Source organism: Lepisosteus platostomus, chromosome 25 (genome assembly GCF_059453375.1).
Source record: "Lepisosteus platostomus isolate fLepPlt1 chromosome 25, fLepPlt1.hap1, whole genome shotgun sequence".
Classification (NCBI taxonomy): domain Eukaryota; kingdom Metazoa; phylum Chordata; class Actinopteri; order Semionotiformes; family Lepisosteidae; genus Lepisosteus; species Lepisosteus platostomus.
The window spans coordinates 7,758,446-8,865,928 of NC_142635.1; the positions used below are offsets into that span (position 1 = coordinate 7,758,446).

General features: G+C 38.1%; 9 protein-coding genes and 4 long non-coding RNA genes across 39 annotated transcripts; 7 read left to right on the forward strand and 6 right to left on the reverse strand.

Moving 5' to 3' along the window:
* Positions 1 to 21,261: 21,261 nt before the first annotated feature.
* opcml (opioid binding protein/cell adhesion molecule-like) lies at positions 21,262 to 604,743 on the reverse strand. Of its 3 annotated transcripts, XM_088619435.1 has the most exons (9): positions 604,477 to 604,743; positions 258,277 to 258,361; positions 129,420 to 129,652; positions 100,389 to 100,514; positions 31,588 to 31,722; positions 29,769 to 29,889; positions 28,532 to 28,570; positions 27,911 to 28,062; positions 21,262 to 25,838 (listed from the first exon to the last, which is right to left on the reverse strand). In XM_088619435.1, the coding sequence occupies exons 1-9, from the start codon at positions 604,535 to 604,537 to the stop codon at positions 25,738 to 25,740; spliced, it is 1,053 nt and encodes a 350-aa protein (XP_088475561.1). In that variant the 5' UTR covers positions 604,538 to 604,743; the 3' UTR covers positions 21,262 to 25,737. The 3 variants fall into 3 exon arrangements, with proteins under 3 accessions (XP_088475561.1, XP_088475560.1, XP_088475562.1); XM_088619434.1 differs by lacking the exon at positions 604,477 to 604,743 and having other exon boundaries at positions 258,277 to 259,117; XM_088619436.1 differs by lacking the exons at positions 28,532 to 28,570; positions 604,477 to 604,743 and having other exon boundaries at positions 258,277 to 259,114.
* LOC148641027 (uncharacterized) lies at positions 44,310 to 639,820 on the forward strand. Of its 3 annotated transcripts, XR_015930171.1 has the most exons (7): positions 44,310 to 44,451; positions 49,313 to 49,408; positions 53,967 to 54,093; positions 175,127 to 175,244; positions 290,847 to 291,820; positions 534,638 to 534,776; positions 639,708 to 639,820. It is a non-coding gene; the product is annotated as an uncharacterized LOC148641027 (long non-coding RNA). The 3 variants fall into 3 exon arrangements; XR_015930170.1 differs by lacking the exon at positions 49,313 to 49,408 and having other exon boundaries at positions 44,338 to 44,451; XR_015930172.1 differs by lacking the exons at positions 44,310 to 44,451; positions 49,313 to 49,408; positions 53,967 to 54,093; positions 175,127 to 175,244 and adding an exon at positions 282,790 to 282,883.
* A 55,274-nt stretch (positions 639,821 to 695,094) lies between these two features.
* On the forward strand, positions 695,095 to 727,849 carry LOC148641028 (uncharacterized). 10 transcript variants are annotated; one of them, XR_015930163.1, is made up of 8 exons: positions 695,095 to 695,342; positions 696,491 to 696,606; positions 697,103 to 697,295; positions 723,992 to 724,052; positions 724,340 to 724,581; positions 724,980 to 725,089; positions 726,582 to 726,689; positions 727,729 to 727,849. It is a non-coding gene; the product is annotated as an uncharacterized LOC148641028 (long non-coding RNA). The 10 variants fall into 10 exon arrangements; XR_015930159.1 differs by lacking the exons at positions 695,095 to 695,342; positions 696,491 to 696,606; positions 697,103 to 697,295 and adding exons at positions 721,308 to 722,592; positions 722,873 to 722,915; positions 723,169 to 723,721 and having other exon boundaries at positions 724,980 to 725,098; positions 726,590 to 726,689; XR_015930157.1 differs by lacking the exons at positions 695,095 to 695,342; positions 696,491 to 696,606; positions 697,103 to 697,295 and adding exons at positions 721,308 to 722,592; positions 722,873 to 722,915; positions 723,169 to 723,721.
* On the reverse strand, positions 701,440 to 718,581 carry LOC148641029 (uncharacterized). Of its 3 annotated transcripts, none has more exons than XR_015930166.1 (12): positions 718,402 to 718,581; positions 715,721 to 715,809; positions 709,033 to 709,076; positions 708,009 to 708,164; positions 706,690 to 706,838; positions 706,370 to 706,412; positions 705,997 to 706,189; positions 705,305 to 705,365; positions 704,757 to 705,017; positions 704,249 to 704,358; positions 702,651 to 702,759; positions 701,440 to 701,560 (listed from the first exon to the last, which is right to left on the reverse strand). It is a non-coding gene; the product is annotated as an uncharacterized LOC148641029 (long non-coding RNA). The 3 variants fall into 3 exon arrangements; XR_015930165.1 differs by having other exon boundaries at positions 707,094 to 708,164; XR_015930167.1 differs by lacking the exon at positions 708,009 to 708,164.
* A 1,031-nt stretch (positions 727,850 to 728,880) lies between the features above and the next one.
* On the reverse strand, positions 728,881 to 733,379 carry LOC148641030 (uncharacterized). 2 transcript variants are annotated; one of them, XR_015930169.1, is made up of 8 exons: positions 732,902 to 733,379; positions 732,517 to 732,646; positions 732,192 to 732,384; positions 731,717 to 731,777; positions 731,257 to 731,332; positions 730,744 to 730,859; positions 730,211 to 730,295; positions 728,881 to 728,973 (listed from the first exon to the last, which is right to left on the reverse strand). It is a non-coding gene; the product is annotated as an uncharacterized LOC148641030 (long non-coding RNA). The 2 variants fall into 2 exon arrangements; XR_015930168.1 differs by lacking the exon at positions 731,257 to 731,332 and having other exon boundaries at positions 732,902 to 733,375.
* Positions 733,380 to 735,090: 1,711 nt separating this feature from the next.
* On the forward strand, positions 735,091 to 754,565 carry LOC148641031 (sacsin-like). Of its 2 annotated transcripts, XM_088619432.1 has the most exons (8): positions 735,246 to 735,780; positions 735,991 to 736,089; positions 737,879 to 737,969; positions 739,028 to 739,139; positions 739,438 to 739,584; positions 740,056 to 741,493; positions 741,876 to 741,964; positions 743,196 to 754,565. In XM_088619432.1, the coding sequence occupies exons 2-8, from the start codon at positions 736,082 to 736,084 to the stop codon at positions 754,052 to 754,054; spliced, it is 12,744 nt and encodes a 4,247-aa protein (XP_088475558.1). In that variant the 5' UTR covers positions 735,246 to 735,780; positions 735,991 to 736,081; the 3' UTR covers positions 754,055 to 754,565. The 2 variants fall into 2 exon arrangements, with proteins under 2 accessions (XP_088475559.1, XP_088475558.1); XM_088619433.1 differs by lacking the exons at positions 735,246 to 735,780; positions 735,991 to 736,089; positions 737,879 to 737,969; ... (1 more) ...; positions 739,438 to 739,584; positions 740,056 to 741,493 and adding an exon at positions 735,091 to 735,223.
* Positions 754,566 to 758,872: 4,307 nt separating this feature from the next.
* On the forward strand, positions 758,873 to 762,096 carry LOC148641032 (uncharacterized). Its single transcript, XM_088619947.1, has 4 exons — positions 758,873 to 759,085; positions 759,993 to 760,231; positions 760,806 to 761,156; positions 761,423 to 762,096. The coding sequence occupies exons 2-4, from the start codon at positions 760,000 to 760,002 to the stop codon at positions 761,875 to 761,877; spliced, it is 1,038 nt and encodes a 345-aa protein (XP_088476073.1). The 5' UTR covers positions 758,873 to 759,085; positions 759,993 to 759,999; the 3' UTR covers positions 761,878 to 762,096.
* A 99-nt stretch (positions 762,097 to 762,195) lies between these two features.
* On the reverse strand, positions 762,196 to 770,610 carry panx3 (pannexin 3). Of its 2 annotated transcripts, XM_088619946.1 has the most exons (6): positions 770,507 to 770,610; positions 768,392 to 768,596; positions 766,293 to 766,435; positions 764,443 to 764,657; positions 763,118 to 763,866; positions 762,196 to 762,644 (listed from the first exon to the last, which is right to left on the reverse strand). In XM_088619946.1, exons 2-6 carry the CDS (start codon positions 768,573 to 768,575, stop codon positions 762,583 to 762,585), a joined length of 1,353 nt encoding a protein of 450 aa, XP_088476072.1. In that variant the 5' UTR covers positions 768,576 to 768,596; positions 770,507 to 770,610; the 3' UTR covers positions 762,196 to 762,582. The 2 variants fall into 2 exon arrangements, with proteins under 2 accessions (XP_088476072.1, XP_088476071.1); XM_088619945.1 differs by having other exon boundaries at positions 762,196 to 763,866.
* A 5,100-nt stretch (positions 770,611 to 775,710) lies between these two features.
* pknox2 (pbx/knotted 1 homeobox 2) lies at positions 775,711 to 860,169 on the reverse strand. 5 transcript variants are annotated; one of them, XM_088619941.1, is made up of 14 exons: positions 860,046 to 860,169; positions 834,541 to 834,629; positions 829,079 to 829,166; positions 804,937 to 805,045; positions 802,140 to 802,276; positions 793,379 to 793,550; positions 791,905 to 792,090; positions 789,077 to 789,127; positions 786,193 to 786,328; positions 785,207 to 785,304; positions 781,373 to 781,492; positions 779,951 to 780,027; positions 778,119 to 778,297; positions 775,711 to 777,618 (listed from the first exon to the last, which is right to left on the reverse strand). In XM_088619941.1, exons 4-14 carry the CDS (start codon positions 805,021 to 805,023, stop codon positions 777,335 to 777,337), a joined length of 1,527 nt encoding a protein of 508 aa, XP_088476067.1. In that variant the 5' UTR covers positions 805,024 to 805,045; positions 829,079 to 829,166; positions 834,541 to 834,629; positions 860,046 to 860,169; the 3' UTR covers positions 775,711 to 777,334. The 5 variants fall into 5 exon arrangements, with proteins under 5 accessions (XP_088476067.1, XP_088476068.1, XP_088476066.1 ...); XM_088619942.1 differs by lacking the exon at positions 829,079 to 829,166 and having other exon boundaries at positions 775,711 to 777,582; XM_088619940.1 differs by lacking the exon at positions 829,079 to 829,166.
* Positions 860,170 to 861,159: 990 nt separating this feature from the next.
* Positions 861,160 to 868,624, forward strand: tmem218 (transmembrane protein 218). The gene is made up of 4 exons (XM_088619377.1): positions 861,160 to 861,288; positions 863,194 to 863,350; positions 864,062 to 864,164; positions 866,911 to 868,624. Exons 2-4 carry the CDS (start codon positions 863,241 to 863,243, stop codon positions 867,043 to 867,045), a joined length of 348 nt encoding a protein of 115 aa, XP_088475503.1. The 5' UTR covers positions 861,160 to 861,288; positions 863,194 to 863,240; the 3' UTR covers positions 867,046 to 868,624.
* A 7,591-nt stretch (positions 868,625 to 876,215) lies between these two features.
* Positions 876,216 to 905,048, forward strand: robo4 (roundabout, axon guidance receptor, homolog 4 (Drosophila)). Of its 2 annotated transcripts, none has more exons than XM_088619289.1 (19): positions 876,216 to 876,574; positions 886,140 to 886,466; positions 888,219 to 888,376; positions 888,828 to 888,948; positions 889,344 to 889,482; positions 890,313 to 890,440; positions 890,955 to 891,070; positions 891,430 to 891,658; positions 892,106 to 892,227; positions 892,817 to 892,988; positions 893,605 to 893,799; positions 894,208 to 894,250; positions 895,553 to 895,668; positions 896,414 to 896,728; positions 896,946 to 897,053; positions 897,666 to 897,810; positions 898,508 to 898,741; positions 899,287 to 899,657; positions 903,462 to 905,048. In XM_088619289.1, the coding sequence occupies exons 1-19, from the start codon at positions 876,376 to 876,378 to the stop codon at positions 903,689 to 903,691; spliced, it is 3,468 nt and encodes a 1,155-aa protein (XP_088475415.1). In that variant the 5' UTR covers positions 876,216 to 876,375; the 3' UTR covers positions 903,692 to 905,048. The 2 variants fall into 2 exon arrangements, with proteins under 2 accessions (XP_088475415.1, XP_088475416.1); XM_088619290.1 differs by lacking the exon at positions 876,216 to 876,574 and adding an exon at positions 881,169 to 881,634.
* Positions 905,049 to 913,484: 8,436 nt separating this feature from the next.
* On the reverse strand, positions 913,485 to 1,092,976 carry robo3 (roundabout, axon guidance receptor, homolog 3 (Drosophila)). Of its 4 annotated transcripts, XM_088620026.1 has the most exons (32): positions 1,092,651 to 1,092,976; positions 1,091,690 to 1,091,746; positions 1,091,184 to 1,091,366; positions 1,085,316 to 1,085,351; positions 1,063,142 to 1,063,255; positions 979,804 to 980,130; positions 957,308 to 957,465; positions 956,755 to 956,875; positions 956,495 to 956,633; positions 953,792 to 953,919; positions 944,103 to 944,227; positions 941,936 to 942,107; positions 938,525 to 938,730; positions 934,725 to 934,806; positions 934,076 to 934,244; positions 932,053 to 932,219; positions 930,919 to 931,040; positions 930,275 to 930,491; positions 929,490 to 929,614; positions 928,180 to 928,351; positions 927,023 to 927,217; positions 926,707 to 926,730; positions 926,530 to 926,572; positions 926,131 to 926,270; positions 925,476 to 925,751; positions 924,853 to 925,003; positions 922,186 to 922,410; positions 921,316 to 921,506; positions 919,787 to 919,900; positions 918,181 to 918,357; positions 917,770 to 917,924; positions 913,485 to 914,262 (listed from the first exon to the last, which is right to left on the reverse strand). In XM_088620026.1, exons 4-32 carry the CDS (start codon positions 1,085,338 to 1,085,340, stop codon positions 914,251 to 914,253), a joined length of 4,272 nt encoding a protein of 1,423 aa, XP_088476152.1. In that variant the 5' UTR covers positions 1,085,341 to 1,085,351; positions 1,091,184 to 1,091,366; positions 1,091,690 to 1,091,746; positions 1,092,651 to 1,092,976; the 3' UTR covers positions 913,485 to 914,250. The 4 variants fall into 4 exon arrangements, with proteins under 4 accessions (XP_088476152.1, XP_088476151.1, XP_088476150.1 ...); XM_088620025.1 differs by lacking the exon at positions 1,091,690 to 1,091,746; XM_088620024.1 differs by lacking the exons at positions 1,085,316 to 1,085,351; positions 1,091,184 to 1,091,366; positions 1,091,690 to 1,091,746; positions 1,092,651 to 1,092,976 and having other exon boundaries at positions 1,063,142 to 1,063,646.
* An 82-nt stretch (positions 1,092,977 to 1,093,058) lies between these two features.
* Positions 1,093,059 to 1,106,517, forward strand: msantd2 (Myb/SANT DNA binding domain containing 2). Its single transcript, XM_088620028.1, has 4 exons — positions 1,093,059 to 1,093,532; positions 1,096,313 to 1,096,565; positions 1,100,339 to 1,100,402; positions 1,102,343 to 1,106,517. Exons 1-4 carry the CDS (start codon positions 1,093,092 to 1,093,094, stop codon positions 1,103,235 to 1,103,237), a joined length of 1,653 nt encoding a protein of 550 aa, XP_088476154.1. The 5' UTR covers positions 1,093,059 to 1,093,091; the 3' UTR covers positions 1,103,238 to 1,106,517.
* Positions 1,106,518 to 1,107,483: the final 966 nt, after the last annotated feature.

The following is a 1,107,483-nucleotide window of genomic DNA, read 5'->3' on the forward strand; positions in this document are numbered from 1 at the left end:
ATTAACATTTTTCCTACTTTAATATATGTTTTTAAAATGAATTCATCATTTTTACTTAGAGCAAATACTCTATGTAGTCCATACACGATTTCCATAAACGACTTAAAGAGGTCATGGAAAAATTAGAATTTCTCATTTTTTAGCCCTTAGATTACTTGCATACAGTAAGTGGTTATGGCCTATGAAGTGGAATATATTGTTAAGCGCTCACCCATTAAATGAAATTTTCAGACGCTCTCAAGTTTCCAGGGCAAATAAAAAACATAAACCTCATGATAAATATCAGATTTTAACAGTTGCAGACAGGTAGATTGATCTACATACGATCAAAACTGGCTCGGTTAATTAGAATACATTTCACTGTCAAAAGAATTGAACTGCTGGCTGGATCAAATACCTTTGATGATGTTTTTATTAATAATTATAATTACATATACAGTATATACTAATCACCCTGCTGAGAGGGAAATGTTTTAATTACCTGGTGCAAAAGTCCATTGATTGAGAACATCCAAATCCATGATGTGTAAAATCCAGAAAGCAAGAGAAAAAACATGATTGTCATTGTGAAGCCCTTACAGAGATACGTCAGTTTTCAAGTCAGGCAACAGTTGCTGTACTATAGTACATGATGGGTTGTACAGTCTTGAAATTATAAATATGAAAAAACGGACCATATACTGTATATTGTCTGCATGTGTAATGAGCATAATGCTTATCTTTAATACTGTACTGTATATTGGGTACCTCCTGAACATGACGTGTCTTTGGAAATGTTGGTTTACAGGATGAGTGTATTACATTTTGGAATGCTGATCCATAATAAGCCTTATGTTCTGTATGGTATGTATCTGGGTACCCAAGAGTTATCTCTTTATGGGATGGTGACATGGAGGAATTCAAAAGGATTTCATGTTTGGGGGAACTGTTGGTGTCAGTTCAACCAGTACTGGCCAACAGTTCTGAATACTTTATTGTATATTATAATGAAACGTAGTACCAAGAAATGAAACCAGGTCTGTTGATGGACCAAACGTCTTGCTTGTGTCCATGGTCCTCCTGATGTTCTGAAGTTGTTGTGTGTTGCGTTTATTTGCTCGACTGGTAGGTGGCCCTTTTCATTATGCACCTTAATTTCCAAACATTTGCATATACAGCTAACACTGCTATAGGAGGTACTGTACCTCATATGACGTATTAAGCCATATTCCTGACTGCTCCCCCATCCCATGGCATTGAAACATGTGTGGATGTTAATCCTGATGTCTTGGCAGGGTTCCAGTGTGGTCTTATACAATTTGTCCTCCTTAAAATGAGTGAGGATACACCTCCACCTGACCTCCTGTGTCATGTGGCTGCCAGTACTGTACGTGATGTCTTCTGCTCTTCACCCAGGTGAATGCCGCACTTCAGCGGCAGATAATGTGAGTATGTACAGCATGCTGAGCAACAGTTTGAGATGAATAGTGCCATGTAATGCATTGGATTCTTATTTTTACATTTTTTAAATGTTTACCACTGTTGTTCAAAAAGTAATAAGAATATGAAATATTGAAATTGGATAAAGTTTTTGCTTCTTCATAAGATGGCAACATTGGAAAAAGAAGTCCCTCTTGCTTCACACCTGAGTGGAATTGAATAAGTGTTTTTATTATTCAAATCCATCTAAGATTCATTTTTCAGCTTTTCCTTTATTTTTGTTACATTTTTTCACAGTTCTTATTTATTTCTGTGTTATTCTAAATTTCCATTTTATTTTATCTAGTTCCTCAGTAGAAGGCATTAGTGTTGCTCTTGCTGTTTGCTGGTGGAGAATGCCTTTTATCTGCCTGTTAGGGAGATTTAAATGAAGTCTTTCACATTCTTACTTATTTGAAACAAAAAGAAACCTATTTTAATATGTCATGTTATTACAATGTTTATTTTATATTTATCTAAGGCAGAAACCAATGAATAAGAGCACAGGTTATTGTCCTGAAGGCATACAGTACCTTCCTTGGCACTTAAATGGATTTCCACAACGCAATTTCAAAAACAGTGGCATTTTACAATAAATGTGCCTTAGACAAAGAAAATCCAGTTTAATGGCTGTATTTTTCCTTATATAATATAATATATACCTCCCTAAATGAACAGTTCAGTAAAAATAAAAAACTAAATGATTTGTTACCTACCAGCCTGGTTGTCTCAAGGCATGCTGACTGAATGAATGGTAAATCTGTGCATTTCATGTTAGTAACAAATTACCCACTATGAATATTAAAGCACTGTATGTCTTCCCAAATGGAATGTTTCCTAAATGGAGCCCGCGGTTTATTTTAATGGTTCACTGCAGCCTTGCAAATCTAGAGATGTCAGTCATTGCTATTGCTGATAAGCAAGCATGGATGTTCATTAAATTGTCTTTAGATTCATATAGCAGAATGTTAAAGGTCAATATGCAATACATTCTCTTTGTATTATTATCATTCCTGTTATAATTGAAGGTGTATTCATAGCTGCCTCCAGTAGGTATTCAAACACAAACACATTCAAACAGAGTTCCTCTCAAGGACTGGAGTCCAATATACTGTACTGTGTATGTTTTGATGTACATACATATATGTACAGTATTTTGAATAAAATACAAGTGTACCACAGAAAGTTTCTTTAAACATAATTCAGAATCACATCTCTTTCTTCCCTCTGTTTGGGAGCACAGATGCTTTACATTTGGTTTCATTAGCTTTCATTATGCTTGTCTGTGATTTTTCTTCTTATTTCTCCAAGGTTTCTGTGAGATACAGGTTAGGCTACCAAAACCATTTCCCAGGGTCTATAGCCTTGTGTTGACATCAGACAGCATATTGCAGCTAATTGTGTCATATTTAAGCTTTTTTTATATATAATTCTATGTCTAAATAGCTGTACGTTGTAATCATTTGATTTGTAAGCCTCTTCAGTCTTTAGTCTCAGATCTTTGTCCCTCTAGAAAATGGTGTACGGAGAGGTCATGTTTTCCTGAGATGAGTGTGTTTATAACTTCTGCCTAAGACATTGGGTGAAGTATTGACTTGAGATATTGAATTTCTTCAAGTGGTCGTGTAATCACAAGTGCGCCAAGTCTGTGATCTCTCAGCTTGCATGTGAAACAAAACAAATCTATTCATCATGTGATTTGCTTCCGACAAACCACACTTACAGCAGTCCATCGGATGCCACTCTGTCATGCTGGCCATTAAACAGAATTGATTTTTCAGGCCTTTGATGTGCGTGATCCAGCTGCTTCGGCAGCGCTCGTCTTTGCCTTTGACATTCCTCAAGCATAATGGTGGAGTGAGCTGTGCTGACGACGTTGTGAGAATGTGGCAATCCTTACTCTTTCTGATATACAGTACTTGATATGCATTGCCATCACGTTTGAACTTTTTAAGAGATCGTCCTGGTCACATATTTAATGCACTACAGTGCAGTAAAGCTTCATATTTTACTAGGATGAGCAAAACTGCTTCGAAAGTGTTGCTCTTTTGTCAGAATTATTAAAAGAAAAGATTAAAACAGAATTTGTATTAGGGCATTTCAGGTCAAAAGCCCCCCTCAGGGTTTTAGAAAAGAAAAATGTCATGCTGTCCTGTACAGTATACCACTGAATCTAGGGCAGGCTTTTGACCTGCTACTTTACTTTATTTTTTGCTATTTGTACTTTTTTACAAATATTAGTTACATTTTAGTTTTTTAAAATAATATTTTACTTATACGGAATTACATTTTTTGTAAATGTATTTTTTTGTAAAGTCACAGTGATTTTAATTAAACTAGTTGAAAGTACTGTAGGATTGCATCTTTTGACATTTGGAAATGTTTATAAGCTATTGTATATTCTCCTGTACAACAGTACTACATCTAAGTAATTGAATCCATGCAATAAGTGACTACAAAAAACAAAACACAAAGATGAGTCGAATTATTCAAAGAAATGTCTTCTGAGTAATCATAATCATTAGCAAAGGAAAGTGTAAAGACAATATTAACAATATGCTGCATTCATCTTCTGCTTTCCGCTACTGAAATGTACTCTAGATGCCAGGATTGAGTTTGACTGGCTATTAAGAGTACAGTATAATTAGGCTTGCTTATGTCTGACGTTTGTATGTTTGCTGTGCATAAAATGGTACAGTAAAGCATTGGGTATTTAATATAAAGCAGTTGTGTTCAAATTGCTTATTTTGACCTGTTTGACTATCCAAAACATAGCAATTTAAAAACATTTTCTTCAACTTTCAAAACCATTAACCCAGGCCAGTGTATTAAGACTTGTGAATGAAATGCTGTTTCATAGTTTAATTTCCATTTTCCTGACAAAATCAGGAATGTCCTGCTCATCAGACGTGAGGGCAGGTGTGGGACAAGTTGGGATGCTTAGTACCATCTGGGGGTCTGAGACCATAAACAGGGACATGCGTGACTAGGCTTCACAACGGGAATGAGGATCTGCAGACTGGTGCAAAGCTTACAGTACGTGGCAGATGTACAGTGTGTATTTCTTCGAAAGGTGGTCACACACTCTACTAGTCTGTAACTTTTGCAATAGACCCTTGTTGATAAGTCAGAGATGATATCAAGCAGAACGAATGTACTGTACTTGTCATGCCTGCTCAATAAAATGTCAGCGCACTTGCTACAAAGAGATATTAAATATTTGACAACACCTCCCCCGTAATTCAGAGGTTTAGTATGTGTTTAATCACATATTTGCACTCTGTTACTTTCCACTACTATCTTCAGAACACAGAAAAAAAAACTGATTTACTGGATTTTGAGCCATCCTCAAAGTTATTCAGTCAAAAGCCAAGGGAAGGGGAGGACACTTGGCAGATACGAATATATGACGTTGTAAAAGTCGGTCAATTGTCTTATGATCCTGTCGAATACGTCATGGTCACCTCCCTAGGAATCCAGAGCTGCCTTTCCTGTGAGTCTTCGCAAGGTCGCTGTGTTTTTTCCACTTCGGTAGACAAAGTCATGGAGCTCGCTAAATATGTTAAACCAAAACACAGCCGACAAAGCTGACTGAAGAAGGCCACAAGCTGGTTATCAAAGAGGGGCCTCTGGGGGTCCCGTGCTTTAATCAGCTTCTCTTTTCTAATTGCGGATTCCAGAAGGAGGGTCAGTGTGGCTGTTTATGCTTGTCCTCACTCGCTCGGTAGATATTTTTGTCAGGCAAGTCATCTGTAACTAGTATTCTCTCCTCGGGCGTTGGAGAAGCTGTGCAGTGTTTCTGCTGATGTCCCTGAAAAGCCTAGACGAATTAGGCCAGTTATGATGCAAATACACAAGTCTTCAAGTATGCATACAAATACGCCACAGAAAGGATTTCTTTTTTCCAATTTTAATAGGAATGTTAAGAGGTCTTTTTGCGTTTTTCACATTTTTGGTGCATGGCAATAGTGTTTATTTGAATATGGGTGTCATTGTGCTTGCATGCTTGGAGATTACTATATTGAAGAACCCAGAAAGCCCAGCTTAGAAATTGACAGATTGTGACTACTGTATGAAGTAGGCTGTTAATTTCTTTGCCAAGGATTTCCAGTGTGTTTGTGATAGCGTACACTGTAGCTTTTTAATATTCCGGAAGGGATCAGCCTCTGCCTTCATGCTGTTCTTTGTCATCTACTAACAAATATATTATTCATGCAAACATCTGCTTCATGCAATGCAAGAAAGTACAGTAGTAAATAGAGAACATTTGATGTAATGGCTCATATGTTTAAAATTGTACTGGGAATCATTTATCTTGCAAACAACAGATTCTGAAACTCCTGGGAATTGTGGGTCCTGAATTGAAAATCCTAATTTATAACAGTAAAGCAAAAACACAGAAGGATGATGGGTAAACCTGACAATACATTAAGCATGCTTATCACTTAGAATCTGAATCTGGAAGGTTAAGAAGGGGCTTTCACAAGAAGGACTTGACCATAATAACATTGTAATTTAAAATGTTTCCCATGAGTGGGATGAAAATAATACGATTTTCTTCTGTAATTACATCCATGTTCAATCGTTTAATTGGTTAGTTTTAACAGATATACTTTTTGTGATATGCTCAGATTAAAAAAAAACACTTGTTGCTTCACATCTGATAACACCGATATTCATGAGGGAAGACAAATAGTAATTAAAATGAACATTTTGAAACTGGTAGAAATATTGAATGAGATCCTGTATTAGAATAACCTGCAGGAGCCAGTAGGGTCCAGCAGGATCCCTTCAAAGCTTCTGCAAGATGTAAGAAGTTTTAGGATCATGTAAAACCCTGACAAGATGTGTGTTCAGTAGATACCTAAAGTCATAATATTACAGAGAGTCCTTTCTTCTGGATTCTGCTCAGGAGCTTGGATATTGTACAAGTTTTCACATTTCTGTTCAGTATCAGTGTGATGTTTCAAAATTTGTGATGTGCACAAGATTCTTTTCATGAACTACCGCAATACACGCTGAATGGCCTAACTGCTCTTATGAAAGAGTTAAATTGATCTGGAATATGATTAAATAATGCCTGGTAATACCACACAGAAAAAAACACAATGTTTGCAAGTTTTGTGTTAAGTGAAATGAAATTTATCTGACAACAATTTGTCAAAAAATGAAATTGGATATTTTGCACTACTATAATGCATCGGATTAAACGGATGTTGATTATATTATATACAGTTGACCATTGTTTTACACATTAAATACATGTTTTCTAAAGTTAATATTTGTTTATTAACTTACTGTATTTTATTCAAAGCCTGGATGCTCAACCTGAAGACATCTAAGGGTAGAAAGGCTACAGTAAAAGTCAGCAAAAAAAAAAAAACTTGAAATATGCTGATGGCAGAAGTATTCAGATCCAGGCACTTGCTATGTAATGGAAGCAGCTTTGTCAGCCAGAATAATTTTTGTGTGCATTTCTATCATTCTTCATGGCACATTTTTTTAATCTCTCTAAAATTACATCTAACATAATTCTGCTGCCACCATCCTTAACAGCAGGGCTGATGCTGGCTGACGCACTACAGTGTGTTGGGTTTGCTTCAGATGTACTGTACAGTAACAGTCTACATTTAAACCCAAAAGTCTGACCACAGACAAGATAGAACGTCTTGATAGCTACTTGTTTTCAGCATATCTTTGATTTCTTAAAAACCCTGTGTGAGATTTGAAATCTTGTTTTCAGTTCCGTACAGACTCCCTTTCTGGACTGATGGAGATATTGCTGGCCTATAGATATTTTCCTGATCTCCGTCACTGAACTATGTAACTCTTTCAAAGAACTTGTTGGCACTGTGGTGGGAACGATCAACTTTACCAGACTCAAAGACATATAAAGAGTCTGTGAAATGTTTTTATACCCTTCTCCCGGTCTGTGCCTGTCTATCCTTGAGTTGTTTTGAAGGCTCTTTGTTCAGTCTGAGACAGTCAGGTGTATTTATTCTAAAATCTTGTGAGCCACCATGATCACACATGACAGTGTCCACTCATCTAATTGTGTAGGTCGTTAAGGTAATTATATACACCTAAATTAATCTAGGTTTGCCCCACCAAAGGGTTTGAATTTTCCATTTTTATTCCATATAATTTATTTACTTTTTTTCTGCTGTGAATGTGTGGGGTAGGTTGTGCATTTAGCAAATATTTATTGCTACTTCATGTTGTGTCAGCGAGGTTTAAAGCAACAAAATATGAAACTAAGCAATGGTCTAAATATTTCCACCCTATATATTAAAATTCTGCTGTACACAGGTATTTAAAATAATAGTTTTGTGGGGCCTGGTGTTGTCACAGGTGCCTTTATCCAAACAGATTTATATCTGTGTGTTTGCTCAGCAAAATCCATCAGGTGAGGGGCTGCATGTGTTGCTTATGAAAACACTGAGGCATCAGGCAGACAAAAACAAAACACTAGCTTTCAATTGCAGGTCTTTTTCTTCACAGAGGAAAAGCCAACTTTCACAAGTACAGTTCAGTGCTGGAATTACGATGAATTTAGTCAAAATGTCAATGCTACCGGTGCCAGCAATGTGCAGAAGTGACAAAAGCAATTACTGGACATAAAACCATATGGTTGCTTTTTTTACTGTATATTACTTCTATGCCAATGGACAAATGACTCTGCTAAGCAAATGCAAAATGCAATGTTTAAACTGACAGTGAATTTTAGTTTTCCAAAATATAGTTACAGTATTTCTCTAATTCTTAGCTTTAAGTATCTTATTTTTTACTTTTTAGTTCACAATCCTGACAAATCCAGTTATAAACAGCAGCCTGAAATTCCCTAAAAAAGATTTATGGGCTGCATAGAGGGTTGTAACAAGATTCTAAATTGGATCAGATTCCTTGTAGTCTGTGGAATCCAACTCTTTAGCATATAGACTATTTGTGTGCACGATGTTCACAAGATTCGTGTGTAGGATATTGGTCAGGTCCTGGGCACGTTCCTATGCAAAATTTCTACTGAGGTTGCTGGCAAGAATTGTACTTCATAAGCTCCTTTTTTCTTTTTCTGTAGCCATATATTGTTCAATTTAAGAATATTTCTGTTTCAAGCAAGTCCCTTCTGAAGGCTGTTGAAACAGTTCGACAGTTTCTTGACAACCAGGAAGATGAGAAGTGTATCGTAACCTGCAACTGAAACTGACATTTCTGAAACTGGCAAAGCTTTTTTTTCCCCAAATACCACTGTCAGTAATAGCAAAGAATATTTGCTGATTCCACTTGGATATTTATTTAATAAAAATAAATTGCTTTGCTTTCAATGTATTTTAATGTTAAATGCTATTTATTTGCACAAGCATTCAAAATCCCTTTTAATCGCTTGCTACTGATCTGATAGTTTGCTTTACAGTTTTTTTGGAAATCTCTGGGTACATAATTGTGAAGGCTACTCCTCCATGTAGTAATATTAATAACATGAAGGGTATTCATGAAGATTAAACACAAACTTATATGGTCTTTACACCTTGTCAATTACTGTTGCTTGCACCTGAAATGAGTGGATTATCTGCAAGAGTATGGAGCCACATAAGCTCCTGGTTGCTTAGCTACTGTACCTTTGTGCTCATTAGAATGTCGTTGGGATACATTAACAAAGTCAACACAGGGGTCATTGTTAGTGAAGCACACAGAACTATTGTGACAGTCTTTTGTATTGTTTAGTTTAGAAAATATCTCAAATACATTGACCTTAGCAAAGACGTTATGTAACCAGGAAAAATGGAATGCAGCCTTGTGTTGTAAGAAAATGTGCCACGTTGATCAGCAAAACACTTTTAGGAAACTGCAGGTTTTTATTATAATTCAATTTGGTAAAATTGCATGATAATGTAAACCCTTTATTGACGAGACATGATATTCAACATAAATATCTGTTTATAATGAAAATACAAAATGCCTACAGTATTCAGTAGGCACTAACAATAAGTACAGTACAGTCCCTTATTTACTGTATATGTTTCAAAGGAGCAGCACCAGCCTAACTGTTTTCAGTTAACCTAACCAAACAGCTTTCAGCATGTGTCAGGCACTTATCACTGCATTCAACTGGACTCTCCATCTACAGGCACCGGCTGTAGCCCCGACACAGCCATGAGCTGTATTTCCGATCTTGTTTACACTCTAAATGTGATCCTCCACCTCAGTAGCTGTGTCATTTCATGGAAGAGGGCTGTGGGAGCTGGCGTGTCTTTCAGCAAACCTGCAGTGACACAGGACACATCTGCTTTCTGTCCCACCAACAATTTTATTATAGAAAAATAAATTTAAAAAGCCAAGGAGAGAGAGAGCAAGAGAGTCTATTATAGTGTTACAAAAGTAATTAGCAAATATGTACCTTTATCCCACTACATGTATATTGAAAAATATGCTCCTGGGATTGGTGTGAACATGCACTTAAATTTAAGTTTTTAGAAACTGAAGATAATCATTTTTATTCCAGATTTAAAAACCATGTGTACATTTTTACAGAGGAATTCTCTTTTTGCCAAAGTTCAGAAAGCTGTTTAGTGCCATCGAAAGACCGTTTGCGGTTGAATCGATGATTTCAAGGCTTAGCAGGTTGTTCAATATCAGGATCCTTAATTAGATTTTGCTGTATCTCTGTCCTTCATGGAAAGCAGAAATTGATTTTTTTCACTTTCTCATAGCTAGGAAGTGTTGAATCATGTTGGAAATACCTGTACATTTAATTAAATCTTCCTTTCCTTTCAAAATAGGCAAAAAACAACATGCAAGAATAAGGGCACGTACCGTACAGTAGGTCTAATCTCTTTGCTCTACACCAGACATACTGTAGTAGGACACTGCTTCTTGGCATTTTTTTCTTCAGAATAATTTTGACAGCGGTAGCTCTTAGAGGTTTGATTATTAATTAAAAAATGTATTCAACAGCCCTGGTCCTACCAGCAAACTGTGTTGGGAACTAGAGCATTGTCAGCTCTATGTGTGTCTCCTAAACACAGTGCCTTATTTTTGGTGTTTTGTTCTTTTACTATAAATTCCAAAAGATTTAACCTATCTAATGATAGCCAGTTTATAGCAGTGATCGTATACCGCAGAACTGGTTTCGCATTTCCCTGTGAAGAAATAACTGCTGTGATTATTGTGTTGGCTCTAATTGTATTACTTAAACGGGTATGTTGAAGATATCAGACAGAACTAATCTAAACTACTCTGATGTTCTTTTGAAAAAAGAAAAACTTCTCAGTGTTTTTCAGAGTGAGGATGAAATGGGGACATATACTGTATTAGTTTTACACAGCATGGTGTACAGCTAAATACTCCTGGCAGTAGGCTTTGACAGTGCTTTTCAGAAGCCGTGTCCAAATTACTGATGAGCAATCACAAGTGGAGCAATTCATTCGGCAATGAAACATGGAATTACTCAAAACACATCACAGTACATTGCAGCAAATTAAAAGAAAAGTAATAGGGTATTGTGGATGGCTAAATGACTCTTTTAAAGGCTTGTGCTCTTATTTTAATTTAATTCCACAATAAGCTGCAGTGAGCAGGAGCAAGAGAATCTGAGAGTTAAACGAGCCGCAGAAGGGTATTTGCAATTAGTAAGGGAAACTTGTTTACCATTTCCATTTAGCATTCCTTTGATAAAAGTCAGCTTTGTCTTCTCATTAGCATTAAATACAATAGAAAAAGTCATGTTCCTGCTTACAAATTAGGTCAGTGTGCAATATTTAAATTATTTGTTTTCAGGGCACATATGATAACTATCCAGTACTTTTTTTTGCATTTTATTACTTCATTCCCAATTCTGTTTATTTCTCTGTTTTTTTTTCTTTTGTTCTACTATGTTTATATTTGAATCTTGCCTATCCGACACCACCTGGCACATTTTGATGCCTTCATTAGGCAATTATGAATTCAAACTTATTGATCAGATTTTAACAAACTGCAATAGACGTAAACAAAGTCTCTGAATAATGCTTTTATGATTCAAAGTGGAATCTTCACCTCTGTAGTCTGTTGGTATCAACCCATAGTAAGAGACAAGTCCACCTAGCCCCCCCACTTGGAAATTCAGGAATGGGAATGTGTATCAGACATCCAATTAGTACATCCATCCATTTAACCACTTCTTCTGACCAATTCAGGGTCACAGGGAAGCTGGAGCCCATCCTGGCAAGCAATTGGCAAAGGGCAATATACAGTACACCCTAGACAGGGAACAGACCATCACAGGGCACAGATCCACACTCACACCACAGCCAATTTTTCCAGTAGACAATTAACCTACCAGCATGTGTTGGGACTCCGGAGGAAAGCAGAGCAGCTGGAAGAAACCCATGTGCACATGGGGAGAACGTGCAAACTCCACACAGACAGCACTCCAGGTCTGGAATTGAACCCAGGGCCCCTTGGCTACAAGACAGCAGTGCTGACCACTGTATCACCATGCCACCTACTTCATTTAGGCATTTAATTATGTGCAGTCGGTGAACCATTTTAGAGAAGCAAAGTATTTACTGGCGGGCTCTAGTGGCTGCCTGGTTGTCACTGCACCCCCACAGATCCAGTCCCAGGAAGCAACAATCACAACAGCTAGAAGCCTGGCACAGTACGACAGGTGAATTTTACTGTGTGACTGCGGAATTGGAAATGACATCACAATGGAAAACCGTTCGTTCTAACACCTGCTTGACAGTATCCTTTAGATTATTCCTGATGGTGACATTACAAAGTAAGTATAAAACAGGTTTTGGTCTCTATTCTGTGTGTGATGCTGATGAAGCCACAATGCTCAATTAAAACACATTATTCAATACATATGACTGAAGTTTTTATCACGTATAGTAGATGAAATTAAAATTACTCTTGTGCAGAACACTCAACACCTACAGATAGTTTGAGTGGAAAAGAACAATACAGTTTAGGACTCAATTTTCTGCATCTCAGTTTAAATAATTTTTGTCCATTTTGACTGTTGACAAAACTGTATACTTATGCTTTTATGTTTAATATATTACTGTATGACAACCATATTGTATACACTTCGAAGAGGCAATAAAATTCTGTAAAATACTGAAGTTTTGTTTGTCTTAATTGTAAGTTGCATGGATGAATTCCTCATCAGTAAGTTAATAATCAGGTATGTTATAAAATTTTGAGAAAAAATAAAATAATGAATTGGCCTTGTATTTATTTTATGTTCTTTACTGTACATCTTGAATAAATTATGATCATCAATTTGTAGAGACTTGTAAAGAACACTTCATAGACATTATCCATTTGGAGCCATAATAATACAGATCACACATCATTTTATCTACAGAAAAGCAATATCCATTTTCTTGTGTCATACAGTGCCATATTTACAGTTGCAGACAGCGGCATAAAATATTTTGACACATCTTGAAACCGTAAAACCTGCAATTGTCACATTTACACTGTTTTTTTAACTGATTTTTTTTTCTCCATATTTCAGATTTTCCTTGTTGTGGCTTAACACGTGTATCACAACTTGAAAAAAGTGAGGGGTGCTCTTTTCTGTGGGTTTTTTTGTGCGGCTTACTCTTTTAATATATCAGTTTAAACACAAAAATAATTGGAAATGATAAACCACTGCCTCTTTACAAGCCTGCAACAAAGGGATGTTTTCTTTATTTTTTTTGCCTGTGCTGGCCTCATCCGCTGAAGAAGGGATGAGGAAATGTTTCAGCTTTCTGCAAGACGGACTCCCTGATGCTAGTAGTAAAACGCATTAAATTATTAAAACACAATTGTGCAGCGACGGATCATTAAGGCAAGAGGGGGACTGTAGAGTATATGTAAATAGAAAATGATTTTCTGGAAACCCCATCGCATGTAAGCGGGCAATTGATCGGTGCACTTCAAGCACACATGACCCGATGATTTGTTCTGGTGCCCTGAAGAATCTGTTGGCAGAATGTGGTCAGTCATTATCTGAGTGCTGGCGGGGGCTGGACGGGCTCTTTGCAATTACTTACTTATAACAGCTAAATCCCAGGTCAGTCTGGCAGCCTGAAGGAAGTGCTGTTAAGATCTCACATGATGGCTTTTGCGCCAGGCCAGCAGCTGAAATCTGGACATCACTCACACCCCCTCACAGCTGATATAAATTCTAACGTTAAAGAGGAAAATCTATTCATACAGCACTTCGTGGTGAAACATAATAAATCCTTTATGGTCCTGTGGGGACTATGGTTCTCTTGTCTCTGGGGACATTTAGAAATGAATTTGCAACTTCATCTGTACTCCAACCGCTTTATCCCATTCAGGGGCACAGTGGGAGCCTTTGCAGGGCAGACACAGACACTCACCGCAGTAAATTAGTCAGCTTTTTTTTGCTTTGTGAAACTGCAAACCAAGGAAATAAATACGAGGATACCAAAAGATTTTTTTTTTTTTAATTTCAACACTTTTGTGGAAGAAATGCTCCATTTATTTGAAAAATTGTGCATGGGTGCCAATACAGTACGTGTGACCCCGGCTGTACCAGGAATTGGACCCAGAGCACTCACACAGCCAGACTCTCACACTAACCACTGCACCACTATGTTGCTCAGTTTGTAGCTTTTCAAAGTATTTTTTTTTTCTTTTAGTGATGAAACCATTTAACTTGACCCATGCTGCTCCCTACACTCATAAGATTCAGAAGATTGACACTGCTGGACCCCAGACCAAATTTGTGATGCACACAATGTACAGATCCCTGTACACACAATTACACGAATGACCTCCTGCCGTGCATATTAAAACGGACTCCGAATCCAAATACAGGTAGCCGCTGTCCATTTCAAACTAAATTTAAAACGGCCGATGCTACTGTATGTGTTTCATTCCAAGCAATGTGGCATGTACTGGCCCTTCAAATGAACCCATTGTGATCAGAGTTTCTCATTTACAGTTGGGAAAATACAAACCCTCCAAAGTAACTCTAGCAGACTGGAAATAGCCACAGCACCTGTCACTTTGTCTACGATCAGTGGAGGTGCACGTGAAATGCCCTGAAAAGAATAGAAATGCTGATGTGCAATACTGGATTTTCTTATAAATAGCATAACAGTATTTATAATTGTTGGATTTCCTTGAATGCCAACAGGGCAGTTAGCATTGCTAACTCACAGATCTAGGCTGGTTCCTGTTCCAGCCTGGTGCACTTTCTGTGTGGAGTGTGCGTGTTCTCACAATGTACATAAGGGTTTTGTCCAGGTCATCTGGTCTCACGGTATCATCCAGGCTGGGTTACTATTCCTCTCTAAATTGTTCCACAAATTGTTCTGAACTTGTGTGCATGAACAGTACTTACTCTGTGATGGACTGTGTCCTGTCCAGAGTGTAGCACTACCTTGTCCCCTCTGCTTCTCAGATAGGCACCAGCTTGCTATAAACCTTACAGAAATACACAGTTTTCCAGTAATGCTTATTTTAATAATTGGTGCTACTTTTTTCTCCTTTGTTCTTTCATTGTAACCAGCTCTTGAGATAGATACGTCAGCTACATCAGCAGAAAATCAAACTTTAATGAAAATATTTCGGGGCATATAGGCAAATGTTCTCTCATAGCCTCGTAGTGTGCACTACGGAGAACAAAGGATGATAGTCAAGCTGTGGGGATAATTTAAAACCAAATTGAATGCCATCTGTGCAGAACTAAGAGATGAAGGTGCAACATTTTCCACAAGATTAAAGACCAGCAGCATTCTTAGATGTGATTTTTTTATTTTTAAATTGATGTATTTAAATGGCCGGCTGAAAGCTTTGCATTACAGGCGGCAGAAATTTAATTTGGAGTCTAATGAATTTCAATTTTTTTACTGCTTATATCGTACACTGTTCCTTATTGAGGTTATTGATAGATGTAGACCCGCATCAAAATCGATGATCATTGGAATTGTGAATGAACCCTTTCATTGTAATGGATGTATGGTGGTTTCCTTTTTATTTCAAAAGCAGCAAATAGACCATTATTGGATCACCACCTACAGTAGCTACAAAAAAAACAAAACAACGGTGAGAAGACAAAGTATTAGTTCATAGTCAATGGTCTTTCAAATGTAGGATTTTTTATTTTAGTTGTCTGTATTAGTACACTGAAAATCAAAATGATATATTCTTTATTTTTTATTTTAATGGGAGAAGTACTGTAGGTTATGGCAATGTAGAGAACGGTAAATATAACTTGAGTAAAAAAAATATATATCTTTGCTGAGCAGAATGATTTGTCCATACCCCTAAACTGCAATTTAAGCTGGTCTGTATTAAGCAGTAATAGAGCACAGGTCATAAAAGTAATGGACAAAAGAATCATTTAACTGAAAAGCATGCTAAAATGCATGCTCTAGGTAGTGCACTATTGACATTTTAAGCAAAGCATTAGTTGATTTTTGTAATTTTCAATTTGCTGCCGGATTTGTATAAAACTGAACAATGATGGAGAAATAAAATACCTTGAAACCGTGGCAGGGCTCAACCATTAAGAAAGGAGATTTCAAATAGGAAGAAAAAAAAATCAATCATCGATTAATGAGACAATGGTCATCTTTCACCACACGCCTGCTGTGCTCTTTTGTTAAAGGGCTAACTATGTGATGTTTGGCTCGGGAAAACAATTGCTGGGAGATATCCTTTATGTTATGAATGCTGCATCTATTTTAGTATGAAAATTATGCAATGAACATTCCAGGCAAAACAAATGCCCATTATGTCCATTTCATTCATTCTAATCCTCATAGACCTCTTTATCTACCTCAACAGGATCATCGTTTTGGAACATAAAATGCGCAGGGAGCTGGTTTCTTTAATAGGACTGAACAAGTAAACAAACAAAAGAAGGAATATGTTTACAGTTAATGAAAGGGCTCTTTTGTGGAGGGAATCCCAGTCAAAGCCTGCAAACATGTCAAAGCAAAGTTCAAAATCTGGTGTTTACAGGGCGTGAAAATGTTTATAAATGGAATATTTAATATAAATAGTTCCGATTTAGACCTTCAATCATTTAAGGAATTAGAGATTAAAATCCACATTAAAATCCTCAGTGAAATGAAGTCTTTTATTATCATTGAACTCTTGAAAATTAAATATATATATTCTTTAAAAATATAATGTATTTTTATTCTTTGTATTTTAAAAGCCAAATATTCAAGTGGTCTTAAACACAATTTCACCTGTTACACCCCTACCAAAAACTGCTACCAAAAATTACTAGCATAGATGAAAGCTTCAATTTAAAAAAAAATATGTTTTTCATTATTTTTATGTTAAAAAGCTTTATGTTTAAAGCTGATCTATTTTTTATTGGAATGTACCCACCTTGGATTTAAAACAACTAGCTAGATTGAGCTCAATTCTCCGCCTAGGGGACACAATAAAATATTTATTTGTTCAAAGTTAATTTGTGCTCAGTAAGGGTAATTATACAATCAATATGTAAGGTGCCATGAATAAATACTTTCAATTGCCATTCAGGGAGTAAATAGGAAATTATATGTACGGATCTTAATTGGGATTATTATAAAGAAATAGACTAGGCTTTTTATTCACTGGATGTCTATTACAATTATGTTATAGAAATTAAAAAAAATTACCACTGCCTCAAAAGTGCAGTACAGAAAGCAAGAGAGATGTACTGTAAGTGTTTTGGGTTGTATTGTAGGACCCAAAGTGTTGTGAATCATTCAGCTGAACACCTGTTGCTTTGAATCTGTTAATTACTCTCCTCTCCCTGATTGAGCACCTGTGCAGGCTGAGCTTTTAGAGTTCAGAAGTTCATGCTGCTCAGCTCAGTTTGTCTTGGGTATCAGCACATCAACTCTTACCTCACTGGCAGTGATTAACCACGTGTGGCCTTCAGAGAAACTCTTGTTTACAGAGGGAAGCTGCTATTTGGATGGAAAGACAGGAAAAAGGAAGTTTGACTTTTTGAAGATGACAGAAAGGGTAAGTAACTACTGTATATGTTGCCATGTTTTTTTTTTCAGTTAATTTAAAATTAATAATAATAATAATAATAATAATAGTTATTATTACAGGGTAATACACATTTAATGATGCAGCAGAAATAAGAGATTTCATGATGGCTTTAAGCTGCAAATGTCTTCACTGCCACATACAGTGACCTTAAGCAGAGGTCAGAGTGTCCTAGCCGTGGTCTTTGTGAAGTACAGTAATAAGACTACCAATTAGGCTTTTTGCATTGTTTTCTTCTACACATTTTCAGTCAAAATAATATATTAATATTTGTAGGTAAATGCAACTGGAAAGCCCTGTTTTAAATTATAATGGGCAAATAACTGCGTAATGCCACCATCACAAAAAGTATTGTTTTCAATGCCTTAAAGGGATAAGCTGTCTTCGTTTTAAAGGGATTTTTTTTCTCAGTGCAAGAACCTGGGAAAGGTTTTTATGCTGCTGTTTTTGAAGATACTCTAGCATCTTAAAAAAAAAAAAGAAAGGTTTTGGGCATGTCATGATTCTGAGCCGAACATTTCATGTGCAAAACTGGCTATAAGAGAAAGTTACATTTTGATTGCTGCTGTATTTAAATTACATATATACACATACAGTACCTACAGTACAGTACCTACAGTATACTGTATGTGTGGAATATTACACAGAGATAAACTGCACCAATAGAATATTTGCTTTTGGTCTGGTAAACTGCCAAAAGCACGTCCATCATATCCATTGACATGACTAAACATTGGAAGTGAAGCAAAACTGTCTGGGTATATCCAGTAGCTTTGCCTTCTGAGGATATGTCTCTCTTCAAGCTGAGTGACTGCCTGTTAACCTTACAGTACAGTAGCTAACCAATAGGACTGAAAGAGTCCCTGGGGAGCTGGTTCCCATGTCTCCTGGAGGATACGTTTGGTCTTCTTTCCCAGTCAGTAAATGTCTTTCCTGAAATGTTTTCTTCTTAACTGCATTTTAAGTGTGGCTTCCAATGGAATTTTAAACTCCTGCCCTCATCCCTGCAGCTTTTCTCACTTGATGAATTCAAATGGGAGCTTGCTAAAACTGAAACCTGAAGGACGAAGGTACCCAACAGCTGGGATATTATGAGAGATTTGCATAATATGTGCGTCTCCAGTCATTTTCCACCTGATCATCAACTTGTACTGATTAGCTACAAGCCCTAGATGCTGGAAAAGGTGAAACGCTGCCTCTGTGCCAGCCAAGTCTGTTACAAACTGCTGAGCACTAGTGGGCCATATCATTGCCGAATATCTAGATTACACATCTCCCTTCTTTGACAGCTCCGCCTGTATGCAGCCCCAGATTCCAACTGGAATCTAAGGATCTAAAGGGAACAATTGCAATAGAAGCGCTTCTACTGTGTGCTGCCGAAGAACATTACCTTAAGCGTAATCGCTGAAATGCATGAACCTGTTGCATTTCTCCGTGAGAGTCGGGGGTCGTATTGATTTTACTGTAGGGCTGTGTTCCGAAGTCGCGGTGTGTGCAGGCAAGTGGAAGAGAATTGAGGTGTGTGCAGGCAAGTGGAAGAGAAAACCTGACTAACGCAACGGTACAATGCCGCGAGTTTCCTACAGACGGAGGAACAATTCTCAACAGAGAAGCGCATGAGAACGTCAGTGGTCGAGCTGACGGTCATTCGAAATGGATTACGGGTATAAAGAGTGTCTAGATGAATAAGGGGTCTTCTAAACTCCACTGTGCATGGAGAGTTGATTCCATTTACTTTGTGAACTTAGGCGCTCTTTAACCTTCCAGACTACTGTACTGTACCTTAAAAATCCAGCTGCGGAGTCAGTCAAGTCACTCAAATGAGGCTGTATAGACGCAGAGTAAGGGTGCAGTTCTAAGGACTGGGCATCATTGGTTTGGGCCTGGTTAATGTCTCCGATTCCCAGGTGTGTACTAGCTGGCTAGGGTCACTCTGACGTTAAGTGAAAATGGCACCTTCTGTCACTTGTCTGGCATCTGTGGGCTGACAGTGATTCAACGAGGGACGTACTGCTCCTCTAATCAGTGCTAATGTCCCTCTAAGACAAAGAGGCACTTGAATTGTGTAAGAAATGAGTCGCTTGAACAGATGGGTATTTCAGCGGGGCTTGTCTGCGGGTCTGCATTCCCAAAGTTGGATTCATTTGTTAAAAAAAAAGAATGTCCTACCTTAGCAGTTTGAATTTCAATTTGTACAGCTCTTATACGCCTTGACCTATTTAATTAGTTTTAATTATTTGACAAGAAAATTTTTTGTTCTTCTTCCATCCAGGCCTGACAATGCTGTGTAGCTAATGTACCTCAAATCAAGTGCGTAGCTTATATCTTCAGTAAATGACTTGCCAAAAAAAATGTTCATTTGATTCCAGTTAAGCCCTCAATTAACTTGTCTAATTACAGGCTCAATTTGGGAAGAAACACACAACTTCTCCTGCAGCTGGGCTGATACCCTTGCTTACTGTACGTGTCTTAACAGCAATGAGCTTCTTTCTGGCTCAATTATAAATTTTCCCTTCTTAATCGTTCTGAGATAAAAACAATTCAAATCCCAGATTTTGAGTAAAAGTGAACAGTATAATAGTCCATCCTTTAAACATTTTACTCATTGCAAGCACTTATTTAAAAGTAACATTTTCATAACATTTTGCACCAAGAAAGAAATGCATACAATTGAAACTTTTTTTCAAGGATGAACCCATCTGTGCCATGAACATTTCATTTTATACACGTCTCTGCCTTTGATGAAAGCCAGAGAACAGTCACACAATATATATTTTAGAGTTCTGTACTTCTTTTCTTTGTTCTTTGTTTTCTCTTGTCACCAGCGGGCCTATTTCTGCAGTGGTGAGAGTCCTTTACGTGGAAAAAGGTAAGACAGAGCAGTTTTGGTCTGTGATTCAGAAAGCTTAGGGTGTAAAATCTAGGACCTACAGTATATTATGAAAGAACATATCCTTTAAGCAACATATATTTATTGTTAAAAGCTATAGGAGTTTAAAAATTGTAATATTAGAATCCAATTGAGAGAAATTAGAGTAATTTCCCTTAACTTTAAGTATATAGCATGAAGTAATCTAGTGAAATGGCCTGTCCATGATATAATTTCTATAAATGTCTGAATAATGCATGAATGCACTTTTCACAAAGTGTACAGTATGTGCAACCAGTTAGCAAAGGCTTTTGTTAAAATTTTAATTCACGCTGGAACTTGGAAAGTCAGAGGTCCAATAATAAGAGCATGTGGTGAACAACCAGATTGTCCAGACATTTGTTGCAAGATGCAAGTGAATATTTATACCTGGGTCCTAAATTACAAGAGCTTTAACATGACCAGGTGTAGCTTCTATCCAATGGTTCAAAATTGGACCTCTGTCCTACAGAGTGAAGAAATTGAATGGGAGCTCTTCAGCACAGTGGTCTATATTTGTCATTGGAATTTGAGCAAATACAGTATGCTGATGGCATTAACATTTAACTAAATTTCAATACTTTTTCTTTCTCATCAAGCTTGCATTTCTTATATACTGTACTGGTTCATGTCAGATTTAGGATGTGTACCTTTCTGCAGATTTTGATTTATTCATTGTATAAGTTATTGAAAATATTTTGTTGTTCTGTATGTGATGCGTTTGAATATTTAAATGTGTTTTTACATTTTCATTTGGTATTCTTCAGATTTTTTTGATGTTTGTGCAAATAAAAATAATCTGAAAATAACTTCTGTATAGATTGTCATTTGAATCCAATGACCAGAATGCCTCGCATGAAATAATGTCTGTGTAATAAGAAAGTCAGTAGCATTTAAAAAAGTTCATTAAACTTTATTACACTGCACAGTTACAACCATCTCTTACTCATTCTCAAATAGAAAAGATACAACTATGCCATAACATGCACAAAATTAAGTTAGTATGTTCATTTTTGGCATTTGCCAAGAAGAGTCATGAAACATTTACAATTTATTTAAATACTCTACACAGCCTTACCAGAACAAAATACTGTATGAAATATTGTATATATATTTTTTTATATAATCCATTTGTAATGCATGTATCATTGAGAATGAATGTAGTCTGTTCTGAAACAAGGCATTTCTTAAGGAGAATTATATGTTCTCTTTTATAGAGTCTTCTGGACAAACACCCTTTCATCAAAGTACTTTAACAGGGCACAAATGGACACCCACACAGTTGTCATTTAGATAAGAGCAGCTTTTGTTGAGTTGTGACCAACATCATGTCAGAGCTATAGGCAAAAGGACTAGACAGAATTCCACGAGAGTGATGGAGAGTAATACTGTATGTGTGATTTACGTGCTGTAGATGATGGGGGTTTTACTTCATTCTCTGTTATAACCCAAAAGAATTAACCAATGTCAGTTCAAGAGACTTGTTTTTTACAGAAACCATACATAACGGTGGTCATTTTTTCTTTACAGCTTTGATAACATTTTGACTTTTTGGAACCATTTCTCATACCTGAATGGTCTGAGACAAAAGCAAAGTTTATGGAGACATTATTCACATTGGTGTGTGAACAAAACAGGATGATGGAACTCCACAATATATTTCTTGGTTTGAGGACCAAACCATACATATACTGGAACTTTTCCAAAACAAGTCGAGCCTTCATAATAGCGTTAGAATTCACAACATGACAAAGATACATAATTTTCATACAAAACTTAGTATTCTATCTTAATGCTTGAAAGTTTTACCATTGTTGCTGACTTACTCTAGTATACATTGGTTCATTACATTGTCTTTCTGTACTACTTCATTTTAAATAAACACATGAAATTAAGGCACACTTAGCTTTGCTAGCATGATAAAGAATGTTGTATAATTTTTATAACATGTCTCCGTTGTTCATTACTGAAACTGTTGATCTAGTTCTCAATACTAAATACATAATAGAACTGATGGAATAACTATAAAAATGTTTCTGAAAAGCAAATGTACAAACTGTATTACATGCAGATTACACATCACAGATGTGTTGTCTAAGTCAGTTAGATGAGCCTGTCAGTTGCAATGCAACCTAAAGGATTTATTTCAACTTTGCACATACAGTTTTTATTCTTTATGCCCAATAATAGTTAATCATGCTCCACAACAAAAGAAACAGTCATAACTCACAACGCTGGTCTGGTTGTAGGTGAACTGGGGCCAGCAAGGAGCGAACTTCGTACTGTATCTTTGCAGTCTGGTCATTAGGACTTGTTGTATATTAAAATAAATCTGTTTTTCTCTCATGCTAGATGTCTTTTCAGAACAGCAAGGTATTAGTGCTGCTTGGGTTTGGGGGGAATGGGTATGTAAGGCTAGTGCCTGTATTAAAAACTCATATACTTTACAATACCATATTAGGTAGCAATTTTTATGTTTCTGAAAACAAATCTACATACCATGTTTTTGAGAACCATTCTGCAATATAATAACATTACACACCAAGAGTGGTGAGTCTAACTGCATAAGTTGATCTAGCAAATTCAGTAAGTCAAAAGGTCCTGCTTTGTATTGTAAACACTCTCCCTCACTATTCCATGGGTACTCATGCACCACAATGCACAGAAATCTAACCAACCCCCTTGCTTCCAGGTTGGAATGAGTGGTAAGCAAAATGTTTGAGAGGTATTGTTCTCTGTAGCATGCTAGTAAAGTCAAGCATTCCTTTAAGGGACCTTCAGCCACAAGAGTCTAAGCAAAAAAATGTGGCTTCAGTAGCCAAATTCACAAATGTAGAATTTTATGACTTGATTCAACTTGGCTGTGCAAGTACAGTATGAGAAGGTCTTGTCTGCTAGCATCGATAGGGATCGATGTTATAGCTGCTGTGGTCAGTGACATCTTACAGCAAGTGCAATCAAATATTGGATCTTCCGTGTCCTATACAGAATTTACTGTATGTAACCATGTCTTTAATTCTTTAACATCCAAATTAATTCAATCTTTAAAACGTGTTGTTTCAAAGATTTACACTAGAGTGGATAGGAAGATCTATTGTTTGACTAATGCTTACATACTTTACAGCATATGCTGTTGGGTATATTATTACAATTACATGTAATGAAATGTTTTGTATATTGTATTTCAGAAAAGCAAGTTTTTTTAAATGGTGTTTTTATCACCCAAGGCCTTACCAAAACAGAGTCGACAACTGCTAACTTTGGGCCAATAGCTCTTGACACTTTTGAAGCATTAGCTTTTCCTGCTCAATGGAGTAGGATCTTTTCAGACGCATCCTTGGCCCAGTTGCCCTGTGCATTAGTCTTTGCTACAGTTGCCAGTGCTTACGTAGGGCAATGCACTCCCAAGATATGAAGCCTAATTCCAGTCTTCACGCTCCATAAAACGGCCTTGTCTCTTCTTTTCTGTTTGTTTGAGTGCTGCTCATGGCTATTATCAGTGCTTTCTGGAAGGAACCCAAATTCATCAGAAAGGTGTTGATTTTTATTCTAGTAAGGCTTTGTAAGGGTGATCATCTGTACCAGTGAATGATTTTGATTAATTTTATATAAATAAGGATATTAAAGGTGCAGTCTCTCATTATATGTACAGAATGGCAGCAGATACCATAGAATTATTCCAAAGAGAGCTTACTGTCGAGCAACAGACGTCCCCTTTACAATAGCGTTTGGCTGTGTGGCACTGGCGTCAGTTGTGAAACTGGGAGGTGGTGAAGTTTTGTGTGTCATGAGATAACCCCCCCGGACACAGTTCAAGCTGAGCTCAGTGACTGCCCGTAAAAAGAGACTTGTGGACTAAAATGCTAATGGCAGAAACTGCTGAAATTAAATACAAAGACACTGCACCTTCATCTTAATTTTCCATTTACTGTATATACAAAATATTAACACACAATAAGCTACCATTAGACTTTACATTACATTCCAGACATTTTTTTTGTAATTTATTTCCATTTTTCGTTCTTACAATATTATTCAGACTATTAAGAGTGAGCACCCTAACAGAATACAATAAGTACCCACTTAATTTGCAGTTACTGTAGGAATGGAATTGTGGGTCTGAAGGGCAAACACTGACCAATACTTATTTTTTGCCTTTATATGAATAAAAACACTTAAAACCACATATTATATCCATGTAGTACTGCCCATGTCAAAGCACTTTCTTAATGTGATCTGCTGTACATTACAGTTAAAGTTTGTGCTCACACTAAAACAAGTTACCAGCACAAGCACAACCATTTCTGCCACATTCTGCGTTCATTCCCTATTCGGCTTTCTAATTTTTTTTCCCGATTTTCTTTTCACCAGCTTCCAAATTATGATAATATATTACCTCGATTAAAAGAAAATAAGCAAACCACAGCCTTGCAAGCTAGGTAACACCTTGCTGTGACCTCTGTAACTCTCACATACTGTATCTTCTGCTTCAACCTGTATTCGATAAGAGAAGAGCAGCCTTTGTCTGGAACACCTCTGTCAGCAAGTAAACTTAGCAGAGCTGACAAATGACTTTAGACAAAAGCAGTTTAAAATAACTTCTCCCATGATAACACTTTTAAATTATGGATGGATACATTATATAGTGCATTATTATTTTTTGTATATTGTTGCATTTAATTCTGAATGGTATTTGACACTGCTATTCATTTTAGAACAGTTTTTTAATGAATTGTCACAAGTTATGCATGGAATTGTTAGGCATTGATATCAGGATCATGTTAATGTTTTGCTACATACAACTGTCAAAGAAAACATTTCAAATGATGAAAATGAAGCAGATTTCATTATATGTAAGGTGTTTTTTGTTGATTAATTTATTAGGCTTTTGTGTGTTTTGATACAGTTGGTGTACAAGTTTCAGATGGGTAAAACAGATGTTTCTGCTCTAGTACTCACCCTTTTTATTATTTAAATTTGGATTATATTTACTTTATTTTACAGAGAGAAAACAGGACAGGACACATTGCTGATCTGAATAAAACTGCAATATTAAGCAAAACCATTTGACAAAATAATGAACATGAGGCTCAAGATTTGTTTCGTTTTGCTTTTCTGTTTTCCTTAAAAAATTAGATTGGAGAGCCACACATTCTATAGTTATGCCTAAAGTCAGTAACCCCTCCCACCACCCCTAAAAAAAATAAAAGAAACACTGAACCAAAACACTGCCAATTTTACTGTGGGGCTGAATACTAAAAAAATTGCAAAACATCTCTTTTTGGTGGGTTTCCACTGCTCGTTTGGAACTAAAAGTCTGTCGTACTGTAATGCTGAAGAGGCTGGATGCTGTCACTGCTGCATCAAAACTTGAGAAAGTACTGCAAAATGATAGTCAAGAGTAGGCTGAGCAAGTTGTGTGGAGAAAGTGCTGCGCTGTTCACATCATGAACTGCTCCTGGTCCTGCAGGTGTTGAAGAAAAAGAAAAGCAATTAACCTCTGAGCTATGAAATGAGAGGAGAACACAGAACACATAAATCTGCTGTATGCTGCACAATCTGTACAGCGCTCCATTTCAGCTCCCATTTCTTATTCCTTCACCTCATTCTTACTTCATTGGTGGTTGTGTAACCTCCTTCCCTTTCCCCACACCCAAATTAATTGTTCTTCCTATTTCAGCCAAGAAATGCAGTGGTTTTTACCAGGAAACCTGGCAGTCAGCTCCCATCCACATCAAAGAATTAGTCAAGTGTTCGGATCTGATCACCATGCGTTTTGATCCTGTCTGATGGGTCAACATTTTGAGCGTTTCTATCGCGGCCCTGAAAACTCTCTGGAACTGGCAATCTTCATGATCTCCCACCCTCTGCACACCCACATTGTGCTGTCCAAACCTGTTGGTATGTTTGTTCATTTATCTGCTGTACTTTGCCAGTTGCTCCCATCTTGTTCAGACCCATTCTCTGGTATATTTAAAACCCGCCAGTGCTTTTCCTCCTCAACATTATGATGTCTCTTGAAAAGCTAGGTGAGAAATCCTTTGTTCACTCTCTTCTTGTTGTGCTTCTCATTGATCAGTCTGCTGTTACAATCCCTCTCTCTCAACACTGAGCTTTCCAGTGTAAAAGTTTACTTCTCAAAACCAACTTTTTCTCCCCCCACCCCCCCAAAACAAGAGGCACGGTCAGTGACAGTTTGAAGAATGGTCTTTAAGTGGGCAGAGCAAGGCCGTCTTCTTTCAGCTGGTCACTCCAGGGTATTGTAATTGTAACCGTCAGGTGACTCCTTCGCAAATGCCTTTCTGAGGTGCAAGGTTTTATAACCTCATTTTAGGAAAAAAAAAGTACTGTCTGGGCAATTATCCACAAAAAAGGAGCCTGTGTCACGATATTGTTTGCAGGAATGAATGCACAGGGTTTTTGATTGACTATTTTAATCACAAGCAGTTAAGTCTGTCAGGCTTTTTCAAGGGTTCATTTTTATACTGAACGGCACCTTGACATGGCTGTGCCACAGTAAACGCTTCAGAATTCTCTGCTATTGTTTCCTTTTGAAGGCAAATTTGGGTCCAAATTGCATTCATTAGTTGCTAAGTTACTGCGTGTCACAAAATCAGTTATTTTATCCCCTTTAGTTGTTTTTTTCATGAGACACGACATGCGATGAATCATTTTACCCCTCGTGTTTAAAATTATTTGTTTAGTTTGCGTTGGTTTTGTCTTTCTGCTGTGGGCAGGACCGAGGTGTGGAGCTTAAGTTGGTGCTGCTCAGTTGTCCTCCTTTTAAAAGGGACTGCCGCTGTGGGCTTGATAACCTAAAACCTGTATTTCAGCCACGCAGGAGACCCTTTCAGAACTCTTACATTAAAAGGGGACTTTGCATTCCAGTCAAAAATTGTTTCAGGGCGCTACCCTGCTGCCTCAGTGCACAGATCCTGTACAGCGGTGATAATGACATTCTGGACCTCCTGCCGGTTTCCTTCTTTGAAGGGAACTGCATCTATTCCAACACACTGCTCAAGGAAGACATTTCTGCCAGCCAATTAGAATGGAGTTCAGCGCCGAGTCACTGTCGAATATGCGCCTTTCGTTAGCCAAATACCGCTCCCTGGGTGAAGGCCAGGCCCACGCGCTTGTCAACTGGGGGGGAGTTTCAACTCACACTTTTCATTTTTCTCCAGTTCTTAAATCCATGTTCAGAGTTGAAGATAATTCGGGTTTCTTTCCTGTTTGAGTTTTTTTTTAACGTTTTGTTCAGATGTAAAAAGTGATTGATAGCGTTCTGTATGTGGGAAGAGCAGCTCCTTTCAGAGACCACAACTGATATCGGAGCTGCAACTGTAAGGGTTCCCCCCGGCACCAGTGAGCTCGACTATGACGCAAGCCTGGGTCTTCAACCGTGGGAGCATTCGGTTCTACTCTGGCTCCAAGAGGGTGACATTACTATCTCTAACAGGCCTAAGTACCAACAAGCCCTGTAACATCTGTCCTGTTCTAAAATACATGTATAAGTTCTGTACAGTACAATACCCTTACCATACAAAATGATGCTTGCATTTGTGATTCCCATCATGTTCATTGCCACGCAGGTGTAGTTTCCGTAGTCTTCTTCAGACACGTTGAAGAAAATTAGCATGGATTGCCTGCCCTTGTTCTCAATTTTAACCCCGTTCAGTCCGTTGGAGAGCCTGGAATAACGACACACCGTTGAAATGCCAAGGCAGTTCAGAACCAGCGCCTTTTCAACACAGTAGGTTTCGGCAGGCGTGTGGTCCATTCCGGTCATCACGGCAAAACCCAGACAGAGATGGTTTATAGAATGAGGGGGGAGTGGCGTCAGTGTGCAAGAGCAGAGGTTAATTCCACACTGAAAAGCAGGTAGACAGTGTATGATGCTTTGGCAACTTTCTCTGGCACGTGGAGGTGAACAGGGCAGACTAAACAGGTGGGAAAACACGGGGAGAGATGAGAATGGGAGGGGAGGGGGACAGGTGAAAATAAGAGGATAGAGATGGGATTCCCAGAGGCAAATTCAAGATTTCCATTTCTTTATTCCCCTCATCACCTACACCCTCAGGCCTTCTTATTGCTTTTTCTGCCTTCGACTGGAATTTGAAATTGAAGAACGTTCCACTGGTAAAACATTGTTTTGCTTACTTTTCGTTGCTGCTGTATATTAACCTCTGCCTGTCCGAACTGAAACAGCATTCATGTCAGACGCCGGGGGCATGTTGGAAAAGACAATGTATGAAAATACTAAACATGTATACTTGGAATTTCTTCACTGAGGATAAAAACAACTAGGGAATGAATAATTAAAAACAGTATGTGGAAGTGATGGTTGGTCTCAGTGCTTTACATTTTTTGGATTATTTGAATTAAATCTAATTATGTGTGATGACTGGAATTGATTAAATGTTGAGTATGCCCTGAAGTAAACCTTTTTTAATGTGTGAACATCTGTGGTGTATTTTATACTCTTTGCATTTCAAGAACTTAACAGGTTAAGTGTGATATCTGATGCATGGTTTGTGTTCAGTGTTAATTTCCTTATTTTTGTTGGTCTTCATACTTCATCACAGCTTATTTTTGCTGTGTTATGTGTGAATTTTTGTTTTGCACCTGAAGGTGTTTTGACACACTTGTGGAAAATTAATTGGGTAATCTATTGTCTAATTGAGCTACTTTGGACATATGAAGATGCTCATGGGGAAAGAGCGGAAATATTTTTTATGGAAATATACACCTGTATTCTTTTTCTAATTGCAGTGCAGTACAAGAAGAAAATTCTTGTGCTTCTAACGTGTGAAAATGTAATTGGAATGGCTGTTTGCTCATGCTTTTTATATGGAAAGGGCAATTTTTCAAATTGGATTTTGGATGTTTCCTACAATTTAATGTTATCGATTGTCAAGCCTAGAATGAAATCTATCAAACCAGCTATTTGCAACTTTTATTATTTTCCTTGATAATTGCAGTGCTATCCATAATGTACTGTACTTTTAAAGTTTATGTGATGGTTTCATTTCAGAATATTTAAAATACCATTACTTAGTTTTTATGCGTAACACTTTTTTTAGCTGATGTATACAATTCAAATGCTAATACCTGTACCTGTAAATGGCCGCTTTCTGCCTTCCAAGACTTATAAACTGTCCTCACAATAAGATCCACTCTACTCTTTCTTTAAGAGGCAATGCTTGATTTTTCTTTTCACTGTTTGTGCAGCTTTACTGTAAATACGATGGCGATTGATTTGCTGAACAAAATACATAAGGACATTTAGGGATATTTTTTACAGTCACAATATGGTGCAGAAGACTACTGTATGCTGATTTGACAAATGTGCAAATGAGGATAACCAGGCTATACTTCTCTATGACTCTGTACTTGCCTTCGGTCTTCTTTATACCATTCAAAATCAGCCACAGGGACAGCTGAAGCTTCACACTCAAGAACCCCTTTCTGACCCAGAGGGGCTCCTCTGCTTCTGGCATGAAAAATGTAAGGTGGATCTGTAAGACATGTCCAATTCACATAACACACGGTGATGATGATGCTGGTGATAACTACTGCTACTACTGCAGGCAGTGTTACTGCTAGTGCTACTAGTGACCAATAATTACAGTACCCATGCTAAAGATAAATGAGAATAAGATTGGAGCCTTTAGCAACTACTGTACCAGTTAGTTTTGCTTATATATTGTACACCTCCAACTTGGAACTGCTGGCTGTGTGCCCTTTACTCTTCTAAGTTCACGGCTTCAAGCCCTGTAACCACGCACAGGCGAGAATGGGAACGGGGGGCAAGTCCCTCAACAAGAGCAAAGCAACCCTGCAACATGCCTGGGAAGCCTTGGGGTTCACTGCATCGCTGGGTACTGAGATACCCCTAGCTGACCAATCCCCCCCCCCCCAGGCAGTGAATAGCCAATTGTATGTTGCGGCTTGCTGATTCCTGGTTATAGCCTCTAGTAACGTCATGCAGGTTCGATCCTAACGTTCAACCTAGCGTTGATCCAGCGCCTTGGATCCTAGTGTTCAACCTTTACCGGTTCAGCCACTCAGAAGCTGAAAGTTGGATTTAACTCCGTAATCATGGGTCATGCTTCATTTATAAGGAGCCTCATGTCAGTCAGCCTAAGACCTTCATGTACAGTAAGCTACACACTATGCTAGACTAAGATTTTATTATTGGTACTACAGTTATTTCCAAAAGAGACCACAGGAAAGTTAGAATGTTCTTAAGCCCAGTTCCAATACTGTCCTTAACACCACCTGCCTCTACCTTCAGACGTGCAGTAAAAGACAAACCTCATGGTACTTACAATGTGTAACTGTTACTGTATATTGGCACTGTAATTGTAAATGAGTATGACAGTTGTAGCATCACATCACCTACTGTATATGCAGGTTTTATTCAGGTGGCATAAGGCCACATTCCAATCAATTTTTAACCGAAACGTGATCTGGATAACTGGGTTGATTATTGGAGTCTGCAAACTTATTTATTCATTGTGTACAGAAATCAGTTCACACAGGCATGCCAGGAATAATATTTGTTTTATGCTGGATGCAGGGGGATGACATAGGCAAAGGGATTATATAAACAAAGGTACTTTTTTTTAAATGAAAATATGCTACTATACTACTATGCAATTCACTAGTAAGGACTTGGTTATCATTTTGGATATCAAATTACAAAAAGAGATCGCTGCTCTAGAATCAGTCAAAAGACAATTGACTAGATGCATCCCCAGGCTCAAAGGAATGCCCTACACTGACAGACTAAATGAAGTGAGTCTTCTTTAGGTCTTAAACAGGGAAAACCTTTGAGGTGACCTGATTCACATACAGGATTTGTAATCCACAAAGGCGCTGACCAAGTCAACCTGATGGATTCTTTAGACACAACAGTGAAACATGAACCAGTAGCTGCAAATGGAAACAAATTTAGTTTAATTTAAATCTAAGAGCAAGAAGCACTTCTTTACAGCCGTTTAAAGGCTGTGGAAGTATGGAATACACTACTTTGTCAAAGCCAGTACCCTCAAAGCTGGATAATATCCTCAGATCACTTACAGTATACTGTATTTGCATGTTATCTAATGTACCTTAATTGTGGTGTGTACAGGATAAAGTATGAATCAAGGCTTACTAAATATCTATCAAAGTGCAAAAAACACTTGCTGGAGAGATTTTATTTAACTTACAGTTTACTGTCACGCGTACTGTCCTGATGTCTGGAGCTGAAACATCATTGGACGAGCTGCATTCGTATACACCAGATTGGTCTTTGGAAATTTCCGTGATCTCCAGGTATTCTCCCTCATTGACAAATCTCTGGCCTGGAACAAAAAAAGAGGAAAAGATCATTCATGCAGAATCATAAACCTCCTCTCATCTTCCTTCAATGAAGAAACGAAGGATTTTACAGATGAATGGCTGGATAAGGTGCTCTGAACTCTGGTGTAAAACTATATTGGAATAAAATTTGAAAAGTCATAGATAATAGATTAAAATAGGCACTCTCAAAATCCCAGTCTTTTTATGAAAAAGTTAACCGCAGCTCTGTTAAGGATTCCTTTCTCCTTACATATCCTTACATGGTTTGAAGACCATGGTAACTTTTGCAATAATGAGTCTAATAATGGAAAGCAGAAAGGAACGTTTGAGAGATTTTTAGGTTAAATCAATATTGTGAAAAACACTCTGACATAAGTTGTAGAAACTAGTTGAAGTTCCTAGTAAATGAAAAGGCATTGTACTCCATTTGCCAACAAAAGCTGATTGAACATTTGTGTATCGCCAAATGAAGCATTGCCATAGCAACTCCTTCTTTCCATTGGCTTTTAATGAGGTGGAGGAATACGAACTGAGACAGGCTATAAAAATGAAACAGTGCCCAAGAAATACTAATCCCCTACCTTCAGGCAAAGGGAATATTAAAATTCAACACAACATGTCATAAAGCTCCTTAAACCTCCTAAACCGACAATAAAGCTGCTTTTTCTTGCTAACCAATATCATATCTGACCCAGACGGAGTGACGCCTCACTGATGGGACCTTCTAAGCTTGATGAGCAACAGGGAGTTGCTTGAAGGTGCGTTTTTTCGTCCCGAGATGACCGACCAGTGTGTGGTGCCAGTTAATGCAAACTCTCCATTATTTTAATCGAGGATCGTCGAACAGCCTGAGTCATCACGCTCTAACACGCTATCATTATAGTTCTTAAACCGAGTGCTCCTCTCATTGCAGAGCTTGAATTTAAAGAGACGCACAAGATATGAAACCTGAACTTGAAGAACAAAAAAAAAAAATATTGGAATTTGAAATCTCAACGGGCTGAATCTTAGTGAATTTATCAAGATTTTTACCAAAAACTTTGCACCAGTTGAAAAAAAGGACTCATATGCTGTTGAGTATATTGCTATTCTGGAAAACAATATTTTTAATGAGTAAGAATCTATAGATTCTGGAAGCTTTGGGAATTTGATACAAAATCGAAACACTGACTTTTTTTGCTGTTTTATTTTTTTCATCTTTCACATTGGGAAATGTTACACGGTAGGTATTCAAATGCCAAAAACCATGGAGAAGGACATGATCTTCTATGCCCAAGATGAACTTATTTGTGAAGCATGAAAAAACAAATGCAAGTGAAAAAGTAATCTGCTAACTAAAGAGCAAACACTACTGAAGTGAAAGGTTCCCCATGATATAAAATAAACTAAAATCTATGCATTCTCATGCACTGTACCTGTGTATTTAATCTTAATTATATCTATATAGTATAAAATGCAATAGTTGTTACTTTGTTCTTTTTAAAATTTCCTTGAGGGATGCACAGGTTGGATCCTGGATTTATTTAGATTGGGGAGTGTTTTTTTATGGGTGCTATGGTTCCCTGCCACCTTTCAAAGACATGCTAGTTAGTTCTCTTAATTAATTGGTGACTATAAATTGTCTTTGTCCTGCAGTAGACTGCCTTACAGTGTACTTTTGCAATAGGTCATGGGTCACAACAACTCTTACCACAAATATATGGCTTTATAATATTGTATGGAGCTCCTTGAATATTGTGATTATCGGCATGACAATTTCATCAGTTCACATTTTTAGTGGTCAATCATCTTTTGAAGATGCTTAGAGCAGAAAAAATTGGTCAGCCTGCCTTTACTTATTTTATGGTTAGTCCACACATTTCAAAAGAGGGCACCTTTATACTGTAGATTTTTCTCGGCTATCTAAGGTGAGAACTGCAAACTTTTGCAGCCCCTGTATTCATACCTTTTAAATGGAAATGGCTGACATGTGTTTCTAATGGCAAACTGATCGAATATTGAACTGCTGTATATTTGCAAATCTTAATTCAAGAACATTGACAATTAGAGACTCCAGAAAACAAAGTGCTGTGACAGCGCAGCAGCCAAGATGTTGTTGGCCTGCGCCTGTTAAAATATATTCTTTAACAAATGCATCATGTACAAACATTGCTGAAAAGCATGATCAAAATGCATTGCAATCTATACATACTGTACAGTATGGTGCACTTGAGTGCACTAGTATGGTTTTGATATACCGTATGATCTCTACTTCTAGGAAAGGCATTAATCAGCAGGCACTCAAACTTACACTAAAGTGTAACTTTAGAAAAAGACAGGGAAATGGCAGCCGTAGCCATCCCTTAGACACAAAATTAACCTGTTGTATGTCTGTCCCTGTAAATGTAACTCATTGCAGCTAAAGAACAATTTACTGTAGTTCAGTGCAAGATTATTGTCAATTGCATGAATAAATGAGCTGCATCTGGGAACCTGTTATGGATTGATCTATCACACATTACTATTTCCTTTGCTAAAAGCACCCAATATTTATCATTCAAAGTAATGAATTCATTACTAGGCAGCTTTGCATTTACTGTAATAGCTCATAGAAATTCAGTATATAGGTTTCTCTAACTTTTATCTGTTCTTTTTAGGACCTACCCTACTTATTTGACAGCTCTTTTTTTTTCTGTGGTGCATGTTACACGTGCATTACCATTGGATGTGAATTCCTTATCTGTAATTTTAAATGCCTGGCCCCATTTCTCAATGCTTTTTAATGATAAATCAAAGACTCTGAATACTGTACTTTCCTTTTTATTCCCTCCTGAACTAATCCTAGCTTGGGGTCTTTTAAATTGGGTTGCAGAATATAGTATTCGTCAAAAAATCAAAATCCTGCCAAGTTTGTGCATTTTGGAGCAAGACTTTCACGAACATAGAGGTTGACAACTCTGCTGCAGAACGTGGCAATGTTCAGGAGATAGTCTGTGATTGCGACTTGGCAATAGCTGAAGAGCTGCAGCACAAATGTTAATTTGCTCTAGTTAAGTAATTAGTTATATTAGACATAAGCCTTTGCCTGACAGCTGTACTATGGGTTTTAAACATGACCACATAAGGGTACCGTTATGTTGGGGGGAAAAAAAGAATAACTTTTGTTCATTGTTAATGCTGTAAATTGTCAGCTAAAAGCATCTGTAGTTATGTTATGTTTTTTTATATTATTAAAGTCGTGTTATGGATATTAGAACTTTAACTGACACTCATGGGAGTAAACTTCTAAAGCAGGAGTGCAGTCTTCAGGGTTTCCAGTTCTCTAACCTGAGTCCTAACCAAACTAAAATCATTGTTTGATTAGCTGGACATGTCTAAGCTTGGTCTTCAGAAGCTTGAGATTTAACAAGACCCTTAAAACCTGCTGACCAGTGGCCCTTGAGGACTTAATTCTACCACAGGGATATCCAATTTATGACTACCATAGGTCACTCTGGCCAAAGGCTGGCCAGTTCTGATCTAGCTCCACGTGGGCCTCCAGCCCTGTCCTGAAAAGTCATAGGACCTTGTGTTTTTCATTTCTGTTCCAGGACTCAATTATTTTACCTAATCAACATCATGCTTTTGATAATAGATATATCTTTGATATTGATTTCTAGCCATTGACAAAATGTACTAATAACACTTGAAAGAGCAAGGCTCTGCAGGATCAGGGCTGGAGACTCGGTGTCGCCTTGATGTTATTTAACAGATGTTCAGGAGCAGTTAAATTCTGATTTCACTCTTTCTCTTCCATATACCGTATAAATACTCATTGGCTGCCCACAGTTCTGCAGCCATCTTTTCTAGACCTTCTCCTTCCAACCCAAATGCACACTTGCAGCTGCCTCCCTGGTTCATTCCTTGTAGGTGAAGGGGGGGGGGTTGACAACAGTAATCTTTGGTCAGCAATGTCATGTTTTTCAGCCAGACAAGTTAACAAGATGGTGGTCCAGCAGCTTAGAACCTATACCTACAGTATATACCTACAGTATATGTACAAAAAAGCATTCCCCAAGGCAACCCCTTTCACAGCTCCTTTTAAACACCGGGGGAAGCCTGGGGGCCAAGAGCAACATTTCCAGTGAAACAAAGTCATACTGTAGATGCTTCTATGGGGTGACTGAAAGACTGAAAAATGTGGCTGGCATTGGATTTGTGTGTGGCAAGGATAAAGCCGAGAGAGCCTGTTAAGGAGACTAAAAAAAACATATACTGTAAAGTGTGCAGACTGTTGATTACCAGCAAGCAGATGGACCCACTGTATACGAGAAGACCTTGGCAAAAGCAAGTGCAGTGCACACACGCCTTGGATGTTATGAAATGAATGAGGCCATTTTGGCCTACTTCATAGGCACATTATGCCAAGACATTTCTCTGGCTGCACGTCGACTTTCTTTCCCTTAACCTTAATGGCCAAATTAAAACAAAAAAAATGCAAAGAGCAGATCAAAATATCTCATAGTTTTAACTAACCAATCAAAGTTTTAGATAACATGATTTGTTTAAATCTAGCGGAACTTGGAGAAAGATGTGCATCTTTCATTTGACTTCCTACAACCTCAGATATTGACTTCCTATGGTCCGTGTTTCAGAATTTATATCGGATGAGTGGATTCTGTTCAAATTGCTTATGCTTTAAGCCTCTAACAAAATGATGAGGCATTATTAACACCCTCTCTTTGAGCTCCGTCTTTTGCTTCCCTGACTTGAATTTCAACCGAGTAGCTGGAATGAAATCTGACAACAATAGTTGGGAAAAGGGAATCTGCAATTTTACATGTAAAAAAATAGGGATTGGACTATGGATCCACTGGGGGGATTAATGTAATGGTGAGTGACAAATGAAGATCAACTGATAAGATGCTAGGACCTCTGTGATCCAGGTGTCTTGGGTTTGAGTTGGGGTTATGTCACTAGGTACACCTGTCCAGAATATCCAAAGTAGCAACTGGCTGAGCACTGACATAATAAGGTGGAAATTAGTCAGCAGGGGGTCTATGGGATCCTAGCGACACCACAAACCTTGTGACTTCCTTAGTGCCTTCAGATACGGAACCCTGTCAGCGAGAACCCAGCGGATTGGAAAGGTCTGTCGACACTTCTTTATTCTTATCTTTAAAGTGGCAACACTTGAAAATGCACAACTGCCAATTCTAAGTCTTAATAATAAAATAACTAACAAAAGTCACTTTTATAGGTTTATCTGGTCTTTGTAAAGGCAGGGGGGAAGTTCAATTGAAAGGGGTTTAGATGTATGAACAGAAGTGGGGTTAATGAAACATTATAAATGGGAGAGAATATAAGACTAAGCCCACGAGTTAGAGTCTTATTTCTTCATCTGTGAATGATCACTCTGTTTCTGCAACATAACAGAGCTTTATCACAAGACGTATACCTGAATTACATGTGTAAATCTTACATTAAAATGGTATAAGGTATACAGAAAACCAATACAATGCTCCTTTATATTTGATGTGTTTTAATCAACATTAGGCTGCTGTTATAAAGCACTGAAATTGCTTAGCCTAACACTCATTTTAGTGTCGCACACCATGCCTAATCTCAGTGGTCGTGCAGAGTATGAATTATTAAACAGAATGACCTTGGATTCTCATCTGCTCTGTTTTTTGTATTTGAAAAATGAAAATGTTTTCATTCTTAAAGATGGATTACTACTGGTAAACAGTGAAAAAAAAAAATCCAGTTTTCTCCTCAAGTATTTTGTTTTATGGAGTTTGCATATTTTATAAAGGTTTAAAAATGTAATTCATTATTGTAATTCATGTCATACTGTAAAGAATTTTTTCCTTGGAAAAGTGCATTTTAAGCACTCACTTGGAGGAGGCTGATAAAAACGAATTTCATTTTGTTCATTTTTTATTTGGTTTGCTATAGAAGAAATCTCTGGATATATTTAATAATAGCATACATATTTGTAGTAGTACATATTCTTTCATTTATAGGTTTTGGTTGAAATCTGAGGCTCTTTTGTAAGTGCTTGTGAGCTTTGTGTGTAATGCTGAACAAATATACAGAAACCTTTATTTGGATAGTACATATTTCCTGAACAAAAATGTCTTTACTCAGTGGTATTTATCAATCCACTGTATATTTCAGTATTGCACAAAATGCTTCATTATAGTACACTTGCTATTTAATGGTATATGGTATGTTTTACCTTGCAAAACATTTGTTTTTACTTGTTAAAGTTTGTTTTTACATAATGTTTTACGGTATGGTTCATCGTTGAGTTGAACAAACTGTGTGAATAATATTCACACCATGAAAAAGCCTGACAGGCTATTGGGAGAAATGCAGAAGTACAGGTAAATTTTCATGACATGCATAAACTTGTAAGTTGTGACAACTAAAAGACTAAAATGCGCTTTGAGAAGCCACCTTTAAAGGCGCTATATAAAATAAAGTTTATTATTATTATAAAATGCTTGATGTTGCATTTCTATTTTTTTCTTGTTTACACTCGTAGCATTTTCACTGTGTGAATTTTCAAATCTCAATGTAATGACTGATTTTTTTTTTTTACTTTATTTTCCCCAAAAGACTTGATTACCTTTTTCATATAGTCTTCCTGGAAGCACTCCAATCACAAATCTGAAGCTTACAGTTCAATATTACCACACATGTATTAATCACATGGCTGTTGAGATCACATTTTAGGTATTCCAGTATATGAGTGTCAGCAGTTTTGAATTGTTTAATACATTTGTAACAGAAAAGTCCTTCTACACACACCACACTTATGTGGTGAAGCATTTTACAATGTACAGTAACACTAGCATTTATATAAAGTGTTCTCACACAAACTGCTCTTACTCACAAACACACACACAAACACATGTGCATCAATTCCAGTAATTTCTCTGAAGACCTGGGATGGAATAACACATTCGGTGAGAGATTTCCAATTTCTAATCAGTGGAAATGTCAAATGCAGGAACAACACTGTTTCATTAGCATTATCTCATTAGACTTACAAACGGTAGGTTCCTAGCTTTTGTCTGTTGCTGTCAAATGATTAATTTTAAAGGTTATGTGATGGAAATGCAGCAGCCTCTATCTTTTTGTTAATGCGAAGTTTAACTAGTAAAAAGTGTCATCCATTAAGAAATGCAAGCTTTCATTAAGCATATTTAATGGTGTAATTGGAGGTGAAATCATTGTTTGTTAAACTGGCTAGAGCATTGAAATCACACATCATTATTTCACTGTGCATTAGCTAGACAATCATGTACAATTGCTGGTTACTAATATTGTAAGTTGCACAGACCTCTAAAGTGTTTTTTGTTGTTTTTCGATACAAAGCAAAAATTATACAGATAAATATTATTATTTTTCTTTAAATGACTAATTAGTACAATACTTGTTAATTAACCATATGCACATGAAAGCTACTTGAAAGAAGCATGTTAATGCTGTATCTCTGTATACATACAATTTTAAGCTACAAATTTGATTCCTTTAAAGTTGCATCAGTGTATGACTAGAAAAATGTTAAACTCAACTGTCATCAAACCTACGTAGTATAAAAAACACCACTAAATATTTTTACTCAGTGTTGCACTTTTCATATTGTTTCAGAAAAGGACAGTTTTGCAGTGTGAATGTCTGAAGTATATACAGTACGTTCGCATAATGGTACTGTATAGCACCATTCAGATCAAATGAACAGATGCCTATCTATAAAATAGGTACAAAGCTCATTAATATTGAGAGTATTTGGCAAGTATGTGTGGCAAAAATACTTTGTTGTAAAGGCAGGAATGTTTTCACCTGTTGTTTCACAACATTAGCAAACCTTGTGTGGTGCCTGTTCCTGGCCCTCAGTTTTCCCAAGAAAGTGTCAGTACACTTGTATACCGTGATTTCACAGGGGTTGGTTAAGAACAAACCACACTCTTGCCACATTCTCAGCAGGGTTCAAGCATGGTGACTAGCCAGGTCAAAGCAGAATCATTCTGCTCTGAAACGTTTTCTAATCCTTCATTTTTCTTCAGCCAGTACTACAGGGCATAGGTGTAAAAGGTACCCAGATTTGTCTTTTCAGCCTTTCAGATCACCACTATTTCACGCCATAAAAGACAACACAGCACGTGTTGTCACTTGACAAGTCTGAAAATGCATAAGCTGGCTGCAGGCACATTCACATACCACTGTAATCTCAGAGATGTCAAAAACTCATTGGGTGAGGGGGGATATGACAGATCCAAGGGTGGTAGATTGATCTCTGCTACATTGCAGGTGATGACTGTGTGGAGTGAACAATAGCTTAATTCTTGCAGATTTTTCATTGTACACACTGTAGATAATGCACAATAGTGCTCATGACTGCACATTTCTAGCCTTCTTAAGCCTAGTATTTACATGTTTATTGTATGACTGCCCTGTCCTCTTTAAATCCCCACAGATCTGTCTTTGTGTCAAATACGTCTCTCTTTCTACATGTCTATATCTATATACATTCTATTTTCATGCATTTAATCTAATCTGTAACACAATGAAAAGTTGTAAAGACATTTCCTAGGTAATTGCTTTTGCTGCGGTTAAGTTCTTAAAGGGAAAAACAATCCTTTTCCAAAGAGATAAGGGCAGGGAAGTGTTGAGATAGCAGAGGAATGATTGTGTGCTGTGTTTGGCAGTATGGGAAGCAGGTGGACTGGTAGGGCTGTCTTCCGAGAGATATTCCCCAAAGTAGGATTGCTCACTCAGCAGCTCCAGTAAGGGATTGTACTTCTGCACATAGGGTGATAACTCACTATGTCACCAAAATAAATGGACTGGAACAAATTCAGCCTAACAATTACACAGAACATTCGGCATCAGCATACAGCTGAAGCATTAAAAAAGACAAGAGACTTACATGAAAAAATCCAGAATTTTCAGTGTTCTGCGTTATGTATGCATGCGTTTTCTCAATGTTAAGAAAACCTCAAGATGTACAGTAAGTGTCCTTTGTTTTGTAGTGGTTATAATTGCAGCAGCTGACTGAACTTCTGGAGCTAAACAAAAATAAGTTCAAAGTAAAAGGCCTCATTGAGTCTCGTTGGCAACAGTTTATATTTCTTAGGATTCTTACAAAGAAAACTATTGAATTGGGCTTCCCTACATTGTATTTTGTGACCATCTGCTTATGCGCTGGAGTTAATTTGAGACCCCTGTGCTGCTTCTGCATATTATGTGACATGAATCATGCTTGAACCCTGGTCTTCACACTAGCTACCCAACTCCTGGACTAAAACTGAAAACGAGACTGTGTCAAGTGTAAATGTACTGTAAAAAAATCAAAACCTGCCCAGGCAATATACTGTATATTTCAGTTACACTGCGTTTCTCTGCCATGTGCGATGTGCACAAGATTGCTCTAACAGCGATGCAAAACTGAACCTGGTTAATACTGGGATGGAAAACCTCAGAGGAAATCAGGTTGCCATCGATTGTGCTCGTACGCGCTCTTCCCTCTGGGCCACAATTTCCAAGCAGATGCTCCTATATGGAGATCGGGAAAACTATGCTTCGGCTGAGAGGTTAATGAGAAGTCCCGAGCATTTGCTATATAATGGTTCCATTAAATCCCACAGCACTGCTTATGAGAGGAGGGGTTTTAAATCCCAGTATCCCAGCAAAGTTCAGGTTTAGGCTTCTGCGATCCAGCCTAACTAAATTTCTCCCTGATCTCAACTGGTTGAGTAAATTCTCACATCATCACATGACCTGCTGGTGCACAATAAGTGCAGCACTTCAGTACGTACTGTAAAGAGGTTTTGAATCTAGTATGAGAAAGGCAATGCAAATGTAAGAAAACGATGTAATTATTAATGTCACAATGTCATAATGGGATGTACTAAACATTTCCATGGTTGCTAAGATATTTGCTTGCTAAATGAGATTAAAAATGAAAATCTGCTCAAGAGGAACATTTTCCACATGCATTTTTGTCTCTTGTCAATTTTACACCTCTAAACACAACCTCTTACATTTAGAAAAGCGGGAGCACTTTTTGCAGAGCACAATTTTCAAAGCCACCCTCCGTCTGTATTAAAAAGCTGCGTGTCACTTGTTAGTCCCACAAATCCCTGTGCTGCACACTTCAGGCGGCAGCTTTTCAGATTTGTCTTTTTAAGTGTAGAGAAGAGAAGTGACTGGTGAACTGGGAAACACACAGCCGGCACAGGGGTTTTACTTATTATGTCATCATTTGTCAAATATTAGTGTCAGAAGAAACAAATGGACTCTGAGGCTTAGAAACATAAATAGGGAGCAGTATTAATGTGAAATTATTTGGCAACTTCTACTGTACATTTCCCAGTTATGAGCACTGAAGGGCTTTTTTTTCCTTACGTATTCAAATAGTTAGTGAAGACCTAGAGCTGAAGTATACTGCACATCAAAGGAAACTTTGATCGCCCTATTTATGCATGTATGTTTTTAAAAAAAGTAAAGTATTCAAGTTTTGGATATTTAACTGTGTTTGGCATCGATTTGATTTAATGCAGCTCTGTGCAAAATGAGCATCACACACTGACAGCTTGCTTTCCTTCCAGCAGTTAGCACAAAAATGAGAAGCCTGTGGCTTTAACAGCAGAACCCGTTGATCAGCTATGTTGATAAATGTTATTCCACATAAAGGCATGGATTTACCCACTGTAGGTCTGTTCAACAAAATGTCAATAGTAAAAATGATCACGATTTTCAGGAAGATTAAATTTGTGAATTACTGTTTCTTTAGCTACAGATGTTTCTTTAGCCTGCATCTCTTGTACAGGACCAAGACCTTGGTAATGGATGGTAAACATTCAGTCGGACTCTGAGACTGAGAAACTGTGTGCAAGACAAAATAGAAATCAGAACTGCTTAATGGAAGTTGAACTGATCTATGCCTTTATTTTGTTTAAAAAAGTTCCGTTTGCTTCATGAAATAGGACTTTCACAGTTCCTCTGAGGTATCTCCCAGATATTTAACCTGGGAACTCGAACTTGAACTTTATTGCCATATGTGACCGGTACACGTGCTGGTACAATGGAATTCTTACTTACAGAAAGTCGATTGTTAAAACAAGTGTAAAAACACAAAGTGCAGACAGTGCATCAAGACAGTATACAAGTAAACAGTTTGAATGCAAACAATGCAGACGTGTAAACAATGACTGGAGATGTGCAATAAATAAATAAGAAATCATAATGAGTTAGAGGGTATAGGTGTGGTCCGAGGGGCATGGCTAAATGTGTTCGCCAATCGCACTGCTTGTGGGTAGAAGCTATTGAAGACTCTGGTGGTAAGTGTCCGTATGCTCTTGTACTGTATCTCTTGCCTGAGGGCAGTGGGGTGGAGAGCTCATGCCCGGGGTGGTGACTGTCCTCTGTGATGGCCAGAAGTCTACCACGGCAGCGGTCCTCATAGAGCTGTTTAATCTCGGTGAGACCACAGCCGATGATCTTCTGGGCCATATTGACCATTCTCTGCAGTGCCTCTCTCTCTCGAGGTGTTGCCGTACCTCACGGTGATCCCGTTGGTGAGGACGCTCCCGATGGTGCAGCGGTAGAAGTTCACCAACACAGGTGCTGGCATCCCCCATCGCATGAGACACCTCTAGAAGTAAAGGCGCTGCTGAGACTTCTTCATGATAGAGTCAGTGTTCACAGTCCAGGTTAGATCTTTAGAGATGTGAACTCCCAAAGATCTAAAGCTGGTGACTGTTTCCACTTCTTTTCCATCAATACTGAGTGGGCTGGGAGTGTGCGGCCTGTGTCTCCGAACGTCCACTATAGCATCCTTGATAGCATACTGTGAAAGCATACTTTCCCTACTCCCAACATCAGATTCTGATTTGGAATTGATCTTTAAGAATTTAGATTTTTAGGTTTGTATTTACTGTACATTAATATTTATTCACTTCTATATGTATGAAGGCCATCCTATATCCAGTTACTGTATATGACAAACCACATGTTGCTTTTGCTTGCTGAAAAAAAAATAGTAGTTTCATTTAACTTCTCTAATAAACTGGATTTTAGCTCAAGTTCATCACTCTTTTCAGGAACTCAGTTTAAAGCACCTACAGTATGAGTTATCTGTACATGCATGAGATGAATGCATGTTTTTTTTTGTTAAGAGAAGACCACGCAGATTTTCATGGTAAACAAGTGGATCATTTTTCAATAATTTCTGCAAAACCTAGGAACAAAACAAAATAGGATAATGTTCAAATTCATTTATGCATGAATGTATTTTTTATAAAGGTAAAAACAAGCAAGGTAAAACAACCCAGTTTCATTAAAAAAACAACCCTAGGATTCTCGTTTTAGTGCAAGCGAACCGAAAGCTGGTGCATTAACTTGGTGTATATTACATTTTCGCTTTCCTCTAGGGAAACAACTCATATTTAAAAAACAAAACAAAACAAAACAATTAAGCAGGAGCTATTTATTTTTTCAGCGAGGTGTTTTTGTCCCTAAAAGTTGAATAAAATGAAAATGAAAGGCTTAAATGAGAAAATAAGGCTTCTTTTTCCTACTTATTGAACTTTGCGGTTGAAGGCACGTGGGATCCCTACACGTGCGCATTTGAAAATTTCTACCAACGTCGAGTTTTCTGCGACTGGAAAGTCAAACGTTTTATGCAGCGTTAACTTTGCTTTATCTCAGCGAGCCACCATTTCTAGTGAAGTACTGTACAGTATAGCGGAGCAGCAGACGTGAGTTTTTTTTTTAAAGGAACATTTTAGTAATTAAAAAAAATGACCCTGCTGAGAACAGGATACTGTAACACGCTACTTAAAATTGTTTTCAAACATCTTTATGCAAACGTTGTTATTTAAAAAAATAATAAGGATGTCGATAGTCACAGTACGCTATTCTGAAACATTGTAGAACATGTTTTTCCGCTAAATTGTAAAATACGGTGTTCAAAATTCAACAATGTTTGCAGACAACGGTCTGTCGAACAACAGGCACTGCAAGGTTTTGCACTGAAATAATGTTGCAGATATTTCTTGACTTTTTTATGTACAAGGAGATTCTATTTAACTATTAACCAAACCTGACTGATTTGTACAATATTTACAGCTCTCCGTTTGTATTTTGTAAACCAAGCTCCCGTATTCTGGTATGGGGCTGTACTGAACACAAAAGTGGCCCTTTTTTATTTTAAAGATAAAATATTCAAAAACTTAGAAAAATAGCGTTAAATAAGAGACAATGGATGTTTGTTAGTCTAGGGCTGGAGAAAATAAGTTTCTTCGGTGTGCAGATATTAAGTTGGCCACCCTACTAGTGAGTTGTGGACACCCAATTGTATCTTCTCTTCTGTGTGCTCATGCACACTTTACATAAAATCCCTTGAGAAGTTTTCAGAGGCTGACAAAATGTGTTTTTTTTTATGAAGCTCATTTACCAATTTAGGAAATAAGTAGGCTGGTATTTCTTCATGCTTGAACTACTGTATATTTTTTCCCCCAGTTTTAAATCAACCCCCTCTACAGACATGAAAGTCAGTCTTTCCATCAACTCACTGCCCTAACACACTGAAGACAACCTAGTGCATGTTACTCAGTCTGTACACTTGTTTATAGCAGTGGTTTTGTTTCCACTTGAGGTAATCTGTTTACAACAGTGAGGGAATGATCAATTCATTAGAAGGGTGAATGTGTAAATAACTATTTTCTGAGATTTGAGGAAAGGAAGTACTGTAAGCTTTAGGAGAACATATCCAGTATCTGACTGGTTATACTACAAATAATACTATTAAAACATGCATTGCCAATTGGAAGTTGAAACTCAGAAGGATGAGACATCTATTTAAAATGTTTTACTTGTCCTCTGACAGAACAGAAAGGAAGCAGTCTTCTTCGTATGTGCTACTTCTAACAAGTGATAAATAATTAGTGGACCTTTTGAAAAGTGAAAAGAAATCCATAGGTTTTGCATACACATTTGCTGATCTGTTATTTTCAATATCTGGGTATTGTGTAAATAATCACTTGAACAAGGACGATTTATCACCTCCAGATTAAAGGCTACAGTAACAGACATTTAAATGTAATGCACTTTATCTATAAAGTCTTTACTTACGCTTTTCCAACATAATGAGGCCAGGAGATGGAGAAACATTGAATCGTTAAATGTGGATTTTAATAAATTATGAGAAAAGATCCATGGTTTAATGCATAATAAAGTAGATATAGTGTTGCTATACAGGCCATGGATTTAATCTTAGATTATACACTTGCTTAACATTTACTGTAAATATTTTTTTCTGTATCTTTAAAAATGTACCTAGATTTAGCAATAGACTGTTGAGATCTTAAGTCACGGTATGTGATGTTAAAAGTTGTACTTTTATTGAACAAGAATGTTCATCTGTGAGACAAACTACTGTACGTATCAGCATTGCTCAGTAGACTACTTGTACAATATGACTCTATGGTCACATTGTACCCTCTGTTGTCATTTTACTCATCAAGATTAAGCAACTGAAGGGCATTTTGGGGACTTCAGTGCTTGAAAATATCACTGCATGAGTATTCATTTTCTTTGAAACTTTAAAAAGATATTTTGATAATGGGAGACAAAACATTTTGATTATATCAATGACAACAGACGATCCACACATTTTTTTGTGTTTTAATTAAACTTCTGAATTCTGAACAGCACATTGTTAATTAGTCAGTAGATTTAATTATGCAGAGAACGAAACATGGTGTCTGCCAATCTATGGGAGAATGGCCATGACCAGCAACGTACAGCAGTTTAATTGAATGCATATAGAAAAAAAGAACAATATAAAAGTTCTACATTACTTTATATTGAGCTCATCACAAGGTCTATGAAACACCTAGCAAACAAATCAAAAAGGATTTACAGTATTGGCACTGTAACTAAGATGACTTGATCCTGTTGTTTCTGGGGAATGTTTGTGCAGATATTTTTAAATGCAATTTCCCTGTAGAATCTTGTCATCTTCCTTGTTTAATTAGGCTGTTGTTGAGTCTTGACTTAATTATAAAATTCTATTAATAGCAATAGGGTGTATATTACCTAAATACTAAGAATTTTCACTTGAATATTCAAAATGTGAATATTCTAAAGGAGTGATAAATCCTGAAAATGTTTGGAAGTGCCCTTCTCTAGAATTATTTGCAGACTGAAATCAATTGAGAGACCAGTACAAACGACACTATACCAGCATGCCCTCCTCTTCCTTTTTTCTGCTTCTTACAGGACCAAGCAGCAGGTCTGTTAGAACCATAGGATGGTATATTTTAGTCGAAATACATGCTCGAATGCCTAATTCTTACAGTTCAAGAAATACTTTTTTTAATGAAAATCTAAGCATGCTGTTGTCATGCTTGCCCCCGCTGCAGAACTATAGAGCAAGTTGGCATTGCTATAGCAGCCAGCCACACCTCCTCTCACCTGTCAGCTAGTGCCAGTTACCATAGATATGTAATCAGACAGGAGACTTGTACCACCTGGGATCAATTTCAACCAACACCTGGCTCAGGTAGTTCAGGTTATTTAAGGTCCAGTGTGACTGTGCTCTGCGCTCTGGTTTAGTGTTGGCTTGGAGCCTCTCAGGTGTTTTTGTCTCTAGTTCCTGTGTTCCCGACCTTGTGCTTCTGTTGGATTGCTGTCTGCGCTTCGTTCTTGACTATGGTTTTCGGACTCCCTCAGGCCTTGCTACTGTATTTACTGCTGGCTACGATTTTGCTTTGTTTCCTTATGTTTGCCTGCTTGTTTACCTTGCTGGCCTCCTTGGTGCTCTGCCTCTTTCCTTGCCTGCTACTACATTTATCTCTTAAACAGCAGACCGCTGTTCCACCACAGGCAGGGGTTACAACAACTATATTACAGTATGCTTTGCTTGTATCTGTTTCTTCTCTTGCATGTTCAAAGAACTCTGTTGTTAAGCTAGTTAAGTAACATTTCTTCAGATTTAACTAGAAGAACAGAGAAGACTGTACAATAGTATTTCAAGAGATAAGAGTTACTTTACATTGTTTGAAAGAGATATTGCAGTGGGGAAGAAAGATTTCCTGAGTCTTACCTTTTCCCTGGGTACACAGAGGTGTCTTCCAGATGGGAGGAGTGGAAATTCTCAATGGAGGGAGTATACTCCATAATGCTCTTGACTTGACAACCCTTTTATTGTAGAAGATTTGTAAGTTGATTTGATTTGCCACAATTGTTTCGCCAAGTATTTTCTGAGCCTATTACAATTAATGGTACTGATGTTGCTGAGCCAGCCAGTACTGTATGTTGACACAGTATGTTAAAGACTTATTAAGTATGTTAATAAATGACTTACAAATCATTAAAGGAACAGAAATGAGACTTAAAGAGATTTAAGTGCTTCTAGGAAAGTCATTTTTGCTCCATTTATGCTTAAATTATTTGATATAGGAAAAATCCAGCACAATACATAAATATGTAGTTGTACTGCATAAAACACTAAATGTTATTGCATTGAATTTGCCTTGTGCTTTAGTACAAAAGGTGTTTTTTTAAGCTGATTTATTGCTTTAAAGATAAGTCAGGAATTTAAAACTTAAAGACATATTTTCTGAGGTGACTTTTATAGTGTCCTTGATATGAGCCCTTGTAAAATTTAAAAGGAAATGAAGATGATCATTTCTTTATAATTGGTAAAATCAAGATTTCCTTCTTTTACAATGAATCACAATGACATACTGTAGAAATGGGGGGATAAAACAGGCATCAATTAACGCTTGTTTTTTAAAGCATGCAGTAATTAAATCATAAGGGGGGCAATTATTTAATGGAACAGCATGGGTCTGTGCTGTATGTCTCTTTAACGGCAAAGCTGATCCATCCAGCTACAATCTATTGATCTTTCAATATTCAATTACTGATACTCTTCTTTTAACATTGTTGTGAACTGGTTTTTAAATGTTCTGTCTTGAAAGGAAAGCATAACTATAAAGGAAATATTCAAATACCCCCTGTAACAAGAGCTCCATTTAAATGCAAATTAGTGATGAAAGAAAGTGTTTTAGCAAATTTTCTATATCAGTACAGCAAACGTCTACATTAATCCTCTAGCTGGGTGATTTGTGTTACTCTGATAAACTAGTGAAGTATATGAAACCCTCACGTCCTTTGATGTCTAAGACTAATTTGTACCTCGACTTAATAGCTTTCAGCACACTAAAATTGCACATCCATCAACGCAGCAAAATAAAAGAATCCTACAGCACAGGACTGTAATATTTACAACATAAACAGGAAAAATAAAGAAATGGAAAACTAGGTTCAGACAGGTGTCTTCATTCTTTTAGGTTATTACTACTGGAGAGACACTGATGGAACTGTGGAGACGTTTGTATGAAGATGTGGAATAGGATAAATAAACAGAAATATAAGACTCAGGCAATCACACTCCACAGTCCCTATAACAACCTAATAATCCTGGTGTCATTATACGGCTGTCTATCCATGGTTAGATCTCTTGGAAGGGTGATTGGAATGGAAGGAAAAATGACTGGAAGAATGTGAGGAGAGAAATACGTTAATAATAGTGCTATTTCCTTGCTGCAGGCCATCTGAGATAAGGTGCAGCTGGTACATTAGGCAGATTAGGATCTACACGACCAGAAACAGCAGTTTTCATTGTATCACAGAGGTGAGGGGCAGGTGTGTATCAATCATAGTTTTTCAGACATGGCAGAAAACAGGAAAAAAGCTTTTTTTTTAGTTTTCTTGTCTGTTGGTTTCTTTGGATTATTTGCCCATTTGGAAGGGCCAGGTACTTTACGTCTGAGAGAAGATCATTCTTTTACACTTCATTGAACTTCATAGCAGTCTTTCTCTTCTTTTAATATATTTCTTCAGCTTCTGTTTGGGTATCGTTACCTTGCTCATTAACACTTCCATATAGACTGTAAAAATACACTCTTAGCGAAGAGAATGGCGGACCAGCATGATAAGTACCTTAAAACTCTTCCTGAAATTAAGCAGGAATCTGCTAATAATGATTTTAATGAGGTTCCTGATAATGCGACTATTTCATTTACAATATTACATTGACCTTTACCATTAGCATTAAGACGCTTTAAATTTAAAAAATAAAAAAAGGAATAAAACACTTATGATCCTTATGATAATGACTTTTTAATTAGTATCATATAACTGAAAGATCATACAAGTCAATTAGATTTTGGAATCCTGTTCGAAAGATATTGTAGGTGTGTTGTAGCTTTTTCCAGTAGTTTAAAATGAGAATAATTTTTTTCCGAAGATTTTTCTTAATCTTGTAAAATAACTTGGAGGAAACTTCCCTGGTTTCAAAATTGAATGAAACATGATGTTTTGATTTTATTCAGTGTTTGTGCAGTTTGCTCAAAATGGCAGGATTTTATTAAACGTTTGTTACAGTATTTGATCTTACAAAATGCATTTTGACAAGCAAGTCCTTTCAATACAATAAAAAAAAATAAATTATAATTTTCTATTTCATGTGTTTTGTGTTGGATGACTTGCACAGCATTGTTTTTCTAAAGCTTTTTTTTCCTTAAGCTGTTTTTTTTTTTGGTTCAGGTGATCATATGTCCTAAAACAAAACTTGTAGTTATAATACAAAGAGATAAATTAGTATAATGTGGAAAAAGCAGGTGTTCAGGTGTGTTTTAGAGATGTAGTTGTTTTATCATAATTGGTACTGTACATGTATTTAGAACCTTTAAAAATATTTGCTTAACATTGAATAAGGATGGGTGAAAAGACAAGATAAAATGAAATAATTTCCCCACATAAAACAAAATCATTTGAGTGGTTATCAGTTATGCATCCTGTCTGGGCACATTAACAACATATCAGTAATTACCTAGGCAACTTTAGAGTATGAGATCAATCTACAGTCGTCGTGTGATTTCCGTGTATTATATCCGGGTGAGTGGAAGTTCACAGCTCTTGGTTTCCTTGGAAACTGAGCGCATTCCCATGAGGATTCACATTCCACCCGGGGCTACTCGGACTCCCTTAGGCCGGGTTTCCCAGCCCTCTTTGACGAACAAACAGGTGCTCAGCCCAGCGATAGAAACCCTGTTTTGCCACTGATCCAATCCGGTGGTTTGTCATGGAGTACTTCAAAGACCACAGTAGCGCGCTTAACACTACTGACCTGCGTCACCAAAATATACTCTGTCTGAATCCGGCCCAAAAGACTCCAAGTCTATCCTGAACCTGATTCTCCTGTCAGTAACTGGTGTCCTGCCCAGCAATGGACTAGTAGCTATAAATCTCTCTGCCTCACTCCTCCCCCCTTTAACTCCTGCTGTTCATGATCAGCCTGAAGGCTGTGCTCGCTTTCCATCCAGTCCTGATTACAAACTCCATCTCCCTTCCTCAGTCTCCATCACTCTCCGTCCTGCCTCGGCCATCTTCGCCCACCTCCGCACAACACCGAGCCTCACCGAGCTCTTGCACTTGGGTTCCCAGCCTGAACCTGGGATGCAGCTGTCTCTCTCAGCAAGCCACCTCATAACACCATGAGTGTGTTTCTTATAGCAATGCAGTGGAGTATTTATTTTCAGTTTCTTCGTTAACAATGCACATACAGTATTATCCACATTGTTCCTGGAGGGCCTTCTGTGTGGCATTTGTATGTTCTCCCTATGTCTGTTTGGAGTTTCACAGGGGGCTCCGAGTTCCTCTCACAGCCTAAAGACAAGTCTATAAGGACTTGTGTCTCTTCTAAAAATATCTAATTTTATAAAACATCAGAGCAAGTGAAGCCTTCACAAGGGAAGATATTTTATGACATTTATGAGACTTCTTGGGAGAAAAAAAAAAAGCAAACCTCCTCCTGCTTTCTTTGGGTTAAAATGCATTTTTGCAAAGTTAGTTTGTGAAAATTGGATGCATCCGGAGGACAATTTGTCTCATTGTTAGTCAATTTAAGCTTTTAAAATTTGGCCTTTTTGCAGCAGCCAAGGTCATTTCCATTCACTGCTCTTTCCTCAGCACTGACCTGTAGAAGCTATAGCACTTGGTTGCTATGGAAATGCCACTAAATGTAGGTAAAGGAGATAGAGGGGGCGAAGGGAACCACTAGAACGAGGTACTTGCAGGTTTCTACAGAGGAGATATGGGTACTGTTTTGATTGTCAGAACTTGTAGAACTCCATCCCTGTCCTTGTGATGTGGATAAAAAAGTCTGTCTATCTGACAAGTCAAATTATTTTCACTATGCTGTTTGCCATGTGCTGTAAAATCGTGAGTGGCAGGTTCTATTCTCCCTGAGCTTGCTAGCCATCTATCCTTCAGACACCTGAATATGAGAAATAATTTTGCTTCCTTTTGTGCTTTTGCGCTGCCTGGAGCAGTCTTGATTCCAGGGTGCTCCACCACTCTAACCACAGAATAGTGACTAATAAGATGAACTGTGACAGCCGATTCACATTATCAGTTGAGAATGCCTTGCAATACGTAGATGTCTAATAGGAATGTCACCTGTCATTTTCTGCAGGCACACATGTTGTTGGTAGTTGTTGTTAGAATTACAACTATAAAACATTCACCCATTTTCTAACTGCTTTATCTAATACAGGGATTGCATACAGGATTATACAGGAGATTAACCCAGCAAGCAACATGCACTAGGCAAGATAAACCCTGGGTGGGCCACTAGTCCACTGCAGGGCACACACAGACAAATACACTCACACCAGGGTCAGTTTTCCCAAAAGCCAGTTAACCAGAATGTCATTGGACTGTGGGAGGAAACCCACCCTTAACACAGAGAACATACAAACTCCACACAAATATCACCCCAGGAATAGAATCCAGAGCCCTACTTTGTAGGAAAATATTTTTAAATGAATGCAGGTCCATGTAAACAATGAAGTGCTTTCCTTGTAAAATAGATTGTACTTCTGGCTGGTGTGAAAGTACCATCTGTCTTAAACTGGGAAGAATTAGGGTCCATTTGGTAGCTGTAAGTAATAAGCACCTGATCTTCAATACTGTATGTTCTACCGGTAAATTGTTGGCTCATCCAATGTGGGTTACTTTAGATGTACTGTACCATGTTAGACAAATACTGTATATCCACATTGTACTGTACGTTGCCAATGGCAAATAGTACATACAGTACCTATTGCTTAGATAGGTTTTCTTTTTTTCCTTTGACATGTACCATGAAAAATAAATTGCATTCCATTGCTAATGAGTTATAGCAAGTAATAATGTGATTTTGAAATAGACCATTGATCATAATTAATGATCATCAACACCTTTCATTTCAATATCCCATCACAAGCACGCTGAAATGTCCTTTTCAGTTGCTTTTCTGAGTTTGATGACACCATTCTTATGTGTTAATTAAAGCCCTTTAGAGCCACTATCCAAACACTGCAGATAAAAGTATCCTTACTTATGGGAAAAAAATCAAGAGCAGAGCAAACTGCGCTGAAATGTTTTGTATTTGTTGAATATGAATTGCTTTTTAGAAAAGTTTTTTTTTCCCTCAGCTCAGAAGTTACAGGTTCATATCTACCTGTCTATAGCAAACATAAGAGCATAAAACAATTCCATAGAAGAGGGGCCCATTTGTTATTGGCTACAATGTGGTGAACAATTAGTTTATCTCCAGTTCTATATGGCACACTGGGCCAGAATTCCTCCCAGGCAATGTGAGAGACATAACCACTGTTACAGGAAACATTTAGTTGAAGTTACTGCTGCTAAAGGTGGTGCCTCAGGCACTAAATCACTTACTTTATCACATAGTGATATTACATGCTGTTTTTTTAACAAATAATGGCAAAGTCGAATTTTGTTAAATTAGCTTTTTATATATATATACTGTCAAGGTTAGGGTAGGTGACTTACTGAGGACTAGGTCAAGGTCAGATATGTCTAAACATGTTAAAGCATAAAATCTTAAGGGGTGCACTTTTTTCACCACACTGTTAATTGTCCAAGGATCTCATCCAGATACTGTATTTCCTAAAAGAAGTTTCAGTACTGACTTCAATATCATACGATCTCTTTTTAAAGGAGATAAGCTTTAAAGCACAATTCATTTCATATTTAGATGACACACATAATGTAATAACAAGGTCAGCCCTGACCTTAGTTTATCCTGGGATTTACATCTAAAAAGACAGCTAAACCCGAATTAGGTGGTATTGAGATCTGAGTAATGAGCTCTTGTGGTAGAACCCTGAACTGAAAAAACTCATTTCCTTAGGGAGCTAACATGGAGTGAACAACCAGGCCTAATGATGGGAGAGAAGGCCTTATAATTACAGCATTGAGGTGCTCGGCGTCTGTTCTGCAGGCTCACCTTATGAGGACCGCTGATATTCATGTGCCAGGTAAGGACGTGGAAACTGCACGATAACATGATAAATGAATTCCCATTAAGTGATGTAAAGTGGGGAAATAAGTTTACATAATATAATCCATGTCTTTATTTCACCTTGGGTATTCAAGGGACTGATTAACTACTATCAGAGGCAACAAGGAAGGCTAAAGGTGTATTGTTTTACACTGGTGTGTTGACTTCTTCTTATGTCAGTGTAGTCTGATTGTTAAAGATGTGATCTCCCAAAGGTCTAACGGACTATAGAAACTGTCTTATTGGAGTTAACCTTTGAGATTTAAGGTCTGTGTTCCATATTGTGTAAATGGCTTTCATTATACAAGTATAGGGCTTCAGGGTAAAGCACTCTTTTTTTGGAAAGAAGAGACTGTGTTCTGTAACCTCTATAAGAGACAAAGGAACTGGATGTGAAGGTTATGAGAAAAAATGTGATACCCTCTAATATTTCGTTCAGCATATGGAGAAGGACAGTATTATATAACTTTCAAGCCAGTGCTCATGAGCCATAAAGCTGTATCTCCCCAGAGATATTGTGCATCTTCTGAAGAGCCTTAGGACAACAAAAAAATAACTGTAATTTGCAAGGGTTGTGAAGGAAAAAAGTACAGTGACATAAATAGCCAGTAAATGCACTTTTTATCTACTTAGCCATACATAAAAAAGCAATCTCATGTGATGGGAATATGTGACTTAAATATACATGAAGAAATGCACGGAAAAAAATACAGGATATAAAGAAAGAGGCATCTGCTGAGAAAATTGTAATGTGCTAAAAGAGATTAAACTCCTGATTGTCCAGTGCCACTCCTGGAGGGCCTGGTGGGTCTGCAGGTTTTCTGAATCTCTTTAAAGAGATTGGCAAATGGAAAAAAAAGGAAATTGTTAAATCGGTTCAATTAATCAAATAATTAGCTCATTTACACTGTTAAAACCTAAACTGGACTAGAAACCTGCAGGCATACTCTCCCTCCAGGACCAGGACTGGACATCCTGATGTACGGTAGGTTTTCTATGTTTATCTGAGCATTCTAGAGTTATTTTACAGTTTGGTTTCATTTACAAGGTTTTACACTTTTCAAAATGTCATTAGAATACCAAAACTTAGTTTACTTGGCAGCTTTTATTGATCTATTCATCAGTAACAGTAGATCCACATCTTTGGGGCAGTTTTAGTATACTGTAACTAGCCAGTGTTTTCTTAATAAATTAAGGTTTCATAGGCCCAATTTAATTACCTTTTACACATTTGTTAATTGTTTGTAGCATTTAATTAGTTGTGCTTTTCCTGGATATACTGTAATTGACTCACTTTTTATTCCTCTCAGTAGAGTATTGATACAGTACAGTACATTACAACCCCAATATAGTATACTGAATTATACAATAGAGGCTTCACTCAACTGGCCTAAAAAAACAATTGTAAGTGCCCTAGAAAAAATAAAACCATACATACATACACAAGCATTTTATGGCATGTTACCTATGTGATCAGATCCTGCATTTTTAATGTTGTGCATGTGTTTGTACTTACAATTTATTGTGCCTTGATCTTATTCTTCATGTTCTGTCTCTTTTTGTTTTGTAAGCCATCGTTGAAGGGACCATACACAATGCTTGCTTCAGCATTTGTTCAAACTTAATTGTAGTTTTTATGATTAATTCACTTATGGTTCACAAGGGGCTAGCTTTCAGGCAATTAAATTATTCAGTGTAGAATAAGCGGAATCTCACAACAGACACTTCAAGAGAAACTGTGAACCCAAGAGTACTGCCCAGACCAGACTGTTTTGCATGAAAAATTCTTAAGTATGGAAGGTTTATTTCACTGATCAATTAATGTCTTTTTTTGTGTGATTTGTGTTACTCTTAATGAAAAGTTGCCATAACAGGTGGTGTCTAAGTAAATACCACTTCAATAGAGGAGGACAACAGCCTTTAAAGGTTTAATAAAACTACCCTCTAATGAGAGAGCTGGTTGTCACTGAACTTCCTTAGGCTAACGTTACTTAAAAAGTACAGCTGTGCTTTTTACCCTCTATTGCTTTTAACCCCTCAACACTTGTTACGTTAGGTGACCTTCAGACGAAAGTGCTGACCTGTGCACCTGTGGGCACATTGAGGAAATAGATTGTGAAATGTAAAGTAGAACATTCAGAATATTAAAGACTTTACATTCCACTTGGCAGGGACATTTTTTATTTTTTAGATTTTTATCTGCTGAAGCGTATCAGTCCTGACAGGGACATAAAAATATATAATGGCTGTCTTCACCTGTGACCCTTGTGGCCTACCGGGATTAGATTGTGCAAAAGTCGTCGGGTCTCCAGAGAATTACCTGTGCCACATGTAGAAAAACGAAAGAATATTGACGTGGACTTTAGAAGATTAATCCAAAATGGCAATGGTGAGCATGGCTGAGTGTGAAATCCTATTGTTTGATGGCGGAAAGTTTCACAGCTATGTTTTAAATAGGGTTTTGAATGCCAATATAAAGTTCAAACAAAAAAAGGAAGTTATGCGCTTTTGTGCGGTAAAGGACAGAACATATCAGAGGTGCAGCTGGAATTCACAGCAAGGATCAAAATCAGAGTAATCTGAGTAAGTGTTTGTAAATTGTAGGTTTACTAACAGTTGCACAAGGCTTACGGTTAGCTTCAAAATTCTAATGTAGTTTTCCTGATCACTGAGTTCCCTGTGAATACTTCCTGAAGTAAACAGTATGACCAGGGCTTCTGATATTTGGGCTTTACTGATAAACTCACTGTATTAATAAATATTGTACTTCTGACTATACTGTGTAGGCCTATTTGAATGAAGGACAATTAAAATTCAAATATTGTATCTTTAATTGTATTTATGTTTTATGTCTTATACCATCTGCTAATGAAGCTGAGAGAAATACACTTCAAAACTAAAAAAAACGTGTATTACCTGTAATAAAAATATTCTTGACTCACTTATTATTACTGGTTAATATGAAAGAGAAAACATGGAAGATCTGAGACTTGAAAGGATCCAAAATAAACACACAAAGCAATGTTTTCAAATATAAAAGTACAAAAACAGAAGATCTACAATCAGCAAAAAACATAATGCTGATTATATTTTGTCACTTTTTTTTACCTATAAACATATACAAGAATGTTGTGTTTGCAAAACAATATCACCATTTCAGAAACTGAGCACGTTTTAACAAGAAACAGAACTTCTGCATTTATATACTAGAAATATTATTTTACTGGTGTTATTGTATTATATACAATAACTTGAAACAAAAAATATGCTGATTTTATACAGAAAACTGAGGAGCATCTTTTCGTTAACATATGACTGAATGTCATTAGGAATTTGTAAATTGTTAAGTTACAGGTGCCAAAGTTATTATCAGTAAAAAGACATTTTTTGCAAGCATCCTGACATTACATTGAACATGACATGACTCTTTAAGCTGATTAATATTTGTCATCGGCACATCAACAGGGATCTGCTGCTTAAGTCTCAGGTTAGTGCAGCATATTGCCACCATTAGGAGCAATGGCTGTTGTACATCTGTGACACACGGCTTTGCATGGGGTTGTAGATGCTGTCTCGTGGGATTCTATCCTGTTTTTTTTATCGTACCTGGATGTGCGCGTGAGTCATAGATGGCAAAACACAATCATTCCAGAAGTTTTCAGAGGGCTCAAGTCTGGTAAACGGAGCATCCAAGGCATAAAAGTCATGTCTCACATGAAAGCTGATGATGTTGGCGTTATTAGGTTGTTTGTTGCCCTGCTGGAATCCTGCCATACACTTAGGGGGGTATGATGTCACAAAATGGGAAAGCAAAGTACCCGTGATCTCTGTAATGATTTTGATCTTCACAAAACTTGGTTTCACTCATTGGCATAGAAGACTCGGGTCCGAATGTACTGTATCTGAGCTGACTTACTGTAGTCTAGCCTCTGGCATTCTGACGGCATAAAGGCATCTTTCTTTTGATAAGCAGATGTCGAACAAGCAGACTAGATTTCCTCTCTTCACATTCAGTAGTTTCAGTCACGTCAACACCTGTACTCTATCAATTCTCTCGCTAATGAGGTGATTTACTCAGTCACTCAAGTGTGTCGCAGTTATTAATGATCAGTTAATCACAATGATGCCAAAATATTTAATCAATATCAATATATACTTTGAGTGTTCCAATGCATGCATGCATAAGGTGATAGGATTTAAAGAAGAGCTTGTTCACAGCCTGGACTCCCATTATGGTCTTGTGGTAATGAAATTCATTTGATCCCAGACTGCAGTCCCCTCTTCTGTCTTTAGGGGCTCATTACAATTCAGTAATTTTTGGTTGAACAGCTTTATTTCCCTCTGATCACCTTGTAGCACTTTCATTTATCAAGCCATTATTTATAGCATTTTAAAACATTTTGGGAAAAACTCTCTTTAAATGTTTTGAATGCTTTTTCGCTGCACCCGAAAACTTCATTTATTTGCTGGACTGATTAACAAAATCATTTTTGTATTAAACATAACTTCAGTGTACTGTAGATCATACTGTACTGTATGTACCCCTTCTTCATTTATGCATTAGGCTATAAAATATACTAACCATCAGAATGTTTTGTATAAAATACAGTAACTTATTTCCATGAATATTTCCACTCTTTGATCTGTAATGTACAGAGTTAGACCATAATGTCTTCTTGTGCTGATATATTTTCCCTGAGCTCTTTTCTCTATTATTCTGCTCTTTTTTTAGAAGTGCAACACTCATGAAAATATACAGTACCATATAACAGCAACTCTATAGACCAAAACAATTACAGACGTCACGGGTACTTTGCTTTCCTGTTCTGTGACATCATACCATCTCACTACACACTACACAAAAGACAATAGATTTCACACTCTTTCGTTCATTTCTTTTGTGTTATGCATCTCTTTTGGTGGGGTTGGGTGGTGCAAAACCAGTCATTATAATGGACACTGTTGTGTAAATGACATGAACATGGAACAATGTGCTAATTGTTTACTATTGTACTCCACGTTTGGCTTGACGCCCTAAGGACACAAGTGAATTTCTTCTAAACTATATTGAGTATTTTATTTTTTGCCATAGAAGACGTGCTATGGAAGACTTTTGACACTCATTAAGTTATATATTCTGTGGATTTTTGCATTGTGGAGTTATTTTAATTGATTCTGGCAACACTGGTTTACTTTTAATTATGAATTATCATATAATTAAAGCTGTCTCCATATGTTTTTCCAACAAATTCAAGGTGTACAAAACATTTTAGTGTTTTTTACAGTTTTATACTATAAACATAAGTTAAGAGTTCTTTGTTTGCACAGATGGTCTCCTGTAATTTGAAATAAGCTAAAGAAAAGCAGTGTTTAATATTAGACTATACAACTGGGTTTAGAATTATATCAGTTTTGAGTTGTACTGTACTTTAAGTACAGGCCCAAAGGGCAAAATGCATATCTACTGTATTCTGAGTTGTTGAATTAAAAAAGATCTCAAACTAAAGATTAGTTTGCCTGATTATTTATCAATACTTGCAATTTTTGAGCTGTGCTGCTCATACCAAATTGTAAAGAATCCACTTAGTATTGAGAAAGAACAAGAGCTGATCACAGCTAACATCAGATTGTGAAAAGATTAAGCTAGGCTTGAGTGGGAAGTTGGATCATTATGTTAGCTGGTAAGGAAAAGTACAAATTCCAACTTGAAATGTAAAAAGAAAAAACGCAAAGTTTCAGCTGAAGATGTTTGGAATTTACGTCTACGTGTTCCTTTAGCAAAATGACAGTATTTCATATGTATGCTTACTCTGCAAAGATTATTGTTAGTAGAATAAGTGGAAGTCACAAGTCTTGTATACTGTATAGTGCCATCTAGATGTACAAAACAGTGTGTCAAAATGCATGCTGTCAGGTGATTGACTGCAGTTCTGATAAGTCAGAAGGAATCTTAGTATAATGTGCTTGCTGTACCTAGAAATCGATTTAAAGCCAAGAAAGAGTCAAATGCTACAAGCAACCTTAAAGTTGAGTGCTAAGAATAATGCAGTGCAAAAGAAAAAAAAAGACTAGATAAAAGATAGTGACATGCATGGAAGAGTGAGGAAACAAACAGACAACAAGGTGCTGGACACATTAAACACAAGTTGAATAGATCACTACCATGGACATTAAAATGTTGACAAGTCGGGGGACCAAAGGGGGGATCTGTGGAACGGCTGTGGAGCATCACCAAAGGAGTACTGTCGTGGTGTTGGCGGCCTCCACTCCTAAAGGCGAAACTGAAGAGTGAAAAGGACTAGGGGTGACAGAAACAAGCTGACAAAATCACAGCGCATATAGACTGTATATGTACGTGCATACTGTGTATACTGTATATATATAAAAACTACATATATAATTCAAAAGGGAATATTTATCTCTGAATAGCTGGCATGCCAGAGGTGGAATATCCCTTTGTTTCCAGAATTCTAGAATTCTGAGCAGTGTACAGTAGTAAGTACAGTAATTGCAAAAGGCACTTACAGAACTGGGAGCCAGAGATTAGAAAGCATGGCAACTACTTCCATAAGGCACAAATACCCTTTGTCTAATGAGCTGTAGATCAAGCTCAAGCTACAAAACTAGAAACTCAAAAGTAGTTAGTCTCCACACAAAATAAAATTGAGAACACGCAAGTAATTCACAAACTCAAAGTCTGGTCTGCACAGGGAAGCAAGCTGTAGCAGCTTAGTTGCTTAATTCTCTTCGTCATATAAACCAGGGCTTCCCAATCCAAGTCCTCATGAAAGCAGGATCTGCTAGTTTTTATTCCTACTGAGACATTGATTAGTTAATTGATCCCTGATTAATTTAACTTGCTAAATATACATGTACAGTATTTTTTTTAGCTCTGGCAGTTTAAAAATATTCAGATCCCATAAGTTATCAATCAAGAAAACACTTTTAGTGCAGAAGGTGGAACGAAAACCAGTACACTGGCTTTACAAGGACAGGAGTTGACTGTAAAAACAGAATAATAGAATCCTGACACACTTGGAATATTGATTCTGTCTTTCTTATATTCTGAATACAGTATGTAAATATGGGTACTCCTGTCTTACAGTATAAGCATAGTGTATATACTGGGGTAATGTACAGTATGCATCTATTTAAAATTAAAGGAAAATATAGAGTACAGTATACATCAAAGAATATTATCCTTCCACTACTGCATACTTGGCTCACTTTCACTGATTTAAAACTACTTTGATCTGCTTGTGTATGGATATTGGTGTTATTCAATGTAATCATTCCTGAGATTCATTATAGCACATAATAGCACAAACAATGAATACGTATGCTAAAGACAAGTGAGGGCCGTTTGGCTAATCTTGCGTGTTTGGTTTGTCTTGATAAGTAAAATCCATTGCGCCAGAGAATGGGCGAGTAAAAACATTTAAAAATAGCTGGCTGGTCACAGGTTCTACAGTATCTAAAATACCATTAAAATGTTTTCCCATTGTTATGATTGGGCAGATAGGGAAGAGATGCTAGAGGAGTTTGCTGCCGGCTGATATGCAAACATTTGACACTCCTTAGGTTGAAAATGCCCAAAGGTCCCCATCTGACATTTACAGAAAAAGAATTGGCACTCATGAATAGTAATTGTAGGAAAAAAAACATCCAAGTAAAATATTGAATAGATTTTTGTACAGGTATGCTGGATGCAAAGAGCAGAAATCACTCCTGCAAACTGTATGTCTGAGGTACTGCAGCATATTCTAAAATGATAAATATCATGATCTCACATTGGCCTTTTATAACCAGAAAATGATTGATTATTATTTGTAGCATTACGTGCAAAATTACAGGGCGGGGAGGCTGTTTTTGTTCAAGATTCTATTTTAAGTTGGAAAAATGAATATGAGTAATTGTAGTTGGAAAGCTGATACCTGAAATCCTGAAATAATCTTATCAGCAATGCAAGGCCTATGGCCCTGATAATACACTGACCGTGATGACGAATAATGGAAAAATCTTTTAATGTTTTCTGCTAGACAATCCAGCCCGGAGACATTAGTTTCCTTATCACTCAGTTTGTAAGAGTTTAGTTCTAGCTAATTTAGTTTAGAAAGAAATCTGCAGTAATACATAATGGCAGACCTTTTGAGCCACTTGTACTGTATGTGTGGTTTTAGATCGTACAGTAGGTGACAGGTGGGCTGTACTTAAAAAATGGGTAGGATTTCTTGTTTTGTTGCTCATTACTTTGAGTGTGATTTAGCAATACAGAAATGAATGAGTTTGGCATTTTGAGAGAACAAAGAGAATAAATGGGGTTTTGACATTAGAACACAATTACTAAACTGTACTTACCATTAACTGCATTTGTCTACAAAGAGTGTCATACACCCTTCAGAATTATAGATTGCACCGCTAACAGGCATATTTTCTTTAGAGAAAAGAATATTCTTGAACCCAAGCGGACATCGTCAACATCAAGAGATTAATGGTTTTATTGGCTGTTGAGTGGCTATCTGAGCAGCTTGTTGAAATGAGGTCGGAGCAAAGCTGTGTTGTTTTGCACTACAGTGTCTAAATGCCCCAGACTCATCTGAACTCTGATAAGTAACAAGTCACCATGGTTACCTCATTCAGCAAACTTATCATCACCAAGAGTCCTCAGCCCTTTTCTCTCTTTCCTGAACTGTAAAAGCACTGCTGAAAATAAATCAGTTAATATACTGTATATCTTCATTAGAGCAGCCTAAGTGAAGGTATCTAGAGTATAATTACAGAGTGTCTTTGATTACTGTCTGCCAATCAATTATTCTAATTTTGTCCTACTCCCCGAAGGGGCCAAAGAGTGATTATAATTTTACAAGGATGTCTATCTGGAGACATTGTCTAGGGGTTATGTCTGCAAGACAGAAAAACACACAAGGTGATGCTGCTGAATTGCAGTGACCTGTGAGAGGGGCATATCCAGGGTGTTCTCTTTTCTCTTTGCAGTGATGTATGAAAAGTGGCTGAATCAAAACTGTTGCATTGCCACAATTTATCTATCTACAGTATCAATGCATTTATCAGCATCGTTGCTTCGGCAGCGTTCAGCCAGCCCCCTAGGGTACAAAGGCGGCTTGTCTAGGTGTCTGCTCACTGGGGTGGTGCCTCACTCACAGACCCACCGATAGCCCATGACTGTGGGCTGGGAACTGCCTCACCTGCACCCAGTGCATGGCTGTGATTGACAGGCGGGTTTCCACGGGTTGGGTTTGGTTGACGAATTGGCAGCTGGCTCCCAGAGGTGTGGAATTAATGGATTTGTGTCGTAGGGATCCCTGCGGTCAGCCTGTGCCAAGCTCAAGTAAGCTGAGCAGAGTATTACTGTGTTTCTACAGCATATTGACAGGGCGCAGAAAGTTTACACTTGTATAGCGCATTTCTGGACACTCCATTCAAACCATTATGCATTCCCAATATACAGTACAGTACATGGAATGCATAATGTTTTGTTTTGTTTTTTACTTCAGCTTTTAGTTAGCATTCTGCATGTCAAACCACCCATCAGATACATTGATGTACTGTAATTCCAGTCAAAACAATAAGGTCACAGAATGTACTGTAGGAATACACACCTCTTGTCCTTTCATGTTTTTAGTACTGTGTAGAATGAGTTTCCACCCAGTATTGTTTGGGGTATTTACTTAGTGTAGACAGCCCCTTTGGGATGAGACAAGTGTGCTTTTGATCAAGCGCCTTTTTTAAGTGCTGTTGTTATGAATAATGGAAGCCAATAATTGCCACTGCTGACTGACTTTTAAAGTACAAAATCACTATCTGGCAAATACTTATCCAATTGAATTTTAAACTAAAAGATCTATTTAAAACTAAAGGGTATATGTATTTATAATAGGCCTGGTTGCTTGTTCGCATAAACATTTTTTGTAGAATACGGAATGCCTTCAGTGCAGTTAAAAGAAAAGAAAATGTGAAGAATAAATTGGACAGTAATCTGTCTTCATTTCTGTCATATATAAGTGATATCAGAGAAATGTTCTAGGGCTGCAACCTTGTGCTAGAGCTTCATTTTAGAAAATTATTAGTTGTGGGATCAGATAAGTCTCAGTCCTGGCAGTCGCACTGTAGTTTGTATGAATTCACGTCGATATCCAAGGGGATATTTTTAACTCTGAGGGCACTGGAGTTTCTCATCAATTGCCAATAAAGACCAACTACCTAAACAGGGCTCACTGAATAAATGTGTTTTCCATCAAATGCAGTTTGAGCACTCTGGGTTAGAAAGATCATTCTTCATTCAGCGATATTGCATAAATCCTGTCAATGGATTATCAACTTAGGAATAAACCATATTTTTTATAGAGCACATCTGCTTCTTTACCATTTTTTTTTCAGTGCTGAGAAAATAATTTACTGTAGATTACATACCCACTTGCACATATACTGTAAGGTGAACCAGTAAACTTCAGACATGTTTATATGTATTTTGAACCTTCATAGTTACTATCCAACAGGTTTCATGGAGCCTTACTGTAAATGCCAGAGAGCTTAGCACTTTCCCATTCAGAAAACATTTAGAAAATTGATAATAAGATAAGGTCAATTGCTCTAGTTACACGTGTGCCCTGAAAAAGGTATTTTTCCTTTTCCCATATGATATGTGGGCAGTTGTTCATTTTTATTGATGTCTAGTATTCTGTTTCTCCAATTTGAACACAGGAATTGTGGATCTGTAGAATAATGTAATTAATATCAGAAAGCCACACATAGACACTGGGAAGATTTTCTGCAAATTTCTCCATTTAGTTCCTAGACTGAGCAGCGTTTTTTTTCTTCTTTAAAACTAATGGTGTTATGCCTCAGCTTCCCCACCTGGCATATCTGTCTCTGCCTTTGTAGCCCAGCAATGTACTAAACATGGAAGCAGCAAGTTGCTTGGGATGCACATCAGCAGGACTGTACTGTACTCTTTAACTTTTTTATTGCATCTGCTGCTTGTTCTGCATTTCCAGTGATATTGACAGGGGATATTTTGGAACAAGGAACCTCATTTCTTAATTCCACTATATATAATGTGCAAAAATAACCCAGGTTTGCGGAGTTCAAAACTGGTGTAGTGTCCTTTGCTGTACACTCCACTTCTAAATAATAGGAACAGACCTGCTGTACCTGTCAGCCACAGCCACTGGCAATGTAAATGCAGTAGGAGTCACATGGAAATGCAAGGAGAATGCTTCCAATAGTGCATCTGAAGAACACAGTAAACCAGGACTGATTTATATCTTAATATGAAAACCTTGTGATCTGAATGACTTTGAAAGAGCTGTCATAGTAGTGGCATGACTTCCAGGATCACAAAAATAAAGACTCTGGACGTTTCATGGGAGAGAGAAGGCACTGTCTCTTAGGTGTAGGCAGCATGGCTACAAACACAAGCAGTGTTAGCCAACAGGGAAGCATGTGGTTGGAAGGTGCTGCTGCACGAGAGGGAGTATACTGTCTTAGCAAGTGTGAAGGAATAATCTGCCGTTTGAAAATTGGTTTAGAATTAGAGGTGGTTCTGGTCGAACTACTGTATATCCCAACTATATAACCAAGTACAGGAAACTCTGATAATTAGGGGCTGTACATAATTCTGCCAGTTAAAATTCTGCACACTGTCATATTTATATTTTGCCATGTGAAAAAAATATAGAAATCAAATACTATACAGTACGTTAGAATGGGGTTATTCCTTAGCAGTTCAACCAGAGCCATTGCCCGTCTTGAACTGAGCTAGAATACAAACATGTGGAGTTCTCAGGCTAGTTGCGTACTGAAATGTCAGTCATTTTTAAAAAATGCTCCCTTTTGAGCAGGGACTTGGGAAAGACCCACCTTAAGGGAACAAATGACCTTGAATTGAAAAATTACCCCAGGCTGAACTTTAGGTGCTTGAGGTGTTAAAGGCTCTAGAGATCGTGACAATATTTCTAAACATCATTCATCTGTTTGCCAAGATGACATTTTTGTGTCAGTTTGTTGTATTTTAAAACTGCTCCAGTGACCAGAGGGAGTACTTGGAAGTCAAAACTGCTTCTCTTATGATTTCTACAGCAAAGTCAAAGTTCAAACATTTTTTATACACAAATCTCCTGAATGTATTTCGGAGATTTCTTAAATTGGATAAATACCTAGAAATCCCTGGTTTCATGTTTTTACTGTAACATATCTATATTTCAAAACTCATGCAATGATCAGTGGGAGGTCATTGAATAATTTAATAACGGTAAAGGTCTTAAAACTGTTGTTGGTTCTTTCCAATCTGTCACATTTGTTGCATTTCTTTGGCCCAAGATAGTGAGGAAATATTCATAGCATAGCTGTATACAGTAAATATTTTAGGTATTATTAATTCCATCCTGAGTGATGAAAATAGATGATGATAATGATTTACCTTACTGCAACTGAGCCACTTTTTAAATCATAGAGATAGCTGGATCCTTTTAGTAGAATTCTGCTTGGGGAGATGTCAGTAAGTGTGAAAAAGCCCAAATGGAAACACATGTCACACTCTTAAGAGCAGGTAACTGAGAGATAAGGAGAGAATTATCAGCGTTGGGAATATGTGTTCTATTCAGTCTTCATCAGGGCTGCAGCTGGTTCAATAAAATGGAGAAAAGAGCGATTGTGTGTGAAACAAATAAGCAGGGATTAATAATGAAGGATTTAGGGAGAGGGAATACAGATCAGCCAAGACAGAACTGCTCTGGTGGAAAAAGTCTTATTGACATCAGTAGATTTTATTAACTGGATTTCAGCAGCGAACTGCGGTGAAGAGGGTGCAGGTTGTTCATATAATAAATCCTGTCCTTCCGGTTTTAAACTGGGTTTAAATGCAATATTTCTAAGGGATTTAGGAGATGAAAATTCCAAGGCCAGCCAATATTGAATAAAGTAAGATGAATATTTGCCATACAAAAACTTTTTCCGTATTGTTTCAGGGAAATGGAATGAGCTAAACAGTCCTTGGAGTTTTTCTTTCTTTTTCTCATATGCCTAATTTACTGTATGTAAACTGCACTTAAAGTGCCTGAAAAAAGAATAGTGAACAAACAATGACCATGCAGCTGCAGTTTATGCACTAGGCCAAAAGACACAGGCCAGAGTTATGATTCAAGACAGAAGACTGCTCAATGGGAGGTGTGCTGCTTCCCCTCAGGCAATTTGACACCTAAACAAATGGTTTTTGTTTCACGGCTAGCATTTTAATTTTTTTGTTCAGTAATGAGTAAATTGACCTAAACTGGCAATTGGAGTTGTGGGACTACAATAACCTTTATCCAGCAGTAGTTATACTGTTGCATTAGAGCTGATTGATTCTCCTCCTTAGCAGTCATCAGTTTTACAACAGTGCAATTACATGGTTCAGTTTCACTCTACAGTGCTGGCAAAATGAACCTCTGTAATAACTAACGTACGAGCCAGGCCGTCCTTGACTAAGCGAAAACCAGAGTGAGAATCCAAGTAGTTATTTTCCTTGCTAATTCTAAAGGGCAGTGTGAGATTAGACCGGCTCTATCTACACATTTTAAGCTTTCAGACAATTTGTCAGTTCGTTTATATTTTACTCTTACCAGATTGCAGTCCTTAATCCACTTTTAAACCCTAATCTCATAAAATATAATATCCTGTGTTTCTTTCAGTTGTTTGGTAATTTTAACTCGGAATGAACATACTCTTGATTTGGAAAGTGGTCACAGTATCTTTTCACAAAATTTTAGAATGGATTAGATTCTTCTTCACACCAAGATTGTATAAGAATGCCATTCTATGATTTCATGCCCATGCTGATGAAGGATCTTTAATTTTTTTTTTGCCATTTAAGATCTGCACTCTGGTGAGAGTAGCTGAAAGCTACCTTTGATGAGGATTTTGGATTTATTGTACTTGCCTTGTGTTTCAGGGCGACTATACCAAGCGTTACGTTATAAAAGTAAATTCTCCAACATACACATCTATAACATACCCCTCTAAAACCGAGGAAAAGAAACTAAGATATAAAAGCACTTGAAAGACACGGAAGCATGTGCCAGTCTGTTTGGGAGCACCGAGAAGGTCAGGATAAAATAGTCGAAGTGCTAAGTCTAAAGTAATTAATCTGACAGCAAGTGTTAACACAGTCCCCACAGTCAGTACGGTGTCAATTAAAATGACTTGCTCTCTCTACAGTGTTCTTGTAAATGCAAAGAATAATTGGCCTGAATTTAAGCAGCAATGCACACTAGAATGCTGATGCTTTAAAATCAGGATATTAATTGCAGTTAATAAAAGTGTTTATTAGAAAGGAAAAATTGCTTTTAAACGTAGTCAGGACAAGAATTCTGAGAAATATTAAATGAAAATAAGTATCTTTAGCAGATAAGGCCTTCACACTTTGTCAAAATGTAAGAGTATAACAGTCTTGGTGTGAATGTAGGTTCAGTGATTTTTTTATTTTTAAATCAAGATTTTGTTCCGGGTTTTGATGAGGGGGTTATTAATGATAACATTAATTAGGGAATGAATGAAGTCCGTATCAATATGAAGGAAGGAAGAAAAAGAAAATCTTCACATGCAGAAGTTTGCATTTTTGTCACTAAAAAGTTGATGAAATCATTACAAAAGCTTGACAAAGCCCTTTACCTAGAACTTGTCTGTGGGCTGTGCGATTAAACTGTGCGCATGCTATTGAGTTTGATCTTACCAGTTTAAAAATACAGCAAGTGTCCTTGGTTTTCTATTTGGAATTGTCAGGTTTTTTTTCTTTATTTTATCTCCCTTCAATATGAAATGTGCATCAGCTTGGAGGGCTTGTAGCAGTAACTTCATCTGCATATGCACAGGACTGTGTGCTATATGTTCTTTTCTGATGTGTGCTTGTCGAGTGAGCTACAGTACAAACTGTTGGAATCATTAGCAGCAATCACAGCACCTCTCTCTCAAGTCTCCTGATTTTAATGTGTTCTAAGTCATTTTTGCTCTCTCATACAGTACATGCATGTAATGATGTTTGTAAATGGAACTGGGATTACATGGGGTTTTGTATTTTGTTTAAGTGTTGATAAAAATAGCTTTTCATCATTTCTTAATCTCTAAATGATGTCACCTGTCACACTAAATGCAATCTTTTCTGAATAAAGGATGAAAAGGGTCCTCCCTTACATACATATCCTGAAAAAGACAGTCCCAAAATAGGACATTTTATCTGATTTCTTGAATTCAGTACCTTCTCTGAACGATTCTCAGACATTTTTGGTACCAGTTCAGACTCTTATTTCAGAGCTTTTTTTTACAAAAAAGGTTTTTTTTGTTGCTGCAAAAACTGTAACAGTCCCAAGTAGGTACTGTAAGTGTGGATATTGCTAGCAAAGTGACAGAACTGTTTGCTGAACAGCACTTGAAACCAAGCCATTCCAACCTTTTCACATTTATGAGCTGTGGCAAATGGAAATGTTCCTTGACGGGTAAATTGTTATTCTAATGTTATTGCTGTATTTGAGAATGGATTTTACTGGTATTTTATATGCGCTTAATTAAACACATCGTATTTTTAGAGTTTAACGAAAAACAACACCAGAACCAGAAGTTCAATTGGGTAGCTCCGTCAGCATGCGTAGGCTGCAATAGAACAAGTAAAGGTTGAAAAGAAATGCAACATTTTGGCTGTGGAGCCTTCTTCAGGTGAGACACAGAAATAACACCTGAAGAAGGCATCACAGTCGAAATGCGGTCTCTGTTCTTTTCAGCATGGAATAAACCTTTACTTGTTCCTTTGCACCAGAAAATAAATCTGTGAATCCGAAATATCTGCGCTATCATTGAAATGTTTTCACATGGAAAAATACTTTACTTTTATTTTACTTTTTCACGTGTAAAAATACTTTAATATACACAGATCTACTAATGTGAAGTACTGTACATTGCTATTATTAATTGAAAAGAAGTGCCATTTCTTAGACACTTATTCCACTTCTTATAGTTTCCAATTTGCGATATAAAATGTATGATATTAGGTGCTGTCCTTTTTTGATTAACTTGCAGTTATTCATCCATTATCAGAAAATGGCTTTTTTGGAAATATTGCAGAATCCTATTGCAGACTCATAGAACAAATGGCAAGACTACTGTATGCCCTGGTGGGCATCAAAAAGCAAAGATGTATAAGAAAATGGGGGCGATTGAGAGGCACCAGTGAACCCAGCCAGCATGTCTTTGGAAACACAAGGTCCACAGGCAATAGGCCATGCAAATGCAGAGAGAACATGCACATAGAAGACATTTGTTGTTATTGTTAGAATATGTATGAAGTGAGCCCAATCCCAAAAGCTGCAAGTTAAAAAATATACTGTACAGAAATCCTTTGCACTCGTGACAACTTATTCCAGAGTTCACTTGGATGTGTCACAAAGACCCAAAGGCCAGAGCTGATCGATAGCAGCAGGGGCAAATGCAGCAATTCTCCTCCTATCATGCGTATATCTATTCAATTCATATCTGCAGTCAGAAATTCATTTAGTTCTGCATTGGTTGAGGCTTTTTGCTGTACTGATGTGCAAAATTCTGGAGATAGAAATGTACACCCTCTCTGAGACAGAGGGAAACTGTACACCAAAATGGCATTACATTTGTATTATACAACTCTTTGGACATTTCTACCACATCCCATTCATATTCTATTTGATACTATTTTGCTTTGCTCTCAGATGTAGTTATTTACACAAGACCAGATGGAGCAACTTATTTAGATTTAATCTTCTGAGACTGTGCTCTCACAGAGCCACAGGTGCAGTGCTTAAATTGTCCAACTACGATTCACAGAAATCTTGGATGAAATAGTTTGATACATTGATTTTGTTCAAGTTGTGCCACTCCTGTTTCTTGTAATAATGATTCTGTAAATGACAGACAATCTCTGTTGTATAAAACCCGAATAATACACTATGAAAATGAGTTTTTTAAAGGCTTGTTTTTGTAATGTCTTGAAAATAGACATGACATTCCCTTATAAAGATTCATAGGGATTTTATGTTGTAACATCTTTGCAAGGGAATAGCAGTCAAATGGGATCAAGAAAAAATTAACTTTCTATGTGAATGAATTGATTGTAATTTTCTGAAAATAAAAAAAACTTCAATACTACTATTCAAACTGCAGGAAATTGCGTTTATGTTCCGAAAGCTTTTGGATTGTACAGTCCATTAAACAAGTAAGTAAACATACAGACAACTGTCTTTGTTATCATAGATAGATATCCACTGGGGGACTTCACTTTGTTTTTAAGTCCTCTAAGAATTATGGCTAAGTGATCACATAAGGAACCTGGAAGATCTCCTTTTGTCAGACCATTCTATGAGTTAGTTGCATTATAGATTTATTGTGCATTAAACCTCTTTATTAGCTAATCATATACACCAAGAATACTTGTCAACTGAATATGGTTGGTGTCACAAGGATAAGGTATAGTGTATTTTGTTTTAATTCTTCCAGTTAATACAGTATATGAGGTGATACATAATGATTTGTCTTCAACGGTTAAGATTTCTTTGAGTTCTCATTGCTTATTTAAACCTAAACTTTTGACTTAATCAGTTTATTGTACATACAAAAGGCAACTAATTCTGATGGAGCTGTGAGGGGATAAACTGTATGACAGTATCATTGTAGTACTGTAAATTGTACGTTTTACTTGGTTGTTGATAAAATGCGTGTACTGTACGTGTACTATAATAAATAGTTATAAGATACAGGGATACATATGTGCAGTTCTCTGTGTGCATAAACATACACAGGTATATCTCAATGCTTAGCTGGAACATGAAAGTCAAAAAGACATCATGTTGTGTAGGGATGGAGCACCATGCTCCATTGCTATTCAGCTTTCCAAGCTGGGCTGACTTATCTAGTCATTTGTGACAGCACAAACAATCTTTTCATTGATGACTCCTTTTGTGTACCAGACAGTTGTATGGCCCTTCAAACTTGATGGAATAACCCTGACATTGAAGACAGAAGTTAGGTGGCACTTCTGACAGCAAAATAACAAAGAAGGAATATATTTTCCTGAAAGTTTATAGACATTTTCTCTCTGCTTGGAAAGTGCATTGTGACAATTCAGGCAGAAAAATGAAAGAAATATAGAATATTTATATAACTATATGTTAATTATATTTGTGATCCTTCCATGTTGTACAGGAAATTCCTAGTTTAGATTTCTGAGAATAACATGAATGAATGCAGGTATTGAAGTTTTATTTTGTAGAGGGGATTCACGTAAAGCAAAACAAAGAAAGCAGGTTTGCAACCTATGTGTTTTTTTGTAAATGAGTCCTAGCTATTAAATAGCATAAGAATGGCTTGATGATATTCTTTGCAGACATTTATGATTCTTTACTGAGCAATGTAAATAAAGCCTTTGTACTTTTTTTAAAAGAAAAAGATGATTTAGGCATATAGTATCTTTTTTTCTCTTAGTTGTGAAAAAATCATATTTTGAGATTTTCTTTTAGGATGTGGTAAGATTCCTACTAGATATTCAGTAACATTTTATAATAACTGTTGAAACCCCACCACAGGTGCAGAGGTGAAGCTCGAAATGAAAAGTACTGTCAAACAAGTCAGCAGGAAAGTGATTAGAACCAATTAATAAATCCCTTGCATTTTGTATAGTGGTTTTTATCCCAAAGGATCTCTACGTGCTTTCCAGAGAGAAGGTTGATGTATCATTCACCACTGATACGCTGCACCTACCTGGGTGACATGTGACAGCTATTCTGCAGAAGCAATCCCACTACTCAAGAGGTCAGGTGGAGAAGTGAGAAATTCACCAGATGCATTAAGGGGGAGGTGTAGGGAGCCCAACTTGTACAAGTGCAGTTTAGCCAGGACACTGCGGTAAACACCAAAACTCCTACTAATACCACTAGATCCTTGATGATCAAGCAGTCGAAATGTCTTTCCTGAACAAACCTGCAGGCTGTTTCAAGAAAACCCAGACAGAACAAATAATTAATTGGTCTGGACTTCGATAAGGATGTAAAAACAGTAGACCAAATTGTATCATTTTCTAAAGTCTAAATATCTATTTTCTTCTGTGTAAAGAAAATGTTCTCGCCGGCACTTATGTACTGTGTATAATTTCCTTGAAAGTCAAATGTCCTACCACTACCCAGGTTCATTCTTATCTGGCATCTAAAGCATGACAGGATTAAAAGCTGTGCCAGCACAGGGATTGGTGATCATTTTGGTCTTTAATTAGTGTGAAATGCCAATCATCCCAACTGTAGACCTTAATTAAGATTTTAATCTTGGAATTATTTTAATGCGTTTTTTAACCCCAGAACGAATGAGCCCCTGCTCAGCAAGGTTTTCGAACCCGGCAACAAACTGTATGTGGTTTATGTACAAGCGCAACGTGCCTTCCCATTCAATCCGTGTTAAATCGCTTCTTTCGATGTACAAAATTTAACCTTATTCGGTGTTACCTTTTCATACTGTATGTCATCAGCTGCCTCGTTGGCAGTTCTGTCACCTTTGGAAGGGCAGACACTGACACCTGCCAGAGTAGCCACATAAACTGGCCTTGATTTAGTAGGGATGCAGGGAATTGAATTCCATGGCAAGATGCTGACAACAAGTACTACAGTACTTCACATCTCAGAAAGCTCTGACAGCTGTAACAGCCAACCCTGGAGAACACATCTGAAATGAAAGGAAATGCTATCACGTAGTTTATTAATTATATATTTTACTGCTTATCTTAATTGCCGTGGTAAACAAGGTTTGTCAAGGTAGTGCATGATACAGTATGCACCAAGTTAAGACCTCCAGGATTTCAAGGGCTGTCGTTCAGTTCAGTGATGACAAATTCCTAATATCCTGTTCCATTTGGTGTCTACATTTTCATCGACTGCCTGCTTAAACGTTGATTATTTCATTGATATTCGAGAAAATGAATCCACCAATTGCAATTCTAGTATTACATTTTGATGATATATTTTATCATGGCGTGTTAGCTATTAGTTATTGTGATGTGTCACTGCTGGAGAGAGTGAAGCAGCGGCATGTTTTTATAAAATGAACCCAAGAGCAGGTAGGGAAAACAGACAGGCAAAACTCTGCACTGGTCAACTTTAAACATTATGTATCCCAGCATTTTCTCCGTCGTGGTTTCTACCGAAATTATTGAATTTCCTTTAGTTTGCTTGCAGATCCTTCTATTTTGATATAATCTGGTAACTTCACTAGATTACAGACCTTGATGTGTACTAACACATCACTCATGAATTTAAGGGAAAATAAAAACCAGATGGAACTGTAAAATGTTTAAAAACCTAGAGCATCCACCCGTCTGTTTCTGAACTGCTTTATACAGTTTAGGGCCGTGGGGGAGCCAGAGTCTGTCCCAGCAAGCTAGAGGTACAAGGCAGGGTTCACCCGTAATGGGACACCAGGCCATTGCGAAGCACACAGACACAGACACACTCACACCAGGGCCAATTTATCCAGGGGTCTTTTACCGTACCGACATGTCTTTGGATTGTAGGAAACTGGAGCACCCAGAGGAAACCAACACGTGCAATGGGAGAACATGCGAACTGCACCCCTGGTCTGGAATTGAACCTGGGGAGAACATGCGAACTGCACCCCTGGTCCGGAATTGAACCTGGGGAGAACATGCAAACTGCACCTCTGGTCTGGAATTGAACCCGGGGAGAACATGCGAACTGCACCCCTGGTCTGGAATTGAACCAGGGGAGAACATGCAAACTGCACCCCTGGTCTGGAATTGAACCCGGGGCTCCAGCACTGTGAGACAGGCAATGCTAACCACTGTGCTGCCACATTATAAGATAACATAATTCAATTCATATCAAGTAACAGAAAAGCAAATTAATGGAACATATAGTGAGACACTACCACTCGTTGTCTTTTATTATTCTCTCAAACATATCACTTGCATCTTCCCCAGGCTAAATGTGTTGTCTTGTTAAGACAGACACTATTCTCCTTGTTAGCATCATTATATTCTGACTCTGTACAACAGTTAGTTGTGAATTGTATGCTCTATTGTGAAAGGCAGTATTGATCCAAACAAAAGATTTGTCAGGTTTCTGCAGAACACATTGTACTTTGTAACATCTGGGTCACCCTTTTACATTAGTGGGGTTAGTATTCACTCCTCGTGGGAGGTGAAGGTTGAAATCTGCTGTCGGAATGTATACTCAGTGTTTCATTATTAAGGTGAACACTGCTTTGTCACCTCCTGTGAAAAGGCTGACTTGTAAATCTGAAGTCTGAATGCCGATTTCACATCTTTCAATGCAACTCTATATTAACGTTTATAAAAATGCTCTTAGATATACACAGCACTAAATCTATTGAAAAGACAAATCAAAAGCTATTTTTCCAAAAAATATTATTTTGTGGAGTGGAGAAAATATTGAAACGGAGTATGGAAATGGAGATGGAAAATACTTTTGCAGGTGTCATTCCATAATAACCTAAAAATTCTCGATTGGGCTCAGACCTACTAAGTGAGACTTATCCATGACAAATGGATACATTCAATGTCATGCTTATCAAACCACTGGGCAACCACACATGTTCTGTGGATGGGGGCACTGTCATCCTGGCAGACACCCGTCCTGACAGGAAAGAAATGCTGCAAATGGGGTGAAGATGATCACACAGTCCTGTTAAGTAGTGATTAGAAATGACTCCTTCCCTTGTAAGGTGATGAGTGCACTCAAACCATGCCAGGATAACGTGTCCCACAACATTTTGGAATCACCAGAACCCTTTGCTGTTGGAGCCAAGAACTCTGGGCTGGAGCTTCTTTAGATTTGTGTGCACTTGACCATGTTCTTGACAAGCAGACAAGAATGATTTCATCTGATCACTTCACAGTCCTATGCCTGTGCTTTTTGGTCTTCGCACATGGGCATTGACAGGTGTTTGTAAGCTGCAACCCAACTACAGTATACCACGGTACATTTGATTAAACTTGAACCCCAGATTGAAATTTGCAGTCAGTCAGTTTGCTGTTGCTGTTTGTCTTGCTCTTTGAATTAATGCACCATCCTGGAGTGTGCACTGCTGCCCTTGCAACTTTTTTTCTTTCCCTCAGAGGTCTGTGCTGACATCACCTTGGACACCCAAGCTCATGAAGCATCACATCAACAAGTTGAGCTACTGTATTGTGATCACTGAAGCTCCTGCTATACAGCATATGACCCAAAAATCTCCTCACTGAGTCAGGGAAGTCTCCTCTTGAAGCCATGATTGCCAGAATTACAGGAAGCGAGGCCAACACATATTTTTATGCATGACCCGGAGAAAGCTGTGATGTTATTTGCTTAATTAACACATGAGTCGCACCTGTGCAGAAGCCTTTGCTTTCAAGGGCTCATTTGATGTCTCTCATTTTTCAGTTGTTTTGTCTGGGGTTAAAACCTTTTTTGCCTACTACTGTACCTGTACGAGTTAGTGTAATTCAGATCTCTTGAAAGTAGCATTGATTAAACCATCTGAAAACGTCCTCAATTTCATTTATGTATACCTTATATTTTAGTGTATCTTTTTGACTGATTTTAGACAATTATAAGATGTCAGTAAGAGAATGAGGAGGGATCACACTGTAAAGGAAGGAATGCAAACATTCTGACTAGACTGACCTTAATTTAGGTTAATTAATTTGGGTCACACCCTAAGAAGGCACCTCAGCCGAAACATTGTGTTTTCTTTCTTCTCTTTTCAGCATGGCTTCAAACATTTACTTGTTCCTTTGTAACCTTAATTTTTACACTTAAGATTTTGGCAAATACTTAACTATTAATATTTCTCGGAAGACAATTACCTTTTTGGTTTAATATGCTTATTTTGTTTAGATCTGCATGTACAGTATACTGTATGAGATGATTTGTTCCTCTGTACTAATAAGTACAGCAAGACATAGTGCTAAATCAGCTATAGGCCATGGGAAAGATGGTTGATTAACTTTGCAAATCTCAGCTCATTTTATTCTCCATTTAACTCTTTTAATACAAGCAGTGTATTAAATGCTGAATGTAAAAATATGTGGCAGAAGTAAGTGAAAACAACTGCCTTGCATTTAATCAAATGTAATGCCAGATTTATTTGTCCAGGGGGTTTGTTTAATCTAACTAAATACATAGCTGTAATCAAATTGTGGGTATGGATTTGCAAAAAACAGGTGGATCACATTTTTTTAATTAATCTGTGCCTTATACTGCTTGACATTTGCTTTCATTTGGGCTAAATGCATAAGGTCGAATTAGCACAGAACAAGATTGCTTAACTAGTGACTAAATTTCATAAATTATTTTGTAAAAATGTATTTTTTCTTAATTACAGGGTACATGAATATGAATGAGTACACTAAAAATAAATCACAGGTGTTATATTGTGGCATACAGATTCTACCATTTGGCATTTTCTGTTTCAAAACAACTCAATCTTCCATCCACTCTTTATGAGACTTATTCCTCATAAGGGTCATAGCAGAAACTTCTGTTATTTCTGGAAGGATTCTTTCATAGTTCTCGTAGCCAGTGGTGCCATTTTGTGGAAAATTCATGCCCTTAGCTTTTGGTAAGAAGGAACTTGCAGTTCAGAATGTAAAAATAACGTTTCTGTGCTTTACATCTTGAGAAGATCAAACAACACTTTCTATTTTTTTTAAATGAAAAGTTTTTTTAAAATGTCTCAAAGGAGAAAAAAATGGCTGTCAGACAAAGACAGATTTGCGTAATGCAGGGTGATTTAAAAAAACGGTACTGGCAAAACACAAACGCTGTCATCAAACTTCAGAAGGAAGAAATTGGTTTAACAAAGACCCAAAGCATGTATCGTCACGTACTATTGCATTGGAGATTAAAATAATAGCTCAGCCTTCCTTAAATGTAAAACAGTCAACTATTTGCTGTAGGGTGATTCTGCAAATAGCACAGAAATATTTGGGTGTGGAGTGGTTATCTAATATCTCTAGAATATACTGTATTCTGATGTTTACCTGTTTAGATACTGTAAGAGTAGACTTTGAAGATACTATACTGTGGGGCACATTCTGACCCTGAAATTATTTAAATTAAACATCTGAATACAATATGATTTCACTTCCCTAAATTATTGTGACTGAGGTTTAATTTATGTATATTTTATTATTTTAATTATAATTTCCAGTCTGAATTATGAAAAACAAATCAAATTTTATTCTGATATATTTATGGGCTGATCTTCCGGATTTGGTATCAAAGGCCAAATTAAACAGATGAAATGTTAATAAAATAGAATTTCTCAAGACATTTTGCTCTCAGGTCATGTGGTCAATTTGGAGGTCTGTCTCTATTACAGAGATCAGTTTTCAGTGAATCTTCCGAACAGTACATACATGAAATCAAATACTGTGTGCAATACAATATTTCTTAGATTTGACTCCTTCAAAAAAGGATTAACTTGGAAATATATTTGTATGTATTGAGGCAAACAAATGATATTTTTACTAACCTTTTAACTAATGAAACTGCTTGTAACAAGAATCTTTTAAACCATCAGAGGCAGATACAACTGAATTTCCAAGAAATTTGAACTCCATGTGTAACTTGAGAAACCTAGCATGATTCCTGGAGATTCCTAGCGGTATGTTCCAAGACAGTTAAACAATTAGTGTGGCTTCTTTTTTAATATATAGCAAATGTCCACAAGATGCGAAATAGGAGGGCAAACTCTGCAAAGAAATGATTAATGTACAAGTATTGACCTTTGGGGTTAATCTCCTCTGTGTATAAGTCTATGACTATGGGGGTTATTCATAAAATTTACTGTTTTCAGTTTAGATTTTTCTGGTTGTACAGTAAGTAAGGTTTACTGGCACAGTCATTGCATTTTCATCATGAAAGGCAATACAATCAAAACACACAATTTCCACTCAACTGCATGAACTAAAAGTGATTCATAAAAAATCAATGATGGTAAACAGCTTTTATAGACATGGAAAATACCTCATACAGCTTATTTATGGAAAATGTTTAATGCTTTATTCCATTTTCATATGATTAATGTGTCAGTGTCTGACATGATGATTTTATCGATGTTGTTGCAATGTTAATTTAAGTTATAGACTTACTGTATGTGCTACTGTGTCAGTAAAGTATGGTAGAGAAAACAGAGCAGTTTTCACATCTGATTGTAATGTTGGCACAAATCACTTTGAATGAGGTAGTTAAGGTTGTTTTCAGGAGAAGGGGAATTTACTACATCTTTCATCTATTTTTCCTCTCCTGTACCTTTAAATACAGATTTAGTCTCCATGAATTGAGATGCAGTCTTCCCCGCAACAGGCAAAATAACTGTAAATCTTCTACAGGAGCTGCAGGACGAGAGAATTAAAAAAAAATAACTGGGCAGTTCTTGTACTTGTAGATCCATCATGCACTTCCTTGCTAATGGATCATTACAGAGAGAGAGGAATTGCATTGTGGGATAAGGCATTTGCCTATATTTTATAAAATAATTAACAATTTGGTTACTTTTAATGACTGTGTTTGTCATTGCATCTATTCATCTATCAATGATTTAGATATTACTGCCTTTTCCATTTTATTCATTTTGTAATATTGACAACTGATTGTATGAGAGTGCTGTGTTTGTTTACCTCTCAATAGGTATAAAGCAATTTTGTTTTCTAAAGAGGATTACCTATCTTTCTGGTATTTTACCTGCCTTGTTGCCTTTAGCCTCCTTTTCGGTGGCAGTGGTTTTCTTTTTTTACCTTCATGGGACTGAAAGGCATCCAGATCCTGAATAGCCATGTTTTGGTGTACTTCTTAACAGATGTTAAGACCATTAAAACCTAATGGTATAGATTTTGGTTTCTGCTCTGACTGGTTGGTTCTTCTTTACCCAAAGGGTATCTGGAACAAGTTACCGACCCAGGTCACCAAAGCTAATACCTTTGCTTCTTTCAAGAAATGGCAGAAAGAGATCCTGGGAACAATTAGCATTCAGAAACCAAGATGTTTCTAGTGGCCGCATATAGTTTTTAACCTTCCTCATGTTCTAATTTGAAATGCAGGATTTTTAGAGAATATTCTCATGTCTTTTTTCACAACATAAAACAACACATTTAAGTCTATGGTTCAAAACTAAAGTCATAATTCAAGAGATCAAAACAATATTGTAATTGGAAAGCACCCCTGTCTCTGTATTATGAAACAATAATGATCAGGGTGCAGCACTGCATTATATAATGTGCTTATTTGTGATTTTATCACACTTTTGTACCTGTGTATCCTGTAAACAGAATGTAAAAATTATTGTAATTTTGTATATGTCCTTACAGTGAAGGAGGATAATTATAGATCCTTGGTATCAAAACCGTTTCACTCACATTTTTCAAATCATGTGAATACCTAGTTATCATCTGAACATTGATTGTGACAGTTAGTGTAGGTTTTTCTCTTTTATAGATGTTTCAGCTAATTTGTCTTTCCCACAAGCTCCTTTCTTACAATAAAGTAGAGATTTTTTTTCTCCTTTCTGTCACATTAATTTAAATTCCCCATGCCATTACCACATTATGCGTTACCTTCAGCTCCATTGTCAGATTTGGACATTTTCATTTTGCACACTAACTTTTATTGGTGGCTTGACACTTGCCAGGTATATTCTGTCATTTTTAACATGCCAGTATGACATGACCATTATTTATCCTGACGATAGTTTTATGAGCGAAGTTAAAAAGCCCACGTCGTATTTTAAAAGCTCAATTTGAGCCCTTATATGGCATTGTATGAGAGTTATAGAAACATTAAAGATTTTTTTTAAATTAGTTCAGCACTGGCATGTATTCATTCCAACTGAAGTAACACCTTTGTTTGTACACGAATGAAACAGTTCGCAGTTCGAAAAGCTATTCGCTTTTTCTATGTGCACCTTGCATTAAGCAGCACATGAATTTCAGGACCATGGACAGCAATCAAAAGAAAATCAAATTCTCCAACAGTAGTCTTTATAGCAAAACAGGGCTCTATTTCAACACGTCAGCACAGAACTGCAGTGAAGCCGACATCTGCTGCTTTTATAGGCCAATGCCGCTTGATTAGGTAACTGCCTGCACCAAATTTGCACATGGCAAAGCCTGTTGACCCATTACAATTCTGCAGCATGCTTAATAGACTGCCTTGCTCACTCACATGACAAACCCATGAGCCCCCACTGAAAGATAAAGACATGTAGAACTTAACAATGAGGAATCAATCTCTGGTATTCACCATGTGATCCTCATCTGAGCCTGTTACATCCTTTTTCATGTGCATTTGTATTATTTCTCTTTTGCTTTGGTGCTATACTGGTGATTGGCTGACTTGTAATTAAAGTGTGTGAAATTATTCAGAGATTTAAGGGTCCTTTGTTTTTATACTGTGCGTTTCAGTTGAATGATAAATCTGTCATTTTACATGCGACTGTTTTCCTTAGTTGCATTAAGCAGGGTGACCCACATCGCTTGGGAAAAAAAAACATTAGGGCTTCTTTTTAGTGGTTTCTCTTTCTTGACTTAGTTGTCTAGATATTGACAGAATGAGGGCATTTTCCTTCGATATGATAAAATTATGCAATTGCAGCAGAGGGTAAAGAAAAAAGCTTATAAATAATTTTACAGTATACTGTAATAAATTTGGAATATAAGCATTTTATACAGTATATGAAGGTGTTTCAGTAATAAACAATTCAGTACTGTGCTACCATTGCTTCATGATTTCAAAAGACACACCATGAATTTGGTACAAGGATGCAAGCTTTGGGTCTTTAAATGGGCATTTCACCAACTGTTAGACTTTGGGATCACTGGTAAATCCGTGACTTCGGAGACTGTGTGAAATTGATGGATTTGGAAAACACTTGAGGTAGGTGGTAGGTGGTAGTGGTTCAAAGGGCGGTTTGTTCACAATGTCAGTTTTGTAGCATCAGTTGTTAATCAATCTTGACATTACAGCTACTAGCTTGGCAGAGATGAGAACCGTGCACCCCTTTCCTCTGAAATATGCATTGTCTGAGCCATCTGACATTTTTTCAGATAGAGCGGAGTTAGTACTGAGGAGTGATGCAGCTCTCCCTAACTGCCTTGAAAGCTCAGAGCCATTCAACATGTCTTGGGGATTGTTGTTGTGATCTGAGTAAGAATCTTTACTGATTGAGCCATTAACTGTACTTTATAAATGTATCTCCTACTGTATATGTTTTTTTTTATTTGAGTGTTCTATTTTATAAATTTGAGTTTATTATTTCGCATAGAATACACAGTTTAGTTGAACAAAGTCAATATTGTGACTGTTTCTGATGAAAAGATAATACTTAAATAATTCATTAAGATTAATAGGTCTCACTGTCCTGTGATTTAGATTTGTGGTCTGTACCAAATAAAACAGGTATGCAATACCTATGCAGGGTACAAGAACACAAATTGAAAGATTCTACAGTACTGTACTTCCTCCAGCTCCTTCTGTTTATAACCTTGATGGTAAGCCTATATCAAAAGGCATCTTGTGTTGTTACATAAAATAATTCACAGAAATGAATCAATATGTTTAATTTACTAAGGCCAATATACACAGATGGAACAAAACAAAACAAAAATCCTTGATTTTTGTCTCTACACTCTCCATGATGCCTGTTATTAAGATGGGCTGGGAGGTTGCACAGATACAGTACAATATACTGTATAGACACATACACATACAGTCCTTGACAGTACACAGACAAATGTAATCTCAGAAGTCGTAAAATTTCAGTCTTGGGGAAAGTGGAAATCTCTTTCTCTTCACCTGAACAATTTAAATCGATTTCAATATGGTCACAGTCCATGAGCTGTCTTGGGGTTTCAAAGCATTGATTTGCCAACATGCAGACTCAGGTTTATTTTCTGTGACTGGAATCAAAGGCATTCAATTAGAATTGGATCTACCAAGCCTGAAGGTCAAAGGGAAGTAGATGCTATGCACTAACTCTGACACTAACGCCTATCCTTTTTTTTATTAAAGTTGTTTCTTTCTGGTGTAAATTTCTTGGGCTAGTGCTTCTTTGTGTAGTTGTTTTTCAGCTCAATAAAATACAAATTTTAAGCAATTGAGAGTTCAGAGAACCTAATTGCAGGTCCTTCCGTCAGACTTTATTATTACACTGCTGAGGATGTGGATCAGCTTTATAATAAATTCTGGTTACTTTGTTTTATGTCATTTGAGCAGAGGTTGCCCTAGCAATGACATTTCCCAGGTTTAGACTTCCAGGAATCCAGTAATCCTGCCATAAAGGTTGTTTAAATTGTAAGCCTTTCTCAAACTTATTTCCTGCTTCAGTGTGTTTAACCTTGGAACTCTTTTGTTGTTTGGTATCGTATTCTGTAAAACTGAAAATATTTGCTGGCAAAAAAAAAAGGAAATTTAGAAGCTTTGGGAAATTGGCTTGTCTTGCAAAAAATCATCTTCCCCACGTTTTTCCATGATTCTATCAAAAAGGTCAGCTGTTTACAGATGCGATAGAATGTTGTCACCAAAAATCTCTTCTGAAACATCTGTCTAGATTGACAGTTTATGAATAATGATGATAATTATAATTACCATAAGTAATATTTATTCAATTCCTAATAATTACAACCTACCATGTCTTGTTTTGATTTCATCATTTTCCCATTGGCAGCGGGCTGTCAAATCTTATTTTCTTTATTTTTTCTCGTTATTTATAGGGTACTCCCTTTGGAAATCAGCATTGTTTTACTTGTGAGGTTTAATAATGTGCTGCCACATGCAGTGTCCCCAGAAGTAGCAATTAGGTAGCATATGGTGAAGAGACTTCTAACTTTCAAACAAGCTGAGCTAGAAAGTTCCATTTTCCTCCTGTTAATTCGACTTTTTTGCCTGCTGGTTTCCAGAGATATTTGCATACCAAAATCTCATTATTACTCATCGACCTCACAGTATTTGACATTCTTGACACTTCCAATATCAGCTGGGTTTGACGTTTTAGATGCCTTTATTGCCCGTCACTCTTGCCAACCAGATGCGTTTGTACAGACAGGCATTGGCAGGGCTTCTCGATTGCATGTGGTGTCTGCTGTCGACATGATAAATGCCAGGAAAAGTGATGCATATTTAGTCAGGGAAAGTACTACAGTTGCAGTGCATGACTGAAATGCCTAAGCTTACTTTTTTAAGCACCAGGTAATAGGTTAAGGCACAGCCCACACACAAGTAAATTGCATGTGGTGTCAATCATTGATATTGTTTTAAAATTGATTGGGACAATGAAGGTGTAAGTTACTAATGAATGTTTTAAATTTTCCAGGGTTAACATTTAAGTATGATATTTCAGATTAAAGTACTGTGATCATTAATGTGACATGCTTGTCTTCCCTGCTTTATCAGCAGAGGTTTCAACTGGTTGAGCAAAAAGGTATCTACAAATATTAAGTGTTTTTTTTTCTCTGTGGCCAGCTTTAAGTAAAACTCTAAGATGTTCACCACTGTAGACTTTCCATCTGACTGTCATTTCAGTGGGACATGACATTGCTCTTCAGTTTCTATGCTGCATGTAATTTCTGTGACACTCTGCATTGTCAGTAAATATCTGGAAGTACATCTATATTAATATTTATTTCTGCAAACTTGAGGCTGGCATTGTTCATCAAAGCATACACTACAGTGTATTCATATTCCTTTTGATTACTTTCACTAAACTCTGTGTAATTTGTTAATGAGCAAGTTCTCAGAAACTTTACGAGTTACTGCATATAAGTTTTGCAAACTATTTCTATGGGGTTAAAAGAGTGATAAAAAGAGTGATAAAAACAAATATGCATTTAATGCATTTTTACAGTATATCACAAGTATACACAGCAGTCTGATCTTTTATAATATAAGCTTTCAGTTCCTTCCTTTCCACTTCTTATAAATAGCATTCCTATAGTTCATTCTCTAATACATTGAACTCTTACACAATAAACAGTAAAGAGAGCATGCTGTGTAAATCTATACACTATATTTCTTTGTGCATTTCTTTATTTCTATTGTATGGTAAATATATCTTTATATTTTACTTCATTTTTACTGAGGCCAAATATTGCAGAACCTTGCCATACTCTTTGGTTGTTGATCTAGAAATCTCCAAATTATACTCAAGTACTGAAAATATGACTGGAAATATATTTTTGTGTCTAATTTTGGAAAGTATTAAAGAAATTAGGTCCATTATTATGTCAACATCTACTTTTAGAGCTGGAAGAGTAAATCCAGGGACAGTTAATTAGAACCCCAAGTTAAAGATACGTGTTTGACTCAAGGGAATACATGATGCAGAAGAAATTTGACAATGCATATTAATGTTCAGTGCTTCAGATCTCATACAGTCTGGTTCACACTAAACAAATTGATTGTACTGTCACTCTAGTGCAAGGATCTGAAGTTACTTCAAGCCTTAATGTCATCATTTAATCTGAAAACTTTCTGGATGGCCTTGCAGCCTCATTAATTTAGACGGATGACCTTTCCAAAATCAATGGGTAATCAATGGATGGTTTGCCCAATCAAATGGTGCACTCTGATTAGTACCTGTCCTGCATGGAGTATAAAATGCATTTTTATTATTGTCAGTGTGTAAGCTGCCTAATTATCTGTTAACTATAGATCTGGGAGCCTAGCCTAATTTCTGTTTTTCTTGATACTTTAATGGGGTGTACTGTACATAACATTTAGCTAGCCAATATTTTTCTTAATCCAATACATGGTGCATAAACATTAATTATTTTAGCAGCATTTTACAAAGAGGGTGTAGCGTATATTTACATATGGAGTATCCCCTGAATTCTGTAATGCACTGCTGTGCCTAAAACACACAAAAGAAATGTGTTTTTTTTCCACGAAGGCCAATAAAACTGTTCAATAAACTGCTCTGTTCAGAAATAATAGTGCTTATACAGTAGTTCATTCAAAGCTGCAGTTTAGACTTAAAAACATATGAAAATGAGAGATTTTTACATGCAAGGACATCAGAAATTTTAATGAAGGTACTAACAACATTGTTGATTCTACAACTGGATACAGTTTCAAAGGGGGTAGGGATGGGGTTTTGCTACAGGTCCACCATTTCTATGTACAGGGCTGTACAGTAGTTGCTCAGCTTAATCTTTTCTGTGCCTTCTATGTACTTGATACAGTAACAAGGTATTGCAATTTATATCCCGGCAAACCTAAGAACGTCTCTTTAAAAAACAATTATTGCTATAAACTAAAAAAAAAGAACAAGTTACTTACAAAATTTTCTGTGCATATTTTGCCAGAGGCCATAATGTCCTGAATGGCAAATGGGTAAAAAGAAGCGACTGACACTAAAAAGGGATTGATATGGGGCAGCAGTGGTTACAATTCTAACTCCTGTACAAGGACGTGGATTCCAGTCATCAGTGTCCTACGATCCAGAATCATAACCAATACTTATCACTACTGTTTCATTGAACTGGAGTTTTAAAATTAATTTACAATGTAGATGAAGATATGTAATAGTTTTGTTTGACATATCGCTTCTGTTGGTCATTGTCCTTCTGTCCATTCGTTGGACCAATTGGACATTGGTGTTTACAGCACTGGTTAGAATGATAGTTATGAAGAAAATGTATTGAGCATTTCTAGACCTGATGTACTCATGTAATCGAGTATTGAAGTTTTTCTAGTTACAGTACTGTATGTCAAGCACACAATATTCATATACTGCATGAGCAATGTACTGTATAATACCACTCCAAATACCTCCTGAGTTCTTTTGGATACCTGTTGTTAATCTGCCAAGTAAGACTGTAGTCTTCATGATATAGAAATTTCATCAAGAAATAATTAATTTACTGTCTCGGAGCAGGTCGTCTTTGAGCTTCTGTTCTAAAAACTTTCCACTTTTAAGATGAACAGCGATGGGCCAAGCCTAACATTTTACTGAGCCTGTGGAAGAATTTGCAGGCACTATCAGCAAAACATCAGTGAGTACAGTAAGTGGATAACCTCTTTGGTTTCACCAATAAGCCCATTTATCCAGCTAATGCATCAACATCTGCTGTGCTCACTAAGTTGGTAGAATACCTCTCACATCTTTGTATCAAAAACCACAGGAACCTACTGTGTAACTTCAAGGTGCAACATCATTGCCGCTGGTGCTTCTCAGCTCTTGGCTCTAAATAGCAGTGCACTAGCCTCCTCAGCTTTGCCGAAAAGGCTCTTCAGAGTTCTTAGAAAATAGTTCTGCCCTGAATTCTATGAAGGACACTGCTTGGGAGACACTGGCGTTTATCAGACACAAGGGGATATAGGTTTTGTGATATGAGAGTATTGTGTACTGCATACTGCATATTTAGTCAAGAAAGTTTAGCGCACTAAATTTCCAGTGCAGAATAATGTTGAAATAATGGGTGTCAGTGTCTGCATATATGTACAGTATCATGTCAATTTATACAAAGGCAAACAAAGGCAAAATGTCTTTAAGTTATTTGTAATTTGTAATAAAGATAAGAAAAGTGTTCACAAAGTATAACTTGTTCATTTTATATGGCTTATATGGTTGTTCAGGGATCATCTCCGGTTTGCCACTGAAAGAAAGAAAAGTTCTTAATCTGTACTTGAGTGCTGTTGAATGTACTTGTAGTTCTGCTTGAGTACATTGATTATAACAGTACTCATAACTGTGCTTGTACTCACCTTTCATTGGCATTCTTGTACTTGCAATTGAGTACATTTACTTGCACATGGTTCCAGGTCTGGTAACTAATAATATATTCTCAGTTCTGATTCCATATTCTCAGGCATTGCACCAAAATGCAAGGCTGAGTGAAGTACTACTGCTGCAGCATAGAGCTTTAAAATGTTCTGAAATCATTATTTAATAGTAATAGTTTCTTATTAAATGGTAAATTTTAAATTTCTACCTTCCCAGTAGATATACATCCACAGGAAGTACAGTAGTTTTCCTTTAATTGGTGACGTTTTCAACTTGCTCTCATGGTGATACAGTGAAACAGAATCTCCAGTCTGATACAGTAGTTCCTAAAGCTTCAGTTGTACTTCCAAAGGATGTTTATTTATTAATAGAACGCTATGAATACACCTGGAGATTAAAATCTTTTGTTTTTAGTTTCTGCTGCTTCGACATAATTGATATGCCATCTAAAGTAGCAAGGACCAATTAAGAAATGGAATGCAGGTACAGTAGGACAAAGTAAGGCTCATATAATCAAATTAAATCATACTGTATTCTTGGTATTCCTGCAAGCAGCTATAGGCTTCTGTTTTAGGCTGTCATTGGAAACATGAACAAAGAAATACTGTATTTTTGGACCACAGACCAGATGGAGCGCCACAGTGTATAATCGTATTCTCACAGCACTTGGAAGGTACCCAATGGTGAATTACAATATGTACACATTACTGGATTAAGGAAACTCCTAGTAAACCTACCCCCAGTGGATAAAACAGGATCTGTCATTATGTACACCCTAGGGATTTTTGTTCAGTAGGTGGAGGTATCATGTTTAGTGACATTAATATTCTTACTCATCCTCTTCTGTTCTGCAAACAGGAGGTGTCACTAGATTATAGGACACATCTTTAACTTGGCAAAGATGCAAAGAGCACACACAAGACAGTAGATTTTTCTCAAGGACTTCAGTACAGATTTAATGCTGCATGTAGCATCTGCATAAATTGGAAATAAGGCTCTCGGTCTGTTTTGTGTGACCTTAGAATTTCAAGCTTGGAAGTGACACTACTGCATAGAAAACAGGGTATTCTCTTTTTACCCAAGGCTGAAAAAATTGGTCTTTACAGGGCAAATATTTTTTATGCTTCAAGCTTCCGATTGCAAATCTTTGCCATTCAATCACCATGGAGAATATTTTTTTAAAGAAATGTTAAATGTACTGTGCAATTTGTTGACTCTTTGACTACCAGATGTAATGTTTTTTAGTTGTATAATATCAATTATTGATCTGTAACATAGTAATGTAATAATATTTTCATTAAGAATTGAAAATTCCAGCTAGCATAATGTGTTCATACTTCTTAATGTGATGTGTGAATTGCATTAAGAAAGGATAACTTGATAAAACCATCAAGATTGATTCTTCTTTAAAGAGAGTAATTTAATTTTTAAAGACAAGAAAATTGTGCAGAAGTTGCTGCACATTTGATTGTTTTTCTCCTACATGGCAGAAACTATTATTTTTAAATGATCACAGTTGCACTTGCTTACAGATTGCCACTAATGAAGAAAAGGTATTTAATTTGGCATGGATCTTTTTATCATTAATCCACTGTTTCATTTTAAGTCAGATAATGCAAACGATTAAATTTAATATATACAGTACATACTACATTATGTTGCTTGAGTTAATAGAATTCAGCTGCCAACATGAATACATAAAAAACTATTCATTATATTTTTCTGACATTTACATTTAACCATCATTGTGACATACTTGATTGCCCAAGACTGTATGTGTTACCAGCATAATCCAATTGTTTTCTCATTACATAACGGGGATATAAAACCAAAGGCTGCAGCATCATTGCAGTTATGGATTAGAAGAGACATGCATTGATAAATTGGCTACTATTAAAGATTCTTTTTGAGCTTCACTCAAAGCAATAACATCAGATGGCAGTAGCAAGTTGCAGGGAAGAACCACTTTAAGTACTGACATGTTGGGCCTTCGCTTAGACTCCTATTTAAAGCATCTTTAATGTTTGCCAAGCAGAAACCTCAAGTGAACTAATCATGTCAAAAGAAATAATGCTTCTGTCCAGCACCCCCCACCAAAGCAAACCGATGCAGACAGCAGATCTCCCTATATTTTTATTATTAATGATCAAAGTTCAAGTTTAATTAGCTGAGTTCTCCATGATTTATGATCACCACCTTAGAGCTCACTTGGCAATACATTCACACCTGTCCCCAGTTAAAGAATTACATGGAAATATGGGTTTGACTTTGCTGGACATCTTTCATAAGTCAAAACGTGTTTGAACCCATTTCTTTCTGGCACCTACATTTTATTGTGAACTGATCATCCCAACCAAGAAACAAGCAGTAAGTGGACAGTTGAGAGTAAGGAGTAACTGTAACTATACTATTCTAAGAATTATGTACTTAACAATGAAGGCATATTTTTAACCTAAAATCTAAAATAGTGCTTGTATGAATGTTACTCAAGTGAGAGTAAGAAAAAGACACTTGATGTACAATATAAAGAAATAACTTTTAATGTATAGACAGTACATGTACTGTACGTCAGACTGTTGGGAAACAGTATATTTGGGTCATTTTTTGTTTGTGTAGTTACTTGATAAAACCCTTTTTCTCTTACCTGAATAATCATAACCTGTTCGTTACGTAGCTTTCATGCAATTGCATTTCAAAATGCTTCATGGGTTTAAAAGAGTCAATTATAAAAATATACACATAAAGACAAGCTAAATAATAAAAAAAGAACTTTAAATGTTTTTTTGAGTTATAAATGTCCTAACAGTGTCACCATCCCTTATGTCCTTGGGAAGATCATTCCACAATCTAGGCTGAAAGCGCTAGAACGCTTTTAAGTCACATGAAGTAGCAAGTCTGCATGAATATTACAAATATAGTTTTGTGCTAGACCTAGCCAGAGCTACTGCAGGATGCTGATACTCATGTAACACTGGGACAGGCCAGCCTAACAAGGGACTGCAATTACAGCAGACTGACAATCAGAGGCTGTTTTAAGTGCTTCTAATTTCTGTAAATAGCCTCACCAGGTGTCAGTTATTTAATTATTAGATTTCTGGTGATTGGTAGAAATATTAGGGTTTATTAGGTATAGTTTAAAAAGGTGCTAGCTTTTATTAACAGTCAAGAAGAGGCTGCTGTAAGCCTTGAAATGAACCCTCCAAGGTCTGCAATGAGGCCACCAGTAGTCTATTTCAACTCTCATCATGAGCTTTTCCTGTCTAAGAAGGGTAGGGTCTGTCAAACATGTTCATGAGATTTTGTTCTGAAGTTCAGGCTTTCGAAATCTGAATGACTTCATCTTATTAAAAGAATGTTCAAAACACCAGTGGTACAAAACAGTTAGCTTGGCCAGATAGGTTTTCAGCATGCAATCAGTGGGAGAACTAGGGAAAAAGATATACAATCTGTGTTGAAAGTTAAGTGCAGCAGGAAGTAACCAGAAACTCAATTAAGGTGAATGGCTGTCTTATTGTGAAGTGGGGAAAAAAAGAGAAGGGAAATCATTACAGAAGCCACCTGCAGGTATTCCTTCTGGAGAAATGTTCAGAGACGTTCAGAACGATGCCACAGATGTGACACTGAATTAGACATTGCATATATTTCTTTAATTCCTCAGTGAACTCTATTCTCTCTTTGATCTAGACACTTTGAATTAGAAGACTCATTGTTACACAAAGCATTTGTGTCGAATGGAATGGTATAGAGATGAAAAGGTGGTGGTAGAGTACACTATAAAAGGAATTTTTTTAGATGTAGTTCTTTAGATGTGCCAAAGTTATTGCCTTTTTGGATGGAAAGATGCAATAAATGTAAGCTTTCGGCACACATTAAATAAATGGTACGAATTGTGGCTGTTTTCAGAAGAGCATATGTGAGTCTTTAATTGAGGTATCAGTGTTATTTTGTCTGCTCAGAGTTTAAAACATCACTCTCCAGCTGATTTACTTCAGGTGGCTGTGTAAAAGAGGAAAACTAAAGCCTTACCTGAAACCTGTCTACCTAGAAGGTTGAGTGATAGAAATGAAATAGGTATTTGTAGCGGCTAGGTCTGTTTTCCAGCATTTACAGTTTTGGTGCAGAAGCATGAGGGTCTATGGTACATGCCTTTCCTCCTTCGTATTAAAAGAAGATGTACTTGGCATTCCCAAGTCATTCTCAGCTCATTGCAGCTTATTATTTCTTTCAAGACAAGAGTTTCGCAAGTACTGGGAAAAGAGCTTCAGTTGTTGTGCAAATGAAATGTACAGTACCTCTTCTTTGCAACTACCAGTATGTTGTAGCGATTGCTTTTAAACTTGAGTAAAAAAATAAGCTTTTATAATGTTCATTTTTAATTACTGCTGCGTTTCTATTCACTGGCTGACCTTTTTTTGCAACAATTTCAGATACTTGCTCATGACTTGGCATGGGATCTAAAGTCTTAGAGGTCCACTATGTATTTAAAGATTTCCTGGGCAAGAAAAAGAGGCACTTTCATGTAACTAGTTCAAAACAAGGGGACAAAATTGTTAATCCTGTGTGATTTTCTAATTATAAGACTTTACATAGCATTCACGCTGTTATCAATCCTAACAAAGACGTCTGTAAGAGATTGAAAGAGCTAAAGATAATGTACTTGTCTCCATTACCTGTGCAAATATAGCCATATACAATCAGGTTGTTCACCCTCTTGAAATGGATAAAAGAAAATCTTAACTTCAGAGTGCCTGATATTAGGAAATCAGATCATGTTTATGTATCTGAAATCTGGAGATTTCTGTATTAATTTTTCCATTGCCCATCCATACAACAGCACATGCATAAATTGAGCTGTAGCCACATGGGTACAGTGCATTCTCTTCAGCATTGTTCTCACAGCAAGATGGGTAAAAGCAGAGGTCACTGCTGAAATATCAGGGACATCTATCCTGTTATAAAGAACTATTTGATTGGCTTGCGGTCTTAGATATAATTTTCTGTGGGACTTGCTTTGTTATCCTGCTGCCCTGATCATCTGCATTCCATTTTTAATACAGCCAATTAGCATGAAGGTGAAACATTGGGTTCCATTGGGTTTAATTAATATCATTTGACCTCAACTGTGAAACTGTAACTCTGTGCCTTTTCCTGTTCTTGACTATATATTACTGATATCAAAAGTACAGTATGTAATAAATAGTGTAAAAGAAAAAAAAACATCTGAAAAATGTATAGTTCTTAAAACTTTTAAGGTAGAAAGCTTTTTTTACACAACTAGATTTATTTATTCCTCAAGCGATATGTTAATATAAACCTTCTTATACAGTAGGCATGAATAAACTCTAGATTCCTTCTAACACACCTTCCAGTAATTCTCATATCATTTCTAGTCAAGGCTGATGGGTATTTTTCTTATTGTTAATCGATCATCTTAATCCTTTTAAAACTTTCCATGAACGATATCAACACCGCCCGAGCGTTACAATCTTGTTTTCTATTTTCTAAAGATAGGTGCAGTTATTTCAGTCTTGTTAAAGCAATATAGCAGCTGCATTTCAGACAAAAAGACCTAGAAAACCAGACCAAAAATCATGAATATCCCAATGACATTGCTCAGAAAGAAAGCTACACAGTAGAGCATTTAAACAAGGTTAATTATTATACAAGCACCTCTCTTTTAAGATTCTCATATACAGCTTATTATATTTATATACCATACTGTATATATACTGTATATATTCATAAAAGTATATCTACATGAAAATAAATGAGTATGCATTACACTTGGAAGAATTCACAAATAGAGTTCTTGTTGCGTAGCAAATATCCACCTTAAAATACTAGTGGTACTTTTTAATACATTGTGATACTAAATTACCATTTTTTAAATGCAGCATGAGCTACATTTTTGCAAATAATGATTGAAAGTGTAGAACATTTGATCCATTTACAAAAATACTGTAATACACATCTAAAAAACAGACATTTTTTTCAACAACTTACTGTATACAAGATGGGATGTTATTTTGCACATCTGATTATATCTAATTCCTTTCCAAATTATTGCAAAAGAAAACTACAACAGGTTTTGCTCGAAGACTTGCTTTGCACGATCATTTATCATATAATTTGTCTTATAGCAAAGTGGGCTGGATACTGATGCAAGTAAGACATCTTTTATTTTTTTCTTCATAGTTTTTGCTGACATTTAAATTAATTAAGAATGGTGGGGGCTTTCAAGTTCTGATTCTAAAAAATTAACTTTAGAAAATGTGAATGCATCATTTGCATTCAATAAAATGAGACATTAGGAGAGGGGGGCAAAGATTTCACAAGGCATTGTACACACAGCATCAACTATATGTATAGTATACATATAAGGATATGTGATAGCTGTAGGTTATATATTACGGAAAGGTGTTGTGGTACAAAGTGTGAAAAAAATGTATGATATGGCAACCCTTGAAGATTTTATGAGGTACTGTAGAAGACGCATCATTTCTGAAGGAGTACAAATAGCTTTCAAGGAAAATCTCAAAGGTGTGAAAGATCAATGATCTTTCTCAAGAAGACATTAACATTTTCACAACAAATGCAAATCTGGGAACAGCTGAAAACAATATTGTAACCTGTATAGGTCCATATTGAGGAACACAGAAAACTACAGCTTGATGTGCTCAGGGGAGAGCTATAATTTAGCATATTTAAAAGGTCATTGGCAAAGATTCTGAAGTAAAAGTAATTATAAAAATATTGTAAATATACATGTTATATAAAACTTTTACTCGCATGGCAAAGATATTAAAGTCATATGACAGGTTTTCACCATAAGAATTCTAAGAGGTATTTCTTCTTATAGTTTTTCCAATTAGTTGTATGGCAATTTGGATTTTAGCAATCATGTTTACTTTATTGTTTTACTTGATAATTTTACTGTATTTCACTTTATTACAATATTCTGGGGTGAAAAGCCTTAAAACAACTGATTAAAAAATATTAAGAAACATTTTTTTTCCTTTTTTGTAACAATATCCTGGAGGGGAAACACTGAAGTGGGGATCTTTCCATTTTTACAACTTGTGTTTAATTAGTCAATTAGTTCCGATTCTCATTATTTTTTCCTGCACTTAAATAAATAGGGAAAAAGAGCAAATTGGAGTAGAAGCCGACTTCTAGACTTAATTTACATAATATAATTAAAACATTGCTGGAACCCCAGCTCCCCACTGTGTTGAACTTTGCAGAAGCTGTTGAAAACTTGGGCCAGATACAGAGAAAACAGGGCCAATAGTTATAATTTATAAAGAAAGCAAGGATAAAACTAGACAATGTCATAATCTTTTATCCTGTGATCTGAGGATCCTATTCCCTATATCACTTGACAGATTCCCTAGGATTTTACAGGGTTTAATTATTTAAGTACATTAGTCATGCAGTTATTTCTGTGATGCTGATGTTTTGAAAATTAAAACAGACCAGCATCATAATGTGCAGTCAGACATTTTCTCAACAACAGAGTTGGTGTGGGGGGGATTCCTTCCTTTTTGCTGCTTATCCCACCCATGTCTTGAAAATTCATGCATGATCATGTGAAGTTGCAGTAGTATACAGTATATAGTATATATACAGTATAAAACCCCCTAGAAATCTCCAAATTCATTTAACATTACAACATTATCATTTTCATCTGTCTTAATTAGAAATCTAATTTGTGTCCATTTGTCCTAAAAAAACTGCTCTACAGTACCTCAAGAGCCTTTGTGAAATAAGAATGCTTCTGCATTCCAGTGAAAGGTTCATACTTTTCCTCTTAAAGGAATATTTGAATCTTATTAATCTTTTATTTTTATTTTTTTTTGGGGGGGTAGTGCTGTTTTGTAGTATTATTTTGGACAGTGTGCTTTTGTCTCATTTAGTATTGATTAAATTCATTGATTTAGTATTGATTTAATTGATTGACCACAAATGCTATGAAGCAGCTTTGTTCTTGCTGACACAAATATCTCAGCAAACACCTCATGCCATACAGTACATGTCTCTAAATAGTCTGATTGCAGCTCATCACTTGAACTGCCACCCTAAGCTTTCCCATTGTCTGCCCCGAACAAAGTGCTGCAAGATTGTCCGGCACATTATTATGATGGTTGAATTCGCTGAAATTGGCCTCAGACTTATTGAAGGGAATTTGCTGCCTTTTTTAGAGGGGGGAAGCAAATAGCAGCAGTTTATAACTGGCATGAAACCATAGACACAAACCACAGAGTGATTACCTGTGTTGAAAACTCTTGTGTTCTCTTCCAAAGCCTAAGAAGTGAAGGATCCTTTTAACTAGGTGCCTGCAGTGCAGAAGTGTGCCACTCACAGTACAATGGGTAATTGTCCTTTTGTATTCAAAGCATTGTAATGTTATCTAAACTAGTGTAAATCTACAGTACGATTTAAACTACTTTAATATCGTATTTATAAACACAAATGATCTCAAATGACTACTATGCATGTATACCATTGTCATCAAATATTAACATGAAATTTAATATTTAATTTTTGAACTGACAAATACCTTAAGAATTTAAGAATTTACTCGTCAGTTTCTCATGGTACCTCGGCTAATTATTAATTTCATTTTCCAGGTCAGGTAATTTTTTAGTGTTTTTCCCGCATCCTGCATAATAAATCATTTATTGTTTTTGTTAAGTACAATTACTGTACTTTCGCTAAATATCAGCCAGCGTGAATTTGCAAATTAAAATATATTTTCTTTGATAAGAGGAAGAGTGGTGGAGTTCCCTGTGCAGTGCCCTCCAAATGTATTCATACTTCTGATGAAACAGGCAGAATAAACATCAAGCAAAAGTTGAAATCTTACAGTATAAAATATAGTAATCTTAGTGCTGCCCAGAGCAAAGTGATACAGTATTTGTCATGTTTAAGTCCAGAAAACATGTGAGACTCATTTATTTACACCCCTGTAGTTAGGGTTTTATAAATCCTCCTCTGGCAGGGAATACAGTAACTAGATGCCTCCTAATGAAGTGTGCTGTGAAGCTTGCTCACTGTCATTCAGACCCTTGGCTTTCCATTAGTGATCCACCACCTTGAGTGAAACACACCCAGTGCAAGTGGATTGAGGACTGGCGGTTGAAATGGCCCATCAAAAACATCTATTTTGTGTGTAGCTAACCACTCCTTTTCCGATATGGATGTGTGCATTAGATCACTACTCTGCTGGAACACCCATTTTTAGCCAGGCTTACTTTTCTTGGCAGAAAGAACCCAGCATCTGGCTGAAATGTCCAGCTACACGTTGGAGTTCATGTCTACCAATTCCCATAAATGCAAATCAACCCCAAAATGGTGTTTTCTCCACGTGAGCTCCATGTACTTTACACCCCCAACCCCCCCAAAAAACCACACAGATGATTTTCATTTCATGTGATCAAAAGGCATAATTTCAGTTGCCGTTCAGATGTCAGGTGGGTTAGAGATTCCCGTTTCTGCGATTCCCCCTCAGAAGAAGATTCTTCCTCAGAATCCGGTTACAAATACCACATTCATGCAGGCGACTTTGCATAGCAGTTTTTGACACTCCATATCGTGAAATGTGTTGGAGATCTCCAGCTGCTGCCTTTTGATTTATGCCCACACCACTTATTTCACAGCCTGAGGTGACATGATGCACTTCTTCTTCCTAGCAGGGTGACGGCTATTCCAGCAGCCTTAAACGTCTTAATAATGGACGGTGGATGGTGGAACATTCAGGGTTCTGTGGGGGTTTTTTTATACCCATCTGCCACCACATGGAAGTCAATGTCCGTTTGCACGCAGTCGTCAGAGAGCTCTCTGACCTCAGCCATGTTGATCCATGCTGCTGCTGCTGAACGTCTTTTCTTTGTATTCCCCGTGGGAGACAGGAAACCTCTGGGGGCACCTACTGTTTTTATTGCACTCCCATAGAGCAGAATGTGACTCTACATTTGTTTTCCATATTATAGTTTTTTTTATTGAAAGGAATCCTTGGGATTGGACAAAATGTGACCCTTTTGTTTTCTGGAATTCAGTTATTTGACACATATGGCTTTGCCCCATATGATGCTACTGTATTGTGATTACTTTATAACATTCAATTTTGTAAGTGAGATGAGTTATTCAATCATGGTACTGTATATGTTGTTTGATTTTGTTTAGCTGTTTCATCAGAGATTTGGATAAATCTGGAGCACTGTATGTAGGCAATCATTTCCTTATTCCTATGAATGCATACATTCTGTCAGGCTTTAGTTTAACATGTATCTTTAAATAAACTTTGATAAGATGGGTATTGAGACCAAATGGTCATTGAGGACTTAAAGATTCACCTCAAACCGAAGGATAATGGAAAAAGAGATTCATGATTGTACAAAAAGATATGAGATTGTATTTAATCAAGCTCAAACTAAAATTGATTGCATGCACAAATTAAATAAGTGTAGATTCCCAGCATAAACGATTCTTACAAATTGAAAATGTTTCATCTCTTACTGTACACCTGAAATGGAAAATGTCAAGATTAATGTCTTGAACTGTAATTTATTTCATACCATGCACAGTTTTGGCTGTGTCCTGTCACATTACATCATCACACGGCCAGGCCTCTTCTATGAGAAGGCTTGCATTAATAACTGCTCTTTTCTGGCGGCCTGATATTACGGACTCATTACCCACTGACACTACATGGTGATTAATTGTCAAGATGTCACAGTCTATTTGAAGTCACAGTGTTATTTTACTTTAACCAAGGAAAACCTGAAAGTTTTTGGTAATGAAGAATAAAGGATATAATTAAATGTCATGTCATAATCAGCCGTGCACATATAAAGAAAAACTCCTGTAATTAACTGAACAAATGATGTAATATGTGATCCAGCTCTACCTTAAAATAATTCATCTTAAACACCTGCCTTTGACAACGATATGTTTGCTTTGACATGGATATTGTTTGCCTTTGTTTAAAACATTGTTAGTCCAGGTGGAAAGTGAAGAGATATTTAGAAAATGTCACAGTAGAAAGAGTCATAATGCATAACAGTAGCTGAGAGAGGTTTTTGTGAGACTCAAAGCTGCCTCCTCTGTGTTAGTGCTTTTCATTAAAGCTCACGCATAAATGTCAAGCGAGATAACACACTCACTCTAAGGCCAGCAGTATTTAACAGACAATGAAAACCCAGCTAGAGCCCACCTATTGTTTGTTTTCTCAGAAGTGCTTCTACCACTAAATATTTGTGATTTCCATCCTTTGCTTCAAGTGAAAGGTTTGTGGTGCTGGGGCAATGTCCACATACCGTATCATGCTTGTAATTGTGACCACCGAATTATATCTGTCCCATTCCAAGTGCCTTTGATGAGCATAGCAACTCATTATTTGCACCTGCTTCACAATAGGTACAGTATGTTACAGAAACAGACTGCAGCTTCATAAGCAAACACATAAGATCTTTATACTGAAACTTATTATTACTCCTTTATAATTTGCCCTGCTTTGTTTTGTTTTTATATTTAGTCTTGAAAGTACATTAAAACGTTCCTTTACATATTCATGGATTTCTGTTTTTAATTATATTATGCTTGTTCTACATTAAAAAAACAACACTGGTTTTCTATACTGAAACAATGATACAGTAAAGACAACAAAAATTGCTGGTTTATTATGGGTTGTTAAAACATTTATTTCTATAACAAATGAAAAGGGCAAATGTAGAATTAGTTGAATGACTCCCTAGCATTCCTACCTATGTGAGCATGTAAACTCACATTTAAAGACCATGCTAATAATAAAGGACCTCTTTTCCAGCAGGGAATGACTCATACTGAAGCTGAATATCAGTTCAAATTGGCTTGCAGAGAGTTTATTAGTAAGCTCTGAGTATAAACCATAGCTGTGCTGGACATTGGATATAACTGATGCTCAGGTATTTACAAATCAAAATCTGGTGCTTGAACCTCAATTTAGATACTGTTCATAAGCTCCAGTATCTGAAATATACTGTACCATATCTCCAGTTTTTCTTTAAGGTCTTTGAGGCCAGTCATCAAGCTACAACCTTTGTCACTTAAAGTCTTAATTTCAACAATCTGACGTTAAAAAACACCTCCTTAATTGCAAAGATATTATGTTGAACTTTTTTTCCCTCCGTTGAATCACAGTATACTGTAGGTTTCCATAAAAAAACATGACAAATTATTTTAACAAACCAACACATGTTACGACCATGTATAAACCATAATTATGACAATGATATTTAAGAATTAGCATTATTACTATACAGTATATAGTAACCCAAAAAGACTTCCAAAGCTCCCCAACACTTCTTTCTAGGAAGCCCTGTCTAAACAATCACCTGAGCAGTGTATCCTGAACACCTGTAACATTTTTAGCCATCTCTTAAATGATCTGTATTTTTTTCACCTCTGTTAAAGACCAGAGAAAAGACACACATGTCCTACCTCTCATTGAAAGATGTTTCCACATGACTGTTGGCTCCGGCCTTCCAATTGCAAGACACATGAGAGTGATGGTGCTACCTTCATTCACTGTGATGTCACTGGAAATGTTTACAATCTTCGGGGGCACTACAGGACAACAGAAAGAAACACGTGTGTTATTCCCATGAACAGAACGGAGTGATTTATTGACTATTCATGATCCATTCTTTAAGAGGGAAACATTTTGTCAAGCTTCCAGTGTTTGAACTCTGCAGATGAAAGGGTAATTTATCTATCATAAAGTCTTTGGGGAAAACATGCAAAATGTATTACACTATTTGCATTCCATCCTGTGGAACCTGCAACATTTCTCTAAAGCCTTCCAGCTCCTTGGCTATAGCATTAAATTTGGCAACTTTGCTAATAATAAATAAATTGTTGCCATGGTCATTTGGGATCAAATGCAGATCGTGCTTCTCAGGGAATTACTGCCAAGTTGGAAAAGCAGCTCCCACCTTTCAAAGACCAGTTTTATTATTTCTAATTTCTGAACAGCAATATTGTACTGTACTGTAGATCACATTTTTCTAAACCGTAAAAAGGGAAGTCAGTCATGTTGTTTTCCAGACAAAGGAATTGAGAACTTAGAGATGTTCTTTGAAAGGATAAAGCCAAAGTGGAGGACATTAAATTAAGAAGCATTACTGGACAAAGATGCAAAATATACATATTTGAATTTAAGGTATAGCAGTGAAATTAGAACTATCCAGATTTGATCCGTTGTGCTTATTGTTTGATTCTGGGGTAACAAACTTGCATTATTAAATATAAATACTACTGAGTGTGACAGTCTGAAGGATTTTGAGTGACCTGAAAACCATGTATTTCTGTACTTCTGAACTGACTTTGATAAAGTTTAATATGTCCTGCAGCTGCTCCTTGCTGTCGGATGTCCTTGAGCTCCATATGACAATGTTGAACTTTTAAGTTACATAAAAATGACATTAGTTACATATACAGCAGTGTACTGTATATGACAAATTTTAATTTAAAGGGCTATCTGTGTAAATTGAAATTCCATTTTTCCCGTCTTTTTTCTCAGCTATGTTACAGAAATTGTGGCTTGAAGTGGTTATTTAGAAAGATGTCTGAAAAAGAGGTAGATTTAAACTGCCTACTCATCACGCAACTTTAAGTTTTGGTTATTTATACATACCAATTAAATATCAGATGTCATACTGTATGTGGTGTGAACAAGCAATAGTTGCAATTCAAATTATAAATACAATAGTTACAGCTCTGCAAAGTACAGTTAAGATTAAACAGAGTAAGTGCTCTTATTTACATTATGTTTTCTTTTTTTAGTATCCTGTGGGGTATTGCAGATTTTAGTGCTTTCTTTTATATTTCTTTTGGTGAATTAGATGAATAATGGCACATTATGAAATGCCTTTCTTTGCCATATTTTAAAAAGTAATGAGAATTTTTGCAAACCCCGAGTAACATTTAACTCTTAACGCATATGATTTATCTTTGCAAAAGCCAAATTAAATGAGCGGGGCTGAAAGGGATCTATTGACTTTATTCTTCACAGGAAAGTTAAGTGGTTCTGTGACATTGACCATTTCTTTTATGCTGGCAGCTCCTGTTGAAAAGACCATTGTGTTGATTCGGAAAAATTGAAAAAAGTCAGAGCCTGCGGAATGAGTTTTACCAGACAGCAGTTGCCTGCCTTCTTGAAATCAGAAATCAATACAGGATAGATGAACAGGGAGACTGGCAGGCCTGTGTTATTAAACACCACATCCCTGTCTTGGGCAGCTCATATAAAGACACATTTTTGTTTGCAGTGTGTTTTGCAAGTGTTTGTATAAGACGTGACAAATCAACATTTCCAACACCCCAAGTGTAACAACTTATAGTTGTTTCTGTGTCTCTAGGTCTGAGACATTTTAAGCTTTCCAAATCCATAAAATAAATGGGCTTTTTTGCAATTCATTCTGCTGAGGCTGTTACTATCTGAAGGTATGTTGTAATGAGGAAGTCATTCCAAGAGCTGTTTTTCTGGTTGCCAAGTAATTTTGAGTCTCTTCCTTAAGGAGAGAGGTGACAGTGAGGGAGCTACACTACCCGAGGTGCCTTTCATTAAAACATAGACTGGAATTGTGAGGTGGGGGGGTAGCTGTTAAAGGGAAAGAGAAGGAAAGCTTACTTCTGTGATATAGAAAGGCCCTATCTATGTCTGCATGTAAATCTGAAAGCTAAGAACATCCTGCTGTGATTTGTATATTCAAGTGATATTTCTTTATTGGGTCGTCTGCCATTAGTTGCCACCTGTTGACACCAGTAGATCACAGCTGGTGACATCTGATACTCTAAATGCTAAATTATTGAGAAAAATGAATATTAAAACATTCTTCAAAAAGAGAAAAATAAGCAGGTTCTCTGGCTAGTTAAATAGGCTCTCTGAAATAAAATCTTTGATTTTCATTTTACCAACAGTACACAAGCAATAAAATATTTAACACCTTGAAGCATTGAGTTAGCTGCCACTGAATTTGGTCATCCATCTGTTTGACAGTTTTTCATTTTAATAATGTAGCATTACAGATTATTGTGCAGAAAATAAACAAGGACAAGGTGACCTTTTATTAATAGGGGCTAGCTCAAGTGTGCCTTGTTTAAAGTCATTTTAAAAAGCCTATTTCACTATATGAGTGGCAGTCGAATGAACAGCACGCAATATGGGAAGCATCCATTGACAAGTTAGGCTGTTCTGTAATTCTCTATACCAACCTACAGTATCTGAATGTAAACCCTGTCTGCCAAATGCTGCCCAGTAGTTTGTTAAATTGATACAAATAAAAGTAAATGTTTCTATGCCAGTGGGAGATGTGCTGCAAATAAGAAGCACAAGGAACATGGGATGAAGGAAGTGATCTGGATTAAAGCATGCGTTGATTTGCATTTTTACTGCGTAACAAATCCTGATATCTAGCAAAAAAAAAACAGTAGATGACAATTGTTTAATAAAGATGTTGATAGATTGGAGGTGATGCATGCCATATTGTTTATTTCCTGGAACACAGAAGAAATCCCAGGATCGAGTGGCTGTGCAAAGGGAATAGAGTTGTTTCCCCAATCCTGGTCCTCGAGGAGTTCTGTGTCTTCTGTGTTTTGTTCCAGCTGAGCTCTTAATTAAAATTACTGAACCCTAAATTTAAAATCCTGCTTGAATTTAAACGTTTTCAGCACTGAGGCCTCATTTACAGAAATAATCTCTTACAGTATGTGTATTATTTCTGAGGACTGTAGTAAACAGACCTCTATTCCTACTTGTTTTTAAAATACAATAGCTTTCATGTACAGTAGCTTTATAATCCATTATCGTCATTTAATTGCAATCCATTGTGTTGCATATACTGTACACAGGAGGGAATGTCACTTTAACGTTTAATCATCTTATACTATAGGAAATCTTAGTGCACAGGACACTAATACAGGATCAGTGATCATTCCAAACCCTCTCCTATAATGTACGATTGACTAGTTCAATTGAAAAAGTTTAAAAATCAAAGGATTTAGAGGGAAATAACACGAGACGAACAGGGTGGAAATCTTGGACAAGGACTGTGAAACTCGAACATTTTTTGTCTTGAACATGCTGAGCTAAGGGACATAACAACGTGGCTATTTGAAGCAGTCAAATCCTCTCGTGTGAAATGAAGCCACGGATGCATCTGCAGTGCTCAGTTCAAATAACCTTTACAGGCACATTGAAGGTGTTTGTTAAGCAGTAGTGTGCAATGAACTCAAATTCTTCAGTTTTGGACCAACATATAAAAGAGTTCAGTAGCCTGAAGGCCTGTGATGGAGAGCTGGATGAACTCCTCTTCAGTCAGTCTAATGGGGCCAGTGAAGCAACATAGGTTGAAATTCAATCTATGAAGTGGACAAAAATAGAGATTTTAATGGGAGGTTATGTCTGCCCCAGAGGGAAAATATAATTTAATACACATTCCGTTGTCCTTATTCTATGGTTTTGTACTTTCTTTTAACCAAAAAAAAATCAGCTTTCACTGGAGGACAACAAAATGTTTCTTGCTTGTGTGTTCCTATTATTTTGACGGCCTTTTCCCATTATTTTAATGGTCATTTGTGCATCCTTTACTGCAACTACACTTCAGAGGAAAGAGACATTGTACATTAACGATTCTCCTTACAATATGCTTATTTTAGTAGTTGTAAAAGACGTGCTTCCAGCTATCTGCTTTGTACAATACTGTAAATCTCTTGGAGCAGTAGGCTATTAACAATCTGGGGAAATGACTAATGGAGGATATGTGAAAAAATGCACAGAAAAAAAATGTTCTTTTTTCAGAGTATTCATGAATTCTATTTCGACTGTGGATTGCTAGAGTGCAAGACTTTTGCATGATTTTTTGATGTTGTTTTCCCAATTAAAAACAAAAAAGTATCAAAACATTACATACCAGAAAATATAATTAAAATTAAATAGCTTCTCAAATTCTCAAATTGTTAAATGTCTACATGAACACAAGACAGACAAGTTTTTTTGGTATTTGTTTGTTCATTTTGCATTTACTGTAGAGATAATTTAAACCTGCCCATGAAGCTTCTTTTTTTTGATATTTTAAAATAACTGAAATTAAATTATAGTACTGGTAAATAGTAAACAATACCATAAATAAAAATAAAAAAATTAAATGCTAAGATGATCTTTTTAACATTTTGTATGCACTGTGGTAACTTTTTTAAAATGTCAAATCTAATAAAAATGATATGATTCCAGGAAAGCCCAAAGCTGGTTGCTAAAATGATAACATGATAGACGTTGTCTGCTACAAGGAGGATAAGCTGTAGCGATTTAAAAAATTCAAACAGTAAAGAGATCAAATGAAATAAAAGCTGTCCTTGCCACCACTCTTACATAAAAAGATTGCCATTAAAGCAATTTGGATTGGATGTCACTATCAATGATGGAGACATTATGTCTCCCAAATCCAAATCTGTCTTTGTTGTTAAATGGCACTGTGAAGGATGAAGTAGTTGCTGAAAAAAAATGAATTCACACCATTCACATGAGTTATTCAACATTATTTTCATGCAAATGTGTTTAACATACAGTTGATGGTCAGCAGCACATCATGGACACTATTGGTAAAAGATGTCAACACCCAGGATATGGTTGATAGTTTAGCCAAGTAGAGTAGCTTTGTGTATTGCTCTCAAATAATGATTCAGCAGGATTAGGGGGTTAGATTTAGGTTAATTAAATTGTTTGATTGTAAAGTTAAAAAAAATACTTCTGTGGCTAAGAACATATGCTGATGCAGGGAGCTCTTCACAACTGAACAGGCAAGTCTAAGTGAACATGAACCTCAGCGTTAAACATGATTTTACATGTCACCTTGCCCTTGTTTTTCTACGTTTTCTTCGAATTGAGCTCTAATTACATTAGCTAGTAATTTAGGTAGCTAAACCAGTTATCAGTACTTGTACTGTACGTACAGGTTGATTGGTCTTTTCAATTAAAATAAAACAATCGCACAATGTTCAGTCTTGGCTTTTATTGTTACAGTGCTGTTCAAAATATCAAATTGTACAGTAGTTGTATAACAAAGATGAATGTAAATAAACAATACTATATTAAATGGCATTAATGATAGCTTATTATCGTAGCATCCAGGTTGTTGTCCATCTCCCATTCAATCTTCTGATCGTTTCAAAGCCATATCATTGACATTATTTCCAAGTCCAAAGCTTTTCATGGGAGTAATATTTTTTCATCAGTTTCTGAAATAGTTAAAAAATGTGTTAAATACAGTGTCTGATAACGTCCACTAAAACTCGTAACAGCTTTCTTCCAGATGTACAGTACCTATACTAACAGTAAATGGGAGTTTGCTGTTCCTCCTTCATAATAATCTTAATGCCTATTTAACATTCTGCAGACTTGCTGCTAATCTTTCTTCAAGAAGAAAATTAGATAGAAGGTTGTGAACATAAATGCTTCACACCATTAGAGTGTGGAGATTTGATACAAGTAAATGAAAATCGAAGCCCAAAAGGCATGTTTTCTCTTTCAGACTTGATTCTGTATTGAGTTAAATCATGTCTTTCTCCACAGCCGATTCAATGTCCCTACAAATCCTGGTAAATCATCACATGGGCTCTGAGACCATGTTCAGTTTGCAGTACTCATTTTAAATACATTTCAAATATTTTCAAGCACAGTATAATAAAAATGTAAACAAAGCTGCAAGAGGGAAATCTCAAGATCCTCAAAAACCTTGTGTGAAATTAGCATTTGTTTCCTCTCCCAAACAAATTGACTAGACACTCTCAACACTAACTTCCTTGTAAATCACATTTCTGTTTCTTAGTGTTGTCAATTGATGATGAGTGCAAAAATTTTACTTTTGTACATGCATACAGCTCTGAAAATATCCATTCTCAAATTACTTTTTATTCCAGCATTCTTTAGAGTAACTGGGTTAACTGCTAGCCTGACCTCTACAACGATCCGTCGCTAAAGGTGGAGGGGAAAAAAAGATGCCAAACACCAGAATATCATTGCTAAAAATACTTAAATTATTTATTGCTTTCAGACCATTGATTTTCACTTACCTTGATCATAAATCTTCAGAGGCGTGGTAGACCACCATGGCTTCGAGATTCTCAGGGACAGTAGTGGGTCAAGGAAAGCTCACAGAGGATGATATGATTATGAAACAAGAGCCTCGGAATAAAGAGCTGTTGAATACCAGACTTTACTTTTAGGTAAATAAGTAAAGTGCTGTGGCAGGTATTTAGTTCTAAATTCCATAAGATGCCGTGAAGAAAAAAAAAGGAATTCAAAGATGAAAGGAACACCAACTGGCTCTTTCCATTTATGGAGGGGGAGAAAGACTCTTCCACACTTCCTCTCCCCATCAACCTCAGCGCAGTTTCAGAAAAGAGCGTTTGCATAGACAGCATTGAAAATCATATAAATCAATCATAAAGTTGTGTGTCCGTTCCACTCCCTTCTAACGTATTAGTGCTTATATTTCGGCATTTAAACTCAATGAGCCTTTTTAACACGCGTGAGGTGCCATGCCAACCTGTCTTGATTAATTTGTAGCTGACAGAATTGGATTTATGATGTCCAGTACATGTGTGCGGTTTTGACAATTCTGAGTGACCGGTTTCATCTGCCCACATCAAAAGGGGCTGTGTAGACTGTGTTATTTAATTCATAAGAGCCATACTGGGTTACTTAAGTCATACAGTATCACACGAGTCCCGATGTGCAGAAGCCAGCTTTGGCTTTGTATTTCTCCCAGCTTCTTCATGAAACTGTCAGAAAAAATCTAAGTACATCAAAAGGTTTCCAGACATGGTATACTCCAGCTCAGCCCGCTGTGCAACTTCAGTAGTGAAGCAGCAACAGCTTTTAACAGTTGCATTTCTTACAGTACCTTCCATTTTTTTTTTCATTTCAGTGGAATGTGGAGTACAGTACCTAATTTTGTCCAGTGGCGAGAATTCTAATTTTACTCTTGTCGGCAAAGTGATGCATAATAATAGAATTCATAGCTTTTAAAGACTAATTCACAAATTGCATACTTGTAAGATTCTGCCCTGTACCAGCCGCTTGCCTTCTGACTCTTACCAATGGATCAGATCTGCCTGGATGAGATCAGAAAGCTAAGCCAGTTTAAAAGACAGCAGTGAAACCATCAATCATTAATGTCCCCTGAAACCCAACATGTGCAGACATCACTAATGTATTCCTGGTTCCTACATCAGACATGAATGATGAAGGAAATTTTGAGAGCAAAGGCAAAAACAGGCTGCAGGGAGCAATCCGGGAGGGCAGTTAAATCACTCAACCACTTTATGCTACTGCTGTGGAGAACCAAAAAAAAACAGCTTTTATTACATTCTAAAAAGAGAACGTCCTTTCTCTTTATATAGGTATTGTATACACTCCACACAGACACTTTGTGTAGATAATGTAACATATGAAGTAGGGTACAAGGTATCTTTTCAAAGTGTTTATTTATTCTTGCTTTAGTAACAGGGAAGAGTTTACACTAATCAGGTCTTTAGCACTTCAGCATAGAAAAATCTAATAATAATCATTCTGTAATCAGTTATGTTTCTGTTGTTTTCAAGAGATAAGCAACCACGTTTATGTAATGTAATGTTTCCATCGTGCAACTTCCAGTGCATTTTTATATAGATTCTTACGTTTTAGATCTACAGGTACATCTCCTACCTTACAATCAGTAAGGGTTATTATAGGAAATGGATATATGGATACATTTATGCAGATACAACATTTAAATCAAATCGAGGTGCATGATTAATGAGACAAAATGCTCAGACATGATAACATTCACTTAAGCCCCTTTGCTTATTATTCATATGCAGGAATTTAAATCAGGTTTGCTTATCTGGTAATAGTTTGATCACCTTAGCTTTTCCAAAATTACAGTACTGTAATGTATGGCTTTGAAAGTTTGAAATTTCAAGATGTTTTATAATAGACTATAGAAGAGTAGAGACGCATCTTTCCTGGAAGAAGAACATTGGCTTCTGAGACACACCTTGGGTCAGGAAACTTACAGAAACCTTTCAAAAACTGGAATGTTCCTATTACTGGCATATTATTATACACTGTGTTACTGTTACAAAGTAAAGCAATGAAAGGGATGTAAAGCCATTGTTTTTACTAGCAGGCATCTGCTTTTCTGAGGATTGAAAGTTCAATTTTGAAAACTTCGGTAGATCCCGCATAGGTTATGGAAGGAATATGAGAAGACCAGAAGGAAAGAAAAGTCAATCACATTATTCCTGCTTACTTTCTGCAAAGAGGTGCATACTTCAAAATATTGAATATTTATAATTAATAATAAAGTACACACTTTAATTATTCACAGACTTTAGGAGACTACTGCTTACTCACAACTAGAGCAGTATTGTGTGGAAAGAAATCAGTTTGTGTTTAGTGAACAACAAAGGAAGAATAACATCTTTATCATAAACCAGCAGTCTAAATTAATTATACTTAGATTCAAGTATCTGGGAACACCTGATTATGATCTTATGAACCTTACCAATCTGATTTGTTCTGTAATGAGCTCTTATTACACCAACTATTTTCAGCCATTGCAAGTTTCCATGAGCTCGGTTACTGCCCTTCCTAACCTCAAGAGCAAGTGCAAACTTTTCACTGGAAAAAAAGTGCTGTATTACCCACCATTTTCATATATGTGAGAAAATACTCAGTAGATGAATATGGAATCAAGCGTTGTAAACTAATACTGACATAGCTCATTCAGTACTTTTAGATTTCTGATATCAAAGTTTCGCTGACAGAATTTGTTTTGCATTGTAATTACGTCTGAGGTCAAGTTATAAGGTTCCTCCCATCTGTCACATAAAATCAGTGCTATAACCTTGTCAGTTGATGGGACTGTGCTTTTCATTACAGGGGCGATTTCTGATCCAGAATTGACTTCTGAATCTCTTCTGCTGAATATTATAAATATACTTTTTTCCTGATTTAGATATTTACCCAGGCTGCATTCAATGCTGTCAGCATTTATGGTGGAAAAACTGATCATACATACATTTTCAAGGATTAAGGATTAAATTATTTTAATACCTTACTTGTGGGGGTCTCAAAAACTGTGTTTAAGAGGTTACGCTCTTTTCAGAATTTGACAGCTCAGATCCTGATTGTCACATGTACAGTAAGTGATCACATCACTCATGTTTTTTAAATCACCTTTTGAATTTTAAAATCTTTACAAAGTATAGATGGCATCTGTCCAATTTGTTCACGTGTTTACTCTCTTCTGTGTGGCCTTAGCTCAGCTGAGTCTGGTTTACTACACTGCTGTGTGTGTACGCTCTATTCATACTGTATATACTCTGTGGATGACCAGGGCTTTTGTGGCTGTAGCCCAGAGCTCTGGAACCCCTTTCCAAAAGACATCAAGAACGCAGCCTCGTTTAGTATTTTTAGATCAAATCTGAAAATCTGTTCCATTGGGATTTTATGATTGTTTTATTTCATGTGCTTGCTTTGTTGCATTGCATTTCTGTAATTTTTTATTACATTTTCATCGATACAGTGTGCGCTTTTGTATGTGCTGTACAAAGCTTTGGCAAAGCTTTTTACTTTTAAGAGGAAGTGTTGAAAATTATTATTACTGCTGCTGTGAAAAATGGGATTGTGATGCAGAGCCCCGGCTAGGTGGACTTGTGGGAGGCAATGACAATTGGATTGCCGCTAGCACCAACAATGCTGCAGCAAAAAAAAAATGTAAACAGTATTCACTGATGGTCTACTTTCGCTTGAATGATTGGAATATTGGGTTTTCACATGGGTGTTAATTAGTGAAAAAGTACAGACAGCTAGAGTAGCCAGGTGACTACTCCTGAGTGTAAGGTGTGTCTTTGTGTCACAGTGATGGTGAGCTGGGGACTGATTAGTAGACAATGGTCAAATGGACATGATGGGTAGTAGCAGCCACATCACTAGTAAAAATGGTTAATTCCCTTCCATAGTGAATGGGTATATATCAGAGTAACATCTTAGTTGCCATGACCTGCAGTGAGGATTTTCTCTGTGTTTTTAGAGCTTCAAGGGAGGGGGGTTCCTGTGTTTTCTGTAACTTAAATGTGTTTGATCCTGCACAAGCCAGGGATCTGCTTTTCACATTTTATTACATTTTGTGTCTGAATATTTCATAGGGACAGGTCCCCAGTGGCGTCCTGAAATGGGAACTCACAGTTATACAATGTCGAATGCTAAACTTAACTATTTTGAACGTGAGACATAATAATGGGGAAAAAGGTTTTGGAAACAAATACATTTGGAAATAACAAGAAGACATTTCTCTGATCCTTGGAGATTCTGTTTAAAACAAATCTAAACCAGAAGTTCCCCTGGTTGTCAACATGTTTGTTTGAACTTGTATGGTATAAACTCTTCCTCCCTGTCTGGTATAAAACTTGCCATCTTAAAATTCTTCTCAAGGTCAGGAGGCTTACATCACCCACCACCACAGAATCATTATACCGGCTTCTATGGCTTTCTTAGACGTATGGTATCATATTTCATTGTCTTGTACCAGTACTGAATGCTGTTCATCTTCAGTCTCATATGGTCACTGCCAGACTCCCAGCTAGGCATCGTGAGTTACTTTTCAAGAGTAACTCAAGCCTTGGAACTTGAGTGTGTTCATTATGCTGGTTTAGTGGACATTGCATTGATACCATTTGACCTTGGCTTTAATTAAAAGTCCCAAACCATTTGGCTTGAGACTCAGCTGTCACAACTGGTCAATTATATTGGTGATAATGCCCAATGTTTAATTATGCGCTTATTGCCTTTATGATCTTAATAAACACCTTGGGAAGACTTAAGTTTTGCAAGATACACTGTATATCTAAGTGAGGCATTTTGTTTGTCAGTTTGTAGTCTATTCACAGCTGCCACACAATTAAAAACCTAGTGCAGCTGCAGCTGTCTGTGAATTAGAAATGCTTAACCTTGACCTTAATCAAAGTATCATTGTTTTGGCCAGACTCCCCAGATTACAGATAAGGTCACTGATCCAAGTTTTCTGCAAAGAAATATTCCAGTCATTGTGTTGGTGTGAACTTTGAAATTTTGAATGATTATGATAGAAGTATCCTTTTTTATTATATACTGCAACACACAAGAACTGTGTGTAAATGCAGCCTCTGTACATCCGTTCTTCCATTCTGTTTCTATTCTTGGATAAAAGTGATGTAGTAACTGGGGGTCTTGATGGCATCTTAGTCAAACCGTTTGCACTGTATATATTGAAGGGAATACCTGTTTTAATGCAGTGCCGAAACTTGGAAAAGTATCTGAACACTAAAGAGAAAAGGCCTAGACTGGTAAAGTGATTTGGGCAGTGGAAAAATGCTAGTTATCAAGATTTACATGTGTAAGCTGAATCTATGAACCAGACATTGTGTGACTTCTAGCCTTGATCCTGTTACTAGTCGAATGAGAATACAATTCCCCAAGCGGTGGCGCTCAGATGGTAGAGCACTGATGAGAGTAGAGCTCTATTAATTGGTCAGAGCTCACTAGGTGAAACATTAACTCCTGTAGTAACCACTGCAGGCTTGCGTTTATGTCAGTGAAGGTGGCAGTACTTCACCAAACAGCACTAGCCCCACTGTAAGCTACTTTGGGGCTTGTGGTACAGTACGTTTGAAGATTAATGAGTGAATGGGTAGATGTGTCACAGGAGCTTGTCTGAAGTTTTGTTCTCCCTGTGCAGTAAAGGCGTGCTTGCTCCATGCTGAGATGTAAAGAAACAATGGGTGATTACATAATTACATAATTGGGTTGATACATAAAAAATAATTTGCAATTCTAATTTTAAAAAAAAATCCATACACCTTGGGAAGCAGAGGCAAAATCAGAAGAACGTTGCAGCAGGAGATCAAATTCTACTCAATAGAAAGCATAGATACAGTAAAGAGCGACATAACCTTGTTGTTGAGTCTGAAAAAGTCAGAAGAGTTTGGAAAACTTTTGCTTTTAAGGAAGCTCCAATGCTCTGGAGTGCTGGTGAATGTCAGGGAATGTCGAACTGTTCCGCAGAGACTGTGGCTACACCCCTAGGGCTTAGATTTAACCAGCCTTCCACACTGATGTATCATTATATCTTCACATATACTGTATATGGATTTATTGGTTGCATTTATTATAATTGCTTGACTGTTGCCTCCAGGGGGAAGAAGGTAAATAAGCTGTTTGTATGAAACATGCTGATAGTACAGAATATTCATTTGAATGGTATTTTTTCCTTCCCACTCCTCTAACACTATTTCACATTAAGAAGACAGTTGCATCACCTTCAAGGCCCTAGTGCATACTGAGCCAGTTTCAGCTTTTCACTGGCAGAAAAAAAACACTACAAACAGAAGACTTGTATGTATTCTTTTAGCTAATTTTCTTCTTTTTATCATTCTCTGAGATCCACCCATCTTCTAATTGCTTTATCCAATACACTGTTGTGGGAGATTTAGAGCCTGTCCCAGCGAGCACTAGGCGCAAGACTAGGTTCACACCGGACAGGAAGCCAGTCTAACATGGAGCGCACACTGAGACACAAACACAAAACACGCACACGCTCACATCAGGGCCATTTCTTTCCCAGAAGCCAATAAAATGACCAGTCTGTCTTTGGAGTGGGGGAGGAAGCACTGAGGGAGCACCAGGAGATAACGCATGCAAACCCAGGCAGAACCGACAAGCTCCACACAGACAGCACCCCAGGTCCAGAATTGAACCCAGGGACCCAGCGCTGCTTGGCAGCAATGTTAACTTCTGCCCCATTCGAGATCTATGTGGTGACAGACTTAGATGCTTCATATTCATGGTCGTATCTTCATATTACCCCCTCAGGTCACACATCTTAGCTTCCGTTAGAAACCTTGTTTTTTCCTTTGAGAAATGCAGAGAGTTTGGATACAAGCAGGCATCTTCTTTCTGGAAACTTGGGAAGGTTTCAAACTGTATCGATGATGCATTTGAACAAGATACATTATCTTTGACTTCCTCCTGACATGTTCTCCTTCAAAGCTTTATTATTATCCTCAGCAGGATTCATCTTTCCAAGGAGAGCAGAAGGTAAAGCAAGTGTAAACTGAACTCTGTTATTGCCAGAGAAGGTTTGATATTTTTATTAGCTTCCTTTTGAGCTTAGAGTGGTGCTTTTCCTTTTGTTGTTTGAAAATGTCACTAATAGAAAAAAAATCCTAAAGAAAAGGAATGTATGTTGTGAAAAGGGAGTGCTTACAAGGCTGTTGCAGTTTAATAGAGAGAGGAGTATGATTTACCAGAGCAAGGACAATTTGGTGAAAACAAGCTGTGAGCACATATGTTTCTTTGATGGTTGGGGAGTGTTCTTTTTTATTTCACTGTCTCTTTCTTTACTTAAAGGGACACCATTTGTATCTGAAGTTGTAATTTGTCATCTGTTAAACTTACTGTACCCTGTACTCTCATCTGTTTTGATCTTTTTATCACAAATATAGACAATGGGTTTCTCTCCTTGAGAAGAAAAAAGTCTGCCGTGTTGCTGTTTACATAATATTACTATTATTAATACTACTACTAAGAATCATTTAAAAATATCAGAAAAATTAAAATGCTGTTGACAGAAGTAAAATAAAGGATATTTAGAATCCCTAGCCACTGTCTTTATATTTATGAAAGTCCTCTGTGTCTTTTAACATTTTTTTATATTTTTCCCTGCTTCTGAATAAGACACCACTTGGTTTCTTTAGAGAATCTCACATAATCTCTTCCAAAATATTAGACTAACCTACTGTAAATGTACCATGCAAATGAATAACTTTATTCACTTATTGAATTTCATACTTGCATGCTTTCTTTTTTGACATTTTTTTTTTCCTGTAGAGTCTTGATTTTCCAGTTTTGTTTCAGACAGTCTAAAGACGGAGCTTAGCGAGGATGACTTGTGTACGCCTCTTCTGAGATTTCATAACAAATTTAACACGGATAAAAAAATCCATTGGTGATTGAATTTTGCATAACTTAAGAAGGCGTTTTTATATTAAAATATTTGATAATGCAATCAGGGAGAAAGGTAAAGATTATGACTCACTTTCTTCAAAGTGCTTTTCAATTAAATCTGCTGTGATTATCGTTTGTGTGATGTGACTTGGGGCTATTGTGTGTGTTAGATGGTTTACCTCGGATCTTTTCACCATGCATTAATTACAGTTTAGATTATCTGAATTGTATAGAACTCGTTCCAAGGGGATTACAGATCTTTGATCAAGCCATACAGCAACTGCTCTAGGAATGAAGGAAGCCAGGCACATTTGCTCACATGTGCTGGCACATGTTTTGGTGGGCATTCTTTTTCCTGCTGGTAAGTTCTTTAGGGTGTCCTGTGTTTGTGCTACTGATACTAACTGTGTCAGTAGCTTGCAACGTTGAATCTCATAGAAATAAAACAACTCCCTGCTCTATTCTTTAACAAATGCCCTACCCTTTTATAACTCGGAAGAAGTTCCAGATGTCCAGTACATTAAGAACTGTTGTCATTGGAAACAAAAACTTGGCCTAAACTATGCATGAACACGTTGCCAATATTAATTAAATGTTAGATACCAAATCAAAATACTATCTCAGTGTATCACCAAGGAGAACTTCTGATCTCCTCCCTGACAGACAGTACAGAACACTTACAGTATCTGGATGTACTCCTCCAGAAACAACTTCATAGTACCTCTACGCACAGCTAATAATTATAACTCAATTTCGTCCAAGATCTACTTCAACTATTAAAGGTATTTCAAATAAGCTGCACCCTATATCAATATACTGTACGCTGAAGGTGAGTCACATCCTGAGGAAATTAGTTTAACAGGGACAAAGTTGATTAAATCACAATACCTCAGGAATACGTAACAGTACAATAAAATAAGTCCCTACTCGGCCAGAAGTCCACATCAGGAAGGACTATAGTACCTACTAAATTTTCATGTAATCTATACCTTTCACCTTTTAGGTTGTGTGAGTGCAATTGTAATGTGATGTTCAGTTCTGCCTACAAAAGAAGAAAAAAATACACTAATGAAGTGGCTTCTAACACATTCTATTTTTTTTCTGCACTCCTGCTCCTATTTCTGTACCGTTAATGCTGAATATTTCAAATGCCTCATTACTCGTACTGGGAAACAGGGGAGGAACTGTTTCATAATCTTGTAATAAGTCCCGCTGCTTGTTACTTAGGCAATTGAAAAGGGATGAATTTTTTGGACAAGTCTTGTCTGAAAAACACAGACACACATCATTACACATGAAGAATCAAAACAAGACTAATCCAGAATTCCATTTACAATAGTTTATTATGAAATTGAATTACCCCAGTTTCCCTTCACCGTGCAGTTTTCTGTATTATTTAGGTCTAATGAAGAACATCAGAGTGGCAGCGTCAGGCAGCCTGAATCACAGGATCCTTCGACAGAAAATGGTGCCAAGATCAGCTTCAAGAACCACAGAGAATCCGGCTTACTGCCACAATCCTCGAGAGTGGTTGCTAGCATTAATTGCAGCTCTCAACAATGTAGTCTAAATGGATTATCCCCTGCTTTGTGTACTGAACATGTTTACAGGTGCCCGGGACTATGTTAACTATAATTTGTTCAAGAAAACGAATGCTGACTTATGTGCACAATGACAAAGCATATGCAAGAAACCACTTAGTTCAATGTTCACAATCTGATTCTATTGTGATTTTAGTTTACTAAATTCCTGCAGTGTATTTTAGCCATAAGTGGTAACATAAAATCAATGTACTGTACAGTACTTCCATTTTCTTGTAGATGTGCATTTCTGCGTCACACACAGAAAAGGGATATTTGGTTTTACCACATTGGAGGTGGCTGAAGTCTTGAGTCATAATTGTTACAGTACATGTACTGTATTGCCTCATGATTAATGCTGCTTAGTGCTTGCGTGTGATTTGCAGTCTTAACTTGACTGAGCTTTCTGACCTCATTTTGAAATGTGTGTTGGTAGTATGCAATTTTAGAAGTCTTGCTTGTCCATCTGAAGACATCTACAGTACATACCTTTACACTGCACAGAATTCATGAAGTGCATCTCCAATTTGAGTAACACTTGTATATCTCTGGGCAACATTTCTGCTAATGTCCTCATTCTAATCCATTAACACTGCTCATTAATACTGTTCGAATTCAGACCATTAAGGACATTGTGCTTCTCCACAATAATAACCTCTCAGAAAAGGGAATGATCATGGAAAAAAATACCACTATCTTTTAAGAAAACGCTGATTGGTATTATGTGATGGGATAATAAAGAACATAAAGAACAATATATTTCACATACAGATACAAAGTAGTTTATGCAGATGTGAAATTGTTTGAATACCTACAAATGTACAGTATTCACACTACTTTACAAACTATGTAAGAAAGGGAACGTGTAGTATAATTTGGCAATATAATTCTCTGTGTATTCATGTATATGGTTTGATTGCTAGATGTGCACTGTGTAGTCATACACTGTATAGTGTAAACATAGCACCTTTTTGTTATTACATATTAGTGGAGTTGGCATAGCATTTTTGGTAGTTGAAACTTCCTGCTGCAGACCCTGCAGCTGTAGCCCAAAAAAGGTACTGTGCTTTAACCTGATAACCTGATATGGTACAAATGGAGATCAGTGTTGCTTGGGTGTAATCCTTGCAATGGATTAACGTCCAGTCTGGGGTGGAGAGACGGAGTCTATGCTCTCGTCTCTTCCTCGTCTATTTCACGCTACAGAAACCAAGATAAGCCGGGGCCTGATGAGCACATGTGGCTCAGATATTGAAATGACCTATGTATTTGTGCTTTAAAAAAATCACTACGTTTTCTCTGCAGGAATTTTTCTTTGATTAAACCTAAGTGTGTAAGTGTTGCTGTTCAAGTAAGAGCTGCTATCAAATCATTTTAGAATTGTGTTTGGTAAACTTAATTAAAGAGGTGGAGTGCTCCTTGTAGTTAGCTGTACACAGGGGTTTCACAATAAACAAAACTGCTTCCAACATTGAAACAGTAGTGGGTTATCTTATTATCTGCTTGCTGAACAGTTTAGTTGCATTGACTAAATTGTAATACTGTATCTATGGAAAGTTGTATGATTTGAGAAACTGACGGAATGACAGTCAGCCATCTCCATCAATTTTTCATAATCAGTTTGAGGGGACTGCAACATAATATTTGTGCCAAACTTGAAGTAATTGAGTGCATTGAAAAAGCAGAGTCCACATCTGGTAATTTGTTTAGGGATTAAGTGTCTGAAACTAAACAACACATGGTGGAATGCACAGGAAAGGCATCGAATGTGTTGTCCATTTTGATTTATGCAAACACATTTTAGAATTGTCCTGATGGTCAGCAGTCTCTAAATCTCCAGACATTTATGTCTTTCCTTCTAATATAAATTCATGTGATCCCAGGATTCACATTTACTTTTTCAGCTACCCTTTTAAAATGTCACTGACTCTTGGGAATGAATCATCAGAGAATTATGTTATTAACACGTTAATTGCTCATGATAGTATGCATAACATACAAATTTCTTTTTGAGAGATAGCCACAGTTTGTTACATGTAAAATACCATTTTCTTACAACAAAATAAAGACGGAGATATGACATCCTTACTGTAATTGTATTGCTATCGACTTCACCTTCATATTGTACAGCTGTACACAGTGCAGTATCTTGCAAAAAGCAAAATTCCTTTGCAATTTCAAAAGGTTTTGAAAGCCAAGGAATCAAAAACACAAAATAAACACCACCTTTTCACAAATAAATATATTAAGCCTTTGAAAAATGATGTGACCAATATTCCAACATTCCCTTTAAAAATCACACAGCTTCCCCTAAATACTCAAGAATGTGTGGTCCTTGCACACAACTGAGATGTATTGTGAAATATATGTTCAAGGTGCAATTTAGAAAAATATCTATACTGTATCTGTGTATCTCAGTTCAGGTTTTGTACATCTGTGATTTGAATTCATGTAAATGCTGGGAAAAGTTGTAGATAAGATGAACAAGTACTATTAGAGTTGTATTTCAATTTACAGTTTGGACTGCAAGAGACACGGCAGCAGATCTTTGGAAACCTTTTTCCTACTGGATGCACTGTAACTAAAGACCCATATGTTGAGTATTGATGCTGTTTTCTGTTGCATGTACTGTATAAAGCTTTCTGTAAATTCCAGGGCAGTGTGACCATTTTGAAGCTTTTTTCTCTGTGGTCATATTATACAGGAATTTGTAGAGTCCTAGCCATTAATCCATCAATAATGTCCAACTCGTAGAAACCAAAATCTCGCAAAAAGCATCAGCGGTCCAAGTAAAGAAAAAAAACACCAGCTCTACATCCATTTGTAAGGTGGTATTGTCTCCTATGTCATATAGAATTTTGAACTGTGGGCATTTTGTTTTGGTCAAAATAAATGGGCTGCAGGGGTATCGATATATAAACTCCACTCCCATTTTATATTTTTTGTGACATACAGTGTAGCAGTTACAGTATATTCTTGACCGGACTACTGAGTTTTCTTGACTGCTCTTGCAGTAAAAAAGTTCAAGATGTTCCCACATTAGCTCTTTCAATAGATGCTCTGCACTGCATTGTCTTCCTAGACAATCCCTGAATTAGAATTCATAAAAAAAACTTTTTGACTGTTTTTAACTCCATTGTACTTGTTGAACAAACATAGAAAAAATGTGTATCTGGTAAGAGATTGTTTAAATGTATTCCTAAAACAACTAAATTTCTAAATAATTCAAAATGGGAAAAAATATAAACCTGACTGCTTAGATTTACAGAGACAGATGCAGTAGAATCTGAAATATTTATCCACATGCGAGATTAAAATCTTTTTTTCCCCATGCACTCATGCATATTGGTTCAAACCTGAATTATCCAGCAATACATGCAGAATCTATTCTCTACGATTTTTGCAATTTTATGGTATTCATTTATTTTTGGGTTTTTTATAAGTGAAAGTGTTTCAATCTTTACAAAAAGGGCATTGCCTCCTTTAGATAGATAATGCAAATGGAGTGCTTTAAACTACAAACAATAAACTTTTTTTCACTTGGGAACTAGAACACTATATTAAAAAAAAGCTGTGCAAACTCGAGGAAATTCACTTTACAATACTCTAGGGAGACTAATGTAATACTGTTTGTACAACATTTTCTGATAATGCAACAAATGCTGTAATAACACTTCAAGAGAAATTGTGCATGTTGAGATTTGTACAGTTGAATACTGAGAGCCCATTAATGAGAAATAGTTTTTTTTTACTTTGGGAGAAAAAAAAACTAGTTTTTTCTCAACTTGTATTTGGAAGGCTACAAACCAAAGTTATAATTACTGTATTATCACATTTCCATGTACTAAATACAGTTCCAAGAGCCCTTGAAAAGAGCTACTGTAACTGTTTAGCTTGATACTATGAAATTTAGATCTTATTCTGCTAGTCATCCTGCTATACAGCTTTACATTATCTACAATATTTATAAAGTCACCACAGCGACTGGAATGGTAAAGATCCAGTCACTAAATAGTTGAGTAAGTATCAATTGAGTGGGACAGATTTTTTTTCTCATTTCATATTTTTACAAAAATATATTAAAATGTAATAACTGAAATGGTATTAGAAAGGAAAAAAATAAAAACAGTGCACATTTATTTCATAGCTGGTGTAATGAATGAAAGGTTAAAAAAAAATCTTCCTCCTAATCATTGTTTCTCGATGATCAATAAAGAGAATATCATGGACAGCTGTGATAGCCCACCATTGGCACCTAATGAAACCTTTTGAGTAGTTGAGGTTGCAGACAATTTGGTTGTTCCACCCAAACATTGCTGTTGGACGAGATGAGAGCACATTTTTCATCCCCTTTCCTAGGGATGAACAAGTTCCCCTAAAGGAGCTGTTTTACGCATTGATGCTGCTTCATGTGATGATGTTAACTTTCAATTGAAAGTTTTCATTTCTCATTTCAGTGAGGTTTATGAAAAATGGCTATCTGTTTGGTTGGGGGAAAAAAGTAACCTTCACAGTACATCGCTTTCCATGGTGCATCTGACTCCCAGAAGATCTGGAGTCTGCACCGTCTTGCAAGAGTATCCAGTGATGTGCATTCTGTGCTATTAAACCTGTTACCATGGAGCTAATGACCCTTCTCCTAACTGCAGCCCAATGTTATTAAACAGGCAGTGATGAAATGGGTTTGTTATATCCTATTGAACACAACACTGGCAGTGGCTACTTAATGGATAATGAGTTTGGTTTTGTATATTTTCCAATACATGATTAAATGGGCTTTTCCTCCAGAATGTTAAGTGTCTCCAAAGAGGACTATGAATTTATACATTTGTAAATGAGTTTGAAATGTGGCACAATATTTATGAACCAAAAACTCACTGCTTATTGCCTTAAAATACCCAAAATGTCTTTGGGGTGTCACATTATTCACACAATTAATGTATTATTGAAGAGCTATTAAGTTGAATCTTTATCTTTCCGATACTTCCTATCCTAACCTGGATTGCAAACAGAACATAAAGCTCACTTACTGTATTCCATGATGAACACTTTCTGTATCATACACAATCTAATATTTCTTTTAAAAAAAGCAATTCAGCAAAAAATGTTCATAGAGCAAAAAATCATATCGCAGGGTTTTTCAGCTTTCTCTGGAAGTTTCTTGTGGTGTGCTTCTGTTTCATGACTTTCAGCTGAGCATTCACTTATATGGTGGACCCAAAGCTGAAGTTTATATACTGTATCACACTAGTTCTTTTATAGAACTTTCACTTCTTATACAGTTGGGGTTTGGAGGGGGGGGGGGTGGAAAAAGCCTAGAAGGCCTGTTTTTTCATTCACAGATTAGACAAAATATTTATTCAGTCATAATCAGGAAAGCTGGCTGTGATGTTAAGTCACTGTTCTTTTCTGTATTTGAAGTAATTAAAATTTCAAACAGCACACCATAGGAGCCTAACTGAAAGCCATGTAGCATCTAATTGTCTTTAGATATCATACCCCACTGTTTTGCAAGAAGCGACTTTCTTCACCTTTGTCTGTGTGACAAAGCCATTGGCGAAAACCTGCAGTCTTTGTGACTGACTATGAGGCACTCCAGCATCGTATCCAAAATGTGGAAGGTTCCATCCCATTTAACTTTAAGGGTGATATTGTTTTCCAGGAAGGTGTGTAGCGGCGAGGCTTATTAATAAGGCAGAATTAAGTGTTTCTGAGCTTTCCCAAATGAGGCCCCATTTCTCTGTTCATCTCTGTGGTGCAGCCACAGAGAAACTATTCATGCAGGCTGATTTAAGGTTCCTTTGATAAGGACAGCTCCCAAAGGGGGATGCACTTATCTAAGCCTGGCTATCATGATCAATGGTCATCCATTGGCGCCTATCTGTCTAGGGAGTGCCAGATGGACATCTGGACTGCATTCCTAAGTGTCAGGAGTAAGTGACTCATATCTCACCTTGATCAACCAATCAGGGACTGGTAGGGCCGAGTAACCCACGTGGGACTCTGATGCCCATGGAACTTTCAGCCAATCAACGAGCTGAAGTTCCTCCAGGTAAAAACAGGCAACACAGAGATTCTCGAGAGATTCAGAAGGGAGATTCAGTAAGATTCAGTAAGATTCTGGAGAGACTTCTGAGACTTTTCTAAAGGGAATTCAAAGGAGAATTCCAGGGCAGGACGGCCCAGGAGCAGAAGGCTCCCAAGGGCAGGACATTCTCGCAGCGCGCCTCCTGACCATCCTGAGACTCAGCCCGGACAACCACGGAACGGCAAGTGTGTCCGAGTGCCAGAACTTTCCTTTGTTCTAAGAGTCTAGAGCGGAGGTTGCCAGAGAGTAACCAGAGGATCCACCTGAGGTTAGCACCAGCAGCAGGCCTCATGAACAGGTCAGAACTATGGACAGCTGAATCACTATTCAGAACTAGCTCTTCATCAGGAACGAACCGGTCCTCTTCCTGACTTGCTCGGACCCACAGTCATCTTTTCTCCTGTGCACAAACTTTGCTAGTTAAAGCCAACACTAATTAGCCGGTCAGTAAGCATCAGCAGCGCACCGTCGCAAGCCGCCCAGCACAGCCTGGCACGCAGCCAGAGAGCGCGGATTGGACAGCAACAAGCCTGCAACTGTTTCTTTGTGCCCGCAGGAGATCTGAATCCCCAGATTCAACTTCAATGCATTACAGCTCGAGAATTCAATTGTTATCCCAACCAGTTGATATCAATTTAATTCCTAAGAGTTATGTACTTGTTTTGAGTATCTAATGTAGACGTTATAACCAAGTGCATTTACGAAACGGTCTAAATGAATGATATACTGAACGTATGTCCTCTTGATATATGTAACTCTTTGTAACTGACTGAATATATACCTTTTGTATTCTGATAACCCTCTCGATAAGATCTGTTAGGTTTATATGCATATTCTATGTATCAATAAATGTATGCTCGTGTATTAGTACCCGTCTGTGTGTGCGTTGTTTGAGTTATGTCGCATGGTTGGATTCTAAAGCCATCAAAAGAATCAACTTTGTGATTTACTGCTACAATTAATAATTGTCTCAGTAAATGCCCTACAGAACTGGTGCCTTCAGAGAGCCACTACATTACATTTTGGCTATGGCAACGTTATAGGTGTTTGAAATCCAAAGATGTTCAACACACAACAACGCAGAGTACTGTGCAGTTAGAAAAGCGCACTACATATACTATGAAATAAATTTAAAGACAAAAAAAGAGAAGATAATTTTTTTCTATGGTAATATTGTTCCTGAGCCGTGGTAGCTCAGACGGCAAGGACGTCTAGCTCCTGACTGGAAGGTCCCGGGTTCAATCCCAGGTAGAGGCAAACAATATAGCGTGCTCTAATTCCTTCCAGGTGGCTCCCAGGTCCACTCAGCCTGCTTTTCAAGTGAGTGCCAGGGGTTAATCCTTCCGGGGGTAAGAGGCCAGCTGGAGTGCGATGCTGACCACATCACCTCCACCTCCAGTGTGGGATGATTGAGAAAAATGGTGGCCCTCCCCCCCCATTCCCCATGGGCCTTGATGGCCTGAAAAGGGGACCTAACCTACTGCACCTACCTAAAGTTGATTGTGTGTACAGTAGTGTGTAGATTCTGTTTGTTTTTTTTTTCTGTATTCACTAGTTTAATTTTTTTTATCTTTCCTTATAAAAGATAGCAATAAGGGAACATCTGGCAATATATGAAACCACCCACTATCTGACATTATCTGTAAATTATCTGTTATATTCTGCTATTTTGTCACTTTTTCATCTTGCTGAACTTGAAAGGTTTGCAGCAGTTATGATAACTTTTTAAAATACTTTTTAAGATCATGTAGTTCTTTAACCCACCCCTGTTCTTTAAGAACTTTTGGGAAAATTATTGCAAAATGTATGTGTATTTTGTGGTTACGTGAGGTAATGAAGAGATAATACTATATAAAGTACTGTATAGGCCGTTACAATGTATACTAAATAGTACAGAGGTTAAGCAGTAATTTATTAATATTTCAGGTTCATGTAAAAAAGAACCTGCTGATAGTGATTATTATGGTTGTTGTCTTTTGTACAGGCGACAAATTGACTTTTCCATCTTTCAGGGATCCTTCCATACGCTGTGCTGTGAAGAATTTCTTGCCTTTTGTGAACCACATGTTGAATTTTGCAGCAACAAAACCAATCAGGTGTAAGAGCCAGTTTATTAGCACATCATTTACACCATAAAGCCACACAGACCATGGCCTCTGCCGTTTCCCTGTTCCAGACGTAAAATTGATAATCTCCTCAAAGATTCATTCATTCTTCGGAAACACCGTGGCTAGCATGTGGCTGGAGTTATTATTTAGACAGGGGTGACAGGGAAATAATTGCTTTTGCCTTGATTTAATTACACGTTTTGTGGCAAGGACTATGGAAAGGTTTCTGTTGGATGAAATTATGTAGGTTGTCAGAAACGGTTTCTGCACTCATACTTTTTGTCACTCTTGACTGTGCGCCACCTGTTTCTTAGTGGTTCAATTAATTATTGGGCTGCCCTCTTGTGGTTATTTGGATTGTGTGTGTCATCCACAGTTTAAATGCAGTTGCTACCGCATACAATAACTTGACATCCCCCTTTAATTAAAACATATTTCGGAGTTCATAGCGTACAGAAAAATGCTTGCATGCTTTTTTTGTTATACATGCACAGAAAAATATGGTACTCTACTAGATCACTCAGGCACAGTATTATTCTTTAAAATATTGTTGCTTTAACAAAAGTGTATATTTTTTCCCTACAACTGCAAAATGAAATATATTGCTAAAAACAGATTTTGCAATCTCTAAACCAGTACAGGGTACTATACTATACAGTACATGATGCTGGTTGACGGGATTCTCTTGTTAAAGACCTCAGCTAATATAATTATATAAATACTGTACAGTAGTTCCTTAAACCTTGGGCATTTTTTCTCTTCTTTTTGCCTAATAAAACCATTTGCCTTCATTTTTTTATTTTTCAGCCTATTGCATTCCTAAAAGAAGCATCTTTTTACCACCATTATCTGTTTATCTTTTGTATTAACTTTGTTAAAATCATTTATTCATTCCAATCTGCAATGCTTGGACAACAATTAATGACAACAAAAATATTTGTGCAATTAAATATCAATAATTGTAGCCTGTTAAACCTTTTTTTTTAAAAAAAATCTTTCACTATCGCATTGCAAAAATATATTAAATCTACTTTAAGTCTAAGCTTGGAAGTACAGCAGGCGTGGAGCAGAATAAAGAAAACAACTGTGAAATTTGTAAACCAATACAGTGTATACTATATACAGTATACAATATACTATACATCCTGGTTGACCTGCTTTTCGTGTTATATTAGCTCAGATCTTTAGTTTTAGAAATACAGCAGTTACTTAAACCTTGGCCATATTTTCACTTCTTTTTGCCTAATATAACCGTTTGCCTTCATTTTTTTATTTTTCAAGCCTGTAACATTCCTGAAAGAAACATCTTTTTGCCACTCACAAAAATAACCGTTATCTGTTCATCTTTTGCATTAACTTTGTTAAAATCATTTTATTTATTCCAGTCTGCAATGCTTGGAAGTATAGCAGGCATGGAGCAGAATGCTGGTTTCAGGTTTCTGTCTGGGCTCCAGGTTGTATAATGCCTCTCAAATTACTAAAGATCGATCTCAGAGATTGATATTCAAGAGGATAAAGTTTGAATGGGGAGCTTATGGGAAGATATTGCCTCTCAGTTGACATCATTCTCTCCCAAAATAGATGCAAGCGTTGTGTCTCCTTATTGCATAGATCAACCTCTGTAGAGAGGGTGGCAAGAATAGAAATATACAGTATAGAGATCTATTTATTTTTATTCTGCACAGCGAATATTTTGCTCTGAATTATATACAGGAGACTTCTGATTTAAGAATGAATACATTTTATCAGTCAATAACAAATGTGACTTTTTACATATCACTAAAAATATATTCTCGATTATTTTGTCCTGTGACACACAAATTTCATATTTAGTTCTACGAAGGGTTAAGTGTATTAGTATTAGTGTATATGTGGGAGAGGCTGGCAATGAAAACAGAGAACCAAAACATTAAGCCATTGTGGTGCACAAAAGGCATTGCTGTAAATTCAACAACACCTGCTTTGAATGCACAACAAGTTTTTTTTTTAATTCACTTCAGGACTAAAGTAACAAAATATCTTCAAGCTCACCACTCCATTTGTATAAATAGCTTGAGTTAAATGACCTGATCCTGCACGGTTGTACTGTACAGTATGTGTGGGCAAGAGCAATGTGTTAAAGCCTTTTGTTAAAGGTGTTTTCATTTTCCTACACAAGATGAAATATTCAGGCCTGGGAGATGGAGGGCGTGCAGGGAATGGCTGGTGATTGTACTGTAGTTTTGTAGATTTGCCCCCTCCTTTAGCTCTGGGTCAGATCGACTTTCACTGACAGAAAAGCAGCCTGCGTTTCCTTCAATTGCACTCTGCGACTCTACCTCTGGGAATGCAGTTCCATGTACTAGAAGCTACAGTCTCTATATCTGACAATAATGAGGCACAGATGAGCGGAGTAATGTTTCACGGGACCATGTAAATTGCTTCATATAATAAAGCCAGAAACAAGATGTAACATTTTTTTTCCCCCTTTTTCGGCCTCAACAGCTTATTGGTTACATAGAACTCACAGTATCACAGTCTTATGTCACTGGCAGAAACATTGCCAAAAAATTGCAAAGTCCAAAAACAAAGCCTACCTAGTTACTAATAATCCCATAAATGATGCAATTAATTATGAGTTTACAGCAAAGCGTAAGGTCCTCGTTTAATAAGTGTTATCATCAGTATTTTCTTGAAATTCCACAAGCTAATTAACAGAAATCTAATCCAATTATTTCATATTTCTGTAATTGATGTCATGAAACAACAACAGAAAGAAATAAAAAACCTTACAAAAGGATAATGAGCAACAAAGTGTTGATATTATTTAACTGTGGACTTATTAATCAGGCTTTACAACAAGGGTGAGAAATTCAATGCTTTGATCATGATGACATGGAGAAGTCATGAAAAAATCTTAATATTTGCTGTCTAATATGCAGCAGTTTTTATCTTTATTTTTTATTTCAGGTTTTCAAGCTGCATCATGTCTTGCTTTTAAAAACAAAATTTGCCCTTAAATTTGAAATTCAATTTGAAGATTGAAGTACTGTATACAGTATATTTATAGAATTGATAGTGAGCTGAATGTATTCTGACCCCATAGTAAATGTCTCATCCCTTATTTGTGACAGCCTCCTTAGGCATTTCATGGAACAAACTGAGAATACCACTAACTTATTCATTCAACGTGTAGCATTACCCAAGGCACCGATAGAGAAACATCTGTAATATACCGTACAGTAACTTACGGAAGGTAGCTTATTCCATTTGTTGTGTTAGATAGCATAAACATACCGTAACTGACAACTTAAAGAGTAGATTTAATATATTTTTGCAATGCAATGGTGAATGATTTTGAAAAAAAGGTTTAACAGGCTACAATTATTGGTATTTAATTGCACAACTATTTTTGTTGTCATTAATGGTTTGCCTGTTTACTCATGGCTGCAAAAGGAAAATAAAGGCAAAAGTGTAATTGCTATTGGAAAATAAATGCAAAAGGAATTGATTTCATTGTAAATGATAACCAAAGTCTCCCTATTGACAGCTGATTTAGCGAGGCCTTATCCTGAATGAATGCCAAGGCTTTTTTCAGCTCAGCATGTTTCCAGATCAATAACTATCAACGATTTGAAATTAAACCGAGATTAAATCCCAATTTTAGCACTCAGTGTCACGTTTGGAGAGTTTCTCACTTAATTAGATTACTCTAACCAAAGAGCATTAGGATTGTTCCATTATCTTTATCTACCTCAGAGTAACACTGAAAGTCACCCAGAAAAGTAATGCCCAGCTTGGTTGTGTTGCTCCATCTGAAAGTAACTGGAAAAATATTTTGAAACTTTAAGTACAAACTCCATAGCTAGAAAAGTTTAGGTATTCAGGTCCATACCATTAAAAAAGCAAGATTTTGTTGCATTAATAATCATTTGTTGTGGAGTGTCCTGAGCCAAACAATATCTGATTTACTGTATATTGTCACCACAAGAATTCACTATAGTATCTCTTTCATTGACCTTATGCTGTACATAATGCCAGTTGAAAAAACATCACCTGACTAGTTTACACCGATCGAACATTTTTGTTCTTCCTGTTTTTCCCCCCTTATTTATTTTCCACTGATCTTTAGTCTCTGTGATTTAATAAATTAGATAAGCAAGTTCAATTAATGTACTGCATATACTGTATGCAAGCACCCAACCCTAGGTCTAACACAACTGAGATTTTCAGTGCTAGTGGTAGAAGTACTAGTGAATTACAAATAATAATGGAACAGAAACTGATTTTCTAAGACCTCAAGTGTTTAACTCGCTATGTGTTGTACGGTGAGTTAAAATGTGGGGCCATACTTGGATAAGTATGAAACATACTGGAGGGGCCCTGTAAGAAGAAGAACGGCCCGGGTGCGACTGCATGAGCTCAACCACTTGCAGCTCCGCTATTAGTCTAGAAATATTTTCCTGCCCTTCTTCTACGTGTCTTTCCTTCTGATGATGGATCCGCAACGTGTACATTAAGATTGCATGTTGTGTAGCTTAGCTCTTTGGTTCACTAGCAAAATATGTGGCCTGTACTGAATACTGAAGCGAGAGTCACGCCATGACGAGATCAAATCATCCCTTAGGACCCCTAAGCCTGCTAACACTAAGTCAATGCACAAACGCATTAGTGAATATGCAGTAGTACCTTGTACGATTAGGTGGACTCTTGATGCCTTGGGTTTGTTGTTGGTCAGAATGGTGCACACGTAAGGCCCCTCGTCGTACACGTCCACGTCTTTGATTTTGATGCTGTACTCGGTCAAGGTGTTGTTCAGCAGAACCACGCGGGGGTCTGTGGACCACTTGTCCACTCCTGCAAACAGTATCGTGGAGCGGTTCAGCCAAGCCACCCTTGTCACTCTGTTGTCCAGGGTACACCTGCAAGGAAAAAGGAAGGGACATGCTTGACGATGGGACAGGGGATTGTTGCTTAGTAAGCGCTGCACAGCAGTGGTTGTTGCCTTATTTAAACGACACACTTAGGGAAAACCATTGGAGAGCTCTTGACTCGGCACCACATGACAAACGAAAAGTGGTATTGTGGTACCTGGCGCAAGGTTCAGCACCGCCTGTCACAGTCAGCTCGTGGCACCTGGGTCATAGATCTCAGATCATAGATCTCATAGGTCTCAGCCTGTGCTCGTCTACCAGTCATTAGGCCCATTCGGGAGCTCTTTCTTGTTGCCTCACTGTTTTGCCCTTCTGTGGGAATAAGGTCCTGCTCTGTAAGGCACATGTTCAGGGGAGTGACAGGGCACATGCTGGTAAGAGTCTCTTTATTATTTGTGTTTATTTGAATGGCAGAAAAAAAAGATTTGCTGGATTAAACGAATTACAGTTACTGTTGATTATTGTCCCATTTCTTGTATTTAACTGCCATTTACCATACAAGCTGTGGATTGTAACTAGATGCTTGAACTTTTTCACATTTGGCCTCGGGCTCCTTTCTCCAAGTACTGTATTTGTTTTAAGAAAGCCAGCCTCAGTTGTGTCAAACCAGCACCGCCACCGTTGCTCAGAGTGAAATATTCCTCCTAGTGACAACCCGGGTCTTGCTGACTCTTTTCAGATAAGAGCAATGCATACAATTCTTAAATTAAACAGTGGATGAATGCACTATGGTTGCCCCTAAAAACAATTTCTTCATGAAAAGCAAAATAAAAAAAGCCAGGACAACATCATTGCAATCAATCAAACCTGAAAATTCCACACAGACATCAGAACTTTAAAAAGCATGTATACCGTGATGGGAACAGTGGAGATCTCTTCCAAGTTTCTCGGGAGAGAATTTTCTAATAAACTAGTAGTGATTGATATTCTAGGCAGAACATGGATACTGACCCTGCGTCTTGCCTTCATTCGATCATGCTTCAATAAAAAAAATTATAATACAGTCAAATGTTATTACTGCAGCCTCTGTACAAATATCTGGGGCACAGAAGGCTATATATTGTATAATGCAAAATGAGATAAAATATCTAAGAATAGTTGGAAATTTGAAAATGGTGCATTACAGTTTCATTCAATTCTCCTCTGTTTTTGTATGCGATGGAAAGAGGGTATTAACAATGCTCAAATGACTTTCAAATGTAATTCTTTACAATTGTGCCTCAAAAGCCTCAAGGAGTATTATTTTTTTGGTCCCAAAATTATTAACTGTAAGTACAGGTCATTAAGTGTAGGCGTATATATATATAAAAATAATATGACGTGTCTTGCCACTTTTATCACATAAAACTGCCACAGGAGATGGAGATCACATAAAACTGCCACAGGAGATGGAGCAACATTTGCATTCCCATTCGTTTTCTAGGCAGGAGTAGTTGTTGCTTGAGGATGACACATGTAGTGCTGGGGGAATGACCTCTGCTCTACCAAAACAAACACCACCACTCCCTTTCCTTTTGGCTTTCAGCCTTCCTGCTTACTGTTGTGGCCCACAGGACAGAGTATGATGTATAATACTAATGCTTTGCCTCCGCAGACCTCTCCCTTCAGAGCCTACCTGTTGAAATAATGCAAACAAGGCACTGCATGATAAGTTCATTGGTTGCAAGACAGGGCTCAGTGCTGGGGAATAATGGCAAGTCAATCAGACTCCTGTTTTAGTGTATATTCCTTCAGCTGAAGGGGAGAGGAAGCAATTAACATTCCTTCACAGTCTCCTGTCACAAGAAGAGATATTTTACTAAAGCATGGTCTGTCGGTGGAGACGGATATATAATTTTTATTCTCTGTGCGTGTGTAATACCTTTTGGGTGCCTTGTTAATGTGCGCTAAGTAATTTGCCTGGGTACTTAACTGCTCTCGCAATTAGGCTTACTTCACTTCTTACTGTTTTATTCTGATGCAAGTTACAAAGTCTAACTCTAATATCTGTTGCCCATGCTTTGAAGTTGTGTTCCCAAATTGAAATGGCAGGTATCTACCACACTAAGAATTTAATAAAATAAAAAATCAGTGCTCTTCATTCCCTGTTTGAGCCTTGTTTATTATCCCTGCAGTGTACTGTATATAACTGTCTTTTTGCCCTTCCTCCGCTTATAAATTAAAATTCTTCCTTGATGGCTTCTGCTGAAGGTCCTCAGTGTTAATAGAAAACTTAGTTTTGTTCCCACAATTCTCTACAAATAAAAAAAAAATCCTGTAGTTCCCTTCATTTAAATGTAGAAATGAAAATCAGTTGTATGTAGAGGTTTTCAGGAGCAAGGCTGGTTCTGAATGGAATGATTTCCAAAGAAACATTTAGAATGATTTTTGAAGTACCATTCAAAGTATGCAGTATATTTCTGTTGTTTTTTAATGGCCTGCAAAATTGGCTTCTGAAGCACATTCTTGCAGTAGTTTTCTCCAGGAAATTTTCAAACCACAAGTTCCAAAGCTGAACTCTTTGACTTGTCTGCACTATTGAAAGGTTAGCAATGCTGGAATTTAGCATGTTTTCATACACACAAACACTTAAGGTTTAACCGAAAATATCCCAAATTACAGCACATTTTGCACAGTATGCTATTATCGTGTGCAGTAAACATAATTCTCTTGCGCACAACATGCTATTATTGTTTTTTGTTAATAGACATCTGCTTGTGAAATTAGTTTTTAATTCTAAAGTACATACAGATATAAATCTACACATACAAATTCAGATTTACCAAGTCAGACAAAAAAAAATCCTCTTTTCCAGCTCTGTGCTGCAAGGCAGAAGACAAAACACAGATACTGTTTTAATCACTGGAGGGCACTTGACAAGCACATTGCATGGTGAAAAGTAAAAGGCCAAAGCACCAAATAAAACACCAGAGAGGACTGAAAAGACATATAGCACAATGATCAAAACCATGACCCTCTCTGAAACTAGAAATAAATGGTTATGATTTCTGCTGCCTGTTCTAGAGTGTCCACATAGCTGACAAAGGAGCTGCTCTGCCCATCTTCCTCTGAGGTTATGGTTTGGCAGAAAAGGGAAAGTGGAGGGTGTTTTTCCCTGGTAGGTGCCACTTAAAGACAGCAGGGTTCCCAGTGTAAACAGCTGAAGTCTGCTGAAGCCTCCTCACCATTATCACTAAAGGTACCAGAAAAGATCAAATGGATCTGTTCCCCAACTGCTGACTTATCTAAAAAAAATTTGCATTGCTGAGATATACTTTAATTAACGGCATCAGAACTGAAAGGGAGAAAGGAAATAATCTTTTCAGCTGATTAGCAAATCTTGCGTTTCAAGTATGTTGCTTTTTTGTACAGTGATATTAAATATTTAGAGTCTGAGTTCCTTATAAAAGTTTAAAAATGAACCCTTAAAAAAAGAAAGGCAAAAGCAACCTTGAAACTAGATTTATTGATGTGTAGTCATTGTTACATAACTGTAGGTGTTTAGTTGTTGAAAACAATTTTACTGCAAGATGCCATTATTTGCTGTCACAGCTTGAAGTCTGATTCTTGGCGTCTGTATGTTTAATAAATTGAATTCCCACTGCTCTAGATCTTCTGACTAAGACAGCAGCTCATTATTTGGTTTGGTCACAATAATCGCCTTGATTGTAATTTAGGAGAAAGAGAAGAATGCTTAAGGTACAGTTCACTTGTGCTATTAAAGGTGATTAAGTGTTTTCAGATGACTTGCAAAAATCTTCTCCGAAAACGTAAGCCTTAGGAACACATACTGTACAAATATTTTCTTACATTTATATAACACTTTTCATCAAATTTATTCTCCAGAATACCTGTTTCAGATAAACTGTAATATTCAATGAGGCATAAACACAAGTTCTATAAAATGGAAATGCTGAAATGCTTCAAAACTGACTCACAGACCTAGATGGTTTATGTTGATACAGATAGGGGATTCTTTGGTTGGAAATCTTACTGCATTTGTAGTTTTACTGAGCGCTTGCCACTGGAGTGCTCCTCTTTCCTCTTTTCCAGATCCTTTAGTATCATGAGAACATCAGAAAGTTTAAAAGAGGAGGAGGGGACCTTTCAGTTCATCTGCCTTGTCCGCTTGTTTCATTGTTCCACGGCAGCAGTGAGTTGTACTTGACATTTCAGGGAAATTAGTGGAGGAGCTGAGTCTGCTGCATAGCACCAGCATTGGCAGAATAATCCTCCAAGCTCCTCACACCTTGAAACGCTGACAATTTATTTATTAGATAAGCTACATGTTTATCTCCTGTAGATCCACACCTGCTTGTGATTTTCTCCAGATATACATGCAGGATAACTCATGGTGCTGAGTGGTTGGATTCCATGCCTGCAGCCATCTTGCACACAAGGTGTGTAAGGAAAGCGAACTGCATTATTTTATAAGCCCTCCGAAATGCCAACACATGCTGTACATGTAAACATAGGGCAAGACAGGATGCAGTCACTGCAACTCAAATGCTAGGTGGAAAGGGACGTTTGTATCATAGGCATAGGACATCTCTTATTAACCATTATTTCCTCTTTCACCCTGAATATTTTAGTTTATATGAACCCATCCGGCCCCTTCTGGTGTTATTGCTTTTGTCTGTGGCACCTTCAATCAAGAGGAGTTTGACATCCAGGTACAAGTGTTAAGGTGTCCTGGGAACAGAATAGGAATTGTTACAGATAGTGCGGCCCCAGCTGTTCTGTTTTGCCAAACGCATTTCTATACACTGAACAGAAAGGGTTTCAAAGATTTAATAGAGATTTTAAATGGAAAAATTATGTAGCAGAAAAAAAAATCTATTTAGGCATGGGGGAACAGTGTATAAATCCAATCTGGCTGTCTGTGAAATTCAAATAATTACTATATTTATTCCTCAAATGACTGAATTCTGACCTTTCAGAAAAAAAAAATGTTGTTTCATTCAGCAACAAAATCTGTTTCTGGTGCTCTGGGGTCCTATTAATGTAGCTTCCATCTACATTTATTCTATGGGTTCTTCACTGGCTCTAGCTATTAATGGTACTGTCAGACTGCTACTGTGCATACCAGTTTAATGGCAACAACATCAGCCACCTTTGTCGGGGAGCATTAATTTGAAAAATAAGTGTCTTGCCCATGCATTCCTTATCACCTTGACACAGACAGCAATCCAATTTATTTCAAATCAGTATCCACTCTATATTTTAAATAGTAATGAAATTATTAATATTGCTAATAGCAGGAACAGTTGGCCATTTCAACAGGAGAAGGAAAAAAATCTGCATAAACATTATTCTATCTTTTCAGGTCTGATATCAAAAAGCCTTCTCATTTTTAATTAAAATCTCATTTATATCATAACATTTATAATTCCTCCTCCTATTAATTAAATAAAGGGTGCTATTTCTGAAGCTGTTATCTGTAGCCTCACCACAACTTAAGTATACTTTATCAAGTACTGTATATGGCTGTTTGTCAATTCTCAGGCTAACAGCCATTTTATTTAGCTATCAAATGTTCTTCATTTTGGTTTTTAATACTTTAATTGTACTAAATACATTAAATACATGAGCTTTGTTTTAATACTTAAAGCCAATTTGAAGTGAAGAATGTGACATTAAGTCAAGAACATATTAATTACAAACTACTGATATACTGATATATTTCCTTTTTTACAAATATGAATCTTAAGTGTGCATATTTCAGTGCACGTGCTAATTGAAGAACTAAATGAGAAATTTCCCAATCATAAATATTTAAGACAACCTTAGTGACTTACAGGATGCACAATAGGATGTAGAGTGATTACGTGCTGTATCACAAGAAAATAAAAAAGCTTTTAATTGAACAGAAATGATCTAAGGTTATTACATTTCACATTCTTTTGTATGTTCCTTTGTAGACCTGTTGAGTTTGCCAGTTGTTTCTTCAGATCTCAGCTCACAGCAATGACTCTTGTATTTAAAGGGGAAAATTAAGATGGGCAGACATAGAGTATTCCTTTCGATCCCCTTACGTTTTGAGCCATGCACACCCTGCAAGCACCACTGTCTCTTACAGGAGAGTTAATGCTGACTGGAACAGACATCACTGCCCTCCTACATGTCCCCAGGAACTTGCAGGAGTCTCTGTTCTGCTGAGAGCTTTGAGGTCATCTAATCCTACTGTAGCAGTGTTGCTAGCGAACCTGCTTTACCGTGTCCTTGAAAAATCCTGGTGAGAGCCAGCTACTGACAAGATCCAGCCTCAGACTCACAAATTCAGGAAGCTAGAGCTTCACCTGCTTTTCAGGTGAATTGCCTTCACTAGTCAGTGAAACTGTACCTACATACAGTATAATAATAATAATGTTTCTTTATTAGCCCTATACATTATACATATGTATAGGGCTATATACATATGTATACCCTATACAATTTCTTGCATTAGGAATGCGTCTTTTCGCATACCCCAGCTTTTCTCCAGGGAGACACAGACACAGAGACAGGGAGAGAAGCTTGGGGTCAGAGCGCAGGGTCTGCCATTGTACGGCGCCCCTGGAGCAGTTGGGGTTAAGGGCCTTGCTCAGGGGCCCAACGGAGTAGGATTCCTCTGCCAGCCGCGGGATTTGAACCGGCAACCTTCCGGTCACAGGCGCAGATCCTTAGCCACAGAGCCACCGCTCCGCCCAGAGAAGTAGAGAAGTATGAAGGCAGTAAGCATATGACTCAACACCCAATACAAAAAAAATGACACTATCTTGCAGCCTGAACTTGTGAACCAGGGCCTGACACAGGGTTCAGAGTTGTTTTGCAAAAGTTGTATGATTTTACCATGTCTAAGGGTGTACATTTTAATCTCACAGGACTCTTCATTTATAATTCATTGGCCTCCAGCTTCTGAACATCTGAATATACCTGATAAACCGTTTCTGTTACAGAATTGGAAGGAATTAGTACTGTACTGTATACAGCAAAAGCCCATCTGCTTTTAATAATCTCCCCTTCTATGCAACAGTAGACAAGCCAAAAATAATCTGGGGCCAGCAATGTGGTGTAGTAGTTACAGTAGCATTCCTGCCTCGTAGCTCTGGGGCCCTGGGTTCAATTCATGGGGTGCCATCTGTGTGGAGTTTGTATGCTTACCCTCAGTTTGCATGGGTTCTCTGGATTCCTCCCTCAGTCCAAGCCATACTGGTAGTTTAGTTGGTTTCTGGACCAATTATCCCTGGTGCCAGTGTGAGGTGAGTGTGTGTGTCTCTCTGTGCCCAGTGATGGATTTTTATCCTGTCCACCTTGTATCCTGCCTCGCGCCTGTGGCTTGCCAGGATAGGCTCTGGCTCTTCTAAAAACCCTGTATTGGATAAGGCAGCTAGAGAATGGATGGAAAATAGCATTTGGTGGTAAGCAGCTACTAAATGTTTCTAAAATCAACTGAAGCTTTTCCTCAACCTTTCTTTGCTTTGAGCTACCCTTGGGTCTGGAGATGCAGTGAGCTTTAAGAGAGTTATTGTCTTGATAGCCTAGAAGGTGAGATAGCTGTTGAACATACTGTCAGCATGTAAGAAGCAGAACCTAATTCCCCAAATCTCCAATTGCCTCAATATGCTAAACCTAAGCTTCAGTCTGAGCCTCCTGAAACATATAACACATTTCATTGCCAATTAAGAAGCTCAGTGACTGTACAGTCCCTGCACTTGACTAACATTCATTCAGTAATTTTTGTATCCAGGTAATAAAAAATCTCAAGATTGATAAAGACTGCACAATAACTGTAAATGATACATCTTACTTTCAGGCTGAAAACTGTCAAAATCTATAATGTACTAGTCATTCAAAATATGAACACAATTTATTTTTGGTTATAAAAAGCATACGCATACACAAATAAATGAACTATTTATTTTTCATAAGTTTTGTTTAAAATTTATTGGTTCAGTTTAGTCTTCTAGTTAAAGATGTCATCCCGAAGACAGGGTGTGTTAACAGCACATCCAGATTGTGTCAATATCATCACTTAATAAAGTTGTGGATTTCTTTCTGACATATGCAATATGCATTCATAATTCATTCAGGATTAAGCTGAAACCTTCACCTGAAAGTTATCCCTCTCATCATTTTCTTTGTGTCAGATGCCTAACTTAAGTTCTTAGCCTGTTCTTATTATAGATATTGCAGTTATATTTTGAATGAATTGCGACATAAAGAGAAACTGGGGGATTTATGAAAAATCAGCCTACCACATAATTTAAATATATTTACCTTGTTAAACTCACATCTAGAAAATCTTGGCCTGTCTTGTAGAAAAACAGATGAACAGTAAATAAGTAGACATGATTACTTCTATTTCCAGAATATTTTGCTGAAACATTTATTTTGTGTTTATAATTTAATGTTTAGTTTTTATTCTCAATAAACAGTACACTGCTTGTCACATTTTTAGTTTTAAAATAAGTTGATGATTTGTTAATAGAATACAAAAGTCATCTCAGCTACATCTACTGTATTTAGGTTATAGTATAAATATATGAGTACGTTATTTTTATTCTGACATAGGCAGATGTACAGGTACTGTATGTTGTCTATATTTTTGAGTTACATATTTTGCACAGGGGCATGCTTAACTTTATTTTCCTCTATCATCTTATTATCAGTCTTCCTTCAAAGCCACACTGCTCAAAGTTATTTCTCCACATTTAGTTTTGGATTCTAACAGCTTTTGGTCTTGCAAGTATCATGAAGTTAGCTTTTTTTTACACAGAAAACCTGTTAGGATGATTACATTTCTAATTTCCTGTTACTAGTCACTACCAGTGTTTTTTGTAATTGATCATGTTCATTTGATTAGAGATTTAATTTGCTGAAGTCACATATAAGTACAAGAAATTGCATAATCTGATCATCGTAAGCGTGTGATTATTAGTATTATTATTATTTAATTTTAGGGCAGATATAATAAAAGTAATTAACCTCTCAAAGAGTGACAGAACAAATAATTGCCCTTGTTTTGTAAATGTGGCTGAAAATGGTGGCTGTTCAATTAACCTTTATGGAAACAGTGGAAACTTCCAGCCCATTATACTCTCCAATTTCATGCCTTTCTGCATGGATTTTAATTGAATTTACCCATCATTTCCAATTGCAACTGGCATACTGTTTCTTTTGTGCCCCTGTGTTAGAAATGCTAAGAAGCTCTGCTACCATGCAGCCTCCTTTCATTCTCTGCCAAGACAGGCAGCAACAAATTAAAAGTCAAAATCAAAATTAAGCAAATTTAACACCTTGCTACCTATCCTTTTATACAGGTCTCCATATTTACATTTTATGACAGTTACCGTGTTAATGGAGAAAGCTATTAATTCTGTACATTAAACTCAGAATGAGTTTCTGATTAAAACTAGTGTCATTTGGATGACAAAGATATTCTGCAGTGTCTCCTAAAATAACAGCACATACAGTGGTTATCTTAGCTACTGTATTTTACTGCTGTATGCCAAGCAGTAAGTACTCAAAGAATTATTTTTTCTACTGTGCTTTCTTTCTTTTTGCTTTTATCAGTAACTAAGCATTCCAGATTGCATCTTTGCCTTTTACCTCAACTACTGAAACTGTCTTGCACTAGTCACTCTGTTGCTTTAACATCTAATCTGGTCCACAGAAAGCAGTGCACCTTTATCAGATAGGAAGGAACAGTTCTGTAAGATGTAGATCTTATTTTGTAAGTGGAGCTTCCAAGCTTTTCTGACTTATTATCTGAGTTTCAGTGCCTTTTTTATTTTTAAACTGCTAAATTCCAGTTGTACATTATAGACAACAGATCTATATAAAGAAAACAACATATTTGTTTGATAGTAGAGACGGATTAATGATCTTTCCCACACTGCACAGGAATGTATATTTTCCAAAGTACAGGTTAGGCAATCAGGAGAATTTGAGTTTTTCGGCACACAGAGAAATGTAGCATGTACAATGATGATTTAATGAAAGTATTAAACAAAAAATAATTAAGTTCAATTAAAGTGCAGTTAGGGTAATTATTTAATTCAGAATCAAAGGTTTGCCTTTAGCAGTGTTTGAGCAGTTTGTTGTGGGTCTCATGTTTCATAATGCATTCCTGATGGGAGTAAGTAAGTATAGTGTACCATACCAGTATTCTACTATTTATCAAATTACAGATATTTGTTTTTCTTCAAGATGACTTGAGACTTGTGGTTTCTACAACTCAATATCTGCCCTTTTGCTGGTTTTTGAGACGGGGGTAATGCCATGTTTAGGCTGGCAAACATTCATGGTAACTCTGAAGCAAGAGCTTTTGCTATACAATGAACAATATGCTGGTTTTGGAAAAGATTGGGCAGTAACACTAAGATTATGTAGGGCACTTACATTGGCACTACTTTCTTTATTCTTTACATCCTGTCCCCTGTCCTGGACAAATGCTCTACCTCAGAATTAGCATTGATTAATTCAAAGCCAATTTTCAAATAACAGCTCTGTAGCATTTATTTTAAAAACCTAGCACAAGTAAACCAATGCATAAATGGATTATTTTTCAATGGGATCATTGGTCAAAGAATAAACACACCTGGAGCCTGTAAGCAATGCAGTGTTGTATGTATTTTTCTGCTTTATATACAGTATGTATCAGCAACCTTCCCTTCAAAGACCAAAAGAGCTGCCAAAGGTATATGTGTGGTGTATGACAAGATATTTAAACATTAAAAGACTAAAGATTAAAAATGAACAGTTACCGATTTACTTTTTTTTTTTGACTGTCAATTAAATTGTGACAAAAGGCTTCTTCTATCTCTGCCCATTTGGCAGTTAAGAGTCTTGATGCAATGCCAGTGTTTATTGAGGATGGCATCTGAAGCAGGGGTGTAAAATGTTCCTCAGGGCAGCTCCAAATTTTCAGAATTGCCTTTTGAATAGAAAAAGTGGTTACCAGTCGGAAGAAGCTGCCTAAAGCTGCCGATTTAAAAATGCCTCCACCTCCACACATCCACCCCTGGATTTCCTAAAAATAGACCTGACAAAAAGCAAAGTACAGTAAAAATGCAAAACACAAGAAAGAAATGTTTTTTTACTTTCTTTTGTGCCCCAGATATTTTATACTGTACCATCAATAAAGATTGTAACACTAAATTAATTTCAGAGGATGGTTACTACTAATCACAGGGGGAATTAATTAGTTTGGTATTCAGCAACATTTGCAACATTTAATGTTTTGCATTTACAAACACACTTGGGGAAAGTGACCTATATTTTAAGAGTAATTATTTTCCTGCCCAGCATTCAACAGCACTACAAACATAAAACAAATCAGTCAAGAGTGTCAGCCCTGTCAACAGCTAGCCACAGACCTACAGCCCTACGTTTTTAAGGACATAACTAAGATGATTGCAGTTGTTTTTAAAAGCAGAGCATGATCACAAAATGTTTATTCGTTTCAGAGGATGGGAATGTAACCTGCTTGCACTGCCCCTTCAATGTCTCTTTTTCTGAGAAGTAATCTTCAGTTCAAAAGCAAAGGAAGTCCATAAAAAAGCTGTCATTTGTAAACTAATTTTATTTAAGTAGATTCTAAAACAGGACATATTGGACTTCAGCATAAAGAAATAGGCCCTGTAAGAAATTACTGTAAGTTGAACTCCTTACATTACTTACTTTAGAAAACTGGAGCAATCAGAGTGCTTCTCAAGGATCTTAAGAATGGAACTAAAGTTAAAACTTGAAAGAGTTGTGAACAGAGTTGTGAATATTATCTATCAGTATGAAAAACAGACTTGAATTAAAAAAGACTTCTTTAAAAAAAGAAATGTATCTTGAATTTTGACAGATATTACTTTAATACGTACTGTACCATACAAAACACGGAGACCATCACAAAACAATGCATTTTCTTTTTGGGTGCAAGAAGAGTGGATAAAAGCTAGTGTAATGCAGTAACAGTGTATTCATTAAGAATAAAATAAACAAGATCAACCCAGGTCCACTACCTACCCTTCAAGGCATTTTCCTGTACTTTAATTTGAAAAAAAAAATTAATGAATCAGGTAAATGTAATAAATGCAAAGATAATGTTTCAGGTTCAGGAATCACTTGATAGCTTTCACAACCTGCCATAACAGTTGCACAAAGTACAATTGTATATATTTATACTGTTATATATGGGTCTCTCAAAAAAGACTGAAACAAAATATTTTAAGCATCTAGGCAGCAAGGAGAGCATTTCAAAGCATATGCAGCTCTGAATATGACAGAGGTAGATACAGTACAGATATCAAGTGGTGGTCTTTAGCTTGAAGTAGCTAAAACATAAAGATGGGTATTTTGAAGCAGATCCTTATGACAGCTATAGTGTTAAAGTATTAAAGTGCTCTGGACATGGAACAAAACAAACCAACGCATCAATTTTCACCACGTCAGGAAAACAGAAAACCATTATGGTTCTTTCTGAAAATCCTTGGAGCACTTTGTACAATATAAAAAAAAAGATCTTTTGTATTAATGTTGCGGCTGTGTAACTATGGAAGCCTAAGAATTTACCTTTGCTACAACAGAAAGAGAAATCTCCCGAGATAATAGGACTATTGACTTTTCCTCTACAGATGTTTCAGTCGGCATTTAAACTTGAAATACTATTCACCCAGAGCATGAGATCTATAATCCTTTCATGAACATCATCAAATAATTGATTGTCATGGTCATGCCAGACTGAACTACTAATTTTGTTTGCTAAAATAGATTCCAGCAGTGTGAAAATTAAGAGAACTCTAATGCTAATTGTGGAGTGGTGATTAGTCCCGCTGACTAGCAGCTCCAGGGTCTCGGGTTCAGTTCTGGGCTGAGGAGCCTTCTGTCAGGAATTTGCACCCTCTTTCCATGTTCCCATGGGTTTTCTTCAGGTATCCGAGTCTCTCCTGCTTCCCACCGCCACACGGGTGAGATTTGATTGGCTACTTGCCATTGTTCTCCCAGTCAGCTACTGGAGGCCATTCCAGGCCTCCAGTAGCTGACAGTAGCTGACCAGACATGGCCTGAGCCTACTTGTTTTCATTAGTGTCTGTGTATTGACCGTACTTAGAACTGGCAAAGCCATTTTCTCTGTCACATTATATATACCTGTAGATATTAAATCTATTCAGTTCTCCACCTTTTCGAGGGATAAGTAAAGACTTTGAATGTTTTTTCCGTGCTTTACTGTAGATCACAAAGGAGCTAATGATTGAACACAGATTATAAAGGGGTTAGTTAGATTTCTGGATTCTTCTTTCACCGATGCGATCCTGTTCTTTTCTCTTCTGAGCTATTTTGAAAAGAAGGCAAATTTTCTGACTGGAATAAGTTTTACTATTTCTAAATTTCTAAAGGCAAGGGTCTCCTGAGAAACAATCTTTGACCAAACATAAACAAACCAAGCTGTCTTTTGCACTGTTTGCTAACATACTGTACAACAAAAAAAAGATGAACAAATTTACATTTTAGCCCAGGATGTGTCTGAATTACAATAAATTATCTTTTAAATAAGCGGGCTTCCATCAGATTTATCGACCCACCTGTGAGTGTATGATTAATCTTTTGTGTTGTGTAAGCTTTCAGGGGGAATTGCCTAGACTTCTAAAAGCAGGAAAAAAATGCAATCCTGGGACAGGTGTGCTGTATTCTCTCTCTACACAGCACTCGTTTTGCGAAAGCTCCCAAACCTGCCTTTGTTTTAAAGCGACACTTCACAACACAATTACTTCTTTCATTGTGTCATACTTAGAAATGAAATGGCAGTCACCTGTGGAAAATGTTGACAGGATCTCCGTTACCAAATAATAGCACCTGTTCCATTCAGAGAACATCCATCCATTTTCAATAACCACTTAATCTGGCCACACAGCAGGATAATCTCCATCACAGGGCATACCGCACATTCAGGGTTAAATTTAAAAATGGTGGTTGTCCTAGACAGTGGGAGGATACGGGAGTATCCATGTGGAGATATCAAATGCAACCCAGGCGAACATGGGAACTTCCCGCAGAAGGAGTCCTGTACGGGAACTGAAGCCGATAAAACAAAAGCTATGAAGCAGCAGCAGAAACAGCCACATTAACCTACTGCTTGTTAGGAGAACATGAGTTTTTTTCCTTTTTTTTGTGCATTGTAGCTCAGACTAGATTTTTGCATACTGTACATACAATAAGAGCAGCAAGACCTTACCCCTTACCGAGACCTAAACTCCCCCGTTCTACAGTATAAGAAAAGGTCTGGGTGTAAGTAATTGAAAAAAAACATTATCAGCTGTTATTCCTTTGAATTTCCACACATGGGTGCTCTTGCAGAAAAATAAATATAAGCACACAACATTATTGTTATTATTTTGTAAGAAGAAAAGCTGTATACAGATTTGGGGTAAGTTTGGCCCCTAATGGTATTTTTTCCATTTCTGCAAGATTTGTGCAGTATTTTGAAAAAAAAAAGGGAATAGTTTGTTTCAGGTCTGGTATACTATTTGAGTTTTTTAATTCTGACGACTATCTTTACCCACAGTACTAAAATTTGAACCAATTCATCTTTATATTTTTTGCAGAAAGCATGAATTTATATGTCAGTTTCGGGATGTCGGCAGTTGTAAAACACAAAGCTTTCAATGAGGTTTAATTTAAACACTTGCTTAATGACTGTCTGATGATTATTAGTGCAACTGTGGAAATGTATTGATGGGGATTTATTTAACCAGAAATATTATTGACTGCAGTTACTGTCTCTCAGCAGCAGTCCAGAGTCACTCAGTATTGTCATCTTAGAATTTCTATAAAGGACATGACAGGAAGATAAAAAAAAATCCTTCTGTTAATCAAATGCAGAAAGCTCAACAGCCTCCCGTGTTTGTGAGTGTCTGTGTTTGTGTCTGTCAGCCCTGTGATGGACTTGTGTCCCGCCCAGGATATTTGGCAGAAGAGGCTTTGGCTTGCCTGTGACCCTGAATTGGAAGAAGCAGTTAGAAAATGGATGGAAGGAAAAATAAATGTGGTGATCCAGGGCCGGATTTTGGTGTTTGTAGGCCCTAGGCACTTTCACTCCAAAATGTGCAAAAAGAGGGGTAAACTCCAATTGAATGTCGATTGACATGATGTACTTTAAACTGTTCTGATGCTAAACCATGTGATTGATGGAGCGAGTCGAGCTTCTTGTTTCTAGAACAGCGGCTAGATAGCGGATGATTATTGATTTGGAGCACCTAGAGTCGATCACAAGCATGTTGTTTCAGCTCGTTTTTCATTCGTCACTAGTGTTTCCCTGCTTTGTTGGCCCTAAAAATTTTGTAAGCCCTAGGCACTGTGCCTACAGTGTCTAATGGGAAATCCGGCACTGGGAGAATCTATTAAATAGAATATAGAAATGATAGCTTCTGCTAAACAATGTTATATACAATAAATATTCTGTATGGAACAATTAACTTTCAGATTTAGTCATGTTTTTTTTAAAGAGTACATTCATACAGCGCTGCAGTGAGAATATGAGAATATGTAAAAACTAATATCATGTAATTTGGCTCATTTCACAGATCTGTTTTCTGAAACACTCTGAGAGAGTCCACATCCATAGCAAGATATGGTTCTTTGTTCCATTCAATCCTCAGCCCTTTGTACATAGAACTGGCATCTATTTTAAGCTCTGAACCTGCTTTATTTTTGTTTCCATATTCATTTCTGTGCTAGAAGTAATCATTTGCGATAACTTCATCAACCCCCTTTCAAGTTTTGGAATGCAGTCTTGTGTTTCTCCTTAACAAGACTTGAAATGAAAATATTTTGGAATATGCACTTTGCCTCATGAAACCAAGATTTAATTATTCTCTGTATATAGCATACGGCATGCGGTGCTGGCTCAGGTGGCACGAGATTAGTACAAATGCCACACATTTCATGGGTCCTGGGTTCAAATGCAGGGAGTTCAGGTTGCAGCTAACCTTACCAGCAAGAAGCAGCTTTCTGGCTAGCTTGATTTATTGTGTTTCCTTTTGTAGAAAGAAGCAGAAGGAAAACATGCAAAAATCGAAAAAGCATAAAGTAAAGTGGCTTTATAATTCAAATCATTGGAATGTCTTTGGAAATGCGATTTTAAAAAGTCTCAGGTTGAACACCGCCTAAAATAGAAAAAGAAATCATTGCGTCTCTGTTGCAGCTTTCACACAATGAAAAAATTAAGAAATCGAGTACTGTTTTAAAATCTGGCATTAAGTTTAAATAAGTCTACTGAAGAAGCTTTACAACTTCAAGTGAAGTAAAGAGACATCTGTGAACTTTTAATGCAGTATGAAACAAATGCGTTGTCTAGTTGCCTTCTGGGTCATGAAACACACAAAACAGCATAAAATACATCACCTTCTACTGTTTCCTTTTTAAAAAAACAACATTTCCTGTCATCCATAGCCAATATAGATTAGCAAAGACTGCCAGAAGGTGAGATAATGCATGTTGCCAAAATGCCTGTAATGATAAACAACATGCCTCAGTTCTCCAGCATGAAACGGCAATCTCAGTGCTTTGCCAAATTTGAAGCTGATGCAAATGGACGCTTGGCTGGTTGTCTTGTACTGTGCCACTCTGTTAAGCCTCTTGTGCTGATACAAATATAATGCTCCCTGTCAGTTTAATTGTTTGCAGGGAGAGATCCATCACTATGTGTGATCAGTGATTATTCATTTTACATCAGCGCAAGGCTGAATTATTTCTGACCTAAGTACTGTTTATTTTTTTAGGTTATGAAGGAAAGCTGTGTTTAATCGTGGGCTAAGTAGCACAATTCAATTCTTAGCCAAACACTACAACTAGTACAGTAGGTTATCCATTTTTATACTGTAACATTTTTAAATACGTACTGTATTTTGACATCATTTACTTACTGTGGTTTAATGTTAGGGGCAAATTTATGTTTTAATTCAATCTGTTCAGCTGAGTACAGTAAAGATCGCCTCTTGAAGCAATTGTAGACAACAGGTCCTCCTAGTTTGATTCTTACTGTATATCTGTTTTGAGAAACGACTGTGATTTCTAACATGAACGGTATCGGCCTCTGCATAGTCTCCCCCATATTCTTGATCTAGATATTGAAAAAATATCATCTATATTTATACCAGATATTTTTTGCTCTTAAGGATAGTTTTAAACTTTGCTTATTGCTCAATGACCTTGAAATACCAGTAGTACAAAAACTTAACATTAAGTGCATCACAATTTTTTTAATAGACTCTTTAGTTTAGATTTTATATTTTAACAACAGCAAGGTTCTTATTAGAAGGGTTAATAACAATCATACTTTCTCTCATGAAAGGATGGTGATCATTGCAGTATCATTGATATTTTCTTTGTTTTTTAGGGAAAAACAGTCTGTCTCTTAAAAACTTTCCCTTTTAAAAATTTCAATACATGTTTAATAGCTCATAAATCATTCCATTCATAATTTGTTAGCTCTCTGCTTCCTCAGCAAGTGTGACAGGACTGAACTGCAATATGTGATCATCATAAGCTACAAGAAATGACAAAAATCTTATTCTCGACACAAAACAGTCTTTTCAACAAAGGAAGTGGCAGGGCTCTAATTACCAGTTCCACATTCATGCTTCTAAACGAAGCAGGAAAGTAAATGAACTGTTGTAGGATCTGTAAAGTATGTACAGCAGAACTTTCAGCTGGATAATTTTCTCTTATGATGTAATGTTATCCTAAACCGGCTGGTCATGTATGTCAGATAATTACAGTACGTGCTTCTGACTCATCTATGTGTAATTTCTCAAACTGAAACAGATATACAGGTAGCAAAGATGCTTAGTACTGTAGCTCATTTGTTGCCATATTTAAACTTCTATTTTTAGATAGAAGTCTTTTCTATCAAATCATGCAGAATATAATAAGATATTAAAAAGGTGGGCTAGATTTTATTTAAATGAACTTCAAGAAGGCCATACATATCATAAATTATTGAAACACTGTAAACATAGCACTATTGATTTTGTAGCATTTTGCATTTTTGGTGTTTATTTTTAATAAAATAATACTTCTCAGTCATTGCCATTTAAAAAAAAGCATTGCCCTCCAAGTATGGGATGGTTTTAGCATTATTAATAATTTTGTCCGATAGAAGTTTGAGAGGAGGACAAATTCTAATTACTTCAGTTGCTCTCCTATGTATAGTAAATACTCTTTAGCAGCCCACAGCTCTTTGCACTTCTAGCACCACAACCTGCACCCCAGCTTCATTGTTGCTGCTGCCTCCCTGGCTCATTCTTCATAGGTGAGAGGGGGGCTGTGACATTTCTTATCTTTGGCTAGGGCTGTCATTTCCTCAGCCAGGATAGTTAACGCCAAAGTATTGAGTATTATAGTCATCGTTTTGTGTCATTATTATTAGATTTGGAGTGAGCTACCAAAACCATTTTTAGACTATCCTAGTTGAGATATTTGTACACTACCTAAATCACCCGAAATCTCTGTTTTGTTGAAAACAGTATTGTTTCATTTTGGACACTTTGTTCAACAACTGGTGGAAACAAAACAGTAACTATGCATACCCACTCCTCATTACACAAACGCTTGATATACTGTATATATTGATTTGTTCTACCATAAAGGATGTATTTTAATACCTCTGTTTTTTGGCTGTACAAAGCCATTTTTACTACGATGAAGTTGCCTTCTTCATAGCTGCTTCCCATGTGATCTTTTTCTAACAGCACATCGGCAAGACATGTTACCAGAACTTCAGGTGACTATGACTCTAAATTTTTAACTGATGTAAAGCATTGAATTGAACTGGCTTGAATCCAGACCAGTGGCTCTGACCACAGTTGCCAAACAAACGGACTTGGAAGGCGAGGTCAGGCTCACATATCTGAAATGTCTACCCAACAAGGTGTATATGAGGATGTTATTCTGTGATATCTTCAGCAAAACCCAGGTTGAAGAGGTGGTGAACATGGACCTGCCTACTGTCCCTTAAAAGCATGTGGTGTGATATACAGTACCTGCTCTTGCCCAAGGGGAATCGCAAACCTTTCACATTTCCCAGAGATCAAAGATGCCCTCCCTTAAAAAATTAAGGCAACTCCCAGTTCCTTCTCTTTGGAGAAAAAACATTTCCATGCCATCAAAGACTCCCCAGGGTCTTTGAGCCACACATCTTTCTTACAACTCCTCCTCCTACTACTGCTAAACCTACTGCTACTCATACTGCTACTGCTAATAATTTGTAGATCACAGAGTTACCATTGATCTCCTTCCTCATTACTGTTTCAAGCAATCAATGAAAACTTTTAATCAACCAGGGAATAGGTCCTTGGTTTCGGAAAAAAAAATTGAAAACGGACATTAGTTTGCTAGAACGGTCAAGAGAGTGAAATAATGGAGTAACAGCTGACTTTTTTTGAGCTGGGTTTGCAGTAAACTACGGTGTCCCATTATACTGACAAGCGAAAACGAAATCCTTTTGAAAAACTACTAAGAAGAAAGCAGCTGTGAAACCTGAATGTTTAAGTGTGATGACTGCGAAATGTGAGGGTGGCTTCTTCTTGTGACCAAACGACTTCAAGTTGAAAGCCTTGTTTTCTAAAGAATTCCAGAAGGACAGCTAAATTACAGTTTTGCCAATGAAACTACATTTGGGGTGAGAACTGGTGAGACATAAGTGATTCCCCATGTGGATATGTGCTTTAATTTGTAAACTGAAAACATCATATATCAGGGATGGCTATTAAGGCAGCTTTCCATACTGTCAGGTACTCAATAAAGCAGTTAAGACAAATGCCTTGCTCATTGCTCTGTAGCCTATAGCATTCTTTTGCAGTCATGGAATGTGTTTGAAGGCTTGGGAACACTCTTAGCCTTTTATTGAGATGTATGTATGTTTACAGTACAAATAATGTGGATTATAATGCAGTCTTTTAAACAGGTGTTATGAATTTAAAATTTGTTTCAGTAAGAAGCAAAGTCTGACAGTTTTTTTCAAGCCTATGGAAATGTTCATTAATTTTCACAAGATAGCAAATATCACAGAGAGAAAGAAAACAGTAGCAAAACTTTATATGACACTTCATTGCCTGATAAATGTAGTGGCAGCAGATCTCTGACTATTTCTATTATTAGCCTAAAGATATCCAATTTAATTGAATGCAGAGAAGATATGCAGGATTCCTATTCTTTTAGAAATCTGAAAGAAAAAGCTTCACTATCTGGAGAAACATATATTGATTTACTAATTTAAATGGTTTGAGAACCCCATGTATCTTACAAGCTTTGATATAATCCATCATGGCTTCTAGTGTTAATGGAAGGATGTGACAAATGCCTTCAGCAAACAGAAGAAAATTCATAACCTATTTGAAGCAGATAACATAAGGCAATACACTCTTCCCTAGGTTTAGTCTACAGACTTTGAAGGCAGTGTCTGGTAGAATGTGCAGTTATTTTGGGAAATTCCCAGAAGCAAATTGTTTGGGATTGCGCTTTGAATGGATGTTTGAAAATGAGGGGTGAAACACAGTCTGTATGATGGAATAACAAGATCATTACTCCCCTGTGTACAAATTAGCAAGTGTTCTCTTTGCTTTGGCTAGTAGAGCAAGGCCATTTGGCTGAATTTATTTATCATATATTTCTTTAGAAGGGGTTTCTTCTGGATGGAAAATAAATGGGCCACATCTAGGAGCAATACGTTATTCAGTGCTTATTCAAGGATATTTTAAATCCCATGTTAATCAAATACAAATGCATACATACTGGATTGCATTTAAACTTCCACTTGTGTAATCTTAGAACTCTATTCATTTATGCACTATCAGAAATCTTCTTATTCCTGGTAAATGTCATCATAAAATATTGGAGTTTATGCTAGATTTGAAAGGCACAAGGAGCAACTGCAGCTTGGACATGTTGCCAGTCACTCACTGGCACCTAGCTAGCATGTTTTTGATAGCAGCAGTGCTAGTTCTGTGTTGCCTGATGTCGTCAGAACTCACAAACTAAGGGAGGCTAGGCTTGGTCAGAGATGGGAGACCTCCATGAAAAACTCGATACTAGAAACAGACTGGTGCAAGTGGTGTTGGTGAGTCAATAGATGGCATTCTTTCCTCTGGAACAGTAACTCCAAAAAAAGCTATTGTCAGCGAAAATCACAGATAACTTCCGTAACACAGAGGTGCAGGTATTCACAGTTTGTAGAATAATGAGAATAATGAGATGGAAGAATCACAAAGGTTATACCTCTCATAAGTATAAAGAACCAAAAAGACTGATTAGAATTTGCTATGAACTAGCTGGAAGAGCATGGAGAGTTGTGGTACAATGTTTTATGGACTGATGAGACCAAGGTAAAACTTTACTGAAGTGAAAGGTTAAATTGTGAATAAAAAGGAACTGCAGGTGATTCTTGGGCTTCACTCATCAGTGAAACACGGTAAAGGTAATGCTATTGCCTTGGCAAGCATGGCCACCTCTGGAGCTAGGTCATTTTTCGTTACTGATGATATAACTGATGACGAATTTCATAGAACCAGTTTGTATGTGTATTTATGAGGCAGCGCTTCACCATGCAACGTGACAGTGACCCAAACCATACAGCCAGTACAACAAAGGCATTGATCAAGAGAAAAAGAGTGGAAAATCATACACTAGCAAAGTCAGTCTCCTGATTCAAACCCACTGAGCCTTTTACTTTCTGAAGAAAAAATTGAAGTCAGAACACCTCAAGCACAGGCAAGAACACAAAGTGGCAGCAGCAAAGGCCTGGCAAAGTGTTTCAGATTATTCCATAAATCTCTGGTGAGTTCAATCGGGCACAGACTTCAAGCGGTTATTGCCCTTAAAGGGATATGCAGCCAAATACTTTCACACTCTGAAATTTGTTTATAGTGTCTCTGCACTTTTGGTGACTTAAAATCAGGTTGAATAGTATGTTTTTGTAATATGATCAAGTGTGCTTATTAATATTAAATGACATGTCCAGTAATGTACAGTGCTTGATTGCATAGCTATACTAAGTTTTGACTGTGCTGTTCCAAACTTGTTGGGGAGTACTGACACTGGGGTAACTAAATACCCCAGGTATATAGTTCTAGTTATATACTGTAGTTGGTGTACATTGATTTTTTTTTTAAACTGAATTTATTTTTAATAAAATAAGACACCAAATCGTCAAATCTTCTCAATTTTTAATTTTATTTTAAGAAATGGCCCAAAGCTGATACAATAAATTCACCAAGTAAAGGTTTTAAGACTCTGTTGGACATTAACAGGATGGTGATCACAGCAAAAACTATGCTTAATAGTACCACACACATATTTGAGCTTTTTTATTTAAGAAATGTATACTTGTGAGACTAGTCTTTTTAGAGTCCGATATGAAGGAGTACTGTACAGTAGCTTTGCTAGTGAGACTCTGCTGTTGTTCTTATTCAGTATGTCAATACACAGATCGTTTGCAATCCACTTATGATAATTAGCCCTAACAAGCTACCCTGCACCCTTGTTGGCATTACTGTAACTCAAAGAAGCCGATTAGTGAGATGCCTGGCTACTGGCAACTGGTAAGCAAACAAGCTAGACGCACTGAAAGGCTAAAGGTTACAGCTATGAGAAGGCCATTCTTATGTATTCTTATGTTCTTATGCATTGTATGAATTAATCATTGGATTAACCAGTGTACACAGTTTCAGCTCTATAGATGATATGGAAACTCTTGGAAAATATTCTGCAGTCTGAGAAAGCAGGACTTCTTAAGGATTCCGGTCATAGCTATGAAAAAGGGCCTTACTCCAAATCTGAAAATACTGTATCACTCCTTTCAGTCATTTTTTTAGCTTTTTTATCCTTTCAGCATTGACTGTACATTTGCCAGTCATGCCAAAATAATTAACCTGCTATGCCAGATTTTTAAATGGCCTTAAACTTAAAATGGATTTTTCTTACTCTTAAGGAAAGCTGCCAATAAAGTTATAATAATCAATTCAGAAAAACACATCCTTTCACGTTTTATGAACTGCCTAACAATACAATATGGTCTGAGACACTTTGTAATAATTGAATAGGAACCAAGATAATAAATGTGCTGTTTTGTAGCACAACAGTAGAATTGTTTGAGCTAACTAGAGTTGGGAAATTAGTTTTGCAGCATCACCACAATTCTTTTTAAATCTATTTCTTTGTTTAAAAATGCTTGTGCAATACAGTTCACAGTGGTATGGGATCCCCTTCATTCTGGCAACCTTGACACTTTTAAAATTAACAGTTAAAACCCAGAAATAAAACAAAGAACATGCCATGAGTGCTTGGGAGAGGTAAAACTTGGAATGAAAATAATTAAATGTAATTTGTCTTAGTCCAAAAGACTTTGCTTGCTAAATAAAAGAATCTGTGCATAACTTTTGTGATTTTAGAAATGTTGCTCCGAAGTATTTGTCCCCAAAATCCCCTTCTCGTACTTGTGCCACATATCACGTAGTAACTGGGAAATTTCACATCTCTGCATTCTGAATTCTTTGAGCCTTAAGCTTGAATAAATACTGTATCTTAAAAAATGAACATTTAAACATATCCTTTCGCTGTCTCTGAACAATATCTGTAAGATTCCATATGACTCGCTTCTTGGTTTATTCCTTCAATTACACTCTTTTCATCTATTAATTTTCTAAAATTCAAAGAAATCAACTAAGGAATTCTGATCGACTGCACTGGATACGAACAAAACTCACCATGGTAATGATTCAGAATCCCATATTACATGCGCTGTGTGCTTTTCAATTTGTTACATCAGCTGCACTGTGATACAGTATTTTCAGATCCTTGTGACGTAGTTTAAGAAAGACCAAAGAAAACTGAGCACAGTTTCCAACATACTTAGACTTAAAGAAAAGAAAAAGGATAAGGCAGTCAGTTACAAAAAAGCAAAGTAAAAATCTTTTCTCGGTTCAAGGTACAGGAACTTTGTGTTAATTGGGTAATTGGGTACGCATGCCTTGGCTGCCCACGTAATAAAATAATGCAGATTCTAACTTGTGGGAACAGTTATAAATCATATGCATTTTCCAATCCATGTAAAATATTTTTCTGTTTCTGTAGGCAGTGCTGTTTTAGGGAACAGCGCACTTCCCCATTGCCTGACTGTTCTGAGGGGCACACCAATCAGTACAAATGCTTTCCTGTGGAAAACACAGTTAAGCACAATATAATGTACTGTAGCTCCTCACCTGCTGCTCATTGCTGAGTATTTTTTCACCTTCCACCAGATACAGTACTGTAGCTCTGCACTTAGGGCTGCCTGCTAACTGTACATTACAGTAAATTATGATGGTGATGATTTTTCTTATAATGAAAAGACTAAATTGGGTTGAATATTTATACTGACATGAGGATATTATAGCCTTTATAGTTTGTAAGCAATTGTAATGAAAGCCACAATTAATAACAATGTCTGCTTCACAGTAAAATCAACCCTCAATGTGATCTGCTTGGATCATTTACCCGGTAATTATTATTCCTCCTTGCAGTGGGTTTAGTACGGCATGGAGTTGAAAACAGTCTTTGGAATTTCTTGAAAAGGGGCTGAAGAAAGGGAAAAAATTGAGTGGCAGAAATAATTTGATAAGAGCATATATTCATTGAACCAAAAGAGAGAGGAAATGAAGCTGAAAATTTTGAATCACTGTTAGAAGTGGAGATTGACAGAGGACTCCAGAAATTGGCACTGGTTTGAGTGGAGTAGTTTGTACTCCCAGCAGGAGATATTCTGTAAAGTTAAGGCCACATTAATGTCAGACAGAGCATTAGATTGTTCTTCACTCATCTGATGCACTTTTCTTCCCCCTGGTATTTAAAAAAGGCCTATAGAAAGACCTTCAGTAAGGTATAGTATGCAATATTTGGGGAAAAAAAAGTATAAAAACGACCCAAGAGAAACATGTTGAAAATACAGTGGTCTGAGAAATGATAAGAGTATCCAATTGTAACGTGGATTTTCTTTCCTAACATAATAATGGAAGTGTTACCACCTTCTAGCCTGATCTTGTCATACTGTATGTCTGAAGCTAAGCAGTGTTTTGCCAGAACAGTACTATTCGGTACTATAATACTGAATATCACACTGTAATTCCTCCAGGGAGACCAGGCTACTGCTGCTGTGGCTGCAAGTGGTGGCTAAACCAGTAGGCGTCGCTCATCCCTCTGGACCAGAATTTTCCCACATTGCCCTAGTATAGCAATTAGGAACATTATGCTACAGTATGTCAAGTATGAGATGTTTGTCCGAGGTTTTTACTGTTTCGTTAATGAAGAAATTAAACGTCCAAAGACTATTGTGTAAAAGTAGGGTTGTTGATCTCTTGCTTTAAATGGATGACCAGTGTGGGGAATGCCTACCCTGAAGCAGTGAATTCCACTATGGTGGTTTTATTTTTATTTTGTCCTTAAAGATCCCCCTTAATTTAATTGGTGGAGTAATTTCTAATTTATCTACCTGGACTGCTTTGTATATAAAGTGCTTTGGAATGCTTTGGTGTGAGTATGGCTGATAATTATTGTTATTGCTAATAATAATATAGACTTAATACTCACTAGACCCAGACTAGACATTCTCACAAGACTGAGACCTTCACTTCACTTCACTGCAAGCATAGTGAGAACGAACATACTTGAGTGTGGTGGTGAAGGATGTGCTTATTACTGTGGCAAAGATTAAATTACATTATGAGTAGGTCCTCTCCTTTTTCATTTTCACTCTTAAACCAAAGACCTGCAGTATGACCTGACACTTCCATGATATCTATCAGCTGAGTAAACTACATGACCTAGCTCCTGATCAAGTCTTCAGAACTATTCAGTAGAACTGTAAAATATTTCAGAATAATATCTCATTATGCTGCCGATCTATTTGACCTTCACAGCATTAAACAGGTCCCACTGTTGCCATTTTGTTTTTTGCTGATTGTTCAAAAACGTGAAATTTTTAATAGTTAAAAGCTTTTGTTTACAGTTTTGCACCGGCAGCCGTTTACTGGTAGGAAATATTAATTAGATGTCAAATGTAAAAAGAAATAGCAGTAAAAGCTTTAAGATTAAATAACACAGCACACAAAATTAAAAAAAAATGCATTAGACAAATTAAAAACAGCCATGTAGGCTGAACTAAATTAGTTCAGTGGAAGAGTATTTAAATTTGGTACATATGGTCAATGTTTTCGTGAGTCTATAGATGAAAAAGTAAAAAGATGCTGCTTTGCATCTTTGCTATGGCAGCACTATGCTTTGTTTGTGAGTATCTCTAGGGCAGAAGAGCTGTGCTTTTCAGGAATAAGAGCTGGAAGATAAGTATAAGTGGCATAATGTAGTCAAGGAGACTTTGTCTAAGAGAGGAATGTTTAACCTTCATGTCATTAAGTTATTTATTGCTAATCTGCCTGTTATACAGCTTTTTACAAGTGCATGACATGCAGTATGTTTCCCAACTGTCATAGATGTATTTCGTTAATTCATTGTTAATATACTGTAATTGCTCCCAAATTGTATTTTTAATTATTTATACTTACATAATTGAGAGTCATAAGTCATATACAGTACTGTACGGCAGTAAGCTTATTACAGTTTTGTTCATTTTTTTAAGATTGGAAGCTAAAGGAAAGGCTTTCATTGCCTCATTGGTCCTTTTTTTATAGAAGCCATAGCTCAAAAGCTATGAGTAGAGAGGATTCAAGGAAACTGTGTAGTTTCAGCAGCATTGGTGGGTGTGACACATACTGAATCTGTAATGCTTTGCAGGCTTTACTTCAGGTGTCAGCCTGGAAGGGGATAAGATGAAACAGTCTTAAAGGTTGGCAAAATCTGTAAAATTTCAGGAGAATCACAGTTCTCTTGGCAGAGTTACAGCAATCACGCCTACAGAGTGATCGGGCATGTAAGGCATTAAATAAAAGTACTAAAACCAGTCTATAACCCTGTAAGATTTCTTCCTGTGAAGCTCCTTAAGTGCCAAAGCTTTTAGAAATTCAGCTCTCTGTTTTTTTTTACATTCATGTAGCCTTTAATATTCAATTCACCATGACTGATTGACAGTTTGACTGCATCACTGAGAAAACAAGCTCATGCCAGAAAGAACTGACATTTTTTTTTTAAATCACCTTTTCACCAAGGTAGTTGAAGACATTTAAAGGGGAGCGGTGGCGAGTTTTCTAATATGGTAAAATAAAACAGATTTTGGAGGACTGTCATTTATCTAACCTTTTGAGCTCCAACTCTACTATTACCATGACAGAGTGGAACGTACAAGAAACTGCTGTTTTCTTTCTCTTGAACTCCACACCGAGATGTTTGGGGAAATTCTTACTGCTGGCTGTTTTCTTTTCTACTTTGTACCACCTGTACGAGCTACCCCTCATCTCCACACATTCAATCCATCACTCAGATTTCTAATGCAAGGTACAGAGGTGCAGCCCTAGAAGATATTATCTCATGGTGATCATAGTTAACAGTGAAAATGTGACTAACTGATATTTGTACCAGTTAGTGGAGAGTGTTTGTGTATGTAGGTACAGTATGTGCATAGTCATATTTAAAAAAAAAAAACATTTAAAAAAACACAAAAAACAACAAGCTGCAGAATGTAAGCTTTGTGCAGTGGTCAACGTTGGCTTTTATTTCACCTCACAGCCTCAGTCGTTTTGTCCCCTTGCACATCCAAATCCCTACTTTTTATAATTTTTATTAAAAAAGTTCTGATGTAAGAAAAAAATTCAGCGTACCTGCCTTGTACCCACAGTCTAGAGACCGACTGTGGCAACCCTAGGCATTGGCCTGCGCTATCAGTGTGCAGCAGACATTGACAGTGTTCTTGTGTTCTCTTCCAGGACATTAATATTCTACATGGCAGTAACAAGGACATACAGTAGGAATTGCAGAGCAGGCGTCTCGCTATAAAGGTTATGTTGTGCAATAATTGTAGTCCACCATGCATTTTTTTTCCCCTTAAATTAACTGAAGTCTGTGGCGCTGTAACCTGCTGGCTACATTTTCTAGTCACAGTCTCACACAGTGTTTGACTCCCAATCAATTTTCTAGATGAAAGAAAGCTACTATGGCCAAACACAAAAAATGAAGTTTTACAAAATTAATATTTCTGACAGTTTTTTTGATAACCATACTAATTATTGCATGTCGCATGCTTGACAATTCCAAATTAACCTATTTTTGTAAGAGACTGTCCATCTAAAAACACTTCCTATGTTTGATGTTAACATTTCATCTGGAGATGCAGTAATATTCTTTTTAATAAATCATCTGGAAATAAAATTTATTGCGCTTCCCAACTTACAAACTTATAAGACGTACAGTAAAGATCAGAATAATTGCCCAGCATTTCTTTAACTAGGTTTCTAATGGACCACTGTTGTTATTGTAGAAAAAATAAATGAAATGGTTAGTCTATTTCAAATAACTGACCTTTAATTAGCCTAATTATAGCAATTACCTGTTTGAATATGTCTCATGATCATTCTGCACTAGAAGATAAGTATTATTTCAGTACCAGTTTAAACAGCCAGCTGGCATTACTCAGCACTAATGCATATTTATTAAATCACAGTTGCTCTCACATATTGTAGACCATTTTTTGTGAGCATCCTGCCTAAGATTGTACTTTTTTGTTTCAACAGTAAAACTTTTGCAACAAACTATGAATAAAAAATTTAAAAATCCCAACAATGAATAATTAATGAAATGAAAAGCGTAATTAACAGCAAATATGTGCACAGATGGATCTCCTGCTGTTTGAATCAGTGTGAGTAACTCTATAAACATGCAGATCTCCATCTTCCACAATTAGTCATTCCCATTGTTCAGGCTAGACTTTGCCGGTGAGCTCCAACATCACTGATCATGGTTGTCAGTGATACTGTAGCTCATTATTCATTGTGTCCCTTTTGGATGGAGATAATCTTAAAACTGTAAAGATCTGAGAAAGGTAATTATTTTTCTACTTAGAGGTTGTTGCTGTTTTTCGAATCAGATTTTATAGAACTAGAATCTAGATTAATAGCCCACTGTTTGCTGCACATTTTCTGAACTTGCTAGAGTTCGGCAAGGTTGTAAAAACCTGATTGAAGTCCCTATGGGATGAACCTTTCTTAGTCAACACTATCACCATAGAAATATCCCCACCATCTACAGAAGAGACAAGTGTGACAGTTGCATTTCCAATGGTATAGTACAGTATGCATTAATAACTAAGTTGGCAAGTCAAGGTAACAAGAACAGAGAGCCTTTCAAGTTGTAGAATTCAGCTGAAGGCACTGCTATCACAGCTCCCCTCAGTAAGATGCCCCTTTAATGTATATCTCCTAGTGAATGTATGTATTGTGTACACATTTGCAACAGGGTGCCTGAATTATACATGTAGTTGCTGCCTCGAGCCTAAATGCATCAAAAACACAAGGGGCTTGAATGCAAGTAGCATCTTGGTGATTTTAAATCCAAGTCCCTGTGGGTCTTATTTTAGATAAATTTGATTTTTTACCCCACTTTTTTTTACACAGCAGGGAACTTAAACCATACAGATGGCAGCTTGGAACATAAGATATGATTCTTCTAGGTGAGTTTTGCTATTAGCAGGTGATTTTTGACAGTTGTTTTCCTATGAACTTTAATACCCTCCATGCCTCTTTATTGAGGCAGTCTGCTTTAGAAAATACTATGTGTGTAATGTTTGTTTAAATGTTTGCATTCTCACCCCACCATGTACAGAACTCTTGGAGTATTGCAGTGCTTCAGTAACTGTCTTGTTGTTTGCAGAGTACCCCATTTTTCTTTTTCATAAATTGCACATAGCTTTTATGTGTGTTGCATAAATAATGAAAACTTATTTAAATGCCCAAATCATTCAAAATACATTAAACATCCAAGATTCCCCCTTTCTCATTTGTATTTAGGTTCCACAGCTGCAGTTGTGCACCACCTGCAGTACCAGGGTACAGTACAAGTAATTATTATCAGGAGTGTATTCTACTGTCTTTTTAGAAGGCATTCTTGTTTTTTTATGAGTTACTATGAGAAAAATCCCAAAGGAACACAAGCAAATGACCATAATTGAGACTTACTCAATTTATGCATTAAACAATTTCAAAGATAACTTCTTGCAAACATTCTATAAAGCCTTCTGAATTCTGATAAGGGTAAACTGTCACTTTACCTTTGCCACTTTCCCATGATGTGCTGTTATATCGTACTGCAGTATGTACAGTACAATAGTTGATGCATTTTTACAATGAGTTGCTATGGCTTGTATTATGGTTTACGATATACTGTCACCCAATGTATTGAACCCCTTACAAAGTCCCTAATCGAAACTGGTATCATTTACTGTAGGTTGAAATGGAGAAAGTCAACTCAGTGAAGGTTTCAAAGTCTCGATCCAGTACAAGTGCTTTGCCTCCTCACACTGATCACTTGTCTCATTTCAATGTAATCATTAGAATGAAACTAATTTTGCTAGATTGTACACAGTATCCCTGTTTACTAACGCAATCAGCAGGGCTTTGTTTAAACTGAGTGATTCGTCTGTTTGTGATTCTCTGCATGGTGAAGATGACATTTAGCCTGCCTTATAATTTAAGAGCAGTATGTACATCACTAAGCTCATCTGTGTGCCAGATCGATAGGTCACTGCACTTTGATTGACCAAAACCCCATGAAAAAATGTCAACTCCTTAGTGTTGAGGTGAGGGTTAAAGAGCAGAAAAGGATACATACTGTATGCAATTTTTAACTAATAAATATGGAATGCATAATGTTAAAGTTAATTGAACGAATTATACAGTATACTGTAGCTAAAAACACATGATTATAATTATTTGGTAAGATGTCAGTATCAGTCAGTTGTCTGTTTAGTACTAGCACTGATTCTCTGTAATCTGCATGAACAAAATGTAGTCAAACATAAAATTCCAATATTGAAAATGTTCACATTCATGTTCTGTATTCACCAGTTTTTACTTCTGTATATTTATGCAAAAAAGAAAGTGATATTACTTACGTCTGCACATACTTGTGTTTAAAACTGTCCATATTTTTGTTGTTCTACATGTTGAAGAGAAAGATGACATGAGCAGATCAAAGTCTAAGGTGATATAGTAGATGAACCTACTTTATAAAGTAGAAGGTGATTTCACCAGTCTGACCACCCAAAGATGAAAACTATTAAACTGCTTGACACGGTCCATTAAATTGGGAACCAAACATATGATCTTATTTAACATACATTATGTTTAAAACAACACTTACATTTAAATTTAGGTGAGAAAATAAAACAATATAAAAATCGAAACAATTAAAACTATGTTTAGCATACTTGTGAAGAAGTAAGAATATTGTAACGCAACGGGGGCTCAGGCGGGCGCCCTTGCCGCATTAGGCCGGCCCCCCACTTTCGGGGGCTCGAACCCGGGACCCCGCGTCACTCAACAGGGACCCAGCCAGGTGAGCCAAAGAGAGATCTCTCTACAGCCCAGTAGCTGTGGTCCTGCTATCACAGGGAAGGGCGGTGACGTCACCTGCTCTGTTGTTTATTTAGTTTTAGACTATGAATATATATATTAATTTAAGGCCCTTTAAGGCACCAAATGGTTTTTACTTAGTTGCATTGGACTAAAATATATGAGTCAGTGATGTTTTACTAAAGCACTGTTCTTTTCTTTATTGGAATTTTGGTTTAGCAGTAGGTAGTCTTATTGCGTACGTTATGTGTCGGGCTTTTGTATGATGATCTCTTCAAGAATGTTTTGTGAGAGAGAAGTGGATCTCATAGGTCTGGGCTTTAAAAAGAAATGAAAGGGGATGTATAGTCTGACCAAATCGGGTCCATACAGTATTTTATTTCTTAGCACTTAGTACCTTTCTATACTGCACAGTGTATGATGTGGTTTTTCTGCCTAGTTAACTATTGAAAGCTTTTGTGACAGGGGAAACTTACTGCATTTCCTGGCAGCACTCTAATTACTAGAGTGCTGTTTGCCTAATTGGCAGTCTGACCTGCTCAAAATGTCCTTCCTTTAATATAATTTTCTGACCCGACTACTCTTTTGTTTTGTAATAACTAACTTCAAGACTGTTCGAGAATGATGGTGGCTAGGCAGGTCAGCTCTACTTTTGTCTACTTTTTGTGTGTAACCCTTACTTACACACAGAAAAGTTAAAAAAAAAGTGAATACTGTATACTTTTACTTAAATGAAAGCTCCTTTACTTGTCTATGGCTCCAGACTTCCATGGATTTACAGTCTATTCAAAGCAGACCATAATTTTTATACACCCACTAATGTTAATCTTGGTGTCTTTGACATCAGCTTTCATGCATATCAATGGTCTAGTTCTCAAAACAAACAGAACTACAGGCCAGAGTTTCAACAGCACAGAGAATATATGTAAACGCAAACAAGTAAGGTACAGTACATACAGTATTTTAACAAGAACAGAATAATGCAACATTTACGTTTGTTACATTGTCACACTCTCATTTAAATAAATAAGGGGCAACAGAGACGCTGAAACTGTAAGTAACCTCTCACTGTTATTTTACAGTCGCTAATAACAGTCATGATAATGTTTGAGTTTTTAATTTAGTTTATGAAAATATTGAAAACCTCTTCTTGTCCCTATGTAGTATAGCAGGTAAGTATTTGAATCACTGTATATACCTGCAAATACATAATTTGCACAACTTTGTTGAAACACTGAGGCAATTAAAGCACTCCAATTTACAGTCTCCTTTTAGTATTCTTTTATTTGCAGTTAAGTGATACCATACCTTATACTGTATATATATAGTTCACAATGGTATAAACAAATTGCATACAAATTCTACAGTATGTCTAAATTACAGTACAACAATGTATTTCTTTATTACAATGTACCCTGACAAAACGTATGTAGAATATGTTTTGCATGTTTGATAAATACTGTCTTGCAAGGTTATAAAACATTAAACATGATTAAGATCATAAGATAATATCACTTTATTGGCCATATAATGTATCATGTGCAACAACTATTCTTTATGCACTTTGACATCAATCGGAACTAGACTTGACAGTTATGATTTGGAAAAATTCCAATATGGTGATCAACAAAATAATGGTATCCTCTGATCCACTGAAGTTAGTGGAGAGCCCACAGGGAGGCCTTTGTCCAGAAGTGTACATACACACTGTGTATACTGTACTTACTGTATACTTCTGATCTTTTTAGATTTGTACTTATATTAGTGTTGTTTAAGTGCCCTTGAAAGAATTTGAGACCATGGTTTTACTTTTTTCCATGGAAAAAATAATCTGTTTGCCAAAAGATTTGAGTAATACCAGGTATAGTTAATCTTCTTGTTGTACCACTGCAGCGATTGCCTTATATTTTGAACATAAACAGGCGGTCTGTTTCTTTCTGAGGTATATACTGTATACAAATGACTCTCTTTTTTCATTTATTTTAGTACACTGAAGGATTCACAATAGGGCTTTCCATCTAAACATTTATAACAGTAAGCATTTGATATTTTGTACTATTACAGCTTTGACACAGGTCAATACTTCACTGCTCCAATATAAAGGATCTCATTTTTTTACTGCAATACCCATAAAATTGGAGGCCACTTCATATATCTTAAAAGTAATAACATCCTCAAGTGTTTATTTATTTATTCTCCTGTTACCACAGTAACTAGCTTTGCACTTCATACACGGACCAGATAACATTCTTCACAGTGATGCTGAATTGGCATATCAGGCTTTGATGGTGGGAACAGGTACTGTGAGTTACATCTGTAGACTGATTTCTTTTGAGAGTGTCAATGAACATTTTCTGTTTTTCCACTAGTACAGCACCTATGCTGAACTAAAGCAGGGGCTTTTTTAAATACAAGAAAACATTTCAGTTTCTGCATTCAGTTTTTATTGATTTTCATAAAATGATGAAGTATGAGTGAACTGAAAGGTAATTTTACTTCAACTCTATTTGGCACATCTTTCTGCACTTTATACTCTGAGATTCTGAGTTCATAGTGTGAAGTAACAGACAGCGAATGTCATACCTTTTTATTTTTGAATACAAATGTAAGAGATTATACCCATTTATAGACTGGTGTTGAATGTCACCTGTCCTCCACTAACAGCTTGTTTTGTTCAGCTACTACAGTATAATATTTCAGTAATCTCGTTTCAACAAAGGCAATAATAGGCACAAAACTGCAAAATTTTGGGGATATGGCTCCCCTTGTTGTAGATTGTCAAACAGTATAAGGGGGTTACAAGGCAACAGTAAAGAGTGCTAGTACAGTATGTCAGATGTATTCAGTGAATACTGAAGGCTTTGTACTTTTTTAGAAATGCAGTTGTCTTTTACTGTGTTCAAGGATTGTAACATGATAATTTTGTAAACAAGCAAAATTTGACCTCAAATTTAACGTAAAGAGGGCACAATTGTAAATAGAAATTTCTTAAAGCATAATCATCTGTATGCATGTACAGTATGCAGCTTTATAAAGTAGGGAAAAGCAAGGTCAGGTTTAATGGTGTTAACTCTTCTAAGTTCATAATTACACACACTCTGATAAAACCCAGCCACACATAGGAGCCCAGATGGAATTTGAGTTAAATTCATTCTAGGAATTATTATGAGAGTGAGTCACTTCAGTAGCTTCAAGAGGCTGAAAATCTCAAATTTAGAGAAATAAAAACAATAAAAAAGTGAAATATTTTATTAAGCATTTTCTTTATTGAAGTACCCACCTTGCAAAAAGGATCTAACAGCTGTACCCTTAAAAATGTTAATAACTAGAAAGTCTGGTTTCTTTTTCCTGAGCTCACTGCATGGGGAGATTTTGTTTACTCAGTTTTGGTCACTGTGGTTGGCAGCTGTTTTTGTTGCCTGTTTTCCTGTTGGCACCTTGGTGTTTAAGATAAAAAAAAATTAAATGTTTTTCTTCAAAAAGTTTCAATAACTTAGCCTTTATTGGAGACGATAATTATAAAGGTATAATAATAAAAGTAAAAGTAACAAAAACATAAGCCAGAAAGATGTTATTTACCCTCACTAATAATAGTGACTTTTTTGACAGCAGTCATGTCGATGTTTTCTAGAATATTGTGGGAAATACGATTTTCAATGACGTAAAGAAGCACGTTCAGATATTTTATTTTTTTGATAATGGTTGCTTATTAATTGCAATTTTCAACAAGGTTGAATATGATACAAAGAATCAATTGATGATTTTTAATGAATAACTGAATAATTATTTATATTCAATATACAGTACTGTATATCCAATTTATATGAATTTTAATCTTAATCTTTATACTTTTGATCTTAATCTTTTCACCTTATTTTTTCACAATAAAAAGAACAATCAGAATTCTGTAGTCCTGACAATAGAATTAAATCAAAACACAGTAAACGCAGACATGCAGATGTTGTTTGCAACTGAGAAGTAGGTGCTCTTTTAATTTTGTGACTCTAATTTCTTAAATTTGGCCATCAGTCACAGATAAATGCAGTGTATGAGATAATAATTTGGCTGTAATAGGGCTCTTAATGCTGAAAAATTTAATTCATTTGAATATTTAATTTCACCCTTGGGCTATTTTGAAGACCATCAGAATACTTCAGAAGTTGTTAACTTTGCCTGCTTCAAGAAGTAGAAAGCAAGAAAACTCCTGGGTTTCACAATTATACTACATCTCCTTCCCAAATTAAGTACCCCCTGCTGTTAACTGCATTATTGGTCTATGTTTTACCAGATATATATCCATTGTCTCATTAAAATCATGAAAGCAGAGGTGTGCACTTCTGCATGCTCATTACAGAGCTCTTGAAACACTACAGCTGCAGATATCTTTCTTATAACTGCATTTCTTTAAGGGATTTTTAAATTTCCTTTATCCCCAGGAGGCTACTCCATTTTTTGGCGCGCTTGATAGAAAACATTTAGTGTTGTCTACATGGTGTAGCTTGAATAATTAAAAAAAAACATGTGTTTCGGGACAGTTTGGACAAACATTCTTTGTCAACTGCTGCAAAAGAAATAAATTAAGTAATAGAATGGTTGTTCAAATTTCAGCACTTAATGTGATCGTGTCAGATTTCTTTAGGTCCTTACACGTACATATTGAAAGGAGCAGTTTTGGTACCTGAAAAAAATGCAACCAGCCATACATTGTAGAAGGCAAAAGACAATTAAGTCACCTCTCTGTAAAATGGCTATGAAAATTTTAAATTAATACAACAGCATTTCCAGTTGCCTGACACTTCAGTAGAGAAAATCACACTGCTGAAGACAGCACCATCTGGGGAATGAATAAGTGTTATGGAGCACATGCCTCTAGCAAATAATACAAGAAATTATTTTCGTACTGGGAACTTTGGAACTGCTTTAAATGATCCTTTTATTCTGATACCATAACAACATCATACAAAGAAGTTTTGAAGTTTACTGTTCTGTGGTTACATTTCTTTTTTTTTCATGTCTGAGGGAGATGTCTGTCCACAAAGGTCCTGAAACAAATAGTTTAACTTTTTTGTACAACAACTTTTCTGTTGTGATTTTTCTGTGATCTGCAGTTCAACCTGAACTGAAAATATTGAGATAAATGTACTGGCAGTTACAGCAGAATCTGTTAAAATCATATTCAAATGGGCAATGAGGCCTTTTTTAACACATCATATACAGTATGTGATTGAACTGTATATTTTACCTCAGTGGACATATACAGTACAATACAGATACTTTTTGCTTTGTCAAGGTGATGAGAAGGTATTTGGGCGAAAAACAAACTTGTGCTGTTCTAAACAGTGATTGGCATCACAATCTACAGTAGGTGAATAACACCTTTTTTTTCCTGCAATCTCATATATAGAGCTATAGCACAGCCTGAATTCATCTTTAAAACTGTTAAAAACATGTATAAGCATACGGTATTTGTAATGCAAAAGACATGGGGTTTCACTACAAATACAGAACCAAACCAATTTAGACTTTTCTCCTGACTTTTCTTTCTTATGAACAGGACCCCAAGCAGGGGTGACATGTTACCTTTTTTTGAAAATTGTACTAAAAGTACTTCGGTTTGGACAATTATTTTGTAGTCAGTATGTTGTTTTTTTTAATTACAGCCTTACAGTACATCTGTAAATCTACACAACCTACACAATAATTACATCTGCAGCTATTTTAGGATGTCATTTTTATTCTGTTTTCTACAACCATCAGAACAGATAACCTTCATTGTATATACAGTAGTTATGTCCATGATTCACAAATATTTAAATGAGAATCATTGTTTTCATCTTTCAATATCGACTATCAGCACACAATAGCCATACTTGTATATATATAGTCCTGTTTGTAGCAGAATATACAGTAGCTTAATAATGTTACATGTATGTAGATACATTAGTCCATATCAATTTAATCTGAGAAAAGAACAAAAGTGAAAGTAATGATAATAAGCAACAGGGTTCCAGGTAGCACTAAAATCTGTTCTCTGGATGTCAACAGAAAAAACAATTGTCTATAAACTCAAAAATAATAAAATGATGTGACAGTATTGAACAGACATGTTATCAGGAAAAGAACATAGCATTAAGTATGTTTCAAAGCTGTGGTTAACATTTCAGTTTGACTACAAGGTTTTATCTCTTATTATTAAAACAATGTTTTGAGTGCGGTGAAATTATGGCCTGTTAAATATCATTCATGTTAGGATTCTTCACTTTGACAGTTAATAACAAATGGCCTTTCATTTCAAATGCTGCTTTAAAAAATGTTAGCTTTTTTTCGCAGACAAGTCATAAGAATATAAAAGAAATTTGAGACTAGCTTGCATTTTGAATATTAAGTAAGATGCACAAACCCTTCAATTTTATTACTTACAAATCATCTGTATCATTTTGTGCACATCATAAGTACTCATACCATTTTAGATGATTTTTTTCAACAAGTGTGGTTGTACAGATTCCACCCACTATGTAACACTCTGTGCTGAGTGGCTCCTCCAGTAAACATGCTTATTTTCAATGCTTGAACCCTGCAATCCGGACAATTCAAAAGTGGGTTGGGCTATTTTTTCTCAAGGGTTACACACAAGACATTGACTGCCCCTGGGGCTGGGTGGACTTGAGTAAGCTAATGTGCCCTCAGTGTTCGGTGTGACATCAATCTCCGTGTTTGGCGGGACACTTACCAGCATGAGCAAGATCTCTTTTGCTTCCAGTGCTTTAATAGGGTGTGAAAAATGAGTAACAGGTTTTCTGAGAAAATAAGATTAGCTGCCATTTTTGTGGGAAGGGCAATTGCATTATTTTTTTGTTTTCTAATGAGGGTGAAAATGCCAGCAAACTCTTAAAATCCGAATATATCTTCAGGTCGTCTTGGAAGGCATTTTCAGAAGATAATACTGTATTCTGTAATGTCTGTTCATACCAGACTAGTTTAAAAAATGAATATTATTTATCTAATTTGACCTTAATATGACATTATACCTCCTTGAGTAATTCTTGTTTTTTTTTGTCATATTCTCAAAGATCCATTATCTTTTTAGAAGTACTTGATGGATTTGTTTTCTTGTTATTATTAAATTAGTACGCTTTGTGCATTACTGTGAGCTAATCAACTGTAAAAGCTCAAAGCTTTTGATGCTGCCCACTGTAAATGGACAAATTTGTTGTTGCATTTACTTACAAAGACTGTCACTGTCAAGAGTACTGTGTGACTCTCTGTAGGAAGAGAAATGTCGTGTTGTGGTGTTCACACTGTACAGATTTGGTACTTGGAAAGCATGCTTTAGTCAAACAGCTCAGATCTCTAGTCCAACTGCTTCTGCAATGTGTTTTCTGTGGGTTAGACGTTGGTGCAGTCTTTAACAACACCTCTCAAGACGTGAGACATTCATTATTTAAGAAACCTATTGAACTTGTTGGTCTGGTAGGGAAGTTTCTGATACAAATGCCTCATTTGCTCTGTACAATTAACTAATATACTTTTAAGGTCTGTGCAATGAATGTACCTGTATGTGGCATCTACAAATTCACTGGTGACCTCTGAGTCCATGTTCATGGACTGGTAATTTTTTTATTATTACTAGATTTTTTTTTTAATTTAGAGAATGTTATCGTAAGCAGAGATTACTGTATATGCTGTATTCATATGTCATAGAAGTTATATGAAATATGTGTATATATATTCTCTGTAGGACTGTCTTTGGACCTTAGCTGGATAAGGTTTGAAAGGCTCACTTCCAAACAGTATTTTCTCTCCACCTTTTTTGTTTCCCTTTTAATTACTACTGTTCTTTAAGAGCTCAAATTGCATATTATTTGCATTATGCATTTTAATTACCTCCCTGAATTCACATTTTACAATGTGTGGCTGCTGTTACCTTCCCCATCTCAAGTGCCTTATATTTTTTCTTTTCCTTGAGAACTGTGTGCACAATTAACATGCAAAATAGATGGATTCTTGCCAATGGATATTACTGTTGACTGTTTTGGAATTAAATCCATTACATTTCTTCTTAAAATGGCAAAGTGGTGCTTGCTTTTTGAGCTGCATTCTACATGATATGATTTCAATCGAAAAGTTTCAGCTTTCATTGTCTGGAACAAATGTGAACACATTGTAGACTCGAGTAGTGTAAGAATTCTGAATGCTTATATTAAGGCAAATACATTGAAGCAGAATAGTTTGATTTGTGAATACTGTAGCAGTGGAAGAGATTCTTGATATTTGCTTTGCGTGGTATATTTTAGAAATAAAACAACAGGAGATTTCAGAATACTAGCCATGTACTGTAACAACATGGTTCAGACAACTGAGATGATGGTCAGAATGGAAGGTTTTGGGTGTTTTTCTGTAACTGCAGTGATAAAAACTCAAAAGTGGTGGAGGCACACCTGAAAATTACAGTACCTGTACTTTAAAACCTCTGTTCAGTGAGGACTTTACACATGTTACACCCATTCCTCTTGCTGAAGGAGAAGTACAGCTTTTAGACAGCAGGACATAAAGGGGGAATCAATTGCTTTGTCACTGTAAAAAGTACTTTAAATACCATGTCAACCGCAGGCAGAGTTGCACTTAACTGTTACAGATTTCAGTGCTAAAGATCCTGTTTGCCTAAGCTAAGCTCACGGTACTCCCCAGCCTAACAGCTGTATCAGTGAACAAATACAAGTATCAAAATAAGATATCTAACCTCTTACGAGCACAAATCTATTTTACATAGATCTATGTGTGTTAACTAACAAAACTAACTAACAAATCAGATATGCATCGTTATTATTTGACATTATTAACTCTGTAATTAGATTTTGATTGTTTACACTCTGAAATACATTTACTGTACTCTACATACCAAACATACAGTATGACCAACATTGTAAATGCATTAAGCAATTATTACTCTAGCAAATTATAATACTTTTAAGTTTAGATGTGTACACACGCAGTTGTACATAATCCTATTCCTGAACCAATAATTGCAATATAAATAAACTTTTTCACAACGTGACTTTATATTTGAATCTTGTGTACTGTATGTTAAATAATAATTATGTAATACAGTTACAGAATCCACCCATCTGACCGCCTCATCCTATTCAGGGTTGAGGGCAAACCCAAGCCTCTCCTAGCAGGCAAAGGGCACAAGGCAGGATACACTCTGGATGGGACGCCAGTCCATCACAAGGCACACACAGACACCGTCACACATACACTCACTCCAGAAGCCAATTAACCTACCAGTATGTTTTTGCACTGTGGGAGGAAACCCAAGCGAACACTGCGAGAGCAATCCAAATTCCACGCAGACAACACCCCAGGTCCGGAACTGAACCCAGGGGCCCAGCACTGCTAACCACCGTGCCACCCTCAGGTACAACACATTTGATTTAACGGTAAAGTAAATACACGTATGTTGAAGTGTCTACAGAATCTCATTGCAGAGCAGCTGGTGCTCCAATGGTAGCAATGATCAATAGTGTGAAGTGGGGTTCTATATCACTGGGGTATTATATTGTAAAGCTGGCAATGGGTGCTTGGTCATTCTGTCCCATAATAATAAGGTGGAGGCTGGGGATTGTTAACATGTTGTAGTAATATCCCTTCAAATGTGTCCAGAATGAACTCGCATCTTAACACTAGGAGGTCCCTGAGAGAGGTTCACTCTGCAGAAATGGGATTCCTCTCTGTCTGCATTTCATTCCCTGCTTTATGACAATTTAATGGGTTTGAATGAATTTGAGTTACTGCGATTTGTAACTGAGACTTCCAAAGCAAGCTGTCAAAATAGCTCAATACAAACCTTTCAGTGCTGACCCCTGTCACTGAAATTTGCAGAGCATTTGCATTGCACATTAGAGTTTATAAGACACCCCACTTTTCCTAACTGCTTTGTTTCATTTACCACCTCAGTGATGGGAGATGGTCCTCAAACAATTTACAAATAACATACTATACAGTAAGTTTTGTTTCAAAAGAATGACCTCAGGTCAAAGATGCTTGCTTCATAAATCATTATCAAGTGCTTTTAATGGTAAAGTGACCAGACAAGTAAGACAGGACACCTTGAGCTCTTTTTTGGACTTTAGAGTTTTGCTTATTGAGATACAGTATCTTGGACTTTGTATGACCTTTTTTTAGGAATGAATGCTTTAATAACAATACATTAAAAAATCTGTTTGATTAAATGAAGATCTTTTTCTTGTTTTTCTGCTCTACTTTAAGATGTGGCTTTGGTTTTTATTTGCATTGCTACAGCAAGTAGACATATGACTTTTGCTTTAAAATCTAATACTTTCACTATCCAGGCTTAGTGGACTGAACAAGGGATCATATGGAGGTCTCTGTCACAGTGCGGCCTATAAATTAATAGTGAAGTCTCTAAATCCCTTAGAACCAGATTTGCATACAGTACTATGACTTGGATTCAAGTTTGAACCTTTGGGGCATGTAGCAATAACCTTAACCTAAGAGTATCGTGCTTTGGGGTGCAGAAGTGTAATTAAATCTTTTAAAAGGAGATTGTTCATCAGTATTGTACCTAAATCTACTGTATGTCCCGAGGCCTCTTAACAATGAGGTTTTATCTGGAAATAATCCAACTCTTGCAAATTGCAGGTTAAAAAGGGGTTATATTTAATGAGGAATGGCTTTTTTAAAAAGATGTAAAATATCTCTCTTTTTTTGTAAGATCAGACATTTACTGTAGATGAGAGTGATTTTGAGTTTTTTTTTTAAGTTTTTAAATTTTCAGATAATTAAACTCTAATAAATCTGTTCAAAATGATATTGCTGTGTTAGATGGCAGGGGAATATGACTTCTACCTGGGACCACATTACTCCATTAAAACTATAGAAGTAATAGCACCGCACAATAAAATAGAGGTTAACATTGAATGACATTGATGAGATTGTATTGATTGGCTCAGAAGATTAGAATAGGAAGTCACCCGTTGACAAGCAGAGTTTGCAGTTCTGTGGCTCACAGTACTGCACTAGAGATTATTCCCACAGGCAAGGGATAAAATAAGTCAATTCAGCCTGTAGACAATTCCTGTCATGTTCTGTAATGGGGTTAGGAATCCATTTGAGTATCGGTGGGATCAGGCCATGATACAAATGCAAAATCAGAGAGAACTGCAATTAGACAGCTGGGGGAATAAAAAGCAGCCAGTGTTCTAAAAGAGTAATGTGAAAAACATGTCCCGTTACAGTCCAGATTTAATTTCAGCTGCAATTGTAGTAACACTCTGATATTCATATACTGTACAGCAATGGAGATATTTATAAATATATAAAGAAGTTTAATGCATGTTCAGCAATCATGCAACCAGAAGTTCAATATTATAAAACTGTGCATGCTTCTCTACTACTGTGCAAAGGGTTATTTGTGTCTTTTTAATGTTTACTTATACGGCGATTGGCTTCATAATCCATGCTTTACAATTACAGACTGCATTCTTTTAGATTAATGCAAAATGTACCCAGTATGTACTGTAACTGCCAACAATACAGAACCTTGTGCAAGAGAAAAGTTGACATGTTGAAAGATCCACAGAGCTTCATGGGGGAGACCTCTAATTCTTACTACTGTCATCCGGCAGACTCCCAGCAAGTCGCAAAGAGCTGCTGTTTTCTGGTTCATGGAGAGTACCATGGGGCAGGAATGGTAGGGATGGGATTAGACATCTAGGGATTTTGCAGCTTTCTAGCAAAGAGTGACCCATGGAGTGGAGTCTGATCCTCCTCCTCTTTCCTCAGGGAGTTCCAGATACATTCGGCAAGTATGGATAATTCTCCACACGGAGAATACAAAAGGGCTGTTTTTTCTAATGACAGTGCACAACGTCTGTACTGGGACATCAAAGTCCAAACTATTTGTTTTGCTTAACATTCAGAAATTTACTTAAAGTGAATGTGTCCCAATACTTGTGGCCAGGGTAGGAGGGACTGATAGTATTTTGATAGCCTTTTTAAGAGCCTACCTCAGAACAAACACCTGTCCAACAAGAGAAGCCTGCCATCTGTCCCAATTATTTTGATCCTATAAAACAATGAGGTTCAATACCAATCAGTTTGCTTCATTTAACCCAACATATTTTACTTGATTAAAAATGAGATACTTAGTATCATGGTCACCCCTGCTGCTCTTTGGGGTGAGCAAGCATTCACTTGGCTGCCAGCCAGTGCTCCACCCATTTGTCACTCAGTGCTGGTTGCAATGGAAACCAATCTGACAGGAGACCTGAATCACCTGGAGAAAATGTACTACCTTGCCAGCTTCAGGTGATTCAGGGATATTTAAGGCTACAGTGACTCTGCTCAGGGCTCTTTTGTAGCATATCATCTCCAAGCCCCTCAGGTTCCCAGCTAGTTCCGTAGTTGTGCTTTGTTTTGATTCCTGACCCCCTGCTTCCATTCTCAATCAAGTTCCCAGATCCTCCTTGGCTTGTAACCCCTCCATGTTTAAATGCTTTGTTGTAGTGTACTCTGTGACCCTTTGGCCCTTGGCTTGGACCCTGCTAGTTTCTATGACACTGACTTGGAAATCCCTAGTGCCCCTTGCTACCGTGATCCCCTGGACCTGACCTTTACTGCACTCGCCTCCTGGACTCCCCTTTATGCCTTGGATGAGTTTCATTTGGTTTTCTTTGGCTTTCATCTCCTGCCTTCCCGACCACGGACACTAAAACGGTGTTCCCTGCCGACTACTCCACCTGTCCACCTGAGGGCTGGGAGCACCCCTGCCTGCACACAGCCCCACTGTCCTATCAGCGCACCACCTGCAGCCCCCCTGGGACTCATCTGCCCTTCGTCCAGTCCGTGGGTTCATCATAGATCTACTGCTAGTCCCACCAGGCAACGAGGCGTTAGACTTTTCATCCTGTAGTGGACGCTTGACCTCTTTTGCTCTCCATGCCCTTCTCTGCCCTCTTTTTTTGCTTTTTACTGGAATCTTTTTTTTAAATCGTAAACAACACACAAAATAAATAAAAAAACAAACAAATAAGAAAAGGCTAGAGCAGATGACGCTCTGTATGAGTCCAGAGCTGAGCAAAATTAGAGTCAATTTGAAAAGGGTTTATGACAAACAGTACCCTTCCAACTATTGTGTCCCTGCATCCATCATGCTGTTCTCTTCAGCGCTGTCACTGCTCTTACCTGTCAAGTTTCAGGGTGGAAGCTTTCTCCTTAATATAAATGACGGCAGCTAAAATCAAGAAACACACAGAGTGCACTGCAACAAAGCATTTAATATTTATTCACATGTGTATCCTTTGAGAAACGTTTACAGTCTTTCCCCGCTTCATCTGAGAATTACAGTATATGTAGCTTTTGAAAATGCGTTTAATACATAATGTGCTGGAAGAGATAACACTCCCATTACTTTAATAAACTTGAGAAAAGCTCTGATTCTGAAAAGGCATGGGTTAGAGGAAGAACTCCTCTTGCCATAGATTTTGTTTTGTATGTGGCTATTGTCTTTTCTGTTTTTTTTTTAGAAATAGGTATTTAGTTATTTTTTCTTGAGCAAAAACAAATTACACTTTCAGGCAAAGCAAGGAACTTACAAACCATACAATTTTAATCCCCACTGAAAACATATTGCATTAAGTGATAAGTACTGTAGTGACAGAAGCTTTTAAATTACTTTGTTTTCTGAATTTGCAATGATGCAAAAGTGCTTCTTTTGTGTTGGCTATACTAAAACTGGAAATCTAAATGGTAAGGTGTTTTCAGTTCTCTTGACAATATGAAAAAAAACTTCCTTCAAATCTGAAAACAAATATTTTTTTATAAGTTATGTATACATGTCTTTATTTTGAATAAGGTTTTCAAGAATTGACTCTCTTCATCCCTGGCTTGTCAGTTCCTCTGTCTGTGGAGTCTGGCGTTCTCATTATTTCATCTGCGTTTGGCACAGGCGCAGCAAGAGTTTGCTGTTTTCAACCCGCCGCCGATAATGTATTCTTGATGAGCATGACGGAGGCGGTGAAAGTGCCAGAACTGGCAGAGGAAAGGAATGAAAAAACATTTTCATGGTGAGTGGATGGCATGCAGATCAGCTGATAGAATTCTGATAGCACTTCAGATCACTCATATGCCAGTGTTTTTTCTGAGTGATATTATCATCCTATTTTTTATTCCATGGTAGTTTATTTTCACACCCAAAGCTTTTGCAGAATTCTATTTTATTTGTATTCTTTATCTTCCTATGATATTTTGTACATTGGAACACTGTATTCATCTGAGCATTTCGAACCTAGAAGGGATTTTGGGTTCCCCAGTAGTTCCTTATGAACGAAAATTAATGTTGCCTAATAAAGCAGATGTTTTATTTGGACCATTTTTGTTTTCACTGCTCTATTTGTGAACTTTTTTTTGAAGAGACAAGCAGGAACTGCAGGTAGTATGTTATATAATCAAAGTGTAATTTTGTTGGAATGAGTGTGACTAAAATAAATTTAGTGATTACCCAGCCATTCTGCCTTGTAAAAATATTCAAACTCTTCCTATGGTGTCCTATTTTGTGGAATTACAAAATGATGAATACACTTTTTTATAAATATTTTACTTTAGACCAAATATGAATGCTCAAACCAAAAAATTCTAAGGATGAGTTACAGTGAATGTCAGTCAAAAGTCAAGAGAAAAAAATTAAATATATCGATAGCATACTGTATGTATTCTGACCCATGTACTATTCGGTAGATGCTAACCAACTTACTCCTGCTTTGTGTCCATTCTTCATCACAGATTTGCTCAAGCTTTCTCAATTTTCTTGGGGATCACTTAAGACCACAGCTTTCAAGTCTTTCTAAAGATTCTCAATAGGATTCAAGTCAATATTTTGACTGGGCCACTCAAGGACATTTATTTTCTTATTTTTAAGACAATTCAGTGCAGGTTTGGCCTTGTGCTTTGGGCCATTCTCCTGCCAAGGTGAATTTCCGTCCCAGTTTTAGGTCTTTAACAGACAGAAGTAGGTTTTCCTCTAAGATTTATATGTACTTTGCTCCATCCATTTTCACCTCAGTCTTGACAAGCTTCTCGTTCCCTGTTGATGTTTAGCTGCCCCATAATATAATGTTACCATGGCCATACTTTACAGCATGGATGGTGTTGACTGAGTGGTGTGCTATTTTCAGTAGGCATTTTGCATTCAGACTAAAGTGTTTCTACTGTATTTTGTTTCGTGTGACTTGTGAACAGATTTTGCCAACATGTTTGCTTAAATGCTTCGTAGCAAACACCATGCAAGATTTAAGGTGTTTTTTTTCACCAGTAATTGCTTCCTTTTTGCCATTCTGCCATGCAGACTGGCTTTGATTCCTGGACATTTTCTCCTGTCTCAGCCATTGAACTCTAGCTTTTTCAGAGTCACTGTTGACATCACAGTGGTAATTGTGTGCACCTAAATTCATTTATGTTTGCCATAGCAAGGGGTTTAAATACTTCTACAATAATGACTTTTCCATTTTTCTCTCGTATTTTTTTTCTGTTACTTTAGTTTGAATGTAATAGGTTGTTTTATATAACAAATAATGTCAAGTTTTACAGCAGCAACATCTGAAAAACGTGATTCTTCAAATACTTTTGTAAAGTGTTGCACATTACAGTATGTAACAATGCAAATTGAATTTTACTGTGGACCACTTTATCCTCAAACGAGGAGAACCTCAGGTAACTTGTCCTAAAATGTTGAGAACACTAAAGATCTAAAAAGGCCTCATTTATCCATAATCTGCAGCTCAAGTGTAATTGAAAAGTAATCTGCATCAGCACGACACATGCATCTGGAAATTTTATTGTCTATCAGTAAGATTTACAGTGGACTTTTGAATGATTTTACTCACGTACTGTATAAGACACCGAATGATCTAGTTCTAGATTAGTTAAGGATTTATTTTATAAGAATAGTCCAGCATTTAATCTGAGATCTGATGATTCAGGCCTTCTTATTCTGCTCAGGATCAGGCTCCATTCATTGGGTGATGGAGCCTTTTTTGTGTGCAGAATCACGTCTGTGGAACTTATTGCCCAAACCCATTAGAGACTTTGCGACTGTCGACTTCAAGACCTATCTTTTCACTAAAGCTTTTAATGTATAATTTATTTTTGCTCTTGGTTTCACTAAGTCAATTTACGGTGCTTTTTTTCTCTTGCCATTTTCTTTTTCTTTCTGTTGCGTTTTATATGTGTGCTGTCATACAGTCTTTAAGTTTCTTGAAATGCTCCCATAAATAAAATTGTATTATTATTACAGCTTCTACTATTGAATACTTTACATACAGTATGTATTAATGGTGCATTTAAAGACTCTTCTGCATTAGAAACACTGACGATTTTATATGAAATCAAAAGTGATAATATTTCAAGAGTGATGCACAGCAATTCAATATTATTGGAGAATTAAATTGCATTATTTCATTAGTGAACTCACACAGTTTAAATTAAAATGTAATTACTGGCTTCCAAAAAGCAGGTTGGTTACAAATTGAATAGGGTGTTGGTTTACAAAATTATTTAATGAGCGTGACTCTACACTGAAGTGTGACATCCCATCCTTATTAGAGAGCATAATTAAAAAAAACAAACATTTTGTTTCATACTATGCTAGCATTTGCACTTACACATCTTTTGTCTGATGTAAAAGCAAAGGGAATCAGATATATATTCGTCCTGTTTCTCAAAGATATTCTGAGAGAGAAAATGTTGTATTTAATTGAAAAATGAACTCCTTTAAATTTTACTTCACTAATATTTTTTCAGTTAAATGAAAATAGATTATCTGCTCATCAAAGGCATTCTGAAGACATCTCTACCATTGCTGGGGTACATCTTGTTTTTCCTCCTGCAGATTAAAAGTGGAAATTATCTTCTCTTTTGCCACTTTGACTGTCTGCTGCCATGCTTTCATGAAACAGATATTAAGTGTCTGACTCTAAGAATAGTGGGGTTTACACAGTGTCTTGATCAGACAAAAACATTTCAGGGGCATTTCTATTGAGTTAGACCTTACGAATGCAGCTGTGCAGTAATACTTATTGTTGGGCCTAAGAAAAGAATAACTCTTAATAATAATAATTTTATTTTATATAGTGTCTTTAAAAGTAGCATCTCAGTTAGCTTTACATAAAGTAATGCCAAAACCAAAAAAAAAATACACAAGATATGCATAATGAAAATACACAGTGAGAGGAGACAGTAGATGGGGTATTGCCACTTCAAGGCAGTTAATTGAACTAGTGTAGGTGCTATTGGTTTGACATGGGTATTAACATGATGCATTTGCTACCTTATGGGTGTCCTAAGACAATGTGCCAGAATGAGAACATTAACATGAAGTTAGGGTGTTAATAAATAATAATCTGAAAACCAGATTGCTGTATGTTTGGACTATGTTGCTGGCTGCCACAGATGTCTTTTCCCCCGTGGAGAAGTACTCCTGGGAGAAAGACAAATCCTCCCAAAATGAAGCCCTGTTCCTTTGCAAGTCCACACAGCAGAAAGAAAGGAAAGCCCTTGCAGCCTCCTCCAAGCTAGTTTCCTGCTGTCAAAGACGCTGCTTCATTTCCATTCCTTTGCCTGACTGCTCTGACTTTCAACCAAAGCAGACTGTTTCAACAAAGATTTCCTACTCTGACAAATGTTTTCTTAGCTCTGTGCTGTCTGGACACTGTTTCCTCAGAGAACATTAAACAAATATGCAATTTACATTGCTCAGCATAATAAAATACAATGCTAACATCAGTTTGCAGCCTTTTTACTTACAAGAATAATAGCCTAGTTTAACACTATCAGTTTACAGCTCAAAATTCTCTTATCGGATCGATTCACATTTAATCAGACATTTGTTTGCAAGTAAGTGAAACAAATAGGATTGATCATTAGGTACTGTATACAGTACATTACAGGCTTTACCAGAAAACATTTGTGGGGGATTGAAAGACTGATTTTTTTATATTAGAATATTCTTTTTTTTAGTGGGAAAACACCTGTGATTTACAGTTCACATTTGATGGTTTATCAGAATTAAAACTCTTTTTACTACTGTGGTCTTTGAATCTTTGTACAGACCATGTTATAAGTCCATTACATTTCCTAAAACATTAATATTTATATAAAAAATACAGTGCTCAGTGTCAGGATTTTCTGTTGTGATTAAGGACCTTTTGAATGGCCATGAAGGCTTCACCTGCAGCTTCTCCCTCGAAGTCCTTCAGGCAGTGTGTGCACTTTGACACAAATATGCCTCTCATCCCTTCCTCTTATTTCCCTTCATCCTTAATTGCTTCTTCTACCAACTGTAATCATTGAGCCCCTCCAATAAGCAGAATTAAATCAGTTGTTGTTGTTTTTTCATTTTACATGACTAGGTGGATTACATGGTTAACCTAATGTGGTTTCACATGAAATAACACAGAAAGCCGTCATTCATCCAAATCACAATATACTCAGTAAATACAGTACAGTACTACAGATCCTTATTTGTGCCCCTCTCTTCCAACATCAGGCTCTTTGAGGTTCATTCTCAAGATGACATTTTTTTTTGTTCTGCTAAATTTATTTTTGCAAGTGTTTTGTTTTTTCGAAAGCTAAATATGCAAATGAAATAATGATAATAAACCAAATTATGGCTCCTTGTAATGCCCTTTTTTCAACAGATTTTCACTAAGGTGAGACCAATGAGCAAAATTATTATACTGTCACCTTTCTGACACTGAAAAGCTATGCTTTCCCTGAATAGCCCTGTCAGTTTCTTCCCTCATCATGCTGTTTGTGCTGGGATTAGATACGAAAGGCCAAATGCTACATGACAAGTAATATGTCATATTTCCTTCCCTCACCAGGGAATGGGAAAAAAATAAAAGACAGTTGTCAAAGAAGGGAGTTTATTAAAAGGCATACAAAAGACAGATGGGAAAGCTATTTTCCTGATGAGGTAAGAGAAACATAAAAAAGTGTTGAAACAACAATACCTCACCATTGTGTCCTCAGTCCTATCCCCTGTTTAATACCCAGATGGCATGTGCCATTTTGATTTAGCATGTCTTGTCATAATGATATCATGTAACTGGTTGAGAATCATACTGTATCTCAATAATATAACTTAAGAGCAACATAAGCACACATACAGTGTGAGGTCCAGAGTGCCCTCTGAAAAGAGGAAACAGGAAGAAAAAACACCTTCACAGTGAGGGTATGCCTTAAATCAGCAAGAAACACATTTTCTCCCATGTGTCCTCAAATTAAGCTAAGTTCCTTTGCACGTGTTGTAGTTTTAACAGAATGAAGCAGTTATCCGATAAAGCAAATATTTAATAGTGAAAAATTGAATTATATGTCATTTTAAGTACACCATCTATTGCTTACTTTTCTTTCTTAACAAATTAAGAAAATTAACATGCCCTTTGTTTACTGGATCATTTTACACATAATTAATTTACAGATTTCTTACGAGATCTGCGTTTCATAGGGTGGCTGTGTTTTTGCCTTCATTGTGCACTTTTGCATGTATCTTTTAACTCCTGTTCAGTGTAAAATTGTGACTATAAAGCTGAATATGGTGGTGCTTTGGTGAATTTGGCCTTCCATGCGTTTGTATGCTTTGGTCATGAATTACTGGGTTGACTTGTCCCAAGTGTCATGGCTCATGCCTCTTCAAGGGAGCAGGTCAGACAAGGACTCTTTTTCTTAATATGCAGTGTATACCGTACAGCATAGCGAACGTAGCGATGATGGTGATATGGTAGCATGGTGGTTAGCAATTATTTCTCAAAGGTTCTGAGTTCCATTGCGAGCTGGGAGAGCTGTCTGTGTGGACTATGCACGTTCTTCCAGAGTATGACGTTTTGCCCGGTCCTCTGGATTCCTCGAACACTAGTTGGATCTACGTTGCCGTTCTGCCGGCGTAGTGTTTGTACTGTGAGGCTGTTCAGAAATATGAGCAACAAGCTTGAATGGTTAAATGGCATCTCATCTGCAGCTGTAAAAGACTGTAATGGTCGTGTGTTTCTGAATAAGCTTTTCATATTTTATTATACTTCTACATGGCTTGGTGGGTATTTCATTTCGACTGTGTATTTTTTCCAAGTAACTTAATATCACTTAATTGAATATAGATTCCCTAGACAGCAAATGCCATTTCCTAGACTCCAGTTCTTCCACTGAACCCATAGGTTTTTATGATGGATGAAGTACTGTCTTGGTACTCAATGATTTATTGTAAGAACTCCAGTATAATTACAAATAAGTTTAAACTAGACTTTACAAAGCAAAAAATGAAAGCAGTTTACCACATATACAAATATACAGTATGTCTAGTACAGTATCTTGTAACTTGCAATTTCAGTCAACAGAGACTGTAAGATTACTGTACTTACTGTACCTTTTTATTTTATGCATTAACAGTAATTTAGACAGTAACTTTAAACCAGACTATTCGTATAATTTTATGAGGGACTTTAGTAATAAATTAATACCATGAGATGTTAAAAAAACATTTTCTGTGAGGAGATTTAGTTGAAAAGCAATTCTCAGTCAAGAGAAAGATAACCTTGACAGGTTATTTCCTACAGGTGGAAATGCCCCCTGTCTACTCTTTACTGTTTAGTAGCAAAAACCCTTTTATCCACGCTCCACTTTTATGATGTTTCACTGGGTGCTCTTGACTGTGCTTTTGCTTTTAATGTGATTCCCAAAGTAACTTGGATTAACCCTTCTTGGAGGTTTTGTCTTAAACTGACTGCAAGTCTGATGAATGCATTTTTCTTTTCAAATACAGCATTAAATAGTTGGAAAACATTAACTACTGGCACTGCAGTAAATAAATACCCAGACCTGCACAAGATAAAAATTAAGGTAGTAAGCCTGAAGAAAGAAAAGGCTTAAATTCACTATAATAAACTGGGCTGCCTCAAGTGCAGACTTCTCATTTCCTTGCGGTCATGTTTTAATCATTGCTAATTACGAATCGCTGTTATGTCCTGAAAGTGCTCTGTTTTCAAAAGGGATTGATTGCCAAAAACTAAAAAGCCCAACTTGATCATGAATATACAGTATCTATCTACTTTCAGCTTTATTTACAGTATATCTGGAATATAAATGGATCACATACATATGGCATATAGATTCAGAGACAAAAGAATCTCTGTAAATTCCATCTCTTTGATAACCAGCTTCGATACAACATTCTTAGAAGTATTTAAATCAGCAACCTCAAGATAAGATTATTGAAATGCAGTTGTCCTAGAATGAGGCTGGAAGCACAGAATGTATGACTTGTGTTTCTTCTGTGATTGTTATTGTTAATATTAACATCAATATTTATTATTTATCCACCCCCCCAGTGCAATAAGGACCTTGCAGCAGCTAAAGAGACAAGTGCACAATAATTGCTACCTCCACATACTGTACCTTAAATCACCTTTCACCCCAGCACTCAAGGACATCGGATCTGGCCACATTTACTGTAGTACCATATGGTACAAAATCGATAACAAATAGTCCCTCTCCAAATGGTCAAAAGCCTTAACTAAAAGAAGAGCACAAGGTAACAATATGTACAATAGAAGATGGCATGTTACCACCTGCCAGACAGCTCTTGGCAAGCCTTGTTTGATCAGGATAAATTAACCGACTAGCACTTGTTTTACATTAGACATTGTTAATGAGATGGGGTGACACCTGGAGGAAACCATGCGATATTTGTGCCTTTTTTATAATAAGGCCAAGGTGGCAATGTTGCCATCTCTAAGAAATGAATGTTGCTCAGCAGCCATCTGCAACCATGTAAATGTAGATTCCTTTCTCTAGTTTCTCATATCCTGTAACACCACCTTCAGCTCGGAGACTTTTTAATTATCTTCTGTACATGAGTACTAGTTTATGCTAGCTGTCGGGAATATACAGTAACTTGTAGCCTTTCTTATATTGAGTACAACAATAGCATGGGAAATAAATTCAAAAGCGCCTCCTGCCCTGAAAAATTCCCAATTTTATCACCGTTCCATGACAAAAAAGTTACTATTTTTACCCAGCCTGATTCACTTTCTGTATGTGGGTTTTATTTTTTAACCGTTTTTAAATTGGGAACATTTGCTCTTGTATGCTCTTAGTCAAACTCCCCAGGAAGCCATAACTCTGTCTGAGCTGCAGTCTTCTAACTGGAAGAAGGAAGGAAAAAAAAATCTAAATCTCAGATCCTTAATCTGCTGCATGTGGGCATACGCTTCTGTATCTCTCAATCCTCGAATGTGTACATGCGCAAGCAAGCCCATCCGAAAATATTCCTTTGAGATTCCATTTGATTTTTAAAGGACATCCAGCAAGGAAGCAGAGTGGATGGCAAATGATACTTAAAACATAATCAACAATGCACTACTTGCAATCCCAAAGCTTTCAGGTGTAAAGTAGCTTTTGAAAGCTCACACTGCGAGGCTGATTTCAATAAAGCTGTCTTCCCAGGGAGTATATATCCTCGATTAACATTCCTTCCCCTGAATATTGCTATGTGAAATTGTGTGGTATATGGTATTCTAAGTTGTTATCGTCTGAACAGAACTTTGTAACAACAGGATGCTCATACACCCACCAATCTTCGGATGTGTTAAATTTGTCTCCTTCAGCTGCAAAGCTTTTAACATCCTTGTTAAACCACAACACATTAAGAGTGACACCTCACAAGGAGTTAGATAACAGTGAAGCGGATATGAAGTGTTCTGCATTCTTAAGTCGAGAAATTGTCTTGCATTCACTTGACACTTTAGTTACTTCCTGAAACCCCATGCACAAAGCCAAGCGAGTCTGTACAATGATATGTTCAAGTAGTAGATCAGAATAACAAACGCAAGCTGCTCGTATGTTTTGTAAAACATATAAAAATGAACACATTGGATTTCTGTTTGAATTTTTTTAAATTAGCTTTCTGATTGTACTTTTGTATCAGCAAAAAAGTAATCAACCTTCTACGTCTTGTTTTGCCTTCCCCTGCTTTCTAACTATCTTGCTGCATCTGGGCACTTTGGAAATTGAAGTAGTCGGAGTCACGAAGCAGAACTCATTTTACCTTAATTATAGGCCATGCCATTTTCACAGCGACAAAACAACAGCTATTTTCTGTGCCCCATGGGCTGTCCAGCCAACATATTGAAGACAGTGTTGTACTCCGAACTTGAAATTCTCCAGACACTGAACTCCAACTATCTGGTAATAGCTTATCATTGCGCAATAATAATTTTTGAACATCTACCCCCAGTTCACTATCAATCCAGTCAGGAGACCCAGCTGAAGTAGCTGTTGAAAGATTGGATTAGAATTTGAGTCCATTGTTTACCCAGTCAGTCCCTCTTGTCCAAGACAATGACATTTTTTTCTGTAAAAGTCAGATGTAAAAAGACAGTTTGACAGCATGTATTGTCAGTGCCATAATTGTGACAGCACGTTCCATCCATCTCTCACTAGTATTATCATTATTATGCATCTTGATTTTTTTACTGAGCCTTTAAAAAAAACTCCCACATACTGTGCCACGTATACATTTATATACAGTACAGTGTATTTATACCAACATATACAGTCATATCATTTTTACTTTAAATGCAAGACAGCTAACCCAAGTGAGATGTTCAGTAAAATACTACCATTGGTTCATGTAGAAAGTTGGAAACATTTCCTGTGAGACTCAGAGCTAGAGCTCAGAGCTCATATCTTGGACACGATATTTTTACAATAGAAATCATTCCCTTTTCATCATTGTTGTTGAACCCTGTTTTATGCAGATAAAAGGAACTCCTGTTTTAAAACAGAATTTGGCCGCATTTTAAGCCTATAGTGCCAAATGGACTGCAGTTTTTACCTTACTCTGCCTGTGAAATACAGTAGATATTTCCCTAAAATAGTGTTAATCCAGTGGTAAAATTTCCAGTTGTACTGCCTTCTAAGTGTCTTTGGGGAAGACTTCTTGGATGGACTCCTGGCTAATCTCACTTTTCTGAGCTGATTGGATTAACTTCCTTCTCTGTCTTTTCAAAAAATTACGAATTAATTTAAAGTGTTCCATTTAGCTAAAAAGAAATCCCTGTTATGTCCCTCTTTTCCAGAGAGCTTTGTGATTAATGATAGTGGGAAGGAAATAAAGCAATTTATTTAGTTTCTCTACAAAGTTTATTAGCGCACATTGGAAGTTAAAAATAATTGCCATATTTAAAAACCTTATTTATGTAATAGAATCAATGTAATACAGTATGCACCAGCATCCAAATGTAAAAACTGAAGGTCCTTTGGGCTAAGAAAGGACATATACAGTATATTGACTAAACTGACAAAATAATATAAGAAATCCCATTTAAATATATATACTGTATATACAGTATTACTTTGCATGTTGTAGTTGCACACATACAGTACGTGAAAAGTAACTTCTGTTCAACAGGTTGACAATATTGAGTCCAAATATTTTAAATAAGCCTACTGAAGGGAATTGTTTTTCTGTTACATTTTTTTTAATTCCCGATATCATTTTAAACACATAATTATTCATTACTCACAACTGCCTTACCACTGAAACTGAAAAATGTCTTGTTAACTTTGTCATCCAATGTCTGAACTACAGTATTAAGTATGATCCTATAGGACTTACTGAATTCCCCATCTGCTGCAATAACTTAATTAACACAAGAGTGGGCAAGAATATGTTTCCTTGGCAGTAAAATATGATGTTCATTTAAATTAAAGTGTTTTCTACATTTTTTGGGGGGGTGATAAAGCCATTACGTAGCAGTTAGGGGCTAATGTTGACACTAGTAGAATTATAAATGGAAATGAATGAGATTTACTTGCTTATTTTTTGTTTTAATAAATTGTCAAATATGACTTAAGAAATAAAAAAGATTCATCAGTGAATGGATTACAATTAGACATTTGGATCAATGGAAATGTTATCTGGGGTATTTTAATTGCAATATTTCAATAATCAGGATTCTACAGTCTGCTGTAATTACTGATGGGACTTTTTGCCGTATTAAGACCAAAAAATGTTTTAATGGATATTTGAACCGCACGTTCTTTATAATAGTTCTCATTGCTGGTATACCATTTAACAGGTATAGGAATGTCTCTCGGCCATGTAAAAACACCAAAAGGAAGGAACATATTAAAATGAGCAAAGAAAATGGTACTGTAAGAGCTTCTGTCTTCATTAGAGTTGACAACATATTTTGCACTAGAGAGATGCTGTCCAGACTGCCCCCAAAACTGTTTTAGGAAACTCAACGTCATACAGGCAGATGTTACAATGCTTGAAAAAGATGGTTTCCTGTGTTCCAAATATGTATCTGAATAAAGGCCTTTAAAACCATTCCCCGTATCAGGGGACTTAAAACATCTGCAGAACTCTCAGGTGAGATAAGTCTGCCTCATTAGATTAAGCAGTTAAAAAATGGATTTAAGGTTTAAGGGACTGTTTTATTATAGGCGTGCCTGTCACCAGCAGGGGCTGGCAAACATGATCTCTCTCCCACACAAGCATGATGGTACCTTTAATAAAGCCTTGCACTTGTTTCTGCTACTCTTGAATACGAAATGTTTAAGACCTACTGTATTATCATTTCTTCCTCTAACATGTAGAAGGCAACCATAATTAAAAGGGGAGAAGTCATGAAAACTCCTAATACACTTTGACATCTCAGACACAGGCATTTTAATAATAAAATAACACGTTTACAGATAGAGCATTGCTGAGGTTGTTAGATCACTTGTTTGTATTCTTCCGATGTCATTTGATTATTACATTGTGTTTAATTGTTGTCCTTCTTGTTTGTGTATGTTGTAACATATAACACAGGTAACTGGATTGCATCTCATGCTTTTTGATTATTAAAAATATTAAAATATTGTATTGGGACTTTTTTCCCACAAAAACATGAATGTGTATAGTACAGTAAATGTAGAAAACAGATTCAATTTTTTTTTTAAATCTCTAAATTTAACCGATTCTCTCATTTCCATTTCCAAATTCCTGCAACCACTTTTTTATGGACTCCTTTTAGACAAATAAATTAAAAAAGTATATCCTCTACAACAGGCACAATACACACATACTGTACATCACCAAAACATTGTTTAAGTAGGACGGACAATTTTTTTCAGAACCTGCAAGTTTGAGTTCTTAGGAAGTTCATAGGTAAGAATGGAAGGAATCAGGATATCGGAACCCAAACGATCAACAGGCAAGAAGATATGACTTTTCATTAAGAGCAATCCATTTAGGACACAAGCTGGAAAGTGTATTGATTTTTCTGGTTGTCTACAGGCAAAGAAGATGCTGGCATGGGGAAGGTGACACTCAAAACAGTTCTGAAGATGTAAGCAGTTTCCTGCTAAAGTGCTTTATAAAAAAAACATTAGATTTCTATACAAAATTCTATATCCATGACACTTTGACATTTTATAATAGAGTCCATTGAACATTCATTGGCTAAATGAATAGGATGTATTTTTACTGTTCTGCAACCTTTGGATCAGAGATCTATCAGACCCTAAAGGATAAAGCAGAGTTGAATTTCAGCTCTCAAACTATTAATCTGCCTTAAATCGAAAAAGGAGGAGTTCCTAGCCCCTAGTACCCAACATTTTAATTATGTTACACCACAGCATTTCAATTAAATCATTAGAAAACAATGTACTGTACAAGGGTGGCATGGTGGCACAGTGGTTATCATTGCTGGCTCTCAGTATTGGGGCCCTGGGTTCAATTCAAGTCATGGGGTACTATTTGCGTGTTGTTTGTACGTTCCCCCCGTGTTTGCATGGGTTTTCTTTTGGTGCTCCGATTTCCTCCTTAGGTCCAAAAGCATACTGGTACTGTAGGTTAATTGTCTTCTGGGGAAATTGACACTGGTGCAAGTGTGTGCCTGTCTGTTTGTGTCTGTGTGTGCCCTGCAATGGACTGGAGTCCTGCTCAGGGTGTACCCTGCCTTGTGCCTGTTGCTTGCCAGGATGGACTCCGGCTTCCCCACAATCCTCAATTGGAAGGAGTGGTTAGAATGGGTGGATAAGTACAGCGGAATAGGAACTGAGGTACTGTAATCCATTTTGAAAAATTGTTTTCAACAGTTTCTATACCTGCTCTACCTGTTACCCATTTTTCGGTTAATTGAAGAAATCTAAAAGCCTTCCCTCTTTAAGTATGAGACTGGAGTCACAAAAAGTTTAATATTTCTAGAGCAATAAAAGTGATTTGTTTGTCTTCTGAAAGAGGATTTTTAAGAGCCCTGTGTAATCAGAAAGGCTTTTATTATGCATCTTTCATCTGCACGATCCCAAGACTTAGTCGATTGCAATTAAACATAATTTTACAATTTAATTGCAGTACCGTGCATCCTTTCAAATAACTTCAGCTGCTGCAAGGTGCAAGATATTAATTAAATCTTCAAAACACATTTGAAATGTTCTACTTCCCTAAACTTTGAATAAGTTCTCCGTGTCTTTCCTGACAATAAGGCTTTCTGTATGTTTCTATTCGTTTACTCCTGTGACCCTATTTCCCTGAAAGAGTCTCAGAGGCAGAGAGCTGGACATACAGTATACTGTATACCGATGCAAATGATAGGTCTATTAGGGGTGTCCATGCCCGTTCTTTAGACAATATAGGGCTAACTCTACTTTCACTTACTCTTTTGTTTCTAAATCCCACAATTGGCACAGCCAAGTAACCCACAGACCTTTGTGGCGATCTGTCTGTTTCAGAAGCGGCTACTCCTCTTTCTGAAAATGAGTGTGTGACCAGCAGCAGTGCTGTACGCTGGGTGCCACACAAAGGCAAAGGCAAAACGCCTGCATCTGCAGTGGCCAGTCATGGAGCAGGATTGTGGGATGAGGCAGCAGCTGCCATGTATCTCCACAACCGGAGGAGACTAAGCAGCGTGGAGGTGCTGGAGTAAAAGAGAGCACAGGGGCAGCCGAGGGCATGTGGGATGGGGGTAACTCTGCCACTGCTGGGATTTGATCCGGGTCGCTCTGGGGTTCAAAGCACACATAGTGCCATTCCATAGACAGTGGCAAACTCTGCTACCAGAAAAGACCACGTCCTCTTCTGTGGAAGAAGACTTCTACGCTATGCTTGTACAGGAGTATGTCACAATAACAGGCTCACACACAAAAAAAAACTGTTGAGCATACAGTAGATATTTTTATCCATTGTATCCATTACTACTGGTGCTTATTCATAGAACTATAACAAGATAGTTAAGCACTTTTACTGTCCGTTTTGACTGTCCCTTAGTATCATATTGCTATACAAATGATCCTCTAATTAATGTGTCCATTATTGTGCATGTAATAGAAGTACTTGGTTTGTCATTGTGTATTACCCTTGTCTCAAGAGACTGTTGGAAGAGGTGTGTTAATGGCCTACAAATAACTTCTCTTGTTTCCTTAAGTACAATTGGTAGTTATTTCATGTTATACGTATTCTAATTCATCCAGTGAAGTGTTCTAGAGATTATATTGTAAAATAGGGGAAACTGCTAGCCAAATTATTTTATTAAAAGCATATTTCCAGTGAACCCTCATCTCTAGAAGTTATGATAAAGTCACAATAATTATGTTGATCAGTGATTTTCTATGAGGTTTTGCACCAGCCTCTTCTGAAATAATGTGTAGCCATTGTCAAATCATAGTTTAATGACTTGTAATCATACAAAAAATAAGATGTTTGGTACTTATTGTACCCTTACTTAGGCACAATGTAAAGAAACACAAAACAAAACAGCAATGCTTTGCATCCGAGACAGAACATCAATGGTCTTGTTCCTGAGCGTTCACTCACAGCATGACCTTGGGGCCTTGCTGTTTCCATCAGTGAGTTGTCACCGTCAAAGTTATCAAGAGGTTCAGATGGATAAGACAACATCTGCATGCTTAGATTGATTGTGGTAACCTCTGCCAAAGAGTAAGGTGTGCGTGGGGGGGTGTTTGTGTCAAAACTTCTTTCATTACAACTTAAGCCCTTATTAGATCAAATGCCAGAAGTCATTAAATGCCAGCTGAATGCAATTGCAAGGCAGCAGTTTTATGTGTGGGGAGATATGTTAAACTACTGGAGCCGGTCAATAATAATTATGCATACCAATTTTGGTATGCTGTTGTCTTACCGAAAGAGTACAAACATAATTTGATATTCCCACACTTTAAAAGAAGTGCCTTGGGCACTCATACTGGAATAAATAACTTGTAATTAGCATTTAATATTGCAGATTACTGATTAATAAGGCACGCAGATATATAACCAATATTTTTTAATTCTGTGAAAGCAGCAACTAATTCCTTAATAGATGCAATGAATTTATTATACTGTATCAGCATTCTGCTTACATTTTTTCCATTTTGCTATAGCTAATGATCTATGTAGTGTTTAGAGCTGACAGCTGCATAATTACCTTCTATGCTGAAATTATGAGATCTCAGAAGTTAAAGAGGGTCTGGCTTGTTCAGTGCTGGGATAGGAGGCCAAGTTACTGCTTTTAGTGGACCAGTAGGTGGCAATATAACCTCTAGACCAGAATTACTAAAACCAGTTGATAAAATGAGACATTAAACCAGGGTCCTGATTTCTGAGTCATTAAAGATCCAATGGTACTGCCTGTAAAGTGTAAGCTGAATGTAAGGTTAGGTGTATTAAACTTGGTGTCCTAGTTAAATTTCACTCTGAACTTTCAGTACCCAAAGTTACCCTTTGTCAAATAATTCAATTTGACAAAACAGCTGGGTACTGCGCTTGTGTGATGCTAAGTGCTGTGGGATCCATTGAGGCTGGAAACCAACACATAAATACATTATTGATGAGTATATTTGTTGCTATTAGGTGTGGCGCTTTAGTATGTACACATTTTTAGAATTTAGAATTAAAATTAAATGAATTTAGGAATTAAATCTTTGCTTAGTCGGTATGATTTTACATTCATAAAGAAATGATAGCTAGTTCTAAAATGTGTTAATTTAACTCTGTGCTTGCAAGTGCAGCTTGAATAAGCTCAGCATAATAGCTCCTGTAACTCTTAGACATAAAACAGGAACAGTACAGTAAATTAAAGATGTTAAGAGTTATCCTTCAGTAGCATGTAAGTAGGCAGGGGAACTAAGTGACTGCACCCCTTTCTCTTTGAATTACTTTGAACCAAGTACCATTTATTGATAGAATAAAATACTGTATTTATCTCAAAGAAAAGAAAATCTATTACAGATTGCAAGCTCCCTTTTTTCTTCTTTTCTGAGACCTTTGGGTTGACAAGTAACATCTTTCATCAAGATTAAGAGGCACGTTTGGGAGAATTTGGCTCAGGTCCAGATTAAACATAGCACCTACAGGTACAGTAGATGCAAATTAACAACCCTTTACTGGTTGTCAAATTGCCACTGGGTAGACACAAGTGCCCCATAGTAAACGGAAAACAATATGAAGAAGTGTTTTTTTTTGTAATTTCTGTGTTACCATTTCTATGTGTGATATGGTTCATTTTAAATTTGGTTAAGATCTGTACCGTACATGTCGAGGAAGAGAGACAGACACCTATTGTGTGGAACATTTTCAGAGGATGTGACATTTCTGAGTGACTGGATGAGAAAGAATAAGCTGTGTCAAAAATATGATGGTATTACTGAATTTACTTTTTATGGTCATTTTTACAGCATGTTGGGCCTAAATAAACTGTACGATCAAGAGCTTCTCTCTCCTAAACTCAATATTTATGATAACTTAGAAGGATGTTGTGAGGTATAAAACCTGTTTGAAAATCCTTGTGTTCAGAACACAGCAGAAGATAATTTTTTTTATTCCTTTTTGATCCCTGGAAAAACCTTTAAAATTCTGATGCTCTGTGTCTTCTAGCATATCTACACTTCATATGTGCTCCTTTTACATACAGTAAATGCTCAATTCTAAACTCATAGCATTTGTGTTGATAGTAAGCTCCTTTAGGTCGTTTGCCAAGACTGATTGTTCAACTGTAATATAATGGGTCGCCATACGTTTCAGGATATTTTTTTAAAAGGGGGTTTTAATTGAACTTTACCAATGAACACCAAATCCCAGGAAAACTAGATAGATTGTTCTGAGATGCATGGAAATCATCACATTGAATTTGTACTGTCGGAACATAAACAGTTAAAATAACATTTAGTAAAGGCTGACTAATTACACAAAATGCTTTTTAGATTTGATTTGAAAGTAATTCTTCTCTTGCTTCAACAATTATATTTTAATGAAGGACAAAACACATATTCTAAACATGAAGATTTTACAATCAGAAAAGGACTAATGTGGCTGGAATGCATCACAATATTTGCCAACTTTAAATGTTTCAAAATCTACCTAAATGCTCTGTCAGAGCAACTTGTCTTTTTTGTTAATTTTCTTCTCTTAGAGTTGAAGAACATTTCCACTTCTGAACACCTGTGACTATTTGACTGATTTGAAAGTGATGATGCTTAGAATTCCTCTTTTTGTGCCATTGAGGCAGTGTAGTGTAATTGTTTTTAAAGTGGGAAAAAAAAAATTTCAGCTTTTATTTTTTCCTAATATGGTGTCATATGATAACAAGACTGCTCAGAAGCATTTATAGGGCAGATAATACTGCAGTAAACATTGTGTTATTGATCTGTTTATGTATGATATTATTTATTAATGTGTTTATTCTTGTAGTTTGCAACAGACATACTGTTTTTGGGCCTGTTCAAACTGGATTTTTTTAGACTCAGTATGGTTACTTTGGAGATTAGAATGAACATCATAGATTTTCAAACAAATTGACCAAACTCAGAGAACTGAGGGTACTTTATAAACTTGAATATAAACAAAATCAATGTAAACAGCAAATTATGATTCATTATGCAACAATATCCAAAGGAACTAAGTAGAGAAAGGAGAAGGAAACATTTTTAGAAATATAGTCAGACAATAAAATGCAGATGATGCTTGAAAAAAACTAAAACAGCTCAGAAGATAAAAAGACAGATTACAATAAGATGTTAACAATACATTGCCAAAGTAAATACAAAAAAAAACATGCTAAGAAAAACAAAATTAAAACTGTATCTGAAGATGCTTCCAATACATGAACACATAATGTGATTTGTGCAAAAATTGTGTATAATCTTCAGGACTCAAATGAACTTCATTATCAACTTGATTGTTGCAGTGTGAACACAATCAAAATACCAGAGTCCCTTAATAACAGGGAAGAATACTGAGAAGATGGCATTCAGTCCATTTCCAAAATAACTCATTACAGAAAGCTAAATCGAGCCCATGAATTTAACTTGGTTGAGCTTATGTGAAATGAACCCAGTGTGAATATTTCCTTTGATCCCAATGCCTTTGTGTCTTGGGTGATTTTGTAGTAGAATAAATTATTTTAAAAACGGAAAGAAACTTGCTGTACTGTATTGGGGATTATCACATTTCCCATAAAGGTATTAACTGATGTACCCAGGTAATGACAACATGCTACAAAATTTAAAAAATTAACCTTATTTATGCAAAGAAGAAAATTGATTTGATTTACAATTTCTTCAACTAGACGTTTCATAGGTATAAAAATGATGAGGTATTCATGCCTTATTGAAATTCAGTTTCTAAAGTTATGGTAGACAAGCACTGAGGCCCTGAAAGGGCCTCTGTCTTTGAAGAAGTATCACTCTTTTGAAACAGAATACAGAACATCAGGAAAGGCTCATTCGAATTAAGATATGGAATGGTTGAAAGAAATTCTATATTGAATAACAAGAGAAATCCATTTAAATTCCACAACATCATCAATATTTTCATTAGTGTTACATTTCAAAACATAAATGATACAGATTAGTAAACTTGTACTGTTACTGTTTGCTTTCCTGTTTAATTAAGTGTAATGAAGAATATCACAAAAATATGCATAAAATAAATATAAAACTTCACATTTAAAATTCAAATTAGGTTACATATTGTACCAAATATTAACTCTACGGAGGTTTGTTGTAATTACATACATTTACATCTCTTTCGAATCAGTTACATTATGAATGTCTCCTTCTCTGTACTACATCGCTTGCTTTTATGTGGCTGTTTAAATGCCTTTTTCCTGTTTTTTTTTCCTTATTCAAAGGGAGCATGCAGATCTGTGAAAGTAGGACACAGCTGCAATGCTACAAAGCAAAAACAATCTTTATTACAGATTGTAAAAAGAAATGTGCCGGCACCCGGACAAAAATGTTGCTTCCCTCAACCGTATTTCTATTAACACGCTGTTCTTGAAAATCAGTTTCATTAGTGAGAACATGACATTGAAAATTCCACAAATTGCTTGAAAAGGCAGGAATGCAGAAACTTTCTAAACCATGTTTCATTTTTATAAAATGGATATGAATTGAGTCAAATTGACAGAATTAGTGATGTATGTGAATCAAGGAAGAGTAAGGATTTGTTCCCCATCTGTAGTACAGCTAATGTGTAAATCTTCTATGGATTGTCTCTGACTATACTCTGAAGCTTAAATATTTAAATACTGGCAACAGCTTTATTGCATTCTTGCTTCAATTCCATTGCAATTCTCTGTGCTTGTCATGACTAGCTGATCTGCCCTGTGATCCACAGAGGCAAACCTGAAGGTCATTTGCAAAGCTCTAAGCTGTATATTATATTTATTTATTGCATTGCATGATACATCATCTCAATGCATTTTACAATAAAAAAACAATATAACAAAAAGAGGCACACATTAATATAATAAATTAAACAGAAACTGGAGTATAAAGTGAATTTTAGAAAGGATATAAAAGTGGAGACTGACTCACAAGATCTAATATAGGCAGATATAAATATTACAGTACATATTGATATAAATATGACTATTTTCCTGCCCTGGAGCAACAGAACTGAAAACATTGTTGCCCCAACGTTTTGGGCCTCATTTTGGGAACTGAATCAAGGCCAGAGTCCAAACAATGCAAATAACAGTTAGGTGCATAGGGAGCTAACTGTTCACTGATGTAGCCAGAACAGGAGAAAAAAAGGAAAAGAAAAAAAACAACGAGAAGAGTCTATTTTGTTGCTAGTAGCTAATTGATCCAAGGACCTCATCCAGTTGTTTACTGAAAGAAGCCAGGGCATGAACTGAAAAAATAGCTGAGTAGCTTGACCACACTCCCACAACCCTTTGTGTCAAAATCCCTTCTCCCCCATACATAGTTCTCAGTTTTACTTGCACATCCATTTACAGTACTTTCCACTTGTGGTCTTTTTGTTCTTGGTTCACAGCTCTTTCTAAAGAATTCTGTTGAGTTATCTTTCTCAGTGCCTCCAGTGGATTTTAAATATTCAAGTTCCCTCATAGTATTCTCTGCTCGAGATTAAAAAGGTTTAGTTATTTTATCCTCTCCATCCAGAACATTCCTTTAAGCCCAGAAATGTGTTTATTTATTCTTCTCTGGACTGACTCCAGGGCAGCTACTGAATATATATATTTGTAATGTGGTGATTGAACACATTATTGCATAACAAAACATCCCTTGATTTAGATTATATGTTTTTAACTGTATATCCTAACATTGTTTTATTGTTTTTATTGATTCACCACACTGTGGGAAGCAAATATCTTCTCTAAGTTCATTGTTTCCCACTGTGCATCTACAGTTTTGTTTTGTACCTGCATATGTGATACTTTGCATTTGTCTGTATTAAATGTCACCTGCCAGGTGTTTTAAATTCTAAATCTAAATGTCTGTGTATTTTCTTCTCTGCTTGTGCACTTTGCTAAGCCTTCTATTTTGGTCTTATCTGCAGGTTTCACTAGTTTATTAACTAGTCCAGATTCATTGACATACAGTAAATGACAAGTGGTTCAGTACAGATCCCTGTGCTACGCCACTAATGACATCACTCCAGTAGGAATATTGCCAGCTTAACCCCTTAAAGGTGAGCAGCAGTATTCTGAATTTTTTAATGATCTTCAGGAAGACAATGAATATTTAAAATGTTTTAAAAGCAATCTGACATTTCTGTGTTCCTGAGTAGTTTAGAAGAAGGCTGAGGTACAATTGTAAATGTTCAGATTGATTAGTGGTACACAAGTAATTAAATCATATCAGTTTCTCTAGTTTATGTAAAGGATTAATATGTTCAAAAACAAAATGAATGAGGGAATGTTTCTATTTTTTGTCTTTGCAGGAGAAGACACATATAAGCTAATAACATAGGGAGAAAGGTGACAGAAAATCATACAGTATTGTATATCAGAGAATAATTTTCTTAACATTAAGAAAATGTCTTTGTTAGCAGACCTGTAGATAGTTTAACTTATTGATGATTAAGATAGTGGTCATGCATTTAGATTAAGTAATGTTGCAACTTGTAAAACAATGTTGTTTTTTAAATTGCAGAAGAACAATTTTGAACAATTTAACAAATCTGTGTTTAGTGCAAAAAGGAGTACAGGTCTACTCTGAATGTTTGATGACCAATTTATACAAGTATTGATTTTTAAAGCTTAATGTAGTGTTCAATAAACTCAACAATATTCTGCTCACTTTATTAACATTTTGCACCCTTTTTCATCTTACTGATGTGCATATCAAACCTTTTGGGATCGACCAGAATAAATTGCGCTCTTTGAAGTATTGACCACTTCTGTGTTAGATATGAATGCCTGAGGCAGCACACATTGGCATCTACTGTACCAGAAAGAACAAAAGCTGTATGTAGGCAGGGTTCTTTAATAACACAAGCTCATCAGTGCAGTAACATTTTTGCATGTTTGGTCTTATGTTTAAACTACCCACAGTAGCTTCAAACAACTGTCTGTATCTCAGTGGTTTCCACTGAGTATTGCTACATTAGCAGTGCTAGTCAAACAGCTCGCAGTGACAGTATAGGATATTGTCTTTTTCATTAAGAGTAGAGGCAAATGATTAGAATTGATTTAATACGTCCAACAATACCTTGTCAAATATCATTGAATCTAACTCAGAAGAACACAATAGCTCAGTCTTCAAGCTTTATGAATCCCTGACACTACCCCAGGGAGCCCTTTTGTGATGATGACTTGCGGTGTAAACGACGCCCATAGCACACATTTATCCTGTGATCCCCTTCATTTTCTGGTTCACGGGGAATGTTAAGATGCTAAATTGCTCTTTATTTGCACTGTTTCTAATTTCTTTTGAGTGATAAAATCTTCAAAGTCTTTATGAGTTGGGATTTGGTCGCAGGTGATTTACTGCTGGTTTAAAACACCCAGGTCTCATGTCCACAGGAGAAAAATAATCATGAATATTATTAATTGGTAACAATAATTGTGAACATTTATCACTTTGCATCAAGATATGATTGATAGTTGCAATTCAAAATAGAGTCAAATGCTTAACTGAGTCATCTTTTTTTTCTTTAAACACTAACATTCTGATTATTGGCCACATATTAAAGAGAAAACAAATTAATTTCTATAGTTCTTAATAGAATGAATAGCTCATTGAGGTGCATGTTTTCTGAAGGGATATTAGTTTTAATTGTTGTTCTATTCAGCCATGTATGGAGGGCCAAATGGTGTCTTCCCCTGTTTGAAGTATTTAAATGATGGGAAAAAATTCCAAACTTTATTATTCCAGTCCATCTGCACTTCATTATTTCAACAGGATATTATCAATTACCTTTCCTCAAGAAAGCTAGAGCACCGTGCTGAATAATTCACTATTCGTTGAAATAATTCATTCCTGTGAATATAACTCCATTTCAAAGACTGGTCGTTTTTCGTAAATCATTGGTATAACTCTTTGTTGGACAAAAGATCTGGAACCCACCTACAGTATCTTATTTCCTTCTTTAAAGTACATTTGATAGGTTCTGTGTAGCATCTTAGTCGTCTAACATTCTTGTGGTTTGTATGTGTATATCAATACACATTTACTTCAGTTTTGTGTTAGTGATAATACCACTTAAAAATACTCTTGGCCTGCTATACTGTAGAATGGAAATGAGACTATACTGGAACACACATTTTCCACTGAGGAGGCAGTGGGAGGTGAGAAGTTAAGACTGAAGAGATCACCCAGGCGATAAGGAGCAGTGTTTGAGAAAGATTAGAGACTGGCTCTCCTGGAAGTGAACCATCTCTATCGATTGGCTAGCTTAGTACTGGCAGATGCCATACTCAACAGAATAAGAGTTCTTCCTTTACTCTGAAAGAGGAAGACTATTTTTCTAGTGGACTAAGACTGATGACAGTAAAAGGCGCCTGACTTACACAACTCATGCCAATTTTGCCTCTGTAATGTTTTCTTCCATATATTAACTGTGATGGCTACAATCATTGGGAAAACACTACTCCATTACCTGTTGCAAAGTTGGCAGAATTTGTATTGCCCTTTCGTTAGGCAATTACTTATGTTATGAATAAGGCATGCCTTTGAAATAGAAGTCCTTAATGGCACCCAACTACTATGATTATCTGTACAGCAGACATCTTGAGCTGAAGTAATTGCTATTAGTCCAATGATTTGCTCTGTTTTCTTTCACCTATTATTTTGAGTGTCGTGTTTTTCATTCTAATTTACACGCTTCACTTATAATGATTCCTGCAAGCACCCTTGTACTTCTTGGGTCTAAACACAAAAATCCAGGTGTGTGATCATAATTTCATCCCGGCTATTCAGTAGCAGCACAGTGAGAGTATGTGTATGGCTTATATGTCCATTTATTTAAAACCTAATAAGTATCTTCTCCCCCAAAGAAAATGAATGGCTTGCTTTCCTGCCTTATTACTACATTAATTTATTGTACTGAGAGCTTGTTTAATATGTTCCTTTTAATTTGCTTCTGTTGTAATGATAATAATGGTATCCCTAGTCTAATGTCTGGCATTTGCAACACATACTGTATGTGAGAGATAGGTTTCTATATCAGAGATGAAGTGAGGGAACTAAAACTGTACTTCTGAAAACCACACAGTCCCACCGAGGGAACAATATGTGCTAAAAAATAGAATGTCTCAGAGGATTAAACATGTACTTGGGAAACAGCTAAGCTAAGGCAAATTCACCGGTCTGAGAATAGCAAAGCTGAACAAAATTGCTTTGAGAAACAGGGATTGAGAGAACTTGCATTATGCTGCTACCTTATTCAATCTAAAATGTTCAGTGATCAAAGGCACTCATGTTGGGGGGTTTTTCTGAGCATGGAAAAAATGTAATGCATGGTGAAATTTTAACTGCATATTTCAATTTTAAATGAGATTATTTTGGGTTGTGTATTGCATTGCAAATTACCAGTAACTCTTCTTCTTCTTCTTCTTCTTCTTCTTGAAAGATATTGTGCTAGTAATGTTACTGATAATTAGGCACAGAATCACAGTAGTAGTGATTGTGTACACTGTGTACTTTATGATCAGAGCATAACCCTGTAGTAAAAACTTGTAATTGCCTTTTGTTAATTAAAAGTTTGAAAGAAGCACTATACAGTATGTCCAGCATCATGTATTTCTTTAAAATGTATGTAGGCCAGTATATATACTGTTTATATAGTATAGGCATTAATCCTGCAATGCATATTGGGATGATGGATGTCCGTCGTGTCCGACGATGACGGTTGTACTTTGTGCAGTTCATCAGTTTAGAAGATGAGCTGCACGAAGACACCTGTGCAGGAGAGCTTTTGGAAGTGGGAAAGCCGTTGCAGTGGGACAGTCCCACTCTCTCAACCTCAGGAGCCTGGGTCCAGCGGTACGAGAAGTCATCACGACTGTACTTCCTTGGTTGCAGTGGATGGCCGTGTTCCACATTGACACCTTTCTGTGCCTTGTCATGCCCTTGGCGTTGCAACAGTATAGTGTCCCATCACTATACTGGGGCATTAGGACCCACACAGACCACAGGGTGACCTGCTGGCCCCACTAACACCTCTACCAGCAGCAACCTTAGCTTTTCCAGAGAGTCTCTCATCCAGGTACTGACCAGGCTCACACCTGCTTAGCTGCAGTGGGTTACCAGTTGTGAGCTGCAGGGTGATATGGCTGCTGGCCATATTGGGATACTAAGTAAATAAACAATTATATGTTGTTACCTACACTTTTTTGTAAGTTTTGTGAAATATAAGCATCATTTCTAACATTAAGTTGAGTTCATAACTGAAATCCAAGAGCAACACCTAATTCTTGTCCAAATATAAATGCTAGTTAGGAACATTTCTTTCTCCTTTTTGATTGCTTTGCAACACTTCCATCTGGCTATTTTTAAACTCTTACAGTAGCTCCTTGGCTGATTCCAACAAGCTTTAGGGTTTCATCAGCCACACACACACATAGACAGGTACTCATAAGTAATCAAGCTAAAGATACTGTTTATCTGAAATTTCTCACCATCTAAACCAATTAGACTCTCTGTAGACTTAAATCAAAATAAGAATAGAAATCAAACCCCCTCAGGAACCTTTTTTAATAGTAGGGGTTCTGTATATAAATATATAAAAATAATAACATTGTATGTGGTCATTTCTGAATATTCATACTGTATATTACTTGAGTCATTTATGCTTAGCTTCAATATTCCAGGCAGTTACCAGCCACAGTAATTTGACGTTGCAGAACAGAAGAATGTAATCTCTAGTAACACCTTCACTAATATCTTTGTTTGAAATGAGAGGGAAATATGAATACCTAAAGATGGTGTACGTAAGTTATCATCCAGGCTGACATGGGATCTTTCTGATGTGTCACCTTAGACATGTGCTGACTTCCTTTATATTCAAAGGGATAATGACAATAAAGGGGCTAGTTGCTCTTGCTCAATCCTTAGATCTCCTAAGTGCAGCCTAATGAACATGTTTCATGAAGATCAAACACTTCAACTAAATGTTTGATACAGAATCACAGATGAATAGTACAGCAATAACTCTATGTAACAAAAATGGGACTTACTCTAGTATAACACCTGATACTTTTTTAAGGTGAATTGTAATAAGCACTTCTTAAAACTGTGACTCTCAGTATTTCGTAGTGACAAATGTATGAGTACTCATTGACACAAATAACAACATTTTAACGTATAAAGGAATCCTTTTAGAATGTATTACTTCCCTTTTGATTTCCAAATAATACAGTTTTACACAATTGTTTATGTTTTAGTTCTGATTCTTAAATACTTTGTGATAAAGCTTCCATCCTTACTATGCTAATTAAATTCAAAGTAAGTGTCTGAAGGAAGTATGTTTTTCATTAAAATAGGTACAGATTATTATTGGTATTTTTTATTGTTGCTTCTATTATTTTTATTTTGCTCCTGACAGCCAGATGAGCAGAGTACATTTGGAAATGTAGAGAATTAGTAAAAAATATCCTTGCAATGATGATGACTAATTTAAATGAATGTGTGCCAGAGAATAAATCATGCATAAATACAACCCTGTATAATAGATGTTGGCGATTCATATGTAATTAGCAACAAGGCAGCTCATTATCTATCACATTTATAATAAATAAAGTAAGCAGACACTGAATAGATATTTCTAAACTTTTACCAACAGTTCATCACAATTGGTAGCACTTGATTTACATCCTTAAGTCTTTCTGTCTTGAAAGCACCCTTTCGTTTGCAAATGAAATGCACACTAAGAAATGAACATGCTGTACTGTATATCTGCAACATTTGCATTAGGTCAGCTTCTCAAACATGCTGCACAAATCTGTACAGTTAATGTAACATTCTCCGTATCAGCCCTCAGAAGAATTGTATTAGAACACAGTGCTGTTAAATAAGCATGCCAAGTTGCAGTTTTTATCCTGAAAACATTTAATATTTGAGAATAGGAATGCCCAGCTCACATTGTGTTTTTTGTATTTAAAACATGAAGAAGTAATGCAACAATAAATATTGTCTGTGAAGCTTTCCTTAAGTGTGTGATACATAAGCAAATACTGCATGTAGGGAAACAAGCATGATATGACACAGCTCCCCACAAAATAAATATTTCTGTCTTCAAAAACACCACCATTAATTGTAAATAAACACACCGCGATAAAAATAAGATGATCTCCTTTTGATCATAAACCTGTCACTGAATAATAAATTACTGGAGGTGGCAGGTGAGAACATTTCTCGATTAGGAACTGTAAAAATGAGAACCAGGACATTCTCTTCAGCAAGAATCCTTGCTGCTTCCTTTCTGTATGTCTGTAGAAATGCCCTTCAGCGCTTATCCGGGGACAGTAACAACCTTCTCCCGTCAAGGCCAGGATGAGGAGAAACATAACTTTTCTTTACAGCTTCATGCTCTTTTTTTATTAGATAATGCTACTCAGGTGTGGGCTTGCATAATAAAGTTTATTTTCTGTAGATAACAATGCAACAGTCTGCTAACGTGAACCTCTGATAGTAACCCTCTTCTACTGTGACTGAAGTGTAATTAAACTGTAACTTGAAAAATGCTTTCACTCTTGTCCCCAAGACCTGCTAATGCGCATGAGTGTTCAAACTCAAAAACATCCCACATGGATTGCCTTTTTCGGGCACCACTGCAAAATGATGAAGCTAGGCGATTATAGCTTAATCAAAGCATCACGAGAGAAACAAATACATAATGGAATTAAAATCAAGTGCATAACATTTTTTAATGAATTTTTGAAGCCGGTACTGCATGTCAATCTAAGTGTTCAGTCAATGCCTAATTAATTTGTTTACATATTTAATCTGACATGGCAGTTAACATACTGTATGAAGGATAGACAAAATAAATATTCTATAATGTTCAATATTGTTCTTTAACCATATTCTATCTCACAGTATTACGCTTAATTGTTGTAGAGACATGACTGATACTGCTTCTCATAGATTTTAATGGTATTTATATCATGTTTGCATTTTTTGATAAATTAAAAGGAAATATTAATTAATATAGAGCTGTACTGTATTTTACAAAAACACTTAATTTATAATGAAATACTGTACCTTAAGGATCTATAGATCTTTGCAGAATTGGTCCAGACTTCAAATACATAGGATAGCATTTGTCCAGCTTTCATTACCCACTATAAATATAATTACATGTATTTTTTTTCTGTAAGCAATGTTTCTATCACCATTCAATGATGCTTTAAGGAAAGGGGAAGCCTAATTCCAGTAAAATGGCCTGTCCTAAAATGCCTATTTTTAAGTCAAAGCCTGACACATTTGAGAGGGAGAGAAACTGCTCTTTAATGAAGGAAGTACATAGCTGCTACCGTGACCTTTGTTTGCTGGGGTCCATGATTACTAATTCACAGACCCCACTGCATTCAAGCGTGGTGAGCGGCAGCAGAGGACAGGGATATTTCCCTTCCTAATTGTGGCTGATATTTGCTCCGGCACCAGGAGCTCTAACAGTTGAGAAGACATATGTTTCAAAAGAAGCCCCCTCGCGATTATCTCTCTTTGCAGGCTCTATGCCTGCCTTACCCAACCGGATAGCTGTCATCCCCCAGCTCTGTGGCACAGCGGAATAAATAGGTCACACAGAGACTTCAAAAGGCAGTAAAGTTATTTTTTGTGTGTATACTGTACAGTATAAAATATAAAGACACACAAGCATATAAGATAGATCTTTGCATCATATACAGTCCTGTACCAACAGTAGTAAAATGGAAATAGCTTATTTTATATTTATATTACTGTACAATGTATGATGGCTGGATAAAAACTTGTAAAATATAAATATATTTTAATAAGAGACCAGACAGGCAAAACCCTTAGTTCATAAAAATACTAGTTGCAATTCAGTCCGATAAAGAGAATTTTACTGCTGATCAATACAGTCCTTTAAACTCTGTTTGTGACCATAACATTATATTTTCCTATACTACATATTTACTTTGATAAAAGTCCCGTTAGGGTATGATTCCAAGTGAAGAAAAAAATTGTTTATTCTGGAACATGGGCTCAATGCGAGGACTAAACAGCACTGTAATATGCATTCGTTTTATAGGTACGTCTGACTTATCCTCTGCCTAATTTGATATATGAACGTTTCACCACAGATCTATTCAACAAGGCTCAGTATCTGTCCTTCACCTGCTGTACTTTAGGTGTTGGGAAGTTCAGTAACTACTTTCTGTTTTGTAATATTTTAAGAGATCTGATTTAAATCACATTAAAGCATTGTAATGCACTGCACCAAAATTCCACTTTCATAAACCAACTCCCTGTTCTTTATGGATTTTGTAGTTGTTTCCTAAAGTTCTGTGTACACTGAGAGCAACAAATTAAGTCATGTACCTAAAAATCCAATATCACCCTAACTCATAGGATATGCATGTATAAGAGGGGGTGTAGGAAACTGTAGTTCACGCAGTTTGGGAGAGGGGTAGGGAAAAGGGCAAGGAGTTAGACTAGACTAGAGATGCTGCAGCCAGCCCAAGAGCTCCCGGAGAGCTAGAGGAGTGAGAGATGTGCAGGAGGGATGTGATCACTTAGATAACTGTCGTACCTGTGCTGAAAGAACAGGACGTTTTCATAATAGACAAACAAAACACAAGGGACTAACTGTACTGGATAAATTGAAGAGAGTTGCTTTAGAGCTGATCCAGATGAGTCTATTTTGAACCCATGAAAGTATATGTTAGTATATGTAGAGTATATACAGTACATGATGGCACAGTTATTAAAAGCAAAAGAGTACTGTACCTAGAAGAATGTCTTGGGAGGTTGGTAGAAACAGCATCCAATTGTATCAGAGTTTAGCTGTAGGAATATTTTAGATTTTTCAGTCATTGTGGAAGTGGGACTAAATGGGGGCAAATGAAATTAAAGTCTGTACAATGAATAGAAAATCAGATATATTATTTAGACATTGAAGTTTTATCTGCATTGTTTGATTTCATATACAAATAAAATAGTTCTAGCAGTTTTTACTTCATCTCACTATCCCGAGACACAGTCTGATCATCCTCAGGTTATAATTTTGCTACTGTTGTCTTAAGACGAGAGCTCGTTGGTTTCTAATTTACTTATACATTCTTGACAGGATCGCACTAGAGGAAGCACTGTCAAGGTTTCCCAATAGGTCTCTCCATATGGCTGTATTTTTTTTCTCTCCTTCACACTCGGAAATAAAATTAATTTTATTTAATCACAATTTGCACCCACCAGTAGATGACTGGAATTGTGTGGTTTGAAAGCAAATTGATTATAAAAGGTTCTCCGCATGACATGAAAATTATACATTTTTATTATTGTAACTCTTATTATTGTTGTAGTAGAAGCAATCATACTGTAGATGTACAGGAGGTGCAGCAATATAATCAGCAGCACCACCTGTAATAGCAGAATTAGTAATGGTAGGTTACGTTTTATCCAGTTGTCTGCTACAACCAGCCTTGGGTAATATGTAGTGTAAGTGATATTTTCACATACTGTAGCCATACTGTTTCTGTGAATAAGTCTTTCAAACTTGACAGAAACAATCTACCAAATATGTCCTGAAACAACATCCAAAGTACCGTACAGTATGTATTTTCAGTTAGACGTCCTCTTGTCTTTAAATTAAATAGATACTAGAATTAAAACCCCAAAGCAATTCTGGATGACAGTGTCATAAACATGATTATGTAACTACAGTATATAAGAATGTTTCTGTTAAACATGCACTGTCGTGTATAAAGGAAGGAAGAGAGAAAAACTTTGCAGTGTTCTTTCTGAATATCAGATAACACTACAGACAGATGAGACACTTTGTCGAACATTCTGGCTTCCTTTTTTCTTGTTTTCATTACCTGTCACCTATATAGCTCTCCATTTAGATGGATGAGACTTATCTACTGTTCATCAAAGTTGTGTCTGGAGCAGACTTTAAAATTTATATATACAGGGCTGCAAATCAATATGGGGAACAGGAAGACAGACACAGTCAAACCTGATGGGAACATGATGTGACTGTTAAGTTTTTTTTTGTTGTTGTTGTTATTTATTTGAAATAGGAGCATCTGGTATACTGCACATACATCCCTTGTGGAAACAGAGTGAAAACAAAGACAATAAACAAGAAAACAAACTAGACTAATTAATTAACCAACTGCATTTATATTATGCTTTTCATCCCAAATGATTCCAAAGTGATTTACATATAGGAGGGGGTTCACTTTATCCACCCACCAGGGTGATGAATGCAGCCCCACAGCAACGCTGACCAGGTACAGTAGAAAAGTAAGACATCACTTCACATTTGAGTTAAGGGGGGTCTTTAGTTATGCCAGATTATTCAGAGTGAAATGTAGCTATCTCTATTATGAGACCTGGGATTCATAATGACCAAATAGTCAGGATGGTGGTTTAACTCTTCCAAAGGACATCACCTCCTGAAGCATGTGTCCCCCTGTCACTCTTGCTGTCCTACGGCATTAGTTTGTAAATGGTGGCCTAATTTTCTGACCAGAGGAAAATGAAAATCTCAAGTCCATGTCAAGAGAAAATCAGGCAGTGAGCTTCATTCACATCTGTTGCATAACCAGTCCGATGAATGGCTGTTTGTTGTTCTACCTGTGTGATAAATTGTTCTGACATGCAGAAAGACCAGCCTGTTATATTTCAATGGGAGAATGATAGCACACCAGACAACTGCAGGGACAGAACCTTAAAATACCTGTCTGATGCTATACACATCCAAGTGGACTCCATCTCCACTTCCTTCCATCGACTTTTAGATGTGTCACATTCGCTTTGTCAAGAAACATGAATGGAAAAGTTTAAAAAAGAAATTTTTACTTTTGTTCTGTAATGAAACAGTGAAGGTTTGTTTTAACAAGACAATGTTGAGGTTAATACTATTCCAAAGAAACTGTGATTAAATACACATCTGGTTTAGAAGACTTGTTAATACAATATGATGGGATTATTGGAGAATTTTGTAAAGCTCCCATGTATATTAAAGAACTTTATCAGTGCTATGCCGATGGAAATAATGATTTTTATTATTTTCTGCCTGACACTTCTCACAGCTGAAACAAAATATTGAAATTAATAAGATTTTGTCTTCTTACCAGGCTTGTTCTATTCAGGTTTATTAAAAAATACAGCGGGAGCAAATTATTTCTACATTTTGAAAAGAAAAGGGAAAGTTTTTTTAATTAAAACAAAATCAATGAAACCCTTATTCTGAAATCTGAATTTATGAAAAATCAAGAACAAAATACTAGGTGAGCAATGCAGTTAAATTTTAAAAAAACAATTGTGAGCTACAGAGGTTTCCAAGATATAACGGTAATGTTTGTCTTATACAGGCCACACTGAATCAAGACTTCTGTCTGCCCACCAACCAGAAACTGCCAAACTAATATTAGTCTCTGGAGTTTACCGTTGTAAGCATGATGAATCAGACACACAAAAAGTCACTTTCAAGTGACAGATTGAGAATGTGCCTTTTCTAGTAGGTGGACTGAAGCTTTGGTTTGTTCTTCATACTGAAATCAAATTCGGTAATGGATATTACAGTGAGATACTTTTTTAAAGATTGCTTTTTAAATAACATAATACAAAAATAGCAGCAGAAAAAGTCAAAACAGACCCATGCTATGAAACCCAAGTTGTACATAACAGGAGTGAAGCTTTTAAAGGCCATATTTTTTACACACTTAGTGGTACAGAACAAAATTCACTATTGACTTTGGGATTATCTCCCCACAATTGCTGATGATATCTTTAAGGTTCAGATGTGTATCTTTCTAAGAAACCTTTGAGGCCTCCCTTCCAGAAAGGAAAATGACCTTTCTTTGTTTGACAGAAGTACACGGTGAAGCCCTTAATTAGGATGCTCATGTTATCTTGCAATAATCTTCATTTTTGAGCAGGATTATGGTTTCAGGTTGTGTGTATTGAATCTGAAAACACACAAGTGAGCCCCATCCTCCTTATCCCTGGTGTAGTTTGGCAGGCAGAAAAAAAGAGCAATTTCACATTTTTACAAGCAGCGTTCTTTTAATAGCCAACTGAAAGTGATGTGGACTCAAGAGAATTTGATTGTTCGGGAACACCAATTTCCTCATTTAATATACTGCTGCCCCCCGGGATTGCATATTTCCTTCTCGATTGTTACAAGTTAAATCTCTGAGCTCCACAAGCAAGAATGGAAAGATAAAGCCAGTGTGAAACATGACGTTTATTTAAAAATGTACTTTATTTTTTTTTGTTTCTGTAGTCATGCAACAGTTTTAGAAATGTCAAAACCCTCTGCACTTTCCCTTGTACAATATATACATGTATGTCCATTTAAATGCTACCCTTGAAGTGTGTTTTCATGCAAAATAAATATGAATGGTAGTAAAGTTTTGTCTTAAAATCACTAACACTACTAGAATAAGATGTATGAGCTTGGCAAAATCAATTTTCTTTCCATGTTTTCTATTCCTGATCTATATATGTTTCACAAGCTTTTCTTGTATTATATCATCTGTTCCTCCTGAGAACTGGATGGGTTTGGCTACCTCTGAAGCCAGTTTTGGATGAATCTAGGGATATTATCTTGACACTTTCTGTACTGTATGTGGTTTATTTTCAGCAGGAGTAAACTAAGCACGTTTTGTTATACTGTAGTTTTAAAACCAAAACCATTACTTGGACATCTAGATTGCCAACCTCTCAGATTTCTCTCTGAGGAGTTATTGAAGGTAAGTGAGGGTCATCTTAAGCTCTGAGCTCACTTGCTTAACAATAAACCCATTGTGAAACTCAGGGAGGTATTTGTGAAGAATATGATTGAGTAAGTAGGCTTAATCACACTTTCATTCAGAGAGGCACAGGAATTACATACCCTTCTCAAAACCGTGTTGACCCTCAACCTAGAGAAGAATAGATTCACATCCAGGTTAGGTTCTGTGCTGCAGGATGACTGCACTTGTAACACAGCTGACTTGATTATTCATTTAACTGCTATCAATGACAATTCAGTCTTTGATTTATTTACAACATGTTTCAGACGTACTTCTGTCATTGGCTTAATTAAGAATTCATGTTGTTTAGGTTCTTAATGTACCAATATCTCTTTTAAGGTTTACCATTTTCTACTGGGAATAAAATGTCACTATAGATCCCTTGTGTTGGACAAAGTTGTGCATTTCAAAAGAATACTTAACTTGCTGTACATTGAAATTCTCCAGAACTTTTCTGCAGTTGAATGTCTGCAGCATATACTGTATATGCCTATAGCTTAGATGTAAAAAATGCTTTGTTTCTGAGTTTCTGTACGTACAGTAGCAGTTGTTGATGGTAGAAGATCACACTTATGGAAAAGCTTTGATCATTTTTCAAAATGACATGGAGGGCTTAGGGTAGCCACTTAAGTGTATATTATCCTGGTTCTACACAGAAAAGACCTTGAGTTGTACTATGTGTAGTCTATTTTTCTGTGTCGTTTGCTATTCAGAACACAGACCCCAAATATAAACCATATTTTATTGCTGGTCTGTGTGTAGCTTGCCTTTTTTTCTTTTTTTCTTTGAATTAGAGCTGGTCCAGAAGTATTCATTTTTACATGGGAATAATGTATTCTGACTGACATACAGTGCTTTAGAGATTCTGAATTTTCTGAAGCTGAAAATGGTTTGAATTGTCCAGAAAAAAATAGGGCTGTTGTTTTTTAAATCTAAATGTCAAGTGAAGTGAGATACTAAAGGATTTTTCTGCATCATGTCTAATCATGTTAGATTCCTTGGCAAGTTTAATACACTGCAGCAGGTGTGTTCTGCAGTTTGTTTTCTGATAAAAACTAACCTTTTTGTCAGAAAATGTTTTTAGGAATTACAAAAACAAGCAAGGAGCATGAAGTGTCTTTCAGTTTAATAATATTATCTGGATGAGTCTGCTTTTAAGCTTATTAAAATTACCAGACAGAACATATTTGCCCATTAAAGTAGAAGAGGGAGAAAAATGTAGTACTAATACTGTTTTATGTTTCTGTGGCATTTAAGAATGAACAAAAAAGGTTGATTACATTTAGGATCACACCTGAAGTGCTTTCTAAACATTTTCATAAGCAATGTGCTTTTTGTGGCTTCTTTATTATTTTTACTGGAATTTTACTGCAAAACACTCAAGATAGGGATATCCATCCATTCACTGACGATTTAAACAACTGCGTTGAGCGTTTTTCTTTTGCATCGCACATTTAAATTGAAAAGGGCACAAAGGGCGTATCGCTTAAAAACACATTTCAGCATTTTTGTGCAGCTAAGGAAAAAAAGGGCTGAACTATTACTGTGGTGTCCCTCTCACTGATGGCTTGAGATCAACAGACACAGCAGTGGGCTTTGTGTGGTATTGATTGCCATGGTTACCTGCTTCAATGTGGTTTCACACCACTGATGCCCCTGTGTCGAAACACCCCCCCCACACCAAAAAGACTTTTGTTTCTGTGGTGCTCCAAGAAAAACAGCTCACTTCTGTTGCCCTATCTGCGTAGTTGCAGTTAATGTACTGGGGGAATGTCAAACAAGAGAAGTGCAAGAAACGCTGAAAGGCCAGTCATGCACAACTGTCTTTGTTGTTGTTATTTTTTTTTTCAATCTCTCAGAATTTTTTTTTTTAATTATTCCAAGAATAAAGTTCATAAAATATTTCCATGTATGGGGAGCAAGATAAGAATTACCATGCATTTAATTAATATTAAATATATTTCATTCCCTTTTCAGCCCATATTTAACCCATATAACTCATATTTAACCAATTTTTAATTGATTTCATTTCCTTTTTAACCCATATTTATTAGAAACAAAAGCTCAGTCTTTCTCCTTAATGTTTTTTTTTCTTTGCTTTCAAATTTTACGAGCTTCATACTCTCATGTCTTAGAGAGTTCCCACCAGCTTGGCCTGGCCATGAGTGTGAGGCGTTGGGAACTCCTGCCCTCAGTATGACTACTGGTGAGCTGTGACTGGGAAGGCAGGGATGTAAATGAAGCAGGCTAGAAAATATCAGCCTTGGGGGTGGTTCATGTTACCTCTGTTGATTTTTAGGCGGGTGTGTGGTTGAAGAGATTGTCCACTCTCTCAAATGCGGGTTGAGATCATACCTGAAGCATGCCAAATGTTCATTCACTGCCGCTCATATTGAAAACACCCATGCTGTAACAGGAGTGAGTTATTAGTTTATGAAATGAGATGTACTGTACCCTCTCTCAGTAGCACAAATGACAAAATTAGACTGGTCTGGTTTATCAGAATTTTGTCTTTTCACTTATCAGCATGTATTAGCTGTTTGTACAGTACCTACTGTAGCTGCGATCAGTTCATTTTAAGTTGTACTGAGCTGTTTAAAAAATTGTCAGTCAGTGGCGTAATTTTCAAAATGCATTTAGCCAGTATGATTTACCAATTATTTGGATCATATTACCTCACATGTCTCAAGCCTCATTTCAGACAAAAACAAATAAAAAAACAATAAGGCACCTCTATTTCATTAATGGTTAGATTGAAATAGCCAGATTCAAATTTACCCTGTAGTGGTAGTCTGAGGTTAATTTCATGTTTTAATGTGAAGGGGATCAGAAAATGATGATGCTGGGTTTCTCTGGCTTTGGGAATTTATTCTGAGAAGACAAATGCACAGATCAATATGGATGAAAGTTTAATGAATGAATTAATAATGCAAAGAGATTAATCAACTTGATAAATGCAGAAAGGAATTATTTACTTAACAAATGCTGTTTTCAAAACAATTGATTTTTCTATGGAAAATCCATCATGGAATGACTAAATGCTCCTAAATACAGTTAAAATCATTCATTATGAACACAACATTTGGACTCATTAATGTCAGATATAAAAGTAAATGAATGTAGCATAATGTAACATATTTGTGCAACAATTTTAATTTTTCATAAATACTCTGGATTCCAGCATCCTGAAGCCATAAGGACTACTGTAATGTATATATATATATGAAAAATGTGTATGATTACAAAATAGATATTTTAAAATACTGCCCCAATTATGGGAAGATTGTCATCTGAAACCACTCTGAATGCAATGTACTGCAATTTTGTATTGTATTTTTGAAGTAGAAGAAGAGGACTGATTGCTCTCTATGAAGCACTAAAATCTCGCCTTTACATTGGTGCCAGTACTTGCTGTGTGCAGGGCAGAAAATGAAGAGATCCTCAACAGCATCTGTTTCTCTGTATGCAAGCTTTGTCTTCATATAAATGACCATTTGTTAATGGTCCAGCGACGTTCGCTAATTTGAGTATGCATCCCATCCAATTACTCCAAGCCCCAAATATGTTAATAATACAACTGTTACCACAAGCTCAATTAGTACTTAACTCATCTGATGGCTGTTATCCAAGTGGGTTTTTTTTTCTCTTCACATTCTTAGCATGTCCTGCTCTGTCTCCTTTGCCATTACTGTCACTTCTAACGTGCAGAGCAGCACTTATCAGTTAGATCTGTCCTGCACCCCAGCACAGTGGGCAGGACTCTTACTCTTCCCAGACTGCTTCTTTAGTTCAGTTCTGCTGTGCAATGGATGGCTGTAGCACGTCTGGAATCAGTCATAGTTTGTAGTTTGACCTCTGGGAAGGGGTGTATCACCTTTCTAGAAGATAGCTATAAATTTTAATATAGAGTCAGAGGGTCATTGTCAAGATTGTATGTTTATTGCTGTCTAATAATTCTCAATGCCACAGAAGGGACACCGGCTTCTTTATGAACTAGCAAAGTATGAATTTTAACGACATGCTTTCATATTTTATCCTCACTCCTGTTCGTCACAAGACTGAGCGCTGCAAAATATTCTGGATTTGTGTTTATGACTTATCTTTCAATTCATAAAATTGGAAAGAAGTATGAATAAGTTCCATTTTACTAATGCCAGAACTGTAGCGGCATGGTTAGGCACCATTGCTCATGTTCAGACTCTGTTTAGTGTCTTTTTGTGTGTGTGTGTTGTTGTTTTGTTTCTCATTTACTGAAGCATGCGAAACGCTTAAGAATGGATGGGTATTTTTATAATAAACTGTACGTCTGTCACAAATACTGTACGTCCCCTGCTACAGTATGTAAAATAGGAGGATCACCAACAAAATTAAGACACACTGTCAATAAAGACACCGTGTACCTGTGTAGTGTTGTTTACACGAGCTTTCAAGAAGGTACTCTGCAGTAACATATCTGAACATACTGTATGTAGCAGATAAACACAATAAGATGTAAAAGTATCCATAAAGAGAGCTATCTATTTATTGACCTCTACCATAGTAGTGATTGTTAAGGATTGGTTAAATCCTTCAGAAACACAGTACAAATATTCCTAAAGAATTCTACAGATGTTTCTAACGCTGACTATTTAGTCATCAGCATTCTCACTTTACTCTGTCTAGATCTAAACCTATCGATGGCGGCACCGAGGGGTTTTGGCTAGGACTCCGGACTTACAGCTTGAGGTCAAGTCCTTAGTGGGCGCCTGCCGGCGTCCCCTTGAGCAAGGTCCTTCCCTCAGACTGCCTCTGTCGAATACTCTGCCGCGCGTAGCCCGCTTTGGATAAAAACATCAGTGCGACAAATCAATAACAACACGGAGGCGGCATTCTCTGTGATGTATGTTTCTCAATCTGTGTGTGAAATGTCTCCTTCAGTGTGGCGCTAATTAATAAGTGAGCACAAAGGACAAGGCTTGACTGAATTTAAAGATGACATCCATCTCATTTTCTGTCACCGCGATGGAATCATTAGTGCTTTACCTCGGCGTAGCAGGTGTTGAATACACAAGATTTAACTCTGTGGCCCCGGCTGATGCTCAAGCCCGTGACGAGGCGGCTGCTCCTACTGCACCAGGCAGCTAACTAATGCAGGCTATCATCTCACCTGCATTGGGTGGGTACTGAGGTGAAGTCCACCTTGCGTGACTAATATTAATATTAATAATAATAATAATAATAATAATAATAATAATAATAATTGCTTACACTTATATAGCGGTTTTCTGGACACTCCACTCAAAGCGCTTTACAGGTAATGGGGACTCCCCTCCACCACCACCAATGTGCAGCATCAACCATATTAATGCTTTATATTTAGAAACCGAGGTGCATGTGTTATTAATAATGATTTTTTTTTTATTGCAGCTTTAGGGACACCATCCCACATTGCCTATAAGGTTTGGATTAGAAATTGTTCATATTGGATGGGGCTTCTGTTCCCTGTATTGGACAGGGAGGTTAGAAGATGGATGGATGGAGGGATGTTAATAGACCAGTAACCAAGCTGCGGTTTCAGAAGTTCTTGAAGTGCCTGACAATAAAAAAGGCTTGCTTGCGGTGCTGTGCAGTAATGTTTATGCAGTGTTCACAGGAGGCTGACATTTTCTAGGAATCGTGAGAAGAAATAATATAAAAATAGGTTCAGTCCAAAGTCCAAGGTGCACAGTTTTTGAGAATGAGATGGTATTGATTAGACTGGGAAGCAGGGTGACATTAGAATTGAATTGGAGACCCTCTGTGTGGAATTATTAACTCCCCATGGAATTGGGGGTTATAAAACATATTAAGGATGCATTTCTTTTTTATAAACAAAACTTTTACGTAAGATTTGTGTACATTTCTTGAAAAGGGTCAAATGCAAGGCATTTTAGCGTTACCCCCCCGCCTTCTCCTGCTCCGGGTCTTCCCCGTCCCTGGCCCAGCGGGCATTCCTAAGCTTCTAGAACACTCGCAGAATTTATAGAACGTTCTCGGAAGCCCGGAGAATCCGAAACGCTGTTCAAAACCCACAAGCAGTGAATTTGGTTTACCTTATGGTAAAAATCTGGTATAGGAGAGCTTTCTGCCATGTTTTTCTTTATCTGTGGACAGTTAAGTTTTGTATCCCCTCTGAAGGAGCATAGGGTTTTAATATAAAAATATCACCGCTAAAAATAAATAAGAGGAAATGCGATAAGATGTTAATCCATCCATTTTCTAATGGCTTTATCCAATGCAGGGGAACCGGACCCTACAGTATATCGGCAAGCAAAGGGCGCAAGGCAGGATACACCCTGGATGGGATGCCAGTCCATCGCAGTGCGCACACACAGATAAAAACACACACACTCACACCGGGGCCAAGCTTCCCAGAAACCCATTAGCCTGAATGCAGAGAACATACAAGCTCCACACACATAATACACCCCCGTCCGGAACTGAACCACAGGTCCCCAGCGCTGCAAGGCAGTAAATAATGTGCCACCAGGCCCCCCATGATGGTGATATTAATAATAATTAATATTGGAAAGACTGGCACAAACAGCAGGGAAAGGAATGACAGATGGGAATAATAATTACATTAAGTGGCTTATTTTTAGACTTGTGTCTTCATTTTCAGAAAGCCTCCAAACCCAAAAGCAGAAGCCAAGGGCTTCCTATCAAAACCACTGAGCACCATTCGTTCCAACGTACTGTCAGTATAGAAACATGATCATCAAGGAAAACGGTCTTTCTCCACTGAAATAATTTGCCATACTGCAATTTATCATCCTTACGCAAGGATCACTCTTTGACTAAATATGATGCTGCCCTCACACAGGCATATGCTTTGCAGGGGAAGAAGTGAAGCATGCAGATTGCAGTGACTTAACAAGCCGAAAACCGTTACTGTTAATACCACAATACTGTCTTTGCACTAGCTAACTTTGAGCCACTCGAGCACAAAACAGCGGTCAATTTTTATATTCTGAACAAATAATAAAAATGAATGCTATTATATGTCGGATACAATTTCAAGCCTTATCAGCAGCATTGCCGTTTTAGAGGTCTCAAGTTCTTTTAATGTTTCACTCCCATTTCATGACATAACATTATTGTACTGTACATGCCATATTTACATTGCTTTTTATAGCACATTACATTACGCAGTTTACTTCTTTAATTGAGCCAAAACATCATGGGGACATCATATACAAAATGTGCAAATATTGTGCTGTGCATCTCACAGCTCTATATTTAGAATCATGTATTTAAAAAGAAAATTCATACATATTAGCTCACAAGAGACCTACATATTACCAGGTCTTGATTGGTTCCTTTTTTAACAAAAAAAAACAGCTGTTATCATTTTAAAACGTGGACAATAAACATGTCTCATCCAAGCACCTTTCAACATTGATTTGAGACCTAGAAAAAACCGTAAAAGCTGATAGACATACTCCAAATTGGCTGCTTCTTCAAAGGTCAGAATCACAGATGCTCATTTGTCAAACATCAGCAGTTTGTGGTCCCAACATTAGTTCACCTAATGGCCGTTTCAGTCCTTGAGTGCCAGAGTTCCTCCTCATTGCATTCTATTCATTTCCTTTCTTGATTAAATACATTGTATAAGGCATAAAAGCATGAACTTGACAAAGTCTTACATAGACGTGTTTTGGATCTGAGAGAATGGTTGCGTTGTGGAATAATTTTCAAAGGGAAAGGCTCATTCCAAATAGATAAAGAACAGAAGTGGAGTTGAAATAAATGCGGTCCAATTCTTACGTAGGGAAATGGGGCGAAAATATTTTCACTTTAACCTTCTTGCTTTCCCAAGCAGAACAAGTGGCTTTTGGCTTAACTAAAATCTGCAGCAGTTCATTACACCTGACAGCCTTTTCATCTGGGAACACATGGCAGAAATGGCATATACAGTATATAGGTGTATTCTCTTCTGTTGCAATGCAGCTCTGTACAGCCTCTTTACAGTGCTAAATTAGTCTTCTGTGCCTCCTCTTCATCAGCCATGTACTGTACTAGTCATGTACAATCAGCAGCATCACGGATTGCACAAGCCCTTCAGGGGCATTTGCTTGGAGGAACCAGTAGTGTTCCATTTGTATGAAGTGGAATTTGTGAAGGCACTTTCCCTCTGTTTCGCAAGCCAGCTTCATACACTTGAAGCAACACTGCCGATCTGACACTCTCAAGAGACAGCCAATTGTAAACGCTTGCTTGGCAGATGCTTCGATATCCAAACCCACAAATTAGTGACGTTTCAAAAGAAGAAGAGCCCCAAATGTGACAGTTCTGGCTCACCACATCAGCACTCAGAAAATAGCTCTGTGTCACAATGATTGCCAAGTACAACAAAGTACTGTCATACAAAATAAGAGACCTAACATCAACTGTGTGAGCAAAATGTCAAAGTGGGAGCTCAGAACACGGATTTTACAAGTTCTTTTGGAGTGGCAACTACAAGCAAAGAACAAAAGACCAAGCAGTCAGGCAGTTACAAAGAAAATGTGGTATTTGGCCAGAATCTTTAAACAGGAAAGAAAATAAAAGTGAACTACATGCCAATAAAACTTTGGATGACAGATGAATCTACGATTTTTCGTATTTTCTTTTAATAGCAGGTCTTGTAAAGTAGACAGGTAATCGATGTACCAAAAAATGCCATTGAAGGTTGGGAAAAAAGGGAAGACTAAAATCAAGTTACCTATTTTTTTTGTAAGAATCACTTATTTTGAAACAAACTGAAAATGTGTTTTTTTTGTCATATTAAGGCTATAGACCAATACAATCTGTCACATTTCAAAACGTTCACTTTAATAAGCCTTAGCACTAAAACCCTGTTAGTCTGTTAGTCACAGCACTTCTGACAAAGCTATATTTTTAACGGTAGTTTAAATCTTGCCTCAGCTATTACATTGCGTAGAAAGAGAAACTACTGTAAATAGAAACATGAAACATGGAGTTTGTTTTCAGTACGGTGTGAATTCAGAGCCATTCTTTAAATCTACCTGATTTTCCGTGAAGTTATTCAAAATTAAGAAATACAAAAAGATTTCGTAGAAATGTATACATTGTATATTGCATAACTTCCAGTACTGTCCAGTGAAATGCATATTCTTCGCAATACCAGTTTTCTATACATCACAAGACCTTTTTGTGCTTTTACTGGCAAACACATGCTACACGAGGAGCCTCCCGAATGAGAATAAATTGCCACACACAGCAGCTGGTGTTGATCGATTTCATTTTCAGTTTTGCAAAGCCACTCACACCCCAGGTTTGAGCCGCTGTTTAAATATGCTGCAGGTTTTTACTTTCTGGTTTAACGTGAACAAAGCAGCCACTTTCCTGTCATACTGTATCTGTTAAGGAGAAAAACAAACACAAAAAGTCTATTGAAAGTGCTTTTCTATGGCAGGGAAATGAGCGCATTCTGCTTTTGGTATATTTTGATTTAAACTATGAGAGTAAATGAGGACAATCATTAAAGAATTATTTAATTCCTGCATCTTCATTATTTCCTCCACCACTGCAGTTTGGGCAACACACAGTTGAAACTAGGCTTCAGAATCAAAATACCATTTTTAGTCAACAAATATTTTTTTATTAATGATGTCATACAGTACTGCCCCTCTATTGATGTTAAGTTTATTAGGTTATTCATGGAAAGTCAGGAAAAGAGATTGTTGTGTAACATGAACAAAAGATAAATCTTAACAAATGAGTGAAATCTTGAATAGTCTGATTAAGACGTTGTATGAAATTGCAAATGCAATTTTAGTAAAAAAAAGTAAAAATAAAGTAGTACTTTGGTCATTAAAATGATACCTGTAGATCTTTAATTTCACAAGGAACAGCATTGTGACCAGTGAAATTTTAATTTAAGTTCATGGTGACCAACACCCCCAGAGCACATCATGAAGAAATAATGTCTGTGGCTGCCCCCCCTTTCCTTATCCGGATATTTCCTATTTACCACTGCAGAACAAGCTGATGCCACAATATTTAGTTCACCTTAATTAACTACAAGATAATGTGCTTGAAGTAGGAATCTAATAATAGGTATTACTCTGCTTGGATAGTCAGGTTGTCAAGCATGGTACTAAATTAATCAATCACAACGAGAGAATCTGCACTCGAAAAACGCAAAGTTTTGTACAGGTTTAGAACATGAGTGCAACTATGGAAATTAAAATAAGGCAAATCAATTATGTTTATGGAGCCACAATGGTCAGTTATTTGTCTAATGTGGTTGGAAAACCTTCCCAGATAATTGAGTTCCGTTGTCATTTTCATCCATATTAATGAGGTACAAGTGTTAATCTCCTGCTGTGAGAGAATTGGACTGATTCCCTCACATTTCTTGGTTTTCTATCAAGAAATCTGGCAGAAATAATTTACTGAGACAACACATCAATATTCATGTAGTGGTGCCAGTCTTCAGTGCGCTGTGCACTCTTCAATTACATTTATTACAGAATGCAAATCAGCAGAGAAAGTGCTTGTAGTGCCTTTGACTGTCATGCCATGATGTCCTCCTTAGTAAACTCTCACCTCCCACTTATGCTCCTCTTATGCATTTTCAATTGTAGCAGGCATTCCACTCTTTTGTTAAAATGACACATGCTTCTTCATTTATGTTTCAGTCAAAAATGTTACTTCATGTGCCATTCTTCCTGATTTCCTTAATTGAAAGTAAAAGAATGACTTATCTTTGAAAACAGGGATGAACTTTAGCTGTGCCATCAAATACATAAAGAGCCTATTTATTGTTAAAATGTATTTTTTTTAATTCTTTCAATTACAGTCATGTTTATGACACAGGTGTGCTTTTAAAATGGCTGTTTGTTAACTACAATGAGCTAAAAACACATACAATACTTGAATTGACAATTAAATTGCCCTACTTTAGCTGCAATTAATTAGGGGGATGGTCCTTGGAGGATTTCACCAATAAAAAATATGTCACTAGATAGATGTAAAAATGATAACAGCTGTCCTTTTGCTCGAACATAAAACTGGAGACATGGAGATACAGTATTGTAGCTAAACTTCAAGTAAAGAAAGTGGTGTGTCTGGCATGCTGGCACAGACACACTCATTTCACTCCTTTTGCTTCTATCTGCACTTTTGTAATGCATAAAATCAATTACAAATTCTGAAGATTCAGAAGAACACACAAAAGAGCATAGCATAATTAATGATGTATATTTCATCAACAGTTCTGAACGAAGGAACAGCCACATGCTGTTTTTATAGTACAGAGCCTTTAATTTTATTCTGTCTAGATTAGCAAATAGCGCTGCCATGCAAGTCTACACCATCCGAAACTACCTTTTAGTTTTGAAATGTTAAAACTTAAAAGTTAAGAACCCAGCAAAGGAGGTGGAAAAGCCATTCACACTAATTAATAAGTTCACTTTAATGTGAACTTATTCACATGTGTTTCCTTTGAAACTGAAACTTAGCAAAACAAAACTGTTTCTGCCTTGGTTTGTCCATTTACAGGTCTACTACTTGGCATTCAAGAAATAGAACATACAGTAGATGATCATTGTCAGTATTTAAATGTGTTTCTTTCTGTTGTAGCTTAAAACCTTTCTGTGTAATACTGACATGTCATTATGAAAAAACAGAAAACATTGACGAATGCAGGTGTAGGTCTGTGTAGATGCTTGAAACAGCTTTTGAAATCTGGACCCAGCAAAAGCAACGCCTTTTGCGTGCAAGGTATTATTATACATGTGGTGCCTTTGGTACTCAGGAAGGATGTACTGCTGTAACAGTCCACCTGGGAGTCCATCAGGGATTGGAAACATGTGCATGGACAGCTGTTCTCAAATGCTTTTCTATTCCAGCGTCAATAAAACCTATAGATCTGTCAGTAAATAACATCTGCCATGTTTTGAGAGGAAAATAAAAATGAGAAAACACAGACAGCACATGGTTAGTTTAGTAAAATTGCATTTTTCTTACTATTTTATGCAGAAAATACTTTAACCAGTAGTTAATACTGTACATACTGTACATATTTGAATAACAGTTAATAGTTAATAAAAGCTCTTATTATCTCCAGATATGCTGCTTTAGCTACAGTATAAACTGTGTATCAGTCTGCCCTATACAGGAGAGTTAGCACATTTTTGGCAAAAGGTATTAACAGCATGTTGAGATGGCCTCTGGGACTTTTTGTTTAATATTATGTATTTGTAGAGGAAGCCTCTTGTTCTTGTACTGTACAGTATGTGGTCTGGGTCCGGTGTGATTTTGAATTCCTGTTCAAGACTGCAGATAAGCAATAAAGGGAATTGGCAAGCTGAAACAGACAAAGCTCATACTGTACAGAAAACAGGCTTGTCTACCTGCGGCCTGGGACAGTGCTCCCATTTAGATCATCAGGCTCTGGATGGGCCCATCTGCTGAGCCCTAAGCAGACATGAGAACAGTGACGGGCAGGCTCTAAATATTTTGTAAATGGAATAACTGGTTGGCAAGCCTCATTTAAACAGCATTAACATTTTGAGGAAATATATGCTACTCTAAGTTAATGTTCACAAAGGGAGAGGAGTTGATCGTCCTGCTTTATAAAATACAAATTAACAGATGCCTGGCAGTATGCTGGAAGGAGATATCAAGGGCACTCAGGTTAAGAGCTTCCTCTGAAATAACGGTGAACTTCACGGGACTCTGGGGACCTCAATAGGCAATAGATCTTATTTGACGGGTCTAACAATGTAACATATTGTTGTAGGACATTGGGTTGTAGTGTTATTTGCATGTTTATGATATGCTTTATCCTAACGGGCTGAAAAACACAATCTTACAGGAAATGTTCCTTGGTGGAAAATCGTGAGAAACTCAGAGTGTTGTTCTCAACTCCAACCACTTTTTTTGCAAGGATTTTTCATGCCATATTATTGTAGCCTTTCTGATCACTACACTTTGTACTTTTTTTAATCTGTATTGAGCGTTAGTCTGGAGTAAGGGAACTTTATGTCTGAAACAGCGTGTTAATGCTTAATCCTCTCTTATCAGGGTATAATCAGCACAGAGCATCAATGGACTTTCTGTTATCTTTTCTGATTCTTTTTGACATTGCAATTAGTGTAACGTTTTAACACACCCCTGAAACACATTTCTTGCCCACTGTGTATTGATATTTTGAATCTGGTGACATATTTGGGTTTCATAAGTGCATTGCAGTCAATGTGCTGACTTGAGATACTGATCGATCCAACCATTACCAGAAAATAATTAATTCCTGGCCTATTATGAGCCTATTATATAAGCTCATGGCTCAAAGCAGGATTACACAGTAGAATTGATGTCAATTTATCACAGGACATATATATATAAGTGCGATTTTAGAAAAAAAAACCCTACCAGCATATCTTTTAGAGATGAGAGGAAACTGAAAAAAAACCCTCACTGAAACAGGGAGAACTTGCAAACTCCAGAAAGAACACATCTGCAACTCAACCCAGCTCACAAGCGATGAGGCAGAAGTACAGTATTAGTCACTATGCTACTGTGCTGCTCTACTTGTGAAATGTCACAGCAGTAAAGGGAAGGTCAGCTTTCAAGTTAAACACAAATAACAGGCACAGATTTTGAAAGTCAGTAGCTCTACAACTCTGGATTGTTGTTTTTTGTCAATTTAGCCAGCAAGTTACGACATAAGAAACACATATATGGTTATAGCTGCTAGTCACAATACCCATCCATTATCATTACGTGAATATCTATTTTCTAAAACACAAAGAGTCACAATAAATAGGAGTCACATAACTCACAATAAATAAACTGCTCATAGCTGAAACCTGGAATGAAAAGGCACAGATTATTGTGTTATTTGTTAACCTTGTATGACAGGCCAGCATTTGATATTGTTAGAGAAATGACCTTGATTGCTCTCTTAAGAGGGCAGAAGCTAATGTATTTGCAGTGTATCATCAGTAAACATATAAACAGTAAAGAGCATGCTGTGCATTTCAACATTTTGGGTACCATCCTAAACTGAGCACAAGCAAAAAAGGATAAGAGGAATGATACTCTCAAATGTATAAAATAAGATATATAAACTGCTGCATGCGGCGAAAAATGAATGAAACACAAAAACATACATATCACATGCATTTGGAAAACAGATAAAAATAAAATTAGGAAATAACTTTAGTAACAAACATCCCTCTATAAGTTAGCCTCAATTTCATTTAACATGTTTTTTTTCACAAAGCATCACTTATCAGAAATGGCTGTGAAAATAAAAACTTTTGTGTTCCTGAAACATTAGGAGGAAAAGTCAGTCAAACCCTTTTTTTAAGAGGTCCATGATGGTCAGAATCTAAAATCACAGATTGAAGAAAAAGTTGTTGTAACACTTCACTGATCTGAAGCTTTAAATAGCAATTCAAAAGTACAGTAACTACAATTTGGCCATTTTTCTTTTTACATTTTAAATATATTACTCTTTTTATGATCAACTGATGTACTTTAATTATTCTGTTAAATTATTTCTAAAAAAGAGAAATAATAATAATGAACAAATCACAGTATAGCCCTTTTGCTTGTGTCTCTCTAACAGGATGTTGTGTGCACATCCATACTGTATACAGTACTGTATATACTGAATGCTTGTACCGCCCTTCAAGAGAATAAAATACAGTTTAAATGTTTATTTTCAAGACAGTCAGAGTGCAACTTCAATGGTAAATGGTAGCAAAATGAGGATGAGAAATCGGCTGCTACTGTACTGTAATATACAGTAAAAGGCCAAGCTATGTAAGATGTTACTTAACCTATATATTATTTATAGAGGAACAAAACTCCTATAGGATTTAAAGTCTAAAGAGTCTGGGATCCCTATATCTGCCAATTTATACGTAGAAAGTCCCTGCAGACTGCCTTCATCTGTGACACAGTTTCAGAGACTACAATGGCAGCTGCTTTAAAAGCTGTTTAGAACTTCAAAAGACTCTTTTTTTAAATTGGGATATGTGGGCTACAAGCAACATTCTGGAAACACAATACAATAAAAGGGGGCCCTTTGTATTAACAATATGAGTCAGGGAATAAAAGTGTTTTGTAGCCTAAATTATTAGCTAATTCTGATAAGGAATTTTATATCACTTCTTAAAAACAAAAAAGGAACTTAATGATTAATGGCTGTTTATTATTAGAAACACAAAAACAAACATGACCCAGAAAATTTAGGATCCTGGACTAGATAATACTTATAACACACATGAATCCTGCACTTAAGAAGTATAAAAATGAATCTGTATTATTAAATTGATGATTTATTTTCACTCTCCCCCATAGTTCTTAGGGAGAAGAATATATAAAGAAGAATATATAAAAGTAATTTATAGCATCTCAATGTTTGTACGACTTACATGAATTCTGTTGCACAGGCTGGGTGGAGGAGTCTATTATTGCTTTTTCTTTGCTTCTGTTTCATAAGAATATTATGTGCGAGCTAACTGTGCTAGAGCAAAATAGGGGGTTCCATCAGTTCTAAAGTATAGAAGTATATTAAATTATAATGCTGAAACATCTATCAGAGTTGAGCGATGTTTTGACCTGTGCTGGTGTAACTCTAATGTAGGTCTCCAGTTCAGATCCTCTCTTTTAGAGCTTAGAAGCCAGATTTTATTTCCATTTTTGTGTCAAACCTGGCAATCAGCTTGGAAAAGGAATTTCAATTACAAAAAGACCAAGGAGTATTGAGAAAATGTACAGCACGATGCGCAACACGTCAACAGCTATAACGCGAAACCACAGATACAGTACATGCAGTATGTGGCACTGTTCACTTCCTACTGTATACAACTGGGATACTGTATGTTGGTGAGAAAAAAAAATGGAATTTTCTGTTCCTGTTCTTCTTATACCATATTCAAAAGCCAGGATAATACTGTACATATACTTTACAGCTCCTGCTTTCCCAATGCCAGAACTGAAATCCCAGAAATGGCACACAGACCTCTGGTCATTGTGAAAACCCAATTTGACATTATAATCCTTTAAACCTCCCAAGTGAATCAAGCACTACAGAGACATCCCTGCAGAGCATATACACAATAGTTGTAATATTCTTGAGAATGAGTGAACCCAGGAATTCAGCCACTCCAAAGCCTTCCGCACTGCAGTCATAAGCTCTTCACAGAGCTAGAGTAATATGTCTATGTTAAGGGACTTGAACACGGGGATCCAGAATATGAGGAGAAAGCTTGAGGATTAGGAAAGATTTATGTGGTAACAGGAGCAATTCCCTTTATTGACAGAAGAATTGAGCTGTCTAATTTTTGAAATGATGAAGATCTGGGGCAGAACCAAAAATAAAGCATAAAAGACTTACAAAATCATTATACCCCCCCCCCCTCTTTCATTAACTTATGATTCCTTTTTGTGCACCACTGCTTCTCCTCTTCCTTGTCCAACAAACAAGAATGACACTCACAAGAAATGGAATTCAACGGATGGATTTGCACACCTTAAGTAATGCAATTTCCTTTCTGTGGGTAAGCTTGCATTTTATCTCCAGCTTCTAATGAAGAGCTTATCAGGCTTCAAAGTGCATTTAGGGGCCTTGTCAGAATGTTTAGTTTCCTGCCTCCCTTACACTCCAAAGAAAGCTAATATTTTCACCACAGTTCATGCCCCGAGTGGCATGTAAGAAGAACATGAGTCTAGGATCCCATCATTTTCTTCCATTGTGGTTTAGTAAAGGGGATTTATATATGTATACATTCCTTTAAATCTCATTCACAGAATTGTGTGGCTCAATAAAACAGCTACAGGTATGTACAGTATGTGTACACCTTATTCCCTTAAAAAAATAATTATACTCTATCACAAAACAGGCAATAATGCAGTTCTAGTTAGAGTTAAGATAATTAAAATAAAATCACTGATGGTGGTCTTTAGAAAAAAAAAACGATTAACCTGGATGCTGAGCAGCAGTAGTTAAGCCTCCATGCCACTGCACTACTTCAATCTAATAGGCTTTTAAGCAGTTCCTGCTCTCAACCAGTGTATTCAGCGTGTTCCTCACTGCTGGCAGACCTGGAAACCAAAAGATTCCTCAGCTGGTCCAAAATTTTAGCATGCCTCCACAAGTCATTTCCTGCTTAGCAGCAGACGTCGAAATCAGATTCTTGTGTATAGACATACTGTACCGTACCTGTGCAGTATAGCGAAGAGCCACATTGCATCCAGAATTGTATCATGGGACATGGTTAGCCCGCTGCACGAAACACATTTGAGTTCACACGTCCCTGGGCCCTGCAGCTGTACAAAACTGGGGTGAGGTAACTCGTTTCCTGGCACACAGTTAGTTAACGGCCTGGCTGCGCAGTCAGCTGAAGAAATAGACTTCATTTGCTCTCCGAGGGGGAAGTCATGAAGATCACATTCAGGTTCTCGCTTCTCAATGACCTTCTTCTTATGCTTAACAGGCTCTTTCACTCACCACTGAGGCTCATTTTTGCTCCGTGATGATGGGGAACAGCGAAGGAGGCTACACAGCACTGTTCTACATGCTGAACACTTTCCCTCTTCTCTGTTCTGGAATGACAAAATAGCCTTTTATGCTATCTCCCTCTTTCTGCATCTGAGGGGAAAAAAGCATGTCTTTTATTCATGGCACAAGCATTTTGAGGCTCAGAAGAGAAGGAACAAGAGACACCGTGCTGACAGAACAGAGAAAGGAAAGTTGAAGCACTAACTTCACAATACGTGAATGCCGAGTGCTACTGGAGAAAATGAAAGGTTCTTATAGTCCCTGGAAGGCCTCCCACATTTATTCATGTTGTCTAAAGAAAGAACCTTTCATTTACATTACTGCAAACTCACTTTTTTCGTTGTGAGCTGAATCTCAGAAGAGAGAATAAATACGAATACAGCACACTCAAAGGAAAAGCAAAAAAAAAATGATCTGAGCCAGATCTGGAAAAATAGTGCTTATAAAATCTTGAGAAATATTTTTTAAAACATACACAGCATGCCAATTAGTACATATTTAGGACAAGAGTACTTGGTACTGCACATATCTGAGAAGTAATGCCTGGTGTAGCCAGGGAACTGTTTAAGCAGCAGATCATTAAAAATATCCTGTCTTGAGGGTTTTTCCTTATTTAACTGCCTTGACTGTTTGTGTTTAAATCAAAGAATCATGCTAATTCAATTGTTTTAAACTCATCCATTCCAGCAGTGAACCGCAGGCAGAAAAACACAGGAGCTTGAGTTAAAACCCTCGGCTGGAACTGGATTAATCAAAACACTTTCAATGTTTAATCGTTGAGTGAGCCTTAGGGGAGGGAGAAACTGTGTCTTGCAGGAAATGGTACGTTAGAAGTTCTCCCACCAGCCAAAAGGAAATCTCTCTCTTGTGCTTCAGGATCTCCTACTTTAGGCCAGCTTCTCGAATGTCAACAAGTAGAGATGATGGCCCTTTAGCAGGTCACAAATTTCCAGTCGCTTTCAGCTAATAGAGGCATAGTCGACTGCCAGGGAATAGCCTCCACTCTAAATCCTCTCTTTCTTTCTTTGCAACTTCTTTTTGCCCTTTGCTTTCACGTGTTCAGATCCAAACTAGAGTTATGGAAAAGACTCCGCTATAGGCCTTAGTCCCACAGATGTGATGTAATTTCAATATCCTTCATCTTCAAGTCAACAGTGACACATACTAAATGATTTTCGGGACAATATACCATATCTTGATAAGTAAATAGAGAGCTGATGTGAGCTGGCATGTCTTGGATGATATGTTTTGGGGTTGGAAATATTTGAAGATAAAACTGAGAACAAGAGGAATGATTGACTACTGCTGTAGATAGTGATGGGATTTTTTTTCCTGTGTTCAATGGATGTGTAATTTGAACAGCAGCACAAAATGCCATCTCCTGTGTTTACAAAAGGAATGAAGTTAGCATTGAATCTTATTTTTGGTAAGGTCAGGGTCCAGTGTGAAGCTTTTCATTTGTCATCCCAAGGCAACGTTCCAACGTAGAATTCCATGCCTCCTGTTCCCTTTTCTGTTGCCTGATTTCCTATTCAAGAACTAAAAAACAAACTCAGCAATTCAGTGTTGTTTTGAGGTACTGTATACTCTATTAGTGAACACAAAAAGTCCATACTGTGTCATATTTAATAAAAAAGAGCAAACACTATGCATTAGATTGGAAGTTTTATAATGGCCAGTGGGGACTGTTTAAATATAACAGGCATCCTAATTTCAAATTGCAAATTAACTTTCAAAAGACAAATTATACTGGTTAGTACAGTGCCATTTTCAAAACAGCTACTCAGTTTTTTTTTGCTGATTTCATCCACTGCATAAGCTGTTTGTATCAAATGAGCTGACTAGCAGGGCCATGCAAAACCTGAATTTTTGGCTCCGACTACATAAGCTTAATTCTCCTGTCAGTGATTAAGACTGATACACCTCATTAAAGAAAAGCCTCTCTATTTTACAACAGCAAGCCCTTAGTTCATTTACTTTGTTGCCCACTGGTAGATCAGCATGTTTTTCTTACATTTATGGTGTTGTACATCATGGTTTTTGTCGTGGAAAAGGAGTCACCATCGATCTTTCTCAGTTAAGAGAAATCAGTCAGTTTTTGCATTGAATCTGCATTCTGGACTAAACCACTGGAATACTGCACATTTCCTAGAGTGGTTTTGGGTTTATTTATTTTACTACACAACAAGACAGAAAAATAACTGCCACATCTAGAAATTCCTATCTATATGTTGCACCACCTGCCAGATTGGATAATGTGATATGATTGTTCTAGAAAAATACATTAAAAAATTCTGAAGTTGCTGAAACATTGTTTAGAGTCAAAACATGTATAACAGATACAAAAAATTCAATATTCATGTGTCATGGACAGTCTAGAAGGCTGGTGTTACTGTAGATGTCATGGTGCTATAAATTGTAAATATGATATATTTTATAGAACATATTGTATATAGTAAGTAGGGGAGCACAGTGGTTGAAATTGCTTTGCAATTGAGCTCAATTCTTCTCATGTTCATGTGGTTTTCCTTCTGGTGCTCTGGTTTCTTCCCACAGTCCAAAAACATACTGGCTTCTGGGAAAACTGGCCCTGGTGTGAGTGAGTGTCTGCGTCTGGCGTCCCTTCCATGGTGTACCCTGCCTTGAACCGGATAAAGAGGTTGGAAAATGTATGGATGGATTTGTACATGTACCCATTTCATTGCAGTATATATATAAACTGTACTATATAGTACTGTATGACACTTGATAAAATGTCAAAGAGTCAGCTCTACAGGAATTGAGGCGAGATATTCTTGTGTACAGTATATCTTCTCTATGTATATTGGCTTCAGAAATCATTTGTACATACTGTATGCTTCACACAATAGTTGCAAATTATTATTTTTGTCTATATATAATATTTCTATTTCTGGGTACCACAAATTACAAAAGCTGATACGAGAGACTGATTAACAATTTCAGGAAATTTTTAGTTGAAGACATTGCTATTGAAGGAGGTACCACCATTTACTGAATAGTTATTCACATGAGGATATTTACTGTTAGATCATTTTGTTAATTAAATTTATCTTGCATCTTTGTGTTGTGCTTTTAAATGGGCATAATCTTTAATTATTGTATTTGCATTTAAGCATTTAATCTTCCTCTTTATAAACTCTTTATAAAACCTTCCTTTTATAAACACTTTCATGTAAATCTAATTATATTTTAGGCCCAACATATACAAGAATCTGGACCATCCCAGGGAGATCAACTGCATTATAATATGAACTGAAGGCATAGTTTTTCAAATTATATTAAAATTTTAATTACATCAAAATAATCTATGAAGGCACTGTAGAAGTTCGCTATGATCAATTTATGTATCAAAATAAATGGTGAAATGTTTGTATCCTTTTTTTAATTAGCAAGTTAATCTTTGGCTTTTCATTAAGTAATTAAACCAGATGAGTTGCTAATTATCATCTCAACATATCTAGAGATATTACCTTCTCCAAAAGGTCAGATACGAGGTGAATTTTAAATCAGAGCAAGGCTGTAGCATGCATGTGTAATTGCTGAAAAATTATTCATGTATTTACTTATGGCAAATAGATTGCCACAATATGAAACTGGAAGAAGTCAAAGTAAAGAAATATCTATTAGCAGAGTAGCCTTCCAATGTATTTGTACCCTGCTGAAATATGAACAAAACATTATATAGCTGAATGAGTTACAGATTGGATATTGTGTCTCATTTAAAAAAGTCTAATAATATTAAACTGTAATCATAATAGCACATTAATAGTCATAATAGTCACATTTGTTATATACATATTTTTTAATTCCATATTTTTTCACGTCTAGGCATTCCTTGATGAAAATCAACAAAACCCAAATAAAAATGTACAGTAACATTCTGTTTTACAGTATATAAATGTCTCTGAAGGTTTCTGTTTAGCTGTGGTATGAAAGCAGGTGACACACAGAAGACATTCAGAAGTAGCACGCATCATCTTGATTGAGGTCAAAGAGCTCTTTACAGACTGTAGAGAAATGGTCAGTGACCTCCACAAATCGGGGAATGTCTATGAAAGAAAGAAAAAAAATTGAATCTGCCACTTTCCCCTGTAGTGTCCATTATTAAGACATAAGGCTAGTAGTATAGTGGCTTTTCTGCTAGGGAAAGGACTCAAGAGTATCATGCGACCTCAGGCTGTGAAACTAGTAGTTTCGGAGGCGATTGTAAAAAAGGCGAAATTTGGAGATATGCAATTCGCACTGACTTCAGGATACAGTGTTGAAAACTAGCTTTCAAAGTTACCACTGTGAATGTGGCATTTATAGCCTGGTTGCAAAGTAGAAGCCTCTATCCAAATCACTTTTCAACTGAACATTTCTGATTCTAACTCAAGATGGCTGCTCACTAAAGGGTCTGCAATGGTCTTAGAACATTTCTACATGGTAGAAATTATGATTTTTGATTATTTGAATTATTTATGATAAATATAGCTTTGCTCTGTGCAACAGAAGATGACTATAATATTTTTGTAATTTTTTTAATTTATCCAATATTAGGTCTGTTAAATTATTCATTATCCAAACTGTAAATATCTCTCTTATTTCATGTCTATTGTTACTTTTTCACCAAGGGTTAAAAACATTTGGAAGGCATTTCATATGGAGTAAAAAGGTGTTACCCGTATCCACAAAATAAATATAGGATTGTGGGGAAGGTATTTTAGTTGTGTATTTCTATCATCATGGTTGGAATAGCCAGCCAGGTACTACAGTATGATTATTTATGAGTTCCTCATTAAGCAAGGTTCCTAACTGAGTTGACACTAAATGCTTTTTTTGGAACAAGTGACTTAGACCAATTAAGTGGCAGTGTTGCTTATTTTGTAGAAAGTTCAGCACTGTTGTCTGGGCAAGCTGTGTTGAGGGAGAGCTGTCCGCCCTAGAGCCTGTATATTGGGAGTTCGTTTGCTCCAAACCACAGGAATAAAGAGGGCTTGCACTGATTCCCCATCTACATGGTCCCTGACCGGTCCTAAAGCAATTCAGAGCGGATCACTCTTTTCAAAGCCGGAGGTCTGTGGGGTTGGGGGTTGTGATGAGGTGCTTGTTTGTCAAGCCCAGTATTTCCCTTGTGATTCTTGAGCCAAGCCCATGACCTCGTGCAGTGGCAAGTAAGGAGCGTTTTATGGGTGATCATGAGTCGTGCGGACGTGCGGAGGAGTGATGTTTGCTAGGAAAGGGAGCCAGGGGTGTGGCTTGGAGCCTACGATTCCAGTGATCATCCAGTGGCATCCAGCTTCATTTTGTCAGTATGCGAAGATCTCAACCAGACAGGAACACTGTATATTGGTGAAAAAATTCTGTATGAAATTTCTAAAAATGTATTTTGAGAAAGAGGGTGCCAGGGCTGAGGTCTGGAGGGCGGCCGAGTCCCACGTTGTACCACCTGGTTTGGACATCAGATGGTTTCCTTGATTTGATTGGGAAAAATCAGTGTCCTGGAAAGTCAGCATCCTGTCGAGGCTCACTCACTAGCTAGATTCATCTCACGATCCTACTCTGTTGCACCGCTAATTTGAAAGACGACGCTAACCACCTTCAGCTCGGTTCCCTCCCAGTCTGCTTTCCTGCCATCCACGCCCCTGACACCCAGACCGAATAGCAGGTAAGCAAATCCGTGCATGTTTAACTCACAGATGTCGAGATCCTACCGTGCCGTAACAAACTGACAACAAAAACTGAAATTTAAAAGTAACCATTGCTAAAAAAGGGTACAACTGTCTTTGGGTAAGCAACAGAACATGGCAAGCCATGACATGCCCTAAGCCATTATTCGGGAGTGTTCAATTTAAGAGATTCACAGTTATGAAGTGTCATTTTTGTTTTCAATTTAGTGTAGAGTGAGGCCGTGCACCCTCACACTTTCTGCTGCCTCTCCAGATCTCATATTTAACCACATGATGAAAATGGCCACTGTTATCTTCACTGGAGAGACATTTACTCTCTGTGTGGTAGATTTGCTGTGACACAAACTGTTCCCCCTAATAGCATAATTATACAGCTTTTATTTATTTATACTTTTATCAGGCATCTCTAACAGTGTGAGCAAGAGCAGCATCTGGATTATCAGTAGCACTCTGTTTTGTATATTCTGCCTGGTGGTGCATTATTGGAAATTAAAGTAGCTTTATCTGGTCTCTCAGTAATTATGTTAGGTTGTTTTGATGGAAGAACAGCCTCTTCTGAAATTCAGACAAACTGAGATTTGACTTTTAGGAAATGTCCTGAGCAATGTCTAAATGAGACTCACTTCTTAGAAAATTAAATTACTCTTTAAACAAAAAAGGTCTTGAGGATTATATCATAAACCAAAAGTGGGTAATGTAATTTCTGAGATACAATACAGTATAAATAATATATTTTCAGTAGGCTCATAAATAAGTAGATGACTCTAAATACTTTTTCTGGATATAATATACTTGTAATATTCAATACTCTAATTTTTTAAAGTATCCTCATTTTCCACTATGTCAGAATGAAATTAACATCTTTGTTATTAACCTTTTCTGCCCTTTTCTATTTTTTGTGTTAGAGACTAAAGTCCCCAGAGTTCTTTTATCTGGAATGGAGGGTCACATTGTCACTAAACAAGGGCCAACTCCTACTCAGTGATGTAGTCTTGAGCTCCTTGTCTTGTATTGTAATCCAACAGTTTCAGTAGGCACTGAGAAGCGCATTCAGACAGGATAGAATTCAGAATTAAAAAGGAAAGGTGGAAAAAATTATTACCTCTTACCAGAGCAAAATACAGGAGCACTATGAAAAGCAATAAAACATCTCTCAAAGAGACTCTGCCACTATGATGTGTTCTCCTACAAAAAGCAATATTTGGGTTTTTCTTTCTTGCTTTAAATTTCCTGTTGTCATAGAGAGTAAATTTGTACTTGGTTATTTATAGCTCAAGGACACTGCTTAGGTTAAATAAAAATTGTTGATTGAGGGACAGTGTTACTCAGGTGTGTGAGTCATAAAGGCTGCCTTGGAGAGATGAGGTTGGATACTGCATATTTCTAATAGAAAGAAAGGTGAGATTGGGAAGCACGTTTTTTTTTTAAATCAATACCTGTCTGGCTGGTAGCCAGGTGTAGTGTAGCAATGTCAATTACAACATACTACAGCTATATTTCTAAGTTTAATATTGATAGTGTCTCATAGATATAATCATAATTTCTAACAGCAGTATACATTTATCTGATGTGTGCTGATTCATATTATAAGAAGACACTGTATTTTAATTTTCTGGGGTTTACTAGAATTAAGACTGTGTGAAGAAATATTGTTGCAGGTACTAACTGTCTTGTCTCAGTCACTAGCAGTGGGTGTCTGTTAGAAAGATACCCACTGCCTGGAAGATAATAACAATAAATGAAATACTCCCAGATAGTCTGCTAGTGGACTTGAATTTTACTGTGAGGTGCATATGATAAACATGAAATTATTATTAAAACATTATAAGATTATTTCAATAAACAAGTATGTTCTGAAATTTTCTACTATAAACAAATTCAACTCTCACTCAAACTAGATTATATTAGATTATAAAAGACTGTATTGAGATGTATTAAATAGAAATCCATAGCAATGATTTTGCTTGTTTTTTTTTCCTTTCAAATACTTGTGTAAATGCTATCACTCAAAGACCAAGTGAAATATAAATTATGTGATCAGAAATTTAATCAGAAATGAAAGCAAGCTTTGGTCCCATTTCTTCTTCAGTGGAGACTAGTAAAGGCAAAGAAGGTTCCAGATGGTCAGTTACTGAAGTAGTATTCTGCATCGCAAAATACGTGTCAGTGATTCAGTATAGTGATAGAACTCGCCACGCTATCAGGGCTTATGGCTTTTGGATGAGATGATAAAATGAAACATCCGCAAGGTATAATGTTAAGAGCCCACGACACGGCTGAAGTCACGAGAAAATTGAAAACAAATGATAAAATATTGCCTTTCAAAGTACATCCCATTTTACTCTCCCTAGGGATCTGGCTGTGTTTGCTCTGTGTCCTAATGCTCCCTGAGTTTTGTTGTCTGAGCTGAGGACGTGTCCCGCAGGACTCTTGGGTACCGGTTGCACAGCCCTTTCCTTTTTTCACTGGAGGCTAACAAAAGTCCCAAGAAATGCGAAAGAGATAGAAACGGGTTTTGATGTCACGACCGTGTTGTGTAGCAAACGAAAGACATGCCTCTTAAAGATTGAATGCAGAATAGACAGTTCAAAGGCAGAAAGAGAGAGAGGGGGAAAAATGTGAGGGTATGAGCAGCGAGCGGAATAAAAGAATGAGAATGCTGTCTGCACTGGATGTGAATGCCAAGTTGTATAGTGTGAGAACCGTTAGTACTGAGACACAGTGAAATCATCAGTAGGGAGCAGCAGAGGAGGAGGCACTTTGCTGATACTGTAAATAGTGGCAGAGCCTGTTGATGAGCCAGAGAATGGTAGGGAAAAGTGCAGCATGACACCCAGACAGCCCCACTGGAGTAGTGAATGCTGAATGCACTTAGCTGGGGCGAAGGAGCAGGGAGAGCATTTGATGGCGAATATTAAAAATTAATGACGCTATCCAAGTGATTTACGACAACATGCAAAAGCCGAAGCCTAATGTATCTAAGATGGATGCCAGTGTGAAGCAGTTCTGTGTGACAGATGTGCACCGAGGCTCTGATAGCGGGGCTGTCTGAGAGAAGTAAAAGAAAAGAAATGAATGATCAGTTTTTTTTAGTGCAATTCCAGCAAATCTGAAACAAGAAATACCTGACACGGGGGGTGTTTGACTCAGATGAAATTGCTTTCATGAGTGAAGTTTACATCTCCCAGATGGAGAACATAAATTTTACAGCTGTTGTCTATGTAAGCAATTCAAATTTGCCTTCCTATATGCAAGAATGGAATGGGACACGAAAATTATTTACCTTTCCAGTCCTGAAGAGAGAGAGAGAGCCTTCTGATTTGTTTTTTTTCTCCCTTTAGGGAAACAGCCTGTGCCAATCTCAAAACTAGTATAACTAGTTTTAAAACTAAAATAACTCTATGGTACACCCTGTATTTTAAAAACAGAGTCTACAACTCAATATTCCTGAGTTAAACTGGACTGGACATTGTTGACGAGATATCTAGTGAGGTCCTTTGTATGCTAATAACCCACAGAATGTCTGTACAAACAGTATACAAGTTATTTGCTTGTTGAACATGAGCTCCTGCACTATAACAATGACATTTCAGCTAAGGGTTGAGTATTTGTCTGTGCCTGCTCCTGCCAATGCAGCAGAACAAAGATTATTCAATTTAACAATGATTATTTTCATTTATCTAACTGAATAATGGTGGCCATAATCAGTGAGCCATCTGCCATTACCTTGGTGGTAACAGGAGAACAGGCCAAACTGGATATACCCAGGCATTTAATACCCCCCAATTTATAATTCTCATCAATCTGTTCTGTTAAAGGGATCATTTTAACAAACATCAGCTGCCGCGGTGCATCAAGGTTTATAGGATTCCGAGGTCATTTTCCAACATTGAACACATACAAAGTAATTGACCAACCACTCCATTAGATTGTATCGGTGCAGTTCATCTGAGGTTTATTGCCTCTTCAGCTCTAACATAGTGCTCGGCTCTATACAGTGTTACAGAATGAAATAACTCCATAAGGAAAATGGCTGTTGGTTTCAAAGAGGCTTAAAACATTAATGTATTTCCCCACCAGTGCCTTATATAGAAATATAATAAAATGTGTTAGCCCTTTAAAGTGTGTACTGCCTGATGTGCCGTTTCAGCAACCAAAATCCCTGACAGATAAAGCAACAAAGATGTGCTGACTAAAATATGTAGCCAGTATAGGCTTCCAAATATTGCTTTGAATTAAATCAGAATATTAAAAAAAGAGCAACATTCTCGTATTCTGGAGCACAAAGAAAAGAAAAAAAAAGCTTTTTCCGTGCTGTGTCACTGAGAAATTAATTAATCACAGTGTGGTGCCGATGTCCTCTGCACTCCAAATAGTGTCTTACAATAACCATTGCAGTTACTACTTTTTTCCCATTGCTTGATTCCTAAATTTGACACCCTCCACCCCCAACCCCCCCCCCCCCCCCCCCCCCTCAGGGCTAAAGATATCTATGCAAATTGTGGTGGATGGAAGTTATTTTGACAGAAAAACGCAACGCTCTAGCACAGCAGTTAATCTAGAGGAGTTTGGGGTGGCTAGAGAGCTTTCAAAAGAGCCTTCCATGAGATTACATAGATTTACCATTTTACACTGGAGTACACTGCCTTGGGAAAACGGTGGCCTGAAGCAGCAGCTGAGTTCCTAAAAAAGGCTTTTACAGTGTGAAGCCTAGACCTTATTATCAAAGCCCATCACTTCAGTTAGTACAGTTTGCATAGCCATTATGGTCTTAACTAAACAACAATACCACAAAACTCTTTTAACTGTTCAATCAGGTAGTTTTACAGTTTTTTTTTCTCAGCTGCAAATGTGGAAGAAAGCAGTTTTTAGAGTTCAACAGAAACACCCTGCACAGAAACACGTATTAGGTAGCGTCAATATGAGCGAAGAGAAATTCAATTTTTGTGAATGGCGGGTTCTCGATGGCACACTCTGCTGACAAGTTCGTTGCAGCTGTTTTACATGCAAACGAAATGTATACTGTTGATACACAAAGGAAGATGGTCACAAAAAGGAATATTCTTCATATATTTTTTCTACTGCTGCACTGTACTTTATTAATCCACTAAATCTACACTTACATAGAAAGAAACAGACCCTTACATTTGATTAATTACATAGTAATGAATTTATCCATTATATGAATTCATTAATATATACATCATATCAAGAGTTTTCTGGGAGTCTTAGAACTCATTTAAACACATACAGTAAATAAGTGCTAGAACAAAAGATTTATTGAAATGTTTTTAAATACTCATTGCCTTGCACAGCTGCTCTTGCTGTAAAAACATAACTGCATTCCTTGGTGCCATAAACTGCTTTTTATTTTTTTGAATTATTTATTCATGACTGACATTCTGTCCACCTGACACTCTCCATAAAGGTGAAATGTATTTCTGTATGTTGGGGTGGTGGGATTGCTGTTAACAAAATGTTTACTGCGACACAGTCCACTGGCATGACTTTGATGATTTTGAATTCTAGTATGAATTCCCTTCCCAATCTTTTCTGTTAATGATTCAGTTCCTGTCAGTGTAAGATAATGTACACTTTTAACATACCATTGCTCAATTTAAATTAAACTGTACATGTTTAACTACGCTGTCTGTCCTAATGTTTTGTTTATCTTTTTAATGGCAGTCCCGTGTTGTCAGGAGGTATTTCGTAAGTAGTCAGCCTTAGTGTTTCCCATTTGCATTGCTTATGTTTTTACTACCTTCATGCAAAACCCCGCTTTTCTCAACGTTAAACATCATCTGCCTGGTGTTTTTTATAAATGTGATCTATTGCTTCTACAATGTTCCTGTTTTAGTATTCTCTGCAAATTTGGTATCATATGCTAATTTGACTTTTAGAGTTTATTAACTTTACCACAGTTTAGATCATTAATATAAATTAAGAAGAGCAGTGGTCCTAATACAGAACCTTGTGGTTGTCCACTAATTACATCATGCTCATATGAGGGTTCACACCATTCACTACATTGTCTGTTTTTTTTTCATTAGTCATTTCTTGGTCCAAACACACATTTCCCTGAATTCTTGCTGCTCGTGTTCTGAGAATTAATCTACTGGGGAAACCTTTATCAAAAACATTCTGAAAATATGCCAGTTCATAAGCTCCTTAAAAGTTAACTTTTTCTCTCTGAAGGAGCCTTCTTATTACATTTCAAAATGACTCTGAACTGTGCTGTGACATTTGCATTTATTCATCTTTCTAACTGCTTAATCCAGTACAGGGTTGCTGAAGCCTATCCTGGCAAGCAGTGGGCACAAGGGGGATACATCCTGGACAGGACCCCAGTCCATCACAGGGCAGACACACAGACACCAGCACACACACACTCACGCCAGAGACAGTTATGCCAGAAGCCAAATAATCTACCAGTACGTCTAACGGATAACGCGTCTGACTTCGGATCAGAAGATTCTAAGTTCGAATCCTGGCTAGCTTGTGTGGAAAAAACGTCTCCATTCTTGTACCCTTAAGATACACTGCTCAAGAAAAGAATGAGGTCTTGGCATCTCAATCAGAATTTGAATCTCAATTTATTTTCAAATAAAAAATGAATCCATGTCTTTGAACTATGCGAGGAAAGCAGAGCACCCAGAGGAAACCCACACAAACACCTGAGAACATACAAACTCCACACAGAGAGCACCCCAGGAATTGAACCCTGGATCCCAACTCTGCGAGAAAGCAATGCTCACCACTGCACCACCATGCCACCTACTGAATCCCTCAAAGGACAAAGGACCTCTATAAACAATCATGGTTACCATATCAGTTCATGATAAAAATCAAAAGACCCCTAAACAAACAAGACATCCTGTTTCATAACTGTAGCTCTATTTTTGCATTTTTTATGATTAAAAAAGGACAAGGCAAATGTCTGAACTACCCATTTGCCCCATCCTCCAATTCAGCAATTAGCTTGACAACATAACACAAGTAAGCAAAACATGGTGTTGTGGGTGAAGATTCAAAGCCATTATACAAAAACTGACCATGCATCCCTTTTGAACTTCTCGTCTCATGCTAGCAGGCTCTCTAAAGACCTGAGAAGAAGTGAGGAGGCTGTACTAGGGATGATTAATAAGGTACCGTCTGTGACAAAGCTTGACACACTGAAAATCTCTCGAGCTCATTCGCATAAACACTTTTACAGTATGTACAAGATACAGATGTGCCCTTCACCTGCAAATGCGCTTCTTCAAGGTCACTAAGTGTCGTTTCTCTTGGTTTTGCTTTACAAGCCTGTTCTTGTTTAAAATGCACAGTAAATGTCTTTGAAGCTCAGACTGACTGCATGTATCACAAGAGCCTTGATTGTGATTGTAATCTTCTTAATAAGCACAGATAAACACCATCAGGGTTTTTCTGTTTTCCCCTTACTGCTTGTGTAACTGTACATTCAGCAAACAGTAAATTCAGCTTTTCCTCCTTTGGGATGGAAAGCTGAATATACCTTTACATTTCCTCAGTATTTTCAGCAGCCTACATACTTAAGAGGGAATAATATTACCCCCTTCATCAGCATAGTTTCTTTGGCTAACCAGGCGTTGAGTTTCGTTCTTGAGGATGCTGTAAAGGAAGAGAATACTCCCTGTACTCCGAGAATGTCAGCATAATGTATTGAATTACTCCTTGGTGACTTCACTCAAGCAGGCAGCGTTTCTTTATTCCATTAGCAGTGTACTGAAATAACACATCCTCAGTCTTGAGTGATACCCTCACGATCAACTAGAGACTAGGTTAAGCAGAATGGTTTAGGCAAAGTTAAAAGTGCAACCTACTGTACAGTTATTTATTTACTCATTACCTTCTGTTTTCCGTGCTGGATATTGAGAAAATTAAACCTGTGACATGGAGAGGAATACATTTTTGTTGGTTCTTATTATTCCCAGCATGGACCTTTATCTTCTTTGTGAATTTTAAAAAGTACATACATGCAGCTGTGGCAGAACACATTTAAAAAAATGCAGTGCAGGTTAGATTTTTTCAAAAAGTACATTTTAAAAATATGTTAATGTTATCGATATGCATCTTATTAAGAACTAAGTTGAAGTTGCTGTATATTGGAGCTCATAAATAATATTTTAAAAGGTTTTGAATTAGTACATAGGCCTAGGAAACTATAATAAACTCACACACATACAAGTTAATGTGTACGTAAAAACAGAGCTCTAATACAGCATTAACATAAAACAAAGCAGAGCAGACACATCAGTATATGTTAGTCTGTCTGCACATATGCCTCTGCAGAAGACAGACATTTAAAGAAATGCATACTGTAAGTAGTGTGGGAAAGTTGAAAATATCACAGTCTATGAGGTTCGTTTTCATTCCAGCTGAACATCTTCTGCAGCTGCTGTGATAACTGGCTTGATTGTGCTACGGTCCATTTTTTTTTTCAAGCAATCAGAAGGTTCAAATCCAGCATTCTGCATGCTCATCCTTTTATTAACATTCCAGTGCCCTTACCTATCCTCAGAGCATCCACTTAATGACTTGCTAAAATTATCAGACAAGATTCAACCTTTTCTACGGTCTATTTTCCAGCCCTGCTTTCCATTCAGTAAAAACTCTGACAGGGATGCTGAACTTAACTTTCGTCATAGAACTGAAATGAACTAAGAGTGTTGTTTCGGATTATATGCCCTCATTTTGCATGAACTATTGCTATATGTAATGATCCCTAGTTATTAATTATGCTGTGCTATTTATTGACCTCCTGCCGAATCTTATTTGGAAAAGTTGTGACATGTCTGCAGAAACATTTTGAACTGGTTTCTCAGACTCTGATTAGCCCTCGTCCTGGATATAAGTCCAAGATTAATGCCAGGCTGTAAGAGTACCGCATTCCTCTTAAGCTCCTGATTATATTAGGAAATGGCCAACTTTGTGTGCTGGTTTGAATCACACTGTGAGGATGCCTTGGTTAGGTGAATGAGATAAGGGAATGTGTTCTGGAAATGTCATGGGCAAGATCACTACACCGCTAGTCATTACTTCTGGGTCCATCTATCAGTTCACAATAGACTCCATGAGTGCTAGCGGTTTTATCAAGCTTTGACGTGACCCAGACTTGATGAAGAACCTATAAGGAGCAGGTGGGAAACACGTGATGGACTGGTTATATACTGTACAACACCTACAAGTGCTGCCACAGGCTGACCCATAAACCTGATCACAGTCATCAGATGACTCGGAGCTGCATCGTGACGTCTGATTAAGCAGAGCTTCACCTGGTCTCACAACTGTAGACTGAACATCTTCTCTGATGACTCGCACTTGCCTGTGGCAATCTTTACTGCAAGGTATTACTCTGACAATTTCTGTGACTCCTGATCTTTCTGCTGTTAAAACAACACCAACATCAGTATAACCTCTGAGTCACTGAGCACGATACTAATCCCTCAAGGAAAAGTTATTTTGATTTCAGTCTGTGATTAGCATCATGCAACTACAGTGTATTGCACCACGTAATTTTTAACGAATCGCAGGTGACATGCACAGTACCTTGCTGTTGGCATTTGCTTTGCTATTTGAATGAGTGAACATCTCCATGATCAACATGCATCATCTCAGTCAGTCTGTCCTGGAGTTTGTATGTTCTCCCTGTGTTCACGTGGGTTTTCACTGGGTACTCTGGTTTCCAAAGACACACCGCTAGGCTAACTGACTTCTGGGAAAACTGGCCCTCGTGTGAGTCTGTGTGTGTGTCTGTGTCTGTCCTTGCGCTGCACTGCTGTCTAATCCAGGGTGTATCCCGCCTTGTGCCCATTGTTTGCCGGGACAGACTCCAGCTTCCCCAAAACCCTTTATTGGATAAAGTAGTAGAATATGGATGTCAACACTGTATAGGAGAAAGTATGAAGTTCAAAGCATGTAATACCAAAAATGCAATTTTAATAAGGAGGGATGACAACAGCCAAGTTCAGTCAGCCTCAGCTGTCAGTAATTCGTAATTACTCCTGCCATCATTTCCTCACTTAAAACATCATCAATACCAAACCTAATCCCCTTCTCTCCATCGCATACATCTTCTGCAGCCCTCCTCCCCCTCTGCAGCTGCCCCTGGGTCTCTCCTCACTCTGCAGGGTCCCAGCCGGGAGATCAGCCCCCAGCCAGCCCCCAAGGCCAATTTTACTGGGACTAAAACACTCCACAAACCTTTCTTGGATATTGTTATTCTTAATGAATCATATACCGTATAGTCTTTCTTAAAGAAAAAAAACATTTTATTTTTTTTTGCTCAAAGTATAGCTTTTTAACTGTTGCGTAAACCTGCATGACTTAAAATGGAATTGGTTTGCCATTGTGTGGCTCAGATATGTTGCATTGTCTGTCATATTCTCATAATGCATTAAGAGTGCCATTTATCAAAGTTGATCAGCTTTTCCCTAAAGGCTACACATACAGTAATTATCAGGGATGTTGTGCATACATAGGCAGCTCAGACATGATCAGTTTGGTAAACCTTCATTGTCGTGTGGCACCTGATGAGATAACTATGGAAAATCAAAGTCATTGAGACGTTACTGGTGTAGTCCACTGTGAAATGTGCCTTTTATCTCTTCAGTTGGAATTGCATCTGTATTTTCAGGCTGTCAGCTCATGTCTGACTGTTCAGAGTTTGCTCAAGCAAAAACTGCCGTCAGCACAAAACGGCCTGGTCATTCACACACATGCTGTAAAAAAACCTGTCTGGTTTTATGAAAATTCATTTGAACATACAGTACCTGCAGCATCACTTTAGCACAAATACCTGAGTATTAAATATTCATGTATTGCATGTAAATTATCTGATCATGCATTTATCGATCTGTGGTGTTTTGAATATTATATTCCAAAGTTTCATTTTAACATTTAATGCTAAAGACAAGGTTAAGACTCAGAGTCTTACCTCAGTGAATGATGGCTCCTGTACGTATGTTATTTGAAGCAAAAAACTGCATTTCTGTTATGGAAAAAGAAATATTGATTAACTACAGTTTAGTAGGTAAAATAGGGCTCATTGTAATAGCAGTTAGAAGAGAATCTGTTCTGCGTTATCAAAGTATTCCTTGCAGAAGCAACTTAGAACTAAACCTGATTGTCTGCAAAAACAAACTAAATTTTGTAGCATTAGAAGAGTATTCTGTGGTGTATAAAGAACTAAATTATATACTGTATCATAGACATAAAATCACTTTGTCTGGTAGGTGGCAGGCAACCTTGTCTTGTTATTTGTTAGCTGGGTATCAGAAACTTCATGATCCATTGATTAAGCCAGCAGGTCTATTTCTCGGTTCTAAGGGAAATGCAATTAGCCACTAGATTTAAGCTTTGTAAATAATGATCTTTTGATCTATCATTTTGTACTTTTTAAGGCCTGTACAGGAAATTGCCTCGGTGGCATTTGTTGAATGTTACAAAGCTCTTTTTAACCATTTAACTGAATCATTTAACGATACATATTTGCTTTTTGAACTGTTGTACATATATTGTTTTAAATAGCAAGTGTAATATGCAGCCCTCAAAGTCAGTGAATATCATGTATCCAAAGAGATATCTCCAAGCCCTTGTGTATGGAACCTATGAGTAACTATACTGTATTTATACTGTACATTTTTGTGTTCTTTAGCACAATATAAAATAACCTTTTAAAGATCTATATTTACATATACCAGCTTTGTCTTAAAATGTATTAACATTCACAAATTATCGACCCCCCCTCCCTCGTATATTAATAGTAAGAAATGCCTTTTGTATTTTAATAAAGACTTGAATCATAATTAATTAATAGGCAGATTAATCCAGGACAAGACATAATCCTTATATAGTATTGTGTGTGTGTGCAATCTTAAACTCCCAAAACAAAAGTCATTAATCCCTGCTGTAACAATAGTACGATTAAAATATTGCTTGGCTACATATACAGCAGCACCCACTGGTGTCTATGGTAAGCATGCAAGCCTGGTCCTCAACAAAACGAGCAGCCTATGGGCATCTGTTGGTTTACTGGTAGTACTGGTATAAAGGCTCATTCTTTCTACCTAATAGAATATCCATAGGAAACTGGCTTCCATTCTCTTTCAGGGAAAAAGGTTTGCATGAAGAGCCTTTTGATGACACAGATTGCTGAAAGACTACACCTCCCCCAAAGAGAAAACAACAAATTCCCTAATTCATCCATGTCACTCACAATCCAACCTTTCCCCTGAATGTATGTCATATTATAATTTACAATTGTGCTTCAACCTTTATCCATAATAAGACAGAAATCTGAATGTGGTTTTATGATAAAAGACATGGTACTATATATCATCACAAAGGTTGATAAACACAGTTAGCAAGCCTAGTGATCCCACCTGATGTTTTAGAGCAGATGAAAAACATAGTGAAAAAAATATATTATTGCTTTTTACTTCATTACTTTCAGAGAAAAAGCATTAGCATTAATGCGCTCTCCTCTGAAAAACTGCAAGTGATCTCAGACAGATAAACCTTCATAACCCTGACATTACACAATTGTGGTAGGTTCCGCGCTTGTTTCTCATAAAATAAATATTTCAGCAGTGGAATGTGATAGCTAAAATTATCCACTCTTTTTTCTCCTGATTGTGGCTTTAGGGCTCTCTCATTTGTAGCACAACCCGTTCTTATCAAGTGATTAGGATGAGTGGTACAAGGACAAAGAAGAACATCTAGGGGACACAAGTTGAAAGGAGAATTGTAAATTGTAAAAGAAACAAATGGTAGTAATAGGAATCGATTCTCTCTTGTGGTTTGTTTTAACACTTTTATTTGGAACAACTACAAAAGGCCACTGAAACAACATATGCATTGCAATAGACTTCAAATGAGTTTTTAGTTAGGTTGTAGAAAAAAAGAAGAGAAAAATAGTAGCAGATGCATAATTTTTGTGTCTGTCCACGGTCTGAAGAGTCCTCTTTGGTGGTGCTCAGAAGATGCCAAATGTAGCACCATGCTGATACAAAGCTCAGCCTGCTGTTCACAGCTTTCTTAGAAGTAGGGACTGAGCTTTTCCAATTCAAAACAAGTAAAAGAGTATTCATTTTAAAGCAAAAACATTACTTTAATGGATGATACCCCTTTCCACCATCATTTGAGTGGAATATGATTAATCTGTTAGTATTTTTTTAAATATTAAAATGCAGCATATTTCCTGTTCTTTTTTAAATGTTGCATTATGAAAATAGGAGTTGCAAAGGAATATTTTACACCAAATGAATTCCGACATTACAAATATGAATGGTAAACAGCTGATAATATACAGTATGTTAAATTAATAGTATACAATTAAATTACCTATACTGTATATAGTACAATAATACTTCAATGTCTGAAGTCTCAGAAATTTCATCTTGCGTCAAAGCAACTGTTTTACACACAGAGACATTTACAAAACAATCAAACAGTACAAATAAATATTTCATTAAAAATAAATCTAACTTTATATTACAGACATCAACCCATACATACTGTACTGTATTCATTTCATACCAATCCTCCGGGTTGAAGGCATGAGTTGATGTTCTTCATGCAGAACATGCGAGGGATCAGAGCAGATACTAACAGCCAGTCTCAACATAGTCTTAATGTAATCAGCTGTGTACCTTTCATATTTTAATGTCAGAATTCATTTTGTGTTTTGAAATATACATTTGCTTTGCAACTGCTATTTTCATAATGCAACATTTCAAAAAGCTCAGGAAATACTGTAAAAAAGCTGCGAAAGAAATGTGATATAAAAATGAACAATTTAGTCATCATAAAATACACATACAAAACTGCTAAACAGCTCATGACCTCTTTCAAACAGAATTCTTTTTGGGTGTCCTTTACTGTAAGCCTGACTTGATTTTCTCTGGCGTTTTCTAATAGTAGTTTGAGGAAAACAGAATCCCAAGTTAGCATGGCAAAGGCCACAGGCTTACTGAACTGAACTGTCCTAGGCTGAAGCTGGACCTTGTCTGAAAGATGAAAGAGTCTAGTTGTGTTTTTTATGGCTAGATGATTTGCAAGAGCTGAAACACATTTGTTATTGTGTGGTAGCAACACTAGTTTGTGCATAAAATGGAATTCCATCCCATTTCAGTGCCTTTTTGGCTTGTTTATCCTACAGCCAAACTGTTATTTTTTTCATTTTTCTTTTTGCATTTTATTTTCATTTTACACACAAGACAACATAGAAACGCCAACTGTTTCTCTTCCATCTCGGTTCACATCAACAAATCCTGTCGAGGAGCAGAATAAGGAGGGCCGGACAGGCTCCACTGACCTGCCTGACCAGTCTCCTGACATGCTGCGAGCTCCTCAGAGTATGATAGAAGACTTGGCATTGACTGTAGCAGCAGAGCATCTCTACTGATGCCACTCTTAGCCTTCGGGGACCTGACAAGTGGCAGGACCTGCCACTGGCCAAAAAGCCAAGAGAGGTGACTTATCCTAGACCCTCCACTGTCATTTGATAGTTTTGTACTGCCATCTGGGGAATCCTGGTTGCAGACAGGTACAGTAGTGTCATGAACAAGGCTGAAACTTGCCGCATGTCTTTCTGAGCTTTGAACCAGGCAAGAACCCTTACCCTTATGTCTTACCAGGCTTAAAGAGTAAATAAACACATGCATACAGAAATAATACAAATTCAGCTTAACTTCCATATTGAAAGCTACATTAAAGCCAGTCAGTCTTTGCATTTGTGTGCAGTAGCAGTAACCCTTTGCATCCCAAAGGATCTGCACATATACTGTAGGAGAGGGCTCACTTAATCAACCAATGAAGTACAGCTCCCAAATGGATGATGTGAGGCAGCCATTCTGCAACAGCACCTCTGTTACATGCAGACCAGGTTAAAATTAGCTGGGTATTTAGGTAAGCCAGACGGAGGAAGCCCAAAGACACTACAGTTAACACTTCTACTAGTAGGATCTTGGTAGATTTTGATCAAGTAGTCAGGACCTTGATTTAACATCTCATGAGAAATTACAGTAGGTGACTCCTTTAGCACCCTGTCCCCTGTCACTGTACTGGGGCATCGGTTTGGAAATTCTGGACTAGAGACTAGTCCACCCACACTTCCTTTTGCAGGAACATGAAATGAAAGATGTCACCATGTCAATAACAAACTGTTTTGAAATGGATCTTTTACCTTGTGTTACCTTGAGGATTAATCTGCATAACCGTAAGCTTAATAGTTCATTTATATTAGAGGAGACATCAAGGATATCAAGGATTTTATTCACAGTTTATTTGCTTTTCAGTAGTACTCTCATAACTGACAGAGTCACTAATAGATCACAGAATTGTCAGTTACATCAGCTCAAAGGTTAGGTTGTGCTTCTTTTTGTCTGCATGACTTGAAAGCCAACAGGAACAGCATTAACCGTGCAATACAAATGTCTTTAAGTACCCATTTTACCAACCTCCTGTGTAAAGAATGCATGTGAAAAAATGAATAATTCAAATCATGATGGCCCATGGTTCTTCATTACCAACTGTTCCATCTGGCCAAAATACATATCACCACATGTGCCTTCATGTCAACAATGCAGTGGGAAGAGACAACAACCTCTAAAGTCATTAACACTGTGGAAGAAAAAGCGCACAGAAAAATGGCCATCATCACACCTTTGCAATGCATCTGAGACGTTCCCAGACTTACTGAGTTTTTAACAAATTAATTAAAATAATAATCTCTGTACTGTACATTCTCCTATGAGCTTTGTGTGTAATTTATCAAATAGTAAAATCAAATGTTACATATTTGTTATTTAATTCTTTCCTTGCATTTATTACAACAGGGATTATGAATAGCTAGAGGGGAAAAAAAGTTCATTCACAATTTGCTCCTTATGCTGAGTTTTTTTTGTACTGTATATGATCATCGATTGGGCAGCATGACGGTATAGTCATTACTGCTACTGTTTCACAGTTCTGGAGTCCTGGGTTTGATTCCAGACTGGAATGCCTTGCTGTGTAGCATTAGCATGCTTTTCATGTCCTCATATCCAGGTGCTCTGGTTTCTTCCCAGTTTTTTAAAAAATCAAGTCTAGGTTAATTAGTGTCTCAAATTTGTGTGTGTGTGCTCCCTTCAATGAACTACTGCACCATTCAGAGTGCAGTCCTGCCTCTGTGCTTATGGGATAGGCTCTGGGCGGTCACTCCCCTTACAAGGAACAACCAGATGTGTGATAATGAATGGTTCATCCAAGATAATAAATTAAACAATTTCTGTTGCTCCAGCTGAAATCCTAAATATTATTTCAAGCTTATGCGCAGAAATCTTGAGCCGATCAACTCAATTAGATTAGTTTTGTGCTGTCACTAAGTGAATGAAGATAGTCATTTTTGACAGGCAGTGATTTTTAAAACTACAGATATTTTACAACCGGCATAAAAAAGGGGGACTAATTCTATTGGATTCAGTTTAGTTGGACATGCTGGGCTGGTAGCCTGATCTAATCTGATTTGTGCATTTAATAATGCATGTGGAGAATCTTTTTATATTAAGCAGTGTTTATGTTTTATTAAGTATATACTCCCTGTGTAAATCACCATCAAATCTCTCATAAGATTTATGAAAACATTCAGCCTTTATTTTAATAGACATTTGTGGATCCAGTACAGTGTATGTGATATGAACACACACTAATTAACAAAATTAATAAATCACTTTAAAATGATCCAAGATGGGCCATGGGGTTTTGCCAGTCAGGAATTAAAGGCTGTGATATTTCTGATGTGATATGTGACTGGACTCATGTTAAATAATAAACTGTATATAATAAAGTTAAAAAAACTACATTTGACTTAGTCTTCTTATAGAACTTAGTCACTTCTAACTTTCATAATTATAATAATAATAATGATAATGCAAAATTCGGGTCTAATGGATTTAATTAAATATTTTTGTAAGAATGCAAGAAGTCACAGCATACTGTTAGTCTGTGTAGTTTTTAAATACGTTTATTATGAAGGCCCTCTGGAGAGCAAAACGGAAAAAATCTGTTTTCTCAAAGCTTAGCAGAAAAAAAAACATACAGATAGCTTTGCTTTTTATATGCCTACTATGTGTAGTCCTATTCACTTTAAATAAAGACTTCTTTGCTACTAAACCACAGAACAGGAGGTATGCTTTTAAACATGCAGGAAAATGAGTCTCTTCATAGATATAAAAAACATAGGAAATGTGAAAAAACACAGAACAAAGAATCATGTTAGGTTTTCAAAATGAAACATGGTACACTGTCCACATGAGAATATTTAGTATGAGATTTGGCCTGCATTAACACTTCCCAACTGTCAATGGTAATACATACTGTAGACCTAGTTACTGTATGGATAGACTGCTGTGGGATGGTCCTTCACTCTTCCTCTCTTGCTGCAGCTACAGCCAGTGGGAAAGGGTTGCCCGGTTATGGTTGTTCCTTATTTATTGCATTGGAAAGCATCAAAAGCCAACCATGTGGCCTTGCACAAAACCTAATATTCTATCTTCTATCAAGAATTTTTTAAAGAGATCCTTGGAGTCTTATGGGCCTTCTTCTAGTTTGTAATCTTTCTTATGTTCATATGAAAGTCAATGCTCCTGGATTTCAAGACCAGGAATTGTTGGATCAAGAGCTATTTCATTATATTTCTGAGCAGTAAGGCCGTTTTCAATATGCACCAAAGGCATTCGTGTGTTAAAAGAGTTTCCTCCCCATTTCATTCACATCCATTGCCCCACGAGCAGGGCTAGAATAACACAACAGCCTTTATGTTGCTTACCACAACATTTGTACACATTGTCCTCTCTCAGGAGTGTCAAGAACAAAAGGCCGTTCACTGGTGTATAAGACTCTCCAGCTCCACCTCACTTCTTCCCTGGGTCATGGCAGACAGCAATTTCACCTCTTCATTGACATTAGGTTACCCCAGCACAGCCTCCAAGCGTATGGATTTTCATGCAGATGGGAAGCATCATTCTTCTGCTTTGTGGTTATTTTTTTAGCAATTTCTTGTGCTGAAGCCACTGCATTCTGGACAGTTTTATGCAGATGGATCACACAAATGTGATAGTAATGTGCTGGTGTGATAACCCTTTGACTTCCAGGATGTTGCCTGTCCATCACAGGTGTTTTCCTGTTTTCACTGGACTAGTTTACTAAATCCCTGGACAACGTTTCTCACAGACACAGTAGACTACCTTATGCCATGCCAATTGCACACAGAAAATCTGTGTTATTTAAGAAGTGCATTATCATATCTTTCACTGTTTTTGGATTAATTGTATTAATTAAAATACAATATTTTGGATAGCTATTTAAATAGATTAATATATACTGAATGTACTCTTAATCAACTAATTTTAGACATATTAACTCAAGTCAAATGCCAAACACTGAGAACCTCCCATTTTTATGAAATCACATAACTTAAGTGCAGTATTGTCTGCCAACTGTTTAAAATGGAAATTACATTATTTGTGCAATCAGCCATTTTTGTAAAAGGTAAGACGGCTGTGTTTTCTTTTTGTATCACCATACATTAACTTCTCTCCATTTAAATTAAAGCGCAGTGCACCGGCCATTTGCCATGCAATGGGAAAGGCAGTTGAGTAAGGGGTAATATAAAATTGGCAGTATGGCATGCTTTGTAATTACAGTGCAAAACTAAGATTAGCCAGTGAAGAATGACAGCTCTTATGGTTCATTAGAGCTTAGTGGAAATATACACTTGTAATACAACATTAGCATTAGCAAGTTGGGCATTTGTTTGTATTTCATCTGCTGTCAAGTGAATGCTATCTGTGATGTAATCAAACACTGTGGCAGCCCTTTAGCCACTGAGTACATATTTATTCATGTCATCATTACCATATGTTACAGTGATGTTAAAGCATGTGGAACGTGAGGTTAAACCTGCTATATAACAGTTACAGAGTGAACACAGCATCATTAAAAATGCATTAATTCTAAGTGATATACATAACACTGGAAGAATTACATCAAGGGAGATTTACATTTCAAAGTTGGGCTGTTTTGTTTTGTAGTCAACAGGAGAGCCATGTGGACCTCTTCCTGTGCCAGGGCATCATTGAGGTTCTCCTAAGGGATTACATGCTTCATCCGCTCAAGCTAGATACTGTATCTACCATGTAAGAATCAACTTACCCCCTTGAGTTCTGAAGAGAAAGCTCTGGTCATATAAGCCACATACAGTAAATACCACACAGATATTCTTTCTACTATTATGAAACAAAATGTTTATGCTTTTCCTTTTACAACAAGCAGGCAGGTGTGGTAAATGGCAGGTCAAAAGATCAAAACATTCATACCTGTTTAATTTCTGATGGATATTGGAAATGAATGCGAATGTATATGAGTTGGTGGCTGTACAAGAACACTTTGAAGGTCGATATTTTAGGTTGACAAGCGCTTCAGTTTACAAGTAGGAAATGATAATTTGTATAAGCTGTGCTTTATTGGTAATAATGTATGTATGAAGGGCTAGTTGAAACAAATTTATTATTTTGGTTATTACCACAGAGCCAATTAATGCTAATTCAGTTTTCACTAATGTGCAACTTAACACAGGTGGAATGTTTCTTTATGCATTAATAAACTGGTCTTTTAGAACTATTAATGTGCTATACAGAAATGTCCCGTGACGGTCATTTCTTGTGAAAACTGCATGATTTGTCATTGAAAGAGTAACTTCTAGTATTAATAGAAAATTGCCTCAGTAAGTCTTTATTAAAAAAAAGTTTGTAGCATATATAGAACGCTGAACTGCCACTGATTCTGTGTGGATTATCTCCATTGTGAATTGGTTTTAATGTGACCTTCATACACTGCTTATTTTGAGTAGTACAGTTATGTTCATTTTATGAACATTATGATGAAATATGTGATTTTGAGTGTAATTATTCAAATGAAAGAAGAGCTGATAAAAATAAAACTAAACCAATAAAACATTTAAGGGTGCGCTCTAACACATGTCGTGAATATTATGTTATGCCTGTTGTAATGATTGCAGATAAACTATTACACAGAAGGTTTGAACTGCCAGTGATCATTCATACACTAAGCCTTGGTTACTGATATATGTCTTCTGTATGGGTATGTGTGTGTGTATACCTCATCATAACTTTGTATCATCCTTGTAAAGGTTGCAGCCAGCTAGATGTTATCCCAAAACCACATGGTATAAGGCAGTACAACGCCCTGATAAAGATGCCAGTCCACCACACGAATGATTGAAGCACCCTTTAACCTGACCAGTGTGTCTTTGGAAGGTGAGAGGAAACCAAAGCTCCCTTTTAACCCCCCCCCCCAAAAAAAAAAACCATGAAGGAATAATGCAATCTCACACTAGTCCAGGAGCCAGCAGTCATATCACCCTGGAAGCCCACTGAAGCTCAGTAGGTGTGAACCTGGTCACTACCTGGATGAGACACCTCCTGGGAAAGACTACGTTGCTGCTTGAAGAGATGTTAGTGGGGTCAGTAGGGGGTGCTCACCCTGCGGTCTAGTTCCCCAGTATAGTGACGGGGACACCATACTATAAAACAAGCACCTTCCTTTGGATGAGATGTAAAACCAAAGTCCTGACTCTCTGTGGTCATGAAATATCCCAGGGCATATCTTGAGAAGAGTAGGAATGTTACCCAGGCATCCTGGCCAAATTTCCCACTGGCCTTTACCAATCATGGCCTCCTAATAATCCCCATCTATGAACTGGCTTCATCTCTCTGCTCTCCTCCCCACTGAAAGCTGGTGTGTGGGGAGAGTCCAGGTGCACTATGGCTGCTGTCGCATCATCCAGGTGGGGCTACACACTGGTGGTGGTGGAGGGGATCCCCATTACCTGTAAAGTGCTTTAAGTGGAGTATCAAGAAAAGCCCTATATAAGTGTAAGCAATTATTATTATAATCTAAACTAAGAGCTATGAGGCAGCAGCACTATCTCTAGAGTAATAAAACACAGTGTTACATATTTTACTGTACCACCACAGTGTTATGTACACAGTGACCACAGATGAAACACAGGCAGAAGTCAGATTAAGAAGCAGGCTTCATCTGGCTAAATATTGATACATCTGTAAAATAATCCCAAAAAAACAATCTGGAGTAGAAGCCATTGTGTAAGATATTCTGATCTGGCATACTGTGGCGTTCAATATCCTTGAAAGCAGAGGATCATGTAAATTATGCTGCTACTCGTGGCTTCATAGTATGTAGTATACTAGGCCCCAGGAGCAGGTCATTTCATCAAATGATTGCTTTCCTTATGCTTACCAAAGTCCTTGAGGAAACACTTTAAAGTTCATAAGAAAACCTATTTCAGATATTGTACGTACACAACTGGTACTAAAATATTAATGGAAATATGTGAGGAAAAGTATAAAAATAAGTTTGAGCTTCAAAGTTCATTCCATTTATACACTATAAGTTGCAATGATTTTTTTTTACCCTGTCAGTGGAGAAACAGTGATGGCTGTCTCCAGTTAACAACCACTGTACCTCTGCTGTGATGTTGTGGAACAGGCTGGATTTCAAGTCTATTTCTGACTAGGATTCTCTGTTAATAGCTTCAATAATTGGAACTCGTTATATCTGATTTCTGTATGAAGCTGCCAATCATAACATATTTAAACCCATCTTTAGAATTAAAAACTATCTTAAGGAGAAAGCAATGTAAGTGGATATTTTCAGTGACTCAGTGCTACCCTTGTTTGGTTAAAAAAAACATATGGTTAATGTATAATAACTAACAATACATTTGTAATGTACTGTACTGTATACTGCACTGCTTTCAGTTGCATGAGTTTAGGACCAGATGGGACTGAAGCTTTTCACCTTTAAAAGCTGAAATCAGTGTTTTTTTTTCTTTCCTGAAGATTAATTGCTCATCATTCTTTTCAACTCTACCTGTCCAAAAATGGAAATTACCCTCTGCTACTGGTGCTTCAATTTCCCATTCCAATAGAGTTCACTGTTGAACAGGGGATTAACATAATAATTCAATTCATCTCTGGGAATTTAGTCAGACAAAATGTGTATAGTATATTGATACAGCTTCTTAGCAAGGGAGCCCCATTGTGTCAAACACAATCCAGAAACAATGTAAACAAAATCAGCTGAGAAATGGAAAAGCTAAAAAAACATGAGTTCTTCAAAATGAAACACTAATGTAATGGACTAATGTGTGCTTACCTAATGGCTAGTACTCAACCCATAATATCCTTGTAAATCTGTCATACTGTGGCACTTTATAGCCACACACAAAAAGCATCCACAAATTATTCACCAGTGGACATAACAGGATTTTAAGCACTTCACACATGCTAGCTTGCCATCTTTTATTACCATCACAAATTAATGTGCATGTGGCTGCAATGTGGGTATGATTATTTTAATTGTTTTTGCTGTGTCGCTTTTTGAATCCTTCTGTAGGTGTATCTTTCTGTACACTCAGGCTGCTGTTGCATTGATGTTGTGAAAACCTGTCACTTTCACAGTCCAGTATAACCTTTTTTTTTCATGTAGTCGTTTCCTTGTAAGTCCTGAAGTGAATTAAGTTCTTTTCAAAAGGTTTGGAACAACTGTGATTTAAAAAAGCTATGTAAAGGAATCACCTCTAAGTAGACCTGATATTTTAGATATGGTTACTTCAGGTCTGATATACTATGTTTGGCTAAACTAAAATAAAGCATACGGTAGAGTTATATCACAAAAACTGATTCATTACTGATAATTCCTCTAAAATCTTACACACCTGCCCTTCTTAGACACTCGCCAATCCAGCAGCCCTGAAACAAGCTCAAGGTTGGGTTATAATATATGAGAAATATTGAATAATAATACAAATACCAAATACATGTAACATTTTTGAGAATTCAGGCATTGATATGCCCTCTATTGGTTAAATCTCATTATTGCAAAGGCTATTTATTGATTATATTTCCACAGGTCTAAGCGCAGGATGCATGCTCTCTTGGGTGTTTGTGATCCTCCAGGCACTGAGTCTGGTTACAAAACATATGACAATAAATATATATATATATTCTAGTGCTCAGTAATTAAGATACTACCATCTAAAAACGTTACTTAAATGAAATGAGGGATCCAAAAATACAAAAGAACAAAAACAACTCACCGTTTTCATTTGACCAAAGATAATTCCCCTCCCCCCTTCCCCCCCACCTGGATACAACATGATTCCCCTCTCTCACAGAATCACTGATTTGTCTTCTATTATGTAGATTTGTAGATGGCTGACACTGATGGAGAGAGGAGTAGAGATTTAAGCTCGACCTCACAGCAAGTGCAGGACAGGGTGCCTGTTAACCATGTGGGTCTATCTACGAGGCTAAAGATCATAACCAAAAGATTCTGAAAAACAAATGAAGTCCTCGGCCACAGCACCCTAGCTTCTTCTGCTCTTAAACCTGAATAATAATCAACACCTGGATTCTTACGTGACATTCTTTATAATTCCTATGTGGAAGCCAGCTTTACAGCTCTTAACATAAAATGACAAATTAATTCCTAAGCTTTAAATTTATTATGACAGGGTATTTTCTAATTGAACCAGACAGCAGAATCATGAAGGAGTTTTACCCTGAATGGTTCTGTATTGCTTGACAAACCTTTGGAAAGAACTGTGGTGTTCACTTCAGCCGCCTCAACACACATCTTACTGCTATCACAGCACACATCTGCTGCTACAGTATTTATAATTCTAGGTTTCATTTAAATACGTCTAACTTTGAAAATCAAGTAATTAAATTCAGACTACTTCTCTCATAAAACAAACATTTTATTTTTGAAAACAAGTCCCATTGGATCGGATTAGACTGGATTGCAAGTGCTTTGTCGATCAATTGGTCCCAGGCTGTAAAATGGCAATTGTTTAGAACTGAATGGCAAGTTTTGGGAACGTCTTAGGACTCTTTCACTGGTTATGAAAAATACTTTATGTCAAGAAATAAACAAGTAAAAAAAAGGGAGAAAAAGTAAAAAGCCACTAGGGGCACTCTGAATTCTGTTTCTTGTTGTGTCACTCCAATGCTTGGTATACAGGAGGTGCAGCTAAACAGCTGTCTTGGCAGACATTTTTAGTTTCTGTAATGCTATGTCACATACATGCTTCCCCAGACAGAAAAACTAAGGTGTGAGCAATGACCCATCATCCCACAGCCACTGCCCATAAAGCAGCCCAATCAATTAGTGATCGTTTTTGTATATCAAAAGTGTAATACAAAATAATCACCTAGCATCCAATTCTGGTACTGTATTTATTAACTGTTTTTAAAATAACTTATGACCATAGAAGATATACACCTTCCTCTATATATAACAGTGGAGTGGCTGCATTACTGATTGCCTTGACTTAGTGTTAAGAGTGGTGGAGCCCTAGATTATTGTAGCTTATAACCTTCTCTAAAAGCAATCGAATAGCAGTTCTATTGAAAGTGACTCTAATGCACCACTATACATAGTTCAGAACAAAACTGTCAAGAGAACATTACAGCAGTCCATCCCCTACACATTAGCATATCTGACTAATGAAAAGGCTGTGTACTGCCTTCTAAGCAAATGTACAGTATTGGTATGATATTTGCTACATACAGAAATGACAATTTGAGTCATGCAAAAGACACTATGCTGTCTGCCATATACTGTACAGTAAAACAGAGTGTCATGTTTAGGTCTTAATATGGAGCGGGATTCGAGGTGCATCAAGGAACACTGCTTTATTGGGTAATTTAACTGATTCTGTTTTAACAAACACATCATTAATAAAGAAGATAGTCATTATCATCACGAATACTGCACACATTACAATTGCTGGGGCAGGATCTCCAAGACTGCTGCTTATTGGTGCCTCTATGGTATAAATGCAGTATTTCCCCTCAGCAGCGAGTGCGACCAGCATGTACAGTACCAGGAGGTGCAGCCACAGGCTCCTCTTTATTTCTCTAAAAAAGGACCCTGCTGTGGCTGGTGCCAGGCTCTTGGCAAAACCAGGCTGGGATGTGACATAAGATCCACTTTCCCACTGTTGCACAAAGGCTGAATAAAGACTCTGTCAAACCCTCTATTATTTAGGTCTGGCAATACCATGTAGATTCAAACAGCAAAAGGATTTGCATTCATACTTGTAGGGTATGTTTCCTGATAATACAGCATGTGAAGGCAGTGTAGTAGAAAAATATACAGTACATCTTCCAAACGGGAATTTAAAAAAATCACCAACTCAGAAGACACTAGTTGCGTGATACCCATCGTAGAAAATCCTACAGTATCCAAAACGAAAACTGTTATCATCATATTACTCGTAGAACATTGACCAGGCATGCTTGAACTTCTCAAAACTTTGCTTACTTCCATCTCGACAGTGCCCAATTTAAAAGCTGAATTACTTGAAACACTATGGAGAGTAACATACTTTCTCCATCCTTCTTACCGACGCGCCCAACACCTACCGACTCCATCCTACTCCGGCCAAGCGCACTCCACCCAACCTGCATGCAACATCACCATTTTGCCCATTCTCGTCACGGGCTACCATGATTCGAATCCAGAAACAAACGCTATGAATGCTCACACAATAAAGCGTGCATACGCGTGCAGTATGCTAGACGTAGAATCTGGATTTTTTTAAATAAAAAAACAGCTTGACTTCAGTACAACAGCCACATCAAAGTATTGCATGGGTCTTTTATTTCCATAAAAAAAACAGTTATTGATATTTATAGCACCTCCCACACGTGTTTCATACACGGGAAAGAATCCTTTGCTTAAGCAAATGGCACGTCTTCTTAATTCTTTAGTACAGGAACTCACTAAACCGTTTGTGCATTTAACAAGAGCGGAAAGCCAGCAGCTCATGTAGCGGCACAACCAATATTTCTGTGCTGTCGCGACACCAGACCAAAACGCACACCTGGAACCTGTTAAGTGCCTCACAACATTGTCACGCGCAAAACTGCGCAGCCACACAATGACAGTAACATCTAGTGGTCAAATGTGAGATCTCCAAGAAGGAAGCGATATGCAATTAAAACAAATAATAATTCAATCATATTATCAAGAACCCTACCTTAGGATCGCATTATCCCCTTGTCTAACGGTGACATTGTCCATCGGTTTGGAAAAAGACGATTCTCCGCTCCGGGCAGGCACTCCTGCAGGTACAAGAAATAGCAGTCTTAGCGCTATCACGACCAGGCATTTCCAGGATACCACAAAATAGCCACAAATACCCATCTTCAGCCACAGTTCAGCTCCCAGTTCACGCAAGGCAGACTCTTAATTGAACCTGGAATACTCCTTTTGCAGGTGAGTTTAAAGTTAATTCGAAACTTTCGGTATTTTAACTCCTGCAATAGCTGTAGCTGTGGTTCTCCTTTCTGTTGAGAGTTTTAAGACACCGCAGAAGTGCGAGTAGAAACGGAACTCCAGTTGCAGGCTTCTGGAATTCACAAGAGCGCTGTTCAGCGGCGATCAAACGGGATGCCGAGTTTTTAAAAAAAAGGAAACAGAAATCTGTGTTAGGGGTATTTGCACAATGATAGGGTGAGATCGTCTCTTCTGCCCGGCAAATCTTTTTTGTAAAAGCCCCAGGAGAAATCGCCCAACACGCAGGGTAAGTCTTCTTGCACAGACTCGAAAAAGCGCATCAAATCGGTGGATCAAACAAACAAACACAAAATCAAAGCAATCAGTAACCCAGAAGAGTCATGGAAATAAGTTGAAACGTAAATCCAGGTTGATTTTTATTCATTTATTGTTTCTAGTTATGTTTATAAATCCAAAGGAGGACCTGCAGCTCTATCAGATTGGAAGAGTGCGTAAGAGGAGGCAAAGATGCTGTAAAATGGGTATCCTTCTCTCGTGTGCAGAGTGGCAGACTGCAGTGCTCTCTCTCTCTCAGGTTGTAAGACTGACCGACTCGTCTCAGCATCCCAGCTGTTCCCCTTGCTCTAAACATCTCTGAAATGCAGGCTAAGATGGTCGTCATGGCAGCAATTGACTAATATACTGTATGAGCGCACCGCATCGATACGCGGTGTTCCCAAACTTCTTTTTTTTTCTTTTACACAAACGATTCCCATAGCATTTTTATTATCCCGATGTATTGAGGTCATGAGTTTTCTCCTACGTTTATAGTATTTGTACATTTATTTTTAACATATTTCTTGTTTGAACTTGTTTTGGATGTGTTGATCCCCCCCCCCGGACACACTGTAAGTTTGCATAACCGAAGATGTGAACTAAGGGTTTGTCTACAAGTGATAAATAGAGCTGTAAAAGGGATTTAAGGTAACTCGAAACAGCAGTTTATGGAGTGATTAGTGAGTTATTTTATAGCCAGGGAAGGCACTTATTTATTATGTTGTAATAGTTTTCCTTCTGGCTCATAGAAAAGAAAGATTGAGGCTGCTGTGCTTAATCCATGAAGGATGCAGTTGCATTACATGCACACAAGTAAATATGCAGCCAGTAATAAGATGTTGTTTAGCACAGGTATAATGGTGAGCATTTAATTTGATCTTGTGCTTGGCAACATTTTAAAGGACTTTTTTATATCTATTTGCAGCAAATCTGGTGGAATAGATTGAAAGTCACCTTCTAGTATTTAAAGGGAAAGTATAAGAAACTTTGTTAAAGAAAACGTTAAATGTGCTGCTGGAAAAGAACATTTACAAAAAAAATTGTATCCCTATAAACTTTCCTTACACAAACTTCACATTTTTTCTAACATTCATTTGTCTCAGCTTGAAAGAAAGATAAAGCATTGGGTAGGTCCATTTCACCTGATGGCTGTGCAGATTAAACAGCATTACCGGTACTGGTCTTGCCTTAGCCAGATTGTGTTTCAAATGAAGGGTTTGTGTAATGAAAGCTAATCAGGCCTGAAACAAGTTACAATTTTTGTAAATAAAAGAACAAAATAGCAGAATACTACAGTATGCTGGTAATAGAATACTAATACGATACTACACACAATACTTTACTATACTGTACACGACTTGTTTAGACTTTGAAGTCATGGAACAGCTACTGCACGTTATAAATATTTCATGTATAATATAAATTTCATGTGGAAACTGGACGGTTGGTTGTGAACTAAGATGTTCAGATACCAGCATTCTTTGTTGTGCTGGTACTGTAGTAGAGTTCTAACAGTTAGGATCTTCTCTTTGGTAAAGTTTTTTTTGCTTTTGTAATTATGAAAAAGCTCATTGCTCACGCAAATATCGTATGTACTGTTCTATACTATTTGCTAACTGCAGGCAAAATCCTTGGGGTCTCTTATTTGACTTGTTCTCAAACTTGTGTGGCTGTCTGTTACTGACTGAAGTGTAGAGAACATACAAATTAGTGCTGCCACTTTGTAAGTTATGTAAGCCTTTTCGTGTTTCGGTGTGCTTATTAGTGTCATATAAGATAATCCAATTTGAAAAATGAAATGCCACTTCCTGCAAAGTGCGTAGCACGTGGAAAAGTTTTTTTTTTGTTCAGTCTTCACGTGATTTCTATTACTTTGAGATGTTGGTTAGTCTTAATTGGTCATCTTTTTGCTGTAGGAAGAGCAAAGATTCAGATCTAATTTTTTTCAATTTTCATATTAAAGCTTCAAGATTTTTTTTCATTCCCTGTGCCTTTCTGTTAATCAAAGTAAATATTTGAAATGAGAGTCTGCGGTGTGCAAAAATTTCCATAAGTTCAGTGAATCACTTATTCACTCTTACAGTACCTGGTGGTGAGATGTATGTACAGTATGTTTTGTCAGCAATGTAACGAACATGCAGATACAATCATATCAGATATCTGTGTAAATTAATAAAATAACATGAACTGTGCTTTTAGAAGAGATGTAGAATGATTCCACTGAGTTGCTGATACAGGGCGTTTGGAGGAAAGTTACAGTAGGTAGAGATTTTGACATAAAAGTTCATTATCTGGTCTTCATTTCAATTATTCATTCCTGGTGACAGTACAGTATGTGATGCTGCAATTAGTCTCAATCTTATTACTTAACATTCTTGCAATGAATCAAATGTTTTACAGATTTATTACATTTTGATGTTTATACAAATAATTCACCTTTTTTACTGTTCATTCTGCTCTTTATCTGAACTGGTGAATTGTTTTATCATTATTTGTTGTTTTATTTGGATAATAAACATGTGTGCAAAGCCTATGATATTCCAGAAAAGAGATATCTGGATATGTACAGTACAGTATTTCTCCTAATTAACAATTTGTCATAATTATTGAATTGATTATTATTTGTCATAGATGACAACCTGAAACCAGTTTTTGCAATATAATATAGACATTTTACTGAAATAGTGGTAAAAGCTGTATCCAACTGAACAACTTAGAATAACATAAAATTTAGAATTTGAAAGTTTTTATCCATCTGTTGTTATTTAATGACTAAGTAATGTATAAATGTCTTTCAGTGCCTGGATAAATCTCTAAAGCTGTTCTTGGAGTAGCAGAAAAACTGTTTGTATTGTGGCACAGCTGAATTCATCATTAGGCAGTGCACATAAACTATGTTTTCCTAATGCTGTGACTGAAAAATGTGTATGCGCTACTTTTTGGAAAGGAAGCCAATGTGAGAAACTAGCCTTGAGTTGGTGGCCAAGTATTTGTGGTGGATCGTGCTGCTACCTCACTTATACTGTATACTGTATGTGTAGGAACCCAGCTCCCATGTCCTGGGATAGATTCCAGCCTGGGTGAGATTTGCATGTTTTCCCAATGTCTCTCTGTAGGCCTTCTCTGGAAGTTCCTGCTTTATACCACCTCCCAGAGATATACTGGCTGGGTAACATGGAGTCTCTGAATTGTCCCTGTTCGCTTGTATGTATGGAAGCACCTTGACGAACTGAGGTCTCAACCAGTGTGTAGTTCTGTCCTGCACCCTGTGCTGGCGTGTTTACATAACCATTAAAAAGGATAAACCACTTTCCAATTCTGGATAGATTGTGTCAGCCCAAACCTCTCTATACTAATAATGGGTCCACTGTTGCAAAATGCCCTTGAGATGTGTAGAAGGTAGTTATTATTTGTGAAAAGTAGTGCATATTTTTACATTTTTAATTGATATTGATATACTGTACAATAAAGTAAATAAGGGAAATAGTGTAAATTGGAAAAAAGGCTATGTAGTTCATTGCTAGTTTTAATGAGTAAAGAACTCTTTGTATAATATTATGCATGCAATGTAATAGCTTGCTTGGTACAGTAATTGAGCCGTTTACACATATGCCTTTCATAATTTGGTAATCACACCACATTGACAACACCTGGGATTTTCAGTTTATTGGTGGAGTATGACTTGAATGTTTAAATGACGAGCGAAAAAAGGCATGGTCTCTCTTTGGGGTTGTGCGGAAAGATAGCTGGCTACACATGGTTCTCTTTCATGTTCAAGATCTGCCACCAGCCAAGGGAACATCAGCCGAATCTTTGTGCCGACACCAGTAAAGAACGCGATGCTCCATCCCCATCGCCCACTCCGCGGAGACATAGTACTACATGGCTCCAAGTTCTCCTCTTGCATCGATGTGCTTATCGTTCTGGGAACCAGAGTTACAGGTTTAGCATAATAACCTCTTTGATGTCTGCAATTAGATGTCAAGTTATGAGACAGCGTGCCATCACCATCACATGGTTGGCCCAACCGGATATGTAAGCATTAGACAACTATTATTCAGGCTTTCCAGACTTTCACTAGGAAGGCTAGACATGGAGCTATAGTGGGAAGGCATGTAGCCGACCATGTGGCACACAAGCTCACCGACCCTTAATCGAGAACCAAAGAGGACAAGAATGGACTCCGAGACTCTCAATTCAGGCCCGATGAAGTCCTCCATGAGAGGCTGAAGGAGCTGTTCCCAAGCTGGCAGACCTCTTGATTGAATGATACCCTGGCAGGCACACTGTACGCATAGAAGGAACTGCAGTGCTGTCAAGTGTAGAGCCTGAGACCTACATCAGTCATTAAGGGGCCGAGTCTCCTCAATAACTGCTGCAGGACAAATATGCAGGTATGTTTGCAGAAATGAACCCGAGGGGGAAAAAAAAAAGTTTTTTTGAAAAGACATTGTGATGTATTTATTCGGGTAAGAAAGTGTGCTTGTACAGCCCCCCCCACAGAAGAAGGAATCCCCACAAATTCTGTAGGGTGAAACAAACACAGTGAGACTTGCTACATCTCTGCCTTATACTGCATAGAAATAAGAGCCTTAAGCTATTAAAGACGTTTGCTTTTGAAAGAGAGACAGAGATTGTGGATCAATATCGGAGAAGTGACAGAAAGGAGGAAGAGAGAGCCTTGTGGATATTGTACCTCTCCTCAGGCAGGGGTGAAGAAGCTTCTTGTTTTTTTTATTGGTTTATCAGTAACATGATATAAAGAAAGGCGTCCCCACCTGAGTGACAGAGTTCCATTGCTCTTTTCTTTCAGGCATAGGTTTTGATGTGTAACCTGACATTATTGTAGTAGTGTTGTGCTCAAACATACCATTTGTTAGGACAAAACTCCTGAGCAACAGTGAGGGATGTAATCTACGAATGATATCAAAAGGATTTAAGAAGCCAAATTGTGCAAGAGTGATGACCAGCTGCTCAGAACAGGTGACTAACCAAAGACAGTTCTGAATCATAAAGAGAAACTGTAGTGTGTCCCTGGAGTCCTAAGTACTGTAAATCTCTGAAAGCTCACTTCTACTGTACTGTATGTAATGGTAATTATTAATGCAGTATTAAAGTAATTCTAAATGTTCCTCTTAGTTTCATCTTCCAATCTTCTCCAAAGTTATTCATATCTTATTATCATATCTTATCTTATCATATTCACATGAAAAATGTGTTCTTTGCTACAAGTCGTTCTCAATGCATGATGATCCAATTCATTCATACCCCGGAAATGAGTGTTTTGTGAATTGGAACATGTCTCTGTCCATGACTACCTCTCCATGAAAAGACTTTCCATCTGCTCCAGGCTGCGTAGTCTGCTCTTATCTGCTTTTGGCAGCTTATGAGCCTAAATGTTGTACTACAGTCTACTGCTGTCACCAGTTTTGTATCTAAAATATCCTGCAGCCCCAATTGGAAGATGCGCCTGGAAAAATCTATGTCTTCCCAGTCTGCTTGATTGCTGATGGGAAACCTTGCTGCCCACCCCAGTGATTGCAGACTAAAACTCTACCAGAGAGCAGCATCTCCATAGTCACCTGAGGTCAAGAGCTGAGCTCCTAACCTTTGGAGCTGAAACAATGGAGAGGGCTAAGCTTTTCACCTTCCCCGCCGGTCTTCCCTGTGCTAATCGCAACAGAGCCATCCAGCTCCTCAGAGGATGCCTTCCAGGAAGTGTTTAAACCTTAACCCTTCTATTGCAACCAGGAGACAGAACTTAACCTTCTTCCAGGAGGACTGTCTCTCCAGAGACTGGTGCTCTGTCTGTGTGATCTTCACGTGTCTTTCTCTCTTACATGTGAAGGCGAGAGGATTTTTACAAGAAAGTGTGTTGTGCTCACACTGAAATGTATGTTGGCTGCTACTGCAGAATTTGTACCATAAGAAGAAAGTCCTCTGTGTCATGGCAGGCCACATGAGTTAGGAATAAATTTATCATTTTTACTGAGTGTTAAAATGGTACTTCAATCTCTCTTTGAGGTGAAGCCATGCGCTTATTTGTGCACACGTTTTTCCAGCTCATTACACTGAAAATGTCAATGTCCTCATCTTTACTGAAAACAGCGGTCACAAAAGCCTGACAATTAACATCTAGATGTAGCACTGTTTGTTATAGACTAGATCATATTTATGTTCTGCTCTCAAAGCAGAGTGTGTAGTGTAAAGTACTGTATGTAACCTACTACTAAACAGTCACAGATAAAAATATCTTAATGAAAACTGACTCAGTAAAGTTTTTGTTGCATCTTCTGGACCATCGAGTACTTACAGTATGCCCAACTAGCCAGAAATCAGGTTTGGTTTCTTTGTAATATATTGCTGTACCTTAAAGCTGAGTCATTACATGTGAAGAACTAAATCCTAAGAACTGTGAATTTACAGACATTTTGTTCATGTCTTAAGATACTTAAGTAGCTTGGACCAAAGGACCAAAGAATTATTGCATTTGCATACAGTAACAGGTCTTCCAAAAGGAACTGTGAACCCCTTTACATACAGAAAGGAACCCATTTCATCCACCCATTAAGTGCAGAACCCACTGTCTGACAAGAGGCGGCCACTATGTGCCTGCAGCCCCATTACGTGGCAGGAGAGATAGAAAATATAGAAATGTCTTCACCAATTGAATTAAGGGGGAAAGCAAGGCTAGTAGGACTATGCGGATCCAGAGTGGTTTGTAGCTAGGACATGGGGGTTAACACTCCTGGTCTTACAAACAGTGTCAAGGGGTCTTTCATGACCAAGTATTCAAGTCCTTCACATGTCAGATAGTGTCGCCTGTCACAATACTGGGGCGTTGGGTAACAGATTCTGGTCCAGAGGAAAGAGTGCCACCTCCTGGCCTACCAACATGTACAGTACAGTACTCTGGCTTACATCATTTATCTTTCACTGCTGCAGTACTGAATGAAAGTAGAATTAGACAGGCATGAATTGATCATTATTCTGCATTTTTACATATAGTTTACAAACTATAGTACATTAACAGCCTTTTCTGGAATTATGAAGATGGTAAAGAAAAAGTAAAAAAAAGGAGCTATGTGTGATGGTGTTTTTCAGGGTGAAATGCTCAGTAGATATTATAAGATAACATTCAAGTGTTTTATTTATTTTTACATGTTAAAAATAAGATACATTATTGGCAAAACTATAGTTTATATTGAAAATAGATAAAGAATTTGATGGTATGACTAAATATATTTGTCCAAGTTAAGCTCTTTTGCTTATGATGATGTCTTTAGGGTGTTAGGGAATAGCTATTAGCTTATTCATACTGTCAAGTATTAAGTAATGAAAGTACAATAGCTTGACAAATAGTTTTCAGGGTTATTTAATGAGATTTTTGTTTGACAGAGTAGCTCCTGACTTACTGATTCATTAAGTTTCTGTATGTTGTGATTTTCTCTAGATTGGCAGCCCATGAGAGCTTCTGAACTGTGTACTTAAACCTTTTTTAAAAACAAAGAGTGCATAGGCATGGAAGAATCACCTCTCCCATAATGGTTAGGTGCATTTTAAAACCGCAGTTCTGCTTGACATTGAAGTTAACTGAATTTTCCCAATTTAAATGACAAACCTCTCAGAATTCACTGATTCATTCAATTCGTAGATTTATTCACAAGGTGTGCTCTTTAGGACAGTGAAAAAATTCAACTTGGGTACACTGTGTGGCTACTGAAAACTGCAGCATCCAAATGCAGGGCGTTACATATTTAAAATGAGTCACTGTCATGTGAGCTTTCTCAGGTGTTTTCCCTACTGTTGGTTCAGCAAAATCTTTACCGCTTGTTCATGAATACTGACCACCAAAAGAAAAGTATCAGATATAACATGATTTATAGGTAATACTTTGCGCTGATTAAAGTTTTTCATCAGAATGGCTGATCAATGAGGTTCTGCTGTGAAAGTGTCTAGCAGCATGTGTCACCACCACTGTAATCAATAAAAGGTGTATATCTATGACAAACGCATCTCTCCAGGTTACAGATGCAGCCTTGTGGGATTCTGTTGCATTTTTCTCCCTTGCCCAGATAAGCATGTGCCTGAGCATTGGTCTCTGAGCCCCAGCTCATCCAACAAATGTTCACTGGGGCTTGAGTCTGGCAAGTGAGATATCCATGCCGTGACTGTTACTCTCCCATCTGGCAAGAGAGCCTTTGGTGCACAGGCAGCAGGAGGATGCGAGTTGCCCTGCTGGAATGTTGTCATGTTGGGATGAGCCCGCAGGAAGAGCGGCTAGTGAGGTGCCAGGCATGGGGCTGTGCAGCCCAGTTGCCCTTAATCAGTACAAATGGAGGTACAGTACAGTACTGTGTGGCGTGACTAGATCAGGGTGCAGCCCTGCTCCTGCAGGGCAGCTCTGTCTGCAGGTGTCCAGGTCGATGAGCTTTATTGAGCACTAGGCAGGCCCCCGTGTGCCCATCTGGCCTGCAGATGCTACTGCCTTCTCACTGCTGTACTGCCAGTTTGCGGGTTGTGGCGACCTGCTGCAAAGAAAAGGACGCGTCTCGTGGACTCCCAGATCGTGATCAATCACAGGCAAACAGACTGTGATTGGTTGTAACGTTGTGCCAGCTTGGAAACTGCTGGCTGCAAACAGCCCAGATCAGAGGCAGCTGTGCACAGACAGACTCCTATATACCAGTGGCAAAAAGGCATTGTTGTCTTGCTAAATGGAATAGATCAGTTCCTTTTTTGTGATTTCCTCTCTTGATTTCCACAAGGCTGGGCATTCAACAGATTAAAACATCTCATCACCTGTGCCTAATGAGGTGATTCATTGCTTATACAGCAGTCACTCAAGATTGTATTGCGGTCAGTCCTGAATAGCTGCTTAATTAATAGGATGTCAAAAATATACAAATTAAAATCTTTAAATTTATTTGATACTTAAATACAATTAATGTTCCAAGTCCATACACTTATTTTTAATGCATAAAGTATATACCCAAATAGAACAATCTAATCTAATAAATCTGTTGAGGATTAATGTATAGTACATGTACAGTATAGATATACTGTAGTACATTACTGGAAATAATCATGAAACCAAAAGAAGAAGTGGTTTATAAATTCCATTATGCATTATAGATACCTTGTTAAATGTTATCTAATACTGTATTATATTGATGTGCTTCACTGCCATTATAATGCCATCCTTCAGAATGTGCTTCACCAGCTCAAGGCTTGCACAGCTACAGGCGATAACAGCACATATGGCGAACGCAACGGCTTTGAAACATTCCAGCGGTATCACTTCGTATACTCGCGGCACTGTGGCACTTTCTAATGGGCTGCCTGACACGACGATAGAATATCAGCTTGGGCAACATCTAATTTTCATCCGAAAGCTATTAATGTAGAAAGTGTAATTTGCATGATGCACCCGCCTTTTCAGTGTCTGTAAATTCTTTCCAATTCTGTGCATATGTATTTAACAAGTTACTAAGGCCGTCAATTTTGTTTTTTTGATAAGAAAGTGACGGAGGTTTTGGCTGCACTGCTAGTTGTACATGGTTTACGCATTGGGCTACTTTTATCGTATGTCAACCGGAGAACTTGTCCTTTGATATTCTACTTATATTTGCTGGCAGCCATACAGTTTCACCCTGCAACTCACAGCTGGCAACCCACTGAAGCTAAGCAGGTGTGAGCCTGGTCAGTACCTGGATGAGAGACCTTCTGGAAAAAACTAAGGTTGCTGCTGGAAGAGGTGTTAGTGGGGCCTGTAGGTCACCCTGTGGTCTGTGTGGCTTCTAATACTCCAGTATAGTGATGGGGACACCATACTGTAAAAAGGCTCCATCCTTCGGATGAGAAGTCCTTACTCGCTTTCGTCATTAAAAATCCCAGGACATTTCTCGAAAAGAGTAGGGGTGTTATCCCGGCATCCTAGCCAAATTTCCACTGGCCTTTACCAATCTTGGCCTCCTAATAATCCCCAAATCTGAACTGACTTCATCACTCTGCTCTCCTCCCCACTGATAGCTGGTGTGTGGTGAGCGTTCTGGCTCACTATGGCTGCCGTCGCATCATCCAGGTGGGGCTGTAGGGGATCCCCATTACCTGTAAAGCGCTTTGAGTGGAATGTCCAGAAAAGCGCTATATAAGTGTAAGCAATTATTATTATTATTATTATTATTATTATTATTATTATTATTATTATTATTATTATTATTATTCATCAGGGCTTATTAGTTCTAAGATCACTGTGTAGAGTGTCCGACAGTCTGTGTTTATTTGGACACAGTGTTTAATGAAATTATCTTAGACTTAGCATCATTAGTGAGAATTATGATGATGAACAAGAGCAGAAAAATTGGTCTAAGATAAGACTTAATTAAAAAAATAGCTATCTGCGTGTGATACAACCTGAGCTTTCTATACGCCATGCTAATTCACTTTTTTAATTAAAATCTTCTTGAAGCTGACCGAAGCTTACATAAAGATGTCTGCTTAATTAAAGAAGTGAAGGGAAGGTCTTACAGCTTTGAGCTATCATCCAAAAAAATCTAATGTTTTTGTATTTCTTTTTTAGCTTAAAAAATAATATATATATATAATAGTACTGAATGCTTGGGTCATGTAAACCTCTGGAGAAAACATGGTAATGCCACCTGAATTAATGATGCTTCAAGGTAATTTATTTTTTAATTACAGCAGGGGCAGATTTTTAGAATCAGCTGGGAAAATGGAGAAATTTACAGGTATAACCTCAGGTTCAGGTCCTTGAAATTCTCAGGTAAACATGATAAGAATGTAATCCGCAGAGCCTGTAATCTTTATCACCCCCCCCCAACCTTCATTCCTTTGAATTGTTTGCTATTCAGAGGGGACATGTTTAAAGCCATAACATTGTTTACCACCACTGTGAGAAGTGGCATTTTCTTTCACGGATGGTAATGTGCTCTATGAAATGATAAATTAGCAATGCACCGTTCTGCAGACCTGTCAATGTACATGCTTGACTGCCCAACATTGTACGACAAACAAACACCCTCCCCAGCGCCGTCCACCCACCGTCTGAAACACATTCATCCTTCAGTATTTTCTAAACACTGCCTTGGAAGCAAGCGGCTTTCTTTGTTATGAAGAAATACATATCTTTTATGGTAATTTATGATTGGGAGAAAATGTTAATTTCAAGAGTGGCATGCCAAGGTTTTGTGCTAAATATACTTGTAGCCTGTTGGCATTTAAATTCTTTCAAGCGTAAGTGTTCAATGCTGAATAGCTTTCACGTGTTACCGCTTAGAGCTCAGTACATTGAGACGGTAATTTGTTCATGGGGAAAAGAAGACATGAAAAGCTTGTTTTTAAACAAAGCCAAATGAAGACGTACAGCACCTCGCATCAGATACAAAGTTATCTTAAAAGTAATCTTCAGTCAACAGGTTGTTACAGTGATGTAGTGATTGATTTTTCAGTTACATGTAGTCAAAGTACGGGACATTATAAAACTGTAACAGCTACTGTATTACAGCACACAGCAGTTAGAAAATGGATGGATAGACATATCATCCAACAGTGGTAAATGTAACTTTGGAATATTGCATTTACTGTGCTCTACAGTTCCGATGTGCTTCTCTTTCTCTTGGCAGCAGCACCCAGCAACAAAATCTGCCATCATAGTGCAAAAACATCCTCGTAGCTGCGATGAGCAAGCTCTGTGATTATTCACTTCGTGCTCTGACATGCCCTATGATCATGTCATTTTCTAACTAGACCTAAGGGACAACAAGAATTTTATTAAGGATAAGGCACTGATATATATATATAAAATGTTAAATATTTCATATTGAAGTGCACTATTGGAATGAAGAGAAAAGGCAATGATTCTAAGTGAATAATTTTGCTGCTTCTGGATTACATATCAAGTGACACATAGATCTAATTTATTACTTCAGATTTCCACAGGAAAAAAACAACAATAACTGCAACAAAAGCCTGATGCATTACTTATTTTAAGAAAGGGACTGCATCACTCCATTACTCCATTTTTGCAACAACCATGCTACATGCACAGAGCTGCATATCATCTGACGAACGCAAAAGCACTTTAAGAAATAGTGGATACATAGCGTAGTCACTTTAAAGTGAAAGTCTACAGAGCAAGGTCATTAAAACCTGACACTTATCAGGAGACAACAACAGAACCATCTGGTAATCCATTCATAAAGAGGAAAGATGACATGTGAGACTCGCCGAAAAGAGGCATTTATGAGATAGAAACAAGTATAGGGAAAGAGCAGGACCTTTACATGAAAGAAATACAAATAAAGTCAATTATTTATATTACCAGAGGGTGAAAATCTTGTGATAGTGCAGCACAGCTGAATGGTAAAGTCAAAGAGATGGCTGCGCTGCAGGGGGACAGTTCAGATAATACTATAAAAATAGGGTAACGGTAGTAAATACAGGGTATCCTTTTCTTATTGCAGCCAAAATAAATGTGATACTACAGCATGATCTGTATGCATGTAAGGACATTGTAAAATGCACAACAAAGAGCCCTGCAGCATTTTATGATGTATAGGTGGACAAAGATGATATACTATACGTATTGTTTTTGCTACAGTGATCAGTCTTATAGCAGCAGGTAATCTCAGGAAAGTGTGAAAGTGTACTGCAAGCTCAGTTGGAGATCATTTTCAGTGTCTGCTTTGAGATATTTTTTCAGTCACAGGCTGCTGGGTTTGTTATATAACACACGGAGGCAAAAGCTACAACCCACAAATTTATAGCTTTCACTGTTATGTTATTTCGGGTCCTCACATTTGTTACTTTTTGATTCCATCAAAACCGAGATAGAGAAATGATTTCCTGCTGCAAAGTCACAGGCTCTCCAATTGTCTTCCTCTGGCACAGTCCCCACCAGTTAAAAAACAGTAAATCATCCTCGTCCTGGCCTTCCTGCAACAAAGCAGGCAGCAGTCTGAGGAAAATGAAATGGGAGTCGCATCACTCGTGATGATCACCGTGTAGCCAAGCGCTGTTGCATGTGTGACACGGGGTTTGCTCAATTTTATCCGCCAGCACTTCAGTCGACTTTGCACAGAATAAGGTTAAATGCATGCTACCCATCATTATCACTGTGCTAGGACAATGAGCTCGCCTGAAAACAAGTGGAATCATAAACCTTGAAGTACTTAATAGAAGGATGGGTTCTTTGATTCGCTTTGGAATGGATGATCTTTCTTGAATTCAGGCAGACTTAATCTCATTGCCCGGCCTAGGCAAAGAGTGATGGCTCAGTGTTTACAAGCCCGACGAGCACTTTACTAAACCCTAAGGCCGATATCCCTCCCGAATAGCTTATCTGAAGACACTCCATAGTGGCGAATATGAGATGTTTCATTTTCTTAACTTCAGTTAAGTGTGTCCTGTTTTCATTTCATTGAACTAGAAAGAGTAAAAATTGCTTAAGATAAAGGAAGACCTATAAATTGGAACATTCAAATGAAATAGTCGTTGATTGTTTATTGTTTTGTAGAACTGCTAAGTTCATTCAAGTTTTAAAATCGGTGGAACCTTAAGCAACATTTTGTGCATGGCTTAAAAGAACAGTGTTAGGGTATACAATTTTATTTTTCTCATCATCTGCTGTGACTTTTTGCTTCTGGCATTAACTTCTTTCTTTATTTTGATCTGAAACAGCTTTTTTACGCATCATACGAACAGACCTGAACATTTGAAAAAACTGAAACGGGTATATGCAGTTAATCTGCAGAGCACTACTTCTCATTTTACATCAAAACCACCCTTGTCGAAATTGTCAAAAAGCAAAAGGAAAGAAACATGCATTATACACGTCATGAAATGAAAGCTGAAAAGCCCATAAATAAATAAAACCTACCGGGATCATGGCACCATTACTGTCTTTCATTTATACTTGAGAATTATCTAGAGTGCTGCTGCATTTGTAAAAACTACAAAGGCAAGTCTTTCCTTTATTTAAAATGACACTTAAAGGCTGCATCTGATCTGTCTATCCATGCAAACTACCACAATACTGAGAGCATGCAGAAAAAGAAAGAGGATAACACATCTAACTGGCACCATCTTTAACTTAGTCTGTCAGCCAGTGAATTCAATTCTTCTAATGAAGCTGCAGTTCTGGCAATAGAAAAGAATGTATTTCACAACAGAAGGTTCTGAGAGATGGATTAGAGCATATAGAATATGCATCTTATATCATTAGATATTCGACAGGAAAGATAATTGGGATGCTGATCATAAATAGGAGACGGTTAAGCCCATGGTATATATTAGGGCGGTTATAGTTTTTGCTGCTGAGCAGTTCTGAGTGATTATACTCTGCGCATGTAGAAATGACTCTTAGGCAACCTGTTGATAGAATTGCCAATGACTCCAAAGGAAGAAGAGTAGAAAAAAAAAACTGCAGCAGGATCTTGGTATGCAGATCTGGTACTTTAAAAGAACTTCATGTGACAATGCAATTAAAATAGCATTTAGGTAATTATCTGTGAAATAGCACTCTAATAAATTAAAAAATGGACTCTAATGAAACTCTTAAGTGCCAGGTTGTACAAGAGTATCTGATTGTGTTCAAGTGCAGTGAGTAATATACCCTTATTTACAACAGTAAGTTGGATTTAGTCTGTGCGATTTTGAGAAGCATCTGCAATCTAGTCATTAAGAATAATACTCTCTTGCAAGAGTACTCTGGCAGTGACCTTTAAATTACCCCAGTCAAGCAGCTCTGGAGAGATTATCTTGATACGTACAGTATTAACACATGAACAGGTTCATGTCATATTTAACATACGTTTTCTAACTATGTAGAACAAGATGCACATTTAGGGCAGCAAGGTGGCACAGTGGTCAGCATCGCTGCTTTGCAGCATTGATGCCCTGAGTTCATTTCCACAGCAGGGGTGCCGTCTGTGTGGGTTTTGTATGTTTTTGCCATGTTCATCTGGGTGAACTCCATTTCCTCTGCTTTCCTTCCACAGTCCAAAGACCTACTGCTAGCTTAATTGGCTTCGGAAAAACTGGCCCTGGTGTGAGTGTGTTTATGTCCTGCTTGTACTGTATGTCTGTGTGTGCCCTGCAGTGGACTGGCCTTGTGTCCCTTGCTTGCCGGGGTAGACTGTGGCTTCCCTGGGACCCTGAATTGGAAGAAGCAGTTAGAAAACAGATGGGTGGATGGATGTTTTTACTTCAAGCATCTTATTTAACGAGTGTTTCCAATCTGAACTAAATTTCAGGGTTTGAACAGCCACGTGTATTACACAAGACAGGAACATTAAGGAAACACTCACAGAAAAATCATGCCCAAGCTTCACTCAGCCAATTAATACATCGTGCCGAGGTAATTTCTCAAGTGCAGTCTGTGTTGAGAGAAAAATTCTATGATTAATCAATGATTTCTGAGGGCAAGCCTTGGATGATTGAGCCCTACTTTCAAATGTTTGAGGGGAATCACAAGATAAATATGTATTTGTCATTCTCCTGAGAGTTGCAGTATCTCCTGACAACTACTTGTTTGGAAGTGTGATCAAAAAATATTCAAATGGGACAGATACCTTGAGACATGAAAAAACAGCTTTGTACGTCTTATTCAAACCCCCCTTGTTGAGAGGACTTGTGTAGCTTATAAAGATGTACTGTAACATTTTATTGACATCTTAGTTTTAAAACATTTTTTTAAAGGCAACTCTCATGCATAATACACTTACAATCATGAAATTTTTAGTAAATCTAACATTAGTGTTGCAATAGCAGCTGGTTGCCGGGCTTGTTTCATAATTAATGACTCTCTTTGAATGACATTCAGCGCCCTCCAGATTTACTCATACCCCTGATGAAATAAGAACACAAAACATTGTGTAACAGAATGAGTTACAGATTGCAGAATGTATCCTGACTTGAACAATTCTAAAAATCCTATACTGCAATCGTGGCAGCATTGGACGGCGCACAGTCATTTCTCATAAATAATTATTTGAACTCCAACACGCATGAGGAACACACATTCACAGTCCTCCCTGGGCAGGGAGTACATTAACAGAGGAGCCTTGTGTTCTGTGCTGTGGGGCTTTGACAGGGTGTTGCTGCCATATTCCTGTCCTACAGTACCTCAGTCAGCTTCTTGCTCATGTCTTCTCCCATACCTCAGCCTGCACTCCCTATTCATCACCTCGTTTCTGTGCCTCCTGTCTCAAGTCATGCATTTAGATACACCTTTGGCTAATGATGTTCTGCACAGGATAGGACCCTATTATAAAACAGCCGTGTTAACTTAGCCTCGTGACCCGTCTGTATTAGACTCCTCTAAAATCCCATCTCGAGAGCTGGTACAGCATATTAAACTCAAATTATTTTCGACACGGTTTTGGAAAAATGTGGACTTTTTTGGAGGGGAGGGGTGGGGTGGCAGCTCAGATTAGATTGAATCCTGTGGCCAGAACTGTGGAAGCCTATCTAAACATTAGGTATTAGGAGATGGAATGGGGTGTGCTTGTTCAACTTTCCTTTATCATTTAAACTGTTGGTGACTTTGACTTAATTTAAAGTTATATTGCTCTTCGGTTAGAGCAGTGATGAGTAATCATCTCTTACTCCTCAAACTTAATTTTTATTAATATTGTCTCTAGTTTTGTCACTTTTGATTAATTCATCATAATATCACCAGGCTTATGAGCTATATTATTATATTATTATGATTGCCCTTCTCTCCAATGAACGTTCTTGATAGTCACAGCTGGGTTAAGCCAACTTTTTCCACTGTGACAATTCTTTAAATAACATTTAAACCTTTGTACAACACCCATGATTAATCTTATGCTTGGCTGAGCAGTCAATGAGCTGTCTGTGAACTTTCAACCAAAAATAAAAAATATACATTTAGAATGCAGGGCAGAATAATCTTGACATAGTTTAAGGTCTGAAGGAATCAAACTATAACTTCGTTTTAAAAGATCATAGTACTGTAAATTGCATTGACCATTCTTAACTAACTTGTATTTGTTATCATCATTAATGATGTAAGAATTGCACAACTTACAGAACATTGTTTATGACTATAGTGTACTTCCATGGTTGTAACTGATTATAACCTTTTTCTTACCAAACCGTAAATCCCTCTATTTGACTTGTGGCTGAATCAGTTTAGCAACAGAGGTCTTGCTATACTTGAACTATTCCATCTTTAATAAAAAAAGATTTAAAAATTAAGTGCCTTCAAGAAAGTAACCGATGCTTAGGACACAAAAGGGGGCATGCTGTACTTGATTCCAATATGAAGAAATAGTGATGTCTATCATCCAGGTGGGTGCAGCACATTGGTGATGGTGGAGGGGAGCATCTATTACCTGTAAAACACTTTGATTGGAGAGTCCAGAAAAGTGCTATAGAAGTGTAAGGAATTATTATATGATGGAAACGCAGCAGCATACACTTAGATATAAAAGCAACACATACAATGTAAAAGAACTTCACTTCGGAACAGACTAGTGTTTTACAAAGCATGGTTTCATATTACCAAAGAAAGTGGCTTTTCTTTGAGACTCTTATTTTTTCTTTTTGTTTTTATACCCATATAGTATAAGCCCACTTTTTTTCTCTCTTGAATTGTCTTCCTCATTTACACCTGAGTAATACTGTAACTGTATATATGTACAATAAGATGAGATTTCTTAAAATGAAAATGGTTTTGTGCTAATTGTTTTCCATTCATGAGTTTTTACTTTTTCATCCTTTTTGCTTAACAATTATTCATAAATGGATGTCTGCCTGTGCTTTTTGAAGTGTTTAAAAACGTCCTGGCTATTGTTTTCCCAAAGAAACAGACAGATGTGATTAAAGCAAAGATGAAAGAAGTTTTAAAATAAATGTATCCACACAATCCAAACACTAATTTTACCCTTCGCATTCTACTTAACATTCTATTAATGCAATGATGAAAATGCACCAAGCTGTAAAGGTATCGCAAGTTCAGACCTGGGTGATGTTGCCACTGACATCGATCAGGATTCCCCAAGGAGCAGCACAGCTGGGGGTAGGGTTGCAATTAGTTGTCCAGGGCTCAACTTGGCTGCCAGAAAAACTACAACCCCTACAGTACAAATTCCCTGACAAAAGCAGACTTGCAGTACCCTAAAGTGAGGGATGTTCCTCTCCTTAGATAGGAGCTGAACTCCCTTTACATCTTTTCGGGCAGAGCTTGTAGCTTTTCAAAAGATGAATAACTCGGTTGGTGTGCAGGTTGCAGGAGCCTGTCAGTGCTTCCTCATGCTCCTCGTGGGGGTGTGGGGTTGTTGGTGTGGGATGAAGTCTAAAGACATAAGAGGCAGTTCCCAATTGGGAGGGTATATAATAGAAAATATATTGTTGATGCTATAGATCTCTGACATATTTAGTGCAACGCTGCATTTATTCTGTCCTTTCATGGTTTCACCTCCTGATAGAAGCGTTTTAAGAGAGCAGGAAGTCTTTCTGGAGGGCACCATTGCATATCAGCATTAAAAGAAAAATATCGCAAAGGAAAAGGCCAGTAGTGCAACTTCGGAAGAAAAATGGTAGGAGCCTGCTTCATTTGTCTTATCAGTTGAATTGTTTCGAAGGCCTATTACCTACACATCACCTTCAGAAATGACTGCAGCTTCTGTTACCCTTTCTGATAAGCAATCATACTTCAAGCTAATCGACTTTCTCTGGCTTCATTATCTTTGCTTAAACAAAGTAATCAGTTCAGGTATCATTTTGATTAATTGTTACTTATCATAACATTTTTTAAGAATCCAGCTTAGACGTTTTGCTACATACTGTACTATATACAGTAGTATTATTAGACTTAAGAGATTTCATTTCTTTTTAAACCTAGCCGTTCATTTTATATTTTAGTAGATGCCTGAAGGTTTGAGGTGCAGCGAATGAGAAGCATTGGTGTGTTTCATCGTATATGAAGGGCTGATTAAAGAGCACAGGCTCTTGGGGGCTTCGGAGTGCAGCAGGAGATTTATAGGAAGGCAAGTGGAAGCCTGGATGCAGGGTGTGACCTGGTGGGGTGGGGATAATCAGAAAGCTAAGACGGGTCGCTGCGTCTCAGCTGCATGGATCCTTCACTGTGCAGGGCCCCTGCTGCACTGTGTTGTCTTCTGCAGCTGGGTTGGTCTTTCCAGTGTTGGCTGGTCGGTTCTGTATGTGAAGTGCTAAAAGCAGGGGGTCTGTGTGCCAACATCTCCCCTGACACATTAGGGGTCTCCCTTGTGCTGTCATGTGGGATCGGTGAAGTGTAGGATTATACATCGTTGAAAATGTTCCAAACTGGGGCAAAAAGAGGGGATAAAAACATGTTGTCTTATTAATTTATTAGATGGGACAGAGTTTTAAATGTTCTTAAGGTTTTGCCATTAATGTTAATGCTTTCCTTTTTGCTAATATTTCTTTATATTATTTTCAAAGAAGTGTTTCAAATGCCGTCCACTATTCAAATGCCTTCAAATGCTGAATGGATATTCAAGTCATAGTACCTTTCAAAAATGTTTACACCCTTCTCATTTTGTGAAATTAAAGAAATGATGCACGTTTTTCTTAATAATCTACTTACTTTAAACTTTAACTTTGTTTTATTCAGCAATTTGTGGCTCTAGTCTTTACTGATTCTGTACACAGTCTTTCCACAGAATCTCGATAGGATTCATGTCAGGATTTTGACTGAGCTCAACAAGGACACTCGCTTTCTTGTTCTTAAACCACTCCAGTATACCTTCTATATTCTGCATCATGGTCATGCTGAAATGTGAGTTCGTGTGCCAGTTTTAGATCTGAATCAGGTTTTCATCTAAGACTTGCCAGTGCTATGCTCCATCTATGTTTACATTGATCTACAAAAGCTTTCCCGTCCCTGCTGATGAGAAGCAGAACTGAAACCTTGCGTGACAGTAGGAATAGTGTTGACTTGTGCTTCATTTTTTCATTTAGGTAAAAAAAAGTTACCATAGAAACATTTGATACATTTGCAGTTTTGCTTATCCGATGTGGGACCTGAGATGTTTTCTTTTTCCATTTCATACACGCCTCCTTAGTAGTAACCAGGATACAATTGACCCTTCCCAGTGACTCCCATCTCCCTCGCTCACCTCTGTAACTCTTTCATCAAAATCACCAGTGGCCTATCAATGCCATCATTAACCAGCTTCCACCTGGCTGCTCAGTTTGGAGAGACAGCCAGAACTAGGCAGTGTCTGAGTGTCCTTCACTTCTTTCTCATGAATTTTGTCATAGTCACAAAGAAAATGAGAAATGTTTTTATGCTTGATCTTTCTCCTAATCAGAACCTTTATACAACTTCTCTCAGTTGTTTTGAAAGCACTTTTTCTTTATGGTTGAGTTTGTGCTTGTAATTCACTACCTGACTAAGGGACCTTCAGTGATAGGTGTATTTATTCTGAAATCATGTGAACCGTGTGACTCATTGAGGTAATTTTGTGCACCTAAATTATCTTAGCTTTGCAACAGGAAAATGTATGAATACATGTGCAATCATGACTTTTCCTTTTTTCATTCATATTAATTATCTGTTTACTTCTTTTTGTTTTTTTGCTTTGAATGTTTTGAGGAGGTTGTGAATAATACATTAATTGCTACTTCAGAGTGTCATGAATACAAGTTTTAAAGCAACAAAATGTGAAAACCATGCAGGGATGTGATGCTTTTTTTTACAGTAACATTTATATTCACCCAAATTATAACCAATTACTAGAAAAGAAACCTTATACAAATCTGCTGTTAGGAGGGAAAAATTGCATTTTAACTTTTAAATGTTAAATTATATGTATGAAGATATTGCTGCTTGCATCTTTGTTTAAAGTGATTTGTTAAACTGCGCCAAGAGATAACATAAGATTTATTGAAATGGTGATAAGACTCAGACCCTCTCTTGAGCAGCACCATCTGGCATAAACTTCTAATCAAGATGATAAAATGAATTGCTCCAGAAGTTAGCACGTTTCTGCTTTCTGGAAATAGCAGTTAGTATTTTGTTTTTTAAGGTGCAAAATAATTATGTTAATCAAACTGTTAAAGCATTCTTCAAGTGCTGGTATTTCCTTAATGACAGTCATTTTTTTTACTATAGTATTTATTCTTATTAGAATTACAGTCATAAATTGAATATTATTTAATATTGTATGCCCCTTTCTGTATTTAAACTCCTGTTTAATTTTACTCTTGGAAAAAAAAATTAAATTGTTGCACTAGAGACCTCAAACAGACTGAATTGAAAGCGAATCTGGTGACAGTACCTTCTTGAGTCAAGTGCTGTGCCTTTTAGGAAAACAGTGGCTTTGTGCCTATGATATGAGCAACACCCCAGGTAGACTTGCCAGTGGTGCAGGCTCTTCAGTCGCAAGTGAAGGGGCTTTGTGTTCACAGCCCTGATGGCTGTCTGTGGAGTGTGGAGCCGACAAGCAGAATGGTATGCTACAAGAGATCAATTGATCGGGAGATGACGCTCTGGGCACGGGTGCACGATCACTGTCAAACCCAGCGGGGATTCCCCAGACTTCTAGTGATGCTTGTTGAATTGACGGCGTGGTGCTGCACCAAGCAGAACCTGGGACCTCGCTTGATGCCTTCCCCCCTGGGTCCCTCTGCATGTGAAAACGTTGCGGCAGAACAACGGGTGTCGTCGTTCAACTCGCAGTAACAACGGCTTTCCTGCCCGGTGAGAGTGTAACCAGATGGGTTATGTAGCTGATGCCCAGCTCACCAGCCACGATACCCGTTGAGCATCTGTGGGATGAGCTGGGATGATTTGTGGCGTATAGGGCCCAGATACCAGTGAAAAGGCACGTGCTCACTGCGAGAGGAATAGGCCAGAATCCCACAAAACTCCATAACAGTGGGCAAAAACACTGCTGCCCTTTATCTTTTACAGTACCATGTCTGTTGAGAGCCGGTGTTAATCAGGATAATGAGTTTACTTGCCTAGCTCATGTCTTTTCAGTAAAATGTCAGTGCTCCTTGTATTAAAAAGATTGTCATTTGCCTGATGATAATCTTGCGTGTTTTTTTGTAGCTGTAAGGGATCAGTCACTGTGAACAGGGGTGTCTCCTAAGATAATAACACAGAAATATCAGATGTGGTACAGTGAGTATTATAAGGTATATAAAATGTGTCTCGTGTGTAGATGCAATGGTCTTTATTTTTGTGCAGATTATCACTGGGTTTTGTACCAGCCAATATCTTACTTAAACCATTAAATGTATAAGTTGCGCTGTGCATCCCTGGTTGGTGTAGATGATTATCAGGTTTGATGTCAGGGTGAAGCATCAAGGGTATACAGTAGCACAAGTTGTGACGGGGGTCCGCACGATCCTTTAGGTATGGGCTCATGAACCTTTCCCCTAGAAATACATTTGATAATGGCACAAATCCTGTTAAGTGCATATTGTCACACATTATACATGCATAACAGTTACCAATAATTATAGTAGTCATTTTTAAGAAAACTGAAAAGAGCAAAACTAACATACAAAAATGGCAATCTTAATAACTTTGATAGTCAAATGATGCACCAAAGATCAAAACTCATCAGGGATTTTGATGATGATGATGACGACACACTGACACTTTTTGCTGTGAGTAGGTGATGTTCTGTACCGTATGTTTCCTTTCTTCCATCTCTCCACAGTAAGGGCTCATTCTCATCTGGGCTCAGCTGCTCTTTTCTCTGGATTTAAAAAGTGACAGTGTTTCCCTAACATTGCTGTAGATCGCAAATGACACCACGTTGTCAGCAGTTTTTCCTCTCTCTTTCATAACTGTTGAATGCTCGAAATCGGTGGTAAATGGTTTTGTAAAAGGGCATTTTTAATAGCACACGGTCTTGTTCAGACTCACGCTTTTGGGACAGGCCTCTTCCTCCTGTGCTAAGCGAGCAACATCGTGTGTTGCCCTTGCACATGCAACCAGGTTGCCAAAACCAGTCAAAACTGGGCCCTGTATATCAAGCGCCAGTTAGAGCTGAGGTTGGGTTTTTTCCTTTTTTTAACATCTCATTCTTGGACCGACTGAATGATTTGAAAATCCTCGCTTGAGTTTTACAATGTAGGCCTGGGGGACTAGTTTAAATTTAAAATGTTTTCTGCGTGGTGACATCGGAAGGAATTCCCTCGTTTGCATCATTCTTAAACGAGCCACCTCGTTCGCCATACTTGCCATACTTTAAAGCGAACGGCGGTGTCCCGATTGAGAAGCAGCTGGTCTTCTCGATTGAGAAGGAGACGGTCTGCGTCCCCTCTGTGGCCGAACTGTCACAGTGACAGTGTCCACCGGGTATGGTGATCTACAGTATGAAACCTTGGGCCAACTCTCTGCCGTAAGCCGAGACCCTTAAAGGTGAAAGGTGTTCCGAGGGTAAAACAACCCCGTGTCTATCGTCCGAGCTTCTGGAAGTCTTGGGACCTTGGCTACGCGGAGAACATTCAAAATGTTTGTAAGTGCCGCCACCTTTACACTGTTTACAGTGCTGAGCGCCACCGTGAGTATGTTAGTACGTACTGCATGTGCGAAGAGAACGTGTTATTAATGTCAGCTCAGAGAAAATGCGGACAAAGAGTGGAAAATGACTGTGTCAGAGCAGGCTGGAAAGCGTAGTCAAGGTGACAGGGTCTAAAAACATCCCTAATAGAAAAATTCTGGACTGATAAATGTCAGGCGACGCGTTAAATTGAGGGGAAGAGTGAAATGCACACGGCCAAAGTCCATTTTTTTTAATTGTCGTGTTTAGTTTGCATGAATTTGTTTATTTTAAATTGTGGTTGTTACTGTACTGTACTGTATGTGCGCGTCGACTGCTGTTTTGCTGCTGTTGTGCCGAGCGGCCAGCAGGTGGCGCGAGCGAGGCTGCTCTTTGCCCGAGCACGCGGGCGTCAATTTAAAAAGCAGATATAACGGCTGAAAGGTCGCAGTGCGATGAAATGCAGCAGCTGAAATGATCAAATTAGTAAATTTACAGGTAAGCTATCCGTCTAAATGTCAAATATATTGTGGAAATATATTAATTTACTTTGGTAAGGTTTCTTTTTTTGTTGTTTATTTATTTACTTAATTTAAGCCTCTCTTTTAATTATAAACCAAAATAGGATATTTAGAAAAAACAAAGGTGAACAGAAAAATAACAAACAAACGGGAGGATATAAAACAAACAAAGTTGAGGATATACAAAAGAAACAAAGAGGCGGTAATGGATAAACTTGTTTGAATTTGGAGTTTTTTTACATGAGCAAGTAATGAGAATAGTTTTCATCAGTTTAAAAAGTAAATATAATGGCAAATGTCGCATTGCAGTGAAATACAACGCCTTTAATTACTATTATCTTTTTAAATTTCCAGAAACCTAAATAAATGTGTTGTGCCTGACTGGACGGGTCTGTTCATTCCTGGTGCAATTATTAATATTAAAACTCTGAAACTCCTTCACCGCGTCGTGGTGTCGGACACTGTGCTGTTATTATGTTCCACTGGACACCAGTAAAAAAAAAAAAGACTCCTGTAGCTTTGTCATGCTTTTCTATTAGAGCAGCACGGCACAGGGGTGGGAGCTGCGTCAGCTGGCGTGGGCTGCAGAGGAGCAAGTACAGGTTTATTCCAGCTGGAAAGAGAAGAAAAGAAACGTGTGGAAGAAGGTGTGAAACCCGAAGGAGGCTCCACAGCTGAAACGCTGTGTTTCTCTTCTTCTCTTTTCAGCAGGGAATTAACCTGTACTTGCTCCTTCGCCGTGATAAGCTTTGCTGCCTCACAGCGCTGGGGCTCTTGGAGCAATTCCTGGGGGGGCTGTCTGTATGGAGTTTGCATGTTCTCACCAGGTTCATGTGGGTTTTCTGCAAAGGCATACCAGTAGGTTAACGTCCTGGTTGGAGTGCGTGTCTGTTTTTGTGTCTGTGCGTGCCTGCCCTGCGATAGATGGACGTCCTGTCCAGAGCGTGCCCTGCCTTGCACCCATTGCTTGCCAGAATAGGCTCCGGCACCACCTCAATTGGAAGAAGCTTCTAGAAAACAGGTGGATGGATTTCTGTCAGAAAAAGGTTTTTAAATCTGATTAAATCTTAAATTTCAAATCTATATCAATGGTTAGGTTTCATGGTTTAACCCCAAAGTTATCACAAGCTTGACGCTTTCCAATAAATGTTTACTGCAGGTATTTTCCTGTTTATTAACTTTAAATTGCTTTGCTCCTTACAATTAATCTAAGTAAATATGGGGGATTAAGGTCTTTTGTTTCTTGGCAAGGTCAAGTCATTGTTAAGGAACAAAGCCCTTATACTGTAGTCACATTTTTGAAAGTTCAAATTCACATTAGTAAACATGCTGTAACAGCTAGCTGATTTGATATTTTTCATTCTGAGATAATATTTTAAAGTAATTGAGTAATGCTTGAAGAGTTGTAATTATTTTTCATTACTTCTATAGACATAAAAATCATACCCCATGATGAAGTTTTTTAATAACCAAATGAATCTGAGAAAAAATACATGCAGCGTATACATACACATTTCTGTATATAGTATATGTTTATATACCTTTATAAATATTCATGAATAAAACAAAAGGAATGTCAGACATTTTTATTGCTGCATTTTTTAATTTGTATGAAGATGGCAATTTTAACATTTTGGGATGTGTTGTGTTAAAAAAAAAAATCCAAGCTGTAACATTTGTTTGTTTAAGCAACTATAAATTTTCAGTGATTGTTTCCTTTTGAATGGATTATCAGCTTGGTCATATTGTGTTTTAGAAAAACAGGGAGGAGATAATCTGTATAAAACCAGAAATCAGAAAAAAAATCAGAAAACTGTGACTAGATAAAGATTAAGTGGTTTCCCTAGGTCTTAAGTGATTGTTAATTGCACATTGACTGACACAAAGTAACCTTCAAGCAAACACCTAGAAAAATCTCCATGTGCTTTCATATGAGCCTTAGCAAATGCTTATTCAGAACATCCTGATTTCTCCCATACAGTATGCTATTGCTCAAAGAGTTTAATAGTTTCAACATACAGTATCACACTGAACTCACTAAAAAGCCAGTGGTTTGAAGGCATGCTTGATGCTAAACACTTACGATCGCTCCGATATAACACTGTCAGCCTAAACTGTCAGGCTTTCAATGTTTTGAAAAGGAAACGGGGTGTTCAGCCCCTGACCTCAATTCCATTCACAAACAGTGAATTACCAAGATACTTAACCCTGCCAGCTGCCAAATATTTACATGCTTGTTACCATAATAGTCTCTGAAGTAAGGAGTGCTTTGGATCTGCTTCTAGGAGAACTCATATCTTCTGAGATATCAGCCATGTTTAAACCCAAGGATCAAAGTTTTAGAGCAGTATACTGATTTAAACTGAGATTAATTCTTCAAAGAATTTAGCTTTTCCTCAAAAATTAGCAAACTGTAGGTGATAGACAAGCACAGACTCCAAAGAGAAAGATTTATGATCCAAATGTCCCCCATGAGAAAATAAAAACACATAATTCCTTTCCTTTTTCCATATTAGTCAAACAACTATATAGATAGATTAATGTAAATGTACAACATGTCATTGTTTTAGATCCAAAACTGACTCCTTTACACATCATTGCTGTACCCCTATAAGGGTTTTTGTGTTTTTGTGTTTTCAGTTTTTTTTTGCTTATTGGTCTAAACAAGGTTTTCAAAAGAGAACAAGCATATTTCACTACTGTAACATTAGAATCGTAATGACTTTCATTACATAAGTCTTTAACTTTTGAAGTTTTCTTTTCAACATCATCATTGTTTCACAGACAGATAGGGCTTCATGCAAAGCATGGCTTTTAAATAACTTGTGAAGAGAACAGCTTTTGAATAACCAAAGAATGTACCTAATAGTATGAAAAACTCAAACCTTTTGGGTGCTATTGCTTTTCTGTTAATTACTCTAGAGTGAAATAATCTGAGAAGTGTTTAACTGCAACACTAGGCTGCACTGTGTGTACACTATAGAAAAACACTAAAGCTAAAGCCAAAAAGGACAAAAAACGTAATCAGGTATTCTGGCAAGTCTAATTAAATAGCAGAAGGTGAGGAAGTGAGATGAAAAGGTGAAAAACTGCCCAGTAACAGTTTACCTGAGATTGCTCATGATTACATTTGCCTAATCAAGCTTTTGAACCTGTAGTTCAGTTGGGTTCAATATAATCACCTATCACACGTAAAAAAATGTTTCAGAAAGCACCTTAACATTAGTATAATTAAGAGAATCTCAAGCTTGTTGTGGAATCATTGAGATCTCTTAAGTTGTAATTACCACATGGTGAGCCTATGGGGTAAAAGTCATGAGCAATTTTGGTTGTCTTGTCTTTTCTCCGTTTTAATTTGTGTTATGTTGGAAAAAATTATATATACAGTATACAGCTATGTAATGAGTATTATGTTCTGAGCATCTAAAAAAGTTTCCACTCTATTCATGCATGTATGTTTTAGAATGAAAATGTTTTAATCAAAATTATTTGATTAATTGTTCGTGACTGAATGTGATATCCTACACTCATAAAAAACAGAACGTTTTCAGTCTTGAACGGAATACACAAAATCCTCACAGGAACTGTGAAAGTCAATCCAGTGGACCTGTTCAGAATCAACAGTAAAATACAAACCAGAGGACGAAAGGGGAAACTACATGGATTAACAATTAAAACTGAGAACAGGGAGCACTTCTTTGCGAAAGGGTTGTGGGAGTATTGAACAAGGTGCACCGTGTTGTTAAAGCCCACACCCTGGCTTGTTTCAGAAAAGCATCTGCATGAGATCTTTGGGTCTAAGAGATTATTCAGTGCACCTTGCTCAATTGATTGCTCATTGATCTAAAGATTTTGTCCTGCCATTTCTTGGTTGAATCCCAGGAAATTGGTTCCAACTGCATGGCACAGCAGCTTGCTCCAGACCCCATCAAATCTTTCCATTAATAAATGCTTCTGGCTTTCAGTCTTAAATGCACTCTACCTTAGTTTCTAGTTACCTTAGGTTCTAGTTTCACTTTCAGTGGATTGACTTCGTCCACACCATTCAGAATTTTAAATACCTCCATAAAGTTGCATTATAATCACCTCTTCTCAAGATTACAGAGTTTCCCTTTATCCTGTTCACAGATTGTCAGGGGCAACAATTACTGTCATTATGCCCACTGTGAAAGAGGCACATTATTTGATATGCTGGAAGCTCCATGGTGTCCTTCAGAAGAATCTGTATTATTACTCCACCAGACTTAGCTGCTCTTGCAAAGACCAGGCTTGGGGAATTATGAATCTTATCTAGCCAATTACATAGCCCACATTCGGACATGGATAACAGGACACATTTACACTCGAGCAAGATCATATTCTAGGAGCCCCTGATGATTGTTCCCTGTCTACGTCTACGTTTATACGTCTACGTTACTGATTGATAATGAGTTCTTTTACTGGCAACATCTTTGTGACCTTGATTCTTTGCCTTGGTTTTAGTATGAATTCTAGATATTGTAGTGAGCATAGCCTCAGGATCTTCGTGCAGAGGAAGTGATTATTAGATTAAAATACTGTCAGGGCTTTCTGAAATTTATAGTAGTGTCTCTCTGTCCTTGCAGTTTTTGACAGTACTAAAGACCTTTCGTGACCATGAGATATACTCATGAAACACATCCAACAGTTTCTCTCAAATGCATGACCTCATCTGTGAGATTCAAATAATTTGAGGATTTCAGTGCTACAGATATGTCTTTCAAGCTGTATAGGAGGCTACCTTTGCCCCGGCAGACAGAGAAAATAACAGATTTTTTAATTCAGTCAATTAGTTCTGTGTTGCACGGTTTTTCCTCTTTTCAGGGATTAGCCTGCTTTAAACAACACTAATGAGATAATGTTAACAATGATACCTCTCAGCATGAATATATTAATGAAGACCATCAGACTTGTGGATAAGTACCTATTTTGTTCTGTTTTTTTCTCACTTTTCTATGTTTTAATTTATTTAGATAAGGTGTATGCTTACAAAGAATCCTATGACTAATTGCTTGGTTTATATCATTAAAAATATGATCAGTCAAAACTAACCTACAAACTCTATCGTGTCCACATAGGGCTGTGCTTTATAATCATATCCAATCACTGCATGTTTATTAGTAAGGTAGCTCTTTTTACATTTTCTTTTATCACACTAAGATGCCAAGACACTCTTAATAGATGAAAATGTTTGTGGTTATAGGCATCATTTGCCTGTGCAAGGTGAAATAAACTGATTTGACACTCTTGTACCAGGTGGCTGTCACTGATTTTAGAAATATAAAAAGCCAATGACATATTTGGCAAATGCAAGCAGTTTAGGTTAGATAAGTGAAAGAAAATTATGTTTTAGCCTAGCAATGGGTTAATAGTTATGAAAAGTTACCAAATGTCATTACAGTAGGAAGGTCTCCTGAAATATTACAGTCTAGACTATTCTGAAATCTCGTTTTCACTGAACATACAGTATATACTGTATAGGGAATATACACAGAAATAGGATATTGGTTTATTTTTCTGGCATCTACTCATTTTCAAAAATTAGTGTTATAGTTACTGTATATGTCTCCTTAATCGGAATTTCACCGATTCCAAGATTTTGAAGGCCTCATTAGACTAGTTTAATCTTTTGTCTTGTAGTAGCTCTTTTGAGATTGCCACTTGGTTACGAATCTGTCCCTTCTTGTGAGTAAGATGCTACTGATGAGCTGTGGATTTCTTGCAAAGATGTGTTTCTTTTTTGTGGCCAGTCCAATCTCTGGGTTTTCTGCATGAAAGAGCACTGTATTCCAGACAGGTAGGATTTACTCTCACCACTCTCATTCTCGGGCCGTGTGAGCTGGACCCAGGAGCTCCTCAGGCAAATGAGATTTCGGCAAGGTTTGAATTTACTCATGCTGCTGACAGATTTACAGAATTGTGCCGGAAATAATACTGCAGGAAGGCACACAGACCTATCATTTCAAAGATAATAAACCTAGCTAGTAAAGGCCATTTATATGTTATTGTCAATAAGCTTAAAGAACGTTAGCAGAGATTCATTACTGGCATACTGTATGTCTTTAGTTTTTTTGCCTGGATTTTGAACATTGCTTCTTGTGTAAAGATTTCATTTTTAATTTTGATTACACTTATTGAGAATAATAATGTTCCTAATAGACTTGTGATGTGGTACAAAAGAGACTGGTATCCTTGTTTCTACAGTATATCTAATTATTTTCAGTTAAGAATATAAATAGTAATATAAATTTAATATGAACATGTTAAAAATAATATTTACAGTATTTCTGAGCATATCTCATCATATTAAACTTTGAACAAAAAGCATCTTGTAGTAATAGACTATTTATTTAACCTAATTACAATATTTGACTTCTACAACAGATTTTGCATTGCACAGATGAATCATTGTAATATTTGTTAGATCAAGGCTCCCTTTTGAAGATAATGTGACATTGAGGTGCTTTTGTGAATGAATGAAATGAAAGACTGAATAAACTTAGATGTCTGCCAAAAGAAGACATAAAAGCTCTGCACAAAAAGTAATATGCTTCATTTATAAAAGCTTAATTCTAATTGAGTTTATTAGCACATTATGTAACTGGATTACTTTGAATATTCAACAGTCTTAGATAGCAGTGCAAAAGTTAAGTATTGAAAGAACTAGAATAAAGGAGTTTGCTGTCTTCTTGAATAAATTAGTGTCTTTAGTAGGATTTTTTAAAAGACTAGTATATTTGTTTTACATTTTTTATTTTTAAATGAATCCACCAAAACACAGTCCAATGGAATTGTAACAGTATCTTCTAAAAGCCACAACACTCTATAAATTCACCATGATGGGTTGAAAAAATTGTCAAATTTAATTTCCATTTTGTTATTCACTTTTTGTTATGCAGTATTTTTTGTACTGTATGTTTTCATAGGAAACCAAAGGGTATTCATCAAATAAAAACAGGCAATACATACTGATAGCTGGGTGACAGATAGGGAGAGAAATTAGTAAAACACCCAGCATGAGTCTACACCTTTATCAAATTATTAAAAAGCAAAGGCCTTACAGTGATAACCACTCTACTTTAACATAAAATATCATTCTATTTAAACATAAAGGTGAATGTTTTGTTTTCTTTGAAATCAGATTTACGGAGTTTATATTTTTAATTACTTTACAAATGTTAAGAAGAGAGTGTCTGCAACTGGATAATAAAGTTTAGTTTCTTTATTTCATAACATCACACTAATATTACCATAATTTGAGCTTTAAGGGAGAAAAAATAATCTACGTAGTTTTTCATCTTGTGAATTCATGGATAATCCTTTAAATCTTTTGGGGACATGTAAATTGGTCAGGGAACGTGAATGAAAATGAATAAGATCCCACAAAACTGTGTTCAGCAAATTCCATAGAATATCTGGAGGGTAATGTCTCAAAAAAAGTCTGTGCACCACATGAAATAACCTGTTAATCTTTTGAATACATTAACAGCTTTAAGTACATTATTATATTCCAGAATCAAGCAATGAAACTGTAGCTCCCTAACTCTAATTTAACTTTCAATTCTAAAAGCTGTAAGCTACAACATAGTATATAAATATTAATAGATTTGCATGTTAGTGAATTCTCTGTAATTCCAAAGAACACTAAAATGCAAAAAAGAAAAAAAATACTGTCTGTAGATACTGATTCTTAAAAATAACATTCTTACTCATCTGTACCATACTCGAAGAAAAGATTTGTTGTTTTGAGTATATTTATTTTTTTAAAGGATGGTGTGAATTATTGCAGTATCTGTACAAAAGAGACAGTATCCTTATGATAGAGTGTTATTTTACAGGGCTAATAGGGTGCAAACAGCATACTGTACTGTACATCGATTCTTCAACAATATTCACTATTTTTTCTTTTTCTATGTTTTAAGAACATCGGTTGTGGGAGGCCCAAGCAGTAAACCCAGGACTTTCAAGATAAGGACAGCCATCACCTTTCACCCTGAAGAACCTTTGCACCACCAACAGGAAAAATACCTTTCATGAGCTGGTGTAGCATGAATTACTACTTTATTGCAAATTAAATTATAAAAGTGGATCTTGTTTGACAAAGGTGTAGCCATCTGAACACTTACTTTCCCAGTCAGTATGAAAAGAAAAGAGTTTAAACAGCTGCTGCAGACTGAACTTTCACTTGCTTGAAAATCACAAAAATTAGAAAAGTCTTTATTGTGCATTTGTTAGAAAATCTGTTCTTTGCATTTTAGTATGCTGTGGCACTATAGAATGCATTTAATTAAAAAACTGGCTAATATGATGACAAAAGGCAAAGAAAACCAGCTTATTGTAGGTATCAGCATACAAGTAATAATATATCTCATGGTTCTTGATAACCTACGTCTAAGGCTAAATTTATTTGAATGCTACCTGGATTGAGTACAACCTCTCTGCTTTCCTTGGAAAATACCTTTCTGTTTCCGTGTAATAATCAATGGACGTCCTGCACAAACACAAACCCTTTGAGGCTACTTCAAGTTCTCCACAACACACTGGTACTGTGGATCCTCATTAAATACAGACTGGAGACTGATGTGTTTTTTATCATTTCCACGTATTGTTCCCTGTCAGCTTGGATTCTGGCTTAGGTATTTCAAAATAGAAATGGCTTTGTCTCCTACATTGGCCATAATCTTATTCCTGGGAATAGCAGTAGTGAGCACCAGTGAATGGTCTCATGATTATGGGTCCTGGACTGTTAAGACAACATCCTGCCGTTTGAAAGCCACGCTTTGATAGTAGTTGCAAGTCTACACCGAGGTAGAAATAGACTCCACACTTCAAAAAGGAGCAGTCTGTCAGAGGCAACAAGTAGAAGGTTTAACAACCCCAATACACCAAGAGGAAGGTAAGTTCCATCTCTTTCTTTTTCAATGGAATTGGAAAAGCATCAGTCAACTTCCTCAATAATGCCAAGGTTTTTCTCAGTATTATACAGTACATGCATTTCTGGTCTCTTCCAAACACTGCTTACATTTTATTCTTATACTTTAGATTATTAATCAAAATATGGCTTATAAGTCAGTTTTTCCTTTTTTACTTCCTGATTTGTGTGCTAATAACAGTTCCTGTTTTCACTCTTCTAACATTTATATGCCTTCCAAATGTTGCAATATCTACTATAACCTTTTTACAACATCATATTTGTTTTATTGTTCTAAAATGATTATTGCAAACCAAGTATTAAATAATGAATGGTGCTTTGCATGTAATTCGGTAAAACAGCCATATCTTTGGCATTAATGTAGCAACACATATCCTTAAATTGTGCATAATATGCAATCCTTCACATACTCTACAACTGGAACATTTGTCTGTTGCATTTTATGCAGCGTGGTAAATTATTAGTTCAATATAAAACATGAACATTCATCAATTCAACAAATAGTTTTCAAAAATATATTAGAAATGTATTAATGTAGGCAATACTTAAAAACTTTCCATCTGGGAAATGTCTTTATAGAACTTTTGACAGAGTTCATCTTAAATTTAATTTCTTGCTATGAGATAAAATAGTTTTTGTTTTATAACCAAGGATATTAACTAAACACTGGAAAATGCTTTTCATGTAAACTGATAGTGAATCAGAAATACCTCATGTCTACCTTTTACATTTTATTTGTTGATATTTTACCAAGGGGGCCTTTTACCAGCCTAAGTGAGAAATCAAAGTCAAAATTTGACACGTTCATACCTTAGGTCAAAGAGAACTGGAAGAAAGAAGTCTGTCTCTTTTGTTTTTGTTTCTGGTTGACTTCAGGAATACATTCTCCTTCCTGCTGTGTGTGTTTGAAAAATGAATGAGCCTGTGTCAGTGTTGTAATTCCAAAGAGTCAACATTGTAAAGCAAAGCAAGGTATTTTGGAGGTTTTTTACACATTCAGCTCAGCTTTGAGCAGAGAGCAGGGAAATGTAAATGTTTTGGGATTTTAGATTGTTGTAAAACTGTGTTACTTAATAAGAAATGCATTATACATTTAAACAAAACTTTTCAATTGCATATGATGTGTTTTTAACCTTATGGGAAACACAATACACCGCATGAGATTTATTGAGACATCAAATAATTTAATGTTTTTCTGTGCTAAAATGCCCATGCACATTGTTTCATCTGAACATTTGGATTACTATGACTTTTCATCACTTCGATGGGATATTGAAATGCACCACTTAAGGAATTCCTCTTCTTCATATGAAAGTTACCATATCTTGGCATGTTTCAGAAACCATTGTTTTATCAATGTCAGTCATGCCAGTTGTTGAGGATGTGGTCAATTATGTTTTACAGATGGATGGAATATATTTGAAGGTTTTAGGAAATAAATTTAGTTTAGATGTCTACAGGTTTCCAAAGTTTGAAATGAGCTGCTTTGGTGATGGTGATGTCTTTTTATATTTATACTGTAAGATCGATAGTATAACATTATATCCTTTCAATAATATACTGTAGATACTATAGTGGTGGTTTTGCTTTTATTGCTTCTACAGTAAAAGTGCTTTCCACTAATGAAACCATTACAGTTATATGAATACGGTATATGTTAAGATAAATAAAAAAAAACATTTATAGCACGATGTTTCTATATTGCATTGGTGTGTGAAAATGGCAGACATCTCAACTTTTTATATTTAAATGTACACATGAATTGAACTCCCAGCTTCAATGCAGGTGTTGGGCTATAATCAAATTTTGCTTTTTTAAACTGTTGTGTTTTTTATCCAGACTTCAGGTTACCTTCATCTGGAGGCTTATTTATGGTACTTTACTTTACACCTCAATTGTAAAATATGACAATACACACAAAAGATATACAGCAGCTTTTTAGAAAATAACTTTTTTCAAAACGTTTTTTTTGCCAAATCCAATATTGAACAGCTTTGAGCTGCCTTAAGAATTTTCTATGCTCTATCAAGTGAGCAATTGACCTAGATGCGGTAAATCTTGAAAAGTGAATTAAACTTTAAGCGCAAAGAAGGGAAAAATATGTACTCCTCAAGAAGCATAGCAGATATTAGCTCATTTAGGATATGGAAGACCTATTGGGATGCAGATCTGATTGTGTCTGCACTTGCAGACCAGTATTTTGTGCTTGAGTGGACTGCATATGTAATATGAGGTATTGAGGTAATACGTTACCACAATTTTTAAAATCAGTGTTTTTCTTGTAAGTGGTTTTGAAGTTCGGGCAACCTGAAAACCGTTAAGTGGATTGGTGAAATGAGATTTGCTCATTTCAGTCTGCCTGTGGCTTTGAATATTTGAAAGAAACACAACAGTTTGAGATGAAAATCTCACTTGACCATACGGACATTTATCTTGCAAATGTCATGGAGGTAGTTTTATCCAATTTAAACATCTCATTCTTGAACAGAATTATGATTTGTTGAAGAAAGCACTGTGACCAGAGGACTTAGAGTACATAGCGTTTGTTTACTTCTATCCAGCTGAAACTTCTAAAATAAATACAGTACAGTACGTGCTATAAAATTTAAGAAACAGTCTTTCTTCTTCAAATTGAAATGTAGCTGGGGGTAGGAGACAAGATACTATTAAAATATAAATTCATGCTGATTTCTTTCTGAATAGTTGTAACAATTATTTTGTGAACATTACATGTCTTATGAATTTCCCCTTCATGTGCTCTTACATACAGTATATACAATACCCTGTATTCACTCACCTGATGAAATAAAAACAATTAACATCAAATAACAGAGAGCTTTACAAACTGGATAATGTTATTTGCTTGAATTTAATTTTAAAAATGATATATAGTACAGTAATCTTAAATTAACACCAATTTAGTTGGTGTTTTTTAATTACTCCTCTGGCAGGGATTCCACTCTAGTGTGCTATGCGGCTCTGGCACTTCGGAGGGGATGTACAGTATGTGATTAGTCTGCATGTACTGTAGAATGCTCTAGGTCCTTCAGATTCTTTGGTTTCCATAAGTGAATTTCAGTCTTGAGTTAGAATCACCAGTGTTCAATGGGCTTGAAGTCTGGAAATTGAAATGGCCAGTCGAGATCATTTATTTTCTGTGCAGTTTACCATTCCTTTGTCAGCTCTGATGTATACTTTGACTGGAATGCCCACTTCCTGACAGCGTGACCACTATGTGCGGAGCCTTAAATGTCTTAATAATGGACATAACAGCAGAAAATGATCAGTGATATGAATAAATCCGGACAGTAGTGTAAATAATTGTAAACTAGAATTATAAAAATATTTTTCCATGGTAATCATTGATTTAGAATGGCATTTTGGTAATTAAAGTATGGGTGTTAGTCTGGGTTAAATGTTGTCAAATTGGCAATGTGATTTATTGCAGGTGTGATCTTTCCAAAACATTGTTTTAGAAGAATTATCAAGTATACTAACAGATTGTTGCACTCAGGAGAATTTTTTAAAGTATTTTATTTGAAAATTTGAGGAAAAGGTATCAACAGATATAAATTATTAAATAGAATTTAATTTACAAATACTTGGCACTTAAATAACTAAATAGTAACAGACTAACTACATGGATAATTTCATTTAATAAGTGCACTCTGGAAAAAATGTTTGAAAATACTCATGCTAACTAGATTTGAAAATTCATTCTTTGTGGTAATTAGGTTCTTATTTACTCCCCAAAAGATTAGAACAATCTGTAAAATGCCAATAAAAAGCTAACCTGCTGTTTATTTTAAGTGGCAAAATCATCAATCTCCTCTAAATAATTCAGACTAAATCAGCCTTAATTGATTACAGCCAAGAATAAAACAACACCCCATACTGTGACAAAGTACACTCAGAGTGACACTTATTTAGTCTTTTTAAAATGGGAAATGTAATATTTCAAAACAGAATAAATAAAATCAGAGACAATGCTGGCCATATTTCAAGTAAATTTAAGTATTACATTTAGATTTAGTGGTTTGGACAGTCGGTTTCATTTAGTACTTTTACTGATGGATTGGTTGTGTGACCCACATTGTTTTCGTTCTGAAATGCAAAGTAACTCCCATTCAGCCCACCGGACACAATTTTAAGACATTAGTAATCACAAATGCCAAATCAAAGAGCAACATTTGCAACAATAACTAAAGTGTCCTGTGTATAAATGTCAGTCCATATTAACAGCTCCTTGTACAGTTTTATGGTAATCTATAGTTTTCATGGACAAGAAAGAAAAAGATCAGAATCTATTAATCTGTTGTGATTTAGGTTAAAATAACTTTTGCCAGGATTGAGTTATAAAAAACACCTAAACAAAGAACTGCTTACTCATTCTCTGTGATTATAAAATAATAAATCCCAAAATCGTGTGCCGACATAGAGTAGGTACCATGAAAGAATCATGTGTATGGTTTTGTCATTTTTTTATATGTTGCAGATTAAAACATTATATAATGTGAACAGTTTGATTTATGAGGTAGGTTTCTCTGCTTCCTTCCATTTCCTAAGCTTTTCATCCTGTAAAGTGTCACGGGGGAGCTGGAGCCTAGCCCGGTGAGCAATGGGTGCAAGGTGGGATACACCCTGGACAGGACGCCAGTCCATCATGGAGCACACACAAACCCAGACACACACACTTTTCCCAGAAGTCAGTAACCTACCAGGATGTCTTTGGATATTTGGAGGAACCTGTAGAGAGTTAAATCTATACTATCTCTCACAGGTTTTCTTGGTCATACTGTAGCAGTTCAGTTTTATTTTGCAGCCTTCGTGCTGCAATTACATGAGATCACACCTCTGAAAGATGCTTCAGTAATGCAAATACCTGAGTAACAAGTGTACGCAGTGGAATGGCTGTGGTTTTCAGTACCTCTTACTCAGCAGCTGTTGGTTGTCTGTGTGTACTACAGCTAATAAATTGGAGCAAATTGTCACCTTCTCAGCCTGTTTGGGTCTTTTGGCAATGTCTCTCCTTTAAATTACTGTATATTTGCATCAGAAGTTACTGTAAATATTAGCCTCCTGTGGGTTTGACTGTGTGGTAAAGTTCACAGGTGAGAACAGTGTACCGTACTGCTTGTATGTAGTGAGGGACTCTGCTGTTAAGTGTCTAGGCTCTAAGCATTGCCTGGTCACTGGGTTCTCGTGGTGGCCTTCCATCACCAGCTCTAATGATCATGAATCCGATCATGTCTTCTTCTGGAAGCCAGTGTCCTCCGCCGCCTATAGAAAGAAAACAAGTTGCCATGTTGCCAGGCAGCTCAGGCCTTTTAACAATGCGGATCGCTACTTTGTCTTGAGGTTCAGATAACCTAAAGACAGGAGCCACTACCTGGGTTTGACATTCTGCCTCTACTCTTCCAGCATTACAGTGATGCTAGTTGGATCTCCAGTATTACATCAGTTTTATACACTTTTCAATCTACGCGTCTCTTTCATTTTCAATTGAACTTCAGGTGATGCTTGAGATACAATTCAGTTCTTGACACTCCAAACTGTACTTTGTGATCTAAGCTTTAATGAGGTTCATTTGAGTACAGATTGGAGTGATATAGGAATTTCTAACTAACCTCTCCACCTGATCTGCTGTGTAGTGGGGCCACATGTCACCTGGGTGGGTTCTGAACTTCAGGGGTAGAGAGAGAGAATCTATTCCTCAATCTGCGAATCCCTTAATTTGCATTTCGTGTTTATTTTAATGTCATGCTTTGTTTTTTCCTAAATGTCTTGCTGCTTGGTCTACAGTATATCCAGTGGTATTCAGATGTTCTCTTCAAGTGTCATTCGTTTATAATCTAAGGTTACAGATTCATTCTGGAATATGCTTTTGCAGATATTTTGCCTGGGGTTTTCAAGGCTTGCTTAAATTTCCTGTTTTTTACAGAATATTTTTGTAATTTCTCAAATTGCACATTTGCTTTACCTCTAAATATTTAAAGTTGCAGTAACTCTAGCTATAACAAATTGTTCCTCTGCTTTCTGACTGAATAAATTGGCTCTGTGTAACTCTATAACTTGACTTTTGAGCTGTGTGTTCTATTTATGTCTTGCCCATAGAGAAAGCTATTCATTTTCAATTTGTATGACAATACCTGCTTGATGTTGATGATTACTCACCATTAGATTTCATTTTATATATAATTATTCTGCATATATTTTACTTTGATTCGTGTTCTTCACAATTAAAAAGAAATTATATCTGTCCACCTTTGTGGATATACTGTATATTATATATAAATTAGGACATCTGAGACAGTGATAAGATTGTTTGATTTGACAGCCAGGGTATGATCCCATTAATCCCCTTTTTCAAGAAATACCTTTATTATAAAAATCATAATCACTGGCCAATTTAAAGAACTTCCTACTTTGTTTGGTACTGTCAAGCAGATTTCATATCTGCAGTTTGAATGACAGCAATTGTATTTCTGCCTTGGAACTATAAGATTCAGTACCTGGCTTATGCTATGCTCCACTGATAGAGATCTGACCTCAGGAGAAGTGTACTTGATTGAGCTGCAAACATCACTTTATACACCGCTGCACCTGGTGTTATTCTAGTATCCCCTGTACAAAACCACAGGCTTGTCTATTTCATTATTTATACTGCATGCTGTGTCAAAAACAGAATGCTAGCTGATATAATATTTAACCAGTTTTTTATTCTTCTGCTTGGATAATGTTCAAATACCTAATTGAGTTGCTATTAATATCTGAAACATAAAAATCGATTATTTCTGTCTAAAAAAATGCAATCTTTGCTTTTCATCCTTGCTAGCCAGATCCAATAACATAATATCATTAAATTGCTTAATTTCCTGAAGAAAAAGATGCCAGTTTCAGGGTTAATCTAATACTTCCAGGGAAACGCTATAACATACCAAATCACAGAAAGGAGATTTTGAAATGATCTTCTTAATCTGATTGAAAATTGAAAGTGACTAACCATTATGCGATTTCACTGCTGTTGAATTCTACTTATGGTTATGTCACTGTCCACTGCTTTTCTTGTTTACATTATTGCCTGTTTTTGTTGGATAAGGACAAGTAAAATGCCTGTGTCCCGTAAAGCTACAATAAATAAACTGGAGAGCATTTTCTGCTCTGGGAAGGCACCTAATATTTCTCTAGAGAGAGTCATGCCATGAAACCAAGACTCCTGCTGAGTGCAGCCCGCTGGAAAACTGGCAAGCTTCCATACCATTACTTTAGCTAAGTACTGTAGCACAGCAAGCTGGTGTACAGTAATTTTTCTGGCAGATTTGGGATTGGCATATGATAAAACAATTACAATGCATATGTGAAATGTATGTTTAAAGGTCTATATGCATATTCAACCTTTCATTCATACCAAACCAAATACAGTTGCAAGTTTAAATTATTGGATCGGTAATACAGTATATTATACAATTTACTTCCAGGTATTTTACCTACATTACTTTTTTCAAAACGTTTATGTGGCATTTAGCATTTGTATGCCCTTACAGAAAGACCTTATTTTATGGAAGTGAGATATGAACCGTTTATGTGAGTTGTGCCTGGTAGCTGAGTTGACCTCTAGTCTGAATTTGGATTAGACCCTCTCAGTCCTCTGCACAATCCAAGTGATTCTTTTTTCATTAATAAGCCTTTTGATAATTATGAATGTATGAGTCTTGTAGACTCTGCACTTTGACAATAGGATTCTTTGAGCTGATCTAGTCTCTACCTTTAAAAGGCACCAAGGTCTCAGTCTTATGAATACTATTAGAGAGGGCTTCAACTAGTATAACGTCCTCTGCAGTTCAAATTAAACAGTTTTTTGCTTAAAAAATGTAACAAGTTTTTTTTTGTTCTGCAATTTATGAATACTTTTTTTTATTTTAGTTTCTTTTTACATAGTGTTTATATTTTCATATTGTATTTGCTTTTTAAACTAAAAAAAACTTTTGGAAAAATCTGTTTTGCAGGATCAAATGAATGAATATTTTACTTTATCATAATACAATCACATTAACCATTCATGCACATGTTACATATTAACGGTTTTTTCCATATCGATTCCACAAGCCACTGTCACCATGGATCTCAGATATGGATAAAAACTGTCAGAAGGTAAGTAGAAATACTTTTTTAAAAGAAAATCTGACAATCATCATTAAGTAGTTATTGAGACATGATTGTTCGTACATTTGAAGGCATCACTCCTTTTTCATTTACAAAGAAGCTGAGTTTTCAAAAGTTTTTGAAAATATTATGATATACCACCAAAATTCACATCCAGTTAGATTTTAAGCAACGTGAAATGAGAATTGTTTTACAGTACGTACAGTACAGTTGACGTGAATATGAAGAAACAGTTTAGTTACTGTTTAGTTTTTACTGATGTTGTTCTGGTGACACGTCAGTGATTTTACAAAATTTTGATTTGACACAGAATGACCACTCCCATTTTTCAGGTTCCAGGTGCCAAATCTTTGCATTAGTTCAAAAAGGTACATTGGCAAAGTGAGTTAGTAAAATCATACTAAGGTATATGCAGTACATTTATACAACAGGCATCTTCTGACCACAATACTTATCATCAAGACAAAAGAAGCAAGTGCTGCTACAGCTGGACTGGAATGACGGCTGTATAGTTAGATATGACTGACATACAGTACATTCAGAACAAAGCCGTACTGTGAAGAAAATCAGTGGAGTGTGCAGAGTATTGACAGGTGCATGTGTGCTCAGCATATGGGTGATTTTTTTTTATTTGCAACTGAGGGGAAAAACTCTTGTTCAGTGTACAGCTGTCATTTTATATGGTTTGGGAGTAATTAAGATAGTTTTTACATTTTAAGTATCTGATATTGTATGTAAAATTTCATCTTTTCTTGTTTTGCTATTATATAGTACCATCCATTAATATTTAGAAAAATAATTTAGCGTTTTTGGTTATCCAGTGTAATGTAGGTAATTGATAAGAGACTTTATCTCTCATAACAATCCAGATCTCATAATAGGTTTATTGTAAAAAATGAAGGTCAGTATTTGTGTGTTTTTGGATAGTGACCAGTGCAGGGGACTATTATAATACCGCTGTATTCACATTCTGTACTTTTCCCAGGCATCTAAAAACCCTCTGCGTCCTTGTCACAAATCATTTCTTATGTTCCATGGCATACTGGCTCTCTGCAGTTTGTTTTATTAAAAAATAACACTTATTTATTTTTAAAAAGTAATTACTGAAAATTACTGTAATTAAAACCAACATGAAGCATTACTGAAATTAAAACAAATGCAAAGATAATACATACTGTAAATGCTAATACATTTTTTTCTAGGTCCTTTCTGCTACTGTATATGACCCAATTGATTATGATAACATTTCAAATTATTTTTGTGAGGCAGTAAAATATAAAAACATATATATTAAACATATTAAATAAAAAATATAACCTCTGTAAAATTAGTGCTTTGAAACTTTCTTACTGTACATGCCCACACTACAAACTTGGCCATTTCCAGGAAAACATCAGAGCAGTGAGCATCAAAGATCTCTGCAAGCCAACGGTTCACAATTTTACCTCTCCCAGCCATGATTACACTGACCTTTCCATCTGCATCCTTTTACAGGAATTCCAGGAATCGTATTCCAGAAAGACATCAGAGACCAGGATTTTTCTGAAACCTGGATCACGCCTTCCACCAATTTTCAATGACAGACTAATTTCTTTTTAGAACCTCTCCATTCATTTTAAGATTTCAGCTTTTCATACATCTCATCAAGATTTCCATTTGTTTGGGCACTTTCTCACCTGCTGTGCTCATTATCACACGCTCTGTCCTTTGTTCTCCTTTGCACTATACAGCATGTCCCGCACACCTTTTCTCTCTCCCTCATACCTGAAGAAAGCTCTAAAGCTGGAGCCTTGTGCTTTTTCTTTCTACTTTTCAGCATGAAATTAACCTATACATGTTCCTCCACACTGCATGATAATATATATCCATAACCTAATGGTCTATGTGTACAAAATAGTTTGAACTGGGCAACCTAAATAATACAGAAAACCTTAGTGACCTGATGCAGCTCCTGCATGCCTGCCCTCGGCAGGGATATTTGTTTCTGTTGTTTATAAATATCTACAGTCACTCACACCAACTCCCACAGACAACCTGAGATTAATATGCGCCCTAACCCTGAAACGATTGAACTAGAGATGATGACAAATGTCACACAGTAAAGGACACACAGTCCCCTAATCCTTCACTGTCACAAAGTTTTCCTGGAGCAGCAGTAGCATCCAAAACTGCACATGTAGGAAATATCCTTGGTGTGTACAAGATCAAGATTTGCATTCAATCACTTACAGTACTTTTCTTCTCTTTCGTGGCTTTTTTACAGCACAGCAGTAAAACCTCTTTCTAAATGTCACCAAAGGGACTGGTAAAATGTGACCTTTAAAGACATGTGGCCTTTTCATCTACATTCCCATAAATTAAAACATCCACCCTAGTCCCAGGGTCTGAGATAAAAACACTGGACAGGCTGACACAGAGAAAAAACAGAGTTTGTACCACTGAAAAAAGGAACTTCAGGTTCTTCTGAATTAAAATATAATATGCTAATCGTAATACAACTTTAGCCACTTCAGTATTTGCTTTTATTTATATAGCTGTTCCACTCTAGGACTACATTTCTATGTATAAATAAACACTATTAACAACAGTTGCAAGCTCCCAGTCTTGCTTTGAGCCCTATTCTTTTGGCAAAGACATCAGATTGCCATGATACTCAAGAGGAACAGCTGTTTTCTGATAAAGGATAGATGATACTATATATTAAAAACTGACAAAGCTGTGAATAAAACATAGTTTTCTAAAATGCCCAGATGACCTGTATAATAAATACAGACTGACATACTCAAACAGAGCATCTATAAAGTAAATGAGTTACTATTTGTTCATTTTAATTTCTATTTTATTTGTTTTAGAAAAAGTTTCATAATTCAGACATTTAATCAGTAATAGTTTAGTTGTTATCCCCTGTGTCAACCCTGGCCAAAATCCAGATAAATAATTTCTGGCAATTCTAAATCCCCAATGAGGTCAAATCTTAAAGCATCCATTTACCTGTATTTTCTAGTTGTTTCTTCCAGTTCAGGGTGGTGGTGAAGCCAGAACCTAACTCAGCATGCAACGGACACAATGCAGGATACACCCTGAATGGGATGCTAGTCCATCACAGGGAAGACATACAAACACATAAACTCATACCAAGGCCAGTTTTACTAGAATCTAACTAACCTACAGTACTACAGTTGGCGCTTTGGTTTCCTCCCACAGTCCTTAGACTTGGACATAGGGAGAATTACTATCTTAAAAAATCTTTGCACATATTGTCCATTTAATATTTTTATTTTTAAAAGTTATTTTTTTAATAACTTGTATTTGTTTTGCAAGTGGATTTATCATCTCTATGAGAAGAACTCAGAGTAAGCTATTAAGACTGTCTAAAGATTTTGAAAGCTTTGGAAAACAATAAATGAATGTCTAATGTATAGGCTTGACTTCTAGCTAGAATATTTCTGTCTTAGGAAATCTTGTATATTTATTTTCCCTGATGTTTCTTTAATAAATCCATGGTCGACAGTTTAGTCACGCAGTGCAAATAATCAAGCAAAATACACAGTGCTGCTTAGTCAAAGTCTTTAAGGAGCTTGTTTGTTAAGCTCCATCAAAAACTAAGATTCGTTAATCAAATTAAACAGGCGTACACATTGCTGTTTATTGGCGAGAGTGTCGACATCCTATGCGTTGGGGGTTTATGATAGAAGTAGAACAGCTTAGTTGTAAGACATGTTCTAATCAATTTAACAGCAATACCTTGGTATCATTTCATTCTGGATTTTATGCAGCTGCTCCTCCTTTATTTTTAAAGCCTTACAAAGGATATGGTTGAACAGCTGCACAACATTTTGAACTGTGAAGATTACCCAATTTATTTGCCTAGTTAGTTAAAAACCTTACTTCTGGGTCAGCAGTTCGTGATTTGTTACCAAGGACTCCCTTTTTATGTTCCAGCCTGACAATTTATGATATGCCGTGTGTATTTTGTTGGTCCATGGAATTCCCATGGGGTTAAACATATGAGAGTTTTGATGGAATCAGATGGCCTGTCATTCCACATCTAGGTAATTAATTTCTCCGGGCCTTCTGCTGCTTGGAGTTTACTGTTTTTCATTTTCTTTCCTATAAGGTGCTAATGATTTTTTTGAGTTGGATGAAGGCCAGGATTTGTACAATGCACAACATGCCATTGATTTTAAACCTTCTGTTTCCCTTTTCATATTTATAGTATGCTTGACTTTTAGCTATGGAATGATTTCAGATGCTGCAAAGAATATAATCATCACACCATTGCCATACAGGTTTAAATTCCCTTATTTAAGTCTCCGGGGTGACTGTGTTAGGATCTCCTTTTTTTGGTTCAGCAGGGGTGGGCTTGCATATTTTTTGCTTTCTGGAGAAGAGGAGATTGTGTTATTTTTTCTTTTTCCAGGGGCGAAGGACTAGGAATTGTCCCCCTTACTTCCACAGCATAATTGATCTGCCCTTAAGTACCCTTGAAAGATAGGCCTGGTGCTATTTAACCATTTGTACACTGCAAGGCAAGAAGAAAAAGTAAGCCTAAATATTCAAGATGAGATACTCTATTCAACTATAATTAAGCTTTAAGCCTAAAATAAAATCAATATTTTGTTTTGCATGTCAGGATATAAAAGACGATGTCTTAATGTAATTAAATTCCAAAGTAAACATTTCATCTCCTATTATCAACTTTATATAATCTAACAATATTTTGTGAATAGTGTTACTACTCCTCTACGTGTTGTGTATTAACGCCACCAAATACATGTACATCACAATGTCAAAGTTAACATTCCTCGCTTTCTTCATAAATTCAATGACTGAAAATGTGATAACATAAAAAACCTAAAAGATTAACCTCTTGAATGAACTAATACAGTTTTAGGAAACTTGCTCCATCATGGATGATAAATATTGAAGAAAACGGTCTTCTTATAAAACTATTTCAGATTTTAAAAAAATAAAATGTATTAATATTAGAAAATACAGTACCATAATTCAGAGGAGATTTGCAGCAGTGTTTTGTACCTCATGTAATGATTTTAAAATTCAAGTCAAGTGAATCATATTATTAGCTCCAATATTTTTAATTACTGTTTTTACTTCAAATCGAGTCTAATAGCTCCATGTACAAACCTTTGGCTTTTTGACACTTGTTTTTCCTGAAGGCAGAATGTGCTGATTATAAAAGATTGCTGTAAGCACTTTGATGTCATTGTGTTTCTGAAGTTTTAAGCAACCTACAGTAAGCTTCAAACTCTTTTTCAAAGTCCCTGTACATGCATGCTCATAATCTGGGAATTATTGATGCCTTTCCTATAATTTCTTATGCTTTGAAGGAAATCACATCAATTCACTTCACTCCCCACTGACCCTTGATGGAAGGAGTGGTTGTAGTGTCTGTAAGGATCCCTCCTGGCTTATACCTGTCAGATTTAACTCCTGATTAGTGACTAACCAAGCAGGGAAGGACCTGGAATTATAGGGCCATTGCTTCCCTCATTATCAATCACTCAGCACATCAGGAAGTAGAGAGGCACACTGCTGGGCCCAATACCGATTCTGAAAATTAAGTTGTTCATATGAGAAAGCAAAAAGTGCTCTAGAGGTAGACAGGCAGACTGATTTCAGCCAGGCCCTCGGTGATTACGGTGCTTTCATAACCCTCTACATAGCCTACTTTCCTCTGGGCTACCACTGCCCTGTTCCATTAATAAAGTTGGTTACCTGGCTAAAATGGCACAAAAATTGGTCAGCATTTGATATAGTGACCTTAAACATTACTTAAGTAAGGAGTGGAAAAAAGGGGGTCAAGATAAAATGGTGGTCTAGTTTCTGGGGGCAGAATGCTACAATACAATAGAAACCTAGAAAACTGCAATAGTGAAATACTGGTTAATGGAGATCCGAGATTAGTGATCACTTGTAACCTCTGCTTGAGGGTCTGATAAGACTATCATTGCCTGTGATAACATGCATTTCTTGAATCACCCAACACTTTATTTTCTTCCATAATGAAATTAGAAGGGCCTTATTACTATATTTCAAAATGGCTTTTTGAGATTCCAAATACGCCCACTAGATACAGCTTTACTGAGACTAATGGTGATTCAGTCACTGAAGAAGGAAATGCATAGGTTTCTCTGTGTCAGTTTCTTTCTTCACCACTTTCTTACAATGTTATGCCATGAAGAACTCCACATATACTGTAATTCATTTTTTAATCTTTACACTTTGGTTCTTGCTAGTTTCTGAGAACATATTGCTTTCCTCCATGTTTAGTATTATTACACATTGGTTTAGCTCTAAAATAATTCTGCTTGCATTGTATTGCCCTGTGTTAATTGCCCATGTGAGTAATTGAATGTCTTAAAAAATAGATATTTTCATTTCCTTATGCAAATGTTCTTTTTCATATATTTGGCAAATATAGTGCTTTTGTTTAGAAAATGCTACTTATTTTCAACACCTGCAATGAAAAGCTCTGTCAGGAGAAAACACAAAACCTATTGCAGTTTAAATAATAATATAAAAAAGTTTAACTTAAATACATTACGATATACTTTGAAATAACCTTTTTGTGTTTTTGTGTTCTTTAACAGGTAACTTTATTTTATTTATTTTATGTGTATTATTTACAGTAGTGGGAAATGAGTAATACAGATTTCCAAAGATGAAGTCCTGTGGTTGTTTATATAGGAGCACAGCCGTTCACCTTATTTCAACTGTCAATTAATTTCTAAAAGAATGAACTGGCATAGGAAGAATTATTATAAATGATGTTTACACTGCACAGATAGGAAAATCAATGTTCAAAATACACCCAAAAGATTTCAAATTATCTGTGCTGTGAAAAATGTCTGATTTAATCTCACTTGGTGCCTTTTTCTTGAGACAAATTCTTTATGATTTATGTGGCTTTAAGCTCTTATCACATTTTGCAATTACTGTCCTCCAAAACATTACTGCCTAATAGTAGGTTGGTCCCTCTCCAGCAGTGATTGTAGCTCCAACACACAGCACCGCCATCAGTCCCAGTAGCTGATGTCCAAAGATGTCTATGAAGATATAGGACCACTTAATGGTTCCTACAAGAACTCTGCCACATATCCCTTTGGTTCAGTCACTTCTTTTGGCCTAGATTGTTTCCTGATTTTTAATTCATTTACCAGGAAACTACTGTGGCTGTCTGAATTGAGACATTAGTCAGGTCTGCTGTTATCTGCAGCAGTGCATCAGAGACATGTGCAATGTCAATCATGCTTCTTTTGAGGTGACTTACATCAGCTTCCTTTCCCATAGTGCAAAGCAAAGGAAAAGGCTTGGCACGTTTCTGCTTCTGCTGTGTTCTAAGGAGTTATGTGATATGTTTGGCGATTCACATATAGAATATGTAATTCCTGTGCAACCTAGCATTCTCTAACTAACTCTGTGTTTGAGCAGTCTGCATGTTTAAATATTGTCAATGATAGGCCACAACCTGGGATACCATGAGTCACAGCACCTTGCCAAGACTAATGGGGAAGTCCAAGTGTGATGATCTGGACAGGAGTGAAACCTGACTGCACAGCACTACATTATTCAGCACAAAGTAGGGGATCTGGGGCTCATGCAAGAATAGCTTCAAGCTAGATGAAAATAAGATGGATGCCGTAATGGCATAAGTCCTGTTAAACGTTGTGGGATGTGATAGACTGTGGCATTCAGGACACCAGAGGAGAAGCAAATACTGTGCTTGTCTTATGGCTATATAAGAAGAAACAGACAGAATACCACAGGACAGCATCTACAACCTGTGCAAACCATGTGTCAGAAATACAGCAGTGTCCACAGCATGCTATTTGCTGTGAATTTTTGCAGATCTGTTAATCAGCCCTATTGAAGATAAATGAACAGGTTATCAGCATATTGAATTTAACTGTATCCATCCATTTTCTAACTGCTTCATTCGGCTCAGGATCATGGGAGAGCCAGGGCAGATACACAGGCACTCACGCCCACTAGTTTTCCCAGAAGCTAATTAACCTACCAGCATGTCTTTGGACTATGGAAGGAAACTTGAGCACCCTTGGGAAACCTACAGGAACATTGGGAAAACAGGCAAACTCCACATAGAAAGCACCCCAGTCCTGGAATTGAACCCAGGGCCCCAGCACTGTGATGTAGCAATGCTAACCACTGCACCACCATGCCTAATTTACTTTCTCATATCTGTTAAAATTTGGCTGCTATAAGATTGTGTGATTTTCCTGACAAATTTGTGAATGACTTGCAATTCTTAATTACTTGATGCTCAGCATATGAAACATGTACATTGTTTATATGCATACTGTTATACACTAGCATTATACATTGCAAATATGGTCTGTTTTCAAGTTGTGTTTTTTTATTCTTAAATTCTGCACAAAACTAAGCAGTTTCAGTACTCACTCAAGGACGGTGTTCCATCTTTTCTAATAACAGCATCTAATCTGTATTGCAGACTAATTACAAGATCATAATGAGAAAATGTGATTACAGGCTTATTCTGTATTGATAGTGGGCAAAGATAATGAGTAGAAAAACATACAAACAAACCTTCCAGGGTTTCTGTGGCAACTCCACAGCCCCTCAGAGAAACTTTGAATACACTAATCCCCTCTTCTGTCACTATGAATACTTCTCCAGGATGTGGAATTCTAGTAGTTTATCTGCAAATGCTTTCGCGTCGCAACATTAGATCAACAATGCCTCAAGGCATAAAAGCTGACTGTGACTTTTTTTAATCCGATCATCATATTTGTCTCATAGTCAAATAATCTAGTAACCACTGAGATTTCTGCAGCCTTTAATTTATGCTTTATTAGGTTTTGAAATGGTTTTTGTGCACTAGGGAAATCTTAATTTTTTCATATGAGAAATGAAAGGAAATAGACACAAGCTGATCTCACTTTATGCCACTGGTAAACCGAAGCCTTTTACGGGATTTATACACTAGAGAGCTGTATATAATTTTAAATGTTTTGCTGTGGTAGGTAGAGGTTTTCTGGCACTGACTGAACAAAAATATATGAAAATGTGCTTTACCACTTCATACTGTATGTATTAATCGAAAACATTACAAGTCACTTTCTATTTAATTGATTTCTTAGATGTTTAGTCTTAACATACAGTATCTTTAAAGAAATCAGTACTTAATGGAAACAAAATTAATCAATCCTTTATCTAAAATTTTCTTGTGCAACTGTTAGTTTGAGTGTTCAAATATTGCCAGTGATAACGTAAAGGATGCACTTCATTACGAATGTTATGTGGCTATTGGTGAACATGTGATAGTGGTTAGGGCTCTGGACTCATAACTAGGAGGTTGGGAAGGTTAAAGCCCAGGTGGCTCACTGGTGTTTTATCCTTGAGCAGTGTCCTTCATTCAGATTGCTCCTTTGAAATAAAAGTTCAGGTTTATGAATACTGCAGTGGAATGGTGCCTTGTCCAGGGTGTACCCCGCTTTGCGCCTGTTCCTAGCTGGGATAGGCTCTGGCTCCCCTGCCACCCTGAATTGGAGGAAGCAGTTGGAAAATGGATGGGTTAATTAAGCATGGAGGTTCATGCTGTGGATACCCTCCTAGCCAGACATGAACCCCACTAAACACAGTGTGCATGATACAGTATCTAGGGCTCAGAGACTGGTGAATATGCAAATGCTTGTCCAGGTCTACAAGACATAAGGGTCTATTACAGGATCTGGATCTTGTTCAAAGCATGTGTCACAAATGTAAAGGTTATATTGCTTCAATGGTGGCTGCACACTCTTCTGTTTGATCTTTTTTAACACATCGAAACACAGTCAATTGTATGTTAACAATTATTCAGATATCTTTAAAATAATATATTATATATAATCCTAATTTCTAATCTGTTGTAATAAGGATTTAAACAAAACTGGAACTGCTCAATATCACTTTTCTACATTTTTAGCATTTAAAGAAGATAATCACCTTGCAATTGGTCAATCGAAATCTCAATACATTATTTAAAATGAGCCACAAAAAAATCCGTGGGTCATATTGAAAGACTAAACGATCATTCCTGAATGCAATGACTTGAGGCATTGTTGCACAAAAAGTCATTTTCTGTCTGGAAAATCTCATGAGGGACCTATAGGAAAGGAATATCCAGATACACGACTAATCATTGCATTGTAAACAGTTGCTTTAACTTCTTCAGTTAAAGATGAAGAGGAGTGTTTTTTCTCATCTTTTTGACTAAGCACGTACTTTATTCTACAACACTTGGGTCAACCACCACATTTTCATACTGTACTGTATTATGAAATGTAAATATAAAGCTTCGACACTTTGCCCTTTTTTTGTTAGCTATTTGTGTTGATTGTGACCAACCTTATAATCTGCTTACCAGAAGACATTCACATACTACAGCTATCAATACCCAGAGCAGTTTTAAATGTAAATTTCCCATTGCAACACTCAAGTTTTGGCAATAATTTCAGTGATTCATTTTGTGTGAAGTCTGAATTGCACTCTCCTTAGATTGAAACATAAAAATATTTATAACGGAATTTCATTTGCCTAAAAGTTCCTGCACTTTTTAAAAGTATTGTATACTATACACTACTCTTTGGTATGCTCTCTGTTCTGGCAATGTAAAATTTGACAATGAAAATTAATGAAGTTTTTAATGAAAATCGTTGAGTGAACTTACTGTAAAACTTTAAAAGGGAATGAAAAGAACATAGATTATTGCCCAAACTGGAGTTCTGTACTTATATTAGGTCATTGCATAATAACAGTATGCATGAACACCTCACCATAATATCACAGAAGCAGTCTCTTGCAAGTCGCTAAAGCAGGAGTGTCCCACAGTAGTCCTGGAAAGCACCTGTATAGTTAATTTTATAAGTCACCTGTTTTTGCAGATTGACAACACTTGAAGATATAAAGTAAGGTGAATATATAGGTTTTCGTCACAGTTTAGCTCTAGATTACTGCTTAACCGAACACAATGAAATTGTTCTAAATCTTTAGAAATGAGTGATTTACAGATGACCAGTGAAACCTACTGGACTGGGCATCTCCAACCAAAGTTGGAGGTCACCATACTAGAGTGTGGCAGGATTCCAAGAACACAAAGATTAACATGTACATGTAAATATCCTACTCTTGCTTGGATCCTCCTTTCTTGATTGTTAAATACTGTTTTGTTAGGATTATCTAGCTGATAGGTTTGCTATATCAGCCATATCTGTACACATTGCCAACTCATTCATAGCTCTAAAGGGCTGAGTTCATATCTAATATCTCTCCTCACTTAATAAGCTACAGTGAGGAATGAATTTTGATATTGACAGTGTATTAAAGAGATGCTTTAGAGAACACAAGTAGTGTGCAATGATCAAATCTTCTGAACTGCATTTTAGGATAGATGATTTTTTTGCACTGTACCCTTTAGTAAATTTAATAACCCATTAAAGTTCACAACTCAGTTTTGCTGAATAATGAACCATTTCTTCACCAGCTGGATTCTGTTACTTGCTGTTTAATATACAGTAGGTACTTGGACATTTTAATTGATTAATGTAGAAAACAGTCTCTGGTAGTTGTTGTGGAAGGATAATAAAGTAGCTTGTGCTTGTACAGGATTTGATGATGACAGGAAGTTATGACTGCAAAACAATGCAATGTATGTGAAGTTTTGAACTAACCACATTAAATATTATACTGTATTCAATACTCATATGGTCCATACAGATTGCTAAAAAGCAGTCTATTTGTAAGTCATAATCTTTTGATTAGTTACAATAGGATTGTTGTATGAGGCAAAACAAAACACTTTGTTTAAAACTAAGGTACTTGGTAAATAATATGTTAGGCTTTTTTAGTATTTACTGTAGACTCCTTGTGAATAGAGACATTAAAATAGGTCATAATGAAACTAGTATTTATTGCAGCTTACGAGTTCTTGCAATGGAACTGTCTTAGTCAATAGTATACATGGTGTTAATGGTGTAAGCACATCAGGACAAGTGGCAGGGTTTGGTGACATTGTGTCCTGTGGGTTTCCTCTTTGTGATCTGGCTTACTGTAAGGCTTTGACTTTCACCTTAAAGCTATAGGTATAGGAGTCTGTGGCAAAGCAGCTGAATTTTCAACTGAATTTTCAGTCCCTCTTTTTATATTTCAAATTGTCTCTTGGGCTGTTTAAAACCAAGTTAGTTCCTACATTACATTCATATGCATACTGTAGCTGCAATTCTTTTTTTCTGTAGGGGTCTTTATATAGTTCTGAAGGTGTGGGGTAATACCCACTCATAATTTTTTCACTACCCCTTGGGGTAACAGCTTAGTTTTCTTAGAAAGCTCAGTATGAAAGACAACCTTAGTGAATTTATTTTATTGCACATATTGTATGTAGGTAAGAAATAGGGCCTGTGAGTCTTCACTGAAGTTGATGCCTATTATCGTGACTATTCATTATAGAGACCAGGTCACTATAATTAAGAGTTTAGATATTTAATATGTGTAGATGTTGACTGAATAGGAATATACCTATATCATTAGGACCAATATTAAATGCATCTTGTTTTGCTTTTGACATGAAAACTATTCTTAAGGTGTGGATGGCTGAAGCCCAACCCGTACATTGAAAATTTCTTCCCACACATCCAATGAATAAATAAATATTCAAACTCTTTAACTATCTACACATCTTCCACATTTCTATTTAAAAGAAAAAAATAGCTGTTTCTAAATTTTATCATACAAATAGATGCCTGGAGAAAGAGAATGTTTTTCATGCATTTTGATGTATGTAGGTGTGGCATGCAGTTCTGAATTAGTTCTGGGACTGCATTAGCTCACTTAGTTCATTCATATCCACTCCCACAGTCACCTATCATGTCTCAAGTGTCAGTGAGCCCTGGGGACTATCTTATTTCTAGCTAGTTGATCACAGGGAAATGCCAGAACCCAAGGAAAGCAATGAAGAGTCATGTAATGGACTCTTTAATTAGGGCTTCCACACACTGTGAATGTTTTGATTAAAGATATCTTTCCTTTACAGAAACAACAGCATTTATATTCTAGCCTCACAAAATTTGGCATCATTGGTGGAGTATAAAATATTATTCAATACTAGAGACATCATAGTTTGTTTTGTAACATTATTTTTTTAAAATTTTTTGGGGGTTGGTAGGTGCTAATTGGTACTAGAATCTAATCCTTAAAGAAGAAAAATATTCCTGAAAGACTTGTGTCCCCTTTAATTTAACCTTATAGCTTTTTATGGACTCCCACAACCCTTTGTGTAAAAAGTGTTTACTGTTCTTAGTTTTAAACACACTTCTAGGTTTATGTTTTCACTGTTGATACTGAAGATGTTAAGTGGATTGTCTTTGTCAATACCTTTGAAGATTTTGAATATTTCAAATGTCTTCTTTCTCGAAGTGTGAGAAATTGAACAAATTTTAATGAATTTAGCTTCAGTTAAAAAAAGTCTTAGTTAATTTAGCCTGTTAGCATAGAACATTCATTTATGCCCATGAATGTACTATATCTTGATACTTTGGACTGTAATATGGTAGGTCTCTTATCTACAGTAAGAGATGTGAATGATGTGTCAACATAAAAACTCAAGTCTTTTGCATAAAGCTCTGTGTTTCCTATATTATATTTGTATTGTTTATTTTTGCTACCTGTATGTAATTTTTTTCTTTTTTTTTGCTGCTTTTACACTGTTTGCTGAGCCTCTTATTTTGGTGCCATCTGTGAACTTCTCAAGTTTACTGACTATACCAGAATCTACATCATTATAACAGTATATACCGTATGAGGAAGAGCAGCTGACCAGATACACATCCCAATGTTGTCTGATGTGTCTTTCTTCATTTTTCTCAGATCATAGACTATGCATGTCTTCAAAAGAAATCTACTAATTTCTCACTAAATAAAGGCCTTAATTTGATTGTGAATTTAATCAACTGTACGGTTGCCACATGTGCTAGATGAAATGCAGTGGTGCTCAAACTGTTGAATAACCTTACAGCACAGGCAAGAGATCTGAATAGTAATGCTTGTAATTCCATTAGGGAGTTGGAGTCAAGGTGTGCTTAATTGGTTAATTAGTTTCCCTGTATGATGTGAGAAAGTAAGTGCCACACAGACTAATGTAGGCAGACACCGAAGAACAACGGAGACAATGCAAGTAATAGATGTCACTGAAGCAAGCTATTGCACCCATTTTATTATTTTAGAAACCATTTAGATTCAGAGAGAATAAATGTATAATACTGTATGTCATATACATCCACGTAGGGTAAACGGTTATTAGGTAGTAAAAGTCAGTCATGTTTTTTTGTGTTTGTAAAAATGAATAATGTGTTGTTTTTCAAGGTTTGAATTCTTAAAAAGTGTAGAAGAATATTACTATACCTTTAGTATAAACTATAGTATTTTAATAAGTGTTCATTTAATTTTATTAAATTAAATTTCTTTAAATATCTGAAATGTTAAAATATCTTTTGACAGTGATCTAACTAAAATGTTTTCATATGTAATCCATATGAAAGTGACATTACTTTGAGAGACATCCTTTAAGTTTTACCGTTTCAGAATTTAACCCTTTTAAACTAGGTGATCTCTGGAGCTCTTATTGAGATTGACTGGGAATTATACATAAGCATTAACTAACCCCCTACCACCACCTCTACACACAAATGTTTAATTTATTGAAAGATGCTAAAATATTTATCTGGCTTATTGTAAAATATATTTTAACCATCATATTATACTTTGTGTTTGAATTCTCCCTCAAAGATTGATTACGAGTAGAAATAGAAGCAATTTACTTTGTGCTTTCCTAGAAGAGAGGCACCAATGAGGCTGATTAAAAATGAAATAAAAATAGTGAAGGAGAAAAGTAAATGATGGCTCTGAATTCAAATAAACGGTCTGTGACAAGGAATATACATATGCTTCATTAGGTATACTCTTTCTTGTATGTATCTCAGCCAATGTGACTTATTGTAGCTGCCTTAAAAGCTTGGTCCATATGCTGTTTCCTTGCTTTTTAATCAACTGTAATTATGGTCAACCCTTGTCAGGCTTTGTTTGTCTTCTGTAGAGCCAGAAGAAAGCCATTCAAAATGAATTAGAAAAAGCAATTGAAAGTGGTGTGTTTATCAGTTAAGCATCCTAGCACATCATTGGTGGTCTTTGGGGCTGAATGGCAATGTTGTTACTTGACAACTGGCTTTGCAGCCCTTTTTGGCAGAAAATTGAGGAAAAGACAATTTCATGCAGAAGAATTTTAAAATGAATATAAAACATTCTTCAAACTGCTGCGAGAATAATTTTAATATATCTGGGTCAGGATGCGACAAGAAAATCAATGTTTAATTTAACCTTGAAAACTGAGGGGGGAAATACAGAAGAATTTTCCTCTTTCACTCTCTCTCTTCTTCAATTTAAGCTTCATGCTTGAAGAGAAGCATTAGTCATGGAGTTCCCTGTCATGCTGACTTGTCAAATTAGCCCTCATTGAAGTTAATTGGGTATCGTTCTAGCCAACAGTAATTATTATTCATTTGTTTTATTGCTGTGATTTTTAGAGGCTGCTCAAGATGTATAGCATCATTTTCCCTTACAGAGATATAAAATGAATCTGAAAGCTGCCTGTACTACTGTATAGGTAGCTTCTATAGACTAAGAATATCTTTAGAGCATACACAAATAATAGGTTAAATCAGGTGTCCTTTCAATCATTCTGATTCTGACATAATATTCTAAAGGGGGGGGGGGGGGAGGGGAGGCATATGACTGTTCAATCCAGTTCTTTTGTATCTCTTACTTTTCTTTATGTTTCTTTTAGAGTAGAGTGTTTCTTTTAGAGTAGAGTGAAAGGGGAAAGTTTTTTTTTCCTCTAGCACAATTGAAACAAATCAACATAACGCTGTTACAGTTTTGCCCATCTATTTTTTTTTTAAATTCACTCAAACACTTGGCACTCGGTCTTCTAAATTCCATCTGGTGGCACTTACCAGTATAATATCCCCCTGTTTGCTTTCTTCAACTGTAAAGGACAAGATGCAGGATGCTAAAGATTGTCCTGTGCTACCAAAGTAGATGTTTCCACAGTGCTTTCCTGACATAATGGTTGGGGACAGTCTCAGATAAGCAGCTGTCATTCGGAATGTTTCTCTCTAGTGACAGGTTGCAAGATCCAGGGAAAATGGGAGCTGATGTTCTTATTATTAAACGAGGGAAAACTGATCTTCTTCCCTTATCATTGATTAAGCACAGAAATACAACTACCTTTAAAAATATTCAGTTGGTTGGCTCTGGGGATTGATTGAAAAAACTCCAAAGTACCTACAGTTCTGTAAATGAGAAAGTACAGTAAATTCTAGTATTTTTAATAGAAATAAATAGAAATTTAATAGGCATTTCATTTATAAATTAATGCTGTTGTGTGAAGAAAAATATTTGCAAACTAAATGTATTTTGATTGATAGTTTTTTTATTTTCCTACCTGATTTTCTTTGTTACTTTGTATTTCAGGACTTGCAAAGCAGAAACTTCCAAAGGCAGTAGTGCATACATGTTCTCTGCTAAAAGGAAAGAAATTGTCTATCTTATTTTGTAAGGATGACATTGATACTATCTGTGTATAGATATGAAATAACATACTGATTGCCTTACCATAATTCAAACAATACATCGGTAGCTAATAATGAAGATTGAGAAATGATCAGCACCATTGCATGATCATTGATAGTTTTATTGAATTTTGTGTAGAAAAAATATTTTCCTTTGGACAGCAGGCATGAATAATCCTTCAGAATAAAACAATAGTTTTGCAATTAATAATAAATAATAAACCTGTCATTTTTTCTTTTACCCAAATTCTTGTCATTTCATCTAAAATAAACTTTTTTTTTCAGACAGCTGTGTTTAAGGAACATTTTCAAAAGAAAATAAAAGATTTAATTATATCTTTACCTAAAGAAACCTTGCCCGGAAACTTAACAGATAAGAGCTCAAAATCTTTATAGAATGTAAATAACCTGGTTTAAATTACTTTCTGTCTGAAATCTGTTAGAACAACTGCACAAACATCAAGTCATATAAAGCTACAGTATTCCATGATTACTTGATATCATATAAAGGTGCCCTGGAAAACAGCTGAAATGAAACACTTTCTAAACATTTAGCTTTTGGATTTTTTTAAATTTGCATTTAGAATTTACCATATAACATTCCAGGGATTTAATAAGATAAGGAATCTGTTTTTTTTCTTCAACAATGTAGAGACAATGTAGTGTTTTTACAGTATGAAAGTATTATAAATGATATAGTTAAAGCCAGGTAAAGTTAAAAAAAAAATGCCTGGAATACAAATCATCAGTTTTGTGTCCCTAGGAATAAGGAGAAAATGTTCTTGGCTAATAGTACAGAAGCTGTGATTTTAATGTGCATAAAAATTAATGGGTTCTATTCTAATGTAAATGCAAATTGCTTGTATAAATATTTTATGGAACATCTCTGTACAAACCTGTAGTATCTTACTGAATCCCACTAAAATAAGAGAATATCTTGTTGAAGAAGTAAACTAGGATATAATAAATGTTTAATTGTAAACCTGGGAGAAGTTTCGTTTTCAGGCATAATAGAACCAATCAAATTAAAGTTAATTTTAAGGGTAACTTTTTTTTTTTACTGCGATCATTATTATTGATAGTGTCAATAGCAATATTAAGCATGTTTTATCAAGAAATATGTACATTGCTGCCACATGAAACTGTAAATTAAGATATTTCTGTTTCTTCTTCACATACAGTATATTAAGTCAAAGTAAGCAGAGACTGAAGTTAGTTCATTGTTATTAAGGCTCATCAGCGTGGCACAGCTTTACTTAAGCTTAATATGTACAAAGTCTCTCCATGTGGTCACAGATCATATTCACATGTACCATAAGTCATCATTCATTCAACTTATGCACGCCAGAAGGTGTTTCTTGTAAAATTCATACAAACCCCATTTCATTGCCAAAGTACTGTACCTCTATGCCAGCCCTAATGTAATATAAGCGCATAATAAAGTTTACAAATGTGAAGAGACCACTGAGTCTTACTGTAGCTAATTTTGGTGTCTAGTAGGGAAATGAGCTCAGGGTCTCATCCAGCCACTTCTTTGAAGAAGCCAATGTGCTGCTTTTGACTGGATAGCTTGTGCCAGACTCCCACAACACCTTGTATAAAAACATCTTCCCAGTCTTTCTTGTAAATGCACTTCCATGTTTTCACTTTTTTTCTCTGGTTTGTGCTTCACAACAGATTCCAAGGCTGATTAATGGGTTGATTTTTTAAATACTCAAATCAGCTTCCCTACAGTAGTGTCTTGTTGCTCAAGACTAAAAAGATTCAGTTCTTTTAGCTTATCAAAGTAGGACATTACTTTAAGAGTGTGAATGTATGGTATCAGGAATAGAGCAGCAATATCTTTTTTGTTGCCGTGTTGACAAAACTTTTACACAGTTTTTAAATAAAAAATAAATAGTTTTGTTCTAATACATTGTATAATTTTAGCATTGCATACTTTGATTTAAAATGCAATTTTAATTTTAACTGTTTTATAATGGTCCATCGTTTTACTGTTTCTTTCTATTATCTACAAGATAACAATGATGTCACTTTTTTCCTAGATAGCTTCTTGAAGCTCACTGTTTTACATATTGTATCCATAGTATGATTTTGCTACCCATTTTCCTTAGAATGCATGTTTCTACATTAAATGTCATACACCGTTTCTGATTCCATTATATGGTACTTCATTTTAATTAATACGATATCTAAATAAGGGTCTGTCTGTGGCAGCTTATTTTGACCTAATATATGCAAAGCAGATTTAAAAGTATTTTTAGACTGTACTGCTTTCTAGATCCGTGAAACAGAGTTAATTAATAGTCAAATATTCCATGATTCATAGTAACTTTTGATTACTGTTAAAAACTCTATAACCCTGAAAGTTGCTCATTATTATAAATATATATGTATGTCCTTTATATAATCCCTCCACACAAATATCACAGTTATTAAAGCCTGTTTAAGGAGGTTTAGTTTTGCACAAATGTACAGTAATCAAACACACATTTCAGAATCAGTTTGACGTTTTTTAACTGAGAATATCTGGCCCTGACGATAAGACATCAAGACTCAAAAAATTGAGGTAGTGGAAAGATTTAATGAAAGTTTGCTGGTACCAACATGCTGTGTACTAAAAACAAGAAGAACAAAATTCACATATTTTATGTCTTCCTGCATTACATGGGGACATTGTATTAGTAGAATGAAAAAACAGTGTCTGTTTGCTAGTTTTGAAACTTGATTCACAATGTTCTCTATAAACATATATCCAGTATTATACAAGTCCTAACAAGTGTACTTTCTTTAATGCTGCTGACAAGGGCCTTATTTGCATCCATATTTCTTTTTTTGCAAGAACTGCAGCTGCTGTCTGCCAAGCAGTGCAGTGCTGTTATTAGTCATCTCCTCTTTTCTGCTGTTCCACAATTATTTCCTACTTCTCAGCCTTTATGTTGGGTCTGTACAGTTCTACCACTTTGCTGTTCCAGTAGATGAGATATGTGTACTTCATTTTACATTAAATTACACATATGCACAAAATTAAAATAGATTTTTATAATTATGTCTACAAAACTGTTAGATCTGAAAAGTCAATAAAATGCCTACTCGTACAGTGATTATAAATCTGCAAATAAGCAAGGTGGTACAGTATTTTTCCTTAAGTACTTGAACTTATGGCTCTTAAAACTCTTGTGTCAGGATATCATCAGGTTGCTTTTCCTTGGTCCACTGTTTACTCAGGTATAGGTGAACTTGGGGATGTACTTAGTTGTAGCTTGAAATGTAGCTAAATACATCACATGAGTATGACCACTGGAGCTTTGAGTTTTCATTACATCTACACTTGCAGTTGCTTTTGACACATCCCAAGGTGTTCTCGGATAGATTTTTTTAACTTTCTCTGTAGGACTTTGGTGAACTCTTCAGCATTTACAGTACCCTTGACTAAGTGTGGGCAACTTCATCCTCAGCTAGGAATGCGTACTCACATGATTAAAAAGATGTCAAAAGAAAGCAATGATTGTGTAAAACAACATTATGTGTTGTATACAGTATGCACAGTACATGAGACAGCTGTAATCAATTGCCAGTGTTGAATAGAATGATTTTTTTCACTGTTGTATCACTGTTATTGCAATTTAGTTTTTTGACAAACTACAGAGCAGATAAGAGCCAGATTTAGCTACATCTGAAAAAATGTAATGGGAACATTTGCATTTGTTTTCAATTACACGTTGGACTGTCCAGCAAAGATATACCTGAAACCTGGACTTAATTTGTGTTTCCTATCTAATGATTTATTTTATTTTCGATTAGTTTATTAGATTTTCAGAGAAAACAAAGGAATATTATGATACCTCATACAGTAACAAACAAATGTGAACAATCATCATGGTATAGCAGGCCTGCTACCTAAACTAACTGTATAACTAACTAACATAAATATAAAATGAAGAAGAAAGGAAACCAGAAGTGTGAAAGAGAAATCCAAAGAGAAAAGAGAAAATAAAAAGGACTGAAAGGAAAGAAGAGAGAAGCCTTGCAAACATCTGAATCGAACAAGATTATTTTTTTTTATTTCAATATTGCAAAAGTACAATAAATTTGTCTTTGAGCTGTTTGCCATCCTCTGAGATATAACTGTTTTACTCTAAGTCATTGGATCTTCTAGCTTGCTATAATTATATACACATCCCTGGTTCACAACCCTAGTTCAAATGAACAGTCTTATGTAATGTATATGGTTTTGTTGACTGTATCCCTGCAGATATTTGAAAAAGAAATGACTTGGTACACAGAACAGGACTACTATACTTATTCAGAGTCTGTCTGTTTCAATCAGTGTCCTATGGGAAATAAAATACACAATACTATAATGTAATCTCTCTAATAAATTTTCCCTATTTGAACTGAATTTAACAAGCTGATATGATAGAACACTAAATTATATTTTAATAAACCGTTATCTTTTTTTTTCTTCACAGCAGATATTTCTTTTGCAGAGAATGCTGTCTGGTTTTACATATTAGCCACTTAAGTTCATCAATAAATGTATCATATGCCTTTAGTAATTCACTGATTTTTAATATGTTAAAGATCTGTTGTTGTGCAGCATATATCATATATCTAATACCATATTGTATTATATTGAAATATACTATGGGACAGTAAGGCAGTGTGAAAAGTGTGTTCTCTTCAGCTCTCTTACTTTCACAGCAGAGGGTTTTGTAAAAAGTCTAAAATTGTCTATGCTAGTAGAAAGACACTGTCACAAAAACGTCCCTCCACCTTCCCCAGTTATCCTTGCATTCTTTGTCTCTTAAAGCTTTCAAATTATTTTTATAGATTTCAGAATGACTGCATTATTCTCAATGTTTTCCAATGTATGAGGCATATGAGTAGTGTAAGAGAATTATGATTTCCAATGTGTTCATACATTTATTTTTGGAGTATAAAGATGATATAGAAGAAGAGTCACATTGCAGAATGAAAATGCAACTTTAAGGATTTTGTGCTTTGTATGTGATATATATTATACATGTATGTTTATATTAGAAATGAATAGTGTTAGAGTCTGCAGTGCATCGTCTCTGGTATTGTTCAGTTCATTTTAAGCGCTTTTATATTCAGATTGCAAATTACTAGTTAAATCCCATCACAGAACACAATCTCCACTATTTCCTACAGAAAAATAGGGACATCAGACTTTAATAGTTTGTAGTAGATTTGATTTCAAAGTGGTTTCTTTGGCTAGTCAGTTCCTGATGGAAATTCCTGTCAATTTGGTGAAAAATTGCTCTGAGGTATTGCTGGGATTGAAGCAAGGTTGAAGTGGTATTGTAAATTTTGTTGGGTTTCTGAGGGTTGGAGTCTCTTCTTTTCTCATCAAAGTGTCCCTGTTCTATAACCGTAAGTCAAAAACAAGCTCTTTGTTTTAGATTCCCTGGGCCTACTCTCTCATGTAAAATTAAGCATTGGTCTTGGATGGAGAAGAATTGACTTGCCTTTGGTTAGAGGATAAAGTTGTTTTAAAATCTTAGGAGACATAGACTATAACAATCTCTAACTTTCAACATTATGAAACTGCAGTATTAATGATGTTTCTTTGGGCAAATTCCTTTCCAGATATATTATCTGCACCATTTATCTGTCTGTGCATTTATCTACCTTTTGTATTTTAAATATATGATATATTTTTCAGTTTCTGTACCCGTTTTGCAGTATACTGTAGTTGGCCTTTTATTGTAATCTTTTTACCTATTCTTGTCTTTAAGAGATGAGAACTGTTCCCTTATTGTTCAGAATTTAAAAATGTATATAATTTATATAATCTGCATATCATATGGAAATTAAAATGGCTTTTTTACATTACTTAAATGGACAGGAGCATTACTGTATTGTAGCCTGATCTCATTAGCTCACAAAAGCGAAGCCTGCTCAATGCTAGGATGGGAGACCTCCAAAGAAATCTAGGTTGCAGTTGTAACCAGTGTTGTAGGAACGGTAGGTGGTGTTCTTCCATCTATATCAGAGTTGTCAAGAACAGTGTGGTAACTGGCATCAGATGAGACATTAGACATTACTGTATGTATTGACGACTTATTCCTTGTCATTTTTCGAAAGAGTACAGGTGTTAAACTTAGAGTCCTGGCCAAATTCCACTTTAGACTTGTATAGTCTCCTAAATGTCTCCCTTAATGCAGTCAGTGAAGCAATTTCTTTTTCCTGATGATCTGTTGTATAGAGAAGCATTATCCAGAGGTGGATCCTTTTAACTGACAATCTCTATATAAACTTATATACAGTAAATTCAAATTTTTAAAAATAAACTACTTATCCAGCTCATACTAACATGTGATTAAACTGAGCTAAACTGAGTGTTTTAATTTCATTGATCTACTTTAGGAGTTCAGCATAAATTATACAACTAATGAAGCCCCTACAAAAAAAAACCCACATTTTTCTAACTCTCAATCACAACCCGATGACATATAGCCCAATATGAGAAATGTATGGCATGGATCTCTTAGAAAAGATCAGAACACGAGCTGAAAGTATACAGAAATACTAAGACACAGTCTAGTTTGGGCTGTTAAAGAATTTAAGACTGCATTGTGAATTACCATAGCTTCTAAATGGTGAATTAGGAATAAGGAAGATGTGCACTGTGTGTAATTCTGCATTCAAGAGATTTTTTTTTTCAACTAATTCTTCGAAGCTTGTGTAATCAATCTCCAGAGTACTGCTTGATTAGATGTAAAATGGCTCACATTTTTAATTGGGTTTTAGTCATTCAGATTTCAAATATGCTTTTTTGTGTTATTCATAAAATGTAACTAGCTAAAATGTTTTCTTCTCCTGTATTTCAATTTTTTTTTAATTGCTGAACAGCTGGAAAATAAAAAAAATATTTTTAACTTACACATCTGCTCTCAAACAGAAAGTAGGTAAGAACCTACAGTACTGTACATTTAAAAGTATATTTCAAAGGTAAAATTGTTCTAGAAGCTTTTTACGATATAATTATATTTGCATATTTTATTTACAAGATATGCTGTACATTGCCTTCTAAAAACTGAATCATACAAATTGTATTTCAGAAGGCAAATATGTTAGCAGTTCAGAGTCAAAACCCTTGAGTGCATTTAGCTGCTGAATGCCACAATATTCAGAGACTCCTTCTGAAGACTGAAAGACAGAGTTTTGCTAAACATTTGTTGTGAATTGCTAATGTCATGTAGCTACACCACAGTAAAACCAGCAGTATTTTGAAACACTTGAACAACAGGACTGTGTTATAAAGGAATATTTCAGTTCTAAAAACAAAAAATAAACATAAATGAAACTTGTTGTCCTACAGAGAGTAAATTACTTCCTGCCCTTCAGAGGTACTTTTTCAGTGGTTTCCTAGCAACAATAAATATCTTGGGTCTTAAAACACAAGCAAAGCATAAAATACAATAATAAATATCTTAAAACAAAAGCATAAAATATGACTGTAGATGTCATATTACATTAAAGAAGCATTTAATTGGTAAATATTAAGGTATTATACTTAAATGTGTTCAAATTTCAAGACAATACAAACATAGAGCCATGTACAGTTTTTTTCTATGGTAGCAACAATCATATGATCCAGTATTGTCTCAGGTTTTTTAGTGGGTAAAAGTATGCATCATCTATAATTCTTTATTAAAAACATGGTATGTTTTAATAATAATCATATGATGTGGTTAATCATGTGGTTATCCTGTAGCTTTTCCAAAAGATGTTGTGCTTAATACAGTACCATAATTATATACAAACAAGTATAATCTTGCTGTGCAAATAATATCACTTGATAGTTGTGATAATGATTATCCCCATACAGATTTAGATGACAAAATTTTAGAATGTAACTTTATTGCCCAGTATTGATTAAAACAACACAGTAATGGTCCCTGTTATCACAAAATATCAAAAGCTGTTTGCAATAAAATCATTACAGTTCAGAGAACTGACTAGTCTAGTTGATTACTATGCAGTAGTAGTTTAACTGTATTTTTATTTCTTTTTTATACAGTATGTTATGTTCAGTCTTATAAAACTGCAATTTATCAACAGCACCATTTGTTGTCACGGTATGGCCTTCACACACTGAACTCCCACACAGGAAATAGAACATGGTGAAACACATTTTTTCATGTGACTTTCGTGTAATAAAAGTACTGTAGTGTTTTCTGTACAGAAATGGGCAAATCTAAAAAATCGTTGGATCATGTTTTTCTATGTCTGGGACTACATCTGTTGTATATACCGATTCACATTTCACATTACACATTACACAGAGTAAGATAGCGTCCTTTAAATTACATAAACACACTGAAGACTGAGGAAGATGTAATTCAACACAGCATGATGTGTAATTTAAAATGTCTGAGTAACCACAAACTCTGTTCCGTCTGTAAGTCAGGCAAGAGGGCCATTGTAGTGCTGTAAGTGCTGCAAGTATTTGTTCCATTAATTCAAATGTAGTGTTACTTTCCATAAAACCTTTGAGTGAGTTACAAATAGTATACTGCACAACACTGAACTCTAGACAGGGAATTATTACTATTATTAATAAAAATCTTCATGAGGGATAGAATGTTATTAGAGGCATGTTAAAATATAAAGTTCTTTAGTTTCCGAAACATTTTAAAATGCACTGTTTACTTTTTTTTAATGTGACCTCCTGGAGCCTAGTACAGCTTATGTCCTATTGATCATAGGAGATAATAGACCTAGAATATATGAAATTTTTAACTGTTTTCTATTTTAGTTCTCTGCCCCACAAACTTCATAGCATTGTTAAAAAGCCTCTTACTAATAATACAGAGCTTGTGAATTCTTTGAGAAAATTGTAATGCACACATACAGTTCAGTACAACAAAATGTAACAGTACTGTATATTGCCAGAGTACACTTCAAATAGTATTTCATTTCACAGCTAATTCTGACTCTCATAATGGAAACCATGCGAAGCTTGGGATGCAAATCTTTCAATCCAGGGATTGAAAACAACCACCATTCTCCTAGAAAATTAGTAAATGTCTCTACTAACTGTTTAAATAAATAACTGTACTGAGATAAGTGTATACCGTTCAGAGAGCTGTTAAAATAAAGCCATCCATTTGAAAGCTCTTGGAACCAAGAAGAGCCTGAGCAAAGCACAGGTCTTAAGAATGCTACTGTAGGTGTGAATGAAGAAAAAAATCAGCTATGCTAATGACAACATTGTGAAATAAAACAGTTGCTGGTCTTTTGGTTTAATGTATAAAAAAAGGTTTTTATTGCAGAAGACATTGGGGGCTATAAAACAGCAGCATTTTTGTAATTGCCCACCTTAATATCTTGTCTATTCCATTAGCAGTAAAACAAATATAGCAGCAGAGTGCCGTTTCTTAAATTTACATTTTTGGACATACTCCAGAACGATCGGGTACTTACTTTCACACACTAAGGATTCATTAGCAATACCAAATTAAAATTCAATGTACTCATTGCCTCCTATTAAAAAAGGCCACCGGGAAATTGGCTACCCTGCAAAAAAATCTAAGTTAGGTCCAGACCCTGTGTTTGCTACTTGATCTCTTGGATTATTGTGATAGCGTATATAGATTTTTTTAACACTTTGACACCAGGCAAGTTCAGCACAACTTTTAAACAGGTCAGCCAGGCATTGCGTTTTCTGTTCAGCAATTCAAATAATGCATGTTTTTTTGTCACAAAGTTTACGATACAAATACCATTACAAAGTTTGAAAATGTCTTACTGTTGAATGCCAAATGTAAAATAAGGAGTGAAGCACTGAGAAATAGCCAGGTAATGAGAATGGGCATTGTTAGGGGAAAATAAAAGCTAATATGCATACTGTATATGTTGGTGGGAAACTCTAATAAAATATCAATGTGTAATTATAGTTTGACTCTAATCCTTTTTAATTTCCCAAATCCCCATTCAGGGTTTTCTGAATGTTAGTACAAGATTGAGAATGTTTGCCATTGAGGGTTCATTGCTGGCCTTTGCTTTTTATGCCTAAAGTAAATTTCAGCACAGCAGAGTGCACAAGCAAAGATGTACAGTATATATTATTATTTTCAAAGGGCTACTGAGCATTATATAATGAACCTATAAATAATAAGTAGTTCAGGTGGGTAGCTGCGTCAGCAGGCTTAGGCTGCAAAGAAACAAGTAATAGGTTTGTTCCGTGCTGAAAAGGGTGTAACCCTTACACCTGAAGACGGCTCCACAGCCGAAACGTTGTGTTTCCTTTCTTCTCTTTTCAGCATGGAATGCATGAAAGTGATTATGTGTTCCTCTAAATAATATAGCAGTAGCAACTCCATTGTCTTACAGATACATAAGGTATTAATTATTAACTAACAGGTTTTAATATGTTTTTAATATGTTTTATATGTTTTCTCATTATTTGATACTCAATTTTTAATTATTAAAAAATAAAGTTCAGGTGGTCTTTTTCTGGAGTGATTTCACACAGAGGAAACTGCAGAGCAGCAATACAACACTCCTTTCTAATGCTGCTAAAATTATTTCCTAAGTAATAATATGGTATTATTGTAATGCTGTATGCCTACATTAAAGGTAAATATTTTAGATCCTGTGTATTTGAATGGATTGTTGTTTTATTTGGAGGGGCAAATGCTACACATTGCTCCCTAGATGGAATCATCTGAGTAGATGGAAATGAACATGAAGAATGCACACTTTCTAGGTGTATATTAACGTCTCTTTTGGACTCAAACTCAAAAATGCATTTGCATTAACTGCTTTATAGTTAATGCATTATACTGTAACTGTATGTGGATGTCTCTGTGCTGTTGCCTACATTGTTGGTGACTCCAGTATATTTTTAAATGTGGTCCAATATATTTTGTGCAGTGCCGAAAGTATTCTGGGTGTCGAGTGCTCTGTAATTGAATCTATGGCCAAAATTGGGATCCGCATTTACATACAAGATTGAAGGAAATTTGGCAAGCAATTTCTTCATGATTGTGATTTAGAAAAATCAGCTACAGTAACATTTAAAGTTATTTTTAATAGTAATTTGTTGTGTTGTATTTCACTGTAAAGTGTATGTGCAAAAATGTTTGATGGGAGTTTAATTAGTTTAATGTTTTTGTAATTTGCTACAGTATATATGCAAACAACATAGACCATTGTTTCCTACAACCTACAGTATAAGCATCAAAAGATTCTTCTCAACGACAGTGACTTGACCTTCCCATTATGGCGCTGCCATCGAGCAGATGAAAAGCGTTTGAAGGCAATGCTCATGACTTCTGCTTGTTGCAAAAATGTAAATAGCAAATGTCACTATCTTGGGTGCATGCATGTGCGGAATTAATCTTTTTTGAAATGTATTATTAAGACCCAAACACTTCTATGTTTTATTGAGAGGTTTCATTTCCAAATTAAATGGCAGAATAAGAGGATTCACGCAATGTGGTTTGAGACATTACAGCTGATGTTAGTCGTAGCATTACATCGATTTGGTATATCCTTAAATTCTATTGAGGATTGTAATTAGGCTAATTATTTTTTCCCTCCACAAGTTAATTAGATTGACAGCCAGAGACCTCGTTAAGAAATAATTGGACATCCCAAATACCATTTTCAGTAAAAGAGCTCATTGCTCTTAATGGAACTGAGGCAATTAACCTTATTAAATTAGATTATTTTTTTGCTGTGTATTACCTTATTTTGTTTCTTATCATATAATAGCAAATTAATATTAAAGTAGGAAATAACACATCATAGTTTACTTACTTCAGTAAAAATGGAAGTGAAAAAAACCCACATGCAGTTTGGGCTGTTGAATGTAATAGCTGAAATTAATTTATATATTACATCTCAATGCTCATAGTAGCAGAGATGGTTAATGCACATTTGTGCGATTTATGCTGCTTCTTAAAATAGTATGCTCTGCAGAATGTGGAATCCAGCAGAGATGACGTGGAATGACACAGTCTAACCGTTCAGATTATTATGAGAGGCACAAAAGCTTGTTTTTGAAATTGTAATTTTTGGGAGTTCTGATTCAAAGTGCTTAATATAAATTTCAAATTAACTATGCTGTAGGATGTGGATTAAAAACGATATCCTTTCTGTTACATAAGCAGACTAGATAAAATCATTGCATGATCTTCACTTAACCAGTAGAGCATGACCTGAGACCTCAGTGCTGTTTGTGGCTGAAGCATGTAATTTGGCATGCTAGCTCATATAGTCCATGGTGTCATTTTTGTCTGCTGAGTTGTGTATTCTAGTGGTGTTTTCACAAGCATGCATTTTATAAACATACCCAGATTTTTTCTTCTTAATCGTCAGGTTTAATTTATTTGTGAATTAAAGCATGACATTGCTGACATTGACATCCCCTCCTTGGTAAGCAGAAGAGTCTTCCGCCTTCCAAAGACAGCCGCGTCCAGCCCTCATCTTCTTGCACCACACATGTGCACAATCAAGAACTAATTAAGTGGTCATCATTCCTTAATTTGCTTGTTTCTGACTTTAAATTAGTCTCAATTGGGAGGGATCTGCATTACACCACTACCCTCAAGCATTCAGTAATGTTTTTGCAAGAGCAGTTGCTTTGCTCTATCCTAGTGCCCAAATTAAAAAGAAAAATCATATTTAAAAGGCTTCTGCAGTTATTCATATTGTATTGTGCATTAAGAAATCAGTTCATAGCTGAAACAACTAAAATATAAAGGTCAGTGCGGTGAACCTCAAGGGTGAATTTTACATTACACAAACTCTATCTTCCTTTGTAGCCTTTTGCAACACTGCATGTAATTTTATTAATACTGTACTTCAGAGGGTTTCATAAAGTGATTTCTCAGTGTTTGTATTTCAGAAAGACACTAAGTGATTGTGCCATTAGCCACCATTTTCACTTGGTCACAAATCGAATGCCCACTGTTAATTTCCAGCACTTGATGGCTGTGATCATACCCCCTTACCCAGCTCCCGTAACACAATGAAACTTTCCCTGTGATAATTGGACCTGGCTCCCTGACTGCAGCAGTAATCAGGCTGGAGTTGAAGTCTGGCATACTGCAGTGTAATTCAGACTGCAGACATGCTGAGTAAAACCTGCAAGACATCACTGTTTCTTTTTTTTTATCTGAAGAAATGACTCAAGTCTTACATATGACATAGAACTGTTACAAAAGTTTTATGCAGTTATTGTTACAGTATAACAAAAGTTATCCATAACTTCCCGTACCAATCTCTTAAAATTTTTTTCCTGCTATGCAGTGGTTCAGTGGTTCAGAGTGCTCTGAATTTTATAATTCATTCAATTTCATTTTTTGATCTACATAGTTTGAGTGATTTGTTGATATTGCCATCTGTTCTCCAAGAAAACATCTTTAGCAAAATGTAACTTTTTTAACTTAAAAGTTTTCCAGGTTAATATTTGCAAACCAGATCCAAGGATTAAAATTTAATCCAGAATTATAACCCTCTTAATATTTTAATCTCCATTTAAATTGTTTAAGGAGCATTGAAAAGTCACCAACATGTGACTGAGAAATGTGGGTGAAAGTGTTGAACATACTATAGAAAGAAAACCTTTAATATCAGGTGACAAAAAACACAGCAGTAGAAAAGTTCTCTAAATGTGTGTTTTGGTCCTAAACTTTTTATACAGGAGACAATGGAGAAAACAAGAGGATTTTTTATGGGAATAAACTGAAAATGCCTTCATGCTACTGATGTTTATAAGCTTTCTATAAAATGTATGTGAGGGAGGACTGAAAAGATACTACAGTATATCATATTATACAAATAGCCATTCACAAATGTCTCTGCAGGGACTAGACTTGCAGAATTGTGCTGGAGAGGACAGCAACACTAATTACTCAGTGTAAAGCTTGAGAGCCATCTTATCTTTAAAGAAACATTGCCTACCAGTGCTGTTAAAGGAACATCAGCCCTTTGACTTGGTTTCTATGTCCCTGTAGACTTTCTGGTATGTATAAGGCACAGTGTCATGTCTAACAGTCTATTATATTTTAAGCAACTATTTTAAGGAAGTCTGATGTGTACAATATTTGTTTCATGGGGAATGGCAGGCCAGAGGAGATTTTTTTGTAGTATTTTTTTTCCAGGGATTTTAATTACAAACATACAGTGCTAATATATGCAAGACTATATGTTAATACTATATAATAATCCTATGTTATAATATACTGTATGCAAGATAAGCAAAATTTTAAAAAGAATTTTTAAAAAGAAGCATAACGAGTTTAGAGTTCCACAAAATATATTCATGAGACAAAATGCCTATACTGTAGGTAACTATAGATGGACTTCTTATGAATCAGGTAACAGAGGAAATTTGGTCCAAAACAAAAATCTAACATGGAAGAGACCTAACTGTCCAATTCTAAAACAAATTTAAAACCATAATACTCATAGGAAACCCCTGATTTCTATTATGGATGGTGAAACATTTCTGTGTTCAAAGGTTTCAACCTAAATGGAAGGAATTACTATGGTTTTTATTGCTAATTTGACATCTAAATTGCTAAGGTTTCTCATCTCTGAAGTTGTCCTTTTCGATTATTAATAATCTTTAGAATGTTACTTGCAGTAACTAAACTACTTGATGTTTGTGTGTAGGCTATGCTTTATACACCACTTCTGCTCCTGCAATGCACATTAATGAAAAATAACTTTTTATGAAAAGTGTTTTCACTCTTAGATTTGAAAAAAAGTTGTTAATGCTATTTATGCTCTGATGTGTTTTTTAGTTCCCAACAATATTATGTAATGCTAATGGTATTTTGTTAATCTGGTTTATGTATTCATTGTTTTGTACATTGTACCTATGTATACTGTACCTAATATACTGTATGCCTTGGATAAAGGTAGCCATACAGTTTTAACAAGGATGGGGATTAAATTGATCTTTAATGCTTAATGCTATATTTTAATCTTGTTGACACAGATTTTGCCTTGTTTTGATCACAAACCAAAGCTTTGGATGTCTCCTTGCAGACATGTAAGTGTGTCCACGGACACTGCAATAGGCTTGATGCATCAGAATGCATCACCACAAGTACTGTACCTCTCCTTGTACTAGAGGAAAATAATTTTTTTCTGGTTGAGGGGTTAAACCGAGAGGACCTATCCTGAGATTGGCAGAGCAGCATTACAGACATGTGTAGTAATAGCATGTTCATAACAATGACGTAAACTGCAGTTTAATATGATTTGCATTTGATTTTGGGTTTTGGATTGAAATTTCCCTTTTTAGGTCTGTTATCAAGATCCATAACCATTCTGAGATGAAAATATTGCCCTGACCAAAGCAGTTAACACTCTGCACTGCAGAGCTGTGTTGCATTCTCCTTGAGGAGTCAATTTAATGCAATCAAATCCATCACTCACAGATTAACATTCTCATTTGGTGTCTAAGGTGGTCCCACATTGCTGATTAAATTGGCCCGAGCCACAGAACTGGAAATACAGTATATAGTATTTCAGGGCAGTGGATGGATACAGCAGGAACCTCAAAATCTTTCCAGCTGTAAACTGAGGATTCCCTTTGACATAATATTCTCCATCTCCATCTAACTTTGAATTCGTCATTGAAAATAAACAGGATTACACTTTCTTTTCCCCTGCTTTCTAAAAGAGAAACCCTTGTATTCTAGACCAGTCTTAAAAAACAATTTTAAACATTTAAAGCATGTGACTGTTTTTATCAGTTATGTTAATGACCACAAAATACCTAATAAGAACATAGAGAGATAGTTCAGCAAACAAATATTGACACAGTGGGAGAAACCCATAACAAATAAATAAACTCACTTTGTATGCATTATAAAAATACCATTTGTCCCTGTATAATCTATTTTTACAGTTTCAAAATAACATGATTCAGTTTTATCATTTTACTCCTTAGCTTAATATCGGTCAATATGGCTTTAAGTGCTAGACACCATTTCATTCTTCTCAGACAACTACCCTTTAGACCACTGTATAGCACCTTAATGGAGTTAACGATTTACAGGTGTTGGTCCACCCACACAGTGCCTCTTTTATTAGTGACAGCTGGCTGCTTTTGTCCTCCTTAGAGCTGGGGTGACAGTGTTTTAACCTCAGACACAAAGCTCAGTTAACAGCTCTACGTTAATATGATGCTGCTTAGCTTCAGTGGCGAGCACTGAGGGAATACAATTCCAAGGGCTGCAGACCAGAACAGGGTCTCATGGGTGAACTTGTTGCTTGAAAGGAATAAAAAGTAAAATATCTACAAATAATCACCTGAAAGAAAATCAACACTGTACTTGCATAAAGCCAAAAGGACAATGAGGCTCAGACTGGAAAATCCTGAACACGCCATACATCAACAATATTCAACTTCATAGTTATTATTTGTAGAAGCAATGTTAGTAGCCCGAGCCAAATTTTTTATTAGTAAGCCAATGATCAATTCATATTAGGCTGTTATTCCATACTCTTTCCTGTGATATTCAAAATTAATGTTTGTTTAAATGGTGTTTTTTTATGTATTTTCTTCAAAATAACATGTACGTTTATATATTATTTTCTATGTTCTTATTGGTGTAAAAATAGCTTCTGCTTTTTACCATATCTTAAATTTCTGATTGGCAGAAAAATACATAATGCGTTCTTGGCTGAAAATGTGTTCACCAGTGAATTACAGCTTATTTTTTGTTAACTAAAATAAATGTTACACTAGGTTTCACAATATTATAATTAATTGAACCAATATGTTTTTTTCCTTTTACCAGCCTTCAGAATAGCTCTTGATCACAGTGCAGTGCACTAAACACAGATACTGTGGTCGTGCACTCAAAGATGGACACCTGGGACTGGTTTAAACAGCTTAAAGGTGATACAAAGTTGTGAATTGATGTGAGCAACAAGAGGGAAGTAGATCTCGCCAGAGACCTTGTGATATCTTCAGCCAACTATCTCTATCATTCCACTTTCTTCTAAGATTATAGAGTAGATTTCTTAAAGATGTCAGGATATAAAGACTTATAGCTCAGATTTAAGTAATGCATTAAGAAAAGTGATGCACCATGAGCTGAATAATGTATTGCTCAATATGCAGCAGTTTCATTGAGAATTTGTAAAGGAACACAAATCGTAATATATTGGATGAATAAATTGGATTTGAGGACTCATTTTATAAATAAATATGTTTATTTGTGTGCTACCTAGCTGTATAATTGGCCAAGTTTTCAATGACCTAAAAAGTAAACCTTGGAACAGTCCAGTTTCTTTAGGTTTATCCCATTAATAATTGTACTGTATATGCTGCTGCTTGTAAGGCAAAGGTAGGAGTTTCACAGATGAAGACATTTACTGTACAAATGTACAAATGTATATAGAGGGATTTTGTTTAATATGGGAACAATGCTAAGTAATCAGTGTTTAGGACCAGGTTCAGATGCTGTCTGTGTTGTGGGCAAAAATTGGCTTGATTTTGTAGACTCCTACAGAAGTATAAAGACCGCATAGACTTGCAAAAGAAAAGGCTACAATCCATTAAAATAAATATAATTTTAGAGTTAGCAGTGACTTGTTAGTATTCACACACTAAAAACTGTGCCCACTAACAGGTTATTGCGCTAAAACAAAATTGTTCACTAGGTACTGTATGTACATTATCGGAAAACTGTTTCAGACGTACAGAATGAGGGTCGTAGGGCAGTGCAGGGAGAACAGAGCACATAGCTTTTTTCTGGACATGACAGCAGTCCATGGCAGTGGTTCAGTTATGTACTGTACTGTAGGTGAACCTGCTGCAAGCAAGCTGTTGTCACACAAGCAGAAATGGGGACTTTACACTTTCCTAATGAAATGTTGTCATGTCAGGATGAACCAGCAGGAGGAGTGGTGAGTGAGGTCCCAAGATTAGATCTATGTACCCTATGCGGTCAGGTTGCTATCAGTCACTGTAAGAACATTTCTGTAATAGCTAGACAGTCCTGTTCAGACCATCCCATCAAGCAGTCAATAATGCACTGTACAATACTGTAATTAATTGCTGTGTATCTTTGTCATTCTCTTCCTGATGCCTGTTAGGGTCACTGCAGAGAAACTTAAGTCTTGACTAAAGGGGATAGTGCTCTGCACTGAGAACGATTGTCCCAACTTAATCTAGCTTCCAACATGGCATGAAGGCATTGTCCTTTTGACATATTGGCTCTTTTCTTGATTTTCACCAGTCTTGACTTTCAACAGGTGCTTCATGACCTGTGCCCTATTAACTCCCTTAATGAAGACATTATTTTGTGCTTATACAAAAAAGTAACTAGGGTGTATCATGGTCAGTCATGAATGATCAATTAATAAAATGAAACCAAAACCACTTAATCAATATCCAAAATCCCTATACTTAATTTCTGTGAAAGTATTGAGTGATAGTTTCTTTTGTTTCTCAGTATATAACAATTAAATGAAGCAAAGCTTGAACAAACCATGCTTTGTTGACATATTTTAAATGTCAGTAGAATAGAGCGTTTTATCTTTCTGTGATCCACACATAAAATCAAACCTGCTGGTTGTTTGTGACAATTTATTGGGCTAAGACCTAAATGTATTAGGACAGTAACTGAATTTTACAAGAAACAGAAATATTGAGTCCAACAACATAAAAAAAACTTTGAAAGAAGATTTTCTGTTACATTAGATTTGGGGAAATTGGAAATCATTTGACATACTCTTGAAGTTCACAGACTTTCATCATAGGTTTAAAACTAAATAGGAAGAATTATTTTGGTGCGTTTGTGATGTGAGTGCTAAATTAGTCATGGCTAAGAACATTGCAGGGATTGTGCATTTAAAGAACAAGGAATGGTAAACATATCAGCTAGTTGCTGTTGGTCTGCTGACATTTATTAAAGTGTATTTTGTTTCTGTTTGGTAAATCTGTGCTCACCAATTTTGCAGTGTCTGTTCTTTGCATACACCTAATTACAATTCTTTCCTAAAACATAGTTTTTATGCATAAACACCATCTTACAGTAGTTATCTTCTGTGTTTGTGCTGTGCTTGTTTGATCATATACAATCACGACACAGAATATATCATATCAAGAGTTATTGGTAATACCTCTATTTCCCACAGGGATCTTTGAGATTAGAATATTAAAAACTTTGTGAATGTATCTTACAGTAAATATGTAGTGTTCTGTACATAAAATTGTTTCCCCGAGTTCAAGTGGGAATCACATCATCATAATAATTGTGCTACTCAGTTGTAAACTGACTGTACTTGAGGAGACTTGAGTAATTTTCTCTTTTCTAGCTTGTTTCCAATACAGAAACCAATTAACCTACTGTACCAGAATATCTTTGACTATGGAAGGAAACTAGAGCACCTTGAGGAAACCCACAAGGACACAAAGAGAACATACAAACTCCACACAGGTAGCACTCAATGCCTGGAATGAAGCCAGGGCTCCAGTACTGCAAGACCACTGTGCCATCATGCTGTCCCACTTTTAGTCCTCTTCTTGTTGTTATCTTTTATAACTGTATGTCATCTACTGGCCCTGCTACAATCTGAGACTGAAATCATTAATCTGGTTTCATAGCATAGCATCCTAGGGCTCTCTCTCAGACAGCTGGCTAAGTCAAATGTTGTGTTCTTTAGCATGATTAGAAATTTGGTTTAACCATCCCTGGAGTCACAGAGTAATGACCTGTCTCTCGGTCTTCCTTAAAGTTTAACAACGACATACAGTATTAGCCAGTAATGAATGTGCACTTGCTGTACTGTATTAGACCACCTGCTCTAAACTTATTCAAAAAAGGTATAAAATATACAGTTCCAAGTAGGTAACAGTACAAGAAATAAAAGATCAAACTAGCAAAAAATTTCAAATTAAAAAATGAACCATTTAAATTAATGGTGCAGTTACATTCCAGCTGGTTACACAGGCCTGTTAGAATCTTTAAAAGCTGGCAGCCCTTAAAAACCATTTAGTTCACCGTTACGACTGAAATTCTGTACCGTTGTAGCATTGCACTAGTGTTGTCTGGTGGTTATTTACCAGTATGAGAAAAGTTGAAAACTTCATCATCTAACTACAGATTTGGATTTTAGTGTAGGGATGTCAAACTGCATTTGCTTTGGATGGAGCAACTTTTAAATGTACATCAGGCAGGTAGTAAATCATCAAAATACAAGGCACCACCATTACATATTGTGGTATTATTCATTTGTAGGTTTTTTTTTGGGGGTGTTTATGTTATGGTGTTTTTAGCATTTCTCTAATCCGTTGAAAATAGTATTTTCAACACATGTCATTCTACAAGGGACAGAACTAAATGCACAACTATATGGAACCAACTCTTAAACACATTTTATTTAGTGAACTGCTGTCCTAAATTAAATGGATTGATTAACTAACATAAACATTTTATTAGGTTCTAATTTGACAATTCAGTATTTAAAGTACATAAACTGAGTAATTTTTCTAGACTTCAGGTGTGGTACGTTTTTATATATGAAGTAATGGGAATTTAATTATCTTCATACTGTACAAAATTTCACATTACAAACTGTTTTGAAGAAGAAATCACATTTGTAAACTGAGAGAGAGGTGTGTATGTGTAGATACTGCTGGTACAGGACTGAAATGCCACTTACACAGACTCGGGATTAGTGATCAGCTTCACTTGTAATCTGTGTTCAAGACTCACAAAACTAACACAGAGCTTGTGATTAATGAGAGGCAGTTGGCCTTTGCGATAGACCCTACCCTTACCAGGGCAGTCCCAAGGGCACAAAAACACAAAAGCTGACAGAAGTGAAATTCAGGTGCCTCCATTGTTTACCTTTTCAGGCCAAACAGAAAGTTAGCATCAAAAAGCCCCAACCACCATCATCACCGTGCACCGTCTTTACAAACTAAACAAAAACTTATTTTAATAACTTAATTAACTTCATCCCTACTTTGGCTATTTACAAAGATCAGAGGCCATGTAGTGGCCTCTAGTGGTGTGTCAGTGGCAATTACATCTCCTTCTTCAGTCTTGCTTTGGAATTATTAGAGCTTTAGTATTTTAAGTGGAAAACAGAACCAGCAAAAGATTAAAGGGATGTGTAACAGAAATAAACATGGAATATGTAGTAAACTCTATCTTTGATATCAGTAAAATAAAAAAGCAATAAATTAACTTTGGAAAGTACTGATACTTCTTGCTCATTTAAATATCTGAAGTATCTTTTTGTCAATTATTTGTTATGGTCAGATGCCTTTGTGCATGCATTAAATTCCTTTTAGGAAAATACAGTATCCCAACAAAACAAAAACTGGCAATTGTGAGATGACATGTAGCTGACATGGATAAAGATCCATCATAGCATAATCAAATGCAGAAAATGCCTGTCACTATTGACAGATTTAAAGCAATATGAAGTAGCAATTGAAAGGCCAAAATGTCAGTCATATTACATGAAAAATAGGTAGAGCTGACTGGAAATATAATTTCAAAATCCTGCTTAGCAGCTTTTTAATTGATACACTTTACCATCTAACATCCATTCTCTGGAACACAAAATTCTAGAACATATTTTACCTTAGAGAAATGTGGAACCTCAGTTTTCCACTGACCCTTTTGATTAATGGCTTTCACAAGTAAACAGCCAAAACATCTTTTGTCATAACCTCAAAATCTTTTGATTGCTTTTAAATATAGAGTACATCTCAAATGTTCCTTAAAGGAATATTATTTGCATAATTCCTTTGAGTGGAATACAACACCACTAATTCTCTGCTATGACTGTTTCCTCACCAAGCATAAATACAGTATTGATTGCTCAGCTAAGCTGTATTTTTCTGTCCCTTCACACTAGGCTGACAGTGGACAACAATCTCACCCACATGCAAAATCTGTAATTCCAGCCTTAGAGAAGATAGTGAATTAGCCACATGTGTGGGAAAAGAAAGAGGATCCCAAATTATAGAGCTATCTAATGTGCTTATATATTTGGTTACATTACTACTGTATATTCAAAACATGTGGGTGCTTAAATCTCCATAAGGCCTCTATTTATACAATGTGTGCCGAGTCTCATTCACAAACTGAGTCTGTGAAGTGCTTTCATACTCAGGAGCACTTCCCATTGGTGTCACATTTTGACCAGTGTTTTATTTTTGTGAACCTTTTAAAATTATGAAATTGGTGGATGGCTTGCTTTGTTTTAAGGTGTGATGCATGTAATGTCATAAACTATTTAGAATTTGCCCCAAAAATAAGACATAATATGAAGCGTCATAGCTAAGAACTAAACATGACAGTTTGTGTCCACTGCAAACACTATGAAATTTTGAACAAGCAGCATTGGACTAATACAACTAATACAAATGGTTCCATTCAGAGCAGCCTAGATACTGTTTGGTAACTGCAGCAGGTATTATAGTACTTACTGTATAGCAACCTTTAAAGTCCTATAGATATAAACAGCTCTTACCATCTAAAAAAGAGGCAGGTAACACCTGAATGTTAAATGAAAAATGTACAGTTTTGAGTTAAATGGGAAATTAATATAATTATATCCAGCATGCTGTCAAAAATTGCCCAGCAAAATACCTGTTGAGCCTGTGAGAGGTTATGCATAAATCAATCCAATTTTCACATTTTCATCCCTGCTTTCAAAGGCAGGGACAGAGCTGCTGAGTGGGCAAAACGCTAATTGTATTCTTCATAAAGAAGCAGATTTTGCATCCCTAATGTATTTTGTTGTGTTTGTTTGCATTATATATCAATACAAACTGTATGGAATACTAGAATGTATGTTCTTTAAAGAATTAATTTCTCAGTGCTTTTGCTAGAGAAGATTCAGGATTGAGAAAAATTATTGGTTTGCAGGGTAGTGAGTTGTTTTATTTGTGGTAATTATTTCAGGGGAAAAATGTAAAAAAAATTATGAATCTTTACTAAAGTAGACTGAGGAAAATGAGTAAAAATGCAGGTTCGTTTTTCACATTTTTATTAATTCTGTTAATGTTTCATAGACTAAGGTAACATTAACAGAGTGTTAATAATCTGGTAGGAACCTTTTTAATAATTTAATGTTTATTAATAAAGTCAATGTTTCATATATCAAAATCATTATTAGATAAACTTGAGTTAATGATTTATACACTTATAAAGTGTTGAAATCCTAAAGTGAAATATAACTAAAATCAGACTACAACTTGGTAGGTTCAAAATATCTGTCTATATTACTGAAAATATTAAAGAGAAATCAGCAAAAGTCACTAATAAAAAGATTATTGAAATTTACTGAGTGAGGGGTGTTACAAACAGAATAAATTGCGTATTGCTTTCAATACTCATTTGTTTCATTTTTAATTAGTCCGAGTATAGATTTGGAAATTCATCTCTGTGTACTTTAGGTATGTGTCACACTCATGTTTTCTGTTTATTACTCTAGTACATATTCCTTGTTGTTAAAATGTAGTGTTATCTTAAAGGTCAATCACTTATTTTAAGGTCCTTGGACCTTTTATGTAAGTAATATGGTCTTTTCTGTGATTGTTCCTGCCCTAAATCCCAAAACAACAACTTGGTCAATAACCAATTATTATTACAGCTCCATGCCTCACTAACTTTAAATTGAGCGCCTGCAGCTTTTTACCTGATCTTAACAAACAGGAATAGTAAAATATCAGTAGAATCTGAGGGGTACATAGATTTGATTTGTTACAGTATGTTTTGAAGCTAATAGCATTTTATTAATTGAACATACAAATAATAAAGTGTGTATAATTAAAAATGTTCCCTGGAATAGCCATTTAGATAAACTGGTGCCCTTTATGCTTTGCTGAGGTTTTTGTGTCATGTCATGCTAAAGTCTCTCAGTTTTGTAGGTACATGGCTACAAAGAAACAGCAGAGGTGATCACACCATTCATCTTATTCAGAATATGTCTGGAAAGCCTACAAGCTCTTTTGGTTGTAGAAATGAAGTGTTAACATGGGAATTTAAGAATGCCTTTAACAATATTTTGACAACCTTAATTTGATTTCTGATATCCATGGCAGCCATGCATCTGCCTCTAGGAAACCCTGTACTCTTATAATGTCAACTTTTGCTATTCGCAAATTGATCTTTACTGCTTTTATTGTTTATGTTTGTGCTGATTCAGCTTGTTTCAGTACGAGAACAATACATTTAATGTTTCATAACTGGCATTGTAATATTAACACTCATGTAAAACAGAAGCATCTGCCATCATTTCAGGCTTGACTAGATTTCCGTAAAAGGGTAGTTGTTTCGGATATCATCTATTTTTCTCGGAAGATCATTAAGTCCACTTGTCAACCGTAAAAATCAAAACCACCAGTCTGTCATAACATTTAAGAGCTAGCAATATGAAGCTTTAACATTGTTTTATAACAAAACTGCTAGTGTCAATGGGGATAAATGGAACTATTTACACTAATGCTCAGATGGTCAGGATCCAAGTGTTTTGTGTGTTTTTTTTAAAGCATAAGCATCACTAAGAAAGATTAAAGAGTGTCTTGAAGGGAAGAAAAAAGACCAGTAATATGTCTAACTCTGTAGTAAATCTGAAATTAAACCATTATTTTTGCTTATCTAGTAAAATATCTAGGGTTAAGGAATATTGTTTTTTGTAGATGCTGTAATTTTGTTCAGGTGTTATTTCTTCTAATATGTTATTTTCATTTTCCCCTACGAAGTCATTACAAGAAGAAAGTTTTTTACATACTTGACAACGTCTTCTCACTAAATCTTGCATCTTTGCATAACAGCCTGAAATCTATAAGCAAGCGATACTTAAGGTTGAATTTGAATTAGACACAACCAAGCCTTTCTGCTCTTAGAAAAAAATTGAATGTACTGTAGTTTTGTTGTTGTTGTTGTTGCATACACCTTGGCAGAATAAAATAAAGCATTATGCACTTTAAGTCCACTATGCACTTTATCGATCATCTAATATTCACAGTAGTTTAAATGTGTGGTGGGGGTATATTTTTATCTCCCAATTTGCTCCCCTGTTAAAGTTTACTCACCTAATATCTGAGAATACTCTGAAACACAGATACTTTTTAATGGGTAAAACATATCACGCTTACATCAACATTCAAGAGAGGTGTCCTGTGTTTTATGTATGACACAGGCCCTCATTTTACTCTGCCAAGCTTCTGCGTGATGGAAATTTATAGCTTTTTGCTTGAGTATTTTTTCCTTCAAAGCAATATCTTTAAACTTTGCTGTGAAAGGAGATTTTTAACAAAAAATGCTCTCATGCATTTTGTTGTTGTCTCCAGTCCTTGATCTTTACACACAACCAGCATTATATTGCTGTGTTTTTGGTTGTTTTCTTTTTTAAATGTCACTTTGATGCATTGAACTTTTTTCTTACTTTTTTAAGAATATCTTACAGATGTGATCTTTCAATGTTTTCTGAAGGATATCTGTCAGATGCAGCACAATCAGTGAAAGCTAGTACTGTCACAGCTGTTTTCAGATGATGAACTGTCAAATGAGATGGAACAGGAGAGATTTTTTTTTCAGGGAGGCACAGATGGGACCGATTTGATACTGAACTTTTTCCTATCTTGTGTGCACCTCTGATGCAATGTGGACTTTGTGTTAGCTCAGATCTTTTACTTCTGCATGAAATGCAATGATCTGTAAGGAGCTAAATTTAAATATTTTTGACACCAGTGCCATTCTGCTGAGCATGCCAGACAATCTAATTAAAGATAAAACATTGCAGATATTTTGGAGATAATAAGGTTCACTAGTAGTCTAGAAAAAAAAAGATGATTTTGGCTTCAGATTATGTTAAATAATATGTGAAATAATGAAATATATTTTCCATATATTTTTGTTAAGAATTTGTTTTCACGTGTATCAGTGTTAAAATCTTATATACACTTATTCTTTTGTTCAGTGATATTAGCTGACTGATTGTGTTTTAGCAAGTGATACATTTAGCAAGTGATAAACATTGTTCTGTTTATACACCTAGTCTACATTGTTTGATTTATACATAATCAGATTTGTATTCAATTAATCTTTACTCTTTCTGTATTTTGAACTGCAGTTTCATTATCTCCTTTTTAAAAACTGTTTAAATGGTTTTTAACTGTTTTGTTTTGTTTTTAAGGGTTTGATGCCAACAGTCAGCACATGCTGTTGCAGTATGATGAGAGCTTATTGGATTTTTTTCTTTTACCAATGTGATTAAGATGTAGAACATTACAATCTCATTTTAAAACCATGCTGTGCTTTGTTCATTCATGTAAGCTTTCCTCAATGCATCTACACGAGGACCTTGTGACCAACAAAAATATATTGATTTCAATTTGGTCTCACTATAAACATCTATTGATCTTTTAAAGGTAATTAATTGAGCTGATTTAACCCTTGGAAATATTTGCCACTCAAATCAATATCAATTGCAACTGACCACAAAAAATAAAATATTTCAATAATTAATTTACACAGGCCTGTTTCAGAACAATCAGTGTAATAGACACAAAAACCAGTATTTGTGTTGTCTGTTGTCCGTCAAATTTAGCTGTCTATATTTGTCCTTAGTTTTCATGGAGAATTGTACTTATGTTACTGTTGGAAAAGGAATCGCTGGAGAAATGTGGAAGCTATTGCTTTTTGTGCAAATATTGTTTTCATTAAATTATTTTTTATTTCATTTTTAGACATGTTTCACGTAGGTGTAATTCTAGCATCTAATGACAAAGACAAAGACTTGTCAGAAGTTGTCAGTTTTGTATTCTATATTTAACTTTTTTATTTGCTGAAGTCAACTTGTGTTCACATATTTCATACAATGAAATAGTGTGCTTTTGTGATGGGTTTTGGAGTGTACTATGAGCATTTTTAAAATTTAATTTGGGCATCTGTGAAACAGATACCACAAAATGAGAATTAAGGCTCACCTAGTACTGGTAAACAAAAACAAATTAATGATACAGCAATTATTTTGCAGATTTTCTTCATGGTTTGACAACTTCAGCAAAGAGTATAGTAAGGGAATCAGGTTATTCAATATCTGGAAACATAAAATGTTTGAACTTCAGAGACTCAGCTAGGCATTCACTCATAAATTCCCCAAACCAGAATAAACAGAGCAAGAAATCCTGCTAGCAGCACAAGATCTATACAGACCTAAAGTAAAACAGAGCTCAGACTACTTCAGACATTCCTTTTTTTAATGATATTTTAAAAATGCAGATTGAAGATTTCAGATGAGGTGCAACTGATGAGTGAATTTGGAAATGAATTCAGGCAGCCTCATCCTAGTCCCCAGGATATAGTGGTATCCATTACCAAAGAGAGTTGAGGCTTGTTGATGAGATTGAAGGCTCTTTCTTTCCAGAGCACACGACCAGAATGTATTTCTCACATCTGTGATCAATCAGGCAAAACAGGGTAATGGGTGAACTTCATCTCATACTGGAAAAAAAAGATTAATAATACAGAATCTCTTATTTTTTGCACCTAGTTTCAATCTTAGTCTTTGGCCAAAGATGTGATTGTTCTGTAAAATTATGAACCAGAATTTTGAATGTTTTTAGACTTCCACATGAGCTGGTAGATGATGCAATCTGTAGTATGTTATCTTGTACTATATGTACTGTAGGTGCATGGCTTTCGTGTGAGTTTACTGCCAGGGGTTGATATCACTTCCATTGCTAGTTACACCAGAGTAACAGTGTGGGCCTGGAACTTGGAAGGAAATGTTGAGGTAGTTTTTTATTCTCTTCTTTTTAATAGGAGGTTTAAGTTGTTTGATTTTTTTCCCTCTGCTTAGCAGTGAAATGGAGACCTTGATTGTGTAATTTGACTAGACCCAAGAACCAGAAATGTCAGACAGTATTATGGTCATAAATAACCATCTAATTTATGTTTTGTTGTATTTTATTTAATTGGCTTTCAAATTTAATCAGAAACAAAATAAATCTCTTTAAATGTCAGTGTTGTACACTCCCGTGTAATTTATTGAAAGAAGTTCTTGGAAAGGAAATCTTTTCTGGAATTAATATCTCAGGTTGTTCATTGAATACACATCAATTAACTCAAGGGAGAATTGGTTGAGAAGCATCTAAAGTACCTTTTGGAGTGTCTGAGAAACTTGCTGTATTTTCTTTTAGAGGTCTGGTTAAGTGTTTTAAAGCAGTGTTCTTTATACATTAAAGCTCATCAGAAACAAGGCCTTCATTCTGTTTAATGGAAAATTGATTGGTCTTTAAGATCAAAGCCTTGAATGACCTTCCATTGTTTGTTATTGAAGAACAGTACAGCCTCTGTGTCTCGATAAAGAAGAAGAAGGCACTTGCATCACATGATCAATAGAAAATCCAGCGCTTTTCTTTTCTTTCAGTTCTGTTGTTGTGGGTTTGTTTAGCTGAGCTGTGACTGCTACATGTCAAACAATTACTGTATGCTTCAGTGTAGGTTTGTTTTTTAAAAAATTGACAAAGAAATGATAATATACACATGCAACAAACATGTATACCTTAGCTATTTATTTGAAAATGGGGCCTTGACAATGGGGGGCATGACTTGTTTATTGGTGCCTATTACCTGTATCTGTCTATGTTTTCATTTTCGTTCACTTGTTATTTATCTTCCAGCAATGACTGTAAACCGCTCCAGAATATATACACCTATGCTATGAGTTCCAGAGGGACATCTCTAATAACAGGAATCCACACACATGTCTTTTGCAAGTGTGTTTAAAGGCAGTTAAAGCCCAATTACCTTTTGTCATGCAGGCTTTTAATATGAATCTTTGCACAAGATTTAATGTGAAATTTTGCAAGAACTTTCACTTACAGTTTAAGAAAAGACATTGATTTGTTTTCGGTGGGATTTAGAGCAGTCTTTCTTTTATTGATCAGGTAGAGAAAATGAAGAAATGTTAATGATCCTGATAAGACACTTCTCACATTGGAGAGCTAGTTCAACAAAACTGATTGATGTGTGGTAACCTTGTGCTCATTGGGGAGGTTGGGGGGAGTTTAGGGGCTTAGTTCAAGTCTTTAGTGAAACAAATTTCCATGAGAAATGTCAGTCCATTTCACGCAGTAAAGAAATAACATGACATTAGATCATCTGTTAATGTTTTCTTGTCTGAAACCACCACCAAAAAAGCTTTAGTACTATGATACATATGTTAATCAAGAATGCCAAGGGAAAACAGTGACATCTCATGAGAAGACATATCAATTTGACACATGTCGAAATTTGCTATTGAACTATTTTTCAGTATCTTGACATTTTTATAGATCATAGAAAAGTAATATTACACATTGCTATTTGCTTACAAAGTAGAGACTACATTAATGTCATGAAATCTCTACCTGAAGTATATTGTCTGCTTTTATTTAATATATTTATTCTTCATTTTAAAATCAATATTTAGATCTGGTGTTTATCAGATACCATTTAATTCATTGAAGGATATATAGTACTAAATTCTCATACAGTACACAAGCATTTGTCAGTTCACCACAATGAGACTCGGATAATAGAATGTAATCTGTAAAAATATAATAAGATCTGCATTAGCTAATTGACAACTTGAAATGTTAATATCTAAAAGAACTGCTTAACACTTTTTTTCTTGAGATCAAACTCTTACTCTGTAATCTGACTCTCACAAAACAGTTGCTTACCTTTATCTGAACCTGGTCATTTCAGTCCCTCTTTGTAGTTCTTGTCTGTCTTTTTTTACTTATCTTTGCTCTCTGAGATTCTCTGGGTGATTCAGTTGTTCTCTAGCTTAGATATATCCCTTTGCAAATGGGAAACTTTGTTATGCTCGTTAATTAAAATTAATTCTGATCCAACTGCTCAGAGTTCTAGAACCCTTTAAAGGGAAATGCAAATATGAACTAATATAGCTAGATTCCATTGCTAAACAAACATATCATTATAGCTCACCTGATTTGATACATATTGTCTTGTATGTTCACCCCTATCCGTGAGAAATAAAATGCTCACATTACCTGAACAGATCTAGCAAGAACAATAATCCATAATCCATTCATTTTCAGTCTGCTTTTCCTGATGAATAAAAAATTCATAAAAAATGATAATTGAAACTGGCAAAACAATTCCAAGAGTGAGCAAGTCCATAATTCTATATTGTTTTCAAATTGAGTCTGAAGATCAGTCTCTTACAGCCAGTGGCTTACTTGCAACTGGTATTGGTAACTGTACTGTCATGAAATTAAAAGTGACAGGTTGACCAGTTGCCCATGAATTAGGCGACTTCTCGCTTACAAGTTAGGCATGGCTTGACTGCCTGGGGCTCAAATCTGGTGCTTATATTAATATGTTCCAGCACAATGTGGCAGCATTTTCCAGTTTTATTGTCAGAAGAAGAGTAAAAGGAGTAACAGTAAAAATCCTCCCATCCCCAATCTGCTGTGTATTATTTGAAGGCATTCAGTTGACTTTGTTCTAGGAGATGGCTAATATCGGTTTAAAGAAATGTTGCCGACAGTAATCCTTTAACTACATTAGTGTGGCTTTATTGAATGGGACCATAGTATAATTTATTCTTCTCTATAACCTTGAAGTGTTCTAAATTTTATTTTCATCTGTGTATTTGAGGGTCAGAAGCTAGAATACAACTTTGTCTGAACAATTATAATTTGGCAGGAGCGACTGCCGGCTGTTTCAGGTGTAGTGTCAATACCCGTCACTCAGCCAATATTTTACACAGCCGTGTTGCAAGTAAGATAGGTTTGGCTGGGTCTTTACTGCAATGTGCCTTTGCCAAATTGAACTCCCTCTGGGCAGTTTGAAGATGAGAGAGAAAACATTGCTTGGCATGGAAATTTCATAATAACCCTCTGAGGTTTAAAACTATAATAGTAAACTATTTTTTTCCTTGTTGTACATGGTTAATGTTTTTCCTGTGCTTTTTTTTCAACGTACAATATGTCACATGAAAAATATAAATAAATATGAATGAAAAAATATAGTATTTAGTCTCTGATTGAAAAAATATAGCTATTTCTGAAACTCTGGAGGTGTTTCATTAAAACTGCTTTGGACATTCCTAATCAAAATTAAATACTTTTGAACTCTTTTTTGCTGATAACAATTTCATATACAGGTAGAACCTTTGAGAAACTTTATTAGAAACTTTGTATTCTCCTAGTTATTCAATTTAAAATTAAATTATTTTACAAATTAAAGAATCTGAGAAATCACTAGTTTAGTGATAAAATAGTTTAGGGTAATGTTAACCAATTACTGTAGTGGAACATAAACATACCAATTCGGTAGATGTACAGATTGGCTTTGTTGTAATGTATATTGTTAATGTCATGTTATATTTTCCTCAATTAAAAAGCTCTCAATGGGCAGTCCTGAACTCCAGCATTTCAGATTTCTGGAGAATTCGGGGAACTATGAACATTTCCTACAGTATATCTCAGAAGTGATCTCTCACAGAAAGTTGATATTAACTATGAGATCCAGGATTTCTCCAGTTAAATCCAACATTCTTTAAACACGTAATTAAGCCTGAAGTCCCCTGAAGAAACAGGTGTTAGAAGATCACAGCATCAGATCTGAAAACAAGCTAACGGTCTATACAGTTGATATTTTATTCATTAAAAAATAAGAAATCCTCATATTTTAAAGAATCTTAACTTCTAATATTCTTGCTTTGATCTCACACATTTGTTTGATTTGGTGTCCATAATATTCAGATTTGTCTTCAACTGCAGTGGATGACTGCAACAAAAAAGTAATATGAGCCACAATAACCCAGAAATAAAGCTTAAATATTGTAAAGTCTCGAGAGCCCTCCAAACTCCTTGCAGTAGCTTGGGGAAAACAATCTTTTATGTGACAAAAAATGGTACTTCAAAATATCACAGCAAAAAGATCTAGAACACAATTAAAATGGGAGCTCCAGAAATTGTGCAACAATTTTGGAGCACTGTGAAAACTGGAGGGTGCACAGAGGAAAATACACAGAGAAAAATATCCTATAACAACAGCCATAAAGTAGATGTTGGCTTGCTCATGCTTAAAAGGGCAGAATACGTTGCTACATCAATACCAACAGACAACGGATTTAAAAAAATATATATTTCACTTCTTACCAAACTGTTTCCATATCGTTTATATTAATTTAACACTATCACAGATGTACTGTACAATTTCAAGATCTAACATAAGCCAATTTGAACAGCAATTTAGTCTAATCTTTAGTCTAAAAGCATTTATAAATGGCAAGGGAAGGGGTAGTTCCATGTCTTCTATCAGTAGTCAAGCCACATTTCTGGCAACTGTTGTTATGAATCCTAAATGTTCACTATGGTAGCTAGCACTATCTCGTTATCTGCACAAAGGATGGAGGATTCTTCTCTGTTATATGCTTCAACCACACTCATCAGTTGGCTGATAGGGCATACTGAAAGTGATTCTGTGAAGTGTTTTAGGGAGCAGCCTATCAATGCAGCAGATAACATCATTGTCTCAGATGAAGCTATATTTCATTTCGATGGAGTCGGGAAGATGGTTTATTTGGTTGAGGAAAAAAAGCGAATGAAGAACACACACAGTTTGATCTTTGTGTCATTGTGTAATTTGGTATCCACAGCAGTTATTAGGACTTATGGCTGCTGTTTAAGTTACTAAAGTACATAATATGTTTGTACCACTAATGTTCTTTTACTGTGAAAAGGCTTATGGCTTTCTGCATGCTGAACTCCACACATTGGTATTCTCCTCTCTTATCCCATACATATCCTTTGTGCACAGTACGTTTCAAAGAAAATTCATAAACAAAACTAAATCCTTTTTCTTCATTTTAGCACTCACCTTATTTTTTGCTCTTTTACTGTACCTTCTATTATTTATTTTTCTTTTAAATCACATGGAATAATAGTATATCCTTACAACCTACTGTACATAAACCCAGACTAAGAATCTGCAGTGAGATCTCACATTATTTCATTATGCAATGTTACATTTTTAATCAAAATTCACTGGGATGAATGCATTAATAAACTCTTGATACAATATGGATGTCATTATTGCTAATTAAACTGTGAGTCTCAGGTTATTGTATTATGATTATCTTTCTATTTTGTCCCTCTTGAAATGGTACGGACATTTCAGTAATGCTTATGGATGGAATTGTACCATTCAGATTGTCGCCACCACATGTTTTTGTTGTACTGCTCTTTTGGGGTGAAGCAATAAAGAAGTGGGGAAAATGTGTCCAGTTAAATCAGTGTTTTATAAGTAAAACATTAGCTGGAGAAAAAGGATGTGCCACAAGAATGTGTCTGTAGAAGTGACAGCTTTAACAAGATAAATTACACATTCTTGATATGTAATTCTGGAGTTTTCTTCTGCAGCCTTGATGATTTCTATAATACCACTGAGTCAGAGCACAGTACACAAACTCTTTGAGAGTCGGTTTTCTCTCCCTTGGGAGCACATGCACCCTTTTAGCAGTTTGTATTTCTTCATTGTAGAACTACAAAACCTTCTGTCGTCTTTGCTTTTAATTATAATTTATGTAACAACCTATGATGGAAATTGAAATTTTGGCAACATGCTTCGGATTGCACTTTCTGTTTACCAAATATGTCACTGTATTGCCTTTTTCCCTGCTCTTTATTGGTTAAATACTGTGTAAAATTTTTACCTCTGAGCTATCTCAGACCTTTAACATCTTAATACCTCAACAGTACATCCCTTGCCTTAGGCAAAGTTTTGACATTTAACATCTTCTCTTACTTCTACCTGCAGTTAACAAGGAGTTGTAACAAACAAAACAATCAAACAAAACAATTTATTCTAATTCAAAGCAATAAAACAGAACAAAACTGTCTTCTTCTCAATTTGTCAAAACCATCATCAAAACATGTCTTACTTTCTCTTAAATCTTTTAAATTAAATGTGTGAATGGTTGGATATGAAAATCACTCTAATGAAGCATAAGTAAATGTGCTTATGATTATGTAATCAGGGGACTGGTCCATCTCTTAAACCTGGTACCACTTTTAGTTGCTTATTTTGTACTCAGAAAGAGGAAGCTCCTGAAATGCTGTGTGCTTTACATTGTATTCAGGAGTGAACGACAAATCTGAATGATTGTGTGCAACCTGTGTATGACTTTTTATGGAGAAGCTGGCACCTAGCCTTTATTAGAGGACTGCGAAAGACCTTCCCCATGCCATCAGTGTCTAAAACATGACATTTCAGTGGTGAGGGAAATAAAGGAATAAGGAAAGCGGGTGGGGAAAGCCGCCAAGTCAAGTTTACTGTGACGTGTCCTCATTTCCTTTGAAAGACACAAACACTTCCTCAAGGCTGTGCATTGAGTCTGATCTGGGCTGTGTGTCACTTCTTAAGCCATGCGGAACAGCCTTGCCTGCTCAGTGGGTGATTGCACTTCTCTGCCTCCCTTTCCTTCCAGCTGAAGGAGCAGGCGCAGGCCTTGTCATGCAAAATTAATCTGCAAGTGGACTGGAGACAGGCTCTGAAGATGACAATGGTTTTTCAAAAAATATTCAATGCCAGATTGATACCAGGATCATGAAGGATCTTCAGTTCTAGATTGTGTCAATTAAATTTTCTCCACAAATGTTAGAAAAAAGAAAAAACTAGACATGCAAGTTTGTTTGCTTTGAATTCAGTTTTCCTATACTTTGTGATACGTTACAATTATTCAACATTTGAATATTATTTACTTACAGTATTTCTATTTTTCTGATTCTGTATTTTTACAGGTACTTACATGACTGATCAGATAAACACACACAGACTCAACATGAATTACTCTCCTTATCTGAGTCATCATTTTTATTGTGAAAACTGCACTGCACATTGCTTCTGGTACCTTACAAGAACTATATATAGTAAGAGATTTTTTGCTTGCTCAGCTGCCTAAGCATCCAAGAAGTATCTCCTTACAGTTGAAATGACTCAATTCTAGTAATCTATGCCATGTTCACTTTCTTGTGTAGAAATCCATTGGCGATATTTGTCACAAAAGAGCAAATCGGGTTTTTAATAGGTTTTGCTGGCTTAACAGCTCAATTTTTTTCCACTGCAAAACATTACAAATCTGAAAAGTAATTTTTGTGCTTTGCAAGCAGACCTTTCATCTAAAATATTTGGATTTGTGTGATATGATTCATGGACAGTGACAAGAAACTTCGCATTTCAACAATTAAACAATTGTATTGCTTTCAGGTTGTAAGACAGTCAGTAGATTTATAAAGTAACATTATTAACTTGTACTGTATTTACCTTTAAACTGCAGTTTTACACTCCCTTAATGGTTCAACATCAAAGTTAATTGGATTGTTATGTATATTGTAACATCAGTTTAAACACTGGAATCGAATAGTTTTCTCTTATACTGTACTGTATATGTTGTGGTTTTGTGTGTGAATATATAAACATAAGAAGAAGACATTTGGCCAGCCCACCCTATTTGTTTGCTAGAAAGTGAATCAAAGGTCACTGAGCTGTTTTTTCAAGGATACTAGGATATCATCATATATGATGCATGTAAAAGCTTTTGAGGTCCTTTCAGATGAAACACACCATACAGTATACTGTAAATGCACTCACATTAAAAAGATTTTACAACATGGATCAAGGATGTTAGGAATGCTAAAACGAGTTACAGTATGATCTGAAATGTATAGTTTTAGAAGTATTTTATGTTTCATTTGTATTATTATCTTTTTGGAACAAAATGGGTAGATACACATGCAAATGCATTTTTATTGACATTGTTTTTTCCCTCAAATACCAATCATACATTAAAGTTTATAAATACGTTTTTTTTAATTCAATACAACCGTAACTTTTGCTTTGAATACAATGTCCTATGTGATGCCATAGTCATCCTAATCTGATAAAAGACTGAAAAAAAGAAAATACTTGAATGAGAGGGGAAATGGTGTCTTTATATGGAGGGACAAACCAGAAAGAAACCTAATTACTTGTTCTTCTTCCACACTTGAATCCAGTTCATCCTTTCAAGGCCCTATTAATCTTTTCAGAAAGCACTGCTATATCTGTATTAATAGGTTTTTTAACTTTATTTTCCCCCTGAAAGAACTGAAGGAATGAATATCTGCACTGCTTTTTGAAGTTTGAGATAGTATCTATAGAAATTTCCTTTTCTATTCCCCACTGGTGGAGAATTGCATTCAGGTCCACTAATCCAGACTAATGATAAAATGGTCCGTCTAAACAAGTATGGATGTCACACAAAAATGCACAAATGGACCTGAATGAACTGTATTGATACATATTGGGTTGAATAGCTATAATGGAATTTGACATCAAATAATATTTTATATGTGATTTTGAAGTTGATATTTTTTTGTATGTGGTGTTTAAGGAATCAGAAATGTGAAATTTACAGTATTTTTGTTGAAATAATGATGAAAAGCTTCATAAGTAGATGTGAAAATAGATGTGATTTAATTTGAGTCTCCATTTTATTTTTAATATCCAGTGTTATGAAAACTATAAGTGATATGTGTTCAAGTTCAGCCATGGATGTAATTGATTGTGTTGTTATTGTGGGTACATGTATCCTAAGATTAATTCTAATAGCTGATATTGTTTTATTTATTTGGTACTTTTCATAATTACAATAGATTATGTGGATATAATATGTCTTGGTAAGACAAAGGATATAATAATAATAATAAACTTTATTTTATATAGTGCCTTTAAAGGTTGAAAATACTCAATGAGAGGAGACAGTAGATGGGGGTACTGAATACAATAGGAGCAGAGGGGCAAACAACAGAATCAATTAAGTAAAGGACCTTCTAAAGAAAAGGTTTTGAGTCTAGATTTGAAGGAGTTGAGGGAAGGTGACTCTTAGGGAGAGAGTTCCGCTTTGGGGCATAACAGGAGAAGACTGTCACCCATAGAATGTAGACGGGCTTGGGGAACAGACAGAAGACCAGAATTGGAAGAGCTGCAAGGTGGGTTGCAGGACAGTAGTAGCTCTGACAGGTACTGAGGTGCCAAGCCATACAGAGCCTTGTAGGTAGCCTTGTAGGTGAGCATGAGGATTTTGAAGTTGAAACAAAACCTGACAGGAAGTCAGTGCAAGGACTCCAGGGTAGGAGTAATGTGATCACTTGCACTAGACCTGGTCCGGATTCTGGCTGCTGAATTGTGGACATACTAAAGTTCGTTCAATGTGGATTTAGAAACCCCAGCGAGTATAGCTTTACAGTAGTCAATTCGGGAAAAGAAAAATTTGTTGATCCGCTTTTCAGCAACAGTGAGTGATAACATAGGATGTAGTCTGGCGATATTTCTGAGGTGAAAGAATGACAATGTGTTGCACATGTCAGTTGAACATTAAGCCTGTATCAATTATCACCCCAAGTTTTTCAGTTTAGACACAAGTACAATACCATCCACAGATAGGATTATAGCACTGGCTTTACAAAGTTGATGGGGAATGCCAATAAGCATGGCTTCAGTCTTGTAACAGTTAAGATGAAGGAAATTTTGAGTCATCCATGTTATTATGTCGGTAGTGCCATTAGAGAAAATAGAGACAGCCACATTAGTTTGGTATGGATATAGATTTGAGTATCATCAGCATAAAAGTGATATTTGATTCCATGTAAAAGCTGAAAAATAGGGGGCCCAGTATCGAGACCTGAGGAACACCAGACTTACCGAGTCCAATTTTAGACCTAAATCTGCCAAGAGAGACAATGTGACAGCAATCAATTTAAGAGCTGTGTCAGAAACCTCAAACACAGTCTCAAGATGAGAAAGTAAGATATCATGGTTAAGAGTTTCAAAAGCAGCACTGAGGTCAAGAAGAATGTGGATAGAGAGAGAACCAGAAGCTACAGTATTAGAAGTTAGTGACTTTGATCAGCGCAGTTTCTGTGCTGTGAAGTTGTCAGAAGTCAGATTGGAGGGGTTCGAAAAGATTATTTGCAATGAGGTGATTATTTAACTGAATTGTATCAGCGCATTCTAGAATTTTTGCAAGAGAGGGAGTAAATTGGAGATGGGGTGAATTTTTTTTAAATTGTCCAGAGCTACTGTATGTTTGGCTTTTTTGGCACAGGGCTAATGGCAGCAGTTTTGAGGACCGTTGGTACAATGACAGTGCTCAAGGATTCATTTAATATATTGATATAATATATTGAGAGAAGTGAAACGGGACTGAAATAAAGTGGTGGAAATGGGATCTAATAGGCAGGTGGTGAATTTCATATTCACTGATTGATGTTTACTGATGGATGTCAAGAAGAGAGAAGTTGGAGAGAAGGGATGCAGTAAATGTGGCCAAGCAGGGAGGAGGTGTGGAAATGATGTGCGTTGTGGAGAGAATGTGATGGCGGATGCTTGGAGCTAAAGAAATCTAAAAATAAGTTGCAAAGTTGCGATGAGGCAGGTAATGTGGTGGGGCTTTAGCAGTCTGTTGATGGTGGAGAAAACGTGTCTAGGGTTGTTATGGTTATTTTCAACGATGTGGATCTAGCAGACTCTATCACATCCTTATATTCAGACAAGTAATCTTTCCAAGCCTGATAATGTACATTTAGGCCAGAAAGACACCACCCATGTTCACGTTTCCGGGAGACTGCCTTCAGAGTTCGTAGATGGTCGGTGTACCAGGGGCAGAGCGAGAAAAAGAGATGGCTCGAGTTTTTAGAGGAGCGAAGGTGTCGGGGGTAGACAAAGGAGCGCTATTAACAAATTTATTTTGCCCTCTAGAGGAACAGAGGTAGAGAAACAAGATAAGGAGGACAGAAGTGAATTCGTGAACCTACAGTAGGCTGATCAACTGATGGCCTGTTAGAAACAGGTAATTCCAGATTGAAGAGAATAGCTAAGTGGTCAGAGAGGCCTATTCCGAGGGAAAAGAAGTGAGAAACAAAAGAGTCATTTGCAATGATTAAATCAAGGGTGTCCTTTGTTATGTATTGAGCTAAGAACAAACTGGGTAAGATCGAAGCATCCCAACAGAGCTAGAAAATTCTTAGCTAAATTGGAAGACTGTGAGTCAATATGTATATTAAAGTCGAAAGGAAACACAACGTTTCAGCTGTGGAGCCTTCTTCAGGTTTGAAGATAATTACTATTACTTGTTGCTTAGCAGCCTACTGTATGCATGCTGACGCAGCTGCCCACCTGTATATTAAAGTCACCAATAATAAAGATCCTCTTAATCCAAGGCATAAAAATTAAAGTAAATTGGCAAATTCACCTAAAAAAGGCTTCAGTAGGTTTGGATGGTCTGTAGACTGTGGCATTGATGGTAGAATGTGGAATGGAGACATGTAAAACAAGACAGTCAAAAGAAGAGAGAAGAGGTATAGTAATAGGACTTTAACTGTAAAGGGGATTATAAATAACAATAATGTCCCCACCTTTGCCTGAGTGATGAGGGAGGTCAGACAACCCGTACTCTGGAGGTACTAGCTAGTTGAACAGGAGACCATCATTTTGTCTGTGCCAGGTTTTAGTTAAGCACAGAAAGTCACATATAACATATATACTGTATAGTATACACATAACATATATACTGTAGGCTTTCGACATCTCTGTACTGTAGGTTTAATAGCTGTATATGTGGAAACTGTGTAAATCCAAGACATATGAAGATTGCACAGATTCTCAAAACAGTATAAAACACTCCAGCTATTTGCTAAAAAGTTGGCAGTATTGTCTGTGCATTTTGTTTGGTAAAAAACTGACATTTTATCTAGTTTGTAAACCTGGCTATTTGCAATACTTTCATGACAGTGAGCAATTTGATCAATGAAATCATGTTTGTAATAAAATGGCACTAGAGTAGCAGCATCACAACAGGATAATTTTATGCTTTCGATATGTGTGGCATGTGTTTCGGAAACACTCAATGGCACAGTTTCTGAGCAAATGAAATATAAGATCATGCAGAGTAATACTTAGACAATGGATTAAAGATGTAACATTTCATTTATTTAAATTGTTTCTACACCAAAAAATAGTATTTGAAGCCATTAAGATCCTCTTTGCATTAATATTGTCTGGCAAAAATGAGAATATATTAAAGAATGTATTGTGTGAAGGAGTAAAGCACACTCAGACTGTGTTTTCTGTGTTATTGTTTTTTTTTTAAAGTTCAGTATATGTGTGAAATAATTGAGCTCTGAATTGCACAAAACACAACCTACAATAATATGGAGTAACTCTGCTAGCGACTGCAGAATACAACAATCTATTTGATTTATCCAAACAAATGTGACAGCTGGAGCAGTGCACACTAAACTCATTCTTCCAGCCATCAAATAGTGTGTGGCTGCTAGATGTCCACTGCTGAAATATCTGACATCTCCTGACTTTCCCTTCACCCTCAGCCAGAAACAGATGTCTAGGATGGCAATAATGCACGCTGACTTACATTCAGAACTAATGACTTCTTATTCTTTAAATAATATTACCGGACAAACAACATTTCTGTGACGTCCCTGCTTTTATGACAAAATGTTTTCAGTGATATTTATGCAGTTGCAGTAAATCGGTATTTGGATCAAAATAAAGAATACATTTGAAAAGGGGGGCAGTTGGAAACGCAGACATCAGTATGTTGATGTTCTCAGTTTGTACAGTTTATCTGTTACCACAAACTTTGGGTCTATTTCCAGGTCTTTAACCACAAGAACATGACATCATGTTAATTGATAGGAAGCTGAAGGTCAAGAGGAAAATAACCCAGATGATATCGAGCTCCAGTAGGAAGCAGATGCTACCTACTTTGATCCCAGTCTGCAGCCACAGAGCTCCAAAAGATCAAACATCATTAAAGATGGGCCAAGCCCTGCGAATTGCATGTTGTTTTTGGAACATCAATAAATAAATAATGTCACAAACTGTCCACTGCTGTGGAAATGTATTTTATATTTTTTTATAGAAAAAGGAAAATAACACTTTTGTTTACTGCAGTCTCCATTAGAATTAAAGTAAAATACTAAAAATGACTAATTAATTTATTTCACTCAATAGTTCAGTTTTTGTAAAAAAGCTATTCTAGAACTAAAGAAAAATGGTTAGGATGAACTGTATATAATTCCCTAGAAAATATTGTTTTGAAAGAAACATAGTGTATCAATCTTTAATCTTTTAAAATTTTTTATTCAGTAGCTATACCGACAATCCAGTCTTCTGATGTGTGTTGAAGCAACCCAGTGCTTATATTGTTTGTTTACCTAACTGATGCCTGTCATATGTGATCCTTATCAGTGATAGGCTGTTACAAAGGTCATGAGCAGTAACTGTACACGTTTCCAGATTTAGATTTAACATTGGAATATGAGGACCAGCATTAGGACAAAATAACTATCGGTTGTAACAGCATCAGGAATTCCAGAGTTTGATGATACAGTATTGGTTCTAACTTTGTAAAATGCTGAAAAAATCTATGCAGAGGATTTGTAGATTGCTATCACTTTGTATCTGTACGCATTGCCCATCATTTTGCCTTCATTGTGCTTTTGTCAGTGTTGGTCAGCAAGGAGACATGATTCATCAGCAGCTCACCGGCTTGGAAAGACAGAATGTGAAACACATCCTGCACCTGATGTTCATTTTCAGTTAGGAAAAGCTTCACTTTGCTGAAATGACACATCTCCTGCTCAGCAGTAAGCTTCTTTTAGGTTTATGGCCTAAACCACTTGCTCCAGAGTCAGAAACATGGATGTGTGTAGCAAATTATCATGTTATTCTTTGATCGTAGTGACATGCAGGACTTTTTTTGGTACTTATCAAACCTTTCTATTCTAGTAAAGACAAGCTTGTGTCAGGGTTCAAGGAAAAAACATTTTTTTTTTGCTTAATTGCTTGACAATAAGCCAGTATAGCAAGAAAGTTGACATGGCAGCCTTTCTGTAGCCCTTCTGTATGTACAAGTGTGAGTCCTGTTACAAGTGTGCACTCCCAATCTACCAAGTCCAAAATCATGTATTGCCTGGCACATTCCAGGCCCTTGGAGTGAAGTCCAGGAGGAAGAATTTTTTTGTGATGCATTATTCCAGTTTGGCCCTCTACAAAAAGAGTACCACAATGCAAACACGTTAATTTCTCTGGAAACAGTCTCACAGATGTCTACCAAGCACCAAACTAATAAGCTGTAAACAGTTATAGATAAGAAGTGGCTCTAGATTGACACTGATGTAACTCACCAGAGAGAGGAAAGGATTTGATATATTACCTCATAACATTTTTAGTTGTTAAGTATTTACTCTGGATATCATAATCTAATTACATACTATAGCTATGAGCACCTTTAATGTTTCTGAACAAGAGATAGAATTATAATGGCATTGTTAAAAATGCCATAAATGTTTATGAATAACTTGTGATTGTTTAGCTTTTTTGATCTACCTCAACTAATCTCCAGTACGGAACCTATGGATATAAATTTGTCTCTGTATTAACTTCCCTTGAAAATCCTGTGCTCTAAACGTGAGTCCCTGTAACACAAAGGTCAGGCACAGTGGGTGCCAGCTTCCATAGTTTTTATTTACTAGCAAAGCAGGGATATTACTCATTGAGACAGCAGCTCGCCTTTTCCTGAGCCCAGGAGTAAGAAGCACATTCAGAACTATCACACGAGAATTTCACATTGATAAAGTTAAATAATCTACTGTAATGCATTAAAAAAAATGCATGTATACCAAGACCAGCTATGAGAACCCTATAGTGTGTTGCATCACAATGGAGAAATTCCATTACCAGATAAGCAATACATACTGTAGTTGTTATTTCACTTGTTGTCTCATTAATTAAATGATTCATAGTTTTAGGATAAATAATTGTTCCAGGCCATTTGCAGACATACATACCCAGCTAATAATAATAATAATAATAATAATAATAATAATAATAATAATAATAATAATAATAATTGTATAATGTATAGATTATATAATAATAGTTCTCTATAATACTTCTTAGTACATTATGCATGAGCAGGCTTTAATAACAGTGATGAGTGATTTAATTAATGTTTTTGACTATATACAGATATGGAACAAGCTACTCAGCTAGCCCAGTTTGTTGAAGGAGCAATACCCTAGTTTAGATCCTTAGATGAAGTTGCGAATTACAATTAGTGTTTTTTTTGTGAATTTGTGAAACAGTCTATAATAATAATAATAATAATAATAATAATAATAATAATAATAATAATATTTTCTGAACTATGTTTATTTATTAAGTCTAAAAATCTAAAAGAGCTAGCATAAATGTAGGTTTTGTAGCATACTGTACATTAATTAATAGTCTTCATGCAGCACTTTAACAGTATCAAACTGTTCTGCGTATAAAGGCTTATACTTGGTGGGTGGAAAACCTTGAATAAATTCCTTTATGAAATAACCCTTTTTATAAAAAAGGCTGCTTTGAAATACAAGAGTAGAACAGGTAGAGATCCTTGAAATTAAACAAATAAAATTAATTAATTTATATTTCTTAAAATGGAAGCCATTGTGTTCTGATTCCTATAGCTCCTCTACACTAATAGAAAAAATGATTTTTCATGCATATGGAATCTGTAGGTATTGGCATGTTTGCTCATTGCCTTAGGGAATATTCATGTTTCTTGGGATATTGGAAGTGCATCATTTTACTTTACAATTAAAAGTCAAATTTAACATTTAAAGTGCAAATAAAATTAGAAGAAACCGTAAATGTGACCTTTTTCATTTGTTTGTAGTGTGTGTTGGTATTGAATGTTAGTGTTTTTTATGACAGAAAAATTATTTGCAGACCTTCATATCCAGTATAGATTTCTAACCACAAAAAAGCTATTTAAACTTTAAATAAGGAAGATCATTTTGTATGGAAAATACTGTTTGTTGCTACTTTATCTTTTTGATCTAAGATATTAATTTGTTTGCTCTTGCCATCTCATGATTATATTTAAAATTATGCAATACCTATTTTCAATGTGCTACAGTATGTGTTAATGTGCTGGATAGTGACATAATTAGATTACAGTTAAGAAATTGCATCTTTACCATTTGCCTTTTGTATTTTATCGTGTAGCTCTTTTGTTTCCATCATCAGCTTCCCTACCTTCTAACTCACTTTAATCAAAAGACAGAATGACTGTTACTGTGTTGGAATTTGTCTATTTCATTGTATCGCTGTTACACATTTAAAATGTACTCAGATAATTAAAAAACATACCTTATGGTAACATTTGTATCGACTGAAGCAGCATCCCTTTAGCTGAAACACAACTTTAAAAAAGTAAATAAACTATAAAAGTGCCAAGAATCTGAGAAAGGTTCTACCAATTAACGAGCGAGACAGAGAGCAAGTGTTTTCAGAGCCATTAATTTGTTAGTCAAGGCAAAGGAGCTGTGATGTTCTTGCTGTTGTCTCTGCCTCAACAGGGGGTCTTTGCTGGCAACAATGAGAGACTGGAGTCTCTACCGAACACTTGCGGAGTAAAGATGAAGATAATTGTTTGAGTGTGAAGATCGTCTCAGCACACAATTGTTAATGATACTGTCTGTATCCAACTTGTCATCCTTTCTCATTAGGTTAACTGCAGAAAACTTTGTGTTATGCAAAACAATTCCTAGGCAAAGGTGATTGACATCTGAATCATTAGTGGCAAATTAACTAATATTAATTACGTGTAGGTGAGGGGTGATCTATTTCATGTTACCTGCTTCTTTTCATTATGTATGGAAATTGCAGATTTCTACTTGTTTTTGATCCCTAAACAAATTCTAAACAATCTGTCATGTTTCATGAAATTTTTTTCTGCTTGATTCCTGTGAAAGATTCTGTGTATAAGGAGGGGGCCCTGTGCAGATTCTCACACCTGAAGAAGGCTCCACAGCCAAAGGGCTGTGTCTGTTTTCCTTTCAGCGTGGAACAAACCTTTATCTGTTCCAATGTGAAGGTACTACCACCTTCAGTTATAGCCCCTGTTCCAAAACACACGCTAGGAAAAATGTAGAAAAAAAAAACTCTTCTTTTGTGTGACAACACTGATTTAAAAGCAGATGTTACGTTAATCCATGTACTGTATTCAACACATTCTGAAAATTTGTAATTTTGTAACCACTTTGGCATTTCGTTATGGCAAATGATATGTGTATTCCTGAAATATAGAGTGAGATAAACAAACTGATAATAGTTAAATAATTTTAGATTGAGCTGTCCAATTTTCATATTTTGTCTTAATCTTTAGTTAAGGACTTTTTCACTTAGAATGTAATAGCCTCCTTGCCGGCACCTATTGTAAAGCCAATAGTGAGGAATGATTAATGTTGTATTCTATTGATTTATATGATATCCAGCATGTCAATGCAGTTGCATAGCTCATATTTTTCTTTTGTTAGTTTCAGTGATGGCATCTATCCATTACACGGCGTGCAGAGCTGTGACATGTCTTTTGTTTGGAAGGGGCTGGCATTTGAACAGGTGTACTCCACGAATGAATAACAAGATGACACTAGGGAAATGAAAAGCTGACAAACGTGAACGCAGTCCAGAAGACCAGAAGACACTTTCTTAAAAACCTGACAACCTAGTATAGATGAGACACAGACAGGAGGTAACCAGAGGAACACAGAAACACCTCATTTTCATTTGCACTGGTTGTCATAAGGTGGATGTTTAAATATGGAGACATTTCTGGCACCTGACATTTTAGATATGCCATAAAATATGGTAAGCTGTGTTTGAAAGCTAAGAAATATAAGGTATGATTTCATAAAATGCCTTTCTGTAGAGTCTTAAAAACAGAAGAAAAACATTAAATGTCTAGAGCTGCAATGAGATATTCTTGCTTTTTTAGAAGAACATTATTCTCCCCAAAAGCAATATTATGTTTAAACACATGAAAAGTTAAACCATGGACAGAGTTGGACATTTTTTTAATCATTCAAAAATTGTAACATTGTCATAGAAACGCAGGTTTTTAAAACATGAACCACCAGTAATAATGTAAATACATCTGTAGTATAATTTCCCAGGTTGTTAAAACTGGCTCCAGCAGTAACAATATCTGCAGTAACAACAAAGGTGTACTGTATGATCTGTTAATCCAAATGTCTGTATTTGTTCCATAATGCACATTACTGTTTCTGAAGTACCAGGTTCAAACAACATCAGATTGCATGAGGTGAGAAGATAATTACTGTAGCTGAGTTCTGGACATCACCTGTAGAATCATTTCATCGTGAGCCATCACTGTTTTTTGGGCCATTGCACAGAGAAATCCATAAGATTATAGCTGAAGATTTACAGATTTACAGAAATAAGATGAAAAATGAAGAAAAGCAAAGAGGAAAATTCATTAATTTGAACAAAAAGTGGAATTTGTGCAAACATTGGCATAGATCACTGCTTATTGTATGAATGAGCTTGTGAACTTTGGATTTACCTCTAGTATTTGTATTTGTTATATGTGCCATTTGAGAAACATTCTGTGTATTGTAATGTGCTAAATCAGGAAAATTGTACAATCCTTTTTGTAAGAGCTGACATTTTATGGAACAAACATACTGTATGTAGATTCGTTATGCTGTTTAATCGTGAATAGGGATGATCAGCGGTGGTCCTAATGTGAAAGTCACAGGTTAGTAGTGAGGTTAGTAGTGAGTATGGATTCCAGTAGAAGCAATACAAAAAATGACTTCTGCAACTCATTCATTGCACCAAGTTGCAGATGCTGTCTTGTGGGATTTCATCCCATTCTTGTTGTCGAGGCTTGACAAGTTCCTGTCTGTAAAGTGGCCATTAAGTCCTAGACGCTGTACATCATCCCAAGTCAGATTTTCAATGGGGTTCAAGCCAGGTGAGTAGGGCATCCATATTGTAACTGTCAAATTCTCATTTCACAAGAAAGCCATTGTTACACAAGCAGGATAAGGAAATGGATGCCCTACAGGAAGAGCGGCAAGTCAGGGCATGATCAACATAAAGACGTATATTCAAATTGCTATCAATGACTACAAGAGGAGTTCCATTACCAGCTGGATACTGCTGGCCTGAACATCAGGCTTGGACCTCTCTATTGATTAGTTGGTTGTATATAACAGTTACAGTGTCTCATCATATGTATCTAAGTCTTGCAGATTTACTGTACAGTACATGATGTTGCTACACACAACATTAAATCTTAGCCTAAATGTGGTAATTTGCGTTACCAAAATATACACTAAGAATTGTATAGTAATTAGATTGGTTTTAATATAGATTGATAGGATTTCTGATCAAGTTTAGCAACCATGTCAGCTAACATTAACAGGGCAGGTCATTTCAAATATGAACACATCTCCAGAAATATCTGGTTGCAGATAGGTTGGTAATACATATGCTTCTGGTGTTGCTTTCATATTCAATATTGCATGAACATGTCCCTCAGGCTTTTTCTTGAACAAGTCCACGAATGCAACCTGAAGCTATCTTAATCTTTTTCTAGCAAAATATGTATCACCCTTGCCTATAGAAATTTGAAATTGTGCATTTCTTTTAGATGTATTAAGATAACTGCATCAAAGATTAACTATAAATCAGCATAATAAAATATTAACTCCTTTACATCTGTTTTATCTCCAAAGCAAAAATACAACAGACAGTTTAATTGTAAAGTGTATTCTTAATCACCAAGTGTGTTTTATAATTAATATTAAGAACTGTTTGCTTGTGAATGGCTCATGATATGTGGTATTGGATGAACAATCAACTTCTGTCCTTTATTAATTTCTTACTTACAATTCAAATTATCTCTTAAACTGTAATGAAAAACTTTGAAGTGGAATAATGTTTTTTTCTCAAAACACACAGAATGAGATATTCTGCTTCCATCAAAATAGTGATTAATTTGTGCATTTACTTCTGGCTTTCATTCCCCTAAGTTTAAATAGAACCTGTCCCTCAGTGCCCTTCATACCACCATGACTTCCAACCTCCAGCTAATTTCAACATGCCCCGGGTGACTTCAATTTCCTCACTCTAATCCGGCCAGCCTCTGGGTGGCCTGTGCATGCCTGACTTAATTCTAACATTCTCTTGTCTCCACGACTTGCCCATGCAGGCTTTTTGCTCTGTATTCCCAATGCAGCCTAGCAATAGATTTCAATTTGCCAACATCCTGTTGTTTTAGGCAGGATTAGTTTTCATTCCAGATACCTAATTAGCTTTACAGTTGCTTGGTCATCAACCACTGCAAAATCACTGCATTTAACACCCCCCCCCCCACACACACACACACACATACACGCCACCATTACCTCTTTTTTATTTATCCTGAGAGGGAACACATTTTAAGGAAAGAATTGCTTTGACCTCATGCTTCTGGACCTGTTAATGGATTTTTTTTTGTAAAAATAAATGGTTATCTTGTCTTCTTTGCTTTTATGTGAAGGAAGGCAGAGGAAGTTCCTAACATTTCTTAACATGTTTTGCTAAGTGAAACTGACTGCTTAAGTGAGCACAGATCAAGTATTACTTTATATTTCCAAACACACACACACTCTTACAGTCATGGTTGGCAAAGGTTACGGTGCTCAAGTCAGGATTGAGACATGCTCTGAGAGAACACTGTCATGGTACCCCTTGGTATCATCGCCCGACTGAGAATTGCAATTAAATATGCTTGTGGCTCTGGAATTTGATTTGTACCAATGCTCAATAATGCGCTTATGCTGCCTGCTGCAAGATACAGTACTGAGTGCCAGAGCAGAAGCCTCTTACTGAATATGATTTGCTGCTCTAGTATTTTGTGACTATTGTTGTTGTTGGGTGGCATGGTGACATTGCAGTTAGCATTGCTGCTTTACAGCACCAGATTCCTGAGTCTAATTCTGGATTAAAGCTTTTGCCTGTGTGGAATCTGTATGTTGTTTTCACATGAGACTCTTTTAATTTCTTCCCATCTCCAAAACATCAAGCTGGCCAAATTTGATTCATTATTTCAAAATTATCCCTTTCTATGTTGCCTTGCGATGGACTGGCTTCCTGTGCAGGTGTGTGCACTCAGTCCATCCTTGAGCTTTGTGTTTCAAGATGGGCTTTACCAGAATTACCTTCAGTCCATTCAGATAAGTGCCTTAACTATATTGAATGGAGATGTTTCTGTTGCAGTATTGGTGTACCAAGAGTACCACATTTTTTAAACACAGGTAGCCATTTAATCTCAAGCAAAAGCTAAATAATATCAGCCTGGCTTTCCCTGTTACTTTTGCCTCATAGACACAAAGGTAAGATTATTATTATTATTATCTGTTTCAAGACCATCCTTTTATTTCATTCAGTACTGCTTTAGATTTTCTCAGAAGGCTTATCAAAGTTACAAACAATATTTGATGACAGAACAACACTTTTTATCAAACACCTCCACTAAAGCCAAAGCAGCATCCTTCTCTGATGTCAAAACCTTCTTGAATTGGCTTTGACTAAAGATTGGAAGTACATTATAGTTTTCATTTTCATCTTTAATGAATGAAAATTTTACCAATTTGAATCAAATATATTTAGTGGTTGTTTGCTTTTCTTGACGTTAGTACGGTATATGCCAGTTCAACATGCAAGTGTGCTTTAAAACCAAATAGATATCACTGCACTTGAATTATGTTTAATTTTACTCTTATTTGCAGATGTTATTGTAACTTATCTTTCACAGAATAAAACCTGCAACTCAAAATCCGTTTTTTGGCACATTATGCCTTGAAAAGGCAATGTCAAATTATAAGCAAATTATATACAGTATTGCTGGAATCACAGGTGCAGATATTATCTCCTGTTGATCTCCCCAGTAGTTTTTAAAATTACGCAATGCCAAGTTCAAAAGCTGAAGAGAAATTGTGTTTTGAAGTGTGTTTGGTGAGTATTGCATTATGTATAAGATATTAATAAAATATAACATTCATTTTGTGTTTGTAGATTTGAGCTTTTGCGCAGCATATCCACCATTTCCAAGGAAGATAAATATCTTAACACCTCTTTTTAAAAAAATAGGTCACTGCAGCTTGATCAAAGTATATATAGTGCTTCTCCGCCCCCCAGTGGATTGTTTGTGTACTACAAAACCTTTTATTATTTTAATTTTGTAATAAAAAAACATTGCATTATATCAGAGATATACATTATGGAAGTATACATACCTGCCCTTAGAGCTTATGAAATCTCCTGTTATTTGTACTGTTGTTTTTCTGTTTCCTTTTTTTCTAGTAGAAGCAGACATTTAATAATAATAATAATAATAATAATAATAATTAATAATGATGGTGATGATGATGATGATGATGTCATTGCCAGGATTAAAGATCTCGTTCACAATCAGACATGAAGAATAGGTCTTGTGTCTTGTTCATGAGTGATTACAAACTGTGGTACTGAATTTTTGCTACCTGTCTTTGCTTCTGAAATTCCTGGAACACATACTGTAGCTCCCCTGTAGTTTTCTGCTAAGAACTTAATACAAGAAAAAAACTGTAATCCCAGTGAAGAAAAATTGGTATATTCATGAAAGTGAGCATTAAAACATTTAGTCTCTATAATATAGGGTAGTATAATTAACATTAGGCAGGTCATGACAACTTTGATTATGATTCATACTTTCCTATGGGGAGTAAGTAAAATTAATGTAAAATATTTATGGAAAGAATGTTTGTTCATAATTAATGAGCAAAATCTATTAAGTAACATCTGTTCTGGTTATGGGGTATGTTTATTAACCAGTAGATACCCACAAAATTGCATCTGTTGAACACACAGAACAGCTTGTCAAGTGCTCTAATTCTTGAATAGATACATGAAGGTATTCAAAAAGAAGAAAATGTGAAAAAGAATGGAGCTGATTAGAATCGGGCATTAGACTCCGTCCGCAAGCTTTGAAGTCCTTACCATAAACTGTCTTCCTTTTTTCAGTCAAAAAATCTATTGTTCTATCACTTGAAGTCCAATTAATCACTGAAAACACATCACGAAAAGTAATGAACTCAACAGTTCTGCGCTAGTCTGAGCACGTACTTTAGCCTGCATGCTATTTGGTGTATTTTCTGATTGCAGTCAAAAGAAAATGATAGTATTTATCTGCTGTGCCATTTTTCAATAATAAACCACATTGATCAAATCTTGTTATGCTAGGTATCCTATGGTGTTTTTCAAAGGTAGCTGGTACTCAGCGAGCTTGTGGCATATAAATTAATTCTACCTACTGGTGTGATAGGTGGAAGCTCTGAGTATTGTCACAGATCTTATTAGGATTAAGCTGTTTAAACAAGCGCTTATGGAAACTAAGCTGAAGTACTAAATATGTGATCATTATAGCTTTGTCAGAAATGTATGACACAAATAATATGAAATAATAATAATATATGAAACTCTGAATGACAACCATTTCTAACATTATCAATAGAGACGTGTTGTCTCAGCTGTCCAAATAGTCCAAAATGTCACTGAGATGCTGGGAATACAGTATATGTATATTAGAATTTAACCTATTTTTAGATTTTTGTTTATTCATTCTGTGTGTGAATAGTGAAGGGTACAGACCTAAGACAACTTTAAGCCATTTGTCTCATTGCTATCCATGTGATATGAAGGTAACTTACTTAACAAGTCCTCCAGTTTCAAAAGGAAGCAGCTACATTCAGACAAAAAAAGAGTATACCCAAAGGATCATTCATTTCTGGGAGAACTGAAGCTTGTAAAATATATTTCTTGTGTTCTCTTTTTTTACTGGCTTAACTATCAGTACCTTTTTTGCTGTCATTCAGTTTATGCATAAAAATGAAAGTATTTCTGTTTTTGGCTCTGCTATAGCCATTGCAATGCAGGTCTCATCTAAAGGATGTGCTTTATCATTCACTGGTGAAGAGGAATTGAGCCGGTTCTGAAATGAGCCATTGTTTGGGACAATTGAAGAGCTCTAACCTGTCATTACTAGTAGATGAAAGTGGATTTAAATGATAGGTGTAAGGATCATGTGTATTTCCTTTCCACACGAGCAAGAGAATAATCAAGCACTTCGTAATGAAAAAGTAGCTTCGCTCTATGATTTACACGGCTTCGGCCTGCAGTGAGCTTAATCAGGTCAGAGCTGCAGGTGTTCACTTGTTCTTTTTGGTTCAGGAGAATCTAATGTGTGGTCAAAAGCTGTTTATGCTTATTTGATTTTTTAAAGTATGTAGTTCTGTATAGTCAAATCTGCAGTTTGTGTAGGTTCCATTTCAAAATTTAGTTTGTAAACCTCCTAATTATGCATGAAAGAAGACGGGTGCTATTACATATCAATACAAGTCATACTGTACATGAAAGCTACAACAGTATACTTTATTATCTTAAGAAGATATTAGTTTTTCCTTTGGGGTACAGTTTGCTTACAGCAGTTGCTGAAATAACTGTTAGTGCTTATTTAAATCTTGGTTTTACACTTTTTGTGATTCACATGGGATGCTGTATGTTTCATTTTTCATTCTGTTAGCATAGTGGGAGATACATACAGTCTCATCAAATTTAAATTGTACTGTGTTGCATATTCTTTTTGTATTAGAGGTCTGTTGTCTGTCCTTGCTGCTGGTTTAAGTAACATTAATTGAATGAGTATTAAAATCATTTTAATAATTAAAATTATTGAATAATTCTGTAAAAGTTGGCAAACAGGTTTTCTTCACTCCCCATATTTCTGAACATGGTCAAATGCAATACATGACTGGACACTGACCCATTTTCTTACTAAAAGGCACTGTAGCTGCTGAAACATACAGGAACATAATACAGGATAGTGATGATGATGCTTCCCTCTGGTAAAGAATTTGTAAAACCCCTTCAACGATGGACATTCTCCATTAGAATATAATGGGCCTCATTTTCCCTGTGGGCAGAGTGTGAGCATATTGTTCATCTAATTCATCAACTATAGTCTGGGCAGTTTGCCCATAGTTAGTTTGCCAACAGGGAAAATAAGGACCCTTGTCTATTGAATTGAAATCTTTGGCTGTGTTATCCCAGAAGATTTATATGACATTAAACAAACTCAATGTGTTGTATTCACATGAAGAAAGAACAGGTGTAAACTGTGCATGGTCTTAAAAGTTTCACGTATTTGGTCCTGAGATTCTAAGGCTTGTTCCAAAAGCTGCAAAAAAATAATTTAGACAAACGTTCCCAGTTGGCAAATTTTACATCAAATATGTTTGATATGTTGTGGGCAGTTTTCCCAAAGAGAAAGTAAGGACTTTTATCTATTATAGATCTTCACATAAAGTGGTTATGTATGGAAAGCCCTTTGGTTGCACTGTGTACATTGCAAGGCTTACATGTTGTCATTGAAGCTATCTAGCTACTACTAGAAATTGACATTCACATAGACTGGTGCAAGTACGCTTGTGCTGATTCAAAATTAATATTTATGTGTATGGTCCTTCATTCATTGATTTTTAAACTATACACCTGTTATAGCGACAAGACCCCTGCTCACCTGACTCATTTCTTTTGGCCAAATATTAGTTTGAAATCTAATTACAGTCTGTTGCAAAATGCAGTATGTAATAGTTTATTTCGAACAGAATCTCTTGCCCCTAAACTATCAGGTATATATTTTCATCTTTGCACTCTGAGGGTTTTTTACCTTATTTTTGTGTCATATCCATGACTCACACCCATGATGAGTTTTTCTCACACAGCATGGCTTCATTTACTGCCACAGCTGGATTGCCTGAAGGCTATTTGAAAGCTAATGAGATTGCAGTTTCCTAATTTACTCTTCATTTATGTTTTAAGAAATATTGCACTATCATCTTTTGGGGGGTGTGGAATTAAGGGGTTTATATTCATCTCATGTCTTTTTGATCTTCTAATTATACCAAGTGCTCAGGACAGATGAATTTATAATTGCTGTGAGTGATTAAAAATATTATTTTTTTCTGCTCTAGCAGAGTATTATGAAGACTACATTAATATATTTGATTATACCCAGAATCTCACACATTCTCATCTGCAGAAAACTTTCTCAATAGAAAGAAGCAGTGATAACCATCACTATTTTTGTCAGGACAGAAGAGGTACTGTAGGACTAACAACCCTAGTTTATTTTTTACAAAGCTTCTGCTACACTGCAGATGCTACTGTATATAGAAAAAAACAACAACTGTAAAAATAATACATATATAATTACTCATTGTACCTTAATACGACTAATGTGATTTGCTACAGTAGTATATTCATTTCAAAGAAGCTTTTCCCTGTTGAATGTACAGTATTTAGTTAATCACTGCTTTCCTTCCTTTCCTTTAAGAGGTATTAATATGCTACAGTGGTTCCAAAATCTTTCTTCCATAATAAATGTTAGAGTTTAGTGGTATTAGTGTTGAGTCAGTCACCCTCTCTGTTCTGCTTGCTCTGTTAAACTTAGTTGCTGCATCATGGCTGCAGCAGAACTGTGCTTGGATGTGGCAAGTCCCCCTGGTGGCTTAATTATGCACATGCAGCGATGGTAATATGGCAGTTCATTATGTGATGATCGTTTGGGCTCGCTGTTAGTACAGTGCCATTTCTCTTCGTGAAGGGCTCCAAGGATACCCGAAGCTTTGTGGTTTCTTTCAAGTTTCCCTTAATGTTTACACCTTTCTTTCACAAAGTCAACCCAGTGGACTTCATCAGTCAGGCAGGAACAGTGAAACATGAATCAGAGGGCACAAGGGGAGACTACATTGAAGTGCATGTAAAACTTATTCATCCAGGTTTAACATGTTGGCTAAATATAGTAAACACATTCATTTTTAAAGTTTAAATACTGTTCAGATACATAAGTAACAGGCTCTTTTCTCAATCTGCCATCAAAAACAACTAAATAGTATAAAATGTAAAATAAAGAATAAAAAGCTCCTTCTCCTGAAGCAAGGCAAGACTGATGGGAGTAGTAATTAGGGCAGTAAATTAACAAAACTATTGTGTGCTCAAATCTCAGGTGAGACACAGCTGTTTCTATACTTGAACAGGGTTTTTCAAATCCCTCCAGTAAAATGCCAACTTGTTTAAATGGATATAAATGTAAATCATTTTTGATAAATTATTGATACAGTATATTAGTGATTAATTGAAAACTTCAAGTGTTTCTAATGCATTACCCCTCTGAGAAGCATAATGAATACTGATGCATTTGTGGTGTTTGAAAGGAGTGTGACTCGTTGAATGTAAGAACACTTTTCTTTGCATGACTTCGAGCCTCTAGTAATGACAAGTTCACATAATTTTAAAGTACAGAAATAATATTGAGTTATTTTTCTTTGAGCCTTATTAGATTAGTAGATAATGCACTATCTTGTTATTTCTTCCTGGCAAAGTCTTTAAAAAGAACACAAGCTTTCTTGGAATGGCACATGGTATACTGTATACTGTAGAAAAGAACATTGAAGCAGTTTGATCTGAAAGTTTACTCTGGAATGACAATTTACAGTTTCACTTCATCATAGACAACCTGTATGATGCAGAGGACACACATTGGTTACATCCAATAGAATGATGCAAATATTGCAAGATACTCTATATATACACCATACACAAACACATATAACATATTTTTATATCCATCCAAATTGCTTCATTTAACTGTAGATTGAAAATGTTGCTGGGAAATATTTGTGGAGTGCAAAAATTACCTTTACAAACAAAACCTTAGAAAGTCATTCCATATGTTACAGTAACTTCATCTCACAAACTGCAAGGTAATCTGTTTGATTTCTCTTTTATCATAGTTCTAAAAGCAGCCACAGTAAAAGAATACATTGCAGCGGTACATAAGAAGCATGTTAGTTTTAAAAGCTGCACTGTGCTGCACTGTAAGAATCCTGTCTGTCGGGCGTCATTTTGTGTAGATAATAGCTCTGCTGCAGACAGTAAATGGAGTTTGTTACTATGGGTGACAGTGCTAGGTGACCTTATCAAATGGTGATAAAAAGAAAATGGGAAACAGAAATCAAAACATGAACATCGACACAGAGCTTCAGCTGCATCACTTTATGAAAAGGAAACTGTAAGACAGTCCCTACAAAGTAAATATGTACTGTTTATATCCATAGACTTTTTACTAGTATAATTGCTTTGAGTTGCTATTGCTGATACTTGGTGTGCAATCAAATAAGCAAATGAAGAGAAGGAAGAAGGGAATAAATAATTGTTAAATAAAGGCCTGTAGAGATAATCTCAGGACTCTGCTTCTATTAATTCTCTTAATTACCATAAAAATAAAAAAAAGAAACATTTTGACAAGTGACCCAGCTTTAATGTGAGCTGCAGTGATAAATAAAAGATAAGTACTGTCTTTGGCTTAAGGAAAATGCATTGCATGTGTCTTCGATGACGTTTCATCATAGAGATTCAGTCGAGGGTAAACACTAGAGGGCAGTGTTTAAGCACCTAATTTTCATTTAAAGTCAATCAACAACTGATGACTGTTTAGTCCTAATTTGAATATTCTTCAGCAAAATGTTAATTTAAATGATTGCACTTCATTTTATACAAAAAGCCATCAATTTGTATTGTGTATTTCTTAATTTCCTACAAAATAACGTTTTTTTCTGTAAAAATAAAATGTTGTCTTATTTAAATAAAATGTTTGCAGTGATTTTCTCTCATTTGCTTGTTAGAACACATACTGTTACATATTTTAGATTATTTCTGTGCTGTGTTTTGGGGCAGCGATTTCGGGTTTTAACATACGTACAAATAATATCAATCTGCAGTACATTGGCTCAGACCGTGGTAGACTGATATTTCCTTGAATGTTAGTTGACTTGCAATTGAGATTTTAACAAAAATTTAGGAATGAGAGCAACCAAGGTCTCCCTTATCATTGCTGCTATAACTCATACTTTTCCATGATGCACTTTCGTAAAAGCTATAAATACCATAGTAAGTCTCTTTTGCTTGCATTCATCTTACTGCATCCCTCCTTCACCCCAACTCTATCTTTGCAGTTACCCCTAGGTTACCTTCTCTCTTTTTATGGGGGTCCTAACTTCGTCGTCGAAGGGTCAGGGGGTTTGCCCTCAGCCAAACAGGTAAAGTTAATGATCCGTATGCCTATCTCCTCAATACACATCCCTTAATTCATTTTGTTTTTGGCTGATGTAATTCCTTGTGAACTGTTTCTTAATCTAATTTAATTAAGAATTGTCTTTGTTTTCTATGGAGGGTGCCAATACATTGATCTGCAACTACAGTATATACTGTATATAGCTGCTTATCTGTCTCTCATAGTCTAGCAGTTTAAACTGATCAAAGGTCACACACCGTCATAACTCTGACAACTATGAAAAAAAACAGACTGTAAATGAAATAAGAAGACACTCTGGACTGAGACAAAATTCCATTCTACTCGGGAAAAAAGTATTTGTCTTATTGCTCATCTTTACTCATGCCTGGGACTGTTCTTTTCAGACACTGACCTGTTTTTCAATCAAATAGAGCTTTATAAAATTAAACCAGTGTCAAAGGCCATCTGTTTCAAAACATCACTACTCCATATGAAGTGTTCTTTTACTCCATCTCTAATGTAATGCTGGATCATGCACTTTAAATTAAAAACAATTCCATGTGATTCTTGTCTGTGATTGAAAAGAAAACTGCTTTGTAAGAGACAGGATGATTGATAGATATCCTGTCTCTATGTAGGGGAAGATGTGTAACCCTCAAGAGCTCAAGTGGAGTGAAGATAGATGGCCTGATATATCAGCGGTTTTATTATGTTTTTATTATTTTTAACCATCATACTGTAATATTGTTTTGTAAATGATATCACTAAAGGACTGAAGCATGAGTCTTATGAACAATACAAAACCACTTAAATCAATCAAGATTAGAAAAAGCTTTCTATTATACTGATACCACTCAAGATTAATATTCAAACTAAACATGAGATAAAGTAAATTCAATATATTCTGCAGGTTTTGACTGTAGCATTGTTTGTGTAGACGTTTCTGACAGAATAGTTCAGAAGTCATATGAGATGTGGGTCAAATGATACAGTATATTAAAGTACCTCTACAAAAGTTATCAATACTTGGTGCGTCCACCACTAGTTGAAACACAGACATACAAAAGTGTTGGTGTAAACTGACTGTACACATAGACTACAGAGTTGTACTTCCATTTGGTCTGTAAAACAATTGTCAGGCCAGTGATGTCATTGGCATATCAACTGATATCTGGGCATCTGCTGGCACTGACATGTACATTTACAGTACCCACAGTCTGTTCACAGACTGGTTTAGTTAAGAACATGGGAGGCTTTGATGTAGACACCTTGTTTGGGCAAGCCTTACTATGTAGAAACGTTTGAGGAATATTTTGACTTGGTATTGATGAAATAACAAAAGGGGCACAAGTCTCATAATGCTGTGCGGTGAGATTTCTTGGAGTTACTATTAAATTCCCCATCCACTTGCACACAGTTACCCTGGCTCATTAAACTGATCTTTTTCCATTTCTTAGGACTCAGTGAACCTTACTTTCATTTCTCTTGGATATACATGCTCTGCTATCTGCAAATCAAAGTCAATACCAGGATTTATCACAAATATAATTCTCCAATATTTACATCATATCTATGTTGATATACAAACTAAAATAATGAAAATCATGATTCTGATAATCATTGGCTAGTGATGTAATTGTGTATATACAGTAGGTGCCCAACTGAGTTGGCAGCTACAGTCGCTGATGTATGGAAACAATTACTCTCGTGGTCCCTATAAATCTGACTGTGCTGCTGTTGGGTGCAAATCACTAGATCTAACTAGACTAGTTAGTTGGATGATCTGCTGAGGTCTTATAATGGTGGATAGGCAGACTGAGAATGTGTCATGTTGCTGCCTACAACATTCCAAAAGGGTGCTCCCAATGGCAGTTGCAGAAAAGCTAAAGTAGCAAACACGTATGCCCTTATAGGCTCATTCACATCACCTTTGCATTCACAAACTTCCAAATACTAAAATCCTTTTCTAGCCATGAGACAATGAGAAGAGCAAAACATGAATTTGCTCTCTAAATTTATCATGATGATATAATTAGTGGAGTACAACAGAGATCTGCATTAGGACTTTTTAACTCAGTTAGAATCTAGAACCAAATAGAAATTAATTCCATGCTGAACACTAGAAAGCAGAAAAATAAAGAGTGATGGGAGTCTGGAACAAGGTATTCATCCACGTTGACAAAGCTGATATCCTGAATTCTTTCAGGATACTGCTGGATGAGACCTTACATCAATTAACTAGTTACGTCTAAATGAGTTTGATGAGGCAAAGAATCTCCTGTAGTTTTGAAACTTTATTATGTAGTTTTGAACCTGTGTTCTCTTAGTGCACATTTCAAAATGCACTATAAATGATAGCTAAATTATCTTTACTGCATTTTTCAGCAGAAATTATTGAGTAAAAATTTACTTTATATGTGTATTGTGTTTTGTATAAATTTGGCCCAAGGTCTGTTAGGAACATTTTCCTCAAAGGGAAGAGGCAAACGATTTTTCGCAGATTCAATTTATTTTATCCAGTTCAGAACCAAGGAATGTAACCTGGCTACAACAACTTCACATGTGAATTGCATATTATGAACTATTCTTTAATTTCTCAAAAGCTGCCTTTTACAGTGCATCTCCTTGATGCAAATCAATACCATTTCCTACCTAGCAAAGCATGTCATACCTCAAATAACTTGCACCAGGTTGGGACCAATAATGTATATATAATTGTGAGCCTCCTTAGAGTATTTTTCAAGAGTTGGTAAAGTTTTCACAGAAAAGATACTTTAATAATTGCAGGAGCAAAGGAATCTTTCAGTTCACTTGGTGTTGATGTGTTGGCTCTAGCTGCTGTAGTTCCCTACAGGAATGAAAAGAAAGTGCCTTTTCCAAAACAGCTGCTGCTATAGAGCTTCATTGTTCTCAGAGATCCCAAGAACTCAATCTTCACTAGCAATCATTGGCTTTTGTCATGAGGCAGCAGCCCAGGAGAATAGAAATAAAAAATACAGCAGGTTTGGGAATGGAATACACAAAGATGTCGAAAGAAAAAGAACGCTAATCAAAGGGACCGAGCCTTGAGAAAGATACAAGCTTTCCCTATAATAGAAATGTTTTATTTTTTTTCCAGTCATTGAGCAACACCCTTCTTTCTTTCAAAGCAAACTGTATTTATAATCAGGGTAGGACATTCACAGTGAAATGCTCCAGAAGATACATTGATGGATGGATGGATTGATTTTTTTTTTACTGGTCTTATATTCCCATGAAACTTCTTATATTTTGATATGTAACTGAGATACAACTGGCTTCTTATATGTTTGATCAAAATACCAATCACATACATGTACCTCATGGTTTACCATTGCATTCATATATTTCTATCAGGCTGTGAACCACTTCTTCTTAAAAGAACTAAAAATCTTAACAGATCTTAACAGTGTTTCTTCTGGGTTACCTGTTGTATGTAGACAGTACAGTATATTTGTAAAATATAACCTTTTTCTAAGCTTAGACCATGTGTACACACTAAACAATCAAATTAATTAGCACTCACTCTTGATTCTATCAAGAGTTTTTTCTATCAAAAAGAAAAAATAACAATATTGAAAGTACACTCTACAGTAGGTGTTGATTAGTGCCATTTAACATTGATATTTCTGGAACAATTTCCAATGTTTTTAGTAATGTACATGCTTGTCTTCACTCTTATGGGTAATTACATTTTAGTGCCTAATCCAGGAAAGGGCAGCTAAATTGTCAAAATTCTAGTGTCCTATTTGTTTTTAAAATAATGATAACAAACCCACATGCTCAATTAAAACGAGACCTGGAAAACAAACCCAGCTACTTTCTTGACAGATATTTCTTTGTGATTTTTTTTATGAAAGAGATGAGAAGAACCTATTTATTTAACTGTATTTAACAAGGTTATTCATCTTTACTGTGACCTTGCTGAATAGTTATTGTTATTCAGTAGTGATTATGCACAGGGATGTTTTAACATTTTTTAAATTAATTCAAACTTGCGGAATGATGGAGTTCACACTAAAGTGATCCATAATAATAATGTTGATACGTAAATTATAAACATTTTACTGTTGAAGATTGTTGTTTGTCAGAAATGATTACAACTTCCAAATGAAAGTTGGTTGGCAGTTTTTTTGATAGAAATAAAAAAGATATGGAGTAAAGCAGTTCATAAATATAGCTCTGCCAATGTCCAGACTTTGTCCCTGTCTATTGGTTGCTACTACAAAACAGTAGTAGAAAGTATAAAAGCTGTGTAACTACTGTTGTGTAGCCATGTAATTTCTTAACAAAATACACTAAGAATAAACCAGCTAATCTGTTTACAAAATAACCTGAGGCATTTTTGCAGTCATCTGAAAAATGTATTTTTGGCTTAATAAAATGGAAAATGGATGATGCAGTACTAAATGAGATGCCTTCACTCGGCAATTTACAAATGCATTGATCACCAATGTTACATTAAGTGCTACTCAGTAGTGCACATTAACTGTGTCTTGAAGCTTCAATTGTTTTAAGGAGAGCAAATGACTCAGAAGAGCAAATTTTCTTAATTTGATAATTTGATTCCACAGGTTTTATGTAATTCTATAGATTTTATATAATGTTCCATTATATCCCCTTGTCCTCTGTTTCCTGTAATATTTATGATTTAATTGTTTTTAGAGTATGCCTTCAAATTTCGCATTACATAAAACCACTTTTGCAAAATGTCACAACTATAAGCAGCAAATGGCTGAAAACATTGCTGTAACTCCATATACTTTTCAATAATCTATCCATAATCATAAATATCTAATTTTAGTTTCCACAGTTACATGAAAAAAATCAGTCATTTTGTCAGATATACTTCAACGTTTCACAGTATGTAAGAATAATAATTTAAAACGTTTTTCAGACAATCACTGTGAATCAGGACCCCTACTCTGCTCATAATAACTTTTTAAATATTTAGGTTTTAATTAAAAATCCACATGCACTGTTAGGATATGCTGTGTAAAACAAATTTTGTCTGGTGAGTCAGCAAACAGAAATGATGAATCATTACTAGAAAACACAAGACAAATAATAAAGCTGTATGCATATCTAACAGATAAGCCAATCTTTATCTGTTTCAGTACGCTCAGTCCCCAAACAGAGATCGGTATTCTAAATGTTAGCAAACTGCAGGAACACAATTTTGATCTAAGTGGTTTCTTAATGTTTTTAAATAGCAGACTTCAACTCTTTAAAGTAGCAAAAAACATTAAGCAAACTACTTCTCTGCAAACATTTTCTGACAGACATTTATGAAATTTAAAGACAATCAAGTACCAGTGTAGTTTAGAATAAATGAAAATATTCATAAGAGAGTTAAATAACCTTGATTCCCGTATTGGTTTAAATAAAGAAGATCATGACAGCATTTTAAAAAAAATAATAAAGTATAATAAAGTTTTTAAATAAATTTGGATGCAGACCAATGGGAGACAATGACAACCTTGATTCTTACTTACAATGAAGTACAATATCCAAAAAAGAAGAATAAACTGTGAAACTGAGACATAAATATCATTGAGCAAAATATATACAAGCATGCCAATGTCTGTTACATGCAGAGAAATACTCCCACATTGAGAACTGTTCACAACCAGCTAAATATTTTTACGATTTCATCTTACAGAGACAGCTGAATGACTTTGATGGGTTTTCTGAACATGATTGTGCTCTGTGTGCATCTATAGTACATGGACTCTTTCAGAGCACTCTTGAGAGGCAATAAGAAATATATAGTATTGTATTCAGTCTGACCTAAACCTTTCTGAGGTTATTCACATCATGTCATTGAATTAGATGCCTTTTCAGTTTACAATTAAAAAGACATGTATTACCCCATCTGGAAGCAGAGGCCATTGTTGACTGAATAAAACACCTCCTCCACTTCAGAGAGAATTAAATGAAAAGAACCACTGTTTAAAAGGCCGGTAATAGTCTTTCTCTTACCTGCAAAGACAGAGAAAGGAACATAAATTACACTCGAAGAATCAGTAATCATTGAATCACAAACCAAACCTGGATTGATCTTCCTGTTGTAATGTTGTCATCCTCCTATCCACCCAAATGTAAACAGGACATAATGATCAAGTAATAGGTTTATTCCATGCTGAAAAAAAGAAGAAAGAGAACACAACGTTTCGAAACGTTGTGTTCTCTTTCTTCTTTTTTTCAGCATGGAATAAACCTATTACTTGTTCCTTTGCAGCCTACGCATGCTGACGCAGCTACCCACCTGAACTAGGACATAATGATGCCAAGCATCAGTCTGAAAAAGGTGTGAGATGAGTTTACATTTAAAAATCAGAAGGAATTTATTGTGAAAGCTTTTAATGGAAGTCGCACAATTCAGTAAACTGTTTTTCGAAAGATACCTGTATCTGACACTTTTATTGACATAACGACACATACATCATGAAGGATCTTTTACTATGGTTGTGTTTTAAGTATGTCAAGAAGATTTTGTAGCAGAAATGGGGAATAAAGCTTTATGTGAAGACATCTAAAACAAACTTGTATGTTATTGAATAATTTAGGTCACCAAGGGTAAGATTTCCAATTGTTTAGTATTTGTCCACAGTTTTAGTATGTAATAATATAATAATCAACATTCTTTCAGGTATGTGGTTGATGAATAGTTTACACTTGCTCTTACTTTCAAGCTTTTTTGTATTTCTGCATCTTTTTCAAGTTAAAAAATAGGGTACTCACTTTAAAACACAGTGATACATTTTATGCTGTAACCTACTTTAGTGGTACAAAACAGTCAAAATAGTCATAATTGACATGTATGGCAGCATTCATCTTTATATGCAGTATACAGTATGTGCACTCTACATATGCACTATTAGATAGAGTGTAGGGCATAACAGTAGGTGGTGGATATCTGTTTAACAGCTATGTAGACCATGTAGTGAAAGGGTTGATATTAATTAAATTAATACAATTATTATAATAATATAATTTAATTTAGATTATTGCCTTGCAATAATCTAGCTTTAAATATGTATTCTTATGTTTATTTGCATGTAAATTCTTCAGTGAACCACTAACAGACTTTGAGGTTTGTCGAACAGACAATTAGGGGAACCGCATAAGACATACCTTGAAAATCTGCAGCCATTTCTAACAATATAGGTTATGATATATATACTGTACAGGTCCCAGCAGGTGTCAGCATTAGTCAAGGAAAAAAAACCTCCTGCGCTTATAGCTTTACAGACACTTTCAGTCAGTGAAGAAAAACGTAAAACTATTATTTATCTTTAAAACAGCCAATAAGGATCAAGACAATTTGTGTATAAAATGTCCTTAAAAGATATGATTCCTCTTCATTATGCAATAAATGTTTTGATTCTTTTCAGCTGTTTGAAAGACTTTTAACAGAAAAGAACTTCCAATGTGTTGTTTATTGGAACTCTGCTTCTCAGTTCTATTTCACTATCCTTAATAAATTCAAATGTACTGTCTTGTAATTCTAAATAACCTTTTAAGAGGCCATGAATGCAGTCACAGCTCTGTCAGCTACTATTCATTGACTCTGTTTGTCGTCTGTAGAGGAATGTAGAGGAGATGAAGTAGTGGGCATAGCTAAATATACAAAATACCTTATCATTCAATAAATGATGACAGACAAAATCCTGAGGGCAAGGGCTAGGTAGTCTTGGCCTTTCAGATAATCACCTTCTTCCTGCTTAGATGGGAGGTGAGATTGGTTCTTGATTCTTATTAGATTGCAACAAAGCTGACAACAAGCACAACATTTTATTTTTTTGTCACTAATTAGGAATGTTGACTATGATAATTAAGTAACATAATAATGGGGAAATACTCGTATTTCCCATAAGCACTTAAAAACAAAAAATGTGAAAAGTCAGTAATCCTGCAGTGGCCTTTTGGGCATTATTATATCCAGATTTGCAGGTTGACACAGTGTCAATAAAGATTGCACAATCTAATGAGTACCAGCAGGACATGATTCAACATCACACTATTAGAAAATTTGAAAGACAGAGAGGTGTGGGAATTGCAACCTCTTGATAGTTCAGCACTTTCTTTTATATGAAAAATTACTATATGAGTATTTTAACATCCTAAACTTTAGATAAATTGAGATAAATGTGTGCCGTAAATAGACAGATGTCACTTATTTGTTGTTGTAGCTGTCAGCCGCTTTCACATAGCTTTCATCAATTTCCCTACGGGATTAATAAAGTATTATCTATCTATAGCCTAATTGATGTTATGATAGTTGATATGATTATTAATCTTAATTCAGTCATGCTTTGTGACAATGCGGTGTATCACAAAATACCATGTTTATTATTACTATTATGAAAGCCAAATCCTGATTAATGATATTAAGATGTTGCGTGAAGATAGATGTATCAGACAGAAATAAATCCTATCTGTTTCCACATGATCATGAGTATGTTTCCTTTAAGACAAAGCTATGACAATGCCTGCACATTGGAGTAATGAGAAACTGAGCATTGGTCTCCTGGGTTATGCTGTGCAGGTAGCTACTATCAGCCTTTGGAGAATGGCTGAATCATGTTGGGATATGTAGAAAAGTGAAAACCCCTTTGGAATGTAAAGTATATGTTGTGATATTCAATTTGAATTATGTTGGAGTTGTATGCACTGTAGAGTTCACAATATTTTGATAGATAAACATAAAAAACACTGCATTCTGGAAAAATAAATGTGAACCAACAAATACTAAGAACCCCAAAAGGATTATTCTGTTTCCATAAAAGTGTCACTCTTAAAGGCAACTGGTCAACACCTCTCTGACTTGTATAAAGTATCTTGATGTGTCTTGAGCTCATTGAACTCACTCCAAATGGCTTTTTGCAAGCTTGCTTGATGTAAAGGAATCACCATTTATAGTAAATATTATAAAATAGGGAAAGTACTTGTGTGTAATACCCCTGAGTCATTATAAACAATGTACTGGATAAATCATCTACCCTTCCAAATTTACTGAACATCTGCAGGTTTAAAAGCATCCAAATCTTAAAAACATAAAACAGAGACAAATGTTAAATTTATATTCATAGATGTTGTATATTTTGACTGCTTTGTATGGGGATATTAGCATAAAATAAAACATTAAATGTATTTTACATTCTTAATACAATTGGGTGATTGAATCTGTTTTTGTAAGGCAAATAGAATGATGACAAATTTAAGACTAATACAAAGAAGAAAGATCTCCAATTACAAAATAAGAAAAAAGGTCTTTAATAGAAATGAAAGTGATTCTTATATTTATTAAATGGCAAAGGATTCAAGAAATGTTGGAATCTTACTAGAAAAGGAACGTCAAAAGCAAAAGCACCAATAAAACACTGATTTTATGATGTCTGTGTAATCCAAAAGTCCTTAAAATAAATATTGATTATTTGGAAACATAAGCACCATAAAGTAAGCCTTTATTATATGCTATTAAGTGTAGACCTTTAAAAGGTATTATTAAGGGTAGGAATGTTAGCACAGGCTGTTCACAAATTGGTTGAGTAGACCTGTGTGAGAAGAAAAGTTTGAATCTTTCTATTCCTAACACCCCAACACCCCAACAATTCAGGGCACATTTAAGATGGACTAGGGAAGGTATTTACTGGGACTTGAATGATAGGGCACCAGTCCTATATGGTAAGCCAAATTAATTTATTTTGCCATAGTCCTCTCCACTAAGGAAACCTTACTGTAACTTTATTATATTGACAGATGAGACCACAAACATAGTGAACACTGGTTTCTGCATTGTGTTGGAGCCTGTGGTAGATGTAAAAGAGAATCAGTCACAGCATGAGCCGGAGTCATTGTAGTGGGCTTTGTAGCTTTGAGAAAGGCATATATTACTGATGGTAGATGTTTTGATGAGATCATCCATCCTACAGCAAGGTCTTAAACCAGTACAGTTACCCATACGCTGTCTTGATTGATGATAACCTCCACCTACATCAAGCAGAGATTAACACTCATTGTCTCAAACTGAGACAGTAGACGACATTCCCCTCATCTGAACTCTGTTGAGCGCTCTTGGTGAAGTGCAAGGGGCTACAGCAGCCTGATCAGTGCTGCCTCCACAGTCTGTTCAATTCTTTAAAAAAATCAGGCAGCCCATCAATTACATTCATTATTCACTGCTGACTGATGCTGTATTTGTATTGTATTGTGATTAGTGGGATGTACATAGATCACATTTTGATTGTCTTGTGGAGGTCTCTTATTGAAGTACATGAGCTTTTACAGAACATACGTTTTGCTGATTAGGACTGAGTTTTCCTTTGTTGTTTCTGTTGAATCTAATTGTCTTTGTAATTTTGCAAATGTATTATGTTTCTCATACAAAACTGAGATAATTAATGTTTTGTGAACATTGTTTTTTATGCAGAGATTTTCTAATCTGTAACTAGCATAACCAACCTTTCAATTAAAACTTCACAGAATGACAATACAAAATGCAGAGTATTTCTGAACTCAGAAAGTAGTCTGTTCTTAAAGAAGCCAGGACTTTCCAAGTGGGAATGTTATATTTTGGGCTTTTGAGGTATCACCCACAAACCAAACATTTCTTGCATTAACCTTGGTTCTTGACATTTGAAAAGACAAATAAGGCAAAACCAGTGTTACCAACATTATAGGTATCATCCTGTTTCTTTAATGCTTTTCTTCTTAAAGTATGGTACAGTATAATTACAGATACTATAAACCAAAATAAGCTGCTGATGGTTATAAAGAGGTGGTGTTTACTTCAGGTATCAGAGTGTATTGGCTACCATTGTACATCATGTTAGTTTTGTCTCATGATTTGAAGTGCTTACAGAGATAAAAAAGCAAGGGGAAATTGCATGAACATAGGTCACTTGACACAACTGTGATTCTGCATCTTCAAGGTGCCAAAATACTGAGCAGACCCCCCAGCAAACAAAAACATCAAAAGCTTTGTATTCAAGAAATGAAACTTGACAGCTCCAGAGTTGGCCCCTGTGAAAGGAATTTTATTAGAGGGTTTTAAATGTACTCAATAAATGTGTCTGCGGCCCTTGGCAGCTAAACTTGATTGTGGAAAAGGAGCCAGCTAATTAATTTATGGAAAAGTAAATTAATGTAATTACCATCTAGGGACAAGAGTGATATATTATGAGACCATCATTAGAACAGTGTGCATGAAAGTTCTAGTATCTAGCAGTCAATTAAGACATTACTATCTCTGCCTGCAGGTATGAGAGCGTGGCTGTATTTATTATACATGAAAGGAGTAAATCGGTGTTTCATTCTTTGTCAAGCGATGTGTCTCAAGTTTGCTTGCCATTAAGAGAATATCCAGCTATTCCACCTTGATAAGCGATGGTGGTTTCTGACAATATTGTTCAAGTTAAAAAATAGATTTGTTCTTTACTGTTGTGTTACTTTTGAAAAGCATGTTTAATGGTGTATATTATAAGGAAAGAGTAAGTGAGATCTGTGATTCATCAAAATATTATTCCCCCGTGATTCCTTATACCATATTGTATTTTATATATTGTATTGTATTATACCCTTATTGCTATTTTTTTTTTATTTTAAAAATCATCCAAGGAAGAATTGAACAACAGAAGAAGTCCTTAACATCACTTTGATGTATGACAGTACCACATTTAAACAAATTAATTATTCAGTTATCTTAATTTAATGAATTAAGTAATTTATGGACCTTTTTAATTTATTAAGAGATTTATTCAAAAGGACTTGTGGCTATAATACCAATTACTACTTATTTTTTCAAAATAGGTTTAAATGAAGACAAACTAAGAAGTATCTCCCCATGCATTAGATGTTTATACAGTACTTTACAAAACTATTCACCCCTTGCACAGCTTGCACATTTTGTTGCTTTAAAGCTTGCAATCATAACACCTTGAAGTCACAATAAATATTACTCCTAAACCTCGCATTCAAAGCAAAAAACAAATACAACGATGGAAACAGATAACTAATCCATTCATCCTTTCCAGGTTTAATCACTTTATCCAATACAGGGTTGCTGAAACCTATCCCAGCAAGCAACGGGTGCAAATCGGGATACACCCTAGAAAGGACGCCAGTCCAGCGCAGGGCACACACACATAGACACACACAAATGCCAGCTAATTAACAGTCCAGTATGTTTTAAATTAAGCATTAGACAGAAAAAGTTCTCCATAATAAATTTTTGACACTAACTCAAACCTTGTTACAGTTGAAAAATCAGCTTTGCTTTCAGATTATTTTGCTGTCATTGGGAGGAATTCTATGACAGGTGGCAACCTGCGGCATGCCATTCTGCACCACCTGTGGTGAAATATAACACAAAAACAGTTCCTTTAGGCCTAAGTACAAATATGTTATTAGATAAATCCTTTTTTACAATTCTGTGTAGGCAATAAAATTCTTTTAGACTGGCTCCTAAAAACTCCTATGTAAAGACGGCGAACACAGGAACAAGATATTTAACACCACTGGGAAGATACTTAATGATTCCATTGAACAGGGTTTCAGTAATTGAGCTCCAATTAACTCTGTCCATCTGGTGCACTCTAAAAAAAGAGAGAAAAAAGCTGCTGCCACCTGCCTCTGAAAGCTAAGGAAAATCTGTAATGCACAAAGGTCAGACATTTAGACTTCAATTTTAAATGTAGGAAAACACAATTAGAAGTGCTCTCAAGTAGCTTGTCATTCTAAATGCAAACAGCACACACATTAAAGCAATCTTTAACCCACACTGCTATAATCTGATATTTTTTTTCCATTTTAACTAGAGTGAAAGTAATCTTGGGGAGGAAATAGCACAATTTTGATAAGATGCAGTGATTCACCTTGAGAAATTCCACACCCACTAGAATACGTTCTCCTCATTTTAAAGTTTCTTGAGACTATAATTAATCAAATATGGATGTCTACTTTGATTGTGGATATGGTTTGACCCAATACAGACAGACATATATTACAGATTGTCTTCTACAGAGGAGGCTGATAATGAAGCCTCTTATCTGGATATAATGTGAGGTTACGGATTTTGCCTTTGACACATCCTTGAGAAAGGAAGACAAGTGTCAGTTAAAATAACAGTGATATTACACAATATCAATGTTAACAGTTTTCCATTTGCATTAATTTGTTTGCCTTATTTTATTTTACAGTACATCAACATGCTAAATGAGTCTATATTATTTCCTGCATCTTCACAGCAAAGCTTTACTTAGGGAGCAGAGCAGTGAAGTTCAAAGGCAAAAAACAAGATAAAGATTGAAGTCAATTTGAGTTTTCAAACACTGGTAAGTAATGGAATACAGAGCTGTATTATTCTGTGAAACAAGAATCATGTGTTTGTCAGGCACAATGTACAGTACTTGGCAACACAATCTGGAGAAATGACCTTGCTGTTGCAGACAGGTCCTTTGTAGTGTATTTTTCTTCTATGTATTTTAAAGCTCTTATATATAGCTGTAGTGGTGTTGGATTTACACTTTACGTGAGATGTAATGTACTTTGATTAAGTCCAAAGTCATCCCACCTACCAGTTTTGCACAGAAATCTAGTATAGGAAAAAAATGCACGGCTTATAGCTGCCAATAGCACTTTTAAAACTTAGATGTTAAAATCTTAATAATAAGACCAGATGTGGGGGTTAATTTATGATTATGGAAAGAAATAATACAATAATAAAAATGGACTTTTCCTGTTGTGAAATTATATGTAACTGTGATACGGCAGGTCTGTTTCACAAAAGACTACGATTTTGGTTTGAGGACAAAAAATGAGAAAAAATAATTTTATTACACTTGCTTGCTTGGGCACTTTTGCACATTTTCTAGACCATTAGAGAGGACATTAGAGCTTAAGACTTATTAAAATAACTAAAGCAATGAGAATGAGAAGAATTTCATGCTTAAATGTTTCCAGTGAGATTTAGAAGGAATTCCTAATTTAAGGACTAACATTATCTTTTCAGATAGGATCACATTACATTTAATTACAGATAATAATCCACCATGAAATTAGTGCTCATTTCTGACGTGAACAATACAGTACAGTGAAAAGATAATGTATCTAGTGAAATAATTTTAGAGCTTCATGAAGTCAATATTTTTTAAAGGGCATGCTGTTTGATGTTTATTTTTTAGTTTAATACATTAAACTCAAAATAATTTTGGATATATTTCAGTAATGATGTGTTTAATAACTCGTCATACATATCATGTGCATCTGTAGAAATTTCACAGTGTATTGATTTACAAACCACTGTCCCTGGAAGTGTACCAATTCTTCTCTGCTTTCTTAGAATTGTACTGTAGCCTAAATCTTGATTGATTCTAGATATCTGGTTTCACAGACACAGACGTTTAGTGTTCACAGATGCTGCAATGTGCTTGAATGTGCAGAATACATCAGTGCTTGTGCTGTACCTGTCTTTCTTGTACTTGAGAATCCTTTGATGTTTCAGAGACTACACTGAGAAGTCTAATTTTTTAAATTGGCAGTGTGGCATTATGGAAATATTAAAGCATGCAATTATCATACAATGACATAACTACAGAATTGCAGTTTAATGTAGTTTATTAGATTTTCTTTTTATTTTGGCTTTTTCATTTAAGTGTTTAGGGTTTCTGATGTTTAACTTACCTGAATATAGCAAATTAAAGACAGTTTATTTGTAAGAATGGATCTGCAATAACAACCAGCGACATTATGTTTATATTATGACTGAGCTTTGTGGTCAGGATAAACACATGCTCTATATACAGTACTGTATGTGAGTATATTCATTTGAGCATTAAGCTACTGTTGAGGAATGTTCTCAAGCCATGTTAATCTGTAGACCAACAAGTTGTTAATTTGCAGACAGATCATGGGCAAAAAATAACAATGTTGTTTACAAGAGCTTAACTACTGGTTCTGATCACCCCTGGTGCAGCTGCATGCCTTAAATGTAGCACTTAGTCTGCGTTGTGCTGCTGAACCATGCAATCTCTTAGTGGGGGGGGTGTGTGTAACACATGATCCCTGCTGGCCAATAAGGCATGTAACATATACATATACTGTATGTGAAGACAGAGACTGCAACCCCGCTATTGCAAAAGTAGCTCTTTGACAGAGGGATATGTGTTCTAGTTGCATAGAGTCAGTGGTTTGGATAATCAGACTATAAATTAATTATCCACAGCTAGGTTGATGTGCTCAGATTATGCAGCTCAGGTTAAGATCTATTATGAGAGAAATTTTAAATAAAAAAATATACCGTAAAGATTGTATGCATATATTTGTTTTAATTCCATAACCCCAAAATATAAGCTTAGCCACTTCAAAATATTAATTGAAAAATGGACCTCAAATGTACTAAGTACACACATACTGCTGCTCTTCATGTATTTACAGATATGAAACCAAAAGAAACTCCCGATAGTATTAGACAGCAACACCAGTATTGACGCAGGTCTGATTACTGCCCTCTAATCCTGATTAGGTCAAGACAGGGAAAGCACACTTTAATGAAGGAAATTAATTTAATTTTCACTTTACCACTTCAACCAAGGGATATTGAATTTCACTGTACTTGGAAATGTAGGAGTTCATCTAGAAAGCATCAGCACCATTGAGTGAATTAAAGTTTGATTTTCATTTCCATGGCAGAACTGCCGTGGCCATAAATTATTTGGAAATTGTAGGTGTGCATACCGCTGCATTCCATAAGTTGTTTCAGAATTAGTCTACTTTCAAAGACAGACAGCACCATCAACTTTCACTGTTACTATTTATTGACGCAGCAAGACTCACTTTATATCATACAGCTGTCAGCCAGTATAGAATAGCTCTTGGCTCCAAGTGTAACTTCAGCCAAAACTGAAATTATGTGGCACTGAAACTATATTAAATACCCATTTCCACCTTGCCAGTGGCGCTTCTGAATGTTTTCCAAGGTAGACTTTTTAAGGTGATTTTATTATTTCCTGATGTACATTTTTAAGTAGTATAATGAAGAAAAACAAATTTGTAATCTGAACAAGGCATAGCCATAATAAACAACAATATTAACATCAGCCTTTACAGTAGTGTATCTGCAATATCTGCCAGCAGAATTGTGCTATAATTTACTTGTTTGTGGTAAACTACATACAGTACAGTTGTTCATGTATTTCCTATGTTGTTTTCTTCATCAATGGTATTCTAAAAAGAAAAATGTAAACCTAAGCTAGACAATAAAGACAGCAATAAAAGAAAACAGATCTTATAAGAGGCATTTGTTTTTTTCAATTTTTTTAAACCATGGAAGACACAAGGTCAACTACAGCCACATTTGAACAGCACATCTAGTGAAACTAATTTGACCAGATAAGTACTGGTCTTTTCAAAGTAGGCAATTTTCCTTTGACAAGCAAGTGGATTGTATGTCCTTAGTGACTGGGGACATTGTGCTTTAAACAACCACAGCAGCTGACAAATTACAAGAGTGGTCATACAGTAGAAACTGTTGGTGGGCCCATGTGAATATATGAAATATGTCTTTGTTTTGTTGGTACAGCCTTGTGACTTGGCATCAAGAATAAATGTATTTAACCATAGCCTATTTTCATAGAGACCAACAAGTCTCATAAAACTTTTAAGTATACCTTATTTCAGTGACATTTATTGTAGTTCAGAGGTTACCAGTCCTTATCCTGGAGGGCTAAAATCCAGGTTTCAATGTTCACCCTTAACTTAATTTCAGAACATCTTGTAAGATTGTTTACAGATGAGGAAGCCATCGGCCCATCTAGACCATTTGCAAGTTAATTAATTTGAGGATCTTATACAGCCAATTATTCAAGGATACCAGTGTATTAGTTTCAACAATGTGGCTGAGTAACTTGCTTCCTACTTCTGCTATCATTCGCATAAAGACTTGACTCGTGTTCTTCTTCTTCTGTTGTGGAAGTGTAGTATTTTAGGGAAAAGAACACTTTGTAGCTCTCAAGGACCACAGTTTGTTAACTGAACCAATTAACTAAATTGATCAAAACTTGCTTTTGCTGCAATTTTTTAACAAATTAGATTATATAAACGTGAATTAAGTTTTACTGGACAGAGACTCTCCAAGACTTGGGAAGACTTAGGAAGACACAAGGGGATTTAGTTGGCTCCTCCTGCTGTAGAGAATGCTTGTGTTGTCTTTTGCTATTTTTTCTTTATTTATTATTGACACCTAATAATAGTTGGTGGAATCTGATTTCGGTACAGCAAGAGAACACTGATGGAGCATTTAACAGATGCAGTACTGAAAAATGAATGCAAATTGACAAAACAGCAATTACAATTTATCTTCAGTGTAGCATTAGAAATGCTGTTCATAGTCTGTTACTCAAATTTTCTCTACAGTCATTTGAGCCAGGGGTAATATCCATTGACTGGAAAATTACTAATGTAACACCTATCCATAAAAATTGTAACAAAATTGAATCAAGTAATTATACGTAAATTAATTAGTCATACTATTATAATGTACATGTAAGAGAATGCTCAGGCAATATTCTCGATGGCTTTAGAAAAGGTTTAACTTAACTAGTTAAAGCTAAACAAGTGTTACAAACGTAATATGGTCTACTTAGATTTTCGAAAGATTTTTGGGTAATTTTCCTCATAAAAAATTAACTCCAAAATTAAAGGCAAAATAAGGTAATGAATTTCTCTGAATTAACAACAGTCTAGAGTATAGAAAACAAAGAGTAGATGTTGAGTAGGGCTAAATACTCAGATTGAGATAATATCATTAGTGGAATGCTACAAGGATCTTTATTAAGACTGCCACTCTTAATTTATACAGTTAATTGAGATTCTGCTTGAGTTGACTTGACTATATTCAAGTTTAGAAATGATACTTAAATAGAATAGTTGGCAAACTGTGCAAAAGTTGGCAAGGAAATCCAAAGATTTAGATAAAGACAGACAATAAATGTTGACAACAGTAAAAACTGAGCAAAAAAAAAATCTGACAGATGATATTTAATGTAGACAAGTGCAAAGCATTTCTTACAGGTAGGAAAAGGAAAAAGTCCCCATTTACACAGCTGGGTGTACTGGAGCAATTAGGGTAAAGTCACTCAAAGGCACTACAGCAGGGTCTGTAGTAGGGACTTGAATGTCGAGAGTGAATTAAGATGTGTAAAAATTTAAAAATAAAAATTGTACAATGTAGTACAAAAAAACATTATTCTAGATTAAAGTGTATAATCTTGGTCAACACTATTACAAAATTATATATATTGGTGCTCTTATATCAGTACAGGGAAGAATGACCAGATACATTCCTGGTCTTACTGTATATCAAAACCAAGAGCAGAAGACATGGTTTTACACAGAGAGTTATGTGATCAACAAGCTACACAGACATGTTGTCAAAGCTACCATTCAAGAAATGCCTGGGTGATCAATTAGCTGCTAGCAACCAAATGAGCCTCTTGTTTGTAGCCATCATTTTATTATATTAACTTGTATAATTAATTCTTTGTGAGACTTTTGGCAGCAAAGACATTTGGCATACTTAAAAGAAATATCTTGTTTTTTATTTCCTTTTACAACAAATGGTCTTTATTAACCCTCACAGTTGTGTGGTTGACTTAGATTAATCTTTTTCACATATGGTGGTTAGTATAGAGAGCCTAGCTACAGTATGTGTAGATCAGATGCTGACAATTACTGCATTTTCCTAAAATCAGTTTCTGATGATTGCTAATCCATCTAATCTAATCTTGACCATTGTTGAGAAGGCATTGGCATTTCTGTGCACAATATTGGACTGTGTTTATATCCAATACCAGGTAAATAAACCCATGGCAGATGATCAAAAAGGGCAGTTCTATTCTGAAGTTTATTGTGGATTTAGGACATTTTCTAAGAAAGTGACAGCAAGTATGTCTCACGAGTTGAAAAACTCTTGTTGTTGCTTTGCTTGAGGTCTTTATCTTATGGTAACCTTGCTGCTTCTGTGGCAGGATGCTAAGTTAAACAGGAGCTCTAAGCTACCTAAAGACAGAGCCTGACTTACACAGATCTGCTGCTAAAATGAACACTTGGTTTTCTTTGCATTGTCATACATTTTTGGCCTTTTCATAAGCTTCATTGATACCTTTGACACCTGTTCATTTGAATGACAGTAGACACCCACAAGCTACATATGGTGATACTATAAGGAGTCAGAGGAAGATTATTCATGTTTGTTGCAGCATTATGGTTTAACTTCCCTTCCACAAGGGCAAATAAAATAATACTGTATATCTCATTATGTTATATCAGGGCCATTAGAAATACATATGATCCTCAGTAGCTTTGCTGAAATGCAAAAAAGTTCTTGAATGTGGAGTCTTCAGGTACAGTATGTTGAAAACACAGTCTTAACTGCTGACATGTTGTTTCTTTTTCTATGTTTCAGCACTGTTTTAACCTGTGTTTGCTAATTTATAAGTGCTCTCATACTCATATTAAGGAAGTGTTATTTGATTATGTACAGTAGGCACCATAGCACCAGCAGACAAACTGAACAGTTATTATTGTCAGTGTCCTTATGAACACTGAGCTTGAACGGATATGTTCTTTAAATTAGGCATCGCAAGGTAATTGCTGCTAGTAGGAAGCAGGGTATAGCTTCAGTCCTTTATCTCTGCACCCCCATTAGCAGAATTTCAAGTTTTACTCATTATTCTGATAAGCAGCATCTTGATAAATGAAGGTTAGCTGTAGAAGGAGTTAGAAAATAACCTGCAGCAGAAATTCACTAATACTGCAGTATTTCTTCTGCATCATTCAATTATAAGACTTAATAGGTATCAGACCACTAGTTTACAAATGATTTAGTGGCATAGTCTGCAACCAGTTTTGTGTAAGGAATGTGAAGCTTACAGCTTTGTAATTGATGCTTTTCATTTTAAATAGTAACCATAATAGTAAGTTGTCAAAATATATTAAGTATTCTGTCTTAAATTTTGGATAGCTTCCACAGTACTTAATTATTAAAATGTATTGTGTTTTCTTATATATAAAAAAAATAATTAAAATATATTAAACACACAAACAAGACGAATTTACTTGAAATAAAACAGCAGATGGCCCTTTTAAAGCCCAGATTGACAGGGAAAATATTTGTTTCAAGGGAAATGACAGTTTTATTGCTCATCCATCACACATTTTAATATTATGCACATTATGATTCCACACAGAACCGAATGAGGAGGTGTCACATGCGATGTATTTGTAGGCTGCGGGGCGAAACAAAAAGCAGAGCTGTTGAAGAGTTAGTCAAATTCACTACCTCACATTGTGCCAACCCAGTACACTAATGATGACTGGGAGAAAAGGGTCTAGCAGTGTAATTTGAATGTGAAATTCATGGCTCAGAATACCGAATTCCTGCCCGCTGGCTAGCTTCTGAAGAAATAATGGATTAACAAACACGCTTGCAAGTTAGTCACTACAGTAGACTTGTGGCATATACTGTAGTTGTGATAGATGCAGAACTGAATGTCATAACCAAATATGAATTAGCAAATAAACTGCAGGGAATAAATGATGATGATATGGAGCAGTCCTGTTCAGGTAGATGAAGCTGAGGACATTGAAAGGATTTTACAGATTGCAAGATTTCTTTAATAAAATAGGTAATTTATATACTATATACTGTACAGTGCCCTCCTTAAGTATTTTATTAAGCCCTTCTAATGGAAAAAAGCATGACAGATGAGAACAACTTCTAGTATTATTAAAATTAAAACGTCAATTCAGTTCTACCATCTTAGGTCAATTGAACAAACTAATGGTGCTGTGCCTGTTTATTTTGAAGGAACAAAGGTACTGGAATAATTGGCTGACAGGTGTCTCTTTTCAATCAGGTGCTTGTTGCTGGGTAATTAGGCACTCATAAAAGAGCTGTGAAAATCCTATCAACCTGTCTCCCTTTGGCTACAGTGTCTGAAGTCTGGAGTCGAAAGTCAAAATGAAAACCGTGGAACTTTTTTAAAAGAAAAACAGGCATTTTGGAGCAGAGAGAAAAAGAGGAACTCAATCACAACCATTGTAGAGAAATTGGACATACAATTACAGGTATAATTGCCAATCAGCCTAGGCAAGATTTGCGGAAAAAAAACATCAGCAGCTGATGACAGAAAATGCTCACAGATATTGAAAACCATAAAACAACTGTCAGAAAAAAAATAACAACCTCCAAAGTGGAGGTATCAAAATTCAGTTTGCAGATGACTGAGACAGCAGAATTAGGAACTGGCACAAAATTATCAAAATTAACAACGGTTCTCGACTTAAAGTATTCAGTGTAAGAAACCATGTCACTGCCCTCCATTACCTTGATAAAGCATTACTATCACTGGCATGGCCACCTCTAGCACCGCCCTTCTTTTCTTATTGGATGATGGAAGTTTCGTTGGTGTCAGCAGAATGGTGTGCAGAAATAGTTTTTGCTTTCATAGCTGTCAGATGTTCATGGAAAATCTTAGACTTGCCAAGTCCGTCTCCAGATCAAAATGCAATTGAACTTGTAAGAACAGGAGCACCTCAAGAGAAGAAGAGGCAAGGATGAATTGTGGCTGCAGCAAGGGCTTGGCCAAACATTTCAAATGATTATACAAAGCATTTGGTGAACATACTTTGTCATGAATAATGTTATGCAATTACTGCAAGCGTGATACATACAGTAGCTAACGTCTGATTGTAACACTTGAGACTTATTTAAAGTGAATGTGTACCAATATTTAGGACCTCTTAAAATCTGGGCACAACCCAAAACCCAATGAGTTTGTCTGAATACTACAATAGTAATCTAAAAAATACTGTATTGTTTATATGCATGTATAGTAATTGCCTCAATATTAATCTGTTTTACATTGTGTTTATCATTTATATTATTGTTCTTATAATAATACAAATTGGTTGATATAAAGCAAAAATGTTTTGACTTTATTGTCACAATTCTTTGGAGGGCACTGTGAATGCAAATACACATACTTTATATATAAATCAGAATGTCTGTACTGCAAAACTATAATGTATTACAGGTACTATGCCATATTTTTATGAATATTACCTGTTAATATCATGTGGTACTTGGGGACATATTAGTCTGTCATTTGCCTTTGTTTTATTATTTTTTCTCATGCATCATGGATACTTTTTCATCTGAAAACATAGGTGACTGGCAGAATCATTGTATGCTGAATTCCTGAGACTGAGTCCAGCACAGATAATGAGTTTGCTCAAGCATCCTCTGAGAATTTATTGTATACAGCCTTCGTTTACACTCGGTTTTTGACAGCTTGGTAGATGGTAGCTTTATTGGTGCTTTCCCAAAAAAAACGTTTTCAGATCAAGTGGTTGGCCAGGTGTGTCCTCTGTGTTCAAGCTTCCAGAGCATTAATGTATTGCCTATAAAGTTATTACAGTGTTGTAATGTAGTTATGCATAGGTAGGAAAAACACACGTTGACCTCCTGTTAATAGGGTTCTTATATCCTGCTTGCTATAAGCAGAATAATAAAACTATATGGACTTAACAGTGGTAGGTATTAGAAATTAGTGAAATTAGGTATTACTTGGTCTGGAATCTATATTGCCTATCGAGATTCCCTATTTTTTGTAAACCTTTACGATGAGAGAGCAAACCTTGTTTTTCTCTTTAAGTTCAGTATAAGAGAGAGAACCACGCTTCCCCCTTCAACTGTATAGAAGATCTGTGCTTCTCCCTCCCAAACTCTTAACACTATGGGAGCGTAAACTTCGCTTCAACCTTTAACCCCATGAGAGAGTTACCAGGGCTTTAAATGTTGATTTACACCTATCAAATAAATACAATTAAATACCTTTACTTATTGCCAAATTATTTAATTTAAATTAATAACTATTCCAGAAATGTGTGCTCAGGAGAGCAATCCTTTAAAGAAAGAAAACAGAAAAGTCTTTGTTACACCCAATCCAAAAATGTATAAAGATCAGACTCTTTTTGCTTTTTGCTGTTTTTGGTATTGAGAATGTAGATTGTTTTAAAGTATTGTGTGCATATATTGATTACATCAGCTCAGTGATATATAACTTAAGAAACGAATCCCTCTGATGGAAGAGCAAGTGTGTTTTGTCTTTGAATTGATACTTTTATAAATATCTTTAGAAAATTATGAAAATCTTAAATCATTCGGGGTTCCTGACAAGTACTGTAAATACATGTTTGTAATACTGTATTTATATATTTACAGTATATATAAATATAACAAAAACCCAAGCACCTGCTCTTTTTGAGGAGTTTCCGTGAAGTCCTAGGCAGGAATATTTTACAGTTATATAATGGTATAGAAACATCTCTGAGGTTATGACCCATTCAGCTCTCAGAGAGGGGGGGCTTTTACTAAACACGTCACTCTATTTGAGGCATGACTTTTTTAGTAATCAATGCTTTTAGCTTCAAATCAAACCTGCACAGTGAACCAGTCTACATGGGAAAGGCCTGGGTGAGCAATCCTTGTTGATGAAAATTGTGCTCTTAAATGTTTAAACCATCAAGGGGAATAAATATGTATCTTTTATTTTAAAGAAAAGAAGTCATTCTAGGACAGGCCCCTTGAGAGAGATCATTGTTCTCTCCTGGCCTTCCTACAGGGATAGCCAGCAGGTATAAAAAACATTTAAACAGTCATCTAAATGTCCTATCAATTAAAAAAACGTTACATGACTTAGTGAGAGATGCACTCCACTGAAGTATTTTTTATTTTATTAAAATAAACAACACTTTAATATCACAACAATTTTAAACAATTTAATATCCTCAAAGAGACTACTTCACAAAGAAGATGCTTGAAATTCCAATCTGATACCTTTTCCAAGATTTGTCATGGAAGCTGTTAACTGGATTATACATACAAAGTAATATGTTTTGGTGTGACTAGTGCTGGCACTTCAATTTCATTGCATTGTTTTGCTCCAGCTTATCCTTTATTATCAAAGTGATCATCAGCAGTTAGGGATCAATTAAAGTAATTAATTTATTGGAAGGTTCAAAGTCTTGGAATGGATTGGCACTTTCTTGGTGTGTGATCACTGATTACTTTCAAGTGAGCTGGATTTTTTAGATCTTTTATTCCTGTAGAAGTGGAAAATATTAACTGTGGCATTATTAAAATGACCCCCTGCCCAATACTTCTATAAGTACAGATATAGACATGTGCATGTTTATGCATATCTCAGTACTGATATTTTTGACCTGTCAGATACATTGAAGGAAGGCATTTTAACAACCGCTAATTGGTGCTACACCTCAATTCTGCATTGGTGTAGATGTATTATATTGCTTTAAAATAATTTATCATGTTTTAAAGGCCTTTCACTGCTAGTAATTTATTTTTAAGGCACATGTAACTCAGAGCTCAAATAAATGTCTGTGCTTTCTATTCTTTGTGTGACTGATGTGTGTGTCAATGCATGTGAAATGATAGCACTACAGTATGTGAGAGATGGAAGGAAGGAGGCACCTGGTGAGGAACTGAATGGAAAAGTGAGGGCAAGACCTCTTTACAAGACAAATACAGTATACAAGAGGCTGGAGGTTTAAATTAGGGTCTTACAAAAAAGAACAATAAGCTGATAAAGTGGAGAGCGTTTTAGGCTGGTACAGTACTCGGTTCTTAGCAACATTTAAATTACCTTTGATAAACTCTATGCAAGTCATTTCACACAACCTGCTTCGTACTAATGTTGGTTGGCCCAAGGTTTAGGAAAGCAAGTTGAGAACTAATAGTAATCAAGGTCTTTGAATCCAACTCTATATCTTGTAATTAGTCCCTAAATGCTTCTTAATGTACTGTAAGTTAGTGCAAATTAGATGCAATTAATAAAGAACAATTACATTCTTGTATTCCTTGCCTAATTATATAAAGTATTACTCTATGTTTTATGTGTGCATACAGTTGTTACACTGTATATGTAATCTCTGCAAAGGGCTGGGTTACTTATTGGATGATTGGATGATATGAAGAATGGTAGATGATTTCAATTAATTAAAATAAGGTGGAGGTACACTGCTTGAGGCATCTCCATCACCTCCATAGTGTAAAAGCTGCTGTATCTTAAAAAAGCATAATCTTAAAGTGTTGATAAAGTTCATGAACTCACACAGGGAAAAGAAACAAGAACTATCTGTACTTCATACTGTACTGTTCATTTAAAGTAAAATAGCATATGATGGTTGTACACTAAACAATCAGTCTTCAAAATCAGATTTCCAGAAGAGCATAAATTATAATTATGTATCGATAGAGGTCATATAGTAGAAATGCATAGCGCATAAAGTGCCCCTAATGATTAATTGGTTACGCCTGTTGGTTATTCCTTTTATTCAACTGATTTAAAGTCTTGTGGAAATATCTTGCATAAAAGGGTTGAATACATTTTTCCATACTGTGAGAACACAGCACAGTGAGTGCATGGTGAACATGGGAAAAAACTCTGCAACATTGCTGGTATATCCAAAGCCATCAATTATAATATCTTGCAAATGAAAATTCAGTTATTAGAGGATTACAGCAGCAGGCCTTGTAAATATTGGAGCCGATTAAAATATTGGGAATTAATATTTGCACATCGTTTTATCTGCAGATTTTTTTGTCAGATTATGTAGCTCATTTTTTAAATTTGAATATCACTTGGAGTCTAATTGAGTCTCTATATATATCTGGTTTCATTTCTGAAGTAATTTGTTTTTTTTTTCAGATAAATATTGAAAATGGAGAACAAAATGGTAGCTGTTTAACATTGTAAACAAGATACATGTTGTACTAGTCTTTTTATATTAAAGATTTTTAACGCTTGAACAATAAGTGGCTTATATTTTAGTTTGATACAAAGTCATTTGGAAAATAAAAAACAAAACTGTTAGCCATTCAAATACAAGCTGGATCTTGTACTCAGTGGTGGTAAACAGACAGAAATGTATTGAACTGTTGTATAAAAGCAATTTCTTGTTGCCTATAAATAGCGACCCATCCTAGTGCAGGGGTCTAAGACTCAATTCCTAGAGGGTCTAGGGCCTTCTGTTTTCTTGTTTCACCTCATCTCTCAATTACATACTTGTTACACCTAATTATTTAACTAACTGCAGAACAGCAGTACTTTTAACCAGGCTCCAAGGTATTTAATAGGTAACTTTATGTTTAATACAGAGAATTCCTTGTATTACACTCATACTCATACTGTAAAAGGAAGCATATATTCTGGTTAAAAATAATTGTAAATTGTAATATTGACTACGTGGCTTAGAGTGAAACTGAATAAATAGACAAGAATTCAGAATCATTACCTAGTAGATAACAGGGTGCTGATGCAGAACAAGAAAACATGATAAAAGTGGGGTGCTTTTCAGGCTGGTGCTCAATGGGATGACATGGGGGTGCAAGCAAAATTCTTCAATTTATTACAAAAACAATGGTTTCTCAATTGAAGCCACAGAAGTTTGCTTTTTACAAAATTCAGTGATCCATGTTAAATGAATTATGATTAATATTTATACTTCTATGTCTAAAAGACAGCATGATTGCAATTCATCTATAATTCATAGTTAAAGTTTAGCAAAGATTGAAAACTAAAATATGTCTAGAAACTGAAATCGGAATGTTAAGTCCAGAGCAGTGTATCTCATGTGTGAAATCTATTCTGAATGTATCTGTAGATTCCTTTAAATATTTGAAGTAAGGTATTGCAGATATTCATTTATACCCACAGAAGACCACAATACAAACATCACAAGAAAATATATTTGAAAATATACATAGTTGTTCACTGAAAATATCTACCTTATTTAATGGGCAAAATAAGGCATTAGTTTGAATTATTTGTAAGAATATTTCTAGCATTTCTCTGTAGTTTTTAAGTATCTGTTTAACATGTATTTGTTCTACAGGACTTATACATGCCTATCAAGAAAATTATTTTTTCTCCATTTCATTGTACTTACAGAATGAACTCACTTATTTCTTTAGCTTTTCTGCAGCTAATGGTGAACTGAAAGCAAAATAGTGAAATGTTGAAAATGGTCACTAAAAACATGATGAAAAAAATGTTCAATACTGAAAAAGAAAAGTATACCTGCAGGGTGTAAGATCTCTGTGTATAAAGCTTTAGGACATGTTATATAGTTATTCTGGTTTTCAGCACCTTCCACAGTCAACTAACTTCTTTCGATACTCAGTAATTAAGCCTTTGGAGTCTTTCTGAAAAACATACCACAAAACCCAGTGCCTTTTGTGTGTTCTGAGGAGTTAACAAGTGCAAGCTGTAATGTTTGCTCATTTAGGTAGTACATCTGGAGTTCTTATACATTCTGCCTAAATATTCTTGAAAGTTTTGGAGTGAGTTTATTGCTATTGTGACTTGCTTTCCACTGATTTACAGAACTCTGTGTGCATCCTTCTTTAAATTCAAGCAGTGGAGAGCCACCATACGGACGCAGCTGGCTTGGAAATGAAATGCACATTAGATCACTCACTCACTGTCACACTAATGCTTTAGCCCCCACCAATCATGTTGTCATGCCTCGTCTAATGCTCCAAAACCATTATGTTCCTCCATGGAAAAAAGTTCAAAATGTAAGCAGTGCTGTGTAATTAAATAGATAAATGGACAGACAGATAGATGGACGGTGAACTTGATACGAAGTGACTCCCAAACGACATAAGCTATTGCATTTGAATGACTACTTGAACATTCCCATTTGGGACCCTGACATCACATGTTTGTGATGCTTCAAAATTCTGAGAGAGATTACAGCTAAAGTCCTGACCCAAATAAAATACAAAAAGGGGACCCTTTGACTAAAGAATCCATTATATTATCTGTACATTTTCTTTTCCTCCTCAAAATATTGCAAATAAATTTGAAGCAGCAGGATTTCATGCATATTTTTTTGTGAAAATGGTCAAATGTGGCAAATGACTTCAGAAATGCAAGCATAGCTTATTGAAATGCTACAGGACACTGAGTATGAAAGTAAGAAAGCATACCTGTTTTCTCACTTTGTATATACAGTGCGTGTTGATTACTGTATATATAGATTTTAAGAATCCTTAAATAAAAGCTATTACTGTTTTGTGTTTGTTAGTATTCTAACACTAAGTACACTAAGAAAGTAGCGTGTATAATATAATTATATCCACTGTCTAAGCAACTGAGTGGGGAATCCACAGTATTTATTAACTTTCTTTTGCATTAAAATTTTATTATAGCTTGCTAAATAGAATGTTTTTCTTTCCTTTTATGGCACCAAGTATAAGTGATTGTCATAAATCAGAGCATATCAAGGCACAAAGATGTTTGTTGAGCATACCCACAACCTCTCAGTCCTTATTAATATTCCTCATAGAAGAGGCTCATCAGCGAATGGTAATGGTCCTGCCAGACTGCAGCTTAAATCACATACTGTACTTTGGTCATATGGTGAGAATCAGTGACAACCACGTACCCCCATGGAAGGGAAGCTATAATTGTATTTTTGAAAAGCATGCAGTAGTTTAAATAATAATAAACCATTAGTGAAAACAAGTTAGTAATTATCTATGAAGATGGGATAGCAAAGTGTAATTAAGTTGTGAATGTGTAATTAAAGTCATTGCATTAATCTTGTGTTTTAAGATGATAGGATTTAATGAGATTCTGTGGTATTAATTCATTAGAATAGTCTGTCACTTATTGCTTCATTCATTTCTGGGGGATGGACTCATTAGCCAGAGTTCAGTGATTAGAGGAATCTAGATTTGCTAATTTAATTTCCATAGCTCCATTAAGACTACTGTTATTGGCTAGGAATGTATGCATAAACTCTGTGAAGTAAAAAACTTAAAAAGAAAGTAGCTGTAAAGCAAAAGTACAGTACAGTATGTGTGCAAAGGTAGTATTTTGATTCAAGTTCTGAGGCTGCTGAATGGGTTACAAAATCATCATCAGTGTACCATCTAATAAATGGATATTTTGTAATAGTATTAAACATTTTAACAGCTCCTTCAACTCAGTGGTCTTAAAATGCTGTACATACAGTAAAAATTATTTATCCTGAAATAGTTGTTGTGTCAAACTGGTTACCTTCAATAATACATTACAATTAAATTAAATTTGGTAAACACAAAGTGAAATAATAAAATGCATACAATGTCAAATGAAAAGTCTTCAAATACCTCAACCTGAATTTGCAGAATATGAATAGATTGCTCCAAATATCAAACTTTAATAAGTTATATTGATGCTTAATTTGGTTTTATCAACAAATGTTCAGTCATTGTCATGTACTGTACTTTGAAACAATATAGTGGCCATAGCTTATTATATTATCATATAGCTCACAGAAAGAGATTAGATTTTTGTAGTAATTGGGTAATGTTTCAAAATATGTTTTTTCATATTCTGTGTATCTCACTTTTTCTTAGACTCAAATTAAATTAAAGGCTATTATGTGATATAATCTTAAATATTATGTGAGTAAATAAAACTATAGAACTCGAGTAGAGTAGTTGCTCAAAGGAAAGGAATATTTGAAATACAGTATACCCTGTAAATTGTAGTTGTGCTCATCCTAATTTTGTGTTGTTCCTTCATAAACCATGAGACCTGGTTTGGCCTTAAACTTGGCCTTAAACTGTACTGGCTGACCAGCTTCAATTGTAAAGCAATTCTGTTTATTTTGGGATATTTAATATTAGATATGTGCAAAACTTTGATACATAAAATTTGAATAATTCAGATTTCTTGGCTTAAATCTTAAGCAAAATAGTTTTTTCACAGGATGAAAATGCAAATAGATATGAAAGGACAACAGAGCAAGAGGCTATAATAGGGAAAATAAATATCATTAGAATCGGCTTTATTAAACTGCCGTCTCGTGTCATTTTTCATTAAAATCAGGAAGGGACAGTTAAAAAAAATCTGACACTTCTGTTGACAGAAATGTGTAATGTCCATGAGTTTATTTTAAACTCTTTGCCCTGTATTTCAGTCAGAGACATTGCTGTCAGTAATCTAGGCTAACAGCTGTCAGAGAGCTCACGGAAGTGATAATTGAATCGAAATGTTACAGGAAGACAGCACATTGCGATAGAATGTCATAGGCAGCTCACCTGTTGTATTCAACACTTTATCACAGGTCTTTAAGCTTTAAAAAATTAATTAATGATTTGATCAGTTTAATAAGAATTGGGTTCATCTCTGTTTATGAAAATACATTGTGTTAAAATTTACAGTTTATAACAGTTCATAACTATATATACACATATACAGTACATGGTTTATAACAGCATAATGTTGTAACATAATCTTTGTATTTTAGGTTAATACTAATAAATAGTGATTTTCACAATTATACTGCATACCTGCATATTGACTTCAAATCATGTGTTGTCTTTTACATATTCACACAAAACCCAGAGGAGGAAGGATTTTTCTTTACTTTCTTTCCTAAATAAAAATATGTAGAAGAAAACTTTGGACTTAATAAGGAGCCAGAGGAATTGATACATGGAATTCTTGGGTGAAAACTCATTGGTGCAAAGTGAGTCCGATTAAATAAATATCAGGCTCACTTTATCTTGTTTACTTCTCAATTTGATTTCACCTTGGAGGCGATTTAGTCACTCCCAGTGGCTTTACAGAATATATCAGTGAGGGTTTTAAGCCTCCTCATTTAAAAATGGAAAATGAGAAAGGGCAAGGAGAGTATCCCATTTTGTTCTGCCATGCTAAGTGCCTGCTGTCTCTACTCTGGATCACTGCACTTCTTTAATAAGACTACATATAACTAGGCAGGTCCCCTGGACATTCATCTGATAACAATTCTTGTGTTTTAGTTTATCCAATCCTTTTGAATTCAATCTCTGTCCCCATGATAACGGATTTCATCAGGATCATGCAGCTAGTCCGTGGAGTGAGGAAAATTTGTATTGGAAAGTTGGAATCTGATAAGTTTGTGGACTCTTGTTACTTTTTCCTCCTTGCCAGTGTGAACTGCAGTGTGCTGACAGCATTTTAAACAGAATGATTTTTAACCTTAGTAGGTTACAGCCAGCTCAGGTTTGGATTTTTGACTGACATAAAAAATAAGTTTCATTCTGCTGTAATGTTTGGAGTTTCACATTTAGGATATATGCTTTGTGTTTGATATACCTGAAAAATATAAAATAAAGCAAGCAAAGAAAAAAACATATTGCATTAATTACATGAGCATAAGCGAAAACAAAGAAAAAGTTATTATTACTATTAATACTAGTTCTTTTCCAAAAACCTTTAATTTTACAGTGTTTCAACTCAAATGAAACAACGATTATATATCATTGGCCAATATTTTAGCACAACAAGATGAAATCAGGAATTACCAAGCAATGATAGTATACTTTATATTTATTTGAATCTTACATTAAAGAATCTTAGAATAATTTGTAGCCCCTATAAAGTAGATGCTATTAAAACATACAAAAAGAAAAAAAAGTCTAGGTTTCACCTTGGTCTCTCCTAACACGTACAGTTTTCTTATTCGATTTTAATCTCTTGGTATTTCTGGGCACTTTCTTCTATCACATTCTAGCTTGTGTCTGTCCTTTCACAAGGATTCAAAGATTTCTATTCCTAAAAGACTTCAGAAGCCAAAATTATCTTTAAACTGGATTCTCCCTAGGTTCTCCTTCTCCGAACTCTTAAAGATAGACTAATTTTTGTTTAAACCTCACCAATCATTCACAAATTTCTGCCTTCCTCTCTCCCCCTGCAGTCCTTGTCTTTATAAATCTATTTTTTTCTCACATCCCTCGGCCTATTTTCACATTCTTTCTTTTGTTCTGCATACCGTAAACTTACCATTCTCTCCTTCATGATAAGCCTATCTGTTGGGTCACTCAATTTGTATTATAATAAAGATTGTAAGAAATTTATAAGGCGTACGGTCTGTGGTTTGAAATTGATTGCATTTTTAAAACAGGTTTAATGGTTATTACTTTCTATCCTGTAATCATGTAAAAGTACTGCTGTACCTTTATGACTTATTATGATTTTTTCTGCTTTGATCTTGAGGAATCTTTTTTAAATATTACAATAGAAATAAAATGAATATTTAATTAATTATTTTAAGTAACAGTAAACTATGATGGCTCCATTAAGTTGTCATACAATTTCTGTAGTGCAAGGATACCCATCCATCCATTTTCTAGCTGCCCTCTACAATACAGAGTCATTCTGGAGCCTGAGCCCATCCCGACAGGCAACAGGCTGGAGAGGATACACCCTGGACGGGATGCCAGTCCATTGCGGTGCAGTAATGGATACCCATTTAATTTAAAGCTTTATAGCATCAGCATAGTAAGCTGTCTGTTAAGTGTAATACATCCTTCACTGAAGGCAAATCAACTTGCTACTCTTTAAGGAAGTAACAATGTTTCTGTTTAGAGCTGAATTACATTGCAGGCTACTTGCAAAATAGTATAGATTTTTGAGAAAATTATTCAGTGTATTTAGTGATACACTGTTAAAGAACACGATGAATTTGATCTCTGACCTTTGCCTAATTTCTGTTCTTCCATTTTCGGTGCTATTAAAGGTAACTAGTCTGTAATAAATTTAAATCCTACTCTTAAGCATGTCAGTTGTTGACTAACTCAGATATATGTCCCTTCTCCCCTGAGAACCATATTTTCTTTTAGATTATTAGTTATGTGATTGCTGAGGATCAGCAGCTGCTACCACAACTGCATTCACTTTATTTATTGCTGGTGCCATGCGTAACTTCTTTTCATTCTGTTTTCCAAGTGTGCTCCAGATGAACTCTCCTTCAAAATCATTGAAGCTCTTTACTACTGAATGACTGTGTTTCCTGTTGAAATTCTAATACATTGTGCTCAGCTAGGCGACACATTTATCCAGTGTTATTTTCATGTACATTGTGTTGACGTGAAATGGAGAGCAGCTCTGCATATGGTGTTTTGTAACAAACAGAGGAGTAGACATGTCTTCACTGGGAAAAGAAAAGGCTGTTTAACGTTTTAATTTTCAGACATAGCAATGGGATATTGAAACGTCATCTTCAGACGCTGTGTTCCTCCTGTTGTCTGTTTTCATAACTTGAGCATTTAACCCTTTTTTTTCTACTGGCTGTACTTGTAATGGAATGTGTTTGTTGTTTCTTAAATATAATTGTTGTATTTGTATTTATTGAATTAATGATGTCTACTAGCAGTTGAATTACACATATTGTACCTAGACCTAGAGATCATTAAAACCTGTGCCAGTATAGAGGAGCAAAAACAGGGGATTTAATGTGCACAATTGTCATAACAATACCCTAGTTCCTGAGATAAACAAATTAAATATTTATAGATTTACAAACAATTTATTTCTTGAAAAACATGCTAAAATTATGTCTGGGAAAAAAAGAGACCCAAAATATCAGATCAGTGAGACTGCACAGCTTGGGTTTACAGTGGGTTATGCTCTGCCCTAAAGACAATCTGTGACTTAGAAAATATAAAGCATCTGTTGACTATGGTATTGTGCAGCCATTCTGTAACCAGCAAGCTGTTGTGCACTGTGGCTGTCTCTGGGACCTGCAGTACCTTCCATGACCTGCTGAGGCTACCCCTCCAGGAAACAGAAGGAGCCTCACTGCAATTACCCACTGACATCTGGACATGGCTTTCAGGATGCAGATTAAAGTACATCACTGCCAATTGTTTGTCATTTATTTGTTGATTATTTACTGTATTAAATTTTCATACAATAATAAGCTGGTGATAGGTTTATTGCTTCAGTCTTGCCCTGTTGTGGAAGTCAGATAAGAAAGCGAATGCTTCATTTTATTTCTCTTTTGCTCTGAGGCACAATCCAAACAGCACAAATGTGCAGGGATGACTGCAGTACAGAGGACGTGTTTCAAAGCAAGACTGAGTGTTAGAAAGAAGCAAGGGAGCAGTGTTTGCTGCAGTGCAGTACTACGGGCTATTTCATTATGGTGTGTCTGAAACATTTCAGATCCAAGCAGGCATGAGACTTTGTTAATGTGTTGACACAGTGATGTGCATAACTCAATTACATAAAATCTAGTTAATTACCAAATCTAAACATTTGCATTGAGTAGTGGACAATTACGACAACCTGTAGTAATATGCTGTAGGTTATGAAAAAATAAGCACAACTGTTTATGTCTACACGCAAATTTATACAGCTCCTTGTGTTTTTATCCAAGTATTGGCTTTGGGAATATTTTAAGGAAAATGTTTTTTGTAGGAAGAGGACTGACATTTTATTAGACAGACACAGCATTATTAGTATGCTTATTAAGATTTATCACCAATATGGCTGAATAGTTTTGGCTATGCTGTGGAAGTTACAGGCAAGAAACACCTTTGGAAACAATACAGGCAACAAACAATATCTGTTGTCTTATCAGATGCTTTGGTGTACCTTTCATTGAGCCTGAAAACAATATTTGGTTGTTCACTGGTCTCTGTGCCTTAGATGCCACCCATTGTTCCAGTTCATTCCCAGTATATTCAATTGGGTCTGGCAAAGATCCATGGATTAAGTGTTACATTCTCACCCTGCTCGAAAGACATTCACCTGTTGTTTTACTTGAAAGCTGTCACATTAAGATACGGCCACAGGAAGAGTGATACGTCAAATCTCAGAAGTAGACCTCTGTACAATTAAACACTCCAAACATAACATTTGCACTTCCCTTTTGCCCTTGGTGAAAGTGTCATGGCATCTCAGTTTGTGACCTTATGTTGCCAGACTGTGTTTGGCTCTCATGTCAGGCCAGGTTAGATATTCCTGGTTATGAACACCCCACATGGCAGGCAAACACTGCTTTGACTTTGTCTGACCTTCACTGTATTAAATGCCTTGCTCTCTTCGTAAGTGGGCATATCACCTCCTTTCTGTATTTTACTTTCTTAGTTTTCATGAAACTTGACATTCAATAGATTGAATCACTTCATCATCTCTGTTGAATACGTGCTTTCTCTAATCAGGGGTTTTAATGCTTGTGCAATAAAGTCACTTGAGGGTATTACAGTCACAAATGGTCAATAAATCAAAATTAAATGAAAAATATTTAATATATATCCAATGTCTGTTGAGTTTTTTAAAATAATGTGACGACACATAGAGTGATATTTTATATGGTAACCTGGCAGGATGTCCAGGGTCTTTCGCAGAAGTAATAAAAAACATAAAATAGGTGTAACTATGGTGCACAAATGTCTGTTTACTTAATAATCAAGGAAAAGAAAAAGACAAACATTTAATAAAAATAATAAGCTATTTTCATCACAGAATTCCCTACCAACAATTTTAAGATACTGACTTAGTATCAAGTGAGCTGCATAAAACGCTCACCACTTACGACGACACTGTTGCACTATAAGTACCAGGTTAAGTAACTTTAGCTCCACCCCCATTTCCTGTTAATGTACAGGTAAGCCACCATTTAAACCAGGCAGGATCTATAACCTCACATCAAATGGTGGAACAGACAGCTGGATCCACAACAGACATTAAAAATAGCTAACATATCAAATAAATCACCAGTATTTAGAATAATAAGCAACCATTAATGCAAACTTCCTTGTACTCTGGTCTGATAATAAGACTGGTGTTAAAAAGTAAAACTGGTTATTAAATAATGGACAAGAAAAGTTATTGGAGAACTTAAAAGAGATCATGTGATAAGGGTGTACAACAACTCTTCATCATACTCTGTATGCCCTGTTGTACTGATTGATGGTTTCTGGTGTTCTCATTACATGAGGGAGCCTAAAAATAGAGTAGATTTTATGTTTTATGTCACAGTATTTCTACAAAAAAATGAAACAGTTTTCAATATTTATATCAGACATGCACTGTATTTTAAGGGTGCAAATATCCAATTTTGCCTCACTGCTCTTAATATGTTACATTAAAGCTTCACTAATTTCAGACCCTTCCTTAATTACATATTAACTAGGTAACTCCACTTCCAATTGCATCTCTCATTTTAAGACAGATTGCTGTCGCCTGGTAACCTGCGATTCGTGATGTCATTAATTTATTCTTTTACTGTTTGACCAAATACATTCACAGAATTGCCCCAGCTACACAATTTATGTAGGTTTCCTGATGATTTCAAGTGCTGTAATTATTTTAAATTCCAACTGCAAATCTATTCATCAGAGTCTTTCTTGTCTTCTTTTAATGATCCTGTTTATATTCTGTAAAGTCTTTTTAGCATGACTCTCTTTTATGTCATCTTATGTAGTATAACCCGTATTGCATTATGCTCTATTTTTTAGAATAATGTGTTATTTCAATAGATGCAACACTGTAAAGGAGAACCATTTCTTATTGTCTGGGAAACAAAAATAGTTGGAAATAAGTGCTGCTCTTTGGGAAAATACAGATTTTAGTCAACGTGAAAAAAAAATGTCATAAAGAAAAACGATGTAATTACATCTTGTAGTATAACTGCTGTACATCGATAGTCTCACTGTTTTTTAAATACATTGAATTTTGTCCAGTCAATTACAATAAAGAGCAGAGTCTCTCTGCTCTTGTTACCATACAAATTTAAACACAAAAGAGAATTATATTTTAGAAACGTAACAAACGTAACTGAGCTATAAAAATTTTAAAATGTCTCATAGCATAATGTTGTCATTTTTTTAGCTACAGCTAAGGCAAGGTCACAATATTTTTTTATCTTATTTTTAGAACTTCTGACAATGCACAAAGGCAAATACTGGTTTACAATTAAAGAAAAGTTTACCTCAGGTTTAAACTTGATTCTGTTCTGAAAAATTTCACTTCTTTAAGACAAATTTGCCTGTCGAGAAAATTGAGTGGATCACAATCATAATTATATAAACGCTGATGTTAAGTGTCTGTCTTGCACAAACATATATGACAACTAACATGAAAATACAATATGTGGAGCACTGGGTGAATGATTGTGGAGGTTTGACATTTGCCAGAATACCTGAGCCACTGCCAAATGTACATTGCTCTGTTACATCGTAGTTGCTACAAAAAAGAGAAATGGACTGGCAACTGTTCTATAACCTCTCTATAAAGATATGTTCTGATGAAAGAATATTTTGGAAAATAAGCAAAATTTACCTTATCACCATTGTAATTGTATGAATACTATGTTACAATATGCATTTATTTTAGACCTACCTAAATAATACTGGATTTTTCTAATTAAAAATATAGTGTGTGATGTACAAATATCTCATGTCAGTAGCTGAACTTTATACACAATGAAAAAAATACCAGGTGCTTCTTAGAAATGTTGCCATGCTGATGTCATCATTCGGAATTTGTGTAGGCAAGCTGGAGAAAGGATGTCTTTGTTTTTCACAACAATGCATGTGCAGAAATGAACATCAGTGGTACTTGGCCGCATACAGGGATGGATGAGGCATACAACACTTCTCTGGCCATGTCGCTGCAGTGAGCAAGAAGACAAAGAAATGTGATGCATATGTAACACAGTAAGAAAAAGGTTACTCCAAGTGGAAGGGCAACCCTCCTAAGCTGCTGAAAGAATTGTTCTGTTTAAACAGCGAGTGGGTTCAACTCTAAGGTGGGGCAGTTGTACCCTAGAAAAAGCACTTCACCCCGAATGATTGAGAAAATATGATAGTCTCAAGGTGAAGATTCCACCACTACCACAAGAATCAAAGAGGAGGTAGATGTGTCTATAACAAATATGGATTAAAACCATGTGCACAAAGCCACTAAAACACTGCAAATAATCTTTGTGGAAACAAAACATAAGTCAGTCATCTTTTAGTACTAAAAGTATGGTTACGAACTTGCCTTTTTCTACAATGCATACAAATTGACCCAGCTTCATTTAATTGTCGGTAATTTATTTCTGAAATTTTAAATAGTAGTGAGAAAAATTAAACATTTTTAAAACCTTTTTTTTACTTTAAATATCACATCTGTGAATCTTAACTGTCACATTTACAGTGTAAGGGTTATATACAGTAGACTGGTTCACTTTTGAACTTTCTTTAGTTATATAAACTCTTACAGAGAAAGTTTAAAAAGTCATACTGTATGATAGAATGCTATGCACTTGAATAAGCTGTTTTGTTACCTGTTGTGGAAATTGAAAAATTGAATACTTTTAGTTTCATTACATTTTCATTATTTTTTAACATGGATAAAATCTAGTGCTTCTAGATGCTGCAGTTGTGAGTTTGTACTGGAGGAAAATAAGATTAAGCTGTATTTTTCCCTTTGTTTTAAAAGGGCAGTGTTCACAATCATGGCATAATCTACATACTGTAGCACTTATTGTTGATTGTGTTCTACTTTCAGATCAATTTCATTCATTAACAAACCCACAGCTGCATCAACTTAAGCTGACCAGGTTGATCACTCGTCATTAACAGCAGCCTAATCTGCTTAAGACAGGATTCTCATTTGGCAGTCTTGCCCCGATGTCTGCAGTGGTTTATCAGTTAAAATTCAGGCACCTCACCATTGCCTGTTTATGTCAATGCCTCGTCTGAAAAGGAAAAGGTGTTTTGTTAGGTTTCATTTCAAATCAGACTTGAAGCAAACCCTACTAAAGTTAGATTACATTTTCTGAAAGTGTATTTTGTTACTTGTGCAGTCAATTTAGTATTTTTATGCATTAAAATTTAAAACAAGTGTTTGTGCTCATTTGCCTGCCCAAATAAATACTATATAGTATCTACCTTTAAACATGAAAACATGAAAACATCCACAGAAGAATGAATTGGTGAATATAGAATGTGTCTCCTTTTTTTCCTCTTTCTAATGACACTTAATTTACTGTGTACTTCTAAATATCTATAGAAAATATAAGGGCTCAAACTGTGATTTTGGTTGTTTATGGCATAAGTTGTTATTGTATGACATGTTAGTTTTTTTGCTGAAAGAAGCAAAAGTTCTTTTTAAAGTGCTGTATATATACTCATTAATATCTTTGAATACTGATGAATACAAAATGCAGTTTATTTCACAATTTACTATGTACTTGTAAAATTAAGAACCTAACCGTTTAATGAAATCTAGATGCAGCGGTGTTTTGGAAGCCTTTTCCATATACTGTTTCCCTTATAAATTGCTTTATTCCACAATACATTTTGTTTCCTAAATCTCTCCAAGAGAATACATGAAACACATGTGGTTCTAAGGAAATGCTGTTCCGTAGTATCTTTAACTTTTGTGTGTAATTTGATATGAATTGTGCCATATGAGCACTTTTACAAACCAGCTCTGCCAAAGAGATGTGTCAATGCATAGTATACAGAGCAATGAAAGCTCTTTCAATGGCAATAATACAGATTATCTTCAATTCAATTTCCAATCTTTGGCTATATTTCATATCTGTTGTATATATTATTGCCAACTTGACCTTTCCACACTTGGTGAGAAACATAATCCTAAAACATTAAGAGGCCGGTACATGTATTTTATCTTAGGACAGCGGTAGATTCAGTCAGCACTGAAGCGTATGTTTTTTGCAAGCTTTTTCTGATGGAGTCCAACTACAAACCTCACTTTTAGTGGTAGGAAAAATACTTAAAATCTGAAAAGTAAGAAATGTACATATTAAATCAAAGCATATTCCTCAATTAATAAGAGTGGATTACAAAGATCAGGTATCACTGGAAGTTGTTTCAGCAGATAACTTTTCCTCTGATATTTTTTTAAAAGTTCCCATTAATTTTGCTGAAATAAAAATATGTATTTGAAAGCAATTAATCAAATAATTATGTAATGCTTATGTTTTTTGTATTCATATTATGATCAATTTACAAAGTGTATTACAGCATTTTAGGATGTTCACACTTTCATTATTGTCACCAAATTATAATATATGCTTTATATTATGCTATTGTAAAATTAAATAATTATAGGTCTAATGAAGAAGCTTTTTAGATATTATATGTACCTAGCAAACAGGCACATTTCCTTAAGTGTTGGTCAACAGTGTTGTTTTTTCTCGCGCTGAAGAAATCTACTTGAAAATCTACGTCTTCAAGGTTTTATAAGAAACATAATTGCTTCTATAGTTAGACATGCTGTATACACTGCATGTTGAGGGGCCTTTTGCTATTGATTACACACAATGTTCAGTTTATTAAAGGTTTAGTTGTGTCTAAAACACCTAGCTGTATATTGTAATTCAGATATTTAAAACCTGCAATTGAAGTAAATAATTAGAACAACTATGTAACAGAGATCTCAGATGAAACAAACACAAAAGGTATTAGGCACACCAGGAGTTTAATTTGAGACTCAAGTCTAGTGCAAGTATTCTAAATAGTCCTGGTTTTTGCTTGTGTCCTAAAAACAGCAACTATACTGAATGGTAATTCCTTTTCTAGACACCATCTTTATTTGAACTCTGATTTTAGCAAATCAAGTGCCTATGCACACTCAATATATGTACAGTGCCTTACAAAAATATTCTAACCCTTCCTAAGGTGTCCCATTGTGTGAAGTTATGAAAGGATGTGTCAACATTTTTTTAACTTAATATTTTATTCAAAACCCATAACCTCAAACAGAAGACTTAAGAGGTTAAGAGGTTAAGATAAATTAATCAAAAAAGAAAAAAAAAGTATTTCTACAGATTCTTAATAGGACAGGGTCACTCGAAGACATTCAATTTTTGTTCTTAAGCCAGTGTAACTTTGGCCTTGTGCTTTGGATTATTGTCTTGCTAAAAGGTGACGTTTGTGGACCTGGTTTTAGGTCTTAAACAAGTTTTCCTCTAAGCGTTGTCGTAGTTTGACAAGCCACACAGACCCAGTTGAGAAGAAGGAAAAACAAGATGATTCTGCCATCAGCACACTTTACAGTACAGTAGGTATTGTGTTGATTAAGTGATCCACTATGTTGGGTTTGCATCAGATGTACTGTAACAATTTGTATTTTGACCAAAAAGCTTTATGTCTTGTCAGACCATGAAACAAATTTGCCGTATCAGTTAGGTGCTTTATTGTAAACCCCATGAAGGATTTGATATGTGTTTTTTTTTAATTAAATAAAAGCCCCCTTTGTGGAATGACTGGGATATTGTTGACCCAGGAACTTTTTCTCTCATCTTACACACAGAACTCTGTAAGTCTTTCAAAGTCTTTAGCTGCTGGCCTCATGGTGACATGAGTTTCATGAGTTTCCTCACTACAGTAGTTTTCTCCTCTCTCAGCTGCTCAGTTAAGATGGACAGTCTGGTCTATCAATGTCTGTATACCAGTCACTGCTTAATGATCAGCTTTACTATCTTCAAAGAGATTTAAAGAGTTTTTTAAAGGATTTTATACCCTTCTACTGATCTGTGCCTTTATCCCAAAGGTTTATCTCAAAGTTATTTTGAAAGCTCCTTGGTCATCATGGTTGAATCTTTACTTGAAAGAGACTGCCTGACTGAGGTGTATTTATTTTGATTTTTTTTGTTTGGTAATAATTATCTGTTAACTTTCTTTTTTTACTTTGAATGTGTGAAGTAGATTAGGTACACAACAAATACAGTATTGTTTGAAAACATTACTTCAAAGTCTTATAATTATAAGCTTTAAAGGAAAAAAAAGTGAAAATTCTGTAAGGGTCTGAATACTTTTGCAAGGTGGTGTGTGTGGTTGTGTATGGATTCATTCGTTGTGTACACCCATTGGTTTTGCTCCTTTTATTCAAAAGTGTATATGATGTACTTACACTATGCAGATAGAGTATTGCATACAGATGGAAAAGTAAGAATTAAGGTTTTCATTCTTCTTCTCGTTATTGGCAGGCATGACAAAGAAAAACCTGTTTAAACATTAAATCAGAAGTTTGCTTTGTAAACCTGCTTAGCTGCACTACGGCACATATAACTGCTGTCTCTCAGTGCTATTACAGGTGAACAATGCTATGATGAATGGAAGAATAAATTAAATTTTAGTATTATGCTAAAATTCGAGTGAACAAAATCATTCTTGTCAAATTAAGGGAAAAATAATTTTGTATTGCTGTTCCATCTAGGGCTTTCAAATGAAATTTAAGTGTATCCAGCTTTTTTCTAGGTCACATCAGTTTCAGCATTAAGTACCTCAAATATCCATCAGTACTTTCTCGAGAAATCAAAACTTAGCGTAGTTGTCAGATTTGGTTGGGATTCCCCAAACACCTGTGCACAAATGGCAGATAGCCACCACAGCAGGTCTGGGACTAAGATGAGTTGTCAAGGCCTTTCTTGGCCTTCAGGAAAACAGAGAATCCTTTGAATTACAAGGCGCCTGCAGACATGACATAAAGTGCAACTGCTGCTCTATGGATCATGATTTTAAGATCTGTGTGTCTTATTGTCAGTGCAGGTAGGCATATGGCAGGACTATGACCTTTCTTGTTCTCATTCTCTCCTAGTGGGTATAGGAGAAGTTGCCATAACAGAGGAATTGTATCAATGTCATTGTTTATCTGTTGTTTTCTTTACACCTAATCTAGTCAATGTCTTATCTCAAGATTATATAAATTATTAATTTATTTGGCTGACATGTTTATGCAATGCAACATACATTTGTACCTTTTTATACAGTTTGGTATTTTACTGGAAATACTTTAATTTGGATCCCAGATGATATGCTTTGCTCAAAGGTATATCATCAATATCTCATCTGGGATTTGAATGCAAACATTTCCAGTTACAAGTCTAGAACCCCGCCCACTGCTCTGCACTTGTGCTCAGTTAAAAAATATCCATCAGTGAACATCATGCATGCTTGGATCTAACAATACAAGCCTAGCATAAATTACAGTACTGTACATTGATTGTCCAATTTTCTTGTTTTTTTAATTCCGTGTAAAGTATTAAACATTCATTTCACTTTTCATTACAGTAGTTTTTGTTGTACAGATGTTTTTATCACTCTAAGTACCAGTTGATTCTTGATAAATCTCAATGAAATGGCTTTAACAACATAGTTATTTAGTTTGTTGCAAACACCTACAACTCTAGTTGTAAAGACATTTCTCCTCTTGAGTCTAAACCCTCTTCTTCATAATTTTCACTTGGGCCCTTGGGTCCTTGTTTCATTTCTCAGCATGAAGTATTCCTTTGGGTTGACAAGAGCAGCACATTTCAGGATTCTGAATACGTGTGTCAAGCCTTTTGTTCAAAATGAAGAGATTTTTTAATCTGCCTTTGTATGAAATTCCTTTTAGAGGAATTATTCTGGTTAATTTATGCGGTAACAAATCAAATCAAAGTTTTTCAAATGCACAACAATACAGCCTGCAGCAGTAGTTGCTGGCAATGAAATATAGTAGTGCAGTATGCCGAATACAATGACAACTGTATGTCCATGTAGCCATTACAGGTGATTCGCTAAAGGAGCTGCAGGCTGGCTGTTTAGCAGTCTTATTGGTAGAAGCTGTTCCGTAGTCTGTTGGACTTTGATTGAATGCTTCGGTACCGTTTACCAGACAGTAGGAGAGAAAACAGTTTGTGACTGGAATGACTGGGGTCCTTGAGAATGGTGTCCTTTATTATTATGTGAGAACCACAACTGTACCTAATGATCTAAATAAGGACTTACTAGTTCATTGTGTAATCTTAACATTTCTTACAATTATTTTCACTAGATCTACTGTACATATTTCACAATATATTTTCAATTTTTTCTAGTCTTCATTACTTCTGCAAATTTCTTAGATGGTAAAGATGAGCATAAACTCTTCAGTGTTTCATCAGATACACAGTTTGTTGCCAACTGTGATACTTATCCTTAAAACAGTTACTGTACAACATGCAGTACCTTTTCAATCTGTACAATACATTGAATATTTTGCTGGGATTCTACATATAATTTACAGTAACAAGTTCAAATTAACACACTCAGGTAGTGTGTTAATGTTCATGTAGGTTGTATAAATGTATAGTTCCTTTAACTTTTGTGCATGTTTAATGTCTGTAGTATTACAGTATGTCTGTTTTACAGTTGCATTTTTATCTTGTACTGAAGGAGCTGTCTATGTTGCTGGTTCAAATGTTATCTTTCTTTGCTACTTTCAGAACATGTAAAGTGAATGAAAATCCCTCCTGCTGTTTCTGCTTTTTTGAACAAAAATTCTATATTCCATTGCAGTCTCAAGGCTGCCAGCACAACATCCTATTTGCAAAAGAATATGTAACTAGACACTACATTAACAACAACAACAACAACAACAACAACAACAACAACAACAACAACAACAACATCACTTTATTAGCCCTATACAATTTCTTGCATTAGGGATTTGTCTTTTCGCATACCCCAGGTTGCTCTCCAAGCTGAAGCTGTTCTTGCTGAATCTGGAATACTGGGAGACATTTTCCCATGTATTCCAAAGAGGCTCTGATTTTGTGTATATCACTTTTCTTGATGGAAAAAATAATATTATTTATGAACAGCCGTAGAAACACATAAGAAGCACTACAATAAGACGCCCTTGCTGAATGTCCGGGCTGTCATATCAGAAAAAAGCATCTTTGATAAAACTGACTAGAGAACATTGGCGGATTACGCATATCTTTCTGATGCTTCTGGTTTGTAGATAACCACTGTTATATATGGCCATGTTAATTAGCTCTGACAGGATCATATTGAATGGCAAAATAATCATTGGATCAAATGCTCTTGTGTTTTAACCTTCCATAGCCATTAGACCATACTAAGTTAGATAATTTTTAAATAACCATTAGATTAAAGTAATGAGCGCAATAAATCATTTTTTATTGCATGGACATTAATCCTACCCATAATAAAGCAGAAAATAAAAACTTGCCGGAATTTTGTTATCTAATGGGGCTGATTTCTCTCATTTCCAGGTAATCTGTTGGCTTTCTGATCTTCTCAGTGCACGACATATCCAAAGGGGAATAGAATTACTTGAAATCATGCATTGTAGATATTTAACAAACATCCTTAATAAGATGGACTGTCATTCTCCAAAGTAATAGGTTTTACTTATTGTACAAAAAATGATGTAAGCCTGTGTTTCCTTTTAAGTACATGCAAATGTATTCAACTACATATTGCCTCTGACAAGCTTTTAAAATAATAACAAATTATTACTTAAACGGCAGGGTCACATTTTTAGCAATATCAGAACATTATTGCACAGTTCTGCAGCTTCCAATGTATTATATTAATAGACACAAATGACAACTGACTCTATTCTGCTTTTATAGACACTGAGAAAGGTTCTTATTAGATGTGACATTTACAGTAAGTCCGTGTACAGGCCATTTTAGTCCCTGAATGCATTTACTTAGATTATAACAGCATGCCAAACAATTCTGTAGCAAATAATACCATGATCAAAAGAATCCTTTTCGTAATCAAAGTATACTTATATTTGTGTTAAATAAAAACATGGTCACCCTTAGTCATGTGCATTTGTTTATAAAGGTACAGTAGTTGTTATTAACCTTTTGGGTTATATAAATAAGTACCAGCAGGTTTTAACATACTGATTTAATTTCTTCATATCTAATTTTATGTTAAATGTCTGGGAATCCAAGCATCACCAAAACATTTTATAGTATGCCTCAGTTGTCTTTGCTTGTAATAACAACAACTGCACGACTAATAATGTGATCTCCATTGTTATTGTTAGAATTGTTCAGTTCAGAGCAAGGTTGTTGAATGTTGGCATATTCAGTTCTAGACCTCTTTCACTTCATAATTTAAGTTCAAGATGATCTTTGACCTGTATGGAATGTTCCATAAAAGTACATTTTTCTAAAAAAGGGTGTCAGATGGATAATATAGTAGTTGAATATGTGAAATTGAGGATGATTAAGAATGAGGTGAAAAGCTGCCGCACTTTATCAAGAAGATGATTCACAAATTTCACTGGTGCCATTAACTTTGTAGTTTTGGCAATCCAAGCCTCTTTGCATAATCTCACATAATTTCCATGAAAACACATTTGAAACCAGACACATTTCAGGGGCACCGCTTTAGTTAATATGTGTCAAGTCATTTACTAAATGCGCCTTTTATAATACAACACAAGTAGATCCTTCTTAATAAATCTGACAAAATCCATAAAGGAAACACATGAGGATTCACTTCCACAACAATTCTGATTCATTGCATTCATGATATTTTCTATATGACCACAGTTATGTATTTCTGCAGACCTTGCAGTTATTCACCATTTCAATGGAAAAAAAATACCCGTGGCAAGCAAAATAATAAAAATACTATCAGCTATGATCAAATATTTTACAGTCCTTACAGTAAATACAGTAAACAGTAAAATACAGTTAACAGTCCTGTACAGTAAATAATGAAAAAATGAATGGTGTACAACACTGTAAAATATATGGTAGAACTATTTACAGTATCAAGAGATATGATAATCAAATGAAGACATGCATTCTATGCTTTCAGTGTCTGTGATGTTTTTTACAATTCTGTCCATTTTGTATGTTTATAGATCATGCTAATAAAAGAAGAAATGCCACACAAAGAAAACGTATGATCTGGGGATTAGTTAGTATTAAAAATGCTAATTATTATAAATTATCCAGAGAAGGTAATTTGATAAGGATGTGTAAAAATGAAAGGCTTTTAATTCAAAAGCAATAGAGGGGTATTTCCTTAATCTTAATAAACATAGGTCATACAGGATAAATTGTGACACCAGTTTGCATTGAGCAGCTGTGTTGAAAAGTTCAGGCTTTTTGCTGATTATGGCTTCATATGTATGTGTGTTGTAAGTTTTCTGATTTTTATATTTGCAATATCTCATATACCTATATATCTCATATACTGTACTTGTGTCATATCAGTATTCAAGAGCAATGGGAAAAAGGCTGTTTTTATATTTATAAAGCTGATTTACTCTCACCTTTAATAACATGGACTGAGATTTATCTGCAATAGGTGGTGGAGTATCCACAGGCGTAAAAATTTATTAGAACTGGAGAACCCCAGTTATATAAAGATCTCCCTTTAATTGAATGCGCTCCTCCAAGACACATAGCACATTAATATCTTAAACCCTGTACAGAACATGAACTGAATTTTACTACACTGCAGTGCCTGATTCTGTTGTGCACTCATTTATATTCCTTTACAGTTCAGCAATCCTGACTAAAGGGCCTTTTAACAGCACTGGAAGAAATGGAATGTCAGCACAGAGCAGGATTTGTTTATAACAGAAGCACTAGCCCTGTTTAGATGGCATCTCAAATTATTTCAGTCAGTACATCTACTTGTAGGACAGCCCCTATGATCTCTGTGCCTGTCATGGCACAGTCTTCAATGAAATTATCAAAAATCGATGCAGTGGACCAATTCAGAAAAAAACTGTGAAACATGAACCAGAAGACACTATGTGGAAATGGGTATAAGACTCAGAACACGAGGTGCATTTTTATGCAAAGGGAATATGGAACAAGCTACTCAGACAAGCAGGTGAACCCTAGTTTCCTTTAGGAAAAGCTTGATGAGGTCCTTGGATTATCTGTTAACTACAAAATGGGCTGAATGGCCTTCTCTCATTTGTAACCATTCTTATGTTCTTATCTCATGGGAATCCGAAACAAAGTTTGAGTGATACAGAGGGCAATTTATCTGAAAAAAATATTTCAGTAGAAAGGACAATATGTAATGAATAAACTTGTTAGAGAAGGTTGTGTTTCCGATTCTCCCTGACATAACTCATGTAATTGATCTGTGGGAAATGTCTGAAAGCTTTCTCCTCATTAGGGGCATACCAAAAATTCCCCAACCCATAGTGCCCCTAACTCTGCCTTCTTGCAAAAACAGTCCAAATACTCCTGAATCAATAGATTTGATGACAAGGATGAAATGTTTTGTATAATTATGATTCAAGGTCAAAACAATAAAAAGATCACTTTGAAATTTTGTTTTCAGTGATACATACTGTGGTACATTGAAACTTATTGTAGTAAAGAAGGGTCCAGATGTGTTCTGCATATTAATACAAGATTTTCACAAATTTAATAATCCTCTTATGGAACCGTATTTTTTTCCCTTCACCCCTTCCCATTTCATTTTCTGATTAAGCTGACCATAATTTTAATTGCTTGTCTTTGCTCATGCCTTTGTCCCATTCATCACTAGGTTACTCATCCATTTTAATTAAGTCAGCTCCTCATACTGTATATATATATCACCTGTCAATTTCAATTGCAGGCCTTTTCTCATCTTCATCAGACCTCCAACTCTCCTTAACCCACAGGTCTTGAGGTCTAGCTCCTTCACAAAACATGGCTGTGGAATTCTAATCCCTTTGTGACTTAAAAGGTCACATACTATACACAACATCCTAGACATTTGTCAGAAACTTATGATCCAACTACAGGGATGTCACTCAAAGAAATAAAAACAACTTTTAATAAAACATTTTTCAGCTGTATACTTACATGCACCCTTTTGTTTTTATTTCTACTGCAGACACTGCAGGGTACCTTTTCAGATCTGATTTAAACCTGTGAAATGTTCTCTTTTAGGAAGTATGCTTATTATGTTTAGATGACAATCACGTGGCATTTTGCCAACTGTACAAATTAAGTTTCATTAAAACCTATTGCTTTTGTTTATAACAGTCACAGTTTGCACAATTTACTCTTTTGCAATGAGGCTGAATTAAACCCCACTAAAATGTAATATCCTTGAAAGGGTATCATATACCCTGAAATGAAAGTTTTCTTTTAATATTGAAATTTAAACATCACTGCTCAATGTGGAAAGCTTTTAGCTTTTTAATGCTTAAAAGCAACAGCTTGGGGTATGTGGGATTAATACATCTTTTTTTAGCTTTAGCTACAAATATTTAAAAGTACATTCAAATATTCCCATCTAAATTCCATGCAGTATTAAACATGATATTTTTTTCTTATAATAATGAAGCTGGCGGCATCGTGGCGCAGCGGTTAGTATTGCTGCCTCTCAGTTCTGCATGGTGTTTGTACTGTATGTTCCCCCTGTGTTCCTGTGGGTTTCCACCAATTCTTCCACTTTCCTTCTGCAGTCCAAACAAAAACTGTAGGCTAATTGGCTTCTGGGAAACGTGGCTGTGGTGTGAGATTGCGTGTCTGTGTTTGTGTTTATCTGTACCCCACGATGGGTATATACCGCCCATTACTTGCTGTGTTAGGCTCCTGCTCCCCCGTAACCCACTTATGGTAAATCAGAGTAGATGGAACAATAAATCTAACAACAGTAAAATTTTAAAAGAATGTAACTGATTTAGAAAATCTTTGACAACAATCATATGCTAAACATTTGTCTCATCTTTACAGCCAAGATAATTTCATCAATTGATATAACTTCTGCATTTTATTAGTTTTATATTTAAGGTGTCAGATCCTGTACTTCGGAAGCTGCAGGGTATTTAAGTGATTGGATAAGTGAAATTGGATAGTGGGAAGATTTGATTTTTGACAAAAAATGTTTGTAACAATTGTGCAGATTTTTAAAATCTTTATGAATACCTTGCCAGTTATCTTTAAACATACTGACTAGAGTAGAAGGATATTATCAGTTTTCCCATAAAAGCAGGCTGTGTCATGTTATAAACATCACAGCATCACAGAAAGTGAATGCACTAATAAACAGTTAAAAGTTAAAAACAGCGAGGTGATCTATCATATCCATACTATACACAGTTTGGAAGGAATACATATGATGTATGTATATATACAAACCTGTATTACTGTATATCGCAGTCCATGGATTAGGACAGTGATTCTGCTTGTCTAACAAAATCTTTATATTAGGGGATCCTTTTGGTTAAAGAGAAAAGGACTTTAAAAAGTTAGTTTTGTTTGGAATTGGGTTTGAATTAAGGATGACAAAGGGAATCAATAATGCAGGAGGAGATGTGTATTTTAATTCTGTTGATTTGCAACTACTGTGGTGTGAAAGCACACTCATTTAATAAAGTACCAAATCTAATTTAACCAATTATGAATTCTCATATTCAGAGTTTGAAATGTGTAAAATGCACAACATATGAATCTGCTCAATTGGACCGAATTTGTGTTGCTGTTCATATTCCTCTGGCTGCATCTTCTTGAGCTGAAGCATGCATTTTCCTGCCCAGCACCATGACAGGATGCACAATGCTTCATTGCTGGATGACACTGTAATTGATGCTGCTAAGCCATGTAGGTGACAGCCCTGCCTCCCTTTTAGATAGCTGCTCCCTCACATCCAGTCATGACTTATGGAAGAGATTTTGTAGTTAAACAGCACCATCTGCAATCAGAAAGATAGAATGGGTGTCCATTCATACACCACCCTGAGAGATAACCTCTTCCCTTTCCAAATTATTGTCGAACAAGTGTTAGTGCAGTCCTAAATGCTGTAATTGGAGATAGAACTTCATGGCACAGTGAAACTGCTTTTCATTTCAAAGCCTTTGCTTCTAATCCAAGGAAAGGCTTTCTGGTGTTCTGCTTGTAAACTTGTGAATTACAGCTCAGCTCATCTTCAAATTACAAAGGACACAATCCACAACTAAAATAATGTTTCCACGTCCAAAATAGACTTTATCCTAAAACAGTTACAGTATTTTAAGGTTATGTTTCTAGAGAAGAAAAGGAGAATGTTTTGGGATTTTGATCTTGTCTTTCTTGAATCTTTTGTAATTGGTTAATTGAAGTATACAGTACATCAAAAAATGTTAGGGAAGTGCTACAGTACACTTTGCAGCCCTTTTTTCAGTTTTTTAATTACACACTAAATAACTTTCACAGAATAACAAAGGTGTTCAAACAGACAGCGAGTTTGTTTGACAAGCCTTCACTGACAAAACCAGCACTTGGATAGTATCACATTCAGAAAGCACATTTCCTCTTAACAATAGCATATGTAGAAGGTAAAATAATGTCTTGAATTCTTAACTTAATTTTATGTCATTTCTAATGTCAATAGCATGAAAAATAGTACAATACACATGGCACAGAGTTCATAATTAAATGATTTTAAGTGTTACCTAAAGCCTTGTAATACTGTAAAGGAACAAGTAATAGGTTTATTCTATGCTGAAAAAAAGAAGAAAGAGAACACAACGCTCGGCCGTGGAGTTTTGTCACACCAATGTGCTACATACAGTAAGCAAACATTCTTAAAATAATATTTCAGCATGTTATTTTGTTTCTCTGATTTTTACAAACCATCACAGAAGAGAAAAATAATTAAATCAAAAATAAATGTCACATAAAACTGTCATTCTTAGCTTAGAATACAAACTGCCCTTACTGAATTTATTTTTTTCTTTGTAATATGAGATATAGTGACATTTTTATTTTAAATGTAGTGTCACATACAGTTTAAATGCAAATGCAAATGTCTTTGTTTTGCCTGATAATAAGACTTGAACGGTCCCTAGAAATCTTCCACAAAGGGAGTGCTGGCATCTTAAATCAAATATAATTAGCTCTGTGACCAATAACCTACAAATTAGGAGGTCTTTAAAAACACTAAACAGCAGCCTAGAAAGTTACATTTGATAATCTCATGGGATTTTCTCAATTTATTTGGAGCCTCCTTGTTATTTCTTATGTTTGATTACTGGGATTAAATGTTCAAACTGTAATGTCGCACAGGACAAAGAGTATTTTCAATTCATTAAAGAGGAAAAAAAAAGTTGTGCTTTATTCTAAACAGTTTCAGAAATCTGTATTATTATTATTATTATTATTATTATTATTATAAGAAGAAGTCTTTCTTTGGCTTTCCTCATACAACTCATCAGAAGTGAGAGATGTAGTACTACTAACTACTAATGAGGACTCTAGGAGCTTCTTTGTCAGATCTGTGGTCAGCACAGCTTGATCTAGAGTTTTTGTATGACTGATGAATGTCTTTGGCCACTTGGCATTGATGTGAGACAGCTGCAAGCTTTTCATTGGTAAACACTGTAATTTTTAAGCTACAGTATATCTGAGAACTTGACTTGATTTGTGACAATCAACATGCTTTGGCCTGTTCTGAGTGTGTCATAAAGCAGGCGGATTCTTTGGGCAGTGCTTCTTTCTTTTCTTGTCTACACTGCAATCTGTTGCATTTTAGGAGGACAAATTACTTAATTCTGTGTAGAGCAAAGCTGTCATATACCGTATGTTTATCAAGATTCTGAACAGCATCTGTGTACTACATCATTAAAGATAAAAATATCTGTCTTTGCTTGTTTTTGGAAACCCTACTTTTAATCTTCAGGGGCTTCGAGTTTGAAATGTTTTGGACCAAGCCCACATTCTCATTATTTTGTCATTTTTGCTGGATATGTTTAAGACTTTCCTGCAATCACTTTTTTAAGAAGAAAAGAAAATAAGTAAAATCCACGTCATAAAAAACAAAAACCGAGTTAGTTGGCTGATTAGTTATGTTGTGTTATGGATATAAGGTGGAAAAAATATGCTTTTGTGATTAGTAGGCCTGAACAGTTAAATTTAATGAGGGCTTAGCTGAGTCAATAAAACGCTGCATTGCTAGAGAATTGACACTTCAGTAATACAAAGTTCTGCTTCATTCACTGTGGGTCAGGACTTTGCGGTTGCAGTTCTTGAGACTCCTGCAACAGAGAGGTTTTGTTCCAGCTGAACTCTCAGTTGCTTAATTGACCCTTCAGTTGAGTAAGTTGGTTACTTGCAACCTGTTCAAGGTTTTCACAATAATTCAAATTAATTATTATTATTTGTCCCAATAACAAAAATTGAAAACTCATACTTTTAAAGCATCTCAGATTCATACTAATACTTTTTGGGAACTAAATAATAATATAAGGTGGGCAAGGGAAATTAAAAATGACATCTACATGTATCAAGTCAACCATTATCAGCATCTGCACAAGTTATTTACATGTGCTCTGACTTTCTTTCTTTTCCCTGTTTAAAATTCTTGATTATACTATAATTAATTAATTTTCATTTTATTCTTTGAAAACTATTTTTTATTTCAGTTCTCTTGCAGACATTCATTTAGAGTCACCTAGGATCAGCCTTGTCCTATAAAAGTTGAAGTCATTTGCAGAGTCCAATGATAAAAATAAAAAATCACTGTCTACTAATGGGTCACTTCCAATTAATCTTGCTATTGTATTCACAACAGCTTTTGTATGAGTTCCAACATCACTTGAATCGTTTATAGTCAAATCAATAACGTATACTTACACAGCAAATTTGTCACATCTCACTTTTTCAGATCAATTCCTCTTACTTAGATTAAATACTTTTTGCCTAATGTCCTTCTGATTATTCTGCAGTTCAGCCATTAAACTAATCAGATTTTTATGTTAAAAACCGGGGGGGGGACAATTACATGTTCCTCATATTAATAGTTGAAAGATTATGCTGTGCTTTAATTTTCCTCTTGCTGAATCTTATTTTAAGGGAAATAACATTTTTGCAAATATCTCAGAAGATATCTCAGATCTTACAACAATCTTTATATTCTTTAAACTTCAATATTTAGAAACTTCATTTTATTTTTTTAAATATTTTTTTCAAGTATCAGTTTGTATGTGTAGGCTGACAGGCCTTCACTCCAGTATTTGTACATTTTCAAAATGTTTTGCATGCTGGTAGTCTGTTGTACAAAATGGCATATAGTTTTAGTGTGTGCTTTTCAAAGACAGATTAGCAGTGCTCTTTGAATCCTCATGTGCCTAGCAAATGTTCCTGTCAGCCCTTGAGTAGCGAGATTTGTCTTTTTGGTATTTACATATTAATGAATAATTCAGTTTCTTTCTACCATCTGAGGATCCTCAGTTCTGTTTGTGAACTATACCACTTTCATCTGTAGTAACATGAAATACTAAATACAGCAACCCATACCTGTAAATCATTTTCACTAAAATAGGACTCTTTTACTACATACTGTACATCTGTTATGCCTTGAGTTTTCTTAAACTTAGAACATTGTTTCTTTGCATAAACAAAATGGTGTGGATAACAACTTTAATACTGGTGTAAAGGTATTTATACAGGTATAAAGGTATTTTTAAAAACAATTTAAGTTGTGCTTTCTGATTATTGCACAACCCTTATATGGTAGCTTGAACTAAACCTATAAATCGTTTTAATTAAAACTTTAGATTTAACATATTTCAGTAAAGTGTGCAGTTTTTGGTAATTATAAACATGCTTCTGTTCCATGTTCTTTATAAAGCAGAATTAGTATGAGCTTGCGCATCTGAAAGTCAAATTGGCGCACAGTTGGCAGGGTGCCACCAGGATTTGCCGGGCTTTAGTCTGCCCAGGTTTAGCTGCAGTAGTGACTCCTGGGATCTGTTGAGTGCCTGTAAGCTTGGGATATCTGTCAGAGATGTCACTTCTCTAGTCAGTGTTAACTCTCCTGTAAGGCACTGTGGAGCTCACAGCATATCAAGTGATAATTGGCTCTGAGAGATGGGTATGTCAAAGGAGTGTGTCCACAGGTCCTGTTCATTCCCTGTGTGCACTACATGTGTTATAGTCCTAAACCAAAGCTGACAAATACCGTGTAGGTATAAAATGGAAGAATAAACTATATCATTTTTTTAATTGAAAATTTCAAAACTAACTTACGTTGTTTAAAACAAAATATGTTTGTCTTATAGATATTTAGATAGATTGTAGCATAAAAAAGTTGAAGTATGAATGGGATGTGAGGCGACGCTAGCTCTCTGCCATTCTTCTTCAGATTTTCTCCCTTGCTCTCTCAGAGCTCTCAGTCTCTCTCTCTTACTCTTTCCTTCCAAGTTTTGTCTCCTTTCATAGATTGATTCCCATGTCATCCCATCACAATTCCTCTTTTTCTCTCCAGATCTACCAGAAGAAGGCACTGAAATTGTCCCATTTCACTACTATTTATTCTCAGACCTAGATCTCACACACTAACTCTTAAAATAGCCCAATACCTTTCTCAGAGAATACCTCAAGCCTCCCATCTCTTACTAACTCAACCGAGATACTCTACACTCTGCAGGAATTTTGGCTTTAGACCACACTTAGGCTTGAGTTTTTCAGCCAAGATAGTGGCTTCCCACAGAAGCCCCTCACTCTATCACAGTACTTTATTCTTGTCTCGTCTGTATCACAATCCAGGTTCGTTAAAAGACAGACATAAGCAGATGTGAAATAAATGGAAGTTTTTATACCTTATCATTTATCCCAAGGTTTTAATTTGTTGAATTATATTTGTACATGAACGCACTTAAGAGTGTTTAATTATTTTAAAAAGACACATAGCATTCTGAAAGAATTAATAGTGCATGCCATCTGAGCTATTGTATTTAAAAAAAATAAGTTTGTCTGTTCTAGCCCGTCAAAGTCTCAGGAGCTACTTCCTAACTTGGATTCCCATGTATAGTATAGACAATTGTTCAGAACAAGTACTAAGGCTGTAATCAAGGGCTCACAGCAGGAGCTACATAGGCTTCTAATTATTTTCATACACTGCCTGGAAAACGAACAAAAACGAATTTGGAAGGAGACCCATGTGGTTCTTGATGTCAAGAAAAATAGAAAGCCTGCCTCTAAATGTCAGTAATGTAACAGGCAGAACTTTTTAATCCCTCGTTAAACCTATTCCTTTGAGGACCTGAGTGTAGCTGGCATTGTGCTGAATTTCAGAATTCCAAGGAGTTACAAGCCATTGAAAGAAATGTGTTAACACAGGAGGGTGCACTCCTGAATATAACTTAGCAGAATGCTGTGGTACTGTATGTTACTGGTAACAGATATTTCAATTATTATTAACCCTAATAATAAGACAGTATTAGACATGATACTGTAATTTGAAAGAACAGACATTGCAGTAATGAGTGTAGCAACCCATGCCAATATAAGAGTATGAATCCTTCCATTACAGGATTAACTCTGATGCTTGAAGATGATGTATTTGATCTGTAAGATTTTTGTTCTTTTCAGACTGCATGAGTGATGTCACCTATGCGAACCAAACATAATTTTACATTTTAAAATATTTGACAAATATCAATTAGCATGCTTAAAAACAACATTTAATTATTCTTTCATATCAGTACATCTGGCCTTATAGTGAATATTGAAGTACAGCATTTCTTTGCATATGTACACAAATCCAATTATCTGATTTCTTGTGGAAGCTTCATTGTTCGCTATGATTTATTTTGGGGGTTTCGTAAAATAAAATGAGGGTTACACCTCAATGGTAATGTAATTTAATAGCTTTTTTTCAGAAAAACATGAAGAAAACTGATTAAACTAAAATGGAGTACATCACAGAGCAAGACACCCATTTTAAGGTAATGGGCCATGGTATTGAATTTTGGAAAAAAACAATGTAAAAAATATTCAGAATGAGAAATTATGAAAAAACTCCCCATAGTTAACTATTCTACTGTGTGAATTCAAGCACCTTCATTTCTAAAGTATATTTACCAACCCTTGCTAATATAGCCTGTAGCCTGTGGCAAAAGAATGACTACTATGAGACTAGAGCTAAGGTACCAGGAATTCATTCTTCTTTGTACAGATCATTGGCTTATTAATGTGGCAGCATTTCAGAGCATGTAACTCTCTTGGTTTTTGTATGTTCCTTCTTTTAAATATTAACCCATTTTATAATGTGTGAACATTTTCATACCATAAATAAAAATAAATAATTGTTGGGAATGCGATATTTGTGCACCAGTTTCAGACTTTTAAGAGGAATGTAAAAAATAATCCCTACCAGCAGGAAAACAAATGTAACATTTATTCTAAATCTGATGTAAGATTTCAAAACAAAAATTGATTTAGTTACACATAGAATTCACTTTCTAGAGGGAATATAAATTGCAATGTAAATTTGGGACGGATCAGTGTTTTGATCCTTTATTCTTTCAATTCTTCTGATACCTCAGATGACACACAGAACTTCATTATAAGTCTAATTGCGATTCCATAAATTTGGTACAAAGACCTGGTAATTAATGGGAACATTTTTCCTTGCCATGATGATGAAATTAAATCCATTAAATCAATTAACGATACCTGCATTAAATCCAGCTGGTATCACAAACACTTATAACCAATAATCTTGAAAGGATATACAGGGTCTAATCAGAGTCAGTGCTGGTCTATCAAAGGTATAGCATCATGAAAGCAAAAATAGGTTAAGGCTCTTGTTTGTTTTAAAACCTTTCAAAGTATAAACTCCCACTTCTTAAAGTACTTTAAAGTAGACATTAGTGACACACAAAACAATGGCTATGGAACCCCTTCCCTTCTTAAATAAAAATACAAGACATGAATTTGTAAGGCTTTTAATAAAGTGTGCATGAGCATGTCTTGGCAAATGAAGAGGAAATACAAAGAAATAAGTACATGTTGTAGTAGTGCATTGCATAGAAAACTGTAGTGAAACAAATTCAATTCATGGTTGCATTGCAAAAACATGAAACAGCTTGAACGTCTGTGTAAAATTCAGTGAGGCTATGTTGTTTCTTTTTAGTTTTTGGCTTTTTCTGAAAATCATATTTTTAAATCAATATGTTCCTTTGCATAATGACCCATAATCATAGTGCTGTAGATCCCACAGAGCTCTATCGATTCTTTGCCTTCTTTCACAATACTGTCAGGGACAATTATTTTTTTCAGATCTAGTCTTACAAAGGGCAAGATGTTTTTCATTGTAATCATTTCAAATCAAAAGTATATAGACCTGATGATGCTCAGTGATACTGTACTGTATATATACATACTGTATTATGGCTTACAAAAACTTTCAGACCCTTCCTGCCTTATTTTATGAAATTACAAAACATACAAATTTTAAAAAATAATATTTTATTCATAATGCAAATTTTAAAACTGAAGACTTAAGGTAAGTTACAGTACAATCTAAAAAAAAAAGAAATATATTGATTTTATAAATATTCAGAACCATGAAAATCAGAATCTACAGGAAGCACCTTTGCCATAAATTACAACCGCAAAGATTTGTGAGTAAGTCTCTAACAATATTGCATACCAGATCAGTACAATTTTGGCTCATTTAGGCAGCTTTGCTCAATCTCCCTCAAGTTGCTTGGGGGTCGCTTATGGTCAGCAGTTTCCAGGTACTGTAGGACTCAAGTCAGGATTTTGACTGGACCACTCAAGGGCATTGACTTTAATCATTCTTAAGCCACTACACTGTATCTTTTACTTTGGTCATTGTTCTTCTTAAAGCTGAATTTGTGCCTCAGTTTTAAGTCTTTAGCAGACTGAAACTGGTTCCTTCTAGTATTTGCCTGTACTTTGTTTCATCATTTTGTTCTTCAGTCCTAACACATTTTTAATCCCTTCTGAGGAGAAGCATCTACACAGCATGATGATGCCACCACCATGCTTGATTTAGTGATAACGTTGACAGGGTGATGTGCTGTGTTGGGTCTGCGCCAAATGTAACTACTGTATTGGCATTTAGACTAAAAAGTTCCAGTCTAGTTCTCATGTGAGCACAACAAGTTTTACTACATTGTTGCAGGATCATTCACAGGCTTTGTTACAAATTCCACATAAATTCCACAGGATACGAGAAGAGTTCCCTTCTGCGCCACACAGGGAGCTTTGTGAGGTGGCCAACATATTGTCAAATACTGACCCATCTTAAAAGCTAATCTTGATATTTGCTACCTAATCAAGGAAACACACAGAGACAGGTGTTTTTATTCAGAAATCACCATAACCATTACTGTACACAGACAGAGGCCACTGGTTGTTTGACTCATTAAGGTAATTTTGTGCACCAAGATTAAATAAGGTTTGCAACAGCAAAGAGTTTGAATACTTATGCAGTCATGCCTTTTGCATTTTGCATTACATTACGTACTGTACTTCATTCTTTTGTTTTTATGCTTTGATTGTGTGGAGTAGGTTGTGTATATAGTGCATTAAACTGCTACTTCACGACTGCAGTCTTCAAGTACGTGCCTGTGAACCATGAAAACATTCATGTTTCATAAGCACCATTAATATGAGAAGATGAGGAGCAAGCAGTGACTTATTTGTGGATGCTGTTTTTCTGCAGTATCAGTGCATTAAAAAACCTTGAAGGAGATGTGTGACTCTGTCCTTGTAAACCACTTTAGATTAGAATCCCCCAGGGGTTGCATTAATGCAGCTGCATGAGCAACACACGGCATAGTCACTTATGTCATTAAAGAATATGTAGCATTAACCTTCTTCCTGGGTTGGGGCAAGATGTACTGCCTCATCATGGTCACTAGTTTACAAGCCCGCTGGCTGGGTGAAATACACTGCTTGAGAAGGCAGTACATCTGCTAATATTTACAGACAAGGGTAAAGTATGATTTAGCTTTCTGCATTTGCAGCAAATCTGAGAAGTTGAAACCTACTACACATAAGAGTGAGGTATTGGCATTTTGCTGGCTTGGTCATCGAAGTGTAACAGAGTACAGATACATTACAACTGTTTATAAACAGTGAATGTTCAGAGACAAAAGGACTGTCCTTTTGGTGGAAGTGCCGTTGTCAATGTCCTTCCTTTTACAATTCCTGTCTATACTAAGTTCACAAGGCAAAGTGTAGAAATGCATGTATGCAAAGATCACAAAATTCTTGCTTAATATTGATGCAGAAAAACAGGACAAATACTATCTGGTAATTTTTGTGAGTTATTAAGGAATTGGTTTCTTTCTTTTTGCTTCTTCACTTGAATAAAGATTTTCATTGATAAAATTTGTTTAATCCAATGAATGCAGTGACTGAAACAAACTCTTCTTTATGTAATCCTTGCTCTCTAGATTGTTTTGTATATTTACAGTATTGTATATATAGAAGTTGTGAAGTATATGAAGCTGTTATAAGTAAGTTTTCTTCTGATTCTCATTTGATTCTCAGAGCGCAAAATTCTTTTCACAGTGCCATTAGGGCATTGTCCGTGGTTTCCCATGCTGCAGTGGGTTTGAGCTACAAATCACAGTAAATAAGAAACATCAAATAAGGAGCTATTGCCCATTTTCAAAAAGAGAACCTGCAATTACTTCTGTATAAGATGAAAGATACTTTCTTATTTATATGTTATTAAATGATGTCAAGTGTATTGATTTTTTAAAAGAATGTCTTATGATGTTCTGTGTATATGCTACATTTTCAGGCTAGTTTTCTTCAAGAGCACAGGCCGTGACAATTCAAATTAATTTCCCCTGGGTACACTGAGCTGTGACATACTGCAGTGGGTTCACCTGAGTTCAGATGTGATCTTTGTGTTTACATGGTATTGTCCTTCCTTTTTCACATACTGTACTGTCATGCTCATCCCTGCAGGTACTCTGCTGGGCGAGCTAACATTAACATGGCAGCCAGCCAGTGCTCCACGTACCTGTCACTCAGTGCTGGTTGCCATGGATACCAATCTGACAGGAGACCTGGATCACCTGATGGTAATTTACTATCTTGCCAGCTTCAGGTGGTTCAGGGATATTTAAGGGCTGCTCTCACATTGCCCAGTGTTTCTTTAGTTTTGTTCCCTAACTGTACTTTGTTTGAAATGCTGACCTGTATTTGTATGTCTCCTGGACTTGCCCTTTGCTTTGATCTGTGATTCACCATGATCCCTGGATCTGACTTGCTGACATGCTTTTTGTTAACCCCACCTCCTGGATTTCCCTTTGGACTGTGCTTAGATTCATTTTCATAGACTTTGACCCCTGGCTGCTTGACCAAGATCTTGGACTGTGTTTCTGATATCCTATCCAGCCAAAGCATGCCGTCTGTCTTTACTTCAGCGCTTCTCTGAGTTTCCAGCTGATTAAAGCTCCATGCCGCCTGTGTGCTTAGCACAGCTGCCTGCACAGTTCCCACTTCAAACTCAGCCCAGTCTCTATGTGAGCACAGCAGTGTGCAGTTTCCCGCATGTGTATATACCTGTGCAGTTCCCAGTGTGTGTGCTGCCTATGCCTATCCCCTTTCTGCATGCTGCCTGTTGGTTTCCCTGTCTTAGCTGACATCTCAGCCAGAACTTGGGTTCACTCTACACCTCATAGATCTGCTGCTAGTCCTACCTCTGCAGTAGGCAGGTCATCACAGGATGCTACTTTGTTTACTGTCACATTGCCTTCATATTCTTCCTGGTGATTTGCTTCTGTGCTTCTTGGATGTAACTCACTTTGCTGGACCCTGATTACTCTCCCAGTCTTTGTGCTGTTGTTTAGCTTCCCTGTCTCACCTGCCTCTCGTCCAGCACATGGGTTTACCTCACGTCTCACAGCTGCCACTTCCTTCTACAGTAAGCAGCAAATATTGCACATACTTTTTATTCTTTTTATAATAAGAATTAGTATAATTGAGAAATAACTGTAATTGAGAAATAACTAAGGCTTCCTTCCAAATGAGTTGTTCTCTATATATAGTACCATACCCTAGAGGAGCACTATTACTATTGAATGTGTATAGTTTCTGTAAACTAGTGTAAGTGAGTTAACACCATGAGTAAAATCTATGAGCAATGGTAAATTAACCCTGAAAGAAGCCAGCCTCCACATTTCTTCACATAAAGAAGACGTAAAGACATAAAATAATGAAATCACCATGCAAAGCTATTTGAATGCTGTAGAGTATTGTGAATTTTAATGGGATATTGTTACGGACTCTGGGTATACTTAATAAATACTGTAAATATGTATTTCTTCAGAACAGTCTCACAATCCTTGTTCTCATTTAATTATTTAATTTAACAATATTTGTAAATAGTTTCAGATCTTCAATTGTGATTGTGGAAAGAGTCTATTGATATCTTGTGTTTAACCCACTTTGTTTGAGTAAAGACTACCTGGCTATGTGGACGAGGAAGGTAGGTGTTAACATGATGAATACTTGTTACTAGTGGTCTAGACAACCATATTTATATTCTTGGTCTTGTGATCAGAAAAAAAAGGGTCTCTCCTTTCCCAATCTACATAATGGAGGTCTTACACTTTCTGTCATTTTGGCAGTCATTTTGTCATTTCTCATTTTCCCAGTGGGATTATTTGCCTTAGTTTGAAAATCTTAACATTTGGTTTAATCTGCAATACCAGTTCAGTAAGGCATGCAGTAGAAAGCTCTGGAAAGTGTTAAACAACCTGAAAAGTCAGCCATACAAAGAGCCAACATTGTAGCCAGCCAAAAAAGGAGGAGGAGGTGAGAATATTCTCTTGAGTGTCACCCAGCTTTGTTATGAAACATTCTAGGAATCTTTTGCATACAGTACATGAGATGAGGCACGTAGTGCTATACGGCAGTTAAGGACATCTTCAATATCACCAATATCATGAGGACTTAGAGATGCAAGTGAAAATTAGATTTAGCGTTAAGAAAATAGAGGACACATATTTATGTAGAGGACAGTGGCTGTCTGGGGCTAAGATCTTGAATCCTTTAAGAAAGAGACATTTTATAGAATTTTGAAGAATTCATACTGTATGTCATTAGGCCTTAAATGTAAAAGTTTAAACCTAATCTTAAAGTTATTTTAGTGTTACAGTATATATTTTATGCATTACTTATAGACCCCTTGCACACTTATTCCTGGCCCTATTCCTGTGATTTTGCCTTCCCATGCATGTTCCAGATTTAAGGAAACCAAGTGTGTTCATGTTTTTTACCAAAAATTCTTTTCAGCTTCTTTTCTGAAATATAACCATGTGATGGAAACATACTGAATTTATAATGACTACTATAAGAAGTGACAAAGTGAAAAATGTCCCTTTCCAGCAGTGTTAGCTGAATGGTAATTACAGTAGGTGTACCTTTGTCATTCCTACCTGAGTCTATTCATTAAAAAGTGATCACCTGTAAAGAACTGTTCATACTGAAAAAGTGAATCCAGAAAGAGAGTCTGATTTGATATGCCTGTGAGTGTTTTTCCTCCAATTACATAATATGTTAACTTGGAGGTTACAAAATGTGGTCATTAGCACAGTTGTGGGTTATACCAGTAGTGTACTTAATACAAATGCAATCTGGTGGGAAGCCAGCCTCTAGCCATCTTTAAACACCAGTCCTTTAAAATCTCAACTGAACCTTTAGCATGAAAGATGGAGTTAAAGTTTTTTTTGTAAAAAGGTAATCCATGCTGCAGGCTCAGTATGTAGAGGGATTGAGCAAATAAGACCAACAAATCTTCCAATCAAAGTGTCTTATCCTTAGGATCCGCTCTTTGTCTTTTATGCACATACAGTATTATAGAACAAGGTTAATTTTTGTTCACTTGAAACACAAAATACCCCCTCATTCAACACTCGGTTCTTCTCTAAAATCTTTCAATTAATGCTGTGTTGTTTTTCAGAAAGTTCTTTGTCCCCCAAAGGACAATGGCCTCACTTTAAATGCTCAATGATGTGTTTAAGTCACTCCTTGATTTTTTTCTTCTACCAACCGTACTCCGATAACTAAATATTTACAGCACAACACAGTGCTATATTTAATTTTCAATCTTCTACAAGCTTTCCTGGTTACTTTATTCATTTATTGTGTTGTTGGTGGTAAATATTACATCAGAAGTCACCTTTGGATACCTATTTGTGATGAAGAAAACATTTTGATCACTGTCAAATTAACCCCAGTAGCAAGAGAGAGACACTATCTTAATTAGCGCACCTGCAAGTGGCAGGGACCAAAAACCAATAATGTGTAGGTACTGTATTTTCATTTACTCACAAGAAACAAGCAGCACATCAGGGAGGAAAAAAAAACAGCTGAGCTAAATTACTCCATCGCTGATGGCATAATTTAAGTAACATCTTCCTACAAATCTATTCTTTCCAGGGCTGTACTTTGTTTTTGAAAGGATTAATATAATAAGAACATATACGTTAGTTGGTCTTCCTTCCTTTTTTTGCTGGATTGTTGCATCTTCTCCTGCACTTAGAGCATAATAAAAATATGTACTGTATATGCTTCAGTGGCTAAAGAATATTTGTTGAATAAACTGAATATAAATGAAATCTATAAACCCTATATTTATTACATACAGTACATATTTGTTCATCAAAAGAGTCATTTTTTCAAAACATATAAAGTGTTTTGTCTCACTATTCTTAAAAAAAGTGGAAGTGTTACATTTATAGTTTCTATACATACGTAAAACATACATATTTATGATATTAGTGGTCATACTAGTTTTGGTTTAAAAGGTGACAGGCAAGAAATTAGACTTTCGCTTTTACCTTCACATGTAAAAGTGATATGATATTCTGCATATCTAATCTGTTTGGGACACAGCCTGTTTTATGCAAAGCATTCCGTATCTAACTCTGGATGCTTTTACTTACAGTACTTTGTCACAGTCAAAGAAAAAACCTTTTGAAGAAAGAAGTAATCTGTTGTATATTTCCAAACTTATCCAGGCAGTCAGAACAATTCGTCTTTAATCCTTCTTTTAATACTCAGCACTATTCTTCAAGCAGTTTATACCAAATATACTGTAGAGCTAAATATGTACTCTTAACCACGAAACAGTTCGTTGGGTAACAGAAATCTGTCCTTGCATAAAAATATTAATTAAAAATCATTTATGGAGGCAAGAAAATAAAATGCATGATGGATGATAATAACTAAATAAAAATAAACTCCTTTTTGACAACCTTCAGCAAAGGGGAGAACTATACAGTACTGCCAAGTGTTTATTTAAAACATACAGTAAAACTCACTGTATGTATAATAGTACTGTAGGTCATCCCATTTTTCTAAGCATGCATTGCACTTATATTGTTCTTCATATTAAGAACAATTAAGAATTATTATTATTAACATATTAAGGATAAAAAATGTGTTAAAATCATCAGAATTTACTTTCTTGCTTATTAAATGTCTTATTGGACATTTGTGTGATTTTTTGACAATTCACCATTTGTTAAACTACTTTCTCTGAGAAATTCTCAAACGTTTATTCTACAGTACAGCACTCATGTAAATGCAACTTTTCATGAGGGATGAGTATTAAAATCCAAAACGACTTAAGTTATTGTTATGTAAACTCCCAGCAGCATCTTTTTGCTTGTTCAGGCCTGTTGAACCTCGGTGCTAGTTAAATGTCGCATTGAGCAACACAGATGGTCTAACAATCAGGCTAACAAATGTAAAATCCTCTGCCACCTGACCTCCTTTAGCGTTTGTCATCTGTGTAGTATGGTGTAACCTTGTCAGAATTCGAGATATAATTTACTGTGGTGTATTCACAGAACCACAGCAAGTTCAGGGTTATAGCAACACAGAATGAATAATACATTGGGCCTCGTTAACTAAACATCAACAACCTGTTGTGCATGTGGCAAGCACTCTTACTACATATTGAGTACACATCGCACATTCACTAAGAGCAACACTGCACCCCTGACAAGCTGAACAGTTACCACATGGTTTATTGTGTGGGTCATTTACATATAGTGAACAATGCATGTATTCCTCATGCATACAAATTACATCACCAATCATCTTCCAAGGAGATGTGTAACATGCAAACAAAACATCCTGAACGGTGCTAAATTTATAATGTCTGTTGCTCTTATATTCTGGGTGCTGTTTTGTTTCTTATTTGTTCCATATTAAAATAGAGCTGCAAAGATGGGCATATTATGTATTATAGAATACATAATATAAATGGGAAACATCCATGGAGTTAAATACAAATTTACAAATAAGACAAAAATAATAGAAATGTTTGTTTATAATATTTCATATAGTGCTTGTGTATGTGCATAAGGAAAGAAAAGCTATTTAGTAAGCTATACTTACAGTGTACAAAAGGATTTAAAATTATCCTGGGTCCTATAAATACTAGAATATAGAGTATCAGAGTGTAGTGAAAACTACACGTGATCAAAAGTGAATAATACTGTATTCCTTTAAAAATGGCTATAAAAGTATTTCACAAAACATTTTGACATGTAAAAAGTGATATTACTCAAGATCTTGTGCTACAAATAATCACAGGGAAATAAAACTAAAATTTATTAGATGTACTATAATTTATTCAGTATGTAAATATTCCATTAACAATTGATTTCTGTACTTTGTACCGTTGGAGGAAGACTTGTGTCTTTACAGTCAATATCTTCCCTTGGTCACCTTAAGACTCACCTTAATATTCACTGCACTATTTAGTACAGTAATGTTAGAAGCTTAATTAGTGTATATTCCTGTATCTTATACATGACACTTTTGAAGCTGTAATGGTCTGAGAGTTATTGTTCCTCTAGTAGTAAAAATAAAATGGCATGTGAGGCATGGTTACCTCTGCATAAATATTTATCTTCATGTTCTGAAGAAGTTCCTTCAACATTGCCTTCTTTGAGTTGTATTTAGATCTTTGCACATGTTTCACATTTTTTGTTGGTTTAAAGCATGCATACATACAGTGACACTTTGAAGTAGTCAACAGAGATTTTAGTGAGGAGCAGCATCAGCATGTATTGACTGTATAGGCTAATTCCACACTGAAAGGTAGAAAGATAAAACAGTATTTATTATATACATAACCTACTCCTCACATTCATAAAAAAGGGTCATTTATAACTTTTAAGATAGGCCGAAACTGTAACACAAGCAGATAAATATACTTCACCATAAAACAGAAAAAAATACTATAATGCATATACATTAATTCCTTTTTTTCCTAAAAAACATCCTTACTTTCCATTTTCTTGAAAGCACCGATAGTGTATTTCCTTCAGGTATAACCCTATCAATACAAATAATTGAAAGGAGAGATTGACATGAAGTAGGCAATGGCAGACATTCCTTCTACATCTAACTTGCTGATTATTTTTACCTTATTCACATTATTACTCCTTATTTGTGCAGACAGGAAACATTAACATCCTAATTCAATCCTAGCATCTCAAATGTGCTTAGAAATTGCCAGAAAAAATGAACTGCAAGGCAGACTGTCAAATTCCTAGGAGAATTGGTATTCTTCATGCAGCTAGGATCCTGTGTTATTTGGCATTCATATACAGTAGTTCCACAATTTGTATTCGTCTAGCTGTAAACATGATCTCATCAACAACATTTCACCCTGGCATTATGCTTAAATGTTTTTATGTGAGATAATGTAATTGCAGCAGAACCATTTGACAGTTCTTTGGGGTCTTAAAAGAATTTATTCGTTAACACTAAATGCAAACCCTGAGACTTACAAAAGGGTGCAAACATTATAATACATACAGTACCATAGTTCGAATTAACATTATTGTGCAGCTGGGTTGAGGTTCCCTATATGGCAGCAGTCTACAATTCACAACGCGTGACAGACTAATTGGGCAATTCACACCCTGGATTATTTTTAGCATGTCTGACTCTGAAAGCTACTCGTGTACACGCAGGTCTTCATCATCAGAGCAGAACTCCTTCTGAGAAAACTATGGTTGTGTTCTTTATATGTAGCAAACAAGATGAAGGGGAAGGGCATGGTGACCTCTGAATTAACTGTGTTGATTTTAATATGGTAGCTGTAGCTGTTTCTTCTTTCCCCCCTCTTGTTTGCAAATCATTTGATTTTCCAAAAACCCTTGCAGGAAAATTATCATTACAATTACTGGAGTGTACAGAGGTTCTATTTTAAAAAGACTAGAAAGGTTCACAAGAGTGCTTTGTACATGTCATTAAAGAGACCTCAGTGGGATTTCAATATTATGCTTTTTAACCTAAATCCTTCATGTGTAGCTCACAAAAGAAGTCACCGCTTTTTCCACAAGTTTCCATACTACTTTGTAAATGGATATTGGAAGTACATCTCTCTTTTCCATGTTTTATTGCCTATAAATGTATACAAATTAAATCTTAACAAAGTCATGATGTTCTCTATATGAATATAAACATTCATCCCATTCGTTTATTGCCATTCAGTACTACACATAATTGAACTTGTATGTAAATACAACTGCTAAATTTACTTAAATCTGTTCAATTGAATTGACTAAATATCCAACAATGGACTTTGTATATGATATGATCATCTAAAAACATTTTACAAAATGTGTTTAATTGTTTTATATTTGTTTTATTGTTTGTGTTTTTTTTATTTGGAATTTTAGTATGTTCTGTTCATTTTCAAGAAGTCTTTACCTTCATTCCAGATACAGCTTTTGTTTTTTGCATCAATTTTCTAGATATTATTGGTCTAAAAATGCAAAATCTTATTTTTCTGTTTACTGTATATTGGGGACTCTTGTTGAGAATTAATATGGGATCAGATCAGTACCATTTTTACTTACAATATGAAAGCTCCATGTACATTAACTACTGTATATGCAAACATAAAGAATATATATATTGGATTTAATTTTAATTTGCACATGCAATTAGTAGAATTCAGTCCATTACTGTCTTTTGCTTTTAAAATGCTGTATAATAAACTGAAAATGTCAGAATCATGGTTGAGTGACCATTCAGGTTACAAGGGTGAAAGCTTCAGTGTATATGTTTTTTTGAAAAAAATTCTAACAAAGCAGCTTAAAATATTAGTTTTTTGGTCTCTATTCAGTCAGCTATGACAGGCATCTTAAATCATCCCATTCATATCAGACGGGAGAGCTATGCCTCCAAAGAATGTGAAATTATTTAAACATTTTCTTTTTTAAACAATAATACAATTCCAATTTCAATTGCATTTCACAAATGCATCCTGTTTGTTTTTTTATGAGTGCTTTTTCTAACAAAAAGTGATTTAAAGCAAAACATTAATGGTTTAACAAAAAATTGAAAAGCATTCTTATCTGTGTGGAACTAAAGGCTCTTGCATGTATTATTGAGTATATGATTTATTTATCTTAGCGCTGTGGCCTTTAGACAGTTCCTTTCATTCACAGAGATTCTCCAGTACCTCCAGTATCTCTACAATGCCACCCACAAATTTTCCACTAAACTGCACACCTTCTAAGGGGCACAAAAAGGGAGCCACCCACCAGATAAACCATGGTGTGTATTTTGACAGCTTTTAAGAAGTGCAGTTTTATTTTATTTTTTATTACATTTAAATGAAATGTTATTTTCTGCTTTTAACCTGCATCCATCTAAGCTACTTATGTCAATGCTCCTTTAAACCTCTTTGTAATTAAAATTATTAAGACAACTTACAGATCTAGTTCAAGTAGGGAGCTGTATCAGCATGCGTAGGCTGGAAAAGGAACAAGAACCTTCTTGACACCCGAAGAAGGCTCCACATCTGAAACATTGTGTTTCTTTTCTTCCGTTTTCAGCATGGAATAAACCTTTACTTGTTCCATTGCAACTTACAGATCTTACTGGTTTGGTTATGAGTCCCTTGTTGCACAGATAATCTCATCCAGTCATTTCTTGAGGAACCTATTTAAACAACATACTGTAACTAGGCATTTTGTTCCAGTTCTGTTTCAACGAATTATGGGCAGTATCAAATAGTGGTAATGCCTCTGGACTGCAGACTGGGGAGTTCAGGGTTCAGATTTTTGGAAGGACATTTCTGTTGTCATACCATTTGAAAATATGTCCTCACAAAGATAAACTTGAACTGAAATGAACTTTTTAAACTTTGGATACTGTATGGCTACGGTACTGTATATTCAATCTGTTTTCTGACTATAATATGGTAGAAATATAAAACATCGGCTCAATATAGTTATTTTCATATCACTTGTTGTGCAGGTTTAATCATCTGAAATTCTATTAAAAATTTTTTATAATCCATAATCTTAAAAACGATGTTTCTTTTTCCACTTTGAAATATTAATCATGCAAAATAATTAGTAGGAACTCATATTTCAGTAAAATATTCTAACATTTTCAATTGCCTGTCATTGCAGGATTCCAATATAACGTACTGTAGGTACAATTTGAATGCCATTTAGCACCATCTATTCTGACTTTGTAATAATAAAAAAAAAAGCTGAGAAATATTGCAGTATTTGATTAATCTGTTTCCAGATGTCCCTGTAATTCATTCACTGTGGAGTGGGCAATTTGCCCATGGTTTCCCGGAGGGAAAATAAGAACCAGCTTTGTTTTTGACTCTTCACCTGGGAGTTTCATCAGTTCTGTTGTTTGCTAACAAGATTACTTCTTGTTCTTTCTGTGCCTGATTACGACATTCTTTTTAATGAGGCTATGAGTGATTGTATGCATACCACAGAAATCAGTCTGCACTAAACATTTGTAGGGCTTATTCATAAAAAATGGCATGTCTATCTCAACTTGTTAAAGCACTCGGTAGCTTCTTTTTATCTCATTCATAAATCCACTGTCAGGATAATATCATAATGGTCATGTCATACTGGCTTGATAGTGCAGGTAAGATTCAATCAACTAATAAAAGTCAGTAGACAAATAAATATCTAAGAGTGGGGACAGAACAGACAGTAAAGTATACTTGGGTAATGACTTGTGAAATTCCAATTAATATGACAGAACAGCAATTATTCTGAGAGGAGCTAGTGGAAGAGACAGATAAATTATCTAAAGTGTCTGTAAAATAGAGAAAACACATTTGGCACAATCATTGCTGAGATGGTCACAAATGACCATTCTCACATGATTTGAAAAATGTAAGAGAAATGGTTTTAGCATCAAGATTCTATAATTATTCTTGTTCACAGTAGAGACAAACAGAAAATTACAGTAATCATCACATTTTGTTTATGACATAGAATAAAAAAATTGTGTTCAAACAAATCCATAATACTTTCAGTATAAGCTTAGTACAATAAGGAGTGGTGAACCTTGATTGTGATTGTTTCATAATACAGTATACAGTAAAGGCAGAGGATCATTTCAGTTACACTATTGGGTCGATGTCCTGAGAAATGTTGTCTGGTGTATTTTTAACTATAGATTCAATTTGTTTTTATTTTGTGTAAAATATATGAACATTTTTGTTGTTGTCTGTGGTCTGTTACTGCTGATTACTGGTGTCTGTGGTCTGTTACTGCAGATGGCTGGGGTCTGTGGTCTGTTACTGCTGATAACTGGGGTCTGTGGTCTGTTTCTGCTGGTGACAGGGGTCCGTGACTGGTACTGTAGATTTCTTTAATGATTCAGTGTCAAGTAATATGGGAAGTTAAACAATTTCCTCAGGTTTTGCTTTGTTTCTCTGTCCAGCTTTCTCTGTCCAATGATTGAAAACATTTTTGTCTTTTGAGCTGAAGCTCTTATCTACTGGCATGTTCAGAAACAGAGAACTGATCATTCTATAAAAGAAATGTACTTGCAGACTAAATTAAATTGAAAGACTAAAATAAAACTTTCTCAAGCAACAACCTTAATTTTGTAAAGCTACTCACATTACTGTCAGAAATTGAAATTCTTCCAGATTTCACTCCAATACTTAGCTACTGCAAAAATACATGTATACAGTATGTTAAATTAACAATGTTAGACACACTTATCATGTCAGACACTTTCAATTGAATTACATGACAAATGGAATAAAACATTAAATGTTTCCCATTCACAAGCCCATACTGAAACCACCACCAAATGGGTATGTGGTATTTCCCTGCCGATAAAAGCCATTTACTACAATCAAAATTAATCAGAAATGCAACTACCTTTCCAGTAAGCCCTGTTACTGTATTGGAACAAAAAGTGTTATGAGATTGAAATGGCCTTTACCGCTATGGTAAAGCAAACAGTATGTTTTATGAATATACAGGCTTCAGAGGAAAAAAAAGGATAACAGCTTTAAAGCCTCCAACATAAAGAAAAGATGTGTGGTAGTGAACTAATTCCATTCCAGAATAATGGTCTTTAAATTAAGAGATGCTCTGAAAAAAACAGAAATGAATGTTCGCTTAAAGTCATCTTTAACTGTAATAGCTTGTGTCTGTAGTACTAACAGACTGTTTCCTCTCTTGTAAAAGTAAAGGAACGCCTTTGATTCAAAAGCATATAATTTATGTAAAATTGTTTCAATGAAAAGAGGAGGAAGGTGAGAAAAGTTATCACAGGCTGTTTTTTCATATAATTAATAAAACTGACAGAATGTGATTAATGGAATTCTGACAGATTTCATTACAAATGATCAAGGTGAGCCCTGATGATTTTGTACACCTCTTAACAGTCTACACCAAGTTCTAAAGGGTAAACGAGCACCATATTGAAACATTTTTAAATGAAAGCAAGAAGCACATCCAACTGAAAATATAGTTTTGATTAATCAAAGTGGACTCTCTGGACTAGATCTTACAGTTTCCAAAAATGTCAGACAGGCTTTTCATCAAAGTAATAATATAAGCTCACTGCAAATTCCTTCTCCCTGCACATTCTCAACTCTTATTGCTGTTGAGAGACATCCTTCTATTATTTTGTGAGTGTTGTGATTTTAATCATCCGTTAGAAAGTTACACTGAGTGTTCTTGGTTGTATGTCTGCAATAAAAGAGACTGGAGTGGAGTCTTGGAATTGAATTTCCAAATGGAACTGTGGAGATTACTTTTTCCATGTTTTCTTTTACTTGTGACAGATGTCATGTGGCATCTTATTAAAACATCCTCCCATGACCATGTTGTCTTCTTTGTGTCTTATTTCTGAACTCAGGAAATGGGGAAAAATAGAAAGAAAAGTACAGGAGAGAAACTTCAATTTTCTTCTCTGCAAAGGTACAGAATAATGAAATTTTAGGTAATCAGTTCAGTACAGTAGGTGTACACCTTTCCCAAACCATCTGTACTGTAGGAAGCTGAATGTTTAGATTTTAATATTTATTTATGCCAAACATTTTTGGGAATGTGACAAAAACATTTTTGCTCCAAATTAAATATTTTTTTATTCAGAAACAAAATTATCAGGGAGCTCATGTTTTCATTATCATTTGTCAATTTAAACAATCATCAACCTGTTCAATGCTGTAAGTGATTTGCGTTTACTGTATACTATTGTACAGTTTATGTACAGTATGTACTCTTTCAGTACAGAGAACATATTATCTGCTAAAATACAAAATAATCATCATCCATTTTCACTTCCGCTTTTCCTGGTGAGCGCAAGGCAGGGTACACTCTGGACGGGACGCCAGTCCATCACAGGGCAAGTGCAAGCCAATCATACATGGGGACAATTTGGAGGCTGCGGTAAGGGCCGAGGGGGTAAATTTTGCCCAGACACCGGGATAACTCCCTACTTTTATTCAGAAATGTCTGGGGGTCCCCGTCACTATACTTGGGCATTAGGACCCACACAGACTGCAGGGTGGGTGCCCCCCACTGGTCCCACTGACACCACTTTCACTTCCAGCAGCAACCATAGCTTTACCCAGGTCTCCAACCAGGTACTAACCAGGCTCAGCCCTGCTTAGCTTCAGTGGGTAACCAATTGAGAGCTGCAGGGTGATATAGCTGCTGGCTATAAACATCATCATCATCTAGAATTAACAAGAAAGAAACCTTAATCTTTCTTTTCATTGTACAAGGCATTGCTATAGTTACTGAGTCCACACATCTGGATTGTAATATTTAGATGTTTCTCAATACAAATGTGTACTAGGCCATGCAGTTCTAAGAAATTGGAAAGAGGGTGCATTTTATTCTGTTGTAATGATTGATGTGAGAGGAAGTTCATACTTGAATGCAAAAAAAAAAATCTTCAAGCATTTCTTCACATAGCTGCCTTTTACTCATGAGCACCCTTAGGAGACAATTATGTGATGGGTATAATTAAAATAGCCTCTCTCTAAAATAGCAATGAAAGATGTGAAGGAGCACAGTTTACTTTTTGGACCCAGGTCTTTCCTGGTTAATGGGCTTCCTTGTAGATTATAATTATGCTCTTATAAATGAATTTGTGGATCAGCTCATTTTAGTTTTCCAGGCTAAATGGAAATAACCCAGACACCCAAGAGACAGAGGCTGAGTAACCTGCAAACAGGAGAAGAGTCTCAACTGAATAAACTGATAAATACACTAGACTGCACTAAATTAATCTTGAGGAATTGGTAAGAACAAACAAGGGGGGATTTTTTTCCTTTTTAATAACTAGGATGGCAGAACAGATGGTCACATTGTGATGTCTAGTCAACAGGGGAAACATTAATGTCCTCTTTACAGTCTGTTGACAGCAGGCAGGCACTAGTGACGGAAATAAAGAGGAAATCCTTGTTATGTTCCTGTTCTGTGTCTTTTCTTTTTTAATAAAACTAGACAGTTATCAATCTTAAAAAATGTAAGATCTGGTTTGGAAACAAATAGTTTTTAAATAAAAAACAGTTGCTAGACCTTAATGAGCTTTGATAGTTCTTTTAGTTCTTTGCCCCTGTAAAGACAAGGCTAGTAGTTTTCCTTCTGGCAAATTAAAGCATTTTGTTTATATTCTATTTAACGAGTTTGTTTTATGTAATGAATTTACCCAAGTCATATTTTTTTAATTTTCCTTTTAATTTAAAAAGTTGTTTAGCAGAAGTCTTTGACTGTAGATCACTTAAATAAACTCCTCATCACAGTGAATAAGCAGAGAGATTGGGGGAAATTGTCAGTAAAGAAACAGTTTGTCTGTACCATGGGGAAAAATAGAGAGCAGAAACATTTAGAGCATCTTGTGTGTTATGATGGAAGGGCTTACAGTTTATTCGAATAGATAAGAGCAGTTTACCATTACAATAAGTCTGTTAAACACCAGTGTTGGAGTCTAATAAACAGGTGTAGGAAAGGAGGCCAGTGTACTTATTTGACCCACTACTGAGCTAAAGGTGCTGGAATGTTGTACACATCTGTCAGCAGGATGTGTACAACAAGGTAACATTGTGTATGCTGTTCCCTTCCAAAGTGCTCTGTAATTTTATTACTCAGGTGCAATGCTTTACCACAATAACTCCAGATCAAAATAATACAAAGGCATAAGAAAAACACAAGGCAATGCATCCACAGAACTTGTAACATGTTTTGCCATTGTCCGTAATTGGCTTTAATCAAGGCTAATTTTTGGCTACAGAGATAACATGAGAAATTGGAATGAGCTACAATAAGTGTTATTAACTACAAACCCAAAATGGCTGCACCTTGGGACAAGTATGGTTCTTAGATCACAAGCAGTTGGTGCTAGCTCTCAGTTTATTCCCACATTTAGTTACAAATATACGCATCTTTAGTTTAAGGTTCAGCTTCAATAAGGTCACTGTCCTTGTGGAACCATGATTTAAAGTTTTTGACATTAAGTAGGTGTTTTAAGTCTTCCATACAAAACGTGACACCCTTTGGGAGTGCAAAGTGGAGGATTCTTTTTAAAGCTGTTGTTAAAGCAATACATCTGGTGAAGACATGAGAGGTGGTGCGAAACAGCAGATGTTGATTTAACTACAAAATATAGTTAGGTACAAACAACCACATCCTGTAACCTCTGTAAAAGCCAAACCATCTGTTGTGGAGTTAAAGAATATCCAGATACTTTTTTTGAGAGCTTGGGAAATCCAGCCCAAAACACCTTTCTTGATAAAAGCTGGCTAAATTTACAAAGATAAAAAGGGTTGAATTTGTTATTATATTAATTAATTCATATATGTGTTTATTCTTTAATTAGAAAATGCATTTGGAAGGAAGACCTCTTATCCACATAGTTGTTTTTTTTAGCTGGGCCAAAAGTACCTTCTTATCTGGGCTACATAGAATTCACATAGCACTACACAACTAGTTGGTTGCATTTTTTCCTGTCATTAGCTTTTGAGAAAAATGAGATCATTTCTAAAGTGCAAGCAGCTCCATGTTTTGAATCAGCCTGGGTTTTGTTTGTCCTGCCCATTACAGCTTGGACGAGTTAAAAGCTTCATATAAAGGATATTTTAACAGAAGAAAAAACGCCTGTCGCACTTGAAAACATTTTTAAAATAATATGTTTGGCTTTAAAAAGTTATTAAATCAATCCATTAGTATTCTGCTCTCACAGTAAAAAAAGAGCTCTCTCCCTGGCATTGTAGCAAACCTGAGTACGGTAAGCCCTTGGGCCGAGATATGGAAGTGTAGCACATCAGCCTCAAAACGTACTTGCATAAAACAAACTTTACACAGATTTTTTTTTATATATAATGAAGACTTTTTTAATCAGATAAAATAATTCTGCCCCTGATCTGATAGAAACTGGAACACTTTATTTTCCAAATCCCTCTGTGGATATCTTCTACCTTAATTAGTATTTTTTAAACACATAACAGATTAAAACATCTTCTCAACAGGAGAAGAGTTAATCCAAAAAATAAGGGGAGGGTGATTCAGCATTGTTACTGGCAAGGCAAAATGCCAGCTGTATTTAATTCTAGCTTTCAATGCTTAACAATGCTCTTACAACTTATCAAATAATGCACAGTATATAGAGGAATATAAAAACACACAAATTGTAACCAATAACATTTGTTTGGTTTTAATGTTTCATGCAGAATAAAACGTACCCTCTAAAAGTGTCAAAAGTGTTATTTTTGCTTGATTTTACAGTCAGTCAGTTTGTATTTGTGATCACGAGATACATAGTGTACAGTATGAATGATATTAAGAGACCGAGAATATTGTGTACACAGTGTAAAAATCAGTATTGTTTGTATATCTCCATGGGGTGTTATGGATACTGAGCTCGCCAGTACAGGATTTCCCACCAGCAATAACAGTAATGAACACACATGGAGAAATAACTTGGATTGTCTGTAAGTACAGAGTATTGCCATACATTCAGGGAGTAGGAACCTGAAATATAGATACAAAATGTGAAACATTAGCTAAAAGAAGTAATTTATAAAAAATCTTTACAGTATTTACAGTATGTTGAGATTTCCATCTTTTATATGTGGAGAAGCAATGAACATATACTATACAGTAGTTAAATGCAAGGGGTTTAAATTAGTGGATGTTATGTTAAACTTGTATGATTTGCTAATAAGATCTAATCTAGAACATTATGTACAATGTCGATCACCTTCTTGTAAAAATAAAGATCCCCAGATTTAAAAGAATGCCCTTTACTAACAGGGTAAAATAAACAAACCTCAAAATCGTGAAAGGCAGTAGCAAATTCAAACAATTGGAGTTCTTAGGAATCAACAGGGAACAAAAGTTTGTGGGGCATCTAAAGGTACCCTAGTGTCTTTCAAGACATGGCTGGATAAGGGCCTTGGATCATTTATCCACTAGCAGCTAGATGGGCCATTTTTTAACCTTTCTTAAAATGTAACATACTTATGATATAATTTATTGTAAGCTTTTCCTTCATTTTAAATATTATAAATCACACTCTCCATTCTCACAAGAAGCACTATTGTAAATAAATGGAAAATAAACAAGATAAGTCACGATACAAGGCAGAATAAGAAGCTTAGCACAAGATATATACAGTAATTTGTTTCATACTATATTGAGATATTTCGTGTGACAAATAAACTGACTTGTGTCTGATAACACTGCAATTGGGGCTATGTCTTTTGAAAAGAGATTATAGTAATGTGTGTGGAGCAGCAGAGTTAACTGTTAATGAATTTCCTGCAGTTTCAGACTCCTGGGAATACCAAGTACAGTTGCTGTGTGCAATGGCACAAGTGTAATGCCAAAATCGGTTTCATCACAGACAATGAAACCTCACAGGTATGATGAAGCCTATTTCCTTTTGGCCTCCATTCTCTGCAAGGCCAGATAAGCTCTAATTTAGTCGTTATCATAATTGCATCCTACATTCGAAGCTAGGTAGTGACGAGCATACTCCAGAGATACAAAAAAACAGCGCAATGGAGAAATGACAACCTCATTACTGCATGACATTTGCTTAGTACAATGCAGATCAGGGCCTTTTACTCACTGCTGCCTCTCCTATTGTAAGAACAGTAGCACAAAGTGGTCTTATAATTACAACATTTCCCCTTTACAGTCTTCTGTTTTCATTAATAACATTAAAAAAACGTTGCATTACCAGAAAGGCTTATTATGATAGAGTTGCATTAAATAATTAGAATATCTTTGTGATATAAGTACAGGTGTGCATTTTCATTTTTTAAATGTAACTAAGGTCATGCCTATGTGTTTTTTCTCTATATTATCCAGCCACCATCTAAAATATCCAGTGCATTTTCAATATTTCAGCCAATGCTGAGCAGAAAAAAGCACATTAAACTAAGCATGCTTAAATGTTAAATGTAGTAAGCTTCCATCTTAAGTCTACATGAAGATTTACAGATACTGTATATGTATTGCCTTTAATTGGCCCTGGAGTCTCTGGTACCAGCAGTGTCCACAAAAACAGAATTCCTGTTCAGTAAACTCCAATACAATTACAATTAGTCCAGTACAGGGTAAGGGTGAGTCTGAGACCAACAGGGCATGCAGCAGTTGTGAGGCAGGATATATTGTACCCTGGAGGGGATGCCAATTCAATGCACAGCATACACACAGGGCTATATACCCTAGAGATGCCATTTAACAGAGTAACAATGTCTGTAGACTATATGGGGAATGTGGACCATCTGGCTAAAGCCCACACAGAACAAAGAGAAAACGCAAACTCCACATAAAAAGTCTACTACGTTGAAACTGGAACCAGGACTCAGGAGCAACACTAACAGCTTTTCCACTGTACTGTCCCACTTCAATAATATGCCATATTCATAATGAACTGTTCTTATTAGACTGAAAAGATATGGTGCATAAAATTGTTACAAAAGAAGCATGCCAGTACTATTGTCTATAACAGTTTGTGTATGACACTATGATCATCATTATTATAATAATTTTTGAAGGTTTTCTTACAATACTAGTTGAATTATTAAGTGCAGTCAAACCATCTTTTTATCATGTGAATGCTGTTGAGTTTTTACATTTTTTGTTTTTTTTCTTTCATACAGCATGGTAAATTTCATGTTGCTATGACAACAAAAAGGTTGCCCACAAATAAAAGCATGAAAGCACTTATCAGTCAATAAGAAAATGCTCTTGGTTATCCTTCCTATATTGGCAAATCTATTAGTTTGGTTCATAGAAGGCAGCATTGCTGTAGAAGGTCAGGTAACAGCGTGGAAATAGAAAGCAAAGAAATGGAGGTTGAAATAAGCAAAAATATATAATTCCATCATCTTTAATGCTGAAGCAACACTGCATTCATGTTTATATACTGTGTATATATAAAACATAATTACTAATAACCTGCTATAAGAAAACTAATAGTAATAGAAATAGTAGTAATTCGTTTAGCAGTGTATTTGATTAATGTAATTATACAAGTTGATAACATTTGTTCAACAGAGTGTTTAAGGGAATATTGCACACAGTAATACTACAGTAACATTTAAGACACTGTACGCATCTCTGTATTTCAAAATCTATAATCCAATGCATTTGAACAGTTAAATGAGATAAAATTAGAATGAGCATCATCATGGGCCTCAGAGTCCAGCCCAGGACAACACAATAAAGGGTTCACCAAAGTGTGCTTGTAAGCGATCTGTGAACGGTACCGATGAAAAGTTCTTATTTCTGACTCACCCTGCTGTATAAATTGTTACTCTCCAGATCCTCAGTGTAAATGAGAATTTGTTCGCCAGTGGCTTGTCTGGTTAAATAAGAAATTAAAATATTTCAAGACAGAGATAAATTGTCGTGACTGTCTGGTGATGATAGTAATCATGTTGATGGTGATCATTAGTAGTACCGGCAGTGGAAAGACCAGTAGCAACATTATTCCATTGTAATATGTATAATGGAATTTACTTGCACTGTAAACCTGTAACAGTCTATAAGCCACAGGACTGGAAAAAAATGTTTAAAATAAGATTAATTTATATGACCTCTAATAAATCATAGTCTTTACTTAAACTGGGTTGGTAACTAATTACAGTAGACGATTTGACTCATTAATTTACAGTAGCAAAAAGAACTTCACTTAAAAAATATTAAGTGGGACATGTATGCGTGCTTTTGAATGGGCAAAATGTGGGGACAGGAAATGGAGAATATTTTTATTAATTTATTTATTTTATAAATATAAATGTCACCTTATTTTGTCTGAAAGTGGAAAAGTTCTGTTTTTGTTTGACTATAAAATAGCATTTGTAAATCCAATTAATTGTAATATAGACATATTCTATATCGATCTACTGTATATTGTGCAATCAAGGTGAAGAATTGTGGAATCAAGGATGTTTATCAAGGCCTGACTTTGACCTTCACATTCCACAGCACTGCAGCATTCACACTGTCAGCATGAACATTTTCTTTCATGTTCCACCACAAATCCAATCAATATTTACTTTTCTATTAGTGTACTTGCTAATCAATGAAAGCGGACAGACACAGCAATACAGCTACTGTATGTTCCAAAACAAATCAGTGTAAAAAGGCACAATTTTTTTTTTGCTTTAAGCATCATTTATTTCAAGTGATTACTTATTTTTTCTTCCTACACATTTTTGATTGGACTCAATTGTAATGCAATCTGCAGTTGTGTAGGGGAAGGACCATATATGGTATTTCTTGAGAAAAGCTTTAAGACTGCAATCAGCACCAGCTGGACTACTTCATAACAAAAAAAGAGCAACAAACAGTAGACCAGAGACCACATAGCAGACCTTATTCATTTTCAAGGAGCAAGGAGAGTTGTCAAACCACAGCCGGGGTTAGGATTGGTGAACATATTTGGAAAAAAGCCTGCAGTTTATGAAGTAAATTCCTCTCTCCTCCTCGAAAGTGAAGGAAATTGAAAAATCAGGGAGGTAGACAGTGTCCTGCAGCTCTTTAGAGTTCAAACAGATGCATTCCCTTTGAGTAATAACAGTAAACTTCATCTTGCTAGCAAGACAGCAGTATCATGATACAGTCAAAATCAATCTTTATTTTGTATGTTTTGAAATCCCAAATCTATATAATTTTTAATAGACTTATTACATAAAAGTGTAACATGTATAAAACACAAGCGTCCAGTAAAATCTTCACATTTCAGAATCTTTATCAAATAATGCTGTACAAACTAAGCATTTTTTCATTAAAAGAACAGACTTCAAATGTTTGGATCATTGTGGATTCTTCAACATGCCATTAAATTGCCCTTTGTCTTTAATATTCAACAGATCTGTAGTTCCACCTCAGATCTACTGTATATTGCAAGAGTAGTCCTTCTTAGTGCATCCATTGCATTGCAGGGGTTCGTTCACAGTTATTAAGTGATCTTTGATCTATGCTTTAGTGGAATTGAACTGAAGCGTGAAAGTTCTCCACACCTTCTAGAAAAGAATACAGAAATATGAACTAAGAAATGATGGGCATCACTAGAAGCAAGATGCTTTCCAGGGACTGGATAGTAATATACTGTATGTGGATAACTGTAGTGTGTTTTGTGATACCTAGCCTTTTTTTCTGCTTTGGAAATAAATGTATTTAGAGCTCTCAAAGGGTGACGTAGCATTGAGGTTAAAATCTGTTATCATCAATGGAGTCTTTGCCCGTTGAGACATGCTACAAGACATTTTGTGACAGTCAGACTATGTCAATTTATCAAGAAAACTGACTCATTTTTAATATGATAACTACAGAAGTAAATTAAGTATATTTTACCTTTCATAATTATTACTTTGTTTTGTACATTTTCATTGTTGTTTAATATTGTATTAGAGTATTCTACTGGATATTGTTCCTATATATTATACACATTTATCTAAGTTTACATTCATAGCTGATTTACGATTTACTGTACAATTATGTATATAAGAGCACCACTGTATGCTGAATGGAACAGCAAGGGTTATATAAATTCTGCAGGAATTAAGGTATTGTTACTCTTCTATGTTGTTGTTTTTACTTGTTTAGGTGAAAATATTGATGTAACCTGTAGTTTATTTTAGGAATCCAGTAATAGCTCTTAAAAAGTGTGTCCTGCTATGGTATCATTTTGAGCTTAGTAATACTATGGAATCACATGCATCAGAAAACAGTCATGTTATCAAGCCAGAACTGAAGGACATCATTATTTTATCCTGATCTCATTGATTGTGTTTCACAGTCAACAAATGGAACTGATTGGCCAGAATTTAGTATTTCCCTGCTGTATTGAACCATTTCAATTTTGTCAACAATATTCCAGATTAAATCAAAACTTTGACCCACCCAGAAATTGTAAATTGCCCAGCTGGTGCCTGATGATAGATTTTGATTGCCATGGGCATCAGGTCCATTGTCATCAAGTCTGTAAATTATTTGTTATTTTTATTTGTTGTTAAACTAGATTTCTTACGCTTATACAGTATGTGCTTTTGAGAAGAATCCTTCGGGGTGCTGGAGTGGACTGGTGTTTTTCATTATGGTATATAAATTTCCTAGGTTAAGTGCTTTAAGACCTTTAAGACTTACATTATTAATGATTTTTCCTGTTGTAATTTGAACAGGAAAACCAAAGATTCCTGCCTTTGTAATACATAACTGGTTGAGTTACAAAACCAGGTGGGGCGACGTGTACAAAACTAAAGGCAATGTGTTTTTCCGTTTGAGCATACGTGTCAATTCCCTTTCGGATACTTTCACAGGTAATTTTCTCATTTCTGATTCATTGCCACAAGCATAAATCTTAGAACTGGTGGCCTGTCAGTTTTAATCCTGAAGTTCTTGATTTAGGCATTTCAGACCATCTGTTATATGTCAACTAAAATGTTCATTACCTCTCGGTAGTACAATATTACACTTCACAATCTATGTAATATATGTACAGTAAATGTGTAATACAATGTATATCACTGACTCATGCCAAATTTGCTACTTTACTACTATTACTACTCTCATTTGGTTTCGCTCCTATCTTTACCTTAAAGCAATTTGAGACTCTACGACGTGGGGCCTCCAATATTTTTGCTTTGGTTACTCCTGATGTTGAACACCTGTTTTCTTAAGCATCTACATGCTGCCACTTGGCCAGATCATCCACCATGATAGAGTTAATTGCTGCTGTGCTGTTTACTTTCCTTGTGCTTGCAGGCTACAGTTCTGGTTTGGGAGTCTCTATACTTAAAACATAGATGCAATAAACAGGAAGTAACAAGACAGAAAGCATGCTGTTGAAGGTCCAGAACAATTGCAGAACTTGAAGTCCATGATGGTTTTAGAGATAAAGGCAGCTACCCAGATGTACTGTAACATCTTAGTGTTTTTCACGATTCCAATTTAGCATTTGAAAGTCACGTTGGAGATATTTCAAGAGTCTCTTTTTCACCTCTTTATTTTTACCCATTCGCTATCTGTCTTTTCCCAGTTCGGTGCAGTTTATCTGGTTCGTGTCTTTGTTATTATACTGTTCAAAATTCACTGTAGTAAAATTATTTAAGCATGTTTTAGCCTACCTGCAGTGACTCTGTATATTTTAGGTTAGAATTCATAATTCTTCTCCTCATTTATTAAGCTCTACACAATCTGGATCTTTGCTATTTCATTGGCATAGTGACATATTACACATAATTGTGACAGCTTCACTTATTGGATTCTGTATTGTGTTGTACTGTATAGACTTCAAACATCAGACAATAGGACTTTCACAATTTATGCACTATTTATTGTGCAAAGGTTTCAATGAGGCTGCATGACACACCTGGTCTATAAAAGTTAGCCTGTTCTACTTTTAATTGTCAAATGCTTTGAAATGTCTTGACATGAAAGATTCTGTATCAAATGAATTATTACTACTATTATTATGCACAGCTAGGTTACATTTCACTGCTGAAAACTGTGACAGCTTTGTCAGGCAACCTTGCTTATATTCATGACCTTTTTAATGAGTCCTCTTTTTCCCTTTTTTTCCGAATTTGCACACTTCAATTTTTTGGATGTGATTTGCCGATTGAAAAACGTATAATAAATAAATGTATACAAATTCTGTCACAGGAATTGTGGGAAAAAGGCTTTTAATCAACAGGGGCTTAATCCTGGGAAGGAATTTAAAGGGCAAGTTCAGAGGGTGTTTAAAATGTGCTGAAGAGAGGTTTTTAAACTATGAAAGAATTTTATCCTAATCAGGTTTTCTGCACTGCTCACTGTTTATGACAAATATACAGTACTACTATTTCACAGGGTCACTAAGGTGCAGCGTGTTTGGTGACCTGCAGACAAATTCTCAGAAGGTAAAACTAATAAAATTTAAATCTGAACAAATACATAATGAGAGAGATAATTCCTGACACAACAGTAACTCCCATAAATAAAGTTATAGAAAACCCTTAGCTATTCTAATTTCTCTTCTTAACATTGAACCCAAAGAATATACAGTAAATAGCACAGTGAGCTGAGTCGGTAGCCCTCTTTGAATTTATGCTTTGAGTTGTTGCTGTGTCTTTCCCTTTTTCATATATTTTCATTATACTGTAAGTTGAACAATATACACAACACATAAACCTACCAATATTGTAGGGTGTATGACTAAAGTGCCTCTGTAATAAAGTATGTGACTGAAGATTTTTTTAAAATAGAAGGGACTGGTTTGCTCAAAGCATGATGATGATGATGATGATGATCTTATGGATGTGCTGCCACTTTGTAAAACTGAAATTCTTCAGTTCAGTTCTTCAGCTACACGTAGTACAGTACAATAATAACCCTTGGTTATTAACTTTGCAGAAAAAAACAGCTGATAAAATATAACATTTAAATAACAATTTCAATACCTTTTGGCTGTAGGATCATTCTGAGACATGAGAATGCTTTTAACATATGGGTTGTGCTTAGTTTTCCTAGATACCAACGTTGTCACTTAAGTGAAAACCGTCTAAAGGTTCTAAATGTTTCAAATGTTTAAAAATTGTATTTTAATTCAAAATGTAGAAAAGAGATAGATGCTTGGCCATATTGAGAATAGTGAGTCATTTTGTAGCTATTGTCATTTTCCTTAAACAATGTTGTATGCTACTGTATATACTATAGCAGGACTTCAATCTTAATATATCATATATCATATGCAGTATTATCTTACTTGTCAGATGCAACATTTTATGAGGCTCCACAGCTGTTTTTTCCCATTATGATAGCTTTGATTTTTTAATGCTACAATGCCCTACTTTCAGTAGATGCTAATGGGACATTGATAATTTTTTATTCAGGGTGGTGTTAATGGCAAGCAAATTATTTTTTTTATATTTTGTTATTGTTTCTTTTTTCAGCACTCTGTAATCCCTTTAATGCAGTGTATAATTTGGTGTAGCACTTGTACTAAAATACTAAGATGAAATGAACTTCATCCCATATGGATCCATTGCTTTTCCATTCTAGTTATTTCAGTTTCCTTTACATTGAATATTGGAGCACCATAATGTCAGAATAATTTCATCATACTTCAAATAGCCTGAATGGCAAGAGGGACCTGAATAAAGTGTTTCACATTCAGTTTGCCTTGTAGTTTTGAATGTTCTTTCATTTTATGTCTTCAGTTACGTACTGTATTACATAAAAGGCATGAAACAGGTTAAATTTCACATGCATCTACTTAAGTACAGTATACTGAGCATCAAAGGAAATGTATAACTACAACAGATTCACAACATTTTCAGAACAATGTCATTTTTTTAGGTCCTCTGAAATTTGACCTGATGATGTACTGTAGGCAAATTAATTATCTTGATAAACATTTGTCATTCAGAGGATTACATAACGGGGCAGCTATTGTGAAAGTCACAGGCATGTGTATCTATTGCACTACATTCACACGTGGAACCAATGTGGAACCAATGCTGTTTATCTGCAATACATGATTTTCACTGGTTTACTGATGCTGTCTTGTGGAATTCTGTGCTTTTCCTCTCGTAGAACCTGGACACCCATGTGCCTTTTCACTGGTTCCTGAGCGACACATCATCCCAGTTTAGCCCACAAGTGATGACGGGGTTCAAATTTGTTGAGTAGGACATCCATTGCCTACCCGTCCCATCCTTTGTCATTTTGCAAGACAGCTGTTGTTATATGTGCAATGTGAGAACAAGTATTGTCCTGCTGGAATGTTGTCACTTCAGGAAGATCTCACATGAGGGGCAACAAGTGAGATTTCAGGACTTGATTGGTAGAGCCCCATAAGGCCAGGATGCCTCCAATCATGTTTAGTGGAGATCTGTGACCATTACACTTGGACCTCATTGATCTTGGAAAAATGTCTTGACACATAGTCTCTCAGATCATGGCCTGACATTGATGGACTTTTAATGCCAGGTTAAAGATTGTGGGCTGTGGAAATACCAAATGCCAAGTGACAGTGTGCTGTCTTGGTTTAGCCTCCAACATACTGATTGGAGAAAGACCATGAAGTGAGATGTACTTTATTGGTTTCTTTGTGTGTTTTTACTTCTTGATTCTCACTAAAGATGTGATTTAATGCTTCTTCAACAGTCACAGTCACTGAAATGCATCATGGTCAGTTATTCAGAATGACTTCAATAACACTTAATCAATATCCAAAATTCATATACATATTGTTCAATCAATAACATTGTTAATGCATGACGTTTCCTTTGATGTTCAATATATACTGTATATGATTATGAGGCAACTCTTGAAACACTGAATATTCCCACTGTTTTATAATTAAAAAACATGGGCAACAAACACACACACATCCTATAGTAAGATTTGCAAGATCTTACTCAAATCAGCCATTATAATCTATAATGATTTTGTATCCTGGACCTCATGGATTTGTTCTCATAATGTTTGAAAGGGTACCTCTCTAGCAGAGGCTTACTTGGTGATTGTAGATAGATGGTGCCCTGTATTTTGATACAGTGTGTTGTTGTTGTTGGCAGAGATCAACTGTTTATTGTCTGTATATTGTGTCTCTTGTTTTTGTGTATCTTGTGAAACAGTAGGGATGTGCTGTAATGTAGAATGAGATACTGAAAAAATAAAGAAATGCTGAATAGAAATGAAAGATTGTGTTATCGAAAAAAGGATGTTGTTTACCCTGAGCCTTGTCATAAACTCTTCCAGGTGTTATTCATTCTGTAAGTGCAGTACAGTTCCTTCTGTAACAGGATAACAAACTGCTAACATTCATTTTTTCATTAAAAGCTCTCCTTCTGACTGACATGTCTCAAAGACAAATGATCTCCCAGCTCACATTTCAGTCATTGTAGCTTTGCAACAGGTATTTGTAGTATTACAATCATTACAATTACAATTCTTGGTTTCACATACTGTACTGTAAGAACACTCTAGCCAGGCAGTTATGTTTCTCCCACATGAGAGACTTATGTTTCTGTTAAAGCATGACACATCACCTTTAGCTTAAATGTCTTAATACCTTCACTTTTAAATAATTTGAGGGAACTTTATTAAGAATAAGTCACACATTAGTGCGAAAATATAAAACATATTGCCTTCATGTACAGTAATTTTGTAAACTCCAATGCTCATTGCCAAAACATTGTCTGAACCAAGTTAATTTTTTGTAGAATATTTTATGTTATCTTTTATTTAACTAGATAAGTCTGTTATAAGATAAAATGTATGGAGCACAAATGTAATTTATCATAACTGTCAGGCCAATAGATGTACAGTACACTGCTTTTAAATAATTCTAAAATCCAAGGAACATGCATGAGTTTCTATCAATACTGAACACTACAGAACCTTCTCCATAGAATTCAATCCTTAAAAATAAGTGATCCACAGTATCAAAATCCTTAAGTAAATGTTTACAGCCTATTAAGCTTAACTTGTGTCATTTTCTCAAGAGCCATTATACAGTAATATACTGAAAGGCATTAAAAATACAACAAATGCTATTTGCTGGAGTACTTGTTGCATTTTAATGTCTTGTTTTATCTAAGAACGTCAGTATTAACTTCTACATATACTGTATGACTGAAAATAATTAAAGCTTGTGTAACACATCCTCACTCAGAAAGAAAAGACTGAATATCAGAAAATAATATAATTTCCATAAAAAAAGCTGCTTTTGCTGCTTGTTAACAATTCTTTCTATGATGTTAGAAAAGTAAAAACAGGTACAGTACATTGTAAGCCAATGACAGTTAGGATCTGACTTGTGAACCCTGTGAAGATTGGCCCAATAAAGGCAGTTTGGTCTCTTTTAAAAACTTTTATAAAACTGTTTTGAAAGAGATTGAATAACTAAATCAGCAGTGTGATTAGTGAGTGAGCAGGATGTTTCTTAATTGGTCTAATACCATCATGACCAGTGGTCTTATAGTGCCAGTTTTTGCTGAAAAAGCTTCAGCAACATATTATTGAAAATCTACCAACATCAAACATGCATTTCATGAAATTAACCTTTCAGGTTTTTTTATCTGTAACAGTATTTGTGTAACTGAAAGTGGTAAATGGTTTGTTCTCCATAAATTTAAGTGATTTCCAAATATTCTTAGGGTTGTTTAAAAGCTTGGGGAATTGATGGCTGTAATGGCTCACTTTGTAGTTTCTAATGGGTTGAACATTTATTTCTAATTTGTCTGAAGGAAAGCCGATCAGTGGGATCCTTAGAGGCCCTAGCAGTTTGCCAGGCTGGATTTTTTTGCTTAATTAAAGGATGTAATGCTAACACAATGCCATTGTTACAACCATCTTTCAGTTTGGGATTTTGTAATATTGTGACATCTCATCGAATGTGCATAAAACATACCCAAGTAGTTTGTACACAGTGGATTTAAACAGTTCAGTTTTGTCTAAAAGAACCCTGCAACAGCCTTCCAGCAACATACAAAAATATTTTACAAATTCGTATTAGTTGGAGTACGAGTTCTATCTTCAAAAGTCCATGTATTTTCAAATAATTTTTCTTTTGGGAGTAGAAGGTGAAGTCGAACCTGTTTTATAGTTGACCCAGAAGAAACAAATTTTAAATATTTAGTTTTATTTTTGTAGATATCTTTTAAAAAACTAAATAAAAAGTGTGTTTGGAACTGTGATATATTTTTACATCTATAGATTAAAATAATCCAATTAGTTACTGTATGTACCGTGTGTGTGTCTATATTTTTAAAGAAAAAAGCACTACTGGAGTATATCACTGTGTAATTTATGTTTCATAATACAAAATTTGCATTTTTAATTATTTAGCCTTAGGTTTCTTTGCGGTAACCAGAAATTAGCAGAGTTATCATAAGAGTACTGAAGTATTAATGTTAATTACTATATCTTATTAAATTAATGCATTTGTATTCAATTACAAGTTATAGTATGTAGCTACTGTATACACAAATTAGTTATCAGATGTGCTCTTTAAAACATGTAATTTCTGCTAAACAGATGTACTTATTGACATATGGAATTTAGGACATAGAGTGTAGTTAACTACCCAATGCTCCAGTATACTCTAATAATTCCCCGTCCAGTGTGCCTGCCTTATAGCTACAGTTGACATCTGTTAAGCCATCTCAGTATCTTAATTAAAACACAGATGTTTCTTCATTATGAGTGCTTTTGCAATATGGTCTATCTACAGTACAGGTTAAATGTATTATTTTTGATAAACAGTGGATGTTGCCTATTTCAAGACAACAATCTATGTGGAGATGTCTTTGTGAAGTCACTGGTATGGTACTCTGCATCATTACCTTTACATTAAACAGAGTGTGAATCTATTTAGCATTATCTGGTGACAAGGGAGAATTACGTCCTGTGTAGCTGAAAGTGCTCCATTAGCCAAGAGATGGGCATGTCTGCATGAACTTCAGCTGTAGGGAAGCTTATTAAAATAAAAATAAAGGAATCAATGTAATTGAACCAATGAAATGAATAACATTGAATAAGACAACAGTAAGCTTTTTAAAGTAATATATGCTCCCTTTGTGTACAATACTTTATCAACAAGATAGAGAAAAGGCTACTGTTAAGTAACGTACCAAAATAAAAAATAAGACTAGATTCAAAACTAGCTTGTTCCTGAGTATAATTTTAGAAGTTCAGTGAGTCAAAAATGTTTTAATGCAGGACCTATTGAAAAATTGCAATATAAGTGAATCAATACACCTCAGTAGCTTCTACAGTACTTACACCACTTGTCAGTATCACCAAAGCTCAAAAGTGTTAATATTGTACCTGTTTTCTTACCCCACCCTCATGGGGTTCTGTTTTTGTCAATAGCTTACAGTACACTTGACTTACAGTAAGTTGCCTATCTTGATACTGAGGAATGAGAAATAAGATGAGAATTTAAAATGTAAATGGACATCCTCAGCATTCTTGTTATAAAAAGCAGCCAGGGGGAATTGACAGCATTAGAAATGTCATCTGTACCACTACAGCTGAGGACTGCCGCATATCCCTGACACAAATCTTCTCATGCATGAGCTGTATTTCAAAACTGCTGCAACATTGCCACCAGCCTTTTTTGCTGACTGACTGTGATCACTGAATGAAGGCAAAATACTGTAGAGCCATTTCTAGGAGCATCTATTGGAAAGGGAGTCATTGTCTGACAGCTTTCAAAATGACAAAGTGCGAAAATACTTTCTCCCACATATAAAACTGATGCTGTAACAAAAAGTATTTTTGATATAAAAAAATCTAAAGATACCAAATTACACATTGTAAAAGTACTTTGTCAAATGATGTACAAAGAGGTCATAAACATTCATTATTTTTGTATGAATTAAAAAAGTTTAAGGACAAAATGGAGGTGTAATCTAGAACATTTGACCTGAATCAGCAAACAGAGTGTTCACATTTAATTTTGTGTGTATAGCTTTCAAATCCATTTACTGTTTTCCTTGAAGGGTGTTACATAATTTTAAAAATGTAAGAATTGTTACATTTTTAAATTATAAAATAGGGTAGCCTTTCTTAACTCATACAGTATGCTTTTAATCTTTATCACCTACCTTGGAGAGAATACTGTTGTAAAAGTATTCAGAGCCAAAATGGTGTTCCATTTTGTAAAATTATGCAAAGTCTTTTGCTAGAGGTTTGCACTATCACTTTTTTTGCAAATCACATGATGGATTTGAGATTGTATTTTGTTCCATAAAATCCCCCTTTGTAGAGCGACTATAATATAGTTGACCCATGGACATTTTCTCCCATCTCCGCCACTGAACCCTGAAACTCTGAAATGCAGATTTTGTTGGTATAATAGATCTTCCACTTCTTAATAATCAGCTTCACTGTGTTCAAAGGGATAATCTCTTCTTTTAATGTTTTTACCCATCCTGGTCTGTACCCTTCCACAACTTTATCTCTGAGTTATTTTGAATGCTCCTTAGTCTTATGGTTCAATCATTACTTGAAATTCACTACCTGACTTAAGGACTATACAGAGACAGATGTATTCAGAATTTGTGTGAATCATTATTATTGTTTACAGACAGAGGGCACTCAACTAAAAGTGTAGATTGCTAAGCTATTTTTGTGCACATAAATACAGGTTGAGGTACTGTGAAGTATTTGAATATATTGCAGTAATTTCCATTTGTCTTTCATAGTAATTGTCTTTCATATTAATAAACTTATTTATGGGTTTTACTTCAAACTAGTGTGGTAGGTTGTGTATGTGCAGTCAAAAATATTAATTGCAACTTCAAAGTGCCATGACTGCAAACTTGAAAGCAATAAAATGTGAAAAATTAGCAAATTTTGAATACTTTTGCAGGCTCTATACATAATGTTTTAGAAGTTAATAGGTTCAATTTTACAACTGTTAAGAGATTGCAAAAGTATTTGATTAATGTTTGCCCAGGTACCCCATGTTTCTTAAATGTACAATATTGTTGCCAGAAACAAAAATCCATGGGTTTGTTCTGCATCACAAAAAAGCAGCAAAAGAGGTACTGTAGCAAGGAAGAATTGTGTACAAAATAAATCAGAGATCTGTACTGTATCCGTGGTTCTGGAGCTCTCTTTAATTTGCACAATCAAATTTAATAAATTGGAAGCACAAAGCATCTTCAACATAACAGAAAGAGCCAGGGCCCTCAGCTACCCACATTTTCCTGACTCTTCTTTCCTGACAACATTTCCTGATGCCTCTAAACAAAAGTAAAAAGTGCAGGTGTCTAAGAGATGTGTGTTTTAAATAGCTCACATCTGTCTCATACAGTATGTATTTGAAATGACTTTCAAATGAACAAGCCCTTACAGATTCAAATTCTTAATTAGAATGTATGTTTTTACTTATTTTAGAGTTTTAAAATCACTAAAATTGTACTTTACAAACATGCACATGCACATTATACATGCTAGTTCCTAGCCAAAGTTATTAGTCTTTCTAAATACTGCAGTAAATTAGTGTAAGCTACTGAGATTAGACTTATGACCTGAGATATATTATTACAGAAATCTCTATTCAGGTGAAAAACATTATTAAATGATTTTTAAACTAATCACAATATAAGTTTCATGCTGTTCAAGGCAAGAGAACAGTATAGAGTCATCACCAAGCTTAATTAGTACTGGTATTGTAATTATTATGCAGCAATATTAATTAAAATTATTAATAACAAAATAACCCTAGTAACAAGCATTATGACCAGGTAGCAATCATGTTACCATTTCAATCAAGTCTGCCTTTAATTTGCTGTGTGTAATTCCTGATGCCCAAATATCTCATTATTCTAGAAGCCCACAAAGTCCTAATGATCAAGGGCAAGGTGGATATTCCATAGGAACTAAATATTCAGGGTTTTGTCAGATATAAAAAGAATTGGGCAGTTTTCTGTTTGGATTCTCAGATATTTACAAATTCAGCGGAAGAATATATTGCCTGTCTCACAAGCCATTGACAGAAGAAAGACATTTTGATGACAATTTGGATTTTGATATGTTTTTTTCCCCAGTCATTTTGTTTAATAGTTTTGTTTCTCCAGTAGTTTTGTATAACAGCCTGGCAGAAGGTATTATAGAAATTTCACTTCTGAAAATTATGTGGAGTGTGGTTGTAAATCATGAAAGTAATGTATACCTTTATCTTTATGCTGTACAATATACTGTATAGTGAATGTATATAATAAACCTAATGTGATGGAAAATAATACATATTCACAATAAAGTGAAAGAAGATGATACTCAAGCTACCTTTACTGTAGAGTTCAAAGTTCATCCAAACCATTTTAAGAAAAAGCTGATGTAAGGATAAGGTATCACTTAGGAGAACCATTTATTAAATCTATATCTACACTCCTGATTAATGTGCTGGAAGGTACATTCATGGGTTGTCAGGAAACATGTGAAATTTTTCTCATAACAGCTCTGTCTTAAAATGTCAGTCTCAAATTATTATAGCTATAAATTATACTGCATAGCACTAGAATTGCCTCTGGCAAAAATCGAAGTCTATGAAACCATTAGGCAGATAAGTCCATAGTCAAGACATCATTAACCTTGACTGGCTGTTTTCCTTTGAAGTTAAAAGTTCCAGGTTTGTTACAAAATTGTTTTAGGCAACCTATTGCTGGAGGGGAACAAATTAATTGAACTGTGTGAGAAATCTCCTGTAATTCAAATTGAAGATGCAAGAGGGAAGAGTCTTTTCAAGCTTCATTCTGTCAGAGACCAAGGTGAAAAGTGGGGTTTACTCATGTGAATTTAATCATCAGACTACACCAGAGTTGATTGCATATTTTATCACAGCAAGCAACAATGAAACTGTATGCACACTGTTGTGATACATGCTGAACTACGTGTATTGCATGCTGTGGCATTACAACCAGTGACTACGAAAGGGTGACACATGTAGTTTAAGACGGATGTAGAACCCTACAGTTTTTATTAAGTGTCTTATTTCTGGGAAAGTTGATTACAGAAGCTGTCCCAGTCAGAGATACCCTTTGTAGTTCATTGTCTTTCAGTGAACAACCATACGTTACGCATGTCCAGCTCATTTGCATTAGGGTAAACGTTAAATTTCTGGCCAAATCACCTCAAATTCAGAGCCCTGTGAAACCAGTTTCTTACAATAGCTCACTTATTATTATTATTTTGAAGGAACACACAGTGAGGTTTTATCCATTGTTTGCTATTTATTTTAAAAATATTATTTTCCAACTGTTTATACAGTGTTAGCAGTGATACAAAATATGAACATAATCTGAAATTAATATTTTAATAATTATTAATTCATTCATGATTACATTTGAGATAACTGTAATAAGGGTGAATCCTGTGTCCAGTCTTATTCTTGGTTGATAAATCAGATAAGATTATGAATCCTGCTGTCCTCGATATAAGACTTAACCAATACAGACGAGGGGTCAAGGGAAGTAGCGTCTCAAATGGCAAAGTCACTTCTAGGTTAAGTAATGTGGTTCAGGCCTGACAGGAAGGTTAACTTTACTCTGAAGTGAAAGAATCAACTTTCTTTCCTGAAATGTGTTTATTGCTTTGCTTTGTAATATTTTGTGGAGCTTCCAGCTCAGTCACGACATATTAATTACATCTTTTTCTCACAGATACTCAGTGAAGGGCAGGGAACAATGATGTTACTATGAGCTCCCATTGCATATGATTTATAGATGCTAAAACCAATTATTTCTGCCATTACAGCTCAGCTTTTATTGATGAAAACAGATGTCTTGTGATTTGGTGTATAAGGGCTACAGCAAACATCCATTAATCTACGGCACTGTCTTTAACATTTACGTTTTTGAAAAGCAAAGTCTGGAATATTATCTATGGTATATCTGTAATGACGCTTTAAAAAATGTAGCTCTAAGAAAAAAACCCACACATGTATACTTACCGCCTATATTCATTTACACTATATTTTGGTCCTGTACTGTAACTGGTAACAGTAGGCACCAGTTTGGAGTAATGGTCAGGGCTCTGGCTGTATAACAGGAAGCTTGTGGGTCTACTGTACAGTACATTCTGGATGGAGCACTGATATATTACCCTTGAAAGTCACTTTTTCAAAAAGCTTCTGCCAAATAAATTAATAATAGCAGCAACTAAAATAAAACTCAGTAGATAGTAAAAAGGATATATTTTCGTAACATTATAATGTAGATTTTGTGTTTGTCGTGCTTCTTTATAGTAAATTTACTTGGTGAAATAAAAACACTTCACATAAAAGGATAGACATTCAAGGAACATTTCAGATTATTGCAATGATACTCTAGACTGCCCATGCATAAAAACAATGAAATCTTAAAAAACTCAATGGAAAACTCTCTTATAAAGTTTAACAGAATTTATCAATACTTGCACTTAATATGAAAACTATTCAGTCCAGTGTAAGTTAAAATGTTATTTAACAATGGGCTACTGAAAAATATATTTTATAGAGCTTCCTCTGACATGTTCTGTAATATTTTCATTTTGCATCATATGTTTATATCAGAACATTTCAATGTGTATGTAAGACAATGTGATTTGTATTTCAATGCCAAGTTTTGATTTGGCATATCATAATGCCAACATACCATATAAAGAACACAAGAATTTCACCACACAAGCCAATACAGTATATAAAGTGAGGTTGTTATTTATTTCTGCAAAACTGAATCTCTTCTCCTGACCTAACCCCAGAGCTCTGTTCTGTCTCAGATAAAAAGCTGAACATTGTTGTTTCTTCTGAAGTCCTGAATATGCGGCATGACAATGCAATTGTGCTCAGTAACTGTAAATCTTAGACAGGCTTTTATTAGGGAATCAGGATACTGCTGGTGTCTTTACCAAAGTACACATCTAGATTTTTATCTGCAAAGCCTATTATTATTAGGGACCTGATGGGTTCTAATTAAGAACATTTTTGGATAATTGATGTGAAAATAAGAATGGAAAAACAGCTGGATAACATTTCATTATTGCCAATATAAATTACCACTTCACTGAACCTTCTAGAGATTAAAGCAATTAAATGAAATTAGACTGCTAATTACTTTTTGGCTTTATAACTTGAACCTTGCTTGAAATGTGAAGTTATCTTCTGGAAACTCTTATTTCTTGTATTTTTTCCTTCATTATTTCTTTGAGCTACTCCAACAAAAACACAAACACATTGAGTCAAAAGACCAAATGTATGAATTCTCCAATCTCTTCATACCCTAATTATTTCTTAGCTGCTTAAAGAACCTAACGAGAGAGCTTTGTTGAGCCAAAAATATCAGAAAATAAAAATGAGTCTGAACCTGACCTGCCCAATTGGCATGTATTGTCTGTCCATCCATTTTCTAACAGCTTTACCCCCTTCAGGTTGTGGGGGAACTGGAGTCTAACCCAGCAAGCAGCGGGTGCAAGGCAGGAAATAGCCTGGACAGGAGAAGGTCACACCCAGATACACATTCTCACCTCTGGGCCACGTTTCACAATCCAGTGAACATACTGTACCAGCATGTCTTTAGACTGTGGGCAGAAACCAGAGCATCTGGCAGAAACCCATGGGGAAACATGCGAACACTGGGAGAACATATAAACTCCACAGAGATTGCACCCCAGGAATTGAACCCAGGGCCAAAGCGCTGCAAGGCTGATATATTATGTGGGTTGTAAATAGGAAAATATTGAAAGGAGAGTGTATGCACTGTTTTATCAGCCTGTACACATGTGAATTTTTGTTGAATGTACATCTAGATATATCAATTACTGTTATTTTCTCCTAACATAGGGATTAACTCAAGTGTTTTAGTTGAGTTTACAGAATGCATTTAAACTCTTCAAGGGCAAAATTAAAAGGATATGCATGTCGGCTGTTATGTCTGTGAACATACAGTATCACTACTGCTTACTTTCTTTAAAGATGGGAGTTAGGGTTTCTGTGCATGTAACGCTGACACGTTTTCATAATAGCTGTAATTGATTTACAAATAACCTGGTAGTGCAGTGCACTGGTAGTCCGGTTTTGGTACTGTAGTGCAGTGAATATAGATGATATTCATGCTTTGTGCACCCCATTTCTTTCAACGTGGCACCTGTATTCCCCATTTAAAGTATAACTATTTTCTGTGGGAATGGAAGAGATCGATGAATGAAAACTGTCTTGTATAAAGATGATGAAATAACCCGTGGTCATGAAAAATGTGGCACAACAGCATCCATCTGACTTATAATTTCATATAATTTCTACACACTGTGAATGATACCAGAATGTTCAATACGTTATCTTCCCCACTTTAAAAACAAGGTCTTGATTTGTCACAAAGATGTAATGAACAAGGAACTCTTTTACCCACGTTCATTATTATTTACCGCTGTAATGATTGTCTGACAAATTCAGAATAAATTATTTTGTATATTTTCTTAAAAATATAAACTTTTAGACCTTTTGTTTCTTTTAGACCATATATTAAAGATTTTAATACATTATTTTAGAACTCACAAGATTAAATATTCTGAAGCCTTGTTTTTAAGTGACCATTACTTCGTTTTATTCCCTCAAATACTAAAAAGTCCAGGAAGTCAGGTGTTTCCAACAGCTTCAGAAATGCATTGCAAGACAGCTTCAGAAACAAAAATAATATCAAGCAAACAATTTGCATTTAGATTCTATTGATTGGGAAGGTCTGTGGTTTATTACATGGGCTAAAAAGCCACAGAAGTGTATATACACAGTTCATAGTGATGAACTGTAAAATCACAGGAAAGTACAAATCTACAAATCTTGTTAAAAGCAATTTCCAACTAGTGAAGGCTGCCTTCAGGAGCTGTCATAAACTCAGCTTCTCCTCCAGTGTGGATGAGGTGTAGAAGCAGGCATGCAATTTGAAAGCTGGCAGTCAAACGTCAGCATTCCTTTTAGTTTATTTTTTTGTTTATGAATTGGAGACTGCATGATATTAAATTAGGATGATCTGTTTTGAATAAAAAATGTTTTTTTTATTGTTCCAGCATAGAAAAGTATCAGTTCTTTCTGGTACTTGTTATTCTGTTTTTATTTGTTCATGGGGAGTTTTTCTTTTTTTTAAATTCTACAGTAACTGCATTTGGTGAAACAGTTGAGAACATTCTCGTTGTTTCTTTAAGATAGATTTTTCTTTTGCATATTTATGTGACAGGGAACTGTCTCCAGTAAGTACATTCATTTCTCAGTTTTGTTTGTTTAACTTGGGCTATTAACTATTGGTTCTTCTGAAAACTCAATAGTATATTTGATGAAGAGTCAATGGAATTGTCACGGATGTCTGAAAACGGGACGAACCGTGGAGAGGCAGGAGAGCAGAAAATGACCCTATGCGTAGCGGCGGAACGGGAAAAAGGCCTGGGCTCGAAAGTTCAAAGAGTTCAGGAGTGCCGTATAGAAACCTATGCCCTCAGGTAGCGGACGTGGGGCGACCTGGTGCTAGGCGGGTCTCAGGACATCCGAACGTCAATGCTGAGCGAGGGCGGAGTGCAAGACCCTGAAATATATAGTCCCAGAGGGAGAGAGCAACACCGGAAGGACAGCAAAGAACCGGAAATGAAAGACAGGACAGAGAAGGAGCGCCCTCTGGCTGCAGAGGGCGTAACAGGATTTGGCTAATTAGGTCAGTTTTTATTTTGTCTGCAAAAATATCTCCTGACAGTGTTTCAGTTATTACTACTACTACTACTACTACTACTACTACTACTTATTTATTTATTCTATCCATCCATTTTTTAATGGCTTCTTCCATTTCAGGGTCATGGGGGAGCCAGTACCTAACCTGGCAAGCAATGGGTGAAGGCAGGGTACAGTACATCCTGGATGGGATGCCAGTTCACCACAGGGCACTTACTCACACCTAGGGTCATTTTTCCTAACGCCATTTAACCTACCAGTATGTTATTGGACTATGGGAGGAAACTGGAGCACCCAGAGGAAACCCACTCAAGGCTAACCACTACTGTACATCACTGTGCCGCCCATTCTAATTTAGTACAGTTTTTTGGTCAAATTCTAAGACTGATGAAACATGCCAATGAGGGATAGTTTACTTAATACTTTAGTGTTAACTTACAGCACTTGGCTGAGGAAATGACAGCTGTGGCCAAAGATCAGCGCACTCAAGTGGAATGAAGCAGGGAGGAGGCTGCAAGGGTTCAGTTGGGGTTAAGGGAGGGGAGCTACATGGAGTTGTGGTCAGAGGAGCGTGTAATTGTCTGAAGGTCAGCAGAAGTGAGGCATTAGAATTTGACCACCTCCCTACTTGTGTTAATTAACACCATGGAAAAATACAAATAAAAGAATACAAATATAGAGCTACTAAAACATTAATTGATGCCAACTAGCCTCATTTGGCAATGATGCCTCTGGTTTTGAATCAGGATAGTGGGACTCAATAACAGTCACAGATCACCGTGTGATCAGTCTGATAACTCATCATACCACTAGAACACAAACAATCCTTATAATTATGGTAAAATAGTTGGTTATAATGTTCTATTTAATATAATAAAATTTGGAAATAATGAAGTGAAAAAATTGAATGTTCTCACTTGAATGCTGAAATTGGACACTCATGTAAAATATTATTTGCTTTCGTTTCATTTAAGATCCATGACATTTGCATATTTTACTTGATTGTTATGAAATTATTACATTGGGAGTAGTAATAAAATTACACAACCACGGAGAAAAAATATTTCCAATATGTATTTATCTGTCCATTCATTGAGAACATACTATTTATTAATATCTAGTTAGTTTTATTTAATCTACTTCCATGGAGAAACACACATTTATTACACAGTCTCAACAGTTCAACAGTATATTTGAAAATAACTCTTTTCGCATTTTGCGTTTTCTTCTAATATTACATGCCTGAAGGCTCTTTGTGTGGGTGGAAAGGACAAGTGATTGATAATGTGATTGTGCCAGAAAATATCGACAAAGGCTTATAAGGGCATGGGGTCAAGTGTGGACTTATCACAGGAAGGCCTGAAGTGTGTAAACTATCATATTATTGCATCATATCAAGAGATTAGTCATCTTTGACTCAGCAGATGTCAGATGTACCAAACCTTTAATCAAAGTGATTGCTCATGTAAAGTACTGTGCTGTTTTTAAGTACTAACTCAAAGTCAGTGTATTACTCTCAAACCCTGTAGAATTTAGATGACATCTTCAGTTTCAGAAAGTACTTGACAACCACTCATTATACTGTATAGCCGATATCATTTATATCCTATATACAGTAAATCTCTATATACTGTAAAGTTTGAAGGATCAGAACAGAGTTAGGGCCATAGAATAAAGACTAAATAAAGACTAGGTTAGCAATTACAACAACTCTTGAATTTTATTAGTGTCAGTGTGCAATATGAACCCATTATATCTTAATGATGTAGAAAAGTACATAGAAAGTTCAACAGGTGCAACTGCAAGAGGTATTTAAATATCTTTAATGCTATAGATATACAGTATACAGTACAGTGCAAATAGGCATTCACTGTATATTACAAGGTATATGTTAAAAGTAATTTACACCCTGGCTTAGTGATAACAGCAGTGACAACTAGCTAACTTTGAAATCAAGAGCAATTTTCACTTGTTTAGCTCTACTTTTAATCTTGTCAATGGTTTTTAATTTTTTTTAACAGGTTACAGGCATATTCTTACATTTTGGCATTTTTATCATAAGCGTTGACTCCTTAACAGTCAGTGCCATTGCAAAGTCATCTACCAACATTCATTTGTTAGGCTTATTTAGTCAAATGGTGCAACATTCAGGGATAAATTGACCTCATGTTGACCAATAGTCAACTACTATATGTTCAGACAAGGGAATTAATCAGGTTCTCTTTTGCTTTGAATTTTTGCATTGAGAATGCTTGATGGAATTTTACTATACCTGTTTTTTACAGTTTTGTTGCACAGGTGATTGTTTTTTTTTGGTTCTTGCAATCATTACACATGGTTGCAGATGCCCCTTACATTTTAGGAGATGCATCTAATTTGCTCTTTAAAATTACATTAGGACGTATCTGGAAATATACTGTACAGTGCTGTTACTTCCCTGTAATGTGTGGCTTTGTAAATATTCAACAGGGTAAAAGATACGTTTTAGGTGCAGGGTAATAAAATAGAAATTGATCAAATAAAAATAATGGGTAAAAAGAAATCCTGATTATACTCTGCCTTATTTTCTTTACAAAAACATTGTTTCACTGAACACAAAAAAATTGTTTATTTAAAACCAGTGGAGGTCTTGATTCTTGTACATCGGATTCCTCTCTGATAAAGAAAGTGTTAAAGAAGAGTATCTAGAAACTGTACGAATGAGATAGGGTGGTTTGCTTTTGCATTTTTTGAGTAGTTTCAGTAGAATTAGTTGCTGTAAACGCATCCCCAAGTACTGTACTGTACTGCATACTGTATGCTCATGTAGTAACTTTAGTAGAACAAATGTAAACAAATCATATAGCACAGACTGTTATATAGAAATACAATGTAATACACTTTTACACACTCTGATCTTGGTACAGTACATGAAAAGCAATTTATATTTACCAGAGCCTATGGGATGGGGGTGGTAAATAAGCCATTTATTCATACCATTTTGTTTCCTTTCTCAGTTTCTTTATAAATGACCATTCATCTTTAATATAAAACAAGGAAAAAACAAGAACTGTATTTGAACTTTTATACAAGCTGAGCAAATTGATTCTGCAGCTTTACTGTCATGCATCAGAGATGCAAACAACTCTTATTGAATAGAATAAAAGTTGTTTCAACAAAAAACAGTTGGTGCCACAGGTATTGTGTTGCTATTCTCATCTGAAAGCACTTAGATGCTTTATTGATAAAACCATGGATAATGGCATTCTCAGAAACATATACTGTACATCCACATTTTGGAGAGAAAGAACTTGTAACATATTGTATCTTCTTATAATATTTTCTTTTAATTTCAAAGTAGCTGAGTTACCTTAATTCTCATAAGAGCTCTTGGTAGTTTAAAGGCTGCTGAGCAATATCTGAGAATTAGGAGCCTGTGGATGTAGGTGTAAATGTGCTTTTCAGTTATGCAGAATAAAATTACATTTCCTTAGCAAACGTTTTGTGCAAATTGTTAAGTATTTTGAGTTAAACCTTTTGAAGTACTGTACAGTTAAAGCTTTGTTCTAGGGAATTCAGGACAATATGTCACACAGTATGACACTGACAGCATTTTCTAAATCATTCCTTTTTATAATCATTTGTCTCCTGTTTGTGAGTTACCCTAAGATACAGTATATTATTAAATATTCCATGGCAAGTATATCCGTAGTATCTCAAAATGTCTTGAACAGTAACAGACAAAAGCTTCAAAGATAGTTCCTTTCTCTTAACATGACACACAAAAGAACATAACATAAAATACATTTTATAGATGAAATTTGCTTTTATATACCTTTTTGTTTCACAACTTACAGTATATGTACTTGTAAATTTTGTTAAAAAAGATGCCATGAGGTGTCACAAAAAATCCCAAATACGTACTACTTTGTGTCTAGTGTTTAGGAGGCTGATTATATTCTTTGTATGTAAGATATTCATTGATTTAGTATTATAATTAATTGAGTCCTCAAATGTTCACCTGTCACATGAACCCTACTATAGTTCTCCTGTAAAGGACTATAGCACAGATGTTTTTAAAGTTTAGTTTTAATGCTGTTCTGTTTATTTCCTTGTGTTGATGTGTGAAGTTAGCAGCTACATGTTAATTTGCACCTTAAGAGATGTATGGGGAGGGGAATCTTGTTCTTCTGTTCACTAAGCTGTCAAGAGGTGGCAATAAATCAAAACAAGGCTTCAAAATGGAATCAGGGAAGTGAGATAGTTAGGGATGTTACTGGATTAATACCGACGTAATTTAAGGAAGGGTTACATGATGTAGGGGTCCTGTGGGCTCAATCTACAAGTGGTTCTTTAAGGAAATTAACAACACAGCTTGTCAACTTGTTCCAGAACCATATCAACCGAAAAAAGCCTCCAATTCTCTGTTATCATTCAGTCCTCATTTAGTTTCCAGTTATGTCCTCTCATCCATATTTCATTGTTGGTACTGAAGAAGTATGATAGAATATATTTTGATTTCTGACATCTTATTGATTTAAAAATATTTATCATTAGCATATTTCCCTGTTGATCTTAATTTCATGATCGGATGGTTAATTGTAAAATGTTATGTCAAAACATCAGGCTAATCATGTCTTGAAATGGCATTTTAAATAGGAAATTTGGAGAACAAAACTTTACCGAAACAAAAGAGAGAGAAATGCCTCCTCAGTAAAACCAATGCTCCAGCTGAGTATAAGTTTCATTATTCACTAACATTTCATCACACAGTATTCTGAAGCTTTACTTCATCCCAGAATGATAAGACGGCTGTCATTGGAAAGAACATCTTTATCAATTTAAGTTAATTAAAAAGTAACCCTATGGAAATCCAGAAGACTAATTGTTTATCTTGAGTTTCATATTGTACTGTATATGCGTGTCCCTGGCATGTGTTGTACATCCTGACAGCATATTATGACACATATACGCAAAATGTTTCTCTTAATTTATAACTCACAAGCGGATCAAGCCTGACAATTTATTTATCATTCCCACTTCATACCGTCCAATCTAATTACTACTGTGTGGAAGTTATTAACATTATTATGAAGTCTCTAATTCCAGTCTACTCTAATAGTTTTCGTATTCAATCTTCCTACTGTGTCATATATCCTTTTGTGTTTTCTGTGCTCATGTTTAAATGAAACAGATTCTGAAAAGAATGGTTGTTTTTTTAAGTTATGTTATTATGATAAGAGCTGTCACCTAAAAATGTATTAATTACTAATTGCATATAAATCATAATTCTTTGCATACACTAAAAAAGCCATTAGCCTAATTATTCACAATTTAAAATCAAACCTAGCAGTTTCCTCTAGAGTACCTTCAGTACTCGCTGGGCTTTTTTCTTTGTTCTTGTGGATTGTTTTGAATATACAAACTATTAAGGGAAACAAAGTAACATCACCCCCACAGCTGGTGCTTTCAGTTGTCTTTTCTTTTTTAAGGATCAAAAACAAACACCATTGATTAAATTATGCAGAGCACTGGGGGAAACCTCTCCCATAACCACAAAAAAATAATTATCATGAAAATGAGAATCTTTTATTTTCTAGCAGGTGCACTGATATTGCCTTGAACAGACATGACATAAGAAATTCATTATGATGACTAAGGTTTTTCATTAACGAGATTGATCAGTGAGGGTCTACTGCGCGTCAAAGGTTGCTAGAGTGTGTACTAATGTGTACATATTAGAAGCATGGCAAGCCATTGCTACATTGTACTGCTAGTACTGCATGTTGTCATGAAAGGATAGGCCCAAAAATGAGGCCCCAAGATTCAGTGTTGTACTATGGAATCAGGTCGCTGTCAGTCATTACAGCTGTAATTCTGTTTCTAGACACTCCTGTCCAGACCACAACTCTTGAACCTTCCCTCGATTGGTCTACTGTGCACAACAGTTAGTATATTGTCCTCCACAGCTGCATCACACACTTGCTGATGTGGCCTACACGCTGCTGACACTGCTGACACTGCTGAGGTCACTGCATCCAGCCGCCAGCAAACCACTGGCACAAATCCATTGTTCTCTTGATAAGTGATGCACGTTGGTCTTTGTCTTTCACAGTGTTGGGCATTTCACTGTAATTAAGTAATATGGTGTTTAAGCAACAATCACTTGAGTTTATCACTGTCAGTCATGTGTGATCAATGAATTGATAAAACGTTTAATCATGATCCACAATCTGTGGACTGTTTTTATTTACATTAATTTGAATTTAAAATATGAATAACATACAGTTAGATTTCCTTTGACTGCTTTAGTGGGATTAAATTAAAATTACTATGAAATGAATTCTTAGACTTTCTGTTTTCATCTTGGGTTTATCTGAATAACTATAGCTTTATAATAGATTTAAAATATGCTGCAGTTTCTTATATCCATTATGAATTTGCACTTAGATTTATAAAAAAAACTCAGAGATTGAAATAATTTTGAGAACAACATTGTTGTGTTTTCATTCATTTATTAATTTAAGGAAGGCAGTGCTGTATTAGCTGTATTAGCACCTGTAGTGAATACTAAATTGCACATAACTATTATATTTTCACTGAGAGACAGTAATGGACAGGTAGTAACTTATAGGCAGAGAAGCTTACAAATACTCTTATGCCTTTTGAAGAAGATTGCCATTGCATAGTTCTCCAAATAAATTTGCTGACTATCTTACAAAACAGCTGTTTTTTTAAGACATTGTATATTTGACCTGGTTACATTAAGTTCTAATAAAGTACATTTAAAAAAAAAGTTTATTTGTATTTAACAATTGATGCACATAGGCTTACCTATGCAATAACAATGCAAAATATGCTGTTTGCTGACTGCATGCACAATCATGTCAATATGAGGAAAGCTATCTAAAAAGGTAATTTAATTTCGGTCAGTGAACATGTTACTGTATATAGATGGCATCCTGGCATCCTTAACTTTGTCATTGTCACTTTGTAAATCAGCTATTCATTTTCCTTATTGTAGAAATCTTATCACATTTAGAGACAATTGGTGATATTAAACTTAACAGAAATTGAAGTTTTGTTTATTTCACAGTTAGTGTGTGTTTTTTAAACAAGCCATGTGCTGTATTCATCAGCAATACTTTTTGGAAACACAGGTTTTGATTTACCAGTCAAGAGCAAAGTAGGAGTTTTTTTCATATTCCACATTTGGAGTTTTTGCTTGGCAGCTTGCACATGAAACAAAAAATGAATACTTGAGAGACTGCTAAGCAAGAGATGCAAATTAAAATGTTTTTGCTGTGAAAAAGGAAATAGCTGAGTTAGATGTTGTTTCAGTGACTTCCAAAGGCAAATGGTATAAAACAAAAAAAATAAAGTGCGTCAATTAGCATTTGAGTTTTTCAGCTAGGAACTACCTACAATTTGAAGATTGCAGTTATTTACTCTATCACCTTGGATTACAATTATATCCTTTCAGAACAGCAAACTAGCAAACTGCATACTAACCAGAAGTAGGAAGTACTTCAGGCATATAGGACTTATCCTCAGGATCAGTCCAGAAGATTAGATGGTGAGATTTAGTTGTTTTACATTACTTACTACCTAGTGTGACACTTTGAAGTGCATGGTCACAACTGACAGTAATGCATTATATTGCAAGTTTATTTTAAATTCTGAAATTCTGGAAGGCTTGGTGATTTAACCATTTACCTACCATTTAACAAATGCAATGAAATACCTAAAAACATCTGTACAGTACCTCACAAACAACAGTTATAGGTAAATTTTACATTTTCCATAAAACAGCCTTCTGGAAAATGTAGCCTTTTCTGTCCTACCTTACTTGATAACATTTTTTAGTATAACATTGCCCTGGCTTTGTCACACTGGTCAACTTTGCCTTAAGAGACATTATTTTTCTTTATTGGTTTGGCTTTATTTTCTGGAGACGGTAATATGTATGTTGGTGTCTCAGTAGGTGGCACTGTTCTCTGTAGTCCAAAAAATAATTATAATGTATCTACAGTAGATAGTATTAGCAGTAGTCTGTTTTTTGTTAAAGAGTAGTCAGAGAAATATCAGTAAACATGCAAGCAGCAGCACGATCTGGCAGTGGGGTTCTTGCAGCTGGCAGTGGAGACAGACTGGCGCAGCGAAGGTGAATACAGGCAAACACAGTCCAGGATGTAATGTAGAACAAGTAAAGTTTAGAAAACATTGATTTCCTTTCTTCTCTTTCCAGCATGGAATAAACCTTTATGTCTTCCTTTGTAGCCTGTGTATGTTGACTAATTACTTGTAACGCAGAACAGGAGAGGTTTGAGCAGGGTAAACACAGAAGCACCATCTAAATACTAGCTTGCCCGCAGTGCATGAGCTGGAGACAACATGACACTAATGCCACAGAATAGAGACTGGAGACTCCATGCAGTAGGAGGTGTTTTCCTTTGGATCAGACATTAAACTGAGGTTCAGACTTCTTGATAGTTGTTAATAATGTAATAATTACTCTCCAATTTGCCTATATCTGTGTTCAGTCCATTTTCTGATGACTCAGATACAGGATGACCATATTTAGATCAATTGGCTCCAGTGACCAATATTGTGGATTACTGTATATCCTGAGTATTACAGGAAACTAAGACAAGGTATTAATTTACTTAATAAAATGTTTAAACATAATATGTTGTTGTATTCAATTAGTTTATTTCTTAATTTCCAAGCCTGGTTGAGCTTGTCAGCTTTACTTGGATGGAAGTACAACTGAAATCTTGCATTACTGAAGCATCCCCTTCATTATGAACATTTCAGTTTTCATCACAATGGCTGTTAAATGTATTGTGTGATTCTGGTGATCACACTTCTGTGTGTGCTATGTGAGCATACTTCTGTGTTCAGACCTTTTTTCCCATCAGTTTGACCCATATAGCTGCATGCCTTCACTAGGCTTTCGAGCTGTCATGACCACCGATTGCACAGTGAATTTGACCTCCTTCCATCTGGGCATCGGTTTAGACTGCCTAGATTCAAGACAGTAGAAACAAGTAATCTTTTATTTCCACAGTTATTAACATGCTTAATTTGGACAATTGACTGTATATTTTAAATTATTTAAATATATATGTATTTATTTTCTTTTATATCATACAGTACATATACTGTATGTCTCTTGTTTGTTCATGGGGTTCTGTTGTGTTAAAAGTATTACAGTATGTAGTGTGTTATGTCTTTAACCTGCCTGCAAGGCAAAGTTCCCATCTGGGAAAGTAAAGTAAAAGTAAGTAAGCTTTAGGAGCTCACCTATAGTAAGTAGGTTGACATGTAGGTTTTCTTAAATATACAATTCCATTCCTCCTCCTCCTCTGTCACTCATGCCTTTCCTTAAAATATATGTTATGTATTGTATGTAAACATATCATATGCTCCTAATACAGGCATAAAAAACTTCAGGTACAGTATTTCAGACTTTATCTTCATGTGCTACAGTATGTGCCTAAGGAATGTGCCTGTGACAAAGGAATGACAAAGTTTTACCTGCTCCTTCCATAAATTAATTTTGTCTTCACATAGAACCCCTGCCCTCCAGTTCCTTGAATACAGTGCTGTAGTTTGGAATTTTAAATATTCCTTAATGACAACACTATAGCGATACAGCACATTGTTATTGTGTGTTCAAGATTGTTGTCAATTATGATGCCGGTGTTCTTCAAGGGACAGCTAGATGCCAGAATATGGTATATACATGGAAGTACACAGAATTCAGTTAAGCTGTTCATTTCTGAGTGATCACTGAGGGCTTTTTAACTGACGTCCTCGTTTGTCTGTGGCACCAAGCTTCCTCCCACTGCCTTCCCACAGTCTGAATTTTTCCTTATGGAACAATTCCTGAATCTGCCTTCCTGGTCTGAACTTTCCCTTAAGGGGTAAGAGCCCTTGCTAGACTTTAGCCTTATTCTTTGAAACTGTATCATAAGTCTTCAGCTATACCATGTCATCCAAAATGTGTAAATATTTTGTTTTCTGATCTAAAGGCCTCTGGCTACTGAACTTATAACTGGAAACAAATTTGAACCCATGTATTGTAAGATGAAATCATAGAAAGGCCAGCAACCCCATCTAAAATTTGAAATATTAGATTTGAAATTGCTTCCAAAGTCCAACATAACATAAACACAGTGAAATTGAATCACTTCAGCAACATGATAACATCCGCGCAACAAGCTCCATAGTTTTGACTGATTTATTGACTTTTGTTTTTGTTGTTTTCATTTCTTGAATGGAAGTCATATCTGTTGAATGTTTCAGTGCTATTTTTTCCTGCTTGGGTTGTTGTCATTGTTGACCTGTAATACTATTTTATTGCACATCCATCATTTATCAAAACACATTTAAAATATTTTACTTCTTGTTTACAGCAAAACAAAAGTGAAACAGAATGGGGATAAATAACCCACTGTTTTACAATGTCAGTTAGATTTCAAATGAGTTGTAGTTTTAATTGGATACTGCCCATCTGTACAAATGAGATGTACAAATCTCCAACAGCTGTATCTAAAAAGACAGCCATCCGAGGGAAAGCACAACATTAGTGTGTTCTTAACTATGTGGTTGTCTGACTACAATTTAACATAACCTGTTATTATTTAAAATAAGTAACTTTTTTTAAAAGAGAAGTACCTACTGTATAACCTGTAATTCTAAGGTTCAAAATAAGGTTCCCCTCCTTAAAAGTTTCTTCTTGCAACAAAATCTTTGTTATGACCAATATCAATATAAGTTTGATATCAAAGCTGAAAAAATCAAAGGTTTTATATTCAAAATCTCCTAAATCTATTACTTTCTGAGAGGATTTAAAGTGCTGAGAGAGAGTTTTAACATGGGGGGCTTAAATTCACTATTGTAACAATGGTTTATTAAAATATAATAATATAATTGAAACTTAAAGGGGAAAATCTTGGGTTTTCAGTTATTTTTTGTATTTAAAGTTAAAAAACAGCTTTGAACCCAGGCTCACATTTCTTTGGCCCTTTTTCATTTCAACATTTACTTTTATCACTTCTCGGAAGTTTCATGCTGTTATTCATTCACATTTCTTTACACTCAGCTTTCAGAGAGAACTTTGTTATCATTATAAATTACTGCTTTTCAAACTTATTTTGGCTGCTGTGCTCTGTTGTCATGGCAATTGTGTCACATCAGTTATCCTCTTACACACCCAGCATAGACCACCACCAGTCATTTCACAGCTTCAAGCAGTCAACAGCAGTAGAAGGCCAGCGGGCTCCCATGGCAACCTATCGGCCAATTTCTCTGTTCACACTTTGTTTTAGTGAGAATACATTTTAGTTCCTGGCTCACGTTTGTTGTTCACGTCACTGGGTGGTTGGGTATTTCATCTCAAGTGAGATTTTCAAGTTGGGAAGAAAATACTGTAAATATTTAAATAAATTAATATAACAAATTTGAAATGAAAATGGAGCAGAAGGCACAGAGTGTTGAACTTACACTCCCATGGAGAGAAATGCAGTGGGGCTTTTTATTATTGTTTGCTTTCTTGTGACTCCGAAGTTTCACAGCATGCACTTTCAGTTTTATAAGAAAAAAACATACTGTATTAAAAATATGTAGATACTTATTCTAGTTCCATCCTGTTTCTAATAACATTCTGTCAATCTGATTGCAGCAGGTTATCTTTAGTTGTATTAAATATGTCTTTTCTATCACAGAATGTAGTTTAGTTTCAGAAATATAAGCCTAGCTCTCATGATGCAGAACCCTGTCATCCAGAACCAAATGATGATTAACAATATGTACATACTTCCACAGCAATGGGATACACATCAAAATACTAGTGATCACAGGGGCAATACTGACATTTCCTCTGACAGAACATGTCTGTCTTTGTGTAGAGCACACAAAAATAGGAATGATTAAAACTAAATATACTGTACTGTATATTTGAATAGATCTGGGCAGTGAGGTGGCTAGCATTCCTGCCTTGTAGAGCCCTGGGCTCAACTCCTTGAGGAACATGCAATCAGGAGTTTACATGTTCTCCCCATGTCGCGTTGGTTTCCTACACATGCTTAGCTTTCCTGCATTGGTCGCTTTATAGGCTTCAGTGGAGATTCGCCCTGGGGTGACAGTGTGCACGTCTGTGTGTCTGTAATGTGATGGACTGAACCTGAATTGTAATATGCAGTTTGAAAATGGATGAATGGATTATTTTGTTTACATGTATATTTCATATATCTCATTATCATTACTGCATTTTAATGTATTTTGCAAAAGCATCTGATATTTCATTTAATCAGCATCTATAAAGGAATGTTTTGGGACCAAGAACAACCCCCTGAATCACACATGAATAAATATACTGTAGATACTGTACATGTAACAGGCACACACTCTCCAGCAATTAGCCTTCACCCTCCCTATCACCACGCTTGAAGCGGCTCATTCCACCTTGAGCTGGTTCCCTCAGGCAGGGGAATCAATGCCAGACCTACAGTATACCAAATAGTGCGTGTTGCCCAAGTGGGTGCTGAGCTAGAGTGGTAAATGTGGGTCTCAGTGTAAATGTGAAATGCTTTCTGATGAAAAGCGTTTAACAAATGCAAGCAATAATTTATCATTATTACCTTTTATCTTTTGAATTTAAAATTAATCATGCAGTGTTCTGTTACAATTAAGTTAGCTGAGTCTAGAGTAATTCTTAACAGTACTCTGAAGTTCATTAAACATAACTGCACTAAAATCTTCAAGTCCATCTGTGGGGATTATTATGACTTATTTAATTTCATTAATATTAACATTAAAGCTGTTTGTTTAAGTACCCAGAGCCTTTTCTATTTTTTGGGAGACCATATGGATTTTGTTTATAGCGTATTGTTAGAAAAACCAACACAACCAATAAACAACTGTGAAGTAATGAAGAACATAATAACACTGTCACTATTAAAGAGAAACATGGTTGTTTTAGTACAATTAACAACTGTTTAATTAGTTTCCAAGCACCATACTCTATTCTTCAGTGCACTTTTGCCTTGCTCATTAAATTGTTTATTAATGATTTGTGTCTCTTAAAAAAGCAATGCTATTTTTCTAGCTAACCTGACAACCGTAACACCTGCGGGGTAAAATTAGTAGGAATTAACCCCAGTGTCTTGGCCAGATTTCACTCTGGGCTTGTACAGTCTGGCTTTCCTAAATGTTCTCCTTAATTTAATAGTTTAAACCATTTCTCACTTCCTTTCCTGATCTGTTGTGTAGTGGGATTTGTGCTCATCAACCAGATACTGTAGATGACGCATTTCAAAGGTGGATGAAGATCCTTTGGGATGGAAAGTGCTATATAAACATAAGTTATTATTGTTTTCTTTTTCCCATTTAAAACAACATTAAGCCTAGCGAAACATGTAGCAACAACAACATTGCACATTTCTGCATTGTCTTTCATCAGGAGCAGAGATTGTACATGACAGTTTTGTCTACAGTTGTTCTAGTACAAATTACCATGGTTCAGTTTTAGAACCTGAATCTCAGTCAGAAACATTTTAACATTCCAGATAACATACTTTTAGTGTGTACATAAAAAGTTATATATATGTTATATGTTATAAAATATATATATATATTATAGCTACATTGATAAACCTGTACATGAGAAATAATCAATTATACACCACCCAACGGTTATTTTACTGCATAATTGCCCAAAAAGTTAAGAAACATTATAAGCGAGAGATAGCCAATTATTCTCACATTCAGTTCATAATAGCTAAATGATTTGAAAAACCAGGTAATTACATTTAACAGTGTAGCTGAGTAGCTTATTTCTTACTCCTACAACCCTTTGTGTAAAGAAGTGCTCCTGTTCTGTGTACTTTTCCTCTCACTCCCGATTTCTCTCCACTTCTTTATTTTTACTTTAAGAAGTCTGTAGTCTTGAATTTGTTAGCACCTTTGAGAATTTTGAAGACATTTTCATCAACCCTCCTTGTCTTCTCTGTTTGAGACCAAAATGATTTAGTTCTTTTAGCCTCATTGGACATTTCTTATTAAAAATGTATCAATTCGATGCTTTATGCATTCTAACAAACTGTTTTTTGAGCATTTCAGTGCTCTCGCACATTACCTAGAAGATGAAAATGATGTATCAACATAGACACCTATTTGTTTTCATAAGCATCTTCATGTTCAGTGTTTCCTTTCTAATATTTCAAATTTGATTTCGATACCTGTACTGTATATGACACTTTACTGTTCTCTACATGAGATGTCATCAGACAGATGCCTGCCCAGTCTTGGATTCTGACTAAATCTGAATTTCCTTTTGCATCTACTACACTTTCTGCTAATAATTCTTTTTTGTTATCATGTACAAATTTGGAACACTCTGCAGACTGGCAAATTAGTTTACTAGATAGCTAGTAGATTGCTGACATAAAATCCGAAGAAGAATGGTTCTAATACAGAATCTTTAAAAAATTCAAAAATCACTAACCCCCAGATTAGTCACTTACCCGCTTTACATCCATTGTGCACTTCGTAGTCCAAATACACACATGCCTCCCACCTATAACTTAAGAATTATCAAAGGTTTTCTTAAACTCTAAATATAGCATGTCAAATGTTCTGTCTGTATCCATTACGTCTGTTTGCTTATTCATAGAGCTCCAACAAATTAGATAAGCAAGACCTACTTTTTTCCTATATCCATGCTGTCTATCTCTAATGTCCTACTGCCGTGCAAATGATCCTCTAGTTTAATTCTAATTATCATTTTCTTAACCTTAAGCATGCAAAAGTAACATTTACTAGCCTATAATTCCCTGGTTTGGTTTTGTCACCATTTTATGGATTGGCGCTACATTAGCAATTTTTCAGGTAATGAATATTACAAAAGCTTCACTGAAAGATTACTGCAGGGAGTGTTTTTGCTGTTATGTTACCTGAACACCTTTTATAATAGTAACTGTAATTTGTCCAGATTTTTAAACAAGATTTGAGAAGCAGGTTTTATTATCAAGCACACTTCTATCATATAGTGTGGGTTTTGCTTAAGTGCGTAGCAAAACTTTAAACTATTTTAAAAAATGTTTGACTTTTAAAACGAAAAGTGAGACAAAAAATAATTTAATTCAGGGCAGATGTTACTTGTGAATGGATGTCACCCTTTTGTTAGCCTGCTGTGTCTCTGCTGTCATTCAACCTTTGCAAGATCAATAACTGCAATTTCAAATTCCCAGTGCAGCATCAAGAATAAAAATCCTTGATGAAAACATGAAGCAAAGGGTATGCTTTTACAGGTGCTGTGCACTGAAGGGAAAGAAAACTTACTGACTCAGAATAATTTCTTATATGTTTTACTTAGAAAATGTACAGGTGTTTCATTAATTTTGAGTTTAACCCTCAAAACACTATGATTTTCATACTGTCATGTGTACGCTTGGCATTGTTATGCAGTGGTTAGCATTGGTACCTTGCAGTGCTGGGCCCTGTTGGGGTGCTATCTGCATGGAGTTTGTATGTTCGATTCCGCCAGCTCCTCAAGATTCTTCCCAAAGTCCAATGACAAGTGGATAGGATAATTGGGATCTAGGAAAAATTAGCCCCTAATGTCAGTATACAATATTGGTTTTCTTGTTGCCCTGTGATGGACTGGTGTCCCGTCCAAGATATATCTGGCATTGTGCCTGTTGTATGCTGGATTAGGTTTTGTCATTATCTGTGACCCTGTGTTTGACAAAGTGTTTAGAAAATGGTTGGATATTGGTTTAGCTGTTTTATCTATTTTAATGCAAAAGATAATAAAACAGGCATGGTATGAGATTGGTTTGTATTGCTGATATTTCAGTAGGGTTTGGTGGACTCAAATGGGAATAGAGTGGGGGATATCCCACTGGCACAATATCTCACACCTCTTGACACTTTTGCAATGTCTGCAGTGTGACACAGTATGTTGTTATCACAGGACACAGGATCCCAATACAGTGTTGTACGATCATACTGATTGCACCAAACATCTGACTGATATTATAGCAGATAGACTTGGAATGACATCAGGTCCTTTGCTTTCACAAGAGATTTCAATGTTGAAAATTATCTTTGGTAAAAAGTCTTATTCTAGCAACCTTGTTCAGTATCTTTGAGGGTGGAAAAGTGTTTTTTTTACAGTACTTGTCCTTGCTTTGCATAAAGTTTAAGGACTACATTGTTAATGTAGAATAATGACCTTTCATCCTGTTTATAATTTGAGTTTCTTGACTTGAGGTTTGATGCTTAAAGCCTTAAACAAATAACATTATTTTAAAAATAAAAGTTTGGTATTACTGTTGTGATAAAAGGGTCACGCATGATGTAAAGCAAACATTTTTAATTCAACATTTTTTTAAAAAAAATGAAAAAATGCTTTTAGAAAAAACAAAGGGTTGAATTTTCTCCTTTTCAGCTTTTTTATTTGTTATGAAAGTAAAGACGTAACACAATTCTTAAATATTGTTCAGTGCTTGGTCTGTTAAAATCATATGGGTTTACAGTGCTGCACTGTGGTGCCCTGACCTAAAATCTAATTGAAATTCTTTGTAGTTACAGGGAACTCAGAATGAAAGACCAGAGCTGCCAAAGAGCAGAACAGCTTAAAGTTTTTATTATTGCAGTGTGGATGACTTCCCATCTGATTTGTACCTAAATCCTGTTCATTTAAGACCACAGTAGGTACTGTACCTGCAGATAGAGATACAGTACGTAAAGAGTGTTATTGTGATTCTCAGAAACATTTAATAATTTGAATATCTTGAAACACAGTGAAAGGAGAAAATTGGAATTAAGAACTGATACAAAACATGCACATACTTTTTCAATAGAGAGCAACATGATCACAGTTGTGTCTCACAAAAATAGTCATTTATGGGTTTGGCTAGCAATGAATGCAGGAATCTAAAAAAAGAGCAAAAGCATTTTAAAATGTGAAAATAACTTCCTTAACTGCAAGTAAGCTTCTAGAAAACCAAAAAACCAAATGCACTTTCTTGTTCTAGTCTTTAAACATGACATTTGCTTACTGAAGTAAACATACACACATAAATGAGACTTAGATTTTTTCTGTAAACATCTTGAGATACTACAATTGTCTTGTTGTTGTTAACAGTATAAACAAATGCACTGTTTGCCAAAGGAAAATCTGTTCTCTTTCTTCTTTCAAGAGTTGATCTAATCAATACCGTCTTTGAGAAAATAACCTGGATGAGGCTGAATATTCCTACTGAACATCAAATACTGGACTTGATTCCCCTATGAAATAAAATATCTTTGGAGACATGCAGCATAAAGACATAACAGCTGTTCTTCAGCACAAAAGTTTGATTCAGAATGAAACTGTTGTCTTTACATTCCTCTCCACACAGGATTTGAGGAATATAGAAACCCTATAGAAAATTACTCTCATTTGCATCTTTTTATTGTAAAATGTTAAAAATGAGTTACAGTATGGGGGATACATCTGCAGTGTTAGATGTTTCTTCCAGGTTGTGCTGTCAGTATAGTTACTACTACCTCATTGCCAATAAATGTGTAAATGCAGGCAAGAAAATCAACATACTTTACCAAAAAATGCTATTTTTATTTTGCCTGCAGTGCTTGTAAGTGTGAATAGAGCAGAGATGAGCACAACAGGGCAAGGGACAGAAATTGTGTCCTGAACCAGAGAAAAACAGCCATGAACCTGCAGCGAGGATAAAGACTGACACAACACATTATTTAATTTAAAATGGACAGACATGCATGGAGGAAACAGTCTGGTTGGTGTGAGTTACATCACATTAGTGTCTATGCATCGGTACGGACTATTTGCATACTCTGTGCCCTGCCATCACATCTCAAGAGCTAATCTTGGTTAACCCTGGAGGCCTTGCTTACAGCATGCAGCAGGATGGGCTGACCTTCTCTATTGGAATTGTTCTGTACATTCCAATTTAAAACATAGTTAAGGCTGAATTATGACATTTCCCTTGAAGTGCTGCTAAAAAGATTTAAGGTGAGGCTATGGTTACCATTGCATGTTTATCTCTCAAGGTCTTACCCTTTTTAATGTTTGACAAACTGTATTCTTAACACTTAAATACTATAATTAAAATATACTTTGTGGTCAACTTAATAATTTAGCAGGGCAATGCATCTATGCAGCATGCTTAAATCATGATTTTGCATTGCCTGAAAAAATATAGATTGCAAAGTACTTCAGGGTCAGATCACAGATGCTTTTTTAAAAACATTTAAATATGCAGAAAAAAATCAAAACAGCTACTGTATATCAGCAATTGCTTCTGCAGGTTTTAGAAAAGATGCAGTAATTTGATTTCCCTGATGTTTAAAAAATAAAGGTGTTCATTTAATAATATTATTATAAATAGTATGCATGTATTATAATAAAAAAATGAACACTGAAACATTTTAAAGGAAAACATTGTAAAGGTTTTCATTTTATTCACTGATTTTAAACTAAGTACTGTATATGAATTGATAAGTGATTTTGTTTCAAAATCCTGTTCACGTCATCTATCCTTCAAACATCCACTTCAAAGACTGACAGATATCCAGGAAATGATCAGATTAACCTAATTTCCTAATTTGTTTAATAAGATAAATACATTCAATTGTGTTTCTATTTTTAATTTTACAGTTTTTCAAGAATGTCTTATCTCCAGTTCACTCTGTCTAAGACAACTGGTACCTTCAAAGAAATCTCAGCAATACTGTGCTTATTTTTATTTTATTCAACTGGTGCTGTCTGGAATGTGACTATAACAAACAACAATTCCCTGTCTAGCATTTTTAACTAGGATGATATCTCTGTATCCTCAAATATTTTTTTCCTAGAACTACTGTGCAGTATATACTGTAGATTCAGATCATATCCACTCAGATCAGATTTTCTTTAATGTAAACTCTAATGCCAACTAAAAGGTACACAAGGAATGGTGAATCGGATGCTTCTGTGTAAATATGTCATGATCAATACTGTTTGCTACAGAGTGTTGAGGTCTTTATTCATTAAAATACTACATTTCTTAGTGACAGATATTTGCTGCTTTACTTGAGTATCTGAATTACAAATAGTTCTTGTGAATGAAGCTTTGATTTTGATACCTTGTAAAATAATTTCCATGTTGCACACCACTGGCATGAACATCAGTCCCTAATAATCAAGTTACTATAGCATTGCTTTCACAAGAAAATATAAATGCCACATGGTGATTTAAAATGTATATCTTAAATTTGTATTTTTGAAATATCTTGTAAAGAAGAAATGGTATAAATGGATAAAATATGGCTGAAATTTAGGTTTCTTTTTATACACAATTTAAGTTCAAGTTCAAGTTTCAAGTTCAAGTTTATTTATCATTCCAGCTACATGTGTATACATGTATACAGTGGAACAAAATATTGTTCCTCCTCGTCCACGGTGCAAATACAGGCAGGACAGACAGGACACTGACATAGACATTGTAGACAGGATACAGTACACATAGTGCAAAGTGCAGATAGTCCAAATTACAAGGTAAATACATAATGCAACATACACAACACACTGGGGGGATTTTAACTGGGCCTATGTTTTACTGTGCCTTTGTTTTAATAAAAGTGGACAACATTTGTGTACTTTTCAGAGTTTAGTTTAAATATTTTATCTTTAAAAAGAGCCTGTAAATTCTGTATCCTACAGTATAGTACATACCTTTGTGAGTGAAAGTCTAACATGAGTTTGAGTGATTTTTATGTAAAGCAACTAACTTCTTTATACTGTATATAATTAACATACAGTATGGTTAACGTAACAATCAATGGTTGCCTTTCTGTAAAATATTTACCATACATTCCTAAATAAAATAACCTACTGTAACTATTCTGTCGGTAGTGATGTCTTACAAATTGCTAATGATCTTAAAGTTACATCTTAAAATTGATTTTAAATTACGTAATTTCATTTTTATTAATCATACCATTTTGGAGGAATCATTATATTTATTGAGATATATTCCATAATTTCCACATTTTTTGTGTATTTTTGGATTGTAAAGCACAGTTGCTTTTGACAGTATTGAATTGTCAGAAAGAAAAGAAGTCGTCTTTGATTAATTTTGAACAGTTCTTCAAATAATCTTGATCTGTTCAAAATAACAAATGTCAGTACCCACACACCTATGGATGAAAAGAGACTTGCATTTAGGAGAGATCCTCTTATAATGTACAGTATTAGCTACTTGCTGATTAGTCAAACTATTCCTCTAAATCGGTTTGAATTATTTGACTATATAAAATTACTAATCATTCCACTTTATGTTCATACGCTTTCACTGCTTTTTGATTGACTCGAGTCCACTTTATCAGTCTGAACAGTACTAAAATAAAAAAGTAGTCTTTCATAATGGTAATGTGAGGTTTAATATATTTTTATTGTACTTCGGTGGGGGCTGGCCTAGACCCAGTGTTGTGACTTCCGTGACTGTGTGTGTTGAGATTTTGAGAGGAGTAAAACAGTTCTTTTAATCGCCAAGGATGTGAAAATGGAGTGCAGTGATTTCATCCCTAAATGCCTGACCTACCATTGATATGCCAATTAAATGAACAGTGGCTTTTTTCCCTGGACTTGTTTAATTAACTCAGTGCGAGATGCTAATTGGAAATTGGGACTAAGCACCTATCCAGTGTGCTGTCATGGACAAATCTCAAGGTTGAATAACCTGCTCTGCTACTATATTCAATAAGATTGTTAAACCCAATAGGGAGCTCAAGGCATAATAGGCTTTAGGTGTAATAATCTTTTCCATGGTGAAAAATACAAAACTCTTAAACACCTGTGAACCAGGAAAATTACATATCTGCAGGGGGCTGAACAAAAGCACTGGGCTCTGTACGTCACTACAGATTTTAACTGATACATGCTTGACAAAGCTTTGCTTTTATGCCACATTAATCCCTTATGTTAACCCTGGAACCTAGAATAAGCCCTAGCTTAGCCTGTGAAAGACACATCTGGAAAAATGTCTTTACCAATGTATCTAGAAGAATGGAGCTGCAGCAAAAGGTGCAGGAAGCTGCGCAAAATTTCACTGCTTAGGGGGGCAGATCAATTACATCCTCCATGTCACAGCAGCTCACTCTGACACGTTGAGAACATGCATGGTGAATCAATACTGCGACACTAAAACCAACTGAGGTGGCATGTAGCATTCTGTTTTGAAACTGAATGTCACCCCTACATTCACATGCAAACACACAAGAATGCAACAGCTGTAGAATCAGGAACACAGCTGTGTCAGATTTAATATCAGGCTTCAGTTCATTATTGCATGCCAGCTGTCAGTCTGTTGTAATGGCTATTTAAAGTTAAACTTTTTATTAATGGTGAATTACAAGATATGTATGTTTCTGATCTTTGTTATACGCTTATGCAAAATTATATCCCTTGTAATCTCTGTGTTTATTTGAAGTACAGATCTAGAAGCCCTTCCCTAAGGGCCTGGATATTGGAAGCCTGAGGGATTACAGTACATGAAACTTCTAATCACACTGACACAGCAAGCAGATGAAGTGCTAATATAAATATATATATATACTATCACGTGTATCTACTGTTTACATGCAGCTGTTGAAAACCTTTTTGGATATTTGTAAGAAACATTGGATGACTTTGATGTCTAATGGTACTGCATTGAATGAAGCATTTTGAGTTTTTTAGTAATTTAAACGCTAAATGAAAATGCTTGCATTTACCACCATATACAGTACATCACAGAACCTCATCATGTTCTATGATGTTTGAAAATGTTTGAAAAAAATGTTTGAAAAGTCTTAGAACAATTTATGATATAATATTCTTGAAAATAACACGATAACAATAACAATCACTACATGATTCTTGCTTTATGTCAAGTAGACACGAGAAGCAAAAACTACCACAGGGTACGCAAATTTGCTGGATGTGAGTCTTGTGTTGCTGGTCTCCCTGCCTTGAATCTGGAATCAATTGTCATTGAAAAAAATGTTTATTTTATAATGTTAGTATACTGTATATAGCAAAAGGAACTGTTTTGTGACTAACTTGATCTTCAGTGGAAAGACCTACAGTATAAAGTCATACAGAAGACAGGACATGTTCACCTTCATAATCTTCATAATCTTAGACTCCTTACAAACAATTCAATTTTCAAAATGAAAAACATTCTTATACAGATATTTTTAATGTGGGTGCCATTCACTGTTTCTAGAGATTACAATCACAATCCAGAATTCAGGGCACTTTCTACTTAGTCTCTGTTTCTCAATGCAATCCTCATTCCTTTAGCATCCCCTGTGGGAAAGGTTGTCTATACACCTATGCTTCTTCTCTTTGTGACTTTTTATCATAGGATTTATATAAATCCTGAAAAGAAGTTACTACATGGAACAAGAATTTGAATGTTGCAGATTAGGACACATTTTGGGACAATACAGCCTGCCTCCAAAAATCCTAACTTTTGAATGATCCACTTAAAGTTCTTTCACAGAGAGTATTTGACACTTGAAGACAATATCTTGTGAAGATAGTTCTTAGTCGCATAGATATGTTTTCTTAGAAGTGTCCTGTGGGTCTTTTGTCACATTTTGTGAGTGTACACATGTTGACACTGTAAATTCTAAAATGGTATCTTCCTGTTTGTTCATTATTCTTCATACAAAAATATTCCCTGTTCACATGTAATACTCTTGCTAGATGAAGAAACTAATCAGGGCCTCTCACAGCAGCAGAAACAGATTTACAGTAGCAGCTTGGTCTAACTGCAGTCTATCTGTAGCTAAAGCCTTGCTGGGTACCACTGGCATCACTGGATCCTGTCCGAACAAGATAGTATTTCCATGACACAATATAACCTTGTTGCATGGATGCTCCACTGTAGCTATTTGACCAAAGTTTAGGGGTCCTTAGTTACAAACCTGGAGGTGAGTACCTCTGAGAGGCATGAGGAAGGGAGGTTTATTTTGTTTTGTGTGACTTTAAATAACCCTAATATATATTTTTTTGTGATTTTGTTTCTGGGCAAATAAACTCCAAGAGTTCTTATAAAGTGTGGAAAAGGCTGTTTATAACAAAACTAAACAGAGGACGGTCTGTGTAGCCCACCTTCTTTAATATTAATATATTAATAATATTAAGATAAAGAATTCAGTTCAGTTCTATGTGGAGCTGAGGAGGACAGAGTTCAGTTAATTTTGCATGTTTCTGAATTGTAGTTGAGTTAAGCAGCTTGGTTGTTAGGGAACTGCAAAACCTTTCTAATATTTACTAATAGGGGTAACTTTTGATTTTGTATTGTATTCCCTTAATCAAACTTCAGTAGTTATTTTACCTCAAAGTCATGTCTTCCTGTACATTGGAAGTATCTTTTAAGTGTTACAGTTCCTGCAACATCACATTTATCATTATGTACATGTAAATATATCCTGGAAATGATGTATTAATAGCACATATGACTATAGAAGTGTGTTTAATTGTAGCATCAGCAATCAGATGCACCTGAGAAGCAGTGTTTATAAATTGTAACTATTTCCATTGTTCTGAGGTCCAAAAAGTGATTATTCTAGTATGCCTCCATGGTGAAGTTAATTAATGCCTTTAGGGCTTAAGACTTCAGTGCCATATCTATAAAACTATATCTTAGCTTTTTATTATTTCCCCATGCAGAAGTTCTTAGGTACTAGCAGATCTTCTAAGTACTCTGCAAAGTAAGTTGAGGTATTTTAATTAAAGAGTGCTACTAATCTTATTCCAACTGTTTAACCATCTGAAACTTTGCACTATTTTAATTAAAAACATGCTTGTCCTTTAATTAAGACCAACAAAAACTTCAGGATTTATTTGGTGAAACTCGAGACATCTTCTAATAGGAGAGACACTTTTTTGTTTTAATAAAGGACAGTTGGAGCCATCTGAAAAGCTTTATTGGCATCTAAATGTTTAAATCACACAAATCGATATCATTAACTCCTCCAGGGAACTTCAGTGTTAATAATCAATTACTCAGTTCTTAGAGCATGACCCTTTTGTACTAATCTGTATCCTGGGAATAGTTGTTTTGCTGCATCATCAATCAGCTCCTAGAAATACTATATGGTTATCAACTATATATTGGCAAACAGAATTCAGAATATATACAGTATACAGTATATAGATTAGTGTGAACATATAAAATGGCAGTTCCGTTGCAATATCATCACCTGTATTGACTGTATCTTCCTCTAGTATACCGTAGGTAGATTTGATCGCATGTCATTTCAGTTTGCTAGTGTTCTTTTTTTCCAGAATAATCTTTTATATATAAAGTACATATACGGTAAATAATATTATTAATCTAGAAATACTATAATTTTGTACTTTCATGAAAACTTAGATATATATATCATGAAACAGTTATTTCAAGAGAATTTAATGTATGAGCAATGATATATATTATTATATACAGTATGTACTTCTGTATTTGATGGAAGCAAATTTCTTAAAATTGGTATTAAATGTGAAAAAATATTTAGTAATTGATTTTTCAAAACCTGCTGTTATCCTGTAGTGAATTAACATTAGAAAGGAGGTCTCATGCAAAACCCACTGGAATAAAAGCAAAGACAGTTAACTTCTACCTCGTCAGAAATTATTCCAAACTCCTTGCATCTATGCGCTCCATGACTGAACTAAGCACAAACAATTTACTCCATGAGCTGGTTTGAGTTAAGATTAACTGCAGTCTAATAACTTGTTCACTTCTCCTTGAGAATTTGCTTTCAGTGCACTTAGAATTGCTTGCTCAACACAATGTAATCCACAAGGCAAGGTTATATTTAGTTCTCTTTATTCAGGAAAGCATAAAGGGTTCCATTTCAGTTTTTGGTGCTCCCATCTCTCGCGTTGTGAGATCAGAAGTATCCTATGTAGTTGCACAGTAGACATTTTTATGTAAATACAGTATACAGTACAATATTCTTTTTGCATTATAAACCATACAGTCTGCAGTAAATTCAGTGGATTAAATATTGAGGAATTACCCTTGTGGAGCTAAAGAGAAAGGGACTTTAATGACAATGGATTCTCCTCTAAATGTTTCTTATAAATATCTAGTTGTAAAGCTAAATTATAATTGTATGAAATGCTGAGGTTTGCACATGTGGTTTTATCGATATATAGGGAGAGTGTGACTGGCCTACCTCTCACCAAGTGGCTTTTGAGTTCTGAGCACATGGAAGGCACATGTTGGAAAGCAAAAAACTGTGTCAGGAGATTGTATTCTAATGAAGCTACAGTACTGTATGCAATATACAGTACACAAACAAGCCTATTCTAAATAACCCACCAGTCTCTTTATATACCAAAGGTGTTCTCAATGAAACTCATTTAAGAATGGGACTTTCATCCCCTGCACAATTGATGCACCACAGGTGAATAAGATCTATGTATAAACAATAGAGACATTAATAACCTCTAGTGGAAGGTCAACCTGAAACTCCTACCCTAATTACTGCTGTGCTGCCACAAAATATCTGTATTATATCATGTTTTCAGCAGTGTTCAGTTGCAAGGCTAGAATAATGCTGACAGACCAGAGCTGGTAGTAGGCAATTTGTAAGTGATGCAGAACATTGTCACTTATCTGCTGTGTAGTGGAACTGTTGGAATATAATGGCTGCTTTAATGGTGAATTATGTGGTGCCATTCTATCTAGTATTAAGCCCATTGGCAGTCTTTGGGATTAAAATCACTTTCCAAATGCAAGAAAATTAAAATAAATTAAACTTTTGCATTATTTGTTTGTAGTTGTACAATTAAGCCAAGCATTGCTTTCAGACGTTGTGTTCATACTATTGAGAGGTTTATGTGAAAAGGTCCCCAAAGCCACACTAGTACAACCAGGAAACATCCATAATGTATGTGAAACATTTTTATGTCTATAAATCATTGACCGTCCTTAAGGTGTTATGCAGCACTAAAATTAATAAATTATTTTGATCATTAAACTAAATTACTTTTTCAAAAAATGTATTTAAATAAAGACATAGTAATGTGTAATTGTGAATTATATTTAGTAATGAATTTGACTACTGCTCTGGTTGCATTAAATGATGCTCTGTCAATAAATGATATTTATTTTCACAGAATCACAGTCTGATCATACAACTATTTACATGTATTACACTAATCTAAATTGGTTATTTATACAGGGTAAAGAGAAGGAATTTAAAGCTTTACAAGTACTGTAATTATGGGAAAAAGATCAAGTATGAATTGAACCTTGACTGAGCAATGTCATTATAGAGCCAAGAAAAAGTTTGTGAATCCCTTAGGATTTTCAACTCTTTCTAATATTTTAAATCAAAAACTTTCTAAGATCTTAAAGTAGTTACTCTGATAAAGTAATCCTGATTCAGTGGGGTTTAGGTCCTGACTAGGCCATTGTAAAATGCAGAATTTCTTCTTCTGCAGCTATTGTTTCATTGATCTGCTTATATGTTTAGGATTATTGTTTTGCTTCAAGACCCTATCTTGGTTAAGCTTCAGGTCACGGATTGATGATCTGCATTTTCTGTAGAATTTTCTGAGACAATGCAGAATTCATAATTGTGTCTGTGATGGCAAGCTTCCAGGTCCTGAGGCTGCACAGCTGCCCTAAATAATCACACTCCCACTACTGTGCCTGACAGCTGGGATGAGGTTCTTCTGTTCAAAAGCAGTGTTTGGTTTTCTCCAAACAACATTTCTCATTGAGTCAAAAGAGTTTTACCTTTGACTCATCTGTGCAGAGAACATTGTTCCAGAAGCCCTGTAGATAATATATGTGCTCCTTGGTGAACTTCAGATGGACAGCAATGTGAGATGCTCATAGACTTCCTATCAGATCAAGATCATGGCATGACTTGTTTCCATATACCTGTATGGAAGACCAAGCTCAGAATGTTTCTAATCTTTATATAGTGTGGGGTCTTCCAACCTCAGCCCTCAAGATCAACCTAATTGCTTAATCACCTTATTCTACTATTCCCTAAATTGATCTTATGCAACTTCAAAAGTTCACAAATGTTTTCTTGACAATGAATGTCTCTTTCTTCTAAGAAAACACATCTTTTGAAGTTAAAGCTTCAGTGTTTTGATCTAAGGAAGCTTGGATGGAAAATATTGTACTTACATGTCAAGATAATTCCTGGTAATATTTTAATTTATTGTGTTTTTAAATATCTTTTGAGTTAATTGTTTGCATAACATTTCATATTTCTAGGCTACATTAAGATGGGTATGAGAGATCAGCAAAAGTAGCATTTAGAGAAATATTCCTGGAAATGCCTCAAAACCTCATGTTGGTGTTTAGAGCACATACTGTACTGTGCTGTACTGTAGCTGTTATCCATGTGATTGTTGTTATCCGAATATACTTTCACCCTGTCAAAGACTACCTTGTGCCTTGCTTCTCAGGATAAGTATTTCTCTCCTTCGATTTTGTGATCTTAGATTTCTGATTTCTTAGATTTACTTCACTGATCTCAAAACTAGCCGTCCGTGTTACTTTGAACAATTCTCTTTATTTGCATTCAGATCTGGTGCATGGAACTTCAACAAAGGAGCACAAAAACATTAAAGCATTACAAGATTTGGAATAAATAAGTCTATAATTTAGATAATTTCAAAGGTTTTTGAAATTACAATAATTGTTTTTTTTTATTTTTCAGTCAAAATATTTATCATAATACTCTCTTTCTGTTGCAGAATAATACTTTTTGGGAATACTTATCATTAAATATTTTCTACAGTACATCACAGTAATGGAGCTAGTACAGTACATCAGGACATAAGTAGACAATATATCAATACATATGTAATATCCTCTGTCCATTTTCTAACCACTTCATCCAGTTCACGTTTACAGGGGCATGTAGGGATACACCCTGGACAGAACGCCAATCAATTGGAGCTCACACAGGCATAATCACAGAAACACACATACTCACACCAGGGCCAGTTTTCCCAGAAGCCGATTAACCTACCAGTATGTTTTTGCACTGTGGGAGGAAACTCACACGAACACTGGGAGAACATATACATTCCGTGCAGATAGCCCAGAATTGAACCCAGGGCCCCACTACTGTGAGACAACAATGCTTACCACTGTGCCACCATGCCACCTTATAAGTGTAATATATATATATATCATATACTGTATAAAAGACATATACAGTAGAGTCCAATGAAATAAGAATCTCATTTTATACACAGGCTTGGACATCAGATCTAGTTAAATAAAAGTTCACACAAAATATGCTTTACAGGCCAGGCTTTACAATTATTTGTATATGCCTTCTAAATTATTTGTAATTTAGAATGTATTACATTCAAGGACAAGCACCGAATATCCATTAAAGCATTCTTACTAGTTTAAACCATAGCCAATTATTTTTTCCACGTCGGCAGTTAATCTGTAGCTCTACAAGCACTTGTATTGCTTCTCCCGTGAGCAGTACTATGTAGACCTGCCTAAATTACTGAGAATACCAATTGCATTCAACAACAGAGATAAAAATAAGTTATCTTATTTATCAACACATTGATGTGGGGGATCATATTGTCAAAAGCAATTTCTCTTCTCTGTTTAAGCATTTATTGCAGAGCCTGAAGCACAAAGATGTTTTCTAATAGCTATCTAATGACTACTTTGATGAGTTTGAATTCCTTTATACAATTTATTTTTGTTCTGCTGTTTTCTAATTTCACACTGAACACTAAATGCAAAAGCATAGAAATTCAAGTAATTAATTGGCAATATTTATTTCCACAATGAAGTGTTAATTTTAAATATGAATGTGCTTATAAACTTTATATGGCACTGTTTTAATTTTTTTAATCAAATCATTTTTCGTTTATGTTATTGCATAGTCAGATTTCCAGGTAAAGTATTAAAATGTTGCATTCAGAGATATGCAAAATTGCAAGGATCACATATAAGGAATGTCAAAAACCCTTTCATTATTGTTAAAACACAATGACTTTTTTCCTTTTTCATTCATTTTCACCAACCTCTAGCAGTGATATTCCAATAACCGTGTCACCAACCCATTAATTATTTACGATAAAGATGAGGCCCCATCTTTCAAAAAGATATTAACTTGAGCACAATATGAGCTGTCCCGTGCAATTCAGGTTTTCTTTTAGAGATCACAGTGTGAGAGAAACCCATTTTCTAAACTGAAAACACACGTTGAAGACTGTTTTTTCAAGCTATTAGTTTCAGCTTAAAGAATCTTTTTTCTTCCTTTCCCAGGTGCTTAATTTAAACTTTCAAACTTACTGTACCGGAAAGGCTGTGGTTTTCTCTTTGTTGTCAGACTGGTGCCACGCATCACATCCACAAAAGAAAAGGGCTCAGCAAGATAAAAAAACTTACCTGCAAAGACAAATAACAAAAAAAAGTTACTACAAAGTTAAGTGTTATTACTAATACCTTAATGCACCTTCTGTGTTACATGACAAATTCACAGCTATCTCATCTTCTCTTTTTGTAGCTGTCATTCAAATCAAAAGTTTTCCTGCAACAGATTGGCAGGGACTGTAATCTCTAAGACTAGACTGTGTAAAAGGTGTAAAAGTTGTTTCATGTGCAAACATCATGATCCTGTGTGAGATTAACAAGAGATGATTGCCTTGTTGTTGACGCTGCTGTAGCAGTTTTAAAACTGCAGAACTGTCAGCTTCAATTTTTCAAACTTGTGTGACCTGGGTTGGAATTTAGACATGAGTTCACTTAATGCCTAATCTCTTGTTCAGCACTATATATGTCAAAATCCCAGCCAGGAGCTCAACACACTTGGCAGTCCGCTTTGACGCTAGACATCCTTTTCTGGTCCATTGTTAGGATACACAGTGTATTAATAACAGCTGCCTTTAAATCTATATCTTTAAAGCATATTTTTAGATTTTAAAATCCAGTTTGTGAAAGATGTTTGTCAGTCCAGCCTGAGTTTGGTATTCTCTACCACTGAATGGTGTTAGCTGAGTCTCTGTCTTTCCTTTAATCACTGTTCTTTGTGTACACCTGACTTCCATCACTAACCCAAGTGACCTCTCTCATCTGAAACATGTGAAAGAAAAATAACAAGGTTAATCCAGTTGTAAATCTACAATTTCAACTGCCCAGTACATCACTATTGCATTGTTTTTTTTTTTTACATAGAGCTGCATCTTACATGAAACATGAAATAAACTGGTATTCACTAGGCACATGCTTTCAATCAGGCAATTTTTGATTATGGGTCATATCTAATTTAACTTTAACACTTCTGTTTTAACACTTCTGTTTTAAAAATAAAACATCAAAACTAAGATACTGCGGTTTCAATAGGCAACAATGTTGTTCTGAACATCATGTATTTATGCAATGTTTTATTTTGGAAAATGCTGGATAAAATAGCTGAAAAGGGTTATTGTTTAATTCAGTAGTCATTAAATTCTAATTCTGACAAAACAAGACGCTATAAAGGAATAACACACTTAATATTTTGCCATTAATATGCTTAGGTGAGGAAATGACAGCGCAGACTGAAGGTTAGCAAACACCCTTACTTTTGAGGAATAAGTTGGGTTGTGGGGAGCCAGCGAGTATTTACATATACAGTAGGACAGCGGAAGTGTGAGATTACAGTTTGACCTCAGTTTCACTTCTTTTAAATATCGCTGTTATGTATCTTTAATCTATTCATCCATCAACCAGCAGTAAGAAACTTATCCTGATGAGGGTCACAGTATACCCCAGCCCACCCTAGAAGCTACACAGTGCAAGGCAGCACATGACTGCTCTCCCCCCACTCCATCTCAGGGCTGCAGTGAAAAGGACAGTTTATTACACCTAATTAAACATAGCCTGTATCTCTTTGAGAGCATGGAGCTCCTTAGGAGAACATGAAAACGGCACACACAGTCTGTGATTGAACCCAGGACCTTGGAGTTCCATTCTCCTGAGCCACCTCTGTGTCTTTAAAAATCATATTTATTTTTCATAAAAATGTACTAGTGGATACAGTACATCATTTAGTGCCATTTACTTAAATTTATTCCTTTTTGTTGTGAGACAACAATCAGGCATATTAAATGTAAAAACAATTAAAAATGAAAAAGGCTAAAAGATACTGTAACAAGACTCCAGTAAATCATATGTATTTCTTATGAATAGTACCCTTTGCTTTGGAATGCATTAGTTTGTTTTCTCTTCCATAATAACCTGCTTCAAGAGACTAAACTAAACACTGACAGCTGAGTACATATTCTCCACTCCCATTGAAGTCGACTCTCACGATCTAAACAAGCAGTCCAAACCGAAAAATAATCTAACCATGATCTACCCCAAGACTTGTTTAACCTAGAGATTTCCAAAAAAAAACGAAAAAACTAAAAAAACCTAAAGGTTGTTCCACAAATATTTAAAATAACACAAACCACTTAGTGACAACTGCTATTTTACACTAATGTAAAAGAGAATGTAAAATTCTAAAATGCTATTTTGAAGATACTGTTAAAAAAATAAAAGTTACCTTATTGTATAACCCACTGATTTTGTGAAGAATCCTAAATGTGAAGTCTTACTCTTAGCATGTAGAAAACTATTAAGAGTAAGAAGACATAATGGGCACATAAAATATATTAGCCATGCACAAAATGGAACTGTTTCTTCTAGAATAAAAGCACAGTTAAGAAAAAGTTAAATCAATACATGACTTAGGATGTTAGATATAAGCAGCTAGTGTTCTTGTACTGCTTATATTTGTGTGGAAGATTACTTTCCTGCTGCTATAAAGCAGCAGCTCTGTTTACTCCTTAAATAATACTTTAGTTTTTATTGACTTTATATCATACTTTTTATGCAGTGCTCAAACTATAGGAGCTATTCTGTTCTTAATACAATAACTAGACATTGAAATATGAGAAATCAATGTGCTTTTGAGATAGTGGAACAATGAATGTGGAGAAACCTCAGCTCAGGGAGGTTCACAATATATCAGATTATTGCAGAAATATTCATCCGTTTTTGTCAACATCAACAAAAAAATAAAATTGTTATGGAAATTAAAATTCCTTTAATAATTATATGAAAAATTGAACACACTGTCTAACAGAGCACAAGCTGGCTCTATTTATTTGTAATAAACAATTTGAATAATTAATCAATTAATTATGGGAATTTTTGCCACACTATAGTCTTAGCATATTCTAAAATTTTGATAGGCTTTCTTAATGTTTTTTTTTTCTCATGGCAACAGAAACAATATTATCACATGAAATAAGAATGTTTCTTAAATTCTGATTTAAAATGAGAGGCTTACACAACTGTTGCACAGAAAAGAAATTGGTATAAAAAAGGAACAATCAATAAAATGGAAGACAGAGTGAAAGTTGGGGAAGGATGAACGTAGCCAAGTTCACTGTCACCCTGCTACTGTACCAGGGCCTCTGAGCCTCCAGCTGATCCCTGTCTTGTGTTGCTCCTCTATTCCTGTTGCCTCCTGCATGTCTCTGTTTTCTTCTTCTCATGTATAGGCCCGCTCTTCACTTTTTCCTTCCCTCATGTATCCCCCCTTTCTCGTGCCCTAGGTTTATCCCTCCATGGTACTTGATTTTATTTCCATGTTTTCTTTTACCTGTTGTCAACATCGTACATGGCCAGAAATCAATTGTTTTTGTGGTTTTGTCCCTGATTTCTTCCTTGTCTGCCCCTGCTGCTCTTGATACTGCCTCCTCAGCTCCGGTCTGTCTAGTCTCCTACCCTCAGCTCAGCCGGCATACAGTATGTCCTATGATCCACTACCTCTTCTTTGCCCTCTGTTGTCCAGCATGACTCAGTTGCCCCCTCCATCTATCCCAGCACCTGTAAATCTCCTTAACTGCCCAAATCCTCAAGTCTACCAAATCCCCAACCCCCTGAGTCTTTGGCCCAAAGCCTTGTCTCAATTTCTATTCTAAATTTTGATGTCTCTTCCAACTATCCTTCTGCATTTGCCAGTAGCATCTTATCCAGTTCAGTTCTGTGCCTCTGGGCCTTCTGTCCCTGATGCCGCTTTCCCAGCCCCATGTACAGTATATCTGGCACCTCCCTCTGGCTCAGTCAGTAGGCATCCTGCCATATCTTCCTTCTCTCCTGTCCCTGGTGTTCTACATACAGTAGTTCCTCTTTTACATACATATTTCTCCTATATTTCCATATTCCTCCTGCCAACATCAAGCTTTAGTTCACGACTCTCTGCCCCAATCTCCTTGACACTGCCAGCAATTTCCCAGATCTCTTTCTTTGATCCTTCTTTGTTAGCTTCCCCCTCTTGCCGAGGATTTCTCATTCTTCACGGCTATTCCTCTCCTGGCTCCTTTCACTTCCTCAGTGTTTAGTCTGACTCCCATTCCTCTCTCCCTCAGGCAACAAATCTTACTCCACTGATTCTTTACAAAATAAAACTGTCGTATGCATTGCTCTTTCTGTCATACTTAAATCTTTAGTACCTCATTCTTCTTCTATGCTCTCAATATCTGATTTCTGTCTCACCTTTAGCTTTTTTATAAATGTCATGTGACAAGTCTATGTAAATCATATTGGAATTATCTGTTCAGTTCTGGGTCTTGTGTCTTTGAATACCATAGCTAAAGCTGCAACTTGTTTGTACCAGAGCAGCTAATTTTTCTACTGGGGAGCCCTGGATATAGATCTTTACTTCTTTCAAGGTGTGATTAATGGAGGCATTAATTGTGACTGTCTAGACAAGCAACGGGCACAAGGCAGAGCACACCCAGGACGGGACGCCAGTCACAGGCTACAGAGATACTGTACAGACAAACACAGACACTCACACTAAAGTCAGTTTTCCAAGAAACAGATTAACCTACAGTACCAGTATGTATTTGCACTGTGGGAGTAAACTGGAGCACCTTGTGGAAAACCATCCAAGCACAGGGAGAACAAACTGTACAAACTTTACACAGACGATGCAGACAGCTCCCCTGGTATGGAAACCAAGGCCCCAGTGCTGTGAGGCAGCAATGCAAACGAACTTGACCGCCATTCTTTTTGGTTTTGCAAGTGGAGCAACAAGTTATGGCACTTGTTCCAACCTGCCTGAGATCCAGGCATTGCTAGTTTTGGCCTATGGAGTCTACAGGTGTTTAAGTGGCTGATTTGATTCACCAGGCATTAGCAGCATAGGATGGGTTTGCGTTGGCCAGAGTGCTGATAGTTTGTTGTGCAGCAGTGACAGCTTGAAGTTGCCAGGTTTTGTAAGCTTCCAGTGTTCTCAGTGAGATCTACATCGGTCTGCCTTAGTGATCCCCCCTCCTGTGATGGTGTCCGTCAGGTACTCAAGCAAATTGCATTAATGATTAGGGGAGTATGAAAATGGTTGATGATTCTCAAAAAAAAAGAAAGGTGTGTTTTTTCAGAATTTAATGAGCTTTCGGTGATGGTGTATGTTTGTGGTGAAGGAATCTTGGCATTCTGCACAGATCTGAGCAAGATTGTCTGCTTATTGATTGTTTGCTTGATTTTGTGAACAAAATTATAACCAATCAATATTAGTACTGTATGTTTATCATCGTGACATTGAATTCCTAATTCTTTACCAGGCTTTTCTGCAATTGTGTATCATCTAGTGTGCATCTCTCTTACTTTACAGTAACAGCAGGAACAAAATTATCACCTAACAAACTGGCTCAAAAGTACAAGAACAGTTGTTCTGTATGTTTAGTGTATTTATACAATGGGAAGGTTGCCTTGCAGTAACATATTTTAGAATACAACTTCCTTCGAACATGGAGTATAAAGAAAAAAACCTCAAAACAATCTTGAAAAGTTGCAGTTGGCACATCTCTATATATAGATCAGTTCAATATTGAGAGGAGAAAGACCGTGTGAAACTTTGGTGGAAAGTATATATTAGAATGCTTTGTATGTTTTTTAGTTTTTTCTTTCTGCAGACAACAATGAATGTAAAAGTTACATATAAACTTTTGAACACTTCTACAAAGATAACCAGATCAGAACAATCAAACACTGCTGATTTCCCTCTGTGAAACTGAGTCTGTGGACAATTAGAAATAGAGCACACTGAGCGACACAAAATCTGCACCTTCTTTATTATTTATGAAGGATGAAGTTAAAAGGGGGGAGGAGATGGTGAGGAGAGATCCATCTTTCATCTGTTAGACACAGGAGAAGAAAGTAACAGGAAAAAAAAGCTTTGTAGATTACTTGACTACAGCTCAATAACAAGTTCATGGAGGAGAGTATAGCTTTTTAGAAGAGGAGTAGAGGACAAAAAATAAAAAAAATGTTAATTTAACAGTCCCTTTCATCAATATTAATAGAAAACAGTTATATTTTTTAAAAATGGTATGTCTTGGGTTTGTTCACCAGAAAAAAACTCCAGTGAGCTATTCATTCACACTCCCCCTCAAAATAACAATAATTATCCTGTAATACAAAAATAACTAAAACGTAATTTCAGTTTGCTAATTAAATTACTCATGCAACTCTGTTTCAAAATATATGGTGTATTAATTATTGAAAACATTGTCATTCATGGCAAACCGTGAGAATATCTACAGTACAAGGGCTTTTCATTTGCACACGGTTTACAAAATGCATCTCTCTTGACCATGTCCAGCTAGACAGACACATTGAATCAACAACGTGAGTGAGGCTGTGTATCCAGAATAATGATACATAGCAGTTCATTTACCCTGTGGCTTTTAATCAAAATATAAAGTACATTTTTGCTGCTCAATATCATTATATATCTTCAATATCTTCACCAATTGTTTGGCTTGGCTCAGAAACTGGGTTTTCTAAGATAGAAACATGATTATGTGAATAACATTTTTGCAAACATTCAACCTCATTAGAACTGATTAAATACCAAATGATGATGTGAAATACACTAAGTTTTATTCCTGTTTGTTTTAACATATTTTATAATCATATTGATACGATTCATGGTGTTTGAATTCATTAATGTTCTTGTTTAAGCCTTCCAAGTGCTGATTTTCAATTTTACTGTACTTTGTCTCTGCTCCCAACATAAGATATTTTATTTAATTATAGCACACAAGTTTCTTTTCTTATGCAATATGTCTAAAAACAATCATATCATGGCTGCTTGTAATTAAGATTTGAATTTTATTTAGTCTCCTTATACTACTGCTTGGAAGAAAAGGGAGCTATAGCAGTCCCTTGTACAGTACAGTATGTTCTTTTTTATTGGATGCTCACAAAATATGGAAGCTGAGTCTACACTTGACCACATAATAAACAACTTGATTACACTACTCTTTAACATCATTATAGAGATAGTCACAATTAATTAAAAGAAACAATGTTGTTTCATTTAGTATATTAACAGTTAATTTTAAAAGTTTTACAAGTCAAAAAGATAGCTCAGTATGTACTGTACAAAACGTATCAAAGCTCTCTGAAACACTATTTTATTTTTAAGTGTGAATAAGTTTAAACTTAAACCTTCTGCTTTACTTCAAGTCAGGAACATTGCCGTTCTTGGTTTGAAAAAAAGTATGTGCTTGAAGTTCACGTAATGCTTGGAAATCTATTTTATGATAAATATAATGTAATTTTAAAAAGTTATAGGTATCACAGAAGTAATTTTTCATTTTTTTATCCATTATATTATTTAAAAACTGTTTAAGGTTAACAGATAAAAATACTTATGCTTATAAAGAAATCAAACTTCAGTCTTCAGAAAAAGAAATCAAACTTCAGTCTTCAGAAAAAGAGCTGCAAAGATACCCTGAATGAATGGACTTTGTGTTGCTTAATCTATAAATACGGAAAATATTAAATAAACTGGTGTATTGGGATATTTTATTATTTTGTAGAGATAAAAACTTACAATAAACCATATTTTGTAGTCACAAAATCTAACCACACAGTCCTTCTTTAAATGTGAAAGCTCCTATTGCATGAACTGGTCAATGCTTAAGGCATGAAACCACTAAATAATTCACGAAGCTCACAGGGTGATCATGACTGAAAGACAGATGCATTACTGAACTTCTGATATGTAGAATATGAAATACAGAATTTAATTTCAGAGAGTTTAGCTTCTGGCATTGAATAATTGTAGAAATATATATTTTTTTCTGACCACATTAAAAAGAATTGAAAATGTTAAAGAACTATTTTTAATAATTAAAAGAATAGGCACATTACCATGTTTTGTGATATAAAGTAGAATGTATATATTTCATTTGCACTGCAATAGACATTAAGGAGTTAATCCTTTAATGGGATTCATGTACTGTACTTAGAACAACTATTTTGACTTGTTTTTTTAATTCACTTGCAATTTTAGAAAACAAGAGTTAAGTGCCCATATAAAACTGATGACATTGAGGTACTGTACTTGTATTTAAAAACATATTTCTTTTAAACACTGTAGGGAGAATTCAGTTGTGGGTTAAGTCATACTGTACTTAATATGTTATAATTTGTTGTGTTTTTCTTTGTAATATAAATTGTTCATTACAGATTTAGCTATAATATATAATTATATGTTATAATTTCTCATCGTGATCTTCTCTCTAAGATGACAGACTTTATGGTTTAGTTAAAAAAGCATGTCATTTAGATTGCTTCGTTTTCTGGATGAAGGTTCTATGAGGGCATATTCAAAGCATATATCCACAAATCCCTGGGTCACCTGCTTATATTTTACCCACATTACTAGCAGTTATACTGTCATTTCACTGTTGAAGAGACAAAATTCCAAGAACACAAATGTGGAGATCTGTATAGGAGTTAACAGACTGTGTAATGGCACTTAACATGGACACAATTGTTTGATTATTTTACAAATGGTCTGTTCGTTCTGACTTGCGGGATTCAGAAATCTCTGGAGAGCTGTGTTCAACAGAAGGAAAGTCTCGAGGCTAAAGTACTAGCAACTTCAGAGCAGAGCTGGCAAGGAATATTCTTAACAACCTTTCACTTCTGTAAAAAGGAAAGGTTAATCTTTACAGGGCATTACTTTACATTCCTCTGAACTCCTCATATCCCTTAGCAACTTCAAGCTCTGTCTGTATCTGTACACTGTTCAACAAATAAGGGGATTTTTTTCTTTATGTACTGTATTGCAGAGCGGGTATTTTCCCATTGAACAAAATACTAAACAAAGAAACCAATCCTATTTCTGACAGGTTCTAGACAGCCTCCTTTCAGTTAATAAGCACCGGCTTGACCCAGAAAAATGCCAGGCCATCCAAGTCCTAGGGTTTGGCAGTCTTTCCTAGACATTTTTTTTCTTTTGGTTTCTCCTGGGTGAATTGTAACTTTTTGTTTTTGCCAATGGTGATAATCCACATTATGTGAAAAAAAACAAAAAGAGAAAAATAAGAGAGTAGTCAGTTAAAAAAAGATTGATTGATGGTGGAGCACTGAGATCATGTTTAGTTGCCAGTATTACCAGCGATTGATTTTATGCTCAACAGTTTTAGAAAATGATTTAATTACAGACCCAGTATAGTGGAATTAGTTTGTGGTGACTGTCGGGACTAAATTCAAAAGCACAGTGGTAAGAACCCTTCTCTTGACTGTGATTTTAAATTTGCCATTTGTCAAGTGCATACAAAGGACAATAAACGGTGAAAGAAAATGCATTATCTTTGCTACGATAACCTATTGCCATTTGATTAATTAAACAGTTTTGGTTGGTTTTTAAAACTTAAAAATTTAGTATGAATAATAATGATGAGAATTTATACAGGAACTGTATCTACTGTAGTTGTAAATGTTAAAATAATCAGTATTTTAGGAATGAGCAGTAACTGAAAAAAATAGACCACATTGAATCTGAATATCAGCTCAGTTTTATGAAAGTTATTCAAAAACCAGAATAAATATAAGTATACCTTCTTTTAATTGTAATTCTTAAACTTTTATTTCAACTGCTTTGAACAGGCACAACCTAGAAAAATTTAAAGTAATACTGCTAATGAAAATCAGTTAGAATAAGCAAGAAAATAGGCATATTGTCAGCAATCTTGATGGTGACAGTGATTTTAAATTCACGGTTAATATGTGACATACTTACAAGGTTAATAAAATAATGAAATAAATTGAATTGCAAGGTAATGCTTTTGAAAAGATGTTATGCTTTCTCTCACAAAGAGTCTCTAGCTGATTTTCCTTGGCATGAACAAAGACATCTCCTGACTGATCCAGTCACAGTTTTCTCCATGTCAGAGGCAGGGAGACACTCAGAATACACTTTGTGTGAAAGTTCAGGAACCAATGGTCAATAGTCATGCGCGCATCTGATGAAGAAAATAAAGGTACCTGCTCAGACAAGATAACACTGGGTGATTTGTTAGTTGCAGCAGTTCCAAATACTGCTAAGACCAGCCAGGTGGGATGCAAACCAATTGATTCTGGTCTAGTCTGGGTCTATAGTTATAGATATTAGTTTACCATGTAAGTAAAGTAAAATAAGGACATACCTTTTGCCCATATACTGCATTTAAATACACCTCATAGTAATAACTATAAAAATAATAGAAAGGCTAGTTCAGAGAATAAAATTACAAAAATAATTAAACCAACAGTTATTCTGAATTGTATAAAGAGTGGTTTTGACACTGAGCAGTGTAAATATTCTATTATTGCGTGCTTCCAACCAATGTACTGTTTTGTTCTAATTAAGTTAAGCTTCTTGACTCAAAATCTTCCTGCATAAAACAGAAGCCAGAGTCTTTCATTTACACAAAGAACACCCTCTCTTATTTCCTGTACTTAGTGTCAAAGAGCCCTTTAAATATATTCCAGCAATCTTTGTCCCGCCTTCTCACCATCTGCTGATCTTACCTGATTTCTCAAGAAAAACATCTTGAGAATTGCTTTTAAGAAGATAATACATACATTTCTGGCAGTTGAAGTATCAATATTTTCAACCTCTAATAAAACAATATAAATGTTTACTTTGCTATAATAATTATTTTTATTGCGCACAAATTTCAGATATCTCAAGACAATGAAATGGACAAGTGAAAAAAACTTTACCTGATGATATTTTTTATAACTAAACAATTCCACACAAAATACGATGATTTATCATATGACTTATATTTAGTTTTAAAATATAAATGTCTCCATTAACAATCAAAGTAAATTATTCTTGAATCACTGTTGTCTAGATTAAAATGCATTTTTCAGGATAACTCTTCTAATTATTGTCTGAAATCCATCTCTTACAGTATCCTGAGAGAAACCTCCCATGGAAATATAGCAGATTTGACAGATTATTTGAAGAAATGGTTGTTCCTTCCTGTGTATAAAATGTTCCTTCAATTATTGCTGAAGACAAAGATATATACTGTAGACTTAGTAATGCATGTTCTACACAAGGAAATGGTGACAAAATAGTTACAGCTGTGCAGAATTGTTAAGCTTAGCTGTGCTCCCATTATTAGCAGTGAATGTCTTAAGTCCCTGATGATTGCTTTACATGTTTTGGGACCTGTTGTCCAAAACCAGTTTGTGATACAAGAACTTGTCTGCACGTCAGCTTTTCAGAGAAAACACATCCCTGGCAAAAATTCCATGCACATTCCTCTTAGACTAAATATTCAGTGTGCAAAAACACCATAATGCTTGCAGGGCTAATAGGCACACATCACAGAGTGGAAAATATAGATTATCCCCATTAAATTAAGGATGTTATTTCTTAACCATGAAAAATAAAAATAACTCCAAGCTGAGCTGCGCATAGTAGGTGATGAGAAAACCTAACCTTTATTAGTGCAGCTGAAACCCCAACCAGGGCCTCCTTGCTGTGAAGCTGAAGTTGGAGTTTTCACTAATTAATATGCATGGCCCATTCTGTTCTGTCTTTGACCTCTGACTATGTTAATTCTGGCTGTGTAAAGACTAATGAATCAGTGTGTATGCTAAATGCCAAAGAGAGTATAGAACCAGCTGGCTTATAAAGATTTAAGTTTGTACTAGTTTGGCACTTTTTTGTGGCAAAGAATTGTGAAACCAGTGTACTTCTCAACAGACTGTAAAGGGTTCTACATCTTACAAAATTGCTTTAATATATATTTTAAAAAACACATTTGTCCAGTAAAAATAAGTACTGCTGAAAAGCTCAATATATTTTAATTAATAGTGAGATAACAAAAGTGAAATGGTCTGGCTGCCATCCTCAATTTTTTCATGTTATTAATGCATTGCATTGTATTATTAATGTATTTTAAGTTACAGACTAACGTTTTTGAAAATGTAAAATATACACAAGGGAAGGCAAACCAAACACTTTAAAATAAATACCACATTAATCACACATGAGGTAAATACATTTTTAGGTAGGTCATTGCTTGCAGAAGACACAAGAACAAGACATTTCTTAAATAACAGTGACAAGAAAGACAAGAAAAGCATTACAGTTAGAGAAAGAAACTGCATCGTGAAAAAGTGCTGTTCTGACATCTACAGGCAAAACAATTCTCACCGAATTCCCTCATGAGTTATTTAAATTAAGAAAAATAATGGAATGGTAAAATACACAAAATAATGCAATTGCAAATGGGTTGTTTTTCCAAGTACTTTGACCTAGGTTTCTCATTAGAGATTCGAAAAATAATCTTAAAACCTTGGGTTATACACTAGTATAAATAGCCCATGGTGTTCCAGTTATTATTCCAAACAAGATTCTGACAACATAAGATACATAATGAATTTTGTAAGAAATTAGTTCCTGCATCGCATATTAAATGTATTACAATCAAAGCACACATGTTGTGAGCCCGTGAGAAAAATAACAGATCTTAGAAGTTCTGTTTACACTCATGGTAAATTATTATTATTATTATTATTATTATTATTATTTTTATTATTATTATTATTATTATTATTATTATTATTATTATTACAGCTACTACTACTGGGCTTCTGCATATTGATTTTTTTTATTTTTGGCTGTTTGTTAATACATATATTCTTTTTTTTCAATTTTGGACAAAATTTCATTTTTGTCATTGAGAGAATTGAAACCTACGTTCAATCAAAACAGTATATCTTTGGCTCCAGATTTTCTTTGTTAAACATCTTGGTGTTTTCCTGAATTGCTTGTTTCGGATGCAATACAGATAATAACCATGGTGCTGTTATGACATTTTTAGCTTTCTTTCTGTGTAGGCTGATGTAATGCTTCAGAAATACAGTACTTTTGGAGATTTCTGAAAGCCGGAGACTATGGAGAATTGGTTGACATCCAGTGGCTTTAGATGATTATGTTTTCTGGACATTGTGTTGTCTTTGTCAACAAAGCTGTTGCTTCAAATGACCAGTCCACATCAAAAGTGAAATCCATCCATTCTCCTGTGTCTGGATTCTTTGACAGGCTCTGGAAAATACAGTAGCCGTGTTTTGTAACACAGAAACTAGCAACAGAAACAGAAAAGTAAACTAAAAAACAATATAGGATAATGAAATGCCTTGGATACGGAAATATCCCATTTACTGCATCTACTGAACTGAAGCTTGAAATTCTAACTCGTAACTCTGAGCACCTGGGGAACTTAGGCTTTAAGGACACGGGCTTTGAAGAAAGTCATTTATGACCAAGAAAATAAGGGAGGCGAACATCTGCAATACCGGATGATATGGGGATTTTTTAGCAATGCTGTTGGCTTTCTTCAGCTTGCTTCTGTAATTGCTATAGGGTTCACAATCCAGTGTTGGAAATTCACGAACAGTGCACTATTTGTCATCATTTTGAAGAGGCTGAAAACAGCATTTCCCAGCATGGTTCCATTTCAGGGCCAGGACAGTGAGTGCCATGCAGCAGATTTCTAGTTGAGGCCCTATATGGCACATGAGGCTGTTGCTTAAACTCATTAGGTCCAGAATCTTATCTCATTCTTTTTCAGAAGATGGTGAGTTCCAATCCAAAAGAAGTTCATCCAAATACTGTTTCACAAATTAGTGTATATTGGTCATTAAACCTCAAGTCAGTCAGAGAATAAAAGTTCTATTATAGTGTGTTATACAGAAAAAAACGAGTCTTCCTAAGCAAAAAACTCCCAACATTAATTTTATAAGCATACATACATTACACATTCACTTTATTTTTGGGAAATTAATACCTCAACGGATGATGAGAACAAAGTCAGTTCTATAACAGATCATCAACATTTTACATACATTTTAACCATGTGTGCCATGTGTGTAACTTAGATCCATGTTTTTGAAATGCAGTGACTCATATTTCCAACAACACAATCAAATGAGCTCCAACCACCAATATCCTCATTGGAGATTAGAATTAGAAACAAAACTGTCTCTTCACCCCAGCAGTCAAAAGCTCAAGAGAGAGCTCTACTATAAAGTACCTCCCAAGAATAAAAATTATGGAACTACCATAGCTCTTGAGAGCCAAATTTATTATAAACGTGTGTTCGGTGACCAGCAGTGTGATTCGAATTGTATGTATTTGGCAGTAGGGCACAGAACTTATGGACTAGAATATAGAAACCTACGGCATGTATCTACTGTAGGTACAGTAGGTCTCCATGTCATTTGGCTCTTTAGAAAACTTTCTTTTTTGTGGCTGTCAGGCTTTTTGATTATCTACCAGAGAAATAGTAATTCCACATTTATTTCTTCATAAGTAAAAGCACAAAATAAACCACACATCATTTAAAACCTTTTAATTCAGAACTGAAAAATTAAAAAAAAAAAATTGTAGAAATACCAGTGAAAAAGGTATGCAAGGTGCCTGTCGTTCCTCTTTTGTTGACAATATTTTTAAATGATCTGTTTTGAACGTGTCTTTAAAATAAGAATCTAAAAAGGCTCCTAGGAGTAAAATATTCAAGAGCGAGTTTGACTGAGGTACAGGTAATTGCAGATGGAGATTCTGATTCCTAGCCTATATACTTTAGGTGCTCCTTCTGCACAACTGCGCTATAAATCTCACACTTCTTATGTTCCAGAGGTGAATAACAAGTTGTTGATACAGTGCCTTTGCTCCTTCCTTCCTTTTACTTTTTGAGAAACTTTTTTTTTTCTGCGAATGCCTAAATTTAATTCCCTGGAGTACAGCGTGTTTTCCATCATAGCACAGTGAGGAAAGTCATGCTTTTGTGGCAGTGTGCTTTGCTCTGATGTGGGCGAGCTTGACTTGGACTCCGTATGGAAAAAGAAAACAGCACTCAATAGCAAACTTTCACTTCATTGGTTTTATAGATGTCTCATTGGGATGTGTTAAATGGGCATGAGGTGTGAAAAGCAAAAGTTAACAAGCCAGGGAAAATTTCAATAGTGCTGGCTATTTAAAAAGCTATTGGTGCTGGAATATAAATTATACGGTAGCCCACTTTCTATAATGTTATTTTCCTGTGCTTGCAAATCAGTACTTTTATTTCCGTCAGCTAAGGAAGTGAACTAAGTAAGACTGCATTCACAGCTTTTTTTATTTCTGCCTTAATAAAAAACACAAGAAAGGTTACAAACGAGAGGAAGTCATTCGGCCCATTTAGCTCCTTTGGCTGCTCACTGACTGGAGCTCATCCAGCTGCTTCCTGAAGGACGTCAGTGTATAAGCTGCAACAGCATGGATGTGTGTCTTGTTCCAGACCCCCACAACCCTTTGTGCAAAAAGAACTTCTTGATTTCCATTTTAAAAACACTTCCCCTTAGGTTCCATTTAGTGTATATCCCCTGGTTTGTGTTTAGCTGATAATCCTGAAGAAGTCCATTGGGGTGACTTTGTTAATGACTTTTAGGATTGGGAATACCTGATTCAGATCCCCTTTTCAGTCTGTATTTGAGACAATGTGTTCACTAGTATACGTACTCTTATGTACAGTAAGTTATTACATTTAAGACTCTTCTTGGTTTTGTTTGTTTAAACCAGCAATAACAATTTAAACTCTCCACTGAAAAAATCCAGCATTTCAATACATTAATTATCCCGTATCCACATGCACTTGGATATAGGCAAACATTTCAAAATTGTTTTTAGATGTAAAGGCAGAAAAGATACCTCAGGCCTTAATTGAGTACCTCTTTCTCTGGAAATAAAGATCATATACAGTATTGTTATAAATTAATAAAGTGCATACATCCTTTCTTTGTTTTATTTTTTTATATCATGTGTTTCCAATACGTGTGTTTAAGATATAATAACATTTTAAAATGCCAGAGGACAGAATCCTGGGCAACTGTGATTTACAAGGTATAATAGCACTGATACTTAAAGCTTTAACTATCTGTGATGCAGTACATACAGTTCTAATAGCTTTTAATATTAGCTGGATTTATGCTATTTTTCCTGCATCTGACATTTTCCATAACTTTCAATGAGGTTTGTGTTTGAGCCAATAAATCAGGACATTTTATTGAGTATGATAGCAAGATGTTGAATGTACTGTATGCAATTTAACTGCAGTTAATATAATATACTGTATTTAGAAATGGGGGTTGTACAACCTAGTTTTGAAAGTGCATTTGGTAAATGCTTGTGTTTTAGGGAATGTTAGGACTATATTGTAGGTTCCATGAGACTCTCATACTTAAAACCACAAGAACAAATGGTAAGCATACTCTGATACAGAATCTTTCATCACAACTAAAGATCAGTTAATCAGTTAAACAGTTAATCAGAAACCAGCAACGAAACAACAGCTGTAAATAGAAACACAACCACTTCTAGGGTAGAAGGAGTTTGTCATTTATATAAAGACAATATACAGTATGCATCAGCTAGTCGAATACAAAGCTCAGCTGTGAATAGTGAAAAAAGGTAAAATATAGTTCTCTTATTGCATTCTTTTGCTTGTTTGTAAGACACAAATTTGGGAGTATGAACTGTTTTAACTTATTAGTGCCACTGAATACATCTTAACAGCAGAGTCCATTCAATTGAATACTGCAAGAAAGAATGAAAAGCACAAAAAGTGCATTAAAAAGCAAAGGCAACAAAACCATCATAGTCCTAATGAGCTTTATCAACATCACCAGTGCTTTAGAAAAGTTCACAGTTCACTACATTTTTTAAAATACTAATTTCAATAATTTGCTATAAGCACACATTGAAGCATATTAAGCAGTTTGTGTTTGCATGCATTGTCATCATTTCATCTGATGCGCAGGGCTCACCAGCCAGTTTTCTGGAGGTCTCAAGTGGTTTGATATGTAGCTTGTTTATACTTCACAGTCGAATCAAAAGATCTCCATGGTGAGAGCTCTAGCTGAACTGACGAACTCTCACAATTTGCTTTTTTTCATTTTTTTTCATGAGGCAATGGATAATTACAGTTGCTTTAAGTACAAAATGAAAACCAAAGGCTGAGGCTTCAGCTAAATCTCTAAAGAGGATAGTTTCTCTGTGAAAAAATTCATTTAATTAGGGTTAATGCAAATGAATGAATAAAACATTTAAAGAGCTGCATGCTGTTTTTTTTTCAACTTACAGGAACTTAACTTTGTTTCTTAAAAATAAACAAAATAAATTTTATTGATTGCTTGCCGTGCTTTCTGAGAATTTCTTCCTACTGTGCATTACTTTGTCTTCTTTTTATGTGACCGAAATATATTGTCTTTTTCAACAGCATTATTACAGTAGTTTAAGGAGTTTCAACTCAGGCTTTGGACATTATTAATGTTCTCTGCTATAGCTCTGTTTCAACTGGTATGGTTACTAATTACTGCAGTTTTTTCAGGCTTTCTATTGTATGGAAATGTATCTTTTTGACTGTAAATCAGCAGATAAGAAACATGTTTTCACATATTAAGTGCTAAAAAAAACAGAAATTTTAATTGAATATCACATATTAATTGCTGACCAAAACTGCATGCATTATTGAAGATCACCAGGGAATTTATATTCAATGTATGTACTGTAATATTGATTACTCTTTAGGGTTTTTGATATTTAATTTCCCTTTAAAGGCAAGAATCATTAAGGGATCCATTAAATACAATGTAAATGTTTAAAGACCCTACAGGTACATAGTTTCGGAGTTAAAATAATGAAAATCCCAATGTAACTCTTTGTATTGGGCAACACTCACATCTGTTGATTTGTTTTCCGTCACTGTCTCCAGTTTATGTGCATCACTGCAAAATATAATATTCAGCATCTGCTGTGATTAATTGGTTATTTTGTTAAACATAACACTGGGTCATAAATCACCCGGAGATTATAAGTAAATTATTCACTTGTATCTATGCTCTAAGGTGGAATGCTAGGGAAGGGTTTAAGTTATTACAGCAGAGAGCTAATAAAATAAAAATTCAAGTCTTATGTTTTTTTCAACTTTGTGCATATGAATAAAACAGAAAACAAAAGCGGTGTCTGAAACTCCTGATATTTAGTCTGTCTGCCTTTGCTAACAATAGCTTTGGACCTTTTGGAATAATGTCTGTGTCATCATTCACAATTGTTGAAATATTGTTAAGTACCTCACAAACTCCAATCAACTGCTCTCAAAAACTGAGACTCAGTTATGTGGTAAAGATTATTTCAGGTTTTTTTATATTTATGTGAGAAACAAAGTGCTCTTAACAGTGCAGCTGTATGGAAAAGAATCATGATTGTGTTTTATTTAGAGGTTACTGTATATTCATTATGGTAATGCACTTCTGAAAACTATAAGTGAGCTTGAGGGTCTGTCATGTGTTACCATAACAATGGAAGTCTTGTCTCTGTCAGGTGCAGTCATGTTGTTTTACAATACTTTCTTTTGTACAGTTGGTTCCCTAGTCAACCACTGAATCCAATGCCATCTGGACTTGTTCTGTGGTAATGTGATTTGAACTTCTAACCAGATCTTTCTGCCATAAATAAGTTTCAGGTATCTCAGAAATTATTTTTTGAAGAAAAACTATAACATTGTGTCATCAGTCTCAAGTCTCAATCATGTCTGAACCTACTCTACCACTGTCTCACAAATGCTTACCCTATTAGCAATTTACAACCCTGATTCACCTAAGTCCTGTATGTAAAACCCTGAGGGGGGGAAGGGTTGTGAAACTTGCATTGATGATAATCAAAGAGGTTGAGAAAGAAAACAGAGTCTCCTAATGAATGTCAACATAAAATCTTTGCATACACAGGTTTGAATCTGTTGAGGCCCTTGAAAATATATTTTTTTAAGTACAGAATTTTTTTCCAAGAACACTAAGAAAATGTCTCAAAATGGTCTCAGTGGAAGTGTAGCTGCTTAGAAACCATTGATTCTTTCTTTGGTTTTTCTTTCCTTTCCTCAGCAAAGGGGTGTGATTATCTACACGCTTACAGAGAACATTCTATGCTGATGTGTATTTTACTGTTCTTGAAGAAACCCTGTATTTCCAGCAAACCTATTCTCAAGATCTCTGCTTGATCATAGAACTCTATCTCCACTGGAAAATTTACAAAGAGGGCCTTCACATCAGTTTCTTCACCATTTCTTCCTTGAATTATTTTATTGAAGATGGATCCAGTTTAAACAGTGCCAGTTGCCTATACTGGTCAAAATGCAAAGTTGAATTGCAATCTGTTGGCAAGAGTTTCCTTCATGAGCTAAAAATTTGATTTCTATGGTCATGTCATATCATTTTAAAACTATATATATATATCACGGCCTATACAGATTTAGACCTTCTGCTGCCATGGGACTTTTGAATACATTACCTTACATCCAATGACATTGTTGGATGTCAGTATAATATTGTATTAGACAACATGTAGATATACTGTACAACACAATTATACTGTACACAACAGCTAAACATTTTAGATAATTAATTTACAGTTTCTATCCTATCTATTTGTTTGTTTCCATCATTTCTTTCAATAATTATTTTCTATTAAATAACAGTATGTACAGATAACCTAATAGAAAGATAAGCTCATTACCCCCAGTGTGGTTTTGTCATATTGCTGTTTTGGCTGTAAGAACATCTTGTCTTGCTTCAAGGAGAAGAAGGATTTTGCTGTGTGCTTCCTTCATGTCTTGTCACTTTAATGGCTGCTTTTGACTTAAATGTATTTTGCTTCTAAACAATGGAATTGTGTTTTGGGCCATTTGTTAGAGCCTAAAGAGTAAAAAGGGCTCGAAAATAAGAAAAATTAATTCTTGATGCTGCTCAACAAATACATTCTTTTTGAATGTCTGTAAAAGTGATTACCTCCGCTCGGTTTTATAAGCTTCTACACAAAGTTGGATGCAGCTTTTCTCTTGTGACTTTAATTACATTGTTTAATTGAGTAGAACTTTATCATCTGGAAAATAATAAACATCAAAACCTTCTAAACACAAAGTTGCCTTAGTTTTGTGAAAGGTGGCTGCTTTTTAAAGTGCTCTAGCTGTTAAGAACTTGCGCTAAATTAATTTAGCACTAGTTTAACAAAGCACAAGTCATGTGTAAATCGAATTAGATAGTCTTCTGGATTTATCCCTTCCTTTTAGATAACTTTTAGTAGTTCTAACAATCTTTTAACTTGGCGAGTCCTATCGGGTCCTATAAACAAACATTAAATGTATTTTAAACATATTGCCCTAACACACACAATGCAATAACTTTTTTTCTATAAATTTAACAAGAGATGTGGAATGTCTTCTGGCAGTAGAAGGAAAGGCTCTGAGTAATTTCACCAAATCAGTATTCATGAGTTTTAAAAGATGAATTCAGCTCACCTTATTTGATCTTCTTTATTTTTGTCAGATATTTTACAAACAGCGTTGTATCAGTTGATTTGTAGACATTTATGTTTTGATTTTCTTTTAAGTATCTTTATGTTTAGAACATTTGTTTCTTGTTTTTATTTTGCTACCTTATATTGTCTTTGCTGGATATCTGGATATCTGAGATGGATATCGATCTCAATTTGAATTTTGGCCAAACCCATAGTGGATGTCTTTTGTGTGGTGGCGTGGTTTCGCTCATTCCAACTTATGACTTAAATCAACATAGGCAATTTCATACTGGATTTATTTCTTGTGATTTATTTTCTTTCTTTCAAAATGAGGTAAAATAAGGATCATTAACATTCAAACTTGGCAAGAGAAACATTCCAGTTCTCTGCTGTTGTGATGTGTTGGCCTAAAACTTCAAGATTGGAAAATAAATGAAGTCAGCTCTTATTGTGTCTTGGACTGGTGGATGGAGCTATTTCGTTTCTGAGCCCAGTTTTGCGTACAGTAATTCATGCTGAGAACCCAAACTATGTGCTAATGCCATTCTACTGCTAATATTAAATTCAAGGGGAGAGTCTCCACTCTACATGCTAATAGTCTACTAATGCAGAATACAAACTACTTTCAGAGCAAAAAATGAAATGTGCAAGGTAGATAATTGATTTCATAAAGATTTTTAAATTAAAGCTATTTTTATGCATTATTCTCATCTGTAAAACAATCAATAAATAAGAGTAACTTACAGTAATTCTGCATATTTTGTATTTTTTTCTCCCAGAAGGTGTGTTTTCAGGAGGGTGCTGCCATATTCCATTTATTATATATAAGGACAATCTTAAATCATGTTAATTAAAAATGTCTAGAATGTGTCTGAAAATGCCGAAAACCATCTTTCATGTTGGCACAGAGGATTTTAGAGCACTCACAGAAAAATCTCAAAGAAGCAGTTATTTAAGGACCAGCTTTATTCAATGATGTCAGTGGAAAATGAAAAAGAGAAATTAAATGTCCACTTCATCCTTTACCTTTTGTTTCTTTCGGTTTATTTGTTTTGGAGATGCTTACCTCTATTTAATGAAAAAAAAACATTGCATCTTCCTTTTCATTTGGATTTTTTTAATGATGTCCCAAGCCTCTAGACCTTCGCCCTTTTCCACCATCTATGACCCTCCGTGTGAAGACCCCAATGTTCAAGGTTCAAGCTCATACTGTAAGTCCTCCAAGCAAGGCATTGTTTGCTCTTAAATATTCAGCTTTTGTTGTTTAGATTTCTTTCTAATGCTGAATTTTAAAACACCCCAGATAAGCCCAGCTATCTTTTTGTACTGTAGATGGAATTGAATCTGTATTCTGTATTAAACAAGTAGAGGAACCAAATCGGCATGGGTGCATTTTAAAAAAAACAGATGATTCATTCCATACTAACCTGCTGCACAAAAATTGACCAATGACTAATGCTTGGCTGAGGGAAAAACAGACTGGCCATGAGAACAAGGTTATTGAAACTCCAATGCTATATAAGGTGAACCGAGGAGCTTTGGTGAGTGAGAGTATGGAAGAAGAGGAGGGATTAAAAATGATAAAGTCTTGAAAAGGTTATAAGTCAAACGGATAATCAGACAAGGTTGGGGGATGTTGTCCACTCTTAGAATCCTTTGTTTCCTTTGTAAACATTCATTTGACCACAGACCATGAAAAGGAAATGTTGATAGTGTAAAATTAATCACTTAAAAGAGGCCATTAGACATTTTTTATCATTTCTGTGAATAATCATAACATCATCACAATGAGTATTATTAAAAGCTGGAAATTCAACTGCTAAAAAACAAGATGGCAAGCTTCAATATAAAGTTGTAAAGTTCTCATTTTACTTTTCTGCTTTGCACATTATAACAACCTCCATATTACAATAGTTCTAATTTAAATATACTTTTTCTGTAAACCATTGTCTCTAAATTAATATCATCCAGTTCTCTTAATACTCATCTTAGTTTCTTTGTTTGTGATCTCAGTATGCCTATTCTTAAGCAGGTGACAAGTGGTTATTTATACATTTTTTCCTTTTTAGCTGAGACTGAATGTGAATTATGTGGGCATAGAGTGCAAAAGAGGACAGTAGATTCCAGTCTTCAGATGGCTGATTCTGTGAATGATGTGCTCATTGTTTGTGATATGTACAGTAATAGGCTATCAAACTTGATTGAGTTGTTTTGTATCCTGTAGAAGGAACATCTTGATTCATTTGAAGCCATGCACCGCTCTAAACCTGTGTAATTGTCATCTCATAGCCACTCCAATAGATGCAATGAAAAAATGCATGTGCTGGTTTCTCATGCCATGAACATGTACAATACTCTGCTCACCACTGGATCAATTAAAATGGGCCCAAGGGCATCCTTTGATTGTAATCTGTCTTCCTTCTCCATCATAGTTTGTGCCAAGGTACTGTACCAGTGCTAAATATTCTATTCTCTGTTATTCAAAAAAGCGAATGTACTGTAGGAGGTAGGGGGACTAAATCGATGAAACAGAAATAGATCTGTGCAGTTCATGCTGTAATACAAAAAGAAAGCTCATGGTATTCTAGTGTTGAGCTGATTTTGATGCTTCATTTCTCACAATTAAGAAACCCTCCTACTGAAAACACTGTGTGCCTTGTTCCTTTGTATAAGATGACTTTTGTACTCAACTCAGAGTGCAGAACAGGCCCTGTAGCCTGGAAACTGCCAGTTTACTCCCAGGTTTTTTCAGTTGCTGACTGTGGTCAGATACACAGCATGTGTGAGGGTTGTGCACAGTTGGCCATACAGTACTGAAGCTGAGTAGGAGTAGAGCTTTGGATTTGTGATTTTCCATGCACAAATAGTCCCTGTTGCTGGTCAGACATGCTAATCTATGCTGCTATCAGTAAGAACTACAGTATGGCTGGCATCCCTTGAACACAAATGCCCTACTGCATTCAATGCCATCAATATGGAAAGAATGTGACAATGTACAGTATGTGCAGTTCCTTTGCCATTAGTGCAGAAATTGAAGTGATGTGCCAGATTGAATGATGATTGGCTAACCCATATTGTTAGTAGAGGAATCACCAATGCATGACTTATTCATAGAAGTAACAATATTTAATGGATTTTGTCAGCCTGCATGATATGCATCACAATGTATTACTTTGTTTTCACCTTCAGCTGGTGTCTGTTTTAGTATGAACATGGTCACTTTTCTAACCTGAAGTCTAAGGGCATCTGAATTAGCCACGTGATACTGTATGTAGACTATCCAGAGGGCAGCAACAATGACCTAATGAATGAATGTGCTCCAATAATGTTTCTCCCCACCATATATTATTTTAGAATGCAATTTCTTCTACAGTCTTTGGAGTCATGGGTTCCTAGATGTGTTTGCTGATCTAGTAAGTTGTGAATACAAAAATAATTAAAAAAAAAACATTTCAGATGAATGTGCCTCTGGGGAATGGTTGGGGATAGACACACATAACATCAGACTTCAATTAAGGCTTCACTTGAAGCTGCCATGGGACCACAGCTCAACTCAGATTGCAAGATGCAGTTTGAAGCTACAGTATGCATACTGAATGTACTTGTAGCAGAAAAGGGTAGAAAAACCACAACAACAAAATGTGACTGAAATAATCAACCATCTCATTATCTCTACCCCTTGCAGAGAGAGATAACTGATCAGTACACACTAGAGTTCATTATTATGTATCTTAAAATGCCTTTTCCCTGAAACTGTTCTGTTTACATGTTTTTATCAAGACGACTTTGATATTATAGTTAGTTCTACCTTCATGAAAACGTTAGATTTTAAAGAAAAGTTTTAAAATATTCACCATTCCTTTTATCTTGCCTTTTCTGTTTATAGTTAGATATTTCAAACAAATTTTGCATTATAATCTTCATATTAATCACCAAACAACAATTTTAGGAATTGAAACAAAAATGTATTTAAGGGAATGTAATGCTGGAACATTCAGTACCTTACATAAAGAGACTATCTCTCTTTTTGTCTAAAACAAAATTTGCAGTGAAACATATTGTAAACCTTTACTTGTATGTCTGACTGCAAATTTTGGTCAATATCTTTCTTGCTCAATAATTCTCACTTTTTTGCATTTACAAATTCACACTGTTTCTCACTTTCAGAATAAAATTTTACTCTTTCACACACGTCTTGAAATCTCCTTATCTCCAAATGTTTATAACAGGTGACAACAAAAATGTTGTAGATTTATTGCTTTATTAGTTAAATAATTGTATTACTTAAAAAAACTAATGATTGAACCACATAGAGGTCTGCATGGATATTGAGTTGGAACAATGTGTGGCTACAAGATGTATTTGCTGCATGAACAGATTTTGACCTTATAGGTTTTTTTCTTTATGTTTTAACATTTATACAGCACAACATCTGGATATCAAGTAGGAAAGGATGCTTCTAAAGCAAAAAGTACAGTAGGTAGTGTATTTATGCTACAGTATACTGTATGGATGTATAATTCTACCCACTTAAAACATGATATTGACATTAACAATGTCAGTTCCCATCTTGGGAATGAAATTCTTCTCTCTATGTCTGATCCAAATAAAGGGAACCACAGCTCAGAGGAATCAGTCTCCACGGATGAGTGCGGGCTTTGCCTCTATCCCTGAGAATGCTTTAGAGCATGCTTTAAATCAACACTTGGCGTTATGACTCCTGCTTTACTATAGTAGTTATTGGCTGGGCATTATAAAATTGCAAGTAAATACTGTAAAATGCAGAAATTAATATAATTAATGTTTCTTTGCTGTGATAACATTGTACCACATGGGAAAACTGAAAAAAGTAGGCTTCAAAGAAGGCTGATGATGCTATTGATATTTATTGTTTTCTAAAATCTAAATCAGACCACATTATTTTTTAGTATTCTTCAAAAACCCAGTGTTGAAATGGACTGCCGTCTCACAATATTTCAGGAACTTAAATATGTTAAAGGTTTTGCAGCTAAAAAATTGTGAACCTTTGTTTTTTTTAAGAAATTGGTTTGTGTGTTATTTAAAATATGAAAAGAAACATATGATTAAGGTTGAAATGGCTCTTTCTTCGCAAGAATGGCTAAATATACCTACTTCATGTATTTTCATGTCCGTTTCTTTGCATTGTCAGGATAACAATATACTTTCACCTTTGTCATGTTTTAGGATCATATAGTGACATATGTGATGGAGTCAGACATTTTTTCAGAAAAATATTTCAGAAAAAGTTTATGACTGTTCAGGTTTTAGTTATATACAGTACAGTACAGAATATTGCTTGATGTCATACATTATTTTGAAAATGAAGAAAACTCTTACAACTCTGGAACAACTTCTGGAATTTATTTTCCAGTAAATATTCTCTTTTTTTCCCTTAGCCATTGTTATTCATATCATTCACTTTCCTTGCGCCAACAGTAAACGTCTAACAAATATGTATTTTTCCTTTCTCTGTTTTAACATAGGCTACCCCTACTCTTTTTATCCACCTGAAGACCATGAATAAAGTCAAAACATCGGTCTTCTAATGCTGGCTCAGTGAACGCTTCCCCAAAGCTTTCTGGGAAGTATTTCTTCACACTCTGTGCTGTTTACCTTGTTTCCACAGTGGATAGGGTGTGCACAATATTTGGGCCATAGCACCTACATTCTATGACTTACAGTTTCTTACACACTGTGTCTTATTGCAGTGTCAAATAATAAGTCATTTTTACTCGAGGCTTTCAGAACACATCTTATAGAAAGACAAAGGAAATAATAATCAAAGGAAATGTGTTCAATGTATTTCCATCTTCTCAGTTGTGTCAACACCAATATTTCCAGTCCACACTGAATCCTCCACGTTAGGTTATTTTAAAGCAGTAAACTTATTTCAAAGTGAAGCTTCAGTGATAAGATTTATTTTCGTGTGATCGCAGCAACATTAGTTTTACTTTCTGTACTAAAGGAAAAGTCTTCTGAGGTTCCTTGCTTGATTAGGGTTTTATTTTAATTGATAGAAGACAACAAATGTAAGTCTGATCTGAGCTATTGCATGAAGTTAGCATTCCAAGCGTCATACTGTAGGTCACACTATAGTTTAGGCTTTGCATAATTGTTTCTTATGGTATTAAATGCATTTTGTTGAGTTGAGGTAAAACAGTGACTCAAGCAATGCTCCTTTTGTTTTCAATAAAGGGCACTTCATGCAGAATAATCCTGTGAGCTCCACAGATGCAATGTACAAAGCAGAAATAAAAAATAATGATCATTTTGAGTTCCTTTCATTTTCTGAGCTCAGAGGTATTGTTTTATTATTGATGGCAATCTGACAGTTCTATACAGTAATTACACATTCACATTCACAATCAGAAACCAAATGAAATTCTGATTTAGCCCTTCATCAAATGACTGGCAAAAAAACTAGAAACGTTTTAGTAGTTTTGTACACAAGATGTCAAATCACTTTATAGGAAGAAAATCAAAGTTTACATTAGGATCTCCACTTGTGCAAAAACATTGAAGTTTATAAAGCATAAATAAGTATTTTATTTATAAATAAATATACATGTGTTGCTGTTTGTGTTTTTTCATAGATGTCTGCCAAAATATATATTCTGGTAGTTCGTCCTGATTAATGCAATGTAGAGAAACATACAGTATTTATTTTGTATAAACAATTTTTCTTTTTAAAACTTTGTTTGAGTTGTGCATCATATGTACATTAGTTTAAAGCAAATTAAGGCAGAAAATGCTTTGGTTTTTTGGTCTGTGTATACCTTAATGGGGCTGGTTGGTTTCATAATTTTATTATATTATATAAGATTTTTTGTTTTTTTTAATGAATGTTCTGTAAAATACAATAATAACATCCACTTATTTGATGCTATTACAGTATATGTGTCCTGTGTTAATAACTTTGCTTGTTTAAAGAGGTGAGACACTGACATTCAAGCTGTACCATTTACATACCTGTACTGTACAGATGTTTATAAAAATCTTTTATCTAAAGTCTTCTAAACCTAAATCTAAACCTGAGATTGCAGTAATCTAAACAAGTGCAGTACAGTACATATACAGTACAGTAGATGTTATTGCATAATACTGTATATTTTGTCACTGAATGTGTTATTGGGACACTCTCCCAAGGTGTGCAAATGAATAATGGACCTCTATTCAACACATTTTTAGGGTGCTTTTGTAAAATGTTTGGTCCATGTAGTTGAGGATAATGATTCCTTGTGATATCAGAAAAAAATAATCCTTGCTTTACTTTGTAAATTAAGATAAATGCCATATATAGTACAAAGATAGACTTACTGTATAAATCATCTGTTAACAAGTTATTAAGGTAAATTTTAATAATGATTTACAGTGGCACTTTGGTAATGCCTGACCAAATTGATTCATTTTGGTGTTGTAACATACAGGTTTTATATGTGCTGTATGATGAGGTATGGAGCTCTTGCTTAGGCATGTATCTTTGAGATTGACTATTGGCTGATAGCTATTCAGAAATGACATCAGCATCCCAGATTGCCCTGTAACATTTCTTCTGCACAAGTCATACAGTTCTTCTTTGCTAAAACAGCAAGACCCAGGAGCAAATTATATGAAATGCAAACTGACAGTGAAAGAAAAAATAAATGACCTGTTTTACTTCTCTGAGAGTGTATTGAAACAGTGTGTTTATTAATGCAGCTTAACAGAGCAATGTTTATGATTCTGTGCCATGTTATTCAGTCATAATGCAACATCAAGGTGCACCAGTATGCTATTATAATATATAAGCCTTAGTGAGTCATCAATAGTATACTTAAATATGGATGGGAAAATAAGCCCTCCACTGTGGCTACTATGCAAATCACTGTCAGGTTCCTCTGAAAAATAACACTAAAAGAAATGCAAAATATCCCAGAATTTGCATTGACAGTGAATTTATAACTAATGCTTTGTTTATTGGAACTGTGATAATCCATTCAGAAACTTTTAAGAAATTGCTTTTAAGTATGGTGCTGAAAACATTTATATGTACTGTACTACTGTACATATCAAGGATTATAACAATAAAAAATATTCCATTTTAATATTACTAAATAAGTAAACTTTAGAATTGACATTAACATCTTAAGTTTGGTTGGACAGTATAACAGTTTCTATTGTATGAGCAATTCTTGGTCATGAACTTTCTTGATGGGCTTATTTAATGAAGAACAGTGGCACCCAATTAGATGCATTTGAAGCTGTTTATCAAGTATTTAGGCATTTTGAGATTTTGCTTAACCTGCTTGGCTGGGAGACCGTGCAGAGTGAGGTTTTACCCAGTTGGGTAAAAGAGGTTTGAAGCAGGGGCAAGAGGGATGCATGAGACAAAATGTGCAAAGAGGAGTTTACGTATAATACAGTATACAGTATATACTGTATATATCCCTCCCAAACCCCAGTTAAAAACTCCATATTTAGTTAAAAAAGACTTGGATTCATGTGTTTTGATTGTTAAAAAAATAGAATTTATATTACTAATACAATTATGTCATTACAGCATGCTTAAATTCTGATATTTCTTCCTAAAGATATGATATGTTTGAACATATAGAATTATATTTTTTGTTATATGGTGAAATGTAGGGTTTTATTTACTGTATATGCTGCTTGTCTGTTCCCCAATATTGTTGTGCATAAGGTGTTTAAAATATCGTAGTAATAACCTTATGAACCTTTAAGATGCATAAAGACATTTCCCTTTGCTAGTAAGATAAGCATGCACTATCAAGGACTGACATTTACACCACACTGGGGAAATTCATTTATCTGAACAAGCAGTGAGTGAAAAATGTACTTGAGTAAGTCAAGAACATCATAACATATTGGTACTGCACCATTTTTTGTGCAGAATACTTTTTTCGTTGGAGGCAAGTTAACTATAAAACTTTAAAAATTAAATAGAACAGCATTGTTATGATTAAATTAATGTTCAAAACCATTTCTTCTTTTTGCATCACAGTTAAAGAACATAATGCTTCCTTAATTCAGTCAAAAATAGGAAACCCTCAAACTGTTATCCTGAAATTTTATTGACCTCTTTATAAATTTCTTCAAGAGATAAAGAACTCCCAAAGAAAAAGGCATAAAAAGTGAGATCATAGGTTTTATTTTGATTCTGTTTGTGGATATTGCAAAAAATACAGTAGGATCACTCAGAAATTCCGCAATAATAAGCTTAACTTCCATTATTATAAATGAGTAAATCAGAGAAATCCAAATTGCATTTGTAGTTGTCTCTATTTTTAAAAAAAAGATAGAATGGCAAATAAAAAGATAAAACATATCCATTTTGATAACCTTTACAAGTGATTAAGTGTTCTAGTTTCCTAAAATCATTATTGTCAAAGCCCTCTGCATCATGCTGGTCGGGTGTCTTTGTTCTGTAGCCTTGAACTTCAGGTCTCCTTCTTTGAAGGCTCACAACAGACACATGTGGAGAATACCCAAGGTCATTGTCTAGGACTTTGTGTGGTATCTAAGTGAGGGTCAGTCAGTATTTGTTGTATTCAGTATTATTCTTGGGAGGACTATGTTTTTATTATGTCCAACTGGCATCCAGCATCATAGGGTACTGTATCTTGTTATGCAGTAAAGTACTATAACTATAACATACATACATATAAACATAACGTTACATATGTTTTTGTTAATTGGAGGAAAAGTGTGAGCTTGAAAACCTTTATTTTTTCCGCTGTCAGATAAACTCACTTGCTTCATTTAGGTTGTAACATTGAACTGTAGCTTCCAATCAAGCAACAAGCCAGGATGTTTAGTGTTACTACTTCCTTGCAATATAATAAAATAAATAAGATTAAATTATCTTGCTCCATTGTGCCTTTATGAATACTAATCTAAATTGTACTGTCTAAATGCAGTACGTTGTAGTTTCTGTGTTTATCTTAGCTGGAAGTTCAGTACTCTTTACTGTCTCAGTGTGTTTTTAGTGATATGGCAATCACACAAGGTAGTTGGTGTCTTTACTTCATATATCCTTCTTCATTCATTTCCAAGTCATTATAACTTATTGTTAAATCTGATTTTAAATTTACTCTATGAATAACACAACACAAACAGCATCCCTAATTCAGTAGAATTTTGAATTACTGCAATAGTCGACCTCTATATCTGGCTGCTCTTTTTATTTAATTTTATTTTATTTTCAAAAAAGAAAATAAACAATCCATCTGACAGAAATTTATATAGCTGAATTTTGATCAGACCAAGACAATGCTGGTTTGTTCACCAGATCTGATCTGTAAATATGAAAACCTTAAATTATTCTTTGATGGGAATGAGATTCGACCTCACACCCAAGCAAAAAATCCCAGTGTTATTGTTTTCCATTTATCTTTAAAATGACATTTCCCCATTATTATTAAAGTAGCCTTTTCACTTACTGTACATAAAATTGCTCCTGTTAACTCTTGTGTCTTCTGGAACCATTCTGAGTAGTTAGTAAAGTACATGTTTTTTACTGCAATGCAATTCACGCTTAAAAATTATCTCAGTAAATTGCAGTCTGTTTAGAATCCTACAGCTTGAATGCTAAATAAAATTAAATCTAGTATATGTATAATTCAAATGGGCTGAATTTAAAATACTACTCACTTTTTATTTCCCTAATTGGTTTAGCACCAGACTTCTGGCACATCTGTTCCAGACAGGAATCATGTTACAAAGATTACAAAGAAAAGTGGTCATATATTTTTATATCTTGGTTATCGTTTTTTGTGTTTTCTTTCTGCTTTTTTTTTGCTCTGACATATTTATTAATAATTGCACTGTAACTTGTGATTTCTTAGTACACTATCATTTTAAGCTGCTCTGATGTTTATTTTACAGGCTGTATTTCTTTCTTGGCTTTTGGTTCATGAAATTCAGCAACAATAACATCACAACCAATGCCAACATGCTGTATAATTTGCTGATCTCTGAGTAATGTGCTGAATGTTTCATGTTTGAAAGCACAATGGAAAGGAATGCATGTGTTTTGTTTCTCATATTAAATGTCTACTTTGCATTCAGGACAATGGAAAGAACAGTAAAACAATATATTGCTTTCTCTTAGGTTTTTGGAGATTTTGAATAGGCAACAATGCACTCTTGATTGGAACACAAGATAGTTTTCAAATCTTTCCAAAAAACACATTTTCTTTTACCAAGAATTCCACAAATCTTTTCCCACTGTGCCTACAAATATTGCATTTGGTATAGACATTTTTGCAAATGATAAGTCATTATTGCAACAGTCATTTTTTTTTCCTGGTTTTGTTTTTACGGTCATTCTGCCTAGAACAGTTCCCCAGTATTTCTAGAGAAATAGCAGCTATAACTTCTCCCAAATCATCACTGATGAGTCAAACAGCACCAAATTCAATCACTGCAATTTTGTATTTCATAAGATACATATAATAACAAGATTGCAATAAAGAAAGAGCATTTATTGATCTCTCAGATTGGGTTGGGGGACAACGGGATAGCAATAGGGATGAGGCCTTTAAACCCTCAAAGTAACAGTATTGGCAAACCTACTGTGCACTTCAGGTTGTTAGGAATTTTTTGTAGTGAATTTTTCTCCACTATCTGACCATCAGTCACAAAAGATTGTACTGTAATTCATTCCTTTCGTATCTGAAATCAAAGGTACCTCATTTGATAAACTTATATTGAGCTGGAGGTTGTTTTGACTCCACCAGCTCAACAAAGCAGTGACCTCCTTCCTGTACAGAGAAGTATTTTTTGTTATGAGCCCTGCCTGGGTAGTATCATCTGCAAACATGATTAATTTAACAGATTCAGTAGTAGATACACAGACATTAGTGTATAAATAGTACAAACATGGTGACAGACAGCAACCGTGGGGGGGCAACTGTATATACAGTACTGTAAAAATGGTTGCTGTGAGAGCTACTGATGGACTTTGACAACCTGCCTACCGATAAAAAATCTAAAATACAGAAACAAATTGATGGATTTACACCCATGTCAATTGAAAAACCTCTGGGGAACAGTTGTATTCAATTGTATTAAAGGCCAATCTGCGTCCCCAAAAGTCCCCAAAAGTCCAAAAGTTAGCTCTAAACGCAAATTGGTGCAAGTCTAGCTGGATATTGGACAGATATTTACACACTAGCTTCTCGAACATTTTCAAAAAGCCTATGTGAGAGCTACTGGTCTGTAATCATTTAAACATTTTACATTTTATTTATTTGGCACTGGGATAATAACAGCAGACTTAAAACAACAGAAAACCTAGACTGTTGTAGTGACACGTTAAAGACATTAGTGAGGATGGGTGCCAGCTGATCCGTATACAATTTCACCTTAAACATGATCTGGGCTCCTGGCTTTCGTTCCATTTTATTTGGGGAGCAGATGTCTAACCTCATGTTCATTGATGATAAAGGGAGAAGAGGGTTCTAGAGGTATATTAAGGCAATCCTGTACATCAAATCTACCTTAGAACTATTTTAAATGTATGTGGGAGCTCTGGGTCATCATCAAAGGCTACTTCCTTGATGAAAGCAGCAATCCAAGCAAGCTCCCTAACCTTGAATAAATTGAATCACATAAAAGCATTAACATTAAAGCATATTTGTATTAGAGAGGAATGATATTCAGTATTTACTGATGAATTCAACAGTGTGGTTGTAAAGAAGACTGAATATGCACATACAGCACATGTGGCTATACAGTAATTCACTGGTTTGATTGATTGCAGAGAGCACGTGGCTGTACCCAGAATGAGCAGTTGAACAGCAGCGATGGGAGGAGATGGCAAGTTCAGGATCTAGCAGTCCAAAGTCAGCTATAAAGAACCAGTGACAGGCTTAGGCAGCAGGGCAAAACTAATAGAGAAGGTAAGATCAATGGAGATTTTTGAAAGTGAAAAGCAGGACTACTAGAGGTAACGTCATTGCTGCATCAGTGTTAGCGCAATGAATGTAATGAAAGATTGGTCTAAAAGTCCATGTTTATACTTGAGGAAATTTGTGATTGGCAGTTATTGGAATTTGCCCTTCCCATGAACATTAAGAATTTCAATAAGAAACAAACAGAACATGTGATGCTCCACTAAAAATAAACAAAATGCATTATGGTTAGCTCTGATTTTTTTTTTACCTCCCCAGGATCACTACATCATTTATCACATGCTAAATTTGTGCACTGACAAATTTCAACAGAGTGTCATGCAATAGGCTGCAATAACTATACTTGTAGTCTCGCAGTGTTAGTAATAATACATTTTTTTTCCAATGCAGCTGGAAAAGGAGGACTCCAGCTGCTTTCTTGGATAATCTCTGCGGAATAACCAGATTTTATGTCCAGATATGCAGCATCTATGAAATATATAGGTAGACGATGCTTTGTTCACAAAGAGATAGTGACAGGATTGTTGAAACAAATATATTTTTGTTTTCATGTGAGATGAGAAAGTATTTTTAGGTAAAGGTACTCATACAGTATATGTTTGAGATTCTTAAATGTAACTAACTTCATACAGTATGTTGAGTCAAGGAGATTTTCTCAACTCAATTCAGTGAGTACAAAAAAGAAATGTTACTAAAAACTATATAGCATAGCTTTAAATTGCTTCCCCCAACAATAAAATCTGACAGATTGTTTTCCAATAAATAGTCACAAGGAAAGGTGTTCTAAGAGATGGGTTTTAACTGCAGATATGGCAATTTGTGGAATAAAAGAGTCACTCTTGTCTTGTAAAATACTGCAACACTCTTCATTCTAATAGTTGGAAGCAAACCCACTGAGCTGTGGTTTGAGTGTTGCAATTTTCTCTACCAACCTTTTTAACAGTATCAATAGTGCACCATCTGTACTGATGTGTAAAAGCCACTTGGCATTGAAGATAAATCTGTCTCTCTTGGTGTGGTCTGACATGTAGAGGCAAAGCATACAATACTTCGCTTACTTTTGCCTTTTTCAGCTTATTATTAATGGTGGTATGCTCACTTAAGGGTGCTTAGCAATTTCATGAAAATGGAAAAAACGGCTATCCCCTTTTCTGTATCTTAAAAGCAGTACAGGTGTCAGTGTTGACCTTTTCTTGATTAAATTTGCATTAGCGTCATGTGTCTATACAGTTGAGAAGTTCGCAGTGCTTCCCTATTTGAGTTGATTCCCTTACCATCTTCTCTGCAGTTTCATTCCTTGAAATATTGCACTGTAATCTAAGTTCAGAAATAATTTTATCAGTGAATGCCTAAATGCAAGTCATAAATCATCTTAGGAAATTATTTGACCTTTCTTCTGTCACGTCTTACACTTCTGTGAAATTGGTATTAAGGACCCCCTGTGGAGGAGCACCATCTGGTATTCTTTCTGTACAACATTTCCCATTTTAAATCACATATACAGTAGTTGTTATTGAAACCATTTAGGCTGGATGATTCATGCAAAAAGTATTTGTTATAATTACTGTATTTAGATTGCAGCAAAAATTAAATATCATTTCGTGTATGCTTAACAAATTAATAACCTGGCGTCATGAAACAGCCCTCACAGTGTTACTGCATCTTGTTTCAGAAACAAAACACTAATGTGCAGTTCTAACCTATTTTCACATTAAGGTGCTGATTTTGAAAGTGATTAAATTCATTTAAGATGGTAGATTTGTGGATTTCAGCAGATGGCTGTTTCTGGATAAAGCCAAAATAATCTAAAGAAAACATTAAATGTATGTCTCTTTTTCAGTCCTAAAGGTTGTCAAAGTATGTTATGGTTTGATATTTTGTTTTCTTTTTTGAAAGTGGTCTGGTAATTTTCAATTGAAGGCAATAGATAACTCATAAAATATAATGTGATTTTGGTATTTTTTCTGCACTGTTTTCAACATTTTAAATCAGGACTGAAAATCCATATCTAAAAAGCAATTGATTAGAATTCACCAGGCACGTCCAATAAATGACACCAAATAAACGCTGGAATTCAGGCTGTAGGTACTGCAAATTGAAGACCAGTAAGATATGAAATTTGCCCATCATTTTCTTTCTTGTAAGCTTTTAATAAAACCTCCAGTGTTTGATGACTTTTGGTACAGCAGTGTATATATGCCTAGGTTGAACCGCATGCCTGTAGTGAATTGCTGGCTGTCATTTCAATTTAATCTAGGTCTTAGCTGACTTTCACTGTGCATATGGTGTACTTCAGATGATTGACTGGAGGAGCCTTTCCCTTTGCTTATGAACTTTAATCAGAACTGCAGATGGTAAGGTAGAATTTTACCCCACTTAATCAATCAGAAAAAAGTGGACCTAGTTATTTACTATACAAAGGAATGCAGGTGCAGTTGATTTTGTCTTAATGAATTGTATCCTGACTACCTGAAGGTTTTCTGTTACTAGAGAAGTTAGGAGACAGCGAATTGTTCAGGCTTTCTTTTGGTGTATAAGGTATATTGTTATACATTGTCAACTTGATCATTCTTGAGAATGTATAAGATCATTGTGTACCTTTTCGATATAGTGGATACATGTTTATACAACAAAAACAATCTTGCATGCTTCACTATCCAATGTCAGAGAATGTTCACAAAAATAGAGTTTTGACTGACTCAAAATAATATAAACAAAAGTTTTTGCCATCTTTGATCATTTAAAAAATGGATAAAACAACAAATTAAAGAACCTTTTCTTAAAACTCACTTATCGCTTCACAAAATTAACTATACCAGTAGATTAACAGTACTATTATATTGAATATATGAGTGAGATATTAACAAATTACACTATTGTTCAGGAAGCAATATGTATTATGGAAGAGGTGTAAGTTGAAGAATTAAAAAAGCAATTTAAAAGATTTGTGCTGAGTTCTGAAAATGTTAAAAATGTGCAGTATAAACAGCCATTTATTTCCTGTCTCTGCTGTCTCTTAAAATAGCAGGAAAAAATCCCTTGAGGCTGAATTTTTTTCTGTTATGAAGTTATGAATAAAGATAAAATAAAGAGTCTTAAAACATAAAATGTGAATGCCATGCTATGTCATAGTTTTCAGGGGTCTGATAAGAAGAATAAACATAGTTGCAATTTCAAGGGACACAGGACTGTGTAACACAGAATAAAATTAGGTTTATCCTTTGATTTTGAAGTAAATTACACAAACGAACATTATGTGAACATTATATTATATATTACAGTATAGTGTATATTGTATATTATTATATTAACAGAATAATTGCAAGTTCATCATATATTTGTTAAAAGGCTATTTTATTTTTTAAACTACAAAAATGAGTTCACAGACACTTGCTGTTAATACATAATGACATTTGTCCAAAAACAATCTGTTTAAATAAACACTGCACAATGGGATGTACAATGTCCAAGGCTGTTTTATTAGCTCTTACACCTTTCAATTGAAAATAAATTTATTATTCAGAATAGGTAACAGATAACAGAATACAGGAACAAGTAAAGATTAATTCCATGCTGAAAAACAAAAAAGTAGAAACATTGTCAATACTGTGGACTGTAGAGCCTTCTTCAGGCATGTTATCATGTTGCACTTGCTTCAAACACTTGTCAAAATACTGCAAGTGGACAATACTTGCAAAGATGCTCCACAAAAAAGGATTTTGCAAGTAAGAGAAGGGTACTTTTAACTGACCTTTTAACTTTGACTGTTGCAGAAAAGCTGGTGAACACATTTGTCTTTTTTGTAACTGACTTACTCACTGGGGTACCTTTATCTAAATCCACACTGAACAACACTGAACAAACTCCAGTATGTTCAGAATTCAGCAGCCTTTTATCATCTGACTATGGTCTTCTATACTTTATGTCCCCCAAGCTCGTTCACACTTTGCTGTACTTTACAGGGTGAAATGGTGGTGGAGCTGTTAGCACTACTGCCTCTTGGTCTTGGGTTCAAATTTCAGCTGGGGTACCATCTCTATGGACGTCTCCCCATTTTCATATTTGTTTTTTCCAGGTGTTTTTTTCCAGCTGCTAGCCTGCCTTGCAGTCTGTTTCTCTTGGCCCTGGGTTTCCACAACCATTACCAGAAATGAGCAGTTTCTAATCTTGGCTAACCAAAGGGTATTCAGCAGGCATGGCAAGTTATGTCACTGTTTATTGTTTACCATTGAGTGGATTTATTTACAGTAACTTTAACTTACTGTACAGGCTCCAAAGCAATATAGTGTTGACAGCTGTAACAGCTCCAGATGTTTTAGCTTAGAATCAGGGCCATGGGGTTTATAGCTTTGAGAAAAGAATGTAAAATAAATATCCTGAATGAATGAAAGTACCAGGAAGAAAAGGAGAGTTAATATAATCTGGTATACCATTATAGGTATAGTTATTGCATGTATGAGAATGATATTAGAAATATGTTTAGGATACAATTCATACAATTTAATTAGTGTTGGCAAATAAAGTGGGACAATTTCCATGGGAAGTTAACACTGACAGCAATTTAAGATACAATGACACTTCTAATAAGGCATTGGCACTTGTCCTCACTTTTCTATTTGTTTGTGTATTAAAAGTTCCAGTTAAAATCATGAATTAATGAAAGCATGTGCATTGTAGAACCTACAGTATAGTAGTAACCTTGCAGAATGTGAAAACCTTTCAAAATGTATTATAGGGAGATTCCTCTTTTAAAGAACAAACAAGTGGAATTTTAAAATAGTCCTTAAGGATTGAATTGTGTACAGTACTTATTAATAAAAGTCACTTAACAAAATACTGTAGGTAGAGTGTTAAGCTTCCTTGTTGTGTGGAAAGTAAAAATCAGATAATATTAGTAGATAATCAGTGGAATTGCAAAATAAACTGTTTTCAAACAGTACAGTAAGCATGCATCTCTTCTTTCTCTATTATTTTGAAAATAATTTTTGTTTACATGTGCATCAGAATGCAGTCCAAAAATAACTGCTTCCAAAATAGCCTGCAAGATATGGAACCAAAGAAATTCCAGGGGCTCAACAATAGGTTCTGTATATTATACAGTACACTCAATGTACAAAAAGGTGATTTTATAATAGTGGGGTAGTCAGTTTTTTGCACATAAATTAGGACGTCATGAAGAGAAATATACTGTACAAGCTGAAATTGAAATGGTTAATGATTGCTTTATAACCCACTTTATCCAGATGCTATATTTAAGCAACTAGAATAAAATTAAGTTAATACATGTGATAGAATCTATACACAGTAATTTGTTAAATACACTTGTCATTTCAAACTTTTAACTCCAAGATTATGGTTTACAATTCTATTATTAGTAGATTATTAAGGAATGAAGCAGAGCTTACATAAGGCAAACTAGGAGCGGATGGATTCAGCCAGTAGAAGAAGGAAGGTTGATTTTTCAAAAATGTAATATTAAAGGCAAAACAAAGGAAATTGTACCACAAAATGAGATTTTTTTATTCTCAGGTGATTGTCATGTACAGACAGAATACAGGAACTGATGCTCTTCAGTCTGGAACAAAGAAGACTGAGAGCATATTTGATCCAATATAATAAATAAAACCCCAAGTGGTATAGATACTGTAGGGTCACAGTTATAAACCAAAAGGGCTGTGAGTACGAGAACGAGAACTAACGACCAGGCTTCCCAGCCAGGTGGTTGAGACCAACACTCTGGGCTCCTTTAAGGAATGGCTGGATGAAATTTTAGATTCACTTAGCTACTAAACTACCAAAGTACTGTATCAAGATGTGCCTAACAGCCTCCTATTGCTTGCAGCCTTTAATGCCTTCAGATACACATTGCAAAAAAGTAGCTTACACTTCATTAAAAGATTGTCAGATTTTGCATAAGTCAAATTTATGACAAAAAATAAAAGGTGCTTGGATTGCTGTTTTTATTGTATTCTGTTTTCAAGCTGACATGAAAGAAATTGCTGATATAAAGTTCTCAGCATCATAACTGATGAAGTTGAAAGATTTTTGTAATGCAATATAGGCCTGGTCGATGTAGCATCGATTAGCAATAATATTTAAGTAATTGCTGGGGCTTACTGTATATTTTGAAAGTCTGTTTAGAGTAAAAACCTGTTTCATTTTGAATTGCAAGCATGTTTTGGAAAGTAGTGGGGGAGAATAGCGAGTTCCAGATGTCCTTTGCTTGTCTGCTTGTTGTGTGAATTTTCAATTACATATTTTTAAGTTTCTGGTTTGTTAAATTTGTAACTTCACATTCATATGATTGAAGAGGGCTTGGAAGCGTAGGGTGCACAAGACAGGAATTAATATTGTCAAGAAACAAATTATATTTCTGTAATAATTAACAACTAGCTTGCTTGTGTAATTTCCTTCATACTGTTACTATTTCAATCACTACTGCTCCGAACAAAACTGTAATGCATACCATTTAAATTAGAATTAAACTGTTCAGATCAAAAGTTTATTTTATGCTAGAATTGGTCATTGTCACTTTGCCTTCATTTTCTTATAAAGATCTGACAAAGAGAGAGGGGTATTCGGCCCATCTTAATTGTTTGGTAGGTTAGTACCTTAGGTAATCTGAAATGTTATTCCATCCAAGGAGGCTTTTTCCAGACATTTTGTCCTAAATCAGTTTCCCTAACTTTTTTCTGTCATTATGTTTTACATTCTTTTTTTACCCTTTGGCAAAATTGTTTTCAGTTTCCATCTTGACAACTCTAATTTCATTTTCAGATGCACCTGTAGCTCTACTGTATACTGTATACTTTTTATTTCTGAATCATGAACCATTTTACACAGTCTCCATTAAACATTAAACATTTTTGGTCATGTTTTCGTGGAATAAGACTTCACAGTTTTAGGAATAAACTTGTTTGAGCTGTTGTTTTGAAGCATAACCATATTTCATTTGACTTTTTCTTTACCATTTGAACCAAGTTGTTCAAAATCCTGATATTGAAGTTGAATCCTGAGATTTTCAGGTTAACACAAACCACCTATTGAAAGCTAACATACTGTAGGCCTTAGGACAGACATGAAAACAGTGAGAATGGTTAAACACCTAAAGTAGGGTGTATTTGGAGTGGGTTGTTTATAATAAGTTGGAAAGGATCTTTGATCAAGAAGCAACCTTACATGCAGTATGAGAGGCCCCTAAGTTTGTGTTTTCTCCTGTGTCGCTGTTAGGTGACAGTGTGCATGTTCAGGAGACAGGGAAATACGGTAGGAAGACTTTTCTTGAGTGTGTTTTACTTGTTGATTTCAAAGACATCCATTGACACAGAATAAGAGGAAAGCAAAACTGGATAATTATATTTTTTGTAATGGCTCTAAGACTACTTCTGTGAAAACCACGCTTTCTTTGTCTTTCTATTAAAACAGCTGGTGGATTAAAACAGGCTCTTATTTTATTGAAGTCGCTAAGCCATGTGAAATCTTACAAGCAAGTGTGCTGTGACACAGAGGAATTCAAAAATCCATTTATTTCAGAAGTGTCTTTTTCATCCTTTTATTTTAAAAAATACCTGAGTTAAGCTCTAAAATGTTAGCACATTGTGCAACAGGAAAGCAAATAAAACCTCAGTTGCAAACAATTTTGGCTCATTTAGGTTTCACATCCCTGAGGTTATTTTACAAATAATACAGATGAGCTTAAGGCAAATATATTTAATATTACTTTAAAATAATGTTCTTTACTATAAAGCAGCCTATAGCTAATACAACCTGAAATAGATTACATTACTATTAAGTGGGAGTTTTCTTTGTAATTTAAATTAAATTTAGTCTGTTTCATTTTTTCAGTACTTGACATCATTTTTGTTTCCCATTATGAGTTGGGCAGCTTTCATTTAAAAGTAATAAAATATTTCATCCTTCTTTAAATAAAAGTTTATTTTGCCACTGTTCCCTATATTAGTTTAATATGAGTGAGTGCAGTGCCCACTGGCAAACTATTCATGAGCTACTGTACCTTACAATGAGCTGAATGAAACAGCAAGCAATGGGATGAAAGCACTGGGTTTGCAGATAGGATAAAACTATTTTTTCTGACTATACTGTACATGCATATACACCCATCTAATCCCTGTCTCTTGGGTTTTAAAATACGCAAGCAGAGTTTTTCCATAGAACAGGTTATGAATAATTTTTATCTTCACTGGCTTGCGTGCTTCTCTTGGTTTCAAAGCTTTGGACTTTTCTGTGAGGCACAGCTCTTCCCAGAGGGGGATCCAGGCATTCATCTTGTATCATTGACAACTCATGTCCTTGTAGATCCAAGTGATAAATTTGTCTCGGAGGCTCATGCGGTTCCGCGCATCAGATAGCTTTGACTGATGCACAATGACGGTTGCAGTTTCAGAGTCTGGCTGGAAGGAAAGGAGCTTTTTTGTTTGACTCTGTGGATGACCATCAAGGTGGTATGCACAGTGCACCAGACAGTCAGCAGCACATCGTTGGTCATTGTGCTGCTCAAAAGAACAAGGAGATTTTTTGGATGCTCTGGATCTAAAGAGCTAAGGATATTTCAGTTTACTCCAGATTGCTGAAGTGCCAAAGGGCCAGACTTTGGTTCATCCCAGGAGCCAGCAGTACAGCAGTTGCATATGTTAGAAAGGCTGCAAGCTGGGTATCTCCAGGAACGAGAATTACACTTCAGTCATTAACAACTTGGATTCACTACTACATACTATACCATGAGCCAAGTATTATAAAAGTAAAATTAGATCTAGACGTGCCAGATTCAAGTAATATGGAATTAATTTTATTTCAGTATAAACCATGTCCTGTATAAATTTGGGAACAAAAGAAAGATTAAAACTGGATTATTACAGTGTAATTTTCTTACAACTATATTCTATAGGAGGGCAAGGAAATGTTTTTAAAAGAATTTCTGATAGTTTGTTCCGGACATCTGTGACTTTATTCCGTCCATTTTAAATTAAAATTGCTCTTTCCCTTAATTTGTTCCTGGGTTCCTTTTTCACGTGCGTTTTTTGTAACCACATTACAAAAGAATCGGTTCAGAGCAGAGTAACCAGATGTGCTAAAAGACATACCATATACTGGTGACTAAAACTTTTTTCATCTTGAACTGAGAAGACTATAAATGAACCCAGTTAAAATATTCAGATAAAGGCACTGCTAAAGTCAGCCCACTGAGCTTCGAAATCAAGAGAGAACCATGAATTAGATGGCACAAGCTTCAGCTGCAAGGAGACAACTTCAGGGAGAAACCTGAGAAAGCATGCACGTCTTTACACAAAGGGGTTGTGGGGGTCTGAAACATTCTTTCCAACCATTTTTTCAAAACTGATACTCCTACTTCTATCGTGACAGAATGCCAACTTCTTGTTTGAAACCCTGCCTACAGTATGTGTTTCTGTCTTTAAGCATTCAATTGGATTAATATTGTCAGTGCTTGAATGATTTTATTACCATCAAGGCTTGTATCATGTCCCTTCCCAATTTCATTTGTTCAGGAATTAAAGAATTATTTTTAGCATATTTAGCACAGTCCAGTTTAGTAACATGTTAATTATTTCATGGAGTCATGGATACTTTTTGGTGAGTTTCTACACAATTCAACTCCTTTTTGATTGGTAAATTATTTCTTCTGAAGCCAGAATAATCCACAATTGATTTAACATTAGGCTTGATGCTACTGTACATAACACATACTGTATACAGTATTAAGCCTGTAAAAATAAACATAAAACATTTCTTTTTAACCTCTCCTTCTCACACCCCAAAAAAGCTCCACAGCCGAAACGTTGTCTATCTTTTCTTCTCTTTTCAGCATAAAATAAATAAACCATTACTTGTTCCTTCTTAACCTACAGTATATTATGCCGTTACAGCTTGTACTGTATACTCACATTCATTAGCTCTCCACAACCTCTGGAGTACAGCAGTATCACAAACAGTCTGAGGTATAGGTGAGATTACAGAGTATTAAGGTCTGAAAAGTGTGATGGGACGATGGAGCAACAAATATTCCTTTCGATGACTACTTTGTCAGTTTCAATTCAGTGGGGATCGCAGCACTTAGATGTCTGTAGTACACATTTGTTAATCATTTCAAAAAGAATAAAGGATTTGCAATTTCTCTTTTTTGTTTGCACTTTCCTTTGGCAGCCTTGAAAAGGTGAATGAAATGCAGAAGAACAGTGATGATTTAATTACTTTGCATGTAAACTAGTCAACATTAAATTGCACAATGAAAACATTCCTCATTTTAATTAAGAAAGCAGTTTGATAGTGCTAATGGTTTTTTAGACAAATGGGAGCAACTGATAAACAAAAATGCAGAAGCAGTATATTTCACCGAAAGAGTATATTCAAAAAGTCCCTTTAGGTACAATACCACAAATGCCTTTTTAAGAAACAAATGTCATAAATAAAAGTTATTTTGAGGGAAAGTAAACAATATTAAAAGAATGTTTCAATCAACATCCTTGATTTTAATTGGTCATATATCAAGAGCTTTTTTAAATTTTATTTTAATTTGTTAATATTATTTAACCTTTTTAAATTATTATACAGTACAGTATATGTATTTCATAAACTAAAGAATAGAAACTTAATATAGTTGAAATCAGTGTTAATGCATGAGCATTTGTGTTTCTACATAGATAGGTAACTACAAATACAGCAGGAAACAAAAATTAAGTACATGTAATAGGGATTTGAACTGGTTCTGCAGTATCTACTTGTTGAGCCCTATTGCCCAGACATTGGTAGGTCTGACTTCATCAGTCAACTGTGAATAGAATTCTACAAGTGCTGTTGTAAAATGAGTGGATCTGAGCCCACCAGGGTATGGTTGGCATGCCCTGCAAAAGCTTCCACTCTGACTTCTAAGCTGTTTTGCAACTGTATTGCTGACAATGAGAGTACCATCTGCCTTCCATTGATCTAATCGATTCATCTCATCTGTAGGCAGTGTGGAAATTACCAAATGGCTCTAACAGTGCACATTTCAGAGGAAGGATTACTTAGGTTTGCACTGTTAATTTGATTAACAATTGTCAAATTCAAATAGAGGGGTACATAAATGACAAATGTAATTTTTAATGACAATAAGAAGGCAGTTCATTACATAAATATATATACTGTAAACTATAAACTACATACTGTATACAGTATATATACTGTACCAATCTCCCTGAAATTTGAATTTCTGACGATAAGAGAAATGGGTCTAAAAAATAGATCAGATTCATATATAAAAATATCAGTGGTTAAGCATTTTACAATTCTTCTTACTTGGAGTTTCAGATAACTTCATAAACCACTGAGTTCTGTGTTTGATCTTTATCTAACATTGCAGCCATGAAGCAGAACGCCCTACTTCAATATGCAAGTTAAAACAGCCCATAAATAAAAGATGAACTGTTGAGATCACATCTTTGCAGCTTCTTACACTGCTATACACAATTACAGTTTATTGTGGAACTACTTACAGTATACTGAGTATTTGAGTAGCCTTGAAGGGAAATACACTACGGTGTTTAAACAGGAAATAAAAACAATCGCAGAGAAGTGGAGCTGTTGTTAACCTTATAAACTAATGACAGGCTGTTGAATCTATTAAGCGGAAGATAAGATGAAAGTTCTTTTAATACTGTACATACACTAGACAGGGGCCCCGACTAGCTCTGTTGGTAGAGCATGAGACTCAAACTCTCAGGGTAGTGGGTTTGTTTCCTCCATGTTGGAGGTTGGGCACAAGGCTAACAGCCCTGTCCTGTAAAAAAACAGGCATTATGGGCAAACATCGATCCATACACTGGACACTAGATATCTGAGAAGAGAGCAGATGAATCTATTTAGTTTTAGATTTGGGCTTTTTTCTGGAACTACAGTATTGTTAAATGTTTAAGGGTACAGTAAATGCCAGGTTTAGAGTGACAAAATCTATAAAAAACAAGATATCTGTGAAGGTTAAAAAAAGTATTAAACATGCAGACTTCCATGAAATTATGTCTTGCTGGAGTCAGGACAGCGGGACCAACAGGAAGAGACATGACAACACCTGTCTCTTTGTTGATAAGAAAAATACTCAAAATCTTAATAGGCCTGCCACCCCACCTCAACTGAAAGCTTTATCTCTTTAAGCAGGGAACAGAACAATCAAATTCAAAACAATTTGTGTTTGATTCTTAGTAGTATGAGTCGGCTTTTATCGGGTACCTGTCAATTGTACTTATATTATTGGCTTTATATCGAAAAAGGATAAGTGACCAGTGTCTCAGTCAATATTTTTGCCATCACCTACTATAGGTAATTTTGTAATCTTCAACTAAAAGGGATAATCATGATCCAAAAACCAATCAATGGTACATCAGAGGCTTTTTCCTCCTGGCAGATGAAATGTCAGAGCTCACTCACTTTGAACAATCATCAGTGTGCAACATATTGCTTTCAAAATGTCAAAGCCTTTCCTGTTTGTCTGTTGTCCAAATGCTGGAGGATTCTAAATAAATCAGGGATATAGTTAGCATACAATATACGAAGAAGTTATTCAGCTGGAAGCAACATGCAGCTTTTGCTTAAATGTTTTAAAAAATTGTCCTTGCTTCATATTTTACATCATTAGAATGACAACTGACATGAGGTCCCCTATGACTTCTCCTGTCAAAAAATGAAGGTTTTCTCAGTCATTTGCTTTAATATCTGCAGAACTCCACTACATATTTTCTATTTGCTTAAGGACCTAGATTTTTTTCTTTTGAAGTGTTTTTTTTGCCACTGCAGGGTAAGCTAGATTTGAATTTTCCTTAAGGCAAAAGGATCAAAACAATATTGTGTTATCTGCTATATTTTTTAATATGAACCACAGATCATAAAGACACAGGCCAATCTGACCCAAAGTACAGTGACTTGCAAAAGTATTCACCCCCTTACTGAAGCTCATGAGTGATGCTATTGAATCACAAATGAGGTACTTTATAAAGTACATATGTTTTTAAGTGAATAGATTTACTCAGAAGTTGAATGCTTAAACTGAACTGGGTTAAATAAGTTAAATGTCAGCAAATAATGCTAAGAAAAATAAAAAACCAGAATGTGGTGATTGCATAAGTATTCACTTTTCTGAATGAATACTTGGTAACCAAGCACCTTCATCAGCAACAGTTGCGGGTCTTTTTGAATAAATGTCTGCCAGCATACTTGCTCAAGTTCTGTCAAGCTGGTTGGTCATTGAAGGACTGTAAATTTCAGGTCTTGTCGTAGTTTATCTATCAGATTCGAGTCAGACCTTGAGTGGGCCACTCGAAGACATTCAGTTTTTTTTCTTATTAAGCCACTCTAGCGTAGTTCTGGACTTCAGTTTTGAGACATTCACCTGCTGAAAGGTGAACTTTCATCTCAGTTCTAGATCTTTAGAACACGTTATGTTAATATATGTCTGCTCAAAGGGATATTCAGTGTCTTTGAAGTTTTTATATACATTTCTCATGATCAGTTTCTTTCTACAGCATTATCACTGAGTTGTTTTGAAAGCTCCTTGGGTTTCATGGTTGCAACTTTGCTAGAAATTCACCACCTGACTGCGGTATTATTTCATAGTGTTTCTAACAAATTCTGTATATTGCACTGTGGAAAACAAAACCTGATGGTAAGTTCAGGGGTGAAAACTGAGGTTTTCCAGGGAAATTATTACTAGTACAGTAATTCCAAACAAACTAATAAGCTCCAAGCTTTAAAGTAGAGTACTATAGTATACAGTACTCAGAAAAGACTAACTTGTTGCACCATTAGTGCAGTTTAAATACTCTAAACTCTATCCCCAGTTCATTTTATCAGCAGGAAAGCCTCCATTTAAACCAGGGGTGAGCCAGGCTCTGTAACCCTGACTTGACATGGCGGAACAAACAGAAAAGTAGTAGAATGTGGATCCACAACAGCTAAGACACATTCAAACAGCCAATACCAATTCCCCCAGAAGGCAGTAAAACTACCAGTATGTTTTTGGACTGTGGGAGGAAAGCCATAGATTATTTTTTTTTTCCAGGACGATAGGGACACAAGGTGAGCAAATAAGAGGTTTATGGTAGATCTCAACAGAAGCAATGAGAAATGTGCAAGCAACTGCACACAGGCAGACATCATTTAACTCATTGTATGACTTGTAGACATACTGTAATTGATTTAGGTTTGTCATAAAAGGGGCCAAAAACGTATGCAATCATCATGTTTTAGTTTTGTATTTTTCTTCACATTTTTTGCTGACTTATTTCACCAACTGTATGCGAACACCCAATATCCAGTTTGTGCATTCAAGGTTTAATTTAAATATATTCACTTTAAAAAACAGGTGTGCATCAATCAGCAAAATGAGTCATCATTTTTAGGTGATGAATATATTTACAAGGCACTGTACAGTACGTATCCACATACTTATGTACAGTATGCATAAAAAATCTAATACTTTAACTAATCATTTTAATTGCATCAGTCTTGCTGTTTTTGTATCTGGCAATTGCAGCATCTCCTTGGAGAGAATTTTATGAAATAGAATCAAACAAGAAGCTCAGAGGCTTGCTTTTTTCACAAGCCTTGCTAATAAAGACAATGACAAGTTAACAGTATGATGTATATCCTTCCATCTTCTATCTCCTTCATCCACTGCCTAGGATACACTCTGGACTGAATGCCGGTGTGTCGCAGGGTAAACACAGACGCAGAAACACAAACACTCACACCAGGCCAGTTTTCCCAGAAGTCAATAGAACTGCCAGCATGTTTTAGGATGGGGGAGGAAACCGGAGCGCCTGGAGGAAACCCACTCGAACAAGAGAGAACAGACAAACCGCTGTGCCACCATACTGCCGTTCAGACATACTGTACAGTAAATTGCTACAGTACTGTATATTTAACATCACAAACTAGAAGATACAAAAAAATATTTTGTCCAATAAAAGTTGCTCAGTTTGCTGTTGATACAAAATAGATGGGGTCAGTACAATACAGAAATGAGTGTACTGTAGGCACATCTTAAATATTGAGGAGTTGAAAAAGATCTTTAAAAAAGCAGCAGAGCCAGAGACCCACAAGTCATGTCAGTTGTTTTGTTGCTAGAATGCAGCTGATGTTTTGCAAAAATATATTAAATATTTATTTTCTTTTGCTCTTGTCATCATAGGATTCACCAAAGCCTTCCATATGGCAGTTATCTTTCAAGCATGCCAGCTCAACATTTCTGTTTTTTGTTTTGATTTCCATTCATGCAAATATGGATGAGGTGGTTTTACTATTTGTATGGCATTTTTAAACATACTCTACTCGTTTAAATAATTTTGATAAAAATAAAGCATATTATTTTCATAAGTAGTAAATCTGAGGAGTCCAGATGAATACAAACTCATTTCTGCCACCTCAAAATTAAGACTGATTAGATATCCCTAACTGAATTAATCCACTGAAGTCATTGTATGGCTAAAAACTTGTACAGCCAGGAATTCCTAGTAAATGTGTAGTTTAACAGACAATTCTTGTACAGTTGTCATTGTTGTGGGATAAAACAGATTACTATATGACATTACTGTTTTTATCAACAAGTAGTTTTGGGACAAGCTAGTCATTGACATCCTTTCCAAGTACTACCTGATACTTTTTAAGGCAGTACTCAGAATAAAAAATATTGAACTAGTCTTTTATTTTTTAACAACTAAATACACTTTTCCTTTGGTGTAAGCAGTAAATAAAAATGTACTTTAGGAAACTTCCTGTTCGAAGGTTTATATTTAGCACTGTCTTGCTAATATAATATACTGTATATTTATAACAATTTTATTAATCCTATTGTTTTAGAGCACTTTTGCTATGAAGAAAAATTGTCATAATAATTCTTTAAAAGCATAAGAGGCGTTTTTTAGCATTACAAAACCTGAGAGTGGATTTAGAATTAGCATTTAGCATTGACATTTTCAATATTTTAAACTAAATTTAGATTATTTTATACTAAACTGAATGGACGCCAGTCCGCGATCAAGGGAGTGAGAGAAGAGAATCAGTCGGAGAGAAGACTGATTTAAGATTTTCGTTTTATAGGAGAGGCTGGGTATAGGCAGTTCTAAGCAGAGTTAGAAACTGGAGCCAAAAAATGGAAAGAGAGCAGGGAGTGAGTGGCATGAGTCAATGTTTAAAAAGGAGTGGAGAACAACTTTTGTTGTAATACTGAAATACAGTATACACTATATTTATTTTAGGCTCCACTGCATTACTTGTAATGTACTTTATATACTTTTCCCTCTCTGACTTACTTATATCTCATATAGTTTTGCCTGTGCGTTGTGCCTGGGACCTGTTCTTTTTAAATAATTTTATAAAGTACTCTCTCCTTACCTAGATATTAATTGAGTTATTAAATAATTTGGGTCACTACAATCCTGACTTTGATTTACTCCTTCAGGGGATAAATCTTTTCTATGCTTCAAAGACTTTAAATATCGCCGTTCTTTCTATATTGATTTCTTATACATTCTGTCCCATTTTACTTTTGGTCAGATCAGTCTGATTCTTTTGTAATCTGCTTCCCTGAAATTATAAACATTTGTTTTGAACGACCTGTACGGTTTCATAATATATTTCAAAGCATGCTGTATGATGATCACAGTTCCCTAATGGTTTCCCTTATTCTGTCTTCATAGTTTGAAAAGACTAGATCAATAAAAGCATTCCCTCCAGCAGGTGTTCTGATAAACTGAGTAAGAAATCTGTTGTTAACCATGTCTACTATTTTGGTTTCAGCTGATAATATCTCTCTTTGATAACATCTTTCAAAATCTCCCATGATAACATCACCCTTTATACATATTTTCTATATTTTATTAAATGAAGCTGCATTATAATTCATATCTAAAAATGTGAAGCCATCTTTTTAAAGCTTTCAGAAATGAGAAATCATTCAGTCAACAGCAATTTGGTAAGCTGGTTTAGAGGTTAAAGGAATCGTGGAGCTTTGGTGAAATGAAGTGCTGAGGGATTTTGCAGTTCTGGATTCTGCTTTTGAAAAACTGAGTGTTGACAGCAGATCCCAAGCAGGGATGGGAAGGACATGTTCACTGAAGTAGCGGATCCAGTGCACTGGGGTTTTGGCAGGGCAATGGTTTCCCCCAAAAGAGTTCAAAAGCTGTGCCGCTGCTTATTAAATGCACTGCAGAGGTGAGGCTTTTAAAAAGATGACAGCTTTGGGAGTGCTGCTTGAGCAGACGTAGCTGCTGCTTGAAACCCAAAGTTTTCTGATTGCTTTCTGAGGCCAAGTAACTGGATACAGAATCTAGCAGTCGAACAGCAGTAGCAAGAAGGTCGTGGCATGTCCAGGATTTGGCAGTCCAAAGATAGGAATGAGGAAGTGCTAGAAAGGCAAAGCGTGGCTTGTAGTGCAGTTGCCCAATTTTTTAAGACAAGCTGATCAAATATCTTTGAAAAGAGCTGATTGTGCAGCAATGGCAAATTGGCACATTGGTGTTAGAGCAATGAATGTTGGGAAAGATTTTAATTAAAGACCCATATTTGTACCTCTGGTATCTTAATTTTCATGGGAATTATAGTCTTTTTTCTTCTAGTTTAAAATAATTTAGCCTTCAGCAAGTACTGTAAATCTGTTCCTTTGAGTCAGACTCCACAAACTTTACCAAAACCAGAAGCAAAGGTTGCATATTAATTACTGCACTAGTTACTGCAATTATACATAAATTAATTAAGAGTGTGCAAAGAACATTTTGTCTAAATAAAAAACAGGTGTTTTTGCCATATACATTGCTTATGAGGAATAAACTCTCAAAAGTATACATCAAAATGAAAAGAAACACCTTTTTATTCCCCCCAAAAGGAATGTGTGTGGACAATTTAGCACTTAGCAAAATGCTTTTAAAGAGAAAGATCAATTCTAGTGAACATTTAGAATTATAATATATAGATATACTTCCTGAATACATTACAAAGCATTTGCAAAACATGTTAATTGAGCATAAACATTGATAAATGCCCAATTTTTCAGTCTCTTAATAATATAAAATGCTAAAAATGAATGCACAGCATTGAGTGTAAGGAGGTATTGGAGGTAATTTGTTTTATCAAGATTAACTCCACAATGTAATAACATAAAATATGCAATGTTTTATTAAGGTCTTCATAGCCTAGACTATGTGATTTTTGAAATGTTCACTATCTGTGGAAATGCAAGTAAACTTTCTGAAAGTACAGTATTGTATAATACTGCTACACAGTAATATATTGTGCGTCAAGAAGTCAATAAGTGTTATTTTCTTCACAATGGGTGCTCTTCTTTCTAGAATCCAAGTTCTGCTAAAAAAGAAAGCAACATACATTATGCATATGCATGCTGAGATAAGTAGGCCAAGATTATTTGAAAAATGCACCATAACAAACAAGGAATCTATGTATAGATAAATATCTTTATACTTTTAGTACAAAAGCAGGTTCATTCTTTTTTCTAAACATCTCTATTAATGTTGAATGCAATTAAGTACTGTATATACAGTATATAGAGTACATATGCATATACAGTACATACTGTATACATACAGTATACAGTAGGTGCACTTTCAATAACACTATCCTAGATTTGCACTGAATCTTCTGTCTTTGTGATGCAGTCTTTGTTGGAAACTGTACTAATCAAGTGTGGGACCTCCCAGAGATAGTTGAACTGTATGTAACCCAAACACATAATTGCACAAAGCTAATTATGTAAGTTTTAATGACACTTGGTTGCACCAGAGTTTACATAACTATTTATTTTCTTATGTAATAGCAAAGAGGATGAACACTTATGCAATCCTTTATTTTCTGTCTTACCTATATATCTGTAATTAATTTAGGACACATGTGTCAAACTCACGGCCCCACGGGCCACATTCGGCCCACAAGCCATTTTAACCTGGCCCTTGCAAGACTTTTCCCGGTCTATTGTATGAGTCCTGCAACAGCAGGCACTCCAATTCCCATTAGCCCTTGGCTCCATTCGCATCACACAACAGCTGAGCATTAACGGCCTCCCCTCCCCTCAGGAGTAAAACTGCTGTCATCTTCTAGTAACACGTAACTGTAGTGAAGGCAAGTTTTATCGTGGCTGAAGAAATAGATAAATCAGGGAGACCGTTCTGTCAGGGTGATTTTCTAAAGCGCTGCCTGTTAAAAGTCAGTGAAGTAGTGTGGCCAGAGACAGGGTCCGCTTTTGCAAACATCAGTCTCACTAGAAATACGATGGCTACTCGAGTGGACGAGATTGCTAACGATCTACAAGAGCAGCTTTCAGAGAAAGTGACCAAATTTATTGCATTTTCACTTGCCGTTCGTTGCTGTTCAGGATTTTATGCCAAGATTAGACTTTCTTGCATCAAAGAAAAGAGCTCCGGTTTCTTGCTTGGCAAAGCAACAGTAGGCTAACAGTTTGTGATGCAGTCCTATCCTTATTTGTGTTTGTTTGTTTTTATTTATTTCAATTCATTTTGTGCAATATAGTTACATTGCCAAAAATTACCAAAAATGTTTGATCTTATTTTTATCTTGAATATATTTTCTTTTATGAAATGCTCAACCATATTCTTAAAAAGAGGAATACTGATGCAATATTTTGTTTGTATAGGCTACATTCATTTGCATATGTGGAAACATTTGTAATTAAACTCTAATTAGTATTTATCTCTGCATGTGTGGCCCACAACATGATTGAATGTTTTTAATTTGGCCCCTCTTAAAAATGAGTTTGACACTCCTGATTTAGGAGGATCTGTAGAATCGTGTTTTCACTTTGACATTATAGAGTGTTTAGTATCAATGGCAAAAATCCCACTTAAATACATTATGATTCCTTTTGTAACACAATAAAATGTGAAGTCCAACGAGGGTGAATACTTTTCATAGCTACTGTAGATATGGACATAGAATGAGGGTGAGGTTGACATACTGTAAACATTAACATGAATTTTCAAAAAGTGGCTTAAGTCTCTGGAAATTATTTTTGTGGATCTGTCACGTTGCAACACTGATGTGTGCACCTCCAAAAGAAAATTATTTGCATATACATGCGGCATTGTTGACTATTGTGCTGAACAGTCATTGATCACAGGGCACAAACTAACGCAAACACACCAATTTTCAGAAGCCAATTAACCTATCAGCATGTCTCTGGACTGTGGGAGAAAAGCAGATCACCTAGAAGAAACCTGCGCAAACACAGGGGGAACATACAAACTCCACGCATAGAGCACCCCAGGTTCGTAATTGAACCCCAGCACTCCAAAGAAGCAATGCCAACCACTGCGCCCCTGTGCTGACTCTAAACATTATATTAAGACTTTATATTAAAATGTACAGTATAATAATACATTATATTAAATGTTATATTAAAAGATACTTGGAATATGGACCATTTTTATAGCACATTCAGTTATGAGAGATGTTGTGTATAACCTTTAAAAGAAATTAAGAAATTGTATGCTTATACAGTATATCAAATTAATGATGCTTTGCTGCTGGGGAATATGTTTCTTTTTTAAATCTTATTGCTGCACATTACACCCAAGTCTCCTTTACATTCACTCTAAATTGTAGTTTAAGTGTTCAAAACTCTGCCAGACTTCGGGGTGGTGTAGAATTCTTCTCATTATTCACATTTATAGTAACCTGGGCGAACTGCCGTTCTTTTCCATGACTGTCTTTTAATGTGCGTTTACTTCCATGAGAACCTCTTAAGATATTAGCATTGAACAATAAGTGCTTTTGAAAGCACCCTGATTGCAACATGTATAACCATTAATCTTTTTTATTCCAGCATTGCAGACACAGAATTCTGCGTTTCCTGTCTCTACAGAGCAGGGATATTAGCAGTAAAAACCATCCATGATTGGTGGTGTGGGGTAGTGGGTTGTAAACCAGTTAAAGATGCCTTTGGGATATACTTGACTGCCAACACAATTTTCTATTACAGGTTACAGAACAAAAAATAGGGTTGGAAAATGCAATAAACACACAAAAGAATTGAATTGATTTTGAAGCTCTGTTAGGACTTACAAGGGAAAAACTGGCAGTCATTTTCATAAGTCACATGACACACGGCTCCTGCTGGGGCCAAATCAAGTGTTCATTGTATTACCACTTATTGGAAAAGTTTAGGGTTAAAATAAGTCTCAAGTGGCTGTGTCACTGAAGAGCCCAGACTGAGCCCAGTTACCCGGACATTGCGAACTTGTCAGAGCAATGTCATTGTCCATTTGTGAGTAAGATTCCCCAAGCAGTGGTATGCATGCAGTAAGTGGATGCTGGGGAATGTTGGGAACCCAGGAGCCTGAAGTGCCCTTGGCGAGCAACATGCTGTTCTTCCATTAGATCTTAAATATTTTGTAGAGGTCTGTGGATCGTGTCAGCTGAATAAATTAGCCTCCCCCTGTGACTAAAACCCAGCTTTTGAGGGCAGAGAGGCCGATACCCTGTCTACCTCATATGATACATGGCTCCTGTTGGGGCCAAATCATGACAGATATCTCAGAAAATACATTTTTAACCACACTAACCTCACTTTACCTGAAGCAGTGGATTGTTCTCTAATAATCTTTAAGAAGCAAGCTTCAAATAGCAACCAGCTAACGAGCATTGTGGTGTTATCCTAACTGGGAAAACAGATGGAGAGACAGAAATAATCACCCTTTAGATTCATTTCCCAGTGTGAAGCAGATTAGAAAAGAAGAATTTACAATGTAATGAGGATTTTAGTTAGAATTTTTACATTTTACTTTTACTTGTTGTTTCTTTTTTATCAAATTATAATAGCTGTGTCCCCAGATCAACATGCTTGTGACACAAAGACATGTCTAGCTGTATGGGTTTGGAACATGTTCACCATACTACAGGCGACATAAAGGCTCAGTCCTAGGTGGCAGGTGTTTTCATATCTGGTTTTCATCACAAAGGAAATCCCACATCAAGTTGCATAGCCCCAATAACAATAGATCTATACAGGCTAGTTGTTGGAGGATGACTGTTTTTCGGCTAACCTAATACTCTCAAGTTGACTATCGAAAAACCCTGAACTGCTTCATTACAATATTAATTATATTGGAGTCATTTGTGTTTCTATGAAATGTATTCTTGTCTAAAACAGAGCATGAATCATGCATTGGTTGAGCAAGAGTCATTCCAGAAATATTTTTTTCACAATAGCCTCTGAGATATAACTTTATGTCAAATAAAAGATAATATATAAAAAATTGTAAAATTTTGTAAATTAAAATTATAAGGATCTTGATATCTTATTTTTAAGAGTCAAGAGGTTCAAGCTTTTGTTTATTCATGGTGAGGGTTTCAATAGGGGATATAGTATGTTGTCTATGTCGACAGAAAAGGAGTTTACGCAAAACTTTCAGCCAGTCATTTTTTTTATGCTAAAGTTCTATTTCTTTGATTATTCTCAGTATTTCTGCTGAGTAGGGATAAGAAAAATTGCAAACTATTTTTCATTCAAAGCCTCAGCTTTGACTTGTTTTGTATTTGTCATTATTGGGATATAAATAAAAATTGGGATATTTTTTTATTTTAACATAAAAAATAAAGGAAACTAATTTATTTTTATTTTTAGTTCCACTTTTGAACTCATTTAATTGTGGGAAATTACTTCTCCTGTGAGGTACTTGTGCATCATTTTGGGTGACAGTCTCCACACTATCTTTCAGGGACAGCGTCACCACTAAGAGTAGTCACGTCCTAACAAGGACTATATGCTTTACAGGATAGTTTGCATGAATCACATTTGGACCAATTATTTTATACAATTTATGCATTGGTGAGCTTAGTATCTGATTATCTATGATTAATAGAAATCAGATTTGAGAATTACACTAAAAGTTAAATAAAAGTCAAGTGTCACCTGAAATATATTTCTTAATCTCCTGTGTTACCTTTTTGAAAAATGGTGACATTTTATTTGTATTTTTTCATCCAAACCTAATTTTGATACAGTTTTATGTTCTTCTATCTGAAATCTCACAGTGGAGCTTCGAAGACCTTTAGAAAGTTAAAAGTTATTTTAAGATGACCTGCAGATCAATTGAAAAGCACTTTCCTACAGTTCTTGTGATGAAAATGATTGTGCCCTATTCCTTCAGGACCTGACATAGTGCACAACCGAAGCATTTTTTAATCATCCCAGCTTCCTATTGTTTCATTTCATCCTTTTACAGACCTCTTATATGAGGATGTTTTAATAAGACATTCATCTGATTATTTCTACAACTTGTCATTGTCGCAGACAATTTCTTCTGCTTGGAGATATACTGTATTGCTACATTGGCTTTTTCAACACTTGAAGAAAACTAAAAGAGAGTGAGCAAGAAATGTCCCTGTTTAGAATATCAGACAAAGAAGAAGAAACCTGCTTTCCTCTGTTGAATGTGTTTCATATTAAAACACCCTCATATACAGGATATGTATGGTTGCCAGATGATAAATCTGCCTTTCACAGCAGAATAATGGATTGTTTGGCTGACCTAACCACAGACATTTGTTTTTTTTTCTGGGAGTTGTCCATATTGCCATCTCTGATATTTTTGGATCGCAAACATTGGTCCTTTCCAGATATCGTTTATATGGAATTTTAAAATGCTCAGATCTATGGTGCTCTGGAAACCAGACAAGGTTTTAAGTACTGCAGCTGCCTTGGTCAAATTGTTAATACATAGTGCTTCTATTATAGCTGTCTTATTCTTACTAATCAATCAAGCAGTCAATCAGGCAAACAATCTATTTTATTCTCATACTGTATAACACCTAGAATGCAATGCATTCTCCAGGCACGTAATATAACTTCTATCAAAAAGTAGATAAACAACTTTACTGGAAGGGCAGACTCTTCATTGTCACACTGGTTACATCCTGCAGCTTTTTTTAATCATATCAGCTGTCCATTATATTTGGAAACTGTCAGTGCCAGCATCAAGTTATGTTGTTGGGTTATAATGTTTTGGTCTTCATTTTTTATTTTTAAGTTAATAACTAATATAAAAGCTGGTTCTCAAGTTTTTCTGATTACTTTTTTGGTTTGAAGGAAATGATATTGTACAGTATATCATAATATGTTTAATGTTTTTTCTCAATTACATTTTTTAGCCTGTCTGTGGTTTTACTGTCTACTTCTAAAAGCTCATTACGATTGTTCAAAGAGTTTCATTCCTTTCATCCCCATCAGAGTAACCTCCATATCTGTCAAGATCAGGATATGAAATTGTACATTTACAGTTTTTAATCAGGACTTCAAGAAATACGAGTGGAGGATTAAAGATCTATGTAAAATATTTATGAACGAGTTGGTATTGAGCACATGTTAAAGATTTCTGGAAGTGCAACTTGACTTTGTTTTATTCAGATACATGACCGCCTGCGTCCTTTAATCCCACCTTAATGACGACAGAAAGTGAAATAACAATACTGTCCTGGTAAGAAAGTCCTGATTGAACCCACAAAGCTGTTAGCTTGCGAATCGCCAGCGTTCCTGGTGAGCACTTGTTCCAGTATCTCTTAGCTAATTTAAAGAGATTGGACTTGACAAATACTGCAAATAAAAGCCACAGCCTCAATAAAAAATAAACAATCCAATTGGTTTTAAAAGGTTACAGCTCCAAAGGACGTTTGTTTTACTGAAATAACTAAATTTTAATGGGTTTTGAGGTAAGGCAAAAAAAAAAAAAAACAGTATACGCTGATGGCCTGCTGTGCTGCAAAGCCATTGAAGGGAAAAAATAAATCAACAGTGCAGATCCCATCTTATTTATGAAATTCTAAGGAAGTACTGTACAAACGGAACAGAGTTTCCATTATTAATGATCAGAAACAAAAAGCAGAAAAGTGATTTGTTGCTACTCAGTTACCAGACTGTAATGCTTAACCATGTTTAAGTTTGAACACAAATCAAGATGTGCAACTTCATGAAATTAAACATTCAAGTGGGAAACATGAATACCAGACATTCTGTCAGTCCCAATAACAGCAGCTGTGCAAGCTTAGCAGTTCAAAAGTAATATTTTATCAAAATTCCAATATTATGTGCTGAAAATGAGCTGTGGCTGATAAGGTAATAGCCTTTATTGGCAAAGGAGGAAGACAACTGATTGTCTATTTCCTCGTCTCTTAGACTACAAATTGCAGATAGTTAAATTGATTTAGCATTTTCATCAACACAGCACAGTTTCCCAACAGCCATATTATTGATAGAATGCATTTAGTTTGTAATAATGGTAAAGAATGACATGTAAGGAGAATAATATAAGTACAATTATCAGTTTATGTGAATAATAAAAAGTAGAACTACAAAACTATTTTCTTAGATTTTCTACAATATTGCTATAGGTGTGCAATGATTTAATATGTAATACTTGTATATGAGGAAAGCTAGATGTTAAGAGAGCCCTTGAAAATAGATGGCCCTGAGAATTTAAGGCTTAATCTCTTAAAAAGTGTGTGATCTCAAATACGTTTTGTTGTGTTTTCAGCATCTTTGTTTATAGTTATTTCAGTGTATTATTTCAGTGCAAATTCCCAATTTGGCGTGGTTGTAGTGAAAAAGGTAGACTGACTGGAGATAATGGTCCATGATAATAGCTGTAAGATATGGTCAGGAGAACTGTGTGCAGATTCTGGGAGTGACTCTTGCTAGGAGAGAGAAAACTGTAATGTGCTGATTTTAAATCAATGAAGAAGACCTCAAAACATTGCACACCATCCTGTTATACAGCCTCAGTATCTGCAATACAATAATTTCAAAGAGGCAACAGCAAATAAATATAGAGCTAGAAAATAGGAAAAAGCTGACCTTATCTATTTAATATCTAAATCTTATTTATTTCTGCCCATATTATGTGATGGATAAGTGAATGAAACCAACTGTTAGGATAGCATTTATTGCATTCAAAATTAACTTTTCCAAGGCTTCAGGTTGTGCCAGCATTGTAGCTTAAGTGTGTTTTATGCAAGCCTGAGCAATTTTATGCGTGAGTGCTTGGCAGACTATGGTAAGATAAAACTTAACTACAGTTTTAAAAAGTCACCAATGTTCTTAAAACATTTCCCAAAATAGTGCCAAAGACATGATTGTATTACTCTTTTACACGTAATTTGGTGTCAGGTTTTAACCATCAATGCTTATTTTTTCTTTATAAAAAGATGGCCATGCAGCATTTAGGGTAAAATGATTGATCAATTTTTGAATTATAAAGTTTAATTAAGTTTAATTAAAGATGTTAAAGTAAGCTATTTTCAGTATTTCTTAATACCTCTATGTAATTCCTCTTACAATATACAATATTTCCTCATCTACTAACATAGTAAATCTGTTAAGGATACTTGAAATTGTATTTTCTGAAACAATATGTGAAATATATGAAATAATAGAAATTCTGAACAACAAGCAGGAAGTGAGAGTAGTGCCATCTGGCAATTATGAATGGTGTAATTGCCATTATGACTACATGCAAATTTTGCAATACTGTCCGTCCATTTTTTTAAATCTGAATAGACCACAATATTTTTTAATCCACAAACAGAAACCTAAATGTTATGAAAAAGATGAAAGATGAGGAAAAGTACCCTGTGGTGCTATTAAATCCGTTTACATTTGGTGATGCCAAAGCCCTGTTAATGCCAACAGTCCTGTAGGGTTTTATACCACTGATCACTTTTCATAGATGAGAAAAAAAAACCTTATAGAAACTTCACAAGCTCAGGCTGCTGGAGACTAGATTAGCATTTCATATATGTAGTTTGTCATAGCCTTCTGCTAACTCTACCAGCAGCTTGGCAGCCATCATAAAATAAATATAATCCTGGACTTACTCTTGAAAAACATACAGCAAGCTAAACTTAAGGATAAAACAGCGGATGATAATATCTACCACATTCTGGGGACAATATTGTGATATAAAACTGGCATTTATAAACTGTCTCTCATGATTCCTAAATTAGCAAAGTAGGATTTAAGGAGTTTAAGGAGTCAATATATGAAATATCTATATTAAATTGCTTGCATTCTGGCTTTGCAAATATTGGATTTTTATAGGAATTATGTTTTGTATTAATAGCCATCTTTCATTCTTCTTATTATTATTTTAGCCATAATCCTTTGTTTACAGATTAGCCCACAGAAATATGTTGCCAATATTTCACAAACAACTAGCATGTCAAATGCAAATTCCCTGCCAGTGTCTTCCAGAAGCACAATATGTAGGGATACTACAGAGATATATCCCCAAATGTATACTGTTGTATTTTGTAACAAATGTCTTAAAATAGTTTCATTCAGCTGTAAAGCTAATAAGAAAGAAAATAACATGTGGCATATTAACATGAGTCATGAATTTAAGAAAAGCGGGAGGGAAGTGTAGTGGTTAGTATTGTAGCCTTGCAGCAGTAGGGACTTCAGTTCAATTCCAGGCCTGGGGTGCTATCTGCATGGAGTCTGTATGTTCCCCTCTGTGTTCGTGTGGGTTTCCTGCAGGTGCTCTGGTTTCTTCCCACAGTCCAGAAACACACTGGTAGATTAAGTGGCTTCTGGGAAGTCTGGGCCTAGGTGAGTGTATTTGTGTTTGGTATCCCATCCAGGGTGTATCTCACTTTGTGCCTGTTGCTTGCCGAAATCCCTGAATTGGAAGAAGAGGTTAGAAAATGGATGGATTAATGAATTTGAGAAGTCTTGCGTTTTGATAAACTTTATCTGTAACCTTGTTCCTGCACTATGGCTCATTAATCCTAAATGTAATCTTTCTTTACTAAGTTTTCAATTTTAGGAACAGGGATATCGCATTTTGACATTGCAAACTAGGTTATATACAAATACTTATTTAAACCTTATTTAAATTTTAATGACAGATGTATTGGAATATTCCAGTAATCCCCAGGCAGCAACTTGTACAACTACTGTATATGTAATAAACTGTAACAAACTGCAGTATTAAACATGCAATCTTCAGGATATTTTTTACACAGATCTACTTTCTGTAGATCACAGTTTCTTTTACTTCCAATCTTTCTTTTTTAAGATGGCAAAGAGTTTAAAAATCTAGAAGCACAAATCAGTACAGTATAAAACATATTTAGGGTTAAGTGTTAAGTTGTTAAATTATTGGGAAATCATTCCTTGAGAAAATTGTACACTATTTGTAAGAACCCTTTTAGGGTTCACTGAATGTGAAAAGAATCAAATTAACCTTCAGCTGTCTCTAAGCCAGTACATAGTAAGCTAATAAAGCTAGTCTGTTTCTGTTTTATGTGCCTTCAGTGATTATAGCCTTCAGTTAATTTTTATATGCTGAATATTATACAGGTATTGTAGTAAAAATAAAAAACACAAAAGGTTATGTATGCCATGTAAATAGGAAACAAGGTGTAAACTATGTAAATAGATTTAAAGAAAACTACAATGATGCTTAAAAATATAAGCTTCCTAAAGAATTTGGAGTGAATGCTATAAAGCAGGGGTCAACGATAACTACACTTCTAATATCATTAACCAAGAACCATGTACTGTATCTGAAATAAAAACAAGAAAATGTTCCAGGGTACTTGTGTAAGGCAATGATTTCAAAGAGAACAACTGTCTTTTATTTCTGTCAAAGGAATATTTTCCACAAATATTTGCTGCTCAGTTAACATACTGTACGGATGTGTCATGTACACCATAAATAAAAAAAAGAAAAAACGAAAGCAGGAAGAAGCATGTTCAGAATAACAAGCATAGGCTGAAAAAGAAAAAAAGAGTATGTGATATCATTATATCATATATACTCAAGGGACTACCATGAATGGAAAATAGCAAGAAGAATAGATTTTCTCTGGACCACGTAAATAATGAACAGGGTCACAAGAAAAATAAAAAAACCAAGAAAAAGACCTCTTGTGGAATTTCTTAAAGGCATCAGGTTTGTAGGAGCAAGATGGATGAGGATGGGTGAAGACAAGCTTAAGGAGGCCTTTATCCAGCAGTGGATCAATTAAGGACGATGGTGAAGATTAGGGGTACAATTATTCCACAGCTGTGTTTACTACAGCATGAGCAAGGCAGCATATTTGGCAACTGAAATGCATCATCGTCCTGTGGAGTTCTAAAGGACTGTAATTTTTGCCAGCAACTTCCAGCTTCACAAATTCAGCTCCAGCAGGTGTTAATGTTGCCAGTTACATCTCTATTCCACTGAAATACATTTTAGTAGACCTTCACCTGAATTGTAGTCTCAGGAAGATTTGTTTGAGAAGGTTTCAGTAGAAAGCCTACTTGCCTCACAGCGAAGAACATCAAAATTTATAAGAGAAAAAGTGCATTAAATGTCTGCTATGGAGCCCACAGAGTCCCAGTATGGACACACATGGGAGTATCTAGGCAGTGAGTTAAGAGTAGTTCAATTCAGCAATTCAGAAAAAAATAATATCTGACTTCTTTATATATGACCAAACATGGATGTTTTTCAGACACTGTGCCAAATCACATCCAGGCTTTTGTCAATGAACTTGGTAGTGTAGCTAAATACTAGCACAATAATGTCTATATTTAATGTAACATTCATTTACTGTACATAAAGAAAACAATCAGTATTTATCAGTATTTTACAATTGCTTATTTATTTCTACCAGGTGTGTACTGTATGTGCATATAGACATCACAATGCTTCTTTTTTTCCAGCTGCCCTCTGGTGAAAGAGTCACAGATGATTCAGGCACTTATTCCTTGTGCTGAAAAAAGCTTTGACGAACCCAGGCATTATGCAAGAGTTACAGCACTGACCCCAACAAACTGTTCCAGACTAACCCAGCTGCATCCCTTAGGGCTGAGGGTTCAGGATGTTTACTTATTGGAGGGCAAAATAAAAGAGAAAAATTGAATTTCCTTCGGCATACACTATAAAAAAAGAAGCCAGTCAGAATGCAATTTCCTGCAGCTATCACTAAAACTGGACCAGTAAAACTTCCTCCTCTGCATTATTGCATTGAGAAACGAAATGTCAGCTGTACAGCATAGTAAACTAAATATGGAGTTGGGTCTCGACATTTACAATGGTTCAGTGCAGAGAACCATCAAGAATAACCAAATTTATGTATAACCAAGTCCACCCCTATACTGCTATATACAGTACATAGTGTGCAAAGTTAAAAGACATAAGCAATCCTCCCTTACGTAATAATTAAAGTATTAATGCATTGGCTTTACTTTAATGAAAGCATCATTGATCAACTCCAAGAAAAAACAGTAATCACAAATGTACTGTATGTGGGATCTACAGTACTTTACAGAACATGTAGACCTCTTAGGTTGCGCCTATTGTAGTGCGTGTATTGATGTGTTGTGTGTTTTGTAATACAGTTAATAAAACATTTACACAGCATAGGACATTCTATTACAATGAATCTCAATGTGCTTCACATACAAAAAGCTAAAAGAAAGAATTTAAAAATTACTAAGAAGGAAAAAAGATAGGAAATCAGTCAGTTTAAAGTTGATAGGCTTGCTGGTAGAGAAGGGTTTTATGATCTCTTTTAATAGTCTCAATTGAAGCTGCTTGTCTGAGATAAAGAGGGAGGCTATTCCACAAGCAAGGAGCAGACGGAGCAGTACGGGTGACAGTTTGGTTCTGGGGACCTGCAGCAGATTAAATTGACCTGATGTAATAGACTGGGGTGAAGTTTTGAGAAGACGGTCAGCCTTAAAAACCAGAAGCTCTACCTTAAAACCCCTCTGGTGGATGGGGAGCCAATGGAGCTTTGCTAGATAGGGGTCATAGGGCCTGACTTCCTTGCTCTGGTGAGAACCCTGACAGTGCCCTTCTGGAGAAGTTGTGATTTAGTTAATGTGCTTGAGGCCAGATCACCAAGGTGAACATCACAATAGTGCAGGTGAGAATAAATAAAGGCATGAATTAAAGTTTCATTATCTGCAAAACTTCACATCCAAAGCGCTGACCACTAAGGACAGGGGAGTAACATTTATATCAATGATAGGACTGTAGTAATTAGTGGTGGCAATGTTCTAAGGTGTTCCTGTCAGCGTGGCCTCTGTTTTGGTACTATTAACCATGAGAAAATTGTGGCTCTTCCATATTCTGATCTCCTCTATATACTGTAGCTGTTTAAATTTCCCATAGCAGCGGACGTGTCAGGTTTGATGTTTTTATACAGCTGTGTGTCATCTGCTCAGCCGTGAAAGTTAAGTTACTTGGGCAGGGGGCAGGTGGAGGCTCACACACTAGCTAGATTTGCCTCACAATTCTACTCTGTGGTGCAGTTAAATTGAAAGTTGTGCATAACAGCTTTGAGCTTGGTTTCATCCTACTCTGTTATTCTACCATCCAAGACCCCGTCGACCACCCCAAATCACAAATCAGACCAAATTCACACCTGAAGAAGGCTCCACGGCCGAAACATTGTGTTTTCTTTCTTCTCTTTTCACCATGGAATAAACCTATTACTTGTTCCTTTGCAGCCTACACATGCTGACGCAGCTACCCACCTGAACCAAATCACAAATAAGCAAATTCACAAATGGTAAATTCCCAGATGGTGAAACCCTAGGGTATATATTAAACAACAGTGAAAGAAAAAGAGTAATTCAGAGTGATTTGAAAACACCAACTAAGTGCTTAGTCAGAGTTGCAGAGTGCTTTTCTCCTACAGTAAGTGTCATAAGTGGCAAGTAAGGAAGTACTGTATAGTCTTGTATGAAACCTGGCCAGGGAGTAGTAAACATACAGTATGTACATTTTATAATGTATTTGAATCATTAAAAGAATACTGAACCTCTTCCTCTTAAGAACAGGAATATATAGTATTTTGTTTAGGCTATTGATTAAATCACTGAGCAAATAAGCTTATATTATGTTAGAGACAAGACATGTACACATGTTATTCACTTCCCCAATACGGGAATACAGTGCTGTTGACTTTGGTTATGACTGTCAGTAAAGAAGAAAAACACATACTGTATAGTTACTTTAAAGGCAGTTGTTTGAAAGTTATTATATTTACATACTAAGCAGTTTACATAAAGTGTAAGTATACAAGAACAATTGATATGGTTATATGCAAGTACATTAAAATTAAATTAAAAACATTAAAACTAGACTGGCACAATAATATTGGAAATGCAATACAAATGCTACCCAAATCTGAACAAAAAATGAAGCTACAGGAATCAGAAAATAATTCTGTAAAGGAGCAATTTTTCCACCTATCAAGTGCAGTAGCCAGTCCTTTAGCTGACTAATTTTAGCAACCACCTCTGCTGCAGTGTGATATGTTAATTAAAGTGACAGCCTTTAATTACTGTGTTTGATGTTAGTATATCTCTGAGATATCTTTCTTAACATACGATAAGTCTTCTTGGTGGTATTTCTCTGACGTCTGCTTGTTTTGTACTCCTTACTGCAAAGGAATTGACATTCGCCAGAGCATTCTTTAGAGAAATGGGATTTTCCTGTTCCAGACAAGATTGCAACACAGCAGTAGTGCTATTTTATCAAAGTTCATTTTAATTTCAGAGAATGTTTGAGGTTATCTTTAAGGGGAGATTAAGCTAATGAGTGTCTAATTATGAACAAGCATCACAACAGCTAAAATACCTCAAAAGTTCTTTAATGTAGCTCAAACATTTAATGCTCATGTCCAAACACAGCTTAAGCTTTCATACATTAATAGGTTGAACAATCTGCTATATGTCCAGTTCTGAAGAGAACGTGTTAAAGAGCATGCATTACTGAAGCAATTTGCATGCTACTAAACTTTGCAATGTCTAGAAACTAGGCTTGAGCAGATACTATAATTTATCAGTTTTAATTTAATAAGGTTCTCTGGTAGGTAGTTGGTTTCCATTTTAACTAAACATAGTAGTTAATGGACAGCAGTTTTATTTGAAATTTTATCATTATTGATTGTGCACAGTGAAGACCATCCAAACCGTTACAGTGTATTCTTATTGATAACTAAACAGCTTTGCAAAAAACGGCAAAGCTTCTGAAGCTGATGGTTTGCCATGTGTAAGAGTCACTGAAAAGGTTGTCTATTTGAGGGTAAGATTGAATCTATAGGAAATGAAACTAAAAGCAAACTGTGTGTTATGGTTTTATTGCAGAGGGCCATTTACAGTATATATTTTTTATATTTACTGCAGTATGGAATAAGGCATTAATGTAAAATTAATAAATTTATTATAATAAATAACTTACTGTACATACTTGAAGATGAGCTGTACATTGTTTGCAAATATATTTTTGTACAAATTCATCCATACAGTATATACAAATACAAAACACATAATTCTTTTGGAAAAAGCATAAAGTAAACTAAAAGTGTAAGTAGGTGTCCTGAAACATGTTTTTCTAAGTCTATTCTTGCAATATAGTGCAATTTCACTGTCCTTGTATAATGCATTAAGCAGCAGATGACAAGTTTTCTGTTTGAACAAAATGCTGATTCCTCTACTTAAAATAATGACATTTTTCGCCACGGGATTTGCTCATGAGGTCCGATTTCTTATTAGCGTCACTTGAAACGCTGTCAGTGGTAGGGCATTAGACCTCTGATCTTCTTGTTAAAGCAATTAAATTACATAAATCTGGTGTCTGCAATGTCCTTTTGTCCTTTTCAAACTGCTTATTTTTACTTATCATCCTTTATTGGAAAACAAAAAAACTACACCCCACAAACATAGTAGAATATACTGTACAAACCACTATTTTTCCACTACATAGATTTCTTAGTGTATTGGAAGGATTCTATTTTAAACAGTAACAGTGCATTGTATTAATTTCACACAATCCATTAAATCCAGTAATAGTGTTTACATGGCCGCAATCCTAGCCAATTAATGGATATTTATTCAGTCGTAACATACAGTATGTTTTAAACAATGCAGATTCATCACTGTGCTGTGTCAGTGGATGCATTAATGAGTCTAAAGTGGTTGTGTTTTCATTTTTTTTGTTATGTGCTTTCTACTGTTCCATTTCTCAATGTGGAGACACATTGCAGAAGAAACAAATGATTTATAGCACAGGTCTTTCTTTCGAATGACCTATCATAATCCATTGAGCAACTCCTAGAATTCAAGAGCACTTTAAAACAGTAAATTTTGAAAGTAAAATGCTCTGTAGTTGAGCAATTTAATCCTTTAAAGAATTCAGATGAATTCTGTAGGTCAAAGGTCATGGATGGACCGAAAGAACATATGTATGGAGTATAATTATTAAGATTTACCACTGTATATTAGTGCCATGTCATACATATGAAACTGGCACATTGTTTGATTTATAAACTGCTATCCAGAAACTTACATTACTTACATTTTATTATAACTTAAAACAACTTCAAAACATAAACCGGCATCCAATTAAAATCTAATAGCTTGCAAACAAGACATTCTCAGGACCAACAGATTGAAATCTCCTCTGAAGTGAAACAAAAATCAATCCACATCATACCTGGCTAAGCTTCATTAAAAGTCCATTGCTTCTGAAGGAATGAAGGCCTATTTATTCCTCTTAAGTTGCCTCAGATATGTATTATGGGATCCATGTTTTTTTTTTCTGCCACAGTACAAAATATATGTATTTTACCAAAAAATGAATTCAGAAATCCAAAAGCATGTAATTCTTTTTTTCTATTGATCCAAAGATTGCTCAACTACAGTATATTGGATACCAAGGGTTACAAACAAAAAGTAAAAATTGTTCAATAATAAAAGTCTACAAACCTTGTGGTTGAAGTGGTGGGGGGTTACTGAGCAGCAGATGATGGCTTCATGCCTAATCTATATGGAATAGTGGACAGATGGGGAGATTAGATGAGTCAGAGGCTATATGACATGCTCCCAGACTTTATTGTAAACTCCTTATAATGTATCTATTATTCATGAGATTTCAATATGATGTCAAATAGAATAATTTTCTTCTAGGAGGTAAAAAACTACTCTTGAGATACCTTTTGTTTTACACAAGCATGAAACGTGCAAGGGACATTTTTATTTAGTTAAAAAATGCCATGCTTTCTGCTGTAGAAAGCAAATTTTAATGGCTGTGTAAATTTAATTTGAATCCTTGAACTATGGTGTTTCAACAGTCAATAAAGTAATTAACTTCATGTGAGATTGATTTGATTTGTTTCCAAACATACAATAAGATTATTGATTATATTGATCAACTGAAATGTGACACTGTTCAGTAAATATTAAAAACAGGATGCTTTGAACAAAAGTACTTCTTCAGCTTGTTACAAAACACCCTTTATCAAATAATTTTTTTATTATTTGAACTTTGTGTTCAATACACAATCCTTTTTCTTTTGTTAGTCTAGATAGATATGTACAGTATAACATGCGTGCATATACAGATTTTTGAATAAAAACTAAAGAAAGGAACTCCCATCCATCCATCTTTAAACTACTGTATCCAATACAGGAGCTGGAGCCTGTCCTGGCCGGCAAGAGGCGCAAGGCAGGATACACCCTGGATGGACACCAGTCCATTACAGGGCACACACAGACAAACAGGATGTATTTGGACTGTGGGAGAAAATCAGAGCACCCAGAGGAAACCCACACAAACACAAGAAGAACATACAAACTCCATGCAGATAGCACACCAGGTCCGGAATTGAACAACGAAGCTAACTACTCTGCCACCATCAGCAAGGAGCTTCCAAAAACTATTTAATTAGTTGCTAAAATGTGAAATGTTGAGACATATCATGAACTCACAGCCAGATTATGATTAAATTTGTGCTCCAAACTCCATGGCTCTGAGGGAGGTTTCAACACCCCTGTTCATTCAAGTACAGTACAGTATATGAAGTCCCAATTGGGCAAAGAAAAGGAATGGTTTGAATTAAAATGCAATACAGTATAATAACAAGGGGGAAAGTCTTTATCTTCTGGAACAACAGATTCATTTTATATGGTATTCTGTTTTAAATCTATTATCATGCTTTAGTTTCTATCAGAGAAGCTTTTGTTGCTTCATTGTAATATTATACTGTAAATCATAAACTTGTTATTGTTGTAGACTGACATACTAATTTTAGCTAGGATAGAAAAAAACAATTCTGAATAAAAATGTGGCTATTTAGTTTCCGTCTCACTGAGTGTTGATTATATTTTTAATTGTGGTGTCTCTATCCTTTTAGCAACTTTCAAATAAGCGTAAAATAATGTCAAAGGAAATTTCTGCTAATGATACAGGAATGTTAGAATTTTAGGTTTACATTTATATTTACTATGTTTTATATTTAGTACTTCTTTAATGCGTTGTCTAGATTAGTATATTGAAGTGTCAGGAGCCATAGCATTTTAAAGAAAAAGAAAACCCCCAAAGTTTAAGGGTGCTGTGCAGCAAAAATCAATAAAAGTAATAAGATGAGCTGGACACATACAGTACTTCTGTTTTTATTAGAAGTTGTCAGCATTCCAGTGTACTGAAGCCTTCATCATTCAAAAGCCAAGGTAGTGTACTATACTGTACAGTACTATATCAAAATTTCAACATCTTCAATAAACAGCAGTCAAGAATATGCATCCTGTAAAATTTACTGTTACCCTCCGTCAATACGCATTTTATTTTTTATTTTTGCTATTTACTTATTGTGAGAGATCTTCTTCGTTTTCCTGTGTTCTTAATACTTTCACTTTCCTTTTCGCTTCAATAAATTAGGATTATCTGGTTACACAATCTCATGAAAATGCATTTTCCTTTCATCTCCTTAAAGTACATAATTGCTAATTAAATGGAAAACTGATGTGACTGTCACACACAGCAACTAACATTTACAAGCCCATTAGGACATAAAATTAATTTGCATAGAAATGTATTGATTCCAAGAAAAGATCTGATAGACTGCTATTAATTTTATGAATTGATGTCACATTAGAGTGCTGTCTTTTCTTTTCATGTTAATGACTGATACAATCCCTGAATTGGATGTAAGGGTAAGAAAATGTATGGATGAAGAAGTGCAAGCTTTCACAAGAGGTAGTGAGAGTAAAATCTGCTGTGGCTGTGGTCCATTATTTCTCTATAAATCGGTCTAATTGGATAGCTGTGAAGCCAGACTTGTTTCAGGGCTTTGGTTAGACCAGGGAAAAGCTGGTTTATACTTCCCTCAGGGTTAAAAGGGATATGCAGTTGTGCTCTCCCATGATGAAGAGGAGAAAGCTGGGTTCACTGGAAGTGCTTCCATCCATCCCCATAGATTCACTTGAGGTACAAAGGGATATCCAGGGAAGCAGGACCAGGTCAGGGTGGGAAGGTTTTTACAGCAGGACTGTTCATGAATACACTGGCTTTAATATCAATTACACTCTTTAAAAAATAAAGGATCAGGATACATCTTGAAGAGATGGCATTGCCAGAGGGGGGTTGTAATGAAGTATCCTAACTAGCTTTTTTTAAGAAGATTTATAATTTAATTGTACTTTGCCTCCTGCAGCAAATGTACAGTATGCTAATTTATATTTACTCTAAAGACAGGGCTGATAAGTGTGATGAAATGGTAGCAATTTATTGATGATGTGAATGAAATGTTTTAAATATAATACATAATATTGTATTTTAGTAAATATTTTCAGAACATGCCCTGTTTTTTTTTTAATTTTGAAGACATTACAGTATGTATTACAACAGAAAAAAAGTATTTTTTATTTAGGGTAAATATCCACTTGTAAGCTGAAAGTGTGACTATGATTGTATTTACTCTTACAAAGAAAAGCTTTGATAAGATTGGACTTAAAAAGCATTTCTAGCAATAACAATCCTTGTGCTAAAAATGTGTTATTCGCATGTCATTGCAAAGAGGAGTCTCCCATCACTCTGTAGTAAATACGATTATTGAATGCATTGTAGTTGAGGAAATAAGAATGGTATTTGATTAATATTTTATATTCAACTTGATGCTAAAACCTTGTACTTGGAAATGACCTGTTAGATTTACAGTTCTGGATCTAACTAGGGAAAAGAAGCAGGTGTTTCTAGGTCATTTTGACCTTCTTTGAGGATACAGAGGCATTGAGTGTTTTTATTTATTTATCTTGATTTTTGTACTGAAAGTTCAAAGTGTTTGTGTGCCAAGACCTTGAAAGGGTTTTAGTATTCATAAATCAAGTTTGTTTTTTATAAAGCACAGCAAGGGTTTATGCGATTGGAACAATGTTTATCTATCATGATGCTTTTCACTCAACCCAAACCCAAAATAAATTCAGCAAGACCAAAAATATCGACTTTATTTGAATACAGAATTCCAGAATTCCAGTTTCATCCTTTCCACAACAGGACATTTTCTCTAATGATGCTTGCGCTTTCTAAAATTGTTCTAGAGTATTTTGCACTAAACAAATGCAATTTTAAAAGCCTGAATCAATGTCAACATGACATTCTGAAGATGTAAGTGGGGTTGTTGATGTATGTGAATGTATTAGCTAAATGTTTCTTCATTTGCAAAAAAATTGTTCCCTGGCCAATTTGTGTAAAAGGAGAATCATTTTTGTTTCTTTGTATGTCATAAATAGAATATTAGCTCAACACTTAAATGGGAGGGTTAGTTGTGCTCTGAAGTCCAGTGCTCACAAGTCCTTTATCATAATAACCTTGGAGATGGGCGTGAAATGTCACTACTTTGTATTGTAAAATGCTGGCAGGCTGATTCAGATCTATATTTATCTCCAGCACTTCATAAACCCCAGAAACTCATTAGCTCTGATTGACACCAAAAGAGAAACCTATGTTGTCAAGTTTTCAGGGGTCTAAAATACTAGCCCAAATTGTTACATCATCATGGGTTGAGTTAATTTAAATTTATAGTGCTATCAGTTAAAATAAGTAAATCTGGTTCCATGTAAAGTACCATCACTGCTTTTAATAAAAAAAGGAACACAGCAAAAACAAATCATTAGCTTTGGGGAAAAGCTACCTACTGTATGCTAATAATAGAACAGAAATATAGTAACAATATGAAATGAAGGTTTTGAAATTGTTATAAATGATAATAGACCTTTCCTCTCTGGAAGCTGTAAAAGTCCTACTCTGAAGGGATCTGAACTTCAAATTAGAACAGGGAGGCTGAGTCACTTAAGGCTGATCTGTCGCTACTGATTCACGTCAAACATCTGAGCTCTGTCAGCTCTTCTCTCGTGCATGAAGATTTTTTTTTTCCCCAAAGTGTAATTCATAAGCAGCCATATCATTTCATCCCTCTGAAAAAAAGTGGGAAATATTATTCCCACTAGTCTGGCTGACACTATGCTAATAAAAGAAAATACATTTTTATTCTGTATGTTTAATGTTCTTGAATTTAAGTTTTGGTTTTTGGGGGCTGCATGAACTTTCATTTTATATATAAAAATGTGCAAGGACATTCTTCACAGCCTTAAGATGACAATGAAGTGGCACTGCCAAAGTAGCTGAAAACCGACAGTGATGTGAGGAGAGAAACAGCAGTTATACTATGACTGATTTTAAAACCCTGTTGAGCAGAGAAATGTTTAAAATGAAGCCTCGCCTGTATCACACAAAAGACCCTTCACTTTCTCACTGAAAAGTTTCTTTCCTCCTATACAGGCCAAGCAGAACAGCTTGATTCATTTTTAAAAAGCATTTAATGATTATACATTGACCTTTTTAAAAACAGTTTTTTTTATTACAAAAGGCCACATTGAGTCAACATGTAGCTAAAAAGTTACATTAACTGATGAAAGAAAAGCTGCTCTTCAAAAGTTTTCTCCAAATGTTTTTTTTTTTTATCCCGAAGCCCAGGGTAGAGTATGCCCTTCTCAGGACAGTCTCAGTTTTCTATCAAATGGTGACTCTTCTGACTTTTTGCATGCCTGCAATCTCATACTGATGCCAGTGAAGGGTTGGCAACTGGTACAAACTGTCCTCTAAGGTAAAGTGGAGCTTCTAGTGCATCAAAGATGAATGGTGCTGACTGTTGGCCATGTCAGAGGAGGTCCTCATTCTCTACTGTACATGAGGAGTTCAGGAGCTGGCCATGTGCCACCACCAAATCCTTATACAGTGTAACTGGCAGTGCCAAATTGGGTTGGCACATGTGGCCGTTCCAAAGTAATGAAACAAGAAGCGTATTCATGATCCCCTTTATTTTCAGATTTTTTTTAGAAATAATAAAATAATGTGAGTATTGTTCATACAATGAGAAAAGCAAATTACAATATTCAAGATTGAAATTTGAGATCCACAAATTAAATTATACCTAAACATATTGTTCAAAATGCAACAATTTTCAACATACAAAACTTGTGCCCAGTATTGTTTCTGTCTCTTACATTGACTGAGAATGTGACTCAATGGAACAAGTTGCAGTCCAGGAGTTATTTTCTACCACTCCTTTGTGCTGTATTTTGGGATCTGGAGAATAGCATCATTTTTATCTGTGCTCAGGTTTTCTGCTACAAACATTGAAACGAGTCCGTTTTGCCCTGCATGTCCTATTGCAGATGAAGCCAGTAAAAGCTATTGAACAGTGAATAAAAGCCACATTAGTTCAGGGAATACAAAAAATAAACCTGATTCTTTCATCTTGCAAAAAGGCACAAAGGGGCTGTTGGTAAAATCATAAGTAGTCTAGGTCAACGTAAGCTGCTATTCCACACTCAGACCTGTGAATAACACTTGAGGAGATAAATGCAAGTTGAACAAAGGAAAACACAGAAGGTCCTTCCAACCTAGAGAATAATAAATGTCTAGAAACTCTCTACTAGCTGAGGTGATTGCAGTTAAAATGCAGCACAACTGGTGTTCTTCATGAAAAATGATGCTGCCCTGAGGGGGTCAGTTCAGTAACGGGATGTTTCTTGATAGGGCAGATAATATAACTTACATTTTTACCTTCTGAACATGTGCTACAGACACTGGAGACACAGGTTTTTGCCTCTTTAAGGAATCTGACGCTAAGCCAGATACAACTGTACTGTACTTATATGCTTTCAATTTATTTTTTGGCAAGACTCATTTCAACATTCAACTATTCAACAGTTTTCCTAAAGATTTATATTTTATATGTTTTATATAAAATATATTCTATTAGGATAATCATTGAGATACTGTAATTTTTTTCCCACCAGCATAACATTGCTCAGTTAAGACTCTACAGATACAGATCCTATGCTGAAGTTTTCTATGTCTATTTTCTGTAGAGACAGAATATCAACAGAATAGCTCCATTTTCACAAAAACTGGTCATGTAAAATTTAGTTTTAGTCTTTTTGGTCAATTTGGATGTGCTTTGCTTCTGTTTTGTAGTATACAGTAGTAGTATGTACAGTAGAGTAGGCATAATTCAGAAAGATTAAATCCTTTTTGCTAACTGAAAAGAGACACCTTGGTTTAGTATTGTAGGCTGTCCTCTTGGTGTCTTTTATAAGGTAAAAGAAGCTTGTTTTGAAATATCTAAGATGGTGCATGCATGTCTTTCTTTTCAGTGATTTGAGTTAGTTGAAAAATGCAAATACCTGTATTTTTATTAGTATTTTGCATACAGTTGCTCTGCAGTGTTTATTTACTTTGACCTGAATGATACCTGAGTAATCTGTCCTGGGCTTTGCTAAGTAATTCTGAACAGCTGTGCCAAACCATGTTCAGAATTGTGCATTGATGTTTTGATGTAGGCAGTTTTCCACCCAAGGCAAGGTCAGAATAGCAAAATTAGTTCACATATTGTGCTTGCCTAGAACCATGGCACATAGTGATAAAAAGTCCTAAATCTTACTGAGGATAACTGATGCACTTGTTCATCACACGCTCAAAAAATCTTTGTAATTTGTAATTGCTGGGCTGATATAGAATCAATGCTAGTATGGTATCTCATCACAACACTTTCAGTATCGCTTATCCAATTCAGCATCACATTAGGCAGCATTAGACATTTGAACACTTTATGAATCCTGTTCAACATTTTCTAAAATTGAAATATTAAAAAAATATATTTTTCCATAAAAACAGACTAACATTGTCTTGAACCACAACAGCATTGAGCCAATTAGCCTGTTCTCTGTTGGCTTACATCTGCATAAGCATGTACAATAATCAATGTTTATCACTTGGAGATAGTATAATAGATAACCAAAGACACATTAGAGTCAACTGGTAGTTAGAAACAAGTGTATGTAATTATAAAGTGTTTACCTGCATGTTAACATGTTACTTAATCTTTTCATAAGTATGTTTACCAAAACACGGTGCTTCAATATGCTGTATCCTGAAGCTGCCACCTGTGTGGCGCTTTTACGTTCTCCCAGAGGTTTCCTAACTTCCTTAACTGGGTTTGGGGCCAGTATGTCATTAAATGAAAGAAACTGGGTAATTAGTGTAGTAAAATCATATACAGATGGGACTGCTCCAAGCTTCCATAGGAGGACATTACACAGGGCAATACATTTATGAATACTTCTGTACTAAAAATTGATTAAGTGTATCTCCTTTTTGAATACCTAAAAAAACAGGCACACTTACCAATTTCATGTGCTTCCCACAAGACAGTTCACTTTCCATTATTACTTTTTCTTTATGTAACCAAGGACTGTAGCTGAAGATGGTTCTCATTTTCCCTTCGGGCAAGCACCTCACTCCTTAATAAATGAATTAGGAACTCCATTCACCCACAGTTTTCCATAAGGGAAATATGCAATTCAGTATATATATTTTTTACTGACTGCATGTGCATAGGAAAGTATGAATTTCACTTTACAGAAAAGCTGCAACTCAAGTATGTAAAAATCAGTAAATTTGTTCTATAAAAGGATTCATAAGTAAGGCTTGAGCTGTTGTAAAATTTTCAAATTCCAAGTTTTTGACACCATACACATACGTAGATATCGTGTTTTTTGATTGTTTGAGCCATCACTCTGCATAATTTATTCCTACAGATACTGTATGCCACATGCTTTTAAATGTAATTTTGTAATTTAATTCTCTCCCACATCCTGAGATGGACAGACTGGCTGCTCGGTAAATATCTCTGACAGCTTAAATTTCTCTTTATAAAAATGCCATTTGTTGCTTCTGTTGAGACTGTACAGCATTTTTCCACAAACAAAACATCAACAGGTTGACTCAAAACAGATATTGAAAGTTGCTGCTCAATATATGTATTCATTTTTTAAATACACAACCTAGATTTATTTTTACCCAAGCTGATAAACCTTTAGTGCCTGAAGTAGTAAATCTACTAAGCTTTTCCACTGAAATGCACAAAAAGCAAGGTCAATCATGTTTGTTACGCCTTTTTATTGAAGCACAAGTGCATGTCTAAATTCAAGTTGCCCAAAAATGGTGGTTTGTGCTGAGCATTCAACTAATGCGATTGCTCATTTTCAATCAGTCTGAACTATTCGCTGTTATATGACTTCTGCACAGAGAGATACAATAACTATTTGGTTTTTGCCATTTGTTATTTTGTTTGTTCTAGTTTTCTAACAGTTCTTCTCAATTCACCCACATTTGGCTCAGTAGGTCACTGTTTAAACAGTGACCCTTTGGAAATGAATACTGTATGTCCCTTAAACAGGTCGATCACAGAGATTACTCCCAGCAGCGCCAGACCCACGTTATATACAGTACTGTATACGGGTGGACTGGGATTACTAGGGTAAAGTAATTTACTCAAGAGTACAATAACTGCTTCTGCTGGAAGGACTTGAATTTACAATCCAGAGACTTACTGTACCCTCTATGCTACACCAGCCCCTTTGGAAATTATTATAATTTAAAGCAGACTTTTGACTGATAAACATTTTGATTGTAGGATTTTTTTTCTACAATTGGAGAACAAAATATACAGAACAAAAGGTAGACTGAATAGACGTTTATTGGGATGTTAAATTAGCTGAAAGCCTTCAGTGTTTTTCTTTGGTTTTTAAAAATAAAACATTGGACTGAGAAAACTTTGCACTATTTATTTTTACCTTTTACTGGATAAAACAGAGTGTGTAGACATAGTACTCATAATTTATGGTAACACATTTAGGGATTGAAAATGCCATTTTAAATATTTTATGTGTGGAATATATAGAGTGGTATAAATGCCATATTAACCAAAACTCTACTGTAGAAGTGCTGCATGTTATCAACAAAGACTGATTCTGACCACAGCCTGAAATCTACCCCTTGGGTCAATTGCATAAGGTACAGTAGCCTTTTCTATCATAATTTATAAACATATTAACAACTGACTTATTATCCAAAGTGTTACTTTGCAACCTGAAGTAAAGTGTGACTGAATTCACTAAGGTACTTTGCATATTCCAGGACCTCTCAGCTGAGAAACTGTCAACAGATACATATTGGTGTGTGGAACTCTTGTTCTCACCTCCTTCATTCCAGACACTATCATGAGTAACACATTCACATAATCTACAAGTTACTTAAATGGCCTATTAATATTAAACTGCACCGTATTAATTCCCAGTGGCATTGCACTACTCACAAAGAAGATGTTTTTTCTAATAAGCAGTGCAGTCCATTTTAAAGTTTACATTTAACGTTAAAGTTTACATTCCAAAACTTTGTCATCACATACTGTAGGTGTTTGGCTGTTGAATGCCCATACATGTAAAAAAAACATCTATCCTTTTCCGTTTTATTGTTTGACTAGGCATTTGCGACTAAAATCACATGCTGTACCTGCACTTTGTCATCAGAAGTCCTGAAAATATCCCTCACACAGAGCATTTGGATATTACTGGCTAACCCCAGGCAACAGTGACGGCTAAAAGATGGACCCTGTTTTATCATTAATATCTAGTCAAGTATTTACATTGTAATTATTGTTATTGATTCCTCTATATAAAATATGCAGTTTAAAGTAAAGTTTGCTTCTTTTGATATTTATGTATCTGAATGAGTGCTTCTGTAAAGTTTAGAACAGGTTATCCAGTCACAAGCCCAAGCTGATGTCTAGAATGAAGCTTGGGTAGATGAGATCTAAATGAGATCTTCCAATCTATTGGGTAGTAACTATGAAAGAAGCGAGATGGATCAAATATTTCCTTATAAAATATTAAACAGTGCAACTAATACTAATAGTAAGTAATATTTTAAAGTGGCACAGTATATGTATTATATGACTTTAAGCTTAAAAATCTGTTATAACTAAATGATCATGATGTTTAAGTTAAAGAGTGCTGGGAAAGACCAACTAATCCATAGTAAAGTTAATGATGCATTTGTATAAATGCTTAAAGTGGTAGAATAGTACAGTATGTGTACAATGTTAAACATCTGATATGTTTGACGTATTTTGTTAAAAAAGTCAGGAAACTGCAAAATGGCCATTTTTATACTTATTGAAAGAGGCATCATCCTCAATGCAGAGCTATTAGAGGAGGAGCTAGAGTCATTAAAAAGGGTTTTTCTAATAAGAGAAGAGAGAGTATTTGAACTGCAGCATAGAAAGTTGTAATGTGCATTGTCTTTTGTTTATTTTTGCTATTTATTAAACTAAAATAAATGTTTTTGTACTGTAGTGCTGCTGCATGCTTGCCTTTGTTAGAATTGATATTTACTTTTTTCTGTTGCCTTTTTGGCCTGTGTTACCCTCACCAAAGTACCGGTGTGAAAATTACATAATAATAATAACGGTTTGGCTCGAAAGTCTTAAACTCAGAGCAAACAGCTGTCTGTATAAACAGTAGTGTCATCATAATTAAATGATGACATTAAAATGGTTTTTAAGTCGATTCTATCAGTTGGATTAACATATTTCATCATTTAACTAAAGCAAACTAATTAAAGAAGTGATTAATAATGAATTTCCTGAATCGGTCTGTGTGGAACTGTGTTCCACCAGGTCCACATGCCCCTCGTGGGATGAGAGTGTTCTGAAGTGGTACAGCACACAATCCAGTGATATATTGCCATATGAAGAGCTGTTGAAATATAGTAAGGATTTTTAGACAGTGCTTTTCCAGCCACAGCAAACCATAGCAATCCAGCATTTCTAATTAACCTTGTGTCCCATTCCATTTTATGATTCATTTTATGATCACATCATAAAACAGCCCAATAAAGCAAAGTCTGGACATAAAGGCACAAAAGCATATCCAGTTATCACATAAACAAATAAATCTCATGCTGAACACATTGGGTTCTTTGTCTGATTAAACTTATTTATTTGTTGGAATCTCAAATAAATGCTACTGTTTTAATTTGATAAATAGAGGATAAATACAAAAAAAGCAACTTTGTCTTACCCCTTACCCAGGTAACAAAGTTACCTGAAATTTATTTTTCAACACTGCATAGTACAGTATGTAGTATTCTGCCCACAAAATACTAAGTTAGGATTACCTTTTTAACCCCAATTGTCTTATATTTTAGTTGAGTTGAAGATTTTGTGGGCATTTAGTACTTATCTCAGGGTGTAGTCTCTGGAATAAAACTGGATTTATTCTTGCACCCTTTTTCATAGGCTTACTCAGACAAGTTGTTAACCTTTCAATAGTTCATTCCTGTCATGTATTTCATAATCGTAATCATTGCTGTTGATTGTCTGTGTTTGAACCATCCCTTGTTAGCGGGAATATACCCAGTGACTGTGAAGGTCATACTTTAATTTTAACAAGAAGACCTTTCATTGCCATTCCAATGTATTGCTCTCTTGATTTAGATAAATAGTTGACATTATGAATTGACCCTTAAAGTCATAACAAAGAGATAGAAAAACCTCACTAGGAATATTATTCTACAATCAAACGGGCAAAAGGATACCTATCAAAACTTGATGTATTAATATTAATAGCACTGCGCTTTCTCATCTAGAAACTTAGTGCAGAAAATAAAGCATTAAGATTCCTAGACAAGGCACAGAATTTAGAAAGTTATTAAAAAGAGTTTTGTGAAGATAATTTAAAGGGCAAACGTATTCATTGTTCATGGAAAACTTTTGAGAGGAAATAATGAAGTCTAAAAAGAATTCATACCAGCCTAACTACAGTACACATGTATGAATATACACATACTGTATTCATACATATTAGTAACATACTGTATATATAGTGGACAAAAATAGAAATACATGGATAAAAAAGGAAACCAGATATATTGAAAATGCATTAATTAAATCATCAAATAAAATCCCAGCATGCTTAAGGTTAAATGTTGAACAGGCCTGATTGCCTATGATTTTGGTTAACATGATTGCAAGAGGAGACCTCAATGACTTTGAAAGAGGGTTGTTTACTGAGGCACATTAGGCAAGAACTTAAGTGACTAAGATTCACAAGCATTACTAAAGTGATGTCAGCATGGCGTTCTGAGGGAAAAACATCATCAGCCAATGGCAACAATGAGTGCTCAAGATTGTGATATCTGTGCCTTAAATCGAAATGCAAGGCAAAACAGGCAAGCAACTGCAAATCAGTTAGCTGCAAACTTCATTGTAGGACTTTTCATTGTAAGTCCTCTGTGAACTCCAAAGAGCAGGAGACCAAAGTCAATTTGCAGTACACAAACTACTCATCTCATTTGGCAGTGCAGAGTCCAGTGGTGCAAAGAGCATAAGTAGGTAATGACTACTGAGCACTGGAGAGATACTGTAAATGTGTCAAATGAAATATCTTTCTCTGTGTTCTCGACAAATGAATGAATGTATGCGTGGCATCCTAAAGTTTTCTACAACCTCGAGTGCTTGGTTCCAACAGTGAACATTTCTGGTAGTTTCATAATGTTGTGCGGTGCATTTACCTGGCATGGTTTAAATGTGCTCATTCCATTAGAAGTCAAGGTCTATGATGCTTAATAAAATAATCAATGCCAACTGACTAGACATGGACTGTTATCCTTATTTCACGGCCTTGCCTGTCACCATTAATGGGATATTTTGGAGAGAAGCTTGAGACAGCGTTTTCCAGGCATGAGTTGATTGACTTTCTCATGGAAACATGGTGCCACATCCCTCCGGCAAAAATTACAGATTGAAGCACCCATGGCGCACACTGGCAGCACAATGCACAATGCCCTGTTAATTGACTTTTCATAGGTACTGTATTTCCATGTTTTACCAATAGCTTTTAGATTTATTGAGAGAGATGCTTTAGTTCTGTAAATGCATTGTCATAATTCTAGCTGCTCTGGAGGCAGCAACTCTGATGGTGCAAAATAAATGATCAGCAACAGACACACAGTTTTATTTTCACAAATTCTTCTTTGCAAACTTGGTGTCTGACATTTAGGATTGAAAAATGAGATTAATATGCAGTTTTTATTATGTTTTTAACTCCAAGATGTTGTGCACACTCTTGGAGAAATCAGTGGGGCCTTGTGCAAGGAGCATTAATGTCTCTAAAGGCAATAACCTTCACTCCGATTACATGCTGCATTCAGGAAAACTGTTTTTCATTGTTGTGCTGTCAAAATCTGAAACACTTACAAAGGCAACTGTGAATGGCAGCTGTGTTTATATTTTAATATAGAAAGGAGTGCAAAACATTGTGTTGCTGTCTATACAGACATTAATCACCTGTGATCCAGTTCACAGTGCCAGCGTAACGAGTGCAGCTCTGCCTCTGCTGGAATTTGATCACAGATGCACATATGTTGTGCCTCTCATCATGGGAAATCCCATGATCCAGGTTCCAAGGGGCTAATGTCACTATGTGCATAGACCATGTGCAAGGTAAGCCTTGCTACACATGCTTACTCTATAGCTTTTTCACCTGCTTGTGCTATATTTTCAGGAAAACCTATATATATATAATATATGTTTGTCAGAACATCTAACGCTTTTTTATTGATATTGTATACATCGCCTCGGCCTTCAAGAAGTGTGTTGATGTATAGCTTCAAGGCTTGGTACTACGACGTGGGGAAACAATGTACTGCCCTATCCCCGTCTTGCAAGTCAAAAGGGTAAGGAGGAAGGCTGAGGAGGGGGGAGAGGCTAATTTAAACATACAGCAAGACTGATTCAAAGTGTTTTCCTCTCCTTGATTGCTTGAATCCTTGAGAATTCTAGTTTCTGTTAATAAGAACCTGAATGAAAAAACACAAGGAATATATAAATATAATACACAATGCGTAAATGATTCTTCAGCATGAACTTTCCCTTCAAACATTAGTTTTAATGCAACTTGAAGCCAAAAAGGTAAATCTGGTTAATTGCTGGCCCCGCTAGTAATTAGGCTAATTGAGGTCTAATGAAGTACTTTGGACTGCAGTGGCACCTTCTATAATTTTATGAACACCCATTCACGGTTTGTAAACAGCTGTTGAAAAATCTAGTCCTGCAGCAAGCTGTGTGTTTTAGATCCATTTTTCATGATGCATTGGTTTAAGAAACCCTGCACAGCATTTGTTCCTGCTCCTTCCTGTCTAAGGGGAGAGAAGACTGATGGAATAGCAGTCTTGATCTTGGTCTAAGTCAGCACAATAAAGTGACAATGAAAACCTTTTATGACGTAAAAATGGATGTGATTTGTAAACAGTTGTGCACTCTAATCGTACTTTGTGAAATGTATTGTATATCTTACAGATATAAAAATGAAGTGAACTGCACTGCACTTATTTAATAATGCAATATCTTTCAATGGGCAAAGAAATATGTACTTTAATAAAGGAGCAAGCGAATCTAAAGCTCCAAATGTCTCCGAAGGCTTGGGTGGAGTGTTTCATTTTGCGATCTTCATACTTGTGATGTACAGTAGTAATGGTCTTGTTCAATGTGTGAAAGTACATCGATGGGAAATGATATTATTTGATCTATGAGATTTCAGTGCCTTAACTTGAAGTTCTTCAAAACTGTTTAGAAATCAAAACTGAGGCTGACAATCAGTTTCATACAGAAGATGCTAGATTTGCATAACTAGAGTGAAGGGAAAACATTACAATAGAGCTGTTTTAAACAACCTTGCCTTTTGTGATTAATTATAAACTAATCTTACTTTACAGCAGCTCATCTCAAATCTGTTTGAGGCAAGATATCGTGATTTTAACACATTTTTAAACTTTCCTAATGCATGTCCTGTAGCTGTACAGCATGTCATAATTTTCCACTGTTGCTTTGTCTCTTGCCTTGCTTACTGGTGAATTTAAAAAACCTAGTCCAATGCGTAGAACAAGCTTGGGCCCAAATAAGAATATTTATCCTCTCATACCTTCCAGAACAAGAAAAATATTTTTATTCCTGAAGTAAGTAAAACCTTAAACAGACATTAAGCAGGGTACTTAATCTCAGACTCATTAATTCAAAGACCTTCAGTTCATCTTGTGTCTGCCATTTATTCTGAGGTTTTCTGCTTCTCTTTTAAATGTTGGCAGTAACCATAAAGTTTTAAGACAAGCCATCAGTCTTATATGCTGTCCAGTGGTGAATGGAATGAACAGTTTGATCAAGATACTTTTCCAGTTGCAAAAAATCTGCAGTGCTTTCTGTTTTACAGGACATAGATTTTTCTTTCATTTTGGAAGCCTTGTGACTAGTGCAATTATATTCTTCTTTAGTTCATTGTTTTTTGCTACTTTTTATAACAAACAAGGCTGGAGCATCAGATAAGCTACTGAGCATCACCTACCGAAAACAAAAGTGTGTCTCAAAGCATTTCAACCATGTAATTCATTTAAGCTGTAAGTGATGTATTTTTTGGGTCGCATCATTTCCCACAGAGCAGAGCAAAATGCAAAATAAAGATGAAAATGAAATTCTGTGCACAACAATGTTACAGTAAGCATTATACTTTGTGTGTGTTTATCACATGCTGTGTGTTGACAAAGCCACCTCAGATAATTGACTTTCAGAAGTTTGCCATTGCTCTTCCATGCTAGGTAAACTATTGGAAAGCTTGTCAATATCGTGTGTTTATTTAACAACTGCACAGAGCAGAAGATAAGCTGTGAAATGTTCTTGTTGTTGGACGACTTTATAGTAAATTGCTTTTGGCTCCTAATGTTTTTCACTTCCAGAACTAGGTGTCATTACAGCTCGAGCAGTAAAAAAAGCAGACAGAGATACATAGTTAGCAGCTTTAATTGCGAAATAAGCATGAAGTAGGTCTCATTGGCATATACAGTATAATATTTTTCTTTATTGTTTCACAAAAGAGCATTTCATGAAATGGGAATAGAATGTTGGACACCTGAAGAAGGCTCCACGGCCAAAACATTGTGTTTTCTTTCTTTTTTTTTCAGCATGGAATAAACCTATTACTTGTTCCTTCTTGACTAATGGTTCTGTTATTTCAAGCTGAGAAAGTGAGTTGACATCTCCTGGATGAAACGCCTCGTAGGAGCATTACTGTACAATTTTACAAGGACTGTGTGACTTGAATTTCCTGTGGCCATCTGCTGCACACTGCCATTTGGGAACTTTCCAAAATCAAGGCAAACTGGCTTTTGCTCCATGGGGCGGAAATCACACTGTTCATTATCACCCACAGCCGTTTGTAGGTATAGCGATCCTGAGCTTACTGAAAGTTAGATAACACAGATAGCTTAAGAAAGACTTATTTCATCTCAGGATTAGGATGAACAGTTATAATTCAATTTATATAAGGCTTTGCATATTGTTTGCAAAGATATAATCCTTCAAGAAATTCAAAGTGTAGCAAATAAGATAATGTGGCAAAATAAAAACATGACTCAAGAACTGTATGCAAAAAGGTTACCTTTTTTTTCGAAATGATAAAAAAATATTTTATTCTTCTTCAACACAGTGCTTTGTGTTGTTTCTAATTTAAAATGTGTATCAAATGTATTACAAAAAGAAGTTTAAAATTGAGGTTTTCTGTCATTTTGTCATATGAAAAGATATCGTTTGTGTATGTTTAAACACCATAACACCATTTGAAAAAAATGCAGATGTACTGTATACTGTATATTCTACTTATATTCATTTATTCTGTGGTCAGATAAATGTATGTATTGTGCCAGATTGTCCAGTACAATGGAGTGTACTGGCAGATTGGTGCATGTTTAATTATTTCCTCAAACAGCCCTTTCTTTATTTCAGAAATGAGTTAGAATTTGAAAGATTCTTTACTGTGTACAAGATGACTTTGCCAAGAAAATTATAAAGATGGCTCAATCAAAAAGATATATAGCCAGGTTTGCATAAAGGGCCTAGTTGTCTCTGTCACATTGGATTCAGAAAGCTTGGTTTGCTCTTTCACATTTTCAGGCATGCCATGAGATTCATATGCTGCAGACACACTACTAGACGTTGCACGTACTGTATTTATTTCAGTAACATCAACTAGCTGCCTGTATCTCTGGATATGTTTTTATGTGAATAAAAATGAACCTTATAAATCTTTACTGAAAGTCTTTTTACATGAAAACTTATTACACCTTTTTATGGTCTGATTTTTTTTTCTTTTCTTCTTCCGCCTTCACTGCTGTCCTGATTATTTTAATAACTACAGCCTGAGATTATATTGTAATGGACTCTGCAATTACATCTCAACCTTATTATCTCATTAGGTGTACATGATGTGCTGTCCAGGAAGTGTATCATTTCCAATCAACACATAACATGAACATTTTATAAATTAATTTCTTCATTCTTATGAAGTTTCTGCACTAATCAGCTCAGACACATTTAATTGAACCACAAATAAATAAGTATAAGGCTAAAAGAAAATTAAACGTTACTCAGATTTAAATAATAGAAATTTTTATTAACGAACCACTGGAAGAAACTGATTTTAATTGCTAATTGTGAGAAGCAATTTGTTGTAATTGCAATGATTTTTAAGGATTGTGAGATGCTGTTCTGAGGTTACTTAATTTCCTTTATATTCCATAGTAAAAAGGTGTCTTTTTTGGCATAATAATAAGCCCACAGTTATGTGGCATAAGATCTTTGGCTGATGATACAGTGGTTTGGGAATATGGAGCATTGTCTCTGTGAGACCTCTCAATTCGAGAACAGTGTCCTACAGTAGGATTGTTTGGTTTTCAAAGGCCACAGTCTAAAATGTTAAGAAAAGTTAAGATAAATCTGGATATTCCTTAATAATATATTTTCAAACCAAAAAATCTGCCATCATTATTATACTGTATGTTATTTGAGAATTTATGGTTTGAACATGATAAAAAGTTTTGCATGAGTCCAGACCCTGGTCATCTTCTTCAGGCTTGTGAAAGGGGAGTTAAATTTGTTTAAATCAGAAAACAATAAGTTCCAATAGGTTGTGTTGAGGTGGACATGAGCTGCAGAAGATCCCTTGGTTCTTGAATATGTGACTTATTTTTCATAGTGCTTGGTTCAGTACGATACTAAAACAAATGTAATGACCTCTTATGCAAGTTATGTCACTTGCACATGTCCCCGTAAAGCAAAATGTAGTGATTATTATGTCTTGTGTAGTAGCTATGACAGATTCCATTGCTTTCAGTTTTGTTTATGTGAGTTTAGCAATTTAGCAATAATAATAATAAGCTTTATTTTATGACATCTTAAATGGTACACCATCCAAGTACTATACAATCAAACAACTGGTGAACACATACAGTATAAAGACTAAAAAAATTGGCTACCTTATAAAAGATTTGAAAGTCCAGACTGATCCACAAGGCCTGATATGGGCTGGGTGATTATTTCACTGCTTCCAATGCAAAACATCATAAATACGAGAACATTGATTTTTATCATTACAATGTAAATATCTAGGCAACCCAGATTATGTGTCTCCTTCAGTATGGTTAACATTGTTTAAGGAAAATGGGTGATGTTGTGGATTACTCATAAGAGGGCATCGGTTTCCCTGTTGAAACATGTGTTATGCATGGAAATGTGCTCAAGTGAAGAGCAGTGATTCAGTTCCTAAAAATGGAGGCTGAGTAGGCAGTGAATATTCACAAAAGGATGAAAAATGTTTATGTGGGTTGAGTGTATGGCCCTGTTCACTCTGTATGAATGGAATAAAGAGGTTTAAAGAGGGACAAAGCAACTTTAATGATGCTCTCAAGTTTGGATGGCAAAGGACTGCAGTGATTGCTGCCACCCCTGACCAAGATGGCACACTTCTGATCATGATGTTATTTCCACTGGGAATTCAGCATGTTTTAATGAGCAAGATGGCAATTATACCTGCATGTCTCACCCAACCTGTCTTTGACGTGCAATGACTGACTCTTACCTTTTATGTAGTAGACGTCTGTGTGCTTTACCTACAGAGATGAAGAATCCTTAATTCATTCCAAGATTGTTATGTTTCTTTATGGTTCACTAAAGTGACTAGATCAAAAAGGTCAAAATGTTTAGACTCATCAGATTAAAGGATTTTCATCCATATTACATCTGTATATTCATCTTTATTGACAATTATAATTAATTGACTAGAAAGGATTCTAGATATTAATTGCTTCAATAATTATTTCTATTTAAGCATCTCTAAAGAAACAATATTGAGCCTTTAATGATGGAATTAAAAAATAGTATGTCCAAGTCTGTGACAAGGACCTTTAAAGTTCAGTTGCATAGCAACAAAAAGCTTTTTTTATTTTCATTGTGTTTCAACTAAAGTACCACATTCCTTCAGCAGGAGAATGTGTGTAACTGAATGAAACAATAGCAGTGTCGTGAATACCTGTATAATAATAAACTGTCACTGTTTATTCATAAAAATTAAACATCATTAGGTAGTCATGTGCTGTATGTTGAGTGTTGTGAATTGTAAAAAACAATAGACTTAAGAATCACAAAAAGGCACCAGGTTATTACAGATGAAGTCATTTCTGAATCCCAGAGGCATTTTTACTTTATAACACAGACCTGCCAAAGTGATATTTACTCTGTGTCCCTGCCCATTGCATTTGAGTGTTTCAGTAAGATGTTCAGCTCTGTGGAACACTCAACACTGTGCAGCAAAGGGGCTGCTGCCCAGCCAGACTAATCAATCTAATATGCTGTTCCATGATGACATGCAAGTCTGTGTATTAGTGCTAACTCACAGGGCTGTACTCTTGCCATTGCATTGCTCTCTTCTTGGATGGAAAGCTACAATTCGCTGTACAGTACCTACTACCCCTACAGGTGTCGTCCTTACAACACAATCTGATAACAAACTTCTAAACCTCTGCTGGATTAAAGCTTAAAGCAATAGCACACTGAAAGGGCCTACATTATGCTAAAGATACCTCATTCATTTCACTTTTTGAGAATGACTCACAGCATTTATTGAATTCCTTTGCCCGTGCACCCTTTTTGATCTCTATCTTAATGAAAAGATAACTGAAGTCCTGTACCAGAAACCTCCTGTCAGAAATCTGCCATCTCTGCCACCACCAGTAACAAAACTGAATGGCAACCAATTAAATATCTTAAATTCATTCTGCTGCCCAGGAAGCACGGTTACTTATGACACTGGCATTGACAATAAGTTTTAGCATGTTTAAGGTCTGCTGCCTCAGCTTTTGATCAATATAGAAAAGGCTATCAACAAGACAGAGGGTCAAAAAAGTGTCCAGAAAATGTCACATTTAGAGAGCTGGTGTGCTACTTTTTGTCCTTTTGTCTCTTTTACTTTTAAGAGACCTATCCCCTTTGTTGTTTCTATACCAGAAAGCTTAACTGCCTAAAACACAGCTACTGTACATACACAGATTAATGGGAATTGAATAGTCTAATAAAATCTCCTTCAGTGAAGTACTATAACTATATGTGGTGAATTAACTATGTCATGCATGGGCACCATGCGACAATGGAGGCAAATGACTAGACTGGCAGTATAGAAAGCTACTGTATACAGGTATATACTGTTATACAGTATACTACATATACAGTATTACAGAAAACAGTGAACTGCATAAGAGAACTCTGTACGTGAAGGACAGAAGGAAGGTTAGTTGGGCAAAACGCAGAAGCCACACAGACTAATCTACCAGACTAGATACAGTATTAGGATTTGGGAACAGAACACATAAAAATAACACCGTCATACTGTACCACAGTGGAGGCATAAAATGACCAGCTTGCTGTGAAATATGCCTGTAAATATGGAAACTCAGTTTTGGTATTCAGTTGTGATACTCGAATATGAGAGTTTCACTCATTATGGCACTCAATTTATAGCCTATTTAGTTGTTTCCATCAAGTAAAAAAGCAAGTCTGATGCTGTTTCTTAATCTTTAGTTAAAAAATGATTTTGCTGTACTTGTTTGCTCACAAATACTCTCTACTGGAAGGTAAGCAACCAAAACAAATTCTCTTACTGTTTTAGAAGTATTGCAATTTTCCTTTTCTTTACTTTTCTCACATAGATTATTTTAACTGGCTCAAACTTCTTATCACAAAAATTAAGTGAGTCAATTTTGCTTTAGAATAATGGAGTAAACATGGATTGTCAGATGCACTTTAGTCCGTACTGGAAATACAGTATGTAGACACACATGTTTGAGAATGCTTTCTGAATCTGTTTCACTGTTCATGTTTAATCTATATGTTAAATTTGAACTCATATGAATATGGGGCACATCTGCAGGGTTATTTTGCTTTTCACTGCTTTTTTTAACTTTCAGATTTGTAGTACTGCTGCTTAAAACAAATGATTTGGGCTCCAGGCAAATGCATGGCAAAATTTATAAGGCTTTACTTTTAACTGCACAACAAAGAAAGCTGTCCATCTTCCCAGTCCTCCACTATCAAGAGCCATCACAGTGGAAGGCAATAAATTGACAGAATAACCTTGCAGCAACCTTCACAAGGTCAACAGAAAGAACAAAACATAGAAAAACATTGCAGCCAGAGCCTGAAACTATTAAGCATTCTGAACACATCTCTGTTTTTGTAGAAATGTAAATGTTTCCTTCACCATTGTTTTTCTCCAATTAGCATATTCAGCTATCAGTCATGGTGATGCTTGCTCACATCACATAAAGAGACACCCTTCTTGTTTGTGTTGAAGACATTTATCCTCCAACATGATTGTATCAGACAATACTGTACATGTCTATTGATGTATTAGGGGCACCTGCTTCTGGAATGGGTTTCTCAGATTATAGACAGAACCTAATATAATTTCTCAGAAAAGTATGATGGCAATTGCTGTTTTTCCAGTATGAATTAATTTGGAAGTCTGTTTGTCATCCTTAAATTACAAAAAACACTTAAATTAATAAGGTGACTCAAGAAAAGGTTATAAGAAATTGACAGTATACTGTACAAGAGTTTATGCCTGGAAGAATTTGCTGTTTGAAGTAAAACATGTACAGTAGATCATGTTTGTTTATCTTTGAGGAAGTATTAGTAAACCTTACTATACAAAGTTTGCAGGAACAAATTTCATTCCAGTAATGTGGGTGATTTTTTTTCTATCGAGTTACTTTATGTATCTTTAAAGTATTAAAACATTCAGTCTTCACAGTATGTACTGTACATTATTACCTTTCAAATGGCTTCTTCACAAGCAGCTAGCTAGGCCACAAACACAATATTAATATTTTTATTTCTTTTTTTGAAGTGCATTATTTATCTTAAGTAGCATGTTTTTACTTAAACACTACATCATGTACTTAAGAAAGTAGTAAAGCAAATGTAGTCCTCAAGGAAATGTACAGACTGTATATTATTTTAATTAAAAAAACTTGAATACAGATACCTTTTCACTGCAGCACTATGAACATTTTATTTCAAACCATATGCATGTATTTAAGAAGATTTATCAGTGCCATGTTACTGTACAGTATATTTATATTCTGAAAATAATAGCCAGAAACAGTAAAATTATTTTTTGTGTGTTTTCCCAAGTATTATAGAGTGCAGTCATTCTTAAAAACATATACAGTAGTACACCTTAACACTAGTGCCTAATAAGTACTCAGATACTCTAAGTGGATTTTTATTAGCTGTGCAGACAAAGTTTTAAGGAGGTTTTAAAACCTCATGACAACAGAGAAGATGAGGCTAGAACCATTGAAAAATATCCCGGATATTCCTTGTTTTTAAAAACAATTGTGGATTCAGAGGCTTGCAGTCAAAAACATCTGTTATATGGTATTGCTTAAATATCTAAATGTCTATCTAAATAATTAAAAGTCTTGTAGAATAAGGTGCTATGATAATTCAATAACTGTAAATGTGAAAGTGACCCAATACACAAAAACTGCACTTTTGCAACAGGCATATGTACTAATATATGAAAAATGATTATTTATTAATTGTTCAAATATTTAGTTCTGTATACATATTTTATATTTATATTAAAAAATAAATATTTTGTTTATTTGTCACTGAGACCTCAGCTTATTCTTTGGAGCACTTATCAACTATAGGAAGTCATGGTTATGATGTTCTAACTCATGCCTGTGTTTGTGCTATACAGTAGATGCACAGGAACATGCTGGTAAAAATAATTTTATTTAGCAGCAGTGTCAGCATATCTATATCAAAAATGATAAAAATGTGCTAGGTGAATCTAATATTAATTTGAGTGACTTTAATGGGTCTCCTTGACCATTCTGGAAAATAAAAAATAACAGTACTGTTGGTCATGCAGAACTCAATCAAGTAATAAGTATCCTTTGGTACTGTATATCACCTGTTGGAAGACTGCCAATGAAGAGATGGTACTCTGAAATACTGTATGCAAAGAGTGAAAACAATAGTCTTGCATTTATAAGACAAATCTTTATCCAGGAGTAAAACCAAAAGCATGTTGGGCTGAACAATATCAAGACAGTATGCAACACATTGGTGAAAAGGCTGAATGATTTATTTCAACTGGCACTGATTATAAATTACTATGAGTAATTTGAAGTAAGCCTGCTTTAAAGATATAAAGTTGTTTATTGGTTTTAAATGTGGAATTAGTACCAGACCACACAGATCTATAACTGTGCAGTAGCTTCCTGTGTAAAAACGGGGCTGGAATGAAATCATATTGCAATGTTAAATAATTTCCAGTTGTCATGACCTGAAATTTACCAGAGAGAACAGATGATTAAAGGATATACCTTCACTGTATAGATAGGGCCAGCAAGGGGTTCATGATTTAAGGCATATAAATCGGTATATGGATAAGTACAGCATGTGTAGTTAACATCTAGGTCAAACACTTTATACTGTGCTCATTGCAAGGTCATGCAGAACTGCCTCTGGGATTTGGTATGACTATGAGTACTTTTTAAAGACTACAACCAAAACTATTTGGAATATAACATATGAATATTAAATTTCACCCATTAAATGCACAGCTGAGTTGCTGTGCATTTTTAGATCTTATATCTCTGTCTTTTCCTTTTTCTCTTTGTGTAATCTCCAGAAGTGTAAATAAAAATAATGTCATAGAAACGATCTGTGTTTCTAGTGAATAACAAATGATTCATTAAATGTGACTGCATATAAAAAAGTGAAATTGGTTTACAAAGGTAGCTGGAAATAAAAATCATGGGTTGAAAAAATTGCTGTGCTGTACAAAAGCTCTTCAAAGTCTCTCCTATATATTGAGTTGCTCTATGTCAAGGTAATGAACAGCAAAGTGGATCTCTAAACCTAAAGCTACAGAAGTTTAAGTGTACAATAAAGTGATGTGCAATCATGGAAAGGTCTGAATAAATCAGTGGGGTGCACACTCACACCCAGAATTTATAACATTTAAAATACAATTAGAGTTGAGCTTCTGCTCTTCATACCACTATGGATATGTAGAAGTTATATTTTTCAGTATAAAAGTGTTTGGAAGGAAAGATCTTAAAACTTATCAATATATGATGGTCTTGTTGAAATTAGTTCTTGATAAAATATCAGCTAATAATTTCAACTAGAGTGTTCATCGATGTTACATATTGATGTAATATACTGTTTGTAGCTTTGGAATTCTTATTTGTGATGAAGATGTAAGTGATGTTCTCTGAACATCAAACTCTGAGTCTGCCTTTTAAGAAAACAAAAGCAATTTTATATTCAGGTCTACTGAGTATATACTGTATTTGAGCTCCTGAATTGTTGAAGGGCTTTAGTTGTTAACGGTTCTTTTGATCAAGGTCAACATTAATGTTCAGGTAAGGTCTCAGTAAACAGATCCTAATCTGTAATCTAAAAACAAAGATTATTCATAATTCTTTCAGGCTCTTTCAGTGTGGCCTTCAATGTTATTAACCAACAACATAACAAACATAATGCAAATCTTAAGCCTACTGTATGTAAGATTTATTAACTAGCTTTACATCTTGAAGTTGTCCATTACTGACATGAAAATGTGGTTTAGATGTCAAAGTACGTAATGATGCTCTGTTCATTGTTGATGCTAGGGTTTCAAGTATTTTTGAATTAATAAAATGTTCTCAAAAGATAGTGATCCTGTTATTTAAACCAAAACATAATGCATCCACACAAGTGCCAGAAATTCTTTCAACTTTAATCTCTTCAACCATTTCTTTAGTAATGATGGTAAAATATCCTGTAATGGCCATGCCACTGCTTTCATCTTAAGTCTATGGAAGGCCCTTTTACAAAACACCACCCCCACGAAAAGTTAAACAGATTTGACCCCATGCTAAATACAGAGTTTGTGCTGCAATGTGTCAACTTGCCAAAACACATGTTGAAATAAAATTCTGTCCATTTCAACAACACATCCACTGATGTTTTGAGCAACCTCAGATAACCAAATGTTACATTTCAAGCTTAAAATGGAAGAAAACCTGACTGCAACAGAAGTTGTATATCCACTCCATAGATATGAAGCATAAACTAGCAGGTTTAGAATCAAGACAAACAAGATAAAATCAATGAAACTGAGGACTGTCAATAAAAGTACTGATACTGATATTAGAAAACTAAAGAATGTATTTTGAAAGTCACAATTTTTCACTCCTAACAATTTTATTATTGTGGTTGTCTTTGTCATCTTGGTCCCAGGCAAATAACATACAGTAGCACATCCATTTAGAATACAAGAAAGTAGGGCAATTTATGACTTTATTATACTTCTATAACCACAGATCATGATATTTACTACACTATTACAGATATAAACATGATTACGTTTTTTCTCATGTGCCTGTCGATAGTACAGTATATTGATCTGTTTTTTTGCTTTTGGTGTTTTTAAACGTAACTCCCAAAATTAGTACTGTATGTCATTCAAGTAAATTCAAATCCAGTCAAGTATGACTTTGTAAATTACAAAATAAAGAAGTAGAAGAACATCATATTGTACATTCATCCATCCATTTCTAACCATGTTATCCAGTAAAGGGTCGCGCTCTGGCAAGCAGCAGGCACATGGCAAGACGTATCCTGGATGGGACACACACATACACACACATGCACACACTCACACCAGGGCCAATTGTCTTAGAAGCCAGTTAATCTATCAGCATGGATTTGGACATTTGGAGGAAATCGGAGTGTCCAGAGCACAAACTCAACGCCCATGATATTTTGGGAATTAAACTGTGGGCCTCAGGAATTCTAAATAATGCACCAATGTGCCTCCCCCCTTTGTACATACATTTATCTCATGTAGAAGACAGTAGTTTCTGTATCACTTAAATCAATAGATGAATATATACAGTACTTTATGAATACATATACTGTATATATTAGAAGAAGATCAATATATTTACCTACAACAATTATGTCAATATTTTTTTTTGTCTTGGCTTTTTAGAACGAGATAGTGCTGAAATATCATTTCAGAATTATGGCATCCCAGGCATATAATCCATTGGTCCAATTTTTTTTTTGCCTGTTTTTTTCTCTTTTGCTGTGTACTCCTGTTTTGGCCTTAGTATTCTTGTCAGTTAATTTAGGCTTTAGAGGAGCAATTTTTGCAAAGCTTTATTGATTCAATAAACTATCCACTTGTAATTTCTGTCAAGAAGACTTCTTCAACTCATCTGAAGGTAACTGAAAGAATCTAGTCTAAAGGGCAGTGTTTATGTTTATTAGAATCACTCACAATCATTTTTCTTTGTTGCTGTGCTCTGGAAATTTATTTAGAATAACTGAGATAAGCAGAGTAACCCCTTCATATCATCCCAGACATTGTATCTGATGTCACAGCTATTATAATAATGTTTTTGGAACAGTTTTTCAAAATTGACACAATTTGTGCACAACGTAATTACCCACAAATAATGTTAGCACAGGTGTTAAGACATGTTAATTCCTAATGAAGGACATTCTCATGCTAAGGTGATTCTGGTTCCTAACATTAGCAACCTATTTGCACAACTTTTATTAAGAAGGTAATAAAATACATGATTGAAATCTTAATGGTTTCTTCATCATGTTTTTTAAAATACTGTACACTCTTTCCTTGGTCATAATAGACAAGCTGTTTAGTCATGTTTTTAAAAGGAGGATGATTATTTCCAAACACATTAATGCCTGTTTACTATAAAATATGCAGTGGCTTTCAAGTGTTTGCTCAGATTTTACTTAAGACATCAGTGTTTAAAAGTGTTTAGTCATTTCTTCTTTATAGCTGAATAGGTTGTTTTTAGGTTAATCAAATATTCTGTGATCTACATACAAAGAATTTTGTGCAGAACTTTTAGTTATGAAATATTTAAACTGTAAAAACAGCTTTGAAACAGTTGCTAAATTAATGAGCGTTTTGAGCTGAATAATTCATATTTTGGTAACTGATCAGTGTGAAGTAGACATCAGCGAACTGTATAGATCAGGTTAGTTCTCTGCCATCATTCATTCATCATCATCAAAACAGTCCTCAATAATCCTATCAACAATGTAGAAATTCTTAATGTACAAGGATACAGCAGGGCCATGAATATCACTTCAGTTGTCAAGATTCTACAACAGTATGAATGAGTGCCTTTTATCTCATCGAAATAAGTTTAACAGGGAACTTTAACATAACACTCTCCTTCTTGCAACAATTTTGGAGGTTAAAAAAGAGATTAAACATTTCTTTAAAAATTATATTGTAATATAAAAATTGTACTGTAAAAAAACATCAAACTTCTACCAGTCCTGCAAAGCCCAAAAGAATGCTGAATTTGTGTTTGACTGTAACTGGAGTGATTTTGTTTTGTAAAGAAGATGGTATTGTGTAGTCTGTAGAAAAACAAGTACTTCACTGACTTTGGTGTCAAATCAGTGTTCAAACGTTAATCGGGCATAATCAACAACTGACTCTGAACAGTAACATTTGACTTTTGAGGAATGTTATTTTTTTTTTCAGAATAATTCTTCCTGATATTCCAGACATCAGTATAATTGTACAGTTATGATGGATTGTGGAGGAAGCTCTCGATAGATTGTGAACATGTGACTTTTTTAGGTTCTAATTTCAGAATCATTAACAAGCTAGGAGACACTAGTTTCTAGTTCGAAGAAACTAGAACTAGAACTAATTCAAACTCATACCTTGAGTCTTTATGAAATGAAATCCACTACATGTAACAGGGGATTGCAATTATACCAATAATAGCACCCACACTACAGTTCTCTGAGTATTCGGAAAAAAAAACACTTCAGATAAATTGGATGCATTAAAGTGATATTGCAAACCATAGTATTATCTACAGAACATTTTTTATTCACTATTACTAATGGGTAACAGCAAAGGAGAGTCAATTATCTTATTTTCTTTTTTCTTTTTCCCTCAAGCACTTACATAACAGCAGCAGAAAATATATAATTCTAAGATTCCAGAGGTAACAGAAATTGCAGCATTCGTCATCTGTTTCAAAATCGCACAAAACATACAAACCTGTTTGTATGTATTTGTGTCTCTAATTATTAGATTGTTTTCTTAGTGCACTCCCTATAGAAAATAAAATGCCAAAGAGCCATACATTAATAACCAATAATTCAATTACTGTACACAACTCAAATAATGCTGCTACCTCCTGAAAACCTCTGAGAAGAGCCCAATGCAAAAATTCACTTCAGCTTTTCTCAGGAGCACTTCTAGATGGTACTATCTAAGCAGTGTGCCTTACCAAGAGTCATGCCAGCTTAAAGCTTCAGATGTCAATTTTATTATGCACTCTCCACTTTGGAATCTATCATTTACCATCTTATAAACTAAAAAAAATACCAATTGCTCACTGCAGACAGAATTTAGCCAATCAATAGCAATTTCTTTATTTCACAACCCACATTATTTGCATATAATAAGCACTTTGTGAATAGCTGGCAAGCTCTGTGCAAGACAACTACATGCTTGTATAGTTTGCTTGTAGATTAAAGCATTCCCATTAAAAGCAGTTTGTGTTGAGTCTGAGAGATTACTATTACTTTTAAGGGATTTATACATCATGATTATACATCAAGAATTCAAACACTATGTGGGTTTCAATTGCATTTTTCACTGTTACCTTTGGCTTCTCAAGAGCATTGAATAGAACGTCCTCAGTACTTGTTAACTGTACTGTACAATATACTGTATTTTGAGCAGAGTATTAATTGAATCTTTCCCTTCCAAATTAAATTCTATAATATCCAATTTTGTGCTTTGACAAGTCTGGCAAGATAGGGAATGTGCATAGAGTGCCCTCTTATGGGAAGTGACAGGGTTGACCCTTTGTGAGGGGTACCATGCATACAGTACTCTTGCTGAGTTTTGGGGTATTGCCTCTAACACCTTTAACTCCTGCCTGGTCTTTATTTCAAAATATGTTTGCAGTGTCACAGAAGACAAATTACATTGGCTCTACTGATGATCTCGCAAATTAATGGAAAGTTTCCAGGGGGGAGCGAGTGTCTTTGTTCAACAAACTGTAATCAGTCAGCGGGTAGGTTTTAGAAATAAACCAGAGATTTACAGCATGGCTTTCAATACTTTTTGCATCCAGAGAGAAATTTGATTTTTTGAAAGTATCTGTAAAACTTCAGAGGATCAGACTGAGTTAAAAGATAATAGGGTACGAAGAAAGAAATAAAATACTCGACAGCTAATTTCATAAAATATATAGTGTGGGAGATATTCCTATTTTCCTTGAAAAGCTATCTTCACTTTTTTAAGTCCTAATGGCATGTTTCCTCTTCAGGCTTGGAAAGATTCAGGAGAGACTGAGCAGGCAGTTTCTATATGCATTTTATTTGCTGTGCCCAGTGACTAGACTGCTGACTACAAATCATACTAATTTCATTGTATAGCTTCAGATGGTTTCAAACCTATACCAGGATTACATTTTAATTACAACAATGTATTTCTTATGCAAATGAGAAAGAAAAACATGATAAAAATTAATGCAGAAGTATTTTACATTCATTTCTAAATGTCCAAAATATCTCCATTACCTTCATGTTTATTTATGTTTATTTGACGTTTGTGGCTGGCTTTTTTGATAAATACATCTTAATTAAAATTTAATTCCACCACAAACACTAAATTGAATGCCTGTGCTGTTCTCATACATGCAAATCTAAAACAAAAAATGAACTTGCTTATCTGTATAAGCATTGTATTGAATAACTCTAGAAGAACTTGAATTCTCTGACATGAAATGCTATGAACATTTTTAATATTTATCAAAATATCATTCTGAGATATACTGTACAGTAGGTTGCTTGCTTAAACTGCTCCAACCCCTGTGAGACCATGGTCAGTTTAACAGGATGACAGGGTGCTGTATAGGAGGGTGAATGTGAGTTATGTAGATTAGTGCCACCCTTTGAAAACAACTATTCATTGTTGACAATGCTGGGAGAAACACTGAACCCTTCTTTAGGAGGTAACTCATTTTAGTTGTCCTGTTGGATTGTAAAATTATACAGGTGGTTTTTTATATGTATAAGGTAAAACCATGTCAAATAATACAAATATTCTAAAGGCTCTATGTATTAAACCCATACTTCCATTCTTTTTTAAAATTGTAGAGTTTATCAGTACATCAGCATAGTTGGGATGCTGGTGCAAATACTTCTATCATTATACTAATGTTTTGTGAATTATTTTTGTTTTTCCACTAATCAGTAGCTGTTATGTAGATATCCATTTAGGTAACTAATATAAATCATGGGAAACATGTAAATCAGACATGAATTTAGATAGAAGCTTGCCAGTTTTCATAACATTAATATAGATCAACGTTTGGGTTACTCCAAAAGCGTCCCGCTGTATTTAACAAAATTCACATGGCACCTGTTTATGAAAGCTGTAAAAAGTTTGTGTTTGGAAATTGTTGTGCGTGTCAAAAGCAAATTCCAAAATTTTCTGTGGAAGGTTTACCCAAGTTATCATAAGAATGGATAAAGTCTGCATAAATTGTTGCACTTTTACCGATTTACCAATTACCATAATCAATCAGCAATTTTCCCTTTTCTCCATCCTGCAAGGTAGTATTCAAGATCTGACTGAAAAATGGCTTCTTTTTTAAAGTCATAGTCAATCTAAGTTATCTAAGCCTGAGGACATCTTCACACAATGTCAAACATCTGTGCTACGATCAGGTCATGGAATGTTCTCCACCATCACATTCTTGAACAGAGCGACGTCGCTTTTTAGTTTACCAAGCAAGTTCAATTACATCCAAAGCTGAAAGCCACATTCAATTTTGTCATGAAATGGGAGCAGGTATGTAAAGAGAAATGACACAAGTCTGTTTTTCTCAAATACGTTATATGGAAATTAAATTAAGTGAAACTATAAAGATAGATGCAGAGCAAGAGCAAAGTGTGCTTAACCCTTTTCCCTTAATTAATTTTCAATTACCATTTAAGTATTATGTTTTGCTGTATTCATTCTGGTGCATTATCCCACCAATAATTAACATCTCACATTGCAAACGTATCTTATGTCATTAGGCAGAAAACTAAGTGATACTGGTAACTAAGATGCATGTTCCACATGTTAGTAGAACTTTCTGCCATGTGCACATGTACTTTACTATGTGAACCTCCATGCTCATATCTTAACAGCATGTAGCTGCTCTGTTGGGGCAGCCAGTAGTTGAATCTACAGCAATTAACCAGGACTACAGGGAAGCGAAGTGTCAGGCTAGCTCTGTTAGTAGAGCATGAGACCCATAATCTCAGGGTAGTGAGTTAGTGTCACACGTCGGACGCCATGTCCTCCATGTTGGAGATTGGACACAAGGCTAACAGCCCGTCCTGTAAAAAAACATGTTACAGTAACAGCAACAGGATGTTGCTACCCTACATGCCGGGAGGCATAATGGCCAAACATCCACAGAGAAGCTAATTGCTGAAATTCATGTACATGTGAGGTATATGTGTATATAGTATATGTGAGGTTGGAAGAAGATTAAACTACCAGTGCATGAGTGTTACTGGAGTGTTATAGTTCAGTATGTTGGCCTTCCCACTTTGACCAGTCAACAGCAAAGTGTCTCCACACTTCATCATGGAGAAACCTGTTCCTTTCTGTTTTCTAGATATTTTCAGTCTGGGACCCCATATCGAAAAAATAAATACGTGTGCACTTTTAAAATGAAAACTTTAAGACCTTTTGTTTTTTCAGGACTAGAGGCCCATGACCTAGACTTGTCAGCATACACACAATGATCCTTTTCATTGAGTCCACATCTGACATTACTGTTAGAAGATTATTATTTTTATGAATTAATATACTATACAGTGTTAACTATATTAATTAGTTGGATAATCAGTGGGTACTTTTAGTAGTAATATTAGTACAGCAATGAAATAGAATTGTGAGTGAAACAGAGAACCACAATTCAAAAGGTTATCTGAAAATTATCTGAACCTTACAGATGAATGTTGCTTCACAAAAAATATTTTTTAAATTCTCTCTTCCCCCTTTGGTGACCATTAGTATGCAGTGGCAAAATTAAAATAGATTTAAACCTAATGGTGTAAAATGGGTTTATTTAAGACAGCTAATTTAATTACACTTACATGATTTTGTAACACATGGCTAGCCCTTTAAAAATATTGTATTCTACTTAAGCAGCTGTTCAGTCAAGGGAGGTAAAAAAAGAATTTAAAGGAGAAATTGTAAGGCTTACATAAATTGTTTTATATGTTTTATTGCCAGTGTCTTTGACCTTGTTTTTGAGTGGCAACTAATATACTGTAGGTGTGCAGGAATGAAGTTAAATGATGGAGATGTGTCTCCCTCATAAAGAACTCACACAGTTTTAATCAGTGCGGATGAAAGCTTTTGAGACAAAATGCACACCAGCATAACAGAAAGAGTCTTGTATCCTTGACTTGTATTGTAGTTTCACAAACTCTACTATAGAAAAATTATAAGAATCATCACAGAAAATAGTAATGCCGCTTGAATGTAATGATATGACTAGGACTGAATTAACTATATTTACAGAGCTTTTTTAATGGGAAATTATTTCTGACCCTCTTTGGTTATTACATATGATGCAGACCTTCCAGTATTATTTACACCAGGGAACAAAGAATTTCCCTTAAGATAAGACTACATACAATATTTACATTTAGCCTCTTCTTTTTTAAAAAAGACCTTCACCCCAAAAACCCTCTGTAATCTTTATCTATTCATTTATGGAGACTTGGGAACTAGAACTAGGAACATAAGGTATTTTATACTTCCCCCAAAACACATGTTGCTTGAAGCAAAAAATCTTGTGTATTTTTATTTTAAAATATTCTCCAGTAGAATGACATGAGGGGTTTAAATATGCTACAGTATGTGACATTTTGCAAAAACCATGATCAACATGATCTTTATTCTTAATTTAGAATCAAACACTAATAGTACCAAAAGAATAATACGGTATAAAAACTCAGTCTTTATTCTGTGTAAACTACATTATATATGAAATATTTTGTGCTTCCTTTTTACAACAAAGTGAAAGACTCTTCCAAAATATAAAAGTTCAAGCATCTTCAGCTCCTAATATCACCACCTGAAAATGAAATCAATAAAAACCGGTCCCATTCACCCTTGATTTAATGATTACACTGTGCGTCATGTGAGACACCAAGAAAAGCAAAGAATCAATATTCATTATAGTGAGTTAATATGCCACATGACAGCCCCCTGGCAACAAGATTTCTTATTAAAAAACATCTTCATAGTCTTTTCTTTGCAATTCCCAGGCTACACTGGCACTCACCTGCTGATCTCAAACAGAATGAGCCTAATTATCTCATTCCAGCAGTGCATCCGTTACGGCCCACTGACTTCAGTACCCAGCTGTATCGCCCCTTCACACGCTCAATATCACAATACAAACTTTCAACAAGACAAGGGACACACACATCTACAGAATAACATCTTTCGTTCCCCTTTTCTATCACTGCATATCTTTCCTTTCAATTTCAATTGTATCGCACAATCCCAGCTGAACTTCGCAAGAGCATTCCTAAGGGAAACACACGGAGGGTTTCACCTTCAAAAGCCAGCATCGCACTGAGGCTTTCTGAAATGTTAGCACTGTGTAGTTCAGGTGTCCACTTCAGGACTGAGACTTCATTAACATATAACATACAGTAGGTATATATCTGTGTCCGTTTATCCTTCTCTCCTTTATTCAATCTGCCTTACTGTATCAAAAAGCAGTTCTGCGAAGACCCAAGTGAACATTTTAAAACTGATGCTTACAATTCTTTCAGATTACTTGCAATAAGTGCAGCACAGTGTACAGCATCTCCCATTTGGATGTAGCAAAATAATTTCCTGCCTTCATAGAATACAAGCATTTCTGTCCATCACTCAGAAACAAGTTTTGTTTATTATGATTTGTTTCAACAAAGAAAGAAGTAGCATTTACATTACCTGGAAACAGGAGCAGAGCAAATACCCAGGAGATGATGAGGAAGCAGACAGAATTATACATTCTTGAAAATGTTCAGTTGTGTGGGTTTATTTACCCTTTTCCTCTTCTTTTTCTCTTGGTGTTTTATTTTTGGGGTTTTTTTTCTCTGTGAATATCTTGTTTTTCCTCCTGGTGTTATTGTGTGTGAAGGTGATTTAAATCCAATGCAAGTTGAGGCAGAAGAGAGACTGAGTTCTCATTGATTATTCTCATACTGACACTGGAACACTCAGCAATCCAGAGGAGGGAGACTGGCCCTCCTTTGCTGCCCTGTGATTGGCTGAGAGCTCTGGCTGTCAGCTGGAAACAGGCACTCTGCTGTTCAGACTAGCTGTGCTACTTTGGCAGCCTTCGATGAGATTATACTGGTTGAAGGGAAACAATTGTAATAAAGGGGAAAAAAACAGGATAAGTGGTGATTTGTTTTCATGTTAAGGATGCAAAAGAGAATATCCTTTCTGGAATGTTAGTTGTCTGTATGTTTTGTATTAAACAAACCTTCATTAGATTTCATCTGCCTGGAAGTTAAACATCTTATTTGCTGCTAGTAAAGGGAGCTAGCAATTTCAGCAGTGTACACACATTCTCTAAGGTTATTAAAGACAAGCTGACTATGTCAACATGGACTCTGGTGAAATCTGGTGTTAATCCTAAAATATGCTATTATGAAATGAATTTTAGCATATAGAAATCAAACCATATGCATTCACTGTGAGAGTTATGCCTTGTATACGGTATAAGCACATTTTTGTTTTTGCTTTCTTTACAAATCCGTAAAAGTAATATACAGTAAATACATGCATGCAATACGATGGTAATCTGTGGTATAAAGAAGCTCTCTATGCTTCTTATCAGGGATCGAACATCTAATTTCCACTTCAGTGCATCTACAACACTAGACTCAGACAACATATACACACAAGGACTGTCCAAACCTTGGGAGGTCTATTGCGTATGTAATCTAGCACATAAGTGCTGTGGTCTATGTGCCCAGCATTTTGAATGCAAAATATTTATTTGCATAACAAAAATAAACACTTTTGTATGATGTAGTTAAAATAAAATAAAGACACAGGTCTGATTATGAAAAGTAAGAATGCTTAGGGTGCACCTTAACCAGATGAAAATAATCTGGTGTAATGAGTGCTTATAAATTCAGCTAGCAATTTAAAATATTGCTGTAATATTATTACCTTGTGATGAAAGGTAATAAAAGAGCTAATCAGACTAGAAGAATGCATATAAATTGGATCTACAATATAAAATAAGGTGGCCTACATTCTATATTCTGTGTTGGACAAACTCTGTTTTGCTGGTCATAGTCATATTGAGATAATGTCATCATCAAAATATGATGGCATGCAATACCTGATTAACATAGTGTAGTGGTCTGCTCTCCCGACCGGACGTGGGCTGCAGTGGTGAGTTCCAGAGGGGAGATGAGGGAAACAGTGGCGCAACTGCTTGTGTCCTCAGCAACCTCGTGGTGTACCCCCCTCTGGCAGATCTTGAGCTGGGAGCGGAGAAGCATTCATGCCAGAATTAATTTAGACTCTAAAAAGGTCAGCCTGCACTTCGGTTCTCAGTTCATGTGGTCTTAGCCCCCATGTACTGTAGTTAACTGCATTAAAGTTGATTCTTTGTACACCGGTTTGTTTAAGTCTTTAAAGAATAGTGTCATGCTACAATAGACTGATGCACAACAAATGCAACACAGCATATGGTATATATGAAAGAAATCGTAAGCAATATCAGCAAAATAACAGTTCAAAGAATCATGACAAGTTCTTGGTATAAAATATGTTACACAGTAAAAATGTAGACTTTACAGAGTCAGTATGAGATATGTATTCCCTGAGCATAAACACAAACACAATCCTGGCTGATCGATCTGATCAGCATCAGGACAGAAGGTTTGCTGTTTCTGTTGTTGATGGCATTGGCCAGTTAGTCTAGGAAAAGTCCTGTGAGGATAAAAAGGCTTTTAAGATGTCAACATTGTTTTTCTTGACAACATTGTACTGTAACCCCACAACTATGTGGTCTTATTATTGTGGTATTATTTTTGCTAGAAAATCTAAATTGGCTTTCTGCAATAGAAAAACCATTCAGAAATCTGCTGAGCAGTAAGTCTGACCTCAGTCTGCAACAAAGGTGCTTGTGTTATTGGAGATTCTTTCCTACATCATCACTCTTCCACTACCACACACGTTGGTTTGAACAAAGCAACAGTCAGCATAATGCTCAACACAATGTCTTCCATATTCAGTGTCTTCCATTAAATCTGTCAAGGGCAAAACAACATTCATCAGTGAATAAAACACTTTATCACTCTCACTGCCACTCTCACTCTCACTGTTAGATGGTCTGTGGTGCACAAAAGATGGAGATTTCATCTCTCAGCTGTCAACATGTTACACCTGAATGACCTCCAAGCTTGCAGATCATTTTCATGTAGATGGTGGGCTACAGGCTTTCTGCTGATTTATGGATTGTTTCTTTTTGGAACTTCTCATGCTTTAGTTACTGTGGTCTGAAAACAATTTCTTAGAACTGACAGATGTGATGGACTTGGACTGTTTGACCCTCTGCTTCCAGTTTGTGGCCTGCCCACTGGAGAGCTGACTTTTTTAGTCTGCTCCTTGTAAAAGATAAAGATTTAATTCTCTGTTTATACAGATCAACCATTTTTTTCAGTTTTCACTAAATTTAAATACCAAACACTGATAATCTGGTGTTTTACATTCATGGTTTTCAAGAGAATTGAAAATTAAGAGTACATAAAATATGGCCAATAAGCTAAAGATGCAAGATTCTGATTGTGTTTTCATTATGCGTAAGAATACAAACAAGAGAGATTTATTTTGTGCTATCAAGTCTCAAAGTCTTGTAAGAGACTCAAATTAGAGATACACTAAGTCCAAATACAAAATTATAATTAAAACAGAATAAGAAACATTTTTAACATTTACATGTTTTTCCTTTCCAAAATAATATACGTTAGTAGTTTTCATTTTTATCTACCATGTAATACAACTGTATTTCTTCAGAGACAGTCTTTTTTATGCTGTGGTTTACACCTTAAAAAGAAATAAAATATGTGTGTAATAGGCTCATCACTGGCCTCATCTTTGTCACATCCAAAAACACAATGAAAGCTGTAAAAGAAAATGTGACTGTCTCATTGGTCTGTCTGTTCCCTAAAGAAAGTAGGTCACTATGGTAATTTCACAGTGTTTGGAATACCTTATTACTGCAGATCCTAACGCAAACTTTCAACAAACTTGGGGAAATGCTTCTGAGAATACAACCTTCATTATCCAAACAATCTCTTACCAAAGTAGGTCACATATCTAACTTGAGAAACTAAACAGACCCTCGCCCAATTAAAACGCACTCTAGGTTATATAGGAAGTTTCTGACCATTGGTCAGAAATGGAAGGGTAATTTCTTGTTACATATACTGTACCTCTTTAGTAGTGCTTACCAATTGTGTTGTTTATGTACTGTTCACTGTTGTATAACAAGTAGAATTATAACATAGACAGATAATATATCTTTCTGATAGACTGACTTCAGGAAGACAGGTCTAGAATTTTTAAAAACCTCATAGATACAAACAATATAACAATGCCGGGGGCAATTCACCTGCAGAGATACTCTGAAATTGTCTTAAATCATCAGTTGCCTTTACTACCATGCAGGTGTAACAGAATTCTCTGGCAAAAAGCCTGTTACAGAAAATGACATCACTCCCTTGGAAACTGGGGACATGACAGGAGACCTACTGTAGTAATTTGGAGCTGGGAAAATCACCTCTGTCTGGGGGTAGGTGTTCCATTCCTTTGAATGGAATGAATGGCCATGATCAAATCAAGATAGAATAGGGTAATACCAATCACTTAATTCAAAATACAGCGTAGTTATTGAGGGGTTGTTCTGATTAAAGTTGGTGGTTTAAAGCCACCTATTGGAGTGAAAATTAGACACTCCTAGCGTAATTGATTATTTGACATTCAGTGGGTATGAAAATTGACAGTATGATTGGCTCTGTGAGTAACTGGACACTCCTATGGATTAAAAATCTGATGCAGATTAACAGTCAGGAGGGCTAGAAGTCAGTGTCTAGGCTCCTATAGGAATGGAAGAGGTGAGAGCTTAAAAATTAATGTAGAGTCTAGATCCATGTAGCACAGGTGGCTCCTGTCCTTTACCACCAGCAGACAGGCTTGCATTCTCTGTCATAGAGGAATAATAGGAGTGAGAGTGTGAGTGAAGAATTTGGATGGATTGAGATTAAGGATTTGTGATGATTATTGAAAGAAAGATCCAGAGTGATCTGTAGCTCATTCACTTGAGTAAACTATTCCAGTGTTTAGTTTATAAAGCTCCAGTGTCTCATTAGGGGAGGTGATTAGTACTGATTAAAGTATAGTTGGATGACTACGTGTAAAGGGTTAAGCCAAGTTAAGTGTACCAGGGTGTCTCTGAGTAGAAAAGGGACACGTTTGTGTTTCATGTAAGGGAGAGAAATGGAGTGGTTGAGATGAATTCACCTGTTCTGGCCTTCCAGAGATCAACTGAGGAAGGAACAATTGATCTGGACAGTAGAAGAGGAATTAAAGAGACTGTGCTACTATACATAAAAGCCCTGAAGGAAGAGCAACTGAACAGGGGACTCTGCAGGCTTCTCCAAAGGGGATTACACATACATCAGAGTGAGAGACATTTCAGATGGAAATGTATTAAGGTGACACCCTAACTTTAAACTGCATTTTGTGGTTCGTGGGCAAGCATTCACAATATATGCAGTACATTACAGAAGAGGATTTTACAAATTAAAGGTTTATTTTATTGGAAGGCAATCAGTATAAACAGGTCAGCGAAAATGTTTATTAACGTTTCAGGGTACCGTCTATGATTATTGTATAATGAATACACTGACTGGTTTTATAATAAATCCTGTAAAAAGGTTGAAGTTTCACACAAAATGAAGATCCATGGCTGAAACACATTCCCCAGATTGCTGTTGATAATGAGCTGCCACCCTCAGTCACCTGACTAACTGGTAGACAATTGGTCAAGTAGCAATTTAAAAATCCAGGAAGCTGAGGCCTTTAGGTTAGTCTGATCTGCTGTTATTAGACAGAGGGCAGATCCTCTGTTTCTCAATGTCACCAGAGGGAAAAAGGGAGAGGGAAGTGGCCGACCAACCATGTGACAGGTGGATATTGGAAGCTTTCACTATTGGACATGTGAGTTTCCATTAGGAGTCTCAGAGAGAGGCTGAAGTGTTTGGAAGTTGGTAAGCTGCTTAGCTGTGTAGTGAGAAAACTGAAGAAATCTGGCTGCTAGCTCAAAGAGGAACTTAGGTTTCTGTTTCTGTTTGTGGTGGTTTTAATGATTTTCTTTGCACTGTAAATGAAAATAACTGTTTTGTTCCTTGTTGCTGCAATTTGGCTATGTACAGTAGACTCACCTATTTAAAAGATTGCTTGTTATGGCAGCCCAGTTCCCAGGTGTGTAAGAACCCTAAATTGATACTTTTAAATAAATCACAGGCAGGTTTAAGTCATAATGCATCTGATTTTCATTCAATCTCAAAAAGGAACCACAAAACTGTAAAACCCTATAAAATTGAATTCCCTTAGGCCCAAAGTTATTGCAAAGAAGAAGCCTCTAAAAGTTAAAAAGGTATGAATACAAAAGCAAAGAAAATAATGAACAATGTTAGTAATGGATCCAATATAAGCATTACCTCATGTAGTCAACTGTAGTCATTAAACATTTAATGACTACCACATTTACCATGTCAGTTTCTGACGCTGACATTCCTGGGTTTTTCGCAAAGCTAAAAAACTTTAAAATGACATCATTCTTTTTCTATCTTAATTTACCATATAGTGTCGAATTATAATCAGTCAAATTTTGTATAATACAGTATCAGTTATAACTAATATCAATGGTTTACAGCATACTCTCAACAATACACCTTTAGAAAAAAAAAGCCAAATCCTATCCTTTAAGATTCAGAGACTCTCTATTCATCTAACTTAATTTCTTAAGCCTGCATACGTTTCTGAAATATAGTGCCAAGAAAAACCTTGTGAAGCCCCAGGGTTGGTCTACTGTCTCATATATTTTAAACCAAAAATGTAAATAGATCTTCATGAAAGTCTTTATAAAGAAGATAACCTGAACAGATGTATAAGACAAATACATAAGATACTCTTTAGTTTAAATATTCCTATATTTTTTAATCCTTGTGCACATACAGCTGGTGCCCATATCTTTTAAGTGTACTTAATTTCATCTGTACAGATAGCCTTTGCCATTAAAAAGTTCCCAATTTTGCAGCTACAGTACCTTATGTATATTACAGTATGTCATCTGGACCAAACAATTTTTTTTTTACTTATTTTTGAGCCCATGTGTACATTCTTTGAAGGCAAATGAATTAGTTCACAGAGCCCCTGTTCCCTCATTCTCATATGCAAAATTCTTATCGACAGGTCACAGTGTCCTTTCTCTGAATGCCTCAAATGTTCATTAAAGCAAAAGAGAAATATTTAAAATGCTTTTCTTTGTGACTTTATGCACTGTCAGTTAAATCTCTTTGTTTTCACTTTTGTGACTGATTCAACATTGATGGGATCTTTTAGAAAGACTTTAATACAGAAGAAGATAAGACCAATAACATCCTAACTAAGCCAACCTAATCTAATTAAAATCTTACAATTTAAAGACTATTCCAGGTAGAATTGCACTTAGATCTTGAACCAGTTTGATCTCCTTAGAACATATTCTTTTGGGAAAGCAACTGCCACGTCCTTATCATTCTTTGTAAAGACTATAATACGCTAAAAATATTACCAAGCAGTCCCACTAGGGGGTTTGATTGTAGTGCAGATGAGGACTTTTTGTTTCATTACCTTCATGAATATTAATATTTTTATTTTCCCTTTTCTTTATGTTTTCTGCCTCGGTAACATATGTAGGGCTCATTGCAATGTGAGGTGCTATATAAATGCAAATTGTAGTTCAAACACATTCACTTCTTCTGTATGTATTTCAATTTCAACCTGTCAAATTCAGCGATTATGAAATTCCAAGTATACAAAAAATAATTTTTGTTTTAATAAAAAAGCAAGAAACTTTAAATTGTTTTGTTAGAGGGGAAAAGGCCAGTGACAAGGCAGGCTGTGTGAGACTTCTTAGCCTATGTACTTTGCCTTCAGTTTTGCCTTTCTTACCTCTCAGAGAGATGGAGAAGCATCTATTTTAAATACTGCACTGCTGCAAGTGGTTGTGCAGTCTGAGGGACTAATCTACCAGACATAATCTGTGTCTAACCAATAAGATGAAATTTACGTTAATGTAGACCTAAAACCATTTATATTTCAAAATGATCTTGAGGAAATGGGAATGCAGGGGTCATCTCCACCAGGGCAGCAGGTATGACATTGAAGTTAACATTGGTAAATATTCAAGAATTAAACATGAAACTCATCAATATGATGAAACTTTGTGAATTCATGTTCAGGGAAAGCTCTCTGCTTCTGATAGTCTGTAATGCCATACTGCCTTTGTATTTTATATGGGTTTTCAAAAACACATTGTACATTGCAGTGTTGAAAAATCTCGTAACTTTTTTTAAAATATTAGCCTTGTATCATTTTTACCACTGCCTTCTGCATTCTAAGCAGAGAACAGCAGTGTTTAAAGTAAATTACAAGGGATACATTGATTCTCTTCATACTGTCAAAAAGTACAGATAAAGCTCAAAAGGTGTCCTTTGCAATTCTGAATGGCAAGAATGTCTACCATGTTTAAATAGACAAATTCAATACAACACGATGTCCTGAGGTTTAAATCAAATTGTGTCTTCAAAAGTGGAAGCAAACATGAGATGTCAAAGCCTTGCTCTTACAAAACATATTGGCATTTTAAATCACAGTTAATAAAATAATACATACTGTACCTGCCATGGGATTAAGACTCACCATTAAAAACAAATGAAATGTGACCATAAACGAACCTATAGATTTTGAAAGAAACATTGTAGGATTACACTGCCATAGAAAAACAGAATTTTTGAAAATTTACTAACTACAATAAAGGTAAAATAGAAATTTGTATACACAAGCTTTGTTTTTGTGCCAACAACATGATGTATAAAGAGAAATCTGTGGCCACCGATCTATTCTTACATACTGTAGATGACCCAACAATTAAATCCTGATTGGCTGACAGTAGAACAATACTCACATTATCAAGTATTTCATACTGTAGATATACAAACTGCTATGAATTTATGAAAATATTTTGGACACTCTCAGTGGCCTTTTCTCCTGCATTCTCATTATTATTCTTTGCATTATCTGTATTTCCATGGCTGCTTTTATAAAATGAAGCAAAAAATAGCAAAAAATAGCTTTAGGGAGATACAGGGTTATGTCAATAAAAATTGAAGGCAACTCATGAACATTCATTAAGGGCTTAGCAAAAAAAAACATGCATTAATTGCATTCTGATCCTTAAACTTTGAACTTTTAACCAGTAAGCTAAAAAGTCCATTAAACAATGGCAGTATAAAATTACAAAAGGAATTGTTCCTTGTGCATAGCAGCAATGGAAAAAAGCATTTTTCTTCAACATTTCTGTATAAAACAATCCCTTGCTGTCCCTGAGATAAATTCTTGACCTTGGGTGCTGAGTGGATTTTATATGTTCTCCCCATGTTCTTATGGGTCAGAAGACTGTTTTTTGGGAAAACTGTGTGTATCTGCCTGCAATAGACTGTCACTTGTATGTTTTCTTTGCTGTGAGTATTACAGTTCTTGCATTCATAGTCAAGTTCCAGCCCCAGATCATGTTTTTAGGCACTAAAAAACACTTTGCATTTTGACTACATGTATGACAATAGTTGCAGTGTACTGTTATTAAAATTCAAGATGTTGCATCTGTTTTTTGTTTTTTTGCTGTCCAAGAGGTTCAGAGAGAATTCTTTGTTGTGAATACAAATGAATTTATAACAGTAAATGAATTATTCCACAATTACTGTAGATCTTTGTTATACAAATAGGTTATTTTGAAAGTCCAGAGATGAAACTGTAGCTATGAATTTTAAAACAATCACATAAAACAAGTACTGTATACCGGTTTTAGACTCAAACTAAGCTGTTGGTCTGCTTCTTTCTGAAAGTTGGTTATGACATCCATCACAAATCTCAGGAAAAAAAAAACTAAATTATTAAACTGTGTTTAAGCATGTTGCTTTGGTGATCAATGTTGTAATGCCATGTGATATTTGCAGTGCAATGGCAAATGACATAAAGCTGTTGAGAAAAATATCTTTGGAATCTGATCAGAACAGTTATAACACTGGATTCCACTGTAGCACAATTTAAAATCCATCAAAATTAAATTGTTGTGCTTTATTGCTTTTTAAGCAGTGGCTTTGATGCTTTCACAGATTGAGCCCCTACTGTTTTCTTTCTTTTAATGCAGCAATGAAAATTCCTCAGCTTCACTTTTGTTAATTGAAAAGCCAACCAACCCCTGTCTCTTTTTCCCTGAATTTGATTATGGAGATGTGTCTATAGTGTTTGCCCACTATGGCAATGTTGGCTTTGCTCCCAAAGAATAAACATGGTTGGACTACAGGTGACCAAAGGAATAGTCTCAGAACACTCTCTAAATTTACAAGGAGCTCTGACAGAAGCTTCCACAACACTTGTCAGCTCTGCTTTATGACTATTTAATGGGCAATGCTCCACAGCTGCTTATCTGCTGTTCTTGTCAGCTCCAGCATGAACGGATGGCAAAGGTCAGTGGTGTGTTCATCCTTCTGCCTGACTAAAGTGTCTTGTTTTGTCTAGTAAAGTATAAATTCTTCTTTCAGGAATACCTGCTCTAGTTTATTTTTATAGATATTTGGGAGCTCTGAGCATTTAAAGATGTGACTTCAGAACACATGCACCTATTGAACTTGTTAAGGCACAAACAAGAACTTTCAATTAATCAACAATAATGGGAGAAATCAAAGACTATTTTGTTTACTGCTTGTGATATTGACTCATGTTCATTTCACACCAAAGTGATGTATTGTGTAGAAGTATTTTCTCTCAGGGAAAAGATGTTCTCAAGGGGCAATTACCAAATCTCATAATTACTTTGTGTTTCAATTATATTTTGATCCAGATAAATAAGTGTGGGAGTTTGTATCTTCAAGTTGTAAACAGATTAAACTTGAAATATGGGTATCAACATAAATCTTTATGTTCCCTACCGAGTTCACCAATGATTTTGTAATTTTCCAAATGTTTTGCATTCATGATTGCTGTACACAGACTTAACATAATCATTTTCAGAAAGAAGAATTCAAACCTGCTTTCTTAGTTCCAAATTCATAGACTGAGGAGATTGAACTAGAAATGAATTATGTCCAGTCATCAAAATACAATTTTCCTTATTTTGTTCTCACTCCAAAACTGTTTACCTACCCCAAATATCCAAATCATGGAGATTAATAAATTTGACCTCTCCTAACAGACCATAGGCTGCTACAGTCTGCAAGCAAAACAAGATCAATATCTATTGTGCCATTTGTGTATAAAAAACATTGTGTATGATATTTGCTTTTTACAGAAGAATGCTGCCAGAAAAAGCTTTATCAATGCTTTACAAAATACTTATTTTAAAACCCTTGAGGGTTTTTCAGCAATACTGAACAGACAAGGAATATACAGAAATATTGCAGCATTTAATTATTTTAGTTCACATCTTTTAGTTTTTCCAGTAGTGTACTGTATATTTATCAGGTTTTTTGAATTCAGACTTCATCTCTCACCGTTCTTGTTGTATGAGTAAGATACATTTAAAAAAAAACCTTCTTTTAATTTTGTAAAATGTGGAAGATCAAGTTTTCTTTTTACTCTTCAAAATGTTGTTTTGCCACTTACATATTCATATGCAAAAAAAGGAATGCTGAAATGTAAAGAGAAATAAGAAGTAAGACAGTGGTGTAGCTTGTTTTCAGCTCAAACCGAAGACAAATTTTTAATATCCGTAAGCGTTTTGAGTTTGTCATGTATAAGACGGTAGTGACCCAATCTTGTCAGTGATGTGCTGCTTTCTGAGAGATGAGGGGAATTGCCTAACATCCACAGATACTCATGGAGAAAATAAAAAAAATGCGGCCTTTTTAAACAATAGTTGTCAACACAAATTATAAATTTTTTTGCAAATAAGGAGTTATTTAAAACATTACTTTTATGTCAATGTTCTTCAAATTATTATAATGATTTGTTTGTTGACTTTCATCATAATGAAATAATGAAACTATAATTTGAGATATATCCATGTATGCTTTACATGAGTCATGAGATTATATATTATAATTAGGTTGCATAATTACATTTGGAATTATATATCGTTTTAGTTGCCTGAATTCAGAATCAACAGTACTAATAAAAGCAAAATTAGAGCAGGATTTAGCTGTGATTTGGAGGTAAATTTTTATTTGTGTAATATTTTGAAAATGTTCTGTGATCAAAAGTATTTTTTCCTCCCTGTGTTAGGAGTCTTGATACTGTATAGTGAAACCCTGTCAGTTTGATACCATACAGTAAGTGAATTAAAGAAATAGCTTGCATGTCTAAATCTTAGTAAGCTGTTTTATGTTCAAGACAAATTCTTACAAAGAAGATTACATAATGTAGTTCTTTTCTTTTGGATGGTACTTGTTAGATCTTTCTACAGGTCTAAACATGAAAGAGATTTTAAAATTCTATGAATTTGTATAGTAGCAAGGTAGAAATACAAAGTTTCCTAAGTCCATCAGCTGTCTTCTTACCATGTGGTGCATGTCACAAGTTGTCAATTGACTGATTGAGCAACTAATGAAAGTGTGACACTAATCATTCAAATCCTGCTGTCTCAATCAGCCAGTTACCTGATAGCCATCACACTCAGTCAATTGGTTAAGTTTTTGTTCATACCTGCAGCACTATATAGAATATGTGAAGACAAGCCTGCTGCTTTTCAGCTCTTTTAATGCAAGCAAAGTTTGGTGTAATCATAAAAGACTAAACAACACTATGCCCCATCCTTCAGTCATTAATGTAAATTGTTTCACATAACAAGCAGGGCATACTGTATAACAATAAAATAATTTATCCCCGGTTCTTTTTCTGAAGCAGATGAATATTCAAGTGCTATTTTTGTTAGGTTTTTGTTCTGGTATTGGTGCCAAGGTGTTTGCTTTCTTGTGTATTTCACTTTAAGACTTTCATTCAGCCTTCCAAATCAAGAGTGTTCAATAGAAAAGAAGAAGCAAAAATTGATTTGCTAGGAGGATTAGAAAAAAATGACTTGGGGACAATGTAGCCCTGAAGCCACCTACAGAGAAACAACTATGAAAGCAAAAGGAAGATATTTTATTCCCAGCACTGCCAGAAAAGTCTGCACTTGGACAAGTAGGGGAGGTTCTGATTGCAGAGGGGCCTATCTCAGATGGCACAGTAGCTGTGTCAATACAAATAGCAACTAATTAACTAACTCTTGCAGCTGCAAATCCTTCCCATATGATTAAACAAATTAAAGCAAAACACTTGATGGAGCCTGATGTATTGTACACAGCACAAGATCTTTGCCAATAAACATTATCCCAGCAACTAGCAAAACTTAAATATGCAGTCCATGATAATAATTATGATTAGCATTATGTAAATGATGACAGTTGCGGCATAAAATAATGACTTGGGTTATTGCCAGCAGAATAGAGATGAATTACCTGGGGATTATTTTTATCAGGGGGTTTAGAGTTTAAATAAGAAACCGGTCTGAGATAGCTACAACACTGGCTAAATCTTTGGTGAGTGCTGCCATTGTATTGTGAGGAGATTTCTAAACTATCAGCAGCAAGGCTGTTTTTTCGCATCATAAAATGGCAGTGTTCAGGCTGACAGAAACGAACATTTAGGATTAATTGAATTTTTAGGATATTCTTCATTCTCTGTCTAAATTGGCACATTGAGGACATATTCCTTACCTTGGCTGCATTTTTGCATTTCATTGTTCCCACGTGAAGTTCTTTTGCAGTATGTAGCTTTCATTCATTTGATAACCTATACAATAGATACACATTGATCTCATAGACACGCTTGTACACTTCCTTAATATACACCTTCACAGAGTGCTTAACAGCCCGAATTGCAGCTTGGAGCTTGATTTTGTATGACAAGGTTGACTTTTCTAATATCTAGTGTGCATGCTTGTGTATACATGTATACAGTATAAGAGAGTAGGACAGAAATGTGACTATGTTCCATCTTACGTTGAGCACATAATTCACTGGGGAATCTGCAAACCCATAAAAAACTTCTGTATGTTTTTCATGCATCAATCTCTAATAAGAAAACTCTTATAATTAAGGCTTACAGCACCCCGGAGCCTATCCTGGAATCCTGGGGTACAAGCAGGGACTATACCCTGGATGGGATGACAGTCTGTCGCAGGGCACACACATACAGACACCCTTCTCTTTAGAAGTAGTTTGACATTAGCGTCCGCATCACTGTAAATTGCTCAGCCATCATCAGAAAAGCTATGTGATCCCAATAAGGGTCATGGCATCCCAGAGTCTAGAGAAGCACAAGCTGGGAATATGCAGTACAGCATGCCGGACGAGGTCCCAGTTCAACATGGAGCAAGCAAATACAGAGACAGACATGCTGTAGCAATTAGACTCACCAGCACATCTCTGGGAGAAACCTGAGGACCCAGTGAAAGCCCATGCATACGGAAGGGAACATGCAATGCACACAAGGTACCCCAAGTTTGAATTGAACGCAGGCCCCAAGAGCTGTGAGACTGCAGTGCTAACCAGGGCACCACCCTGTTTTTATTTTTTTTATTTATTTTAATTAATAATAATCCTGAAACAAAAGTACCTACAACCACGAGAAGGGCAGTTTCAAAGAGTTTCAACCTAAGGAAAACTCTTTAGAGTCTGTCCTTAATTTCCTTTAGCAGATTATCTACAGTATGCTACTACTACCTGCTTACTGGTAGCCAAACAGAAAAAACTAACAGAAAATCCTCTGTTGGTAAAACCTTTTATTTTGCATTTAGTACATCACAAACTGTAACATCAATTGATTTACCCTTCCCTGCACATTATTAATTAAAAAGCTTGCTGCTTACTTTTTTGTTGCCTTTCCGCAACATGCAGTTCATCACTGCCTGATGTAATTCTCTGACTTGCAATGATTTATTTAAGGTGATAAAATAGTTTGATCTTGAATAAGGAAAGCGCACACCTGACTGACTACATTTCTTTTTAGCACAGTAATCTTAGGATTTATAAACCCCAATGCAAAATGCTTTGATGATTGATTTTAAAGGGGATATGTAAATGCTTTATTGTAAACTTTCTTTTTGGATGGGTAATTTCACAAGTTAAGAATTCTGAAGTGACGACTGCGTTGAAAATAAATACACTGGGAAAAAATTGAGCTGCTTCTTGTGATGCATTTCAATTTTAATCTAGTTTCAGAAAAGATCCAATCACAATCAAGAGGTACAAAACTGACTATTTAACCTGACGTACTGTAATAGTAACATAAAAAACAAAATCCAGCAAGAATGCAATACAAATTTATTCATATCCCTAATGAAATAAGAATAATAAAAATCAAATAACAGGTTTCTTGCTGAAATTCTAAAAATGACACAGCACTCTAAAATGATGCAGTAATTATGCATCAAAGGTAATAGCAGTACGCATAGAAAAGCCATTTTTGTAATAATTTGTGTCCAGAAAACAGGAATCTCACAATTACTGTATTCAAACCCTCGTAGTTAGTATATTGTAAATCCTCTTCAGAGAGGAAATGTATGACCATTCCTCCATGTACAGTATAATGGCTGCCAAATCTTTCAGACCCTTGGTTTCCATTAGTGAACTGCCATCTTGAGTTAGAATCACCAATGTTCAATTGTATTGAGTTCTAGAGACTGAAATGGCCAGTCAAGAGCTTACTTTGTGTGCTATTAAGCAATTCTTTACCACTTTGGATCTATGCTCTGGATCATTGTCATGCTGTAATGCCCATTTTTGTCCAGGCTTGAGCTTCTTGGCTAAAAGAACCAGGTGTCTGTCCAAAATGTCCGGGCATGATGTTGGAGTTCACGATTTCCAATATCTTGACAAGGGCTCCGGGATGAATAGATGTTAAAAAATATATATACATACTATAATTCACCCTCCACAATATTTTATAGTGGGCATTTGTGTTTTCCATTTAATCTACTGTAATTTTAAGACATTGCTTCAATTGTCATTCGTTTGATGTTTGGCAGGTTTGAGTCACATCTTTCTGTGGGTTGAGGTTTCTTCCTTGTAACCCAGCTGTGAATGCCACATTCATGCAAGTGACTTCTTTTGTTCTTGAATTGTTGAGAATTCTAAAGAAAATAATTGTTCTTTTCTGTCCTGAAGATGCCAGTGTGTACAGGAGATCTGTACCTAATTTCCCAATGCACTTGTTTCACAGTCCGTGGTGAGAAGACACTTTTGCGTCCCACCTGTACAGTATTCCTAGCAGGGTCACCGTTGTACCAAATTTCTTAACAGTACATTGTAAAGTCATATATGCAGTTTTTTGTGGCTTCTATTGCACTTCCAAAGAGGAGAATGTTATTGTAGATCTGTTTTTGTTCAAATGTTATTTTAAAAGATACTTAGAGGTGTGAAGTAATATGACCCCCTTCTGGAATTCCATTACTTATTTATGATAAATAAATGCTCTTTGCAGTTCTGTTATTATAGAATTACATATTTCAAGTTTTTAGTGAAACTATCTTATCCAGAACTCATTCTGCTGTAGGATGTTTGTTCCTGTTATATTATTAAATTATGAATACATCTGGATTACATTCATATTAATACCTTTAAGTAGCATTATAATTGTCACAGATTTATTAATAACACCTTCAGCTGTTATTTAAGGACAACAAATAAATTAGTGCAATAATATCGTTACAGTACCTTAATTTACAAAGCCATTTTACTTTATTTGTATTCTATTTGTTCCCACATTTTGCCTCAGACACTCAAAATACTTTATTTATCCATTAACCTGATACTAGAACAAATTGTCAGTATTAATTTATTACATTAATTGTTAGTATTATTCTTCGTTTTCATGAAAGTGCTGTGTTCTCACACACATTCTTAAAGCATTGTACAGCACACACCTTCACGTAATACTTCACAGCCTGAAATACCACTCCGATCTTTGGTTGTATGGCAGGGATTCACTTTTATTATATCTGCAGTGGAAGTCTGACTGAGCCCATTGGTTCCCTATGGATTTGCACAATAGTACTAGTATCATATTTTATTAGGGACTAACAGTGCTTTTTCTGAGAATATTCCTTTTAATTGCATAGTACTCAACCTAATAGAGATTTTCTGTTATTTAATATGCTGAAAATATGTTACTAAACTGATCAAGGAACACAGAACACTAAACATGGTGACTCCCAATCTTGTTTGCTCATTAGCATTTTTGGAGGGCATGTTTTTTTTGCCTGTAAGTTCTCTTGATAGATATTAAATTTACATAAAAATTAACAAATCAAATACAATAGAGAACAAACATTATATTCTGTGAGTGTGTTATGATAAATCAATTACAAAAGAAGTAAGGATAAAGAAAAATATAAATATTTTTATTTATTTTTAAGAAACAGGATATAATTAAGGAAATAATTTAATAAACTGCAGAGGTAAAAAATATTAGACCAAAAGATAGAAAATAAGGAATAAGAAAATAATTGCATATTATAAATAAGGCTTTAATATATATTTTTTTAGTTTTACAGTGGCAAAAGAACACTAAAGAATAAACCAATGTGTATAATAGATAATGGGAAAATATTAGATGAAAGAGAAATGACTGCAATAAAGAAATATTCCGCTCTGGTGTTTACCAAGGAAGAAATCTGCTTCAGGCTGAGGAAGGGCAAAGTTTGATCCATCTATACTTGAACCGCTTTATCCAGTTAAAACCACGGGGTCAGGGGGAGCTGGAGCCATCCTGGCAAGGGCAAAGTTTTGTTATATTACTATAGAAGAAATGCAAATATTACAAGTACTAGAAGCACGGTGTACTCTACCAATTGTACCTAAGAAAACAGGAGATGTTATTCATAGGCTATTAGCAACACATTTTCAGAAGTCACTGACATCATAGGCTGTATCTGTTGAATTAAAAATTGCTGATGTAGCACCCATCCATAAAAAGGTTTATAAAACTGAACCTTTTAGTTTAAATAGGCCTTATTTCTATAACTTGTAAAGTTATAGAAGCAATAACTGAAACTAAACTACTGTAGATGGTTCCTCAAGGCAACTTACAAATTTAATAAAAATACAAAAAATAATATAAAAAAACCCTCTCCAGGGTTAAATAAGACTCTGAAGGTACAGGGGTTTAGGTCAAGCCACACAGAGACACCAGAAACAGTCGAGTGGAATTGATCCACTTTATTACAGTGTCAGGAGACCACTCTTGCTTTACAGGGTGTGTACTGAATGTGCAAAGAGTGCTTAGTGAAACACTCAACAAGGAGGTACAAGGCTTTATAAGCTGTCTGTAAGTTCACTGTGAATTGTGAGTAACCTGCAGTGTAGTTGTGTCAAGGAATTACCCAGGTATTTTTTTTTTTTTACTTTTATGTACTGTGTGTTATAGTGTATTTAAATTATTGAACAGTATAGTGTGGGGCTATCAACTGTACAGTACAATAGTTATAAATTCATTAAAATGTAATTCTCCAGTGTTTAGTTTTATGATTTACTACATGCTACATTTGGCGTTTAATTATTCTAATGGGAGTTCAGCAACATTTTTTTCCATTGAGCAAAATGTTTATAAATATCACAAATGGTAATGTGTAACAGTACTTACTGTAGGTGTGCAAATTTGAAAAAAAACTAGCAAACACTGGAAAATGTAATGAAATTCAAAGGAAATATTAAGTTAGAATTCAAAACAAGGCAAACATCTGCCAGATATGAAATATCAAGTGTAGAGTGTTCAGTACTTGTTGCAAAAACAAAGTATAAATATTGAATAGGAAGAAAGAATTGAAGAAAACTTAGTAAATGTACCATTTCAGACCATTTACAAGTTCACATCAAAATGATTCTCAGGTTTTATCATAACTTACTGTAAAACAATTGTTCTCAGATTGTTTCTAGTGTGTCCCAAGGAACCCCTTACTGCCAAGTATTTATGAAACTAAAAGTATACATAGTCAGTATTATTTCCTAGGCACTGTGGTTCTCCAACCTATTAAACCTTTTTTAATCTCCTTTGCCATGTTATTTTAAATACTAATATTTTATACCTACTGTACATTACTGTGCTGCATTTTGTTTCAATAAAAGCTTAAAAGGGAGCTGTGAGAAAAGGAGTTTTGCATTGTCAAATCTTAAATTTCTAGTGTTTCACAAACAAGCCTGTAAAATCCCTCTATACTGTATGCATATTGCATGTCTAACACTTACTACAGTACATAAATCAGGTTATGTAGGATGTACTGTAGCAGTGCAAGCAGAAGCATTAAGACCGATGGAAGTATGCTCAAACACTTTTCAGTAATGTAAAAAAAGCTTTGACACAGAAATAGGTTTTGGTGTCCCACAAGAACTAACTGTTAAAGAGTTACAAAACACTGGTTGTTTCAAAAGTAATTGTTACTCTTGTCATAACAAAAAATGGTTATCAACTGAAAAAGTTTCAAATGTAGTTCAAAAGAAAAAACAGGGCTCAATCCATATTGTTGGAGGATCGTGCATGTAGAAAAGATGAAAACTATTGCTTGCCAAGATTTTTAATTTAATTACAATGAAGCAACAACTGTTCATATTAGCTGTACTGTAGTTTGTACTTTGATGATTGTGTGGGATTTAGTTCCATGTTCTTCTGCTGCCGTGATGAAGTCTCACTCACATTCCACTTTAATAACTATGCTATTAAATCCACAGTGGATTTGTAATGGGCATGAGTATACTTGCTATGTATGTAAATTAAATTCTATTTTTTCACTTGATCAATTTTATGCAAGGTAAACATCCTTATGCAAATACCTTAACATTTTAGATACTGTATTGCTAAATAGTTATGCATTAAATGTACTTTTAGAAACATTGAAATGCTTTAAAAATGACATACTAATCCACATATACAAATACTCATTTATTGATTACCTCAAAATTGAGGAAGTGTTTCAAGAGAAACATCTCTAAAGGTGGTTGAAATCTCCAGCTAAGATGTACAAGTGCAGTATGCATTTCCTCCCCAAAAACATAGTAGTATAATACTCAGTACATTTTTATCACTACATCAGCAGTAGGGACTGTCTGGAAAGTGTTCAGCTGCCCCAAAACTTACTCTGCTCAAGCTCTAAAAGAAAAAACACATACAAGATTGTGAAGTTGGCCAAGACTTACCCAAAAAGCCTCACAGATGTGAAGTGCTTCCTCCAACTATTGCCTCACAGGGGATGAATACTTACACAACCAACTGTAGAAGATTCCCAGCTTCTGGTAGCACAGCTCAGTAGACCTTCATACATAAAACACAAAAAACAGCTGACTATAAGTCCAGAATACATCCTGGCCTTTATTTAAAATTCAAAATAATTCTTAACAACCTTCCAAAGTTTTTTATATATAGTTACCATAATCCATGGCCAAGAGAGGAGTAAGCACCCCCTGCTGTTGCTCTTGTTGTTGCTGCTGCAAAACAAATACTAGACTAAGTCCACAGTGCTTCCTAACACACCCTTTTATACAAAATAAATTAATTAAACCCTTGTGAGAATGTGCACACTCTAAATTTAAAGTCAATTATTCAATAACATAGTTAGTGACTTTAATGACAAATGTACTAATTACTTTTTCAGACCATTTCAGGGTGTCTCTCAGGCAGACCCATGGAAATAACATTCCTTTGATCGGATAATTTGCCACACAAAATACTGCATTTCAGTTTGAGCGTCTTTTTGCAGTTTGAGTTTTTGTTGACATTTATATTCTTTCTCCCATTAAAGTGAAAAGTCAATTTTATCATGCTAGTTTTATTAAACATATTCACTTTAAAGAAATATTCATACTCATTTGCAATTCAACAAAATAGTACATTATTGGAAAGTGGTGAATATGTTTTCAACGCACTCTATTAAGTTTTTTTAATTGTTTTTTTTGTTCACAACATCTGTTTTTGCTTAAAATAAAATTTGTCTCTGACCCATGATTTGCATTTCTTTTGTATATCAGTATATTTAGTCAGTCTCCTAAAGCAGAACTTGTGTGAATGGAACAATTAAAGTATATACTTGTATACTGTATAGTTGCTGAGAGATTGTGTAGCAACACTGTTTCTTCAATGGTCCTATCCTTCTGATATGTTAAATTCTTAAGATAAAGAAGTCTTCCATGTTCAATTTACTGAAGCTTTGTGACTACCTGGTACAGCAAAGCAGTAGTGTACAGTAATTATACAGAAGCCAAGAACATGAACTTCTTCCTGTGTGTCTCTGGATAGAAACAGAGAATACTGTACCAAAGCACCTTGAGTTATCATTCACTGAATGTATGACTTACAATGTACTGCAGGTTTCCAAGGGTCATTTCTGGAACATGGGTAAAAAAAGTTAATCAAATAAATTCATGCTAAACCGGCATCAAATATCATGACACCCCCCTTGCAATTTATTTTTAGTCTGTCACCTCTCTCACTTGCGGTTTTATTTATACATATGATGCTATACGATTCAGAAGGCTAAACCAGTTTATGGCATGCCACCCAGGGGTTGCAGAGTGTCTTCGGAGGTGGATCATATTTTGAGATAAGGTCATGATGAGACAATTTGTGTAATCTGGTCTTTTAAGGTCAAGGCAATTTCTGAAGCTGCCTTGCTTTTACACAACTCTGCCATGAAATGTTGACATGAGTGTTCAATTTGTATGCAGTGAGTTTCTCCAGGACAGCATGAAAGATCATAGACTGTGATATATACTGTGAGGCAGGGCATGAGTGAAATACAGTTCTTCAGTGATCAATTAAAGTACAGTAGTCATTTTTATTCTGTTGCTTTTTCTCCTTAACACATGAAAAGGCTATTGGCATAGTGGCATATACTATGTGGCACTGACATTTGACTCACATGCCACATTATTGGAATTGTTCTCATGGTTACATTTGTAACATTACATTAAGACAGCTACTGTAAGTCAGATGCACATAAGAGAAAAACTAATGTGTGTTTTTCCTTTTGTAAATTATAAACATTTTACAAGAATAATCTAATTCTTACCTTAAATTAGTGTGCCTCTCATTCCTTCTGGGGAAAAAATGCTTCAAAGTTTCACATCAAAGATAACTTCAACGCAGTTCTATTTAATACATATTATGAGATCGAAACCTTTAATTAATGTATTTTTGTATCACCTAGTATTTGAATTTTAAAATTATTCTACATACAGTACATTGTATCTTTGCAATACTTTGTGGCACAGGTCTTTAATACCAACAGCTCTAGTGTAAAATAAGAATGCATCATTTAGTTAAGTATGATTTCACGGCTGCCAAAATAACTACTTAGGAAACAAAAACTTCTTCAAGGACAGGTATTGATTAGATTTCCACACTTCCCTGCAGCCATGTACTACTGAAGACCAGTGGTCCCAGGTCCTGTTCCTCCTTAAAAAAGTGGACAGTATATTTGGATAGCCTTCCCTTAATCAGAGTACACTTCCCAGGCCCCCATCATTGCACCCCAGGCCAGCCTTGACTTATCTGGAGCCAAGCACTTGTATTTTCTTTTAAAACTGCAGGGCTGTTTATATCTCTTCTTCTTTTCCGCTTCCTGTTGTTGTGCTCCAGGGGTGCAGTAAGGATATTGCACTCATTTGTTTGCTCGATTATCCATAAATAACCGATGATCTCTTCCAGCTGTTTCTTGGGGGCTTGGTGTGGCTTCAACATCTTTTCAACTTGTGTTCTCTGGTTCGTGTTACTTTATTGATCCCGAAGAAGTCCTTTGGGTTGCCTTTCTTTAAGCTTGTAACTTAAAAAAATCAGCAGTTTTAAGTTCTGTAAGACATTCCTGTAAACCCAGAAGCATTTTGTAAAATGCTGACCATAATGCAATATTCTAAATGAGATTTTGCTAATATATTGTACGTGTGTGACATAACCTTTTGATTTAATATTTTAATATTATTATTAGTAGTAATAGCAATACTAACAATACTCTGTACATGCAGGATTTGGTGGGAATGAATTTATTTATCTCTTGTCATTCATCTGTGCTGAGGCTGGCAGAAGCACCAGACATCGAATTCTGTCTTTTGTATGTAGAGTTCCCTCTTCCTTTAGCATTGTGAAAGAGAAAGACACTACAAGCAATTAAAGAACAGATATAGAAACATACAGTAGGGCTGCAACTTATTTGCACATTCAATGATTATAGATCAATGAATGTCTTATATAAAAAGGGATGAGTCTGTAGGGTAGACATCCAATTTAGCTACTTTATGTTCTTTTCTGGGCAATCCCCAGTATTCTACTTTTCTGTGGTAAACTGCAAGTGTAACATCGGATGTACAGTATGCATTTGTTTGGGTAAAATGTAGGTTTCTGTCATCTATAACTTTATTTGAGAGAAATTTCAGTTTCCATGCCTAACAAAAATAAATCCCCTGGAAAACATGCAGTGATTGACACAAAAGTGAAAGTCGAGGTGTCCTGATTCCCTGGGTGTTTATTAAAAAATCAATGAAACTGTAAGCAGAACATCAGTATGACACTCAGCTGCCTTTTACACATAAAAAAGCCTTTTTGCAAAGTTTTCAGTGTTCAATGCATGACACACATTATTGATTTAACACTTTTTTCATATCTTCATCTTACTTTTAGTGTGTTGTTAAGGTGCTAAGGTAAGATAAGGTACAAAGACCATTCTAGTGTGCTATTTAATGTTGAAATACTGTAAAACTACAAAGGACTTTTCTAAATTCTTGACTAAAAGTTGTCATTTATCATTTCAGAAGTTTTTATTTTTGACATGATTGTAGTCAAATATCCTTAATGAAGAGAAAAGAGATGCAGCGTTTTGACTGTGGAGCCTGACATCAATTCCACAGTTACCTCAGACATTTTCAATGTGTAGTATGTAAACTAGACATCTAGTCTTAACAGTGTGAGGAATTGCACTTAAACACAATACAAATTTTTGTTCTGAAGCAGATTATGTTAAAAATTAAACATTTATAAACTGTTACATAATTTATTTTTCAAACAAAGCCAAGTGTTTTTTTACATATTGGCCTTTGGCTAAGTGTATAATATTAAGAATAACAGACATTGGCAATCTTCCAAATCTATAACACTTTCAGTAACCATCCTAAAACAACAGTCCAAGCATGAAGTTTTTGTTGTTAAAAGCATGTTCACAGTAATTGTTGAAGTATTTGAGAATAGCAATAAGTTACTTTATTACTTAATAAATTAAACTGATTTTGAGTCTGCTTGTGCTTTCAGAGCACCATCAAGCCAGGTCTTTTATTTTAACAGAGTATAAAGAGACACAGACAAGCAAATGGCATAGTTTTAAACACAAACATCTCCAAAGACTCATGACCCCAATCTCCTGGTTAATTAGTGGACACTAAAGACCTAGCATCATTCTGTCATTGAAACAAATGCTTCTGCATTATTCTTTGTCCTTATTAGAGACAGGATTTGCAGTCCTGTTTGAATTTTTTAATATGTTGTCTTCTGTTCTGCTTTATCAGAAATATTATTTTAAAAAGGTGCAGTGCAAACCTTTGTTTTGAAAATGATTTAAATTGTCTTTCTCTATACAAAGGAAAATGCTTAAGATTTGGCTCTGCTTTCAGCTTTACTCTTATCCAACAATGGATTCCTTAAGGAGGCAAGACTGCTTATTATCCAACTAATTGGGTAGAAGCACAGTATGACCGGTGACAATTACACAAGTGCAGTGGTAGATGTTATGCCTATCAGGCTGTTGTTTACAACATTTGGTTTAACAAGCAGTTCCAGAAGCCCTTCAATTATCTTTTAAAACTTGTTCCCTGAATCACTGATGTTTACAGACACTACACTAAGAATAGATCCAACACTAGTATAAATTTATTATCTAAAGACATTAAAGGCTATCTGAGTGCCAGCCACTGTGCTGACATATTGTATTTTAGAACGCCGTTAATTGTGCTTTATCACCAGGCTCCACACTGTGAATGAAGAAGACATTCCCTGTTTTTTGTTTCTTTTCAAAGGCAGAAAAGATGAAGAGGTGTTAGATACAGTCTCACTCTGTTAACAGAATCTCTTGTTACACCTGTTTGAGGCTCGGGTTGGTGTGTCAAATACTGCGAAGATGACTCGCGTGGTGCAATGAAAGTGTCATTAATCCCTCATAGTAGTAGGTATGTACTGTATATGACATACAGAAATAAAAGTAAAAAATGTCTCTCCAAGCACTCTACCTTTCAAAAGCAGTAGATTGTACAACTTTTAACATTGAAAAAAAACATCTCCTCTGCTATTAACATTTAATATAATCGCTGTACTACCCAGATAACTTTCTCAAGACTGTGAGGCACTCTTAACTGTAACAGTCCACTGTAGTGCCTTTTATTTTTTGAGAAATATTTCTTCTGTTGTGTAAAATGGTAATCTAGTTTGTCCATTTATAATCCTTACTGTCCATACCTTTACAGTGAATGTAAATCATACAAATGTTACAAATGTAACATTTAAAAAAATATTTAGGAGTGCATACTTTTATGTCTACAGTAATGGTTAATATTCTAAAATATTCATATGTTTTCATTCCAAAGAGAGTAAAAGTAGTATTAATTGTGGTTAACGTTTAAAGGATCCCTTTATCCAAATGCATCTTTCATATTTAATAACAATTACAATATTGTGTGGATTAGGTATAAAAATATCTAGGCAATTCCAAATAAGTTACTTACTGCAACATGTAGAGCGATACAATAAACTAATGTTGTAATAAAAATGTTATCGCTTGCTGAAATAAGTAACACATCAGGCCTACAATGCAAGGTGCAGAATAAATGATGCTGCAGATGAACAGTGGGGTAACATCAGTTAAAAAAAACTTAATCATGACTTAATAAGTAACAGTAAATCATAATAATGTTTCTGTAGTAGCTATCGGGTAATGCACTGCCAATTACAGGTGAGATATTGACCAACATCGATCAAGGGTGATACAGATTCCACCCCAACCATGGGAGAGAGTGGACATAGGAAGTGGAAGAGTGAAAATGGTGCAGCTTTTAGCTGTTAGTTGTGGATGATCAGAGTGGAGTGGAAGCACGGGGATAGACAGTGGATCTTGACTAATGCTTCACTTGCCATTCTTTGGAGATTGATGTCAAATGTTTCATTTGGACTTTATGCGGTCCATGCAGCTGCTAATTTGAACAAAACTTTAACAAAACAGAATAAAAATCTAATAAAGTGTTGCCGTGCCGTACAGCAAGATTAATCATTTAAAACTAGTCAAGAGGAGACAGTGTAAGATAAGAGGTAGAAAATGTAGTTAAATCTGCAGGCTTTCAAATGACACAATAGATGCAGCCTTTTAGGATCCCAGTGAGAACCTTGAGTCCTTTTAATACACAACAGACCAATGTGAATGCTGCCACTGACTGCAGCTGACCTTCTTATTAACCTTGGAGTTGATTCAGCCTGTCTTACTACGCACTGTTATATTTCTAGCCAGTGGAGGTTGATATGATTTCTATAGTGCTGTTAGTTCTCTGGGGAATAGATTATAAATGGAACTGCTGCTTTCGTAATGGCTGTAGGCATATTGTAATGACAGTTGTGAAGAAGGAGTTTACATCTCTCTACTTTGTTCTGTTTAACGTACATCCAGAGGTCAGGCTGTTCATCATTAATTCACAGACTGTCCCATGGTTCAGACAGGAGCCCTGAAGAGCACACCTGGCCCCTGTGCTTTTGTCAGAATGTTTTGTGTTGCAACACACTGGCAGGGGCTCAGTGAGGGTGTGGGAGTTCCCTCTCGTTGTAGGGGTGGATCATATTAAATCTATGTATTTCTGTAACATTTCTTTCAGCCTGGCAATGGTATCTTATTTGTTACTGTGTTTATTACAGTATCTATGTTCCCTTGAAATAATAATTCCAGAAAACTGCCATTGTTCCAGAGGATTTAATGCGTTACTCTTCACTAGTTGGTTTCAAACTATACTGTGTTGTTAATTCACTTTCCCAACACACTTGCTTGCAATATTCTCTAAAGCCAATTTTGCTCACGTGGTTCATATGACAATTACTTGAGAGAATGAGAGAAGAATGAGATCTGGCTTGTTTAGCTTTTAATTCGTACCCTTGTTTTTTTTTTAAAAGCAATGGATTTCATTTCAACATCATGGCTGTATAGCTTATTCTAGACTCCCACAACCCTCTGTGTAGAAAAGTGTGTACTATTCTCAGATTTAAATATAAGCTTTATCCACAAAAGTTCTGCTTGATACATGAAATGGTTTGTTAGGTCAGTAAACAATGAAACAGTGGAAACACATGTAAAGTATAAAGAACAACCATTAAATCTCTGTTTAAGATTATGATTGACTGGCATCAAGCACTGGACGTTACAAACAATAAATGACAACAGCAAATTATCTTGTTAAGCTGCAAAAGAAAGCCTTGAACATCCACACGGTCTTGTTTATTTGTATTGCAGAAATGCTGATTTCTAGAGCCAGTGTCAATCAGGTCATCTTACTGTAGTGATAATATTCTGTAAATAATATTTTAGTGTGTATTGTAAGTTACAATATACAACATTTTTGTTATTAACCACATTAATAGTGGGGGATGCTTGCTGTTTTGCTAAGGTGAAACAATGAGAAGAGATCATGTCAACCACATCATTACCTCTGTGGTATGTGTTGACGACATGATAAAAATACTCCTCTCAGCCCAGCTCTTTGATACAGGTTAAAGGTGCATTTCCCAAACAAATCATAATACAGCAAAATGTTTTGGAGAAATTGCTGTCATTTGTCATCATTAATAAACACATTATCTATTTGTCAGAAAAGACACAGATGAACTGGCTTGACATAATGTTAATATAATGTTCACTGTACAAAAATATACAAGTTTTTTTTTCCTTTGTAGGCTATATATGATGGATATTAACCCACTTCCTTAATTGTAACCTGAAAGGAGGCCTGCTTTCTTTCACCTGCCCTTTCTAACCTAGCGAACTACTTTTTTTGGGGGAGAGTAAGAATAAGAATAATAAATAGAAGAAGAAGACAAAGACAATTCCTTACACTTATATAGTGCTTTTCTGGACACTCCACTCAAGGTCACAAAAATGCATACCTAACTGGAACTGTAACTAAAAGTCAAATTAGAAAAGGCAATGCATATGAATATCATCATTTTCCTAAATCATGCATTAAAAATGGGTAAAAATGTATGAATGGAGTATTGAAAACATGAGTAGCATGACAGGAAAAATAATCATATGGATTTAATGGATTTCTGAATACTGTGAAAATGTACTGTATTCACACCCTACAGTATGTTGAAAACATTGTTTTTAGGCATTGTCAATTGCACAAAACCTTTATAAATTGCTCAAAGAGTTTATAAAAGTTTATGGAAGACACCTTAATTGCCAGTGGATATTAAAGACAGGCTGACCTTAGAAACAAAACTATCAGGATCACATTATCATGGGGAAAGTAAGAGAATCATGCAAAGACTTAAAGCAGAAGATTCTCGTTTCTCAACATTCTACAGTATGAGCAGCTAGTTAAATTCACAAAACACTCCATTTAATTGTGTGTCATCCATCATCAAGAAGTAAGAGGCTAATGGGATGGTCAATGCCCCAACATGAAGATAACATCAGGAAGTCTAACCCAAATGTGTCATCCAAAATATGATTATCTCACACCCACAGGCATCACATGGGAATCTTCTGAGAAGACTCTGCAATCATTAGGAAACAATGCCTCCAAGAATGACATAAAAAAGTAAATACAGAACATACTGTATTTGCGAAATAGATATTTGACTCCCAGATGGGGCCAGATGCTGTGACTGGATGAAAGATAAAATGAGATTTTGATCAGTCTCACCAGCAGTATGATTAATACATAAAGTATATGTGAAGCACATGTTGAAAAAGAATAGCATTCCTCCTGCACAGAAAAGAAATGAGCCTCTTCTGCTTTAGAATTGTATTGCATTACCTTCTTATTTGGTTCTGGTTAGAAGCGAGGGCAAAAATACTTTATGGTTAAAAAAGTGTATAACATCATCCTTGATTGGTTATCACAATCTCTAGTAGAACACCTATGATATGAGTTAAAGAAAGATCACAAAATGCAGTCTGTGTAATCTGAAGGAGCTGGAGAGCTTCTGCATGTACTGTGTGCTCACTATTCTTTACTAAAACTTTAAGAATGTATTTAAAAGTTACAGGAAGCACTCTGTTCATGAAAGCCAAAGCATGGTTGACTGAATGCTGATGACTGAAGGCATGAATATGTTTAAATATCAGGCATTTAGAAATACAGTACATGTAACTATGTTTGATGATTTTGTTATTTACAATACACACTGTATATAGGACAATATCAGACTCCTGCAAGATTTACTTACAGTATGTATTTTCATGTTAAATCAACTTTATACAGTATATAGTATAAATTATAGTATATAATTAGATATACTGTAGTTCATCAAGTGTAGGCTGCATATAATACATGTGTGATGTAATGATGTGAGATTTAGAAGTAACTGGAACATTTAGGTATTGGAAAAGTACTGTACATTCAAAGAGCACGTTTACAGTACGTCTACTAGAAATGAATGGACAAAATTAAAAGCAATACCAGCAAGCTGATTCAACATATGCAGTACACCAACGAAACTTGCATAACAAATTAACAGGAGTTAATAATACAGAATCAGTCTACCATGAGACAAATGGCTGATTATTCACGCCAGGATTACAATGATATTAATAATATCAATGTGAAAATTCATTGATTACAACACTCGTTGTTGTCAACTTCATCAATTATGATCAGTCTCATATCATTAATCAAATTCTCAAAAACAAGTGAATATTGAGTTACTGTCATGAACTTTAATTTATTAAACTTGTTGGAGTAATGTTTTAATTCTCAAGATTTATAATGCAAATATTGACTTTATACGTATCTGGCAATGTGCTGGCCAAGAGAGTTTAAAAGTCCTGCGGTGAAACGGTGCTGATTGGGGCTCATCGCAGCCGTGCCCAGTCTGCACCTGCTGCCTCAGCTCCAGAGGTGGTCCTCTCGGCATCAGGAAAAGAGAAAGAGAGAGATGCTTAGCTTGATGCTGAAGACAGCTCCTTAAAGGAGCAAAATCATAAGGTTTTTCATCTATCATTGTTTTTACAAGGTCTGGTGCAGATCTGGCCAGGGGATTCAGAAAATTGGAGAGAAATTCAGTTCGCTCCACACTGGCTGTAGCTGCTATATCTGAATATACTTTGATTTCAGACTTACTGAAAAGTTTTATTGTATTCATTTACAATTGGTTCATAAGTTGCAAGTATTCTCTAGGTGCAGAGAAAGGCCTAGTCAGAATTTACTGTTTACTGTATGTATGGACTCTCTCTCAGCCTGGTATATTAAAACATTAAAGATTAAAGTTCAATTTCCGGTACCTCAGATAGCAGTGTGGTCCCCACTTGTGTGGTTAATTATTCAGTTACAGTAGGTTGTCAAGTTTCAACTGAGAGGGCATGTGCAAGTCTCCATTGTCATACAATACCTGTTAAGCCCAGTGATCACAGTTGGTGATTGGCTGTGACATCATGAGGTGCAGCGTCCATAATTGGAGCTACTAAGTGTTTGACACTCCATCAGTGGATCAAAAGGGGCCCATTTAGACACATCCCTAAATCTTAATCCAGAGGAGCTAAACTGTGGCAGTACTGTCCATCCACGACCATAGAAAGATTATTAGAATCTTCAGATTAACAACTACAGTGAATCCTGTGTCCATGTGTACTGTATGTGTTTGTATTGACATACAGCATCAAAGGAATGTTAGACTTACCAAATTTGGTAATTATTTTATCTTGTAGCATAACAATTAGGACACATCAAATCAGAGTTTATTTTACCTTTATCTACACACTTTAATGCAAATGCTCAAACATTCTGAAAAGTAATTACTCATGAAAACCTAGAAAAATTAGTTGGACAAGTGTACACACCCCTGTGTTAGTGCTTAATGGAAGCAACTGTTGCTTGAGGTCAGCCATAACTCTTTTTGGATAGTTCTGTACTAATGTAAAACACCTAGATGTGGAAATGTTGGCCCATTACTCTTTACAGAAGGAAGGTACTGTTAAATAAATTCTTGATTTCAGGCCATTATACTGTGTTACAGCTCGGAAAGAGTGTTTAGACTTTCTAAAGCCACTGTAAATTCTCACATACAGTACATTTAAAAAATACACACTCACAGGTTAAGTATTAATTTCTCCAGAACCCAGAATAACCCAGAAACTATCACAGATTTATGGCATTTCTTGGTTAAAACATTCAAGCAGTCTTTATTTCTTTCATAGCTTTCGTGTTACCCCTGCTCATTAAAATTAAGTTACAGGTGACTATCCGGTTTAATCTATTTATCCACTGTACTTAAAATAATTTAATATACAGTACATTTCACTACATTTCACTGAAACCAGACTGGACGCTTTAGGAGTCAATATAACACACAGGAACAATGATCGTTAGATTACCTAGTCTCTGTGTGGTGGAATGAAACTAGAACACGAAAGGCACTACTTTAAAAGATTCGATATGCAGATTAAAAAAATGTTTGATTCTATAATACATGCTGTTTTTTTCTTTATTCAGTGCACTCAATTGACATTTGACTTATATAGTTTTTTTACAAAATAAAAATTATTACAAAAATCACAAATGGAAAGTTTTGCAGGATATACTGTACAGTACAGTACCACCAAAGTGTCAAATTTACAAAGCTAGCTGATGGAACTGTTAGCAAACCGGCCTCTCATGAACTTCAACCTTGAGAAGCTATTCTGCTTCTAGATTATATAGATACATATCTGACAATACAGCTAGATAAGTGGTAAGTAAAAGCATAGTATTTATCTAATGCCCCCAGAGCTACAGTATATTTGCTTTGAAAGCATCTTTTCTGGACCATAACGATAACCGTGGGTATTAATGCTTTACCTCCTGTTGTGTTAGATCACCTTCTCACGGAAGGCAGGGTTATTTGTAAGACAGTGACAGGTGATTCTGTTACAAGTGGTGAGAATGAATACTAGTAATGATTTGGAAGAGATATTACAGTGTGTCAGAGCATCATGTCTTCAAAATGACCCCCATTACTGCTGTACACACATCCATTTGGCTAATGTGAAAATAAGGTTTCACCACTGCGGTGTAGCAAGTCTCCTCAAGCACAAGAACAGCTGTCCAGTGAAATGTTCATGAGCTTCTAGTGAAATGTTACAGCCCATTACCACCCTTATTGTTTCTTGGAATGAAAGCCTTGATCAGAAATAATGAGTGTTAAAAATAAAATGATTTGAAGACATATTGAAGTTCTGCAGAAAATATTTACAAAACCCAGAGCATCTGTCACCTCTTCCATTAAACCATGTACTTTGTTACCAATAGAAGATGCTTTGCTGAGACGCTTTGTACGTTGCCACATTGGTAAGCAGCCCTCTGAGGCTCAAGGGTGAGCACTCCTTCGTTAATCCTTTGTCTGTCTGCTCACCCAAGCAGCAGAGACATGCTAAGGCTTTAATTGACTGCTTCTCCATTGAAGACCGACAGTCTGTCCCATTTTCTACAGCAATATGGAATCATGCTAGGCCTTTAGAGGAATTCTCAATTTCCCTTTTGGGGTGGCACAGTGAATAACCAAAATAGTTTAAATGCTGTGTTTTAGTCATCTATCCATTAAACTGCTTTGATCCTTTATGGGATCAGGATGCAAGGTGGAGCTGCTGTGCACCCACAAGGAGACTGACACCAGCTCATTGCAGGGAGTGTCAGCTGTGCATTTTCTCACACAGACACATGGCAGGAGCAGCTCAGAGCTTCCAATTAGCCTGGACATCATGTATCTGGACCATGGGAGGTGAACCAAGAGAAAACCCAGCTAGACATGGGGAGAACATGAAAACTCCCTACAGAAGGTGCCCTAGGCCAAAATCAAACCCGTGACTCAAGAGTTGCTTCACTGTTTTATATAAATGCTTTAATCAAAGGGAAAAATGAATTATGTTTTATGTATTTAAATAAGAAAGACAACATGGAAAAAAAAATAGCTCACCTAGATCAAACGCCAATTACTAAAATACAATATAAAAATAACAGTTCAGTTTATCTCTTCAGACTTCTTTCTCTCTTACTCCTTTGTTCTCACCTGCTGCTTTGTTTCTGCACATCATTAACAAAGTTGCAATGAATAAACAATGAACGCAGGCTCATATTTACCTTTGCATTAACTTAATGAAAAAACAGATCCCACATTATTGCATTGTATAGCAACTTAAAAAGGACTAAAAAAAGAACAAAAGATGTGAAAAAAACAAGAATCCATTGTAAGCCATTAAGCAAGGTAGATAAATAAAAATAACAGTAAATTACCCTTACACTAAAGCTTATTCGTATGATGCAGGCTTGTCTCATCACCTCCCACCAACAGTTTTCTTTCCAATTTGGCAGTTATCCCTGCAGCACAGTAGATATGATGGGCTCACAAATCTTCCCAGAGTTGCTGCGCACTGCATTGCTTGTCTGATGTTTTCTCCTCAGGGGAGATGTTGGCCTGATTCTGAGCGTCAGTCCTTTGAGTCTGTTAACTTGCACTGCCACTCCGGGTTTACTGCCAGTGACCTAGGAGGACAGCACCTGTTTGTGCTCTTGTCCTCCAAGCTCCTCTGGTGGTGACCTGTCGTTAGTGTCACTGGGCATACAGCATTGTGCTTCTTTTTTACAACACAGTGCCTTTGATGCAATGGAAAATATTGGATTTACAGGAAATAAGGCCTTTGATTAAATGTATAAATGCATAAAACAAGAAGTATAGTATGAATACTGTTAGTGTAACGATAGAATTATAATAATCTTAGCACAGAATGTTGTGCTACTTTTTTTTTTCAAAAACGCACCCACTGAAACCCAGTGCAACAGAGATAGGGCTACGCTGCGGTCTCTAAACTTTCCGATCTCTTTACTAACTTTGCTCATCTGCATCTGTCCAGATGGTGGCAGACACTTCAATCTGATGCTGGGTTGCAGAGGGAGATGCAGAATAGTATGATATGGGAATTGAAAGACAAGTAAAGAGAGCTGCAGTGTTTGAGCTATTAGTTGCTCAAACATGAGGCAGAAAACTAAATTAGGACACCAAAATATTCCCTTTCATAAGCCTTTTTTTCTATGCAAATGTCTTACAGATGTCTTGTCAATCCATACTGTAAATCGCATACACAGCAGTGTACATATAGACATGCTGTTCTTCTGCTTGTTCTAGTATTTAAGTCTACTTCCCTATCACATCCCTGCACATCAAACCAGTTTAAGACTTGCTTCTGCTCCTTTGAAGTTCTGATAAAGTTCACAAGCACCGGCCAGTCACAATGAGGACTGTTACAGTGTCATCACCTAATTGGGAAGTCTGACAGTGAAAGATTGTTGCCTGGTGTGCCACCTTTAATCCCCAAATATTTGTGACAAATTGAGTCGAAGCTCCACTTTAAAAGGCACATGTCAGATTGACAAATGTACCCTGAACTGAATGATTTATAAATCAAATATCCACAGTGTACTGAACAGCAAGAGGGCGATTCTGCTAGTATATTAGGTACATGTTCTTATCCCCTGAGATTCTAAAGCATTCTTTTTCAGAGGAGCTTATATTGTTTATCCAGATTGAAATAAAAGTGGTAGCTTAAATGGGAAGAGACAACAGGATGAGTAAACACTGATTAAGATTGACTACACTTGTTTGGACCATATCATGGACAAGAGCATAAAGCTCTTGAAGCTGAAAGCAAAGAACTGATATGTAATAGTGCTGTCCTTGTCCTAAATTTTTTTTTTTTTAGTTTTACTTTGTAAGTGTTTTTAACCCATTACCTCCATTGCTTTAGCCTCAGAATTTGGTCTTTTTTAAGTTAATTCATCAGAGGTACTATACTGTTTATGCCTCTATACTGTATGCTTATACTATACCTCTTATATATCTCTGAAACACTTAAATACACTTAAAAAAGATCACTTTTTCTTAAACGGAGCATGTTACAAGAATAGATTTTTTCTCAGAAATAATATATATGCTCATTTTCAAAGTATGTCTAAGAGTGTTGAAAAATCAATATCTAGATGCGTGAATGGTTAATGATTCATTGATGTGTCTTACTAGCTCAAAGTGCTTTAGTTATGTATTTGTTTTCTAGCTTAGTGCTTTGGAATTTCATATTCAGAGAGAGGGACAGTTAGCAGCCAGTAAAAAACAAGTATGTGTCTAAATCATGTCAGAAAAGTGAATTGAATTTCATTCAAGGTTAACTACTTATTTATTTTTTTGGTACTTTTAAGACACTTTTATTAATAAACAATCATCAGTTCAGGCAAAACAGCATTCAGTTTGACTAGCCAGCATGACATTCGATGTTCAGTTAACTTTCTTGCGGTTTTGTACCCAGTTGTTGTTCTTTGGCATTTTGGTTCTTATAGGAAACATGACTGGTTATGGGCTTATTTAAAAAATCGTTGAACTTAACAGACCTCTGCACTCTGCATTTTTTATTTGGCTACCACGTATTTGTTGTTCTGTTTATTTATTGTCAGTACGTACTGTTACTATTTATTATTTACTGTTTTGTAATGTAATGTTTGTTGTACTGTAAATATACTAAATAAACTCCTCTATCTATCTAAAAGTTACTGCTATGGACACGTCCAGACCATTAAAAGGGTTTGTATGCAAATCTTTTACTTTTTCAGGTGATCACAAGATACCTGGGTTGACAGAAGAAGAATGAGAAAGGCCTACAAGAGGCTGGAGTGCTGGACAGGAAGAGAATCACGCTGCCAACATAAGACTATTAGAAGATTTTGTGAGTAAAACTTAACTGCAATTACACTCATGTTTAATGTAAAGTATTGTTGAACAGTACAGGAAGTATACAGTGCATTACTAAAGCTGCTCAGCATATTTTTAAAAAGTGTTCATTTTTGTAGTAATAAAGAATTTAATGTAATCTTTTTATATTGTTAGGTACTGTATGTTTGGAAGTAAATCTTACAAATCTAGGTAAATTTTTATATAGTAAATGTAATTGTTACAAATTGAGTACTGGGATATCCAGGCATCCTACTGATTCAAAACAAAATTGTCTTGATGATTCGCCATGGGATCAAAGGACAGAACAAAGCGATGGAGAACAGCAAACAGGTGCTAATTAACACACTCAGGAAATTCTGATTATTTTGGTGTTAAGTCATAATTAATTAAGGGAGATGTCATTCAATGTCCCAAGTGGTTTTTCTCTCGAACTCGCATTTAATGTGAAGATTGTGTGACTGTGCAATTTTAATTTAAAATCGACATGATGGGCAATTTATTTTGGCTATTATACCCAGCCAACTAATTCATTTGACAATGCCACCGATTGAATTGCTAAATAATGAAATAACAGGGAATGTAGTTGATGCTAAAAAAAGAGCAAGCTGATTTATTTTAATACTGTTTTTATTTGTCTTTTATGTGTGACTCATTAAATACTCGTTAAGATAAGGGTACTAAAGAATTATCCCCCCCTACATTTTGATTAAAACCCTTCAGATCTGTCTTGGTAATGTGTGCAAGAAGCACACATGGCATTTAATGAAATTCTATTGCTACAGAAACCAACACACTAACCAGACATAGAACTGATAAAATGGATAACCTTTACAAGAAATAACTTGCTACAGCTTAGTGGAGCATCCCAGTCCTCAAACAGTTTTAATACTTTGTTCATAAAGAAATAACACTGTCCCCTGGGACAATATAAAAAGTCCAATCAATACACTAGAAAGGACAATTCAATATTTTTTTAGTATACATGCTCAGAACAAACGAATGCTTGGAAGAGAATACCTCACTAATTATTGATCAGGATAAGGTATTCTTTATCCAATTCTTCAATAAATTAGTTATGAGCAACAAATATTCATATCTTCATATAAAACTGTGAGACCTTCATGACCACCCTATGGAAAACAACTGCCATGGTTTCAGAACTCATTTACAAAATTCCAGTACTTTTTTCCTTTCTCTCTTATTACTTACTGTGAAGCATAAAAGACTCTATCTTCATTTGAAGTTCAGCCAACTAAGTGTGCTCTGATCAGTAAAACACTATGAAATTAATGAGATCTGTGACTTCAGCATTATCATACAAAACAAACTGCAGTTTTCCATTTTATCAGTGGTATGAGTGTGTAGACAATGGAGTCTGGAAGTATTTTTCCCAACCAAGAGTAAATGCCTCCTTACATGTGAGAATTATGGATGACGTTTGAGTATGCCAGACAAGAGTGTGCCACACTCATCACTGAGCTCATCAGATCTGAGCATCAAAGCTATAATACAGCACCAATCTGCATACTGTATCTCAGTTGTATTTCAATTAATAATAATACACAAGAATTGTATTGGAATTGTATTTAGTCACAGTAAATCTGACTTAACCCACTTGGCAGAGGGTCACCCTTCTGGCCATAGGATGAGGAAGTTAGGACCCCCATGCAGAGTGAGGGGTGACCAAGTGGACTCTGCAAAGGTGGAGAGACGTTGGAGGAGGGAAGCAAAGGATGAATGTGAAGGAGAGAAGAGGAGTTACATTTATTTTATTGTTTTGACCGGGAGCCCTGTACTCAAATCCTGGGGTGCTATCTGTGTGGAGTTGTATGTTCTTCCTGTTCTTCACTTGGGTTTCCTCTGGGTGCCCCGTTTTCATACCACGGTCCTAAGACATACTGGAAGGTTAATTGGCTTCTTGGAAAATTGGTCCTGTTCAGGGTGTACCCTGCACCCTTTTCTTGCTGGGACAGACTTCGGCTCCCTTGCCACTCTGTAATGGATGAAGCAGTTAGAAAATGGATGGATTGAGGAAAGAACATCAGGAATGATTATGATTTAATACAGCTAAGGCCAATTGATCTCAATGGCTGTTATCCTGTCCAAACCTTGTAAATTTCTCTACCATATCAAGCCTGGGTCATGTCACTAGCCAACAGTAGCCATGATCACCAGCCAGTGCCGCACTAAAGGCAGTGCTTATTTGGCTCAGCTTCAGGTGCTTGCTAGCTTGCAGTAATGTCAAAGAGTAACGCACAGCTAATTCTCCTGTCAGACACTGGGGTCTTGAGCAAAAACCACGATTGGCTCTCATGAGCAGATGGGGCAGCGCAGCATGTCTGTGTCTGCTCTCTTCATTCTCCCCGCTCCGTACCAGAGCCACTGCTGCCAGCCGAGGCACAAAGAAACAAATGGCATTTCAAAATCGTTTGGGTATAAAATGAAAAACATGATAAAAATATTTCAAAAACCATACAGCAGCATCTTTCAAGCTCCTCATTTGACTGTTGTTGACCCCACTAATTAAACACATCGTTTGTTTCTCTGGGGTCTTTGGCTCATCTCTTGTGACTCAGTTTGTTTCTTGTAATGCAGCATCCTGTACTTTCACTGTTTTCATTATGACTTTGGAATGCTTTAAAGCCCTTCTCTATACTGGCCTGTGTCTCATTATGATTAAAAAAGATGTAAAATTGGAGACTACAGTGAGTAATTATGCTAAGGAAATCTCGTAACCAGTGCCCTCATATTATTTGTTCATTATTTGTAATGATCTATGGAGCTCAAGCTTATTAGATTTTGCATTATTTGTACAGTAGGAGGTCTAAAGTATAAGTGAAAATGGTCTCTTTCATATTTATGCATTTTTAGATAAAATGTCTTGCAAATAAAGCAGAATAGCTGGAGCAGATTTTCATTTTACCAGTATGGTGGCGTGTTGTGAAAGTGCTGTCCATTTTTAAAAGGATGGAAGGCACATAAGACCAGCAAGACCACTGGTAATTGATTTAGCAAAAGCCCAAGTGGCAGAACATGCAATTCTTAATGCAGTGCTGTGGCAATAGCAGGAGAATGTTAAAGGAATTAAAATGTTACATTCCCAGAGGTAATCAAAATCCAATTCTTGCATTCATAATCCAGTTTTGTCTAGTCTTTGTGTGTTCTCTGTTGCTTCTTGGTTAATTTTAGACTTTCAAATGTGTTTTTATTTCCTTCAGGAAACACAGAATGTCTTTATGTCAGCAGTTAGTCATCTTAGATTTCATTGTTTGATAAATGGTCCTGATAATATTGTGACAAGGCACATTTATTTAATTTTCCAGCGTATCCGTGGATTTTGCGTTTTGAACATCCTTGTCACTTTTCTTAGAAAATCAGAAGGTTTTATGCATGAAATTTGTATAAGGATAAAATATGGAAGCAGGTGTGTTTTCATGCTGTTATTAACAGCTGTTAGAAGAGAGTGTGATGTTGGTGAGGAGCTCCAATGCAGGGTAATCTATCATTGTTGAGTGCTGTGAGAGGCTAGCTGTACTATACTTTAGAGACTTATAACCAGTACTTATAACCAATACTATGAATTGCCATTAACTTAAAATTATATGTAAAGTTGATTTACTGAAGAGTATCTTTAATTTAAATTTTAAAGTTTTTCCTCACAATTATGCAGTTCAAATTATATAAAAATATAGTATATTCTTGAAACTTCATCATAACCTTTTTGTATCTGCAGTACGTTTAATAGTCATGTATTAATACCAAGTAATAATGGATTTAAATGTATTTTAGATAGAGTGGCATCTCAAGTAGTTTATTTTAAACACTGGCACTGTGTGCCTGAACTAAAGCAATACCTTTTGAATTAAAAGATAAGAAAGAAGCCAACTAAGCATTCAAAAAATGAATTGAATACAAAACAGAGGCTTTCAACATTAATCTACTTATGTTTCACACAAAAACAAACTTTAAAACTGCATTGTCTTTGACTTACTGTAAAAGAAACTAAGAAATACAGTATGTCTACAGAAATGACCTGAGTGAAAACTGGAGAAAGTAATCACATTCATTGATGCCCAACTGGCGAGGACAAACAACACACGTGGTATGAAGACAGGGTCTTTGCTGTTACCAGTGACTTTATGCTTGGATTGTTTTGAAGGGATGGGGTCATTTCAAAACACAAGCCAATTTTCTGTTTTGTCCTTTGTCTCCATCCATATAAGCAAATTTTCTGCACAAAAGCACTCCTGAAGTCCTAAAATTGGCAGTCAAATTTAAAGTTAAAAGGGAATGTTATGACAAAATAGAGACAAACTGTATGATTTTTGCTGCATCCATTAGTTTTGCTTGTAAGATGACTCAACAGGAAATGTTTATTAGAAATGTAATTAAGGATTTGTCTGTTTACAGCAAGCAATTGAGTTTAATGATGTAATCTAATCAGAAATGTGATGAATACTAAGTACCACACGAGCTACATTAATTATTGACAGCTAAATACATTCTTTGTCAGCAAGCATTATTTAACATTTAATTAATATTTAGCAGAAAATGTGTAATTGCACCCTAATTATGCACTAAATATTTATTTGAGATGGAGATGTTAATCAAAAATGGTTAAATGTTAAATGGCATTGGAGAGTCTCTAAATGAACTGTAAGGCTTATGTTCTTTCTCACAAAATGACCAAAAGGAATTTGGCACGATGATCTTGCTGTGGTCACCCATTGATCTTACAGGTCAGTGCGTGACCGACATTTGTCATACTTAAACAGTAAATATTGTAAATGAGATATTATGAAGCATAGATCTTCTGTTATGAGCAAAGATCTCTATCACCTGCAAACCCAAATCCAGCACCACACACATACAGGTGCCTCAGGCCTTTTCAGAAGTGCACCATGTTTTCCCAACAGTTTTATTTCTTACATTACTCGGAGAAAGTACTCTCACATATTATAAAAGAATCAGAGGCCTTCCCCACAACAACAGTTCGCCATGTGATTCTCCCAGCCGCATCCTGACTTCCCATCTGTGTTTTTTTACATGAGTTCAAAGCCTCCTGTGCTAGAAACACATCAGAAGTCGAAAGTTTCTTTGGTATTCTTTGATTAACTTTTTTTTTTAAATCTCTCTCTCTAAATCGTTTACGGAATTGTCCTGGAATACATCATCATTCACATCTTCATCCTTCTTACCTCGCCCCATTCCCCACACTCCTGACATCTCCACAGCTAAAATATCATGCCTTTTACTTATTATACTGTTGTGAAAACATTCATTTTTATGATACCTAAATGTCTTAATCAGATTATACTTGATCTTTGTAAATACCTGACCTTCGTAAAGTGTAAATAAAATCATTCACTACATCCCCTTAATACACCTCACTTTGACACAGATTGTTTGATCGTTTTCATCCACCAGGTGACAGTAGTGTAACCGGTCTTCTGGTAAGATGCAGAATATGGTGACTTCAGCCCTGGGCCCTGTAGAGATCTCCAGTTGACCCACTTTTTTGGTGTCCTGAATATATCTATCGTTTATCTGTGCTATGAGGGCTTTCAATGATGGCAGGAGCCTTTGAGATAGGTCTTGGATATGATTAATCTGGGATCTGACCGCACATGGCACACTGTCATTAGCGAAATCTTCACTAATGAATACAGTGGCTCACTGATGGAAAGTTTATTAATGAACAAAATTGTTTTAGAGAGATTATGTAGCAATCAGTCTTCAGATCACATTCTGTGTAGCTATCCAAGTTCCCATTGTGCTTTGTGTTTAACAAAACAGGTGAATAAATGTATGCACAGAACCCAACACAGCCTATGCCTATTAGTTATAGCTTGTATAATCGCAGATAACCAATTCCATTTTAGAGTTCTGTGGTATTTCATAAACCACTTGAGCCATGGCTGGCATGGTTTCTGGAGTCACAAAACCCTGAAATGGAACTATTTCTAACTATTTCATAACTATTATGCCATATACCATTGTTATTGTGTCTGCTTCCACATGTGCAGTCATTCGGTCCTTATGCAACAGCCATTCACAAAGACAGCAGGGATATGACTCATTTATCTTAAACGCATGCAATCAATCTGAATTGCTGCTATTCAGGAGTAGTTAAGCTGTGAATTGCAATGGATGGACTAAAAGAAAGAGCAGTCTTTTCTCAAAAACTGGGTAATGTGGATGTACAGACCACTAGTCTGAAACCATAGTCTAAGGTTCAAAATTAATGTGATAAACCATGTTTGTCTTCCTTTTATTTTGAAATACAGTAGATGATTGTTATCCAGTAAAAATGCTTTTTTCAATTGGGGAGACCCTGATGTAAAATGTTTAATAAGATGAAGTGAGAGGGAAAATAGTTGATGATTAATAAGAAAATGTGACTACATGCTTTTGTCTCTAAAGACATCAAGCAACTCAAGAGAAGAGATGTAAAAATTCTGGCTGAAAATAGGACAGTTAAGCATTCTTTCATTAAGCTTTATAAATTAGTTTACCCAAGAGCAGCAGTCTAGACTCTGAATCTCAGCCAGTCGTTTCTTCAGCATTCTTAAACATTTATCAAAACATTACATCCAAGCCCTACACATTTCTGGGTTCTTGCTTGACGGTAGTGGCTTGGTCCTCCCAGGAGGGTATGACTTATTCAGTCCACTCTCTAGGCTGCCTCTCTAATGGACTCCCACACTCTCTGTGACTGCAGCCTTCTGATCTCTTATCAAAACTCAAGCTTTCACTTCACTGAAGCTGGGCCTCCTTCAAAAACACTGTAGCTTAATTGGCGTTTATGCAGCCTGGCCGTGTTGTAGGAATGAATTTCTGCAGAACCTGAAATATTCATATGATGCTTAAATTACAGTGGTTGTGGTTAACATGCAGTAAAATTAATGAAAAAAAATATTTCTCCTCACTTGCCTTGTATTTTAAAAAATGACATGTTTATTCTTATCCACTAGCAAGTTGAAAATGCTCAAAGTTTTTTGGTGATCTCTCCCCTGATTAATTCAGAACATATAAAATCAACTCAGCATCTGCTTAGCAGAGATTAGAAACTGGGTTTAGTTACTTAAAGTCTTTCAGACTGATTCTGTTTTATTTTCCTTGTTCTATTTTTGTTCAGGGTCAGGAGGTTCACTTCTCACTGTCAGATTATCTTCATTGCAATTTAAGATAGTGGCAGTAATCCCTAATGCTGTGCAGTATCATCCTTGCTCTCTGTGTATATGTTATGTAATATGGTATGTTAATAGGCTGCACAATCCTAAATTGGATTGTTTACTACTTTGTTCTTGTGAAACCTGTTTAGTGTTCTCGGGCATCTTTTGCTTTAATGAAGTACAATAAGACATAAATTATGTTCTTCTTCACATTTTACAAAAAATAGAAGCATTTTTATGGGCCTTCAATAATCTCAAAAGACCGGTTTCAACATACTTAGGTCATACTCTGAGTGCAATGTGGCTATTTGTGTCTACCATTTCTTTTGTAACTCTACAGCTCGGTAAACCTACAGTATATTCTCTGAAACTATGTCATTGCATTCAGTTAATTTTTCACTTTTCTGTTTATTCCTTTTAAGCTTTTTATGATTACATTTAATATTGGCATGAAAATAGCAAACAAAATTACAGTATTGGGGTCACCGAATACTTTAGCATAGCATCTGCAGGTTTTATTAGAATATTTTAACTTAATGCCAGTTGCCCTTGGTCATCCCATGTGATACAAATGGTTTCACTGCTCTGCTCACCAAATCTTTTATTTGCTCAAGTGAGATTTATTAGCAGAAAGAGATCAGAGATTGGGATCAGCTCGAAGCAGGGATTTGTGTTTCCTTTTAAGTGGCTCCATCTTTGCCTCAGCCTTGAAAGCCCCTAACCTCTGAGCAAAATAAGTAATTTCACTGCAGGGCTCTGATCTGCATTAGACTAGAGGCCCAGGGTTCTGAGACTCTCTTAGGGCAATGCTATGTAACCAAGGCAAGAAGAATTTGTTTTATTGCAGGCAGGTCTTGAATATGAATGTACCCCTACACTTGCACTTCCAAACATTTTTGCAAAGCTCCAGGTCACGTGTCATGTCTCTAATGAAAAATATGTCGAAGAAAAAACATAACACAATAAAGGCTATGGACATGAAGTGGTAATTTAACCTATTTTTCTGGTTTGGTAGCAAAGAAATATTCTTATGGTCTGTGGCATCATTTGAGAAAATAAATGTTAGCTCCATTTCAATGCCTTCAATAATCTTGAAAAACTGGCCTCGACATACTATACGTGGTCTATGTGGCAATTTGTGTCTACCATTTCTTTCGTATTGAGCTGAAAGAAACCTATATTCTCTGAAACTATATCGTTGCATTCAGTTCATGCCAAAATAAAACAACACACTTTCGATCCAACATCTTTGTGTTGATTTGAGTACTTTGACCTCTTTAACAAAAACATATGAGTTACCAATATAAAACTTGTTCTTGGTCTATTAATGATGACACAACCACAATGAATCCCAGAATCAGATGCTCTGTGAATGTTTATTGTATAATATGTGCTTAGCCATCTTGGATAAGGGCCAGCCCCTTGACCATAGGATGAGGAGGCTCAGACCCCCTTTCAGAGAAAGGAGTTAACTAAGCTGAAAAGGTGGAGATGGAGTAGACAAAGTATACATGAGACAATATATAATGTATAGATGTAATATATAGCTTATGTTGGTAATGATTATGATTTACAACGTCTGGATGTAATTGTCTTTTTTCTCCTGAACCCCTCCCAAACTTCAGAAGCAACTTTTACGGATTCTATCCTGCTTTCATTTTAGGATTAATACACAAAAATAAATTCTTGATTTACAGTTATGATTGTTAACAGAGCAACCCTCCAAACCTTTGGTAAGCCTCTTAAAGGAATGAGCAAGTGTCAAAGGTGTCTTAAAACAATCAACTTTAAAACGATGATTGCTTATTACAGTACTGTATTTCATTTGAAGTAAAACTGTTAATGTCAAAATGGACAACCAGACAAAGAAGGATCGGAAATGTAATTATAAAAAGTGAAATTTGCAGTTTGTTTTCATTTTATCGAGATAGAAGAAAAAATGAGTTCTCAAATGTAACAAGACTGTTGTTCAATGGATTGTCAAACGTGCGTGCTGAAAGGTGTGTGATTGAATTCTCTGTATATTGCTCATAAACCTTAACCTGAATTTATCACCTTAAATGTACACCCCTCTCCTGGGGGGAAAATAGCTCCAGTGCTATTTTACTATTCTTTTATAGAGTTAGTAATGTATTGCATCAAGAAATTATTTCTGAACACAGAAACATACCATATGTGAAGAACAAGCTTGCTTGAAAAGTTATAAAAACTGAACTCAGGTGTAACATATTACAAAGTGTAAGTGAAAGACAAAAATCCAGTTATATTCTGTTTTTAAAATTACTAGTGTAGCTTGTGTGACCTCCACACAATTTACAGCACTGGCAGAAATATAATCTACAGACCTTTATCTTAAGCTTTAGCACAATCCCAAACATAAGGCTCACACATTTTCCATGTGTTAGAACAGTGTAGCTTAATCAAGTACTTATATCTCACCAACTCATAATACTTTACCCTTTTTCACTTTTTAGCTTACTTGAAACTGATTTTTTAACACCTTTTTAGGAAGGAAAGACATCATAATTTTTTTTTCATTTGTTATCACTCCCTTGGAGACATGGGATATAAAATGAATGATTATGTTGTGTTATTTTCCACAGATACAACTATAGATTGTAACTTTTTTCCTGCTGTCCAAGAAGTATATTTGCAGTGCAGTATGTGTTAATGAACTTGTTTCTCCACCAAAATCATGTATCTCATTAGTAGTTCACTAAATTATGTTGTCTTTCTTAAAACTACTATGACCTGAACACTATGTGCAGCTTTTCCATTTTCCATTTATTTTAAAATCTGCAAACCTTTATTATGGCATTTTAATGTAATAAACAGAAACATGCTTAGTAGAAAATATTGCAATTTTTATTTCACTTCAGTTATTGATGGAGCTGTTTAAGGGAGTCTAAGCAAAGAATGGTGGGAAGTCTGAAATTCCATATTTGTACCTCAAATGAGCTGGAGGTCTTTCTTCTGAATTGTAGTTAAGAATTCCATTCACTAATCAAAAATAACATTTCCATCGTTAGATCTATTTTACTACACTGTATATCTTTCATTCTTTGATTCTCAGTTTTAATAAGGGACTAACCAGTCTGTCTTCAGCCTTGTGGACACTTCCTGGTTTATTTGGTTGTTGTCCACAACTAGACAGAAACTCATCTTCTTTGACCTCTGTCACAAATGTGTCAATTGATAGAGTCTGCTGTTTGTAGTCGGTGAATGACGAGGGTTTTTCACGGAAGAGGAGTCTCTAGGGGTCTGGATAGAGACTGCTACTGCCAGCTGTCCGTCTTCATTATTTCAAGTAGATGGCCTTTGCCTTTCTCTAACCTTGTTTTGAGGTTACTAAGAGCTTCAGGAATTACAGGCATTTCCCATATTAGTCACCCTTTTCACTGCTTATATCAGTGTTCAAGGAAAGCAGGAAAGGAAAGCAATCATTCAGAAGCTACCGATTGAAGATAGTTTTGGGCTGTCCCCCAGTCTCCCAAGTCTATAAAATCCCAAACGCTGTCCTCTGACCTTCTCAATCAAAACAAAAAAAGAATATTTTCAAATCTCAAGAGGAAGAAAAACACATTACAGAAGTAATGAAAGTGTTCTGCCTTGGGTTTTCTGCTCTGACAAACTGACTTCAGGAAGTCAGGATTCTTATTCTGAAGCATAAAGAAATCTAATATTGAATTAATATTGAATTAAGGTGGAAATAACCATAATTACATGTTACTAATTTTTCCATGCAGACAAGAAGAAGTGTCAAATAATTAAACCTGGGTGGGGGGGTGGGGTTGTTATCATTATCATTTACTTAAATTGGTAGTGCTTCTATTACTACTGCACATTACTGCTGTGTTTCCTTCTGTGCTTGACTATGGGAGCATGATGATGCCACCTAACCTCTGTTTAGGAAGGAGAACAAGGCTGAAATATGCTCAGAAATGCAGAAATGGAACTGTGAAACAACATGGTGCTTTAGAAACACAAATCAAAGTTTCTGTTTCTGAAACAACTAGCAACTGAAACTTACAGTATAAAGAGCCTTGCTTGAAGCCAACAGTTAAGCGTGGAAGAGGTAAGATTAAGGTTTTAGGGTACATATCCTTGGGTGGTGTTGGAAATCTTCTGGAAAATGATGGCATCTTGAATGTAGCAAGGTTGGAATTGTAATCCTCCATGCAGTTTAAGTCTTTATAGTTTATAAATGAGCAGCATGTTGGAGCAGTGGTTAGCTTTGCTGCCACACAGGACTGCAGCCCTGGGTTCAATTGCAGACCTAGAGTGTTTGTCTATTGTCTATTGTCTGTTGTCATCTATTGTACATGGAGTTGGTATATTCTCTTTGTGTTGAGGTGGGTTTTTTCTGGGTGCTCTGGTTTCCTCCCATAGTAACCTACATACTGGTAGGTTAATTGGCTTCTCAGATAACTGGCCCTAGTTATAGCAAGATAATCCTATACATTGAAGGTGTTTAGGATTATTTGACAAAGCAAATATAAAAAAGAATTCCATCATCTTAGAAGAAGGTTAGAACAGCATTCCACAAGAGTTTCTAATGAAATTTGTTCAAAATATTCCATTGGTTTTGAATGAAAGGACATACTCGCCAGTAGTTTTAAGGGATAGTGAGTGTAAATGTTTTACTGGACTAATTTCATCGAAGTAGAAAAACGTAAATTATCTTAAACTTTTGCATGACTGTATTTACATATGAAAATGGCCTCATACATAGTTTTTACATATCCTACAGTAATGTTTCCCAGTTTTATAAAGGAGAGAGAAAACTACCTTGCAACTCTAAAAAAACATACATTCAGTTCATTAAACATAGCCACTGAAAATAGAAAACATGAACATAATAGAATGTGACATACAGTACTTCAGTTTTGTATGACTTGAATTTGCAATTATGTTTGCCAATTTTCAACATTATTGCCTTTGACGACAAAGCAACTTATCATAAACAGCTGAGTTTTTTTAGTGTGCAAATTTCAATTACCAAACTATTCTTCCTCACGCTGCTTCGGTAATGTAGCATGCCACCATGGAAATTCCCATGAACGCTTGCATTCATAATTGTTTTTTCTCCTTGTACTGTAAGTGTACACATTCAAGATGGTAATGACTCCATTCTGACACTTGCTCAGGGCATTAATTTTAGATGATGTTTAGCAGTAAAACCGATCACAGACAGTCTTACAGCTCCGGCTTGCATGACAGCTGAAAAAAAAGTGCACAGACAAATTGAGTCTCCTTACTAAATCATAATTAAATAACAGGTTCATTTTCTGCTTACTCCAGAAACAGGGGTTCAAGGCCTTATATACTGTATAACATGCCACCAAAGGTTTTGTGTAGAATATTGTTATGCTGTAAATAAGATGAACAGTCTGCTAGATCATTTCACTAGACCATCTTAATGAAATCCTTATTAACTATATCTAAGAATTTATTCACAGTTAATACAATTAGAAATTTAACCCTTTCCTTTATACGCTTTTATAACGTCTTTTTTATTTAACATCAAAATAAATTGCATTGCAGTATTAAAATAAACTGTATTCATATGCACTGTATTCATATGCACTAGATGGACTTAGTTAAGTACACTGTACAGTATGTACAGTATATAAAGGGTCAGATGTTATATGAAATCTAGTAATTTAGCTTGATAAAACTATTGAATATTGAACTTGAATATGCTAAGAGAATCAGAATACTTTAGTAGAAAATGGTAGTAACAATAATTGTGCATTTCCAGTAGAATGTTATATTTACTACCCATTCAGAAAGAGAGCTCATTGTGTGTTAGCCCCATAAATTATATTCTTTGAAATACACTTAAAGAGCTCAACCAAATTCATTACAGTTATTCAGTTTTATCATTCATTTCTCGGGAACTCATTTTTAACATAGTAAATGATCATAATCACATTTTCTTTTGCATTTTCTATACTCTTTCAATGTGCTTTGTTACCTTTTGAAGAACAGCAACACTATTTCAATCACTTCTGTCTTCTAAAAGACAGTAAGATCTATTATCTACCCTCTGCAGGTTTCATCACATATAAACCTCATACACTTTGGCTTCCAATCTGTCTTTTATTATTGCATGAATTGTATGTTTGACAAACAAGTACCAAATTCAGTATTTCACATCCCATTCATTCACTAGGCTACAGCTCTAATTATAGTATATCATGATTTTAAGATTTTGCTGACTTTAAATGTGGGGTATTCAAATTTCTTTTTTTTATAAAGAATGAATAGATTGCAGTGTGTTCTTTCTTCTTGTCTTGTGAGGACATCACTTGAAGGAAGGGAACAAATGATTGAGAGTTTATTGATGTCTCACAGACACAAGTGACTGAAATTCTTTTGATCTCTGTCCCAAATGAAAAGAGAAAGCATACGGATCCTATGACTTTAGTTTAAAATTTGCACTTCATGTTTTTTTGTTCATATTATATTTGCAGATGTTGATTTCAGAGAGATTATTTAAGCACTTCAGAGTTACTTTTTAAAAGTAGCATACAACATAACAGTATTATGATAACCAACATCATTAGCTGAGTACTTGAGGTATCTACAAGAATAACCAGCAAAACAAATCTTGCTAGTGTTTTATTTTTCCAGTGGACACATAATCTCATGCAGCACAAACAGAAACAAACAGAAACAAGGAACGTCCACATAAATCAGTTTTAGATTGATGAAAGGTTTTAGTTTAAAAGGCACCTTCAGGCAGTGTATTAGCTTCCAGAGCGTAAACCTGAAACAAGATCATTAATAATCCAGACAGACATTCGGCTGAAGAGTAGTGTTTAATACAGCCAGCCATGCACATCATGACCCAGCTACTCAACATGAGCAACAACACAAGGGAAACAGGCTACACCTTACAAACTCTTCCACAGGGTAGCCTTCTTAAGCCTAGCCCTGCAGTGATTTATTACTGGATACAGCTCTCAACAAGTGAAAGGTTTGAATTGTTACTGACCAAGCCTTTCACAGGAGAGGAAAACACTACTGTGGTCAGCCTTTTAAAAGTATAGTATATCTACAGTTCATATGAGAGTGCTCTAAATTATTATTGATAGCAGTAATATGTGTAGCAGTAAGATATGCTTTAAAGGTATAAAACCATAAACCTATGATATTTGAGAGCTATTTCAGAAAAGTTACCTTTGAGTGATAGACAAAGTGTGCATTACACAAGACATGATAATACATTTCAGCATATTTCTTATTCCCGTTCCACTTTAGTTATTTAATACTAACAAAAAACCTACAGTGGCTCCTCAATGTTTTTGATCTCTCTGCTACAAAAAGAACTTCAGCCTTTTTCTGATCTGTGAGTCAACATTATTAATTTGTTATATTTGATCTATTTTTCTTTTCCAGTAAATGCCCTTTTCATTAATATACAGGGTTTTTTTTAATACACACATTCCCTGTGTATTTAAGGCTTCACATGTCATAGCATATGGAGTGCAGCCATATGAAAAATGTGACTTGTGGCAGCAGTTTCCATCAATCATAGATGGGTTTGTCACATTAATTAGCCTATATGATGTTTTGCATTTTTATTACTTTTTAGACGCCTTCTAATAAATTATTTAAAAAAGTAAAACTTGCTTTGAAGCTCTTTTTAGGGCTTTACATTCTCAAAGCAGTAGCTAAAAGTGTTTTTGATATTACAGGTGTCTGAAAACAAAAATGCATTTCACCTACCACTAAAACTGAGACTTTGCAGGGGTGTTTAATAAATGCAATTGCTCTTTTTATAAAGTATCCTGTAGAGCGTAAGCTACAAATAGTTGAACGTTTCTGATTTTTTAAAACAGCTGGCTAGAGTTTTTAGATAGAGTGAAACCAATGGGCCTTCTGCGCCAGCAAGTGTTATACATTAATGCAAAAGTGTAATTATCTACTCTTTGAAAAAGTATAGCCAAAAGGTCATTATAAGAACAGCACTTTCCAGTTGTCAGTAGTGACCAAATTTGGGGCAAATCTTTTTGAAAAAGGTAGCCGTTAGCAACCAGTCTAGATTCGTAAATAAAATCTAGATAATCTACTGGGAAAAGAGTGATTTATTTGTGATATGATGCAGAAAAATTGCAAGTGCATCACCTACAGTAATTGTTTATAGGTCATAGATTGAGTCTGACTCCACACAGAAGAATGTGTACAGTATACATCTATTTTAGCAGTACAGAGCATCAGAAGTAGAAAAAATGCTTTCCTGTTGGGAAAAGAGTGATTTATGTGCTGTACATTTTGCTGAAGAGATAAATGTTTGAAAGACTATATTCTTACTTCTATTTCACACATTCCAGGGACTCTCATGTGGTTCCAAATAAGATTCATGTTAGAAAAAGAACTGAACAAGAAGTTCTTTGCACACCCTCAGAAAGTGAGGAATACGGGATGATTTTTCATGAGTACAAGTCTTGCTCCACACTGAACATGATGTGTTTCTTCTTGGAAACAACCTTCATGAACTGTGTACAGTAATTGGGGGCAATTTTTTACACTTGCTGTAAGAGTAATTTGATTTTTTTTCCTTTTTTTCTAAACAAAGTCATTAATTTGTGGATAGAAAATGGCAAAAGAAACACCTTCTTTGCTGAAGGTGACAGCAGTGACCATTGTAGTGTCAGAGCTGTGAAACTAAGTTCTGTTACTGTGAGCCCCTCTTTTATAAGAAGAAATGTTGAGGGCATGACTAAATAAAAGGTTGCTTAGAGGAACCATGAGCTTCTGCTCATAGTAACTAGCTAATTAATGATCAATAACACCTCAATTTCCATTTTAGGGATCTCTCTGGATCCTATAAAAACAAAATTGTAGCTTGAGTATTAGGACTGTTCTTTATGATCCAACAAATAACATGCCTAACATGTACACCAGCTTCTGAATTTAACCCCAGCAATATCTGTAGTAAGTAATGTGTGTATTTTAATATTTTAATATACTGTATTTTACAGTACTAAGGATCCACATTTTTATATCTCTATAAATGTAGTGATAACTGTAATAAAAAAGATAATGATATTCAAACACTCTTTATTTAATAATTCATATATAGTATATAATATAACTTTTCAAATAATGACCTGAGGCATTAAATTTCTATACAGAATCAAAACATTGTTTTGTGTCATAAACTCATGGCCCCAACATAAATTATTAAGTAAAATTATTTATTGTATAAAATGTGATAAGGAATTTAAGTAACATTTGACATCAACGGAACTCACTGGTAGAGGACAGACCTAACAATTAGTGAGTTGAGTTGTATTTGAATTATATCAACCCTTTGCATATATTGTTAATGAGTATAAATATAAGAAAATATTTGAATAATGATATTTAATTAACTAGCTTCTCAGAATCTGAATCTGTTTTTTAATGCATTGAAAGAACCATAATACACAATTATTTCAGGCTGTTTCAAGGTCATTCAACAGTGATGACTCACTAGTAGCACTGGAATGTTTGTGTAATTTTTTTTACAAGGGTGCATGCTTTGTCTCGGGATGCCACACTGACACTCAGTTGGACAGGGAGATAAACTATCCGGCTTCAGGACTTAATCCAGATGGCACGGGCAGTGAAATTGCTTTTGGGTGCCATTAGCATCTCTTGAAATGGTGACAAATGAAGATCACACTGTAAAGCTTCCAAAACCAGTAACTTTGCCTGCCATGGCAAGAATTACCCCACTCACATCAGCAACTCTGTTTTTCTCCCATCTGGAAAACGACAGGGATGAATGTGCCCATGACTGCATTCCCTAGATTGCATCCAGAAAGCTGATATTATTGCTCCATTTACTTGGAAGGGTCACAGACAAGGTTGATTCAGATTGTATAAGATCTCTCTCCAGAGTGCACCTCCACAATGACGTTTATCAGGATGCATCTAACATGGTGATTAGTAAATGAATCTTATTACACACATAAGGCCTCTGCAGATTATGAATTTGGCAAAACCTTTGTTGGTTTTTTGTCTCCAAATTAAAACACTTTTTTTCTCACAAGGTATTCCACACATTCAGCACTTTAAAACTTTAGAAATGTTGTCAGAATGGTAATCTGCATCTAACCATAACCTGGGAGGTAATCAAAACCCAGAAAAACAACACAGATAAACCGAGAGAAGCTGAACCTAAGTAGTAAAATGAAACACATTTCAGGAAGCCATCCCAAAAAGACCAACCAACATGACTTCACTAAATTAATTTTCACTTCTTTTCACTTCTCTAGTTCTTGGAATCAAATATTCTCCAGTGACGATGAGAGCAGTGGCACTCTAGGGACAGCACTTAGCCATATTTCTGGAGCTCACATGGCTGATATCTTCCATGCAGTCGACAGACTACAGACATCTAGCTAAGACAGCCAGTAACCTAGCTGTTGTTATTTAAGTAGGCACAAACAACATTGGTGTAAACAGCGCACTGTCCATTCTGTAACAAATTCAGGCAACTTGGCATCAAACTGAAGAAAAGGACTAAATCTGTGGTTTTCTCTGGAATCATACCAGAACTGGGTAAAGGAGAACAACTACAAATCTAAATCCATCAACACAAAACATGGATAATGAAACAGTGTGCAGAATAAGGCTTCAGCTTTCCAGCCACTGGAAACCTTTCCATGGCAAAGGTCAACTCTACAGATGTGATGGATTACAACTGCTAAATAAGATATGCTCCAAATGTCTTGGCACAAAAATCCAGTAGAATGGATGAGGGAAGGGACCCAAAAAGATCTAAAAGGAGGTTACTGTACATTGGGAGCAAAGACAGGGGAAGAAACTGAAGGGAAAATCAAAACAAAGGACCAAGTAATTAACTGCTTATATACTACCTGAATGCTACAAGTATAAAAAACAAATGACGTGAGATAGAAACTACCACATTAGCAGGCAATTGTGATGTTATTGGAAACATGAATAACAGCAAACAATGGAGATGAATGTAACATTGGTGGAAAAGCAATGTTCTGGAGAGACAGAAAAGACTGAAGAGGTGGAGGTGTACTGCTATATATCAAAAAGAGTAATGAGGATTAGGAACTAGAGCTAAAGGAATCAAGAGTCTCTGAATCTCTATGGGTCAGACCAGTAAAAAACATTCCGCAGTTATGGTGTTAGGAGTTTGTTATATGCCAATACATCCAGATGATGATTATAATTATATTTCTGTATAATGAAATAAAGTATCTTTTTGCAAAAGAAGTCATTTTTATGGGGGACTTCAACTTTTTACACATATTCGTTTGAAAATGTATATTAATGTCAGCAGCAGAAACTGAAATGGTAAGATATGGGTAATGACTGCTTTTTTAGGCAGTATGATGAAGCATCCACAGTACATGAGGAAATGCTTCTGTAGCTCTTGTCTCTTGAAACAATTAAGAGTGAGGAAGACAACTTTACTTTAAAGGGAAGGTATCTTTATTTTCAATAGAAGTGAAATGGGATAAAATATATATGAAATCAGTGGGAAATGGATAGCCATTATTAGGAAAAATATAAGACAGATGTTAACTCTTAATGAAAAGGTTAAATGACAGGATTCAGTCAACAAAAAGGAGTACAATTAATTGCAAGCAAAGCTACAAAAGATGTTAGAATGACCAAGAGAGAAATTGAAAAGAATATTCCAAACGAGGCTAAAATAAATTATAAAAAGTTATTTCAGTACTACAATACTAACCATTAAGGATTCCGTAAAATACAATATGTTCAGGACAATAATGGAAAATTACTAGCCAATGAAAGGGACTAATGTAATCAATGAGTACAGTATGTCATTTCTCAGACATATAAAATTATGGAAAAGGAAAATATGTGGGATTTCCCTATAGAACACAAACCAGAAAGAGCAGTTTTATCAGTTTTATATGACCTAGATTAGAATGCAGCTCTCGAATTGCTGAGATATCATCCTCAGGAGTTTTTGCTGATCTTTCTATTGTCATGTCCAGACCCAACTTAAGCATGCCTTTACAATTCTGAAGTGTGTCCTGTGCGTGAAAGAGAGAGAGGATTCAAGCAGTATGCAGTAAGATGCATCCAGCAATTTGATGCAAGAGACGCAATTTGCAAACTTTCTTCCTCTAGCCCTGGGTGAGCTCTGTGATCAAGATGTCACTAGCTCTAGCCCGGGTCATGTCACTAGCCAACTGTGAGCTGGATTCCCCAAGCACCAATGTGCAATTTGCAGGGAACCGTTGGTGTATGATTGCGATTACTCAGCCAGGGCGTCTTGGCTTTACAGCAAGCAGGGACTCCTATCACTTGCCAGATACCTACAGGTTTGTAGTGGGAGAGAAGCCACAACTACAATCAGTGCTACCTCTTGAATAAGGTGCTGCAGAGCTAGCAGTGTGTCAAAAAATGAATGTCTCTGCAGGGGGGAATCAAGCTAGATGGGCAAAAACCATAAAAATACTTTTCCTGCATTGAAGGTTTCAAGTCCAACGTGTCCTTCTTTGTTTAACTGTGCCTATCATCTTCATTGTAGTAGCATTGCTGCTGAGATTGAAAAAATGTACAGTATGTGTAAGTTATTACCATTGTGTCATATCTGTACTGGGAATTTTTGTTAAATCCTATGCTCTGCTAATTATGTCTCTATTTCAAGTAATTGACCGATCATGCCACAAAACATGCAGGAGGCCTTACAACATTTTAACATTTATCTTATAGGATATTTTCTGGTTCTGTTACAATAAAAATATTTTGATGCAAAATAATATTTTAAAATATAGAATCCATTTTGTGTAGGCTTCAGATAATAGTCTTGAAAGTGAGCTGAAAGTTGAAATATAGATTTGTTAAATTTCACATTTAAGTGATCATTTCAGCTGCTGGTTTTATTAATAGATTTAATAAAAATGTCTTGGGCCTGGAAAGTTCTAAACCCTTTGTACGAACATACTGTATTTGCTAAAGGATAAGAACAGGAGAACACCACGTCGATTTGAGTATGTGAGCATTTGCTTTTTCAGACAGATAAGTAGATTTTTATTTGTGTTGTAAAAAATGTGGTAAGATAATGAAAAAATAGCAATTAAACTAGAATGCATTTATTGAAACATTAGTAAACTTCCGAGAATGCTAATGATATATAATTGGCAAATTGGCAAATGTCTTTTGTAATTTTACTTATTGGTCCTACTGTATGTTAGTGACAATGATAGAGACACTGTCTTTAACATATACTGTAAATGTGAAAAGGGTCTTGGCTTATTCATAGGGAGCTGAGGAATGGTGTTGTAATGAAAGCAGGTGTTTATCACGTTTCTGTCTGTAAATTAAATGTCTCATATCATGCTCAGTCCCATAGAACCCTTGCAATGCCTGAAGTGACTTCTCAGTAATAACTTTCTGAAAAAAATTGATTTTGTATCCAATCAGGAACACATCAAAACAAAATTAGGCTGCAAATGTAAAGTACATGGAACTGTGTGCCAGGGTTTTTAACATTAGAAGAAACTGAAACTACTGCTCATTTGTGGGCAGGCTAGATTCACAGTTAACAGTATCTTCTTCTTCCTTTTTACTTGTTTCGGAAGAAAGTAAATTGTAACATATTATACTAGGGCAAAAGGCATGCACATCAATGAAACACCATTTTACTATCTGAAAGAAAGGTCAGATAGAAATGAAACCTTATACAGTGTATAAAATATTTGTGAAATGGTGGGTCCTTTTGAAGATCTTGTTTAAAAGAAATACTGGGCTCTGCATTTTGGCCTTAAAGCAAACAGCTTCAGGTAATAGAGGTATGAAGTGATTTTGCCGTGTCTTATGAAATGAGCTGGATGGATGTCTCAACCTTTCTGCAAGAGTGATATACAAATCATTGCATAGCCAGGTCTATAATTAAACCAACAGCTATTACCTAAAAGATAAATGGTGCTGCATGTCACTGGGCTTTCTTTGCAAATGTAATTACTCCAGACTTGAGTCTAAAAATGAAGCTAAACAATTTAATGTTACCCTGAATGTTTCTCCTGCCAGGAGATGGTTAATGAGACAGTATGTGGACAATGTGGACAAACGCAATGCTGAGGTCCAATGAAGGAAAATAAACACTGTAAGTAGCAGTACTGGGAACTTCAGATAAAGCAGACTAGAAAATCTGAGGGAGTTTCTTCCCAGATGCTGTTAAAATTAAAATTTTAATTATATTTTAAAATCAGGCAATTCCAGAGCATGCCACTTTCAGAGGGAAATTTGCTGCTCAAATTATATTACAGTTAAAATTAAAACAATGAGATTGAAAGATCACTGGAGTTTTGACATTGGTGCTATTTGGAAAAATGCTTGTGCAAAATATGAAGATAAAAATGACTTAAACAAAACAGTGTTGTACAACCGTATTGGATAGGGTTTTTTATTGCTAAGAAGAATCACTCAGGTGAAGCTCTGTGGATCATGATAGCACATTTTCTTGTGGGACATCATCATTGTTGTGCCATGCAATGTGATGTAACATTTTCTCCACCACAGGATAATTTAACTGGTCTAAATGGAACTAAAGAATTATACTGTAATGAAGCATCTATATGCTAATATTATGGAAAGTGTCTTATAGGATCTATCAATTTACGTTGTTTAAAACACAGCAACTCAGTATAGGTCTTTCAGTACCTATTCCTTACCTTTCTTATTATGAAATTGTATGGTAAATGTAAAAAGTCAGATTTCCACCTTCAATTGACCTGCAGGTGTTCATAGGTGCTGGATGGCAAAAAAAGTGGAATTACGTGGTGTAATTGAGCAGAAAGTCTTGTGAACCTTGGTGTTTCTCCTAAGATGGTATTTTTATGCATTAAATACAGTCTTGGTGGTGCATTAAAGGTCATGGCTTTTAAGCAAATTGCGAATTGTCAATACAGTTTGATTCACAGACACTGTCATTTTCTGTATTTTGTGCACCTCCATTTGATACAACATCTTTGAAATACACTTTGCCAAGTTGGTGTCTGGATCATCCAAATTCCTCCTTCTACACTAAGATGCCTTCTGTGGAATCTTAAGGCTTCCACTTAAAGTAGATACACCTGCTCTATCCCAAATTCCAGGACTTGTTAAGGTTCTTTCTTCTAATAAAACAGATGTATGACCTCCAGTGATATGAAATTCTTTAATATAGTCACTGTAGGGCTGTATGACCTTCGGCAAAGAACAAACATTAATATAAACTCTGCACATAAGAATGAATCAAGCCACACAGATGCCACTGACCATATTTTATTTTGACAGAGACCATTTTCTTGAACCATACAGAAATAAATGGCATATAACTCCATGTTGTGTTTTTAATAGCTCCTTTTAAAGTAGCAATAAGAACTTCTTTACTTATCAGCAATATTCTCTTCAGAGCTGCAGTCTATTGATGTTGTCTTCATTATTTGAAGTCTGTTTTGTCTCTGTTTTGATGTGAGTCATAAAGAAAACATTATTTGTAAACTGAGCTATTAAAGCCCATTTTGCTTTTTCATGTTCACGTAGAAGCCAGCCTTAGTAGGTAATGATAATCTAGGTAATCTTGTAAAAGATTCTTTGGTATAAATTCTGATATGAGAAAACAAAATATCAGTCACATAACCATTGCTTAGAATAAGTTATTTCTCACTCAAATTTAAATTAATCTATGATACATTTAGAACAGTTCCATAAAATAGATCACCTTACTGTATGCATTCATTTCAAGTCAAATGCACATAACATTTTCCTCTATTCTGCTTGAGTTGCATTTGATTTCAATAAAATCCATATTTTATCTTGCATGATAAATGTTCATATGAAGAAGACATTAATCAGTCATCTTATTGTGCAACACTTAAAAGAACTGTCACTTCAAGCTGGCCTTCACAATGTTTCTAGTATAAAACATACATATAAATTAATGTTTTAATGTATTCTGGGCCTATTATATTGTGATATGCATTCCCTTTTAAAATGTCTTTGATTTTTCATATTTCTTGTGTCAGGCACTGCACAGTATATAACACAGTTTCGGGCCTGACAGTGTATAAGCTGTGCAGTGCCTGTTACTGTGTTGAATGGATCCCTAATGTAACTGTGCTCCTCTCCCACACACACTCAATAGTAATTGCATCAGTCACAGTGGGGTTTATGAAGGTGCAATGGTGAAGTAAGTGTGCCATAGGAATATTGCTGTATTTGCAAATGACTTTTTTGCTGCTACGGAGAATGTAATGAAAAGCAAGAAGCACAAGCAGTGAATGTATAGGAGGGGCTGCAGCTCTTTTGCTCATTCCACTATGAATTTAAGGGCTGCATTCTGCAAAGCAGGAATGAAAGTGCTGGTTTGTAACATTGCAATTGGTAGGCTGTGTTCTAGTTGGCACACAAATAGGACTGTAATCACAAATTGGGAAAGTGTTGAGTAGAGCATCTTTTTGTTACTTTCATGAGAATTGTGCTTGATGTGTTCAAGCACTGCAGAAAAAAATGGCTTTGTTGTTGAAGATATATTGCAAGCAAAACGCCATGGAATTTAATTATTTCATTTCTGTCCCTGTGTTAGCTTTATATTGGCCTGTATACAAGACTATGCAGTGCTTAACTTTGGAGAAAAATGTGGATTTACAATCCAAGTAAAAAAAAACAGACATACATGCAAAATATTATTCACAATAATCACTCCCCATTTTTTGAAACATTGGCCCCACTCTTACCGTGTCTCCTAAAATAAATTTGGCCTTACACATTTGGTTGTAAAAATGTTTTTATCTTTCCCGTGAATGTGCTTTGTTATTTGTATTTCTTATGTGGGTGAAAAAAGATGCCATCTGTGACAAGATGCAACTTTTTTGTTTTATCCTTGGTTAGGCTGAGTATATTTAATTTCAGTTTAAAATTTTGGATTTGTTAGGTACTGTAGTTTTGCTTTTCGGAAAAGAAAACAGTTTGGAATGTTTGCTATTTTTAACAAACTAGGCTGGGCGATACTGATGTTCTCCTTGCACAGGAGAGATGGGGACAGCATGCACACATCCTCAGGCCACAGCAGGGCTAAGGTACCTCTCACCGATAACCATGACAGCTTACAGGGTTCTGGCAAGTCAAGGACAGCCTGGTTAGCTGCACATGCCCAGATTCAAACACATCTTTGGGGAATTACAGGTCCACAACCTAAACTTCAAAGAACACCTACCTTTACTGATCGAGTCACTGGGGGGGTCTTTTTCTACAGAGTGGGCTCGGTGCCTTGATTTCAAAAACAATTCTAGTTTAATTGACTTAAGCCAACATCTGCATGGAGTGGGATGAAAATATAATAAGAAAGTCAGCCTTTAAAAATCTCCAAATCTGCTTTGGTGAGCACCCCGACAAGAAGTTATAGAAACACAGTTCTGGAGTTTGAATTGTATACTGAAGCTTAAGCAGCCAAAAAGCATGATTTGCTGGCAATTTCTTTTCTGCTAAAAAATCTTTTTCCATGCATGCATGAAGAAGTGTGCAGTTTTTTTTTAGTTAAATAAAGATGATTCAAAGATGCATTATTCTAAAAGCTTGGAAGCATTAGGGCAGTAGTTCCCAATCCTGGTCCTGGTGACTCTCACATCTGCTGGGTTTTATTCCATCGACCTTAATTCCATAATTGAAGCATCACTTGATCTAAGAAGTTGCTTCAATTCAATATTTGCATTTTGTTTCTTGTCACAGTTTTGGGATTGTATTTCACGTACAAAATACAATGGTTAAAGCTTCAAGATGTATAAGAGCTGAGAGCAAACAGTTCAAATTTATCTCATTATTATTAAGTCAATGAAACTGAGTCTTGGCTGGAACAAAAACAGCTGTGTGGCTCACCAGGACCTGGGTTGGGAACCACTGCATTAGGACATTGGTTGTTTGAGTGGAATGTTTGTTTGCAGTTGAGGTGACTTTTTATGTAGCTACCCATTGTGAGAACTGTGGTTGTTTCAATTATATTGTATAATAACAACTGAGAAGAATTTTTGAATTTTAGTCCATAGCTGGACTCAATTTCAGAAGCTATTCTTCATGCCATTGACTTTATATTCCTTTCTGGACAGTCATCAAGTCCAGTCACTCACCTCTGTTACTTGATCCATGTTTTCCAGTCTTGAGATCACATTTCTTACACATCAGATTGCTGACACATTATGCCTTGTCTATCTAATTAATTAAATTTTGAGATTGTACTATGTTTCTTTCTTGTTATACTATAATTGCTCTTCTAAGAGACAGATTTCTTCTCTTTAACTAAAGTAAAGCATATTGTTAGAGGGTTATTGCATTTTAAATGCCTCCCTCTACAGGACATTTTGCATTTAAAGTTCCTTTCTCCGTGGTCTGTGGCATGCAGCTTCAAATTGCCAACACCTGCTATAGTATAACAAATAGAAATGTCTTTATTTCCCTTTAGGGGGAAGGGGACAAATTTTTAAGTAGGCAATTCTGGGCTGATATACAAGTGCAATTACATGCGTATGAAATGCTTTTTTTAAAAAAATATCTGCAAATGGCTTTTGACATCAATTCGCTATAAAGAATAAAAAGGTAAAGTACTCACTAAATATATATACTGAAGGATTGAAGAAACTTGTGTTTTTTTCCAGTCTTTGCAGCCTACACAGTAATGTGCTCAAATTGCTGTCGTCACACAATGTTTCTGACTAAAATTAGTACTCATCAATCCTTGTCACAAAGCCTGGACATCGCATTATAAACTCTAATTTATTTCAAAAGCATTGAGAATACTAATGGTGAGGAAAATATGGAATTAGTACTTTGTTAAATCTTTTCATTGTGTCATTCAGTTCTAAAGTGGATTCATACTGTATATGTTGTGTGTGGGCGAGTGGGTGAGTGTATGAGTGTTTGTGTGCAATTGGAAAACAGGAAAAAGTGAGCTAGATTAGAGAGCCCAACACTGAGAGCTTACTGTGGGGTGCTTCAGTAGTAAACAACAATAGTACAGTAGTCTAATCTAGTCTTTGTACAAGGCATAAACATCCATAATTTGTAATAACCTCCAGATTTAATAATCTGAAATATTCATTTCCTTATTGTTTTCTTTGAAGAGAGGAAATAACAGCTGACAACTTAACTTTTTTTAAATAATGGCAGTTTTGTATAAGAGCAGGCACATTAACAGATTTTTATGTGATACTGTATATAGTCTGTGCATTTTTTCATGTGTATAACCATTGTGCTAACGATTGTGTTTTAAAATGTGTACTTTGTTCTCTGTACATGTGAGGAATCATACTGCTTTCACCTTTTCTGATTTAAAACAAATAGCAAATATCCATATTACTTTAAGCCGTGTTTTTACTTTTGCATCATGGCTAACATGATGAAGAATTCATCTATAAATTATGTTTTTGTATAACTTGTGATGGTATTATAAGACTGAGTTGATGTATGACCTAGTTGTGTTTATGATATGCCAGACAGAACCATTGCTATTAACGCATTTTCCACATACATTTCAAATAACATCATAAGTATGTCCTGATTTAGTGTATAACAGAATTAAATGGGTGAGAAGCTTTAAAAAACAATTAATCTTTCCATCCATCTATCCATTTTCAGTCTGTTTTTCTCTGTGAATCTTAAAAATTTAGATTGCTGCCAAGAATATCTTAATGTAAAAGGTAATTATGATAAAATGTCATGTGAAACACCTTTATGAAACGTTTATGGATCTGAGGCTGGTAAATGTTGCCAGGACAGAACTGCCCTAGGCAGAATGCCAAGAAAAAGAGTAACAAACATATTAAAAAATAATGTTAAATAGCATGGTCTGGAAGTGGGGTATTCAGGGACAAGAATAATGCACACAGGCTGCGATTTCTAAAGAGAAGCAGCACTTTGTAGTGAGGGGCACCTTGACAATGTAAATTAGGAAGCACTTGAATTCAGACTCTCTCAGACTGCTTTTTATTCAGAATTATCCGATCAGGTGGGCCCTCACAGTAACATAAAAGTTTCAAGATTCAAGATTTCTTTATTTGCCATATACAACAAGTGTATTGGAATGCTTACTCGTTCAGCTGTACCCAGTAACATTAGAGAACAATTAGGCACAAATGACAAACAGACATGGACAATAGACGTTAGAATACAGCTAACAGGACATAGTGCAAACAGTGCAGTACCTTAAAGTGCAGGTGCTAATATGTGCAGGTGCTAATTTGAGCTGTTTATGATGTGGACTGCTTGGGGAAAGAAACAGTTTTTGAATCTAGTGGTCAGTGTTCTGATACTGCGATACCTCCTACCAGAACCCAGGGGTGAAAACAAGTCATGGCCAGGGTGAATTAGGTTCCAAAGTATAGCTCGAGCTCGGTTGTGGCAGCTGTTGTGTCCTTCTAATTGTATACCCTTTTCCATTCATGTCCTGCATGGTGTACAATGAATAGATTTTTTTTATATACAGTACAAGTAGAAGAAAGATGTTTTTTAGAAATTCTACCCATGCTCTTCTGGGAACAGAAAAGGTACGTGCTGTTGTGTGGAATTTCTGAAACTCAGGCAAGGGCTCTTTAAGTCTCATGAATACAGATTTTTTCGCCACTCTAAGAAAAAAGGAAATTACCAATGAACCACACTCCCTACCCTCTCACCCTCCCTCTCTCATTATTACATGTATTTAGCATTTGCAACCAGTCCTCTTTTATATTTCTGACTTGTAGGTGCTGCATAACAAAGCTCTTTTTAGCATCTGTGTTTTTGTGTGGTTTTAATTTGGGAATCACCTCATCAAAGGTGAATTATGATGCCAGAAAGTGGTAAATGCTAGACTGTAGTTAACAAAGCTAGCTGGTACGTGATACGGTCTTTAAAAGTTCTGCATCCCCCCACACACTTTTTCTGTAATGAAGAGACAAATACAATCCTCCCTTTGAGCACACAGGTTCAGCACATATCAAATTTAGATAACTGATTCACACCAGCTTGTTTCATAACACACCCCACAGAGCTTATTTCTTCTTAACTGGTGAATCCATGACATCATCTGATGCGGTTTTTAATCCTATATTTTGCTACTGTGCATTACAACTTCATCTGAAGCCTTGAGAAGGTACAAGAACATTTCTTGATTGATTCATTTGGTTCTGGCCTGTCAGCCTGTCCCATTCAAAAGGTAATAAGAGTTTCCAAAGTAAGGCTGTTATAGCAGCTGCAACTGTTGTGAAGGTTTTGTCATTTGTGTTCCCTGAATGTTTTCCCAGTTGCACTGAGCACATGCCTGAGTTCACACCCACACAGAAACTAGCAAACAGCAGATCTGATTGACTTTGGAATGTAGCCTATTATGCAATATAGCTCTTCAACAAATCAACATGAATGCTGTTGACAAAATCTGCAAACAGCTGAAGATTGCAGGTCAGATCTGGGAGGCATATTTTTCTCCCTTTTTTGTTTCGTACTGCATCTTGAAAGCCCATTATAATCATTCAGATTGCAATCAACTAATGATAGTTTGCTTTAGTGTAGGATTACTCTGAATGAAGACAATTGGTTGTGTTGGACAAATATATCCTACCTACCCCTGCATAATTCCTAAATATGCTCCGTGCATGCAAGACTTTCCCCACAACAGTGCTGAACATCCCTGGTCTATCTCACTCTGAATTTATAGGTGCCTGTACCTGCCATCATCACATTTTTATGCAGTTACAGTTTAGCTTAAGTCAATTAAACTAGAATAAATTATTTATTTGTAAACAAAACAGAAGATTTTTCTACAGGTAACGTAAAAAGCCAACTTGAAAACATAATGAATGATTAAGATTTCACTCTTTGCTATGCACACAAATATGTTGCAATTACATCTCTAGTTGTCAAATCCATAAAATTGTAAAGACACAGTACATTTCCTAGATCTAAATCAAGATTAGCTAGATTTAGGCTGAGTCCTCAATACACGTTGTACACTCCTGGTTTTGTCTTTTTTGCCTAAAGTATGTTTTTTTTCTTATAGTCTAAATCCACAGCAGGGAATTCAGTTTAGTTAACTTTTTAAAGAGAGATCTCTCTTCACAAACCATCGAATATGTGTCACTTGGGAGACTTGTTTTCTGCTGGCTGTGGCAAACAGCAGATGTTATAGCGCTCTGGTCTGTGAAGACCAACACAACTCTGAAAGATAGCAGTAATTACCAACCCAACTGCACAATTAACGCAATCATTTACATTTTAATGAACAATATAATAAGGCTGAACTGAATGCAACTGCATCTTAAAGTGAAGAGACATCACTTGAACTTTAACAAATGTTTATTAATTTTTGAAACAAATCAAACAGAAAATGACTTGAACTATTATTTTGCCACGCTCTGTGACATGATCAAATCATGGATCTTACACTGAGCGCTATTATGAATTTCTAATAAGAATAATCTGAATTCCCTTTTTCTCATTAGCTATAATAACAACAAAAATATATATAGTTTTTAGAATTGCTTGAAAAAGTACTTTTGAACTGCATTTACAATAGAAGATGGAAAATTAAAGAGGAAACATTTTATTTGTTCATGCTGGGGTTCCTCTTTATAAATCAGCATTGCTAATAGATTTTTCACAGTGTGTTCCGGAAAACTGTTGAAATTTCCCGCAGTGCAAGGCCTAATGTACCATAACTGACTATCTCTGCAGTCACATCGCCATATTGCCGCTTGGGAACAAACAAATTTAATTTGTTGCTAAAAAAAATATCATTAAAAGAGAGCGTTTCAGCTAACCGCAGGAATGCAACTCTTTTACGTGTATTTAATCAGCACCATGCTATCCTGTCTGCAATGGGATGTGATTAATATGTAAGGAAATGAAAGGCTTGTTAATCAGTGCAATGCATCTTCAGGCCATTTTCTATTTGTTTTTGTGATTATTTAATCTTTTAATCCTAGCATATTATATATTACAATTCACTGCATCCTGTTTGTTTTTCCTAATAATATTAATTACCGAGTACATAACAGGCAAAGTGAAGTCTCAGTTTTCGGTCTCTTACAACATACACTGTTTCTAGGCTTCTGCTTGCAAACATCTTTATTGTATCCCATAACAAAACACCTGTGATAAAGTAGACTCCGAAAAGTGTATAGTTTTGAATAGATATGAAAAGGCAACTGATAGTTGACATATCTCTCTTGGATATCAACACTTTCAAAATTCATAAGCCGTTGTTGAGTGTTGTTTAGCAAGTTGCTTGGGGGAAAATGAAGTTCTCTGCAGCACGGTATTTGATCTCTTCACCCTTACTGTTGAAGCTAGGCTCTATAAAGTAACATTCTCCACAAATAAAAAGCTCTGATTCTTTCCAGGTGTCCATTAATTTCGAATCTAAATAAAAGTTTCCATCACTGAGGGTATTCAGTTTAATTCCAATCTCACTGTGGTCTGTTTTTCAGAGTCATCCTGGACACTGGGGAGAATTCCCAGCACTCAATCTACCCATAAACCCCTGGTCAGTTTTTTACTACAGTAGTCAAGCATCGATTCGCTATGGAACAGCTCAGGCATACAGAAACTCCTCTCCCTAGCTGGGCAGCCTTCTGTGTACAGTAGCTTGACATCCGCTTCTTAATGCAGGGGCAGTTTATGATTCTTTAGACTTTTCTCACTACTGAAAAGAGGTTAATGGAGCCTCAGACATAACGCACACAGGCAAAATTTAGAACTCATGAATTCTACATGTTTTGAGGACTCTCTCAAATCAAGATATAAGTACATGTTGCTTGTTTGGTAAGTGCCATTTTTATACCTTTTCAGCTGGCATGCAGTGAACACCTAGCAAAGGAAATGTGTGATAGTACAGTTGATTTGAGAGGGAGAGTTATGAAGTCTGCACAAGAAATAATGGAATGAAGCAGGTTGTTACATAGTCAGTACTCATGTTTAAAAGGACATACTCAGATACATTAGAACATTCATTTTTCCTTGCCAATGTTAAGAATTAGATTTATGCTATTGCAGCAATATTTCCCAAACCTTTGGTGGACTGGACACTAATGATATCTGACTCCCTTCTGCTAAAAAAAAGTATTTTTCTATAATGTCACATATATAAATAATATCTTGACTAAACAAATTAAATCAAATTCATCCATGCTTATTTTTATTATCCATCTCACTGGCATGAATGAAATGTGCCCTATAAATAGCTTAGTTCTTTTAAGAGTAGATATGTTTTAATACACTCAATAGCCTTTTTCAAGATCACAACCTTTCTTGATTCTTTGGTTTTGTCACAGAAAAGTTCTCAAAGAAGCCTCTGAGCCAGATGGCTCAAATAACTAAATGTTTCCATTTATAGACTATGCAGTACTTTAACAATAAGAATTGCCTTCTAATCTGGAAAAAATGTCTTTCTAGCTCATTCCAGATGGTAGAAATGTAAGCAAACTAATAAAAAGAAACATTTTTTAAAGACAAAAAAGACATATAGACAGCAAAACCAAGTATAGCAATAACTAATTAGCCATTTACAGTAGATCACAATTTTTCAATAAACTACAGCTCAAGAGCTAACAGCTGTATTAAAAATTCATGAACACATTGTGTAAAAATAAATGTTGCACGTATATATCCAGACATATTGTACTTGGCTGTTAGAAATGTAGTGCTTTTAACTAAGAGCCAAGGAAAGAGGAAGAGAGAGAATTATAAAAAGTTTCCGAAAGAAACTTATAGGATAACTGCAGGACCTGTGGAAAAAAATGTGGAGAAAAAATGCTTCAGAATGTTAGTCAATATATTTTATATGATCTCATATATTTTTATATTCCGCTCAAATACTCAGAATTACGTTAAGAAAGCTATTGAAATGTGGGTTTAAGGATATATTGTGCGTGCATTTCAATTTAAATCGTTCTTAAATTCTACCATGTGGGATTTTATTGAATTATTCAAATTGCAGGTGGAGTGTGACTTGTGTGGGCTGGGGTTTGTGGATGATTTCTTTGAGCTAGATGATGCACATACTTGAACCTGACATTTTGGTATTTTTTTTAGTAATTTTTTATAGTACAGATTTGACCATGATATATCAATGTGCAATGTAAATGAGACCATTTTTACTTTGTGAGATACATATGAAGACATTTCATAGCATTTGCTAAATTTACATTTTGGCATTTTTTGCAATAGTTTATTATATCTCTGATACAAAATCTTTGAATCAGCTATATTCTGCCCGGCAGTGGATTCTCTTTGCCATATACTGTATAATGTCTTTCCATGTACCGGTCCAATGTCTTCCCCTCTTCTTATTCTGCCTGTCAGTGTCCCTTACCTATCAGTCCTCAGGACAGCAGTAGCCCTGAGCAAGGGAACTGTTTGGTTCACAAAGATTAGGTATTTAAGTAATAATACTGCCATTATAATGAGAACTGTTGTTTGTAACTGTACATTTTTTTAAAATTGTAGGATTCCCCCCACCTACACACCTCAGATGTTTAGGAGAAAATCACATATCAAGCATCGGTGGATTTAAATGTGTATTCTTGGTTCCTGGTCTAGACTGTAATGTCGAAAAATCCCCCTAAGATATGCTGCTACGCTTTGTTTGACCCTTGAGGCTTTTACAGGATATTAAAGGGGAAAGAACTAACTCAATTCTCTGTGCTTCATGAAATATTTACAAAGTAAAATTATGGATTCTTGAAATGCATTATCAAACATTTATAGGTGCTTTGAAGAAGATACGAATTTTGCCTCACGTACCTTTCTTTAAATACGTATATACTTTCATAATTACATTGGGAAATGAAAAATACATTGTACTTTATGGAAATGTTTCCAACAGACCTCATACTGTTATAGGGCTACCTCTTTTCTTTAAATCGTCAGAGTATTCTGAATCTGTGCAAGACGCAGACTCTGTAAATCTTACAGGTGTGGTGTAATTTCATACAGCACCAGTAATTGTGAAAAATTATTAGAAAAATTAAACAGAAAAGTTGTATTTTTGGCATTTAGAGTCAGGATGTGCATATAGAGATTAAATGTGTACATTTGACAAGGTGATGGTTTAGTATTTATGGCCAGGTGCTCTACTTTGGTACTTTGGGAAGTGTTTCTGCTTTTCAAAAAGTTACTTTAACTGCCAAATCTGCTAAATCACACCTCTATTTTTTTATCTTCACCATGAAGAATGAAGGTAATATAAAGAGCTTGTCACTTGAAAATGAGGAATGGCACATGCTTTAGTGGTTTATATAATGTAGAATAGGATTATGCAGTACTCAGAGTGGAGTAATGCTAATCTAACAGTAGGTGGCCAGTGAGATTAAGCAATGAGAAAGAATGGAGGATAAAAATGAAAAAACTTTCATTTGTTAATTTTTTCATGGCATGTTGAATACTTGGAAATATCACAAAGCATCTTAAAGATGACAACTCTAATAGTACACGTCCATTTATCCATGTAGAAGAAGTACTGATGTGATTTAAAATTAATGTGGAAATCTTACTGCGTGGGTGCTATATTTCTCAGGAGCTAGAATAAAGTGGATTTTTTAAATCTGTCAACAACAGTAGAAGACCTTTGACAAGTGTTCAATTTGTCCAATTAAGATAATGATTATTTCGATAAGGTCATTAAGGTCAGAGGTGGAATGAATTCTGAAGATACTACAGCCCTCAGGGAGTGACGTTTTGCACTGTTTTAGTGTGTTCGAACAGTTTCTTCATTGAGGACCTTTGTCATAGTTTGAAAAATGGGTCTGTCAACATAAACCACAAGCAAAGGAGTCACGTTGCTTTAACAGTTGCATCGACATACAGTAGCATAGTTGCTAAGACTGAAGTTGAGTGTAACTTCTATAAAGTTTGTGATAATTTTTTTGTCTTAATTATTTTAATGAGTAAATATGTTTGTAAACAAAAAAGATTAATCATGCATTTGGCATGTAGAATATTAATTAAAATCTCATAAATCAACATAATCGGAGCAGTCACACCTTTACCCTCCCTGGGCTGTGGTTCTTGAAAAGTAAAGAAATTAACTTACTCAGTTACAAAAGCAGTGGTAATTTCTGTAGGTCATGCTGATGGGCTATTGATTAAGATTAATGCTCCAGCTTTTTTGTACTGAACCATTAAACAATAACCTATTACTTGGGGTAATTGATCATCTGAAAAATCTATAAAACTCCTTTCCCCTGGCTAGAATTAATGACTTCATAATATTTATCACAGGTTTCGAGGGCAGTAATTTATTAACCGGTGCAGTGGTGAAAATCCACTCAGGGCACACATTGTTTTGTAAAAACTTTCATTGAATAATGCATATAATCCAAAACAAACTTATAACAGGTCTGAAAAATTGCTGCACTTCACACTTCTAAAGTCAGGCCAATCACTGAATACACTGGCTGTAGTAAATGTTAGACTAAATTATTATGTTTTAATCAGGACATTAGGGTCTGGGGGGAAATATCAACATCTGCTAAGCCTGTGACATTTGAATTACATATAATTTAGTGCCAAACCACTTAAAGAATTGCTATCTGTTAATTAAACCTTATTCTTTTGAAATGAGTGACATCATACCCTAATGCCTACTCAGAATCCTGTTTTTTTAGTTGCTGTAATAAAATTCCTTCAAATGCCTGAGGTACCTTGTAATGATGAAAGAGGTGGCTTTGTTTGAAAGCCATCTTTCTGAGTGTGAATGAGACACACCTGTGTAAATTAGTTAAATGCCAGTTTAAGTGAGATTTGAGTGAGAGGAAACTGGCAAATATGATTGTGTTTATGCTTGTACTGTAAGTTGTTCACGCCTGGAACTTCAGTTCTTTGCAAAACATGAACTAAAAGAAGCGACTGGCAAACTTGCTCCCTCTTTCCTTTGCAATGTAAATTTGGGTTGTAAAACAATCAATGCATTAATGTTGAAGCCTGCAAGCAGCAATGCAGAACACACGGTAGCAGTGTTATCCCCTTTGTAGTCTTGTCATATTTGGGAAGATTTCTTCTGCAAGTGGTGCTGATTAATTAATACATGGCACCTTTCTCCCAGATCAGAATTTACAAAGCAATGCTGCAGTATGGTGACCGACAATGCTGTGATTTAGTGTGTAGACCCACCCACACTGTGTAGTGGTGCTGCAGGTGCATGATGGCCATCATGGTTCACCCACAGGGGCGGATTAACATATGGGTCTATGCGCTACCTTTTACCATCTATGATATTACCAATGTCATAAACCATACTGTATGTAGCAAGATAAAGAATGTAAATTTTCACTCGCCATTAATTGTGTAAGACACACACAATATTGTGTGTGTCTTGTGTGTGTGTCACACTACAATATTTGTAGTTCAAGCTTTTCCTGTGATGGTATGGAATCTTATCACTTTGTCTGGAAGACCAATATATTTTCAGTTGTTTTAAGTGAATCTGTGGTTGCTAACGAACACATCTACAGTACCCTTTTACCAAAAGCATGCAGTGAGGCTTGAATTGGTATCTAAGAGGTAAACTTAAGCAGGAGAGGGAGGCAAAAAAATCCTGCATTTTTAAAATATCCCTGTGATCGCCAGTTATTCAAATAAGACAATAAATCTGATGGCAGATGGAGAGGGAGATGAAGTGACAGACAAGAACAGTGATCTGCAGGAAAGTTAATGGTAGTCTGCAATAGAAAATGACAGGAACAATACAACAGCTGTTGAGGATGGAGTGTTCGACAATTACTTACCACATATCAATGATCCTTGACTGTGGGTTATGGTTGATGAACATTTTGGGAGTTGTTTGTTTTCAAAAACCAAAGCCAGAAGCACCCTACCTATGCCAGAGAATTGAGTGGAAAAACAAGATGAACCATTTTCCTGCCATTTGTGAGCTGCACTTGTCACACCCAGTTTGATCTGTTTCTGGTTTATTTTTCTTTCAATGATGTGAAGAATTTATTGAATTGATGGGTGATAAATGCTCCATTGCCACTGAAATGAAACATGCAAAAGACTTCTCCCTCTTTTTGCATGTTGATCAGTTGACTGTCATCTTCAGATTTGCAAAGTCTAATGAAAAAGTATTTGAACATGTCATAGGACTGGAACCGATAGAGATACAGTTTTTGTTCTGCATCAAATTATCGGTTGAAAGGTTTTCTACAGATTGTTGGCCAGTCACTCTTGACAATCATGAGCTGGACAGTGAAGCTGCCATGCTTACTTAACAAGAGCCCTTTTCCAGAATTTCATAACCAGAGAGGTAATGAAGAATGTACCTGAAGATGCAAATCAATCACTTGAAACAGAGGCTTCCTTACTACATGATAAAATGGAAAACCTTTTATGCATGGCTTAGCTTTGGGAAACTGTCTTGCAGAGATTCAAAATAGCTTTACAGTTTTACAGAAAGGTGTCACTGACTTAAAGACAGTAGGTCAACTAATGGAATTGTTGCAATCTCTTGTGGCTTCGCTTAGAGAGCAGTTTGAGAGGTCTGCCACAAACATAAGTGGTGATTTTAAAAAATATTAACCTGAAGTGCATCACAAGAGAAACCACAAAGTGTTTGCTGATGGCTCAAAAGAAATTGAGATTCCCACTTGTGGGAAGCCAGAAATTTAGAGTAGAGACATTCAGTTTGATAATTGACCTCAAGTCTTGTATCTTGCCTTGATCACTGAGTACAGGCTTACAGGCTACTGAACAATTAATCTGGGGTACTGTTAAAAAAATAATTAGACCTCAGGGACATTCAGAAATAGGTAGCCCTACTGTCTGTGACTTACCCAAATTACATGCATTACAACTGTGCTATGAATTTATCATGTTCCTTTTCTTTGTCAAGGAGGAGCCTGAGAAATCACTCACACAACTGATGCAAACCAGCCCACATTTCTATATTCATTCTCCATACACAAAATGATTTGCTGCACTAAAATACAGTATTTCCATACCCTGTCTTTGCCTAATTGTGAGGGGAAATGTACATTTTCAGGGCTGGCATGGATTAAATCTGAACTGTGATCAACAGCACACCAGAGAAGATTTAGGTTTAGGTATTCCTTGTGGCCATTGAATGAGACCAAGCGAAAGGGATGGACTTTGATTTTAAAAAAACAGAATTCATCAAGAGAAAATTCAGAAAGTGGTTAATCAGCTAAAATTAGAAAGCATGTTCATATTTTAGTCTGAATGGATAAGCAAAGACTTAAATTGTTGTATCATTTAAGGCTTTTACTTTTTGTGAAATCAGGAGAACATTACTTCAAAATTAATAAGCTGAGTGCAGTATAGTGGAGGTGGAAGCAATGAATGTGTGGCACTTTCTGTTAAGCTTCTCCACTCGTTGTGTTTCAGTGTTGGCTTAACAGCCTTACCTGCTTTCTCAGTGTTGTGCATACATCCATGTTCCTTCTTACTTCAAGTAAGAAGAAATCAGCAGAAGTGACTTATTACAATGATTTTGGCTGTTGTTTTCAAATCATTTCAGTTTATTTAAAATAGGAACATTTTACATTTGCCTTTTTAGACTTTCTTTAATTGCCTTCTGTGTACTTCATAAGATCTACTTTCTGTCTTTATTGTAATGCAAATACATATTCCTAGTGTTCAGTTCTGGTCAGATATGGAGAACACTTTGTTACTGTTTCTTGCTGCCTTTAGATTTTGGATTCACCGCTTTAAAAAGTGAGTACTTACAGTATGAACTCTAAATGCATCTTAAGGAGCTTACTCCTTCTAGTATCCATGAAAAGTCATTTGAAGGCACTGCCTTACTAGTTAGGTTCTTGTAGTCTTTATCATGTTGTTAGAATTCCTAAGGTCCTAAAAGAGTTCACTGAGACTGAGTCAAATGTCAAGGCTAAAACGAACAGCCTACCCTTTGGCCCTAATCAACAGCACTATGTCTGGTAGATTTATACAGCTGAGGTATTGTAGCTGTTCTTCAATGGAGAGGGTAGAGTGGTTAGAGCACAGTCATATATCTCCCCAAACTGGTACCTTAATAAAAGGCAGAAAATTAGTGCCATCTTTGTTTTTACCAATGGCCCTACTGCCTTTGTTAGTTGCTTGTTGTATTACTACAGTCTCTGCAGAGGAATGCCTGCCTTCTTCCCTTCTGTGTGTTAGACTGGTGTGATTGATGATGTGTGATAAGTAGCTTTCTCAGACAGCATTATATTTTTATATTTATTGTTTGGGGAGGAGGAACACAATAATATGTAATGGAAGTGTTATTGGAATTAATAGAAGCATTGGGAAGATTATACAAACATAAAATGTTTTTTAAAATACATATTTTTTAAGTTCCATTCTTTTGCTCCACATAAAGTAAAAGTATTACTTTTCTAAGTATGATTTCATTTGCTTCAAAAAGACCTTAGAGAGGGGGGTATGAGACAAATTTTAACTTCTGTTGAAAAAAACATGACAATGAACCAGGTGGGAAGTAGATCTAAACTTTTTGATCTTATAGTGCTGCAGTTTCTGGGGTAGGTGATATTATCTTCTTTCTTAGACAATCAATCATTGTGTCTAGCCTTTGCTTACAGGAAGTATCATTGTTTCCTCTTGTAAGTTCTACATATATGCAATTGCAATATGTAATAAAGTTTCATCAGAGAAACTTTTGTATCACAATATCTTGTTGTTTTACACATGTAAAATGTACATAAAGCTGATTCAGACGTCAGTTGGGTTTTTTAATTTATTTATTTTTATTTTTATTTCTGCTATTTAAAGCATGCAATTTACATTTTAAATTAATGGATATCCATGTTTTACAGAAAATGGTTTCTGGGTGACACCAAAAACATCAATATCAGATAAAATCTTGGTAGACTTTTGTCATACCCAAAAAAGATTTAAATCTTCTGATTTGCATTTTGCTTTTTAAACTCGCCATACATTTATGTAAAGGTTGAGAAGCAAATAGAATATTTTGTGAAAGGCTATGTATAATTTAAACATAGAATTTCCAAACAAATGCTTCTCTTGTTACATAAATTACAGTATATTTAAACAGCTCAGCTGGTGATAGTATATATAGCATATATTATGCCAGATGCTGGAGGGCTGCAAGCCTGTAGGTTTTGTGGGTCTCTTTGAAAGGAAAAAATGTTCCATCAAGCCATCAAGAATTTAAGTAGATGAGGATTTGCACTGTACAGAATTTGCAGCCAAGGAGAGATTTAATTGTCAATGACAACAGATTATGTAATGTAGACCAAACACCAGACCAGAATTAAACTCAGTGGTTCACTTTAATGGGCTTTTAGACAGAAAGTCTGGCATTAAGCCTCACACTGACTATGCAGACTTGCAATGCGGTATCAGCAGTACTCGGGCAAAGGGGAATGTTGGTAATGAGAGAAAGAGAATAAAAATCCTTCGAGCTCTATCATTAATACACGTTTGTACCTAATCTGACCTGCATCTCAACCCCTCCATCTAAGACAAGTCCTTGTTAGCGGCCTGATCATTGACTCTAAAGGATGACACAGACATCAAGGAATAGTGTATTATGCACAATGTAAATAATGTAAATAATAATCGTAATAATAATAATAATAATAATAATAATAATAATAATAATAATAATAATAATAATATTTAATTGTAATACTGTTGCGGAGCAGCATCTGTCACATTTAGTAACTAATTTTGTAAGTTTTGTCTTTTGAACTGTTTTCTCTTGGGTACATATACAATGGGAATGAGACTTCCAAATAATGGGCAGGACAGTTTGCTGAGTTTAGTTTGCAAGTTCTCTCTACATCTGTATAGGAGTTTCATCAGGTTAAATTTTCCTCCAACAATACAAAGAGAAGGTTAATCGACGTCTCTAAATCATCAACCATACGTACATGTACTGTACTCTGTCCTGTACACATTGTCTGCTCTTAGGCTCTTAGGTTAGGCTCTTCCTTGCTCTGACCTCATATTGGACTAAGCACTTATTCAGAATGGATAGATTGACTGACAAACCACATTACCTGTCATTTACAATATGTTCTAACTAACTATGTAAAGGTTCTTTGTAAAGAACTTTGAAAAAAAAAGTTCTTTGTTAGGGTTCGCTAATACAACAGGAATGTTTCTTTCACCTGCAGTATGCAATAAATGAAGCTAAAAAATAACTACAACTACTGTAGTACAGGTTTACAAAGGAAAGAGAAGTAGGGCAGGCCAAGTGCCAGGTGAAGGCAGCTGGGCTGGAGAGTGAGATTCCCAGAGATGGTGACTGACTTTTTGATCAGTTTGAGAATGCAGACATATTATTCTGTTTCCATGCATAGCAAATCAGCCTGTCCTGGAATCCAGCTCCATATAAGCCAGTACATGTTAGATCGGGGTCTCAAACTCAATTCCTGGAAGGCTTACCGCTCTCAGCTCCACACATGACCTAATTATTTAATTAACTGAATAATCTCAATATTTCAAACCAGGCCTAGAGTCATTTTAGAGATTAATGTGCCTTTGTATAAAGTGAAAGGTTTGAGTAACCATTAACTGAGAAAATAAGGGAAAACCTTCATATTAACTACTCAATCTGAACAAAAACCAGAAGCCTCAAGGTCCACCAGAATTTGCATTGGAGATCCTACCTTCCTATTCCTTGACAGGATTCCTTCCTAGAGAAGGATTAAGTAAACCCACTGGACTGCTCCGTTTTCTGTTTGGATAGTTTTGGGATGCACATGAAGGCAATTGTACATCAATGTCATGTATTAAGTTGTCCTGACTGTCTTAGTTACATTTCACCATTGGACAGTGACTCAGAAATGTTTAACTTGTGGTCAAGTGGCTGAGAGAGATGTACTGTAACTTAAAGAGATTCCCATCTATCCTAGACAACATTGCATCTCCACTGCACGACAGACACCAAAGCTGGCCAGAAGAGTGTCTCTGTGGTAAAAGACGCCGTAATTTAGAATTTGATGAAGTATTAAAATTGTTTGATAAGATGTTATCTCAACACACCAATTTAAAGAACTGTTTGTGTAGAAAGAATGCATTTTAACCTGACCAGCACAGAGAAGATCCCTCTGACTAAACTGCTAAACTGACATGACACAATGTGACCCAAACTGCTACTTTAAACTTTATGAGCATAATAATAACATGAGAATGTTAGGTATGGCTGCTTTAACCATCAATAGCAGCTTGATATATTTTTGTAACTGAGCTTCAAAGATTTTATTTTGTGAATGTTCTTCATCCCAGCATTTATTTACTCATCATTCATACTCAGTACACTAATGCTTGTGTGTAACATTCGTAAAGGCAAGAAGTATGTGGAGAAGACGTAATGTCCCATAGCTCTGTACCCTAAAGAAGTATAAAAATAAGATAGCCATAGACACACATTTGGATTTGCTTTCTTATCTAAGTCAAGAAACACTGGCAACAAGTTAATTCAAGTTTAATTTTCACAGTGGTTGTACAACAATAGAGAAATAAAATAAAGGTTTAATAAAGGTGTAACATGGCAAGAATTAATCTGAAAGTACAATAAGAGTTTTACTAAAGGATGGCAGTGTATGTTTCCTTTTACAAAAATCCCATTTAAGCTAGTCACCATAATTCAAAGATAAGATGTAGCTTTGCGTACGTTCAAAAACTGAAGTTGATTCCACTTTTTTCAAGTGATATTTAATCAAATTAGTATACTTTAGTCTTTAGACTTTAGCATTTAAATGTGCACATGAAAAAGTACAAAAAAAACTTGCTTTTTCTTTTAGGACAAAAAACTCATAAAAACTATTTATTTATTACATTTTTTTCTAATAAATTGTTAAACGTTGATGCTACCCAGGGAAATTACAGGCTTAATTGCATTAAGGTGAGTTTCATTAGAAACTTCAATGAAAATCAATTGCACTCTGTCTTTTAAAGGAAAAAAATATTTGATTGCAATTCCTTACACTGTTAAAATGAATTCCTGTACAACCCAGATTGTCTGAATTGAATATCTGTCCACGTGAATAAATAAGCAAACTGCAAAACACAAAGCTATGCACAAATTTCACAGTTGCACACCAGACTACAGAACTTGCTCTTTTCAGCCAAAGACACACTGGCTAGTCCTCGTCTCTAAGGCATGAACTGCAAATGGCTTTAGGATGTTTCCTATTTTAAAAGAGAAACTTCTATAGTAACATCTCAGGTAGAGATTTGTAGTAAACATTCTGGCAAAGCTGCACTTCTGTAATTGTTTGGATACAAAACAGGCAGAAAAAAATTACAGCTACAACAGAACATTGCAACATCTTTAGCACTTGCCCTTTGAACAAATAATAACAGGGGTTACAGCTGGAAAATTCAGCCTAATCTCTATATGCTTCCAGTCACCATGTGTTTTTTTAGTGTTACATGTGTAGGCTCTTGACCAACAATAAATTAAAACTCTACTACTAAAGCTATTTTAGCTGCAGAATATACTATAATGTTTCAAAATCAGATATCCTTTCCGATGGCATTTATCTATAACTTATCAAAAGGCTTACCTTTAGTCAAGAATAGCTGAACAAATAAAATAATATTTGTCAATAAACAACAAGAAGTCAGAAAAAAGTGTTTCAATAATTCTCACCTCCCTCTCTACTCTGTGTGACTGCAGACATTTCTGGACGTCACATGAATTATAGAATCTAGTGGTTCACTGAAAATGTGTTTCCTTTAACTGTCCGTTTACTGCAGTGCTGCCTGGAAAAAGAGGAATGAGTGAACAAGCAGGTAAATGGGAAGGCCTTCTCCATAGGACATAGAAAGTAGACTTAACTTAGAAAATGAGTGATTGTGGACACTAAGAACTTCTTTCCAGTTGGGAGTTACATGTGGGAGGTGGTATCAGAGGTGAAATAGGAACGTGAAGGTGTACAGTATATCCACTGTGGAGCTCCTGCTGACAGCTGAAGATTTTTTCTCAGTGCAGACACAAATAAACCGTAGGTGAATGGGAAATGAATAATGAGAATAAGCAAAGAAAAGCTGCTATCGTTTGCCTCTTTCCAGCTGAGCTGGAATGACTTAAAATCACTTTCCCTTTTTTTTCTCAAAGGGATGATGAACAGAATTTATGATAGATAATATGATGTTCACAATTCAGCTACGACGAACACTGTGAGGGAGGAATCATCTCTAATCAGCTTACATCAATAGAGCACCAAGGAGTGAAAAAGTAATCATGGCAGTGGAAAAGGAGACTATCTTAAAAAAACGGATCAACACTTCTTTTTTCTCTCTTTCCAAGTGGTCACTCAGAACTCACAATCATAGACTGATGTCATAATGCTCAGGATGGCACGTCTCTTAAATAAATCTAGACAGCTACGCCCTTCCAATATTTGAGTGTGACTGGGTGGCTGGTTACTTCCACCTTATGCTACTAGAGGCCACTATTAGGTGTGCGCTACCGAATGTTCTGCGTGTGCAGTCTAGTATGTGAATGGTTCACATGGGCATTCTAGCTTTACACAGCCGGTCCCTGTTTTGTAGGAGTTTAAAAAGACTTAGAGCTTAGGTTACTTGGAATAGTTTAGCGGTGTGAGACGGTACTTAATCAAAATCAAAATCAAGGCTGTACAAATTCACTACCATCTACAATCTATCCATCATTTATTACATAAAACCAATGTTCAATATTTCAGCAATAATTCAAAATACTTCAAGGATTACTGCTTACCTGCAGTTCAGCAAAATGAGTGATTTTATCCAATATTCTAACATCTGTTTCATGTTCTCGGATGATGACTTCACCTTCTCAGAATATGTTACCCAAGTTGAGAAAACAGATGTCTCTTGAAAAAAGTTAAAGTCCAAAAGGTGCCAGATCTCTTTAAGATTATATTTAACATCAAAACTGTGTGTTTTTTTACCTAAAGGTCGGCATAGATTTAAAAGGGAGCCTTACTACAGATTGAAAAGTCTGCCTTTTAGCAATGTTTAATATATTTGATACTGGAAATCAGCAAAATGTTTTTTCTCCTACAGAGACCTCTGATGGTAACCTCTTTCATTATAGTGCATAAATACTTAAAACTATTCAAATCAGAAAATTGAGGTTTCTTAAAAATATAAAACCACCTATTAAGGACAGGAATAAAAAATGACAACTGAAAAAGAAGTGTAATGGTTAAAGATATGTTAAGGGCCATTTGTGCTTTCCATTACTTTGGAAAGGGGAATTTATGATCTGTGTATTTGACTACCTTTTGTAAAAATCTCAACAGCCATTTCATAATTCATTCTTCAAAAGCATGGAAGCTCTGCAAAGCACTCAAGTCTTTACAGTTATTTTGGGGCTCATTTATTTTTCTACTGAGACACTGTGCATTAGCTTCGAATGTACAAAAGTATCCCTTGGTAAGCATGTGGTTATGAATTTCTTCTACTGTATGCCTTTTTGAAGGTTTAATTCAAATTGTTAAATTACAGATTCTCCACTTTGCTGGGTTCAAGTCCATTTGAACACATATTTCTTCCTTTGCATGAATGTTCATCTTCTGTTTTCAATCTTCTGTTTGTTCCTGCTGATCACACCTGTGTTCCTTTGTGCCACAAGTCAGTCCGTAAGGATTCATTTCTCAGAATTTACAAGCTCTTATTCAAAGTGTAGCTTTTGAAGCTAAAGCCAGCTTGCTATTTTTAGGTACATTGTCAGATAAAGGAAAAAAGAAGCATGAATACTTTTTCTTCACAATGTTGTAAAGAGTGGAACAGGAATTTTGTTGCGGTTAATTAACAGGCCAGATAAATGATTTGTCCACATTGTTCTCTTTTTCTCTTTTCAAGAAAAGCGGTCCCTTTGACATCCATATATGAGCTGTACGTTATGAGTGGAATCATAGGTCTCGGTATTAGTTGCCAAGCCCAAACTGTGCACTGTGATTTCTCTGCCTCCAGCTCATAAACACACTCCCACCCTTCTGTGCTTCATGGAGAGATGCACACTGCCTGATTACTTACAGACCATATATGCTGGCATACTTCCATTTTGTCATGTAGGAATGTAGGAAAATGGAGAACTAGAAGTCTCTCCAACACAATCTTCCCATCTGTTCCACTGTTGTACTACATTGAGGAGTCTGTGAAAATTGCGTTTGCTTGGCACTTTCAGGACAGCGGTAACAACTTTACACATTATATATTCACACACACTGTGTGTATGGAAGAGTTTGCATATACTATAAATAGATATTGAAACACATAGAAAGAAGAGTGTGTTTATAGGTACTAAAATCTATACAGTATATAGGAAGTATATGTGTAGAGGGCAGCACCTCGCAGCTCTGACACCCTGGGTTCACTTCCCTGGGTCCAGTTCAAGTTCATTGCTACTGTATAACAACATGTTGCATGGAATTCTGTGTTCCACGCACTTCTAATGACCCTGCAATGAAGTGTAATTGTAAAGATCTTCTGTATGTCACTCTAATGTGGTCTAATCTGCCTTCACGTGTATCTTGTTTGCCTTTGCTAAACCATCTTAAAATAAGCACCTCATCCAAGGCATGTGTAGGTTTGATGATGTTCAGTTTTGCTGTTCTGTGGGTTGGTTTTCTACTAGGCAGTAGAAGGAAATGATGATGCACATCAGTAATTTTCTCCACCTTATTTAATTATTGTATTTAGAGGTCAGCCATGTAATTGTGTGAATATGTTTTTAGATTCTACGTCTTATATTGTTAAGTTGTTCTGTTGATATCTTTTTCTTCATATTGTTGGATCTTGCTTGTCAAGAGTTGCTTATGCAGCAGGGCAACTACTTTTGTCTTTACCAGTAACCATGAGCCGGCAGCAGCCCACGCTAAATCTGCCAGAATAATGAGCAATGCTATAATTTTGCCCAGGTCACTGCAGGCAGACTCGGAGTCTGAAAACTAACTGCACAACAAGTCCTGTCTTAGAGCCATCTGCACATGACAAAGTTAACAGCAGGTGCTGATAATCATTCAAAGATTTTATAAGTTTAACTTAAATTATCTGAAAACTACCAATAAATTGCTTTTCATTCTTTCTGCAAATGCCCCTGCAGTCATAAACAGGAATCAATTTCTGTAAAATATGCATCTAAATATCTACTAATGTATTATTAATTCCCAAAGAGTCAGTTGGCCACTGTGCAGCAATTAATCAGTAATTACTGGGGAGTATCAGAGAAGCACACACAGTAAATAGTTTTTGTAAGCATAAGGGAATTGGGGAAAGCATTACTGTTCTAGTTTAGCTGCTAAGGTAAAGGTATTTTGATGATGATACAAACATGAAAAAGAAAATTACCTCTGAAAATGGCCTCCTTAACCTCCCTTTTTTGCTGTATATCCATGCATAAAAATACTGCTTTGCTCTGTATGCTTCCTTCACTGTCAGTACGAGCTGCATTCTTGACTGATGTAACACTACCCCATGGTGGTGAACTGCAGCAATTGCCTTCAAACTACTGTTTGCAATTTTTTTCCTAGTTGTTGTACTCACACATTGCCAGTCAAAACCACACAGAAACCACACCACACACTACTGCAAAAAAGAAAAGACCAAAAAAAAAGTAAGAGCTTAACATTCAGAACTAAGTCTTTCCTACCAGTGAAGGCCTAGGAGTATCAGACAAATCTTGCTGAAGCATCAAATTTTAATCAGAAAGCGAGCTTGACTGCTTGCACCTTCTATGACAGAAAAAATGTATTTTTATCATAAATAGGATTTGATTTATTGTTTTTATAACTTTAGTGACAACTAATTATACTATCAAATGTCCCGTAGAACACTTTATGATGCAGACACTATTATTTGAAAATGTACTTCAAAGTAGCATTTAAGAAGCAGTTAAGTGTGTTGGAGAACTAACAGAAGTGAGTTAGTGATTCATCATCATAATAAAATGATATCTTTCCATACCTACTGTATATTGTAGACATATCTAACATGGTGAAGTTGGTTCTGTTAGTATTATATTCTGACAAGTTTGAGGTCTGAATATGAACCTTAAATTTTGAAAGCTAAAGAAATGATGCACTGGGAACAGACTAACTTTATCAGCAAGTCATGGGATCGTGTGATTTGACCTAGCTCATTTTTAACAAGGCAGGGATTAAAACTCTGGCCGACAAGTCCAATTTATATTTATGAAACTCTGCAGATATCTAGAAGTAAAGCTGGCTTGAAGTTACTTAATAATCACTAACATTCTGATCAGACGGAATAAGTTTCAAGACATCCGCCCCAAACGAACTGCCGGGCTATCTCATGTTTTTCAAAATAGTGGTGAAATCTCGCAAACCTTACAGATAATACCATCCTGTCAATCAAAGAGGATTTAATTGTGACCGGGACACACATCACAGCACAGCAATATGAACAACAAGGGATGTGTTTTTTTATTGCTATTGTTGTGTTTTTTGCCCTTTCTTTGCGAACAGAATTGTGTCTTTATTGTAACTGTACTGTTATAATAATAATAATAGGGGAGATAAACCTTTGGATGATAACTACATGTAATGCATACATGTAGCTCAATATTTTTTGTCAGCTACTGACACAATTAAACCCTTATACCAAGTTATATAAATATTGTGACATCTGGTGTGCACCAAAAATAAACTTGAAAGTAGAATGCAGGTAACACTTTACAATTAGAGGCTGTTCTTTAAGCCTTCATGATGAATGTGAACTCATGAATACTGTATGTCATGAGCATGTATATTTCATATGAGCTCTGTAGGATATACAGTACTGGATTTCTTCATATGTAAATAATTTCAAATAACGACACTTAGTGTGTAAGGTTACCAGAATCGACTAAGAAGGTGACGTGTTTAGTGAAGTAATTTAAAGATCATTTCAAACAAAAATAAAAATAACCTTCAGCCCTCAAAGACCACAGTTGCCGGAATGAGCAAATTATTAGTATTTGTAATTAACTTCTGTAATCTAAATCTGTAAGGTGACCTATACTTAAAGGTGATACTGCTTGAAGGGAAAGAGACCCCACTTGTAAAAGGACAAACTGCACTACAAAGTTGTAGGAGCACCTTTCTGTTTGAGCAAATAAACTTGCAAAAAACAGAATTGTGCAAACTGCTTTCTGTTACTTACAATCTTTATAACATGTCACTCACCTGGCTGTTTGAATTACATTGACCTACCTTTGCCAATTTCAGAACAGCGGGAATTTCTTTCATTACAATCCAGGCCCATATAAAACTGGCTACAGACTGAGTAATGATCTTTTACTTTGGACCTTGATTATTTTTTCCTATATTGTACTGTGTATATTTAAAGTTTTTGTTGTCCTTTTGCCCCCTAATGTGTTAATCAATTAAATTGAACAAACTTGGGACAGTTTTCATTTAGGCTTGCTAATACTAAGCCTTTGTTTAACAGGATGAAGGAAGGCAGTTTATCTACCCGTGTATGTGAAGCATAGACCTGTCTCTATACGGGGGAAAAAAACAAGAAAAATGCTTCGATTTTAATAGCAAGATGATAGCTACCTCTGAAAGGAACCTCAGGAGTAACAATAATACATCACTAAGATGAAAAATTGCAGCAGGACCAAATGTCTCTAAACAGAGATGAAATCGCTAGCTCAGTTTTAGTTAATGGGGTTTTGTGCATCTTATTAAAATTCAAGTGAATGTGTCCTTTCCAAGGGCATTTCTTTCACACCCCTCAGGTTTATGTTACAGCTTTTTTGTGTGTGTTAAAGGCCTTATATATTATATTCACATTTTGGAAGTTCCTTTGCTTTTTCTGATATATGACCTGTCCAAATCTGCCTGTTCTCATAAGTAGGAAATCAACGCTGTCAAATGTAAAAAAACAAAACAAATGACAACTGTTTGTTTCCTGGGCATTCTTAATCAATGCTGGATGGTTTGCTCCAGGTGATTTCAATTCAGTCTCTGCTCAGAATTCAGGGCACACCGACATCATGACAGCTCCCTTCAAAGCTCCAAGGTATGCCACATAAAAGATATGCCTGTCACTGTTGGTCTGCTAGTAGACAAATCAAACAAGCGCCGACAGGTCCTTTAAAGAACACCGTTTATGCATGATTATAACACTACCAGCATATCTATCAAATCAAGACATTCCTCTTTTTCGCCTTTAATGTATTTTCCTGTTGCATATTAGTTGAAAAGAATAGTTCCAATAGAAACTAAAAACTACAGAACTCTGAGGTGTACAGTATATACAGTACCTAGTGTGACAGGCTGCCCTCTTGAGGGACTCGGAGACAAAGGAATGGCCACTAGAGGCCCCCAAACTGACAGCTGCAAAACCCTCTACTGTACAAAGGTTCACATGTGGGAGACATACGGCACCAATTCTAAAATTATTTAGATTAGTGTGTTTGAGTTTAAGGGTTAGGGTTCGTTGTTTTGAAAGACTTTGTGTTATTTTTATAAGATCGTATTACATTCCAGCAATCTTGTGGACTGTTGTATTGAAGAGCCATGCAGCCTTTTTTTTTTCTCCTGTGGCATTTTGATTACAACTGTATCTGCTGTGAAATGTCATGAAGCCGAGTTTAATCAGCTTCTGGAAACAATGGACCCGTTGTGAGTGTTTGTGTGTGTGCCCTGTGATGGACTGGCATCCCATCCAGGGTGTAACCTGCCTTGTGCCCTTTGCTTGCCAGGATAGGCTCTGGCTCCCCTGTGACCCTGAATTGGATGAAGTGGTTAGAAAAATGAATGGATGGATGAACTCAGGAAATGGCCTGATTTTATATTCATCACTCTAGTCAAAATCTCACATCTCTGCCAGCAAGCACTGTGGACCTGTGATAACCTGTGCAAGGTTAGCAAAATAACATTTTTATCTAAAAGCGCAAATTCCACCTAACATATAATGACAATAGAAGACATCAGTGCTAGCAACAATAAAGATGATGTACCTAAAAGTCAAAATAACAGTGAAATCATAGTCATAAAAGTCATAATAAGAGCAGGCTTAAATTGTAATTATCAGAATAGTACACTTATGAAGTGATATATACCGTTATATGATGAATCAGTCAATGACCAAATAAAATGGCCTTTTTTCCTCTGGTAGATGGTTGGAAGAATTGTTATGCAGCACATTTTTTTCCTTATTACAGTAATTCTCTGTCACTTTAAAGCAAGACCGTCTAAACTAATTCTCTCCACCATCCTTTCATTACCTCATAAAGCTCTAGTTTTGCATATTTGTATTGAGTGACTAACTGGAAACCACAAAACTACCACATCCAAATACATTTCTTAGGACTGCTGCATCTTAGAATTACTGTATTTGGTGTGAATACAGTAGGTTTGCTTCTGAAAAAGAATAGCTTTTAGGAGTTTTTTGCTTTATGTATTTCTGATGGCCTGAAATTGCCTTTCACAAAATACTTTGCGGCACAATTTTGTTTGAGGTTCAAAAGCTACCTGGTGGAGCACTTCTTTAGGCCTTGGCAACACAATCTCAGAAGTGGCCCAGATGTTTAGCTGGGTGACCCTCCTCTCACTCAGCAGCTCAGAGAAATGGAAAAGCTACATCAGAACAAGTCTGGAAAGGTCTTTCAAATTGTTCCATTCAACCTCCTCATTTCTGTTTTTCAGTTCTCATATTGTGTTTGTCATCATTCAGCCCCCATTTCTTATAAACATGCAAGATCCAGACTTCCTGACAATACACACAAGACAGAAGACATGGGCAGTACCAGGGCACTTTATAAAGTACAGAAAGGAAGACATTAAACACATATGCAAATAATGTAGCCAACACCAATCAGCACCAAGATTCAATTAAAAAGAAAGGCTATGAAGAAAATGGTTTCTCATTTGGATTCATCACTTTTTGTCATTAAGAAATCCCTGAATAGATTAACATCTCCTTTTAAATCAGAAGTCTGAAGTCTCTTGAAAATAACTGCAATAGGATGTGTTATCTTAAGAGAAAATTAGATTAAATACAATGACAGATACTGTCTCTTCTGTTCGTTTACATGATTCCCATCACAAAGTACAAGCTCAATTTTTCCCTTTCTGAACAATTGACGTGCTATTGCTATACAATTAAAAACAGTCTCGCAAAGTGGGCAGACCAATTAAAGTGATTACCTGCACTTTCTATCGGGAAAAGTACACAAAAGGTCAAAGTGGGTTAAAAAAAAGTTAGAAGCCTCTTTTGTCAAACCTTCAAATTAGCTGTGCACTAGTGAAATTGACCTGCACCTCCAACATGTAGTTTGAATGGCCCTGAAACCTGCCTTCTGCATTACAAATTAAGTAGAAAGCTGCATTGTTATTTTATGGCTTGTCGATTGTGAGTATTACCGCTATGGTAAAGAATATCCAACATCTGGAATGGGCAAACAGTAATTTGGTTCTGTTCCCAGAAAGACACAGACATCCAAGTATTATGGAATAGTTTCACACTTTTAATACTTTTCTTTTGTCCTCTGAAAAGCCAATGTCACTCAGGTTAGCTATACCCTATTTGACTGCGAACAAGTGAAGCAGAGCAAATTTGCTTCCAGCATTGCTGTTTAACTTGGGTATCTGTCTTCATTTAACATCCCTGAAACACAGAACATGTGCAATGATATTGATTTGTTTTGAAGGGTGATTCTGTACAGAACTCTCTCTTTGCAATATGTGATATTGTTTCCTCTTTATAACCTTATGAGTGTATTTACTGCAGTACTGCCGTGCATGACCATGGTCTGCAGAATTCAGTGCCCTCTCTTTTTCTGGGTTGACTAACGATTACAGTTATCACTTGGGAGTGGAATCAACAATGGCCCTGCTATTTAATTGTTGCTCAGTATGAAGGCTGCATCTGTTGCTGTGTATTTTATTACTGCTGCCTTCCACACTGAAAAACTAAGCATTCATCTTAATTGTATATTAGAATCCTTCTTGCCCTCTCACTGAGTGTTTACAACAGGAGCAGGGGAAGCACATAGGAACAGTTTTGAGCTTATTTTTTCAAAAAGAATAATAGGGAAACATTGCTCTTAGATGTTAGTATTCTGGTTTTGAACTTACAATCGTAGAAACAAAACATTTCTGTCTTGAGCTAAAGACTTAGTGGTGCATGAAAATTCTTCTGCGTTATTTTCCTCCACACAGAAACATAGAAACCTCAAATAGTATATTCTATATCATTTTAACGTGACACAAAAATGTGATTCTTGCTATTTATACATAATTACACTATCCTCCTTGGAATAGTCAATACAACAATATAGAATGGCCTCAATGGACTGCAAGGACAAGATAGGAAGGAGGAGTGTAGTCAAAGATTATAGTTTATTAAAAAGTAGCTTTCATTCTTCCATTTCAACTCTGTAGTATAGATAAAAGTAAGATTCTCCTTTAATGCTTCAACAAGTTTAAAACCAGAAATTAAAGTGATTTTCTGTTTTAAGCCTTTCTTTACTTTTAAAAGTGGTTAAACTATGCCTCCCGCTGGACTGTTAATGGTGGTGCAGCAGTGCACATAAACATTTACCGGTGCTAAAGCATTTCCTTGAAAGAAGACAGAATACAGCATGATCCACACAGCATTAGGAACCGCACATGAAGAGAATTAAGGTCAAAGAAAAGAATATACTTTTGTGCATTTAAAAAAAAAAGTTTGAATCTTTTTTCCATAAAGTAATGGTTATTCAGTTAGTGCTGTATTGGAGCGGTGGCTCTGTGGCTAAGGATCTATGCCTGTGACTGGAAGGTTGCTGGTTTGAATCCTGCAGCTGGCAGAGGAAACCTACTCTGTTGGGCACCTGAGCAGGGCTCTTAACCCCACCTGCTCCAGGGTTGCTGTACAATCTCTGACCCCAAGCTTCTCTCTGTGTCTCATGGAGAGAAAGCTGGGGTATGTGAAGAGATGAATTTGTAATGTGAGAAATTGTATAGGGCTAATAAAGTAACATTATTATTATTATTAGCACTTACAGTATTGTTATCATGATTTAATTATTAGCACTTTCAAAGTGATAGGATTTCCCCAACATTGATTTTGTGCATGTGCTTGAAGAGATCATAAATACCATTACCAAGGGGTTCATATGCTGAATCGACTCAAAGCAGCTTTTATTGGCCAGGGGTGTTCACAGAGCTGAGTTAGAACCAGAAATGTATCACATTGAAATCTAACTCCACACTAACATGTATTTCTGTCTTGCTGCCATGTGATTAGTAGCTTTGAGGTGAGATCCTACTGAATCATTTCAAACAGAACAAAACACAAACTGTAGAAAACTAAATCTACATACTAAACTAACTGGTAATAGCGGGCATCATATACAGTATGAGCAGACAGCCCAAGACTGCCAAGTGCCTCTCATACCTGTAGTGTATGTTCATATTCATGTGTACATACAGTATGTCCACGAACCAATGCGCCTGAAGCAGTATATACAGTATTGAACAACAAAAGGAAAACAAATGAAATGTATCACTCCATTCAGGTTTATATGACTTTTAGAAACATAAAATACAGTTTTTGGATACTGATTACGTGATTTAAGTGCATGAATGTGATGGATGTGGTACACTTGAGTGTTGTATAAGCAGTAAATTAACTCTAAATTAAAAACTAAACTCCTCATTAGTAAAATAGTTGACAGGGCCTTGGTGATGAGTTGATTTAACCCGTTAAAAGTCAGCCTGGTGAAAGCTGAGATTGAAAATCATTGAAAGGAACCAATATGCCCTACTTATCAAAATACTATATGGGCCTCTTCCGTATCAGCAGAAGGACAATCCTCTGAACTTTCTCTTGTTATTTTTACGTGTCTCTGTAGCAAGTGTGATTCCCGAAGAGGTGAATTTACAAGGGCATTTTCTGCCACCTCCACGTTCCTTTTTTCTACTATGAACAACACAACACCGGTGCACTGCAAATTCACAAGCAGTTATTTGATTGAGTTAGAAAGACCGGGTTTCTTCATTAGTATTTCTTTCTCCTGTTTGCAAGAAGTAAAGGATTTATTTTCAGTGAGATAAAAGCTCTGGGAATGATTTTGAAACTTCTGGATCCCTGGGACACACCCCAAACAACTCCTGTTACATTTCCCACCAACGCTCAGGGACAGGAGTATAATATTCTTCATACGATATTCTTGCTTTGGGGATCACCTTCTATTACACTCTGTATTGCCATCTGCCATTTAGGGGCCTCCTTTAGTGCTTGCTGGGAGGTTAGGGGTTACCTACTGTACAACCTCTGTCACCAACAATTTCAGTGCTCCTGAACGTTTGGAAGTGGTGACTAAGGTCCTGGAAATATACTGGGTACAGGGATAATGCAATCTGTAGAGCTTAAGTTGCTAGTGGTTTTCAAAATCATAGAATCATGTTTTTGTACTATAGTGAATTACCAGCACTTCCACTGCCTGATGTTTCTTTTCTCTTTCAGTTTTTCATGCATAACCTTTTGAAGAGGAAAGTAGTTTGGCGGGGAGCATGATTTTTAAAACAAAGTGTTCTGAGGTATAAAGACAATCCATAGTTCCCTCATGTGTCTTCTTGGTTCACATTTCAACGTTTAACCTGAAGACGTCCATTAGCTAATGGCTTGTAGCTCTCAAGGACCACAACTGGCCATGCCTGACTTCAACGAACCGCTAAACCTTAATGAAAAGCGACACGTGTTCAAAGCAATTTCAATAACCGCCTCACTCAATACAGGGTTACAGTTAAGCAGAGCCTATCCCAGCAGATAACGGGTCCAGGACAGGATTCACACTGGATGGGACACCAGTCCATCTCAGGGCACATTTAATAAATGTCAGTCAGCCTAGTCAGCATGTAGTGGGGAAGATGACTCTCAGGACATGGGAATATGGACAGTCATCATCTGTATTCTCTGCAGCTCTTGTAGAGGCACTTTAACTCTCTTCCACAACCACCCCAGGCTTCACTTGGAGTGATCGTATCCAGCAAACTGCCTCCAGACTGGAAAGATACATCATGCAAGTTTTCAGCAGCTTATATACAATTCCTGTTTAGCAGCAATCCTCCCGAAGCTGCATGACCTAAGGTGGGTAAGGGGATGAGGTCATCTATCAGTGTAGTGGGTCTTCATCCAGGTTCTCTGACCTGACCTCTGACAGTGCTTTGACAATGTTGTCTGTCTGGGTCTCTCGGTCCTCCTCTGTCCTGTCTCTGACCGGTCACCAATTTAATGAAATCCTGTGCCTGCTCGCAGTGTCTCTCAGCCAGGGTGCCTGCAACAAACTCACCTGACTCCAGTGCAGCCACAAGAGGGAAACATGCAGACTTCACACAGAAAGACATCTCCAGGACAGAATTGAACCCTGTACCAGGGAGCAGCAAAGCAGCAGTGCTAACTGCCCCAAGAAAGGTGACACTCTTCACAAACTATAAACACGATTTTAAAGGCCTGTTGGATTATAGCTCTCCAGCTGAAAGATCTGCCATCTGTTTTTTATTGAAAAAAGGTACCAAGATTATGAAGCTGTGCATTGGCCCTTTCAAATCTAAGTTTTAATTGTGTAAAAAATTGTTTAATTGGAAGCAATCCAACTGGCATTATGAGTGGAAATATTTTGATAAATGACTAAGAATATAGCGTGCAACTTTATGAATACAGCAGTTACCCCCGAATAAGACTGCATATAGCATCAGGCTGAAAGAGTGCGATTTACTTTTTACTATATGAGAACATGATGAAACTTTTCCTCAGAATTACATTTTTTCTTGCTCTGGGGTCCGCTTAAAGCCACCCAGTTTCATAAGGCATTATATTAACAGTGATTCCAATGTTTCTAATTTTTTTTTTATTTAATAACTGTCTGCGTGTAGCTCAAATAAGATCAAATTCAGGCCGTGTTCACCGGCCAGGTGGCGTAGCGGGCAAAGTCAGTGTTGCAGCTATTGAAAACCAGGCTCTAAACCCTGTGGCTTAGAGTAGCCTAGAGCCCCCCCGGCACCTCTTCGCTCAGAGCGGGTTCGAATCCAACCCGGGTACGGTCCGATCACGCTCCACCGGCGAAGTGCGTTTTCCAGCAGCCGGGTCTGCACCGGGCCGGTATTTTTAGGGGGGTGGCCATTCTAGGTCACACCCCTAAGAATGGGGAACATTGCACGGGATTAAAGTACTAAAAGGGGTTTACAAAAAGGGGACGAATGACGTAATTGCAGAAATTGGCGGCGTTTTACGTCACTGTCACCTGGCGTAAATTCCCCACGAGTGCGGCTCTCTCCTTCCACGGTTGTGTCTGATTCAAGATGGCGGTGCCGGCAGTTTGCGAGGTAATGTTTCTCTTTTCAAACAGTTAAAAATATTATTTTTCTACCCCAAACTGGCTAGAATCCGGTGTTTTTGTTTTTGAAGTTTCCTTCAGGTACGAGACTTTTCAGAAAGATGTCCTTTTATTGAATGAACAGTGTATTTCTGCGCTGTTTGAACGGGAAGGAAAGGAGTTGAAACCATTTTCTTAGCCGAACCTTGTTGAATACTAATGCATTTTTATTGGTGTTGTTTTGCAGAACTTCTGTGTCCCATCCAGTTGCTGCAACCGAGACCTGAAGGTGTTGGGACCAGTTAATGATTATTGCTTTGGCATCGGAATTGCCGGCGTGGTGCGATTTTCAAATATAAAATGGTAAGAAAACCTCCGTTGTAGAATCCGCTAAATACACTTTATTTTAGCTAACCGTTGCGGAATAAAAGGGTGAATATGTTTTATGTAGGGACTTGCCTACCTAGAGATTTTGCAACTCTGTGCTCTTTTCTTGTGCCACACTTGTTTAACTATTTTTATTGTTTTTCGTGTAAATCCTGTTGTAAATCGAGTGTAGATCAAGTTGTGGGCTTTTTCATTGGATCTGTAGACGTGGTAAGTTATGGTTTTTGATAAACCCCGAATTGCAAGCGTTAACACTACATAGGAGGAAACACTAGATTATATTTACCACATTGCACCAAAAAGCTTAAGCATTGTAAATAGTACTGAGCATGAAAATGAATAGTGCATAACTGCCATTTTGCTGCAGGTAGTTGTCAGGAAAATGGCGATTTGTGTAGCTGGTGCACTGTTATTTATTTTATTATAGGTCAATTCTGATTAGTGCTTACTCATGAATGTTTCTCATCAACAGGGGGTCTCCTTTGAAAGGCGCATGCTAGTGTCGTGTGTGGACACACATTCCAAGGTCTACATCTGCAGTGCCTGTCTTGCAGCGTGCCGTGGTCACTGTCTGGAGGGATTCGGTTCTCTCTCCCAGATCCCGGACAAGCACGTGCCTGTTTGCTGATCACTGAAATCTACGTGTTCAGCGGAGCTTTCGTCTGGTGAGTAGGGCCTTCATGGCTTTGACTGTCTGGTTCTCATCCTGCACGTCAGCTGGGTTTACAAGAGCAGCAGGAGAACATGCACTGTCCTGCTGGCATGTTGTCACTTCAGGATGAGTCTGCATGAAGGCCAGGTAGTGAGGACCCAGGACATGGGCATGTAGGACCGTGCAGCCAGGGTGCCATCAAGCAGTACAAGAGGAGTTTGATAGCAGCTAAACTGTCACACTCGGGCCTCATGGTGTTTGTCTGTGATGTCTTGGTGGGTTAGAAAATGATGTTGAACAGAAATTACTGTAGAACAGTAGAAGACAGTGAACAATCTGGCCTCCACATACCAGTGACAGGAAGGCATTGTCTTGATGTATAATGCATATGGGTTAATTTGTGCTTTTCTTTCTTGATCTTCACTAGGCTTGTTATTCCACAGGGCAGATCACCACGTCGTGACCTGACCAGCGCTCTCCATGAACAGGTGAGTTAGGGCTCACATTATATTAAATCATGTATTCTGTATCATTAGTCATTATTCATGATATTGATGCATATTTAATGAAAGTGTTTCTTTTGATGCTTAGTATAATAAACACTGAGCTAACAATTTGATCTTCATTCTTGAATGAGTGGCACTCCAGGTGTAAAGGGACTTCAGGCCAGCCACAGTAGTGCATAGCGAAGTACAGATGTGTTTAGGCCCATCCATGTTATTACAGCTTCATCCAATTCAGGGTCGAGGTAGAGCTGTTGGAGCCTGTATCTGCAAGAAATGGGCTCAAGGCAGGGTACACCCTGGACAGGACTCCAGTCCATCGCAGGGCACATTCACACTCCCAGCCACACGTAGGGCATATTTCCCTAGAAGCCAGTTACCCTACCAGCATGGTTTTGGACTGTGGGAGGAACATGGAGGGAACCCAGATGAGCACAGCGATAAGGTACAAACTCCATGCCGGTAGCACCCCAGGTCCGGGTGTGCACAGGCAGTGATGATTAAATATCCTCAATATTGCACTTGGCTGTAGCCACCTGAATTGGTCTGGACTCTTCTTGCCATGAATCAGTGACTTGTCTGTGCACCATTGTTTCTCTTCTTACCTGCCAAATGCATCACTTTGTGACACTGCTTCATGTCCATGTGAAATCATGTTGGTATTTTTAGAAGCAGCTCTTTATTGACACATTCTGAAGAAAAGCATCATATTAATTGGCTGTAATACAGAGCAACAGTCTTTGCATTACAGTCCATGAGAACAGTCTCCATGTGAAAACAGCTCTTGAAACGTTTTGTCTAAGACTTGCATTCTAAATGGCATGTGTTGTCTTCTCCCTTAGACAAGGAGAGCCAGTTCTTGGTGAACACGACTGCTACAAGTCCAGTTATAGTTTTGCCATGACCTGCCTGTTGCTGAAGCCTCGCTCCAGCGGGATTCGCTCTGTTTTCACAGCCGGTAAGTGTTGTCATTGTGCTCTTGGTTTGCTTAGAAGCAGCTCTTTCTTGAAACCAGGCATACGTTTTGTGTTTTTGGTTTTAGAAATAGCAGGACCCCCAAAAGCTATATTGCTCTTAAGAAATAATTGAAGGTGAAGAAATGAACATTACTGCTATTACATAGAATTTTATGGTGTATCTGTACTGAGATGAGGTTGTGTTCTGCCATCCAGTCAGACCACAATATGCATTTATTATGGGAAATAATTGAAGAGAAACAGGCGCTTGAAGTGGTTTTGTAGCCACGTGTTTATTTCTTTTAGTGTAATGTTTTGAAGTTTTCACTTGTTTAAGAGGAAACAATGTTTCCTTGGGTGAGGGCATGAGGACTCTTTCAGCTTGGGAACAAGCAGGTATGACATGGAGGTCGTTGGCTTCATTTTCCCTGTTTACTTTTGCCTCTCAAGGTGCAGAAAGTGTTGAGAGCCCACCCCTGAAGCTTGATTCACCACGAAGAGAAGCAAAGTGTTTCCCAGGACCTTCTAAGCCAGGTAAGACATTAGTTTTTTGCTGTAAGTGTGTGGAATAATGTTGGTATAGTCTTCCTGGGCTGGAAGTTCTCGGTTTGGTTCTGTCGAAAAAGAAACCTGTAGCTCCTGTAGAATCCCAAAGCTCTTGCCAGACTGATTCTTCAGTTTGTGTGGCGAAAGAGAGAGGCCTCTGTGACAGCTGTCACCCCGCTGTATCGTTCACACGTCTCTGAGGGATTTCTGTGTCGAACCTGGTCAGATTAGCTGGATCTAAGAGATGCTTTCTTGATCCATAGGCAGTGTCTCCAACAGCAACCCACGCAGTCTTTGTGAAACTAATTTTTCTTGTAGTAAATTAAGGGTCGCTGCAGGAATCCTACAGTACATTATTCAACTCGTACTTCAGAACATTCAGGCTCTCCGGTCACTTTACGTCGTCAGGGCTTTTTTACATCTTTCAACACCTTACAGTGGCTATCAAAGGTATTCACCCCCCATCTGGGGCTTTTCTTCTGGCTGTCAGAATCTGCATGGCCATCCCCCAGTACTGCTGTTGTATGCAAATAGGGAGTTTTTGTATAGAAGTGTGGTGCTGATTTTTTTTTTTTTTTTGCACTGAGGTTATTATTGTATTGATTGTGCAGGTTAGACTCGGGATGGCTGGGAATTACCTGAACATTTAGGTAAGGTCAGTATTTGACCACCCAAAACTTATAAAAAAGCTGCCTTTGAGCTGCCACATTGTTTTAACACAGGATGGTTCCCAGCCTTCATGACAAAGTGCTCTTGGTTATGGTGGCACGTTTCTTGCCTAGTTTTTATGTGCGTTTCCAAACAGCCTGCTTGTTAACAGTTGAGGACTACAGACTCATTTTAAGTGTCTTAGGAAAAGAGCTTTGTGTTTGCCCAGAGTTTTACCTTTGATGCAAACTGTATTTTGTTGGAAATGCATATCCAATATGTGTCACGTAGTAATCTTCTAGCTTGCTCAAGTTTTTAACTGTGCCAGTAATGAATGGGGCTTTTTGAAAGTGAGTTGCCTGGCGTAGCCATCTCTACTGGTGAAAAAGCCATTTATTGACAAGTAAGCAAAATAATTTGACTAGCCAGTTTAAGATTTGTATTACTCTTCTCCCCTCATTCTGTCAAATGTGTAGTCAACAGGTGTTTTTCACTTCAATGCTGTGTGTGAAAGCAGGAAAATGTCATTTTCTCTCACTTTGTCTTTATGAGGTGTCACTAATGTTAGTCTTTTTCCTGTCTCATTTTAGACGGTGCCGAAGACGCGAGGAGCCTTGTTGCCAGGGGAACACGCCCGAGTCTGTCTTTGGTGTTTTAATAAACAAAAGTGCTTGATTTCCTTATGGTGTTGTGGATGCTTATTTTTGGGGCCGCCTCTCTGCTTTGTGTTCCAGGTCTGCCCACTGGGAGTTGGTGGGTGTGGGGCTTAGGCACAGCTCCTCCCCAAACAGGGAGATAGCCAAAATTGGAGCTGGTTTCAGGGGGACACAGGTGGGGGGGAGGGAGGAGGGCAGGATTGGGTGGGGTCTGGCTCCTCCCCAAACAGGGAGATAGCCAAAATTTGAGCCCGTTCCTGGGGGAAACAAGCCCTAGCTACTCCCCACCTGTTTCCCCCAGGAACGGGCCCCAATTTTGGCTATCTCCCTGTTTGGGGAGGAGCCAGCCCTTCCCCATCTCCCACCCTAGCTACTCCCCACCTGTTTCCCCCCAGGAACGGGCTCAAATTTTGGCTATCTCCCTGTTTGGGGAGGAGCCAGCCCTTCCCCATCTCCCACCCTAGCTACTCCCCACCTGTTTCCCCCCAGGAACGGGCTCAAATTTTGGCTATCTCCCTGTTTGGGGAGGAGCCAGCCCTTCCCCAGCTAACCCTCACCTGTTTCCCCCCAGGAACGGGCTCAAATTTTGGCTATCTCCCTGTTTGGGGAGGAGCCAGACCCCACCCAATCCTGCCCTCCTCCCTCCCCCCCATAACCCCACCTGTGTCCCCCTGAAACCAGCTCAAATTTTGGCTATCTCCCTGTTTGGGGAGGAGCCATAACTAACCCACCCCCTCAAAACCCCACCTCCTGCTGCATATGCAAAAAAGACCCACCTGACTTTCCTGCCCTGGTTCCTCCTCTGCACAAAGAGCAGCAAAGCCTGCAACCAATGAAGAGGCAACAAATGGAGCATACCATAGTTTATTGAGTACAGTGCAAAAGGAACACAGACAGCAACAGGAGCAGAACCATCTCTGGGACATGGGTGGATTGAGGTTTCGGCAGCGGAGCCATGGGGGGACAGTCCTAGATGAGAAAAAATAACCATGTTAACAATTGCACAAAAAAAGTTCAGAATGATCAAATATTACTGAAAATAATCCCATCAGCTGAAACAGAATGGCTTCTCCACAGCAGCAAATGGAAACTGGGTTGAGTGGCACCAGACATAGTTGGTTAAACAATCTCAAGAGGAAGTTTCAAGCACAGCTCTACAATTCGTCTGAAGGCCCCAGCTTAAAAATGCTCACAAATGAAATGAGAGGGCAGATTTTGATTTGGTGCCGTTCTGCTCTGGCAGCGGCTGGTTTTTACATTGGCAAGTTAAATAAAAATCTAGAACCTGAGGCATGCAACCAAGAAGCAATGGGGTTACTGCTGTGGCTGGTTATTCTACTGGTGATGCACAGAATAAAAGCAAAAGCTAAAATAGCTAAAACTGCAACAGTTACATTTCAAGAAGCTGATCTACAGTTAGTGGGCAAAAGGGCTCATGCATGAAGCAGATTGGCATGCTGGAGGTCTTGTAGAAAAAGATATTTACAACGACCAAGGCTGCAAGAAGAAACTGCAGCACATTTGAAAGTGGGGTGATGGTTAGGGCAGGTTCTGCAGCAGCTGCAGTAAGACAGCTCAACTTGCTCATGTTTCACAATCAATGGTACCTAAAGCATGGAAGTCCATGGGAAAGACCTCATCAACAAAGGATGGAAGCACATACTCCCAGGACTATGGTATCCATGCATCAATTGTAGGTGCAAGGCAAACAGAGCATGTGTGGTCAACCAGTAGTTTGATGAGCATCACACTGATGTTATCCATCTGTCATGACCTTCTCGGTCACCGCATTTAGGGCCAATCGATAAATTAAGGGATATTCTGGAACAACAACCCAGACAACATTTTCCACATCCAGTGTGAGTTGATTTGACTTTCTCACGGAAAGATGGCGCCACACCCCTCCTGCAGAATCACACATGCTCGGGGACTCTCTGCCACATTGCGTACAGATCATATGAACTGCACATTTTGGATGAATGGACTCTTGTTGTTTCCCATTTTTTGCCCACTACCTATTCATTCTATAATAAATCAAGAGCACACAGACAACACTTACCGGCTGTGGAAACAGAGTGAATCCCACTGGAGTGAGGTTTAACCGAGAGGCAGGCTTGGAAAACTGGACTTGCAGCAGTCATGTTGGCCAAGTACTGGCTCTCTGTATCCTAGGAAGAAGAAATCAAATGTCATTTAAAATACACTCCTTAGACAAAAAGTTCCCAATGTTTACAGTTCAGATTGCACAGTTGAGATTTACTGTTGCTCTCCATTAGAGTCAATGGATAAAATGCTTTCTCTTCACTTCTCCCTACAAGCTACCATGAAGCTGTCTCATTAAAGTGATAAATTTGGCAGGTGAGAAGAGGAACAGATTCACAGCAAGATGAGTCCATACCAATTCAGTTGGCTACAACCAAGTGCCAGGATCCATAGACAGGATTTCACAGAACTTGGATTCAGTCCCGGAACAGGGGTCCTGCCTGCATGGAGCTTGTACATTCTCTCCAGGTTCACATGGGTTTCCTATGGGTGCTCCTATTTACTCACACAGTCTGAAAACATACTGGTTGATTGCCTAGACAAAGGGTTGAGCATGTATGCGTGTGTGTGCCCTGGGATGGACTGGAGTTCTTTTCAGGGTAAACCCTGACTTGCCAATATGTGCTCCAGCTCCACCTCGACCCTGAATTGGAAGAAGTGGTAAGAAAATGGGTGTCATTTAAAACACCCCCACAAATGAACTCATATGCCCTACATATCAAGAGAACTCCTTTCTGTCATTAGTATGCGAGAGGCCTGACTGGCACAATATAAAGCACAATGTTTTCAAGAAAAGGGGTGCACAGCTCGTCCAACAGTCTGAAGGCCCCAAAGTAAAAATGCTCACAAATTAAAATTAAAGGTGAAACAGATTTTGTTTTGGTGCTGTTCTGCTCAGGCAGCAGGGTTTTTTTCATTAGCAAGTTAAATCAATAGTTTTAGTGGAGCACCTTTGCCCTGCTCAACCAAATCTAGAATCTGAACCATCCAGACCACATGGCAAAGCCCCACTCAACACACCGGAGGTGTGATGCAATGGGGTTACTGCCACAGCTAGATATACTACTGGTGATGCACACAATAAAATCAAAAGCTAAAATAGCTAAAAATGAAACAGCTTCATTTTAAGAAGCTAATCTACAGGTATTGGACAAAACGATGGAAACATCTGGGTAAATGAGGGACACCTAGAATATTGTAAGCAAAGGCTTCCATACAACAATGGCTCACGCTTTAAACAAATAAGCAAGCTCAAGATCACCAGAAAGGCCTGGTTGCCTACATTTATGGCTACCATGGCTGCAAGGAGACATTGTAATGACTTCCGGAGACTGTAGTGACTTTGAAAGTGAGATGATTGTCAGGGCATGGTCAACAGGAGCTTCAATGAGTAAGACAGTTCAACTTGCTGATGTTTCACAAGCGAACCCAGAGCATGTGTGGTCGGGTCACCCAATAGTTTGCTGTAGACTCTATGCCACGTTGCACACAGGCCATACAGACCACACAGTTCATTCAAATGCCGTCTTAAGTGACAGAACATCGGCATTTCTGTTTCGTGGTCCATTACCCATACATCTTACATCAAAACAAGAGCACAATGTCAACACTTACCTGCTGTGGAAACAGAGTGATTCCCGCTGGAGTGAGGCTTCAGCAACAGGCAGGTTGTAGCAAAACTGGACTTGCAGCAGTTGTGTTCATCAAGTACCGTCTCTCTTTGTCTAAGGGAGAAGACAACACATGCCCTTTAGAATGCAAGTCTTACACAAAATGTTTCAAGAGCTGTTTTCCCCAGTTCAAATGTACTGTTGCTCTGCATTACAGTCAAAGAACACAAAGCTTTTTCTTCAGTTTTCCCTAAAGAATGCTTCAATAAAGAGCTACTACTAAAAATGACAACATGACTTTACACGCACATGTATGGAGCAGTATCACAAAGTGATGAATCTGTCAGGTGAGAGGAGAAACAATGGTGCACAGGCAAGTCACTAATTCACAGCAAGATGATTCCATATCAGTTCAGTTGGCTACAATCAAGTGCTGCAATATACAGGATTTAATCACATCTGCCTAAATACAGGCCTGCACAGCAGCACAGTGATTAATACTACTGCCTCACCTGGGGCACTGGATTCAGTCCCAGATCTCAGATGCTAACTGCATGGAGCTTGTGTTTTCTCCTCGTGTTCTTGTGGGTTTCCTCCAGATACTCTGGTTTCCTCCCACAGTCCAAAGACATACTGGTAGGTTAACTGACTTCCAGTAAACTGGCCCTAGGTGTGAGTGTGAATGTGCCCGGTGATGGACTGGAGTCCTGTCCAGGGTGTACCCTGCCTTGAGCCCATTTCTTGCCGATACAGGCTCCAGCTCCCCTGCGATCCTGAATTGGAAGAACGGGTAAGAAAATGGATGGGGCCTCAACACACCTGTACCTCACTTTCCACTACTATGACTTGGCTTTACGTTCCATTACACCTGGAGTGCTACTCACTCAAGAATGAAGTTCAAAATGTTCACATTAGTATTTGTTATACTCAGCATCAAAATAAACACCATTCGTGGAAGTTTTTATGTAATGTACACAAACTTTAGATGTTGCACGAATGTCAAGGTCTAATAACATGATCATTAATGTCGGGAATGACTGGTACATAAGCCTTCACTTACCTCTTCATCAAAAGTGCTGATCAGGTCATGAGGTGGTGATCCGTCGTGTTGCATATTAAGCCTGGTGAAGATCAAGAAAGAAAAACACAAGTGAACCCAAATGCCCTAGATATGAAGACAATCCCTTTGTGTCATTAGTATGTTGTAGGTCTGATTGTCATAACACTATTTTCTATTGACTTGTGGACTTCAGTAATTTCTGTTAAAAAAACTTACCAGTACTGCCCGATTACAAAGGATACTTACACATCTTTTTCTCTCCATCACTATTTTTATTGCAAAATCACATGCTCAAACATTTTAAAAAATGATAAAGCACTTGTCAGCAACACCTGTTCACCACTGAAGTGACTCCGTCACATTTACTGGATAAAAAGCCTACTCTGTTTACGGATCAAAAGTCAGGCAGTGAACCTGGAAGAAAGGTACACAAATTAAGACTAAAAAGCATTCTGAGCAAGGTAAAGATAAAAGTGATTAAAAATGCATAGATATAGAAAAGGGTACAAAAATATCCAAGAGTTTGGATATCCCAGGGATATCCTGGGTCCTCACTACCTGCCCTTCATGCAGACTCATCCTGAAGTGACAACATGCCAGCAGGACAGTGCATGTTCTCCTGCTGCTCTTGTAAACCCAGCCGACGTGCAGGATGACAACCAGACAGTCAAAGCCATGAAGGCCCTACTCACCAGACAAAAGCTCAGCTGAACACGTAGATTTCAGTGACCAGCGAACAGGCACGTGCTTGTCCGGGATCTGGGAGAGAGAACCGAATCCCTCCAGACAGTGACCACGGCACGCTGCAAGACAGGCACTGCAGATGTGCAGCTTGGAATGTGTGTCCCCACACGACACTAGCATGCGGCTTTCAAAGGAGACCCCCTGTTGATGAGAAACATTCATCACCAAAATGAAATGACTTATGTCTAGTCTGCCCAGTACACCTGCTACACTGATTGCCATTTTCCTGATAACTACCCACAGCAAAGTGACAGTTATGCAGTGTTTCTTTTGATGCTCAGTACTATTTACAATTCTAATTTATTGAAAGCCAAAACTTACCCCGTCTACAGATCCAATGGAAAACACCACACCTCTATCTATACTGGATTCGGAACAGAAAAAAGAAGAATAGGTCAAAGTTCTAAAAATGACTGGTTTCAACAGCTTCACGTCTCGGTTCCTGCCACTGGATAGGAAACAGAAGTTCTGCAAAATAACACTCATAAAAAAGACTAATGTATTCAACAAAGTTCAGCTACAGAACATGGTTTCAACTCCTTCCCAACTGAAAAACATTACAACAATTTAACACTTTTATTCCTCAACCGTTAGTTAACCACGTGAAGTATATTAAATGGAGTTCAAGGATATTTTCTTACCATTTTATTTCATTTTACTTAAAACCCCACCATCACCAAACACACGCCGGCAATTCCGAACAATGTCCAACGATGACAAAGAAATAATCATTAACTGGTTCCAACACCTTCAGGTCTCGGTTGCAGCAACTGGATGGGACACAGAAGTTCTGCAAAACAACACCAATAAAAATGCATTAGTATTCAACAAGGTTTGGCTAAGAAAATGGTTTCAACTCCTCTCCTTGCCGAGAGAAACTTCACCCCCGTTCAAACAGCGCAGAAATGCACTGTTCATTCAATAAAAGGACATCTTTCTGAATAGTTTTGTACCTGAATGAAACCTCAAAAACAAAAACACTGTATTCTAGGCATTTTGGGGCAGAAAAATGATATTTTAAAGTGTTTAAAAAGAGAAACATTACCTCGCAAACTGCCAGCACCGCCATCTTGAATCAGACCCACGCGTGGAAGGGGAAGAGAGCCGCACTCGTGGGGAATTTACGCCAGGTGACAGTGACGTAAAACGCCGCCAATTTCTGCAATTACGTCATTCGTCCTCTTTTTGTAAACCCCTTTTAGTACTTTAATCCCGTGCAATGTTCCCCATTCTTAGGGGTGTGACCTAGAATGGCCACCCCCCTAAAAATACCGGCCCGGTGCAGACCCGGCTGCTGGAAAACGCACTTCGCCGGTGGAGCGTGATCGGACCGTACCCGGGTTGGATTCGAACCCGCTCTGAGCGAAGAGGTGCCGGGGGGGCTCTAGGCTACTCTAAGCCACAGGGCTTAGAGGCTGGTTTTCAATAGCTGCAACACTGACTTTGCCCGCTACGCCACCTGGCCGGTGCACACGGCCTGAATTTGATCTTATTTGAGCTACACGCGGACAGTTATTAAATTAAAAAAAAATAGAAACATTGGAATCACTGTTAATATAATGCCTTATGAAACTGGGTGGCTTTAAGCGGACCCCAGAGCAAGAAAAAATGTTATTCTGAGGAAAAGTTTCATCATGTTCTCATATAATAAAAAGTAAATCGCACTCTTTCAGCCTGATGCTATATGCAGTCTTATTCGGGGGTAACTGCTGCATTCATAAAGTTGCACGCTATATTCTTAGTCATTTATCAAAATATTTCCACTCATAATGCCAGTTGGATTGCTTCCAATTAAACCATTTTTTATACAATTAAAAAACCTAGATTTGAAAGGGCCAATGCACAGCTTCATAATCTTGGTACCTTTTTTCAATAAAAAAGAGAAGGCAGTCCTTTCAGCTGGAGAGCTATAATCCAACAGGCCTTTAAAATCGTGTTTATAGTTTGTGAAGAGTGTCACCTTTCTTGGGGCAGTTAGCACTGCTGCTTTGCTGCTCCCTGGTACAGGGTTCAATTCTGTCCTGGAGATGTCTTTCTGTGTGAAGTCTGCATGTTTCCCTCTTGTGGCTGCACTGGAGTCAGGTGAGTTTGTTGCAGGCACCCTGGCTGAGAGACACTGCGAGCAGGCACAGGACTTCATTAAATTGGAGACCGGTCAGAGACAGGACAGAGGAGGACTGAGAGACCCAGACAGACAACATTGTCAAAGCACTGGTCAGACACTGTCAGAGGTCAGGTCAGAGAACCTGGAAGAAGACCCACTACATTGATAGATGACCTCATCCCCTTACCCACCTTAGGTCATGCAGCTTCGGGAGGATTGCTGCTAAACAGGAAATGTATATAAGCTGCTGAAAACTTGCATGATGTATCTTTCCAGTCTGGAGGCAGTTTGCTCGTGGTCGTGGAAGAGAGTTAAAGTGCCTCTACAAGAGCTGCAGAGAATACAGATGATGACTGTCCATATTCCCATGTCCTGAGAGTCATCTTCCCCACTACATGCTGACTAGGCTGACTGACATTTATTAAATGTGCCCTGAGATGGACTGGTGTGCCCTGAGATGGACTGGTGTCCCATCCAGTGTGAATCCTGTCCTGGATTCGTTATCTGCTGGGATAGGCACTGCTTAACTGTAACCCTGTATTGAGTGAAGCGGTTATTGAAATTGCTTTGAACACGTGTTGCTTTTCATTAAGGTTTAGCGGTTCATTGAAGTCAGGCATGGCCAGTTGTGGTCCTTGAGAGCTACAGGCCATTAGCTAATGGACGTCTTCAGGTTAAACGTTGAAATGTGAACCAAGAAGACACATGAGGGAACTATGGATTGTCTTTATACCTCAGAACACTTTGTTTTAAAAATCATGCTCACCGCCAAACTACTTGCCCCAGATTAACTGGTGAAAAAATAAAATACTAGGTATGTTATTAGCACAGGGCACTCAGACTCACTGTTAATTCTTCAAGTGAAGTTAATGACACTTACACAGGTGTATTGTTTTCCTCTTCAAAAGGTGTATGCATGAAAAACTGAAAGAGAAAAGAAACATCAGGCAGTGGAAGTGCTGGTAATTCGCTATAGTACAAAAACATGATTCTATGATTTTGAAAACCACTAGCAAATTAAGCTCTACAAATTGCATTATCCCTGCACCCAGTATATTTCCAGGACCTTAGTCACCACTTCCAAACGTTCAAGAGCACTGAAATTGTTGGTGACAGAGGATGTACAGTAGGTCACCCCTAACATCCCAGCAAGCACTAAAGGAGGCCCCTAAATGGCAGATGGCAATACAGAGTGTAATAGAAGGTGATCCCCAAACCCAGAATGTCTTATGAAGAATATTATACTCCTGTCCCTGAGCGTTGGTGGGAAATGTAACAGGAGTTGTTTGGGGTGTGTCCCAGGGATCCAGAACTTTCAAAATCATTCCCAGAGTTTTTATCTCACTGAAAATAAATCCTTTACTTCTTGCAGGAGAAAGAAATACTAATGAAGAAACCCGGTCTTTCTAACTCAATCAAATAGCTGCTTGTGAATTTGCAGTGCACCGGTGTTGTGTTGTTCATAGTAGAAAAAAGGAATGTGGAGGTGGCAGAAAATGCCCTTGTAAATTCACCTCTTCGGGAACCACACTTGCTACAGAGACACGTAAAAATAACAAGAGAAAGTTCAGAGGATTGTCCTTCTGCTGATACGGAAGAGGCCCATATAGTATTTTGATAAGTAGGGCCTTTCAATGATTTTCAATCTCAGCTTTCACCAGGCTGACTTTTAACGGGTTAAATCAACTCATCACCAAGACCCTGTCAACTATTTTACTAATGAGGAGTTTAGTTTTTAATTTAGTGTTAATTTACTGCTTATACAACACTCAAGTGTACCACATCCATCACATTCATGCACTTAAATCACGTAATCAGTATCCAAAAACTGTATTTTATGTTTCTAAAAGTCATATAAACCTGAATGGAGTGATAAATTTCATTTGTTTTCCTTTTGTTGTTCAATACTGTATATACTGCTTGAGGCGCATTGGTTCGTGGACATACTGTATGTATACATGAATATGAACATACACCACAGGTATGAGAGGCACTTGGCAGTCTTGGGCTGTCTGCTCATACATACATATGGTGCCCACTATTACCAGTTTGTTTAGTATTTAGATCTGATTTAGTTTTCTACAGTTTGTGTTTTGTTCTCTTTGAAATGATTAAGTAGGATCTCACCTCAAAGCTACTAATCACATGGCAGCAAGACAGAAATACATGTTAGTGTGGAGTTAGATTTCAATTTGATACATTTCTGGTTCTAACTCAGCTCTGTGAACACCCCTGGCCAATAAAAACTGCTTTGAGTCGATTCAGCATATGAACCCCTTGGTAATGGTATTTATGATCTCTTCAAGCACATGCACAAAATCAATGTTGGGGAAATCCTATCACTTTGAAAGTGCTAATAATTAAATCATGATAACAATACTGTAAGTGCTAATAATAATAATGTTGCTTTATCAGCCCTATACAATTTCTCACATTAGGAATTCATCTCTTCACATACCCCAGCTTGCTCTCCATGAGACACAGAGAGAAGCTCGGGGTCAGAGATTGTACAGCAACCCTGGAGCAGGTGGGGTTAAGAGCCCTGCTCAGGTGCCCAACAGAGTAGGATTCCTCTGCCAACTGCAGGATTCAGACCAGCAACCTTCCAGTCACAGGCATAGATCCTTAGCCACAGAGCCACCGCTACAATACAGCACTGACAGAATAACCATTACTTTATGGAAAAAAGATTCAAACTTTTTTTTAAAATGCACAAAAGTATATTCTTTTCTTTAACCTTAATTCTCTTCATGTGCTGTTCCTTATGCTGTGTGGATCATGCTGTATTCTGTCTTCTTTCAAGGAAATGCTTAAGCACAGGTAAATGTTTATGTGCACAGCTGCACCACCATTAACAGTCCAGCGGGAGGCATAGTTTAACCACATTTAACAGTAAAGAGAGGCTTAAAACAGCAAATCACTTTACTTTCTGGTTTTAAACTTGTTGAAGCATTAAAGGAGAATCTTACTTCAATCATTATTATTCTTTTTGAAAAAATAAGCTCAAAACTGTTCCTATGTGCTTCCCCTGCTCCTGTTGTAAACACTCAGTGAGAGGGCAAGAAGGATTCTACAATTAAGATGAATGCTTAGTTTTTCAGTGTGGAAGGCAGCAGTAATAAAATACACAGCAACAGATGCAGCCTTCATACTGAGCAACAATTAAATAGCAGGGCCTTTGTTGATTCCACTCCCAAGTGATAACTGTAATCGTTAGTCAACCCAGAAAAAGAGAGGGCACTGAATTCTGCAGACCATGGTCATGCACGGCAGTACTGCAGTAAATACACTCATAAGGTTATTAACAGGAAACGATATCACATATTGCAAAGAGAGAGTTCTGTACAGAATCACCCTTCAAAACAAATCAATATCATTGCACATGTTCTGTGTTTCAGGGTTGTTAAATGAAGACAGATACCCAAGTTAAACAGCAATGCTGGAAGCAAATTTGCTCTGCTTCACTTGTTCGCAGTCAAATAGGGTATAGCTAACCTGAGTGACACTGGCTTTTCAGAGGACAAAAGAAAAGTATTAAAAGTGTGAAACTATTCCATAATACTTGGATGTCTGTGTCTTTCTGGGAACAGAACCAAATTACTGTTTGCCCATTCCAGATGTTGGATATTCTTTACAATAGCGGTAATACTCACAATCGACTAGCCATAAAATAACAATGCAGCTTTCTACTTAATTTGTAATGCAGAAGGCAGGTTTCAGGGCCATTTAAACTACATGTTGGAGGTGCAGGTCAATTTCACTAGTGCACAGCAAATTTGAAGGTTTGACAAAAGAGGCTTCTAACTTTTTTTTAACCCACTTTGACCTTTTGTGTACTTTTCCCGATAGAAAGTGCAGGTAATCACTTTAATTGGTCTGCCCACTTTGCAAGACTGTCTTTAATTATATAGCAATAGCACGTCAATTGTTCAGAAAGGGAAAAATTGAGCTTGTACTTTGTGATGGGAATAATGTAAACAAACAGAAGAGACAGTATCTGTCATTGTATTTAATCTAATTTTCTCTTAAGATAACACATCCTATTGCAGTTATTTTCAAGAGACTTCAGACTTCTGATTTAAAAGGAGATGTTAATCTATTCAGGGATGTCTTAATGACAAAAAGTGATGAATCCAAATGAGAAATCATTTTCTTCATAGCCTTTCTTTTTAATTGAATCTTGGTGCTGATTGGTGTTGGCACCATTATTTGCATATGTGTTTAATGTCTTCCTTTCTGTACTTTATACAGTGCCCTGGTACTGCCCATGTCTTCTGTCTTGTGTGTATTGTCAGGAAGTCTGGATCTTGCATGTTTATAAGAAATGGGGGCTGAATGATGACAAACACAATATGAGAACTGAAAAACAGAAATGAGGAGGTTGAATGGAACAATTTGAAAGACCTTTCCAGACTTGTTCTGATGTAGCTTTTCCATTTCTCTGAGCTGCTGAGTGAGAGGAGGGTCACCCAGCTAAACATCTGGGCCACTTCTGAGATTGTGTTGCCAAGGCCTAAAGAAGTGCTCCACCAGGTAGCTTTTGAACCTCAAACAAAATTGTGCCGCAAAGTATTTTGTGAAAGGCAATTTCAGGCCATCAGAAATACATAAAGCAAAAAACTCCTAAAAGCTATTCTTTTTCAGAAGCAAACCTACTGTATTCACACCAAATACAGTAATTCGAAGATGCAGCAGTCCTAAGAAATGTATTTGGATGTGGTAGTTTTGTGGTTTCCAGTTAGTCACTCAATACAAATATGCAAAAATAAAGCTTTATGAGGTAATGAAAGGATGGTGGAGAGAATTAGTTTAGACGGTCTTGCTTTAAAGTGACAGAGAATTACTGTAATAAGGAAAAAAATGTGCTGCATAACAATTCTTCCAACCATCTACCAGAGGAAAAAAGGCCATTTTATTTGGTCATTGACTGATTCATCATATAACGGTACATATCACTTCATAAGTGTACTATTCTGATAATTACAATTTAAGCCTGCTCTTATTATGACTTTTATGACTATGATTTCACTGCTATTTTGACTTTTACGTACATCATCTTTATTGTTGCTAGCACTGATGTCTTCTATTGTCATTATATGTTAGGTGGAATTTGCGCTTTTAGATAAAAAAATTATTTTGCTAACCTTGCACAGGTTATCACAGGTCCACAGTGCTTACTGGCAGGGATGTGAGATTTTGACTAGAGTGATGAATATAAAATCAGGCCATTTCCTGAGTTCATCCAACCATTCATTTTTCTAACCACTTCATCCAATTCAGGGTCCCAGGGGAGCCAGAGCCTATCCTGGCAAGCAAAGGGCACAAGGCAGGTTACACCCTGGATGGGATGCCAGTCCATCACAGGGCACACACACAAACACTCACAACGGGTCCATTGTTTCCAGAAGCCGATTAACCTACCAGTATGCGTTTTTGTGGGACTGTGGAAGGAGACTGGAGCACCCAGAGAAAACTCACATGTACTTGGGATATGCACTCACATATCCAGGCTCACTTCTACAGGTGCACTATTGAGAGCATCCTGACTGGTTGCATCACTGCCTGGTATGGGAGCTTCTCAAGGACCCCAGTCATCCCAGTCACAAACTGTTTTCTCTCCTACCGTCTGGTAAACGGTACTGGAGCATTCGGTCCAGGTCCAACAGACTACGGAACAGCTTCTACCTCAAGGCAATAAGACTGCTAAACAGCCAGCCTGCAGCTCCTTTAGCGAATCACCTCTGATGGCTACATGGACATACAGTTGTCATTGTATTCAGCACACTGCACTACTTGGACATAATATATTGCATACACCCTGGACACATCGGAGCTCTATTCACATTGAGTTTTATTCCATTTCTATGACATTATTATCTATTGTTATGTAACCTTGTTTTCGTAACCTTAATTTTGTGATTTTTGTGAGCTCGCAGAAAAGACATTTCATCGCCAGCAACTACTGCTGCACACTGTATTGTTGTGCATTTGATAAATAAACTTTGATTTGATTTGAAACACATTAAGACATCCCAATTAACTGCATTATGATTCTATACTGTGACACAATAAAATGTGAAAACATCAAAGAGGAAGTGAATACTTCTCATAGCCAACGGTATACTGTCATATGTATTTTAGGAGATCCATTTTTTAAATTTCCTTGACTCCAAAATTAATTTTAACATCTAGCAGACAATGTTTGAGAAGAAATGTGTGTTTGAAAATGACATCTATCCTTCCATGATCAGAAAGCTGTTTATTGCTGGTAAAGGTGGTGGAGACCTGCAGCCTGCCATAAGCATGAGGCACAAGGCATGTCTCTCCCTCAAAGCACACCTGTGGACAACGTTGAGATACCAGTTACTCTAGACCAGGCAGGAGGAGCACTGAGTGAAAACCACACAAACTTGGGGAGAAGGGAAAGGGTTCTGCACAGAAGGCACCCCAGTCGGGAATTGGGACTGGACACCAGTCCATCACAGGGCCACACAGACAGAAACACACACACACTCACACTAGGGCCGGTTTTCCCAAAGGCCCATGAACCTACCAGAATGTGTTTTATTTTTGGACTGTAGAAGGAAACTGGAGCACCCAGAGGAAACCCATGTGAACTTGGGGAGAACAGCGCTCTTATGCTCCTGCACCCGGACGGTTTTCTGTTTTTTATTGCTCTGAGGGCTCTTAAATACACAGTTGGAATCATTATCCTTTCAAGAGGAAGAAAACAGTCTATTTGCAGGTGGATGGTGATCATTGAGAAAGTGTGGAAAGGACAGTTTATTAAAATGTACAGGAAATGCATTTCTAGAACTATGCAAAATATGTTAAAATTAATATGTGGAGCTTGCTTTTGTGACCTTTATTACTTTATCTGGCATCTTAAATTGAAAATTCCTGTGCAATATAATTAATTAAAGGTATATTTCTGCCAATCGGCACCCATGTAAGTTAGAAAGTAGGCTACATTCCCTATTTTACTTACGAAGTGGAAAAATTAGGATAGAGAACATTTCACTTTTCAACTTAAAGTAAAAAACTGCAATTAATGTGTGAGTAAATTTGAGTAAACGTTTTTTGTGAGTCTGAAGAGTGTCTAGGGGTGATAAAACTCAACAAATAACACTACTGTTTCTAAGATTAAGGTAGTTTGAATTTTACAGAAACAAATGGCAGTGCATTACTATAAACTCTTAAGCTTTGCATAGGAGGATGCATTTTGGAAAGCTATTGAAAACCAGCCATGGGTATAAAAATGATCAGAAACAGTGTTTGTTGTTGATGTAATCTGCTTAGTTTTAATTTATGCAATGGTTCCAAAGAGGCAGCTCTGAGTTGTGAAATCATGGTGGTCATGCACTAATCATGAAATAAGCAGGAATGACAGGAGATCAAATGTTAATTGTAGGCACATTAAGGGATGTTCACCATGTTTAGAGCTATTTGCCTTGTTCCACTGGAGCAAGTACAGTTTACATTATGGGCCACATTTCCCTTGTGGGCCTTTGGAAGCTTAAAGACTTCTTATCAGAAAAATAGAGACTTGTAAAGAAAGAGGAACTTACTTTTTGAAGCCAGCTGGCATAACAAATCATTGAGACCTGGTCTCAGGTTTTTAGGAAGAAAGTTCTTTTCCAGTCCAGGTAGCAGAGTCCTGTATGAATTTGACAAAAACCTTTATTGACCTTCTGACCACAAACAACATTTTCAAAGGAATGGAAAAAAAGATTCTATATGAGATAAAGATTTGGAGTTCAAGATGAGCTATCTGCAGAGCAGCTAAAGGAATATGGAAAAGGAACAGAAATCAAAGGGTTATTGTGTTAATATTTCCTGTTTTCATTCAGGTAAGGGTCAACAATATACACAATACTGCTGACAGCAGGAAAATTCCTATTCTTACCCAGCAGCTGATTAAAAACAGCGCCCATGTTCAATCCGATTTTTTACACAGAAGACTGACACAGCTTTGCGTTGTGAATCTATTTTTCTCGTGCTTTTATTTCATGTGGCAATATGCACTGGGATAAGGGGATGCTGTTCAAAAGCATTTAAACCACAGCACCCACAATGCTGCAAGTAAGTGTTTTACACACTAAGCAGGTCCTCTGACCTTTCCAAGCCTTGCATTGGGTTGTGAAACCTTTTTTAATTTTTTTTTCAATATGTCACCATTAGACATCACACACCAGACAGCCCCCTTCACCTTATACAACCTTGTTTGGGTTGTGAAACTTTTCTTTTTTTAATATGATTTTTTGAAGATAACACTACAGGTAATACACTGGAATAGGAGGGTCATCCTCATAACACAATAGCTTTTTAAGCATAACATTCACAATGTTGCAACCAAGTGTTTTACACACCAGACAGCCCCCCTCACCTAATACAACCTTGCTTTGAGTTGTGAAACTTTTCTTAATTGTTTTATGATTCTTTTAAGATAACACTACAGGAATAGGAGGGTCTTCCTCTTGCCTAAATAGCTTTTTAAGCATAACATTCACAATGCTGCAACCAAGTGTTTTACACACCAGACAGCCCCTCTCACATAATACAACCTTGTTTTGGGCTGTGAAACCTTTCTTTTTTTTAATATGATTTTTTGAAGATAACACTACAGGTAATACACTGGAATAGAATGGGCCATCTTAATGACTCAATAGCTTTTTAAGCATAACATTCACAATGCTGCAACCAAGTGTTTTACACACCAGACAGCCCCTCTCACATACTGTAATACAACCTTGCTTTGGGTTGTGAAACTTTTCTTTATTTTTTATATGATTTTTTTAAGATAACACTACAGGTAATACACTGGAATAGAAGGGGCCTTCTTAATGACTCAATAGCTTTGTAAGAAAAACACTCACAATGCTACAACATTCACCAGACAGCCCCTCTCACATAATACAACGTTGCTTTGGGTGGTGAAACTTTTCTTTATTTTTTTATGATTTTTTGAAGATAACACTACAGGTAATACACTGGAATAGGGGGGTCTTCTTAATGACTCAATAGCTTTTTAAGCATAACATTCACAATGCTGCAACCAAGTGTTTTACACACCAGACAGCCCCCTCACCTTATATACTGTACAGTAACCATGCTTTGAGTTGTGAAACTTTTCTTTCTTTTTTTATGATTTTTTTAAAGATAACACTAGAGGTAATACACTGGAATAGGGAGGTCTTCCTCTTGCCCAAATAGCTTTTTAAGCATAACATTCAGAATGCTGCAAGCAAGTGTTTTACACACCAGAAAGCCCATGAACAGCATCCCCCTATCCCATTGCATAGTGTCACATTAAATAAAAGCAAGGGGAAAAGAGATTCACAACGCAGAGCGTTGTCAGTCTTCTGTGTAAAAAAATAATGGACATCACGATTTGAACATCATGGGTGCTGTTTTTAAAGAATAGGAAATTTCCTGCTGAATGAAAACAGGAAATAAAGAAAGGGTTTCAGAAATAAAAACAAAGCTTTATTCCCATGCTTACAGTCGGGGTAATTGGAGACTGCGCAGTTCGGCTTCCTGTGGTGATAAACGGGTTTTTCGCATTAAACTATTGAGCAACATTTCCCTATACAGCGGTCCCCCCGTGTTCCAGATGGTGCGTAATTGCGCATCAATCAAAACCCCGAGTCTCCCCGAGTGTCAGAAAAAAAATATTAGCACACTGATACGTTTATGTAGGGGTTATGAAAATGTTCACAAGTCTTGGTCTTCATAATGCATTTGGTTTGAAGGCTTTCTGTGTTTCCCTTCCGAAGATATCGACATAAGAATATTCGTGCGTGGTGAAAATGGCGTAAAAACGACAAAGTGAAGGCTGTGAAAACATTCACAATGTACTTTATACACACAGCAAGTGTTCTCGTAACTCTTGGAGGTCGAATGAAAACGATACAGGTGTACCAAAATCGTTTTCGAACTTCAAGCTAAATTTACCGCGGTTTTTACTTCAGAGTATAACCGTTAAATTTAAATTGCAGCGCCCAGCTGCAAGAATAACGTGCAGAAAAGCTCAAGAAACGAAACTTTAACGTCAAGAGGAAACGAAACTTTGTTGGCCTCAACCAATATACAGTATGCTATTCAAGTAGGGAATTGCACTTGTTATTGAGCGTCCATCATTCTCCTTCCACCAGCAACGTTTAGATTTAAAATACTGTATTAACACCGCGTGTGTGACGCTGCTGTGCGAAAAATTAAACTGTATAAAAACGTACAAAATCTCCTTTACCTTCGAATATTCCTCAAGAGCAGGTCTAACTTACAACACTTTTAGGAGGCAGGGGCTGCATATTTGCATGATGTTGGTCTTGTTATTCCTGTTCCCCTTGAAACAATGTAGTCTGTAAAATGTTTCTGATAACGTCTCATGTTAGGACTCGTGTATACTGTAGGTTTCCTTAATTGACGCACAGCGGCACTTCACATACAGTGCAGGGTACAACGTGTACCAGATTCTGCTGTGATCTTTTCTCATTTTTGTTGTCACATTTTTACTTAGAAATTCAATATTGCTTCACAAAAGCTACTTTAAAAATAAAACCATGGGGGTGCCGTCAAGGAAAAAAAAATACTGATTTGGAAATACATAGTTTCGTGGACATACAGGCAATTTACAGTGCAATATTAAAAAACCTTTGTAGAATTACGAAATGATGCATAACTTACGTATGTAGACCCACATGTACTGTATGTGCTGCGTATGCTTTGATTTTTTGGCCTAAAACAGCTATCTTGGTCTGGGTGGTGTTATGTAACTTCCATTTCTTGATTATAGAGCCAGCAGTGCTCACTGGGATATCCAAGCACTTTGATATTTGTGTACCCTTTTCCTAAGCTATGCACTTTTAATCACTTTATCTCTAGCTCCCTTAGAATTTGCTGCTTGACCAATGATCTCTAAACAGACTTGGGGTTTTATCCAGTAAAGGTGACAGAGTCACTTCAATGGTGAACAAAAAGGGGGCAATGGAAAGGAATTAGCCTAGTTAGGACAATTTCTTTCACCTGTGTGAACTCAGAGCTGCCAGAGCACAGGGGTAGAGAACACTTTATTTTGGGTTTTGACTTTCTTTAAACTGTCTGCTGACCAATAACTCATTTTATTGTGAAGAATGTGAGTTTGCAATAAAAATGCAGACTGGAAAAAGAACTGTAAGTACAACTTGTACAAGGTTTGAAAACCTTTTAATAGTGACACTCCCCTACTGTACCATAGTTCATAAGGACACGCTTTGATGACTTTGTCTTAAAATATTTCATTCAGAACAGGTAAGGAGAGCAGACAGAGATACCCAAAACAATCAAGAAGACAAAAAGATCGGAGTCGATGACCCTGGTCTTGGTACATACTGGAGCTCAGAGGTTTCCTCCCATTTGCAACAAATATCATTCAGCTGCTCCTTGCGAGAGTCTGAAAGCACACCTCACTGGGCATCTCGCAGTGCTGGGGCTCTTTCACTGTCACCTTCAGGGCAAGAACTGCGCAGTGCAGGGGTGCAAGTCCTGCCCAGGAGGAGAAGGAGAAGACCACAACAGGATGTTACCAATGACAGAAAGAGGGGAAAAGAAAACACGTGTGTTGTGATGGGGGCCCTCAGCAGAGGCTGAATGATTTTATTTCCAGAAATAACCCCTTGTTCTTTATAAGGAATGCAGAGAGCTTGAAATTAGGATTAAAAGTAGATGTGTCAATGTTGTCTGTAGCTTCAACTTCCACCTTCATTCCATCATTAATAAAAGAATAAGAGATTTGCACGTTTCAAAAATAAATGTAATGTTAACATTTGTTTAAATTTAATTTAAAATATCCAAATACTTCATGGATTAGAAAAAAGGTGTGTCATATGAAACTGGAGAACATACTGGCTGTATTTGTCAGTGGAAACTCCTATAAGAAACAATGGTTCACTACTAGAGCTGTAAGTGCAGGAGTTACCTGAAAGATGATGATGTTACTAGACATTTCTTTAAATAAAGAAAAGCCATCCTTTAGCCTCTAACTGAACTATTTTTCTGAGAGAGTGTCTCTCAGCTTCTGTAACTCTCACTCTCTCTTGAGTTGCAAACACTTTCATTCTCTAAAGTGCTTTGATAAGCCACCTGTAAAGGCACTATATAATATAAAGTTTATTATTATTTAAAAAAGAAAGACCGTTCCTGTCCTGCTGCTGTTTGTAAAAGCACTGGGGGCTGAGGACGGCGTCTGGGGGCCTCTGAGCTGATTGGGGAGCAGGCCGCCGCCGGGTAAGAGCCGGACGACCTGTCCTCTAGGCCTCTTGGATAGTCGGGGGGGGGGCAGGGTGGGCTCTGCTGGGGAGAAGGCAGCGCGCAGGTGGTAAGTGGGGACTGTTGTAGAGCTGTTTCCTGAGCTTGGCATCATGACTGAGCTGTGTTGGGAAACTCCTGCACCCGTGAGTAAAGTGTTTTTACATGATTAAACGTTGGGTAGCACTAGAGCACTGTGCAGTTTAAACATACCGTAACACCACTAGATTTGAATTCTTTCATTTACACAGCCTAACAATGTTTGTCATTTTATTGTATTGCTGCACGGAAGATGTAAGTGATGTGTTACCAGAAATATTAAATCTTATATGGTGAGAGTTTTCAAGGCACCCAAAGAAGGCTCCACAGCCGAAATGTTGTGTTTCTCTTCTTCTCTTTTCAGCATGAAGTAAACCTGAACTTGTTCCTTTGCAGCCTACGCATGCTGTCGCAGCTCCCTACTTGAACTACGTCATCTAATATACATTTCCTGTTTACCAGCAATCCTCCCGAAGCTGCATGACCTAAGGTGGGTAAGGGGATGAGGTCATCTATCAATGTAGTGGGTCTTCTTCCAGGTTCTCTGACCTGACCTCTGACAGTGTCTGGCCAGTGCTTTGACAATGTTGTCTGTCTGGGTCTCTCAGTCCTCCTCTGTCCTGTCTCTGACCGGTCACCAATTTAATGAAGTCCTGTGCCTGCTCGCAGTGTCTCTCAGCCAGGGTGCCTGCAACAAACTCACCTGACTCCAGTGCAGCCACAAGAGGGAAACATGCAGACTTCACACAGAAAGACATCTCCAGGACAGAATTGAACCCTGTACCAGGGAGCAGCAAAGCAGCAGTGCTAACTGCCCCAAGAAAGGTGACACTCTTCACAAACTATAAACACGATTTTAAAGGCCTGTTGGATTATGGTTCTCCACTTCAAACATGTTTTTTATTGAAAAAGGCACCACAATTATGAAGCTGTGAATTTGCCCTTTCAAATCTAGGCTTTTTAATTCTGTAAATCCAACTGGCATTATGAGTGGAAATATTTTGATACAAGACTAACAACCTAGCGTGCAACTTTATGAATGCAGCAGTAACCCCCGAATAAGACTGCATATAGCATCACGCTGAAAGAGTGCGATTTACTTTTTACTATATGAGAACATGATGAAACTTTTCCTCAGAATTACAACATTTTTTCTTGCTCTGGGGTCCGCTTAAAGCCACTCAGTTTCATAAAGCATTAGATTAACAGTAATTCCAATGTTTCTTTTTTATTTTTATTTAATAAATGTCCGCGTGTAGTTCAAATAAGATCAAATTCGGGCCGTGTTCACCGGCCAGGTGGCGTAGCGGGCAAAGTCAGTGTTGCAGCTATTGAAAACCAGGCTCTAAACCCTGTGACTTAGAGTAGCCTAGAGCCCCCCCGGCACCTCTTCGCTCAGAGCGGGTTCGAATCCAACCCGGGTACGGTCCGATCACGCTCCACCGGCGAAGTGCGTTTTCCAGCAGCCGGGTCTGCACCGGGCCGGTATTTTTAGGGGGGTGGCCATTCTAGGTCACACCCCTAAGAATGGGGAACATTGCACGGGATTAAAGTACTAAAAGGGGTTTACAAAAAGGGGACGAATGACGTAATTGCAGATATTGGCGGCGTTTTACGTCACTGTCACCTGGCGTAAATTCCCCACGAGTGCGGCTCTCTTCCCCTTCCACGCGTGGGTCTGATTCAAGATGGCGGCGCCGGCAGTTTGCGAGGTAGTGTTTCTCTTTTTAAACAGTTAAAAATATTATTTTTCTGCCCCAAACTGTCTAGAATCCGGTGTTTTTGTTTTTGAGGTTTCATTCAGGTACGAGACTATTCAGAAAGATGTCCTTTTATTGAATGAACAGTGCATTTCTGCGCTGTTTGAACGGGGGTGAAGTTTCTCTCGGCAAGGAGAGGAGTTGAAACCATTTTCTTAGCCAAACCTTGTTGAATACTAATGCATTTTTATTGGTGTGGTTTTGCAGAACTTCTGTCTCCCATCCATTTGCTGCAACCGAGACCTGAAGCTGTTGGAACCAGTTAATGATTATTTCTTTGTCATTGTTGGACATTGTTCGGAATTGCCGGCGTGTGTTTGGTGATGGTGGGGTTTTAAGTAAAATGAAATAAAATGGTAAGAAAATATCCTTCTTGAACTCCATTAAATATACTTCACGTGGTTAACTAACGGTTGAGGAATAAAAGGGTGAAATTGTTGTAATGTTTTTCAGTTGGGAAGGAGTTGAAACCATGTTCTGTAGCTGAACTTTGTTGAATACATTAGTCTTTTTTATTAGTGTTATTTTGCAGAACTTCTGTTTCCTATCCAGTGGCAGGAACCGAGACGTGAAGCTGTTGAAACCAGTCATTTTTAGAACTTTGAACTATTCTTCTTTTTTCTGTTCCGAATCCAGTATAGATAGAGGTGTGGTGTTTTCCATTGGATCTGTAGACGGGGTAAGTTTTGGCTTTCGATAAATCCCAAATGGTCTGTGCTAGCACTACATATGAGGACAAATCAGACTATATTTACACATTGCACAAAAAAACCTTTAGAATTGTAAATAGTACTGAGCATCAAAAGAAACGCTGGATAACTGTCACTTTGCTGCGGGTAGTTATCAGGAAAATGGCAATCAGTGTAGCAGGTGTACTGGGCAGACTAGACATAAGTCATTTCATTTTGCTGATGAATGTTTCTCATCAACAGGGGGTCTCCTTTGAAAGGCACATGCTAGTGTCGTGTTTGGACACACATTCCAAGCTGCACATCTGCAGTGCCTGTCTTGCAGCGTGCCGTGGTCACTGTCTGGAGGGATTCGGTTCTCTCTCCCAGATCCCAGACAAGCACGTGCCTGTTTGCTGATCACTGAAATCTACTTGTTCAGCTGAGCTTTCGTCTGGTGAGTAGGGCCTTCATGGCTTTGACTGTCTGGTTCTCATCCTGCACGTCAGCTGGGTTTACAAGAGCAGCAGGAGAACATGCACTGTCCTGCTGGCATGTTGTCACTTCAGGATGAGTCTGCATGAAGGCCAGGTAGTGAGGACCCAGGATATCCCTGGGATATCCAAACTCTTGGATATTTTTGTACCCTTTTCCATATCTATGCATTTTTAATCACTTTTATCTTTACCTTGCTCAGAATGCTTTTTAGTCTTAATTTGTGTACCTTTCTTCCAGGTTCACTGCCTGACTTTTGATCCGTAAACAGAGTAGGCTTTTTATCCAGTAAATGTGACCGAGTCACTTCAGTGGTGAACAGGTGTTGCTGACAAGTGCTTTATCATTTTTTAAAATGTTTGAGCATGTGATTTTGCAATAAAAATAGTGATGGAGGGAAAAAGATGTGTAAGTATCCTTTGTAATCGGGCAGTACTGGTAAGTTTTTTAACAGAAATTACTGAAGTCCACAAGTCAATAGAAAATAGTGTTATGACAATCAGACCTACAACATACTAATGACACAAAGGGATTGTCTTCATATCTAGGGCATTTGGGTTCACTTGTGTTTTTCTTTCTTGATCTTCACCAGGCTTAATATGCAACACGACGGATCACAACCTCATGACCTGATCAGCACTTTTGATGAAGAGGTAAGTGAAGGCTTATGTACCAGTCATTCCCGACATTAATGATCATGTTATTAGACCTTGACATTCGTGCAACATCTAAAGTTTGTGTACATTACATAAAAACTTCCACGAATGGTGTTTATTTTGATGCTGAGTATAACAAATACTAATGTGAACATTTTGAACTTCATTCTTGAGTGAGTAGCACTCCAGGTGTAATGGAACGTAAAGCCAAGTCATAGTAGTGGAAAGTGAGGTACAGGTGTGTTGAGGCCCCATCCATTTTCTTACCCGTTCTTCCAATTCAGGATCGCAGGGGAGCTGGAGCCTGTATCGGCAAGAAATGGGCTCAAGGCAGGGTACACCCTGGACAGGACTCCAGTCCATCACCGGGCACATTCACACTCACACCTAGGGCCAGTTTACTGGAAGCCAGTTAACCTACCAGTATATCTTTGGACTTTGGAAGGAAACCCACAAGAACATGGGGAGAAAACACAAGCTTCATGCAGTTAGCATCTGAGATCTGGGACTGAATCCAGTTCCCCAGGTGAGGCAGTAGTATTAATCACTGTGCTGCTGTGCAGGCCTGTGTTTAGGCAGATGTGATTAAATCCTGTATATTGCAGCACTTGATTGTAGCCAACTGAACTGATATGGAATCATCTTGCTGTGAATTAGTGACTTGCCTGTGCACCATTGTTTCTCCTCTCACCTGACAGATTCATCACTTTGTGATACTGCTCCATACATGTGCATGTAAAGTCATGTTGTCATTTTTTGTAGTAGCTCTTTATTGAAGCATTCTTTAGGGAAAACTGAAGAAAAAGCTTTGTGTTCTTTGACTGTAATGCAGAGCAACAGTACATGTGAATTGGGGAAAACAGCTCTTGAAACATTTTGTGTAAGACTTGCATTCTAAAGGGCATGTGTTGTCTTCTCCCTTAGACAAAGAGAGACGGTACTTGATGAACACAACTGCTGCAAGTCCAGTTTTGCTACAACCTGCCTGTTGCTGAAGCCTCACTCCAGCGGGAATCACTCTGTTTCCACAGCAGGTAAGTGTTGTCATTGTGCTCTTGTTTTGATGTAAGATGTATGGGTAATGGACCACAAAACGGAAATACCAATGTTCTGTCACTTAAGATGGCATTTGAACAAACTGTGTGGTCTACAGCAAACTATTGGGTGACCCAACCACACATGTTCTGGGTTCGCTTGTGAAACACCGGCAAGATGAACTGTCTTATTCATTGACGCTCCTGCAGAACATGCCCTGACAATCATCTCACTTTCAAAGTCACTACAATCTCCGGAAGTCATTACAATGTCTCCTTCAGTCATGGTAGCCATAAATGTAGGCAACCAGGCCTTTCTGGTGATCTTGAGCATGCTTATTTGTTTAATGCGTGAGCCATTGTTGTATGGAAGCCTTTGCTTACAATATTCTAGGTGTCCCTCATTTACCCAGATGTTTCCATCGTTTTGTCCACTACCTGTAGATTAGCTTCTTAAAATGAAGCTGTTTCATTTTTAGCTATTTTAGCTTTTGATTTTATTGTGTGCATCACCAGTAGTATATCTAGCTGTGGCAGTAACCCCATTGCATCACACCTCCGGTGTGTTGAGTGGGGCTTTGCCATGTGGTCTGGATGGTTCAGATTCTAGATTTGGTTGAGCAGGGCAAAGGTGCTCCACTAAAACTATTGATTTAACTTGCTAATGAAAAAAACCCTGCTGCCTGAGCAGAACAGCACCAAAACAAAACCTGTTTCACCTTTAATTTTAATTTGTGAGCATTTTTACTTTGGGGCCTTCAGACCATTGGGGGAGCTGTGCACCTCTTTTCTTGAAAACATTGTGCTTTATATTGTGCCAGTCAGGCCTCTCGCATACTAATGACAGAAAGGAGTTCTCTTGATTATGTAGGGCATATGAGTTCATTTGTGGGGGTGTTTTAAATGACACCCATTTTCTTACCACTTCTTCCAATTCAGGGTCGAGGTGGAGCTGGAGCACATATTGGCAACTCAGGGTTTACCCTGAAATGGACTCCAGTCCATCAAGGGCACACACACGCATACATGCTCAACTCTTTGTCCAGGCAATCAACCAGTATGTTTTCAGACTGTGTGAGTAAATAGGAGCACCCGTAGTAAACCCATGTGAACCTGGAGAGAACATACAAGCTCCATGCAGACAGCACCTCTGTTCCGGGACTGAATCCAAGTTCTGTGAAATCAACTATATGGATCCTGGCACTTGGTTGTAGCCAACTGAATTGGTATGGACTCATCTTGCTGTGAATCTGTTTCTCTTCTCACCTGCCAAATTTATCACTTAATGAGACCGCTTCATGGACAGTAAATATGAAGTTACGTGTGTATTTTTAGAAGTAGCTTGTATGGAGAAATGAAGAGAAAGCATTTTATCCATTGACTCTAATGGAGAGCAACAGTAAATCTCAACTGTGCAATCTGAAGTGTAAACGTTGGGAACTTTTTGTCTAAGGGGTGTATTTGAAATGACATTTGTTTTATTCTTCCTTAGATCCAGAGAGCCAGTACTTGGCCAGCATGACTGCTGCAAGTCCAGTTTTCCAAGCCTGCCTCTCGGTTAAACCTCACTCCAGCGGGATTCACTCTGTTTCCACAGCCGGTAAGTGTTGTCTGTGTTTATTATAGAATGTATAGGTAGTGGATAAAAAAAATTGGAAACACCAATGTTCTGTCACTTAAGGGGGCATTTGTCCAAAATGTGCAGTCCATATGATCTGTACGCAATGTGGCAGAGTCCCCGAGCATGTGTGATTCTGCAGGAGGGGTGTGGTGCCATCTTTCCGTGAGAAAATCAAATCAACGCTGGATGTGGAAAACGTTGTCTGGGTTGTTGTTCCAGAATATCCCTTAATTTATCGATTGGCCCTAAATGCGGTGACCGAGAAGGTCATGACAGATGGATAACATCAGTGTGATGCTCATCAAACTACTGGTTGACCACACATGCTCTGTTTGCCTTGCACCTACAATTGATGCATGGATACCATAGTCCTTGGAGTATGTGCTTCCATCCTTTGTTGATGAGGTCTTTCCCATGGACTTCCATGCTTTAGGTACCATTGATTGTGAAACATGAGCAAGTTGAGCTGTCTTACTGCAGCTGCTGCAGAACCTGCCCTAACCATCACCCCACTTTCAAATGTGCTGCAGTTTCTTCTTGCAGCCTTGGTCGTTGTAAATATCTTTTTCTACAAGACAAGCATGCCAATCTGCTTCATGCATGAGCCCTTTTGCCCAGGTGTTTCCAGTTTTGTCCACTAACTGTAGATCAGCTTCTTGAAATGTAGCTGTTGCAGTGTCGGCTATTTTAGCTTTTGCTTTTATTCTGTGCATCACCAGTAGATTAACTAGCCATGGCAGTAACCCCATTGCGTCACACCTCCAGGCTTCTGAGTGGGGCTTTGCTTCTTGGTCTGCATGCCAATTGTAGAGCTGTGTACCCCTTTCTCTTGAAACCGTTTGTTTTATGAGACACTGTTGAACAGACTATACCTGTTGTCTGGTGCCACTCAACCCAGTTTCCATTTGCTGCTGTGGAGAAGCCATTCTGTTTCAGCTGATGGGATTATTTTCAGTAATATTTGATCATTGTGATTTTTTTTGTGCAATTGTTAACATGGTTATTTTTTCTCATCTAGGACTGTCCCCCCATGGCTCCGCTGCCGAAACCTCAATCCACCCATGTCCCAGAGATGGTTCTGCTCCTGTTGCTGTCTGTGTTCCTTTTGCACTGTACTCAATAAACTATGGTATGCTCCACTTGTTGCCTCTTCATTGGTTACAGGCTCTTTGGCACAGCTCCTCCCAACAAGACCATAATTTTGGGCCCGTTCCTGAGGGGACATAGGTGGGGGTTAGCTGGGGCAGAGGGAGGGAGATAGCCAAAACTGGAGCTGGTTTCTCAGGGGCTGGGTGGGGCTTAGGCACAGCTCCTCCCCAAACAGGGAGATAGCCAAAATTTGGGCCCGTTCCTGGGGGGAAACAGGTGAGGGTTAGCTGGGGCAGAGGGTGGGAGATGGGGAAGGGCTGGCTCCTCCCCAAACAGGGAGATAGCCAAAATTGGAGCCCGTTCCTGGGGGAAACAAGCCCTAGCTAACCCTCACCTATGTCCTCCCAGGAACGGGCCCCAATTTTGGCTATCTCCCTGTTTGGGGAGGAGCCAGCCCTTCCCCATCTCCCACCCTAGCTACTCCCCACCTGTTTCCCCCAGGAACGGGCTCAAATTTTGGCTATCTCCCTGTTTGGGGAGGAGCCAGCCCTTCCCCAGCTAACCCTCACCTGTTTCCCCCAGGAACGGGCCCAAATTTTGGCTATCTCCCTGTTTGGGGAGGAGCCAGCCCTTCCCCATCTCCCACCCTAGCTACTCCCCACCTGTTTCCCCCAGGAACGGGCTCAAATTTTGGCTATCTCCCTGTTTGGGGAGGAGCCAGCCCTTCCCCATCTCCCACCCTAGCTACTCCCCACCTGTTTCCCCCCAGGAACGGGCTCAAATTTTGGCTATCTCCCTGTTTGGGGAGGAGCCAGCCCTTCCCCAGCTAACCCTCACCTGTTTCCCCCCAGGAACGGGCTCAAATTTTGGCTATCTCCCTGTTTGGGGAGGAGCCAGACCCCACCCAATCCTGCCCTCCTCCCTCCCCCCCACCTGTGTCCCCCTGAAACCAGCTCCAATTTTGGCTATCTCCCTGTTTGGGGAGGAGCTGTGCCTAAGCCCCACACCCACCAACTCCCAGCGGGCAGACCTGGAACACAAAGCAGAGAGGCGGCCCCAAAAATAAGCATCCACAACACCATAAGGAAATCAAGCACTTTTGTTTATTAAAACACCAAAGACAGACTCGGGCGTGTTCCCCTGGCAACAAGGCTCCTCGAGTCTTCGGCACCGTCTAAAATGAGACAGGAAAAAGACTAACATTAGTGACACCCCATAAAGTGCGAGAAAATGACATTTTCCTGCTTTCACACAGCATTGAAGTGAAAAACGCCTGTTGACTACACATTTGACAGAATGAGGGGAGAAGAGTAATACAAATCTTAAACTGGCTAGTCAAATTATTTTGCTTACTTGTCAATAAATGGCTTTTTCACCAGCAGAGATGGCTACGCCAGGCAACTCAACACTTTCAAAAAGCCCCATTCATTACTGGCACAATTTAAAACTTGAGCAAGCTAGAAGATTACTACGTGACACATATTGGATATGCATTTCCAACAAAATACAGTTCGCATCAAAGGTAAAACTCTGGGCAAGCACAAAGCTCTTTTCCTAAGACACTTAAAATGAGTCTGTAGTCCTCAACTGTTAACAAGCAGGCTGTTTGGAAACGCACATAAAAACTAGGCAAGAAACGTGCCACCATAACTAAGAGCACTTTGTCATGAAGGCTGGGAACCATCCTGTTAAAACAATGTGGCAGCTCAAAGGCAGCTTTTTTATAAGTTTTGGGTGGTCAAATACCGACCTTACCTAAATGTTCAGGTAATTCCCAGCCATCCCGAGTCTAACCTGCACAATCAATACAATAATAACCTCAGTGCAAAAAAAAAATCAGCACCACACTTCTATACAAAAACTCCCTATTTGCATACAACAGCAGTACTGGGGGATGGTCATGCAGATTCTGACAGCCAGAAGAAAAGCCCCAGATGGGGGGTGAATACCTTTGATAGCCACTGTAAGGTGTTGAAAGATGTAAAAAAGCCCTGACGACGTAAAATGACCGGAGAGCCTGAATGTTCTGAAGTACGAGTTGAATAATGTACTGTAGGATTCCTGCAGCGACCCTTTATTTACTACAAGAAAAATTAGTTTCACAAAGACTGCGCGGGTTGCTGTTGGAGACACTGCCTATGGATCAAGAAAGCATCTCTTAGATCCAGCTAATCTGACCAGGTTCGACACAGAAATCCCTCAGAGACGTGTGAACGATACAGCGGGGTGACAGCTGTCACAGAGGCCTCTCTCTTTCGCCACACAAACTGAAGAATCAGTCTGGCAAGAGCTTTGGGATTCTACAGGAGCTACAGGTTTCTTTTTCGACAGAACCAAACCGAGAACTTCCAGCCCAGGAAGACTATACCGACATTATTCCACACACTTACAGCAAAAAACTAATGTCTTACCTGGCTTAGAAGGTCCTTGGAAACACTTTGCTTCTCTTCGTGGTGAATCAAGCTTCAGGGGTGGGCTGCTCAACACTTTCTGCACCTTGAGAGGCAAAAGTAAACAGGGAAAATGAAGCCAATGACCTCCATATCATACCTGCTTGTTCCCAAGTTGAAAGAGTCCTCATGCCCTCACCCAAGGAAACATTGTTTCCTCTTAAACAAGTGAAAACTTCAAAACATTACACTAAAAGAAATAAACACGTGGCTACAAAACCACTTCAAGCGTCTGTTTCTCTTCAATTATTTCCCATAATAAATGCATATTGTGGTCTGACTGGATGGCAGAACACAACCTCATCTCAGTACAGATACACCATAAAATTCTATGTAATAGCAGTAATGTTCATTTCTTCACCTTCAATTATTTCTTAAGAGCAATATAGCTTTTGGGGGTCCTGCTATTTCTAAAACCAAAAACACAAAACGTATGCCTGGTTTCAAGAAAGAGCTGCTTCTAAGCAAACCAAGAGCACAATGACAACACTTACCGGCTGTGGAAACAGAGCGAATCCCGCTGGAGCGAGGCTTCAGCAACAGGCAGGTCATGGCAAAACTATAACTGGACTTGCAGCAGTCGTGTTCACCAAGTACTGGCTCTCCTTATCTAAGGGAGAAGACAACACATGCCATTTAGAATGCAAGTCTTAGACAAAACGTTTCAAGAGCTGTTTTTACATGGAGACTGTTCTCATGGACTGTAATGCAAAGACTGTTGCTCTGTATTACAGCCAATGAATATGATGCTTTTCTTCAGAATGTGTCAATAAAGAGCTGCTTCTAAAAATACCAACATGATTTCACATGGACATGAAGCAGTGTCACAAAGTGATGCATTTGGCAGGTAAGAAGAGAAACAATGGTGCACAGGCAAGTCACTGATTCATGGCAAGATGAGTCCAGACCAATTCAGGTGGCTACAGCCAAGTGCAATATTGAGGATATTTAATCATCACTGCCTGTGCACACCCGGACCTGGGGTGCTATCGGCATGGAGTTTGTACCTTATCCCTGTGCTCATCTGGGTTCCCTCCGTGTTCCTCCCACAGTCCAAAAGCATGCTGGTAGGGTAACTGGCTTCTAGGGAAATATGCCCTACGTGTGGCTGTGAGTGTGAATGTGCCCTGTGATGGACTGGAGTCCTGTCCAGGGTGTACCCTGCCTTGAGCCCATTTTTTGCCGATACAGACTCCAGCAGCTCTACCTCGACCCTGAATTGGATGAAGTGGTAATAACATGGATGGGCCTAAACACATCTGTACTCCACTTTGCACTACTGTGGCTGGCGTGAAGTCCCTTTACACCTGGAGTGCCACTCATTCAAGAATGAAGTTTAGATTGTTAGTGCAGTATTTATTATACTAAGCATCAAAAGAAACACTTTCATTAAATATGCATCAATATCATGAATAATGACTAATGATACAGAATACATGATTTAATATAATGTGAGCCCTAACTCACCTGTTCATGGAGAGCGCTGGTCAGGTCACGACGTGGTGATCTGCCCTGTGGAATAACAAGCCTAGTGAAGATCAAGAAAGAAAAGCACAAATTAACCCATATGCCTTATACATCAAGACAATGCCTTCCTGTCACTGGTATGTGGAGGCCAGATTGTTCACTGTCTTCTACTGTTCTACAGTAATTTCTGTTCAACATCATTTTCTAACCCACCAAGACATCACAGACAAACACCATGAGGCCCGAGTGTGACAGTTTAGCTGCTATCAAACTCCTCTTGTACTGCTTGATGGCACCCTGGCTGCACGGTGCTACATGCCCATGTCCTGGGTCCTCACTACCTGGCCTTCATGCAGACTCATCCTGAAGTGACAACATGCCAGCAGGACAGTGCATGTTCTCCTGCTGCTCTTGTAAACCCAACTGACGTGCAGGATGAGAACCAGACAGTCAAAGCCATGAAGGCCCTACTCACCAGACGAAAGCTCCGCTGAACACGTAGATTTCAGTGATCAGCAAACAGGCACGTGCTTGTCCGGGATCTGGGAGAGAGAACCGAATCCCTCCAGACAGTGACCACGGCACGCTGCAAGACAGGCACTGCAGATGTACACCTTGGAATGTGTGTCCACACACGACACTAGCATGCGCCTTTCAAAGGAGACCCCCTGTTGATGAGAAACATTCATGAGTAAGCACTAATCAGAATTGACCTATAATAAAATAAATATCAGTGCAGCAGCTACACAAATGGCCATTTTCCTGACAACTACCTGCAGGAAAATGGCTGCTTTTCTTACCATTTTGTATTTGAAAATCGCACCACGCCGACAATTCCGAACAATGCCCAAGAATGCCAAATAAATTATCATTAACTGGTCCCAACACCTTCAGGTCTCTGTTGCAGCAACTGGATGGGAGACAAAAGTTCTGCAAAACAACACCAATAAAAATGCATTAGTATTCAACAAGGTTCGGCTAAGACAATGGTTTCAACTCCTCTCCTTGCCGAGAGAAACTTCACCCCCGTTCAAACAGCGCAGAAATGCACTGTTCATTCAATAAAAGGACATCTTTCTGAAAAGTCTCGTACCTGAATGAAACCTCAAAAACAAAAACACCGGATTCTAGCCAGTTTGGGGCAGAAAAATAATATTTTTAACTGTTTAAAAAGAGAAACACTACCTCGCAAACTGCCGGCGCCGCCATCTTGAATCAGACCCACGCGTGGAAGGGGAAGAGAGCCGCACTCGTGGGGAATTTACGCCAGGTGACAGTGACGTAAAACGCCGCCAATTTCTGCAATTACGTCTTTCGTCCCCTTTTTGTAAACCCCTTTTAGTACTTTAATCCCGTGCAATGTTCCCCATTCTTAGGGGTGTGACCTAGAATGGCCACCCCCTAAAAATACCGGCCCGGTGCAGACCCGGCTGCTGGAAAACGCACTTCGCCGGTGGAGCGTGATCGGACCGTACCCGGGTCGGATTCGAACCCGCTCTGAGCGAAGAGGTGCCGGGGGGGCTCTAGGCTACTCTAAGCCACAGGGCTTAGAGCCTGGTTTTCAATAGCTGCAACACTGACTTTGCCCGCTACGCCACCTGGCCGGTGAACACGGCCCGAATTTGATCTTATTTGAGCTACACGCGGACAGTTACAGTATTAAAAAAAAAAATAGAAACATTGGAATCACTGTAAATCTAATGCCTTGTGAAACTGAGTGGCTTTAAGCGGACCCCAGAGCAAGAAAAAATGTTATTCTGAGGAAAAAATAAAAATGTTTAAAAATATTATAAGTTTCATCATGTTCTCATATAGTAAAAAGTAAATCGCACTCTTTCAGCGTGATGCTATATGCAGTCTTATTGGGGGGTAACTGCTGCATTCATAAAGTTGCATGCTATATTCTAAGTCATATCAAAATATTTCCACTCATAATGCCAGTAGGATTGCTTCAAATTAAACAATGTTTTACACAATTAAAAAACCTAGATTTGAAAAGGCCAATGTGCAGCTTCATAATCTTGGTGCCTTTTTTCAATAAAAATCAGATGGCAGACCTTTCAGCTGGAGAGCTATAATCCAGCAGGCCTGTAAAATCGTGTTTATAGTTTGTGAAGAGTGTCACCTTTCTTGGGGCAGTTAGCAGTGCTGCTTTGCTGCTCCCTGGTACAGGGTTCAATTCTGTCCTGGAGATGTCTTTCTGTGTGAAGCCTGCATGTTTCCCTCTTGTGGCTGCACTGGAGTCAGGTGAGTTTGTTGCAGGACCCTTGGTTGAGAGACACTGCGAGCAGGCACAGGACTTCATTAAATTGGTGACAGGCCAGAGGTAGGACAGAGGAGGACTGAGAGACCCAGACAGACAACATTGTCAAAGCACTGGCCAGACACTGTCAGAGGTCAGGTCAGAGATCCTGGAAGAAGACCCACTACATTGATAGATGACCTCATCCCCTTACCCACCTTAGGTCATGCAGATTTAATATTTCTGGTAACACATCACTTACATCTTCCGTGCAGCAATACAATAAAATAACAAACATTGTTAGGCTGTGTAAATGAAAGAATTCAAATCTAGTGGTGTTACGGTATGTTTAAACTGCACAGTGCTCTAGTGCTACCCAACGTTTAATCATGTAAAAACACTTTACTCACGGGTGCAGGAGTTTCCCAACACAGCTCAGTCATGGAGCCAAGCTCAGGAAACAGCTCTACAACAGTCCCCACTTACCACCTGCGCGCTGCCTTCTCCCCAGCAGAGCCCACCCTGTCCCCCCGACTACTCTGGCGGTGCAGAAGAACCAGCATTTCATTGTGGCTGATCTGATTTCTCTGGGGTCAATGAGAACGAAAGGGACAAGTTTGGCAAGACCCCATCTTCACCTCTGTGCAGAAAATGGATATGTGAGAGTGCTGGAGGTAAACATGCATATTGGCATAAGACAGATGGAATCGTTCAGTTAAGAGGCTACAGGACGGCTTTTCTTTATTTAAAGAAAAAAAATCAAAGTATGCGTAGCACATACAGTACATGTGGGTCTACATAAGTTAGGCATCATTTTGTAATTCTACAAAGGTTTTTTAATATTGCACTGTGCAGTATATTGCCTGTATGTCCACGAAAGTATGTATTTCCAAATCAGTATTTTTTTTCCTTGACGGCACCCCCATGGTTTTATTTTTAAAGTAGCTTTTGTGAAGCAATATTGAATTTCTAAGTAAAAATGTGACATCAAAAATGAGAAAAGATCACACCAGAATCTGGTACACGTTGTATCCTGTACTGTATGTGAAGTGCCGCTGCGGTACTTCACTTCCTGGTTGTTCGCTGTGCGTCAATTAAGGAAACCTACAGTATACACGAGTCCTAACATGAGACGTTATCAGAAATTTTACAGACTACATTGTTTCAAGGGGAACAGGAATAACAAGACCAACATCATACAAATATGCAGCCCCTGCCTCCTAAAAGTGTTGTAAGTTAGACCTGCTCTTGAGGAATATTCGAGGGTAAAGGAGATTTTGTACGTTTTTATAAAATGTAACTTTTCGCAAAGCAGCGTCACACACGTGGTGTTATTACAGTATTTTAAATGTAAACGTTGCTGGTGGAAGGGGAATGATGAACTTGGACGCTCAATAACAAGTGCAATTCCCCACTTGAATATCTGTATTTTGGTTGAGGCCAACAAAGTTTCGTTTCCTCTTGACGTTTAAGTTTCGTTTCTCGAGCTCTTCTGCCCGTTATTCCTGTAGCTGGTTGCTGCAATTTAAATGCAACGTTTATACACTGAATTAAAATAGAGAATTAGGTCGTTTGGTTTGAAGTGGACGGAGTATTGTACAGCATGAATAAAAATACTCTTAAAACGGCAATAATTAATTGATTTAAGAAGCACACAGCGGCGAAAACGAAAGAAGGAAGATGGGCATTTCCTTGTTGTGACGTGGGAGTAGATTTGTCTTCGGATATAAAAACCAAATGCATCAACAACTCCGAACTCAGATTTGCACAGCACAACCCAGGACGATGTGAAGCAGCATCTTCAGAGCAGTGACGGCGAATAGTAAGTGATGGAGTGAAGAATATGTCCGGGTCATATTCACAATGAGGGATGCAGTCCTCATACTTTATTAGAAACAGAAAATGAAGTTAGTTTAAAGTTGTAATAAAAAATCTTAGTACTCAGATTAAAGACTGTTCCTTTAACATTACAATCAAGCACCGATGCACAGTATTTTTACTGTTAACGATTCATTTAACTGAATTTTTTTAGACTGTTCTTTAAGAGTGCTCCAGATCTCCCTTTGCTGGCGAAAAAGTTTAATTAAAAAGAGACGTCTGTTGTTCAAGATCTCCCGGCAGCGATGCCTCGGTAAGTCTGATTTAACTTATAAATTATAATAAGAATTGTATATGGTACAGGGGTGTAGCGTAGGAATTGATTTTTGGGTGGGACTGGAAAAGTGGGGTGACCGGGCTCTAACTGACCGTCCTGCCAGCACAGGGGCACCCCTCCAATTTACAATCCAATCCTCAAGCGGTATAATCAAACAGCAGAATTAGCGGAACCTTATATACAGTATACATACTGTCTCTTTCTCACACACACACAGGTTAAGCAACAATTACCTAGGCTGCCGAAGGTACTACGCCACGGCGGACGCACACACAAAACCAATCCGTGCCTACCTCTGCGGTGAGGTTTTGGTCTTCTAGACCAGACGCAGGCGTCGGGGTTTGGAACTGAATGTGGCGATAATCTCGTCACTGTCCAGAGAGTCGGCAGATTCCCGTTCAAATGACAGTTTGCAAAGGTCTCTCAGATGAGGACTTTGTCTTTAACTAAAGAAAAGCTGCAAGAGCTCATTTTCACTTGTTGCTTGTAACAGTTCGAAGTATTTCGTATGCCTGCTTTTAGACTGTCCAGTAGTTTTACGAGTTACTCTGAAGTTAATATTGTACTGCAAAACACAATGCAAAACGCAAGATTAAAATCCGTCCGAAATACTGTATTTAAAATACCATGCATGGTTTACCTTGCCTTTAAATATTCAGCGGACTTGAGTCTTAAGTACTGTAGGTGAACCGTGCAAATGTAACTAAAGCAATGGACATAAAAATGACCAGTATTAAGAAATATTCTGCCAGTCTATACTGCCTTCATTATTGCCTTTTGCTCTGCTTTATAAGATGTTTACAGAGAGGTTTCGAGGAATTCTGCAGTGCTCAGTGCGCTGTCTCCTTATTCAGCAGGCAGTAACCTTAAAGAGCTTCATACACAATAACCCTTTGATTTCTGTTCCTTTTCCATGTTCCTTCAGCTGCTCTGCAGATAGCTCATGTCCATATAATGAAAGAATAGAAATGATTGGTGGTTGTAGTGTTGTCTGCCAGGCACATTATCCAAGGCAACGTGCAGTTTAACAGGAATACAAGCTCAGTCACATGGCAGGTAGTACTGCTGCTTCCCACCTGCTGGGTCCTAATCTGTGTTCCAGCCCGGGGTGCCTTCTGTGTGGAGTTTGCATGTTCTGCCTGCGGTTGCATGTGTCCTCTCCAAGCCCTCCGGGTTCCTCCCACAGTCCAGACAGGTCAATAGGCATGTCTGAAGTGTCACCAGTATGTAAGGAAATGATGGGATGTGTCCTGTGTTGCACTGGGTTTCAGTGTGTGTTCAAATTGCAAGCACAATCACACACAAAAAGTAAAATATGTAATATCCCTTTGTATAATAATATATAATATTCCTCTAGCATCAAGAAGCTAGAGAAGGCTTACAAAGAATGACTCATCTTTAAGTGATGGAGCTTTTTACAAACAGGGTAACGTCTTTTTTTCTTTAGTGCCAAGCCACACACAATCCCAAAAATCATGTCAAGCAGGCTGATCTCAATCAGTTAACATTCAAGCACCGCCTACCGAAAAGGTAACAGGCAAAGGTATTTTTCAGAAAACACGAGCCGCTCTCATATTTCACCAGTGCTTTGTCAGCCTACAGGATCAACTCGTTTAGTTCCTTGTATACCAAAAGAAACAATGTACAGTAGGAATCAAGGCCTTTTCACATGTTACAGCTAATGTCAGGTGACTATTTAGGTCACGTGAAAGGTGAAATGAATTCTGCTGAAGGCTTTTCCCTGAAATCTTTGTCTTCTTAACAGAAAGAGGACGTTCAGGGCAAGAGCCCCTCCTTTTATTGAGTACCTGAAGGATGTCCTTCGCAGGTACCCAGATGGGGGACAGATCCTTAAGGTGAGGAGGGAGACAAAAGACTGATTTAATGCCAGAGGTGCCAGAATGGATAGGTGGTCGTTGACTCATCTTGCTTGTTCATTTGTTAGTATACTGTAAAGTGCCACTGCGGTGCTTCACAGTAGCTCACTGATCCAAAGCCTCACGACAAGAACTGCCTCCCGTCACTTATCACTGATAAAGGCACTGCCTCTTACTTGGTTTTCTCTTGTCTTCATGTATCTTTACATGTTAACCTCTCATATGTCCTACATACCAGGCTGAAATGACTTGGTTTCCTTAAATTAGAATATCATTTAGTACATTTCAGATGGAAACAACAGGTGCTTCTTTTCTTAGTAATAGGGACGTGTGTTTGACACAAACTGCCTAGTTCTGTTGATTAAGATGATTTGCTCTGAGCCAGGAAAGAGGAGAACTCCTACTGACTGCTACTTTACCAAGCAACACCTCTCCCCAAGTCCGCTCTGGAGCAGCAAACACTTTTGTCACTCAGCTTGTTCACCCAAGGCCTGGCAAATGACCTACCACAGTATCTGTGAAGCCCCTCAGTGCAGCATCCTTTGTTATTTCTTCTCAAGAAACCACATAGCTTGTAGCAAGTTCCTCTAGATTATATTTTAGATTTACGTAAGTACTTTACTACCAAGTGAGCAAGATGGGCCAACTGATCTTCCTAGTTGCAGCCTTCCTTATGTTCTTATACACAAACACCTCATTCTCTCAGTACCTGGAAGCTCTTTTCTGGTTACAGCCTACATGTTTCTAATTGTTTTCCCCCTTATACAATTTGGAAAGAAATATGTCATTTTTCTCATGGGAAATTTAAATAATTATACAGGGATTTTATATAATTCCTGCAAAACAATAATCTGTCCACGTTTAAGATGAAACATCACATCTACTTACTCAGTAGAAATGCTTAAAAATATATCTTCATATACATACTGTATGTCTAAAACTCATATCTGTGACCGCAAAGATACGTCTCCTTGTCAGAGCGTTTGCTAATTAAAATGCTGAATCATTTGGTTTTATTTATGTTTTTTTTTTAATAGGAGCTTATTCAAAATGCAGATGATGCAAAAGCCACAGAAGTCATTTTTGTGTATGACGAAAGGGATTACCCCTGCGAGAATCTTTGGGACAGCACACTTTGCAATTTCCAAGGTAGGAACAAAGTTCATTTTTAATAAATGCATATGATAGGCAGTAACAAATACACTGCACGCTCGCTGAAAGGCATTAAAATGCACCAAATGAGTATCAGAATCAATGGCATTTGTTGTGTTTTTAATGCCTCCCTTACTTACACACACGTATGTATCAATCTGACACTTACGTAGCGTAATTCTGCTTCAACATTAATAAAGATAATTATCTGATTTGGATGTGTCATATTTTCCCGGGAACACGGAACCCGGCTCTTACCCAGAAGAATCATGCAAGTAAGCTGTTTATCTTACAGGACCTGCACTACTGGCATATAACAATGCAGTGTTCACTGAGGAAGACTGGAGTGGAATAGTAGCCGCTGGCCAAAGTGTGAAGAAAGAAGACCCACATAAGATTGGGAGATTTGGGATTGGGTTCCACTCCATCTATCACATCACAGGTAAAATGTAATAAATTAGAAAGGAGTGTTTCCCGATGACTGGCAGAGAAGTTAAAATTTCTCAACTTCAATGTTTTCAATTTGGTGTGAAAGAGAGAGGAGAGACAGAATTTTGTGCAGGTAAAATTATAGGTAAGATGGTTAAAATGCGTGTAGATAAAGTAAAGAGTATGATCGAACACCAGATTGAATTCCGTTCTTCCACGACAGTAGTTTGAGTGTCCTATAACATGAACCTGAGCAAGTATACCTAACATAGTATGTAGTCGGGGAAGATTCTTCTGAAATTATCCTACAATGAATCACTTTTACTGACACATCTGTTCTTTAGTTGTCTCTTTTCTTCCAATGTCATTAAAAAATGCTATTTAATTTTTTATCCTTGGTACGCATGCTGGTTACCCCGAAGGATTTCAGTTTCTCGTTTTCCTCAGTATGTGAGGCTAACGGTATAATTTGTGGTTGTTTTAGATCTTCCCTGGATCTTCAGTGGCACCAATATTGGCGTTCTGGACCCACAGGAGGTCTATCTAGAGGAAGGAGGATGGTGGTCTTTGGAAGATGAACTAGACAGAAAACAGCTATGTGATTACCCAGATCAGTTTGAACCACTGAGGAAGGCCTTGGAAGAAATATCTAAGCAGACCTCCTGGGCTGCCCTTCTTCTTGGGGAGACCTTCAAGGGGACACTGTTCCGGTTTCCACTGAGGACTGAGGCTTCACAGATTTCTGACACCCTGTATGACCGGGAAAAGGTCTTTGATCTCTTCAAGTCATTCAAGGGAGATGCAGAGATGAGCCTCCTTTTTCTCAAAAATGTAGTCTCCATTTCCCTGATGCACATCAGCCCAGATGGCAAAGTTACAAACCACCTCAATGTCAAAGCTTCGCATGACAGAGAGGGTCAGGTGCGCATAAGAAGTGAAGAGCCCAGTCTCCTTTCAGAGGCAGAATCTTCCTGTGGATTAAAAGTCATATCGAGCCAGGACCTTAATTTAGAGGCAAACAGACGTGTGTGGCTTGTTTCCTCGTTTACGGCAAGGAATGAACAGAACAGCAGTCTGGACAGACTAGCTGAAAAATTAAAATATCGCCCCTGTATTGGGCTTGCTTTCCCTTTGACCGACACTGCTGAAAGACTTAAGGGCCGCTTGAGCTGTTTTCTGCCTCTTCCTGACAATGACACCAACTCTACCGGCCTGCCAGTCCATGTCAACGCTTGCTTCGGCCTCACGGACAACAGGCGTGAAATCAAATGGCTTGAGAAAGACCAGCAGCATGATGAAGCTGCCCAGTGGAATGAAATACTTGTCAACCAGCTCCTTCCTCCAGCATATTGCCAGACCATTCTCTGCGCCATTGACTTGGCAGTGACTGGAAACACACCCATGAAGTCAAGGTTGACCTACAATCTCTGGCCTGACATGGACAGTTTGGTCACTCAGGACCGCTGGCAGAAAATAGGGATAATGGTTACCAGACTGTTATCAGAATACAAAGTTCTTTTCTCGGCCAACAGCAGCACCGAGAGGCTTAGGCCAACAGAAGCTGTTTTTCCACTGTCCTGCGAAGATCACATTATAATGGGAGCTGTGGAACACCTTCTTCTTTCCCAACGGGAGCCGTTAGTCAGAGTCCCAGACCATGTCTATAACTCTCTGAAGTCTGTTTTACAGGGCCGGCTTACTCAGGGAACACCAGAGTTTCTGTGCAGACTTCTAGGATCTTGTGATCTAAGTCCTATACCTGGTGGACAAAGGATTTTACTCCTTGAATTTATTCTGAAGGGAAATTATCACCAAGGCCTGGAAGGCCTCCAACTCCTGCCTCTTAATGACGGATCTTTCACGAGATTTCTCCCCTCTGGTAGAGGTGAAAATGTTTTCATCGACAGCAAGGAGTTTCCACGGTAATTCGGAGATTAACTTTCAATTGTGTAATGTGATGTTGATAACTGGTATGGGTTTTATTTCAAAACTAGTATGAATGTATTTCATTATCTCCTCAGGTTTCCATCTGTCATCTGTCTGTGATAAGATCAGGATGTTAAGAAAACTTATTTTGCAGTAAAACCAAAAGTTTAAGGAAAGTTATAGAAGCTGTTATTACAGAAATGATTCTCAAAATCGTAACATACTAAGAGGCATCAATATTCCAATGTTGTTTTAATAGCCACCTGGTGTATCTTGGAACTCCAAATCTTTATATCATGTAGAATCTTTATTTCCATTCTTTTGAAAACGTTATTTGTGGTCAGAAGGTCAATAAAGGTTTTTGTCATATTCATACAGGACTCTGCTACCTGGACTGGATAAGAACTTTCTTCCTAAAAACCTGAGACCAGGTCTCAATGATTTGTTATGTCAGCTGGCTTCAAAAAGTAAGTTCCTCTTTCTTTACATTAAGTCTCTATTTTTCTGATAAGAAGTCTTTAAGCTTCCAAAGGGCCACAAGTAAGGAAAATGTGGCCCATAATGTAAACTGTACTTGCTCAAAAGTGATCCAGTGAGGTTTTGAATTTGAAAGGTGAATCCTTTTAAAGTAATTTATTTGTTATTGTCAATATGATCCATAGCACATACTCCTGCTGTTTTAGAAACAAGGCAAATAGCTCTAAACATGGTGACCACCCCTTAATGTGCCTACAATTAACATTTGATCTCCTGTCATTCCTGCTTATTTCATGATTAGTGCATGACCACCATGATTTCACAACTCAGAACTGCCTTTGTGGAACCATTGCATAAATTAAAACTAAGCAGATTACATCAACAACAAACACTGTTTCTGATCATTTTTATACCCATGGCTGGTTTTCAATAGCTTTCCAAAATGCATCCTCCTATGCAAAGCTTAAGAGTTTATAGTAATGCACTGCCATTTTTTTCTATAAAATTCAAACTACCTTCATCTTAGAAACAATAGTGTTGTTTGTCAAGTTTTATCACCCCTAGACACTCTTCAGACTCACAAAAACAGATTGAAAAGTACTTCATGTACTTCAATAACTGCCAGGTGGAAATCACTCCTTTAGTGTAGCTGCTCATTTTTAAAACCCAATTTACTGTAAACTAGGTCAGTATAATTCTACTCTCCCGTTCTTTTGCTCAGGTTTACTCACACAGTTTTTAACTTTAAGTTGAAAAGTGAAATGATCATTATCCTGATTTTTCTACTACCACTACCAAATAGGGAATATAGCCTACGTTCTAACTTACATGCGTGCTGATTGGCAGTAATACACCTTTAATTAATTTCAATAATACAGTAATACAGGTCACAAAAGCAAGCTCCACATACTCATTTTAACATATTTTGCATAGTTCTGGAAATGCGTTTCCTGTACATTTTAATAAACTGTCCCTTCCACACTTTCTCAATGACCACCATCCACCTGCAAATAGAGTGTTTTCTTCCTCTTGAAAGGATAATGATTCCAACTAATGTTCCAAATAATGTATTTAAGATCCCCCAGAGCAATAAAAAACAGAAAACCGTCCGGGTGCAGGAGGGCAAGAGCAGAGTACTCCTGTTTTAATTCTGTCAGTTTTATAGTAATGTAACAAGTGTTTGAAATACCTCGTATCACCGTACGTATTTTTTTATGACAGACATCTTCAACATCTATCATCTGAATGCCAAGGAGGTTATAAAATGCATGCGAGAGTCCCTTCCAAGGGACTGGACTGCTGGGTCTGACCACGTCATCTGGAACAAGAGAAATCCCTCACATCCTCCAGCTAAATGGCTTTCAAAGCTCTGGAATTTCATCACTAAACACTGTGGAGACCTCCAGCCCTTTGAAGGCCTGCCACTTATACCACTGGAACGCCTGTCAAATGCTGGGGACACTGTGAAACTGGTACGCCTGACGAGGTGCACAACCTTAGTTTTTCAGAGTCTAAATGATTATGTTCTGAAAGAGCAAATGGTTAAAATCATTGAGAAGCTCGGGGGCACCGTGATCAAACAGCTCAATGACTTTTTAGTCCATCAGCACCTGAATTCCTACGTCCTCTACCCCTCCGTAGGCAATTTGTTAAAAATCCTGTCCCACATTGGTGAAACGGATGTTAAAAAGAAACTTAACTGCCTGACGGTTGAAGAAAAAAACAAGCTCAGGTGCTTTCTTTCCAAAGCAACCCATCTGACAGAAAAAGAATCACAGTTCATTTCTGAGCTACCAATTTTTCAGAAAACGCCCTCCCTCACATCTTCTGGGCAAGGCTTTGTTGAAGCCAAATCTTTTGCCGCAATAAAATACGAAACCATTCCTAGGATTCCTGATGACCTAGTCTTGCCGGAGACGGTTCTCAAGTGTGTTGCGGAGTACGACCAGATACTTTTTGGGCTCCTCAAAGTCAGACTTCTGAGCTCAGCTGATGTGGCCCTGCAGATTGTGTCAGGCATTGAAAGAAAACACTATGTGGAATATCACAACATCGAAACAATGATGAAGTGGGTTTTGAAAAATTACGGCCTACTTTATAACCAAAGTAGCGTTCTCCAAAAAAAGTGCAAAACCCTGAGATTCTTGAACAAAGGGGGAACTTGGGTGGAGCCAGCAGCTCTATTTGATCCAGAAGAGGACATACTAAAAGAGCTGTTTAGCAAAGACCTTTTCCCTCAAAAGCCTTTTGCTGAGAAATCCATTCTGAAGACGCTGCGGATTTTAGGTTTGCGGTCTACGCTTGACAGCATCCTGCCGGAAGAATTCTTGGCAGTTGCCCAAGAATTGGAGAAAGAAAATAATACTCAAGCTTTCAGAAAATCTGAATTGCTAGTTAAAATTTGCAACGAGACAGACATTCTCTCCACATTTTCAGGAAGTCAGCTGAAAACCCTCCGCTCCGTACCCTGGGTGTGTGCAGAAAAATCAGCTGGCAAGAAACCGTGCAAATGGTACAAACCACAAGAGCTGAAGCATTCAAAACTGGGACATCTGGTTGAGTTAGTTATGCCACTTACTAACAAATTTAACCAAAAGGCATCTCAATATCTGGAAATCACTAAGCCACCTCCAGCAGAAAAAGTGATTGAAAACCTAAAAAAACTCGCTGAAACCTTTGAGCTGACAGACCCTGATGTAATTGAGACCAAAGTGAAAGCCATATACACTCATGTTCAGGAGAATCTCAGCGACTTCACAAGTCTCTTACAAGGCTGCCCAATTTGGAACGGAAGTGGATTTTCAAATCCCAAAGAAATTGTTCTGGACTATCCCAAAGAGCTAGATTTGAGCTACTGTATTCAGAAAGTTCCCGATGAGCTATCTAAAAAGTACAGTAGTTTGCTGATGAAGTGTGGCATCAAATCATCTTTGTCCCCAAAGGAAATAGTGGACTTACTTTCCGACCTGAAAAACAACATCGATTCTCACACTGTCAGTGCAGGCCCTGTGGAGCTCAAGTTTGCGATTTCAGTCCTTGAGTGGATGCGAACGTCACGTCAAGACTTCCGGCAGCTGGGATGTGAAAAAAATCTGCTGGTTCCAGTACACAACCACACAAAGGAAAACGGGTTCTGCTTACAGCCTTTATACAAAGCCCTGTTTCCTGACATTACGTCTGAAGCATTAGAAGACCTTTGTGAAGACGAAGGCGAGTATTATGTGGTCCACAAAGAAGTATCTCGCGCCACAGCTGACTATTTTAATGTCCCGTTTCTCAGCACAAGGGTGTTGAAGCCGGAATTTATAGGCATAGAACAGTATGGGCAAACTGAACCGATACCCCTCAGAATAAAGAACATTCTCAAAGAATACGACGAGGAAAGTGACCTCTTTAAAGAGCTCATTCAGAATGCCGAGGATGCTAAAGCCACAGTCTGCAGTTTTTTGGTAGACATGAGACAAAACAAAGAACTGGCAGAGAATCTCATCGATCCTGGCATGTCTTTCTGTCACGGCCCAGCCCTCTGGTCATACAACAATGAGGTATTTACAGAGGAAGACTTTGAAAATATAACAAGATTGGGATCAGCCTCCAAGGAAACTCAGGTTGAAAAGATTGGCAAGTTTGGATTGGGGTTTAATGCAGTATATCACATCACTGACATCCCCTCAATTTTGAGTGGAACAACTCTCATTATCTTTGACCCGAATGTCACACATCTGAAAAAGCACATTCAAAGCAAGTCTAACCCTGGTATCAAACTTGATCTTTCTAAACACAACCGTCTGCTTGCGAGATTTCCCGGTCAGTTTGAGCCATATCAGGACATATTTGGCTGCAACATAAGTGATCATCCTTTTCAATACAAGGGGACACTGATTAAACTGCCGTTCAGAACAGCAGCTGAGGCTCAGAGATCAGAGATAAGCACAAAAATCTACGACGAGGACAGAATATCGACTTTAGTCAGAACTTTCAGAGAAAACTGTGAACACATGCTTCTTTTTCTAAAGAGGGTGCAAAACGTGAGCATAAAAGTGCTATCCCCAACATCAAGCACAAAGAACCACAGTGAGACCTCTGCACTTCTCACCCTCACCAGCAGCAATGTCTGTGGCTTTGAGGTGTCTGGAGACATCCAGATGAGACAGCTGCAGCAGGCCTCTTTAAGGAGACTGGAAGAATTCAAAGTAAAATGCAGAGGCATTACAGATGTGAACATACTTGTTGTCAAGGAAATCACGCTGGACGATCCAAACGCCGTGAAAGTTTCACAGTACTGGCTGGTTTATTCCTGTTTTGGGACAGGCAGAGCTTTGAACATGGTGTGTGATCCCACACAGACGCAGCCCTTTGCCCTTCCTCTTGGTAGTGTTGCTGTTCCCCTGAGCAGAAGCCCAGAAAATGACAAGTGGAAACCCAACTCGGATGCTACTGTGGGTCAAGTATTCTGTTTTCTTCCTCTGGCTATTCATTCGGGACTCCCTGTTCACATAAATGGCTTCTTTTGTGTCACTTCAAACAGGAAGAACCTCTGGAATACTGGGATGAAAGGAGAATGGAACAGGGCCCTGCTGCAGGATACAGTTACAGCAGCTTATATAACCGTATTGCTGCAATTACAGAAGATGTCTCAGGGTCACAAGCTTGTGGACTATGACTATTTCTCATTCTGGCCCAACATGGACAAAGTTTTGGAGCCCTTCAGGGTCACTGCAGAAACATTCTACCAGGCTGTGGCAAAGGGCTTCTGCGGCAGACCTTTGAGACTTCTGAGTAATGGAGATCAGTGGTGCTCCATTGAAAACGCACGCTTCCTGGATCCTGAAATTGCAAGACACAAGAGCATCGGGAAAGGAGCTGCCGCAGAATTCTCCCACAGACTGCAGCAGCCGCTTCTGCCCATCCTTTTGCCAGAGTGGGTGAGGAAAGGATTTGCGGAAAGTGGATGCTCTGACATAATTGAGAAGCGTACCTATAACTGGAAACAGTTTTATAGTGAGGTAATATTTGGCAACCTTGAACGCATGGATGCGACAACAAGGAACAGTTTTGTTTTGCATGCAATTGATATGAGAAATCCAGACATTGATGATTTGCTAAAAACAACTGCCTGCATTCCAACAAGCAAAAGTGGAACTCTAGGACTGGAATTAATTGGTAACCTCATCCATCCCAAAGGAAAGGTTGCTAGCTTGTTTGAGAACGAAGAAGGTAGAATCCCTACTGGCTCACAGAAGGATTTTCTTCACCCAGACAGACTGGCAAGACTAGAAGCTCTTGGGATGGTCAAGGACCAAATCTCTGTATCTGAGCTAATACAGAGGGCAGAAACTATTCAATATTTGTGGCACCAGGATAAGGGTAAAGCGTGCAAGAGGATACAGAGCATCTTAACTTTCCTCAGCAATTTAAAAATTAATAATGCGGACCAAGAGAAAATTCAGAATATTGCCTTCCTTCCTGCAGTTCCTCCCTACTCTCCAGAAAACATTGTTGAAGAAAATGTGTGCCTCATGCCAGCCAAAATGGTGTACAAAACAAAACACAAATGGCTTGTCAATATGACTGAACCAATATTTGCAAAAAATCAGCTTGATTCGGATTTCAAACTGTCTTCAGAGGCCTCCAATGTTTTGGGGTTGAATAAAAAGCCACCAACTGAGAAGGTTTTGTCACAACTCAAAAAGACTTTCTTATTTCAGGACAGGATTCAGAAGACTGAAACTGAGCAGATTGCTAAAAAATGTTATAGTTACCTTTGTGAGTCTCTTAAATCACAAACAAACAATACCAAGAAAATTCTTGCAGCAAATCTGACATTTCCTTTTATTTACATTGATGGAAAATTTGTGAAGACAAATGAGGTAGCACACCTCATCCCATTTGATGCCACACCATATCTTTACAAGCTCCCTATTGAATACAAGGAATTTGATGAGCTCTGGAGCACTGTTGGTATAAAGGAGAATTTCCACTTCTCGGACTACTCCAGTATACTTCAGAGGCTGTCACAGAAGTACGGCAAAAGTGCTCTTCAGAAGCATGATTTTGAACTCTGTCTGAGAGTTATCAATACAGGCCTTGGAGGGCTTGTCGAAGAGTTGGATTTTGATTCCTATGATGTCCAGAGCCTCATGCTACCTGACCAAAAAAATGTCCTACAATCATCCGACAAGCTTCAGTTCAATGACTCAGCCTGGCTCAAGCTGGATGAGGATATAGTTCTTTGTCACAGTCGTATACCCCGTGAGATCGCTGTTAACCTTGGCATTCCCACCACAAAACACAAAGCACTGACTGGCTTAAGGGTGTGTCAGCTTTCACGCTGGGTAAAGTCATTTGGGGCACATGAAAAGCTAACCAAGAGACTTCAGAACATTATCAAGGAATACCCATCAAACAAAGACATATTAAAAGAATTAATCCAGAATGCCGATGATGCAAAGGCAACTGAAATTCATTTCATTTGGGACCAAAGGCAGCACCCTCTGGAGAAGATCTTTGGAGACGAGTGGGCTGAAGTGCAAGGGCCTTCTCTTTGTGTCTACAACAATAAAAAGTTTACAGAAGATGATGTGAAAGGAATCCAGGAACTGGGGGAAGGAGGAAAGGCCAAAAATGTGGAGAAAACTGGGAAATTCGGCTTGGGATTCAATTCTGTCTATCATCTAACTGATTGCCCATCTTTTATTTCTGGAGATAGTCGTTTGTGCGTCTTTGATCCTCACATCTCCTACTTGAAGATGGCTACAGAGAGAGATCCAGGAGGAGAATTTGCCATTAATAAGTCCTTCAAAAGCACATTTCCGGACGTGTACAACGCTTACCTCCCCTCTTTTTATGAGCTTGAGAAGGGTACCATGTTTCGGATTCCGCTACGAACTGAGGAAATGGCAAGGAATTCAGACATAAAAAAAGAGGCTGTAACTGAAGAAGACATGAGATGTCTGATTAAGACCTTGGAGGAAGACCCGGATGGGCTAATGCTGTTTTTAAACAACATAACAAAAATTACCTTTCAGACCCTTGACAGCACTACACAACAGCTGCAACCAGTTTTTTCTGTGGAAGTGAAAATGTCAGAAGACAATTTGAAAAAGAGGATAGATTTTCTGAATAAAGTGCAAGAGATTGCCGACCTTCAGACTGAAGTGACTGATATAAACCCCTTCCAGGTTTTTATGGAAGTGGAAATTCATTGCACTGGCAAGTGTCCGACAAAGTGGATACTAGCAAAACAAGTGGGATTTGAGGAGAAAGAGATTAAAGCTTCCGCGCAGCACATCTGTGAAAAACTGCGTCAAAAATTAATACCTCATGGAGCTATTGCTGCATCTGCAAATTCCCTCACAAAGGGGGTACTGTTCTGCTCTCTCCCTCTACCGGTTGAAACTGGACTCCCTGTGCATGTGAATGGGAGCTTTGCTGTCAATAGTAGCAGGAGGGATCTTTGGAAAGAAGATGGACAGAATGTAAAGACAGAATGGAATGAAAGCATAAAACTAAATCTCCTTGCGCCTTTATACAGCGATCTGCTATTGTACATAGCCAACCATTTATTTAATGACAAGGAACGCCCTCTGACATTCAGAAATGAGAAGCATTGTGAGGAGCAGCTCAAGCCATTGTTTTGCATCTTCCCCAAGGATTTTGACAGGATACAAAAAGACTGGTATGAAGTTGTGGCTAGAGTCTATCGGTCAATTCATGCAAAGAAATACAAAGTCATTCCCATATTTAGACAGGAAGAAAGAGTAGCAGGCCTTTATGGAGAGAAGTATATCTCGATTGACTGGTCTAGTGTTGGGAATGAAACAACCGATGAACCACACTTCATGACTGAAAAATACAGCTCAGATCTGATAGATGTATTGAAACAAATGAAGATGAAGTTTGTGTTACAAAGTGATGAGCTCACTGCAATATGGAATGAGTTTGTAAAAGCAGGTTCAAGGGTCACAGAACTGAATCCACAGTCTGTGAGGAAGTTTCTTATGGCTCATCCTCTGCTGAATCAGCAAGACAGACTTGCTCTTCCCTTAAACACATCTCCATTCAAAAACCAAAGGCAAATATGTACTCTTCTAGAGTACTGCCTTAGGGATATTACTGAAGAGAATGTGAAACACCTAGAGGGACTGCCACTTTTGTTAACACAAGATGACACTCTGAGACGGTTCCTGCTCGCAGAACCTAAATATCTTTCATTGTATCACAATTTGTTCCCAGGCATGGACCATTTATTTGCAAACATTAGTAACCATTTTGAAATGTCGGCACTAGAAAAAGCTGGATTTCTGAAAAAATTCACTGTTCAAGATTCTGTAAACTATATTAAGGCAAGATTGATACACTCCGTTTCTAACGATGACTGCAAAACCTGGCCAGTTTTAAAGCAAGAGGATGAAAAATGGATACACTTGCTTTGGAAGTTTTTTGGTGTCATGTTCCCCTGTTCCTATTCTACAGATGCAGCCAAAAAAGAAGAAATGTTTATGGAACTGAAATCTCTCTTTGGTGATCTTGCTATTTTGCCTGTGTTGAATACGAAGGAAAAATGTAACATTTTGGTGTCTCTTAATGCCCTGGAAAATGTGGTGCGTGATGAAGATATTGGGAAACTACTGATCAAACTTGGTTTTGCAAAATTCGACAGTATGATTTTACCACATGACATAATGTTTCATGTTATTAGGCCAAATGTGTTAAACACCACTGACTCTTCGACAACATTGAAAAAACTCAGTGAAAGCAAAGGCTTACAGTGGACTGAATTATCCGCACTCGAGCACGACAATCTGCTTGATTTTCTACTTAATGGACTACAGAATACCACTGACAGCCAAATGTACATGACAAGGTTAAAATCACTGCCAGTTTTTCAAACTATGCAGGGTTCACACAAGAGCATTGATAAGTTCAAAAAGGTCTACATTTTGAACTCTGTGACACATTTCCCAGATTTGTATGAGATTGACAGTGAGGTCATATTTCTAAAGAATACTTCATTTAACAACAAACTGTCTGAAAATTCAGACATAAAAGTTCTAACAGACCTGCAGTTTTTTAGTGTGGTAATTCTCCAAAAAATAGAGGAGCTATCTGAATCTCAGAAACTAAGCTCTATAAACTTGTTGTTGTGCATTATCCATCATTATCCTATAGAATACGACAAAAATAAATCCAAGATCATTACAGCTCTCAAGCCTGTGAAGTTCATCAGAGATGTGCATGGCAATCTTCGAGAAGCTTCTTTCTTCTATGATAAGAATGTCCATCTTTTCAAAACCATGAACTTGAATGAGAAATTTATTCCTCAAGAGTTTTTTAAGAATTTACAGCCTGGATATTTACTTCAACAGTTGCTTGGAGATCTTGGAATGCGGCAGACTCCATCCCAGGATGATATCCTCCACTTTGCGACTTTGATTGAACGCGATGCTAAGACAGGAGCTCAAGTGAAGGAGCTAAAGCCTAAAGTAGATGCTGTACTCAAGACTATTTTTCTTTTTCAGGAAGATTTAATCACTGCAGACTTTTGCGAAAAGCTCTCCACGATCAAGTTTGTCTACTCACTTGAAGTAAAAAGGGATCTGTGTGATTTGCATGCGCCATATGTCAGAAATAATCAACTCATTGCCCTGAAAGGATCGTTTGTTACACAGAAAGATGATGATGTAGAGCTGGTCTGGACAGCCATGCCTATACTGCCTTTCCAGCAAACGTCTGCGATACTGAAGAACACGGGAGCCTTGTACGTACCTCCACAGGACTTAGTCTTCCAAAATCTTAGGAATCTTGCTGGTTCAGAATGCAAAACAGAAGAACTTATTCAAACCAGAGCTAAAGTGATAGAAACAGCTTATCAGTTTCTCCAAAAATGCAGATTTGATCCTCGGTCTCTTTCAGACATTCCAATTATTCTGGTAGAAAACAACAGGCGTCTGGTGAAGCCAAACAAAGTGGTTATTTCACTAGTAAATGAAAATGATTTTAGGCCATATCTCTACCCAGTCTCACCACTGCTCGCTCCTTATAAGGACCTTTTCCAGAAGATGGGTGTTTCTGTTCAGGCTACAACATCACATTTTGCCAGGGTGCTGAGAGAAATCTTTGAGGACTCAAAGATGATGAACAGTTTGCAGCCACGCCAAATAAAAGCCTCAAAAAGGGCAGTTCAGCACTTTTTCAAAGGTTTAGAAAAAGATCACCACTTCCAGTCTACAGAAGGTCTCTACCTTCCAGCTATGGATGGCAAATTACACGAGTCAGGCAGCCTGTACTATAATGACTGTGTGAATTTTACATCCAGCAGTGATGTGTCATACTGGAAGGAAAAGTTCAAAATTATAATCAAACTCAAGGAGTGTCACCTTCAATGGGATATTTATCGGATCAGAAAATGTCTCAAGCTACTCCCAGAAGAAATGCGTCCTAAAATGCTTTCCGAGACAACCGAGGAAGCCCTTGCAAGATCAGCATTGAAACTTTGTCAGTTTGGTGAGCAATGTGAATTTAGACAGCATCTAGAAAATCTGCTGAAATCAACAAATTTCAGCGAAGGAGTGATATCTGCTTTGAAATGGCAGTATAAAGGTGATCTCCCTCAAGCCATTTCCAGGAATGGTCTGAAAGAGCTCTTCTCTGAAATTCAAATCACTTGCTGTGAGAAACTCGTAACAGGTCTGTTTTACAATTCCACCCTCCTGGAAAGGAGTACAAAGAAAAAGGAAGTCTACATCTCTAAACACAAGGATCAGTGTGATATTTTTGTGGAGCACCAAAATAACTGCCAGGGTAGGAGGATACTGAAGGTACCAAAGGCCCTTGCTCAAGAAATCAACGTCATGCTTCATGAGCTGCTGAATGATAAAACAATACCAATACTCATTGAGATGCTTTGCTGCGAAGATGCAGAAGATATTCCCAACGTTTTAATGGAAAATGACATACACATTTCCAGGAGTGAAACTGACACATTTAATCTGCCTAGTCCAGGAGAGGTCATTCCAGATGATTTTCTGAACTTTCTTGAAATGGACTTCCTCAGCACCTTTGAAATGGAAGATTTTGTTGGATACTTGGATTCTGATGGAGTATACCGATATGCAGTGATTGTTCAAAACTTAGGCATTCGAGAGGAAAGTGATGGGACAGTTGAGTGGTACATGATAGAAATAGGTGATAAAAAGGTCATCAAAGTCTCTAAAAATGATATTTATCAGTTTAAGAGGACCAAAGGCACCAGAAACAATTGCAAGGAACTCATGCTACTAACCCAAGCAGATGAAATGGGCAATATCCACGGTGGAAAGTTTTCACAGTCAATCGAAGATATCAAAAAAGAAATTGATGAGTGTTTTGAAAAGATAGCCAAGCTTCCTAAACAGGAACGAGAAAAAGCCATCCGTCGCCTTTACTTAAAATGGCACCCTGACAAGAACCCGGAAGACTTGGAGATTGCCACAGAAGTCTGCAAGTATATTCAGCAGCTGAAAGCAAATCGTAAGTCCTCCCAGAAAAGCACTGGGAGCACATATCACAGCTATGACTGGTATAGCTGGGATGCAGAAGCATCGAAACACAAAAAGGGAAAAACCAATTTCAATTTCAGATATCCGTCACATGAGTATGACTTCTTCAGTTTTCACAGCAGGTACCAGCCCAACCCAACCGAAGCTAGGAGGTGGCTGAAGCAAGCAGAACATGATCTTTCTTCCGCGGACAGAGACGCTGGCCAATCAAATACAGAGTGGGTCTTTTTTAAAGTACACCAAGCAGTGGAAAAGGCTCTGATAGCTGCACAATACAAAAGAGATGGAAGATACTCCAAGGGCCAAACCATATCTAGTATGGCTCAGAACGTTTCATTGTTTAGTGAAAGTCTCCGTGAGCTTTCAGATTTGGTGTACAGACTGACCGGGTTTGATGTGGATAACAAGAAAACACAATATCCCACCTACCACACAGCTCCCAATATTCCTAATGGGCAGTTCCCTCCAGAAAAGGAGCAGGAAGTGCTCTCCCTTGGCAGATCCGTACTTGACAAAATACAAGATTACATCTCTTCCTAAAATGCTTTCTGTATCCCAGAATGAGAATGTACAGATGCATACTTTTGTCTGAAAATGCAGTTTCACTGCAGGTTTGTACTTCTTGCTGCTCTTGTTTCTTGTTTTTTTTTTTACGTTTAAAATCGAGCTGCCTTTGAATCGGCCTACAGATAAAGACGACCAAGTCAAACTGAACTGTCAAAAAATGTTTGGATATTATTGGTATTGTGGTGTTTCCATTAGTATTGTGGCCACATTTTGTGAAAACAAAAGGTAAATGAGGAAGTTAAAGTTACAATAATCAAACTTAAGTTTTTTTAAGTGCTCTTAAACAGGTGTTTCCTTTTTGTCTCGGGACCATTACCAAATAAACCTTCCTCCTAAAAGGGGGCTTGAGCAAGTCTTATATATGTTTTGATTTATTTTCTGTTTTGTGCTGCATTCCTGAATTGAATTTCAATGTTACTGAAATGGTTATAACAGGCGTTTGTAAGTCCTATTTTTCCTTAATGAAATAAATCACTTAAAATGCTGTCTTTGAATGTCGTTATTTAACCAGTATTTTCCCAAAGTACTTCACAAAGACCCAGTGGCCAGCGTTTAAAATCCAGGAAAAGGGGGGTGACAGCAATCTGTGCTATTACTCTGTGCTGCAGGGCCATTTAGGAGGCTTTGAAGAAATTCTCACATCAAGAATACTGTAACTGATTGGGGTGCTGATCACTACAACCAGAGTCTGGACCACAGGGAAATGTATCTCCAGCCCCTTCTGATGAGCTTAGTGTACAACAAAGACAAAAAGGCTCTACAGTATATGGCTGGGGTATTAGTTATTGTGCAACCTCCTGAAATACCTATCTTTTCCATTAAAGAAAACAGATCATTCCCTGTTTCACCATGGGGGTATGTCAAAGTTTAGTTGTGTTGTCCTTTAATTTTTAAATCACCATTTATAGTGGCTGTACCAGAATCTTTCTCGGTTCTGCCCAAGTCTCAGATATACAGTAAACCTGGAAAAATATCTAGAATACCGGAGCTAGCACCACACTTCTCACTCATCTCACAGCACTGGATTTACTAAACTAATATTTTTGCACTCCTGAGAAACTCCCTTCCTTCTAGCTGTTTATCTCTTATTGTCCTGAGTAAACAGATCTAAGTCACTGAATGAAAATATCACTCTCAGACTCTCTTCTAGGGTCTTAGCAGCTGGGATAGAGATCTGCTCGTGTCATTCTTATTTTCTCACAATTTCAGTGAGTCAGGAAAATGCCAGCCCAATATTTCTGGTTCCAGAAGGAACGACATCACACCTATTTGGCAGGTCACAGTCCCAGCATGGTTTTTAATTCTACTCTACCAGGTCTAGACACTAAAGTCATCATATTACCCATGTCTAATTATGCAATAATGCAAATTCTTATTACTTGGCTCCCACATTGCGCAAACTGAAATCAAGTTTTTGGCCCTAACCCCATGTGGGAATTCACGAGTTCCCTAGCCTGAGGACAATAATTACCTTTACAACCCAACCCATGGCATCTAAAACCTCGTTTTTCAGGCTTGTTTTTGTAACTCACGTGACTTTTAAAGAACCCTTTTCTTATCTCCAGAGCTCCCCAAGGTCTTTAGGTCTCTGAGTCTGTGGTTGTTCCTCCGGTCTTCCATCTGCGCACACAGCCGTACCACATGTCCCTGGGGGTTCTGCTCTTCAGGCCAGACAGCTCTTGATCCTCACTTTTCATCAGCTCTCCTGTAGAAATGTACCCAGACACCAGGGAGACCGACTGCTCCATGTTTTCAGAGTCTCCATGACTGACCCATTTTCTCAAAGACAAGGGAAGACTGCAGGTTGTGGTCCAAGACAAGTTCTACAGTCCGGTTTGCTGTATGGAGTTCAGGCTGCAGCCATGTTCTTGCCAGGTAGGAGAGATCGAACATCTGGGACATAGGTGCATGGCTGAGGGGCACACATCAAACATAGTGGTGGTAAGCCCCCCCCCCCCAAGCAGGCCAGGATCTCTGCCCTCAGTCTTATATTGTCACCAACCTGCGCTAAATCAAGGCCACAGCAGACCTTCTGAGTTTCTCTACTCTGAAACGGCCAGCAGTCTCAGCCACTGCGCTGAAGGCTATCTTCCTGGCTCTGCAGTCTGTTCAAAAGCCTGTTCAAATAATAAATGATCCATTTTTAGGACTCAGTCCACTTCCAAGTTACACACATGTTAAACCAGTACCTGCATCTTCTACCACTCGTGACACCCTGTGGTTCTGGCCAAGTCCTCTAGTGTGTGGAAAAGTATGCAGCTCTACTGTTAGTGCCAAGTGAAGGTTCTACGTTTTATTATGATCAAAATGTGTAAAAATGTCCAATAACGTGACACAGTTACAGCTTGAAAACAGTTGAGAACTAAAAAGTCCCCCACAAAATAGTAGATTATCTCTAATTCTTTATTGCTATACTCTTCAGCCTGTCAAGCCCTCCCTTGTTCAGGTATTTAATCACAGACCCTTCACTCCTGTTCACCTCACCTTCATATACACTGAGCACAGGCCTTCACTGACAACACCTGTGTTCAATTTACGTCCTGGTAGTCACCACTAATTATCCAATAGCCCTTCTGGTAATGTAGTTCCAACCTGATGAGCTCCTTTGTGGTACTGCACAAACACAAAATAGGGAAAGTTACTGGTGGTAAAGACTGTACCATATCCTTGAGCACATAACAGATCCCTCTAGAATTGTACCCCATATCTGTTGGATGCTGCTGCATGAAAGAAAACATAAAATATTTAGTTAATTGTCTATGATATATATATGTTGTTTGAACGCAAAGTAATCAGATGTAACTTCCAAGGTTGTACTACGCACATGGAACAAGAAACAACACAGTATATTGGAAAGCTCCACAAGCTCACAAAACTGGTAGACCTAAAACGCAAGTGAAACAAAAAGACATCGCACAATGTTGGAGGCTGTCAATAGAGCAGGTAGCAACTCATTCATATATATTTGGCCCTGCTCAAATCACAGATAGAGCGATTTGGGCAATTTATGGAGGAGTCCTTCAATAAGACAGCGATGTATTGTGGCTTCTGGCTCTGGGGATCTGCATACATAAAACACCAAAGGGGATTCTCTTCTCATTATTTGAAGTGTTTCGTAAAATGCTTTAATGAAGATGCACTTAGTGGCTATTGTTACTTATACACATAGTACTCCCCCCAACACCCCCCCTGCATGTTCTTATTATATACTGTACTTACAGTTCTAATTATCTCCTCACTTTCATCATCATAATTAACACACACCAGATGAAAGTCTCTACAATGCTTTAAAAGGTCCTTTGGCAGCCTCTAGTGACAAGTTTTTGTTACTGAACTAGACCGGCCTGCCAGACAGTACAGATACACCATTTGAACTTATCAATCATGGATTTAGTCAACCTTCCCCTTGAACACGCTGGAGTGAAAGACAGATATATGTCAGGATTTCTTTAAGTCGCTAGTAAGAAAACCATCACTTTTTCACAGCGCATGCTGACTTAATCGAGCTGAACTCATGACCCCCTTGAGTCCTGATGTCATCTTCAGAAATGAATGAATATAATTTGGTTCACTGCTTAATGGAACCAACAAAGTGGATAAAAAATGAAATCATGTTTTCCAGGTCTAAGTGAAAGATGCTTTTGAAACCTGTAGGCAATGGACGCAAGGCAGGGTACACCCTGGGCAGGACGCCAGTCCATTGCAGGGTACACAGACACTAGCAGGCACACACTCACACCGGGGCCAGTTCTTCCAGATGTTTTTGGACTGTGGGAAGAAACCGGAGCACCTGGAGGAAACCTTTCTTATTTTCTTGATCAATTATTTCCATACTTCCCTTTGGGGTACATCACAAACATTTAGCTTTGCCTTGAAAATGATTCAGTAATTAATCATGAATCTGTGCCTCAATTTTTGCACACTTGCCAGACAAAATCTGCTTTTTTAATACCTTTATTTTACCAGGTTACTGGGGCTAATTGGCGAGTTCTAGTTTTTAACTCATAGGGGATACAAGTCCAAAAAAGTAATTTTTAACCTTAGGGACTAGTGTGCACTTCCAGACCCTCAAACCTAGCACGGACCTGACGTGCTGCAGCATGTATTTCACTTGTGACACTGACACATTTGAAACTACCAAAACCTGACTTTATATTATGTGTATTTTTAGGATTGTGAGAATTACAGTAGACAACACCTATAACAAGCAAGGACAGTACTGTATGTCACATCTTGTTGAAATAAAATATTTAAAAAAATGATCAATCATAAATACCAGGGAAGGTGTGTGTGTGTAGGGAATGTAGGCGTGAGATTGGAGGAGTTAATACTGTATTTGCTGAGTTTTTCTAGCCCAGAACTAAATGTTTTTATACAATCTATCCTTATTACAGTGGCTATACTGTATTCACTTTACCAGCACAACTTACATTATATAAAAGTTTAAGAGGAATATTATAATACCAATTAACCCCGTCTTGTAAGCCAAGGTACAGAACTGTACCCTTCCATCCCCTAACCAAGAAAATTGGTTTTACCACTATTTTCAGATCTTTTCGGAAGCAACAAGAAAGTACGACAAGACTAATGGGATCTCCAGACAGATGAGAAATGTCCTGAATAAATGTTATACTTTGGCGTTTAAAGAAATGCACCTACAGTATACCTTGACAAGATGGTGTCTATACAGTAAACACAGCAAAATAACTGGGCGCTCTAATTACGGTGATGTCTATGGTTCCAAGTTTTTTTTAAATAAGTCGTCCAGGGTCTCGGTTAGTGGGGTGAATTGTCATTCATCATCAAGGGCGGGACTTGGCGTGCAAACGTGTTTTTGAAGCCGTGCAAGTGTACAGTCCGGTACTTGCTGGGTTGTTAAAGAGTCTGCGGCGCATTATCTTCATGCATGGAGTCCACTACGTTTAGTGAAGCACTCAGCTGAACACCTTGCAGAAGTACTGCACACGCGTGAGAAGGGCCGTTTCATCCTTTGCTTTAACACGAGTAAGTGTACAGTAAGTACGTCTGAACGGTTTATTCTCAAAACCTGTCTGCTCTGACCTTACTTTTCTACCGGAAACTACCGAGGCAGTACAGCGTTTTCTCGAAATTGTTCCGTGCGGGGTCAGGCAGTGCCTGATACTGGAGGAAGAAACGCAATTGCACAGGAGTCCAGTTTTCTAAAAGCAGTCTCTCCACATGCGATCTGCAGTGGTTTGCCTTTCCGGCAGTGCATGCATGCGACGTTGCAGACTGAATGCAGCCAGCTGCTTTTGTCTATGTATTTGCGAAACGCGTGAACTGATGCGCACAAGTTCCCTGCAGGAAGTCAGTTTGCATTCACTAGCATCTGGGACGAACGTCGCTTAATATCATAGTTAATTAATATTATCAGCATTGGCATATTTGGAACATTTTCATGGAAACCTTGTTTTCATTTTTTTAAATGTGAAATTCGGCCTTTGTCGAATAAAATGACCGATGGTTTTGATCGGCTATGAAACGGATTTGTACACTTTTTTCACCCATAACACATTAAGTGGGATGTGCATCAATTTAGCAAACGGAACTGAGGCCAGGGATGTTGTAACAGTCAGTATCAGTAGTATGCCTTTAAAAGATAACCGTTTTGAAATCTCAGTTGGACAGTACTGAGCACTTCGTTTTGTACTGAAAACATAAAATGCAATATATGAACACGTACTGTAAGTGAAAAAAAAATGGAGAAAATAAACTGGGGGTCTCATCCAATAGTTTATTGTCTGTCATCACTGATTAATTTTACCAGTTTACCAGCATAGTACTGATATTCTGTGACAGTGCATATACAGGTATGATTAAACTACATGTGTTTTACTTAATTGGCTGCATCTGGTGTTGAGTAATATATGAACGCCTTTTCAAATACTAGGGTTAATATGGCAGAACAAGCAGAGAGCTTTGACTTACACAAAGAGAGGCAGGTGCGGGGATCTGCACCTCAAGGGGTTGAATTGGAAGATGTGAACACGGTCAAGGAGGAGCAGATGGAACTGGCCTGTGACCTGAACAGCAGCACCGAACTGGGAACCAGCACAGAAATCTCTCTGGAAGAAGATGAGCTGGAAGACGCTATTCCTGGGGAGGCAGATTCCTCTGAAGCGTCTGAAGGCACGTCCAGTTTGTGTTTATAGCTCTAGCTCTGTTGGTTTCACACAGTATTGTGCAAATATGTGTTAGTGGGGCCAGCAGGGGGTGCTCACCCTGCGGTCTGTGTGGGTCCTAATGCCCCAGTATAGTAATGGGGACTTTATACTGTAAAAAAAAATGGCACCGTCCTTCAGATGAGACGTGAACCCGAGGTCCTGACTCTCTGTGGTCATTAAAAATCCCAGGGTGTTTCTCGAAAAGAGTAGGGGTGTTAACCCAGTGTCCTGGCCAAATTTCCCATTGGCTCTTACCAACCATGGCCTCCTAATAACCCCCATCTCTGAACTGGCTTCATCACTCTGCTCTCCTCCCCACTGAGAGCTGGTGTGTGGGGAGCGTTCTGGCGCCCTATGACTGCCGTCGCAGCATCCAGGTGGGGCTGCACACTGGTGGGGGGTGGAGGGGATCCCCATTACCTGTAAAGCGCTGTGAGTAGAGTGGCCAAGCACTATATGTAAGCAATTATTTATTGGAATGTATTTTTCTTGTAATGATTAGGCCGAAGCCACTTTTTGCGTATTTGCGTTTTACCCAGGTTCGGAAGCGGAGAACGCGAAATGGCTCGCTCTCGACCCGGCGGGGCCCTGCGGGGAGGCCTGGGGACGGGGACGGGGGACCCCGGGAATCGCGGTCCCTCCCGCAGGGAGCTGCAGACGCGCGGCGGGCCGTGTGGCGAGCGACGTCACGGAGCTGGGCTCCGTGCGCATCATTGAAGACCCCTACTTGGGGGCCCCCATTAAAGAGGAGGTAGCGGAAGAAGCCTTCCTGGGAGGGGAGGACGCGGGGGGCACATCCGGCCTGCCCCCAGGCAGCGCGGCGAAGCCCGGAGCTCCTCGCCCACCAGGGGGCGACGCGCAGGACTCAGCCTTGACCTCCGGCTCCCTGTGTAAGCGAGCCCAGTCCCGGACACAGCTGTGTTCCGAGACTCTGACAGCCTTCTTTTGTAATGCAAAACACTGGATCCGGCTTGACATCTTAGAAATGAGGTATTTGTATGAAATTCGAGAGCCTTTTAAGAATATGCTATAAGCTTTTTTTTTTTTAAATGGTTAAACCTGCCTAGATTAACTATCCGATTGAGTGTACAGTATCTTTCACTTTAGCAGATTCAGTGGCCTAAGACTTCATGTTCTTGACTTTCTTCTCCAACAGTGTCAGAGCAAAAACATCCATCCCCCTGTGCACAGAGCTGGAGGCCAGCTGTTGCTGAGAACAACACAGAAAACTGTAGTGGAACCTCTGCTTTCGAGCTACTGAAGGCCCAGCTCTTGGGTGCAAAGGCCAGCGACACTGCGGACGCCACAGAGGGCACGAAGCACAGACCCATGGGTGACGGCGGGGCCTCTAATGACTGCAAAGTGTGCGGGAAGAGCTTCAGCCGTTTGGAGACCCTCCAGCTCCACCAGCTGCTGCACAAGCTCGACGCCATGTACGACTGCGCCGTGTGCGGCAGGGGCCTGGATGCGGGTCCCCGCGCCAGGGAGGGGGGTCACTCCGGGCACGGCCAGTACCAGTGTGTCGACTGCGGGAAGAACTTCAGCCACCCGCGGAGTCTGAGCAGACACCGGCGTGTCCACCGAGCAGAGGGGCTGTATGGGTGCAGTTAATGCGTGTGTGAACCTCCAGTCAGGCACAAGCATGAGAGAAATATCACTTGGAACATGAAGGAGGAAAACCAGGAAAAAAAAAAACTTACCTGCTGAGGTTTGAATAGCAGGAGATGTGTCCTGAGCTAACAAGCTGTTGATTGTATTTTTCTAGTTGGTCAAACACCAAAATACCTGTAAATGTTTAGCAGCCATTAAAATTACTTAGTCTCTTCTCAACCTTTTTCTTACTGCCTGAGACTGTCCCCCCCACACTACAGTTTCTTTTAATTTTTTTGTACGCGTTGCCACTTCCCTTAAAATCACAGCAGGTTAAAGTTATGGTTTAAAGTTTTTTTTTTTATTTAGAATGTTACATCTGCAAAAGCTTCAGTACAGTCTTAAACTCTCTATGCGTCAGCAAATGTGCACAAATACTTTTAAACACAAAACAGCGTATTAAAATCGTATGAGGGGAAAAAAAAAAAAAAACAACAACAAAACAAACCAGTTTTAATTCTAAGGGAGGCTTTCTCCTTGGGGAAAAAAAATCCCTTGCACCCAACATGAATTGGGATTATGGCACCAGTGTTTAAAAATCACACAGTTTATTTTGATTTGCTTTTTGTGCGTGGGTATAAAGAAAGTTTATCAATAAAAATGGATGCTGGCACCTTTCTGAGCTTCACCTAGAAGCCCTGCTGGTTCAATCCACTGTTGGGCGCTTTAGGCATAACTACAAGATGGTGTCTCCTTCAACTCATGGTACCCCTGGTGGTTAGAGAGCTCTGTGGAGAGACGGAGAGGGGAGTTAGGGGTCTGAAGGCTAATGGTCCAAGTTGAGCCACTTACCTACTCTTTCCTTTTTAGCCTCTTTTAGAATTAAAATTTGGAACGTCAACACCCATGCAAACCCCCCCTCAACAACCTGAACCGACAATGTTCCTAGTGGAGGAAAACTTGGGTACTTCTTTACTAGGATGCAAATGTCAGGTAATTTACGGTGGTGACACGTTAAACTTGAGAAGGAAGATCCCCGTTCGTCTCAAAACATTTTTCTGCTTCTAGAAATTGGTTAGAGGTCATTAAAATAGCGTTGGTGGTTAGGAATTTTTCTAACCGTTATAGCGCCACAAATCAATGAATCGGATGGATGGGAATAAAATGTTTTACTTGATTATTTTTTGCACATCCCATATTATAATGATAAAGATGATCAGTAGTATAACGCGCTTGATCACGTAAAGAAACACTACAGTACCCAGACCCAGATGGTCATCAGGCAGAGGTTTCTGTTCTGTGCCGTTCGCTTTGCCTCCTTCAGATCCTGCCAGGACACCCATGATGTCAACCAGGGTATGCTCTCCTTCCTCCCTGGCCTCCCGAGCTTCCTCTTCCCTCTCCTCTCGTTCCTCTGCCGCCTCCTCCTCCTCCTCCTTGCTTTCACCTGCCCCCTTCTTGGGCTTTTTGCCTCTCGTGGGCAACATGGGCGTCAGAGTGCCGACAGCCCGCAGGCGCCCGTAAGATCGCAGCTGGGAGACGTTGGCCCGCAGGAAGAGGAGGATGACATTGAGGTCGCTGAGGGGGCAGCCCAGTTTCCGGCCGTGGAGGAGGCCCAGGGCGGGGAGGACCTCGTAGACGGACAGGAAGCTCCGGTCCCAGCAGAAGAGGCGCAGCAGGCCGAAGAGGATCATGGGGACCAGGAGGACGTACACGGCCCCGTTGGCCACGCTGACGGCCTGGAACACCAGGAGCCCCGTCAGCTTGCACTGCACCAGCTCGGGGACCCAGGGCTCGTCCCGCAAGAGGCCCGTCTTCACGAAGCAGCTGAACTCGTCCTGGAGGAAGGCCGACAGGTGGAAGTAGACGAGGTAGAGGCAGGAGGCCGAGATGAAGACCAGCAGCAGGAGGCTGCGCAGGAACAGCATGCTCACCAGGAAGCAGGAGCGCTGCTTGCACTGCAGGTAGCGCTCCAGCAGGGGATACTCAAAGTAACGTTCTCTCTTTGCCCTGTGGGAGGGGGTTCAGAAAAATCGTCAGGGTAATCTCGGCCCTAAGGGCACACACCATATTCAAACCGGGAAACACAAAGAGTAACAAGTTTTAAAGTCAGAATTACACTTAAAAAAAAGTGATTTTCCATCCGACTAGTTTTTTTGTTGTTATGAACAAAGCAGTTTTTAACCTAAAATGTGACCAGAGGTTTAGACAAAGGAGTGTAGTTGGGTTGATCCTCTTTAATGGTCTTGATTTTTCTAACCTGGGATTAAAGATGTTCCACAAATGGCTTGTTTCATGCTACTTCCCCAGATGTGAGAACATGAGACCCGTCTTAAGGTTTTCTTCATGCGGAACAAGTTCTGATCACCTGGGAACATCAGTAGGTTAATAGCCGCCTTAGTCTTTCCCTAAATAAAGCTTAAATCCTCAGCTCATAGGAGATGGAGGATCATTTGAACCTGGCACAAGAATAAACAGTTTTCACCAGGGGGACTTGCTTAACTCTTGCTCACCTTCCAGCACAGCTACACCAACAGGAACTCCTTTACCACCAAGCCACCTGCCCTTCCTTCACAAAACCATTACCTCTGCAGCTCAGCCTCGAAGTTCAGGTGATCCGGCGTGTTCTGACGCAGCTCCAGGATGCATTGGGCCAACCGCACCGAGCGGTTGTAGGACTTGTCGAGCTCGTCGATGATGAAGAGCAGGTCTGAACCCAGGCTGGGCATCACCAGGAACCTCCAGAACAGAGCAGGCAGGTACATCATCACCGCCATCACCAGAAGGGAGTAGGGGAACATCTGTGAGCGAGAGTAATGTGAGGAATTGCTATGGCCATGACATAACACCACTCCTTTACAAAGGGTGCCCTGCTTTTCCAAAAGCACATACAAATGTTAAAGCTTATGTACCCTTGATTCTTGTTCCTAGCATAATGAAAAAAAGCTAAGCAGTTGGCAATATAGAAATATGGTGAATGCTGACTCCCTGGCCACAATATAAGACTTAGGGCATATCTGTTGCAGACTGTTTTGGCTGTCTGTCCCTTTTAAGAGGCTTTCACAGCCCCTCTTGGCTCCTAAAATATACAGATGAGGTATTAAATGAAATATCTTCTGTTCCTCTTCATCTCACACAGACCCACTTCTTCTAGTCCTCTGTAATCCACTGGAGGAGCCAGAACAGCCGGTTTCCTGACCCACTGCTTTCTCTTTCTGCTGTTTCCAACACATCCAGGGGCGCCCCTGACACTGAACTGGGCTCAGCCCCCCCAATAACTGGTCAGGCTGCCCCTTAAATAGGAACCTCTATGTCCCTACTGGTGCACCACCCTTGGCCTAACCCTTTAGGCACCCAGTTCCCAACTATCACCACCACTACTCTGCAGAGTCTATGGAGGATTCAGTTTATATCCAAGTCTACATAGAAAAACTAAATTCACTCTGTGTGAATCAATCTAGTTAAATCCACTCCAAATCAAATACTTGCCAGTTTCTTCTAGATCACTCTCAAATCCACTGGAATTAGGACTACAGGCTGGCTTCTGATGTTAAACCACAAGAGTCCATTATCATTTCCTGTGCCATCTAGACTCCCTACAGTAAACCCAAAGTCCATCCTTCCCCTCTCTCTCTCTTCCAGCACTGCAATCACTTAAGACACATACCATTACCTACAGTCTGCACACCTGGTACTAATACAACCCAATAGTAAATCCTGTGGAATGTGGAGTTACCCCCTGGACCAATCAAATGAGCTCTTTCCCTTCCAGGGGCATTCCAGTCACACAGGACCCTAATCAGGGAACTGAGTCAGGTGTGTCCAGTTTTCACTCCCAGAGGAGACCCTGGCCAAAGGCTTGGCTTGCACCACCAGAAGAAACAATAATAATACAAAACCGTCTCAATAACACTGCTATTTTAGGTTTACCCCAAGCTGCATATCATTTATATAAAGCACAACCATGCCTCTTATTACATAGGGATTGTAAGGTTTTTGTCATTGTCCGGCTTCGTGGAGCCAGCTTTTAGCTGGTGGTGTAGCAGTGCAATTACAGTCAAGAACCGACACTAGACTGTCAGGTAGCCAGAATATCCACGCTGCTCTATAATTTATGTCTCGCAATTTGGCCTGGATTCCTCACAAAACAAAACTGCCAAGTATGAAATCTGGATGAACAACTTTGAGTGTAAAATCATAAGAAAGCTTACAAATGAGAGGAGGCACTGAGTATTAGTGAATCGATCCACGGAGTTGTGTCTTGGAAGAAGCCAGGGATTGGGCATCCAGCAATGTGGCTAGGGAACATGTTCCATACCCCCGCAGCCAGTATATGACAAAAAATCTCGAATTGTCTAACAAAAACCAAGTTTTCTTTCTGTTGTGGAGTGTAAGGGGCGGAGCAGCGTGCGTTGACCTGGGAACGATGCGCTTACTTTGTGCACCCACAGTGAACGCTCCTCGAAATTCCCACTGCTGTCAAACTCGTGATGCATCAGGGAGTCCCAGCAGTAGGTGTCCACATAGGCCGACTGCTTCGAGGTGAAGTTGTGAGGCGGGAAACAGCTGATCTGTGGGCCTGCAAAGACAGATGTGTTAAAGGGGTGAAGTATTCCCAAACTTGGCACTTGTGAGACTGAGAACATTTTTGTCCTACCTCAAAAAGCACAGGAGCTCAGAGTATTTGCACTTTACAAACTAAACTTTTGGGATATTTTTATGGCAGTGCATGTGGTCGGGTAAACACATAAGTTATGGAAAAGTGGTAAGACGCGGTGGTGCCTCTGTACGTTGATTTTAAGGCATGGCTCTCTTTATGGCCTCTGTCAACTTTATGAGTTGCGAATCGTGAAACCACTGAAACAGTGGCTACACCCTACCAGAGAGCTGCTCTTGTAGTGGGGCTGCTGACTTGCAAAGAGAATCACCTTTATTTGCCAAGTACATATCATGTGCAAGGAATTGACTCTGATGTACCTGGTGCTGTAAAAACCTTCTACACAAACCGTACACAAACAAGACTAAGAGACATCATTAACACAGTGCACGTGTAACTAGGACTCCTGCTTAAGCAAAGTTTAAGCAAGGTTTGCCTCAAGGCATCTTCCTGAGGGAGGTTTATGAAACAGGTGGTAACCTGGGTGGGAGGGTGATCAGCAATCAGTCCTGACTGAAATCATTACCCTCTCACCCTCTCACCCTTTCCACAGAGTGAACAACACTCCGCAGTTCAGCCTGTGGAGAAGGCAGACTCAAAAGGAGTCTTTACTCTCCCGATTTTCAGCACCAGTGATGTCAGAGCGCACGGTACACTTCAAGATGCTAAATGCGAGTTCTTTCTTTTCATGGACGTCTTAAAATTCACTGCCCTTTCCAAGAATTTAACTCAACCCATAATCTGCATACAGTAGGAGCCAAGGGACCCCACCCACAGCTATTAAAAGCATAACAGATTTTTGCTTGCGTACTGTAGCTTACAATTAAACCCACTTAATATACGTTCTAAAAATAAAACATACTGTACATTTAAAAAAAGTATGTCTTACTGCGGCTGAACATAGCTATTATAAGGCTTATATGAAATAGGAACTTTCTGAAACGTTTGTTTTTGCATTCTGTTCGCAATAGACTACAAGTTCAGTCCAGATTAATAACTCATTAAAAGAAGACCAAATAAGCACACTACAGTGAAGAATTAATAAATCTGTAAGATGTGTGAACTGGGATAAGAGCAGCTCCAATTACGATTAGCCTCATATGAATTCAGCAATGAAAAATCCAAATGATTCTTCCATCTAGTCACCAATATTGTAAAGATAGAAGGGAGGCTTTTTCAAACAGTGCAATTAACTTGCAGTGGATGTTTTGCTGATTATTTTTTACCAGTTTCTTTAAATAATTTGGTCACTGTATGAATTGAATTACTGCCTTTGAACTGGAAAAGGTCTCCTGGAAAAAAAAAACTAAAAACCTTTAAGTGAAGTGGACTTAAATACAAAACAGCGTTATTCTTCTGAGACATGCTTATGTAGCATGTTAGCATTTCCCAAAGCTGCTACCCATTAGAAAGCTCTGAAGGGAAGCTAGTGATTTCTGACCAGACGGAGCCTGTTATATATAAACAAGTACAAGGGCAGTAGACTGGGCCTTGGTTTTCTGAATTGCTGAGGGTGCCACTTTAAAGGGTCAGTTTAAAGTTTTCCAATGAGTTAGCCAGTACTGTTCCAGTTATGCAACATCCTAATTCGCACGGCTGCGCTGTAGGTGAACGGCACACAGGCGATGAAGCTGACGGGCCCCTGTGCCACCCATGATTCCTGCCCACTGAGAACCAGCGGTAATGAACCTCCGGGGCAGCTGGGAGCTCCGATACAAGTCAGCACAGGCTTAGCTGTCCGCCGTCCTCTGAAAGCTGCAGAAGGGGTTTCCAAAGAGAAGTATTGTTTCACGAGAGTGTTTACGAGCCGGCCGAGCGCGGTCTGACCGCCCTGAGGTCACCGCGAGCGGAGCGGCCGACACGGGAGGGCCCGCTGACCTGTGGAGATCTCGCGGGCGAAGCCCATGGACACCAGCAGGAGGGGCAGCCCCACCGACACGAACTTGATGACGCGGTCCAGGGGCAGCTCCAGGGCCAGGGCCCGCAGCCGGGAGTCCGCGCCCCCCTCCATGACCAGGGAGTCGGAGAGCATGGCCTGCGCCGCCGCGTTGGCGATGGACATCTTGGCGGCAGGTGGGATGGCCTGCGGGGAGGGAGAGGAGGGAGCCCGTGAGACCGAGAGAGGGAACCTGTTTTACGCCGGAGGCAAGCCAGGGCCAAAGTGTTGGGCTCCGTGGGGAACACGCAGACTCCACACAGATTGCATCCAGGTGGAGTTGAACCCAGGACCTAGCCCCCCTTGCTAACGCATTGCCCTGAAAGACCCATTCAGAGAGGATTGTGTAACCCGAAATAATACCTGCAAGCAAAAGAAAAGCTTTCCTGGTTATTGACCTGTGCTGCTCTCGCCAGCCTGTCCAGACTAGTCCTCCCTTCCCAGAATGCCCATACTGCCGTGCTAGTTGGCTGTGGGTTTGGTAATGAAGGCTGCCCTGATGGTGTGAAGTCCTGCAGTGTAGTAGGATTAAAAAGGTTGCACTCATATAGTAACCTTGTTACATCACTTACTGCATGATATTCTGTTTCCTAGATAGTGATAGAGTGCTAACCTCTGTTAATTCACTCACTGACCAGCGTCAAATGAATAGACTTCTCCTGGTGGGAGATTTCCATAACCTTCCCTGGTTAGAGCGATCTCCACGACTCACGCCTACCGACCCGTGGGTCAGGGGGAATGCTCAAGCCCCTGGATGAGAGCAGTCTTACCTAAAACACAGGGCTGGTCCCAAATACTGCCGAACCTAATGGAAAACATTTCATGTTCAAACTGCTCTTGCTTCTCGTGTAATATGTTGTTTTTTTTAATGGGAGGCTCCTAAAATTTAGCTCAGTCAACAATGCGGAAAAAAAGTTTCTTGAGGGTCCCATGTCAACCTTAAAAGTCATTATTTGAAAATATCTCGACTACCAGGGTGTGGATGGAACTTGCATGCACATGGTGTGAACTAACACTGGACAAAAGGCATATTTTAATTTTTAGATTAGCTACTCCTAATAAGTAATTAAGAAACCTTGTGGCTTTGTACCAAGTTTATTACTTTGTTTGAATGCAAATTAAATTGACTTTTTTTGGATCTTGGCTTAATTTTCTCCTTCCTAAAATATTAAGTAAGCTACTTACTGATATTCAAAATTTCTGACTACACTTAATTTGATTTTAAAACACTTACATTTAAAGAAAATAACATAAATCATCACCCAATCTATGCTTCAACTTTATGATGACACTTACCATTGACAGTAAAGGCTAATATTGTAGAATTATGCGAGATGCCATTGTTGTGTTTGCACAGTTACAAATATAAATACATTCATACATTTAAAAGCCAATTGAAATATAAGGATTGTAAACAAAGGAGGCATTATGTGTATTTTGGAATTTTCAGAAAACTCGTCAAACACAGATTCCATTATCATGAGTAATAACATTCCCATAAACTAAAAATACAGACTATATTCTCTAAAAGATACTTACACAGTATGTGAACACAAATAAAATCGGAAGCAAGAGAGGTGACCATGAGAACGAGGGATTAAAGCAAAGACGTGACCACAGATTGTATGTCTAGAAATCTCCACATCTGCCTTGGGAATCTACCGTACAACTGAAACCTTGTCAGATAAAAGCCTCTCCTGTATATACAGTAGATTCATCAGGTTCAACGCCTCATTCCCCACTTTCACAAATAGGCTTATAATAACATGAATATCTGTTGTTTTGTTTCGCATTGTTTGAAGCAACACTGCATGCAATTGCCAACAACATGCAGCCAGCGCTGCAATCCTTTTGCAAAGAAAAAAACCTACGGTTTCTGAGAATCATCCGTTTTTATACACACGTCCGATTGAAAATGAAGCGGCTGGCTTATGAGCTCATCGAAAGAGACCGTTGGCCCTGGTGCGGGTGGGTAGGATTAGTCCTGGTTTGAGCAGGGACCCCGCTGGCGTGCGACAGGTAAAGGTGTTCAAGCGCCGTGAAGAGACAGAAGGTACCTTGAGACGTCCTGGCTTACAGCAGCAACTGCAGAACCTCAGTCCAGTCAGCAGAGAGGCAGTGAAGACGAGAGCGCTACTGGCGAGACCTTTAAGTACCACGGGGAAGTGCCTCCGAAATGACAGGCCGTTTTGGGCAGGGACCGAGAATAATAACAGCCTGCCTGATCCGAGACAGACAGCGCGGGGACTAGGGGGACACAGGCACGCGAGTGGACCAGGGCCTGAACGCGGCTCATCAGTGTAGCAACACCCACCCACTTCAAACAGCAGGGGGGGGACCTGTGGCTTTTCTGGGGTCTGTAATCCAGGCTCCTATTTATAAACTGTGGCCCGGGCCTCGGGCAAACCTGGTGCTGAGATTTGCTTGGCCGATTACAGCGGGGCCCCGCCGCAGCTATTTCGGTGCTGCTGCGCTGCGCGTTGGTTCAAGACCCACACTACTGCCTGTCCGAGCATCTCCACCCTTTTAAATCCTGGTGCCATTCCCTGGCCTTCACCACAGCAACCCTGGAAATCAAGGGCGATACTGCTTGATTAGGGCGAGACCTCACGGACGGGGAAGAGGTGACACAATCTTCCCAAAACGCCTCAGCCTCCCAGATCGCATAATTAGCAAAGGCGTTTTGTTAAAAGCACAGGCTCTGCATCACTAGTTCAAGTCTGGGCACTGAATCAGTGTGTTGAGACCAGGGGTCCCAAGTTTCAAGATGCCAAACGGCAGCACACAGCCTACAGCAGGATAAAACATACTGTACATTTAAAAAAAGTATGTCTTACTGCGGCTGAACATAGCTATTATAAGGCTTATATGAAATAGGAACTTTCTGAAACGTTTGTTTTTGCATTCTGTTCGCAATAGACTACAAGTTCAGTCCAGATTAATAACTCATTAAAAGAAGACCAAATAAGCACACTACAGTACACTACACTACAGCAGGCTGAGCAGCACTGGGCTTGAGTAGGTTTGAGCCAGCCAGGTTATCGCAGACTCCTAACAGCAACTTCTGTGACTTGGGAGACAGTGAGAGTTGCACTGGCTTCTTCATTTGATGACAGTTATGCTGTCAAGGCTTTGGAACACGAGGTTTTAAAAGCAGTAGATCAGTTACTTGTTCTCCCAGGTATGAAATATGTAAGTCTGTTACTTACAGTACCTGCAAAGCAAAACATTATCTTCATCACTCCTGCAATAGCATGAGCATCAACAGCAGCGTGTTAGCCCATGACCTTTCCAAAGTCGAGGGTATTAATAGAGAGAATAATTGGAAATTTTGAATCTACAGTATAAACACGCTGGGTTCCTGACCAGTAAAGATTATGTAGAAGCTAAGAAGAGACTATCCAGCATGCAGACCTGAAGAAATCAACAGGGCTATTTAGTTTCCTTAAATCATCAACTACTCCATATCTAGTTTGGTTGTATTTTCAAACTATTATGTAATCAAGGGATCAGATGAAAACAACAAAAATAAGCCGGACCACGGCAGTCAAAGACCAGTTTTGGATAGCCCTGACTTTGAAAATTCCACTGCGGTGCAGAATTTCTTTAGCACTGCTTGCAAAAAAGGTGACGAGGAAGAGCTCAGCACACGAAAAGACATGAATGATTAATGCTGATTGTGTTAATGACGGCGCATATACAAAGACTCTTGAGGTTCCATGGACATGTCAGAGTCTGTTGTTGAATTGTGCAGTGAAGCTTAATAAGTACAGTAGTACAGAGCATGAAAGAGTACAGATCCCTGTGAAGGGGCACAGGAAGCTTTAATGAGACTTGAGGAGGTGAAGATCAGAGAGGAAGATGGGCTGCTCGTAACAGTTTCATGAGCCTATTCTGCAATGTTAAAAACTGAAGAAAGCCACAGAGGTTAAGCTGCATCTGTAATTGTGATTTGTGGGGCGTCGACGCCAAGAAGTGGTCTCTTTGATGACCGTCTTGTTTTAATCACATCTTTTTAAAATGTCCTTCATTTTTGTCTGAACTGGGTATCTTGCCAAAGAAAACAGACAGCAAAAATGGAAAAAAATTAAATGAACATACTGAATATTCTAAAACAATATTGTACAAATATCGCTCTTAAATATTCATATTAAAACTTTAAAATATATTAATACATTCAATCATTACTAGTGGTGCAGATATTTCTTATGCCAAAAATATCATTTTTAACCAATCCAACATTATTTTGCTAAGTGAATATATCAAACGTGCAAGGACTGAGGCAGCAATACAATGAATCCATAACAAGAGATAATCACATTAATCTATAATAAATATATTTTAAAAAATCACATAATCTATTAATTTATTTATTTCGAGTTTTTTTTTTTTTCGAGTTTGGTGCTGGAGGACTGTTTGCAGAGACTGACTTGTGGAAAGCATGTAGTGCCCAGTCCTGGTCCTGGAGGTGACCTTCTGGTTTCTGTTCGAGACAAGCTCTCAGTTCCTGATCCAAACCCCAAGCTGACCTCAATAATAGGACTGATTTGAACTGTTTGATTGGTTTTCAGCTCTAAAACATGTTGAAGTCTGCCTCTTAACAGCTGAATTTCACGAGCGATATAAAATCCCCGAAAAAGAAATGCAAATATTCCAATTCAGGCAACGTATTAGTTCAATTGAGTGTTCAAATAGGTGCTTGAGCTCAGCTAGAATTAAAACCAGTCAGTTTGTGGTCCTCCAGGACTAGGACTGCACTGGAGAACAGTGATCTGCATGAAAGTTCAGGTGAGATATCTGGAAAAAGTTTTCATAGGCAGAGATTTAAAGAGCTCCTATTTGAATGTGCACTGCAGATGTATGCCTGAGTGGATAAGGACAGAGTCTGCAGTGCTGAAAGGGTAAAGTGTGTAAAACACTGCAGAGGACTCTGACATACTGGACCTGCAAGCGATTTTCCACTCAAGAGGGTGGAAGGACCAGGGCCCGTGTAAAGTGAGAGGTTTACCATTCTAGAAACGCCATTCTAGAAACGCGAAGATGGTGGTGGTGCTGTCGAGATGTTACAGATGAAGAATAGGCCAAGAAGCTAAGTGAGGGCGCAGATGGAGGAATGACGCGCATATCCCAGCAGGGGTCAGTGCGTGTGTTGAGAAAGCCCCTGAGGTGGTGAGGAGTGTGAGAGAAGAGCCCAGACTCAGCGCAGACGGAGCTGGGGTCCACCTGGGCACAGCGCACCCTTCAGCAGCCGAGTGGGCTCCTGTGGACAGAGGATGGACGCGCGGGAGGGAACGAGGCCAGACGAGACGTCGCTGGGGTCTACGGCTAGCGGAGAGGACGCCCGGCAGCGAAGGGGAAAAGAGAAGTGGGACTTACGGCGGATTCAGCTGCCGGCGGAGCGGAGAGCAAACTAGTGTGGCTGGACAGGGAGACGGAGGTCAGCAGGAAGAAGGTAGCAGCGGGGGGACCTGCCTCTCCTCATTTTCTTTCTCATTCCCAGGAACGGGTGAACGGGGAAGGGGTGGGTGCCGGCGGCAGGACCGAGGGTGGAGGCCGGGCGTGACCAGGACAGGCTGAGGAAGAAGGGGGGGCAGCTCAGCCACTCCGGCGAGGAGGCTGCTGTATCTCCAGAGATCCAAGGAGGCCGGGCTGGAGCAGCTTGCTTGGAAAAAGTCATGCACACGGACTGTGTCCCAGGACTGTGTCCCAGGACTGAAAACGGGTGCAGGAGCAGATAGAGAAATGTGAGAATATCACCGCTCAGATTCCCATGAGCATGCAGGGGAAACCCACTGCTTAGACAGTGGCTCTTCCTGATAAGATGTCAAAAGTGATTCTTTGATTCCATGGTGTCCTGAGTACTGGGATTGCTACTTGACTCCTTGAACACAGTTTAGTATGAAGAAGCCCTGCCATTTCATTATTTTAACATCTAGAAAATGAACAGTAAACGCAGTGAGGTAAAACCCTTTGACACGGGCCTTGTGCTCTCTGAATCATAACGTGTCAAGTTTTTCTTTTAGAAAGTTCTACGTGCCTAGCTATGTCACCAGGCACTGTGAACAATATGATCTCATCTCACGTAAATGTTTCTGAATGAAACTTATTTATTTCTATTCAGGACAGGCTGAACATGTTTGAACACGCTCTGCACTGCCTTCATTTAGTGGCTTTACGGTTGTTTTACACATCCATATCTCTTTAAATTAAAGGCCGCACCTAGCCAGTCTGGCTAAACAAAAAATAAAGTGAACTTCGTTCCTCGACTTGCTTTTTTTACTGGTAAAGTGAGCACAAGAACTTCCAGCTGTGTGTGGTTCAACCTGAAATGAGCTATGAGCATCGCCTCACATCACCTGCTGTCACCTTGATGTTTATATCTTGCCTTTTATCAAATGTTCTTTAAACTGCCAATGTGCAACAACAGGTAGTCCCCCCAAAAAACAATACCCATCACTGGAGAGTCACATTACACCACAGCAGTACTGTTAATCCTTGTTGTAGAGGTTAAGTTCCTATACTATAGCGGTTTACGAATTTGTCTTTTGTTTCACTATTTGCTTGTAATGGAGTAAAAACACTGCAGATCATGGATACTGTACTAAAGATCTACATGATTAAAGACATGCATTGTGACCCTTGACCTGTATGGATTATCCAAGAGCTGGCTAGATGAAGTTGAGGACTCAACAAGCTTCTAGGAGCCAGAAGAAGCCCTGAAATGCAAAATGACCTCTTCTTGTGTTTTTTTATTTTATTTCAACAGCATTATTAAATATCACAGCATCTGGTCCACAGTGCGGGCAGTGCTCAGTAACAGTCTAGTTTAAATAGATCTAGGAAGTTTCCATCCTTAATGAAGCTGCAGATATTTTGCTGCCATTAAACTGCGTTGTTGTGCCTGCACAACCGTGTTCTCCTTAACTCAGGCTGCCAGCAGGTCATACAGCAATAGAACAGAAAGCAGGACAAGCTTGAGTATTAAAGACATTTTAAGCAGGGTCCTGTGCTACTGAGGGGTTGCATGTGTAGCCACATTAAATCATTCTTCACTCTTCTATCTGTATTATGTTATGTATGAATAATACACAGTGCTTTGCTTGTACATTTACTCAGTCCTTTAAGGGCAGTAGGAGATGGCAATTTATTTCTTGGTCTGAAGCACATAAAGCAAACTAGCCATGGAGCACAACATCAGACATTTGTCATTTGGTAAAGTATAGTCTGTTTAGGTAACTTGAGAAAAAAAACTTTAAACTAATAGGTCCAACTTTGTTTTTAATTATTAAAAACATTCTATTGAAACACCATAGATTATGTCAGCAATGTGTACAAACAAAATAAAAATGGAGTTTCTCCATTTTTCGACCTGACAGAAGAAAGGGAGAGCAAGCGAAAAGATAAATAAAACAGTAATGAGAAACAGACTTCACAATGAACAGTTCCATGAACATTCAAGAACGGAGAATATTTTTTTTTATAAAAGAAAAACACAATATTTGTTCGTGTTGCACAAAAAAAGGCAAAAATGTCCTTCACAGTTTGTAAATCCTCAGTGTGAACAAGGAGAAACATTTCAATGTCTGTGACTTTCGGTTCAGATTTGTCAGTTTTCACATCCCTTGTTACAGTACTGCACGTCCGTCAATACAATCCCTTTTTAAAAAAAAAATCCTATTTAAATCTTTTTAAATGTTATCCAGCAAATTTGGATGTCCTTGTTCTGCAGGAGGAAGCAGTAGCGCTGTGTTTTCATTGTCTGTTTCTTGTTCACCGCTGCAGACAAAAGTGCAGACCAAAAGCTTCTTGTGCCGTATTCACTTTTTAAAAACAAGCTGATGAAGAGCTTGAAACAGGAGAAGAAGGTTGTTCAGGGGCGAGGGTAAGAAAGGGGAAAAATAACTTAAAAAAAAAAAAAAAATCTTGCTCTTGGGTTCACTTGATCTGCGTGGCTTCTTGACTTGAGATTTACTCGACGATTCGCAGGACACCAGCAGAAAAGCAGCCCGCACTCCTAGTGGCTTCTATGGGTTTTCTAGTGATGTGTGATTTGTTTGAAGAATATTTTGTTTCCCAATCCATGAGGTTTTTTTTAAAAAAAGGGCCTTGGCCTCCATGATTCTTCATAAAAAATAAAAGCAGTGTGAGAATATCCGTGGAGATTATGCCTCTTGAAGACCAAACCCTAACCCGAACCAGAAGCTCAAAGGGGCATGTTTTTTTTTTCTTTTTCGTTATGCATTTGAATTTCGTTGAGGATAACGCTAAAACGGTGATCAGTCGTGCCGTGAGCATAACAGCCCCTGGGATTTGTGCAATGTGTGCATCCATGTGTCTGAAATGCCCTCGAAGGATTAATACCCAAGCTCAGAAGTTAACCTGAGATTAATGAATTAATCTTGACATTATGATCCAGAGAACCGACATATATATTTAAAAAAAAAACAGGTTTATCTACAGTATATCTATTTGGAAAAATGTAAACAGTGGCTCATATATGTGGTAAATTCATAAAAAAACATGATTTTAGGGTTCAATATCTATAATGAAGGTTATGTTTAATCGGAATATGGAATTTCTTTCTGCCATAATGGCTGTTAAACTGAAAAGATGTTTATGTTCATCTACGTGTTACCATCATCACAGAGGGCATATCAACACACGGTAAGTCTTTCGTGGGGGGGCGTACAGAAAATGATTAGCATTCCAGACATGCATCCCTTTACACTTGCAAATGTGAGTCTCAGGTTTGCGTAGTTTCTTTTTTTGTGTTGCTGAGAAGCTGCGCCAGTCCCGAGGCTGGCCACTGGCCCGGTGCGGTTTGCCCAGTGAGACGAGAGTGCTGTGGCCGCGGGTAGGGCCGCGGGGATGTGCGGAGGGGTGCTTCACTCCAGGGCCTCGCTGTGCTCCAAGCCCAGGTCTCCCACGCTGGTGGTGTGCAGCTGCCTGCCTCCCTCCCCTTCCTCCTCCTCCATCTCCTCCTCTTCCTCCTCCTCCTCCTCCTCCTCCTCCTCCTCCTCCTCTTCCGTGCCGTCCAGGGAGTCCTCCCCGCCACCCCCCAGCATGGCCTGCTGCATGGCCAGCGTGGCCGAGTCCGAGGACAGGGGCTGCAGGCTGTCCATGGCCAGGGAGCCTGGGGCACAGAAAAACACATGAGCTGCACTGAAATCTAGAAGAAAAGAACACACAGGTTTAGCTGTTATAGACAAGGGTTTAGGGCAGCATGGTGGCTCAAGGGTCAGCACTGATGCCCTGCAGCTCTGGGGCCCCTGTCTCAGTCCTGGCCCTGGGGTGCTGTCTGTGTGGAGTCTGCATGTTCTCCCTGGGTTCGTGTGGGTTTCCTCTGGGTGCTCTGGTTTCCTCCCAAGGTCCAAAGACACACATTTTCTTATGGAAGGACTAGCCCTGGTGTGAGTGTGTCTGTCTGTGTGTTATTAAATATTGTACGAACGAAATGAATAATACTAAATAGTATAGAAACTAAATATTGTATACTAAATTGAATACTGAATGCTTACTTTCTCGTCTTACTCTAAAGCATGAAAGGGAACCGTACGAGGTGCAATAACTGGAGTCAGGCCGTGGGAATGCATGGGGATCATGTGGGAAGCTCGCACAGGACCATGGGAAAAACCCACAGGACTGCTCAGGCCCCGCCGCGTCCTTTACCATCGGTGCTGTTGGCGGAGTGCGCCCCGTGTGGCTGGAGGACCCCGGCCACGATGGAGTCCGGCCAGAAGCGCTGCGTGGGCCTGTGCTGGGACTTCATCTTCTTGGCCTTGGGAGCCGGGTCCGGGTTGCTGGCGTCCAGCATGGGCTGCAGGATCCGTCTCCGGGCGTTGATGAACCTGCCGGCACAGAGGACATGGGATGGGCTCGACAGGACACCCACAGAACAGACAGGGGCGCTCTCTTCGTGCGGCTTCTTTCACGCCTCTCAAGCTCACCAGCTGGAAGCCTGTTTTGTTTTTTTTTGCCTCTGTTAGTCTTGTTGGAGAAATTTTGTCCCCGATTCCCCTTAAAAAGACAGTCAGGAGTCCGTCTCAGAAGCTAAAAGTGATGGTTTTGGAAATGCTCGGGAATCACTTCTCTGTACTGGGTATCGTGCTGGGTTTGCTGTTTCTGACTGATTCTCCAAGTGCCAGTGAATCAGTGGTCTTCCTGACTGCCTCAGTGCAGAGGCTAGTGCCCTACATCTGCAGTGTTTTGTGTGGTGTTTAATTTTTTTAAGACTCAGCATTTGAAGGATTGTTTTTTCATTTTTATTGACACAACAGAGGTCACGCGACCTCTGGGACGCGGCACGTGCAAAGGTCACATGACCTCTGGGGAGCCAACAGAGGTCACTTGACTTCCTCTGCTTACAGTAATCACTACCTTGATTAAAGCCAGTGACTGGATTATTGTAGTTTAAGAAAGTGTATGAGCAGTAAGCAAGGAGACAATAATGGTCAGAAATTTAAGTCACCAGCAGATGGAGCCCAAAGTCTCTGAATGGAAACAGAAAAGTTCAACTGTGCCAACACAGCTACTTGAACTGCCATTTATAGTGTTGTGAGGTACTATAATTTTTTTAAGCTGTGAAAACCTTTCCATTTGTGCCACTGGCGTGCTTACAAAGAGGTTTTTCAACCTTCTTATGTGATTAACATCTACACAGACTAATAACTAAATAAGAACAAACATCAACAGTACAATCAACATTACAATACCAGCATGGCCATACACTTTTATCCAGAACTCACCAAATATTAATCTATTCAATATTCACACATAATAAAACTACATGTATGTACTATTTTAGGAAACATATAATTGTAATAGTGGTAGAAATGCTTGTTTTAGGATTGATGTTTTTGGATTTGCCTTATTCTAGCTGCTGTAATACATTGCAATACATTGTGATTCTTGCAGCCTAGCCCTGCCAAAAATGTGTCTTGGACTCTATGTGTCTTCACCAAGGAAACTTCCATAGGTCTCTCAGACTTTACATCCATCCAAACACATAGTGCTAGAATTTGGAAAGCCCAGTAATAAAATTATAAACTGGGGGCTGCTACACCACCCAGAAACTCAGGTTGGTCTTAAGCCTAGTTCACTTTTCACTGCAAATGAATTTACAAGTGCAAATCCACCAGATTTAAATCTGCTAAAATGTTCTATTTAGGGCGACTGAAGAGAAGAGTCAGGACACTGGTTTAATTACTCAGAGGGGTGGCGCCTCCTACAGTTCAGTGTGCACAGTGACCATACTGGGGTAGCTGATTTTTGGAAACTGTGGTCCAGATGGAATAGCACCATCCACTGGCCTGCCAATGCCGACCGCGACAACCCGGTTTTCCCTGAAGGTCTCTCATCCCAGCACTGACCAGGAGTCTGGTCTTTGATAAGACTACCAGGTACCTGGCATGCAATTAAAATATCTTTATATACTGCCACAAACGGAGCAACTCAACCAGTGTTTACTGGTATTTAAAATCATACGAAACCGATTTACTTACCAGTTGTTGACCTGCAGTAAGGTTAGATTGGTTTGTGCTGCGATCTGTCGCTTCTCGTCCTCTGTGGGGTAAGGGTGCTGCAGAGGGATGAAAGAGGAATAAATCTGCTGCTTGTTCGCTCAGTGAACCTCCCAAGTAACATTGGTTCATCTTCTCCATCTTTTTGGGAAGAAACCAAAAGTTAGTCTTCCTAAATTCTCCCTCATTTCCATTGGACATTTCCCACTATACTGTTTGCAATATTATTCTTGGCCGGCACCGATGCACTTCAGTCAGCATTGCTGCCTCGTAGTGCTGGGGCCCTGGGTTCAACTCCAGACTACTGCCTGCGTGGAGTTTGCATGTTCTCCCCCTGTTCACGTGAGTTTCTTTCCTCCCTGTGCTCCAGTTTCCTCCCACAGTCCAAAAACATACCGGTAGGGTAATTGGCTTCTGGGGAGAATGGCCCTGACATGCGTGTCTGTGTCGGTGTCTGTGTGTGCCCTGCCCTGCAGTGGTGTTCCGGGTTGGTGCTTGCCAGGATAGGCTCACCAGCATGGGATAAAGTGGTAAGGAAATGGATGGCTGGGATATTTCTCTCTCCCAGTTGTGCTGTTGTGAGAACCAAAAAGCAAAAGGACTTTGCATGCCCTGTGAGGGCATATTTCCCACATCACAGTAAATGAATGAGATGGGCAATCCGCCCAGTTTCTCCACAGGGGAGAAAACAGCCCAAACACATGTTAGAAGTTATAAAAAAATAAATAAAAATTAAAAATGACCTTTAAAAGGTCCAAAAAGCATATGTTTGTAGTAGACTATGTATGTTTTCTTTTATTAAGCACAGGAAAGGGCTACATAAAAATACCTTAAACTCTTTAGCCATGCTGACTCTAACATTAAAAGGTTTAACATAATAGTGAATAAATTCAACAGTAAACTAAACACCAAGCTTTTCTTCAATAGCTAAAGAAAAGAAAAACAGTTACAAAACTACATACTGTACTGTAGTACTTCTTTCGTGCCATTTATATCACTTACATTATCCTCCTGTAACACGCGCCAACTGTGCCGTGAACTGGAAGAGACGTGGAAACGGGCACTCTTGAAACGAGGGGGTTGTGGGAGACTGAAACAAGCCCTTCAGCCACGCCGTCAAAGGCAATACCCCGGTTTCTTTCAAAGAAAAAAGGCTGCTTGAGATCCTCAGATCAACCAGCCACTACCCACCTCATGGGTCAGGCGAGCTGAACGGCCTGCTCCTGTTTGTAAGCTCTCTGTTGTTCTTACAGCACATGGGCGTTCACTTAAGAAGCTTGTGAACAACATCGGGGCACTTTTTGCTGTCTAATCGCCTGCCGTTGCTTCTCCCCCTCAGACTCCACCAACCCGGGGAAGGACTCTCTCAAACTCCCGCTCCCCCAGCCCCCTGCCCGCCCTCACCATGAGGTGCTGAAAGAGCCATGACCGCATGATGTTGGTGGCGTGCTTCGGAAGGACCCCTCGCTTGTTCTTCGACTTCTTATCGTCGTTGTCCAGGAGGGACGAAAGGTCCAGGTTCACCTTGGAGGGGGACACGACAAGGGGGGTGGGTGGATGGGGGGGGGGGGTAAGTCAGCATTGCCATGGCGACAAGGACCTTCCAGCACAAAAATGAGGCGGCTTTTCATTTCTCGGGCAACGCGGCCTTCTATCGCCATAGCAACACACCTTTCCCACTGCTGCAAGAGCTTCAAAAATAAAAACAAGATCAACTCTACGGTTTTGGAACACCTACAAAAGAAACAAACTGCATGGCGTACTGCCAGTTTCAAGCAATAACAACTTCTCTTTTTTTCCCCGTGAATCCAAGTTTGTTTGCTGTGGCTGCCTAAGAATAGCACAAACGGCTCCAAACCCTTCCGGTCTTTACTACGGTATGTATACATTCGGATTCGTCACGGTGCTGCTGGGCTTTTTTTTTGGGGGGGGAGGTTTTCAGAGCAGGTTTTTGGCACAGGATTTACATTTTGATCAACTCTGTGTCAGATCAAAGGTTAGCTAGCAGTTTTCAAATGCGTGGTTTTAATCTATTTCCGTTTCCAGACGTTCAGACTGATCTATTTTAACGAGGAAAATAAAGGACTGATTTTACGAGCAGTGTACAAACCCTGCTGGGATAAGCTAGCTTGTTTTTCTTTGAGCATTATAAGGTCCCGGAGTATTCCCCAGGAATTTGTGAAGAGCCTATTTTTACCACCTTTTCACTGGGTCTTCAAAGGTAGATGCAGGTTGCTATCCAGAGGGATTCTGCAGCACTGCAGTAATAAAATCCAGAGATGGATTATCCCAGCAGGGGACAGGTCGATCAAACCTGCCCCAATGCTTTGCCAATTACAGAGATCCTATAAGATCCCGTAAAATTCTTTTCAAAGCCTTTAGCATAACTGACTAGGGTTTTCACAAGACTGCCAGTTCATGCCCTGAAATATACAGAACAGAGGTGTGTAGTGTCACAGTGTGTAGAGACAACTGTTTTTTTTTTGTTTGTTTTTTTGTGGGCAGAATATTGAATTAAAATACTGCATGCACGCATTTCTTAAAAAGCACCTATGATGTTTGATAAAATATGTAATTCACAGTGGAATTTAATTTGTGTGCGTGTGTATCAAAGCCGCCAAGACAATATTTGTATGTATTTGGCACAAGGGTCTTACTGGAATCTCAGGCCTTAATGTTTATAGAAACTTTATGTTTATAGTAAATGTTTAAAGAAAAGGACAATTCACCTGGAACATTCTGGTATATCTGAGAAGCATGCACATTATGGGTATTTCCTTTATAGCTGAATATACTGCACATTAAGCACCAAAGAGACATTAATGACAACTGCAAAATAACAAGGTTCTGAAGAAAAAGAAAGAAAAGGTTTCCTGTAGCAGCTGCCCTGACATTTTATGGAGCAGAGATAACCCAGGTAAATGCTTTATGCCAATAAAAAAGTGTCGCCAACAGGGCAGATTAACAGGGGCTCTGCTGTGAAAGGCCCAGGCTAAGCAGAGCGTGTGGCCAGTGCCTGAAGCAATACAAGCTGCCATTGAGCCTGGACATGCGCAGACCCCTGCTCGTGGCTCTTTCGGCAATCGATGATGACACGTCTCATTCTAGCTCATTCCGTTCAATGGGGCTTAAATCACATCCTAATCTTGTGAGGAAGCCCCTGTCCGGTGAGCACAATGAGGACATGCACTGTCCTGCGGGGAAGTGGACATGTCAGGATGAGCCCACAGGAAGGGCAGCAGGTGAGGTCCCAGGACCGCAGCGGTGCTTTCTAGGCAAGTCGCCATCGGACACTACTAGAGGAGTGCTGGAGAGACTAGATACTCCCGCCCAGACCATCACACTAGTGCCCCATCAACTGATCTCTCCAATACGACAATTAGCATACAATAATGCATATCTGCGGTACGCTGATGTCCATCAGTGTGGTCTACACAAACACCCAGGACATCGCTAAAGAGTTGACTCCACTGCTTCCTGTGTCCACCAGTGTTGAGGCTCACACGACCTTATTCTGTTGCATCAATCAACACTTGTTAGTACTGGACCCCTGTGTGGTCATCAAGCCTACAACTGATTACTGATCAGCTGTTCGGCTGCCTTGTCCCAATGTGCACTGGCCACAGTGTGAAAGGCTTCGAGTGTCGGTCTGAGACCTAGTCTGATGAGCTAATCATTGATGGACAGTGTCAATGATGTCACGGTTAGATATTTCTGGCTGTGGTCACCCCAGACAGTGAGAAACAGTAGAGTATGCTGATGTAGCCTCCAGCACAGGGATGGCACTGAGGTGTTGTTGTCTTGATAAGTGATTATTGGCATTTTGGTTCCTATCTGTGGATTTCAACATGCTTGTTGAACATGTTAAATCACCTGGGTCTGGTCAGTTATTTAGTACTTATGCAACAGGCATAGTCACTCCAGTGTGCCCCAGTCAGTCACGAACGGTCAAATAGTCAAAATATCTCCAACACCATCGAATCAATCACCACATGCATAAATACAGAGACAGCTTTACAGATAGTCCTGTTCACGAATACTATTTGCCTCGCAGAGGCTCTTTATATCATCTTTATGTAAACACACGTATAAGAATCTTACTGCGCCTCGGATGAATGAAGAAAAAAAATAGAAAGAAAACCTTTGAAAAAACAAAATAAGCTCAGCAGCCACAACCAAACGTCTGCAGTTAGTGCATGAGTGCACCGCACAGGGAAATAAATAAATAAATCAACGCAAATTAATTCAATTCGGAGAACAAACAGGCGTCTTAAAAAAGAGCTCCCCGCTGAGCCGAAAATAAATAATAAAAAACTAAGTCCTCGTCACCATGGCAGCTGCGAGTCATGTGGATGCTGCTCCCCGCGCCCCAACGCGGGGATTGAGCGTTCCAGGAAGCAGGCTGAGCTAATTGGCAGCGTGAAGCAGGGGTATCATTACCAGGCCCTTGTCAGGGACAGGGCCGCGGGCACAGCCCCTATTCCCAGCCCGCTTGTATTCCGCAGCCTTGGCTGGGTCCCGGGGTACTCGCAGGGCTCAGTGCTGTCTGTCAAACGCAGGATCACCTGCCAGCTGTGCTGATTGCTTAATACAGCGTCCCTCCCCCCCCCCTCCCCTGCTTTCCGCCCTGAAATTGTAGGTTGAAGTGGTCAACCTTTCTGCGCCGGCGCCCCTCCTCGCTGGACGTCTTCCCCAGCGAAGGCTTCAAATGTGATTACGTCTTCCCTTCCGAACGTTTAACCCCAGGGGCCAGCATGATATCTAGGCAGTTGTTTTCAGGTTTTTCAACCCCTGAACACTGAGTTTACTTTGCTTCCCTGTTGTTGGCATCGTGTTTGAAAGATAGCTTTTACAGCATGCATTATTCCTGTGCTTCACCAGTCTTTTACTATGATTTCACCATGCTTTACGGCATTTTACTCTGCTTTCACTATGGTGGATCACAGTAAAGAGTTTTACTTTTGTTTTACTTTCTATTGGGTCTTTTTTTTTCTCCTTCCTAGCAGGTGAATTCGCAGCCCTTTGAATTTCCTTGAAGGGAGGAGCTCAGAAGGCACCTTTCCAATTGTTTCCCAGAACGCACTAACTTGAGGGGCTGTGAAACTTCACGGGCTTGTTCTTTAAAACAGCTGGCCTTGGGCGTCATGGTCTCCACAGCGTTGGCCCGGTGCGCCAGACACTGGGAGCAGCTGGCTTGAAGATTCCCGCCCTCCCCAGCGAGGTTCATCTTCCTCTCACCTGCGCATTCTGGATTTGGATGGTTCCCTGGGGAAGAGCCTGGGTGAGCACCTGCCCTTGTGACGTCACCATGGTCACTGGCTGGTACAAGGTCCCCCCTGAAAGAAACAAAGCAGTAACGGAAGGCAGAGTCAGAAAGGAGAACGTACAGAGCCAGAGGAGAAAAAACAAACAAACAACTGGGCGCAACACTGCCATACTGAAATGTGCAATGCCGTCCAGGGATATGAATAGTGTAGAAGGTGGTTTCTGTGAAGGCTGACCTTGTCTCGAGCGGTACATTACCCAGCCCGGGCTACGAGCTGAGAAACGGGTTTCGGGAATGAATGCGCTTTGCGAAGGAAGGCAGGATTAATAGGGCCACCCGAAATCCTGCGACACTCGCGGAATTTCCAAACCGCATCTATGGCGGTTATTTACTCCTCAGGCTTTTTCTGAATAAAACGGGAAATTAGCGGCTCCTTTACTGGTTTTCGCTTGTTTCACAAAAAGTTCTGTCAATAGAATGTGATGTCCTCAAATGTGCGAAGCCTGTGGTAACTCAATTATTTGAGACTGGAGGTGCCGTAAGGATTATTTATCTCTAGGTCCACAGAAGCTGTGCAGTTACTCATGTATTGACAGTGGCAGTTTGTTATTGCATATCCCTATATACTGTACCTTTCAGTTAATGGTTTAGCACATTGATTTGAGCTTGTTCGATAGTACTTGCTCCAGACATCTGAAAACGATTCCACGAGGAAATGTTGTTTTAGCACCTTGGTGGTCAAATGTGGAACAGATCTGGTTTGAACAGCCATATTCCTGGGAGCAACAGGCAACAGTGTAGCTAACATAAACGGCTTGCATCATTTATGAGGCCATTGGGGGAATATTTAAATAGTTTAGAACTCATCTATGTCTTTTAGAGAGCTCCTCTGCATTCCCTTGAGAACAACAGGCAGACAGGCAACTTAAGTCCTGTTGCCTGTGGGACAGGCCCCCACCTGATACGACTTGTGAGTTGATGGTTGTCATGGCGACATTGCCCTGCTGCAGAGCGCTGGCTGGGACCACAATCCCCGAGGGATTGACGGAGCTGGAGACCGTTGTCATGGAAGGGGCGGAGTTCTGCAGCAGGTCCTACGAGGAGTTGGGATATGGGAGAGAGGAAGAGAGAAACTGCGAATGAGGCGTCATCCTCAAAACCCATTTTAGTATCCGAGAGCAGAAAACAAGCCAAAAGGTTTATAACCATTACTGTGGCTAGTGAGATACTGTGCTGGCCATAACTGTGCCTTTGCCTCTTTTAGTGGTTCATTTAATTAGTCCGAAGTCAGCTTTAAAGCAGAGAGTCACTCAACACTGAAATCTTCAATATGTGTTTCTGACTTCAAAGGGTCTTTCACTCGACTGACTGGGTTTATATCTGTCCTTGAGCTCCTTGTTTCAGCCCAACACATGGTTACCTAAGGTGATGATACATTCGCTTTAATAAAAATTAATTGAGAAATTTGTAACACCCAGCTGAAATAGCAGGGAAGCCCACACCCAGCACCTGGAGACCTACAATGAAACAAATGCAGGGGAAAAACAGAAAATGAAACCTGAGTGGCCAATAAATAACAACCTCACTCCAAATCACAGCTCAACACGAGGAATGCTCCCCAGGCCTCCCTGATTCAGTATTTTTGAAGAGATGCTTCAGCAGTATTACAGACTGCCTGCTGTTAAAAAGCCGGACTACATTCAGTGACTCAGACATGACAGCGTTTCAGAAGATTGAAGGACCTTGAAAAACTGAATTGCAATCCTCCAGCATGGGGCACTAATCCTACCCAGCCATTTGGGGTCGCAAGCTGTTTACGACAGCCCGCCTCCTCAGCCACTCGGCCCTGGCAGTCATTAGCCTTTTCACCCGAAACTCTGAGAGAAGCCCACTAGAGGGCTCAGATCCCCTTTTTCAGACAGCCCTTGAGAAAACCCAGATGACAGTGTCAAAAGATGGCACACAAATGTTTATGAAACCCCTCCCCCCTTTCGGAAGCACTCGCTGTGGGCTCCACTTCGCCGACTGCTCGTCTGTGGATGCTCTATTAGATTCCATTCCATTTCCACAAAAGGGGGGTTTTCTTCCTTAGTAGAGGAGGCCCGGATATTTTGTGATCAAATGCATTTGTATTCTATAGAAACATGTGGTTCAGATGAAAAGCTCAGGGAACGGGAACAAGCCATTTGCCTTTTGAGTTTCCTTATTCGTTTTTATTACAGTGAAAATAAAAACTGGAATAGCACCGATAATAACAGTTCAAGGGGCCATGCTGACTGGAGCTGCAGCAGCAATGTAGCTGAGTTCAGATCCCTGTTGCCATGCCTTCCTTGTGGAGTCTGTATGTTCTCCACAGGTCCACTTTTTCTGTTATTCTGGATACTTAAGCCTCCTCCCACTGCCTGAAGACATGCTAGGCATGTAAAACTGTATCTTTATATCGTCCCCATGTGCGTGTGATGGCTGGTCCTGCCTTGTGCCCCGTGCTTGGACAGGCTCCAGCGTAGTGTGACCCTTGCCAGGAGTAAGTGGCTTTACTGCAGCAGGGTGGATGAAGGGATAGGCTTGACCTGCACGGTAATGGAAAGCAGAGAAAAGCCTCTTCTGTATCACGTTACCTCAAACATATAATAGTAGCTATTCGGGGACACATATTGAGATGCCACACTGCTGTCTCAAGCAGCTATATATAAATACAGGGGGATCAGAAAAGAAGCAAATCGCCCAGGGAAATAAAAAAAAATTGACCACTCAGGAAAAAAAAACCCAAGTAAGTTTTTGCCCCCCATTTCACTTTTTAAGCGATCCATACGTTTCAACAATTAGCTCAATCCTCATTATCGCTTCGCATTCTAATTATCTCGGCCTTAAGAAAGATTAAAAAAAAGAAATCTTGCGGCGGGCAAGCAGGCCGGCGGCAGGCTGGATTTCCATCTCATTAACTTCCTCCTCGTTATTTTCTGGAAAATTACAGATTAAAAATAAAATGTGTATCTCAATTTGTCGGGGCATCGAGACTCATCAGCGTCTCTCCCTCTCCCTTTCCCCTTCCATCCCTCCTCTCCGTCTCCTTGGAGGCAAATTATCTATCTGGCTGTTGGTCTCTTGTCTGTCACAAATACTTTAATTGCTCTGTTCTTTCTCCCAATTTGTTTTTCTCACTTTTCCCACTTTCACACCCTGGCTCTACCCTTCTGCACCGATGACAACAGAAAACAGCTTGGGTCTAATGGACTGAAATATCTCAAAAACAGACAGTGAAATCACAGGAACTCAGATGAACATCTCAGGGCATTCTGAGGTTTTCAGGGTGAAACGTGACTTTCTGTCAGAACGCACACATTATGCTGCTGGCAATGTGTGTGACCTCAGTGAGCGTTAACACAATACCAGCAGCACTGACGCACAGACCTGATCAGCCTCACGCCAGATTGCTGTGGGATATTCTGCCACTCCTCCTGTCCACCTGCAGGCAGCTCAGAGAAGACTGCCCCCAGTCGAAGGCACCTGGTCCCACAGACCAATCAGATCAGGAGTAAAAGCTGAGCATGGAAATCTCTTGACATTGTTTTCTTGAAGTCGTGCCATTGTAGGCCTAGAACTACGCGGTCTTGCGTTGTCCGGCCTTGCATTGAGAAGTGACACCTCTGGAGCGGCTTTCAAGAACAGAAAAAAAAACTAAAAAACCTGCTAGCTCTGGGACGCATCGCTCAGCAGTACATCTGCCATCAATGTGCGCAAAAATAGTGATTAAAAAGAAAATATTCATTCCAAAGAAATTCTTATTACAATTCCACCACCACATCGGCGACACAAATAAAACAGCAGTCAGTAACACTCACAATTATGTCTGCAAGCAAGTTGCGTTCCTTCAGGTCTGTCATGGCCTTCATCTGTGACAAAAAAAACAAACACTCCACTGCTCTCTGCCTCCACTTTTCCACTTTGGATATTCAGTGGCCCACAGAAGATGGCGATTTTGTTTCTTAGCTGTCAACATGCAGCCTCCAAATGGCTGAAGATCATTTTCACGTAAGTCATCATTTTCACGATCAGCTGCAGTTACCCTGATGATATAAGGATTTATTCCTGGCTTTTTTTTACGCTGAGCAGTCTCGGGGTAACACTTCAGCTCAGCAGCTGCAATCCACACTTTCTAAATGCAAAACAATCAAAGTTTCTGAATGCAGATGTATACATTAATAAACGTCCTGTAATAATCACCGATGAGAACCCACTTTTTGCTAAAAACGAGTTTTGCTAAAAACGTTGCAAGTAACCCTTAAAAGGTTATTCAGTTCGCAGCCCTACTATTTGTACTCTGTTATCACTGCGTTAATGTTCTGTCACTGCATCATATATTTTAAAGGATTTAGAAATGGACCTTGCAGCCTCTAAACCAACATTAGCCAGCCCTAAAACAAAAAACCAACTGCAGACGGATCAGACAAACGTGACCGACCTGGGCCGGTCGTGCTGTCCCACTGCGTTCGAGGACAAGGCCTGCCCCTCGCAGAGTCTGTGTCTGGGTTCAAGCAGCCTGTTTGATTTGCAGTGTGCATCAGCAAATTCACCCAGTGTTTGGTCTTGCCCTGGACATACGTGCCTGGTTACCTTGAAAACCTGTAAAAAGGGGAACCTGCAACACTAGATAGAGCCGGCCTGTCTAGCAATCCTGAGCTCTCTTCCTGTATGTACTGTACACGAACAGTACTCCAGCAGACCTGGGGACTGGCAGGTTGAAAAGTGATGCTGTACTTCCTGCACCTTGAGATCAAGGCTTAGGGGTCAGCGTGAAGCGCTTGGGTGGTGAAGAACTGGGGTCAGAAAGCAGATAAGAGATGGAACACAACCAGAAGAACCACATCTAAATCTGTCTCAACGTCACAGCCACCTACGTGCACTATAACATTCCCACAACAAGCTGAGTTAAAACAACAAAACTATATAACTGTATGCATCTGTGTACATAAATACAGTATATCACAATATACCGTATAATGATGTTTCGGACCCATTTATATAGGCAGATGCTATGAATTCATACATTGGGGTGAAAAAGGAAGTGCGCCCCTTTACAATTTTATGGTTTAACATATTTAGACATATTTGATTTTCACCTAGTCCTTAACAGTAGATACAACTAACCTCATTTGTCAAAATAACACACATTCTGTTTTGAAACATCATTTGTTAAAAAAGTATCAGCCAGCATTCAATATCCTCGTGTGAGTAAGTGCATCCTTAGGTCTGCCAGCTCAATTAACAGGGCCACCAAAACATGTGCCAATGATCAGTTGATCATCCGGAAGTGATTTCAACCTGTATATAAAATCAGAAACATTGGTCAGTTTGGTCTGAAGCATGAGCTATGTGGTCATACATCATGCCCAGCTAAAAAGACATCTGTGAGAGTCTTAGATAAAGAATTGTTGCTGTTAATCCATCTAGGAAGGGTTACAAAGCCATTTCCAAACAGTACATGGAGTCAATCATTCCATAGTAAGAACAAGAGCAATCTGCAAATGGAAAAAACTCAAGACCTTTGTCAGTTAACCCAACAGTGTCCGTCCTACCAAATTCTCTTCATTATCTGACCATATGATGCTCCTAGAAGCCTTAAAGAACCCCAAGGTGACAATCCTCAAACAGCCCAGAGCTAAAATTCCTTCCGGCAGATGTGAAAGACTGATTAACTCTTACAGGAAATGTTTAATTCAAGTAATTGTTGCTGAAGGGGGTGCGACATGTTAGTAAATCACACAGTAAAGCACTTACTTTTCCACACCGAGATATTGAATGCTGGATGAGGTTTAAAATTAATATTAACAAAGTAACATTTTTGTTTCTTACAGTAGGTGTCACATGAGGTCAGTTTTAACTACTACTAGGACTTGGTAAAGACCAGGTGGAAGTCAAATTCTGTATGTCGAAATATGTTAAAACATAAAACTGCAAGGAGGTGTGCTTTTTATGACATCGTATAATTGTACTGCTGGTTTGGAGGCTAAGGTAAGAGCAGGGAGTTGGTATGTGTTTTACTGATTTATTGCTACAGTACAAACTGGAGGAAGACAGCAAGCCAAGTCCTTGAGACAATGAAACTGTTTAGAATACTGGTGAACGGATATCTCTAACCTGGCTTCGTTTTCTGCTTTGTCTGTTGCTTTGCTGTGAACAGCTGACCTCCATTCTCATGTCTGAATCTATTTTCATTGGTATACTCAGGTACTTTTCTTGTGCTTACATGAAACAGTGGTGTGGATTCACACCGTTATGAGTGTGAAGTTCTGGTGTTCTGTCGGAGACCATGGAAGATTTGCATCAAAAGAAGAACTCCCTCCTGACTAGGGGTTGCATAAATCTTGTGCTTTCATTTGTATGAATCTGTATTTGTATTTGTGTGGCATTTGTATGAATTGTGTTCTCCTGGCGCACTAAGGAAGGGCACATACTGTACTGCGTCTGTGAAGAACACAGCTGTGTCCACATAAAAGCTGCTTAGCACTCATCTGATGAGCACTGATCCAAGATGCATGATGCAGGTTTTTTTTTTACATTTACTCTTCAGTGAAACAGAGCAGTTTGTGAGGGGTTTGTTTTCAGAAAGCACGGAGCAGAGCTGACATCGGTGCCGACACGGCGCCCTCTCTCCGGGGGCGGAACTGACCTGCTGGAGGTTCAGGGAAGTGTGCGAGGGCGAGTAAGGTCCTCCCAAGTCGTTCCTCAGCAGGTTGTCGCTGTGCATCTTGGTCTTGAGGCAGGTGATGTAGCGGTTGCAGAAGTCCTTGCAGAGCTCGTTCACCTTCTCCAGCTCCAGCAGGTGAATCCGCAGCACCTGGATTGCTTTCACCATCTGGAGAGGAGGGCAGAAGGCTCTTTGAACACCCTGCTCTTTGCTTTTGCGGTGGAAATCACATACAGAGGGTGTCAGTCATCTTGCCATTACTTCCACAATGCACTGCTGAGAGTCACAGACAAGAGTAAACCTCCTAGTCAATACTGTAAAGCAGCCCTAATATCGTAGCTGTCTTAACCTTCCCCGACTTTGAATATTCCTTTTTCTGGAGCGCTGTAAACATGATCTCAAAGATAAATTCACACTCCTCCATGGAAAAACAAGTGTATCACATACAGGTACAATAGATATTTTAAATAAAACATTCACTGTCCCTTTTCCATACCTACTGTATGTCGCTAGATTTCACAGGTTGATCACAGTCATGTTAGCTGTTAGCTCCTGGACCCCATTATTTTTCAGTTCCTCCTACCTGTCCATTCCTAAGACGCATTCTCCCAAATCTGTTGCATAAGCTGCTTTGGAATCTTCTGTTTTTTTTCCCTTTCTTTTCCCCTCCGTACTGCGCTTTCAAAGTCAGCACTCAAGGGCACTGGAATAGGCGGAAAAGTGCTTCGCCAAGGAGGGGATAAATCTGCCAATTACCGCAGCTCATTTAATCAGGGCCTGATGCCATCTCTTTCGGCACCCAGGCGCGTAGTATAACTGTCCTGCCGAAGAATTACGGTGCGTGAGGGCTGCTCGTGACCGGCGCCTCGTAAAGCCCACAGATGCAGAGTTAATTGACTGCGTGCCACTTGCCAGCCGAGCGAGCCCATAATGATGAACGCTGACCTTTTCCCCCCCCCCCTCCCTAATTTCTAATTACAGCCAGCTGTCACGCAGGCAGGAAGGCAGAGGGAGAGGCGGGAGGCAGAGACGGAGTCGGAGAGCGAGGTTTGCTCCTTAATAACAATTAATACCCCTGGCCTCACAGTCCCCTTTATGCCAGACTGCCTAGCTGATGACATTAGCCGGGATTAGCACACCCAGGGATCTATCAGGAAGTTTCTCATCGACTTGGCTTCACTGAGCAGCTCTGCAGCAGTGGAAACGGAAGCACAGTTCTAACAGGCGGGGGCGTGTGTGTGTGTGTGTGTGTGTGTGGGGGGGGGGGAGGGGGGGGGTGTCTAGCTGGGGGGGGGGGGGGGGGGGGGTGAGCAGAACGGCCTCCTCTCGCTCTGTGTTCTTCTATCCTCGCGCACATGGGTCCGCTACATCCGAGACATGGCAGGAAGATACTCCTGAACCCCCCCACCCCAAGCACCACTGACAGCTCTGCGCGGGTGCCCGTGGGAGGACGGACCAGGTTATCGAGCTCGGGGTCCTCGCTGAAGAACGGCTTGTGGTCCTGCTCTTGCTGGTGGACGAAGTTCTCGATGTCGACGTCGAAGCTGGCCGAGGTGATGCACTCGGAGCCCTGCGTGGCCTGCTCGCACTTCTCAAACAGCAGCGCCAGCAGGGGGAACAGGGGGTGTCTGCGGACAGACAAGAGGGGGCGTCAGAGAGTGGGGGAGAGACAGGGGCACGTTCCACACAAGGTCTCACAGTTAGGGCTAAACTCGGAAAAACGTCCTTGTCTTGGGCACCTCATCTCTGACATCATATTTCAGCCTGGAGAATGTGTGGAAGAACGCTCTGGTCAGGTAGAAGTATGTTGCACTGTTTAAATACCTTCTGCAAGTCAAGTAAAACACTTAAAGAGGCAGAAATGAAAACTACTGGATGTGATGTGAACTTTATAACTGTGTGGGGGGTGATGGGGGGGGACAGGAGATTTCATCCTTTTTTCCGCAGCACAGAAAGATGTGACCTCTACAGCCGTGCATACCATTAATAACACCTGATGCTTCTGTAAGCTCGGAACAGGCAAAAAGTCAGTGCAACCAAGGACACGCCCTACGAATTCCAGAGGAATAAATGAGTTTTGAGGAAAAGAACCTGAAAGTGAAAACCTACCACAACGATTCTCGTGGCATCTTTTTTTACCTCTTGTGGCAGTAGGGCTGTCTCTTTGGAGAAGGAAAGAAAAAACCTGCTGCCCTCAGTGGCGATACAGACACACGGAGTCAGCGAGTCAGTCAGGGCTCTGCTTGTAAGCCATCGCTCTCATTTGCAGCCTTTAATAGGCGGGTATATTAGACTCTAATCTGCCTGATCCCAATTTAATGCAGCTCCCTTTAGTCGCCGTGAGCTGAATACCAAATGGCCGAGCTCCACCGAACAGCCATCCGCAGTCCCACAGGGGCCATCCTGGGGCTGAGGAAGGCAGATTCCTCTCCGCCAGCACACGGATTAGGATATATGAACCCTCAATCCCCCCCTCTCTCTCTCTTTTTTTCTCACTATCTCTTTCACCCGGACATCATTCCTCTGCTTCTCTTTTAACTCCTAAGAAGAGGCAGTGCGGATCCTTCCTTCTACACTGCCACACAAAAACGGGGAGATGTGCGTGATTGGAGTGCTCTCTGTGTCGTAGTGGTTTCCAAGACATTTCAGAAAAATAGATGCATCCGTAAAAGTAGAAGACAACAAATACTTGCTAAATTCTGACCAGGTTATGCCTTGTTACGTCAGTCTAGTCTCAGTGGTGCTAAAGCATTAATTTCACTGGATGTAAATGAATGGAGGGGGAACAAAAAGCTTACAAAATACATCTTACAAGTTTGTAAAGTGCCTTTGCAGCTACCTGATCCTGTCCCTTTCCAATGCTTGGAATTTATTTCTAAACTTTGTCTTATTAACCTGGAAATAGAATAATTTCAGGGTTAAAAACTGTGAAACTGAGCTCAAAACCTTTTCAGGCTGTACTGTTCTGGCAGTTGCTTTAACAGGATCACATTTGGGAGTTACACTATGGCCCTGGGTGAGTATCTGTTGCTTTTGACAGACCCTTGGCCTCAGACCCTGCTATATTTTCGCAGCAGTGCTCTACAGTTAGGGCTGGTGGGCTGACAGGACATCACAGGACCTCTGGGATTTCTGCGGATGGTGAAAGGCAAAAAAAAAATGACATTGTGATTTTTTAATTTGCCTTTCTTGTGTTTCTGTTTTCAGCCAGGTTAACACTTTCTGCAGTCCTGTATCTTTCACTGGGGAAGCAAAGCACTGATTTACATTGAAGGCATGGGAAAACGTCAAGATGTTAAATTTCTGATGTTTCCATTACCTCCCAGATGTGGGACCTGAAACAGAAATAAAAGCAATCCGAAGATTCTCCATCTCTCCGCGAAAACTGTGGGACTAATTTAAAGTGTGATGTTTCCTAAAACGGACAACATTCACGAAGCACCTGGCACCTTTGGTGCATTGTTTACTGTATCTGTTGGCATAGTGGGCTTCAAGAAACCAAGACACTTTTTACCTTTGTAGGAATTTTGTTCACCTTTGACCTGTATCCCTTCTCCCACTTGTGCTGTTTTCATGTCCTTTCAGGAGTTGTGATTGGGTTACAAAATTAAATAGTAGAGTCAAGTGGAAGCATGCTCTGTAATCTCTGTAATTTTCAGGACAAACACCCTCTTCTCTAGACTGCAGCTCTGCGACTGGGTGTGCGTTCTTCTCTTATCTTTTTGGGGTTACTTAATTACCAGGAACAAATAATTCCAGCAATATTTCTGTGAGGGAGGGTGTTTTGGTTCGCACACATCCTCACATCCTGTCTCTGAGTGTGTCTCTCTCTCTCTCCCACTGTGACCTCCTCCAGCAGTTTAAATCCCTGCAATTTTTCCAGGCGGATAAGAACAAGAGTGCGGGGGCTGTGGGCGAAGCTAATCTGTTAACCTTTGAAAATTTGTGGACCAAACCATTGAAAATTAAAAGCTTAATGCTGTTTATCCTTGACCCCCGCATATCAATTCTTGCACTGCTGTTCAGAGTTGGAGAGCTGAGAATGAAGTGGTACAGGCTAGGGCTCGTAAAAGACACAGATACGGGGAGCAGAGGAAAAATGCTCCTTTTGAATCTAAAAATTAGGAAAAGTTTTGAATCTTTCCCAGTGTTTTCCATGGTCATTTCACAATTCTACCACACCATTATGAATGGTTTTATTAAAATAGCCAGGAGAAGGGTGAGCAAAAAAGGAAAAAAATAGACAAATTTGATCATATTTTTTTTCCTTTCCAAATTTCTGCAATGACCTTAACATGAGCCAACACGCCAGTTCTGGATTAAATTCATGTGAGCTAACAAAGACTGTCTACCCAAAAGTTTAAGATGTGTTTTCTTTATTTCTTCCTGCCATCTTATTTATATAGGAATTCTGTGCCTTTTTAAAGTTAACAAGGAATTGTTCAACAGCACTCATTCTGCTCTTGAGGCAAAGTTGGTCTACAGGGGACGCTGTGAAGCTTCTGTGACTCAGACACATGCCAAACATCCACTTAAGTCAACTTTGAGAGTTCATTTTGAGAAAGGAAAAACATATTTGTAGTAGGCTCACACAAAAATCAAAGGGTTCTCCATTTCAGAGTGTTTTTGAAGAGGCTGACTGTGTTCCTAACTGTGGTTTGCCATTCCTGAAGCCTGTAAGTGAGATGATGGTGACACATGTTATCTGCACTGCACTGGGACAGCTGACAGGGGGGTCATTAAAGTCGCCAAAAAGAAAGGTTTACAGGAGAGAATAGGGAAGCAGGAACAGAAAGAAGGCCTTTTCATTTTCAAGAATTAAAACCTACTATTCACTACCGTTATTTAGAAATAACGCAGAAAGAAAAAGATAAGAATAAAATCAGAAGCAGGGGAAAGGTCTTCAACTTTCTTGCATTCTCTTTCAAGATAGCAAAAGTATGTGAAGGTTTAAGTTTTGTAAAATATAATAATAAATTAATAAAACAGTCTAGGGACTTGTTACTTAAAGCAGCCCATAGCTACTGTATGCTGCAGACCACGATTAAGGACAAAATCTTTGGATGCCCTTGTCGGACAGACCATAATGGGTTCTTTAATTAAATAAGAATTATGTTAACTAAATACCTAGAGTAAGTCTTCACAAAACAGTCATTATTTTTCATTACGTTGTTCAATCACACAGAAGAGCATATCATTAAGATACCAGTGTGCATGGTCTAGTTCATGCAAACTTTCTGTCGTTCATATTTAACTTAATCCTTAAGAGTTTTTACTTCCTTAATACACACAGGACACAGAGCATACGATTTATTTCTGAATGCACCGAACCTTTCCTCAGTTTCACACTCTCCGCAGTTCATAACAAAGGGAATCCAAGTGCCTCCTCAGTGGATTTCACAAGATCAATGCCAGATTGTTTGTAAGCAAATACATTGGTGTAAGCGAATAAACCTGACAGACGAAAATTAAGAACAACGTAGCAAAGACTTCTTTTATTTCTTTTAAAGCCCTCCCCAATTTGCAGAAACTCACATCCCCTGCCTTCTGTTTGCTATCCTAATTAAACCCGCTGCATTCCTGTTCTCTTTATTAATACACAGTTGAAAACAATCCCCACTGTGGCGTTCCTGACATGCTTCTCCCTGCGGCTACTTGTCTGCAGCCAACCCTAAGCAAACTGCAGAGAGAGACAGAGATGTATCACAGACCGAGAATTTAATATTAAATCCATCACCGCACCACAATGAACCGCCTCAGCTGCTTATACACCTAAAGCACAGCAGGGATTCAGTCTAGTTTTGTGACAGGATCATTACGCAGCAACACATCAACTTCATTTATTAAACAGAACAGTGCGAGTTATACGCTGCAGTTACTGGGCTGGCTCTCCACAGACCTACAGTACACTACATGGAGAAGACATTCAATTTCACAGGGTTACTTGCTCAGTACCGACACTAAACACAGCTTGTTTTCTGAAAACTTTTTCTCCTGTTTTTTTTTTAATTTATACCTTCTTTAATGTAATGTGACAAAATATGCTGACAGCAGAAAAAAGAAATAACGAACTCCAGCCCTCTTCCCCCTTTTGGATTCTATTGTTTTGCTTTGCTTTTCATCTCACTATATCGCGCCATGTCTGTACGACGCGAAAAGTCAGCACCCTACCGGCAGTGTGTTTTTGGAATGCTGTAAATTAGTGATAAATCAAATTCACAAACCACTTTGCCTTGAAAATTAATTCACATCTTCAAGGGTCATTTAACTTTGCCAGTTTTGACAGGACCTTAATACATTTTCAGATGCATTTTGGAAAGCGTTTTTAAGCTAATGACGCCTTTTAAAAGTAAGGAAACTAATACTTTCTCTGAGAATGAGACGCGTGCTGTTCTTGTACACCCAGGGTGTTCAGAAAGAATTACCAAGAAGGCTTCACAGCAGTGAATGTAAACAGACTTTATGGTGCATTACAGTAGCTCCCATGATGTCTCTGCTTCTGCATACAGAGCCAAATTAAAACCACTCCTGTGGCGCATTCAATAGGTTTGTACCATCTCTGGTGAGTCTTTAAATCTATACTTTATGAGCTCCCCTGTCCTCACCCATTCTCCTGAGAATTTCTGCTGGGGCTAAACACAGCCACTGGTGTGCAATCTCACTGTCTGCGGTTTTCAAAATAACCTGAGCTACAACAGAAATATTGCAGGGCATGTCTATGGGGGACAGTTTCTGGAAAAGGCCCGTCAATGTTAAACTCTCAAATATCTGCTTTGTTTTAAAAATAATACATATTTGATAAGAATTAATAAGTATATGAATGGGTATGTCTTGGTGCCCTCAATTTGTAATAAAATCGTATCAGAGATACACTGTAAATAGTGCATATTTTGGAAAATATGACAAAAGCACCAAAATATTAAGCTGCATTTTTCATACTGTATGTGGTACAATATTATAGGCAGTAGTTTGAAAGCTACAAGAACTATCTCAGTGTCCAGACTACTGCTGATTTGCTGTGATAATAAATAAAAGTACTATGATTCAAAACCAAATAAAATGGTTATTACAGGGAAATGTTTTAGATTTATACTACTGGTACCTGATATGTCACAGACGCAGCCAACATAAAAAAAGAGAAAAAACGCTACATGTGTCTGTTTAGAGTGAGAGCTGATATTGCACAATTTTAGGCTCCAACTATACAGTGACCCTAAACAAACGTCTAAGAAATGTCAAACTGCAATTTTAAATTTGAACAAAATTTAATGGGAAGATTTTGAATAAATAAACTAAAATAACTTGTTTCTTGAATGAACTGTCTTTTTGTGTCTGGTAAATGCTCAAAGAAAAACCTAATAAACTCGCAACACTTTTGTCTATAATAATGTATTTTCATATAATAATATGCCTGTGTACTTTTTGTGGGGGGATTCCCTCTGTCACTTGGCTACACTTTTTCGCAACAGAGGACAATTTATAACCAACAGCCATGCTGTAATTAATGAGAAACCATATATTTACATTTTACTGAATACAAAAGTCCTTGTTGTGGTGATTAAGACATCATGCATAGCTTCAGTATGTTAAAAGTGAAATTCAGTGAATTCAGAATATGTGTTTTGTCTACACTAAATTATAATATGTATAAAATAACTGCAGTGTGCCTGAATGTACAATAAACGCACAGACTAGGTACTAAATCAATGCAGGATGCAGTGCCACAGTGCTGTTCTCATCATATTTTCCCTTAGTTGCTCTGATGTATGTCTAAATCATACTGGTATATTAATCTGACATTTATCTGGTGCAAAACTGCTTTTGTCCTATCCTCTTCGCTCCCAAGTAGTGCAGACATAATGCAACAGTGGGAGATGAAAATAATGAATACTAACCGTGTCCCTTCAAACGTTACTGCACGCTTGTTTTCACACACAAGTACAGAAAATCATGCTTTTTACGGCATGCTTTATCTTATCATAGCACGGCGTGCTGTGTATTTCTTGGAGTACATCTCCTAAAAAGCAAAAAGTTTGTAGTGTGTGTAAATTATTGGTCACTCTGTTACAAGATTCATCACTTTAAAGTTTAAATTTACCCAAAGGAACTACAACACAGTTGTCAACAGTCCCTTATTAGCCAGAAGCTCCTGTATTTCATCCAACAATTATTTATTCTGTAAGAGACGACGCTCGTCCTGCATTTTCACGTATCCAGAAAGGAGCACTAACAGCCACCAACGGCTGGCTAATGTACCTTCCCCACGTATCTGTATCACTCCAAAATCCACACACGCGATTGCCCGCACACAAACCACTGGATCGTGCTCATCCCCGAAATCATTACTGTCATTTCTGGCTAAAAATGCTTCTCTTTCTGAAAAACAATATATTCAAACACCAGTCTCCTACGAACTTTAAAATGCTGTGGAAGAACTTCTTCCCGTCTAGCAGTCTAGTTTGTGTTTAAAATCAAAGTGGTTAAAACACATACAGCCTCAACTGAGGCTCCTGATTACCTAAACATAACCCCACCTCTACCACCTTTGGGCAATGGGATGTATGCAACCTTTTACCACAGCAAATTAGTTCAGGTACTCATAGAAAGCCCTCTTACATGATCCTTTACATGAAATGAAAATAAACGATGCTTTGTACCATTTTCATCTTTGCTGTCAAGAGCCATCGTGCCCGGTTAGCTTCCAGAGTAAGGTCTGAAAAGTGCAGTCTTCCCTACTGCTGTGCATCTGTTGTCTTTCATAAACAGTGAACACGCTTTGGACAGAAGAGTGCTGGTGTATCTCTGCGCTTCTGAGTTTTATAGCTTTGAGGTGCTTTGCAAAAAAGTTTTTAAAAAATCTTTGAAAATTGGTTTCACAACTTCCTTCAATGTGTGCTTTTCGAGCAGATCTAGGAGGGGGAGGTATCGGCAGAGGCAGAGCTGTCTTGGCTGAGTCTGTGTTTTTCACCACCTGCAGCAACCCTCAGGCTGGCTGATCACATCAAAGAGAGTCCCGATTCTCAGAGGAGCTTATAAATTCAGCCCCAGGCCTGTTGAGGCCTTCATAGCATTCGCCTCCAGGGCTGAGCACGAAAGTCGAGGGGCTCAGACGGGAATGAGCAAGGGAGGGTGCTGATCACAGAGCACAGCACCCAAAATTCAGGGCAGCTTGGTGAGCACAGAGCACAGAGTGTCAGTGTGACCCTTCCAGTTCAGCGCTGACAGACAAATTCAGAATTCAATCCACTGCCTTCCAGCAAGGCTAGACTTGTCAAGAGGTGTACTGTACACAAAAAAAAATTTTTACAGTAAAACATGTATGCTTTTTTGCAGGGAAGCTTCTTCTTAGTAATGTTCACCCTTCCAGCAAGCCAGTGCTATCACATCTTAACAATAATAATAATAATAATAATAATAATAATAATAATAATAATAATAATAATAATAATGTATTCTGTTCGGCTCCTCAAAAACAGTCTCACCCCAAATCAGGAGAAGGTAAATAATCATTCTAGCAGCATATAATACTGCAATACACTGCCAAAAATCACCGGAAGCCTTACTCCTGGCAAAACTTGGAGAACGTGTTACCACCATGGAAGACCCCGGAACGGGAGACGAGCAGCACAGTCCTGGCTGAGGGGAGGTGTAAATGCTGGATATTCGGGCTGAATCTCAGATTCAAACTCCCGTCACACCTTCAAGATCCTGAGCTTCTCATCTCTGACTGTCTTGGGTGTTTGGAAGTGTGCCTTTGACATGGAGCTCACATGGAGACACAGAACTCACACCACCTAGAACTGATGATTCAGTTTTTAAAGTAACTTGTTTTCAATTTAAAGATGCATGATAAAGAACTAAGAGAGACATAATCCTAAATCTGCATTAGTCAACTGAAGCTGTATTTAGAAAATAAGATAGCCAAGATCTCCATGATCTGTCTAAACACCACTTCAGAATGCACTTCACCTGCATTGCACTAACAGAATAGTGCTAGCCTTACTGCCATTTCACTAACATTCATTTCACTTTATTGTGCTTGAATTTATTTCCCTTTGTAATCACGTACACTTTGTAGTGACACTAAGTCTCCCTGGGTAAGGGTGTCTGCTAAGCAAATAAGAAAAAAAGTAAATAATCAAATGGAAAAAAAAAACGTGTGGACAACTGGAGCGTCCCGTTTCCCAGCATTCCAGAGCTCTGAGCTGTCCCCATACCTGTACACAGCTCGCTTGTCTGACTCCAGCTGGGCTTGAGGGTCAAGAGTCACACTGACAGCAGCTGCCCCTGCTGCTGAGGATGCTGGGATGTGGACAGGCTGGGCCTTGGAGTTCTGCTGAGTTGTGCCCGTCATCTGGAAGCAAAAACGTCAGCACCACTTCAATATTAAACACCAGACATACTTTGCTTCGATGTGTGCAACAAATCTCCGTCAGATTCTGACACATCAAAAAGCAGAGGATAATTTCGGATTAAAAAAAAAAGAAAATACAAAGATTGACATTACAAAAAGACATTCAAAAGGAAAAACATTGTTACGGTTCAATAGAGTAAATACGTTAGAGTTAACACTCACAGCAGTGAAAGATCCAAGCACTGTGGGGATGAGTCAATAGAAAGTTAGAAGATGATGTGCTTTGTGCGAGCAAACATCAGAGAGTGGCAAAGTACTGCTGCTATTAATATATTTCTTAAACATCTCATAGTAGCAGTGATACAGTGCCAGTATCCCAGTGATATAACTGCCATTAGTAGCAGTGTTTTATTTGCCATAAAGTGAAGCACCACACTGCCTCCTCTCGTCTGTCTCTCCTGCTCTCCCAGTGGTTATCAGTTATCTGATTCCTCTTGGCATGGCCTCCACACTCGTAACCCATCAGCTCTATCAAGGATTAAGGCTCTTTATTGCCAATTTAGATGAGAACAGGTAATTCTCAGAATCCCAATAGCAGATTTTTAGGGAAAAGAATAAACAAGTGTTTTTGTGTAACTTTACTATTAGGGACTAAGACTATTGGCACTTTAAAACATAATTTATATTAAAGCTACAGTTTACAATTAGCTGTCAAGATACATAGTACAAATAACAGTTATTTTTATGCAGAAAAAATGTATCCTTTCCCTAAAGATTTATTTGATTTTAGACTTCTTTCACGGAGAACCTAAGTTCTTGCAGTACTTTTGAGTATTAAGAAGATTGTTTTTAAATCTTACGTTAGAAGACATTGAATACATTGAACATTGAATGGAATGCATGTAATCTGTGTTGAAATAATTACTGCTATTCACCACAAAAAAAAGGTACTTAATACATAAAAAGAAAGAAATTTATAGAATTTTTCCAGTCTGAGGTCCAAAAATCAAGTTTCAATGAAATCCAGATACGATTTGTTTAAAAATAATAGGACACATCAGTTCCTTTAAATGTGTTTATGTGCTAGGAGAAATATGGCTTTTAAAAGATTCAAATGTATTACTTGTTTTATTTACTACATGGGTTTTTAGCCTCCAAGTTGAGAATTATCAAACAGGAAAAACATAAAAATCTGAAACAGTGGCTTTTTAAAAACAGAAACCCCTCTATCTTTGTCTCAACATAATTTATGTCCTTCTAATTAAAATAGGATGCAATTCTTTTACTCTTGTGCTACAGGGATCTTTTGTTTTAAAGTAATTAAGCTTTCAGGCATATTCATTAGTCAAGGCACTATTGTTTTTTCTTAATGGAGCTGGAGAAGTTTATTAATAACATCCAAGATGTTGGAATACTGGGTAGTAAAATCTAACTGACAATAGCAGCAAGGCAACGCACCAGACCAGTGGTTAGGATAGAGCAGAGCTCAGGATCAGGATAAGCAAGTGTATTTTGACTTAAACAGCGGGGATGAAGAATTGATCTTGCAAACCCACAGGACAGTTGAGATCGCATGCTAAAGATCAACAAGTGACTAATAGGCACTGGTTCACTGACTAGTGCTAAGCAAACGTGGACTGAACAGCGCAGGAAGACGAAGTGCAGAAGTGATCTCGAATGTATGAGATTTTCATTAGAAGTCTGGGACACAGGGTTAAGCGGATGTCCCAGTATACCAAGCTGAGGATCTGATAGCAGATCAGACTACAGCTTGAGGCTAGGGACAGGGAGGTTTTTGAGCTTCAGACCGGAGCTCCATTTGTTAATATACATTCTTAACTCTCACTTCGGGGCTCTCCTCTCCCTGGTGATAAGCTATGTGAAACAAGCCCCCTCCTGCCTTGCCTGCGCCTCAGGAGGAAGCTTCAAGTCTTAATCCCAGCTCTAAACGGGAACTAAATTAGGTTCTTCACACTTAACTAGCTCTCATCTGCATTCCTTTGTACTCCTGTGGCCTGGGATCTTATTCCTTCCCCTGGCACTAATCCTCTAGGTGGAGAGAGATGTACACTATGAGCTGTCTGCCTGCAGACAGGGAGAGACATGCTGACAAGAGATCTCTGCTTCCTTAAACTCTGGACAGAACCCGTGTGTCCACTCTGATATACTGAAGTGACAGGCCTGGGAGGCTATACTGTATCATACAAGCTATACAAGTCACACGTTTGTTTTTTCTTCTTTCAATCGACATAACACAAGCTGAGACCTGAGAACTGAGTAGATGACACTGCTCGAAGGTGTTTTCCCTTTAGAGAGGACTTAACAGCAACTGCTGTGTGCAAGGCTGCACCACGCTTTAGCCACTGGATCTCAGTTCGGTTTAATGGAGCTGTCCGAAGCCAAAGACCTTCGAGATCAATGACGGCTGCGAGAAAAACGAGAAAAAAGCCGCGTGGCTGTGGACTAACGAGGAGTCCATTGAGAAATATACTGTATGACTGCCTTAGAAGTTGAGGAGTTTCAATATGAGAGAGGTCATGCAGCTCAGTTACCTTGGCATCGCAGACCAGTAGTGATTCTCTGGGACCTGTATGGCCCTTATTAATCATGGCTCTGTTATTAATCACTACGGATTGCATTCTGAAGTTGGGGGGACTTACCTGTTGGCTCTCCTGGTACGAAGGTGGAGGGACACTCTGTGTGGCCATCATTGTCAGTGCTGGCACTGGAGGCACATGTTGCATCATGGGATAGCTTCACATCGAGAGTCTGCGAACAGCAAAGGAGAGCTCTGTGAGTGGTCCAATACAAGCAAGGCCTGACAGACTTTCTCGGGTAACACAACACATAAGCAAATATTACAGTAATGAAACATCTGGAAATGACATCTGTACCTAGAAACACAAGTGCCATATTTCTTACAGATCGAAGAAATCAGATGGCTGGCATAGAACCAGCCCCACAAGCAGATTTGTTTTAAATGTGATATAGAAATACAGGACATGATTTTTTCAAATATAAAAGGTACTTATTTTTAAACACGTAGCAGCCAGTCCCCCCCGCCTCACAGTTACAGTACTACATGTATTTTATATTTGGTGTATTTTGGAATTGCAGTGCTTCTTAAGAGGACATTAGTGTAAGACCACTCTACCAGGCTGTGATCAACTCTACCACATTTTCAGAAAAAAATAAAATCAAGAATAATCTACAAGTATATAGTGTATATTATATAGACACAGAAGTACTCTGCATGTGTTTCACATATAGAGCATTTCCCTGATATTTAAAAATATGTGAAACTGGAAACTGAAAGTGCTCTTTAGACCTGTTCTTGAACAATTACACAGCTTGCCACCAGGTGCTGCTGTGATTTAACAATGGAGGAGAATGAAAGATCAACACTAAACTGGCGTTGTTATTCATCTGTCCGCCTCCCTCCACCCACCTCACAAAATAAGAAGAAATGCGGAAAAATAAAAACTAATATGAAGCGGTACCTACAAATATGTCCTAATGAAAGTAAATTCTAATCACAAACAAATGTGTTAGTTTCAGAAGGACATCTCCTGCTAAAAATGACAATCCAAACACAGCCACTCAAATACTCAATACAAACAAATACTAGATGTTTTTATAAATCAAGCATGCTAAGGCTACTGAAAGCTCAATTCTGGACTAAAACAGCTATGGACAAGGATTCAATAAACAGGAAAACCAGGGAAGCTTAATCTGGAATGCAGAAACAAGCCTGTCCTGTGATGGACTGGTGCCCTGTCCAGAGTATAGTTTTACCTTGTGCTCTATGCTTCCAGGACAGGCTGTAAATGTCCAAGACCCTTAGCATGAGTAAGTGAATCTCTTTTAATGGATGAACGGGTGAATGCACACAACACACAGTGCGACAAGGTTCAAGTAAAACTTTGACCCTTAACGTTTTCAGAGAACAAACTAATAGGATAGGAAACAAAAAAAACCCCGATGTTGAATCTCCTAGATTCGGTGCAAGCACACAGGGTGCAGTGTCTAAGAGCGACTGGATGATTAGAGCACAAAAGGTTTCAAATCAGCAGCTCATTAAAGTTGTTGTCATTCAGCTAATTGACATTCAGTAGTGCAGAGGGCTGTCCCTCAGGGACTGTACCACAGTTAAGCCCACCAAGGGAATCAGTGGCCCAGAGCTGCTCTCAGGGGAGGCCAGGTGAAACATTCCTGGTGCTTAGCCCACTACCTCTCCCAGTCCCTACGGACAGCTGTCTGCTGGCTCTAACCCTGCCAGTCACTCCTCTGCTCTGCCTCCTCTCTCCTTCCATTTAAAGTACCTCTTCCACAGTTTCAGCAGGATATTCAGCGTAACCGTGCTCGATCAAGAAATTACACCTCTCGTGCCTTCACACTGAAACAGACACAGTCTTATTTTATCCATTACAGGAACAAATAATGCTCCTTGTCTGCCTATGAAATAAAGGCTGAGCACATCTGCTGGAACATCGTACTCACGAGGCTTGTTTAGCGACTATTTTTAAATCCAGAATTCAGTCCGTCATAATCAGAGCAAAACATTCCCCGGGACTTTTCCGAGAAACACTTCTTCACTGAGAATAGTGAATAAACTGATATTCCTGCGCCAAAGGAGCAGTCGAACGTCAACGTTTTTTCTCAGAGTTTCCACTAGTGTCTCCTGCAAATATCACATCTTTGACTATTATTAATACAACTCAGTTTTGGTGAGATTGATCCAAGAGTGTAGAAATCTTTCACCGATTTAGATCGGAATCTTCAAAACCTTCATCACCACAAATTAAGACAAACCACGCACAATTAGCCAATATAAAGAGGTAGTTCTAATGGATCACCAATAAAATCTAATTCACTCATGGTCAGCTGCTTTTTACCATTAGCATACTGTAAGTAGTTGCTCTCTACACATCCATTAAGCTATAAGTTTATTTTTAGCTTAAAAATACTGATATTACTGGTCAAAACAAAATGAAGTTCCTGTAGACCTTCATTATAGAATTGTGTTTCTTCATAAAGATGGAAAATCATTAAGCACTTTAAAATGCTGCAAACTGTCCAAGTTTTTGGCACAGCAGTGTACGTACTACCATTAATATACAGTAAACACTTAGATTTATACATGATTTAAAGATACTCTGATATTTTATTTTTCAGTCGTATTGCTTAATACTGTAATGTGCTATTCCAGTTACAACCACCACTGGCCAAAGCAAGGTGAGAAAGTGAGAGTTTCCCTGCTGGTAATGTCTGCTCCCAGCAACAAAGACTGCAATGCTCTTGTATACAATCTCCCTTAAATGCTTGGCAGAGAAAAGTTATGGTAATATTTTCATTTAGAAATGACGGGACAAATGTAGACACATCATATTCCAGTCTGTAACTTGTAATGAGAGGCAAGATTGAAAAGAAAAACGGCAGAAATGTAACCAGTCATATAAACAGAACGTAAAAAAGAAGACAATCAAATACAAGTTAATCTCATTCGAACCTCTTAGATATACAAACACCAGAGAATTTTTAATTCTTTATGTACATAAAAGCTTAAATATTTCAATGAAGAGGCTGCGTATCTCACACCATCTTAAATGTCACTTGTTCTGTGATTGGTATTATGTCATTCTTTAAATTCTGATGTTGATACTGTATGCTGTTTCTAATATAATTTATTACAGCGGATCACAATAGAGACAGAAAACTGCACAGGCTGGGAGAATGAAAGCAAGGGAACCCATGACACAGCAGAGAGAGAGGACCAGACAGATATCATTCACACAGGCTTTGCAGAACTGTAACACCATCTTCCAGCGAGCTGGCCTTTACACCGTTATATAAACCCATAGGCCGACTCTTCTGAACATGTCCTTTTTCTTCTCAGCCTTGGCTGATATGAGTTTGAAAGCTTGTCAAAGCCCTCTTCATCTTAGCTATAGACAGAAAAGTCGAACTTGGTCTTTCAATCCAACTCTCTACCCTGATTCCTCAACTATTTACACACCATTTCCTCGGACTCAGAAGTCACCATCAGGATCTGTACAGCATTCATTCATTACCAGCAGGGCAGACTTTAAAAACAAATTATGAGCAGTTTACTAGTGTCTCCATTTTAAAAGCATCCAGCCTTTTGTTTTATGCTCTGACATAAAACAAACAAGACAATATTTCAAAACAGATGAGTTAATACAACTGTATTAACTGTCAACATGGAATATATGTCTACACATCTATACTACTGCTTTATATACTGTAGCACCTTTATATTATTAGTATATTATTATGATTTTACTGTGTTTTTTGCTTTGCATGGCCCTTTCAGCTTTGTTTTACTTCAAAATCAGAATAAAGGTATCATATCGGGAATGTGTCTACAAATATTCAAATATATAAATAATCACTCATACTTCAATTCTGAGAACAGAAACCTTCATTTTATTTTACAGTGAATCTCTGTTTTCTTTATTTGATTTCCCTTTGTACTTGCTCAAAACATAAACTTTGTAAGGTCACCCGGTATAAGGATACCAGCTAAGAAGTAAACTCATCTTGACAATTTTAACTCAGGTACCCAAGACTAAGCACTGGTAATTTTATGAAATCACTCAAAATCACATACATTAGAAATCAAAAACCTATACAATATAACATATAATATAATAACCATTTAATAACATCATGTACGTCATTGAGTAACATTAAATACATTACTATTAAGTAAGATGGGCCCAATGAGCTATTTATGTAAAACGTCAGACTGCTACATTTTTGTTATGTGTCAATATAGATCCCCTTTATTAAGAAAAGTACTGACACCACAATATACCAACCCTACAATATACAGACATTTTTTCTACTCTTCACTTGGCACAGTCCTCGTTTTGATGGTGGGCTGTCCACTTCACTGAAAATCATGTGTGCCCAGTTACTCTCCTGTACCTTCTGATATCGATGATCATTACAACACGAGAAGCTGAGGAGGATCCTGTAGGTACACCAGGATTCGATTCCTCCCAGGAATTTGATTCCTCTTTCCTGTTACCATGCCTTATACAGCTCGAATCAATTGGCAAAAGATAACCCCAAAGTCATAAGTAACCTCAGCTGACTGTACGGTGCATAATTACACTTTCTGCATGGGGGGTGTGCAGATCACCTTCGATAGTAATAATAATGCTGACAATAATAAATGCTGAATACTGTTTCAGTTACATTGGTCTTAAGAGTAATTTTTAGTAATAAGTAATAACATGTAATAAAGGTTGGTGTTAGGTTATGTCAATATCAGAAGGTGCACATGATTTGATATCAAGAATAAGTGGATAACATTAGAAGTATAAGGATGTCTTTCCTTTTTTTAACTTTATAATAAGACTTTACAAGTAACCTTTCTAAAGGCTAAGTAAATGTACCTTCATAGACCATTATACATGAAAGGTTATATTGCTCCCCAAAAAAATGATTTGCATTTATATTTTGTTTTACAGCAAATGCTAATTATGAAATGTCTGTTAGATTCATCTTAAGACTGTATGGCTATTCTAGTCAAAATAACATAAACAACAATTGTGAAGAAGTATTAATGATATGAGGGATGTTTAAAAGACTCTTTCATACCCTTACAGAAATCATGCTTTCTAAACTCAGTTTAGTCATTTGTGATCTCTGAAAATGTTCTATCCCACTTTTACAAATCCTTTAAACCCCACTGATTGTGTGTTAAATGTGCATGTCTATATGTATGCACACATTATAACGTGTGTGCATTATAGGTTATTTAACTACAAATACTTCATGGGAGTATGTGTAGTTAAATAAAGCACATACTGTATATTACCATAGATATTCACTGCTGGTTCTGGAGGGTCACAGTCCACCAGGTGCTTATAGGAAATCTAAACGTGTAAAGACCTGAAACCAGCAGTAATACAGAGCAATTAAGTGAACAACTGATTCAAATCAAGTCACCAAGAGTCAAGGGTCAAATGAAAACAAGAAGACAAAGCAGCCCTCCAGGACTAGCAGTGAGTATCAGTGAACTAGGCTGGCTTCACCTCTGGCTAGGTCACATCAACATGCTGTAATGGAAGGCAGGCAGAGGCCAGAGATTTTGTCCAGCTCAGCTGGGAGTATGTTATCTGCTGCAATGGCAACTGCAATACCTCAGCAGTGTATCTTGAGCTTGATTTCCTCTTCGCCAATGAGCAGGGCCCGAGAAAGGGCTCTCTAATCTAACACCTCTCCAGAGGCAGTTCTGCCTTCCTGAGCCTAATCTCACAAACCTTCACCTTTGACTTCTCATACTCTCACTCGAAACCTGAGCACAGCAGGCCTGCAACCAGCTTCATTAGCCAGTTAAAGCGATGCCTGCTCTTATCCAAGAAGAAACAAACATGTGATATTGGGTTTCAATAAACGTTTAGGTCTAAGTAGTAGATTAATACACAAATCTTAATTTTTGTCCTTTTCTGCACTCCTTCCTTTTGTTGGGCTCCAGCTGGCTAAAATGACTTCAGGTGACTTCACAGAAAGACCTCTCTGCTCCCTTGTTTACTCGTGGTTCAGATTGCAATGAAGCCTTCATCGCTTTGGGACAAAACAGTCAAAGTTCTCTGGAACATCCGCTATCTGGAGTCCTGGTTGAGATGACGCTGCTTTGTTCTTTGCACAGCTCCAACTCTGATTCTTATCCAGGGAATGGGCAGTGTTCAGTAGACCTCGGCAGGCCTGCCAGCTTTTAGAACACCCCAGCTTCCAAAGCGACAGGACGAGTGTGACCCCTGAACCCCGAGCACAGCTGGAACAGGACGGACATGCCGAGCACAGGATCTGAGACAACTGATGGCATTCCCATTCAGACCGGAGGCATTCCCCACCAATGAGCTCATCTCATACCTTGGCAAACGCACGTGGAACAGGATGGTGTCGTGTCCAAGGCAAACTAAGATCTATTTCAGGAAGATAAACAACGTGGATTATGGTGATAACACTACGACTGCAATGAACACCTGGATTTTGCAAAACTCTTACCTTAAATATTCTTGCGTCCACAAACCATACATGATTCTAATATAGTGATTCAATATTGTAATGTACGCATACAAGCCGATCATGACCAAATCTAGTAAAAGACAGGTTCATAAAAACTTTATTAAAACCACCAGCAACTGCACTTTGCTCAAAAGCTTGCCTTCTTTCCTGTAATCAAAGAAGATGTTGTTTATCTCCAAGGATATCGTTCCCATCATGCTCCACAAAGGTACTGCATTTCCAACATGTGTCTAAGTGATCTGTTCGCCATTATATTCTTTTGGGATTTACTTGAGCTATTATTGTATGTTTCTTAGGTTACCTTGCATAAGGTCGTCTGCTAAGGAAATAAATAAGAATATCAGGCATCTTCAGCAGAACCTGGATTCACTTCTAATTGGAAATCTGTTAAGTTAGTGGACTGACTTGGTAATTAAATGGAAAATTACATATTAATTAATGAAACTAAAGATAAAGTGGTTCCAATTATTGCACTGTATTTTTTATGAGGCTTCTAAAGACTTGCTCCCGGGAGAAATACCATACCTATCGCTGAAGCATGCTGAGGAGACCCAAGAAAGGAAAATTCACTAGGACACACACATACACGCTATCTACAGCAGGGAGTAACAGTATGATAATGATGGTTAAAAGCTTCCTAGCTGCATCCTAGTTGCCCATAGAGAACAGAAATCTTCCTTGATAAACAAAGAGAGGAGACGTAGCATGTGCGCCAGCACTTAAAACATTCACAGTGCTTTATAGACTAATGCATATATTCAGCTTGCATACAGTATGTGTGGTTTCTAGCTTTTAAAGGGGTTTTAATGAACCTTCTTGTTTTGCTGCACACCACAGAATAGCACACACACCTACTGTACAGGTCAACCCAATCAAGAGCAGAAGGCAAGACATGCAAATTCTGTATTTCTTTAATGTTTTGGGTCTGTCATTTTGACAATGACACAGACTAGAACGAACAGGAATTCTTCAGCATGGGTATGATAAGCAGAGTTTACTACTTATTTATGTAATTTCAGTAAAGCAAAAAAATACCCAGTATAACACGCAACTAGAAGTTCTAAAAAATCCATACTTCATTGAAAACATATTCTATTACTGTTTGCAAGACCCATTGATCTTACTAAATATGTATAACATAGAATACCTACAAAAAATCATTACTTATTAAAAGCCTGGTCAATTTGCAGTTGCTTCTGTAGGGTCTAGAATCTTGTGGCTCTTGTTCCAAGCTTAGCAGTCAATTTAACAATTAACCCAATCGTTTTCTGAGCTAGATATAGGATGTTTCTTAAGGTTTTTTTCTTCCTGTTGATTGCTCAAAACGCACATGTAAATGAAGGTACAGTTTCCTATAAAAAACCCAGGTGCCTGGTGAGGAGTTAATTAAATAATTGGGCTCGGCTGGAACAAAAACCCGATGACACTAGGCCCTCCAGGAATTGATTTTGAAACTCCCGATCAACAGCACGCATAATTATACATTTCAATAATACAAATAAATATTCCGTTCTCCGAGGTCAGAACAGCAGAGGAAGGCGGCACGTCTTGTCTTTGAACCAGAGAAAGGAAAGGAAAGGCAGCAGTGCCATTAGGTTTCAGATCAGTTCCGCTCCCCCTAGGAATACCGTCCAGGCCCTTTCTCTTGAAAGGCTAAACTTGCCGTCAATAAGTGCTGACGCGACCTCTGACCACGCTCGTTACGCTGTCTGATAACGAGGGATGATTTATACAAGCGCCTTGGAGATGAGGCATATTGATGGAACAGAGAGGTAAACACTGGAGTCACTGCAGAGCTCTCTCTCGCACTTTTCTCACATCAGCGAGAGAGAGAGAGAGATCGCGAACGCCCGGCAGGTCTCCAGCATTTGTGACAACTTTTATTCCTTTCTAAACCACCTTCTGCCACTGCTGGAGTGAGAGGGTCTCTGCCGGAGTGGACTGCCCTAGTGCAATAATTCATCTTCAATACAGTATTTTGTAAAGTCTTTCTTTATTATTGGTGCCCACGCCAGACACTGTTTAAACCAAGATGCTGACAATTTTGTTACATGGGTGAGGTGTTCCGTGTCATACAATAAAAATTCTATTGATGTGTCACTTGTCCACAGGCAGTCAAGCAACAAATAACAAATAACCCAAAAAGGGGTAGTTTTAAATTTGGTGCAGACATGTAGGAATAGGGGATTGGCTCTGGCACTCAGACCTGAGGAAAGTATCGGTAGGCATCTTGGGAGGAATGAGGGGGAGCTTAAAGATTTCAAAGGGAAGCTTGTAGCTGCTTGGCAGACTGACGGATTGTTTACCACCTTGCAGCTTGATCTGGTCGGAGCTCAGAAACTGAGCGAGGCCGAGCCTGGTCAGGCATGAGATGAGAGACCTCCAGGGAAAAGCGGGTGGCCGCTTACAGCACTCTAAATTGACCAGTAGGTGGCGCTCTTCTCTCTGGATCACAACCTCTGAAAAATGATGACCAAGGAGCCCTAACCTGGCTAAACTCCACTATGTCCTGGCTAAACTCCACTGAGCTGGTTTAATCGCGTTTTCCGCAAGGTCTCCCTTAACTCAACGGACGAAGCACTTTCTCACCTCTCCACTGCTACAGCATGTGGAGGGTCTGCTGGCCTGGAGCGGCCTCCTCCAGCCAGCAGGGCGCTGTGCTGCAGCTCAGGGCGAAGTGGGAGCCCCCCTGTATGTGACGGCTCTCTGGGACCCTTCAGGATTAAAAAGCGCTAAGTATCCTGTATTAAAGGCAAAATTCAGAAAAAAAAGTGTCACTATCGCACATGCAGCTCGAGCCGAAGCACTGAGACAAAGTGGCAGAGAGGACGTTTGTTCAGGTCTCTTTTGGCAAACGTTTGGTTTGTAAGGTTGTATACCACGTTTGCTCATTAAGTTCAAAATCTGAATATGCTTCGAAGGATGAAAACCTAACCATACCCGTACTGAACGGGCTCTATTTTGGTAACAAATCGCAACTGTTCTAGTGAACGGGGCAGAAAGAACAAAACAATCTTCCTTTTTAAAAAAAAAAAACACATTAAAATCTTTTTGCCACGCAAATTCATTACAATTTTTTCAAATTAATTTGTTTGACACTTTCTAGCCTTGCTCAGCCCATCCATTATCCTCACATACCCACAAACCCCTGTCTGACAAGCCCGTGTGTAAACTCTAGTATTTCTTATGGATTATGATTCAGAATCCGCTCACATCTAGCTAATGATATACATGCATGCATGTGCAGAACAGGCTATTGTCACATCAAGAGAAATCTTGACCTTCATCCGCACAACATATCATTCCTGCTTTTAATTCCAGAAACACTCCAATTCTGTAAGAAGCAGGAGTTGTGATTGGATTTACCGGGCCGTTTATATTTCAAGTACTGAGATATAATTGAAAGATGTCCCGGCAGCATCCTGTTTTGACATTTACACTAAAAACAAGACAGTCATCTTGCCATAATGAGCACGTATTATAAAAACGCAGTCTTTACACAAAAGCAAATCCTCGGTTTATCTGGTGAAAAAACAAAAAATTTCTCCATATATGCTGTTAATTAAAGACTCCATAGAAAAGACAAGTCATTGTGTACTTCCTAGGGAGCGAAAAGCATGGATTAGAAAAGCCACTAAAGAGCAGTTGGATTCAGGCTAGTGACAATTTATTTTTTACATAAGTAATAGCTTTTCATTGCAATTGCTACCATTTTTAAAAGCAAATCAGACAGCTCATTAGTGTATTTAACAACAGAGTTCATGGTTCCACTTAGTAAATATAATACCACACACGAGTTGTGATATTGTAAAGTACTGTATATGTTGAAAATACAGTGATTTTTATCATTACTGTACTAGTTAAGTATATACAGTATGGAAAAAGTAGAGGTTAATTCATGTTCTAAAAAGTTTCAGAATTCCAAAATTTCAGATGCGGAGTCTTCTTTAGGTGTGATATCTTATATACAGGCATATTTGATAAGTTACTGTATAAGTACTGTATATCTTACAAGGAGTTTCATCCAGGGTTGTAGTGTGACTGTAGCTGTTGTGCATTATGGGTATGCATGTGAATTGGCTGTTTTACAACACTTAAGAAGATGCTCCAGATACAGCTGTAATGCTCAGGGTGCAAGCACCTCATCACTGAAAAGGTTCTGGATTCACAGGCAAGACAGCAACACACTTGCTCAACCATCCTCATCCTTAGGGGCCTCTGTGCTACAATATATATACTGTACGTGTGTGTGCCCATTTCACCAATCAAAGTGAGCTGTCTTGTGCTCATTATCACTAATAATGGAGAAACAGCTGTCTGTGGTGGATGACTTTGACTTTTCACAAAAAGCAGAAGTAGATGTCTCCCAAGCGTTGTGATATGGTAAGAGCAAATAAATATCCATAATATATATAAATACTACAGTATATACAGTGCATGTATACAGGCATTTGTGTATATTAGGTTAACAAGCTCGTGAGATAAGATTAACCATACTGCAAACATTATCAGCAAGGCCTACATTGGATTCCACTCTGGAGATCTCCGAGACGAGAGAGGCTCAGACGTGAGACAGGCATGGTGTCTGTGGGACTGTTGCCCTCTGGGCGAACAAGAGAATTCACCAGTTTGTCTAATCGCGCACACAACCACAGCTGAAGCAGGGGAAAGGATGTGGAATGCAGGCTGTGAAGTGATTGCCGGTATGGGCACTGAGACCTGGAGCGCCCCATTTACTGATATAACCCACCATGCATCTCCCATGTGCTCCAGAAGACCCAAGGACATTACCTGATCACACCTTGTAGGCAGAATTCTGCTTACACCCACAGAAGCGCCCACTGGTTGAAGCCATGTACAGTAATTGCTTCAAACGCCACTTCAAATATGGTCATATAATGCAACATTTGTGTCAGGTTGGATTACCACAGGGCATTTAAACTACATCAACAATTTATTCAAGAATGTATACATTTGTATCAGGTGAAACAGCTTATTAACATAAAGTGTAACTGCAAAACATCTCAGAGCAGATTTCTTTTTCTCTAAATGAGTCTTTACGAAATGGAAAGAGAGACTATGGATGTTTCAAAATCACTAATAATTTTGTCATATATCTCACAAACATCTTGTTTCTTTACATTTTAGTGTTATAATTTGTTTTTTTATATAATTCCTCAGCATAAAGGTTTGCACGGAATATCTGTCTCTGTTCTGAAACCCATAAGTGTAGTTAAAATAACAATTGTAAGTAGGTGGTATTTCTGGGGAACTGGCCATGAATCTGGAGAAATCTTCAAAATCCTCCTAAATTCCTGATTTGACTTTGATGTGTCTGGGCAGCCCTTAGCCTGCTTATCTTGAAACAAGCAGGCCAGAGCCAAGGTAATTTCCTAAGTCGGGCTGGAAGCTGACACATTCTTGTGCTCACCACTGATATAAATCTGAATATTGAATTTACTCATTTTACTGAAATTGGAACTCCAGAGCTCCAGAGAGGAAAGTAATCTTCTAAAGTTCACCATCAAATCACTCTCACACACCCTTCCTTCTCCACTGCATCTCCCAGTCCTCAGCGATATGCTGAGAATATTGTATTCTTTATCGTCTGCAGTAGTTGGTTGCTTTTAAATCGGTACCTTTCATTTCCATACGAATGAGAAACTACTTTGTTGATCAGTAAAAATTGGAGAATACCCTTTCTATGCCACATGATACCTGCTTCAGGCATTAGTGTACCTCTTCTATCCTGCCATGTGACAACACAATGTAGCAGTATTCTCTTCTAAAGCAGCTTCAAAGCAAAAAATGTCATTGGAACCAGCTGCATAAAGCATATCCAGAAAAATTATAATCTTTCTTCAGCCCTGATAGTATCATTACAATAATACATAATCGTTACATAATACATTTATGCATAATGAAATATGATGTTTCCTTTCAGTAACATAACGCTTGTAAAAGAGGAGTATGTCTTAATAATGGACAATTGATGCTGTATTTGTTATTTCTTTTATGATATATATAAATAATAAATGTTGTCAGACCCTACCAGTTCTCATAAGAGATTCAAATATAGCATATGCTGAATTAAAAGTTTACCTAAAGATATATCTCATTATTCACAAATTGCTCTGGGTAAACATTTCTTGTGTTTTCTTTCTCATAGCTTATAATGTGATGAGAACTTATAATAAAGATCCACTGCTGTTCCTATGGAATCTATGAAAAAATGACTTACTTTCAGGAAAGAAAAGTGCGAAAGAGTTAAAATGACCCGATACCTGGAAGAGTGGCAGACGTACTGTACTACCAAACCCAACTAACAGCTCAGTTGGTTAGGAAACATAAAAGAAATGAACATATTAGATAAAAAAACAGTGCTGTATAAATCATTTTTTCACATTTCAACTGATGCTATATTTTGTACAGCCACAAATAAATCATTTTAATCATTTTCGGTACATACCGCCACAGAGAGGGCATGACCAGCAGACAAGAGGTCTGTGCAGCACAGACAGGAAGAAAGTGCCTACTGTAGTACGTCTGAGACTATGAGCATTCATGTCTGAGGGAGTTAGGAAAGGGTTACTCCGAGAGCACTGCGGCGATGCCAAAAGCAACACCCTGAGACAAGAAACCACATCACTGTGCCCGGCAGGCGTGTGGCGGGAGGATTAATAAAGCTGCAATTTGAATTCAGAGATGCTGTTTTGGTTCATCTTCGCAAACAGCAAAGTGAATATTTGAGGAACGCAGCGGGGGGTTAATGAGAAGAGGGATTAGCAATTCAGAGACGAGTGTGCAAGCTGATTGCCAGCAGATTCCTAATGAAGAGCTGGGGTTCCATTTCGGAAAGCCAGCTCGGGGGGGGGGGCGGCCGTGCGGCCTTGTTTTCCGAACTGAGCTGACCCTCATGTTAGTTAGCGGGGGCGGTGTCGCACTCGGCGGCCTGTGGTCCAGCAGAGGTACTGGAAAATAAGACAAGGCGTGTAGCAGAGGAGAGGTGACCTGCCGAAACCAGTCTGAGAGTGGTAGGGGGGAAGAGAAAGAGAGCCGTGGAGACTAGGTGACCACAGAAGATACGTTTTTTTTCAGACAAAAAAATGGCAGACAGCACGGTTGCTGCATTGCTCAGAGGGCACACAAAGTTTACTTAGCATAATCATAGAAAAGAAGACCAAGAAGGAATCAAATGTCCCATTAGGCACCAAAGTGGAATCAAGAAGAATTCCTTTATGGCCATAAAAAGACAGCACAATCAAGAGAAATCTCAGCATTTCCTATGCAAACAAAATGCCTCCTATTCTGTTACAGGCACTGTAATACTCCAACACTAAATAAAACCAAATGAAAAGTACTTCAATTTCAACTTCAATACTTGATTGCCATAACAACTGGCTGCATGGAATCTGGTTTGGCGAACTCATACATTTGAAAACAATACAATACAACACAAATGATATGTTGGTATAAGTGGTATAATTGATGTAAGCGTACAGTACAGTATATAAGCCATACAGTCATTCAAATTGGCCAAGAAAACTTGCACAAATATCTACCATGGAGTATACTAACACCAGGTCTATGTGATTAATATTAAAATAATACGTAGTACTAACTTTGAAATGTTTTTTTCTATACAGTTATAACTTGCTTTTTTGCGCTGAGAAACACCCAGCAACAATTGAATGAATGAACCTTCACTTTTGCCTTGTAGAGGAAAACACCTTCCTGTCATACGAGACATAACAGATCAAGTACAGGCCAGATTCTGAGGGCAGTGTCATATCTCTGCAGCCAGTTCATCCAGCCGCGTGCTCTTTAACAAGATTCTGATGAGCAGTCCTGTGTGAGGTTACAGACTGTGGCCTTAATAAGCAGAGAGGCTCGGCATGGCCTAATCGAACTCAGGCAGAACAAAATCTCATTTTTATGCCGTTATGATCATATGGGGTGTTTGCTTTCTTTAAGTTCAAAGAGAACATTTCCTTAACTCAGTAAACCAGCATAATAAAATACTTAAAATTTGATATAAAGATTTACAAAATATTAAAATGGGATTTTGGGAAACTAAAAACCACAACCTATACAGGTTGGAAACAATATTCACCAAATTCAGTTTTTCCCCTAACATTTAACATTTCAATGTAGAAAACGACATTCTATTAATTCACCTAAAAGAATGTCATTGTTATTTTCAAATGGAGATCAGCAGCAGTCATACACACAGAAATTGTCCTCGCCCACCTACAATATATATTCTCCATTTTTTCAACCAAACCTATTTCTGAGCCGAAGGAGGGCCCATGCTTTCATCTGATTTCTGAACACAGGGACGTTTCCCTTTAAGCAATGAAACAGACACACAGTACAAACACACAAACAAATAAATGGATGTTCCTCGTTTCTTCCAGCACAGTCGGCCATCCCTAGTGGGCATTTTAATTACGATATCACTAGCCAAAACCCCGTCTGATTTCTTCAAACAAACAGGTAATTACACAGCTATTATTATTATTTACTGCAGCACCAAGGCTTTGACTGTCGTAGGAAGGGAGAGGTGATGGGGGAGGCAGGAAAGCAGCAGACAACACGAAAAAGCAAGGAAAAAACGGACAGAAAAAAACCTTTAAGACCCCCAGAAATGAAAAGTAAAATAATGAGCTCGCCCTGGTGTTTGCTGTTCTTGGCTCCGGCAGCCGATGTTTGTCTTTGTGTTAAGGCGAGACTCGAGCCGAATGAAATCCTTGGAAACACCAAACAATCCAATATTAAATTTCCTCTGAAATGCCACAGGGAATGAGTGTGCATAAGAGAGCGATAAAAGCAGAGAGAGGGAGGGAGGACAACCACTGCAGTGGGCTATATTCATGGCTGTTTTTCAGCCGTTTGACTTTGGTCCTCACGTCCCTAACATTTCAAGTTGAAACCCCTCAAGCTTTGACCACTTTTTTGGACGGCGCTGCACAATAACCTGGAAAGCTTATTAGTTCAGCCAAAGAGCCCCCTCAAACACACTGCTTTGCACATTGTAGAACAGCTTGCTTCCCCGACTGCAGTATTGGGGTACACATTCCCAGCTTTCATCGCTGCAGGTGCGCAGAGACGCTTAGGGCCTCCGTTCCCAGTGCAGCACGGCACTCCCAACGGCGGTCCGCTCTGCAGAAGCCCCCCCTGTCCAGGTGGCAGTCTCGCACCTCTGTCTTCCGACGGGCCCACCAATCTCCGCTCTGTGGGACAGCAGTGCATCTTGCCCACCAAGCCACTGAACTGCTAAGCAACGTGGGTTCCCTGCTTTTACACACGGCCACTAATATACTCGGTGCCTTTCCGCACAGGAGAGGGGCTGAGCTGGAGCAACAGAGTCCCGGCCCGTCCTGCGTTTTAACCCCATCCGCATGCAGCCAGCTGTACATCTGGACTATATTAGGCGGAGGGGATATCGGATCACCCCCGAGCGGCTGGCTGGATGGGTGGGCTGGTTGGAGACCATTTCAACAGTACCGTGATTGATGGGGGGCCTGCCTGGTGGAGTCCCCACACGCTTAACACTCCACACGAGCATACAGGGCAAGCAGGGCGCGCTCACACCACATACAAGGAGCGAGTGTTTACAAGACGTAAACACAAACCAACAAAGGGTGTGAGCAAACCAGCCGTATCACATTATTGAACCCAAGAGGATGTGTTCTTTCAGGGTGAGGTATAAACACAGTTTGTTCAATGACATTAGTGATGTGGCGCCATTGGCTCATCTTTAGTGGACAAATAATAGAAATGTATCCATCACGTTCGCTCAATAGGGTTCTTTTTATAAATGCTCGTCCATACATTTCAAAGTTTTCAACACGCTGATTTGGTAACCTAGAAGGCGGGAAATAAAATACTTTTGCAACAGCAGTAAAATATACAACACAATACCATATTTATTTACAGCTCCCCCCAATGTCAAGACATCCTAGAGCCCTGTGCATAATAATAAAAGAGGACGAAACTCACTCACTTTAAACTGGAGATTGTGGACTCCTTCCCCAATTTATTTTAATAAAACACCGTCCCCAATTTATTTTAATGACATATAGTGCTTTCATTCTGCTGCTAAAAAAATAAATCCATTGTGTAGAAACATATGTCCATAGTGTCAGCATGAAAACATGAAAACCACGGTACAATGAAAAGTGGCCTAAACAGTTTTTTTAAAAAGCATGTCGAGCACAACGCAAGTACACATGGAATCAGTTCAAATATTTGCAACATTTTTGGTGCCTTGTAAGCTTGACCTGCAGTACAATGGTCAAATCTTTACGGTTAATTCGCCACTGTGGTTAAGCAAAGTCACAAAAATAACAGCTACCTGTATTGACTCAGAAATTCAATAAATAGATATGAGATAATAATTGCAGCTTTAAATACAAAAAGTCTGCACTCTTTATTGAACGTTTAAAAAAGAAAACTTTAACGTGGCCCCTGTGACAAGATCAGGCCATTGAGAACAATTTATGTCAAGTGTCACTTTCTCAGTCTTCTACTTTAAAAAAACGAATTCAGGACTTGGGAAAGAATGATGAATCTGTGTTGTTGTGTTTTTAGTATCCCTTCCTACATAGAGCACTGTATGGCTATGAAATCCAAGCCAGTTAAGTCCAGCTAAGTCACTTCACCTCTGTTCTGCCACACCAGCTACAGTTCATTAGGATTTGCCCACCTGTAGGAAAAAAGGAACACTTGGTACTGTATGTAGCTTATGATTATTATTTCTCATATTACCTTGCTTGACTCAAGCCCTGCCAAGCTTTGCCATACTACGGCCCATACAGAACCACTGTGCTACCATCTGCTTCAACCTCAAAACACCCTTCACAATGAGTACGTCTGTAGAAAGTACTAACTAAATGTGACTAAATGTGAGTCTCACACTCCGTGTAAGATTGCAGGCCGCAGGCCAGAGGCACTAGGGCAGTCGGACCGCTTGGGTGGTGTGAAATGGGCACAGTACGCAAGTTTGTGCTGAGAGTTGATTCTTCAGGCACAGATTCAACTCTAGCGAGAAAGGACAGGAAGGCCAAAGAATAAAGACCACATATACTTTTTGAAAATGTTCAACAACAAAGTCATTTTCAAGACAATAGATTAAATGATATGCTTCAGATAAAGCAGGGATTTAAGTATGAGATGTTCAACATTGATTGCCAGGAACAAAACACCTTATACTGAGAGTCATCTTCAATAGTTTGAACTTCGAGTGCTCGTACAGTATAATAATCACGACTTGATTTTCTGTTTAGTTTCTCCTGAAGTAAACCTAACTACCCTCAAAATAAATATGCAAAAAATCTTTGAGAAGCCAGATGACCCTTTTTTTTTTTATCAAATGTGACGGCTCCTATAAACAGGTCCTAATAAAGCAACAGAAAAAAGTAAGGAGATTATGAGTAGATCCAACAAGCTGATCCGTGAGTAAATATCAAAGCTGTTCATGTGCACAGTCTACCCTTATAGTAAACTGATCTTTCCTCTGCAGCCTCCAGGAGTTGTTAGAATAAGAATTTCCCCTTGAGTCTCCTGTTAGATACTTGCGGCTCGGGGAAAAAAATAGCAACTTCCAAAAGCAGTGGCTGTGTGTTCCTGACTTACCTGCAATAATCTGCACCACATATCATGGAGCACCTACTCCCCAGTGGTGACTGTTGTCAGCTCTATCTGTACTGACAAGTTGACAAAATGTGATCTCAATTTGAAGGTGCAGGGAAAAAAAAGGTGTGTGTTCTCATTTTGCGAAGTAATAATGGCTTATCTCTCATCCTCGTGTACCTGCCACCTTCACATTTTTATTTTTGTCACCTTCCTGTTCCACTTGCACGCTAAGAGACAGAAAAAAAAAGTTTCGGCTTCAGGGACAGAGCGACGCCAACTGTATGTTTTTTTCCTTTTTTAAATCTGACTTCAAAACTGAGGATACTTTACATTTTGCCACTTGCCAGTTTTCTTTTCTTCTTCGCAGAGTTTTCCTATCTACTGTTCTCCCTGGGAGGATACGGCTAAACAGGAGGTCAATCCATATTCCTCATATTAAAAAATAAGAGAGAGAGAGAGGAGACACGGAGAAGATGATGAGGGAGAGAAGATGGTGGGGGGGGGGGGATCACAGGCGACATTTAAAGGGAAAAGGCATCCAAAACCCACTCCAATTATCTCTGGCAGCCACACTGGCGAGACTGACTTAATTAAACTGACTTGAGAGGGAGAGAAAAAAACCCGGAAACAGCAGCGATTGAGGGGGCAGACAAGTGCGTATCAGCGGCAGGCACAAAGAGGAGCGCCCGCGTGCTGGGCCACTTTCACTCTTTTCCATTTGACTTCAAAAGAGTCAAAGAAATAATAATAATAATAATAATAATAAAAAAGTCCTCGCCGGTGCTCTCCATTCGAATCGTTATAATGTTTTCATCGCCATAACCCTCTCATCAAAAAATAAAAAGAGAATAAAATGATTTCGCTCCCCGCTAAATCCCCAATAATCCTCTTGTGCCTTCCTGAATCTGTTTCTGACAGTGACCTTTTCACAGGAATCCTGTTTCCATGGAAACAGCTGCGTACTCCCCTCCTACCCACCCCTCTCTGTCCCTATTTCTTTCAATGTAAGAATGAAATACCTGTGTGCAGCATTTTCTGAGCTTTTATTTTAACATTTCTTTCTTCAGGCTGCTTAAACGAAGCCATGATAAAGCTTTCCTCCAACAACATTGTACCCCTACAAATTTCCGGTCCTTTGTTCCTTTTTGAAAGTATTTTTTTTTCTGTGAAACATTTCATTCGGCTTGAACAGGGTTTCCAATGATAGAGCAGGCGTTAGGATGGAATTTGTACAGTCTTGCAACGTGTACAAATGTGTGGCACTGAGGTTTTTTTTCATCAAAAAAATATGATGTCCCCCCAGCTTCAGGATGTTTATGAAGATGCTGGAGACATACCTTTGCTGACCCTCTTAATACTTCAAGGTGTTGTACAGCTTTTCTGACACGATAATAGTCATTCTTTTGTAGGATCTACTTTACGTCTTAGACAATTAGTATTCTTAGTAAATCAGTATGATTACACAAAATGTACATGATATGCTGTCCAGCATGTAGTATCTGTAGAGCACATTGAGAACAGAAGGACAGAGGGTGGGGATTGTTCATTCTTCCTGTGTTACATTCTGACTTGAAGAATTCTGGGGGGGATCTTTAGGCAGATAATGAAAATCTTTTCAGAAAACAGTTTTTGGAAAGTTCTTTAAAACATTAAGATTAGAAATCCCAAGAGACCTTTCCTTCTCTGAGCAGAACGTGACAGTGGGGTCTGGAATTGCACGGCACCAAAAATGTAACCCGTTTAAAAAAAATGATCCTGATGGCACAATGTAGGCAGATCAGCTAGAATAAATGAAGAAATGCAGTCGGGCACATGGGTGCTTTTTTTTGCTGTTTTTTTCAGCGCTTATGTTATTAAAGAGAAAAAAAACCCACTGAATTTTATCTCTTTCATTGCTATGTTTAAGGAATCGCCAATGCACAGCATTAAGTCAGAATTTCAGGCAGAAGCAATGTCAAAAGATCAGTTGGTTGAAATAGAGCGTTTAAAAACAGGACACAATAAAGGGCCAAATATGGAAGAGAAGTCTATTAAATCACTTTTACTCCCTAAAATGTGGCCAGCCAGTTCTGGAGTCTGGAGATAAGCTCAGACTCAAGAGGCCTCCCTTTGGGGAGAGGGGGTGGGAGAGTAACATGACAACCACTGTTTTGTTAGGCCCAAATCCACGTTTTACCATCTCCCCCTCTATCTCTCTCCTCTCTCTCCCCTTCCCGCTCGGAGAGTGCCACATTCCCCGGTGTTGAGCTAAGCGTGGAGAGTCCTAGTCCTGAGTAGCGGGATTGTTCTCGGAGTGCAGGCCCTCCGCCGGTTGCCATGGATACCGACATACCACAGCTCTGACCCTGGAGGGCTTTGCTACTCTCCCCCAGCAGGAGCCACTGGCAGCTGCAGTACAGCTGTTACTCCGGGACCAGGCCTCAGACCGGGCCTCCATGGCTGCCGCCGCCGCCTGGAACCTTCCTCCACAAACACATCGGAGAAGATGAGCAAATAGCAGACCGAGGAGGAGCAATAACAGGGGTTTAGGAATTCCTATTATGGTACTGCAAGAGAAAAGCAGTACTTAAAAAGATAAACAATTCTTCATTGCATTGGGCTTAATCTATTTTATTTTTTCATAAAGCTGATGGATTTCCACTCTCCTTTCCAGGCTGAAAATATACTGGCAACGAATATTCGTAAAGCTTTCGAAAAGGTATTCAAATCCTCCACCCACCTTATTCACATTAATCATTATTTATTTTGAAAAAAAACCCCAATGTTTTCTTCAGTTCATGACTGGTTTTACATTTCACAAGATGTAGTGGAGGTGTATCATGCCTGTAATGTCAAACTGAAGCTGTTTCCAGGTACCACACCATGCTGACATCTGTTTGTGAGCCACATGAACCCCCTGACCCATTTTACAACAAACTGCAAAAGCATAGGCACCGAGTCTATGGGCAGCCTTTGAGGTCTCAGAAAATAATATACTGTATGAACAGCAGTTTTCACTGGCTGGTCCGTAATGGAGCCTTTAGATAAAATATTAGTTATTACTAGTCTCTAGGTCTTTACTAAATGGTTGGGGTGAATTTGGTTATAGCCCCCCAACCTGAAACTATCATACGTTACAATTTGTAGATATAATTAACTCTATAATCACCAGTGACAGTGTGGTGAACCCTGTAGAGCACTTTTTCTGTGCCAGATTTTCTTGTCTTTATTGTCTTGGGCATCTCTTGCAAATTTCACGGTGTACTTTTAAGATTTCGTTGTTGATTGACATCTGTTAATTAGCTAGAATGTTTTACTACTTTTGATGTAATTTTTATTATTTGTCCTCCGCTATTTACTATGGCACGATTTGTTAACACAGAAGTAGCCCATGGGTGCATTATTTAGTTAGGGTGACCCCTACAGATTTACAGGATTTCAGCACAGCTATTTAATTAGTTTTAGGGCACTAAGGCAAAATAAGAGCTTGAAAGCTTTCATTTTACAATAAATATAAGGATATGAATAATATGAGAAAAAAAGGACTCTCTTACAAATTGTAAAAACATGTTATGTTTTAAATCCTGTGTTAAGATCTTTTCAATGAATGCCAATATCTTACCAGTCTAAATGTGATTCCAGCAAATCCTTTATATTATAAGACACACCTGTATTGTAAGCTAAAGAGGATGCTTTTAATAACAGCAGTGTGAAAGAGCAAATATCACATCTTGAAATTTGTCTTGAGGATAATTAAGGAAATGGCTTTTGTTACACGACTGCATATGTTCAGCCAAAATAAAAGCAGACTCAGTGGCAATGGGCCACTGTCTGCGAAATCTGAACAGTCAGATGGTGCCAAAACATCATTTCAACTGTTTTCTTACATTGTAATCGGATACCTTCATATTGTACAGATTTAACCTTTCTGTCAGATCCACAGTTGATTCAAATTTTACAACATCTGTAACAGTCCCTTTATAATTCATCCTGTAGGTGAGCACTTAACCTCTGGCAGCACTTAATAGTCATATAAAAGACTATTAGTTATAAGTTAGCAGAAGAACGTTATTTTACCGAACAGTCAATTCAGTTTCACTGAACTGAAAAGACAATTAAAAGACATGCAAATACCAAAGTGTACAAAGATGAGATACAAATCTGACAGTGAAGTGGCTATAAACAACAGAGAAATGTATTGGGAGTAACTGAAGTTATAACAGCACTAACATAAGCTTTCAGATAGATAAGTATATTTCAGTCAGGTACATGAGACACACACATTACTGCTAAACTGTATTGAATTTCATAGTAACGAACCCATTATTCCCACTGCGATTATGAAGAACAGAAAGAATTCTTAAAGCAACTGGACTGTAAGCAGAAGCACATGTCTTAGGGTATGTTGCTGCACTTTGCAAGCAATCATGTATACGATCAATGCCTTCCACACCATATCGCAGAGCTTGTTTTTACGATTTCAGCAGCGTCTGAAGTAGCACTACTGCAATTTAAAAAAAAAAACAACTTCTTCATGCCTTTGCAAGTTACAGTATGTTTTATATTTTGTAATTTGCGTCTCTCACACACAAAGCGTTATCAGTTTCCTCTCCACTGTGGTAAGCACAAGATATCAGTTCCATGAAAAATGGGATTGGAATTGAACAGACATGACTTTGAGCTGTTCCACTTCATAAAAAGAAAAGGGATGGCAACTGTCTGCTTTGTGGATAAACAAGGACTTCCCTACAGACTTTTATACTCCACATCTGCCAAAATCAGCACAGTTACAAACACGACGGAAAAAGTGAGAGCTATAGGTTCAGAAGACAAATGAAAGAAGGGCGAGAGAGAGAATGAAGGAGAGGTTACATAGCAGGGTATGGTATTTAAGCTGCAGGCAGGAAAGAATATTCAAGTCACTTCAATTATCCTCCAACTGTGATCTCCCACATGCAGATTACCTAAAACATATATAAATATTCTAATCATCGCTGGCCTTATAAATATAAATGTAAATGATTTTATTTTGCCGGTGGAGCCTGGTCTTATCAGCCAATCAGACACGAGGCCTGTACTGTGCCCCTCTGGCCTCCTGTGGGGCTGCCCCATTTTCTCAGCATGTTGGGCACACAGCAGGGATCTTCAGTTACGGAACGTCAGGTTCTCAGTTAATACAACACTTATCAATAACCATTCTCCTTGCTAATGGGCTATTTACTTGGAGTGGGGCCAAGAGAGACCGGCAGGGATCACGTCAGAGCCAAGGACGGTCTCCCCTATATACTGTTGGCCTTCATATTCTCCCCATTTCAAACTTCTCAGAGCACACCTGTCTGCTTGTCCCTCTCTCTCTCCGACAGCAAAGCATGCTTTGTAGTATTGATACCTCATAGGGCCAAGGCTTGCCTGATATTCTCCATTGGTTATTTTGAGATAAAGAGCACAGAGCATTTTTTAAGTCTGTGCCAACAAAGGCGACCTGTAGAATGACTCGCAATCACAAGTCTGAAGTCTACATCTGGCATCATAAACTATATAAGTGAAGTAACCTACTGTACACAGCTGGGCACTTGGGTTTTTCACAGCTTATTCATGGAAAGAGTCAATGTCCAGAATAGAAAGATACTGAATGTCCTACCAGTAGTAGGACACCAATCAGAGAACCTATAGAGAACGTATCTCAGCTACTACTTTAATTCTGTTGAGCGAACACAACCTTTTTAGGATTTTCCACAGCAGTCACTATCACTGGAAGTCAGGTAGTGTCTGGGTTTTAGTATGGAGATCAGAACAATAGATAACACTGTACAGTAAGTACACACGATACGCAGATCAGGTATGTGAAAGCAATAAAGCTATGATGGAGCTTTGCACCTCACATACAATGCCACTCAATGGTCACAGGCTGAATCAGGTCTAGTTTCTGTAATGGGTGACAAAAAGTGAAAAGGTGACCGCATATCCTTTTGTGAAGGCCTCTTTCAAACTGCTGTCAAGAGAGCATTCTCTCTCTCTCGCTTTCTCCTTACTCTCTTACTTTCTGATGAGCCAGGTCCTCAGTCCCCCAATAAAATCCCATTAGCTCTTAATGAAGTCGGGCTCCCAGCCTCTCGGCCTCACCTCATTTAGCACGATTGTCTGGCGGCCATTAGCAGGAAGGCAATTACAGCCGAGCGGCGAGAGTAATTGGAAACGCCGGCAGGGACTCCTGGAAACGGGAATAAATAAAAAATATTCAAACTAATAAGCTTCCATTGAGATTGTGTGTGTGTGTGGGGGGGGGGGTTCTGTGCTAAATCAACATAATTAGAATTGTGCTTGGTGAAATAAAAGTTGGAGGGGTGGGTGCAGAGAGAGACTGCGAACTGAAACTCCAGTGTACGTACAGTAAAGGTCATCGCTGTGGGCCGTTTGACTGTCTGCAGTCCCACAGACGACCGGGGTCTATAAAAAGGGCAAGTGTAGAGCAAAAGAGCTTGAGAACAATATGAGTGCCAACAGTGCCTGCTAGTCTGCACACCTGCTGGACGGGCTCTACACACGGTGGAGTCCTGGGGGAAACGGTCAAGTTCAAACTTAACTCAAGCTTAGCGAGTGTCCTTTCAAATCGCCATGTTAAAACAAACAAACAAAAACAAAACAAATGAGGCTCTGAAATGCACCAGGATAAAAACATTTTTTTTTTTAATTGAAGGTATTTTCAATACCAAATCGGTGCATTTACTTTTGGAATTAACACTTTTTTTCTGACAGTGTGGCCGGAAAACCCATTAGCTATTCTATATTTAAGGAATGGAAAATACTCCATTCTCACAATATAAAATTCAGAAAAGAATTCCAGCAGGAAAGCGGAGTACCACTACAATAGAAATAGATCAGCATAATTATTACAGGCACATTTACTTAATTAACATTGACCTAATAACTGGAAATTCTGCTCTTCACACACTTAAAGGGATTATGAAGATGTGAAATGTGCGTACTCACCCATCACACTATATTGTCTTGTTCTATGTTCTGAAGGTAATATGATGTATAGGCCTGACAACCTTTGCAAAAATAATAATGTTTAACATTTCCTGAAGGTTATGGCCACAGTATGAAAAGCACTGTCCTAATAAAACCTTTAAAAAAATTATAGAGACCTCATATTCCAGCACTTCGTGGTTAAATCAGTAAAACAGTAGGGTTTTTCCATCAAAACCGACAATTAAGCTTAGACAGACCGAGTAAAGCCGAAACTTATCAATGTCTGTGAAAGGGAGAGATGAAAAGAGATAACAGCAAAAGCAATAAAATGGAATTTAGTTCTGTTGAAGCTAATTAAGGTTATATCTTGGAAACAGACACATAAAACTATGTTTTATGCTAATACCCTGCACTGCTTGAATCTGTTTGTCAAGCAAAGTCATATTCGCTGCAGAACAAACCCAAGAAGTCAAACAGCGTCTGCACTAGATATAATAAGCCCGGGACGCGGAGAACAAAAAGCGCACACATGGTCAACTGCTAACCCCGGAGGACGGAGGTTGTGTTCGAAAGCTCTTTGTTCCCCGGCGAGACGAGTTTCGCTCACGCCCCCTGCCGACATGGCCCCGCTCGAACACCGCGGCTCGATTCTCTCTGGCCTTCGCTTCTTCTTGCTAGATCCCCCACTTTCCAGCTTGGGAGCAACTGTTTCCAGGACATGTGTGAAAGGAGGAATCGCCGCCCCCCGGGGGGGCCGCGCGCTTTGAAAGCCGACCCGCTTACGCCCCCCGGGACGGCGAGGGCCGGGAGAGGGATGGTGCCAGGCGGCCTGTCAGCTCCCCTCGCTCCTCGCCTCCCTAAGCCCTGCGACAGGTGGCAGAAATCCGATCGGCCGTAGCCTTGTCGGGGGGGGGGGGCGCTCGGAGACCACTGGGCGGCTTTCCCAGAGCCCCACGGGGAGGCGAAGGTCCGAGGAGATGGGAATAGAGGGAAGAAGGAGAAAGGCAGGGGATGGGACACTGGCGGCAGGCCCGAGGCTGGCACCGCGTGTGCCCCCACAGGGGCAGTGAAACCAGAGAGAGGTCACCTCCCACAATAGCACCCGGGGCTCCAGAGGGCAATAACAGGAGCAGGGCCGTCACTGCTGTCCGCACAGCGCTCACAGCCAGAGCAGCGCGGCGACGCGGTGAGACGTGAACCCCGCTCGCTCTTCACAGGCAACCCCATATAGACTCTGCTTACGCACGTAAGACACTGCACTTCGTTTTAGGTCATGAAAGGAATTCAGGGGTCTGTTTTGTTTTGTTTTGTTTGAGCCTTGACAATGGCGCGCGCCTGCTCGCTTGCCCTTGAACGTGGCCTGCGATACGCAAGTCAGAGAACCTCCTTCCCATCGCTTTCCCCGAACGGGGGGGATCTGTGAAACCGCGTAGATTGCCGCGATCTTACGGGTATTTGTTCGGAAATGTTATAGCTTCCCCTTAGCCAGATGGTGCTCATAGAGTGCTGCACACACACAAAAACGGGAATTTTTAGAATCTCATATAAATAAGGACAGCTGTTGTATCCATCCATTAATGATCAAAGGAACTGTACAAAAGGCTGCGTTAGGGTACAGAAATTGTGCAGTAAAAATGTTATGGTAAAATTTGCACCCACAGAATATGGCCAAAAAATACAAAGAGTCCAGATTTTCTTCCATTTGATTATGTCGGGTTGCTTTTATACACCTTTATGCAACATTTTCTTCTGAAGTTAAGACCATCTATTTTAGCATATACCTTCCTGAAATTATCATCAGCTGACAGGGACACCACTGTCCGTTTCAGTCAGATACAGAATCCCTGGGCAGAAGACGGCATGATCGGTATCAGGATTTCAGGAACTGGATAGGAACACTGTCTCACAGCTGCTGGGGAGCGGGCTTATCAGAGAGGTCACAGCTTATGTCGCCTCATCGGAAACCTTAAGGCAAACACAGAGGAGATAGGAGACTTCTGAGAGCCTAAACCGGTAGGAGCTCTCGCTAGTGTGGTCAAGCCTGGGGCTTGTCACTAGCCAACTGTGACCAGCATTCCCCATGCAGCAGTGCACAATAGGCAGAGCGTGGCCGAGGGTGGGGCAGAGAGTCAGACAGGGCTTTAAGCAAATGTAGCAGCTCTGCCCTCATTGGAGCCGATCTTCCAGTACAGGCGCGCACTGCCCGTGACGAGAGCCTCGGTGGCCGGGTGTATCATGGAAGACTGCCTGTGCTTCATCTTCCTCATTTTCCCTCGTGCAGTCATGAAGTTCATGGCCATGAGCCGAGACATGTGAGACGTGCCACTGGAGACTCCAAAATCAGGTGGGTTTAACAAGATAAGCAACGATTCTAATGTTACAACAATGACGGGGCTGATAGGAATGGATGGCAGCAACAGAGACAACATTAGATGTACAAATCGGTGAGAGGGGAAAAGAGGAAGTGAGGGAACCGGATTGCAGGAAACAGAGGAGCAGGAGGCTTGAGGTGGGCTGTGCCCTCTCCTCAATCAGTCCTCCCTAAGGTTTCAGAATGAAAATGTTTATTTGTCTAAAAAGATCTACAAACAATCACTTCACTCAACAGGAGAGAGGGTCTCCAGCCGGGAGGAGATTTAATTAGCAAAAATCTCGTTAGGGCTAACGAAATTATCCGTAAAACAATACTCCGCAGGGCTCAAGGGTAAGCAGGAGGTGGCAGCGATTAAGCTAGCGAAGACATTTAGGCAGTCACTTCACTTCTGCTGGGAAGGAAATGGAATACCCAGCTGCTTCCTCACTCAATTAGGGACCCTGCTTCTCTTGTGTGTGCTGCACCCCTTGCTTTCTACCCATCAGAACCACACTGTACCCCCTTACACAGCCAAACATCATCTTTCACTCATCATCTTCCTCTGCCAGGCTCTCTCCTGCTCACGCGACCCAGACGGCAGCCACACTGTCTCCTGTGCAATTCGATTCTTATGGAAAACACAAGATTCATTTCATGGGGACGAAGTGGGAGAATCAATCATGTAGGTACCGTATAATTTTAAAAAAAGCAAAGCATTATAAAAATAACAAACCACGTCTTGAAAAAAGAATATGAGAATGAACGGCTCTGGGGGGGGGAATATTCTCACGCTATCGCAGTCTATTTGGTAATAAACCAAAACAGACAGATTCTCATATATTTAATTGTCCTGTATGTACAGTATTTTGGTTACATGGCTATGCTGTATGCTTTAATAGAGTTCCGCTGTGAAGTCTCTTAAGTTATCTAGAACATCTCGCTTTGTTGCCATGCCTCCAGGGCAGTCGCTGTTGGACCAAAACACCACACAACACTTGGTGTGGTCTGCACACATGCAGAAAATCCCAAAGAAATAACCTGGGAATGCAGTAAAGGATCTCTCCTGGGTGGCAGACTGAACAAGCCAAAACCCTCGCTCGGCTTGCAAAGATTCAGCTGAGGGAGAACTGTATTGTAGCTACACTACCTACCTATCAAATGTACTGCAAGCAATGCGTGTTTTAAAAATAGATCAGAGTATAATTTCTGAAACCTGTTATCCATGCAATAAAATCATGAAATAACCCCTTGCTGCTATTACTGCAATCAATTCCATTGTATTAGCAACAGGAGAAAAATATAATTTATATTAATTGTAATTACTTACTATATGCGCAATTATTATTTAATATAGTCATTAATAATTCCTTATAGTGCAGCATTTACCAAGGTGGCAGGCTGCGGCCTTCAGGATCAGGTAGGCGTAGGTAGGCGTAATTACTTTACCAGTTGAAATAAGGGGGGATTCTGGGAAGGCCAAACTGGACAAGCCCATAGTGGAAGTAAGAAGGGACCCGTCCTCTTTCCAAATGTACCACAAAAACTTTAATGACTACGTGGTCAGGACCTTGGTTTAAAGTCTCACTAAGAAACACGAAGAACCTTCAACAGCATATTGTCTCCAGTCAACACACCGGGCCACTGTTTTAGGAAAGTATGTGCCAGAGGAAAGAGCGCCTCTTACTGGTCAACCAAAACCACCTGCAGCTAGAACCTGGATTGCCTTGCTGAGCTTCTCAGATCGGATGAGATCAGACTGCAGGGTGTACATGCCACTGCCTATATTTTTATTTTCCAAGGGAAGAGGGCTGGTGGAGACAAAGGGACAGGGAAGGAGAAGTGGGGAAGAGAGATGTCAAGAACCATCTCTCTCAGTGCAGGAAGACCTCTTGACCAGACTGCGTGCTCACAGCAGGAGGAGCCCATCCCAGCCACCCGCTCACCCAGAGAGCCAATAAGGAGCCGAGACAGAGGGGAGATCTTACTACAACAGGAGGTCTGTCTAACTCAAACAAAAGATGCCCCTAAACTCGCAAGGTCTCCCATCCTGGTCTAGAAGAGCTGTGTCTGTAAGGTTGCTAGGTCTCTTTGGAGCACCAACACCTGGACAGCTGCTGAACTGGTCCCGTGAAGCCAGCAATTAGCTGATTCAGATTGTTACAAACTCAGCTGGACTAAAAAAACCTGTAGACGCTCCAGATCTCCTTGACCACAATGGGGGATCCCAGACACAGTGCAATAATGTAGTTTGAAGACTTACAAATGGGTTGTCCTCAGCAACAAGGCGTTTTTCAAATGAGGTTTTCTTCTGTTCACGGTTGCCGTTTTCCCTTCTTGATAAAACAGAGCCTGCAAAAGAACAAACAGATCCAAGATAAGCTTTTTTTATGTTGACAGAGAAACAATGCTATTTTCACCAGGCAGTCGAATGTTATCTCATCTGTGCCTTCGAACATGCAACCGTATTTTTCTTTCATACACGAAGACCCAAATATAAGCAAATAATATCGGCTATGCTGTCTCCTTTCAGCCCGCTCCTGTTAATTTTTTTTTTCCTCGAACATTTTCCATGCCTGGTTATGGGTATATTGATTCCAATGACCAAATCAAGAATTGCCACCACTCTACATAGGCATAACCTCTGTAGCAACCATTATTAATTTATTTGACTAATGTTTTGATCTAAAGCAATTAACATTACCAGTATCCAGTCATTCGCCAGGGCATGCTTACAGAAACAATCTAATGGAAGAACAGTACCTTGCTCAAGGTTACAACACCTGGGATCTGAACCAACAAACCACTGTCTAGAAGAAACTTAACAATATCACACAATCTTTTATTTAACCAGATACGTCAGTTGAAAACAAACAGTTCTTTACAATGACAACCTGGAGACTAATTAATAATAAACGAATGATCTAATTAAACAGCAGGACATAACTCCTGTGGGCTTGAGGACACCCCCAGTATGATAAAGCAGGTTGCCAAGAGTAGCACAGGGGCTGGGTGCTCTCTGAGAAGGGCTACTGGGGCATCAACACCTAGTGCAGAATAACACACAGCGCCTTCATATTGCAGACTGCATGGCTCACTGAGGGTATGTACAGTAGGCGCTTTAGGGGTGTTTCTCAGGTTCCTCGCAATCATGAAAAAAAAAAAAAAGGATTTCAACAAATCATAATCAAATCCTTCCAGCAGCCCCCCAGCTCCCTGAGACAGGCTAGTCTTCCTGTTGATGTCAAAATAAATTACGGCTGGATACATGAGGGCTGCTGCCCCCAGGGGACAGGAGGGCTAATCACTCTGCTCCTAACAAACCACAGAGGAAGCATTAGCATTCCTGAAGCACCAACCTACCACATAGCGCCGCTGAGCCCATTCGCCCGGCCTCTTCAAAAACAACAGCCTCGCTCCTCAGAAGGGAGTGAACGGCTCTTCAGAGTCCCCATAGTGACATAACCCGAGCTGGCTTTCATGTTCCCCTCACGGGTTCACAGAGGGGAACTTTCAAGCAATTAGACCGCGTTTCGCCTTCGCGTTCAGGGTTTGAACGCGAGATAGCAACATCTGCATTTAGAAAAAGTCACAGACGGCAGTAGTATCTCATGTCAAAAAAAGTGTTGCGGGAGATTCGTTATGAAATCATCATTCTAAATTCTTTTTTTTTTTTCTGCTCAAGAAGTTTTAAGAATACATTGAGCTAAAATCTGGATTGTGAAAACTGTCGGGTATTGTTCTGTAGGCCCTCGCACCTATAGCTTTCTTTGATATCTTCAATACCCACTGAAGGAAGTGTCTGCTTTAAACTATGGTTAAGCTGTACAGTTTTTGTTTTAAAGTTGACATATATTTAAGCCGTGTTTCCTGTCTGTATGATTCTCCAAAGTGGGGTAGTTTAGGAGGGATCCACATGGATCCATGCTTACCTAGAGAATGTAAATTCTTCAGATTTGAACAAAAAAGCCCTGCATTGTATTAAAGGCAGAGATGTGACCTCTATGCATATGGATAGGGTTGTTGTACAATCTGACCAAGAGCTCAGTCATTATTATGTGTCATTATAGTTTAATCACTTTTTGTTGCTTTCACTTTGCTGCTGCCTTATTTACCCAGTACCATGTAAGGAACTGCACTCAACACACCCTGATCAGATTCCTGGGATTAGGTCTCTTATATGACTGTACCCTTGTGCTTGTTGCATTTTGTCTCTTCTTCCTACTGTATTGAAGTTATCAACTCCTCGATAATGTTTCTTTTTCTCTCTCTCCCAAAGAAATATGTTTTACCTAATAGCTGCAGATGTCCGTATTGTATTCAATCTCGAAGAAACCCGATCTGACACTATAGATCAAAAAATAAAGCAGGACAGTATGTCTGCGTACTGTATTAATGGCATGCTATCAAATCCTCTCTCCTCTCCAAATTGAATTTACTGCTGATAACATTTTCTGATGTTCTAGTATTGTCCTATTAAACCCAGAATAAATTCTAAATATTGAGTTTCAGACCATGCTTAAATAGCATATATGTTAGGGAATTCCAGATTAGTAAGGGACATGGGGAAAAACACAACATATGACCAGGGAACAATTTTATTCCTGTGGAATTAATTGCCCTTTATTCTTCAGAAAACACAATACAATAATAATAGTATATACAGTATATATAATATTACACAGGGAAGTCAATTAAAATATTACTGGCGCACATTTTGCCTCACTGTGCAGAGCAGCTACAGTAATAAAAATGGCCGTAATACTAAATGTACTATCCTTTATTTATAGCCAAAAAATAGTGACAGACTGGAAAAGTGCTATAATTGCCCTTAGGCCTTCAAAAAAATGTAAAGTCTGTTTTAATAACCTCCCAACCATATCAGTTTGTACTCCTCTAGTTTTTAGTTTGTTTCCCGTGCTTTTGTGGTCCAACGCACCACAGATTATTTGTATAACTTCACAGAGCTCAATTTTCAGCCATGCAAATCTAAATTACGAGAGGCTAATTTTAATGCAATGTGGATGACTTGACAGGGATCTTGTGCCTCAGTTTAATTAGCACCTTCTAAGTGTGAAATGAATGTCAATTCAGGTAAGGCTGCAAACTTACACGCCATGGGGACTCTCTTGAATCCTCCAATCAATAAACGTGAGATTTAGTTTATAACATTAGCAGATCGAACAGAACATGGTGGAATACATCACAATACTTACAAACCGAGCATAACTGCGCTCATTTACTGAGACCGAGGTAAAGGAGTTTGGCATGGCGAGAAAACAAAGGCAGACCCGAACTTTCAAAGCCACTGCCGTTGCTAAATATACCGCGCACAAATAAAACACAAACATCCCTCAGAGGACCAATCGGCACAAAGCTCCCATTCTGCTGACGTGGGTCAAGGTCGAGAAAATAGGAGCGCTGAGACTCATTTCCCATAATCCCCTGCCAACGATAGCCCCCCTGCTGCCCAAATTCTGCCATAAAAACAGCTGCTGTGAGGTTTCAGGCTTCATGTTGCTATGACAACTGCAGGCTGATTCTTATTCATAGCCTTTCTGTTCTAATAAAGTAAGTGACATTATGCTATAATTTAATTTCCATAAAACAGAAGTACAGAGGGATAGGCTTTGGAGTCAAAATGCGAGGCTCAAAAGCGGGGTAATTAATTTCCTATTAGAGGTAAACTCTGTAACCCACACACTCCCACACTCCCGCATAAGAACAGGAACATACCATCCCTTAAATGGACAGAAATGTGTATTTTCTGGCAGTACAACACTTACAGTTCACATTTGCAGTTAACATCTCGGTGTAAAACAAAATATTTGCGGATATGATCAACAGCAATGAATCATAATTCCGACCACTTCAGTTTTTTTCCCCAGAGGGAATTCTGCAATTTGCAATTGAAAGATAGCAGATTATTCAGAAAGGAGTGAGACACAGACCACAGGAAGAACTCTAGAGTTATTTTGGCATTATTTATTAATGAGGCTGACACGCCTATCCAAAACGACTGCACACCTGCATGTATTTTACTGGAGAAATCTTGCTCAAGGGTCTAACAGCACCATCCCACCTAGGACTGGAGCTCCGTCTTCCACCTGACGTTCCAAAGCCTTCCTGCTGCCTCATGTTAAGTACAAGGGCAGATCTATTGGGCTAAAATTGATTCCACCGTGTCAGAGTTACAACAACATTATTATTCTTTAGCGCAAACGTACAAAAAATGTGAATGATTCTGTCATTAAGAAGGAAAGCAGAACAATCCCGCAAACTTATTTCATATGCTGCAGCAAACAACAAGAATTCCTCCAAGGCAACCAGGAGCCATTGAATATCACAAGGCAAGAAAATCCATCTACATGATCAACCTTTTGGCAGAGGCGTCAGGTTCGCTCTTAAATTAATCTTGCTTGTGGGAGCACAGATACGTACTGTACATTAATCTAGTGTTGTGCGACACACAAACTGCCAGACACGAAATAAAACTTTCAAGTGACAGATATGGATTTCCAATGCTGACAGAAAATAATACTGAAGTGTGAAAATGTAAAAACTAGATATTAAAATAAATGGAAATGAACAAAAACCAAGCAATGATACTGGACATTTAGATACAGAAAATAAACAGGTTTCGACTCAAATGAAAAGAAACAATAGTTACTGTACATGAAGCAGCTGCCACTCCAGAGAGATGAACTCATGGTTGGGAGCATTAGAGTAAGAGCTGTGCAAACTGAGTACAAAATAACCACGTGACTGTTAACCAAGTGGTAAAACATGATTCTGAATTACTGCAGCGGTCCTTAAAAACGCTTTCTTCTTTAGAAGGTTTGCACCCTAATGTTTCAAAGAGTAAATGCACTCAGGAGGAAGAGAAATACCCTCAAACTAAAAGGAAACAGAAAAGTTGTGGTGGATTATGAATCAAAGTGGATTGTTATAAATTCAGAGCGCTCCAGTAAACCTTGGCTACCTTTTCCCCTTTTTATTGTTTAAGACATCAAATTGGTTTATGTCGTGTTTTTTTTAGTTTAATTCAATTTGTTAAACAAATAATTATATTTTAACAATAAAAAGGACAGAAATTATTGATGAAATGTATATACAGGACAATATCTACTGTCAGTCTGACATACAGTACACTTCTATAATGCACAGTACATAATTGTGACAGAACTAACGTTAAATTGCTTCATTTGAATTAACATTTGAATTGTTGCATGTGAGTCTACCACCCCAGACTCCAAGAACAATAGCACAATGGAATTGCATCATTGTCCTAGAGAACAGAACATTCTATTACTGTAAACAGCTTCCTATTAATCACCGCCTTTGATACTACAGTTTGGGTTGTGGGAGTGTGGACAAGACTACCCAGCCATGTTGCTGAAGCCGAAATCTCTGCTTCCTTCAATCCTTGGAACGATACACTACTAACTACCAAACAGACTGGAAAAGCCAAAAGAGCCTCCTCCCACTTAGAACCTCTTCATGTAGTTAATCAGAAAAGAGATCTTTAATTAAAGAAACAGTCCATTGCCGTCTTCACATATTCACCAGTGTGCTTTTACACAAGGTGTTTTATAAGATACTGTTATAGTAGAAGAATTACTTTCTCTGCAGTTTTCATTAAAATACAACTAAATAAATGTAGAGGCATTTTACACAATCGTTTTTGTTGAATAAAAATCAGATGAAGATCAGGAGGAGTGAATTACACAGTTCATTAAGTTATTAGTTTTATAGAACATTTTTTAAATTAACTCAGCCCGCTACAATACTGATGAAGGCAGATGTTAAAACAGCTCTTTTACTGAAAAGCACACATCTGCTCTAGTTTTGAATGTGATGTTTAAAGTACGCTCTTGTTTCCTGTACTGTAATGCAGCTCACTTCAGAATCTGAAATGCAAGGCTGACCTTTGAGTCTTGCCTCTTTCCTTTCACCCTTCAGTCTCAGTTAATCCGGAAGTTTTTTACTGCCCTGGGAGTTTGAACATGAATATTTTTCATTTATGTTTTAATGACACTAAATTGCAGCAGTAAGACTGGGAAATAACGGAAACCGCCTTTAAAAATGAAGGGGTTTGGAGTTAAGGAACTCTGCAGATTTGGAAAATTTAGCATTTTAAATATAGTATCAAACCAGAAAAAGCTTACCCTTAAGTCAAGAAATCTTTTTAAAAAACGTTTTGTGCTATTGTAAGCTTAACCAGCCCTTGTATTGCTTCATAATGTACATACAGCATTCAAATTCAACATTTCTTCTTTTCTGAAGTTTTAATAGACTGCATTTTGATACAATTAATTAGAAAAGGTGTAATCGCGTTCAGGTCTAGGCTGCAAAGCTACACTAAAAACAGATCTATATGTAATATGCATATGTTCAGTATATAAACAATTTAAACCCAGTACAGTTTTTGTGGCTTATGCACCATTGACAAAAATACAATGTAAAAGCTTTAAAAAATGGCAAAAAGAGAACACTGCAAACGGGTATCATTTAAAATAGATTTATATTTCTCCTTTATACTTTCAATAAGAAGAGATACAACAGGAAAATCCAGATTCTTTCTGCTTTTCTGAATGATAGCGGGAAGGAAAGAGGGCTTCAGGATTCCAGGAAATTAGGAGGTATTCTGCGGACAATGTAGTGTATTCTTACAGGTGTAACAGGACCCTGCCTGGCATTTTGTCCTCTGTGCTAAATTAGACAGCAATTGATCCAGACAACTGTGGCAGACACCAAAGACATACAGTGCCCTGCACCTGTGTCACCCTCACATCCAACATTAACACTCAATATGATATTTTCCAGTCTTGCTGATACTGACTGAACTGGAAAGACAAACTGTTAAGACACAATTAGATGGTTTGTTAAACAAATAATAGTTTTAAATCTTCCCACAATTGTCCCGTTTCCTTTGGTGTCTCTACCTGTACCAAGAGATGTTAGCCTCCATCTTTCCAAACACACGGGTGTGCCAGCAACCGAAAAACAGGAAGAGGAATTTACTGACACAATGAAAAGAGAGTGAAGAGAGCAAGATAGTGAGAAGAATTTGAACTCTTCTTTCAATGCCCTGTTTTGAAGTTCTTACTCACTTTTTAAGAGTGCATTCTAATCCCAGAGTAATACACTTCAGAATAAAACAACACAATCGTGTTTCGCTTGAATGTGTCACAGTTTACTGATTTTCTCTGAAACCATATAACACCCATTAGTCATTTCAGTTACAACTAGAAAAGCTAAAGTTTCAGTGATCTCTCAGGAACTTTCGCAGGGAATTTCAAGCTCTGTGCGGGAAATCAATTCCTTGGAGTCTATGAGCTTCAAAAACCACACCTTTCTCTGTCTCCCAATCTGTCATCTCTGAAACAAACACAGAAGCCCCTGGTCAAGCCACTCTGCTAGATGCTGGGATACTTTACCAAGAGTTTCCTATAAGTAGCCATGTGCCAATTGCTAAAAAGGAAAAAAGTCCACCAAACAACAGATTCATTCAGATTGAATGCAGCAATGATTTACTGCATGCCTTCGTGTATTATTCTTTCTTTGTAGTTTTCAGATTCTCATGGATATACTGTATTAGTAGACTTTTTATCCTGTTTTTGTTTCCTCCTCAGGCACAGAACGTGAGGATAGCACCTGATGAACACAGCATTCCCCCTCTAATATTTTGCTTCTTTTCCTCTGATTGAGACGGTATATATATAGCTCCAGCCACTGCTATAATCTCCAAGTTGTCATGGGCTGAGCTCATATGCCGTTTCGCTTAAAGCGGTGCAGGCTGGACAGCAGCCAGCTTCTAACAGAAAACACCCTGCCTCCTCCCTGCTCCAGCAGACATAACGAACCCTATGTGCTTCCTGTCTTGGGACTCCAGGAATGAGATACAGAAAGAAGTGCAGACCATCAGCTTTTGTAAAATTCCTTTCCCTGAACTATGATTCATTAACTTCAGCCCACCACAGAACTGTACGCATTAAACAAATGAATACAGGAAAACTGTTATTTTTATTTTATATTGTTCTTGTTGTACGCCTCTCATTAATATGAGATCTTTTCACAAAAGACTATTATTTGCCTCTATTGTACAATTGTTTTGTTTTTTATAAATCAGAACTTTTTCTCAAAGCATTTACTTAGAACAGGATCATTTAGTGTATTTATCCTGCCTTGAGAATTTAATCTCGTAATGAACAGTACTGGCAGTACTCACTGTTCTCTAACGCTTGTTTTGTGCGATCAGTGCACTCCCAGGTGTTATTTGTGAAAGCAAGGAGTACCAGCCGAGACTATGTAAGTGACATTTAAAACAAAAGAAGGTTTAAAACAGAAATGCTTCTTTAAATAGCAGATTTCACAAAAGCATCACTTTAAAAACTGATCCTGTTAAGGGCAAGCGAGACTCTGTTGTAAGCTAGAATAAGTTTGACTTCTGTCTCCTATTTCCAGGACATCACTCAATGGGGGGGGGAAGGGGTTAACTCAGACCTTGGGTAATGGCTCAGCTGTGTGCTGTGGTGGAGCCTTGGTCACTTTTATGGGGAACGTGGCATCTTTCAGAGAGCGTGAAATCCGAGAGGAGAGTGGTGATCAGCTAGATTAAATGTCTATAAGAGTTTATAAATACCATCACAGCAGGACGTTCGCAGAGAGCGAGGGACGTGAGCCAGATTGTTCAACAGCTTGGTTCCAAAATAAAAATCACACGATCAGGTGCGAGGGAGCCACACAGCGATACTTTTACAAGTCACTTTTCACGTCTATTATCACCAGGCCTTGGAACAGGGAACCAAGACATTTACAAGGTGCTCTTGGATTGCCTTCAGCGCCTCTTCCTATGAAGCCCCAGTCATTCTGTCCTGGTGACTGGGGCTTCCCACCCCCATCCCCACCCCAGCAAAACACACTTAAACACCCCGAAACCAAAGCAGCGCCAGTTTACGAAGAAGAGCTGCACCCGTAAGGCCATCACAGTGTCATAACTAAGTCCACTCAAAGGTTAAGTCATCAAAAAAAATGTTTTCTTTTTTTCAGAATAATTATGCCTTTGTTACCTGAGGGACAGGGCAGCTGACAATCTTACAATGCTGTTAAGGGAGTGAGGTCAAGTTCCAACTTCCTGGCATTCATTTTTTCCCACCCCCCTCCTCAACTCTGTGACCAGCCTACAGGGCTGGCTCTGTCTCCCAAGCCGCTGTACAGTACATGACTTCTCATAGCAGTAACTTCGCTATTATCTCCCAGTAACTCAGATACATTCTAATAACTCAGACTCTGATTATACATTTTACCACACAAGCACCAAATACTTTCACCTCACATTCTCAGGCTTCCCAGTAAACAGCGCCAAACCCTTGTGATGAGTTACCACAAATCCTTATAGTCCCGCTAAAAATGGATTTTTGAAACAATGGATGCCACACGTGTTCTGTACTAAAAATGGAAAAAGACAGGCCTGCAGGCCTGCCTGTTAAAAAGCAACACTGTTAAGATTAGTTGTCATGAGCACAGGATAATAATGTGCTTATAATATATTACATTTCATATAACATAATATGTATGATAATATATTCTAGGTAATCATGTCCCTCCAGTCCATGGAGGAAAAAGATGTCTGTTTTTTTTTTTATAAACTGCGATGGAGTTAAAAAATAATATGAAATAATGTTGCTGCAAAATAATTTCAGCTTTGTTCAGTTCAACGGCATAAGGACGAGCCAGGAAAACAACCAGTCTATAAAATAATTTTCAGGAGAATGTTACATTGTACTTCTAGCCCTTCAGAAGTTGCGGTGATGCTCTGTTCTAGCCGCAGAACAGTCTGTGTTAGAGCTGGGGACACACAGGGGACACCTGACTGGCTGTGTGTTCCTACAGGATGGGGACAGATCATGCTGAGGGACTAGTGCAATTCCCACAGTCAATCCCCATACGCTGGACCAGTCCACTAACAGCACAGGCTCTTCGTGCTTTCAATTTTGGTTTACAGTGGCCCGGTAATGTCAACATTAACATTGCTGGACAGCCAAGCCTGACAAACACTGAAACTTGACACCGAACGCAACATTTTCCAAGCAGTGCTGGGCCGTGCACAACCAGATTTCAAACACACAAAGTAATATTTTATGCAGGCAAGCAAGGGGCTTCAATTCATGTTGTGAAATCTGATGTGCAATATCCACCCATCCATTTTCTACCTAGCCTGATACCGGCTTGCAGAGGAGCCAGAGCCTATCCTGGCAAGGAAAAGGTGCAAGGCAGGATACACCCTGGATGGGACACAACTCCATCATGGGGCGCACATGCAGACACACTCATACCAGAAGAAAATTAACCTACCAGTATGCCTCTGGACTGTGGGAGGAGACCCACACAAACACAGGGAGAATATTTGCATATAACACCCCTGGTCCAGAATTTGACAGAGAGGTAGAGAGAGATCACTTTATTGGCCATATCCAATTTCTTGTATTAGGAATTTGTCTTTTCACATACCCCAACTTGCTCTCCACGAGACACACAAGACAGGGAGAGAAGCTTGGGGTCAGAGTGCAGGGTCAGCCAATTATACGGTCCCCCTCGGAGCAGTTGGGGTCAAGGGCCATGCCCAGGGCCCCAACGGAGTAGGATTCCTCTGCCGGCAGCGGGACTCGAAACGGCAACCTTCCAGCCACAGGCGCAGATCCTTAGCCACAGAGCCACCACACCGCCCCAATTTGAGCCCAGGTCCCAGTATTGGACTTGCCACCGTGCTGCCCATGTTGGGGAATATCTCATATCTAATTTGAACCAAATGAGTAACTACCTGCCTTCATTAGCCAGCAAAATGCTGACTCACTTCAGAAAGCAGAAGCTCTGACTTACTCAGTCGAGCAATTCACAACATAAGAATGTCGGATCTGTGTGGGCGGGGGATTTCATGTGACGATGAGCATTGCAATGGTGTGGGGAGAGGAGAATTCTCCGATGACGAGCGTTGATGAGAAGCGGTTCACAATCAAAACCTGCTTGATATTTAAAAGCTCTGCGGCCACTGGCACTCTCCCCTCTGACACACGTGGAAAGTTGGTGTCCGGTCTCCAGGCCAGCGCAGAGATGGAAAGACGGGGGGCCCCCACGCAGCCTGTGCTGTCTGGAGCGATTATTTGGCTGAGCGCGCTCGTGTGTGGTGTCAGGCCCCTGCGGTCCAGCCAAAGCAACGGTGAAACTGATCTACATCATGAGCCCACAGAGCCAGGCTGTCAGCACCCCTGCAGGACAGCACTATAAACTAGAACAATCAGAAAGTAGATTTTAGTGTTACAGTACGTTCCGATATTAGCAATCTGCTTTGTATTTAAATCTCTAACAGATGCACTGAAATGCATTGCCGCACGCAGAATATATGTTGTAGTGTGTTTAAAACCATTTAACTATAGTCTACATATCTTTAAAATGCAGTTCCTTACTGCTGACTAAACATGTGTTCTTTGGGCTATTATTATAATTGCAACATACAGTACAGCAGTCACGTGCGATAGATAAAATATTCTGCTAGGGTTTGATTTTAACGCTGGTGATATTGTTTTTGGGTACGCATGATGGCTTTGCTGTCCCACAGCGCTGGGGCCCTGGGTTCAATTCCAGACCCGGGGTGCTGTCTCTATGGAGTTTGCATGTTCTCTCTGTGCTCACATGAGTGAAATGCTGGTAGGTGAATTGGTTTCTGGGAAACTTGCCCCTGGGGTGAGTGTGTGTGTCAGTATGTGCCCTGGGACGCCCACTGATTGCCAGGATAGGCTCCAGCTCCCCCACGACCCTGTATGAGATGATGGATCCCTATTGCTGCTCATTGTTTTAGATGAAGTTTCTTGTCTTCTAAAAGCAGATTCTTCTGGGTACATTATCAAGAACATTTTTATAAATGTAGAGGTACTGTAGTCTCTATAGGAGTATTTCTAATGAGTCATAATCAACATTCCTACCTGGATTATATCTGCAATTACATTATAAAGTAAGAATACTTTGGAAAATCTATAGTTTGGAGAGGCAACCATTTTTAACTTCTGTGTGCATCTGTGGAAACAGATGCCTTAAGATTATCACCATCACTAGAGCATCACTAGAGCACTTGAGCATCTTAAGGACAGGAACACTTAATGTCTTCTGTTATTCAGTACAGCTTACAGCTACTGTGTGCAGAAGTCATTATTATTTGCCTTGTTTTGTTGTGTGTGTTGGTGTATGCTGGTTTAGTGAGTATGCAAGTACTGTAATAATTGTCTGTCTGGATACTAGTCATAGCCTACCAGAAAGCTACAATGAAATATTAATTTATCCATGCAGATCTAAGTCAATATTACATTTTTTTTAAAAATGGTGAATACTGTTATGTTAAGAAATAATGAACACTCTGTAGGAGCACCAATTATAGCATTCTAATTACATTTCTGGGTCTGAAACCATAAAGCTTTGTGCCAATTGAAATCAAATAATGCATACAGACAATTAGATTGAAAGGCACCGATCGAGCACAAAGCAAAGAGTAACAAATAAAAGCTTGCATAAGCATTATCGTAGCCATCTAATGACTTGCAAAACTGCATATTAATGACAGAAAATACAGCTCATTGAGACAAGCTTCAGCAATCATAGAAACGTGCTACCTACATGTATATGTTGCTGCCGGTTTTGGATATTAAATATACTACCTGCAAAAGTGCTTGGAGGAAACTAGTATGTGGGCAAGCAAAGTAACTGTTCCTTGTTTGATCTTGCACAATAATAATCCTTAGCTTTATTGTCTGGTTTAAGCAGTATAAACAGAAGCAACAGAAAAGTACTGTTCATCTCTGTCTAAGAGGCAACATGGTTTCAGGAATAGGCTAATTTTGCTCATTCTCCTCTTTCCTGTCTCTTGCCACCCAAGCAATGCTTCTCTTAGCACCTCTCGAGTCACTGGCTCATGCCAACAGTGCAATGAATTAAAAGCTCAGACTACAGAAGGCCCTCTAATTGCAGGACGCGCAGTGTCTGAGCGCACAGCAGCCTCGTCAGGCAGTGCTCTGTGCTCCCTGCCGAATCGTCGCCTGCAGGTGGAGGGAGGGGGGCTGGATTTCTGTTCCGATAATGGAGGACGTTGGGGGGGGGACGGTATTTCTGGAAGTTAATCCTGCACCACAATTAGTTTTCTTTGTTTGGAGGCGACTATACCAGTCATGGCGATGGAAGCTTTTGACCTGCTTTTACCAACGCAGAATGACTTTTTTTTTTTCAAGAAAAACACTGTACGGGACACTGGTGCAAAACAAAACACATCTGTCCAACAAATCCACAATGGCATATGATCTTCACACATATGTGGTGGAATCCTTCATCAGTGCACGCATCACTCCGATAGACACTACAGTCCATCTGATAGGACGGCTTGCCATCACATCCATGGTCCACCACCAGCACTGCTCCTTGTGCTGCCGAAGCCCCTTCATGTGAGGGCAGACTGCACATCAATGATTTCTCAATAATCGCACATTTCTCCAAAATCCCAGAGCTGCAGATCAGCTCTTCAGCCCGAAGGCTCCAGTATGTACAGTGTAACTTCCACATCTGCAGCACCATGACATACCCTTTATATTATCGAATTTCCGAGTCACATAATCCAGACCCAGTTTTAACTTGGTTTCGAAGGAGATAATTCCTCATACTGGCACTATTTACCGCACCTTGCAACACGAACATCGATTAAGAGAGACGCACTCGGGGAGTACTGTACAATAGTTGTGCAGACGCCACGAGAACAAAAAGAGTTTGACCGGACTTCTTTTGGGATATTTGTCTTCTGCAGCCGTTTCTGTAAACCTATGTAAAACAACGGTGTCTCGTGTCTTTGCCATATTACTATTGACAGATCTATCTAGATGCCTTGATTCCCGTCCAAAAGAACGAAACAACAACGGCAACAAGTCAAACACCCAGACGTTAATGAAAAGCAGCCGTGACATGCTGTAAGCCGAGCGAAACTAACCACAGTTTAAGTCTGTGCTGAAAAGTGGTTTACCCTACAGACCCAAGATTACAGGCCCTGCGCAAAACTCCATTCATTATGTTTGCACAGACAGTCTATGTACTATGTCTATATCTTTGACAGTCATTCACGAGACTTCATGGGCAGCAGCCCCATATCGCCATGTAAATCTCTGATGCTTTCTCAGTTTGGGAGACTTAGAAAAATTCCTTGGTTCTACTACCGTGACAGCACATACCAGAGCAGTAATATCTGAGGCACGACTGCCAAAACTTTGGGCCCGCCGCCTGCAGAAGCTGCAAAATAAAGCATTTTTATTCTTTTTCGGTCTTGTTTTTTTATTTTGGAAACACCAATTGATTTTTTTTCTAGAAGCCTAAAGGAAATCATGAATGTAAGAAAGATCACAGTGAGTGATGTTTAAAACAAAAAGCTAAAAAACAAGAAAATGGTGTCAAAACAATTTAACCTAACTTCTTTAAAAAGGTAATTTCTTAAATTATTTACCAACCAGGTTATTTTTCAATTTGTTAAATTATTTATAATTACAAAATTATTTTATTACATTTTTTTAAAAGTAGTGAAATAATAGCCTGCATTTTCAGGTAGTTGATATGTATATATATGTTCCTTGCTGAATTACTAAAGTCAAATTGCATGTAAAAAAATTGTAGTATAGTTTTTGAGAAGATTGTGTTCTATGTCCATAAGAACTTAAGATATACCGACAAAATATAAATATAATTGCAAATTGCCCATTGTGTCAAACATGCCATATGTGCTGGAATAAATCTGCATAAATCTTGTCAACACTGCTAAAAGGTGCTAAACGACTGCTATTTCTTTACAGATTTCTAAAGGAATTTGTGAGCTTTGCTTAGATTTCAGAATTTTGGTGACAAAAAGTAATGTAAATGTTCATACAGTGCCTAAAAACACTGAATTCCATTTGTTAGCAATCGGTAAGCATTATTTCCTGATAGAGTCAAACTTACTATCAGGCAGTAGGTATCTTATTAAAGGTCTTTAAAAGTACTGAATCTGTCCATGTGGTGTCAATTACAGCAAAATCCCGAGAAGGTTTAAGATAAAACCCTTAGTGCCACACTGAAATTCTTCTCTATTTCTTTTTCTCAAACACAGGATGCTGAACTGGATAGGGTGTAATCATCTATTGATTATTTATGAACGTTTATGTATGGGTTAAAACAACAACGACAATAAAAAGATTATGCAGTGAGAGATCTCTCTGTGTACTTTGCAGCGTTCTGTTAAAACAGCTGGAGTCTTCTGGAGAGCAGGAACGGAGAGAGCAGATGGAGAATGTGCGTAAGACTGAGGTACGTTTTTTTTTTTCCAGAGAGCTCTCTGAAAAGGGTTCCTAAATCACACTGTATGTCCCAGGAAGAGAAAGCTGCCAGCTTTGTTATCACACTGCGGCAAAGAATATTGCAACACAGTGTAACAGGAAGAAATCAAACACCCGTCCTTGTTTTGAGGTAAGAGAATCAAATTCACGTTCCCTTATTTCCACTGACAAGAGTTTAACACTCTTACAGTCTGGGAACTCTCAGACATTAAGAACTCATTTATGGCGAAAAAGTAACACTACTGCAGTGCCTTACTGCTCAATTGCAATTCTCTCAATGTCAGCTGGGAACTGCTGCTTTCTCTCAGTTAATGTACTGAAAGCAACACAAAATGCTGCTCAGGGGCCTTGTGTTTCCACAGGACCAAGTACCCCCCCTCTGGTTCACAGCTATTCTTTTATTAATAACATTTTGGAATAAGCAAGACAATAAGAAAATGAGTGACGCTAATGAAAGAGGTGACGTCGCTGCAAAAACTCACACAGGAGGCAAACAGCATCACACAGTCAGGGAGGAACACCAGAACAAAAATATCCCAGCATTTTACAAGACTGAAAACAATTCACTGATGTACAGTAACACAATGCGCTCCGAAATGCGCAGGAAATGGAACTGGAAAAAAGGCGCTTGAATGAATAATCCCATTGAAATGGACTGAAAGAGACCGGAATCAGGAAGTGTACGAGAGGCCACTTTAGAGCCAGGATAATATTTCTGGAATGACTTCTGCTTTTGTTTCAAAGCACTCAACATCTTGGCCATCCAGTCAAGAACTAAGTATCAATTTTGCAAAATGTCTCTTTACATAAAAGCTCCCCCCCCCCCCCCGAAGTAAAGCAGGACAGCCTATCAATTAATTACAAGATTCCACAGTTCTTTTAAATATTTCAAATCTGGATCTACACTCTAACTTTTACAGACTCCTAAAAGAAAAAGAGAATATTCATAACGATGGTTTGTCATTTATTTCAACTGTTCTTTTTGTAATAAAAATAATGATGAGTTCTCTGGGTTATAGGGGTGTCTGTAAAGAATGCTTAAGACTAACGCCCATTTAATGTTTTATAGTGTGGGATACCCAACACAGGGTCAACACACTGCCACGCTAGTGACTCGTCCATATACTCTGCTTAAAATGAATTATTAGCTAGGACAGCAAATCTGTCAGAGCTTTCCTTCGCTTCCAACACAGGGAGCAGAAAACTGAAAGGAATTTTTGGTTTTCATTTTTATGGCAAAGGACATACAGTATATACCTCTTTTGATCTTACACTGAATTCAAATCCAAACAGCCCTAGCCTCAGACTGCCCTGCTATTACTCAAGCTGTCCATTATAATAAATGCAAGATTTTACAGCTATGCTTCATATTTCTTTCAGTGAAGCTGCATTAATTCATAGAGATCATCGGCATTTCCAAAGAGATAACTAAGAGCAAAGAAGAAACAAAGGTTCTTCTGCCTTATTTAGGTCACTTGATGCTGTATAAATAACCAGACATAACACATTTTTCAAATTCTCCTTTTTTAAATCCTTCTGTATGAGCAGTTACTTTCCTGTAAAATGCTTTTTAGATTACAACTCAGAAAAATAATGTCAACAGAGTATGTTAATAAAGCACAACTTTGTTAGTCCAGCTTCTCCCAGTTCTCTTTACTGCAGAAAGTATTTCCCATTGAAGTGCCATGTTATTTTATTAGTTGGGTTTTATATGTCCTAGAAATGTTGATTTAGTACTAAGGATGTTCTATATACAATATTCTTATGTCCTGTATGATCTACTGCCTTTATGGATAGAATTAAAAATTGACATTTATCAATCGGATAATCCATTCATTTGCTCAAGTCTTCTACCATATTCTGTTTAATAATAATGATTTTTTCTTGCATTTATACAGGACTATGTTATCTTCATCCACCACTGAGGTGCAGCATCACACCCCAGGAGGAGAAAGGAGAAAATGTTTCAGCGTTTAGAAGAATTAAGAAGGACCTTTAAGAAGGCCAGACTGTTCCAGCCCAGAGTGGAACTCAGCCAGGAAACTAGGAGTAAGACAGCTAAACTTTTGAGAAGTCCCACGTGATCTTAAGTGACCAAGCAGTCAACTAGATCCAACTACAGTAGGTTTAACATCTCACCTGAAAGATGGCACCTCCTACAGGAGACATGTAATAACCTTACAAATCATTTCCAATTGACAAAGCCTACACTCCCAAAACACAGACATGGCCTGTCCCAAAAACACAAAAACGTCTTCCAAAAAGTCAAGTAGGCCAATGAAGGAGACATCTTTCCACACTCTAACAATGTACTTTTCCGGAACAATCTCTGACATCCCCTGTCCTACCCCTCAGACTCCGCTTATAGAAATTTTACTATGGTAATCATTCTCAAACCTAAGACTTAGTTTCACTGTTTTTTTTATGACTAGTATTCCCAGCTGCAAAGCCCAAACATTGCTTCCTTCACAGCCATAACTTCTCTAACATGACTAATCACTGTAATTGAGAATGCGTGCCATATTGCATTTGTACCTGAAATTAATTAATTATTTCGCATCGATAGGCCCTTCACTCAAAAGCACTGCGCATGTTGGTACCCTGACAAGCTTCAAAGCTCAGCGGAACTATGTATCTAGAGTTACTGCACTCAGCCATGAAGATCAAACAGGCATTTCATTTAACTAGTGTATACTTATCTATTCTCAAATGCAAAGTTAGGAATAATATACTGAAATGTATTAAAAATGTGACAAATGAGTATTGGGACCCCAAGCAGTGTAACTGCTTATCCTATTCTTTTAATATTAAAACATATTTCATGCGTTGCAACTTCACAGTACTGTATTTCTCTGTAGACACCTCCCTGGAGGTGTCTTTGTCTAAGTAAAGGTGAACATAGTTTATACCCCCATCCTCCTTGTTATTACATTTATTTCTGTGGTAGAACTACGATTCCCTATAATCAAGTATCAAGTGCACATGTCAAAGATGGTTTCAGCCTGCAGGTGTATGCCTGTGCTGTCTGAAGTATGCTGAACTCTCAACTCCCCAAAGGGGAGTAGTAATAACCCAGCTCCATCACCTGTGTAATTACACAGAACCTGGTCATTTTGTTCACACTCAGCAATAGTCAGCATTTGTTCATTTTCACTGTGTTTAGAATAACAATGCTCTGTTTATCAATCTCCTTATTCTGCAAGATACATGTGGCAAACAAAATGAAAACATAAATTGTAGTTACTTCTATCTGTATTCACTGACCTACAAATTACATGCAGAATTCAATGATGGTCAAATTAGTCTTAGTTTTCAATGGTTTGAATACAAGAAAATAAACCTAAAGAATATATTTAATACAAAACCTCATTTTCATCATTTTGCCCTTTTATATTTACTAGATCTACTTATAAAAATGCTCTTTTGATTTCAAAAGCGTTCAAAAGTGTTGCTCCATTCTACTTCCTGTCTTTCTAAGAGTAATTTTTAACTGCTATCTGATGGGCCATATCCATCAAGAAACAACAGTGTGTTTTGCTGAGTAACAGCAGCCTGCTACTTTCCCAATCTCCATACATTTTAATGTAATATATACCATCTCTACACATTCATGAAGCACAAATTAAAGTACACACTTTGTGCACAATGTTGCTCGACTTTTAACAACACAACCCACGGTGAAGGCTTCGTTGATGCAAGGTAAAAAAATATTCAGTTCAACTAGTTCACGTAGGGAGATGCGTCGGCATGCGTAGGCCACAAAGGAACAGGCAGCGGGTTAATTCCAGGCTGAAAAGAAAGGAAACACAACATTTCGGCTATGGAGCCTTCTTCAGGATGTGCTGCACATCCGAAACATCGTGTTTCTTTTCTTTTCCTTTCAGCATGGCACAAACCTTCACTTGATCAATCTCAAATTAAGATTAAAGTGCACAAAAAATCATAAACTGAATTCCATATAGAAGACCATGTTTAAATTCTACCAATCCATAAAATTCTAATTATCTCTTTCGTTCACCTGAAATCTTTACTACTGCAGATGAGGATGATTGAGTGTTCACAATAGCAATTAAAATATATCAACGATAAAGCACAACAAAAAATATTAGCCTAAATAGTAAAAATGTTGGCTCTAAATTCCAAATTCTGACTGTATCAGCCAGTTATAATTTGAACTGAAAAATGGCAGAACTTTTCTACTATTCCGTCCATCCAGAAACACTTAAAGTTGGCTGCAATAAATATATTCATACATTCTCATTTGGGTTGCACTTTTGTAGACAAAATGCCTTGCAGGATAACTCCTTTGTCCCACTTCTGCAGCTCTTAAAAAGTTCTGAACACGAACTGATGCTAACAGCAAGGCCGATTGTTAGATATGTCCAGTGCTGACCAAACTCTAGAGTCGGAGAGCTGTTCCTACTGTCCAAATCCCCGGTGAAGGTCATGCCGGACAAGACCTGCTGAATCGGCACCAGCGAGTTCACCACGGGTAGCTGTTTTTCACATGAAGACATCCAAGAGCAATCTCTTGCTTCCATTCCTCGGAGAGTAATTGGGATCAGCAAAGCTTAGCAGGCAAGGCCAATCGCATTCAGTGAGGGTGTAATGCTACTGCAGCACACAATCTTGAGATGTGCTACAAAATGAACAGGATCGCCTCCATCATAGGAGGCTGGTTCTGAAAGAGGGCCTTCAAAGACAGATCCAGCAGCCAAATAGTTTAAGTAGGGGAGGGGGAGGGGGGTTATGAATAATTCTAGCTTGATTTTCCCCTCTTGTAGAATATAAATGTAACAATCAGCAACTTTGCAGCAGTACGCATTCCTCTCAGCTCACACAACAGCACATAAACTCCACAACTATGTGTGCGGATTATTCTGCACAAAATGAATACCACAGTGAGCAGTCAGGAAGATCCAGACCAAAGGCAAAACCTGGTCAAGTATGTTTCTTGGACCTATGAGATGGAGAACAATCAGGTTTAAAGTGATAGTTTCTCTCAGAATCCTTACTCATGTAGTTTATTTCCTTCATTTTGTGAGAGGCTGAATCATTTCATTTGTGATTAAATTGAAAGCTCCAGGAATCGCAGAATTGCACCTAATAATGAAATAAAGCAAAATGGTAGATAGAGGGGAATGAGAATATGCAAATTATGCCAGGGTATTTTGTATTTGCTGTTTTGGCCCCAGGCTGGTTGTCCCACGACACAAATCATCAATTAGGATCCCAGCAGGCCTTGCATTTAAATTGGCATTATCTCTTATCTGCCTCACAAAACAACACACTTAAATCCTTACAACGCAACTCATTGGTCCTTAGTACACACACACACACACACACAAGAAAAATCACATACGTGTGTGTAGCAAAAGAGTTAAGGTTGCATGTTGTACATGTGCCACATATGCATGGAAAATCGGTGGATAAACACTGTAACACACATAGACAAGGCACCTGAGGAAGAGCCTCACTGGTCCTCCTCACTGACCCACACACAGGGAAAAGGAGGCACTGCACACACCTGTGTGTCCAAGCACACTGATGTGGTCTCTCTGTCTAGAGATGCAAGCAGAGTTTGTTTTGAAAAGAAGGTGCAACACTGTCTTAACACTCACATTGATTTAGGTTGACTGGAGGGATTTTAAAATTGGAGAAAATAAACCTTTATAAAGTTCTTTTGCACAGGACACCAACAAGACACTGTACCATAATATATAAATTGGGTGCATTGAATCTTAATTTACTCAAACCTATTCTCCCTTTTTAAGTTAAACTCTAAAGTTCAATTGCTTATCGTCGACCAATCAAAGTTAATTATGAATAAATCTGAATGAGAGAGATGCTGTGTGCTTAAGAACATATTTTGTTGTCAGAATATTGCCTTTTTACAAACCTTTTCCAATGTGCTCACTTTATCTTCCTTTTGGCAAAATGGCAAAAATTAAAATCTCATACCAGAACTGAAAAAATATAACCCATGACCACCCCTCGAAAGGGTCGCTATTAAGAATACCCTGAAGTTCAATAACTTTACTACAGTACAAATGTTTAGACATTTCCTTTTTATTTCTCCGCGGCTATCTTATCCAACATTATTTGCAGAACATGTGTTAGAACACATAAGTACAATACCTTATTTCACAGATGTTCAACTGAAACCTTTATGAGGCTAACTCAAGGTTAACTTAAGTACTCATCTGAAAAAGCACTGTCGGTACTTAGTAGCATTTAATTACTTCAAAAACTTTTTACTTTTTAGCTAAAACCTGCAATGATTCAAATCATAATAAACAGAACAAGAAATAATGAAAGAATCAGACTAAAAATACATGACTGGTAAACTAGGACACAAGAATTATATCTCTAAAAGATATCAGAACACTTCAGGTCAAACTTATTATTAAGAAAAACGTTTTCCACCGGTGTCGCTTGTCATCTCTTTCTGTAAGCTAAGCAAGATCTTGAAATGTTATTAACGACGAATTCTAGTCCCTTTTCGAGCTGCAAAATGGATAATTTCACAATTTTTTTCCATTAGGTGCGCACTGTCACCTTCATTTGTTATGCTGGTGAAGCACAGAATAAGAAATTTAAAAATGACGTCCTGGAAATGGAAAATACACACTGTTATATTTTTGCAAATGATGGCATGTTTATGAAACCAGGATAATGGGCATAAACTGCTTCTTAAACAAGAAGGAATGTAATCACAAAGCTCAAAAAAGTGCGCTGGTTTAACAGAAAGAAAACCGTTAAGCAACAGTATAAAAAAATGAAGAAGGCTCCACGGCCGAAACGTTGTGTTCTCTTTCTTCTTTTTTTCAGCATGGAATAAACCTATTACTTGTTCCTTTGCAGTATAAAAAAATGTCAAGTGCCTTATGTATTCAAAACGTTCGATCAAGAGAAAGAAACTTCCTCTGTCTTGATTCTGGGAGATTCTTTTGAGGAACATGATTCTGTTCGTTGATCTTAGTGTTATTCGGCAAACTTACAAAACGGCATGTGTATATAATTTTTTTTTCTTGTACTGTCCAACAAAATACGGTTGAAGACAAAAGCAAAACCGACCACCTGATCGTCTTAGTAGTTAAAGCGGATCGGCTGCCTCAGGTTTAGAATGGCAAAGGTACTGAGCTGGAGTTATCTGTATCCCTCACTAAAAGACGGTTTGATTTCAGAGTTTTTAAAACAGAAAGAAGTCAGGACCGCAGCACAAAGAAGGGCAATGTCTGAGAGGAGAGAGCAATAGCCGTACAGGATACACATCATCCATGAAAAATAAACAGTGGGAACGACCCGTGACTGACGGCGAGAGTCACTGACAGCACACAAACGCAATCGCACTAACCTAATCAGATACAGCAATAAAGCGGAATTATATCCCGTCAAAGTGGATTTACAGTGTTTGTTTATTAAATATGCTGTTTCGGACTGAATTCTGCATGCCTGATCGAACTGAGAGAAACACGAGAGTAGTGTGTGCCTCCATCCTTCCTTGGGATATTTTAAAAACCACACTCTTAACTGGAGACATATTTGGTTAAAGGCAGAGATGAAGTCTAATAAAGCACACATGTTTAATGTAATCGTTATTTTACTCAATAGTCATGCTTGATATCAAAATCTTTCTTGCAGCTGAAAGTTAACCAAGAAAGTTAACCAGAAACATAACAAGCAGGCCTACACAACCAATTTCGACTAGACTGAGCTGAATATAATTAAAACCTAGGAAATGAACATAGGAAATTAAAATCCACAACACTATTAAATAAAAAGAGGCACGTTTCTTAAAACAGTTGTAAAGTTTTAGTAGTACAGTTGCTGTCAAATTAAACGAATCAGGGAAATATGTTAAATAAGGAGTTTCTGGGAAGCTGATTTTTATATGCAGCGTCTAACACTGCGTCACATAGCAAAGATCACAATGCAGTAGTTTTACAATCAAGTGTGAAGTCAGGCCTTAATCATTAAGAGTGGGGAACATTTTAAAATGGGAGGGGGGGTGTTTTAGCAGATCTGACACTTTCAAAGGTACTGCTCAAATAGGTCAGGAGAAACTGGAAAACTCACAGGGAGCAGCTTTTGCAATCTCAGTGCTGTACTCTTGAGTTACTCTTCGCAACACTTGTTTTCTGTTTAATAAACAATTACACTTATCCTAAGGGAGCAGGGTCAGGCAACGTTAGCGGCCCATAACCTTTTTCCTACAGAATGTGCCGGGTAAAGTCACAGACGTAATAACGTGTTGCTACAATAATTTGATGTTGTCTGGCAGCCCCCGCCTCACACTTTCTCGTCTTGTGATAGCCTCCTTAGGAAACATCTGAAGACCTGATTACATCGTCTGCTCAACACTTGAGGGGCAGCATTTCATACCACTTCACCAAAAGCGTACCTCCGTAAACGCGTTATTTTCATACGCTGGACTCCGCGACGATTAACGTAGCGGCTCAAAAATAAAATGTGAGGTTTTCGTATCACAGTACACTCCACTGGTATCGTTCCCTGCCGCCAGCGTACCAGAGCGCATATGTTATCCGATTCAATATCGCCGTTTTACAATAATGACAATGTCAGTCAATTCCAATCCGCTTCCTGCGTTCAAAAAGAAAACTAGAAAACAGTATTGTTGAATTCGTGGTATTGGTGTATTCTTAATACGGACATTTCTGACCCTTAAATACTCTGTGACCATCTTATAAGGGGGAAATAGCATCATGAATATTTAGCGAGAAATGATTAAAACTTGCAAATTGCGAAAAATCTGTCGCGGGATGATTACAGGGTTTTTACACCCAAAACTGCAGTTTAATTGCATTATCCTAGTTTCTCGCTTGTAGTTCGCTACTTTATGGCAAAGACAGTCCAGACATCTTCTGACGACTACTATCCCGCTAACTGCACATGCAGGTTTACCTCAGCACAGTGAAATGCGTAATACTAACTGATCAAAATGGAGCGCATGATGATGAACCCTATAACTATGCTGGAACTTCGTGTACCAGCTTCCTCCTGGCAATACCAGTTTTTATCTTACAGCAACCACAATTAAAGAAAGAAAAAAAACGAAATGGCTTAAGTGAAATCATATTCGATTTATTGCATTAACTTGTTCTGCTAACAACTGCGAATTGTCGCACATTTGTCGCAAAATTCACGCGATTGGTTTCCAAATGTTTTCAGGAGTACTGTCACAGCTTTCCAAGCACAACTGCTCCAACATTCATGAAAATGCCGTTCAGAAAATGACACGAAAACGACAAAATAAAGTCATATTTTATGAACTGTTCAAATCAGCTAAAGAGCAAATCTGCGCTATTATGAATAACGGGATCAGAAAACTAGTTTATCATGAGGGCTACAACATTTCCTCAAATCCCCTGGAAAAGTAAAACAATAATAAAACCTATATAAACAAATAGAAACTTTCTGTAAATTCTTTCGAGGAAAGAATGTTCCTTCTGCTTGCACAGAACACAAAACAAACAATTATTTCCTACTTGTATAAACAAAATGACCTAAATAAAGTTTATTTTCTATAAACTGTCGTCCGCACTTAACGGAATGAGTTACGCGCAATGCGGCTTAATAAAAACACATAATGACAATGTAGCTACACATGTATCCACTACTGGTTTTGCGCAAACCATCAATAAAAAAACACGAGGTTTCGGAAAAGCGCTGGAAGCAGATTCAGAGATCTTTGAATGGCTCCACACGCGAAGGAAAAGACTGTTTTGACAATTGTGCAGTTTTACATATACATATTCTAATTCTCCAAACATAAATTAAATATCACGCATCATAAATGCCCACTGTGCACAAACCCGTGCATGCATAATTTAATTGCCCTATGCAAATAGATTTTCGCCCATGCACCACGAAAACACCGCTCCTCAAACTTAAAAAAAACGCCTAGCTGAACAAAAGATAAAAGTAATCTGGACAGAGATTTTCTTTTTTTTAAAAAAAAATCCAAAAACAGCGTTCAAAACAACTGAGTTATGTACGAGGCAATACCACTGTCACAATCCTATTTATTCAAATTCTAGCCTAATAATGATCCTGCGAACGCATTGGGAAAAAAAAGCGCAAAATCCGACGCTCTGCCTTTTTCCTCGGCCAATGCAAATATCCATCTCTTCACAATGCGAACCTTCACTTTCCCTCCCTCCTCTCTCTCTCTCCCTCTCTCTCCCTCACTCACTCCCTCTCCCTCTCTCACTCTCACTCTCTCTCTCTTCTCTCTCCACCCTGGCCCTGTCTCTATGAATAATGTCCTGCCTTTTGTAATGAGAGCGGAGGAAAAAAAGACGCCGGGGTGTTAGGCTAGTCTGCGCTCTGACATTGAAAATGAATGACAGCTTACCTGAATGCCAATCTTCATCAGACTGACACTGGGCTGACAACACAGCCTATACTCCCCAGCACAGCCGGTGACGTCAGCCATGTAAGACCCCTCCTACCACCCCCCTCCCGTCTCCCCTCGCTTCCCCCCACTGGTTCCCCCCAGCATTGCCACGCGCACCCCGAGCCCAGCCGCTCTTTCATCCGCAGAGCCTGCCGGCCCCCTGGCGGCCCGGCGCGTTACTGCCAGACGGCGGGGCCCCCGCTCTCTCCAGCTTTCTCGGCTCAGCTTGAGCCGTGTGTGTGCGCGACGGGCCGGACGTTTTCGATTTAGCAGCAACAACAGCGGCAGCAGCAAAGTTGTAGGAATTGAAAAAGCCCCCCCCAGCCCCCCCATACAACAGCTCACCATAGGGCAATGGGTAGTCACAACGCGGGTTAGTCCCGAAAAAAGTGCAAATCCCGGCCACATTCCGTTAAGTGCAGGGGTGAATCAAGCCAAATTAATTTAAAAATAATAATAATAAAAGAAGACCGATTAACGATTAAGTGGGCAATGAGCATTCGCGGATTTAAAAGAATTTAACACGGCATGTATTTTGACACGACAGTGATGTCTTAAGTTCATTCATTTTACGATATTATTAGGGAACGTATACACTGAAAACAGTTTTTTTTAATGGTTTGAATTGTTTTTTTGCCACGGACCTCCAACATTTTACTCAGCAGCACTAGGAGAAGTAGCAAGGGAAAGGAGCGGGGCTTACTAGTGGCCCAAACAATTACTAGAAGGTACAAACTATTGAAAACTATTGCCCTGAGACAGGTCACTGTGGCTCGAGTGCTTGCCGCAGTACCTGAGACACAGCAGTCACAAATCTCAGTGATGAAGCGCAGATAAATCTGCGGAAGAGCCGATCTCGGTTGCTTTAAGGAAGCAAGGTCTTATGGTCTCAAGGGGCACAGAGAGTGTTTGGGTGCGACGGGCAAAATATGCGGGGAAACTGACCTGGGTAAAAAATGGGTTTAACGGCGATGCAGATCCGAGTATAAAAAACGGGTGCACTGTTACAGCACGTCTTGCAGCCCGACGCGTTGCAGGAAAACTACATTTCCCGACAGCCCTAGCGCTTCAGCATCGGCTTCCGAGAGTGGCTCGTCGCTTCCGCCAAGGTTTGGTTTAGGTTTGGCAGGAGCTGATGTGTAGAAACGTTGGTTGCCAGGGGAGCCGATGAAAGCTTTGCTTGTCCTATCAAGAGGATCAGGTAACCTCATGCTGCTAGATGCAAAAGAAAAAGTGTATTTCAACATACCGAGGTACATTGTCGAGCATTAGATCTGTTTTTTTTTCTTTTCAAATTTTGCATCGGTGCGTAGATTTTCCCCCCCCACTGATTGCAGAATTGCAATCGCAGCGAGAAGGCTGTAACCGATTGCCTCGTCTTGGTGGTGTCAGTTCATGACATACTTCGACTACGAATAGTAGGATTAAAGACGTATCTAACGTTACCTGATTTGCCGTTTCATGCAAGAAAATCAGAATCTCCTCGCATCGCACTGTCCGACACGTAGTGCAGTAGTTTTTTTTTTTTACTTTAGTTTGCAGGGAAGAAATTGACTTCGGCTGTAGTCGGCGCTGAATGCAGTGTAGGTACAGTATGCTTTTTGTAACTCTGGAATAAAAAAAAATCCTGTAGATAGCTATGTTAAATAGGCTCGATCTATACAGGAGTTTTCAGCGCCTTACGATGGTTTTATCCAGTTCTCCTGCGTGTTTTTCTACATCTTGAATATCACTGAGCTTAAACTGCCGTCGAGACAAGGGAACGTGATTGAATTTCGCCGTAATTTATCCGGCAGACTGTTTAGTTTAGTACTTAGCTGACAGTTCTCCACTAACCGTAAGTACAAATAAATATTCACCCTGATACCTTTAATTCAGTTTACCTAATGTCCGAATTTTCCTGTTTTTGTCATCTACGTCCGTAGTAAGTGGAAATTTAGTGGGGAAACTGCGACAAAACATTTTATTACTCCTTTTCCACCCAAAGTCTCGGCTCTTCAACGAGGAGTCACAATGACTGATAATGATAAAAGCATTAAAGAGGGACTGAGCACAAAGCACGGAAGAAGAAGAAGAAAAAACACTTTTATTATTTTAAAACACCCGTTACATACCGTAACACTTTCCCACCACTGTGCAATTCTCTGGCGCAAACCATGCGCTGGTGCGCGTCTCTGTCGCATAAAATTACCATGAGGGGGTCGAGGTTGCAGGTACCCCGATTTCAAAAGAGGTGATCTCAGGCTTTCAAAATCGTCTTGCCATCTTGCTTTTGTGTGTTTGTGTGTATATACAGCTGAATATGAGCAGCAGGATCATGGTATCATCTGGCAAGATTCCTTCACTTTGCCGCGAGTTCCTCATTTGCTGTTGTTCTGAATGGATTCTTACACTAAAGCAACAATTTTCAATAAGTTTCATAGCCGAGGACACCATCACTAATCTAACTCACACCTTTCTTCATGCTCACTCTCCATTGTCTCACAGGACACAGCCCTTGGCTGTTACCACAGTGTTCGGTTAACTATATCACAATGGTTACTCAGTGCACATCTTTACTGTACACTCCGTGCATGGTCTACCAAGTGTGTTTCTCACTACAGCTGTACAGTACATATTCATTGTCCACACAACATAGTTATTGTTCAAGTAGGGAGCTGCGTCAGCATGCGTAGGCTGCAAAGGAACAAGTACAGGTTTATTCCAGGCTGAAAAGAGATGAATAGAAACGCAGCGTTTCAGTTGTCTCCTTCGGGTGTGGAGGACCCGACACACACCTGAACCACACCTGAAGAAGGCTCCACAGCCGAAACGTTGTGTTTCTTTTCTTCTCCTTTCAGCATATTTACTGTTTGGGTAGTTAGTATTCATTATGTTTGTAATGTACTGTCCGCTTTGTGTGTTGTTGTCTGTTGTGCTGTCTCATGAGAGATCAGCACAAATAAAAATCCCCATGTACCTACAGTATGGCAATAAACTCCTCTCCTGTACATGTCATTATTACCATGAAGGTGAGAGCAAAATAATGCGAACCGTTTGTCACAGTGCTGTACAATTGTAAAGGCCCGCACAAGTGTGAGACAGCTCTTTTGTGCTGCAATCACAGGATTTTCTGCCTGAGCTCATGTCCCTGTAACCCTGCTGCATGAGAGGATGGCAGGAACAGTCCTGGGAGCCGGCACTGGCGTTTTCCTCCTCGCCCTCACCTGGATTGTGGCCCTGGTGCTGTGCCTCCTGCTCTCGAGGGCGTCTGGGCCTGCCAGGTACTGTAGGTGCTGCCCGAGCTGAAATCCAATCATTGCGAAGGCGCGACTGAGGTTGATTCTGAAGCGATGACGGCTTCCTTGGCGGGGTTTTGGTTTTTTTCCATTTCTACTCTCTATTTCTTTATTTCCAGTCCAGGACACCGTCATACCCAATACCACCAAACCCCAATTGAAGAGGGCGGGCCTGTACGGTTTCGCACTCATGCCCTTTCGGCTTTTGTTGTGATTTTACTTGAATAACTGCCTTTGTTTAATTTTTTTAAAAAAGAAAATATTTCCAAAAAGAGATCTAGAAATATTGAGCTTCCAGTTGCCCCGTTCTTGCCATTCTAGCACAGAACTGCCTTTCAGCTGCACACAGCGTCATTGGTCTTGTTGTGAAATTTACTTTAAGACACGTTCTTAACTTCTAAACCTTTCAGTACCAGTAAGACATTGTAACTCTGCACTGTTATACAGATCGATGAAATGCACCCAAATGCATCTGCTTTAATTAATTTATTAATTTAATTTATTTAATGCAAATTACTAACTGCCTGCATTTCTGGCATCAGATAATTGGTGTCAATGCAGTAACCTGAGCAACCCAGAGATGCAAAAATCTGGAGTCTTTAATTGTACAGGACACGCTTTGCAGTATTGTGGTTTGCAGGAAATGTCACAGCTGGCTGAAAATTACATCAGCATCCTGCTCCACCTTCTCCCCAGGCTATCTGTCGTCCCGGTGTTTCTCCTTGCCTTGATCATCACTCTCACCCTCGTCTTCTTCCCTCGAGCCTCAGAGAGCCCCTCTCCCGTCAAAGAAGTGGAGGTAAGTTTACGCAGTCATAACTCTTTTTTAAATCTTTCTGTTGCTCTGATAGCCTCCCTTTTCAAATAAAGTGCACAAAAAAACCCATTTAAAGTTGTTCTCTCAACTCTGAGAGATGCACAGTTGATGGTTCTTATTGTACAAAAGAATTAGGTATGGATATATATTGAAATTTGATTGGAGAAAACAGATTTCTTTCATCATTATACATCTTATGTGTATTACTTGTGTAAAATATAAGATGACAGTCTTCACTTAGTTTTCCTTTCATTTGGACAGGTTTAATCTAAAGCTCTTTTCCTTACTTCCCATCTCCTCCGAAGCTTTGTTTTCACTTGTTAGTGGGCAAGGTCCAGAAGCGCCTCTCAGAGCGCAGTGGTCCCCCTGCAGGAGAAACACTGACATGCCAGTAACACCTGCAGGTCGGTTTTATCTGCCCGGCACAGCACTGCTGCACAAACACAGACATTATTCTCCTCTGTTTGTCCAGCTTCTGCCAAGAGAACAGGGCAGATTCACCACGTTTTTCTTCCAAAGGTGGGGGAAAAAAAGCTTGCTACGGTTTTGATTTTCTAAACTGTGCTTTCATTATTCCCATTGAAGTTAGGGGAACAACTTTCAATTTAAAATCTCTAATCCAACAGAATTATTCTGAAATCTTATAGAGAACCGTGTGCTTTACAGTGATGTTAAAAACAGTGTTGTGATATTATTTTTCTAGCATTTGCATTTCAGAAGAATCCGTTTTGTATCTAGCAACATAAAAACATACTGCATTGTAAGCTGCATGTTGAAAGAATTGACTCTTGACATATGTGTAGGGTAATTGGCCTCACAGCAAAAGTCAGAACATCTTCTCTCTCTTTGTGGCTGCAGTACCATTGCAGAATGCTTCAAGATGTGCAGACAGCTTAATTAACAAAAAACACTTTATATGTAGTTTTTTGAATTCCTGGAATACAGGACAATACCACACCTTCCAAGTGAAGAAATGTGCTCAGTGATGTCATGGTGCTGAATATGGATAAAACATATTTGTTTCTGAATCAGCAGTCAGGATGAATTAGGGGTATTTTGAGTCAGCTTGTTAAACACGCACGTCTGGATTACAGACGAGTGGGCAAAACATCTATTCAGGTATCGGTGTTGTTTTTAGTTGAACCCGAACACGGTCACCGCAAAACAACTCTCCCAAACGCTCTGAGAGACCTTTAACAACTGTCTGCTGGAGAGCGAGCCGCAGCTAACCTCTCCCTGTTAAACAAAGGCAAAATATCACAGTGCCAATTAGTCAGGCCCCAGACCGGGGCCCTGAGCACGGCGCTCGATGCCACATTAATAATACATGGCCCCAGCTCTGTGCTTCGCTGGCCAGCTAATTGGCTAATTAAAAAGTGAGATGCGTTAAACGAGAGAACATCGCATCCACAGGAGACCCCCCCCCTCCCCTTTCCTCAGTCAGCTGCGGTGTTGGATGTCTGTCTCATGGCCTCCTGGTCACGTGTTGGCCCAGGCCTTTGGGGGACCAGGTTAGCATTCTCCCCCGTTCCCTCAGCTCGTTTCTTTTAACAGACAACACGGCAAAAACAACAACTGTCCAGGTTTAACCTTCGCTCGCTGCATCTTTTAAAGACTATCGGATCTGCCGCCACCCCCCTCCCTGCCGAATTCTGAGACGGTGTAGAACTGGCGCCCCCAGCTGCCTGAGCCTGGTAGCACAGGACATGCAAAATGCACATCTCGTTGCTTTTCCGATGACTGAAGAGAGCTGTGCAGCTCCATTGTTTTTAGGTTTTGGTTTGCCTCCGGCCTCATTTATTGAGAACGTTAGAACTGGGAGCATCCGAAAATGTTCATAACAAAAGGTGAAGTTAAAATTTCTAACATGCAAAATATATCTCTTTCCCGTCAGCTCCTCTGGGAAGCTGACCTCTTCCATCGGTTTACAGCACTGTTTTGTCTTATTATGTTCCATTCTATGCAAGTGTATCATGTAAATAGTAGACCTAGAATTGTGGCGTGCTTAATTGTTTTGATACATACACTGCACTCTCACAGTGGTGTTTGTTGAAAGGCTAGCTTCACCTCATTTAAAGCACTCACTTTAATAAGCTTATTTTCTCTATTATATTTTGTAATATTGGAATCTATCAGTTAATCCACCCACTTTCTAATTGCTTCATCCAATTCAGGGTCCTATACTGGCAATGGCTATTTATTTACATCTCTGTAGAAATTAAGTAGAAGCAGAAATTCATAGTGTAACTACTTCGAAAACCTGGTTTTCTCAGAGGTTTATGTCTGACACCTGGTGGAGTAAGTCTGCAACTCCCTCAAACGAGGGGAGAAAATTGACAAGATACAGTATTGTCCCTGTAAATGCCTTAACTGGTATCTATGAAGCTGTGACACAGAGAGAAATGATTCTGGTTGGCCGAGATGAAAACCTGCATAATAACACTGTGGATGAGTCTCGGAAAACCCCAGGATTCACTATTCAGCACGCCTCAGGCATTTTGAAAACAAAATAAAACAAAAATGTTTCATACCTCTTCTAAATATTATTTGGTTGATTGGAAGTGTTACATAATATTCCCTCCACATGTACTCGGGATATTTTTAGATTACCAGTGCTAACTACAGTATTATTGTAGTGGCTTGGCATACAGGTAGGCATTTTCAAGATTTGTGTTTTTAAAGGGCGAATTGTTCGAACAAGTGACGGCCGGTTCTTCTTCTTTTGCAGATTGTGGACACCTTCTTCATCGGCCGCTATGTCCTCCTTTCGCTGGTCAGCGTCGTGTTCTTGGCCAGCCTCTTCCTGCTGCTGCCCCTGCTCCTCCTGCAGCCCGTGTATGCCAAGCCTCTGAGGACGAACTAGCGTCAGCCCCCAGGCGGAGCCGGAGACTGACTCCTCCGAGAGGAAATCCCAGGGTCTATGTGCAAGCCAGAGGAGAACCCTGCCCCCTCCCTACGAGATCTCCACACTCCCTGGTGATCCCCCCACATGATGGCAGAAAATCCCAGGTGTGCTGCAGCTTTTGCTAATGAACATCGAAGCTGCAGTCTCCCCACATGGATCCAGATGCACGCTGTTATGCGTTGTTGTGGTTGTTGTATTTTACTGGAGAAAAATGCGTCAAGCCGGTATGCTTTCTAGAACTCTGAGTTTTTGTGTATTATGTGATTTATGATGAAAATACCAACACCTGGTGGTTTAGGTTTCCAGGGCTGGGTTTTAGACATTCCTGACCTGACTGAACCCAAAGTTTACTAATTTGATCAGAAATGAACGTGTTCCAAGTTTTTACAAGTTGTTCTAAGGCTGACCTGCTGGTTTGAGTCCATCAATGACTAGGGCTGGCCACCCCTGGTCTACTTGATAATGACCCTCTGTTTGTAGTGTTTTGGTTAATGGGTATTCAGTACACACATGAATTTGCAACTTGTATATCGATAGTCAACATCCATTCTCTGGGCCACAAATCTTGTTTCACAGAAGACCACACCTTCAGGTATATGTACATCTCATGGGCATGGTATTTTAGGGGGTTTGAGTCCATTTGCATCTTAAATTGAATGCTTCTTTTATGACACTTGAATGTTACTGTTCTGGGGAACCTTTCTTTTTTACACTGTGTCTGTCCGTCTTACAAGAACTTACATCACGGTTCTTCCTTGATCTGGGCAGCTGATGTTATAAAAAGTCACTGTTTTTAAGCCGGAGCAACATTGTATTATTGCTCACAACTACTTATATTTGTATCGATATGTACATATTCTCCTTTGTAAAATTGTTTTGAATTATATTTTAGTATTAAGTACTGTATGTAGCAAGTTTCATATTGATCATTGATCACGTGGGAAGATCTAAATCGGAGATTGACAGCTCCAGTTCTGAAAAGTCCTGAATACTGCAGTTATTAGAGATATTTTTCAATTACCAACTTATTACAAACTGAAGAGCAGTGATTTGATATGTTTTGCCTATAATTTGTCCAATCGACAAATTACGCTCAGTTTAAATTAAGAACAGAGGACTCCTATAGCTTTTGAAGCCAGGAGTTGTCATCCCTGTTCTGAGGTGGTTGTAGAAGTGGTGTTTATGCCATGCTGGTTTTGTACAGCGCACTTCAGCATTGAAAGCAATTCTCCAAAGATCTGGTAGAGGGCAGCAATATATCTGTGCTCTTTTGTTTCTTTCCACAAGTTGCTGCTGATTAAGTTCAGCAGAAATTTTACACAATCCTTTTTGAAAACCTTGGGCTATGCATCAATTTCTAAATAAAAACCAGCATGTTTTTGCAGAAGCTCTTAAGATGATTAATGGAAAAGAACAACTGTTACAAACTGTCTACCAACTTGTGACTTATCAGCAGCTTCTGCATTTCCTGAATTCTCTCATAGATGTCAAATGTAAAAAAGGGTCTTGAAGTTCCTGAATAAATTGTTTTTCTACACTTGTGTTGTCTCTTACTGTTAAAAGTAAGTTAGCATATTTAGCGCTGTAAAATGCTTCAAAATTAGTTTTTCCTTTCAGAACTGTTACTAAATTTAATCGTTGAGATTCGTTTCAAATTATCATGTTTTCTTTAGATTTAAAATGGATTCCCCTATTAAAAGTAACGTATTGTAAATCAATAATGAAGAAAATTAATCTTTTCACAGTAAACTCACATTCTATTAAAAAGTCTCACACAATCTCCAATGTTAGACCACTTGGTGGTTTTTGCTTTAAGATAAATATTTAGTTACCACAATAAAGTCATTAAACTCACATTGATTTATAAAGGTATTGGAAACAATTTCTCATTTAAATTTTCCATACTAAAACCAAGGTCTTTTGTTATTCCAAAAAAAAACCTTTCTAAACAAGTGATCAAAGAACTACTATTACTTTGTTCAGAATTTACTTTTCTCCTTATTTCCATTAAGATATGACTTTCAAAGTTTACCTGTGCAAAAATGAAAACCCCAGTGGATAGGACTTGTAACACCTGTTAGCTAAGCTGATGCTCACATGCTGGCCCAGGAAAAAAAAATGTTGTATACTTTTTGTTTGACGGCAACAACATGTAGTTAAAACTATCCTTTCTTAACACAGTTTGACATAAAGGTTTAAAGAGTTTCTAACCATGCTTAATTTCCTAAGAATATCACAAAGATTTGAAATTGACGTTGTTCATCTCGTGGTGCCACTGCAGAAGGATAAATCTATCTGTTGCTTTTTTTCAGAATTTTGAACAACCGGTTGACCTCTGTGAGAGAAAAAAAAGGCTATACATTGAGCCTCGCTGCCGAGGACGTCTAGCCTAGTGCCCCTGATTTGTTTTTCAAAATCAGATCAAAGATGGTGGTCTGATATGCCCATTTCACCACGAACAGAGGTGCTTCAACAGGTCACCTAAGATTGTACACAGAACACAGAAAAGTCCCGGCTCTTAGTTCAAGGGACAAAGTCAGATTAGCGTTTGTTGCCCTCGTTCAAATGCCCAAAACACCGATAGAGTCGCATTTATTATTTTATGACAAATCTGTAGTGCCGTGTTGAGGATTATTTCTGAAGCTTGTGAATGTCTGGCTGGAGACCGATCCCAGAAGGGTTTTGAGCGCTGGGAGTAATACCGTGGTATCATGGATGTGAGCGGTGCTGCTGGTCTGGCAGAGCGATGCAGCACTGTTGCAGGAGACAATGAAGAGAGGGTCCTCACAAGACACGGGGGATGAAAATGAGAGTGCAGCTGATTTACCCCAGACACAGCCTGTGCACTGCTGGGGCTGACGAGGTTGGAAACAGTTTAATTGCATCTTTACTTTGCTGCATTGAAATGTTAATTATTTCACTGAACTGAGGGCACCTCATGTGAAAGACTGCATAACTCTCCCACATACTACAAAGTTAGAGGAGATCGCGAGGAGATACTATTCATCCATACATCCATTTTCTAGCCGCTTCGTCCAATTCAAGGTGGTGGGAGAGCCAGAGACTAAGCCGGCAAGCGACAGACACAAAGCAGGGTAAACCCTAGACAGGACGCCAGTCCAATGCAGGGGACACGCACTCATACCAGCGATGGGAACACTATACTGTAAAAAAAAATAATTGGATAAGCTGTAAAACCAAGGTCCTGGCTCTCTGTGGGCATTTCTCGAAAAGAGTAGGAATGTTACCCCAGTGTCCTGGCAGGATTTCCCCCTGGCCTTTACCAATCATGGCCTCCTAATAATCCCCATCTCTGAACTGGCCTCATCACTCTGCTCTCCTCGCCACTGAGAGCTGGTGTGTGGGGAGCGGACTGGCACAATATACTATAAATGTAAGGAATTATTATGAATTATTATTATTATGTTACAGACACTTCTTGAATGTCCATTCTTCTGTTTATAAACTCTCGGTAGGATCCTGAAAGAGAACACATGTGGGAGGAGTGCTCGGGGTTTCCTGGTGTCGAATCAACAGATAGGACAGCGAGATCTGTGTCTGTTCACACACCCCTGCTTGACTCCTGTGCGGCAGTACAGGGAGGAAGGGGAGAAGTGGACCTTCGGCGCAGAGGAATAAGCCCTTGGGGGCAAGGAGCTCCATTACAGACACTCACACCCCTCCTCCGCCTCCCTCCCCGCCCACCCTTCACCCGCCAAGCCCCCTATTAATACCAGGAAGGCTGGCAAGACGTGTGGTGAAATTCCAACCAGGAAAAATAAAGGGAAACTAATGAATCAAATCCAATCCTGTTAGTTCCGGCCCAGATCTCTACACAGAGGCCATTCTGCACTGCAGCCCACTTCAGATTGCATCTGGGCTGAAACGAGGGAGGAAGGGGTCATAGGTCATTATTTTGGGGATATACTGTACAGCCCGTTGTTGGATCATATGTTTTGATGTTTTCTTTTGGTTCCTGCACTCATCTGACATTATCTTCATGCTTAGATATCTACAGGCCATGCCATGACAGAGGAGATGTGTGGCACACAGCTTGCCAATAGCCCGGCAAGCGAAGTGTTTCAGGCTGGTGTACAGTGACATTCACACCTCCTAGCTGGAGGTGTGGGAAATCCAGCCCCGAAGGTCGTCTCTATCAGCATCGGAAGGGGCAGGGAACTTTGTGTGATTTTAAAGGACTTGGTTGTCCTTACATTTCTTTAAATGCCATTTTTGGGGGAGAATTTTCTGGTCACTTTCTCGTCTTTCTGGAGAACGTGACGGAACGACGGACAGCTGATCTCTTTCAGCTCGCCCCACCGGTCTCGGTCTTGTAGAAATTCCCGCAGCAATATGGGCCACTGGGTAAAAACTGCTGCTTATCTCCACCAACACGCCAAAAAAGGACCCTCCCAGTATCTTGCCGTTCAAGATTTCACTCTTCCCAGTATCCGAGGACGTAGTTTCCCCTCTTATTTCTGGCAGATGCTACTGTATTTTTCAATGTCCTGTATTCAGGACACCATTCTCTCTCCCCGTAATTCTCATTTCCAAACTCTCTCTCCGGGGAGTGGGAAAATCGGTAGAACAAAGCGACTTCAGGGACAGGAGCTCATTGGTAAGCACAACTGAGGGCCTTTGTGGGGCAGCCAGCTGGGTGTACAAAGAGAAAGGGAGAGGGAGATAGAGAGGGGCGAGGGGCGAGGGAGGTGTGTGTGCTCGCACAGCGCAGGATGTGGGGGATGGTGTCTTGGGTGGGGGATTCGCTCTCCTTAAACAAGCCGACCCACCATTGAGACCCACTCAAGCAGAATCCCTGCCGTCCGTCCCCCCCATTACTCCAGTCGCTTGAGACATCACCACCAATACCATTCCCCCCCACCACCACCCCCAGACTCGGAGCCCTCCCCACAGAAATCCTGATCCCCCCACTCCCCTGTCTGGTTCCTGCACCCAGATACCTTCGCTCATCATCCTCCGGAGGAAAGAGACCTCCAGAAATCCCAGGAGAAACCCTACGATAGACTCGTGTAACATGGTGGCCGGATGAACTGGGCCTCCTGCTGGTTTTCAGGGTGCAAGATGTGCATGGAGGCCTTTCATGGTCCACATGCAGGCCTCATGAGGGCAGCACAGTGGCTCTTCCACTTACTGGGATTTTGGGTGCTGCCGATACCCCAGAAGCTAATATCTATCAGTGTCAAGTTTAACCTTTAACCCTGAAGTGTTGTGCTCTCAGGCGGAGGCGATAGGGGGTTTCATCATGGGATTGGAGAGCTACAGCTGAAAGCTCTAACTTTTCCCAGAAAAAAAAACATTGCTAACTCGTGCTCATTTCTTTTTTTATAAGCCGTCTCCATCACAGACTCCTCATTCATTCACTCATTCATTCATTCATCAGTGCATTGTTTTGCTACAGAAGTTTCTGCTGCAGAAACAGGAGCACAGAAGAGCTGATCTGCAGCTATATTCGTTGAGGAGAGGAACTCTTGAACCACACGGTGCTTCTGAGAATGTTAAAGGCGTAGTTGTGAACGTGAAAGCGGCCAGTTTTACAAGCTTGTGCGGGACCCCAGAATGCCAGCTGTGGGGGGTTCTTAAAATAACTGATTTGCCCCACTACGTTGCCGGAGCTGGGAAGGCCAATGGTGCTCAGTGGGCCTGTGGGGGTTGCCAGGGCGATACCTCTTGAATACGCGGGAGAGAAGTGTGGATTTTCTCACTGCAGACTGGTCCTGCTCCATTACCCCCTTTGTGTTGGGCCGGAGGGGGCTGTCAGTGCCTCGCTCACCCGGGAACAAATCCCAGCCCGGCAGCGCCGCGGCCTCTACCCTCCTCCCAGGAGGGGATTAGGGGAAAGCCTGTCCCCCCGCGGGGAAGATTAAGGCCCGATTTAGAGGTCAGAGCGGTCCGCAATAGCCCCTCACCGCTCGGACCTGCTGTCCCTTCGGGGAGCGAAGCGTGGCACCCTGCCTCTCCAGTGGGGTCCAATCCTCCGTCCGAACGGCTTCCACGCCTCGGCAGGGGGTACACGGCCGCGCGGAAAGGCCCCGGCCCCACACTGGCAGGGGGTCTACAAATTAATAGGAACGCTGTTGCTAATTTTGTTTCCTCGATTATGATTTTGATGCGTGAAAGCAGCCGCAGCGTGATCAGTCTGGCGCACTGCTCGGCTTGTGGCTCTTTCTCTGAGAAAATAGGGAAGCACCTCTCGATTTCGCATCACTTTCTAGGCTTTTTATGCTGAGCCTCTGGTCAGTTTGACATAAAAGCTATGTTATATCATTGGTGATTTGTATTTAGGTTATGTGCACAGCATTCATTGAAATAATAAATTTCACTGAAATAGTCAATTTCAGTAAGTGGTATGCTTCCTTTTTACTTAAATTTAGCTCAAACATTGTACCAGGTTTCCTGTCATTCTTGCCACTTAAAAGCTACATTACACAGTGATTGTTTTTTACTTACTTTGTTTTTTCACCTAATTTCTAGGCAGCATGGTGGCTAGTACAGCTGCTTTGCGGCCCTGGGTTTAATTCTGGACTTGCGGTGCTGGGCGCTGTCTGCATGGAGTTAACATGTTCCCCCTGTGTTTGTGTGGGTGTCCCTCAGGGGCTGGGATTTCCTCCCGCAGTCCAAAGACATACTGGTAGGTTAATTGTCTTCTGGGAAAAATGGCCTTGGAGTGAGCGTGCGCCTGTCTGCGTTTCTGCCTGTCGTCCCTGCAATGGACTGGCATCCCACCCAGGGTGTACCCAGCCCTGCACCTGTTGTTTGCCGAGATAAACTCTGGCTCCCCTGCCACCCAAAATTGGGAAAGAGGCTAGAAATGGGATGGATGGACCGAACTGCTGTCATTCCTGCAGAATAAGCTTAATTTCTGAACAAAGCGCTAATAATAATAATAATAATAATAATAATAATAATAATAATAATAATAATAATTGCTTACACTTATATAGCACTTTTCTGGACACTCCACTCAAAGCGCTTTACAGGTAACGGGGACCCCCCTTCACCACCAGCAATATGCAGCATCCACCTTGCACAGAGAGGAGATTGATACACACAACAGGCTAGTCCTGGTCCTTAGAACAGTGTTTTCTGTTTTTTTAGGCCATCTGAGCTGCAGTTAACAAATAATTTGTGTTGCACCCTTGTTAAAATTATTTGCAGCTTTTCAGCAGTTAACAGCTTAACGGCTCAATTAAGCAGATTACTAGTTCAATTCAGTGTTTAGTTTGGTAATTCAGAGCTCAGCTGGAGTGAAATCTAGACGCTGAGTCCCTAGCAGTAAGATGTACAGTATAAGCCCTGCCTCAGGGTACACAGAGAGGAGACTGGGCCTCCACAAGTACTATTTACACAAATGCTTTCCCAGAGCTTTTTGAAATTTTGACTGCTTAAAAAGCCTCCGATAAAACTGTGTTTTGCACATGATGTTGTGAAGACTTGGCATGTTTGCTTCTTTACAGTTTATCTGAAAGATCCACTTTACTTCCAAAAAGACTCCTGGCAAGCAAAAGGCCCGAGCCCTTCCTACTGTATAAGAATGATGCTGTTTGATAAAGAGAGGTTTCCCTTACGTCTAGGAAAATCTGTATCTTCTTTCACAGTGTTGAGAATCCAGATTTTCTGAACAGCTGATCAAGTCCTTCCTGAAAGTCGGTTGAACAAGCTCTTTGCGTTACTAAGCACGATTGTAGGTTTAGCCCAACTAAAAATGACTGTAGCTTTTTTTTTGTAGCCAGGCGATGTTTTGTGGAACAGACCTTGCTCTAACTCTCTACAGATCCATCTTCCATTGGGTGATGGCCCCAGAAGGAAGTATATCTGCACCATCACTTTCACGTCATTCAGTGCAGCAACAAGAAGAGTTAGTCCTCTCGCTCTTGTTTGCGGTAAGAACAGAAGTCAGGTTGTGTCTGTAAAACCCAGCATGCTGCTTCTGTTAATCACGGTTTTACTAAAGAGCAGGACAGGGAACTTGAACACTGAGACAGAAAGTACAAGACAAGTTGTTTTTTTGTTTTGTTTTGGGTTTTTTTTTATAGCCAAAGCCAAGATGATGGATGAGTCTCACACTGAGCAGGCAAGTGGCTACAAATTTCTTCAGGCTAATTGCATTTCGACCGACGCGTCTGCGAGACGCCAGGCCAGGGCGGCGGGGAAATCGCACCACTAACGGAGGGGAAACTGAAAAAGGACCCTTTGTGGACGGAGGCTCTTTTCGGCTTTCTTGCGGGGCATCAAGGGGAACTGCAGTCTTGCCAGGGGATAATTGAAACGCAAGGAGCCCAATAAATGTAATTGTCACCATTAAGAATTTATTGTCTCCGCTTTGACAAATGATAATGTTTCAGTCTCACGTCCCCCCCCCCCACCACCACCACCCTCTACCAATCCCGTTTCACGACACTTTCATTCTTTTCTTCCTTTTATTTCCTTTTCTTTTTTTGTTTTTGTTTTTCCTCTCCTCAAAAGCCAGAGGCCCTTTGACAAAGAACCTGGCAGACAAGCAGTTAAAGCTATCAGGGACGGTCAATTCTGTTTGAAAACACACATCCTCTAAAGCTCTGACATCCTTTTTGTAGCAGTGCTGTTTAAAGCAGAGGCAAGGGTGGGGGGTAGTGGGAGATTTGGGTGAGGGGGAGTGATGGGGGGGCGGGAAACCCTCCTTTACATTCCCCCGCTTCTATAGGACAAGAAAGACTCCAAGTAACTTTAAAAAAAAGTACTTTCTTTCTGTTTGGATATTCTTACAGACAAACTCTCGAAAGAATGATGGATACGGCCTGAATGCGATTAAAGCAACACCCAGATAGTGGGTTAATTAAAAGGATCTGGTGGAAATCGCCCCTCATCGGCCCTGTTTTCTCTCCGCCACGCAGAATGAGCGACACAGATGTTGCTGGAGAAGACAGGCACTCTCACTCCCCTGCCCTGTGCTGGGCTCACAGCATGGTGCCTGAAACTTGTTTTTCAATCATTGTTTCCCAACTTGGAAAAGAGAAAAGAGCGAGGGAAAGAGGAGGGAGAGGGAGAGAGAGAGAGAGGGAGAGGGAGAGCAAAAGAGAAAAAAAAGGGAGGGAGGGAGAGCACAAAAGCAGTCGAATAAAAAAAAAACATGCCTTGTAACAATCTCCAAATAATTTAGCACAGGGAGGGACAAGAGTTGTCAGTGAACGGGCGCTTGGCGTTGCTTCTTAGGTTCGAAGTCTTTGGGAAGTTGATGGAATGCTTGCAGAAGCAGTGAAACCCGGCAGAGCACTAGAGAGGTAGCTGAAGATGCACATTGGCGTGCTGTTGGTCTGGGTGACGTCTCTCTGTACCTGGGCAGAGAGCTCTAGGCAGTGTCAATGCCAGTGCACCTGTCTCCCCCAGCTGGCGCCGGCCAGAGGATCCAGGACGCAGGACAGGGAGCGCCTTAGACAGCGCCCGGCCCAGCCTTTTCTCCGCTCACGCCTGAGGGCTCACGGGAGGAAAGGTGAGTACAGAGCACGGCTCAGCACTTGGCCACTCGTGGATCCATCTGGGCCGTCAACTGGTTGGCGGTCCTAAGAACAGGGGTGTTGCAACCCAGCAGTCACTGTGCGCATCCTTGTTCCAAGATAATCGCGGGTTGTGACCACTGTTCTGGCTCAACTTGTTCCGACACCAGGAACCAAATCGGAGAAACAGATCTGTTGCTTGGCTATGTGTCCTCCGTTCTTCACCTCCATCAGGTTTACAAACCGTTTGCGTTTCAAGGCTCAGACATCACTGGGACATTTAGTAAGTGATAGCAGGCACTATCTGTTATTTTCCAAACGGACTGCTTGGTTGGTATTTCTCTGCTTTTAACTTTCTCTCAGCCCTAACCCAAATGACAAAGAACAGTCATCTATAAATCATACAAACTAATAACAGGCATAATCATTTTTTGTTTTTGTTTTACAGATTTGCCTTAGTTGACTTTTGCCAACTTCGATCTTGAATAAAAGGAAGTTTTAGTCTCTTAGTCCTTACTTTTAACTGAAGTGGTGAATGTCCCATTCGGACTGATAGATGGTCAACTTAATGCTTTATCAAGTAGATAAATTAGATGACTAGATGCACAAGACCCCAGAGGCATCTTCCAACTTTGCTCTAATAAAAAATATCTGTGTCACTGTAGTCATGCTCCTTAATTCAGTCTCAGAACTAAGGGTTCAAGAACGATTGTTTCATATTTTAAGATAAAGCATTTTGAATTGTCTAGAGGGAGAGAGAGAGAGAGAATCAGGTTGAAAACACAACTTCTTTCTTCATTATACTTGGCCACACTCACTAAAAGATGTAAGAATTGTTTACATCATTATTTTTATGTAGAATCAAGGTGAAGAGTGAACAATAACTCTTCTGGCACCTACTGTGATCTTTTAAAGCAGTTTACCATTTACTTCTAAATATTTTCTTGAAACATGGCAAGTACACTTGATCATCTTCCAGCAACTGCAATTAATGACCATTTAGTAAGCCACCTACAAACATGTTTGAGGATCAATATTGTTTAAGGTAGTTTGTCTGCGCACACATTAAAGTGTAGGCTATTATTTAAAAAACAAACTTGAATGACATGGGAAATATTGTTTATTTGACTGAGAAAATCAATTTCAACCTCAGAAGCACAGGAAAGAGCTGTAGTACGTACATGGTCTTGTGATATTCAAATTGAGAGCTGCATCAGGGAATGAGCCACAAAACAGCAAGCACAGAGATTAATTAATATATTTGTATTTTATGCTTATATGGTCATTTTATTTTTTGTCTTTATTTGTAGCATCTTTTGTGCATTTCCTCTATCCAGAAATCTATTTCCTCCATTTCCTTTTGAATTTACCTTCTTTTTATCCTGTCAGTCAATACCAATTGCTGTTAACGTTAATGTATAATGATTTAAATCCAGTTAGTTTCATGGTACCTGTTGATACTGACATACAGTAATACTTGATCTGACAGTCCTCTGGTGTTTGAATTTCTGTAGATACAAGAATGAGCCTTTTATAGATTGATTGAACTTTCTGATGAATCTTGACCTTAACCCTGTAGCCCATCACCCTAATCCTCAACTTTAATCCAAAGCCTCTAGTCTCAAATATCTAACTAATAGTGATCTCTAGTGCTACTGTGTTAAGGGCCTTTCTCTCGTGCAATGCAACATTTGATTGTGACTAATGTGTTTAGTGCTTTTATAACTCATTCTCAGTCGCTACATTTGTGCCCTGAAGTTTAGCAGAAGATTCTAAAGCGGATTGTAGTTTTGCCAATTTGGGAAATTATTTAACCTTGTATATTTTAATATACTGATATATTGTTTTAATCTTTCCATTTAAAATGGTGCCAAACATGGAATACAATGCTTGTACTCCAGAGCTCCCAGTCTGTTTCCTCTGCCGTCTCTTCCCCCCCCAAAAAATGAAATTAATACACACACGCTCACACACACACAGACACCACATACCTATACTTAGAACAGAAGACAATCGAGCTATCCTAGAGTCTCATAGCAATGTTAGCACGAAACATCTGTGGATGTTTTAATTTCCACTTAATCTTCACCGCCCGTGGAACAATTTCAGTTTCCTACGTATCGGATTCCCCGCATGATTTTTAGAATCCAACTCTGTTTGTTGGATTTTGGTTCGCCTGTGGCCGTTCCTTGCTTGCCTGGGATCTGTTTTTTTGCCCCCTTTGTCTTACTGTCCCAGCAGACGCCTGAACACCTCTACCGCACGATCCCTCACATTCCGCAGCTCGCGAGCCGCTCTTCTCCCATTGTCGCAGCCCCAAAATCAACAAGTTTGCCCTCTTCCCACACACTCCCCCTTCCAAGCGCCAACTCCAGGAACTTGAAAGAAGCTGATTTTAAATTGTAATGACCCCCTCTCCCCCCCCCCTTCCCTCGTTCATTTTCGTGTGCTGTGTTAGGGGACCTATCCTTCAGCACCCCTGGGCCTTTTGTTGCTCACTGAAAGCTTGTCGATGTTGAAGCGATCTACTCCAAGTTGTTGGATCAATATTAGCATCCGTCACTGGGGCTGGCTCTTTCTCAGAGGCACAATAGACAGTTCACTAAACAGCACTTTATTTCTGTGTCCTTTTTAACAAAATGAACTACTGGCAGAGGTGCTTTATTCTCACCCTCTCTCTCTGCAAACCGTGCTCCTGCAGACACAGGAATAATTAGGATGCAACACCCAGCTTCCAGTGTTTTTTTCTTCTCCCATGATCCCCTGTGTCTTCTTACGAGGTTGCTTCCTCTGTGTAATGAGTCACACTTACACACTTAGACACGGATAAGAGACGAGGGGCAGGAACTGTCTGTTGTATGCTTAAATGTAGCTTATGGAGAGCCCAAAATGAGAATCCCAAAAATTGGTACAGTCGTGAAGTCCTGGCTACATTTCAGGTATTGCTGGATTTAACAGCTTCCAGGGGTCATATGATTAAAATAATCATCAGAATTTGACCAAAACAGACTCAATACTTTTTTTTCCCCCAATCGTTCCTCAGAAACTACAAACACATTGCTTGCTATAGTTTTATTTGGGGTAGAAGGAATAGACTGCTTAGGAAACCACCAAGTATTGAGTATAATATTTGTTTATATTTCATCCATTTGTTGGTCTGTCATTGGTATAGCTTATTGCCCGAGTACAAGTATGGACAGTGGTTAACACAGATTTCTTCATCTGTTGCTGTCATAACTGGATTACAGTTCCAGAGCCCACCAGCAGGTGCAGGTAGAAAGGAGTGAAAACAAAAAGCTCTGTATTTCTACCCTTCACAGGTCTGGTCATATTTGTATCCTTACAGCTTTCGTGCATATTGCCTTCGTGTGTTAATGGTAATAACCAGCATTGTTTTATGCCAAAATGAACAATACACTGTTTTCTTTTACCGGACATTTTGGTTGTTGGTTGCCTACTCAGGTCAGTCTCCGACAGTTTTATGCAACCCTGTGTTAACCACCATCAGTATGCTGTATTCCCTTGGGTCTACACCATTGGGGTTAATGTCCATCAGCTTCATCTTCAGCATAGAGGTCTACAGAGCAGTGGCTGACTGGGCCTCTTACTGACACCTTTGTGATTTGTAGCTAATCTACTGCATGTGCGGAAAAAAACCCTTTGGGGTTTATTTCAGTTCCCGGATGGTGACTGTTCTCATGCTACTCCGATCTTGGATGATAAAAAGCCAGAGGCTTGGAAGTGGAACCAATGGGCTTCCAGCTCCCAGTTCCCAGGGGTCAGTGCTGACTCCAGCTCCGGGCGGTGGAACTACAGTATCCTGAATCCAGCCACAGGGACTCCCACTTTGGGGTCTACAAGCCTTCTTCTTTGGGAGCAAGCTTTCCAGATTCGCATCACTTCTTCCTTGGCTGGTCAGGCTGAAGTGTCCTGTCTCCCAGGAACTTGGGAACCTGGTAGCAGGCTGGTTGGATGGGTCTTGGTCCCCAGGATTGGGTGTCTCCCACTGTAATGTAGTTAATTATACTGGGAGAGTTGACTATCATTACTGTACATCAAAACCGCCAGCTATTTTATTGATCTTCTCTGGTTATGCAGCTCATGATATATATACAATGAAAAGGAAAGATACGTTTAGATTTTAACGTTACAAAGCAAATGAGAAACTAGAAGGAAACTACACCTTAAAAGCCAATGACACTTAAAATAGAAGAATTAGAACAGAACCATTGAGCTCCGAGAGCGGTGAATAGGTTGTTTCTCTTGAGGCTTAGAATTTATAGCTTGGATCAACAAGCTAGGTCACCCGACTGGCCCTTAATGTTTCATTGATGGACTAGGTTCAACCTCAGGAGACCCTCAGAGAAGACACACCATCTTGGATGTTGGTGTTCTCTCAAAACAAAACAAATACGTTTCTTTTCCCCCGTTTTCCTGGCATTTTTGAAGAATCAGTATAGGATACTGAAGAGGATAGGGGTAGGTCACTGTTAAAAGTTAAAATACAGTTACACTGCTTCATACAGCCACAAACTGGCGGAAAGGAAGCGCGGAGGGAGGGAGGTGGGGCGGGGAGGGTCCAGATTCTGAATGCTGTTTCTCTGAAATACTACGAGCGCTCCATAAATTAAGTGCGACTTTTTCATTATGCGAGAGGGGAGGGACTGGGCATGCGAGTCGTAGATCACCAGGCTTTAATACAGGGGGTTAAAAAAAAAACAAAAGTTTAAAGAACATAAAAAAACAATAAACATAGCGAAGGTCAGAAATAAAGAAGTGCTGCTTTTTTTCCTGCCAAGTATCCGACCTCAGTTACTCACTTGTGTGTAGAACGTCGCTCTAGTAACTTATGTGAGTTATCAGGCAATAGGCATTAATTCCTTAACTCTTTGAATGGCAACAGATGAGCACATTCCTAATGTGAGCAAGTGAACTTTTGCTTTTTTATTTTGATTTTTCGAAGCTCCTAAATACAGTTTGCGAGTTGCCTCAATAATGGCAGGATACGTTATCGTACAGTTGTGTGTAATGTGGGCAATGCATGAAAACCTTCAAGGTAGGAATTTCTGTTTATTGTTCTTTCTTATTTACTGATATAATCGTCATTCTTGTTAACATTTACAAATAAGAACGTTTCAAGGGGAACAGATTGTTTTTATTCAGGGATTGTTTACCGACCTGTTGCTATAAAGTAATGTGTGAAGTTATTGTCGGCCAGTGAGTACGGTATGCATTTCCTAGCAAAGCACAGCCAGTTATTGTCATATACTGTAATTGCATATTGCACACAAAACAAATGGTTCAATTTTTACATGATAGGATTTTGTCTAGGATTAAGATGCTTTTAAATCAGAAGTCTTAAATACATAAACCTATGCAATACAAAGTTATTCGTGGAGGGGAAAAAAGTCAGTGAATCACTTTGTATGAAACAAAGTTATAAGACTCTCAGCGTTAACCGTTTCTGCTCCTGCTTTCTTCTGAAATTACATTATATTGACTCTAATTAAACAATACCGAAACGAACGCACAGAATAATTGAGTCTTTAATGACTGTGAACTAAATTGATATACTGTACGTGGGTATACATATTTGAAAAAGCGGGGATCTGCTTAAATGTATGGGTTGTGCATGAGTATAGTATATCATGACGGTATTTTAGATATTATTTTTAACGCACTAGGTTTTTAAGTGATTAAACGTTGAACCAGTCATTGATATGCAGTGATGCCTATATGCAGCTGTAGTGACCTATGATTAGTACGTGTTTATGTTTAGTGCTATCATTAATGGTGTCTAAAGCGTTTCAGGCATTCATTTTCAGCGATTCATATCCTGTTATTGTTTCGGCAATGTACAACATTAGATAAAGACCTCTTCCTGCAAGCATATGGTTTTGTAGGTTTTGTGCAAGATTTCCTCTAGGGGTAACCGGAGTTTTCATATCCCTTGGGAAGCCTGGGTGTCGTACTTACTGCTAATGATTTTACAGCCTCTTGATAAGGGAACATTTCCTTAGCATATTTGCATACCCTGAGCAGTCCAAACAATATTTAGCATTTTTCGGCGTTGATTTATCCTGCCTATCAAATTTAGTTTATCAGTTTGCAGGATACAAAACTGAGCGAAAGCTTCTTCTTTGATATATGTTGCTCTTGAAAAGATTTTGAATCGTTTTTGTCCTACCTTTCAAACTGTAGAAGTACCTCTTAAAAGTAAGACAACTCTATAGACTGTAGAGTTGTGCTAAGCTGTTTCTACCATCGGTATTACAGCTTGTATTTTCAGTGGCACTTTACTGCGACTCAGACGGAGTGCCACCTGCTGTTTAAAGTCTTGGAATGAGGTGGGGAATTAATAGATGACCTCTTGCAGGCAGATGTCAACGAAAACCATAGCAGCACCACACGACTGCAGGACCCCCTACCCTTAACGTGGAAACAGATTTTAATGCGCTAAGATCTGCTTGGACAGGATGCGTGACAATAAGAATAGGAGTTCAAGCAGATGTAAAGTTTCATACAAACAAAAAATACCAGGTTATTGTGGAAGAAACCGTTCAAATATTTAAATATGCCATATTTAAAAGAGGTTTGTTAAGGACATTTCCTATGTGCTTATTCTACACTCCTCTGAGTTCTGTATTATGCTTAATGATGCTTGTGGATGAACTTGCCTTCTGTAATTATACAAATTTCAAAGAATAGATTGGAGATTATGTGTCAATAGTGCAGGAACTAATCCTCTTCAAAATAGCTGCCCAATGCTGTGCCACCTATTCAGAACAAGGCACTACTAATATAAAAGTATTCTGTTTCCCATTTAGTTTCAAGCACTGATTCTAGAAGACAGGGATATCACACAAATCTCTTTTAAAAATACATTTTTAGCATGGATATAGAATAGGCGATAAATAACTAGGTCAGAGAATGGGTTTAAGAGTTTGATTTACGTGACTAACTCAATTGAAATATATTTAAAGGTTAAGCAAGTGAATAAATGACATGTTTAATATAGGCCTCCTAAAAATAACAGATCAAATGACCCAATTTGGGTTTACTAAAACAGTTTTTGTCCTAATTCCTATGTTATTTCTTTTGAAAGTTGGGAGTTTATATGTAAAAAGGGTGTCCGCACACAAAAAGCAATGTTTATTAACGTTTAAAAAAATATCCTTTAAAACGTACATAAAAAACACTATTGCAGTTTTATACAGTATACACACCAATACTTTGAGACCTTGAGTACATAAACAGAGGAAACTGCTTTTATGCCATAGCAATGACGCACCTTCAGTGAAATATTTTGTAACAGCTGCAATTTTGGAAACACTTGTACCAGCATTGTAACAAGGACAAATCAATCAGTGTTGGTCACAGTACAATAGAGCAGAGATTATCCTGAGCTCTGAGAGAAGCTAAAATTGGATTTTTTCCCCCCGGTATCGCACGGTTCTAAGCTGCATCAGTGGTGCATCCTTGTTCCACATGTATCCCAGTTATACGCATGAGTGGCGTGTTTTGACACCGGCTGACAATGAGAACATGGTGGTGGTTCCAGTCAGAGACGGGTCACTTCCCCTGCCCAGTGCACAGGTGACGGGTTTCCTGTTAGCTTCTGCTTGTGTTTGTGTAGAGGGGGTCTTTGTTCCATGTTTGTTGGAAGAAGCCTTCTTTTGCCACATATCCGGCCGCGGCAGGAAGGATAACTGCCCCACCCTTTCTCTCCCGTATGGTTCACTGTTACAGTGCAAACACTGGCTTTGAATTGCAAAGAAATTGAAAGACAATTAAGAATTCCAAAGACCTGAACCGTTATTCTGCTGCCTTAATTGATGTGCAATCCTGTTCGGGCAACGTTCTGCTTTCAAAACATTATTACTTCGTGTGTATTGAGGGCTTGCCAGTGTTGCAGTTGTTCAATGTCTTTGTGCTTCTCTTTTCCTCTGTGTCATGTTGGTAAGATGGGCAGTCTGGCAGCTTCCAACCTTGTGAAGCCGTGCTCGTTTGTCGTGAAGCCCCCCATCCCTCTTTGTCCTGTCATGAATAAGAGACTTGAATGAAACATGTTGCAGGTTGGTAAATGCCTGTAACAAAGCTGGTCTTCACGACATGACAATCAGTAAAGAATAGAATGGCCCCTTATCTGTGAAGGAGGTTCCTCCCCTTTGTCTTTGCCTCGTTCTCTTTCCTTATCTCTGTCTCCACAAGTCCCCCTTGCTGACAATCAAGACCATAATGTTGGTTTGGAGAGTCGGATCAGCTCGAATGCTTGTGGTCCAGTATCTTTTCCAATACCTTTGCCACACAGCATGTCCAGACAATGTCCTTGGCTTCTTCGAAATGGTAATTTGACTGATTGATCTCGTCTCAAATGCTGTTTAAATGGAAACCATCAATAACCATCATGTAAATCTGAACGTTTATCCAACTGAGAACTGTTTCACTTTCGTCTCTTCGATTATCCCTCAGGAAGCAGGACTGGTCTGTTATCTAGATAAGGATGGCTTCAAGCTTTCAGACAGCATGTGCATGATCTTAAGAATAATAAAGGACAGCATACTGTACACGTGTGGTCATTATTTCGTATTGGTGAAGGTAATACATTTGAATGGAACATGTATTGGGCTTGATTTAATTTAACATTGTCTTACTTTTAAGAGGTACTTCATTTTAAAATCTCAATATCTATCCAATTGTCTCAATGGAACAGTAAATTTGCTAGTCAAGCATCAAATTCCTATACACAAGACAGATTAAATGAGTCAGCCTTTTCCCTGATATCTTCTTTGTGATTACACTGCTTCTCTATATTTATAAGCTTCCCATATTTTATTATGAATCCTTTTGGTTATTTGTTTTGCCGTATTTTAAGTTTTAGCATGTTGAAGTGATGCTTTATAATTTTGTAACCCATTGTAAAAGACAATTTCATATTGCAAAACATGTTTTAAATAAAATGTGAAAAAAAATAATCTTAGGAATTATAAACCTAAACATACCCTTACTGATATTTCCTTGGCAACACCAGAAAACATACAGGTCTAAAGAACTTCAGACAATTGACTACAGTTAGGCCTCATTTAGCCTGTCAAATCACGGTAAAAATAACGGTTTGTGTTTCTAATCAAAAGAAGTCCAGTATGTTTCAGTTTCATTAATGCATCTGAATGGTTTTCGTTCTGTACATACAGTATGTACCCCTTTAGAGTTCAATATTTGGCAATAAAATCAAAGATATTTTTATACTGAAACTAAGTATTGAAAAAAAATCAACTGGAACAGCCTTCTTTGGGAGACAACCAGTTTGGGTTTGTAAGTCAAAAAAGTTCTGCATCTTTGAGAATGCTGTTTAAATGCTGCTTATGATTAAATATAATTATAAGAAAACCGTGATCAGACATTATAAATATATGCTTTCCTTAAAATGCTATAACTGAGGAAGAAGTTACTAAGTGGCTGTAGGCCCTTATACCATGTGTTTTGTTGGATTGGAAATGATGTAAAAGAATAGTGAATGCTGTAGTCTGACAATTTGCCCATGGTGTGCTCTCTCGACAGGCTCCAGGCTACGTTCTGAGGACACGGTGCCCCAGATCGTCCACCACCCCTCGGACGTGGTTGTCCAGGTGGACAGCCCAGCCTCCCTGTCCTGCCGCGCAGAGGGGCACCCAGAGCCCACCATCGAGTGGTACCGCAACGGGGTGCCGGTGGAGACCAGCAGGCCGGCTGGCCAGTCGCATCCCATCATTCTCCCAGACGGGAGCCTGTTCTTCCTGCGCGTGACGCCCGGCAGGCGGGGCCACTCCGATGAGGGCGTCTATGCCTGCGTGGCCCGCAACAGCCTGGGCCTGGCCACCAGCCGCAACGCCACACTGCACATCGCAGGTGAGGTGCCACAGAGCACCGGAGTAGAGATCAGCTCTCTTTTCCACTTCATGCGGAACATCTGTCCTTAATAGTCCTGCATGAGTGAAGGGAACCTAAAGGAATATCAATTAGGAAGAGATGACAAGATTTTTTTTCACATACTGGTTGTGAAAGGCAAAAAAGTCTCAGGCCTCACTGGTAGCTATGGTTAGGCTTTTCAAGTCCACATTAGTCCTGCTGGGAATCTCCCAGGCGATTCTACAGCTCTATCAAAAGGAGCTGTGCCTTGTTTTACAGCTTTCCTAATAACTATTCAAGGACACCTTTAAATAAATAGCAGGTTGGTCTTTAGGCTCTTGTAAAATTGGAAATTAAACATTGAGGGTCTTTTACAAAGGCAATGAAACAGCAGTTTCACAGGTCAGAAGTTCTGATTGTCCTGAAGACAATAAAGACCTTTAAGCTTAAGACTGGGAATTGCCGACACTTAGAGACTCAGGTTTTGTCTGGAAGAATCCAGAGATAAAGATAAGATATCAGTGTTTGCTAACGGTTTGTTTGGCAAACACACAAAATGATGAACATTGTGTCAGCGGGTCTGGTGGACACTGGAGCTCATTAGTTTTGATTAAGAGTCCTTGAAGTGTTGTTTCTGAGATTTGGATTGCAGTGCCAGAGCCTTTGAAAGCAGAGGGAAAGCAGTGGTGTTGACAGAGCTGACACAAAAGGCAGCAGTATGATGTCATGTGCCCAGCTGGGCTTGAAAGACTCAGGATCTTGAAACATCTCCTTCCTACAACACCTAAAAACCTCGTCACTCTTTAAAAAGATATAATCAGGACCTCCATTAGATTTAATTCACAATACCTTAGGGCATTTAGTCTTTGACGCACATACGACTCATTCTGATTAAGAAATATAATTATATTCCATGGTTAGCATGTTTCAAAATGATTAACTGGCTCTGTTGATGAAGCGGTATTGAATATTGAAAAGAGAATAAGCAAGCACATCGAGGTCATCGTTTAACTATTTTTCCTGTTTCCCGCCCATTAAAAAACAAATCTGCCTGTACTACAATAACACATTAAACAAAAGTTTGTAATGTGTTCTGTTTCATATTTATGTATTAAATACACTTTACACTATAGGGTGCTTTTTCCTGTTCTGAGAAAATAATGACTTCTGTTTAACAATAACATTTTTTTCTATTGTGGCGTTTTCCACATTAACGACAAGTGTGACTGGAAATGGCTTGAAGTGTGTGGGACTTGCTATGTTTGCTCCACTGTAGCAGCTCACCCTTCACATTATTCCAAAAGGAAGTCAGTGTTTATGGAACTCTCCTTAAAAACAGAATAGCAGGAAACGCCTCAGAACATGAAGCTGTAAGCTTCAAATAGGCTTTCAGATTGGGTACACATTATTCTGTCCCTTCCTGTTTGTCTCTCACAAATAATGGAATAACAAAGCAGGCTGTTGGCTCGTTCAGTTTAAGGCCCATTAACTATCAGCAGGTTTCCAAGGATGGAGGTTTCTGAATTTTGATTAAATTTTAAATAAATAAAATATAGAAAGTTATACATACTCCTTATGCTTGTGAAAGAGAAGCATTGTTTCTTGAAAGTGATTTCTGAGATGCCCAGTGAGCAAATGAAGCATTCTGATTATAATGGATATGTAGAGTAGACAGCTCCCCATACTATCCAGAGGTCAGTGGATTTGGGTGTGGAATCAAATGCAAACTCAGCCTTCTTATCTGTGTGGCAGCCCTAAGGGAGGAGTTTCGCACCCAGCCCAGCGATGTGGAGGTGGCAGTGGGCGAGCCAGCGGTCTTGAACTGCACCCCGCCCAGAGGGCACCCTGAGCCCAATGTCACCTGGAAGAAGGACGGGACGCTCATCGACAGGATGGATGAGCGCTACAGTGTGAGTTAAAAAAATGCCCCGCAGGCAGTGCCAGAACCACAGATTATCCCAAAGAAACCTCTTTCACTATGAGCCATCCCAGGTGTAAAACCCAGGCCCTGGTGTCTTGGCCAAGTTTCCCCTGGCCTTTACCAATCATGGCCTCTTAATAATCCAATCAATGAACTGGCTTCAATACTCTGTTCTCCTCCCCACTGATATGTGGGGAGCAGGGGGAGAGTACATTGTGCACTCTTGCTGCCGTCACATCATCCAGGTGGGGCTGCACACTGGTGGTGGTGGAGGGGATCCCCATTACCCGTAAAGCTGATATCTGCTCTTCCTCTCTCACTGCTCATCAGCAGTAGTAAAATCATTTGCGATTACAATCTGGGTAGGTGCAAATTTAAAAAGGACTATCTAAAACAAAAACTATCCGTATGTCTTTGTGACCATTTTGATTTGTTTTCAGATTCTGAATGGGAGGCTGGTTATTCCTCATGCCCAGAAGAACGACTCGGGCGTCTATATCTGTGTGGCAACCAACACAGTTGGGGTACGAGAGAGCAGAGCTGGACGTCTGACGGTTTTGGGTAAGGAGAGTCATCCTTCAGACAGCTGTATCGCTGATGCTAATGTGAATGACTGTGTTAAGAGAAACATTTTAGACTTTACTTGTTTGTATTTTGAATATGGCTTTTGCTTTATCTTTAAATATTTCCTGGACACGGGTCTTATCCCTGGGCAGCATGGTGGTGCACTGGTTACCATTGCTGCCTTGCAGTGCTGGGGCCCTGGGGCGCTTTCTGTCTGTGTGGAGTTTGGATTTAACTGTATTGAACTCCTGATTGAATCTATAGATAAATCAGACTTGCACACATTCAGAAGATGGTAACGGAATACACATACGCGGTCTATAAAAAACAAAAAAAAACATTTTGTGGGAAGTGAAAAGCAGCAGTTGTTTTGAAAATTCTGTCCGTTGCAGAGAGGCCAATATTCACCCAGAAGCCCCAGGATGTCACGGCAATGGTGGGTGGCTCAGTGCAGTTCACCTGCAGAGTGCAGGGAGACCCGATGCCTGCTGTTCATTGGAGCCGTGACCAGGGGCTGCTGCCCTACGGGAGGTATGATTTTCCTTTGAGGAGTTACGAGTGTCCTAAACATTACCGTGGGGCTTTCCCTGAGCCTGGCCAGAGGCACTAGTCTGCTGGCTTTGAGTTTGTGTTTCGTTCCTTGTTTGAGTCCATAAGGAAGTGTTACGGTTTTACTCTAGAGTGGGTCCATCAAGAGCAAAGCCTAAACGAGCCTTTAGAGAGACTAAATTTTTATTTTCTTAAACAAGCTCACATTCTTCTCATTTTAAGTTTTGAAATGATATTGTCACCAAAAAAAGCTGTTAGTGCTACTGACTGGAAATAGTTTTGAGGACGTTTATGAATTTCTAGAGGACATTGAAAAGTCCAACAGCTTTTGAATTGAAAAAAAAACATTCAAAGAGTTTAATTACCGTTCGCGGAAAAGATATTTGGTGACACTCCTGTATCATCTGGGACATCACCCGTTTCAAAAATTCGGCTCAGGTGCCAGTCGATCAAAACAGCTTCGTATCCATGAACCAGAACACAAGAATGGAGGATGAAGTGTGTAAATAACTGTTGGCCTGTGCATGTTCTCTGTGTGAAGTGTACGTCTATGTTTTTGCACCAAGACACCAGATCAAATGTCTTGTATGTGCAACGTGCAGACAAATAAAGTGAGTCTGAATTCAGAATTATTGGTGGACACACTGTAGCTGATTAGCCCTGATCTTGCGCTAGTGTCTAAATCCTAGCTCAGTAGAAGAACAATGTGAGTGGGGGGCTGGTTCACCAAATGTGAAATTTGAACACGCTCCCATCACTCAACGGGTGTCAGGTGTGAACTGCAGCTAACCCCCACACCGTTCTGTCCGCAGGTATGTGGTGAATTCAGATCACAGCCTACAGATCCACTACGTCACAGCTCAGGATGCTGGGAGATACACTTGCATTGCGGCCAATGAAGTGGGCTCCTCGTCCAGCAGTGCTGTTCTCTCAGTGCAGGGTGAGCAATCATATTGGTAATAGTTGCTGCTATGCTACTGAATTTGCTACATCGCTCATACAGTTGTTTCTTATTCTTGCTACTTGCAATAAGAAGAAAATATTCTGCAAGTGTTTTAAAGCACAAAAATGAAAATATATCAAGATTCATCTTAAAGAATCACTGCTGCGTGGCACAATGATTGGTTGAAATTCAAAGGGGCAAGGGTGTTGTTACAAATATGTGATTGGGCTGCCTTTTCAGCACACAGTTTCAGACTTTCACAGTTTAAAAGCATTTTACAGAATTGCACTTCAAGGGCACTGCTTTCTTCTCAATGACTGCTTGAACAATAAGAAATAAGAAACCAATCCATATTCCTTCCTGAAGGAACAAGGTTCTTTCATGTTCATGTTCAATATGTTTGATAGCTAATCTCGTATTTTGAAATGTTTCAGGATACTTCGATTATCAGTTCAACGTTGATCATTTGTTCCACTTTGTCTCGGACGCTCATGCCTCTTGTGCATTGCAGAAGCACTGGACACAGGGCAGAAGGAGCTGCACAGAGAGCTGTCCAGCGTGCGAGTGGATCTGGAGAGCATCGCTGTGCAGCCCGCTTCCTCCAATATGGTGCTGCTGTACTGGAAGGTGAGGAAGCATTCACGCCAGACAGATGAAGCGTTTGGTTTCTTTTCTGTTTGACTGCATGGCCACCCGTTCCATGAAGTACAGTATGAGCGACTCTCTTTTAGGGAAAAGAAAAATACATCCCGGAGATTCTCGCATATCGGCAGGACCTGCGTCGTTTCTGCACAAATAGCAAGTGTTGCCTTCAGATGTGTTTTTTTCACCCACAAGGCATCGACATTGGCAGCCTGCGGATCATCTCGATTTGGATATCCACAAACATATCCGATTTCAATGTTGGCTCTCGTGAAAATACTCCCAAGAATGAACCGTCTCCTGGAAGCTGTTTGATCTGTGATGTCCCCATGCTTTCTGTACAGGCGCAACTAACTCCACCACAGCCTCACTACTTGGATGGCTACGGGGTCCTGTACCGCCCCCTCCTGCCAGCCAGCTCTGATTGGGTGGAGAAGAGGGTGGCTCTGGAGGGCAGCGCTGTGATTGGCCCACTCAAGAGAGGTTACAAGTACGAGTTTAAGGTACGGCCCCACGGAGAGGGCCTATATGGGCGCGAGAGCAACTCCAGGCACCTCTGGATTCCAGAGGAAGGTGAGCCATCTAGTCTGCAAGCAGAGCTACGCACACGTGACAATAAAACAAGCGTGAAGACAGTTCTAGTTGTATATCAATTCAATATTCCTAGAAACTTCAATGAAGACTATAGCATCTGTGCTAATATGTTTATGCATATATTCTAAATATTGACATTCATTATATGTAGTATATAGATACATGGGTTACATAAATAATCTGCATCTGCATTTGCCCAAATTTAAGAACTCTTACATTTCTGTGAGCTCCCTCAACTATACTATATTATAGCTCATTTAAAAATTCAGTTGCAATGTGTATGAATACTTTTGGCATTGTATGGAATGGTAGATTTTATGATATGACAAAGAGGTTTTGGCAAAAAGGGATCGATTGGATTGTGTCTCAAAGAACAAACAAGAGAACAAGGAATGAACCCCGCGATTGTGTCTCCTGCTCTCTCAGTCCCCAGCGCCCCTCCTCAGCGTATCTCTGTGATGCTGGCGGTGGGCAGGAATGATACAGCTCAGGTGAGCTGGGAGCCGCCTCCCCATGAGGCTCACAATGGGATCATCAGGGGCTACCAGGTAACAGCTCCTCCGCCACAGAGCTCCCTCGCTGTTTGAGCAAACACTACGCGGGGTTTCGTTTGAAAGAGGGGTTGGAATTTCTACCCGATATTTAATTTAAGGGGCAGCTTTTCACCCTCACAATCTGGGCTCTCGTAAAACACTGACAAAATTCTTCTTTCCTTACATCTTCCCAGATAGAGAATTTCCCTTATTTTTAAATATTTTTTTAACTACTGTATTTGTAATATTAAAGGTTCGTGTTAAATGCATTTAGTGCGGACTAGCACCTAATGTTCACACGTTTGCTATTGACTGAAATGATGTTACTATTGTACCGTACCATAAATGAGCTGAAGTGAATTTCTTTCCTAATTTTATGCATCTGTTAATGACTTTAAGCAAATAACTCAAAATAATTAACCATTAATGTTATTGTTTTCATACTGAAGCACCATTCTGTGAAAACCATAGAGAAGGGTAGGCGAGGAAGGGAGAGAGGACAATTATTGCCGGGCCAAAGTGCTCGTTTGGAAAATTATTATTCAAAGAAAACGATGAACTATATCAGATATTTTAATATATCAATGTTGTTTGTTTGTTTCAGGTCTGGTGTTCCTTTTCTGTGGGTCATCAGTCCTCCAACTGGACGGTGGACAGTGGGACTCACAGCCTGGAGATGGGGTCACTAGAGCCTGGCACACAGTACTGGATCAGAGTGGCAGCTCTCAATGGAGCAGGAGTTGGGGTGCCAAGTGAACCCCATAGCCTCTTCATAGGTCAGCGTCACATCAGATCATCCTGGGTCCAGAATCATCCATACAGTGTATATACAGTGTAGCTCTCAGGACTAACAAAATGGCCATTTCTGAACCATTTCTAATGTATATATGAATTAAATTCTAGCCATGTTGTATCACTCGTGTATTATGTTCTGTCACTATTAAAAACAAACACCAGATATGAAAACGCATGAAAAATAGAGACATTTTCTGTCCATACTGTATATATATCTGTATATGACATGGTCTTCCTAAATTAGGATTGATAAGGATAAGGTTAACGTTTTAAACTGGATTCGGGATGACAGAATACCTGTTATCTTTAAATATCCACATCTTTTATATTTTTTACTAGTTTATGCAGATGAGAGTTGCCAAGCATTTTCTTCACAATTGTTTACTTACATCCCTATATTTTTGGGAGATAGCATAATACAAAACTGATATTCTCTGGGATTCCTGTTCTTTTTCAGAACACATCTCTTTGCTTAGGATCTTGATTCTTTGTGAAGGTTCATAGACATGCTTACATACTGGACAGTGTTATTCGGCTTAAGATTTCATTAGTAGCTCTACACTGAGTATTGAAGTGAATGCATTCTGTCTCCCCCAGAGCCCCAAGAGGCCTTAACTTCAAAACCTCCCAGCCAATCTGCCATGGAGCAAGTCCTGGGGGTTGTGCGAGGCCCCATTTTCATTGGCAGTGCTGGTGCCCTTCTCTGGGTGGCCCTGATGGGTTCAGTGGTGTGTCTGTACCGTCGCCACTCGAGGAACACAGAGCTGAAACACGCCCATCGCCAGGCTACAGGTCAGAAAGTTGGGATATACTGTATCACCCATAGCACCACAGAGTACTAAAGGAGAAGATGAGATGTAGTCTTAATGTTTAATTGGATTGTGCACTAATGTTTCTGCTAACAGTGTTGGTGCCAAACGATGCATTGTCATAAAAAGCATTTGTTTCACTGAACAGACTGGCACTAGTGTTAACACAATGGAGGTCTGACTGAATACAAACCAGACATGAAGCAGAGAAAGCAAGGACACGTTGTTATTAAAACTTGCAACCTTGAACTGTAAGGTTACACTTTCAGTAGATCTCTCAACAAATGTTACTACTTTTAGGAAGCCTCTTAATTAAGAGCAGAAAATGTATGAGCTGAAACAAAGAGTTGTTGGGGGAGCGTTTCTTTCCTCATCATGTCTCTGTTTTCAGGCTTGTACAGACTGGCCAGTGAGGACCTCATCATCAAACACAGGTAACTGAGAAACTAGGGTCGAAAAACAAAAAAAAGAGAATAAGAGATGTTGAATAATAAAAGAATCTCTGCAACTACTTAAAAACTATTAGCAAACTCTGTTACAGGACAGTGTTTCATCACCTGAGCTCGACTGCCGTTGTATACTGTAGCTTGCTTTGTTTGGATTCTTGTGAGCAAAAAAAAAACCAAAACAACTAAACCAGATCCACATTTTAGGTTCTGGACTTTCAGGACCAAATAGTCAAACCCTAATCTGCCTACTGAACCTACACATAAACACTGATACAAAATATTTTCTACTGTGACTTACTTACTTGGGCTCAGGAAAATACTTGAGTTTTAAATATAATTGAGGCGTATGAGTTATGGCATGCACATTTGTAGCAGATCCCCCTGGGTGCTGGCTGAGCAGGGGGGAAATCTGTTTTAGTCTGGCGCTCGGACTGAAGTTGCCGTTTTTAACAGGGTTTTGACCTCAAATCAGAAGCAGTGGAAATAACTTCAAACCGGTCGATTCTGTTTAGGTCGGTCTGCTCTATTACCGCCTTCTTATTTACTGGCAGTCCAACACTGAAACAACCGAGGCTGCTAGCTAATCTGTTAGGGATTCACTCCTAACCATGGGGTCTTTGCCAAGCTCAGGTCTCGCTCAAACCTGAGGGGTCACAAGCTGGCGCCTCGCCGCAAGACATCCATCTTTTCTCCCTTAACGCAACATATCTGCAGCACTTCTCCATCCCCCAGTGGGACTGGCTCTGAACCTGCCCCCTTCCGGGGTTTAGATGGATCTCATTCACTGTCCCCTTAACAGTCAGGGTCTAGCTCCCCGTGTTACTCCCTCACCAAGCCTGGCAGTGAGGGTCCGACTGCCCTGAGTCCACCCGGACTATTCACACACCAAATCCTTATATTGGGAGTCTGGCCTCACACAGGTGATGCCAGGTCCTTAATAACCTCGTGCATATGTGTTGTTAATGCATTTCTCCGTGTGTCTGGTGTATCTCACCTCACCCTCTGGTGCTTTATCCCTTTAAGTGACACTAATTTGCGTTCAATTCCAAACTCGATCCGTGCTTACCACGTTCCACTTCTACACACTAAAAACACTATTCTTATGTGAATCTTGCCTCTTCTCTGCCTTAATTACTGAATAATAATTAGTGGGAGTGCGGGAACTGGAATTTGGATGCTTTGTGCGTGCTTCCTGTGGACCTGATCGAACTGCATTCGTGCATTGTAACCTTTGTGCAAACTCACACTTGTGAAGTGTCAAGTGTTTCGCTGTGGGCTCTTTTGCAGAATGGCAGTGCCAGACTCCCCCTGGATCTCCAGTGCATGGAAATCTGCCCCCTGCTCCGAGCGCTACCCTGGGCTGTGGGCCCAGAGCCAGGAGAACCCAGGCTTCAGGAAGACCAGTAAGTAGCAGAGGTCAAGGCTTCCTCCTGACATGCGAGAGGAATTCACTAACATTTACTCGGCCCTTAGCGTCGCTCATTTGTCAGTTACAGAAATGAACAAGTAAGTGTCACTTCAAGTGCTAATGTGTATGATGTTTATAAAATACAAAAGGTCCTCCAGACAAAACAAAACGCAGGTGATGATGCTGATTCAAATAATGCTCAAAACAGGAAACAGATGAGGAAGTGGAGACAGTCATTTATCTCTTCATGATTTAATACTAAAGAAGAGCGTGAATTGTTCCACTTTTCTTCATGTTTTGTCTGCTGATTGAGCAATAACTTATTTTTTAGGCCATCCGGTTTAGAAACTGTAGATAACAAAAAGGTTTAAGATGTGAGACACTTACAGTTTTGGTTCATTTTATTAAAATCCCCACAAAAGCTGAACTATAAAATGCTGCATTTCTACTTAAACTGCATTGTTGGTGTTGCTCTGATGCAGGCGGTAATGATTCTTTTAGTAATGTGAAGCATAAATTCAAATGCTGTTATGGCTTGTTGTGGCTGATGTATGTTTTTGTAATCGTCCATTAGAAGTATGACTATTAACAGGTCCTACAAATGTTTTTAGTTCTTATTGGAAAGTGGAGGAGGAGGGCAGGAGAAAGAGGCTGAATCAGTGTGCAGATTCACTGTGAAATGTACAGGTTTGGTTCTGAATGAAATAATGTGTGAGTTTCCTTCTCCTCTGTTATTGCAGCACTACCTTTAAAGGGAACAAAGAAGCCGTGTCCTCAAGAAACAGCTGTCCCTATTGTACCCGATAGCTGTGGCCTCTATGGCACCTTTTATGTAGACTTGTCTGGAGCGCTTTTGAAGACATTCAACAGCCCTGCTCGATGCACTAAGATCCCACACTGCAGTCCTAAGGTGTCTGATCCAATCCGTTTCTCTCAGCCGGTGTTTAACACAAGTGCCAGCCGAGATACACAGGTGTTACCTTGGAAACAGGCCCTTCCTGTCCAGCCCAACATGGGTGTGCTCAAAGAATCCTGGGAGAAGAACTATAAGAGAGGTAAGAGGTTGACACATCGAATAATGTACTGACTTTTGAGATATTTATTTTCCATCTTTATTTTAACCAGTCATATGGATGGGTCCAGGCAGGATATTTAATATCAAGCAATGGGACAGATAACATTGTTACTCTGCGTTTAAGAAGACTCCGCTCTTGTACTTGTACATGTCTAGCTGTTATCACAGCAGGCACCTGTGCTCTTGTGGTTCTACAGAACTTCATGCAGTCAACAGTGCTCCTTTGGTGTCTACAAGCCAGCAATCAGGAGCTATTAGGAGTGTGCCCACTTCAAACCTACAGAGACTGACTGATCATCCACGAGGTACAGTTTGTATGACTCTCATATCAAAGGGCCTGTGAACTTCCCACTCATCCACTGTGGATTCAGCTAACTCTAGGAATTTGGCTATGTTACCATGGAAGCAGGCACTTCCTGCCACATCAGTGAACTTCCCACACTCATCTAGCTTCCCAGATGTTCCCAGCAAGTCTTGGAGCATCATATGGAACCCCTAAAAAGAGTATTTTCTAGCAATCGTCAAGACGTCCCACTCTCGTCACAAAAGTAGTATTAAAAGGCCGAGACGGCTATTTGACAAGGCAAAGCTTTTGCTCTTAAAAAAAAAAAGTGATTCAGTAGAAGTTCTTGATTGCAATGCAGTTTTATTACCACAAGAGGTTCGTTCTTTCCTTTAAGTTTCAGCACAGTGATCACAAATTCATGAAAAAGATGGCCTAGACGCTTAACATACAACTTACTGGTTTCTCATGGAATCAGTTTCATTTTCATTTACAAAAAGAGAAAATGGGCACTGGGTTATGATGCTGAGGTCTTGTTTGAAGACACAAGGGGAATTAATTTGCATCTCCGGGACGCTTGTCCCCCTGTGCCTTCGTACATGACTGGTAAAGAGGTACACCTGTTGTTTTGAAGGTGCCCTTCCGGAGTGCCCCAAGGTGGCTGGCTCCCCGAGGGTCCTGCACTACTCAGCATCACTCCGTCTGATCGACATGCTGCCTGCCCTGCCCCCTCTGCCTCAGACTGACCACGACACCCACAGCCTGAGCTCCGAGGAGGAGTGCGTATGGCTCGCCTGATGTTCCTTCTGCCTACAGCGCCGTGCTTCCCCGCACAGTTATCGAGACCCTTGCCAGAAGCACTGGCGTAGCAAAGTAGCCCCACTCCTCATGAAGGACTTGCTCTGAATCGAGCTCCTTGTCCTCACTAGTTATTTGGACATTAGTTAAGTTGGCCAAAGTTATTTTCCCCACCGACAGTGAAACGGTCGGTTTGAGTCATGGTAAAATATTGTGACATTTTGTGGCCTGGAGTAAGAGGCCAGGTATAAACCTCGGAAGAACATAAGCGATCAGGCAGTGCAGTTCTCCAGTATGTTGTGATTCTACTGAGCCAAGCTGCTGGGAGACAATAGGATCAGTAAGGAGGAGATATAAGTACTGAATGCATGCTGAGGCCCAGGAAATGCCTCTCAAGTGCTCAAAGATGATGGATTAGGAAACTGCAGAACAGTGTTTAGGCTCTGTGCTATAGATTAAAAAGCGGTGTGGGCACTGTGGTTAGATAAAAAGCTGAGGAAGTCATTTTGGTCTTCGAGTTAGAGGGGAAAGACGGAGGAATTGTCCCCTTGTGGTTCAATACGATAAGATCAAAGAAGTAATTTGGCTTTGTAGTTCGAGATGGGGGGTGGGGGGCAGAGAGACATTTAGCGGCCTAGTGTGCATGGCAGAGGGTCTGAATTGCTGGTTTTCTCGCAGATCCAGCAGGTCCACCAGGCTGACGGTGGACGGGGGCTCCGTGCGGTCTATAGGAGACACTTCCCGAACCCCAGCGGCGGTGACGGCCGACTGCCCCTCACACCCCAGCCTCTCCTACAGCCGCCTCTCGACTGCCTCCTTCTGTCTGTCCGTGGACGAGGAGACTGATGGCGCCCTCACTCACCAGGAGGTGGCTCGGTACCTGGAACTGAGCCCCAAGGTCAAGAGACACAGGTACAGTACCAGCGGGGATCTGTCCGACATTTGCTTCTTCAGCTTGAAGTCATTTGTACTTTCTTTTTTTATTATTCTATGCATCCAATACAAACAAGAGAACATAAAATATATCAATAATATTGTCAGGGGTACATACTATGATACAATTACACTTTAGGTAAAGATCAACCAAATTAAGTCTGCACAGCTCTTGTGTTCTTTTGATATAATCTGTAAATATGCCTTTACATCTATTTTAAACTGTTCGTCATTTGTACTTTCTGTCGTTGTTAAAACTGGGAACTGCAGTCCGAGTAGAAGAAACAAGACTATATGAGGTTTTTGGGGGCTACGATCTTCTAGACATACTGTAGCTTATTAACCTGAAAACTATTTGTTGCAGCAGAAGAACAAATTGACTAGAAGAAAACGAAAGACAAGATGAAATATAGCAATCACTCATTCACGTCTGAACTTAAATTCTAAACACAGTAGGCTTGATCTGTGAATCTTTTCTGTATCTGGTGGTCTGACAGAATGACATCTTTTTTTTTTTCTTGCAGAGCTTTGGCTGAAAGTCCGACTTCACCACCTCGTCCATTTTCACCCACACCGACATTTGGGTACATCTGCGGCCCTTTGCCCTCTGACCTGGAAGCAGAAGATGTGAGCGAGGATCTGGACTTGGACCTGGCGGGGTCGCGCCAGCTCTGCCCTCGAGGGGGGGTGCCCAGACGCTGCCACACCCCCTCGTCCTGTGGCAGCGAATGGGAGGGCTCGCTGTGGAATGGCTGGGGCTCCGTGTCAGGGGGCAACACGCCAAGCGCCCGTGCCAGCCTGCTCAGCTCCTCGGATGGCTCCTTCATGAACGATGCCAACTTCGCCAGGGTCCTGGCTGTCGCCGCAGAAACACTGGGCGGCAGTTCTTTTTCTGGTAAGAGGTGCTTTTGGGAACTTCTTCTGGAGACCCGGAGGAGTGCGTTGACATGGGAATCATTTTAATAAATGAAGGGAGAAAAGAATTCTTTAACATGTATTAGAAATAATTAGATATGGATGTATATGTGGGAATATTATTAGCAGTCTGTGCTAACCCCATAGAAAACAAAATCAGTGAATAGTAGTGCTCTTATAATATATGTCCGAAAAGACTAAAATGAGGAAAATGAGTGCTACAAAAAGATTAGAAAGGTGCACAAGTCAGTAAAATGTGTTCATTGCAAAGAAAAAAATAATTATAATGTATTAAAGTACAATACTTGATTCTTCTAAGGCATGCTTAATACATATATAAAAAATACTTATACTTTATTACCAGACACCATAATTGTCTTGAAACCATATAAACTGTGTAGCTGAGTATTTTATTTAAATACTGTGTACAAAGCTATGGAACGACTTTTGTGGCATTTTTCACTAGATGGCACACTTGTACCAGGAAAGTGGTCTCTATGTTAGTGTAGTCAGAGCACACAGAAAACTTCTCTGAAAGAGAAAAACTAATTTCACACTTACTGTAACATTTAGTACATTTTTAGAAGTTCACTTTTGACCCATTCTCTGGAAGTGTCTAAATACAGTAGTTTGGTGTTTACATTAACATTTTGTCTTGAAGCTGTCATCTTCTGGAGAATACAGGCTTTGCCTTTGCAGAAAGTTCTGTTTTGCCCTTGTCAATGACAGAAAATCAGCAGCTGACACTGACAGGCAGCACAAACATCTGAAATACTCTGACTTCTGGTTCTGTTGGATTCTTCTGTTGAATTTGATTACTCTAGGGGTGGAAAAATAGGGAGCACTGTCTACAGACGCTTTGCAGTTTTATTGAATCAAGAGAGACTATAAGGGATCTCCCAGTTGCTTTCGGGATAAAATAAAATGCTCTAGTTTTAGCTTTAAAATACACCAAATCTTCTAGGATTTCCATGGAATACCACCTTGGAGAGGTTTAGTTAATGATTTAGTATCTCAACCCAAGAGCAGTTAATATAAAAATGCAGTATGTCCCAAGCAAACGTTTCTCTGAACTCTTTCTTCTGATAGTCTGTGATTTCACTCTTCAGCTCTCGTTTTAATGTTGTCTGGCTTTAATGCCAAATGTTCCTTTTCTAAAATCCCTTCTACAACCTAATATCAATGACATTCTTCACTTCGGCTTTCGTAATTTCTTTCCCCCCAATTTGATTTCTTTTTAAGCAGCCCCACCACCCCCTCCTCTAGCACAAACACACAGGAGCAAACCTCTTTTTTGTCGTTTGCTGCCCTCAGTAGGGGTCTGCATATGGCCTGGGCCTCTATCTCATGCTGTGTTATCTGGCTGCAAGTGTATAAATAATCCTATTTGATTTCAGTTTTAATATTCAATCTGGAAATATGTAATGTAGGGCAGCCCATGACGGCTGCAATAGCTAAATCCTTGTGTGAGCATTAAGAGACAGAGATGAAAAAAAAACATCTGTATTAGTGACTTTAAAAAGGGTTGCAAGAGCTCTCTGTATGGATGAATCAAATACGGATGTATTCCTTTTTCAGAGAGTCTGCACCTTTCTCTTGTTGTGTCCTTAATACAAGTCACCACCAAGGAAGTATCAATTTCAGAACGTGCCACACAAGAGCTGCCTTCCATTTTCCCCAATCAGTGCAGAAGAGTGTTCCATGTTTTCTGGAGCTCTGCTGGTCACAGTTGGTCACTGAAAAACTTCACATTGACTAAATCAATCAATTTACTGCAGACTTGAATGTTTGCGGTGCTGAAGGCTGGTATTTTTGGCCAACTGTGTACTTTCCAGACACTTCTGGGACTAACAATCATTGCTAATATAGCTAAAATGCTTCTTTCTATTTTCTGTAAAAAACCGAACACGGTTCACCGAGAGTCATAATTGCATGGCTACCTTTAATTTAAAATGAAATCTGATAGGTTAGATTTCTGCAATTTAACAGATAAAATCAGGAGAGGACATTGGTGAGCACCTATTAATCAATGCATTCAGAATAAGCACCTTCTCTAGATCTCCCAGTCTTTTCCAGCTCTAAACCTGTAACATGGCCTCATTTATCATCTGCTGTGTAAGCTTGCATTGCATATGCATTTCTGAAGATCTACCAGAACTGCAGCTTTGAAAGCTGATAATTAAATAAATAATTTGACTTGTTTATCTTCTGGAAAAAGGATGGGTGTTCACGCTTGCTCCTTTTTTTACGAAGGTGGAGTTTTCTTCATCTCCACCTGTCAGGGGTGCTGTTGCTTCTTTGTCTTTGGAGAATATGTGTGATTTGAACTATGTCTTGCCCCAGAGTTGTAGAGTGACTTCATGTGATGCAGGTCTTATTACGCAGCTCACACATTCAGCCCTGAATGAACACCATCCGAGCAGCGCCCTCGAGACCAGTGGGCTAGTGTACTTAGTGCTTGTGTGGTCTGTGAAACTGACCTGCCAGGGAATGTGATCTGATTGGGGTCAAACTCTATCTTTTGCTCCGTCTTCAGCCCTGACAGGGAAGACGGTGAGCAGCTTGGAGACAAGCTGGCAAACCAGCTACAGCTCAGCGCCTCCTAATCCATCAAAGTGTCTGAACCAAAGGGATCTGCTGCCTCTTCCCCAGCTAGTTTCCAGCCTGTAAAATTAACAGTTCTACTGCCATTGAAACGGCTCTTCAGCTTCTGCTAAATATCCTAACAACTAAAACTATAACAATCCTAATAAACATGTGCGGTCATGGTTCTGTCTCAACAGTGACATTATGGTATGTGGTATGTTTTGGAGCATTAAACTTAAGTTAATGTTATTGCCTAATTCATTTATTCATTTCCCCCCCATTTTTTAAATATTTCCTAAAGCATTTCTTTTTTTTACTGGTGTGGGGGAGGTGGGTATATGGGCTACTAATCAGTTTCTGAAAATCGCTTTCACCTTCTCAGCTAACAGGAGAATGACTCAGGGATAGAAAGCTTCTCCTAATCCATTATAAAAAATTATACAATTATCCTTCATGTCTTTATTTGATTTATTGCTTGTTTTTAACCCTACGCAGTTTCATCACAAGGATAAAATCGACGCAGAGGATGATTTAAAAGCTTTCATTATTTTTCTTTGAAAATGTTTTTATACTGTCATAAGAAGGCTTGTAATCGAAAATAGAAATAAAGCTCATCTAGCTTGGGCACTAGCCCAGCCAGAACAGTCATATACTCATGTAGGATGAAACAAGCTCCCTAGTAGTTTTCAGAGCTTAATAGATTCTGTTATTTTAGCCAGTTAGTGTGATACATTCCTTCAAGCCTGACAACATACCTCAGCGCTGTGTTCTGCAGCCAAGGGTGAATACAATATTGTAAATGACCTTCTGCAAATCCACTGTACAATTTCAGCAACAGGCTCGTTTCAAATTTGCTTATAACTACAGATCTGAACAGCCTGTTATACCTTTTTTTATTGCTCCCCCACATGGTCTAGAGGGGGAAACTCATCAATATCGAAAAACCTTCTTCCTCTCATGGGCGGCTTTTTAAATCCGTCTCCCGTCTTTACTCTGTAGTTTGCCACCTGCGTGTAACTCTGTGCACTTGTCTCCACGCAATTTCATCTGTCTCCGCTCCCCCCTAAAGTCTGCCTGAGTCTTTCTGCATGTGCTCCTCCGCTTGTACAGCGTGTGTGAAGTAGCCTCAGTGTGTCTGTGAATGGAACAACCGGCAGACAGATTCATTCCAACCTTTTTTTTTCCCCTCCTCCCCCAGATTTCTCCCCCCCCGCCTCACCCTTGAGTGGGCTCTCCCCCCCCTACGAGTCGTGTTTCGGGGAGCGGGCCCCCCTGCCGGCGTGGGACTGGAGCACGGCGTGGATGGAGGAGATGGAGGCTCAGTACGGTGCCCCAAGGGGCTGGGGAGAGAGGCCGGGGGCCGCGGTTCCGGAGCCCCGAAGTCCACCCCAGGACAGCGGGAAGGAGGCAGAGGGCAAGGGGGGGTAGAGAACTCCAGAAAGTGGCATCATCTGAGAGGAACGCACTGTGACCCCCCATTTCCCAAAGCCTGCCTGCCTCAAACTGTACCAGCGCCTGCCATGGCGCTGCGCCCCGTTCCCGAATACCTCAGCACAGCCCCTTCCCCTCGCCCTCTCCAGCTGGGGCTCCTCCCTACAGACCCCCTTTCAGGAGGGCCCCCTCTGTTCCATCCCAGAATCGAAGGATGCAATTAGTGTAAATAAAGCAAATGCTAATTGGCAGATAATTGAAAGCAGAAATGTAGCAGGGCATGGGCTGATCTGCTGTTAGGGTGCATTTTCTGTGGAACCTTTGGTTTTACATACTGCTGGATTTGGGGGGAAAGTTTCCCTTTTTTGGGGGGGAACCCCCTAGTACAGAGCCCTAGATGAGAACCACTGCACTAGAGGATGCAAAAAAAAAAGCAAAGTAGAACTGTAGATCCTTACTAAGTGTAGGGTGGTTATTTTAAAGTACTGGGAGAAAAGGTTTGGGCCTTAAATTGTCCCGGTCTGCTGATATAATATTCACACTGCTCTTTCTGGCTGTAGTCATGACAGTTCCCAGCGCCTTGGTGTTAACATCAAATTGACTGCATTTCTGCAGTGCTGTAACACATTCCCAAAAGACTCAAGAGAATATTATCTATTGATCTGATTTACATGGAATAAAACTCAAAGTGCAATCCATTTAGTTCCTAAAAGCATATTTTCCCTTCCTCTAAACGCAAGAAGAATGACAATAGTGCCTTTCATTGTGCTTCTACTTTTGCAGTTGTTTATCTTCATTTTGCTTATATTTCCATCCTTGGTTCTAAGCTTTTTTTTTTAATGAATCAGAATTTTCTTAAAAGCATTTCCATGCCTGTTTTGGTGCTTTCAGCCACTTTAATTTTATGAGAAACGCTAAGGCACTGTAAGTATTATTTTATGACATAAAAATGGGATTCTACTGCATTATTGTTAGGACAAGGATTCAGAAACCAGTTTTAATGTACCTTTTCTTTGCTGTCAGGGACATTTGGACAAATATAGAAATCAGTTTTAAATTTCATGCAATTTGGCATAGGATATCTGAAGAAATGTATACAAGCAAACCAATTAGTTATATATTTAAGGGATTTTTGTAGTACAAGAATAGGCAGTATTTTACTAAGATTGGACTAATATAATTGTATTAAATTAGTATGATGATCAAGAGGATTAACATGTCATGCTATAGAAGAGTATCATTGTAAATAGGTTTTTCTGCATTTTGAAGAATTCTACTTAACTGTGACACTTTAAGTTCTGAAGTGACTAACACTGGCTTTACTGATGTAAATAAAAGATGTTTTTAGATTTTATCTGTTGCTTGAACAGTACATCTCCATACAAACAAAAAGTTTAGAAAGTTCCAAGAACTAGGACTAGCACATCGGTAGCTCTGTCTCACCGTTGTACTCCTCTATCACCCACTGAGATTTCATTAACATACTGAAAGGTTTGGGAAAAAAGACTTGTTTATTTAGCTTCACTGGAAAGACTAAAAAGAAGACTTTTTTTTGTTCCCTTCTGTCAAGAGAATAACTTAATTTAAACTTCCAACCACAAAAAAAAAAAAAACTCACTGAAACAAATTTCCTTCCTGAAATACACCAGAACCACTGCTATTGTTTGTTTGTCAAAGCTTCAGTTACTCTAGCAGGGGTGCCAGAGCTGCTGTGTTTGAACAGTGCCTACACCTACCCACAGCTGCGATGCGTTAGCCATTAGTCAATTAGTCAGCCACCCGATTAGAGCTTCCATGTGCATATGTGCTTTAACCACATACCTGAAGCATAGAATTGCCTTACTCAAAATACTTAAAACCCATCTATATATATTTTTTAAAGTGTATATATATACACTTTATATATTTTTTAAATATAAAATGTATATATATATAAATAAATGTGTATATATAATATATATATATTTTGTGTTGTTTTTTTCTGCTCTGCCTGAGCTGACCTGTTAGAATATGTGCATTTAATCTTAAATAAAACTGGAATCTTTTGACACTGCAAGGGATTCCTGTTTGGCAAAATGTCACCATTTATCTATATGTCCTAGGTTGAGGGCATGTCAGGCTGTTGTAAACACCTAATCCCGTGGGAAAACCCCCCAAAAAATAACATCACAGCCTTCGAAAAAACTCCTTCTTGATCTACATATTTTGCAGGCGCCCTGATGGATTATCCTTCTCTCTCACACCATCTGAAGCCATATGTTCCTTACAGAAATCCATTAACCTCCAGCACTGGATCCTGAAACCTGTCCTGGAATCTAAACGCCACTGCATTTCAACTGCTGCCAAAATAAACATCCTTTTACTGGGTTGTTCTTAATCCACTGACCTACTTTATCAGGCTAAAGCACAGTAATTCTGCGGCCTCAAAGCCATCAGATTCAGACCTTTCAAATCCTTTCACTGCTGTGTATGTCATTTGCTAGGCTTTGTGAAAAACCCACAGGAGTAATACAAACCTCATCACAGGTATTTACAGTAGCTACTGTTCAGCTCAGTCTTTAAAATTGCTACATGACGGCCTGTTTTGTCTTAGGTCCATCTCCGACCATGTTAGATTTTACCAGACAAACCATAGTAAAATTTGTTGACTCGTCCTTCTTTGTTCATCAAACACTTGTTAGACTCCCAATGAGCAGGACTGCCCTTTCTGCTAACAACACATGCCTTCTGCCTTGGTCTAAATTAAAGCTCAACTAAAGCTCTGTCTCCATCTGTGTGGCAAATGACACAAATGAATTGAATTTAAGTAAACAGTTATACAAAACTGCCACTGGACAGAAAATTGGCAAGCAAACTACAGACATGGCGGTAGTGACTCACTACAGTTCACTCACTGGTTCACTGGGCTGAGAGGAAGGGCGATTTGTGATTTTAATGGACAGAGATGCATTAACATTTTACAGCTCTCACTTCCCTTGCCAGTTTACTGTTTCAAAATAGGATTGGAGAATTGAAATGAAAAGAAAAACATGTAGTTTCAGGCCCCTGTTAGTTTATAAATTGTATGCTTGTGAGGAGGTACTTCATTTTCACAGTGATAAAAAGTCTTTACCTGTGAGCTACAATCCTAGAGACCCTGGTATTTCCTGAGCAGGATGTTGACATTGTGCAACATAAATGGCGACTTCTTTAAGTGCACACAGAGAGGATCTGGCCTTCTGAGGGTCTGTTGTTTCCAGCTCAGGAGGTTATCTGAATTGACTGCACCATCCTGCTATACAGACAAATTGGACCAGATCATAAGGAGATAGAATTACATTAAAAGGGTCCCTGTGATTCAGACTGTAGATGACAAAGTATTGGTGAAGACGTACAGCACATTTTAAGTGGGACACAGTGTGAGGCCAATGAGATTTTAATGGAAGAAGGCTTAGATTGGTCTCTTTCTCTCGTGTGATGTGAGCAATTGTTTGTTGACCCCTTCTCTTTTTGTGCAATCATCACGGTATTCCAACAGCAAAAGCATTGTACTGTACTGTATGTAGGAACTAAGCAATGTGGAAGGTCATGTCATGAGCTCCCAACTGCATGACTGTTACATGATGACCAAGATGGCAAGAATGTATCTCTTTTCAACCATCACCATGTTCAAGGCAGGATCAGTACTTCAAAGCTTTCCACTGCAGCAGATCACAAGCAGCCCTTGAGGAGAGGTGCTGCATTAGCTGCAGTGCAATCGTTTTTCCCTTACAGTGATTTTACAGCACTTCCAGGTGGGTCATGCTGGAGTGTGGCAATGGGGCTTTATGGGTTTCGCCGTCTTATTTATCACCTTTTTTCTTCAAATGAAGAGTTCCACCTAAGGCACAATTCTTGAAAAAGAAGATTTCCAATAAGATCTGTATTCCTCTACCCCTCCCTTTATCAATTTAGCCCAGCTTTGATGGCGATCAACCACAGAAACTAGAGATCTCCTTCTTGATATGTTTGCGAACACCTGCAGGTAAGAAGATTAAAGACAGTCTTTGGAAACAAAGCATTTTTTAAATTCTGAATATAACCCCGCCTAAATGCGACTGCAGTAAATTATAAAGTGCTGGGAATGACAGACCCTTGGAGACTGAACGTGTTAATCTACAGTACAGCATGAGGCCTGGAAATACAATACACAGAAAAAAGCCGTCTTCTTTTTTTTTAAAAAAAAAAGCAAAACAGTGTGAAGACTTTTCAAGGCTAGGATGTTTGACCAATGGGACGTCTTTTGGGGGTTAATTAAATCCCTGTCCCATTAAACTTTGCTCCCCCGTGTCTCCTTCCAGATTGATAAGTCTATCTGTAGTGTAATGGAGCTTCTCCATCTGACACATAACAAATGAATTGGCCGATGATTTATAGTGGAAGGGGAGTTCTCCTTGATAGGCAAAGGGTGGCAGTCCTTTCCTGGCTGCTTAAGGGGTCAGTGGAAAGACTCCCCCCCCACCATTCCCCATAGCACATGCACAGTGTCTGTGGAGACCCCTGCATGTCACCGTATTAAAGAGCTGGGGAGAAAGCAGCGCTTGAGCCGTGAGGATACTGCTCAGTCAACTCAACTGTTACGGTTGTCTCGAAAATCTGACAAGCCCCGTGCAGAGATCAGCGCCTCCGAATATTTTCAGGATTTTCTCATCTGTCGAGATGGATATCTACACATGGATATCACTGCATATTTTATCAGAAACTAGAATCAGACTGATAATAGCAGTTCTGAAGAGGTACAAGAGGTTTTGGTGATCAGATTGGTTATAATTATCGGATATTATCCACCAGCCTTTTGGAAACAATGTATTGAACAATATACCTTTGTGGAAGTGGACTTCAATCTTCATTGGTATCCACATGTTATCACTAAAGATTTTACAAATCGTTCTGTAATCCTCTAAATAACCTCTAACAAACAGAATAATAATTCCTCACATTTATAAAGATTTAATCCCAAAGCACTTTGGATAAGTAACCTGAAATGGTACTCCGCTGAAGGAAAGTGTGGCAGCCAGTATGCTTTGGAAATTGTTTCACTACAGTTCTAATCATTATGAGCAGAGCAATTATTTTAAATGCATTGTTCCTTTTTAAGGTTTAATGTTAAATGTGAAGCATCGCTTGCTTTGTGTCTACAGAGCAAACTACATCTGAAAAGTTATCGCACCCATTGTTTCTGATGATTTCACTTATCATTCCTTAACAGACAGGATTGTAGATGGCGTGACTTTATAATGTGACACAAATCAACTAAACAAGGTTCTAATTTCTAAATGCAATGAGGACAGCATCTGTCTAAATGACTGAGATTTTTATTTTATTCTCTCCCTTAAAACCCAACCATATCCCAGAAGCACTTCCTTTAAAAAATAAACCCATGTTGACTGATGACGGAAAACTGAATTTTTATTGCGAGAAAAGTTTGTCATTCTGAGGGTTTTTTCCAAATAATTTTAAAAGTAATCTAATAAAAACATGTTTATTTCATACAAGTCATAACCTTGGTCACAACACTTAGGCAATAAATGGTGTTCAGACACGTTAACGCAATAAAAGATTTGCTGCTAATTATAAATATTGTATTTCGAGATCAGTGAGAAAGTTACTCATGCTACAGAAAACTGCATTGCGACCCACATTCAGAATCTGTAGACCTTTCGTCAGACAGTGACAGTGACGTCTAACGGCCTCTTCTCATTTTGCTAGGTATTTATGTATTCATTTAGTTTTTGGTTCATTTATTTTCAATCTGGGCAAGCGGTATTATGGAAAGTGTGTACAACCAAGTGAAGCACCGCTGGAATCTCTATCTGGCTTGAATATCATGTAATGCATCCCTGTTTAAATATCCACAGTATGGCCATTGCATTTCCACACCGTATAATGAGATAGGGCGGATTAAATTGTCTTAGCATGATGGGTCCTGACTAATGCAGCGGAGGAGTGTTGATACAACTGGGGGTCCTACTTTGAAGTCAGTCGCAGGTGTGGATGAGCTGGGCAATCTGTTGGCTTTTTTTTAGTGGGATGCAAAGGGTCACGCGATATTCAGCTAAAACGGTACAATGCCCCAAGAAACTAGACGATTACACACCTGGATCTGAGTCATCCATGCCCAGTCTTAGGTCAGCTTGTAAACCAGCTCAGCAACATAGCCACTAGGCTGGGCTTTGTTCAGGTCTGCATAGCACAAAGGGGACATAAAGCATGGCCTAAGGGAAATAAAAAGAACGCCGACAAAGTCGATCAGAGACTGAAGGGTCATGAACTATTTTTTAAGATTAATGGGTGCTTCCTTGGACAGGCGTAAAAGATTTAAATGGCTTTTAGTTGGTGGGGGGTTAATGAAGTCACAATGAGTTTGATGGATTTGTTTCTTGTTTTCCACCTCATCCATTGTAATATTACGTCACTTCAACACCAAAACTATTATTCACATTATTAATATTTAAAAGGTGGGATCTCATGAGAGTACATGCGAAATGAGTGGGCTACTTTGGTCTTGAAATTATCTTTGGATAATTATGCTGATTACATAAATTGGGGGAATTCACAATCTTTCACAGGATTCCCTTAGGTGATTTCCTGTCATACACTTTGCATTTAGCAATACGTTAACACGGGACCTAAAAACACAATGCTGTGCATGAAAACGTCAATGGACTATATCCGACAGGAACCGCAGACTGAAACTGTAATACCCATGCTGATACAGTAAGTCTTTTTGTTCAGATTAGTTCAGCTTAACCCTGAATCCAATTTTTGTAAAAATTGAATAATTAAACTCAACTTGACATTAAAAAAAAGAAAGAAGGTTCCATAAAAGCAGACAAAACAAATCAACCAAATATGCGATTCCATTAATTTGTCAAGATTCATTTTGTTTAAACAAAACCAATCCTATCCAAAACAAATGTGTTCCGTGAATGGAAATGGCCTCTCTGTTGTTTTTTAAATGTTAAGGTACTTGTTTCTGCTTTCACAGCACAATTAAACATTCCACAGGATTCGCTTTTGAATCAGTCGAGATAAACAGAAGCCTGCAATCAGACCACTTCTTTGTTCTGATTCTGACACCACAAATGCGGCTGTGCATAGGTTGCTTTCCCGCCTTCGGAAAAAATAAACATATGTGCCTCTGCAGTTTTTTAAGTGAATATTACAGGGAAGACACTGAAGGTTCCCCTTGTTAACTTCACATGCTTCAGGATTAAAAACCTGAGACGACAGATAAACATTTGTGCTGCTAAGGACACCAGTACACAACGTCTATGGAATAACGTGTCCTGTGCAACTGTTAGTTGTTCCTAGAAAAGGAATGATGCTCTTCCGCAGTACTACATGCAATAAATGCCAAGGTTTAAACCATTCACATGTGCTTCATGGACAAACGCATCATTCATTGATACCAGGAAACACCACGGGGCAGGTCCCATGTCTGACTTCCCTTTTAAATTAATTATTGATTTATTGAGTGGCTGTTATATGAAGTTTTGTTGAAATGTAGCGGTTAAAGTTGAAAAAAATGCAGAGCCTTGTGAGTGTCATGAATTCTTGGCTTGTTCTTCAGTACACCACCACGCGGTAATGTTCTCCAAGGAGCAAACTTGCACACCCAGGTTTCGTTTCAGGCTGAATGTTTTGTGATTCACGAACAAACAATCAAAATACTTTTAAAAAGTTGCTCCAGGGTTTGTTTACACATAGAAGCAGAGCCCTGTTCTGAAAAAAAACTGCTCTTAAAGTGAAGTCATTTTTAACTGTGGCCCTGCCTTTTTGTCGTGTATCATTAGATGTTCCTCTCAAAACTGGAAAGCCAATTTAATTTTATGAAAGTACTGGCATTAGCAAAAAAAAATAATTGGGAGCTCTCTGTTCAGCCTGCAATCAAACAGCTTAAAACGTGAGCACTTCAGCTGGTTTGTTCAACTATCTGACTTTTTGCAGTTAGAAATAATCGTTTACAGAGGAAAGAAAATGGAAGGAACCTTTGTTGCATTTTTTAGGCATATTCTCTTAATTAAAAAAACAGCTGATGGCTTGTTTTTGTGGGTAGTCTAGGGTAAAAGGTTGCAAATTTTCTGCAGCTCAGAAAAATGTCAGAAGCATACATGAAATGGCACTTTATTGAAAGGGTAGTGTTATGTTCATTGTAATTTTAAAATGTATTAATTCCTCCCAAAACAAGAATGATCAGCAATAAGCCGTGGTACATGAAACACCTCAATCATACAAGCCTCAAGTGATGTAAAAACAGCTTCCCATACAGCACATAACAATTGAGATATTGTATACTTTCAACAGGTCTTGTTCAATGAAATACATACTGGTAGCCCCGTAACATAAAGAGATGTTGGACAGGACACGAGTTTTTGGGTAAAATGAAATCTCAGCTCTGTAATCTAAGGGGTCCAACCCCAGTACTCGAGCAGTTTTCATTCCAGATCAGCTCTAAATAATTTAAGTTGAAATCAGCTTCAATGGAGCAGTTTAGCATATTTTTTTCCTGTTCCTAAGATATAAAGAAACCCATAAGCTCTTCCTGGACTGGACTAGGGCACTCCTGTTTTATGATCAACTGTCTTATTAGGATTAGCCGTTCTGAGTCTATTATGGACCCTATAGAAATCCTCAAAGTCCTCTACAGGTGATAAAAGTTTTATATTTGATCTCTCAGTAATGAAACAGGCAAGAATGCATGTACAGAAGTCAGGAGAAGATTAATTTTTCTTCCCTATGTTGAAATGCAAAGTATGACTTGTCTTTTCTGCTTATGTGGTCTCCACTGAGAATTCCCAGTGATAGAGGTGAACCAGTTTGGTGAGCTTCACTACCAGAGAAGCTTACTAATTACTTGAGATATCTTGGCTTTGGGATTCAATGGGAAACAGGCTGAAAATTATTACTGACCTGTCACTAAAACTTAGAATCTGCATTTTGTTTTCACTTATCATAGGGGCCCCTTACAGTTTTTGGAGCTAATTTCACTCTGTTGAGGAAGAGGCATGAAATAATCCTGTTCACAGACAGGATTCAGTGGGCAGTCTTGGTGCTTGCATGCTTGCATGAGCACTCACACAACAGGATATCACTAGGGGGCAGTACTCACATACAGCATCTGTGTTTCCCTAACTGGGGGGTCGGGGTCCCCTAGGGCACTAGTGGTGGGGGGGTCTCTGGGGGCTTGCGAAGATGTGACTAATCTATTCTCTTGCCCTGCTCTCAGCAAAGCAGTCGAAAGTGATTTCACGCTTTTTAATACAGACACTGCCAGGCACCATCTGATGCAAACAATCCAAGGCGTCTGGTGAAAGCCTTACTTCATGCTGTCAGGCAAGCACCCTTCCTCAAAAAGTAAAAGGTTTTTTTGTTTTTGTGCATGTGGGGTTTGGTTCTGTAACCGAAATCTCTTATCTCCTCCATTTCTTTTGGTATCTACCTGCTGTAATCGCCATCTCGCTGACACACTTTTCCAGGCGACTCAAAAGGACTAGGGTGTCAGAATCTCTATAAAAGTTTTTTGTCTTACATCTCAACTGGAGAGCAGAGCAGGAGGAGGCCAAGTAACTTGCTCACACAGTCAGGGGCTGGAATAGGGAACATTTTTGACACTACCCTGTTTTCCTTAACCACTACCGTACCAACTCTCCTCAACTGCTTGCTTTTAAAGTTGTTTCTCTTTTGCTTCTTTAAGTGGGTGCAACCACTGTACTGCCAAAGAGTAAACACACACACACACACATACCCTTCCCACTGAGTTGCACGGAGCTTAACAAATGTATTTTTTATTTTTTTCAAAATTGCATTTTTACAAAACAGGACGACTACTGAAAAGTTAGTCGACAGAACAGATCGTTTTGGTGTTTTTTTTTTACAGAACACATGTTTGCACAATTCAGAAACACTTCTTCAAAACCATCTGAACAATCCCTTCGATGCTCATCCCATCGCAAGCCTCACCCACGAAAATCACACTCTGACTGGACCATGACAAGATGGGATCCAAAGACCAGATAGCAGGCAGACTGACTGGCTGTTCCCCTTCTGCTAAAAGTCAGATTGAGGTGGTTTACACAGATTGTGCTTAATATTTATATATATTCTGTTGTCATTGATCACAACAGAAGAGTGCAATCGTATCTTGCTTTTCAACGGTATACTTTCTACAAAAAATTGGCACATTCAGACATGAACTTTATAATATCGGACAATAATCGACAGTTTCCTTTCTTTCTTATAAATACAATATATTCTCTTTCTTTCGCAGCACCTGAAATCCACATAGAAACCTTACAAAGATGGGTATGTACAGGTGAAGGTGAGGGATCAGATGCACACAAACCCACAAATCATAAATAAAAAAATGCAAAAGTCCATCGCTCTCATTAGACAAGGCAGGTCATAATCACGTCCAGTACTCTTCTTTTCCTCGGGTGTTCTGTTCCTCGGAAGAAGCTGGGAGTCGCGGAAAAATGGAGATGTACTGTAGCAGAAACGCCGAGAAAAAATACTTCAGACAGTCCCTCTCTTTCTGCTTATCTCTTTTCCTGAAAATAAATAAAGAAGTGATCAACCTGTAAGTATGCCATCTTTCATGACATGTTTATGTTGGAAAGACATAATTCAAGCTATACAGTGAGAGGTCTTGGCCATCATCCAGGTGGATGCTGCACATTGGTGATGGTGGAGGGAAGTCCCCATTACCTGTAAAGTGCTTTGAGTGGAGTGTCCAGAAAAGTGCTATATAAGTGTAAGCAATTATTATTATTATTATTATTATTATTATTATTAAGTACAATGGATCCCAGTGTTCATGTGCGACACAGAGACCGATTTGAGCTCCTGCTTCCAGTGTGATAGATCTTCTCGTCGGATGTTTCTTGTGAGTCTGTAAGGTGGTTCAGAATGTAGTCAGGAGTTTCTGCACATTGTGCCAGAGGAGTGAATTGAAGGATAAACCAATAATCATAATGGATGACATGGCTATGTTCTGAAACACCATTTCTTCCTCTTTCAATCTCACGTGAAACACTTAACGAGCACACATGCACCAGCTGCCCATGCAGGCCAGATATATGACGTGCTAACAGTATTTTGTCAGGGCCCTCCATAAACAACATGCTGCTGTGGATCGTAGAGCTTTTGTATTACACTATCCCAGTGAAAACAAGAGGAGGTCAGTAAAGGTACAATTACATTCTGAAGTGATTTGATTACTTAAGTTTTTTTGGCATCTCACTAAAAAAAAATCCTCCCAAACTAAAGACTCAGAACAAAACACAAGATCCAGTGTTGGTTTCCTAGAGATGCCCTTGGCACACCCTTCACTGATCACCACGCATGAAAGTCAAAGGTTGATGATCTTCGAATGGATTACATGTTCAGAGCAGGAAAGGGGGACCTAAGAAGAAAATAAAAGCAAGCACCAGTTGAGGAATCCTGTCCATCAAGGCCATCTATTGAGGGGATCCGTCCAAGTGGAAAAGCTAAAACCTAAGTCCAAAACCTCACGACAGGAAGAGTGTAACCTGAAACTCCTTCCCTGTGGAAAACACAGCCCCCTTTTGTGGGCGCTTTCTTTTATGTTCCCAGTGGAAACCCGAGAGATCAGTCACTTCAGAGGGATTGTGACTTCATGTTGACCTCTGGTCCAGAGCAAGTGGAGTCTGAGGGCAGAGCCTTTCGCCGTGAAAGAGTGAAGGAAAGCCTGGAGCCTCTCAGCCTCTTCTGGTTTTGCGGTGAAGCGATCACAAGGAGGTCCGATTACCTTTGAAGTCTTTCTGATCTTCAGAGGAATCATAATTCTTAGAATTTGTTTTTCAAAAATACCTAGTCTTTACGTAATGTTAGCAATAATTATGTACTATACAAGAAAACCTGTTTCGTGTAGTACTTGAATAAATTAATCTACTACTCCCTACGGCTTTTCCCCAGTGCTGGGTAAGACGTTTCTAAAAGTACAAAATTCATTCATAGTAGGCCTCTCTTCTGCTTTATTAATTTTACATCTTAAGAATTGCGAATTGCATTTTTAATCATGCTTTTAGAGAAAATTATTGCCTTGATTTCTGACATTTTCAGCATTCACGATTCTGTATGTTCCATAATAAATCTTTGAGCTCCTTCGTTCATTATGAATCATATATATTCGTTTGGGTGGCACTGAAGTTGTTGATCTCGTGCTTTGTGGTGCATTTAAATTTAAACACATCCAATGACTGTGATTTCAACATTGAGTGTAGGATACTCAGATTTTAAATGGATATCAATCATAAGTAGAAATGTTACAGAATTCAAAAGTATGGAAGAAAACAAAAACAAGGGAAAGTGTTAGCTTTCAACACTGAACAGACCTGTAACATCACTAACAAATCGGCTGCCTAGAGGGGAAACACGCTTTTTTTTAAAACACGTTGCTACTGCAAAGCCACAGAGAGGATAAGAAGTGTGTGGGTTTAGGGCTTTAGATACTGTGATGACTATTTGAAGTTTGTAATGGAGCTGAAATGGATGTGTGTCGCTGAAGTGTCAGCTGGAGCCCTGGGGACAGGAGAGGGTAAGGTGACGACGCTGCTGCCTCAACCTGTCTGTAAATAACCCTATCCCGAATCCTTAATCCTTAATCCTGCAGGGGTCTGCTCTTTGACATTAGGTGATTGAGCTGCCCCCTCCTCCAGCTGTTATGGCAAATGCACACCTGTAAAGCAAGCCCTAAGGTGTTTTTTTAAAATAGATTTAATTTCTTTTCATTTTTGCCTGTGCATTTTTGAAATATGACAGTCCTATGCCATGAAGCACAGTTTCATAACCAGAATTAACAGGGGCTGGCGCACTGAATTAAAAAATTAGAAATGGGAAAATAACAGCTATGGAAAATCTGCAGAACATGGAAAAAAAAAATCTGAGTAATGTAATAGTTTTATTATTTTATTATTATAATAAATTATATTTTTTTATTTTTTATTAAGTACTGCATCTGAATTTGACAAGGAGAACTAGATACCAAACAACAGGAATTGATCATTTCAAAAGTCGAAAAGGCTGTCACCTACTCCTTTGTAGCAATAAAATCTGATTCCACAACAAATTACAAATTACAATTCAAAACTACAATCTAGAACAAAATCTGTACGGGTTTGGTTATGATGGATTTTTTCCATTAGTGTTATGAATGTAGCTTTAAAACCAAATGCTCCTTCCCACTCAATATTTACAGAATTAGAACGGGCGATTTTTGCATTTTTCTTTCACTGCAGAATAATTCTGTCTCCTCCAGGTTTAATAAACCTCGAATGGAACACTTTCATTTTTATTAAAAAGATGGAAAGTAGAGACTGCTACTGTATATGGGCATACAGGCGGTCTCTGGTAAACACTGAGGACAGGAAACAGAACGACACAACGTGTAGAGAGTGTTTTTCTCTGTGAGAACCATGTTACTGTAGAGTTTTTGGGACCAAGAGCATAGGCTTTGTCCATAAGAAATAATGTAATTAGCTCAAGATAAGTTCCCAACAGTTTAGACATGGGCACATACATTAAGTGTAACGATAGCCCATAAAAAAAACAACATATAGAAAAAGATAGCATCACCAGCCAGCTCCTTTCACACTGCGGTTTCGTCAGAACTGTCAGAGTCATTCACTGCTCCAGGGTCGATTTTTTTTCCCACACGATGTTCGTGTGTTTTCAAGTTAGCAATCCATCGGTTGAATCAGGGACATGGGGCACGGTCACAGGAGCTCTGAAGGACTTTAATGGCGGGGAATAGCGATGGATAATCTAAGGCACGCATAATGCCGCTGTCTACAAGGGGAACATTTGAAAGGGTGTTAGATTTTGCTTTTCACAATATATTTTTTACAAGATAACCCCGCGAGGCATCTTATGTTGCTGGCTTTTGGTGCCTTGAGTAACGGCACAGGCGCTGGGAATTGAAAAACAGGGAAAAACAGCCTGTAGTGGCTCGTAACAAGGACCACCCGGATACCCACACCGGCACGTTTTCGCACGGAGGCCGTAACAAACCACCACAGCGACTCCTGCCCCCTCACCTCACTCCGCTCTGCAATCGGCCGGCTCCTTCCTGGCACGGGACCTCGAGACCCTGTCGAACCCCTGGAAGACGAGCTCCCTGTCGTGGAGCAATTGCTCGACACCTGGCCCCTGGACAGGAAACTGGGTCTGCTGTAAGGGATGATGTCCTCGTCTGAGGAGGAAGAGACGCAGTCGGGTTAGACAACAACAGCTGAACGATGAACTCATTTTAAACACCAATACCTCTGCACCCCCCTCCCCACCCCGCTCCCAAATAAAAAATCTTAACAAATTCATAGATTATGAGCTGCCTCATTAAATCAAAATGAGGACGCGTGATGAAATCTAACTCCTAGAACATGCCAATCCTGCGGGCTGAGCTTGGACTGTTTTGCCCATGTGGGTATAGAACAGGGGACGTGTCTCACCCTCTCTGTGTCGCTGTGCCGAGGCCTTCCTGTGGGGGGTGCTGTGCTCTGCCCGCCGCTCCACGGACGAGGGCGCGCTGCCGTCTCTCTCCAGCGATGTGCGGCTGCAATCCAGGCCACCCGCTGAGACTTGGGGGAACTCGTCCGCGGGGGGTGGCTCTGGAGGCGGGGGCAGGTCTGCACAGACAGCGTGAGTCACACCGTTACCTCCTACGTCACACACATCCCTGTAACAGACCTGTATACTCCGTCACATTATGTATGAACACTTCATGTGTCGGGTTTCTAAACCCACTGTCTGGTTTAGACATGACATGATTGATCTAATCATAATGTATAAATCCAGCTTATTTTGAAAAACAGTTTGAAGCAGTTTTTTAAACAACTGACCTCCAATGTGTTTTACTAAAGTGCACTTAGCTGGAGCCCCCTTTTATAATTTCATAAAACTCTTGCAAACAATCCTATGAATCTTGCAAAATTTGCATTAGATCCTTTCATATTCATGTTCCCAACAACCAGCTGTTGATGGGCCAATTTTAGTACATTAAAACCATATTCAAACCTCACCCCCACAGTGATAAACGGAGCTCATACTGCTCTTGGACAGATATTGCATTACAATCCCCTGTATAAATAAATAAAAAGCAGAGATAAATACTGTGCCGTTCTTATTTGAAGAATGAGTATTATAGGTAGAGGTGGAGGACAAAACTGTAAATGAGGGACACCAAGTATATTGAAAGCAAGAGCTTCTGCACATAAATAATATTCGTTAGGCAAATATCATCCCAGCTTAGGGTTGCTTATTAATATGCTGAACACACCTGGTTGCTTATAATAAATAATGACTTGCTTGGACATGGTCGCAAGACGAGACTTCACTGACTTTAAAAGAGGGGTGATTTCTGGGAAACGTTTGGCAGGGGTTTCAGTGACTAAGACATGAATTTAAATTTCACTATAATAATAACAACAACAATTCATCATCATCATTATTATTATGATAATTATTAAAGCTTTGGTTACTTTTAAAAAAAAACTTGTGAAAATTATGGTATGAATGCTACAAATGCTATTAAATAATGCTGCAAATTATTATTAACAGTGCCAAAATAAACATGCGTATTAGAAAAGACTCATAATCTGTATACACTCTCTTTACATAGTGCAAAAAGGTCTTCTGCTTTTTGATAGAATATTATAACTTGTATGAAAGCACGTATTTATGCAGTTTCATGCCAGATGGCATTATTCTGTTATAGTCTCATATATTTGTTATATACAGTATGTTTGCTCCTGCTCATTGTTTCTGCTGTACTTTATAAGACCAAAAAAAAAAGTCCACTTCTCCAACTCAATACAGACCATTACAGAGTGAAATAAATCCTTCCATTTTTAAGGTTTGTTCAACTGTTTTTGTCTGTTTTAAATGTAAATTAGTTCATTAGTTCTTAAAGTAATGGTTAAGGTTTCTAATCTCTTTTATGTGTCTGTTTCTTGCTTACCTTGGAAAGTTCCCACAAAATTATTATATGGATTTAAATGCTATTATTATTAAAAAACTACATTAAAAGTGCATGAGTAAACTGTGACACAAACTTACCTCCTTGGTTCAGTTCTCTCCTGTACTGGACAGTCTTGGACGTTTTCTTTTTGGCTCGTGATTTCTGTCCTGGGGGTGTGTGAGTGCTGTCACCTGGTGTGAGTCGAGCACGGCCTATAAAAATGAATCACGCACTACTTAATTGATTGTTCCCAATCACTACATAAAAGACAACGCCAAACGACTGAAAGGAAGGTGAGATGATTATTGTAATGGCAATTTATTTTTAAAGTAGCAGGTGAAGGATCAGACTTTGCTGAAAGGTAAAGGAAAGAAATACAGCATTTAAACCATGGAGCCTTCTACAGCATGGAATGAAGCCGACACCCTACTTGAACGTCTTGATTTATTTTCAGATACTTTTAAAATGTATTTCTATTTTATACCCACCCTATGTTGTATGGCAATTGTCATGGCTCTTGTATTGCATGGTGAGACAAGCCCCTTCAACAAGCCCATCATTTAGATATTCACATTTTGGCATGCTGAAAGCTCCATAGCCACTGGCAGGTGAGCTGACATTGATTGGAGGGATGGCACATTGTTCACTGACATCATTGCAAGCTTGCAGATTTCCAGGATTTACTGAATGCAACAAAGTCAATGTAACTCGGGTGGCACTGAGCTATAAGCGAGCTTCTGGTTGGTGTTCTCCAGTCACAGTCACCAAATGACTTGACCCTGACATTAATGGTTGGATTACAAAGATCCAGCTTCACTTGGAGGTATTGTATAATTAGTTAAGCACAAGTCTGGTAAACAAGCAGCAAAATATTTGTTAGTATCCAAGGGAGCATGGTAGGTCAGTTGTGAAAGTTCACTCATCTATTATGTAGATCCACTATGAACTTATTAGTGCACAAGGATTGGAAGTTTTATATGTTAATCTTGTCTCACTCTTAAAGTCTTAATCATTCTGGAGCAATAAGCGGTATTCTTCTCCCAGGAGTAATTTAATTCAGTGACACTACAGAACCAATATAGTTTAAGGCATGTTTTATTGAGCTTTAAAAACAGTGTCTCTTTTCTTAAAGGGTTTTTCACTGAAATAAGTTGGTCGTTCCTGCACTTAAACTTGAAAAATATAATTTAAATACTCTGATATAAACCATAATGAAACATAAGCTTAACAGGGAAATGTGACTTAAGGCTTATGAGACCAAAAATGTAACTTAATCTGTAAATGTGCTTGCAGCAAGCATTAACAATGTGTGTTCTTATGAAACGCCACTGGAGGGTTTTAAAATTCTAAAATATGCCATGACTGAAAGGTGAGAACCTAGCCTTAATGATGTTTCCTTCTGTTTCTATGACTGATATTTACTTTAGAGTTCTGTAAAATTACAGTCTGTTACAGTGCTGTCCACTTTCAAAAAGCAGTTTATTTTCAAAACACGTCAAAGTCAGCATGTTTAAATGACCTAATGATTTTAACACTTTGCATAATCTTTAGAATACAAAAATAATGATGTGTACAGTATATATTTTTTTCTTTCTTTCCCTTGTGGGAACTTAAGTTTATGACTGACCTGGCCCTGATGAGCTGACGTTATCCACACTCAGCACTGCGCCCTGGCTTTGGTCTCGGCGGTGGCCAGGCCGATGCATAGGTGAAGTGCCGACCTCAGAGCCTTCCTGCACCATCACCAGGTTGGGATTGGACTGTGTGAGTGGAGGGCTGGGAGCCCGGGGTACAGGAACTGGTCCACATGGCACCCTCCTAAAAGTAACAAACGGACACCCACATGGAAATATTTGGCTTGACCTGATCCCTTATTCCTTATACCCAAGCACCAGTAGTGATAGTTGTCATTACCATTTTAGTGCAATATGCAAGCTTTCTACCCCCATCAGATATACTCAATTGCATGTTGCACACCGTGGCAAAGGGCAAAAGAAATGAGAGACATTTGGCCAGCCTACAAAAGGCTCCCCAAAACACAGATGCAGATTTCTTTGAACCCTTTGAAACCCTAACTAGCCTGTGATTGTGACTTTGTGGTAGGCAGTAGAAGATACTATGGCACCTGTAAGCTATCCTAAGGTGAATTGTGCTGACACGGATTAGGGTAGGAACTAGTATTAAGTAACATTTGCTGAAGGTGGCTAGAACTGAATGGATTCATATGGATTCCTAATGAAAGAAGAGGAAATATCAGATACTTTTGCAGGCGGAAGCTTGGGGAGGGGAAAGAGTCGAGGGTCAACACCGCAATAGTTGGACGCCAATGGAGAGGAGGGGGTAAATTAATATTGTAATATAGCAGAACTCTCTTGTTTTTTCTTCTGGATAACTTAAACAAGGCAACCATTTTTTGTAGGATTGTTCATCCGCATCTCCTCCGTCCCCTTAGACGCTTGACCAGGGTTCATGGAAGCGTGGTGTGGGTGTGCAGTACCTTGCGAGCTGTGGCATGTCGAGGTGGTGCAGCCGGGGGATGTCCTCTGAGGGTCGGCCCTCCTCTCGGGGGGAAGGGGTGAGCGTGGCTGTGGACTGGTGCCCGTATGAGGTGGCTGGGGATGAGGCTTCCCCACGAGGTGGAGGGCTTGGCACATCCTCTGAGGGGCCGTCCGTCAGGTAGGTCCTCTCTGGCAGTGGGGGGCACCAGTCTTCTTCCTCAGAGCTGAGGGAGGGAAGTGGCCAATACCCGCACGTCAGCGAGAGAAACAACGTCACGCGGCTCACTTCCAATAAGTACCGGATTGTAAAGTCGTTAAATGCTTTAGGGCTAGAGTGAGTAACCATGCTGGAAGAAACGCCATTTCAATATACGGGCCGAAAACCCAGCCTCCAAGAAAAAAAATAAAAGGTGGCGTTCCTATAATACAGAAGATTTATCCCTGGATAGAGCCAGTGTCAGGGGATTCACAAAAACAAGAATGCTCTATCTGCCACTGGGTTTTTATGGTTACACATGGAGAGGAGGTTATCATTAAATGACAAGCAAGGGGTTGAATACCATACAATATTGAGTTTTATTACAAGACCGAAGGACACCAAATATGGATAAAATAACTGCTGCAGAAGAGACAATTTCATACCACGCTGCATGGAAAGGACACTTCTACCAATCAGTAGATTGTGCAGCTAACTTATACATACATCACAGTAACCAAACTGAACAAATGAATCCATTCCTGTTCAATATTGCTTTTCACACATGATTAACCCTTCCAGCAAATCAATCTAGATTGTCTCTTTCCAAAATTACCTGGAGTGTGTATTTAAGCAGAGTTATCATTTTTATTTTTTTTGCAGCTTGCACCTAGATTTCAGGCTTTAAATACCTTCAAACAGCATTCAGTTACATTAGACCATATCATATTTCAGCTTTTAAAATTCCTGTGTGCAATGCAAGGGAGCACATTTAATACAGTTGCATTCTGTTGTTGTTTTTTTCTGACAATGGTAATCTGAGGAAGGAGGACTGAATAACGATATTTCAGTTTGAAGAATTTACTATCTGTAGTTTCTTTAATATAACTGACAAATCTTTTTTTCTAACACATTCGCATGAATTTGAAAGCAATTATCCATTAGGCGAGGGGTAACCAAACTTCATTCTAATGAAGTCATAATGCTGCCTGAGTCTGGTTAGTTCTAAAGGTTAATGGTATTGGTAGGAGGCATATCGATTTCCACTGTCAGTAGGATAATTAGCCACCCATCCCTCCAGCCATTAAGACTACTCTGACTCTCAGAATTAAAGAAGGCATCAAGCTTCTTGGAAATGTAAATGACTTGAGTTAAAAAGGGCTGGAAATACGATCTTCTGAATCTGAGGCTTTCCCTACAGCAATTACTACACCACATACTGTATGTCAAATCACGTTGGCATATAATTAACACTGAATGCACGGCATGAGACTATCGCTTTTCTGTCAAATGTATTTTGTCAGAAAACACGATTGATAATGTAGGAATGCAACATGAACGTGCAGAAATGAAGGATTCCAAAGACTTGATTCAAACTCAATTCACTCATTTTTATGAACAAAAATAAAATGATATTTTTGAAAAACAGGTAAAAGACAGGTCAGATCAGCTGGTATATAATCTACATCAACTTACATCTGATTTTAGATGCATCTATGACGGACTAGTGGATGATAATGCTCATTTTATAGGGAGAGAAAGCATTAAAAATACTATTTTGACAATAGGCTAATGTTATTCTAAAGAGCACAAAGTAGGAATCCTTGTCAAAACAGCTTAGTTTCATCGTGTTGTCTTTCCAATTGTATCTACCTGTCAGAAGCTGTTAAAAGCACCAGTTAATATGCCTGATTCCAGTAAATTCTTGCCAGTGGCGTCTTCCTGAGTTTCACAGTGTAACACAAAAACCTGATCTTCTTTCCCAGCCTCTGGCGCTCTTCAACCTTGTGCCCCAGTGTCATTAGAGTCTCATCTGTGCATGTAACGTTATTAACTAGTGTCAGTTCGAGAGGTAATTTGTAACTGAAGAGAGGATGAAAGCTGCCTTTATTAACAAGCTAGTGGTTACACATTAGGATGCTCAGCAAGAAGGCAGAGACTGAAGCTCAATTCACACATTTCATTAAGCCTATGGGAAGGAGAATCTAACAAAATCAGAACAAGAAATTCAAGAAAGTGTGTTGAAAGAACGTGTGACTTTGTTAGGAGCTCCTCCCCCATAATTACAAGGAATTCAGTACAGTGTGGTGAAAGATCACAGCCTATGATCTTATATGACATCTTAATAACTTTCGCAGAATGAAAGGCCTTTCTTGCACACTTCCAACCACACTGTGATAGAAAATGTAAACACACACACAAGGTCAATAATGGCTCAGTCGAAAATGTCACAATAACCCAGGTTCAACCTTTTCGATTGTCTAAGAAAAAATGTTCACTGCTGTGTTGCCATCTTAGTGGTGTGCACTGTGCCGCAACACTTATGATACTTCTGGGAAGGGAGAGTATAAATGAATCAGCTCAACTTCTGCACAGAACGTGCAGTGGTCTGATTCAATCAAAGCTTTGGAAACTCTTAATATGACTAAGTTTAAAAGGGGTCACTGCATTCAAAGAATTGACAACTCACCCCAGCTCTTCATCATCCCCGTCTTCCTCCGACTCTTCAACGCACTCTTCAAGCTCTCCGGCAGGAGGTGGCGGAGGTAAGGACTCGGTCCAGTTCAGAGAAGGTGTCTTCACTGCTTTCCCCATGGATTTCTGCTTCCCCAGTTTCACAGCTGCAACACAGGGACCCAGAGCTGACCCACTTAACACATGGCATCTTAAGAGAAGCCTCAATAAAAGATCAGTGCTATTGTATGCATCTCGAACTATATTATACAGCATCATAGTAAGACTGATCAGATTTAACAGGTTAGCACGGACAGATAATTTTACAAATAAATTGGCTTTTTGGCATGAAAACAGAATCATTTGTTTAGTAAGATACATTGTGGCAACACGTGCTGCAGTGTGTGGCAGAATAATAGAGTGAACAAGAACAAGAATAATAGAATAAGAATAAGAATAATTACATAACAGGGTTATCATAAGAACATGGGAAGAGGCCACAAACAAGAGAAGGCCATTTGTCTCTTCCAGCACCATTAGGGGCTTTTAGCAATCTAAATCATTCTAGATCTGCATGATAAGCGATCAGGACATGGACAATGTCCGTAACGTTCGGTACAAAGCACAGCCTTCTCTTACCATTGTCCGTCCTGGAGCGGTCGGGCTGGGCATACTGAGACCCCGAGGGTCCCGGCTGTGCCATCCAGTGCCCTCCCTCCTGATCAGGGCTGTAGGGGCCCTGGGTGGCAAAGGGCATGACAGGCGTGCTGGCATAAGGAGTAGCGTGCTGGGAGTAGGAGGAGTTGAAGGTGCGGAGGTCATCGCTGGTGGGGTCAATGGTGCTATAGATAGGCCCCTCATTGGACCCAGAGCTAAATTTCTCCGTCTGACTGAGATAATTAGTGATCCCAGCTTCTGCAAAAAAAAAGCAGTGGGCGATGAAATATGAATGTTTCATTCGACCTGGAGTAAGATTATATTCTTACTTGACCACACCTCTGGCCCTCGAGCTCCACAGTCGTGCAAGTTATAGGTGGTTTTAAATGGCCAAATAGTAGATAGGAGGAAAATGTGTTGGCTAGGACTAAGAACACAAATAATCAGTCCAACAAATTCACTTCAAGCTCAGCTGAAATGAAAAACAAAAATCCTGTAAGGCACTGTGGCTGTTCAGGACTTTGATTCTGTCTATAAAAAGGCGAGTTTCAGTTCAAGCCAGTACATTTCACATTACTGCACATAGTTACAACCTCCGATGGCCATACGTTGACACAGGGAAGGCAGTGAGGCTTACCATTGTAGTACCTCTCAGCGGAGTCGTGCTTGGCGGTGCAGCAGGTTACCGACTCCTTGCCGCTGTGGACCAAGTTGGTGGTGGGCCACGAGTCGGCCAGCCAGGGGTAGTTGCCCATGTTGGTGCCAAGCATACCAGGTCTAAAGAAGACGAAAGACGCAGCAGTCAATATCAGTGCTATTTACCAGTCAGATTCAGTGCTCCAATGTGGCGCTAAATGCTTCCAATAAAACAAATCTTCATCTCATGCTTTCTGCACTAAACCGATCTCCAACTATGTCCAAGAGAAACAGCATGAAATGTAAAAGTAAAGGGTCATTTATTCTGTCTTGCCTGTATGCGTAATGTCACTCATCCTCCCGGTTCCTGCTCAGAGTAAACTGTAATTTTATGTCATACCTGCCATTGATGAGACCAGATCCCTCTCCATGAGAAAATCCAACTGCAGGAAAATCAAAAATAAAACAGTAAATAAAAGCATTCTGAATTTTACCACGGGCATTTTTACCCAATAATTATCATTCAGCTGGAAAATCGGAAATGATAACATGATAAGATTGAAAGATGCTTCCTTACCTGCAGGAGTATAAGCAAAGGAAGCTGTAAAAGAGAGACACTCTATGAGAACATCATCTTTAGAGAGGAGACACCACTTTAAAACACATAAAAGCCAAGCCCGTGTGGTTCTTATTCCATAGCATCCAAACACAAATTAGAAAGACATCTAAATCAGTTTGAATAATCCTCATCACGTCTAACTCAAACGAAATAAAGCCCGAGGTCAGAACTGAACAGGTCTGCTGCTCACTGCTGGTGGGAAGCACCAGCAGACCGGACCGCGATCTGACTGGGAAATAGGAGGTGTCAGTGCAGTGGGCAATCCGCGGCAGACCTGTGTAGTGGCTGAGCTCCTTTCTCTTCTTGCGGCGACAGTAAATCCACACGCTGAAGCCCATCAGGATGACCCAGCAGGCCCCCCCGATGCCCGCGATGAAGGCCGGCTGCTTCACCACGTCTGTGATCTGCTCTGCTAAGCTCACGTTCTCGCCAGGCTCCGCCGGCGCTGAGGGCTGGTCCGAGGGCAGCTCTGCGAAATGGACACAAACAGAAATCAGACAGGCGCTAGTCAGATCGGCTGCAGAGCTCGGAAGAACCAGCTTCCCAGTTCCAGTTGAACAGAACACTTTGAAAGAGGATACGTTTATGTTTATATTAGACGATGTGGTTTTTCAGTTAAGCAAGTCAAATCTGTTTTGGGGATTTTCAAATATGTAAGACAAGCAATCCTAGTTTTTCTCTTGCATTATTATTTTTTAATATTTCATTATTATTTTATAACTCACAATTTCTATTTCACAATTTTCAATTTCTATGACATATCTCATTGGAGCCCAATTGACATTTAGAGCTCCTGTTCATACAGTATATAAGACACTGAATTACCGAACTCCAGATTATCTTAAAAGACTTGTTGCATACATGCAGCCTAGATCTTAATCTGAGATCTAGGGATTAGGGCCTTTCTACTCTGCCAAAGACTAGGCTCCACACTGTGGGTAACTGAACCTTCTCGTCTGCTACCCCACCTCTGTAAAAAATCAGTGCCTGAATCCATCAGAGCCTCTGCGAGTACTAACATCCTTAAATCCTACTTTCTGAGCTGTCTTTTCACTAAAGCTTTTAATTCAAAATTTATTTTTACTTCATCAATCTGCTGAGCTTTTCTCTCTCCCTTTCTTTTTACTTCCTTCAAGTTTAATTCGTGCACGCCACTGCGCAGTCCCACGGACAGCGCTCATGAATAAAACTGCGTGGCAACACCACCAACTCCTTCAAGGGGAAACACCGCGAGCAAGTGGCGACGTGTGGTGAAACAGCGACTTTTACAGGAGGCTATTTTTACTCCTCTTAAATGGCCTCTTCAAACCTATTCACGCCCGGGCTGGAAAACTGTGTATGCGTGAGGCTCTGATTTGCATTGCACATTTTGGCATCCGAAAGGAAACCTGTCGGATGCTCCCAGATCCCACAGGAGGGACGGGCACTCACTGATGAGCACGGACACGGGCTGGCTACGGGCTCCCACTCCTGCGCTGGTGACGGCTGCCACTTCCACCTGGTACAGTATCCCTGGCAGCAGGCCAGTGACCGTCGTGGAGAGGACAGTCCCACCCACCGTCTTGTTGATGTGGAACCGTGTCTCATTGCCCAGGCACCAGATCTGGGGAGACAAGAACAAAGGGACACTGAGGCAGGCGGTGGCTAACTAAACACAAACCAGTACAGCTGAACTGGCCCTTAGCCTCTGAGGGACTGAGGCACGCTCCCAAAGGTGACACTGCAGATGAGGCTATCTCTTAGGTGCGATTGTGTCGTGACAGTGAAATAGCAGAAACACAACATGTCGTCTTTTCATTTATGTGTAACTAAATGCAATAATGTCTTGTAAAATCTTCAACCATATCTTACATTAAAGGTATTTAAAAAAGTAGGTAGCGTCTCTATACTGTGCTGCAGGTTCTGCAGAGTGAACTGGAATGTAACTGCTGCTTTTGCAGAGGGAACTTCTGCATGCATTGGCCTTTTGAATTTCAGTGCTGGGCTGTCGCTCGTGCTATGTAAACATACTGTGAAATGTGTGATAATAAATGTTTGCAATCTGTGATTTGAGATAATGACTGTTTTTAGGACAGTTAGGACAGTCATAATGAACTGCTGTAGGAGACAATTAAAGGACTATGAACAAAAAAAATTTCTACAGGGAATTTTTACAGCAGTTTTGCACTTGCCCAGTATATATATATAATGAACTCTGATGGGACCTTCCTGTGTTCAATCATTTGTAATGAGAGTGAATAATCCTTGTCCTGCTTTCTCTGCTTCACTGAATTCTTGTTATTATAATCATGATTCATCATAGCAAACAATAACAGAGCTGGACATATAAAGTTACAATAAGAAGAAAAACTAATATTATGACCTGTGCAATTACATATACCACAGAATTACACATAATCTCTGTAAAGACATATTATTATATAAATTATATATGACCTTAGTTAAAGCATAAGACATTTAACAAAAACTGACATGTCCAGTGGTTTCTAATAAGCATTTATTTTATATGTTAATATTGAATTATTATAATTGAAGATACAAATACTATTATAATTTATTTTGTAATATCAGGAATGGTCACAAGATGTTATTATCTTTAATTACATCCTATAACTGTTAACAAAATAACGTAAAACATGCTTATGAATCACATGTCACAGATCCCTGAACTGAAGACTTAATCCTCTACCAGTGCAACTTTTCAGTCCGATCCGGACTGAATTTAATCCGATCCGGTTTACCTTGTACTCCTGAATAACTCCATTCCGTTTCTCCACAGGGGGTGGCTCCCAGGACACACTGATGCTGGTGCTGTTGCTCAGCTTGACAGTTACCACGGTTACTGATTGTGGGGGAGCACTGGGGGCTGAACATGAAATGATGGCTTTAATAAGAAAGACTTTTATAATCCAAAGAACAACGTTTTTAATTTAGTTTTAGGAATGAATTTTGGTCTTTCCACAATTAAACTGTACTTTCAATATCTGTCTCTGAAATTAAATAAAATGACAAGTTCAAAAAGTCATAGATTTTTAATAATAATAATCCAAGTCAGTAATGCAGGAGATGAACATTACATACTGCTTAGAAACATTCTACTTTATAGTTAGAATTACATCAGACTTTTCAAGGCTACCACTTTACGATGCATATGTTGAATGCTGAATTGAATGCTGAATCAGTCACACCTGAATATGGCTTTTTTGTTTTTTTTTACTTTTCAGCATGGAAGTTAACCTCTACGTGTGCAAAAAACCGAACACATCCAACTCCACTTCTATCACGCACCCAACTGGCTTCAACAACCGAACGACTACTGATCATAACTGAATTACTTCATAATGGAATCACTGACTTCGCCTCCGTCTTTTACAAAAGAGGAAGAAGACACTCGTAGCAGAACCCTCCGGCACTCACGGACCCGTTACACTGAAATAAAAGGCGTGTAGAAACGCAGCCAGCGTCACGAGTACAATTCCCTACGTCAGGGTGGTCTACAAGAGTGAGCACAAGGCCTCTTCCTTACCCTCCTCAGGCGTGTGCACTATCAGCAGCTGGCTGTCGATGCCCTGGAACTCGTCGAAGTAGGGCCGGATCTTCACCTCGTACTCCGTGCCCTTCCGCAGGTCAGCGAGCACCGTGCTGCGCTCGGGGGCTGCCTTCACGTCCTGGACCAGCCAGGCGCTCCCCTTTGGCCTGTAGAGCAGCCGGTATCCCTGGATGTACCTCGACTGGCTGTCCACCTGAGAGACACCCAACAGCCCGAGTGACCGCCGAGCCGAGGAGAGGCTGGGAATCGGACGAGCTGCAGCGGGTTAAGCCCGCGCCTTTGATATCGGTTTGTATTCTGGGGGTGGCACGGTGGCACAGCGACTACCATTTCTGCCTCGCAGAGCAGAGGCCCCGGCTTCGGTGCCTGGCCTCCGATCTGTGTGCCTTTCAAGGCTTAATACTGTTAATTTCTTTCACTGTTAATACTTGTCTTCTTTCCTCTCAAGCTCTTCTTGACTGCAGAGGTTCACTTCCTAGCCTGCGTATGGCATTCCTAACGGGAATCATCCCGGTTCGTCTTCTGAGAACTCTTCAGGCAGTAAGGGAGTCACCACAGCAACCCCGGCCTTCACAGAGACCCCGGCCTTCACAGCGACCCTGGCCACCCGGCAGACTTACCGTCCAGGAGAGCTGGACGCTGGACGCAGAGAGAACCACAGGCTCCAGGAGCCGCACCACCACCTCCCCCAGCTCCCGCTGCACCTGTCTGTGGTCCACACCCTGACCTGTTGGACTCACGTCTGACACAGAAGGAGAAAGAGTGCACCCAGTCAGTGTGCCTCGCCTCTTACCCATGGGGCCTTGAACACAACGCTTCAGATTCACGGTTGCAGAATGCTGGGTGACATGAAAACTGCACCGACCCCCACTTTTTAGTCACATCGCTTCAAGAGTGTCTACACATCTACCATCAAGAACACTAGGCAGTACTGTCCTGGCAAACTCCTCTTCTCCTCAGGTGATCACGCTCTGTTCTAAGAAGGTGTCAATCCGAAAAAAAAGTGGGACACTTCTTCTAGATAGAATATGCTCAAATCGAATCTTTTCTCAAATTTGCAATTTAGATAGAGTTGTATGCACATGGCACAGAAGAACATTTTTACTTTAAAAAAATATACACACATAAACCTCAGGGGTATGCAAAATCTCAGTTTAATGTAATTAAAATTGTGCAGAAGCATCAATTCTAGTATGCCGTTTACTGAATAATTATGAGTAACAATTAATACTAATATCTTTAATTTAGCACATTTCATTTTAACCCTCTCCTTCAATTCAGCTCTTTTCGGTTTATACCAGCACCTCCTCGGGTGACAAGCAGGAGTCATCATGTACCTGCGCCCCACTATACGGCAGATTAAGTAGAGGAGAAAGAAACTGTTCACCAGATGGATTACGGAGGCTCTTTAGGTAGGCCAAGACAGTACTACCCCAGAGTGGAATGACAGCGTGGCCAGACATTACTGTCCCAGGACACTCGGGTTCTCACTCCTAATCGTACGAAGTCACAGGATGTTGTTTTTAACATCCACTGAACAGCAACTGCTACAGCACAGCATACTTGTCCACTATACTAGCATTTGGTTTAGAAATTCTGGTCTGGTTAAAAGGAGGTCATTTAAAAAAGTAAAAAAAAACGTATTGTTAAATGCAGTCTGAACAATTTTTAAGGCGGCAGTCATTTCCTGCTGTTCCCAGCACTCTGGTGTGACAGAAGCTCCACTGTTATTCATTGGTTTGCACACACTGTACCTTGAGTGCGGACCGGCTCAGAGATGGGGCTGGGATCACTGAGGCCGTAGCTGTTGACAGCGCGTATGATGAACAGGTAGATGGTGTTGGGGAAGAGGCCACCTACGGTGTGCTTCTCCAGCTTGACAAAGTCTGCCACTGTTTGCCAAGTACTTCCTGCAGATTGGCTAGATTAGGAAGGCAGAGAGCAAGTATTAACGTACTAATTCCCCAGCGCACTGCTCTGATCTGGAATCACCCATCCATTTTCAATCACTAGCACAGATAACAGGTAACAGTAAGGTGAAATAAGGAAGGGCACAAGCTGGATGGGTTGCTAGTTCAATGTAGGACACACAAACACACCAGGGACAATTTAGAGAAGACAATTCATGTGGACCCAGCAAATATCCACATAGACATTGAAATTTGAAATGAAAATTAGCTTACTGTTAGTGAGTTTAAAAGAAGACCAGCTGCAAATGTCGTACCCTATATTTTAATTTACAAAATGTATGTATTTTTTTTTATCAAGTTATTATAAATGATCTTTTACTAAGGCCAAAACACATATTTCTGGCTTATAGATGGCCTGACCTCTCTCTGTCGTTCTCTGTCTGGTACTGTATATGTAGAATTTTTTTTCCTTTCTGCAGTTACAGCTCACAACAGGGCAAGTGATTTTATAGCCGACTGGCCTGTAGAATGCGGCTACAACAATTAACGCTGCCAGAGCAGCGCATATCCCTCACGCTAACCTGATCGCGAGCAATAAATCCAAGGTCACTTTCTCGATCGACTCTGTGAAAAACACTAACACAGACACACGCTCATACAAAAAAAAAACACACACATTACAAATACGGCTTAGCCTCCCCCCCGCCCACAGGCACGATAAATCTGATCATTTCCATAACAAGGTGTCACAGTCGGCCATGAACCTGTGAATGACTACCTCCCCCTACCCATCTCCCTCTTCTGCTCTCACCTTACCCCCCCCCCTGTGCCCCCAGCACTGCAGGCAAGGAAATGTTATTGTAGAAATCATATTAAGCCCCCCCCCCGGTCTCTATAAAGAATCAATTTTGGGGATGCAGCACTGTGCTAACTTCTGCCCAGAGGGCGAATGAGAATGAGATCAAGTCTCAGATCTGTCAGGCTGCCCTTCCCAGACACACAGGGACACAGCCTGCAAGTGGTGTTGGGAGCTGCCTCTGTTCTGCACTGGGACCGCAGCTGGGCATAGGGAGCAAGCAATACAAAGACCCTGGTCTGGATAAAAAGTCCAAAATGTCATTAGTTCTTTTTGCATTTTTGTTTCTGTGCCTGCCGCAACACGGAGAAAAATCTGGTACGGGCGGCAATTTAATTTATTCGAGTTTCCTTTCAGCAACTTCCTCATCCCCGTGCACATAAAGGCAGTGAAGAGCATTTACATAATGCTACTCGATGTGATAAGCACAGGTACAGGCTGCCCTCCATTATTCGAATGTGGAAAAGGTCAGGGACAGAGAGGCAATATGGGTGTGTGCCCCTGTCCATCACGTCTGGATACTAGCGCTTAACTGTGACACGCAATTAATAAAGAATGAAAAATGTCTGGGCACGAGATGCCTCTAGCTACCAAGGGGCAGAGTGTCTGCAGACACCATTCAGCTGTATTGTTGAATCTATATTGTCTGGACTGGTTGTTTTTTTTCTTTGCCAGCTGCATGAGTAGGAGTGTGTGTGTGTGTGTGTCTGTGTATATCCGTGGCTTTTATGTCGGCGAGTCTCAGGGCTAACAGGAGCTCGCGTTACAAGGACAGCCACAGAGCCGAACTGTTCAAATCACGGAGAAAAAAGTCTCCCATTCCACATCAGATTTTGGAATAGCTCTCGCGTGCCGGGAACACTCAGGCGGCCCCCTGTGCTCCTGGCATTCTCCTTTGGAACCGCAGGCATCGCGCTCCGACCTTACTGTGTTTTCCACATCTCGGAAGTAAGGCAAGCATCCCGCCCAGGGGTGTGGGTACGGCCCGCGGGGAGCGCGCAGTGGTCTCACCTGAAGGCCTCGATGATGTAGGAAGAGACCGGCGCTCCTCCTTCATGGGGGTTCGGCTGCCAGGTCAGGGTCACGCTGTTTCGCGTCACGTTGGTCACGATGGGCTTCTGGGGGGGTCCAGGCAGGAGACTGGGCTCAGAGGGCTGGGGAGCAGATGGGGCTCCACTTTCTATAATACAGAAGTGACAGGAAGGCAAAGAGATTTAATGTCAGTGTCAAATCCTAATAAAACATTGACACACTTAATAACAGCGGTACAGCACTATATTATAAGTGGAATGCTAAAATGTTAACAATACTGTACACTGTTTTTCTTATTTTTAGAGCAGTACCATACGTTGTTACATACATTGTTTGGATGGAGGTAAAAATTATTTTTAATTCCTCAATTCACTCAATACAAGTTCCCCATGGAGCTTTTACGCACGGCTTCTTTCAGGAAAGGAAAAGTGTATGTTCTGTAGCATTACTTTAAACTTTAAAACAAAAAACATTTTTACAACCTTTATCTCATGTAACAGCAAATAAAAAAGGGAATTCAATTAAAATCATAAAAAATCATAACAGGACAAAAGGCAACATGGCCAAGCATGGGAAACTTAATTTCTCTTCAGTCCTTTAGTATTTTCAAAGAGCAAAGGTACTGTACCTTGCACTGTGAGAATACCACTCCAGCTTGTCTCCCCACTGGCGCTAGAAGCAATACAGGTGTACACCCCTGAATCGGTTTCCTAGCAACGAGAAGCAAAAGTGAAGCACTTAACATGGCGATCTTCTGCAGGCTGATGTAGCTCCCCCACCACCTTCTACCCTGACTTGTCAGATATTCCAACCAGACATCATTAGATCACACAGGCTTAGCAAGCGCGTGATCTCACTGGATCACATCCTAGCAAGCTTGTCATCTCACTAGATCACATCTTAGCAGGCACGTGATCTCACTGGATCGCATCTTAGCAAGCATGTGATCTCACTTATTTCCTTCTGAAATTACCAGAATTTGCTAAGCAGTCCCTCAGAATGGTGACCACTGACGCTGTGCTGCAGGAGACACCATATTTCAGATGAGACGCTCAGTCAGGGTGCTCTAATTGAATAGGATCCCATGGAACTGAAGGGGTTCCAACCTGCCATAATAACACCCAGTGATATAAATCTGAACTTCACCTCTTAATTACCTCTTGATTCACTTTTCAATCCTGCACCTGTTTCTGTGCAGGATGAAAACTGCTACATAAATACAGTTCATGCATTCGTTATTTACAGCCTACTTGAAACGTTGTGCAGCTACATGAAGAAAGGTCACAGAGAGACATTTTTGGAACAGAAAAGGTTAGAACCTTGACAAACGACGGGTCAGGGGTACTTGTGAAATAATCAGAATTTTATAGGGAAGTTTTCTTTCAGGGTCACAGTCAGGGGTGAAAGTCATATCCCCCCAAAAAAATGTCTGCTTTCCATCTAAAGGAAATGAAGTCAATCAATGTTGAAAGTAGGCCTACTGCTATATACTAAGCTTATTTTATGATCTTCCTTCCTCTTACAGTTATAATGCCTGATACAATTTACTAAGCATTGGAGATTAAAATTGTTTTTGTGTTAACACTTACAGTATAACGCACAATGGAAAACTCACAATGTCAAGAAAGAGCTCAACAGATCAGCAATCATCTACACATTGTCCCCACAGTGAATCTGACTGGAGGGTTTCTTCTAAAAGGATTTTCTGTGTTTGTTAATGTTTCATGCACACTGCTCTTAGTCTCATTTCATATCCATGTGGTGACTCAGGAGATGATGAAAGCGCGCTATCAGCTCTGGCTGAGCTTAAGCACTGCTTCTGTCATGATGATTAAAGCTATTATATTGGTCTTCACAGTCGTGTAAAGTGTAAGAAATGTAAGACATTGCAAAGCGAACCAACTCCTTGACTCGGGCATTCATGTGCTCCATGCTAAGGAAAGAAAAGGCAAAAGGCAAGGTTAAAGTTTTATTACGGTGAGTCAGGTCAGAAACAGGTCTTGGAATTGTTTCAAACAGTGGAAGATGTTAGGTGTTTTGGCAATCGGGATCTAATGGTTCTTGCAGATTAGCTGGTAAAACCTGCAGATTCCCAATAAGAGAATTATTTGAAGGTTTAACATCTAACTCAACTATTGTGGTGTAACACTACAGTTGTATTGTTCCCCTTTCAGCTATTGTTAATTTGAGCCCACGCAAAAGACAAATGGACACTGTATTTCTCTGTCAAATGTATGACTCCTTTTCCTCTATGTAAATGCTCTGAGGTCAAGGGAAAGGGGTCTATTTTATTATATTATAAGTTAGAATTCCATATTTGGGTTTTTTAAGGGCATGTTTCTTGCAAACAAGCTTATAAAGACTACACTAGTGATGAGTTTCCGTCAGTTTGAAAGATGCGGGTGTTTTTTTTTCCCTTTACATCGGCATTGAAGCAAATTGGGCCAACAGCTGCTAAAAATGGAAAACCTGCAACATACAGCTGTTAGCACGTGAAGTAATGGATGGTATTACATGCGTCAGTTGCATTGATAATAAGATGGTTTTGTTCAAACAGCTGCGCTGAATTAAAACAAACGGGGAAACGCAAGGTAATATTTCTTCCTGCTACCATTCAGAAAAGGGTAACCCCATTGGTGGGCTTGCCTGCTTTCCAGCAGGTCACTTGGCTGACGCTGTTGAGTAGTGGGTTGGCTGTATGGGGCCACTCGGCGGGGTAACGTAGAGGGCACATATCTGTTGATTGTGCATGGCTGTGCTGGGCTGTACACTTAAACAGTCTGTTAAAATTTGATGAGGTTGGGCCGGCAGGGAGCAAAATATTTTCATCCCTGTGCTTAGTTTCTCTCTGTTTTTTTCCTTATTCATACACTGACACTGACATACAAAGTTAATGCATCTCTCTTGTCCCACAGAGGCTCACAGCATCACTTTTTACAGCAGGCAGCCAGCTCAAGGAAGAGAAAAAAACACTATCAGTCAGGACTACCCCTCCTCCTCACCCCCCCCAACTCCGCCACAAACCAACAAGCAGTTAATGGTCTCGGGAGACGGGGGTTGTCAGGTCATTGTGAATATGAGAATGGGGGGAGGGAATGAGTTTCTGAGAAGATGAAGCTGAAGAAGTCAGTCACTTTAAGTGTGTGTGTGTGTGTGTGGGTGGCACACAACAAGACTAAAAGCCTGCAGAAACTGTGAACTGTCAAATATAATCCATTCAATTTCTAAACTCCTTTATCCAGTAAGAAATACTGGTTGCGGAGGAAGCTGGAGCCTATTGCAATGGCAGGATACACCCTTGACGGGATGCCAACCCATCGCAGAGCACAACTACACACTCTCACACCAGGGCTATTTTTTCCAGAAGCCATAAACCTACCAGTATGTCTTTGGACTAGGAGATAACTCGAGTATTCGGAGGAAACCCACATGAACATGGGGAGAACATACAAACTCCACGCAGACAGCACCCCAGGAATCAAGCCCAGGCCCAGGCGGTGCGAGGCAGCAGTGCTCAACACCACTCCACCATGCCAGCCAATAGTCAAATACCTTTATATGGAAATGAGTATTTCAGAACATGGTCCTCAAGGTTAAACACTCCAAGCCTTTTTCCACACCTTGGTCCTACAATTAGCAAAATACTCATCATGAGTATGAAACGGATGAGAACTAATATAGCACTATATACTGTAGCACTGATGAATATTGTGCATTAAGAATCTGTGCCAGCTCCCATTTCTTCTCAAATTAATTAAATCCTCCACAGTCATCTGTCATCCAGGACCACAATCACTTAACATTTTCACATCACTCTGGAGAGAAATCGGGGGACTTATCTCAGGTGAATCTCTTGCATTTAAATACAATACTTCTGAATATGTGCTGATAGTTACAGGCTGAGAATTGAAAGCAGGCCTGCTTTTTTCTGCATTGGTTTACTTACAAACATGTTTGCTTGTACAAAAAACCAAGTACTGGAGGGGAAGAGGTATATGACTACTTGTGTGATTTTTTAGACGTTTTAAGTGAATTTGTCTACTTTAAATTTCTAGCATTCTAGCATAAATTTCTTATTCTTAAGATGATTCTGAATATCAATTTCTTCCCTCTGGCAAACGCTTTAGGGTTGCCAAACGTGGATCAAAATAAATGCAAATATTTATTTGTTCCCTTATCTGTTAAAGCAGTTAATACACATAAATGGCAAGGGTGCAACTGCAATTGGGTCAGTGTAAACTGATTATGTTGTCACAAATTATGTATATGTAATTATGCATGTGCAATAAATGTGATGTTTAATGTTTCCTGATGTATTCAGATATACAGAAGCAATGTGTGCCCATAAAATGTTTCTCCTAGGGCACAATAAAGTTGATCTTCTCTTAAGTCTTCAATAGCATTCTCACACAAGTCTTTATTAAATACCTGCAGGAGGGTGATCTGTAATGTGCCGTTTTCCATGAGGCTGATGCGGGCATCATTTCCCAGAATCCTCTGTCCATCCTTTTCCCACTGGATGCTGGGTAAGGGGTTGCCCATGACATGGCACTGCAGCTGTGCCGTGGCACCCAGGGCCAGAGTCTGATTGGCTGGCCCCTGGCGGATAATCGGAGGGACACGGTCTGATGGTGCTGGAGGGGTGGACAAGAAAATGACAAGACTGAATGAGGAAGGCATGTCCAGCTCAAAACTACTCAGACTGTCGTAGCAGATGAAAGACAGAATCACATCTCAGATCTTCTGTAAGAAATTGTAAGGAAGACTTTGAACTTTTCAATGAGCCAGGCATTGCTGTGACAAACTAGGAGCCGGCCTTTGTTGTAAGAATATATGTCATCAAACTCTTCCTTTTTCCTTTCATTTGGCAACAGAAAGGATGGGATTTAAAATACCTGCAAGTCTCAGCAAATGCACTAATTTCATGCCTGCTTCTCGGCCTGTTGTTTTCTCTTTAAATCGATCGCACAAGGCTGTGTTAGACTTACAGCTGTCTGTTGGAGCCCAGCAATTGAGGAAATACTGGCTGGCGATTAGCCGTAAGTAAAAAGCCAATTAAAGGAGGGTATTAATTGATTACTCTAAGATGTATTGGTGCTTCTGAAAGAGCTTAACAACTGCCAGAGATCCTCCTTTTAATTAGCCCTTTAACCTGCCGCAGTATTTTTCTAATGACTGCAGTTTTAATGAGCTATTAGGTTTGAATGACCTGCTCATTTATACATTACAGGCTTTACAAATGACCAGTGCTGGGTAATATAATAATGCTTGCGTTTCAGAAGGCATTGAGCTGTAAGACAGCAGTAAAACAGTTGCGCAGCAATGCAAGGAAAAAAAACCCTTTGCAACTCCCAGTCTGAATGAATAATTCACGTTTCAACCACTAAAAATGAAAATTACTTAAGTGAAAGACTTCATCAAATAAAGGAGAAAACTAGTCAATTATTTAACATGTTCATACTACATATGCCTTGAAATTAAAATTGCAATATATTTTGATAAAAAAAACTAGACTAGACCTTTGATCATGATGAGCATTCGTAATGCTTTCTTGAAAGTTAATCTTCCACCCCTGGAAATTCCAAATCTGAAAATATTTAACAGCCTTTTTGTACGGGAGGACTGAAGGCTTCCTTGAGCAGAACATATAAAAAATTCCACTGAATTTTAAAAATCCAGATACGGTGAAGATAAAAGTTACGGCAGTTTTCAAGAAGAGTACAGAAGGAAGTCCAAGCAAATTCACAAGCAATCTCTGGGTTTGAGCTGGCCTAGACCTAGATATGCAAGTTTGTATCTTCTATATGAAAAACACTGAGGGATAATGATACAGAGATACTGAATGCAAACCGGTCCCTATTAAAGAGGCAAAAACAGGCAGTCGTTACCATAAGCTTTCCATAGCTTCCATATCAGCCACATGTTAATGTGTGCACGCCAATCGTATGAGGGTAAAAAGTCTTGGTCTAAAAACCTATTAAGCTAGTTGTGTTTCTGGATTTTAAGTAAACCAGTGAACCAATGTTGTTGACCTGATTTGTGACAGCAGTTAGCCCTACACACAGCAGCACAGCACAGATGCTTAAAACGTATGGCATTACCCTAGAAGGCAAGTTGGTAAATGTGTTATATTTCTACCTTACAAGGGGGAAATATAACACATTTCATTCCATTCCCCGAATTAGAAGTAGGTTTATTTTTTATTTAATATACCCCTAGCTTAACCACTGGAGTACGTTACACATCAGAGTGAGAAAGGGAGAGAGAATTGTGTCTGGTGCTCAGGTCTGCCTCAGAACCAGTTTCAGGTCTCATACCTGTTTTGTGTGTGTGTGTGTTTACAGTGTTAGAGGAAATTGAATGGGAGCCAGAGGCTGTCAGGGAACATGGAAGAGTGTGTGTAGGGAGGGACGGTCTGTGTGAAGCAGGAGCACTGACAGGGTCAAAATATCTGGAAATCAAGGCCTAATGAGTCTTGACCGCACTTGGACACTGGATCATCCATTCCTCATTGGAAACAGGGCACAACTGACAGGCCATTTATAAAACTCAGTGGTGAGCCCTTTTCCATAGTCCACCATGTCCTTCACACTGCCGGGGCTAAGCCTATATATAACATGCTTTTACAATCTCTTCCATTGGGAGCACAGCTTTAGGGGCTAGTTGACTGCTTAACCCCCTAGCTGTACCGAGACCCCCTCACAACTCCAGTTGGCGAATCCAAGTTTCTTATTACTTTGGCATCCATCTGAGGAGCTTTCTCGTCGATTTAAGAAGCAAAGCAGGACTCATTAATGAGATTACATGCTTGCAAGTACTGTTTCTAAAATCCTGCTAGGAAAAAACAAAACAAAAAGAAAAACAGCAAATCTTCTTTCACATTTGCACAACAGGCTCCAAATATTTGAATGCTAGGAGGCACAGCACATATGTACCCACAGTTTATCCAGTTAACCAAGTGCATGAAAGAACTGAGCATATGCTGTGGTAGTTCATTGCAGAGCATGTCTGTTCTTACACATTACATATCCAGGGCCTCCTGCTGTCGATTCATTTGGGTGTCAGGAGTTTTATCTATCTGAGAGGCCTGGCTTTTCATTTCTTTTGTTTTCGCAAATTACACTTAACTATCGAAATGTTGAGCGAGCGTCTGTTCTTAGAGATATAAAAAAGATCTTACAAGTCTATCCACCACAATTTTAAAGAGATTTAAAAAAAAAAGATCTCCCCAGGAATGCTTTTATAATTACTTCTGTATTTATAAACACGAGGGAAAAACGGCAAGCCTTTGAAAAAAAACCTTTTGAATTTGCTATTAGAATTGGAGCTGCTTTTGGATTGCTCTTAATGAAATATTATAAAAAAGCCATCTAGGGAAATCTGCAGATATTGAAGGGAAACGGCACAAAAAAGCAGATATACGAAATATCATCAATTTGGTATGCCAGATTTACATTAACGAGATATACTTTCATGAGCTATATCGGTAAAGTGATGCATTTAAAAACACCATGTGCTAAATGAATCTCTCTACTGAATCACTGCCAAACTAAAATTAACACCTCCAGCCTCCCACAGTACAAATACTATTCCTTTGCATTATTGTACATTGCCAGCTGTAGCAGGCAAATACTGTATATGTGCAAAGCCAAGTTACCAGCTATTGCAATGTTGGAGCCTGCTTCTTTTCATGCTTGGGAGCGTGGTGCACAGGTGTCATGTTTGGTCACTTCAACATCTGGGAATTTCGTGTACCAAAATGAGGCTGTGGAATCACTTCCTGGGTCATTTGCGGTCTGAATACAGGTCAAACCCACTTACTCGGCGACCAACGCTCACCGTTCTCCACTTCCAGCAGTGCCTTGGTCAGGATGCTCCCGGCCACACTGATGGCCTGGCAGATGTAATAGCCAGAATCTTCACTCTGGACGTCACTGATGGTCAGCTCTCCACTCAGGGACACAGAAAAACGGCCCGACTGCTCTGGAGGCTGACTGGGGAACAGAAGAATCTGGACACACAGGAATAGAAGGAGTCAGTGTGGAACACCTTCAGAATTTTTTTTTAAAAAGCTACAAAACTAAACAGACTTTTGTCACAATTGAGGATCTGCATGTGTTTTGTAACACCATCCCACAATCCCACAGCAAAAAGCCGTTAACTACTGGCTTGGAAAACGGGAGCGGTTCTGCTTCACTGCAGAAAGAAAACCAGACATAAAGCAGACTTCGACCAAAAATAAATATGTTCAAGCCAAAAATGCAAGTGGTGACTAAAGTTTTAAACTAAACACAGAAGTATAAGCCACTGCATTTATTCAGTTAGATTTATTGGCATTTTTATGCGTTGAACGTGAGAAGCGCTGGTTTCACATTGAAGTTAAACTTTAAAAAAAATAAAAATGAGAGCAAACTGTAAGTGAACTGCTGCTGGGCTTTGAGAACACATAATTTCTGAATTGTTAGTTTGAAATCTGTAAACGCTCTGAAAAACAAATCTCAAACAAAATGAAATATTTTAAGATACGGTTTGCAACACAAAGTCTATTTATTCATTGTCAACTGGAATGAACCAATACTGAATTAAATCCTTGGGGCTGTTCAGGCCTGTGGAAACAATGAGCGATACCCTGAGAAGCATTTTATCGTCTGAAGTGTCAAGCAAGGGTGTGGTGAAGGGCACGGACCAGAATGAGGGGTTGTGGGAACAGGGGGTGGTAACTTGGGTGAGGTTAAGGGGACTGGAGGCTCACTTCTTTTAGAGGCTTAAACTACATCTCTGGGGTAGACAGGGTCAAAGGTGAGAGGCTAATCCTAAAAATAAAACAAAGGTGACAAAGGGCAAAGATACATCAGAAAACAAAGCAGAAGTAGATGGGTTTGGAATTTTTAATGCTCAGATCCAGCCCTGACAGATAACACAGTCGTCACAGATGACCACCATCATGTCAAACCTTTAGGGTGAGATTCTTTTCACGCGTCAATGTCTTTCTAACTGAATTGTGTCCTGTTATTTTTTTTTCTGTCCAAAACTAGAAGTTTTCAGGTTTGTGAGTGGTGAAAGATTATCATTATTTCCTCTGAAACCTCTTGCGTCCAGTGGGGGTTCTAGCGTGGAAACGCAGAGGAGGGTCGGCCCTCCCCCGCTCCAGCTCAAAGGCAGCCCGGAACGCCTCTCTTCTTGCTGCAGTCCTGCTCATCCCCACCTCCCACACCCACGCCGGGGCTCTCCTCTCTGATGCACTTGCTCTCTCTGATGCATTTCTGAGGCTACTCATTCTCCTCCTACACTGCCGCACCAGGCAATTTAGCAGAAAGATTTGTCTCTGAAAGCACGGAACACTCAGCTTCTCCATCCCCAGTCTCTGCTTTTAAAATCTGGCTCTGCCGCAGCTCAACTGCACGACAGAACAGAACCCCTTCTGCAGATGCATTGGCTTGACACCGTTTCGAAAGCAACCCCACTCTTCACAGCACAAGCAATGAAGGAAGCAGAAGGAGGTCATGCACACCACTGCCAACTTGTTCCAAGCAGCCCCTTGATTAAGGGAAGGATTCTGAAGGATTAATGCCTGCACTAAAGTTTAGATTATCATCCCTACGCCTACCATCATCTGACTGGAAAACTGACGCTCTACTTAGGTGGGTGCAAGTGTTAGGGTTAGTGTTCTCAGGCTGTCCGCTTTCACTCAGGAATACTCACAATTCAAAACTGTGGGAAGGACATTTTCCATGCATGAAAGCCTAACTACAGTAGGTACATATGTATTCAACTTGATAATACCTAAAGGTATTCCTTCTTTGATTTGAGTTTTGTATGAATAAATGCACCAAGTGTAATTCCCTTTGCTCCACAACCTCCTCGACTCTGCAGTAGGTTAAAAAAAGTCTAAATACACTCTAAAGTACTGACTCTCCTGAAGTCATTTTCCTGACGCCTCACTCTGTTTTGGCTCACTCTGGAACCAGGGATCCTCAGCCACCAAACGTGAAACAGGCTGCCATACCTGACTCCCTTCTTTCTGCCAGAAGACAGCAGGTGGGGGGTTCCCCTTCGTCCCGCAGAGGAAGGTGACAGTCCGTCCTTGAGCTACGATTTGGTCCCGGGGCCGAACAACAATCTGGGGAGGGACTGAGAAACACAGGATCTGATTAACGACCTTTCTTAAGACAAGAAAGAGCTCTTGTGTCCAAGCAGCCGGTCTGCCCCTGCAGAGGGCCCTCTGATTGTGTAAACTCTGGATGTTCATCTAAAGAGAAAGTGATAAACACATCAGAGCTGACACTGTGCAAAGCTGCTCAAGGTGTGTGATTCTGAGTTTCTTATGCAGTAGAAATTCTATAAATTTCTAATGTCTGCGGTGACCAACAGTTACGCTGCTGCAACTGCGATGTTACTGGTATGTTGCTGTATGATAAGGCTCGCTGTTACTATTTTCTAAGTAGGTTACTTAAGCCACACGAGAAGCTTTTACTTTTTCATAATGGCTGCACAAACTAAGCGCCCACATATTTTTCTTATGTAGAGATTTAAGCTTGTAGCCCTGTACCTATCAAGTTAGGCAGCGTAGTTCTCAGAGCCTGGCCCTCAAATTTGCACATGTCAGGCTCAGGAGGGGACAAAGGACATTGAAGAGCCCTTGTTAGTCAGGGCACTGCGGTGTCTGTGAACCCTGCTCTTTCTGAGAAGACGATCAATGGTGTGGTTTTACAGATGTTTATCTTCTGGACTTATCTCTCCCTTAGGCCTCCTTATGAAAGAATACAAAGGCCTTTCACAGTCTCAGTCATGCCCACCAGGCAAAGTTGCCCTGCTTGCCCCTTGGCACAGATGAGGGGTTAGGGGTGATATGAGGGGTTGATCTTGTTAAGTCTCCGCAGAGGGACATGTAAGCATGATGCCCCCCTCAACCCCAATCTATATCACACTGTGCTTCTCTTTTCTGCATCGCCTGATTGCTATTGATCAGCTTATGAGCAATTGCCCCTTTCATGAGGATCTGAATGTGTAATGCTGACACCTTTACCCTTAAGCTGCAAATTGATTTCTCATCTCCCATCTTCCCTTCCTTGTTGTACCTTTTTCTTCTCTCACTTTGGCTTGTAATTGAAAATACATCACAAGACACTCCACCTGCCTCTTCGGGGACAGAGACAGACAAGCTTTTACACTGGACTAACATCTGTCTTCGTATTGACTTCCCATTTAATTAAAGCGCATCAGTCCTCCTTTTGAGCAACAGAAACAAATGCATACATTTCCAGATTCCCTATTAAAGTCTGGAATTTCCAACTCTAGACTCATATAAAATTGCCCTGTGCTTTAAACCTGCAAGACCTCACTCAATTTAGAGAGCCCTAATATGACTTGTACAGGACATTTGCAATACAGTTGATTTGCTGCCTAGATCAATGAAGTGAGTCACAGCATAAGTCCAAATATAATGATAATTTCTTACATGTTTAGCATGTTCGGCCCCCAAATTATTTAAAAGCACTTCACATACTGGACGGGATCAATTTCTTTCACACTGAAGTGCAGCAACCACTTGGGTGATGAGTGGCAACCATTCTGCACCAGCTGCCCCACTACACAGCAGATCCGTGAGGTGAATTGAATTGATGGAGAATCTTGCCAGGACACTGTGGTGAAAACCTCTGCTCTTGCAAACAGGTCTAAGGTTCTGTTAATGAGTAAGCAGTCAGGACCCCGGTTTAACGTGTGTTCCAAAGGAAGGAAACGTCCAGCAGAAAAATGCCCCCGGTCACCCTACTGGGGCATCGGTTGGGGAAAGCCAGTCCAGTGGGGAGAGCACTACCTGTTGGCCCACCAGTGCCACTTGCAGCAGCCATTTTAATGTTCTTTGACAGTGTTGCATCCCAGCACTGACTGGGTCCTGCTTTTCTTTTCTGATACACTATCTGTTTGGATCAGGTTACAAGATGGTAACAACACCGCCGTGCAATTTTACATTAATGTAAAAAAGGGCCATTTTCTTTTTATGATTATATGTACACTCTATATATTCGATTTAGGTGGTAGCACTGCATTTCTGTTCCCATGAAATACTAAACAAATTGGGAGTTTCATTTTTAAGGGATCTTTGACCTTGACTAAACGCGATAGGGGGGTCATTCTCTGTCCCAGTCTGACCAGTTTTCAAAACTCATCTGCAATATGCCTCCATGAGTCTTGGAACATATTAGATCAGCAACCTCCTCAGCTGGTATGGAGCACTCCGTGCTTCAGCGTATATGTCATGTGTGCCGTATTAAATAAATCATATTGAAAATGTGCAATCGCAAAGGTGATGCGCAGAGGTCAAGCTGGCTGCCTCCACCTCACCTCCTGGGTCACTGCTGAAGCGGCGCTGCTCTCGCCATAATTTGACCTCTCAGACCCCCTGACCTATCAGGCAGTGGGGCTCATAAAACAGCACTAACCCGCTTCTCCTTTTTCTCGATTTCTGTCTCAAGGGCGCCCAAAAAATTGATTCTTTCTCATTCTCTGCACAAACTGATGCAGTCGCCTGGAACTATCACAGTAACTCCAAGTAATAACCTGTATATCTGTATCACTGCTGAAAGATATAAATAACACAGTGGAAAAAATACGTCAACAGTTTTTATGACTATCACCAATGCGGTAATAGTACACACTAAAAATAATCAAAATCTGGGTAAGAACCTGAATTAAAACTGTGCTTTGCTCAGGAATCCTGGTCCTGCCTTGTAAATGTGTGTAACAATTCCAAGGAATGATGTATTTAGGACATAACCAGCTCCATCTGTAAAACTTACCACTTGCAAGTAAAGACTTTTAGATTCTCTGGGCATTTAAAGACATTTTGTGGATGTAAATGTGAAACACATCCTCTTCAAGCGTCAGTCAGGAGCCACACATACTGTACATTTACTTTTCCAGCCAGAAAAAAATTCTTACCACTAGTAGTAACATCACGCAGGACTGAAAAGCATCTTCAAATGCGCTCAGCTGAGTAATTGGGTGAAAAAATGATTTTGCACTACCTCTAAAATGCTGTCAAAACCTATTGCAAGAAACTAATTTATTTTTTTTCCGCAAGCAATAATAGCATTTCAAGCACCTGGACAACTTTTATCGCCAATTTATGGTGAAAGGGTAAATAAAAAAATGCATAATAAATACCAGTTAAACCACAACCCAAGTGTCTGACTCCATAAATGTAAAAAAATAGCAAACAGAATGTTTTTTCAACCCATTACCACATTTCACTTCAGGTCTCTGAATGGAAATATACATAAGAGGTCCCTGAAAAACATGCACTGTAAGTATACACATTACTCCCCCAAACTGCTGGATCAGGATTAATTCACTGCAAAGCCATTCCATTTTAGAAGTACTACTTACAAAACCTGGAATCTGGCAGCTCATTTTAATGGACCAGCATTGCCTGACAAGGCTGAAGAATTGGCTAGGAGGGGAAAATTAAAGACCAGAGCTGCAAGCACGGCTAAGCCAAGCACAGTTCTAAAATAAGATGACAGGATAAGTCTGCAACAGTGGTTTCAAAATAGTATCACTGTTTCTTCGGTGACCATGCTTCAACGTGCCAAGGGAATACGAATTCATCCGCAATTTTTTGGACACTTTCTTTTTTCGTAGTAACGCATAAGACGTTCTCAGCTCAAGAACAGGAATGACCATATACATCTGACGGAGGATAATCTGGCAATTTCATTCGCAACGCCCACCTTTGCTCTACCTCGCGCCACTAAATGTTCTGTCCAGCAGAAAAATAAGGAATATCAGCCCAGTGCCATTAAAAATTAATCCTCTTTGGCCGAGTACCTTCCCTCTGGTATCCACGCAGACAAGGGTGGAGAGAGGCACGCTGGGATGGCGGCGGTCACGACACACGGTGGATCAGTCTGTGTATGGGAATGCAGCCGGCTGGGACACAGAGCTTAGAGCAGTGGGCACAGGGTGGCACAGCCTGTCTGCTTCAGTGCTGTGCACAGCCACCCCCCCACCCCTCACAGCCAACGCCCACGCCACTTATGTTAAGACACAGATTGAATGATCCGCGCACAATTTGTCTTAGCTCTCCTACGCGAGGGACTGCAGCTGCCCTAAATCCCTCACAGCAGGTCTTCAACCAAACAGACGAGGCTCTTTCAAACGAAGGCCTTAGTCAGAAACTCTTTCCCCTCAGTTTTACTGTCTCCCTTTGAAAGCTGTAATGCTTGACCAGGTAAAAGTCAGCCACCAAAGTAAATGCGGGATTTAGTGTCATTTTGTGTGTGTTTTTTTGTAATTTTCTTTTGTCTTCTTTTTTTTAATGTTTTTTCATTCAATACTCCTAAATCTTAAAAACCTGTTTAGATTTTTAACAATTTTAACGAAAATTACACTTGAGATTGACTGAACAATAAGAATTAAATTGTATTTCACTGAAAACGACAGCACAGGTAATGCCACCTTCTGCGCATCTTCCTCAAAACATTTCACCTGAGAGACATTTATTTAAAAAAAATATATGTTCTCAATATATTCCCTTTCCCAAATTCGAGCATTATCTGATCATCAAAACCAAATACTCTGTAAAGAAATAAGCAATTAAACATAAACTGAAAAATAGTACATGGGATCTATAGTGTCAATCTCTTCTGCCAGAACAATCCATTTTAAATGGATTTAAAAATGCCAGATGTTTATATCCTGTGTAAAGTCACTGCGGCACGGACTTATTTCCTCAGCCTATTAATCAATTTAGATATGTTCATAAAATCAACATTTAGGAAATAATGAAGATGGATTATAACGTGACTTGAGAGGAGCAGGAAAATATGGGCTCTATGTTACAAATCTGCAGTCTACCAAAACTCCCCCCCACCACCACCACCCTTACACCCACACACAAATATCACCATGTACAAAATACACTGTATTCCCCAAACTGCATTTTTTTCTCATTTTCTGAAGTTTTTCATTTTGCAGGACTTCATGAAAACCAGCTCTGCTCATATTCTCCCAGGACCATGCCAAATTGCTACTCTCTCAGTCTCAATTAGATGTTACACTTCCAAACAACTCTAAATATAACTTCCTTTCTTCAACAAGCCAGGCTGAAAATCAGGGAAATCGATTTAGGTTTGAGGAGAAACTCATATGTTCAGGATTTGTTTTCTTTTCTCCCCCTGTGTTTCTGTAAGAGAAACATCTTTTTTTTTCGATTCAATTTCTTTGCGGTAAAGACTATATGTCTTCATATTTCCTTTTTTAGAGCGCATATATAGAGAAAAAGATTAAATGTAACTGTTGGTAAAATCAACTGACAGACGTTAAAACAACTGAGAAAAGATATCAGGTTTTTTATTTTGGGGTTTTCTTAAATTGCAGTACCAAGTAGTTTGCAAATAGTTTGCAAGTCTAGTAATACTTTGCAAATCTAGCACCCAGAGGTACTAGAATGAATAAGAAAGGATGAAGAACTACTGAAAATTGACCACCTGCATTGACTTCAACCCTTAAACAGTCTTATGTCACTCTACTGACATTTTTTAAATGATCACATTTCTTATAGCACTATGCTTATTTCAGACAGTGCTGTTAATAGTAGGGTCGCATCAAATCCACATTTTTAAAGTTCACCCAAATACCAAAGCTATCGCAACAGATTCCCCCCTAACACCAGTAATCCATCTTCTTCACAGTACTGCAGTGGAGCACTTGGCCTATTAAACCCACTCCTGGCTCTGTGTAATCTCAAAAACTGTGGAAGAACGATGAAGCACAAAAATGTGTGAAAAGCCTAACTCAAACATGAGCTGTAGTATTCATTAAATCCACAGATGTCTTCCTTTTCGAAAGAGACACAAACTTCTGTTGTTTCATTGCATTAAATGAAACTTCTATGTTCTTGTTATGCGTTTCGGGAAAGCTGTGAAGCATGTTGTGTTGATGTGTTGATACAGTGTCCTAACTTACCCACATCTTATTCTGAAATTTAGCTCTGTGCCAGCTGATCAAGAAGAACAGACAAAAAAAATACCCGCTTGACTCGAATAGTAAACAGGCAGGCTATGAATTATTTAAAATGCCTAAAAAGATTTCAAAGGACAAATGCTCCCTAATTTGTCAAATATTATATGTGGAAATTCTGGCGGGCCTTGTGTTCTTCTCGTGCAAGACAAATTCACCTCAGATAGTTAAGCAACACAGCCATGTGTCTTGGTAGACACGCAGGATTAGAGTTTGGGCAAATCTAAAACCTGCTAAAAAAGGGAGATTTAAAAAATCACAAAATCCAAAATCCATGCTTCAGTGCATACCTTACTTTAAGTACAAATAAATGTTCTGTGCAAAGAAGATTAAACAGGTATTAAATATACAGTACATCACTAAAGTGCTAGTTTATATACTGGAAACATTGAAAGTGAGCATCGAACCAATGAAATCTGCTGTGTTTTCAATGCATCTGTTTAGAATTAATTGCAATAGAAACTGTTTCAGATCTTGTCATGCAAAACACTTTAGGTCAAACCTTTGCAGTTGGTAACTGGGTGTGGATAACACTTTGTCCAACAGCAGCCTCACAGAGTTGCTGCGGTAATTTGATAGTTTTGGTCAATGGGATATTGGTTCTGGCATGACTGGGTACACCAAAGGAACAATAACTCGTTTCTGGTTGTGGTCTTTGTCTTATCGACTAACTGTAGAGGGAGAATTCCTGGACTTCATTCCAGTTGCATGTAAATACTGGGGTGCTGGCTTCTCCATCCCCCTCCTCCACTGTTTTATCAGGATTGTCAGTCAGGGTCATTTCTCAATATCCCTGTCCATTGCTATGCTGTTACAGGGAGCGGCGCATTTTAATTCACCCAGGGATTCAAGGACACAAGGGCAACAATACAAGATGCACATTTTAATCCAAGAAAACAGAATACATTTGAATTTCAATGGATTAGATTCAAGTGTTGCTCATTTAGAGTGCTGATAAGATGGCCCTGCGTTTGCTCTCAAGCATTTTCTTAATATATATTCCTTTAGCCTGATGAGGTATTTCTATTATTTCCTCAAGAGTACAGTAAAGATCCTCAGAGAAGGAAAGGCTTCAGGATAATACATTCTGCCCATACTTTAAATTCTCTGCACTTATACTGTGCTATATACACCCCATTACAGCAACCTTCAAAGGCTTGACTTTTCACACAATAGTATTCCACCTTCAGCAAAACCCCACATGCAAAGATGAGATGAAATGGTTACTTACGGAATGGGCCGACTGGAATGGAGAGAAAAATTAAGAAAAAAAATGAATATGAGATGAGTTTGACTTGAAAACGCAAAATGGACTCGAGCACAGTTGTGGCCTGCATGGATAATGATAAATTAAATGGAAATCAAAAGAATGGATTTCAGAATGTTCCATTTAACTTTCAAGTGACTGAAGAATAAATTCACCCTCAAGGTATTTGAATATGGCCTTTACATCTCTCCGCCTAGACTAGACCACAGTGCCAATAAACACTCCATGCCATTTTTATTTATTAATAATGCAGCTACGTTTTCAGAGTTTGTTAAACTTATTCCACCGACAGCTGTCAAATAATATAATCCATAGGGATTACTATCGTTCTCTATAGGGAATGCATTTTATTGATTTTATTGAAAAAAAATAAACATCATATGCAGCAATCTTTTATTGCACAATGTTGACATATCAGTCTTCCTGTTGCTTGGCAGCTTTAAACGTTATAATGCATGCACAGTGGTTTCAGGCTGCTGAAATTAAGGCTTGATGTCTTTTATGATCTATTTCAAAGGCAGGTTGGCCAGAGTGATTTGTACCAAAAAATTGAAAAATATTAAGATTATGGAAGACATGGAATATTTAAATATTTATTTAAATAAACCCAATATCTATGGACACAAAAAAGGCTTTCCACAAAAGAGTATTTATAAATACATTTGGCTAGGAATATAAAGAGGTTATTTTACAACACAGTCAACTGGATCAGTAGTGGTTTACAGAATATTTGATAGCAAACCGTAAAATTAAAAATAAGAAATTTTTACCAATCTATTTTGACCAATTTCCTAAGAAAGTCTGGTAGTTCATAGATTTTAAAGCCTGGATAAATCAAAGCTTTGACTTAACCGCCACTTCTTCACTTCTGACCCTGTACCTTTTGGTGGGTTTGCTCTGCAAATTAGCAAAATGTCTCTAAGAAATGGACAACTATGATAAAATCATGGGTTTATAAATTGTTTCTGGCAGGTTGGTCAAAGTTTTGATTTACAGTGCCTTCCAGATTTATTCACACCCCTGATGAAATGGGAAAAACATCATAGAGCAAAATTACTTATGTACTGGCCAAAAATCGAATAATACTGTAATCATAATAACATTGCACAATGCAAAGTTATATTCCACACAAAAAAATTGAATTCCAGAACACAAGACGGCCATACCTATTCACACCTCAAGATCGATTTAAATAAAACTTAACAAAACTAAAGCTACGGTAACTTTCTGCTCTTCGAAGCCCCCGAATCTATGTCGGAAGAAAACGTGACAATTTTAACATTCAGGAGAAGATGCTGCATCCAGATTACAACCAGAGAGCTCTCTGACACCATGAATCCAAAGGAAACAGTTGGAGATTTCCAGTACACACTGGCACCTTCAGGATACAAACTGTCAAAAACTACCAGCAGAAATTGTCTGCTGAATGTGACCTTCATAGCTGGGTTGAAAGAGATAAGCCTCGTCTGATGTTTAACTACAAAAGGGGACGACTCAGACTTACCAGGCCTCATTTGAATGACCAGTGTCTACATTTTATGGTCAAATGAGACCATAATCAGAATATGATTGAATGAAAATGAGCTTTTTGGACATGCTCATCATTGTTTTGTTTAGAGTAAGAAAAGATGAGGCTCATGTTTTGAAACCACTCATGCCCACTGCAAAATACTGTGGGGGTCTGTTATGTTTTGGGATTGTTTTGCATCTAAAGGTCCTAGAGTACTTGTCAAGGATATCATGGACTGCAATGTGGCAGGATATTCTGGCCAAACATCTGATTTTTTCTGTCAAGTAGCCAAAACGTGGCTGAAAATGGATATTCTGACATTACAATAATTCAAAGCACACATCCAAAATGACAAAAGCTTAGTTAACTGAACACAAAACAAATGTTCTCGACCGGTCATCTCAATCTCCAGACCTCAATCCAATTGAACATTTGTGATTTTAACTCAAGCTGGCAGGTTCACTAATGGAAACCAAAGGGTCCCGAAGATCTTAAGAGTAATTCGTCATGGAGGAATGATCATAAATACCTCCTGTGAAGTGTCAGCACCTCATAGCACAGTACAGGTGTCTAGGCAGTGTAAAGCCTGCCAGACTTTCAAAATAAAAACGACAGGGGTGAGAATAAATGTGACTCTGTGTTTACTGGAATTTATTTACGATATGACTTTGCTATGCATAATGCATTTAAGATTTCTGTATAACACATTCACAATGTTTTAAGCAGGAATTTATATACGGTATGATGTGATTATTTTTTAATCAGGAATATGAATAAACTTGGAGGGAACCGCAGTCAGTGAAGTCAGTGAAGGGTCAATGAACACAGAAATATCTTTAAAGAAGGGTCTCAGTTTTTTCTGCATCCCCCTCGGTTGTGTCTGCATGCGTCTTACCGTGTACTTGGAGCGTGCCCGAGGCCTCTGCTTTGCCCACACTGTTTTCAGACACGCAGGTGTAGGCGCCTTCATCTTCCGCGCGCACCTGAGTAAGGCGCAGAGTGTTGTCGCTTCGAATCTCGTGCCTTCGGAGGCCCAGCCAGAACAGGATGGAGACACAGCAGAAAAGGAGTAGGTTAGCAGATTTAATTACCCAGGCAGAAATATGCTGTTTTTACTACATATAACTTTTATTTGACCACATTTTAGTACCACAGGAAATCATTGTTTTTGGAATCTATTATTTTTTGCTTTGGTCAAGATTCGGTGAGCTGGGGGAATTCTTAAATACATTATTCCCTTTCCTGACGGGAAGCATACAGTGCAAAGTCACCTTGCACGTTAATCTACTGACTCGACCGGAAATCTTCCATTAGCTTCTACAACACGTCTATGCAGGAATCTGTTAAAAAAAAGGGATCTAGTCACTGCAGTCTTATTCTGCGTGAATCCTTCATTGCTAAAAAGCAACTTTCCAATTATTAAATGCAACACCTTACTGTTGTAAATTGCTCAGGAATTATGTGTCTCAATATTGGACAGTCCTGGGCCTTACCTTAAAAGGCTAGACTCTATTGTGCTGTACCGTATGGAGGATTGGCTAAGGACCAGTGTGAGACTGTGATGTTCATGTAGAGTTGTATTCACACCTACGCCTCCACAGGAGAAAGTGTTGATCTTTCAGCTTTATTTTAAAACCAGAGCTCAGCACCCAACCCCCTGAAGCGAAGCAAAGACACTGCAGTGTCTTGGGAGAACCGGAGTATCAGGTGGCATTGTTTTTCACACCCCTCCTCACACAGAACACACTGCCTTCTGGTCAAGACGATACAGTATGTTTATGTTTAAAAAGAAAAGCAGTACATATTGAGCCAAATTAAAAAATGATTGATAAAAGAAAAGGATCTTCTTAGATTTTCACTAGACACTGTCCACCATTCTACAGCTACCGACATGGACAAGAAAGCCTTTTAGGATCACAGAAAGATTTTGTGCAGTTTTGAACAATTTTTTACACTAGTATACATTTTCCATTACATTTCTATAAAAGCTGATGTAGAAAAAGTACTGGGTGCTTAAGAATGCTTTTCTAATTGACCTTTTCCGAAATGGTAATTTAATTTGTGTGTCATCTCAGTATAAAACATTTTACTATAGCACTATTTATCATTTTTAGTATGTGTAACTTGTCCAGATAACAAAACATTTCCTGCCCATAAATCCCTTTATTTCACAATACCAGGAACTACATAGTGTTTTTTCATTATTGCAGACAGTGTCAATAAATTAAGTCTCCCAGCTATAATTTATTTCACCACTCCAACTAAAATAAGATTGACTTCTAATTTGTAGAAATATGTATTGTTGAAAATGGATATTTAAGCTTTACAGTTCCAGAAACAAAGAAATGCATATGTACAAAGGCACATACAAAATATGTACAGTATGTGTGCAACATGACATAATCCCTGCAAATCGAAAATGGGGACAAGAGGAAGTGTTGTAAATGACACTGAGTAAAACGAGTATTCTAGTAAAAATAAAAATAACTGGCACAAACTACAGATACTAGAAAAAGGAGGGTAATACAAATATAAATGACTACACACCACTCCGACAATCAATTTTTTTACATTTAAAGGAAAAAATGCATAGCAATATTGATGGTTAGCAAATTAGCAAGTGAGAAGCCCCCAGGTGACTCAAAAAGTAGAGGCACCTGCTCAGTGTCTATGACCTCGAACCTGCAGCCTCAACCTCTGTCTTCTCACGAGTTGACAGTACAAGGCCGCCCACAAGAGGTGACTCACAAGTGGTTCAGTGCCACTGAGGCAGGGCTGAGAGAGATCTGGTGAACAGTGACCCCCGTGACGTCTGGAAAGCCGGCATTGAGGCCGCCAGTCACCACGACCTCTCCTGTCCGTCTCCGTGCAACTCGCAATGTGCCAAATGACCCAATGACCGTGCAGCTGGGTGTGTCTGAGCCTGTATGTCGCATTCAGCTGATAGCATGTCCACTCACGCCGTAGGACTGCCTACCATGAAAGCACTACAACTGGCAGGCCTATCAATCAGGCCGCTGCCATAACAACGAGGTATGGACAGAAATCTATTCCACCTGTGCATACTTAATACACGGTATTTAAGAACTGCCCTGGCGATACTACTGTGTTGACTCTTAAGAGTTCTGTTCACCTGGTGAAGGTGCTCTTCACCCGGTCACCTGCTTCGGTTTTTCCCGTGAGCTTCCTTGTTTCGACCCAAGTTTCGCTCATGACTTTCGCCCTTGGATCACCCTCTGGCTTGCTACGTGTGCTTGCTCTGGCCTCCGAGCTTTGCTTCCTCCTCGGTTCTCTGATTTTTTTGATTCTCCTTTGGCTTTTTTGATTTAGGGTCTTTACGGGTTTCGACCCTTGTCCGCTCACTTGGCCTCGGACTATGTTCCGCTTGCTTGTCCGCTCGGCTTGGCTCCCCGGCTCTTCGCTTACCTGCCATGGGCTCCCGTCTTCGATTCCAGAGCTCTGGCCTTCTTGTAAGTACAGGTACATTACAGCAGAGCCTTACAACAGCTGGCAATGTCAGGTTGGGAGGGGTGCGACATTTTAAAAACGGATGAATGTCATTTTCCTAGATAAAAAGCGGGTCCTGACACGGACTCACCTCCCACGGGGCAGCTCTCCCTCCTCCTTGCGCCAGCGCACCGTGGGGGTGGGGTCCCCCACCACCTCGCACAGGAAGTCCAATGAGTCCTCCGCTAACACCACCTGGTTGACTGGCCGCCGGACGAACGTTGGCCGCTCTGCGAGGAACACCAGAGAAGAGCCGACCACATCATAAAAAGCGCCCGGGAAATCGGGATTTTTAAATCTGCCTGGACATAGAGCAGCTAAGGCACAGAACATCATTTTTGTGATACTTACCAAACACCACCAGCTCAGCGGGGTCACTGTCTCTCTCCCCCACCATGTTGGTACCTACACACACATACATGCCAGCGTCGCTCTTTCGTGTGTTCGAAATCATCAGCTTGCCCCCTCGGATCTGAAACACAGCGAAAAAAAAAACTCTTAACGAGAACTGTTGCCTCTCCAATATTTCGATCCTTTATATCAAATAAAAGAAAAAAAGACAATGGATTTATTCATTGAATTCATTCTAAATTGTGCTCGCTTCAGAATTGCCAATGACACCATGTTTGACACCCTGAATAGGTTTTAGTTAGAATTTTATTTAGTGCACCTTAAGTTTATACTCAACAGTTTTTTTTCCCACATATTAAACATATATGTGGCAGTTTTACACTTAACATTTTGAGGGACATTAGAAAAACTACAATATGGTTGACAGTTTGATAGTTCTTTGCCTTTTAAAGAAAACTGAGAGACACCCTGGCCTTCTACTGTCATCAGTGAGCACAATGCAAGACAGAACAGCACCCCAACACTTCCTGGGAAAATCTGAAGCCAGGCTCACTGTGATTCTCTCGTCCTTGTCGTTGACCCGGATGTTGTTCCTCTTCCAGGAAATGGTTGGCTCTGGGTGACCCCGGGGAGGAATGCACTCCATGACCGCCGGCTCCCCTGCTGCCACCACCACGTCACTGGGCGCTTGCCGGAAGTCGTCTCGCAGAACTGGCGGGGGAAGACAGAAACAGGTAAGACACTGTGGGAGACGCTGCAGCTCTAGAGCAGGGGTGGGCGGTCCTGCTCCCGGGAGGGCCTGTGCATCAGCAGGCTTGTGTTCCAGCTCGGCTCTTAACAAGCTCAAGAAGCTCATTTTTGGCTTAGTTATGGATCTATAGGCTTCAATGTTACAGCTTCTTCTTTCTCTTCAGGTGCTCATGGTTTGGGAAGACCTAGAAATCCTGTAGACATTGGAACTCCAGAGTCAGGGTTCCCCACCCTGCCCTAAAGGCTGTACAGAGGGTGTTCAGACTAGTTTTCCATCGGAAGGGAACACCACACTTTGGCAGACTAAAGGAACTGAATCCTTCTAAGCATGGAACAAAGGGGATTATTTGGAAACGTGATTCAGATATTCAAAACCTTGAAAGGCATTGACTGAAGTCCGATCAGGAGACTTTTTCATGATTAGCAGCAATACAAGAATCAAGGGGCAAGCATAAAATAGGTTTAGGAACATTCAAGACAGGAAAGGGGAAAAGGCTCTATTAGAGAGCTTTCCAGTGACATGGTTGAAGTTGATACTGAGGAGTCCTTCAAGAAAAGGACAGATGGAAGAACTGGATCACACTTATTGCAGCAAAGCGAGCAAGAAGGCAGAAATCACCCATAAACTGTGGAGTTTCGTTTATATATAAATATAATTATACATATAAAATAAAAAAAGGGCTGGGAGGTAGAGGGGTGAAGAGTAGAGCAATGCATTGACTTCAGAACCTAGTCAAGTCTTCTTCTAGGTCTACTGTCATAGCAAGGCAAGAGAATAGAGAGCAGGAGCTGTAGAAAACCAGTGGACACTCAGGAAAGATAGATACATAAAAATGGAAATGTGAAAGACTTGTAATAGTGACTTTTTTAATACAAGGTTTCTTTACTGTGTTTTAGGAAGCAGATTTGAGCTGTCTTTACCTTTCCCTGTGCTCAGAATTTGGAGAAACTCAGTAAAAAGGTTTGTTTTTAGTTTTTTCCACAGACCCCAAACTCAGGCCCTCCCTCTGGTCTCAATTAGCTCCCTATCCCTGTGTTTGGTTGCCTGTCTGTTGACTCAACCATCAGGGCCTATAAATAATTAACACTTTCCACTCCAATGCGAACCAGATGAATAATTTAATGTCACACACACTCTCCTTCCCCACATTCTCAGATCCACACACACACTCTTACTTTAAAGACTGTGTCTGCCCTTTCCCCCCCTCTCAAAACTTCAGATGTACCTCCAGGGCTGATTTTATCGATACAGCACTCCATCGACATTTTTATTTTCATTGGAGTTTATCAAGATTTCAGGAAACTAAAGCTCTAAAACTAAAAGTGTACTATATCTATACCTACACACTTCCCCAACTCCAATCATGCTATGTAATTTGTTTAACTCTTCACATGAAATTTATGTATATGTGCCTGTGACACACCACCAAACAGGGCTTGAAATGTGAAACAGTTAATACTAATCTTCTCATATCAATGTCTTCAAAATCAATTATTTCAAATATTACATTACAGCAGTTCCTTGCTAAATGCTGGAAAATTCATCTCCTACATCCATTCTATAATTACATGTATTGATTTTACTTAATGTGTACCATATCAGAAACATTTATGTTAGAAACACCAGCATACTCTTTACTTTCTGCCTCAATATGGTCTAAAAACACCTGGAAATGCAAGCCTTTGGCTGCTAAATAACTCATAAGAAAGCAAAACTATCACAACTTTTCAACACAACTTGTGCTTGTCAGATTAAGTGATCTGCAATTACTACTAACTAGTCTGTATAATATGCTATAAATTTAACAACATAATATTCAGAATTCAGTTTTAAAATGTTCTTCTCATTAAGCCTTATCATAATAAATTCAGAGCTGATGCAAAAAACATTTGAATACCCCAGATTTCTGTGCCTGGAGGCCCGCGTTCAAATCAGTTTCAGGTTTCATTTAAAACAAGCTGACTGTCTCAGATAAGTAATCAAGCACATTGGTCCCAGTCACTATCCTGAAGGTCCACACCCCCGCTAGTTTTCATTAAAGCCAAGTTTAATTACCTCACTAAATTAGGTAATTAAATTAGGCCTTAATTCAACTAACATATTTCTTGGTTGCCATATTTGCAAGAGTGTTTTCTATTCAGACATCTGGAATTTTATTTTAAAATAGTTAAGGCAATGGTTAAAAGGCAACCTTCTACATGTTTAAGAGCGGAAAGCAACAAGTTGAAATTAAAACTGTCATTAGCTCGGTGAAGGGCTGAATTGTGTAAATGAAACCCTTCAGGATCAGATTTGGGATGCAGTGCCTAGTAGACATTACTTTACCCCAGTAGAAACAGCTCACTATTCAAGTACTCAGGTAACAATTCTATAAGATTCAACAGAAGAGATTCAAAGGACAATTGAGACTGAGTGAAATAAGCTCATGAAATAAGAGACTCATTATTCTGACTGCATAAAAACCTGTTTTTATCCTAGTGTCATGGCCACAGATCTCATCAACGCAATCAATACAAGTTCTCCTGCTTAAGAATTACATAAAGTAAGGATTGATTTAAACACTTGTAGATACAAGGAAGCTCACTTGAAGAAAATAAGATTTTAGTATATCTGGAAAATATCCGACTGAACTTTCTTTCAGTAGATTCTGCTGACTTTATAACTGAATCTTTGAAGAAGCTCATTCGATATTAGCACATTAAGGCATGCAAATGATTTATTGATAACCTAAAACTGCAGGACACAGACACTTTAAGAGTACCACTGCATGAGTTAAGACAGCCTGACTATATTGATTATATACTGATCATCAGCAGATTGTTGCCATCATTGTCAGTTTTGAGAATCACACAGATCAAACTGCTTAAATGCAAGACACGAGCAAATGTCTGTAAAAAACAATCACTGTACGTTTTTACTTTTCTAGAATATTTGCTTGCAAACCAACAGATTACAATCTGTACAGAAGTATACAGATTTTAATAGACATCTCCAGTTTTAGTGGATTCTATATATATAAGATTTCATTGCATTATGCTGACATTGAGAACCAAACCGATATTCAAGTGACCAACAGATAAGACGAAAAAGCAACAAGAAGAAAAAACCCTTTTCCCTGTAGTTCTAAACGATACCAGATGATACCTGTAGTTCTAAACGATACCAGACACAGTGATCCCTATGCTTGTTAACAGGTTTTTCAAATGAAGCAAAGGTGTGACTAATTATGTTCACAGTAATTACAAAGCGTTGTGCAAGAGAAGCTTGCTTTTAAAAAAGGAGTTACAAAAACGATAATGCAGAGAAATTAAAAATTGATCAGCCTTCAACAATGCTTTCCTAAATACCATCCTACTCTTGTTACTGAAATAATGTTTTCATTATTCACTTCAATTCAGATAGTAGTTTGGTTAGCAAGAATGAAAAGTGCACAACAACATAATCAGAGTGTATCTTCTTTTAGTCTGTTCTACGCAAAGGCAGATGCATTTGTAGAAGGTAAAGCACAGAAATACAGGGACCACAAAATATAGCTGCTCTTTAGAAAATTCTACCATCAAGAACTATGTATGGGTAGTTCAGAAACCACCCTTGATGAGATACACCTTGTGAAGCACGTGCAATAATTACAGTATACTGTCATTCCCATATGCTCACACAATGAGTGAACCTGTCGATGAAGATATAAAACCTAAAACACAGGCGTGTACTTGACTGATCTGCAGGCAGCGCCACACTTGTAATTACTTCAAATTCCGCCCCTGTCATAGATGCCCCAAGTCTCTTCCTGCAACACTCCCTTCTCCAAAGGTGAGGTACGACTAGAGGATAATGGGGTTCCTCTCTACGGCAGGTGGAGCTGAGTCAGTCTGTCTGTTCGAGAAAGTGCTCCGCGATTCAGAGTGTGTGTTCGGTGCGTGTGCCGGGGGAGGGCAATCATTAGGAGTGAATTACAGAGCTAATATCACCACAATGTCACCGCAGCAGGGAAGGCATGGCCCTGGCTGATTAATGGGTTCGTCTCCTCTTAATGAAGAGGAAGCCACACCAACGAAATGGACAGATATTATAACGTGAGGGTTCGGGAGAAAAAGTGCTTAAATTTTTAATGGAGGCTTGTCACCTCAAGTGATTGTCTCCAATGATGTGAGGGTAGCCAGGGCTTCCTGTCAGCTTCCTGCTGCTGTCTTCCAAGGGGAAATTACACCTACAATAAATCAGCATTTAGATTCACTGGTCTCGGCACTGTGATCTAAATGTTAGTGAAACATTAAAGAGAATACAGTACTAGGCAACAGGACACAGCACCTTACAAATATCTTATAACCATGTTTGCAAAACATATACTTTTGATTCCTCAGATTGGCCATATGTCTTCTCACGCATTATATGTTTTTTTTAATCTGGAGTCACATTCTCACGATCGCTATTCAACAATACACAATCTTACTGACTCCAAAGAAAGTTTAACCTCCAAAGAATTAGAAAAACGCAAGGAAAAACCATGTGGTCTTTGAGCTCCGAAACAACCTGAAAAGGCAATCCTCTGGGCAATTCCTGGGCCCCAGTGACGAAGAGGAAACAGCAGTCAGGACGCCCCAACTCTTCAAACCAAGAGGCACTCTGGTCCAATCAGCCCAACTTCATTAACCAATAAAACCAAGGATCACAAACAGTAACACAATCTGAAGTTTATTTATAGAAACATCCTGGTTGGTTAACAAAGGGAGAACCCAGTTTTAGTGCCAGGAGGTGACAGAGAGGCTGTGTCGGTCTGTCAAGACTGATACCAGTTCCTTATGCTGAAGTCTACACCCCTGCCTCCTGTTTGCCGTCTGAACTGGAAATGGAGAAGGGATGAGGGGCTTGATTAGGCATTGGCAATTACCCACAAAGCCCTGGGGGTGATTGGCAGATTAAGCTTGTGCCCTCTGACCCTGATCTGAGGCCCCAGGGGACCCCTTGTGCTGACTACAACAAAGCCTGTGTAATCCCCCACTAGTCCCCCATCCACTTCAATTAGGATGCTACCTTCACCCCATTGGTGGTTTTGGAGGGGCTTCTCTAACAAATCCCTAGACATCCCTTGCAACCCCCCCCTCCTTCCCCGTCAAAAAATCAATTTCTCATCCTATACCTTCGTTAATTTTTTAGTAGGGTCTTTTACAGAGTAAACAATCACCTAAAACATCCATCTAACTGTCTAACTATCTGTCTGTTCCACGTAGGATACCTATCCATCTGTCTGCATCTCCATAGATGTATCTGACTGAAAAGCTATCCACCTATTTGCATGGCTGCTTTATTCAGATAATTCAGATAAAGGGGTACATTCTATGAATTCCTCCTTAAAAACAACTGTAAATAACAGTCTAAATCTTAAAAGTCCTAACAAAATTAGCTGGCAGGCTTCTGCAGATACTGTACTGTATATTTCTTTGCCTGTTAACATCATCATCAGTCTTTTGATCAAGTGTGCTCTCTTTCTGTCAAGCTTTTATTAATAGATCAGTTGTGTTTTTATTTGACATAAATGTTCAAACACCGCAGCGTCTGATGTTGAATTAAAAATACATTTATGAGCCTTGAAATTCCCCCCTCCTGCTTCCTGCCTTCTCTGACAGCTTTCACAATTTTTACCACTCAGGAATATTGAAATCTCCAAGACTATGACAAATCATCTTCAATTGTTGCTGAGAGGTTTACAATTCAGATCTCTTGTTGGGATTTGTGGTGGTCATCTGTCAATCTGCCTATTCTCATCTCTACATAATATTAAGCAATCTGTCAGAGTCTCTCAGCAAAGATGGGCTCAGGCACAAGTGAAAGCCGAAATCGGAATTCTCCATCATTCCCGAAGAAAATAGTTCTTCAAAAATAATTAATTTCATTTTTTTACACAAAAGTCCAGAAGCCTTTTGATTATCTGTTAATGAGGTCTGTGTTCTAATTAAACAATAACAAACAAATATAAATAATAAACTTTTAGATGTTTCAGTTTCTGGTTATATTGAAGGCTGGCATGGTGGAGCAGTGGTTAGCACTACTGCTTACAGCACTGGGGCTGTAAATTCTCCCTGTGTTCACCTGGCTTTCCTACAGGTGCTTCTGTTTCCCAGAGTGCAAAGCCATACGGCTGGGTGTGAGTGTGCGTGTGTCCCTGTTTGTAGCTGCCCTTGTTAAAAATGTCCCAGAGCCATCAATAGTCAAACGAAGAGTGACATGTTTGTGAAGCTGAAAAAGAGAGCCAGTCAACATATGTTAAGTCTTGTCAGAGTTCAAAAGTAAAAAGTTTTGTTGCTCTATTTTCTAAGATCATCTAATTAGTGTGACAAGGCAGATGGTGGTGCTTGATTAATATCAGCTGTTGTGCAAACATAAATCTGGGTGTCATTGACATACAAATGGGAGCTGATTTCATACCTAAAAAGAATCAGGCTGAATACTTAAGAGAGAAACTGGCCTAAACCATGCTTTTGTAATGGATGAACAACACTTGACTTGAACAGATTGTTTTTTCGTGTCAGTTGGGTAGGATTTAAACCACAAATATTCAGTTCAAGTAACACCAACAACTCCTTCCGATCTAGAAAGAAAAAACAATACAGTACACACTCTAATTAGTTTTGAAGTTTCAAAGGTCTAGCAGGACCAGCAGGACAAGAATGGTTAACAAAATCCAGAGTCAGCAGATCATGAGCCAATCTAATTACTGCTGTTCCGGTACTAGGGATTGATCCGACGCCAGAAAACATAATCTTACATAATGCAAAAATGTAAAAAAATTCAAGATAACTACTTAAAGCATAACATACGACGTCTCTTGAATCTGCTCCATTTTTTGTTTTCCCATTGAGAGGGAGCGTCTGCCACTGGGAACTTGCCCAACATTCGATGAACCCAGTGCTCACACCCCAGCGCCTTTTCAATATGCAATCTTCTCACAGAGCCCTCAAAAAACCCAGCTTCATTGCAAGAAGCAAACAGCTAAGACAAACAGACATGAAACACACAGCCTTACAGGTTGGGAGTGACAAAGCAACAGGAGCTGAAAAGAACTACTGCCCTCCCCCATTCAAAAATCAATCCTGTGCATCATCATGAGGTTTTTCAGCACAGATGGACACTCTAAGCCTCTACATCTGTGGGTGGGGGGCATTTGAACACACTCCACTTTTATCAGATTTAAAGAACCGGATTCTGCAACCGTCCCGCCAAAAACACAGTTGGCATTCCAATAGAGACACCCGTCTTACACCCGTCCTCTGATTAAAATAACCCCGTTCGAGTAATTCCTCCCGCACAGGATACATTCTACTCATTGTTCATATTAAATGTGAAACATGAAAAACCGATGTGAGGGCCAACTGATCCACTAAAAGGCCCATCAGACAGTGGCAGATCCACCCTGTGAGAGAGTCAACCATTGAAGTTGGGGTGAAAATGAAATGAAATGGTAAATGAAAATGAAAATGGTGTGTTAACTGGGGGCTCCGTAGGCTGTCTTTGTGGATCCCTGGATGACTACGTCTTTAATTGAGCAAGCAACAGGCTCACAGATACAGACTGTCCACACAGCCAGATGGCAAACATTTCATTGTCTTTGTTTTTTTCCCCTGTTTTATTTTCTACTAAAGAATAAAAAGATGACTATGCATCTATCCACTGACCTATGCATGGAATTGGCATTAACTTTATTTTTTGAACACCAGCCACAAGCACATCAATCAGATGATAATGCTGGTTTTTATATTATTATTTTTTCTCCCTATTCTGTATCAGAGATGAAAACATATTCTTTCAGAGATACGTCTGTTGTGCCATGTACTCCACATCTACTGTATGTTTTAACTTCATAACTGTGGGGACTCCCATCGACTCCCATTCTGTGTACTATTTTAAAGTTGATTATTGTTTTGTGCTAGGTTTCACACTTTTACATTTAAATTTTAAAAAGGGGCAATTTAAATTGTGGAGATGTTGTTTTTTTTCCAGGAAAGAATAGTTTTGTGTGCACAAACCCATACACGTATAACCCCCCTGGTAGTTTAGAAGAAAATACAATGGGAACACAAAACATGCTCAAAAAGCAGATGTATTAATGTTTTCTTTATCTTACTGGAATCCAGTGGGATGTTTTCACTGGAGCTTGTGGTCTTATAATGCTGAGCCTTTATAATGGGTCCTATAAGATATTAAAGCCTTCTATTGGTTAGCATCTCCAACCAGAATAAATGAATAAAGCATTTTCAGTGTATTAAAAGACTGTTTCTCCCTGCTGTGTTGATTTGCACTGTATATCATGAAGCAAACGAGCTGCCGACAAGATACTGAGCGGTAGTCTCCAGAGAAACAGTTTGGAAACCTTGTTTTTGCATGAAGCAGTATTCCATGATGATTGCAAATGACTACCCAAAGTACAAATCGGATAACTTCGGATCAAATCAGATCATCTGCTTGCTTGGCAAAGCATCAAAACAAAACTTGGTTAAATAAAACAAGCAGAGAGCATGGCTACCAAACATACGGTTGCTCTTCACCTGCACTGGGTCTGTGGGCATTGATGCATCTTCCACATGCACTTCGGCTCCTGATACATCAGGAGTTCCAGTCATTTTTTAGACCGTATATTAGGCTTTGACATGCAAGGTAGAGCTTTTACCAGTTGCTGCCCCGGTTTTTGCTACCTGGGGACTAGTATTCTCCTATTACTCCAGATAATGGGGGATTATTGGTATACGCGCAGAAGGCTGAATGCCCCAGTTCAGGGGCATCCTAGTATTACCGTGCACAGCTGTCACAGTGGAACTGGGCCCCCCGAGCTGAAACCTCCTCAGACTCGAGGGTAGTTGGGGGGGGGGGGGGTGCTTGGAGGCCCGTGGTGCCTGGACATCTGTCCCTCTCTGAACGACCCCCCCCCCCGACTCCCAAAAAATGATCAAAGAGATCCATGCTGGATAATGAGGCCTGTACCGTAGCTGGAAGCAGGGGGCTCGCCTGTGCAGGCTGGCCAGAGATTGCCTCGGGGGCTTCAGTGGGAAACCACCACCAGGTCCTCATACTGGAGTGATGCCTTTTTTTTGTTTCCTGCACGTGTGTGTGTGTGTGTGTGTGTGTGTGTGTGTGTGTGTCTTTGTTCCCTCATTTGCATGCTGCCTGAGATGTCACCAGAGTCCACTTTGGAGGCAACAGCTGGGGTGTCTCCTCTGCCTATATCTCAAACTGCAGCTGAGTGTATGTGGATGAAAAGCATCATGTCTCCATATTTGTGTTTGGACGGTACATGGAAAAATATGTGTGCATCCTGGCTCACTGTCGCAATACGGAAGGACAAAAAACTTTTTTGTCCTTATTTTTTAATAATATATATCAGATATGTTTTTGAATTATTAATAGATTTTAAATGTTTGACAGTATCTGTCCAAAAGTCCACATTTTTCAAAATTGGATAAAGCAGATCATTGCTCCAGGGACTGTTCTACTCACACTGTCATATTCACTAAAGCAATGAACACATTTATTTGACTAGACATATGTTAGGGGTCATTTAAGATAAAAAAAAAACATTACCTATGTGGGACAACAAATAAACTGTATCTTACATCTTAGACACAGGAATTACAACATCAAGTGTGCATCAAATTTACTTAAAACCTCCACTAGTACTTTCGATGATTGTAGCAGCTTTAATTGGCTTGTTGTCAGCTGTTCCTCACCGAACAGCATTATGTTAGATCCTGCCCACACATCCATAAAGCTCAATGACTACTTTCTCTACTCTAGAACACAAATCTATCAAGATTAACTGTTATTTCAGAAGAAACAGCTACAATTTCAGAACACTACAGAACTTCATGAAGAAGGAGATACGCTGAATAAAAAGAGTAGATTAGTACGAAATGTCTCAGGTTTTTGCACAGTAGTGTATGTACTGCCAGTAAATCTGTGACACTTCCTTCCATGAACATAACTTGACATCTGAGTGCTCTACACAAGACTCCTCTATAAATTAAAGAAATTAACGACAGAAATGAGGCCTGACCGCAACAACAAAATCGACCACACAGACAACAGATGCCCAGTGAAGATGCAGGAAGGAGAAAGATGAGACCTCATTTCTGGGCTTTCTGTGGCTTTAACTGACCAGAAACCCCCCAACATGGCCATCTTTTACACCTTAAAAACCCCAGCGTATCAGGCCTGACAATTGAAAATAATAAATTACACTTTGTCGTACTGACAAGTCACATGTGCGTAGTGGGAGCCGAGGCTCATTATTGAGCCCCAGTGAGCTGTGGTCTCTGAGTGGGCTTGTCAAAAACTAGTCTTGCTTCTAGGGGCCTAAGGGGAGCTCAGCTGAAGTCCAAAAGCCCACGTTTGAAGCCTTGTTTCAAAGCCTCGAGCAACCCACACCCTTTCAGTGCACCTGCTTCAAACATAACCCCTGAAAGTCACCCATATTTCAGGCCTGAGGGGAGGCTGTCAGAAACCTCTGAGCAATCATCCTGCTCACATTCTACCGGGGATCATTTTGCCAAACTTTACACCAAAGCTCTCTGAGCTGATGAAAACCAAGCCAGGAAGAACACTAAGCCTTTAGAGATTTCTGGGCTTTACAAGTTTTAATCTCTCGCCATCAGGAATGCATACCTAGAAGTGTCCTTCTTGCAGCTAATCTATCAGAGATAATTACCCAGACGTCCTCATTAGAGAGATCCTGACTGTGCAAGTCTGGGGTTAAACCCTCCACCTTTCCAGCATGTGGTGCCTCTGCTCTGTGAAAAATTAATATCCCTGTTGTGACAAGGGCCCAGACATTGTTGCTTGTACTGCCAGTCAGGTCATACACTCTGTCTAGAGATAGATATCCAGTAGAAAGCTTAAGAACAGCCAGATTTTAAACTTTGCCAGGGACTGTATTAATGACTTTCCGACAGTCCTCTGCAATACGTGCACTGCTTGATGTCCCCAGTGCAGAGGGAAAGACTATCCAAGTTCAACCTTTCTTTGCCAACAAGGTTTTTCCTGAAGAATTCTCTTATTTTGCAACAAAAAGATTATGTTTCTTCTAAATGATCTATGTATGTGTAAATAAAATAATAACCATTTACAGTTTTTTTTCTTTTCTTGCTTATGCTGTGTTTCTTGTAGGGCTTCAATTATCTCTGATTATGTTACAGATTGTTTTATGGCATGATTTCAGGACAGATATAAATAATCTTTTTAATGGACTGTTTTTAACCCATGTGTCCTCTATAAATTGTCAACAAACATTGAATTCCAAATTGTAATCAACTGCAGATTAAAAAATCATAAGGGAATGAATTTCTCACTAATGACTGGCACTGTAGGCAAAGTATTAAATTTATTTTGGGACTATGACAGAAAAAACACCTTTTTCAGCACACTAAAAGTTCAGTTTTGCACTAAGTAACAAAAAATGTGAATTAATATCTAGGCAAAAAAAATGAATTTCCAAAAATGCTTAAACAATCACAGATATGTGTAGATTATATCTTGAAAACATCATTTTTTTTACAATGCAAACCCCTTTTCCCTTTTAAATCTGTTCAGTTTTAGCATTTGAGGGACATAACTCAACATTTCAAGAAACATAAAAAAACAAAAATACTGTAGATTGACTAATTCCAACTTTATTGAAAGAAAAAAAATATCTAGTGGAGAGAGTGCGAATGGGCAAACGTATTTGGGATTCTGTGCTTTTATTTCTACAATTGAAAGTGTGGGACTGTGCAAGCACTGGCAACACACAGAAGCTCTCATGGCGGGATGTGGAAAGAGCATTCCGTTCTCTGTACGTTTAATATGTGATGAACTAGTGAGGATCAATCCAGTTTCACGGAAGGAGTAAAGGAGGGAATACTGAGGTTAGGTTTTTCGAATGGGATAAGCCAAAGAGAGGCAATTAAACGCATTCGATTAAAGAAAAGAAGAGGGGAAACAAGGAAAGAGACTGGATGACATTTAGACAGAGCCCGAATTCTCTTGATTTTCCAATACCATCCTACCATGTGCCATGTGGGCCTAGTCAGTGTGTGTAAACTGTGGACACCCCTGGCCTACAGGACAGAAGGGCCAGCAAAACAAATCAATAAAGAACAAAAGGGGACAAAAAACAGAGAAGCCTGCAATATTCATGACAGGGCTGAGGGAGCCCTATGGCCCCGGCTATTGTTCTTTTGTATGCAGAGCGGAGCAGCAGTAAGCCCATTACAGAGGTGGTCTAATCCTGTGCGTGTGGCCGAGCAGTGTACGAGCTAATAGAGCAATTGTCTGTGCAGAAAGAGGATTACTTTAATCTAGTAATAGTCCACATTCATTGCATTTAGGGGAAAATGCACAGGGTTTTTTTAAATCAGGTGAGCGTGGGTAGGAGGAAGGTCCCACCCTGGAGTATTTAGTTCCAGTTCTCTGGCCCATTCTGCATATGGTACTAAGTCACTGCCCATCTACCTCAGTATGAAAAAAGAAATGAAGGAAAGAAAATGGCTCAATACCATTGATCGACGAACAATTGTCATGAAAAGCACGAGTCGCAAATCTTTTAGAATTTAACTTTTTTGTGTGCGTTTTATGCACACCAACCTTAACAAGTCTTCAACGTTGTTAACTTGGAGCCCTGACAAAAAATTTCTTGACATGCACGCTCGAGCTCCGTCACCTATATTGGAAAAATTATTAATTTATCGATAGTTATCTAGAGGGCTAATCCTTTTATTCAAGGCCATTAACATGTGGACCCATTCTTGCAGCAGGGCATCGTCCTGCAGGAGGTAAAGTATATTACTCAAGGGTATAACAGCAGTGACTCACTTGGAAATTTGAACCCAAGACCTTCCAATACAAGGCCAGAGCCTTAATCACTACTCTACACTGCTTTCCTATACAGTTCAGTGCATTCATTAATCTTCCCAATTCTATTCCCACGTGTTCTCAGGTCACCCTTTATGAAAACCCACATATCTGAACCGAAACTAATGAACAGATTTCAAATCAAATCCATGGAGACATATCGCAGCTAAACAGGCTGCGCAGTCCTGCTCCCAAACTCCTCAATCTGGACACACCTTGCTACCGGGCAGATGAGATACGATCTCTCAGAACCTCTTAAACAGGAGGATTAAAGCAATTTACTTTTGTTCACGGAAGAGCTGTGTGTGAAGGAATGAACTGTTCTCTGGTATTACTCAGAGACAACTGCAAAGTCTTGCTTGACAAGTTATATGTAAACATCGCTTTAAAATTAGAAGGTTGTAAAGGGTAGCGAAGTGAAGCAGTTCTTCGCGGGAATTTCAGGAATGCTTAAGAAATATACCGTCGGAGGTCAGAAGCTTCCAGATGCACAGTACCGATGTTCTTTTTTGTTTCCTGGATAAATGCACTAGGAGTGTATAATAGAGTTGTGTTGATGTATGAAGTTCACTCCATACTGTGTAGTGCTGTCTTTCCCCTCCCACAGTTATTAACACCACAAAGCACGCTTCAAAACAGACACAGCTCCACACTTGCGCCGTGGATGCCATCGAGTTATGAATATTAATCAATGGATCTGTGGTGGTGCAATTCTCCCGACTATTTTGGTCCCTGCCGTCACCAGCATGAGACAGCAAATAAAGTTGCATCACCGCTTCCTAAAACGTAGTGGGCGTGCTCCTGGGTTTCACGGATTTGTAAAAAAACACACTACCAACAGCACCAGGCGCAGTTCCAGAGCACGGCCTAGGAAAGCTTCTTCAGCTACTGCCTCAGTGAACAGCAGGTCTGACTGGGTTATACTCAAGGCTGGAAGGGACCTGTATCAGATGCCCTAGAGCAGCACAGCATTCCCAATTCACACATGCTGATTTGCATGCTAGTCTGGCCCACGGCCCGGTCTCGTACTGCCTGTCGGGTCAGAAATCCATGAGGCTGGCACAGTAGCAACACTCACTCCCCTTCTACAATAAACCGCCCCCCTCCCCTCCCCACGAGGCCAGACTGCCAAGTTTTCAGGCACGTGACGCTGGGAATCAATCACCCCTGGAGTCACGGAGCATTGTCCTTCCACATTCCCACTTTTCAGCGCCCAGCACTCCTGCCAGCAGGCCGCCGTTCCGTCCACACTCTACCGGGAGCCAAGGACCTCTTGCTGAGAGTCCACTTCCATTTGGCAGCGCGAAGATCGCGCGGAGAGCACGGCAGAGGTTCATAAAGAGAGCTTCAACAGGGATCAAGTTATCACCAGCTACGATCGGAAAAAACATCGCGTGGGAGAAGTGATGGGGGACGAAAAGAGAAACGGCCCAGGAAAGAATGGTGAACTGGAAAACAATTTCATCTAGTTCAGTGTGGGGAGCGCGATAAAAGACTGGACGAGAATCAAACCTCCTACCTAGTTACTTGGATTCCTATCTTAGCTCTTTCATTAAGGCTAATTTAATCCATTAAATAATAAGATAATGAAGTGTCCGACTGTGTAGTCACACACAGTTCTTAGCTCTATAAATGTAGGTGGCCAAAACAGATAAAAGTGGCAGTGCTTTTATATCATGCTAAATGCTACTAAAGCTCTTCTCACAACCTCCTGCTGCTGAGGCTGGTAGAGCAAGATCCAGATTTAAACTCCCATTCTCCCGCCATTCCTTATTTCTGAAGTATCTTACGATAATGTAATAGAATACACTACGTCAGCGTTTGGCCAGAGCCACCGACCACAGACACCTTCAGCCAACTCCAACAACATCGAGAAGGGCCAACGGAAACCAAACCCGAACGACAGAGGAACTCCAAGGACTTGACTTACAGGAACCATTTTGAAGTTTCAAAATATCACAAATCGGCTGCTTCTGCCACCACAAAGCAAATGTTGCTTATGTCAATTAAACAGCATATACCAGACAAGCTGACAGATGGAATATTCCAAAAACAATACCTGGGCTGCCTGCACCATTTCTGACCCTTAATCAAAAACGATTAAGCATTATCATGCTAATCACTTGACCATATGCATTACTTCTTTGTATTAGGACATAGGATAGTACCTTATTTAGGTGGAAATGTGAGGTGCACTATTACCACATTCTAAAATACATGTATGAAACACTAAAGGACCAAAAGTGGTGCAATTAATCCCCTAAGAAATTATTTCTGGTTATGCTGCAAACACTAAAAACAGATCCATTCCTCTTTCAAGCCATGCTGTCCCTCAGACAGTTTGTCAAAGAGATGAATAGATAAAGCTTATTAAATATCGCTCTGTCACCATAAGTAGTGCAGATCTATAGCGTTAATGTAACACGATTAGTCACAACGGACAGACCAGAGGGCCATTGTTCTCAGTGCAGTGTCATCCATGCTGTAAATTTTAGTCACACAAAAGCCACACAGATGCACAGAGCCCTCATTAACCCAGGGGCACTTCTAAAGCTCTTCCTTCCACCACCTGTTGTCAAGAAAACTGTGTCTCCTCTTCCCCCCACAAACCCTTCCTCTACCCTCAAGCAACATGGACAGCAGCATCAGCCACAGGCTCATTAACTTCAAACCAGGTCTAATTAATTCATTAATCACAGTGAGGTCAGCAACCAAGGGGCAGGCTTTTCTTGTTAGCCTACTAATACAAGACTGGATGGCAGGAAAAAGTCACCAGTGGGCACAGCTCCCTCATCTTAATTTTCCTCCTTTCTCCAGTTTTTGGAAGTTGGAGTAATAAAAGCAAATTATTAGCTCATTGGTTAAAGTATGTCATGGAAGAACTTTCAAAGTTTGCATGCATGGTGGTACTTCTGGCCCTGCAAACCAGACTTTCTAAAGGGTGCAAGCAATAGGAAACACAGAACAGGTACATTGCAACATTTAGTCTGGGAAATCGTGTAGGTGTCATACAGCAAAATCGGGGATATGGACTTGGATTCTGAGTCCAGACATAGGAAGTGCAGGTCACGGCTTCCAAATTATTTCACTTCTTCATAAAAGGTCTCTGAAAGCAGCTTTTTCAACATGGGAATTCAAGTTTTTTTTGCTTTTTCTGATATTCTTTATTATTGAGGAAAGAAAAAGAGGACATTGCCTCCTGAATACTTCATTATTTTTAGCTCTGTGCAGATTGGGGCTGGAGTATAAATCTGCCTTCCTAGCAGAAATGTCTGTGTATAACGTGGATAACATGGTTCAGCCTAAATGTAAACACTTTACTGCCCAGATCTTATATTAAGAGACCATATATTAAGATGAGCATATTTTAAGAAATGTTTCACTATCTGCCTCATTTTAAGTCTGACCAACAGTTTTACAGTAATAAAAGGTAACGAGCCCAGTGGTGTCAAAATTACAAACACTGTCGACAGACAGTGAGGACTGCTGGAGTCGATAAAACAACTTCAAACCTCAGATTAGCTTTTATTGAAAGACTTTGTGTCCCCTAATCTGTTATGCCCTTTAACTAATCCACAAGCCTACAAACCCCTTTTTTATGCAGAGCGGGGTTGTTATTCAGCTGTTACCGAGAACAGCAAGCAGGATTAAGGAGCAGGGTGAGAAAGTTGGCTCGAGGCCCCGCCACACAACAGGATAAGGCAACGTCAGATCTTCCTTTTCACCTGTTCATTCCCAGCATTCTCCAAGACAGCTGCCACCCCTACCTCACCTGTTCCCCTGGAAACGAGACCTGACCTCCAGATGACCTTCATGCTGGGGGTCTATGCGACTTCAGTTACCCTAGGCGCCCCAGCCTGAAATCCATCTATTTCTCAGCTTCCCCTGCCTCTACAGGGAAATATGCGACACATGAAATAGCAACCATATCTGCTATTTTTTACGGGGGGGCATACTCTTGATAAACATGGGTCTTTGGTAACATAAAACAGAAAGTCCCCCTGGAAGCAGAACTTTGGCATAGAGGAATAAGGCACCACTACAATAGTTTTCATTGATCGGTTTTGATGTTAAAGAAAAAACAAGTCTTCTCTTCAACATTGCCAACTTTTTTTAAAATTATTTTATGTATGTATTTGCGTAATCCGATACACTTCTAAATTGCCGCTTTCATCTAGTCCAGCACCCAGCATTTCTGACAGAAAATATCTAGATAACACTAGCAAATTGAATTGGACTCAAAACTGCTGATTACTACAAAGCCATGGGAGAACTATCAACAGTTTGATTTATAGACGCAAGCCAGCTCCAGCTGGATCTATTTTTTATACCCAACCTCTCACCTGTAAAATGTGAATTAAAGTGCGGAATAAAAAACTAGACAGCATTTCTGCCAAGGAAACCATGTTATTATTACTCATTTTTTTTCACAGAGCAATGACACTAAAGCTGAATACAATAATAGTGAAGAGGTGAGAGTCTGGAGCTGCCTCAGTGCGTGAGTGGCAGAGGAATTCCATGTTCATTCTGCCATTACATGATATATGTACACTTTGTAATAATGTTTTGCCTCGATACACCCACGAATCATTTTCTTCACTAACTGATAGAAATAAAGGTGCACTGAAGATGTGATGCTTTGAAAAGTAAAACAAAGGAAATGTCACCTTTGGGACTTTGGTCAGGTTTCACTTTTCAGCACAGAACCAATCTCTTTCTCGTTCGTTTATAGTAATGTTGTAGCATTTTATTTGGAACATTTACATTACTCCATCAAACAAGTAGACAGAACCTTGAGACGATTAATAAAATATGGATAGTATTTTTGTTCGGAAACCTCAACGATTGACAGTGTTTTCTTGCTGTATAAAACTCTCCTGTTAATTCACTTGAAGTCTTATCTAAATTTTGTTTTTAATAAAGTCATTTTTTGGCTTGAAAAGTCATTACTGTTGCATCCAAAATGTGAAGGCTAACTACTACAATCAAAATGCTATTATAATGTGGTTCTTCTGCACTTTTGCCTTCATGTGAGCTTCACACGTTTTACTGTCTTTTCTGATTTTTCCAGATGGTGCGCCCTACGCATGCTCACAGTGCTAGATTTAGCTGTACAGATACTGTACAGTATATGACAAGGCCCATCATACGAATTCAGAGGATAGAGAGTAAAACAAACTCGCGCCTGGCAGATTGCAGTTCCTTGGAGAAGGAGAGAGTCCAAAAACATCTCTTGCGTTTTTAGATCCAAGGCGGGCTGCTGAAACAGGCAGCGCAGCTCGGATATCCTCAGGCCACATCGAATATAATCCCGGGCTGGCACCAGAGGGGAATATTTGAGGTAATCACTAAACTCACACACCATGCTGGCAAAGAGGGCAAATGCCAGGGAATCTGGTTTTCATTAAGCAGCCCTGGCCACCCCACGCCCTGCTAGCAAATGGACACAGTCCATTCAGTCTACCTCTCCAAAAAACACCCTGCTGGCGTGCGGGGGGGGTAGCTGGCACAAGGAATCAGCTCAACGCATCTCAGTGTCCTGGCAGACACAGCCCTGCTGGGCAGCTGGCACTCGGACAGGGCTGACGTAACGCCTCAATCAACCCTGGCTATTTAATGCAGAAGCTCGGGCTTCATCCCGTTCAAAGTCCTGATTTTAAACGCTCCTCTCGAGCATTTCTACGGAAGCTCTTGTTAGCGTCGGCGTGGGATATGAGGGGTGACAGAAACACACAGGAGGGCTTGCAGGTACTCACAGCCCTGGAAAACGCATGCGGAACCGAAAATGACAGTTGCAGTGAATGCTGTCGCCCTGGAGGGTAGATCTGGAGTAGAGCAACGGGCTGCTCCATTGGATGTCTATCTGAAGATATGGAAAGACGGGCCAAAATCAAAGTCAAACGTTCACTCTAGAAACCAAGAATACATAACAACAAAAGTACTTTTTAATTTTTTTTTTAATCTTGTAGTTAAAAGTAAGGAACAAAGGGGAAAAAAAGTCACAAGGACGAGACCTGAGAGATTTGAGAATAAGAGGGGTGGCCTAGCTGTAAGACACCAAAAGGCCCAGAAACAAGGTGACCTCATGTCTCTGTGCTGCTCTTCTCTGACCTTTTATGTCCAGATAAAAGCTTACTCCCCTTGCTTCACTGCATCTCCTTATCACTCACCATTAACCCCGGCCACCTAAAATAAGGTTCCTATGACTACAATCAGAACAGATAGTCCGATATTTACCTGTAGCCAGTTACATTGTTTACCTCTCCCAAGAGGCACCTGTGAAGCCTTTGATAAACTGAGGCAAACCTCAAGACATCTGAAAGACCCTACCTTTCAGAGAGACCCAACAAACAAAATCCTGGACAAAAGCCTGAAACACAGATGCCCTCATAAAAGAAAAAGAAAGAAAAGGAGCTACAATCTAGACTGATGCAAGGTATTTATTTACAAAGTTCAAAAGTTTATCCTTTTGAGGGTTCATCCCCTTCCAGGGTGTGAATTGGGTAGGTTCTGGTGAGATAAGACAATCTGGCTTGTACTTTTACCTCAACTATAACTGCAACTGTGAGTACGGTATCAATTGGTCTAACGCATTATTTTTTGTGGAAATGACAACAGCTTACAGCACAGTAAGTAATAAAATATTGCTGCAGTCGGTACTATAGTTGCAAATACTCTTTACGTAAGATTACTCCATGATTAGAAATGCAACTCGCATCCAGTTTTTTTAGCATCCTTGTTGAATGCCTTTGTCAGCATTTCTCCATTTCAAATCCCGCAACACAGTGATATAATGAAGCCAAACCAGGCTCAGTTTTGTCAGTAGTTATTCTGGGATTGAGTGTCCTCTCTCGCTGTAGCACTTTCTCCTCAGCAACTGTGTTCCCAAGGACAACACATCTGTTGCGAGTGTTTCTGGGCTCGCCTACGAGAGAGATTCTTACTCTGCATTTATACCAGGCTCTCTGTCTGCATGAAGCCATTAGCACAGACAATAGCTTGGCCTCTGTGTCAAAGACAGCAGAAAGCTATTGGCAGTGATAAGTGAAAGGTGAGGGTACCTTCAGATCTGCTGTATCTCTGCCAGGGACTGACACCTGAGCAAAGATATCTGTGCCAGAGGGAGAGAGACTAGTGCCCCACTAACAAATGCTCTCTGCTTTCTTTTTCATGCATGATCAAAGCTGAAAGTTTCTTGTGGCAACATGACGTAGAGGGCATGGGTTAGAATATAATTGTAATATTTACATTTCTATTATAAAGTATATATACTATATATTGAAATATATATATATAGGAATATTCTGTGATAGTTCTATTAAAGGATTATAGAAATTTAACGCTTCCTTGAACACTGATAAATAGTTTGCAATTCTTGCTGAATAAGGAGCTTGCCAATGTTACAGATTTGATCTGGAAAACAAATTTAATATATTTTATGTATAATTTATAATCAAAAGACCATAAATACTGTTTTTTCTATGACCCAGTAACTACAGATTTCAAACTTAGTCACCCTTAATAACATAAACAAACATTCATTCTTAGTTCTATTTTTCATTAATCTACTTGCCTTTTAATTAAATTTAAATAAATCTTCAGTACATATAATTAAAATATTTTACATTAAGTAATCTGTATTTAATATTAAAATCTGTATTTTAAAAGTGCCATTATATTTTGCAATTACATTTAGGGTGATTCATTAAGAAAGCTTAGTAACAAACCAAAGCTCACTTAATTTACTGTTTACAATTTTAAATTACAAAACAGGTAATTTAGACATTAAATTTAGGTATTAAAAACAAATTGCTTAGCTACACAGTCATAAACATAATTTTCTAAAGTCAGTGCCGCGAAACGAAAACAAAACGCACTGTAGATTAATCATCTCTGTTCTGTGATTTCAATCACTGCTGCAAAGTCTGCTATGTTGGCTTTTAGTTTATCATCTTGTCATTAAGTTTAAAAGATGAGCGATCTGTTCTGTCCTGTCTCTGCACCTCTGTCTGACATTCCTGATTCAATTGGTTAATAGCAACACAGGGCTATTATTTGTAATTATTATTATTTATATCTGTTCTTATGTTCCCCCTGTTGGTTTACAGCCCAAGCAAACAGCTCCCTGCTAAGCTGGCTATGTAGTTCCTGTGATGGAGGGACAGGCCAGCGAGAAACAGACAGCAAGGCAGCCAGACAGTGTGACAAACAGTGGAAACATCACTTCTTACAGCCCAGCACAGCTGGCCAGCAGTATAAAGTATATGGGGTGGCAGTGATGACACAGGCAGTGCTCTATGTACAAGATCACTGCAACCTGCTCTGGGTGATGCCTATAACTGCAAATGGAAAATTCTTTTTATTTGTGATACTTTGCTTGTCTGTCCTTTTCTTATCTACTCTGACAGCACTTAAAACACAGATATAAATAACAAGAAGATGAAAGCTTATGTGTATCTGACCTACTGCCATTTAGATAAATAAGTTATAAATAAAGGCAGCCTGTACTCAGGTCTTACTCTCCTTGCTCTATCTGCATTCCAGATGCTAGATTATGTATTTTCATGCAACATGCATATTCTAATTTGGAGGACAATGCATATTATAATTCCCAGGAAACAGCATAACTTCCAAGTTTAGAATTCTACTGATTAGTCTTGCAGAAAATAACTGAAATCCTTCCTTAGGGATCTACACTAATATACTATTACTGATATCACTACATTAAATCACTGATATAATATTAAAGGCCTGATCAACAGATCATTTGGAACTGGAACGTTCTGAAAGCATCTGTGTCATATAAATCAATAAGGAACTTATCTGCTCCCCTCAAAATGTAGACTTAAGTGTATAGTCTATTAATTCTGCTCTGGGTGAAACCCAATTTATCCTTACAATATGCAAATCTGCAAAGGAATCGGGCACTTTTATCCTAGTTTCCTACTGCTGTGACACCACACCTGACCACAGTACAGTACGTGTGTTTAAATATCCTGCAATATTTCCTTAACATTTTTAGGGCTGTGGAACACATAGCCAGAGGGAGGTGGGTTCAAGTCCCCAATGTCCCCCCCGTGCTGTCTCTGGAACAAGATGCTTCACCCCCTTTGCACCAGCTCGTCCAGCTAAATGAGCACCAGTACTCACCTGGCCCAAACCGCAGTGGCTGTCCCATCCAGCGGGAGTCTCCCCGCACTGAGCTCTAAAGGAACAGGGCCGAGCTGCAGGCCCTACAGTGTCTAACATAAGGACCACGGTGCTACCATACTCCAGTGGACTCGTGCACAGTGGGAGCACGCAGGACCATTCAAATCCTAAGCGGAAGACAAATGCCATACAGAGCAGAGGCGGAAAGCGCAGCCTTCCACAGAGCCCGGGCGACGCGAGAACCGGGAAAGGAACGAGGGCGGCGGTGGACCTACTGGCGACTTCCAGCGAGGCGTTGCGGCTCACAGCCTCCCCCAGGTAGTTGCGGGCCACGCAGACGTAGACGCCCTCGTCGGGCTTGCTGCGCCGGCCGTGGATGATGCGCAGGAAGAAGAGCGAGCCGCTGGGCAGCAGCATGCGGTGGGAGCGGGGGTCGTCGCGGTCCGTCTCCACGCGCTCGCCGTCCTTGTACCACTCCACCGTGGGGGCCGGCCGGCCCTCCGCCTTGCAGTTGAGCGTGGCCGGCTCGCCCTTGGACACGATCAGGTCCGAGGGGTGCTCCACGATGTGGGGGGGCGCGTCCTCGAGCCGCAGGCGGGAGCCTGCAGGACGAGAGGGGGGGGGGGAAGGGTCTCTCGGTTAAAGGCGGTCGCTCGTTGACGCCCTTGACCGGGCGGTTGTTTGAAGTCAAGCAAAATAAGAGTAAAAAAAAACATGAAAGGAGAGAATTCTGTCCGTAAACATAAACCTGAAGGAGAACCACTTCATACTCCTGGTTTACCTCTTCAGACAAATGTTTTATTCATGGCTGTTTTCATATGTAAATATTTCTAGAGATGTAAACATCTGTTTCATTTAGGGAAAGCTCAATTTAATTAAAGCACTGTCTCGGTTTGGGGCAGAATCACTGCGTCTTCCAATAAAGTCTGTTGATGTCATATGTGACCCATTTTGGGACATGACAGACCACGGCCTAAAATACATTTCTTACAACGGGGATCAGAGAAGATGCTGCATCAGAGACCTTTCAGTGTGAACCACCTACTGTGTTTCTGTCCTGAATTACAATTTCAAAATTCAGTACACACCCAATTACCCAACTGGATTTGAATAAATGAAAAATTCCAAAAATGGGAATGTTATTAAGCGGTACTGGTCAAACCACACAATTTGAATGAGGAAGATTTCAGCTTTCAGTGGCTTTGTGATGCAAATAAACAAGTGATGTAGAAAACCAGCAACACTTGAATAAATAACAGTAAAAACAGATGCTTTGATTTTTCTCTACTGCCCTTGGCCCAATATACATTGGATAACCGAAACCACATTTGTGATGCTGATTTTTATCAAAGGAAAGAAAATACCTCATAACATTTTGTACGAAAGACATGATTTACTTCCTTTCTAAAAAAAGACGGTAATCTTTTTTTCCTTTAAGGTATTAATAAAGACAGAATAAGAAGACAGGCAGGAGGAACTGTAAGAGCCAACATTTCTGTGATCTATTATTTTCAGAAATTGAATCAGAACACATTTCTTTGTTTCTTAAAGAATAGTTAAGCCAGTTATGCCATTGCAGCGATATCTTGGTAGGAGACAGTTCTATAGATATGACAATGTATAATTGTAAAACATTCAGATGGTTTTGAAGAATTTTCAGCCATCTGAATATTTCCTTGTTAAGTTGTCATTAGGACACAAAAGCTACAGTAGAGATATAAATAGGGTATTGATATCTCTGTAGGGGCAGGCCTGATAGATTTTAATGTGGGAGTAGATTTTGCAAGCCTGCGTTTGCCCAAAATCATACAAAACCTTTCTACAGGGGGCTTGTTTTTAGCTGGGAAATGAGGAGGCAAGACCAGCAGAGTTCAGCTAATAGCTTTCAGGAGACACATATAGAAAGTGGAACAGACTTTTGTTGGCAGGGGGTAGGTTTGGAGACCCAGCAGGACAAGGCGCTGAGAGCAGCTTTATAAATATTACAGGCCGGGCTGCGAAACTTGCCCAAGTGGAAATGTTACACAGAGGTTTTTAAAGGGGAATAGACTCTGGAAACTGAGCTAATCTGTTTGCAGTGTGGCCACAGGGTACCACATCACCTGGACTCTGAATCAGGGCAGGGGAGCAACAAAACAACAAAACAAATTGAGACTGTGTGAAAACGTGTGCCAAATACTGTATGGGTTGTTCACTTGTGTTTCCTTTAAGGAACCCATTCACACCCAGGAATGTTAATGGAGAAAATTAAATTAAAGGATACAAGTCCTCCTGCTCTTAGAATGTTCCTAGCTTGATGTCATGCTTGGTCATTGGCAGAGTTGTGTGTCTGTAAAGCGCACCTCAGCGTTTGTCTACCAGTTAAGGGTTGTCTGCCTTTGAACTCATTAGTTCAATTTTGAACTGTTGAACTCATCAGTTTCCATCATGCTAGGTACACCAGAGTAAAGGTGCCCACTGGACAATATGTAATAACTTTGGCAATATATAAGGATTGTACTGCTCGTGCCAGGCCATCAGGGCTGAATGAAGCTGAGAGGCGGAGCCAGGCTGAAGGGGTGGGCAGTTGTACAGGGAAATAACCTGAGACTACGACCACTGGAACAAAGAAGAGAGAGGAGGGCAGCTATCCCATGTAATACCAAGGGAAATTGCACCCAGACCCACGCGGATAAACTATACTGAACCAAAGCAGACTGATTGTGAGTTGAGATATATACAGCTCCCGCAAGCACATTTTTAAGAATAAAGACAATGCTTTCAATTTTACCTTAATCCTTAATTTCCTTATTTTGTAATGACACAAAGCACCAGACTGTTTATAAAGAAATTACAACCATTCAGTAGTATAAGGCATCTTAGAAATTTGACAAATTTTAGCAGTTCCAAAACTTTGAGAAAAGCGCCTCGCAGGGATCTGATGATCTTTTTGGTACAGTTTATGTACGCAACATACCTTTTATTTTTGGTATTGTCTTGGTTGCTGAAATCTTTACCAACTGCAATGTGTTTGAAAAATGTTGACCAGTATTGAGCACTGTACTCAAGACAGGATTGCATTAGTAAATTATATAGTATCACCGTAACATCCCTGGACTAGTACTAGTATTAGTAAATTATATAGTACGACTGTAACATCCCTGGACTTCAGTTCAGCTGTTCTACTATCTTTAATAACAACTACCTTACTACACACTGTACAGCATTTACTTACTTGTGATATAGCTCTATATTGTATTTACTTACTGTACCTACTGTATAGCATCTTTGCTGGTACATCATCTCAAGATGCTTCAAAATAAAATAATCAAAAGAGACATTGTATATACAAAATGTAAACAGAATTAAAAGCCGGGGTATATAAATGACTCTTAAGACAGATATTGCAAGTGGTGACTCATTTTCAGGCCAGGTGATGATTCCACGGTGCTGGAGGTACAACAGGAAGCACATCTCCCAGTGCGTGGAGCCTCGTGATGGGAACTGAAGGAAACCCAGTGTCTGAAGACACTGCAAATGACATGCAGATGCTTAAGTCCACTGATGTTCACAGGAGACAAGGCATTAAAGCCCTTAAACAATCTCATTCTGAAATCTGTGGAAAGCCAATGCAAAGACGCCCAAGCAGGCGACATATGCTCAAGCATTGCTTTTTTAAACCAAAATCGATCTAGCCGAGTTTGTGAATGTACTGCAACATGTCAAGATCACGTTCTGGATACACAAGCAAACAATGCACTAGAACAGTCAAGCCTGGAAGCTGTATTCACTATTCTGCATGGTGCGAGCTGTGTGTGGATACGTGCAGATTGACTAAGATGAAAAGAATACACTTGATTAAGGTATTTGATGGATTCCATTTGAGTAACCATTTCAGATAGCTGCAGAGGAGAGACTGCATGAAGCACTGCATGCAGATTTGGACTAAGCTAGAGAGAACATACAATATTCTTGGAAGCAGAGTCACAAGATGTTATCTGACTGGATTTTATCAGTTTTACATTGAAAACACAATTGCGTTGAACTGCAGTCTGTTCTAGAGTGCTGTTCAGAATATCCAAGTATTCTGTTAACCCATACTGCCTGTATGTATCAACTGATGAGTCAAGAAATCACACTGATCTTATTGTTAGACAGGGTGTGGAAAAATGACATAAATAGGCTGTTCTTTTCCCATCCATTTGATATTGTACATTCTTAGTTGTGCTTTTGAATGCATACATTTAAAAATCTGAAAGTCATTTGTGCCAAGCAGAAAAAAGTACTCTGAAGTCATTCATCCCAACTATCTGAATATTTATGTAATTAACTCTTCTGAATGCCTGTTCTTTCTTGATATTTAAACACACACACATAGACATTCTGGAAATGAAAGGGATAGGGACATCAGATCTTGTTTTTCACTTTCACTGGCCCATTAAAAATCTGCCTTTCTCTTAAACAATCTCTGAGCAAGGCCCGGTGTCACAAGCATACAGCATGTGAGAGACACCCGTTAACATCAGACAACAAGCACACTCTCACTTACAGACACCCATGGATCCTCCCCTTCAGAAGCACAGGAGGAGGGTGCAGAACAAGACACACATGGTATAAAGGGACCTTTTCCACAATACAGAAGGTTTTTCTCTAAAAACAAAACAGCACAACTAACAGCCATTGTCCCTGTTTTATGTAAATCCCCACAATGAAAGCTCTTTTCGAATGCAAAATCAGTCCAAAGTTAAGAAAACCTTCCAGCGTTACTGTGTCGGGGCTTCAGATCAATTCTGAACATGGTTCCACCAGAATGTAATGAGATTGATGGTGGACTGAGGCTGGTAATTGTACTGAATCCTGTAACACATTTGCCATAGTTACACCCTTCCAAACAGGGCAGCTTTTGAGAAAACAAAGCCTAACTCCCTTCCCAGCTCTGCAGACTGCTTTCCAGCCACCGCCTGAACCTAATGGGTATGCTACAGGCATTTCAGAGCAGGAGATAAAGGAGTGAAGGGAAGCATGCAGAAGCAGCAGCCGAGCCCAGTTTGTGCTGTAACGAAGATAGCAGTAAACCTGAATCGAGAGACAGCGCAGTGCTTGCAGTTCTTTTAAGTTATTGAGTCAGAGAGGTGACCTTGCTGTAACAGGCAGGAAGCACAGCACAGCACAGCAGATGACTGCAGCTGCCAGCTTGCTCTAAAACGCCGGTGTCACTGGGGCTGGAAGCAAAAGCTGCCAAAGCTGGCTTTTCAGAGCTAAGCAGATTTATTTCATTTTTACAAAACGGGGTGTTTTTTCCTTCCCTCTCCACTCACACAAAACCACAGCAGGCACGACGGTTTGCAGCGCATGGGGCTGAGGGGCCGGGCGCACGTGTCATTTAGAGAACACAACGCATCCTGCTATAAATCCATGGGCCTACCTGTAGCCTACAAATCACTCCACACTGTACATGATTTCACCTATCGATCGGCGTGCACAGCTGTGGGCGGATGGATCTGTACATCGGTCAGACCTTCCACTCAATGGAGAGCCGTTTTAATCGTGTAAACTAAAATTTAAAGAAAAATAAGACGCAGAACAATAACATTTCACGACCTTCTTCAAGTAACTAATAGTAAAGAATCACCTGCTTTCATGACCGAGTAAGGCTGCATATTCAAATACAATGTTATTGAAAATTTTCATTCCAAGTATGATAGCCAACACTGCCAAATCACTCGTTACTAATGCTTCTCCTTGTTTAACTGGTATTGTTCTATGTGATTTGAAACTAGATGAGCTAAAGGCAAGTGAATTTTTGAGGTGCTGACTGTCAGATGCATATGTTTTGAGTGTTGGTGCTTTCTCTCTTCTGTGATCGGGCTCTGGAGTCAGGGTGCCATAGTTGGGTATCTCCTTGACAACAGTTCCCAATCCCCTTGGAGAGGTCAGGGGTCAGTTTAATGATTGCTAATTTTTTAAGAGCCTGTAAAAGGAACCTTTTCATCCCCCAAACTTTCACTGATTACCACAGACAGCCCTAGTTAATATAAACCCAGCTTTCTGCTTTGTAACTCACAACAGCCATTTTCCATTGGACAATATTATATTCATCTTTATTCACTGGATTATATTTGTAAGCTGTGATTTAATTCATTTATTCAAACAAGCATTGGTCCTTAGGTTTCTGTCGGGATGAAGACGACCGACAAGAGCAGTTGTTTCAATAGGGATCCAACACACACCCCTGACACCCGAGCTCAGTCAGTATGGGCTTGGTAAACCCTGAAATGGCTCCTTCAATTTCAGTCATTAAAAAATAAATCAAACCACCCCTCTAGAACCTCATACTCCCCTCCACCCCTCGCCCCTCACCACTGCTCACGCAATTTGTCTGTGGCTGTAAAGCCCTTTTCAGATTGTAATTCCAGTAAATACAGTTGCTATAGATATAGCATCCAGTTGAGGGAAGGAGAAAGGGAGAAAAGAGACTAGAGAGAAGGGAGGAGAAAGAGGGGCAGAGAGAAAGAGAAAGGGTACAGAGGAATGACTAACTTTCCTTTTTTTACCCTCATCTGCAATTCTTTTTACAAACCCCACCCCCCCCCCACCCCCCGCCTCCGTTAGTTGTTTTACAGCCTGCCTTCTCTCTTCTTCAGTTGAAGCCTAGGAATTGATTTGCAAATGCTGCCTTATTTCCCTAAGTGAAACTGGGAGAAAAAGAGTGGAGATTCTACCACCAACCCCCCCCCCCCCAACGACCACCACCTCAATCCCATTCTTTGACACTGCTGCTGACAACAAAGGGGTACTTGCATGAGAATAACAAGTACAGGCCATAAAGCCATGGCCTTTACAATTAGGTTTCTGTTAAAGTAGGGAAAAAACGGGCTGGCCGCATTCAAAAAGGAAATTATTTGGCACAGTTTTGCACTAACACAGTGTCTTTGCTGGAGGTCTCAGTGATTGGAGGAGAAAGAAAAGAGTCTTGTAAAGAGATTAACAAAACAGCTTCAAAACTTTCTGTCAGCTCCAACGTAACATTGACACCTGAGTCCTGTCAGCAGCCTGGATACATTTTGTGTGAGAAATGAGGAGACGGCAGAAACAGGTAGAGAAAGAAAGTAGGAATCTCCTCAATGCTCCAGGAAAAGAAATAAAATCATAAATTAGTGTCAGGTAACATTAGCAGACACCAAGCTATACCGTAAGGAAGTGTTGCAACTCTAGCGTTATGCAAATGTGATGGCCAAACAAAAAATGCTTAAACAGCATGGAGAAATGATGTTGCGAGTCAACAAGGATTGTACTTTGAGGGCAATTCTTGGTGATTTACAATGTCTCAGCCTTGCCAGATAAAAGAAAGCTTGATCATGGGGAGTCAAGCACAAGTATTCAAGAACATTCTAGAATGAGCATAGAATGTTAATGTGGTTGCACACCCAGACGCTGTAGACTAAAAGGGGGAAAATATTTGTTAATGTGATGTCAAACTGAGCTTTTGCAGACAAATTAGAACGTCTAAGAAGTTAACAGAACTTTACCAACCTAAACTCGGGGCTCCAGAAGCTAAAATGCTTCATAATAATAATAATAATAATTGCTTACACTTATATAGCGCTTTTCTGGACACTCCACTCAAAGCGCTTTACAGGTAATGGGGACTCCCCTCCACCACCACCAATGTGCAGCATCCACCTGGATGATGCGACGGCTGCCATAGTGCGCCAGAACGCTCACCACACATCAGCTATCAGTGGGGAGGAGAGCAGAGTAATGTAGCCAATTCATAGAGGGGGATTATTAGGAGGTCATGATTAGTAAGGGCCAATTGGAAATTTGGCCAGGACACCGGGGTTACACCCCTACTCTTTTCGAGAAGTGCCCTGGGATTTTTAATGACCACAGAGAGTCAGGACCTCGGTTTTACGTCTCATCCGAAGGACGGCACCTGTTTACAGTATAGTGTCCCCGTCACTATACTGGGGCATTAGGACCCACATGGACCGCAGGGTGAGCGCCCCCCACTGGCCCCACTAACACCTCTTCCAGCAGCAACCTTAGTTTTTCCCAGGAGGTCTCCCATCCAGGTACTGACCAGGCTCACACCTGCTTAGCTTCAGTGGGTTGCCAGTTGTGAGTTGCAGGGTGATATGGCTGCTGGCTTGACGCTATGGATGCTACATGACGCCGTTGTGTGAGGAGTCTTTTATCTGTTTTTCCTAGTCGAAGAGGTTTTTGGGTCTTTCATCGGTTTTTTCCCCGACTGGAGAGGTTTGCTGTCTTAGTTCAGTTCGGAACCACAGGAGGTGAGTGGTTAAATCTCAGTTACAACATAGTGTGCTCAAAACCATATTTACATGAGTGCCCTTGGAAAAACAAACAGGCAAACAAGTCAACTAACTACTCCAACTCCAAATCTGTTGACATTGTGACAGAAATGTCTTTTCCCCACTTTGCAAATAACCTAGAATTTTTTATTACCCACTGTCAGCAAACAGTGGCACAATCCTCACACAAAAAGCTGTATTGTTCCTGAAGCACCATGAGCACATTCTTCATTGTCACTGCCAGTTCCTGTGAAGATTTCAGGTGGAGAGATAAGCACTTGAGTGCTCCAGCACATTTGAAATCGTTTACCAGGCCTTTGTTTTTGCTGCCTTATCTTAGAAAACCTTGAGGTGCTCTGCACATAGAAAAGGTGCTTTAGGACTTGAAGGCCCACAGCTTAAGCCTTTTCCCCAAGCATTCACAATATGCCATTCAAGGAAATCTTATTGGCCCCAGGTAAAGTACTTCTAAAGCAATTTAAGCATTAACAAAAAAAAGGCTCTCTTTAAATTGGCTGAAGTAGCAAGGAATTAACACGCAAATCTTGTGATTCTTTTTTTTGTGTCACACAAGCGAAGACAGCACGTTTTACTCGCTTGACAGACCTGTCACTTAAATTTGCAGATTACGCTGCCACATGTTCACCACCCTTTTTTTAGCTTATTAACAATAGTTCCTAATGCAAATCAGTATCTAGTTTTAATTACTGTAGCCCCTGCAATAGGACTGGGGATTCGATTTGCCATGTCTCTCAGCAATGGAGCTGTGCGGTCGACAAAAACAGCACAAACACCCACCACAGGATCAGCCCCTTGCTTCTGAGAGCCCTGGGGAGAGACTGTCAATACAAGAGCCTGACGTTATACTATGAGACCCATTACATTAGCATAGCCTGTGTGTGTGTGCCTGGTCTCAATTTCAATTGGGTGTGCTGCAATATGGACAACACCAGAAACCTCAATGTCTTGTCAGTAATGCAGTTGGAACCAGAAACCATCAGCATCACGCCTTTACATATAGATAAAGCAAAACATCAGGAGCAACACTTTATGTGCTGAGCTTTGAAATGTCTGGAGACATTAAGGTCCGTATGATTAAACTGAAATCACATTAAATGGAAATTACAAAGCACAACAGCAAGCCCAAAGCAATGCATGTTGGACTTTGAAATGTTTATAGATGTTCCATGGGAAGAAAGTGAGATTTAGGGAAACCCTGAGGACCTCCCTGTTCCAGAATCCAATAAAGTAAGAAATAAGTTCTACTGTTTCAACAATGAATGAACAGGCCAAACATATCTTCCTCTCCCATGACATTACACACTTTAAATGCAGGCCCCGTGCATACATCATCTCGAAAAGGGATTGTAACCAAGGCATGTGTACGCCCCGCTAGGGTTTGTCAATCCAAGTGGGGGAGCATGAATAACATATTGTTGGTGTGTGTGCGACAGCGGGGCTGCAGCCCAGCTGTAACGTGTTGTCTGGGAGGCTGTAATAAAACCCCTTGGGCGCAGAGCTAATAAAAGTCACCGGGAGAGAGGTTCAGGGCCGGGGAGCCGGCTGCGACAGAACACAGCTGGGTGGAAGAGCAGACACATCCTGATCGGGTTGCGGCCGCATTCCGAGGAATTAGCCACAGCAGAGCACCCTGAGCGGGGCACATCCTGTCCGACGGCCTGCGGGGAACAGGAAGCCGGGGACAGGGCGAGGTGGATGCCGGCCTCGGCCGGCTCCTCCGAGGCGCGACCCTCGACGCTCCGGAGTCTCACCAGACCGCGCCACGCGAGGGGACTCCACAAAGCCTTCCACTTTCACGGTTCTTTATTTTTGTTTCTTAACACGCACCTGATGACATGACATTTTTCCAGCTCTTATATGAGTCTGGATCTTTAAGAAAGATAATGAGCTGATTTGTTCTGATGCTGGCCAGGCTACCGCAGAAAAGGTCAGAGGGCATTTACAACTGTATCGCAGCTGCACACACGAATATTCACTCAATATCCAGACATCTGCAGGAAAAGGTAGCTTTTTATCTTTAAGATGCTTAAATATATGCAGCTCTAGTATCTTTCCATTTATTATTTCTTGATCTTGATCCGACAGATATCCTCCATATGCCCAAAGCTGAATATACCCAGAGCAGCAAAGGAAACCCACAGAGCCTTTTACACAAACTAAGAACTAAGCTGTGTTTATTTTGTCTCTCTTAAGAGTGACCCACAAAGTTGCACGATGATTGAAACAAACATCACAGGCCAGGTCCTTAAATGCTCACTCTCTAATACGAGTACCAATATCACATTGTTGTTGTCCCTCCATTACACTGTCTGACAACCCTTTTATTCTGTCTTGTCCACAGAATATGTTGGGAACACGTTTGTTAATTGCGGGACGCTACCAAATTTGCTCTCTGGTGAAAGAGGTTGAAAATTCCATTAATTTAACACCGACTACCACAAGTGGCATTGTGTTGTTGTTTTTTTTTATAACTGGCTTAATGCTATGTAATGAAAAGAATTTTTAATGAGAAACTGCAGCCTTATCCAAATGAAAATACTCCAGTCACCATTGTTCTCAAATCTCCACAGGGTGTAATTACCTTGTAACTGCAGTCCTGAGATCCCTGTGATAACAGACAATCTGCAGTTCAAGCACAGAAGCTCTGTCCGGGCTCTGTGGCTGCAGAGGCCTGGGTGGTTTGGGCTATCTGTGTGGCTGTAGCAGTGCAAGCAGGGGAAGAGGGGGAAGTGGTCTAGGGGCTTGTTCACTCTCTGCCTTCTCTGGAGTTTCCCAGGCGTGAGCTAGATGCTAAGGACGTTTCCTTATTTTGTTATCGCAGAAGGAAATGAACAAAACGCTGAGGAAATTACTTCTGTGAAAGACAGAAGAAGAAATAATCCCCGCTCCCACCCCCCACACACACACACCCAAGAGCGTGTCTCTGTTTTGTTTCTGAGTATTAGTGATTAGTGATTAGACCCCCTAATTCCCCCTAAATTCCAGCGAGAACCTACATCCCTGGCTCGACTCATGCTGATTTGAAAGTGAGGTGGAGGTACAGTAGATGTCATTTCCAGTCTACATATTCATTTAATCACAACGACGTGAAATCTTTAGACATTAATTAATTTTAGAATAGAAAAACATAGCTGTGAAAATTCGAATTGAGACCCATTTATGAATACAGAATTGTGGATCATGTTTAGAAATGTGTATTTGCTATACGTGCATATACAGTACACACCATATAGTGCTCTATATACACCATTTTCTGTACTCATATATACAAACATACATCTAACATTTAAATATTGCAATTCATCTATGAAATGCAATGCAGTAAATACCATAGTAAAGAGTCCTTATAAATTACCAGAATGTGTTGAAAATATTTAATTTTCACTACATTTTCTAACACAGCTAAAATGCAACTGACAAAACAATTAAGGAAGCGCCATATTGTTAAAGTGGAAATGATTTATGATTGATCAATACAATCGTTGAGCACTCACCGATTCTCCAGCAAAAGCAAAACTGCGAGAATACATCTTGCCATGTCTGTTGGAGATGACAAGCTGTCTTATCAGAGATTTAACAGATGTTCTGCTGCCAATTTGTTGTGTAATTAACAACCACTGATTTAAAGAAGCAGGGATCAGAATTCTTCCTGAGAAATGACTTGGGGTTATACTGGTAATTCCTCTACAGATTGGACCAGGGAGCACCTAGGAATTCCAAGATAACACCCTCTTATCTCTCTTGATAAAAGTGCCTGAGGACTGCTGGAGTTTATTACTGGGCACTTAAAAAAATCTCCAAACTCCCGTGCCTCTTAATATGGTGTCAAAGCAGCTGAAGAGGCTTGTCCACGACAAAGGAAAAATTCTGTAACCAACACAGCCACACAGATAGGACCAGCCATCAGGAGTGCTGATGCAGTAATCCACTGAAAGTACATGCTGCTCAACACCCACTTTTTGACTTGTGTGTGGGGTTTGGGCAAGAAGGAGGGGTTCATACTAAAAACAATCCAGAAAAGGGGAAAAAAAACTAAATTAGGTCTTGTAAGAGCTCTGTGTTCTGAGATACAGCATGAAAGCAGAGCCTTTTATGGTTTTCATTCAGGCTGCAAGGCAAAAGATATTTAGAAATATTAATCTCAGCAATTAAAATTAAAATGCATTTTTTTTCTATTCATGAATTTTTTAGATAGCAGACATTCCTGAAAATTTACATCTTCATTTTTCTTTCTTCTTTGAACTTACTGCAACATTATAGACTCTGCCACAGTAATTTCTGATCTTTATCAAGGCTTCCTAGTGCTTTCTGTTAATGTTCCAGCAAACACACTCAGTAAATAGGAACGATATTATGAGACTCGTGAAGGCAGCTCATTTCGGCAGTTCTGCAGTACGTGAGGGATAAAATGTTGAGAAAGAAAGACAAAAGTCAGCATTTAATTATAAAGGGGTATATAAGTGCTCATCTTAATGAAGATGAGTCACTGAGGAAGGACTGGAGCCTTTCAGAGCACAGTTCGTAAGGAAGTGCCCATATGTCAATATGGCCCATGTTTGAGGTGTCCTTTACAATCCAGCTCGAAAGGAACGCCAGCAAGTTCAGCAATGTTGGCTGTGCAGAAGCCTGGCTGCAGTCTGCCGGACCCGGCACCCTGCTGAGTGCCGCCTGCCCCTCTCCCCTCCCTCTCTGCTTCGCACACTTCCCCAGTCCTGGCACAGCCTCCCCGCTCTTTAAGTGCGTCAGACACTGCCGGCGTCCCCTGCTCTCCGATACAATCTGGAGTCTCTGCTTGAATCCCTGGCAAACTTGCTGGGGGTTGAGGCAGGGATGGGGGAGAGGGGCGACTGACACCGCGGCGATGCTCTCCTCAAACTCATCTGTCTCCGAGAGGCTGTCTCTATTTATATCAGCACCTTGAGCGCAGACACCGCTCATGCCCACAGGTCAAAAGACACCCTGGCTCACATATGTTCTAAACTCACGGCACATGGTGAGCAATTTATTTCTATAGACGCAGCCAAACATACACATACACAGGAACACGTACTGTACAAGACTCGGGCACAGGGATAACTAATGCAAAGCTGGAGGTGAAAACCCCTTATGTGTGGGACATTTTATGTTCTGCATATCCATGCGTGTGGGTGCATCCTTTGTGCCGTGCTTGTGCACAGGATATTTTTGTCTTTCTGTGAGACTTCTCTTTTGCGCCGCGACACTGTCTGTTTTGCAGTCTACCCGTGCGTGTTTAATATGTATGCCAGTGTCTGCTCCACTCTATCTGTGCCTTTGTCTCAAAGCATTCTCTGCCTGTCTGCATCTGAATATTTATTCCTCACTGCTGCCTGTTTTCCATGATCACTGATGATGCACTGTATCAGCAAGAGAACTAGGACAGCTTGCCTTCACATCACCGTAGGTAGATTCGATAGTGTGCTGTGTCTGTGCCTGATTTGGTATCTGCATGTTTTTTTCCGTCCTGTGGCCCATTTAATTAACTTTAGCTGCAGAAAAAAAGCCCGTAGGAAAATGCTAATTCCCACAAAAAAACACAGAAAATGTGCCATGATGTATTTTAAAATTGGATTAGTACTTCACTGCTGATGAATCAGCACTAGCCTTAATTTAATAATTGTTGCATGGATTTACAATTTCCTTTTTATTATACTTTCCTAAATAAATAAACTTGAAGGATATCCTCAGAAGGATTCTCTTGTCCTGCACAACATTATTAAAAGTATTAACATGTAGCAAAATGTTGCTGTGCAATTACAAGTCTGCTGCAAGATTTTCTTCTATTGCATTAGGATTCTGTAAAACAAAGCACAGCATTTTATTGCCTGCAAAATCATTTGGATATTTTTTATGAACCCATCTTTATATTATCAGGTGAATAACCTAAAAACTGATGAGAAATAAATTAAAATCCTAATTATACAAAGCCAAAGTTCAGCAAACTGTAACACCTTCCCACAAGGAAACACAGAAAACAGTATATTTTGCTCCAGTGCAGACAAACATGACAGATTTTCAAAAGCCCAGAACAAGAACCGTTCATGCTTTCACACTCACACAGGGCATTTTTCACACTTACACCAGTCAAGGGGTCAGACAGATTTGGAAATAATAAGTGTGTCCAAAGATCAGGAACCAAGTTCTGCTAGTTTCTGGCTTTTTTTAACACCCCCGGTGAGAGGACCAGCGAAACCTTCCCATTTCTACTCAGACAGCAGCCCACGCACACTCCCCTTATTACTTCCTGCTGTGTTTCCCCAACACGCTTCACGCCTCATAGCCACTGGTCGCACACAAGCATGGAGAACATGATCACTCTGCCCGCTAGACCAGCAGAGCACCACTCCGGCATTCCCATTCCGGGAGTTCAGCCTGCAGCTACTTACAGCTCTCTGCCACTGCCCAGCTCGTGGCTCTGCTGTGGAGACAACACCGTCAGAATCCAAACACACCTCCAGCCTAGAAGCCTCACCACACTCAGCTGTGCTGAGCTGTGCATCAGGACATTCACTCTCTGGTTTCAACGTGCAATGGTGGCGGTCTGGAGAACTAGTTAGGCACCTCTGACCACAGGTGGTTGTTTCACATCCTAGCGGAGAGCCATCCTTTACCTAGATGGCCCCAAGCCACCCAGCTGTATGAAGTGGTATCAACTTTGTTTACCTTACAAAACATGCAATAAGATGATTATTCAATCATCTTATTCGGCCTACGAAATTAATGACGGTGCGGTTTGATTGACTTCTCTGAAACTATTACTTAAACTTCAGTTTTGTTTTTAACCGTTTTACAAGCCTTGACAAGGTTTATAGTTTCATTTTGATGTCTACTGTCCTAGACGGCCTGTGGAAAATCTGTTAGCAGGGGCTGTGCTCAGTGATTAGAATTCTGTTCCGAGAAACAGCAGAGGCAAATGTTTTGTCAAAATTGTTTCTGTGTGCCAGTTCTTGAAGTGGAGCGTTCAAAGAGTGAGAGTGTTGCTGAATGAAGAGCCCTTAAACCCATTTGCCTGGGCACTTCATACGTTCAGCTCCTTTTGTGCTGTTTTCACATTACTGGAACACAGACGTGCTGAAACCATAAAACAAGAGAAGCGTCTGTAAAAACAGGGGAAACAAAGACCCGTGCGCAAAGCAAAGAAAGAACTATGACTTTTGTCTTTTTTGTTTCTGTGCGTCTTTTCTAAACAAAAACACCAAAGATGTAACTAACATGAAACAAAGACTCAAGTAAAAAAAATATGCATGTCAATGAAGACCACCATTAAATGGGAGAGCCAAATTAAATGAGATTTAAATTCAAGACTTTTATTGATATTAAATTTCTAGATATTGCAAAGTTAACTTAGGTTTGAGATAGCTCAAATTTCTCAAAAAACTGATTTAGATATCTCGCTTAACTTGATTCACGTTATGTGCTCTGGTCAGGAATACAGAGGACTCTGTATTATCATTTGGAACAAATGCAAACAACCATTAATCTGTCCATGACTCAGTGACACATACTCTGGAGATTGATGATGCTGCATTGTTGTTTCTGGACTCAGGACAGACAGCCATGTCAAACAGTCGAGGGTTCAAAGGTTAACTAGAGTGCTCTGTCAGCACCAATGGTGTACAGAGCTGTTCTGTGTCTCTTAAACGTTAAATTGCATGCCGCTTATTTATTTGGTTCTGAAAGAAACTTACTTCTGTGTAACTCACAAATCCACAATTTTAAATATATACAAGTCAGAAACATCTTACGCTCTAGCCACAGAAAATATAGATTCTAGCAATTCAATTATAACAATAACTACATTCTGTTCATAATGACTCCAAAACAAGAAAAATGGGATTCTTTTGTTTTCGACATAAACTAAGTATATAAATAATGTCAAAACTAAAACAAATAATAAACTTTTACTTCTCTTAAGAGAAACTATAGAGTGCAACCTCTAATCTATTTTTGAACTAGAAAGATTTCCAAAGCAAATGCTTTACAATAAAATAAAACAACCTTCACAATGGCCAGCATTATGTGGAATGTAGGCAAATTTCCTTTAAGGCCTAAAGTATGCTGAGAGATACAAGTTAAGCTTTATAAACTGAAGTGCTTAACATTTTAAGTGCACAAATATACATTTACTCAACCAGTATATCTGGACATATAAATACAAAAGTTAATTACTAATGCAATGTATTGATGAGACAAATGACTTTACTGACATGTTCCCCAGTGTATAGCTGACACTGAAGCAGGTTTGATAAGGAAAGAGAGGCCCCTCAAGCAGAAGAGTTATGTTTGTTCCCTGGTTTATTGACTACCACTTAAAGGTCCACTTGTTTACACAGCAGCTGAAAGAAGTAACGTGGTCTTAGGATTTAGGAGACTCATCTGTATGATACATTTACCAGCCATATTTAAAGATTGTTCTTTCAAGGTAATGACATGCCCACAAACAGTAATTACAGAGCGTTGCGCAAACACCACTGGGAAAGGCCTTGTCTGTAATAACCAAAGTCCTCTGAGGTTACTGTCTCGACACAGACACGACAGAGTTTTCGCAGTATCACTTCCTTGCAGAAAAAACAAATCTGTTCAAAGCAGTACGGTATCACTCTTTTAGTGTAACACCAAAGTGTAACATTGGTTACATCACTGTGCATTTGTGCAGAATTTCTTTTATGCTGCTGGCAGTGTTGTATTTGTATGCGATTCCTCCATTTATCTTATTTTACATATCTGCAGGACTGTTCTCAAGAGGAAGCAGAAACCCTTTAATTAAGGGAGGCCCCACTCCATCTCCAGCCAGCGGTCATTAGTCTTGGGAAAGGCAATGTTTCAAGTGCATCAAAGATCATTTTGATGTCTGTTTTGCAACAACTGTATCTTAATGTCACTTCACAAAAACTCCAACATCCGCCTCTCTAGGTCAAGCACAGAGTAGGAAGACACTTGTGCAATCCCTTCCTCAAAGATATTATACAGTAAAAGTCTGGGAAAAGTCCCACAGACAGACAGGAAATCGCAGCAGGCAAGTAACAAGTTCTAATTATAATTTCTTAATGGTTTTTCCAGCAATATGAATGACCTCGCATACTAAAAGTCAGGAAAGCTACAGTTCTAAAAAGTAACATCAAAATGAAAAATGCTGATTAGTTTGTCTGCATTTCTTTATTGTCTGGGAAGCTTTAGAATTGCATATTTTAATGGACGGTTTGGTAGTCTTTCATTCTCCCTTCGTAAAGGTAACAGTCAAAACACATTTACTCCAAAAAGCTCACAAGTCTCTTATCAAGTGAGAACTGGCAATAAAAACAACTGCAGCCACTAAAAATCCCTGGCAGGATCTTGGGACTGTTGCTTCAGGGACCTGGGTGAACTGTGCTCTCACACCTTACAAAAGGGAGCTGCATCTTTTGTACTCCTCGATCAACATATTTTAATGCTAAACAAACAGAAGGGCCCACTATACCTGCAACTGGAAGTGTTTCCAATAAGCATTAAGAATATAAGATGGGGGGGGGGGGGGGGTGAAGTTATGTTTGAAGAGAGGAAAGCAACATTAAAATGCATTTCTTTTTGAATGTCTGCAGGGAAGAGTCATTAGAAGCTAAAGAAATGTTCAAAGTTTAACAAGATGAAAAATATCCAAGAAAAAAAACACATAAGCAAAATAATTGGGAAACCACAACGTAATCCAATCTGTAGCAAAGTGAAGGACTGAAAATAATACTTCTATATACCACATTGCATTAGGTACATTTTTCTTTGTGATGTGAAAAGGGCTGGAGAAAGTAATTTGTTTCTGTATTTAACAGTAAAGGATGTTTTTTTCAGTAATCATCCTAAACCCCCCCCCACCAAGTTCCACTTCATTTAGTCTATTGCTGTAGCCTTTGTGAAAACATAACTTTAAGTTAATGCACCCATTTCTTATTTCTAGTACAGTACTACAAGTCTACAAGCACATTGCAGAATTATCATCACTATTATTATTGTGAAGATCTAATGGTTAAAAAAATTCTAATACATCTAGAGAGCTGGAAGCAAGCAGCACAGTCTGTGTGGAATTTATCTTATTTGAGCATCTGGACCCACTGAAGGATTATTTCCCCAGATGTTGTGAGCCAGTGGATTACAATGTTTACTGCCCTATAAAACAGAGGCAGAGCCATTGCAGAATGGTACCATTACCAGCCCTTCCACTCTTCAAAACTGCAAAATCTCAATAATCCCTGCCAAACATGTGAATGGTTAAGGCAATCATTAATGGCTTGAGTAAATGCAAAATCACAACATGCTCCAAATACTGCGGGCACAAATTCCCAAAGACCGCGCTGTGTGTATGTGGGATGGGTGGTGATGGGGGTGATTTAGGCTTAGGCTGATTCCTACATATGGAATGTTACAAGTACGAGCAGACTGAAAAGACCCTCCAAGTCTGTTTGGAGGCTTTTAATTAAGATGAATGTCAGAATTCTAAACAGATGATTTTTTGAATAAAATAAAATTTCACTCTTTGTATACTTATCAAAGGATTTAGGCTTGACTTTATTTGAAAACACGGGAAAGCTAGCAGTGTTCCTACATATCCTATGATGAGCTGTGGGAGGGTGGTGTTTTGAGGGAGAAAAGACATTGCATCTTTGCCCTCACTGTCTATGTGTTTATTTATGGCAATCTTGGTGCAGTTTATACACACAGCCATCTTTGAAGTCGCTTCACATTCTGAGAGAATCAGTACTTCTGCGCAGCACACCTGTTTACAGACAGCGTTTCAAAGCTGGTGGGTTTTTTTTTTGTATAAGGCACACCACAGCAGTTCCTTCAAAGTCACAAATATCACCTGGGAAAACAAAAACATTTCTGCTCCCACACCATGGATGACCCCAAAAATACAACCCCCATCCTCATAAAGGGAATTCCGCTCTCCTGAACAGTGCAAGAGCTAAAGATACCGCACCCTATGTCAGGGAACAACCTTTCCAAGCAGAGGTCAAAACCAACTGTTATCCTTAACCATCCTCTTACTAATCATTTGACACCAGCATTCACAGGCTTGGAATCTTGTCTCCCTTTCAACTTCCAGAACAATGAAGAGTCACTGCGGCTGAGAACAGTTGTCATGGCTCAGTCCTAGGATATTTATTTGCAGTTTGAAGACACTGCGTTGCCCATACACAACATACCGCTTGCCCAGATGCTCTTTGAGACACGGTCCCATACGAGTCAGACCTACAAATTTCTCACAGTTTATTTACTTTATTGGAGAGCTAAATGTAAAAATGAACTGACAGAGCAACATGCCTCTATTAATAGTCAGGCAAGTAAAAAAAAATAATGACAGTCTAACCGAGCATTACCAATATCCATCAAATCAAAAGCAAAGAAAACCCTTACAGTACTGCTTGGAAAACTACAAAAGCCTCATTTTGGGCAACTTATAAGTTTCTTTATCCTTTGCCTTTGGCGATGTTCATATAGAAGTGCTTTGCCAACAGTGGAGACATCTGAAACACATTTAAACTGAAACCTAAGGAAGTGCGATGCATACCAATATACTGTCTATTTCATTAATTACCATATGGGAGCAATCTGTGATCTGAGAAGAATTTTAAAGTTTAGTGGGTTTTTTTTTTCCTTTGTCAATGGTTTAAATAAGCACAAAACAAATGAAGTATAAATTTTACATTTTTAAACCTAAAAAGGAGATATCTTTAACACAGCCAATACACACTCCGAATGACTAGAAGACAGTCTTACGGACAATCAACAGAAGATGGGACAAATAGGCATACAAATAGAATAGGTTTGTGCTTTGATGTCATATACTAACATTTAAAATCTTATTTCATAGTTTAAGTGCACACTATGGTATCGATGACAATGCAAAAACAAATTCACTTCTATGCATCTGAATGTGCTTAAATCTAAATAATGTTAAACCAGATTCAGTAGAGGGGAAAGGAGTTACTGTAAGTGCGCTAAAACTAGCAGCGAAGGATTATACCACTACCTTACAATGATCTCCAGCTGGAGCTTGTGCGAGCTACGATAGTAGAAATATTGAATACAATAACAATAATCTACATTACAAATATTTTGTGCACATTACATAAATATTAAAAGAGAACTAGATACATTTTAAAGCATTTAGAATAACCCTTCAACACTTACGCGGAGATAAATCCATTCCTATACCATTCTTATCTAAAATAAATGTGTCACTATAGTAACTTTTGTTCCGGTAGCACAGTACAATGTGACAAGCGGAAAAGTTCAGTGGGAGTAAAAAGATCATCAAATATGACAGCCCTTGCTCGCTTAATTATTATCTTGCACAATCTGAAAGATCTGTGTAAAATGTTTCCCCGTTCAGTCTTCTACATTTTCCTAACCATTGAGACGTTTTTAAGATGATTGTCTTACCACACAGCTCTTACGCCCAAAGCCTATGCTGCCCACAACTCAGTTTATTATCCTCACGAAAATAACCTCAAGGCTTCTACAGAAATGCCTCAGGTCTGTTTAAAAACCTATTGGTCTTCTATAGGGCGTTTTTGTAAGGGACTGGTCCTTATTCTTTCTTGTTGTCAGGTTGCGTATGCAGTCGTTGTAAATGCATCCATCAGAGGTACACTGTACGGTAAATGTGTAATGATTCTATACATTTACAGCTATATTGATCTGAATTTCAACATTTCCCCCATGCCTACTGAGATTACATTAATACCTGTTCGCGCATGTTTGCTCAATCTCACTTATCCGCAGTACTGTGTTTTACAGTACCCATATTGTACGGACCATTCACCGTTACCAACTTACCTAAAACCATGCCGACCAGCGCATACGAGAGCAGCAGGGCATCCCACGCGAGATGGAACACCATCGCGCTCTCCCGGTTAGTGCTCGCCTTAGCTCTTCTTAACGCACTGTCAATTCCACCCAGATGTGCGTCGTGTTATCCAAGCCGACGTCCACGGAAATAAGAAATATCCAGATTCAGCAGGCAGGAGCACGGGTGTGGGGACAGGCAGCGCTCGAATGAGATTTCAAGACGACGAACCCCGCACCGCACAACTTTGCAAACTCCGCTCCAGACCGAGTCAATTTCTCCCGCAGAGACAGCAGTAGCATCACCACCACACCGACTCCGCACAAGCAACGCGCAAAGCCATTATATTAAGAATTACTTTCCGCCCGCTGTCCTGCCGCTCACCGAACAGTATATCCTTTTTGGGACAAAAACAACAACAACAACGACGAAAGTAGCAGATCCAGTATATCGTATTAAAGAAATGCAAAAAGCACTTTGGTGTATTTCATGAGTTATCTTCACTGGTGTAATGCTTTGGCTAAGAGTTTCTACAGCACTCGCATTGATCTCTGTGCAGATTCCGGCCAGCAGCGAGCGACGTGCAAGTGTGTGAGTGCTTAATTCGCGATGCTGACTTCCAGCCAGCCCAACAGCCACCTCTCTCCCCTCGGCTCGTCCCTGATTTGAATGAGCATAACTAAATTACTATGAGATCCCACTACCCTGTCTCCGGAGCGCGGTGTCATTGCTTAAACCCACCCCTAACCATCTCCCCAGTCAGAAATAAGTTTTTTTTTAAAGGGACAGTGATGAGATCAATATACCCTTCAATGGCTGAATGGTGCAACAATTGCTTATTCCATAAAGTGCGCTCACGGGTTAATGGCAATAAATGGTTACTCCTGCTAATAATAATAATAATAATAATAATAATAATAATAATAATAATTATTATTATTATTATTATTATTATTATTTTCTTAACAGACACCCCTAACAGATAAAAACGCAAAAACTAAGAACAGCCAAATGAGGTTTAATAATAAGTTAAATAGGATGGCTTCAATTTAAATATATTAATTTAAGACAGACAGTAATAACTTTCTATAAATCTATTATGAATGCAATGAAGGTTGACAGTTTTACTATGCTGAGGTACATTACCATAAAGCAAATCAATACAATTCATAATTTGTAGTCCAGCCACAAACGCGCAAAGTCAGCATAGGTTGCATTGTCACTGTTTTTTAAGTGGAAGGTCCAAGTCCTCTTCAGAATAAAGCACTTTAAAACAGAATAATTTCCTTCTGGTGGGATGTAATGTTTTGGATACTCTTCAACAACACAGCCTTGGATAATGACACAAAGAAATCAAGACAACAACTTGCTACAGCTTTATGAAAGGAAAAAAAAAACTTTGTAGAAAAGTTGGTCATGTCCAGTTTGTAAGATGATGGTGATGGGCTGTTTAAGCGAATGTCAACCAGCGCTTTGACCCTTGTGTTACTTATAAAACAGCAGCCCTGCACCTGATGCTGGAGAGAAGAATTAAATGATTTGCAGCTGACAGGATGGCTGAAGTTCTGATGTTCATCAGAATACGAGCCTGTTTTCTCCAGCGGTCCAGCTATCAGTCTTTCTACCTTGCAGCCTGATGTTGTCAGATGTCAGAAGCTGAGCAAGGCTGGGCCTCCTGGTCAGTGCTGGAATGGGAGACCTTCAGGGAAAACCAGGTTGTCGTGGGGGGTATTGGCAGACCAGTGGGTGGCGCTATTCCATCTGGACCACAGTTTCCAAAATTAGCTACCCCAGTATGGTCACTGTGCACACCGAACTGTAGGAGGCGCCACCCTTGGGATGAGTAGTTAAAGCAGTGTCCTGACTCTTTGGTCATTTAAAATCTGTGGCACTGCTCATCAGAGTCAGGGTCTTAACCCAGTGCCCTGGTTAATTTCACTCTAGGCTGCAACTTGACCTCCCTAAACGTCACCCTTCATAGCAACTAGTCAATTCTATCTGCTTTATAGCCACATAACAGTGGCCACGTGTCATCCGTGTGGGGGCTGCACTTCAGCAGTGATAATATTCCTCCTAAATGCAAGGCAATTTGAGATAACAAGTTTTATGCAGTGTAAGTAGAAGACCTTTCTAAAACAGGCAAATCATTTAATAATACTAGGCTCAACATTAATCATATTAGATGTATAAAATCGAATAGGGTGGCTCAGTGTTTGGTGTTGCTGCCCCGCAGCACTGAGGCCCTGGGTTCAAATCCTTAGGTTTCCTCTGGGGGTTTTGGCTTTGTCCCACATGCTGGTAGGTTACTTGGCTTCTGGGGAAATTGGCCCTGGTGTGAGTGTGTGTGCTTTTCAGGGTGTATCCCACCTTGTGCTCAATTCTTCCTGGGATAGGCTCCAGGCCACCATGACCCTGAACTGGATTAGTGTTTAGTGAAAGTGATGATGGGTAGAAAACCGAATGTTGCTGCTGGGACATGGTGGAGCTATATTGATGCAAAATCTCAGTTTCATCTTGGCTACAGTGCCTGGTTTCATTTTATTGTCAAGTGTGAGAATGTCATGTGTGCTTTATGATACAAGAAGCTCAACAGAAGGAAGACTTTGAACATTAAAACTCAACGCACTGCAGAGAGAATACAAAAGTAATCCATTGTGATGAGGCAAAACTGACTGGGGGAATTAATGTGATGTATTGGGACAGGCAACAAACATTGCTTTTACATTTATAAGACATAACACATTTACAAAAAGAAAACACTGAACAAAACGATATGGGTATTCTCATATGCTGGAAATTTCTGAGGGTTTGCATGCTCTTTTCAAAGTACTGTAGCTTGATATTGATGTGTAATAAATGAACTATTAAAGATGTAAATCATGGTCAAAAGCTGTATTATTCTGAATGGTTGCAATGGACACTTCTGCACTTGACCTAGAAAGAGCTGTCTGAATTATCTGAGGTACTGTAAAGGGATTCTGAAGAATTACATGGAAGACTCTTAAGTAATGAGTGCCAAGAAGTTAAAGTAGCATATGCTTTATTCCATACAAACACCTGTTTAAACTAATACTCGCTGGTCTCTTGGTGAATACCCTTGATGTGGCCCCATGACCAGAACCAGCATTTAGCTTAATAGCTCCTACTCGTACATCAGGCAGGCACTTGTGTTATTGTTTAAATTAAATGAGGACATGCCATGGGAATTATTGCATTTACAATATGACCTTTTATTGGACTCCAGGTTTGGATAACTAGTACAGCACGACTAGACTGTTAAAGGGTTTCGGTGTTCCACAGCGGCCATGCTGTTACAGATATTTTATGTCATTGTTCCTTATTAAGTTATTGTCTAATTTTTTAGCAATACAAAAAAGGCACTTTTAATGGTTAAAATTACGTGCCAGATGTTGTATATTACACGACATTATCTTCATTTTTCACAATTCAGGACAACCACTGCATAGCTTTTGTGACTGAAGTTAACTGTTTAAGTTTCCTTTTTTTAAAGGCTGTATTAGAAGGATTGATATACAATATACAATTACAAGTACTAGTAATCGTAAAAGCTTTGTGTAACTAGATCTCACACTTGTTATACCACCTACCAAACCCCGTCTTTTGTTCCTTTCTTTTTTACATTCCAAGAAGGTATTTCTCTACTTTCATGCTTGTATTTCTAGATGTTAGTCAAGAAGATTAAGTTTGAGACTGCAGTAAGCCACATTACATGAACTAAAGTAGAGTGGTGGTGGGGCAGCATTTAATATGTGCTGTTTCTATTAGTCAGTTTTAGTTATGTCTGGAAAAATCTTAGGATTTTTTTTAGGGTCTATTGAATTAGAATGCTGCAACTATTAACACAAGACATCCTGGTCATTTTTGGTCTAACCCTTACCCAAGTAATAACTCAATTTGGACAGGCACTTATTCTAAACTTTCCCCATCAGTAAAGCAAGTAACAGTGATTTAAATGCAATTACATATTTAACCCTCACCTCCATTAATCATGCCCGGGCACTAAGTTTGCAGAAAAGCAGGCAGGAGGGCAGAGAGTGAAAGACATAAGAATAATGAGAAAGAACTAAAGGAAATTGAGTACAGGAGACCAATGTGTTGACGGCTTTTCTCTCTTTCTCTGAAGGACACCAAGTCTCAGCTCGGATTGCAGTCTATTGATTACTGTAGATGCATTCTTCAATCCAATAGTCATACTCGTGTAGAAGAAAAATCTATTTTTACAATATGGTAATTAGACGAATGGCTTAATTCATTTAATCATGTTTGCGCCGTAAATATAACGTGATTAATTACCCACAGGTCCTGCCAATCATTTAAACAGACAGTGGAAAGATGCATTTGGCTAAATGAAGTATACAAAGCATCTGGTGTGATGATTGTGCTTATCGGAAGAAAAAAGTAATATTATTTGCACTTTTAATTTAAAGGTGAAATCAAATATGAAGGGAAGATCTGATTAACTGACATTTGTGAACATTCTGGAAAACAGAGGAAAATAGTGATGGTGGTACTGCGAGCAAAGGAAGAGGGAAAATGCTGTAAATAAAGGCAGGTTGTTGCATCATTTACTGAGTGCAATGGAGTAACCTGCAAGTCTTAAAACTGTCTGCAACTATATACTACTCATTTGAAAAACATTTTGATGACATTTAGTTGACTTATTGTACTATATTTGTGATCCTGTGTTGAATAATCTATAACATCTAAAATCCATTTACTAATGGGAACCAAAACATTTAATAAGTAAATCCCTCCAGCAACACAGTCCGGCCAGAAAATCATCTAAAGCTGTTTTACGTCAACCAGGTCACTGCCTCAGTGGTATATCAGCTCACTGTATGGTCTTCATGGTTTTAATGCTAATGAACGCTGCAACAACAACGCTTTGTAATATTCCGTGTTTCCCTAAAGTGCTAATTAAGAGTGAAAAGGAACTCAGGGTTGCCTGTCATTTCATTTGAAAAGGCAGGAAGTAAAAAGGAAAGCACCGATGTCCAGGAAGTAAAACTACTCTTTAACTAGCTGCGTTCTGATCAGATCAATTGTTTTGTACGTACAGTAGAACTTTTGGAATGTGACACATCAGAGCACAACAAACAGTAATAACGCTCCAGATTTACTGTTTGATATAGACAGAGCTTTGTGGATTCAGGGTTGGCTGCTCATGCTGCTTGACTCTCTCCCTGTGGGATTTAATTAAAGGCGGTAACAGCTCTGCCCCCCTGAACCCGGCGCCCCGGTTCTGCTCTGCAGCATGGCTCGGCTGATTATCCCCTGATATCGGGGCTGTGGCCCTTTAAGAAGACGCATAGATTTCATTATAGATTAATTGATTTAAAACGTGCTGCTGGAAAACTGCAATCTATCTCCTCATTGATCTGGTTCTCAATGAGATTCACTGCAACTCGCCTCCCCCAGGGAGAGACAGACACAGGCTCGCTGGGGGGATGCCCAATTTCCTGTTCCTCCCTCGGTTTCTCTTTCTTTCTTTCCTTTTGTCTTTCTTGTCTTTCCAGGAGAGGTTTTCTTAATTGGAGGGCTGTGAACCGAGAACAGCTCTCTGTTCCTTTTTTTCCCCTTCCGAATAGAGCACAGAATTACGGTATAGAAAAGGACTCTGAAAGAAGGATTCTGTTTTCAACAAATTGTGAAGATAAGATTGGGCAAAAAAAAAAGAAATTAACCCCTTTATCTACCAAAAGGTTATAAACATTAAATTGTGTGGGAAGAAAATCTGTGGTTATTTCATATTTGCATAAATTCACCTTACTCAATGTCACAAATAACAAAATTAGTATTTTGACAGCAGTAGAAATCAGCAGAAGGTTTAAGAGATTTAAGGAATGCAGTGTGAATTTTAAAAGAAAAATCAAGAACCCACCATGTACTGTATTGTACTTCTGAAATAGGCCTTCAATTTTGACATTACATAAAAACTACAGATTTCTGAGAAACTACCTTAAAATGCACTGGGCCAACAGCTTGAGGTTTAAGATGACCTGTAAACCAGGCTGTATTCACAAATCTGAATTTTGCAGCATGTTGTGCAAGATAAATCACACTTCCATTCCTTTCCTGAAGTTCTCCCAATAATCCTGTCACTTCTGTTATTGTGCTCCCAAGTGACGAAATGACTCCTGAGTTTCAAACTGAAAGAAAACAACAGGGAGGTGATGGCAATTACTGCCTATTTCTTCGAGCTGTGCTTGGAATTACTGCTCTGAAGACTCACTTTTATGCATATTTGTTTCTAGAGCGTAAGGAGTGGTAGCAGTGTTTTTTTGCAAAGGAATGAGTCAAAAGGTTTATTCCCTGCTGAAAAGAGAAGGAAAAAAAACACAATGTTTCGTGACACACCCCAAGAAGGCTCCACAGCCGAAACATTGTGTTTTTTTTCTTCTCTTTTCAGCCTGGAATAAACCTGTACTTGCTCCTTTGCAGCCCACGCATGCTGGCACAGCTCCCTGCCTTCAGCCATGTTTTTTTGCACACTTCTGTCTAATTTCAGAGGGTGGCTAGTAAAACTCTCAATGTCTTGCACAGAAAAAGAGCATGGAGAGTCTGTGGTGTTGACTGCAACTGGCACTGTGCACTGAACAGTGCCCTCTGTCTGCACCAATGGCACACCGTTTGAGGCAGAAAAAACACATAGCTCCTTAATTTCTTTGTCTTACAATTACATTTCCAGTGCAGTGCTTCAGTTCCTTAATATTGTAGGTTAAACTGTTGTAGTGCTGACATATCAATATTGTATTTTTGGCAAAGTACTCATTTATTTACCAAGGATCTATTAAGAACATCTATGCACAAAGCAAAACATTCTAATATACTTTGGTTCAGAGTTCTAAACAAACATTAGGGAGGATGTCAAAACCTTATCTCTCCCACTTCCACCTACCTTTGTGCATAAATATCCTGATTTTTGCATCCTTCCCTCCACTCCATCTTCAGCCTTGGAACAGCTCTCTGCCTCATCCCTCTTCTAAAAGGGGTTCTGCTGGCCAGCCAGGTGAGTCACACTACCAGCCTCCCTACTCAAATCACACCTTTCCTGCACTTCAATTAAGGTTTGACTGAACTACTAAAATGTGTTTCAAACAATTTTAACAGCGGACCCCTGATTATTGATTATCGAGAAAGGTCATTAAAACTGAAAGGCTGAATAAACAAAACAGATTTCCAGCATGCTAGGCGTGTGGAATACGGTTCAATGTGTTACAGAACAGGTAAAGGTGAGTAAACTTTTCCCCAAACTGGGTTAGACGTGTACAGCAAGGAGTGATACTACTTTCTCTGATAGTTAGGGAACCCAGAGGGAAGTGAGTTTTTCTCAGCCATCAGTGGAAGTAGGAAATAAACTTCGCATCACTATTAATTTGTGCTTCTTTCGCTCAAAAGCTGCTTTCATACACTTTTCAGCTTTGTCAAAACACACAAAACGTCTACTTTTGTGTTTATTCTACAGGACAGAAAAAATGTACACCTATACTGTATTCTTAGTGGCGTTCCTTGAACAGATTAATCACACGATGGCATTTGTCTTGCATATACTGTACCTCCGTGTAATTTTATTCAGTCACCTTCTATACCATATCCTTGACTCCAGCACGCCACAGAAATAATTTCCTTAGTCCCAACGCTCCCTTCACTCTGCACTATGCAACTCCAACGGCAACGAATGCAGCATTTTTTAGAAAAAAGTGAGACCACAGCTTTGCATACCTCTTAAGGTTCTCAAGACTGTGCATAAACTGCTGAGGGGGGAGTGAAAGATGACGGCTGACAGTGAACAAATTATTCGGGGGGTAGAGGGCAAAACACTCCCGATGCGTGTTTACCAATTTGAGAAAGGGCCCTGGGGATATCAAACAATTCAGCGTTGACTAGGACCTCAAAGGATAAACCTCAGATGACAGACCGAGTCAACAATGAAGCAGAAGAGCAAGCAGAGCCCGACATGGCTTCTATAAATAAACCGGTTGGGGTTAAAATCCGCAGCGCGCCAGGGGAACACCAGGTGAGCGTGTGGCTCGCGGAGGTCGTGGCTGCACGGTCGTGAACACGACCATTTTCGCATCTGCCCAATCCCATCCTCCCCTCTTTGCTCCCGCTCTCTCTCCCCCCCCCCCCCAGCTCCTTCCCTTCTCAGTCTGAAACAGAATCACATCCGACAGCGAGAGAGCCACCGCGCTGGCGCTGACGCCGACGCTGAAGAAACGAGCAGGAGGGATTCAGCTTTGCTTCCCGGCACTGTGGCAGCCATTCCTCCAGCTCAACTAGTCCCACCTTCATTCTTTCCCCTTATGTATTCTTTTCTTTACAAACAGTCTTTTCGCGTTTTCTTTTTGATTTACCAGTCATTCCTGGGCTTGGCTCTCACCTGTTCTTTCCTTTCCGCTCTCTCTCCTTTTCTCTGGTTGCCTTCCTCTCACTGCTTCCCACACTCTGTCTTTCTAATCATGACACCAGCGGAGGCTCATGGCCTCGTTGTCACTTTAATGTCGCCTTGAGTTACTCTCCCCGGGCTCCGGTTTCCCTTGATTTACAAGGCTCTTGTGGACTAGGAGAACGGAATACCCATCCCTTTACTGCGTCTCCAGCCTTTTATTTATTGTGAACCCAACACAAGCAGAGAAAGATAGTGCATCAGGGAGTGACACGCCGGGCGAGATAGAAGCCATGTCTCTCCCAAATTGGACAGAAAAGTGAACTTCCAGACTCCCACATATCAATGACTGTAAATAGCTGTGACACAATGGGATCTGTTCATCATCACTGTAAAGGTAATCCTACACCGTCCAATGCAGAATGTCTTCATTGCCATTGTAATGGAAAGCTGGTATATTGGGTTTAACTGACAATAAAGAAGTAACATGTTTGTATCCCTGAAAACCTAAACAAAGACAAATGTGTTGTATCTTTTTCCACAGAGAATAATAGACCCTTGTATGCTAGACACATCAAATCTCAATTCACCAGTGTCTCTGGGGTAATTTCTTACCAGACACAACTGCTTATTGTACCTTTGTTGTTTTAAAATATGGTTGGACTCTCAATTTGCTTGTCTTTCTGAGGATAAACTGACATCTGGAAACAATTGATAGCTTTAAACAGCTCTGCTACCATGGTAAAGCATTAAGTGCTGACATTTTTGCATATTGGCAGGCTACATTTTTTTAATGAAATCCACAGCAAATGGTTTGAAACAAAATTATTTTCAGTGACACTGAATTGGAAGACAGCATGTCTCTCAAAGCAACATGTATCTTCACACTATTACACTCTGCTGTGGTTTGGCAGTATCAGAGCAAAACTGAGTGCTCCTGTGATTGACTGAACAACAACACCTAATGCTCCAGCTCTAGACACTACTGCCTTTACAAGCAGTTCCCTCTACACAATTTCACACCTTCACAGTCATGCTCCCTTTGGCTGGAAAAGCCTGCAATAGCCATCAGCACCCACAGGTGTTACAAAAAGTCAAACAAAAGTACACAAACCCCTGACCTTTCAAAGGGGCTGACCCCACCTGCTACATTGTGTGTAAAGCACAGTATGTGTACAGGGCTGGGTTCAAAGGTGAGGTTCTGATAACCTTTGGATGCTAAGAAATAAAAGTCTAAAGACCAGGCAAGAAACAATCCCCCAAGTCAATAAATAAACTCAGGTGGAGGTCTGTTTACAGTAATAAGAGATCTATTCCTGTTAATTACTGAACAGCACAAATCGTCTCTGGATTCAGCATTGTTTCCATATCACTTTTACAACACTACACATAGACTGCACTGTTGAATTTGGCGACACTGTAAAAAAATATCAAGTGACTAAGAATATTCCAGAAAAGTGCGGTTTTGTAGACATGAGATTGACAGAAACTATATACCACATCATCTTGGTCCCTTTCAAGGTTGTTTTATAGATATCGGTAAAAACAGAACATGTTAATTTTATGCTTTTGTCAGTGGTAGTATTATTTCCAAGATTATACTCTTTTAACACACTGGTGTTTTAGAAGGCCTTTCAAAAGAAGGTCTCCCCCTTGGTATATAAAGTACATTAGTTCTTTTGAACTTTCACATCTGTAAAGGTTATTCAGCAATATACAGCATCTTGCACAAAGAAAAAAACCATAATCTCAGTTTATAATCACCTAAAATAAATGTGCATTTTGCTGCTACCATTTCCCATTTTATGGTCTTCTTGACTTCATCTAGATGGAATCTAGTTTAAATGTGAGCCACTGTCAGAGCTCTATACTAAATCACACATTCGATGAGGTCTGCCAAAGTCTCGCTAGTCTGCTTTTCACCCTTTAAAGCTCGCCTCATCTCTAACCTCAAACTGAGCCTCTTTAAGCAGACGTAGTCTAGTTTAAAATGAAGGTAATGCTTGGCAAACCAAGTTTTTTTCTAAATACAAAACCAGGATGATTAAAAGTACAGTATTACAAATGGATCAGGAATCAGGTTAAAGGATTGAAATAATAAAACTAATTCTCCCACAGAAAACAGAACACTAGATCTGGGCCAGGCTATGCTGTGCTGAAGCTCAGAGGCTCATTACAAGTGATCTCTGTTGTGTGCAACACAGCAATGCATGTCATGACCTGCAAAAATATAGAAGTTAACACTGCGGAATCATTCAAAAACCTCAATTAGCTATAGCAATCAACAGATGTCTCCCTCAAGTTTATAATCTTGATGCTCTTCAATCACTATTTTTAATCATAGGAAAGGGAAATCAATCACAAATGCAAAGTACTGCATAACCTAATAGTTCACTATACTCCTAAAGACATTCATTCAAAAAGACCTTTTAATTTCTGCATGTATAGGTTACAATTTTGTGAATTTCCATTAAACATTAAATTCAACACTGGATGCATGTTAACATCAATTACAATAAAATTAATGGGAACACAAAGGCAAAGGGCTATTCAAAAGCATGTGAGAAAATATGCAACTGTAGTTTTGAACCCTATACAGTTTGAAAAGAACTGTATAACCTTGATACAGTAGTGCTGTAAATACAGTACTGTATTTCACCCATAGATAAAATCCATCTCCAGTCTTACATCTGAAGTATTTTATAAAAGAAAATGAATGAACACTTTCAATGTATAAAAATAAAGTCTGACCTATTTTGAGAATTACTTATTAGAATAAGTACACTATTTCCGACGACATCCAGATCAAAGTGTGTTGCCATAAAGTAATCTCAAGAACAGCTGATATAAGCCTCTGAAAACATTACAAAAATTCAATCTTTCATACTTAATTATATCTTTCCATCTGTATGCCTATCCATGAGTTCATATGAGGCAAAATCTGTCCCAGTGTTACCAAGAGAAAAAAAATCAGATACTTTGTTGTCAGTGAACATTTAGAGATATGTTTTGTTAGTTATTAGCTGCTTTCTTAGTACTCTTGGGTCCCACGTTTGATCCCAAACTAGGGTGCTTATGGTGTGGAGTTTGCATGTTCTCCACAAGATTGTGTTTGTTCCTACCAGGCTCTACTGTTTTCTCCCCCCATTGAAAGACAATGGGTGTCTCTACATCATCCCTGTGTGTAAAGAAGTGTCAAAGAGGTTTATTACAGAGGCTTATTCGACGCTGAAAGGAAAAGAAAACAGACACAATGAACACCATAAGTACAAAATAAGTATACCATTCTCCACACACCTGAGGAAGGCTCCACAGCCAAAACCTTGTGTCTCTTTTCTTTTCCTCTTTTCTTTTCCTTTAAGAGGTGTTAGTGGGGCCAGCGGGGGGCGCTCACCCTGCGGTCCATGTGGGTCCTAATGCCCCAGTATAGTGACGGGGACACTGTACTGTAAACAGGCGCCGTCCTTCGGATGAGACGTAAAACCGAGGTCCTGACTCTCTGTGGTCAAAAAAAATCCCAGGGCGCTTCTCGAAAAGAGTAGGGGTGTAACCCCGGTGTCCTGGCCAAATTTCCAATTGGCCCTTACTAATCATGGCCTCCTAATAATCCCCCTCTATGAATTGGCTACATTACTCTGCTCTCCTCCCCACTGATAGCTGGTGTGTGGTGAGCGTTCTGGCGCACTATGGCTGCCGTCGCATCATCCAGGTGGATGCTGCACATTGGTGGTGGTGGAGGGTGAGTCCCCATTACCTGTAAAGCGCTTTGAGTGGAGTGTCCAGAAAAGCGCTATATAAGTGTAAGCAATTATTATTATTATTATTATTATTATTATTATTATTATTATTGTTATTATTATTATTATTATTAACCACGGAATAAATCTTTACCTGTTCATTTGCATCCGGTGTGTATATGTGCAATGGACCAGCATCAAGTCTGGGGTGTAGCACTACCTTGCACCAGGTGTTTTTGTGACATGCTTCAGGTTGTCATGATTCTGATAAAAAGTATGGGTGGATGACATTTTTTAGGTAATTTAGATATACAGTATATATAAAATGTATTTTTGCTGCCTGCTGCATAGGCCACAATTGTCTGGTTTCAGTGATATGCATCTGAAAGTGACAACTTTAAGAAAACACAATTTACAACATATGCAAGATGTCCAAATGATTAATTCATCTGTCTAAAGAAGAGCAACATGTTACTTTCAGATGTGCACCTGAAGCACACTGCAGGGGTCAGAATATTTTCTGTGTTTTAAAAGCAAAATATACAGCGTAATTTACTGTTAAGTATCAGCATAAAGTAGTTCCACATGGAGTTCAAATGTGTGAAAGCAGTCAGATTCTGGAAAGACACTGAAAACCTCAACCGCTTTTAACAGCGTCAGAGGACAAAGAGAAAGGAAAACAAACTCCACTCTCAGGGATCTGGGTTGATAAAAAAATCTTAGTGTGTGGGCCCCATTTTTAAAGGTTTTGACATATGAGGTCTGTTAAGGCTAAGAAAAGACGCCAAATAAAAATGCATGAAACCCAATTTTAGGGAAAGAGAAGACGGAGACAAAGTCTTTAAATAATTTATGAATTCAAGCCTCTCAAGTGAAGTTTGATGCATGGAAAGAATGTGGGTGAACACAGTGTACTTATTTCTGTGTCTAAGACGCCCAGTATTAAAAAGCTCGTCTGAAGCCTTCGAAGAAATATCTAAAAGTAAGTCAAGCAGTCCGCACGTTTGCTCTGGAAAAGGATATTGCTGTGGCTGCATCAGTCCATTTAATGCCAAAGTGGAGGGCTGTGTTTCAGCCTGTGCTGTGGGTCCTTCCGAGTGTCCGAGCTCCGGTCCTACACTGGACTGGCCTGAACTATTCACTGCCTCCGAGAGGAGGTAACTGGTCACGTGTTAGTCAGTGGAATTTACTGCCATGTTTAAGACTTGGACATGAAACAGGAAAGACGAAGAAGGAGCATGGTGGAACAAAAGGGTTGATGAACTTATGAAAGTGCTCAAGGTACTGAGAGCAGGGAGCAGTCTGCCCGACTGGAGGCAAGCAGAGGTGTATCGTGCCTAGGGAGCAGATCTGACAACTAATTAAGGACATCTGATAACCCGGTTTCTGAGAAAAGGTGTTATGCAGGGGGGGTGACCTGGACCCCAGTACACATGGAACATTAACCTTCTGAAACTATACTAAGATGTCCAGATGTCATGCGATGACTTGTATTCATATGCTGGGCAGTCATTTCAGGTGGTCAGCCTGGCGGAAAGGGTTGGAAGGCTGTCCCTCTCCACGGAGAGACCGGCCGTGTGGTCCGTAGGAAAGAGTGGACACCCAGGGCTGACAGTTAGAGAACCTGTGAGCACAGTAGAATAAACCAGACGCACACTTGCTCCGCTCTCAGAAGATTTATTTAATGACTCTTGTCAACGTTTCAGCAAAGCACAAGCCTTCATCAGGACGAACGTTTCTGGCCAGACGGGGATGTCACGCAGACAAGAGCTCCCTAACCGCTGGCATTCCACTTGGAAGGAACCCCCTGTTTTTATAGAAGAACAATTATTAGATAAATAGATCCATCTGGCCAAGTGTGGTCCACAGAAAATGAATAATGCATGACTACTGTATCCTGCATAACCTGCTGTAATCCTTTGTTCGGAGAGACACTCTGTGGGGATCTCCCCGCGACTGCTGCTGTGAAACTAGCTTGAGCCAGCGTGGCTGGTGCTCACGAGCTCCTGGGGAGAAGACTTGTGCTTAAAATAAAAACTGCGTCATGTCCTACTCTAGATAGCCGGACTGTCTTACAGATGTCTTATCTATCGTGTTAAGATGGGTGTTAACCACTGTGTGTCATCAACCTCTCCTTGAATGTGTGTGTGTGGACTGTACCGGGCCCTGTGTCACTGCTTCAATGGGGTGTGTTTGTGAAAGCTGGTGAATGTTTGAGTCATTCAGCTGCCTGCACTGGGTCCCGACCTCATGTCCCCACAGTTACAGCCCACAGTCTGGGGCCACAGCTGCCTGACTGTCATCACTGTCACTCCACTCACACACATCCACACACAGCTCCTCCCACCCAAAAACACAGCTCCCTGTCCTACCTCCTGCAGGTCTTAAACTCCTCACATTTTCATTCCTGCATAACATTTCGTCTGAGATTTACACTCCTTGCTCCTAGAATTCAGCCGCTGTTTTTTTCCACTTATTTGCCAGACACACACTTCAGTGTATCACGACAACAAAACCTCAATTCAAATTTTGGATTGACGATATAAATCTCTATGAAACCTGACTTATAATTCAATACGAACAAATCCCCAAATCGTATAATTTTAATATGAACTTAATAGGACAGTTAAGAAGCCCAATATCTGTTTCAATGATGATTATACGGATGGAAATAAGTGCAGTACATGTACACATTCATAATTTCAGATTATTTTTTCCTTTCAGGCCGAGTCATCAGAGAACTCAGTCCATCCATCACTTTTGTAACAGCTCCCTCCAACTCAGGGTCGCAGGGGAGTCTGAGCCTATCCCGGAGAGCAACGGACACAAGGCAGGCTACACCCTGGACAGGACACCAGTCCATCACAGGACACACACACTCACACACCCTGGACAGGACACCAGTCCATCACAGGACATACACACTCACACACCCTGGACAGGACACCAGTCCATCACAGAGCAGACACAGACACACTCACACCACGGCCAATATTCCCATAAGCCAATTAACCTTCCAGTATGTCTGGTAGCACAAAACCCAAGCAAACACAGACTTTACAAACTTCACACAGCTAGCAGGTCCAAAATAAACCCAGGGTACAGAGCAATCAATAAATGAAAAAATATTCATTATCATTCTTAAATTTAATTGGCTTTCTTTGGCTAGCTGAAGCAACTTACACACGTCCCCCCTGTGCTATACTGTACGTACTGAAACGATCTGAGAGCAAGTGTCCCTGCCCAGAGGTGACTCAGAAAGCAGCTTTCAGATCTGCCTCAGGCAGAATTAATGCTGCTAAACATCTGTGCACTGCTGGTACAATGAGGAAAATGTCACACTTTCTCCCTCGTCCATAAATGGAGAAAACTATTGTTTAGTGTACAGTGACTTATAGGAATGTAAATATTAATTACTAGCCTTTAAATATTTAGCCCTTAAGATTGTTTGTCAAAAAGTATTTCATTAACTTGCAAAGTTAATTGTACGTACGAGCAGGGGATATGACTCAAATGAATGCATCAATACTAATACCAATATTATCAATATTAGAATCAATATTAGCTAAAAGCATGAGTCATTCTTGCACAAATTCAGCCCTAAATTAAAGGAAAAAAAAGCACCAGAAACAAGGCAGGAAATCATGGAGGAAGTAGCAGGTTATTTCTGGAACATGTGGGAAGTATAAGAATACAATCCCTTTGACAACTTCAACTGTTTACTAAGACTTACTTAAACTGTATATGTCCTGCTGAGATTACAATACACTGAAAATATAAAGAATTAAAAGAGTACCAATGAATGTAACATTACAATTATTTTCCTTCTTTTACAACACTATATTCTTGTAAATTATTTATAAGTAATCATTTCCCGTACTTTAGCTTCACAATGCTGCACTAATCATTTACAAAGCCTCTAAAACTGCAACTGACTTATTGGGATTCAGCTCTTTACTGTTTTTTTTTCCTTTGTAATAGTTGAGGTCTTTGTGACAAGGATTTTCACTGGCATGCCATTTCCTATCTGACACATGCTGAGGATTCTCATATTGATAGTATTCATGTGTTTGTCAAATGCCACTCTGTTGTCAAATCATATTACCAGCACTGTGAACACTGACAGTAATATTTCAATGAAATGAATGTGCAATGTCTAGATTCCTGCCACCTTCAAGCACTTCACGCATCATCATGTAACTTCACAGTGGAATACATCGTCTTATTGGATTGAACAGCTCAGTGCATCGCTGCTAGCAAGATAGATCTGCAGTGTTCTACAGTACATGGCCCAGGAAAAAAAAGGATTAATTTCTGCTGCCGCTGAGTTGCTGAAACTGAGCTTATTTTATCAAGCGGACACAAGTTGGAATTGTCCCTTCACCATTTGCAGGAGAGAAAATATTTAAGTATGAAATTAAGCTGGCAATTATCTGGCACTATTTGTATTTTTCTAAAGCAAAAAGGTTAGAAGTTGCCAAGTGTGGAAAGGAAAAACAAAAACGTTTAGCAATTACTGCCTAGTGCAAATTAGCCCTTCATTCTGGATCTGCGTTGGCTGGTTATTTGCCAGACTTTGCTGTGCTTATACAGCTGGGGAACGTTATCCACTCATTTCACTCTGGACCTTGAGGGTAGAAGAGGTTTCCAGGCCAGGTCTTCCCTGCACACTACAGAAGTGCTCAGACAGAGATAAGGATAGGTTAGACTCAAGGCTGGCGAAGGCAGATAGCTGCAGAAATGTGTTTAGAAACAGTGGTGGCAGTGGGTGCTTGACATGGAAGGGGACCACCATCAAAGAGTGCTTCTTAAATTCACAAGCAACAAAGGGCTGAGCCACGTGTGAGCAGGTTCACCAGCAGAGGCCTCCTGATCAGTCTACAGGCACAGTCACACTAATGGAGGCTGATAAGTGCTGCAGGGTACAGCTGGCATTGTGCAATATCCACATTTGCTGTTGCAGAAAAACTCCTCAAACACCACTTACAAAAATCATCATCTACCCTTTCTTTGCTGATTCTTCTTTGCTCACTCAGCCCCTAAAGAAGCACCTTACAGATGTTCCAGGTGTTTGCTCTGTAATCCTACAATGTGAAGGTAACCTAGGATTAACTAGGAAGGAACGTTCCTGTTAAAAGAGGTAATATTACCTTTCCTTTACAGGTTGTGTTCTTGGGTTTTCTTGGAGTGCTCTGACTTTAATGTTCTTCTTCAGCATGTAAAATGTACGCTCAGTTGGATTTAATTCTGGTCAGTGTTATTTTTTCTTGATGAGCTCATTGGATCATTCTCATGCTGCATGATGAAGTGGCACACAACAAGTATGGAAGCATTTTCTTCTACGTAAGCAGACAAAATGATTCTGGATTCTTTAGAATTTAGAATTTTTTCTGCTGCTGTCTCATTTAGTGAGGAGATGACCATACATTCATTCCCAGGCTGTGGTATTACCCCCACCATGCTTCAGAAATACAAACAGAGCTTTCTGAAACATGGACAGATGAGACCAAGATAATCCTTTATTAAACTGATGGAAAGCTTAAATCAGGGAGAAAGAAAGGAAACGCATATGAGAACACGACCTCATCTGTGAAGCACAGTCTGGCCTGGGCACGCATGGCTGCCTCTTGAACACACTCACTCATCTTGGCCTTTTGCCACAGTTTTCACAACCTTCTAAGAGACAACTATACACCACAGAACCATGTGGGCATTTCTAAATCTAAATGATCTAAATGTACTCAACAAAACCTGTACTTTAAAAAACAGTGATGGACTAGGCTCCTCATTAGTAACAAACACAGAGGAAACAAAGACAATTGGTAAGTGCAAGGTGTTTAGCTAAGAATAACTTCTATGCACTATAAAAGAATAACCCATCCTAACAGATGATGATGTAAAAATGATGGGCAGCACAGTGGTGTGGCAGGTAGCAGTGCTTCCTCACAGCTCCAGGATCATGGGTTTGACTGTGGACTCAGGTACCTGACTGTTCCCCTGGTGTTCATGTGGGGTTTTCTCTGGTTGCTGTGGTTTCTTCATACAGCCCAAAGACACATGTTCAGTGCACTGGCTTCTTCTAACTGTCTCCTATTCCTGAGGAACAGGAGTGGGGCCCTTCCCTTCAAAGAACCCACCCTGTCTAGACCAGATCTTCTACAGACACTGAATCTGCTTAACAACAGAAGACGAGAATGTAAAAATGATAAACACATGGATATTGTATATTGTATTTATACATGGAGATATACTGTATATGTCCAGTAATGTATATTGTCTATCCATTTATCCTTATCTAGAAAGGCTATGTGCAAATTAATTAGCTCTTACTGATTCACAATGATGAAAAGCATTGGCAAAAAAATCTTTCTATTCTGCTTTATGAATATATCATGTCGAAGTTAGCAGCCGTCTTGCCCTTGTTAAATCTCATCAGCAGGGCACAGCTACCTTCGACGAGTGAAGCTGTGTCCTTGTGATATGAAGTATTCCTCAATGCAGATTTGTTTATGGGCAGAATTCACAGCACACGTCAGAGCTGCTCTGTGTACCGGAGCACAGCACTGCAGACTGCAGCCACCCCAGAGAGCTCTCAGGTTTCACAGCTGGCTTCTGGCTAAAGAACCTCCTGAGTGAGACAGGGCCCAGTGAGTCCAACCCCACCCTACTGACACTACAGCAGTACAGCCTTCACAACGTCACTTCAGAGACTTCAGAGACAAGGATACTATTCATTTCTCATCAGGGTACTAATACGCCACTGATGGATAGAGAAAACTAAAATGTTAAACATTTAAACATCCAATTCAGACAGATAACTGCTCATCCAACATTATTTGTTTCCATCTGACAGTATGTAAAACGCATCTTTAAAACCGAATCCGGCATGATTAGAACCTGGGCTTCGATACTGTTTTTAGCGCTCCATAGTTCTTCACCAAACTTCAAAAACATAAAGAGAGAAAAGGAGAAAGGGCAGTTTTCCCGTTACAAAAACAGAAACAGTCGTTTTCTTCCACTGCAAGCTCGCCACATGCAGATACGGCGTGTTACACACGTCCGAGCCGGCGCCAGCGAGGGCGGGACGGTGCTCGGTTTTAACGGGGCGTCACCAAGACCTGACCACTGTCTGCCTGATGGTCCACGATGAGGCTGTGCCCACCCACCCCCCCACACTTCTCCATGTAATCATAAGACAACCCTACAGGGTTTACAGCCTGACTCCACCACTAGTCTCCCTGGGGGGGGACTGCAATCGATCAGGCACACATCTCGCTAATTAGGGAGGAGAATAATGTGAGAAAGAGAAGGAGCGAGCTGGTAAACAGCAAAGACAGAGGCTGCGGAAAACAGAGAAACTCTAAGGCCAGCAGGCGAAAAGCACATAAATCCCCACAAACAGGGGAGGAATGCAGGGATCCTGTGCAGTCCACAAAGAAATGAAGGCCCTGCATTTTATCTGAAACGGTTAAAAAATCCCAGAGTCTTTCCCTTGCACATTCACACTTCCTCTAATCCACTCACAGACACTCACGGTGTCCACTTTACATGGAGTGCATTTTCTAAAGCTTTATCTAAATCTAAAAACAAGGTGTTGGATATTTGAATGCAATCACCCCCCTGGCAAAAACAAAGCACTCCGGGGACTAAATTAACACAGAGCACAATTATCTCATTTACACTCTCCGTCCTCCTAGCCCCTCCAGCCAGAAAGTGAACTAATTTAGGAAAAGAGTGGAAATGAGTGCCTGTCAGCAGCTTGTTCAATTTCCCTTGAAAGCCCATTCTTCAGCATGGGCTAGATTAACTCTGATAGGAGCCAAAACAAAATGCACTTAAGTAAAACTATATTTGCATATAAAACTCTAAAAGCTATAGTTGAAGAGCTCATTCCACATAATAAGTAAGACACAGGAAGGCTTTTTAAAAAATCAGGATGGGACATAGAATGCAATGGAATATCATACAAGTGCCACTGAAGTGCTTCTAAACACGGTCCTAAAATTACAATTACAATTTACATTCGGATATTGGGAAATACCGTAGGATTATTGGGAAAGCCGTAACCTCACACCTGTCCATAAATATTCAATAAATGTGTGTTTTTCAAATACCTCAAAAGGGAAAATATAATATTTGCGGGAATGTCTTTTATCACCAACGGACCCTGAAGTTTAAAACTGAAAAGCCAACTGAGGGTAAGGTGAGCATTTGTCTCTGTAAAAGTAAGCAAAAGACCTTCCAGTCTTGGTCTGTAATTAAAAGTAACAAATATAAAAATGACAAATTAAGAAATATAAAAGGGTCTAGAATTGTGCAGAATTAAGATATGCAGATGCTGGATATTACAGCAAACAAAATCACAAGTGAAAAGCAAATAAGAAACCTTAATCTTCAGTCATACCTGAAGAAGGCTCCACAGCTGAAAAGTTGTGTTTCTTTTCTTCTCTTTTCAGCTTGGAATAAACCTTATAAAACTGTCCTTCTGTACTTCTAGGCTTAGTTAAGTCTTGGGCCATGATTAGAGGCACAAATGATTGGAATATTGTTCTGCCCCTTTTTCAAAAGAGAACTGGAGTATTTACCCAAATAGGTAATAGATTTTATCACAGGTTAAAAATGAGCTAATTGGACTTGTATGTTATGCTTCTGAAAAATCTGACAGTATTTCTGTCAGCTTTCTTTATAAGCTAAACGCAGATATACCGTGTTTATGAGTTTATGATTTGTTCACAATTGCAGAATACATTGGATACATGAAAGAAGAGGAAAGACACAGGGAGAGACTGAGAAAGTAAAAATATTCATATTGTAGAATTGCAAGATACATTATTTATGGTATGAAACCTGAAGCCTGCACCTCTGGCACCCTGACATCAGCATCTGGTCAATAAAACTGTAAATAACAAGACTGTAAATAACTAATAAAGTGTTTGCTATCCAGCTGTCATAATGGTCCAGTCAGATCCCAGTACAAACCCCCAGTGTCCCATCCCTCCATTGAAGAAGCTGTGGTGACAGAGATGCTCCTGTTTGTCGCTCAATCAGCTAATTCCTGTGGATGGCTTTATGACAGGCCTGTGATGTGTGTACAGCTCCAAGCTTTGCTCGGCTCTGTTATTACACTCCTCTCATCGCCGGGAAGAGGTCATCCTCTCTGCTGGGAAATTAAGGATTTCGCGGAATGCCAAAGCAAGGGTGTTTGTGTGTCAGCATGCGCTTTCCTATTACACAGATAGCTCCTGACTTTAATTTGAAGCGTTCCACTCGTCAGCTGCCGGCTGTGGTGTCCCACTTTCAAAACCCAGCAAAACTAGAGACAATAAAATAAGGTCCGCATTCAAAATATGTACATTTCATTTCTGTAATGGAAACAACTTGAAAGGACAGTCTGCAAGCCATGCACATACAGACATAGGACAGATTCCTTTAGTCTAGATTAAAAAATAAATATTGTATATTTATATCTGACAATGCTATTCTGGTAATTACAGTGCTGCTACTGCAAAGTCTACTTTAGCTTTCATCTATTTCTTTCAAGAAACAGCTCATTGAGATCCATAGATCAAGTAGCTACGTACTACCTAAGATTCAAATGGCCTCCTTTTGTTTGCAAAATCTTTGTAAGATCTTATGCTTAGCCATTATCATTACTAAGGACACTGATAAAGACATCACTGTAGTACTAAGTGAAAAAAACAACCACTAAAACAACACTTATTCAACATACGGTGACCGGCGAGGCCCAGATTTCACAGGGTATCAAACCGGTGTTTGAAGGTTTGAGTGACCTGTTGGTAAGAGCAAATAGCTCAAGGTAATCTTTCTCAGTACAAGCAAGGATGGCGGGGAGGCAAACAGCATCCTTCAAACACAGAGAAGTCTCTATAGAAAAGCAGTGGATTCACTGAAGAGCTTTGACGTGGAAATATGAAACAGAATAATTTGGGTTCAGTAGTGCAAATGGTTGTGCCCTCCAAACTTGTGCCTCGTCAGCACAGGGACCCTAGCGACTCTGCACAGTGAGCCCTCATGCAAAATTAATCATCTCTCTCTATTGATTGCTCCTGCCCTTCTCTCAGGTTATACAAGTCATGTGCAAGCACATACACACACATACAGTATGTGCACACCAACCTAGGTACAATATTTCTTCAAGTGGAAGCTGCAGCAATGTTTTGACAGGTTGAGAGTCTAAATAAATACATTTTGTGCCTCAAGTCTTTTTAAACTATTCCTCTTCTTCCCCCTACCTCGTATCTGCGCTCCTTCTAATAACATGCCACGTTGCCGCAAATTGAATTTTATTGGAATAACAAAAAAACGCCCACTTCCAATTTTATAAGATTGCTTTTACTGCCGTCTTCTCGTTTCCCTCGATAAAAGGAGCGTCAGTGACCTTGCAAGGTCACGGGTACAAAGGAGAAATAATATTTTATTCAAAGAAGGCTTTTCTTTTCTTGTTTCATTCATTTTCACATAAAAAGAAGAAGAAAATCAGAGCCCAGGACTGATAAGAAGCCTCTGACATGTCTTTATTCTCCGAACTCAGTGGCAGAAGAATGATGGTTTCAGAAGTATCTGTCTGCCTGTCCACATCTAAAGTACACTCTCTGGGCTCAACAGCGGTGCAGTCTTAAGGCACTTGTGCGCAAAGTCAAATGTGACAAACCACATGTGCTTTTATAGAGCATTATCATCATTTTACAGCAAAAAGGACTGATTTACCCAAGGCCCCTGACTAAATGTTCCCATTTTTTTCCCATTTTTTACAAAGTTCCACTAAACGTAAGCTTGCTGTTTGGTTTCTACGCTGTGCAGGGATGAGATTTAATCCACATGATTCCATTTGTGGATTACAAGTCATTTCTCTTCAGAAATCAGAAGAAAAGAGTTGCCAGTCTATACTGTGGGTTGAATCTGGAAAGCCAGTCTGGTCCTGAGTATGTGAGCAACAGTCTTTTCTGTTTTGCATACCGAATGCTTAGACACGTACTATATAACTCGCATCCCTGACCTTAGCTACACAAGGCTATTGATTTGCTAGTGCTCTTTGTATTCTATCCATCTACACTGTGGCTGAAGTTACATGGAAAGAGCTACAAAGAGAAAGTCAAAGAACTGCCTTCAGGGAAATGTCCTCTCTAACATAGAAGAATAATAAAATTGAACAAACAGCACTTATCATCGTTAGCTTGTGAAAAAAATGGATATACAACACATCCATCCATTTTCTGACTGCTTCTTCCAATTCGGGGTCACAGGGGAGCAGGAGCCCGTCTTGGTAAGCAACTGGCGCAAGGCGGGGTACCCCCCAAAGGGCATGCAGTCCATCGCCAGCGCAGACAGACAGACACACACACCCACTCACACCAGGACCAACTACCCTACAAGTACCTATCTCTTTTCTAATACAAGTCCATAAGAGTTATATACCTTGCTCTAGAGAGAGAACCAGACACTCTCCTGTTCTGACACGCTCACCTGCAGAGCTGATCACCCCTGGACAAACGCAGGGCCTGCAGCACCTGACAGGAGAATCGTGGCAGCTGTCAGATGGAGGATTGGCACAGCTCTCACTATTGTCACTCCAAGTCTCCAGCCACTGTGCTGTAATCACAGAAAGCCAAGGGAGCTCAGGCCCACCGATCCCAAACCTATCCCAACCCACCCAACTGAACACCGCCACCAGGAAACTCTCAGCCCCAGTCAGCAAGCTAAATGACTTCTTGATAGATGTGGATGTTATAGTCACTTGTCTAAGCTGTCTGTGTCGGTTTGTGCTGTGGGCGTGCAGCTCAGAGACCTTTCTCGAGAGAAAGCAAGTGCGGGTATTTGCACAGGGTAGGGAAAGTAAGACCTGCTGCTGTTGTGTGCGATGCTTCTCAATCTTCTAATTGTCTTAAGTGGCGTGTCATGGAGTAAGACAAGGATCGGGGCTACCAGAGGCTACACAGGGGAAAAATGCTTCATCTCTCATAGTAAGAAGGGAAAAAGCAGGTTAAAAAAACTGAAAAATGGGGCTTACGTTTGAGGGTTAGATGGGAGAAGGACCAAATAGCCCTCCAGCCATCGGGGGAATCAGGTGAGGTTAGTAGAGCTACAGAACAAGTCAGGGTGAGGGGGCCTTTACCTTAGGGTGGGTCTTTCTTTCAGTCCTGGCCTCACACCCCCCTCGCTATTTATTAGACACTGGTTTGTTCAGGTTACAGCAAATAAGGTGCAAAGACCCTACAATAGAGGTTAATATGCACGTGTCTTCCAGCTTGACGTTGTTGATTTGGAGGAACCTGTCACGCAATGGAAATCCAATAAACAGACCTCTGATTTAAAAACATAACAATCCCTTTGGGCGGTCATCAACTTCTGCGAAACTTTAATCATTCAATGACACCCAAAGATTCCAACATTACAACCTCTGAAAACATATGACCAAGCTGTAGACTAATTGAAATGGCGTTATTTAGCTTAGTAAATGAAACAAATCTGCTTTAGACTGAAAGCAACTTGGAGAAATACAAACCTCCATTATGATTTCAAGGTTCACAACCTCGGGATGCAAGATGCCAGGGTAAGAAATGTTTTTAATGGTAGTTTCAATAATGTGCACCTCACTGTACTGCTAAAGGTAAAAAATTACAGGCGCTGTAATTAGTGGAGTTCCACAGGGATCTGAACTGACACCACCACTCTTTATAGTTTATATCAAGTGATCTAGATTCCGATACAGGGAGCAGAGGTCTAGTTTGAGAGGATACCAAATAAGAGCTCTCCAGAAATGGAAAAAATAAATAAAAACAGAAAAGACTTAAACCAAATTCAGGCCTGAGTAAACATGTGGCAGATGAACATTTATTGCAGACAAGTTCAAATTGTTATATGAAGGTAGCAAAACTTAAAATATGAATAGAAAATGAGAAACAGCTTCAGGCTTCTCCAAACTAGAGAGGCTAACAATGAGTATGTAAACATATCATTTTAATCTTAAAGACACTGCAGGGAAGCAGTGAAAAGGCAAACAGATTAAAATAAAAAATTCAAAAATTATACGACGAACTAGTAAGACCTAATTTACCACATTGCGAAGTAGAGTTTTAATCACAATGACTCGATGATTCTGATGCTCTGGAATTAATCCAGAGAAGAGAAACCTGATATTTTTCCAGACTAAAGGATAATCTGAAATAATTTGATGCAATTCAAATTGTTTTGATCAACTTCCCAGACACCCACATACACTCGTTTCTCAGTTAATCATCTTGGAATTTATATCCGTAGTGCAGATCTCAAAATTTACTTTGGGACGCAATGTGAAGAATAATTCCAGTCTGTTGCATGTCAGTTTGACAGTAGATCAAGAGACAATGGAAAATAAATCATCAGCATTTTCATCCTGACAGTTCTGGATACTAGTCCTGCTTGCTTTTGTCTATCCTGCAATTTTGCAAATATTCACACTTTCTGAACTCAAACTGAAAAACATAAAAATAACAATATGGCACACTCCCAAAACTATTTTTGAAAGTGTCACGTGGTAGCTTTTAAGTGGTGTTTTCTACTGCGGCATATTTCTGTAAACCTCTATAAGGGGCCTTCCCAGAGCAATAATAGTGCTTCAACACTATTTTCAAGTTTTCAAGCACTAAAAAAAAATAGTTTTTTTGCCGCAATGAAGACATAGAAAAATCTGCATATTGATAGAAATGTATGAAAACCACAGGGAGATGAATACATGAAATACAAACACTGATTTAGAAATACATTTGATTAAGTATTTGGATGCTACAAGCCCGTGTTGGACCCAGTCAGTCTGGCTAATGGGCTCCCACTGCAATGCACCATATGCAATGGAGCTACAGGGCACACCAGGAAGCCTGAACATAATTCCTGCCCCAAGTTCTTTCAGTACCAGTGAGATAACCCTCCTGTAATGGGTACACAGTACATTAGTTTTCACTTCAAAGCTCAGCAGGTTACTTTTCAGTTAAAGACTGGACAACTGACGCCTCAGCATATACTCATACAGTCTCCGTTTGATTACCCTAGAATACAAATATGTGTAAATGCTCTTCTTTTGGGGGCAGAGAGGAATAGTGACTCAGCAGGTGTCATCTGGCAGAAGGTCAATTTTCAGTTAAAGAAGAAATAAGAAACACAACAGTGCTACAGGCAGGCGGCTGAGAACAACATTTTCTTCTGGGCGATTTCATTTTGCTGGAAAGTCAGAACCCCAAATTGAGTTGGAAAACATGTTGGGGGGGGGGGGGGGGCAAAGAGGCAGGTTCTTTGGTAATAGAGGGTTAGGAAGCAACAGGGAATTGAGATATTGTCAGTGGAAATTGTTCCTGCAAGAGTCATTAGCTGCACCCAGCTGGTTCCAAAATGCACGCACTTCATTTCACTTCAAAGAGCAGCTCAAGTCCCAGACAACACCTCTGAACAAACAGAGGCAATTTTGGGCAATTTCTCCTTTCTGATGTCTAATGGAACCTTCTTGCCACAAAAACATCTATCAGATTTTTTTAGAGAACTGCACTTAACAGGCTTCTTCTTTGTTGAAGGAGTATTGTAGCTCTTCAGATCTACAGCTATTATTATTGCTGTTGTTTTTCCAGAGGGTTTACGCTTTGAATTTCAGAAACAGGTTTCATCTCATTCCGCCTCGTGACTTGGGATGACTCTAAGGAAATATTTATTCAATCTCTTTCATTAAAACTTGCTGCTTTATCGAGAAAAGTATCTGCAGAGCAAGGGCAAATTGTTCTGTTCTGAGTAGGTGAGGTATCTAAATAGATTTGAGAATATAGTGTACAGTATGTAGAATAAAAAATGAGTTGTCAGGATTATTTTGGAGTGGAAACAAAAACATATCTGAACACTTTTATCCCCAACACTATTTGTTCAAGGTGTTTTATTTAAACTTCCCCCTCTTTAGACACTTGAGGACATCCACCTGGGACCATAACAGTGCTAAATTTCACCTTGCCTTCACCTGGTTTTATTCATTATGCCCCAACAGTGTTGCATAATGAGCACAGTCAGTCCCTTTAAACAACAAGGAGAAAAACTGTCCCCTCAGTTTGAGTTTAAGCACACTGCTCCAGGTCCTCTTGATGGTGTTTTTCCTCTGAGCCCTGTACTGTATGTAGAGGTTACTCTTGTTTCTCTTTATCTAATGATAATTTAATAATGTCATCGGGAAGACAAGAAGACATCTTCATTTGTGGCCTGGTGATTAGCTGTCAGGAAAGAGGAATGGCCCTTCCTCCTGAAGATGCAGGTACAAAGGACCTTAACTCTTTGGCGGCTGACTGCTTAATATAACAAAGCACCTTCAGGCTGGCTCAAGGACTCTTACATTTATTGCTCACAGCAGCACTACAATGCACAGCTATTCCTGCTTCCCAGCCCAGCTCAATTCAATAGGATAGTGGAGATAAGCAACAGATATCCATTGTATAGGGATTTTTTTCTCCCACCAGTAGGTTTGTTCCCAGCTCTACAGTATTATGATGTAAGCATAAGGTACAACAGCAATTTTTACTTCAGCATAATAAAGGCAACTGCAGGTCACAAGTGTATTTTGATATGAAATAAGACTACCTGACACATCTCCTTTAGTTTTATTCAGGATGATATGGTGAAATACCAAAAACAAAAGATAGTTTTGCATAATAAAGATTTAATCAGTTAAACCAAACTAAAGAAAATTCTACCAAAAAAAAACCTTAATTTTCCAGCACCCTTCTCCTTCCTCTTGTGGTGTGATAAAGGAACGTAGATTCCTGACCCTTGAGAATTCACCCTTCATTACAACAGTTCAGCTGTCGCATTTTCAGATCCTCAGAACTGCCACCATGCATCAGACATGCGAGTAATTCCAAACCAACTTCATCTCTATGTACCTTGAAGAAATGAATTGCTCAAAATGGCAGGACAAGGCTGGTTTCAGAAACCCAATTTTGTATCCGATGGTGACCTTGCAAAGCCACTCAGGTGCGATTTGCTGCATCTTAATGCTTGTGGCCCTTCTGGTGTTGCAAGGAGGAAGGGGGGGGCGGGGGGGACGAGGAGGAAGATGGGTGTTGATTGATTCAGAACAGAAGAGAAAAGGAAACAGATTTAAGTGGAATTGAAAATAAGGAGCTGTCAGTGTGACTCCGTAAATCAATCACCATTATTGGTCTCCGAATAATCAATCTTTTCTGCAACCAAGGTGAATTGCAGAATAGGACAAAAGTGACTTTTCAACTAAATGTTTATACATCTTTGCAACTAGTTCCAGAGCACATAAATCCACCAGGAATCCTCTGACAGTCCTTTACTCCCCAGTTTTGACATTTTTTGCATCTTAGAGTGCACGGTTACATACAGTAGGAAGAGGCGTTAACCTCTTCATAGAGCTCTGCTACAGCAACTCCAAAGAAATCAGAGTCCACAGGTCTATATTCACTGACATTTGGACAAGGTCAGTCAAAAGTAACAAAAAAAAAGCTAGGGGAAAAATCATAATGGTATACCCACTACAAAATAATGATTGGCAGACAAAATTGCCAGGTGCACTGGTTCAATGGAAATTCAATAGCAGCCACATTCCAACTTCCATACATCAGCAACAATCAGTGAACACCATCCAGCAATCTGGTTGGCTTAATCACCCATCTATCTGATCATTTATCAGATTTTACCTTCCAAGACCTGTATCATTGCACAACACAGCTGAGCCCATTTTCTTCTCTAAGCAATCTCCTTCAGGTCCAACCAGCTCCTCAAACCTATTCCCTTCCATATCACAGCACAACGCTCCAACAAATGAGGTACTTAACAGCGCAGCCCAGCACTAGCTACTCAACTTCATCTCCGCTCCACTAATTTACATCACTGCTTTTGTTCACTTAATCACTTTTGGACTAATCCAATCCAAATGGAAGTCACATACTGAAACAAGAACCTACCATCACCAGCAGGGGATAATTTTCTTTTTACCTATATTTTAGCACACTACCATCTTCCTCTGCCATTCTGACTGAAGTATCTCAATGGCAAAAGTTAACAACTCCCTGGCCTGCTTACTACCAAGTTAGTAGCAGATAGGTTTTGAGGACCATCTGGAATATTACTGTATGGAGTCATGGCCACTTACAGTCAGTCCACCAGTGTAATAAATGAGACATTCAACATCCTAGCCCTCCTATCAGTAAAGGCATTAATTGTCAAAGACATTTTTTAAACTCATGTTTAACATACGACAACAAATTGTACAAGAAACTACTGTTCCCATCAACAGCCAATGTGAGAATGCCACCCTTCATGACCCAAAACTCATGAAGTGGCAAGGCTTTAAGCCAAGATGGCTGTTAATGTGGGAGAACCTGAATGAGGCACAGCTGGCCTAAATGATTAGCTTTCACTTGAAGAGCTGTTGGGATAGGCACTGCATGGAATTAACTACAATTCTAGCCTGATTAAGACAAGGCCAGTTGGGAGGAACAAATATCAGCCTGCAAGGAGAGTAAGCAAGAGCTCCAGGAGAGAGCTTGCCCATTATAGAGCACATGAGCAGCTGCTTAAAGCAAGGCCCAGGGAGTACTCAGGATCTGGGTAACCTACACCCCTCTCTCACCTGTAAGAAGAGATATTGCTACCTTATCAGGTGATGCTCCAGTCCTCCAGGTGCCCCAGCTTGGCTGGTCTGCCCCCTTTCACCTCCACTGAGCCTGGCAAACTAACACATAACCCACCTGCCCAGCACCTACAGCACCCTCTCCACACAGCTGTAGTTTCAGAAGCATTTGGAGCTTCCCAAAACCTGCAGGCCTTCAAGCTAACCCATGACAAGCAAACAGTCCCTCCTGGAGCACTAAATCACCCTCCTTCTACTGTGGAGTCAACACACAGACTAAAACCCTTCTCCCCTCATGGCTTTTATATGCCCCTTAATCAGCCCAGAGGCGTGGCTAATCACAGCAGCTCACCTGGAATGTAGCTCCCTCTGAGAGCCAGGTACTCATTCAGACCAGCTGTGCCTCATTCTGCAGGACCTCCTATCAACAGGCAGCCATCTTGCCTCCGGGCCACATTAAAGGACAACAATATTACCCAAATCTGCTTGCTGATAACAAATACATGGGGTTATCAACACTATTCAAAAAGGCCTGTAATGCAATCGCTGAATTTAAGCTCTAGATTACTTTTCACGAGAGTGTCTGAAATCGAAGCTCTTAAATGGTATGGAGGTGGTGAGTTTGCATGTTCGTGTGGGTTTCGTCCTCTAACTTTTTGAGGCGGAACTTTTTTACTTATTCCTATACTCGGTCAAAGCTAAGCATTCCCAGAAAGGGCAATACAAGTTCAAACAGCTTGTAATTGAGAAAGGACTTGATTATAGAAAGCTCAAGGAGGCCACACAGTCATTCAAGAATGGAATTCTCCCATTATTAATACCTACAGGTGGCCATTTAGATAAGTGAAGGGAAGAGAAAAAATATGATTTTAAGATTACTGTCTCCTATTTGTTCCTGAGGGCACCACACTCCAGTTGGCCTGGCTTAATATTTCATTTCTGAGACATTAGTTAAAAAACTCCTCCTGTCTCAGAAGCGAATTTCCACGGTGGAATATGATGGACTGATAACATATATTACTTGAAATTGTGCAGTTATATAGTACCCTGGTATTGGATTTTGATACATAATTTTTTCCAGGTCATACAATATTCTGTACAATATTCGAACAGCAAAAACCATAACTGAGTGACTGAGCTGCGTTTTTTCTTTAAAAAAATGGGTCAATAATATAGGCTAGCTCACTCTTACACTGTCCACAGAATACTTCATTGATTAATCTTGTTCTCAGTTTCACTGTGATGAGCTCTTATACTATATTGACTTGTTTAGATTTTCAAAGAGCAAGTCTTGAATTATTACTGAAGATACCAAAGTCAGTTTTCAGCAGCTTCAACTCCACACTACAGACTGAATATGACTCTCATGTTTGTTTCTTATTGGTCATTGCTCTAGTACGTTGGGCCATTATTGCTTTCTTGACTATTTTTCCTCTGCAAGGTTTTTTGTCTCTGCCTTTTGTCTCTGTTTTTATAAGTCCTAACCCATTATGCCTTTCAAAGATCTTCATTCAGATTTCTAAAATACCCCGTCTTCTCGCTGCTGAGATACAGGTACGTCACACCACCTCCTGTTTCTTAACTCACAATTCCTGAGAAAGTGGCTAAGTCAGGAAATGGAAATGGCAGAACACGTCTGAAGCTCCTTCGCCTTTGGAAACAGCTGCGTATCCGTGTGCTGTCAGTCATGCCATAGGAGAGATGGAGCGTGATGAATCAACAGGAACAGGAAACTTGTTTATCACAGTCAACTTCCTTTACTTCTGTCCTGAGGTGCTGCTTTCCCCTTATATGGAATTTTGAAGCTCAGCTACACAATCCTGCCATTTTTATTGTCTGGAGGATAATTACAGGGCTGACTGTTGCTTCCTGTCTTGCCTCAGTATTTCCTAGACGAAGGCAGACAGGGGCCTCAAATCCACACCCAGGCCCCAGAGAGCCCTGAACAGACCTAGTTTGCAGGTGTTGACAATGGGCCTTGAAACTTTGCTATGACCCAGAAATGCACCATCTTTTTGCATCCTGCCGGCCCCTTGATAGCACAACACCTGCTGGATGGATTAGCCTGGGCTGACTGAACTTGTACTGAAACTGCTGAAACGAAAACGTTCCCTTTTTTTTTCCATTTCTTTGAGAAGAGTCGACACAAAAACCAATCAAGTCACTGCAATGTTACAGTTTCTGGCAATTAAAAAATAAATCAATCACACTTGACCAAGTTATTTCTCAATTCTGCCTGACCTATTGTACAGCTATATCTACCCATAACAAAGTTCAAATCTCAGTGTAGAAACCAATCATTACTAATGTCTTTACCTTATGCCCCATGAATATAATGTAGACAAATGGGAAATGCATACATTAGCAAAGGAATAAAGTTAACACAAGTGCAGAATTATATACCTAGCTGGGGTTCTCAGGAGCAGCAGAAGTCAGTATAAAAGCAGTCTGGTGGAGAGGGCAGGGGCTGTGTTTATGGTCCTGCAGTCTGGGGAGGGAGAGTGTGGTGGTTTTAGTCTGAGGGGGACGACTAGTGAGTTTAACTAGTGCAGATGTGTAGCTTCTGTGCCTTAACATTGACATCTAGTCAGTAGCTCTAGATCCAGTTTAGGTTTGAGGAGTGGGGAAAAAATTAATGAAGGCTTGCAAGGGTTTGTGTGAATTTAATGAAGCTGGATGCACTGGACATTCACCACTTGTGTGTACTGTATTTCTGGATTAGTTTTCTCTATAGTTTTTAGTGTAGTAGCTTATAGTTGGAAATGGGTGGTAAGGAGCACAAGCAGGTCTTGGCAGGGACAGGGAATTTGAGCTTTCTGTGAATGAGGGGAAAAAGTGGTCACTAGAAATTTCCCCAATAGGCAAAGTCACAAACTGAACTTGCAAATATCAAGGTTTTGCTGTGTATTTTTATTATAATTCAAAGCTCTTTATTTTTTTTACTTATTGACTTGGTCAAATTTAATCCACTACCTATAAAAACAAATGGATTCTTTCCTTAGGTTTTACTTACAGGTGTATAACATTATGAATGTATTTGATGATGGAGACTGTTTGCTTGTAATAGTAAGACTGATTATTTCATTAAGCATGCACAAAGGGAAATTGAGCAGGGGGTCTTCAGGATTCCCTCCCCTATTTTTAATGAAGTAATCGCAGTTGAGACATTGTCTAGTGTCTGTATGTATGGAATCACTTTAGACCCCTCTGATTCTGAACTTGTATCCCCTGAAATGTAACTGTGTCGGGCTGGGGAAAGTTTACATTATGGTGTACTCTACTGCTCTTAGCAGGCTTGTTCTCTAAAAGCAGAGACCCAAGTTTCTTTGTACAACTCTGTAACGTGCTAGCGGAAGCTGTCTGGGATGGTATGCAGTGAGAAATACTCTGAATTAATCTGTCCTTATGTATTCTAAAATGTCCCACTGCGGTAGAAATTTTTGTAGTTCCATCGGCATGTATAGAGCAGTCAGCCATAGATTGCACACACGCACCATTGGTGACAAGGTATATCAATGTGTTGCCTTTGTATTGATTTTGTTTTTGGACAGGCATCTGATGAAGATGGGCCTGAACTGGAGCCTTTTGGAGAGATGCCTCTGCTGCCTCAGTACTTTGATTCATTTTCAGTAGTGCATTAAAGGAAAATGCCCTTTTTTTTCCATACTTCAGCTCTTTGAAATGGGAGTTTAAAAATGTAAGGTAATGTTTTTGTAGGTACAGAGAATAACTAAAAGCAATCCTACACTACTGAAATGATTTGTAGGTTTCTTTTCTTATAGAGAAGTATTATATTGGGTGTGGGCTACTACATGTTTAAATAAAACCATGGACTATTACCTCTGACACCTCCTTCAAAACATAGAATGCCTCCACAAGAGCCTTTTGAGGTCTTTCAGCATTGGGAAACATTTCAGAAAACAGACTCACTAAGATCAAATCCTTTCTTAGAGAGCAAAATAATATTGAGCCAAGGGATTTTCTTCAATATTGCCCCTTGCCTTTTGGAAATGAGGACAGAAACAGTTCAATAACATGTTTTCTGACAAAAATCTCCCCATTCTTATTCTCAATATTCATTACCCATTTTTTCAACAGGAACTAAAGATAAGGAATTGAACTGTAACAGGAATTACTGGTAGGACATAATAGCTTTTTCCTGTTTCTCAAAACACTGTCAGAGTACTCCTGCTGCTTTAGTCAGTGAGCAATCATCAGCAGGGACCATTACTCACTTCTGTTTTTTTTTTTGTTGTACCCAGTTAAAATAGCAACAGTTCATAGCTCTCAAAATATCTTGGGCACCCTGGTAGGGTAGCTGCCAAATCAAATGACCCAGGAGGCTCAAAAATTGCTTAGTACCAAAAGCCTACAGTAACAAACATAAAAGTGAAAAGGAGACCAAAGTTGAAACAGTATACATCTCACTCCCCAAACAAGCAATTAGCTAATATAATAAGTGTTATTTTATATGCTGAGTTTCAGAAGGGGGGGAGTCTAGGCTGGTTTTCAAAGCAATCATTCCACTCGTAAGGGTAAGTGACTTGTTAATTATTTGCATAAGAGTAGCTGTGAGTGAAAGGATGCTCAAGTTTCACTGGCTGCAGAGAATCCCTCCGCGGGGAGCCTGACTCGCCAGCCCAAATTAAAGAAGAGGACGACCAGTACCCGCCATGAATGAAAGGCACGCGGTCTAGTTAAAGGTATGCTTGAAAAAAAGTGACGCTTGGCTAGCGCCAAAGCCCGTGGAAAACTCAATAAGTGCAGGCGAGACGGTGATGGATCAACAGCGTGGTCCTGTTGTGCGCTGATAGCGGCTCCATCAAGATCGGCGGGCAAGCTTTTCCACCCAGACGAGCGTCCAGCGCCGGAGTTTCTATGCAAAGCAGCCTCCACCCATCAGTCTGCCGCTGCCTTTTTCCGTCAGAAGAGACAGCTTGTGTTTTCCCTGCTGTCACACATCCAGGGGGTGTGCATGCCCCCCCCCCCCCCCACCCACCATGACAGAAGGTCACCCAAGGGCAGGGCCTGCTTTATTTCAAGCCAGAAGCAGTGGCTCTGACACCACCCCCAACCCTCCCAGACACGCATGGAGACAGACGCAGACAGAGGATCCGAGCCGCTGAGCAATTTGTCAGTGCCTGGCAGAAGAGCAATCCGTTGACCTCCAGAGCCACTGCTGGTGCAGGAGGGTCAGTCCCCCCACGTCGGGGTGTGAAAAGAAGCATTGCGAGCCTCCAGGACGGGCGTAGCGTAAATTGGGGGGGGGGGGGTCACGTCAAGAAACACTAGGGAACAGTCCAAACCGCCTCCACACCTGCTGTCCCACAGCATACAACAACAACAACAATAATGACGATAATCATAATCATCATAATCGCGCAGACTGGCTCTCATTTAATCCCCCTCTTTCCGGCACTTTGTTCCCGTTAATGACCGCTAATGTCGCACGCGTGGAGCGTTTCGGTGAATACCGTCGTAAATCCCTGGATTGCGGGTGAGCGGATCTGCTGGTCGATGCCCAACTCCTGAAGCTCGGAAAGGAGCGCTGGTTCCTGATTTGGTATCATCTAAAAAAAAATCAGCTATTGCTTTTAATAACCTCTGATTGATGCCAAGATCTCTCCATCTTTGACATGCTTCAGGGAAGTCACTTCCACACTATACAAGGGTGGAAAACTTCTCGACTCCAAAGGTTCTTGGTAACTGGAATGGTACTGCTGGCTGACAACCAGTGTGCCCCGAGCCAGGTTAAGTCTTTCTCCTTAACGATGATGCTCCAGCCACAAAGACAACAGTCGAGCAAAATTACACTGCGGATTTAAGCAAGAAAGCAAAATCCATCAGTGCCAAAGCTGACTGTAAAGTACAAGTTACATACATGGCCAGGAAGAGATAATGTTGTCATGTACATATTCCAGGAGGAACAGATCAGAGGGTGGAAGAGCTGTTTGCTTCCCTGTTTCCTATAAAACAGCAGCTGGTCAAACTCAGTGGAGGTGTCAGAAACGGGGTCTTTAATTAATGGAACAGATCTTCCCGAATACACTGATGCGATAAGAAGATGGAATAAAGTATACTGTGTATACTTTAAAATAATATATATATATATTTGAAAGACTGAAGATGAAGCAACAATATTTTAAGTTTTAGATGACATTGAAAACCAGTTCATCTACCATTTTTAATGTGTCAGTGTTGTTGTTTTGAAAGATACAAGAACCAAATGATTAATAGAACAAATCTAACAATCTCTAATAAAGATATATGTCAAATGAAACCTCTTGTGCAATCTGCATATTGCTTTGAAACATTTACTGTCCTAACAATTACAAATGTCATACTGGCGCCTCCCAGTGGTTCTGTAATGACTTGCGAGCAGTGGTACACCAGACCTGGCTAGCTAGCTAATTATTAGCTAAAGATAGTAAAATTATTAGCAATGGAATAAAACAGAAGTATAAAACTAGCAATTGGTTAAGAGATTATTAATTTTCTAATCGTGTATTTTGTATATATTTATGGATTTTAATGCAAAAAGCCTGCAAATGAAAAGAAGAGGTCAGTCATCCCATCTCGTGTGCTCGGTAGGTCAGTAGTTAAGTGAATCTAAAACATCATCAAGCCATTTCTTAAAAGAGCCCAGAGACTGGGCTCAGAGTGGCTGGGCAGCCTGTTCCAGACACCCACAACTCTTTGAGTAAGGAAGCATTTCCTCTTCTCACGTCTTGTAGTCTCCAGCTGTAACGCTGTTTCCCTGTTTCATTACTGAGTGTGAAATATACTGATATATAAAATGTGCTTTGATTAAATCTCACCTCAATCACCTTTGTTCTCCATTGATAAATCATACACATAACATCCCTCATTTATTAAAATCAACTGTGAAAATACCACCAGGTTCTGGTAATCAGATTTTAGCTGTCCAGTCCAACTACAATCACCCAGTACTGAAGAAGCACTTTCCATAACATGGGGCTTCTTACTCACCTCTGTAAAAGTTTGTGTTCACATGTTCATCTTCTGCTATCAATCTCCTATTATCTTAAACTGTTTACTTCTACTTTTATAGTAGTTTTTTTTCTGTTATTGGACTGAAAAGATGCTTTAAGAATTATTTTCTATCCCTGTTACAATATTGTTTCTGTCTCTCTCCTGGCAATTCTAATACATTTGTTCAGCTGTCCCTGTAGCTAAATATACTATTTTCTGTTTTCAGATGTTGGGCCCTTATACCCAGTTAATAGAACTTTCTTTCATCCATTTTCTAACAGCTCTGTCCAATTCAGGGTCATGGGGGAGCCGGAGCCTATCCTGGCAAGCAATGGGCACCAACAGGGGTACGACCGGTCCATCACGAGTTACGGGCACACACGGACACAGACACAGAAACTGGAGCACGGGGGAGAACGCACAAACTCCACACAGACAGCACCCCAGGAACTGAACAGGGGGCCACAGCACTGCAAGTCTGCAAAGCTAATCTCTGTGTTAGAAAATCAATTGGGTTTGAGCTGTTAACACAAGCAGAAAAGCAACATTTTATTTGCTTGCTTCTGGAACACTTGGAGCAACTTGGAAATTATACACTGCTGGAATACCTCCATCTGGTGTTTGATTACAGCAACTGCACCTACAAGTCTACATTTTCTTGTCACATAACAGAGAGTGCCGATTGTGCTCCAAACTGAAGGTGACACCCCAAATATAGAGACAGATCACCGCGCCACAAAGAAAGGCTATTATATGAATGAGATGTTAAACCAGGCTGCAATTCTCGTTGAAGTGTGCCCATAGCTAAATTCCACTCTGGGCTTACACAAATTGACCTTACTAAATTTCCCTCTTTATTCATGCGGTAGAGTAATTTCTCACTTATCCACCAGATCTGCTGTGTAATGGGGCTGCTGGCACAGACACAGGATGACAGCCGTCCATCGCCTTGGTGGGTGCCACACTTATCGACAGCGGTGGAGAAAATGACCCCCGCCTACATGTGAAGCACTTTGGGATGAAAAAAAAGACCTACGCAGGCAGGCAGTTATTATTATAATTATTAATCCCAACAGTCACCAGAAAGCTCTCAAAAGCTCAGAGTGTGTTGAAAGTGTGAAAAGAGAAAGCATTAGGCAAAAAATATATATAAGAACAGCTTGCTCTCTTTATAAATATACTTTGGCAGGTCAAGCATCTTACATAACTGAATAGCCTGTAGGCCTACTTGCACATGGAAATTATTGGGTACATTCAAATTAACCCATTTCCTACTGTAACTTTCCAAATGTCAGGCTTTTGCCTACAGTGAGCATACTGCTATAAAAACCATAATGTCTTATTACCTTAGGAAAAATAAAAAACAAACAAGTCAATCAATCAAGAAATGTAAAAAAGAAAGTGAATAAACATGTTTTTAAAGGAAACATGTCTTTGATAATGTACTAATTAATTGTTGCATAACAACTGATGTATCTAAAATCTAGAAAAATTCACAAAATCTGCCAGTCTACATGTACATATACATACATTTGTATGTGCAGTACTGTCCTTAATAAGCTTGATTAATAGTTTAATGTGTCTAAAATTTGAACTGCAATAACAATAATAATATGCAAGTAGCTGCAATATGGATTCAATGCCGGACCATTGAAGTCAGCTGCTACAGTGCAGTGATCCTCAGCGCCACCATGTGTTCACTTCATGACATTACAGGGAAGGAAAATCTTGGCATGTAGCGGTCTCTGTGCTACTAAGATACTCGAACAGAATGCTTTAAAACACTTGGCTAACATGCGGTGGAATTCACAATAAAACAACACCTGGCTCACACAGCTGTTTTACCGAATTCACAGCTCCTGTTCGCAGAACATTTACTGACCAGGTCAGCTATCTGAATAAAGGGCTTTTTTTTTTTCCAAATGTCTCAGAATTTATACCATGAAAACTACAAATAAACGCAGTCAGATACTATATCAGTAAGCAAGAATGAAAATGTCACAGCATCTCTTTTTATCTGAGGATACAAACTGGACTTGGTGTGAGTGTGTGTGTATGTGTCTTCCCTGCAATGGACAGGCGCTCTGTCCAGGAAGTATTCTGCCTTGCCAGAAGCAAATTAACCCACCAGTATGTTGTTGGGCTGTGGGAGGAAACCCACACAAACACAGGGAGAACAAACAAACAGATCTACACAGACAGCACCCCAGGGCCAGAAGTGATCCCGGGACCCCAGCAGAGCTGACCACAGTCCCACCATGCCACCTGCTAGTAGAGTATTCTTCAGAAAAACTGCAGCCTGTGATTCTCCTTGAAATTTGTATTATTTCAAGCAATATGAGTACTGAGTCATCTGGTGAAAAGCCAAAGGTTATGGCAGGACAACAGTGTGACATGAGACAAAAAGGTTTGGGATACACTGTACTACATGGATTTGGAAATTCTGCAGAGACGAGAGCTACTGTACCTACTGGTCCACCAACACCTGTTACATCGACAGCCTGGTTTCCTGTGGAGATCTGTCCCAGTGCTGATCAGACCCAGCCAATTAACCAGCTGATAAATACATCAGGAACCATTGTAACATTGTAGCACGCTTCACAGCAGTGTGTAAAATTCTCATTTTTGAAATGGCAAAATAAACGTTGCTTTCATGTGATTAAATCGTAACTGTAGAGTGTACAACAGGTATACAACATAGATAGGTATGAAAGAAATCCTTTCCTAATAGGCTAAAGATTATATATTATTCTTTGACCTACCATGTTACAGTGTTTTTATCGATGTTTGCCAAAAAGAATTTGTCCAGAAGCAGAGAGCACACTGTCCAGTGGAGTACGCCGCTAAAAGAGCTGCGACGCAATTTCTATTGCATTTGATTTTTTTAATGCATGGCTCTTTTTGAAAGGATGCCTTCCTTGCAAGGAATGATAAAACATAAAGCTTGATTGATGGCGCCTGTCCTCTCCCTGCCAGTCTGGCCTTCGGTGCTGTGCTTCACAACCACCACACGAGGGACCCCCAAACACACTGTTTCAGTCGAGGCTCCTCGCAGTACCAGAGTTACATTTCATTCTGTTACACTCCAGTTAGAATGAAATGCTGGGTACCGTTCCATGCATTTACAGTGCCTCCTTGCTACGCAGTGTGCCATGGTCTGAACTGTGTCCTTTGCCTTATTTTAAAATCACAGACCGGCTTTCTTATGGGACTGTTATTTTAAAACAAGGCAAAGCAGGTATAATATTACACTTCATCCCTTGCAGTACAGGATCTCCTTTGTATGATGTAGTCCTTTGTACGAAGGCACCAGTCCTCCCTCCTGTCACGGGCAATACAGGCCAGAATCTTCTTCATAAGCTTTAACCACTAAACCACACTGCTCCCCGCTTCTTAGACAGAATCAGCAAGACTACAATGTTACCACATCCTTAGGTTCAAACAACAAAAGTGCACAATACATCGGCTTTCACCACCACACCCCACTGCTCACCTAACTCTGGACCAAGAAGTGGCCGCCGCCACTGAAAAGAACCTTTGACGCACTTTTCTATGGTGTTTGAGCATTGCAGAACTGCGGTCTTTGGGTGGCATCACTCATATCTGTACAGCTCTGTGCAGGAATGGGTTAACTCCCCACCCCCATCCCCACCCCCCTGTCCAATCAGAGACAGGGGATTTCTGGAAATGTCAGCCAGCGATCAGGCCCTTTGATGAGCAGTCATCAGATGTGACCTCTGACCCTGACATTTCCTTTCATATAGAGGGCTGCGCTGCCGGGCCTTTCAAATGCAAAGCGTGGAGAATGGGGCAGCAGCGTGCAGGGTGAGAGAAGGGCCTTCCGCCCCCCCTCTCCTATCGCTGCCTGTGCCCAGGCCTAATTGGCAAGATAAATGTTGGTTTTTTTCCCTTCGTGACAAGCAACTGGTCTGTGGGGGCTCACCAGCACTCGAGGAGCCGGGGGACAGAAAGGTTACGTCCACGGAGCTGTTCCCCCAACACGGGATCGCTCTGATAACCGGACTGCCGAAAACAAAAGGAAAGGGAAAGTGCTCAAGGTGGGCTGTTCATCAGTTCTGCCTCCAGAAAAGCCTCAGGACTGAAATTCCCCTCTATGGAGTCTTAGAAATGTAAATACGACAGCCTCAGGGGCTTCAGCAATACCTTCCAGGTTCTTCTTATTACTGGTTCTCCAGATTATGGAATCAACGAAACAGAAAGAGGAATCACCATTTTATCATTTACTACCCTCCTGGCTTATTGTTCCATGATGACTCTCCTGTCAGTTTTCATTTTTAGCCAAGGTGATATATGAACATACAGCACCGTATAGCCTGTGTTTCACATGGCCTCTCCCAATGTGGAATATCACTGATGAAATTCAGATCCATTAGTGAAGAGCTGTCAATGCGATGCCCATGCATTATGAGGTAGACACAGAACTTTATACTGTCCTGCATGCAGTGAGGGTGGCTAGATTGTCTTACAGGTTCATAAGACACGGGATCTTCTTCATTCTCCTTACATTTTAAATGGATACCTAAAAGGTAGCACAAGCACCTGTACACTACTGCCCTTAGTCACCCTCTAAACCCAAATCTTGGACCACAAATATCAGAGATCAGCATCTACTGTACACTGCAAATATTAACGAAGTGTTCTAATTTGTGACCCCTGAGTTAGCCTAATGAATGATAGATGTCTAATGATCATGTTGCCACTGAAAAAAAAGACAAAACAAATTGATTCAAATGTTAACTGCCCAATTAACCTTTAACTAAAAAGATACTACACTGCTGTCCTTAAAGACTCTATATTTTAATGAGAGCTTATAAGTTACCAATAAAGAAGCACACGGATTTCTATTATATTATTCTGATTTTAGATATACATTCTTCTCTTCAGTGCATGCTTCAAATGCATACAAAATAATATTTTACATTTATTTAGATGCTTTCTTTAATTAAATATTAAATAAAGTATTAAAGTAGGTGGACCACAGGAGCTGTAATCAGAAAACAATATGTAGACTCCCATATGTTCCTTTATAAGGAAACTCTTAACCCATGATTAACTTTCATTTAAAACTCACAGAGATTTCTGTTTTTCATTACTTTCATTGTATGATTGCACAAAATTTTCTAATGAAATAATCTATTTTTATAATCTTCTGAATTATTCCATGTTTGATTATTTTAGACGTAGGCAAACCTACTAGAGTTTAAGATTACTGGTTTGGAAGGAAATCAATACAGTCCTGAACTAAATTTTGAAGAACTCTTCTCCTGAAATTCTCTTCCACTAAAATGGTTTGTCAAAATAAACAAATAAATGGTTTGTCAAAATTTTAGCTCTGAGTGTAACACAAAAGGAAGAGGTATCGATTCACTGGACCAGTAACACAGATCTTAAATGAGTAAAAAAAATTGAAATAACCCCAGTATTGCAGCTCCCTCTTGTGGTTTCCAGCTGTAATTTCAAGGTTACTGCAATGAATGGAACAATTCCCTCACCCTGATAAAAATGAACTTTTATTTAGATAACCAAGGGCAAGCTGGTGACAAAATACTGGCTATCATCGATATTTTGGCATTAATAAATATAGCCCTCCTTCCTCCACACATTAGTATGAAAGTCTCACAGCAGAGTGCCTTTCGAACATTGCATCTCTCTGCACAATTATCTTCCAGCCGGGCTACAGCACTTTCAGAATTTCTCCAGCAGCCCTATCAGTTTGTGTCACTTACCTCCTGTCTGTCAAGGTGTAAGACTGATTAGTGAATTCTGAATCCCCAGGGAAAGCACACAACACATTTCGCATGAACCTTTCCATTACTTCAGGATCAGCTACCGAGTTTCAGTATAAAGAGAGGTGCAAAATGTCTTTTTTTATTCCATGCGATAAAATAATTTATTATAGGATCAGTAGGGTAGGGGCAGATATATTCATATCAGATGTAGTTTACCACTGGAGGAAGCTGTTTTTTAAATCAGTCACTATCTTTTAAATTTTGAAAACCCTGGAACTATTATATGGTATCTCTTTTTGGGCTACTGAAATTTAATTGATTTTTGACATTTGTCATGTATTAATTTATACTCCTTCCCAAATCAGGGGTGCTTTCACACCTTCTACCACCCACAACTTGAAATACTTATGAAGACATCAAGATAGAAACAAAAGCGAATAAGAGGACAAAAACTAATGATACAGAGTGGGATGGCATCAAAATGCTAAATGTACTCCATGCTTGTAGAAATAGAGGTTTTTGTTGGCTTCTGTTAATTAGCTTAATGGTTTAATTCTCAGCCCATTAACATAATGAGGTTTCTAATTAACACCAGTATGATTTGATTTCCCTCATTCCTGACAGCCATGGGAGACATGATCTACCCTGCTGTTCTGGCCTTTCAGCACTTGCCGAAACGAAAAAAAAACAATGCGTGCACCTTCTGCACTGTTATTGATAAACTCCAGACACAAGACACAGAGAGGGAAAATAAAGGAGCCACTTAGCACAGCAGAAAATGTCTAGCCCTGGGCTTTAACAAAGACAAGCCCAGAAGCTGTAAGCACAGCTAACAGTTTGCACTTTGAAGTTCTGTTTGCACTTTGATGTTGCCTGTGCGATGTCTAAAATACTCTTGTTTACTTTAGAAATGCAGAGCAAGTAAAAGTCCTCAGGACTTCCAAAAGTAATGCAAAATATGTTAATATCTGGAATCTTAAAAACCCATTAATTGTCATTTCCTATTCTCACATGGAGCTTAATAAACATTTTGAAAAAAAATATATAAATCTGGCGACACGGCGGCGGCGTGGTTAGCAGCCCTGATTTCAGTTCCGTACCTGGGGTGCTGTCTGTGTGGAGTATGTATGTTCTCCCTGTGTTTTTGCGTAGGTTTCCTCCAGGTGCTCTGGTTTCTTCCCACAGTCCAAAGACAAACTGGTAGGTTAACTGGCTTCTGGCATCCCTTCCAGGATGTACCCCACCTTGTGCCTGTTAATTGCTGGGATAGGCCCTGGCTCTGAATTGGATGTTGTGGTCAGAAAATCTTACACTATTCAGTGTGGCTTATGAAACCTGGAATCTGTGAGTAAAACCAAGACAGCCCTTCGGAAGAATGGAATCTGCAGGGATGCCAACAGCGGGTTTTTTTTACTCCTCTCTACCAGGCTTGATCTTCATTTCACCTCATTCAGCAGGTGAGTGGCAAGAGACTGACTTGTAGAGGTGCCGCAGCAAAAAGGTCAGGAGCTATTGATTGTCATAAATAAGTTATGAGTTCCGCAGAATTAAAGTGTGAAAAACACAGCACTGTGTCTTGCAACTGCACTGAGAAGGAGAAGATGGACAGAAATCGTCTAACTCTCAAATGATTACAAGGGCAAAGATATCTGTGTTTGAATCTTTGGCACATCCAGGCAAACTTTATAACTCACTAGTAATTTTAGAGGACAGTTCTTCTCAAATCTCACTTGTCACCTGCTGCAGTTGTCAGCTGCTTATCCGGCACCAAGTCTGGTGAAGCCCCTAAACACTGGAAGAGATTCCTCACAATCAACAAAGGAGATAGGGAGGAGAGGAAGGAAGAAAATATCTCACAAAGCAAGGATGATGCTGTTGTGGAATTCAGAATCAAAGAACAAAACCTAAGTAAGACTCGTGAGAAATGAGCAGGCAGAAAAAATAGCAAGTAAAGTCTGGCTCATCTAGCCAGAGCTTATCCTGGTTTCTGCAGCATTAATGGGACTTAGATTACTGTCACGCTCACCTGCATGGGATGTTAGTCCATCACGGGGTTGTCCCCAACACCGCTGATTCCCATTTGTACAGCTGGACAAAGCTCAAGCTCTCCAGCAGGGCTGGAGGTCAAATTACATGGCTTAATGGGACGACAGCAGACCACGCTGGAGGGACTCCAACCTATAATCTTCCGATTATGAATCCAGAGACCTACCATTACCTACACTGACTCCATTACAACAATGCTTATTACATTTTTTAATGTGGACTGTAAAATGATTTGCAGTTGTAAAGAAAAATAGACAAAATCACGGGTATGTTAATGGAAACATCAAGGTCCAGTTTATGTTAAGGCACTATTCTTTTTAAAAACGTATCTATATTATTTTATTTATAATAGTAAATCAGGACAAAAACATAAGTATTTTTGCGAAATAGGAACAATTCAGGTTTCATTTAAAACTGAAAGTATTGCAGAAGATAAATGCAAAATTAATTTTGCAGTTTAGTAAGTTAATGTTTTTATCTAGATTGATTTTTAAATGGACATTCAAACATGCAATTTCAATTCAATGCTAAGAAAGAGGATTTACAATATTTTGCATGGAAGTCAAATTAAAAAAATAATGACAAAGAACATATAAAGAAACAAAGATATAAAGGTAAAAAATAAAAGAATGAGATCATTGTTTTAAAAAAATAGATTTAGACAATTAATGCTGAGCTATTATACAATGATTCAATTACAGTCTTTTGTCAATAAAGCCCCAGTCCACAATTCTAAACCCCTGAGACTCAGAACAGAATAGAGGATTCCTATCTTATCTCTCAGAGCTTCGACAAAGGATGCAGAATGGAAATGTGTCAGTCACAGGCTTAGCTGAGATTTCAAAAATACTTTCTGCAAATCATGGCTACCTTGCATGTTGTAGAAAAAGAATCCTCCAATTAAAAAAGAAATTGCAGAACATGGTACGGTGCTGGATTAGGGTTCATTTCATTGCTGACAAGTACAGCCAGACTGGTATCTAAGTGGCCAAAGACCGCTCATATATTAGAGAGGCTGAATCAAAATCTCTGATTGCCCTGATCTTGAACAAGCTGTTGAGCACAACAGGGTATTGATTTAAATTGGTGGGTTTCCTCTGGGTGCTCTGGTTTACTCCCACAGCCCAAAGACATTCTGGGAGGTTCACTGGTTTCTGGGAATATTGGCCCTGGTGTAAGTATTTGTGTCTTTGTGTCTGTGTGTGCCTTGCGATGGACTGGCGTCCTGTCCAGGGTGTATCCTGCCTTGCGCCTGTTGCTTGCCAGGATAGACTCTGGCTCCCCTGCGACTCTGCATTAAATAAAGTGGTTAGAAAATGGATGGATGGAAGCATCTTTTATCTTTACAGAGGACTCCACATCTTTTAAAATTGTTTTTAAATGTATTTGTATTTAACAGCCTCCTCTACCCTTTTCCAGAAATGGGCAGCTCTCTGATAATGGGTGGACTAGATGAATCAAAATTTAAAACCCTTCAGCTCCACAGCTCTGCCAGCTGAACTTCAAAAACGTCACGCGGAACTCAACACTGCAATATTTTTGGAGCGACGCTGCAGGAGGAGAATCAGAAATGGCCTTGTGGATTTCTGCTGTGCTTTTCAATTCAATTACGAGTCTCTAAGAGCCCTGCCCTGCATTGTAGCCCTGGCGCGCTGAGACCCTGGAGAACTGCAGGTGGTTAATGCAGAAGCTGAACCGCCGAGGGCTAAAGGGAGAAGAAAGGGGAAAAATGAGACTGAATTTAGGCATTAAATGAAAAACGGATTCCCACACTCTTGCACAAACACTTACGCGGCCTCTCGCCTGTCTGTCAAGCACCCTTAGGCTCACAGCCGAGCAATGCTAGCGTGCCAAAGCCCACTGTCTTGGTGCCGTGCCAGGCGTTAAATGGCGCAGCACATGCAAGCGCAGGGTCTGTGCCGGTGGTCGGCAGGGGGAGGCCAGCCAGTCCGGGGCCACTGGGGGCCATCGCCTCCCACCTCTCCTCCTGCAGGGGGGCAGACCACAGCGCAGTGGATGAGCGACCTAATTAAGAGCTGTCGGGGGGGCGGCGCGGAGTGCGGCGCGTGGGGAGGGTGTGGGCAGCGACGGAGACAGGCCGTGGCACGAGCAATGCGGTACAGAGGTACCATCGGTGTGTCCGAGTCTCAGTGGCAGCCACACACCACACCTTCTGAGCTCTTAGCGGCTTGCCCTTCCAGCAGGAAGTGGTGCACGACAGACTGCTTATGTTTAGTGGCTGTCCAGTAGCCTGAAAGAACAAGCGATGCTGAATACACCTCTTCCAACTGAGCTTTACACATTAGTATAAACTAATTAGTATATCTAAGTAAATAAAATAGCTTTCAGTGCAAGTAACGGATGTTTGCTCTTCATTAAGGAGAAGCTACACTTTGCATCGACAGACCTGAGATTTTTTTATGCTGGCAGCTCTGATTTTTGATGATTGGCCTTCACACAGCTCTTTGATGTGTTCTCTCTTATTCTATGTACTACTAATAAAATCGGATTTTACCCTCCTGTGCTGGCCTATGGACACCCCGCAGTGGAAGTGGAAAGCCTTTTTTTGAATAATAAATGACAGACTCATTAAAGTAACACCATCGATCTAAGCGCAATTACGTTCAAGACCAATTAAAAATGGAACAGTCTTTCCAGCCCTTCCCTTGCCTATTAAGGGATCAGTAATCAGTTTCCGTGTCAGTGTCAACACATCATTTGCAATGGAAAGTGTGCTCCGCCGCAGAAATTCTACTGTTGCCCCTTTCTGATTACAAATCACAGGACAGGGCTTCATAAGTATTTTAATTAACGTTAGAGCCAACTCCCACGAAATAGTTTATCGTGTTAATTTCACATAGTCCTGTTTTTTTTTCCCCCTGCATTTTACACTAATTAATTAAGCTTCTGCGCTCTCCCAAGCTTTCGCACCCCTTCACGACGCTAGACTGTGACTTTCCCCGGTACATATTAATACAGACGGTGTGGCGTTCGCACTAGGGGTGCGCATCTGAGAGAGTCAAGCTCCCTCTTAATTCACCCTGTCAGCTACGGCGAGGCGAGAAGCAGGACTTCTCTCCCTCTAAATGGACGCTGGCGATTCTGGCTCACGCCCGGGCCTGTGCGGTCCCGTCCTGCCTGGCTGTCATGGCAACCCTCACATCTCCTCGACTGGGAAGGGCTCCTCTCAGCCTGGGAAATCAGACTAATAAATAGCTTTATGCTAATAGTCCTGGCAAGCGGAGGGTGTAGCTGCCAATCCTAATACACTTATTAAATTTCTATCAGACGAGAGAGACGCGGCCAGCTCCCGTAGACCTCCGCCGCCTCCCTGCCATGCCGACAGCGCAATCAAGCCTAAATTGGCAGCTTCAGTCCTATTTTCCAGGGAGAATATACATCTCTATAAACTTCAGCGGGATTCAATCCTGCAAGCTCTCCGGCTCTGCTCGTCTCTCAAGATTGTTTCCACGCAGCCACTCGAGCCAGTACAAGCGTTCCCCTTTCTCCCTTAACCCGACCACAAGAGATCGAACGTGCCTGCAGGCCGGGAGCTTTTCTTGACCCCTGTGTTTATGCCTTTTCTTGGGAGACACACCGCCAACACGGTTGCTGTTCATCTGTGGCCCAGGGGGGTGACCCTCTTCTGTAGGTCTTCACGCCGTACGCCTCCGACAGACTGGCACGTGTGCTGTATTTTGCTTGAGACTGAAATTCTTCTCTATATAAGAACCAATGTACTGTATGCTCCTGTGGCAAGGATACATCTTTTCATTTGCAGTAAAGAGCAATTCAGAACTCCCTTTGGCAAACAACCTTTTTAAGTTAGCATGGTCAGCACAAGATCAGGGAAACAGGTTCACAGCAGTTCAAGACAACACCATACAAACTAGAGTCATGGTCTGTAAAGACCAAAGAAGGATTAACACTTGTAAGGTTGACAAATATTTGACCTGAGACCACCTGGCAATAACTTATGTTTTATGGAAATCCGGTTTTTGGAACAAATACAAATTTAACACCCAGAAAAAAAGATAATCAGCGTTAACAGTGTCAGTTAGGACTAATGGCATGCTATCAAGCTTTTTAAATCCCAGTTCTAATTTCAACACTAGTGTTTTTTTTTTTTTAAATATCGAAGAAACACTGAAGAAAAAATGAAAATATTCTCTCTCAAGAACATATAGATGCCAGAAGACAAATCATTGTGAACGTCTGGAAGAGAAATTTTTTTTCTAATGATTCAGTCATGATGTCGTCACTTTAAAACACATGCCGCAATCTGTGAAACAGCTACAATATTCTTCGTTCAATACAATTCCAATCCACTCACATGACAGGAGGAATAGGCATATAAGTCTTTCTGAAATATGCAGTGCACTCGGTGCAAGGGAGTAATGATGTTTTGATTCCAAACTTTGCTTACAGTGGCAGAGAAGTGTAATGGCTTTGATCTCAGATCCTTTGACTTAACTTGAGCACCAGTATTTAAAAGTGGTTTTAGCATCCAAGGCCTTTTAATATTGAATGCAATATATGATGTGACTCAAAACCTTTGGAATCTTTTTCCAGAATAACTAGACCAATCCCAGGACAGTTTACATGAAAACATCCCCCATTCGCTGCCCATTGACCTCTCTGTTTGGTGCTAAAACAAGTCAGTTTGAGCCCCTTTGAGCCCAGAAATGTAACCTGTTGCTCTTCTCTGGACTCGTTCTGGAGCAGCAATATCTTTTTTGTAAAAAGTGGTGACAAAAATTGTACAGAATATACTGTACTACAGTGAATGAGGTCTTATTAGTGCATTGTAAACTTTTTTAAATGATAGGATTCTTCATCACTCACTAAATATCCTGAAATCCTGCTGGCCTGTTTGATTGCTCTCGCACATTGTCTAGAAGATGAAAATGATGTGTCAACCTCAGCTGCTTTCACAGCTAGCTTCCTGCAGCTCAGTGTTTCTCACCTCTTTTCCATTTTTTGCATTTGGCTACCTGCATGTGGTGCTCTGCCCTCCACCCCATTAGAGGTGCCAGGTGTATGCATAGTCATGAAGCATGTCTGAAGCTATTTCGCTAATGCTCCTGTTTTTTTTTTATTTGAAATCGGGGACCTTGGCGACTTGGCCAACTATACCAGAATCTATCTTGTTGATAGAGCTTAGAAATCCAAAGGAAACGAGCACCTTCACTAACATCACGTGGCTGTTCCTGACCCCGCTCTTCTGCACATGGGATGACTTTAAAGGCGCTTAAAAGGTAAAAAAAAAAAACAAGCAAACCACAAAACCCTCACAACATAAAAGTTTAATGAATTGTTCCGCAATGTGTTTCGCTGTCCTAGCTGTTCCGGGCCTCTCTCATTACGATGGCGATTATGGCTGTGATTATCATTATTCCAATGTGTGTTGATGTGCACGGGAGGGCAGCGCTACCGCGGTCCTCATTTAGCGGAGGGAGCGCCGCGCTGGATGCGCTGCGTGCTGCGCCTCTTCCTTCTGCGGGCTGCCTCCCCCGGGGAACCAGCCCAGGGAAGGCTGACAGTGCTGCCCTGTAATGACTTCATTAGTGTTTAACTGTGAAATGCTTATTGATTGGCCATGTTGTGCCTCTCCACAGGCCCTGATTACATGGAGGGCGAGAGCGATTCATCACACTCGCGGCGAGCCGCAGTCTGCCGCACCCCTTCCCCCCCGCGCCTCCTCAGCCCATTAATAACTCCACCTCATGAATCGATAGCGGCACAGCCTGGCGCAGAAGCGCCCGTGAGCACCGGCTCCCCACATTACTGGAGGGCATAAATATTTCAGTCAACTTTTCCTTTGATTTCAGAGTGCAATCCAAGATTTAAATCCACTGGAATTAATAAAGGCAGGTGACAAGACAAGACAAAACCACAAATAAATTCCACGCCAAGGTTTTGGGAATAAACAAGGCTGGTGGAACACGTAGCTAGTGAGTGAATGCAGTAGGAGACTGGAAGAGCATATCTGTGAAGATGTAAGGCGTGTAGACAACAGCAGTGAACCTAACTGTACTGTTTATGCTTCTTTGAAGCGCCAAAGCTACAAAAGCTTAAAAATCTTGCAATGACATTTCAGACTGGCGAAGGTGATATTCCCCCATCACACCACCCACAGCTAAAGAAAACATTGTGCAATCACATTTTGAAGTCATTGCTCTTTAATATAATGTCTGAAGCAAAGTGTCTCCAACAGTTAAAAATTAAGCCAAATAAAAAAACATATCGACAGTGTTTAAAACATAAATCACATGGAACCATTTATCTCTGGATGCTTGTCGAAAAGAAATTATTTTCTAGTTATTTTAATTCCTCTATACAGGAGGAGTCAGTTCCTCACGTCATAAGTGTGTAACAGCGTAATAACACTAAATGAAGACCTCTGCATGTTTTACTGTATTATCAAAACAATCTATGTAATTACAAATAATATCAGATGAATATCATTTACAATAATTCCAAACAAAAATGAAACTGAAAACATTAGAAAGAGAAGTCAACCTTTTCTAACATTTCTAAGTAAAACTTGTTAGAATTTACAAAGAATCCATTGAGAAACAGTGATTAATGTGATCCAATATTATACATCACATCACAACTCTAGACAGACTACCAACAGCTTTCCAAAATAAAAACGTCTACCACAACTCTGAAAGCCTTCAGTGAATGAGCAAACTGAACGATCTGTAAAACAACAGCCAACTCTTCATTTACTTGCAAAGGTGCTCTATTGTGTCTTGATGTTGCAAAAACAACCAACCTAAAAAATGATTTATTGAAGTTCCGAATATATTTAAATAAAATATGATGAATATTCTCTAGATGAAGTAAAAGTAGAAACAATTACTACTAAGAGCATCCATAGGCTTAGTTATTGTTGCTAATAAAAGTTTAGTTAATAAATGTTTTACTTTCTTTGCCATTAACAGCTCTAAGTCATTATGGTTGCATTAGCCTTTGCACTGCATTAGAGAAGAAAGAACCTGCACATGATTTTGGCATCTTAAGTAATGACAATTAATTTTCGGTAGTGTTAATGCAGGATAAAAACTGCATTTTAAAATGACGCCTTCAATTACTATGCATGTGTGATGAATAACAATAAGTGCATTTATTGGATTAAGGAATTTTCACAAGGACCTAGGAGGAATACGCAGTTGTAGGGAAAAAGAAAACTTGCAAAGATCCATGTGAATTTCTGATTAAAGATGATGAGAAAATCTGGGGGGTGGAACGGTGGCGCGGTGCTTATCTTTGCTGTCTCGCCATGCTGAGGCTACTGGCTGTGCTATCCGTGTGGAGTCTGCATGTTTTCCCTGTGTATGTGTTGGTTTCCTCCGGGTGCTCCAGTTTCCTCCCACAGTCCAAAGACATACATACTGGTAGGTTAATGGACTTCTGGGAAAACTGGCCCTGGTATGAGTGTGTGTGTGTGCCCTGTGATGGACTGGCACCCTGACCAGGGTGTACCCCACCTCGAGCCCACTGCTTGCTGGGATAGGCTCCAGCTCTCCCAGGACCCTGAACTGACCGAAGAGGTAAGGAAAGGGATGAAAAAAATGTTGGTTGTCATAAAATCTTATCAAAAAGAAAGTCATGAAACTGAAAACAATAATAAAAACTGAGCATTCCCCTACCACGTTTCTTCACTTTCCAGAAGCTAAATACTATTAAAAGGCATTTCACCATCAACAGTAGCTTGAAGTTTCAATTTGCTTGTACTCCAGTGACAAGAGAAGTTAAACAAATCATTCCAGCTCTGCTTTAATACTCATTTCCTTTTTTAATTTATTTTTCACACGCATTTTGTGTTAAAATCATTATGAGACCACTTCTGCTACTGGCTCCTGTTTGGAGTTACTTGTATTAGAACGTGTGCAATAAAACACACTTGCCAGCTCGACAACTGCAAGTCAACAGCTACCCCTGATTTCAGACGAACAGCACATGTGACCAGATGGCAGCAGATGTGAAACTAGAAAACGCGAAAAGCTACGGAGAGCAGATACTGTATGCCCGCTTAAATCTGGCAACAGCTAAGTAAACACATCTCTCTCGAGTTCAATTAAGTTGTAATCATTTTGTTTCATTAAATCCATGCAGGATGTTTAAGGCTCAAAACCCATCTTTGTTTGAATCTGGATAAAAATCGAGAACACAATGATTAAACGGTGCGCCAACCAAGCAACGCTCTGCATCCGAAGCAATCGTGCAGAATTGTTCTCCTGGTGTCAAAAAGAACAGTTGATATGTTAAGCGTGCGCGGGTATGTGTGAGCATGAATATGCATGCCATGGTAAGAGAGGAGCTGTCACAGCGGCAGACTCTTATTACTTCAATTATGAGAAATTAAAAAATTAGTCAAAGCCCGGGAGGATGGGGTCGGACCCGCAGGGTTGACTCGGGGGGTAATTGCCGGCCGGGTGCATGTGCGCTCACGCTGGGTGGGAAGCCAGTGCCGTTATAGGAACCGCATCCGAATTTAAATGACAATGCCGGGAAGCAGATGCTGGGAACAAAAGATTTTACTCATTTAAAAAAACGCTGAGGGTGCGCGATTTACTCGTGCCACAAGCTAGGGGCCCATTGACTTGTGTCAGCGGAAGCAAAGAAGCAAGGGAGCCTCTTTTCCTTCTGATGATGAAGAGCGTGTCGTGCGCAGGGCAGGGGTCAGAGCCCCTCGTTCTAACCCTGCTGTCATCATCACACTTAACCTCTTGCTTTCATTGACTTTGCGCTTGTTTCGGGTTTTCCCTGGTGAGCCTTAGGCAAACGCTGCCAGGAAAAAAAAACAAACAGCAAGTTACAGTATAGCGCAGTAAGGCTGACAGGTAATATCGAAATATAGCTCTATTCACGAACTGCCAACTATTGGACTACAGCAACAGAGCACGGCTATTAATTAGGTTATCGGCGTTAAAAATCTTTAAAAAACTGTTTTAACTGTTTTAGGGATATCTACAAAAGCCCTGCCACAACAAAATGAGCGCATGCACACTTGAAATCCTGGAGGTGGATTTAACATCATTCTTTTGTGTGACAGTCTGCGTCAGGCCATGCTTACACTACCAGACTGTCATTGTGAGACTGTCTGCATCTGGCCACGTTTACACTACCAGACCAACCCTGTGAGACTCTGCATCAGGCCACATTTACACTACCAGGCTGATATGCTTGTATGTTGGATGAAGGGTGAAAGTTGTATGATTGAGATTTGCTTTAATGAGAGCTTTGTACAGTATATACAGATGGCCCAGATCGCACGTTTAATAGTGAAATAGATACAGTTCAATACAATTTTTTTATATTGACTTGTTATGAGTTTTTGTCATTGCTGTACTGGCTTGCCAGAAAGGATTGAAAAAAGCAAGCATGCCTGTGCAACAGATTTACAAAAATGCAAACAACCTTCCAGAACTCGTCTTACTCCTGGATTCCGTCTATCAGAGCAGGCTGCCAGTCACAGCGCTGGCTCTCTGATCTCTATCAGGAGCTCCGGCTGACTGACAGCACGGGAAATAACTGGGGGTGTTATCGGGCAAGTCAAGCTGAACTCAGGAGAGAGGAAAATGAAAACAACAACTAGGATTGTTTTTTTAAGCCAAAGTTTATTTTCCAGTGTAACTATGCCGACAGAGTAAGTCTAATAAGTCTATTAAGACTTATAAGTCTATTATAGATTATAGTCTATTATAAGTCTATAAAGAACGTACTGTCATAGTGCCTGACAGCTCTTTCTGGTACACAACAGCTCAAGTGAAGAAGCACAGATGTAGCAGCAAACACCTCTTTACACTCACATTCAAGAAACATTTCATAGTTGAATAATGAAGAGGTAACAAGTCATCAAATAACCAATATTGCAGAAAAGCATCAGACTACCTTGTGATTGTTTCTTATTGAGAAAAAATGACTATCACTTTTTAGGGTGCTGATATATTAAGGATATATTTTAATTGGGTCTTTGTGAAAATGTACAGCGTCTCAATCATGTTCTAAGACCTTCTACAACAACTTATTGTAACACATTTTGAAAACCTTGTATGACTGAGAGTAATGGGAGTAAATCATAATGCTTTTCTTACTTTAGAAGAAAAACATTAATAAATCGCCCATGTTATTCTTAATAACGTTTAATAAGCAAGACTGTGCACCTGGCATGTGTGCGCAGAAACCTTCATGCTTTCAGAAAATCATATTGCCTTTTATTCACCAAATATATATAGACTGTTAAACTTAGATTCTGAATTTATTATGCACATAATTCTGAATGCCGTCATACAGAAGGGATATAAAAACTATGGATCAACCTGCCAGCTCCAGATTTTCAGGAAATGCAAGAATGAAACAATTCCATTGATTAAGCTGGAGACTGCCTGTCTGTACAGTTTGGAATACAAATTAATGCAATTTGCTAGGACATGACAGATACTATTCTAAATATTATTCATAACCTCTCCCTGCTGTGACTGATATAAGCACAAAATCATGAGATAACGCAAGAAAATGAATAAGGCTGAATAAGTGTTCTCCATACTAAGGAAGAAATGAAATGAAGAAAATTGGCTGAAACTAATGCAGAACAATGCATCAGGTCTGTCACAAGCATGTTAATGCCGAAGATGTAGGTAGACATGCTTAACTCCCTCAGCACAAAGCACTATTACAATATGTAGTTCTGTTTATTGGTGACAGTTAAAAGGCATCTATATTTCCCTTCTGAATTCTTCTGAGTTTCTTCATATGCATTAAGGAAAGAAAACCACTGGAATTATATGTTTTGTGCCACAGTATTGCAATATCTAAAAATTAAGGTGTGTAAAAATGTAAGAGTCCCTGAATACTACTGGATCAGACGCAAGTTCTTTGTAACAAAAATGAAACACACAAAGATACCCGTGCATGAAATAGGTCTATTTCCTTGGCAGGAGCCTTAAAAGAATGAACATGATTTAATTGTTTTTTATAAAAAAGGCACTCTGGAGTACATTGATAAAGGACTTATGATGTGTAAACATGTGACTGACTGTCAAGTTCAGAGATCAAACCCACTTTTTTCTTCCTGAAAGAACCAAACCAGATCATAGAACTTGACCTTCTGAAAAGTTGTAGAGCTTAAGAGAAAACATTAACCAAATTAAGTAAAAGTCTATGTGATACACTCCATCTAATTACAGTATGTGTATGGGTCAGTATCAAGCTGTTTTTGCTTTCTGTCTCTATTGATTTAGAAATTTTTTCTACGTTTCTGCATAATTACAGTATGTTAGTTTTAACTGTATCAGAGACAACAAGGTCCCCTTTTGTGACTCCCAATTCTCCAGAATATGTGTTTTTGGAGACCAATCAAATCATATGAAATAAGTGGGGAATCTAGCCAAAAATAAAAAATAAAATAAAAATATTGCCAATTTACCACAACCATGTTTTTCAGAAATGATTAAAAAGACTCCCACTGTCTGCATATCTAGACATGCATTGAAACTCAATTCTAAGCATGAGGTCTGACACAGAGTCTTAAAGCCGCAGATCCAGGGTGCTTTAATTGAAAGAGTGAAAAGCTCAGGAGATCACACATCTGTGATCTCAAAAGGACATCAGAATACCCAGAGGACCAGTAACTTAGGAAGTTAAGGATCACTAATGGCCTTGCACATGGTACCTACACACTGCAGACTGACCTCCACAGGAACCCAGAAAAAGGAATGAATCACAGGTGAGTGAATCTGAAGCAACTGATTCATAGTCCTGACTTCCTAAGACAAACTGACTGGGGGACACATAGGCAGCCTGAGGGTGGAGCTCCTGTCTGTGACTTAAATGCAATCAGGATCTGACGGTTCTGGTGTGTCTTGTGCTATTTGGAGAAAAAAAAACACCAAATTGGTTCATTTCAAACACATGTGTTCTCAAGGCCAGCAATGTAATGGAAATTCAGAGCTGAATTATGAATTACATGTACTGTAGGTTATTCCATGTTCTGAAGTAGAATAGGCAAAATGATGGGTGCAATGCAGGGCATGTTATTCTAGTGAACTCTTTCTGCATGAGGAAATAAGAAGCAAGAGAGGACAAAAGATCCTCCAAACGTCCCAAGGGAAGAAAACAAAGGACACTGCTTGTGCACCAACTGGGAAAACAGTTAACTTGGCACAAGCGAGCTCCTGTTATTAATCAATGATTCCCTTTCTAACACACTACAAAGTCGCAGGAAGTGAAAGGAGCTGGCAGCAGAACCCTGGAAAGGTCACTTTTAATGATGGAACAGGCCCACTTCGCTAGCTCTGCTTACAAAAGGCGTTCTTCTGTTTGCGGTGGTCATTATTAAGCTGACTGGGGACGAGCGCCAGGGAGCTGGGAGCATAGATGGAGCGGGAGACAGCAAGGTTCAAAAGACCAGGAGGATTGACCAAAACTGTTACCTGCCAGTTACACTTTGCAGACAGATGACAATTCAATTCATTAATTGAACGTTTTGATAGCACATTAGCCAGATGCTTTAAATATGGAAAGAAACTCTGCCCTGTCATGAATAATTCATTTCCACATGCTCTGTCCAAGTTTGTAAACCCCAAACCCCATTATGAGAGTGTGGTGTGATATTCCCAGCCACTTGAGACTGTCACTGTTCATTACCACATTTCGGGGCTGAAGGAAAGGTGATAATATAGAGAGATGACAAGGGAGTATTTCGTTTCAGGATCATCAATGTGTTCAGTATCGACAGATTCATTTCCAAATGAAAAGAACAAATAAAACAGAGGCTCTCGTTACTTTTTCAATACTGTAGTTTTGGCCCTGATCCTTACCTGATTATGTGGTGCTAGTTGATGTCCTATTAGCATTCTTTTCCAGGGATCCTTTGTGAATATAGTCTGGTGCAGGGTACCACCAGGTGTTGATGAGAATTCAGTGTTACCTGTTACTGAGGTGAGAATCTCAGAGACCTCAGAATGAACTGTTTCAACATTCAAATTAAAATGCAGTGCCAGGAAAGTGAATGGAATATGTTAGCACTAGCTAGGACCTAAAATGAAAAGCTATATTTTCCCAACAAAAAAGGCAGCTCAGAAAAAGTATTCCAAGAAATAATGCTAAAAATATAAATATTTAAATATGACCTATTAAATAATATATATAGGTAGAGACCATATACATAGGCAATATACAGTATATATATGCAGGACCATAAATGTGTCAAAAAATGTTTGTAACTTGGCAAGACTGGACATCAGGAATTAGCATTCCGTGGAAAAATAACTGTTTCTCAACAACAAAAACGTGATGGTGATCAAAACACTAAAGTCTCCAAATTAGCAGTGAAAAGAGCACTACAGGAAGAAGAAGGGCAGGTCTCCATGAACAACCACAGCACTTGGAACCCACTTGACCCCAATAAGGAGACAAATAACAACATTAGCACAGGGGGATTAAGACCGCAGCACACGCATGCCACAGTGGACACATTGCCCCTGACAACAACGCGGCCAATTAGAGAAGAAGGGATGAGGCCCCAGCAGTGCCAGACCTAGAAAAAGAAAATCTTCCAAATCCCACAAATGAGTCTCACAATCCGGGCTGACAGCTGATGAAGAAATCAGATAATGAGCCCAAACACCCAGAAAAGATGCTGCACACTTATTATCGATGCAGATATTGCAGAGGCACACAGCACACCCCTGTGTCTTACCTCCGGAGTCAGTAAATTAAACCTTCCCTGCACACATCTGTTCTTCCTCTGCTCTTATTTAATGTCGTCCATTTTTAAGTTGAGTTCATAACTTAACGTTATTAAGTTGTGAAAGGTCTGTCATTAGTTTCTGTATACGACTAGACTTTCTCCCTTAAATTGTGTTTGAGCCTATTTTAATACCCTGCTTTCACTTGTCAAGGTCTGTGTAGGTGTTGTGGAGACCACAGGGTGACTTAGAAATAATTGGACAGGAGCACCATACTTGGATAAAAATGTCTGAAGTGCCTGTATACTTAAGCAGTTCAATTAATTTTTTAAAAGACCTTTGAAAGACTGAGAAGGACAATAAGAGAGGACAGAGAAGACACATCAGGAACGAAGGAGTTTCACGTAAAGAAAATTATGCAGAATTTATGAGAATTATACCCTCTACAGTGACAATCCTCACAAAAGACTTCACTGCAAATCTAGAGGAAATACACTCAAAGAAGACAATATAATACTTTTTTTTAAATAATCTTCTCCGTTTCAGGTGCCCCCAATTTGCAACTTGAGACGAAAAGGAGATAAAGGGAAAAGGCACGTCCTCCAAATTGTGCACTCAATGTCAGCCCAGCCTCTGATTCTTCACACCAAGAGCCCGCAGCCACAAGGGCTGAGCTCATGCGTCTGAGGGAGGACAGGTGCAGCTCTCTCCCATGAAGTTCACTTAAAGCTTTTACCCCTTGAGGAGTCGCTGTTGCACAGTGAGGCAATGAAAAAGCCGCCCGACTTTAAAATCAGCTGTCTGTGATCGTTACCAGCTGAGGTACATGGGAGAGGCACAGCAGCGCTGTTGGCTGTCGTTGCACCATATTTGTTGTACCAGAACAGCTGTGTGTAAATGCTGGGCCTTATATATTCCTGAGCAGCAAAAATTATCGGAAAGAAGAAACACACCCATGAAAAACGCCAAACGTTTAAACTTATGTGATTTATTCAACCATAAGTGCGACACAACTTGTTTTCAGAAAACATGAAACTATTTATTTCCACAGAAACAGATGGCAAAATCTTTAGCATAACAAGAGCAGGCTAAGCTCTGAGGAGGAACAGCAGCAAGTCTAAACAGAGACTGCAAGAAATGGATAAACACCCAGAGATCCTCAATACACCTTGAGTGAATCCACTTTTATGTCCTGTATTATTTCTTGTGATTTATTGATTTTCCCCTCATTTGAGAACCAAGAGGACTTAGACAGCCACCCTGATGACCACTTATACTGCCCCAATTACTGAGTTTCTCATCTGGATGTCAGCTGGCCAGACTGCTTCTTGTGCTCTCCATCACTGCAAAGGTATAGTTTACGTAAAGCAAGTGGAAGTTTGCGAACAAATGGGGACCCAGATAATTCTCTCTTTACTATTCAGGAGAGGAGCTGCTGCTGTCTCATCCATTACATCTTCAGATGGTTTATAAAAATTCAGTGTATCCACATGATAAACTCATGAAGTAGAAGACTTCCACTTCCACTATCAACTGTATCATGATTCATTACCCTTTGATGCTCTTTGTATCCACTCATCAAAATCACAGGTATCCAATGTGGTTTAACTCTTGAAAAGAGCAATTATGATTGTAGGGTTTGTGCACAGGGCAACAGAATGAAAAAAACAATATGCTTTTAAATAGAAAAGATGCCTTCGTCACAATAGGTATCATCTGATGTATTAAAGGAGCTTTTACTGTGTTTAATTGAGCATCCTCTATGGAAAACACAGGTGTTTTCTTTTTCCACACTTCTGAACTCGCTTCAAAATGAAAAGCCAATATTTCTCTACAAACACCAGATGATCATTTTTGTTATACATTTTTTAACAGTCTAAGGCATGGAAAATATCCCCCAGGATGTGAGATAGGTGGAAATGTGATCAATATTCTGCAGATAAATCTGTCTTACAAATACCTATAATCTGAAAAACACGCTTCCGAATTTTAAGAGAGACATCTTTAATATAGCCCAGCACTGTTATACTGCTTCAGTTATTCATATAGCATAGCAGATATATATTTATATACCATATAGTACAAAACAATTCCTGTTGTCCATTTTAAAAAATTGAACTTTATTATACATAGATTTCATCCACTGCTAGCTGTACATTTTATAAAACAAATATACAATGTTTAACAATAAAGGGGAAAAAAGCTTACTGTCCACATTTTTTTCCATTTCAACGCTATAGCCAGCCCAGGTACAAGGGTTTGAAATGAGAAATAAAGAAAGCTCCTTGCAGGGGTCAGTGTTAGGCAAGCCTTGCTACAGAATCAGCATTATCAATAGCCTCCTACAGCTGAGATAAGCAGCTTATCTGTATTGCATTTCCAAAGCAAATTAACCTCCCACACTTTTTCCTTTGAAATAAGCCTCAACCAACTTTTCCCAATGACTTTTAACTCCATCGATCTGTGATGACAGCTCCTGACAAGCTGCGAATCAGCTGGTGATGAATGCCAAGAAGCACAGATAAGAAAAGAAAAGGCTTTTTTTTTTAGAATTTCTCTTAATTCTCACCCCACTGGAGACACTACCGGCCTGCGGAACCTGGAAATCGTTTTTCTACTAGGAGGAGGTTTGGAGAGAATGAAAAAGAAAAGAAAAAGAAATTAAAACAGTTAAGTCTGGGAAATGAATACCTGGTAACACACAGTACACGAAGCGCTGCTCGAGTCTCCTGAAGGATAAAGAAATGATAGCCTGATTTGAGCCTAATAGTGCGAAGCAAAGCCATGAAATCCCATTAAAATGCCATCAAGGTGAACTAGACTCTTGCCAATTACCACACAGCCCATTACTGCTGCTTTTTCATCACTCGGACAGAGCGCTATGGCTCAGCATGGATTTCCTGTTTCCGACCAGCTCTAATTGTCTCAGGGAACATGCAAAGAAAATGAATCCTTTTGAAATTGCCTCTGGAAACTTCAGGAAAAAAAAACCACTTTGCAGACTACTGTGCAAATTCCGAATTGCATAAAAGGATGGGAGGGGAGGGGAGTACTACATTCTTCCCAAAAAGTCTTCTGAAGAGAAAATCTATCACGACGCTTTTAAAAAGAGTGCACCGTGAATTTGTGCCGTCTGGCTGATGTCTTTATCATACCATCTTTCATGGATTCATTTCACATGGTGGCATTCACAAACCGACACTACCTCTAATCATCATGCCCGGTAATTCCGTTCAACACTCAGTTTTCGCAGACACTCCTCACATAATCACATAATTCAATAAAATATATACTGTATATCACGTCCCATGACGACTGCATCATTACTAAATCAGCTTTGACATTTAGGGTTTTATTTTACTGGTTTACTGTCTGAGACAGTACAGCTCAAGACAGAACTGCGAGAGCTCCACTCTAGTACTTCATACAATGATAATGATGTCCTGAGATAAACAGTATTACAATTAACAATCCACCCCAGTGTACTGGGGAAGGCAACCGAGCGGAAACTACCAAAACTGAACAGCAGTGAAGCAGTAATTAAGACTTGAAAGCAGACATGGTAAATCCAGAGAAGAAATACCAGATTCCACTGTTATTCAAGGAATGATGTAGCCTTAGCAATTCTGTCACTGAAAACATTCAATGACATTTCCTATCTTTGTTTCTTATCCATGTTACAAATATTTTGTAACACATATTTTAATATTCAAAAGATCCCTTTCTACAGTATGTTGACTTCTAAAGGATGACAGTTTTATTAAAACATGAACATATTGTGAAATATATTCAGTGTTTTACATATTTCAAGAACAGAATTCTTGATCTTTCATAAGTAAACATTAACACACAGGAGCACAAGTTTCTAAAATTAAGTGAGAAATTATTATACATAAAACCATGGAAGTTTGTCAGTCATAAGTAACTTAAAAAAAGTTCTAAAACCAGATTTCTGTCTCAGAAAGAATATTACCTGAACAAATAAACAGGAGATCTATAATAAAGGATTACATTTAATGCTAAAAAGTTGTCTAGTGTAAAACAGAAATCATAGCCTGGCCAGGTATTGACAAAAGCAGAACGGAATCATTTACAATTAAAGTCTTCATTTAAAAAACGCAGCATTAGGAAAAATTATATCAATGAGTTTTATGAATCCAGATGTAAAAAAGAGCAGACAGGAGAGCAGGAAAACTGCACTTACCATTGAAGCTGGTGAGGTTGCCCAAGTCCAGGAACGAGGTGTTGAAAGAAGGGATCGCTGAAGTCAGATTGAAGAGCAGCTCTGTGCTGTTGGAAGAGTCTCTCCCCACAGAATCTGCAAAAAGGTTCATTTGGAGAAGAGTTTTTAACAGGTAACGCAACATTTTGCCACAGGCAGAACTTTCCACTTATCAAAGAAGTGTGAGCTCTTCAAAATATGTCCACTGTTGTTAGAAAATCTTCGGGTATCATAAAAGAAACTGAATTCAGTCCTTTCCCACTGCTTTGTTTAGTAAGAGTGACACAATAGACAAATTAAAGTCCCAATTTGGAAACAGGACTGGGAACAAACTTTTCCTGTCAATTGTGGGGTGCCATGGGCTCTCTCATCAGGGGGTTCCAATCTTCCATTCTTCTCTTCCTGAATACATTTTCTTCTTATCCTTCTTTTGTTACGAGCTCACATAACTTCACACACTGCTTGTACAAAACATCTCGCCGGTGTGAAAGAATCCAGCTATCTGATGACCCTTCTGAAAGGATGCTCTTTTTTCCTCCCTCACCCCCTCCTCTCTCTCTCTTTCCCTCCCTCCCTCCTCTCTCCCCATCCTCTAGCTTCCTGGAATCGTGTGATGGGGTCTCAGGGGGTCTCAGTAGAGAGAGAGAGCAGGTGCTGTTGGCAATAAATGTTTAATTATTGGATTAATAATCTTCCCTAGAGGGAAGAAGATGAGGGGAATACACTGTCACTCTCTTACACACATACGTACACAGACACACACAAACTAACACAAACAGACCCAAACCCACACAAACACTGACAATTTCTGTCATTTGCTACGCTTGTTCTGACGCAAATATCACCATCCTCCTCCTCAATACTGTCTCAAAACAACACAATTGAAATACATCAATATTGATCATGATTTGTTTAATACCAAATAATATTCGTATCATCTGTATATTTTCACCATAGCCATCAGATTCTAGAAGATGAACTGTAACTTTATCACCAGATAAAAAAGAAACCACCTCCTTTATTCTCTTAAACTATTATTTTTCTTTTAAGGTTTTGCTAGTCTCGGGATAAAGTGTTTGAAATTATATTTGATGTCTTTAGAGCATCTGTCTTCTCATGGACTGATATACACAAATTTAGCATATAATGAAAGCCGACTGGTCTTCTGATCAATTATAAAAGTTGGTATACATAAGAAGAACAAGAGATAAAATAAACAGATGTCTTCAAAGTTATGTCCAAGATGATGAAACTGCTTCCCACTGTAGAAAATGCTTTGATGTTCTTCGGTGCATCATAACGTGTAACGTAACGTGTTTTTATTACTTCTCATTCACATTTACATACACAAAATAGAATGTGTATTTTTTCTATAACAACAGAATAAAAATAATTATTCCACATCAATCCTATAAATCCAGAAAAAGACATTCCAACAAATAGTTGTGAAATCCTGCTTAAGAGAACACACTAATTCCATAAATCAGCACGAGCCACCTCTGTTTTTTATACAAACCCCAAGAAAGCAACTCAGCAGTATTGTGACTGCAGCCACAAAGGCTCCTTCGGGTTGCTTTTCACAAAAGTATTCCTCATAAATATTTATTACCCGCAGTCAAAAGTTTCCGATTAGCATTTTAAAATGCAGGAAAATGAGATTTATTTTTCAAGAGGTCCGATTCGTCACAGCTCTCACAGCAAAGTGTAACTTGGCCAAAAGCAGCGCTTGGAAAGTTTTTATTTAAATGGAAATGTGACTTTTCTGCTTTGGAACAATCTGCAAAATCAAATGGAAGTGCCACAGCCCCCCCCCCCCATCTGTACGTTATAATAAAAACCTATTCCTCTACCTGTGACGTGTGGCTCTTTGTTGTGCATTCTCTACGGGGAGCTGTCAGGAATTCTTTCTGGGTACCAACGGGATCCTTTCTGTGTCCCGGGAAAGCCCACGCCCGGCATCGCGCGTGTCCTGTTATGTCATTCCGATTAGACATTCCAACATGTGGCAGCGCGGCACTCGGCTAATTCCGATTTGTCACAGGCAGGGCTCAGGAGCCCGTGCCGCCGGATGCCGCCCGTGACACGTATGATTAGGACGGCCCTTCTGAAGGCTCCCGACCCCCGCGCTCGACAATGGGAGCGATCCCCGTTGCAAAGTCGCCGTGACGACCCCCATTCTGCGCCCTTCGTGGGGAAGTTTTGCGTTTGGCTCATTTGCGGGGGGCCTTGCATTCATGACACAGCTGTGCCTGGAAAATTCAATCCAGAGCTCCCATCAGGCCCGATGTGTAGATGATATGGGGCCCCTGCGCTTGATCAATACATATTTAGGTATAATGAGAGGCGTGTGGACGCTACTCGGTAACTGCTCCACACCCTCACTCTTAGTAATAAGCCCCCTGTCTCACAGATGGAGCGATGCGCTGAGTGTTATCACCACAGGCTCTGAAGGGAAAAAGCAATGCATATATTATCAAAGGTGCGAGACTTTGGAAAAGTACGAGATGTCTCTCTTCGCTGATGAAACAGACATAATTTAACTTCAGTGAAAGAGAAAGGGATTAGAACTCTTCAGCTGTAGCTCACACACCTTCGCCCATAATACCAGCACCCTATCCCTTTAAATTTTACATCTGTGAAATGCTAAGTTTCCCATCTCTCTAACTTACACTTTAAATATTTGATACTTCTTTAAAAAAAAGTGTTTGAAACCCCCTTTCGAAGGAGGATATTTAGTTGAGACATTTTGATGGTCATATACTGTATTTGATTAATCTTATACAAGAAGCATATAAATAATTCACTGAATTTGACAATAGTTATTTAGAAAATATAGTAAATATACAGTAACTCATATATACAGCACATCTTCCAGTAGGTGATTCACCTGAGAAGAAAGTAATACTGTACACACTGGTTTTAGATTGGTTTTACAATATTTTTATTTTAAAACCCCGCGCCACACAAAATCAAACTAGCTACCTCCACTGCAAACAAGTGAAATGCCTCTTTTTGCATTTCAGAAGCCAAGAAAAGGTCAATCTTAAACTATAATGGTTTGGCACAATCTGACAGGAATTTGCATGAGTAAGAAAAGAAAAAGTGTAAAAGAGAAAAACAAGTCAAACTGATGACTATATCGTAATTAATTTTAATGTGGCACTTTATCTGTGCCATAAAGCACAACTTCTAACGAAGAACTGAGAGAAAAAACAGTAGAGGACAGAATGAGGTGATTACCATCAGAAAAATAATGAGACACTTTTACAACTCCTATCCCACACTGCATGTGTAATTATAATTCTCTGAGTGCTAATCGGAAAACGAACTGATCTCAGTGTCATCAATGTATGCAGGTGTCAGCGTACGCTGTTAAAGCAACATGGTAATCTGGTCACGAGAACCCAGTTCAGACACTCACTGCATGATTTCTTTATTCGTTATTATAATAATCTAAATATTTATTATGCAATGCTTTAAGCTGTTAAGCTGTTACATTGAGAATCACTTCACCACCACCTATATAGAGTCAAGTTAACCCACCAAACGTTAAGATGCTGTCTGTTGTGGTGGGTGCTACATGCTACAATCCACAGTGTGAATCCAGAGCATAAACTTCAGCCAGGAAATTCTGAGGTTCCGGAGCCTAATACTGAAGCACAATGATACTGAACACGGGCATGTCAGAGCTGCCAGTGTCAAGTTAATGGCACAACGTTGACACAGGCACTATGTTACCTCTCCTAGCGAACAGAGACCAGTCTCAATTGTCATTGTAACAGCATCTGTTTGCAAGGCATCTCCAGCAGCACGGGCAAACAAGCTGTTGGCTAAACTGTCTCACACCCATTCAGGCTTTCTTACAGCTCTGCACTTTGATCAGGAACTGGGAGCGGAACAGAAGGACAGCATCCTTTCAACACGTATTAAGAATGCAGTCAGACGGCCTCATCTTCCGCATGTTAAACGCAGTGAGGAGCACGGTGCCAAGCACAGAGAAATGAGACAAAAACATCTCCTGTCGGGATACGATAACCAACATTAAAATATACTGTACCCAAAGACAGAGGATGAGTGACATAAGGAAATATCAGACGTTGTCTTTCATTGTCAGGTCTTACTCATAACTTTAAAATCCCATATATCACATAATAACCTCAACAGATTCAGCTTGTGGCTGTCCAATTATTCCTGAAAAATGACAAGTTTTTTACTGGAAATTCATTCATGGAACTACAGATTGACCAGCTGGTAGAAGGGGTATTAAAAGGCAGGTCTGGAAAACCCACTTTAAGGACCCTATAAAACAGAACAAAACATCCTTTTGCATTTAGTTATGGGCGTCTTTAAGAGGTGTTTCGACGTGATAAAACAAATCGACACCCTTTGGGCAGAGGTAAATGACCAAGGTATGTTTAAAGAGGGACTTTAGCTCTGGTGTGGTTCTGGGGGTGAAGGGTTCATGTGCATTCCTTCCCTTTTCCAGCGCTTTATACCCCTGCGGTGTTGTCCTCTCACAGCTACATCACACTATGTGCACATACGGAGAAATCAATATAAAACATCAGTCGAAAAGCTCCACTGTCTCCCCTACCTGCCGAAATCGAATTCTCATTAACACAGGTGGAACAGCCTCCTTCCCTTGGCTCCCGGAAACAGAACAATTAGCTTTACACTAATTAAGCACACTCTATTGACAAAACCTTATATGCCACGTAGCTCTCACCCTGGAGAGAGAAAATAGCGTTTCTTCCAGAGGCATTCTTTTTTTTTTTTTCATTGAGCTGCTGGCAATTTTCTGCAAAGAAACAGAAATCACACGCCTCAGGAAGAGTGCTGGCCATCCCGGTGAAGATCAGTTTTAATAGAAGAGGTCACACTGAACGTTTGGGGGTGGCACTAGTAGCCTCGGACATCGAAAAGTTGCAAAAAGTTCAACTTCACCACATCTAAGAAACCCCAGAGACTCACAGTCAGGAAACAACGAAACCCACACTCAAGACACGGCCGGCACATCGGGCAGCACCTCCAGACAGATGACGGCACATTAAATCACAGCGAATCCTACCAGAGGCTGGACATCTCTTCCATGCTCCGTGTGGACATCCACGTAAAGGCTGCTCATGTGAACCAGTCAATCAACGAAGGAGAGAGACAATTGCAAACCCTGTCATCAGCCAGGAGGAAACCTCCCTGGACACAGGCGTGAGGTTAACACAGCTGTTCCACACCTGCGGAGATCTGCAGCCCCCCCAGTCGGACAAGATGGAGAGAAAACAGCAGGTTTTGTCTGCAGAAGGCGCAAGAACCCTCCAGGGTAAAGAAACGGTGCCGAGCTGGCAGGCAGGACACCCAGAGCTCAGAACGCGGAGAGGAGAAGCTAGAAGCGGGCGGGCAGACGGCAGTACCCCCCCCGGGGTGCTCCAGCTGGTGCCCCGGGAGCCCCATACAGACGCGGCGGGGCAGTCGGACCCCCACAGCTGGAAAGAGCGGCACCACGCCGCGGTAATTGGGGGATCTTCTGCCAACTGCGAGAGATGGCATCAGCCCCCTTGCGCCCCAGCCTCGTGACCTTTCGGTTGCCACCATTTGGTGTCCCCCCGCCGTTCGTCTTTACGTCAGGTACAGGCCCCATATGTGCCGCATGGCATAATTGGCATTCTCCTGCGCACAGGCACCGCTGGAGAGCGGGATGCCCGTCTGCCCACCGGTCCCGGCAGAGCAGGCTCAGCTCGGCGTGCGGCTTCACTCAGACACAGCCCATCCCTCAGGGGTCCCCGGCCCTGCTCCTGTCTGCTAACCCTTCATCCAACACCTACTGTACATTCTGCAGACCACAAAGACGTACGATAGACATGCCTGTGTAATATTTCGATAACATTTCAAAAAATGAAATCCTGTCATGACATGTCATTGGCCAAACCGCTTTGTACCACACGGTGTCACGGGAAGCCGGAGCAGCGAGCGCAAGGCAGGGTGCACCCTGGACGGGGAGGATAAAATTAGATATCTCTTTATTTTACAGACCAAGACGTTAAGTTAAGTGAGCAGGCTTAGTGGGACTCATTGCCAAACGGGGGGGAAAAAAAAGCTGAGACTTACGACTGGAAAAGAACATCATTGATTGGGCCACTGCATTCTTCTCGAAACAGTTAAGACACGGCACCAATGTTTCCCTCACTTGCAGTCTGAGGCTTTATATTGCCATGGAATTCAATCACTTTCTTTCTGATACTTTTACCTGCTTTCCAGTCATTCCGATATTAAAAGCACTTGCTCTAATCATGCTTTCAATTTGAGCAAATAACATAATGCGCTCCACTTTGCCCTATATCGTTTGTTCACGGGTTCCCTTATTTTTGTCTATCTTTATGTTTTCTTCCTTTCCCATCGATCTAAAATGCCCCCACATCTTACTCATAGTTTTGTGACTATTTTAGCCTAGTGTATATAATAAGTTTTCAGTTTCAGTCAGCGCTACTGAATGGCTTGAATAAAAACATGAGGTGACCGTTAATTAATGTTCCCATTCCCCTGGTCCAAGAGTTCGGAGACTGGAGGCGGCTTTCGTGCGGAGTCAGTGCTCCAGCTCTGGGGGATTATCTGCTCTCGGGGGGCCTGGGACAGCGAGTGAGATACGGGGAGGTGCTAAACAAACTGCGGTGCTTCAGCCTGGCTCCCTAAACCTAGAGTAAACTTGCTTTAATTGCACAACAAAGGGACAATTAGCTGCGAGCCCCAGAATATTATGTCAGAAAACAGACCCCCTGTCATTCACACCCTCTATACATTTGCATTTTTATGGATTTCTCTTCAGCAGTTTTTAATTTTTTTTGGTCCAGACAAAGGCTAATCTGCAAAAATGCAAAGGAGTCATTTAAATACACATTATATCCCTGCCCCATCCAAATTGCTAATTTTGAAAGGCTGCAGACCATGTCCATCTCATCTAGATGGGCACACTACAATCCGAACCTAATGAATGCGCAGTTTAGATCTTAAGCCCTCTAAGCGGCTCACTCTTAGTGACCAGTGCTTCACTGTGCTTGATACCAAGTTTACATCTGTTTTAGACTGTTTGTACGAAGCAACACAAAGCCTTAACGTAAGATAATTCCAGTTTCCCTCCAATAAGGAATAAGGTCTTGCTATACAAGAATAAAGAATGAGCATGAAATGATCCATTGAAAAAGCACATAATATGCTTTTTTCTGCTGCTTCTTTATGTGAACAGTGGAATTGACTTTGTTAGTCTCCTCTTTACTGTGATGCTTGTTCTAAAGTCACATGCTGAAAGGCTGTGCACTTCAACATTTGACTGAACACAGAATCCACAAACAACAAAAGCATGTGATGAGCTCCAAATGGAAGAATAATATATAACTATGTGAACACCAATTTTCCACTTCTTGAGTTTCAGGACTAATTCACAGTCGAGTATACAGTTAAGTGCCAAGTGTGCTGTACAGTATTTCAATAGCACTGAATAATAATTTCTCCTCAGACTGCCTTTGATGTGATGACTGAAACATTGAATTGTTTTGACTAGTGATGTTATTTTGTTTTTGAATGAATCTAGGTATTTCCAAAAACAGCTGTCCATCCACTATTTGAAAGCCACTTGTCCTTGTGAGTTTCCCAGCAATCAAAATTCTACCTTGAAAACACGGGGTGCAGTCCAGTACTGGAGGAACATAACTGCTCGAACCCTGGATGGGCTAGTGTACAGCCAGAGCTAACAGAGAGACAATTGAAAAAGTCAACTGAACTTAGCTAGCATGTCTTTAGGAGGTGGGAGATAAGGACAACATTAGAGAAAACTCACACAAGCACCAAGAATTTGAAGGCACCACTGGCTGGTGTCGAACCCAGTACTGCAGAGCTGTGAAGAAGCACTGCTGTTTACCACACCCTTATGCCAGACTTTTCCAAAGCAAAAACCAAAAGTCAAACAACTCAATTTAAAAGGAAATCTACTCTTGCACCTCATTAAAAAATGAATACCAATACAAAAAATTAAAATTCACCAATGTTGCATGCCTTGATAAATCTTGATATAAAAAAACAACAACCTAGAAACAATACATCCAGAAAATAGTTCGTATCAACAGTACAAATACATTTGAAGTAAATGACGGAAATTCTTGTCACAGACACGCAGGCACATTTCGCTCCAGCCAGGCAATATATAACCGCCGAGAACGGCGTCTCGCCCCGCGAGCCTGGCGCGGGCCGGTCACACTGGCGTGGGCCGACAGGCTGCGGCTGCTCCTAAAACAACACGGCTTGCAAACACCATACATCACCAGGCGTGGGCACAGACCAGCGAGGGCCGGCGGGAGAGACAGCTGGGCCCCCCGTCCAGCGGGGGGGGTTGCCGAGCGGCAGGGGTTACAGGTAGCATCCCCAGGTGCGGCAGTCCTATCGGGGGTCGGAAACGCATCACAAGGGGCGCCGGCAAAGCTGCGCTTAATTAGGCAAGAGGGGGCTCCGATTGGGCCTGTGATGAGGGCATCTGAAAGGGGGCAGGAACGGGCGGGGGAGACCCTTTGCATTATGGATTATCCCATCTGGCCACGCGGGGAGCGGAGCGCCGTCGGCTCGCTTAAACAAAGCTGGAGTGGGGAGGGCGTGCCAATGATCACACGCTGAATTACTGTGGCAGTTCCCGGCTATTGTCCCCATGATGGGCTGGGTATTCACAGCTGGGGCAGCCCAAATTGTTCTTTTATACTCTTTTGTGTTTTCTTATTGAAGCCAGGGGAGCAGGGGGATAATTAACCCACTGCTCTCTGCAGGGACCCCAGATTCTCTCATTAGAAGTTGTTTTTTTTCCCCCTGAAACAGTTTATTTTCTGTTTTTGCAATGCAAATAGCCTTGCTTGGCTAGCTACGTCCCACATGATCGAACCCCGGATAATTACAAGTTACCTTCCTGCAGATATTGCAGAAGGCTGTAATTTTCCAGACCCCGGCCCACTAGCACTTTTGCTTGAGTCTGGTAGGACGGAGTGCTTCAGATAATTACGAAAAGTACAGCAGAAAACTCCCTTGGGTTGTTAAACAAAGTTTCTAAAATAAAAAGTAAAAAAAGAAACTTCAGATCTCGTTAAGAAATCTACAATCAGTAGACATACTGTAAGTCTAGCCTAGTGCAGTCTTCCAAGAATAAAACATATCCTGATAATCTACATCAGCAATATTGGGTTTGTGCAACGCAGACTTGTCATTTTCACTCTTTGGTCTGCAAAACTGTGCACCTTCTTTCTTTCTAGGGAAGTTTTCCAAACTAAAAGAGTTTATGCATCCTCTTAATGTCAAACTCGAACCAACAGATTTTGAATGCATTGGGAGAAAGCAGCTAGATAACATAGTTTCTCCCGCTTTTGATGATTCATTGTTTTTTCGATACTGTTGAAAATGGGGTGGGTATGGGAGATTCCGAAATACTGGAGGGATAAATGCGTGCAGATTCTGCCTCTAATAGTGACAACGCCCCAATGTTCATCAGCTTACATTTTAAAATGACTCTTTGTGCCAGAGGTCTGGATGGGGACCAAGACAATAGTGAAGTGATCAGGTAAAGGTTTATTCCACGCTGGAGGGAAAAGAAAAGAGACGCAACGTTTCGGCTGCTGAGGCACTCTGCCGCCTACCCATGCTGACGCGGCCACCTACCCGAACGTCTTCAACCACAAGTGAAACGATGACCCACGTGAAATGGAAAACACTTTTGTGAGGGAGCTTTCTGAAAGAGGAACACAACCACAACTGCTGTACCCTGAAAATGTTCAGTTTCACAAATAATGCTGGTAGTCGGCCTTTGGGAAATAAAAAACGGGCCTCAGGTGAAAGATGCTTAACCATTAAAGGAGCCCATTCATAGAAAAGACTGGAATTGCTCTGAATTAACCGGCGGTGAGCAGCACCTGCGTGTCATTGCTATGGCTTGCAGCTGTGCCCTAGTCCTGCGGGGGGCACAGTGTGCTCATGCCATGCAAAGCACCATACATCCTGGCAGGGCCCTGCATAGACCCTGTGGAGCGTGCACAATGAAAAATATCTGTCATTCTAACTTAACTACTGTAAATTCTAGACTAACAGTTCATTCGGGTCTCCTGGATTGGACAGCTCAGCTAAAAATAAGACGGCAAGGTTACGACAAAGGTTCCATAACACTAAGCTCAGCATAGTTGATATTCTTGGTGGCCTAAAACTTGCGACCCATGTGACGCCATGCCCAGAGTCCACTGCTTCCTGTTTGGTGAACTTCCTTTATATAACGGCTATTTCACAGCACTGGCATGTTCCTCAGGGAGAATATAACATCCCAGCTTAACAAAGCCCTTTGAATCAGGCCAGCTCCCTGCCACCTCCTTCCACCTTGGAGCTTGATCGACTTAGTTAGCAATTAGCAGGGAAGGAAGCACCCATTTTATTACCCTGATAAATTAAAGCCTGGCTAGTGAGACCTTATCACCCGCTGGCCTTAGTGATGTTAGCGATGTAGCCTGCCATGAGTCCAGCTCTCAGATCTGCCACATTGAAATGATTAGCCCATAGTCCTAGCGTGCTATCTAACAGCAAGCTTCAGGAAACAACATTATAATAATGACTTTTTCAAGTGAGATCTAAGAAAAAAATGTTTTACTGTTTCTTGAGATGCAGACCTGTAGTTAAGAAAATACAGATCCTGTGTGTCACTTCTAGTAAATAAGGGTGTTAACTGAGACCCTATGAGTTATTTTCCATTTGATTCACAAAGTTTCTTGGCCTAATTTGTTTTGCTGCAAGTAGACAGATTTATTTTGTCATGCCAATTAATGGAACTAGGAACTGGAATGCTGAATTGCTAATCCTAGAGATAAGACCATACTTATAATACTAGAGAGATCCCTAGTAAAAAAACATATAAACAACATTTAAACTATATGCTTTTTTTCCTTATAAAAGGAATTCATTTTATATTATTAAAGAAACAAATGTTCCTATAAGATACATTTTAACATCAAGGTAGGCAAAGTTCTCTTAAAAGTAAAAAATGAATACACAGACCTTTTAATGCCTATGAATTGTCACAACAAATTAACAATGGAATATTTTCATGAAGAAACAATCTTGAAAAAGAGCTTCACGTGACACGTCTTATAAATGAGAATAACACAAAATGTAAACAGATTTTACTTTTAATTATTTCAAAAGTATTGAATGAGTATTTGTTTAATTGTTTTAGTTTTTCAGTTCTAATAACATGATAATTTTTTTTTGCAGAACCACAAAAAAGGTTGCACAAGTCTTTATTCAGAAGTCATAGAATGGTATACAGTAGGTGTCACGCAGAATGCCAGTGTGATCCTGGTAAAATGTTTTGGCATGGATAAAATCCAGATAAAACATGAAAACTGTCCTGTCATGCTCAATCCCAGGTGCAATGCTGCTGTACCCTTGTAGGAACACTGTTGTCACACTTCTGCTAACATGCTTTGACAATGGCTGGCTGTGCTTAACAATGGGGGCTGCTGTCACTGTAATAGAAGGGGCAGAGTATGTGGTTCCTAGCCTGCCAGCCAGATAAAACTGCCTGTCAATTTGATTTCAACACAAAGGACAGAACAGGCTGTGTTTCAGCCACTGTGTAGCACCATACCGAAAATTAGGATCCCCCTGAGGGCTGCTTAGATTCCAAATAAAATGCTAACTCAGTTACACTTTAAAACCTAACAAGCAAAGTGCTGTTAATTAGTATAAAGATCATTTCATTGAGCTAATGATGATGCTCTTGTTGTGATTTGACGCTCAATCAACTCCCAGAGAAAATATATTCCTAACCTACCTCTGATATACTGCTGAGCAAAACAGTTTTCACTTCCAGCATATTTCCAGCAGCACATTTTACACGACACCTTGCAAAAACACATGGACGTCTGACAAGTTGCAAGTATTCTGCTTCCAACCTGATTTTTAACTCGACGGTCGCTGTAGACAAGCAGAGCAAGCAGAACTTGCAGTTCAAAAGGTAAACAGAAAGAAAACAGAATTTGAGAAGTTTCTACAAGACTCGTGAAGTTTTTTAGAAACCTGGACCACACCTAAGAGATGATTTGTATACAGTACAGTGCTTAACCCTTCTGCTATCACCCTTAGACTAGTACTGTTGTCTGTGAACTGTTGTTGTTAAAACGAAACGAAGCCCTTTCATTCCTCTGCCAGTCTCGGGGGAGATATTACTACGGGACATCTTTATATTCTTTATTAGCAGGTTTTAATATGATGCCCGCAACACAATAGATGAAGAAGTCATTTGCCTAGCAGGGACACATTTATTCTGATTTAGCGTTTGCCGCGGGTCGTTTGAATATGCATGGGCTGCCAGACCCAGATATCTCAGAGCGCCGGGCACGTCAGCATGATGGACGATCTGGCCTGGTATCATCTGGGGGATCCCCTAATAGAGGGCCAGATCACCCAGACTCTTATTTCAGGCAGATGCTTGAACAGCGGCTAATGATGGGCCCATGCAAATGAGGGGACATGCCAGCACTGAGGAGCTGGGAGCAGGGAGGCAGACACCCCCAAGAATAATCCGTGGCAGACCATCAAAAACAAAAACAAAAAATGCAGAAAAGCAAAAGTGCGAAAAGGAAAAAGATAACGTTGGTTTAATGAAGCTATTCTTTTATGATTAAAAAAAAATTGCAACTTTAATGTGTGGCAGTTGCCGTCACTCCGACAGCATATATGACTCAGGCATGTTTTGATCCGATGGCCCATTATTTTCAACTCTGATATTAAAGGAAAGAAATAGAAAAGCTCTAGTACAGCCAAGATGTGCCTCCCCAAGAAGGAGGGCTCTGGAAAGGTCTCCAGCTCTGACTGTGCATTAATGTGTTTCTGAAGCCACCTATCCTCTCTGTCTTCGTCTAATCCCTGGACTCTGTGTGGAATAATCATTTCTGCCACTCTGTCGCCCACGCACAGACTCAGAGCCACTCTCACATCCAAAGTCGCTTGCAGCTTTGCTTGGAAGTAGGAGAATGGACACAGCAAGTAATGCAGTGTGGCTGTTAAAAGGTTAAAGTGACCAGAAACCCAATACAGCACTGCCTTCGCCCAGTCTTCAGCACTATCTCTCCCTCCTTATTTAAATCTGTAAGACGAATATGATCATCACACACACTGCTGGTTTTTTTCCACTTTTTCATCAGAAATCACAAGTCCATAATGTCTCCCAGAACTTCAGTGTTAACCAGCTGCCCACATTAAGTTTCACTCATCCAGCCTCCTGAGAATGGCCCTGCGCAGAAGTTTTTAAGTTTTAAAAAAGCCTTTCTCCAGGCAGCTCTGTTAGATCCTGTATTTATTCACTGGAGACTTACAGAAGCAATGATGCTCAGGACGGACATCAATCTAGATAGCTAGACAACCAGGCATTTCTGTCAGTGTAGCATAAATTATTACACAGACAAAGTGTTACTGAGATTCCAAAAAGATCTACTGTACTCAGCGCGGGGAAAAAATAATATTTATAGTGCAAGTTTTGAAAAGGAGCCAAGAGGCTGGCTTAATTTGGAAAATTCCCCTTCCTTGCGGAGCAGAGAAGTGAGAGGCAGGCTCCACTCTGCTTGCTCAGAGCGCACGTGCTTCTGCATTCTGGGGCATGTCTGCGCGTCATTAATCAAAGGCTGGGCCGAGAAGAGCCCCGCCGCGTGTAGAGCTATCCCCTCTGTCCCGAGCCTCTTTTAATTAGAGTCACAGCAGGGACACCTCCCCGGCCCACCCGCCTCTGGCTCCTGCTCTGCGGCACGCTGCACTCACACCGGCCCGCCCTGGTCTCTGAGCAGCCGGCCAGAGGTCTGAGGGGTCACGACCCGGCCAAAGAAAACAGAGACGTCCTGGCCGCTTTTTCTCACTCGGCGGTCGAACGTCCGCGCAGCCCTGCTCAAACCGATGGTCAGTTGACACTTTTTCTGCTACTTGATTACGATGTTGGGATTGTACTAGTAGTGAGCAGGGCTGTTACAACCATGGAAATAAAGTTCGAACAGCTGCAAAACAATTATTTTAATAAAGCAAGTGACAAGTTTCTTAAAATATACCCTGTTTAGAGACATTTATGTGAACCCGAGGGAATCCTCCTGCTGAAGAATATATTTTCAGTATGGACCTTGAAAAAGCCTGCTGCTTAAGGGTGGCTTAATTCCCAGCAGATTAATACAACCCCTACATCTCATACACACAACGTATCTTATTATTACTCTTTCTGCTAATAAGGAGAACAAAATAGCTGCTGACCATCTGGTTGAACCCAAACAAGCAATGACATTCGGTAAAGACCTTTAACCTTGGAGGAAAATGTCAGGGCACTGAAGTTCACTTCAGCAAAAAGCTCACAAACCCCTAAGGATACCGATTTACTAAATCCAGCATCAAGCGTTTTTAAACTACAATCAAAGAAGAATACAGGCTAATATCATTTTAAACCATCAGTGTCCAAATGTCTTTGACATTTACTGTAGTTAATTGCAATTCAGTGATACTTGTGCAACATCAAAATGAAGCTAATATTCACTTGTTTTTTTTATTTTTACTTGTTCAAAATATGAGGTCAACTGAGAAAATTTTAGGGCCGCCGCATCAGAAAAGGTCCTCTACAAAAGGTTATCATGGAATTGAGCAAATGACTAATGAAAAAAGCATCCTATGAATAAATTAATAGAAAACAAGCTAATTAACTGAATAAAAGAGTAAATTGTGAACAGTCACTTGTCAAGCTAATCTTAGTCTGGGGTAGAAAAAGCAGAGTATAATGTAGGGCCATTCTTTATTGTTGTTATCAATCACAGCACTACAAAGTGAGAACATGAAGCAAAGCTCATTATGAGCCAGAGTAGAAAGGTGTCCATAATAAATTATCATACTGTGCTTCTGTAGAACACTGTTCACCCTTTTTATTGCTTCTTACGTCTTTGGTTTAGATCTTCTCTATGGTTTGTAGACTTAACCTTAACTGGAAGTTTCTATTATTGTTTGTAGCGTGAGGTTAACATTCACCAATGACCACACACCAGTAAACTTTGTATGGAACTATTCAATAGGCTGAAAAACAGGAAGGTGACTCTGTGATCATTCAGTTTATAAGATTTCCATAACTACTGAACTTCAACTTATTACAACTGCTTTTTTTTCTCCAGTAGATAATAGCAATAGTAGCATTGTGAAAGTCTTTTATTAAAAAACATGTTTTGAGCGCAATTAAATGATGACCAGAGGTAACTTACAGCTATGATTCCATGTGTTGTAAAAGCCTTTTGATGTTTAAATACCAGCTGATCAAAACAGCATAATATTTTGCTCATAAGAGAAATGTTTCTATGTACAACAAATATCTAACCTTCTAGCTGTTATTTCTTAGTACAGCACACCAGCTGTCCTTTTGAAGTTATTGGCACTATTTGCTAAAGACTGTCAGCAGAAGAGACAACAAAGTGTTTTGGTACATTTGTACTGCATGCCAAAATGCAAATTTATCACTGAATGAGATTTATAATAGGAAAAGCATTATATAAACTGTTTTGTACTTTTGCTTCATAATTCTTTATGGAAAACATTCCACTGGTAAGGTGATCTAAAGGTCTCAATAACATTGTTTCAGGATGATTTTTTTGCTTGTGATATCAAGGTGCAGGTATCTTTTAAGAAGGTGGCTCTTCCTTTTAAATCAACCCTAATGCTCTACAGCTGTCTTGCACAGAAGCTATCCCTGAAATAATGTATGTCAAAAACTTTGATTTTCAGGGGTAGTTTTTGGTGAGGGACCGCCGCAACAGACCTAAAAATGAATATTCAGCTACTGTTACCAGGCATGGAGTCCCATAAACTCTGGAGTTAACATTCTGGAGTTGTTAAAAGTGCCTTTGATGATATTAAATTGCCCATTGAGTCAGTATTTGCTACTACATCAGGACAAAACCCCTTTGATGATGATAAAAGGATGTTCCTGCGGCACACATGCACAATGGAACCGCACAGTGCGGCTCAGTGCAGGTGCTGGACAGTAATGAGATATTGAGCTCCATTAGCTCTGTCAGGGTCAGGGGCTGTGGGCTTTGTTGGGGCCCAGGGTCCAGCTGCCTCACACCTGGGTCACGGGGGCCAAAAGCTTGTCTGCTCAGGGACTCCCAGCAATCCACACAATGAAGTGGCCAGTTCATCACTCATGCATCTTTTACAGACAATATCAATGGGAGGAACTGAATTTAGAAAATGGGAGCCATGCGTCACAGAGCTGACCATTATGGATTGTTCATTAATTATCTCTCTCTCTCTCTCCTCCTCACTTAAAGAGCCGTTTTCACTGTCTCGACTCTGATTGCCATGCCTCTGTGGGTATATTTAAAGAACACTGGGCCCCAAAAGTATTAGCCAACAGCCAACATAGCAGACTGGAATTTTGAAATGACCAGAAAGATCTTACTACTTGTAAATTAAAAAGAAATAAATAAAAATCAACCATTTATAAATACTTAAAGTTCTTTAAAAAAATAACATTCAGTCAAATAAACGTTCCTTATAATACTGATATCACAAACACTTCCCCTTAAAATTATTACATTTTCAGTCAGAATTAATCCATCAACTGTGTAATGTGGACTGCTTGCTTAATTGCTTTATGAGGTATAATTAGTTCTTCACATTTACTTTTGCAACTGCACATAAAACTGAGAACTCTAGGAGCTGGCAACACTTTTTAACAAATCATTTTAAGTGAAAAAAATATTATTCATTATCTTGTTTAAAAGTTTAGTGTTGAATTTCTAACTACCTGGTTACTGTTCTTGGAAACATTGAACTTATATACAGTACACTACTATGCAAAATCCTTAGACATCTTAAATACAATTAAGAGTTTTTTTACTACTGCAATGACTTGTTATAGTTAATAGTTATTAATATAACCTAACAATGTCTCTATAACTTTAATCAGAACTTTATAAGCCTTATCAAAATAATTCACAGCAACCATAATAAAATATGTAGTGCTATATATAAAATATAAAAGTGCAGCCACTACAAAAGGTTGCAGCAGGAAATCCATCACATTTACCAGACTAATGTAATTGATGCTTTGTTATGTACTTTATAATCAATGTCTGAATGCTCAATCTGAAGACTTTCAAGGGTATGATAAGTTACAGTAAATATCTGGAGAAACTGAAGAGAAGAAAATGAAAAACATTGATTGCATAAGTGGATAAAGCAGTTAGAAAATAGGTAGATGACTGAATGCGTATTTAGACCTACAAACTCAATATCTGTGGAAACACCACAAGCCATTTTGTTTAAGACTATACTTTACAAACTTGCTTGGTGCGATTTCTGCCCATTTATCTTGGCAGATTTGCTGAAGCTCTTTCAAGTTGCTTGGGGGTCATTTGTGGGCAATAGCCTTCCAGTTTTCCATAGCTTCTAAAAAAGAGCCGAGTCAGGACATCAACTTTCCTATTCTTAAGCAACTCCTGTGCAGATTTTTGACCAATTTTAGGTCTAAAGCAGTTGTTTTTTGTCTCTAAGCTTTTCTCATGCTTTTCTCTATGTTCCCATAGCTTTGACAAGCTTCCCTGTCCCTGGTGATGAGAAGCAGAAACATACCAACGGGTATCAGGGATCAGTAGGGATGGTGGCGTCTGAGTTACTATATTGGGTTTGCCTCAGATGTAACACTCTGCATCCAGACCACAAATGTCCAATTTTATCTTGTCTGACCACAAAACCTTTTGCCGCCTGTTTGCAGTGTCACTTGGTGGCTTGCAGAACCCATGTGGGATTTGAGATGCTTTTCTTCAGTTCCATACAAGCCCCCTTCTGTGGAGCGACTGGGATATTATTTACACTCGCATTGTTTCCATTCGTGGTCACTAAACCTTGCAACCTGCCACTGGCAGCATTCCTAATCTACTTGCTTCCTACTTGCTCACCTGTTTGACCTAGGCGGGGTCTGTGCGTCTTCCACTTCACTATGTTCAGAACATTTTAAAGATATCAAAAATCAGATATCTTTTTCTGACGTGTTTTTATACCCTTTCCTTGATCTGTGCCTGAAACTTTGGTTAACCTGGAATCTTTGCTTGCAAATCCCTATTTGACTGAGGGGCCTGACAGATTTATATACATTTAATGAAACTGAAATTAGGCAGACCAATGTTATTGCACACAGAGACCACTCAACTCATTATGTGGCTCATTCTTGGTAATTCTGTACACTTATATTAATTAGGTTTACTACACCAAGGTCTGAATACTTCAGCAATTGTGACTTTGAAATTTTTCTTTCAATAACTATTCACTATTTTCTTTTCGCTTCTTTTCTTTGAATGTGTGGAGCAGAGTGAGTAAATAAGTACACATTGTTATTTAATGGAGTTAGCACAGCATTAAGCACAGTAATGTTGGAATCATTTGAATTTGAATCAATAATAAATCTTCACTCTCCTCAAGAACGTGGGACATTACTACAATGGCTGCTGCAGTACGAAAGAGATACTGGGTACAGCACATCACAGGCCAGTGTACTTGACTTTGTGAAGGTAAACGACGACCTCATACAAAACAGGAACACTGGGTGGAAGTACAATCATAAATGACTCTTTTTCTTTGTGATCTTCTTTTGTGAATGATTAAAGCCTTCTGCTTTACCATTTTTTACAATTAATTATTCAGTGATGAATTGTGTTCCGTCAGTCGATTCTGGAAGTAAATTCATGATTTAAGAAAATATTTGTATCAAATATATTGATAAAATATTTGATTCTCTCTCTCTCCTTAAGTTGTACAGTTTTTATATTGAATTTACATTTCAATCCTGATTGATGCAACATTCACTGATATGCAACACTACTGTCTTTGTTAAACGTTTTTTTAATTATTCTTTATCCAAAATAAAACATTGTGCTGTTCTAAAGATTTCTGTTAAATTTCTGTCAAACTGATTTTGACTTTCTGTTGATGCTTTATTTAAATCAGTGATACATCCACATCTATAACTAATAAATAAACCTCCTTACAATGGGGTTGCTGCTGACCTGAGACAAATTGCTTTGTGACTACAGTGTAATTGCACAGGCAAGTCTATAACCTATTACCTTATTGTTCCTTAATTAGCAATTAATGAATTGGAAGCTCATCCAAATTGCTTATTCTTTTCCATGTAATTTACGATTTTAAAAGCTTTATGCTTGCGTTGAGGGGTACAGTATGTACTTTAATATAAGGTATGCATTATTTCGCAGAAGATTGTAAAGATTTAACTTTGTGACTAAGTACCAGAATGAAAATAAGTGATAATATTTCAATATCAATTTTAAGTTAAAAAGTCAAGTAAATCTGTCAACACCTGGGTAGAAAGAGACTACTGTAAAATGAATAAGTACTGATCTTTAAATGCTGCAGTGTACACCTTTCAATTTTTCTGATATTTACCTCTCTGGTGAATTCCTTTCTCCTGAATTCCACATTCGTGCTTTCAAAGCCAAAATCAAGCATTGGAATCAAGTATTTTTAACCCACTCCAATAATTGTCCTGTCTGTGTTTGTAACCACTTTCGATAAGTTTCCAGGAGAAAGGCTGAGAATGCGAAATCAATGCTGCATACACAAGTGCTCAGAGGTAGAAAAGCAATCAACGTCAAATCACATTTCCTCCAAACTGACTACAACTCTCAAAGACACTGCAGACCCTGGAATGATTTGTTTCCAGGTTTGCGTTTCTCAACAAAATGTGCAAGGATAGCAATCACTGAAATAAGCAATGAGGCAATGTCTATACTTTAGTTCGGGGGGAAAAAATCTCTCTATATATATTATTTGCAATTTTGCCATTCCACAACCACTCCTGTGTTTTGTAAAATATTCAGATCATACAGTATCTTTAAAAAAAAAGATACTGTATGATCTGAAAAAAAGATAAAAAAACATACTGTACACCAAACCATTAAGAATTTTTCTCAGTACAGTTCTGTAATATGTTCTTGATTTACAGTGTGTTGATTTTGATGACTTCGCAAGAACATTAGAATGAAAACCTCCTACTTCATGTCCCCAGATAACCCAAACAAAGGCGCAAGTGGCAGAAACCCTTGAACCTAAACCCCCTCTTCCCATTTCCTCCCTGATCCCTCTGTGGCCAAGTAGCATGACATTACTTTGGCCCCGACCCCGATACCCTGGCTGTTTTGTTATTAGCCGCGAGATCAGATGTTTTCAGTCATTACACCGTCTCTCATTAGGCTTCCCCTCTTCCAGATCAAGCTAATGAGACGGCGGTGAATGTAAAGTCGGGCGGGTTAAGGCGGGGGCGTGTGTGTTCGGGGAGGGGTAGCGAATTACCCCGCTGTCTGAGTACGGGACAGCACCTGGGCCTCTCTCGCTCGGGGGAGACGGGATGGGGTGCGGGGATCCCAGAGGGGTTGGGAGGGAGGGGAGGGGCGCAGCTGGGAAAGCGGGAAGGTAAATGCTCCTTGGGACAGCAAATGGGAATGAGGAGGGGGGGGAAGAGTTCAAACACAGAGGAGAATGCAGGAGAATTTGGCACCATGGTCCCGCTTAATTGGCAGAAGTCAGTGTGGGGGATCAATCTGTTTGGCATGTGGAGCAATTTTAATTTATTTATTCATTCATTCCACTTCTTTGTGATGCTGGCGTTTGGGAGGTTTTCTATGCATTGCTTTCACAAAGAACTGGAAAACATGTTACCTCTACTAAGTGCAGTATTTTCTCCCCCCCCCCCATCTTCTATTTCACTCTACCATAACATTCACCAAATGTGCTTCATTTACACATACTCAAAAAACATTTTTGTGTGTTAAATTATATATTTTTTATTATTTGCTAACTGAGCCAGAGAAACCATCCTATCATTGCAGGGCAAACTAGCATTCACTACATTTGAAAGATTTAAGATTGGTCCCCCTGCTATACTCCATTATAGAGACCTATCAGAATATCATTTGGAATTTTAAGCAGAAGGCAGCAGTGTGAGTGTTGAAATCTCAGAAGCTAAGCGAGTCTGGCCATGAGGGAGTTCATGTCTAAAGAAGACCAGGTTTCTGCTGTAAGTGGTATAGCAGGCACTCTTTCTGCTGCACCAGAATTTCTGAAACCAGTTCTCCAGGATAGTGACCTGGTACAATGTTGTAAAGAAGGTGTTGTCCTTTGACTGAGACAGTAAATCTTGCTCATGAAAGATTTCACGCACAGTTTGTAAGCATTGCGGTGTTCATATTGGTGTCATAGCTAAGCATCCTCTCGGGCTTGTACATTTTGGCCGCTCTAAATTACCTTTTTAAATCCTTTTTACAACTGATACTGAGATTTTTCTTCACTGCCTGATCTATAAAGAGGCTTCTGAGCCACCATTGACAGAATGGCTGCTGCGGCACCAGCAGCCGTATCACCCTGCGACTCACAGCTGGCAGCCCACTGAAGCTAAGCAGCTGTGAGCCTGGCCAGTACCTGGATGGGAGACTATGGTTGCTGCTGGAAGAGGTGTTAGTTGGGCTAGTAGGGGGCGCTCACCCTGCAGTCTGTGTGGGTCCTAATGCCCCAGTATAGTGATGGGGACACTATAAAAAGGTGCGTTGGATGAGATGTAAAACCAATGTCCTGACTCTCTATGGTTGTTAAAAATCCCAGGGTGTTTCTTAAAAAGAGTAGGGGTGTTACCCCGGCACCCTGGTCAAATTTCCCCCTGGCCTTTACCAGTCATGGCCTCCTAATAATCCCCATCTCTGAATTGATCAAGTAGGTCCCCTCCTATTTTGAATCCTTTGGTATGAAAGGCACTAGACAAACTACTGTGTTATAGTCAGGTCTGAATCTAGCAATCCCACAAAGCATAAAAATGCAGAAAAGATATTTATTTAAATCATAAAAGATTTAAATTTGTTTAAATCTAACAATTGTTTATCTCACATCATAAAAGTACATTAAGAAAATACAGCAATGTTTGCTGAACAGTTCAGTTCTAAACACAGAACCACTTTGGAAAAAACAATGGGGTATCTCAGCTAATGTGACCCTTTACACCATTTTGGTAATGTTCAGATGTAGAAGACAGAGTTGAGTTAGAAAGAGTGGTAAAGCATAAATACTGGATACTCACCTAGCAGCCACGGGGAATAGGGCATGATATAACAGGCTAAAATGTAAGGACAAATAAAGAATGGATACAATGAGTAATACATATTGAGTAAAAACTTTCATTTTAAATATTGCTCTGGTCTTCTACACAGGCTCTCTACAAGGATAATTAATAAGTTTATGCTTTTGATTTAAAAAAATACCCTTATATTAGTAATATCCTGACAGCAAACATAAAAACATGTGTTATGGCTCCTTTTGAATCTTTTTTAAACCTGTTCGTAACACGATATTGAAATTTTAAAAAAAGAGTCTGCTTTCAGAAACACAGCTCAGAAACAAAATGAGACAAGACAGTGATTCGAGATTCGAGCTGTGGTGCACTTTTCCAGACCTGCAACTCGATATTTCCACGTACTCAGTTCCCCAAAAACACACTCATTTTCTCCCTTTCACCTTTTCATATTTAGCGGCTCTCTTTTTTTATACCACTGCATTGTCTCAGTGCAAATCAGCACATCCTCTAGCTTCCACACCTAGAAAGGTCTTTACTTAACAGTGGTGGCCAGTCACATCCAAAGCATTAAACTGAACAAACACCGGACACTAATGTCTATCAGCCTGCGCCCAACCTCGGTGTCCCTCCTCTGTAAACAGTCTGGGACCTCTGTTTGAGGATGGGTACATGATGCTCTTGTTAACATCCACTTTGCAAACGTCGGAGGACTGAACCCTTTCTGTGGTGACACTGTGGGGTCGGCGCAAATCGCAGAAATTCATTGTCAGCTCAGTGCAAACACGGCGGGAAATTGGTTTCTGGTTTTACCTCCCCCAGACAAAAGGTTGTTTTTTTAATATATTTTCCCTCTAATGTACCCAGATTGAAATTTTCCATAATTGACCATGAATTATGCAATTTTTTTTGTCTAATAAAACGGGAAAACAAGCAGGTCCATTAGCCATTATGCAAATCCTTAGCCGCATGCTTTACCTAGAATAAGCGGTTAACAGAAAGGAGAAAATGGACTATGGGCATGAGCACAGATTGCAAAGATATTTAGCAAGCAGCCATAAGGAACAAGAAAGTTCAGTGACACTGCTCCATAACAGTCAATAATAATCATTGTGGCACTTAGATTTCAAGGTACGAAATTGCATTACCTACTTGAAGAACAGCCAGAAACTATTTTTGTTCCAGTCTTAGCTGATTAAACAACTGTTCTCAGGCTCTGACTTACAGTCTTACACACTGCAGCATTTCAGCTGATTCTCCATTTTGCTATGCATACTTTTTATATCACATTCTGTGTTTAAGAAAAACTGAACTTGTAAATTTACCATTTCCAAGAGAAGATCAGAAAAGGTATTACTATAGAAAAGGCCTTCTAATTTCAATTCCTCAGAAATCCACAGTATTCTGGATTTCATCACCACACTGGTTTGTAAGATTAAGTATTTCGATTACTTCTGAGTTATACATGTCTGTATTTGTGAAACACTGATCTATACATTGCACTACAGACTGTACAACATAGACTGTGGTTTTGTCAAGACCTTGTGAAGCATGACAGATTGTGAAGCAGTGTGAGATGGCATTCATGATCTTTCAGGTCAGCTCTGATCCACAGTACGGGAGGTACTGAGGGACAGGAAGTTATCTTTCATAAAAACCGGGCAACCAGTTTTTGACAAGTTTAGATGTATAAATGTTTCCCTGTTATCAGTACTCCCTCAATACTTCCCCCCTTCTGGTGGCTATAATAACAGTAGGTATAACAGCAGTAGTAGCAGTGGCCAATGCAGCAGTAACTCACACAAGGATTTTAACTTTTGCACTGGGAAAACAAAGGTACATACAAGTATATAAAGCATTCTCTAAGAAACACAAGAGAAGAACAGAAGATGGAGTAATAGAAGCAATGATAGCGGAGGCCTGAATGCAGGCAAAAGAGATTACAATGCATCTGAAAATACCAGAAAATTTACTACTATTACTATTATTAGTAATTACTATTACTAATGAGAAGAACTAAAATGTGCATATGCATCCAGTACATACAAGCTCTTGCCTGACTTTGATGGTTTAATTAGAAGAGTGCGCAGGGCACAGACAGACTTACTGAGCCATGAAAAGTACTGCTTTTGATTACTGGTGACACAGGAAAAGAATAGTGATATTCCAGCAATACAGTATGTGCATAAGAGCATGCAAGGGAAATCCTTTTACCATGCTATGTGTTAACATGTACTGCACGCTTAGCCTCAGCCCTGTCTTGCCTAAGTGCAAACATTATCAGCTCTCAATTAATCCCAGTAATGGCTGCGCATGTCCACTGGGTATAATGGGCCTGCTTTGGTGGCAGGGAGATTAAAGCAGATCCCTGTATTTTGTAATGATTAGCATCACAGAATGCCCCCCACATATGTAAGCTCTCTTCAGAAGTAAGTGATTTACATTTTCCAGTCCAAACCAGGGTGGGTTGCTTTTTCTTTCCCTTCATTATGTGTTCATGTGCTGAACTAGACAAAACTAAATGGAAAAATGACTGGATAGGTCCTAGTAGATTTGTTTTGGCACCAAAGTAATCACTTTACATCCCGGAAGACGCAGATTTTAAAATCAATCTAACTTTTCTGGCAAATGTTACCACTGTCACACAACCAGAGGAGCCAAAGACAAATTTTGTTGTTGTCGTTGTTGTTTTTTGGATTCAACTCAAATTACATATTAAACAAGAAACAAAGAATTTGACCGTGTTTATCTTTACAATCTTGATGCAGCTGTCTTTGAAATGAATGGCTTTTTACTGCAGACAAACCAGCTTGCACTATGATGTAAATGTAGAAATAAATAAAATAGAAATAAAAAATGTAGAAATAAATAACTGACAGAAGCAAAGATGGGAAAAAAAGGCAAAAATATTTGTTCCAAAGCTTAGTGGCAGTAACTTTGGAAGCTGTTTGCAGCTCTATTGCATTAGATCTCCTCCACTGCAAAGAAAGAAAAAACTCTTTGCCACACTGACTTCTTCATGATCCCTTTCATGAAGGGTCGCTGCCCAGACGTTTTTCTACAGCTGACCTTTACTGGACATATTGCAAATGGACTTGTCAAAATCCCCCCCGAAGTGGAGAAAATGGGGTCAGAATATCTTTGTTTCCTTGGCCAGGTCATGACCCCAGGCCACAGGAAGGCTAACTGACCAGCGCTAGTCTAGAGCAGTGCTGACAGCTGGCAAAGCGCGTTGTGTGTCCATCAGGCCTGGCCTCCTGCTGGGTGTCTAATTAAGGACTGCTGTAACAAAGATGGGCCCCTGGCACTAACAAAGCAATATTCCACCAGGGCCACTTAAATTAGCAGCAAACACTCGGCAGCATAACGCAGGAACACTGGAGTTATTTTTTATTGCCACGTTGTTGGGGCAGGCCTCATGTTTTTCACAACAAGAGCTCATGAGCAGAACTATCAATGCATGGGAGTAGGGTAATGAAATTGTGCTAACATTGTGTTGATGACTACAACGAAGGTTGTCCTGCCCCAGCTATAAAATGTTAGGACTGTTAAGCCAGGAATCTTTGCTCGGTGCACTGCCTTTACACACATTCAGTTTCCACTTTTATAATGATTTATTAACTTCAATTACATGTTTGTTTCTTGTCAGATTCTCCATGTGCAGTCTGATTCATACTGCTGCCTGCCAAAAACGCAAACACAGCACCTCTACATCATTAGAAATCACATAAAAGACAGCCTAATTAACCTCCTAGAAAATCTGTTTACACAATGTTACAAGGCAAATTGGCAGGCTAAGATAGAAGTGTTCCATGATTTACCATGTTCTGACATTATTTTTATGATACTTTTCTGTATGCAGATAATGCACACCTGGCACTGGTTTCTGAGGTGTGGCTTGATTTCACTGTGCTTGACGTACTACAATTCATTTTCCAGGGCCACATACAAATACCAGGCTGGCTATTTTTTTATTTAAAAGTCTTTCAAATTTTTTTAATCCCGAAAATCTCTTCCCCCTCCCTCTCCCCCCCACCCACCCACCCAAAAAAAGCTCCACTCCAAGCGCAGGACAGTGACTCCTGAGAAGTCAGCGTGGTACGGCGAGGTGTACCAGCTCATGGCTCATGACCATGGGAGGGCCCTGTTAAAGGAGCTAATCAAACATATCCTGTGGGCCCCTGGGAGGCGGGAGGAAAGCAGATTACAGAGCCCAAGGCCAGAATCAAACTCTGGGCTCTGAAGCTGTGAAGCAGCTGCCCTTCTCATCAAGCCCACCATGCTGCTGCCTCACATACACTTTTCGAGACTCCATCCAGCCATCCAGCCCATTTCTAAAAACGGAGTGGGTGGCTGGACTTTGTTACTGTCGTGTAGCATAAGATTCAGACTTATTTTGTTGTAGATGCTGGTGTAACCGAGAAGCAGATCCTAGTGGAACATTTCCTTTGGCCTCATTGAGACAAAACATTGTGGATTTTACTAGATGTATACAATTGAAGCAATGTGAATTATGCAATGTTATACAGTACAAAACACATAACGTTCAAGTGTGAAAGACTGTATACAGAGGGTATAGAAAGTCACCACCCCCTTTCAAAATGTGTACCTTTGGTCGTATGACACTCTGAAAATAAAAACAACTTAAATTAGGCTTTTTCTGTTTTTATTTACACACAGCAAACCACATTAGCCAACTGAAAATAAAATTCTAAAACATTCTGAAAATTAATTAATATTACAACAGTAAAATACCTTATTTGGATAAGTGAACAACCCCCTTACAATTGCATATGTAAACTTGCTCAGGTATAACCAACCACCTTACAAATCACACAACAAACTAACTGGCTCCCAGCTGTGATCAACTGTGGTGATTTTGATTAGTTCAGAATAAAAGCAGCTGTTTCTAGAGGACTGCACTGCTTGGAAGTGCATTTCAAAGCAAAGAATCCACTATGGGTGGAAAGGTACTTTCAAATGAACTTTGAGATAAAGTTGTGGGAAGAAGTGGAGTGAAGAGGGCAGTCCATCAACGGTCACCACACAGTTTGACTGAGCCAGAACAATTCTGTAAGGGGGAATGAGCAAATATTCCTCCCTCTAGGTGTGCAAAGTTGGTAGAGATGTATCCAAATAGACTCAACACTAATTCAAGCACCAAGTATTAACTCAGGGGGGTATTCTCTTATCCAACCCAGTTATTCAAAATGTCTGAAAAAAAGTAGCTTTCATATTTCACTTGGATATTGCAAGGTACAATTTGTAAATAAAACTGGAAAAAGTCTGATTTTTGTCTTCCTTTTGTTGCCCTAAAGGGGTTGGTGGCTTTCTATACCTGTATGCTGTCAACATAGTGCTCTGATGGTGCTTGTGTGTCAGAGGTTAGAAGAGTAAGGGCACTTGGAACAAATTACTTCCTAAAAATGCTTCTGTAACCTTAAGTACTCTAAAGCGACCAGCTTTTAAATGTGAATAAAGTTGTGGGGAGAGAAAGTGGTTAAAACCACATCATCCCCCTGTAACCTTAGCCACTTTATCCGTTTCAAACTCACCACCTAGTCAGTTTAAAGTGACCTTCAGCGTAGTGGGGACCCAGACCCCCTCCTGGCAAGCAATGGGCGCAAGGCAGGATAAACCCTGGATAGGACATCAAACACGCACACCCTCACACCAGAACCCGATTAGCCCAGCAGTCCTGAGGTTTCAGTCTCCACAGCTGTCACGGGACTCCATTATACCTGCATGTTTCCAATGCAGCTCTTCTACTGCTGTCTTCAGCAGTTCATCCTTTTCTTAAATAAGGATGGACATGCGATGAGGGGGGGAACTAACTCTCAACCTAATAGATCTCAAGTTAAGGTATGAGAGCTTTACCTTTGTCTGTGCTGCTGGGGGGGAGGGGGGGTTACAGCAGGAGGGGGGAACCCTGATCTTCTCTCCGAAGGCACTCCCATCCAATCTAAGGACACGAGCAACCTGAAATGCCTGGCGTGGAGCCGGCCGCACCAATTGGGCCAGAAGGTGAAGCTGCTGCTCGGCTGCCTTCAGGACAACGATCTAGAGGGGGCAAAAAAAAATTGAACTAGGGGGAATGGGGACAGCATGTCCAGCCCACCTCCATCCATTTCCTAACCACTTCTCCCACTTCAGGGTCACAGACAATCCAGATGAGCCAGAGCCTGTCCCAGCAAGCACCAGGCGCAAGGCAGGGAACACCCTGGATGGGACGCCCGGCTATCACAGACACACACACTCACACCAGGGCCAGTTTCCCCAGAAGCCAATTAACCGGCATGTCTTTGGACTGTGGGAGGAAACCAGAGCCCCCAAAAAACCCACACAACCAGGGGGAGAACATGCAGACTCCACACAGACAGCACCTCAAGGCTGGAACTGAACCCAGGATCCCAGCACTGCGAGAGGAGGGTTGAAAGTAACTATGAGACAGTAGAGAGCAACAAAAAAAAGAGTTATTGGAGTGAAAAAAATGTATTATGATGCACGTGAGCAAAAAAATAATAATCCGATTTTCATTTAGGAAAATGAAGCTGTCATAATTTGACCAATGCTGCGATTCCTGTTTAAAATATAGATTGCAATAATAATGCATATATAAGGTCTATCCTGTGATGTATTTCTTAGGATATCCTGGTAAGGGCTACCAGATTTGCTCAATTACTTTTTACCTGCGTTCCCAAAATCACATTTTCAAGATCACTCCTACAGTAGCTCAACACTGGAATCGCCTGCTCATGCAGAAGACGCTTTGTTGTTACAGCACGTGTCGCCGCCTAGTGGACACTCTAGTGAAGTAGACGACACAATGCGCGATTTTCAATTAACAGGAATGCTGTAACTGTCGAGTTTTAACTTGCTACGCTATGCTAACATTAAAATGTTAAGTAAAAAAATGAACAAGGTACAAAGAATAATTACATTAATTTTAATTAAATAAAAGTACAACCAGCACATCATCAATAGAGCACCTGTTGCAAAAGTGTCTTCAGAACCTGCAGTCAAGAAAGCTATATATTTTAAGAAAATATATATTTATGGAACAAGGTTATTTTCCACGCTGGAAGGAAAAGAATAGACGCAACGTGGAGAACACACTTGAAGAAGGCTCCACGGCCGAAACGTTGTGTTTTTCTTCTCTTTTCAGCTGGAATTCTCTTTTCAGCTGGAATAAATCCATTACCTGTTCCTCTGCAGCCTACGGATGCTGACGCAGCTCCCTACTTGAACTTCAATTATTACGGTTATTTATAAACCCAATGTCGCCACCAACCAAAAACCAAAAGTTACTGCTGAACAAATAATTGTTTAGTCTTGAGTACTTACCTACAAATATTATGCCACTACAAGAGTATAATGTTTGATAAAACTATTTATAAGCGATAGCATACTGTACATTACTTTTGGTCCTCGACTGCGTAAACACGGACGTTTAAATGCACGTTTGCACAAAGAATATATACATAAGTCAACAGAAATAAACGAGTCAACAGTTTTCGCACTATTCGTTTTTCTAAAATGTAATTTCTCGTAAAGGTTTAAGCCTTTAACAAAATTAGTATTCCTTCATTTAAAATACATTTAGTACTTATGATAATTAGAAAAACTGCGTGCTGCAGGTTCTATTCCCCTCACAAAGATGGCGATAGCAGCGCACCTCTTGGATGTGCTGTTTTTTGCCCCACAGTATCCCAAGATGCACCATACTTAGACCCCCCCCCCGAAGACGTCAACTCCCCTCCCCCTCCCCTTAGCAACAGAATCAAGATGGCGGCGCCCAGTAACGCTGATCATTCGCCCGAAATATCAATGCCATTAAAGATACCCAAAACCGAAGTTCCCTCTCCTGAGTCGGGGGATCTGAGCGACAGCAACCAATACCATTCCAACCCGTCGACCCCGAACCGTTTTTCCCCGCTCAATGTGGGGATATCGGGTTCGGGCAGCGCAGGCCGTGGCAGTTCGGCCTCGGCTTCCAATAGCTTTCCCGCCTGCCGCGGCATGTCGTGGACCCCTTCCGAAACCAACGCGCTGATCGCCGTGTGGGGCAACGAGCGGCTGGCGGAGGCGCGGATGCAGCAGCTGGAGGGCGCCGGCACGGTGTTCTCCGGGAAGGCGCCCGGGCCGGCCATGTACGAGCGGGTCTCCAGGGCCCTGGCGGAGCTGGGCTACGAGAGGACCCCCTCGCAGTGCAGGGAGAGGATCAAGGTAAATCACGGCACCGTCCGCCCCTCGGCGGGGCTCGGCGACCACCGGCAGCTGCGGGCCGTTGTCATCTCTCGTTGGGGTTATGCTTGGCGTGCGGTAATAATGCGTTCATTCTTGTGCTTTCGTTTTCTTTTTCTCTTGCGATGCCATGATCATTATGAATGCTTCTTTTTTTTGCGGATATTATACTGCTTTTCTTGGACACCTTCATAATCACAAGAAACTATACCTTGCTTTATATTATGCTGTTGCTCTGAATTGATCCCCCCGACTAACAGAACGCCCTTTGTTACTGTCGTGCATCATAACGTTCAGACGTGTTTGTTGAAGATGTTGGTTTTGCCGAGAATCAGAATCTAGTTTATTGTCCCCATTTTGCGGAAAATGTCCTTCGGCCTCATTGAGACAATAAAAACATTATAATAATTAAAATGCATGTATCGTCCAGCGGATTTTACAAGATGTATACAATCGATGCAGTGTGAATTATGCGGTGTAATACAGTACATCATGTTCAAGTGTGACATATGCTGTCAATATAGAGCTCTGAAGTGGCTTGAATATCAGAGTTTAGAAGAGTGATGGCAATTTGAACAAAAGACTTCTTAAGAATGTGTTTTTGTAACCTATAGTACTCTAAAGCGACCAGATGGTATGTTTTCAAACTGGGAGTGTAGCAGCGAGCACCAGGCATCATTCACTATTAATACTGCTTTCCTGTGTACACTCCTAGCATCCATGTGGTTCAGCTGGTTCTGTGCCCATGCTTATAGTCTTGAGAGCTTGTCTCTACCCTGACAGCAGATCCCTACACCCAGTGGAGATGTTACAGAGAGCACACTCCACCAGCCTCGTGTAGACAAAGTCTAGGAGGGGTTTGTTTGCATCAAAGCCTTTCCATTCCTCCTCCCTCTCAAGAGAAATCATTTCTGTATGGCTTTTTAAAAACCCACGCTGTGTTGTCTGAGCAGTTCAGTTTGTTATCAATACAATGTACCAACATATGTATGCAATTCAGTTTAAAATTCTTTCTTCATCCCCAAGGGGAGCAGTTTAAGATTTAAAACAAGGTGCTCCGGTTTCCTCCCACAGTCCGAAGACATGCTGGTAGATTAACTGGCTTCTGGGAGCACTGGCCCTGGTGTGAGGGCGTCTGGTTTTGCGTGTGCCTTGCGGTGGACTGGTGTCCCATCCAGGGAGTATCCTGCCCATTGCTTGTCGGGATAGAGTTGCAAAATGAGCCAATTGTACCAAATGTATGACAGCGTGTTTACATGATGCAAGATCATCCCCAGCAATTCTGTTTTGTTTTGCAGCGTGGAATATAACAATCAAGTAAAGCAGTAAGTCATGTGTTTTTGGAGCAGTAATCAATGCTTTAATCTGTGTCAAAATTTCAAGATAACGTATTTCTCAAATATTTTCCATTTGACATGTCAACCTGTATATACGTGTTTATCATGTTAATAAATATCCCCGTATTCAATCTACTGTTTTTGTTTTATGATTTATTATTCGTGAAAGCACTCACACCAATGCCCATCTCTGCTTCTGGTTTTGTTCTTTTGAGAGATAGGCGTGTGCTCTGCTCACTCTAATCACATGTGTTTCACTTGAGCAAGGGTGAACCTGCAGTTCAGTAGTTATTATAGGTCTGTCTTAAATCATCGGTTTGTAATGAGTCTGAAGCGTTTCAGCTGCTTCAGTTGAGTTAGTAATGACCGATGGTGGTGCTTGAGAGATACAGTGCGATGGTGTTTTTATTTCATATGATCTTGAAACAGCTCCGTTGACCCCACACCTAATTACCTGGTCAGAAGGCATTGTTCCAGCCGCTGGCGTGAAGAAACAAGATTTAAGGGTAATCTGTCCAGTCTGCTGGACATATCAAGGTTAATATGGTTCTTGAGACTGGTTTATCAGAGCATATTCACAATGAGTTCCATTATGTGACGTATTCCCCATTATTAGAGATCACAGCAGTTTATTTTATGGGATTCAGTTTGCTTTCCTCCTTGCCTGTAAATATCTGAACGGCAAAATGATTCAAGCCTAATGCTTAACAGTTCAAGTAATATTGGCTCCCACATTCTGTTTTAGTATCAGTAATAACGCTTTCTATGAATTGGAAGGACACCAACATTTGTAACCTAGGTGGCTAAAAAGCATTGCAGTGCAAAATCTCTGCATTGTAAATACAGAGCTCCCAACTTTCAAGCTTACAAGCTGCTATACGGGAGTTTGTTGGATGTAGGCTGTATTACTGCCACCCGGTGCAACGTGCTGCAGGATGGAGTGACAGTAGAGTGTTAGTGCGGTGTGAGCTGGTGAGGTCTGAGGAGGCAGGGCGAGAGCTGTCAGAGCTGCTCACTGCATGTCGCTGGTTTCCCCACCAGAGGGCGTAGGGGAGCAGCAGTGGACAGGAGGCTGGACCGCAAAGAGGAGACACGACTAGTCAAGCCAGCCAGGCAGGAGGACGTGGGGCAGTGAGGAGACCAGATGTCCAGGACATCCCAAGCTAGAGACAGCGAGGAATGGGGTGCCAGCTAAGATTCAGCTAAGAGGTCGAGTGGCAAAGGCGAGGAAAGCTGTACGGGGTGGATAGGAGAAGCAGGCAGGCCTTTCCAGGAGACATGTTGCGGAGTCCAGGCGGGACTCGGAAAGCCTGGCTCTGCGGCGCCCAGGAAGCAGTGGAAAAGTGGCCGGAGGCTGGCAATGCCTCCCTGGGGGGAAAGGTAACGCTGCTGGCCTCATCTCTCTCCCTCTCGGCGTGTTCGCAGACGCTGCGGCGGTGCTACAGCCGGGTGAAGGAGCACGGCGTGGGGAAGAGGAAGAGCAGCTACTCCATCGAGCAGCTGGAGAAGGTGTTCGGCCAGGGGGGCTGGGACTCCCAGACCTGCCAGCCGGTGCTCATCAACAGCAGCGGGCTGTACCAGGAGATGGAGTCCGACGGCAGCACCATGGAGGACTACTCCCAGGAGGACTGGGGCAACCAGGACCTCGCGGCTTTCCAGGAAGGAGAGACCGAGGCCGGTGAGTGGCGTCAACGCAGCAGCCGGGACACGGGAGGACACTCGGGCGGCGTGCGGAGGAAATGCACTGTCACATCACGTTACTCGAGCTGACTCGCTAGGGCCGCTCCAGAAGAGCCTTACTGGTATTTTTAGATCGTTAAGCTCCCCCAACCTCCAAATGAGCAAGATGGGCCAGATGGCATCCTCTCAAGTGTCATCTTTCCTGCGGTGGTAAAACCACTGCTGCCCCAGGGTGACAAAAATAATGAGTGTGCCGGCTATCGGGGTTTTATTGATTTATTTTTGATCCCAAACTTTCCTCCTTAATTTCTGCAAAATGAGTTGATATGAATGCACGTTCATCCGTGGCATAGAGAGGGTTATTAAGCCCCTGGGCGTCTGATAATGACGTGTAGGTTTCTTCTCTCTGAGTTTTGTTACGCTTGTGATGCCTTTCTCGTTTTTTAATCTCGACACTAGGTAATCAATTTGATTTTTGCCATCGTTTATAACTTCAGCTCACCTGAGTTCTTTCAACTGTGGCACTCTCTAAGGGGTGTCCTCGGACTGGGGAGTGTCTCTTAATGCACCAGCACGTTAAAAAAAAGTCAACACAAAGACTGTGGTTTGTAGCAATATGGTGTCCTGATCAAGTTCATTTATCTGGCATTGCTGTGACAACCCTGAGGACAGGTCTGCCTGATTTCAGCTTGGTTTTGTTTCACAGAGGATTCTGGAAAATGAATGGATTGCTTCCACAGGGACTGGCAGGGGAGAGATTATATCCTATCATGTGCTATCTCGGTTTTTAAACGTGCAGGCTGTCTCGCTTGTGATACACTCAATGCAAGCAATGTCTAAGCTGCAGCATAAAATGGATTTCACGCTCATAAATGACATGCTGTTTTCAAATTAAGTTAAAATGCTTGATTCTAGGCATTTTCTCTTACTGAGTTGCCAGCCATTGCATTTCTGTGACTTTAAGAAACTGCTAAGTGATAAAATGTCTTATGTTTGGTTGCTTTGATTTTTCTTCATCACGCTCTGAAATTCTGAACATTATGCTGGTATGACCTTTCCAAACTGGAAAGCAAGACTGTATTATGGTACGCATCTGCAAGCTAGAAAAAAAGTTAAAATATCAATGGGACTTTGGATATAAAAACTCATTTTAATTTAGCAGCATTTGATCAGCAAACAGCTGCTGGACTGTCTTGATTTCTGGAAAACAGGTTGTAACTAAGTCCTTAATACTGTTTTCTATTTCTGTGATCTGTACAGCAATTGAATTATATGTAGTGTCAACATAGATAATATAAATCTATTTTGCAAGAACAGTAGGCGTTCTCATTCTCAATGTTTGTCAATAGGGGGCAGTATTCTCTTTCACGTGGCAACATTTATTACACAGAAAGGTTTCTTACCTCTTCGCCTTCAGCTGTGCTTCATTAGCACCTCAAGAGGACGATTTTCTTCCAGACACGCCCTCTTTAAAAAGGTACGTATGCTGATCTTGTACATTCTACAAGAAAATGTTTAAATTCTAAAATAATATCAGTCACATAAATTGAATTAAATTGAATGTGTGTTTTTAAGACTGCGCTTCACCCTAACAGTGAGGCCTGTCTCGTCTTTTAGGTTCCAGGGAGCCTCTGTCCAGGCGAGCAGGACACCGCCAGGAGCTGAAGGAGAGGAGCCTGTACGAGGAGTACAAGAAGAGGACCGCGGCACAGCGGCGCAGAGTCGGTGTAAGAAGAGGGAACTGGAAGAGCGGTTACCAAAAGGAGGAAAGACGAGAGCGGACAAGGAGAGCAGCCCGGTGGAGGGTGAAAAAGAGGCGGGGCGGCACAGGGGAGCCACTAAGCCTGAAGGCCCTGTGATGGAGACTGGCTCCGCGCTCTGCACCTGCTGCTAATGATATCTCAGATCTCCAGGCGGTGGAGATGGCAGAAGCCGATATTGACACACAAGGAGTCGTTGAATCCCAACCACATGGACCACCGGCACTCCTGCTGCAAGAGGAGCCGGGCGAGTTCCCCAGCCCAGAGAGCCGGGCAGTGAAGCTGCACACGAGCTCCAGCCCGCAGTCCGCCTCCGAGAAGAAAGGAAGAGGTGGCAGGCGGACCGGAGGCCTTGGCCCACCCTGGGGGCTGTGAGGTCTGGGGGTGGACGCTGGAAAGGAGAAACAACACACCCCAAATGGTTGCCTGTTCTTCTACTACGGGACCCAGAAAATGTCAGATTTTTTACCAGTTTGCTGGTAAACACGAGGCAGAAACAGCTGGAAGCTGCGGTGCTACTGACATTTAGGAAATGTGTCTTGCATCTTGCGTGCAGATTTTACTGATGGACATCAGCTGAGATGTGTCGCGTTATGTCTGGTGACTACAAATTGTTTCTCACTGTATTAAGATGGTACGACTAATACCGTTAGCATGGTCTATGATCCCCTTATGTGTAATCACAGTTTATCTGTGGTATTTTGTAATATCTTTTAATCTTATTGCATAATCCCAAACTATGATGAACCACACCAGTATCTGGCAGCAGTTTGAGAATGAATTCTATTAATAGCAAATGGTTGTCTATAATTATACGCTGTCAGGATTGTACCTTTTTACCCTGTGGTATTTGTATAATATCAGCTTACAGAGCACCCTGTAGTAATTACTATTGTGAAAGTTTATCTTGGATTTGTTCAATATTGTTTCTTCTCTTATGTGTCTATAAAAACAAATTGCTTTCCACATCAGGTGTATTGTGAATTTCTGTTTTTTGTAGGGTATTAAACCGTGATTCAGTATTTGAACAATGAAACATTTTCTGTGTGCTTCCCTAAAACCTTGCTTACAAGTGATTTTTACTTCAAAGCCATACAAGAGATTAAGGGAGCAAATTGTATAAGCAGGCAACAGGCCGTGTGGATAATTACATATGAGCTTTTTTTTGTAATCTTTGATAAAACGCAGAGCAGTGGTACAACACTAAGCATACAGGGAACAACGGTAAAAACTAGTGCCTTTTATAATAAACTTTTTCCTCATTTAGGAAGACTACTTTGGAATTCTCAATTAACTCTTTAGCCCGCAGAAGTTGCTGACAACATGCATGTGCAGTTTAAAGGCCTGTTGTTTCCCTGTTCGTTGCAGGTGGCAGAGCTGCAGCTTTTGCATGGCACAGTTCTCATTGATACCATCACAGGCGCCTCGGTCTTCCACCAGAGGAAGGAAGGGAACGCCACGGCACATTGAGCTGAGGGTATCTCAGCTAAATTGAGATCTCCCAGTCCAGACAGTAGAAGACATTTCTCAGATGTTTTCTTCTGGCTGCAAGGGGCTAGGTGAAACCTATAGTCTCCAGGCTACATGGAGAACCCTGCAATTCCAGCAGAAGCTTCAACCAGATCACCAACTTCCTAGCCCAAAATATAACTAAATCTGTATGTTATTTTAACATTTGAACTTTATTTTTAACGGTTACGGCAGTAAACTCCTACCTTAAAGTTTCAGAATGCAGATGTAAATATGCACAGATTTTGAAGTTCTTGCGGGTATTATTTTCAGAATAAGGATCGCGTACCCTTCCGGTGTGATTTGGTCCTTCAGTGTCCGATGAGTTCTGCTTGTCTTACTGACAGATCTGTAAGATCGACTTTTTTTTAAAGGGATTAAAAGGGAACTTTCAAAACGTTTGTTAATGACTTAAGGGATGGCTCTGAAGAGGAGTCTTTTTTCTATAGTTGTCTGTTATCAATTTCCAATATTTATTAAAACATGTATTTCTTTGTTTCAGAGGAAGTGACGTTTTCTAAGAAGAGAACACTACAGCTAAGGCAGGAATCCTCAGAAGAACTCCAGTAAGTACTGATGAATAGACATTCTTGTCTTGTCTCCACTTGTCTGTGAATGAATAACAGGATGCTCACTTAGGATTGATCTCCTTTTCCAAACCTTTTCAGTACCTGCCTGATCCTTTTGCAATAGATTTTCGATATTTTTTTTTTATCGCAGGTTGTATATGGTGGCTCTGATCAGTTACGTCTTATGGATTCTAAATTAATTAGTTCAGCCTTTTCAGTAGATTCAGTGCTCGTAGAAAGACTATACTTTCCAAAGTAACACATTTTGTGGTCTAACATAAAATCTGAATTAATTTGACCTTTTTTTATACATTGTAACCCATAACCTCCAAATAAAAAACAAACTTTCTGAAATTACAAATGACAACCTAGAGAAATGGGTTGGATAAGTGTATGCACCCCTTAGGACTAGCAATTGTAAATGAGCTCTGGTGTAACCCGTTGCCTTCCAAAACAATCTAATTTCAATTCCACCAGCTTCCACCAGGCTCGCTGATGATGGAAGCCTATGAGCAAAATCTCGCCTTCGTCACAGTTCATTATAAGAAATGTTGAAATCATATCTTGAATGTCAAGTAGATGCGTGTACGAGAAACAATTATTTCGGTAAATAATCTGGTCTGCAAATATGTTTTATCAGCATGGCTGTAGATCCCAAGTCCATTCCAGCGATTGATCTAAAAGGAAACATGCAGGTTCTGTGAAATAATGGTCTTGGCACTAATCCTTGATGAACATCCCGGGTATGTCTCACAGCATTTAGATTTAGAGCAACCAAGATTCATAAATTGGGGACTGGTAGCAAAACAGGAGCCAGACAGTGAAGGACCACTGATCCCTTGATAATTTTACATCCAGTTCATTAAGACTATATCTAAAGCTGCATGTAAATATGAAGGGCAAGAAAATTAATCAACTCGGCTAAAAACGATCAGAAAACCATTAACTTTAACAAGAGCTGTTTCTGCGCTGTCTGTCTAAACCCTGACTGAAAGGATTAAAAGAGCTCATTAAATACGAGGTGAGATTGTATTTGAGCTGCTGCTACCTGTTCCAACATTTTTGCTGATTCTGAACTCTGCAACTGGTTATTAATATATTTTATTGTGAAATAACGTATTAACATTTGACATTGTTCGAGAAGACAGTATTTTAGATAATTGGATATTGTAGTGAGCAGTGGAGAAGAGGACTAAAGGACTCTCTAGGAAGGTTATAGTCTATTTTTAGCAGAAGGTGGGAAGATTGCAGAGTTAGACATTTCTTGTGGTCAGAAACTCTCGGTTGAAATGCATGTGGGTTGGAAGTGCTAACACCACAAGAACTGATAAGATGCTTAGGTCTTGGAAAGCTGGCTTGCTAAGTAAAGCTGAAACAGTCCAACGTAGGTAACAAACGAGCAGCGTTTGAGTGGTAAAGAGAATCCAGTGCACACTGAAAAATATTCCCCAAGAAATAACAGACTTGGATAGGTTGAACAAAGCAGTTATTAGCAGTGAAAGCTTGGTAGAAGCCTAATTGAACGTCTGGGGGGGCCAGTAAATTAGAAACACCGCAGAGGCTGAGGTCTTTTCATATTAAAAATCAAAAGATATACCATTCTGCAAAGGATTTACATTTAGACCAACTTGATCATTCGATAGGTGCCACTTTCCAGTGAGTAAAAAAAAAAAGCACTTTCTGGTCAATAATAAACTTATTCAGACCTGTGGTGTTACGGAGAACAGATCTCTTTAGAGGCCCAGTGACAGCTGGATTTATTTTCCAGTGAGCTGCATGTCTGCTTAGGTGGCTCCCTAAAATGTATGAATGCCTTGCTGATCCTGCATGTGCGTTTATCACCACGTTTAAAGAAGCTGTTGATATTTCTAATCCCCGTTTCCAGTGGCCCCTGTGTGCCCTTGCAAAGCTGACCTGAATCTCCCGTCTCTCTCCAGGAGGCAGGAAGTGATGCAGAATGTGATGCGCATCCTGGAGTCCGTGCAGATCAAATGGGAGCACTTCCAGACGTGGACGGATTTCTCCCGGCTGCACCTCTCCAACAAGCTGGCCATCTTTGGGGTGGGCTACAACACGCGCTGGCGGGAGGAGATCCGCTACCACTACGCCGAGATCAGCTCCCAGGTGCCCCTCGGGAAACGCCTGCGGGAGTATTTCAACCCCGAGAAGACGGAGGGGCGGGTCATCATGACCAAGGTGCAGAAAATGAACTGGAAAAACGTTTACTACAAATTCTTGGACATCACCATAAGCGAGGCCCGTTGCCTGGAACTGCACATGGAGGTGGACTGGATACCCATTGCACAGTCCCGGGCAGCGGGGGGCGGGAACGGAGCACAGTACCTTTTGCCGGGAGGCATCCCCAAAACCCACGGGCTCTACGCTATAGGCTACGAGGAGGTGGACCCGAGCTCGACGTCCAAATCGGGAGACAACGACGGCGACGAGGACGACGACGACAACGACGACGCCTCCTCCTCCCCAGATCCGGGCGAGCCTGACAAAAGCTCGGAGAAGTCCGAGCCGCAGGAGCCGGAAGAGGAGACGTCTCCCAAAGTGACTTACTGCTACCTCGGCATTGCCGAGGACAGGACTCTACAGCAGTGCTTGTTTCAGCACTTCCAGAGTTCGGGCAAGTACTACAGCAGGGGGGAGTCGTCGGCCGTCACGAAGTTCCTCCTTTCGAACTGCAGCGGGGGCTCCCCCCGCCTGGCTATTTATATTAAATTTATCGAGGTGGAGCTGGACTTCCTCTCGGCGGGCTCTTTGGTCGAGTGCTTAGAAATTGCCGTTGGCTATTCTTTAAAGTTTAACAAAAAGGAGACACTTTAAATCCCCGGCCTGTTTTTTTTTTTTTTGTTGTTGTTGTTGTTGTTTTTTTTTTCCCCAGTGACTTGAGGATGTAAAACGAACCATGATGGGCCTCTTTCTATTCTTCACCCCCCTTTGCAGCTACTTTCATCACGTTGTCAGGGAGGTGGTGTGTATTTCTCTAAAGAAGGGGCGAGTTGAGGAAAGTGGGGCTGTTCCCACTACATGGAGGGTGACCCTTCAGCCAGTCCTAAAAAACTGCCTTTTCTCTTCTTTGAAGCTAAGCTTCACCTCACGTGCCAGCAAAGATCCCAAGGTAAAGGAGAGGCAAAAAAGCAAGACCACCGTAACTGAACAAGTGGAGGGATATACAGTATAGTGATATATATATAAAATATATATTGAAATCTCAAGCCTTGAATTGTGTGAACATTCCAGCATTTCCAGACATGTCATTTTGATAAACTGTAATAAAATCTTTTTTTATTTTTTTTAAGCACAGTATCTTATTTTAGTATTGTCTTTTCCAAGCCGTCTTCTTGTATTTGTTTACATTGTCGATGTCACAATAAATGAGCAACCGACCGTGGTGGGTGCGAGTTATGCGTTGCACGTCGGCCGGCCGGCGGCGAGCTTTCTGTGAGGTGGCAGCTCTGGAAGAGAAGGAGCACCGCTCGGCCTCTCCCAGGGTCGTGACGATGTGTCCGGCGGGTCGTAAATACAGGCAACCTGATTATTTTTTGGTCGAAACTGTTACAAGATGCTCCCCATAGTCGTGCTGTTTTGGAGATGCTTTGTCTTTTTTTTTTTCAGTCCAGTACAACATTGCTGGCTTTTTCTAGATATAATGTAGGGAAATAGATTAGTCTTCCATACAGTCGGTTAATTCTTTTCACCTTTTAGGAACAGCAGGCTTGCAATTTTTTTGCCCTTTTAAGTTCTGTTTTGAGTAAACATCCGTAGGCATTTCCGATACACCTTTAGTGGTTTGTCAGTACAGGATGCAAGCTGGCAGCAATTAAAATCTGAACCGTTCGGCTGTTTGGTGGACACTATTTTCCCCATTTCCTTGGGGTTTCGCAGTTCATCACCACGTGGCATAGCAGTCCTTTTTTTCTGAAAGGATCACGCTGATCACGGACACGTGCAACGTGTTTCTGTGTTCTTTTCATGATTCATTTCCTGCAGTTCTGACCAAGCTGGCAAGACCATTCACAAATGATGGAGAGAAACTTCTGATTCTGCTAGAAACGGCACGATTTGGCTCAGCGTACAGTCCAAGCTGATGCAGGATTGTCAAGATGTGGGGAAAAAACGATTTGAAAGAACCTTGTTTTGTATTCGGGGTATATGGGTTTTTATTTTCCGGCTTCAGTAATGCGGAGCCTGTGTATGTGCACAGCTGAAAAATGTACAATCTTTCTTTCATACATGATTTTATGTCTCCGGGTAGACTCAATCCAGATTCTATCCTCTGTCATGAGGGAGAATGCTAAGTGCCATTATAATAAAGCTTCTAAGGGTTGTTGCACACCATTTTCATAAATGATTTGTGATGCATAGCATAGAGCCGTAACTTTAAGGTGGTAAAGGTATGAAGAAATGAATTCATTGCCAATTGATAGATTTGTCTAGCTTTCTGCTAACCTTGTTGCTTCCCAGTCTGGTTACCAGGATATGTTCAAAATATTTTAAGTTTGTGAGCATTTTTTTTCTCCACTGTTTGTACATCAAAGTTCCAAAGCAGTACTGAGCTGTGGCGATTATCTGAAAAATATTTCCTGCTTGTCCTACGACTTTTCAGGTTAAGAATGGCCACTTGAAACGTGGTTTTGGTTTGGAGTTTTGAGCTCTTTCGCTGAATGTGCTGGTCACAGGTCTCAGAGTGGGTCCTTGTTAAATCGGATTGTGTATAGGTTAGTGTACGTGGGACCCTACAGGTGTATGTACAGTATGTGCCCACGCTGCATGGTTGTGGGTGTTGTTTTAATGACATAGTGTTGATGTTTTGGCCACCTGCACTGTCCATCCAATCTTGAGCAGTGGCTGAAGCAGTTATTGGAATGATGGGCAACGCTCTAGGCCTTAAACTCTTTTTCATAAACGTTATGAACACCGAATCGGGCCTTAATGACTGACACACCAGTGCCCTCTACTGATAAGGACTGCAGCTGCACCCATCCACTGTTGATGCTAACCTGCTAGGTAGTATTTTCATTTGACCGGATATTTCTTTTTACAAAATAGTCTTAAAGTTATCCAAATGCTCTTTGTTAAATATCTGCTCAAAGCTAAATACACCTTTCTTATGCAGCCACAGGTAAATTATCCATTCCATCAATACCAGATAAAAGTTATGTAAATGTGGCCTGTAGGTTTTTTGTTGATTTGTAGTTTTTTTTGTCGTGAAATGCACAACAATGCCCAAGATTGCACTCTTTTCAGAAAATACATTCTTTAGAAACTTCCAAAATAGGTTTTGGGAGTTTCATGTTTTGAGGACTTTAGAAGAGCTGACTGAGCTGCTGGACCTGACTGGCTGAGTTTTGGATTCCTGCTAAGAATGAAAAGCTTTCGGAGTCAATTGAGTTTCATGATGCGCAGCTTCTTCCAATTTCAAAATTATTGCATTGTAATAATGAGAAATGACACTGTTTTTATCATTTTATTTTGCTAATGGGAGGTCCAGGCACGAAGAGATTAACGAGGTGGGTGCTTTGGCAACCCCTCATGCTTTTTAGCTGAGAAAATCGTGGAAAATCAAATTCTTTGTTTTCGAACCAACCTGTAACTTACTTTGAGAGCATGAATTAGAAACCACAAACACTAGATTTAAACCGCAAGATCAATTATACGGAGGCTTCTTGGCTGCAGGTGAAACACGCCAAATTTGAACGCTCTTAAGAAAGAGTGAAAGGAAATCATCCTAGTACTTACATTCCCCTTTCTTGGGGGGCATACATTTTCTTTTTACTATGAAATCAATGTCCCTGGTTCCTAAAGAGCTGGTTTCTAAATAAGATAAAAGATGTTAAGTTTCTTTGGCGAAAATGTCTGCCAGGCTTAACAGTGTGGTAAATGCCAAAAAACAAAATACTTTATTTTTTGGGAGATTTTTTCATACATGTAAGTACAGCATTGCAAGTTTGTGCAACTGCTGTAAAATTGTTGCCTGATGTTGAAATGGACTGTTTGAAGCTGTCGGGATGTTTGTAACTGATGAAACCGCTCACAGTTTTTAAAAGATATTGTCTTTACACTTATAATTTTAAAGGTAGAAGAAACTTAAAAAAAAAACAAATTACATTACAGAATGACATGACTGGATCTCTTGCCATGTCTCACAAAGTGTTATTGTCCTAACAGGCAATTTGTTCTGGACATTGTCCTGCAGTATTGGGGGAAAATGAGGGGAAGGTATAGAATGTTAATATAATTTACTTGGTAGTTCCGTTTGAGTGCAGAAAAGTCCTGTCCTTTATTTATTTCTCGATAGTCTGTGAAAATATTCACAGGTAAAGTGCATAACACTTAAATCCACTGAAGTTAACTAAAACACTGTTACATATATGAAAATGACCCTTTTTGTTGGTTTGGATTTTTTTTTCATTTTCTCAATGGTTGTAGAAGTCTTATAAGCAGAAAACCCATATTCAACAGTTATTTAAGACATTTTTATAGTGTCATTTTTTAATGTAAGAAATAAATCTGTAGCATTTATTAAAACTACAAGGTCCACAGTGTGGTTTATAATTGTTTTTATCTCCTGGTCTGACTTTTCCAACCTTTGCATTTTTCTTTTCATCTTAGCTGTATTTGTAACAAGTTTTCACACATTTTATTTGGGCAGCTAGTTGTCAGTACAATGACAACTTAAAAGAAACATCTGATTGCATTCCAAATCCAAATTTGATTTGTGAATGTTTGAAAGTCAGATATTCTCCTCAACATCCTTGGGCAATCTTTCAAAACTCAACCTTTTGCTGATTTTTGTAATTTACAACTCATTTTATTTTAGTTAAAAACCTTTTTGGCTACAATATAACATGTAATCGCTCTTCCCGATAAATAATTAATTAATTTGGTCTCGTGTTATTGGCTAAAAATGAGTACAAAGAAGGCAATGTATTTATAGTCTGCTTATATAGCTGCTTGTGAATATGGCAGATCTATCTTCAACTTACTTATAATGTCAAATATTGTAAAGTCAAATGTTTTATTGGCTAGACACCGCCTGCAGCCAATGATCAAGAATTGCAGGATGGTC

Excerpts from the sequence above, each read along its gene's own strand:
- robo3 (XM_088620024.1), bottom strand. The coding sequence starts at position 1,063,304 with ATGTTGCGTTACCTGTTAAAAACTCTTCTCCAAATGAACCTTTTTGCA. Across the intron at positions 956,634-956,754 it reads CGCTGAGCTGGTGGTGTTTG|AGCGGCCAACGTTCGTCCGG; the intron begins GTAAGTATCACA and ends TGTTCCTCGCAG. Across the intron at positions 934,807-938,524 it reads TACAGATCACCCTCCTGCAG|GAAACCGATTCAGGGGTGTA; the intron begins GTATTTAATAAA and ends TCTCGTTGCTAG.
- LOC148641031 (XM_088619432.1), top strand. Across the intron at positions 737,970-739,027 it reads ATGGGGGACAGATCCTTAAG|GAGCTTATTCAAAATGCAGA; the intron begins GTGAGGAGGGAG and ends TTTTTTTAATAG. Across the intron at positions 741,494-741,875 it reads GACAGCAAGGAGTTTCCACG|GACTCTGCTACCTGGACTGG; the intron begins GTAATTCGGAGA and ends ATATTCATACAG.
- LOC148641032 (XM_088619947.1), top strand. The coding sequence starts at position 760,000 with ATGGCAGAACAAGCAGAGAGCTTTGACTTACACAAAGAGAGGCAGGTG. Across the intron at positions 760,232-760,805 it reads TTCCTCTGAAGCGTCTGAAG|GTTCGGAAGCGGAGAACGCG; the intron begins GCACGTCCAGTT and ends CGTTTTACCCAG. Across the intron at positions 761,157-761,422 it reads CTTGACCTCCGGCTCCCTGT|TGTCAGAGCAAAAACATCCA; the intron begins GTAAGCGAGCCC and ends CTTCTCCAACAG.
- opcml (XM_088619434.1), bottom strand. The coding sequence starts at position 258,443 with ATGGGTATTTGTGGCTATTTTGTGGTATCCTGGAAATGCCTGGTCGTG. Across the intron at positions 29,890-31,587 it reads AGTACGCGTGACAGTAAACT|ATCCACCTTACATTTTTCAT; the intron begins GTAAGTTAAATA and ends CATGTCTTACAG. Across the intron at positions 28,571-29,768 it reads TGGTATAAAGAAGACCGAAG|TTCGGACAGGCAGAGGTTAA; the intron begins GCAAGTACAGAG and ends ATGCTGTTTCAG.
- tmem218 (XM_088619377.1), top strand. The coding sequence starts at position 863,241 with ATGGCAGGAACAGTCCTGGGAGCCGGCACTGGCGTTTTCCTCCTCGCC. Across the intron at positions 863,351-864,061 it reads AGGGCGTCTGGGCCTGCCAG|GCTATCTGTCGTCCCGGTGT; the intron begins GTACTGTAGGTG and ends CCTTCTCCCCAG. Across the intron at positions 864,165-866,910 it reads CTCCCGTCAAAGAAGTGGAG|ATTGTGGACACCTTCTTCAT; the intron begins GTAAGTTTACGC and ends CTTCTTTTGCAG.
- pknox2 (XM_088619940.1), bottom strand. The coding sequence starts at position 805,023 with ATGATGCAACATGTGCCTCCAGTGCCAGCACTGACAATGATGGCCACA. Across the intron at positions 786,329-789,076 it reads ACTTGCTTGCAGACATAATT|GACCTGCTGCAGAACTCCGC; the intron begins GTGAGTGTTACT and ends AACTCCTCGTAG. Across the intron at positions 780,028-781,372 it reads GGCTCTTTCAGCACCTCATG|CACCCTTACCCCACAGAGGA; the intron begins GTGAGGGCGGGC and ends ATCCCTCTGCAG.
- robo4 (XM_088619289.1), top strand. The coding sequence starts at position 876,376 with ATGCACATTGGCGTGCTGTTGGTCTGGGTGACGTCTCTCTGTACCTGG. Across the intron at positions 892,989-893,604 it reads ACCCCATAGCCTCTTCATAG|AGCCCCAAGAGGCCTTAACT; the intron begins GTCAGCGTCACA and ends TGTCTCCCCCAG. Across the intron at positions 895,669-896,413 it reads CCCAGGCTTCAGGAAGACCA|CACTACCTTTAAAGGGAACA; the intron begins GTAAGTAGCAGA and ends CTGTTATTGCAG.
- msantd2 (XM_088620028.1), top strand. The coding sequence starts at position 1,093,092 with ATGGCGGCGCCCAGTAACGCTGATCATTCGCCCGAAATATCAATGCCA. Across the intron at positions 1,093,533-1,096,312 it reads AGTGCAGGGAGAGGATCAAG|ACGCTGCGGCGGTGCTACAG; the intron begins GTAAATCACGGC and ends GCGTGTTCGCAG. Across the intron at positions 1,100,403-1,102,342 it reads GAATCCTCAGAAGAACTCCA|GAGGCAGGAAGTGATGCAGA; the intron begins GTAAGTACTGAT and ends GTCTCTCTCCAG.
- panx3 (XM_088619945.1), bottom strand. The coding sequence starts at position 768,575 with ATGTCCATCGCCAACGCGGCGGCGCAGGCCATGCTCTCCGACTCCCTG. Across the intron at positions 764,658-766,292 it reads GTTCACTGTGGGTGCACAAA|ATGTTCCCCTACTCCCTTCT; the intron begins GTAAGCGCATCG and ends TCTCGCTCACAG. Across the intron at positions 763,867-764,442 it reads TTCGAGGCTGAGCTGCAGAG|GGCAAAGAGAGAACGTTACT; the intron begins GTAATGGTTTTG and ends CCCCTCCCACAG.